This window comes from Lissotriton vulgaris, chromosome 7 (genome assembly GCF_964263255.1).
Source record: "Lissotriton vulgaris chromosome 7, aLisVul1.2, whole genome shotgun sequence".
Classification (NCBI taxonomy): Eukaryota; Metazoa; Chordata; class Amphibia; order Caudata; family Salamandridae; genus Lissotriton; species Lissotriton vulgaris.
The window spans coordinates 1,204,476,993-1,205,630,425 of NC_141695.1; the positions used below are offsets into that span (position 1 = coordinate 1,204,476,993).

Below are 1,153,433 nucleotides of genomic sequence, written 5' to 3' on the forward strand. Positions count from 1 at the left end.
CGGGAGCTTGAGTATGGGCGCTAACCTGTACTTTGTCAACTTGTGAAGCAGACTGGGCAAGCAGACCTTTGTTGGTGCCCTAAAGCACTGAGGATCTCTCGTCAAGAGACTGGTTTATCACTGTTCATAGTGAGTAAGAAGGCAGGATCCTGGGGGCGGAGCTACCCGGCTCGCCGCCGCGTCGATTCACAATCCTGCAACTATCCTGCGGTGTTCCTGGGACTCAGTTACCAGGTTTGGTTGGCAGAAGGTGCGCAGCAGACTCGGCGCCGCTCAGAGGGGACAATTGAGGCTCATAGCTGAAGAACGAGCGCAACAGCGGCTGGAAGGCCGAGAAGCACCGGGCTAAAGTGCCAGAGGTGACAGAAGTACATGACGCAACGTGCGGCAGAAGTGGATGCCCAGCAGCGCACGATGGTGACTACGGTCGCACTATAGGCAAGAAAATAGCAGCACACGAGGGCACTAGTGGCAGCGTGTGATGAGACTGGGATCTGCAGTCTCTCGGAGCACCCCAGGCTCCCGATGACAATAAAGGCAGCACAAACCTGCGTGGTTTCCAGCAGTGATACAGCCACGGAGTGAAACTGCCACAGCCATCCCTCAGGCAAGAACCGGGTGGCAGCAGGAGGCACAGACAACGCTGAGACCAGTAAGCTACAGCCTGGGTGGTGGATCGGGGTGCACGAATGAGGTGCAGCAGGGGGTGTTACTCGGGGGCCCGTCCCCAGTGGCAAAGCGGACGGTGGTGAGACTCCAGTGGGCTCTGTCCTATCCGGGCCCGAACACTGGCAGAGGGCACCTAAGCGATATAGGTGGAACTGTGCAGAGGAGCGCAGAAGATACACAGCAGGCACAGCGTGCAGGGGCCCTGCGGGAGTGAGGCTGGGCTCTGCGGGCGCGTATTTTACAAGTGCGTTAGTTTGGCCACCCAGCCAAGGGAAAAGTAAATCTGGATGACGGGAGCAGGATAGTGACGGTGGTGTCTGCTGCAGTGCTGGGGAGTGACACACACTTGTGGATCCACCTGCATAGCACCCCTACCGGAACAGCATTAGACGTCGCAGGACTGAAGGTGCCAGGCAAAATAGAGGAAGGTTGGGCCTAGTCCAGACGTGCTCCGGATGGAGGGTGGGACAGCTCCCTGAGGTAGGACGCGGACTCGGTACGAGTGGAAGGAGTGGCAGTGGCGTAAATATATCAAGCCAACAAATGTATAACATGTAGGAACGACAGACGGAGCGTCCCCCTGGCACGGGGAGCTGAGCCATCGCAGAAATAGGCAGGGGGATAAGACTCAATCTCAAGCTGTCTTTTGAGCAAAAGCGCTCGAAATCTCACGATGGGGCTTCAGGTGAGGGTGCTAGATCGCAACCTCCAACAAGTGAGGACCCAGACTCGGATATACACACCATGCTTAGGTCCATGGAGAAATCTTTGCAAAGTGGCATAGCAACGCTGGGCACAAAAATGGATGCACTCTCATATAGGATGGACAGAATGGCGGAGCATCTTGATAAACACACGGAAAGGCTCGATATGTCGGAAAGGAGAATAATGGAGGTGGAAGAAGCGCACTCCACCCTGGATGCGGATCATAAACAACTAGGAAAGGTGATGCGAGTCTTGCAGGACAAGACAGAGGATTTGGAGGCGCGCTCGCGAAGATGCAACTTACGGATTACTGTTTTGTCGGAAACCACCTCCACCGGTAATAGAGCAATTAGTGGAGAAGCTGTTGGTGACTCTGCTGGGAGAGGGAGTTGTGAGAAGTTGGCCTGATATGTAGTGCTCACTATTCTAGTGATCACTGTGTATCATTCCAAACGACCCTTATTGATGATTGGTTGTAAGTCAACCGTTAGACCAGCTATCCTAGTAGCATGGACAAGAGCAGTCTTTAGGCTAAACTCTAGAGGGCGTGTTAAGCCAGCTGTTATACCATCACATATACCCCTTGAACACCAAGTGAAAGGACACCACACAAGTTGTTATGAAAATAAAAGTATATTTATTTAGAACACAACAGCCCTGGACTCTTTATGAGGACAGGGCGCTAAGCACAATACAAAGCTCTTTGGAAAATACTCAAATCGCACAATTTACGCAAATGCCCGAGGGGCACGAAAAACCATATACTACAAAAGTGGAATGCGAAATTACTAGCAGGTAAGTACTACTCTAATAGGCTTTAGGATCGCTAGGACTGGACTACTGAACCTTCAGATTACTAGCAGGAGGCCTAGGGAGATCGGGCGCAGAGTGTGCACTCTCACGCGGGATGCGGGACAAAGTCTATGGATGCTAGATTTCGTAAAGTTAGTGTTATCGGACGAATCAGACTAGATGGAGCTGAAACAAAAAAGGATCTGGACCTTTGGATGGTTAAGCTATGCTGGAGTACCGAAATGCTGAGTTCACCTAGCCCAGGGGCTGCGGATGCATAGGTCTGAAAAGACGTCGGGAATCCTCGTTGCAGTCTATGGAGCCTGAAAGAAGAAGTTGCTGGCAGGCGACCAGTGATGAAGTTCGAAGTGATCCAAGCCTGGATCGAAGATGGAAGACACCTGTAAGCAGAGGGGACCAAGTTCTGAATCACTAGCCAGTGATTAGGTGGGCACCAGGATGGCACCGGACGAAGTCACCTCGACCAGGTGAGTGGGCGACGCTGGGCTCTGCAGTCTCACGGACCAGGAGGCGTTGTCGGCGACCAGGATGGAGGTGCGAGCTGTCCCACGATGGTATCTGCTGTCGACGTCGCTGGACCCAGGATTGGGGTAACAAGTCTTGGCAAATGCAAGCCCACGCGGTGGACTTAAAATGGCGTCTGGAGTAGACCAGGAGGGTCCGGGGTGCTCCTCTGTTGGAGGGGAGCAAGGGCCAGTCTGGAGCAACCAGACCAGCGGTGTTGTCGTCGTGGTGCGTCGTCAAGAGGGCTACAAGCCAGCAGGCAAGTGGCCGGACAACGCGGTGAGCAGCAAAGAGCAGAAGGGCCCCACGCAGATCTCGTGGATGCTGGGGGGCTGGACTTCGGTGCTGGAGCTGCTCAGGGTTAGGGCTTCTCAAACCCCAAAGCACTCACTCGAGGATCCCTCGGCGGTCGTGCTGGATAAGAGTCGTGCAGTTCTGAAGATGGCCGGTCCCTCGAGGTCTCGTCACACCCACGGATCTCAGCTGGGCTGATGATGTAGATAGAGGTCAGAGGTGCCAGGGAAGCCGGGTCTCGTCGTGCTGGTCGGTCGGATTCCTGAGGAAGGACGTGCAGCAAACCGCAGTGTTCTTAGTTGGTGCCCGCAGATGCAGGGTGACTACTCCTTAGTCACAAGGGAGAAATCTTAGGAAGAAGTCTTGAGTTCCTTTCGTAGAAAGTAGTTTCAGGATTCAAAGATGATCTAATCTGGAAGGGTCCCCGCTCCCACCTTTATACTAAAGAAAGGGGCTGGTACGGGACTAGGTCCTGCCCATGGGTGGGACCAGGAAGGGGGGTGGTTACACCCCTCTCCCATGCCGGACTTTCCCCAGCTCAGGGGCTGGTGTGCCCCTGGAACCGGTTCAAACTGGCAGATGCATAGTGAGCACCGGGGTGCCACTTGCAGTCACCTTCCTATTCAGCCCTGCCTACCTAGGATACACAAAACCCTGTCTGGGTCGGTGCTAGCACCGCCCCGGACAGGAAACCCTTTGTCCAAGCTCTCCTCGCTGGAAGGACTCCCAGCAGCAGGTCAGACTTGTGTCTGTGGTGGCAGCACCCATTTTGTGATGCTGAGGCTCGAGTTACCTTTAACCGGGGTTCACAGTTACATACATGTCGTGTCCCTCTAGAAGGGTGGAATGCTAACCCCGTCGCCAGAATTGGCGAGGGGTTAGTATTCCAATTCGTATGACACCTTACTCGACATGTTTTGATAAAGCGATACCAAAGATAGCAAATAACCGCGAGGATTGTAATGCACTTAAGAGTATATGGTACGCGTTATCATAGAACAGCTATTAGGACTTGGTTCCGCAAGGTGCAAACGGGCTCAGCTCATGCCAGAGCACCATCTCACATAATTCCAAGCACTCTGCCTTCAGGATTGTTAAGGCCTGCCATAGGAGTGACTGATAGGAATACATGTGTCTATTTTAGGGTTAGATATAGGTATACTATATCTACAGCAAAGGGTGATTACACCACTTTGCCCCAGCTGTCGTGCAGCCAGTTGTGTCAGATTTAGATGGCCAGCCAGGGGTGGCATAATACATGCTGCAGCCCCTGGTAGGCCCTGGGTACACCTATGCCCTGAGTTACAGGGTCTGATAAGGTGGCCCAGTACCAATTGGTAAATGCACCTAAGGTACACGTGTCAATTTAGTGAGAGAACAGCAAGGCTGTGGGTCTGATTAGCAGGCCCACAGCCAGAGAAGTCGTAAACCAGTGAAGCAAAAAGCAAAAATCTGGGGTGATCATAGGATTGCAGACCCTACTCTCCTACAGAAGGGTAAGATAACACACAAAGGAAATAATATCTCCTTCTACCCTGACTTTACCCCCCTGGTAGAGGCTGCCCGAAAGGAATTCATGCCGGCCAAAAGACTGTTACTGCAAGCTGGTGTCCAATATTCTCTCTTGTATCCGGCAAAACTGAAGGTAGTGCATGAGAGCACCACACACTTCTTTACAGATGCACAATCTGCACTAAAGTTATCAAAACACATTTGCGGACCAGGGGCGAGGCGGAAATCGCCGAGACTGGGGGGTGAATCTGAACAGCTCAGTGATAATGATTGAATATTTTGTTGTTATGCACACTGTGGTACCATCTATTGGAGTCTCTCACTTTGCTTAAATTGTCCATTCCCCCGCACTTTCCGTTGTTCTGCTTGCCTTGATTTGGGGTGGGGACTGAGAGGTGGCCCCTATTACGTATGTGAGGCTGCTGGTTCACAACACATTTCTTATGTTCTGCTGGGGTGGCGGTGGTCGACCCTGCGGCGGGGTACCCTTTTGAGTTGTGGAGGTTCCCATTTGAGTGCAGCCACCCTGCGCAAACAGGGGTGTATGCCAGGAGCACCGCCCCCATGGGGTGTCTCCCACTGTTTCTGTTTCTAGTTTGCCAACGCGCTATGCGTGTCTTTGAAAGGGATTTATCACAACCTGATTGGGGGGTTGGTGAGGGTGGGGGGCGGTGGGGGGAGTTTGATAGTAACTGAGGGTTGGTGAGATAGAGGATGCTGTACAACAAATAATATGTACGTGATATTGCTATGCTCAAACTCGGTTGGTTTGTCCGAGGGCACTGTGTCGGGCAGGGGACCAGGACATGTTGAATTGAAAGAGATACGAAATGGGAGGCGTTAAGTTGTGGACATGGAACATTAGGGGACTTGGGGACTACAAAAAGGCCAGGCTGATGCATGGGATGCTTGCTAGGCATAATGTGGATATATGTTTTCTGCAGGAGACACACATCAACTCCACTCCTTCGCCTAGATTAAAACACTCTAGATGGTCACAGGTGTACTCTGCTATTTATTCCAACTACGCTAGGGGTGTGGCGATACTTGTCCGCAGGGGCCTAGACTGGAGGGAACATGACATTATACTGGACAAGGAGGGGAGATATGTTATTGCACATGGCTTACTACAAGGCAGGCCGCTAGTACTTGCGGCTATTTACGGTCCGAATGTGGATGGGCCGGAATTTTTTCGGAATGTTTGGGCTCAGATCATGCTGCTAGATTGTTCACAGATTGTCTTGGGGGGCGATTTCAATGTGGTACTTAATGACGAATAGGATCGTAGAGGCGCGGGAAAACCCACACATGCTAGAGCTCGCCAGGAGATTCTTGATGTAATGGATGAGGGTCTGTTGTCGGATGTGTGGAGATCTAGACATCCCGAGGACACTGTGGGAACATGCATAACGAGCCACCATGCGGCCTGGTCCCGCCTGGACTATTGGCTTGTGTCTCCTGACGTGGCATCGTGGGCGGTAGAGGTGGACATACAGGCCAGATCACTCTCAGACCATGCCCCCTGCCTGTTGGAGTTGAAGGTACCCGATGCCCCTAAGAGCATTTTCCTGGCGCCTGCCCCCCCATGCACTCACTGACTCTGCCTTCACTGAAGAAATTAGAACGGATATTGTGAAATATTTTGAAGAAAATGAGGGCTTGGCATCCACCGAGGCTATAGTATGGGACGCATTCAAGGCGGTCATTCGAGGCCAGCGTATCTCTAGGCAGGCCGGGGTGTTGCGGGCTATACGTCACACTCTGAATCAGCTTGAAAGAGAGTTAAAAGAGCTCGACCTGGCCTTCTGCCGGGACCCCTCACCAGAGTTAGCAGTTCAGATGAAATCCAAACTGCTCGCCTTTAATGAGGAAGAACAACGAGAGGTTAAATTCCTGGGAAAACAAGCAGAGGCCCGCAGGTACGGGGAAGGGGACAGGCCGAGCAGAACCCTGGCAAGACTGATTTCTCCCCGCTCACACTCACACTACATACACCCCATCAAGAACAGTGAGGGGACACTTGTTGTAGGGCAAGAAGCTGTGCTTGACACATTTGCCGAGTTTTACAAGTCCCTGTACACCACTAGACAGCCCACAATCCCAGCTTCCCTGGAAAGCTTCCTAGACTCCATTGCCATTGTTTGGTTCAATGATCTCCACCGCCATTATATGGATGTCCCTGGAACTGTCCAGGATAAAGCCTCTGATAAGCGTGGCTCAAATCCACCCGAGTGACTTACCACACTCACCTATAGTTACTCAGTAAGAAGTCAGCCGGACAGTGGAGAAGAATAAACAAGGTAAATTTATTAGGCCACAAACTCCCATATGAGAGGGCCCTGTCCGACCTCACCCCTAAGAGTGCGCCGAGAGGACTAACTCATATCATCACAGCAATACATTATAACATGGTACAGTGAATTAAAACACGCCCCTTCTGGAAAATTACTGAACCCCAGACAGAGGAACAATGGCATCATACAAGAGGCATCTGCACCTGCGAGGGATACATTTGCTATCTTTGCCCAAGGCCGCGGAGCCGAGCCTCAGCGTCTCTGGGGCATGAGAACACTGCTGATAAGAAACTTGTTAGTTTCGGCCACCGTTAGCCGAGAAACGAAAACTGCTGCATTAGTGATTTTCCTATTCCTACGGGAGGGGTGAATGAGCGAGTGCGATTCGCAGACACAGAGGAATACACAAAATGGAGGCACACGAGCTAAGCTAAGGAAACCAAATATCATCACACATATAAATGAATAATCACATAAGGAGTAAATATAACGTAAAAGCATAAGTGTATACTTCATCAGTTAGACACATGATGCTAACATGCATATGTAAATAGTGATGGGTGGGGCATCGAAAAGTGAAACCTATCACCCAGGTAATTAGGAGCATGCATGCGAATAAAGCTCTGGGCCCGGATGGACTGACAGCTTTTTACAAGGCATATGCCGAGGAGTTGGCCCCCAAACCTTCATTCTGTCTTTACTGAAGCCCTGGAGTTGGAGTCTCTACCAGACTCGATGCGCGAGGCCTTAATCATCACTTTTCTCAAACCAGACAAAGACTGCCAGGTCCTCGACTCATACCGACCCCTTTCCCTGATCAATGTTGATGTCAAGATCTATGCAAAAATCATTGCGGACAGACTGCTGCCCTTGTTGCCGATGGTGGCACTCCCGGATCAGTCGGGGTTTATACCTGGCCGAGCCACGTCACACAATCTCAGGACAATATTTTCCATTTTGCACTACTTACATCCCTCCATACAGGCCGCAGTCATTTTCTTGGACGCCACTAAAGCGTTTGATTCGCTTGAATGGCCCTACCTGTTTAGGATTCTAGGAAGGATGGGCTTCAGCCCAATCTTCATAAATTTGATCAAGTTGCTGTACGATGCTCCCAGGGCACGGGTAAGCGTGAATGGGCTTATATCCCAGCCATTTGCCATATCCCGCGGGACCAGGTAGGGATGTCCATTATCCCCGTTGCTCTTTGCTATAGCCATGGAGCCCCTTGCGGCTAGAGTTCGACAGCATCATACCGCAAGAGGGATAAGCTTCAGTTCCCGCAGTCTGCTGATCTCCCTGTATGCGGATGACGTCACGCTGTACGTCATCGACCCTGCTGTGAACTTGAATCCCCTGCTAAGAGAATTCGTCCGCTTTGAGGGCCTGGCTGGTGTGTCCATCAACTGGTCCGAATCTGTCGCTTTTCCATTAACTGACACCACCCGGGAATCGCCCTTTGACTACCCCCTGCGCTGGGAAACAGACGCAGTTAAATACCTCGGGATTTGGATAAGCCGCGATATACAGGATTTGTGGACCCTGAATTTTGGCAGAGCAGTGGACTGGCTGGAGGGAAAGGTGGAAATCTGGAACAAGCTCCCCCTGTCTCTGGTCGCGAGAATAGCACTAGCAAAGATGGTGGTCCTTCCCAAATTTTTGTATCTATTTGTAAATATTACAATACCCTTGACGGTGCACTTCCATGCGCGTGTACGATCGCTACTGCTGGCGCTTGTATGGGCTGGTGGCCAAGCGAGGACATCTTGGGCGTTGCTTACACTCCCACTGCGTCAGGGCGGCCTGGGAGCTCCTGACATTAAACTGTACTCACTATGCGCGCAAGCGCAATTTCTGCACTTTTGGGCTTTTCCCACTCCCTACCAGCCGCACGTTGCAGTGGAATTGGCCGCAGTAGCCCCGTCACCGCTGAGCGTGGCACTATATGGCAGGGTGTCTCATCCATCGAAAGACGTGGACACTGTAGACATGCTCCGCTGGACGTGGCGCGAACTGCGAAACAGGGCGAAACTCCCTCTGCTATACGCACCAGACATTCCTCTGCGAGGAAACCCAATGATGTACTGCTTGCGAGATGGGGGTGGAGTCATTACCCTTCGGGGGCAAACCCTGCACACTTTTGCTGACTTCTACCCGAACGGCACCTTCAGGGACCCAGGTTCGGGCGCGGAGGGACAACCTGAGTCATTCTCTGACCTATTCCTGTATCATTCACTTAAGGAATCCTGTAAAGCACTGTGGCCTCCGTTCCCAGAGGAACCACCGCAGCTCCTTGCGCTTCAAAACTTACTCTCGAGACCTTCTCCTAAGAAGCTTGTGTCTCAGTTATACAACTGCATGCAAGATCAATTCCCTATTACCGTGCCTTCTTCCATGCATGCGTGGAATGCTGACCTGGAGGTGCCCCTGTCGGAGGAGTGGGAGTTCTGTTGCAGACAACTTACGACATTATCGCCCAATTACAGGTTGAGATTGGTGCACTTCAAATTTTTACATAGGTACTATCGCACACCACTGTCACTACATCGCATGGGTCTCAGAGATGATTCTGCATGCTGGAAGTGCGGCTGCGAGAATGCCTCTTTTCTACATGTGGCATGGGGCTGCCCTAAACTAGAGGAGTATTGGTCAAGCACTTTCACTGCCATTAATCAAATACTTCACAGGACCGATGCGCCGTCTCCGCTCCTGGGGCTGCTGGGATGTGTTCAGGACACCTTACCCAAACAAAGGAAGTTACATGCGTTACTGCTCCTTTATGCCAAGAGACAGGTGGCGGTGCACTCGGGTCGTCGTGCATTACCTACATTTGATGCATGGGCAAAGGATGTGACATACGGTAACACGCAGCTCGAACACTAATGGGAAACTATGCCCACTGCTTCCCGGCCTAGGGACATCTGGGAGCCTTTCACGCAGTGGTCACGGGAACGTGCAATCTCCCCCGACTCTATGCAGTCGCTAGCAGGAGAGGTCTCGGACGATATGGGTTGACATCTTTTGTCATGTGATTGTGCTCACCTGCAGTGCTATGACCTGAGCATGACTGAAATCCGTGGGCGCATGTTGGGGGCGGAGGAGCCATGATTATGTCTTTGTGCCTGTGCATATACATGCTTCGCTGTATCTCTCCCATGGCCCGGTGGCCCCCATGTATGATTTTGCTCCTCCCTTTTTTCAGACTGTCATGGACTATCTTCCTAACGAAGTTCTTGCTACTGCCTAAACATCTGCTGTGCGGCACCTTGCCCGGAGGCACAGATCCTCCAATACCAGAGACATTATGCCCATTTGCTGCTTTTCCTCTGCACCAGAGTTGGTTTTGTTGTTGTTTTTGGGGGGGAAAAGGGTTTGAAGACAATGGTTAATCCGCACTGGTTGCTCTTTGAACTGTAGTGCCTATATACCTGCACTGTTGCTAGGTTTCTTCACTTCCTCCGATGGTACGTTACATGTCTATTAACCCCAAAAATGTAAGACACATTGATTTACTACTATTGCATATGCTCGCTGTCTACATATCTAAACCATGAATAATGATAATGCACTGTGCACCGTTTGTTGTGACACCTTTGCCATTGTGAACTTTGCTCTGATAGCGGCCAGCCTCAGGGATGTCGGCGTGACGCTGTGTAACTTTAACAGTCTCAAATAAACGTCTTACAACAAAAAAACAAAAAACAAAAAAAAAGAAAACTTTCCAGATCGTCTGACGCCTGAGAATATTCTAAGGTAAGGAATCTATCACTAACATGTCTCTTTCAGATACATGGTTTGAAATCTTTGGGGACATCCCGGTCTCACCAGGAGAGAGATGTCTCAAATAAAGTTCAACAAATAGTTGAGGGAAAAAAAATTCTGATGGTAACTCTTCAAGGATCATGCTATCTGGCACGGAAAGTAAAGAACTGATGTCCGCATGCCAGGTACTGCGCAAGTCATTTCTGGCGCAGACTAAGCAGAGCCAAATAACGCCACCGACTAGGGTGCAGGTGTTCTGGTTAATAAACGTACAGATCCCACCTGAAGCCTAGGTAATAATTTAAGGAAGGAATCTGCAGCTAGAAGTCTATCACAATGGTATCTGCTAGAAGTCAGAATACAAACCTTGTCTTCATGTGTCGATGGAGTCTGCATCGGCATCAAAGTTCTGTGGAACTGGCATGGACCGGAGCGCCGAAGGCCGTATCTGAGCTGAAGCTAGAGGGAGCTTTGTGATGGAGATGGTGACAACAAATAACTCGCAATCTAGTTGCAGACACTAGCAATAAGCTGCACATATCCAGATAATCCCATATCCTGATCACCACAAGTAGCAAGAAGATTACATACAATGATTCAAGAGTGAACAAAACCAGGGACCTACCAGCACTGTCGCACAAGTTACTACTTGTGTAACAATATATCTGTAAGAGACATTCATTAGTGATAGATTCCTTACCTTAGAATATCCCCAGGCGTCAGACTGGATCCGGAAACTTTTGCGTAGCAGTACCCTTGCGCGTCGGTAGGCGTCATCTGCGGCTCCGCGTCCGTCGTCGGCGTCGTGGGCGCCGTGATGACGTCGGAGTACTTAGACGCCGCCTCCGCGTGCTGACGTCAGTTCTCAGACACAGCTTTTCCATGCCAGAAACGCAGAGCTATGACAAAAACCAACGCTGGTGCCATGAAACTAGGGCCCTGAAAGGGGATGACCTTAACCCTAGATATCGGTTCGCAGAACGGGGAGGATGGGTGGGTCGGTAAGGAATCTATCACTAACTAATGTCTCTTACAGATATATCGTTACACAAGTAGTAACTTGTGCATCTGAAAGAGACACGTTAGTGATAGATTCCTTACCTTAGAATAGATACCCCAGCAATACCAACCCCGTGGTGGTGGGTCTGCGAACCAATAATCACACCAGAAAGTCCTGGAGGACGGAACGGCCAAAGTAGCCATCCCTCCGGACTTGACTGCCAGGCAATAATGTCGTGCGAACGTGTGCAGCGAGGCCCACGTAGCCGCCTGGCAAATGTCCTGCAAGGGCACACCTCGGCCCAAGGCAGTTGTAGTTGCTGTGGCTCGAGTGGAATGAGCCCTCAGCCCCACAGTGGGTTCCTTCTTAGCCAAGGAGTAACACGCCTGGATACACAAGATGATCCACCGCGAGATGGTCCGCTTGTGTACCGCTTTCCCTTTCTTAGCGCCCACGTACCCAACAAAGAGTTGGTCATCCACCCGGAATTGTTGTGTGCGATTCAAATATAATGAGCGCACGTTTTGGGTCCAGATGGTGGAGCCTCTCTTCCTCTCTCGAGGGATGCGGAGGCAGAAAGAAGGTGGGCAAGGTGATGGATTGCCCAATGTGGAAGGCCGTGACTACCTTGGGTAGGAAGGAGGGCCTTGTCCGTAACACAACTTTGTCCGGATGGACTTAAAGGAAAGGAGGCTTACAAGATAGAGCCTGGAGCTCACTCACTCTCCTGGCAGAGGTGATGGCAACAAGGAAGGCCGTCTTCAAGGAGAGAAGGCGAAGAGGACAGTTGTGAATTGGCTCAAAGGGAGCGCACATCAGGAATGTAAGAACCAGGTTCAAGTCCCACTGAGGCATCACGAAGGGAACAGGAGGGAACGTGTGTGATGTCCTTCAGAAAACGATTAACTAAAGGAGACTTGAACAAAGAAGGTAGATCAGGCAGCCTCAGAATGGCTGAAAGAGCTGAAAGATAGCCCTTGATAGTGCCCAGAGCAGAGCCCTGCTGGGCAAGAGAAAGAAGAAAGAGGAGAACCTCAGAAAGAGGGGCATTAAGGGGATCCACAGCCTTTGCTGTGCACCATGCCACAAATCTGTTCCACCTGCAGGCGTATACCGACTGTGGAGGGACGCCTGGCTGCCAGAATGATGTTACAGACTTGTTAGTTTGGTCTGCCCTGTTCCCATGATGCACTGGGCCAGGGTCAGACTAATTTGCATATAGCCAAGTTCTGAGCTGGGATGGTGCAGTGAGCTAAAAAACGGTGATGGATCAAGCCCTGATCTTTGGACTGGGTAAGAGTGGTCTGCTTAATTCAGACACTCTGTTCATCACCACCCCCTTTTCTGAATCATTTTTGTCCACCATAAGCGTGGAAGGGTATACTCAGATGTGAGTCCCTAGCTCATTGCACCATCAGGATTCAAGCAAGCCGGGCCGAAGACGGCTGAAATGCCAGAAACCAGTCCCCGGTAGCTTGTTTCCTTCCCAGTATAAGAAATGCCTTGGTAGTTTGGTCTGCCCTGTTCCCATGATGCACTGGGCCAGGGTCAGACTAATTTGCATATAGCCAAGTTCTGAGCTGGGATGGTGCAGTGAGCTAAAAAACGGTGATGGATCAAGCCCTGATCTTTGGACTGGGTAAGAGTGGTCTGCTTAATTCAGACACTCTGTTCATCACCATCCCCTTTTCTGAATCACAGACTTCAGGAGGCAAGTCAAATGGCCTCAACTGTCGCCGCTCAATCTCCAAGCAAGGAGGTGGAGACTGGATAGGTTCGGGTGGAGGACCGTCCCCTGCTGCTGCGACAGAAGGTCCTCCTGAAGAGGCAGACGAATCGGGGGATCGACTGACATGCTGAGTAGCTTGGGATACCAGTACCTTCGTGCCCAGTCCGGAGCCACAAGGATGACTTGTGCCCAGTCGCGTCTGATCTTCTTCAGCACTCTGGGCAGAAGTGGTATAGGCAGAAAGGCGTACAACAGACTGCATCTCCACTCGCGACGAAAAGCGTCTCCGAGCGAGTGCCGCCTTGGAAATTCCAACGCGCAGAACTGATGACATTGCGCGTTCTCTTCGGTGGCGAATAGATCTAACCAAGGCTCTCCCCACTGCAGAAAGAGACCTTGCGCCACGTCCGAGTTCAGACGCCATTCGTGATCCATCATGCACCGGCGGCTGAGTTTGTCCGCCATGGCGTTCAGAGAACCTGCCAGGTGTTGAACCATCAGAGTCACGCCATGATGTTCCAGCCATTGCCAGAGGCGCAGAGCCTCCTGGCAAAGGGTCCACGACCCCACCCCGCCTTGTTTGTTGCAGTACCACATGGTGGTGGTGTTGTCCGTTGTAGGAAGGTAGATACCCGACTATGGTTACCCCCAACTTTTTTCCTGGTGTTTTGCTGGTTTTCTGACTTAGTTGACCTGGGGCCCTGCTATTCAGGACCCCAGGCCCACTGCTCTCTCTCTAAAATGGATTCCATGTACCTTAGGTACATTTCCAATTGGAACTGGGCCACCTTATCAGACCCTGTAACTCAGGGCATAGGTGTACCCAGGGCCTACCAGGGGCTGAAGCATGTATTATGCCACCCCTGGAAGGCCATCTAAATCTGACACAACTGGCTGCACGACAGCTGGGGCAAGGTGGTGTAATCACCCTTTGCTTTAGATATAGTATACCTATATCTAACCCTAAAAATGGACACACAGATTCCCATCAGTCACTCCTATGGCAGGCCTTAACAATCCTGAAGGCAGAGTGCATGGAATCGTGTGAAATGGTGCTCTGGCATGAGCTGAGCCCGTTTGCAGCTTGCGGAACCAAGTCCTAATAGCTGTTCCATGATAACGCATACCATATACTCTTAAGTGCATTATAATCCTCGCGGTTATATGCTATCTCTGGTATTGCTTTATCAAAACATGTCGAGTAAGGTGTCATACGAATTGGAATTCTAACCCCTCGCCAATTCTGGCGACGGGGTCAGCATTCCACCCTTCTAGAGGGACACGACATGTATGTAACTGTGAACCCCGGTTAAAGTTAACTGAAGCCTCAGCTCCACAAAATGGACGCTGCCACCACAGACACGAGTCTGACCTCCTGCTGCTGGGAGTCCTTCCAGCGAGGAGAGCTTGGACAAAGGGTTTCCTGTCCGGGGCGGTGCTCGCACCATCCCAGACAGGGTTTTGTGTATCCTGGGTAGGCAGGGCTTTACAGGAAGGTGACTGCGGAGTGGCACCCCGGTGCTCACTACGCATCTGCCGGCTGGAACCAGTTCCAGGGGCACCCCAGCCCCTGACCTGGGGAAAGTCCAGCATGGGAGAGAGGTGTAACCACCCCCCTTCCTGGTCCCACCCCTAGGGCAGGACCTAGTCACGTACCCACCCCTTTCTTTAGGATAAAGGCAGGAGCAGGACCCTTCCAAATTAGATCATCTTTGAATCAAGAACTACTTTCTACGAAAGGAAATTCAAGACTCTTCTCAAGATTTCTCCCTTGTGACTAAGGACTAGTCGCCCTGCATCTGCAGGCACCATCTAAGAACTCTGCGGTTTGCTGCAAGTCCTTCCTCAGGAATCCGCCTGCCCAGCTCGACGAGAACCGGCTTCCCTGGCACCTCTGACCTCTACCCACATCGTCAGCTCAGCTGAGATCCGTGGGTGCGACGAGACCTCGAGGGACCGGCCATCATCAAAACCTGCACGATTTCTTAACCAGCACGACCGCCGAGGGATCCTCTGGTGAGTGCTTTGGTATTCGAGAAGCCCCGACCCTGAGCAGCTCCAGCACCGAAGTGCAGCCTCCCAGCATCTCCACGATCTGCGTGGGGCCCTTCTGCTTTTGCCGCTCATCACGTTGTCTGGTTACTAGCCGCTGGCTTGTGGCCTTCTCGACGACGTCCGACAACAACGCTGTTGGTCTGGTTGCTCCAGACTGACCCTTGCTCCCTTTTTGAAAGAGGAGCACCCCGGACCCTCCTGGTCCACTCAAGACGCCATTTTTAGGTCCACCACGTGGCCCTGAATTTGCCAAGGCTTGTTGCCCTAATCCTGGGCCCAGCGACGCCGACAGCATCAACCTTCGTGGGACAGCTCGCACCTCCATCCTGGTCGCCGACAACGCCTCCCGGTCCGTGAGACTGCAGAGCCTAGCGTCGCCCACTCACCTAGTCGAGGTGCCGATCATCCGGTGCCCTCCTGGTACCCTCTGACTACTGGCTAGTAGTACGAACTTGGTCCCCTCTGCTTTCAGGTGTCATCCATCTCTGATCCATGCTTGGATCACTACGAACTATCTCCACTGGTCGCCGGCCAGCAACTCCTTCCTTCTGGCTCCTGGCTCGTCAGCGAGGACTCCCGACGTCTGTAAAGACTTGTGCAGCCGCAGCCCTTGGGCTAGGTAACTTCGGCATTTCGGTGCCCGCATAGCCTCCTTATTTAAGGGTCCCGAGTCCTCACCGCTTCCGACTTGCCTTATCGGGTCCGCCCGAGACCACTAAACTTTCCGTGCCCTCGGGCACTTGTATTGATTGTGCAATTGAAGTATTTTCTTAAGAATTTCGTTGTGTGCTTAGTACCCTGTCCTCATAAAGAGTACAGGGCTGTTGCGACTTAAAATAAATACACTGTTTATTTTCATAACACTTGTGTGGTGTCCTTTCACTTGGTGTTCAAGGGGTATGTGATGGTATAACAGCTGGCTTAACACGCCCTCTAGAGTTTAGCCCGAAGACTGCTCGTATCCACGCTACTAGGATAGCTGGTCTAAGGTTGACTTACAACCAATCACCATAAGGGTCGTTTGGACTGATGCATAGTGATCACTAGAATAGTGAGCACTGCATATCAGGCCAACTTCTCACATCCGTGAACACCTGCACTACACTCCCTCTGACAGACGGGAGGAATGGCTTCAGTGCAAGACGAATCGCCCGCAGCTCCAAAAGGTTGATATGAGCCGGGACTCCGCCGGAGACCAGAGGCCTCTGATCTCCGCCTCTCCCATGTGGCCTCCCCAGCCCTGGAGGGACGCGTCAGTCACAACTACGTGCTCCGGTTGGGGAAGGGAGAGGGATCTGCCGTTGACCCAATCGCGGTCCGTGAGCCACCACTGCAGTTGTCTCACAGTGCCCTCCGAGATCAGGACATGGTCGGACAGGTTGCCCTGATGCTGGGCCCACTGAAACTTCATGTCCCACTGCAGAGTCCGCATCCGCCACCGTGCCATCAGCCCCAGAAGCCGCAGCGTCAATCTGACCGAAACCCGGGATAAACGCAGGAAGATTGGAATCAGAGCCTGTATATCCCGAACCCGCTGTTCGGGCGGGTAAACCCGAAACTGCGCCGAGTCGAGAACCGCTCCGATGAAAAGGAGCTTCTGAGAGGGACACAGGTGCGACTTCGGCACATTGATGGAGAACCCCAGCTGCTGCAGGAGATCCGCCGTAGTCTGGAGGTGGCTGACGACTGTCTGGGGCGAGCCCGCCTTCAACAACCAGTCATCGAGGTAGGGTAGACTGAGACCCCCAACCTGAGCAGATGAGCTGCGACCACAGCTATCACTTTTGTGAACACCCATGGGGCGCTGGTAAAGCCGAAGGGGAGCACGGTAAACTGAAAGTGCTCTTGGCCTACCGTGAACCGTAGGTAACTCCGATGGGCCGGCAGGACCGGGATGTGGAAATACGTGTCCTACAAGTCCAACGCTACCATCCAGTCTCCTGGGTCTAGGGCAGCTAAGACCTGAGCCAGAGTCAGCATTTTGAACTTCTCCTTCCGGAGGAAGCTGTTGACGTTCCTCAGATCCAAGATAGGGCGTAGGCCTCCTTTGCCCTCCTTGGGTACCAGAAAGTAGCGGGAGTAGCAACCACGTCCTACTTCTGGCCCAGGAACGTGCTCAATGGCCCCCTTGGCCAAGAGGGCCGAAAGTTCCTCCTGCAGGAGCCGCAAGTGATCCCCCGACACGCAGTGGTGTTGCGGTGGCATGGCTTGAGGAGTCGTCTCGAAGGGGAGGGAGTAGCCCCTCCGGACGATCTGCAGCACCCACCTCTCCGAAGTGACTGTGCGCCAGTGAGAGTGGTGATGGCGAACCCTGCCTCCCACTGTCGTCACATGGGCCGAAAAGCACGGACTAGGAGGGTTTAGAGGCGGATGCTGCGGGGGAAGGTGTGGAATGACCTCGCCAGTTTCCCCGACCGCCTCCACCGCGATTTCCACGGTCGCCCCCGCGCTGGATGGTAGTCTGCGGCGAGTGGCTGGCGGCACGTGTGGGGACGCCCCTCCCTTGGCCACGAAAGGAGCGAAAGGCACCTGTTTGCTGGCGCCGGGCCGAGAGGCCCAAGGACTTGGCCGTAGCCCTGGAGTCCTTAAAGCGCTCAAGCGCGTGGTCTGCCTTGTTGCCAAAAAGGCGACGGCCATCGAACGGCATGTCCATCAGAGTGTTCTGGACATCTGCCGAAAAATTGGCGGATCTCAGCCAGGCGTGTCGTCTCACCGCCACCATCTTAGCCATCGCTCTGCCTAGCTAGTCAGTGGTATCCAGCCCACACCTGATCGAATACTTGGCTGCATCTCGGCCCTCCACTAGGGCTTGGCCGAGTTTGGCCCGTACCTCCAACGGGCACTCTGGCAGCACCTCCGCCACCGTCTCCCACAGAGAGTGGGTGTAGCGGCCCAAGAGGCATGTGGTGTTGGAAGACCGCAGTCCCAAACTAAGGGAGGAGAATATCTTTTAACCATAATTCTCATACCTCTTGGATTCCCTGTCGGGCGGAGCCGTCGGGAATGCGGTCTGGGAATTGGAGGCCTGGATGACCAGGCTCTCGGGGGTGGGGTGGGAGGACAGGAAACATGGGTCGCCCGGAGCCGGGCGGTAGCGTCTGGCCACGTTCCTATCTACGGGCGAACCCGTAGCGGACCTGGACCAAGAGCCCAAAAGAACGTCGGTCAAGGCCTCATTAAAGGGCAGCAGAGGCTCAGCTGAGCATGACTGCGGTTTAAGGACCTCTGTGAGGAGGTTAGTCCTCATAGGCCGCGACGGGGAGCTCAAGGCCCAAGGCCTTGGCAGCCCTTGTCAACACCACACCATAGGTAGCCCCCTCCTCCGAAGCCACGGTAGGAGGAGAGACAAAACCATTGTCTGGAGAGGTGTCCAGGCCACTGGCCTCCCCAAGGTCTCCTGCCCAGTCCTCATGAGACTGACACTTCCTGGTCAGAGGGTCTTCAGACCCCTCCCAATCCTCCTCTTCACCCATCTCCTGAGACTCAGGGTTGTAATTCAATGGGTTCGGTTCGTAGAAGTGGAAATCTCTAAACAGCGTCGGATGCAGCGCCCAGCGGCGCCGCTCAGACGTCGGAACCGAAGCAAAGGAGGTATCGGGGGCAGCGCCGCCCGAAGACGGCGCCGGAGGTGACACCTGATGGACCGACGCCGGCGGGGGGGGTGGGGGTGGGGACGGGGGGGGGGGGTCGGGTCGTAAGGCCCACCGGTGACAATCCAGAGCCCGAGGAAGGGCCAGCGGCGTCCCGGGGCACCAGGCCCGAAGGCGCCGGAGCCGCTGGGCCTTGCGGCACCGAGCCCGACGGCGTCGAGGTCGAAGCCCCCGACCAGCTAGGGCCCTTAGACGGGTCCGCTGGGCCCGAAGGCACCGCGGAGCCCGGAGGAGAAAGGGACCTCATGGCCATGAGGAAGCGCTCAATCTCCTCCAGCGTCGCGTCCTGCCCAGGGACCGGAGGGTGTGGGGTGGGACGAGACGCCCGTGACTCCAAAGGAGCCGCGTGGGCGGTGTCACCCGAACCCCTGTCCGCATCTCGTGAGCGTCGGGGGCGTCAGAAGAGCGATGACACCTCTTCGACTTCTTGTGCTTCTTACCTGACGACGACTTCGACCTGGAGGAGTAGTGCCGACTCCCGGAGCTTTGGTGGCTCCGTCTCCGCGACCTGTCCCTCGACCTCCCGCGGGACCGGGACCTCCCGCGGAACCGGGCCGACTGCCGGAGTTCGAGTCGCCTGCGGGACCGCTCCCGCCTGGCTTTCGAAGATAGGGCCCGGCATTCCGAGCAGGCCTTGTCGTCGTGGCCGATGCCTAAACAGGTCAAACACAGGTGGTGGGGGTCCGTGACCGACATCGTGCGGTCGCACTCCTCACAGTGCTTAAAACTGGGCATCCCTGCGGCACCGATCGGAGTCGTTAGACTTCGAAGAATGATCAAAAGAGATCAAAAAGTTAGTCAAAAAGTGACTTTGGGTAACTGCTCTTTCCAGATCTGCGCTGGCTGGCGCGGAAAAACAGAAGAACTGACGTCAGCACGCGGAGGCAGTACTCAGACGACGTCATCACGGCTCCCACAACGCCGACGACGGACGCGGAGCCGCAGACAACTCCTACCGACGCGCAAGGGTACTGCTACGCAAAAGTTTCCGGATCCAGTCTGACGTCTGGGGATATTCTAAGGTAAGGAATCTATCACTAACGTGTCTCTTTCAGATCCACAAAGCAAGACAAACATTTGCCTGCTTCAAAGCTATCAGGAACATGGTTCAGCACTCTATGTATGTTTTTTTCCCCAAAATAATTTTTATTGATATTTGCAGAATTATTACTGTGTTTTAGTATTGCAACGCTACCACTAACATAGCCTCACAATGACATACAACATGCAAAGGGTTTCACCTACTTCCCCCTCCCCGCAAAACTGCCCATCCACAACAATATATATCTCTGTTGTATGCAAGTATCAACCGCATATGTACTTAATGCACAAGCACAAGCTACTTACCTTCGGTAACAATATATCTAAGAAACATTAGTAGTGATAGATTCCTTACCTTAGAATTACCCCCAAGCGTCAGCCTGGATCCTGAAAGCTTTCGGCAGCAGTACCCCTGCGCTTTGGCAGGTGTCGTGGTGCGCCTCTGCGTGCATCATTGGGACCTGGATGACGTCGCTGGAGCTACTTAAAAGAGACCATGTGCGCTGACATCCGTTCTGTACACTACTTTCCGCGCCAGGAACACAGAGCCATGTAAGGAACGGACCACTGGTGACATGAAACTAGGGCCCTGAAGTACGAGTTACTTACCTTAGGTAACGTATCTAGTAGAGACGATTCTAGCCGCAGATTCCTTCACGTAGAATTATCTCCAGGTGTGAGACTGGATCTGGAAACTTTTTTGCCACAGTATCCCTGCGCACCGGGGAGACTGCATCACGCGGCTCCGCCCAGGCGTCGCCCGCGTACGTGACGTCAGCAAGGTCACAAGTCCCGCCCTGGCGCGCCTACGTCAGTTTTCTTCGGATAACTTTTCCGCGCCACAACGCGGAGCCATCATACAAAACTGTGCAAGTATGGGAACAGTATGCGAACAACACCATAAGGAGCCATGACAACACTGCAGTACCCAAAGGCAGGGAAAGAAGAAAGAACAGAGCACAGCCCTGAGCAACCACCCTGCCAGTATGTAGACAATACCCCCCCAGAGAAACGGAACAAATGCAAATGTCATGACAACATGCAGCAGGACTACCACCCCAATCAAGAAAGAACTAAGGGGAACCAGTTCCAAGACAAACAGGAACGACAAACCTCCAAAGCAACCCCCGCACAGAGGGCGACCACCCCCCAAAGAGGCAAGGCAACGGCCAGAGGACCCAAACTCAGAGGTTAGCAGAGGGGCCAGGACCTGCATTAACAAAAGGGGAGATGGAGGGGAGGGAAGCCCCCAATCATGGAGCAACCAGAGCAGAGGGGCACAGGAGTACCTTTAAACCCATCCTCCAATGCACCAAAAAGGAGGAAGGAACAAGAAACAAGACGAATCATCCAGTCAAAAAGACGAAAAAAGGCACTCTCATAAGACAGCCACCCTCGGGATGCGAGTGCAGAAGACCTAGCCAAAGGTCCTTTCAGAACAGGAGGAGGGGGGGGGGCGTGAAGGAATCTGCGTCTAGAATCGCCTCTAACAGATACGTTACCGAAGGTAAGTAACTCGTACATCTGATATGTTATGTTAAAGGTTTATAGAGCACTCACCTCACCCTGGGGCACCGCTGCGCTATCCAGAAAGACATATATCCTAGGGTGGATAGGAGGGCAGATAGGACTGGCCAGAAATTAAAACAGGTGTGCTTTCAACCGTTTCCTAAAAGCACTGTAGCTTGTTTTCCATAAGTCCAGAGGGAGCTGGTTCCAGTACTTGGGTGCCAAGAACGAGAATGATCAACCTCCCGTCCGGACCAACCGAATACGGGGAATCTGGAGCAAGTCCTGGACTCTCGATCTAAGGTTCCTGCTTGGAATATATTTACGCAATTTATTCCGTAAGTACACTGGGCCAGTATTGTTAACAGCCTTATGTGTTAAACAGATCTTAAAACGTGACTTTTTTTTTACTGTCAACCAATGTAGCTTCTTCAGGAGCGGAGCGGAGGGTGAACCTGCCGGCTGGTTAAGGATCACTCTAGAGACTACTAGACATAGATTCCTTCACGTAGAATAGATGCCATAGCTATACTCACGGGGAAAGAGGGTCCGCGAAAAGACCCCACCAGCCTTGACATAATAGAGGGCCCCACAGGGACCAGTCCAACGGATAGGGCGAGGAACCTCATTCTCCCAGGCAAGGGGAAAACATACAAGCATAACACCACCAACCCCAAGAGGGGTGTGGGAAGAAGAAAATAAGAACAAAGCCCATTCACACTCAACAGAGGAAACAAGGGCAAGGCAAGGAGAGGTCAAATTACCCCACGGCCCCAGGAGGCAACAGAACCTCCATCCAAGGCCAAGGAAGAGGGAGAGAGAGAGAGAAGAGCAACCTCTTCTCTCTCTCTCCCCATCAGGAACACACCCCTCTTCGAGGGGTGTGTTCCTGATGGGGGGCAAGCCCCCCATCAGGAACACACCCCTCGAAGAGGGCAACTGAGCCCCGGACAGCCAGAAGTCAATAGATCAGACAGAATGGCACTGAAAGCGGGAGCAGTCAGAAGCAAAAGAGTAACCCGAGGCACTCAGGAAGAACGGGCAGGCTGCGCCTGAAAGAGGGGGGAAACACAAAAACCATCTCAGCCACCAGGGTAAAGAACAGAAGGGCAAAGAAAGGCCCGGACGCACCTCAGAGAGGGGTCCACACACACATGGCCCAAAACGAAGCAGAACCAGAGCCACGTCGCTAGGCCACAGACAGCAGGTCAGACGTGGCGAACAGCCCAGCGACCCCGGAGAAGGACTCTCCAAGGTGCAGCGCTTGGACGCCTTCGGGCAGCAGTCGCGCTCCACAAAACCCCTTCACTTCACCAAGGCATTCTAATCCAGCAATAAAGGAATTGCACCTGCAACATACATAAACGTCATGGAGAGCAGAGGTCTGAAGGCAACCACAACTCCCAGCACAGAACAAGCTATATAACAGCTACCACTACCCCACATAGGGTAGGGTAATTCCCAAGACATGGGAACCCTCTTTAGAAGAAACTTCCGCAGCAGAGAAAAAAACTAAAGAACCACAGGGAAAAAACCCCATCAGAAAGCTTACCAAGCAGCCCAAGAGAAAAACAGAAGGCCTAATCTCAAGGTCAAGTCTGTGCAGACAACGCTAGCAAAGACACACAGTCAACAAAGGGCCGTCCAGCAGCCAACAACACCACAATCCCAGCAAGGAGGACTCAAGTGGCCATAAAACACACTCCTCAGCAAGGGAAACCGGACCAGAAGGCGGCACAGAACCAGATCAACTCAGCAGTCACTGCGGAGGGGAAGGAGTAGGGGGGGGGGAGGATGAGGGGGAGGATAAGGGGGAGGACAAAGCCCTGACAAGAATCTCTGGATGGCGAAGTCTGCCGGGGCATGGAATAACAGGGTGCCATCGAATGGAAGATCAATCAGCCGCTCCCGAACATTTTCAGAGAACACGCCGTCCCGAAGCAAAGCATGGCGGCGGAGGGCGACCGAGGAAGCCATGTCCCGGCCTAGCACCTCCGAGATGTCCAGAGCAAAGAATAAATGCCGCTAGCTCCCGGCCATCCAGCGCATGACGCCGTATGTCCACCTGAACAGTCCCTTGTGAAGCACCGGATCCCAAGGACTCAGCCGAGTCCCACAAACAAGACGTGGCTCTAGCCAACACACAAGGTGTTAAGGGCCCACAAGGCAGACCTGGCCGAGGCGCACATGTTGCGCCCGCACGAGTCCAGCCAGCCGGTCTTGCGGGACGGTGGAGACAACAGTGGCGGTAGGGAGGGGAAAAGCAGTCCGCAAAGGTGGACTGGAGGCATAGGGGTGGAGGAAAAGACGTGGCGCCGGAAGATGCCAGTGCAGAAGATGTTGAGGCACCAGATCCCCTGAGGCGGGGCGCCTCAAAGCCCCCATCAGGGAAGAAAGGAGCGAACCTTCAAAGGGAAGCCATAGCTCCCTCCCACCAGAGCTCTGCTGGAGAACATCCAAAAGATGGTCGGCCGGGAAATGAGCAACCGAGTCACCAATGCACAGAATACCCACAGCCGTGGACACTGGGCGAGCTAAAGCCGCACTCGCCTCCGTAGGGCCCTGCGGTGGAGAAAGCAGCTCCTCCGTGGGCAACAGCTATAAAATAAGGCAGCCGTCCCTGAAGCTGAGTGGGGCAGGGCAGACAAAGGCCAGACCTGGAAGTTAAAAAGAACTGAAGAGTGGGGGACCTGTTGCTTCTCCAGCGAGTTCCTTGGCCTCAGGAATGGCAGGGAGCCGCCCTTCCATGTTGCCTTTAAAAAGCCACCACATGGTGGCCTGTCTCCGGGAGGGTGACACCACTAGGCATCCAACCTCCGGAGTAGGAGGAGCGTCCGAAGATGAATCGCCGAATCTGCGCCTGTCTGGTGCTGTAGAGTCTGCAGCCCGAGGCAGAACGTCCTAACCACAAAGGAGACGCCGGATACGGCTCCTCCAAGTCACACTGCGCCGGGGACCGGAGCAGTCAAGGGGTGGCGCCGGAACAAGGCAGACTCAACCTTCGACGAGGCAGCCGCCTGTGTGGAGGAACGAGAGGGACCAGGGGAGTGACTAGAAGCCCTCAGCCAGCCTCGGCACAGAATGGTACGGAGGTGGCCAGCCGACTCATGCAGCGCCGCCAGGGCCAATTCGCCCTCAGACAAGGCAGCCGCCTGCACGGAGGGACGAGAGGGGCCTGGAGGAGGACAAGGGGTCCCAGTCCAGCCTCAACTCAGAGCGGGATGAGGAGGGTCCACCGACCCCTGTCGCGCCACCCGGTCCAGCATGTGCCGGCGACGTCAGCTCAGCTGTGGACAAGGCCGCTACCTGTCCAGAGGGCCGAGCGGGGCTCAGGGATGCGACCCCGAGCCCCGGCGACCTCCCGCGACACCACAGGGACTCCTGATGGAGTTTGCAGCGAGGAAGAGTCGCCGTGGACCGAAGGAGGGACCCCCGAAGGGCCGCACCCCAACAGCACCACATCCTCCAAGCCTGGAGCCGAGCCAGTCCGCGCCGGAGCCGTGGAGGGCCCGGCGCACGGCAAGGGATCCGCCGATGCCTCAGGAGGGGAAGGAGGAGGCGCCAGCGTGGCCAGCAAAGCTGCCGCATACGTCTCCATCTGGACTTTCGACGCACTTTCACCGTGAAACGGTGGAGAGGAGGATGACACACGGGCCGCATCACCTGCCGAGAACCCACGCCCTCGGCAGGCCGAACACCAGCCGCCGGAGACAAGATGCAACACTTACCCATCGGGGAGCGACGCTTATACGACATCGGAGAGGGATGAGGACGCAGACGAAGGCCGTTTCTGAAACAGTCTGCCGAGGCTGATCGAGGGGATAAAGCCGGCCTTGAAAGACGCAGTTTCATCCAGAGTTCCCACTACAACTACGGCTTCAGCTGTTGGCATGCCTCACAATCAGTAATGGCATGATCTTCCTCTAAACACCACATGCAAATGAGGTGAGGGTCCGTCGCCGACAAAAAACGTCCACACCACGTGCAAGTCTTGAAGCCTGAAGGCATTCGCACACTGCTCCACTAAAATATAGCACAACGAGGAAAGAAAAAAGGGGCCCAAACAGAGATCGGATCCGCGTTTGAACGCGGAAAAGGAAAAAAGCGAAATAGGAGCGGCGGGGCGGGACTCATGAGACCTCGCTGATGTCACGTCAAGTACACGGGCGACGCCTAGGTGGGAGCCGCGTCATGCCGTCGCCCCGCACGCAGGGATGCTGTGGCAAAAAAGTTTTCTGGATCCAGTCTCATGCCTGGGTATAATTCTACATGAAGTAGTCTGCGGCTAGTGGTCTCTATTAGATAGGGATGACCTTAACCCTAGAAATCAGTTCGCAGAATGGGGAGGATGGGTGGGGCGCCAAGGAATCTATCACTACTAATGATTCTTACAGATTTATAGTTACCGAAGGTAAGTAACTTTTGCATCTGAAAGAAACACGTAGTGATAGGTTCTTTATCTTAGAATAGATACCCCAGCAATACCTACCCCGGTGGTGGATCTGCAAACCAAGATCACACCAGAAAGTCCTGGAGAACAGAACAGCCAAAGAAGCAGTCTCTCCGGACTTGACTGTTCAGGTAGTAATGCTTGTTAAATGTGTGCAGCGAAGCCCACATAGCTGCCTGACAGATGTCATGCAAGGGAACTCCCAGTCCCAAAGCAGTAGTGGCTGGCGTTGCCCTGGTAGAAATGCACGAAGCCCCACCGGAGGCTCCTTTTTAGCCAAAAAATAACAAGCCTTAATGCATAGAACAACCCATCAAGATGGTCCGCTTGTGCCCGGCCCGACCATTCTTGGTGCCCACGTAGCCAAGAAAGAGCTGGTCATCCACCCAGAACTGTTGTACGCGGTTCAGATAGAAAGAGAGCACAAGTTTTGAGTCCAGACAGTGGAGCCTCTCTTCCTCTTTAGAGGGATGCGGAGGCGGAAAGAAGGTGGGCAAAGTGATGGTCTGCACGATGTGAAAGGCAGTGACAAACTTTGGCAGAAAGGATGAACAGAGAGAAAAGGAGGTATAGAAGAAAGAGCCTGGAGCTCACTCACTCTTCTGGCAGAGGTGATGGCAACCAGGAAAGAAGTCTTTAAAGTTATGAGACAAAGAGGACAGTTGTGAAGTGGCTCAAAAGGAGCACACATCAGAGAAGTCAGACTAGGTTCAAGTCCCACTGAGGCATCACGAAAGGGACAGGAGGGAACATGTGCGTAATGCCTTTCAAGAATCTATTTACAACAGGGGACTTGAAAAGGGAATGCTGATCCGGAAGTTGTAAAAAGGCTGAAATGGCTGAGAGACAGCCCTTGATAAAGCCCCGGGCAGAGCCCTGCTGGGCCTAATATAGAAGAAATAGAAGGAATTTTGAAAGAGGGGCAGAAAGGGGATCCACAGCCTTTGCTGTGCACCATGCCACAAATGTATTCCACCTGCAGGCGTATACCGTTTTAGTGTAGGGACGCCTGGCTGCCAAGTTAACATCACAGACTTCGGGAGGAAGGTCGAAAGAAGTCAACTGCCGCCGCTCAATCTCCATGCAAGGAGGTGTGTTGTGAATGTATCTAGGACCCTAATTAAATATTCCCGATTCATGCCCTTATGCAGTTATAACAAATCATATCCTTATAAAGGCATAAGAATCATATCCATATTTAGCCATAGCCAATGCAGTCCAAATACGGCAAGGCTACTTCCCTAGACTCCTAGAAAGTACAACGCGATCTTTAAACAAACCAAACCTCCAGCAGCCCGGGAATTCCCCCTGCTTTTGTTTTGATTTGTCCTAGAACTCCTGAGAGTCCTGAAAGAACTGCCAGTTCTGAGTGACAGTTCTTAGTGATGTCTTATGCCCAACCTTACGTCAAACACGGCACCTTCCAGGTATAAATATACCAGCATTTGCCTTCAGCAACACACGGTGGTTTGGAGCAGAGCGGCCATCTACTTACCCAAAGCCCAGCTGATGCCAGTGCCAAAGGAAGCTGCCCCTCCCATTTGACGCACTGAGAGAGACGCTGTCTTTTCTCCTGCCGAGAAAATCCAGCTCCAGTGTTTCCAGTCACCCTTGCGGGTTACTGGGAGATCGAGTCATGAGAACTAGATACAAGACCTCCTTCATTCTAAAACCAAGGTACGGAGCGGATTAGATCCTTAGAGAATTCTTGATTCAGATTCTTGGCAAAAACTAACTTAACTTAAACTGCAGCTCACTTACTCCTTCCCACGTACTAGGCTTATCGTCCATAAGAACTGCATCCGCATCTCAACCAGCTCAGACGTCAACCTTGCCAGCGCCGAACACCTCCACTTCCAAATCCACACCGACCCCCCAAGACCACACTCAGAGGCACCCTCCTCTACAGGCCACCAGGATTCCGTGCACAATTCACTGAAGACATCACTGATTTTATCACCCCACACGCCCTCCCCTCCGAGGACTACATTCTATTGGGAGACCTCAATTTTCACCTGGAAAAGAGCAATGACAGCAGCGCCACCACCCTTCTGGACAATCTCGCCAACCTCGGACTCAAACAAATTGTCACTACCCCCACCCACATCGCAGGTCACACACTCGACCCTATCTTCACCTCCAGCAAACATGTTTCATTCAGTCACACCACAGCTCTTCATTGGACGGACCACAGCTGCGTTCACTTTATCTACAATAAGACCACAATCCACAACCATCCTCAACCCACCCTGCGAAGAAATTGGAACAAAATCACCATCGACCAGATCTCCTCATCGCTTCTTCTCAACCCCCCCGCCCACTCCTCAAACCCCGACCAAGCAGCCATTAACCTCACCCAATGGATATCCAACAGCGCCGACATCCTAGCACCGTTGAAAAAACGTCAAATCAAACTAGACAGCAAAAACGCCTCCTGGTTCAACGATGATCTTAAGAAATCGAAGAAACTCTGTCGCTCCCTCGAGAAGGCCTGGAAAAAAGACCCAAACACCAGCACCAGGGACGCCTTCAAAAACGCCACCCGCACACATCGCCAACTAATCCGGTCTGCCAAGAAAGCCGCATTCAAAGACCGACTAGACAACAACGCCCACAACAGCAAGGAATTATTCAACATCGTCAAAGAATTTACCAACCCATCAGCCAACTTCAACGACATCACCCCCTCCCGAGCCCTCTGCGACTCCCTAGCTTCCTTCTTCCACAACAAAATCGCAGACATCCACAACAGCTTCGACAACCGACCCGGAGACCAACCCACCCAACCTCCTGCAGGACCTTCACCCCCCTTGAACGTCCTTAACAACTGGAACCCAATCTCCACTGAGGACACCATCCGCCTGATGAACTCCATCCACTCAGGATACCCAACTGACCCATGCCCTCACCACATCTTCAACAAAGCAGACTCCATTATCGCACCCCATCTCCGAGACGTCATCAACTGCTCCCTCAACTCCGCCACCTTCCCGGAAAGCTGGAAACACGCAGAACTCAGCGCCCTTCTGAAAAAACCCACAGCTGACCCCAACGAACTCAAAAACTACCGCCCCATCTCGCTTCTTCCATTCCCGGCCAAAGTCATCGAGAAAGCTGTCAACAACCAGCTCGCCACCTTCCTCGAAAGCAACAAATCCCTCAACTCCTCACAGTCTGGCTTCCGAGCCAAACACAGCACTGAGACCGCACTTATCGCAGCAACTGACGACATTCGAACTCTACTGGACCACGGAGACACAGTCGCCCTCATCCTCCTCGACCTCTCCGCTGCCTTCGACACAGTCTGTCATAGCACCCTTCTACAACGCCTCAAAAACGTCGGAATCCAAGGAAAAGCACTGGAATGGATCACCTCGTTCCTCACCGGAAGAACCCAGAGAGTCCGCCTCCCACCATTCAAGTCAGAGGCCTCTGAAGTCATCTGCGGCGTGCCACAAGGATCTTCACTCAGCCCCACCCTCTTCAACGTATACATGAGCCCCCTCGCGGCCATCGCACGCCAACACAACCTCAACATCATCTCCTACGCTGATGACACTCAACTGATCCTCTCACTCACCAACACCGCCAAAACCAACCTACATGAAGGAATGAAAGAAGTAGCTGAGTGGATGAAGCACAGCCGCCTGAAACTGAACTCAGACAAAACAGAAGTCCTCATCTTAGGCACCTCCCCCTCCGCCTGGGATGACTCTTGGTGGCCAGCTGCCCTAGGAAAAGCACCCATCCCAACTGACCACGCACGGAACCTGGGCGTCATCCTGGACTCCTCTCTCTCGATGACCAGACAAGTCAACGCCGTCTCATCATCTTGCTTCAACATTCTTCGCATGCTCAAAAAAACATTTCGCTGGATCCCCACCGAAACTAGAAAAACGGTCACCCACGCACTGGTCACGAGCCGCCTAGACTACGGAAACACCCTATACGTCGGTACCACCGCAAAACTCCAGAAAAAACTCCAACGCATCCAGAACGCTTCAGCCAGGCTCATACTAGATATCCCACGTAAAGAACACATCTCTGGTCACCTGAAAAACCTCCACTGGCTCCCCGTAAATAGGAGGATTACTTTCCGCCTCCTAACCCACGCACACAAATCACTTTACGAACTTAGACCCGAATGCCTCAACAGACGACTGTCCTTCTACACCCCCTCCAGTCAGCTACGATCCTCCAACCAAGCCCTTGCCACTGTACCTCGCATCAACAAAACCACCATGGGAGGTAGATCCTTCTCCTACCTGGCAGCTAAAACCTGGAACACACTTCCTACTCACCTCCGCCTTACTCAGAACCACCTAGCATTCAGAAAGCAACTCAAAACTTGGATATTCGACAAGAAATCCCCCACCCTTCCTCAAGCGCCCTGAGACCCTATGGGTATGTAGCGCGCTATATAAATCTCTTGACTTGACTTGACTAGGTTAGGTACACCGGGGTAGGCATATCTTAGAAGCACCAGTTGAGTACGCTTAGTCAACTTTTATCATTGTATGTATTGTATATATTTTATCCGTTTTAAGTATCATATGGCTCAGAAACTATATAAATGCTTTTACAGTATTATTTCATAATACTCCTTTTACTGTACGCACTTTACATGATAAGTATTGCAATTGTGGCAATTAATTTCTCTTGCATGAGAAAGAAGACTGCTCAATAAATAACTTAATGAAAACGCCAGTCTCTATTTCTCTGCACTCTGGTGAAACTAAGCATGAAACTAAGCATGCACGATTGACTGAGTGAAATATCTATCTATTGTTTTCAGACGACTCTGGAGATATACTCCTTATTCTGGGGGGAGCTAAGTTGTCATGTTTATGCGGTTGTCAGAACCGAATCCCTTCTTGTCTAATCAGGAAAGTGAACTCCTTCCTGTTCATTCGAGAAAGTTTCTAGTGACCTCTGAGCTAGCTGGCATACCTTATTAAGTCTAACATATTCAGTAGAGACCTAGTCGACCTCAGTCCTACGTCTAAACTACCGTTTGTTATTCCAATGCGCAGAGCCTATTGGGAATATAGGAACTACACTACATGGCGCCCGTTTAGTAAGGCGATAATCTAACACTAAATACTAGAGTAACTCAGTCGTGCTTTTCACACAGACCCCTTTTCCCGTAAAAACTCCAATAGACGACTGGAGTGGGTAAAAGGTTAATATCCGCCAGAACTTAGTAGGAAGAAATTCCTATGTATTAGTTTTTGGTTTAGTCAACGTTGAAGGATACAGTGTTCCAAAATATTGTGCACCTAATCTTTGTTTCCTTGAAACTTACTCTGCAAACTTTCGGTCAGCAAAATGCCGGACAGTGACTAAGAAAGATGCTTTGGCAGCTCAACTCTTAGCAGATGACAGTTATCCAAAATGATGACCCGAATGCTATACTCATCCCGGTCAATAAAAGAAAAACTATAACTATAAAACTTATAGAAAATGGAGTATCATCAAGAGGTGGTACAGTTGTATTTGTGGTAAAGGCCCATGAATATCGGCAGACAGAGGTATTCTATTCCTGGATAACTTTTCCAGCAGCACATGCTGTAACACGCGAGTTCCACTACTCAAAATAGAGGAATCTCCAGAGGAATACTCTCCTTTCGAGGAAGTTGAAATTCCACTAACATACCAAGAGCACCTGCTCTGGTTTAATGGCACCCTAAAACATCAAAATCACATTACCAGGCTCGGTCCACTAGGTAGACCAGGAGCCACATGGCCGGTTCTAGCCAGCTACACACCACACCAAGACATTGAAAAAATGTCAAGCGAAGAACTTTTAGTTAAAATAAAAGAATTAACAAAAGGATATAAAGATTTAGTTCAATTAACTATTGACGGTACAACCTACCGACTAAAACACTAATTGAAATGCCAGAAAAGACTTTCATTAAAAATAATCTCAATTCTCAAAAGAAGAAGTGGGAGGGTAATAAACAAACTACTTCCAGAGAAAAACAGTTTCAGACCAGAGGAAGGTCTCCCCAACGAAGAGAGAGATCTCCGGAAGCCACATTAGATATTTCAAATGGTTTCTTCTGTCAAAACATTGCACCTGAAATCAGATATTTAACAGCTTTCTCCAGCATGGGGACCCAAAAGCAAATTTGTCGTCTCCCACAGGGATTCAAGAATCGCCCAGGATTATTTCCAGCAAGGGTAACAGAGTTACTACAAATATATGATGATGAGGCATTATCTTATGTCGATGACATTATCTTACAGACGATGACCTGGAGACTCACTTGAAAAGAGTGAACACCATAATACTTGGGTTCGCATCTGAAAGGTACAAATTCAACTTTAAAAAATCACAAATTGCCCATTTAACTGTCCTATTTTTAGGATATGAATTATCAAGTGAAGGCAAAAGCCTAGCGGACAACTTCTTAGATAAGTGTGCAGTACTCCAAGCTCCAAGAACACTGAAAAACTTACAATCAATACTAGGTTTCCTGAATTTCGGAAGAACATACATTCTAAATTATGCAGAGGGTTAAACCCCTCTACGAATTAATAAAACCCGATTTCAAACCAATTAATTGGACTCAAAAACACACAGAAACCTTATCATTACAGACAGACATGTTAACTAAGACAAAACTGCAAACACGCGCAAACGAACGCAACCTTGTAATCATAGTCATCCCAGGAAGATGCGGATTCACATACCTGACCTCTAATGAGGGAGAAACGGTACCAATAGCTTACAAATCACACTTGTACACACAAGCTGAAATGAAATTCAGTTCTACTGAAAAAATTCTTACTGCAGTTCTGTAGCAAAAGAAAGAGTCCTCGCACAAGGTAAACGTATAATAATCGTTACACCTGTACCTGCTTTAGAAGCAGTAACAAGAGCAAGCATTCCAAATGCTTAAGCGTACCTTCCGAGATGGATGCAATGGGTTAATTCTCTGGCTGCACCAGACGTAGTATACGAATTTGATCCTAACTTAAAAACACAAGAATTTCTCCAATACAAATATGAATGTCCTCTGCCGACCGAAATCCTGCCTCTGGAACATTACGGCTGTATAATATATAGACTGCTCAGCACAACCCGCAGTTGGGGGTAAACAAGCCTATAGTGCTGCGTGCGCGATTGTTAAAGGTCGTTGGCACTAAGGAAAATTTAAACCTTTGGTCACTAAAACACAATCACTCGGAGACTGTACGGCTCAGCGAGCGGAACTACAGGCTTTTAAGATGGCACTTGAAAATACCGATTGCGAATTCCCCATACTAATAGTGTGCGATTCTTATTACTGTGTCGAGTCTTACAATGAGTACTTGCAGAACTGGGTGCAACACAACTTCAAAGATGCAAAAGGTGGCACAATCAAGCATAAAATGCTTTATGAACAAGTAGTTCTTTTACAGAAGGAACTACAAAAGACTCACGTGATTCATACACTGAGTCATCAACGTGATGGCGTTCACGTTGCGGGGAATTCATTGGCTGATGAGGCCGCGAAAGCAGCTGTACAAACAGCTTCCGTAGCTTCCATTACACGGTCAAAAACAAAAATAGACAGCGAGATAATGCAAGCTGTCTGTGCTTCAGTAAAAGACAGTGGTAAGACACTCCCGAAAGGCTTTCCAGTAAAGTACTCATACAAAACTGATGCAAACAATGTTCTGTTTGCTCAAATCCCTGGAGTGGGGGATAGAGCAATTCCAAACACAGAACACAGGTTAGGACTAATTTTAGTGGCACACGAAGTGCTCGCTTCTGCACATGCTGGTGTTTCCGCCACAGTATCATTATTAAAACAGATATTGGTGGCCACGCATGAGAAAACAGACTAGAAACTATGTTCTAGAATGTGAAATATGCCAAAAAATGAAAGTATCAGTGAAACGACCAGCACAAACGTCCCTTCTAATCGCAGATTAACCATTAGCATGTGTTTACCTGGACCACTGTGGTCCCTTACAAAGGGATGGCAACTATAAATATATCATGGTCGCAGTGGATTCCTGCACGAGATTCATTTGGATGTGGCCCGAGCGCTTGGCTGACGCCAGAACTGTTATAAAAGATTTGCGAGTCTTTATTGGCACACACGCAATTGGCATGCTACATTTTGACCAGGGTCCTGCGTTTAGCTCTCGGGCTTACAAGGAGGCCATGGCTAGCATGGGCATTGCATCGCGGTACTCTAGTCCATTCCATCCCGACGGAAATGCGGTAGTGGAGAGAAAAAACCGTGACATAAAGCAATCTAAAACAGCGAGGGTATTAGGTTCGGGTGACGGGTGGGACAAACATCTAATAAGCGTCCAACGTAGTCTTAATAATATGCCAAGAAATTCTCTAAGAGGTATCAGTCCGTACGAACTTTTGTTTGGTACTAGAATGATAATTCAGGATCTGGATTGTCACACTTCAGTGGTGAAACAAAAAACCTTTGATATCAAAGATTGTTTGTCTGTTTTACAGGACTTAAATGAAACAAGAAGTCTAACTAACGAAAAACTAAAGCCAACGACCACTGAAGAAAAACCACCTGTCCCAGCAAGACCTGTCTGGATTCCAAAGATTGGGGATCTGGTCAGAGAAAAGATCGCGGTGAAGAAAGAATTTGGGCCTTCTTACAGAAAAGCAGTACCTGTCTTAGCTTTCAGCGGAACAAGATCAGTAGTACTACCGCCCCTTGCTGGTAAAAAGGAGAACCAAGTTGTATCAATCGACCTGGTGAAACCACAACCATGTGGCCAATAATAAGAAGTAGGCCCAGTGGATTCCCAAGAAGTAGCAGAAGACCAAACCTTGCTACAATCCAAGAGGTTCAAACTGAGAGACTAATTACATTTGATAAACCTACAGTGAATAAAAAAGGACTATGCAACAAAGCCATGGAACTTGTGCCTCTTGAAACCCAAATTGCAACAGTCCGTCAAGAAACACCTGTCTACAACGATGTAGCCTCGGACTATACAAATGTAACAAAATAAAATACAAAGATCAATGGAAATCCGGAAGCAATTCCACCAATTGACAGAACTGCATCTGGCTACTTTATCAACTTTGATGACTTTTCAGATGATCCAAGTGAGCATGGAGACAAGCCAGCAACAAAAACTTTCAAAAAGAAAATCACAGAGCTTCTTCATCAACTAAAAGAAACATATCTAATTTCACCATGGATTAAATTATGGAGTGTGTTAGGTGTACTTTTCTCCTTCTGTGGCTCATCTTGGTTTTAAGTTTGGGTAGATTTATAGTACAATGGACACAGCAAGTCAGAACATCAACTTGGTCCTGAAACCACACAGATCCTCTCACATCGAAAAAAGAGAACTATCATCCGTGAAAATCACAGCCATCCCTATACCTAGTGGTATACCATGGGACAAAACTGACTATGAAATCTATGGCCCGGTTGAGCTCTTGAAATATCCACACCAATTCAAGATCTCCTTAAGTGACTTTGTATCACCTAGTACTTTCTCTGATGATTGGGACTTTGAAAATATTAATATGTCAGATTTAGAAATGTAAGCAACATTTTAGAATCATTATTCAGAGCCTGCATGATCCCAGAACAAATCATGTTCCTGAATGACACCATTCAGCAAACAACCGGTCTTGGATTAGCCAAGATAAAAGATTTAAACAACCAGTCTATACCAAAGCCTATGCCTGATAGAAACACCACTACAGATGAGGGGTTAGACGTGTCCTATATTTTAAAACAAAACAAAACAATTCCTGATTGGAGCAAATGGTTGATCTGGCCCACAGACACAAATAACTGTCAAGATAGATTCCTGAACAAAATACAGGGGTTCAAACAGAATAGGCCAGGCCCAAGATATTCCCAGAGACAACATCCAGGGATAGTTACAACATATAGTGTAGGAAAACTATGCTTTGAATGGCTACAGATATCCACACTTCCCGAAATTAAGCAACACTTAACTTTACTTAAAGAAGGTGCTGACTTGCGAGATTTCATAATGGGACCTCGCAAACAGCGTCAACAACGTTTTATATACGCCGGTATATACGCAGCTTACAATGAAGCTTGGAAATTAAAACAAATTGAAACTGCAGAAAAAATACAAGAAATTGATCATATTAATTTGGAAAAATTACTTTCTGTAGTGGACAATGGGTTAACGACTCTGTCCTCCAGAATTTATTCACTGGACAGCATTGCATCATCTGCTATTGATATAATAGAACAGGATATGCTAATGTTACAACATGGCCAGTCCCAATTACGTTCTATTGTACAGCTAGGCTGGACGTTGGAAAACCTGCGTTCAGGCTATGTGCCATGGCGTCTCATCAACATAACGTCATTATTTTCTATCTTTAACCTTACTGATTGAGCATTGAAAAACTAGAAAGATTACCATTGACAATGTCAGAAGGACCGGTCATTGAATGGATAATATATGGAACCATTACAATCCCGATAACAACTTTTCAGTTTCAATACTGCCAAAAGTATATACCAGCAGGCCTGTATGAAAGGTTGGGTAAAGGATACATCAAGTCAACCTGGAATTTACCTTATACACATAGATGTTATAGTGAAGGGAAAAAATAGGTATTTCTTAGTGGTAACAATTGCAAAAAAATCACTAAGCGGTACACTTCTATATCAAGGAATTAACTTGCATGGAGCCTGCGAAGGTTCATCAAACAACCTTTCATGTCATCTGCACGGCACCCCTGCTACACAGATAGAGCCCTTTTTCAGGACAACTTTCCAACTGTAGCTACGTTATAATAAGTGACCAGAGCTGTTGTGGCATGATGCCAGGGAAAGCCTATCTCGTGAGTGTTACTTCCAGGGTCATTTGTTGTAGGCAAGTATTTTATCCAAACAGCAATCCAGACATGGAGGCGGGAATATGGCCCTATGTGAATATATCTTCTATTCGAATTGATACTTTAAGCAGAATGAAGTCTATTCTTTTACAAACTGTGCCTTTAACCTCGTCCAAAGAGATGTATGACCTGCAAGTTGCAAGGACAGCGGCAGAGATACATAACCTATTATCGACAAATTGCCCAGTGCATTTCGTAGAAATGTTAAGCCAAATCTTCAACATGTCAGATACCAGTGGCATCGCACTTGTATTTAAGACAATTTTTACGGGACTGTTAGCACCCTTTGAAACAGTTCTGGGCATCTTCCCGAATTTTGTGCATTCTCTATTCGGTGGCCTGCCTCTTATTTTGGGACTTGTAGCAGGGATGTTATTTTTGTTCCTTCTGCTCCGATATGGCAAGCCAAGTCTCAGACAAAACTCAGGCTACGATGGAAGAAACGAACCTCAATACGATACCGAGAACGTATCGCTAAAGTCCTCGGATTGGCCCGGCTAAGAGATCTGAATACTACCTGGTTTTTCATTCAGACCAATTTGGCAAAATTGCATCTTACCTGTGCTACGAGGTCTGCTATGCGGAGAAGAATGCGTGTTGGACGTCTGTCTTACACTACCATCAGCAGTACCAATGGATATCTATGCTTTGCTGGGTCCGGTAACATCTCATGCAACGTGTTGTCCCCAGCGGCTACCTATTCTGATGACGGCATTCGTTGAGACTTCACCATTACGATTAGGTGACGGTGAAGTACGAGATGAAAGCGGCACCACACAGGTACAACCTTCCGTGAACATTGCTGATCCTGACTTCGATGATGGCAATGCATCGCACATATGCACTATTTCCACCTTTTCTGAGTTGGCCCAACTTTCACCTACTGTTGTAGACAAATTTTTTGCCGGCCTATCTGAAGTAATGTTCTCCCTTAACAACAAGAATAATATTTGAAACAGCGAGCACACAGCATGCCCTGAACTCTGAATTTGGCCTTCAGTTTTTATTAACAACACTACTAAAAACATTTGGAACTATTTTTTTCCCCCATTAAAACAAAATTATTTTTTCCAAATTTCCAAAATATTTACTTTTTTTGGCACATGACACTCTGCTTAAAGTAGAACTATTCTTAGAGAACAGAACTTCTATTTTTAGAGACTCGAGACAATATTTTGATTCCGCCTCTAGCAAATGTACAATCTTGTATAAATATGTAAATGTAAATGTATTGCGATTTATATAGCGCACGTATCACCCGAAGGCATCAAGGCGCTTGCCTTGGGAACCCGTCCTGGTATTCCCCTGTGAGATAACCCCAGCAGGGTATCCACAAGGTGATGAAATGGTCTCTACCTTCTCTTCTGTATTAAGAGCCATTTCATAAATGTAATTTTCGTGATTCATTCAGTGAAGATTATAATGCACTACAAAAATGTAACTGAATGATACCACTGCTTGAAAGCGTACAGTGCAATACTCATTTTTGTGTATCTATACCATTTCAAATGCATTTTATGTATTTTGGGGTGGGCTGGAAAACACATGCATACTTATGTTTATATATTGCTTAGTATTTAGTAATGGACATTATACATGGAGTGGGTGTTGTGAATTTATCTAGGACCCTAATTAAATATTCCCGATTCATGCCCTTATGCAGTTATAACAAATCATATCCTTATAAAGGCATAAGAATCATATCCATATTTAGTCACAGCCAATGCAGTCCAAATATGGTAAGGCTTCTTCCCTAGACTCCTAGAAAGTACAACTCGTTCTTTAAACAAACCAAACCTCCAGCAGCCCGGGAATTCCCCCTGCTTTTGTTTTGATTTGTCCTAGAACTCCTGAGAGTCCTGAAAGAACTGCCAGTTCTGAGTGACAGTTCTTAGTGACATCTTCTGTCCAACCTTACGTCAATCACGGCACCTTCCAGGTATAAATATACCAGCATTTGCCTTCAGCAACACACAGTGGTTTGGAGCAGAGCGGCTATCTTCTTACACAAAGCCCAGCTGATGCGACTGTAAATGTACATTGATACTTGTATAGCGCACTACTCACCCGCTAGGGTCTCAAGGCGTTTGTACGAATACCACTCTGGAACCCATCCTGGCTTTCCCTGTGAGGCGTCCACTCCTGGGCACCCCTTAGGAGGAGGCCAGGCATCCTTAGCGTTGTGGGGGCCGTTGTGGCGATTAAGCAAGCTATTGCCCAGAGTTGCAGAGTGGGACTCCATGATTGGAATAGGCACCGAGGCGAGAATTATCAGGTCCGTGGAATTTTGATCCCAAGACCCGCTGAGGCGGGGAATTGAACCCTGGTCCCGGGCCAGACCTTTGCATCAGGGTCTGCCGCTCTAACCATTGAGCCACACTTCTCCACTGAGTGCCGAAGGAAGCCGTCCCTCCCATTTGACGCACTGAGAGAGACGCTGTCTTTTCTCCTGCCGAGAAAATCCAGCTCCAGTGTTTCCAGTCACCCTTGCGGGTTACTGGGAGATCGAGTCCTGAGAACGAGATACAAGACCTCCTTCATTCTAAAACCAAGGTACGGAGCGGATTAGATCCTTAGAGAATTCTTGATTCAGATTCTTGGCAAAAACTAACTTAACTTAAACTGCAGCTCACTTACTCCTTCCCACGTACTAGGCTTAGGTTAGGTACACCGGGGGTAGGCGTATCTTAGAAGCACCAGTTGAGTACGTTTAGTCAACTTTCATCATTGTATGTAACTGTATATATTTTATCCGTTTTAAGTATCATATGGCTCAGAAACCATATAAATGCTTTTACAGTTTTATTTCATAATACTCCTTTTACTGTACGCACTTTACTTCATGATAAGTATTGCAATTGTGGCAATTCATTTCTCTTGCATGAGAAAGAAGACTGCTCAATAAATAACTTCCATTGAAAACGCCCGTCTCTCTATTTCTCTGCACTCTGGAGAAACTAAGCATGCATGATTGACTGAGTGAAATAGCTATCTATTGTTTTCACACGACTCTGGAGATCTACTTATTCTGGGGGGAGCAAAGTTGTCATGTTTATGCAGTTGTCAGAAACAAATTTCTTCTTGTCTAATCAGGAAAGTTAACTCCTTACTGTTCAATCGAGAAAGTTTCTAGTGACCTCTGAGCTAGCTGGCATACCTAATTAAGTCTAACATATTCAGTAGAGACCTTGTCGACCTCAGTCCTACGTCTAAACTACCGTTTATGTTATTCCAATGCGCATAGCCTATTGGGAATATAGGAACTACACTACAGGTGGAGGCTGGACAGGTTTGGGTGGAGAACCCTCCCCTGCTGCTGCGAAAGAAGATCCTCCAGAAGAGGCAGGTGGAGCGGGGGATCGATCACCATGCTGAGTAGCTCGGGATACCATACTCTTCGAGCCCAGTCCAGAGCCACAAGAATAACTTGGGCCCGGTCGCGCTTGATCTTCTTCAGCACTCTGATTAGAAGTGGTATAGGCGGAAAAGGTGTATAGTAGACTGCAACTCCACTCGCAACGAAAAGCGTCGCCAAGCGAGTGCCGCCTTGGAAATTTCAACGCGCAGAACTGAGGACATTGCTCATTCTCTTCGTTGGCGAATAGATCTAACCATGGCTCGCCAAGCTGCTGCAAGAGACCTTGCGCCACGTCTGAGTGCAGACGCCATTTGTGATCCATCATGCACAGACGCACAAGTTACTACTTGTTTAACGATATATCTGTAAGACATTAGTTAGTGATAGATTCCTTACCTTAGAATATCCCCAGGCGTCAGACTGGATCCGGAAAGTTTTGAGTAGCAGTACCCTTGCGCGTCGGTAGGCGTCGTCTGCGGCTCCGCGTCCGTCGTCGGCGCCGTGATGACGTCGGAGTACTTAGACGCCGCCTCCGCGTGCTGACGTCAGTTCTTAGCCACAGCTTTTCCGCGCCAGAAGCGCAGAGCCATGACAAAAACCGACACTGGTGCCAAGAAACTAGGGCCCTGAAAGGGGATGAACTCAACCCTAGATATCGGTTCGCAGAACGGGGAGGATGGGTGGGTCGGTAAGGAATCTATCACTAACTAATGTCGCTTACAAATATATCTTTACACAAGTAGTAACTTGTGCATCTGAAAGAGACACGTTAGTGATAGATACCTTACCTTAGAATAGATACCCCAGCAATACCATCCCCGTGGTGGTGGGTCTGCGAACCAATATTCACACCAGAAAGTCCTGGAGAACGGAACGGCCAAAGTAGCCGTCCCTCCGGACCGGACTGTCCAGGCAGTAGTGCCTAGCAAACGTGTGCAACGAGGCCCACGTAGCTGCCTGGCAAATGTCCTGCAAGGGCACACCTCGGCCCAAGGCAGTTGTAGTGGCCGTGGCTCGAGTGGAATGAGCCCTCAGCCCAACAGAGGGTTCCTTCTTAGCCAAGGAGTAACACGCCTGGATGCACATGATAATCCATCGAGAAATGGTTCTCTTGTGCACCGCTTTCCCTTTCTTTGCGCCCGCGTACCCAACAAAGAGTTGATCATCCACCCGGAACTGGCGTGTGCGATCCAGATAGAACGAGAGCGCACGTTTTGGGTCCAGACGGTGGAGCCCCTCCTCCTCTCTCGAGGGGTGCGGAGGCGGAAAGAAGGTGGGCAATGTGATGGACTGCCCAATGTGGAAGGCCGTGACCACCTTAGGCAAGAAGGAGGGCCTAGTCCTCAAACCAACCTTGTCCGGATGGACTGAAAGGAAAGGAGGCTTACAAGATAGAGCCTGGAGCTCACTCACTCTCCTGGCAGAGGTGATGGCTACCAGGAAGGCAGTCTTCAAAGAAAGAAGGCGAAGAGGACAGTTATGAAGTGGCTCAAAGGGAGCGCACATCAGGAAAGTTAGAACCAGGTTCAAGTCCCACTGAGGCATCACGAAGGGAACAGGAGGAAAGGTATGAGTGATGCCTTTCAGGAATCTGTTTACGATAGGGGACTTGAACAAAGAAGGTTGATGAGGCAGCCTCAGAAAGGCTGAAAGAGCCGAAAGATAGCCCTTGATAGTGCCCAGAGCAGAGCCCTGCTGGGCAAGAGAAAGAAGGAAAAGAAGAACCTCAGAGAGAGGGGCATTGAGGGGATCCACAGCCTTTGCTGTGCACCATGCCACAAATCTGTTCCACCTGCAGGCGTATACCGTCTTTGTGGAGGGACGCCTGGCTGCCAGAATGATGTTGCAAACTTCAGGAGGCAAGTCAAATGGCCTCAACTGTCGCCGCTCAATCTCCATGCATGGAGGTGGAGACTGGACAGGTTCGGGTGGAGGACCGTCCCCTGCTGCTGCGACAGAAGGTCCTCCTCAAGAGGCAGACGAACCGGGGGATCGACTGACAAACTGAGTAGCTCGGGATACCAGTACCTTCGTGCCCAGTCCGGAGCCACAAGGAGGACTTGTGCCCGGTCGCGCTTGATCTTCTTCAGCACTCTGGGCAGAAGAGGTATAGGCGGAAAGGCGTACAACAGACCGTAGCTCCACTCGCGACGAAAAGCGTCTCCGAGCGAGTGCCGCCTTGGAAATTCCAACGCGCAGAACTGATGACATTGCGTGTTCTCTTCGGTGGCGAATAGATCTAACCAAGGCTCTCCCCACTGCAGAAAGAGACCTTGCGCCACGTCAGAGTTCAGACGCCATTCGTGATCCATCATGCACCGGCGGCTGAGTTTGTCCGCCCTGGCGTTCAGAGAACCTGCCAGGTGTTGAACCACCAGAGTCACGCCCTGATGTTTCAGCCATGCCAGAGGCACAGAGCCTCCTGGCATAGGGTCCACGACCCCACCCCGCCCTGTTTGTTGCAGTACCACATGGCGGTGGTGTTGTCCGTGAACACCTGCACTGCACTCCCTCGGACAGACGGGAGGAATGCTTTCAGTGCCAGACGAATAGCCCGGAGCTCCAACAGATTGATATGGAGCCGGGACTCCGCCGGAGACCAGAGTCCTCTGATCTCCGCCTCTCCCAAGTGGCCTCCCCAGCCCTGGAGGGACGCGTCCGTCACAACCACGTGCTCCGGTTGGGGAAGGGAGAGGGATCTGCCGTTGACCCAATCGGGGTCCGTGAGCCACCACTGCAGCTGTCTCGCAGTGCCCTCCGAGATCAGGACATGGTCGGACAGGTTGCCCCGGTGCAGGGCCCACTGAAACTTCAGGTCCCACTGCAGAGCCCGCATCCGCCACCGTGCGTGATGCATCAGAAGGATGCAGGAGGCAGGAGGCCATCAGCCCCAGAAGCCGCAGCGTCAACCTGACCGAAACCCGGGATAACGGCCCAAAGATCGGAATCAGGGCCTGTATATCCCAAACCCGCTGTTCGGGCGGGTAAACCCGAAACTGCGCCGAGTCAAGAACCGCTCCGATGAAAAGGAGCTTCTGAGAGGGGCACAGGTGTGACTTCGGCACATTGATGGAAAATCCCAGCCGGTGCAGGAGATCCGCCGTAGTCTGGAGGTGGTTAACGACTGCCTGGGGCGAGCCCGCCTTCAACAACCAGTCGTCTAGGTAGGGGAAGACTGAAACCCCTAACCTGCGTAGGTGAGCTGCAACCACCGCCATCACCTTCGTGAACACCCGTGGGGCGCTGGTAAGGCCGAAGGGGAGCACGGTAAACTGAAAGTGCTCGAGGCCTACCGTGAACTGCAGGTGGGCCGGCAGGACGGGGATGTGGAAGTATGCGTCCTGCAAGTCCAACGCTACCATCCAGTCTCCTGGGTCTAGGGCAGCCAAGACCTGAGCTAGTGTCAGCATTTTGAACTTCTCCTTCCGGAGGAAGCCGTTGACGTTCCTCAGAGCCAAGATAGGGCGTAGGCCCCCTTTGCCCTTCTTGGGTACCAGGAAGTAGTGGGAGTAGCAACCACGTCCTACTTCTGGCCCAGGAACGCGCTCGATGGCCCCCTTGGCCAAGAGGGCCGACACTTCCTCCTGCAGGAGCCGCAAGTGATCCCCCGATACGCGGTGGTGTTGCGGTGGCATGGCTTGAGGGGTCGTCTCGAAGGGGAGGGAGTAGCCCCTTCGGACGATCTGCAGCACCCACCTGTCCGAAGTGACTGTGCGCCAGTGAGAGTGGTGATGGCGAACCCTGCCTCCCACTGGCGTCACATGGGCCGAAAAGCACGGACTAGGAGGGTTTAGAGGCGGATGCTGCAGGGGCAGGTGTGGACTGGCTCCGCTTGTTTCCCCGACCACCTCCACGGCGGTTTCCACGGCCGCCGCCGCGCTGGACGACAGTTTGCGGCGAGTGGCTGCCGGCAGGTGTGGGGACGCCCCTTCCCTGGCCATGAAAGAAGCGAAAGGCACCCATTTGCTGGCGCGGGGCCGAGAGGCCTAACGACTTGGCCGTAGCCCTGGAATCCTTAAAGCGCTCAAGAGCGTGGTCTGCCTTGTCGCCAAAGAGGCGACGGCCATCGAACGGCATGTCCATGAGTGTATTCTGGACGTCTGCCGAGAAGTTGGCAGATCTCAGCCAGGCGTGGCGTCGTATCGCCACCGTCGTAGCCATCGCTCTGCCCAGCGAGTCAGTAGTATCCAGTCCGCACCTGATTGAATACTTCGCTGCGTCCCGGCCCTCCAGTAGGGCTTGGCCGAGTTTGGCCCGTACTTCCAACGGACACTCTGGCAGCACTTCCGCCACAGTTTCTCACAGAGAGTGGGTGTAACGGCCCAAGAGGCATGCGGTGTTGGAAGAACGCAGTCCCAAGCTAAGGGACGAGAACACCTTTTTGCCATAGGCCTCGTACCTCTTGGATTCCCGATCGGGGGGGGGGGGGCCGTCGGGAAGGCGGTCTGGGAGTTAGAGGCCTGGATAACCAGACTCTCGGGGGGTGGGGTGGGTGGACAGGAAACATGGATCGCCCGGGGCCAGGCGGTGGCGTCTGGCCACGTTCCTATCTACAGGCGAACCTGTAGCGGGCCTGGACCAAGTGCCCAAAAGAACGTCCGTCAAGGCCTCATTAAACGGCAGCAGAGGCTCCATGGAGCATGACTGCGGCTTAAGGACCGCAGTGAGGAGGTTAGTACTCACGGCCGCGACGGGGAGCTCAAGGCCCAAGGCCTTAGCAGCCCTAATCAACACCACACTGTATGTAGCGCCCTCCTTCGAAGCCACGGTAGGAGGAGAGACGGAACCAGTGTCTGGAGAGGTGTCCAGGCCACTGGCCTCCCCAAGGTCTCCTGTCCAGTCCATGTTAGACTGACATTCCCTTGTCAGAGGGTCCTCAGACGCTCCCAATTCTCCTCTTCCCCCATCTCCTGAGACTCAGGGTCATAAGCGAATGAGGACGGTTCATAGAAATGAAAATCTCCGAACGGCTTCGAGAGCGGCGCCGTCCCTACGTCGCAACCGTTTGAGAGGAGGCATCGGGGCCGGCGCCGCCCGAGGGGACACCACACGGACCGACCCCGGGGGGGTCGTAAGGTCCACCGGGGACGGTCCATCGCCTGAGGAGGGTCCAGCGGCACCCTGCGGCGCCGGGCCCGAAGGCACCGACGACGCCGGGGCCGCTGTACCCTGCGGCGCCGGGCCCGAGGGCACCGGCGGTGTCGGGATCGTGGGGCCCTGCGGCGCCGGGCCCGAAGGCGCCGAGGCCGAAGCACCCGACGGCGTCGGAGTCGTAGCCCCCGACCCACTAGGGCCCCCAGACGGGTTCACTGGGCCCAAAGGCGCCGCGGAACCCGTCGGAGGAGAAAGGGACCTCATGGCCATGAGGAAACGCTGGATCTCCTCCGACGTCGCGTTCAGCACAGGGACCGGGGGGTATGGGGCCGGACGCGGCGCCCGCGACTCCCGAGGAGCCGCGTGGGCGGTGTCACCCGAACCCCGGGCCGCATCGCGCGAGCGTCGGGGGGGAGTCGGAAGAGCGATGTCTCTTCGGGTCCAAGTCGTAAGGTAAGAAGCACAAGAAGTCGGAGGAGTGGCGCCGACTCCCGGAGCTGTGATGGCTCCGTCCCCGCGACCTGTCCCTCGACCTCCCGTGGGACCGGGACCTCACACGGCGCGGGGCCGACTGGCGGATTTCGAGTCGCCTGCGGGACCGCTCCCGCCTGGCCTTCCTCGAAAGGGCCAGACAGTCTGAGCAGGCCTCATCGTCATGGTCGACGCCCAAACACATCAGGCACAGGCGGTGGGGATCCGTGACCGACATGGTACGGTCGCACTTGTCGCAATGCTTGAATCCGGGCATCCCTAACGGCACCGACGGAGTCGTAAAGACTTCAAAGTGGATCAAAAAAAATCACAAAAGTTTAGTCAAAAAGTGACTAGGGAACTGCTCTTTCCAGAAATGCGCTGGCAGGCGCAGAAAAAAGAAGAACTGACGTCAGCACGCGGCGGCGGCATCTAAGTACTCAGACGACGTCATCACGGCGCCCACGACGCCGACGACGGACGCGGAGCCGCAGACGACGCCTACTGACGCGCAAGGGTACTGCTACGCAAAACTTTCCGGATCCAGTCTGACGCCTGGGGATATTCTAAGGTAAGGAATCTATCACTAACGTGTCTCTTTCAGATGGCTGAGTTCGTCCTCCCTGGCGTTCAGAGAACCGGCCAGGTGTTGAACCACCAGGGACATGCCCTGATGTTACAGCCATGTCGAGAGGCGCAGAACCTCCTGACATAGGGTCCACGACCCCACCCCACTCTGATTGTTGTAGTACTACATGGCGGTGGTGTGGTCTGTGAACACATGCACTACCCTCCCCACAACAGAGGGAAGGAATGCCTTCAGTGCAAGTCGGATCGCCCGAAACTCCAGAAGATTGATATGGAGTCCGGCTTCCGCCGGAGACCAGAGGCCTCCAATCTCCACCTCTCATGTGGCCGCCCCATCCCAGAAGGGGCTCGTCCGTCACCACTGTGTGCTCCGGTTGGGGAAGGGAGAGGGATCTGCCATTGATCCAATCACGATTCATAAGCCACCACTGCAATTGTCGTGCAGTGCCCTCTGAGATCTGGACGTGATCGGACAGGATGCCCCAATGCTGTGCCCGCTGGAACTTCAGGTCCCACTACAGAGCCTGCATATGCCATCTGGCATGATCTACTAACAGGATGCAGGAGGCCATCAGGCCCAGTAGCTGGAGGGTCACCCTGACTGAAACCCGGGACAGAGGCTGAAAGATCGGAATCATAGCCTGAATATCCCAAACTCCCTGATCGGGAGGATAAACCCGAAACTGCGCAGAGTCCAGAACCGCTCCAATGAAGAGGAGCTTCTGTGAGGGAATCAGGTGCGACTTCGGCACATTGATGGAAAACCCCAGCAAATGCAGGTCGGCCGAGGTCTGGAGACAACTGTCTGGGGCGCGCACTCCAACAACCAGTCGTCGAGATAGGGAAAGACTGAAACCCCTGATCTACGCATTTGAGCTGCGTCCACCGCCATCACCTTCATTAACACCCGAGGGGCGCTGGCAAGGCCGAAGGGGAGCACGGCGCACTGAAAGTGTTCGTGACCTACCGTGAACCGCAGGTAACACCGGTGGGCTGGCAGGACAGGTAAGTGGAAATAGGCGTCCTGCAAGTCCAACGCTAACATCTAGTCTTGCGGGTCTAGGGCAGACAAGACCTGAGCAAGTGTGAGCATCTTGAACTTCTCCTTTCGGAAGAAGCGGTTTATGTTCCAAAGGTCTAAGATAGGACGCAGGCCCTTGTCCTTCATTGGAAGGAGAGCTGGAACAACCATGACCTATTTCTGGCTTCTGAACGTGCTCGATGGCCCCAACTTCCTGCTGGAGAAGTGCCAAGTGATCCCCCGACATGCGGTGGTACTGAGGTGGCATGGCTGGAGGGGTTGTCTCGAAGGGGAGGGAGTAGCCCCTGTGGACAATTTGCAGTACCCACTTGTCCGATGTGTTGTTGCGCCAGTGGGAGATGATGGCAAACTCTGCTGCCCACTGGCGTGTGGTGGGCCTGAAATACCGGACTAGGAAGGCTTGCAGTGGATGCTGCAGGGTGGAGGTGGACTGACCTTCCCGCTGGACCCCTGAACTGCCTCGACTGTTTCCACGTCCAGGGTCATGCTGAAGTCGCTGCTGCAGTAGCCTGTGGCCCTGCGAACGTGGTGGGGCACCCCTTCCGTGGCCACGAAAGGAGCAAAAAGCAGAAGGCGGAGGAGGCAGAGTGGCCAACAGTTCTAAGGACTTGGCCGTAGCCTGGGAGTCCTTAAAGCGCTCCAAAGCACTGACTGATAACATTCGCCTCTTTGGCAATAAAGCAAAGGGCATATCCATCAGTGTTCTGGACGTATGGTGAACTTAGCTGTGTATCGCCCAGCAGCAATAGCCTGGGTGAGGACTGCCTGGGCCTCCTCCGGGCAGTTGGGCAGCACCTGCGCAACCGTGTCCTACAGAGTGGGAATAACGGCCAAGAGGCATGCAGTGTTCATCGACCGCAGCCCTAAGCTGGCAGATGAAAACAGCTTCTTGCCAAGCTGCTCCAGCTTTTTGGATTCCCTATCCGGAGGGGCGGAAGGGAATGCGCTCTGGGAAGTTGAGGCTTGGACAACCAAGCTCTCAAGGGTGTTTGGAGAGAAAGCCAGGCAATGGCGTCGAGCCACGTTCCTGTCTACAGGAGCCCGTGTTGGGCCTGGACCAGGTGCCCAAAAGAATGTCAAACAGTGCTTCATTAAAGGGCAGCAAGAGGTTGCTGCCGGCTGGAGCACTTAGTTAGTCCTGGGGGCCACTGTAGGGAGCATGAGGTGGAGGGCCTCGGCTGCCCTATGCAACACCACTGCGTAGCTGGCTCCATCCTCCGTAGCCACGGTATGAGAGACACCATGCCAAGGTCAGGTGATGTGCGAAACCACTGGCTTCCCCCAAATCCTCTACCCAGTCCGCATCATAAGCACACTCCTGTCCTCGGACCCCCCACCACCCCAGTTCCCCCCCCCCTTGCTCTGAAGTCTGTGGAAAAGGCTGAAAATAGGGAGGGACATAGGGCAAAAAGGCCCCATCGGCGTCTGAATCTGTGCCGGGCGGCGCCAATCCAGCACCGTGTTCGGGTCGGGCTGAACCTGGGGATGACGTCTCAAGGAGCGTGCGACGTCTGTGGTGGTGCTGGGGAGGATGGCACCGGTGGAGGTGTTATTAAGTCAACCGGCGTCGACCAGGGTTTGATACTGGATCCCCGGGGGTCCTGCAGCGTCAGGCCGGAGCCGCAGGTGAAGGAATAACAGGACCTCCAGTCAGGCCTGCGGGTGCGCCATCAGGGCCAGGCAGCCCAAAGAGTAAGGTCATGGCAGCAAAAAAATCTTGCACCTTAACAGGCGTCGCCGACGCACCCGGAAAAGGTGGGTAGACCGGCAGCGTCATCGCAGGCTCTGCCGGAGCAGCAGGGTGGCACCACCCGCACCCTCAGCCGCGAAGGGAAGTCGAAGAGTGCTTCTTCGACTTCGTTTTGCAATGCTTCGACTTACCTTACCCTGAGTGCGAAGACTTCCATTCAGAAAAATGATGGTGAAGGCTTCACGACCGGTTCCTCGACCTCCCGCGGGACTGGGACCTCAAGCGGCGCGGAGCAGACTGCCAGCAATTTTCGGGACCGCTCTAGAGGTCTTCAACGCCATGGCCAGTCAGTCAGGGCACGACTTGGGGTCGTGGTCGCTCCCCAGGCAGTAGAGAGACACGCGGTGTGGGTCCGTCACAGACATCATGCGGTGACAGTCCCCACAGTTCTTGAAGCCGGGCATCCCTATGACACCAGGAGTCGATAGGCTCGAAAAGAAGAAACAAAAGGCCTAAAAAACTCAGTCAAAAAGTGACTGGGGGAACTAGCTTTTCCCGGATCTGCGAATGCTGGCGCGGAAAAAGAAAGAACTGACGTCAGCGGGTGTGGGCGCATTTAAGTAGCTCCAGCAACGTCAACCCGGCGCCAACGACACACGCGGAGCCGCACGATGACGCATACCGACGAGCAGGGGTACTGCTGACAAACTTTCCGGATCCAGTCTGACGCCTGGGGTATTTCTAAGGTAAGGAATCTATCACTACGCGTTTCTTTCAGATACTGGAGTTAAAACACTGTCAGTGTGTTGTTTAGAAACCGGTCTCTTCTGAAGATTGGCAAGATTATGTTCCCCATCCTCCATACCATCATGCAACAGGAAGTATCTTGGATCCCAACATTCTATTACTCCCTACTGTTCCAGACCTGCACCAGCACTATCTGTGTCACGCAATTTAGTTAGCATTGATGCCAATGAAGCCAAATCATCCACCAATCGTTCATCTCTTCGTACATTCTTCATTCTGACCTCTTCCGCAACTGCCTACTTAGACATCTCAGAGCCAACTGGGATAGGTGGGGGGCCGTGCACACATCCATCTGATGCCGATGCGCCCCTTGCCAACATAAACCCAGCATAAAGAATATACAACTAAGCTTTTTTGCTGGTTCAGGGAGTAGTCCCGACAACACTAACATGGGGTCAGCGGCACCTCCCAACATGTAGCCTTATTCAGGCTGTCTAGCACTTTCCAGTAGGGCACTATCACAGCACAATGCCACACTACATGCATAGTCTGCATCCATGTCACCACATCGAGTGCACTAGGCCGACTGAGAGGTGTATATACAGCGCAAGGGCCTGGGCGAGAGATGCTCAATGAATGTAGTTCCTACTCAAACAAATGGACGGAATGCTGAATGAATCCTACATTCACCCCCCAGCCAAGAGATCTGGGTTAAATCCTTCGTTCTTTAGCTCACCATGCCACCCCAATTTAGACCCAGCCACATGCAAATCAGTCTTGACCCTCTGCCTCGTGGGAACAGTCCAGACCGAGCTGCCAAGCCAGGTCCTCCCTGAACCAGAAACAAACATCCTGGGACCAGTTTCAGGGTATGTCACCCTTCTTCAGCCAGGCTAGCTTGAATCGAGTGGCATAATGAGCAAGGGACCCACGTCTGGGCATACCCATCCCACATAGTGCAAAAAGTGCTGCGCAAACAAATGGACGGAATGCTGAATGAATCATACATTCACCACCAGTCAAGAGATCTGGGTTAAATGAATCGTTCTTTTGTATATGGCTGGGTCTAAACTGGGGTGACATGGTGAGCAAATCAGTCTTGACCCTGTGCCTCATGGGAACAGTCCCGACTGAACTGTCAAGCAAGGACCTCCCAGGACCGGAAACAAGCATCCTGGGACCGGTTTCAGGGTATGTCACCCTTTTTTAGCCAGGCTAGCTTGAATCCAGTGGCAGAGTGAGCAAGGGACCTAGAAAACACGATGGATTTAGGCCCAGATCTCTGTACTGGGGTGAATGTATGACATTGTTATGCATTCTGTCCATCCTTTGTTCTTTTTGCATTTATCACCTTGAGTGGGACGGGTATGCCCAGACGTGGGTCCCGTGCTCTTCATGCCACTGTAATCAAGCTATCCTGGCTGATGAGGGCTGAAAGCCCGAAACCGGTCCTATGATGCTGGTTTCCAGTCCAGGGAGAACCTGGACTGGCAGTTCAGGCTGGACTGTTCCCATTCGGTGCAGGGTCAAGACTTATTTGCATATGGCTGGGTCCAAACTGGAATGGCATGGTGAGCAAAAACCATTATGGACTGAGGCCCAGATCACTGTACTGGGGTGAATGTATGACATTGTTCTGCATTCAGTCCACCAATTGTTCTTTTTGCAATGAATGTAGGCGCACTCTATTAATTTGAAACTCATTATAGCTCACCATGCGCACCCCCATGGACTTTCTCTCATTCCCAGGTAGACAGGGTCTCGTCCAGTGCTTCCTCCCACTTGCCATGTGCTTTGGGTATCAACCTGGGCAAATCCTCCCATAGGGTACGACACTTATGTGAAATCAATTAGCAGGCACCAGAGAGCTCCAACAGTGCCGTCAGTTTGTGAGTGCACTGGTTCCACGGGAAAGCAAAGCATATCTCCCTTACCATCGCCAACACCTTAGCATACGGCAGGTACTGCCCTGGGTCTAGTGTGAAAGATTCCATCATGTCTTCACGCATTATAATGTGGCCACCCGAATATAAATCACCCAGGAGTTCACAGCATACATCCAACCATCTCTGCACTTTCACCTCAGTTATCCGTGCAAAAGGTTTCAGTACCCATAGTGGCATATTCCGCACATAGGTGGCGCGATGCAGCACCCTCACAATGGCTCCCTCCCACACTCAACCGACCCGGCGAATCAGAAAGGTCTATGGCAGTACTTCAGCACTCTATGCATGGTGTATCAATAAAATCCAAATTTAAAGTGCTACCAGCAAAAGAGCATATAGGCAAACTTAGAAGTCCTTTTGCAATCACCCATGATGATTCAATGGAAGAATAAATAAAAGCAGTCTTTATTTCATGAACTTCTCAAGGGTCTCAAAGAGAGATGGAAGGTGGTGCTAGTGGTTAGTGAGTCTATATGGGCTCCGCATGACCTTTCTGAAGCGAAACAGCACCAGTGCGAAATAGCACAGCACTATCTACTGGGGTGCAGAGGTACTGCTGAAAAGTTTACGGATCCAGTCGGACTCGTGGAGAGTATTCAAAAGGTGAGTAATGTGCAGCTAGAAGTCTATATCAAGAGCTACCTGCAATAACATTTACAGATGTGTCAATTCACTATCCTTAAGGTTGTTAAGATACATTTTGGCACAAGAATGTGTGCAGTGAATAAAGACACAGGATAATTTTTAGCATATTTATTGACAGAAAAGAATTCTTGCTGTACATATTAAAAAAAAATAAATGATTTTTTTTCTATTTTTTAAGAAACATCAAGTTACATACTTGACAGTATGAAAACCCTTCTTGAAGAAGAAAAAAAATCATTTTTAGGACTCCCCAAATAGGTGTTGGAATCTCAATTGCCTCCCCGCACACATTTCAATTGTCCCTAAAACCATCACAAAGTGTGTCTACAATGCCATCCAGGGAAAATTTGAAGGCATTGGATGCCTCTCACAGGAAAGAAATAAAAATTGCACACAAACAAATCAGCCCCAAACTCACAACAAACATCCAGAGAACCCAGAAAGGAAAATAAATCATTCTAAAGAAAATATTTGTTTCACATCTAAGTAAATCTGTCATGGCATCTTTTATTCTCATTTTTTAAGTGAAGGCGTGTCTATGACCCGATCAAAAGCTTATATTACTTTTTCCATTGCATGCCTTAGACAAGTGGGTAGCTGGGATTTGGATCCAAATTAACATTCATGCTGGTCTTTATTGTAGATGTCTGACTAAGGGATAATACACCGTCTTGTCTGTGACATTAACACGGTCTTAGTGTCAAATTATGATCGAGGTAAGCACGACTACTCTTTCCTCACATCACATAGCTATGTCTGTATGGTCTAAATATGTCCTGATAACTAAAACTCAATGACGCTGATCAATCCAACAGTTTTTAAGTTCCAGCATTAGTTTTATTTCTTACAGCTGAAGTTTTGTTGACTGACACAACACCCTCAGTCCTCACTGGCTAATAAAAAGCTTCTTGTAAGGCAATTTCTAAACCTAAAAGTAGAGCCTAACATGTTCCTCAACGGGTAGGAAAAATGGCATTTTCTGAGGGGCTATAAATCATATTTTAAAGCAGTAAGAAAGAAAACAAGCAGGAAAATAAACTAGACCAGTCTAGCTATTCTTAGAGTGATAGTCAACACAAACATAGCTGGAACTGGTAGGTTTGCGTTATGGATGTTAAATTCCTTAAGCACAAGTGATACATGAACATGTCCTTAGTAGATGCAATCAGGAAAAGATAAGCTCGCTCAGGGATGACATTACTCAGTCAGCAGCCACATCCCACCTTCAGTAAAATCATGTAGCAAAATGCCATTTCACAGTTTCTCACAGGATGTATTACAGTTAAATATAACAAGACAGCTGTATCCTTGCAGGTCATTGCAAACAGACAGGTTAAAGTGCAAATCTTTCAAATAATTTCATCTCATTAAATTCAAAGAAGAGTGGCAAGGTACAATGGTCTTCAGAGAAGGTGTATCAATTATAGAGCTTCAATACTGGGTGCGAAGTCAGAGTCTAAAAGGAATATTTTCTAGGTGCATTCCTTAGCGACAAGTGAGAAAGGAAATGGGAGTCAACCTATGGACGGTATCTCAAATCAGTTATTTTTACAGCCGGATAGAAGTTTTTCTCAAATGGTATAACAATCACAAAAAAATATACAGTAAAACATGTCCATAAGATTTTACTGGATCGGTGGGCCCAGTTGTGAGCTTCTTCTATGTACACTTAAACTCCATGGTGTTTGATCTGACTGGCAACGGCTTGCAGAGCGGCCTTCTGGGGTTTTTTAAAAGGTATTTAACAGAGGGAAAGAAAGTGCCACTTTTCCTTGTAAGCATGTGCTTCCCTCTTGAAAGCCCACAAGACTGCCCCCAAGGTTGAGCAACCAAATAGAAGTGTGGACCTGGGTGATATTTTGCAAGTGCTGCTAGAAACTGAAAAAGTTGGGCTGATTCAACATAAAGTCCTCCAATGTTGAAAGAGATGAAGTGAAGTGTTAGATTGGACCTTGAATAGTTTTGATGCTTTTCTTTTGATTAGTGCCACAATGTAGGTCAACTGTTCTGAATGCTGGTATTGTGAAGGCACAGGCACCACTAGACATTTCCATCATTGAACCTACAAAAAACAGGCCTACTTGCAAAGCTTATCGTAGAAATCAAATTGAAATGAAATAATGAAAGAACTGCACCAAGTCCATAGATGTTATGAAAGGACCTTCTCTTTTGATAGTGCAGATCTCATAGATCGAGCATTTCTGTGCTGCATAAGCCTGGAATAAAGCCTTCTGTTGCTCAATCTGGAAAGGAACTCTTCGCAGGACTATTCCAAAAAGGGCTTTCTTCACTGAGAGCTTCGAAGTCACTGGTGATGAAACAGGGACGGAATATAGGTGCTTCTTCTCCTTCCTGCCAATTCACACTCTACACTGTCTGCCCATTGCACATTCTGAACATCCACTTAACAGCTCAATTTCCACACATTTCTTTCCATTTTACATTTGCAGAAGCAAGCAGTTATTAAAAGTCAGTAAACTGAAACTGATATATACAGAGACAAAAATGCTTGCTTAGATCTGCAGCCTTCTCCACCTAATATGTTCTGTGTACAAAAAATCCGAATGAAATAACTGTTAGCACCCTATTGTTCCCCCACACCTGGCAATCCATTTCCTGTCAATGCCTGCATTTCTGTCTAAAGCAACAGCTTAAAAGACGCAAAGATCAGAAAAGTACACAGAGAAAGCAAGACAACACCGTAGAAATATATCCCAACCCCTACTTTCGTTTGACTGGAAAGAGCAACTTTAGTGGGCCTGCTGCTCTAGAGACAAATGGGGAACAATGGAGCCTTAAACTAAACAAAAACATAACCCCTCCAACCCCAAATCCCCATTTATGCACAATCCTCAGAGTTCATTATTCACATTGAAGTTCTCCCATTGGTAGATGAGAAGGGAGGAAGCATAAAACAGTCTCATCGTAATCCAGCTTGGTCAGAGGCTTTTATTCAGATGGAAAAGCAGAGATTTTAGAGAGGGGAGTGGGACACAGATTGTTAAACCTCTTTCCACTGCTCAGTCTGTTTTATTATATTACACAACAGCGGCAAAGAGGAGAACGGAGGAGGGCGAACACGTTCTATGTGAGCTTGACATTTCCCCACTGGCTTTTAAGGTGACCTAGGAAGAGGAGAGAGCAAAAGTTACTTGAAGAAAGTTTAACGATCAAATTAAACAAAAAGCACGAAAGTAGCATGTGAAGAAAGCTGTACCAAGAGTCACAAGTTATTAATTTACGGAAGATCTGTACTTTTACATTACACCTTCTAGATGCATCTATTGTCTACCAATGAAAAATCCTAAGTGGATACATGGCACAGTTCTGGCGACTGGCTCCATCACTTTAAAGCATTCCCGACAACTCTCCTTCAGCTAAAGTTCATACTTTGTTTTTGGTTCATTAAAATCGCCATAAAACACTTAAATTAATAATACATGAAAAAACTTGAATTTCATTACAAGTAATTTGACAGTTTGTTAACTATCATGTTTACAAAAAGGAAAAGTTACTTACCTCCAGCTATTGTTCTCCAGTAGTGTAATCTTTCATAGATTCACATGACTGAATCATGCCCAGTCACTGAGCCGAAAGTCCCACTCTAGTCAACGTTGACATTCGTGTACACATGCACTTCAAAAACATTGAAACAGCAAAAGACTATGTAGTCCATCAAGTTGACTATGCAAACTGAATTCTGGTAATAAGGTGAATAGCCAGATTTAAACTCCCCACAAAGGCACCTAGTGTCAGATTTTCAAATACATAATCTGGATCTTGAGAAAGGGGACATGTTGTGTATGAATCTATTAAAGAGATCAACTCTGAAGTACTGGAGACACATTTATGCACTTTTCTTCAGTTTTAGCTCTTTCATGGATTCATAGCTCTATTAATTATTAAAACAATGATATAAACAGCATATATAAGTAAGGCAGACCTAAGGCTCACCTTAACCACATGCGTGCGGGGGTAATTTTTGCGCTACGCAGCTTTTTTCCAAAAGCCTCGTTACATGACGAGCTGAGCTCGTCATCAGCACACGACCACCGTGGCTGATGACGAGCTGACCTCGTCATCAGCATCGAAGGGGTTAATGAACCCGGTCACATAGCACCTCCTGTCCAACTGCTGTTCTATATCTTAAACTAAGGCAGAGGCAGTAGTGCTTCATGAAACTGTGGGTAGATGCCCACATTGCTGCCTTACAGATGTCCCTGAGAGGTACTCTGGTAAACAGTGCTCACATGGCAAAAGAGGATGCTTTACTGTGATGGACAATTTACCTTTCATAACGCCTTATCTGGTAGAGAAAAGATCTAACTGCAGATTCCTTGCCTTAGAATTTCACAGGCGTCCGACTGGATCAAGAAGATTTTTCATTGAGTAATACCCTTGGGCGCTGGTAGGTGGGATCGGTTGGCTCAGTGTGATGTTGACGTAATCTCTGCAGTTGTGACGTCCACGTCACCAATGTAGGCATCACTTAGGCACACTGATGTCAGTTACTTTTCACAACATTCCACGCCGGGTGCGCAGAGCCATGAAGTGCAATGACATTCGTGTGTTTAGAACTAAGGCCCTGAAAGGGAACAGCCCTGACCCTAAAAACCTGTACACAATACGGGGAGGGTGGTTGGGTCGGTAAGGAATCTGTGGCTAGATCATGTATCTATCAGATAAGCTGTTACCGAAGCTACGTAACTTTTCCATCTGATAGAAAAATCTAGCCGCAGATTCCTTACACCTTGGAATAGATACTCAAGCAATACCATCCCCGGAGGAGGCGCATCAAAAAAGGCTGTCCCTGTCGAAATAGACGGTTTGTGCAGTAGTGCTTTTTAAACGTGTGCAGGCATGCCCCCGTTGCCGCCTGACAAATGTTGGGCTGGAACTCCATGATGCAATGCCATGGTAGCAGCCTTAGCTCTGGTGGAATGAGTCCTTAAGCCTTCAGGAGGCTGCTTTTTGGCCAGAGAGTAAGACATTTTGATGCAGGGGATAACTTGAGATAATTCTCTTCTGCACTGCACAACCTTTCTTTGATCCAACGTACCCCATGAAGAGTTGGTCATCCAGCTGCAACTCTTGTACGGTCAAGTTAGAACGACTGCTCTTTTGGGGTCCAGATGATGGAGTCGCTCCTCTTCTTTAGAGGGGTGCAGAGGAGCGTAGAAAATGAGCAAGGTGACCGATTGCCCCACGTGGAAAGGAGTTAACAATTTCGGTAAGAAAGAGGCCCTAGTGCGAAGCACCAACTGATCAGGAAAGATGGTCAGGTAAGGACACTTGGATGACAGCCTGCAATTCGCACAACCTCCTGGCAGATGTTATTGCCACTAGAAAGTATGTTTTGATGGTAAGCAGCCAGAGGAGGAGGGGCAGTTGTGCAGATTTTCAAAAGGAGAACACATCAGGAAGGGGAGAACCAAATTAAGGTCCCACTGAGGCATGATGAAAGGGGCAGGTGCAAATATGTAGAAGCCCTTTAGGAAATCTATTTACAATAGGGGATTTAAATAAGGAGCGTTGGTCTGGCAGCCTCAAAAAGGCAGACATGGCCGAAAGGTACCCCTTGAGAGTGCCCAGAGCAGAGCCCTCCTGGGCGAGGGTCAAAATAAAGAGAAGGACTTGAGAGAGGGAAGGTGAAAGACGATCAATAGACCTTTCTGTACAAGTCAAGTCAAAATATACTTTTATTAGATTCATTTAAAAAAAATCATAAAAGGATGGAAAACCATCATAAAACGCAGTGCTTTAGAATATACATTTTTAAAAACCTAAAAAGACTTAAGGTCGATGTCACAATAAGGAGATGCTTATTATTTTAAAAATATTGACAAATATAACAATGCATTTGGGAAAAATCTGCTCATTAGTTGGCTGCTTGGCAGAGTCGCATTTTGCCAGTTCTTTTGCTGCAATTTTCCAGAGTGTTATGGCTCTGCAGGACAGGGGAATTGAGGACCCTCCGAGACATTTAATGACCACTGCTCTACATGTTCTTATTTGTTCCTTCCTTAGAGCCTCCCGGAGGGTGGATTTTCGGGCTTCCAATAAAAAAGAGCAAGTACATACAAAATGTAGTAGTGACTCTTCCCCTTGACCACAGAGACAACCCTCCTTGGATGGCCATATTTGTTTCCATTTTGGGGTCAAATCTTTTGAGGGGAAAGACCCCATGCGTATCAAAGTCAGATAATGTTTTTTCTGATGGTAGAATTGTTCCAACAGGGATTGTTGCGGCTTTAGCTTCTGGTAATCCTTTATCACAGCCCAGGCATGATGTTTTTTTGCAAAGGACGTTTTATCAGTTAATAAAAAGGTCCGTTTGCTAGCGTTATTGACTAAGATTTTAAATCCGGAGTACGTTGTGAGGGTGAGTCAAGCATCCTCGAACTGTAATGCCGACAGGGATTCCTTCAGGGCTGCTGTGGTCGAGTTAGCTAGGCTCTTTTGGTTTTCAATCTCGACCCAACAATAATGGGCTAGGGTGTAATCTTCTGCCTCCCTCATCCTCCAGTAGTATTTTACTAGGGTGCTGCCTTGTCTGGCCATAATCTGATTTTTTAGACCATATTCTAGGCGGATTTGTGCCTGTGAGGTGTGTAGCGGAATTGAAAACAGTCTCTTAAATAATATAGATTGTGCTGTGTTTAGGACTGTGGCATCTTTAGTATTGAGAATTTCTGAGCCGTATGAAATGGAAGGTAAACATTTTGCAGCAAGCACTTTAAGCAGGTGGGCGGTGGAGCATCCTATATGTTTTTTCCTTAGGGTTTTAAAAGCGAACAGTTGTTTGGCTTTCATGCGACCTTGGTCCAAGTGTGATTTGAAGTTAAGCTTACAATCTAGCTGGAAGCCCAGGTTTTTATAGCGCATAACCCAAGTCAATTGATGCTCACCCAATTTCCAGGAAAAAGTTTGACTTTTCGATGTTTTAATAGATTTAGAGAAACGCATAACACTTGTTTTTTTTTATGGTTAATCGTGAGTTGGTTCAAGGTGGCATAGTCTCCTAATTCTGTATTTCAGTTTCTGTAGGCCTATAGGAGTTTGTGCTAGCAGGACGATGTCATCTGCTTATTGGACGCAAGGGATCGTTTTTCTCCCCAATTTAGGAAGGTCAGCTTGGATTAACCTGAGGCGCTTATCGAGGTCGGAGGTGTAAATGTTAAATAGGCAGGGTGCCAGTACGCAACCCTGTTTTAGCCCATTGGTTGTTGGAATTTTGCCAGTTAAACTGGACCCATCTCTTTTCTTGATTTGTACCCACGTGTGTGAGTATAGATTGATGATGGCCATCAGGAGTCGTGGCGGAACCCCCCCAGTCTCGCATTTTTGCCCATAAGTTGGCTCTTGAAACTTTATCGAAAGCTGCTTTTAGGTCGATAAAGCAGGCGTACAAGGGCCTAGATTTTGCAAATGACTGATTGGCTATGAGAGTAACCGCTGAAATATTGGTGAGGGTGCCCATCCCTGCCCGAAATCCTGTTTGCGTGTAAGGTATTAAGTTTGATCTGCTGACCCAAGCCTCTAGCTCAACCAAAAGATTAGATGCGTATAGTTTCGCCTCCACATCTATCAATGCGATTAATCTGTAATTGGAGGGATCCGAGCGGGAACCAGACTTGTGGATTGGGTTAAGGATACTTCCTCTCCAGGACTCAGGAATCAAACCGCATGTTATGGCTTTGTTAAAAAGGGGATTCAGGATGCGAGACCAAAATGGAGGGTCATGCCGAAACAGGGCATTTGGTAGTCCATTGGGGCCTGGAGCTCCCTCAGGTTAAGTTTTTTATTATCTTTAGTACTTTTTCAGCAGAAAAAGACTAGGTCTTGAGACGGTTCATGGGTCAGCGTATTGTTGGCTTGTCCTCCGCCGCCGGCCCCATTTGCTGTTATTGTTCTGTTATTCGGGGCAATTGGAGATCGAGTTTCGTTGTATAGGTGTTCAATGTGGGCTCTCCAAGTTGTATCCATTACATCCGAGTTATGATGTCGATTCCTGCTGTTAGTTAACTGATTAATTTGATCCCAGAAACGCTCCGAGTCCCTTAGTTTACATGCACATAGAGAAGTTTTGCCCAGATATGTCATTGTACTCTTTTTTGGCCAATCTTATGTCCCTATTGTGCTCCTTCTTGCTTTTGCAATTATAATCAGGATTCCCTGGTGGTGTTCTGGTCCCCGTGATCGTAATTGTCTGATGTACTTTTTTAGTTGTCGTTTTTGTTTCCTCAAGCGTTCGGTGTACCAGGCTGCCCCCTTTAAATTTCCTGCTTTATGGCCATGGACGTGCTTGGAAAATTTGTTATGTATGACATGGATGAAGGACTCCCAGGACTTTATGCTCAGTGTTTCTAGATTAGATCTTTCCAAGAGGCTGGAGTATATACATGTGATATCTTCAATGTTTTCCTTTTTCCAGCAGAGGCGTTAAGTTATAACATTGGGTTAAAGAAGACATCGCCTTTGGTTTCCCTGGAAGTACGAAACTTCCTAATAAAGTGAACGATTGTGGTTGATGATCGCTTTCTGCCCTATTTTTTATTTGAAAGTTCTCAATGTACGGGAAAAGGTTGTAATCTGTAGATGTGTAGTCGATGGTTGAGCATGATTTTTGGGTGATCCTTGTATGTGCTGGGCTTTGACCATTGAGCACTTGCATTGAGAGATAACTCAGGCGAGCTGCGCATCTCTTACCGAGGGAGACCTGTCGATTGGAGGCCAATATGGCCTCTGTTGTGTCCTTATTGCTGTTGTGTTGTAAATTCATGTTGAAGTCGCCCGACAGTATGATGTTAGCATCAGGGTAGGCTAGTTTTAGTGTTATTAGAGATGTGATTAGTTGTTCGATTCTTAAGCTCTTTTTCTTGGATGCCGGGTGGATGTAGCTGTGGAGTATAAGGAGAATGTGGAGCAACGAGGCATTTAATTTGACACATAACATCCAAGAGCAGTCAAGGTCTATTATAGAAGCGTGCCATGGGATTTCTGTTGAAATAAAGGTGGAGAGGACTCCTTTTGCTCTTCCGAATTTAGTGGCTTTTAGCCGGATTCTGAAATTCTTTATAACTAGGGCTCCCGGTTTTATGGTATTTATTTTTTTGCCATTTCCGTCTGTATTTATCCATATTTATTTTTTGGGCATTTTTTCTGTATTTATCCACATTTATTTTTGCCACAAGCAAAAGACGACGCTACAGCTAGTATTTTTCCACATTTAATTTAATTGACAATGCACACATGCTCTCTGTTGTTATTGGTCAACACAATACATTCATCTGAAACCTTTGCCATTGTAGTACAAGCACATGTGCATTTCAAGAGACTTTGAGGACACTGTGGCTCTTTCTGGTTTGTGAATGAAATGAAAACCATTGAAAACTCGTTCAATATTTGCAGGAGGTTTAAGTCTGGGGGAAGGGCAAGGAGTGTGAGGGATGCCAGGTCAAGCAAGGGAGAGTCAGGTACCTATAACCACAACCCAACACGCAAAGGCTGATACACACAGACAAAGTACAGACAGGCATGAACTCAGTCTCACCCTATGCAAAAACAATCAGACAGTGCACACTCAGGCACGTAGAGAGGAACAGGGAGATACCCCGACAGAAAGGACGATGTATGAATGCAGGTTTCATGTCCACCTAATATTTAATCATTTGATGATGGACTTGGGCGGGCACAGAAGATCCTGGGCAGAGAGGGGGGAAGTGGCGATGCTGACAGGCACACACACAGTTTTTGAGCTGCCAGCTGCACCCGAGTACTTCACAGGTCTTTAAAAGGCCATTCACTTGTTAACTAGGCTGGGGGGGGGGGGGGCACTGCACCGCTGGGGCCTAATTGGTAGTTGTATATAGTGCTGGCTAGAACATAGGGTATCATTGCACTTTACAAGACATAGCATTGATAGAAAAATTCAACAAAGTATAACAGGAAGTAATAACAACAATGCAACAACGTATATAAATCTCAATGAGAAACAGACAATTCAACATTATCCATCATTTCTCCCCAACTTCTCAGAGGAGTGTACAGTGGTAAACCTCCATTGTTGCCAATGTTTTTTATAGCGCCAGCTAAAACTGAATGCTTCTGTGAACTTCACATGAAATGTATAATTGGAGTAACTGGAAGAAAAAGATCAAGCAGTTGGGGCATTCTGTACACCCGAGGGCAGGCACCGAGCAGACAAGCATGGATAAGCTTCATGCACGTGGGGAGGGTGGGACAGTCTATCCTGGATCCTGTCAGGCAGCCAGGACAGCCTCAAGGGCCATAGCAGATTTTGGAGAAATCGCCTCTTCTCTTTAACAAGGGATGATTACATGAAATACGACATTAAAAAGTAATGAAGAGCAGGGTTTGATGAATATTTATTCCCCAAATCCACCTTTGAGAGTGTTGACCAGAAGTGATTTCTGAGTGAGAAGGGGCAGGCCCTAGGGCAATGTGAAATGTTTAACTGAGGAGATGGAATGTGGCAATACCAGTCTACACTTCGAGGGTGCATGGGGAGGTTTATTCCATGGTGCCCACTCCCAGACTAATATTCAGGGCACACTGCAAAAACACATGCTGGTGAATGTCACATTACATCGTGGACTCTACAACTCCCACATTAAGCATCTTAACGCTGCAGAAAAATAACAAAAAAAAGAAACCTATGAGACATCACAACACAAGCACTTTCCACCTTCAGGGGGTCATCAGTGGCCTCTGTCCACCCCAGCGCCTGGTGACCCAGACAGCCACACTCTCTAAACAAACCCCTGTCACACCAACGACGGAAACTGAATGTGGAGGGAGCTTCACAGTCAGGCAGGCCCATTGGAATCAAAGCCCCCCCCTCCCCTCCTCGTGTGTGGCAGCCCGGGGTGAGACAGCATCCTGGGCACACACCCAGCTGCACCCGAGCACTTCACAGGTCTTTAAAATACCATTTTCATGTTAATGAGGCTTTGTTATTGTTTCAACCCCTCTAAGAGCCCCTGCAGCGCCACTACCTATTGCTTAAACTTTCAGCTCACCCCGCCTCCCCCCAATTTTTTTCATGCCGCCCCCCACTCCCCCCCCCGAAATTTGCCTCTAGTTGCGCCTCTGCAGTCAGGCATAAGAATTTCTTAACTTCAGAGTTAGTGGGGCCGAGGGTGGGGGCCTTCGCAGAGGAAAACTGTATTAATCAAAAAGATGCCAGGAACTGATGTGAAATTGAGCCTTGATGTTTTGGCCTCAGATTACGGGTTTTGCAACAACACGAAAAGCCACAACCCCGCAGTGAATAGGAAGTCTAAATGAACACACACACGTTCAATGAATATGCATACGATGTGAGGCTTCTGTGACAAGCTGAGGTAGGCGTACTAAGTGGTCGGGTTCCTGGAAAGTTTCCCTCTGCCTCTTTCTGCCACTTGGAGCCTGCTAACCCTTTGCGTCCCGCGTACCCCTGGGTTGTTCAATTAGCCTGGGTTCACCTTCGCTGCTCTCTGCTCGTGCTCAGCCTCTGGGGAATAATGTTACACCATTGCAGTGGGGAGGACAAGTGGTTTGAACAGGATGAGCGAGGTGACTCACGCATGTGTAGTGAGTCGGACAACTGGGACGAAAGTGGTACGGGTGAGAGTTTACAGCTGATTAGATGGTTAAGCGGCTGCGAGAGGAATAAACAGGGCGTGGCAAGGAATCTGAACTGGAGCTCGGCAGCGCGGCAAAATGTGTTAGTATTTTACTGTTTCTACATATAAATACAGACAAAGGAAATATCGTTTTCCGTCTGTATTTATATGTAAAAATCCGTAAAAACGGAAAACCGGGAGCCCTATTTATAACCAATTATTGGAGAAGGACTTTTCTGCCATGATTCTTGAAAAAGAACAATATTGTACTGTGTTATGAAATCCATGAAGTCGGGATTTTCTAGGTTTGTGTGCACGCCGTGCACGTTCCAAGAACATATATTGCAACCTTGGTATGTGTGTGAAGCTGTTGGGGTTATTCATGCCTTTCCAGTGGGGGTAACTGCCGTACTCAGGTGCCGGGAACCCGAGGGCTTGCTGGCTTCAGGATGGTCAAAAGTGATGGTGATTTTCCTGACCAAGGACTCTTTCTCCTTTGTAAGGCTGCGTAGATCTGGGCCTATTGCCCCTTTTAACAGACATATTGAGTGAGGTGGTTGTTGTAATGGACTGGGATAACAGGAAGGGACTATCTTTTTTAGTTCGATGCCCCACTTGGCAAACGTGTCCTTCTGCTGCCAGATCTGTTCGATAGGAGTATTATTGGTGAATGTGGCAATTGTTAATTCTTGACCCGTGGGACTCTAGTTTTGTTTGAACTCAATGCTTTCGATATCATTGGAATTGATATGGCTCAAGGGGGTGGAGAGCTTTAAATGAATTGGAGTAGTGCAGTTCTGTTGAGGAAGTCATGCACTCCCCTGGAGACATATTGGGGGTTAAAAACCAATTTATTATTGTTTGGCGTGTCGTGCGGCCAATCTTTTACAGAGCTCCTTCTGATTTCATTCTTCGCCACCTTGGGCTCTGGGAAAATCGGAAATAAATCTCGGAATTCCCGAGTGTTTCTTTGTATACGAATTTCACCTCCCCTATTTGTTTCTGAATTACTGTCTACACTTGGGCCAATTTCCTGGGTCAAGGTGGCCTCCCTCAGTCTTGTTTCCCTTGTGGTCGTTGAGGTGCACTTTACTGTTGATTGTGTGGCCTGAGTTTTTAGATTGTTTTTCACCTTACTTGCTGCAGGTTTGAATAAACTATATATTTTTTCTGGCGGAGGTGGCTCCCTTGAGTTGAGAATTGAAGTACTTTGGATGACTAGCGGCATAGGAGGTGAAGTCGATTGCTCTTTGGGCCTGGCTGATTCAATGCTATTTTGTGGTATTTTGTCATCTTCAGGAATTCAGTTTTGAACAGATCTTAGCCGAAATTGATCTGATGCCTGGCTTGTGTGTTTGGTCTTTCTGGACTTTCTCAGTAGTTTTCTCTCACGTTTAGTTAGTGGCTTGGATACTTGTAATTGTCTTGATGGAGACTGCTTACATTGAGCTTGAAGTGATAAGTCCACAGCACTGGAATTGTCAAGAGTGCTTGGTGGATTAGGTGAAGATGTAGTGGTCTTGCTTAGTTCGGTTGGTCCGGGGGTTGAACTAATTTTGCTGTTTTTAAGCCCCACAGAGGAGTTAAGACCATCCAAGACCTTTTCCTTTGGCGCTTCTTTTTCAATCTCTATTGGTGTTTGGGACTTGGTCTAAGCTTCTCTTGTTGTAACCAGTAATTCTGTCAATAAAGTTGGCACTGAGGCTAGTTTATCGATGATTTGGGTAGTAGCATTAACACATTTGGTAAGATGTTTCCCGGTCTCGCTGCACCCTCAAGATCATCTCGTTGAAGCTATGCAACTTTTGTTCCACCCCCTGAACATGAATGGCGAGAATGTTCAGGAGGTCGACTTGGGTATCCAATTGGTCTGCGTGAAGAGTCATAGCCTTGCTGATGGTGTCCATTGTGTTTAGCAGGTGAGGCCAGACTGAGTATGTGGAAGGGCGATTTTGCTCTACTGGCGATTGGCGAGGGCGGTTTTCCAGGTGGTGCGTGTGCCCTGTGGGTGGCTCGCTCAGCCGGCTTTCTGAAAGGAGGAGGGCTTTAGGTGTTTGTAATTGGGGGTGTTTGGTGTCTTTATATTTATCACCCGTGGAATCCAATCCCATGTGCCAGGGTTCTTTCTTTTCTTTCCTTTTAACCTCACTGTTGGTGATACTTCTATCACCTAGACCAATCGTGTTGTCATCTTTTTGGAAGTCTTTATCAGCGATAGTTGGGATGTTTGTATTGGCAACTTTGGAATGATTGGGCACGTGTCTACTCCAATTTTCCTCAGTAGTTTTTATTGCTACCTTTAGAAAGTCTGTAATCAATGCCTGTTTGGTGCTGTTCGGGCAGGAGTTATGCCTGTTTAAAGCTGAATGGGTAATTTTCTTGCTTCCAGCATGCTTGGCTTGAGGGGTAGACTCCACTGTTTTTTTTTTCTGTTTCTGCTGTTTCCATGGTGCTTGCCTCAACGGCTAGTGCTTCTGTTGTAGCTGCGCACTCGTGCCGTGCTTCTGTAATTAATATGTCCTCTGTGTTTAGCTGGCCCAGGACTGTGGAGGGCTTACCGGAACGGACATACATACAGGCTCCCACCTTGCCCTTGTCCTAGTCCTCATCCTTACCCTCCACTTTTACGATTTTTGCGCTAGCTTGTGGGAGTTTATCTGTTTTTTCGCCCTCCTCTTGTTCTCCCGGACCGCCTTTCCGGGTTTTATGCTGGGTTTGTAGACTTTTCAGGCTCTTAAGGATATGATTCCAGTGGCTGGTTTCTAGTGTCTTTGTGTCTGAACTGGGGCGCTCAAAGCTCCTGACGGCAGGACACTGTGGCGAATCTCTGGTCTGCGCCAGCCTAACTCCTACTTTAGTCAACCAATACGACACACTCTCCCCCCTTGGTGAACTGGCTTAGGGGAAGATAGGCAGCGAGAGGAGCAGGCTGGGGCTCAAACCGTGGGTGGAGTAAAGGACAAAAGATACGGGGAGGAGATAGGCTACTGCTGCACTGGATTACGACTGGGCGCGCTCACCTCTCCTCCCGGGTCCCACCCAACACTCTGCACCCGCAAGCAAACAAAGAAGCTGAAGCGGGGGGTTGGGGGGGGGGGGGGGAAGAAGCAGGTGTGAAGAGGACAGGTCCTGTGCCCCAGTGCACAGACGACTGCTTCAGGCTCGTGATGCTCGCGTTGCTGGGTCCAGGTTGCCACGGCCGCTGCCCTGGACCCAAGCCGAAACCGCTGCCACAAACCGCAAAGGGAAGCCAGCCGCTAACCGCAAGCTGTCAAGCGCCCGCCAAACGCGACCGGTGCGGTCCGCACTACAAGTCCGGTGCGGTCCGTTCTGCAGTGCCGGTTCTCCACCACACTCTACCCCTGCGGCTACTTTCGAATAACAGGCTTGCGGGGGGAGGGGGTGGCAGGGGACGTGATCGGAACCAAGCCGGTCCAGACGATAGCAACAGTCGGCAGCAGCAGTCCGAGCTGTTCGCTCCCTGACGGCTGATCGCAAAACCTGGAACCTGGAATCACCAGGCCACATACTTTACACATTTTTCCATCAGCAGGTGTACATGGTCTTGGTAGAGAGATGCATAGCTGCCAAAACAACATTACAGACTTCAGGAGGAAGATCGTGCTGTTGACTGCCACTGCTCAATTTCCATGCAAGGCGGCGTAGGGTTGACAGTTTCGGGAGGAGGACACTTGCCTGCTGCTGTGACAGAAGATCCTCCCCAAGGGGCAGTCTGATAGGAGGAACAATACTCAGTTGGAGAAGCTCGGGATACCAGACTCTCCTTGCCCATTCCGGAGCCACAAGAATGACTTGGGCCCGGTCGCTCCTGATCCTCTTGAGCACTCTGGACAGGAGTGGTATTGGTGGAAAGGCGCACAGGAGGCCTGATTTCTACTAGAGACGGAAAGCGTCCCGAGCGAGTTCAGCCTTGGAAACTCCAGCAAGCAATACTGCTGCCATTGCGCATTCGGCCGAGGGGAAAAGATCTAATCAAGGCTCTCCCCACTACTGAAAGACTTTGTCCACCTCCGGATGAAGAAAACATTTGTGAGCCACAAGGCATAAACTGCTGAGTTCATCCACTGTGGTGTGCGGAGAACCAGTTAGGTGTTGAACGACCAGGGAAATTCACTGCTGCTCCAGCCACATCCAGAAACGCAGGGCCTCTCGACAAAGGGTTCACAACAAAACCGCTCTGTTTATTGCAGTACCACATGGAGGTGGTGTTGCCAGTTAACACTTGAACCAGCTTTCCCTTGATTGAAGCAAAAAAGGCTTTCAATGACAAGCGAATCACTCAGAGCTCCCACAAGCTGATGTGGAGTCCAGATTCCGCCGGAGCCCAGAGTATCCTGATCTCCACCTTTCCCAGATGGCGTCCCCAACCCAGGAGTGACATCTGTCACTACTATGTGGTCTGGTTGGGGAAGGGTCTACCTCTGACCCAATCACAGTCTTTTAGCCACTACTGCAGGTCCGGTGCAGTTCTCTTTGAGATCTGGACCATGTGGGAGAGATTCCCCTGATGCACCCACTGGAACTAAGTTCCACTGCAAAGCCTGCATATGCAACCTGGCATGTGTTCACTAGCAGGATGCAGGAGGCCATGAGGACAGCAGCCTTAGAGTTGTCCTCAGCGTAAATCCAGGAGAGAGGAAGTAACATCGGTGACAGCCTGAATATCCTTGACTTACCGTTTGGGGGAATAGCCCGGAAATAGCACAGTACCCAGAACCTTTACGATGAAAAGAAGCATCTGAGAGGGAGTCATGTGTGACTTCGGCATGTTGCTAGAGAACCCCAGTGAGTGCAGAAGGTTCACTATAGTCTAGAGGTGGGAGAAGACAGCCTGGGGCGAACTCGCCTTTAACAGCCAGTCGTTGAGATAGGAGGAAGGTTGGCACCCCCTGATCTAAGCAGGTGTGCAGAGACCACAGCCATCACTATGGTGAAAACCCGAGGGGAGCTGGTAAGGTCAAAGGGGAGCACAGTGAATGGTAAGTGGTCATGGCCTACAGTAACCTGCAGGTAGTGCAGATAGGCAGGCAGTATGGGAATGTGAAAATCTGACTGCCCAACCCACGGGGACAGAAGCCATGCCCACAGCTGCGCAGAGCTTGCTGAACTTGCGTGGCTGGGGTATGGCTAACACGGCTGAAAGCACCTTCCGTAGCCACGAAAGGGAGGAAAGATAGGGGACATGTGGACACAGAGGCCCAAGAACTTGGCCAAAGCCTAAGAGTCCTTGAAGCACTCCAGGGCCATGTCTGCCTTGTCTCCGAAGAGACAGGTGCTATCAAAAGTCATGTCCATGAGGGAAGCCAGGACACTCCCCAGAAAAGCCAGAAGTTTTCAGCCAGGCATTGCGTACAGCCACTGTTCATGACATCGCTCTGCCCAGTGAGTCGGTCGTTTACAGTCCACAACGAATGGCGAACTTTGCTGCATCTCTCCAGTCTGATACGGCTTGTGAGAGGATGGCTCAGCACTTGCGCCACCGTTTCCCACAGGAAGTGGGAATAATGGAGCAAGAGGCACGCAGTGCTCACCAATCGCAATGCAAGGCTGGTGGAAGAAAGTGCCCTCTTTCAGCATGGTTGCCCCCACTTTTTGCTTAACTGCTGATGTACTTTGAGTGTGCCCTGGGCTCCTGCCAATCAGGTACCCAGGGCCTATGTTCTTTCCCTAAAACTGCATTGAAGACTAAACCCAATTGGCGCACTCTGGCCACAGGTCAGCCCCTGGTAAATGGTACCCTAGGTACCCAAGGCACTTATCAGGGAAGGTCTCTAAGGGCTGGAGAACTTAGTGGGCATAGATCAGTCACCCCTGTAGCTGGGTGCACTACACCAGTGGCGAGGGTACAGGTGCATGAGCCCTGTACCCCTAAAGTGTCTAAGGCCATTCTTAGACATTGTAAGTGCAGTGCTGCCATTAAGAGTATATGGAGCTGGGAGTTTGTCATTACGAACTCCAAAGAACAATAATGGCTGCACTGAAAACTGAGAACTTTGGTATCAAACTTCTCAGCACATTAAACCCACACTGATGCCAGTGTGGGATTTAATAAAAAATGCACATAGGTGGCATCTTAGAGACGACCCCATAAAAACGAACTACCACTAGTGTCCAGGCTAAGTGGCTGCTTTCAGGTGTCACCACCAGACATGTTTCTGGTGCCCTGGGTCGAGAGCCTGCTGCTCTTGGGGGCCTGAAACAATGCACATCCTGGGACGAGGTGGTAAGCCTCCTTCCCCAGGATGGCAAGGGTCCACGAAGGGGATTCTTCAAACAGCTGCCACCTTTGTGAGCCTACCCAGGCCTGTTGTTACTTTAAGGAACTGCCCCCACCGGTTCTCACCCCCACTTTGGGCAGGTGAATCGGTGAGAAATCCAAGTGAGGAACAGAGGAACAAGTTACTTACCTTCGGTAACGATATATCTGTAAGAAACATTAGTTAGTGTTAGATTCCTTACCTTAGAATATCCCCAGGCGTCAGTCTGGATCCGGAAACTTTTGCGTAGCAGTACCCCTGCGCGTCGGTAGGCGTCGTCTGCAGGCGTCCCCTGCGGCTCCGCGTCAGTCGTCGGCGTCGTGCGCCGTGATGACGTCGCTGGAGTATATAGACGCCGCCTCCGCGCGCTGACGTCAGTTCTTTGTACACAGCTTTTCCGCGCCAGAAAACGCAGAGCCATGAGAGAACCAACACTGGTGCCATTTGAAACTAGGGCCCTGAAAGGGATGTCCTTAACCCTAGGTATCAGTTCGCAGAACGGGGAGGATGGGTGGGTTCGGTAAGGAATCTAACACTAACTAATGTTTTACAGATATATCGTTACCGAAGGTAAGTAACTTGTTCATCTGAAAGAAACACGTTAGTGTTAGATTCCTTACCTTAGAATAGATACCCCAGCAATACCAACCCCGGTGGTGGGTCTGCGAACCAATACATTCCTACACCAGAAAGTCCTGGAGGACAGAACGGCCAAAGAAGCCATCCCTCCGGACTTGACTGTCCAGGCAGTAGTGCCTCGCAAAGGTGTGCAGCGAGGCCCACGTAGCCGCCTGGCAAATGTCCCGCAAAGGCACTCCCCGGCCCAGGGCAGTAGTAGCCGCCGTGGCCCGAGTGGAATGGGCCCTCAGCCCAACAGGAGGCTCCTTCCGAGCCAAAGAGTAGCACGCTTTGATGCACAGAACGACCCACCGAGAGATGGTTCGTTTACACACGCCCGTCCCTTCTTCGCACCCACGTAGCCAACAAACAGTTGGTCATCCACCCGGAACTGGCGTGTGAGATCCATATAAAATGAAAGCGCACGTTTTGGGTCCAGACGATGGAGCCGCTCTTCATCCTTTGAGGGATACGGAGGCGGGAAGAAGGAGGGGAGGGTGATGGACTGCCCGATGTGAAAAGCAGAAACTACTTTGGGCAGGAAAGAAGGCCTAGTCCTTAGAACCACCTTGTCAGGATGAATGGACATGAAAGGGGGTTGGACAGAAAGAGCCTGGAGCTCACTCACTCTCCTGGCAGAGGTGATGGCAACCAGGAAAGCCGTCTTTAAAGTCAGGAGACGGAGAGGACAAGAATGAAGGGGCTCAAAGGGAGCACACATCAAGAAGGTTAGAACCAGGTTCAAGTCCCACTGAGGCATCACAAACGGAACAGGTGGATACATGTGTGCGATGCCCTTCAAGAATCTTGTTACAATTGGGGACTTGAACAAAGAAGGCTGATCAGGAAGCCTTAGAAAGGCCGAAAGGTAGCCCTTGATAGTGCCCAGAGTAGAGCCCTGCTGGGCAAGAGAGAAGAAAAAGAAGAACCTCGGAAAGAGGGGCAGAAAGAGGATCCACAGCCTTTGCTGTGCACCATGCCACAAATCTGTTCCACAGACAGGCGTATACCGACTTTGTGGAGGGACGCCTGGCTGCCAGAATTGCATCACAGACTTCAGGAGGCAAGTCAAATGGCCTCAACTGCCGTCGCTCAATCTCCAAGCATGGAGGTGGAGACTGGACAGGTTCGGGTGGAGGACCGTCCCCTGCTGCTGCAACAGAAGGTCCTCCTGAAGGGGCAGGCGGATCGGGGGACCGACTGACATGCTGAGTAGCTCGGGATACCAGTACCTTCGAGCCCAGTCCGGAGCCACAAGGATAACTTGGGCCCGGTCGCGCCTGATCTTCTTCAGCACTCTGGGCAGAAGTGGTATAGGCGGAAAGGCGTATAACAGACCGCAACTCCACTCGCGCCGAAAGGCGTCGCCATGCGAGTGCCGTCTTGGAAACTCCAACGCGCAGAACTGACGACATTGCGCGTTCTCTTCTGTGGCGAATAGATCTAACCAAGGCTCTCCCCATCGCAGAAAGAGGCCTTGCGCCACGTCCGAGTTCAGACGCCATTCGTGGTCCATCGAGCACCGACGGCTGAGTTCGTCCGCCCTGGCGTTCAGAGAACCTGCCAGGTGTTGAACCGTCAAAGTCACGCCCTGACGTTCCAGCCACTGCCAGAGGCGCAGAGCCTCCTGGCAAAGGGTCCACGACCCAACTCCGCCCTTTTTGTTGCAGTACCACATGGCGGTGGTGTTGTCGGTGAACACTTGCACTACACTCCCGTTGACAAAGGGGAGGAATGCCTTCAGTGCTAGACGAATCGCCCGCAGCTCCAAAAGGTTGATAGGGAGCCGGGACTCCGCCGGAGACCAGAGGCCTCCGATCTCTGCCTCGCCCATGTGGCCTCCCCAGTCCTGGAGGGACGCGTCCGTCACAACTACGTGCTCCGGGTGGGGTAGGGAGAGGGATCAGCCACTGACCCAATCGCGGTCCATGAGCCACCACTGCAGTTGTCTCGCAGTGCCCTCCGAGATCAAGACATGATCGGACAGGTTGCCCTGATGCTGGGCCCACTGAAACTTCAGGTCCCACTGCAGAGCCCGCATCCGCCACCGGGCGTGATGCACCAGAAGGATGCAGGAGGCCATCAGCCCCAGAAGCCGCAGCGTCAACCTGACCGAGACTCGGGATAACAGCTGGAAGATTGGAATCATAGCCTGTATATCCCGAACCTGCTGTTCGAAGCCCGAAACTGCGCCGAGTCGAGAATCGCTCCGATGAAGAGGAGCTTCTGAGAGGGACACAGGTGCGACTTCAGCACATTGATGGAGAACCCCAGCAAATGCAGGAGGTCGGCCGTAGTCTGGAGGTGGCTGACGACTATCTGGGGCGAGCCCGTTTTTAACAACCAGTCGTCGAGGTAGCGGAAGACTGAAACCTTAACCTGCGCAGATGAGCTGAGACCACCGCCATCACTTTCGTGAACACCCGTGGGGCGCTGGTAAGGCCGAAGGGGAGCACTGTAAACTGAAAGTGCTTTTGGCCTACTGTGAACCGCAGGTAACGCCGGTGGGCCGGCAGGAAGGGGATGTGAAAATAAGCGTCCTGCAAGTCCAACGCTACCATCCAGTCTTCCGGGTCCAGGGCAGCTAGGACCTGAGCCAAAGTCAGCATCTTGAACTTCTCCCGGAGGAAGCCGTTGACGTTCCGCAGGTCCAAGGTAGGGCGTAGGCCCCCTTTGCCCTTCTTGGGTACCAGGAAGTAGTGGGAGTAACATCCACACCCTACTTCTGGCCCAGGAACGCGCTCGATGGCCCCCTTGGCCAAGAGGGCCGTGACTTCCTCTTGCAGAAGTTGCAAGTGATCCCCCGACACGCGGTGGCATTGCGGTGGCATGGATGGAGGGGTCGCCTCGAAGGGGAGGGAGTAGCCCCTTCGGACGATCTGCAGCACCCACCTGTCCAAAGTGACTGTGCGCCAGTGGGAGAGGTGATGGCGAACCCTGCCTCCCACAGGCGTCACATGGGCCTGAAAACTGACTAGGAAGGTTTGGAGGCGGGTGCTGCTGCGGGAGGTGTGGACTGGCCTCGCCGTTGTCCCCGACCGCCGCCACAGCGGTTTCCACGTCCGCCACCGCGCTGTTGAACATTTTGCGGCGCGTGGCTGGCAGTACGTGGGGGGCGCCCCTTCCGTGGCCACGAAAGGAGCGAAAGGCACCCGATTGCTGGCGTGGGGCCGCGAGACCCAAGGACTTGGCCGTAGCCCTGGAGTCCTTAAAACGTTCCAGCGCATGGTCTGCCTTGTATTTGAAGAGGCAATGGCCATCAAACGGCATGTCCAGGAGTGTGGCCTGGACATCGGCCGAGAAGTTGGCGGACCGCAACCAGGCGTGGCGTCGAACCGCCACAGTCGTTGCCATCGCCCTGCCCAGTGAGTCAGTTGTGTCCAGTTCACACCGGATAGAAAAGCGTGCTGCATCTCGGCCCTCCGCAAGGGTTTGGGCGAGTTTAGCCTGGACATCCTCCGGGCATTGTGGCAGCACCTCCGCAACCGTGTCCCACAGAGTGTGGGTGTAGCGGCCCAAGAGACAGGCGGTATTCACAGACCGCAGCCCTAAGCTAACAGACGAGAACCACTTCTTCCCGAACTGTTCATATCTCTGGGATTCTCTGCCGGTCGGGGCCGACAGGAATGCGGTTTGGGAGCTGGAGGCCTGGATAACCAGACTCTCAGGGTGGGGTGGGTGGACAAAAATCATGGGTCGCCCGGGGCCGGGCGGTAGCGTCTGGCCACGATTCTATCCACAGGCGGACCTGTGGCGGGCTTGGACCAAGTGCCCACAAGAACGTCACACAAGGCCTCATTGAACGGCAGCAGAGGCTCACTGGAGCTTGACTGCGGTTTGAGGACCTCAGTGAGGAGGTTAGTCCTCACGGCCGCGACGGGGAGCTTAAGGTTTAAGGCCTTAGCTGCCTTCGTCAACACTACACTATATGTAGAGCCCGCCTCCGAAGCCTCAGTCGGAGGGGAGCTAAATCCAGTGTCTGGCGAAGTGTCAAGACCACTGGCCTCCCCAAGCTCATATGTCCAGTCCTGTTGAGACTGGCAATCTAGTGCCAGAGGGTCCTCAGACCCCTCCCAATCCTCCTCCTCGTCACCCGTACCCTGCAAAACAGGATCAGCAGACGGGGGCTCCTCGTGGAAATAAAAATCTCCAAAGGCCGTCGGATGCGGCGCCCAGCGGCGCCGCTGTGGCGCCAGAGTTGGACCGAAGGAGGCGTTTGGGACGGCGTCCACAACAGGCGCGACACTAGTGGGGCCGGCGCGGGTGAGGTCTTAAGGTCGACCGGCGACGACCCGGATCCGGAAGCGGATCCGGTGAGGTCCTGCGCGGCCGAGACCGAAGTCGCCGGCAGCGTCAGGGCCGAAGCACCCGGTGGCGTCAGGGCTGAGCACCCGGCAACGTCGGAGCCGAAGCACCCGACCCGCTAGGACCTCCGGTAGGGGCCGTTTTGCCCGAAGGCGCCACGGAACCCGACTGAGGAGGGAGGGACCTCATGGCCATGAGGTACCGCTCAATCTCCGGCTTCCCGCCGTGCCGTGCCCAGGGACCCGAAGGTGTGGGGCAGGCGGCGACGCTTGCGACTCTCGCGGAGCCACGTGGGCGGTGTAGCCCGAACCCCCGGCCGCATTGTGCGAGCGTCGGGGCAGGTCGGAGGAACAATGACGTCGCTCCGACCTCATGCCTCTTACCTGAGGACTTGGAGCCTGACGACCGGTGTCCACTCACGGAGCTTCGATGGCTCCGACTTCGCGACCTGTCCCTCGACCCCCCGTGGGACCGGGACCGGCACTGGGACCTGGAGCGGCGCGGGGCTGACTGACTCAGCTTGAGTCGCTTGCGGGACCGCTCCCGCCTAGCCTTCAACGTCAGGGCCCGGCAGTCGGAGTAGGTTCGATCGTCATAGTCGAGGCCTAAGCACTTCAGGCACCGGCGATGGGGGTCCGTGACCGACATCAGTCGGTCGCACTTCGAGCAGGGCTTGAACCCGGGCATCCCTACCGGCACCGATAGTCTCGAAGACTCGATAGAAAAAGAGTGATCAAAAAGATCAAAAGTTCAGACAAGAAGTGACTGGGGGTAGAGGTTCTACAGATCTGCGCTAGCTGGCGTGGAAAAAAGAAGAACTGACGTCAGCGCGCATGGGCGGCGTCTAAGTACTCAGACGACGTCATTCCGGCGCTAACGTCGCCGACGGACGAGGAGCCGCAGACGACGCCTACCGACGCGCAGGGGTATTGCAACGCAAAAGTTTCCGGATCCAGTCTGACGCCTGGGGATATTCTAAGGTAAGGAATCTATCACTAACGTGTCTCTTTCAGATCTGTGATGTAGGGTCTCAAAGATCATCGTGGTGGATATCTTAGGGACCGACATCGCTATATTTGCTCGCTCCTCGACATAACACCTCATTGAAGGTAGGGAGATCGCCCACAAACCCGTGATGGATGTGTATAAGTACAAGTAGGAGAGTAATCTCTCCTAGAGGACTTGGAAGACGAAGTAGACCTAGTGCGAGGTCTTCGAGGGCTTCTCCTTGAAGAAGAATGCAAGGATCTAGATCTGTCCCTTGAATGCCTCAGACAGGATCGTGGAGAGCGTGATCTTGGTGGAGTTCTTCTTCTTGAAGATACCACAGTGGGTGTCCTCGATCTTCGTGAAGATCTCCGAGGAGTTCGAACTGGAGACTGAGACAGGAAGAAGAGTAGATACAGGAGTAGTCCGAACCAATACTGCTGATAGACTTCACCTTCTTCCGCCGAGGATCTTCACCAACTTCCTGAGAGCCCTCCGATGAAATCTGTACAATATTAAGTTCAGGTGACTAATATCTTGAGAGAGAAGGAGATGCACCGACTACCTCCTCCGAGGCTCCAGCATGTTCTTTGTCCCTCAACGTAGATGGCCTCGACGTCAACTGTCCCTCCCTCGACGTCAAACCACGATCCGCACATAAGGAGCCGGAAAAAAGAAATGACCTAACTGTCACCTGTGGTGCATGCTGGGAGCATATGGGTTCTCTGAGGTTCTTAAAGGCAAAGTACCTAGATTCTTGGAAGTCTTAAAGGCGAGGTGCCAGTTTTCTTTTCTGTCCCAGGATAGTAATTCTTTTGCAGCCTATGGGCCAAACTGCCTTCAAAAACTTGTGTTTTTTCCTTGTTCTGGAAAATAAAGAAATTCTTGTATGAATTATGGTTGCTGGCTCCAAAGTGGACACCATAGCTAGAATCTAGAAAGATGCTCCAGACTTTGTGAAGTCCTTAACAAAAGTGACATATGGGCGGAGGTAGAGACTGGATTATGTTTTTTGTGCTTTTACGGAAGGTCTATGAATACTAATGTGGGCTTTCATGACAAAGAGTTATTGTAGAAATGCCCTTGCCTCCTGCAGACCTAACCATGAAGGGCTTGACTTCACATCCCCTGGCCTTGGAATGCATGCAGCTAAATGTCCCATCAGGAATGAGTCTTGTTTGAAGACTAGGCAACATAGACAGACATTGTTGAAATACAAAACTGACATCAACCATAGACAAGTGGAAACCCTCAAACTATGAACTGTTGTGGTGTGTTACATAACCCTTTGAAAAGGATATACAATGCTGAAAATAATTTTGGTTATTGGACAAAAATCAGGCGAGGTGCCCAGAACCATGTCCGGGAACATAAAAAGGTACCAATGTCAGTGGGTGTAATACAAGGCTCTGACTTCACATTCAGAGGAAGTGCCAAAGTTCAGGCTGGAGCATTACGGCACCACTCTCCACCTACATCGGACCCACCCTCCTTCCCCCAACAGCACTTCGATTGCATGGTTAATAACAGATTTAATCAAAAAATTAAAAAAGCCCTTAGGATTACTCAAAGCTGTGCCACAAGCACTGGTGAGAAAATCCTCAGTGGCATCCTTAATGGTAAGTAGGTTCTGCGAAATATCAGGTTCTATCAAAAATCACTCAGCAGCATAACACCTTTTAAATCAACTTAGTGACAAATCGTTAAAACATTGAGTCTTTCAAACCCAGTTTTGTAATGAAGATGTTTTACCATGGTTTCTATGGGGCTACTGAATTCTCTACAAAATAGATTAGTTTGGTGGAGCAAAGCAATCCATTACAAATATCTAATTATGCACACTATATTCAAATAGTGCGCAATCAATTAAAACATTTCAGCAACCATGGATTTCCTGGAACTGTTATATTATTAACTTCAGCTTTAAACCATAGCCTAGAAAAATCTTTTTACTTGTAGACGTTTAACTAATTTATACAACACTAACTGAGGTTCGACTAAAGTAGTTAGCGACAAGATGTGTCCAATCTAGCAAACAACTGAAGCCAACAACCTAGGTGTCCAGCTCAGCTTCTACACAGATCATTCGCACATCACTTCCAACCTCTAAAACATGGAACTTTACAAGCCTGCCCACAAGGTTCTCCCTTACCAAAAAATTAAATACGATGAATTTCAAAATAGTTAAAGCAAAAACTAAATAAGATAGCAGGATTCAACTCTACATTCAAACAAGAAACTTGATAGAAAAAGCCCCACCCCAAAACGAAATTAAACATATACCAGAGGTTAAAGCATCCAACAAATGAAACAACCTAGAGCTTGCCAACCTTAAAAGAATATGCCGGAATCTGGAACTTCAATGGCGCAGATCCAACACCGATGAGGACAATACACACTGCAAAATACACATGAGGGGAGTATCACAAAGCAGTTAGAAGGGCAAAAAAGTCATATTGCACTACTCTGATCATAGAGGCAACCAGTTGAATGATTTAAAAGATAGTCTATTTATTGACGAACCCTGAAGTCTCAAACCTCCTTTCACCATATAACACTGGCAAAAGTATGACTTTCTTTTCCACAAAACTATTGGAATTTCCCATTGCATACCCAGGAGCCTCCTAAGTAACAATTAATTCCCTCTGCAAACCTCTAGCCCCATCCTAAGCACACAAACCCACCGGGCATGCATGCCTAGCTGTCCTTTACCAAAGTTGTAAGTCAAAATGTTTGTCACTAACTGAACAGAAGCTTCCAATTCACCTTGAGACCAGAAGGTCATAACTCTCTACTGCCCCTTCTCAAACCTTCGGTAAACCATCTAAATGGAAATGGAGGCTTAACAGCCATATTCTAGAATGTACATAAAAACAACTTGCTCTGACACAAGTCAAGTCTCGAACAGAAATGAGTTGTCTAAGACCAATTTCATGTCATAGTTAAGAAACAAATTTTGCCACTCTGCCTCTTAGTAGATTACAGTAGAATACATTACCATATGCTAATTAAACTGATACAAAAGTGGATAGATATCTTGGGACCCACCGGAGTTCAGCCACTCAGTTCCCCAAAACAGCAAACAAGGTCAAAATTGCAAAACTGAGGCTTCAAAATTTAACTTCAAGTCACTTGTGTAGGCAGTATAAAAGGAAATTTAACTGGACAGCAAAATCCACTTACCAAGTTAAATGTGGATTACACTAACATACAGGCACTGCCTAGAACACAAATTTAAATCAGAGAAATAATATTAACAAGTATAGATCCTTTACCAGCTAGGATGAAGGAAAACTACTATATAGACGTAAAGAAGCTCTACCAGACTGAAGCACAAAATGTAAACTTATTTATCTCTTCGTTCTCCGCCATGGATAGTCTCTCTGAATACTTAAGGAGTACATCTCCGTACACATACCAGAATACTGGATCAATTTTTAGAAAACACACTGGCAAAGTGGCAGAACCATTTTTAAATTCCTAGTGTCGTCAGTCTTCCTATCATGCTGTGCAGGGCCAGGCAGGCAGTTTGTTCTTTAAGTGATCACAGTGAAAAGGCCTTTTACAACTACACTTTGAAGCCTGGGGAAATGGGTGCAATGTGTATGGACTCTGAGATAAATGCCCATAACTTAAAACTACTAGGTTTATAGGTTAGTAACTTTCCTTCTCTCACAAAATTGTCTTGAATATTCATAAGCAGGTAGAATGGAGAACAATATCCTAAATAATAAACCATGCATTGTAGGAGGAACTAAAGGTAGCAGAGAAAGGAAGCAAACGCTGGTAAACTGAGCAATCAGATTACCAAGGGAGGCCTAGCACACTAGGGAATCTGTCCTGAAACAACACTTAAGCATTATGGACCACTGAAAAGGGCAATAACGATTGTTAAGAGCCCCAGGTGCGAGCATCTAACAGCCGCTATAGCCCAGGAAGAAGGGCTACATTGCTAATATTAAATTCCAGCTATTTGGGGTAGAATGTTCTAAACTAAAAAATGAGAAACAGGAAAGAAACATTGAAATACTAGAGCAGAAGGTTTGCACCAGTCATTTACTGGCCCTGACCCACTCCACTGTCTTCCATAAAGTTCTCAATAGGGCAATACTTAACCCCTTTAAGAGCAAACTTCCAGGGAAGCAGATGGCCTCCTTTTATTTTGTTAAGGTGCACAGTTGGTCCAGACCAGTTTAGCATTGTGATTCACTGGAGTGTTGCTTATATGCAGCATTTTAGATGGTATTCTCCTTAGTAGGCAGGAGCTAGTCATTCTCTCCCTAATAGCCTTCTAATGACAGACCTCTTCTTTATCACCTATAGGTGAAGTCAACCCTTCTTGTTTACAGGGATATCAAACCCCAGACACAGAATTCACAGTGTCATGGGAGATTTTTTGAATTTACATGGCCAAGATAACCAACACTTGAACACTCCAACTTAAACAGATGATCAAAAACATTTTGCTTCGCTTCTCCCTAACTGCAAGAAGTTAGGATAAGATGGTAGGGAGCCTGGAGTGGTGGGTACTTATCTAACTGCAGATTTCTCACCTGAATACTCTCCAGGTGCCAGACTGGATATGGAAAACATTTCTTTAGCACTGCCCCCGCACACCAATGTACGCTGTACAGTGTTAACCTTATTCTGTACCAATCCGAAAGTGATGCTGCAGAGTTGAACAGAAGCACCGGCCTTTCATGCTGACCTTTTTTTAGATGCTAAAAAGAAGCTGCTCCAAACAGGCAGATGAAAGGGCAGCGAAGAATTTGCAGTTAAATAGAGTATCCACCATAAAGAGCATCAGTAATCTGATCTTCTGAAGGATATCGCTACTCGCATTTGCCACAACTTAGAGTAGATATCAAAGGAGGCCCTCCCCTGGTAGAGGGTCTATAAAGTGAACGAAGACCAAAATAAAAAGTTACTACTCTTTGGTAACAATCTTTCTGGCAGAGACTTTCTACATACAGATTCTTCACCTGAGAATATTCAACAGGTAGCCCCACGTCCAGCCGCACTGCTGTGATGCGCTTTATTTTCCGCGTTAGTTCGTTAAGGTAATATGTCTTTTTCATTATCATTTTCAGTCTTCAACTTCCAGTGTTTCTCAACATTTCATCCACTCGCACGTAAACGGAGTCAGGATGAGACGAGGAATAAGAGGGACGGAAGTGAGGGCGTGAAGAATGGTTTTTGAAGATGTAAGTTAAAGGAGGAGAACCGGGTTTTAAACATCACGGCAGGTATGAATGTTTTCTCGCTAATAACGGTATACACTAGTAAAAGAAGCATAGAACGACTAAGTTTGTTGGTCACGGGGTTTATAAAAGGAAGATAAGAGAGAGTAACAACTAGTCGGTTTAAAAGGGACATGGAAAAAGGTGGAGGCACCATTGTCATTGTGTTAAAATAGCAGATAAGTAGCGTTTGAGGTTATTCAAACATGTTTAAAACAAAGGGTCGTAGCCATTCATGATACTGAACACTGAACAACAATTGAAGAAATAATAAGTGTATGTTATAGATGAAATCAATGTACTATTCACATGCATATGTACTTTAAACTAATGGCATATATTTTTATCGTTAGCCGTAGTTACCCCTGAAGAAGGGCTTTTGGCCTGAAATGCATCAGGTTTTTAATAAACACTGCCTGGAATGTACAATGCACTAGTCATGTTTCAGTACGAGGCCTCGGCACTACAGTAACATTAGAAGCTTGGGAAATGGCATAAGGACGTTTGCATGCGAGTGGATGAAATGTTGAGAAACACTGGAAGTTGAAGACTGAAAATGATAATGAAAAAGACATATTACCTGTTAAAAAATGTAACGAACTAACGCGGAAAATAAAGCACATCGCAGCAGTGCGGCTGGACGTGGGGCTACATGTTGCCCCACATTTCGGGCTGATTAGAAATTACCGTGTCAATTGGGCAAGGCACGCATTCCAGCGACGCACGCATTCTTACAATCGATAACACATTTGGATGAAAAAAGTGTGCAGCCAGTTTCTCTTTTCTACTGAAAAATATTCAACAGGTGTCAGTCTGGGTCCGGAAATCTTTGAAGCAGTACTCCTTTACGCCATAAGGTGGTGCCTATGGCTCAACGCAGATGTGACCAGCACTGACCTATAAAGGTGCCACCTATGCGAGGTCTATGGCGAAGATGACAGCCAGTACAGACATGTCTTACTGAGCTCCGCACCGAGAGCTGACTGAGTCCTGCTTCATCCTGCACCTGGTGCCCAGCAGACCCCAACTCACGTGAGGAGCTCTCCCACGGACTGCCTTAGAGTGCTAGCCTTTAACTGGGCGATAGCCGGACTGCTATGGGCGACTGAGGTCTTGCATACAACAGTAGGGGAAGGGGACACCGCACAAGAAAATTAGTTACTTACGTGTAACTGCAGTTATCCAGTAGTGGCATCTTTCATAGATTTGCATGCTTGAATTATTCACCGAAGTAGTAGTCCCACGGTACTATAGTAAAGCAGTATGTATAATTATCCTAGGCTATAATGGTTTAGGCCATAAGTTTAATAGCTTATGTCTTTTTTTTTTTAAAGAAAAAGGACCAAACAAACTACTACCAATCAGGTGTTGGCACCCTCTAAAACCTTCCCAAGAAAGGATGAGTCCCTCAGCTTTTCAAGCACAAGTGAAAATAACCTCCTTAGCTATAAGGGGAGACACTGAGTGGGTCGCATGTGAATCTATGAAAGATACCAATACTGGATAACTGCAGTTACAGGTAAGTAACTTATCTTTCGGAGATTCGTGCTAGAATCCGAGAAGCAAGCAGTATTGAATATATATATATATATATATATATATATATATATATATATATATATATATATATATATAGTAAGCATTCATATCTATAACAGATAGATAAATGACCTAAAGGAAAAGATTTAATACATAATACACAACTGTATGATATGCATTAGAATGCTACTGTGAATCAACACTATGTAAAGAGGATCACCTTATTGAAAAGGGTATAGTAGCATTGTGCTGATTCTAGGCAGTAGTGCTGCGCTAATTTGTGGATGCCTGCAAACAGAAGCTGAAGTGGACATAGCTCTCGTCGAATTTGCTTAAGCTTTCGTTGTGAGCAGTTTGCCAGCTTTGGAAAAGCAAAACTGAATTGCTGCTGAAATCCACCTTGCTATTGTGGCTTTGGCAACTACTGTCCCTTGACGAGATTGACTAAGATACTAGCAGTTGATCAGTTTTGAGAATGTTCTTTGTACAGCGGAGATAGAACTTAAGATATCGCTTTATGTCCAATGTATGAAGTGATCTTTCAGCCTTTGATGCCGGGTTAGGGAGAAAAAAAACGCAATAGGATAGGTTAATTGAGATGAAATTGAGTAGGAACATTAGGAATGAATTTCAGGTTTGTTCTGAGAAGTTCAAACTCTTCAGTGAAATGCAGAAAAAGCTCTTGCATTGAAAAAGCCTGAATCTTGCGGACTCTTCTGGTGGACGCGAGAGCGAGTAATAGTACAACCATTCACGTGTGGAATTTTAATTCAGCTTTGTGAATGGGTTCGAAAGGCTGTTTCATGAGCTGTGAGTACCACATTGAGGTGCCATGGTTTGGGAGGGGCACACACTGGTAGGAAAGTCCTGAACCAACCTATCATGAACTGTTTTATCACTAGTAGCACAAAGAGAGAGAGGGATTGCGCTGATCGTCTGTATCGTGAAATAGCTGCAACGTGAACCTTGACCGATGCATGCACAAGACCCGATATAGCAGAGATAGGATACAAGGCAGGATCTCTTCAAGAGATGTTCCTAACTAGTGTAAATCATTCTAGTGACACCATAAACAGAATCTTTTCCATTTCAACTTGTAGGTTTTATTGGTATTTTTTGCTCGTGCTTTAGATAATATGTCTTTACATTCTTGAGAGCGGTTAGGTTTCAAAACTCAGAAGTCATGTGTGTAAATGGAGAAAGGCGAGCTCCGGGTGTAAGATCTGGCACTGGTTTATTGTTATGCAATAAGAAGTGAGGGACTCCTTTGTGAAACCAAAGGAAATAGGGTACACAAGTACAAAAAGGAAGCTTATTCCTTGGATATAACACACAGATTCATCCAATACAACAAGGGAACGCGCTACAATTACCATCAAGAGGGATTGCTTTGATGACACTGGCCGTGCGTTATATCTTTAGAGCGCAGTACAATCCGTGACCGGAATCCCATCCAAAATGGCGGCACAGTGAGTTTTGTTGAGTAGCGTAGGTGGACAAAACAGCACCGTGTTCTTCCGCAGCTCAGGTCACGCAGGGCAGGACGGGGAGCAGGCCCACAGAAAGAAATCTCACTGGAGCGGGTAGCCTTACTCCAACATGCTGCCTGCTTTGGACAATAATAATCGACAACTCCAGCTACAGAACAGGACACCCAATATCCTGCTCCCTGAGGTTTTGTACTGACAGCATTCGGGGTTAAGGAGGCATTTTGAGCAGGCATGAGTAGGAGTGGATCGCCGTGAGGACCTAGGCATTGACGAGGGGGTGGGACCATGCCTGACCCGGAAATGGAACTGACCTGACTCGAGGTATTTTACCTTCAAAGAGACCCAAGTAAGCCCTTTTCTTGCCTTCTTCCTTGCCTAATGCTATCAAGCCCTTTCAGCTCACCAACCTCCGTCCTGCCTCAGATGCCTGACCTTAATATGGCGGACCTACCCGCAGTTGACCACCACCAAATTGGTATTCACCCACCCCCTTCTCGCTCCACAGGGCTGCAACAAAGAGAAACACCTCCAACCACACTAAACTACATGGACTGGCTCTCCGTGCTTACACCAGCGAGGCTAGGGATGCTCTCCCACCAGGCTCCCCCATCGGATCACCCATCATGACACTGAATATGTGATTCATCTATTTTCTTTAAATGTTTTACTAGTAACTGATGTAACTTTTTAACTGATGTTAACTTTGTCACTTTTTGGAAACACTTTTACAGAGCTCCAATACCTTCCGGTCTAGCCAGCGATCTCACAACCCTAACAACCAACTACCTTTCAACCAACAGCTCCTCAAGAACTGTCATCATTTTTGTTGTGGCTAATTTATCGTTAATTGAAGAGTAAGAGGGATATACTTTGGGCAGATTTTTCCCTTCGTCTTTTTGTTGTATCTCTCCCCCACCCTGTTACCCAACCCCTTACCCCTCTACATTTCCTCTGACCTCGTCCTCAAATATCTCTTATATGTTCTCCCTGCACACGAGGTAACCTGTAACTTATGTAATTTTGGAACAAAAAGGAGGCCATGTAAAACGCTTTGATACCTTCGGGTCTAAGCTATTTTAATCCTGAATTTTGAGACCTGAGCAACATGGCTGATGCCCGGTGGAGCTGCTAGACAGCTAATGAGGAGATTGGTCCTTGTTTCCCCCTCGACCGTCACCTACCCAGCCGGACATTGGGCACAGTCTTCCTAGTCTCCCTGCTATGGCTTCTTCCTCCCCTCCTTTACTTTGAATTATTTCAACCTCGTTGTTTGTTTACTGTACCTTACTATGTTAATACGCTATGGTAACTGATGTAGATTGTAACACAAACTTCCTCTGGTAAAGCCCTCCGATACCTCCGGGTCTAGCCAGCTCTATGTAAATTCAAAACTGGTTCCTGTTTGCGGAGACCTGAGCAACATGGCTGATATCCGGTGGAGATGCTAGACAGCTACTGAAGAGATGGGCCCTGGTTTTCCCCTGACCGTCACTTACCCAGCTAGACTTTAAGCACAGTTCCTCCTCGTCTGCCAGCTACTGACTCCTTCCTTCCCTCCCACAAATTCTTGCAACATTATTTTTGTGTACTGTACCTTTCTATGCTCTTGTAACTGATGTAACTTTTAACGTAACGATCCTAAATGTAAAGCGCTCGGATAACCTTTTGGGTCAGGTTCGCGCTACATAAAACTTTATAAAATAAAAATAAAATGAATTCTGACTAAAACACATTAGTATGTATACAAAGTCAATAATGGTAAAGATAAAAATAGTGAAAGAAAAAGAAAGCCCATGCAATATGCCAAGAATCAAAATCAAAGCTAGAAGTCCATATAAAAGAATTTTATTAAAAAGGAGAATTTTTATAAATTTCATGTTAAAATTATCAAAAAAATAAACTAAAAACAATTCCATAATATGTCATACAATCAAGAAAAGCAAGTTCATACACTTCCCATGTTGGATGATAAGGGACAAAGAGCCAATATCAATCCTAACAGTTACCCCACTAGAGAATAAGCGACAGACAATACATTTTGTCATAAATTGTGACACATCCGTAAGAAACAAACTGTTGGCTGCAACTCGATACACTCTTGTCTGATTGCATCTGTTGGACCAGTCAACTACTGAATTGTGTCAAAGAGCTGCGTTGACGCGCTTCGATGGTACTCTTGTATTTACACCATCTTTATCAAGACCAGTTTATATTACAAATTTGTCCTAATATACCTCAAATCAAAACCTTATGAAGTAGAAAGGACTGATTTTGATGCCAAAACTAGTACTGCTACTATATGAAACTCCTCACAGAAAGGGTATTATGCCGGCACCTCATACCTAGTTGCAGGGCATTTGCTTGTTAAAAGTTTTTTGTTTTTTATTATTGGAGCAACAGTCTGAAGTAGTAGCCTTCTTACTTCGGTCACAAAAATGTTGGCACATTAGAATATCTTGAAGAGCTCTACATATTTAAAGATTATCTGCTTTCGCTATTCCGATGTCTGGAAATAGATTAAATAGACGCAACCACTGCATCCAATGGGCATTCCCCCACGACCCAGGGAGGAAATACTGACTGTCATAGAACTGGCATCTAGAGTTGCCGATTGTTGTGAAGAGATCCAATGCTGGTTTTCCCCACAGCAAGAATATATTGTCCGGTTACATTAGATCGACCTCCCATTTGTGGCAATTTTCTTTGGCTCTGCTGAGTGTCTCTGCTAAGGCATAGTGCACTTTGGACACATGCTCAGATTTCAGGACTATCTAGTGGGTTGTGAGCCCATTCCAAAGCTCTTGGGCTTCATGAGACAGCGTCAGTGATTTTGTACCTCCTTGTTAATATAATACATGTTGGTCGTATTGTCCGTACGTACGTACGTACCAGCACCTAGGATCTCACGATATGTGGGAGAAAAGCTTGAAGGGCAGGGTAATAAAGATGGCTTTAAGCTCAAGGTTGTTGATGTGCATTGATTTCTGAGATGCTGACCACTTTCCTTCGATCTATAGGTCCTGTAAGTGTACCCCCCAACCATCTAATGAAGTGCCTATGGCACCAATGGCATAAACGTGAGGCCATGAGAGAGATGCAATATCTGCTACCTTTAAGTTAATGCTTCTACTGTCCTTGGGGTTATGGTTATGAAATCCTCGAAGGACCCTTGTGATTAAATCCATTGGAGTTGCAGCTCCCCCTATAATGGACTCTTCTTGAGGCGTGCCAGTGAAACTAAGCTGATTGCAGAAGAAATCATTCCCAGAAGGGACTTGAACATCTTCAATTAAACACTTTTTTCTTGAGATTTTTTTAGCCAATTGAGCTAGTCTCTCCGGTCTTTCCTGGGAGAGGACTTCTTGTGGACTGTACCCAGGTCGACTCCTAGAAACTGCATTACTTGAATGAGTAGTTAAAGATTTTTGATGATTTACTGTGAGGCCCAGCATGCAAAAGAGTGACAGGCACACTTTGGTAGCTCTGGCAGCTGCGTTGAAGTTGTAGTTTTTAGCAGCCAGTCGTATAGGCAGGGAAATACCTGATCACCTTGTTTCATGAGAGCAGCTGCTACGGGGGCCAAACACTTGGTAAATGTGCGAGGGGAAGATTTGAGGCCGAATGGGAGGACTCAGAATTGGTAATGTGTACCAGGAAGTATACATCTTCCAGGGCTAGAGAAGGCAAGAAGTATCTGCTGTTTAAGAGGTGGAGAATGCCGGAGAGCGTAATTATTTGTAAGGATTGGTTGCGGAAGAATTTGTTTAGGTTTCTGAGATCCAGAATGGGTCTCCATTTCCTCGTTTTCTTGCGTATGAGGAAAACAAATGGAAGTAGAATCCTTTAATTTCTGAGCAACTGGAACCTTGTCTATCGATCCCTTGGCAAGCATTATGAGAGCCTCCATTTTTAATAAGTGAAGTCGGGGTGTGGTGGGGGTGCACGCCCTTTGACAGTGTTTGGTGGTTGTTCTGTAAACTCCTGGGTATGGCACTATGTAACTAAGTCTAATATCCATCTGCCCGATGCACAAGTTACTACTTGTGTAACGATATATCTGTAAGAGACATTAGTTAGTGATAGATTCCTTACCTTAGAATATCCCCAGGCGTCAGACTGGATCCGGAAATTTTTGCGTAGCAATACCCCTGCGCGCTGGTAGGCGTCGTCTGCGGCTCCGCGTCCGTCGTCGGCGTCGTGAGCGCCGGGATGACGTCATCGGAGTATATAGACGGCGCCCATGCGCGCTGACGTCAGTTCTGATAACACAGCTTTTCCGCGCCAGATACGCAGAGCCATGATAGAACTAACACTGGTGCCATTGAAACTAGGGCCCTGAAAGGGGATGACCTTAACCCTAAATATCGGTTCGCAGAACGGGGAGGATGGGAGGGCGGTAAGGAATCTATCACTAACTAATGTCTCTTACAGATATATCGTTACACAAGTAGTAACTTGTGCATCTGAAAGAGACACGTTAGTGATAGATTCCTTACCTTAGAATAGATACCCCAGCAATACCAACCCCGGTGGTGGGTCTGCGAACCAATATCACACCAGAAAGTCCTGGAGGACGGAACGGCCAAAGAAGCCATCCCTCCGGACTTGACTGTCCAGACAGTAGTGTCTTGCGAACGTGTGCAGCGAGGCCCACGTGGCTGCCTGACAGATGTCCTGCAGGGGGACACCGCGGCCCAGGGCAGTTGTCGTTGCCGTGGCCCGAGTGGAGTGAGCCCGCAATCCAGCCGGGGGCTCCTTCCTCGCCATGGAGTAGCATGCTTGGATGCACAAGATGATCCACCTGGAGATGGTCCTCTTGTGTACAGCCTTTCCCTTCTTCGCGCCCACGTAACCAACGAAGAGTTGGTCATCCACCCGGAATTGGCGAGTGCGGTCCAGGTAGTAGGAGAGCGCACGTTTTGGATCCAGACGGTGGAGCCTCTCTTCCTCTTTCGAGGGATGCGGAGGCGGAAAGAAGGTGGGCAAGGTGATGGACTGCCCGATGTGGAAGGCCGTGACAACCTTGGGCAGAAAGGAAGGTCGTGTACGCAACACCACCTTATCAGGATGAACAGATAGGAAAGGCGGAGAAGAAGAAAGAGCCTGGAGCTCACTCACCCTCCTGGCAGAGGTGATGGCAACCAGGAAGGCCGTCTTCAGCGTAAGGAGACGAAGAGGACAGTTATGAAGTGGCTCAAAGGGAGCACACATCAGATAGGTGAGAACAAGGTTCAAGTCCCACTGGGGCATCACGAAGGGAACAGGAGGGAACATGTGTGTGATGCCCTTCAGAAATCTACTCACTATAGGGGACTTGAACAAAGAAGGCTGATCTGGTAGCCTCAAGAAGGCTGAAAGAGCAGAGAGGTACCCTTTAAGAGTGCCCAGAGCAGAGCCCTGCTGGGCAAGGGAAAGAAGAAAGAGCAGCACTTCCGAAAGGGGTGCCGAGAGGGGATCCACAGCCTTTGCTGCGCACCATGCCACAAACCTATTCCACCGGCAGGCGTATACCGACTTAGTGGAGGGACGCCTGGCTGCCAGAATGATGTCACAGACTTCGGGAGGCAAGTCAAATGGCCTCAACTGCCGCCGCTCAATCTCCAAGCTTGTAGGTGGAGACTGGACAGGTTCGGGTGCAGGACCGTCCCCTGCTGCTGCGACAGAAGGTCCTCCCGAAGAGGCAGACGAATCGGGGGATCGACTGACATGCTGAGTAGCTCGGGATACCAGTATCTTCGAGCCCAGTCCGGAGCCACAAGGATAACTTGGGCCCGGTCGCGCTTGATCTTCTTCAGCACTCTGGGCAGAAGTGGTATAGGCGGAAAGGCGTACAACAGGCCGCAGCTCCACTCGCGACGAAAAGCGTCTCCGAGCGAGTGCCGCCTTGGAAACTCCAACGCGCAGAACTGCTGACATTGCGCGTTCTCTTGTGTGGCGAATAGATCTAACCAAGGCTCTCCCCACTGTCGAAAGAGACCTTGCGCCACGTCCGAGTTCAGACGCCATTCGTGATCCATCATGCACCGGCGGCTGAGTTCGTCCGCCCTGGCATTCAGAGAACCTGCCAGGTGTTGAACCATCAGAGTCACGCCCTGATGTTCCAGCCACTGCCAGAGGCGCAGAGCCTCCTGGCAAAGGGTCCACGACCCCACACCGCCCTGTTTGTTGCAGTACCACATGGCGGTGGTGTTGTCGGTGAACACTTGCACCACGCTCCCCCTGACAGAGGGGAGGAATGCCTTCAGTGCAAGACGAATCGCCCGCAGCTCCAGAAGGTTGATGTGGAGCCGGGACTCCGCCGGAGACCAGAGGCCTCTGATCTCCGCCTCTCCCATGTGGCCTCCCCAGCCCTGGAGGGACGCGTCCGTCACAACTACGTGCTCCGGCTGGGGTAGAGAGAGGGGTCTGCCACTGACCCAGTCGCGGTCCGTGAGCCACCACTGCAGTTGTTTCGCAGTGCCCTCCGAGATCAGGACATGATCGGACAGGTTGCCCCGATGCTGGGCCCACTGAAACTTCAGGTCCCACTGCAGAGCCCGCATCCGCCACCTGGCGTGACGCACCAGAAGGATGCAGAAGGCCATCAGTCCCAGAAGCCGCAGCGTCAACCTGACCGAGACCCGGGATAACGGCCCGAAGATAGGAATCAGAGCCTGAATATCCCGAACCCGCTGCTCGGGTGGGTAAACCCGAAACTGCGCCGAGTCGAGAACCGCTCCGATGAAAAGGAGCTTCTGAGAGGGACACAGGTGTGACTTCGGCACATTGATGGAGAACCCCAGCAAGTGCAGGAGGTCGGCCGTAGTCTGGAGGTGGCTGACGACTGTCTGGGGCGAGCCCGCCTTCAACAACCAGTCGTCGAGGTAGGGGAAGACTGACACCCCTTGCCTGCGCAGATGGGCTGCGACCACCGCCATCACCTTCGTGAACACCCGTGGGGCGCTGGTAAGGCCGAAGGGGAGCACGGTAAACTGAAAGTGCTCGTGGCCTACCGTGAACCGCAGGTAACGCCGGTGGGCCGGCAGGACGGGGATGTGGAAATAGGCGTCCTGCAAGTCCAACGCTACCATCCAGTCTCCTGGGTCCAGGGCAGCCAGGACCTGAGCCAAAGTGAGCATCTTGAACTTCTCCGTACGGAGGAAGCCGTTGACGTTCCGCAGATCCAAGATAGGGCGTAGGCCCCCTTTGCCCTTCTTGGGTACCAGAAAGTAGTGGGAGTAACAGCCACGTCCTACTTCTGGCCCAGGAACGCGCTCGATGGCCCTCTTGGCCAAGAGGGCCGAAACTTCCTCTTGCAGAAGTCGCAAGTGATCCCCCGACACACGGTGGCATTGAGGTGGCATGGATGGAGGGGAAGACTCGAAGGGGAGGGAGAAACCCCTTCGGACAATTTGCAGCACCCACCTGTCCGAAGTGACTGTATGCCAGTGGGAGAGGTGATGGCGAACCCTGCCTCCCACAGGCGTCACATGGGCCTGAAAACTCGGACTAGGAAGGTTTTGAGGCGGGGGCTGCTGAGGGAGGTGTGGACTGGCCTCGCCGCTGGCCCCGACCACCGCCACGGCGGTTCCCACGGCCGCCACCGCGTTGCTGAACATTCTGCGGCGCGTGGCTGACGGTCCGTGGTGGGGCGCCCCTTCCGTGGCCACGAAAGGAGCGAAAGGCACCCGATTGCTGGCGTGGGGCCGCAAGGCCCAAGGACTTGGCCGTGGCCCTGGAGTCCTTAAAACGTTCCAGCGCATGGTCTGCCTTGTCGCCGAAGAGGCGACGGCCATCAAACGGCATGTCCAGGAGAGTGGCCTGGACATCGGCCGAGAAATTGGCGGACCTCAACCAGGCGTGGCGTCGAACCGCCACCGTCGTTGCCATCGCCCTGCCCAGTGAGTCCGTGGTATCCAGCCCACACCGGATGGAAAAGCGTGCCGCATCTCGGCCGTCCGCAAGGGTTTGGCTGAGTTTAGCCCTGACCTCCTCAGAGCATTGTGGCAGCACCTCCGCAACCGTGTCCCACAGAGTGTGGGTGTAGCGGCCCAAGAGACAGTTGGTGTTCACTGACCGGAGCCCTAGGCTCACAGACGAGAAGACCTTCTTCCCGAACTGCTCAAATCTCTTGGATTCCCTGTCGGGCGGGGCCGACGGGAATGCGGACTGGGAGTTGGAGGCCTGGATGACCAGGCTCTCGGGGGTGGGGTGGGTGGACAAAAAGCAAGGGTCGCCCGGTGCCGGGCGGTAGCGTCTGGCCACGTTCCTATCCACAGGGGGACCTGTGGCGGGCTTGGACCAAGTGCCCAGCAGAACGTCACACAAGGCCTCATTGAACGGCAGAAGGGGCTCCGCGGAGCCGGACTGCTGTTTGAGTACCTCAGTGAGGAGATTAGTCCTCACGGCCGCGACGGGGAGCTCAAGGTGTAGGGCCTTAGCTGCCTTCGTCAACACTACACTGTAAGCAGAACCCGCCTCCGAAGCCACAGTCGGGGGCGACGTAAATCCAGTGTCTGGCGATGTGTCAATACCACTGGCCTCCCCAAGCTCATATGTCCAGTCCTGATGAGACTGGCAATCACGTGCCAGAGGGTCCTCGGACCCCTCCCACTGCTCCTCGTCACCCAGCTCCTGGAGACCAGGATTAACAGCCAGGGCCTCCTCGTGGAGATAGAATTCTCCGACGGCCGACGGAATCGGCGCCCAGCGGCGCCCCTCCGACGCCTGAGGCGGACCGTAGGAAGCATTGGGGTCGGCAACCACTACGGCTGCCGGGGACGACACCTGAAGGGACGTCGCCGGTGAGGTCGCAGGGTCGACCGGCGAGGTCCCGGATCCGGAGCCGGATCCAGCGAGGTCGCGCGGCGCCGGGACCGAAGTCGCCAGCGGCGCCGAAGCACCCGACGTCGTCGGGGCCGAAGCGCCCGACCCGGAAGGACCTCCAGACGGAGCCGATCGGCCCGAAGGCGCCACGGGAACCGACTGAGGAGGGAGGGCCCTCATGGCCATGAGGTACCTCTCGACCTCCTCCTGCGACGCGCCGTGCCCAGGGACCCGAAGGTGTGGGGCAGGCGGCGACGCTTGCGACTCCCGCGGAGCCGCGTGGGCGGTGTCGCCCGAATCCCCGGTCGCATCGAGCGAGCGACGGGGCGGGTCGGAGGACCGATGGTGTCGCTCCGACCTCTCATGCCTCTTACCTGAGGACTTGGAACCAGACGATCGGTGACCACTCCCGGAACGTCGATGACTCCGACCTCGCGACCTGTCCCTCGACCTCCCGTGGGACCGGGACCGGGACCTGGAGCGGCGCGGGGCCGACTGCCTCAGCTCGAGACGCTTGCGGGACCGCTCCCGCCTAGCCTTCGACGTCAGGGCCCGGCAGTCGTCACAGGTTCGATCGTCGTGGTCGAGGCCTAAGCACTTCAGGCACCGGCGATGGGGGTCCGTGACCGACATGAGTCGGCCGCACTTCGAGCAAGGCTTGAACCCGGGCATCCCTGGCACCGATAGTCGAGAATCGACTAAGTAGAGGATCAAAAAAGATCAAAAAAGTTTTCAGTCAAAAAGTGACTGGGGGTAGAGCTTCTTCCGGATCTGCGCTAGCTGGCGCGGAAAAAAGAAGAACTGACGTCAGCGCGCATGGGCGCCGTCTATATACTCCGATGACGTCATCCCGGCGCTCACGACGCCGACGACGGACGCGGAGCCGCAGACGACGCCTACCAGCGCGCAGGGGTATTGCTACGCAAAAATTTCCGGATCCAGTCTGACGCCTGGGGATATTCTAAGGTAAGGAATCTATCACTAACGTGTCTCTTTCAGATGTGATGTTTCTCCACTGATGCTGTTAGTTGGAGATGTTTGAGTCTACAGGATGCAACTCTGGGTTGAGGTTACGGTTTGCAGTCTGTACACTGACTCTGGGGTGGTGGCTTTCCGCAGGGACCTGGTCTTGCTTAACCTGCTGTGGATGGTTGATGATATGCCTGTTGCTGATAGGCAGGTCGGGTATGATTGGGAGTGCTGATAGCCACCTCTGTTTGTTGATAAACGTTGGCCGCGCATCCGCTGAAAGGGCGACTTCCTGTACTGGAAGTGTTAAGAGGGACTTGGCTGTTCCAGTATCAGTCTTGATGGTTAACAAGGCATCATCTATATACTTGCCAAATTGTCCCCATCATAGGCCATATCAACAGTCTTAGAGTGAACTTTAGGCCTAAATGCTGACGATTCTCAGATTGTTTTTTCATTGTCTGAACCCCAAACTTCATCTCTCCTTAAAGAAGGCCTACTGTCCATCTTCAACTGGATGGCAACCAACCAGTTGAAATTAAATGGAGACAAGACGGAGATTCTCCTTCTGGGCAAGCAGCCAGTAGTGAGCCTCTGCTTTACCATCATGAGGTGGCTCAAGAAGATCCTTTGGATGCTGCCTAGCTCCATGCAGAAAACGGTGGTCAATGCCTTAATTACATCTCGGCTTGACTACGGGAACATCCTGTATCTGGGTGCAAACAAGGCAGTTACAAAGAGATTGCAGCTTGTACAAAATGCGGCTGCTCGACTCCTTTGTAGCATACCTGAAAACAGCAGCGTGTCCCCCTACCTGCGCGAGCTGCACTGGTTGAGGGTTGAGAATCGTATTAGGTTTAAGGCCTTAAACTACATGTTTAAAATCAAAGCAGGTACCGCTCCCAAATATTTGCAGGCACTAGCTTCTCCCTACATTCCTAAAAGAAACCTACGATTGAAATCAGTGGAAAAATTCAGTGTACCCAGATTCAAGCTGGCCAGGATGGGAGGAAGATCTTTTGCCCACCTGGGTCCTGTCATCTGGAACACACTCCCAATCCACATACGAAAGGAGCAAAGCCTTCTCAGGTTTCGAAAGGAGATAAAGACCTGGTTGTTCGACCAGTAACCCGAACGACCTCTGCTGTATACTCCATCTACCGTGCTGTGTTCTAGGCGCCGGGAAACCCTTTTTGGGTAGCTGTTTTGCGCCATATAAGTTTATAAAATAAAATAATAAAATAAATGATGTTGCCTTAAGCCTTCCTTGGTTTCTTAAAACTACTGCGCCCGCCAACTGGAAGCCAGTCGAGGCAATATTTTCTTGGCCTCAATACTTTTATCTTCAGGTATTAGGTATATGGCATTGTATTCTACGCCACTCTAAGCCCCCGCAGTCTAGGCCACTATTCCATTCTAGGCAACTACAGTCTGGGCCACTGTACTCTACTCTGAAACCGTCTACTCTATGCCACTGCACTCTACTCTGAAGTCTGTCACTATTCTACTCTACAGCACTGCAGTCTCTGCCATTCTATGCCACTCCACTCAACTTCTCTATTCCACTCTATTGCACTCTACGCCACTTCACTATTCCACTCTACGTCCCTGCACTCCGCACCACTCTTTCACTCTACGCGAATGCACTCTATGCCACACCACTCTACTCCATGCCATTCCACGTCACTACTCTACTCCACACCACTCTACCCTGCACCACTCCATACAGCGCCCTTTGCTTGATATCCTTAATCCATTTTTGGAATTTAGTATACACCGCGCAAGCTATACCATCTTAGGGGACTTTAACTACCATCTTGAGAGCACTTCAGGCACTGTTAATGGCGATCTTCTTGAGGTATTGGCAGTGCTGGGTTTGGAACAGTTGGTTAAAGAGTGTACCAATGATGCGGGTCACCCTCTTGATGGTATTTTTACGTCCAATCCTATGATCAGTATTGACAAAATTCTTCCGGTGATATGGTTTGATCATAGAGCTATCACAATTATAATTAAAGCCACTGCCCAAACAAATATAGGATCTGTGTTGCCCCCAACCTTTTCTTATCGAAATTGGGATACAATTGATCTGGATCTCTTTTACACTTCTCTTCAAGAGAATGCACCTAATTTGGGGTTAGACATTGACCCAGCGGTCAAAAATCTTAGCGACTGGATTTCTCAGGTGGCCAATACAGCTGCGCCTCTCCTTACTTCCTCGACAATAAGAAAAAAAACATCTGAACCTTGGTTTTCAGAGACACTAAGGCTCCAGAAACAGTTATGTCGTAGGACAGAAAAACAATGGAGATCTAAAAAAGAAATATGCATAGTCTTTGGTCACTTACAAAAAGTTAATTAAGGAGGAAAAAAGCAGATACTACTCGGACAAGATATTTGCATCCAACAACTCGAATAGCGAACTCTTTAAGACTGTTAAAAAAAAACTGGCCAAAATCCCTGAGAAAGGGATCTCTGGTAATAATGCAGATTTTTGCAATATCTTAGGCCAGGCCTTTGTTGATAAAGTGCAAGTAGTCTATGACACTTTCCACAACGTTTCCGCTGAGCCTAATGTAAATATTGTTCCCTCAATGAACCTTTTGAATTTTTCCTTCACCCCACCTAGCAGGGATCAAATTATCCAAACTATTAAAGAAATCAAATCCGGGGCCCCCTCTGACCCTTTCCCCCCCAAAATATATCATCTCTGCCCTGATGAGCTCAGTACTCAACTAGCAGACTTGTTCGGGGGAATTATACACCTTGGAAAGTTTCCAATGGCATGGAAAGGAGCATCTGTGCTTCCCCTGCAAAAAAAACTCCCAGAATTCTGTTCTGTTCAAAGGTCCTGGAGAAACTTCTTAATACCCAACTCTCCACCTTCATCTCCTCAAACAATTTGCTGGACCATTCTCAGAACGGATTTAGAGAAGGGCATGGGACCGAATCTGCTCTAATTACAGCAAGCGAAGAGCTTAGGCAATCTCTCGATGGAGGCTGGAAGGCCCCCTTGATATTGTTAGACTTATCGGCGGCCTTCGATACAGTCAACCACAATATCTTAATCTTGAGACTATCTGAACTGGGTGTTCATAGCCTGTCATTAAGGCTCCTTCTATTTTATCTTGCTGAACGATCTTTTAGGGTAGAAGTAGGAGGGACCAGCTCAAAAACTTTTAATCTGCACTGTGGAGTGCCGCAGGGCTCCTCCTTGAGCCCTACGCTCTTCAATGTTTGTGGCCCCTCTAGCTGCTCTGATTAGACAGTATGGTTTCTCTGTAATCAGCTATGCTGATGACACACAAGGATAAGTTACTTACCTGTAATCCTAGTTCTCTTCCAGGGGTATCCTCATCAAAGTCATAAGCACTGAATATTCCCGCCCATGTGCGGGACCCCGGAAACAATATAAAAATATATATGTATAAAACACATATATCTCGCTCCACATATATGTATGTACATATATCATTTTTCTCACATCAATGCAGCCCCAAAACTGAGGCTAAACAATGCAAACACATATACATGAACCGCAATTAGTAAGGAATCAAAAAACACATTAGGTCAAAAAGCCCTTGAACTTTGTGTTTTAATGAGTCAAACCACTCATAAATCCTGAAAATTGCTTATAAATAGACATTGTTAGCCCTCAGGCTGCATTGCAAAACAATATCATAGAAAATGAAACCATTTTTACAATAACTGGCACCGTGCCTTTAAGGCAGCCATGACCCCAGGCTTCCCATCATGCCTCAGGGGTGACAGTTAGGTCAGTTGTTCTTTGCATAACCCTGAAGACAGGGCTCAACCACAAGATTGAAAAACAGTACCAAATCTCATTTACCTGGGGAGGCGGGTGGGTTGCTTATGACTTTGATGAGGATACCCCTGGAAGAGAACTAGGATTACAGGTAAGTAACTTATCCTTCTCTTCCAGGGGATCCTCATCAATAGTCATAAGCACTGAATAGAATAGCAAGCCCATCAACCACCTGCAGGTAAATGAGAAGTACATGAACCAACCAAATCATAACAGCCAAAAAAACTTTAGCTGTTAAACAGATTCCTCAGGGAGGCCTGGCCCACCTGGGTATCTGCTCTCGTGTCAGAATCTAGACAGTAATGTCTGGTAAATGTATGGACAGACCTCCAGGTCGCCGCTTTACAAATCTCAGACATGGGCACATCCTGCCGGTAAGCCGCCGTGGCTGCTCTACCTCTAGTAGAATGCGCCTTAGGGGAACCCCCTAAAGTCTTCTGTGCCAATTGGTAAGCAAGCTTGATACACGAAACGATCCACCTGGAGATAGAACGTTTCGAGGCTGCATGACCAGTTCTGATCGATCCGTAGTTAACAAACAATTGATCAGAATGTCGAATAGACTTGGACCTGTCCAGATAGAACTTTAAAACCCTTTTCAGGTCCAAAGAGTGTAACGCCCTCTCAGCTGGAGTAGAGGGATTAGGAAAGAAAGTGGGTAAAGAGATAGACTGATTGACATGAAAATCGGATACCACTTTAGGCAGGAAAGAAGGATGCGTTCTAAGCACCACTCTGTTCAGATGAAAAACTGTATACGGTTCTTTAGTACATAGGGCCTGAATTTCGCTCACCCTACGGGCTGACGTAATCGCTATCAAAAAAACCGCTTTCCAGGAAATATGCTGTAAAGAAGCTTTATGAATAGGCTCAAAAGGCGAACCCATCAATTTTGATAGGACTAGGTTCAGCTCCCAAGGCGGAGCAGGAGGCCGTACAGGAGGGTACACCTTCTTTAGACCCTGCATCTTTTACTGCAGGAAGCTGAAAAAAAGAAGTTTGTGAAGGTGATCGCCTATAAGCTGTAATAGCGGCTAAATGCACCTTAATGGAGTTAAACTTCAAACCTGCTTTAGTCAGGTACAACAAGTATGGGAGAACTGCTTCTTCCTGACTTTTCACCGGATTGTGACCATTCTGCATGCACCACATATAGAATCTCTTCCACTTGCATGCATAAGAATGTCTAGTGGAAGGGCGTCGTGCTTCTTTCAGAATGGACATGCAGTCCTGTGGCAGCCATAGATGGCCGTACTGTATGACCTCAGGAGCCATGCTGCCAAGTTCAGTGACGGAAGGTTGGGATGGTGAATCCTTCCGTTCATCTTTGACAACAGGTCCTGCCTGCATGGAAGCCTCTTGTGAGGAGACACTGATAGGTGAAGTAGGTCTGTGTACCACCATTGTCTCGGCCAGTCGGGGGCAATCCGGATCATCGTTGTGCACGAGTGGTTCAGCTTGCTCACCACCTTCGGGATCAGCGGAAGGGGTGGAAAGGCGTACACAAACTGCCCTGACCAGTCCATTAACAGAGCATTCCCTCTCGTTCCTGGTCGATAGAACCTGGAGGCGAAGCTTGGGCATTTGGTGTTTTCGTCGTCTGCGAAGAGATCTATTGAAGGACGACCCCAAGACTGGAAAATGTCGTCTAGCACTTCGTCGTTGAGAACCCAGTCTTCTCTGTCTTCGAAGTGCCGACTTAGTGCGTCCGCCCTCACGTTCTGCTCTCCTGGGAGGTGGACTGCCTGAACAGACAACTTGCGAGCTAGAAGCCAATGCCAGATGCGCTGAGCTTCCAGTGACAGAGTCCTTGAGCGTGTTCCTCCCTGCTTGTTCAAATAGTACATCGTGGTGGTGTTGTCCGTCTGTACTAGAATCATTTTCACTTGAAGTGAGGGAAGGAACGATTTGAGAGCCAGGTGAACCGCTCTCAATTCCAGCAAGTTGATATGATAAGTGCTTTCCTTGGGAGACCACAGACCCTGCACTTGTAGGGGTCCCATGTGCGCTCCCCATCCTTGCAATGATGCATCTGTGATGATCGTTTGTGTTGGAGGAGGTTGATGGAAGAGAACTCCCACCTGCATGTTCTGTCTCTTTGTCCACCACTGGAGGGAAGATTGAGCTACCTCCGACAAAGTGATTCGATCGTCCCATCGATCTGAGTGTTGGTCCCATTTGTCCTCCAGATCCTGCTGAAGAGGACGCATCCGAAGTCTGGCGTTCGGCACTAGGAAGATGCAGGAAGCCATCGACCCCAAGAGTGAGGCTATCTTCCGCACCTTCTGGGACCTGTGGAGAAGAACTTGCTGGCACTTGAGGGCTATCGAAAACTGTCTCTCCTCCGAAGGAAACACTTTTCCTACTTCGGAGTCTAGCAGAGCTCCTAGGAAGTGGATCTTTTGAGTGGGTTGTGAGACAGACTTGTTGTAGTTGACATGTAGACCTAGACGCTGACAAAGTTCTATGCATGTCTGGAATTGATTCCTTACATTGCCTGGAGTTGGACCTTTCAACAGCCAATCGTCTAAGTATGGGTATACGAAGACTCCCTTGCGGCGTAGAGCTGCCGCCACCACTGCGACACACTTGGTGAACACTCTGGGAGCCGACTTCAACCCAAACGGAAGGACTTTGAACTGGTAGTGAGAGGTCCCCACCCGGAATCGAAGGAATCTCCTGTGATCTTGCCGTATTGGTATATGGAAGTACGCATCTTGAAGGTCCATCGAACACATCCAATCCCCCTGCCTGAGATGTGGATGTATCTGGTGAAGCGCCAACATGCGAAACTTTTCTTTTCGGACATGCAGATTGAGTGTTCTCAAGTCCAGAATGGGTCTGTATTCTTCCTTTTGGCCCTTTTTTCTGACCAGAAAATACCTCGAGTACACTCCTTTCCCCCTTTGGGACACCGGAACTCTCTCGATGGCTTCTTTCTCGAGGAGTGTAGCTACTTCTGCCTTTAACCTTTGTAGCTGGTGGCTTGATGTTGACATCGGGGAAACGTGTGGCGGTAGACGATGGAAACGAAGACAGTACCCATTCTGCAGCGTAGACAACACCCATTGATCTTTTGTAATGGCCTGCCACTCTGTCCTGTGATGCGCAATGCTTCCCCCCACTGGAGTGGGTAACGGCGCTGGGGGAAGTGAAGACTCATTGCTTCTGCTGAGCTTTATTGAAGTTGTTGCCTTGGCGCTGATTTCCATTTCCTTTGGAATTGCCCTTGCCTTTGTACTGTGCCTTTTGCTGGCCCTGCTGGTTCTTGCCTTTCTGCCATTGAGGGGTTTGAACCCTCTGCTTTGAATAACCTTTGTTGTTCGAACGGCATTTTTTCTTGAACTCCTTTTTCTTCTCGAGTCCCACCGCTTTGAGGGTGTCCAACTCGGTCTTCATCCGCAGCATCTCTTCATCCGCACTTGCTCCAAAAAGAGATGTGCCTGAAAAAGGAAGGTTTAGGATTCTTGCTTGAGCCTCTGGTTTTAATGCTGTGAGGCGTAACCAAGATGTTCTCCTTGCTGTAACTCCGTGCACATAGCCATGCGCAGCCAGCGTTGCCCCATCTGCTGCCGATCCTATAATCTGATTGGAGACTTGACTGCCCTCCATCAGAACCTCCTCAAAGTCCTTTCTATCTTCCTCAGGAAGTTTTGCGGTAAATCTCTGAAGTGAGTCCCACAGAGACCTGTCATACCTGCCGAGCAGGGCTTCCGCGTTGGAGACCTTGAGTAAAGAGGCTGAGGTGTTACACACCCTTCTTCCCCATGAGTCCTGCACCTTGCTATCCTTATCCGGAGGTACCGTGGATGAGGAAGCCACCGCATTGGATTTTCTTGACGCCGTAATGATCACCGAATCTGGCGGGGGATCAGCTTTGAGGAACAGAGGATCCTCTTCCGGAGGACGATACTTTTTGAGAATCCTCGCTGGAACGGACTTCACCGTTGCCGGAGTGAGGAAGACTTCATTCACATGTTCCATTATACCCGGAACCAACGGCAATAACGGTTTGGGTGCTGATCTATGTTGCAGGGTTTCAAATATGACAGTCGTCTTGACTTGTGGAGCTGTCATCGGTACTCCCAGTTTCAGGGCTCCCCTGCCCAAGATATCTTGGAACGAGAAAATATCCTCAGTTGGAGATACTCTTGAGCGTGGACTGTTCGTAAGAGTCGGGGAGTACTCCCTGTGAGATCGCGTTCTCGACGAACTTGAAGAACTACGTGTCCTCTTGGACCTAGATCTTCTGCTAGAACGCGTCTTGGAACGAGATCGCTCTCTGTGATGAGAATGTCTCTTACTAGAGTGCTTAGAACGAGACCGTTCTCTGCGGGGAAGAGGTTGGTCTCGATATCGCTTTAGGCGATCTGACGTCTCCTTGTCCTTTGCCCAGTGGTGAAGAGGTCTATTCCACCTTGGGGAAAGATGAACAGAAGGAGACTTGTGGACGGAATCCTTCGCAGGTGTACGTGGAGGTTGATCCGTTCGATCCTGTTGCGATCTTGCAGGGGATTCGGACCTCGCCCTATTAGATGCGCCGCTCTGTCCATCCGAGGATCTGCCACTCCGAGATGATGAGGAAGATGAGGAAAGACTCACCAGAGATCCAGAGGAAGACCTCGAGCGAGATCTTTCTCCTGCGATTCTCCGTCTCTTGGCAGGGGGATCCTGCACTGGAGATTGTTCCACCTCCGCAGCCGATGCTGAACCTGGAGAACCCAACTGTGGCTCTAGGACCTGAGTATGGTCCAATAAGTCAATTTCCTTGTCCCGAACCACCTCCTTTGATTTTGCAGGAGTAATGTTCTTTGCCTGCGAAGAACTTCTCTCCCTGGATCTTTGTTGATCCCTCGACGGTGGTTGTATCGCCGCCGAGCGCAGAGCAGGAAGGCGCTCCCTCGACGTCGACGGTGATTTCTCTAACGTCGACCTTGGGTGGCGATGGCTGTCCCTCACCGTTGAAGGCTGTTTGCTCGACGTCGATGGAGGCTGTTTCGACGCCGATCGCCGTTGATTTGACGGCGACTAGGCGTGCCCCGACTCCAAATGCCGCTCCGACGTCGAACGCTCTCGTCCAGGCGTCGACGTTGGCTGCATCGACGTCGACCGATGATGTGCCGACAGAGGCTCCCTCGACGTCTAACGACCATGGCTAGTCGTCGACGGAGGATGGCTCGACGTCGAACGTCGATGGACCGACGTCGACGGAGAATGCCTCGACGTCACAGCATGACGATGCTGTTTCGACGTCATACGGCTCGCCGTCGAGCTCTTCCGCTTCGACGGCGACCTGTCCCTCGACGCTGACTGAAGCGGAGGTACCTTCGATGTAGACGCTGAAGACATCTTCGTCGCCGTCGACTGCTTCTCCAACGCCGATCCCGACGCCGAATGTGAACCAGTCGGGGCTTCTCTCGATGTCGACCGCGTCTTCCGACTTTTCTGCTTCTTGGGAGATCTTCCTCTCTCAGAAAGCCCATAAGCTCTAATCCTCTCCCGATCTTTAAGAGTCCTGGAAGTTAAAACCTGGCAGTGTTCACAGGTTTTAGAGGAATGAGAGTCTGGTAGGCACAGGATACAGACTGAATGAGAGTCAGTCTTTGCCTTCCTCCTTCCACATGAAGGACAGTTGTTAAAGAGAGAAGGCATCTTTGACAGGAAAAATACCTTTTTTAAGTACAAAAATTGTTTAAGCAGCACTCTATGTCTAAAAGACGTCGAGTGAAGTCAAAAATTCTAGTAAAAGCTGAATATTTTTTGACAGAAAGTCAAAAAGAAAAGGAGTTGTTTCACCAGGGTCCTGACTGAAGGAGCCGGAAAGAACAACTGACCTAACTGTCACCCCTGAGGCATGATGGGAAGCCTGGGGTCATGGCTGCCTTAAAGGCACGGTGCCAGTTATTGTAAAAATGGTTTCATTTTCTATGATCTTGTTTTGCAATGCAGCCTGAGGGCTAACAATGTCTATAAGCAATTTTCAGGATTTATGAGTGGTTTGACTCATTAAAACACAAAGTTCAAGGGCTTTTTGACCTAATGTGTTTTTTGATTCCTTACTAATTGCGGTTCATGTATATGTGTTTGCATTGTTTAGCCTCAGTTTTGGGGCTGCATTGATGTGAGAAAAATGATATATGTACATACATATATGTGGAGCGAGATATGTGTTTTATACATATATATTTTTATATTGTTTCCGGGGTCCCGCACATGGGCGGGAATATTCAGTGCTTATGACTATTGATGAGGATCCCCTGGAAGAGAAATTGTGGTGTCAATTACCAACAATGAAAGCGAGGTGGCAGATCGCTTTAACACACGCATGTCACATGTTAATAGCTGGATACAATCTAACTGTTTGAAATTAAAACGGCAGCAAAAAAGAGGTCTTACTGTTGGGAACTAAACCTCTGGGCTGGTCGCCTAAATGGTGGACTACTTAGCTGGGTGAGTGCCCCCTACCAGTCTCTAAAGTTAGAAATCTCGGGGTGATCTTTGATGATCGGTTAAATTTTGACAGTCAGATCAATGTGCTCACAGCAAGGTTCTGGGCTATTCTTAAGTTGATTAAAAAGATCCGCGATTTTATTCCCCCTGAGACCTTGATAACCGTGGTACTCGCCCTCGCAATATCAAGGTTGGACTATGATAATGCTCTGTACCTCGGGACCCAAAATCAACATTTGAGCAAGCTCCAACTTCTGCAGAATGCAGCTGCCAGACTAATCTTGAATATTCCTAGGCATGAATCTGTGGCCCAGCGGCTGGCGGCACATCATTGGCTACCTGTCTGGAAACGATTGGCTTTCAAGGCGCTCTGCATCACGTTTAATGCACTTCATGGCAGAGGTCCTCTCTATCTGACCTCCAGAATAAAGTACTACGCTCCTTCCAGGAATCTCAGATCAGTTCATCAGAAGCTGCTGCAAGCACCCAGATTTAAGCAGGTTCGCTGGGATGGCAGTTTTTTTTGGTAAGAGTGACTAAACTCTGGAACAGCCTACCTATTGCGATCAAAAACAGTCTGAACCTCACTATGTTCAGGAAATCTTTAAAAACATGGCTCTTTCAAACAGACATCGAATGCACCTGCCTTTGCTCTGACTTCGATCTTCTAGTGTTAGCACCAAGACTCCCCCGGGCATTCGTCATGCTTTATAAGTTTTAAAATCAAATCAAAAATACTACTCTGCAGCACTCCATACTATCCCTGCACTTATGCCACTACAATCAATGCTGCACCACTCCACTCCAATGATCTTTATGCCACTACTCTATGTCATTGCACTCTACCCTGCACCACTCCACTCAAAAAAACTACTCTATGCCACTGCACTCTGCTCCACTACACTCTACGTTACTCTAAACCACTGCACTCTACACCAAGTCCCTTGACACCCCTTTACTAAAAAAAAAAAATGCACCCTACGCCAACTACTTTGCACTATTGCACTTTTTGCAACTATACTCTACAACATTCTACTCTATGCCACTGCAGTCTACACAGTTGTGCTTTACGTCACTGCACTCTACGACCCCGCATTCTGCGCCGCCACTCTATGTATAAGTCTGGTGTAAATGATTGTATTTTGAATAGTACCAACTGTAAACTGGAGAGTCACCCACAACACAGCTTAAAAGTTGGCCTTTCAGGTGTCAATAACAAAGGAAATTTTCCTTAACAGAGAGACCGGCCTTTCCAATAATTTGGTCTTCATTTTGAGTCTCATCTCATGAACAATTGGTTCGAACACAACTGTTTGGTCCACAGCTGCTTCTACTGGTCTTTCTTAGCCTTTCTTATTTTTTTTCTGTTATAACACTGTGTAGCCTGCTTTTAGTAACTTGTCCAACAAAAGGCAGCCAACATCCACGTCAACCATTACTTTCTGAATATAGTATTTGAGTCGATAAACCAATGTTAAGGGTCTGATTTTGTTGCGCTGGTTGTCTTACCGTTAATATCACTCATCTGGCCAGTCTGTTATTCAGTAAAATACATTTTTAAAAGTTAAACATAAAATCTGTAGGACATGCAAACAGGAAATGTCCTTTTTCGGTATGAGTGCCAACACAGGTTGAGGTCCATTGCTGTAGGTGGGATGTGTGCTTGCTGATTTCATTAGACCACAAACTTGCTACCAATGGAAAACATAACCTATGTGGGGGCTTCTGAGTGTTAAGGATTGGTGACAGTGTAGACTATTAGAGGGCTCATGGTCACAACACACATGTGCCTGAGAGTCACGGCTGCTGATGGATGGGTCAATGGGGTAGCAGTCAGCCGCATAATTTCGACGGACAGATCATAATTGCCTGGACATTGGATGTCAACTTAAAACAGCCAGTGGCCCAAGGAGAGTTGCTGACACGTATGCCTTATACTATGGAGATGCTAACGTGAAAGACTATAACCAGAACATATCTTTGGTTGACACACAAAATAATGGACTACTTTCACAAGTGTGACGAAAAATAGTTGATGACTCACGACAAGACCTGGATGTCTTGGTCTTTTCTGAACTGCACTAGTTGGTTGTTCCTTCAAAGCAGGAGCAGAGGGATGACAGCCATTTCATTTAATTCTCCAAAAAGATTGCTTTAACAGGATTCTTGGAGCCTTAGGAGGCCTGTTTTCATTTCTTTGCTTTCAAAGGGGACACTTGAAAAGTGCGTCAGAGAAATTCCTTACCAAAAGCATTTTTTTTCAGTAGCATCCATCTGGAAGTAGTAGGGGCATTGTGCATAAAATAGTCAGCATGCACCTTCCTGGCACGACACAGTGAATGAAAAGGAATTGGGGGGGGGGGGGGGGGGGGGGGGGGGGCGGGGGAGATCAACCACGTGGCTGACACATAATCTGTCTTTTTCCACTTCCTTGCCAGACCTAAGATCTAAAAAGGGAGTTGGGTACACTACATATGGTCTACGGCTGTTGCTTTGTTGCACAAGTTACTACTTGTGTAACAATATATCTGTAAGAGACATTAGTTAGTGATAGATTTCTTACCTTAGAATATCCCCAGGCGTCAGACTGGATCCGGAAACTGTAGCGTAGCAGTACCCTTGCGCGTCGGTAGGCGTCGTCTGCGGCTCCGCGTCAGTCGTCGCGGGCGCCGTGATGACGTCATCGGAGTACTTAGACGCCGCCTCCGCGTGCTGACGTCAGTTCTTAGACACAGCTTTTCCGCCCCAGAAGCGCAGAGCCATGCCAAAAGCCAACACTGGTGCCATGAAACTAGGGCCCTGAAAGGGGATGACCTTAACCCTAGATATCTGTTCGCAGAACGGGGAGGATGGGTGGGTCGGTAAGGAATCGATCACTAACTAATGTCTCTTACAGATATATCGTTACACAAGTAGTAACTTGTGCATCTGAAAGAGACACGTTAGTGATAGATTCCTTACCTTAGAATAGATACCCCAGCAATACCAACCCGTGGTGGTGGGTCTGCGAACCAATAATCACACCAGAAAGTCCTGGAGGACGGAACGGCCAAAGTAGCCATCCCTCCGGACTTGACTGTCCAGGCAATAGTGTCTTGCAAACGTGTGCAGCGAGGCCCACGTAGCCGCCTGGCAAATGTCCTGCAAGGGCACACCTCGGCCCAAGGCAGTTGTAGTGGCTGTGGCTCGGGTGGAATGAGCACTCAGCCCAACAGGGGGTTCCTTCTTAGCCAAGGAGTAACACGCCTGGATGCACAAGACGATCCACCGGGAGATGGTCCGCTTGTGCACCGCTTTCCCTTTCTTAGCGCCCGCGTATCCAACAAAGAGTTGATCATCCACCCGGAACTGTTGTGTGCGATTCAAATAAAATGAGCGCACGTTTTGGGTCCAGACGGTGGAGCCTCTCTTCCTCTCTCTCGAGGGGTGCAGAGGCGGAAAGAAGGTGGGCAAGGTAATGGATTGCCCAATGTGGGAGGCCGTGACTACCTTGGGTAGGAAGGAGGGCCTTGTTCGTAACACAACCTTGTCCGGATGGACTGAAAGGAAAGGAGGCTTACAAGACAGAGCCTGGAGCTCACTTACTCTCCTGGCAGAGGTGATGGCTACCAGGAAGGCATTCTTCAAAGTAAGAAGACCAAGAGGACAGTTGTGAAGTGGCTCAAAGGGAGCGCACATCAGAAACGTAAGAACCAGGTTCAAGTCCCACTGAGGCATCACGAAGGGAACAGGAGGGAACGTATGAGTGATGCCCTTCAGGAATCGATTAACGATAGGGGACTTGAACAAAGAAGGTTGATCAGGCAGCCTCAGAACGGCTGAAAGAGCTGAGAGATAGCCCTTGACAGTGCCCAGAGCAGAGCCCTGCTGGGTAAGAGAGAGAAGAAAGAGGAGAACCTCAGAAAGGGGGGCATTAAGGGGATCCACAGCCTTTGCTGTGCACCATGCCACAAATCTATTCCACCTGCAGGCGTATACCGACTTTGTGGAGGGACGCCTGGCTGCCAGAATGATGTTACAGACTTCTGGAGGTAAGTCAAATGGCCTCAACTGTCGCCGCTCAATCTCCAAGCATGGAGGTGGAGACTGGACAGGTTCGGGTGGAGGACCGTCCCCTGCTGCTGCGACAGAAGGTCCTCCTGAAGAGGCAGACGAACCAGGGGATCGACTGACATACTGAGTAGCTCGGGATACCAGTACCTTCGTGCCCAGTCCGGAGCCACAAGGATAACTTGTGCCCGGTCGCGCTTGATCTTCAGCACTCTGGGCAGAAGTGGTATAGGCGGGAAGGCGTACAACAGACCGCAACTCCACCCGCGACGAAAAGCGTCTCCGAACGAGTGCCGCCTTGGAAATTCCAATGGGCAGAACAGATGACATTGCACGTTCTCTTCGGTGGCGAATAGATCTAACCAAGGCTCTCCCCACTGCAGAAAGAGACCTTGCGCCACGTCCGAGTTCAGACGCCATTCGTGATCCATCATGCACCGGCGGCTGAGTTCGTTCGCCCTGGCGTTCAGAGAACCTGCCAGGTGTTGAACCATTAGAGTCACGCCCTGATGTTCCAGCCATTGCCAGAGGCGCAGAGCCTCCTGGCAGAGGGTCCACGACCCGACTCTGCCCTGTTTGTTGCAGTACCACATGGAGGTAGTGTTGTCCGTGAACACCTGCACTACACTCCCTCTGACAGATGGGAGGAATGCCTTCAGTGCTAGACGAATCGCCCGCAGCTCCAAAAGGTTGATATGGAGCCGGGACTCCGCCGGAGACCAGAGGCCTCTGATCTCCGCCTCTCCCATGTGGCCGCCCCAGCCCTGGAGGGACGTGTCCGTCAAAACTACGTGCTCCGGTTGGGGAAGGGAGAGGGATCTGCCGTTGACCCAATCGCGGTCCGTGAGCCACCACTGCAGCGGACTAGCAGTGCCCTCCGAGATCAGGACCTGTTCGGACAGGTTGCCCTGATGCTGGGCCCACTGAAACTTCAGGTCCCACTGCAGAGCCCGCATCCGCCACCATGCGTGATGCACCATAAGGATGCAGGGGGCCATCAGCCCCAGAAGCCGCAACGTCAACCTTACCAAAACCCGGGATAGAGGCCGGAAGATTGTCATCAGAGCCTGTATATCCCGAACCCGTTGTTCGGGCGGGTAACACCGAAACTGCGCCGAGTCGAGAACCGCTCCGATGAAAAGGAGCTTCTGAGAGGGGCACAGGTGCGACTTTGGCACATTGATGGAAAATCCCAGCTGGTGCAGGAGATACGCCGTAGTCTGGAGGTGGCTGACTACTGTCTGGGGCGAGCCCGCATTTAACAACCAGTCGTCGAGGTAGGGGAAGACTGAGACCCCCAACCTGCGCAGATGAGCTGCGACCACCGCCATCACCTTCGTGAATACCCGTGGGGCCCTGGTAAGGCCGAAGGGGAGCACGGTAAACTGAAAGTGCTCGTGGCCTACCGTGAACCGCAGGTAACGCCGGTGGGCCGGCAGGACGGGGATGTGGAAATACGCGTCCTGCAAGTCCAACGCTACCATCCAGTCTCCTGGGTCTAGGGCAGCTAAAACCTGAGCCAGAGTCAGCATTTCGAACTTCTCCTTCCGGAGGAAGCCGTTGACGTTCCTCAGATCCAAGATAGGGCGTAGGCTCCCTTTGCCCTTCTTGGGTACCAGAAAGTAGTGGGAGTAGCAACCACGTCCTACTTCTGGCCCAGGAACGCGCTCGATGGCCCCCTTGGCCAAGAGGGCCGAAACTTCCTCCTGCAGGAGCCGCAAGTGATCCCCCGATACGCGGTGGTGTTGCGGTGGCATGGCTTGAGGGGTCGTCTCAAAGGGGAGGGAGTAGCCCCTCCGGACGATCTGCAGCACCCACCTCTCCGAAGTGACAGTGCGCCAGTGAGAGTGGTGATGGCGAACCCTGCCTCCCACTGGCGTCACATGGGCTGAAAAGCACGGACTAGGAGGGTTTAGAGGTGGATGCTGCGGGGGAAGGTGTGGCCTGACCTCGCCTGTTTCCCCGACCACCTCCGCGGCGGTTTCCACGGCCGCCGCCGCGCTGGAGGACATTCTGCGGCGAGTCGCTGGCGGCACGTGTGGGGAGACCCCTTCCTTGGCCACGAAAGGAGCGAAAGGAACCTGTTTGCTGGCGTGGGGCCGAGAGGCCCAAGGACTTGGCCGTAGCCCTGGAGCCCTTAAAGCGCTCAAGTGCGTGGTCCGCTTTGTCGCCAAAGAGGCGACGGCCATCGAACGGCATGTCCATCAGAGTGTTTAAAACATCAGCGGAAAAATTGGCGGATCTCAGCCAGGCGTGGCGTCTTACCGCCACTGTCGTAGCCATCGCTCTGCCTAGCGAGTCGGTGGTATCCAGCCCACACCTGATCGAATATCTGGCTGCATCTCGGCCCTCCACAAGGGGTTGGCCGAGTTTGGCCTGTACCTCCAACGGGCACTCTGGCAGCACCTCCGCCTCCCACAGAGTGGGTGTAGCAGCCCAAGAGGCATGCGGTGTTGGAAGACCGCAGTCCCAGACTAAGGGAGGAGAATATCTTTTTACCATAATTCTCATACCTCTTGGATTCCCTGTCGGGCGGAGCCTACGGGAATGCGGTCTGGGAATTGGAGGCCTGGATGACCAGACTCTCGGGGGTGGGGTGGGAGGACAGGAAACATGGGTAGGCCGGAGCCGGGCGGTGGCGTCTGGCCACGTTCCTATCTACGGGCGAACCCGTAGCGGGCCTGGACCAAGTGCCCAAAAGAACGTCGGTCAAGGCCTCATTAAAGGGCAGCAGAGGCTCAATTGAGCAGGACTGCGGTTTAAGGACCTCTGTGAGGAGGTTAGTCCTCACGGCTGCGACTGGGAGCTCAAGGCCCAAGGCTTTGGCAGCCCTCGTCAACACCACACCATAGGTAGCTCCCTCCAAAGCCACGGTAGGAGGAGAGACAAAACCAGTGTCTGGAGAGATGTCCAGGCCACTGGCCTCCCCAAGGTCTCATGCCCAGTCCTGATGAGCCTGACACTCCTTGGTCAGAGGGTCCTCAGACCCCTCCCAATCCTCCTCATTACCCATCTCCTGAGATTCAGGGTCGTAATTGAATGAGGTCGGTTCATAGAAGTTAAAATCTCTAAACGGCGTCGGGTACGGCGCCGTCCAGACATCGGAACCGAAACAAAGGAGGCATCGGGGGCGGCGCCGCCCGAGGACGGCCCCGGGGGTGACACCGGACAGACCGACGCCGGGGGGGTCGTAAGGTCCACCGGTGACGATCCAGAGCCCGAGGAAGGCCCAGCGGCGTCCTGCGGCGCCGGTGTTCCCTGCGGCGCCGGGCCAGAGGGCACCGGCAGTGTCGGGATAGTGGGGCCCTGCGGCGCCGGGCCCGAAGGCGCGACCCACTAGGCCCCCAGACGGGTCCGCTGGGCCCGGAGGCGCCGCGGAGCCCGTCGGAGGAGAAAGGGACCTAATGGCCATGAGGAAGCGATCAATCTCCTCCGGCGTCGCGTTCAGGCCAGGGACAGGAGGGTATGGGGCCGGACATGACGCCCGCGACTCCCGAGGAGCCGCGTGGGCGGTGTCACCCGAACCCCCGGCCGCATCGCGCGAGCGTCGGGGGGAGTCAGAAGAGCGATGATGCCTCTTCGACTTCTTGTGTTTACCTGACGACTTGGACACGGAGGAGTGATGCAGACTCTCGGAGCTGTGACTGCTCCGTCCCCGCGACCTGTCCCTCGACCTCCCGTGGGACCGGGACCTCAAGCGGCGCGGGCCGACTGCCGGAGTTCGAGCCGCCTGCGGGACCGCTCCCGCCTGGCTTTCCTCGAAAGGGCCCGACAGTCGGGGCAGGCCTCGTCGTCGACGCCCAGACACGTCAGGCACAGGCGGTGAGGATTCGTGACCGACATGTCATCGTCACAATGCTTGAAGCCAGGCATCCCTACGGCACCGATCGGAGTCGCAAGACTTCGAAAAGGATCAAAAATGATCACCAAAAAGTTAGTCAAAAATTGACCGGGTTACTGCTTTTTCCAGATCTGCGTTGGCTGGCACGGAAAAAAGAAGAACTGACGTCAGCACGCGGAGGCGGCGTCTAAGTACTCAGACGACGTCATCACGGCACCCACGACGCCAACGGACGCGGAGCCGCAGACGACGCCTACCGACACGCAAGGGTACTGCTACGCAAAAGTTTCTGGATCCAGTCTGACGCCTGGGGATATTCTAAAGTAAGGAATCTATCACTAACGTGTCTCTTTCACATACAAGTTTTTATGTACACAGCTATGCCCATATGGATTTCTATGGATACCCAAGGGGCTAATTCAAGCACGATAATCATCACCACACGTCCACCAGAAAAAGATTCCAGGTTTAAAACACTTCTCATAAATCATGCAACTAAGAATGGAGAAGGCCTACCTAGCAACTGTTTACCTCCCTTCCAACACAATCCACTCTACAACTTCATCAGACTGTGATATTAATAAACTTTAATAACCTCAACACAATAAAATAGATGAGGAACAGTTTGACTCACTACCGTTTCTCTCTACACTATCCAGGAATCAGAGCTGCATGAACTTTTCTAACAGGTAGCTGCTCTACATGTATCTGCTTGCATCACCTCTGAAGAGATGGCTGTTAATGTTGCCAACTTTCCACAGAATGCATCCCACATTAGCCCTGAGAAGAACTGCATTTGTGTTCCTGGTGACACCATCATTACTTCCATTTGCTATTCAAAGTCCTAGTTTGATCATTAACTCCTGAGGCTTACACTACTAGATTAATTAATCAAGGCATTTATAGAGCGCGCTACTCACACGTAAGGGTCTCAAGGCGCTGTGGGGTGCTGCTACTGATCGAACAGCCAGGTCTTGAGTAGCCTCCTGAAGGTAAGGTCTTCAGTCTGCCGTACGAGTATGGGGAGGGCGTTCCAGGACTTGGGAGCGAGGTAGCGGATTGCAATAGCTATTCCAAGGGCACCTAATTTTCTTAAATGTTTGGGGTCCACTTTTACTTTTTTAAATCACCATCTCTGCCTCCATACATCAACCCTGATTAGCACTCCACAGATAAGATCAAATCATCATTGCACCCCCCCGTTTCTGAACTACATCGGATCTATTTTTCAAAAATAGCTTCTGATATTTTGCCACCTTCTGCTCTTCCCATCTACTGACCAGCAGCGTAGCTGTCAGCAATACAAGTGGCATTTGCACCACTACATTTAATATACTTTGGATCTTAGTCAAAAATGTTTGCTTTTGCACCACTTCATCCATTATACTAATATGCTTAATCTAGAACACCTGCAATAACAGATATGCCTTGATGTTGGAAAGCAAGCATCCTCTTTTGCACCCTCAAACAAATTGACAAATCTACTTTCTGAATTGAAAAGTAGTGTCCTGTTGCAATAAATTAAATTCAGAATCTTAAATTGTGCTAAATGAAACCCTGATTTCATAAACTTCCACTGGGTGTGAAGTTATATGAGTGATGTCACTACTTATGTAGACTTTGACTTAAGCTAACTGAAATGGAACAGCACCACTCGCTACTTGATCACTCTTTCACCTTTGATACTTACATACCCCTATGTTTTTAAAAGAGTACACATACCACTTTTTGCTTTTACTTCAGCATCACTACCTCCCACAATCAGTGTCCCTCAAGGCTTAATTATTATCCTCCTTTTGCTAATGTATTTATGAGCCCTATATCCAACCTCATCTCCTCTAAACTACTGCAACTACAGTGACAAAGGGCAAATCAGATTTCCACGAAATAATCACAAGCTCTTGAAAATGTGCACAAGGTAAATGCCTCAAAGCAGTTGACAAGATTCTAGCCAAACACCTCAAGTGAACATGTCCAAAACCGAGACACATTTTCACCAAACATAACTACAACCCTTCAACTATGAGCCCACAGGAACTAGGAACACCACTTAACCACTTGATTCAAAGTAAGAAGCCTAATCATCACAGGTTTTATTCCCCCTCTCGAGTACACCAAGATTTCACACAAAGCTTAAAAACAATAGGATTACTATCTCTGGACTATGCCAGATGGATTACACCTTTTCATACTTGACAGTGTCGATGTTGTAGATTGATTTATGTTTTCGAAAAGGGATCGGTAACTAGACCCAACGATGAACACATCCGAGCCCGATGGTGGAAAAAAACAATCTAAGGATGGAGTCCATGCCCATGCGCACTACAATCTAAGGGAGGAGTCATCCAACAGACAAAGACTCTAGCAAGACAACAACAAAGTGTAATCATCCGGGCCCACCACCAGATGGTGATCTAATGCTATAGCGTGTGGTCTGCAGCCCATATGCCTCGAACAGTGACTTTCCCTCTCACTTCTGCTTGCGTCTCCATTGCAACCGTTTAGCATAAAAGCCATTACTATTCGGAATCATGTGGTTTAAATTAGCAGAAAAGGTCTCTAAGATGTTCCAAACACAGGCCCAAAACATTTCTTACAAAGAGCCTCTAAAATCCTGAAGTGGAAGCTGAACCACCTGGACCAAACAAGACAAGGAACATTTGACTCAAAATGCCACTTTCTAACTGATACAATATAAAGAGCTAGTTCTTAACCTTTGGTAACCCTCTTTCTAGAAGTCTTACTAGCTTCAAAGTCCTCACCTTCTGAATACTCCCCAGGTGTCAGACTGGATCAGGACACTTTTCAGCAGTACTTCCCTGTGCCAGTAGGTGGTGCTGTGCGGCTCCAAACTGACGCAGTTCCGCCTCGCAAATGACCTGTGGAGTCTATATAGGTGCCACTCCCATGCGATGACGCCAGCTGCTTTCGAGACTGTCCAACCCCTCCAGGCGCAGAGTCCCAAAAGCAATTGGTTTGACCAGTGTGCTGACTCCTAGACTTGGGATCTTATTATTGGCAAGAGTCCAACCACAGAACAGGGAGGATGGGAGAGGCGGTGAGGAATCTGCGGCTAGATGGATTATAATAAGTGTTACCAAAGCTAAGTAGCTTGCTCTTAGGTTAAAGATTTCCAAACAAACATTACCCACCTTTTGAATAGATACAAAATCAGTACCTACTTGGAGAGGGTCAGTGGATGAACTCAAACCAGAAAGTCCTGCAGGACAGAGTGGAAAGTGCACCTCTGCGAACCAGACGAACGTATGGAGAGATGCCCACATAGCCGGCTGGCAAATGTTCAAGACATATCCTGTCAATCCTGGCAGATGAGCAAGCAGTTTTTCTGGAGGATGCTTTAAGCCTATGCTTAGCAGATCTTAATGCAGAGCACAATCCAGCGGGATCACTACTGCAGTGTCCTGCCTTTTCACGCTTCAGAGAACCCCACAAACAGCTGATAGTTCACCAAGGGTTCTTTGGAATGATCTATGTAAACTACGCTATCATGGTGTCAAAGCTTTGCAGTCTTTCCTCCTCTGAGGTATGGCAGAGCACAGAACACCATCAGGGTAATGGTTTGACTGACGTGGAATGGCGTATCTTTTTGAAAAAGGATGCCCTTGTCCGCAAAAAACACTTGTGTGGGAATAAGACAGTGTACGGCGGGTTGAGACAGTTTGAAGCTCGCTCCTTTCCTGCTGCGCTGATGTAATTGCAACAAGCAACTCTGTCTTGAGGTAAGAAACCGTAAAGGGCAGCTGTTAAGTGGCTCGAAAGCATTGCACATCAAAAATGTTAGGGACCAAGTTATGGTTCCACTGTGACATGACAAAGAGGAAACAAGTGTCTTGTTTTTTTTTGTTGTTGAAAAAAAGGCATAATTAAAGACAAACAATGAAGGTTGACGGAGAAACTGCAAATAAGCAGAAAAGGACAATAGGTACTCTTTAATTGTGCCCCGAGCAAAGCCTTACCTGCCAGGGATAAAACAAATAAAAATGCTTACAAAAAACGTTAACTGTCTGCAGGGAGGTCTATCTGCTGAGTACTGGACCAAGCCACAAATTTGTCCCGACATATGTATACAGGTTCAGTCGAGGGACGCCTTGCTGTCAAGATGAATGACCAACAATCTCCAGAGAAACGTTGAATGTGTTCAGCTGTCATCTCTCAAACTCCAAGCATGAAGGTGGAGTTTGTGAAGGCCCGGGTGAAGAAATCCAGCCCTGCTTCTGCAAAAAGCAAATCCTCCCAGGAGAGCCTAATCAGAGGACAGTGGTCGAAGCCAAGTAGGTCTGGATAACATTCACTGTGCCTAATCCAGGCCACTAGGATGACTTGAGCCTGGTCTGTCCTGATCTTGAGAACTCCGAGCAGGAGTGATATCGGCAAAAAAGCATACAGGACTACAGAGTACTACTTGAGGCATGAGTCTCCCAATGAGACTCCTTGGAAACTCCACTGTGCACCTGCAGTCCAGTACTCACCACTGCAGATCTTTTGCAATCTGTTCTGAAATCTGAATGCGGTCAGAGGTCTCCTGGTCATTGGGCCTGCTGAGACTTGGGGTTCAACGGCAGAGCCTACTTAAATCACCTGGTGTGCTTGACTCACAGGATGCAGGACGCCATAAGCCACAGCACCCTCAGGGTCAACCTCATAGCCTTAATGTCCTGACTCTTTCCTGAGGGTAAGGAATGAAACCGAACCGTATCCAGGATGTCTCAGATAAAGAGTAGCATCTGAGAAGGAGTCTGGTATGACTTCAGCATTTTGATAGTGAACTCAAAAGATTACAGGAGGTTTGCTGTAATCTGGAGGCAGTTGATGAATGCTTGGGGCAAACCCGCCTTCAGCAGCCAGTCGTTGAGGTAGAGGAAGACTGGAAACCCAGACCTTTAAAGGCACGCTGCGAAGACTGTGTTGCGACAGGGGATGCAGTTCCTGAAGTGAGCGGGGAAGGGGGAAGACAGGTTTTTCTTCATGAAGCCCTCACACACTCAGCGAGGTTCCATGCTTCATCATTGGGCTTTGCTCGTCGGGCCGGCGCTACAATGCCCGCCGGGCTCACCGTAAACTGGGCTCTTTGCCGGAGATCTTTTCGAAGAAGCTGTGACGTACGTGCAGGTAAAAAGGCATAGGAAGTGTAGTGCACGCGAGGTGAAATTTAAAATAAGTCTGTATCAGTCCTATTCATAAGCAATTTTAATGGTGTAGGTAGACCCAGCATAGTAAAAAATGAATGGATGCCCTATAAGGATATAATGTTCCTAACAGGCTGTCACTGTGTGTGACGGGGATCTGACAATGCACGTCGTTGCTCTGATCAGCTGGGTGGACGGTAATTAGCTGGTCTCCTACTCTCACTCTGTGCCCCGGGGCAGCAACGTGCTCTGTCACATCCCCGTCTGGCAGTAGACCTTGTACGTGGGGGGGGGGGGGGGTCTCCAAATGCCCAGTACAGATCTACTAGGGCCCCACGTACGTATGTAAGAACATAGGACCTGCGGAAGGGACCATAGACGGATTAGCAATCAGCCAAAAAATACACACTTGCCAAAAGGGCTGAGCCAGCAGCCAACAGAAGAGAGGGGCCAACCAAGGGACCCCGAAGGCACATCAAACCACACAGAACATACAAACGGCCCACTCAAAACACCAGAGTCCAGGAGCAGGTGGGATAACACCTCCCATCAAGCCCCGGAGGATCAACAAGCCAGTCTACGGAGGGGGAAGAGGACGGAACCCCGCAAGGAGACGCTGAATGGCGGAGTCCGTATGAGTGTTAAACAAAAGGACCCCATCAAAGGGCAAGTCAACCTGACGCTCCCATATATTCTCAGGAAAAACCGCATCCTGCAGCCAAGCATGGCAACGGAGAGCCACAGAAGTGGCCATAGTACGGCCGAGAGCATCAGCAACATCCAAGGCCGCCAGGAGAATGAACGCGGCCAACTCCCAACCATCAAACACATGGTGCCGTAGATCAGCGCGGGCACCCTCATGGGAGACATGAGAATAAAGGGACTCCACAGAATCCCACAGACTGGAAGTAGCCCTAGCCAACACACACCAAGAGTTGAGCACCCACAAGGCAGCACTGGATGAAGCGAAGATTAATACACCCTCATGAATCCAAACACCAGGCCTCCCGAGACAGAGGAAACAACACCACAGGTAAGGACGGAAAGGCAGTCCGCAGAAGAGAGCCTGGAATAGAAGGGTGGAAGTAAAGGCAGACTGGGTCGTGCGGAGCAGGACGGTGGCGATGCAGGAGCGGCTGAGGCACCGGATCACCCGTGGCAGGAGATGCCCAAGCCCCCAGAAGAGAATTGTGGAGCAACGCTTCAAAAGGAAGGATCAGCTCCTGTCCACCAGAGCACTGGTGGATAACTTCCAAGAGGTTATCAGTAGGGCATGGGGTGACAGGCTCACCCATGCGCAAAATGCCAGCGGCCGTGGAAATAGCCCCAACAAAGGCAACACTGACCTCCATAGGGCGCCGCAGGGAGAAAGCAATTCCTCCATGGGCTCCGGCTGCAAACTGAGCCGTCCGTCCCAAGTCCAGCTACAGGGGGAAGTGGCTAGCCCAGGAATGGTGGGGGATCCACGGACGAGTGAGGAATGTGAGGAACCCCCGAGGAAGGCGAAGAAGCCGGTGGAAGAACCAACTGCGAGCTGCGGAAAAGAGGGTCTGAGGCCGGCGAAAAGCCCTCCCTGGAAGACGCCAGTGAAAAGGCAACAATGCGGCGTCCCGTCTCCGGAGAGGAAGGAGCCTCAGGAGACCAATTAAGGATCCAACGCCGGCACAGCGCTGTGGAGTCCGCCACAGGCGCCGGCTCGACACAAACGGTGCCGAGTTAACCTCCTACACCACGTGCTCCCTAGGAGAATGGGGCAGGGTCGGACCCGGTTCGGTAAAGTAACGGCGCTGAAAAGGTGCCAGCTCGACATCACTCGGGGAAGCAGCTTGCATAGAGGACTGAGAGAGACTCTGGAAAGAACCCCAGGCCATGGCCTCCACCCACTGCACCGCCAGGGCAGGGGAGGAAAGCCTTTGGCGCCAGCTCCGGCCTCTGGTGAGGCAGCCGCCTGCTCAGAGGGCAGAGGGGAACCCGGGGACAAGCCTTGAGTCCCAGCGATCTCCTGCGACGCCACAGGGAGCCCCGGAGAGATTTGCTGCGAGACAGGTACGCTACTGTTCGAAGAGTGGAGCCCCGAAGGACTACCCCTAGACGACACCACCCTCCTACAACCTGAAGCCGAAATCATCGGAAGGCCACGCGTGAGGCAAGGGATCCGCTGACTTCTCAGGAGGTGGAGAAGGGGCCAAAGAAGCCTGCAGAGCTGCAGCGTAGGCTGTCATTTGGGCCCTAGTCGACAAGTCCCGAGGGAAACCCTCTCCCTCCGAGGACAAGACCTCGGAGACAAGCTACAGGACCTACCAGCTGGCGAGCTACGCCCTTGGGGCCATGGCGTAGGGCGATCTCGCAGACTGAATCGGCGATTCCTGGCCTCAGAGGTACGGGACGGACACCGGGACAATACCGACCTGGACAAGCGGGCCAACAGCAATTTCATCCGGTGCTCCCGCCGGGACTTCGGTTTGAGGTGCTGACAAGCTTCGCGGTCCTAAGAGTCGTGGTGCTCGCCCAAACACCATATACATATAGGGTGAGGGTCCGTCGCCGACATCTGACGTGCACAATCAGTACACGTCTTGAAGCCCGAAGGCAATCGCAAACAGTTCCTCGAAACCAAGCGTGAAAATGAGGCCTGAAAAAAAGGTCAGGACACGATCCGGTCCTGCGTTGCACGCGGAAAAGAGATAAAACTGACTTCGGTGGGGCGGGGCTTATGTGACCTTGCTGACGTCACGCATGCGGACATCAGGGCGGAGTCATGTGGTGACGCCCCCCGGCAAGCAAAGATGCTGTGGCAAAGAAAAAATTTCCGGATCCAGTCTCACGCCTGGGAGATTATTCTACATTAAGGAATTTGCGGCTAGTAGTCTTTCAGATTTGTTTTTCCCGCCGGTTCTCCCGCCGAAGTGGGGGAGAGAACCAGTGAGGACCAGTTGCTGAAAGCAGCAAGTGGCCTGGCGGAGCTCACAAAGGCGGCAAGCTTGGCACCTCATCCCAGGATGTACATTGTGTCAGGCCCCTAAGAGCAGTAGGCTTTCGACCCAGGGGTCTAGAAACATGTCTGGTGGTGGCAGCTGAAAGCCGCCACTCAGCCAGGACACTAGTGGTAGGTCGTTTTTCAGGGGGCATATCTAAGATTCCCCGTGTGCATTTTTCATAACATTCCATACTGGCATCAGTGTGGGTTTATTGTGCTGAGAAGTTGGGATACCAAGCTTCTCAGTTTTCAGTGTAGCCATTATGGTGTTGTGGAGTTTGTAATGACAAACTCCCAGCACCATATACTCTTAATGGCAGCACTTTAGGGGTACCGATCTCATGCACCTGTACCCTCACCACTGGTATAGTGCAGCCAGCTAGAGGGGTGACTGGCCAGGGCACTGGCTTGTAGGCATGGCACACAGGGATGTGTGCCATGTCGACTCTTCACTTTGTTCTGCACCAAGACACGCAGTCTGCAAAGGCAGTGTGTGAGTGTGGTGATACAGGGCTTCTAAGGGTGGTACAATAAGTGCTGCAGCCCTTAGAGGTCTTACCTGGTCCCAGTGCCCTGAGTACCTGTGGTACCATTTACCAGGTGCTGACCTGTGGCCAGAGATGCCAATTGGGTTTGGTTTTTAATGCAGGTTTAGAGAAAGAACATATGCCATGGGCACCTGTTTGGCAGGAGCCCAGGGCACACTCAGTCAAAGCACATCAGCAGTTCAGCAAAAAGTGGAGGCAATAAAGGAAAAGAGCACTCTCACAGTGCTGGAACCAGTTGAGACCCTAATGGGTATGTAGCGCGCTTTAGAAATGTTATGATTGAATGATTGAGTTGCGGCTTCGGCACCAAAATCGGGCAACTCCAGGGGATCTAGAGATATGGCGCCATCTCTGCACCTACTCAAGCAAATGCGAGTGGTGAGCGGGTGCAGAGTCCCACTTTCAGTTTCTATGCTTCTTAGACTTACCAGAAAATTTAGATCTCAAAGAAAACTGGCCCCTGGTATGGCTTTGGCAACTCCTGGACCGAATCTTGGACTTAGACTATGACTTAGAACAATCTCAATGTGGAGTCTTTTTGTGCTAGGCGATATAAACTTAGCCTCGCGGTCCTGGATGGCCTTTGGGTTCATCAACATGCAGTCACTGCAGGCACTGAAAGCCTTATGACTCATGGCTCGACCAAAGAGCCACAGGCACACCTGATGGGGATCTGTCACACACATTTGTTTGCAACAGTCCCTAGATGGTTTAAAGCCTGATGTTTTTAGGGTGACATCCCTTAAACACATATTTGTTTTACAAAAAATACCTAAGTGTGTCAAAAACAAACCACTTCAGACCCACGTTTAGTGGAATGGACAGAAAGGAATGGATGTCAGCGCACCAGAGTGATACCTACATAGGCTCGGCACATCATTTCCAGAGTGGAATGTCCTCAGTGCGGAGCCACAGAGTCACAAAAGGTACTGATGAAGTTTCCGGATCCAGTCTGGCGCCACAGGAATATTGAAAAGGAGAGAGGAATCTGTGCCTAGAAGTCTCTAGCAGAAAAAAATAGATCATAAATCTGTTCTTTATGTACTGGCTGCAAGCAGATAAACAATCTCCCCTTTTATTAATTCCAGGAGTGCATGTGTCTAAGTAGAATAAGTCTTTAAGACAGTTAATATTTGGAGGTCAGATAGTGACTAGTACAATTTATGGCCCTTCCCCCATCATATATGGGTGGAACATTAATGCATTCATAGATAATCATGTGGAAGGACGGGCAGTAATTTGAGAGGATCTGTGACTATACTGTAGGTACTCTGGACCAAGGTTCCAAGGTCAGCAATGGAAGGCTGGAGAGGAGTATCTTGCCTTTCTACTTGGAGAACCATGGAGGATCCTGCCTGCAATAAAGCCTCGGGTGGATGGATGCACAAGGTACTTACCTTCGGTGATGATATATCTGTAAGAAACAGTTGGTGATAGATTCCTTACCTTAGAATTACCCCCAGGCGTCAGACTGGATCCTTAAAGTTTGTCAGCAGTACCCCTGCGCGTCGGAAGGTCACGTCCTGCGGCTCCGCATCAGTCATTGGCGTCGTGGTCACTGGGAGGACGTCGCACGCGGACATCAGTTGTGTACACGACCTTTCCACGCCAGGAATGCAAAGCCATGCAAGATACTGACCACTGGTGCCTTGAAACTAGGGCTCCGAAAGGGATGACCTGAACCCTAGAAATTAGTTTGCAGAACAGGGAGAATGGGTGGGGCGGTAAGGAATCTATCACTAACTAATGTTTCTTACAGATATATTGTTACAGAAGGTAAGTAACTTGTGCATCTGAAAGAAACATGTTAGTGATAGATTCCTTACTTCGTCGAACGAAGCTGGACCGGCGCCATATTCAGTTCGGGGCGGACGACGTCCGAGGGATCGGATGATGTCACAGGCAATACCAGGGGAGTTGACGCCGTCAGAGTCGTCCGGTCAACCAGCGTTGACTGGGATCCAGGCCTGGCTCCAAGGGGGTTCTGCAACGCCAGGACCTAAGTCATCGTCGGCGCAGAGGCTGCCGGCAGCACAGGGCAAGGTCCCCCTGTCGGACCCAAGGCCCAAAAAGTGCAGCCACGGCTGCAAGAAAGTCTTGCACCTGGGCCGGAGTCGCTCCCAGACTCAGAAAGGGTAGGTAGGCCGGGGCCAACTGCACAGTACCGCCCACTCCCTTAGCCGCGACCGGCGAGGGTAAGTCTGAGAGCACTGACGCTTCGACTTAGAGTGCCTCGACTTACCTGACCCGAGTGCGAGGACTTGTAACCCGAAGAATGGTGTTGGTGGCATCGCGACCGGTCGCTCGACTTCCGCCAGGACCTTTAACGGCACGAAACCGACTGCTGGGCTTCTAGCAACTCTCAGGACCACTCCTGCAAAGGCTTTGGCGCCATGGCTGGACAGTCGGAGCACGACCTGGGGTCATGGTCGGGCTCAGACAGTAGAGACATGTCGTGGGGGTCGGTCACCGACCTCATGCGGCAACAGGCTCCGCAGGACTTGAAACCAAAAATCCCTACTCTGCATCCGGAGTTGATAAGACTCGAAAAACTGGAGACAAGAAATCTCAAAAACTCAGTCAAAAAGTGACTGGGGGGGACTAGCTCTTCCCGGATCTGCGCTTGCTGGCGCGGAAAAAGAACTGACGTCAGTGCTCAAGGTCGGCGTCTATGTAGCTGCCGCAAAGTCATCCCGGCGACCACGACGCCAACGACGGATGCGCAGCCGCACGACACCACCTTCCGACGCGAAGGGGTAATTCTAAGGTAAGGAATCTATCCCTAACGTGTTTCTTTCAGATAGAGAGCTTTACTAGAAGAGGTTACTGTTTATACTACACAGGGTTTAAAGGCTTTTTGGAATCAACAAGACTGGAAATAAGCCTTCAGCCTTTAGCATCCAAGGGAAGCCTAAATGGTGTTTAACGCTTTTCTCTTTAAAATACACATCTCTGCTAGTGCAATAAATGCATTTCTTCTCTTAAGCATCTTGCCTTAGTTCACTGAGCTACAAATCAGGAAAGGAAATAAAGTACAGCAAACCAGTGTCCGGAGACAGGGGATCGGGATAAATGGCTCACACATGCGAGACAGTGACTACGGCAATCTGTTCCCTTTTCTTAGTGTGGGAAACATAGGAGCAAAGAGGTTGCAGATGACGGAGCAAGATTAACCAAATGCTTGACTAGAGTTGAAAACATTTCCAACACAAGATTTATTGCAGGCTAATAAAACGCAATAGCATAATGTGCATGACCTACAAAGTCTCCCCTTAACAAAAGAACAAGTTGCTTACCTCCAACAAGGATTCCTTAATATTGGTCTCCATATGTACATCCTTTTCTAAAACAGCGCACATCTGAAAATATATCATGTGACTTGACTCATCAAGGCCCACTACATTATCCCCAGAAAATAATCTTGTTATAGACTGCGGTAGTAACTATTGCAGCTAATGGGGTGCACAAAATATTGGCTTCATACAAGTGGGAATTGCAGGAGTTGGTAGTCTCCACCAACCTCAACTTTAATGAGCATATAGCCAAGATAACAATAATCTTCTAGTACAGTGACTTTACACTGGAGAAACAAACCACTAATACCAGAAAGCAACTTCAGAACTACTGTTGAAGTTCTTCTACTGTTGTATGGGGATAGTGCCAATGTCTTACCCAATGCCCTACAACACCCCAAATTAGCACCCAAACTCTATAATGGCCCCTCTTAAGAGCCTTGCGCACGCTGTGGCACACCTCATTCAAGGGCCAGAAGACACATGACAAACCCAACCCTAATCTACTCAATCTGCTACCCTTGCTAGAGTGCACCATATTTAAAAACAGCATTTCTACAAACAAAGTCATGGCGACCAGCACCCTTTTGTACCTAGTTAACAAGTTCACTAACTTTTGGTGCCTGTGGACACATTCACGACACCAACAGACTTGAGATAAAGTACAAAAAAAATCCCTAGTCAACAGGTATTCTCTATTTGTACACTGAGATTTGGAAAGATATTGAAGTATCTATCAGCACAGTCACAACTATAGTAATATTTCAGAAATTCCAAAACTCTTTAAATGTACTACATCACTACGAAGTAACAATAAAACTCTGCTATGACAGTTCAGTTAAATCTCTAATCGTTCATCAATTGCACTCGTATCTTTAACACTCTACAGCTCTGGACAGCCATTGACCAAGGTCTGCTCTTTAAAACACACTAGTTTAAGTATCTATGATTATTCTGTGGTAGTGGAAGGCCAGCAGTATATGATGAAGGAAATCAATAGACGTGAAAAGATAGAAAATCTAATTTTGTAGTCATTACCTTGATGGTCTCCGTCGGGGATAGCCGCGGTAAGGGGAGTCTCGCCGTCGATTCCTCAAAGGAGACCGACTACGTGGGCGACGGCTTCGACCAGAATCCCGATCTCTGTCTCTTTCCCGGTCTCTGTCTCGGTCTCTTTCTCTGTCACGCTCCCTGTCACGGTCCCGGTCTCTGAAATACAAGAAAGCATTTCAAACAGTTCAGAAGAAATTGAGGATATTTAAACAAAACAAGGCAACTTAAGAGCATGTTTGGGGCCTGTACGTTACAGTCAAGGAAAAGGGGGGTAGTGGGTGGAGCATATGGGGAGGGGGGGGGGGGGGTTGCAAGAGGAGTTTATTATATATATATATATATATATATATATATATATATATATATATATATATATATATATTATACATACATATATATATATACATATATACACAAATGCAGATGAGCAGTGTAAAATGCCATTTAACATTGCTGAGTATCATGATGGGCTGTAATGAGAGAATAAGTCGCGACTGAGTCATCAAGCCCCTTTATCAATAATGGAAACACAGTGTACTAGACTTTGTGCATTCACATGCAAGGTTTATGCCAAGGAGTGTTCATGTGCATTTGTTTGAAAAAAAGAAAAAAGAATTTAACTAAACCAAAGTGCAAAGTATTAAATATATCACACAGAAAAGGACCTGTGAGTGGAGTTATTTTCATGAAATGAGATTGGAAACATTTGTCATGTCAGTATCGCTAAACAATGATCAAATTTAATTTGACCGTTGAACTTTACTAATGTGTGAAAGTATGTTTATTATTCTTGTTCTAAATAGGTGTTATTGGCCGAAAGGACTGGGCGGAGCATTGAGGTCGGAAACTTTGCTGTTAATGCGGTTGAAAACGCTGCTGAAGGTGGGGCCTAGAAGTAAATTGACTGCTTCCTCGAAAAGGAGAAACGTTTCTGTTGCAGATTGAACACAGGGCGAAATCGTGAGCCAATTTGATAGCCTGAAGAAAACAAGTTACTTACCTGTAACTTTGGTTCCCCAGTATTGGTACCTTTCATAGATTCCCATGCTTTGTATCATTCCCCGTCGTCGGAATGGGAGCCTCTGTAGTATAAAAACCATAGAAACAAAAGAGAAAAACAGGTCTAGGCATCATCTCATTTTGTATCCTATCACTCTCTTTGTATAAAAGAGACCAAACTTTTGCCAGGACCAATCAGAGCAGCCGCATCCTCTAGAACCTTCCTGAGAGAGCGCAGAGCCTCAGATTTTCATAGCCGTTGTGCAAACCGCCACTATCTCATGCGAAAAGGCTGAGCTTTCCCAGGAGAGGCGGGTGGGCGCATGGGAATCTATGAAAGTTACCAATACTGGGGAACCAAAGTTACAGGTAAGTAACTTTTCTTGCCCCAGTATTGGAACTTTCATAGATTCCCATGCTTTGTATCAGAGTAGCTAGCAGTAATAACTAAGACACATTTTGTAGATACATTGCATCACATAACCATAAAGTATATAAACATAGTATAGCAAACAAGAAACAAAATGTGCTCACCAGGATGGAGGGCTTGTCGGGAAAGCTCACCTCTCAATGGAAGAGATTCCGCAGAACTGCTTGACCAACAGCTGCGTCGTCTCGTCCTGCAGACGCTAGGCAGTAATGTTTCGTGAAGGCATGAGTACTGCTCCATGTTGCTGCCCTGCATATATCCTTAATGGCGACTCCCGAGAAAAGAGCCACAGATGATGCCACAGACCTTGTAGAATGGGCACAAACCTTATTGTTCAAAGGCTTGCCCGCCTCCTGATGGCAAAATTGAATGGCACTGGAGATCCAGCTGGAAATGCCACTCTTTGCTAAAGGAAATCCCTTCCGTGGTGCACTGTAGGAGACGAACAACTGGGATGATTTCCGAAAGGGCCTTGTACGTTCTAAGTAGAATTTTAGGCATCTCTGAACGTCCAAAGAATGTAAAGTGCGTTCCGCAGGTGTAGAAGGACGCGGAAAGAAAGACTTTAAAATTAAAGGTTCATTCAAGTGGAATTCAGATGGTACTTTCGGAATGAACTTTGGATTGGTGCGAAGAATAAGAACATCCTTTTTGAATTGAAGGAATGGATGCACTATGGAGAGGGCTTGAAGCTCACTAACTCTTCTCGCTGAAGTAAGAGCTAGAAGGAGAGCAAGTTTCCAAGAGAGGAACTTCAAATCCACCTTGTGCACCAGCTCAAACGGAGGTTTCATGAGTTGAGCCAGGACAAGATTGAGCTGCCAAACTGGAGGAGGAGGTCGAACTGGAGGGTACATCCGGAACAAACCCTTCAAGAACTGCTTAACAATCCGAGCGGACCATAAGGAAGGGCCTGAAGTACGCCGAAACCTTGAAATGGCAGCAAGATGGACTTTCACAGACGAATGTGCCAACCCAGATTTAGCCAATGATAGAATATATGGCAAGAGTTGGTGAGGCAGAGATTTGTAAGGATGAAGACCTTGTCTTTGACACCATAGGCAGAACCTTCTCCTTTTTGCCTTGTAAGTCTTATTTGTGCTCGGTGCTCGAGCCTGCGACAAAACGTCTCGACATTCTCGGGAAAGATTTAGATGACGGAACTCTCTGTGTTCAGGAGCCACACTGTCAAGTGGAGCGATTTCGGATCCGGATGGTAAACCTGCCCCTGATTCCTGGACAACAGGGACGGAATGGATTGTAAGCGGATCGGAGGAGCCTGGGAGAGCCGCAGGAGCTCTGTGTACCAAAATTGCCGGGGCCACGCTGGTGCAATGAGAATCATTTTGCACGGTTCCGCCTTCATCTTCTTGAGTACTCGAGGAATGAGGGGAATTGGAGGAAAAGCGTAAAAGAATGCGCTGTACCAGGCCTTCGAAAGGGCGTTCCCCAGGGACACCTGATGGTGAACCTTGCTTGCGTAAAACCGGCATTTGGCGTTCACTGGGGAGGCAAACAGGTCGATGGTAGGTGTAACCCAAACCGAGAACACCCTCTCCAGAATGGACTGATTCAATTCCCATTCGTGCGTCACCTCTGTTTGTCGACTCAGGGCGTCTGCCTTGACATTGAGTGAGCCTGCCAGGTGTTCGGCTCTCAGACTTATGTTGTGAAGGATCGCATAATCCCAGAGTTTCTGAGCTTCTGTGGACAGAGTCTGCGATCTCATTCCCCCTTGCTTGTTTACATAGTGCATGGCCGTCGTATTGTCTGTCCGGACCAGCACCGACCGATTGCGAGAGCCTGTAAGTCCAACCGAATGGCCGTCAGCTCCAAAAAATTGATATGGCACTGGCGCTGATCCGGGCTCCAGTGTCCGCTGACTTGAAGTTCGCGGAGCATCACTCCCCAGCCTTCCAAAGAGGCATCCGTGGCTATGATGAGGGGGATGGCGAAATTCTGAACGTCAGACCTTGTGCGATATGGTCTTGTACCAGCCACCATTCGCATGCCTTTCTCATTGCTGAAGTCACCAACACCTTGTCGTTGAATGATCAGTCTGCCTGGCGCCATTGCTTGTCTAGTTCTTCCTGCAAAGGGCGCATTCGCAGCCTGCAATGAGGTATTAATGGTATGCAGGATGACATATACCCTAGAAGGGACTTGTATGGACGGACTGACAAGCATTTCTTCTGGGGACTTGTATTGACGGACTGACAAGCATTTCTTCTGGAACAGTTGGCGAGCTGATACCCTCAACTTCCGTTGACAGTCCTCCGAAGGACGAGCCGTGCACTGTGTGGTGTCCAAAATCGCCCCCAGAAACCGTGCGGTCTTAGAGAGTAGCAGAACTGACTTGCTTCTGTTTAATTGAAGGCCTAGGTGTCTGAATAACTGAATGCAAGTCAAAACAGCCTGAGAGGTTTCCTCGAAAGATGGAGCCTTGACTAGCCAGTCGTCCAAGTAAGGGAACACCTCCAGGGAATGTGTCCTTAGAAAAGCTGCCACAGGTGCTAACACCTTGGTGAACACCCGAGGTGCAGACCGCAGGCCAAACGGAAGCACCTTGAATTGGAAATGCCTCTTGCCCACTGTGAACCGCAGATATTGTCTGTGAGCTGGGTGCATCGGAACGTGGAAATACGCTTCTTCCAAATCCAGGGAAGCCAAGTAGTCGCCTGGGTTTAAAAGAGGAAGGATTTCCTGGAGAGTGACCATCCTGAAAGAGTTTGATGAGATAAGTGTTGAGCTCTCGTAGGTCTAGAATGGGACGCCAAGTCTGTCGTCTTCCGCACCAGGAAGAACCTGGAATAAAAACCTCTGCCCCTCTGAGAAAGAGGTACCGGTTCTATTGCCCCTTTGAGGAACAATTGATGGGCTTTTAGATGGAGTAGTCCCAGATGTTTTGTGCGGATGGCCCCCGGAGCTCGTGTTGGAGGAAGATCTTGGAATTCCAACGCATGGCCACTCTGTACAATATTCAGGACCCACTGGTCCGATGTTATACACCTCCAGCTGTTCAGACAAAAAGAAATCCTGCCCCCCACTGATGTGACTGGGAGGGAAGGAACAGCAGGTAGAGCCAGGAGGCCGCTATTGTCGCTTGCCACCGTCACGTCCTTGACGGTTCTGACGTCCTCGCGGTGTTTGGCGAGAGTAAGGCGCCAATTGTCCCTGCCGCTGATTAGAGTACTGGGTCTTGTAAGATTGGGACGGTTGCGATGAACATCTCTGCTGGGCGTTGCCTCTATACGAAGAGAAACCCCCTGCCACGAACGCCCTTAAATGGGACCTTGCGATAGTTGAGAGATCCCAGCGACTTTGCCGTGTCGGTATCTTTCTTTATGTTCTGCAGGGCATCATCCACATGCTTTCCGAAAAGCATTTCGCCATCAAATAGGAGGTCCAGGATCCTATTTTGGACCTCTTGACGAAACCATGCGCACTGTAGTCCTTGGGAGGAGCCACCTATCTCGTGATTCTTCGAAGACGCTTCCAGGACAACAATGTGCAATCATCCGGACCCAACACTAGGCGGCGATCTATGCACAGATATGAATTCAGCAGCCCACATGCCTCGAACACTTTTTTATGGTGCTCTAGTGTGAGAAAGAGCCATCTTTCTTGCATTGGTATGCCCCCACTTTACGCAGAACTGCTGCTTTGCCTTGACTGAGTGTGCCCTGGACTCCTGCCAACCAGGTACCCAGGGGCTTTGTTACTTTCTTAAAACTGTATTGAACCTAAAACCCAATTGGCATCTCTGGCCACCTATCAGCCACTAGTAAATAGTACCCTAGGTACCCAGGGCCTGGTGACCAGAGAAGACCCCTAAGTGCTGCAGCACTTATTGTACCACCCTTAGGGGCCCTGTATCCAGACACCCACACACTGCCTTTGCAGGCTGAGTGTCCAAGTATAGAACTAAACAGAGAGTCGACATGGCACACATCCCTCTGTGCCATGCCCACAGAACCCACTGCCTTGGCATACTTCAGTCACTAGTCTAGCTGGGTGCCCTATGACAGTGGTGTGGGCACAGGTGCATGAGCCCTGTGACCCTACAGTACCCAGAGCCATTCCTGGGCACTGTAAGTGCAGTGATGCCATTAAGAGTATATGGTGCTGGGAGGTTGTCATTACAAACTCCAAAGCACCATAATGGCTACACTGAAGACTGACACGTTTGGTACCAAACTTCTCAGCACATTAAACCCGCACTGATGCCAGTGTGGGATTTACTGTAAAATGCACCAGAGGGCATCTTAGAGATGCCCCCTGAAAACCTAACCTACAATCCACGTCTGGTCTGAGTGGCTGCAGAGAATGCCGCACAGCAGACATATTGGTAGACCCCTGGGTGGAGCGTCCCCGCTCTCCTGGGCCTGCAACAATGCACATCCTGGGCAAGGTGCTATGTCTCCTCCCCCAGGATGGGCAGGTGGTAGCTTCGAAAGCATGCAGACTGTGAGCTTCTCCAGACCATTTGTTGTACTCAGCAACTGGCCCCCACCAGTTCCAACCCCCACTCTGGCGGGAAGACTGGCGCGAAACCCTACGTCAGGAAGGGGGGGGCAGCCTGTGCCAACCCCACCCCTCAGGTGGGAGAGGCGAGGTGAAGCATGACCCCGGGCTCCGGCCATCTTGAAGATGGGGAGCACTGCCCAATCACAGCTAGGCTCCTGCCCCCCTCCCACAGGAGAGGAGCAGGCTAGGGGGTGTACCCACCCCAGGACAGGGACCTATTGGTCCCTGCCCTTGCGCTAACTGTAACGCCCCTAAATTTAGTATTTAGGGGCACCCTGAACCTTCCTTCCTCAGGTCTCGATAAGAAGAAAGAAGATCAAGACGAAGAAGACCCGCCGTGCAGCTGCTAACAGGACGACATCGAAGGACCTGGCCCCAGCCCTACCGGTGATTCCTGCAGATAGCAACCTTGGGGCATCCGGAGGACCTGCATGCCTGGACAGTCTTAAAGACTGGGACTCCCATAAGCAGAGGCTCTGCTTTAACAACCACCCCCTGGTGCCAGGCAGGAACCTTAAGACCTGACCACTTTTCACCCGCTGAGCCCGGCCCGTGCCGGAGTGATCCAAGACCATGAGGACTTCCCACTGGGGACGGGGAACCAAAGTCCAGTGCCCAAATACCCTCCTCAACGAACCAGACGACGCCTGCAGCCTCAGAACCAGGTACCCAACCAACCACGACCAGCAGAGGGTAAGATTCCAGATAACAAAAGACAAACCCTTAACCTGGCTCCCTGCAGCCCCCTGTGCCTGCCTTTGGGGTACCTACCTCTTCTCCAAGATCCCAACTTACCCCTCGAAGTGGTGTTCGCACCTGAAGAATCACCGTCCCAGAGTCTGCAGCCTATGTTACCTTTTTACTTTCCCCATTGAATAACATTGAGCGCCCAACGGCTCAAAAGCATCCTGCACCCAGCCGCCCGAGTGCCGCTGGCTATGCCACCTTTATCCTATCCTGCTTCCCTTTTGGCCCTGAGCAAGTGACCAGGAGCCCAGCTCCCACAGCCGCGTGGCCTGCTAGCCAGAAGTCACCAACCGGAGGCTCCACCTTTGGATAAAATTGGGCCTAACTACTTCTGCACCCGGCTGCCCCTGTGCTGCTGAGGGTGAACCAACTGTACCTACCTGACCCTGGGGGACCCCTGAGTCTATGCCCAGGACCCTAACTTCCCCAGTTGAGGACTCACCTGGAAATCGATAACTCACTCTTCTAAGTGTTAAGTTTTGAAAACTTAAAATACACCGAATTCTGATGTACTCACCTGTGATCAGGAGAGAAGCCAGTGCTGCATCTTGTAGCCCAGTACTGAACCGCAAAAGTAATCCTAGTTGGGTTTACTAGTAACTTGAATTTTCTCCAGAGGAATCCATTGTGTACTTTTCAGTGAAATTTCTTCAAAGTGTCTACTTTTGAAAACTTGAAATATTCTTTAAAAATCATACCAAGTACTGAATTGTAATTCTTACCTGTTTTAAGTTGAGACCCCAGTGCTGGACCTAAGAGCCCAGTACTGGACTACAAAAGTAACAAGATCGTACTTTAACTGCAACCTGAATTTTCTCCCATTGGATAACATTGCAAGATTTTCATTGAAAGTATGAACTTTTAAGGAATATGCTACTTACCAGTATGCATCTGTTCTTGGCATGAAGGGCTGCTGACATTCATATCTGTGCATAGATCGCCGCCTAGTGTTGGGTCTGGATGATTGCACATTGTTGTCCTGGAAGAGTCTTCGAAGTATCACGAGATAGGTGGCTCCTCCCCTGGACTACAGTGCGCATGGGCATCCTCTCCATCCCCAGATTGTTTTTCGCCATTGTTGCAGAGATGGAGCGTAATACTGAAAATGATGACCATGCCTGAAAATGCTTCTGAGAGCTGCAGCTGCGACAGGCACCGGGGAGGAGGGCGGGCGATATGAATGTCAGCAGCCCTTCATGCCAAGAACAGATGCATACTGGTAAGTAGCATATTCCGTTCGAGGCATGAGGGCTGCTGAATTCATATCTGTGCATAGAATAAATAGCAGTCTCCTCCTTAGTTGCGGGTGCCCGTGCGAGCTGCAGCAGTCTGAAAGAGAGTCCTGAGAACAGCCTGACCCACAGCAGCTTGCTGTTTGGAGTGTACATCTACGCAGTAGTGTTTGGTGAATGTATGTATAGTGGTCCATGTGGCTGCTCTACATATGTCTTCTAGAGGAATATTACCCAGGAAGGCCATGGAGGTCCCCAATTTGCGTGTGGAATGCGCTCTAGGGGGAACTGTTAGTGTGCGTTTAGCCTTCTTATAACAGATTTGGATACATTTAACAATCCACCTGGCTATACTTGATTTGGAGATAGGGTTGCCTTTATGTTGTGGAGAGAATGCAACGAATAGCTGTTTAGTTTTTTGAAAGTCTTTCGTCCTGTCGATGTAATACAGGAGAGCTCTTTTGACATCTAAGGTGTGCAGTGCTCTGTCTGCCACCGAATCTGTGTTAGGAAAGAAAACGGGCAGTTCAATATTTTGGTTGATGTGGAACTGCGAAACCACTTTTGGCATGAATTTAGGGTTGGTGCGAAGCACCACTCTATTTGCATGGATTTGCAGGTAGGGTTCCTGAATTGTGAGGGCTTGCAGCTCACTGACCCGCCGCAGGGATGGAATAGCTATGAGGAAGGCCACCTTCCAGGTGAGGAACTATATGTCACAGGAATGGAGTGGCTCAAAGGGTGGCCCCATGAGTACGGTGAGAACGATATTTAAGTTCCAGACTGGTGAAGGGGTGTCTGGGAGGGATCACTCTTTTAAGGCCTTCCAAGAAGGCTTTAATGGCAGGTACCCTAAAAACGGAAAGGTGTTGCCTGTTTTTAAGGTAAGCGGCTATGGCCGCGAGATGGATCCTGATAGAACTGTACGCCAGGTTGCATTGGTGCAGATGCAACAAGTAACATATGATGTTTTGCGTAGATGCGTCCAACGGGTTAATGTTATTGTTGGAGCAGTAAATAACAAACCGCTTCCATTTGGCCGCATAGCAAGCCCTGGTAGTTGGTCGCCTCGCCTCTTTGATGATGTCCATACACTCAGGAGGCAAGTTCAGGTATCCAAACTCTATGACCTCAGGAGCCAAATCGCAAGGTTCAGCTGTTGTGGATCTGGGTGCTGAATGTCGCCATGGCTCTGCGTGAGGAGGCTGGGAGTGAGGTGCAGTCGCTGGTGAGGCACCACTGAAAGTTCCAGGAACGTGGTGTACCAAGCCTGCCGTGCCCACGTTGGAGCAACCAGGATGAGTGTCATGGAGTGCTGTCGCAGTTTGCGCGCCATCAGAGGTATGAGGGGGGCTGGCGGAAAAGCGTACGCAAATCTGCCTGACCAGTTCATCCATATCGCATTGCCCTGAGACTGCGGGTGTGGGAACCTGGCGGCGAAGTTTGGGCATTTTGCGTTCTCGCTTGTGGCGAACAGGTCGATGTCCGGATGACCCCACTGCTGGAAGTACGGATGGAGAACCGATGGGTGGATCTCCCACTCGTGCATTTGATGACTGTGCCTGCTGAGCAGGTTCGCCATCTGGTTGTCGACACGGGGGAGATGCTCCGCCATGAGGAAGATGTTCCTCTGAATGGCCCACCTCCACATGCTCTGGGCTAGGTGAGACAGCTGCTGGGAGTGCGTGCCTCCCTGCTTCTGGATGTAATACATGGCGGTCATGTTGTCCGTCCGGACTAACACGACCTTGTTGCACAGGTGCAACTTGAATGCCTTCAGTGCCATGAAGATCGCCATGAGTTCCAACACATTGATATGCATCCTCTGCTGTTGCGCAGTCCATAGTCCATGCACTGTGTAGTGGAGGACATGTGCCCCCCAACCCTGGAGAGATGCGCCCGTCGTCAGTACTATCTGTGGTACAGGCTCTTGGAACGGTCGTCCCCTGCAAAGGTTTCGTGGGTTCCACCAATGCAGAGAGTTGTAAGCACGACCGGTCACCAACACTAGGTCTTTTAGATGGCCATGAGCCTGGTTCCACTGACGGGCCAAGCATTCTTGGAGGGGTCGCATGTGCAGCCTCGCGTGCGGGACTATGAATATGCAGGATGCCATCATGCCATCTTGCATGAAAACCTGTGCTGGGAGGGAGTTCTGAGGTTGAAACCTCCGGATGAGCGCCTGCATGCTGTTGACCCTGGCTGCGCCGTGGCCGACTGGGTGTTTGACGCCCCCAGGTACTGCTGGACCTGGGCTGGCTACAGGTGAGACTTTGCGTAGTTGAGAGAGAACCCTAGACTGTGAAGGAGGTGAATGGTCCGCGACATGTCGTGGCCGCACTGTACGGCAGACCTTGCCTGGACGAGCCAGTCGTCCAGGTAAGGATACACGTGAACACCTTCCCTGCGCAAGTGCGCTGCCACAGTCGCTAAGCACTTGGTGAAAACCCTGGGAGCGGTAGTGACCCCGAATGGCAGGACTTTGAACTGGTAATGCTGACTGTTGACTGTGAACCTCAGATACTTTTTGTGGCTTGGGTGAATGGGAATATGGAAATACGCATCCTTGAGGTCCAGGGTGGCTAGGAAGTCGCCCTGACGGAGCAGCGGCAGGACTTGTTGTAAAGTTAGCATGTGAAAGTGCTCCGAGAGGATGTATTGGTTGAGGGGCCTGAGGTCTAGAATGGGCCTTAGGGACCCGTCCTTTTTTGGAATCAAGAAGTACAGGGAGTAAACCCCTGCACCCCTTTCTTCGGCAGGCACCAGTTCTATGGCCCCTTTTTGCAGCATGGAGAGAACTTCTTGCTGCAATAAGTGCGAGTGCTCTGCTGACATAGGACGGCTTCTTGGGGGTATGTTGGGGGGTGGGGGGGTGGGGGGGGGGGGGGTGGAGGTCAAAACGGATAAGTTGTCTCACCCACCTGTCTGTTGTGATGTTTTCCCAGAAAGGCAGGAACTGCTGGAGTCTCCCCCCGACAGGTGTTAGATGGTCGGGGGGCAGTGACAAGAAGCAACTGTTTGTTGGGAGTGGAGGACCTGGCGTTGTTATTGCCACGGCCTCTCCCTTTGGCGCTGTTCCCACGGTAACCACCTCTAATGTTTTTAGTGTATGCAGATTGCGTGTTGCCTTTGGTATACTGGGAGTGCTGTAGAGCTTGCCCTCTCGTTGCTCCCCTGTTACCGGAGCGACGAAAGGAACCGCTCCGAAACTGCTGTGACTGGAGAGCCCCTATGGACTTTGCCGTCAGTGTCTTTTTTCATTTTCTCGAGTGTTGTGTCCACATCGGGTCCAAACAGGAAGTCCGGATTAACCGGCTGATTAAGAAGAGTTGTTTGGATCTCGGGTTTAAACCCAGAGATGCGCAGCCATGCGTGGCGTCGCAGCATCACGCTAGTATTGATTGCTCTCGCTGCAGTGGCCGCTGCGTCCAGTGCGCACTTGGACGCACTGGAGATCAGTTTACCCTCTTGTATAACCATCTCAGCAGCCTCTCTGTACATATCAGGCATGTGCTGCATCAATTGCTCCAGGGTGTCGTAGTGCGCCCTGTCGTACCTAGCCAACAGGGCCTGTGTATTGGCTATTCTCCAAGTGTTAGCGGCCTGCGCCGCCACCCGCTTCCCCGATGCCTGGAAGATTTTGGACTCTGTCTGGAGGGGGAGCGTCTCCCGTTGATTGAGAGTTAGCCCTTTTGCACGCGTTAGCCACTACAAGGGAGTCCAAGGGGAGCTGTCCTTTGATGTAGGTGGGGTCCACTGGAGCAGGCCTGTATTTCTTGTCGATCCGTGGATTGATAACCCTGGCTTTTGTTGGCTCCTTGAAAATGGCTGTGGCATGTTTAAGGACCCCCTTAAGCATGGGCAGTGTCTTGGTGGAGCGTTCAGATGTGGAGAAGGTGTCGAATAAGAAGTCCTCATCCACTGGCTCAGCATGCATTTCGACGTCATGATTGAGTGCAGCGCGCTCTATTAATGCATTGAACGCTGCGGTGTCCTCAGTCGGAGACTGTTTGACATTGTAGGACAGAGTCCGGGGTGACCTGGGGGTCATCAGGGTCATCGCCTTGATCCGCTGCCCCTGACCACTGATTGGAGACATCCTGATCAGTGTCAGTATTGTAAGTGAAGCCCATTTGGCTGTAGTCTGCAGTTAGTCCTCTTCACTTTGTGTAGGAGAATGAACAGCAAGGTGTGAGTAGTCCTGAAGATGTTCAACAAGAACCGGAGAGGTGGTGGAGACCATCTTTTTGAGGGGAATTTTGTAGCCCTCCAAAGGGTGTTCAGGCGCGATCTTCCGCTTGTGGACGGTAAGCCTGCCCGACTCAGAGTCAATGAACAGTTTTGTTTGGTTGTCGTAAGAAGGTTCATGATAGACAACCTGTGCATGTGAGGACACCTTTGCCACCTTGGAAGCCTCCTGAGACTTTGGACGTGCAGTGGGCGGAAGGCCAAACTTAAGTGGCGTCGATCCAGCCTGCTTGGAAGCGGAAGTGCCGGCTTCGAGCTTCTTCGACGCCTGAGTAGGCCGCTCGCTCGAGCGCGTCGAATCGACCTCAGTGCGCGGTGCGCCTCCGACTTTCGGCGCCGACGATAATTTCGGGGCGTCCTTGGCCGCGGCTTCGACCCTCTTCGCCAGCCCATGCTTCAGTCCCGAGAGGGGTGGCTGCAGACCTTTCCCGACAGGAAGTCCTTTGCCCTTCTCGCCATGTTTGGTAGTGGACGCGGGCACCGGCGCCGAGGCCTTCGAGGCGACGGTCTTGGAGTCAGGGCCCTGCTTCGGAATCCCAGTGTCGGCGCCGACGGGTATCTTCGGCGTCGAAGGATCGACGACGACCTTCGAGGCGGGCGTCGACCCGACCACCATCTTGAGCAGTTTCGGTTTCGATTTCTCCTTCGACTGTTTCGGTTTCACAGAATCGACCGATGGCTCCTTTGAAAGGGTCTTAGCCTGGCTAGGACGCGGGGCTGTAGACCGAAAGGGCAGATCTTGGCTAAGGCCTTTCGGCGATGCCTCGACCGGAGCCAGAGCGGGCTGAATGTTAATGATAGGCTCCGGAGCAGTGGGCGGACTCGGTTCACCACCGGAGTCGTCATCAACGGCCGCAAGGGCCTGTTCGTCGTCCCCTACCTCGACGACATCCTGGTCGTGGCTGAACTCCTCGTCTGGCTCGTCCATTTCCAAAGTTGAGTCATGTTCTGACGCCGGTTCCGACATTTTTTCGGGAACGTCATCTTCCGCCTCTTCCTCATCTTGTAAGAGTTCGTCATCGAAGATGTTCGCAGGTGCTGGAGCAGACTGTTGGGCCGACTGCCGCGCGCCGAAGTTTGATAGTCTTCTTAGATCGGAACTTTGAGCAGGCGAAACATTTCGACTCGTCGTGGTCGGGGGACAAGCAGGTGTTGCACACTGAACACATCTAAGTTCGAATATTTGGAATTACACACAGGACACCGCTTAAACGGGGTCCGTTCCATCGTCGAATTAGTCCGGGCCTGAGTCGTCGAGAGATTCTTTATTCGACGCCGATCGAATTGAAAGGGCCAGGCACCGAACGAAACAATACAGACCCTAAGAAAGGCCTTTTGGCCTTAGGAACAGAAGAGTACAAGTTAATTAACTGGAGTAAGAGATTAGACATCCGAACCCAATGGCGGAAAAAAACAATCTGGGGATGGAGAGGATGCCCATGCGCACTGTAGTCCAGGGGAGGAGCCACCTATCTCGTGATACTTCGAAGACTCTTCCAGGACAACAATGTGCAATCATTCGGACCCAACACTAGGCGGCGATCTATGCACAGATATGAATTCAGCAGCCCTCATGCCTCGAACAATAGCTTTATATTCCTTAAAAATCACTGCAATAACAAACGTTTTTACTAAACTGTTTTCAACTTAGATCCAAGGACTGAATCTAGGATCCAGTCCTGGAGCTACCAGAGCAATCTACAAAGTAATCAGCTGTATTTATATAGAAAAACCCATTGAGCTCAATGCTAAATTGTGTTTAGAATTGTGTTGCCTACTGCAACCCCTGTACCCATTGTATTTACAAAATGTATTGCCTTTCTGCAAAATAATCTTCTGAGACCTCTCACATTGAGAACAGTATATTATGATACCTGTTGGTTGTAGAAATAAAACTATATCTTTGATATAAAAACAATTGGCCTGGAGTTCAGTTTTCTAGTGTACGAAACCCTTTGCTGAGTGTACAACAAATGCTTTACACTGTCCTCTGGTACTGCCTTACTGCTCGACCAAGTTACCACTTTAGAAAGTAAGGTTATACCTGGCTTTAACCTCTGGGGTTTGTGGACTCTATACACACTGTACCTTATCTTGGGCCAGTATATATAGAGCCACTTTTTCACATTGGTGGATCAGCGGTGGGATACAAACTTGCCTTTGTTGGACTACTTGGTTACCATCTGATTACACAACCGAACTCATTAATTGCCTTTGGAATTCTGAAATTGGTTTTTCCAAAATACTAAATGTCTGGTAGGGCCTTGCTTATGTCCCATTAGAATTTGAGAAAAATAAAAGTCATAATAGTTAGGGTAGAGGGTTAGAACTGTCAGGTTAGAATGTCTCAACAGAACCAAGCTATTAGTGGAGATAACATGGACCTGGTTGAGGAGCTCGACCTTACTTGCACTTGAATTTCAAGGAATTGAGGTCCCTATGCGAACTTAAAAATATAGTCAAGGGCTGCATCCAACCAAACAAGGGCTTCAGGAGCTCCTGGCTGAGTATGCAAAAGGCCACCCCTGTGAACAGGGTGACACCAGGACAGAGGAGGAAGAGGAGGAGTAGTATAATACAACCCCCCCCTCCATCTCTAGGGAAGTAAGGGTCTCTACACCCTTAAATCCAAGATTCAGCTTCTGGGAGCCTGGGAACCACACAGATGGACTGGGCCCCAGAGAACACATTGGGGGGAGCCCCAATGAAGAGGACAACTTCTTAGCAAAGTTGGCCAAGAGTTTAGATCTAGAGTCCAGACTCCTGGCTCTAGAAAAGAACGGAAATAGATGGGTTTAGCTCCCATCTAACGGTGGCAGCAAAACCAATAAGGATAAAGAGCAATCTTATGATCCTAAGATCCCCAAAGGGATTGTCCCTAAATTTGAGGAAGGTGATGATATCACCAAGTGGTTCACAGCCTTTGAGAGGGCTTGTGATATCAGAAGATTAAAGAAACCTCTGGGGCACTCATGTAGGAACTGTTCTCTAGTAACTGCAGCGACGGGCTTCTGACCCTCTGGGCAAGATGCAGGGTCCTATGACCTCATGAAAAAACTGAGGGATTTGGGCTCACTACTGAGGAGTATAGAATCAGGTTTAGGGGGGCTCACAAAACCCAGACCCAATCTTGGATAGATTTTGTAGACTACTCAGTAAAGACACTGGATGGTTGGTTAACTGGACACCATGGGCATGATTTTACTGGACGTTATAATTTGTTTACGAAGGAACACATTTTGAGTAACTGCACAAATGAAAGGTTGCATCAGCATTTGGTAGACCTAGGTCTAATGTCTCCCCAAGAATTGGGAAAGAAGGCAGACTAGGGTGACCAGGACAGCCACTCGGGGTGACCAAAAGAAGGTGGTTACAAAACCTCCCCAGGGGAAAGGTGGTGAGAATCCCCAAGATAAAAAGTCTGAGTCTTCCAAAGGCCCCAAAAACCTGTACAGGTGGGTGGGTCCCAAACTACTCCCTATGTGCCTCAGCCCTATAGGGGTAAAAACTTCGATCCTTACAGGGCCTATTGTAACAACTGTAAAACGTTGGGACATTTAACTGTAGACAAAAACTGCCCCTGCAGTAAAGCCCCTAAGGCACCCAGTACAGCTACTCCAGGGACAGTGAATCTACAGATGGGATCAGAGGAGTGCCCAGAGCAAATCTGGGAATACACTCAAACTAGTCTAGTCTCCTTGGGGGAAATAGAGCTTGCCACTGTAGCTGGTTGGCCATCTAACTGTAAAAAGTATTTGCAATCCCCCTCCATTAATGGAACTGGAGTAGAAGCCCTGAGGGATACAGGTGCCAGTATTACTATGGCGAAGGAAATGCTGGTTTCCCCAGAGCAATACTTAATTGGGAAAACTTATCCAGTCACCAATGCTGACAGCATTACCACCCAACACCCTATGGCTATGGTGACATTAGGATGGGGGGAGGTTACTGGACTAAAACTGGTAGTGGTCTCTCCACAATTGCCAGCTGACTGTCTGCTTGGAAATGACCTGGAAACCTCAGCCTGGGCCGAGGTTGAGCAAGTAACCCATGCAGCCATGTTGGGTATCCCTAGACTGGTGTGTGTGCAAACCAGAGCACAGAGCAAAACGCAGGGTGAACAAGTAGGTTTGAAGCCTGAAAGTATGGCCCAACCAACCAAGAGAAAATGCAAGAAGACTACGGGGGAACCATCTTCTACACAGCAAGCCTCTCAGGACTCTTCTCCTCGGGGAGAGGACTTGGAAACCCTAGAGGGAACTGAGCCCATGTAGCTTCAGCCTTACCAGGTTGGATTCCTGGGCCCAGGGGGACCCAATAGGGAAGGGCTGTGCCAGGATCAGCGAGACTGCCCCACTCTTGAAAGTCTGAGGCAGCAAGCTGTTTCAGAAGCACATGGCGATGCCAGTGGTACCCACAGAGCTTATTGGGAAGAGGGATTACTGTATGCTGAGGCAAGAAACCGCAAGCCTGGAGCTACCAGGAGGGTGGCTGTGCCACAGAAGTACAGGGAGTTCCTCCTAATTTTAGCTCTTGGCATCCCCTAGCTGGACATCTGGGGCAGACCAAAACGTGGGAAAGGCTAGTTAGCCACTTCCACTAGCCCCAGATGAACCAAAAGGTGAAGAAGTTTGAGCGCTCCTGTGTTACCTGTCAGGCCAGTGGCAAGACAGGTGGCAAACCAAAGGCCCTCCTGATACCACTGGCAGTGGTGGGGGTACCCTTTGAAAGGGTAGGTGTGGACATTGTGGGTCCACTTGAACCTCCGACAGCCTCAGGGAACAAATTCATTCTAGTAGTAGTGGATCATGCTACTAGGTACCCTGGTTACTACAGCTCCTGCAGTAGCCAAGGCCCTCCTGGGTGTCTTTACTAGGGTAGGGTTACGTAAGGAGGTGGTTTCAGACGGAGGTAACAACGAATATGCTACTTACCAGTATGCATCTGTTCTTGGCATGTAGGGCTGCTGACATTCATATCTGTGCATAAATCGCCGCCTAGTGTTGGGTCCGGATGATCGCACATTGTTGTCCTGGAAGAGTCTTCGAAGTATCACGAGATAGGTGGCTCCTTCCCTGGACTACAGTGCGCATGGGCATCAACTCCATCCTCAGATTGTTTTTAGCCATTGTGGCAAAGATGGAGTGAAACTATGTGAATGATGACCATGCTAGAAGTATCTGTGAATGCTGCAGCCGCTACAGGCGCCGGGGAGGAGGGCGGGCGATATGAATGTCAGCAGCCCTACATGCCAAGAACCGATGCATACTGGTAAGTAGCATATTCGGTTCGAGGCATCTGGGCTGCTGAATTCATATCTGTGCATAGAAAACATAGCAGCCCCTCCATTAACGGCGGCCACCTGTGCCAGCTGCAGCAGTTTGGAAAAGTGTTTTTAGAACAGCCTGCCCTACAGCTGCCTGCTGTTTGGAGTGCACATCAACACAGTAGTGTTTCGTAAATGTGTGTGTGGTAGACCATGTGGCTGCTCTACATATATCTTCCAAAGAAATATTTCCAAGGAAAGCCATGGAGGCCCCCAACTTCCGGGTGGAGTGGGCCCACGGTGGAATGGTGAGAGTGCGCTTGGCTTTCTGATAGCAGATCTGAATACATTTAACGATTCACCTGGCTATACCAGCCTTGGAAATGGAGTTGCCTTTGTCTTGTGGCGAAAAGGCAACAAATAGTTGTTTAGTCTTCCAAAAATCTTTGGTCCTATCAATGTAGTACATTAAGGCCCTCTTGACGTCAAGTGTGTGGAGCATCCTCTCCGCAACTGACTCTGGATTTTGGAAGAACACAGGTATTTCTATAGTCTGGTTGATATGGAACTGATAAACCACCTTAGGAAGGAACTTAGGGTTAGGGCGAAGCACCACCCTGTTGGAATGAATTTGAATAAATGGCTCTTGGATAGTTAGTGCCTGGAGTTCACTAACTCGTCATAGCGACGTAATCTCTATAAGGAAAGCCACTTTCCATGTCAAGAACTGAATCTCGCATGAATGCAGTGGTTCGAAAGGGGGACCCGTCAGCCTGGTGAGGACCACATTTAGGTTCCACTCGGGAGCTGGTGGTGTCCGCGGAGGGATGACTCGTTTAAGTCCTTCCAGAAAGGCTTTAATGGCAGGCACTCCGAAAAGTGAGAGGTGATGTCTGTTTTGGAGATAAGCAGCCATTGCGGATAGATGTATACGAATAGAAGCATAGGCCAGATTATATTTGTACAGATGTAAGAGAACAAATGATGTTCTGAATAGATGCATCCAGCGGGTCAATGTTGTGGTCTGCACAATAAATGACAAACCGCTTCCATTTCGCCGCATAGCATGCTCTGGTGGTGGGGTTTCTTGCCTCCCTGATTATGTCCATACAGTCAGGAGGTAAGTTGAGGTAGCCAAACTAAGACTTCAGGAGCCAGATCGCCAGGTTGAGCTGTTGCGGATCTGGATGCTGAATGTCGCCATGGCTCTGCGTCAAAAGCTTTGATGCGGTACCACGGACAGTTCCAGAAACGTGGTGTACCATGGTTGGCGAGCCCACGTTGGAGCAACCAGGATGAGAGTCATCGAGTGCTGCTTCAGCTTGCGTGCCACCAGCAGTATTAGAGGTGCTGGGGGAAAAGCGTACGCAAATTTGCCTGACCAGTTCATCCATATTGCATTGCCTTGCGACTGTGGGTGTGGGAACCTGGCGGCAAAGCTTGGGCATTTGGCATTTTCCTTTGTGGCGAACAGGTCTATCTCTGGATGACCCCACCTTAGGAAGTACGGGTGGAGTACTGATGGATGTATCTCCCACTCGTGCATTTGGTGGCTGTACCTGCTGAGCAGGTCCGCCATCTGATTGTCCTTGCCCGGGAGGTGTTGCGCCATGAGGAAGATGTTCCTCTGAATGGCCCACTTCCACATGCTCTGAGCCAGATGAGACAACTGTGGAGAGTCTGTACCTCCCTGCTTCTGGATGTAGTACATGGCAGTCATGTTGTCTGTCCGGATCAACACGACCTTGTTGCACAGATGTACCTTGAATGCTTTTATTGCCATGAAGATAACCATCAGTTCTAGAACATTGATGTGCATCTTCCTCTGCTGTGGTGCCCATAGTCCCTGCACAGTGTAGTGGAGTACATGAGCTCCCCAACCTTGGAGAGAAGCGACCGTCGTCAGAATGATCTGTGGCACAGGCTCTTGGAACTGTCGTCCCTTGCAAAGGTTTTGTGGATTCCACCAATGCAGAGAGTTGTATGCACGACCGGTCACCAACACTAGGTCTTTCAACTGTCCGTGAGCCTGAGTCCACTGACGTGCCAAGCATTCCTGAAGCGGACGCATATGTAGTCTCGCGTGCGGGACTATGGAGATGCAGGAGGCCATCATGCCTATCAACTGCATGAACACTCGTGCTGGAAGCGAGTGTTGAGGTCTGAATTTCTGTATCAGCGATTGAATGCTGCTGATCCTCACAGAATTCGGCTATGCTGTGGCTGCCAGAGTGTTTATGGTCGCCCCCAGATACTGCCGTATGTGGGCGGGTTGCAGGTGGGACTTTGGGTAATTCAGTAAGAATCCCAGATCGTGAAGAAGGTGAATGGTGTGGGACATGTGGGCGGCACACTGCTGGGCTGACTTTGCCTGGATGAGCCAGTCGTCTAGATAAGGGTAGACGTCAATGTTTTGTCTCCTGAGGTGTGCCGCCACCGTCGCCAGGCACTTTGTAAACACCCTGGGTGCCGTGGTGACTCCGAAAGGTAGAACCTTGAACTGGTAATGTTGGCTTTGGATGGTAAACCGGAGGTATTTTTTGTGTGACGGGTGCAGCGGAATATGAAACTACGCATCTTTTAGATCCAAAGTTGCGAGAAAATCCCTCTGAGCAACGGTAGGACTTGCTGCAGTGTCAGCATGTGAAAGTGCTCCGATAGAATGTACTGATTGAGGGGTCTGAGGTCCAGTATGGGTCTGAGGGACCCGTCTTTTTTGGTATCAAGAAGTACAGTGAGTAAACTCCTGTGCCTCTTTCTTTCACAGGCACGAGCTCGATTGCCCCTTTTTGCAGCATGACTAGGACCTCCTGCTGCAATAAGTGCAAATGCTCGGCGGACATAGGACGGTGTCTTGGGGGTATGTTGGGTGGAGGGGACGTTAACTCCAGACAATAACCGTACTGGATAAGCTGTGTGACTCACCTGTCTGTGGTGATGGACTTCCAGACTGGCAGGAACTGTTGAAGTCTCCCCCCCGACAGGTGTTGCGTGGTCGGGGGGCAGTGACAAGGCGTCACTGTTTGTTAGTGGCGGAAGATCTGGAGTTGTTGTTTCCACGACCTCTGCCTTTGGCGCTGTTTCCACGATATCCACCTCGACTTTGGTGTATGTGGTCTGCGTGCCGCCTTTATAGTACTGTGTGGTTTGGGAGAGCTGACCTCTGGAAACACCTCTATTGCTTGAGCGGCGAAAAGAACCACCCCGGAACTGCTGGGACTGTAGAGCTCCCATGGACTTAGCAGTTTCAGTGTCTTTTTTGATTTTCTCCAAGGTGGTGTCCACCTCTGGGCCAAAAAGAAGATCAGGGTTTACTGTCTGATTGAGAATGGTGGTCTGTATTTCTGTCTTGAACCCGGAGATTCTGAGCCAGGCATGTGGTGTCAGCATGACACTAGTGTTAACAGCACTGGCCGCGTTGTCTGCTGTGTCCAGTGCACATTTGATAGAAGCATTTGATATGAGCTTCCCTTCTTGGATGAGCATCTCAGCTGCCTCTTAGTATTTAACTACAGGTGCTGTAACAGGGTCTCAAGTGTTTCGTAATGTGCCCTGTCATACCTGGCTAGAAGTGCCTGAGTGTTTGAAATGCGCCAGATATTGGCCGCTTGAGCTGCCACCCTTTTCCCTGTTGACTCAAACACCGTGGATTCCTTATCTGGGGGAGGAGCATCACCCGTTGTTTGTGAATTAGCCCTCTTCCGGGCATTAGAAACAACAAGAGAGTCCAACGGCAACTGTCCCTTGATGTAAGTAGGGTCTGCAGGCGCCGGTTTGTACTTCTTTTCAATCCTGGGGTTTATCACCCTGGCTCTTGTAGGCTCCTTAAAGATTTCCCCAGCATGCTTCAAGACACCCTTAAACATAGGCAGAGTCGTGACAGTCCTCTCCGAGACGGAAAAGGTGTCAAAAAGAAAGTCTACTTCAATGGGGTCAGCATGGAGCTGGACGTCATGATTCTTAGCTGGCCTTTCTATGAGGGCATTAAATGCTGCCGAATCCTAGTAGGCGACGTTTTTACAGCATACATTTGAGCGTCTGGGGTAGATTGAGGATCACCTGTGTAAGCAGCAGCTGCCCAGGGTTCATTGGTATCATCTGGATAAGTGTATACAGGATAGCTGTATTCATCATCACCTTCCCCAGTGTCCACATCTGAATAAGTGGGTGAGAAATCATGACCACGTCGAGATACCGGTTCTACAAGAACAGGCGTCGAAGTAGAATCCTTTTTCTTCAGTGGAATTTTATAGGACTCCATTGGCTGTTCCGGGGCGATTTTCCGCTTATAAAGAGAAAGTCTGCCTGTTTCGGCATCGATAAACTGTTCCTGTTGCTCTTCCAACGAGGATTGTCGATGCTTTATGGCCGGGACCACTGTTGACTTCGGCACCGAGGACACCTTCTCGGGCACGCCGGTGGCCATTTTAGGGGCGAAAGCCTTCGGCACCACTTTCGGCGGCAGTGTGAAGTGGATGGGCGTCGACGTCTTCTGAGGTTTTTCGGAAGGCTTCGAAGGTGGAGGATCTTTAGGCCCGACACTTGAGGCCTTGTCCTTGATGCGCTTTAGGGAGTCTGCCACCTGCTTCGAGAATGAGGCAGCCGGTTGAGTCGACTCGACGGAATCCTTCGAGGCACCACCAGACATGGACTCGTGGGTCGGTCCGCTCTTGGCCTTGTCTTGTCGACGCGGAGGCTCAAGAACCTTCGGATCACTGAGCCCTTTGTCTGTGTCGACTGTCTTCGGTGCCGATTTGTTCGGGTTGACTGCCCTGACCTTTGTCTTCAGCGCGCTAGACTTCGTCTCGACACCCTTGAGTTGTTTCTTCGGGTCGATAACGCCCTTCTGCTTCGTCGGTGCAGACAGGTCCGAGGACTTCGAGCCGACCAAAGCAATACACACTTTTGGTTTCGATGTAGGCAGCAGTGCTTTCACTTGCGACGAGACCGGAGATTTTACTGTCGGTTTCGATTTCGCAGGTTGCGGCTCCTTAGTAATGTCCGAAGCCGAGCTGAAGGCTGGGCCGTAGAACTTATTGGAAGATCTTGGGTAAGGCCTAGTGGCAATCCCTCGACTTGAGCCTTATGAAGCGTTTCGGCCCCAATGCCAGATTGAGTTAGCTCCTCGCTCGAGCTATCTTCCATGGCCCCAAAGGCCCCGTCGTAGTCTCCTACCTCGTCGACTACTTCTTCCGCTTCGAGCATTTCAACATCCACGTCGTAGTTCGAGTCGACCTCCGACGCAGGATTCGACAGGTTCTCACGAACCTCCCGGTCAGCTCCATCATCCCAGGCATCGAAAATGTCCACAGGCGCCGGTGCAGTCTGCTGGGGTTCCGGGCGCGCAGCGCGCCGATGCAGAAGAGTCTTCTTGGATCGAAAACGGGAACAAGCCATGCAGCTGGCTTCATCATGATCCGGCGACAGACACTTGTTGCACACCGGGTGGACGTCGATGTGGGGGATACTTGGAGTTGCACACGGGACATCTCTTGAACGGGCTCCGTTCCATGATGGTTCGTCGATGAGGCCTCTGGCGTCGAAAAGCACGCAGCTCTCCTGGAAATCCGGCTCAGAACTGAGCTGGAAAGAATCGGGCACCGAACGCAAGATTATACAGACGAAAAACTAAAGGCCTTTTGGCCTTGAGAAAACTTTTATATCGATTCCGACTAGAGTGAACCAATATACATCCGAACCCAATGGCGGAAAAAAACAATCTGAGGATGGAGTCTATGCCCATGCGCACTGTAGTCCAGGGGAGGAGCCACCTATCTCGTGATACTTCGAAGACTCTTCCAGGACAACAATGTGCGATCATCCGGACCCAAAACTAGGCGGCGATCTATGCACAGATATGAATTCAGCAGCCCACATGCCTCGAACCTTCATGTCTGCTTACCTGAAACACATGTGGAAGGAGTGTGGGGTGCAGTACAACATTACTACCCCATACCACCCACAGACCAATGGCCTTGTTGAGAGAATGACATTGAAAGGTATGATCATGGGATACCCTGAAAAACTCAAAAGGCGATGGGATGTCCTGTTGTCATGCCTGCTTTTCGCTTATAGGGATGTGTCACAGAAAGGAGTAGGGTTTTCACCCTTTGAACTTCTGTTTTGTCATCCTGTGAGGGGACCACTTTGTCTGGTGAAAGAGGGTTGGGAGAGGCCTCTCCAAGAACCCAAGCAAGACATTGTGGACTATGAGCTTGGCCTAAGGTCCAGAATGGCTGAGTACATGGACAAGGCATCCAAGAATCTTGAGGCCAGCCAGGAGCTGCAGAAGCACTGGTATGACCAAAAAGCTGCCATGGTTGAATTTCAACCCGGACAACAGGTGTGGGTTTTGGAGCCAGTGGCACCAAGGGCTCTCCAAGACAAATGAAGTGGCCCTTACCCTATCCTGGAGAAAAAGAGTGAGGTCCTTTACTTAGTGGACCTAGACACCAGCAGGATACTCAAAAGGGTTATCCATGTGAACCGCCTTAAACTCTACAATGACAGGGCTGACTTCACCATGCTGATGGTGACTGATGAGGAACAGGAAGCAGAGAGTGAACCTCCTCTCTTCCAGCCCAAAAGATGGGTCAGTGGATGGAGTGGTCTTTTCAGACACCCTCTCTCCTTAACAGCAGACTGACTGCAGGCAAGTCTTGCAACAGTTTGCTAGCATCTTTTCCTTGACCCCATGCCTGACCAGCTGGTGTAACCATGATGTGGACACTGGGGACAGTAACCTTGTCAAAAACAAAATCTATCGACAATCAGACCAAGTCAAGGAAAGCACCAAAGCTGAAGTCTGCAAGATGCTGGAGCTAGGGGTGATTGAACCCTCTGAGAGCCCCTGGGATAGCCCAGTGGTTCTTGTCCCCAAACCTCATCAACAGGGTGGAAAGCGAGAGATGAGGTTCTGTGTGGACTATAGAGGGCTCAACTGTCACCAAGACAGATGCTCACCCCATTCCAAGAGCAGATGAGTTGATAGACAAGCTAGGGGCAGCCAAATTCCTCAGTACCTTTGACTTAACTGCAGGGTACTGGCAGATTGGCATGGCCCCAGGAGCCAAAGAGAAAACAGCATTCTCCACCCCTGATGGGCACTATCAGTTTACTGTAATGCCTTTTGGGTTAAAGAATGCCCCTGCCACCTTCCAGAGGTTGGTGAACCAAGTCCTGACTGGATTGGAGTCCTTTAGTGCAGCTTATCTTGATGATATTGCTGTCTTTAGCTCCACCTGGCAGGATCACCTGATCCACCTTGGGAAGGTTCTACAAGCCCTGCAATCTGCAGGACTGACTATCAAGGCATCCAAATGACAGATAGGGCAGGGCACTATGGTGTACTTGGGCCACCTTGTTGGTGGAGGCCAGGTCCAACCCTTACAGCCCAAGATCCAGAGTATCATGGACTGGGCAGCTCCAACCACCCAGACCCAAGTCAGGGTATTCCTTGGCTTGACTGGATACTACAGGACGTTTGTGAACGGATATGGGTCCATTGTGATTCCCCTCACAGAACTCGCATCCAATAAAATGCCCAAGAAAGTAAACTGGACTGTTAGCTGCCATCTTTCTTGCATTGGTATGCCCCCACTTTTTGCTGAACTGCTGATGTGGCTTGGTTGAGTGTGCCCTGGGCTCCTGCCAACCAGGTACCCAGGGTCTATGTGAGAAAGTGGCTCTATAGGTACTGGTCCAAAGTAAGGTACTGTGTGTATAGAGTCCACAATCTCCAAAGGTATAGCAGAGGTTAAAGTCGGGTCTGACCTTACTCTCTAAAGTGGTAGCTTGGTCGAGCAGTAAGGCAGTACCAAAGTACAGTGTAAAGCATTTGTTGTAGACACTCAGTCAGCAAAAGGTTTCACACACTCAAGAACTGATCGAGGCCAATTGTTTTTATAGCCAAAGATATAGTTTTATTTTTAGAACCAACAGGTATCAAAATATACTTTTCTCGATACGAGTACTCTCAAGTAATTACTTTGCAAAGAGGCAATAAACTTTGTAAACACAATAGGTACAATGGTTGCAGTAGGCAACACAATTCTAAATACTATTTAACATTGAGCTCAATGGGTTTTTCTACATAAATGCAGCTGATTACTTTATTGATTACTTTCGTAACTCCAGGACTGTATCCTAGATTCGGGCCTGGGGTCTAAGCTGAAAACATTTTACTAAAAACGTTTTAGTTATTGCAATGATTTTTAAAGAATAAAAAGGTATTTTAAAAGTTCACACTTAGAAACTTTTCAGTGAAAATCTAGCAATGTTATCCAACGGGAGAAAATTCAGATTACAGGTAACGTATGTTCGTTACTTTTGTAATCCAGTACTGGGCTCCTAGGTCCAGCACTGGGGTCTCTACTTAAGAAAGGTAAGTAATTACGTTTCAGTAGTAGGTACGATTTTTAAGGAATATTTCAAGTATTCGAAAGTAGACCGAAGAAATTTCATAGAAAAGCAAACAATGGATTCCTATGGAGAAAATTCAGGTTACTAGTAAACACTGTTATGATTACTTTTGCGGTTCAGTACTTGGCTAAAAGGTACAGTACTGACTTCTCTCCTGATCACATGTGAGTACTTCGGAATTCGGTAATCGGCTGATTATAGATGAATATTTTAAAGTTTCAAAACTTCACACTTAGAAGATTTTTCGAGTCAAACCAGTCAATATTATCCTATGGCAGGAACGCAAGTCATCGGTTTCGAGGGGAGTGCTCGACTGGTGAAGTTAAGGTTCTGGACATAGACTCAGGGGTCCCCCAGGGTCAGGTAGGTACAGTTGGTACACCTGCAGCAGCACAGGGGCAGTCGGGTGCAGAGGTAGTTAGGCCCAATGTTATCCAATGAGAGGCAGGGGGCCTTCAGTTGGTGGCTGCTGGCTAGCAGGCCACACGACTGTGGGAGCTGGGTTCCTGGTCACTTGCTCAGGGTAAATGGGGAAGTAGGATAGGGTACAGGTTGCACTGCCAGGGGCACTCTGGCGGCTGGGTGCAGGGTGCTTTTGAGCAATTGGACGCGCAATAATATTCAATGGAGATCTTGAAAAGGGAAAAAAAGGCTGCAGGCTCGGGGACGGGGGATCTTCTGATGCGACCAACACTGAGTGGTACGTTGGGATCTTGATAGATAGGTAGGTAGGCACCCTGGAGCTGGGCACAGGGGGCCGTGGGGCGCCGGGGTTTCTTTGGAGGTCGGGAAATCTTACCCCCTTGCTGGTCGGGGTCCCTTGTCCTGAGGCTGCAGGCATCGTCTGGGTTATCGAGGAGGGTCCTTGGGCACTGGATTCCTGGACAGAATCGCCGGGGGGACGTCGTCAGGGTCTCGATTCATTCCAGCACAGGCCTGGTTTGGCGGGTGCAGAGTGTGCAGGGTTCGCAGTTCTGGGCTGAGGCCAGGGCTTGTTACTTGCTTTGATAAGTACCACTGCTCGTGGGAGACCCAGGTAGTCAGAGTCACAAGGCAGTCAGGTCCTCCGGGGTTTTTGAGGTTGCTGACTTCTGGAGATGCCGGGGTTTAACAGGAGCAGGTTCGAGGGTCGACAGGCCGGTAGGGCTGGGCCAAATCAGTTGGTGTCTTCCTCTTAGCAGCTGCACGGCAGGTCTTCGTGTTCCTTGATTTTCCTTCTTGTTTCGTAATCTGGATCTCTGGAAAAAGGTTCAGGGAGCCCATAAATACTGAATTTAGGGATGTTACAGGTAGGGCAAGGGCAGGGACCAATGGGTCCTTGTCCTGGGGTGGGTACACCACCCTAGCCTGCTCCTCTCCTGTGGGAGGGGGGCAGGAGCCTAACTGATTGGGCAGGGCTCTCCATCTTCAAGAGGGCCGGAGCCCGGGGTTGTGCTTCACCTCGCCTCTCCCACTTGAGGAGTGGGGTTGGCACACCCCCTTCCTTATGTAGGGTTTCTTGCCAGTCTTCCCACCAAAGTGGGGTCAGAACCGGTGGGGGCCAGTTGCTGAGTAGTTTGGTCTTGCCTGTTCCCATGACGCACTGGGCCAGGGACAGACTAATTTGCATGTAGCCAGGTTCTGAGCCGAGATGGTGCAGTGAGCTAAAAAACGGTGATGGATCAAGCCCTGATCTGTTGACTGGGTAGTAGTATTCTGCTTAATTCAGATACTCTGTCCATCACCACCCCCTTTTCTGAATAGTTGCTGAGTACAGCAAGTGGTCTGGAGTAGCTCACATGGGCGGCAGGCCTTTGAAGCTCCCCCCTGCCCATCCTGGGGGAGGAGACCAGGCACCACACCCAGGATGCGCATTGTTGCAGGCCCAGAAGAGCAGGGGGCTCTCCACCCAGGGGTCCAGCAACATGTCTGCTGTGTGGCAGCCTCTCAGAACAGACTTGGATTGTAGGTTAGGATTTCAAGGGGCATCTCTAAGATGCCCTCTGGTGCATTTTATATTAAATCCCACACTGGCATCAGTGGGGGTTTAATGTGCTGAGAAGTTTGATATCAAACTGGTCAGTCTTCAGTGGAGCCATTATGGTGCTGGGGAGTTCGTAATGACAACCTCCCAGCACCATATACTCTTAATGGCATCACTGCACTTACAGTGCCCAGGAATGACCCTGGGTACTGTAGGGGCATAGGGCTCATGCACCTGTGCCCACACCATGGGCATAGGGCACCCAGCTAGAGGGGTGACTGAGGTATGCCAGGGCAGTGGGTCTTGTGGGCATGGAACACAGGGATGTGGGCCATGTCGACTCTGTTTAGTTCTGTATTTAGACACTCAGCAGGCAAAGGCAGGGTGTGGGTGTCAGGGTACAGAGCCCCTAAGGGTGGCACAATAAATGCTGCAGCCCTTAGGGGTCTTCTCTGTCAACATGCCCTGGGTACCATTTACTAGGGGCTGATAGGTGGCCAGAGATGCCAATTGGGGTTTAGTTTCAACACAGTTTTAGGGAAGAAACACAGGCCCTGGGTACCTGGTTGGCAGGAGCCCAGGGCACACTCAGTCAAAGCACATCAGCAGGTCTGGGGGCATACCAATGCAAGAAAGATGCCTCTTTCTCACGAGCACTCTTATACCCAGCTGCCCTAGTGCCGCGGAGGGTACTTTGTGTGTGCATCCTTGACCCTAGGGGAACCCTTGTTCTAACCACAGAAACTAACCCCCTCAAGACCATTTACTTATCTGTAAAATTATAACTATTTTCCACTATAGGATTGCATTGAACTTTTTTCTCTGAAAAACATGTGTGGAGGGTGTTTTGTATAGGAACCTAAGCAACTGTGTTTTGAGATAAACTGTTTGACTTATCTTTTATCTAGGAAATGTCCTAGTGAGATATCTAGGCATATCACAAGGACGAAGAAAAGTAATCATACAGTACCTGCAAAGTAACTGAAAAGTAATCTCAATTGTTTCTAAATAATTGACCCACCTTTATACAAAACAAATACATACAACGGCATTCAACTGTATTGTTTGGCACATTATTAGTACACCTACCTGCACCAGGCCTGGCTTGGTTCTAGAAATAACATACAACTAAATAATAATTTTATACAAACAAATTGGTCTGAGTTCAGTCTGAGTGTGTGAAATCATTTCTTGCTTGAGTGTGTACAACTATGATAAAGACTTACTGCTCGTCCACACTACCACAAATAGAGAGTAAGGTATAATCTACTTTAGCCTCTGCCTACCTTTGGTGATCCACCGGACTCTGCACACAATACCTTACTTTGGTGTAGTATATACAGAACCAGCTTCCTACATAGCCCTTTCAGAGACAACAACCCCCCCTCCCAACACACACACACTGGTCATTTGGCAGCCTGCTGGAAGGTGTGAATTGCTCTCAGGAAAGGGAAGAAAAGGAGCTTGGAGGGGAGGCGGTGCAACTACCTTCTAACAGAAAGAGCCACATGTGGGGATAGGGAGGAAGATCGAGGGGATGCAACCACCAACTAGTAAAGCTTCAAAAGGGCAGCCCATCTCAGACAGATCTAACTCACACCTAGTTGTACCCTGTCGCAGTCTTACACTTCTAATCATAGCTCCAGTTCCCCATTTCAAATTTTTGTTGCTTTGGTATCTATGTGCTTAGTAAAATGTATTCTACTTTTTATAAACTAGGAGTGGTATTTTTATTGTGTTATGGTTTCAACTTAACAATTTGGTACTGATAAATGCTCTACACTTGTTTCCTTTGAATGAAGCATGACTGCTCTGTGCAACAGCTAGCCAATGCTGAGCTACGGTTCTGAGCTAGCCTCCTCATACCCTCCTCTCTCACTCTCGCCCTCCACTCCTCCCTTCCCTTTTCCCCTCCTCTCCTACTACCGCCTGGTTCAACCCCCCCTTTACCTCCCTCTCCTACCTCAGCCTGCCACACCCCCCTTTTACCTCCCTCTCTTCCCTCTTAGTGCCTCCTCCTCACAACCCTACTATGCCTCCCCTGCATCTATCCAAACACGGCCCAAACTCTTGGTCCATTCTCTACACCCTAATCTCTCAAAATACGCACACAAAAATTTCAAACACAACCTTCTCATCCTTAACCCTGAAACACTCATCATTGACAACTACTACAGCCTCACCTCCCCTATTATTACCAACTACATATTCTATTCCAAACGCCCCTCTAAATGGAAAAGCACTTTGCTACAATCTCTCCCAGTCACGAAGTGCCTCAAAATCCCGTATGGCCACAAACTAAACACGACTCCCTCTCCTACCTTTCCTGGGGAAATCAACATCTACAGTTTTAAAAACGGAAACATCCTCATCCAAGCTGCCATTCCCCACCTCAACACCTTTGAATTTCACTTCAGATCACTGACAATCCAACTTCACAAGTCTGCCAATAACCTTACCCCCTCTCATCCTTTGCCCTCCTCTTTAACCCCTCTCTATCATCCTATACTCCCCTCAGCAGACATGCCCACGTCCAACAATGCCGTTCAATTGCTGACCATGTCCACGTCCAACAATGCCATACAATTGTTGACCCCCCCCCCCCCCCCCCCCACCCCACTCAGACCTCTGGCCCTTCCTACTCCCACGGTCCCTCCTCTTCCCCAGGACCTCCCTACTCCCCGCAGCTCCCAATCCCCCGCACACGCGACCTGCCCTCCCTCACACCCCACTCCCCATGCCACGTGTGCTAACCCCCACCTCCTTACGGACTCTCCGTGCCCTTCCCCATTGTGAGAAGGTGGCCTGATATGCAGTGGTCACTATTCTAGTGAACACTATGTATCAGTCCAGCAACCCTTATTGATGATTGGTTGTAAGTCAACCTTATAGACCAGCTATCCTAGTAGCATGGATACGAGCAGTCTAAGGCTAAAGACTCGAGAGGGCGTGTTAAGCCAGCTGTTATACCACACATATATCCCTTGAATACCCAGTGAAAGGACACCACACAAGTGTTATGAAAATAAACAGTTATTTATTAAGAATCACAACAGCCCGGTACTCTTTATGAGGACAGGGTACTAAGCACAAACCAAAACTCTTACAAAAATACTTAAGTTAGCACAGTATATACAAATGCCCGAGGAGCACGGAAAACCATATACTAGAAAAGTGGAATGCGAAATTACTAGCAGGTAAGTACAGTACTAATAGGCTTTGGAATCGCTAGGACTTAACTATAGAACCTTCAGATTACTTATAGGAGGCCTAGGGGACTCGGGTGCAGTGTGTGCACTCTCACGCGAGATGCGGGACAAAGTCTATGGTAGCTAGTAATTGCAAAGTTAGTGTTCTCTCGCGAACCCGACCTGGTAGGGAGAAAACGAAAGTGGATCCTGACCCTTGGATAGTGAGGCTATGCTGGGGCACCGAAATGCCGAAGTTACCTAGCCCAGGGGCTGCAGCTGCATAGGACTCAAAAGACGTCGGGAATCCTCGTTGCCGGACCAGGAGCCTGGAAGAAAGAAGTTGCTGGCAGGCGACCAGTGAAGAAAGTTCGGTGGATCCAAGCCTGGATCGATGGAAGATGACACCTGAAAGCAGAGGGGACCAAGTTCGAGACTACTAGCCAGTAGTCAGTGGGCACCAGGAGGGCACCGGATGGTAGCCACCTCGACAAGGTGAGTGGGTGACGCTGTGCTCGAAGACTTCACGGACCAGGAGGCGTTGTCGGCGACCAGGATGGAGGATCGAGCTGTCCCACGAAGATAGAAGCTGTCGGCGTCGCTGGACCCAGGTTTGGGCAACAAAGCCTTGGCAAATTCAAGCCCACGCGGTGAACCTAAAATGGCGTCTGGAGTGGACCAGGAGGGTCCGGGGTGCCTCTCTTGAAGAAGGAAGCAAGGGCCAGTCTGGAGCAACCAGACCAGCAGCAGTGATGTCGTCGGGCGTCGTGAAGAAGGCCACAAGCCAGCCGGCTAGTAGCCACACAGCGCGGTGAGCACGCAAAAGCAGAAGGGCCCCACGCAGATCGTGGAGATGCTGGAGGGCTGATCTTCGGTGCTGGAGCTGCTCAGGGTTGGGGCTTCTCGGACCCCAAAGCACTCACCAGTGGAAGACTCGGTGGGCTTGTTACAAAGATGTCGTGCAGTCTTGGCGATCGTCGGTCCCTCGAGGTCTCGTCGCACTCACGGTTCTCAGCTTTGCTGTAGAGGTGAGTAGAGGTGCCAGGGAAGCCGGGTCTCGTCGAGCTGGGTCGTCGGATTCGTGAAGAAGGACTTGCAGCAGACCGCAGTGTTCTTAGGATGGTGCCCGCTTGATGCAGGGTGACTACTCCTTAGCCACAAGGGAGAATCTTGAAGAAGAAATCTTGAAGTCCTTTCGAAGAAAGTCGTGTCTTGATTCCAAAGATGATCTAATTTGAACAGGGAGCCCGCTCCCATCTTTATACTAAAAAAGGGGGCTGACCCGGTGACTAGGTCCTGCCTATGGGTGGGACTAGGAGGGGGGTGGTTACACCCCTCTGCCATGCTGGACTTCCCCAGGCCAGGGGCTGGTGTGCCCCTGGAACTGGTGCAGACCGGCCTATGCGTAGTGAGCACCGGGGTGCCACTCAGCAGTCACCTTCCTGAAAAGCCCTGCCTACCCAGGATACACAAAACCATGTCTGGGACGGTGCTAGCACCGCCCCTGACAGGAAACCCTTTGTCCAGGCTCCCCTCGCTGGAAGGACTCCCAGCTACAGGGGGTCAGACTCGTGTCTGTGGTGGCAGCATCCATTTTGTGGAGCTGAGGCTTCGCTTAACTTTAACCGGGGTTCACAGTTACATACATGTCGTGTCCCTCTAGAAGGGTGGAATGCTAACCCCGTTGCCAGAATTGGCGAGGGGTTAGTATTCCAATTCGTATGACACCTTACTCGACATGTTTTGATAAAGCAATACCAAAGATAGCATTTAACCGCGAGGATTATAATGCACTTAAGAGTATATGGTATGCGATATCATGGAACAGCTATTAGGACTTGATTCCGCAAGCTGCAGACAGGCTCAGCTCATGCCAGAGCACCATCTCACACGATTCCAAGCACTCTGCCTTCAGGATTGTTAAGGCCTGCCATAGGAGTGACTGATAGGAATCTGTGTGCCCATTTTAGGGTTAGGTATAGGTATACTACACCTACAGCAAAGTGTGGTTACACGACTTTGCCCCAGCTGTCATGCAGCCAGTTGTGTCAAATTTAGGAGGCCAGCCAGGGGTGGCATAATACATGCTGCAGCCCCTGGCAGCCCTGGGTACACCCATGCCCTGAGTTACAGGGTCTGATAGGGTGGCCCAGTACCAATTGGAAATGTACCTAGGGTACATGGAATCCATTTTAAAGAGAGAGCAGTAGGCCTGGGGTCCTGATTGGCAGGGTCCCAGGTCGACTATGTCCAAAACCAGCTAAAACACAGGGCAAAAAGTTGGGGGCAACCATAGTCAGGAGGTACCTTCCTACACCCATCTCCTCTGAACTCACCCCTTTCCTCATCTTCTAAACCCATCCTCTCCCCCCTTAAACTCATTGCACCCACCACCCTGAACCGTCTCGCACTCTATTCCAGAATAGCCCCCACACCTCCTCCCCTAGACCCATCCTCTCTCCCTTTGAAACTCATGACTCCCACCATCCCGACCTTCACCCTACTTCCTAACAATCCTGCCCCTCCTTCACCCTGTATGGCCATATACCCACCTTCCCCCTCCATTCCTCTCCTCTTGCTCTACTATGAACACCCCGTGCCGCTCCCTCCACCTTCTCCAATTTCCCACCTTAGTATAATATCTAACTCTCTTGGCAACATTGAACGCACTCTCGCCACTCTCTATAGAGATCTCACTCATCTTAGATCTGATTTCTATTCCCGCAAAAACGCAGCCCGCCCACTCCGGATAAACTCCACTCACACCAGACATAATAATCCCACCACCCCCAAACCATTTTGCACAACTCCTCTACACTGCCGTGCACACAGACTTCTCCGCACCGCCTGCCCCCTCTCACCTATGGAGATCCTAGACCTCTGCAAATCTCTACCCTCCTTGCTCACCCACTAATATCCAGCCTCCCCCTGTCTCCAGCATCCCTGTCATATTGGGGACTAGCCGAACTCCCCGCTCACCTAGGCCACCTCCCCAACTCCCCTCCATCTACTCCCCAAAACTCCCCCTAAACCTCTTTCCTGCATGCTTGTCAATTGACGGTCCGCTGTTCGACATGCCATTGAAATCTCTGAAACTATTCTTAGTGAATCCATCGACATTGCGTTCCTAAAGGAAACCTGGCTCAATGACCACTCAACAAGCATCCTTTACCTCCTCGCCCATACGGGCTACTCTATTCTCAGCAAAGACCGGCCTATCCGAAAAGGCGGTGGTGTTGCCATCATCTTCAAAGAAGAATTACAACTTTCCCTTGTCAATAACACTAATTACTCTGCCCTTGAATACCTCGAAGCTGAACTCAAAATTTACGGCTCCCAACCCATTCGCCTTCACAACATATATAACCCTCTCAGCAATGCACATCCCTTAGTTGATGAGCTATCCGACCTTCTTACACAATCGTCACTTTCCAACTGCCAAAACATTTTCCTGGGAGACCTCAACCTCCATTGGAATGAGACCAATAACCTCTCTATCACCCTCCTATCCAACCTTCTCGAGATCAATAACCTCAAGCAAATTTGTAAATCTTCGACCCATTCCAAAGGAGCAATCCTAGATGCCATCATCACAAGCAAAGACCTAGCCCTCCTATCCAACATGGTTTCCATCGACTGGTCCGACCGTCATCTCATTCTGTTCTGCCATCCCCCCTCCCACGAAAATCATTAAACCCATGAAACTGTCCAGAAATCTTAATACACCCCCCCCCCCCCGATTTACTGGAATCCAAACTCCATGCCCAACTTCTCGCCATCCCTCTATCACTGAACGCAAATGAGCTTACAGAACACTACAACAAAGCAGTCGTGGATACCCTGGACCTCCTGGCCCCGCTGAAGCTTAAAAACCAAAGAACCATTCCTTCCAAATCATGGTTTAATTCTGTGCTTAATAATGAAAGACGCTCACTTAGACGGACGGAAAGACTGTGGAGACAACACCCTACCCCTTTGCACCTAGCTTGCCTCAGACTTGCAAGATCATCTTACAAAAAACACATCTTTAAACAAAAAGCATCCTTTTTCCGAGCACAACTGGACCGAGCCAAAAATAGACCCAGAGAACTGTTTAACATTGTTCGCAATCAAACCTCATCCACTCCTCCTATACTTCTGGCCTCGACCACTAGATGGGAAGAAATTGCCCTCTTTTTCTCTGAAAAAATTGCTAGAATAGAACAACCATTCCTCCAGACTCCGACCCCTACCTCCATTTTGGACATCTCCCCTAACTCACCTGCATCTCCCCCCCCCCTCTCCCTCCATGATCCTCCATAACATTGATCTCCCGTTCCCCTCCATTCCTTCCACCCTCCACAATTCCAATCCCCTTAACACTCTCCTTAAAAATAACGCCGCCTGGTATAATTTCCAGCCAGTTACTGAAAGAGATGTCTGACATCATTGCGAAACTTTAAACCCTCTTCCCACACCAAAGACCCCCTCCCCTCTAAACTTGTCCAAAATCTCAAACACATCATTGCCCCTTCCTGGACCTCGATCATTAACACTTCCCTAGCCACCGGCTGTGTCCCTACCTCCCTACAACTGGGCCAAATCACCCCCATTCTCAAAAACCCTACTGCCGACCCCAATGACCTCAACAACCTCCGTCCTATTTCCAATCTACCCCTTCTCTCGAAAGCCCTGGAAAAATGTGTCCTTCAGCTTGACAGACACATTGAACTTTTTAACTTACTTGACCCCCTACAATCAGGCTTCAGGAAAGGTTGCAGCACTGAAACCGCCATGCTTAACATTGTAGATGACATTCACCACTCCCTCGACAATGGCGAATCTAGCCTATTGATCCTCCTCGATCTCTCTGCAGCGTTCAATACCGTTAGCCATTCTGTTCTACTCAAAGTCCTTAGAGAACGATTCAGCCTTAATGGTATGACTCATAATTGGTTTGTCTCATACCTGCAACACCGTGCTCAACTAATTAAAATCCAAAACTGCTTATCGAACCCCTCCCTCTTTTCTCTAGGAGTTCCGCAAGGATCCATCCTCTCTCTCTCTCTCTTTAACCTCTTCATGGAACCCCTCACCCTCATTCTCAAACAAGCCGGGATCAACTACCATCTTTACGCTGACGATACACAACTCTACCATAAGATAAAAACCCATGCTGACATCCTCCACCTCAACACCCTCATCAAAATTCAAGCCTGGTTCCACTCGAACCACCTCAAACTTAACCCTAAAAAAATTGAAATTATTTTTTTCTCCCCAAAAAACAACCAGCTCCCCATTCAAAATTGGATCACTGACCTTAATGTCCTCAACTGCCCCTTGTCCCTAGCCACCTCAGTCAAATCCTTGGGCATCTCCCTTGACAATCGCCTATCTCTCAACGTACACATCAAAAACTCTGCCAAAGGAGCTCTCTTTACCCTCCGTAACCTTAAGAGAATTAAGCCCTTCATCCCAATTGATGATTTTAAACTAGTAGTTCAATCTCTTGTTCTATCGCGCATTGATTACGGCAATGCCATCCTCACCGGAATTCCCAAAACACACCTGGCACCTAAAATCAGTGCTCAACCTCGCGGCCAGGCTCATCACAGACTGCAAACGATTTGACCACATCTCTCCCGCCCTCAAAACCCTCAAATGGCTCCCCATTGAAGCCAGATCCACTTATAAAACCGCCTGCATTTCGCACAAAATCCTCCACCAAAACACTCCAACATACCTTGCTATCAAATTGACCAAAGCAGGTTGCACGCGATCCCCGAGAAGCTCTAACACCATCCTACTTATCCACCCCCCTTCAGAAAAAGAATTCCACTCAGTCACGCTCCTTTTCAGGCAATGCCCCTCTTATTTGAAATGCCCTCCCACTAGACCTCCGTTGAAACCCGTCCTACCCCAGCTTCAAAAAGAACTCAAACTTCTTCTCCATAATAAATACGGGGTCTTCTAATTACCTCCCGAGTGGCTTCGCCTTCTTCAGCATCCCCCCACCCAGCTGCTCCGCCTACAGCTAGTGAAACACCTCCTGCCCCCCCTCTCCTTCCCTTCCCCTTCATTCTTATCACCTTCCCTCCCCTCCATGCCTCTCCTTTACCTCGCGTTTCTTACTACACTTTATGACCTTCAGTTTTTCTTTCACATTTTTGTCCTTCCTGCTCCTAGGTATATTTTATCGAACCTTCTCACCAAACTGCGACCTCTATATTGTATATCTTATTGTGTTTAGCAATTGTTTTTTACTTTGACATCTAGTTTAACCTTTATCCTATGTGGACGGCTTATTTTTGATTCAACTTTCTGTACTTATACACACTGTACCTGTATTTAAACACCTTTCTGTTACAATTGTAAAGCGCTCTGATACCTCTGGGTCAGCCAGCGCTATATAAAACCTCTAAAAATAAATTGAAGTAACCTAACTGGACACAGAATACTGAATTGGTAGGACCTGACAGATGCACTGATAAGTTTGGTGGTCAGACTAAACCATTTGATACCCTTACCAGTGGTGGGGTGTATAATATGGGTGGGTGAGAAACTAGTTTGTTGGTCCCCCCCACCCATGACGTCAATAAACTATATTCTTGTGTTGCATCATGCCACTAGGAATATTGAGGCTGTGCCCCGCATAAGCAATGGCTAGGTGTCTCCGCGGCATGTTCTGCGGAATCTTATTTTTCAGGAAAATAATTGACAGGGAAACTTCATGCTTCTATATATTAAATGAACGTTGGATAAGGATGTATGATTTGGCATTTCCAAGGTCTTTGGAGGAACCTCTGGAAGACATTTCAGTTTCAATGAGTCTTAGACTGAGGGAGTGGAATATTCAAAGCATGTTGTCCTATGAAGTATGTAGAGTTTCATCTATTCCTTCTGGGCCAGCTGGAAAGGATAGAATACATGATGCACTTTAGGCAGAAAGAATTTACAATATTTAGTGGCTGCCCCAAACACTTGTGCTCAATGCCATGAATTCAAAAACAGTACAGGTACAATTCAGCTCTCTGTAATTTATTATTTAAGAACCGACCTCCTGTTGTGAGATGGTGCTGCTGGGGACGCTTTTCTTCGATCTGCTGGAGAGTAGCTGAGGGATCGGGAATCTCTGAGTGAATCAATTGGTTTCCGGGGACTTCGAGACCTGCCAAATACAAACACATCACTGCAAGAAATAAAAGCAGTCCTTTCCATCGTTAAAATAAAAGCCAGTTTGTGGAAGCTATTGGCTTACCAATGTAAATGGAAATTGACAACTAAACAGCACCAGTAAAGGAGTGACAGCTTCCCCTATACCCTTCTCAGTGTAATAGTCTCCTGCTAGTCATTAAGGTACTGTTGTTTAAAGAAAGGAATGTATCAGTGAGTACTAACACAACATCCCATTACTGTTGTGGTGGAAGGAACTTAATGAATTCCTTGGCGTCCACATGTTCATATTCCTGGTAAATTCATGGCTACTACACAATGTGCAGAGTATACTACTAAGTGTGAAAAGGTGTTCAGCTATTAAGATTATTGAACGTGTCGAACTATTTTATGTAGGAAAGGACATGGCAGGTGAACAATGTTAACTACTTTTTCTATTTTCTCCACCCAACCAATGCATTATCTGAGCTGCAACGTCTGGAAAGATTAGCAGGTAGATAGAAACACTCAAGGTATGATAGAACACTACCTATGCAGCATTTGCAAAATATAACCAAACTACACTGGATGTTAAAGCAGGAACCAGGTAAGATCAAAACAATTTGATTTGCAAGTCATTTAGGCAACAACGCAATAGCAGGTAACAGTATGTCTAGATCCTAGTATACATCCTAAAAGGCAAAGCAGATAAACATTCAAGTTTAGATACCATTAACGTTTGATGAGCAAAAAAATATTTTCCTAAATTTCTAGATGTAGGAGAGTAGGGTCTGCTTCCTATGGTTACCCGCACTTTTTGCTGTGTTTCACTGGTTTTTCGACTTTAGTATGGCGGTGGCCCTGGTAATCAGGACCACAGCCTAGCTATTCTCTCTCTAAATTGATACCATGTACTTTAGGTACATACCAGATTGGTTACTGGGTCACCCTTATGAGTCCCTGTATATGGTACCTTAGGTACTCAGGGCATAGGGACCCCAGAGGCCTACCAGGGGCTGAAGCAGGTATTGTGCCACCCCTGGTTAGCCTTCCAAACTGACACCACAGGTCTGCACTTGCAGCCTGGATAAGGTGGTGTAAGCACCCCTTACTTAGAAATAGTATACCTATATCTACCTTTACATATAGACACATAGTAACCTATAAGTCACTCCTATGGCAGGCCTTGAAAATCCTGAAGGCAGAGTGCTTGGTTTTGTGTGAGAGGGTACCCTAGCATGAGCTGTGCCCCTCTGCAGCTTTCGTAACCATCTCCTTATAGCTGTTCTATGATATAGCCATACCATATACTCTTAAGTGCATTATAATCCTTGGGGTTAATGCTAACTTTGGTTTGGCTTTATCAAAACATGTCGTGTAAGGTGTCAAACACTTTGGAATACTACCCCATACCCCCTGCTGTGAGGGTAGCATTCCACCCTTCTAGAGGGAGAAGACATGTACAAACTGGTAAACCCGGTTAAAGTTAAACTGAGCCCCAGCATCACAAAATGGATGCTGCCGTCACAGACACGGGTCTGCCCTCCTGCTGATGGACGGAACTCCGGCAGGGGAGGCTTGGACAACAGGTTTCCTTGGACAATAGGTTTCCTGTCCAGGGAGGTGCTGGCACCTCCCCAGACAGGCTTTAGTGTATTGGGGCAGGATGGGTTGCATTCAGTGAATGCTTTTCAGACACTGCCTGGGGCACACAAGTTGCTACAGGCATTTCCCAGATCAAACCGGTTGCTGGGGCACTCAGCCCCAGCTCTGGCAGGAAACTGGACAAAGGGGAAGGGGTGTAACCACCCCCTCCCCAGGTCCACCCGTAGGTGAGACCCTAGAGTTAGTCCAACCCCTAAACTTAGTATAAATATAGGAACCCAGTCGCTAGGACTTTAGATAACCCTGGACCAAACTCTGCAACATATATCTTGGACCTTCGACATTCCATATCGACTGGAATACAGAAGAAATCTCCCTTGTGGTCAAGGAGTGAGCACCCTGTTCAAACAGGCTCCAAAAGAATCTTTGCCAGTCTGCATTCGAGGCTCCGCCGGATGCCGAATAATCTGCAACACAGGACACGGACTTCGAGACATCTCTGAAGCTGACCCGAGATCCCAGCAAAGCTGAGACCCGTAGCTGACACGAGAGACGTGGACCGAAACTCTGACATCCTGAATTTTTGCACCTGCACCTACTGCCAGAGGTATCCCGAAGTTGTGCATTGGGGTATTTGAAGCCCCTGCCCGAGCACCTTTTGCACCGAAGTACAGAGGCCAGCACTCCACAAGTGACCCGTGAGTCTCCTTTCTTCACAGTAGCTCGAGGCGCCTTTGCGGTTCCTAGTCCGTTGGCTAGTGAGCCCCCACGAAGGCCAATCATTTGTTTCTTGAGCTTTCCTGGTTGCTCCAGACGTGCTCAGACTCCCTTCCATAGGAGGAGTCCCTCAGACCTTGCTGGTCGGAACCAAAGCCAATCTTGTCATCTTGAGTGGGTTGCTGTTGCCAAGACTTGTTGGGGCCAATCCGGATTCCGATGCTGCAGCACTCTACATCCTTCGTGGGACAGCTCGAATCCAGCTCCTGGTCGTCGTCGACTCCTCCAGGCTGAAGAGTCAAGCTTCACCTCTTCCACCTGAAAACACCAGACATTGGTTGGCATCTTCCTATCGCCATCCTGGTCACTGGCTAGTGACCCGGACACTGTCCCCTCTGCTTTCATGGTCTTCACAGCTCCGACACGCCCTTGGATCCACCTGGATACTGGTCGCCTGCAGCATTTCTTCGCAGCTCTCCATAGGAATCGACGACTAAACCAGACACCAAAAGACACCTATGCACCAGCTTCCCTGGGTAAGGTAACACGAGTACTCTGGTGCTCCTGTGGGTCTTGACTCTTGAAGTGCCCTTAATCTTTAAAATTGTAACTTGTTCATTCTTCATAGAAAGTCAATGGTGATCCACGGCTGTGTTTAGACACTGCACGCGTGCCATTTGGGCCTCCTGCGTCCCTACCTTGGGTGGTTCCTGGTAGCCCCAGCGGTTCTACAGGCCCTAGGCCTGCTTTCTAACCTTCACGCGGTTCTTATACCTCTATATTAGTATATTGTTTGTGAGGCCCCCAGCGCAGAACGTATACCGTACAACTTATTGTATGCTAATTACGTTCCTTGTATTGTACTTTTACCTCTGACCTCAAAGAGTCCAGAGGGGTTGTGTTTAGAATAAATACATATATATTTTATACATACCTTGTGTGGTGTGCTTTCATTTGATCATTCAAAAGATTATAATTGGTAAAACAACTTGCTTAAATTGCCTCTAAGTCTTAGCCTGAAGGCTGCTCTCTACAGCTACCACTAGTTTAGCTTTCTATAAAGGTTGACTTTAAACCTACCATCAATAAGGGTCGTTTGGACTGGTGCAAGGTGCCCACTAGAATAGTGGACATCATATGCCAGGCCAACTTCTCACACTAGACAAAAGGAAAATGTTATTTACCTGTGGTAATCTTTCTAGTGGATACTCTACCTAGAGTCCTCACCTGTAGAATAATTTCAAACAGACAGGATCATGAATACTTTAAAGCTGTAGGATGCCAGCAGGGGAAGGATAAGTTACTCAAATGTAATCCTAGTTCTCTTCCAGGGGTATACTCATCAAAGTCATAGCCCCTTGAATATTCCCCACATGAATGGGGACACTGGAAAACCTTGTCTTTGCACTCATACAAACTAGGGAGACCAAAAGGCACTTGAACTGCTTTTAACGAACAGCCGAAAAGTGGTCCTGCAAAGAGAAATGGCAGGCAATGTTAACCCATTGGCTGCATTGTAACTTCAATAGCATAGAAACTGATAGCAAATGTAGAGAATCACAAAACTGGCACCGTGCCTTTAAGGAAGCAATGACCCGTAGCTTCCCATCATGCCTCAGGAGAATGTGAAAATAGATCCGAAGACATTGCAAATCAATGTAATAAAGAGTGTACTTACAATGCAGGGAAAAGAATTGTCTAGAGCAATAGACTGGGAGTATCTGAATATGAAACACTCTGTAAAATGTATGAGTAATAGCTGGGAGAAAGACATAAGCTACCCTTACCTAGACATACTACCGAATCGATAGAAAAGAATGGAAGTTTTTGGGATAAGAATTGGTATTTACTCGGCCTTAACAAATAGCTCAATAAAATCCGGCTTAATACAACCAGACCGGAAATGTGTGTAAGATAGGGATGAAATGTAATATTTTACATATTTTATTGGATTGCCTAAAATGTTTAAATCTACGTAAATTATTTCTTCGTCCGAAATTTTTAAAATATGATGTAGGGGCGCATTCACAAACATGGGAGCTTCTTGCGGATATGGAAAATTACGATACTGTGATAGCTATTGGTAAATATATGCAGGGTGTATTTATGTTTCCAGCTTTATTAAAAGCTTAAGTGCAGATAAGATTATTGTGATTTAAAATTAAACTTTGTCTTAAATTGTTAGGAATGAAGTTTTAAGGATATGTTAAAATGGGTACCTTTAATGACTTTTTAATGTGTTTGACTCTTTTAAATGTTAATGTATGAGCTATGTGGTTTAAAGACCTAATGGTCTAAATAAACTTTATTTTTGAACATTGACAGTTAGGTCAGTTCTTTGCTGAGACCCAGAGGTCAGGGCAAAAAGATGACACATTTTGGATCATTTGCCTGGGCAGGTGGGTGGGTTGCTTATGACTGATTAGGATACCCATACCGCTACACCCAGCCTCCCAGTTTCGCGAACCGATATATAGGGTTAAGGTTCTTCCCTTTGAGGGACCTACTTTCATGGCACCAGTGTCGGTTTTTATCATGGCTCTGCGTTGCTGGCTCGCAAAAGCTGTGTATAAGAACGGACGTCATCCCGACAACGACGGACGCGGAGCCGCAGAAGACGCCTTCCGACGCGCAAAGGTACTGCTACGCAAAACTTTCCGGCTCCAGTCTGACGCCTCGGGATATTCTAAGGTAAGGAATCTAACCCCAACTACTGTTTCTTACAGATATATCGTTACCGAAGGCAAGTAACTTGTGCATCTGAAAGAAACAGGTTAGTGTTGGATTCCTTACCTTAGAATAGATACCCCCAGCAATACCAACCCCGGTGGTGGGTGTGCGAACCAATGATCACACTAGAAAGTCCTGGAGAACAGAACGGCCAAATAAGCCATCTCTCCGGACTTGGCTGTTCAGGCAGTAGTGTCTAGCGAACATGTGCAGCGAGGCCCACGTAGCTGCCGGACAGATGTCCTGCAAGGGGACTCCCCGACCTAGGGCAGTAGTAGCCGCCGTGGCCCGAGTGGAATGGGCCCTCAACCCAACAGGAGGCTCCTTTTTAGCCAAAGAGTAGCATACCTTGATGCACAACACAACCCACCGAGAGATGGTCCGTTTGTGCACCACCCATCCCTTCTTAGCGCCCACGTAACCAACAAAGAGCTGGCCGTCCACCCGGAATTGGCGTGTGAGGGCCAGATAGAATGAGAGCGCATGTTTTGGGTACAGACGATGGAGCCTCTCTTCCTTTTTGAAGGGATGCGGAGGTGGAAAGAAGGTGGGCAAGATGATAGACTGCCCCATGTGGAAGGTTGTGACTACCTTGGGCAGGAAAGAGGGACGCGTTCTCAAGACAACTTTGTCCGGATGGACAGATAGGAAAGGAGGTTTGGAAGAAAGAGCCTGGAGCTCACTCACTCTCCTGGCATAGGTGATTGCAACCAAGAAGGCAGTCTTGAGAGTGAGAAGACCAAGAGGGCAATTGTGAAGTGGCTCGAAAGGAGCGCACAACAAATAAGTAAGAACAAGGTTCAAGTCCAACTGAGGCATCACAAAAGGAACAGGAGGAAACATGTGAGTGATGCCCTTCAAGAATCTATTGACAACAGGGGACTTGAAAACAGAAGGCTGATCAGGTAGCCTTAAAAAGGCTGAAATGGCAGAGAGGTAGCCCTTGATAGTGCCCAGAGCAGAGCCCTGCTGGGCAAGAGAAAGAAAGAGGAGAACCTCTGAAAGGGGGGCAGAAAGGGGATCTTCAGCCTTTCCTGTGCACCATGCCACAAGTTTGTTCCACCTGCAGGCGTACACCGATTTTGTGGAGGGACGCCTGGCTTTCAGAATCACATCACAGACCTCAGGAGGCAAGTCAAATGGCCTCAACTGTTGCCGCTCAATCTCCACGCATGGAGGTGGAGACTGGACAGATTCGGGTGGAGGACCGTACCCTGCTGCTGCGACAGAAGGTCCTCCTGAAGAGACAGACGAACCGGGGGATCGACTGACATGCTGAGTAGCTCGGGATACCAGTATCTTCGTGCCCAGTCCGGAGCCACAAGGATGATTTGGGCCTGGCCGCGCCTGATCTTCTCAGCACTCTGGGCATAAGTGGTATAGGCGGAAAGGCGTACAATAGACCGCAGCTCCACTCGCGCCGAAAAGCGTCTCAGAGCGAGTGCTGCCTTGGAAATTCCTTCGCTGAAAGAAACCTTGCGCCACGTCCGAGTTCCGACGCCATTCGTGATCCATCATGCACCGGCGGCTGAGTTTGTCCGCCCTGGCGTTCAGGGAACCTGCCAGGTGTTGAACCACCAGGGTCACGCCCTGATGTTCCAGCCACTGCCAGAGGCGCAGAGCCTCCTGACAAACGGTCCACGACCTCACCCTTCCCAGTTTGTTGCAGTACCACATGGTGGTGGTGTTGTCCATGAACACCTGCACTACACTTCCCCGGACAGAGGGAAGGAATGCCTTCAGTCCAAGTCGGATCGCCCGCAGCTCCAGAAGGTTGATGTGGAGCTGGGACTCGACCAGAGACCCCTGATCTCCGACTCTCCCATGTGACCTCCCCAACCCAGGAGGGACGCATCCGTCACTACTACGTTCTCCGGTTGGGGTAGGGAGAGGGATGTGTCATTGACCCAATCGCAGTCCGTGAGCCACCACTGCAACTGTCTTGCAGTGCCCTACGAGATCAGGACGTGGTCGGACAGGTTGCCCTGATGCTGGGCCCACTGAAACTTCAGGTCCCACTGCAGAGCCCGCATCCGCCACCTGGCGTGATGCACCAGAAGGATGCAGGAGGCCATCAGCCCTAGAAGCCACAGCGCCAACCTGACCGAGACTCTGGATAAAGGCCGAAAGATCGGAATCGGAGCCTGAATATCCCGAACCCGCTGTTCGGGAGGATAAACCCGAAACTGCGCAGAGTCCAGAACTGCTCCGATGAAGAGGAGCTTCTGAGAGGGACACAGGTGTGACTTCGGCACATTGATGGAGAACCCCAGCAGGTGCAGGAGGTCGGCCATAGGCTGGAGGTGACTGACGACTGTCTGGGGCGAGCCCGCCTATAACAACCAGTCGTCGAGATAGGGAAGACTGACACCCCTAATCTGTGCAGATGGGCTGCGACCACCACCATTACTTTCGTGAACACCAGAGGGGCGCTGGTAAGGCCTAAGGGGAGCACGGTAAAATTAAAGTGCTCGCGGCCTACCATGAACAGCAGGTAACGCCGGTGGGCCGGCAGGACAGGGATGTGAAAATATGCGTCCTGCAAGTCCAATGCTACCATCCAGTCTTCTGGGTCTAGGGCAGCTAAGACCTGAGCCAAAGTCAGCATCTTGAACTTCTCCTTCCGGAGGAAGCTGTTGAAGTTCCGCAGGTCCAAGATAGGGCGTAGGCCCCATTTGCCCTTCTAGGGAACCAGAAAGTAGTGGGAGTAACAACCACACCCTACTTCTGGCCCAGGAACGCGCTCGATGGCCCCCTTGACCATGCGGGCCGCAACTTCCTCTTGCAGAAGTTGCATGTGATCCCCCCCGACACGCGGTGGGTACTGCGGTGGTATGGCTGGAGGGGTTGCCTCGAAGGGGAGGGAGTAGCCCCTTCAGACGATTTGCAGCACCCACCTGTCCGATGGGATGGAGCGCCAGTGGAAGTGATGGCGAACCCTGCCCCCCCACTGGCGTTGAATGGGTCTGAAAGCTCGGACTAGGAAGGCTTTGAGGCTGATGCTGCGGGGGTGGATGTCGACTGGCCGTGCAGCTGTCCCCTGGCACCGCCACTGCGGTTACCATGTCCGCCGCCGCACTGGATGTTAGTCTGCTGCCCATGGCTGGCAGGACGTGAGGGGGCGCCCCTTCCTTGGCCACGAAAGGAGCGAAAGGTAGAAGTTTGATGGCGCTGGCCCGAGAGGCCCAAGGACTTGGATGTAGCCCTGGAGTTCTTGAAACACTCAAGCCCACTGTCTGCCTTGTCGCCAAAGAGGGGACATCAAAAGGCATGTCCATGAGGGAATTCTGGACATCAGCAGAAAAGTTGGCGGACCACAGCCAGGCATGGCGGTGAACCACCACCATCGTGGAAAATCGCCCTGCCCAGCGAGTCTGTGGTATCCAGCCCACATCTGATAAAATACCGTGCTGCATCCCACCCTTCTGCAAGAGCTTGAGCGAGTTTGACCCGGGCCTCCACCGGGCAAGCTGGCAGCACGTCTGCGACCGTGTCCCAGGTTCAAGTTCAAGTTCAGGAATTTATATAGCGCACTACTCACCCAGAGGGTCTCAAGGCGCTTGGGGAGGGGGTTCATTATTTATCGAATAGGCAGGTTTTAAGTTCTTTTCTGAAGGAGATGTGTTTTTGTGTAAGGCGGAGGTGAGTGGGGAGTGAGTTCCAGGTCTTGGCCGCCAAGTAGGAGAAGGATCTGCCTCCCATGGTGGATCTTTGGATACGCGGAACTGCGGCGAGGCCTTGATTGGATGATCTTAGTTGGTGGGTGGGTGTGTAGAAGGATAGTCGAGTGTTGAGGCATTCAGGCCCTAGTTTGTAGAGGGCCTTGTGTGCGTAGGTGAGGAGACGGAATGTTATTCTCTTGTTGACGGGAAGCCAGTGGAGGTCTTTCAGGTGGCCGGTAATGTGATCATGGCGAGGGATGTCCAGAATGAGTCTCGCTGATGCGTTTTGGATGCGTTGGAGTTTTTTCTGTAATTTGGCTGTAATTCCGGCGTATAGGGTGTTTCCGCAGTCTAGTCGACTCGTAACTAGTGCGTGAGTGACAGTCTTTCTTGTCTCGGCGGGTATCCAGTGGAAGATTTTTTTGAGCATACGAAGTACGTTGAAGCAGGAGGATGAGACGGCGTTGACTTGTTTGGTCATAGAGAGTGAGGAGTCTAGGATGAAGCCAAGGTTACGTGCATGGTCTGTGGGTGTGGGTGCTGAGCCCAGATCCGAAGGCCACCATGAGTCGTCCCAGGCAGAGGGGGATGATCCTAGGATGAGCACTTCCGTTTTTTGTTTGAGTTAAGTTTTAGGCAGCTGTTTTTCATCCATATGGCGGCTACTTTCATGCCTTCGTCAAGATTGGTTTTGGCGGTGTTGGGGTCTTTGGTGAGGGAAAGGATCAGCTGGGTGTCGTCAGCGTAGGAGATGATGTTGAGGTTGTGTTGACGCGTGATGGAAGCGAGTGGGTATAACGGCCCAAAAGGCAAGCGGTGTTGACCGACCGCAACCCCAAACTAAGTGAGGAGAACAGCTTCTTACCAAACTGCTCATACCTTTTGGATTTTTGATCAGGTGGTGCAGTCGGTGACGAGGTTAGTCCTCACGGCCGCGACGGGGAGCTCAAGACCCAAGGCCTTGGCGCCCTCGTCAGCACCACGCTGTAAGCAGCCCCCTCCTCCTCCGTAGCCACGGTAGGAGGGGAGACAAAGCCAATGCCGGGCGAAGTGTCCAAACCACTGGCCTCGCCTAGATCAACTGCCTAGTCCTGATACGACCCCGGGCCACATCGTGCAAGCGTTCGGGGGAGTTGAAAGAGCGATGTCGTCTCTTCGACTTCTTGTGCCTCTTACCTGAGGACTTGGAGCCCGACGAATGGTGTCGACTCGCCGAGCTGCGATAACTGTTGCCCCGCGACCGGTCCTTCGACCTCCTCCAGGACCTGGAACGGTGCGGGGCTGACTGCCGGAGCTCGAAGCACTTACGGGACCGTTCCCGCCTAGCCTTCGACGTCAAGGCCCGGCAGTCGGGGCACGACTTGTCATCGTGGACAGCCACAAGACAATACAGGCACCGGCGATGGGGGTCGGTAACCAACATCAGTCAGTTGCAATCGGCACAGGGCTTGAACCCAGGCATCCCAATCGGCAACGATAGTCTTACGACTCGAAACAGCATTAAAAAGATCAAAAAAGTTAGTCAAAAAGTGACTAAGGAGTACTGCTTTTTCCGATCTGCGCTTGCTGGCGAGGAAAAAAAAAAAAAGAACTGAAGTCAACGCGCGAGGGAGGCGTCTCTAAGTACTCCGACAACGTCATCCCGGCGCCAACGACGGACGCGGAGCCACAGAAGACTCCTACCGGCGCGCAGGGGTACTGCTACGCAAAACTTTCCGGATCCAGTCTGACGCCTCGGGATATTCTAAGGTAATGAATCTAACACCAACCTGTTTCTTTCAGATCTAGAATTACAGGTAAGTAACTTATACTTCTCTTTCAGGGGATCCTCTTCAATAGTCATAAGAACTTGAATCGAGTAGCAAGCCCATCCCTCTTCCTGCAGGAAAATGAGTACCATACATGACAGTAACATCTAAGAATCAATTCAAATGACTAGCATTGAAATAAATTGTTCAAAGAGGCTTGGCCTACCTGAGTATCTGCTCTGGAATCAGAGTAGAGACAATAGTGTCTCACGAAACTGTGTACCGATTTCCAAGTGGCTGCCTTGCAGATCTCAGCCATCGGTACATTGTGTAGAAAAGCCACTGTAGCCGCTTTCCCCCTAGTGGAATGCACTTTGGGAGAAGCCAGGAGGGGTTTATTTGCCAATTGATAAGCCAGCTTGATGCGAGACACCATCCATCTGGAAATGGAATGCTTGGCGGCTGGAAAACAAGTTTTGATGGTGCCATAGTTTAGGAATAACTGATCAGATTTTCTAAGGTCTTGGATTTATCAAAGTAGAATGTCAAAACTATTTTAAGGTTTAGGGAATGGGGAGACCTTTCTGCTGGCATAGAAGTATTGGGAAAGAAAGACTGTGTTGAGATAGTTCGATTGACATGAAAATCCAACACCACCTTCGGAAGGCAGGAGGGGTGGGTCCTTAAAACCACTCTGTTGTGAAGGAAAACAGAGTAAGGTTCTTTGGAACAGAGCGCCTGAATCTTGCTTACTCTAAAAGCTGCAGTAATCACCACCAAAAAGGCAGCTTTCCCTGCAAGATGCTAAAGGGTCACATTATAAATAGGTTCAAAAGAAGGGCCCATCAGCTTGGAGAGGAACAGATTAAACTCCTGAGGTGGGGGGGGGGGGGTGAAAGAGGCCTGTCAGGGGGGGAACACTTTCTTTAAACCCTGCAGGAAATCCTTAACCACCTGGAGTTCAAAGAAAGAAGGTTGATTTTGAGCCTTTCTGTAGGCTGTAATGGCAGCCAAGTGCACCTTCATGGAATTAAAATTTAGACCTGATTTGGCCAAATATAAGAGATAAGGTAAACCTCCTCTTGACCCTTAGTAGGCTGAAAACCATTATGTATACACCACAAATAAACTCTTCCATTTAAAAGAATATGAATGTCTTGTGGAAGGCCTTTTGGATTCACTCAAAATGTTCATACAGTCCTATGGGAGATTTAGGTGGCAGTACTGGAGGACCTCAGGAGCCATGCTGCAAGTTTAGAGAGGGAAGGGTGTGATGATGAATCCTCCCGTCCATTTTGGAGAGAAGGTCCGGTCTGCACAAAAGCCTCCTGTGTGGACACTCCGAGAGGTGTAGCAGGTCCCGATACCACCACTGCAGATGCTGGTCTGGTGCTATTAGAATAATTCTCATCCTGGTGCGTGTTAGTTTGACTATTACCTTCGGGATGAGAAGAAGAGGCGGAAAAAAGCGTAAACAAAGGTGCCTGACCAGTCAACCAAAAGGGCGCTCCCGATCGATCCTGGTCGGTAAAACCTTGACACGAAGGAGTGGCATTTTTTATAAGACTCGTCCGCACAGAGGTCGGCGGTTGGATGACCCATTGTAGAAAAATGTCCGCCACCACTTTGTCATTTAATACCCAGCCTTGCTGATCTTCGAAGTGACGACTCCGAGAATCCGCCTGTGAATTCTGTTTGCCTGGCAGATTGACCGCAGTAATAGAGGGCTGTCTGGCCAGGAGCCAATGCCAGATCGCCAGAGCCTTCAAGGACAAAGGGCGAGAGTGAGTTTCCCTTTGCTTGTTTGGATAGTACATGGTGGTTGTATTGTCCGTTTGCACTAATATCAACTTGGATTCTATCAATGAGTAAAACGCCTTGAGGGCTTGATGTACTGCCCTTTGTTCGACCACCTGCCCTGAATCTGTAGAAGACCCATGTGTGCTCCCCAACCCTGAAGTGAGGCGTATGTGATCAGGGATTGTGTGGGAGGATGTTGGTGTTAAGGGACTTACACCAGGGAATGGATGCTATTGCAGACTGGAAGGGAAGAATCTGGTCTTCCCATTGTGCAGACATCTGATCCCATTTGTCTTCCAAGTACTGTTGTAGAGGCCTCATTCTCAGTCTGGAGTTGCGGACCAGAAAAATGCAAGATGCCATCGACCCAGGAGTGATGCATCTTGTCAAACTGAGGGCTGATGAACTTGGAGATTGCACTTCTGCTGGATTGATAACAGTCTCTCCTCCAAAGGAAGGAAAATGCTACTTACCAGTATGCATCTGATCTTGGCATGTAGAGCTGTAGATCTGTATACTTTTGCATAGATCGCCATCTGGTGTTGGGCTCAAATGTTTGCACTTTGTTATTGTAGAAGTCTTTGTAGTCACGAGATAGGGGACTCCTCCTTTGGTTAGTAGTGCGCATGGGCATCGACTTCATCCTTAGATTGTTTTGCCATTAAGGGTGATGATGGAGTTAGTTAGAAATAGAAAGATGTCCATGTGTAATGTATCTAAGTAAGATAGTACTGCAACACACATAAGTGTCCGGGCAGGTGGGCGGGCGTATGCGGATCTACTGCTCTACATGCCAAGAACTGATGCATACTGGTAAGAAGCATTTTCTGTTCGAGGCATATGAGCTGTAGATCGCATACTTTTGCATAGACTATACAGCAGTTCCACTGTTAGAGGTGGTTACCTGTATGTGCTGCAGTAGTCTGAACAAGCATTTACAATGAAATAAGTCACACATTTGCAAGAGTTTAAGCTGTTGGCATTGAAAATGACAATGCCTTTTCTATAAGTTTTAAAAACCAAAACATGAATAAAATGAATGCCAACAGCTTAAACTCGCAAAATGCGAGACCTATTGCATTGCAAAAGCCTGACACCCTTCTTATACATGAAAAAGTGTAAGCACATCACAGTGCATGTCTAAGTGACATGGGCTATTCTTCATATGTGACTAACTGAACCAGGGGTTGTTAGTGGACATTAGGAGGGGAGTGTAATGGTAGTGCTCTGGGTGCTACTTCCATATCTAACAAGAGTGGCTAAATTTAGATGATGGGCTAAGGGGTAGGGCTAGGACTAGGACTAGGACTGGTCCTTCCGAAGCATTGTGAGACGGTATTAACAGAGAATGGAGGAGGCAGGTAGCAGGAAAAGGAAACAGCGCCATCCCCCAAGTGGCACGAGAAGTAAGAGCAGGGAGGAGTCTGGTGGGATCTACATTGTGCTGTAGCTGAAGCTGACCTATGCCACGTGAAAATCTGCACTCAGAGAAGGATGGCCTGCACAGATCACACTGCACCATTTGATGCAATGCTCAGCACACAAGACTAGATCTGAACTATGCACCGGAAGCCACACTACCTCTGCCTTGGAGCTCAGGTAACAGGATGCTTGGACTGACTGGGATCTTCTGCTCCCAGAGGTATGATGTCGGTTTAGTACTAGGAGAGCCAAACGAAGGGCAGGGAGTGGTTATCTGCGAAGTGCAATCTTCAAACCTACCTCCAGCAGGGCACAAGGAAGACACAGCCAATGCTTTTAGGCCCAGGAAACAAGAGCCCCCCGGTCTCATTGCTTTTATTAGGACACATCTGTCATAAAACACAAGGCTAGCTCTACCGTTAAAAGGACGCAGGGCATCCTTTCCCTTTAAAAGGTTATTAAACGAGCGGTACGTGTGCTATAATACCATGTTATTGGCTATAATGCCGTTATTGGCTATCATGTTTTACTATCACTAAAGCCTCGTTCTGTCTGCAGGTCAGCACACCAGCTACCAAATTTTCAAATAGTTGTAGAGGAAAAAACGGGGAAACATTTTGCACTGCTTTTCCAATATGGACTGGAGTAAAAGGCATGATGGTCTAGTCCATACTAGCCAAAAGTTTATTTTTATCAATAAAATAACAGAAAATGGACTTTGCAACAGTTGCTGAAAATAAATATCAGACGTTTTTGTTTTTAAATCACCGCACGTTTCACACAAATTTGAATCAGGAAACAATAGTCCACGAACAACCTTTTGAGAAACCACCGACTGGAATGGGCGGAGCAAAGACAGGACATGCACCTACCTTGCCGAATTGCGTGCTGGCTTTTTTTTTTTTTAACAAGCATGTGAAAGCCAATAGAGCAGCGGTAAGCAAAACCACACGCACGAGCAGCTTTCAAAACCCTATACAAAAGGGCTCTCGCTGCGGGATCACTGCAACGCAGGCGCAAGCCCTAAAAAGTGTTCTTAGTACAGCCTGGCCCTCACTAGCTTGTTGTTTTGCCTGCACATCTACACAGTAGTACTTTGTGAAAGTGTGCTGTGAAGACCATGTTGCGGCTCTGCAAATGTCATCCATGGGGAGGTTTCCTAAGAATGACATGGATGCCCCTATTTTGCGTGTGGAATGGGCATAAGGGGGAATGGATAGGGTACGTTTTGCTTTTTAATAACATATTTGAATGCATTTAAAAATCCACTTGGCAATTCCAGCTTGATATAGGATTGCCCTTATGTGGTGGTGAGAAAGCTACAAAAAGTTTAGTTTTTCTGAAACGTTTTGTCCTTTCAATGTGGTAAAGAATAGCTCTTGACATCAAGCGTATGAAGAGCCTGTTCAGCTACTGAGTCTGGTTGTGGGAAAACAACTGGGAGCGTAACAGACTGGTTAAGGTGAAAAGCTGAAACTACTTTAGGTAAGAATTTAGGGTTTGTCCCAAGAACCACCTTGTTGAGATGTATTTGCAAAAACGATTTTTGTATGGTTAATGCCTGGAGTTCACTTACTCTTCTGTGAGATGTGACGGCCACAAAAAAGCCAGTTTCCATGTGAGGAATTGCAATTCACATTTATGTAAAGGTTCAAATGGGGGACCCATAAGCCTAGTAAGGACGTTTAAATTCCATACTAGAGAGGGTGGAATTGTAGGAGGAATTATTCTTTTAAGGCCTTCCATGAATGCTTTGATGGGAGGTACCCTAAACAATGATAGGTGTCGTCTGTTTTGTAATTAAGCTGCTTTAGCAGCAAAATGTAAATCGTATAGAGGTCTATGCCAGATTACAGCTTTGTAGATGCAGGAGATAACGGATAATGTTTTGAGTTAAAGCATCTAGTGGATTGATTGTGTTATTGCAGTAATTAACAAACCTTTTCCATTCAGCAGCATAGCATGCTCTAGTGGCAGGATATCTAGCTTTCATGATGTTTATACAGTCTGGTGTGAGATTGAGGTAAAGAAACTAAGACTTCAGGAGCCAGATTGCTAGGTTCAGTTGAGCTGGTTCTGGATGTCTTATCTCTCCATGGTTTTGTGTGAGAAGCTTTGGGGAGAGGTGCAGTTTTTGGTGCAGAACTACAGAGTTCTAGCAGTATCGTAAACCATGGTAGTCGGGCCCATGTTGGAGCAACCAGGATCATTGTGAGAGACTGTTGCAAAAGTTACTACTTGTGTAACGATATATCTGTAAGAGACATTAGTTAGTGATAGATTCCTTACCTTAGAAAATCCCCAGGCGTCAGGCTGGATCCGGAAATTTTTGCGTAGCAATACCCCTGCGCGTCGGTAGGCGTCGCCCGCGTCCGTAGCGACGTCGGAGTACTTAAACGCAGCCCATGCGCGGGGACGTCAGTTCTGATACACAGCTTTTCCGCGCGAGATACGCAGAGCCATGATAGAACCAACACTGGTGCCATGAAACTAGGGCCCTGAAAGGGGATGACCGTAACTGCAAATGCTACTTACCAGTATGCATCTGTTCTTGGCATGTAGGGCTGCTGACATTCATATCTGTGCATAGATCGCCGCCTAGTGTTGGGTCCGGATGATTGCACATTGTTGTCCTGGAAGAGTCTTCGAAGTATCACGAGATAGGTGGCTCCTCCCCTGGACTACAGTGTGCATGGGCATCGCCTCCATCCCCAGATTGTTTTTAGCCATTGTGGCCGAGATGGAGTGAACTATGTGAGTGATGACCATGCTATGAGCATATATATGAATACTGCAGCTGCTACAGGCGCCAGGGAGGAGGGTGGGCGATATGAATGTCAGCAGCCCTACATGCCAAGAACAGATGCATACTGGTAAGTAGCATTTGCAGTTCGAGGCATGTGGGCTGCTGAATTCATATCTGTGCATAGAATACATAGCAGTCCCCCCATTATCGGCGGCCGCCCGTGCCAGCTGCAGCAGTTTGGAATAGTGTCTTGAGAACAGCCTGACCTACAGCTGCCTGCTGTTTAGAGTGCACGTCTACACAGTAATGTTTAGTAAATGTATGTGTGGTAGATCATGTGGCTGCTCTACATATATCCTCTAAGGGAATGTTCCCAAGGAAAGCCATAGAGGCCCCCAACTTTCTGGTGGAGTGGGCTCTTGGTGGAATTGTAAGAGTGCGTTTGGCCTTTGCGCAACAGATCTGAATACATTTCACGATCCACCTAGCAATACCAGCCTTGGAAATAGCGTTACCCTTGTGGTGTGATGCAAAGGCAACGAAAAGCTGCTTAGTCTTTCGAAAATCCTTGGTCCTGTCAATGTAATACATTAGGGCCGTTTTAACGTCAAGGGTGTGGAGCATCCGCTCCGCCAGCGACTCATGATTTTGAAAAAACACCGGCAACTCGATTGTTTGGTTCATGTGGAATTGAGACACAACCTTGGGTAGAAATTTAGGGTTAGTGCGAAGCACCACCCTGTTAGCATGGACTTGGAAAAAAGGCTCTTGGATGGTGAGGGCCTGCAACTCGCTAACCCTCCGTAGCGATGTAATTGCTACTAAGAAAGCCACTTTCCAAGTTAGGAACTGAAGCTCGCAAGAGTGTAGTGGCTCAAAAGGAGGACCCATCAGCCTTGTAAGAACCACATTGAGGTTCCATTCTGGAGCTGGTGGTGTCCGTGGTGGAATGACCCTTTTGAGTCCTTCCAGAAATGCTTTGATAGCAGCCACTTTGAAAAGTGAAAGGTGTGGCCTATTCTGGAGGTATGCGGCCATCGCAGACAGGTGAATGCGGATGGAAGTATACGCCAAATTGCATTGGTACAGATGGAACAGGTAACAGATGATGTTCTGAATTGAAGCATCCAGCGGGTTAATGTCGTGGTTCGCACAATAAATGACAAACCGCTTCCATTTAGCCGCATAACATGCTCTAGTAGTGGGCTTTCTTGCCTCCCGAATGATTTCCATGCAATCCGGGGGAAGATTGAGGTAGCCAAACTCTAGGACTTCAGGAGCCAGATCGCCAGGTTGAGCTGTTGCGGATCTGGGTGCTGAATGTCGCCATGGCGTGAGATGAAGCCTTTGATGCGGTACCACGGAAAGTTCTAGAAACGTGGTGTACCATGGTTGGCGAGCCCACGTTGGAGCAACCAGGATGAGAGTCATCGAGTGCTGCCTGAGCTTGCGTGCCACCAGCGGTATCAGAGGTGCTGGGGGAAAAGCGTACGCAAATCTGCCTGACCAGTTCATCCATATCGCATTGCCCTGCGATTGCGGGTGTGGGTGTGGGAACCTGGCGGCGAAGCTTTGGCATTTTGCGTTCTCCCTTGTGGCAAACAGGTCTATCTCTGGATGACCCCACCTTTGGAAGTACGGTTGGAGTACTGATGGATGTATCTCCCACTCGTGCATTTGGTGGCTGTGGCTGCTGAGCAGGTCCGCCATCTGATTGTCTTTGCCTGGGAGATGTTCTGCCATTAGGAAAATGTTCCTCTGAATGGCCCACTTCCACATGCTCTGAGCCAGATGAGACAGCTGCGGAGAGTGTGTGCCCCCCTGTTTCTGAATGTAGTACATGGCAGTCATGTTGTCCGTCCGGATCAACACGACCTTGTTGCACAGATGTACTTTGAATGCCTTTAAGGCCATGAAGATTGCCATCAGATCCAATACATTGATGTGCATCTTCCGTTGCTGTAGTGTCCATAGTCCCTGCACTGTGTAGTGGAGTACATGCGCTCCCCATCCCTGGAGAGAAGCGTCCGTCGTCAGGACAATCTGTGGCACAGGCTCTTGGAACGGTCGGCCCTTGCAAAGGTTTTGTGGATTCCACCAATGCAGAGAGTTGTACGCCCGACCGCTCACCAACACTAGGTCTGTTAGTTGCCCGTGATCTTGAGTCCACTGACGTGCTAGGCACTCCTGAAGCGGACGCATATGTAACCTCGCGTGCGGGACAAAGGAGATGCAGGAGGCCATCATGCCTATCAACTGCATGAACACTCTTGCTGGAAGCGAGTGCTAAGGTCTGAACCTCTGGATCAGCGTCTGCATACTGGCGACTCTCACTGAATTAGGCTGCGCAGTGGCCGCCAGAGTGTTTATTGTCGCGCCCAGATACTGCCGTATGTGGGCGGGCTGGAGATGGGATTTTGGGTAATTCAGTGAGAATCCCAGATCGTGCAGGAGATGAATGGTGCGGGACACGTGGTTGGCGCACTGTTGTTCCGACTTCGCCTGAATGAGCCAGTCGTCCAGATAGGGATAGACGTGGATGTTTTGACGTCTTAGATGCGCCGCCACGGTCGCCAGGCACTTCGTAAAGACCCTGGGCGCTGTGGTGACCCCAAAAGGCAGAACCCTGAACTGGTAGTGCTGGTCCTGAATGGTGAACCTTAGGTACTTCCTGTGTGAAGGATGCAGGGGAATGTGAAAGTATGCATCCTTGAGATCCAGAGTAGCTAGGAAGTCCCCTTGCCGAAGCAGCAGGAGAACCTGCTGCAACGTGAGCATATGGAAATGTTCTGACAGAATGTACCAGTTGAGGGGCCTGAGGTCCAGGATGGGCCTGAGGGATCCGTCCTTTTTGGGGATTAGAAAGTACAGAGAGTAAACCCCTGTTCCCCTTTCTTGCAGTGGAACGAGCTCTATTGCCCCTTTTTGCAGCATGACTTGGACTTCCTGCTGCAACAAGTGCAAGTGCTCGCCGGACATAGGACGGTGTCTTGGAGGTATGTTCTGTGGAGTGGAAGTGAGTTCCAGACAATAACCGTATTGGATAAGAGAATTGACCCACCTGTCCGTGGTGATGGATTTCCACGCGGGCAGGAACTGCTGGAGTCTCCCCCCGACTGGTGTTGTGTGGTCGGGGGGCAGTGACAAGGCGTCACTGTTTGCTGGCGGTGGAGGACCTGGAGCTGTTATTTCCACGTCCCCTGCCTTTGACGTTGTTGCCCCGGTAACCACCTCTGCCCTTGTTGGTGTACGAGGATTGGGTGTTGCTTTTATGGTATTGCGTGGATTGTGACGCTTGACCCCTTGAGGTGCGTCTGTTATTGGAGCGGCGAAAGGAACCACCCCGAAACTGCTGGGACTGTAAGGCACCCATAGATTTAGCAGTGTCAGTGTCTTTTTTCATTTTTTCAAGGGTTGCATCCACTTCTGGCCCAAACAGGTGGTCTGGATTAACTGTTTGGTTTAAGATGGTAGTCTGAATGTCTGGTTTAAAGCCTGATATTTTAAGCCATGCATGCCTACGCAGTAGCACGCTAGTGTTTATAGCTCTGGAGGCGGTATCAGCCACGTCTAGTGCGCACTTAATTGAAGCGTTGGTGATAAGCTTCCCCTCCTGAATCAACATTTCAGCTCCCTCCTTGTACTGATCAGGTAAGTGCTGTAGAAGGGTTTCTAGGGTGTCATAGTGTGCCCTATCGTAGCGTGCAAGTAGTGCTTGCGTGTTTGAAATGCGCCACATATTAGCTGCCTGCGCAGCAATACGTTTCCCTGAAGCTTCAAAGACCTTTGATTCTTTGTCTGGGGGAGGAGCATCACCCGTGGTCTGCGAGTATGCCCGCTTACGTGCGTTGGAGACAACCAAAGAGTCCAGTGGCAACTGTCCCTTTATGTACGTTGGATCAGAGGGCGCTGCCTTGTATTTTTTGTCAATACAAGGATTAATGACTCTTGCCCGGGTGGGCTCCCTGAAAACCTCAGGCGCATGCTTTAGCACTCCTTTGAGCATTGGCAATGTCTTGACAGTCTTTTCAGCCACTGAGAAAGTGTCAAAAAGAAAATCGACATCCACTGGGTCCGCATGGAGGTCGACATCATGATTGGCCGCAGCTCTCTCAATTAGAGCGTTGAAGGCTGCAGAGTCCTCTGTTGGGGAAGTTTTCGCAGCAAAAAGCTGCGGCTCATGTCCTGACTGAGGGTCCTCAGGGTCGCCTCCAGCAGACCATGGCTCATTGACATCCTCTGGATCCGAGTACGCTGGGTAATTGTACTCCTCCTCCTCGTCCCCGTCACCCTCCCAGCGTTAGAGTGAGTGGGTGAGAGCTCCAGACCTTGTGGAGATGCAGGCTCCATAGGGGCAGATGCACCCGCAGAGTCCAACTTCTTTTTAAGGGGAATATGAAAATGCTCCAACACAGGCTCCGGGGTGATCTTCCTTTTAAGGAGAGAGAGCTTGCCTGTGTTGGCGTCGATGACAACCTCTCGACGCTCCTCGTCCGCTAGTGGCTGGTGCCGTGGCTTCGGCACTACCAGGGATGCTTTCGGCGTAGACACCAGCTTTAAGGGCACCCCGGCCCCATGCTTCGGAGCGAAAGCCTTCGGCGCTGTCTTTGGTGGCAGCGTGAAGTGAATAGGCGTTTGCGCCTTCGCCGGTTTCTGTGGAGGCTTCGGCATCACATCCTTCGGCTCGAGAGCCACTGCCTCCTTCCGAATACGTTGAAGGGACTCCGTGACCTTCTTGGTAAATGAGGGGGAGGGCCGGACCGGCTCGAGCGAGTCCTCCGAGTCCGGATTCGGGTCGGCGACCGCAGGCGAAGTCTTCGGAGCCAATACAGCACCTCCTTTTGCCTCGTCGACCGGGATCGGTGCAGCCAGAGAATTGGGGTCGTCCTGACGCTTCTTCGAGGCTTTCTTAGGGTCATCGACCTTCTTGGCGTCGACGCGGCTCTTCAGAGCGTCGACCAGCTTTGGCGCCGACGCAGTCGCGTCGGGCGTTTTCGCCTTCGGCTTCGACACGGGGGTCTTCGGATCGGCCATTTTGGCGTGGCTCTTGAGCTCGGCGGCCATCTTGGATTTCTTCGGCACCGAGGCCTCTGGAGCCTTTGATCCCACCAGTGCGACTTGCACTTTCGGTTTCGATACAGATGGTGTGGACCCCGATGGCTTCACTTTCGGTTTCTGTACCGGGAGTGGCGCATCGCCAATGTCCGTGGCCGGGCCCGGAGGCGGGGCCGTGGGACGAGTATTGAGGTCTTGGGTAAGGCCCGAAGGCGATCCCTCGACCTGGGCCTTGTGCTGGGGTTCGGCCCCGGAGTCAGTAGGAGGATGCTCCTCTTCCGAGCTATCCTCTACGGTGGCAATGGCCCCGTCGTCGTCCCCTACCTCCTCGTCGACTTCCTCGAACTCTTCGTCTCCCGCGTCGTAGTCTTCTTCCTCCGACGCCGGGTTAGAGTCCGAAACATTCAGGATGGTGTCGTCTTCAGCATCTTCTTCAAAGATGTTCGCCGGAGGGGGTGCCGATAACTGGGCCTGCTGTCTTGCGGCCCGACGTAGCTTGAGAGTCTTCTTCGACCGGAACTTGGAGCATGCCATACACCTGGCCTCGTCGTGGTCCGGCGACAAGCATCTATTGCACACTGGGTGCACGTCGAGGTGCGAATACTTTGAGGCACACACTGGGCACCTCTTAAACGGAGTTCGTTCCATGTTGAAGTAGTCTGGAGCGTCGTGTAGGCCCGTCCGCGCCGACAGCACGCGGAAGGGCAGCAAGTGTTCGGAGCCGATGAATAAACCAACTCGAACGATAGACAATACCGACGCGAGTCCTAAAGACCTTTTGGTCTCAAGTAAGGAAAATTAAACAACTATCGATTCCGACAGAGGGAACCGAAACACATCCGAACCCAATGGCGGAAAAAAACAATCTGGGGATGGAGGCGATGCCCATGCGCACTGTAGTCCAGGGGAGGAGCCACCTATCTCGTGATACTTCGAAGACTCTTCCAGGACAACAATGTGCAATCATCCGGACCCAACACTAGGCGGCGATCTATGCACAGATATGAATTCAGCAGCCCACATGCCTCGAACCCTAAGATATCGCTTCGCATAACGGGGAGGATGGGTGGGTCGGTAAGGAATCTATCACTAACTAATGTCTCTTACAGATATATCGTTACACAAGTAGTAACTTGTGCATCTGAAAGAGACACGTTAGTGATAGATTCCTTACCTTAGAATAGATACCACAGCAATACCAACCCCAGTGGTGGGTCTGCGAACCAATAATCGCACCAGAAAGTCCTGGAGGACGGAACGGGCAAGGAAGCCATCCCTCCGGACTTGGCTGTCCAGGCAGTAGTGTCTTGCAAACGTGTGCAGCAAGGCCCACGTAGCTGCCTGGCAAAATGCCTGCAAGGGCACTCCTCGGCCCAGGGCAGTTGTAGTCGCCGTGGCCCGAGTAGAATGAGCCCGCAATCCAGCAGGGGGCTCCTTTTTGGCAATGGAGTAACATGCCTGGATACAAAAGATGATCCACCGCGAGATGGTCCGCTTGTGCGCCGCCTTTCCCTTCTTAGCGCACACGTAACCAACAAAGAGTTGGTCATCCACCCGGAACTGGCTTGTGCGATCCAGATAGAAAGAGAGCGCACGTTTTGGGTCCAGACGGTGGAGCCTCTCCTCCTCTTTCGAGGGATGCGGAAAGAAGGTGGGCAAGGTAATGGACTGCACGATGTGGAAGGCTGTGACCACCTTGGGCAAGAACGAAGGTCTCGTCCGCAACACAACCTTGTCCGGATGAACAGAGAGGAAAGGAGGTTTAGAGGATAAAGCCCGGAGCTCACTCACTCTCCTGGCAGAGGTGATGGCGACCAGGAAAGCAGTCTTCACAGTAAGGCGGCGAAGAGGACAGTTATGAAGTGGCTCAAAGGGAGCACACATCAGAAAAGTAAGAACCAGGTTCAAGTCCCACTGAGGCATCACGAAGGGAACAGGTGGAAACGTGTGTGTGATGCCTTTCAGAAATCTATTTACAATAGGGGACTTGAACAAAGATGGCTGGTCAGGCAGCCACAGGAAGGCTGAAAGGGCAGCAAGGTAGCCCTTGATAGTGCCCAGAGCAGAGCCCTGCTGGGCAAGAGAAAGAAGGAAGAGGAGAACCTCAGAAAGAGGGGCAGAGAGGATCCACAGCCTTTGCTGTGCACCATGCCACAAATCTGTTCCACCTGCAGGTGTATACCGACTTTGTGGAGGGACGCCTGGCTGCCAGAATGATGTTACAGACTTCAGGAGGCAAGTCAATTGGCCTCAACTGTCGCCGCTCAATCTCCAAGCTTGTAGGTGAAGACTGGACAGGTTCGGGTGGAGGACCGTCCCCTGCTGCTGCGACAGAAGGTCCTCCTGAAGAGGCAGACTAATCGGGGGATCGACTGACAAGCAGAGTAGCTCGGGATACCAGTATCTTTTTGCCCAGTCCGGAGCCACAAGAATAACCTGAGCCTGGTCGCGCCTGATCTTCAGCACTCTGGGCAGAAGTGGTATAGGCAGAAAGGCGTACAATAGACCGCAACTCCACTCGCGACGGAAAGCGTCTCCGAGCGAGTGCCGCCTTGGAAATTCCAACGCGCAGAACGGATGACACATTGCGCGTTCTCTTCTGTGGCGAATAGATCTAACCAAGGCTCTCCCCATTGCTGAAAGAGGCCTTGCGCCACGTCCGAGTTCAGACGCCATTCGTGATCCATCATGCACCGACAGCTGAGTTCGTCCGCCCTGGCATTCAGAGAACCTGCCAGGTTTTGAAACTCCAGGGTCACGCCCTGATGTTCCAGCCACTGCCAGAGGCGCAGAGCTTCCTGGCATAGGGTCCACGACCCCACCCTGTTTGTTGCAGTACCACATGGCGGTGGTGTTGTCCGTGAACTACACTCCCCCAGACAGAGGGAATAAATGCCCTTCAGTGCTTGTCGGATCGCCCGCAGCTCCAAAAGGTTGATATGGAGCCGGGACTCCGCCGGAGACCAGAGGCCTATGATCTCCGACTCTCCCATGCGGCCTCCCCAGCCCTGGAGGGACGCGTCCGTCACAACCACCTGCTCCAGGTGGGGTAGGGAGATGGATCTGCCACTGACCCAATCGCGGTCCTTGAGCCACCACTGCAGTTGTCTCGCAGTGCCCTCCGAGATCAAGACATGATCGGACAGGTTGCCCTGATGCTGGGCCCACTGAAACTTAAGGTCCCACTGCAGAGCCCGCATCCGCCACCGGGCGTGATGCACCAGAAGGATGCAGGAGGCCATCAGCCCCAGAAGCCGCAGCGTCAACCTGACCGAGACACGGGATAAAGGCTGAAAGATCGGAATCAGAGCCTGAATATCCCGAACCCGCTGTTCGGGTGGATAAACCCGAAACTGCGCCGAGTCTAGAACCGCTCCGATGAAGAGGAGCTTCTAAGAGGGACACAGGTGCGACTTGGGCACGTTGATGGAGAACCCCAGCTGGTGCAGGAGGTCTGCCGTAGTCTGGAGGTGGCTGACTACTGTCTGGGGCGAGCCCGCCTTCAACAACCAGTCGTCAAGGTAGGGGAAGACTGACACCCCCAACCTGCGCAGATGAGCTGCTACCACCGCCATCACCTTCGTGAACACCCGTGGGGCGCTGGTAAGGCCGAAGGGGAGCACGGTAAACTGAAAGTTCCTGTGGCCTACCGTGAACCGTAGGTAACGCCGATGGGCCGGCAGGACCGGGATGTGGAAATACGCGTCCTGCAAGTCCAAAGCTACCATCCAGTCTCCTGGGTCTAGGGCAGCTAAGACCTGAGCCAGAGTCAGCATTTTGAACTTCTCCTTCCAGAGGAAGCCGTTGACGTTCCTCAGATCCAAGATAGGGCGTAGGCCCCCTTTGCCCTTCTTGGGTACCAGAAGGTAGTGGGAGTAGCAACCACGTCCTACTTCTGGCCCAGGAACGCGCTCGATGGCCCCATTGGCCAAGAGGGCCGTGACTTCCTCTTACAGAAGTTGCAAGTGATCCCCCAACACGCGGTGGAATTGCGGTGGCATGGCTGGAGGGGTCGCCTCGAAGGGGAGGGAGTAGCCCCTTCGGACGATCTGCAGCACCCACCTGTTCGACGTGACAGTGCGCCAGTGGGAGAGGTGATGGTGAACCCTGCCTCCCACTGGCGCCACATGGGCCTGAAAACTCGGAAGGTTTTGAGGCAGGTGCTGCGGAGGGAGGTGTGGACTGGCCTCGCCGCTGTCCCCAACCACCGCCACGACGGTTTCCACGGACGCCACCGCACTGTTGAACATTCTGCGGTGCGTGGCTGGCAGCACGTGTGGGGGCGCCCCTTCCTTGGCCACGAAAGGAGCGAAAGGCACCCGATTGCTGGCGTGTGGCTGAGAGGCCCAAGGACTTGGCCGTAGCCCTGGAGTCCTTAATACACTCAAGCGCATGGTCTGCCTTGTCGCCAAAGAGGCGACGGCCATCGAATGGCATGTCCAGAAGTGTGGCCTGGACATCGGCCGAAGAGTTGGCGGACCTCAACCAGGCGTGGCGTCGAACCTCCACTGTCGTTGTCATCGCCCTGCCCAATGAGTCCGTGGTATCCAGCCCACACCGTATGGAATATCGCGCCGCATCTCGGCCCTCCACCACGGTTTGGGCGAGTTTAGCCCGGACCTCCTCCGGACATTGTGGCAGCACGTCCGCGTCCCACAGGGTGGGGGTGCAGCGGCCCAAGAGACAGGCGGTATTGACAGACCGCAGCCCTAAGCTTAGGGACGAGAACACTTTCTTCCCGAACTGTTCATATCTCTTGGATTCCCTATCGAGCTGAGCCGAAGGAATGCAGTCTGGAAAGTAGAGGCCTGGATAACCAGGCGCGCAGGGGTGGGATGGGTGGACAAAAAGCAAGGGTCGCCCAGGGCCGGGCGGTAGCGCCTGGCCACGTTCCTATCCACAGGCGGACCAGTGGCGGGCTTGGACCAAGTGCCCACAAGAACGTCACACAAGGCCTCATTGAACGGCAGCAGAGGCTCGCTGAAGCTTGACTGCGGTTTGAGGACCTCAGTGAGGAGGTTAGTCCTCACGGCCGCAACGGGGAGCTCAAGGTTTAACCACTTGGACGCTAAGGGAATTCAGCTCCTTTCATGTGATTTCCATTGAAATGAATGGGCAGTGCATGACGAGTTACCCTTGTCATTAGCATTGAAGAGGTGAAGGCCTTGGCAGCCCTCCTCTACACTACACTAAGTAGACTAAGTAGACCTCTCCTCCGAAGCCACGGTTGGAGGGGAGACAAATCCAGTGTCTGGCGAAGTGTCAATACCACTGGGTCCTCAGACCCCTCCCAATCTCCCTCGTCACCAGTGTCCTGCTAAACAGGATTAACAGACGGGGCCTCCTCATGGAAAAAAAAAATCTCCAAAGGCCGTCAGAAGCGGCGCCCAGCGGCACCAGAGTCGAACCGAAGGGAACATTGGGGACGGCGTCCACAGTGGGCACCGGGGGCGACACCAGTGGGGCCGGTGAGGTCGACCGGCGACGACCCGGTAGCGGATCCAGTGAGGTCCTGCGGTGCTGAGACCAAAGTCCCCGGCGGCGTCTGGGCTGAAGCACCCGACCCGCTAGGGCCTCCAGTCGGGACCATTAGGCCCGGAGGCGCCACAGAACCCGACTGAGGAGGGAGGGACCTCATGGCCATGAGGTACCGCTCGATCTCCTCCGGCGTCGCGCCGTGCGCAGGGACACGAAGGTGCGGGGCAAGCGGCGACGCTTGCGACTCCCTCTGAGCAGCGTGGGCGGTGTCGCCCGAACCCCCAGCCGCATCGTGCGAGGGTCGGAGGAACGATGACGTCTCTCCGTCCTCTCATGCCTCTTACCTGAGGACTTGGATCCTGACAACCGATGTCCACTCCGGAGCTGCGATGACTCAGACCCCGCGACTGGTCCCTCGACCTCCCGTGGGACCGGGACCTGGAACGGCAAGGGGCCGACTGCTGGAGCTCGAGTCGCTTGCAGGACCGCTCCCGCCTAGCTTTAGACGTCAGGAACAGGCAGTCTGAGCAGGTGCAGTCGTCGTGGTCGAGGGCTAAACACTTCAGGCACCGGCGATGGGGGTCGGTAACCGACATCAGTCGGTCGCACTTCGAACAGGGTTTGAACCCGGGCATCCCTACCGGCACCGATAGAGTCGAAGACTCGAGGAAAGAAATGATCAAAAAGATCAAAAGGTTCCGTCAGAAAATTACTAGGGGTAGAGCTTCTCCGGATCTGCGCTAGCTGGTGCAGGAAAAAGAACGGACGTCAGCGCGCATGGGCGGCGTCTAAGTACTCCGATGACGTCATTCTGGCACTAACGACGCCGCCGACGGATGCAGAGCCTCGGACGACGCCTACCGACGCGCAGGGGTATTGCTACGCAAAAATTTCCGGATCCAGTCTGACGCCTGGGGATATTCTAAGGTAAGGAATCTATCACTAACGTGTCTCTTTCAGATGCTTGAGTTTGCGCACCAGTAACGGAATGAGTGGGAGAAGCGGAAAAGCGTATGCAAATCTGCTTGATCAGTTCATCTATATCGCATTGCCTTTGGACAATGGGTGTGGAAACCAGTAGGCAAAGTTTGGGCGTTTTGTGTTTAAATGTGTGGCGAACAGATCTATGTCTGGGTGGCCTCACATTTCAAAAACCGAAGAAGAACTTGCGGATGAAGTTCCCATTCGTGAATCTGCTGTGGACTACTGAGCAGATCCTTAATTTGATTGTGTATCCCAGTTAGATGGACTGATAAGAGGTATATGTTTTGAGGAATGGCCCATCTCCAAATGCTCTGTGCTAGGAGTGATTGCTGCAGAGAGTATGTCCCCCCTGTTTTTGTATATAGTACACTGCTGTTATGTTGTCCGTCCGGTCGAGGACAGCTTTGCGTATGGGATGTTCCTGTAATGACTTTAAGGCGAGAAATATGGCTAGTAACTCCAAGTGTTTGATGTGGAGGATTTTTTGTTGAGTGTTACACATACCTTGAATGGTGTGGTTCAAAAGATGAGCCCCAGCCGGTGAGCAATAAGTCAGCTGTTAGTACTATTTGTGGAATCGGGTCTAAGAACGGCTGCCCTTTGGAAAGATTTTGTGTGTTCCACCGTTGTAGAGAGAGATAGGTGCGGCTGTCTACCAACACCAGATCTGTAAGATGACCTTTAGCTTGGTTCCACTGTTGTGCTAGTCATTGTTGTAACAGACGCATTTGGAGTCTTGCGTAAGGACAATTAAGACGCAAGAGGACATCATTCCTATTAACTGCATGAAAACTCGAGCTGGTAGCGAGTGTTGCAGATGAGATTTTATTATGAGGGCTTGCATACTGGCTATCCTGGCTTAATTGGGGTACGCTAGGGCTTTAGAAGTACCTATTGTTGCACCTAGATACTGTTAGGTGTGAGACGGTTGGAGATGTGACTTGGTGACGTTTATTGTGAATCGTAAGTTCTGCAGCAGCTGGATTGTGTTTTGTGTTTGTTGTACACAATGTACAAGTCAGTTACCTACAGTGTATCCGGTAGAGACGATTCGAACCGCAGATTCCTTAACATAGAATTATTTTCAGGCGTGAGACTGGATCCGGAAAATTTTCTTTGTCACGTGACTCCGCCGAGACATCGTCTGCGGGCGAGACGTCAGTGAGGTCCCATACGCCCCACCCCGGCACGCTGACGTCAGTTTTCTTCGGATAACTTTTCCATGCCACAACGCAGAGCCATCACAAACAAAAACTGAGAATACTAGAACAGTGTGCGAAAGAAGCAGAGAAACAAAAATGGGAGAATTGAATGTTAAGGAACAGCTCCATTCAGAGAAGTGCCAGGCATTGCTGTGGCACTGAAAATCAGAGGGGGAAAAACAGCATAGTTACTGCGAGCAACCTTGCAAACAATATCCTCCCCGGGGCAGAAGAAAGCATGTGAAAAAACATCACAGCAGCTGAAAAAGGCCTGCAACCATAGTATTAACAGTGAAGGACAACAAGGCCAGAACAGAAGAATAACAGCAATTGCCCCAAGGTCACACCAGCAAGGAGAAGCGCAGCCCCAGTAAGGAGTTAAAGGCTGAGCCCAGAGACCCAAACTCAGAGGAGTCAGAAATTTCCAAGCAATGAAAAGGGTAGAAGATCAAAGTAGGCCCCACACTGGAAGACTAGGGTGCAGGGTTGCAGAAGAACCAATCAACCAATCACCAGAAAGAAAGAAGTGGGACAAACAGAAAACAGCATCCCACTAGGGAGGAAGTGAAAGAGGGCACTCGCAGATAACAAAACCACCCAGAAACAGACTAGTGCAGAAGACCAAGCTGAAGGTCCTCGTAGAAAGCGGAGGAATGGCAGGTCGTGAAGGAATCTGCGGCTAGAATCGTCTCTACCAGATACACCATTACCAAAGGTAAGTAACCTGTACATCTGATATTTACTTCTAGCCACAGATTCCTTAACTTAGAATAGATACCCTAGCCATACCCAGAAGGGAGGAGGGCCTGCGAGAGAGCCCCCCAGAAGGAAAAAACAGAGCCCCAGCAGGGGATGTGCAATGGGAACTAGAAGGTGGCCCGACCCGCACCAAGAAGAAGGAAGCAAGGACTAGGCGAGGGGATGCCAGAACACCCCCAGTCCAACCAAGGTATCAGGGACCTCCACCAGAAATCCCCAGAGGAACAGACAACAGTAAAGGAGTACCGAGGAGAAAGTCACCCTAAATTCTAAGGAGAAGAGGTAGAAATAGGGCAAGGCCCTCCACAAGAGAACACACACAAGTGAAGCCTCCAGCAAAACCAGGGCAAGGGCACAAGCGCTACCGCCAGGACCCCCATCTGTGGACCAAAAGAGCAGGCGCGCACCGCCGGCAGCATGCCAGAATCAAGAAGCCAAGCACCCAAATCAAGCCGGCCGCAAGCGAAGGCAAAAGGCCAGGAAAATCCAGAACAACCCCAACAGGGAGGCCGCTCCAGACAAACCCGACCCACAAAAGAGTGGGGTCAGCCAGAAGAGAGGAGGAGAATCACGGAGGACGGACAAGGTCGTCCACCAGAACACAGGAAGGACCAGGAATTTATTCCCCCTGGATATCAGAGGATAGGCCAAAACGTCAGACAAAAAGGGAGGGCGGAAACAGCACAGCGCCGTAGCCAGCATGCCAAAGCCAGACCAGCGATGCAGTGCATACAGATAAAGACAGAACTGGGAGCAGCACAAGCTACGCCCCGACAAGAGGAAAAGAAACCGCACCAGCCCACAGAAGAGAGCCCTGCGTAGAAGGGTGTAAGGAAAGGCAGACCCGGTCATGCGGAGCAGGACGGTGGTGATGGAGGAGCGGCTGAGGCACCGGGTCACCAGTGGCAGGACGCCCCCAAACCCCCAGAAGAGAGTTGTGGAGCGAAGCTTTGAATGGAAAGAGCAGCTACCACCCACCAGAGCCCTGGTGGAGGACCTCCAACAGATAGCCTGTAGGGAACAGTGTGACAGGGTCACCTATTCGCAAAATGCCGGCGACCGTTGAAATAGCTCGAACAAAAGCAACCCTGGCCTCCGTAGGGCGCCGCGGGGAAGAAAGCAATTCCTCCGTGGGCGACGGCTGTAAACAAAGCTGTCCGTCCCCAAGTCCAGCAGGAAGAAGAAGAGACCAGCCCCTGAATGTAGGGGATCCACGGATGAGTGGGGAACCGGAGGGCCCCCCCGAGGAAGGTGGATAAGCCGGCCGGGGCAACCAACCGCGAGCTACGGGAGAGAGGGTCCGAGGGTTGAGGCTGCGGGGACGGCGAGGAGCCCTCCCTGGAAGACACCAGTGAAAAAGCAACGATGCGGCGCCCTGTCTCCGGAGAAGAAGAGACCAGTAGACTACCAACCTCCAGAGAGGATGAAACCTCCGGAGATGAGTCAAGGACCTGACGTCAGCACGGGCTGTGGAGTCCGCCACAGGCGCCGGAGCAGACATTGATGGCGCGGAGTCAACCTCCACCATCAAGTGCTCCTTGGGAGAATGGGGCGGGGTCTGAGCGGTTCGGCTGAGGAACGGCGCCGACTCTACCTCACACGAGGCAGCAGCCCACAAAGAGAGGACTGAGAGGGATGAGGGAAAGCACCCCAGGCCCCGGCCACCACAGGGCCGGGGAGGAAAGTCTTAGGCACCGGAAAGGCAAGCTGAGGGACCTACTTGCCGGCGAGCAACACCTTGGGGACGTGGTGAAGGGCGGCTCCTGGCTTCCGAGGAAGGGGACTGACACTGGGACGACACCGACCTGGACAAGCGGGCCAACAGAAATTTCATCCGGCGCTCCCGCGGGACTTTGGTTTGAGGTGCTGACAAGCTTCGCAGGCCGTCGAGTCATGGTGCTAACCCAAACACCACATACAGATAGGGTGAGGGTCCGTCACCGACATCTGGCGCGCACAGGAGGTACATGTCTTGAAGCCCGAAGGCATTCACACACTGTTCTCTAATGCAAAGCGTGAAAAGGCAGCCTGAAAACAGGCCAGGACACAATTCGGATTCGCGTTGCACGTGGAAAAGAGAAAAAACCTGACATCAGAAGTAAGTTCCAGGAAGTAACCATACTGGATAATTAGTCTTACCCACTTGTCTGTGGTGATGGAATTCCAGACAAGTAGGAACTTGGAGATAGTCTTCCCCCGAGTGGAGTGGTCTGGAGAGAGTGGAGGAAAGTCACTGTTTTGTGGTGGGGGAGTTGCGGGTGTTAGAACCACGTCCTCTGCCCCTGTTATTGCCTCCGTAAGTCCCTCTAAAATATCCTTTGTTAGGGGTAGTTTGAGTGGGGCTTTTGTAAGTGGAAGAAGTGTCTGTATCAGTGGTCTTGGAGGCGCCCCTAAAAGAGGAGCGACGAAAGGAACCTTTACTAGTTGTTGCTTGTAGATTCCCCATGGATATGGCTGCATCTGTGTCCTTTTTCATCTTTACTAAAGATGTGTCCACAGTGGGTCCAAACAAGTGTTCCTGATCTAAGGGTTGATTGAGGATGGTAGACTGCACCTCTTGCTTAAAGGCCGATATGCGCAGTCAAGCATGTCTACGTAATAAAACAGCTTGTATTTACTGCCCGGGATGCTGTATCTGCAGCATCCAGGGCACATTTTATTGAGGTGTTTGTGATTAACTTTCCCTCTTATATGAGATCATTTGCTTTGGTCTTGTACACATCTGGAAGATGTTGCATGAGTTTTTGAAGTTCATCATAGTGAGCCCTGTCGTACCTTGCAAGTAAAGCTTGTGAGTTAGAAATACGCCACAAATTTGCTGCCTGGGACGCAACCGTTTTACCTAAGAGCTTTTTATTCTTTGTCTGGCGGAGGGGGCATCACCTGTGGTTTGGGAATTTGCCAGTTTACGGGCATTTGCCACTAACAAGGAGTCCAGAGGGAGCTGACCTTTGATGTAAGCTGTATCGCTTGGAGCTGGCTTGTATTTTTTTCTCAATCCTAGGATTAAGCACCCTAGCCCTGACAGGGTCTTCAAAAACCTCAGGGGCATGTTTAATCGTCCCCTTGAGCATAGGGAGACTATTTGTAGTTTTTTGTGGCTGGGAGAATGTCTCTAATCAGACCCGCTAGAGGAGGATTTTTTACTAGAGTTGAACCCCATGGTATTGTGCAGCTCTATTTATTAGTTGCGCAAATCCTATATCATCTGGGTTGAATGGTTTGGACGGATATACATCTGGGACATAGTAGTCTTCCCAACAGTCATGAGGTGGGGTACTGTGTCTCATCATCAGTATCTGTTCGATGTGGGTCTATTCCCTCATCCTCACCCCCTACATCCTCCTCATCCTCTAGTGGTGTAGGTGAAAGAGGCGGCACTGGAGAAAGTGCTGGAGAGGGTATAATGTTTGCTGGTTGTGGAGGTGGAGAGAAAGGTGAGGTTGATGAGTCTTTTCTTGGGGGGTACCTCTGGAGTTTGAGGTGTCCAATTTTCTCTTTTTAGGTGGTATGGAGGTGACATGGCCAGTAATGTGGTCAATATGGAGTGTTTTTGCAAAAGATCCAGTGAATCTGGATGGAAGAGTTCTTTGGATACGATGTCTTTTTTGGGGACCGAGGACTTCGGCTCGGAGTGGTGTTTTGGCCCGACTTCTTTAGCTTTAGGAGGGATTTTTGTGTTCTTTAGCTTAGGTGGAGTTTTCGTCTCCGAGACTTTGGTTGTTTTTTTTGGCTACGAGGACTTGGGTTGAATTTGCTTCGGTGCCGAATAGTCTGTTACTTTTTATCACGGTTTAGGACCGAAGATTCTGGGGTCGACGGGACCTTTGTTTTATGTTTCGATGCCGAAGATGGTTTTTCGGCACCGTGGTGTGGCTGGCTTGATCCCGAGCTACCTGAAGGCTTCGGAGCTGGGCCCGGAGGCCGGGCTTCTGAAGACCTGTCTCGGTGTCAACCTAGACCCGAAGGTGAAACCGGAGCCTTTTGTGTTTTCGGGGCTGGGGCATCGACGTCCGTACTCCTGCTCCATTGACCTGGGTTAATCGTCCGGTCTTCTGAGTCCGAATCATCTGCTTCGGAGACGAATGCCTGTTCATCTCCTTTCTCTGGTTAAGGATATTCGGTGCCTGCCTCGAAGAGGTCTTCCGGTACTGAAACTGTTGATCTGGACATTTCGTGTTCTGGCGAGAGACAAAGGTTGCAGACCTCGTGCAGACCTGTGTCGGAATTTAGCCTCACACTTGCATTTTTTAAATGGAGTCCTTTCCGTATGCTGGTTGATGGTGCCGATGAGCCCAACAGCCCACGTCGACGACCGGACTTGAGAAGTTCTTTGGAAATGGATACACGTCGAGAGAGATCGCGATCGAAACAATACCGATCAGTTAGAGTTTTGCACGTCGAAGGGGAATGAAAACTACGTTGACCCGGAGCGCAGCAAATTACATCCGAACACAATGGCTGAAAAAATAATCTAAGGAAGGAGTCGATGCCCATGCGCACCAACTAAAGGAGGAATCACCTTTCTCGTGACTAAAAAGACTTTTACAATAACAAAGTCCAAACATCCGAGCCCAACACCAGATGGTGATCTATGCAAAAGTATGACCTATACAGCTCCTATGCCTCAATCACACATTTCCTACGCTGGAGTCCAGTGTAGCCCCTAGGTAGGGAATTCTTTGAGTGGGCTGATGGATTGAATTCTCCATATTTACATGAAGGCCAAGGCGACGCAGGAAATTCAGGCATATTCAAAAGTGTTATTTCACAATTTATGGAGAGGAGCCGTTCAGAAGCCAGTCGTCGAGATATGGGTAGACGAACAGACCTTGGCGACGTAAAGCTGCGGCTACCACTGCCATGCACTATTTGAATACTCAAGGTGCAGATTTCAGGCCTAACGGTAGGACTATGTAGTGATAATGTAGAGTAGAAACTTTTTGTGCCGTAGTGCAATCGGGACATGGAAGCAAACGTACTGGAGGTCTATAGAGCACATCAAATCTCCTTTTTGAAGATGTGGATATATTTGATGGAGAGCCAGCATAACAAACTTTTCTTTTTGGATGTTTTTGTTTAGGAAACGTAGATCCAGAATAGGCCTGAAACTCTTTTTGACACTTCTTTTGCACCAAGAAGTATCTGGAGTATTTGCTGTGATGGAGGAACCTTCTCTATGGCCAGTTTTTGTAGGAGAGTGGATACCTCCAGACACAACAGCGGCAGTTGGTGAACTCTAGACTTCACTGGGGATGCACTTGGGATGAGCACGAAAACGTAGTGAATAACCATTTTGTAGTACATTCAGCACCCACTGATAGTTCTTTTTAGCCACTCTTTTACATGTCTGGAGATACTTCCTCCCACTGGAGTGGGCAACGGTGACTGAAGGACCTACTGATTCAAAGTAACTGCTTTTCCATGTGATCCATGAGGGTAGCCCGCAAAACCAAGGAGAGCCAGAAGGTAGCATGATGACAGACTACAGAGGACCCTATAGTGAGGGCCACTGAGTCCACTGTGTTAAGGCCAAACAATGTGGTGTGAAGAATTCTGGGCATCTTTGGTGACCTTCAGGAAATGCGTCTTGATACCATTAGGGACTTGGGGAAGGACCAGCAGTGCCATGTCCCGTAAGCCATGAGTATACCTCGCTAGAAGGCAAGGGGCATTCAAGGATTTTAATGCCAAACTTATTGATGAGAAAACTTTCTAGCTCCAAACTTCCAAGAGTTTGGATTCAATGTATGTCAGTGTCACAGGTAAAGTCTGAAAAAATAGGCGAGTGAACAGGGAGGGTGGGTCACATGGAGCTGGACGAAAGTGCCTTGCCACCATCAAAGAGGGCCGCCAGGACGGTTTCCAACAGGGCATCACTGAAAGGGAGCCAGGGTTGTGAGGTCTGTGATTAAGGTAAAAAGGCCACAAGGACATTAGTCTTGACTTCAGAGGGAAATGTCAAGTCTAGCACCCTTGCAGCTTTCTTCCCTACTGTATACTAGGTCGCGACTTCTAGAAAAGGAGGCCCTAAAAAAACCCACTCCATTTCAGGGAGGTTTCCAGACCACTGGCTGGGGAGAGGTCATTAAAGTTGGTTAGTCTATCAGGTTTACACCATCATATATAAGTTGAGGGGATCAGAGTCGGAACAGAAGAACTCATGAACTGTTTGCCCATAGCAAATGCCTTAATTGTGATCTGCTTTTCTCCCCATCGATCTTTAGGATTTTCTTCTGGATCTGTGATGTGGTACTAGTTCTGGAATGGGCATCCTGAATCCGCGCCAGAGGCATAGATTCTGGTGCAGGACAAGATAGTTGGCCCCAACCAGGGGCAACTAGAACACAAAGGCACAGAAGTACCTACAAACCGATCCCATAAAGCGCCAAAAGGGGAGGAAGGAACAAATAAACAGGACGAACATCCTGCCAGATAAAAACGACAGAACGCACGCACTGAAGACCTGGTCTTCTGCATTCGCCTGTGGAAGGCTAAGGGCCCGCAGTGCCGCACTGGTTGAGGCAAACATTGCGCCCCCAGGAGTCCAGCCTGCAGGCCTCCTGGGACGGGGAGACAACCGCATCGGCAGAGAGGGAAAGGCATGCTGCAAAAATGGGCCTCTGGTAGCTATAGTTGCTCCTTTTTTCCTGGTGGAGTGGGCTTGTGCCCCCTCTGCTAGTTCTTGGGCTGCCTGCTTGTGGCAGAGTTGTATAGTGTGTGCGATCCATCGTGCGATGGTTCCCTTTGTTACCGGTCTACCCAGGAAACTGTTTGCGAAGGACACAAAGAACAGTTTTGTTTTCCTGTGTTCCTTGGTTCTTTCTATGTAGTGCATTACTGCCCTTCTAGCGTACAGAGTGTGCAGTGCCCTCTCTGCGCTTGTGGCCGGTTTCTGAAAGAAGCTTGGTATTTGTACTGTCTGGTTGATGTTGAACCTTGACACCACCTTTGGCATAAAGTGTGGGTCAGTTCTCATTACCATCCTATCATTGTGTATTTGGATGTAGGGTTCTTGCAGCGTTAGCGCCTGTAGCTCGCTCACCCTGCGCGAGGTGATTGCCACCAAGAAGGCTGTTTTCAATGTTAGCATTTGTAGTGAGGCTTTATGAATGGGTTCAAAGGGCGCTTTCAAGAGTTCTGTTAGGACTAAATTGAGGTTCCATGCCGGTGGCAGCACCCTCTTTGGTGGTGCGATCCTTTTTGCCCCTTGCAGGAATCTCTTCTTTATCTGTGATGTAAGGAAACTCTTCCCTGTTTCTCCTCTTGTGTAGGCTACTATCACTGCTAGGTGTACTCTCAGTGAGGATGAACTTCGTTTTCCCTTCAGCAGGTGCGTGAGATATCTTAGCACCGTTGATTCCCTTGTCATCTTCTTGTGTAGTTTTTTCTTGCTACACCATTGTGTAAACCTCTTCCATTTTGCCACATAGCACCTTCGTGTGCTAGGTCTCCTTGCCTCTCGTAGTACCCGCAGGGTGCTCTCAGGTAACTTCAGGTGTGCAAACTCTGTCTTCAGGAGCCATGCTGCTAGGCTGAGGCTCTCTGGCTCTGGGTGTATTACTTCTCCGTCTTGCACGCAGAGTAAGTCTTTCCTTTTCTCGTACTTGTGGGGTGCACACTGTGCCATCTCCATTATCTGTGAGTACCAGGTCTGCCTGGCCCACTGGGGTGCCACCAGGATCAGAGTTATGCACTTGTTGAGTACTCTATCAGTGGTATCGGGGGGGGGGGGGGGGGGGAGGGGGGGGGGGATTTTTTCGACCAGCTTATCCATAGGGCATTCCCCAGGGATCCTTCCCCTGGTTGCCCGGATGCGAAGTTTAGGCATTTTGCATTCTGGCATGTTGCAAATATGTCTATTGTCGGTTTCCCTACCTTCTGAATAGCTTTTGCGTTTCCTGTGTATTGAGCTCCCACTTGTGGAATGCCAATGCCTGTCTGCTACCACATTGTCTTTCCCTGGTAGGTGTATGGCTAGCAGGTCTATCTTTAGTGGGATGGCCCATCTCCATATCTCCTGTGCTAGGTTCGATAGCAGAGCGGATTGTGTTCCTCCCTGTTTATGTAGAACATCGTTGTTGTGTTGTCCGTTTGGATCAACACTCTCTGGCTGTACAGTTTTGTCTGGAAGGCTTTCACGGCGAGGAACACGGTCTTTATTTACAGGTAGTTGATTTGATTGACCGCATCCGCTGGAGTCCACAGACCCCTCACCCTGAGCTTGCTCATGTGTGCTCCCCATCCCTTCTTGGAGGAGTCTGTGGTGATGGTCACCGTTGGGGGTCGGTGGTGCTTCATGCCCATGACCTTGCTCACTGTCAGAGCTCGGCCCTTCTGGTAGAGGCGTGTCTCCTTCAGCAGGGCCAGTTTTCTCTTGTCGCTGGGGAACACCTTGTTCTGTATGGTGTCGATATTTGCTCCCAGGAAGATTTTTACTTGCTCTGGTTCCATTGAGGATTTCCCCCAGTGAATGGCGAATCCCAGGTCCACCAGTGTACTTGTCACGCGCTGTGCGTGGTCTTTGCATGTCCTGTGTGAACTTGCCTTTATTAGCCAGTCGTCCAAGTAAGGGTATACATGGATCCCTTCCTTCCGTAAGTGTGCTGCCACTGCTGCGAGGCACTTTGTGAAGACCCTTGTTGCGGATTTTAGTCCGAATGCTAGGGCTGTGAACTGGTAGTGATCTTAGTTGATGGTAAATCTCATTAGATGTTTGTGCCGCCTGTTCATTGGGATGTGCAGGTAGGCATCTTTGAGGTCTATGGTGGCCATGAAATCTCCGTCCCTTATCTGAGGAATGACCTCTTGTAGGGACGTCATCTTGAACTTTTGTGTTTTTATGTACTTGTTAAGGAACCTTCGGTCCAGGATGGGTCTCAGTGTTTCGTCCACCTTTGGTACCAGGAACTAGGTCGAGTACACTCCCTTGTTCCTTTCTCTGTAAGGTACTGGTTCGATGGCCTCCTTCTGGAGGAGTTCCTTCGCCTCCTTTTGAATGAGCTCTAGCTCCTTTCTTGACTGCATCTTTTTTTTTGGCTTCCTGTTTGGCGGTGTTTTTTCCAGTTCTAAGCAGTATCCGAACTGTATGATGTTGAGTATCCATTTGTCTGTGGTTATCTTCTTCCACTCCCTGAAGAAATGACAGCCTGCCTCCTACTGGTGTTACATGTTCGTTGATGTTTTGTCCGTGAAACCCTGTACTGGTCTTGTTGTGCTCCACCCTGGGAGGAGTAGCGTGGGTGGGCACGTATTGCGTGACGGTGTCACTTTGAGGTGGGTTGTTGGCCCCCTCTTATTTTGCCCACGTCCGTTCGCCCTCCCGCGAAAGGACTGTCCCCTTTGCTGGTAGTGCCAGGTTTGTTTTTGATGTCCCTGTGGTGTCTGGCTGTTGCCCTGGTGGGACTGTTGGAAAGTCTGGTGTGACGTTCCTGGCTGGTTTCCCCCTCTTCCATTCAGTCTCTGTGACTGAGTACCCCTTTTCGCCCCCCTGAATTGTAAGGCCCCCATGGAAATTGCAGTTTTGTTTTCTTTTTTGAGCTGGGTGAGCTTTTCATCCACCGGCGCCCCAAACACTGTCTCCCCATTGCTTAGAATGGTGTGCTGTACCTCTGGTTTGAAGCCTGAGATCCTGAGCCAGGCCTGCCTTCTGTCCGGGACTTCCAACAACAGCCTGCTAGACGGGTCAGCTTCATCCAAGGCTGTTTTGAGGCAAGAATTTGCCACATTTTTCCCCTCTTCCACAAGGTGTGAAGCTTTGTTAATTCTCGTCTGGGAGGTGTTTGATCAGCTGCCTGATCTCATCCAGAATTTGGCACTGGTGGCTGTTCAGCAGGGCGTTTGAGCTTGCCATGCGCCAATGCATCGCTGCATTTCTTTCTATCTTCCTTTGTTAGGTCCATCCTCCTGCTTTCCTGGTCTGGTGGTGGCCCTGATGTTGTTGGCACATGTGCATTTTTCCTGGCGGTCGCCGCAATAATGGAGTCCGCCGTAACTGATCCTTGGTTGTAGGGAGGATCCTTAGACGAGTGTTTATATTTCTTCTCCGTCCTAGGCTTAACGGACCTGCATGTTGCCGGTTCCTTGAACGCCTCTTTCCCCTGGGCCATGACACTCAAGCATGGGGAGGTACTGGCTCCTAGTTTGTGTGGGGAGCAGGGTCTCCAAGAGAAAGTCTGCTTTCGGTTTTTCCTCATCTAGCTTGACTCCAAAGGCTGTTGTCGCGTTCTTGATGACCATATTGTAGACCCCAATGTCATCTTTCGGGAAAGCCCTTGAAGGGTACGTGTCCACGGCCTCTTCTAGGCTTTCGGTGTCGAGGTCCTGCCACTCCAGGTCCTGTGTCCCCGAGGATGCCGAGCAGAGGATAGTCTTTGCCCTTCTCCTCGTAGTAGAAGGCTTCTTCCTCTGGATGGTCCAGGGTCTCTGGACTTTTCGGCAGCTCTTTGGCTTCGAAGTCCTCCTCCTCTACTTCAACGATCACCGTCATTGGCTTTGACGGAATCGCGAACCTCTTCATCTTTTCTGCGAACTCCTTTCTTTGCAGGATGTTAGCCATTTCGGCCTCAAGCCATCTTTTCTTTCTCTCCAGTTCGGCGTCGAATGGTTCGGCTGATCTCTGACGTATACGTCGAGATGGGCTTTGGGTCCTTAGTTGACGAAGCGACCTTCGGGTATTTCTCTTTCGAACGCTCCTTTTCTGGGACGTGATTCGAGGGCCTTGGCTTTTCGCTGGTCTTCGCCGCCTGGGTGTCCTTTTCAAAGGATCCGCTGGGCTGTTTGTCCTTGGATGCAGCTGCGGCCGTCGAGATTTTCGGCGCCAGTGCTCCCTTCGAGGACTTCGCCTCTGGTTTTCGAGAGTCTGCCTCAGACTGTCGAGGTTCTGTCGGGGGGCTTAGGGGTAGTCGACTCGCCTACCTCTTTAGAAGTCTTCTTATTGGTCTCTACGACAGAGTAGTCGCCTTCTCCAGCGACGTTGTCCTCTTCGTTGCTCGAGAGCCCCAGGTTTCGAAGGGACGGTGGTTATCCCTTGCCTTTCTTGTTGTAGTTGGCTCTTCTCTGTTGCTCTCCAACCCGGAGAGTCTTCGGTGTGAAGGCGGAGCAGGCGTTGCAGTCCTTGCTCTCGTGGACGACCGGTAGGCAGAGGTTAAAAACCGGGTGCTGGTCCTTCTGGGCCTATTTGTGGTGGCAGTTACGGCAGAATTTAAAAAGTGTCTTGTCCATTTCTTGCACTCAGAGCCCCCTGTGTGCGCATTCTCCATTGGACGACAACGTTCACGAATTTCTCGTTCGTCCCGGCTCAATGGTTTTGTTCCTAGTCGTCCTCTCAGTCGTTTCCGTGCAAATTCGACTTTTCTGTGTCTTTCCTCCAAAACTCGGGAGCCCCTCGGGAACCATTCAGACCCAACGGCGGAAAAAACAATCTGAAGATGGCGCCCAAAGGTGGGAGCTTCCGCAGGAAACGCGCCAACGTCACAGGAAGTACACCAAAAGGTAGGACGTAGACGCCCAACTGGGCTACGGAAAAAAAAAAAAAAAGACTACGATTACGGACCCAACCACTAGACCGCGGAATAATGCACAGCATAGTGAATCCAGAAAGATTCACGCTGCAAAACTGGACAAGCGGGCCGAAAAGTTTCATTCAGCGCTCCCCCCAGGACTTCGGTTTCCTCTGCTGGCACGCCTCGCAATCAGTGGAGTTGTGGTGTTCCCCCAAACACCACATGCAGAGGAGGTGAGGATCTGTCGCCATCAGGCATCCACAAGACGAGCAAGTCAAAGCCCGAAGGCATTCGCACACAGTTCCCACACAAACTCAGTAGCGTAAAGGGAAAGGCCTAAACAGGCCCAGAGCACGATCCGGATCCACGTTGCACATGGAAAAGGAAAAAACTGACATAGGTGCGCCGGGGCGGGACTTGTGACCTCGCAGACGTCACATACACGGACGTCTGGGTGAAGTCGCGTGATGCCCCCCCCCGGCGCGCAGGGATGCTGTTGCAAACATTTTCCGGATCTAGTCTCACGCATGGGGATAAATCTACGTGAAGTTATCTGCGGCTAGTAGTCTATCAGATATGGAAGCGGAGTGAACCCATTTCTGCTACTCCCTCCTGCTCTATTAAAAATAAACACAGGCAGGCCCGAACGTGCACCAATGGGGGTTGTCATACATGCAAAGATGTTGAGCATGGTATCAAGATACACCTGCTGAATCGCACCCAGACACCGGAACATATGGGTGTACAGTTATTTGCATTGGTGGGAGACCTGCGGTCTCTGGCTGCAGCACCAGTGGACCCAGGTGGAAGGTCTGACTGCTCCACTACTACTACAACAGGGCTACAGGCTTGTTATGTACTACACATTGGTGTTTTGTCCAAGTCAGATTATGTTGGGGGATGTTGGGGGATGTATAACCCCTCTTCTTTTTCCTGTTTTTTTTTACCCCCAGTTTCTCTCCTTTTCTCCTTACCAGGCTATTACCCAGGCATAAATTCTCGTGTCCCGATGATGATCCACCAACCATAATTGGGATCGAAACGTCATCAACTTCTGTGTCTTGACGCTAATCTGTTTTACTTCAATTCCTTAGGAGCATAAGATGCGGTTTCTATTGTGACTGACTGAATGTGGATTTACTGTTGAGTCACTATGTATATAAATGCCTGAGGTCTGGAAATCTGTTGATTTCCAATCCTTTGCCTAGGTATTTTTTTGTTTTATGGTTTTGAATAATTGTTTAATATAATAAATGAACAGTCTCCATCTGGAGAAAGTTCACACATGTCTCATTGTAATTCTACGTTCCACTGTTGATTACCTTTTTGAAGGGCCCAATGTTTTTTAAAATGTTATGCATACCCTGAGTCCCTTTGAATAAGTCAACTGAGCACCCTTTCTCTTCTAACTTCAAGAGCCCTGACATGATAGCAGCTGCACAATATGCTCAAAGTATGTTGTCTCTACAGATTTAAGTATTTGGCTTAAACAAGGACCATGCAAAACAATTCTCACAATTATGTTCTCCTGGGAAGGAAACCATGCAAACTGGATGTTTGTAGTTTAGTGCGAACTTCCTATGACACTTTGGGCAACATGTAAACTGTGTGTTCGTAATCTAAAATGGGCTGAACTAACTACTATTTTGAGAATAGTTGACGACCCCACCACTCCACACTACCATACATCCAGCATCAATCTCTGCCACAGTCTCAACCGCTTTGTGTTTCTCTTGAGGATTTGACTTCCACAAATTCTTCAGGAGCTCTCTCGATGCACCAGTGTATCACAAAAAGAACTAATCCAAGATGGTGGGCGCACACAGGGGCATTTTGGGTTTAGAGTTATTATTCCACTTAGGCTCCAAACTAGGTTGAGGACCACTCCTAATTCAAACGTTTTTGAAACAAACTCTTCTGAACCCAACCACTATTTGGCAAATTGTGCAAAGCATGTGAATCCAAAAGAGATCCAATACTGAAAAAAACATAGTTGCACAGTGAGCAGTAACGATGGACAGGTTTACATCTTTTTATATGAATTTCTGAAATATGATGCAAAACATAACTTTTGATAGTTTTGAGTGTGTTTTAACTGACTTGGAAGTTGAAGATTACTTGGATGTAGATTTTCCCTAGGGGCAAGAAAGTGAATGCCCTTGTATGAACATCAGGGGCAGGAAGACTGCAATGAAGATTTGTGGTTGAATGCATTAACATCAGTTTATTTTACATAGAGATGGAAGGAACAGATTATCCTTGTTCTTCTAAGAGTGTCAATTCCTGGAGTCTGGTCTGATTCTAAAGTTATCTTTGGAAAAATGTCTCAAATGTCACATGTCTGGGTTATGGCTTGGATGAAAACATGAAAGTATTCTAGTCTTGCATGTAGATCTTCCACTTTTCAACAGCAGCACATTTCTCAAGGCATTTCGGCCATTTAAGCTAGTGTTCTGGGTAAAGGGACACAAAGAAAATAGTACAGCTGCATTCACTTTCCATGCCGATAGCAATCAAGCTAAAAAAAAACATTAAATGAAAACTATGAAAAATGGCAAATCCTGGAGCAGACCTAGAGAGGCTTCCCTCACGCCAGTAGTGTGCAAGAAAATCTAACCGTGGAATCTGAGAAAATTTATGCTTTGCGCTCCTCTATTTTACTGCCTGCGTTCGGATCACATATTGAGGTGTATAGACTAACTAGTGACTATAGAAAGAAAAGTGGGGGCGTCAGATTACTGTAAAAATCAGAAACCTCTTTGGGAAGAAAACTCAAACAAGTACTCATTACCTCCTAATAGAATACTGAATAGGGCTCATGGGAAAATAGGGTTTTAACGTTCTTGATCCTGCATGCAGATATTTACTAAGAACGATGGCTCAAAGCAGGACTTGTGAACGGTTTCAGAAGGACACAAGTTTAAAAAGGACTACACTGAGTTCCTATGGAAAATATACAAAAACTGGTCAATACTGCCTGCAGTATTTGTCAAAAATAGTTTTTTTGTTTTTTAAATTCGCTTTTGAAAAAAATGTGTAGTTTAATATTTTGAGTGATCCCACAGGAGGTTAGGGCAATTCATTGCTTTGACTAATCAACTGAGATCTTGCACAGGAAATCCATTGTATATAAATACAACTTCTAATGATATGAATAAAAACCTGATCGACTCCTGCCACATTGTGCCAACTAAGGTTTTGCCTGTTGAAAGATCTAGGGTCTACCTGTAATTTGTATTGTGTATGAATTTTTAATGTATAATGTTTTATCCAACTATGCTATGAACATTTTACTTACTTAGGTCCATCAGAAAATGAAGAATGGGAAGAAGTATTACTGCATTCCAAAGAGGTGGTGAGCAGGGCAGATTGCACCTACTCCGAATAAAAATTATGTTCAGACTAATACATGCACGTACAACTGAAACAATCTTGGAGAGTTTAAGTGGATTAAAGCAGGAGAGGATGTGATGACTTGAATCATATTACACATCAATGTCCCAGGACATACTCAATTGTACTGGTGATATTAACCCTGGTTACAAAGGTTGCTGTTATTTTGTTGGGGATATGGAATGAACATGCACTTAAAACGAGCATCAATATCTGACCTGATATCTGGTAAATGATAGTCTGCAGAGGTACTGCTTGAAGATGTGTTCGGGAGCAAGTTAGCAAGTGATATGTAAACTGTCTGTTGTACAATAACATGGGAATCAGTGTAGTTCGAAAGAGACCGCCCTAAGAAATGAGAGAACATCTGGAGGCCACAGCCTAAACACTATGGACTGGGACTTTATCAGTGCTTGTGGAGCAGACGATGGGAAAGCAGCACATTTATGTGCATTTGAGTTAAACTATGACAAGTGGAATGGACCAAAGTACTCCCCTAGGTGACAGAGGAGAACAGGGATATAGAGAGATGAACTGCAACTATCAGATGCCAACTGCTGCTTGTTTGTTTTATAAATGAGTGGTTTTCATGAAAAATCAATGAAAATATTTTAAATAAACAAGGTTGTCTTCTAAAGTCAAGTTTGTTTCAATTATTTAATAAAGACTGAAACAGAAGGGGTGGAGGTATTACATTATTTAGGAACATTTCAGAGAATACCTAGAATGAAAGACAAATGCGGACCGTGTCTAAAGGCTAAGTGGAGGATCTCCACTCAGACATGCCAAAACCACACCATAGGATTGGCTATTTGGGTAAGATGGGCAATACAACTACTGCACATCAGATGTCTGTACGTTTTTATTGCCGTTTACTGAAGCGGATATGGGAAAGTAGGCATATACACATTATAGGTATTTGAGTAAAGAAAGCAGCACCACACTTACCGTTGTTGCACAGGAGAGGGCTTTTTCTTGGCACTAGACTTTGCCTGAGGCTGCGCCCTGGACTGGGAGGAGGAGGAAGAGGAACCAGAAGAAGAAGACGAAGAGGAATCAGAAGAGGAAGAGGAGTCTGAGGAGGAAGAGGAACTGCTACTACTGGAACTGGAACTGCTGCGACTACGGGACAGTCTCTTTTCCTTGGAAATTGGCTGTGTTTTATCAGTCCCTGTTTTTTCGCCAGCAGGCTGCGTTGTTGCTTTCTCCACCACTGATGAAGTTGCTGCTGCCTTCTCCACTACATGAGGTGCAGTCTTCTCCACAACAGGTGCAGTCTTTTCAGACACGTTAGGTGTTGCTTCCTTCAAACCAATGTCTAACACTGGTGGAGTTGCATTCTCTATCACAGAAGACACTGCCACAGTCTGATCTTCTATAGGAGAAATTCCTTTCAAAACTTGCACATCCTTTTCCACACACTGCTTTTCCACTTCTAACGAGGATGTTGATTTCTCCAACAAAGGCAACACCTTCTCTGGCAATACCCTCTCTAAAGAAGTTGTAGAAGGGGATGCCATCCTATCGGTAGTAGGAGATGGCACCTTTTCAGATGCCAAGGGCATCAACTCAAAACTCTTCTCTGGAGCAGGAACAACTGACTGGACAGACTTCTCCAACACAATCAAGTTATCCTGCATCAAAGGTGCTATTTTTACAGCTACAGACGACTCATTAACTTCAACTATTTCCTTCCCCATCGGATTAGGACTCCTACAAACAAGAAAAAAAACATGAAATTCATATTTTCCACTTTCCTATTCAACATATGACTATGGTAACAGCAAGAATCTTTAGGATTGTCAGGTCAGAGTACTGCCTGCACCTTGGTTTCTCCCTTAGACCCCCAAAGCTCTGCGTAAGGTCTTGGTTAAGGAATCTTAAAATTCCCCTGATAATGGTGGTGCTGATTTCATGGGAGCCCCCTGTACTAACATTTGGCTTCCCTATACCCTCCAGTATTAATCTAAATCCTTTAGGTCTCTCTAAATTTCTTTTTCCATCTGATAATTCCTCCTCGCAACCCTCTGTACTTTTCTTTCCCCTCCCCTGCTCAAGTCTCCATGCTTGATTACCTGGACTAAGTCTTTGCCCTGCCACCCTGGGACAGCACCCAACTTAGTGGTCTCACTGATAGGCAGGTTGTGCTCTCCAACTGGCCCTTCCTAATACAATTGTTCTCCTTTTTCAGAGTGGTGGAGCCCCCTTGTTGGCTGCTTGCCCCTTTTACACAGTAAAACATTGGTTAATTAGTTGATGAAGGTTAGTACCCACCTCAAGTAATAATCACAACACTTGTCAGGGTGAGCCACTAAAGTAACTGAATAAACCCAAGCTCAACTCCCTGGTAGCTATGGCACAGAGCAAACCGGCTTAACTTAGATTAGAGGCAATGCGTTTTATTGATGTAGTAACAAAATTTCATAAACTCGAAATGCAAAACAAACTTCCCAAACTGAATTAGAATAGAGTAAAATGTAATAAATAAAATTACACCAAAATTACAAAACTCCAGTAAGGGGAACCTGAGACATGAATCTGAAAGTTAAGACGCACAAAGTGCCAATGTTAGTCAATGGGGGTGGTAGATCAGGGCCTAGACACATTTTGAATCTAACTGATATGGAGCACAGGCCAGATATGCTAACTGTGTTCAAAGGTTTTAGCTTCTGACGTTAACCCTTTAGGTCCCAATCCAACACTGGATTTCACTTCTAAAACTCCCAGGAGAGTCACTGACAGACTCCCTGAGCATCAGGCAGACTCCAGTTCAGGTCAAGTTGCCACGGATTAGCTGGGCAGCTGCAGGAAAGGCACCTTGCAGCTTGTTGTATCCTTATAGCTTCAACATGAGTTCAGCCTTATGGTCCTTGAAGCCAACCTCTTTGCCCTGGGTACAAAGGAGAGCAGAAACAGTCCTCCAAGCCACTTCTCAGTTGCAGACAGCAGGTTCAGTTCTCTTCCAATCTTTCCAGGCCCAGAAGTGTTCTTAAGTGGGTGCCAGGGGATGCCACATTTAGGCTTGGCATGAAAGTGAAAGGGAATGACCCATGGGCACACTTTAACCAATAAAGTAAAGGTTTCCAGTGCTAACCATGCTTACTTTGGGAATTTTCAAGATGACAGCAGTGTTCGTCGACACTATACTTGGGCGATGAGGGTTGGGTGTGCGCGTGAGCAGTGTACTTTGGTAATCCTAGCATCCTCCCACATCAAAAACCAAAATCCAGTTCAAGGTTCCTGTACCAATAAGAAACACAGAGATGGAACGCTGGAAGAACAAAGCAGGGTTCATCTGCTGTCAGACGAGGGTAGAGTGAATTGCGCAACTAAGGGATCCCGATTAACGGTTTCAAATTGGAGCGCTGCAATACACGTCCGAACCCGATGGTGGAAAGAAAACAAACAATAGTGTCTATGCCCATGCGCAATATCACCAAAAAGAGGAGTCACCTTACCTCGTGACTGGAAAAGACTTCTTCGAAGAAAAACAATTTGGAAACATCCGGACCCAACAATATATGGCCGAAGTATGCAAAGCATGTGTATCTACAGCACACATGCCTCAAACCTGTTTTTGCACCAGGCTCTCGCCCTTTTAAGAGTGCCCCAAGTGAGATATGCAAAACCCTAGCAATCTGTCAAGCAGACTGACACTGATTTCAACATGTTGCCTACTGTCATTGGGTCTGGCCTGGCTGGGGAACAAAAGGAGGATTCAGGCCTGAGTGTTAGCTACATCTGATTGTGACAGGGTAGGCCTGTTTGAAGTTAATCAAGTTCACCCACCAATTAGTGTGGTGTTCAGTTGTCGGAGAGCACACAGAGTGATTTTATTTTGCATGTCATTGGCATATAGGTATTTGACACCTGCTTGGTTCAAGATGGCGTTGAGGGGTCCAGGAAGAGATTAAATAGTGCTGGGGAGAGGACAGAGCCTTGAGGTACACTTTGTACACAGGAGTCGAGTTGGAGAGACAGCTGTGTATTTGTTTGACAGCAATATTGTAGAAAGGACGTAAACCATTTAACGACTGCCATTGACACCCTTGCAGTATGGATAAGTTACTTACCTGTAATCCTAGTTCTCTTCCAGGGGTATACTCAAAGTCATAAGTACAGAATGTTCCCGCCCAAGTGTGTGGGGACCCCGGAGCAATAGCATATATATATATACACACACACACAAACATAAATACCCATATATATATATATATATATATATATATATATAGATACTATGAATATACATATGCAGCCTGAAAAAAACATTATGCTCAATAAAACTGCCATCATTGCATGTAAATCTTTTACATTTGAAAAAATAAAGACATACAAGTCATAATATACATAAGACACATATATACACACACATATACATACACGCATATACACATATATATATATACACGCATATACACACACACACATATATACACACACACACATATATACACACACACATATATACACACACACATATATATATATACACATACACATATATATATACACATACATATACACATACACACATATACATTTCGTCGAGTCCGATGCAACGCAGCAAAGCGCAGCCACGCCACGCCACACAGCCAAATCGGAAAGATTGAGTAAAGCCACAGACTCCGTGCTCTTGTTGTCAGTGCATTTATTCGTGAAGAATAAACAGCCCACCAGTCGCCATGACGCGTTTCGCCTCAGCCGAGGCTAGATCACATGTCATCATCATACAACATACATATATACACATACATATAAATACACATACATATATATATATATATATATACACATATACATATATGTATATAACTGTCCTGAGTTTGCTTTACAACACAAAACCTTTATTTTCAAAAGTAAAAAGGCAAGATCATAGAGGCAGATTAGCCTAGAAAGGATGCATACAAAACTGGAAAATAGGCGCCGTGCCTTTAAGACCTCGAGGAACCCCCAGGCTCCCATCAAGCACCACAGGTGACAGTTAGGTCAGTTCATTTGGATAGGGTATAACAGTGTAATCACAGTATGGATAACAGGTACATATATATATAGACCTGGTATTCGTCCGGGGAGGAGGGAGGGTTGCTTATGACAGAGTATACCCCTGGAAGAGAACTAGGATTACAGGTAAGTAACTTATCCTTCTCTTCCAGGGGATACTCATCAATTGGTAGAAGTACTGAATAGAATAGCAAGCCCTTCCCATACCCTGCGGACGAATACCAGCATATCAAAACCATTTTACCAACATATATTACCCAAACAAATTTCACAAGGATGCTTGACCATACTGAGAATGCGCTCGAGTGTCAGAATCAAGGCAGACATGGCGTGCGAAAGTATGAACCAAACGCCATGTGGCTGCTTTGACTGATAGAATGCGCTCTCGGCTAGCCCACGAGCTGCTTATGTGCCAGTTGATAAGAAAACATGATACATGACACTATCCATCTAGAAATTGACCTTTTAGAGGCAGGGAAACCAGTGTTCAACGGACCATAATTCACAAACAGTTGGTCAGACATTCGTACACTTTGTTTTATCAAGATATAATTTTAACACTTTTCAGATCTAGAGAGTGCAGAGCTCTCTCAGCGGGAGTGACATGGTTTGCAAAGAACGTAGGAAGAGTAACTGGTTGATGTGAAAATCAGAGACCACCTTGGGAAGGAACCTCGGGTGAGTAAGTAACACCACCCTGTGTGAAAAACAAGATAAGGCTCTGAAGAGCATAAAGCTTGTATCTCGCTTACACTGCGAGCAGATGTGATTGCCACGAGAAAGGCAGTCTTCCACGAAAGATGAAGGGAAGCTTTGTGAATGGGTTCGAATGGGGGACCCATTAGTTTAGAGAGGACTACATTCAGCTCCCAGGAAGGAGATGGAGCCCTGACGGGAGGATAGGCCTTCTTGAGAGCCTCCAGGAAATCTTTAACAACTGGCATTTGAAAGAACGAAGCCTGAGTGGGAGACTTTCTATAGGCTGTTATCGCTGCCAGGTGAACCTTTATGGAGGAGTATTGCAAACCTGCTTTGGCGAAATACAGTAGTCCGTCAAAACACTTTATTCGATTACTTAAAATCATAAAAGACAAGATAAAAAACATTTCATATATATACAATCAATAATAACAATCAATATACAATATACAATGAAGACCCATAATTACATATTAAAATCCAGATCAAATCAGACAGGGTTGTTGTGGGTGGCTGATCTTTTAGATTTGTTCCGAACAGCAGCCACAAGAAAAGTATCAACACAGAAAATGTTGCGAGTGCTACCTAACATCTGCAAATAAGTAAGAGCGGGCCTAACTTGTAAAAAAAAAACCCCTGTTTGTTCAGGTAGTACATCGTTGTATTGTCAGTCTGAACAAGCATAATAGCCGATCTGATGGAAGGAAAAAACGCCTTGAGAGCTAGATGTACCGCGCAGAGTTCCAGCATGTTTATGTGGTATAGTTACTCTTTCTCTGAACACATTCCTTGGATCTGTAGTGGTCCCATATGAGCGCCCCATCCCTAAAGGGAAGCATCCGTCACCAGATTCTGCTTTGGCAGTTCTCGTTGAAACAGGACTCCTACGATGAGATGAGTCCGTCGCATCCACCATTTGATGGAGAGCCTGACAGGCAGAGGTAGAGTTAAAGTGTCCTCCCACCAATTGGAGATTTGAGACCACTGATACTCCAGAGTCTGCTGTAGTGGTCTCATGTGAAGTCTGGCGTTTGGGACTAGAAAATGCACGAGGCCATTAAACCCAGCAGAGATGAGATCTGCCTGGCCGTGGGCTGAGGTATCTTCAGGAAAGTTTGACACTTGTGGAGAATGGATGATAGTCACTCCTCAGAAGGAAACACTCTTGCGTTTACTGTGTCCAAAGTTGCGCCCAGGTAGTGTATCCTCTGTGTTGGATTGAAGATGGATTTTTTTAAATTTACGTGTAGACGGAGCCGATGTAGTTGTTGAATGCAGTACGCGAGGTGCTGCTGAAGAAGAGTTGGAGAAGCACTCTTGAGAAGCCAGTCGTCTAGGTAAGGGTAGACAAACATTTGCTTTTTCCTCAAGCAAGCAGCTACTACTGCCATGCACTTTGAGAATGTGCGAGGAGCCGACTTCAGACCGAAGGGCAGGACAGTGAACTGGAAGTGGTCTGATTGGATGTGAAACCTTAGAATCTTCCGATGTTTTGGAGAGATTGTAATGTGGAAATAGGCATCTTGAAGATCTATGGAACATATCCAGTCCCCTTGATGTAGATGCAGGATTGTTTGATGCATCGCCAGCATTCTGAACCTCTCGCTCAGAATGAACATGAGACGCCTGAGATCTAGTATAGGCTGAACTTCTGGTTTGGACCTCTTTGGGACCAAAAAATATCAGGAGTAGATCCCCTGCCGACGTTGATGTCATGGGACCTCCTCAATGGCCTCCTGTTCATCACCACCCCCTTTTCTGAATCGTTTTTGGCCACTATAGGTGTGGCAGGGTATACTCAGACATGAGTCCCTTGCTCACTGCACCACCAGGATTCAAGCAAGCCGGGCCGACGACGGCTGAAATGCCAGAAACCGGTCCCCGGAAGCTTGTCTCCTTTCTGGTGAAGAATTGGCTTGGTAGTTTAGTCTGCCCTGTTCCCATGATGCACTGGGCCAGGGACAGACTGATTTGCATATAGCCAGGTTCTGAGCTGGGATGATGCAGTGAGCTAAATACCGGTGATGGATCAAGCCCTGATCTTTGGACTGGGTAAGAGTGGTCTGCTTAATTCAGACACTCTGTTCATCACCACCCCTTTTCTGAATCCTTTAGGAGTAGAGCAGACACCTTTTCTCAGAAGATTTATGCGATGGATGACTGTCTTTTGAGGAGGAATAGAAGGTGGAGGGGACTTGAACCTGATGGAATACCCATTCCTTACAATATTCAGCACCCACTTGTCTAGTGTGATTTTGGTCCACTCTTCCAGGTAGTAACTGACACTTCCCACCACCGGAGTGGGTGACTGAGTTAGGGGAAGCAAGGACTCACTGCTTTTGTTGTTGCTTGGCAGCAGGTTAGAACTGTCTGGAGTTCCCTCCTCGTCCTCTACCAGGACACGCTGGTAGGATTGTGATCTTCCTTGATTTTGCTGGGAGGACCACTGAGAGGGTTTGAACCTTCTGCTGGTATTGTCACCAGTCGTAAGGGCGGTAACATCGCTTGAAGTCCTTCCTCTTCTCGAGCCCAACCGCCTGCACGGTATCCAGTTCGGTCTTCATCCTGGACATTTCGTCATGAGCATGAGAGCCGAAGAGTGATGTGCCATTGAAGGGGAGATTGAGAATGCGATGTTGCGCCTCTGGCTTCAAACCAGTCAATCTCAGCCAGGCAGAACGACAGGCACAAATCCCATGTGCATAACCATGGGCAGCAAGATCAGAGGCATCAGCCGCTGCACTGATAACTTGATTGGCTACCTAGCCACTTTCCTGCAGGATTTCCAGGATATCTTGCTTGTCTTTTGGAAGCACCTCAGAGAAGCGTGAAAAAGAGTCCCACAAAGAACGGTCATACCGACCCAGTAAGGTCGAGGCGCTGGCTACCTTCATGTAAGAGGCTGAGGTAGTGCAGAGAGAATCCATGGCCTTACTGTCTCTATCTGGGGGTACCGCAGATTATGCTGCCCCGTCTAATTCTTACGTGCAGCTAAAATGATAACAGATCCGGTGGAGGTTCAGCCCTCAGAAAGAGGGGATCGTTCTCAGGAGCTTTATACTTTTTAGTGATCCCAGATGGGGCCGCCCCCACAGATGTTGGAGTAAGAAATTTTTGCAGAGCAGGCTCCAGCAAGCCAGACACTAGGGGAAGCAATGGTCTAGAGCAAGACCTTTGGTGTAGTGTTTCAAAGATGACTGATGTCTTGGTGGTGGAGACAGGCATTTCAACGTGAAGTTTTGCAGCCCCTTGACAGAGAACCACAATGAAGGTCAGGAGATCATCAATGGGTGATATTCTACTCGGAGGAGAGGAAGAAGGAGAATAATCAGCCTTGGAGTCTTAAGACCATGAAGAAGATCTTTGGCTCAGTCTTCTAGGAGAGCAGTGTCGAGATGGAGAACGTGATGACCACCTTAAAGATGGGGACCTTTGTGGAGTGGCCTGTCACTCATAGAATCTGTTTGTGCATTGTGGGTGTCAGCAGCATGTCCTGCCTTTCAGCCGAAATAGGTCGGGAGATTTGGCAGCCGGAATACAAGCGGAGCACAATGATGCTGGTTTGACCGGTCGCGGCGTTGCCATTCAGGAGAACGCCCGATTGCTTGCTCGAGTGCATATCGGACTGTGTAAATGGCGCCGTGACCCAACACTGAGTGGCAAGAAACCCTGCCTAGAATGCAGTTACATCAGCGAAGCCAATCGCTTACAAGTGCGGCCCTGCATGCTACAAGTGCAGCTTGAGATACTGGTGGGTAAACTGGGAAATAACGGACAACGCTGAGGTACCCAAGGTGGCGGCTTTTGCTGCGCTGCAACACTTCGCTAATGGCGAGAATCCGCCCCAGAGGGTGAGCCGCTGGAGTCCCGGGCTCGTCGCAAAATGGCATAGGGGACGAGACAGGAGTCCGACGGACAGATGCGGACGCTGGCTGGTATCACGGGGGGACTTCCCCCGCAACGGAGTGGCTCCTTGACCCGGCGGAGACATACCGACATGCCTGCCTGTGCGACCTACTCTACAAGCTTGGTGAGTGCGGGCCTCGTTGGCGCCATTTCCCGCGACCGCATCGCTAGCAGAGCAACTGGAGCGCTGTGATGAGTGAAGAGCGGCAGCAGTGGCTCCTTGAGTGGAGCGGATTGCCCCCCCTCCCACCTCATAACCTGAGTGGTTCTGTGCTGTTGAAGGGATATGGGGAAACAAACCGTGAGGGCTGTGCCTGACTCCAAGATGGAGGCAAGGCGGGGACAGGCACCCGTAGCAGCTTTGAACTCGGGGCCTTGTGTGAGACATATCAAGAGGGCACGTCAGTCTGCTGTTTGGAGGGGAATCCTCTAGAAGCCTCCAGCGGGACGGGCTCCCTCTGCCTGACCTTAAAGTGGGCATCTACAATCCAGAGACGAAGTGGGAGGAAGCACACATTGTCAGAAGAGCCCCCGACCCTCAGACAGACATAGTGCAATGGCATCACTGGAGCGGTAACTGCAGCGGACGCGGCCTCGCTCCCAAAAGAACCTGGGTGCTGCCCACAATGGCGCTACGAGGAAGAGCCCCTGAACCAGCGCAAAGACTGAATGCTGCCCAGAGGGATTGAATCGGCCTGCAACTAGAGAGCCTCCTGGGCAATGCGGGGATGCAGTGACGGCTCTGCTGGAGGCCTATAGTTTGCCTGCCATTTTGTCTCCTCCGCTACCCTGGTCGGGTACGCGCTCTGAAGGCCTCTAGGTTTGGGTCATGTGAGTGCCACCCACAGGGCCCAAGTGAGCAAACTGACTAGTAGCCTGTCTGTCCGGGCGCAGGAGTCGGCGCCCAACGCAGTTCAAGACCTCCCGGTGAGCAACACATTGGACATCTGGGTCACCGATGAGCGAGGGCCTGCCTGCCATCAACGATCCTGCATGGGGCGGGACCCAGCTTAGCAGCGGCTGCTACACTGGCCTGGCATTTTCTTCGGGGGAATACCCAGCTGACCAACGAGATTTCCTCCGCAAGCGCCACCCCCGCTGCTGGTAGGGGACAAAGTCTGATGGCCCGCTTTCTGTGCAGGGCTGAGAGTTGAGCTGATGCTGGAATGGGGGCCACCAGTCTCTAGTGTGCCTTGCAAAAGACTGCGTGACCCGAAATGCTCCTCAGTCTACGATTACACCAGGCCCCTCATGCGACAGCCAGCATGAGCTGATCTAGGCCTCCCCAAGGACGCTTGTGTGTGAGCCTGTGCATGTATGAAAGAATATGTTCACATTTGTGTGTGCTTGTGCATGTCTGTGCATGTGATTATGTTGACATGTATTTGGGTGTTTTTGTATTAGAGCATGTGATTCTATTTGTGTTTGTGCAAGCAGATGTTTCTGTAGGTGTGCTTATGTCTGTGCGCTGATGTCTGTGCGTGTGATAGTGTCTGCATGTATTTGAGTGTTATTGTATTAGAGCATGGAATTGTGTGTGCTTGTGCGTGTGGATGTTTCTGTATGAGCGCCCTCTGTTCGCGTATGAGTGCGTGTGCACATTTGTTGTGTGCTTGTGCGTGTGTGCATGAATGTATTTGTGTGTGCGTCCTTGGGTATTTTTGTTCTGGAGCATTTGATTGTACGTGTGCTTGTGTTTTTTTTTATAGTTTCTGTATGTGCGTTTGTGCATGTCTGCATGTATATGAGAGCAAGTGCATTTGTGTGTGCTTGTGCACGCTGAATTTGTTAATTTCCGGCGGCAGCTGTCCTGGATATTGACTTTAACTGCCTGATGCCTAACCTTAGGATGGCCACCAGTATACAGTACAGTCCCCTGCCTGATCCCAAGAGGGCTTCCATAGTGGTCCCCTACACGTTGTTTTACTTGCCTGGGACAATTGGACATTGCCCAGACCGTGAACCTATCCCCTAACCTGCCTACACATCAGGACTTGGAACCAGCGGAACTTACCCCAGACTATGGAGACCTAGCGATTTGGCTGATGCCCGGTGGAGCTACCATATAGCTAAAGATGGGTTGTGGACTCCCCCTCACTGCCGTCACCTACTCAGCAAGACCGTGGAAAGATTTTCACCTTGTCTCTACGTCCTGTCTTCCTCCTACCCCTTTACCCTATCCCTTTCCCTTCCTGCTCCATTCGCCTTATCCCCTATGTTCTTTAAATGCTTTTCTTGATACTTATGTAATTTTTAACTGATGTCATTTGTAACATTATTGTCCCTCGTGTAAAGCGCTCTGATTCCATCGGGTCTAGCCAGCGCTATATAATAACTCATTAATTATATTTGTTCCCATTTAGTACTCTTTCTCCCTTTGTCTACCTCCCTAGCTCCTATCCAATCTCCCCTGAATCTCTCACCTTGCCTGCTAGTCTGCCTAGCCCCCTGTCCTTTGTGCCCTTTGACAAAGCACTCCTTCTCCTCTTGTTGGGGAAAGATCCAATATTTATACTCTGGAGTCTCATTGTACCCGCTGAGTGAGTCCACTGCGCCAAGGGAGCCACTCACAGCTGAGGTATGGTATGGCGCCCCTTGCCAAAGCACTCCCTCTCCCCTTTTTGGGGAAGGATCCAGTATGTAGGCCTTGGAGTCTCAGACCCCTCAGGGTCCACTGTGTAAAGGGAGCCTCCAGCAACAGAAATAGGGAGGTGATACCACTTCCTCTGGGATCACAGTTTACTGGACTTTGGACGTTACTTTGACTCGTCTACCGGTTTGAGTCCCCGTCACCCTTCCCCATCTCTTTCCATGCGATGTCCTTCACCCTCCCCTCCTCTTTCCCGCCTTCATTACCCGTCAACTTCACCAGCTCCTTCCCCCCTCTCCTGAATCTTTCCTCTTGCCTGCTTTTCCCCTTACGTATTTGTGCTTATTGTTCATCCTGACCTTACAAGTAACTATGTTGCCATGCTCTAATAACAGTGTAACCTTTCTAAGGATGTACCTTGTAACTATGATCTGATGCTCATGTAAAGCGCTCGGATACCTCCGGGTCTAGCCAGCGCTCTATAAAACCTTTAAACATTTTTTTTTAAAGTGGACTGACTGAATTATTGGTGATCTGGATCTTGTTAGGAAACGCGGCAGTCTTGTAATCCTGCGTATCTTCCACTCTCCTATGTCCACTAGCCACCTCAGTGAGATATTAGTTGGGGGGGGCTGGAGACAGTGAAAGTCACTCCTGAACCCTCATCAGTACCACCTGAAGTGCTGGGGAGGAAGAAGCACTCCTTGGCGTCCCGCGAACGGTCTCTCGACGTCGCCCTAGGTCTCTTTGCAGGCAGAGACCCCTGATTTGAGTGTGACCTCCTAGACGCCGACCTAGATTGTGATCTTCTATTCAGAGGGTGTTTTTCGAGATCAAGATCGATCTCGACGGTGACCCACTCGACGCCGACCTGAGCGGCGACTGATGTGTCGACGACATGCGTCTAAACGTCGAATGCCTGTCTCTCTGGCGTCGAAGCCCTAGGTGTTACAAGTGAGGCACTGCATGCTATAATTGCGGCGTCGATGCAATTGGACCACTCGACGTCGGCAGTGATCTCGACGTCGCAATGGTCCCTCTCTGTGGCGGGCTTAGACGTTGAGCCCCGACCTCTAGACGTCCTAGGCGAGCCAGACTTGGACTGCCTACGCGTTGGTGTCTACTTGGTCTTATGTGTCTTCTCACATTGTCTCGACGGCGAAGGACGTTTCAACGTCTATTACGATGCAGACTCGGAGCACAAAGGTATTTTGGATGTCGATCTGTCCCTCGTTGGCATACAAGACCGATGTCTCCTTTTCTCACCTTTTACTTTGCGCTCCAACCTTGTTTGAGAGGAGGGCTTCCTTGGGGGATGTTCTTCTCGCCCACTTGCTATTTATTTTCCTCTTTCCTGTATGGAGTGCACTTTAATCTTCTCCCTTTTTCTAAGGGTTCTTTTTGAAAACTTGCTGCAGTGGTAACACTGGTCTGGCTTGTGAGATGAAGGTAGACAAGCAATACAGAGAGTAAGGGTCTGACTTTGCCATCTTTTTTCCACAGGCCGGGCACTTATTAAATAAGGCCGGCATTTTGACAGGAAAAAAATCCCCAAACATCAGAAAAAACATTAGTATTAGTAAGCCAAGTACTAGATACGTCGAGTGAAACTAAAAACAGTTCACTTTAAACCAGAAAAAAAATGTATAAAAAAAATCACTAACTGGCGAGCTCAATGCTCCAAGATCCTGACAGGAGGAGCCGGAAAAAAAAACTGACCTGTCACCTGTGATGCATTATGGGAGCCTGGGGGGTTCCTGGAGAGCTTAAAGGCACGGTGGCAATTTTGCATATTAGGACTTGTATGTCTATTTTCTCAAATGTAAAAGATTTACATGCAATGATGGCTGTCTTATTGAGCTTAGTAATATGTTTTCAGGCTACAAATGTATATTATCTATATATATGGGTATTTGTGTGTGTGTGTATATATATATATATATATATATATATATATATATATATATATATATATATATATATATATATATATATATATATATATATATATCTTAACAGTGACTCCAAGATACCACCTCCAATCCAGCCGGATCGGCGAAGCAGGAGACAGACCGCAATATTCAGATCAGTATTTTCCCCAACCAACCAAGCATGACGCGTTTCGGGCTTAGCAGCCCTTGTTCACATGCAAGGCATTAGTGATATTATAAGTGCTTTTAAAGTGCTGCAGTGCTCCGCCTGTTACCCTTCCGGGTCATGTGACCTTCACAAAAGGGGAAAACAGACTATCTCTATGTAAGTTTTAAAACAAAACAGCAAATTCTGTAAACATAGTGATTTCTGCATCAATGCGCAGTATATACAACGTATAAAAAGATTTTTTATACATAGCCATGTAATTTCTGAGTAAATAATGGGAAAATATCATAACTGGGTAAATCCAGATATATCACATACACAGATGTTTTAAATATATATCATCAAGAAATAGCATCAAATATTGTACTCGCTTATATCAACACCTTATTGAAACAGAATTGAATTCATCCGACTGATATAGGGCCTAACAGAGCAATACTCAAATAACAACCTAAAAAAAGCTAGGACATACCATGCCTAGTGTGCAAAGAGGCTTGAAATAAAGTGCAAACTGTATATTCTAAAAGACAATGAAATACAAGATACAACATATCCAAGAATGCATTAAGAACAACCAATCATTACCCATCATAAAATCAGGGACTATTCATTGTTTCTAAAAAATGCATTTCTAAAAACATTTCATAATGTAATTATCTTGAAAGAACATTCCAGAAAGTGTGCCTAAAAGTTAAATAGTGATAAAATGTGTTAAAAATGTGATAAAAATAGAGGGAAGGATGAAAGAACCATTGATCTTAAAATGGTAAGGAGACGGCGCAATATAGAAAAATAGATGACATACACATATGCAATTAATTCATATTAATTTACATAGTAAAGTACTTTAGATCATGAGCATTAACTAAACCTTAATCGATAACAGGGAACCTGACTTTCTTTTAATGCTAGAAATTCATAAGAGAGAGTATATGCATATCTGCCCATTGTGATAAGTAATAGTGAGCAACAGGGAACCGGACTACTCATTAACATATGGGCAGGATATCTGACAACGACAGACCACAGACAAAACTCTTTTTGGGCTGATATCAAAGAGGGGCAAAAAATGATTGATATTGTATACACTTCAGAGTTCATAGTATTTTACAGGAAATTGTAAAAATCTTCGGTATTATTGAGGCCATTCGGCCATTTACTATCGAGCTCTAATATCAAACGTGTTTCGAGTTGTCGCTATAACAACTCTGTTGCCTCCTCTACGTAAGGGCAATACTGATCCTATCACGTAGTACTTCAAACAAGTAAGACCTTTATTATGTTTGGCCTCAAAATGGCGTGCTACCGGATAGGAAGGGTCAGCATGTAGTATAGCCCTTAAGTGTTGCAAAATTCTGACGTGCACCTGGGCTTTGGTACTACCGATGTAATGTAGTCCACAGGTGCACATCAGAACAGAGACTGAAAAATCCGTTTTGCAGTCATAGCAGCCTTTAATTGGGATCTCACTGGGACAAAATGGGGTTCGATAGTGTTTTATTCTCCCCAAATTTACAGGCCCTGCAGTGAGAACATTTCCGAAATCCAGGTTTTGCCTTTAACCACGTATCCTTTTGTTTAAGCTCAGGACTGCTGACATCGAGAGACATGCCCATATTCCTGGCCCTACGATATGTTATCACCGGTTTGGTGGGTAAAGTAGGACTCAAAATATTGTCAGTAAGAATAATGGGCCAATTTTTCTAGATAATTCTTTTGATGGCCTGTTCATCACTACTATAAGCTGTGATAAACCTGGGACAAGTATTAATGGTCATGTTGGAAACAGCAGATAGATCAACATTGTCAGGGTCAGGTGTTGTTAATAAACTCACTCTACTTCTTAACCTTGCCTTAGCCAAGGCTTGGTTGAAGATCTGATTGGAGTAACCCCGTTCAAGGAACCTGATTCTGAGATCATTGATGCATTTGTCAAAATCAGATGTGGAGCTACATATACGTTTAACTCTTAAGATTTCACCTAGGGGGATATTGTAAATGGTGTGCTTCGGATGGAGACTGGAGGCGTGTAAAATTGTGTTTCCAGAGGTGGGTTTGCGATGTAGTGTGGAAGTAAGATGGTTATGTTCCACATAAACCTGTAAATCTAGAAATTCTATCTGGCGGGCACTGATGTGTGAAGTAAAATGGAGATTAAGCAAGTTAACGTTAATTTCATTTACAAACAACTGTGCTTCCTCCTCACTTCCCTGCCATAGAATAAAAATATCATCAATATATCTTAGATATTTGATCACTTTTTCTCTCACCCATGTTGCATGTGTAATGCCAAGGACCTGTTCCTCCCACCAGCCCACGTGCAAGCAAGCGTAGCTGGGGGAACAACAGGAACCCATGGCCACGCGCCACAAAGCCCACTCCTTACACAATTTCCTTGGACTTGTGAAAAAAAACGTGTAGACCCAGATTCAGTGCCAGTTGATTTATTTACTTAGAAACACCACCAGCCGCCATCACGGCACGCTTCGGCAGATCCCTGCCTTGATCACATGATATATATATATATATATATGTGCATATTATTGGCATTGCTCCGGGGTCCCCGCACGTGGGCGTGACTATTCAGTGCTTATGACTATTGAAGAGTATCCCCCCGGAAGAGAACTGAGTTTCAAGTAGAGCAGGCTGATTTACTGTATGGTAGATGGCAATTTCTTCACTGCGTTCAACAGTGGCAGGTGTATCCGAAAGGGGCAAAGTGGTCATTTGATGTTTGATTATGTTGAAGAGCTCCCTGGGTCTGTTCTTCGCACAGTCTAGTTGATTGCGAAAGAGGGTGGCTTTTCCTCTAAAGGTGTGATTCTTGTAGGCAAACCGTTCAGTGAGAGGTGAGCCAGTGAAGGTTTTTGTCTACAGTGCCTCTCATTAGTCTTAGTTTTCTCCTGGTGAAATGGAGGTCAGAGTTGACCAAGATCTGGATTTAATTTTACTAGATTGTTTAAGTTTAAGCAGTGAGATTGAGTTTCCAGGTCTGTTAGGGGTGTGTGTTTGATATTCCTTGCCCAGTGCGTGGGTCTGTTATTAGGGGCTAGAAGTTTGGGAAGGGAATGGAGATTGAACAGTATGAGCTGGTCAGACCAGTCGGCAGGATTGATGCATCAGAGGGAGACTAGCTCTTTTCTAGCGATTATAGCACCAAGAGTAGAGCCTTTATCTTGGGTGGGGTCATTGCATTGTTGTTGGAGGTCACTAATATCAAGAAGGTTGGTTAAGTTATAGACTGTCATCGGCATTGCCGTTCCAGTGCAGGTTGAAGTCATCAATGTCATTAGCATTGCCGTTCCAGTGCAGGTTCAAGTCATCAAGTAAAACGCCAATGGAGTCAGTAAGAGAGTGTATGTGAGCAAAATATCCTAGGCCGTCTACTAAATAGGTGAACAATTAATCTGACCCAGTAGTGAAAGGAACATTAAAAAATTAAAATTATGTAAAAAACATGTTTTTAATTAGCATAGTAAAAATCATATAGAGCCTGAACAAAAGTCAGACTATATGATAAGGTCAGACAAGTGTCAAAACATACAAAAACATCTACAATTGTTACAAAAATATATACAATACACACTAATTATACATAATTCAATAAAAAATACATTCTGAATCGTAACTGATGCCTAGAGTACAGGAAAAAATAAAAACTCAGTAAGAGTGTTCAGTAATGAGGTCAGTTAATTCTTCAGCAAAGACTGTTCGATCACCAGTGGGTTGTAGACTGTATGGAGATTGATGGGAGTGGTGGCTGTGGTTGTGACTATGACCAAGCTATTTGAACGTCCAGAAGTTCATAGGTTGTAGAATTGCTTTGTGAATGATAGTTAGCCAGGCCCCCGACGGACCGGGACTGTCCTGTCTGAGGATAGAGTAGCCAGGAGGAATGTGCAGGTCTAGAAGTGGGGTGGAGGGATCGTTGAGCCAGGATTCAGTCAGAAATGCAATGTCAATATTGACCTCTAGTATCATTTCGGCTAGTTTGGTGGCATGTCTCACTGCTGATCTGCAGTTAAGGAGCATGCAGGATAGAGAGCTAGGAGTAATAGTCATAGAATGTATGGTCTGAATGGTGGTGTATTGAGCGGGAGATCTGGGTGATGTGCTGGTTTGGGGATAATAGGTTTGTGCACAAGATTACTGGGATACTAGTTTAAGGTTTAAGGTCAGCAAGTGAGGTATTTGAGCTGTAGGATTTGCTGAGTGATTGTGCTTTTAAGGGGGATAAAGGGTTGAGGGATCTGGGGGAAGACCTGAGGGAATCTGCGGCTCAAGGACCTAGCGGATAGGTCAGAATGTTAGCGGACTGTTTGGAGATCTGTTTTGGGGAGAGCAATTCTCTCTTACCAGGGCGGTGATTTAGCAAGACTCACAAAGCCAGATTTTACAAGAGAGGTTATCCGCTAGAGTACATTTTTTGCTCTATTTGGGCTTAAGCGCTGCTTGAGAATATCAAGGAGGCTATCTGTTTTGGGGTGCGTGGATATACGGAGGGTCCAGAGTCAAAGGTGGGCGGGTGAAACACAGCGGAGGAGGAAGGGCAGTGTCAAGTTGGGAAGAACGGGTGGTTTGGTTGGGAGGGATGAATATGGTGAGTCATGGTAGAGGGGGTGGGAACAGTACTGTAACTATTATAAGTTGCGTTGGCGCTCTCATGTTTGGTGGGCATGTCAAGGGGCTGAGTAGCAGTGTGATTGAGTAAGTGTGTGGGTGGTGTTGGTTGGACAGACGCTCATTGGACTAAGGCTTGTGACCAAGTAGAGGGAAGTGGTGGACTGAGGAGAGGTAGAGGAGTCTTTGAGAGACGTGGGTTGAGGGCTGTCAAGAGGGTAGGGGGTGGGCTAGTAGTAGAACAAGCCTGTGTTAATAAGTCAAGGAGTGACAGTAAGTGTCCATTAAAGATAGTGAGGTGTTGTTCTGATGCTTGAATTAGTATGTTCCCCGTTCTGTAGACAGAAATGGAGACCTTCCCTCTAAAGCTTTGGGAGGGGGCGGTTGTGTATTTAACTCCATAAGGAATTTTTGTTAATAAAAAACCTTTAACTATTTTATTAGCTGCCTATTACGTGAAATTAGCATTATTAGATGTAGTAATGTAGCTCAGCATTTTCCCATGGAGCAGAATGCCTTGCAACAGTGAACATAGCTTTTGGGACATTTCACTGAACAGTAAACCGTTAAAAATCATATTTTTAAATACCATGCACCCTGCCTTATGAACAATATGGCCTATTTAAAGGAGACATTAATATTTAAAAGGTATATTTTAACCTGTCAAAAAAACTTTATTTTGAGCCATAGAATTGGCAGTTTTAAACTTCATAGCAAGGCTACAATGATAGGCCTGCACACAGGTTTGCTGGGTGGCACAATGAGTGCTACAGTCCACTAGTGACATAACTTAAAGGCCCTGGGGTACACCATTATATTCTAGGGACTTATAGGTAAGTTAAATATGCTAATCAATGTTATACCAATTTCAACATACTAAAAAGGAGGGTGGCACGAGCACTTTATTAGTAGTTAGCAGGAGTAAATTATGCAGAGTTCTACAGCCAACAAAAATAGGGTTTAGAAAAAGGTAAAGTATTCAGGGAAACCCGCTCAAAGGCAAATTTCAAACACAAACCCTATGTATTTACTCCTCTCCCATTCAACCCCCACCCCTACAAAAGAAAAGGAAAATGCAACGTAACAGTATGAATCTGTTCTTGGCATGTAGAGCTGCAGATTTCTACACTTTGCATTAGATTGCCACCTGGTGATGGGCTCGGATGAATGCATGTTGTTGTCGTCTTGGAAGAAGTCTTTGTAGTCACGAAATAGGAGACTCCTCCCTTGGACGATAGCGCGCATTGGCATTGGCTCTATCCTTAGATTGTTTTTCGCCATGATGGGAAATGGAGTTATCAGAAAGAAAGGATGTCCATGTGTGTATATCTAATTAAGATAAAACTGGAACAGATACAGGTCCCGGGGAGGCGGGAGGGCGTGTAGAAATCAGCAGCTCTACATGCCAAAATCAGACGCATACTGGCAAGTAGCATTTTCCGTTTGAGGCATATGAGATGCAGATTCTACACTTTGCATCGATTGTGCAGTAGTATCTCCCCTAGCGGTGATCACCTGTATCCGTTGCAGTAGTTGGAAAGAGTTTGGAGGACAGCTTGGCATACTGCAGCTTGCTGCTTGGCTTGCACATCAACACAATAGTGTTTAGTGAAGGTGTGTGTTGTAGACCATGTTGCTGCCTTGCAGATGTCTTCTAAGGGAATGTTCCCAAAGAAAGCCATGGAGGCTCCTAGTTTGCGTGTGGAGTGCGCTCTAGGAGGAACTGTTAATGTGTGTTTTGCTTTGTGGTAGCATATTTGTATACATTTAACAATCCACCTTGCAATTCCTGATTTAGAAATGGGGTTGCCTTTATGTGGTGGAGAGAAATGCAAATGCTACTTACCAGTATGCATCTGTTCTTGGCATGTAGGGCTGCTGACATTCATATCTGTGCATAGTCCGCCACCTAGGTGGCGGACTATGCACAGATATGAATTCAGCAGCCCACATGCCTCGAACTGCAAATGCTACTTACCAGTATGCATCTGTTCTTGGCATGTAGGGCTGCTGACATTCATATCTGTGCATAGTCCGCCACCTAGGTGGCGGACTATGCACAGATATGAATTCAGCAGCCCACATGCCTCGAACGCTACAAATAGTTGCTTTGTTTTGCGTAAGGATTTTGTCCTATCGATGTAATAGAGAAGAGCTCTTTTGACATCTAGTGTGTGTAGAGCTCTCTCTGCTACAGTCTGGGCTTAGAAAAAACACCTGTAACTCTACAGACTGCTTTAGATGAAAAGGAGTAATTACTTTAGGAAGGAATTTAGGATTAGTCCTTAGAACCACTTTGTTACGGTGTAATTGTAAGAATGGTTCTTGTATAGTGAAAGCTTGAATCTTACTAACTCTTCTAAGAGAGGTAATAGCAATGAGGAAAGCTGTTTTCCATGTGAGAAATTGCAGTTCACATTTGTGTAAAGGTTCAAAAGGGGGTCCCATGAGCCTGGTAAGAACAATGTTTAGGTTCCACCCTGGAGAGGGTGGTAACCTAGGATTAATAATTATTTTTAATTGTTCCATAAAAGCTTTTATTGCTGGTACTCTAAACAATGACATATGTTGTCTGTTTTGTAGATATGCCGCAATGGCTGCAAGATGTAAGCGTATAGATGAATATGCCAGATTACATCTCTGTAAATGGAGAAGGTAGCATAATATTTTGGATGGAAGCATCGAAAGGATCAATTTGATTATTAGTGCAGTAAATTGCAAATTTTTTCCATTCAGCAGCATAGCAAGCTCTAGTAGTAGGTCTTCTGGCTTCTTTAATGATATTTATACAGTCTGGTGGTAGGTTAAGGTAACCAAACAGACTTCAGGAGCCAGATTGCCAGATTCAGTTGACTTGGATCTGGATGCCTCCATGGTTCTGCGTTAGCATGGATGGTGTCAGACACAGTTTTTGGTGTGGAACTAGAGGGAGTTCTAGTAGTGTGCTGAACCACGGTTGGCGTGCCTTTGTGGGAGCTACTAGGATAAGTTTGAGAGACTGTTGTCTGAGTTTGCGTACACCTAGGCGTATTAGTGGGATTGGTGGAAAAGCGTACACAAATCTGCCTGACCAGTTGATCCATATTGCATTGCCCTTGAACAGGTGTGGAAACCTGGCGGCGAAGGTTGGGCATTTTGCGTTTTCTTGTGTGGCAAACAGGTCTATGTCTGGATGACCCCACTTGTAAAAGAATGGTTGAAGAACTTGCAGATGTAGTTCCCATTCGTGAATCTGTTGTGTCTGTCGACTTAACAGATCGGCTATCTGATTGTGAACTCCTGGAAGGTGTTCTGCAAGCAGATATATCTTTTGTGGAATGGCCCATCTCCAAATGTTTTGTGCGAGCTGGGACAACTGCAGGAAATGTGGGTCTCCTTGTTTTTGTATGTAGTACATGGCTGTCATGTTGTCCGTCCGGTTTAAGACAGCTTCCGTATGTGCACTTGGAAGGACTTCAGTGCAAGGAAAATTGCCAGCAATTCTAGGTGATTGATGTGAAGCACCTTTTGTTAAGCGGTCCATCTTCCCTGAGCTGTGTGGTGGAGCAGATGTGCTCCCCATCCTGTCAGGGATGCGTCTGTTAGTACTATCTGTGGAACTGGCTCGAGGAACGGCCGCCCTTTGGACAAGTTTTTGGTATTTCACCACTGCGGAGAGCGATGTGTGCGGCTGTTCACCAACACCAGGTCTGTTAGTTGTCCTTGTGCCCGATTCCACTGATGTGTTAGACATTATTGTAATGAGTGCATTTGCAATCTTGCATATGGTACAATAAAAATACAAGATGCCATCATGCCTATTAATTGCATGAACACTGGCTTGGAGAGAGTGTTAGTTTTGAAACCTTGTAACTAAGGCTTAAATGGTCTGTATCCTGGCTGAACTGGGATAAGCTAGAGCTGTACTGGTGTTTATGGTAGCCCCTAGGTATTTATGTACATGAGAGGGCTGGGGATGTGACTTGGTGTAGATTGTAAACCCCAAGTCGTGCAGTGTTTGAATTGTTTGAGATGTGTGTTGGACACACTGATTGAATGACTTGGCTTTTATGAGCAAATCATCTAAGTTTGGGAAGACGTGGATATGTTGTCTTCGGAGATGTGCTGCTACTACTGCTAGGCACTTTGTAAACACTTGTGGTGCAGTTGTGACCCAGAATGGAAGGACTTTGAACTGATAGTGTTGCCCTTCTAGTACAAATCTGAGATACTTCCTGTGAGAAGGATGAATGGGAATGTGGAAGTAGGCGTCATTGAGGTCTAGTGTGGTAAGGAAAATGACTTGTTGCAACAATGGGAGCACTTGTTGTAAAGTGATCATGTGAAAATGATCTGAGTGTATATACAGGTTGAGAGGTCTTCCGTCTAGAATTGGTCTTAGTGTTCCGTCCTTTTTGGGTATTAGGAAATAGAGTGAGTAAACCCCTGTTCCTTGATGTTTTAACGGAACTAGCTCTATTGCATCTTTTTGCAGCAATGAGAGAACCTCTTGTTGGAGCAGCGTTAGATGTTCTGTGGACATTGGACCCTGTTTGAGTGGTATATGTGGAGGGGTAGCTGTAAGCTCTAGGCAGTAACCATACTGGATAATTTGTCTTACCCACTTGTCTGTTGTGATGGAATTTCAGACAGGTAGGAACTGTGTTAGTCTGCCCCCTACAGGAGTGGAATGCTGTTGCGGGAGCCAAAGTAAGTCACTGTTTTGTGTTGGGAGAGGTTCGATTGTTATTTCCTCGACTTCTTCTCTTGTTGTTGCCTCTGTAGCCCCCTCTAAAGTATCCTTTATTAGTGGATGTTTGTGTATTTGTTTTAAAGGAAGCTGAATTGTCTGCTCCAGCTTGTTTGGAGCCTCCTCTGTAGAAGGAGCGACGAAAGGAGCATCTTGCTTGGTGCAGAGCTCCCATAGACTTGGCTGTGTCAGTGTCTTGTTCCATTTTTTCAAGTGCTGTGTCTACCTCTGGACCAAACAATTGCTGTTGGTTGAATGGTTGATTTAAGATAGTAGTTTGCACCTCTTGCTTAAATCCTGAAATGCGTAGCCACGCGCGACGTCTAATGAGGACACTGGTGTTTATTGCTCTGGATGCAGTGTCTGCTACATCTAGTGCTCATTTGATATAAGCTTTCCCTCTTGTATGTCATCTGCTTGTGCCTTATAATGGTCAGGTAGAGGTTTTAGGAGCTTCTCCAGCTGATCATAGTGAGCCCTGTCGTATCTTGCGAGGAGGGCCTGTGTGTTAGCGATGCGCCATGTATTGCTAGCTTGTGCAGCTATTCTTTTTCCTGAATTATCTATGACCTTTGATTCTTTATCAGGAGGTGGTGCTTCACCTGATGTTTGAGAATTTGCTCTTTTCCTAGCGTTTGAAACTACTAGGGAGTCTAAGGCTAGCTGTCGTTTAATGTAGGCAGAATCCCCAGGAGCTGCGCTGTACTTTTTCTCTATCCTTGGGTTTATGATTCTAGCTCTTACAGGATCTTTAAACACTTCTGGTGCATGTTTAATGACTCCTTTAATAAATGGCAGTATTTGCACAGATTTCTGGGAGTTTTCAAAAGTGTCTAGTAAAAAATCTTCCTCTGCCTCACCTGAATGCATGGTGACATTGTGATAGATGGCAGCCCTATTAAGTGTCCAAACCCAATATTGTCTTCTGGAGGAGAAGGTTTAGATGGATATATATGTGGGTCAGGAATATCTGTTACATCCTGTGGGTTTGGATACTCCCACCTGTTGGGTAGGGAAAAGGGTCATCTGGGTCTCTCCCTCCCCCCATGCTATACTCCTCATCATCAACATCCTGAGGAGGTGTATGTTGTAGAGAATGAGGAGGAGAATTTTGAGGTGAAATGTTTAAAGGAAGAGCAGGAGAAGGAGATTCAGGAGAAGAAGGGTGCATAGGAGACGGTAAAGAGTCCTTCTAGACAGGCACTAGAGGTGTAGGTGCTGTATCGGACTTCCTCTTTGTGTGGTGTAGTGGAAACATGTCCTGTTTCAGGATCAATGTAGATCCTTTTTTGTAAAGGATCTGGTTGGAAAAGCTCCTCTCTTTGAGGCACAGCCTTTGGAACCGATCTTTTCGGTTCCGAACCAGTTTGTTGCTTGTCTTTTGCCTTAAGAGCCGATGCGGAGTCCTTTGGAGTAGATTTTGGCACCAAAGGTATTGTCTTTGGAGCCGAAGTCGGTTTCTTGGACTTGGAAGTATCGTAAGCAGGCTTTATGTGTTTCGGCATCAAGGGTTTTGGCTTCGGAGTGGAAACTGTTTCCGGGGCATCGGAAACAGGCTTTTTTGTTTTTGGAGCCGCTTTGTCTCTCGGAGTCGACGGTTTCTAAGTGTCTTTCAGAACCGGGATCTTTTTGTTTCGGTGCCGAGGGAGCAGGTGTCATCAGCACATGCGGTTTGCTCAGTATGGAGCTCCCTGAAGGCTTCATTATTTTCTTCGGAGCCGGGCTCCGTGGCGGGGCTTTCGAAGTGTTTTTTCGGTCTCGACTGGGCCCCGTAGGCGGAGTGTTGACCTTTGCCTTCGATTTTGGTGTTGGGGTAGGGGTAGGGGCAGTGGTACTCGCACGTTGACTCAAAGGTATGGAGTCATTGGAGTCATCTGCCTCGGATACGATCTGGAGATCATCGGAATCTTCCTCCGGGACACATGGACCTTCGAAGATATCCACTGGTTCCAGCGCTGATCTCTGCGTGGACGGGCCCTCCGATCCCGAATGATTTTTCGATCGAAAGGATCCACAGGCTGTGCAGCTGGATTCGTCGTGATCTGGCGATAAGCACAGGTTACAGACCTCGTGATGGTCACTGTGTGGAAATTTTGCTCCACACTCGGGGCATCTTTTGAATGGCGTCCTTTCCATGAGGTTTTTCACGGCGTCTGTAGTCCCAACAGCCCGCGTCAACGACCGGAATAGAGCTGAAGAAGTCTAGTCTATGTTTATTGGTATCGAAAGTTTTTTGGTGTAGTTTGAAGAAATTTTTACGCGTCGAAGTACTCAAAAAGTATATTTCGAACCAGAGCGGAAAAGTTTCATCCAAACCCTTGGCGGAAAAAACAACTTAAGGATGGAGCCAATGCCCATGCGCACTATCATCCAAGAGAGGAGTCACGTATCTTGTGACTACAAAGACTTCTTCCAAGACGACGACAACATGCAATCATCCGAGCCCAACACCAGGTGGCGATCTAATGCGAAGTGTAGAATCTGCAGCTCATATGCCTCGAACACGTTACTTATCCTTTCAGCATCTGTAGTGCTGTAGACTTGCATGCTCTGCATACTCATGCAATCTAATGTTAGACTGACATTCGCAGGATGTTTTTCTTCGAAGAAAAGTTGTGACTTATTGTTGGGATCCTCCTTTAGTTGGCCATGCACACAAACTCCATTTTGGATTGTTTTTCGCACAGTGGGTTAAAGTAGTATGGAGTGGGGAGTGAATTAAGTACTTTGCACATGCATTGCTAAAGGAAGCTAGTGATTAACTGAAGGATCTGTGATCAGAGCCACACACTTCTGGGAAAGAGTGTGGGCGAATGGGACTCTACATCAATAGATACTCACAATAAGTGCTGAAGCCCTTAGAGGCTTTCCCTGGCCAAATTGCCCTTGGTAACTGTGGTACCATCTAAAAGGGACGGACGTGTGGCCAAAGAGTTAATTGGGTTTTGTTTTCAATGCAGTTTAGGGAAAGAACATAGGCTGGGTACCTGTTTGGCAGTAACCCAGGGCACACTCAGTCAAAGCACATCAGCAGTTCAGCAAAAAGTGAGGGCAACTATGCAAAAAGAAGGCACTTTCTCACAGATTGTCAGACTGGAATGGAGAAGAGTGGAGTAATGTGTCAGAGAGGAATGTCAAAGAGTGGAGCACAGTGTCAATACGAATCAATACGAACAGTAGAGAGGGACAGAGTGTTGTGTACTGGAGTGGCACAGTGGGGAGTCGCATAGAGAGGAATGACGTAGAGTGCATTGGCATAGATTGCTGATGAGTATAGTGGTACAGAGTGCAGTGAGATTGAATTCAGAGGCATACAATGCAGCAGTGCAGAGTAGAACCGCGCACAGTAGAGTGGCGCACAGTTGAGTTGCACAGAGTAGAGTGACAGAGTGGTGTAGAGTAGAGTGCAGTGGCGGAGAGTGCAGTGTTGCAGAGTAGTGTCAGGGTGGCGCAGAGAGCAGTTACATAGAGTACAGTGAGGCAGATTAGAGTGCAGTGGCATAGAGTGTGTTGACAGTGCAGTTGAGTGCAGTGGTTAAGAGTAGAGTGGCGCAAAGTGCGGGGACGTAGAGAACACGGTTTCAGAGTAGAATGAGTGGTGCAGGGTACAGTGCAGTGGTAAAGAGTGCACTGGTGTAAAGTGGTAAAGAGTGCACTGGTGTAAAGTGGTATAGAGTGCAGTGGCATAGAGTTGAGCGCTACAGAGCACAGCGCATTGGTGTAGTGTAATGGCGTAGAGTTCAGTGTTGTGAAGCACAAGTTACTACTTGAGTAACGATATATCTGTAAAAGACATTAGTTATTGATCGATTTCTTACCGTAGAATATTCCCCAGGCGTCAGACTGGATCCGGAAAGTTTTGTAGGAGGCGTTGTGCGACTCTGTGTCCGTCAATAGCGGCGTGAGCGCTGAGATGATGTCACATACTTAGGCGCCACCCATGCGCACGGACGACAGTTCTGTACAAAACTTTCAGCGCCGATACGCAGAGCCATGTAAGATACTGACCATTGGTGCATAAAACTAGGGCCCTAAAAGGGGATGAACTTAACCCTAGCAATCAGTTCGCAGAACGGGGAGAATTAAGGAATCTATCACTAATGTCTCTTACAGATATATCGTTACACAAGTAGTAACTTGTGCAACTGGTAGGGACAAGTTAGTGATAGATTCTTTACCTTAGAATAGATACCCCAGCAATACCAACCCCGGTGGTGAGTCTGCAAACAAGATTTCACCAGAAAGTCACGGAGCACAGAATGGCCAAAGAAGCTGTCTCTCCAGACCAGACTGTCAAGGCAGTAGTGTTTTGTAAACGTGTGCAGTGAGGCCCACGTAGCTGCCCGACAAATGTCCTGCAAGGGAACGCCACATCCCAAGGCAGAAGTGGCTGCAGTTGCCCTAGTCGAATGGGCACGCAGCCCCACAGGAGGCTTTTTCTTGCCCAAGGAGTAACATGCTTTGATGCACAGAAAGACCCACCGGGAGATGGTCTGTTTGTGCACAGCCCAACCTTTTTTAGCGCCCAAGTAGCCAACATAAAGCTGATCATCCACCCGGAACTGCTGTGTACGCTGCAGATAGAATGCAAGTGCACATTTTGGGTCCAGACGGTGGAGCCTCTCCTCCTCCCTTGAAGGAGGTGGAAAGAAGGGGGGCAAAGTGATGGTCTGCCCGATGTGTAAGGGCGTGACAACCTTTGGCAGCAAAGGAGGATGTGTCCTTAAAACCACCTTGTCCGGATGAACAGAAAGGAAAGGAGGTTTGGAAGAAAGGGCCTGGAGCTTCTGGCAGAGGTGATCGCAACCAGATAATCTTTTTTTAGAGGGAGAAGACACAAAAGACAGTTATGAAGGGGCTCGTAGGGAGCGCACAGCAGAAAAGTCAAGACAAGATTTAAGTACCAAGGGTATGGGTGGAAACAAATGCGTAATGCCTTTAATAAAACTGTTAACAACCAGGGACTTAAAAAGAGAAGGCTGATCTGAAAGCCGCAGAAAGGCAGAAATGGCCGAAAGATAACCTTTGATAGTGCCCAGAGCAGAGCCCTGCTGGGCAAAAGAGAGAAGGAACAGAAGATCCTCAGAAAGAGCGGCAGAAAGGGGACGCACAGCCTTTGCTGTGCACCATGCCACAAATCTGGTCCACCAGCAGGCGTATACAGTTTTGGTGGAGGGACGCCTGGCTGCAGAATGACATCACAGACTTCGGGAGGAAGATCGAAAGGTGTCAACTGTTGCCGCTTAATCTCCATGAATGGAGGTGGAGGCTGGACAGATTCAGGTGGAGGACCGTCCCCTGCTCCCGAAGAGGCAGACAGATCGGGGGATCGATGCTCATACTGAGTTGTTCGGGATACCATACTCTTCGAGCCCAGTCCGGAGCCCCAAGAATGCCTTGGGCCCGGTCGCGCCTGATCTTCAGCACTCTGGGCAGAAGTGGTATAGGTGGAAAAGCGTACAACAGACCACAACTCCACTCGCAATGAAAAACATCTGAGCGAGTGCCGCCTTGGAATTTCAAACGTGCAAAACTGATGACATTGCGCCTTCTCTTCGGTGGCGAATAGATCTAACCAAGGCTCTCCCCACTGCAAAAATAGACCTTGCGCCATGTCAGAGTTCAGACGCCATTCGTTATTCACCATGCACCGTAGGCTGAGTTAGTCCACCCTGGCATTCAGAAAACCCGCCAGGTGTTGAACCAGTAAGGTAATGCCTTGCTGTTCCAGCCATGGTCAGAGGCGGAGAGCCTCCTGACAAAGGGTCCACAACCCCACCCGTGCTGTTTGTTCCAATACTACATGGCGGTGGTTGTCTGAACACCTGCACTACACTTCCCCGGACAGAGGGAAGCAACGCCTTCAATGCAAGTCGGATCGCACGCAGCTCCAGAAGGTTGATGTAGAGCCGGGACTCCGCCGGAGACTAGAAGCCTCTGATCTCTGCCTCTCCCATGTGTTCTCCCCATCCCAGGAGGGCGCATTCGCCACCACTGTGTGCTCCGGTTGAGGAAGGGAGAGGGATCTGCCACTGACCCAATCACGATTTGTGAGCCACCACTCCAACTGTCGCGCAGCGCCTTCCGAGATCTGGACGCGATCGGACAGGCTGCCCTGACGCTGTGCCCACTGGAACTTCAGGTCCCACTGCAGAGCCTGCATATGCCATCTGGCATGTGTCACCAGCAGGATACAGGAGGCCATCCGACCCAGGAGCCGGAGGATCAGTCTGACAGAAACCCAGGATAGAGGCTGAAAGAGCGGAATCATAGCCTGAATATCCCGGACCCACTGCTCGAGAGGATAAACCTGAAACAGCACTGAATCCATAAACGCTCCGATGAAATAGGAGCTTCTGAGAAGGACTCAGGTGCGGCTTCGGCACATTGATGGAGAATCCCAGCAAATGCAAAAGGTCAGCCGTAGTCTGGAGGTGGGTGACAACTGCCTGGGGCACAGGTAAGGCCGAAGGGGAGCACAGCAAACTGAAAATGATCTTGGCCTACCGTGAACCGCAGGTAGCGCAGGGATGTGAAAAAACTGCAAGTTCAAGGCTACCATCCAGTCTCCGGGGTCCAGGGCAGCCAGGACCTGAGCCTGAGTCAGCATCTTGAACTTCTCCTTCCGGAGGAAGCGATTGACGTCTCGGAGGTCCAAGATGGGGCGCAGGCCCCCCTTTTCCTTCTTGGGGACCAGAAAGCAGTGGGAACAACCACAATCTCGGCTTCCTGACCGGTAAAGCGCTTGATGGCCCCCTTGGCCAAGAGGGCAGAGACTTCCTGACGGAGAAGAGTCAAATGCTCCCCAGACATGCAGTGGTACCGAGGTGGCAGAAAGGGGAGTGTGTAACATTGGCTGATTATCTGAAGCACCCACTTGTCTGATGTAATGTCGCGCCAGTGGTGGAGGAGGTGGCGGAGTAGGTGGCGGATCATGTCACCCACCGGCGTAGGGTGCTCCCTGAAGCTCGTATTAGGAAGGTTTAGAGGCGGAAGCAGCATGGGTGGAAGTGGACTGACCCGCATGCTGGTTACCAGACCAGCCCCTATGGAATCCATGGCAGCGCTGGGCTGGTTATGTACAGGCTTGTTGGAAGAGCGTGCCTGGGTGCCCCTGCCCTGGCCACAAAAGGAACGAAACCCAGGCGTGGCAGAGGTCTTTGTGGAAAGACCCAAAGACTTGGCCGTGGCCCGAGAATCTTTAAAGCTCTCCAGGGCATTATCAGCCTTATCGCCAAAGAGGCGGGAGCCATCAAAGGGCATGTCCATGAGAGAACCCTGGACATTGGGTGAGAACCCAGTGGAACGCAACCAGGCGTGGCGCCGCAACGTCACAGTCATGGAAATTGCCCTGCCCAACAAATCAGCGGTGTCCAAACCACATTGGATGGCAAACCTCGCAGCATCCTTAGCCTCCGCAATAGACTGGGAAAGGACAGCCTGGACTTCCTCCAAACACTGGGGTAAGACTTGAGTTACAGAATCCCACACTGCGTGGGAGTAACGGCCCAACAAGCAGGCTGTGTTAACCGACCCCAAGCTGGCTGAGGAGAACAACCTCTTGCCTAATTGGTCTAGGCCTTTTAGAGTCCTTATCCCGCGGAGCCGTGTGAAAAGCACTCTGCGACATCGAGGTCTGAATGACCAGGCTCTCAGGCGTGGTCAAGAAGGCGGGATCACCAGGCGCCGGACGATGACGCCTAGCGACGTTTTTAACCACTGGTGCTCCCGTGGCAGGAAACAAGTGCCCAGGAGTACTTCGTTGAGGGCCTCATTGAAAGGAAGAAGCGGCTCAGACGATGCAGATGCCGTGTGGAGCACCTCCGCAAGGAGGTTCGTCTTAAGGGCCACTGTAGGGAGGTCGAGATTGAGAGCCAATGCAGCTGACGCAACACCACGGTGTAAGAAGCGCCCTCCTCCAAAGTAGGTGGAGGAGAGGCAAACCCCAGGTCAGAAGACACATCAAGTTCGTCCGCATCTTGAAGGTCATCCACCCAATCCTGTTCGGAGTCACACTGCCGGGCAAGGGGGTCCTCGGAGCCGCCCAAGTCCTCGTCCGTCTCTGGAGTAGAGGGAGCCAGCTGCGGCGGTAGGGCCAGAGCCAGAGAGGGGGCTAGCGGCATCGGGAATGGCGCCGGTCGGGGCCGAGACCGAGCTGAATCCCAATTCTGATCCTAGGCTGGAACTAAATGGTCCGCAAACTGGGGCAGGGGTGGGAGAATCTGCACCCAGTACGGCACCTGTGGCTGAGCCAAGGTAGGTGCTACACCATGTGGCGTCTGTGCCGGAGGCGCAGGATCCTGTCTCGCCAGGACTGGCGCCGGTGGCGGAGCCGCCGGGCCAACAGGATCTGGAAACAGGACTACGGGCCCGAAGATGCACCGGCGGGAGCCCGGGGCCTAAGAGGCGGTCCATGACAGCAAGAAACTCTTGCATTTGTTCGGGGGGAGTCAAAGGTCCCGGGTATAGCGGGTAGGCCGTGGGACTCCCCGGCTCCAGAGGAACCGCAGGCCATGTCCCTTTCATCCGCCTCCGGGTGGACGTCGGAGAGCGAACACTTCGACTTCTTTTGCTTACTGGAATCTGAAGGCAAAGACTTCGAGCCCGAGGAGCGACGGCTCAGGTCCCGCGAACGGCTGCTAGACCCGGAGCGGCAGTTAGAGGAGTGCTGGACCTCCAGCAACTTCCGTCCCGGCTCACGCAAGGCCTTCGGGGCCATGGCTTTACAGTCTCTTGAGTCATGGTCGGTCTCCAGGCAGTAGAGACACACCTTGTGGGTTTCCGCCACCAACATGTTACTGCGGCACGACCCACAAGACTTAAAACCGGGCATCACTACGTGCACTAGGAAACAAGAAAAGGAGACAAAAAGCCTCAAAAACGTAGTCAGAAAACGACTGAGGTATGTGCTCAATCCGGATCTGAGCGGAAAAAGAAAGAACTGACGTCAGCATGCATGGGTGGCACCTAAGTAGTCTCCGTGACGTCATCTCGGCGCTCATGACGTCACCTACTGACGCGTCGGAGTTCTGCTAAGCAAAACTTTCCGGACCGAGTCCGACGCCTGGGGAAAATTCTGAGGTAAGGAATGAAATGCGTTACTTACCTGTAACAGCAGTTATCCAGTATTGGTGTCTTTCATAGATTCACATGCCTGAATCAGATTTTCTACCGCACGGTTCTTCACCTTCCTCGTCCGAAGACAGGATATCCTGCACTGGCTCTCTTCCCTGACGGATCACTAATGGTGGTGGTCTAGGCCGTGAAGATGGCGTCGGTCCAGATGCCGCTGGATTCGTCCCAGCTGATGGAGCAGAGGGCGATTCAGGAAATCGCTGCTTGTAGTCTTGAATCAAGTACTGCAAGTCTGAAACTATAGCCGCTGGAAGGCATACCATTGGCGTGACTTGTGAATGCACAGTCTCTTCTGTAAATTCCACTTCATCCCCCCTCATCATCAGTGCTTTGGCACTTCACTATTAGGTGTGAAGGACTAGTGGCCTGTCCGTCCAGATCCTCGTCTGAGTCCTCGTCCTGCAGTAGGCGAGTTGGGGGCAACCTTTGCACCCTACTGGGAGACGTTAAGTCTGGTGTTATTGGCTTTTTTGTGCCCTTTTTTCCTAGAGGGGTTTGATGCAAGCCGTCTGCCGGTGTTAATGGCACGGTCGTCGATGGTGCGATCGTAGACGGCTGAAAAGCTTCCATAGTGTCGACGACGTCGTAGACTGAATATCCATCGTAGTCGTTGGTACCTTCGTCGACGGCGCACTCGTCGACGTCTATGTCTTCGACGGTACGCTTGTCGACGAGAGTCTTCTTCGATGGCATAGGCGTCAACGGTCTTGGTTTCGTCGTCGACACTGATGTCATCGACGTCGACGAAATCTTTATCGTCGTCAATGAGAAGGCTGACGGCGCCGTCGTCGACACAGACTGGCGACACAGTCTTCTCCTGCGCTGAGGAAAGAGTCAACGAAGTAGTCGTCGACAACGGCGCAGGCTTCCTGAAGGCAGGAACCTCCTTGTCAGACGTTGTGGATTTTGCCTCTAAAGACTTTTTGACAGTCTGTTTAGGAGGAACGTCTGTAGGGCTGAAGAAGGGTGCATAGGAGATGTGGCAGAGTCCTTCTTGACCGGCACTGGAGGTGTAGGTGCTGTATCAGACTTCCTCTTCCTGTGTGGTGTAGTGGAAACATGTCCTGTTTCTGGATCAATGTAGATCCTTTTTTGTAAAGGATCTGGTTGGAAAAGCTCATTTTCTTGAGGCAGAGCCTTTGGCACAGATTTTTTCGGTTCCGAAACTGTTTACTGCTTGTCATTAGCCTTCGGAGCTAATGTTGAGTCCTTTGGCATAGATTTCGGCACTGAAGATAGTGTCTTTGGAGCCGAAGCCAGTTTTGTGGATTTTAAAGCATCGGAAGAGACTTTGTCTTTTTCAGCATCAAGGGTATCGGCTTCGGAGTGGAAGCTGTTTTCGGGGCATCGAAACAAGCTTTGCCTCTCGGAGTCGACTGTTTCGGAGTGTCGTTCGGAACCGGTACCTTTGTTTCGGTGCCGAGGTAGCAGGTGGTATCGGCACATGCGGTTTGCTCGGTATGGAGCTACCGTAAGGCTTCATTATTTTCTTCGGAGCCGGGCTCTATGTAGGTAGTGTTTTTTCGGTCTCGACTGGGCCCCGCAGGTAGAGTGTTGACCTTTGCCTTAGATTTTGGTGTTTGGGCTGGGGTAGGGGCAGTGGTACTCACGCGTTGACCCGAAGGTATGGAGTCATCGGAGTCATCTGCCTCGGATACTAAATGGAGATCGGAATCTTTTTCAGGGACACATGGACCGTCGAAGATATCCACTGGTTCCAGAGCTGATCTCTGCATATCGCGTCGACGGGCCCTCCAATCTCGAATAGTCTTTCGATTGAAAGGATGCACAGGCTGTGCAGCTGGATTAGTCGTGTTCTGGCGATAAGCACAGTTTACAGACCTCGTGATGGTCACTGTGTGGAAATTTTGCTCCACACTCGGGGCATCTTTTGAATGGTGTCCTTTCCATGAGGTGTAGGCCTCACGTTGTGGGTAGGCCCAACGGCCCGCGCCGACGACCGGAATCGAGCTGTTTAAGTCGAGTCAATGTTTATCTGTATTGAAAGTTGTTTGGTGAAGTTTGAAGAAAATCTTTAGGCGAAGTACATGAAAAGTAGATTTCGAACCGGAGCGGAAAAGTTTTGTCCGAACCAAGTGGCGGAAATAAACAAAGTAAGGATGGAGTAGATGCCCATGTGCACAATCGTCCAAGGGAGGAGTCACCTATCTCGTGACTACAAAGACTTTTCCCGAGACGACAACAACATGCAATCATCCGAGCTCAACACTGGGTGGCGATCTAATGCACAGTGCGAGATCTGCAGCTCATATGCCTCGTACAGTAGGTTCTCGTTACTTTTGTAATCCAGTACTGGATTTCTAAGTTCAGCACTGGGACCTCTACCTAAGACAGGTAACTAATCACGTTTTGATATTTGCTACGATTTTTAAAGAATACTTGTAGTTTGCAAAAATCGACACTTAGAAGAAATTTCGCAGAAAAACAGTCAATGGTTTCCTACGGAAGAAAATGCAGTTAACTAGTAAGTACAGTTAGGATTACTTTTGCGGTTCAGTACTGGGTTTAAAGGTACAGTACTGGCTTCTCTCCTGATCACATGTGTAATTCGGAATTCGGCTGATTTTAGATGAATATTTAAAAGTTTCAAAACTCCACACTTACAAACAATTTCAAGTGAAAACCAGTCAATGTTAACCTATGGAAGGAAAGTGAGTTATCAGCTTTTAGGTAACTACTCGACTGGTGGAGTTAAGGTTCTGGGCATAGACTCGGGGGTATCCCAGTGTCGGAAACGTACAGTAGTTACACCCTCAGCGGCACAGGGGAAGCCGGGTGCAGAGAGTAGGCCCAATGCAATCCAATGGCGGGTAGGGGGCCTTTGGTTGGTGGCTGCAAGGTAGCAGGCCACGTGGCTATGGGAGCTGGGCTCCTGGTCACTTACTCAGGGCAAGTGGGGGAGTAGAGTAGTTGTTGCACTTCCAGCGGCACTAGGGCGGCTGGGTGCAGGGTGCTTTTGAGTCGTCAGGTGCTCAATGTTATCCAATGGGAAAGTTAAAAAGTGAACAAAGGTTGCAGACTCAGGGACAGAGATTCTTCAGGTGCGACCACCACTTCAAGAGGTAAGTTGGGATCTTGGAGAACAGGTAGGTACCACAAAGGAGGGCCCAGGGGGGCGCAGGGCGCCTGGTGCAGGGGTGTCTTTTGGTGTTCGGAAATCTTACCCTCAGCTGGTCGCGGTTGGAGGGGTCCCTGGTTCTGAGGCTGCAGCAGGGCTCGACAAATCTAAAAAATCTTACTTGACCTGCAGGCCGAGTGATTAGACTTTTCTACTCGACTCAACAGCAATGCACTCGACCCACAAATTGATCGCATAATGGACTTTTTTCAAAACCTTTGCAGCACCAACAACCAAGGAAAAAGTTGGCCAACCAAATTAACAGCAAATTTTATTAAGTTATCACCCATTTAATTTAGCGGTCACACAATCTGCACAATCCGCACCTTAAAGGTGATGGTGACACTTTCTTGCGAGCAAAATCAAGCAATGAAGGTGAGGAAACATACAAATATCCTAATTCAGCAGCCTGAGATTGCATTTTCAAGGGCACAGTTTTGGACTTGCTTGACAGTGCAACTGTCATTTGACCTTACTACACCAATGTCATTCTATTATACAATTCTTTGCTTCCACAAATGCATATAATTCAATTTCCCATGCTATTTGCACGTAACGCTTTACATTACAACATTCTTGTACAGTCACTTAGTCAGATCTACTGGCATTACAGTGCTGGTGCATTAGTAAATCAAATCAGATTTATACTAAACAGAAAATTAAACTTTACGTCACCCAAAGTTTACAGCAGTCACTTAGTTAATTTTGCAAGTTAACATACCTGTAACAGACCCAAGTGACCGAGGAGACTGATTGAGAACATGTACAGAGAAGACTCACTGAGATGGTATGCAAATGGCAGGCGTCATATACTGCGAGAAGACAGACACTGACTAGTTTTGTTAATTTGGAAAAATTACCATGCTAGAGAGGCTCACTAAATGAGATGCCAAAAAACTGCTATAAAAAGGCACGTTTAGTAGCAAACATGAGGTCACTAACTTTCCATTGAGGTTTGTTGATACCTAGGCACGTTAGTCCTAAAGCAGGGAAATACTTAAAATTAAAAAATATTTTATTGAGAGAGACCTTACCATGTTGTTTTCAAAACCACCGCTATTTGTATACAGGAGAATTTAAAAAAAAGCCACACATCAGCAAAAAAATATAAAGCATCACAAGGGACAGAAACTCAGCCCAGATCGGCCAGCAGGTACCGTAGGTGGCCTGATCTGTCACTGAAAAAGAGAAAATCGAAGACAAATTCATGTATAAGACAATGTGCAGGATAGAAAAGATTTTCGGGTGTGGTAATAACAGTAAGATAGGCTGTGCCAGGGGTGGTAGGTAGAGAGTACCGGCACTTCATTTTAGCGACGGGGAATTCTTTTTTGGTCATCAGATCATGACCCAGCACAAAGGCAGGAAGGGGAAAAGTTGACAGAATAGAAAGATAGTTAGAAGGTGACAGAGAAAACACTGACGACAAGTATAAAAAACAAGTGCAAGCAAGTGAAAGGAAATGAAGGGGCTGTAAGGGGAAAAGTTGGAAGAATAGAAAAATAGTAAGAAGGTGACAGAGAAAACACAGACGACAAGTATAACAAACAAGTGAAATCAAGTGAAAGGAAATGAGGGCGTTAGGGCCCAACCCTGTAACGGCTCCCCCTATAACAGCAGTACAGAGACCATCGGTAGACATTCAAAGACCATCGGTGTGAAAGAGAGTGGAATCGTACCACTAGCTTTGCTACCAGGTAACTGCCATCCAACTGTGCAGGAGGAAGCAGGTGCCAGAGATTCATTTAGAGCAATTTTACTTAAAGTTATGAAGGTATTAAAGAGCTGCATTTGTCCGAGTGCACTGGATAAATCTCACTTGTTTGGGCTGCTAGGCTCATTCAGGTTCTACAATGGGGAGTCCTACCAATGTTCAAAACTCACAACCCATTAAAAATTCTCCATATGAAATACCTCATTATGCTCAAGGACCAATAAAATACACTGGGAACATAACGTGGCAGGAAAAGGCAAGCTGCTACAAAAGTGGAAGCAGAGGCGGAACGATAACAAATGCTCTAATTAAGGAATAAAGATGCCGGGCTCCTCAACAAGTTAAACAGGCAGGATAATACTACTCTCTGCGCCGCTCCCTTAGTGATTGATGTTAAACAAATGTTCTGGACTAATTTGATTGGCAGCGCCGAGGTTCTTTCAGCGCCGAATCTCTTCTGACTGCGATTTAAAAACACAAGCGGTAGCTCTGGTCATTGCCCATATAAATCAGCCACCTTCGTGGGGGTGGAGGGAGCCGGAGCAAGGGTGACGGACATGTACACAAAGCGTGGCGGTAGCTTTGAACACATTTGCACACATGATATAAATCAGCCATCGTCATGGGGGTGGAGGGAGGGAGCGGGAGCTAGGCCTAAAGACAGCCACATTTCCTTTGTGGACTACATGGCAAATTAGCAGGGAAGAAGAAAATGAGCTTGCTGCCTAGATGCTGTGATATGTCTACTATAGGTAGAGAGCGACTGGGCGCTAGATGTTAAAAATGCCCATTAAAGGTTACATTCACACACCATTGAAAACCACGATGTTTGTAAGAATACGGTCCGCTTTGTCTTGGGTCACTCAGGCACAGGCCGGGCTTGGCCGGTGCAGAGTGGGCTGGATTCACGGTTCCTGACTGGCACCAGGAGTGTTGCTGTTTGAGCAGAACCACCGCTCATGGGAGTCCCAGTCTTTTAGATGAGGCTCTCCAGAGTTTGAGGGTGCTGTCTGCAGGAGACGCCCGGATTTAGCAGGATCAACAGGCCGGTAGGTTGGTGTCGTCCTCTTGTTAGAAGCTGCACGGCAGGTCTTCCTTCTTGTTTTTCTTACTTGTTTTTAAATCTGGATCTGAGGAAGGAAGGTTCAGGGTCCCCCTCTGAGAAAGTGCCATCTTTCTTGCATGGGTATCCCCCCACTTTTTGCTGAATTGCGGATGTACTTTAGCTGAGGGTGCCCTGGGCTCCTGCCAACCAGGGGCCCACGGCCTATGTTCCTTCCCTAGAATTGTTGAAACTAAAACTCAATTGGCATCTCTGGCCACCTGTCAGCCCCTAGTAAATGGTACCCAAGGCATGGTGACCAGAGAAGACCCCTAAGGGCTGCAGCACTTAATGTGCCACCCTTAGGGGCCCTGTACCCAGACACCCACACACTGCCTTTGCAGGCTGAGTGTCTAAGTACAGAACTAAACCGAGTCGACATGGCACACTTCCCTGTGTGCCATGCCCACAAACCTACTGCCCTGGCATCCATCAGTCACCCCTCTAGCTGGGTGCTCTATGCCAGTGGTGTGGGAACAGGTGCAGGAGACCTGTGCCCTACAGTACCCCAGGGCCATTCCTGGGCACTCTAAGTGCAGTGCTGCCATTAAGTGTATCATGTAACAGACAATCTTTACTATACACTATGCCTGTATTGCCAGACCCCGATATCGAGGGCATCTTCCCTTGGATCCTTGTCAACCCTTGGAAACCTTCCATGAGTATTGTCGAATATCACTTCTTGGGTAAAACCCCTCCCTCCCCCATCTTTAGTTTCACTCAACCGTGATACTACTGTAAATTAGAATTCTTAAGGCAATTACCCTCTGTCCTGAGGATGAACCGATATTGATTGTGGTTCGAAACGTCGTCGACACAAATGCACTAAATGCATAGTTGATTTATACTTTTCATGCATATGTGTATAGAAGATTGTCTGTTATATGATTCACAATAATCAGATGACCTGCTATTGCCTACTATTTCTTTCTTGTTTATGTTCTTTCAGTGTGTTAGTCGGCATTGGCTGGTGTCCCACTTCTATCACACGCAGTGTTTTATTGTTATATGACTATTTTGTATTAGGGTAATAAATTGTCCGGCTGGACATTCCCCCAAAAATATAGTTCCATCTGGTCTATATTCATTTCTGCTTAAATTTGTTTCCTTGTCGAAGGACCCCTGTCTTTGTAATAAAGGAAACTTAATTCAAAGCCTCCCGATATTTTTCAGCGTGGAGGAGAAATATTGCTCGCTTGCGCGATCCCAGTATGAGGCAGACTGGGCAATGGTCCTACTGTTCGTTAAACAGCAGCTTTGAGATGCGGGGGAACCGCGCGGCCCACACACCACGTGGCCGCCGCGGCTATTGCATAGCTCCTCTCCCCCGGGCACCGCTCCGCTTGTCTCCAGTGGGCACACCGCCCAGCGTCACTCAACAGCCGGAGAGCCGGCACCAGACGTCCAATGGCACCAGCTCAACCACCACTTTCAGTACCAGTACAAGTCCTCGCTATATAGCAGTACAGCGTCACTACACTTAATCAGGAACACAGGATAAAGACAGGATCTTTATCCAGACTGCGGGAGCCTCACGATGTCGCGGCCATTCCGCTAGTGCGCCACCTAGCGCCCCCCACCTTTCAGGGGGAAAGTTATGGAACTCCCTGCCTCTTGCCCTCTGATCCCAAGACAGCCTATACTATTCAGAAAGCAGCTTAAGACCTGGCTTTTCCTGCTGGTAAACAACAAGGTCACTGAGACCGAACAGTCGATGCTCCCTTCTCAGTCCTCGATACACCTAGCGCTAAGACACCTTCGGGTATTGTGTGCTCTATAAAATTATTTCCTTCATTTATAAAGCCTGCAAACAGAAAGCCAGAATATGTGTCACAAACCACAAAGCCAATGGTTTTCAACGGGCAGTATGCATTCCTAGGACAACTTTCTAAAAGCCCAAAATGTCTTTAGCTAACCAGACAGCTGCGCTGGCTGGTAGGCTGCAACCAAAAAAGGATTAAAGATCTCCAATGCAACCAAAAAAGGATTAAAGCACCAAAGTAAAAAACGGAGGCGCTGCACAAATACTCATTTTTTATAGAAAAAATTTGGGAATTTTTCAAGTTGTACAAACAATGGTATACATCACTTGCAATGGTCTGGTATACTCTTAGGTGAATGATAGAAGGAAAAGACAGAAAACAGACCAGTGGGAAAAGAGAAAGGAGAGGAGATAAGAGGAGAAACAATAATATTACCCTGGATATAGAGTATTGCAGACTCAGCCTATGCCACAACAGTACAAAGCAAAAAACAACAACCAAAGCCAGGCGGCGCAGGAGCGGTCCAAACCCTGTTGTAGCTACCTTGGCTTGATCTGTCCGAGCAGTGAAAAGGATACTGGTAGGCCTTCTGGACCAGCCGTTCATGGGGGTTTGTGGGGGGTAAGGAACCTGTCTATGGTCTCTCACATTCCTCTGGTAGAGGCCTTCCACGGGGAGTACTGCAATGCCAGACTGTCCACAACTCTCAGGTAAGTAATCCACTTTAGCCAGGATTGAAAGGTCGCTTTGCTTGAGTCTTCCCAGTTACTCAGGACTGTTCTGACCGCAGCTGTCAGCAGGACGTCCATAAGATCCTCGTCGTGCTCCGCGCCAGGTCTGATCTTATACCCGCTGTGACAATGGAGATAAAGTCTCTGGTTGTCTAGCGCTCAAAGATCTCGTCTATAAAGTCTAAAACCCTTCCCCAGAAGATCTTAAGTGAAAGGCAGTGGAAGATTAGGCGTGCTAGGTCCCCTTTGTGTGTGTTCCAGTTCCAGCAGAGGTTGGTCTCTCTAATGCCTTATGAAGGAGCCAAAACTTAGTTTGAGCTAGGACTGGGTTGATATTTTTGTGTGTGGCTGAGGACCATATCTTCCCCATCTCACAACGAAAACCTACCCAACCACGTCAAAACAGATCTTCATAAACACCAAGATAGCTATGCAAAAAGTAGACAAAAAAATGTGGATCAGTATCAGGGGCTCCAGATCTGAGTCGCTGTGGGCAAACAGCAGAATCAAATATAGGGGAAAGAGCCTCAGCTTCAAAACATGGAAAGAGAAGGGCATTTCCTTTCCGCACCAATTAGACAATGGTCAGGGCCCCATCACGTTCTTAGACCTGAAAAATAGCTTCGAACTAGAGGACATAGACCTATACAGATTTCTAAAAGTCAAGGCAGCCCTAACAAAGGTCAAACTACACAAGGCACAACCCTCGATCTTCCAATACGTAGAGAGCATAAACTAGGCCACCAAGTATCACACGTCTATAAACTACTGCGCCCAAACAACGCCAAACCCAACGCCAGACAAACCGAGTACTGAGACAAACAGCTAAGGGTCCGGCTGCACAAATACTCATAACAAATACTCATATCCTAACTTAATGAACACGTTACTTACCTTCAGTAACAATATATCTGTAAGAAACATAGGTTAGTTATAGATTCCTTACCTTAGAATTACCACCAGGCGTCAGACTGGATCCAGAAAGTTTTTCGTCAGTAGTACCCCTGCACGTCAAAAGGTGGCGTCAGTTGGCTCCAAGTTAGTCGCTGGCGTTGTGGTCGCCGGGATGATGTAAAGGTAGCTACTTAGACGCCGCCCTTGCGCACAGACGTCAGTTCTGAACACGACTTTCCATGACAGAAGCACAGAGCCATGCAAGACACTGACCAATTGTGCACAAAACTAGGGCCCTGAAAGGACGCCCTTAACCCTAGAAGTCAGTTTGCCGAACGGGGAGGATGGTTGGGGCGGTAAGGAATCTATAACTCACCTATGTTTCTTACAGATATATCGTTACTGAAGGTAAGTAACTTTCATCTGAAAGAAACAGTTCTAGATTCCTTACCTTAGCATAGATACCCCAGCAATACCAACCCCGGAGGTGGGTCTGCAAACCAAGTTCACACCATAAAATCCTGGAGAACAGAAAGGCCAAAGAAGCAGTCTCTCCAGACTTGGCTGTCCAGGCAGTAGTGTCTTGTGAACGTGTGCAGCGATGCCCACGTAGCTACCTGACAGATGTCATTAAAGGGGACTCCACGTCCCACAGCAGTGGTTGCTGTCATCATCCTGGTGGAATTGGCACGCAACCCCACTGGAGGCTCATTTTGCCAAGGAATAGCAAGCTTTGATGCACAAAACGACCCATTTCGAAATGGTCAGTTTGTGCACAGCCCAACCTTTTTTGGCACCGATGTAGCCAACAAAGAGCTTGTCATTCACCCAAAATTGTTTTGTGCGATCCAAGTAAAAGGTAAGCGCACGCTTTGGATCCAGACAGAGGAGCCTCTTTCTTTCTCTGAAGGATGAGGAGGCGGAAAGAAGGTGGGCAAATTGATGGTCTGTCCAATATGGAAAGGAGTAACCACTATGGGAAGGAAGGAAGGACTAGTCCGAAGGAAAACCTTGTCCGGATGAACACAGTCAGAAAAGGAGGTTTCGAAAAAAAGTGCTTGGAGCTTACTCACCCTGCGCGCAGAGGTGATGGCTACAAGAAAGGCAGTTTTTAAAGTCAGAAGCCCGAGAGAACAGTTATGCAGCGGCTCAATGGGAGCTAACTTACGATATGTAAGAACCAAGTTAAAGTCCCAGTGGGGCATTACGAAGAGAACAGGAGGAAAAAGTTGAGTAATGCCCTTAAGGAAGCGATTTACAACAGGGGACTTGAAAAGAAAAGCCGATCAGGAAGCCTAAGAAAGGCTGAAATGGCCAAGAGGTAGCCCTTAAGAGTGCCCAGAGCAGTATTCTGCTTTTATGGCTTTCTAATTAGCCCATTAAATGCCCCATGAGCCTGCAGAACGAGAGGGAAGGAGCACCTGTAGTCATCAAGGTTACCTCCTCTCCTGGATACCACCTACCCGAGACTGTCTGACTACAGGTGCTCCTTCCCTCTCGTTCTGCAGGCTCATGGGGCATTTAATGGGCTAATGAATGAGTTACTTACCTTCAGTAACAATGTATCTGGTAGAGACATAGTCTAGTAGCAGATTCCTTAACTTAAAATATCCCCAGGCGTTAGACTGGATCCTGAAAACTTTCCGCAGCAGCACCTGTGCGTGCCGGGGGCGGCGCCGCACGGCTCCGCCCTGACATCATCCACAGACGTGATGTCATATATGCCCCTCCCAGCACGCGGACGTCAGTTTTCGGCAGCAAAACTTTTCCGCACCACAACGTGGAGCCACCACCAAAAAAACTGTTAGAATATGGGAACAGTGTGCGAAAATGATGAAGGGAAAAACATTGAATGGTGAAAAACAGCACCATAAAATACAGTGCCAGGCATTGTACAATAAAAACTAGTAAAAGAAAAAGAGCAGAGCACCGCTCTAAGCAGCAATCCCGCAAAAGTGAAGGCCAACAACTCTTGGAGGTAGAGGAAGATTTAAACATCACAGCAGACAAAGTCCGCAACCATAATGTAGAACTGTGAAGGACAACAAGTCCGGAATACAGGAGCTAGGACAACTGACCATAAGACGTCACCAGAAAGAGACGTTGTAAGAGATCTATAAAATGTGGCAGAGCCAATTTACTTCAAACAATAGAGAGCAGGGGTGGTAAGAGACCCCAAGGTGAAAGAGAAGGGAGGAGCGGTGGGAGGGGAAAAACATGAATAGAACCCCACTGTACAACTCAGGGCGTAGGGTTGGAAAGGATACATGACACATGAGCATACCGCCCAATAACGAGAATGGGCAGAATAGGGCAATGAAAACAGACGAGGCATCCTGTGATGAGTGAAGTGAAAATGTCACCCTGCAGAAGGGTCAAGCCACCTGGAGGGAGGTGAATGTAGAAAGCCCATCCTGAAAAGGTCCACGCAGAAAGGGGGCGTTAAGGAATCTGCGGCTACTCTATGTCTCTACCAGATACATCGTTACCGAAGGTTAAGCAACTCGTTCATCTGATGGAGATGTCTAGCCACAGACTCCTCAACTTAGAATACATACCAAAGCCTAACTCCATTAAGTTGCAGAGGGAACGTAGCAGTCAACAAGGTGACAAAACACGCTGGGGACCGCAAGCCAGCGCAGGCACACCAGACCATGAAGCTCAGAAAAGAGCGAAGAACAGTGGGAGGCAAAGGCACCACAAGGCGTCCAAGAACAGCATGAAAACCCTGTGTGTATACCGGGTGAGAGAAAGAAAACAGATACTAGATATGTTGGTGTGAAAAGGAAAGGTCATGACTTCGCAAAGAAGTTGAACTGAACCTAGGACGCATGATCCACAGGATACAGCATGCCGACCGTAAGTAAAACCCAGAGAGATGGCAACTGGTATGACAGAGGCGGCGCATACCGCTCCAGAATGCACAACAGTGGAAAAAAGGGACTGTTGAAGCCTGCACCAGCCAAAATAAGTGGGACAGCATTGGCAGGATGCCAATCCATGGCTAGAAAGTGCAGGGAGTACTAGAAACAGAATACACCCCATTACATAGTCGGACTGTCACAAGACATGTAAAAAGGGCTGAGTGCAATCAGCAGAAGCACCCAAAACAGGACTACAGTAAAAACGGTAGTCAAGCAGAGGACTGAACAATACAGAAGCCTACCGTGTGGACAATAGAAACATACGAGAAACAATAGCAAGAAGGCAACCGGCAAAAAGGGGCACCAGGCAAGCTGGACACCCACAAAACAGCTAGTAGTATGAGCATACAGAGTCAAGGACCACAGACATGTTGCCTGCACGATTCTGCTGTGTGAGAACACAGAGCAGATACAGAGTAAGAAGAAGAAGTATGCTTAGGAAATGAAGCGTAACACAATAAAAGACTATAGTACGCGAAATGTACCAACAGCCATGTGGGAGCAGAACTGGACGGTACAATGTCCATGCCCGTAAACGACATCAGCCTCTTGCACGGGAGGAGCAACGGTTCCCCGCAAGACACATGAGGAAATGGAGCCAGACACAATAGTGGAAACAGCAGGACCAACCGAATAGTCCAGGGACCCAAGAAGTGAGTATCCGAAAGAGGAAACTCCACTTGAGAATGATACAGTAGGGACCCAAGCAGAAGTGTGGGAAACAACTGCACAAAAGCAGCAGGGAATGCGTAAAAACCGTTAAAGGGAAAGTGTCCAGAAAACGAGGGCACAAGGCAATGTACAGTAGAGATGTACATGACATAACCACCACATGCAAAGACAAGCCCAGAAAGAGCTGAAGCACGAGGAACTCCTACCCAATCATTAGAGGGGAGAACCAGCACCACAGAAGTGGAATAAACAACGCAAACACCCCATGATAGCAATTATACCAGGGTGCAACTTCAGGTTGCGCCAACACTAAGAAGCGTGCCACATAGTGGTTGTACCCTGGCGCAAAACGAGGACAGAGTCCGTGGTGAGAACTGCACCTTAACTGAACAAGGGCCCTAGGGATAGGGACTGGCAAAGAAGAGCAGCCATCAAGGGCAAGAGGATCACAGATGCTGAAAAACTCCCCGTGAATGCAGGCGAGGCAGAATCCATACAGTAAGGAACCCATACCAAGGCTTAGAAGTACCACTAACAACTAGAGTCAACTGTACCGAAAATGCAATAGAGCGAAGCCAACGTGAGGATCGCAGAACAGCAGAAAAAGAGGCCCATAGCAAGATTTGTGGTGAAAAACTCTATAGGAGCGTGCTAAGGCAGCTACCCAATAGCCTATAAATACCCTACAGAGGGTAAGTGTCAACCCCTACGAGGGGAGTCCTCTTGGGCAAAGCACACATTCAGAGGACTGAAAGGAAGACAGAACCAGCCATCAGGCTGTACTGAACAAATACTGAGATAGTGGAACAACCGCCTACACTATCCGGGTCCCATGGAAAGAACCCAGGACACCTTTGAAAGTAAATAAACAAGGCAAAATTGCGGATACAGAGGAAAAAACACTAAGGCAGAAAGTCGTGCAGCAAAAGTCATGGCAGTCCAGACATGAGGCAGGAGACCGCTTAATCTGCGTGGCTGTCAAACAGGTCCACGCCATTGAACAGCAGATCTCTAAGAGCATGCCAAACATTATCCAGGAAATGGCTGTCGCACAGCCAAGCATGGCGGCTTAAAGCCACAAACCGTGCAAGAGCTTGTCCTGCCGAGTCAGTGACGTCAAGGGTAGAAAAGAGGGAAAATTGTGCCATTTCCCTGCCATCATGAAGAAGGCGAATCAAGTCGACCCGCTGGCCTTCTGGACGTGAAGGAAGAAGGTCCCAAAGGGTAGAAAATGTGCGTGCAAACACACAAGCTGTATTCAATGCGCGGACACGAGCACTGGCAGTTGCGAAAAGCTGGCGACCACATGCGTCTAACCACCTAGAATCGCTGGTGGGAGGCAACAAAGAAAGGGCAGAGGAAGACTAAGTCAAAGGCTGCCCGAATAACTAGGCCCTGGGCCCTAGGGTGAAGGGACAGAGTGCATCATTTAGGGCAGGAAGGTATTGACAAGCTATCGCCCGACCAACAGGTTCACCCGAGGAAGGACTCGCCCATGTGCCCAGCATGATGTCAAACAAGATGCCCCAAGGGGCAGCAAAGGCTTCACTTCAACTGGCTCCATATGGAGAAGATCCAACAGGGATCAGAAGGCAGAGAAACAACAAGGTGCTGAAAACTAAGAATAGCTGCTGCCCTATGTATAGCCACTGCGTAGGCAGCACTAGCCTCAGTTGCCATCCGGGGAGGCGACAATAACCCATCAGTAGGAGATCGCTGAAGACTAACCTGTCCACTTGACTGCAAAAGTGGAGGAGCCCGAGGCGGACCCGGAGGAAACGCCACACAAGGTACCTGCACCATGGGCCGAAATGGCCTAAGATCAGGGGAGTCAAGAGGAGCGTCAACCTTTGCCATAAGAGGAGGCGTAGGCACCAGCGTCCGAGTAGTCGGGTCAGATATCAACCTCCGTAAATAGAGGAGACGTGGACGTCGGCACCGGCGAGCCGGAGTAGTCTGGACGTTGTCGACCACCAAAGGAGACTCATGGCTGGAGGCTGTCCAACGTCGACCCCACTGCATCATGTGGGGGAACAGGGCATCGAGCCCGGTACAAACTCCGACGTCAGTGCAGGAAGCCGCTCGGGGCTATGCGGAGAACTGACGGGTGGGCTAGACGGGCAAACTGGGAGGACCCACTGGGCCGTGACCCATCGGCATCGTATCAGCTCTGTAGCCAGAGTCCATGCACACAGCAGGTGCCGAGGGCGAATCCGCCGGTGAGGACCAGACATGAGTGCCTTCCACCTCTATGGGACCCGAAGGCACACCAGGGAGAGGGGGTGACCCAAAGTAAGAGGGGAGTGCTTTAGAATAAGCCTCCATTTGGGCTGGTGTCGATCCGGCACCAGGAAAGGTAGGGTACGGAGGAGACAGCCGGATGCCTTTTCCTAGCAGGGAGCGAGAATAACAGGCACCAGCGTCACTGGTATGGGAGGAAAACCTCCTGGACTTACGCTTGTGTTTACCCGCCTCCGAACGTCTGCGGGAACGACCTCAGGAGTGGGCTTGATCCCAAGAGGGAGAGTGGCGACGCGCAGGTGCAGGACCGAAAAGCCATGCGGCCAGCAATTTCATAAGACGCTCCCGTAAGGACTTAGTTTCATCCGCTGACAACTGTCACACTCTTTGGAGCTGAGGTGCACCCCGGTTCGAGGCATGTGGGCTGCTGAATTCATATCTGTGCATAGATCGCCGCCTAGTGTTGGGTCCGGATGATTGCACATTGTTGTCCTGGAAGAGTCTTCGAAGTATCACGAGATAGGTGGCTCCTCCTCTGGACTACAGTGCGCATGGGCATCCCCTCAATCCTCCGATTGTTTTTTTCCGCCATTGGGTTCGGATATGACTATCTTAGCTCAAGTTAGGAAAACTTTCTACAAAGCCAAAAGGCTTTCGCCAGCGTCGGTATAGTTTCGTTCGGTACCGATAACTTTGCTTCGGAAGGACATCGAGGAATCTGCCGGTTTTCTTTCCATACTCGATCAGATCTTCGACCTACGATGGAAAGCCCATTCAAACGGTGTCTAGTTTGCAATGCAAAATACCTGCACATCGATGTCCATCCGGTGTGCAACAAGTGCCTGTGGCCGGATCACAACAAGGCCAACTGTATAGCTTGTGCTCGGTTCAGGTCTTAGAAAACTCTTCGGATTCGTTGCGCAGCTCGATTGGAGTTGCAGAAATCAGCGCCTAAGCCAGTAAACCTCTTCGGGACCGAAGACGAGGAGGTCGTTGATCTAGAGGATCAGGGTGAACACTCGGACCCTGTTTCCAGCCATGACTCAGAGTATGACGCCGAAGATGAGGAACTATTCAAAGAGGAAGAAAACGTCGATGAGGCAGGAGACGACGCAGAGGCCCTTGGGGCCATAGTAGATAGCTCAGGCGAGAAGCTAGGCCTCACCGTCGATACGGGAGCCCGAGATAAAACACTCCATAAGGCTCAGGTCGAGGGATCGCCACAAGGCCTTACCCGAGATCTACAGACCCGTCCTATAGCCCTGCATTAAGGCCCGGCTACGGACACATATAAAGAGCCATCGGTATCAAAAATGCCATCGGTCAATCCAAAGAAATCGAAACCGAAAGCTTTACTGCAAAAACCGAAACCGAAAGTGCAGCTAACTCTGGTCGGCTCCAAGGCCTCAAACCCCTCGGAGCCGAAGAAACAAAAGGAGGACGTCGATACCAACAAATTCAGAAAGGTCATTGAGCCGTCGAACCAGCGAAGTCGGCGCCGAAGAAAGTCGGCACGGACAATGTGCTCGACCCGAAAGAGGGGGTTGATCCCCGGTCGAAGCCTGCGGCCAAGACAAAGACCGGCTCCAAGGACCCTGTCGAGTCGACGCAAACAACCCCATTCGTGTCCAAAGAGGTGTTGGAATCACTCCAACGCATCAGGGAAAAGGCTACAACGGTCGGACCGAAAAAGGCCCCAACCCCAAAGTTGGTCGGAACAGTTCCAACCACTCCAACACCAATCAAATTCGGGTTGCCACCGATGGTGCGACCGAAGATGTTCGAACCAATAAAGGAGTGTCGATGGGACTACAGGCTACAGAGGAGCCTGAAGAACAAGAGTCAAGGCAGTTCATCGACTCGGACACTGGTAGATTGTCTTTGTATAAAAGGAAAATAATACCACAAACGCCCATGGAGTCATAGGATTCCACTAAAGAAAAAAAAGGGATTCAACCACATTGCCAGCTCTTGTGGAACCTCTGCAGTCCTATGGACAAGAACCTCACTCTTTTTCACCCACATACTCAGATGTGGATGCAGGGGATGACGAAGACGAGGATGACACTTATGTGGACACTGATCCCGATGATCAAACCCAACCATGGGCGGACCCTGCTGACCCAAACAATCTAATCCGCAAAATGCCCCTGACACTCAGGTATACAATGTGAAAACATCTCCTACTGTGGACACTACTGCCTTTAACGCCCTTATTGAAAACACCTTTTCCACTTCGGAAAGAACCGTCAAAACCCTTCCCATGCTCAAAGGGGTCCTCAAGCATGCTGGTGACATTTTTAAAGAAAACACAAGGGCAAGGGTATTAAACCCTAGAATTGAAAAAAAATATAGACCGGCACCTGTGGACCCTACTTATATAAAGGGACAGTTGCCATTGGACTCATTAGTAGTTTCTAATGCACGAAAGAGGGCGAACTCCCAAACTACAGGTGACGCACCCCCTCCTGACAAAGAGTCAAAAGTACTGGAAACTTCAGGAAAAAGAGTGGCAGCGCAGGCAGCTAACATCTGGCGCATTGCCAACACTCAGGCACTCTTAGCCAAATATGACAGGCCCCATTACGATACCCTTGAGACACTGTTGCAACACCTATCAGATCAGTACAAGGAGGGAGCAGAACTACTAATCCAAGAAGGCAAGCTTATCACTAATGCTTCCATTAAGTACGCGCTAGACGCAGCTGACACTGCAGCCAGGGCCATTAACAATAGAGTCATGCTAAGACGACATGCCTGGTTGAGAATCTCTGGATTCAAACCAGAAATACAAACTACTATCCTCAATCAGCCGGTTAACTCGGACTACTTATTTGGACCTGAAGATGACACCACCCTTGAGAAGATTAAAAAGGACAACGAGACTGCAAAGTCTATGGGGGCTCTGCAGTCACAGCAGTTTCGGGGTGGCTCCTTTCGCCGCTCCAATACTAGAGGACCTTCAAGAGGCCAACACACACAGCAAACACAGTATAATAAAGGCGGTACACAGACCACCTACATTAAACAGAACAGGGGTGGATACCGTGGAAACAACATCAAAGGCAGAGGAAGAGGAAACAAATATTCCAGATCCTCTGCCAATAACAGTGACGCCCTGCCACTGCCCCCGACCATATAACACCTGTCGGGTGTAGACTCCAGCAGTTCCTGCCGGTCTGGAAATCCATCACCACAGACAGGTGGGTAAGAGACATTGTCCAGTACGGGTACTGTCTAGAGCCGATATCCACTCCACCCAACATACCACCAAGACACCGTCCTATGTCCGCAGAGCACTTACACTTATTGCAGCAGGAGGTAGTCAGCATGCTGCAAAAAGGGGCCATAGAGCTCGTGCCTGTAGAAGACCAAGGCTCAGGGGTGTACTCTCTGTATTTCTTAATACCCAAAAAGGATGGGTCTCTAAGACCCATACTGGACCTCAGGCCTCTAAACAGCTACATTCTGTCAGAGTATTTTAATTTGCTCACTTTACAGAAGGTTCTACCGTTACTCAGTCAGGGAGACTTCCTCGCGACTCTAGATCTAAAAGATGCGTATTTCCATATACCCATACACCCATCACAGAGAGGATCTCAGGTTCACTATTCAAAATCAACATTATCAGTTCAAAGTCCTCCCTTTCGGAGTAACGACAGCACCTAGGGTGTTCACAAAGGGCCTGGCGACAGTAGCAGCACACCTAAGGAGACAGCACATACATGTCTACCCTTATCTGGACGACTGGCTCATTCAAGCAAAGACGGCCCAGCAGTGTGCCAGCCACATGTCCCACACCATTCATCTTCTTCACAGTCTGGGATTCTCACTGAATTATCCAAAGTCACATCTTCAGCCCGCCCACGTGAGACAGTACCTGGGCGCGACAATAAACACTCTGGCAGCCAAAGCACAGCCAAATTCTGCGAGGATAAACAGCATGCAATTGCTGATACAGAAGTTCAGACCACAACACTCACTTCCAGCAAGAGTGTTCAGGCAGTTGATAGGCATGATGGCCTCCTGCATCTTCATGGTCTCGCACGCAAGACTACATATGCGCCCGCTTCAGGAGTGCTTAGCAAGTCAGTAGAATCAGGCTCAAGGACAATGGAAAGACCTAGTGTTGGGGAGCGGTCGGGCATACAACTCTCTGCATTGGTGGAACCCACAAAACCTTTGCAAGGGTTGACCGCTCCAAGAGCCTGTACCACAAATAATACTGACAACAGACGCATCTCTCCAAGGATGGGGAGCTCATGTACTCCATTACACGGTGCAGGGACTATGGACAGCACAGCAAAAGAGGATGCACATCAACATTCTGGAATTGATGGCAATCTTCATGGCAATGAAGGCTTTCAAAGTACACTTGTGCAACAAAGTCGTGTTGATCCGGACAGACAACATGACTGCCATGCTCTACATACAAAAGCAGGGAGGAACACTCTCCACAGTTGTCTCATTTGGCTCAGAGCATGTGGAAGTGGGCCATTCAAAGGAACATCTTCCTTATGGCGGAACACCGCCCGGGCAAAAGCAACCAGATGGCGGATCTGCTCAGCAGGCACAGCCACCAGATGCACGAGTGGGAGATACACCCATCAGTACTCCAACCGTACTTCCAGCAGTGGGGTCATCCACAGATAGACCTGTTCACCACAAGGGAAAACGCAAAATGCCAAAGCTTTGCCAGCAGGTTCCCACATCCACAGTCGCAGGGCAATGCGATATGGATGAACTGGTCAGGCAAATTAGCGTACGCTTTTCCCCCAGCACTTCTAATACCGCTAGTGGCACGCAAACTGAGGCAACACTCGATGACACTCATCCTGGTTGCTCCAATGTGGGCATGCCAACCATGGTACACCACATTTCTAGAACTATCCGTGGTACCGCATCAAAGGCTGCACCTCACACCCAGGCTTTTGACGCAGAGCCATGGCGACATTCAGCATCCAGATCCGCAACAGCTCAACCTGGCGATCTGGCTCCTGAAGTCTTAGAATTTGGCTACCTCAACTTGCCGCCAGAATGTATGAATATCATCAAGGAGGCAAGACGGCCCACAACCAGAGCATGCTATGCGGCTAAATGGAAAAGGTTTGTCATATATTGTAACAACAATGACATTAACCCACTGGATGCATCTATTCAAAACATTATCTGTTATTTGTTGCACTTATACAGATGTAATCTGGCGTACAGTTCAATTCGTATACATTTATCCGCAATAGCAGCTTATCTTCAAAACAGGCAGCACCTCTCACTATTCAGAGTGCCTGCCATTAAGGCTTCTCTTGAAGGACTCAAAAGAGTGATCCCTCCCAGACACCCACCTTCACCAGTCTGGAACCTCAATGTGGTCCTCACCAGACTGATGGGACCACCTTTTGAACCTCTACACTCTTGTGAGATTCAGTTTCTAACTTGGAAAGTGGGTTTCCTAGTAGCCAAATTTTCACTACAAAGAGTTAGTGAACTCCAGGCCCTAACCATTCAAGAGCCGTTCATACAAGTCCACGCAAATAGAGTTGTACTACGCACCAACCCTACATTCATGCCTAAGGTGATTTCGCAGTTCCACATGAACCAGACCATAGAACTGCCAGTTTTCTTTCCTAATCCAGAAAATGTCGCAGAGAGATCCCTACACACATTAGATGTCAAAAGGGCTCTTATGTACTATATAGACAGAACAAAGGACTTCAGAAAAACAAAGGACTTCAGAAAAACAAAGGACTTCAGAAAAACAAAGGACTTCAGAAAAACAAAGGACTTCAGAAAAACAAAGGAAAAACAAAGGACTTCAGAAAAACAAAACCGCTTTTTGTTGCATTTTCTCCACAACACAAAGGCAACCCCATTTCCAAAGCAGGGATAGCCAGGTGGATCGTTAAGTGTATACAGATTTGCTATGCTAAGGCTAAACGTACACTAACCATTCCACCAAGAGCACACTTCACACGTAAATTAGGAGCGTCCATGGCTTTCCTGGGGAATATTCCGTTAGAAGAGATATGTAAGGCAGCCACATGGTCCACCACACATACATTTACAAAACACTACTGCGTAGATGTGCATTCTAAACAGCAGGCAGCTGTAGGACAGGCTGTTCTCAAAACTTTTTCAGACTGCTGCAGCTGGAACGGGCAGCCGCCACTAACAGGAGGGACTGCTATGTAATCTATGCACAGATATGAATTCAGCAGCCCACATGCCTCGAACCGAATATGCTACTTACCAGTATGCATCTGTTCTTGGCATGTAGGGCTGCTGACATTCATATCGCCCACCCTCCTCCCCGGTGCCTGTAGCAGCTGTAGCATTCAGAATTACTATGTAGCATGGACATCACTCACTGTATTACACTCCATGGCGAAAAACAATCTGAGGATGGAGGGGATGCCCATGCGCACTGTAGTCCAGAGGAGGAGCCACCTATCTCGTGATGCTTCGAATACTCTTCCAGGACAACAATGTGCAATCATCCGGACCCAACACTAGGCGGCGATCTATGCACAGATATGAATGTCAGCAGCCCTACATGCCAAGAACAGATGCATACTGGTAAGTAGCATATTCGATGCACCACATACAGATGGCGTGCGGGTCCGTTACCGACACATGACGTGCACCGGCCTCACACGCTTTAAAGCCCGAAGGCGTCGAGAAGACTGGAAAAACAGGTCAAGAAACTGCTGGTTTTCCAGGATCAGCGTTGGGACGCAGAAAAAGAGTAAACTGACGTCAGCGCGCTGGGAGGGGCATATATGGCTACGCTGACATCACGTCCGTGGACCAAGTCAGGGTGGAGCCGTGCGGCACTGCACCCAGCGCGCAGAGGTGCTGCTGCGGAAAGTTTTCCGGATCCAGTCTGATGCCTGGGATATTCGAAGTTAAGGAATTTGCGGCTAGACGTCTCGATCAGATTACAAAGCCATAACAGCATAATACCTATTAAGGTATAGTATACAGTGCATGCAGATTGTTATATGCACCACATAGTATTGATCTTGTAATAGACATAATTTTCTTGAACTTTGGAGTGTAGAAGGGATCTTTCTAGGTCCTGATGAGACGCCAGGGGAGGACTTCGAAACATGTCGACACAGGAAGAAGTGCCCATTAAAGCATAGTACCTCCGACTCATTCCCCACTTTTAACATTATCAGCTCAAAGAAACATTTAAAGTTTATTTTTCCGCAGAGCCAGGTATTTTTTTTATTCATACACCATTTTCACTCACTTCTGACCCTTCAACTCGCACTCCTACACCACACACATAGTATTGTTACAAAATCAGTGCTAAATCGTAGTCTGTCGCAACACGCCCCGCCCCACAGCCGGACGGGAAGACCCTGATTAAGCATGCCACCAAGGGTCCTTTAGTGGGTGAGGGGTATTTTAACAAAGCTGTGTGCTTTCCATCATAGTAGGATACACATAAGGTCTGGAGGAACATTGCTTTTCTTTTCCATGGATCCCTTTGTTTTATACATATTGACTAGAGGAGGACGTATCGACCTCTTATGCTCCGAGCACCACCTCTTCACTTCCCACTTGGTTATTTGATGATAATTGAGACGGGCAGTGGATGGCAAATCCTGCTGCCAACTGGATATCCATGCTAGTAATGGGGCATATTAGGAGTGTGTTGAGGCTGCAGCTGCTAGGCGAATGGATTACCCAGAAAGCTGGCTGCCTGCCTGGTGCAAGAGGTCTGTGGGTACCATGCCATCGGCCACGCAGAGGGTAGGAAGCATGCGTGGCACAGAAGCTGGGAAGGAACTAGAACAGCTGGAGGCCTCTTTTGTAGCCACAAAAGGAGTGTAAGGCAGATTGAGGGTGATGTGGGGTCATGGGGGGCGTAGAGAGATTGACCAGACTGCTGGCTACCTGATCCATGAGGTCTGTGCGTAACGCCCTCTGTCACTCAGAGGGTAGGAAGCATGCATGGCTGGGAGGGAACTAGCGTGGTTGCAAGCCCCTTACGTAGCCACAAAAGGAGAGAAAGGCAGATTGAGGGTGATGTGGGGCCATAGAAAGGCCAAAGGGCCTTGCCGTAGCAAGACTGTCTTTGCAGCGCTCTAGCACTGAATTCGCTTGGTCTCTTAAGAGATGGGTGCCATCAAAGGGAAGGTTTATAAGATAGGAAAAGATATCTTCCAAACAGCCAGTCATCCTAAACCAGGCTTTGCGCCTCAAAGCCAAAGTCAACAAAAACGCTCTGCCCAGAGTCAGTTGAATAAAGTCCACACTTAAGAGTGAATTTCTACGCATCTCTACCATCGGCAACTGCCTGGGAGTGCGCACCCCAGTTGTCCTCTGGGACCGTTGGCACAACCTGCACAATCGTGACCACAGAGCATGGGAATAACAGCCCAGTAGGCATGCAGTGTTCAGAGACCACAATTCCAGGATGGCGGAAGAAAACGTTTTTCCCCAAGGAGTCCAGCCTCTTGGATTTCCTATCTGGGGGAGCAGTACAGAATGCTCCCTGGGATGTTGAGACTTTGATCACCAAGATCTTTGGGGTAGGATGTTGGGTGAAAAAGTTTGGGGCCCTGGGGCAGGTGGTGGGCGATTGTCCTATTCACAGGACCCCCTGTGTGGGGTTTGGACATAGACACCAAAAGCACGTCAGTGAGTGAGTCATTGAATGGAGTAGCGGTTCTGAGGGAAGAACTGCGCCCGTCAGCGTCCAGGAGGCGATCAGAGCTGAGGGCGGGATAGGCTCTACGGGACTATCTTCGCCTGTTGCCATCATGGTTTGTTATACATCACTGGAGCTTCGGTCTCTGCAGAAGGCTTCCAGCGCTTGCTGTAAAGTCTTCCCCGGTCGGCATAGGGGTAAGAGGAAATGCCCAGGTTGTGGTTGGTTTCCAGGCAATGCCCCAGCCACTCTATCGATCAGGGAGATGGACAGTGTGAAGCATCTCTGCTTGCTTTTAAACACCAGATCAGTTCGCAGACATGCTCAGGAGATCTTTGATCTCCTTGCCACTGAAAAGCTGCTATGCCTAATGTTAACAGAGACATGGTTAGGAGAGTCGTCTAATCCTGATATCGCCACTGCAATCCCCCCAGACTACAACATCTTTAGGCAAGATAGATCGGAAGGGAGGGGTGTGGGTGTGGCACTTGTGGTGAATAAATCTGTCGCTTGCTCTATAATCCCGATGGATGCCATCGCAGGTTCTGAATCCCTTGCGTTTTCAATTGCTTTGGCGCCTCAACAATCTGTTAAAGGGCTGGTAGTCTATAGGCCCCCTGGTCCGGTCGGATCTTTTTTCGATGAGCTCCAGGCGGCGATGTCGGCGCTGGTCCTGAGAGCCGAGCATTGTGTATTGGCCGGGGATTTTAATTTCCATATGGATGAGGGATAGGACCCTGACACGATCAAATTGATTGATATCACAGCCCCCCTAGGCCTTGTCCCCTACCTCTCTGGACAAACCCATGACAAAGGCCATACCTTAGATCAGGTCTTTTCCACGTCCCCCATAGAGGTGGCGGCACTTTTGCCGGTGCTTTGGTCAGATCATCGGTTGGCTACTTTTTATGTGCCAGGCACAAAGAAACCACCGAGCACTGCTCTCAGGCAGCAGGGACTAGCACCTAGGGCGTATTACCGGGTGACGCCAGAGATGCTGGCTCAGGCATCTCTGGACCATCCCTGCCCTTCCACGGGTGATCTGGATAGGGATTTAGAGTCTCTACAGGCATGGCTGACTGATGGGCTGAACGATCTAGCCCCTGTGAAGGCCCCCCCGATCAACATCTAAACGGGTTTCTGCCCCTTGGTTCACTGAAGCGCTGTCGGTCGCTCGCAGTGCAAGGTGGCTGAAAGGGCTTGGCGGTCACAGTATGATTCCGCTGCCAGGCTTATCTATAGGACAACGATTAAAGCCTACCACCGGGATATCCTCCGTGATAAAAAAGGCTATTTTGCTAGGAGAATTGAGGCAGCATCTAATTCTTGTAAGGAGATTTTCACGATTGTCAGGGAATTCATGGCCCCACGATCTAATTCGACTCAGGCCGCGCCCTCAGAGTCATGGGTTTCTGCCCTTGCCAACTTTTTTACCACCAAGATAAAGTTGATCCAGGACTCTTTTCCCTTGAGGGTGGTTGAAGTCCCTCCTAGCCTCGAGGATGGACCAGCTTCATCAGCCCATTCGGGTCCAGTCTTGGCAGACTCTCCGCCATTTTCAGCCTCCTCGTCACTGGCACTTATGGCCAATCTTAAATCTGGTTCGTCTCTTGACCCATGCCCGGACAAATTTCTGGCGAAAATGGCGGCAGTCGTGAATCCGCTGGCAAATCCGCTTTTGGATCTCTCCCTGAGCCAGGGAGTGGTCCCGCAGGCTTGGAAGCAAGCTATGGTCATTCCCCTCCTCAAGAAGCCGGGCCTCAACCCCGAGGCTCTGGCCAACTATAGGCCCATCTCTCTCCTCCCTGCACTGGTTAAGATCTTGGAGAAGCATGTGCATATTGTGCTTTCCAATTTTTTGGAATCCCACAATCTGCTACACTCCACTCAATCCAGCTTCCGCCAACTTAAGCACCGAGACGGCGCTTTTGGAGGTGTCTGAAGCCATCAAAGAGGCGCTGGATTCTGGAGGCAAAGCTATGCTTGTTATGCTTGATTTGTCGGCGGCCTTTGACACCATCCCCCACGAGGGTCTCCTCACCAGACTTCATGAGATCGGTCTGAGGGGGACTGCGCTCAGCTGGTTTAGATCTTTTTTGGCTGGCCGTCGACAAACGGTCTGGGCCTCACCTAGCTCGGCCGTGATGCCGCCTTTGGGAGTCGGAGTCCCTCAGGGCTCCGTGTTGAGCCCGACTCTTTAACATCTTTATGACCCCTCTGGCGGCACTGGTGGAGTCTTTTGGGGCCCAGATCGTATCCTATGCCGACGATACCCGGCTCCTCTTTACGTGCAGGAGAGGAGAAGATTTTGATGGAGAGAGTATCCGTGACTGCCTTGGGGCTGTTTTCAAATGGTTCCAGCTTAACAGCCTCAAGTGTAACTCAGATAAATCAGAGGTACTCTTCTTCGGCTGTCCATCTGAGCCAGACTGGCATGATTGGTGGCCTGTTAACATGTTTCCTCCGGCGTGCTCATCCCAGTTAGCAAAGAATCTGGGAATTAAGATTGACAATGGGCTGACGCTAAAATCTCAGATCCTTGCTCTCACGGGAACTTGTTTCGGCCTCCTCAGGGTGCTCCGGAAGTTTCTCCCTTTGCTTTCAGAAGATCACAGGAAGACTACGGTGCAGGCCCTAATTGGTTCAAGATTGGACTATTCCAACGTACTATACTTCGGCCTGCCGGAGTATCTCCTGCAACGCCTGCAGGTGGTCCAGAACACGGCCGCGTAGGCCATTTTTGGCCTTCACAGGATAGCGAGAGTATCTGGCCTGTTGCAGTCACTTCACTGGCTGCCTATCCGAAAGCGGATAGTGTTTAAGGCCTTGACCTTGGCTCACACGGCTCTTTATGCCTCGGGAGCTAAATATCTCCAAAGGAGGCTTGCCTTTTACCAGCCGGCCCGATCCCTGAGATCTGAATCATTGTTCCTTGCTGTGGTTCCCAGAGTAAAAAAGGCCCGCATTGGAGGTCGCTCCTTTAGGTTGTGGGCACCACGGCTTTGGAATACTTTGCCTTTGACATTACGCAGCACATCTAACTTACTGACTTTTAGGAAGGGCCTTAAAACCTGGCTATTTGCTCTTTAGTACGCTCTCTTCTCTATAGCTGGGTCTGTTTTTATTTTTACTGCTCGGTTTTATTTTACTGTGTTATGTTTGTCTGTTTTGGCTGTCAATAAAAGCGCCGGGACACTATCCGAGTAGCCGAGCGCTATAAAAGACTAAAGTAACATAACATAACATAACTAGCAGTTGCAGCACTTCTGTCAAGACATTAGTCTTGACTGCCACTGAGGGCAACTGAAGATCGAGGACATCATCCACCCTCTGCTTGAACATTGCATAAGAAGCTCCTTCCTTCATAACCACGGTAGGGAGAGAAAGCATACCAGAATCTGGAGTAATATCTTGTCTGCTGGCTTCACCCAGTTCCTCACAACAGTTATTTTCTTCTTATGGCTGGTATTCCTCAGGGTCCAGCGATACCTCCCAGTTTTCCTCGAGGCCTAAACCAAGGGAACAGGGCGAAGGCTCTGATCTAGGAGGCAAGGCTCCTTTCAGCGATTGATACAGCATCGGGCGATGTCTTTTCGACTTTGCAATGAAGTCGAAAGAGAGACTGGGGCTGGCCCACTGGCGGCATTGGGACTAGCATCTGGGAAGGTCGAGATGGTACAGTACCAGTCTGGATCTAGGAACGGATCCTTGGGGCCAAACTAGAACCGGGGCCAGAGCAGCTGGTGCAGAACCAGCAGGGCCTCCTTCCAACCCCTAAGATGTGCCTGTAGGGTCAGGCTAGCCAAAAATGAGGCACATGGCCTCAAAACTTTCGTTCGGTGGAGGTTGCCTTGGCTCTTAGAAAGTCGGGGAGGCGCAAAGCCAGGCCACAAATGTAGACATTACCTCAACTTGTCGGTCGACAGACAAGGAGAGGTCGAAGACCTCTTTGACGACTACTTCTTGTGTCGAGATATACCCAAATTTCCCGAGGATTTGCAGTGGGACGAGAATCAAACTAAGCGACCGCTCCTGGGACCTTGAGTGTCCTCGCGTCACAGGCCAAGCCGCCATGAGCTGGAGAGCTCACTCCCACAAGGCAATAAGGTTCATGGCACTGTAATTGGAGCAGTAGGAAAAAATGGTATGCAGTTTCTCTAGTAATTACGACGAAGGAGAGAGATATAAGTCCGTCAGCATCTAAGTCTGTGTGCTGTTCTGGAAAGTATACTAGGAAAGGAATTTCTCTTGTCAGAACTAGGGCCCTCACGCACCCAAGCCAGCTAGGTGTCATGCTTAATCATATGGGCCTGCTCCTCGTCGGGTCAGCGCTGCAATACCAGACACCAGAAAACTACAAAGGGGTGGCTCTAATCAGTATGGCTGAGCCAGTATCTATAACAACAAGAAGGGGATGCCAGTACTGATACAAGTAACCATTTAGCAATTTAAGACACTCAACCTGAAGTAAAATTCAAGGCTTGGAGCTGATCAGTAGCTTTTATTATTTTGCTTAATGTTATCAAAGAACAATTGGTTCAAAATTAAACAGTATTACATGCTAGGTACAAAAAATGTGGGAAGGAAAAATCTATCATTCTATCAGGCATGTCACAAGCTTACAACAATCAATCATACAGGGACAGTGGGGGACATGGAAACTCATATTACAGTGGACAGTATTTACAGTGAACAGACAAGCACAAGAATAGTGCAATAGGCCACAGTCTGCTAAATTTCTAAAAAGTTTAGTTATAGAATTATTTACATAAACTGTACATTCCTAACGCAAGTTTTAAATAATCACAATTTTTGATGCAGTCAACCAAAAAGATGAGTAAGGTAATGTACAACTAAGGGTGAAAAAGTGGCAAAACAATTCAGGTCAACTTGTCACCCAGGCAGACTTAAAGGTGGTGGAAGGCCTACGCGTTTCGAATCCTACAGGTGTACGAGGATTCTCATCAGGGCCTTTGGTTCTGGAGAAAGAAAAGAAAAAGAGTGATAGTAAGATCAAAGGGTTTGACCTCAAGTGTATTTAAAACGGATCATCATTAGAATCTACACTCAGTCCACACCCTCTCCTATACAGCTTACCAAAACACGGTGTTATAACATCCGAATGTAGTTTTTCACAGCATATATACTGAAGGGGGTATTTTGTACCTGAAATGTCCGAAGCAGACTTGAATTACATAACGGACTTGGATGCGGTGGCAAAAAAAGGGATTAAGGGCTTTTAATATTACCTGCTACCGTGTTTACAGATGATGCTTTACCAGGTGCGGGGTCACTTGGAAAGGCTGAAGGGTTCCTAAAAGATGGTGAACATGCGAGATTTTAGGGAGGGTTTGCTACAATTGTCACACCAACAGGTTATCTACAGGTGGCACTTCGCCTTACCTAATATTTTAAAATCTCTATTCTTATTTATAACCGATGTCCCTGTCCTTAGGGTAGCTGTCGCTTTATTTGAGACACTGTCGCCGTGGGAGTAGAAGTGAAGTTGAATCAGAGGCCTGCGAAACAGGAGAGGCAATGTTTCATTATTATAAGCAATTGCTTCAGGGATTAAACAGGGTCGACAGCGGCGCTGAAGCCTAATTCGGCAATTTGGGTTTGTCAACTCAGAAGTTTAATGGACCTGTAAGAAAGCACACGCGGCGCTTAACCTTGCGGTTATGAAGTAGAGACAGCCACTAATTGCGTGCAGGAGGAAAAAAGGGAGAACTCAGCGGCTTACCGTGTTTTAAATTACGGCGGGCGTGGTCCGCTAACCGTGGGAAATGAAAACCAGACGACAACATTACAAAAATTAGATATGTCGCCTATTTTCAATCTATCTAAGAGAGTTCTAACAGCTGATGAGGAAAACGTGTTGGCCAAAGGCCTATCATTTGTCCCTTCCAAAAAAACTGACTTCGTTAAAATGAAGTCAGAATTTATTGAATTCTGCAGGAAACTAAGACTGACTCTGTTCTTCAAAGATTCCCCCAGTTCCCAGTCTTTAGAGGTGACTGGTCTTAGGAATAAATCCTCCTTTTGTCCTCCTGCAAGTAAAGTCCCAAAAAACCTTCTGACATTCGAAAAAAGCGTATTGTCAGCGATATCAGCTATGGAAAAAGAAAGAAAATACGTTAAATTTAACACCCCTAAGGCACAAATGACAGCTCTGAACAACCTTAAAACAGTGTCTCAAATAAAGCGACAGCTACCCTAAGGACAGGGACATCGGTTATAAATAAGAATAGAGATTTTAAAATATTAGGTAAGGCGAAGTGCCACCTGTAGATAACCTGTTGGTGTGACAATTGTAGCAAACCCTCCCTAAAATCTCGCATGTTCACCATCTTTTAGGAACCCTTCAGCCTTTCCAAGTGACCCCGCACCTGGTAAAGCATCATCTGTAAACACGGTAGCAGGTAATATTAAAAGCCCTTAATCCCTTTTTTTGCCACCGCATCCAAGTCCGTTATGTAATTCAAGTCTGCTTCGGACATTTCAGGTACAAAATACCCCCTTCAATATATATGCTGTGAAAAACTACATTCGGATGTTATAACACCGTGTTTTGGTAAGCTGTATAGGAGAGGGTGTGGACTGAGTGTAGATTCTAATGATGATCCGTTTTAAATACACTTGAGGTCAAACCCTTTGATCTTACTATCACTCTTTTTCTTTTCTTTCTCCAGAACCAAAGGCCCTGATGAGAATCCTCGTACACCTGTAGGATTCGAAACGCGTAGGCCTTCCACCACCTTTAAGTCTGCCTGGGTGACAAGTTGACCTGAATTGTTTTGCCACTTTTTCACCCTTAGTTGTACATTACCTTACTCATCTTTTTGGTTGACTGCATCAAAAATTGTGATTATTTAAAACTTGCGTTAGGAATGTACAGTTTATGTAAATAATTCTATAACTAAACTTTTTAGAAATTTAGCAGACTGTGGCCTATTGCACTTTTCTTGTGCTTGTCTGTTCACTGTAAATACTGTCCACTGTAATATATGAGTTTCCATGTCCCCCACTGTCCCTGTATGATTGATTGTTGTAAGCTTGTGACATGCCTGATAGAATGATAGATTTTTCCTTCCCACATTTTTTGTACCTAGCATGTAATACTGTTTAATTTTGAACCAATTGTTCTTTGATAACATTAAGCAAAATAATAAAAGCTACTGATCAGCTCCAAGCCTTGAATTTTACTTCAGGTTGAGTGTCTTAAATTGCTAAATGGTTACTTGTATCAGTACTGGCAATACCAGACAGGCACCTATAGAGGGGCTCTTTTGCAGAGATCTTTTGTTACTTGCCGTATGGTGCAGTGGCAGTGAGGTGCCTAATAAAGTGTGGATGGGTGAAGAGTGATTAAAACAAATTGGATAGTCCAAAGATACTTTTATTCAGACTGGCTATCCACCTGATCAAAAACATGAAGAGTGGCAGTTATCTGAACTTAATGATTCAGTTCAACTATGCTCTACTCTATGGGTCAACATGTTTCATGCCGTTGAGTCAGGAGGATCCGTGGCAATTCATCAGGACCTAGTGGTTGGACTATCTACACTCAGTGATTGGGGTGCAAACTACCTACCACGTATCAACACTGATAAAAGTATCTTAGAGCGACCTAGTAGTAACCAAAGTATCGCATCTATCAGTTGCTGGCAGGATAGCTGGATTAGTACATTGTAAAGCCCATTGGGTTCCAGGAATTGCGCCGTCAAAACCTACCCCTCTCCGCGTGAAAACAATTGGTTTTTCACATTAGGATATACCTGGTCAATTAAAGCCTGTTATTCAAACATCCGACGTACTTGTTTTTAACGGTGCCTAGTTTTCCACCATTAAAAATTATTTTGATAAAACCAAGGCATTTATTAACCACCCTTTTTCACTCACTTATTGCATTCACGCTATACATTTAAAAAAAAACCTGCTGAGCTGTAATCAGGCGTCGTAGCACACCAGAGAGGCACTCTGGTGGGAACCCAATGATGAAGCATGTCACCAACTAGGCTGGTGAGTGAGTGTTCTTTTAAATAACTATAGTGATTCCTCTTGCTAGCTCTTCCTTTATTGGTTGCACTTGTTTGTTGTTGAACTGATATTGTTTAGGGGGACGAAGAGTGGCTTCAGTTGCTTTCCCTCTCTCTCCTGGTTATATACTGAAGAAAGGCCTGCAATGAAAAATGGATGGCTAGGACCTCCCAACAGATTTATGCCACAAAAGGGCTGAAAGGCCTTCAGGACTGGATTGGGGGGAGAGAAGGGGTCTGGTGCAGGCTAAGAGGGAAGCCTCCACTGTAGCCATGGGGTGAATAATTGCGGATGGAACGGAATAGCAGTTAGGCCCAATAAATGCACTGGGATCTGCTCTCCTAGAAGCATTCCGAAGCCTGAGCGTTCTGTGGAAATCTGGTTACGGATGTGGTGGATTATTTTTTGGCACCAGATAGCACTATGGTTTGTGAATCCTCGTTCAGCATTGGCAGACCAAGAGGCACATTCAATGGCAAAGGCAGGCCCTTGGGGATCCTTAGGGACTAAAGTAGCAACAGAGGGTGCCAGTCAAGTGGCAAATATGCGTAGTATGCCCTTCCAGAAGGCTTCTACCTGCTGAAGTGTCGCAGACAGATGGGGAAATTCAGGATGCGTTAGGACCAAACTCTGAATCTGCTCCGATGGAGTTCAGGAGCTAGACAGTGAAGCAAGTTGATACCCTCATGCCTTCCCTGTAGATCAAGAGTAACAGAATGGGGCAGATTCCCACATGGATTTCTTGTACCTTTTCTTTCATTTATATGAAGACTTGTAACAATAACCAGATGGCGGGGACTGAGATTTGTGCTTTACCTCGCCTCCCCCACCTGAGGTGTGAGGTTGGCAAAGGAGGGCTCCCTTCCTCATTTGGTTTTCCTGCTGATTCTCCCACCCAAAGTGGGGGTCAGAACCGGTGGGGGTCAGTTACTAGAAGCAGCAAATGGCTGGGGGTAGTTCAGAAAGGTGGCAAGCCTTTGACGCTTCTCCTTCGTGGACCCTGCCCATCCTGGGGAAGCAGGCGTTGGACCTCGTCCTAAGATGTACATTCTTTCAGATCCCTGAGAGCAGCAGGCTCTCTATCTAGGGATTCAGAAACGAGTCTGGTGGAGGCAGTTGGTAAGCAGCGAATCAGCCTGGACACTAGAGTTCGGTCGTTTTTCAGGGGGCATCTCTAAGATGCTCTCTAAATGCATTTTTCATTAAATCCCACACTGGCATCTGTGTGGGCTTAATGTGCTGCGAAGTTTGATGCCACACTTCCTAGTCTTCAGTAAAGCTGTTACGGTGCTGTAGAATTTGCAACAACAAACTTCCAGTACCATATACTCTTAAGGGCATTACTGCACTTACAATGTCTAGGAATTGGCTTAGACACTGTAGGGGTACAGGCCTCATGCACCTATACCATCACCACTGGTATAGTGCACCCAGCTAGAGGGGTGGCTGACCTATGCCAGGGCAGTGGGTTGTAGGCATGGCATACAGGGATGTGTGCCATGTTCATTTTATTTTGTCCTGCACCAAAACAGACAGCCTGAAATGGCACTGTGTGTCTCTATATATAGATAGAGGGTCTCCAAGGGTGGCCCAATAAGTGCTGCAGCCCTTAGAGGCCTTCCCTGGCCATAGTGCCCTTGGTACCTATGGTACCATTTACAAGGGAATGACAGTTGGCCCTAGAGTGCCAATTGGGTTTTGTATTAATGCAGTTTAGGAAAACAACATAGGCCCTGGGTACCATGTTGGCAGGAACCCAGGGCGCACACAGTCAAAGTACATCCAAAGTTTGGCAAAAAGTGGGGTCAACTATGCAAAAAGAGAGCACCTTCTTACAGCCATCACCTGTCAGCAAGCAAGATAAATGATCTACAAGTTTCCGGGTGCGCTCTGGAGCATTCACAATGTGAGGAATCTGCAGTTAAAAATAGCCATCAGAAATGAGTGGAAATACAGTCATGAAATGTATCAAAGTACTCGAAGACCCACTCTCGGCAACCAGGTTACAGGAGTACCTTTCATCTATAAGACTGAAGGGACACAAAAAGCACACTTTCCACAGACATTGAACTTTGATGGGAAAATGTACTAGTCTACAGACCCCATTTTCACTCGAGTTGAAGACAGTTAGACTCCCCCAGCACAATTCCTATTATCAATGTTTCGTTACTCTGCTCTGATGACTGGTTTCATTGTGCTTTAATGATCTTTGGAATTAAGGTCAGAGTCACCCCTTGCTGACTGACAGCAGAAAGAACTATGAAGTGGAGCAGACGGTGGTGTAAAATTGGGTTTGATCTAGGTCATTGACTGTGATGGATTATAAATAAACAAACCCTCAAGTCTAAATAAAAACCATACTATGCTTATTCAGAAATCTTTCCACATCCAACACTCAATGGCAAGGTACAAAAAGCATGAATCTAGAATATCTTCATTCTACAAAACAATTCTCTTTTCTTGGAAGACACTGGTTAATGTTATGTTTTAGAGATAATGAAAAAACGTTAGATTCAACTATGATTTGTTTTTAAAGCAGTTAAACATTGCAACAGTTATGAATGAACAGGTTAAGCTATAATTGGACACACTACTCAAAAAAGCCATAAAAGAATGTCAAATGATAAAATAAACTTGTCATAAAAGAATATTCAGTTTACCTTTTCTGCACATGCTCTTTGCCCTCTGGTGAGGGTGGGCAAGAATCAGATGAACTTGAGTCTGAAGACGATGAAGAAGAGGAGGAAGAGGAGGAGGAGGAGGAGGAGGAAGAAGATGAGGAAGAGGAGCATGAGGAAGATGATGATGAAGATGATGAGCTCCTTCTTCGTTGAGTTATATTTTCCTCAGGCAGAGTAGGAGACAAAGAGGTTGCAGATGGCGGCTTTGACGAACCTCTCTTTTCATCGGGTGTATCTGTTTGAGTGTCTTGAGGAGGGCTAGGCAATCTACATAGTTTTAGACCAAGATTGGAGTCACCAGAATGTTCACCTTTGCTTGGGTACTGGGGACTTTTCCTTGGGCTTCTATTGTCAGAAAGTTGGCACTCCACGATAGATGTCAACATGGACAATTGTTGGTTCACTTGCTCAACTTCTAATAAGTGTTTTGGGCTAGCTGCACTGCATTTCTGCTGCACATAGGGTACTAATACAGGTAAATGGGATTTGGGCAGCTCATTCACATTTGTGGAAGACGCACTGGGATTCAATTGCTCACCAAGTTCCACTATGGACACTTTTGGCTTCAGGTGCATAACAGGTTCCATACAGGAAAGACGGTCTTGTAGTTGCTCAGATGGGTCTGCTGAGATCATTCTAGGCTTTAGGCGTTCCTGGGGTTCTCCTGAGGCCAGCTGGGGCTTTGGCTCCATGAAAGAATCTTCTGAGGCCAGACAGGCTTTTAATGGCTCAGAAGAATGAATTGGCAATTGGGGCTTTGGTTGCTCTACAATATCCACAGACATCCGTCTGGATTTCAATTCTTCAGACTTCTCTAGTGAGGTCATGAGAGGCTTTAGTTGGTCAACTGGGTCCATAGAATTCATTCTGGCATTCACTACATTATCACAATCCCTTGAGAATTGGGCCTTCTGTTCCACTACAGGCTGTGTGAATGAAATCTGCGCATTCATTTGCTCAACAAACTCCACTGAAGAGCTGGGGGTATTCTGTTCTTCAACAGGTGTGGAAAGGGTGGGTTGGGCCCTCAGTTCTGCAACCTCTGTAGACGACAGGTGGACTTGGAAAGTCTCTTTAGATTCAGTGGAAGGATGCAGTGTCTTCAGCTGATGAGCAGTTTGAGTGAAAGAAAGTAGGTCCTTCAGCTTCTCAACAGGATCCTTAGAGGTCACACAAGGATGCAACTGTGAAGTAGAATCCACAGATACCAGACTGTCCTTCCTCTGCTCAAGATGTTCTGTTGGGAACTGTGTTTTGGGATGTTTAACATTTTCCAAGGTCAGCTGAGCATTAGGTTGCTCAACAGGCTCTACTCCAGTCAGTGGAGATTTCTGCTGCTCAACAAGTTGTGTTGAAGATGGTTGCGGCTTTAGAGGCTCAACAGGTTCTACTGAAGGAAACAATTTCAGTGGTTCAACACCTTTTGTGGAGTATAGATGGGATTGAAATTTTGGTGGTTGCTCACTCGTTCTTGTTGATAATGGGTATTTCGTTTTTTCTACAGATCTTGCTGAAGAAAGAGGATTTTTAAAATGCTCTAGAGGTTTTGCAGAAGCGAGCAGGGATTTGGATTGCTCAATCAATTTTGTTGAGGACACCTGAAATTGGAATTTGGGTTTTGATGGCTCAGACTTTGCAGAAGGCAAGTGGAACTGGATTTTTGGTTGCTCAGTATGTTTTGAGGAGGACAACAAAAACTTTGGTTCAGAAAGTTTCAATGGTGGCAAGGATTTTGATTGTTCTATAGGTATCAATGGAGATGGCTGAGATTTCTGCTGGTCTTCAGTTCTTGTGGATAGAAGTGACTTTGTGTGCTCTGTAGCTTTTACTAAGGAAGGAAGAAATTTTGGCTGTTCTGCAAGTCTTAAGGTTGGTGGAGATTTCACATCTGCTTCTTGTCTTGACAAAGCAAGCATTGCCTTTTTTTGATCATGTTTAACTGAAGGTTTTGTCAGCTCTTCATGTCTTCTCAGTGATAGTAGTGCCTTCGGTTGTTCGTCATCTTTTGTGGATTTCATATCCACTTCGTGCTTCTTCAAAAGTGGCAGTGGCTTTGGAAGCTCTTCAGGTTTTGTCAAAAGTAAAGGGGTCTTTGGCTGCTCACCCGGTTTTACAGAGCACAGTAGAGGTTTAAGTGTCTCTGCGGATTTTATGGAGTACAAGGATGATTTTGGCTGCACTGCAGGCTTTGTAGACGATAACGAGGATTTTGATCGCTCAAAAGATATCGCAGAGGGTTGCAAGGATTTTATTTGCTCTACAGATTTTGTTGAATTCAAATTTGGTTGCAAGTCATGCGATGAAGAAAGCTGGGAAATCAAATCACCTGTGGTGGATGATGGTTGGGACTTTAGTCCACCAGTTGTAGAGGACAGCTGGGATTTGAGTTCAGATGCAGTGAAGCTCCTAGTTGTTACAGGCAAACGTGGAGGAGACTTAACAGGGGAAGCATGGCTTGCAGGAGAACTGGAACGGGAACTGCTGGAGGAATAACCAGTCAAAGAATTGTTCCTTCTCAGAGCAGACCGGTTAGGACTGTTCATAGGTAGCACCTGTGCCTTTCGCCCCCTCTCTATTAAGTTAGGAGAGGGGTCTTTTTTTACAAATGCAGGAGATTCTTTTTTCGCTGGATTACCACTCTGAGGAGACTGCTCACCATTTGGAGAAACTCTCACTAATCCAGGTGGGGATACACTCCTTTCTGAAGATGATCTATTGGATGGTAACATGCGAATAGGGCGGGGTCGCTGCTTTTTTAAAGCCAACTGCTTCTGCTTTGGAGACTCTTCTCTTGATGGGGATGGTGAGCTGCTGTCCCTGGACAAAGATCTTGCAGCAATGGAAATAAGTTTCTCTCTAGAAGATCTTCGTTTTGTGCTTGACACAATCTTTTTGTCTGGAGAGGGCTTAGATTTATTCTGCCGTGTGGGTAGCAGTTTTTCTTGCACAGACGATTTTGAGTATTTGTCCAAGAGTGGAGGTGACCTTGATTTCTTTTTCCCAGGAGAATCACCCCTGTCTTTCCTTGGAGACCATCGAGACTGTACTTGCTTTGTTGGAGTTCTTGAGGAATTTTGCTTAGGTGAGGCTTGTTTTTGTTTTGGCCTTGAAGACGATCTTGATCTCCTTCTTGGTGATGCTTTTGATTTCACTGGACCTGGAGAAATTTTTGATCTGCCTTTTTTAGACGATGACCTGGACATATCAAGCTTAGGTGGGGACCTGGATCTGCCACGCTTCATAGACAAGGCAGCACCTTTTTTTGGAGAACTTCTGCATTTCTCTTGTCTGGATGTAGACCTAGACCGACGTCCCTTTGAAGAGGATCCAGACCTCCTTCGACAATATTTGTATTTATCTCGTCTTGATCTTGAGCGGGATCGGACTCGCCGAGGAGATGAACCAGATCTTCCTCGGCGTGGAGAGAGTTGAAGTCTTTGCCTTGAGGAGGATCTAGACATTCGCCCTCTTGGAGAGGACAGTGACCTACGTCGATGCCTCTGACCAAATCTAGATCCATCTTGCCTGGATGTTGACCTAGACCGTCCTCTTGTGGAGGACCCAGACCTCTTCCGAGAATGTCTAAAATTGTCTCTTCTTGATGTAGACCTAGACCTGCCTCGCCTTGGAGAAGAGCCTGACCTCCGCCTTGGAGAAGCTCTCAGTTTTTCAGGTCTGCGACAAGGGGATTCAGATTTCTCTCTCCTCGGAGAATAGGGCCAGCCTTTTGATTTTGTAGTCTCACTCTTTTCAGGCATTCTGGATATCTCAGACTTTTCTTGGATACTGGATTTTAATTTCCTTCTAGGGGAGGAAGATCTGCTTCTTCTTGGAAGTCCTTTAGTTTTCTCCTGTTTAGTGAATGACCCAGGAAACCCTGGTCGTGAATAGTCCACAGATTTCTCAGACCTTGGTGAAGACTCTGCATGTCTTAAAGGTGATAGAGTTTTCTTTGGTACCTGCTCAATGGACACCGATCGACTCCTTGTAAAGGATCCAGAACGGCTTCGATTTATATCCAAACGTGCTTTCCTAAGCCGAGAAGATGACCTAGATCGGCTCCTGTCTGTAGATGAGCCAGAGCCACTTTCTTCTGATGTGGTAGTGCACTGCCCAGATGATGCACTTCTCGCTTTCCTTTGAGCAGAAATGGACCTGCTTCGCCTTATTGGCAATGAGGTTTTATCCTGAAGTATAGAGGAGCTAGACTTATTTTGTGGTGGTGATGCCACAAATGTACCCTTGGACATAGATCGCTCAGGCCCACGTTGCCTGGGAGGAGATGGTAATCTTTCTTCTTGCACAGGTACTGAACGAGACCTGCTGCGTCCAACCAGGGCTGTAGATTTAACACGATCTGGAGACGAACCAGAACTACTGCTTCTTGAGGAAGCTCGTGACGCAACTGGAGACCTTGCTCTTTCCTGCTTTGGGGGACTTCTGGATTTAGCAGTTTGCTCTGAGGGCGACTGTGGCATGTTTTGCCTTGACAGCTTTTTACTAATTTCTCTCTCAATGGTGGATGAGCTAGAACCACTACGCCTAGGTGGTGTTCTTGGTCGCTCTTTTCTTGGGGAAAGAGACCTTTGGCTTAGAGATTTTTGGGATTTCTCTCCCTTTTCTGGAATGGGTAGAGCACCGATTTTCAACTGAGATGTACCCAATAACTCCTTTGATGCAGAGGATGAGCTAGACTTTTCATGACGTGGGGGTGTTAACTTTTTCTCTGGAGAGGACTCAGGACTATACAATTGGGGTGGTGTTTTCACTTTGACGGATGAAGATAAACCAGATTTGCTGTGCCACTCTGTGTGTCCTGGAATGGAGCCAAGCTTGTTAAGACTAGCAGCTGCTTCTGATTTAGCATCTGGTTCAGGTACTGAACCAGACCCACTTCTCAAAGACACATATTTTAATCCTAATTTTGAGACTGGAGTTGTAGAAGTACCACTTCCCTGTGGAGAAAATTTGGGAATGCTTTTTAGTTCTTGCAAAGTTGCAACCGAATGCCTTGGTGATGTCTGTAACTTATCAAGCTTTGGAGGTGATCTGCTACGTATGTGAGTTTTTACTGGTAAATCTAAATGTTCTGGTGAAGAGACAGCTCTGCCTCGTAATGGTGATATTCTAGATTTGCCTTTCTTATCAGGAGAATACCCAGCTTTTGTTTTCTGCGACATTTCTCTTGATTTCTCTTTATGTTCTGGTGATAAACTTGATGGCGGGTGCCTTTTGAAGTTCCCAGATTTTTCTTTATACCCTGGAGAGGATGCTAATTTGCTTCTTGGAGAAGACATTATTTGTTTGGTCACAAATGAGGAAGTCCCAGTACGAGATTTTAATGGAGAAGATCTAGATCGGTCTTTCCTTTCCACTGACCCAGACCGACTTCGTCGCTGAGATAATCTAGTCTTACCTTTCAGCTCTGGAGATGAATCTGAACTGCTTCCCCCCGATGAAGACTCCGGCTTTTTCTTTATTGGGGAGGTTCTGGCTTTCTCTTTCAGGAGTGGAGAAACCCTGTGCTGGTTTCGCCTTGGAGGAGATTTGGATTTCTCAAGGGGTTCAGGAGAAGAATTAGAACTACTATGCCTGGGTGATCTGGATTCCTTGCTTGGTTCTAGAGAGAAGCTAGATCTCCTTCGTCTTGGAGGCGTTCTTGATTTCTCTTTACATTCAGGAGAGGATGCCGAGCAGCTTTTCCTGGAAGGAGATTTAGATTTTACTCTCTGTTCTGTAGAAGACCCAGTCTCCCTACGTCTAGGAGGCATTCGTGATTTCTGATTCCCCTCTGGAGAGGAATCAGAGGAGCTTCGGCCGGGGGGAGTCCTTAATTTGCCTTTCTGATCAGGAGATAAAGCTCTTCTGTGCCTTGGAGGGGTCCGCCGTGGGGGTGTTCTTGATTTATCTTTAATTTCAGGAGAGGAGACAGATCTCCGGCGCCTTGTAGGACTTCTTGATTTATTTGCCACCTCCGGAGAGGATGCAGATCTGCTACGAGAAGCAGTTATTCTTGTTGATCCCCTCTCATCTGGTGAAGAGTCAGAACTGCTGCTACCTGACGATGATTGAGATGTGCTTTTCCTGGAAGGTGTCTTTGATTTAGCACCTCCAGACCGCCCACGTCTTAGAGGCACTTTCAATGGCTCTTTTTGCTCGGGAGATGAATCAGCTCTGTTTCTTCTAGGGGGCGATCTCAGGTTTTCCTTAACCTCAGGAGACGAATGAGACTGACTTTGCCTTCTGGATGATTTCAATTTTTCCATTTCTACAGAAGAACTGGGTCTACTTCGTCGTGGAGGTGTGCTAGATTTAATCTTTTCTTCTGGAGAAGAGTCAGACCTACTACGCCTTTGAGAAATTCTCAATTTGTCTTTCCTCTCTGGTGAAGGACCACACTTCAGTCGCCGTGGTGGAGTTTTTGCTTTAACAGTTCGCTCAGGTGAAGACTCGGAGCTGTCTCGCCTTGGAGGAGTTTCTGATTTGGCCTTTACTTCTGGAGAGGAGCTTGACCGATCATGCCTTAGCGCAGTTCTAGGTTTCTGCTTAGAGTTTGGGGAAGCTTCAGAATCAAGTCTTCTTATTGGCAACACCAAATTCTCTTTCCGAGCGGAAGAACCAGACCTGCGTCGTCTTGGGGAAACTTTCAATTTGTCTTTCATTTGAGAAGATCCAGACCTCCTTCGCTGTGGGGGTGTTTTTGATTTTACATTTAATCTGGGAGATGACCCAGACCTGTCACGCATCAGAGGTGACGTTGATTTGCCTTTTGCCCCTGGAGAAGAACCAGACCTGCATCGTCGAGGTGATTTAGATTTTTCTTTCACCCTGTTAGTGTTGGACTTTTGTAGTTTAGGAGAAATCTTAGATTTTCCTTTGATCTCTGGAGAAGAGCTAGACCTACGTCGCAATGGAGAGGTTCTTGATTTTGTCTTAATCTCTGGCGAAGAACTAGACCTGTGCCACCTAGGAGGTGTTTTAGATTTCTCTTCTCGTCCTAAAGAACCAGACCCATCTTGCCTTGTGGGAGTTATTGATTTTTGTTTTCTTCGTCTAGGAGGAGTTTTCGATTTCTCTTTTATTCCTGGAGAGGATTCAGAACGCTCTCGTCTTGGCGGGCTTTTTGAGTTCACTCTCACGAATGGAGAAGACCCTGATCGAGGTCTCCTTGGAGGAGTTTCAGACTTTTCTTTGGCTCTGGGAGAAGACCCTGCCTTGTGACCTCTTAGGGGAGTTTTTGATTTTGCTCTCACCTCTGGAGAAGAGATGGAGCTACTTCTCCTTGCAATTATCTGAGATTTTATCGTTCTTGGAGAAGACCCAGATTTTCCATGTTTTTGTGGAGTTACAGATTTAGATCTTCTCCGTTTTGGAGTTCTAGACCTACACCTTTCACTTTTTGGAGGTGTTTTGGATCTTGACTGGCCTTGCTTTGGCGGTGTCCTTGACCGAGATGTCCCACGTTTCTGTGGCGATCTGGTTTTAGAAACAATTAGTTTCTTAGGAGTTCGTGATTTAGATCTGCCACGCTTCTGAGGTGTTTTGGACCTACTCTTACCTCTTTTTTGAGGGGTTCTTGATCGTACTCTTTTCTGGGGTGTCTTGGACCTGCCTCTTCTTGGTGGGGTTCTAGACCTAGACTTACCCCATCGTTTCGGAGACCTAGACCTAGATCTACTCCTAGACCTACCCCAGCGTTTTGGGGACCGGGATCTTGACCTGCCCCATCGCTGGCGGGATCCAGAGCGACCCCATCTCTGTGGAGACCTAGATCTGCGCCAGCCCCACCTCTGGGGAGACCTGGACCTGCCCCATCTCTGTGGTGTTCTAGATCTTCCCCACCTTTGCGGCGTCCTGGACTTTCTCCATCTCTGTGGTGTTTTTGATTTAGATCTGCGTTTTTGGGGGGTCTTTGACCGACCTCGTTTGGGAGAAGACTTGGATCTTGCTCCTTTTGGAGAAGATTTAGACCTTCCTTGTTTTGGAGTTCTTGATCTAGACTTTCCCTTCCTTGGAGTCTTTGAACGAGCACGCTTTGGTGAACTGCTTGATCGGTCACGTTTAGTGGATATTTTAGAGGTCTTTTTAGGGGGTGTTTTTGCTCGCTCCTTCTCAGGAGATCTAGATCTTGCAAGTCTTTGGGAAGAGTTTAACTTTCCCTCATTGGTGGTAGAAACCAAAGGTCCAGAAGGAGATCTGCTTTTTGCTGGAGATATGGCCTTTGATTTCATTTTCTTTTGGTCTGACGAATTGCTACGGTCTCTAGAAGAATTTTCACTTTCTGAAGAGTTCTCACTATTGGGAGATGCAACTCTTCCACTCCGCACAGGTGAAACTGTTCTTTTGACAGAGTTATCCACAGGAGATGTCCTCTTTGCAGCCGACCTCTTTCCTGGTGAGGACTTTGAAGTGGACAAGGTTTTAGCTGCATTCTGCAATTTTTCATGATGTTTTAGCAAGTCACACTCTATCTGGGGAGCGGACTTTCTCTGCTCTGGTGATCTAATCCTTCCTGAAAGTGAACTTCCAGGTTCCTTTGAAATCTTCTCTGGAGATGCCCTGTCTGAACCAGGAGATCTGTTTTTGCAAGATGATTCTTTCAGCGCTTCACTTTTATCCTTGCTTCTTTTCCTCTGGGAAGGTAAGCTATGACTTGGCGAGTGTCTGTCAGACTCCTTCAGCATTTCATTTTCAGTACACCGGTGTTGCTCTCCAAGAGTAGGAGACTCTCTCCGATCAATAACTTTAGCAAAACTTTTGTCTTTTTTCACAGGGGATAAAGATCTTTGCCTAGCTTCTTTTGTTCTTTTTGTTGACTTCTGCAAAAGAGGAATACAACATTACTGTACTGCTAGATGAATAGCATTTCACATTTTGTACTAAGCTTAACAAAATTAACGTGCACATAAGCAAATTGTGGATTGCGTATAAGGAACATTGTATTTCAGAAACATACAGTACTTGAGTGAATTTTATTGGCACTTAAGATAGGACATGATGTTCTACTCAAAACTTAACTTGAGGAAATACTTGATACTTATGTGCTTAAACCTTGTACAAGACTAATATCAGTATATCCCAAGATATGCTTTCAGTAGCGTCCAGGGCAACCATTAGTCACTGGTAAATATGTGGAGTGCAGTCATTAACCACTGGTGTCCCAGGTTCAAAATAATATTGCATGCCACTTGCCTAACAAAACTACTCCCTCAGCGCACTTACAAGCAAGATACAGAGCAACCAAGGCTTTCTTTAAGACACGGGAGAATCTAAAAACTCAGACTATAGTGTCATATTGATATATATAGCCTGTATGCAGTGTTAAGTTGACATGAGCTTTTTAGGAGTTTAAACGCCATTTTACCTTTCTGCTGCTTTTGCACACGACACATAGCTGTTGCTTTAGCTTGGAGCCTAGTAGAATGTTTGATTCATGCGTGAATAATATGTTGTTACTCTGATATCAGTCTTGTTTGGCGAGCTGTGTCTGTACAGTGAGTACAGAAACCTCCAAGGATATCTCAACACAGTGGTTGTTGTGAGCACTGATCTTCGCATGTTCCTATACATAACATACATGCAGCTGCAGCCAAGTTCTGGCTTTAGGCGCGTTTTATATTGCTTTGCACAAGAGCATACAAACACACTTGATGGTGCTTCGCATGCAGAGAGCTGGTGGCTGATGATGTGATCCCTTACCACTAGAATCTTGAGGTATGGGGCCGCCCTGCTAAAACCCAAAAGAGACCTTCTTAGATATAATATACTAGCTAGGGAGGGTGAGAATTAGGTTTTGTTAAACCCTATTCATTTTAGCATAATACCATGCTTTCGCCGTTTGTGTTCTATGGACTAGTGACTATGCTGATTACTGTGTTTCTTATAATATGTTTGCTTGTATTAGCTAAGATACTCGCTTGAGAACACTGCATTAGTGAATAAACATCTCATATATGCATGTGTCCTCTTTTACTCCTTGTTCTGGACTGGAATGATTGTATAACGAAAGAGTGTTTATATGTTCAACTTTACCTGAGGTGTACTAAGTCCATGTTCTGGTTTGTCTAAGCATTGGGAGTTTATGATAACCAATGAGACACTGTAGCTAGTATGGTAGGGGATTTTTGGGTACTAAGGTGAGTTTTGGCACACCCTAATTCACCGATGTTCCAAGCCTCTATGCACAGTTGTGTCCGAGCACAGAATCCCTGAGACAATAGTATAACAAAATATTTAAATAGAAAACGTTATTTGCACATGGATTAAAACGGTCAAAAGGAGATACAGAACGAGAGGGTGCTAGTTTTGCCTGCTGGGACCGAGATATGATCTCAAATGTCCTTATAGTCATGCCTGCAAGATGTTATACCGTTGCACAGGGACACTTCCACTAAGCTTGGTAAATCTAAGCCGTCATGCTCTGTAATGTTTTTCTGGCCAAACCTGTGTTTATTTACAATTGAATCATGCTAGCTCAAGTGGAGGTGAGGTAAAGTTGTAATTACAGGCTTTCTCCAGGATAAACTACTTTCAGTCCCGTTTATTAAAATACTTTATCTTCATCATGACTGGGATATTAATGAAAGTGTGTGCCCTTCCACGTTCCCCTCACGCCCCCAGTAACAGAAAAGCATGTTACTTACCTTCGGTAACAATATATCTGTAAGAAACATTAGTCAGTGCTAGATTCCTTACCTTAGTATTACCCCCAGGCGTCAGACTGGATCCGGAAAGTTTTCGTCAGCAGTACCCCTGCGCGTTGGTAGGCGTTGTCATACCGCTCCGCGTAAGTTGTTGGCATCGTAGTCGCCTAGATGAAGTTGCTGGAGCTACTTAGACGCACCTACGCACGCTGTCCGCGCCAGGAATGCAGAGGCATACAAGATACTGACCAATGGTAAATTGAAACTAGGGCCCTGAAAGGGATGACCTTAACCGTTGAAATAAGTTCACATAACAGGGAGGGTGGGTGGGATTGGGGGGGGGGGGGGGGGGGGGTTAAAGAATCTATCACTAACTAATGTTTCTTACAGATATATGTTGTTACCGAAGGTAAGTAGCTGAAAAACAAGTTAGTGATAGATTCTTTACCTTAGAATAGATACCCCAGCAATACCAACCCCGGTGTTGGGTCTGCGAACAAAGATCACACCAGACAGTCACAGAGAACAGAACGACCAAAGAAGCAGTCTCTCTGGACTTGACTGTCAATGCAATAATGCTTAGTGAAAGTGTGCAGTGAGGCCCATGTGGCTGCCTGACCGATGTCTTGCAGGGGGACACCAGGTCCCAATGCAGTCGTAGCTATTGTAGCCCTAGTAAAAAGGGCACGCAACCTTATCGGCGGTTCCTTTTTAGCCAGAGAATAACATGCCTTGATACACAAGACGACCCAGCGGGAGACAGTCCTCTTGTGTACATCCCGCCTTTCTTGGCGCCCACGTAGCCAACACAGAGCTGGTCATCCACCGGGAACGGTTGTGTGAGATTCAGGTAAAATGAGTGTGCAGGTTATGGGTCCAGAGGGTGGAGCCGCTCTTCCTCTCTGGAAGGGTGCGGAGGCGGAAAGAAAGCGGGCAAGGTGATAGTTTGCATTCAGAGGTGGTGAGATGCACACCAATGTACTCCATGTTTATGCTCCAAGTTTGCTGTACTTAATTACTTCAACACTGTGAAGGCTTGCACGCTTTCTCTGCCCAATTGCGATGCAATATTGAAAGAACACGTGGGGACCGCATCTGATCCCCTTCAAGCTGCACAGCCAAATCCCTCACAAATTAACAGAATTTTTATTTCAACCTTTGTTTCATCCATGTATTACTCCATTGCTTAACACTTATTTCCTTTTAACTTCATCTATTCATTTTACTCATTCTTACGTTCATCATGATTTTAATGAAAACCCAGGAGAATTAAATGATTACTTATGTCACGATTTTTATTTTAAAAGACCCAATGCATTTCGGGAAGTTCCCTTAGTCAGGGGTATCTAGAACACAGAAAATGAATAAACAACCATCAGTTCAATAATAACCGATTCCTCTGATGTTACTATTTAGACAAATCTGGTTTATTTGAAAAATCATAGTTGAAACCCTGTTGGTCGACCTTTCCAAATATTTTGCATGTTTTACAGTATAGGTAAAGCATAGTTATCCTATTGGGGATGGATGGAGTGATATTATTTACAGGGCATTGTGTGAAATGCAGGATTTATAGTAAAGCAGCAGGCTTGAGAGGGAGAGTGCTGCATTTAAAGTCCAGTACTGAGTTTAGTTTTTGCACAAGGGCACGTGGCAGATCACCTGATGGCTGGGGTAAGGTTGATTAACGCAGAGTAGGTTTCATACAATTGATGCAGCTACTTTTGGGAATGGAATGACGTGCGAAGGCACAACGGGAAAATTGTGTAATTAATTGTGCCACAGAAAGCAGGTGACACTGAGGAATGCTTTTTCCAGTCTAAAACCAAATAAACACATGTCATGGTAAGCGCTTGGAAAACAAGATTGCAAATAATGATACAAGAATGTCTAAGCGTAAAAATGAGGTCATAAGCAATTCAGAATTGTAGGATTTTTTTGACTTGGGATATGCAATGGTTTGGATAATCGGGGTGTTTGAATATGGGTTGTTGTGGAAATTAACGCTGGTTGACATTGAATAGCTTTTGAGGCATGAATTTGTAATGTTTCACAGCACAGTTATTTCAAATGATTAATGCAAGTTTCTTAGCTTGTTTAGTGCTTCAGAGGAGTCATTACTGAACTGATGGTTGTTTATTCATTTTCTGCATTCTCGATACCCCGGACGAAGGGAACTTCCCGAAATGCCTTGGGTGTTTTTAAATAAAAATCGTGACATGAGGAAACATTTAATTCTCCTAGGTTTTCATTAACATCATGATGAACATAAGACTGAGTAAAATGAATTGATGAAGTTAAAAGGAAATAAGTGTTAAGCAATGGAGTAATACGTGGATGAAACAAAGGTTGAAATAGAAATTCGATTCATTTGTGAGGGATTTGGCTGTGCAGCTGGAAGGGGATCAGATGCGGTCCCCACATGTTCTTTCAAGGTGATAGTTTGCTCAATGTGGAAGGCAGCGACAACCTTTGGCAATAAGGAAGGGCGAGTGTGAAGCACAACCATGTCCAGATGGACCGACAGAAAAGGAGGCTTACAGGAAAGAGCCTGGAGCTCACTCACGCGCCTAGCAGTGGTGATGGCAACCAGGTAAGCAGTCTTCAAAGTCAATAAACGAAAAAGACTTGTGAAGCAGCTCAAAGGGATCGCACATCAAATGGGTAAGAACCAGATTCAAGTCTCACTGCGGCATCAGAAACGGACGAGGAGGGAAAAGGTGAGTAATGTCTTTGAGAAGGAAAATGCTACTTACAGGTATGCATCAGTTCTTGGCATGTAGAGCTGCAGAGTTGCAGACTGTGCATAGATCGCCGCCTAGTGTTGGGCCCAGATGTTTGCAGTTTGTTGTTGTCCTGAAAAGTTCTCTGGAAGTCACGAAATAGGTGACTCCTCCTTTGGACCACATTGCGCATGGGCATCGGCTCCATCTACAGATTGTTTTTCGCCATTAGGGAAATAATGGAGCTTTGCAAGAAGGATGCCCATGTAATTTGTATCTAATTAAGATAATACTGGAACAGACAAGGGTAGCCGGGGAGGCAGGTGGGCGTGTGCAACTCTGCAGATCTACATGCCAAGAACAGATGCATACTGGTAAGTAGCATTTTCCGTTCGAGACATATGAGCTGCAGATTCACACTGTGCACAGATTGTATAGCAGTACCCACTCTTAGCGGCGACCACCCCTATCTGTTGCAGTAGTTTGGAATAATGTTTTGAGAACAGCCTGGCCCACATTCGCTTGGTTTGCACATCTACACAATAGTGTTTTGTGAATGTGTGCGGTGTAGCCCATGTAGCTGCTCTGCAGAGGTCATCTAGGGGAATGTTCCCTAAAAATGCCATTGAAGCTCCTATTTTTCTTGTAGAGTGGGCTTTAGGATGAATAGATAACGTACGTTTAGCTTTGTGGTAACAAATCTGTATGCATTTGGCAATCCATCTAGCTATCCCAGATTTTGAAATGGGATTACCTTTGAGCTGGTGAAAAAGACACAAAGTTGTTTTGTCGTACGAAAGGGTTGTGTCCTCTCTATGTAGTAAAGCAATGCTCTTGACATCGAATATGTGAAGAGCACTTTCTGCTGTCTGTCTTGCGAGAAGAAAACGGGCAGTTCCACAGATTGAGATGGAAGGGAGAAATGACTTTGGGCAAGAATTTTGGATTAGTACGCAGAACTACCTTATTGTGATGCATTTGCAAGAAGGGTTCTTGATTGGTTAGTGCTTGTAGTTCACTAACTCTTCGCAGAGAAGTAATAGCTACTAGGAACGCAACCTTCCAAGTTAATAATTGTAGTTCACATTTGTACAAGGGTTCGAAGGGAGGTCCCATTAACCGTGTGAGAACAACGTTTAAATTCCACACAGGTGAAGGTGGTACTCTGGGAGGAATTATTCTTTTAAGGCCTTCCATAAAGGCTTTAATGGCAGGCACTCTGAATAGAGATAGATGCTGTGTGTTTTACAGATATGCTGCTATTGCAGCAAGATGTAGTCTAATACACGTATAGGCTAACTTACATCTTTGGAGATGCAGTAAGTATCCTATGATGTGTTGAATAGACGCATCTAGAGGATTAATATTGTTGTTGTGACAATATATTGCAAATAGTTTCCACTTGGCTGCATAACATGCCCTAGTGGCTGGACGTCTAGCTTCTTTTATAACATTCATGCAGTCTGGAGGAAGGTCAGATATCCAAATTCTAGGATTTCAAGAGCCAGATCGCAAGGTTGAGCTGAGCTGGGCCCGAACGTCTGATTTCTCCACGGTTCTGTGTTGAGAGGTGTGATTAGAGGTGCAATTTTTGGTGCGGTACTACAGACAGTTGTAGCAGTGTGGTGTACCACGGCTGTCTGGCCCACGTTGGAGCAACTAGGATGAGGGGGAGAGAATGCTGCTGTAGTTTGCGTACTACTAGTGGCATGAGTGGTAGAAGTGGAAAAGCGTACGCAAATCTGACCTTGCATATGAAGTTGCATATGAAGTTCCCACTCGTAGGTCTGTTGTGTTTGGCGACTTAACAGGTCCGCTATGGTATTTTGTACTCCTGGAACATGTTGGGCTAGAAGGAATATGTTTTGAGGTATAGCCATAACCACCATATGTCCTTTGATAGTTGAGAGAGTTGCAGGGAGTGTGTGCCTCCCTGCTTGTGTGTAATACATGGCTGTCATGTTGTCTGTGCAGACTAACAGCTTTGTTTGATACTTGCTTTTGGAAAGCTTTCAGTGCTAGGAATATTGCTAGTTACTCCAGATGATTGACGGTGCCAACCTGCCTTGCATGGTGTGTTGCAGTAGGTGGGCTCCCCAGCCGGAGATCGATGCGTCCGCAGTCAAGATTATCTGAGGAACTGGCTCTAGGAACGGTCGTCCCTTGGAGAGGTTTTTGGTGTTACACCACTGCAGAGAGCGAGGAGTCAGACCGTCTACCAACACTAGGTCTGTCAATTGACCTTGAGCCTAGTTCCATTGATCTGATGAGCATTCTTGTAGCGGACGCTTTTGAAGTCTTGCATGGGGCACTATGAAAATGCAAGAGGCCATCATCCCTGTGAGTTGCATGGAAGGGAGTGTTGTAGTTGAAACTTTGTTAGAAGAGTTTGCATGCTGGCTACCCTTGCTGGAGTGGGATAAGCTAGCGCTTTTGAGGTGTTTATTGTGGCACCGAGGTACTGTTGTACTTTGGATGGTTGGAGATGGGACTTGGCGTGGTTTATTGTGAACCCAAAGTCGTGAAGCAGTTGTATCCTGGCATGAGTGTGTTCCACGCATTGGTTGTATGAGCTGGATATTATGAGCCAGTCGTCGAGGTACAGGAAGACATGGATGTGCTGCCTTCGTAAATGTGCTGCCACTACTGCTAAGCACTTGGTGAATACGAACAATTGTTACTTACCTGTAAACAGGTGGTTATCCAGTATTGGTGTCTTTCATACATTCACATGCTTGAATATTCCCGTCGTCTAAGTGGGAGCCCCACAATAAATAAAAACGCAATAAATCCCAATAAAATATGTATATCAAAACATATCACAAATTCCAAAACCAGAAATAGTTACTAGTACCAGGTTAGCATTAACACATAGGAATACATAGGAGAAAAGAAAAACACCTATATAACATATCCATGTCATTATGTTAGTCCAAACTATAGCCAATCAGGCGCAAGCACCCCTCTAGAACCTTCCCCTCAGAGGCTCAGGGCCTCAGATTTTCGAAGCACAGGAGTGACAAAAGAGTCTAGGAGGAGAAGCGAGCCTCTGAGGGGGAGGTGGGTGGGTTGCATGTGAATCTATGAAAGACACCAATACTGGAGAACCACCTGTTTACAGGTAAGTAACAATTGTTCTTCTCCAGTATTAGGGTATCTTTCATAGATTCACATGCGGCTTGCTAGCTTTCTGGCGGCAGAAGGAAATTGCTGAAGAAACCCAAAGTGCAAAAAATGGCTTGGTAACAGAACGCCCTCTGCGCATGCGTCCGTAAGCAACTAACAGTTGGCCAGATCTACGAAAGGGAGCCGTTCTGTCGATATAAAATTTAAGGCATCTTTTAACGTCCAGTGAATGTAAACGTTGGTCCGCTGGAGTTTGATGATTTGCGAAGAAAGTTTTTAACACTGGCCCGTTTAGGTGAAAATCAGCTGGTACTTTAAGCATGAAAATCGGATTGGTGCAAAGCAGAACACAGTCTGATTTGAATTGAAGGAAAGTAGGTTTAACGGTGAAGGCTTGAATATCACTCTCGCGACGTGAAGAGGTCAAAGCAATTTGAAGAGCCACCTTCCAAGTTAAAACATTTAAATTCGCTTTGTGGATAGGCTCGAAAGTCGCCTTCATCAATTGTGCCAAAATGACATTGAGATGCCAGGAAGGAGGAGGACATAGAATGGGCGGGAACTTCCTGAACAGTCGTTTGAAAAACTGTCGAATGATTCTTGAAGAGCAGAGAGAGGTAGTCCCATCCTGCGGAAAACGAGATATTGCCGCCAGGAAAACTTTCAAAGTGGAGTGGGAAAGTACTGATTGAGCCAGCTTTAGAAAGAACGGCAGAAGCTGTGCAGGAGTGGAATGGACGGGATGAATTTTGGCAGCTGCACACAAGGTCACAGAACCGTATCCACTTTAGCTTGTAGGTCTTTATCATAGACGGAGCCCTCGCATTGGCGGGAACGTCCCTACACGCTGGCGAAATATTCAAATGAGCAAATTCAAGGTGCTTAGGTTCCAGGCTAATAATTTGAAAGAGGAGTGTTGTGAATGTATCTAGGACCCCAATTAAATATTCCCGATTCATGCCTTTATGTGCTTATGATAAATCATGTCCTAATGAAGACATACGAATCTTACCCATATTCAGTAATCGCCCACGCAGCCCAAATACAGCAAGGCTACTTCTTTAAAGTCCTAGAGAGCACAACAAGTTCTTTCGACACACCAAACCTTCAGCAACCTGGGAATTCCCCATAACTTTGTTTTGATTTGTCATTGAACTCCTGCGAGCACTAAAGGAACAGTCAGTTCTTAGTGACATCTTTTATTGAAGTCTTATGTCCAACCTTACGTCAAACACGGCACCTTCCAGGTATAAATATACCAACACTTGCCTTAAGCAAACACACGGTGGTGTGGAGCAGAGCGGCTATCTACTTATCCGAAGCCCAGCTGATGCGAGAGCCGAAGGAAGCCGCCCCTCCCCTTTGACACACTGGAGAAGTTGCCTTTTCTCACGCCGAGAAATCCAGCTTCGGTGTTTTCAAGTCACCCTTGCTGGTTACTGGTAGATCAAGTCCTGAGAAACGAGATACAAGACCTCCTTCATTCTATAACCAAGGTACGGAGCTGATTCAAAACTTAGAGAATTCTTGATTTAGATTCTTGGCAAAAACCCAACTTAACTTAAAACTGCAACTTACTTACTCCTTCCCACGTATTAGGCTTAGGTCAGGTACACCGGGGTAGGCGTATCTTAGAAGCACCAGTTGAGTTTGTTAGTCAATGTTTTTATGTATGTAAATATTTTATCCGATTTAAAGTATCATATGGCTAAGAAACCATATCAATGCTTTTACGGTATTATTTTATAATATTCCTTTTACTGTACGCACTTTACTTCATGATAAGTATTGCAATTGTGGCAATTCATTTCTCTTGCATGAGAAAGAAGACTGCTCAATAAAATAACACCTTTTTTTGAAAACGCCCGTCTTTCTATTTCTCTGCACTCTGGTGGAACTAAGCATGCACGATTGAGTGAAATAGCGGTTTATTGTTTTCACACGACTCTGGAGATTCACTCCTTATTCTGGGGGAGCAAAGTTGTTATGTTATATGGTTGTCAGAAGCTAATCCCTTCTTGTACAAATCAGGGAAGTTAACCCCTCCCTATTCATTCGAGAACGTTTCTAGTGACCTCTGAGCTAGCTGGCAAAAACTAATTAAGTCTAACAGTCAGTAGAGACCTAGATGACCTCAGTCCGACGTCTACACTGCTGTTTATGTTATTCCAATGCGCAGAGCCTATTGGGAATATAGGAACTACACTACATGGCGCCCAACGTTTGCTAAGGCGATAATCTAAAGCAAGATACTAGAGTAACTCAGTCGTGCTTTTCACACAGACCCCTTTTTCCCGTAAAAGCTCCAATAGACGTGTGGAGTGGGTGAAAGGTTAATATCTGCCGAAACTTAGTAGGATGAAAAACAAACAGGGGGCCAGAATTAGAGGGGTTGCTATCCTGACAAAACACTCAAATATAAGAACGAGGAAGAAATTCGAGGACCAGTGGGGGAGATGTGCCTTGATCGAGTGTTTCATAGGGGAAGAATGGGTCACTATAGGCTCTATGGTTCGACAGAGGATGATCCAGAGTGGTTTGAATTTCTAGACATCGAACTACCCGCGTGGGCACCAAGAGCTATCTTGGCAGGAGATTTTAATATTGATGGGGCTAGGGGATTGGGGCTAGATTCTATGGGACAATACCAGGGGAGGAAAAAGAGGGTATGTAGGGCAATTCAGAATCTAGCCAGAAATAATGCATTGATGGATGTTTGGGGGGCCAAGAAACCTTCTGATCCTGGCTATACATTTTTTTCGGCTCCGCATCGGAAATGCGTTGGATTAGATTATTTTTTTGTATCTAGGACACTATTAGGTACTTCAGCGATAGATAGGATGCCAAGGATATTGTCAGACCATAATCCCCTAAAGTTAACAATAGAAGGAAGCGGGTTCAAGAGAGTGACAGGATCATGGACATTTGAAAGGGGATTATTGAAAGATGACGACTACATTACACATATGCACTTGTGGATTAGGGATTTTTGGGACATTAATAGGGGGAGCACCACCATTGGGAATGACTGGGACACATTTAAGGCAGGGGTAAGAGGCGAAACATTGAGCTACTCTATCGCCAAACGAAGGAAGGAAAAAATAGAGGTTGAACGGGTAAACAATGCCCTGAGAATAGCGGAAGCAAGATTGGAACAAGCCACATTAGATCAGAGCGAATACAATGAGCGGGTATTGGAAGTAACGATAGCAAGAGCAGAGGCTGTAGAAGGGGTGGCAATTGAGGCTGCTAGATTATATGATACACAGAGAGAAAGGTGCTACGAATTTAGTGAAAAGATAGGACATACCTTAGCAGCATGTACAAGACAAAGGGTGGCTAAGGGAGAGATTAAGGAAATAAAAGACAACACTGGGCGTTTAATCACGGATGAGAAGGGTATAGCAGAGGTATTTAGGGAGTTTTACAGCAAGCTATACAAGGAAGAACAAGTACAGGACAGGGGGGAGATATCGGACTACCTACAGAATATCCCGGGCAAGGTTTTAAATAGGGAGGATAGAGAGTTTCTTGATGCTGACCTGAGAGATGAGGAGATTAATGAGGCTATATTGGGTTTGCCAAAGGGGAAAGCAGCAGGTCCAGACTTGATACCAGGAGAGTTTTATAAGGTATTCCTGCACTCAATATTTAAAGATTTAGCAAGAACATTTAGGGGGGTGCAACATGGCCAGGCAATACCGGTAAGTTGGGCCGGGGCGGACATCGTAATAATACTGAAAAAAGGAAAGGATGCAACAGAACCAGGGTCGTACCGCCCCATAACATTAATTAACGCAGACACCAAAATATTCTCGAAAATACAGGCAGATAGATTCGCTAAGATAATAACCCAATTAGTTAGCACTAATCAACATGGCTTTATACCCCAGAGGGGCACTACACTTCATATCAGGAAAATGATAACACTCTTTGATGTTCAGGAAGTAGAAGGGAAACCTATAGCGGCCATGTTATTGGACGCAGAAAAAGCCTTTGACAGGGTGGCATGGGAGTACTTGTGGGCGGTTTTAAGAAGGGGAGGAGTAGGTGAGGTTTTTGTCAAAGTCATTCAATCACTCTATACGAACCCTACTGCCTGTGTTAGGGTGAACTCTGGCCGCACTAGACCCCTGGATATTACAAGGGGCACTCAGCAAGGATGTCCTTGCTCGCCCCTATTATTTGCTATGTACATTGACCCCTTGATATTGAGGTTAGAGCAGAACGATCGAATTAATCCAATAAACACTAGCAGGGGAGATATTAAGGTCCTAGCATATGCAGATGACATTGCGGTCATTACACCTAGCCCAATAGATGCAATAAGGGAAATAGAATTAGAGGCAGATCGGTTCGGAAGAATAGCAGGGTATGCTCTGAACAAAAGCAAGTCACAAATTATAAAGAATGTTTACACAATATGTACAGATGCAAGGGTGGTTGAGGAGGGGATGTATTTAGGTGTTACGATCACGGCTGAACTGGAAAAATTGGTGGAAATTAACATTAATCCCATTATTACAAAAGCAAAGAAAGATCTGGATAGGGTAAATAATTTACATATGTCCATAGTAGGTAGAGTAAACTACGTAAAAATGAACTTGTTGCCGAAATTTTTGTATTTATTTAGAACAATTCCGCTGTTTTTTTAGTATGAGTTGGTTTAATAAGTTGGAGAATATGGTAAATCGATTTGTTTGGTCCCAGGGGAAGACGAGAAGAGCATTGAAGTACATGTCATTACCACGAGACAGGGGGGGATGGGCGTTGCCAGATTTCAAAATGTATTACTGGGCGGCAGCATTACAGCAGATGACTGGTTTACTGGGAGGTGCTGAGGGGGAAATTGAGATTCCTACGGGATCAACAGAGGTGTATGGGATAATACTTGGCGGGGAGACAAAGAATGCTTTCCTTAGATACTCGGAGCCAAGCTATTTTAAGCGGACCAGGTTCAAGACACTAGAAGCTGCTGGTAAAATATGGAAAGCATTCAAGAAAAGTTTTGGCTTGGGAAGACTTCATGCACACACTAGATTAATGGAGGATCCAATGCTGCCCACAGAAATATTTGCGGATGCTATATTTAAGGAATGGGTTCGTTTGGGAATTAAGAATTTGGGGGATCCAATAGGGGAGGCAGGGGTAAGGCAATTCACAGAAATCCAGCAGGAATTTGGTGTTAGCAATAGGACTTTTTTTTAAATATTTACAACTAAGAAGCTTTCTAGGTAATAAACGAGGTGGACCGATGGGGTTTAACGCAAATCCGATAATACAGATGGTTGAGGGGGGCCAATCTTGCTCAATTAAAAGGTTGTATGCTGAACTAATAGAACATCGAGGGGATGACCTTGAAAAATATGAGACCAAATGGAGGGAAGCAATAGGAGTAACAGAGGGCGTATTCTTAAGGTCACTAAGATTAGGACGGGAAACCCTGTGTTCAGCGGCACTGCAGGCACAACACTATAAGACGCTATACAAACTCTACTACACACCAGCTAGAATTGCCCAGTGGGGAGGAACACAGTGGGTTAGGTGCCCTAGGTGCGACAGTACGGAGGCAGATATAGTGCATATGTTTGCGGGGTGCCCAAACCTTTCTCCGCTAATAAAAAGTATTGAAACATTTTTTGATAACTCCTTGGCATATAAATTGAAGCTGACACCAGAAGTAATACTACTAGGACTAGAGGGGAGTAACTCACAGCAAAATCAAAAAGGGGGGTTTTTGTTTGTGGCCATGGCTGTTTTGCGCCTATGTATAACAGCTGCTTGGAAAGATAAGATACCACCCCTGTTCTAGCACTGGTTGGCTAGGTTACTGCATATGTATAATCTGGAGAAAGCTATCTATGCCAGAAGGGGGAAAAAGGGTAGAGCACTGGGACTACAGCTGTGGGAGCCCATTTTAGAATGGAAAAGTAGGATGGCAAGTGTCTAGGGGGGTGAAGAGCTGGATGTGATAAAATATATATACGCCTTACATATGCCTCTTTGGGGTATCTTCTGTCCCCTTTACATTTCCCTTTAACTGCGTTTTATTAATGTTTTCTTATCTACTGTGTTCTTCTTTTTCTTCCCCAATTCGTTTTGTTTTGCTATAAGATGTATATATTATGGAAGTATGCAATGAAATTGTTTTATGTGATTATTCAGAAACTTACCTGCTGTTGAAAGATATTGACTGGTGCGGGGGGGAGGGGGGTAAAAAATTACAGTAGAAATTGTCAATAAAAATATTTTTTAAAAAAAGGGACGAAAAACAATTTCAGTCCAGAGGAAGGTCTCCCCAACGGAGAAATAAATCTCCAGGAGGAGGGGACAAGTCTCCCCAAAGGGAGCCCTCTGAAAAAAGATATAACCTTAGAGATCGGGATAAATTAAGAAAACCCGACAGATAAAGATATTGATACACGTCCTTCTCGATCTTTTCAGACTTCCTCACAGAAATCGGAAAAAAAGAGGATGGTCAGAACACAAGGAAGAGCACCTCAAGTCCAAAGAAAGAACCTGCTCATCAAAGTAAAAAATCACAATTTCCCAGAAAAGAAGGTAGCAAGTATTAAAATTAAACATGCCGAGAATCCTGAGGACACAACTGAAAAACGGAGAGTGGGCCCAGACAATGCTAGACAGTGCAGCAGAAGAACAATAGTAACTTACCTGTAATCTGTGGTTCTCCAGTATTGGTGTCTCATAGATTCACATGCCTGAATCATTCCCCGTCGGAGTGGGAGTCCCACGGTACATAAAAACGCAATAATATGCCATAAATATGTAGTAAATACTAATAAAAATAAACCAGGAAGTAAAGTAGCCAATGCTACAGTAGGAAAAACATCCACATCTATGACTATCCTAGTCATTTTGTAAAGTCCAAACTACAGCCAATCAGGCGCCAGCACCCACCAGAATGTTCTCCCCAGAGGCTCAGGCTCTCAAATTTTCTCGCAAGGAGTGAAGGTAAACCCAAATAGCCTAAAAAGCCTCTGAGGGGAGGTGGGCGGGTCGTATGTGAATCTATGAAAGACACCAATACTGGAGAACCACAGATTACAGGTAAGTAACTATTGTTCTTCACCAGTACTAGGGGTGTCTTTCATAGATTCACATGACTGAATCAGAGTAGCTAGCAGTACATATCCTTGCTAGGCAGACGCCAATGGTTGTAAAGTTTGTCAGCATATAAGTCATAAGACAGTGTAAACTGAAAATACACATTATTTAAGCATAGGAAAATGCAACCGTGTAAGCATGTGTAAAAACATAACATATAAAGCGTCTAACAGCAGTAAAGGAGGCGGGAAACAGGCTAACTTTATTTGAAAAGATTTCGTAGAACTGCACGACCCACAGAAGTATCAGCTTCGCTGGTTGCCTCCAGACAGTAATGCTTGGTAAATGTATGGCGACTAGTCCAAGTAGCCGCTCTGCAGATCTGCTGAAGAGGAACTCCAGCAAATAAGGCCGTAGACTATGACATTGCTCTTGTGGAATGAGCTCTAGGAGCTGCTTGCCACGGTCTTCCTGCTTGCATATGGCAAAAGGCAATGGCAGAAGATATCCATCTTGCAATAGTTTGTTTTGAGACTGCCTGCCCCTTAAGAATAGCACCGTAGGTGATAAACAGTTGGTCAGAAGAGCGTAAGACGGATGTCCTCTGTAGATAGAATTTAAGACATCTTTTTACATCCAGCGTATGTAACGCCCTTTCCGCCGGTGTTTGCGGGTTAGGAAAATATGATTTCAGAATTATAGGTTCGTTAAGGTGAAAGTCCGAAGGTACCTTGGGAATGTACTTCGGATTAGTGCGGAGTATTAGAGTCACTTGTAAATTGCAGGAAAGGATGTTGAACCGTAAAGGCCTGAAGATCACTGACTCTTCTGGAGGATGTCAAAGCCAGCACCAGTGCTACCTTCCACGAGAGATATTGGAGGCCGGCCTTGTGGATGGGTTCGAAAGGATGTCTCATAAGTTGTGCCAGGACAACGTTAAGATGCCACACCGGAGGTGGTCGTCGTACTGGAGGGAACATCCTAAAGAGCCCTTTAAAGAATTGTTGTACAATCCTCACAGAGTATAAGGAATTAGTACCATCCTGCCGATATCTCGAAATCGCTGCCAGGAAAACTTTCAGAGTTGCGTGAGACAGGCCTGATTATGCTAAATGTAGGAAGAAAGGTAGAATCTCTTCCGGCGTTGCTGAAAACGGGTGAACCCCGTTAGCCTGACGCCAGATGCAGAAACGCTTCCATTTTAGACTATGTCTTTATGGTAGCCGGTGCCCTTGCCTTGGCTTGGCTAGTACCTCCTTGCATTCCTCTGGGGTGTTTAGGTGGGCGAACTCACGGTACTCAGGCGCCAAGCCGCTAATCTCAGTGATGTTGGATCTGGATGATAGACCTGACCGTCCTGCATGCTGAGTAATTTCGAGATTGGATTCAACTGAATCGGTTTGCACTCTGACAGCAGAAGAAGTTCTGTAAACCAATACTGGCGTGGTCATCTGGGGGCAACCAGGATCAGTCTGCACGGCTCCTTTTTCATTTTCCGCAGAACCCTGGGGATTAGTAGAATCGGCGGGAAAGCGTATGCATATGTCAGAGACCAGTCTATCGAAAACGTATTCCCCTGAGAGTCCTTGTGGGGATGCCAGCTTGCAAAGAACTGGCATTTGCTGTTGGCTTTTGTCGCAAATAGATCTAGGTTTGGACGACCCCACAGGCGAAAGATGCGTTCCACTGTCTGCTGATGTAGTTCCCACTCGTGAGTGGAGACCGTCGTCCTGCTGAGTGCGTCTGCCAAGACATTCTCTATTCCCGGAACATGCACTGCTTGAAGATGTACATTGTGCTTTAAGGCCCATGCCCATAATTCTTGGGCTTCCTGGGAGAGGAGAAGAGATAGAGTTCCTCCTTGCTTGTTGACGTAATGCATGCCTGTTGTGTTATCTGTTCTAATCAACAAATTGGAATCCTGAATGACTGCATGAAACGCCTTGAGTGCAAGAAAAATGGCTCTCCGCTCCAGACGGTTGATGTGCCATCGTCGTTGTGGAGTAGTCCACTTGCCGCTGATTGTGAGGCCTTGAAGGTGCGCTCCCCAGCCCTCGAGAGACGCATCCGTCGGTGACTCTTGAAGAAATGCACACCACTGCAGGAGATGTCGTTTAGTGTCCACCAGCGTAGTGAGTTTTGCATTATCGGTGTTATCCTGATAAGATCCTCGAACGCTCCGCAGACCTATAACCCCTGCCGGGTTAGCTCTTCCTGGAGGGGTCTCATTCTGAGGCGACAGTTCGGCAGCAATGGGATGCAAGAAGATACCATCCCCAGAAAGGACTTGTATATCCGAACTGAAACTGACTTTTTTGATAACAGATTCTGCGCCATGTTTTTTATCTTTATTTGTCTCTCTTCCGAGACAAAGGCTTGGAGCTTCTGGGTGTCCAATGTTGCTCCCACGAAAGCTTGTCTTTGAGAAGGTCTCAATAGGGATTTTTCGAGATTGATGGAAAGGCCCAGAGATTGGAACAGGTGTAGACACTGTTGCAGATGAGATTGCTCTACCTCGAGAATTCGCCTTTATAAGGCAGTCGTCTAAGTATGGGAAAATTTGGATTCCCTCCAGCCGGAGGTGCGCCGCTACTGGAGCTAGAACCTTGGTAAAAAACCCTTGGCGCTGACCGTAGTCCGAAAGGAAGAACTTTGAATTGGTAATCCCTGCCAGCCACCCTGAAGCGCATGAATTTTCTGTGGCGAGGTAGAATGGGAATATGGAAACATGCATCTTGGAGATCTAAGGTGACCATGAAATCTCCAGCTGCCAACAGATGCAATATTTCCTGGAGCGATAGCATCCTGAAAGTTAATTTTTTTAAGTACTTGTTTAGAGCGCGAAGATCTAGAATCGGGCGCCACTCTCAGTTTTTCTTCTTTATTAGAAAAAATCTGGAGTAAAATCCCATTCCTCTCATTTTCTGAGGTACGCTCTTGATCGCTCCTATTTGCATCATCAATCTGATTTGGGCAAATAGCTCCTTCAGGTGAGCTGGGGGTGGTCCTTTCGGGGAAACATTTGGAGGAAATTTCTCGAATTCTAGGGCATGACCCCTGGCTACAATGTCCAGGACCCATTTGTCTAATGTTATGGACTGCCAACTTGAGTAAAATTTGGATATTCGTCCTCCAATTCTTTCTTTTGAGCAGGGCAACAGTGGGGGCAGGTGAAAAGTCTCATTGGCGCTTATCTTTTCCGCAGTAATTCGCCTTTCCCTTGTTTTGGGCATATGCGGGGTTTCCTTGTCCGTAAGATTGATAGCGTTGAGTATGGTATCGTTGATTGTTTTGTCTGTAAGAGGATTGTTGGCTATATCCACCTCTGGTAGAGGACGCTCCTCGTCCTCTCGCTCCTCGAAAGGGCGGTTTACGGAATTGAAGGGAACCTAAGGATTTTGCAGTTTCAGAATCCTTCTTTGTTTGTAAGGCGTCCTCCACCTGAGGGCCAAACAGATATTCACCATCATATGGTAAGTCCAGCACCTTATTTTGGACTTCTTGTCTAAATGAAGTAGACCGTAGCCAACCCTGCCTGCGAAGAACCGCAGCTCCCGCTAGCTGCCGAAAACCCGTTGAGGCAAAATCCACTGCGGAGTCAATAATCTCTTCTGAGATTCTTTGACCTTCCTGAAGTATCTTGAGCGCTTCAGCCTTAGAAGGTTCAGGTAGGAGATCAAGAAAAGGTGCAATGTCCGACCACATCTGTCGGTCATACCTTCCTAAGATGGCCAATGAATTTGCCGCTCGAACTGTCGTAGTGCCATAGTGGAGACACGTTTCCCTATTGAATCTAGGTGTTTGCCATCTCTGTCTGGCAGGGCATTAAGCAGAGAAGAGTGATTCCGAGCCCTCTTTTGTGCTGCCTGGACTATCTCAGAGTCAAGTTTCGGCTGTCCGATAAGGCACGCAGGAGATTTGTCCGGTGCTCTGTAATTCTTTTCCAAACGTGGCAGGACTGGAGGAATGGATGCCGGGATTGCCATGACCTTTATACCCTCCTGCCAAATAAAATCAATGATGGGTATAGATTTCATCTGTTTCCTGGGCTGGTCTTTAAACTCATATAGGAAACAATCCATTAAAAAGTGGAAGCTAACCACATCCACTGGTGGTGAAATTGAGACTGCTTGATGCGAAGCGGAAGGTGTTTGATCCTGATATTCATCCCACTCCGACTCATCCTGTACCTCTCCTTCTCTTTGCTCCTCCTCATCAGAAGACTGAGGATCTACTTCCTCCACCTGAGATTGTGAAGTAGGTGAAGCAGGATTTGTTGGTTGCAATACTGGCACCGGTACTATAGTGGCTGGAGTAGCAGGCACTGAGCCCGTAGTTTCGGAAGGCGGAAACCTTCTATAGTAATCGTCCAACATGTATTGAAGGTTGGTCAGTAAAGCTACAGGTACTTGTGCGACAGGTAAACTGTCCACCTGTGAAGCCATCCGTACGGGTGGTTGTTCCTCCTCCTGTTCGTCCTCCTGCAACTTGATATTCAGCTCAGAAGGACTAGTGGCCACGCCGAAAGTATGAACCACGTCATCCTCACTATCCGAGTCTAAAAGCCGGTTAGGCACCTGTGATGATGGCTTTGGTGGAGAAGTGTGGCTCACTGGTTAGAGGAGGCAGACCTGGAAACAGAGGTCAGCCCGGGACACCAGGGTTCAATTCCCGGCTCAGCAGGGTCTTGAGTCCTAAAATGTCCATGGACTCGACAATTCTCGCTCCAGTGCCTACTCGATTCATGGGTTCTCACACTGCGACTCTGGGCAATAGCTTGCTTAATCTCCACAACGGCCCCTCGCGGTGGGATGCCTGGCTTTCACCTTCTGGATACCCTGCCGGGGTTATCTCACAGGGGAATACCAGGACGGGTTCCCTAAGCAAGCGCTTAGAGACCGGTTGGTGATTTGCGCTATATAAATTCCTGTACATTTACATTTGGTGTAAAGAACACCTTAGACGGTGACCATACCTGCAACGCAGTGCAAGATGAGAATTGTGGCGTCGACTGTGTTTTCCACTGCTTCAGTAGCAGATATCAAAGGCTCCGTCGATAGTCGCCGACGGAACGGACTTCGCCGACGGAACGGACTTTGCAGACGGAACGGACTTTGCAGACGGAACGGACTTTGCAGACGGAACGGACTTTGCAGACGGAACGGACTTTGCAGACGGAACGGACTTTGCAGACGGAACGGACTTTGCAGACGGAACGGACTTTGCCGACGGATCGGGATTAGTCGACGGGACGATCATAGTCGACGGTACTACCTTCGTCGACGCCTTCGTCGACGGTGGCAACTTCGTCGGCGGAATGGAGCTCGCCGACGAAGCCGTTGATGACATCTTAGTCGACGGCAGAGCCTTCAGAGAAGACGAGGTGTCAACGTTCGTAGTCAACGAAATTGGTCTTACCGTTACATAGACCATGGTAGGGAAAGCAGCTGTTTTCGTCATAATCATCGAAGGTTTAGGAGAGAAGGTCTTCGTCGACGAATAAACAGAAGAAGGCGTCGACGAGCATGAAGATTCCTGAGGTGAAATCTTGTCAGCTTTCTGAGGCACACTCTTGGTGGACCGTTTTTGAGGTATGGAAGAAACCTCTAAGTCCTTGCCTGAGGGGCAACCTTGAAAGAGGAAGGCTTGTCAGAACCTTTAGAAGGTTGATGCTTCTTAGCAACCTTAGCCCCAGGAGATGGCAAAACCTCAGACGCAGGCCTCTTTTTTGACACTGAAATGGAACCCGAGGCAATACTGCCAACCTCAGACACAGGATTATCAGAATCCTTAAGCCTTTGTAGCCACAAAAGCAACCGACCCTCTCTGTCCCGGAGAGTCTTTCGAGGAAAGGTTCTGCAGAACTTACAGTCCTTGATTTGATTATCTGGGTAGAGGCAATAAATACATTTCTTGTGTGTGTCCTCTTTATAAAGTCGGAGCTTACCACAAGATTCACAGGCTCTGAACAGAGACTACTTTGAAGACATACTTGAAGATCCAAAAGGAAGAAAAGTTGAAAGAACTGAGCAGAGCTCAGGGAGACTCCCTTCACAAGACGTGCGGTAGAAAATCTGAGAGCCTGAGCCTCTGGGGAGAACATTCTGGTGGGTGCTGGCGACCGATTGGCTGTAGTTTGGACTATACAAAATGACTAGGATAGTCATAGATGTGGAAGTTTTTTAGGTCTCGGCTAAAAGACGCGCGTAAGCGCGTCTCCGCCGAGATCTTATGTCACCGAGCGTGCTTCCCAGGAGACAGTCCTGGCCACGCGCATCCTTCCAGGCGATTTGTAACTGGAACGCACGCTGTGGCCAGGCGCTGTCTCCTGGGAAGCGCAAGCACCACACACGCATGCGCATACACACACACACGCGCCCATGCACGCACGCACATACATACATACAGAGACACCACCCCTGACTCATACACACACGCGCGCACACACACGTGCACCGAGGCCCCCCCTCCCCCTCCCCCGCCGTCGCGCACATACATACACACACAAGCATACACACACACACAAGTGCACCAATCGCGCTCCAGAACTTACCTTACCTCAGCACGCGGCGCCCAACCTCCTGCTGGCGCGGCCCCGGGGCTCTACACCGCTCACAGGAGCCCCGGGCCGCGAGACGCTACGACTCCGCCTGCCTCCTTTTCCGGTGTGAACGTGGCCCCGCCCCCGTCACAGGCAACCGTGCCTGACTTCCGGGCGGCCGCGAAATGAGTAGGCTTGTTTTTTTTTAGCAGTCGCATAATATGTTTCACATTCTGTTCACATACTTTTTACAGAAAATGTTAACGACATTGCTATTTAACTAATGCATGTTACATTGCCAGTATTTACAAGGCAGCGTGCCTAATTTATTTTTTAATACAGCTGTCTATTAATTGTAATACACCAAATTGTAATAATTGTTTTTTCTACCTTATTTTATTTTGTTACACACCTATTGACATTGTACAATGTACATTAAAGCCTTTTGATTGTGTTTTACTGAAATGCAAGTTTAATAACTGAAACACTTTGCTCTGATCCGTGGGTGTTAGCTGTGTGGGAATGCTTGCTTCGACCACAATGCTGCCTGTTTCAAGCACATAGGTGAGGTGGCTGCTTCTTTACCTCTTCAAATGCTCCCCTTTATTACCAGTATTTATGAACCGCTACACGCACGCCGGAGTCGATGCAGCAGCACTCCTGCTCTCCTGGCCACATACGCTCGCTAAAGCCCTGCAAGGAAGGGACTGAGGGCTTCATGGCTTCTAGCAGCACCCACTGCTATCTACCAGCAAATGTCGTGTGTGGAGTCACAAGTGACAACTTTCACATCCTATCTTCAAGACTTTTGGCCCTTAAAGACTCGCTCAAGCCCTTCTATAGATAAAATCGAACCGCCTTTAGCCTCACGGCTACATGTTGTAATAGCGAACACTATAAAATAAATTAAATTTTTTTAGGAGCATAGTCAAGGACAATTGTGGCACTATTTGTCGGCTGTTTGACATTACCTCGTGTATGGAACCAGGCACGCTCTTACTTTTGTGAAAGAAAGTGTCAGTGAGCAGACAGAGGGCCATAAACAAAAGGAAACAAAGAAATAAACAAGCATTGACAAAACGGGAACAGTTTTTCGTGCAAGCGAAAACTTTTGCTATTATTGGGGTCTTACAGTGTTGCACAGAAGCGCAGAGTAGTGAGTGGAGAGTAGTAAGTAGTGAGTGGAGAGTAGTGAGTGGAGAGTAGTGAGTAGTGAGTAGTGAGTGGAGAGTAGTGAGTAGTGAGTGCAGAGCAGTGAGTGCAGAGCAGTGAGTGCAGAGCAGTGAGTGCAGAGCAGTGAGTAGTGAGTGCAGAGCAGTGAGTGCAGAGCAGTGAGTAGTGAGTGCAGAGTAGTGAGTAGTGAGTGCAGAGTAGTGAGTAGTGAGTGCAGTGTAGTGAGTGCAGAGTAGTGAGTGCAGAGTAGTGAGTGCAGAGTAGTGAGTGCAGAGTAGTGAGTGCAGAGTAGTGAGTGCAGAGTAGTGAGTGCAGAGTAGTGAGTGCAGAGTAGTGAGTAGTGAGTGCAGAGTAGTGAGTAGTGAGTGCAGAGTAGTGAGTGCAGAGTAGTGAGTGCAGAGTAGTGAGTGCAGAGTAGTGAGTGCAGAGCAGTGAGTGCAGAGCAGTGAGTGCAGAGCAGTGAGTAGTGAGTGCAGAGCAGTGAGTGCAGAGTAGTGAGTAGTGAGTGCAGAGCAGTGAGTAGTGAGTGCAGAGTAGTGAGTAGTGAGTGCAGAGCAGTGAGTAGTGAGTGCAGAGCAGTGAGTAGTGAGTGCAGAGTAGTGAGTAGTGAGTGCAGTGTAGTGAGTGCAGAGTAGTGAGTGCAGAGTAGTGAGTGCAGAGTAGTGAGTGCAGAGTAGTGAGTGCAGAGTAGTGAGTGCAGAGTAGTGAGTGCAGAGTAGTGAGTGCAGAGTAGTGAGTGCAGAGTAGTGAGTGCAGAGTAGTGAGTAGTGAGCGCAGAGTAGTGAGTAGTGAGCGCAGAGTAGTGAGTAGTGAGCGCAGAGTAGTGAGTAGTGAGCGCAGAGTAGTGAGTAGTGAGCGCAGAGTAGTGAGTAGTGAGCGCAGAGTAGTGAGTAGTGAGCGCAGAGTAGTGAGTAGTGAGCGCAGAGTAGTGAGTGCAGAGTAGTGAGTGCAGAGTAGTGAGTGCAGAGTAGTGAGTGCGCAGAGTAGTGAGTGCGCAGAGTAGTGAGTGCGCAGAGTAGTGAGTGCGCAGAGTAGTGAGTGCGCAGAGTAGTGAGTGCGCAGAGTAGTGAGTGCGCAGAGTAGTGAGTGCGCAGAGTAGTGAGTGCGCAGAGTAGTGAGTGCGCAGAGTAGTGAGTGCGCAGAGTAGTGAGTGCGCAGAGTAGTGAGTGCGCAGAGTAGTGAGTGCGCAGAGTAGTGAGTGCGCAGAGTAGTGAGTGCGCAGAGTAGTGAGTGCGCAGAGTAGTGAGTGCGCAGAGTAGTGAGTGCGCAGAGTAGTGAGTGCGCAGAGTAGTGAGTGCGCAGAGTAGTGAGTGCGCAGAGTAGTGAGTGCGCAGAGTAGTGAGTGCGCAGAGTAGTGAGTGCGCAGAGTAGTGAGTGCGCAGAGTAGTGAGTGCGCAGAGTAGTGAGTGCGCAGAGTAGTGAGTGCGCAGAGTAGTGAGTGCGCAGAGTAGTGAGTGCGCAGAGTAGTGAGTGCGCAGAGTAGTGAGTGCGCAGAGTAGTGAGTGCGCAGAGTAGTGAGTGCGCAGAGTAGTGAGTGCGCAGAGTAGTGAGTGCGCAGAGTAGTGAGTGCGCAGAGTAGTGAGTGCGCAGAGTAGTGAGTGCGCAGAGTAGTGAGTGCGCAGAGTAGTGAGTGCGCAGAGTAGTGAGTGCGCAGAGTAGTGAGTGCGCAGAGTAGTGAGTGCGCAGAGTAGTGAGTGCGCAGAGTAGTGAGTGCGCAGAGTAGTGAGTGCGCAGAGTAGTGAGTGCGCAGAGTAGTGAGTGCGCAGAGTAGTGAGTGCGCAGAGTAGTGAGTGTGCAGAGTAGTGAGTGCAGAGTAGTGAGTGCAGAGTAGTGAGTGCAGAGTAGTGAGTGCAGAGTAGTGAGTGCAGAGTAGTGAGTGCAGAGTAGTGAGTGCCGAGTAGTGAGTGCCGAGTAGTGAGTGCCGAGTAGTGAGTGCCGAGTAGTGAGTGCCGAGTAGTGAGTGCCGAGTAGTGAGTGCCGAGTAGTGAGTGCCGAGTAGTGAGTGCCGAGTAGTGAGTGCCGAGTAGTGAGTGCCGAGTAGTGAGTGTGCAGAGTAGTGAGTGTGCAGAGTAGTGAGTGTGCAGAGTAGTGAGTGTGCAGAGTAGTGAGTGTGCAGAGTAGTGAGTGTGCAGAGTAGTGAGTGTGCAGAGTAGTGAGTGTGCAGAGTGAGTGTGCAGAGCATTGTGTGCTGTTGAGTGCAGAGTGCTGTGTATTGGCAATGTTAATGACAATGCCGATTATTTGTGAATTAAAGAAAAAAAAAATGTCATGAGCAATGCCAATAGCTCAACCTTTAATGATGCCGAGACCATTGCATTGCAAATGCTTGTCCTACTGTAGCATTGGCTACTTCACTTCCTGGTTTATTTTTATTAGTATTTACTACATATTTATGGCATATTATTGCTTTTTTATGTACCGTGGGACTCCCACTCCGACGACGGGGAATGATTCAGGCATGTGAATCTATGAAAGACACCCCTAATACTGGAGAAGTGACCATAGCTCGCAAGATCCTGATGAATCTTCTGGAGACAGTGGTCACGAATGAATACATTAAGGTGGAAACTGCAGACACGCGAGTTAGCGTGCCTCAAACTATATGAAATAACATTACGTATAGAGGGAGATAAAACTAGGAAAATAAAAGGTCTCTTTTGGGAGAATCTTTCTAAAGGCTATGATATCCTGTTAGCTGCAAAAGACGGGCCACCAGAGTTTGTCAGGGAGTGCCCTCAAGGCGAAGAAATGATTATGCCTGCCTTCTCAACTCATATCCAGATTCATAAAAAATACACATTTGCAAGAAAAGGGCAGTGGCCCAAGCTCCTGCTTTATATAAAAATCATTTAGGATGGGATGAGGACTCTCCTCACCACAAAACCCAGTTAAAAAATCAACCTACTGCACAAAAGCAGTACCCAGTTAAACAAGAAGCTAAAAAGCAAGTCAGGGAGATCTTAGATCAACTTGAATATCAAGGGGTGATTGAAACATGCACCTCACAAATCAACAAGGAGTAGTTTCTGTCCTGTAACTCCAGTTCTGTAGTAGGGGTATCTCTGTTATAGTCATAATCTAGTGAATAGTCCCGCCCATGTGCGTGGACCCCGGCAATCAAAAATAATCTCTTAAGGTGTCAAAATAATGCAGAAACTGCAAAGACACTTAAGAGAGAATTTAAAGACAAATAATGCAGCCTATATCCACAGGCTACACTGTCCAGTACTTCAACTAGAATTTCCACCAAAAAAACACCACACACAACACAGCCTGCAGTTTCTACCATAGAGAAACTTGCCTCCCCCAGTCAAAGACTCTGGAATGATAGAGAGGAAGGTAGGGACAGACAAGCCCCATAGGCTGCCATTATGTGGCTTAAATAGGATACTGTGCCTTTAAGAGAACTTTCCAGAACTTCTCCCAGTATCCCAGAATGCATAGCAGGTCCCTCTTACTTCAGTTCTTTTTGAAGGCGAAGCACGCCAGACCTGTCGCATTCTTGTATGATGAAACAATCTCCACCGGGGAGGAGGGCGGGCGCTTATGACTATAACAGAGATACCCCTACTACAGAACTGGAGTTACAGGACAGAAACTACTCCTTCTGTAGTAGGGGATCTCTGTGTATAGTCATAATCTAGTGAATAGAATGGCAAGCCCATCCCCACACCAAAGCGGCGGTGGAGAATAATACATAACGCCACTACTGTGCGAACAAATTCCGCAGCGAAGCCTGTCCAACCTGAGCGTCTGCCCTGGCGTCAGTGTCCAGGCAGTAATGCTTAGCAAAGGTATGAACCGACTTCCAAGTGGCTGCCTTGCATATTTCAGCAAACGGCACATTACGGAGCAGAGCCGTCGTGGCAGCTTTGCCCCTGGTGGAATGAGCCTTAGGCTTACCCCCTAAGGTCTTATTAGCTTTCTGATAACACAATTGTATGCAGGACACAATCCACCTAGAGATGGACTGCTTAGAGGTCGCAAGACCCGTCCTGACCGATCCATAATTGACAAACAACTGGTCAGACCTACGAATATCTTTGGTTTTATCCAGATAAAATTTCAAGACCCTCCTCACATCCAGGGAATGGAGAGACCTCTCCGCTGGGGATGAAGGGTTCTGAAAAAACGTAGGCAAAGTTATAGTCTGGTTGATATGAAAATCAGAAATAACCTTGGGAAGAAATTTAGGGTGAGTACGCATAACAACCTTAGCAGCATGAAATACAGTATAAGGTTCATTACAACACAACGCCTGAATTTCACTCACCCTGCGGGCCGATGTAATGGCCACGAGGAACGCCGCCTTCCAGGACAGGTGCTGCAACGAAGCCTTATGAATAGGCTCAAAAGGCTCCTTCATCAATCTGGACAGCACCACATTCAATTCCCACGAAGGCGAAGGAAGCCTGACAGGAGGGAATACTTTCTTCAAACCTTCCAGAAAGTCTTTGATCACAGGGATCTGGAAAAAGGAAATCTAAGGGCATTTCCTGTAGGCAGTCAATGCAGCAAGATGTACCTTAATGGAATGGACATTAAGGCCAGACTGCGCCAAATGTAAAAGATAAGGAAGGATGACATCTTCCTTGCAGGTAGTAGGATCATGGTTCTTAGAATGGCACCATATACAAAACCTCTTCCACTTGTAAGCATATGAAGTCCGAGTGGAAGGTCTCTTAGACTCCTTCAGTATGTCCATGCAATCATCGGGCAGATTCAGATGGCCATATTGCACTATCTCAGGAGCCATGCCGCCAAACTCAAAGACGAGAGGTTGGGGTGTAACATCCGTCCCCCGAACTTCGTGAGAAGGTCCGGCCTGCACGGCAACCGAATGTGAGGAAGGAGAGACCGGTGAAGTAGGTCCGTGAACCACCACTGCCTGGGCCACTCCGGGGCGATGAGTATCATCCGAGTCCTGGATCGGGCCAGCTTGATGAGCACCGCCGGAATCAGGGGAATGGGAGGAAAGGCGTACAGAAAGCTGTTCGTCCAGTTGATCCACAACGCATTCCCCAGCGTCCCTTGTTGGAAGTACCTGGAGGCGAAGTCTCTGCACTTGCTGTTTTCGGCGGTGGCGAACAAATCTACGTCTGGAGTTCCCCACCGTGCGAAGACTTCTCCTAATACTTCGTCGTTTATGACCCATTCGTGGTTTTCCTGAAGCAGCCTGCTCAGTGCGTCTGCCTGAACATTCTGCACACCTGGCAGATGGGTGGCCGTTATCGACAGTCCTCTGGCTAGAAGCCAGTGCCAGATCGTCTGCGCCTCCTGAGACAGGGTGCGCGATCTCGAGCCCCCCTGCTTGTTGAGGTAATACATCGTGGTGGTATTGTCCGTCTGTACAAGCAGAGAGTTGGTCTGGAAGGACGGAAGAAAGGCCTTCAGCGCCAAGTGAACAGCCCTGAGTTCCAGGAAATTGATGTGATACGTGGCCTCCATCGGTGACCACGTGCCTTGAATCTGTAGAGTCCCGGAGTGCGCTCCCCATCCCAGAAGAGACGCATCCGTCACGACAGTCTGCTTGGGTATGTCCTTGTGAAAGGGAACCCCTTTTAGGAGATTCTCCGCCGAACACCACCACTTCAGAGACTGAAGAGCATGCAGCGACAGCCGAATCCTGTCGTCCCAAGATCCTTTCCTCTGATCCCACTGGTCCTCCAAGCACTCCTGCAACGGTCTCATGTGCAGCCGTGCGTGTGGCGTCAGGAAGATACAAGAAGCCATCGATCCCAGTAGAGAAGACACCGTCCTCACTGTTGTAGATGGAGTCGTCATAAGAGCCTGAGCCTTTCGAAGGAGTGATAATCGTCGCTCTTCCGAAGGAGACACGCTTGCTGACAGCGTATTGATGGAGGCTCCTAAGTACTGTATGCATTGGACCGGAGTCGGGACAGACTTGGCCATGTTGATGTGCAGCCCCAACTTGTTCAAGAGAACGCACGTCTTCTGGAAGTGTGCTCGCGCTTCCGAGAAGGAGGATGCCTTGATCAACCAATCGTCCAGGTACGGGTAGACGAACACCTTGTTCTTCCTCAGGTGTGCTGCTACCACCGCCATGCACTTCGAGAACGTTCTCGGCGCAGACTTCAGTCCGAATGGGAGTACTGTGTATTGATAGTGATTGGTGCCGACTTGGAACCGCAGGAACTTCCTGTGTTTGTGTGCAATGGGCACATGGAAGTAAGCATCCTGTAGGTCTATAGCGCAAAGCCAGTCCCCCTGTTGCAACTGAGGGTAAATCTGATGCAACGACAGCATGCGGAACTTTTCCCTGCGAATCCATTTGTTTGCCTGTCGCAAATCCAGAATGGGCCTGAACTCGTTCTTGTCCTTCTTGCAAACCAGGAAGAACCGGGAGTACAGACCTCTTCCTCTCTGAGACCGAGGTACGTCCTCTATCGCCCGTTTCCTCAACAGGATATCCGCTTCCGCCTGAAGCTCGCGCAGCTGAAACTGCGAGCTGACCGGGGGAATAGCTGGAGGAGGGCTGGTGAACCGAAGACTATCCATTGCAAACAATATTCAGCACCCACTTGTCCTGAGTAATTTTTCTCCACTCTGCCAGAAAAAGTTGGATGCTTCCCCCTACCGGAGTGGGTAACGGATCCGGGGGAAGTAAGTTCCTAGGGCCTAGGCCCCGCCTGGCCCTTGGGCGCCGGAGCCGATTGCTGGCCTCCCCTGCCCCTCTGCCGCTTCTGGAACGGCTTCCGGAACTGCTGCTGCTGCTGGGAGTGTCCTGAGGCCTGTCCTAGACCTCGGCCCTGTCCGCCGAACCGCCGTTGGAAGGTGCGGTACTGCTTCTTGGTCTCTTTGGGCTTTTCCAGGCCCACAGCCGTCAGCGTTTCGGCCTCCGCCTTCATGCGGGCCATTTCATCATCGGCATGTTTCCCGAAGAGGGTCTCACCGGAAAACGGCAGATTGGCCACCCTCTGCTGTGCGTCCGGTTTCAGGGACGTAAGCCGGAGCCATGCGTGACGCCGCTGGTTGATCCCGTGGCAAAATCCGTGAGCCGCCAACAGGGAAGAGTCCGCAGCCGCGCTGATTATCTGGTTGGCCACCAGCATCCCCTCACTCAGGACTTCCGTGAAGTCTTCACGCTGCTCCCGGGGCAAATGCTCCGCAAAGCGCTCAAGGGAGTCCCAGAGGGCGCGGTCGTAGCGACCCAACAAAGCCGTGGCACTCGCCGCTTTCATGGAGGTCGCGGAAGTACCACAAACTTTCCTTCCTGCCGAGTCCATCCATCTCGATTCCTTGTCCGGGGGAACCGTGGAGGTCGGGGTGGTGGCATGCTGCTTGCGGGCCGCCGTGACGATGACGGAGTCAGGTGGAGGCTCGGCCCTCAAGAAGGCCGGATCCGATTCGGGAGCTCGGTAAGTCTTAAGTAATCTCGAAGGGGCCGCCCTCGTCACAGCCGGGGTGAGAAACAGAGCCATAGCAGGTTCTTCCAGGCCCGGCACCAGGGGCAGGAGAGGACGAGACAGATGCCTCTGATGCAGCGTCTCGAAGATGACCGATGTCTTCGGTGTAGGCACCGTCAGGGAGATGCCGAGCTTCGCTGCGCCCCGCAACAGTACGTCCTGAAAGGCCACCAGGTCATCTATCGGGGACACTCTGGTGTCTGGAGACCCCGATAGGGTAGGTGAATAATCCCTGGTCCCAGAGGACCTCGTGTGAGAGCGAGACTCGCGCCTCCTATGGCGGTGCCTCGATCTCGTGGATGATCTGTGCCTCGATCTGTCCCTCCGCCCAGAGCGAGAGCGAGACCTGCCAGCCCGTGGGCGCTCCTTCGGTTTGCGCGGAGAGGCCTTCCTTGGCTCATCACGAGGCGTCTTCGGTTCCTCCCGGGGCTTCGGTTTCGGAGTCCCCTTGGGAGGAGCAGGCAGGGACGGCAGGGAAGTGGACCTCGGAGGAGGAACCTTCGGCTGCGGTGCGGGCCCATGCGGAGGGACCGGAGGTGGAGGAGTGTCCTCTGAAGGCAGTGGTGGTTTGGGCGGAGGGTCCTCCTTAGGCACGGAGGGAGGAGTCGGAGTCCTGGGCCGGGACGGAGTGTACACTTCCGAGTACACCGAGCCCGGTGTCCCTCCAGGCGAGGGGCGCGGAGATCCATCCCCATCCGCAGGCGACCTCTTCCTCTTGCGACCACCGCTGGAAGCAGCGTGACTCCTGGGACTAGAGTCCCTTTTCCGCCGTTTTGGAGCGGGTGACCTGCTCCCCGACGCTGACCGCTGTCTGCTGGACGCAGAACGACGCTTCTCCGGCGTCGAATGACGTCTCCTGGACTCCGGCGTCGAGCGCCGTCTCCTCGGCGTCGACCGCCTCCTCCTCGGTGTCGAACGCCGACTCCTCGACGTCGACCTTCGGCGTCCTCTCGACGTCGGGCGGTCCGCCCTCGACGACGAGCGCCGCCGTCGCCTTGATGTTCCCGACGTCGAGGAGCCCCTCGACGTCGATCGGCGGCGTCGCCGCGATGGAGATCGACGGTGTCGCCTCGACGGCGAGCGTCGGCGCCGCCTCGACGGCGAGCGTCGATGTACGTCACTGCGTCTTCGGCGTCGGTATGACCTCGACGTCGACGAAGACGAGGACGTCGACGGCGGCCTCGACGTCGGTTTCTCCTTCGCCGTCGAGCCGTCGCCCCGTCTCGACCCGGAGCCCCGGGGAGAAGGGGAGCACGCCGTCGTCATCCCTCTCGACGCCGTCGGAGAATGGGATCGTTGGCTGGACTTCCTGCCCCTGGGGAGCCACCCAGGGGCCTCAGCAGAGGCAGAGGGATCCCTCCCAGGCTGCCCAGACCCACCTGCAGCACGTTGGCGCCTATCCTCCAGGCCAGCCAGCCTGATCTTCAATATGTCCCTGAGGGTCCTAGCAGAAAGTTGCTGGCAGATAACACACTCCTCAGGGCCATGATCTTCCGGAAGGCACACGATGCAGACATCATGGGGGTCGCTTTTGGCCTTCTTCCTCTCACATGCTGGGCACTTGACAAAAAGGCCAGGCATTTCGGAGCCCCAAAACGCCTAAAAACAGCACAAAAGTGAGAAGAGAACACCAAGCAGTAACAGCAACACTTTTAAAAGTTAAAAGTGCAAAAACGAATTCAATAAACCCTTGTAAAAGGGAGAGCTCAATGCCAGGGTCCTGTAAGCAGGAGCCGGAAAAAAGAACTGAAGTAAGAGGGACCTGCTATGCATTCTGGGATACTGGGAGAAGTTCTGGAAAGTTCTCTTAAAGGCACAGTATCCTATTTAAGCCACATAATGGCAGCCTATGGGGCTTGTCTGTCCCTACCTTCCTCTCTATCATTCCAGAGTCTTTGACTGGGGGAGGCAAGTTTCTCTATGGTAGAAACTGCAGGCTGTGTTGTGTGTGGTGTTTTTTTGGTGGAAATTCTAGTTGAAGTACTGGACAGTGTAGCCTGTGGATATAGGCTGCATTATTTGTCTTTAAATTCTCTCTTAAGTGTCTTTGCAGTTTCTGCATTATTTTGACACCTTAAGAGATTATTTTTGATTGCCGGGGTCCACGCACATGGGCGGGACTATTCACTAGATTATGACTATACACAGAGATCCCCTACTACAGAATCCTTTGTTTCCTGTCTCCAAGCCAGACGATTCATATCGTCTAGTCTTGGACTACAGACATCTAAACTCCTGCTGTAAAACATTTGCAGTCCAAAACTCACAGTGCAGCACTAATGAATAACATTGTGCGCAAAAAATATAAAACATTAGATATCTCTAATGGATTCTTCTGTCAAAACATTGCACCTGAAAGCAGGTATTTGACCGCTTTCTCAATAATGGGGTCTCAAAAACAATTTTGTCGACTCCCACAGGGATTCAAGAATAGCCCAGGATTATTCTCAGCAAAGGTAACAGAATTACTACAAATGTATGATGAGGCATTATCCTATGTCGATGACATCTATCTTACAGACGATGACCTGGAGACTCACTTGAAAAGAGTGAACACCATAATACTTGGGTTCGCTCGGAAGGTTACAAATTCAACTTTAAAAAATCAAGAATAGCCTAACTGTCCTATTTTTAGGATATGAATTATCAAGTGAAGGCAAAAGCCTAGCAGACAATTTCTTAGAGAAATGTGCAGTACTCCAAGCACCTAAAACGCTGAAGAATTAACAAGCAATACTAGGTTTCCTGAATTTCGGAAGAACATACATTCTAAATTATGCAGAGAGGGTTAAACCTCTACAAATTAATAAAACCTGATTTCAAACCAAATAATTGGACTCAAAAACACACAGAAATTTTGAGATCATTACAGACAGACATGTTAACTAAAACAAAACTGCAAACACGCACAAACGAACGCAATCTTGTAATCCGAGTCATCCCAGAAAGATGCGGTTTCATATACCTGACCTCTAATGAGGGAGAAACGGTACCAATAGCTTACAAATCACATTTGTACACACACAAGCTGAAATGAAATTAAGCTGCACAGAAAACATTCTGACAGCGGTTCAAACTGCTGTAGCAAGAGAAAGAGCCCTAGCCCAAGGCAAGAGAATAACTGTTTACAGCAGAATCAGGCATTGAGAAGCCCACGCAATCTAAATGCTGTGGCAATAGATCCGAAATGGATACAATGGGAAAATGCTCTTGCTGCAGAAGACGTGAAACACTATTTTGATCCGAATATGAAAAAACTAGAAAATCTGGTATACGAATATCCTCTGCCGACCGAAATCCTGCCTCACAAACAATACACCTGTGTAATCTACAGACAGATTTGCACAACATTTTGTTGTGGAAAAGCAAATTTACAACAACGCGTGCGCGATTGTTCAAGGTCGTTGGCGCTCAGGTAAATTCAGACCAATGGTCACTAAAACAATCATTCAGAAACTGTACAGCTCAGCGAGCTGAAATAAGATCCCTAAAGATGGCGCTTGAAAATGCCGATCGCGGATTCCCCACACTAATAGTGTGCGATTCATATTACTGCGTCCAGTCTTACAATTAGAGCATGCAGACTTGGATTGAAAATGGTTACAAAGATAACAGGTGCCACAAAGCATAAAAAACTTTGGGAACAAGTAGTTCTTTTAAAGAAAGAACTACAAAAGACTCACGTGATACATACACCGAGTCATCGACGTGATGGCGTTCACGTTGCAGGGAATTCATTGGCTGATAGAGCCACAGCGGTAGCTGGTCAACCGGCTTCTGTAGCCACTAAAAAGCGTTCAGAAAAACAAATAGATGGCGAAACCATGCTGGCAGTAAAAGCCTCATTAATTGATGCGAACTCCGTTCCGTTTGCTCGAATCCCTGGAGTGGGGGATAGAGTAATTCCAAACACGAACCGGAAAATCTTCTTGATACGAGAAGCACACATGGGATTGGGTCTAAGGCACCAAGAGATCTTGAAATCTGATAGATTTACAATCGTAATACTGGTGGCCGGGGATGAGAGTAGAAATCTACAATTTTGCAATAAATTGTGAGGACTGCAACAGAGATCGCAGTTGTGAACCGGACCAGGCACCAGCCCAGACACCACTAAAAGACAGCATCAGGCTATCTATGCGGAAACGTTCGACCGGACAAATGCGGTCCCATAATTATTAAGACTAGATTCCCTAAAGATGTGGCCCCAGCGCTCGGCTGACGCCAGAACTGTTATAAAAGATTTGCGAGTCTTTATCGGCACATTCGCAATTGGCATGCTACATTCTGACCAGGGTCCTGCGTTTAGCTCTCAAGCTTACAAAGAGGCCATGAGCAGCATGGGCATTGCATTGCGGTACTCTTCTCCCTTCCATCCTGAGGGAAATGCGGTTGTGGAAAGAAAAAACCGTGACATAAAGCAATCTATACCAGCGAGGGTATTAGGTTCGGGGGATGGGTGGGTCAAACATTTAACAAGTGTCCAACGTAGTCTTAACAATCTGCCAAGAAATTCTCTCAAAGGTTTCACTCCATACGAACTATTGTTCAGCACTAGAATGCGAATCCAGGACTTAGATTGTCATACTTCAGTGGTGGAAGAAAAAACCTTTGATATCAAAGATAGTTTGGCTGTTTTACAGGACTTGAATGAAACAAGAAAAAGTCTAAGCCAACAACCACTGAAGAACCACCTGTCCCAGCAAGACCTATCTGGATTCCAAAGATTGGGGATCTGGTCAGAGAAACGATCGCAGTGAAGAAGGAATTTGGGCCTTCTTACAGAAAAGCAGTACCTGTCTTAGCTGTCAGCGGAATAAGATCAGTAGTACTACCGCCACTTGCTGGTAAAAAGGAAACAGTTGTTTCCATCGACCTGGTAAAACCACATTCATGTGACCAATAATAAGTAGTAAGCCCAGTGGACTCCCAAGAAATAGCAGAAGACTAAATCTTGCTACAATCCAAGAGGTTCAAACTGGGAGACTAATCATATTTGATAAAGCTACAGTGAATAAAAAAGGACTATGCAACAAAGACATGGAACTTGTGCCTCTTGAAATCCAAATTGCAACAGTTCAAGAAACACCAGTCTACAACGATGTAGCCTCGGACTATACAAATGTAACAAAAGAAAATGCAAAGATCAATGGAAATCCGGAAGCAATCCCACCAATTGACAGAACTGCATCTGGCTACTTTATCAACTTTGAAGACTTTTCCGATGATCCGAGTGAACATGGAGACAAGCCAGCAACAAAAACTTTCAAAATAAAAATGAAAGAACTTTTTCATCAACTCAAAGAAACATATCTGATTTCCTCTTGGATTGAACTAGGGATTGTTTTAGGTGTACTTATCCTACTTTGGTTAATCTTAGTTTTAATTTTGGTAAAAATGTATTGATGGAAAATACAGTACAATGGACACAGCAAGTCAGAACATCAATTTGGTCCTGAAATCACACAGATCCTCTCACATAGAGAAAAGAGAACTATCATCAGTGAACATCACAGCAAAGCCTATACCTGGTGGTATAGCATGGGACAGAACAGACTATGACATCTATGGCCCGGTAGAGCTCTTGAAGTATCCACATCAATTCAAGATTTCATTAAGTGACATTATGACACCAAGTTCTTTCTCTGATTGGGACTTTGAAAACATTAATAATATGATGACAGATTTAGAAATGTCAGCAAAATTTACAGAACATGATTATTTACAGGGCTCTTCGAATTAAGAAGAGATGTAGTGCTATAACCACTATGGTCATCATTATCTGCATAAGTCGGCGAATCCTAGAAATGTTTTTACTTGTAATCAGTGGGAACATTGTCCGACTCCGCTAATAGGCAGTTCGAAAACGTTTGTTGAAAAATTCCAATACTTTTCAGGGTTCAATCACACTGATCAAGAAATGTTTTATTTCAAGATGTTAATTAAGACCGAATGAAAAGCATGCTGACAAATACTAATTTGATTTATTCTGAAAAATTTTATGACAAAATGTCAACATTTGGTTTTGAGTTTTGGAAAAGCAACATTGAAACAAAAACCATATGGAGAACAAAAGAATGGCAGGTACAAGGTCTAGAAGCATTATTCAGAGCCTGCATGATCCCAGAACAAATAATGTTCCTGAATGACCTAATTCAGCAAACAACCTGTCTTGGCTTAGCTTAGATAAAAGATTTAAATAACCCGTCTATACCAAAACCTATGCCTGATAGAAACACCACTACAGATGAGGGGTTAGATGTGTCCTATATTTTTAAACAAAACAGAACAAATCCTGATTGGAAAAAATGGTTGATCTGGCCCATAGACACAAATAACTGTCAAAATAGATTCCTGCACAAAATACAGGGGTAAAACAGAACATTCCAGACCCGAGATATTCCCAGAGACACCATCCAGGGTTAGTAACAACATATAGTGTAGGAAAACTATGCCTTGACTGGCTACAGAAATCCACACTTCCCGAAATAAAGCAACACTTAACTTTACTTAAAGAAGGTGCTGACTTGCGAGATTTCATAATGGGACCTCGCAAACAGCGTCAAAAAAGTTTCATATACGCTGGTATATACGCAGCTTACAATGAAGCTTGGAAATTGAAACAAATTGAAACTGCAGAAAAAAATACGGGAAATTGACCGTATCAATTTGGAGAAATCATTTTCTGTAGTAGACAATGGGTTATTGACTCTGTCCTCCAGAATCTATTCACTGGACAGCATCGTATCATCTGCTATTGATATAATAGAGCAGGACATGCTAATGTTACAACATGGCCAGTCCAAATTACGTTCTATTGTACAGCTAGGTTGGACGTTACAAAACCTGCGTTCAGGCTATGTGCCATGGCGTTTAATCAACACAACGTCATTGTTTTCCATCTTTAACCTTACTGATAAACACATCAGTTTGGCACAAAAAGGAGCAGACTATACGATACTGAGCATTGAAAAACTTGAGATTACAATTGACAATGTCAGAAAGACCCGTCATTGAATGGATAATACATGGCACCATTACAATCCCGATTACGACTTTTCAGTTTCAATACTGCCAAAAATATATACCATCAGGCCTGTATGAAAGGTTGGGTAAAGGATACATCAAATCGACCTGGAATTTACCTTATACACACAAATGTTACAGTGAAGGGAAAAAAGAGGTATTTCTTAGTGGTAATGATTGTAAAAAATTTCAAAGAAGTACACTCCAGTGTCAAGGTATTAACTTGCATGGGGCCTGTGAAGGTTGTTCGAACAACCTTTCATGTCATCTTCAGGGCACCCCTACTGCACAAATAGAGCCATTTTTCAGACAGCTTTCAAACGGTAGCTAGGTTTTAATGACCAATCACAGCTGCTGTGGCATGGTGCCAGGAAAAGCCTATCTCGTAACTGACAGCCAGGGTCATTTGCTGTATGCAAGTATTGTATCCAAACAGCAATCCAGACATGGAGGCGGCAATATGGCCTTATGTGAATATCTCTTCTATTCAAATTAATACTTTAAGCAGAATGAAGTCTATTCTTTTACAAACAACTGTGCCTTTAACCTCGTCCAAAGAGACATATGACCTGCAAGTTGCAAGGACAGCGGCAGAGATACATACCCTATTATCGACAAATTGCTCAGTGCATTTCGTAGAAAAGTGAAGTCAAATCTTAAACATGTCAGATACCAGTGGCATCGCACAGTTATTTAAGACAATTTTTACGGGACTGCTAACACCCTTCGAAGCAGTTCTTGGCATCTTCCCGAATTTTGTGCATTCGCTTTTCGGTGGCCTGCCTCTTATTTTGGGACTCGTAGCAGGAATTTTTTTTTGTTCCTCCTGCTCCGATATGGCAAGCCAAAACACAGACAAACCTCTGGCAACTATGGAAGAAACGATCCTAGCAATACGATATCGAGACCGTATCACTAAGGTGCTCGGATTGGCCCGGCTAAGAGATCTGAATACTACCTGGTTTTTCATTCAGACCAATTTTGCAAAATTGCATCTTACCTGTGCTTCGATGTCTGCTATGCGGAGAAGAATGCGTGTTGGACGTTTGTCTTACACTACCATCAGCAGTACCAATGGATATTGACGCTTTGCTTTGTCCGGTAACGACTCATGCAACGTGTTGTCCCCAGCGGCTACCTATTCTTATGACGGCATTCGTTGAGAATTCACCATTACGATTAAGGGCCGGTGAGGTACGAGATGAAAGCGGCACCACACAGGTACAACCTTCTGTGAACATTGCTGATCCCGACCTCGATGATGGCAATGCATCGCACATATGCACTATTTACACCTTTTCGGAGTTGGCCCAACTTTCACCTACTGTTGACAAAGTTTTTACCGGCCTATCTGAAGTAATGTTCTCCCCTAACAATGAGAATATTTGAAAAAGCGAGCTCAGAGCGTTCCCTGAACTCTGAATTCGGGCTTCAGTTTTGATAAACAGAACTCCAAAAAGACAGTGACACTATTTTTTTTCTCCCTTCCAGAGAACGAAATTTGCCTAAATTTCCAAAATATTTACCATTTTTTTTGGCACATTGTACTCTGCTTAAAGTAGAACTATTCTTTGAGAATAGAAGTTCTATTTTAGAGACTCTAGAGACAATATTTTGAATCAGCCTCTAGCATATGTACAATGTTATATAACTGATGGAATGGTCTATTTTTTTCTGTATGCAGAGCCATTTCATAAATGTAATTTTTGCAATTCATTCAGCCTATATGTTTATATATTGCTTAGTATTTAGTAATGATGGACATTATACGTGGAGTGGGTGTTGTGAATGTATCTAGGATCCTAATTAAATATTCATGATTCATGCCTTTATGCGGTTATGATAAATCATGTCCTAATGAAGACATACAAATCTTACCCATATTCAGTAATAGCCCACGCAGCCCAAATACGGCAAGGCTACTTCCTTAGATTCCTAGAGAGCACAACGAGTTCTTTTGACACACCAAACCTTCAGCAACCTGGGAATTCCCCATAACTTTGTTTTGATTTGTCATTGAACTCCTGTGAGCACTAAAGGAACAGTCAGTTCTTAGTGACATCTTTTATTGACGTCTTATGTCCAACCTTACGTCAAACACGGCACCTTCCAGGTATAAATATACCAACACTTGCCTTAAGCAAACACACAGTGGTGTGGAGCAGAGCGGCTATCTACTTATCCGAAGCCCAGCTGATGCGGGAGCCGAAGGAAGCCGCCCCTCCCCTTTGACACACTGGATAAGCAGCCTTTTCTCACACCGAGAAATCCAGCTCCGGTGTTTTCCAGTCACCCTTGCGGGTTACTGGGAGATCGAGTCATGAGAAACGAGATACAAGACCTCCTTCATTCTATAACCAAGGTACGGAGCCGATTCAAACCTTAGAGAGAATTCTTGATTCAGATTCTTGGCAAAAACCCAACTTAACTTAAAACTGCAACTTACTTACTCCTTCCCACGTATTAGGCTTAGGTCAGGTACACCGGGGTAGGCGTATCTTAGAAGCACCAGTTGAGTTTGTTAGTCAATGTTTTTATGTATGTAAATATTTTATCCGTTTTAAAGTATCATATGGCTAAGAAACCATATCAATGCTTTTACAGTATTATTTCATAATACTACTTTTACTGTACGCACTTTACTTCATGATAAGTATTGCAATTGTTGCAATTCATTTCTCTTGCATGAGAAAGAAGACTGCTCAATAAAATAACACCTTTTATTGAAAACGCCCGTCTTTCTATTACTCTGCACTCTGGTGGAACCAAGCATGCACGATTGAGTGAAATAGCGGTCTATTGTTTTCACACGACTCTGGAGATACACTCCTTATTCTGGGGGAGCAAAGTTGTCATGTTATATGGTTGTCAGAAGCTAATCCCTTCTTGTCTAAATCAGGGAAGTTAACCCCTCCCTATTCATTCGAGAAAGTTTCTAGTGACCTCTGAGCTAGCTGGCAAAAACTAATTAAGTCTAACAGTCAGTAGAGACCTAGATGACCTCAGTCCTACGTTTACACTGCTGTTTATGTGATTCCAATGCGCAGAGCCTATTGGGAATATAGGAACTACACTACAGGAGGGGTCCGGATGACAGATCTGACCCTCGTTCATCGTGAGGAGATCCGCTCGAGGATGAAGGATTGGTTTGCACGGAGAGAAGCAGCAGCTCCGAGAACCATGCTTGTCGAGGCCATCTGGGATCGATCAGGATAATGTGGCACGGCTGTCTCCGCATTTTCCATAAATACTCGAGGAACCAGCGGAATCGGCGGAAAAGTGTCGGCGAATAGATTGCACCAATCCATTAAAAGGGCATTCCCGGACGACCCTTGATGGGGAAGCCAGCTTGCATAAGACTGGCATTTTCGGTTCACAGGACTCGCAAAGAGATCCATGGTCGGGCGACCCCAAAGCCGAAAGATGAAATCCTGAGTCGGCTGATGCAACTCCCACTCGTGGGTCAAGGACGCAGACCTGCTGAGGGAATCCGCCAGGATGTTGGAGATGCCTGGTAGGTGAACAGCTGTCAGGGTGATCTGGTGACGAAGTGCCCAGTCCCAGATACTCTGTGCCAGTTGAGAGAGGAGCGGTGACTTGGTGCCGCCCTGCTTTTTGACATAGTGCATACTGGTGGTGTTGTCGGTCTGAATGAGCACTGCTTCTCCTTGGAGTAGGAGATGGAAGGATTTGAGCGCCAGGAAGATGGCCATTAACTCCAGCCTGTTGATGTTCCAGGAGCGTTGGTGTGGGGTCCACCTGCCCTTTATGGATAGTCCCTGAAGATGCGTGCAACAGCCTTCCAGTGAGGCGTCCTTGGTAAGGACGAGTTCCGGAGCGATGGTGAGGAAAGACGTACCGGCAGAGATGTTTGACAGCTGAGCCCACCATTGGAGAGAGGTACCGCATCCAACTGGTCACTTGAACCATTTATTTATTTATTTTTTGCATTTGTATGGCGCACAGCTACCCAAAAAGGGTTTCCCGGCGCCGATGACTTTCGATGCACAGAAATTGGGGAAGGAAGTGTATTATATTTTATTTCTGGAAGAGCCAGGTCTTTATGTTCTTTCTGAATCTAGAATAATTTTCTTCTTTGCGAACATGGGGAGGGAGTTTGTTCCAAAGAGAAGGCCCCAGGACGGAGAAGGATCTACCTACCATTCTTGCTAGTTTGAATCTCTGGGTCGCAAAGTTTGCTGCGGTCTGGGAGCGCAGTTCTCTTCCTGGGATGTACAGGGTCGCTAGGGATTGCAGATACTTTGGAGCGGTGCCGGATTTGATACTAAACATGTAGCTCAGGGCTTTGAACCTAATGCGGTTTTTTTACCCTGAGCCAATGTAGGTCGTTCAGATGTTTCGACACACTGGCCGTTTTTGGAATCTTGCAAAGTAATCTTGCGGCCGAGTTTTGGACCAATTGTAGCCGTTTGATGACAGCTTGATTTGAGCCCAAATATAGAATGTTGCCGTAGTCAAGACGAGATGTGATGAGTGCGTTGACTACGGTCTTTTGAGTTGCAAGGGGCAGCATCCATAAAAAAAATTTCAACCATTTCAAGATGGTAAAACACAGGCCTACCACTTTGTTTGCCTTTTTCATCGATAGGGCATTATCAATGGTAACCCCCAGATTTCTTACATGGGTAGCAGGGGTGGGGATGATGCCCAGCTCGGGGGCCAATGGACGGTGTTCCATAGGGCTTTATCTTTCCCCAAGAGAAGGACTTCGGTTTTGTCACAGTTTAGCTTCAGCTGGTTGGAGGACATCCAGCTGAAGATATTTTGAAGCCCTTGTTTGAGAAGGGATGGGGCCGCTGGATTTGACTCTGACAGTGAGAAGATGATTTGAGAGTCGTCTGCGTATTTCATAAGGGTGAGTCCTGACCGGTTAACTAAATCCGCCAGGGGTCTAAGGTAGAGATTTAAAAACAGTGGGCTCAAAATTGAGCCCTGTGGTACTCCATGAGGGGCGCTGACCGTCTCAGAACACGCAGTGGAGGATGTAATCTGAAATTTTCTGTGTGACAGAAAGACTCAATCCATTTAAGTGCTTCACCCCGGATACCATTTCTCCCCAGTGTGGCCAGAAGTTTGGTGTGAGAGATGGTGTCAAAAGCCGCACTCAAATCTAACAGTATGAGTGCGACTGTGACCATCATCTAGGAGTTTCCTGATGGTTTCGGTTACTCCCAGTAGGTCTGTTTCGGTGGAAAAGCCAGCTCTGAAACCAGACTGACGGGTGAAGGAGGGAGTTGGCTTCGGTGAAGAGAGTGAGGGCGGAGTGAATGTGTCTTTCAAGCAGTTTTGAGAAGAGATATGGGTCAGTAGTTTGCAAGTAATTCGGGGTTGTCTGTAGGTTTTTTCAGGAGTGGGCTGACCATAGCGTGTTTCCAGAGAGATGGAACTGCGGAAAGTTGAAGAGAAGAATTTAGAGTTTTGGCAATAATGGTCAGGGAAGGGGCATCAATTTGTCTGAAAACAGTAGCGGGTAGTGGGTCACGGGGGGAGCCAGATTTGATGGTCTAGAGGGTGGATGTAAGTGATTTCAAGGTGATGGGAGGCCAGTGTTCGAGGGTATTAATTTCGGTTGACCAAGGGGGCACTTCCTCTTCAGGGTCGTGAGCGGAGGTGTTTCTGGTGACATCTGAGATGATTTTCTCAATTTTATCCTTGAAAAAAGACGCGAGGTCTTGACATTGTTTTTCGTTCAAAGGGCGGGCCGTAGCAGTCGTATTTGCACCTGCAAGATCTTTGACTGTATTAAAAAGCGTTTTTGCCATGTTTGGCGCTGTATCAATGGAGTTTGCCACGTAAAGGGCACGAGCTTTAGTACAGGCAGAGTGGTATTCATTTCTGGCTTTATGATATATCACTTTTTTATCATGAGCGTAGTCCTTGCGCCACTTTCTTTCGAGGGTTTTACAATTGGATTTTTTGGTCTTCAGGGACTCAGTAAACCAGGGGGCTGGGGGACGATGGGTATTTGCTTTTAACCAGGAAAGGGGGAGGCAGCTATCGACGGCATTTTCAAGCCATGAGTGTGTGGCCGTAGCAATACTTTCTATGTCCGAGCCAGGGGCCGGTAGATCTTTAGCTAAAGTTTTGTTGAGTTTTGCAACATCAAGCAACTTCCAGTTTCTCATGGAGGATATCAGTCAGGTGTTAGATTTGTAAGGTGTTACCATATCGTTGAAAGAGCCGGTAACCTGACGCCACTGTTAGTCCAATTCTTCCTGAATGGAACGACTCTTGAGTCTGCAATTTGGGATCAGGGAGATGCAGGAGGACGCCATACTCAGAAAGGACTTCAATACACGAACAGAAACGGACCCTTTTGTGCGGAGGAGAGCCACCATGTGCAGTATCCGTAACCGACGCTCGTCGGACTCGAACGCTTTGGCCAGTGAAGTATTAAGAGTGGCGCCCAGAAAAGTCCTGCAAAGAGCCGGATCGACCTGAGACTTCTCGGTGTTGATGGATACACAGAGAGAGTGGAACAGATCCTGACAGAATTGGGAGTCCAAGGACGTCTGATGGCGGGAGTTCGACTTGATGACATTCGTCCAGGTAGGGAAAGATTTGAATTCCCTTCAACCGTAGGTACGCCACCACCGGAGCCAAGACCTTCGTGAAGACGCGAGGGGCGGAGCGAAGGCCGAAAGGCAGGACCTTGAACTGAAAGTCTCTGTGCCCCACTCAAAAGTGCAAGTACCTCCGGTGTCGTGGAAGTATTGGCACATGGAAATACGCGTCCTGAAGATCGATGGCTGTCATGAAGTAGTCTTTCAGGAGAAAGCAGAGAACTTCTGCAAGCATGCGGAAGGATTGACTTCTCAGATACATGTTCAGGGCTCGAAGATAGAGGATTGGACGCAAGTCGCCGGACTTTTTGAGGACTAGGAAAACCTGTAATAAAATCTCATCCCTTTTTGAGACTTGGAAACCACTTCGATGGCACCCTTCTGATGCATGAGCCGAATCTGCTCTTTGAGGTGAGCCGGGGGAGGAACAGTTGGAGGAGTTTTTGGAGGGAACTTGACAAACGCGAAGGCATGGCTTTTTGATACAATGTCCAGCACCCAACGGTCCGAGGTGATTGAAGACCATTTAGAGTAGAAAAGGGAGGTTCGACCCCCACCTTGAGCGGGGAAGGCAAGTCATTATTTTTTTAGAAGCGGAACCCCTGTAGGAGGATTTTCCTCGGTAAGATTTTGAAGACTTGCCAATAGGACTGCTGGGACTGGGAGGAGTATCATTGATTTCCTTGGCCGCAGGATCGGTACTGGGTGGATCCGCCGCGAAAGGAAGAAGAAGAAGAGGTGCTGCGTCCGCGCGCACCACGAAAAGGCGGCTTGTGAAATTGTAGTGTGCCGAGTGCACGAGCTGTCTTGCCTTTTTTTTTTTTATAGTTTGCAGTGCATCGTCCACATGCTGGCCAAAAAGTGATTTGCCATCATAGGGCATGTCGAGGATTTTCGACTGAACTTCCTGGCGGAAGGAGGTGGAATGAAGCCAGCCCTGGCAACGCAAAACGGCTGCTCCAGCAAGCTGTCGAAAACCAGTACAGGCAATGTCGACCGAGCAATCGATAATTTCAGAGGACACCCTCTTTCCCTCCTGAAGAATTTTAAGGGCCTCAGCTCTAGAGGGCTCGGGAATGATGTTGATGAAGACATATCAGACCACATCTGGCGGTCGTAGCGCCCCGGAATGGCCAACAAATTTGCAGCCTTCACGGTGGTAGAAGCTATGGTGGAAAACTTGCGGCCAATGGCGTCAAGCCGACGTCCTTCACGGTCAGGAGGACCGGTGATAGGGGAAGCCAGATTCCTGGATCGCCGCTGCACGGCCTGGGTGATTACGGAATCAGGCTTAGGCTGCGATATTAAGCAAGCAGGTGACCCCTGGGGTGCTCTATATTTCTTTTCCAAACGAGGAAGAAGAGCCAGAATGGTATTGGTTGTTTGCATCAACTTGACCCAAATAAAGTCAATAATGGGCACAGCCCGGACCGGTTTGAAGGGCTGACTCTTGAAGTCGTAAATCAAACAGTCCTCGTCTTTCGTGACCATAGGAAGCTTAAAGCGCTGTGCTGCCCGCTCCATAAACTGGTGAAAACTAGCGATGTCCACAGAAGGGGAATCACCTGGCACTGAAGGCGGCGGAGACTTAGTCTGGACCGGATAGTCGTCCCAATCCACCATGTCCCCACCATCATCCGCAACCTCGCCGTCCTTTTTTTCAGTGCGAATGTCATCATCCTCATAGACCGTAGCATGGACTTGAATGGAGGTCAATGGGGCGGAAGATACTGCAGGCTCCAGCAGTGAAAGAGCAGGAGGAGCCACTGAAGTTACAGGCACAGTAGGTTGAGGAGACCCTCGATGAGAAGGTGGAAAACCTCTATTGTAATCCTTCAGCATATATTGGAGATTTGAAATAAGGGAAAGTGGTATCTGCGCTGTTGGAACCTGAACAGAAGGTTCCCCTTCTTGGAAATATAAAGGTCCTTATCCTCATAATCTTGACATTTAATGACTAGCTCTGAAGGACTTAGAGCTTGTCGGAATCTGCCATTTTCCTCCTCATCGGAACTTGCATCATGCTACGAACCGGTGGCAAAAAGAGGTGGAGGCTGAGGGTAACTTGGAAGCGAGAGCTGTTCCAGAGGCACTTGCCGTCGCTGGTGCAATGGGTCAGCCATAGGAGGCCCAGAAACTGTTGAAAAAAATGGCAACAAAAGAAAGATGCAAAGGTAGATGTCGACGATTATGAGACACCACAGCAGTCGACGGAGCGGTCGTCGACGAAGAGGGCCTCTTAACAGCAAACGTCGACGGGACCTTTTTCTTTGACGTAGACGATGAGATGGAAATAGTCGACAAGACGGACTTAAAACGGACACAGACAATCGTCGATGTAGAAGATGTCAACGCAGCCGCCGTCGACTATCCGCTGGCACAAGTAGTCGTCACTGTCGTCGTCAGTGAACTGGAGACAGCAGATCGTCGGAACGACGATCGACTAACCCGTCGACGATTTAGCATGTTTTTAAGTGGAAACATGCGCATAAGGAGCTGAGGGCACCGGAGAATCTGATCGAGGGCGCAGGCGTAGTAGGAGGAGGTTAAGACACAACAGGCACCTTCAAGAGAGGAAGTTTTTTCTTCTTCAGAAAAGGAGATGGCAACTCCTAAACACTACTATGCTTTGAAGTAGCTCTGGACACACCTGATGCAAGGCTTTCTGCATCAGATAGAGGTAAATCCTTATCCTTCAACCTCTGCAACCATAGGAGAAGACGTCCCTCCCTGTCCTTAAGGGTCTTGGTTGAAAATGTCCTACAGATTTTACATTTTCCTACCTCATGATCTGGATAGAGGCAGTAAATACACTTCTTGTGAGGGTCCTCTGAGTAGTCTCAACTTCCCACAAGAAGAACATGGACGAAACAAAGACTTCTTACTTGAAGACATCTTAGAAAAACTGAAGAAATCCAGGAAAAAGTTGAACGGAGCAGAGCTCAGGGAGACTCCCTTCACACGACGTGCGGTAGAAATCTGAGGGCCTGAGCCTCTGAGGAGAAGGTTCTGAAGGGGTACTTAAGCCTGATTGGCTATAGTTTGGACTAAGATAATGACATGGATGTTATATAGGCGTTTTTCTTTTCTCCTATGTATTCTTATGTGTTAATGCTAACCTGGTACTTCAAAGTATTTCTGGTTTTGGAATTTGTGTGATGTTTTTATAAACATATTTTATTGGGATTTATTGCCATTTTATTTACCGTGGGGCTTCCACTTCGACGACGGGGAATATTCAAGCATGTGAATCAATGAAAGACACCCTAATACTGGAGAATCTTGGTGCTGTTGTGACTCAGAATGGGAGTACTTTGAATTGATAGTGTTGCCAGTCTATTACAAATCTGAGATACTTCCTGTGAGCCTTGTGAATGGGAATGTGGAAGTATGCGTCCTTGAGATCTAAAGCAGCAAGGAAGTCGTTTTGTGACAGAAGCGGAAGGACTTGTTGGAGTGGGGCCATGTGAGTGGGACCACGTGAGGTGGGTGTTTGGGAGGGATCACTTTTTTGAGTCCTTCCAGAAAAGCCTTAATGGCAGGCACTCTGAATAATGAGAGGTGCTGCCTGTTTTGAAGATAAGCTGCTATTGCGGATAAATGTATACAAATGGAACAGTACGCCAGAATACATCTGTATAAGTGCAACAAATAACAGATAATGTTTTGAATAGATGCATCCAGTGGGTTAATGTCATTGTTGTTACAATATATGACAAACCTTTTCCATTTAGCCGCATAGCATGCTCTGGTTGTGGGCCGTCTTGCCTCCTTGATATTCATACATTCTGGCGGCAAGTTGAGGTAGCCAAATTCTAAGACTTCAGGAGCCAGATCGCTAGTTTGAGCTGTTGCAGATCTGGATGCTGAATGTCGCCATGGCTCTGCGTCATAAGCCTGGGTGTGAGGCGTAGCCTTTGATGCGGTACCACGGATAGTTCTAGAAACGTGGTGTACCATGGTTGGTGTGCCCACATTGGAGCAACCAGGATGAGGGTCATCGTGTTGCCGTAGTTTGAGCGCCACCAGCGGTATTAGAGGTGCTCGGGGAAAAGCGTACGCAAATTTGCCTGACCAGTTCGTCCATATCGTATTGCCCTGTGACTGAGGATGTGGGAACCTGCTGGCGAAGCTTTGGCATTTTGCTTTTTCCCTTGTGGCGAACAGGTCTATCTGTGGATGACCCCACTGCTGGAAGTACGGTTGGAGTACTGATGGGTGCATCTCCCACTCGTGCATCTGGTGGCTGTGCCTGATGAGCAGATCCGCCATCTGGTTGTCTTTGCCCAGGAGGTGTTCCGCCATGAGGAAGATGTTCCTTTAAATGGCCCACTTCCACATGCTCTGAGCCAGATGAGACAACTGTGGAGAGTACCTCCCTGCTTTTGTATGTAGTACATGGCAGTCATGCTGTCCGTCCGGATCAACACGACTTTGTTGCACAAGTGAACTTTGAAAGCCTTCATTGCCATGAAGATTGCCATCAATTCCAGAAGGTTGATGTGCATCCTCTTTTGCTGTGCTGTCCATAGTCCCTGCACCGTGTAATGGAGTACATGAGCTCCCCATCCTTGGAGAGATGCGTCCGTTGTCAGTATTATTTGTGGTACAGGCTCTTGGAACGGTCGGCCCTTGCAAAGGTTTTGTGGGTTCCACAAATGCAGAGAGTTGTATGCCCGACCGCTCACCAACACTAGGCCTTTCCATTGTCCTTGAGCCGGATTCCACTGACGTGCTAAGCACTCCTGAAGCGGGCGCATATGTAGTCTCGCGTGCGGGACTATGAAGATGCAGGAGGCCATCATGCCTATCAACTGCCTGAACACTCTTGCTGGAAGTGAGTGTTGGGGTCTGAACTTCAGTATGAGCAATTGCATGCTGTTTATCCTCGCTGAATTTAGCTGAGCTTTGGCTGCCAGAGTGTTTATTGTCGCGCCCAGGTACTGTCGCACGTGGGCGGGCTGAAGATGTGACTTTGGATAATTCAGCGAGAATCCCAGACTGTGAAGAAGATGAATGGTGTGGGATATGTGGCTGGCACACTGCTAGGCCGTCTTTGCTTGAATAAGCCAGTCGTCCAGATAAGGGTAGACATGTATGTGCTGTCTCCTTAGGTGTGCTGCTACTGCCGCCAGGCACTTTGTGAACACCCTGGGTGCCGTCGTTACTCCGAAAGGGAGGACTTTGAACTAATAATGTTGATTTTGAATAGTGAACCCGAGATAGTCTGTTTGATGGGTGTATGGGTATATGGAAATACGCATCTTTTAGATCTAGTGTTGCAAGGAAGTCTCCCTGACTGAGTAACGGTAGAACCTTCTGTAAAGTGAGCATATCAAAATGCTCTGACAGAATGTAGCTGTTTAGAGGCCTGAGGTCCAGTATGGGTCTTAGAGACCCATCCTTTTTGGGTATTAAGAAATACAGAGAGTACACCCCTGAGCCTTGGTCTTCTACAGGCACGAGCTCTATGGCCCCTTTTTGCAGCATGCTGACGACCTCCTGCTGCAATAAGTGTAAGTGCTCTGCGGACATAGGACAGGGTCTTGGTGGTATGTTGGATGGAGTGGATATCAGCTCTAGACAGTACCCGTACTGGACAATGTCTCTTACCCACCTGTCTGTGGTGATGGATTTCCAGACCGGCAGGAACTGTTGGAGTCTCCCTCCGACAGGTGTTATAGGGTCGGGGGGCAGTGACAGGGCGTCACTGTTTGTTATTGGCAGAGGATCCGGAATTGTTGTTTCCTCTTCCTTTGATGTTGTTTCCACAGTATCCACCCCTGTTCTGCTTATTATAGGTGGTCTGTGTACCTCCTTTATTATACTGTGTTTGCTGTGTGTGTTGGCCTCTTGAAAGTCCTCTAGTATTGGAGCAACAAAAGGAGCCACCCCGAAACTGCTGTGACTGCAGAGCCCCCATAGACTTTGCAGTCTGTGTCTTTTTTAATTTTTTCAAGGGTGGTGTCAATCTCAGGTCCAAACAAGTAGTCTGGGTTAACTGGCCGATTGAGGATAGAAGTTTGTATTTCTGGTTTGAATCCCAAGATTCTTAACCAGGCATGTCTCCTTAACATGACGCTAGTGTTAATGGCCCTGGCTGCAGTGTCAGCTGCGTCTAGCGCACACTTGATGGAAGCATTGGTTATAAGCTTTCCTTCTTGGATTAGCAGTTCTGCACCCTCCTTGTACTGATCTGGTAGGTGTTGCAACAGTGTCTCAAGGGTATCATAATGGGACCTGTCATATCTGGTTAAGAGTAACTGAGTGTTGGCAATGCGCCAGATGTTAGCTGCCTGCCCTGCCGCCTGTTTTCCTGAAGTTTCCAGTACTTTTGACTTTTTCAGGAGGAGGAGCATCACCTGTAGTCTGGGAGTTTGCTCTCTTACGCGCATTAGAAACTAATTAGTCCAATGGCAACTGTCCTCTTATATAAGTAGGGTCCACAGGTGCAGGTCTATATTTCCTTTCAATTCTTGGGTTTAATACCCTGGCGGTTTCCTTAAAAATGTCACCAGCATGCTTAAGGACCCCTTTTAGCATGGGCAGGGTCTTGACTGTTCTTTCTGAAGTGGAAAAGGTGTCGACCAGAAAGTCTTCCTCCACAGGGTCAGCATGTAGTTGCACGTCATGGTTACTTGCCGCTCTTTCAATAAGGGCTGTAAAGGCGGTAGTGTCCAAAGTGGGACATGTTTTTACACTGTATACATGTGTGTCAGGGGCAGTCTGCGGATCTTTTGGGTCAGCTGGGCCTGTCCATGGTTGGTTTTGATCATCGGGATCAGTGTCCACATGATAAGTATCATCCTCATTTTCGTCATCCCCTGCATCCACATCTGAGTATGTGGGTGAAAAAGTCTGAGGTTCTTGTCCATAGGATTGGAGAGGTTCCACAAGAACTGGCGATGGTGTTGAATCCCTCTTTTTTTAAGGGAATCCTATATGACTCCATGGGTGTTTCTGGTATGATTTTCCTTTTATATATGGACAGTCTACCTTTTTCCGAGTCTATGAACTGCCTCGACTCCTTTTCTTCAGGCTCCTCTGTAGCCTCCACTTCCATCGACACTTTTTTAATGGCTCCGATACCTTTCTTTGGTTCGAACATCTTAGGACGCACCGTCGGTGGCAACCCGAATTTGATTGGTGTCGATGCGGTCTGAACGTTGCCGACCAGCTTCGGTGTTGGGGCCTTCTTTGGCCCGACCGCTGTAGCCTTGTCTTCGAAGCGTTGGAGTGACTCAGACACCTTTTTAGCTATGAATGGGCTCGGCTGCGTCGTCTCGACAGAGTCCTTTGAGCCAGTCTTTGTCTTGTCCGCAGGCCTCGACCGAGGATCGAACCCTTCTTTTGGTTCGGGCATTTTGTGTGTGTCGACTCCCTTCGGTGTCTGCTTCGTCGGTTCGACAGCCTTGACTTTGGTCTTCGGTGCCCCAACCTTTGGTTCGATGACCTTCTTGAGCTTCTCTGAATCGACGGCCTTTTTCTGTTTCTTCGGCTCAGAGGGGTTTGAGGCCTTGGAGCCTACCAGAGTTAGCTGCACTTTTGGTTTCGGTTTTGGCAGTGATGCTTTCGGTTTCGATGTCTTTGGATCGACCGATGGCGGTTTCGATACCGATGGCTCTTTATATATGTTCGAACAGCGGGGCTGTTGAACGTGTCTGTAGATCTCGGGTAAGACCTTGTGGCGATCCCTAGACCTGAGCCTTAGTGAGTGCTTCGTCGGCCCCCGTATAGTCGGTTGGGCCTAGCTCCTCGCCTGAGCTATCTTCCACGGCCCCAAGGGCCTCTGCGTCGTCTCCTACCTCTTCGACGACGTTTTCGTCTTCTTCTAATACTTCTTCGTCTTCATACTCTGAGTCATGGCCAGAAACCGGATCGGAGTGTTCTTCCCGATCCTCCAGATCAACGACCTCTTAGTCTTCGGTCCCGAAGATGTTTTCTGGAACAAGCGCTGATCCGGGCACAGGCCATACAGTTGTCTTCGTTGTGATCCGGGGACAGGCACTTGTTGCACACCGGGTGGACATCGATGTGCGGGTATTTTGCATTACAAAGTGGACACCTTTTGAATGGGCTTCTTTCCATCGAAGATCGGGTCGAATGTGGAAGAAAAACCGTCTGATTCCTCGATGTCCTCTCGAAGGAAAGCTATCGGTACCGAACGAAACAATACAGACGCTGTTGAACGCCTTTTGTCTTCGTAGAAAGTTTTCCTAACTTGAGCTAAGATAGTAACATCCGAACCCAATGGCGGAAAAAAACAATCTGAGAAGAGGATGCCCATGCACACTGTAGTCCAGGGGAGGAGTCACCTATCTCGTGATACTTCGAAGACTCTTCCAGGACAACAATGTGCAATCATCCGGACCCAACACTAGGCGGCGATCTATGCACAGATATGAATTCACCAGCCCACATTCCTCGAACCTAGCAGTATTGGCCATACTCATGAATGTACTGCAATTATATGTATGGGATCCCTTGAAACCCTGCTTGAATTAGATGTATGTATACAAACGAAGGTGTACTCGTACAAAAAAAAAAAAAAAACCCTAGTGTAATTATTCACGAAAATGTATGGGATTCCTTAAGACCCTTTTCCGATCATATGTGCGCATACAAACCAATAAAGTGTTATTTCATATAAACAAAAAAAGATGTTGCTAAAACCCATGAGAACCATGTTAGTTTCTGGGTTAGGAGCAGCAGATCAGCACAAGTAGTGCATGCGGGCCATGTGGTCAGTAGGAACCAATGAGAGACCGCAAGACAGTATTTAAACTAGGACAATGTAGCAGTAGCCCATTCACATTTTCCAAAAGGACGAAGCAGGACGGGGAATCCCTGAGCTAATAAGGTGAGAAAGGAAGCCTATAAAATAGATGGGATAGACATATGAACAGCCTTTTTAAATTAATTCCCTAGCACATATATTTGTGTGTGTAATATAATGGTCTTTATTTTACAGCGTGACGTAAGCGCATCGGCAGGTGAGGAGGTGTATTTACTAAAAGCCCCTCTACTTTGGACCTCGTATGCGGACCCCTTGGACACAAAACTAGAAATCTGGGGTTCCAGATTGAACCGTTCAAGAATATACGGCAGTTGGTAAACGGGCATTATTCAAGTATGTTTAAGAAGGTATGACATAAAATACATAAGAGGAGATGTACTGCAGTGTGTTTAGTTCGATTATAGGACAGACATCCTCTGGTACAGCAATAGTAATATAAAAATGAAAATCTTTATCAGGGGGTCCAGTTAAGAAAACAAGTTACTTACCTGTAACTGTAGTTCTCCAGTATTGGAGGCTTTCATAGATTCACATACCTGAATCATTTCCCCGTAGTCGAGATAGGAGTCTCCGGTATATAAAAAGCAATGCTTAGCAGTAGATAGCTAACTGAAAAAAGGCCGAGGCCCATTTCCCTTTTGCAACCCATAACCTTTGTTATGTAAAAAAGGACCAAACGTTTCCCTTAGCCAAATAGGAGCTCCTCACCCTCTAGAACTCTCCTGAGAGAACCTTTAGCCCCTCACATTTTCGGGCACTTGTGCTATAACACTCTTTGTGCCTAATCCGAGGTGAGCCTCTCAGGGGAGGAGGGTGGGCGTATGTGAATCTATGAAAGCTTCAAATACTGGATAACTACAGTTACAGGTAACTTGTTTTCTTACTCCAGTATTGGAGCTTTCATAGATTCACATACCTGAATCAGAATAGTGAGCAGTAAATCAAAGCACATTTTGTTCTGTCACCTACTTTTACCAAACAGGTAACATGTCATTCTCTCGTAGCAATAGCTGTATAAAAATATCCATAGACAGATTGTTCATAAATGTTATAACAAACAGTGTACAATAATAAAATGTGCTGATCTTACCAACCAAGGAAGAAGGGATGACCAAGAAGGCTCACCGTTATTGGAAAAGGTTCCTCAGTACAACTTGTCCCACTGCTACATCGCTTCTTGCATGAGCATCCAGGCAGTAATGTCTGGTAAAGGTAAGCGTACTCCTCCAGGTAGCTGCCCTGCAAATGTCCTGAATAGAGACGCCAGAAAATAGAGCAGTAGAGGTTGAATGTGCATGAACACGTGCACTCAACGTCTTTCCCAACCTGATGACAGAATTGAATGGCGTTTGAGATCCATCGTGCAATTCCCCGTTTCGACAACAGAAATCCTTTCCTGGGGGCACTAAAAGCCACAAACTATTGTGTTGATTTTCTGAAAGTTCTTGTCCTTTGTAAGGAAATTTCAGACAACGCTGACTATTCCACAGAGTGTGGAGAGTTCTCTTTCCCGCAGTCGATGGTTGAGGAAACAATCTTAAGGATCAATGGCTCATTCAAGTAGAAATCCGTTGGCACCTTTGGAATAAATTTCGGATTTGTTCTGAGCACCAACCTGTCCCCTCTGATTTGCAGAAAAGAGTCTTGCGTTGTAAGTGCCTGCATTTCTCCCACTCTCCTGGCTGATGTTAGAGCTATTAAGAGAGCCACCTTCCAGGATAGGAATTTTAGATTAGTTTTATGAATTGGTTCAAATGGTGGTTTCCTCAATTGTGATAAAACTATATTCGGTTGCCATAGAGGAGGTGGAGGCCTGACAGGTGGGTAAACTCTGAACAACCCCTTCATGAACTGCTTTACAATCTTCTCTGACCACAGAGATGGATCAGTTGAACTTCTCCTGTATCCAGAGATCGCCGCCAAATGCACGTTAATAGAGGCATGGGCCACTCCAGACTTTGCCAGCCTTAGTAAATATGGGATGATCTGATGTGCCTCTGCTTGCAGAGGATCTAAGTCGTTCTCCTGACACCACAAGCAAAATCTTTCCCATTTCACCCTATACGTCTTATTAGTGCTTTCAGCCCTCGTCTTTGTCAGGATCTCTCTGCATTCTGTCGGAATGTTTAAGCGATGACAGTTCTGGTATTGGCTGTAGACGTATTGGCTCTGTCTCTTCTAAAAGGAGCAGTTCCGTGAATCAGTGCTGCCTGGGCCACCAAGGGGCGATTAGTATTATCCTGCAGGGTTCCTTCTTCATTGTGAGCCCTCGTGGCAGGAGGGGTATCGGCGGAAAAGCATAGGCAAAGACTCCTTACCATGCCATCGAAAATGCATTCCCCCACGATCCCCTTTGGTGATGCCAGCTTGCAAAGAATTGGCATTTCTTGTTCTGGGCCGTGGCAAATAGATCCTCTGCTGGTATTCCTCATTTGGCAAAGATTTTCAGTAGTGTGTCCCATTCGTGACACGTCGTCTTCTGCCTGCTGAGAGTGTCCGCTGTCGTGTTCTGATCCCCTGGAAGATGTGATTTACAGCCCATTTCCATATTTACTGTGCTTCTCTTGACAGAGAGCGATCTTGTGCCCCCCTGTTTGTTTCTATAGTTAATTGCAATTGTGTTGGCTGTCCGCACTAACACCGATCTTCCTTTTACTCTTTCCAGGAAGGTCAACAATGCCAATCCTATTGTCCTTAATTCCAATAGGTTTAGGGGAATGTGTTCCTGTTTCCATCGGCCGCTGACTTGTAACTCCTGGAGGACTACTCCCCATCCTTCGAGAGAGGCATCGGTGGAAAACACTAAGGTTCTGTCAGGAAGGAAAGGAAAGACCCACTGAGATATTGCTTCTGTGAGTCCACCAGGCTATTGCCTGCAAGAAGCGCGTTACTTACCTGTAACAGCAGTTATCCAGTATTGGTGTCTTTCATAGATTCACATGCCTGAATCATTCCCCGTCGTCGAGACGGGAGCCTCCGGTACATAGAAAAGTAATGTCCTATAGACATACATAAAGAAAAATAGGCCTAAGGGCCTCACCTTAGTAGCCTATCCTTGTCCTTCTGTAAAAAGGACCAAACTCTTAGAGCCAGCCAATCAGCTATCACCTCCCTCTAGAACCTTCCTGACAGGAGCCTCAGTCTACCAGATTTTCGTACGCACCAAGCTAGGTAGGCGTAATACAGTTAGAGAGAAAAGTGAGTCCTTCCAGGGGAGGCGGGAGGGTTGCATGTGAATCTATGAAAGACACCAATACTGGATAACTGCTGTTACAGGTAACACGTTTCTTATCCAGTATTAGGGGTGTCTTTCATAGATTCACATGCCTGAATCAGAGTAGTCAGCAATACATTATGCACATTTCTGATGTAATCATGCTATATAGTCATTCTAGATAATACACATATTACCATGCGACTTTGAAACATTAGCATACATCAATATATCATAATAGCAAGAGATGTGCATACCAGGATGGCGGGATGTTGGAAGGCTCACCTCACTGGAATAGATTGCGAAGCACCGCCTGGCCCACTGCTGCATCCTTCAGAAGTTCAGCATCCAGGCAGTAGTGTCTGGAGAAGGTGTGCGGTGACTTCTACGTCGCCGCTCTACAGATGTCCAAAATCGGCACTCCAGCGAACAGCGCTGCTGATGGACATCGCTCTGGTGGAATGCGCTTTAACATTAGCACTCAAAGGCCGTCCGGCCTTGTCATGGCAGAATGCTATCGCTGAGGAGATCCACCTTGAGATGCTCTGTTTCGTTAGAGGCATACCTATCCTTGGCCTACTGTAGGCCACAAAAATTGTGACGACTTCCTGAAACTCTTTGTTTTGTCTATGTAAAACTTTAGACACCTTTTGAGGTCCAAGGAGTGTAGAGTCCTTTCTGCTGCGGTGGTAGGGTTTGCAAAGAAAGAACGTAGAACCATCGGTTCATTAAGGTGAAAGTCTGAAGGCACTTTCGGTGTGAACTTTGGATTTGTCCTCAGCACCACCCTGTCCTGTTTGAACTGCATGAAGGGTTCCTGAATGGATAGAGCCTGTAGCTCGCTTACTCTCCTGGCAGATGTTAGAGCGAGCAGCAGAGCCGTCTTCCATGAGATGTACTTGATGGATGCTCGATGAATGGGCTCAAACGGGTGCTTCATGAGTTGGTTGAGGACTAAATTGAGGTGCCATGTCGGTGGGACCCTTCTAGGTCTGACTTTCCACCACCATGCCAATGCCGTCATATCATCTGCATTTTATACACTCAAAAAAATCAAAAAACTTCTTCCATATCTACCACAGTCAGCCGGTAAAACACTTATCAGTACTCTAGTGTTTTCAAAAACAGACTATTGTAACTCTCTGCTTCTTAATGCGCAAGAAGGAGTCCTCAATAAATTCCAGACCGTTCAAAACGCGGCTGCAAGAATTTTACTTTCTATCCCCAAATTCACATCAGTATCCCACCGCATCAAAGAGCTCCACTGGCTCCCAATCAGGAGCCGAATAAAATTCAAGGCTCTCTGTATAGCCTATAAGACCCTGAATTACCCAGGGCCTAAGTTCCTAAAAATAGCTCTTCATCCTCTGGAGCATCGCAGAACACTACGATCCTCTACAACCTGTATGCTGTCTGTCCCTCGGACAAAAAAAGCCACTTGGGGAGACAGGTGCTTCACCACAGCCACTGCTAAATTATGGAACACCCTCCCACTGCATATCAAAACTGCCCCCACCCTCATTAAATTCCGAAAGAGCCTCAAGACGTGGCTTTTTTCCTCTGTTTAACTACCGTCAAAGAGTAAGGAGTTCTCTGATCACCAGCGCCGAGACACCTGTATAGGTATTTGCACGCTTTAAAAATAGCAGAAAATAAATAAATAAATAAATAGGTCTTGGGAAGGATCTATATAGTCCCTTTAGGAACTGCTTGATAAGCCTATTGGACCAAAGAGACGGTCCTTTGAAAGTCCTGGTGAATCGTTAAATGGCCGCCAAATGCACCTTTATGGATGCATGCGGCAGTCCTGACTGTGCCAAGTGCAGTAGATATGGCAATATCTGTTCAGGTGTGATATGGAGTGGTCTCAGGCCTTTCTCTAAACACCATATGCAGAATCGTTTCCATTTTAGAGAGTACGCTTTGTTGGTACTGTCCGCTCTTGCTTTTGCCAGCACGTCCCTGCATTCCTGCGGGATGTTTAGATGATACAACTCTGTGCTCAGGAGCCAGGCCGATAACCTGAGCGATTGCAGGTTGGGGTGTTGCACCTGCCCGTTGGACATTGTCAGCAGGTTCGGGTGCTGTTTCAGACGAATCGGTGTCCTGATGGCGAAGCGATGAAGATCCGAGAACCAGTGCTGCCTCGGCCAGAACGGGGCAATTAGGATCAGGGTGCAAGGCTCCGCCTTCATCTTTCTGAGGACCCTGGGAATCATCGGAAATGGTGGAAAAGTGTACGCAAATACGCTGAACCAACCGATGGAAAAAGCATTTCCGAGTGACCTTGGTTGGGGACGCCAGCTTGCGTAGTTTGGGCATTTGGCGTTCTCCTTGGTGGCAAACAGGTCGATTCCTGGGACTCCCCATTCTGAGAATGTGGTCCAGCGTACTCTTGTCGAGCTATCATTCGTGGGAGAGGGATTTCTGTCTGCTTAGGGCGTCCGCAATGGTGTTGTCCTTGCCCGGGACATAGTCCGCCCTTAGCGTGATCCCGTGGAGTACAAGCCAGTTCCAGGCCTTCTGCGATTCGCGTGATAGAGTGAGCGAACGCGTTCCTCCCTGTTTGTTGAGATAGTGCATCGGCGTGGTGTTGTCCGTTCTGACGAGCACCTGGGAGTTCTGGATGTGTGGTAAAAAGGGTTGTAGTGCCAGATACACAGCCCTCAGCTCCAGAAGATTGATATGGAGTTGCTTTTCCTGATTTGTCCATTTGCCGCTTATTCGGAGGTCCTGGAGGACAGCTCCCCAGCCTTCCAGGGATGCATCAGTGGTGATCATCAAGTGTGTTGCTGGAAGTAGGAATGGCAGTCCTACCGACAAATTCTTGTGATTTCTCCACCATTCCAGACTCTTGGATATTTGTGGTGTTATCTTCACAATGTCCTCGAAAGAACCTGTAATCTGTGTCCATTGGTTCGTGAGGGCTTCTTGCAATGGGCGCATCCTGAGTCTGCAGTGAGGGATGAGGAGTATACAAGAAGACATCATTCCTAGGAGTGATTTGTAGGTTCGAACTTTAAGGGACTTCCTTGATGCCACAGCCGTGGCTAGAGAGATTATTTTGTTTTTCCTCTCCTTCGAAGGAAATGCCCTTGCACATCCCGTGTTCAAGGTCGCCCCGAGGAAGGTGATGTTTCTTGTTGGGGTCATGCAGGATTTCTCGTGATTGAGAGTTAATCCTAGCTGCTGAAAAAGACTGGTGCAGGCGTTGGAGGATTCGGTCGCGCCTGCAGCTGAAGGTGCCTTTACCAGCCAGTCGTCGAGGTAGGGGAAGACTTGGTGACCCGTTTGACGCAGGAAAGCTGCCACAGGTGAAAGGCACTTGGTGAAAATCTGCGGTGCGGATTTGAGGCCAAACGGTAGGACTTTGAATTGGTAATGCTGTCCTGCCACCTCGAATCTCAGGAATTTTCTTTGACCCTTGAGGATCGGGATGTGGTAGTAGGCATCCTGGAGATCCAAAGATGTCATAAAATCTCTTTTTCCAGTATGCCTAGTATTTCTTGGATCGTCACCATCCTGAACGACTGACTCTTCAGGAAAGAGTTGAGCGCCCTGAGGTCTAGAATGGGCCTCCACTTCTCCTTCTTGCGTATAAGAAAGAAGCGGGAATAGAATCCTTTCCCTCTTAGTGACGATGGAACTCGTTCGATCGCTCCTTTCTTCAACATCGCAGATATTTCCTGGAGTAGCAGGCGTAGATGTTTGTGTGGAAGCCTGCGGGGAGGGGTTGCAGGTGGGATGGTGGTGAATTCCAGGGAATGGCCGAATCTTATTAATTGAAGTACCCACCGATCTGTGGAGATGAGATGCCAATTGTCTAGGAAATGGGTCAATTTTCCTCCAATCTTTAATGAGGAATATAGTTGCTGGACTGGCTGGAGTAATTGGTCACTGGCGTCCGCCAGTGCCCTTCCTCTGGTTTTTGCCCCTGAAGTTTGACCTCCCATAAGAAGTCTGACGACCTTGTTGCTGCTTCTGCTGGTACTGGGATTTATTCTGGTAGGAATACCAGGACCTATTTTGATAGGATCCCCTGTAGGAGGACTGGCCCCTGGATTTGTTGCCTCGAAAGGACTGGTTCCTTGCTTGTAAAGTACCCAGTGCTCTAGCAGTGTCAGTGTCTTTCTTGATCGCTTGGAGCGCCTCGTCAATCTTGTCCCCAAAAAGGTGCTGGCTGTCGAAGGGCATGTCTAACACCTTCGTCTGCACCTCTTGTCTGAATGATGTTGCCTTAAGCCATCCTTGACGGCGCAGGACTGCTGCCCCAGCTAGTTGCCGAAAGCCCGTCATGGCTGCATCTATCGCACAATCAATGATCTCAGCTGCCGAGGTTTGACCCTCCGTAAGCAGTGCCTTGACTTCCTCCTGAACTGTGTCTGGCAGTTCCGCTATATATGGGACTATATCCTCCCAGAGCTGGCGGTTATAACGCCCCAACAGGGCTATGGAGTTGGCCACCTTGATGGTCATGGCCGATGTTGTAAACCGTTTACCGATTGTGTCCAACTTCCTGCCTTCCTTGTCCGGTGGGGCTGACAGAGGAGAGGAAGGGTTGCGAGAATTCTTTTGGGCCGCCTGGGTTACGACCGAATCCGGTTTCGGGTGCCCATTAAGGCAAGCTGCCGCTGTGGTTGGATCCTTGTATTTTTTATCCAGGCGTGGGACAACCGCAGGTACAGAGGCCGGCGTCAGCATCAGTTTCTTTCCCTGGTCCCAGAGAAATTCTATTATTGGGATAGACTTCGTTGTCTTCTTTGTTTGCTCCTTGAAGTCATGTAAGAAGCACTCAGTCTCAGTTGATTCCATCACCATATGAAATCGCTTTGCCGCCCTTTCCACTATTCTATGGAAACCGCCAATGTCCACTGGTGGTGAATCTGCTTGGAGTGGTTGGGGTGAAGCTGGGGAAGATGCCACATACTCTTCCTCCTCTTCGTGGTCTGTCTGGATTTCTTGTACTTCTCCCTCTTCCAGTTCTTCAGCCTCCTCATCTAATGATTCAATCACCTGAGGTGGTACTCTCTCATGGCGGACCTGAGGAGCTGGTCGTGTCTGTTTTGGGGCTGCCGCTGGTTTATTTGTAGCAGGCGTCGGGCCTCCTGTCTCAGTTGCTGGTGTCTCCGGGAAACGTTGTTTGTAGTCCTGGATAAGGTATTTAAGGTCATTTACAATTGAAACGGGAAGGCATACCATCGGCGTGACCTCTGTGCGAACATGAGCTTGGAAAGAGTGTTCCTGGTAGCTCATTTCCTCCTGTTCCTCGTCCGTGCTCTGACATTTCACGTGAAGGTCTGAAATGGAAGTAGCCTGATCCAGGAGTTCCTCTTCAGATTCTTCACTCTGGAGAATGTCTGTAGGCAAATGAGTTTGCACCTTACTTGGTGAAGTTGTTTCTGGTGTAATCTGCTTCTTGGTCAGTTTGCCAGACGCAGAACCTCTTGCAGGAGCCCCTGCCGTCGTCTCTGGTGTCAGGGTCAGGGACAACGTTTCTACAAGCTTGGATTTCTTCCACGGCTCAATAATATCCACTGTCGACTATGATTCTCCCGTCGACGGTACCCTAGTCGACTCCATGACCTTAGTCGACGGTGCCTCCGTAGACTATATTTTCATAGTCTACTACGCCTTCGTCGACGATGCGCTAGTCGACGCTTCATTCCTCGTCAACGGTGATTTGGCCGTCAACGTCTTCGTCGTCGACGTCTTCAACACTCCCGTCGACGGGGGGCTCTTCATCGACTATGTAGTCGTCGACGGGACAATCTTCGTCGTCGACGAGGTTTTGGACGTCGACGGTTTCAGCAGTATTATAGATGGAATAGGTTTACCTGCTGACGACGATGGAGTTGTCGTCATTGATGGGAAAACAGACGACGCTGTCGTCGTCGACAAAGTCGTCTTCGCTGTGGAGACGTAAACTGGCGCCACAGTTCTTTTTTGCGCCGAGGAGGATGTCGCAAGTTTGCTGGACGACTGTGTAGGCTTCTTAAAAGTCTGAGAACCCTTTACAGACACTGAAGATTTTGTCGATCTTGCCTCCGAAGACTTCTTTTGTGCCTTCATAAGAGGAGTGTCTGAGGGGCCAGGGGAACCACCCTTGGCCTCTTCACGGAGACTTCTGAGGTCATTGAAATGCTCCCCTCTGAAGATTACACATTTTCCCTCTTTTTAAGCCTGTCCAGCCAAATGAGCATGCGACCTTCTCTGTCCCTCAAGGTCTTGTTAGTGAAAGACCTACATATCTTACAGTCTTTAGGGACGTGGTCTGGATAAAGGCCATATAAGCATAGGGCATGCTTATCTTCAACATGTAGCCTTTTCTTCCCACATGAAGTGCAGGCCCTGAAAAGGGCTTTCTTTTGGGATTCAGACATGCCAAAATTGTGAAGAAATAAATCACTTACTGCAGTGATAAGTGGCTTGAAGTAGTCCTTGTCAAGATTTAGAAGAAAGAACTCACTTTAAAAAGTGAACAAGTTTGTTTTGAAGAGATCCTGAGGAGAACTCAGGCTGGAGACTCCCTAGCACAACGTGCGGTAGAAAATCTGGTAGACTGAGGCTCCTGTCAGGAAGGTTTAGAGGGAGGTGATAGCTGATTGGCTGGCTAAGAGTTTGGTCCTTTTTACATAAGGACAAGGATAGGCTACTAAGGTGAGGCCCTTAGGCCTATTTTTCTCTATGTATGTCAGCGGCCGATGGAAACAGGAACACATTCACTGTATGTACCGGAGGCTCCCGTCTCGACGACGGGGAATGATTCAGGCATGTGAATCTATGAAAGACACCCCTAATACTGGATAACATTGGTTACGTGACTTTGATCTTGTCCTCGAAGGATCCCTTTGCTTGGCACCACTGTAGATCTAGCACCTCTTGTAACGGACGCATTCTCAATCGACACAGGGGAATGAGTGTTATGCATGAAGACATTGTCCCCAAAAGTGATTTGTATTTTCGGACTGAAAGACACTTTCTTCTCATGAACTCTTTGGCCAGAGAGACGAGTCCCAATTGTCTTTCTATGGATGGGAATGCCTTGTTTTGAGACGTATCTAGGATTGCACCCAGAAACATGATCCTTCTGAATGGTTGAAAAGACTATTTTTCTACATTTAAAGTCAGACCCAGATCTGCAAACAAGTCCATGCAAGCTGAAGTTAAAGCTAGACCCGCCATCTGCGATGATGCCTTTATCAACCAGTCATCTAGGTATGGGAATATTTGGTGTTTTTGTCTTCGGAGAGAAGTTGCCACCGGTGCCAGACATTTTGTAAAAATTCTCAGGGCAGATTTCAGGCCGAATGGCAGCACTTTGAACTGGTAATGGTTTTTGGCCACTGTAAATCAAAGGTACTTTTTGTGGAAAGGATGGATGGGGATATGAAAATATGCATCCTGTAAATCGAGGGAGATCATTTTATCTCCTGGGTTTAAGAGTAGCAGAATATCTTGGAGGGTCACCATTCTGAATGACATTGAGATCGGCATTTAGAGACCGTAGGCCCAGGATCGGACGCCACTTGAGAGCATTCTTCCGGATCAAGAAGAAACAGTAATAAAATCCTTTTCCTCTTTGGGAGTTCGGTACCGGTTCTATTGCTCCCTTTCGGAGCATTGCCCGAATCTCCTGACACATTTGAGATAGGTGTTTGACTTCTTGATACGTAGGTGGTGTGGGAGGAGGGAAGCGTAGAAATTCTAGAGTATGTCCATATTTTATTATGTGGAGGACCCATTTGTCTGATGTTATTCTCCGCCACTGACGTAAATAATAAGTTACTCTTCCACCCAGGGGAACATTTGACAGGGTAGGAGGATAAAACCCCAGAGTTTGAAGGTTGTCATTGTCTTTTGTTGCTGTCTTTACCTGGACGACCTCCTCGTCCTCTGGGAGCGGACTTAAAGCATCTTCCAGACTGCCTCTGGCCGTATTGCTGCCGGTAGAGCTGTGATGAGGAAGAATAGGAGGTGTATCTTCCTTGCTGGTATCCACCTCTATAAGAAGGTTGTCCTCTTTCACAGGCGCCTCGAAAGGGCACCTTCTGATACTGCAACGTACCAAAGGCCTTCGCCGAATCAGTCTTAATACTTATCCACCGAACGTCCAAACAAATCTTCCCCATCAAAAGGTAGATCCAGAATCTTATTTTGGACCTCCGGTCTAAAGGCAGTGGCCCTCAGCCAACCCTGGCGCCGTAAAACTGCTGCTCCTCCTAGGAAACAAAAGGCTGTGGTAGCTATGTCCATGGTACATTCGATGACTTCAGCTGAAGTCCTCTCACCTTCCTGCAGAATCTTCTTCGCCTCCTGTTTACTGTCTTCTGATAGGAAGTAGACATATGGTGCTATATCACATCACATCTGCCTGTCATATCTGCCCAGAATGGCAAGGGCATTAGCTGTTTTGACTAGGAGAGCTGACATTGAGGAAAATCTTTTACCTGCTTTGTCCAAACGCCGTCCCTCCCTATCCGGAGGTGCAGAAATAGGCGCTGAAGGGTTCTTTCATTTTTGTTGCGCTGCCTGCGAAATGATAGAGTCCGGTTTAGGATGGCCCAGCAAACACGCTGGAGCGTCCGATGGTGCCTTATACTTTGTCCAACCTAGCAAGTACAGGTGTAACCGTCGCTGGGGTTGCCATCACTTGCAAACTTTCCTTCCATACGTGGTCGATGATTGGTATAGATCTGACTGATTTTTGATAAGGCTCATTGAAGTCATAAAGAAAACATTCTGCCTGAGTTACCTTCATAGGCAGCTTAAATCTTTTTGCAGCTCTTTCCATCAAGTTGTGGAACCCACCAATATCCACTGGTGGAGAATCCGTCGGCCCTTGAGTGGGTGATGGTGGGGATGGGATGGAATTAAATAGTCATCCTATTCCTTGTGGGGCTCGGGTAGCTCCCCCTCCTCATGGTCCTCATCATCCTTGGTAACGGGATCCTAGTGCTGTTGGGCCTGAGGCGTCTGTGGAGTAGTGTCCAGTAGAGATTCTCTGCTGCGGACTGGAGTAACAAGAATAGAACGGGGATGTGAAAGAGGAACTTCCTGAGGGACTACTGACGGAGGAAACCTCTTCTTATAATCTGCCAACATGAACTGCAAGTCCATCATCATTGAGGATGGCATAGCGACCATCTCCTCCCGAGGTCCTTGTTGGTAACGATGCTGCGAGAGGCTGTAATATTCTTGATAACCATCTTCATCATCACCCTCCTGACATTTCACATGGACTTGCGATGGGCTACTGGCGTACCTGAAGGGTCAGTCATCCTTCTCATCAGACTCTTCCTCCTCCAAATGTTGCGATGGAACCAGAGGAGTAATCTTGCTCGGGTAAGTCACTGCTGGTGTGATCATCTTCCTCTGTTTTTCTGGAGTTTCTCGTTGATGAGCCCGTCGACGAGATTGCCGTCGACACTACCGTCGGCGATGTTATCGTTGTCGACACTGCACTAGAACCATTCCTGCCGACAGTAATAGTCGACGTTCCCGTCGCCGATCCAGTTATCATAGACGACTATCCCATCGTCGACATGGTCGTCGTCATCACTGCTGTCGACGATGTCAATGTTACCGGCGTCGACGTTCCCGTTGACGCTGAAGCAGTCGACACTATCACAATCACAATCAATGGCAGCTTCTGTACCTCTGTGGTCGTCATTGTAGACGAGGACTTCTTCGTCGACACTCGTCGACGATCCAGCCGACTGTCAATTTTTTGCTTTTCTCCTCAGGAATACTAGAGGATGGCTTCTTGAAGGACTCTTGGACCAAAGGTGGGGTCTTTGAAGTTTCAGAAGAGGCTCTCTTGGATACTTTTTTCTTAGAAGTGTGTCCTTTGCTCTCCTTTTCTCTTGGCAGAGGAGATTTGGAAGGACTACGCCCTGAAGACCCATGAGTGGTCTTTTTTAGGGCCTTCTCAGGACGTTCCCCTGAGGAATGAGCCTGAGGAGATCTTGTTCTTTTTTGAGATCTCCTAGATGAAGTGGAGGACTCCTGGTCACTATCACTAGAAACCACCTCCTTTCTGGCCTTAATCTTCTGAAGCCATATTAAAAGGCCTCCCTCACGCTCTCTAAGGGTCTTGCTTGAGAAAGTGAGACATACCTTGCAGATGCAAAAACCAGAGTTGATGGACAGAATGCAGAACAATGTCATACATTCAACCCAGTACAGAGGTCTGGGCCTAAATCCATCGTTTTTTTGCACTCCACACCACCCTAGTTCAGACATGGCCATATGCAAATCAGTCTGACCCTGTCCCTCATGGGAACAGTTCTGCCCGAACTGCCAAGCCATGCCTTCCCTGGACCGGAAACAAGCTTCAGGGGACCGGTTTCTGGGACTCCAGCTGTCTTCAGCCTGGCTTGCTTGAATCCAGTGGTGTGGAGAGCATGGGACTCACGTCTGAGCATACCCATCCCACTCGGGACGACAAATGCAAAAACCAGTTGGACAGAATGCAGAACGTCATACATTCACCCCAGTACAGAGATCTGGGCCTAAACCCTTTGTTTTTTTGCACTCCACACCACCCCAGTTCAGACAAGGCCATATGCAAATCGGTCTGACCCTGTGCCTCATGGGAACAGTCCGGCCCGAACTGCCAAGCCTTGCCTTCCCTGGACCGGCATACCTTGCAGTCCTTGGCTTGGTGGTCCGGATAAAGACAATAAGGAATATGCTACTTACCAGTATGCATCTGTTCTTGGCATGTAGGGCTGCTGACATTCATATCTGTGCATAGATCGCCGCCTAGTGTTGGGTCCGGAAGATTGCACATTGTTGTCCTGGAAGAGTCTTCGAAGTATCACGAGATAGGTGGCTCCTCCCCTGGACTACAGTGCGCATGGGCATCCTCTCCATCCTCCGATTGTTTTTCGCCATTGTGGCAGAGATGGAGTATGATACAGTAAGTGATGTCCATGCTGAAAAGTAATAGTGAATGCTGCAGCTGCGACAGGAGGAGGGTGGGCGATATGAATGTCAGCAGCCCTACATGCCAAGAACAGATGCATACTGGTAAGTAGCATATTCCGTTCGAGGCATGTGGGCTGCTGAATTCATATCTGTGCATAGAATGTATAGCAGTCTCTCCCCTAGCGGTGGTTGCCCGTGCCAGCTGCAGCAGTCTGAAAAAGTTTTGAGAACAACCTGTCCTACAGCTTCTTGCTGCTTGGAGTGTACATCTACGCAGTATTGTTTGGTAAATGTATGTATGGTAGTCCAAGTGGCTGCTCTACATATTTCCTCTAGAGGAATGTTTCCTAGGAAAGCCATGGATGCCCCCATTTTGCGTGTGGAAAGCGCTCTTGGGGGAACTGTTAAAGTGCGTTTAGCTTTAATGGAACATATTTGGATGCACTTAACTATTTATCTAGCTAAACCATTTTTGGAAATAGGGTTGCCTTTGTGCTGTGGTGAAAAGGCAACAAGCAATTGTTTTGTTTTCCTGAAATCTTTTGTCCTGTCTATCTACGAGAAAAGCCACCTTCCATGTTAAAAATTGTATTTCACAAGAGTGTAAAGGCTCAAAAGGTGGTCCCATTAGTCTGGTTAAAACAACGTTTAGGTTCCAGACAGGTGAAGGTGGGTGTCTTGGGGGGGATCACTCGTTTGAGCCCCTCCATGAATGCTTTAAATGCAGGCACTCTAAATAGCGAAAGGTGCTGCCTGTTTTGAAGGTAAGCTGCTATGGCTTTTAAGTGTATCCTTATGAATGTATAGGCTAGATTGCAGCGGTGTAGGTGCAACAGATAAAATTGCAAATGTTACTTACCAGTATGCATCTGTTCTTGGCATGTAGGGCTGCTGACATTCATATCTGTGCATAGATCGCCGCCTAGTGTTGGGTCCAGATGATTGCACATTGTTGTCCTGGAAGAGTCTTCGAAGTATCACGAGATAGGTGGCTCCTCCCCTGGACTACAGTGCGCATGGGCATCGCCTCCATCCCCAGATTGTTTTTATCCATTGGCAGAGATGGAGTGAAGTATGTGAGTGATGCCCATGCTATGAGCATATGTATATATATATATGAATACTGCAGCTGCTACAGGCGCCAGGGAGGAGGGTGGGCGATATGAATGTCAGCAGCCCTACATGCCAAGAACAGATGCATACTGGTAAGTAGCATTTGCAGTTCGAGGCATGTGGTCTGCTGAATTCATATCTGTGCATAGAATACATAGCAGTCCCCCTCTTATCGGCGGCCGCCCGTGCCAGCTGCAGCGGTCTGAAAAAGTGTTTTGAGAACAGCCTGACCAACAGCTGCCTGCTGTTTGGAGTGCACATCTACACAGTAATGTTTAGTGAAAGTATGTGTGGTAGACCATGTGGCTGCTCTACAAATATCTTCTAAGGGAATGTTACCTAGGAAAGCCATAGAGGCCCCCAACTTTCTGGTGGAGTGGGCTCTCGGTGGAATTGTGAGAGTGCGTTTAGCCTTAGCGTAACAGATCTGAATGCATTTTACGATCCACCTAGCGATCCCAGCTTTGGAGATAGCGTTTCCCTTGTGGTGTGAGGCAAAAGCAACGAAAAGTTGCTTGGTCTTACGAAAATCTTTTGTCCTGTCAACGTAGTACATCAAGGCTCTTTTAACGTCAAGGGTGTGGAGCATCCGCTCCGCCAGCGACTCTGGGTTTTGAAAAAACACTGGCAACTCAATTGTCTGGTTCATGTGGAATTGAGATACAACCTTGGGTAAGAATTTAGGGTTAGTGCGGAGTACCACCCTGTTAGCGTGTACTTGGAAGAAAGGTTCCTGGATGGTGAGCGCCTGCAACTCGCTAACCCTCCGTAGCGATGTAATTGCCACTAAGAAAGCAACCTTCCAAGTCAGAAACTGAAGCTCACAAGAGTGCAGTGGCTCAAAGGGAGGACCCATCAGCCTTGTAAGAACCACATTGAGGTTCCACTCCGGAGCTGGTGGTGTCCGTGGTGGAATGACTCTTGAGTCCTTCCAGAAAAGCCTTGATAGCAGGGACCTTAAAAAGTGATAGGTGTTGCCTATTCTGGAGGTATGCTGCCATTGCAGACAAGTGAATGCGGATGGAAGAGTACGCTAAATTGCATTGGTACAGGTGGAACAGGTAACAAATGATGTTCTGAATGGAAGCATCCAGCGGGTCAATATTGTGGTTTACACAGTAAATGACAAACCTCTTCCATTTAGCCGCATAACAAGCTCTAGTAGTGGGCTTCCTTGCCTCCCGAATGATGTCCATGCAATCGGGGGGAAGGTTGAGGTAGCCAAACTCTAGGACTTCAGGAACCAGATCGCCAGGTTGAGCTGTTGCGGATCTGGGTGCTGAATGTCGCCATGGCTCTGCGTCAGAAGGCTGGGCGTGAGATGAAGCCTTTGATGCGGTACCACAGAGAGTTCCAGAAACGTGGTGTACCATGGTTGGCGAGCCCACGTCGGAGCAACCAGGATGAGAGTCATCGAGTGCTGCCTGAGTTTGCGTGCCACCAGCGGTATCAGAGGTGCTGGGGGAAAAGCGTACGCAAATCTGCCTGACCAGTTCATCCACATCGCATTGCCCTGCGATTGCAGGTGTGGGAACCTGGCGGCGAAGCTTTGGCATTTTGCGTTCTCCTTTGTGGCGAACAGGTCTATCTCTGGATGACCCCACCTTTGGAAGTACGGTTGGAGTACTGATGGATGTATCTCCCACTCGTGCATTTGGTGGCTGTGCCTGCTGAGCAGGTCCGCCATCTGGATACCAAAACGATACCGACGCCAAGCCTAAAGACCTTTTTGTCTCAAGTTAGAAACGTTAAACTCTTATCGATTCCGACAGAGGGAACCGAAACACATCCGAACCCAATGGCGGAAAAAAACAATCTGGGGATCGAGGCGATGCCCATGCGCACTGTAGTCCAGGGGAGGAGCCACCTATCTCGTGATACTTCGAAGACTCTTCCAGGACAACAATGTGCAATCATCCGGACCCAACACTAGGCGGCGATCTATGCACAGATATGAATTCAGCAGCCCACATGCCTCGAACATGATATTTTGAATTGACGCGTCTAGTGGGTTTATGTCGTTGTTACAATACATGACAAAACGTTTCCACTTTGCCGCATAGCATGCTCTTGTGGTAGGTCTCCCTGCCTCCTTGATAATGTTCATGAAGTCAGGAGGTAAGTTTAGGTAGCCAAACTCTAGGACTTCAGGAGCCAGATTGCAAGGTTCAGCTGCTGTGGATCTGGGTGCTGAATGTCTCCATGGCTCTGCGTTGAGACTGGGTGTTAGTCGTAGTCTTTGATGAGGCACCACGGAAAGTTCTAGGAACGTGGTGTACCACGGTTGCCTCGCCCATGTTGGAGCAACCAGTATGAACAAGTTACTTACCTTCGGTAACGATATATCTGTAAGAAACAGTAGTTAGTATTAGATTCCTTACCTTAGAATATCCCCAGGCATCAGTCAGGATCCCGAAACTTTTGCGTAGCAGTACCCCTGCGCGTCGGTAGGCGTAGTCTGCAGGCATCTCCTGCGGCTCCGCGTCAGTCGTTGGCGTTGTGCGCCGTGATGACGTCGCTGGAGTATATAGACGCCGCCTCCGCGCGCTGACGTCAGTTCTTTGTACACAGCTTTTCCGCGCCAGAACACGCAGAGCCATGTAAGAACCAACACTGGTGCCATTTGAAACAAGGGCCCTGAAAGGGATGTCCTTGACCCTATGTATCAGTTCGCAGAACGTGGAGGATGGGTGGGGCGGTAAGGAATCTAATACCAACTACTGTTTCTTACAGATATATCGTTACCGAAGGTAAGTAACTTGTTCATCTGAAAGAGGTTAGTATTAGATTCCTTACCTTAGAATAGATACCCCAGCAATACCAACCCCGGTGGTGGGTCTGCGAACCAATACAAACTTACACCAGAAAGTCCTGGAGGACAGAACGGCCAAAGAAGCCATCCCTCCGGACTTGACTGTCCAGGCAGTAGTGCCTCGCAAATGTGTGCAGCGAGGCCCACGTAGCCGCCTGGCAAATGTCCTGCAAGGGGACTCCACGGCCCAGGGCAGTAGTAGCCGCTGTGGCCCGAGTGGAATGGGCCCTCAGCCCAACAGGAGGCTCCTTCCGAGCCAAAGAGTAGCACGCTTTGATGCACAGAACGACCCACCGAGAGATGGTCCGTTTATACACCGCCCGTCCCTTCTTCGCACCCACGTAGCCAACAAACAGTTGGTCATCCACCCGGAACTGGCGTATGCGATCCATATGAAATGAATGCGCACGTTTTGGGTCCAGACGATGGAGCCGCTCTTCATCCTTTGAAGGATACGGAGGCGGGAAGGAGGGGGGCAAGGTGATAGACTGCCCGATGTGAAAAGCAGAGACTACTTTGGGCAGGAAAGAAGGTCTAGTTCTCAGAACCACCTTGTCTGGATGAATGGACATGAAAGGTGGTTTGACAGAAAGGGCCTGGAGCTCACTCACCCTCCTGGCAGAGGTGATGGCAACCAGGAAGGCTGTCTTTAAAGTCAGGAGACGGAGAAGACCGGAATGAAGTGGCTCAAAGAGAGCACACATTGTGAGAAGGTGGCCTGATATGCAGTGCTCACTATTCTAGTGATCACTATGTATCAGTCCAACAACCCTTATTGATGATTGGTTGTAAGTCAACCTTATAGACCAGCTATCCTAGTAGCATGGATACGAGCAGTCTAAGGCTAAAGACTCGAGAGGGCGTGTTACGTCAGCTGTTATACCACACATATACCCCTTGAACACCAAGTGAAAGGACACCACACAAGTGTTATGAAAATAAACAGTGTATTTATTAGAATCACAACAGCCCTGTACTCTTTATGAGGACAGGGTACTAAGCACAAAACAAAACTCTTACAAAAATACTTGAGTTAGCACAGTATATACCAATGCCCGAGGGGCACGGAAACCCATATACTCTGAAAGTGGAACGCGAAATTACTAGCAGGTAAGTACAGTACTAATAGGCTTTGGAATCGCTAGGACTTGACTATGGAATCGTTAGATTACTTCTAGGAGGCCCAGGGGACTCTGGTGCAGAGTGTGCACTCTCACGCGTGATGCGGGACAAAGTCTATGGTAGCTAGTAAAGACAAAGTTAGTGTTCTCTGGCGAACCCGACCTGGTAGGAGGAAAACGAAAGTGGATTCTGACCCTTGGATAGTGAGGCTATGCTGGGGCACCTAAATGCCGAAGTTACCTAGCCCAGGGGCTGCAGCTGCATAGGTCTCAAAAGACGTCGGGAATCCTCGTAGACGGACCAGGAGCCTGGAAGAAAGATGCTGGCAGGCGACCAGTGAAGAGAGTTCGAAGTGATCCAAGCCTGGATCTTGAAGACAGATGACACCTGAAAGCAGAGGGGACCAAGTTCGTGACTACTAGCCAGTAGTCAGGTGGCACCAGGAGGGCACCGTATGGTAGTCACCTCGACTAGGCGAGTGGGCGACGCTGTGCTCTGCAGATCTCACGGACCAGGAGGCGTTGTCGGCGACCAGGATGGAGGAGCGAGCTGTCACACGATGGATGAAGCTGTCGGCGTCGCTGGACCCAGGATTGGGCAACAAAGCCTTGGCTAATTCAAGCCCACGCGGTAGACCTAAAATGGCGTCTGGAGTGGACCAGGAGGGTCCGGGGTGCTCCTCTCTTGGAAGGGAGCAAGGGCCAGTCTGGAGCAACCAGACCAGCAGCAGTGATGTCGTCGGGCGTCGTTAAGAAGGCCACAAGCCAGCGGGCTAGTAGCCAAACAACGCGGTGAGCAGCAAAAAGCAGAAGGGGCCCCATGCAGATCCTGGAGATGCTGGGAGGCTGTACTTCGGTGCTGGAGCTGCTCAGGGTCGGGGCTTCTCGGACCCCAAAGCACTCACCAGAGGGTCACTCGGCGGGCGTGCTGTAAAGAAGTCGTGCAGTCTTGGCGATAGCCGGTCCCTCGAGGTCTCGTCGCACTCACGGTTCTCAGCTTGGCTGTAGAGGTGAGTAGAGGTCAGAGGTGCCAGGGAAGCCGGGTCTCGTCGAGCTGTGTCGTCGGATTCCTGAGGAAGGACTTGCAGCAGACCGCAGTGTTCCTAAGATGGTGCCTGCGGATGCAGGGTGACTACTCCTTAGTCACAAGGGAGAATCTTGAAGAAGAAATCTTGAAGTCCTTTCGCAGAAAGTCGTGTCTTGATTCCAAAGATGATCTAATCTGAACAGGGGGCCCGCTCCTATCTTTATACTAAGAAAAGGGGCTGACCCGGTGACTAGGTCCTGCCTATGGGTGGGACTAGGAGGGGGGTGGTTACACCCCTCTCCCATGCCGGACTTCCCCCAGGCCAGGGGCTGGTGTGCCCCTGGAACTGGTTCTGACCGGCCTATGCGTAGTGAGCACCGGGGTGCCACTCAGCAGTCACCTTCCTGTAAAGCCCTGCCTACCCAGGATACACAAAACCCTGTCTGGGACGGTGCTAGCACCGCCCTTGACAGGAAACCCTTTGTCCAGGCTCCCCTTGCTGGAAGGACTCCAGGCTGCAGGGGGTCAGACTCGTGTCTGTGGTGGCAGCATCCATTTTGTGGAGCTGAGGCTTCGTTTAACTTTAACCGGGGTTCACAGTTACATACATGTCGTGTCCCTCTAGAAGGGTGGAATGCTAACCCCGTCGCCAGAATTGGCGAGGGGTTAGTATTCCAATTCGTATGACACCTTACTCGACATGTTTTGATAAAGCAATACCAAAGATAGCATTTAACCGCGAGGATTATAATGCATTTAAGAGTATATGGTATGCGTTATCATGGAACAGCTATTAGGACTTGGTTCCGCAAGCTGCAGACAGGCTCAGCTCATGCCAGAGCACCATCTCACACGATTCCAAGAAACTCTTCCTTCAGGATTGTCAAGGCCTGCCATAGGAGTGACTGATAGGAATCTGTGTGTCCATTTCTAGGGTTAGATATAGGTATACTATATCTAAAGCAAAGGGTGATTACACCACCTTGCCCCAGCTGTCGTGCAGCCAGTTGTGTCAGATTTAGATGGCCAGCCAGGGGTGGCATAATACATGCTTCAGCCCCTGGCAGCCCTGGGTACACCTATGCCCTGAGTTACAGGGTCTGATAAGGTGGCCCAGTACTAATTGGAAATGTACCTAAGGTACATGGAATCCACTTTACAGAGAGCAGTAGGCCTGGGGTCCTGATGGTCAGGGTCTCAGGTCGACTATGTCAAAAACCAGCTAAAACACAGGGCAAAAAGTTGGGGGCAACCATAGTCAGGAGGTACCTTCCTACACACATCAAGAAGGTTAGAACCAGGTTCAAGTCCCACTGAGGCATCACAAACGGAACAGGTGGATACATGTGTGTGATGCCCTTCAAGAATCTTGTCACAATAGGGGACTTGAACAAAGGACTTGAACAAAGAAGGTTGATCAGGCAGCCTCAGAAAGGCCGAAAGGGCAGAAAGGTAGCCCTTGATAGTGCCCAGAGCAGAGCCCTGCTGGGCAAGAGAGAGAAGAAAGAGGAGAACCTCGGAAAGAGGGGCAGAAAGAGGGTCCACAGCCTTTGCCGTGCACCATGCCACAAATCTGTTCCACCGGCAGGCGTATACCGACTTAGTGGAGGGACGCCTGGCTGCCAGAATCACATCACAGACTTCAGGAGGCAAGTCAAATGGCCTCAACTGTCACCGCTCAATCTCCACGCATGGAGGTGGAGGCTGGAGAGGTTCGGGTGGAGGACCGTCCCCTGTTGCTGCGACAGAAGGTCCTCCTGAAGGGGCAGGCAGATCGGGGGACCGACTGACATGCTGAGTAGCTCGGGATACCAGTACCTTCGAGCCCAGTCCGGAGCCACAAGGACGACTTGGGCCAGGTCGCGCCTGATCTTCAGCATTCTGGGCTGAAGTGGTATAGGCGGAAAGGCGTATAACAGACCGCAACTCCACTCGCGCCGAAAGGCATCGCCGTGCGAGTGCTGTCTTGGAAACTCCAACACGCAGAACTGATGACATTGCGCGTTCTCTTCTGTGGCGAATAGATCTAACCAAGGCTCTCCCAATTGCAGAAAGAGGCCTTGCACCACATCCGAGTTCAGACGCCATTCGTGATCCATCGAGCACCGACGGCGGAGTTCGTCCGCCCTTGCGTTCAGAGAACCTGCCAGGTGTTGAACCATCAGAGTCACGCCCTTATGTTCCAGCCATTGCCAGAGGCGCAGAGCCTCCTGGCAAAGGGTCCACGACCCCACCCCGCCCTGTTTGTTGCAGTACCACATGGCGGTGGTGTTGTCCGTGAACACCTGCACAATACTCCCGCTGACAAAGGGGAGGAATGCTTTCAGCGCTAGACGAATCGCCCGTAGCTCCAACAGGTTTATATGGAGCCGGGCCTCAGCCGGAGACCAGATGCCTATGATCTCCGCCTCTCCCAAGTGGCCTCCCCAGCCCTGGAGGGACGCGTCCGTCACAACAACGTGCTCCGGTTGGGGAAGGGAGAGGGACCTGCCTCTGACCCAATCGCGGTCCGTAAGCCACCACTGCAGTTGTCTCGCAGTGCCCTCCGAGATCAAGACATGGTCGGACAAGTTGCCCTGATGCTGGGCCCACTGAAACTTCAGGTCCCACTGCAGAGCCCGCATCCGCCACCGGGCGTGATGCACCAGAAGGATGCAGGAAGCCATCAGCCCCAGCAGCCGCAGCGTCAACCTGACCGAAACCCGGGATAACGGCTGAAAGATGGGAATCAAAGCCTGTATATCCTGGACCTGCCTTTCTGGAGGATAAACCCGAAACTGCGCCGAGTCGAGAACCGCTCCGATGAAAAGGAGCTTTCGAGAGGGACACAGGTGTGATTTCGGCACATTGATGGAAAACCCCAGCTCGTGCAGGAGGTCTGCCGTCATCTGGAGGTGGTGGACGACTGTCTGGGGCGAGCCCGCCTTCAACAACCAGTTGTCTAGGTAGGGGAAGACTGAAACCCCCAACCTGCGCAGATGGGCTGCGACCACCTTTGTGAACACCCGTGGGGCGCTGGTAAGGCCGAAGGGGAGCACGATAAACATAAAGTGCTCGTGCCCTACCGTGAACCGCAGGTAGCGCCGGTGGGCCGGCAGGACGGGGATGTGAAAATACGCATCCTGCAAGTCCAACGCTACCATCCAGTCTTGCGGGTCTAGAGCAGCCAAGACCTGAGCCAAAGTCAACATCTTGAACTTCTCCTTCCGGAGGAAGCCGTTGACGTTCCGTAGATCCAAGATAGGACGTAGGCCCCCTTTGTCCTTCTTGGGTACCAGAAAGTAGTGGGAATAGCAACCACGTCCTACTTCTGGCCCAGGAACGCGCTCAATGGCCCCCTTGGCCAAGAGGGCCGTAACTTCCTACTGCAGAAGTGTCAAGTGGTCCCCCGACACACGGTGGTTCTGCGGTGGCATGGCTGGAGGAGTGGTCTCGAAGGGGAGGGAGTAGCCCCTTCGGACGATCTGCAGCACCCACCTGTCCGAGGTGATGGTGCGCCAGCGGGAGTGGTGATGGCGAATCCTGCCACCCACTGGCGTCACATGGGCCTGAAAGCACGGACTAGGAGGACTTTGAGGCGGATGCTGCGGGGGGAGGTGTGGTCTGACCTCGCCGTTCTCCCCGACCACCTCCACGGCGGTTTCCACGGCCGCCACCGCGTTGATAATTCTGTTGCGGTGCATGGCTGGCAGCACGTGTGGGACCGTCCCTTCCTTGGCCACGAAAGGAGCGAAACAAACCCGTTTGCTGGCGCTGGGTCAAGACCCAAGGACTTGGCCGTGACCCTGGAGTCCTTGAAGCGCTCCAGCGCGTGGTCCGCTTTGTCGCCAAACAGGCGACTGCCATCAAACGGCATGTCCATCAAGGCATTCTGGACATCTGCCGAAAAGTTGGCGGATCTCAGCCAGGCGTTGCGACGAATCGCCACCGTCGTGGACATCGCTCTGCCCAGCGAGTCGGTCGTATCAAGACCACACCTGATGGAGTATTTTGCTGCGTCTCGGCCTTCAATCATAGCTTTGCCCGTACCTCCGGCGGGCACTCTGGCAGCAAGTCCGCGACCGTATCCCACAGAGAGTGGGTGTAGCGGCCAAAGAGGCACGAGGTGTTGCAAGACCGCAGTCCCAGACTCAGGGACGAGAAGACCTTTTTTCCATACTGGTCGTAGCTCTTAGATTCCCTGTCAGGCGGGGCCGACGGGAATGCGGTTTGGGAAGTCGAGGCCTGGATCACCAGACTCTCAGGGGTGGGATGGGTGGACAGGAACTTGGGGTCATACGTACACGGACGGTGGCGTCTGGCCACGTTCCTATCAACAGGCGAACCTGAAGCGGGCCTGGACCACGTGCCCAACAGAACGTCAGTCAAGGCCTCGTTGAACGGCAGCAGTGGCTCCTGTGGGCATGACTGCGGTTTGAGGACCTCGGTGAGGATGTTAGTCCTCACGGCCGCGACGGGGAGCTCAAGGTGTAAGGCCTTGGCAGCCCTCATCAATACCACTGAATAAGCTGCCCCCTCCTCCGAAGCCACGGTAGGAGGCGAGACAAAGCCAGGGTTAGGGGTGTAGGAGAGTAGGGTCTGCAATCCTATGATCACCCAGATTTTTTGCTTTTGTTTCACTGGTTTACGACTTTCTCTGGCTGTGGGCCTGCTAATCAGACCCACAGCCTAGCTGTTCTCTCACTAAATTACAACGTGTGCCCTAGGTGCATTTACCAATTGGTACTGGGCCACCTTATCAGACCCTGTAACTCAGGGCATAGGTGTACCCAGGGCCTACCAGGGGCTGAAGCATGTATTATGCCACCCCTGGCTGGCCATCTAAATCTGACAACTGGCTGCACGACAGCTGGGGCAAGGTGGTGTAATCACCCTTTGCTTTAGATATAGTATACCTATATCTAACCCTAAAAATGGACACACAGATTCCTATCAGTCACTCCTATGGCAGGCCTTGACAATCCTGAAGGCAGAGTGCTTGGAATCGTGCGAGATGGTGCTCTGGCATGAGCTGAGCCCGTTTGCAGCTTGCGGAACCAAGTCCTAATAGCTGTTCCATGATAACGCATACCATATACTCTTAAGTGCATTATAATCCTCGCGGTTAAATGCTATCTTTGGTATCGCTTTATCAAAACATGTCGAGTAAGGTGTCATACGAATTGGAATACTAACCCCTCGCCAATTCTGGCGACGGGGTTAGCATTCCACCCTTCTAGAGGGACACGACATGTATGTAACTGTGAACCCCGGTTAAAGTTAACTCTAGCCTCAGCATCACAAAATGGATGCTGCCACCACAGACACAAGTCTGACCCCCTGCAGCTGGGAGTCCTTCCAGCAAGGGGAGCTTGGACAAAGGGTTTCCTGTCAGGGGCGGTGCTAGCACCATCCCAGACAGGGTTTTGTGTATCCTGGGTAGGCAGGGCTTAGTCGCGTACCCACTCCTTTCTTTAGGATAAAGGCAGGAGCGGGGACCCTTCCAGATTAGATCATCTTTGAATCAAGAAACTACTTTCTACGAAAGGAACTCTCAACGACTTCTCAAGATTTCTCCCTTGTGACTAAGGAGTAGTCACCCTGCATCCGCATGCATCATCTAAGAACACTGCGGTTTGCTGCACGTCCTTCCTCCGGAATCCGACTGACCAGCTCGACGAGACCCGGCTTGTGGCCTTCCCGACTACGACATCACCACTGCTGGTCTGGTTGCTCCAGACTGGCCCTTGCTCCCTTCCAAAAGAGGAGCACCCCGGACCCTCCTGGTCCACTCCAGACGCCATTTTAGGTCCACCGCTTGGGCTTGAATTTGCCAAGACTTGTTGCCCCAATCCTGGGTCCAGCGACGTCGACAGCATCAACCATCGTGGGACAGCTTGCACCTCCATCCTGGTCGCCGACAACGCCCCCTGGTCCGTGAGACTGCAGAGCCCAGCGTCGCCCACTCACCTGGTCGAGGTGACTCCATCCGGTGCCATCCTGGTGCCCATCTGATCACTGGCTAGTGATTCAGGACTTGGTCCCCTCTGCTTACAGGTGTCTTCCATCTTCGATCCATGCTTGGATCCATAGAACAATCTTCACTGGTCGCCTGCCAGCAACTCCTTTCAGGCTCCTGGTTCGTCAACGAAGGTTTCCGACGTCTTTTCAGACCTATGCAGCCGCAGCCCCTGGGCTAGGTAACTTCGGCATTTCGGTGCCCCAGCATAGCCTCACTATCCAAGAGTCCAGAACCACTTTCGTTTTCAGCCTACCTTATCGGGTTCGCCCGAGAACACTAACTTTGCTTTTACTAGCCTCCATAGACTTTGTCCCGCATCCCGCGTGAGAGTGCACACTCTGCACCAGAGTTCCCTAGGCCTCCTACTAGTAATCTGAAGGTTCAGTAACGTAGTCCTAGCGATTCCAAAGCCTAATAGTCCAGTACTTACCTGCTAGTAATTTCACATTCCACTTCCATAGTATATGGTTTTTCGTGCCCCTCGGGCATTTGTGTAAATTGTGCAACTTGAAGTATTTTCGTAAGAGTTTTGTTGTGTGCTTAGTACCCTGTCCTCATAAAGAGTACAGGGCTGTTGTGATCTAAATAAATACACTGTTTATTTTCATAACACTTGTGTGGTGTCCTTTCACTTGGTGTTCAAGGGGTATATGTGATGGTATAACAGCTGGCTTAACACGCCCTCTAGAGTTTAGCCCAAAGACTGCTCTTGTCCATGCTACTAGGATAGCTGGTCTATCGGTTGACTTACAACCAATCACCATAAGGGTTGTTTGGACTGATACGTAGTGATCACTAGAATAGTGAACACTGAATATCAGGCCAACTTCTCACAAGGGGATTCATCTAGACCACTGGCGTCACCCAAGTCACCTGTCCAGTCCACATTGTACTGACACTCGCGTGACAGAGGGTCCTCAGACCCCTCCCAATCCTCTCCGTAATCTACATCCTCATCGTATTCAGGATCAATAATGTAGACCGGCTCCCCGGGGTTCACAGGCCCCATCGGCGCCAGACTCTACGTCGGGCGACGCCGGTCCGACTCAGTGTCCGGAGTCGGAGAGGGTATGGGGACGGCGGGGACGGAGTCGGGGGCAACCCCGAAGGAATCGGCGCCGGAGAGGTCGGCTGGCCAGCCGGCGTCGATCCTGAAGGCCCCTACGGCGCCGGGGCCGTCGGCGGCACCCGGGCCGAAGCACTCGGCGGTGTCGAGGCAGGGGCACCCGATCCGCTAGGGCCCTCGGACGGGGCCACAGGGCCCGAAGGCGCCGCAGGCCCAGTCGGAGGAGACAGTGCCCTCATGGCCATGAGGAACTCCTCTATCTACTCGGGCGTCGCGCCTTGCCCAGGGACCGTAGGGTATGGAGCAGGCCGCGCCGGTGGCTCACGCGGAGCAGCTGGGCCACCCGAACACCCGGCCGCATCGCACGAGCGTCGGGGGGAGTCAGGGGTACGATGACGACGCCCCGACTTCTTGAGTTTCCTACCTGAGGAACCAGAGGAATGGTGATGACTTCCGGAGCCTTCGTGACGGCTCCACGACCGCTCCCTCAAACTCCCTTGACCTCCGGCCGGACCCGGACCGCTCTCGACGCGGGGCCGACACCTGCAGCTCGAGTAGCTTGCGGGACTGCTCCCGCCTAGCTTTACTAGTCAAGGCCCGGCAATCGACACAGGCGTCCACGTCATGGTCGGGGCCCAGGCACCGGAGGCAGAAACGGTGATGGTCCGTGACCGACATGGTGCGGTCGCAGTCACAGTTCTTAAAACCGGGCGTCCTACTGGCACAGTGAGAAGAGTCAAAAAGATCAAAGATCAAAACTTAGGTCAAAAGACCGGAGTACTGCACTTCTCGGACCTGCGCTAACTGGCGCGGAAAAAAGAAGAACTGACGTCAGCGCGCGGAGGCGGCGTCTATATACTCCAGCGATGTCATCACGGCGCACGACGACAACGACAGACGCGGAGCCGCAGGAGACGCCTGCAGACGACGCCTACCGACGCGCAGGGGTACTGCTACGCAAAAGTTTCCGGATCCAGACTGACGCCTGGGGATATTCTAAGGTAAGGAATCTAATACTAACCTGTTTCTTTCAGATTAGCGTCATTGAATGCTGGCGCAGTTTGCGTGCCACTAGCGGTATCAACGGTGCTGGTGGAAAAGCGTAGGCAAATTTGCATGACCAGTTGATCCATATCGCATTGCCCTGAGACTGCGGGTGTGGGAACCTCGAGGCGAAGTACTGGAATTTTGCGTTTTCTTTTGTGGCGAACAGGTCTATCTCTGGTTGTCCCCACTGTTGGAAGTATGGTTGTAGCATTGTGGGATGAATCGCCCACTCGTGCACCTGTTGGCTGTGTCTGCTTAGCAGATCCGCTATTTGATTGTCCTTGCCTGGGAGGTGTTCCACCATGAGAAAAATGTTTCTTTGAATGGCCCACTTCCACACGCTCTGAGCTAGATGTGACATCTATGGAGAGTGTGTTCCTCCCTGTTTCTGTAGGTAGTACATTGCAGTCATGTTGTCCGTCCGGATCAACACAGTCTTGTTGCGCAGATGTACTTTGAACGCTTTCATTGCCATAAAAATTGCCATCAGCTCTAGTAGGTTTATGTGCGTTTTTCTTTTGCTGCGTGGTCCATAAGCCCTGCACTGTGTAGTGGAGGACATGGGCTCCCCACCCTTTCGGGGATGCGCCCGTCGTCAACACTATTTGTGGTACAGGTTCTTGGAACAGTCGTCCCTTGCAAAGGTTTTGTGGATTCCACCAATGCAGAGAGTTGTATGCACGACTGGTCAGCAACACTAGGTCGTTTAATTGTCCTTGAGCCTGGTTCCACTGATGTGCTAGGCACTCCTGCAGCGGATGCATATGTAGTCTTGCGTGAGGGAGTATGAAAATGCATGAGGCCATCATGCCTATCAGTTGTATAAACACTCTGGCTGGGAGCGAGTGTTGAGGCCTGAAACTTTGGATTAGCGTCTGAATGCTGTGTATTCTGGCAGAATTTGGCTGTGCTTTTGCTGCTAGAGAGTCTATCGTCGCTCCCAGGTATTGTTGTACGTGGGCAGCCTGAAGATGGGACTTCTGGTAGTTCAGCGAGAAACCTAGACTGTGCAGGAGGTGAATAGTGCGTGACATGTGGCTGGCACATTGCTGGGCTGACTGTGCTTGTATCAGCCGGTCGTCCAGATATGGATAGACCTGAATATGCGGTCTTCTTAGATGTGCAGCTACTGTCGCTAGGCACTTGGTGAACACCCTCGGGGCTGTTGTCACCCCAAAAGGAAGGACTTTGAATTGGTAGTGCTGATTTTGTATTGTAAACCTGAGATATGTCCTGTGTGCCGGGTGTATTGGTATATGGAAATATGCGTCTTTGAGGTCTAGTGTTGCAAGGAAGTCTCCTTGACGGAACAGTGGTAATACCTGCTGTGGAGTGATAATGTGGAAATGCTCTGATAAGATTTATTGGTTGAGGGGCCTGAGGTCCAAAATTGGTCTGAGACCCGTCGTTCTTGGGGATTAGGAAGTACAGAGAGTACACTCCTGTACCCTGGTGTTCCAAGGGTACTAGTTCTATGGCCCCTTTTTGTAGCATGCCGATGACTTCTTGCTGCAATAAGTGTAGGTGTTCTGCAGACATAGGACGGTGTCTTGGGGGTATTGTGGGTGGTGTGAAGATAAATTCTAGGCAATAGCCATGCTGTATAATTTGCCTCACCCACCTGTAGTTATATTTTTCCAGACTGGCAGGAACTGCTGTAATCTTCCCCCGACCGGTGTTACATGGTCTGGGGGTAGTGACAAGAAGTCACTGTTTGGTATTTGTAGAGGATCTAGTGTTATTCCCTCGTCCTCTACCCTTGGTGTTATTGCCACAGTATCCCCCTCTACTGTTTTTGTTGTAGGTGTTTTGAGTCTTGCCTTTGTTGTATGAGGTTTGCTGTGTCGAGCCTCCTCGTGCAGCTCCTCTGTTGCCGGAGCGACGAAAGGAGCCTCCTCTGTATTGTTGTGACTGCAAGGCTCCCATAGACTTGGCTGTCTCGGTATCCTTTTTCATTTTGTCTAATATGGTGTCCACATCAGGACCAAATAAAAAAATTCAGTGTTTACAGGTTGATTGAGTAAAGTGCTCTGAACCTCATTCTTAAACCCAGAGATGCGTAGCCACGCATGTCTTCTGAGCATGACACTTGTATTGATAGCCCTGGCTGCTGTGTCTGCTGCATCGAAGGCACATTTGATGGAGGCGTTAGATATGAGCTTTCCCTCATGTATTACGAACTCTGCCTGTTCCTTGTAAAGGTCAGGTAGATGTTGGAGAATTTGCTCTAGTGTGTCATAGTGTGCCCTGTCATACCTGGCTAACAGGGCTTGTGTGTTTGAAATTCTCCATATGTTAGCTGCTTGAGAAGCTACCATTTTGCCTGAAGCCTCCAGAATCTTAGACTCTTTGACTGGAGGCAGAGCCTCACCAGTTTGCGAGTTAGTACGTTTACCTGCATTGGATACTACCAGAGAGTCTAAAGGCAGCTGTCCCTTAATGTATGTAGGGTCCACTGGTGCTGGCCTATATTTTCTCTCTATTCTGGGGTTAATGACCCGTGCCCTGGTTGTTTCTTTAAATATGTCCCCTGCATTTTTAAGCACCCCTTTTAACATTGGTAATGTTTTGACTTTTTTCTGAAGTGTTGAAAGTGTCAAAGAGGAAGTCTTCGTCAATGGGATCTGCGTGCATCTCCACATGGTGATTGTATGCTGCTCTTTCTATCAATGCATTCAAAGCAGCTGTGTCCTCTGTAGGCAAAGTCTTAACAGGGTATGCAGTATTATCTGGAATTGGCTGAGAGTCTCCAGGATCTACAGGGTCAGACCAGTGTTGAGTTTGAATGTCCTGGTCATAGTCCACTGGATAATTGTACTGTTCATTATCCTCATACTCTCCATAGTCATCTGTGCGTGTGGGAGAATATGTATAAGTGTCTTGCACATATGGTCTGATAGGCTCAAAGAAAAGTGGAGATGTAGAAGTGTCTTTTCTTTTTGAGTGGTATCTTATAGGATTCAGAGTAAGTGTCTGGTCTGATTTTCCTTTTTAATAGCGTAACTTTGCCGGCTTCGGGGTCAACATACAGTTTTGACTGTTCATCTGTTGAGGGCTCCTGCTCTTCAGGTGCTTTAGCTCTTTCCCCCGATCTCGCCTTTTTTGTTTGTGTCGGTTCAAATCCGGTTTTTGGTTCGACCGCTCTTGGCTTCACGTGTGGAGGAAGTCCGAATTTTATTGGTCTGAGAGACTTCTGTGGTTCAACAGTCTTTTTGGTCTGTATGAACTTTTTTGGAGCCGTATTTGTTATCGATCCGACTGTTCTTGTTTGTTCGATAACCACTTTTTGGGCTTGTGTCGTCTTCGGAGCTTGCTGCTTCGGAGCGATGTTTTGCTGCCTCGGATCGAGGAACCCCTTCGGTTCGATTCTTGCTTTCGGGTCGAGTGTTTGTGTGCACCAGCATTGGTTTGTCGACTTTCTGTTTCGGTTCGACAACCGTATTCGGTGCGAGTCGTTTGTTTGTGTTGCTTGGTGTCGACATCGATCTTGTCGGGTCATCGGCCTTTAGCTTAGACGTGGACATGGGTGTACTAGCTCTTGGCTCGACAACCCTTGTATGCGACCCAGCCGGGTCGACGACCTTTATCTTTTGTTGGCTCCGATGGATCCACACTTCTCGGTCCGAAGACTGAAGTCAATTAGTTTCGGTTTCTGTTTTGATACTTTCACTTTCGGTTTCGATTTTACCAAGCTTTGGTAATGTTGCACCGATGGCTCTTGTGTTATATTCTTAGCCGGGCTTAATTGCAGGGCTAGAATCGATGTCATGATCTTGGCTAAGGCGTTCCGGCGATGCCTCGACCTGAGCCTCCGGAAGCATACCGGTAAATGTATTGGGCGCCGTACTCACGGTTGGCTCAGTGTCCTCGCCGGAGTCGTCTTCGACGGCTCCGATGCCTGAATCGTCGTCCCCTACCTCGACGATGTCTTCTTCGTCGTCGATGTAGTAGTTGGAGTCATGTTCTGACCCCTGCTCCGACTGCTGATCTGAGTCCTCAGCTTCAACGACCTCTTCGTCGTCCTCAAAGATATTCTCCGGCTCAGGCGCTGACTTCTGCATCGTCTGCCTCACTGCTCGTCGAACCCGAAGTGTCTTCTTCGATCGATATTGAGCACGAGCTAAGCAGTCAGCTTCATTGTGTTCTGGAGATAAACACTTGTTACACACCGGGTGTTTATCTATGTGTGGGTATTTAGAGTTACAGTTGGGGCATCTTTTGAATGGACTTCGTTCCATCGACAATCGGTCCCTTGGTGTCAAAAAGGCCATGCGGCCAGATTCGACGTCCCGAGTAGAAAACAGGAATCAAATTGTCGGCACCGATCGAATAACAATACAGACGACCCTGAAAACCTTTTGGCCTTTTTAGAAACTTCTAATCGATTCCGAACTCAGAGTTACGAAAGTACATCCGAACCCAATGGCGGAAAAAAACAATCCGAGGATGGAGAGGATGCCCATGCGCGCTGTAATCCAGAGGAGGAGCCACCTATCTCGTGATACTTCGAAGACTCATCCAGGACAACAATGTGCAATCATCCCAACACTAGGCGGCAATCTATGCACAGATGAATTCAGCAGCCCACATGCCTCGAACATGCAGTCTTTATGTGGTTCATCAGTGTAGAGTCTCTTTAGAGAAGGTGGCACAGGCTCTAAAAAGACCCGTTTTCCTTTTCCAGACATTCTACAGGATGTAGATGAGAAACAGGTCACAAGAATCTCAAATCCACAAGAAAATTGAATGAAAACAAGCTTCTACCAAGTTGGACATCAGAGTTTGAGCAGAGCTCAAAGGAGACTCCTTAGCACAACGTGCCGGTAGAAAATCTGAGGGGCAAAAGGTTCTCTCAGGAGGGTTCTAGAGGGTGATTAGCTCCGATTGGCTAAGGGAAAAGTTTGGTCCTTTTTTACATAACAAAGGTTATAGGTTGCAAAAGAAAAATGGGCCTAGGCCTTTTTTTTAGTTAGCTATATGATAAGCATTGCTTTTTATATACCGGAGACTCCAGTCTCAACGACAGGGAAATGATTCAGGTATGTGAATCTATGAAAGCTCCAATACCAGAGTAATAAACCATTCTTCGAGTCTGCAACAGAAGTACAAGAACGCCTTTGAGGCATACAAATGAATTTAGTGATCTATATAGGTATCTCTCAAATTGAGTTTGATGAAGATATGCGAACAGCAATGTAGGCACATTGTGCCATTAGTGGTTTATATTCCCCCCCGACGAATGGGTTATTTGCAGCAGGGAGAGTGTAATATCGTAGGTGTATTCATTTGTTATACAGCGGGTGACTGTGGAGAGTTTTTTTGGACCCAGAAACTACACAAATGTGGGGTAGCTTAAAAAGTGCTTTAGCCAAAAAAAACGGTTTCCTTGTTTGAAGATTTTAAGCAGGAATAATGTGATGCTCCGAAGGGACAAGCTGCAAATATCCTTATGAAATGTTGATAAACAGTGTAGATTGGAGAAATATTTGATGAACATAACATGGGCATATCGGACAAGGAGACTAAATTGAGCCGTAACACATTTGAGCATGTATAAAAAGAATCATAGAATTATGAGTTGTGTTAGTAGAATGTCATTGTGAATTTCATGTATAGTAGAATTATTTTAAGGTTTTTAAATACATATTTCTTTTTGTATACTTGTTTGTACAGGGTATAACAATCAAATATACCACAATGAATACCCCGATACCCATCGAAACGCGTCAACGCATTTCTATACATTATCCCGAGGACAAGTTGGACCTGTAGATACAAAACAGTATATGTATCCAGGTTAAACTTGCTTAAATTATTCCAAGGGAATTGTGGAGCTAAAAGACCAAGCATACTGTCTCATTGTTCGTCCTCCCTATTTTTTAGGGTTCTCTATGGTAAAAGTATGTTATGTCCGATCGGATGAATTGTATTGTTTCTAATTATCTGAAATGCATTGTGTTTTATAATAGGTGTTTTTATAATATATGTGTTTAAATAATATTTACATGTACTAAGGAAATAAATTTACTTGTTTGCACTGCATGTTATAGTAGTATCATAGTTTGAGTGTTTCAGGGAATTTGAGATTTTTTTTTGTTTTATCTATGTATTTTATATGAATTAAGAACTTCACTATTGATAGGGGGTTCTTGTTGATTGAGTGAATCAAGAGAATTTGTTTTTTGTCTTAAATTGTATCCAGAACTGCTTCCAGAAGAATTACTTTTGTTCAAGGATTGATTGATCAACGATTTCTGCTGATTGAGGTAAGACAGAGGTTGTTTAACAGTGTTAGACAGGTTCTCATTTTCGTTGCCGAGCTAAAAGTTGGAGCCTTTAACATCCAAACATTGAGATATGGGACCACCTGAAAAACTCTCTCTCTTAAATGAGCTGCTAATGGAGCTAAGCATTGTGTAAAAACATGGGGTGCTGATTTCAGCCCTAATGGGAGAAACTTGAATTAGTAATGAGTGCCGACCACCTTGAAGCTTAAGAACTTGCAATGTTTTGGGTGAATTGGGATGTGAAAGTAGGCTTCTTGTAGATCCATAGTTGACATGCAATCGCCATGATTGAGAAGATGTGGCAGGTCTTGAAGAGTAACCATGTGAAAGGGTTGGTTTCTAAGGTTTTTGTTTAGTTTACGTAGATTCAAATTGGGATGCCATTCTCCTGTTTTCTTTTTAAGAAGAATGGGGAATGGAAACTCATTCCTTTCTGGGTGTGGGGTACTCTTTCTATCGCTACTTTGCTGAGCATGGTTAAGATTTCCCTCTGAAGCAGGTGTAGATGAGGCAGGTGTAGATGAGGCAGGTGTGCTCCCTTCATAGGAATATTAGGTGGTCTTTGAATTAATTCAAAGGTATGACCGTAGGTGATTAGATCTAAAACCACTTGTCTATTATCAGTTATCATTGATTTAAATGGCCATGTATTCCTGCAAAAGGCTTAGGTGTCCATACTGCAGGAATTCAGGGGCCATGCTTTCAAGCTCAGCGAGGGAAGATTGCGTTGGTAAATCATCCCTCCGAGCTTTAAGAGGAGACCCGGTTTGCAAGGCAGCCTCCTGTGTGATCCTTTTGACAGGTGGAGGAGATCCAGGTAGTGCCACTGACTAGGCCATTCTGGAGCTATTAGGATCAATCTGGTCCTAGCTCGGTACAGCTAGTTGAGCACTGTTGGTATCAGGAGAATGGGAGGAAACTCATGTAAAGAAATATTCCGAACCCATCCATCAAAAGGCCAATCCACTTTGTTCCTGGTCGGGAGAACCTGGATGCGAAGTCTGGGAATTTTTTGTTGCTTTAATCTGCCACCACGTCGATCTGCGGATGCCCCCATTCTCGAAAAATGTCTGACACAACATCGTCATGCAGAAGCCAGTCGTGCGTTTCCACTTGTGCGTTGTGTATTCCAGACAGGTGAATAGCCGAGATAGGTAGCTTCCTCGCTATAAGCGAATTCCAGATGTCCTGCACTTCCAGGGATAGGGGGCGACCGCGAGTGCCCCCTTGCTTATTTAGATAGTGCATTGAGGCTGTGTTGTCCATTTGAACCAGGATCAAGTTTGCTTGGCTGGGGAGATAAAAGAACTTGAGGGCTAGATGGCAGGCCGCAGCTGCAGCACGTTGATATGGTAAAATTGCTCCTTGGCGGACAAAAAGCCCTGGGTCTGTAAGGTACCCATGTGAGCCCCCCAGCCCTGGAGAGGCCCATCTATTACGAGTGCTTTGCGTTGGAGTGTATTGGTCAAACGGGACACCGATAAGAAGATGTTTCCATTCAGCCCACCACGGTAGCAAAACCTTTGTCGCTTGTGACAGGGTGAGCCTGTTTCCCAATGGTCTGTGTATTGGTTACACTGATCCTCCAGATTCTGTTTGAGTTGCCTCATGTGCAGTCTGGCATTGGGGACCAGGAAAATACATGAGGCATTTGACCCCAATAGCGAAGCCATCTGTCTGGCTGATAGGTGCAGAGTGAATAAGAGGTTGGAATATTTCTGAACAATTGAGGATAGTCTCACCTCCTAAGGACATTTTAGCGATTTTTGCCTCCAGGGTCAAACCTAGGTAGGGCAGTCTGAGTTGGAATCTGGATGAATTTCTCGGCATGAACATGAAGACCTAAAGATTGGAGGGTCTTGATACAAACACTAATGTTTCTTCGTTTAACCTGAAGAGGAGCTTTTCACCAGCCAGTCGTCTAGGTATAGGTAGAAGAATATGCTTTTCCTTCACAGAGCCACACACACACACAGAGCCACACACACACACAGAGCCACACACACACACAGAGCCACACACACACACAGAGCCACACACACACACAGAGCCACACACACACAGAGCCACACACACACAGAGCCACACACACACACACAGAGCCACACACACAGAGCCACACACACAGAGCCACACACACACACACACACACAGAGCCACACACACACACACAGAGCCACACACACAGAGCCACACACACAGAGCCACACACACAGAGCCACACACACACACACACACACAGAGCCACACACACACACACAGAGCCACACACACACACACAGAGCCACACACACACACACAGAGCCACACACACACACACAGAGCCACACAAACACAGAGCCACACACAGACAGAGCCACACACATACAGAGCCACACACACACACACACAGAGCCACACACACACACAGAGCCACAGAGCCACACACACAGAGCCACACACACACACACACACAGAGCCACACACACACACACACACAGAGCCACACACACACACACAGAGCCACACACACACACAGACAGAGCCACACACACACACAGACAGAGCCACACACACACACAGACAGAGCCACACACACACACAGACAGAGCCACACACACACACAGACAGAGCCACACACACACACAGACAGAGCCACACACACACACAGACAGAGCCACACACACACACAGACAGAGCCACACACACACACACACAGAGCCACACACACACACACACACAGAGCCACACACACACACAGACAGAGCCACACACACACACAGAGAGCCACACACACACACACAGACAGAGCCACACACACACACACAGACAGAGCCACACACACACACACAGACAGAGCCACACACACACACACACAGACAGAGCCACACACACACAGACAGAGCCACACACACACACACAGACACACAGACAGAGCCACACACACACACACAGACAGAGCCACACACACACACACAGACAGAGCCACACACACACACACAGACAGAGCCACACACACACACACAGACAGAGCCACACACACACACACAGACAGAGCCACACACACACACACAGACAGAGCCACACACACACACACAGACAGAGCCACACACACACACACACAGACAGAGCCACACACACACACACAGAGCCACACACACACACACAGAGCCACACACACACACACAGAGCCACACACACACACACAGAGCCACACACACACACACAGAGCCACACACACACACACAGAGCCACACACACACACACACAGAGCCACACACACACACACAGAGCCACACACACACACACACAGAGCCACACACACACACAGAGCCACACACACACAGAGCCACACACACACAGAGCCACACACACACAGAGCCACACACACACAGAGCCACACACACACAGAGCCACACACACACAGAGCCACACACACACAGAGCCACACACACACACAGAGCCACACACACACACACAGAGCCACACACACACACACACAGAGCCACACACACACACAGAGCCACACACACACACACAGAGCCACACACACACACACAGAGCCACACACACACACAGACAGAGCCACACACACACACAGACAGAGCCACACACACACACACAGAGCCACACACACACACACAGAGCCACACACACAGAGCCACACAAACACAGAGCCACACACAGACAGAGCCACACACAGACAGAGCCACACACAGACAGAGCCACACACACACACACACACAGAGCCACACACACACACACACAGAGCCACACACACAGAGCCACACACACACACACACACACAGAGCCACACACACACACACACACACAGAGCCACACACACACACAGACAGAGCCACACACACACACAGACAGAGCCACACACACACACAGACAGAGCCACACACACACACAGACAGAGCCACACACACACAGACAGAGCCACACACACACACAGACAGAGCCACACACACACACACAGACAGAGCCACACACACACACAGAGAGCCACACACACACACACAGAGCCACACACACACACACACAGAGCCACACACACACACACAGAGCCACACACACACACACAGACAGAGCCACACACACACACACAGACAGAGCCACACACACACAGACAGAGCCACACACACACACAGACAGAGCCACACACACACACAGACAGAGCCACACACACACACACACAGAGCCACACACACACACACACACAGAGCCACACACACACACAGAGAGCCACACACACACACACAGACAGAGCCACACACACACACACAGACAGAGCCACACACACACACACAGACAGAGCCACACACACACACAGAGCCACACACACACACACAGAGCCACACACACACACACAGAGCCACACACACACACACAGAGCCACACACACACACACACACAGACAGAGCCACACACACACACAGACAGAGCCACACACACACACACAGACAGAGCCACACACACACACACAGACAGAGCCACACACACACACACAGACAGAGCCACACACACACACACACACAGACAGAGCCACACACACACACAGACAGAGCCACACACACACACAGACAGAGCCACACACACACACAGACAGAGCCACACACACACACACACAGACAGAGCCACACACACACACACACAGAGCCACACACACACACAGACAGAGCCACACACACACACAGAGAGCCACACACACACACACACACAGAGCCACACACACACACAGACAGAGCCACACACACACACAGACAGAGCCACACACACACACAGAGAGCCACACACACACACAGACAGAGCCACACACACACACAGACAGAGCCACACACACACACAGACAGAGCCACACACACACACAGACAGAGCCACACACACACACAGACAGAGCCACACACACACACAGACAGAGCCACACACACACACAGACAGAGCCACACACACACACACACACAGAGCCACACACACACACACACAGAGCCACACACACACACAGACAGAGCCACACACACACACACACACAGACAGAGCCACACACACACACACACAGAGCCACACACACACACACAGAGCCACACACACACACACAGAGCCACACACACAGAGCCACACAAACACAGAGCCACACACAGACAGAGCCACACACAGACAGAGCCACACACACACACACACAGAGCCACACACACACACACACACACAGAGCCACACACACAGAGCCACACACACACACACACACAGAGCCACACACACACACACACACAGAGCCACACACACACACACACACAGAGCCACACACACACACACACAGAGACACACACACACACACAGAGCCACACACACACACACACAGAGCCACACACACACAGAGCCACACACACACAGAGCCACACACACACAGAGCCACACACACACAGAGCCACACACACACAGAGCCACACACACACAGAGCCACACACACACAGAGCCACACACACACACACAGAGCCACACACACACACACAGAGCCACACACACACACACACAGAGCCACACACACACACACACAGAGCCACACACACACACACAGAGCCACACACACACACACACAGAGACACACACACACACACAGAGCCACACACACACACACACAGAGCCACACACACACAGAGCCACACACACACAGAGCCACACACACAGAGCCACACACACACAGAGCCACACACACACAGAGCCACACACACACAGAGCCACACACACACAGAGCCACACACACACAGAGCCACACACACACAGAGACACACACACACAGAGACACACACACACACACACACAGAGCCACACACACACACACAGAGCCACACACACACACACAGAGCCACACACACACACACAGAGCCACACACACACACACAGAGCCACACACACACACACAGAGCCACACACACACACACAGAGCCACACACACAGACAGAGCCACACACACACACAGACAGAGCCACACACACACACAGACAGAGCCACACACACAGACAGAGCCACACACACACACAGACAGAGCCACACACACACACAGACAGAGCCACACACACACACAGACAGAGCCACACACACACACACAGACAGAGCCACACACACACACACACAGAGCCACACACACACACAGACAGAGCCACACACACACAGAGAGCCACACACACACACACACACAGACAGAGCCACACACACACACACACAGACAGAGCCACACACACACACACAGACAGAGCCACACACACACACACAGACAGAGCCACACACACACACACACAGACAGAGCCACACACACACACAGACAGAGCCACACACACACAGACAGAGCCACACACACACACAGACAGAGCCACACACACACACACACAGACAGAGCCACACACACACACACAGACAGAGCCACACACACACACACAGACAGAGCCACACACACACACACACACAGACAGAGCCACACACACACAGACAGAGCCACACACACACACAGACAGAGCCACACACACACACAGACAGAGCCACACACACACACAGACAGAGCCACACACACACACACAGACAGAGCCACACACACACACACAGACAGAGCCACACACACACACACAGAGCCACACACACACACACAGAGCCACACACACACACACAGAGCCACACACACACACACACAGAGCCACACACACACACACACAGAGCCACACACACACACACAGAGCCACACACACACACACACAGAGACACACACACACACACACAGAGCCACACACACACACACACACAGAGCCACACACACACAGAGCCACACACACACAGAGCCACACACACACAGAGCCACACACACACAGAGCCACACACACACAGAGCCACACACACACAGAGCCACACACACACAGAGACACACACACACAGAGACACACACACACACACACACACAGAGCCACACACACACACACAGAGCCACACACACACACACAGAGCCACACACACACACACAGAGCCACACACACACACACAGAGCCACACACACACACACAGAGCCACACACACACACAGACAGAGCCACACACACACACAGACAGAGCCACACACACACACAGACAGAGCCACACACACACACAGACAGAGCCACACACACACACAGACAGAGCCACACACACAGAGCCACACACACACAGAGCCACGCACACACAGAGCCACACACACACACAGAGCCACACACACACACAGAGCCACACACACACACAGAGCCACACACACACACAGAGCCACACACACACACACACAGAGCCACACACACACAGAGCCACACACACACACACACACAGAGCCACACACACACAGAGCCACACACACACAGAGCCACACACACACACAGAGCCACACACACACAGAGCTCACACAGAGCTCACACACACACACAGAGCCACACACATACACAGAGCCACACACACACAGAGCCAGCCACACACAGAGCCAGCCACACACAGAGCCACACACACACAGAGCCACACACACACAGAGCCACACACACACAGAGCCACACACACAGAGCCACACACACACAGAGCCACACACACACAGAGCCACACACACACAGAGCCACACACACACAGAGCCACACACACTAAGAGCCACACACACAGCCACACACACAGAGGTGGTACTCCAATAGCAGAGAATGTTAGTTATCAATCGGTGCTTGGTGCAAGTCTGCATGGGTACCATGCATTGCTACCCGTGCTTTCCAAAATCACCATAACACCATGCAGTGTAAAAAATCTGCACTGCCCCATATGCACTACACATCGTACGAGCCAGCCCCACACCGACAGAGCCAGCCACAGACAGACAGGCAGAGCCAGCCACAGACAGACAGGCAGAGCCAGCCACAGACAGACAGGCAGAGCCAGCCACAGACAGAGAGGCAGAGCCAGCCACAGACAGGCAGAGCCAGCCACAGACAGGCAGAGCCAGCCACAGACAGGCAGAGCCAGCCACAGACAGGCAGAGCCAGCCACAGACAGGCAGAGCCAGCCACAGACAGGCAGAGCCAGCCACAGACAGGCAGAGCCAGCCACAGACAGGCAGAGCCCGCCACAGACAGGCAAAGCCCGCCACAGACAGGCAAAGCCGCCACAGACAGGCAGAGCCGCCACAGACAGACAGAGCCACACACACAGAGGTGGTACTCCAATAGCAGAGTATGTTAGTTATCAATCGGTGCGTGGTGCAAGTCTGCATGGGTACCATGCATTGCTACCCGTGCTTTCCAAAATCACCATAACACCATGCAGTGTAAAAAATAAAAAATCTGCACTGCCCCATATGCACTACACGTCGTACCAGAGAGAATAAATGTGGCTGCGTGCCATGATCTAGGCTGTGCCACATGTCGAGCACCCTGAAATATGTGGCACATCATGCATAACTTACCATGGCCAGTAAAAAGGGTGCAACACTGAGAAGTTGGCCTGATATTCAGTGTTCACTATTCTAGTGATCACTATGTATCAGTCCAAACAACCCTTATGGTGATTGGTTGTAAGTCAACCGATAGACCAGCTATCCTAGTAGCATGGACAAGAGCAGTCTTCGGGCTAAACTTTAGAGGGCGTGTTAAGCCAGCTGTTATACCATCACATATACCCCTTGAACACCAAGTGAAAGGACACCACACACGTGTTATGAAAATAAACAGTGTATTTATTTAGATCACAACAGCCCTGTACTCTTTATGAGGACAGGGTACTAAGCACACAACAAAACTCTTACGAAAATACTTCAAGTTGCACAATTTACACAAATGCCCGAGGGGCACGAAAAACCATATACTATGGAAGTGGAATGCGAAATTACTAGCAGGCAAGTACTGTACTAATAGGCTTTGGAATCGCTAGGACTACGTTACTGAACCTTCAGATTGCTAGTAGGAGGCCTAGGGGACTCGGGTGCAAAGTGCGCACTCTCACGCGGGATGCGGGACAAAGTCTATGGAGGCAGGTAAAAGCAAAGTTAGTGTTCTCGGGCGAACCCGACTAGGTAGGTCAAAAACGAAAGTGGATCTGGACCCTTGGATTGTAAGGCTATGCTGGGGCACCGAAATGCCGAAGCTACCTAGCCCAGGGGCTGCGGCTGCATAGGTCTGAAAAGACGTCGGGAATCCTCGTTGACTAACCAGGAGCATGAAGAAAGAGTTGCTGGCAGGTGACCAGTGAAGATTGTTCGAAGTGATCCAAGCCTGGATCGAAGATGGATGACACCTGAAAGCAGAAGGGACCAAGTTCTTAATCACTAGCCAGTGATTGTTTGGGCACCAGGATGGCACCGGATGGTAGTCACCTCGACCAGGTGAGTGGGCGACGCTGGGCTCTGCAGTCTCACGGACCAGGAGGCGTTGTCGGCGACCAGGATGGAGGTGCGAGCCATCCCACGATGGTTGATGCTGTCGACGTCGCTGGACCCAGGATTGGGGCAACAAGTCTCGGCAAATTCAAGCCCACGCGGTGGACCTAAAATGGCGTCTGGAGTGGACCAGGAGGGTCCGGGGTGCTCCTCTTTTGGAAGGGAGCAAGGGCCAGTCTGGAGCAACCAGACCAGCAGTGTTGTCGTCGTTGGGAAGGCCACAAGCCAGCGGGCTAGTAGCCAGACAACGCGGTGAGCAGCCAAAATGCAGAAGGGCCCCACGCAGATCTCGTGGATGCTGGGGGGCTGATCTTCGGTCCTGCAGCTGCTCAGGGTCAGGGCTTCTCGGACCCCAAAGCACTCACCAGAGGATCCCTCGGCGGTCGTGCTGGATAGAAGTCGTGCAGTTCTGATGATGGCCGGTCCCTCGAGGTCTCGTCGCACCTACGGTTTTCAGCTTAGCTGTAGAGGTAGGTAGAGGTCAGAGGTGCCAGGGAAGCCGGGTCTCGTCGAGCTAGTCAGTCGGATTCCGGAGGAAGGACGTGCAGCAAATCGCAGAGTTCTTAGATGGTGCCTGCGGATGCAGGGTGACTACTCCTTAGCCACAAGGGAGAAATCTTGAGAAGAGTCGAGAGTTCCTTTCGTAGAAAGTAGTTTCTTGAATCAATGATGATCTGATTTGGAAGGGTCCCCGCTCCTGCCTTTATCCTAAAGAAAGGGGTGGGTACGCGACTAGGTCCTGCCCTAGGGGTGGGACCAGGAAGGGGGGTGGTTACACCCCTCTCCCATGCCGAACTTTCCCCAGGCCAGGGGCTGGTGTGCCCCTGGAACTGGTTCTAGCCGGTAGATGCGTAGTGAGCACCGGGGTGCCACTTGCAGTCACCTTCCTGTAAAGCCCTGCCTACCCAGGATACACAAAACCATGTCTGGGATGGTGCTAGCACCGCCCCTGACAGGAAACCCTTTGTCCAAGCTCCCCTCGCTGGAAGGACTCCCAGCTGCAGGGGGTCAGACTCGCATGTATATTAGAGCTTCTTCTGTAAAGCGGATTGCTGTTGGTCCTTCTTCCGTTTCTATACCACCGCATGCATGCGCTCTCGTTGTTGGAGGAGGTGGGGGTGCTGGTAGCGAGAGTTTCGCTCGGCGGGCTCCATTTCAGGACGATAGACAAATGAAACTTGTATGTTAGCTCTTCCACGACTTGTGTGATCCGCGCAAGTCACTCAGGATGCGAAACGAAGAGCCGTTGAAGCATTAAAAACTAAGCAACAGTTTTAACGTATATGAAGAGCACTTGCAGTGTCAACCAATAGTACGGTTTATGTTATGAAGATTGTGCTATTTATTTAAACGACACACCCTTGGCCAACTACATTTTGCAGTGCTTGAAATCGTATCCGTATAATAAAAATGTTATTTATAGAATACTACCAAGGAAACGTCCTTCATGCATGCCATCAGCTCTGCGGGTGTCATGTACACTGACTAGGGACTGCAGCGAGGGGGACTTCGACAACTGCGGCTGCGATGACTCCAGGAACGGGCGCATCGGTGAGTTCACCCCCTCGGAGGCCTGCGCACTAAAGTGCTCACACTGTCTGTAAGCTCCGTCCTTTTCAGACTGGGGGGCGTGTTTTTGATGGAGAACGTCACTAGGTAGAAAGAAAGTCAAACCCCCCCCCAATCGCAAAAGGACGGGGCTTAGAAAAAAGCCACTGGGACCTCTTCTCCAATGGCTGATCGCCGTTTAGGAGGCCAGCTAATGGAGAAGAGGGGCGGGGCTTAACCTCGCTACTCAGTCATTAAATCTCGCCAACGAGACTGCACATGTGTGCAGCCTACGCTAGCAGAGACCTAAAAAAACTGACCTAATAGTCACCATTGGGGTATGATGCGATATAAGAGGTCCTGGAGGTCTTAAAGACACGGTGCCAGTATTCTCCTGTTACGCATATAATGCAGCCTATTAGCTAATAATTCCTTTGCATTCTTTTGCAATTTTCTCTTCACTAAAGGCTATGGTTTTTAACCTTATGAACTGTTCTTCTATTTACAGAAATGCTCTAGTCTGGTAAGAGGTTTATTAAAGGAAAATTCAATATACATGGGCATATATATACATACACACACACGATTAAGTCGTACTGCGTACATGTAGTATTCTGTACATATATGATATATATTTAATCTTTGCTCCGGGGTCCCCACACACAGGCGGGCATATTCTTATGCTAAAGACAAAGAAGTGAATGTTTTCTAGCCATTATAGGCTATGTATTAAACTGTACTGCTTTCTAATTATACAGTGGGACTCCCACCTCAACAACACTGAATGATTATACCAAGCGAATCTATGCAATATCTACTACTGGAGAAACACTATTAAAGTGGGGAGGGGGAGTTTATAAAATCAACAAATATATGAAAAGGGCTCTCAAAGAACACTACAAGAATTAGAGTAATGCAATAAAACTTTTGGTTAAAAGAAGTAGTCCATTTACTGAGTAAAGTAAATAAATAACCACAGACAATTTTGTGCATGACGCTACACCTCTGGTATCGGACTTTCCCAAATAAAAAGAGGTAGGTTTTAGTATAATGACACTATTTAGTGATCTCATTTCCACCATTTTTCCACAGATTTCTTTTTTATGTGGCAAGAAGGTGTTTTAAGTATACAGTACTGGATTAATTAACTGGCAATTTAAAAAAGACAGAAAATGTTAACTCTCGTGCAAGTTTTGTACTTTGAATAGTTATAACTTTCAATATAAAAGATTTTACATATGCGTTATGCGTCAATCAGAGAAAACCAATTTTTTATAAAAAGGTTTAAAAATTCCTACTAGAGAATTTGAGGTTCGGTGCATCGTCATGAGGGTTTAATTAAAGAAGGGCCTGACAGTTTTTGTACCATCACTAGGGGTTAAAGAATATAAGTAAATCTATGGAAAATAATCTCTACTGAGGAGGAGCTTAGTGGTACTATAGACTCTTACTTTTGTGATGTGTACCCTAGACATCAGTCACTGAATCCATAATGTTGGTAAAAAACACAAGCTACAGCTCATTTCGAAATTTCACTTTTGTACACATACTGACAGCATTGACTGGGCTGTGGCCGCATTACATTAACAAACGCCATTACAGCTCTCACAATAAAGCTACTACGAGCCTAACAGAGCAATAGTAATGCTTCCTGACAATGGTGTTCCATGTTCTTATAAACTTAGAAAATGTTCTTGGCAGGTCAGAGGCTGAGCCATCCTACCAGAAGGTGATACTCACATCTCTCTTGTCCTTGCTCTCTCTTGAAGGACTCCTGCCCCCAGTGTTCTTTGAAGGTGGGGATGAAGACCGCTGCCTCTCATCTCTGGTGCTCTCAGTTTCTGCCCTCTTACGCTGCTGTAGAGGAGGCGGCGGCGGCGGAGGCGGAAGTGGTGGTGGAGAGGAAGCATTGCGCCCTCCCTGGGGTATTGCTGTGTTGGTCACACTTCTGGATCTGGCAAACCGGAGACCAGGTCAGTGGATTGAAAATATCATTCTCCATTCACAGCGTCTAACACCTGTTGGTCAGGCATTGTATACTTGGCTCCAAAATCATGTCTGTACTGATCGACAAACCCTCAAGAGTTCGAGGGATCTACAACTGAACCAATCCCACCGTCCCCATTCAACTACTTCTCAATAAGGCAGGGGCAAGTCGTACACCGCTGAATGCTTTCAGTCTATGAAAATTAAATATTGATGAATGATATGGCAGCGACCCATAACATTTTAACTCTCCATTATATCATGGTCCCTCCTTTAAATTGTAGGACAGGGACATACAAGGAATAGCACTACGTTCACTATTGTAGTCCTTTTGTAATAACCTTCAAGCAGTTGATGACACAAGCAATGGCTTAACACTCCTACTTCCCTTCCCGATTGTATATCTTTTCCAAATGTAACTATCAAATTTAGAGGGCAGTCGCATTACCCTAATTCTGCTACTGTGCTCTGTATCAACCCTGTAGGTTGTGATCATAACAGTTCAATCCCTCCACAATGTTGTCTGTGTTTCACTCCGACTTTCAAGGAGGAGGGCGAATACTGTGTGCACCTCTTCCAACTAGGTTTCTGTGATTGAGAGATCGGCACCCACTGACTACATCCGATGACTATGTTCCCCTTATTCTATGTGGTTTCTTGTCATATACTGGGCAGTACCTCACTTCCAATTCTATTACTATCACTCCTTCACAGAGCAAGGACCAGAAATTCCCAGCAGTGCATGTGCACGTCCTCTATTGTGTCACAACTTCTTTCAGGTCATTGGTTGAACCCTTGTTATGATGGTTCAGCAACTCCTCTCAATGTTTACAAACGCCCATTTTTAGTGGGGCAGCACATAAAGCACAGCTCAACACACACTGTACCACCTTCAAACCTCAAGGCAGAAGGGAGGAAGCCAGACCAACAGCTCAACAACCTGCCTCACAGTTGCTCCCCTCACATACCAACACATCTAAGGTGAGATAATTTTTGCCCTCACGGGTGGGGGAAACCAAACAGTTCAACATTACATTTACAATGTGCCCCTGCCTTGAATCCCTAACCCCTAGCTAAATTAGTACATATCCAGCACCTCAAATCAAGACTAAGATGCCCTGTGATGAAGGCTGCAAGCAGAGCCTAAATGTCAACATTTCTCAAGACTATTCAATTAGAACATAACTAAGGCTGAGAAGAAACATGGTGCAAAAGAGGAATAAAAATCAAATCACCATGAGAAAAGTCCCCAATTGAGAATATACTTAAAATTACAAACTGGTAGTTGCACAACATTGCCTTTATTATCAGTATCAAAAAGAAACAGCGGCAAACCACAGGGGCTGGGGGGTTGGTACTATACACCTCACAAGGAGACAGAGGTGAAGGTTGCAAATCTCAAGGCTTTTGTAGCAGACCTCTCCGTGTTTGGACTGTGTCCCTTCTTTGCCAAAGCCTGAAGTCTAGAATAGAGGGTACCTGCTTCGGGAATCGCCAGAAGATGAAGGGGAGCTGGAAGATGAACGTTCCCGATGCTTCTTTTGCGGAGGAGATTTGCTTGGCGACCTGCAAACATAAAAGGCACAGTCACTCAATACCACACTATTATGTCAGTCAGAGGGCAGAACAAATGTTAAAAGGAGACATTGATATCAGTCCTTTTGACTCCCAGTGTTCCTGATCGTTGATCTCCCATCTTAGCAACTGGATGTAGACTGTTTTCACCAAAGCTGAAAGCAGATAAAGTTGCCTTTGTTCTGAAAGAATGAGCACAAGTTTGCAGGAGGCAAACCACATCTACTTTTATGGTATTGACAAATGCAAGAAACTATCAGCCTTCAGTAAATTCATAAATATTAGAAAAAATCTGCACGTGCCGCATATCGTAAAGTTTCATAAGGAAAAACAGTTCAGTTTTCAAGGTTCCTTCAGAGCAGGGGAGCGGACCGGCAATAGTTAAAACAACGAACACACAGTTCCGGTATTTAGCCAGTACCCGCTCACGAGTGGGTCGTTGTTAGGGTCCACAATGCACAATATCCAGTGGCTAGGCATTTCTTTGAACACCATTTCTAAAATGAAAGCCTGTTAAGAATGGTAGTATTGGACAAAGTGGATCTGGGTATACGTGGGGGGGACAGAACAACATGCCTCCGCAAAATGGAATCCAGATTCATTATTGATTTTGAATGCATGTTCCCGCAGGGTTTGAATAATCATGAAGAACTTTCTGTCCATCTTGAAAAATGACCTTTTGATAAATGAGCTTTTGAATAATGAGTTTCTGTAAATTAGATTTTGTACAATGATTCTTGAATTCAGTCGCGGTCGTACTTTATAGTCGTCTTTTTTAAACAGAAAATCTATGTTTTTAATTCACAGACTTTCATTTTGCACTTTGGGACATTGTATTGGTAAAAGACAAAACAGTCCTTTAATCAATGAGTTTATCTGGCACAAGAGACACTTATCAACCATGGTATGACAATAATAATTGAGATCGGAGAAGACCTAATCATGTGACACACGATGCAAAGGACTCTTTAGAGGATATGAGCCCAGTTTGGATGAAACACTTTGGGCCAAGTCGGGAGGGAACTTACGATGCTGTACCCTTCATCCCAAGGCACAAGTATTTGTATATATGTTATTATGAATCTGTAATGCATTTGGGATCTTGAAAATGCCCTTACGCCCACTTGGGCGTGATCGGAGATGAAGAAAACTGACATAATGCCGTATCTGCATGCATTTGGGATCTTAGGAATGAGATTAAGCCCAATATTATGCTTTTGCACAATAGTCTACGCCCACTTGGGCATGATTGTAGGTAGATGGTTATAATGTACAGAATGCCATGCTCGATGTGACATGACCTGAACATATAGGATGTGGTGTCACGAGAAACAGGGAGTGTCTTCTCATAGAAATGTCTAATACATTATAAGACCAATGGATGACGTAAATATTTGGTTGACATATTCGACAATTTAAATATACTTTTTTGGCATTTATACTATTGCGAATGCAGAAAGATGGTTGTTATTTGCTGCCACATTACCATTATCATGCGTTACATCGAAAAATGGACCTATTGAATGTCTTTTTTCCCTTTTCCAATATGTCGGCTGCACTTATCTCACTTGGGGGTGTATATGGGAAGTCCTATGTCCATGTCTGTTCATTGGCATTGTAAAAGGACTACTGTTTTGAATTCACAACAAACGTGAGCAAGCCGTGAGGTGAAACGCGTTGTTTGTTTTTTGCTGCCAATTAAAACTTTGAAGCACAGCAACTCCTCGTGTTTAGTTGCACGTTTCTTCGTATGGGAGAATCTTTGTATGCAGATATTGGGCCTCCGGGACCCTAACAACGACCCACTCGTGAGCGGGTACTGGCTAAATACCTGAACTGTGTGTTTGTTATATGCATATTATTGGCTATTGCTCCAGGATCCCGCACATGGGCGGGACTATTCAGTGCCTTTTACTGTTGAGGAGTATCCCCTGGAAGAGAAGCCCAAGTTGCTGCCTTGCAGATGTCCACCACCGGGACACCTCAAGCTAAAGCCGAACAAGACTTAGCCCTGGTAGAATGAGCGCAAATACCTTCAGCAGGCTCCTTCTTGGCCAAGGAGTAGCAGAACTTGTTAAAGAGGATGATCCAACTGGACAGCATTATCTTGTGGACTGCCTTCACCCTTCATCTTGCCTACATACCCAATGAAGAGTTTATCGTCCAACCTTAAGTCCTTGGTTTTGTCCAGGACGAAGATGACCGCCCTCTTGGGGTCCAGGTGATAAAGCCTCTTCTCCTCTGTTGAAGGGTGAGGGTATAAAGTGGATAAGATGGACTGCCCTAAGTGGAAAGGAGTGACCATCTTAGGCAGGAAAGCAGCCCTGGTGCTAAGAACCATCTTATCCGCATTGTATTATGTAAACTGAGGCTTGGAGCTAAGAGCCTACAACTCACTCACCCTCCTAGCTGTAGTGATTGCAACCAAAAATATAGTTGTAAACGCTTAGAACCTTAACGGACAACTATGTAATGGTTTAAATGGTGAACCCATCAATAAAGTGAGACCCAAATTCAAATCCCACAGAGGCATGAGAAAAGGAGTGGGAGGAAACCTATTTGTGGGACCCTTAAAAAATCAAATGACTATGGGAGATTTAAACTAGGGCTGATCTGGTAAACAGAGAAAGGCAAACAAGTAGCCATTAAGAGTAGTTACTATACAACCCTGGTGTACTAGGGAAAGAGATTAACTCAGAACATCAAACAAATGGGCCTGCAAAGGATCAATCGATTTCGCGCCACACATTTAACAAACTTGGCCCACCTACCCAAATAGACTGATTGGGTGGAGTGTCTTCTGGCCGATAACATCCACCACATCCGACGGGAGAGAGAAAGCTCAGGTTGCCCCTTTCAAAACCGAGGCATGAAGGTACAGGCTATGGAGGTGGGGGGTGTAGAACCTAGCTATGGAGGTGGGGGGTGTAGAACCTACGAGAGCGGGTCTGCCCTGAGAGGAAGGCGGAGGGGGCGATGAGAGATAAAGGAGGTCTGTGTACCCCACCCCCTTCACAGCTAATCCGGGGCACGCAGTATGACATTAGCCCGGTCTTCTATAATCTTCCTCAGAACTTGTGGAATCAAGGGTATGGGAGGAAACAAAGCAGCTATGAGCCCAAATCCAACTGAAACAACCCCCAACGCTCACCGCATCGGATACTGGAGACTGAAGAATGCTGGGCAGTTAGCGTTCTTATGAGTGGTAAACAGGTCCAACTTTGGCAACCCCCACATCATGAAAATGTTTAGGACCACCTCCGGATGGAGACACCATTTGTGATCGGCCAATTACTGCAGACAGACTGTACGCACGCACATTTCGTTCTCCGGCTAGATGATTCGCGATCACACAAATCTAATGGCCTTGAGCCCAGGTCAAAAGTCGCCGAGCCTCTCAGCAAAGAAGATACAACCCTACACCTCCTTGTTTGTTGATGTGCAACATCACAGTAGTGTTTTCCAGAAGCACCTGACTCGACTGACCACAAAGGCAGTCGAGTCAGAGAAGGTGGTTGAAACGGCCTTCCTTGAGACAGGTTGCCTGGAACACTACACCATAACAGCTCAGCTGCAGTGTTTTTGGAGATCCTTACCACCTCTGAGATCTCTGTAGTGTTGAAACCACTGACTACATAGGCACCACTGGAGGGCCTTCATATGCCAGTGTGCATGGTTGACCAATAGCATGCAGGAAGTAGACCGATTGAGCAGGCGCAAGACCTTCAGGACTTGAACAGCCACTCCATTCTGAAAAAGTGGAATCATAGCCTGGGTGTCTTGAATCCTCTGTAGAGGAAGGAAGGCAAGACTCACAGTAGTGTCCAGTTGTGCCCCTACGAACAGGGTGTACCGAGAGGGCACCAGGTGAGATTAGGTACATTTCTCAAAATCCCCAAGTTTAACAGTTGTGTTGTTACTTAAAAATGATTTAACACCATCTCTGGCGACTTTGTTTTGAGTAGCCTGTTGTCCAGTTAGGGAAGAAACAGAATCCCGACCTCCTAAGATGTGCTGCCACCAGTACCACCATCAACTTTGTGAAGACTCCGGTACGGAAATAAGGCTGAACAGAAGGACGGCCAACTAATGTTGAGACCCCAAAGTAAAACAGACTGTTCCGATGCAACTTCAGGATAGTAATGTGAAAATACGCATCCTGTAAATCTATCTACACCATCCTGCATTCCTTCCCCAGTGCGAGAAGAACCTGAGCTAGGGTCAACATTTTGCATTTCTCCTGTTAGAGGTAAAAATTTAAAACCCTATGGTCAAGGATTGGCCTCAAACTGCTATCCTTTTTGGTAATCAGATTGTACTGGGAGTAGCACCTTTGACCCCATCCTGCTCTGGAACCACCTTGATTGCACCTTTTTGCAGCTCTGACAGAACCTCCTGTTGGAGAAGTAGAAGGTGCTCTTCAGAGCACAAACCCTGACAGGGAGGTAAAGAAGAGGGGAAGTCCAGGAAGGGTAGGGTATACTGATTCTCTATGTTCAAAACCCAGAGATCTATTGTAACAGACCAATGTTTTAGAAAATGGGACATCTGTCCAACCAGGGGACAATTATGCTCTAGAATGGTGGAGCTAGAGCTGCTTCCCTGCCACACCAGTTTGAGGGGCAGAAGGAGAAGATCTGTTGCCCAGCAGCACCCCGCAGGCAGCCTCTGCCTTGTCCTCTACAGGATCGGTACAAGGAATTTGCCTGCTGTTACTGCTCCTGCGGCGACTGTTGCTTGGCACAAAAGGACAAGTTCCTCCCAAACCCACGAAACTTGCGGAACTGTCCAAAGCTTCTGGGCTAAAAGTGTAGTCCCAATGACGTTGCTGTGGCTTTACTGTCTTTAAAGCGATGCAGCTCCGAATTCGCCTTTGTCCCAAACAAGCGGGATCCATCGAATGCTAGATCCAGTTAAGTAGCTTGGACATCAGGCGAGACCCCTGGAACACGCAACCAAGCGTGCCTCCTAGTAGCTACAGACGATCCCAGCTATCTGGCTACCTAATAGGCCGTGAGCAGACCACACTATGACCCAGCAGGCATCAGTTTGGGCATCTGATAACTCCTCCGAGAAATGCCCTTGTAACCTCCTCGGGCAATTTTGGGACCACCTCCCTGGCTGAAGGCATTTGTCGACTTTAGGGCCATACTCCCCGATAAGAACACCCTCTTTGCAGCTTGCTCCATGCGTTTTGACTCCCTATCGGTAGGCATAGATGGGAAGGAACCTGCAGACTGTCTCGAGGAGCACGAAGCCTGGAAAACCAAGCGTTCTGGAGAAGATAGGTGGGCAGAAAAGCAGGAACCCTCAGATCGACCTTGTACTTCCTCACCACTGTTATGGAAACCGCTGAAAACTGTGGTGCCGGTGACTTCGGGACTGGCGTCGAAGGGAGGTCTACAGGAACAGGAGTCTATGCCAGTCGTGGTCAAGTCGGCGCCAGTTAGGAAAGACTGCCAGGGACGAACCATCCAGCAGTACTGGACCCTCCAAAGATTGTACAGCGTCCAGAAACTTGGCGCCAGAAGAGGCAAACTCCCCGGAGCCACAGACAAGAAAGGCATGAGAGGTGCCTGCGGAAAGTGAGATGGCAAACCTCCCAGGGATTAGGTCAACGGACCCATGGGGCCAACAGGTGTGCCAGCAAGGTTTGCAGCTCTGGCGACCAAGCCAAACATTGCATCAAAAAAATGAGGCGAATCAGAACACGGAGTCAGGAAAGTAGGATACATCGGATCCGGTACTGTATGCTCTGAAGCCGATTGGGGAGGCAAGAAATTTGGCTCCCGATGCGGTGCCAGAGAACCAGACTCCAGAGGTGGAGTGGTGGTCTTTGGCAATGGTAGAGGCGTTGCATCTCTCGGAGCAGGTGAAGTCAATACTCTCGGAGCCGGAGACTGGGCTTGAGTCCCCTCAGATTAAGGAGATAGAGATCTCATCCCTTCGATGACGCCTGGGACATGGAGACACCGACTTCGGAGTCGCATCCTTCCATGAGCGATACCGAAAACTACGGCGCAGCTTTTTCTTATGTTTCTTCGACGACCTCGAAGTATGAGGAGTCGGCAACTTCTAACAGGTGCTTGATTTTCTGCGACCCCTATTTTGCTTCTTGTCCATAAATACGTTGGCCTCCCTTTCCTTCAGAGGTTTGGGATTCATGCGCTTGGACAAAGTGCACGTCTCGACGTCATGGTCGGACTAAAGACACCATAAACTGGCTTCATGGGGTTCAGTGATGGACATCTAGCCCCCACATTATCTGCATGGCTTGAAATCTAATTTTCTAGGAGTAGTTATCCTTGATGGCTACAAAGTCACAACAATCCGCAACAAAAAAATTCCCAGAACCTGAGAGCCTGTGATAAAAATGTTGAATGTCGACGGAGAGGAAAAAAGGAACTGACTTCAGCACGCCGACAAGGTCTTCTTACGGCTCAGATGAAGTGACGCGGAGCCGTTCCATTGGGACGTCCTACTCTACATGGGAGAGCAGAGGAGAAAAGTTTCAGTGGAATGCTGTGCATTGAGAATTCAAAAGGTGAGAAATCCACAGGTAGATGTAGCTATCAGAAAGAAAGAATATTGCTCCCAAATAGGTACATCCCAACAGAGACCTGAATTGTCGCTAAGTTGGCAGAGGACTACTGTGAGAAAGTGCCATCTTTCTTGCATGGTATGCCCCCACTTGTTGCTGAATTGCTGAAATGCTTTGACTGAGTGTGCCCTGGGCTCCTGCCAATCAGGTGCCCGGGGCCTGTGTCCCTTCCCTAAAACTGTATTGAAACCTAAACCCAATTGGCATCTCTGGCCACAAGTCAGCCCCTGATAAATTGTACCATAGGTACCCAGGGCATGGTGACCAGAGAAGACCACCGAGGACTGCAGCACTTATTGTGCCACCCTCAGGAGCCCTGTACCCTGGCACCCATACACTGCCTTTGCAGGCTGAGTGCCTAAGTACAGAACTAAACCAAGAGTCGACATGGCACCCATCTCTTGAGTGCCATGCCCAAACCACTGCCCTGGCATACCTCAGTCAACCCTCTAGCTGGGTGCCCTATGCCAGTCGTGTGGGTACAGGTGCATGGGCCCTGTACCCCTACAGTACACAGATCCATTCCTGGGCACTGTAAGTGCAGTAATGCCATTACGAGTATATTGTATTGTATTGTAATTGCATTTATTTAGCGCTTACTACCCCTGACGAGGCGTCATAGCACTTTTTCGGCGAGTACCACGCTACTCCGGGACCCATAGAGGAGTAGTGTTGAATTAGTATAGTGAAACATGCAAGTATATTTTAAGTGGTGGATAGGTTAGTCAGTTATTTGGATTTGGAATGATAGCAGAATGATAAAAGTGGACAAAGGTTTGTATTTATATAGCAATTGTTACCCCTGATGGGGTGTTGACGCACGCTTTTCAGGAAGCCCATAAGGGATTAGTGGTGAATTAATATGGTGAAATATGAAGTCATTTCAGTGTTGGATATTAGACAGTTTTTTGGCGTGAGAAGGATAGTGGAGGAATAATAGGGGGAGAAAGGTTTGCTTTCATATAGCACTTGTTACCCCTGATGGGTGTTGAAGAGCTTTTCTGGCGAGATGCACGCCACTCCGGAACCCATAAAGAATTAGTGGTGAATTAGTATAGTTGAATATGGAATTTGAGAAGTGAACATGTTAGTCTGTTAATTTTGATTGAAAAGGATAGTGGAGGGATAAAATAGTGAACTGTTTTTTTGTTGAATTTTTTTGTTTAGGAGTAGGAGGAGGCTTCTGAATGAGTAAAAAGGAGTTTTGGAGGGGAGGAGTCAGAGGGAAGAGTTTAAAAAGTTTTTTTTAGGGGATCGGTATAGATAAAGATGATGCAAGGAGGGGTAGAGTAGGAGAGAGTCTAGAAAGGGTTATTTTGAAGATTATAGTAGTTGTATGGGGTTTGGGATGAATGATAGTGGATGTAGAGGATGTATTGATAGAAGTATAGGATGAGAGATAGGGTAATGCATTGAAAAGAGTAGTAGAAAGAGGAGTCAGAAGGTTGGGCTAGAAGATATATTTAGGTAAATATAGCCAGAGGAAGAAGGTAGTGCATTGGAAATTAGAAGAAAGTGATAAATATATAGATCCATAAGTTTGTGGATGGTGTGGGCTGGGTATTGCTTAATGGTGTAATGGGAAGCATTTTTGGCCCTGGTCCTGGTCCGCCTCGAAAAGGCTCAAACAGGCAACTGCCCTTGTCCACTCCACCCCTAGCCTCGACGCCCGGGCTCAGACGCCCTAGCCTTGGCCTTTTATAGCCCTAGTAATCAGGTGACCCCTTCAGCCAATGGGGACTGTAGCCCTAACACTATCCAATCACACTAGCCCTAACATCTAGAACCAATAGGAGACCAGGACATTCCAGCCAATCTTGGCCCTAGTCCAAGCACCCAATCAGTTAAAAAACCCTGATCTCTACGTCCAATAGAGGCCCTAGCCTTACCATTAGTCCCAACCCAAGTCCAAGTGGGTTGGGAGGCAGCGGGGCTGGTTTCACTGGCTTGTGAACACAAAATGGTGGCTGTGGGTGCACTGTTTTTACATACAGGTCTTAGCACAGAGCAAAGGAGAAATTTGGAGGGAAAACTAAATTATCACCAGGAATGAGAGGGCTAAACTACAGTTTGCACTGCAAATCCCACAATTCAACACGTTAAATGGAAGCAAATCATGGGCAGGGAAAACCACAAGTTTAAAACACAAAACAGGTGATAAAATATGCAATCACAGGCGGGTTTAAAGTACAGTTTTAAACCGTAACAACCACAGGCAAAGACTAATCACAGAAAGGGAAAATCGTTTTTTTTACCAACTTTTGTTATGGGGAAGAGATAGCACTAGTCTGCCTCCTTACCACTTCATGGACTCTGCTCACTGCAATCTGGGGAACAGGTAGGCTGCAACTCCCAAGATGTCCCTGTTGCTATATTAATGAGTGTTGTCGTCTGTGCTCCTCTTGTGATGTTTGAGTCCTATTTTTGTGAGAAATGTCCCGTTTTTTGGCCTTCAAAATCTGGTCACCCTATCCTGGTGCAACTGCACCTGCTGCACTATTTATAGCAGCGCCCTACCTACTCAGTGTTTCCGAGGCAACAAAAAACCTGAATGCTTCCCAATTTTCCCATTAGTCAATACATAGTTAAGACACAAAGTGTAAGTGTGTGAAAGTGGCTCTACATATACTGGACCAGAATAAGGTACAGTGTGTATAGAGTCCACAAACCCCAGAGGTATAACAGAGGTTAAAGTAAGGACTGACCTTTCTATCAAAACTGGTAGCTTGGTCGAGCAGTAAGGCAGTACCAGAGGACAGTGTAAAGCATTTGTTGTACACACTCAGTCAGCAAAAGGTTTCACACACTCAAGAACTGAACTCCAGGCCAATTGTTTGTCTATCAACAGATAGTCGTTTTATTTTTAGAACCAACAGGTATAAAAGGAAAATGCTACTTACCAGTATGCCTCTGTTCTTGGCATGTAGAGCTGCAGAGTCGTGCACTTAGCAATAGATCGCCACCTGGTGTTGGGCTCGGGTGATTGCAGGTTGTTGTCTTGGAAGAAGTCTTTGTAGTCACAAGATAGGCGACTCCTCCCTTGGACAATACTGCGCATGGTCATCGACTCCTCCCTCAGATTGTTTTTCGCCATGATGGGAAATTATGGAGTTAGTAAAAGTAAAGAGAAAGGATGTCCATGCGTGTGCATCTAAGTAAGATAAGTACTGTAACGGATACAAGTCCCTGGGGGGGCGGAAGAGCGTGTACGACTCTGCAGCTCTACATGCCAAGAACAGATGCATACTGGTAAGTAGCATTTTCCTTTCGAGGCATATGAGCTGCAGATCGTACACTTCGCATCGATTGTGCAGCAGTGTCTCCCCTAGCGGTGGTTGCTTGTATCCGTTGCAGCATACTGAAATAGTGTTTTAAGGACAGCTTGGCCTACTGCAGCTTGCTGCTTGGCTTGCACATCAACACAATAGTGTTTAGTGAAGGTGTGTATTGTAGACCATGTTGTTGCCTTGCATATGTCCTCTAGTGGTATATTTCCTAAGAAAGCCATAGAGGCTCATAGTTTGCGAGTGGAGTGCGCTGTAGGAGGAACGGTTAGTGTACGTTTAGATTTTTGATAGCATATCTGAATACACTTTACAATACATCTGGCAATTCCTCCTTTAGAGATGGGATTGCCCTTGTGTGGGGAGAAAAAGATACAAATAGTTATTTTGTCTTTCTGAAGGATTTAGTCATGTCTGTGTAGTATAAAAGAGCTCTTCTAACATCTAAGGTGTGTAAAGCCCTTTCTGCAACAGAGTCCGGTTTTTGAAAAAACACTGGTAACTACTGATTGGTTAAGGTGAAAAGGAGTAATAACTGTTGGCAGGAATTTAGGATTGGGCCTAAGAACCACTTTGTTAGGATGTATCTGAAAAAATGGTTCTTTATTGTGAATGCTTGTATTTCACTAACTCTAAGAGAGGTGATGGCAACAAGGAAGGCAGTTTCCATGTTGGGAATTGAAATTCACTCTTATGTAAAGGCTCGAAGGGGGGGCCCATAAGTCTTGTAAGGACCACGTTTAGGTTCCATACTGGAGCAGGTGGTAACCTAGGTGGGATTATTCGTTTTAATCCTCCCATAAATGCTTTAATTGCAGGTACTCTAAAGAGAGATAGATGTTGCCTATTTTGTAAATAGGCCGCAAATGCTGCAAGATGAAGGCGTGCGGAAGAATAAGCCAAATTGGACCTTTGTAGTTGTAGAAGGTAGCAAATAATATTTTGGATGGAAACATCCAGTGTATCAATGTGATTGTTATTACAGTATATTGCAAATATGTTCCACTTAGCAGCATAACATGCTCTAGTAGTGGGTCTCCTAGCTTCTTTAATTATGTTCATACAGTCTGGTGGTAGGTTTAAGTGACCAAACTCTAGGACTTCAGGAGCCAGATTGCCAAATTCAGTTGGCTCTGTTCTGGGTGTCTTATTTCTCCATGGTTCTGTGTTAACAGGGATGGCGTGAGCTATAATTTCTGACGTGGAACCATTAAGAGATCTGGTAGCGTGGTGAATCACGGTTGACGTGCCCATTTAGGGGCCACTAGTATCAGTTTGAGGGACTGTTGTCTGAGCTTGCGTACTACAAGTGGAATGAGTGGGAGAGGTGGAAAAGCGTACGCAAATCTGCCTGACCAGTTCATCCATATTGCATTCCCTTCCAATGGTGGGTGTGGAAACCTGGCGGCGAAGGTTGGGCATTTTGCATTTTCGTGGGTGGCAAACAGGTCTATCTGTGGATGCCCCCACATTTGGAAGAATGGTTGGAGAACTTGTGGGTGCAAATCCCATTCATGAATCTGTTGTGACTGATGACTCAACAGATCTGCTATCTGATTGTGAATTCCTGGACAGTGTTCTACTGTCCGGTGTATGTTTTGAGGGATGGCCCATCTCCGAATGTTCTGCGCAAGCTGGGACAGTTGCAGAGAGTGTGCTCCCCCTGTTTTTGTATATAATACATGGCTGTCATATTGTCCGTCCGGATTAGGACAGCTTTGTTTTGTACTTGAAAAGTTTTGAGCGCTAGGAAAATTGCTAGCAGCTCCAGATGGTTGATGTGGAACTGTCTTTGTTGGGTGTTCCATTGGCCTTGTGTGGTAGAATACAAGAGATGGGCTCCCCATCCTGTGAGGGATGCATCAGTCGTGAGCACTATCTGTGGAACAAGGTCTAGGAACGGCCGTCCCTTTGTCAAGTTTTTGGTGTTCCACCATTGCAGAGAGCGATATGTACGGCTGTCTACCAACACCAGGTCTGTGAGCTGACCTTGAGCCCGATTCCACTGTTGGGCTAGACATTCTTGTAGTGGGCGCATTTGCAGTCTTGTGTCAGGAACTATGAAGATGCAAGACGCCATCATGCCTATTAGTCTCATGAACACTCTGGCTTGGAGAGAGTGCTGGTGTTGAAAAAGGGAGACTAAGTTCTGAATGCTCTGAATCCTGGCTTGACTGGAATACGGTAGAACTGTAGATGTGTCTATGGTAGCTCCTAGATATTGATGAACGCTCTAGGTGCGACTTGGTGTAGTTTATTGTAAACCCTAAGTCGTGCAATGTCTAAATAGTTTGTTTTGCGTGTTGTACACACTGGTTGAACGACCTTGCTTTTATGAGCCAGTCGTCGAGGTAAGGGAAGACATGTATCTGTTGTCTTCTGAGATGTGCTGCTACTTCTGCTAAGCACTTTGTAAACACTTGTGGTGCTGTTGTGACCCCGAATGTAAGGACTTAATTTTTTTTTTAAATCTTTATTATTTTCAAAACAAAGGAAATGGACATATCGGGTGCCATACATTCAGACAAAATAATAAGGTTAACAGGCGTAAAAACAGGAGAGATGCTGAGCAATGAAACAATAGTTGAGAAGCCTACGCTAATGTTTGAGAAGCAGGATGTACGACAGTACAGTATACGATCCACATTAAGCGCAAGCCCTCAGAGCCTGTCCACCCATAAAATCAGGATAATAAAAGAAGCATGATCACCAGATACTAGAATACAATCAAAGTCAGGATGTTCCACCAACTATACTTATAAAAGGACAGTGAAAGAGTGTGAAGAAAAAGAAACCATAAAACAAAAACAAAGAGAAAACAATAAACCCATCCCCCCACCCTGCACCCCTGCATATGGCTATCGCCTAACCCCAACTAGCAGTGTGCCCGTCGCCGTAAGTAACTAAATACTAAAAATAGAATATGGAGGAGGACATCTTCGTACATGCCCCCGGTCCCCCCTCCCCCCGCCAGAACCAAGAATCCCCAGACTAAGGTCAAGAAATCTATTAGGCCGCAAATACGTAACGCAACAGGGTAAACTTCAAACACCGCCCAACCTCCCGAAAGCATCATGATAGCAAACCCCATGTCCAGCAAGACTATGTCAAACCCAGTCACTCAGTCTCATCCTTGACCCTTCCGATCAGGCATGTGAGCCCCTTCCGGACGACCTGCCGCCTCCACAGGATAGTCAAAGCACGAAAAAGATGTAGCAATGTTCAAACCGAGATGTAGCAGACCGATTAAAGTGCTGAGAACACCGTCAGGTCCAAAGACTCCCCTCACCGTTATGAACTCCCAACGTTGTTTCGTCCGCCATCTTAGCAGTGCCGATGTATAGAGGAGAGACGCAGTTTCAAGCCTATAACAGTTCCCATCAAAAGTCTCCGGAAAGGGAGCACTAAGTAATCCTTCCATAGTCTGCAACGATCGTAGGCCTGACAATCCATTTGCGGCATCGAGCTCGCTCTCATCAACCAAAACACTGGTCAGAGGCTCCGACACCTCCCATAGTACAGGGTTTTCTTCCTCCATCGAAATGGCCATCTTGGGTGTATTGAGTCGTTTCATTTCTTGTAGTGGAGCAGGGTCCGGTATAATCCGCCCAATCCACGACAAACGCGCTATCATTTTGAGAATGTGGGCTTCAACGCAAACATGAAGAGACCCTATGGCTGCCAGCACAGTTCGTAGCGACGGGTCACTCTTAGTCCGTTCCACCACTCCTCGCTCGGTTTCGGTCATGTTCACGTCCCCAGAGAGCTCGGTCTCCCCGGGGGAACAGGTAGACGTGGAACGGACGACCACGGAGGGGGACTTATCGTTAGTTAAAATATCAATCCGGACTCCGCCACCGCAGGCGAAGATCTTAATCCAGCGAACACCAGCGGTGCCGAACCGGGCCAGGGACCTCCGCCCACCGCTTCAGTTGTGCATCATCACCCCTCCTTCGATGTTTACCAACTCAGCCAGCCGTCAACATCAGCCCAAGAAAACCTCCACTTCGGTAGACCGGACACTGCCACACATCTACAGCCGATTGTGTTCAACTGAAACTCGGCTGGGCCAGTACTCGAGACCCCGGCTTCCAAGCTGGTCTAGGCCGCAAACTGCCACACGACGTAACTTTGTCCACCAAACTGGTAGAAATTTCGGGATCGCACCATTAAGCTGTAGTCAGTTTCATACACACGGAGGTAGGGCGTAAAATCAGGATAAATGACAGGATTGTCTGGCAGGAGTCGGCGGAGCCGGGAGCCTACGTGGCATCTTGTTTGCTAGCGTAGCTCCTCCCGAATGGAAGGACTTTGAACTGTTAGTGTTGTCTTTGTATGTCAAACAATGCCCTATATGTAGGGGCTCCTGAGATGACTCTTCGGAAGCTGCAGGTGGTGCAAAACTGCGCCGCACGCACTCTGCTGCAGATTCCACGAACTCAGTCAGCTAGACCTGCATTGAAAAGTCTTCACTGGTTACCAGTGAAGCACAGAGTGGCATTCAAGGCGCTGTGTATTGCGCACCGGGCCTTTTGGAAGACGGGACCCGCAATCAACAACAACCTTGTCATCCCCTACCACCCAAACAGGAACCTCCGCTCCACTGAGGCTTTCCTGGCAGTGGTTCCGAGAGTGAAGAGAGCCAGGGCTGGGGTTAGGCTGTTCTCGTTGAACACCGCTAAGCTTTGGAATACCCTCCCCTTCTCACTTCGTTCCAACCCAGACCTGCTCTCATTCCGGAAAAAGCTGAAGACATTACTATTCGCCAAAGCCTCCGAGCTCTAAACCCGGTGCTCCGTCTCGTCTCTCCGTCTCATCTCAGCGCTTGGACGCCCCCGGGCAGCAACCGCGCTCAATAAATTTATTTCAATTCAATAAATTTATTTCAATTCAATGTCAAACCTTAAATACTTCCTGTGCGCAGGATGTATAGGAACATGAAAATAGGCGTCCTTTAGGTCTAGTGTCGAAAGAAAGTCTCACTGTTGTAGTAACAGGAGTACTTGTTGTAAAGTGATCATGTGAAAATGAACCGATTGTATGTAGTGGTTGAGGGGCCTGAGGTTGAGAATTGGTCTTAATGTCCCGTCCTTCTTGGGAATTACGAAGTACAGGGAGTAAACTCCTGTTCCTTGTTCCTCTAAAGGAACTACTTGAATAGCATCTTTTTGTAGAAGTGCTAGAACTTGCTGTTGAAGCAGAGTTATGTGTTCTGTGGCAGTAGCCATGTTGGATAATCTGTCTTACCCACCTTTCTGTTGTGATGGAATTCCAGACAGGTAGGAAGGAGTAGTTTCTGTCATGTAACTCCAGTTCTGTAGTAGGGGTATCTCTGTTATAGTCATAATCTAGTGAATAGTCCCGCCCATGTGAGTGGACCCCGGAGCAATCAAAAATCTCTTAAAGTGTCGAAAAAATGCAGAACTGCACAGACACTTAAAAGAGAATTTAAAGACAGATAATGCAGCCTATAGAGTCAGAGTCAAAATCACTTTATTCGATTATTTTAAAATCATAAAAGTATGTTATACCTATACATGATGACTTTCAGAATTATATAATATATAAAAACGATTTGATAAAAACAATACAGTACATGGATATAAAATCAGCGGCCTATATACATGGTAAAGGTGTCCTGTAGCTGAGTTGCTTCGGCGCCTCACTGTTGGTCGCGCACTCCTAGTGCGCTGTACTGCTGTTTTTAATTGCCCGTTTTGGGGATTTCATTGATTTTTCTTTTATTTATCCCCTGCTTTTAATCCTGATCCTGCCCCTTACCTGCACCATAATTTCCAAGGAAGACCCACCGCTGTTTAGCGGGTCCGGTTCCAGGGAGGTCGTGGGTGGTGAGTGCCATCTTGGTTTGGGAAGGGATTTGGAACGCCATCTTGGAGCGTCCCTGTGATCGGGGACGCTGAGAGCAGGCTATTTATGGCGAGCTCAGCGAGGGGGCAGCCTGGTAAAGGTGTCCTGTAGCTGAGAGTTGCTTCGGCGCCTCGCTGTTGGTCGCGCGCTCCTAGTGCGCTGTACTGCTGTTTTTAATTGCCCGTTTTGCGGATTTCATTTATTTTTCTTTTATTTATCCCCTGCTTTTAATCCTGGTCCTGCCCCTTACCTGCACCATCATTTCCAAGGAAGACCCACCGCTGTTTAACGGGTCCGGTTACGGGGAGGTAGTGGGTGGTGAGTGCCATCTTGGTTTGTGAAGGGATTTGGAACGCCATCTTGGAGTGTCCCTGTGATCGGGAACGCTGAGAGCAGGCTATTTAAAGCTCGCTCCGTAGCGCGCAGCGGTGACGCGCAGCGGAAGCGCCTTCTCTGTGCCTGAGTCACGCCAGAGGCCTGCCCTTCTGCGCTCGTCAGCGTCTCGGAGGCAGACGAGGTAGGACCCTGGTGCTTTTACTATGGTCGTGTTTGTTATATATTTGTTTTAGATTCGCTGGGATGGTTGCTTACAGCTCCGCTGAGCTGTTTGCTCTGCGTAAGCATTCCCCTTTCTGTCAGCATGTTTTTCCCGGAGGTCGCCTTCTTAAGAAATGCTGCCCGACATGCTGTTGGCGTCCAGGTGTCTCGAAGGGGACTGCGTCGGAATCCCCCATTTGGGATTGTCAATGCGCTCTCCTTAACACCAGATCCCTTTGTAGACATTCCACTGACATCTGGAATTTACTATCTGACTCCAAATTATCCTCCCTTTTTTTAACGGAGACTTGGCTTGGAGAATGCTCTGGCCCTGATTTGGCTAGTGCCTTACCTCCGAACTATACCATCTTTAGAAAGGATAGAGTTGGGGGCAGGGGAGGGGGCGTGGCTTTTATTGTGGAGAAAGGTCTAACGTGTACTACGTTTCCTGTTGAGAACATCTCAGGATGTGAAGCCTTAGGCTTTACACTTGGTCTATCGCCGCGTCAGACGTGCACTGGGCTCCTTATTTATAGAGCTCCTGGGCCCATTGGCTCCTTCTTTAACTATCTGCAGGCGGCGCTCTCTGTGCCCTGCATGAGATCGGAGCATTGCATCTTGTTGGGGGATTTGAACCTTCATATGGACATTGCAGCTGATCCTGATAAGGCTAAGCTGCAGGATATCACCTCGCTGCTAGGACTAGTTTCTTATATTAGCAGCCCTACCCATAATAAAGGCCATACAATTGATCAAATTTTTCCATCAGGCAGATTGCTGTGTCTTTGCCGCTTCCAATACTATGGTCGGATCATTTTATAATCAATTTCAGCATCCCTTTCGTGGCCATGACTGGCCATAGAGGGCAGAAAGACTCGAAACGACAAACGAGATCTTTTCAGTTAGTCACGGCGGAAATGTTATCGGATGCCCTCCGCCTTCATCCCTGTGAGCTTACGGACGACTTGGAAGGAAACCTAGATTTGGTTCAAAAGTGGCTGACAGCCAGATTTGATGAGCTAGCCCCAGCTAAGCCAGCTAAATCTGAGACTTGTCATGTCTCTACCCCCTGGTTCACCCCTTAAGGAAAATGCGCCAGGACTGTAAAAAAGCCGAAAGAGTGTGGCGGCGCAAATATGAGCCAGATGATAAAATTAAAATATCGGGATGCAATCAGGCTTTATCATAAGCACATTTCTGAAGGGAAAAAAGAATATCTTGAGCGCAGAATCGATGAAGCGGAAAACATCAGCAAAGAACTTTTTAGAATAGTACAGGAGTTAGTTTCCCCTGCTTCCTGCTCGCCTTCTAATTCTCACTCCGAAGTTTGGATCAGCCAACTTGGGGATTTCTTTGTACATAAAATCAAGGCTATCCAGAATTCTTTTCGGGAGGTGGTCCTTACTCCTTTGGTCGGTAAACTGATCTCCTTCCCCTCATCAGCGGAAGAGAATTGTCCCGTACTATCGGTTTTTCCGCCTCTGTCCTGTGCCATCTCTTGATCTCCTGTCCCGGCTTCACTCGGGCTCGCCACTGGATCGTTGCCCAGCAAAATGCCTGGGTAAAGTAGCGACGGCAGTTAACATCCTGCTGAATCCTCTGCTTAATCTCTCACTGAGTACAGGAGCGGTTCCTTTGGCATGGAAACATGCTTTGATTTTGCCGCTACTTAAAAAGCCCACTTTAGATCCCCTTGTGCATGCTAACTACAGGCCGATCTCCCTTCTTCCTGCTCTGGCGAAGGCGATTGAGGGGTCATTCCAGCAGAGAGAGCTTACCTGCTGACACGCCGCTCGCCAGCTCCAGCTCCTGGGTGGGGAACGCTGTAAGTCTCGCTGCTGTTGCTACATCCTCGCGGCTGGAGACTACAGCTCCCAGTGAGCCTTGCGGGCACTTCCTGCCTCCCGCACTCTTCGCGCCCGGAGGCGCTACAAAGAACAGACACTCCCTCCGCGTCGCGGGACGCGCGCAGGCGACGCCCGGGCAGAGGGCGGGCCGTCTAAGGCCGTCCAAGGACGAACAGGGACGGGACGGGCCACATCCCTTTCATCATGGGTAAGCGTAAACTAGTAACCTCGGTGGTAGGTGAGGTAAAGGCTAAGGTCCCTAAGTACACCCCCGCATAATCACCTATCTGACAACGAAAGTGGATGAACTCTCTACCCAGATTGCAGAGTCAGAGCGTGAGCTGGGCCTCAAAACTATTCCTGTGGGCGCTGGCACACCGAACACTTCTACCATCAACTGTATTCCATTGGAGCCAAGGGTCATTATTGAGTCGTGCCGACCTATCATGCCCCAGTCCCCTACTGTACTTCCTATCCCGGTATTGCCAGAAACAGTGATACCTTCTATACCCGTGGTCTCTGGTGATAGAGTGAGCACAGCAAGCAGTCAGCCTGGGGATCAACGTGCTATTTACATCACTGAGGAGGGAATCTCGTCTTTTCTAAAAAACTCTTCTCGGACAGACTTGAATCCGCCCTAATCCAGATTGCCACGGATATAACGGAAACTTTGAAGGATTGTGTTAAGGACCTTTTGGCGAAATGCGACCGCATTAACAATTTTTTAAATAATCAGGCCCTTACCTCATCCACACAAATGTCATGTCCTCCAGTTGTTCAGGTTTCTGCACCCAAGGTTGGCGGTCCCCTGACTAAGACGGTAACTAATATGGTCATTGATAACCCTGTGCATAATAAAGGAAAAGTCGATAAGGGTATATCTACGCCTATCTTGGAAGCTGTGCCAAGTTTAACCCCAATAGAAAGGTCTCGAGGTTTACAGGGGGGACGGGCGGGAATGGTACTGTGAGAAGTTGGCCTGGTATATAATGCTCACTAATTCTAGTGATCACTTTGTACCATGCCAAGCAACCCTTATGATGATGGTTGTAATTCAACCTTGTAGACCAGTTATCCTAGTGGTAACGTGGACAAAGCAGTCTTAGGCTAAACTCTGAAAGGCATGTGAAGCCAGCTGTTATACCATACACAACCCCCTTGAATACCAAATGAAAGGGACACCACACAGATATATATTGAAAATATATATTGATTTATTAACTATTAAAATCCCCTGGACTCTTTATGAGCACAGAAGCACAAGCGTTAAATCACAAGACAGTTTAAAATACACAAAAGTTGCACAATATGGATGAGCCCTAGGGGCCACCTAAACCATATACTAAATAAGTGGTATAAGAGATACCTAAAGGAAAGTGAAGAGGCCTAGGGCCTTGGGAATCGCTGGAGCTATTCGAGACTGGAGTTAACTAAGTCGGGAAAGGCCCACGGGACTCGGGTGCAGTGTTCAAAGTGCACGCACTTCTCAATACAAAGTCTATGGTGCGTAAAAAGCACAAAGTTAGAAAGTTAGGAACCTTCCGAGTGACCTACGGAGCTGAAACTTAAAACACAGGCCCTTGGGATGTGCACCAGTGCAGGAGCACCGGCGGAGCTGAGTTACCTCACCCACAGGAAGCGGGTGCACAGGGTCGAAGATGTGTCGGGTTTCGTCACGCTGGTCGATGGTGCTTGGAGCTGAAGATGCTGCAGGCGGCTCGAGGAGAAGAGTTCCGGTGGATCCAAGGGTGGATCAGAAGAGTTGAAGACCTGAAAGCAGAGGGGACAGTGTTCAAAGTCACTAGCCAGTGACTGCCCTGGAACCAGAGTGGAACCAGGCGATGTCGGGTGCAAACAGGCGTTGTCGGGTAGCTTCTTTCTGCAGCCACGTGGATACCCGGGGTCGAGGACGTCCAGGAGTCGGTCACGAGCTGTCCCACGTAGGCTTCTCGCTGTTGGCGGTGTCGGCGACCTGATCGGAGCAAACAGGCCTTGGCAAATGCAAGCCACGCAGAAGTTGAAAAATGCTGTTCACTCGGACCAGCAAGGTCAGAGCGAGGGCTCCTTTTCACAGGAGCTTGGGTAGGTCTGGAGCAACCAGACCTGCTGTTTAAATCTTCGGGTTCGTCGCCAAGATGGCCGCTGACCACGTGGCTAGTGGCCGGGATGGCGCGTCGAGTGGCACGGTGCAAAAGGGCCCCACGCAGATCGTGGAGATGCTGGGGGGCTGATCTTCGGTGCAAGGGCTGCTCGGTGGTGGGGGTTCTCAATCCCCAAAGCACAACGTCGAGGATGCCTCAGAAGCTGCGCAGTCAGCTTTACGAGTGTCTTCCAAGAGGTCCGGTCCCACGTCACTCGGTGCCTCCACGGGTCCCTTCTTCGCAGGGACTGTGGATCGGGCTCTGAGAGGTCTGGGAGTCTGGTTCTTGTCGGGCTCTGGGCTCGGTCTCCGGCGGGAGGCGGCGGCAAAGCAGACGTCGAGTTGCTGGTTGGTACCTGTGTTCACAGGGTGGTCACTCCTTGGCCACAAGGGAGATTCTTCTTCAGTCTTCTGTGCAGCAGAATGTCGAAGTCCAGTCTTCTTCTTAGTTTTAAGTTGATTTCGGGATGATCTGCTGTGCAATGGCACTGCTCCCCCTCTTATTCCCAAACTGGGGGTGGATCACCTACTAGGTCCCTCCTCTGGGAGGAACCAGGAAGGGGGGCGGTTACACCCCCTTTCCTTTGTCCAGCTCCGCGCCAGGACTGGGGCTGGAAGGCCCCAGAACCGGTTTGGGCTGGCCTATGCACGGGGACACCTTGTGTGCCCCGGGCATGTCTGATTCTTTTCAGCCCTGTCCTACCTAATACACAAAATCCTGTCTGGGGTGGTGCTCGCACCTCCCAAGGCAGGAAACCCTTTGTCCAGGCCACCATCTGCCGAGTTTCGGTCAGCAGCAGGAGGCCAGACTTGTGTCTGTGGTGGCAGCGTCCATTTTGTGAAGCTGAGGCTCTGTTTAACTTTAACCGGGGTTAAGGCTACACACATGTCGTGTCCCTCTAGGAGGGTGGAATGCTATCCCCGTCGCCAGAATTGGCGAGGGGATAGTATTCCAATTCGTATGACACCTTACTCGACATGTTTTGATAAAGCCAAACCAAAGATAGCATTTAACCGCGAGGATTATAATGCACTTAAGAGTATATGGTATGGCAATATCCCGGAACAGCTTAGGGAGTTGTTCCCGACAGCTGCAGACAGGCTCAGCTCATGCCAGAGCACCATCTCACATATTTCCAAGCACTCTGCCTCCAGGATTGATGAGGCCTTCTATAGGAGTGGCTGATAGGAACATATGTGTCCAGTTTAGGGTTAGGCACAGACATACTGTACCTAAGTAAGAGGTGGTTACACCGACTTACCCCAGCTGAGTGATCAGCCAGTTGTGTCAAAGATGGAGGCCAGGCCAGGGGTGGCACAATACGTGCTGCAGCCCCTGGTAGGCTTTGGATACACCTATGCCCTGGGCACCTAGGGTGCACTATTACAGGGGCTCATAAGGTGAACCAGTTCCAATTCGTAATGCACCTAAAGTGCATTGGCATCAATTTAGAGAGAGAACAGCAGGCTGTGGGTCTGATTAGCAGGCCCACAGCCACATTAAGTCAGAAACCAGTGAAGCAAAAAGCAAAAATTTGGGGTGACCATAGGATAGCAGACCCTACTCTCCTACATAACCCCCCCCCAAACGCAGGGACATTAGACTAACCTTGACCAGTTGTGTCTTCATGTTCTAAGTGGAAGTACCTGGAGAGACCATCTGCGTTGCCATGGTCAGTCCCTGGGCGGTGCTCCACTGTAAAGTCCATCCCCTGTAGGGAAATGGACCACCTGAGTAGTTTGGGGTTTTCACCCTTCATCTGATTAAGCCATAGGAGGGGCTTATGGTCGGTCTGAATCTTGAAGTGAGTGCCAAATAAGTATGGTCTCAACTTCTTCAGGGCCCACACCACAGCAAAGGCCTCCCTCTCTATAGCTGACCAACGTTTCTCTCTGGGGGTCAGCCTTCTGCTAATGAAAGCAATGGGCTGGTCCTGGCCATCTACATTAAGCTGTGAAAGCACTGCTCCCACTCCCAACTCAGAAGCATCTGTTTGGACAATGAACTCTCTTGAGTAGTCAGGACTCTTCAGGATAGGTGCAGAGCACATGGCCTTCTTCAGGTCATCAAATGCCTTTTGACAGATTTCTGTCCACTGAACCTTTTTGGGCATCTTCTTGGATGTCAGATCATTAAGAGGAGTCACAATGGACCCATAGTTCTTAACAAACTTCCTGTAGTACCCAGTCAGGCCCAAGAAAGCTCTGACCTGAGTCTGGGTAGTTGGAGGGGACCAGTCCTTGATGGTCTGGATCTTACTCTCCAGTGGTTGAACTTGGCCTCCACCTACAAGGTGGCCCAGGTATACAACCTTGCTCTGCCCTATCTGGCACTTTGTTGCCTTGATAGTGAGGCCTGCCTTCTGCAGAGCCTCAAGCACTTCCTTCAGGTGGATCAGGTGATCCTCCCAGGTGGAGCTAAAGACAGCAATATCGTCCAGATAAGCTGCACAAAAGTCATCCAACCCAGTGAGGACTTGGTTCACCAACCTTTGGAAGGTGGCAGGTGCATTTTTCAAACCAAAGGGCATCACCACAAACTGATAATGCCCACTAGGGGTAGAAAATGCTGTCTTGGCTTTAGACTCCTCAGCTAACCTGATTTGCCAATAGCCAGCTGTCAAGTCAAATGTGCTCAAATATTTGGCAGAAGCCAACTTGTCAATGAGCTCATCTGCCCTTGGAATAGGGTGTGCATCTGTCCTGGTGACAGCATTGAGTCCTCTGTAATCCACACAGAACCTCATCTCTCTCTTGCCATCTTTGGTGTGAGGTTTGGGGACCAGAACCACTGGGCTAGCCCAGGGGCTCTCTGAAGGCTCAATGACACCTAATTCCAGCATCTTTTGCACCTCAGTCTTTATACAGTCCCTGACGTGGTCAGGTTGCCTGTAAATTTTGCTCTTTACAGGAAGACTGTCACCAGTGTCCACCACATGTGTACACCAGTTAGTCTGACTGGGTGTCAAGGAGAACATATGCCCGTATGCCTGTAGAACTTGTCTGCAGTCATGTTGCTGATGTTCAGTGAGGCTGCCACCTAAGGCCACACCATCAACTGAACCATCCTCAGGGTTCTGAGTGAGCAGGTCTGGGAGAGGGTCACTCTCTTCCTCCTGTCCCTCATCTGTAGCCATGAGCAAGCCCATGTCTGCCCTGCTGACATATGCCTTCAATCTGTTCACATGGAGCACCCTGTGGGGGCTCCTGGGAGTTCCTAGGTCCACCAAGTAGGTAACCTCTCCCTTCTTTTCCAGAATTGTATGGGGTCCAGACCATTTGTCTTGGAGTGCTGCTGGGGCCACTGGCTCCAACACCCATACCTTCTGTCCAGGCTGAAACTCAACAAGGACAGCCTTTTGGTCATGCCAAGCTTTCTGTAATTCTTGGCTAGCCTCAAGGTTTTTGGATGCCTTTTCCATGTACTCTGCCATCCTGGAGCGGAGACCAAGTACATAGTCCACTATGTCCTGCTTAGGCTTTTTGAGAGGTAACTCCCATCCTTCCTTCACAAGACACAGGGGTCCTCTTACAGGGTGCCCAAACAACAATTCAAAGGGGCTGAAGCCAACCCCCTTTTGAGGGACCTCTCTGTAAGCGAACAAAAGGCAGGGCAGAAGGATGTCCCATCTTCGCCTGAGCTTTTCAGGTAATCCTTTAATCATGCCCTTTAGGGTCTTGTTAAACCTTTCAACAAGCCCATTGCATTGTGGGTGATAAGGAGTGGTGAACTTGTAGTTTACACCACATTCCTTCCACATAGCTGTCAAATATCCAGACATGAAGTTGGTACCTCTATCTGATATTACCTCCTTAGGAAACCCCACTCTGGAGAAAACTCCAAGTAAGGCCCTGGCCACAACAGGAGCTGTTGTGGTCCTAAGGGGAATTGCCTCTGGGTACCTGGTGGCATGATCCACTACCACCAGTATGAATCTGTGCCCAGATGCTGTAGGGGGATCCATTGGACCAACAATATCAATCCCCACTCTCTCAAAGGGAACCCCTACCACAGGTAGTGGTATCAGGGGGGCCTTTGTTGTTCCACCTGCTTTACCACTGGCTTGGCAGGTTTCACAGGAGCGACAAAACTCCTTGGTGTCTTCAGACATGTGAGGCCAGTGAAAGTGAGGGACAAGCCTGTCCCAAGTCTTGTTCTGGCCTAGGTGTCCTGCTAAAGGAATATCATGGGCCAAGGTGAGTAGGAAGCCCCTAAATTGCAGAGGTATAACCAACCTCCTGGTAGCACCAGGCTTGGGGTCTCTAGCCTCTGAATAAAGGAGTCCATCGTCCCAATATACTTTATGGGCACCTTGAGCATTCCCAGCAGCCTCAGCAGCAGCCTGCTGTCTGAGGGGTTCAAGAGAAGGACAGGTTAACTGAGCCTGCCCCAAGTCTGCCCTAGAAGGTCCCCCCGTCCCCAGAAACTCAACCTGATCAGGTTCAAGCTCTTCAGGGACAGTTCCTTCAGGGGTCTCAAGATCAGTTTCCTGTGAAGCCTGATCCTCACTTGTAGGCAGTTGGGAAGGCGCAGCCTTAACCCTCCTGTTCTTCTTCTTGGGAGGTACTTGGTCCATTGTTCCAGGATCCAAGACCTGAGGTTCAGAGAGGCACTTTTTGGCCTGTGACCTGGTCACAGCAAGGACATGTGATGATATCCCTAACATCTCTGCATGAGTCCTGTACTCAACTTCTGACCATAGAGAGTTCTCCAGGTCATTGCCCAACAAACATTCTACTGGGAGATCAGCACTAACCACAACTTTCTTTAGGCCAGTTACCCCTCCCCAGGAAAAGTTAACAAGTGCCACACTATGTGTAGTAGTGACATTGCTGGCATTGGTCACCAGGTAATCATCGCCTGGCATGTATTGGCCAGGGTCCACAAAGTTAGGTGTCACCATAGTGACACTGGCACATGTGTCCCTGTAAGCTTGAGCCACTTTGTTGTTAATCAAAGGTGTCTGTCTGTATTTGCCCAGGTTACTGGGACTTATGTCAGGGGTCAAATCTATGTCCCCTTCACAAACCAGAACAGCCTGTGTAAGGGTTCGGACTAGGTCAGAATCTCCTTCAGTTCCCAAAGTGATTCCCACTAAACCCTTGGCTTGAGGACCAACACTGCTAACTGTACTAGTGGGTGCAGGTGCCTTAGGGGCTGCAGTGCTGGGGGCTCCACCCTTTTTACACTCACTTGTCCAGTGAGAGGTGTTCTTACAAGTTTTACACCAGGGTTTCTTCTGACCTTCTTTCTTCTTCTTCTTGGAAGTTTGGGACCCACCCTCTGTCTCAGTTTGGGGCCCTGTTGAAGACTTCTGGTCTTTAGCTTTCTGCTCCCCACCCTTCTGGTCTGTTTTCTTCTGGTCACCACCCTGGTTCTGGTTCTGGTTCTTTTGCTTAACTCTGGTTCTTACCCACTTATCTGCCCTCTTTCCCAATTCTTGGGGAGAGGTCAAATCTGAGTCAACCAAATGTTGATGCAACTGCTGGTTCTGACAATTATTTAAAATTTGTTCTCTCATCAGCAAATTATACAATCCTTCATAGTCTGTAACCTTGCTTCCCAGCAACCATCCCTCCAGAGCCTTAGTGGCACACTCAACAAATTCAGACCAGTCCTGAGTCTGTGTCTTCTGGGTATCTCTGAACATTAACCTGTACTGTTCAGTGGTTAAGCCTAACCCATCAATCAGAGCACTCTTCAGGACCAGGTAGTTTCTAGAATCCCCATCACTAACTGTGAGGAGTCTATCTCGGCCTCTACCTTCAAAGGAGAGCCACAAGATTGCTGCCCACTGCTCCTGAGGGATCTGCTGTACTCTGCAGGCTCTCTCCATTGCAGTAATCCATTTATGGATATCATCCCCAGCTTTGTAGGGGGGCACAATCTTACTCAGGTTTCTATTATCAAAAGACCTGTCTTTATCCTTGTGGATATTGCTGCCACCAGTGGGTTCTATTACCCCACTCTCTCTAGGCTGTCTTGCTCTAGCAAGTTTCTCCTTAGCCAGGGCAACCTCTAACTCTTGCCTCTGGATCCTAAGCTCAGCCTCTCTCATCTTGGCCTCATGTTCCCTTCTCTGAGGGCTAGTCATCTCCTTTCTGGAGTGACCATGAGAGCCTCTAGAGACATGGGAGGTATTGGATTCACCTGAGTGATGCCTTCTCCTCCTATGGCCCTGGTTAAGTCCACCTGGGGGTCTGAATGGGTTGTTACCTGATTCATTCCCAAGTTGACTTAAGTTAGCCTGGTTCAGTCTACTGACCAGCACCTGACTATCTCTGTCATCATCTGACTCACTGCTTTCCACCTCCTCCTCCTCTTCTTCTTCCTCTTCCTCTACATCTACTTGAGGAGCTCCAGTGGTGGAGGCTTCCTCATCTACTAGGATGATAGGGGTAGGGGTGTCTACAGTGTCATCCTCTGAAGGATGGCCTCCTTCAGCATTCCCTGTGGGGTTTGCTTTAGAGGTCTTTAGAGCCTCAGACTGATCCAAGAGCTCTCTTAGGTGGTCTGTAGTAGGGGAAGGCCCTGTCTTCAGACCCCTTAAGACACAAAGCTGTCTTAATTCCTTAAAGGGAAATATAGCAAACTGGGATGGTGCCCTTGGAGGGTCACTCTCAACAGGAGTAAGTCCACTGGACCCCTCTGTTCCAGACATTGCTCTAGTGTGGGTGGATGTGTTGCAATCTACCTACACTGGTGTTTACCTACTAAACCTATCTAGTAGTTGTAGCTAGGGTGTGCTACTCCCTTTACTCTACAACAACTAAGTTCAGTAGAACTTATGTATACTAGTCTTGTTTTATATGTACCTAGCAGGTACCTGTATGATCTTTCAAATGATAATCTCAAAGATTGTAATGGTAAAACAACAGCAAGCTCAGATCCCAATCCGCTGCTCACCAATGTGAGAAGTTGGCCTGGTATATAATGCTCACTAATTCTAGTGATCACTTTGTACCATGCCAAGCAACCCTTATGATGATGGTTGTAATTCAACCTTGTAGACCAGTTATCCTAGTGGTAACGTGGACAAAGCAGTCTTAGGCTAAACTCTGAAAGGCATGTGAAGCCAGCTGTTATACCATACACAACCCCCTTGAATACCAAATGAAAGGGACACCACACAGATATATATTGAAAATATATATTGATTTATTAACTATTAAAATCCCCTGGACTCTTTATGAGCACAGAAGCACAAGCGTTAAATCACAAGACAGTTTAAAATACACAAAAGTTGCACAATATGGATGAGCCCTAGGGGCCACCTAAACCATATACTAAATAAGTGGTATAAGAGATACCTAAAGGAAAGTGAAGAGGCCTAGGGCCTTGGGAATCGCTGGAGCTATTCGAGACTGGAGTTAACTAAGTCGGGAAAGGCCCACGGGACTCGGGTGCAGTGTTCAAAGTGCACGCACTTCTCAATACAAAGTCTATGGTGCGTAAAAAGCACAAAGTTAGAAAGTTAGGAACCTTCCGAGTGACCTACGGAGCTGAAACTTAAAACACAGGCCCTTGGGATGTGCACCAGTGCAGGAGCACCGGCGGAGCTGAGTTACCTCACCCACAGGAAGCGGGTGCACAGGGTCGAAGATGTGTCGGGTTTCGTCACGCTGGTCGATGGTGCTTGGAGCTGAAGATGCTGCAGGCGGCTCGAGGAGAAGAGTTCCGGTGGATCCAAGGGTGGATCAGAAGAGTTGAAGACCTGAAAGCAGAGGGGACAGTGTTCAAAGTCACTAGCCAGTGACTGCCCTGGAACCAGAGTGGAACCAGGCGATGTCGGGTGCAAACAGGCGTTGTCGGGTAGCTTCTTTCTGCAGCCACGTGGATACCCGGGGTCGAGGACGTCCAGGAGTCGGTCACGAGCTGTCCCACGTAGGCTTCTCGCTGTTGGCGGTGTCGGCGACCTGATCGGAGCAAACAGGCCTTGGCAAATGCAAGCCACGCAGAAGTTGAAAAATGCTGTTCACTCGGACCAGCAAGGTCAGAGCGAGGGCTCCTTTTCACAGGAGCTTGGGTAGGTCTGGAGCAACCAGACCTGCTGTTTAAATCTTCGGGTTCGTCGCCAAGATGGCCGCTGACCACGTGGCTAGTGGCCGGGATGGCGCGTCGAGTGGCACGGTGCAAAAGGGCCCCACGCAGATCGTGGAGATGCTGGGGGGCTGATCTTCGGTGCAAGGGCTGCTCGGTGGTGGGGGTTCTCAATCCCCAAAGCACAACGTCGAGGATGCCTCAGAAGCTGCGCAGTCAGCTTTACGAGTGTCTTCCAAGAGGTCCGGTCCCACGTCACTCGGTGCCTCCACGGGTCCCTTCTTCGCAGGGACTGTGGATCGGGCTCTGAGAGGTCTGGGAGTCTGGTTCTTGTCGGGCTCTGGGCTCGGTCTCCGGCGGGAGGCGGCGGCAAAGCAGACGTCGAGTTGCTGGTTGGTACCTGTGTTCACAGGGTGGTCACTCCTTGGCCACAAGGGAGATTCTTCTTCAGTCTTCTGTGCAGCAGAATGTCGAAGTCCAGTCTTCTTCTTAGTTTTAAGTTGATTTCGGGATGATCTGCTGTGCAATGGCACTGCTCCCCCTCTTATTCCCAAACTGGGGGTGGATCACCTACTAGGTCCCTCCTCTGGGAGGAACCAGGAAGGGGGGCGGTTACACCCCCTTTCCTTTGTCCAGCTCCGCGCCAGGACTGGGGCTGGAAGGCCCCAGAACCGGTTTGGGCTGGCCTATGCACGGGGACACCTTGTGTGCCCCGGGCATGTCTGATTCTTTTCAGCCCTGTCCTACCTAATACACAAAATCCTGTCTGGGGTGGTGCTCGCACCTCCCAAGGCAGGAAACCCTTTGTCCAGGCCACCATCTGCCGAGTTTCGGTCAGCAGCAGGAGGCCAGACTTGTGTCTGTGGTGGCAGCGTCCATTTTGTGAAGCTGAGGCTCTGTTTAACTTTAACCGGGGTTAAGGCTACACACATGTCGTGTCCCTCTAGGAGGGTGGAATGCTATCCCCGTCGCCAGAATTGGCGAGGGGATAGTATTCCAATTCGTATGACACCTTACTCGACATGTTTTGATAAAGCCAAACCAAAGATAGCATTTAACCGCGAGGATTATAATGCACTTAAGAGTATATGGTATGGCAATATCCCGGAACAGCTTAGGGAGTTGTTCCCGACAGCTGCAGACAGGCTCAGCTCATGCCAGAGCACCATCTCACATATTTCCAAGCACTCTGCCTCCAGGATTGATGAGGCCTTCTATAGGAGTGGCTGATAGGAACATATGTGTCCAGTTTAGGGTTAGGCACAGACATACTGTACCTAAGTAAGAGGTGGTTACACCGACTTACCCCAGCTGAGTGATCAGCCAGTTGTGTCAAAGATGGAGGCCAGGCCAGGGGTGGCACAATACGTGCTGCAGCCCCTGGTAGGCTTTGGATACACCTATGCCCTGGGCACCTAGGGTGCACTATTACAGGGGCTCATAAGGTGAACCAGTTCCAATTCGTAATGCACCTAAAGTGCATTGGCATCAATTTAGAGAGAGAACAGCAGGCTGTGGGTCTGATTAGCAGGCCCACAGCCACATTAAGTCAGAAACCAGTGAAGCAAAAAGCAAAAATTTGGGGTGACCATAGGATAGCAGACCCTACTCTCCTACAGGTACCCCCAGTAAATTTACCACCAGATGGAACACCGTTTGTAGCAATATTGGTTAATGTGCCTAAACTTGCTGAAGGGGAGGTAGAACAGCACAAAACCCTACTTAAGCATATTAAAAAATGGTGCAATGCGAACTGTTCGGGCGAAAGCAACATTGCAGATAATATATTGACAGGAAGAAGGGTTAACTGGGTGGGCAAAACTAAGAAATGTGTAGCAGGGGACTGTGTAATAGTCAACTTTAAATCACGCAATGTCTCTAGCCGCCTTTTTTGGGATGCTTCCCCCCTGGACCCAGTAGGTAAGGGCGTTCGCGCTATGCCTCTGGGTTTTTTCTATCCCCCTGCACATGGGATAGGTGGCGGCGGGAATACTAGGCCGCAGAATATCAATAATGCATGGGCTGAAGATAGACTAATTTCGCCCTTACCAGTTAATCAATGGGTGACAAAGCAACCCAGGGTTGGTGGTACAGTTAATACTTCAAGGAACACGCCCACTGATGATATAATTCTGTCGAATAGATTTACTGCTCTTGCAAATCAGGTAGATATGGACTGACTAGAGCATGATCAAATAAGCAAGAAAGCCCCCAGTCATGATAATACTCTTACTGTTCCATCATGTAATATATCAACCACAGACGGTGAAGGCCCAATAGTTTTGGGCAGGGGAAATGTCAGGTTACTATCCTGGAACATTGCGGGCTTACGCTCAAAGCAGGAAGACCCGATTCGGCTAAAAAAGTTGAAAGATGATGATATAGTGGCCCTACAGGAAACTTGGGCAAGAGAAAATGTTTTTGGGTTGGATGGCTATACATCGTTCTTTGTTAAAGCTCAGAGTTCCCCGTCGGGAAGGGACAGAGGGGGCCTGCTGTTTCTAGTGTCAGTTAACATAACAGGCAGTGTTAAGGAAATTCCTAGCTCATCATAGTATTTTCAGTTGTTGGAAATCCATCAAGTAGATAAAAATAAGATAGTTTTAATAAACTGTTACAATTCTTTGCAGGGGGGTCCCCCAAATTTTGTTCTAGAAGGCCTATCTTCTTTTTTAAATGATTATATGTCAAAACAAACCACTTTTGACAACTCATACTAATGGGAGATTTTAATGTTCACTTGTGTGGGCTACATTGCCAGATTGAGGACGCTGCTGGTCCTGATCACACGACTTTGCCACATTTTGAGCATAGCCCAAAGGGTTCAGCTATGGAAGAACTGTGGTCATCTAATGATTTATATGAACCGGGGTTTTCTGATTTAAATGATCGTGTGGTCACATACAATGCGAGGGGAAGTGAATCGATTATCGATTATATTTTTATGTCCCCGGGTCTTCTCCGATATGTATTGTTTTATAACACCATAGTAAGCGGGTTCAGTGACCATAACCCGGTCTCGTTAGTTATGGACGGCTCTCTTTGTCTATGCAAAAGGGCCTTGTTGCCCACTTCTGTGAAGGATGTAAAGAGTAAAGACCAAGGAAGACGTCTAAAATGGTGTAAAGTATGCCCTGAGGACTTTCTAGGTCTAATTGAACAAGAATTGGCAGTGGAACTCGAGACATGTAGGAATCTAGACATGGGGGGGGGGGGGGGGAGGTAGTTACCGCCTGTGAGGCTATCTGTGCTACAGTGGAAGAAGAGCTCACAGTTAACCCAAAGAGGGGTCCTGCCCCAGCTTATGGCTGGTTTGATCACACATGCTCAAAAGCTCACTCCGCACTGCTGATCGCGCTTAAACATTCCCCCAGAGACAAGTCACTGGTAACACAACTGAGGAAGAAATATGCTGCGGCGGTAAAGACACGAAAAAAAGTTATTAAAGAAGAAGCCTGGAATTCTTTAATGGATTCTACCACCCTCAAACAAAGTTCTAAATTCTGGTCTATAATTAATAAGAAATGCGTTACTTACCTGTAACAGCAGTTATCCAGTATTGGTGTCTTTCATAGATTCACATGCCTGAATCATTCCCCGTCGCCGAGACGGGAGCCTCCGGTACATAAAAAGTAATGTCCTAAGGACATACATAGAGAATATAGGCCGAAGGGCCTCCCCTTTGGGGCCTTTCCACGTCCTTATGTAAAAAGGACCGAACTCTCATCGTTAGCCAATCAGCTCCGACCTCCCTCTAGAACCTTCCCGGGAGGAGCCTCAGTCCCTCAGATTTTCGTACGCACCCAGCTAGGGTGTCGCACTGTAGACATAGAGGTACGTGAGTCCTTACCGGGGAGGCGGGAGGGGTGCATGTGAATCTATGAAAGACACCAATACTGGATAACTGCTGTTACAGGTAAGTAACGCATTTCTTATCCAGTATTTGGGTGTCTTTCATAGATTCACATGCCTGAATCAGAGTAGTTAGCAGTTACACATGCATAGTGGTAAAGCACATTCCCACAATCAGCAGGCCTGCATAAATCACAGACAATGTGAGAGAAACATGGTAATATACAGTCATGCATATAGCAGAGATAAACAAAGACCATGAAGAATGTGCATACCTGGATGGCGGGACGAGGTAAGGCTCACCTTATTGGAAGAGATGGCGCAGCACCGCTTGTCCCACTGCAGCGTCCTTCTGCAGTTCGATGTCCAGGCAGTAGTGTCTGGAGAAGGTGTGCGGGGACTTCCAGGTCGCCGCTCGGCAGATGTCCAGGATCGTCACTCCAGCGAAGAGCGCCGCTGACGTTGACATCGCTCTGGTAGAGTGGGCAGCCACTCGGTCCGTCAAAGGCAGTCCGGCCTGATCATGGCAGAAAGCAATCGCTGAAGAAATCCAGCGGGAGATGCTCTGTTTCGTCAAGGGCAACCCCATGCGTGGGTTGCTGTAGGCTACAAAGAGTTGAGAAGACTTTCTGACGTCTTTGGTCCTGTCCAAGTAGAATTTGAGACACCTTTTAAGGTCCAAGGAATGCAGCGCCCTTTCCGCCGCCGTGGAAGGGTTCGCAAAGAACGACTTGAGGACAATTGGTTCGTTCAGGTGAAAGTCCGACGGCACCTTAGGGATGAATTTAGGGTTGGGCCTGAGTACCACCCGGTCGTGCCTGAATTGGAGATACGGTTCCTGAATAGACAGCGCCTGAAGTTCGCTGACTCGTCTGGCTGACGTCAGGGCTAGCAGGAGTGCCGTTTTCCAGGAAAGATGTTTGAGTGAGGCCCGGTGTATGGGCTCGAATGGGTGTTTCATGAGTTGGTTGAGCACCAAGTTCAACTGCCAGGTTGGAGGGACTTTCCGAGGCCTCGGAAAGGATCTGTAGAGCCCTTTCAGAAATTGCTTTATCAGTCGACTGGACCATAGGGAGGGTCCAGATGGGGTCCTGGTGAATCTTGAAATCGCAGCCAGATGAACCTTAATGGAGGCGTGAGCCAGCCCCGATTGAGCCAGGTGGAGGAGGTACGGTAGCAGCTGCACCGGGGTGACCCGGAGGGGGTGTAAGTCGTGTTCCGAACACCACAGGCAGAACCTCTTCCACTTCAGCGAGTAGGTTTTGTTCGTGCTGCCCGCCCTCGCTTTGGCTAGTACTGCCCTGCAGTCCTGCGGGATCTCTAGGTCTCCGAACTCTCGGTGCTCAGGAGCCAGGCCGATAAGTTGAGCGAACGGAGGTTCGGGTGGTGTACCTGGCCTCCGGACATCGTTAAGAGGTTCGGGTGTTGTTGCAGGTGAATCGGGGGCCTGATGGACAGGCGAAGCAGGTCCGAGAACCAATGTTGTCTCGGCCAGTACGGAGCAATCAGTATCAGGGTGCACGGTTCCGTCTTCATCTTCCGGAGGAGCCTCGGTATCAGCGGGAACGGAGGAAAAGCGTACGCAAACGCGCTGAACCAGCCGATGGAAAAAGCATTTCCCAGTGACCCCCGTTGGGGATGCCAGCTTGCGTAGCTTTGGCATTTGGCGTTCCCTGCCGTCGCGAAGAGATCGATCCTCGGAGTCCCCCATTGCGAGAAGACGTGGGCTACCGTGTCGCCGTCCAGCTCCCATTCGTGGGAGAGAGAGGTCTGTCTGCTGAGGGCGTCCGCGATAGTGTTGTCCTTCCCGGGAACGTACTCCGCTTTGAGGGAGAGTCCGTGCGCCACCAACCAGTTCCAGATTTTTTGCGATTCTCGTGAGAGAGAGAGAGATCGCGTTCCCCCCTGTTTGTTCAGGTAGTGCATCGTCGTGGTGTTGTCTGTTTTGACGAGCACCGGGGAAGTGCCGATACGTGGCAGGAAGGCCTGCAGAGCCAGATACACCGCTCTCAGTTCCAGCAGGTTGATGTGTAGTTGTTTCTCCTGGGCGTCCCATTTTCCGCTGACGCGAAGGTCCAACAGGACTGCTCCCCAGCCTTCCAGTGAGGCGTCTGTCGTGATGACCAGTGGTGCCGGTGGCAGGAGGAACTGCAATCCGGTCGTCAGGTGAGTTCTGTTTCTCCACCACAGAAGGGCCTTTGTGATGGCCGGTGTGATCGTGATAATGTCCTCGAAGGAGCCGGAACTCTGTTTCCATTGTCTCGCCAGCGCCTCCTGCAGGGGACGCATGCGGAGCCTGCAGTGTGGTATGAGGAGAATGCATGAAGACATCATCCCTAGCAAGGAGGTGAATGTCCGTACCTTGATGCGAGGCTTCTTGGCCACCGCCGTGGCCAGGGGCAGTATTTTGTTGGTCCTGTCCTCCGAGGGGAAAGCCTTCGCGCGCTTCGTGTCCAGGGTAGCCCCTAGGAAGGTGATCCTCGTTGAAGGGGTAGTGCAGGATTTCTTGAGGTTGATCGTCAGACCCAGCTGTTGAAAAAGAGCGCTGCAGGCGTTGGATGAAGCCGTCGTGCCTTCCGGGGAAGGCGCCTTCACCAGCCAGTCGTCCAGGTAGGGGAACACCTGGTGACCCCTTTGCCGCAGGAAGGCCGCCACTGGCGCCAAGCACTTCGTGAAGATACGTGGTGCGGATTTGAGGCCGAAAGGCAAAACCTTGAACTGGTAATGTCTGCCTGCTATTTCGAACCGTAGGTACTTCCTGTGCCTTACGAGGATGGGGATATGGTAGTAGGCGTCCTGTAAGTCCAGGGAGACCATCGAGTCTCCTCTTTCCAGTGCTCCCAGGATCTCCTGGATTGTGACCATCCGGAAGGATTGACTCCGCAGGAAGGCGTTGAGCGCCCGGAGGTCTAAGATCGGCCTCCACTTGTCCCCTTTCTGTTGGACTAGGAAGAAGTGGGAATAAAAACCCTTCCCCTTCTGGGACTTTGGGACTCTTTCGATGGCTCCTTTGACCAACATGGCGGATACTTCCTGGAGAAGGAGGTGCAGGTGTTTGTGAGCACGCTTCAGCGGAGGAGTGTTGGGAGGGGTGTTGACCAGTTCGAGGGAATGTCCAAATTGAATTATTTGCAGTACCCACCGATCCGTAGTGATTTTTTGCCAATTTTTGAGGAAGTGGGACAGTTTTCCCCCAATTCGAAAGGATTGAGACGGTGGTGGGACTGGCTGGAGTAAATGGTCACTGGCGGCCGCCAGCGCCCTTCTTGGCGGATTTGCCTCTGAAGGACGACCTCCCATAGGACGACTGACGGGACTGTTGTTTGTGCTGGGGCTGGTTCCTGTTGCTGTAGGAATAGGACGACCGATTTTGGTAGGAACCCCTGTAGGAGTACTGACCTCTGGAGCGGCCCCCCCGAAAGGATTGGTTCCGGGACTGTAGGGAGCCCAGAGCCCTCGCCGTATCTGTGTCCTTCTTGATGGCCTGGAGCGCTTCGTCTATCTTCTCTCCAAAGAGGAATTGACCGTCGAACGGCATGTCCAGCACCTTAGATTGGACCTCCTGCCGAAAGGACGTTGCTTTGAGCCAGCCTTGGCGGCGGAGCACGGCAGCCCCGGCCAACTGGCGGAATCCCGTCATGGCTGCGTCGATGGCGCAGTCGATAATTTCTGCCGCGGAGTTTTGTCCTTCTGCTAGAAGAGCTTTCACCTCGTCCTGGACCGCGGCTGGCAGACTTTGTAGATAAGGAGCTATGTCTTCCCATAGCTGGCGGTTGTAGCGGCCAAGGAGGGCGATGGAATTCGCTACCTTGATGGTCATGGCGGACGTGGTAGAGAACCGTTTGCCTATGGTGTCCAGCTTCCTTCCTTCCTTGTCAGGGGGCGCGGACAGCGGCGAGGAAGGGTTGCGGGATTGTTTTTGGGCCGCCTGCGTCACAACCGAGTCCGGTTTGGGGTGGCCGGTCAGGCAGGCAGGTGCGGTGTTCGGGGCCTTATATTTCTTGTCTAGGCGCGGAACCACCGCAGGCACCGAAGCAGGCGTGAGCATCAGCTTCTTGCCCTGTTCCCACAGAAAGTCTATAAGTGGAATAGACTTGGCCAATTTCTGGCTGTGTTCCTTGAAATCATGGAGGAAGCATTCCGTTTCCGCGGATTCCACTGCCATGTGAAACCTCTTTGCAGCTCTGTCCACCAGTTTGTGAAAACCTCCCACGTCCGCCGCCTCAGAGTGGCGCGGTCGCGGGGATGCCGGGGTAGACGAATGGTGTGATGACGCAGCATCGGCATCGTTGTCTCTGTGGTCCGAGGCGGCGTCTTGCACCTCGCCTTCCTCTAAGTCCGTCTCCTCCTCCTCGCTTTCCGATGAGTCCTCCGCCTGAGTTTGCGGTCGAGTGCGAGGTTGGGGTTGGTTCCGAGGACGGGCCTGGGGAGCGGAAGGTTGCGAGGCCGATGGTTGCGCCTGAGTGACCGGCACGTGGGTGCCGCTGTCGGCGTCCGGGAACCGTTGTTTATAGTCCTGCACCAGGGATTTCAAATCGTTGACCAGGGACAGTGGTAAACAGATCATCGGGGTGTTCACCGTGTCGACGTTCCGGGAGCGCCCCTGATATATAAGTTAGTCCCGGATCTCGTGGACGTCCTGGTGTTCCTCGTGAACCTCCTGTTCTTCGTCTGACTCCTCACTCTGGAGTGTCTCCTGTTCTTGCTCGGGTGCCAACTCCACCGTTGGGTGAACCGAGGGCGTTGGAATCGAGTGAATAGAGGCTTCGACCAATCTCGATTCTTTCCAAGATGGCGCCGGGGTCTCTTCCGACGACGTGCGTGAAGATGGCGCGCCCGCCGTGTGTGTTGGTGACTTGGGCACCTCCGTTAGGGTCGATGGCATCAAATTTTGCGGGGATAAGAGTTTCGGCGACTTACTGGTGGTAGGGCCTTGGACTTGAGATATCGTCGTCGAAGGCGTGCCTTTTGAACTTGACCTCGACCGTTTAGGTGACGATCCTTCGGTATGAGATGTTTTCGGCGAAGGCGTACTTGTAGATTTAGACCTCTTAGGTGACGAAGACTTAGTATTCGTACTGGATTTTGTATTCGTACTGGATGAAGGTTTCAGAGGAATGGTCGGGGAGACCAGAGCGCCTGAGGACGCAGTGGTGGTCGTCGTGGCCGTCGCGGAGGGCGATGAGGCCGTAGTGGTCGACACAGTGGTCGTGACCGAGGTGGTCCGCTTAGTAGATGGAGCGGGCTTCTTGAACCTCTGGCCATCCTTAACAGACACGGAGGAGGTGGTGGAACGTGCCTCCGAAGGTTTCCTGTGCGCCTTCTTAGGAGGAGTGTCTGTCTCTCCAGGGGACTGCACCCTGGGTCTCTTCTTGGAGACTTTAGAGGTCGCGGAGACACTACCCTCGGAAGATTCCAGAGTGTCTCGGACCTTAAGCCTGTCGAGCCATTCGCGGAGGCGAGTTTCCCTTTCCTTAACAGTCTTCTTTGGGAAGGCTCTACACACCCTACACTTGTCAGTGACGTGGTCAGGGTACAGGCAATATAAGCACAGGTCGTGCTTGTCCTCCGCTTGAATCCGTTGCTTGCTGCAGGAGGAACAGGCCCTTAGAAGGGCTTTCTTCTGCGAGTCCGCCATGGACGAAGCTTTCTTATCAGATTCCGACATGTAGTCGAACATATGATATATAACCTTTCCGTACAAAGTGTACTTCAGCGAAGTTTGAGACTTCGAAGCCAGGAAAACCTGAAGAGCTCAGGTTGGAGACTCCCTAGCACAACGTGCGGTAGAAAATCTGAGGGACTGAGGCTCCTCCCGGGAAGGTTCTAGAGGGAGGTCGGAGCTGATTGGCTAACGATGAGAGTTCGGTCCTTTTTACATAAGGACGTGGAAAGGCCCCAAAGGGGAGGCCCTTCGGCCTATATTCTCTATGTATGTCCTTAGGACATTACTTTTTATGTACCGGAGGCTCCCGTCTCGGCGACGGGGAATGATTCAGGCATGTGAATCTATGAAAGACACCCAAATACTGGATAATCCTTTATTTGCCCAATCAAGAAATATAGATCTTGAAGTAAATATCCCTGAAGCAGAGTGGCTCAAACATTTTTCTGCAATATATGGGAGCAACGAAGTTTCTGAGATATTTCATATGCCATGCCATTCTATTTTGCTACCCAAACTAAAATTTAGTATAACTGAAGTTGAGGCTGCGATAAAAGGTTCAGCTGAAAACAAAGCCCCCGGTCCAGATGGGGTTCCTTTGGATCTTTATAAATTACACTCAGAGATGTGGGCAATGATACTAGCGAATGTTTTTAATTGTGTTCTTGTAGGGGGTTTTCCTAAAACCTGGTCATGCTCAATCATAGTTCCTATTTTTAAAAAAGGGCAAAGAAGTGACCCCAAATGCTACCGCCCTATATCCTTGTTGGATTCTTCCATGAAGGTCCTGGGTAAAGTATTGCTTGCGAGAATAAATAAGTGGACAGTGGAAAATGATATTTTATCGGATGCCCAGTAAGGGTTCCGTTCAGGACGTGGTACAGAGGACCAATGTTTAAATTTACATTTGATAATCTCAAAATACACACCGGCAACAAAGGGGTCAATTTTTGTTGCGTTCATGGACCTGTCCACGGCCTTCGATTTAGTTAACAGAGCTCGGCTGTGGTCCATGTTGTTAAAATTGGGACTTGACCCTCCTCTTGTCCACTTTCTGGCTGAACTTCACAAAGACTTAAAAGCATCTATTAGAATGGATCAAGAAGGACATCGCACAGCTTGGTTTAAATCGAGCAGGGGTGTAAGGCAAGGCTGCATCCTTGCCCCCATGCTGTTCACTTTATATATAAATTCACTGGAGAAAAATCTTTTAATTGCTACTGTGGATACACCGCGTGCAGGAGATACTCGTATCCCTGTTCTTCTGTATGCGGATGACGCTGCTTTAATAGCCCGGACACACTTAGGTCTCCAGAGACTATTAAATAGATTAAGTGAATTTATGTCCTCACTTGACCTAGTGGTAAATCATTCTAAATCCCATGTTATGGCATTTGGGGCTGTTAAAAATAACACCAAATCTTTCTATTGTAATGGTGAAGCGATCACTAGTGTCAAAGTTTTTACTTACCTTGGTGTAATTTTTGATACTAAGGGAAGCTGGATCCCACAAATAACAGCCAAAACCAAAGCGGTGAGGAGCTCGGCAAATGCAATTTTAAGCATCTCAAAGAGACTTGGTGGGAAACCGAGCAGTGCATTATTAAGTTTGTACAGGGCAAAAACCTTGGCAATAGCCAGGAACGGCACGGTTCTGTGGGGCTATGCGAAAAGTGAAACCATCCAAAGGGAGAATTTTTTAATGAATTTGGATTGCCTTTTTTTAATTTATTGTAGCATGCTTTTATGATTTTTAACTAAATCGAATAAAGTGGTTTTTGACTTTGACTGAGTGTGGCGGCGCAAATATGAGCCAGATGATAAATTAAAATATCGGGATGCAATCAGGCTTTACCATAAGCACATTTCTGAAGGGAAAAAAGAATATCTTGAGCGCAGAATCGATGAAGCGGAAAACATCAGCAAAGAACTTTTTAGAATAGTAAAGGAGTTAGTTTCCCCTGCTTCCTGCTCGCCTTCTCATTCTCACTCCGAAGTTTGGATCAGCCAACTTGGGGATTTCTTTGTACATAAAATCAAGGCTATCCAGAATTCTTTTCCGGAGGCGGTCCTTACTCCTTTGGTCGGTAAACTGATCTCCTTCCCCTCATCAGCGGAAGAGAATTGTCCCGTACTATCGGTTTTTCCGCCTCTGTCCTGTGCCATCTCTTGATCTCCTGTCCCGGCTTCACTCGGGCTCGCCACTGGATCGTTGCCCAGCGAAATGCCTGGTTAAAGTAGCGACGGCAGTTAACATCCTGCTGAATCCTCTGCTTAATCTCTCACTGAGTACGGGAGCGGTTCCTTTGGCATGGAAACATGCTTTGATTTTGCCGCTACTTAAAAAGCCCACTTTAGATCCCCTTGTGCATGCTAACTACAGGCCGATCTCCCTTCTTCCTGCTCTGGCGAAGGTGATTGATAAACATGTGCAGCTCTCGATCACCAACTTTATCGAGAGCAATAACATCCTCCATGATTCTCAATCTGGCTTCCGTGCTAATTATAGCACGGAGACAGCCCTTCTTGAAATCCCTGATGCCATCAGAGAAACTCTTGATCTCGGGGGAAAGGCTATTCTAGTTATCGACTTGTCGGCGGCCTTCGACACCGTCCCACATGACTGTCTCCTTTTAAGACTCTGGGAGATCGGGATTCGTGGGACGGTGCTGGACTGGTTTAAATCTTTTTTGTCCGGCCGTCGACAGGTGATCTGGGCACCTCCATTCTCCGCTGAAATGCCGTCGCTAGAGGTGGGGGTTCCTCAAGGGTATATCCGGAGTCCCACCCTTTTTAATATCTATATGGCCCCTCTGGCGGCGGTAGCGGAGGCTTATGGTGCCCAGATCATATCTTACGCTGATGACACCCAGCTCCTGTTTACTTGCAGGAAGGGAGAGGCTTTTGATGGCGACAGGATCAAGGACTGCCTGAGTGCGGTCTTCGCTTGGTTTCAGCGACACAGCCTGAAATGCAGCTGCTTTTTTTCAGGTGTGCACCTGATCCCTGCTGGAAAACCTTATAGCCTCAGGACATGTTTCCTCCTGACACGGTTTCTACACAAGCTAAGAACCTTGGTGTGTTGTGTGATGACGGCCTCTCTTTCAGACCCCAGATCATCGAGCTGTCTGGGAAATGTTTCGCCATTTTGAAAATGCTCCGGAAGTTTCTTCCGCTGCTGTCCCTGCAACACAAAAAAATTATTGTTCAGGCGCTAATAGGATCGAGACTGGATTACGCCAATGCCCTATATTTAGGGCTGCCTAAATATTTGCTGGCCCGCCTGCAAATTGTGCAGAATTCAGCGGCAAGAGCCATTTTTGGCCTTCCACGCAGAGCAAAAGCCTCTGAATTGCTCAATAGGTTGCACTGGATGCCTATCTCTAAAAGAATCTCATTTAAGATCTTGACCCTGGCGTTTAAGGCCCTTCATTCTATTGGCCCGAATTACATCAGGAAGCGCATGGCTTTTTATGCGCCGAGGAGGACTCTGAAGTCGGCCTTGTTGGCCAAAGCCGAGGTTCCTCCTATTAGACTTGCCCGGATAAGAGGACGATCCTTCGGTTATCTGGCCACACGCCGCTGGAATGAGCTCCCGGTCGCCCTCAGAAAAGCAAACAGTCTCCTTTCTTTTAGAAAGGGGCTGAAGACTTGGCTTTTTTGTGTGTGATTCTTACGGACCACTGAGTAGCCGTGTTGTGTCTTTTGGTTTCAGCTCTCTTTGCCAAAGCGCCGGGACACCCCTCTGGGTAGCCGTGCGCTATAGAAGAGACATTACATAACATAACATAACATGGATCTAGGATTTTTTTTTTTACAAACGTATTTATTATCTAATAACAAATATTTTCCAAATTTGTAGCGTTATTAATTCATTATATACATGGGAGATCATTTATGATAGCTGTGTCAGTTAAACATTTTTCGGTTCCAATGATGTAATATCCCTTAGTCTGTTCCTTCTAGCACGGATAGATGCTATCAAAAAGTTTGCAACCCCAAACATCACTATTGGGGACTCCATAAGTTGTAAATATAGCAGTGCAGGTTTTAACTGTATAAAATAATTATCCCTTAGCAATGGTACAATATACTTTTTCCGTCCTTCCACAAAAAAGGGCAAAAAAACAAAATGTATTAGATCTTGGTCAGAGAAACTATCGCATTTACATGGTTCATTCTCCATTGGTCTAAACCACTTCACGTAATAGCCCAGCAAAAAATGTGCCTTATTAAAACGAAATTTTGATAAAAGCCACCGATGGTAGGGACTAGTGACAATGGTCAAGTAAGGTTGTATGGACATTGTCGTAATCAGTGAATAATGTACCCTTACTGTTGGCTTAACAATTTCTCGGGCTTCACTATCTAATTCACTGTTACCAACAAAATGTTTATTTACCCAAGGAATATCATCCTTGCTTAGGTTTTCAGGGTTAAGGTATAATTCAGGCCGACCCAGTTGCATTGCTGTGGCTTTGATAAATGACAACCACTGGATATCCTTTGCTCTATCCCGTCCCATACAGTCCTTAATGATCCTGTGGTTTAGTGTAAGGTTTGGGTTCAACCATGTTTTGATCCAAAACAATAGTGGTGCCATGTTAAGGGTATCCTCAATGTAACCCAGCCCCAGTTCCATATGTGCTGCAAAAGATGATGTGGAGTGGGGCAGCCCTAAGAGTGAACGCAGGAATTTATTTTCTTCTCTCTGTATTTGGGCAGAGTCTTTATAGCCCCATATTGCTGCTCCATACCTTGCTATGGCTATAGTTTTAGCTCTATATATGGCCAGTATGGCCTCTGCTGGTTTCCCACCCAGTCTTTTTGCCCATGTGCGTGGACCCCGGAGCAATCAAAAATAATCTCTTAAAGTGTCGAAAAAATGCAGAACTGCACAGACACTTAAGAGAGAATTTAAAGACAGATAATGCAGCCTATAACCAGGCTACACTGTCCAGTACTTCAACTAGAAATTCCACCAAAAATCCACAAACAGCAAAGTCTGTCCAGATTTCCCTTGCCTCAGCAGCCAAAACCCTCTGGAATGATAGAGAGGAAGACATGGACAGACAAGCACCAGAGGCTGCCATTATGTGGCTCAAAACCGGATACTGTGCCTTTAAGAGAACTTTCCAGAACTTCACAGTATCCCAGAATGCCCTGCAGGTCCCTCTTACTTTCAGTTCTTTTTGAAGGCGTAACACGCCAGACCTGTAGCATTCCGTACATGAATATCTGTCTCCACCGGGGAGGAGGGCAGGCGCTTATGACTATAACAGAGATACCCCTACTACAGAACTGGAGTTACAGAAAAGAAACTACTCCTTCTGTAGTAGGGGATCTCTGTGTATAGTCATAATCTAGTGAATAGAATGGCAAGCCCATCCCCACACCAAAGCGGCGGTGGAGAAAAGAAACCAATACCACTATTGTGCGAACAAATTCCGCAGCAAAGCCTGTCCCACCTGAGCATCCGCTCTGGCATCAGTGTCCAGACAGTAATGCTTAGCAAAGGTATGAACCGACTTCCAAGTGGCGGCCTTGCAAATTTCTGCAATCGGCACATTACGGAGCAAGGCTGTCGTGGCAGCTTTGCCCCTGGTGGAATGAGCCTTAGGCTTACCTCCTAAGGTCTTATTAGCTTTCTGGTAACACAGTTGTATGCAGGACACAATCCACATAGAGATGGACTGCTTAGAGGTCGCAAGACCCGTCCTGACCGATCCATAATTGACAAACAACTGGTCAGACCTACGAATACTTTTGGTTTTATCCAGATAAAATTTCAAGACCCTCCTAACATCCAGGGAATGTAGAGACCTTTCCGCTGGAGATGAAGGGTTCTGAAAAAACGTAGGCAAAGTTATAGTCTGGTTGACATGAAAATCAGAAATAACCTTGGGAAGGAATTTAGGAAGAGTACGCATAACAACCTTAGCAGCATGAAATACAGTATAAGGTTCATTGCAACAACGCCTGAATTTCACTCACCCTGCGGGCCGATGTAATGGCCACGAGGAACGCCGCCTTCCAGGACAGGTGCTGCAACGAAGCCTTATGAATGGGTTCAAAAGGCTCCTTCATCAAACTGGACAGCACCACATTCAATTCCCATAAAGGCGAAGGAAGCCTGACAGGAGGGAACACTTTCTTCAAGCCTTCCAAAAAGTCTTTGATCACAGGGATCTGGAAGAAGGAAGTCTGTAAAGGGCTTTTCCTGTAGGCAGTCAATGCAGCGAGATGAACCTTAATGGAATGAACATTAAGGCCAGACTGCGCCAAATGTAGAAGATAAGGAAGGATGACATCCTCCTCACACGTCGTAGGGTCATAGTTTTTGGACTTGCACCAGATGCAGAATCTCTTCCACATGTAAGCATAGGAAGTCCCAGTGGAAGGTAGCTTAGTCTCCTTCAGTATGTCCACACAATCTTCTGGTAGATTCAAATGGCCTTATTGCACTCTCTCAGGAGCCATGCCGCCAAACTCAAAGACAAGAGGTTCGGGTGTACCATCTGCCCCCCGATCTTCGTGAGAAGGTCCGGCCTATACGGCAGCCATATGTGAGGAAGGAGAGACCGGTGAAGCAGGTCCGGGAACCACCACTGCCTGGGCCATTCCGGGGCGATCAGGATCATCCGCGCCCTGGACAGCTTGATGAGCACCGCCGGAATCCGGGGAATGGGTGGAAAAGCATACAGAAAGCTGTTCGACCAGTCGATCCATAGAGGATTCCCCAACGTCCCCTGTTGGTAGTACCTGGATGCGAAGTCTCGGCATTTGCTGTTTTCGGCGGTGGCGAACAGATCTATGTCTGGAGTCCCCCACCTTCCGAAGACTTCTCCTAGCACTTTATATTTATGACCCATTCGTGGTTTTCCTGAATCAGTCTGCGCAGTGCGTCCGCCTGAACATTCTGCACACCTGGCAGATGGGTAGCCGTTATCGTCAGTCCTCGGGCCAGAAGCCAGTGCCAGATCGCCTGCGCCTCCTGCGACAGAGTGCGTGATCTCGACCCCCCCTTGCTTGTTGAGGTAATACATCGTGGTCGTATTGTCTGTCTGTACAAGCAGAGAGATGGTCTGAAAGGTCGGATGAAAGGCCTACAGCGCCAAGTGAACAGCTCTGAGCTCCAGGAAATTGATGTGGTATGTGGACTCCATCGGAGACCACGTCCCTTGAATCTGTAAGTCTCCGGAGTGCGCCCCCCAGCCGTGGAGAGACGCATCCCTCACAATCGACTGTGTGGGAATGTCCTTGTGGAAGTGAACCCCTCTGAGGAGATTCTCCACTGAACACCACCACTCAGACTGAAGAGCATGCAGAGACAGCCATATTGTGCCGTCCCAAGAACCAGTCCTCTGATCCCACTGATCCTCCAAGCACTCCTGCTGTGGTCTCATGTGCAGCCGTGTGTGAGGCGTGAGGAAGATACAAGAGGCCATCAACCCCAGTAGAGAAGACACCGTATTCACTGTTGTAGATGGAGAGGTCATAAGAGCCTGAGCCTTCCGAAGGAGTGATAACCGTCGATCCTCCGAAGGAGACACGCTTGCTGACAGTGTATCGATGGAGACTTCCAAATACTGTATGCATTGGACCGGAGTCGGGACAGACTGACATGTTGATGTGCAACCCCAGCTTGTTCAATAGAACGCATGTCTTGTGGAAGTGAGCTTGAGCTTCCGAGAAGGAGGCCTTGATCAACCAGTCGTCCAGGTACGGGTAGACCAACACCTTGTTTTTCAGCAGGTGTGCAGATACTACTGCCATGCACTTCGAGAACGTCCTGGGCGCAGACTTCAGCCCGAATGGCAGTACGGTGTATTGATAATGATTGGCGCCGACTTGGAATCGCAGGAACTTCCTGTGTTTCTGTGCAATGGGCACATGGAAGTACGCATCATGTAGGTCTATAGCACAAAGCCTGTCTCCTTGCTGCAGCTGAGGGTAAATCTGCTGCAACGACAGCATGCAAAAGTTCTCTGCGACTCCACTGGTTTGCTTGCCGCAAGTCCAGAATGGGCCTGCACTCGTTCTTGTCCTTCTTGCGAACCAGAAAGAACCGAGAGTACAGACCTCTTCCCCTTTGAGGCAGAGGTACGTCTTATATCGCCCTTTTCCTTAATAGGATGTCGGCCTCTGCCTGGAGCTCGCTCAGCTTAAACTGCAAGCACACCGGCGGAAAAGCTGGAGGCAGGCTGGTGAACCGAAGACTATCCATTGCAAACAATATTCAGCACCCACTTGTCCAGAGTAATTTTTCTCCACTCTGCCAGAAAAAATTGAACGCTTCCCCCCACCGGAGTGGGTAACGGATGTAGGGGAAGTAAACGCTCAGGGCCTAGACCCAGCCAGGCCTTTGGTCGCTGCTGCGGACTGTTGGCCTCCTCTGCCTCTCTGGCGCTTCTGGAAGGGCTTCCGGAACTGTTGTTGCTGCTGTCCCGAAATCTGCTCTCGCCCTCTGCCTGAAGCTCCGAACCTTCTCTGGAACGGGCAGTAGTTCTTCTCAGGCTTGTCTAACCCGACAGCCGTCAGGGTTTCGGCTTCTGCTTTCATACGGGCCATTTCATCGTCCGCATGCTTGCCGAACAGGGTTTCTCCCTAGAAAGGCAGGTTGGCCACCTGCTGTTGTGCCTCCGGCTTGAGTGAGGTGAGGCAAAGCCAAGCCTGACGCCGTTGGTTGATGCCGTGGCAGTATCCATGCGCCGCCAGGAGAGACCTCAGCAGCCGCGCTGATCTGGTTCGACACCATCATCCCCTCATTTAATATCTCCAGAAAGTCCTTTCTTGTCACGAGGAAGGAGCTCAGCGTACTGCTGGAGGGACTCCCATAGGGCACGATTGTATCGCCCCGGCACTTGCAGCCTTCATGGTGGTAGATGCCGTCCCACAGACCTTTCTGCCCGCCGAGTCCAGCCATCGGCTGTCCTTATCAGGTTGTACTGTCGAAGAAGGAGTGGTGGCATGCCGCTTCTTAGCCGCTGTCACAATGACAGAGCCTGGGGTCGGGTCCATCCAAAGAAAAGCCGGGTCAGATTCCGGAGCCCGGTATTTCTTGAGTAGCCTGGAGGGGGCTGCCTTCGTCACCGTGGGGTTGAAGCAACTCCTTGGCGGGTTCTACCAATCCAGGTACCAGGGCCAGCAGTGGCTGAGACAGATGCTTCTTGTGGAGCGTCTCGAAGATCACGGATGTCGGAGGTGTTGGCACCGAGATCCCTAGTTAAGGTACACCCCTCAACAGCACTTCCTGGAAAGAGACTAGGTCGTCAACAGGCGACACTCTCGTCTCTGGAGACTCCGACAGCGAGTAGTCCCTGGTGGACAAACCTGTGCGCCTCCTGTGGCGTTGTCTAGATCGAGATGGTGACCGGCCACGGCCCCGCGATCTCCCTCTCCGGCCGGAGCGGGAGCACGATCTTCTCGGCCGATCCGCAGGCCTCGCAGGCGAGGGCGGCCTTGCCGGGAGCCTCGGCTGAGGGGTCCCCTTAGGCGGCGTTGGATATCGTGGCAACGAGGACGTCCGGGGTGGAACAACAGGTGGAGGAACGGAAGGAAGAGGCTGCGGCGGAAGTTGAGGCGGTTGCTGACGCGGAGCCAGCCCATGAGGCTGTGGTGGAGGCGGAGTAAGGTTCCGCGGAGGCGGACCCTTTGGCAAAGGAGATGGGGTAGGCGACCTAGTTTTAGTAGGTGTATACACCACTGAGTACACAGAGTCCGGTGACTTTGTCTTCTTCCTTGGCGACGTTGGCGAACCAATCAGCGACCTCCTAGCGTCAGGACTCCTCCTGCGCTTCTTCGGCGTCAAAGAACGCTGCCTAGACGTCGAGTAACGTCTTCTCGACGCCGACCGGTACTGCCCCCTCGACGGCGAACGGCGACGGGCATTCAATGTCCTCCTCGACGCCGGCGAACGGCGGTGTCGCCTCGACGGCGAGCGCAGACGCCTTTACCTTTTCTAGACGTTGATGAGTCGACGAAGACGGCGACGATGTCGACCCTGACGGCGGTCTGTTCAACTCCCTAGACGTCGGTCGTCGACGCCGCTTCTCCCCAAAGCCCTGAGGAGATGGGGAACAGACTGCTGTCATCCCCCTCGACGCCGCAGTCGACGCTGGCGGAGGATGGGAACGCTTGCTGGACTTCCTGCCCCTGGGGAGCCCCCCAGGGGCCTCAGCATGGGCATATGAACCCTGCCTCGACCCACCTTGTGCCTTCTGACGTCTGTCCTCGAGGCCTTGGAGCCTGATCTTCATCCTCTCAGGGTTCTGGCTGAGAGGGTCTGGCAGATGTCACACTCCTCTGGGAGATGAGGGAAGGCAGACTATGCACACTCCATGTGGGTCGGATTTGGCCTTATTCCTATCACACTCTGGGCAATTGTCAAATAAGCCAGGCATTTTGACAATACAGGGCATCCACGGGGAAGAAAAGAAGCCTAGGACTTTAAATAAAAGCACTACAACACTAGAAAAGTGAAAAAATCACCAAATAAACCCTTGAAAGGGAGAGCTCAATGCTCCAGGGTCCTGCTTGCAGGAGCGGGAAAAAAGAACTGAAAGTAAAAGGGACCTGCTGGGCATTCTGGGATACTGGAATAAGTTCTAGAGAGTTCTCATGCACAGTATCCTGTTTGAGCCACATAATGGCAGTCTATGGGGCTTGTCTGTCCATACCTTCCTCTCTATCATTCCAGAGGATTTTGCTGGTACAGGCAAGTTTCTCTATGGAGGAAACTGGACAGGCTGGGCTGTGTGTGTGGATTATTGGTGGAATTTCTAGTTTAAGTACTGGACAGTGTAGCCTGTGGATATAGGCTGCATTATCTGTCTTTAAATTCTCTCTTAAGTGTCTTTTCAGTTCTGCATTTTTTGACAATTTAAGAGATTATTTTTGATTGGGTGGGACTATTCATTAGATTATGACTATACACAGATCCCCTACTACAGAAGTACACTTACCAACCCCTATGGGTCCAGCAGCTTTACTCTATAAAACCCTCAGCTCAATGCTGGGTAGGTGTGGCACTGAGCAGCAAGGCTTACACAGAGTACCAAATATTATGCATTAAAGACGCATCAAAACAATTGAAGTGACAAGACACCCGAAATCCAAAAATCAATTTATAAACTTCCTGTATTTTTTTTATAGTAATTAAGACACTTCAACGAAAAAGATCCACCCGAGGGTTCCTGAGATGGAATATGCTACTTAGCAGTATGCATCTGTTCTTGGCATGTAGGGCTGCTGACATTCATATTTGTGCATAGATCGCCGCCTAGTGTTGGGTCCGGATGATTACACATTGTTGTCCTGGAAGAGTCTTCGAAGTATCACGAGATAGGTGGCTCCTCCCCCGGACTACAATGCGCATGGGTATCCTCTCCATCCTCAGATTGTTTTTCGCCATTGTGGCAGGGATGGAGTATGCTACAGTAAGTGATGTCCATGGTAAGAATAATTCGGAGTGCTACAGCTGCAACATGCACCGGGGAGGAGGGAGGGCGATATGAATGTCAGCAGCCCTACATGCCATGAATGTAAATGTAAATTGATACTTGTATAGCGCACTACTCACCTGCAAGGGTCTCAAGGCGCTTGTACGAATACCGCTGTGGAACCCATCCTGGCTTTCCCTGTAAGGCGGCCACTCCTGGGCACCCCCAAGGTGGAGGACAGGCATCCTTAGCGTTGTGGGGGCCGTTGTGGAGATTAAGCAAGTTATTGCCCAGAGTTGCAGAGTGGGACTCCATGATTGGAATAGGCACCGAGGCAAGAATTATCAGGTCTGTGGAATTTTTTAGCCCAAGACACGCCGAGGCGGGGAATTGAGCCCTGGTCCCGGGCTAGACCTCTGCATCAGGGTCTGCCGCTCTAATCATTGAGCCACACTTCTCCACTCTGCATACTGGTAAGTAGCATACTCCGTTCGAGGCATGTGGGCTGCTGAATTCATATCTGTGCATAGAATGTATAGCAGTCTCCCCCCTAGCGGTGGTTGCCCGTGCCAGCTGCAGCAGCTTGAAATAGAGTCTGGAGTACAGCCTGTCCTACAGCTGACTGCTGTTTGGAGTGTACATCTACGCAGTAGTGTTTGGTAAATGTATGTATGGTAGTCCATGTGGCTGCTCTACATATGTGTTCTAGAGAAATGTTTCCTAGGAAAGCCATGGATGCCCCTAACTTGCGTGTGGAATGCGCTCTTGGGGGAACTGTTAACATGAGTTTAGCTTTCTGATAACAAAATTTGTATGCACTTAACAATCCATCTGGCAATACCCGATTTTGAAATGGGGTTGCCTTTGAGCTGTGGTGAAAAGGCAACAAACAGTTGTTTCGTTTTTCTGAAAGGTTTTGTATGTCTATATAGTACAGGAGAGTTCTTTTAACGTCCAGGGTATGTAGAGCTCTTTCTGCCACTGAATCTGGATTTGTGAAGAACACTTGCAGTTCGATAGTTTGATTGATGTGAAACTGGGATACCACCGTTGGCATAAATTTAGGGTTCGTACGCAGTACTACCGTATTAGCATGAATTTGTATGAATGGCTCCTGAATAGTTAGGGCTTGTAGCTCACTAACCCTTCTAAGTGATGTAATCGCCACCAAGAAAGCCACTTTCCACGTTAAGAACTGTAGCTCACACGAGTGTAGAGGTTCAAAAGGTGGTCCCATCAGTCTGGTTAGCCACGTTCAAGTTCCAGGCCGGTGAAGGTGGGTGTCTTGGAGGAATCACTCGTTTGAGTCCCTCCATAAAAGCTTTAATAGCAGGTACTCTGAAGAGTGAAAGGTTTTGCCTGTTCTGAAGATAAGCTGCCACCACAGCTAAGTGTATACGTATGGAGATATAGGCTAGATTGCATCTATGTAAATTTAACAGGTAACATATGATGTTTTGAGTAGATGCATCTAGTGGATTTATGTCATTATTGGTACAATAGATGATAAATCGTTTCCACTTCGCCGCATAGCAAGCTCTGGTCGTAGGTCTTCTTGCCTCCTTGATAATATTCATACAGTCAGGAGGCAAGATCAGGTAACCAAACTGACTTCAGGAGCCAGATCGCAAGGTTCAACTGTTGCGGATCTGGGTGCTGAATGTCTCCATGGATCTGCGTTAAAAGACTGGGTGTTAATCGCAGCCTTTGATGAGGCACCACGGAAAGTTCTAGGAACGTGGTGTACTACGGTTGCCTCGCCCACGTTGGAGCAACAAGGATGAGTGTCATGGAGTGTTGTCGCAGTTTGCGTGCCACTAGTGGTATGAGAGGGGCTGGGGGGAAAGCGTACGCAAACCTGCCTGACCGGTTCATCCATATCGCATTGCGTTGAGACTGCGGATGTGGAAACCTGGCAGTGAAGCTTTGGCATTTTGCGTTTTCCCTTGTGGCAAACAGGTCTATCTCTGGGTGACCCCACTGCTGGAAGTACGGTTGTAGCACTGAGGGATGGATCTCCCACTCGTGGATCTGGTGGCTGGGTCTGCTGAGCAGATCCGCCATCTGGTTGTCCCTGCCCAGAAGGTGTTCCGCCATGAGGAAGATGTTCCTCTGAATGGCCCACTTCCACATGCTTTGCGCTAGATGTGACAACTGTGGAGAGTGTGTCCCTCCCTGCTTCTGTATGTAGTACATGGCAGTCATGTTGTCCGTCCGGATCAACACGACTTTGTTGCACAGATGTACCTTGAACGCCTTCATTGCCATGAAGATTGCCATCAGTTCCAGCAGGTTGATGTGCATCTTCCTTTGCTGTGTCGTCCCTAGTACCTGCAGTGTGTAATGGAGGACATGCACTCCCCAGCCCAGGAGAGATGCGTCCGTTGTCAGCACTATTTGTGGTACAGGCTCTTGAAATCGTCCCCTGCAAAGGTTTTGTGGGTTCCACCAATGCAGAGAGTGGTATGCACGACCGGTCACCAACACTAGGTCTTTTAACTGTCCTTGAGCCTGGTTCCACTGCCGTGCTAAGCACTCCTGAAGCGGACACATGTGTAGTCTCGCGTGAGGGACTATGAAGATGCAGGAGGCCATCATGCCTATCAACTGCATAAACACCCGTGCTGGGAGCGAGTGTTGGGGTCTGAATTTCTGAATCATCAACTGAATACTGTTGATTCTTGCTGAGTTTGGCTGTGCTTTTGCTACCAGAGTGTCTATTGTCGCTCCTAGGTACTGTTGTACGTGAGCGGGTTGGAGATGAGACTTTGCGTAGTGTAATGAGAATCCGAGGCTGTGCAGGAGGTGAATAGTGCGCGACATGTGGCTGGCACATTGCTGGACCGACTTTGCCTGGATGAGCCAGTCGTCCAGATGGGGTAGACGTGGACATGGTTTCTCCTCAGGTGCGCCGCTACTGTCGCTAGGCACTTGGTAAACACCCTGGGGGCTGTTGTCACCCCGAAAGGTAGTACCTTGAACTGGTAATGCCGATTTTGTATGGTAAAGCTGAGATACTTCCTGTGTGCAGGATGTATTGGTATGTGGAAGTACGCGTCTTTTAGGTCTAGCGTTGTGAGGAAATCTCCCTGACTGAGCAATGGTAGAACCTGCTATAAAGTGAGCATGTGAAAATGTTCTGCCAAGATGTATTGGTTTAGGGGCCTGAGGTCCAGTATTGGCCTGAGAGACCTGTCTTTTTTGGGGATTAAGTACAGCGAGTATACCCCTGTACCTTGTTCCTGAATAGGGACGAGTTCTATGACCCCCTTTTTGCAGCATGCTGAAGACTTCTTGCTGCAATAAGTCTGTGCTCTGCTGACATAGGACGGTGTCTTGGGGGTATGTTGGGTGGTGTGGAGGTTAGCTCTAGACAATAGCCGTACTGAATAAGTTGTCTCACCCACCTGTCTGTGGTAATGCTCTCCTAGACTGGCAGGAACTGTTGTAATCGCCCCCGACCGGTGTTACATGCTCTGGGAGCAGTGACAAGGCGTCACTGTTTAGTATTGGCGAAGGATCTGGTGTTGTTCTTCCCTCGTCCTCTGCCTTTGCTGCTGTTGCTACGGTATCCACCTCTAATTTTTTTATTGTAGGTGGATTGCGTGCTCCCTTTATTGTATGGAATTTGTTGTGATGCCTGGCCTCGTGTAGCTCCTCTGTTACTGGAGCGACAAAAGGAACCTCTAAACTGTTGGGACGGCAAAGCACCCATGGACTTGGCTGTCTCTGGGTCTTTTTTAATCTTTTCTAAGATTGTGTCCACATCAGGACCAAAGAGAAAATCTGGGTTCACAGGCTGATTTAGTAATGTGGTCTGAATCTCAGGTTTGAATCCAGAGATGCGAAACCAAGCATGTCTCCTGAGCATGACGCTTGTGTTGATGGCCCTGGCTGCAGTGTCTGCTGCGTCTAGTGCACTCTTAATGGATGCGTTGGATAGGAGTTTACCCTCCTGGATTAGCATCTCTGCTCCCTCCTTGTAGGCCTCAGACAAATGTTGTAGCAGTTGCTCTGAAGTGTCATAATGTGCCCTATCGTATCTGGCTAATAGGGCCTGTGTATTCGAAATCCTCCAGATATTAGCTGCTTGAGCAGCCACTATTTTCCCAGAAGCTTCTAGTACTTTAGATTCTTTGTCTGGAGGAGGAGCATCACCAGTAGTTTGTGAGTTGGTGCGCTTACGAGCATTTGAGACCACCAAAGAGTCTAACGGCAGCTGTCCCTTAATATATGTAGGGTCCACAGGCGCCGGTCTGTATTTCCTTTCAATCCTGGGGTTAATAACCCTTGCTCTAGTGGTTTCCTTGAAAATGTCCCCTGCGTGTTTAAGGACACCCTTTAGCATAGGCAAAGTTAACAGATTTCTCTGAAGTGGAGAAAGTGTCAAACAGGAAGTCCTCTTCAACTGGGTCAGCATGCATATCCACATCATGATTTAGTGCTGCCCTTTCAATTAAAGCGTTGAACGCAGCTGTATCTTCCGTTGGTGAAGTTTTCACAGGAAAAGAGGAAGTATCAGGAATAGTCTATGATTCCCCCTGGTCAGCAGGGTCTGTCCAGGCTTGTTTGGTCATCCTGATCAGTGTCTGCAGGGTAATTATATTGTTCATCTTCATCATACCCCATATCCTCAGTAGTGGGTGTGGGTGAATATGCCGAAGTGTCCTGGCCATAGTACCTCACAGTCTCAAAAAGGACAGGTGATGTTGCTCTTGGTACATAACGTCCTCTTCCAGAGAATGACTCCTTTTCCCCAATGACACCTGTTTGGGGGTTTCGAACCCATGTTTTGGATTGAGTGCCTTGGGGCGTATCGTCAGTGGTAGTCCGAATTTTATCGGTGGCATAGTGTCTTTAGAGAGACTGACCTTCTTCGGTGCCGGCGTCTATGTAGGCCCGACTGACTTTGCCCTTTCGACAATTTTTTGGGCGTGCGCCAACTTTGGCGCTTGTGGCGTTGGAGGCGCGCTCTTCTGACTGGACGCGGTCCTTGAAGGCGCTTTTGACTTTTGTTGGACCCGGCCTCGTGGCGTGGTCCTCGCTCATCTCCGCAGCCCCAGATCTACGGGTGGAACTGATTTCCGTCCACCCAGAACTGTACATGACCCTCCTACACTGGACCCGAGACGGTCCCCAGACCACGTGCCTGCACCCGTGCACCTGACCATCAGACTCCATGTTTGGCCACCCCGGCCGGCCGACCGCCTTCTTTCCTTTCGGCAGCCCTGGCATCTCCTGGCTGCAGCTAAGCCTGCGCGTCCGGCGCGCCCAGATCCACCCGGGGGGGTGAACGACTCACCTAGTACCCAAAACCAAGACTTCCATCACACCTCCGGCCCCCTTCCGAGGAACTGGTTTCCCTCACACCTCTGAACTATCCCTGTGGGCTGGTTTCGATCGCACCTTGGGCCTCCTAGCGAGCTGGCTCCAGGCCTTGATGGGCGTCTGGGATTCCCTGGACGCATGGTCCAAAGCATCAAAGAACCAACCGCCCGGAGGAGGAGTCACGACACCAACCAAGATGGCCGCATAGTCTCCCGGCTCCGCTGACCTCCATCCTACGCTCTAATATCCTGCCATCTATCCTGATTTCCTGCCCTGGATCCGTGTGTGTGACCTGTTTTGCACTTCAATGAGGTGCTCCCGGAGTTTCTCCGACATCGTGAAGCGAAGTAACATCGAGTACTGATTTGAGGCCTAACCTAGCAGAGAAGCAGAGGTCTCGAGTGCTGGCCTTGCCGGGTCCGAGTTGAACAACAACGGACTGCTGAAAGCGGTTGGGTCCGGTCTCTGGAACATTCGAAATTTCGGAATTGCTTTGCTACCGTCTGCTGCCTGCTCCTCTATAGGAGGTGAGGTGACGAAGACGCACGGTGCTGGGTTGCGGGGGTCCCGGTCCGGGGGTCCGGCATTCATACCGCCGGCGCCCCTTGGGTTGGAATCTTGCTACGCGCTACTGCACGCTAACAGTTTATCCCTCATGGCTAATACCCGCTCCGCCTAAATCGTGCCCCGGAGAAGGCGCCTCTCCGTGGGGATCACCATGCCCGAAGGAAAATGGGGGCTGACGGAGCAGGCTCAGAGTGGCCCGTCATTGCGGACGGTGCTAGAGGCCCTTGTGACACTTCAGGAGACGGTTAAAGCTCAGACCTGCAGCCTGTTGTTGGCGGCGGATGGAATCAAAGGATTGAGACCGGATCCTGACTTGACGCCCGAGACCCGGCGGCCAGCTCGCTTTTCGATTGACGCCCCGGTGGCGTACTTAGCCCCGGAAGCTGTATTTGCCCCCATCGCAGTGGAACTACCCGAAAATACTGTGCTTTGTGATTCAAATAATCCGTTGGGACCCCCGGTTTTGCAACTGTCGGAACACTTGAATGCTGCCCCCACTTTGGTTCCTTTTAATTGGGACTGTGAACTGTTTTGGACTTTGTCGACCCCCCTCCCCAGTCGGTCTCTCAAGATGGCGGATGGGATGAAGACTGGCTTCGGAGACGGGGAGGGGCATCGTTGGTACCAGCCGACTACCTTGGGACCTGCAGTCCTTTTTTCATCTGTGGACCCCTGTTCTACTAATTTCTGTGTACTATTCGACATTTTGAGGACGGGGCTTTCTTCCCCTTACGGACTTAGCAAATTTCATCGACGGGGCCAAGGCTGAGACTGTTTTCTGGGTGGTTTACTGTGGTATCATGGTTAACGGGATTGTTTTGACTTAACGGAGTCCGGGGCGGGGTTGGTTAGGTCGGGGCGGGAGACCGGGAGTGCGTTGTATAAGCCCTCCTCCATTTCCCCTCTTCGGGTGGGGTTTACTTTCTTCTCCTTTTTTCTCTGTTTATTCTATATTTCGGGTTTCGGTTTTTGGGCGACAGGCAGCTGCTAGGGGGGTAGGCCGTAGTCATCTGCAGGGGTGCAGGGTGGGGGATGGGTTTTATGTTTTTCTTTGTTTCTATGGCCTTTTTCTTTTCTTATCTTTCCTAGGCCTTTTCTTTTCTCCTTTTCCGGGTCAGTGTAGTGGGTTCCTTGTTAGGTCCATCTCTGTTTCACATCTGTGCCTCAACTCTTGCGATGTTTCAGGGCCAAGGGGCGGGCATAACTGCTGGCGTGAATCGTAATAGTATGCTTGTTTATCCTGGGTGTCGTTTGCTTAAACGCCACTGCTTTACATGAAAATGGATTACCTATGGACACATTGCTATTGCTATTTCGCTCGCCCCCACTTTGTAGCTTGAGATATTGTATGGCACCTGATCCTTCTATCTTATATTATAAAATGAAACCTTTTGTATCCTGATTCCAATTTGGTAGGTCTTCCAACCAGTAAGTACTGTGGGAGTAACGATTATGCCCCCGGGAGGCTGGGTCTGAAGTTTTCACTGTAGTACTGTGTTGCAATTGCTTAGCGGCCAGCCCTGGGGGTTGTAGGCCCGTGTTTGTATCTGGTTGAGAATGTTCAATAAAGGTTTTCACAAAAAAAAAAAGAACCAACCGCCCAGACGATGAAGTGCCTGGCCCTCGGACCTCCGGCCTCCTGCCTATGAGGGTCCGGACATCAAAGAGCTCGACGACTATAAGACAGCCTGCCATCCACCTAATCGGCAGTTGTATCTTGGACAAGAAAGCCCTGCTGATCTGATCGCGGCTGACTTTGAGGAGAACAGACTCTGACCCACCGAGCCCTGCTGACGTCGTCGCGGCTCCCTCTTTAAGCACAAGACCTGAACATCGGAGCCCTGCTGACGCTGTTGCGGCTCCATCTGCTTACGAGTACGACGGAGTACTCCTGCCCAAGCCCTGCTGACCTCGTCGCGGCTTGACGAACTCTCTGGTCCGGCTGGACCATCGACGCTACCCTCACGAACATCTTGAACCAGAAGTGAGTAGGACAGCAAGTTCCATCGCCAGCCCCCGTACCCCCCAGTTCGAGGATTGAGAACTGTGCGCCGGGTACGTGGCGTGCCAGCTGGCCTCCTAAGACTGTCCCGCTTCCCCGACCCCTCGTTACGAGACTTTCGCGATCCCTCGATCGCTGTCTATTGCTCTTTACTTTAATCTTGATAAAGTCTTTCTTGATAAAGAATCACGGTGTATTGTCCGTTCATAAGTGTGGTGTGTCGACAGTGTGTACGATCAGTCCTCCCCGGTGGGGACTCCCCCCTCGATAAGACTCGGCAGTAATTGTGAGAGAGGAGGTTCCAGGGGGTTAGGAGAGTCTACTTGACCCCTGGGGTCACCGCCTTCCAACATTAGTGGCAGCGACGCAATACGAACCTACGTCTAAAGATCGTACCACTGACACACTACCTGAGCCTACACGCAGCAAACACAAGAAAAGAGCAACAATGACAACTACAGAATCTGGTGTAAAGACAACCTTCGACAAGGACCTCCTTGAAGATTACACACAGAGAGCTGAAGCAGTTCAGCAAAGAACCGAGTATCCCGAGTACCGGACTAAGTACTAAGGAAGATTTCCAGAAAGCGCTGACCGCCTGGGTAGAGACCGGAGCATCTCTTCCCCCGATCGAAGACGAGGGAGGGAGGCCACAGACCGAACCCGGTACACCGACCGGTGAGAGAATCCAGCAACCGACCCGGAGCCCAGCAACCGGGAGAGAGCGGTCATCGGAGGAGATGGCCGATCGAGAACGTGGCCGAAGCCATGAGCTCGAACTAGCACGCCTCAAATTAGAGGGTGAACTCAAACTCGCAGAAAAAAAGTTGGCGGTGGAGCAATTGCGGCTCCAGGGAGAGCTAGAGGAGAAGAAGCTCCAGAGGGAGCATGAAGGACGGAAACTTCAGCTCGAGCACGAGCGCAGCCTCATGGAAATCGAATTGAAAGCCAGAAAAGAAGCAGCCGGATCACCGGGCCTTGGGGAGCAGGTGGTCCCCAAAGAAACGAAGGTGCATATCCCCAAGGACGTTGTCAAGTAATTCTACAAAGGAGATGACATCCAGCAATGGTTCAAAGCATACGAGGTGGCCATGTCCGCTCACCGGGTCCTGGAGAAGGACTGGGGGGCCGGCCTGTGGAGCCGCTTCCTCAGCGAGGGGAGAGATACCATGCTGGACCTACCGACGGCACACATGAACGCCTACCCACACATGAAAGACGTTCTTTTATTCCGCTACGGCCTAACGCCAGAAATGTATCGCCAGCGGTTTAGGGAGTGCAAGAAGCTTCCTGGCACCACATGGGTGGACTATGTGAACTACTACATCCGGGCCCTAGATGGGTGGATCAAGGGCAGCAATGAGACCACCTTCGAGGGCCTAGTCGACCTAGTGGCTTACGAACACCTGTCCGCAAATTGCTTTGTGGAACTAAGACAGCATCTCCTGGACAGCAAGCTTGCCAACCCACGGAAACTGGCTGTGGAAGCCGATCGATGGGTGGCCACCCGAGTCCAGAAGGCGCCCGGTGGAGACCCCCCACGCGACGACCAAGGATCTTCCCGCCAGCAAGGTGGAGGAGGTCGGGGCAAGCAGCAAAATTTCTAGTCAGGGCCTCAGCGTAGTCCCCCAGAAACCAGACCCCGCGCTCTCCTCCCGCGACGAGAGCCGCCCCGAGTGCAGGACCCCCGGGGCTCCGTCCCAGCTCCACGTGCTTCAAGTTTTAGCAACCCGGGCACTATGCCGGTGACCCCCGATGTCCCCTGACCCCGAAATCCACTCCCACTGGGCCCTCCTCTAGACAGTTACCCTCAGTAGCCTTAGAAGAAGAAGAGATAGAAGAACAGGGGGAGTGGGAACCCGCAGCCATGGTCCTAGCCTCCCTGGGGAATAGTGAGATGATCCCCGGAGATTATCTGCCCGACAACACCGAAAAGTACCGCCAAACAGTGAAGGTTAACGGGCGCAGCATAGGAGCCCTTCGGGATACAGGAGCCAGCATCACGTTTGTTAGGTACACGCTAGGTCTCGAGCCCATGATCATCCCCCACACCTCCTGTTGGGTGATAGCAGCCGATAACTCTGTCCGCACCTGCAGGATAGCCCAGGTCCCGTTTGAGTGGGAGGGGGTCTCGGGCGATCTGCGGGTCGCAGTTCGCACGGACATGCCTGTAGACTGCCTCCTGGGGAATGACCTAGAGAGTTCCCAGTGGAAAGAGGTAGAGAGAAGGACCCATTTAGCCATGTTAGGACTGCCCCAATGGGCCTGTGTGAGCACCCGGGCCATGACCGCCAGAATGCCCAACCCCGAGAACGAAGAGCCTGAGTTCCCCAGTTCAGCCCCTGATGTACCCGAGGGCGGCGAGCACCCTACGGTCCTCGACCAGCCCTCCTTCGAAGAGAACACATCCGACGAAGGTCCCCTCGGACCAGCTGTCGAACCAGTCCCGACCCTAGCAGATCTCCCCGAGTTGGCCCAGTGGCGCCAAGAGGGAGGACCGTCCCGAGAGGAGTTCTGCCAAGAGCAGACCTCCTGCCCTGCCCTAGAGGGGCTCCGCCGACAGGCCGCAGCCCAGGCTGCTGGAGACCAGTCCGGCTCCCATTACCTTTACTGCGAAAACGGCCTACTGTACAGTGAACAGAAGACCGCGGAACTAGGATCAGCCCGTGTGCTGGTGGTACCCCTACGTTTCCGCGGACTCCTCCTCAACCTGGCCCACGATGTGCCCCTGGCAGGGCATCTGGGCCAAGATAAGACCTTCAAACGACTAGTGACCCATTTCTACTGGCCCCACATGCGGGCTGATGTGGAACACCACTGCAAGTCCTGCCCCACGTGTCAGGCTAGCGGCAAAAGCGTAGGCAAGCGCAAGGCTCCCCTCCAGCCCTTTCCAGTTGTCAGTACCCCCTTTGAGAGGGTGGGGATCGACATCGTCAGACCTCTGGACCCCCGGACCTCCTTAGGCCACCGGTTCATTCTGGTTCTGGTTGATCACGCCACCCGATACCCCGAAGCCATCCACCTCCGGACCGCGACGGCCCCAGTCGTAGGCCGGGCCCTCATGGGGATCTTCTCCCGGGTGGGATTCCCCAGAGAAGTGGTAAGCGTTCGAGCGACTAACTTCATATCCTGGTACATGAAGTCCCTCTGGCAACAGTGTGGGGTGTCCTACCGGTTCACCAACCCCTACCATCCCCAGGGCAACGGCCTGGTTGAGCGGTTCAACCGCACCCTGAAAGGGATGATCATGGGTCTTGAGGAGCCCTTGCGACGCAAGTGGGACGTCCTCCTACCCTGCCTCCTGTTCGCCTACCGAGAGTACCCCAGAAATCCTTGGGGTTTAGCCCTTTCGAGCTGCTCTATGGGCACCCCGTCCGGGAACCCCTCAGCCTGGTCAAGGAAGGCTGAGAGGCAGCCCCCCCCCCCCCGACGTATTCTACGTCCTGGCCCTCCGGAACCAGACGCGGAAGTTTCGCGAGCTGGCCGAGGCCAACCTGGAAGCCAGCCAAGAGGAGATGAAACGCTGGTACGACCAGAATGCCACTCTGGTCGAGTTTCAACCAGGCCAACAGGTTTGGGTCATGTCCCCAGTGGAACCTTGTGCCTTGCAGGACAAGTGGACTGGACCCTTTAAGGTGATAGAGCACAAGAGCAAGGTCACCTACCTCGTTGATACGAAATCAGCCAGGAACGCCCTGAAAGTGTTACACGTAAACCGGCTCAAACCCCATTTTGTGCGGTCTGAGTTGGGGTTACTCTTTGCCACCGACGACGGAGAGGAAGAGGAAACGGACCCTCTACCCGATCTCCTGTGTGCAAAGGATCAAGATGGCTCCGTAGAGGGAGTGAGTCTCTCCTCCTCCCTCACCCCCTTGCAGCGTGAGGAATGTCGCCACTTGCTGGGACAATTCTCAGACCTCTTCTCCCTCACTCCCGGCGTCACTAGTTGGTGCGTCCACGACGTGGACACCGGGGACAACCCTCTGGTACGGCACAGAGCCTACCGAGTCCCGGACCGAGTCCGAGCCTGCATCAAGGCTGAGGTCGACAAAATGTTGGACCTAGGAGTGGTGGAAGCCTCCGACAGCCCATGGGCTAGTCCCGTGGTCCTGGTTCCGAAGGCAGCCGCCCCCGGCACCGTTCCTGAGCTGAGGTTCTGCGTAGACTACCGTGGACTCAACGCAGTCACCCGAACCGATGCACACCCCATCCCCCGAGCCGACGAACTGATTGACAGCTTAGGGTCGGCTCAGTACCTTAGTACCTTCGATCTCACCAGTGGCTACTGGCAGATCGGCCTCACGGAGAGGGCCCAAGAAAGGTCTGCTTTCTCCACTCCGGATGGCCATTTCCACTTCTGAGTCATGCCCTTCGGCATGAAAAACGCCCCCGCCACCTTCCAGCGACTGGTCAATCAGGTCCTGGCTGGGTTGGAAAGTTTCAGTGCAGCCTACCTAGAAGACATTGCAGTGTTCACTGCTCACTGGGCCGAGCACCTGCACCACCTCTGGGAGGTTTTGGACGCCCTGCGTCGAGCCGGGCTCACCATTAAAGCTAGTAAATGCCAAATAGGACAAAGCTCAGTGGTATACCTAGGGCACCAGGTCGGCAGCGGCCTCGTGGCCCCCCTCCAACTCAAGATAGACGCAATCAATGCCTGGGAGACCCCCACGACCCAGACCGAGGTGCGGGCTTTCCTAGGGCTCACAGGGTACTACCGTAGATTCATCAAGGGGTACGGGAGTATTGTAGGCCCCCTCACCGAGTTGACAGCCAAGGCCAACCCAAAGAAGGTTATCTGGACCCCCGCCTGTCAGAAGGCCTTCGAAGAATTGAACCAAGCCATGTGCACCGCTCCAGTCCTACAGGCCCCCGACTACTCCCGAGAGTTCGTGGTTCAGACCGACGCCTCCGAACATGGCATCGGGGCCGTGCTCTCCCAAGTGGACGACAAGGGGATTGATCATCCGGTAGCCTTTATCAGCCGGAGGCTACTACCCCGGGAGCAGAGATGGAGCACCATCGAGCGAGAGGCCTTCGCAGTAGTATGGGCCTTAAAGAAACTGATGCCCTACCTGTTCGGGACCCACTTCCGGGTCCAGACCGACCACCGTCCTCTCCGGTGGCTCATGCAAATGAGAGGAGAGAACCCTAAACTGCTACGCTGGTCCATCTCCCTCCAAGGGATGGATTTTAGTGTGGAACACAGGCCTGGTGCCGACCACGCCAACCCCGACGGCCTGACCCGCTTCTTCCGCCTCCGCGAAGAGAACCCCCAAGAGGATGGGTAGTTCTCCTCGTCTTTCAGCTGAAGGGGACGCATGTTGGACCCGGCCTCGTGTCGTGGTCCTCGCTGATCTCCGCAGCCCCAGATCTACGGGTGGAACTGATTTCCGTCCACCCAGAACTGTACATGACCCTCCTACACTGGACCCGAGACGATCCCCCAGACCGCGTGCCTGCACCCGTCCACGTGACCATCAGACTCCATGTTTGGCCGGCCGCCTTCTTTCCTTTCGGCAGCCCTGGCCTCTCCTGGCTGCAGCTAAGCCTGCGCGTCCGGCGCGCCCAGATCCACCCGGGGGGTGAACGACTCACCAAGTATCCGAAACCAAGACTTCCATCACACCTCCGGCCCCCTTCCGAGGAACTGGTTGCCCTCACACCTCTGAACTATCCCTGGGGGCTGGTTTCGATCGCACCTTGGGCCTCCTAGCGAGCTGGCTCCAGGCCTTGATGGGCGTCTGGGATTCCCTGGACGCATGGTCCAAAGCATCAAAGAACCAACCGCCCAGACGATGAGGCGCCTGGCCCTCGGACCTCCGGCCTCCTGCCTATGAGGGTCCGGACATCAAAGAGCTCGACGACTATAAGACAGCCTGCCTTCCACCTAATCGGCAGTTGTATCTTGGACAAGAAAGCCCTGCTGATCTGATCGCGGCTGACTTTGAGGAGAACAGACTCTGACCCAACGAGCCCTGCTGACGTTGTCGCGGCTCATCCTAGAACCTACGGAACCGAACCATCGGAGCCCTGCTGACGTCGTCGCGGCTCCCTCTTGAAGCACAAGACCTGAACATCGGAGCCCTGCTGACGCTGTCGCGGCTCCCTCTGCTTACGAGTACGACAGAGTACTCCTGCCCAAGCCCTGCTGACCTCGTCGCGGCTTGACGAACTCTCTGGTCCGGCTGGACCATCGACGCTACCCTCACGAACATCTTGAACCAGAAGTGAGTAGGACAGCAAGTCCCATCGCCAGCCCCGTACCCCCCAGTTCGAGGATTGAGAACTGTGCGCCGGGTACGTGGCGTGCCAGCTGAACTACTAAGACTGTCCCGCTTCCCCGACCCCTCGATACGAGACTTTCGCGATCCCTCGATCGCTGTGTATTACTCTTTACTTTAATCTTGATAAAGTCTTTCTTGATAAAGAATCACGGTGTAGTGTCCGTTCATAAGTGTGGTGTGTCGACAGTGTGTACGATCAGTCCTCCCCGGTGGGGACTCCCCCCTCGATAAGACTCGGCAGTAATTGTGGGAGAGGAGTGTAGGAGAGTAGGGTCTGCAATCCTATGATCACCCAGATGTTTTGCTTTTGTTTCACTGGTTTACGACTTTCTCTGGCTGTGGGCCTGCCAATCAGACCCACAGCCTAGCTGTTCTCTCACTAAATTGACATGTGTACCTTAGGTGCATTATCCAATTGGAACTGGGCCACCTTATCAAACCCTGTAACTCAGGGCATAGGTGTACCCAGGGGCTGAAGCATGTATTATGCCACCCCTGGATGGCCATCTAAATCTGACAACTGGCTGCACGACAGCTGGGGCAAGGTGGCGTACTCGCCCTTTGCTTTAGATATAGAATACCTATATCTAACCCTCAAATGGACACCCGAGTTCCTATCAGTCACTCCTATGGCAGGCCTAGACAATCCTGAAGGCAGAGTGCGTGGAATCGTGTGAATTGGGCTCTGGCACGAGCCGAGCCCGGTTGCAGCTTGCGGAACCAAGACCCAATGGCTGTTCCATGATAACGCATCCCATATCGCTAACTTCGGTATCGCGGTATCAAGACATGTCGAGTAAGGTGTCATACGAATCGGGATACTGACCCCTCACCAATGCTGGCGACGGGGTTAGCATTCCACCCTTCTAGAGGGACACGACATGTACGTAACTGTGAACACCGGTTAAAGTTAACTGAAGCCTCAGCTCCACAAAATGGATGCTGCCACCACAGACACGAGTCTGACCTCCTGCTGCTGGGAGTCCTTCCAGCGAGGAGAGCTTGGACAAAGGGTTTCCTGTCAGGGGCGGTGCTAGCACCATTCCAGACAGGGTTTTGTGTATCCTGGGTAGGCAGGGCTTTACAGGAAGGTGACTGCGGAGTGGCACCCCGGTGCTCACTACGCATCTGCCGGCTAGAACCAGTTCCAGGGGCACCCCAGCCCCGGACCTGGGGAAAGTCCGACATGGGAGAGGGGTGTAACCACCCCCCTTCCTGGTCCCACCCCTAGGGCAGGACCTGGTCACTTACCCACCCCTTTCTTTAGGATAAAGGCAGGAGCGGGGACCCTTCCAAATTAGATCATCTTTGAATCAAGAACTACTTTCTACGAAAGAACATTCAAGACTCTTCTCAAGATTTCTCCCTTGTGGCTAAGGAGTAGTCACCCTGCATCCGCAGGCACCATCTAAGAACTCTGCGGTTTGCTGCAAGTCCTTCCTCAGGAATTCGACTGCCCAGCTCGACGAGAACCGGCTTCCCTGGCGCCTCTGACCTCTACCCACATCGTCAGCTCAGCTGAGATCCGTGGGTGCGACGAGACCGAGGGACCGGCCATCATCAGAACCTGCACGATTTCTTAAACCAGCACGACCGCCGAGGGATCCTCTGGTGAGTGCTTTGGGGTCCGAGAAGCCCCAACCCTGAGCAGTTCCAGCACCGAAGTGCAGTCTCCCAGCATCTCCACGATCTGCGTGGGGCCCTTCTGCTTTTGCTGCTCATCACGTTGTCTGGTTACTAGCCGCTGGCTTGTGACCTTCTTGACGACACCCGACAACCAACGCAGCTGGTCTGGTTGCTCCAGACTGACCTTTTGCTCCCTTCTGAGAGAGGAGCACCCCGGACCCTCCTGGTCCACTCAAGACGCCATTTTAGGTCCACCACGTGGCCCTGAATTTGCCAAGGCTTGTTGCCCCAATCCTGGGCCCAGCGACGCCGACAGCATCAATCTTCGCTGGACAGCTCGCACCTCCATCCTGGTCGCCGACAACGCCTCCTGGTCCGTTAGACTGCATAGCCGAGCGTCGCCCACTCACCTAGCCGAGGTGACGATCATCCAGTACCCTCCTGGTACCCTCTGACTACTGGCTAGTAGTTACGAACTTGGTCCCCTCTGCTTTCAGGTGTCATCCATCTCTGATCCAGGCTTGGATCACTACGAACTATCTCCACTGGTCGCCGGCCAGCAACTCCTTCCTTCCGGCTCCTGGCTCATCAGCGAGGACTCCAGACGTCTGTAAAGACTTGTGCAGCCGCAGCCCTTTGGCTAGGTAACTTCGGCATTTCGGTGCCTCGCATAGCCTCCTTATTTAAGGGTCCCGAGTCCCTACCGCTTCCGACTTGCCTTATCGGGTCCGCCCGAGACCACTAAACTTTCCGTGCCCTCGGGCACTTGTATTGATCGTGCACTTGAAGTATTTTCTTAAGAATTTCGTTGTGTGCTTAGTACCCTGTCCTCATAAAGAGTACAGGGCTGTTGTGATTCTAATAAATACACTGTTTATTTTCATAACACTTGTGTGGTGTCCTTTCACTTGGTGTTCAAGGGGTATGTGATGGTATAACAGCTGGCTTAACACGCCCTCTAGAGTTTAGCCCGAAGACTGCTCGTATCCACGCAACTAGGATAGCTGGTCTAAGGTTAACTTACAACCAATCACCATAAGGGTCGTTTGGACTGATGCATAGTGATCACTAGAATAGTGAGCACTGCATATCAGGCTAACTTCTCACAAGGAGGTTCCAGGGGGTTAGGAGAGTCTACTTGACCCCTGGGGTCACCGCCTTCCAACAACTTTCGATTCGAGGCCTTTGACAAGCTGTGGTCTGTCGACCTGATGCTTCGGATCGAGACCCTTCTGAAACTCGAGTCCCTTGTTTGTGTCGCTGTCCATCGACGTCTACTTCTTCGGTTCGACGTGCTTGGTTTTAATGGCGGACTTTAGCGCCCCGATCTTCGGTTCAACACTCTTTACTTTTGAGCCAGCAGGGTCGTCGACACCTGTTTTCTTAGTCGACTCCCGATGGGGTTGAGCTTTGACCTGAAGACGGTCTTCAGCACTTTCGGTTTCGTTATTGCCTCAACGGCTTTCGGTTTCGTTTTGAGTAGTGGAACCGATGGCTCATGTGATGTTTTCTTAGCCAGGCCTTGACGCGGGGCTATACAACATTCTTCATGATCTAGGCTAAGGCCTTCTGGCGATGCCTCGACCTGAGCCTCAAAGTCTTTGAGTGTCTTTTTCGGGCCCCGTACCCACTGTTGGGCCAGTTTCATCGCTCGAGTCGTCATCAACGGCTCAGATGGGGGATACGTCGTCCCTTACCTCGACGACGTTTTCATATTCCAAGTTATCTTCGTCTTCTTCATAATAGTTGGAGTCATGCTCCGAACTGGGATCAGACTGCTGTTCTGGATCCTCTGTGTCGACGACTGCATCGTCGTCTTCGTCGAAGATATTCACCGGGTCGGGCGCTGGCTTCGACATCGTTTGCCTCGCTGCGCGTCGGACTCTAAGCGTCTTCTTCGACCTGAATCGAGCACAAGCTAGACAGTTGTTCTCGTCGTGCTCCGGTGATAAGCACTTGTTGCACACCGGGTGTACATCGATGTGCGGGTACTTAAAGTTACAGAGGGGGCATCGTTTGAACGGGCTCCGTTCCATCGACGATCAGGCCTCCGGTGTCTAAAAGGCCACGCGGCTCTTAGACGTCCTGCTCAAGAAAACGGGAACAAGAACTCTGCACCGATCGAAACAATACAGACGACCCCGAAGGCCTTTTGGCCTTTAGAAAGTTTCCGAACTTGAGTAAAGAAAAGTACATCCGAACCCAATGGCGGAAAAAAACAATCTGAGGATGTAGAGGATGCCCATGCGCATTGTAGTCCGGGGGAGGAGCCACCTATCTCGTGATACTTCGAGGACTCTTGCAGGACAACAATGTGCAATCATCCGGACCCAACACTAGGCGGCGATCTATGCACAGATATGAATTCAGCAGCCCACATGCCTCGAACATATATTTTGTAAGCAATAATAAATCCAATCCATTTCACTAGACTGAACAAGCCTTGGCAAAGCCAGCTAATAGGAGACTTGGAAACCTTTTCAAGGAAAGCTTGGGTACGTGTCAGTGCGGTTGGTTAGAAGCATTTGGTGCAACTAACACCAGTAGAGAGCTCGAAAGGTGGACAAGAGGTCCTCAAGAACAGTTACCTTCTCAGAACAAGCAGTCTTCCAGCAAGTCCACACACTATCTGCATTGCAATGGATTCCTATGTTGTGATCCTGTTGCAAAGAACACTGAAGATGCTCCAAGGATGCTGTGGATGTGACGTTGTGAAAAAGTGCCATTTTTCTTGCATTGGTATGCCCACACTTTTTTCTGAACTGCTGATGTGATTTGACTGAGTGTGCCCTGGGCTCCAGCCAACCAGGTACCCAGGGACTGTGTTCCTTCCCAAAAACTGTGTTGAAACTAAAACCCAATTGGCATCACTGGCCACCTGTCAGCCCCTAGTAAATGGTACCCTAGGTACCCAGAGCATGGTGACCAGAGAAGACCCCTAAGGCTGCAGCACTTAATGTGCCACCTTTAGAGGACCTGTAACCGGACACCCACACACTGCCTTTGCAGGCTGAGCGTCTAGGTACAGAACTAAACAAAGAGTCGACATTGCACACATGCCTGTGTGCCATGCCCACAAACCCACTGCCCTGGCATACATCAATCACCCCTCTAGCTGGGTGCCGGGAGGTAGTCATTACGAACTCCACAGCATCATAATGGCTACACGAAAGACTGACAAGTTTGGTATCGAACTTCTCAGCACATTAAACCCACACTGATGCCAGTGTGGGATTTAATGTAAAATGCACCCCAGAGGGCATCTTAGAGGTGTCCCCTGCAGAGGGGGGTAGGTAGTGAATAAAGAGTGCAGTGTTAAAATGGAGTGAGCAGATCTTACACGTTGGCTTGAGCAGCGAGAATGACACGTTACAGCAGGTATGCGGTAAAAGTAAAACGGGGAGGTGAATAAATGTTGAGAGATGGGTACAGGGGAGGAAAGAAGGTGTTATTTAAGATCTGCCAAAGCGGAGTGGGAGGAAAAGAAGGGTGGAATGTGTTAGTTACGGTGAAATGGAAGGTTGCAGAGGAGAGAGGGGTGTTTGTCACCGAAGTAAATCAGCATAGTAAAATACGTGCAACAAACGTTTCTTTAAAAATAAGTTCTCTTGAACATAGACGAGGTGGGATAAAAGTCTAATAGGATGTTTTTGTTGTTATTACAGTTTTCCCTGACGAAGGACCCTTGGAGGTCCAAAATGCATTGGATTAAAAATAAACTGCTTTTTATGAATGGTGCTTCTTGTGCGTATTCTTGGAAGAAAAGGTTCGAAAGGCCGACAGGAATATGAGAAACTATGGAAAATGGCATGTTACTTGCATGGCGGAGTGGAAGACTTCTCTAGTGGAGAAAGTGAACATTAAGTGAACATTGTGAATAGAAAGAAAAATGGATTTAAAAAGGAAGAAAAGGAAATTTGAACTTAATACTGAATGCCAATGCGCAATAAAAAGAGGCTGTCGCCACTGTCTTTGGGGCAAAGAGAAGCTCTGAAACATTCGTAGTTACGTTCAAGCACGTGCTGTTAGAGATTAGCACAATACAGTGAGCACGCCAAATGTGGAAATTGTTAGTTAAACCAAGGTGAAATTGTGGGCTTTAAAGTAAGGTATGCTACCCATTTATATGTGATATTATATGTGAGACACATGCCTGTGTGCCATGCCCACAAACCCACTGCCCTGGCATACATCAGTCACCCCTCTAGCTGGGTGCCGGGAGGTAGTCATTACGAACTCCATAGCACCATAATGGCCACATGGAAGACTGACACGTTTGGTATAAAAATTTGTAACACATTAAACCCACACTGATGCTAGTGTGGGATTTAATGTAAAATGCACCCCAGAGGGCATCTTAGAGGTGTCCCCTGCAGAGGGCATCTTAGAGGTGCCCCCTTAAATCTAACCTACAATTCACGTCTGGACTGAGTGGCTGCCCAGGCTGCCACACAGCAGACATGTTGCTGGACCCCTGGGTGGAGAGCCCCTCGGCAAGGTGCTAGGTCTCCTCCCCCTGGATGGGCAGGGGGAAACTTCAAAGGCATGCCGCCTTTGTGAGCTTCTCCAGGCCACTTGCTGTACTCAGCAACTGGCCCCCACCAGTTCTGACCCCCACTCTGGCGGGAAGACTGGCGGGAAACCCTACATCAGGAAGGGGGGTGGTGCCAGCTTGTGCCAACCCCACAACTCAGGTGGGAGAGGCTAGGTTAAGCACAACCCCGGGCTCCAGCCATCTTGAAGATGGGTAGCCCTGCTTAATCACAGCAAGGCTCCTGACCCTCTCTCACAGGAGAGGAGCGGGCTAGGGGGGGAGTACCCACCCCAGGACAGGGACCTATTGGTCCCTGCCTTTGCCCTACCTGCAACGCCCCTAAACTTAGTATTTAGGGGCACCCTGAACCTTCCTTCCTCAGGTCCCAATAAGAAAAAGTAGTAAGAAGAGCAAGTAGAAGAAGACTCGCCGTGCAGCTGCTCAAAACAGGACGACACCAACTGACTTTGACCCAGCCCTACCGGCCTGCCGATCCATCACCTGCTCCTGCTTAATCCCAGCAACTCCAGCGGACAGCAACCTTGGGACCCCCGGAGGACCTGCTTGCCTTGACCCTCTTAAAGACTGGGACTCCCATAAGCAGAGGCTCTGCTTTAACAACCAACCCCCTGGTGCCAGCCAGGAAGCTCAAGACATACCCACTCTGCACCCGCCGAGCCCGGCCCGTGCCCGAGTGATCCAAGACTACGAGGACATCCCCTCGGCGACTGGGACCCGAAGTCCAGTGCCCAAAGACCCTCCTCGACGAACCAGATGACGCCTGCAGTCTCAGAACCAAGGACCACTCCAACCGGGACCAGCTGAGGGTTTTCCTGACACGCAAAGACACCCCTGTACCCAGCGCCCTGCGGCTCCCTGTGCCTTTCTTTGGGGTACCTACCTCTTCTCCAGGATCCCAACTTAACTCTTGAAGTGGTGGTTGCACCAAGAGAATCACCCTCCCAGAGTCTGCAGCCTTTGTTCCCCTTTTACCTTTACCATTGAATAACATTGACCGCCCGACGGCTCTAAAGCACCCTGCACCCAGCCGTCCGAGGGCCTCTGGCAGTGCAACCTTTGCCCTATCCTACTTCCCCATTTCCCCTGAGCAAGTGACCAGGAGCCCAGCTCCTACAGCCGCGTGGCCTGCTAGTCAGCAGCCACCAACCGAAGGCTCCCTGCCCCTCATTGGTTAACATTGGACCTAACCACCTCTGCACCCGGCTGCCCCTGTGCCGCTGAGGGTGAACCAACTGTACCTACCTGACCCTGTGGGACCCCTGAGTCTATGCGCTGAACCTTAACTTCACCATTCAAGTACTCACCTGAAAACCGATAACTCACTTACCTGCCATTGGATAACATTGACTGGTTTGACTCGAAAAATCTTTTACATGTGAAGTTTTGAAAACTTAAAATATTCATATAAAATCAGCCGAATTCCGAATTTCGAAGTACTCACCTGTGATCAGGAGGGAAGCCAGTACTGTATCTTGTAGCCCAGTACTGAACCGCAAACGTAATCCTACCCGGGTTTACTAGTTACCTTAATTTTCTCAATAGGAATCCAAAGTCTGCTTTTCTGTGAAATTTCTTCTGTCTACTTTTGGAACCTTGAAATATTCTTCAAAAATCGTACTAACTACTGAAATGTAATTACTTACCTGTCTTAAGTAGAGGTCCCAGTGCTGGACCTAGAAGCCCAGTACTGGATTACAAAAGTAATGAGAATATACTTTACCTGTAACCTGAATTTTCTCCCATTGGATAACCGTGCCAGATTTTCACTCAAAAGTTTGTGTGAAATTTTAAAATACCTTTGTATTCCTTAAAAATCATTGCAATAACCAAAACGTTTTTACTAAACTGTTTCCAGCTTAGACCCAAAGACTGAATCCAGGACCCAGTCCTGGACTTACAAAAGTAATCTACAAAGTAATCAACTGTAATTGTGTGGAAAAACCCATTGAGCTCAATGCTAAATTGTGTTTAGAATTATGTTGCCTATTACAACCCCTGTACCTATTGTGTTTACAAAGTCATTGCCTTTCTGCAAAGCAATAACCTGAGATTACTCATCACTGAGAAAAGTATATTTTTTATGCCTGTTGGTTCTAAAAATTAAACGATATCTTTTGATATAAAAACAATTGGCGTGGAGTTCAGTCCTTGAGTGTGTGAAACCTTTTGCTGACTGAGTGTGTACAACAAATGCTTTACACTGTCCTCTGGTACTGCCTTACTGCTCGACCAAGCTACCAATTTTGATAGAAAGGTCAGTCCTTACTTTAACCTCTGTTATACCTCTGGGGTTGGTGGACTCTATACACACTGTACCTTACTTTGGTACAGTATATATAAAGCCACTTTCTAACAGATGTCCCATTAACTCCTCTCCGGTCTAGTCGAACTCTAGTCTCCCATGGACTACCAGTCATGGTCGCAAGCCAAGCCTTCCTTGTTCGTTAAGGCGTCTAAGGGCCGAGCAACTCGCCAACATTACTCCCAGGCTCAGCGAACTCGGGTGCAACTGTGCATCGGGTCTTGGTCCTTGGTGCTGCATAGCAGCGGTTGTAGTGACTTGAAGACTTTGGGCTACCTACTTGCTCCAGCAGGCTTCTTCAGCTGTTGTGTCCCTGTGTTGCAAATAGGATGCCAGTCAGCTGGCCGTTGGAGTTCTCTTGGCTTGCCTGGCCCATGGAGACAGCTTCTCATTGAGCAGGACACAGCAGACATTGTCCCTCTCTTGTTAGCCACCAGCTGCAAAGTGCAGTCTGTTGGTGCAGCTTCTCTTGGCTGGTCCCTCGGTGCAGCAGGGCAGTTGTCCTTCGTCTTTCTTCCACGCCAGTCGAGATCCGAGGTCTGGGTGCCAGTGGTGTCCTCTTTATTCTCAGAAAGTGCCCCCAGGCAGGATGCAGTGGGCTACTCTGTTTGCTTCCACCTGGTGACAATTTCCTGTGGAGTGTGGCATCTGGCTGTCCCAAGATGCACCATTCTGCTCACTCAAGATGGCAAGACCACTTTGGGTGTCCAGGCCCCACAAGTCTATACCCTGGGTGTGACTACCTCAAGGCTATATGCCCCTGGGGAAAAAGTTTGGCAACTGGTTTCCCCGCTCTCCTTCCTGCGCCATACCATGGGAACAGTCCAGCCGGAACTGCCAAGCCATGTCTTCCCTGGACCGGAAACAAGCATCCTGGGACTGGTTTCGGGTTCATAACCCTCATCAGCCAGGCTATCCTAAATCCAGTGGCAAAGTGAGCAAGGGACCCACGTCTGGGCATACCCTCCCAACTTAGAGCGTACAAAGCCATACCAAAGGGGATGGACGGAGCATTTGAGCAAATCAAACACTCATCCCCTTTGGTTTTGCTTTGTTTGCCCTAAGTTGGCAGGGTATGTCCAGACGTGGGTCACTTGCTCACTTTGCCACTGGACTCAAGCTAGCCTGGCTGATGGTTGATTAGCCAGAAACCAGTCTCAGGATGTTTGTTTCGGGTCCAGGGAAGACATGGCTTGGCAGTTCGGGCTGGACAATTTCCATGAGGCACAGGGTCAGACTGATTTGCATATGGCCATGTCTGAACTGGGGTGGTAGAGTGAGGTAAAGAACGATGGAATAAACACAGATCAGTTGACTGGGGGTGAGTGCTTGGAATGTGCAACACTCAGTCCATCATCCCCATTGGTTTGCTCCTTCCTGTGCCAGCCTGTCTATCTTAACAATGGGGCAGCCATCCCTCCTGGTTTTACGCATCGGCCCTTCAAAGGCGGCTTCACCCTGGAAACCTGCCTGTTGAGGCGAACACCCAAATGGCTTCATACAGGAGGGATGTGACATTTTGACGTGCTGCTATCACTCACTGTTCTCCTTCCTGAGAGTCGCTGGCACGTCTCTCCGGCAGAGTAGAAAGCAGTCTCGTGGAGCAGGCTTCATGTGTGCCCAGGAAGGTACAGGTGTTTTAGAGACCACAAAGTGGCAGCTTTGCTAGCGCTGCACACAGCAACACGTTACATTCACTTCCACTTTTGATACAAGTCGGGCTTAATGTAACGAGAGGTTTGATATCTTGGAGTGACTACTTTGGTCGCACCATTCAGGAGTTGGTGTGTAACCATGTACTTTTCAATTGGGCAACCAAGTCTTTCCACAGTAAAAACCGTAGTTTTGTATGTTTTACTGTCAGGACGTGCAAAGTGCATGTCCTTTTCTGTGTCATATGTTGCCCCCTGCCTTCAGGGCATGGTAGGCTTGCCAGAGAGCATACTTACACACAAGCCCTGGGGAAGTGGTGGCTTTGCCACTGCTTAAAATGGCAAAGTTTGGCTAGCAGTGCACAACTGCTCTACCCTACTTTAGAAGCTCTGTAGAGGACGACAGGAGTACTCTCCCTGAAATTCCTATACAATTTCTTTTTGAATCACAATGGATTCATGAACTATATGGAGATATTGAACCTATTTATGATAGATGACTTGACCATCTGAAGAGAATACGGCTTTACCTAGTCTTATATAGTACTGGACCATAGACCGGTCATACCTGGAATGTGGTGTATGACTTCATGAGGAGTTTCTTATGCCCTGAAGAAGTCAATGGGTGATTGTTTCCCGTGACGAAACACGTGTCGGCTTTGTTTTTCTGGCTACATTTTGTACGATTCCAATGAATATTGTATGAAGACTGACTATGTGATGGAAATCTCACGTTTGTGAAAATAAAATAAAAGGAACTGATTGAATGAACTCACAATATTGAAAGAATATGATCTGTTTTTTCTTTTCTCTTAAGACTCAATATTTGCTGTGTTGTGCTCGGGGACAGTAATTATTTTTTCTTGTATTCTTTGTGTTTACACAGAGGAGTTTTGGGGACGTAAGTGGCTGTTTTTCCCTTGTTCCCTGGAGCAACTTACTTTCAGATTTACTGTTAAAGTTGGCTTTGCGCAAGGTTAACCCAGCCACGTTTTGTGCTCCACCCTTCTAACTTACTTGGCCTAGGTACCAGTGTACCATTTACGAAGAACTAACAGGTAAGTAAGCTAACTCCAATTGAGTACTGCCAATTCAACATACACTTTAGGGTCAGGTCACTGGCACTGAAGTCTGGCAAAAAGGCTTTAGTGCACTCGGAGGCAAAAAGCCTGCAGCATTAGTCGAAAAACTTGGGGATGACCATACATACTGAGGCACTTACTTACACTGCTGTAACCATGAGACCAGTTAGCCAGCATCCTGTAGCCCCAGCATCAAGAAAAATTCTTTGATGGACCGCTGTAAAGGAGAAAAATACACTAGGACCCAGAGACAGCTGGACCCGACGGGTGACTGTCTCCCTGGACTTAAGGGGTCCATGTGACTGGCCCCCAACCAGTTGAGGCCCGTCCACGAGAAGATAAGTCGTTGTGACTCACTGACTCAAAACCCTCCAAGCAGATTGCAACAATTTATTGTACTTCAACACCACATTGAAGGAGCTTAAGGCCAAACTGTCCGAACACAAACTTTATAAAGACATCAATACATATCAACTCGATCCAGGGGATTGGCTGGATAGGAGTTAGGAAGGACTTTGCTCAATGATGCATTTACCACCAAGCTTTCAGGCAAGAAAGGGATGGCCACTCGCGGTTGATATAGGTCACCTGATAAAAAGGCAAATGACAGACGGGCCCAAGTATGGCTTCTTGGACCAAGTGGCCTCAAGGCTGCTCATAAGAGTTGACACTAGTTAAAAGAGCTCAATTAACAAGTGTGCATTGGTTTCAACAGTAAGCAGCTATAAAATCAAGCACTTTTGCAGGTCCTTACACAACTATTGCGAAAGAGGTACTTTCTTCTACTGGTGGCCCAAGTGACGAATCACGACTGGTTATTGCCCACTGGCTTTTTGTAAATCCAGAAATAACCCATTTTCAGTATAGTGAGGTGGAGCAGGTTGTCCACATCATTAGTGACTTCATAAACATTTTGCAAAAGCCTCCAGCCTCTGATATTACTAGCATCAAGGCAGAGGATTAGGGTCTTGTTGCACTTTTGTCACTGAACACCGCAACAGCTTTGGAATGATCCAAACACTGTTCAGTGGCAGATATCTTCATTGTGAGCAGGTCCAGGGATAGCGCTGGCTGATTCAGCATCAATGGCAGGACAGGAGGAACTGATGTCGATCTTGACATCAGAGTGGAAGCACAGGCTGGTGGCAGACTGGGCCTGTTCCCAGGCCCCAAGAAGTCATAGAAGTCTAACTGGAGCCCTTAGCGGCTCCAGACGAAGGCACACAAGAGGGAACAGAAGGCATCTGAAAGATGCAGCAAAGCCTCCCTGAAGCTTGATATTCACTATGGGGTTAACAGCCCGGAAAATTAAGTGTATGTTGGGATCAGGTCGGAATTTGAGGGCGTTTCTGTATGGCCCTCTGAATGACACCCTTGGGCCTTCGCGTCTCATTTTGAAGAGGATACTGGGTAGAGTTCAGGTGTGTGTGTGTGTGTGGGTGTGGGTGTGGGTGTGTGTGTGTGTGTGTGTGTGTGTGTGTGTGTGTGTGTGTGTGTGTAAGGGGGGGGGGGGGTGTAGGGACAACTTTCCTGGTACAAAGTAAAAAAAAAAAAAAGAAAATAAGATTACTGGATCCATATCTAGGGGTGTGGAAAGAAAGGGTTGGTGCTTAAATGTGGCTCGGCGCAGTCACTGCTGGTGCAGAAAACAGTCATCACAGAGCCAGATAGTGTCACCTATCAGAATGAAGGATAATTGCTGGGAAAATTATCCAGATCCAGTCTGGACCAAGGGATATTCTTAAGGAGAGCAGTATGCAGTTAGAACTATCCATCAGAATCAAAATCTACTGGTCAGTGAATAGACTGGGGGATTTAAAACACTCCTGGGATTCTAAAGTAGGAAGATGGCTGTTTGCAGGTTCACCACCCGTTTTGATGACTTTAGGTGTTGGCGAACCGTGCCAAGACAATGTGCTCAGATCCCTAAAATTGTGCTGTAACGGGTACAATTTGGCTAATACCGGATTGGCAAGGCTAACTTACATGTACGTCCCTAGTAAAAAGTGCTCCGAGTACCTAGGGCCTGTAACTTAAGGTGCCACCATTAAAATGGAAATGCATTAGGCCTGTTCTTCAATCTAGTTGGCAAGTAAAAAGATACCTCAATTGGAAATCCGAATAGTTTTACGTGCCTTGACAGTGGTAAGTAGCCAAAGTTCATTTTCCATATTGGAAAGCTGGTAGCCCCATCTGCTAACATTGGGTGACTTAATATTTCCAATCAAGTGTAACTTTCCGATTGGGCGAGCCAGGAGGATGCTTCGAGGTGTCAAATTAGTACGAAGAATAATTCAAACTTATTGATGTCAGATTTTAAATAACTATTTTAGAACAGTAGATTTAGAAGCTTTACTTTTCTAAGTTGCTTAAAAGGTCACTGGTCACCTTTTTTGACTGGGTCAGAAGTAGGGCTGAGCATAGTTTGTGAAGTAGAACTACGCGAAGCTACGCAAAGTGCACTTCGCGAGCTACGCGTAGCACTAGGCGAACTGCGTAGTACCCTTTTCGCACTGTGCAAGATGCCCTTTTTAATGATTGCACAGTGCGGACAAACATCCAGCACTGTGCAATCATTGAAAACGGCATCTTGCACAGTGCGAGCTGTAGTTTTCTGCCGCTCAAGTGGATTTTTACTCTAGCTGCAGCTTTCTCAACGTGGACTGGTAGTTTCTCATCGCGAGCGGTCGCAAGCATACGTGACCACTCGCAATAAGAAACCTGACCTCCCGCGTTGAGAATCTCGCTGGGAGGTTTATTTTCCACTCTCGCGATCGGCAACTTGATGTTGCTGATTGCGAACGAGGAAAAAGTCTTGCTGGGTTATCATTTTGCTTGCTCGCGGTCGCCAACTTAACGTTGAGGACCGCGAGCAAGCAAAAAATGATCACTGCGCTAGTGCACACTACACGAGCGTAACGTAGTGCTTTGCCAAAGCTTACCGCTTCCAGACTTGCCCGGTGAAGAGTGGTGAACAAAGACTGTCTGGCCCAGGTGGGAACTAACAGGATGAGAGTGAAGGATGCTTGCAGAAGCTTCCATACCACGAACAGAAGAAGTGGGACAGGCAGATAAGCATAGGCAAATCTGACCACCTGTTTCATACTGCATTGCTCAGGAATACTGTGTGTGGGTACCTGGAGGAGAAGCTTGGACATTTTGTATTTTCAGAGGAGGCAAAGAGCTCTATATACGGAAGCCCGCAATGCCGGAAATATGGGAGTAGGACTTGTGGGAGAAGTTCCCACTTGTGGACTTGTTGCTGCATCCTGCTGAGCAGGTCTGCAAAGTCTGTGTCGACTCCCAGTAAGTACTCCACCAGAAGACGGGCACTGTGACAGAGTACCCACCACAAAATGCTCTGTGCTAATGCTGAGAACTGTGGAGTGTACTGAGTCATGAAAGAGCTGATCTTGCAATAGATTGGTTCTGTGAGGAGGGGTTGCAATGAGTTCTAGACGGTAACCTGGATGTAAGATGGGAGGACCCCACTGATCGGAGGTCATGGGCTGCCAGTACTCCTGTAGGCTTCTCCCAACAGGTGTAGTGGGATGGATGGGTGGGTGAGAGTCACAGTTTGGCCCGACAAAGTTGAATAGTTCCCTCCACAACCCCTAAGTAATAAGCAACTTTTAAGAACGGCAGTGAAAATACTGCAAAACAGACTGTCATTACTTCTATTAATCAAATTACTAGGAAGGCTAAGATCCTGCCAGTGTAACTAGATATATTTATAATTCATAAGAACAAGTTTTATTTAAAAAAAATATTTTTGGGGGGATTCCAGTCTCTGTTATCTGAAGAACTTGGTGAGTGAGTTAATGCTTGGCGGGGGCTAACATCCCCCTCCCAATCCCACCCCTATCCCAGGACTAGTGCACGTTTAAGACCATAAGTGAAAATCCTATGATGCAGACTCATTATTAACTCTTTTAATCAAATTGGGAGGAAGGCTAAGATCGTACAAGTGTAACCAGATATTTCTTAATCAAAAGCAACTTATTTAAAAAAAAAAAGTATTTTGGATTTTAGTGTGATATCTGGAGAACCTTGAACCCTCCCCCACTCCCGAATACACGTCAGACTGCACCACCCAATCTAAATACCACTGAGAGTTGGGCATCAATACAATAGACCGCCTCAAAACACAAGGTGATAAAAAAGGCAGCATTAAACAAAGCTTTTAAACTTTAAACTACAGTTCCTTCAGAAGAAGCTCAGGTGCCTAAAGCAAAAAGTTGCAACTAATTAGGAAATCATTAGGAGGCATTGGGTAGAGCATATTGTGTTTACCACAAGAAGAAAGGCTGTACTAATTTCCAAGGTACCTGCTGTGAATGTTAAATGTGAATGCCTGTTGCTGCCTCATCAGTATTGTACCCTTGAGGAAAAAACTGTCCCCTGCCTCGTTTGGTGTGTGCTTTTTATCTTCCGAGCTGTTAACAGACTACAGATTACTACAAATGCAAATTCATAAAAAATGTAAATGAGTAAGGGAACAAGTCCCCGATCAGTCAAAGATCAGAGGAAAAATTGATGTCATGATCCAATTTCTAGGTCTATCTTTGCAATCTCTTCTTTTAAAAACAAACAAATATTTAAGTGAAAACCTTTGAGCTGCTCGTGAACCTACCATTAGAAAATAATCAATTGGTGGTCATGTATTGGGATATTGTGGGTTAACACTAAACGTCATATTGAGTCACTACAAGTCCACCAATGGACAATGCCTTAAACACTTTAAAACACACAATACAATTCAAGACTCACCCGCTAAATTAACACAATGTAAATATTGAAGAGATTCACACTGGAAAAGCAAGAATGTTTGCTGAAATCAGATGAAAATTAGGCAGCAAGAGCAGCTTACCTTCGTCGCTTCTTCTCTTTACTTTTATGTTTGCTCTTTGGTGTGGGAGACCTACGGGCATCAATAAACCATTGTAAGAATGTCTGCTCAAAGGGCTAAAAACATTTTAATTTAATCACAACACAAGACACCTGCATCACTGCAACAACTATCTCTTCAATGCTTCTACCTTTTCAGACATTCACACACATCAAAAAGCAGCAGGAAAAATATCATGTCTAAATAATTTTATAGCATTTATTTGCTAGATCATAGGTGGAGAAGTGTGGCTCACCGGTTAGAGCAGGCAGACCCTGAAGCAGAGGTCAGACCCGGGACCAGGGTTCAATTCCCGACGCGGCAGGGTCTTGAGCTCAAATGTCCATGGACTCGATAATTCTCGCTTCGGTGCCTGACCTAATCATGGGTTCACACTCTGCAACTCTGGGCATTAAGCTTGCTTAATCTCCACAACGGCCCCCCCGCGGCGGGATGCCTGGCTTTCACCATGGGGATGCCCTGTAGGGGCTATCTCACAGGAAAAAACCAGGACGGGTTCCCAAGGCAAGCGCGGAGATACCCCTTCGGGGGTTGATTCTGGCGCTATACAAGAATATAATAATATAATAGGCAATCACAAATATTTTCCATGGGGCCACAAAAAATGGATTGTGGTGTGCCTGAGGGACACATTGAGGCCTGCTGGGTAGGAAGAGAGGGACTTTGCGGGGAGGGTGGGTGAGGATAAGGTGGGAGTAGGGGAACCAGAGCATGTACATGGTGTGTTTAGTGAGAAATTGAGATATTTTGAAGGTTTCCTTCCATACTGCCCTCTAAATTAAGCCCTTAGTCTCTAGAAGAGTCAGATTTCAAAACATTGTGTTGTGCTGTATATTATTCACTATCCCTCTACCACACCTTGGGGTTAGACTTCTCTGCTTGCTATCACTATCTTGGGAGAGTCGAGTGTAAATAGGAAGCAACGATTACTGAATTGGAATGAAATAAAATTGCACAATGTGAAACCAGAAAACCTGGGATCAATCCCGGCTTCCCCACTTGACCAAATTGTGTGATCCTAGGCAACTATTTAATTTCACTTTTTCTTCATGATTACATATAAGAGCATTTTGAACTTTAGGAGTTCAGGATATCTACTGTACAAAACCTTTTCTTGTGTTTGATTTAATAAACTATAATATCCATGTATAATAACCCAGGTAAACCATAGGGTCCCATGTGACAACTTGCTTGCCTCTTACACCACTCTTGGCACTATTGCTTTGGTGGAAGAAGGCATGAATGTTTTTACTTATGTTTTTTACCCCGTTTAGCGCGGCACAAAATCCGCCACGCTGCGGGCGTTCCATTGCGCGGGCAGGGCTGCATTGCCCAAAGGACGTGCGCAGCACTACCAAGGAGGTGCTTGCGACGATGTACTAATGTGAAACCCTTAAACATGCCAATTGTAGGAAACTGGTTTTTATGTAGTGTACCATAATGAGGTACACTATGTACAAGGTCCACTATGTACAAGGTCTAGACTTATTGTCTTTACAGGGCTTAAATTTATAATCTCAAATGCTTTTTGTGGTAGCCTGGGCGAGCAGTTTAGGTTTAATCAGAAGGTAGCGTTAAGCATTTGTTGTACACAGTCAATAAATTAAACTCATTCTAGAAAAAACTCGAGAACTTCCAAAAATTTAATTTTTATACAATTTTAGACACCAAGATCGGAATCAGGTAAGCACTTAAAAAATATCAAATTTTAGAGTAAAAGCGTTAGCAATTGACAGCTGTCAGATGTGAGGCATGAGCCTCGACCGAGGTTATGTTATCCTATGGAACAAACATTTACTGCATAGGTAAACTTAAAGACGACTTACAGGGCTGTACTTCTGGACTTAAAGTGAGTAGGAGCTAAGGTACAGATAATAAAAACTAACAGTTCAAGTTTACCTGCCCTGGGTGTTCAGATGCAGTGGTGCTTTAGGCAGTGGTAGCCTGTGAACGCTACACACTAAAGTCAATGGGGAAAAGAACCTATAAGAAAAAGCTATATGTGGGGGGACCACTCCAGAAGAACCCATGGGTAGCTAGGCTCTTGAAGGATCTCGGGACCACAGAGACAACAGTAGTTTACGGGTGCCCAGGCCAGGCCAGGCTGCTCGTGTACAGAGGTGTTTTGTCTGGTGGGTCAGTAAGTTAGAGACTCGTGGTTCTTGGTGTACTTGCAGGTGAGGGAAAGAAACAGCAGTGCCACCCTTGATGTGGAACTGGCCTCTCTCGGAGTACCTCGACGTGCAGGTACATTTTGGAGGCAGTGGGGTTTCGATTTAACAGAAACAAGCCTTGGTACTTGCAACTGGCTCCAGTAACACAAGTATTGGTGATGGGCGGCTCCTGGGGGTCCTGGTATCTCCGAACTTGGCAAGGAGATGATCTGACCTCCTGGAGCACAAAAACCTTTACTGGGGTGCTGCTTCCTTGGTAGGCCTGGGGGACGACAGAACGATGTACCAGGCAGCTGCCCTCAGCCTGCTGGTCCAGGGAAGTGGCTCGTCCCCTCAAAGGGAGAAGCTGCAGGGTTGAGGTAGTGCTGGGCAGACCTCCAAGGGTTTTGCAAGCTGTTCCGCCTCTGAATGAGTCTGCTACGGTGATTGTCCGGACAGCAGCAGTCAGGCAGGATTTTGCGCCAAAGTAGATGCTGGTCCACAGGTCTTCAGCTCTTCTTTGTCCTTCAGGCAGACAATTGATTTCCTGGTGTCAGGGTCCACATAAATAAATAAGTTACTTACCTTCAGTAACGCCTTATCTGGTAGAGACTAGATCTAGCTGCAGATTCCTTACTTTAAAATTATCCTACGCTGCCTGACTGGATCCGGAAATTTTTATACAGCAGTACCTCTGCACATCGGTATAGGGCACCGGATGACTCCATATGACTACATCCTCCGGATTGAGTAGTTTAACTGTAACTCCAGTTCTCTTGAAGGGGTATTTCCGTGATAGTCATAATCATGTGAATAGTCCCACCCATGTGCGTGGACCCCGGAGCACTTCATTAGATATATCTCCTTAAGTTGTCATCTTCTGCCTTTCTTCAGGAAGGCCTGCATAGACACTTAAGAGATAAAAGACAATAATGCAGCCTAACTAACTAGAATACACTAGCCATTACTTCATCTTGAAGTGAAAAAAGAACCAGCTAACTTTTAAATTTAGCAATTTTACTGAGTTTCAACACAGAAAACTACCCTTCACAAAACTCCTTTTTCATGATAGAGATGAAAGGGTTGGACAGAGAAGCCCCCCATAGGCTTTCATTATGTGTCTACAAATGGATATCATGCCTTTAAGAGTCTCCAGAGACCCATGGTATCTAATGATGCACAGCCAGAGGCAGTCATTTTCAGTTCTTTTTGAAGGCGTAAAGAAGCAGTGCCTGACAAGTCCTGGGTACGTCTGTTTCTGCAACCGGGGAAGCGGACGGGTTGCTTATGACTATCACTGAATACCTCTACAAGAGAACTGGAGTTACAGGTAAGAAACTACTCCTTCTCTTGTAGGAGATTTCCATGTATAGTCATAATCATGTGAATAGCCCATCCCAAAAACACTCCCCAGCGGTAGAAAAAACAGAATAACCACACTATTGTGCAAAGAGATTCCGAAGTGAAGCCTGCCCAACCTGAGCATCTGCCCTAGCATCAGTTTCTAGGCAGTAGGGCTTAGTAAATGTATGGACCGACTTCCAAGTGGTAGTCTTACAGATTTCCGAAATAGGTATGTGCAGAGTAAAGCCGCTGTAGCACACTCGGTAGAGTGAGCCCTAGGCTTACTAACAAGCGCCTTGTTGGTTTTCTGGTAACAGTTGAATACAGTAAACAATCCATCTAGAAATGGATTGTTTGGAGGTAGCTAGACCAGTTCGGACCGAGCCATAGTTTACAAATAACTTGTCTAATCTACGAATATCCTTAGTCTTGTCCAAACAGAACTTTAAGACCCCCCTAACATCAAGAGAATGAAGTGACCTCAGCAAGAGAAGAGTGATTCTGAAAAAATGCAGACAATGTAATCGTGTGGTTCACATTAAACTCTGAAACTACTTTACGCTGAGTCCTCATAACTACCTTTGAGGAATGAAAAACTGTATATGGCTCTTTACAACAGTGCCTGAAGTTTGCTAACCCTGCTGGCAGAAGTTATGGGCACAAGGAAAGCAGTCTTCTAAGACATGCTGAAGAGAAGCCTTATGAATGGGTTCAAATGGTTCTCTCATCATTCGAGAAAGAACCACATTGAGCTCCCAGGGAGACGAAGGACGCCCAATGGGAGGAACACTTTTTTCAATCCTTCAAGAAAATCTCGTATGACTGGTATTTAAAGAAAAGGAAGCTTCTGAAGCAGTTAAAGCTGCCAGGTGTACTTTAATCGAATGAAACTGAATGCCAGATTGAGCCAAGTGTAGCAAGACATTTTCCTTGCAGGAGGTAGGATCCACATTCTTAGATTTACACCAGATGCAAAATCTCTTCCATTTATTTGCATGGGGCGTGCATATAGATGGTTCTTTGGCCTCCTTCAATATCTCCAAACAGTCCAGAGGGAGATTCAAATGTCTGTACTGTACTAACTCAGGAGCCACGCAGTCTAATTCAACTACGAGAGATTGGGGTGCACCATCTGTCCGCCAAACTTCGTTAGGTCTAGTCGGCAAGGTTAGTCGGCACGGAAGACTGAGATGTGGCTGGAGAAACCGGTGGAGTAAGTCTGTGAACTACCACGGACAGGGTCACTCCGGAACAATGAGGATCATCTTGGCCCGTAATTGTGAGAGCTTGATCAGTACTGTCAGTATTAGGGGAATTGGAGGAAAAGGGTAGAGCAAGCAGTCTGACCAGTTCATCCACAGTCCATTCCCCAAAGTCTCTGGTTGGTAAAACCTGGAGACAAAGTCGCAGCATTTGCTGTTTTCCACTGTAGTGAAAATATCGACCTCTGGAGTACCTCATCTTCTCAAGCTGTCTCGCACCACTTCGTCGTTTAAGACCTATTTGTGTTTTTCTTGAATGAGTCTGCTGAGATAGTCTGCCTGAGGTGAGTTGCTGTGGTCAGGTTCCTGGCCAATAGCCATTTCCAGGTGGTCTGTGCTTCCTGGGAAAATGCTCAAGATCTCGAGCCCCGTGCTTGTTGAGGTAGAACATTGTGGTCGTATTTTTCGTCTGGACAAGCAGTGAACTGGTGTGAAACGACAGCTGGAAGGATTTCAGCGCCAAATTAACTGCTCGAAGTTCCAGAAAGTTGATGTGGTACTTTGCCTCTTTGTGGGACCACTTGCCCTGTATCTGAAGGTGGTCGGAATGTGCACCCCAGCTGTCGAGAGAAGCATCCTTCACTATGGTTTGCATCAGTATCTTCTGGAAGGAAATCCCCTGGAGGAGATTGCAGGGAGAACACCACCCTCGGATGGACTGGAGAGCCTGCTGCAACAGCTGAATCCGGTCTTCCCAATCCCCCAGTTTCTGATCCTAAGGATATTCTTGCAGGGGTCTCATATGGAGGCGTGCATTTGGAGTGAGGAAGATACAGGAGGCCATGGAGCCCAGGAGAAAAGATAACTTCCTCACCATCGGTGAGGGCATGGTCATGAGAGCCTGAGCCTTCCGAAGGATCGATAAGCGTCTCTCCTGCTGTGTATCAATGGTGGCTCCCAGGTACTGTAGACATTGGACAGGAGTCGAGAGACTGCGTGAGGTTGATGTGGAGTCATTTAGATATGGGAAGACGAACACCTTGTTCATCCTTTGATGTGCAGCAACTACAGACAAGCATTTGGAAAATGTCCAGACCGCTGACTTCAGGCTGAAGGTAAGCACGAAGTACTGACAGTGGTTGTTGCCTACAGTGAATCGCAGAAACTTGCGATGTTTTCTCGCTATGGGCACGCGTAAATATGAGTCATGCAGATCTATTGCGCATAGCCAGTCTCCCTGATGAAGTGGAGGGTAGATTTGATGCAATGACAACATCCGAAACTTCTCAGCAAACCCATTTGTTTGCCTGTCGCAAGTAGAGGATGGGTCTGAACTTGTGCTGGTCTTTCTTGCGGACTAGAAAAAAACGAGAATACAGTCCTGATCCTCTCTGTGCAAGGGGAACCGGTTCTATTGCCCTTTTCTGTAAGAGGATGTTGGCCTTTCTCTGTAACTCGAGTAGCATGAGCGTGTTGGAGGAATCGACGGAGGAGGGCTTTTGAAACGTAGCAAGTATCCACTGCAAACAATATTCAGCACCCAATTGTCCAGAGTTATTTTATGCCACTGTGCCAGATTATTTTGAAGGCTTGGAACCAGCAGGGGCCTGGTTCCCTTGTGCAGACTGCTGGTTGGACTGTCCTCGCGACTGGCGTATATAAAACGGTTGGATAGACCGCTGAAACTGCTGTTGATTGGACTGACTGCCTTGAGATCGTGGGAAACTCTGGGAGGAATAACGCAGTTGGAAGGGGCAGAAGGTTTGTCGCTGGCTTCAGTGAGGTAAGACTAAGCCAGGAATGTCTCTTGAGAGACACTCCGTGGCAATACCAGTGGGCTGACAGGAGAGAAGTATCCACTGCAGTGCTGATGGTTTGATTCGAAAGCATCAGACCCTCATTCACTATCTCCTGAAACTCTTCCCGCTTGTCCCTGGGCAGGAGGTTCATATTTTGTTGAAGCAGCTCCCACAGGGATCTGTCATACCAGCTCAGCAAGGCAGTAGAGCTAGCCGCCTCCAAGGATGTAGCTGCAGTGTTGCAAACTTTTCTCCCCACCGAATCCAGCTTACGCTTTCCTTATCAAGTTGTACCATTTAAGTCGGAGCCGTAGCATACTGTTTCCTAGCCACCACCACTATGACAGAGTCCGGGGTGGGGTCCAGTCGGAGGAAGACAGGATCTGAATCAGGTGGGCGATATTTCTTCTGTAGCCTGGAAGGCTCAGATTTTATAGAAGAGGGTGTCGAGAACAGTTCCATAGCTGGTTCCACTAAACCAGGCCCCAAGAGAAGCAATGGACGAGATGTTTGTCTCCGCTGGAGAGTTTGTAATATAACTGAAGTCGACAGCACAGGAGTAGACAAGGGGTGTTAAGCTTTGACGCCCCTCTGACCAGAACCTCCTGAAAGGTGGAGATATCATCAACGAGAGACAATCTTTGAGGAGGGAAATCTGCTATAGTAGGCAAGTATCTCCCCGGACCTGAGGAAGACGTATCCCTGCTATGCAGAGAGCGAGTTATCTGGTAGTGATGGTGATGAGATCGCGTAGAAGACCGGTGGTGTCTACAGGAACTATGTCTCGGCCAAGACCATGACCTTGGTCTTCGAGGCTCTGCAGGACACGTGGACTGAGGAGCTGAGGGCCCAGGCAGAGGGGGCGGCGGAGGAGGCTGTGTCGCTGGCAGGACCATCGGTTGACGAGGAGCAGGAGGTGTCCTTGATGGTGAATAAGTACACGAGTACTCCGAATCTGCAGAAGAGACCAGCCTCCTCAGTTTGAGCTGGCTGCGAAGAAAGCGCCCTGGACTCAACGTCAGACCGCCCCCTCTACGTTGATTTAAGGCTAACGTTAAAGTCGTCTGGATCGTGTACTCCCGGTCGACGTAGACAGGCTCACTACGGAGCGAGTCCCGGAACGGTACCTCGACATCAAACGTCTGTCGTGACTCCTCATCAACCTTCTCTTCGACCTTCTCCTTGATATCGACCTACTCGTAGAAGTCTACTGCAATCACCAGTGCCTCTGGGACTCCGATCGCCGACGATGTTTCAACTGCGATTTGTGTTGAGTCAATATGGGGACACCGGTGACGGCGATCTTGTCCAAGACGAACAAAAGTTACTTACCAGTAAACTGTGGTTCTCCAGTATTGGTGTCTGTTAGACCTGTCTGCCTTTTGGGCTGTCCCTCCCATTTATTATTCATTTTGTCCCCTTTCTGCCCCTCATATCCCTTAATCTTTGTTTCCACTGGATTTTTTGTGCTGTTGGCAGGGGTTAGATGCTCTTTTGCCCTCATAGTTTTTACCTGAGGCCTAGGTGCCTTTCCTGACTAGAAAGTAAGGGTTACACAAAATGGTGGTTTTCAACTGCCATAACTACCACACCTGAAGCTTGACCCATAGGGAAGTATAGGGACCCTCTAGAACCTTCTGGACCTCCTAGGGTCAACCTATATAAGGCCAGAACCAGGGCGGCCATTTTAGAGTGAGTTGCTGAGAGGCCAGCTAGGAGTTGAGAACACAGGTCAAGGAGGACAGTGCGCTGAGGGCGGATTGATGGTCCTTTGGGGCTGCTGTCCCCTACTGTTGATACTTCCCTGCTTGTGGATCTGACCCTGACTAGGTCCTCAACGCCTGAAGGCTGCCCTGGGACCCTCCGAAAATAGGAGCTGCAAGGCGCTCCGCTTTCCACCTTCCTCTCCACCCCCCAGTGGTGTTTCAAGAGCGGCAGGGCTGCAGGTGCCTACCTCAACGTTGCTGAGGGCACATCCCAGCTGCCGGCTCGCCAACTGCCCAGCGTGGAGGTGAGGGTGTTCGAGGAAGTCCCCGAGTGGTGGTGACATCGGTTCCGCTGCTGCACGGAAAGAAGAGAGCAGTGTTCGCCCTTCGCGCAGGCTCCGTGTCAGCGCGATCGAGGGAAGTGTCTCAGCTGAGGGAGCGGCCTGTGGGGATCTGCTGGTGGTGAGTGACGACGTCCCTCTCCCGCGCAAGACCGGAAGCGCAGCTTCCCTCAGAGACACCCTTGCGAGTGAGCAGGTCGAGGGGAGACACTACCGGAGGCGCGGCGGTGTCTCTGCACGGCGCAGGTCCCAGTGGTGAGTCAGCCAGAGGGAGGAGCAGCCGGGGGGCTGACGGGGATCTTTCCCCCCGCCCGGAAATCCGTTGCTCCGGGGCCCTTTTTATTGTAGAAGGCAACGAAGGTTGGAAATTGAATTCCCCAACCGGCTCCGGTCAGACCCCCCCACTGACTTCAACTGCCAGGTGCGAAGTAAGTAGGAAGAGGGAGGCTGGGCTGGCTTAGGAAGCCTTCATTCTCTCAAGGAAGTGGGTCCACTCGAATACAAGGTGGATGAGGAGAAGAGAGAGAGAGTCCTTGTAAGGAAACTGTCGGTACTGTGTACTCACAGGCAGGAGGAGAGATTTATGTGTGCAGGTACTGGTCAATCTAGACAGGGGCTAAATTAAGGGAGAAGCCTCAGAGGATAACCTGAGGGAAGTACAAACTACATCCTTTCAAATAGAGGCAAGGGATCTTGGGAAAACGCGCCTCTTCCTGGTATGCGTAGGATTATCTAAGGAACTTCACTCTTGAATTGAAAAAGCTTCTCAAGTCGGTCAGAGCTTAACCACAGAGCGGTCTTGAGTTGTGAACTGTATTTCAGTTTAAATTGAGAGTGAGGAGAGAGTTGAGGGAACCAAATTGCCTTGATATTTGCCTCCCCACGTTGACAACTGTTGAAGTTCCCTTCAAGTCATCTATGTCAAAGTGAGCCTAGAATTAATGACCTGCCAGATAAAAACGTATTGATTTGATGAAGAAACTTTCATTCGTGGAAACCAAAAGTTACCTGAAAGTACATAGGGAACAGTTGGTGCTCACCGAGTGTCTTTGTAATGGACTTCTTTGTTTGTAAATCGAGCAGAAAGGATTTTTCTTCTGTAAACAATGTCTAGTGCTGATTCCTTTGAGCAGAGCTAAATGTATGTACTGTAGTTAGAGTGCTAACTACCCACGGAGATTTAAAGAGAACTTTTATAAAACAGCTCATTTTTCTAATCTTGGTGTAGTGTCCTTATTTTTGAGTGGATGGATGTTTGGTTACTGATGGGTATGACGCAAACTTAGCACATGTTCCTTGGAGTTAGGCCTGCCCACTTAGTGAACAGCTACCTTATGTGACGTGGGGTTCCCTAGGTCCAACAGTGTCTTTCATAGATTCACATGCTTGAATAATTCCCCGACGTCGAAGTGGGAGTCCCACGTTACATAAAATAGTAGTATGAAACACATATATACACACACACACACACACACACACACACACACACACACACACATATATATATACACACATATACACATACATACACACATACACACATATACACACATATACACACATATACACACATATACATACACATACATACACATATACATACACATATACATACATATATTGCAAATGCTACTTACCAGTATGCATCTGTTCTTGGCATGTAGGGCGGCTGACATTCATATCTGTGCATAGATCGCCGCCTAGTGTTGGGTCCGGATGATTGCACATTGTTGTCCTGGAAGAGTCTTCGAAGTATCACAAGATAGGTGGCTCTTCCCCTGGACTACAGTGCGCATGGGCATCGACTCCATCCCCAGATTGTTTTTAGCCATTGAGGCCAAGATGGAGTGAAACTCAGTGAATGATGACCATGCCGTGAAATTATATGTTAACACTGCAGCTGCTACAGGCGCCGGGGAGGAGGGCGGGCGATATGAATGTCAGCAGCCCTACATGCCAAGAACAGATGCATACTGGTAAGTAGCATTTGCAGTTCGAGGCATGTGGGCTGCTGAATTCTTATCTGTGCATAGAATACATAGCAGTCCCTCCATTAGCGGCGGCCGCCCGTGCCAGCTGCAGCAGTTTGGAAAAGTGTCTTGAGAACAGCTAGCCCTACAGCTGCTTGCTGTTGGGAATGCACGTCTACACAGTAATGCTTAGTAAATGTGTGTGTGGTAGACCATGTGGCTGCTCTACATATGTCCTCTAAGGGAATGTTTCCAAGGAAAGCCATAGAGGCCCCCAACTTTCTGGTGGAGTGGGCTCTTGGTGGAATGATAAGAGTGCGTTTTGCCTTTGCATAGTAGATTTGAATACATTTCACGATCCACCTCGCAATACCAGCCTTGGAAATAGGGTTACCTTTGTGATGTGGCGCAAAGGCAACAAAAAGCTGCTTAGTCTTTCTAAAATCCTTGGTCCTATCAATGTAATACATTAGGGCCAGTTTAACGTCAAGGGTGTGGAGCATCCGCTCCGCCAGTGACTCAGGGTTTGAAAGAACACCGGCAATTCAATGGTTTGGTTGATGTGGAACTGAGACAGAACCTTGGGTAGAAATTTAGGGTTAGTGCGGAGCACTACCCTGTTTGAATGAACTTGGAAGAAAGGCTCTTGGATTGTGAGGGCTTGCAGTTCACTAACCCTCCGTAGCGATGTAATTGCTACAAGGAAAGCCACTTTCCATGTCAAGAACTGAATCTCGCAGGAATGTAGTGGTTCAAAGGGAGGACCCATCAGTCTTGTAAGAACCACATTGAGGTTCCATTCAGGAGCTGGTGGAGTCCGTGGCGGAATGACCCTTTTGAGGCCTTCCAGAAATGCTTTGATAGCAGGCACCTTGAAAAGTGAAAGGTGCTGTCTATTTTGGAGGTATGCGGCCATCGCACACAGGTGAATGCGAATGGAAGTATAGGCCAGATTACACTTGTATAGATGGAACAGGTAACAGATGATGTTCTGAATAGAAGCATCTAGCGGATCAATGTTGTGGTTTGCACAATAGATGACAAACCGCTTCCATTTCGCCGCATAACAGGCTCTAGTAGTGGGCTTTCTAGCCTCCCGAATGATGTCCATGCAATTGGGAGGAAGGTTGAGGTAGCCAAACTAGGACTTCAGGAGCCAGATCGCCAGGTTGAGCTGTTGCGGGTCTGGGTGCTGAATGTCGCCATGGCTCTGCGTCAGAAGGCTGGGTGTGAGATGTAGCCTTTGATGCGGTACCACGGACAGTTCCAGAAACGTGGAGTACCATGGTCGGCGAGCCCAAGTTGGAGCAACCAGGATGAGAGTCATCGAGTGCTGCCTGAGTTTGCGTGCCACCAGCGGAATCAGAGGTGCTGGGGGAAAAGCGTACGCAAATTTGCCTGACCAGTTCATCCATATCGCATTGCCCTGCGACTGTGGGTGTGGGAACCTGGCGGCGAAGCTTTGGCATTTTGCGTTCTCCCTTGTGGCGAACAGGTCTATCTCCGGATGACCCCACCTTTGGAAGTACGGTTGGAGTACAGATGGATGTATCTCCCACTCGTGCATTTGGTGGCTGTGCCTGCTGAGCAGGTCCGCCATCTGATTGTCGTTGCCTTGGAGATGCTCTGCCATGAGGAAAATGTTCCTCTGAATGGCCCACTTCCACATGCTCTGAGCCAGATGAGACAGCTGCGGAGAGTGTTTGCCTCCCTGCTTCTGAATGTAGTACGTGGCCGTCATGTTGTCCGTCCGGATCAACGCGACTTTGTTGCACAGATGTGCTTTGAATGCCTTTAAGGCCATGAAGATCGCCATCAGTTCCAGAATATTGATGTGCATCTTCCTTTGCTGTTCCGTCCATAGTCCCTGCACCGTGTATTGGAGTACATGCGCTCCCCATCCCTGGAGAGAAGCGTCCGTTGTCAGGATAATCTGTGGCACAGGCTCTTGAAACGGTCGGCCCTTGCAAAGGTTTCGTGGATTCCACCAATGCAGAGAGTTGTATGCCCGACCGCTCACCAACAGTAGGTCTTTCAACTGGTTGTGAGCCTGCGTCCACTGACGTGCTAAGCACTCCTGAAGCGGACGCATATGTAGTCTCGCGTGCAGGACAATGGAGATGCAGGAGGCCATCATGCCTATCAACTGCATGAACACTCTTGCTGGAAGCGAGTGTTGGGGTCTGAATTTTTGGATCAGCGATTGAATGCTGTTGACTCTCACTGAATTTGGCTGTGCTGTGGCCGCCAGAGTGTTTATGGTAGCACCCAGATACTGCCGTATGTGGGCGGGCTGGAGATGGGATTTTGGGTAATTCAGTGAGAACCCCAGATCGTGCAGAAGGTGAATGGTGTGGGACACGTGGTTGGCGCACTGCTGTGCCGACTTTGCCTGAATGAGCGAGCCGTCCAGATAGGGGTAGACGTGGATGTTTTGACGTGTTAGATGCACCGCCACAGTCGCTAGGCACTTTGTGAAAACCCTGGGCGCCGTGGTGACCCCAAAAGGCAAAACCTTGAACTGGTAGTGCTGGTTTTGGATGGTGAACCTGAGGTATTTTCTGTGTGAAGGATGTAGTGGAATGTGGAAGTACGCATCCTTCAGGTCCATAGTTGCTCGGACGTCCCCTTGCCGAAGCAGTGGGAGAACCTGCTGCAGCGTGAGCATATGGAAATGTTCTGATAGAATGTAAAAATTGAGCGGCCTGAGGTCTAGGATGGGCCTGAGGGATCCGTCCTTCTTTGGAATCAGAAAGTACAGGGCGTAAACTCCCGCACCTCTTTCCTGTAGGGGCACGAGCTCTATTGCCCCTTTTTGCAGCATGACATTGACTTCTTGCTGCAACAAGTGCAAGTGCTCGCTGGACATAGGAAGGTTTTTTGGGGGTATGTTGGGTGGAGTGGATGTGAGCTCCAGACAATAACCGTATTGGATAAGTGTTCTGACCCACCTGTCCGTGGTGATGGACTTCCACATGGGCAGGAACTGCTGGAGTCTCCCCCGACCGGTGTTGCGTGGTCGGGGGGCAGTGACAAGGCGTCACTGTTTGTTGGCGGAGGAGGACCTGGAGCTGTTCCCACGTCCTCTGCCTTTGACGTTGTTGCCACGGTATCCACCCCGACCTTTGTTGGTATAAGAAGTTTGGGTGTTGTTTTTGTAGAATTGCGTTGACTGTGAAAGTTGACCCCTTGAGGTGCCTCTAGTATTAGAGCGACGAAAGGAACCACCCCGAAACTGCTGGGACTGCAAGGCACCCATAGACTTCGCAGTGTCGGTGTCCTTTTTCATCCTCGAGGGTGGCATCAACCTCGGGGCCAAACAGGTGGTCTGGGTTGACCTTCTGGTTCAAGATGGTAGTTTGAATGTCCAGCTTGAACCCGCATATCCTTAGCCATGCATGTCTACGAAGCAGAACGCTAGTGTTAATTGCTCGCGAGGCGGTGTCAGCCACGTCCAGAGCGCCCTTAATTGAAGCATTGGTGATAAGCTTCCCCTCCTGTATCAACATCTCTGCTGCTTCTTTATATTGATCGGGTAAGTGCTGTAAAAGGGTCTCTAGAGTATCATAGTGTGCCCTGTCATAACGCGCTATTAGCGCCTGTGTGTTGGATATGCGCCATATGTTGGCTGCCTGCGCAGCCACCCTTTTCCCAGAAGCCTCAAATACTTTTGATTCCTTGTCTGGGGGAGGAGCATCACCCCTAATTTGTGAGTTGGCTCGTTTGCGTGCATTGGAGACAACCAGGGAACCCAGAGGCAACTGTCCTTTGATATAAGTAGGATCAGTGGGCGCTGCCTGGTACTTCTTGTCGATACGTGGGTTGATGAATCTTGCCCTGGTGGGCTCCTTGAACACCTCAGCCGCATGTTTCAACACCCCTTTTAGCATTGGCAGAGTCTTTACAGTTTTTTCAGAGACTGAAAAGGTGTCAAAGAGGAAGTCGACGTCCACTGGGTCAGCATGGAGATCGAAGCCGTGATTGGCTGCCGCCCTTTCAATGAGGGCATTGAATGCTGCAGAGTCCTCTGTTGGGGAAGTTTTGGCTGAGAAAAGCTGAGGCTCCTGCCCCGAATGCGGGTCCCCAGGATCACCACCTGCAGACCATGGTTCAGTCACATCCTCTGGGTCTGAGTAGATGGGATAGCTATACTCATCCTCGTCGTTGCCGTCACCCTCCTCTACCTGGGAATGAGTGGGTGAAAGTTCTTGTGCCTGTGTTGATACGGGCTCCATAGAGGCAGAGGCACCAGCAGAGTCCATCTTTTTCTTGAGTGGAATCTTGTAATGCTCTAATTGTGGTTCAGGGGTAATCTATCTCTTGAGGAGAGAGACCTTGCCCGTGTTGGCGTCGATGACAACTTCCTGACGCTCCTCTTCTGCCAGTGTTCGTTGCCGTGGGCTTGGGACCCCTAACGATGGCTTCGGCGTCGAAGACACCTTCACGGGCACTCCGGCCCCTGATTTTGCTGTGAAAGCTTTCTGCGCCGTCTTTGGTGGCAAAGTGAAAAGAATAGGCGTTGGCGCCTTCACCGGTTTTTCTAGAGGCTTGGGCGGCACAGGGTCCTTTGGTTCGACTGCAGCGGCCCCCTCCCTAATACATTGAAGGGACTCCGTAACCTTCTTAGTGAACGAGGCGGAGGGACGCACCGGCTCGAGAGTCTTTTGAAGCTGGTTTTGGGGTGGCGACCGATGACGCGCTCTTCGGAGTCGACGCCGTTGCCCCCTTGGCCTTGTCGAGTGGAAGCGAGGCAGTGAGGGGCTTGGGTTCGTCCTGCCGCTTCTTCGGGTCGAGAGTGGACTTCTTATGGTCGTTGACCTGCTTCTTGGGATAGAGTCGACTCTACGTGCGTCGACCGCCTTCGGCACCGATGCAGCTGCGTCGGTCCCTTTAACCTTCGGCTTCGATACAGTAGCCTTCGGGTCTGCCATTTTGGCGGGGCTTTTGAGCTCGACGGCAATCTTCGATTTCTTCGGCGCCGAGGCCTCCGTAGTCTTCGACCCGACCAGCGTGATCCGCGCTTTCGGTTTAGATATGTCTGGCGTCGAGACCGTTGGTTTCACTTTCGGTTTTGGCTGTACCGTGAGTGGCGCCGTATCAATGTCCGTGGCCGGGCCGGAAGGCGGAGCCGTGGGACGGGTATCAAGGTTTTGGGTAAGGCCGGAAGGCGATCCCTCGACCTGGGCCTCATAAGGGTGGCTGGCCCCGGAGTCATTCTGAGTAAGCTCCTCGTCCGAGCAATCCTCTACGGTGGCAAGGGCCCCGTCGTCGTCCCCTACCTCCTCGACGACTTCATCGAAATCCTCGTCTTCCGCGTCGTAGTCGTCCTCGACCTCCGACGCCGGGTTAGATTCTGTGATCTCCTGGATAGCGTCGTCCCCGACATCCTCCGCGTCGAAGATGTCTGTAGGAGGTGGTGCCGATCGCTGGGCCTCCAGGCGCGCAGCTCGACGGAGCTTGAGTGTTTTCTTGGACCAGAACTTGGAACAGGCCATACACTTGGCCTCGTCGTGGTCCGGCGACAAGCACTTATTGCACACCGGGTGTACATCGATATGCGGATACTTCGAGGCACACACCGGGCACCGTTTAAATGGACTTCGATCCATGATGGAAGAGGTTGGAGCGTCGAGTAGGCCCGTCCGCGCCGAAAGCACGCGGAAGGGCAGTGTTGGCTCGGAGCCGAGGAAATTATGAACCCGAACGATAGACAATACCGACGCAAGTCCTAAAGACCTTTTGGTCTCAAGCAAAGTAAGTGAACAACTATCGATTCCGACAGAGGGAACCGAAACACATCCGAACCCAATGGCGGAAAAAAACAATCTGGGGATGGAGTCGATGCCCATGCGCACTGTAGTGCAGGGGAGGAGCCACCTATCTCGTGATACTTCGAAGACTCTTCCAGGACAACAATGTGCAATCATCCGGACCCAAAACTAGGCGGCGATCTATGCAGATATGAATTCAGCAGCCCACATGCCTCGAACACACATATGCACATACACATATATATACATATACACACACATATATATATACACATATATATGCATATACACACATACATATACACATACACATACACACATATATATACACATATATATGCATATACACATACATACACATACATATATATATATATATATAAACATATATATATACATATATACATACATATATATACATACATACATACATATATAAACATATATATATACATATATACATACATATATATACATACATATATATATAAACATATATATACACATATATACATACATATATATACATACATACATATATATATATATACATATATATATATATACACATATACATATACATATACATATATGTGGCTGCGCTATATCGATGACTTTTTTCATTTGGAGGGGCACGGAAGAGACTGCAACATCCTTCATAGCTAAGCTGAACAATAACAATCTAAATTTGCAATTTACCAGCAACATCAGTAGGAAATCTATTGAATTCCTGGATGTTCTGGTAGAAGTTAAGGGTGATCAGATTACATCTAAACTGTACCGGAAAAGCACAGCCGGCAACAGCATTCTGAATGCCGACAGCAGCCACCCCTCCAATCTGATACGCAGCATCCCCTATGGTGAGTTGCTGCGTGCAAAAAGAAATTGCAGCGATGACTCATCCTTTGAACTTGAGCAAGAAATTATGTGCAAAAGATTCCTTGAGAGAGGCTATAGCAATAACATCATAAATAAAGCCAAACTTCGAGTTCAATCTTTAAAGAGAAATGACCTTTTGTATCCTAAAGTGCAAGACAACAAAGAAGAGGACACTGAGATTTATCACCACTTTCTCGGGACAGGCGAACTCTGTAAGACATCTTAAAGAAACATTGGCATGTGTTGTTAACAGATACCCACTTGAGCAGTAATCCTCAGATTACTTTTAAAAAAAGCAAAACTCTGAGAGATGAATTAAGCCATAACCATGTGAGATCTAGGGATGTCTCCAACACCAGAAAACCGGCTGGTTTTCGCTGTTGTAAAAAGTGCAAAGCTTGTAAGAATAGCATAGATTGTCAAACTTTGCCTATACCTAATCTCAACAGAGAATTTGTGATAAAAAAGAATCTGACTTGTACCACCACACACTGCATATATGTTCTTATCTGTCCCTGTCAGAAATGGTATATTGGCAGCACCAAGCACGAGGCTAAAAAACGGGTGCTGGAGCATCTAAGAGCCATAAAAAACACCAATAAGCAGTATCCTGTTTCTCGCCACTTTGCGGAATATCACTACAGTGACGATAACCAGGTGCGATTAGTGGTGATTGACAGTGTCGATCTCGGTGTGAGAGGGGGAAATCGTGAATTGTCAATGCGCAAATTGGAATCAAAATACATTGTTGAGTTGGAAAGTCTTGCTCCTAATGGGCTGAATATTACTGAGGAGCTAGCAATTCATTTACATGAGTGATATGTTCTAAAGTCTGAATACAGTTTGCTATAGTGTAATTATGTCATGTTTTTAATTTCAGATTGGTTATGAGCACTGTAACTTATAAGGACAACTGATGGTTAGAAGATCGAGGCCCAAAATACATCATGAACACGTAGAAATCTTAATATTGATTGTGATGATATATGAACTTGTGATAGCCCACTGGGGCGAGACCCATTAAATGTGAGTAGCCCACTGGGGCAAAACTATGAGAAATACTATGTCACAGCCACACACAGCGGGAACTTAATCGCATTACTGGCACTTGGATTATGATTTGTGGTTGAGACAATGAAATGATATATATGTGTCACAGAACGGAATATGTCAAAACTACGTGTTTCCAAGCCAAATTGCATGTTAAAAGATGACCGCCACAGTTGATGGTAAAAATCACGTGAGGTGTATAGTTTTTTTATGTATTTAAACATGGTGGCACTGTTTGTCTACGAGCGTGATCAAGGGTTCATCCCCGAAACGCGTCGTTTTTCCCTTTGCTGAATAAACTGAAGCTAAAGCACTCGAGGTGTCTGAGTGGTTCTTTTACGTACCTCAGAACCTGGGAGCGGATATTCACAAAGCGCCGGCTTTGGTACTCGGACCGCCCAGACAGCCTTGGAATCTCTCCCGGCACTCGTGGAGCGGAAAAAAAAATATATATATATATATATATATATATATATATATATATATATATATATATATATATAAATATAAAACTTATAACGCACGACTTTGCCCAGTATATGTATATATATATATATATATATATATATATATATATAACTTATAACGCACGACTTTGCCCAGAGGCATCAAGGCGCCTATAAAAGAATCATAAAAGGCAATATATAAATATATATCAAAATATACATATTAAGAAAATAACACCTTAAAGTACCATAGAACAACATTGGCCCATAGAAAGCATTGAGGGAGAGTTCACTTTAGTAACATATCCAAGTCATTATAATAGTCCACATTCCAGCCAATCAGGCTGTAGCACCCTCTAGAACCTTCTCCTAAGAAGCTCAAGCCCTCAGATTTTCGTAGCACAAGAGTGATAAAGAGTGCATGAGGAGAAGAGAGCCTCTGAGGGGAGGAAGGGTGGGTTGCATGTGAATCTATTAAAGACACCAATACTGGAGAACCACAGTTTACAGTTAAGTAACTTTTGTTCTTCTCCAGCATTAGGGACTCTTTCATAGATTCACATGCATGAATAAGAATAGAAAGCAGTAAGCCAACATAAATAGAGTCATAAAAGGCAATAAAGAAAAAATGCAATCACAACAATACACATTAACATTGCATATTTGCACAAGAAAAACCTTTTATGACAGGAGGCGGGAAGCAACAGAGGCTCACCTTCATTTGAAGAGATTTCGTAGCACCGCTTGACCCACAGCAGTGTCCGCAGCGTTAGCTGTCTCCAGACAGTAGTGCCTCGTGAACGTGTGCCTGCTGGACCACGTTGCCGCCCAGCAGATCGGATGTAGAAGCACTCCAGCAAACAGGGAGGTAGAGGCTGCAACTGCTCTCGTTGTGTGCTCGCACCGGAGCAGAAAGAGGCTTTCCAGCTCGTTGATTGCAGAAGAAATCCAACGAGTGATGGTCTGTTTAGTGACTGGATGTCCATTGCGCATGCGCCCACAGGCTACAAAGAGTTGGTCGGACCTTCTAAAGACAGCAGTGCGTTGGATGTAGACTTTGAGGCAACGCTTCAGGTCAAGGGAATGAAGAGTAGGCTCAGCGGGAGACTGAGGGTTGGGGAAAAAAGTCTTGAGAATGACAGGTTCGTTAAGGTGGAAGTCTGATGGAACCTTTGGTATAAACTTAGGGTTTGTACGAAGTACAACAGCGTCCTTTGAGAATTGAAGAAAAGGCGGCTGAATGGTGAAAGCGTGGATGTCGCTCACTCGCCTGGAGGATGTAAGTGCGAGGAGGAGGAAAACTTTCCAAGTAAGGAATTTCAAATCCGCTGAGTGGATTGGTTCGAATGGAGGCTTGAGAAGCTTAGCTAAGACAAGATGATTCAGACGCCAAGAAGGTGGAGGACGCCGGATTAGTGGAAACATCCGGAACAGACCCTTAAAGAACTGGCGAATGATTCAGGAGGAGTACAGAGATGTGGAACCATCATGGCGAAAGCGTGAAAGTGCGGCCAGGAAAAATTTGAGAGTGGAATGTGAAAGTCCCGACTTGGCCAAAAGGAGGAAGAAAGGCAGGATTTGCTCAGGGGTGGCGAGCATAGGATCAATGTTTTCCGAGTGGCACCAAACACAAAACCGTTTCCATTTCAATTTATAGGTTTTAATGGTTGAAGGAGCACGTGCATGAGCAAGGACCTCTCTGCAGTCAGGAGCAATATTTAGATGGGCGAACTCATGGTGCTCAGGTTCCAAGCGTGAAGCTGGAGAGATGCCGGGTCTAAATGGCAGATCTGTCTGTGGTTCATGGTGAGAAGGTGAGGCAGGGGGCGAAGAGGGATCAGATCGCACTGGGAAAGAAGAAGAAGATCCGTGAACCATGGTCGACGCGGCCACCTGGGCACAATCAACAGGATGCGACATGGTTGTGCTCTCATTCTGTGTAGGAGACTAGGAACAAGAGGGATCGGCGGAAAAGCGTGTGCAAATTCTTTCGACCAGTTGATCGAAAATGCATTCCCGCTCGATTCTTTGTGGGGATGCCAACTTGCATAGCGTAGGCATTTGCGATTGAGTGGTGTCGCAAATAGATCCAGGTCCGGTTGGACAAACATGCGAAAGACAGTCCAGAGTTGGCAGGTGGAGTTCCCACTTGTAGGAAGGTACCTCCTGACTATGGTTGCCCCCAACTTTTTGCCCTATGTTTTAGCTGGTTTTTGACATAGTCGACCTGGGACCCTGCCAATCAGGACCCCAGGCCTACTGCTCTCTCTCTAAAATGGATTCCATGTACCTTAGGTACATTTCCAATTGGTACTGGGCCACCTTATCAGACCCTGTAACTCAGGGCATAGGTGTACCCAGGGCCTACCAGGGGCTGAAGCATGTATTATGCCACCCCTGGCTGGCCTCCTAAATTTGACAGAACTGGCTGCATGACAGCTGGGGCAAAGTCGTGTAATCACCCTTTGCTGTAGATCTAGTATATTGCAAATGCTACTTACCAGTATGCATCTGTTCTTGGCATGTAGGGCTGCTGACATTCATATCTGTGCATAGTCCGCCACCTAGTGTTGGGTCCGGATGATTGCACATTGTTGTCCTGGAAGAGTCTTCGAAGTATCACGAGATAGGTGGCTCCTCCCCTGGACTACAGTGCGCATGGGCATCGCCTCCATCCCCAGATTGTTTTTAGCCATAGGCAGAGATGGAGTGAAGAAGTGAGTGATGACCATGCTATGAGCATATGTTTGTAGATGAATACATACTGCAGCTGCTACAGGCGCCGGGGAGGAGGGTGGGCGATATGAATGTCAGCAGCCCTACATGCCAAGAACAGATGCATACTGGTAAGTAGCATTTGCAGTTCGAGGCATGTGGGCTGCTGAATTCATATCTGTGCATAGAATACATAGCAGTCCCTCCATTAGCGGCGGCCGCCCGTGCCAGCTGCAGCAGTCTGAAAAAGCGTTTTTAGAACAGCCTGACCAACAGCTGCCTGTTGTTTTGAATGCACGTCTACACAGTAGTGCTTAGTGAAAGTATGAGTGGTAGGCCATGTGGCTGCTCTACAGATGTCTTCTAAGGGAATGTTACCTAAGAACGCCATAGAGGCCCCCAACTTCCTAGTGGAGTGGGCCCTCGGTGGTATAGTGAGAGTGCGCTTTGCTTTAGCGTAGCAGATCTGAATGCACTTTACTATCCATCTAGCTATTCCTGCTTTGGAGATTGCATTTCCCTTGTGTTGTGTGGCAAAGGCAACAAAAAGTTGTTTGGTTTTGCGGAAATCTTTTGTCCTGTCCACATAATACATCAAGGCCCTCTTCACATCAAGGGTGTGGAGCATCCGCTCCGCCAGCGTCTCTGGGTTTTGGAAGAACACCGGCAGTTCAATAGTTTGGTTTATGTGAAACTGCGAGACCACTTTGGGTAAGAACTTAGGGTTAGTGCGGAGCACCACCCTGTTGGCATGTACCTGGAAGAAAGGTTCTTGGATGGTGAGCGCCTGCAGTTCGCTAACCCTCCGTAGCGATGTGATTGCTACCAAGAACGCCACCTTCCAGGTCAGAAACTGCAGCTCGCAAGAGTGTAGTGGCTCAAAGGGAGGACCCATCAGCCTTGTAAGAACCACATTGAGGTTCCATTCCGGAGCTGGTGGAGTCCTTGGTGGAATGACTCTTTTGAGTCCTTCCAGAAAAGCCTTGATAGCAGGGACCTTAAAGAGTGACAGGTGTTGCCTATTTTGGAGGTATGCTGCCATAGCCGACAGGTGAATGCGGATGGAAGAGTAAGCTAGATTACACCGATACAGGTGAAAGAGGTAACATATGATGTTTTGAATGGAAGCGTCTAGCGGGTCAATGCTGTGCTCCACGCAGTAGACGACAAACCTCTTCCATTTAGCCGCATAACAAGCTCTAGTAGTGGGCTTTCTCGCCTCCCGAATGATGTCCATGCAATCGGGAGGAAGATTGAGGTAGCCAAACTCTAGGACTTCAGGAGCCAGATCGCCAGGTTGAGCTGTTGCGGATCTGGGTGCTGAATGTCGCCATGGCTCTGCGTCAAAAGGCTGGGAGTGAGATGAAGCCTTTGATGCGGTACCACGGAGAGTTCCAGAAACGTGGTGTACCATGGTTGGCGAGCCCACGTTGGAGCAACCAGGATGAGCGTCATCGAGTGTTGCCTGAGCTTGCGTGCCACCAGCGGTATCAGAGGTGCTGGGGGAAAAGCGTACGCAAATCTGCCTGACCAGTTCATCCACATCGCATTGCCCTGTGATTGGGGGTGTGGGAACCTGGCGGCGAAGCTTTGGCATTTTGCGTTCTCCTTTGTGGCGAACAGGTCTATCTCTGGATGACCCCACCTTTGGAAGTACGGTTGGAGTACTGATGGATGTAACTCCCACTCGTGCATCTGATGGCTGTGTCTGCTGAGCAGATCCGCCATCTGGTTGTCCTTGCCTGGGAGATGTTCTGCCATGAGGAAGATGTTCCTCTGAATGACCCACTTCCACATGCTCTGAGCCAGATGAGACAGCTGTGGAGAGTGTGTTCCCCCCTGCTTCTGGATGTAGTACATGGCCGTCATGTTGTCCGTCCGGATCAACACGACCTTGTTGCACAGATGTACTTTGAACGCCTTTAAGGCCATGAAGATTGCCATCAGTTCCAACACATTGATGTGCATCTTCCTTTGCTGAAGTGTCCATAGTCCCTGCACCGTGTAATGGAGTACATGCGCTCCCCATCCCTGGAGAGAGGCGTCCGTTGTCAGGATGATCTGTGGGACAGGCTCTTGGAATGGTCGGCCCTTGCAAAGGTTTTGTGGATTCCACCAATGCAGAGAGTTGTACGCCCGACCGCTCACCAACACTAGGTCTGTCAGTTGCCCATGAGCCTGAGTCCACTGACGTGCCAGGCACTCCTGAAGCGGACGCATGTGTAGTCTCGCGTGCGGGACAATGGAGATGCAGGAGGCCATCATGCCTATCAACTGCATGAACACCCTCGCTGGAAGCGAGGTTTGGGGTCTGAATCGTTGGATCAGCGCCTGGATACTGGCGATTCTCACTGAACTCGGCTGCGCAGTGGCTGCCAGAGTGTCGATTGTCGCGCCCAGATACTGTCGCACGTGGGCGGGCTGGAGATGGGACTTTGGGTAGTTCAGAGAGAATCCCAGATCGTGCAGGAGGTGAATGGTGCGTGACACGTGGTCTACGCACTGCTGTTCCGTCTTTGCCTGAATAAGCCAGTCGTCTAGGTATGGAAAGACATGGACGTGCTGGCGACGGAGATGCGCTGCTACAGTCGCTAGGCATTTGGTGAAAACTCTTGGTGCCGTGGTGACCCCGAACGGCAGGACTCTGAACTGGTAATGCTGGTCTAAGATCTTGAATCTGAGATACTTTCTGTGTGAAGGATGCAGGGGAATATGGAAATAGGCATCCTTCAGATCCAGCGTTGCTAGGAAGTCCCCCCGTTGAAGCAGGGGAAGCACCTGCTGCAATGTGAGCATATGGAAGTGCTCTGAGTTGATGTACCAGTTCAGGGGCCTGAGGTCCAGGATCGGCCTGAGTGATCCGTCCTTTTTGGGGATTAGAAAATACAGGGAGTAAACCCCTGTTCCCCGTTCTTGCAATGGAACGAGCTCTATCGCCCCTTTTTGCAGCATGACCAGTACTTCTTGCTGCAACAAGGTCAAGTGCTCGTCGGACATAGCACGGCTTCTTGGCGGTATGTCCGGTGGAATGGACGTAAGTTCTAGACAGTACCCGTACTGGATAAGAGACCTCACCCACCTGTCCGTGGTGATGGACCTCCACGCCGGCAGGAACTGCTGGAGTCTCCCCCCGACAGGTGTCGTGTGATCGGGGGGAAGTGACAAGACGTCACTGCTTGTTGGAGGTGGTGGACCTGGAGGCATTGTTTCCACGTCCCCTGCCTTTGATATTATTGCCTCTGTAGCCACCCCTGCCCTTGTTGTTGTTATACGAGGACTGGGTGTTACCCTTGTAGTATTGCGTGGACTGGGATGCCTGGCCTCTTGAGGTGCCTCTTGAATTGGAGCGGCGAAAGGAACCACCCCGAAACTGCTGACTTTGTAAAGCCCCCATAGACTTGGCAGTTTCGGTATCTTTCTTCATCTTTTCTAGGGAGGCATCCACCTCAGGGCCGAACAGATGGTCAGGATTCACTGTTTGACCCAGTATTGTGGTTTGTATGTCGGGTTTGAACCCAGAAATTCGAAGCCAGGCATGGCGTCTAAGTAACACGCTTGTATTGATAGCCCTGGAGGCAGTGTCTGCCACATCTAGGGCACATTTGATGGATGCATTTGTAATGAGTTTACCCTCCTGAATGAGCATCTCCCCCGCCTCCTTGTATTGGTCAGGCAAGTGTTGCAGGATGGCCTCTAATGTGTCGTAATGGGCCCTATCATAACGTGCAAGCAGGGCTTGAGTGTTAGAGATCCTCCAGATGTTCGCTGCCTGTGCAGCAATGCGTTTGCCTGATGCCTCAAAGATTTTTGACTCTTTGTCTGGGGGAGGAGCATCACCAGTAGTCTGCGAATTCGCCCTCTTTCGAGCGTTGGACACCACCAGGGAGTCCAATGGCAAATGTCCCTTAATATACGTGGGATCCGTGGGCGCCGCCTTATACTTCCTGTCGATGCGAGGATTGACCACCCGCGCCCGGGTGGGCTCCTTGAATACCTCCTGTGCATGCTTCAGCACCCCTTTGAGCATCGGTAGCGTCTTGACTTGCTTTTCGGCTACCGAGAAGGTGTCGACTAAGAAGTCCGCATCCACAGGGTCTGAGTGCAGTTCGACGTCATGGTTCGCTGCAGCTCTCTCTATTAATGCATTAAACGCCGCCGAGTCCTCTGTCGGGGACATCTTCGCGGCGAAAAGTTGAGTGTCCTGGCCTGACTGCGGGTCGTCCGTGTCGCCTCCTGCTGTCCAGGGCACCTGCTCCTCTTCCGGATCCGAGTACGCAGGATAGTTGTACTCGTCGTCCTCCTCGTCCACATCAGGCACTGGGGAATGGGCCGGCGAGTGTTCCATGGCTTGTGGAGACAGAGGTTCCATCAGAGCCGAAGAGTCCGCAGAGTACCTTTTGTTCTTAAGTGGAATCCTAAAAGGTTCCAATGGCGGCTCCGACGTAATCTTTCGTTTGAGGAGCGACAATTTTCCGGTGTTGGCGTCGATGGTCACCTCACGACGTTCCTCCACCGCGAGCGGTTGGAGCCGAAGCTTCGACACCACCAAGGCAGCCTTCGGCGTCAATACTTCCTGAGAGTGTCCGCTCTGCTTAGGCGCGAAGGCCTTCGGCGTCGACTTGGGAGGAAGGGTAAAACGAATTGGCGTTTGTTCCTTGGCAGGCTTCGGCGTGGGCCTAGGCACTACAGTGTCCTGGCTGGGAACAACAGTGGACTGTTGGATCCGCTTTAAGGATTCTCCCACCTTCTTTGTAAGGGATGCCGAGGGCTGAACCGTCGCGAGCGACTCTTCGTCTCCGAGAGTCCGGTCGCCGGTAGGCCTCTTCTTCGGTGCCGACGCCCCATGGCCTGGCGCACCATCAGCGTGACGCTTCTTCGAAGCCGTTTTCGGGTCCGCGACCCCTTTCGGTGCCGACGCAGCCGCGTCGGATGCCTTCACCTTCGGCGCCGACCCTCGGGTCGGCCATTTTGGCGCGGCTCTTGTGGTCGGCCATTTTGGCGTGGCTCTTCGAGTCGGCCATTTTGGGTTTCGTGGAAGTTGACGCCTCCAGAACCTTCTTCACCAACGCCACTTTCGGTTTCGGTTTCGCATCCGAGGGTGCGGGACCAGTTGGCTTCACTTTCGGTTTCCTGTTAGAAATGTCCGTGACCGGGCCCGGAGGCGGGGACGTAGGACTCATAGTAAGATCTTGGGTAAGGCCCGAAGGCGATCCCTCGACCTGGGCCGTATGACGGGGGGTAACCCCGGAGTCTGGTTGGGGATGCTCTTCCTCTGAGCTATCTCCCATCGTGGCACAAATCAGTTCGTCGTCCCCTACCTCACCGGAGACTTCGTCGCAGGCCTCCTCATCCGCGTCGTAGGTCTCTTCCTCGGACGCGGGGCCAGAGTCCGACTCTTGTACGTCGTCCTCTTCCTCGACCGATTCCTGAAAGATGTCATCAGGTGGGGGCGCCGAAGCCGACAACTGTGCCTGGAGTCGATTAGCCCGGCGAATCTTCAAAGTTTTCTTACTCCTAAACTTTGAACACGCCATGCAGGTGTCTTCACGGTGATCCGGTGACACGCAAGTGTTGCACACGGGGTGCACGCCGAGGTGCGAATATTTTGAGTGACACAGCGGACACTTCTTGAATGGAGTCCGCTCCATAGCAAATGTGGTAGTGTAGGCCCGTCCGCGTCGAAGCACGTGGAAGGGCAGTAGGAGATTGGAGCTGAGAGTCAGTAAGAAAACCCGAACGCAACTATACCGACGCCCAGCCTAAAGACCTTTTGGTCTCAAGTAAAATCGAACAACTATCGGTTCCGAAGGAGGGAACCGAAAACACATCCGAACCCTATGGCGGAAAAAAACAATCTGGGGATGGAGGCGATGCCCATGCGCACTGTAGTCCAGGGGAGGAGCCACCTATCTCGTGATACTTCGAAGACTCTTCCAGGACAACAATGTGCAATCATCCGGACCCAACACTAGGTGGCGGACTATGCACAGATATGAATTCAGCAGCCCACATGCCTCGAACCTATATCTAACCCTAAAAATGGACACACAGATTCCTATCAGTCACTCCTATGGCAGGCCTTGACAATCCTGAAGGCAGAGTGCTTGGAATCGTGTGAGATGGTGCTCTGGCATGAGTTGAGCTCGTTTGCAGCTTGCGGAACCAAGTCCTAATAGCTGTTCCATGATAACGCATACCATATACTCTTAAGTGCATTATAATCCTCGCGGTTAAATGCTATCTTTGGTATTGCTTTATCAAAACATGTCGAGTAAGGTGTCATACGAATTGGAATACTAACCCCTCACCAATTCTGGCGACGGGGTTAGCATTCCACCCTTCTAGAGGGACACGACATGTATGTAACTGTGAACCCCGGTTAAAGTTAAACGAAGCCTCAGCTCCACAAAATGGATGCTGCCACCACAGACACAAGTCTGACCCCCTGCAGCTGGGAGTCCTTCCAGCGAGGGGAGCCTGGACAAAGGGTTTCCTGTCGAGGGCGGTGCTAGCACCGTCCCAGACAGGGTTTTGTGTATCCTGGGTAGGCAGGGCTTTACAGGAAGGTGACTGCTGAGTGGCACCCCGGTGCTCACTACGCATAGGCCGGTCAGAACCAGTTCCAGGGGCACACCAGCCCCTGGCCTGGGGGAAGTCCGGCATGGGAGAGGGGTGTAACCACCCCCCTCCTAGTCCCACCCATAGGCAGGACCTAGTCACCGGGTCAGCCCCTTTTCTTAGTATAAAGATAGGAGCGGGCCCCCTGTTCAAATTAGATCATCTTTGGAATCAAGACACTACTTTCTGCGAAAGGACATCAAGATTTCTTCTTCAAGATTCTCCCTTGTGGCTAAGGAGTAGTCACCCTGCATCCGCAGGCACCCTCAAGAACACTGCGGTCTGCTGCAAGTCCTTCCTCAGGAATCCGACGACACAGCTCGACGAGACCCGGCTTCCCTGGCACCTCTGACCTCTACTCACCTCTACAGCCAAGCTGAGAACCGTGAGTGCGACGAGACCTCGAGGGACCGACGATCGCCAAGACTGCACGACTTCTTCACAACAAGCCCGCCGAGTGTCCCTCTGGTGAGTGCTTTGGGGTCCGAGAAGCCCCAACCCTGAGCAGCTCCAGCACCGAAGTTCAGCCTCCCAGCATCTCCACGATCTGCGTGGGGCCCTTCTGCTTTTTGCTGCTCACCGCGTTGTTTGGCTTCTAGCCCGCTGGCTTGTGGCCTTCTGAACGACGCCCGACGACATCACTGCTGCTGGTCTGGTTGCTCCAGACTGGCCCTTGCTCCCTTCCAAGAGAGGAGCACCCCGGACCATCCTGGTCCACTCCAGACGCCATTTTGAGTTCACCGCGTGGGCTTGAATTTGCCAAGGCTTTGTTGCCCAATCCTGGGTCCAGCGACGCCGACAGCTTCATCCATCGTGGGACAGCTCGCTCCTCCATCCTGGTCGCCGACGCCGCCTCCTGGTCCGTGAGATCTGCAGAGCACAGCGTCACCCACTCACCTAGTTGAGGTGACTACCATCCGGTGCCCTCCTGGTGCCACCTGACTACTGGCTAGTAGTCACGAACTTGGTCCCCTCTGCTTTCAGGTGTCATCTCTCTTCAAGATCCAGGCTTGGATCACTTCGAACTCTCTTCACTGGTCGCCTGCCAGCATCTTTCTTCCAGGCTCCTGGTCCGTCTACGAGGATTCCCGACGTCTTTTGAGACCTATGCAGCTGCAGCCCCTGGGCTAGGTAACTTCGGCATTTCGGTGCCCCAGCATAGCCTCACTATCCAAGGGTCAGAATCCACTTTCGTTTTCCTCCTACCAGGTCGGGTTCGCCCGAGAACACTAACTCTGTGAAATCTAGCTACCATAGACTTTGTCCCGCATCACGCGTGAGAGTGCACACTCTGCACCCGAGTCCCCTGGGTCTCCTAGAAGTAATCTAACGATTCTATAGTCAAGTCCTAGCGATTCCAAAGCCTATTAGTACTGTACTTACCTGCTAGTAATTTCGCATTCCACTTTCAGAGTATATGGTTTTCCGTGCCCCTCGGGCATTTGTATATACTGTGCTAACTAAAGTATTTTCGTAAGAGTTTTGTTTTGTGCTAAGTACCCTGTCCTCATAAAGAGTACAGGGCTGTTGTGATTCTAATAAATACACTGTTTATTTTCATAACACTTGTGTGGTGTCCTTTCACTTGGTGTTCAAGGGGTATATGTGTGGTATAACAGCTGGCTTAACACGCCCTCTCGAGTCTTTAGCCTTAGACTGCTCGTATCCACGCTACTAGGATAGCTGGTCTATAAGGCACAAAAACCTAATGGATCCAACTTTTCGGCCCATCGTGTCCACAAGAGGGTCTTCTCCACGAACCCATCGGAAAATTCTTGGATCGATACTTACAACCATCCGTAATCAAACTCAAAAGTTACATCAAGGATACAACGGAATTTCTAAAAAAAACTGAAACCAATACCATCAACAGCAGCCAACTAATCCTCTGCACTGCAGATGTGAAAAGCCTATATACCTCCATCCCCCATGGCGGGGGTATTGAAGCCATTGAAAACACACTACTGAATAGCGAAATCCCTGGACCACTTCAAACTTTCCTCATGGAACTAATGATCTTTACCCTCTACCATAGCTATTTCGTGCATGACCAACAATGGTACCTACAGATGTCTGGCATGTCAATGGGCAATTGCGCAGCACCGACATATGCGAATGTGTACATGGGTGAATTTGAATCTAGACATATCTACACCGATACCAACTGGACAGACAATCTTCTGTTATATGTTCGTTACATTGATGATCTGTTTTTCATTTGGAAAAACACCAGAAAATCTCTTGAACAAGCTTTGAACATTCTGAACACCAAGGATAATCGTATAATATTAACATGGAACATCAACGAAGAAGAAATCACATTCCTAGACATCAAGATTAGACTCACTGAGACAGGAATAGAAACTGATTTACACCGAAAAGCAACTGACCGCAACAACACCCTTCATTACACTAGTTTCCACCAGGACTCCCTAAAAAGACACCTACCGTACAGTCAAATGTTAAGAGTCAGACGAAAAGTATCAAACCCAGAAGTATGCTCTAGTCAAATGACACAAATGGCCAAACGCTTTCAAAACAGAGGATACCCAAAAGAAACCATTGATCTGGCAATGACTAAAGCATCACAAACCACACGTGAGGAAGCCCTCAAAGGATCCAAATCAACCAAAGACACTAAAAGAACTGTTTTAGTGTCAAAATTTTCAACAGTCAGTAAAACTTTCAAGAATATAATTCTGAAACATTGGCGCATACTCTCATCTGAACCTGACGTTGGCAAACTTTTTAAAGAAGCTCCCATATTTGCATACACCAGATCAGAAAACTTCAAAGAACTCCTGTCTAAACCTCCTGGTGAACAAAGATCACAAACTGGCACACGACCGTTCCACAACTGCAACAGTTGCAATAATGTCATCCTTGGAAACTTCATAAACCACCCAATGAAAGGGTTCAAAATCAAACTTAACGTTGATGCAACCTGCGACTCCTCGAACCTGATTTACCTTCTCAAATGCCCTTGCGGCATGATTTATGTGGGCAAGACCACCAGAAAAATTAAAGTTAGTCTCAACGAACACAAATCAAACATTCGAACTAAAAATCAGAAGTCTAGCGTTGCCACTCATTTCAATGACTTTAATCACAACGTGGCACAAGTGAAGTACATGGTCCTTGAAACCATTAAAAAAAAAGAAGGAAAAGACAATAATAAACTGCTTCTCCAAAGAGAATTAGCCTGGATTTATAGACTCAAAGCCATGAAACCACATGGCCTTAATGATCGTTTTGAACCAAGTGCCTTTTTGTAGTACCCTTGCGGTACCTGTTTTTTACACATTGATTCCCTGACAGTTGCAGCTTGAGAATTCACCTACTTCTTGTGCGCATATATGATTGTCCAATGTATGGTTCTTTAAATACATTGAAAGTGTGTGACCTGTTTCAAACAATACCCTCCTAGAACCTATGTCCCTTTCAATCTCTTTACCGGTCTATACAATTATTCCTATTCCAACATGGCAACCTCTGTCACACGCTACCCCCAGTCCTTTCACCATGTTCCCCACACCGCATCATGTGACCGAATCACATGACTACGCGCCACTACGCTAAACCCACAGCCCACTACGCGGAATTACCCGCATCCAACCCTCGCTATCGCTCTGAGCCACGGAACTATTCAGAGACGCTACGTTAGCGTTACAACTTCCATAAGTAAGTTGGGGCCCCGACGGGTACTTAAGCGTCGTTTTTCGCCTTGTTGGCTGAAACGCGCACTTACACCTTCCCTTCTCCTACAGGTATTCAACTCAACCGCCACCTTGAATTCAAGTAAGCTTCTTCCGAACCCCACGTTTTCACCCACTCTGCATCCCCAGCGTCTCACTTTCTAAACTCCCTCACCCCCTTGGTTTATAAGGTTGTTTTTCACCTCCCACAGGTGATCAAATGCTCTTTTCACGAATTGAATACAATTGTGATGCACTCTCATATATGACATTTGATGTATGTGATTTCAACGTCAGAGTTACTTTGTTTAAAAAAGCGTAAATTTCATTTTCAGCGCTCCTTGAGAAAGGGCTACACTAGCCCGAAATGCATTGGAGCATTTGTGTCGTATAACACAATGGGATGTTTAATTTAATGAATTCATATGGATAAAAATGGATTATAAAAGGATACAAGCAATGATGAAAAACTGAAATAAGAAAAATTAAAAAGATCTCATTCAAAAATTCACGGAGTCTGTCGTTGATAGACGAACCCAAAGGTGTGCCCTATTTACAAGGATGCGTTTACGCACATGGTAACTCACTAAAGCTTATCTTTAAGGCTCTTAAAGAGCTTACTACCTGCAGAACCTCTACCGCTGAGATCTGCTCTTCCTCCCACTGTGAGGACTTAGCTGCCTTCTTCATTAGTAAAGTGGAGGGTATCTATTGAGCTTTCCCCAACTCTATAGGATCTCGGCAGGGCACTACTGCCATTACTAAAACTACCATCAAGCTATCCCACCTTCCGGAGCTTTCTATGGAGGAGTTCAACAAGCTTGTTATTAAAGTAAAATCAGGCTCCCCTAAAGACCCTTTGCGGCCCGCACAATCCAGAGAATCTGCCTTTTTTTGCCTTCCCCCAATCTGTAAGCTTATCAATCTGTCCCTGGCATCAGGCTCTGTTCCCTGTGCCTGGAAACAGGCTCAGGTAATCCCCATTCTAAAAAAGCCTGCTCTAGACCCTAAAAAAGCTGAAAATTACCGTCCCATCTCTCTCCTCTCGTGGGCTGCTAAACTGACCGAGGCCCATGTTAATACCATCTTAGTCAACCATCTCCATTCTGCGAACATATTACACCCCACGCAGAATGGCTTTAGGCCAGGTCATAGCACCGAGACTGCGCTCCTGTACATGGCAGAACATCTTCGCATGTTGGTGGATTCAGGGCATACGGCGGCACTTGTGCTCCTTGATCTAAGTGCCGCCTTCGACACGGTCTCCCATGACATCCTACTCCAACGTCTGGTTGAGGCCGGGGTGGATAATCTGGCTCTTGAATGGTTCAGATCTTTTTTATCTGATCGCTCCTTCAGGGTCACCACCCCCCCCCCTTTCGAATCTAAACCTCATGCGATTGCCCAGGGAGTTCCACAAGGATCGGCTCTTAGCCCCACTTTATTCAACCTTTATGTTCAACCGCTAGCTGACGTCGCCATGCGTGGGAACCTATCCATCGTGTCCTACGCAGACGACACGCAGCTGGCGGTTGCTATTAGTGGGGCCTCCGATCTTGAGGCAGCCAAGTTCCGTGAGGGACTCATATCCGTGGCCCACTGGATGAATGACAATTTCCAGCAATTGAACGCCAAGAAAACCGAGGTGCTCATTGTGGGGAAACAAACTCATTTATGGGGCGATAACTGGTGGCCGTCTGAGCTCGGTCCGACTACTATCCCCGTCACTGAAGTTAAAAACCTTGGGGTCTGGTTTGACTCCCAACTGAGCTTTTCTACGCATACTAAAAAGATTGCTGCATCTTGTTTTGGGATTTTGCGTCAGCTTCGGTCCACCTTTAAATACTTTGACGCTCCCACCCGACAACTGATTGTGCAAGCCATGATCTTGTCAAAACTTGATTACGCTAGCTCTCTTTTTCTTGGAGTCAATCAGGCTGAACTATCCCGTCTCCAACGCGTCCAAAACGCTGCCGCCAGGGCTCTGGTTGGCTTACCCAAATTTTGCTCAGCTAGGAAAACCATCTACAATCTCCACTGGCTACTGGCTCAGAGAATTATGTTTAAATCACTGACTGACTTTTAAAATTCTCAAACTCATCTCCTCAGATTTTGGAGCCTCTCATTCTCCCTTATGTTCCAACACGCTCTCTGAGGTCCTCCGCCCTCCACCTAGCCATAGTTCCTCGCTTTAAGAGATCTAGGATTGGCGGACGCTCCTTTCAAGTTCTTGCCGCCAAGCTGTGGAATTCCTTGCCTACCCACATTCGTGCCAACGATGGGCTCCTTGCTTTCAGGAAGGCTGTTAAAACCTTTCTCTTCCCCCCAGCTCCTTAGTTCTGTTGTGTTGTGTCTCACCCTTGTCCGGCTTTTTTGTTCTGTACCAGCGCCAGGACGCCCCTTTGCTGGGGCATCTGTGCGCTCTACAAATCCAGATAACATAACATAACATAACTAAATCAGACCTTACACAACGCCATCATACAGTCTGCTAGGTATCGGTCACAGGGAAAGAAAGAGAAGCGCAGCCTCCCGCTTCGCTGATCTGGCGCTATTACTAGGGAAAAGATTGATATCAATGCGCTGGAAATCGCCCAGGCCACCGGACCCAGAGGGATGGTACAATGAGGTACTGAGATGGAGCAAGGCAGAGGGTACGGAACTGAGAAGGGAGGAACGCAGAGGACTAAGGAAAACACATATCATTAGAATGGGAGGCGATATTAACAGAATTTGAGGCTTGTGCGGACTCACTAGTAGAGTCGGAAAGAGGGGAATAGGTCCAGGCATACGGAACTGCTGGATTCCTACTATTATATAAGTAATGTGTTAGCGGGATGGAACGGAGGGTTGTAGGGAAGTGGTATGACATGATCAGGCGAAAGTACACACGTGAACAGAGAGGACAGATGTTAATGAGCAAAATATGCGGCGCAAATGCTTGATTATGTTTGAATTGTAATACAGAAACAGTTGTGTGGACAACGAAATGCTAAGTGTGCAAGAAGGGGGGGGTTCAAGTATTTGTTTCGGGGAGTTCGAAAACAAAAATCAGAAAATTGTAAAATGTTATAATAAATGCGCAGAGGGCACAGAGATGTAAATGTATTAACTATATACATGAGAACTATCAGCTTGTCTGTACTATTCATTAGCACAATAAAGAAATTAAAATTTTAAAAAAAGGAACCACCAAGGGCCAGTGTAAGAACTGAAGTAACAGATTTAGAGGCAGTGCCCAAAGCCGAACAAGCAGGTCAGAAACCAGAACTAGTATTGGCATAGACAATAGGTTTCGCTTTTGGGACCTTATACGTGTTTAGCCATGCAACAATTGATGCTGTTGTACCAAAGATGTTGTGCTGCATAATTAAATACTTATAAGGTCCCAAAGGTGAGACCTATTGGCTATGCCAATGCTTGTTCCAAATTCAGCCAGGACAGATGCTGGGAGTTGAATACCTTTTTTTCTCAATCGTTTGAATCCGCAAAGAGGGTGTGTGAGAAAGTGCCATCTTTCTTGCATGGTATGCCCCCACTTTTTGCTGAATTGCTGATGTACTTTGACTGAGTGAGACCTGGGTTTCTGCCAATCAGGTACCCAGGGCCTGTGTTTCTTCCAAAAAACTGCACTGAAGCCTAAACCAAACTGGCGTCTCTGGCCACATGTCAGCCCCTGATAAATGGTACCCTAGGTACCCATGGCACTGTGACCAGAGAAGACCCCCAAGGGCTGCAGCACTTATTGTGCCTCCCTTAGGGGGCCTGTACCCTGACTCACACACACTGCCTTTGCAGGGAGGGTGTCTTGGTGCATAACTAAACAGAGTCGACATGGCACACATACCTGTGTGCGATACCCACAAACACTGCCCTGGCATCCTTCAGTCACCCCTCTAGCTGGCTGCCAGTGGTGTGGGCACAGGTGCATGAGCCCTGTGCCCCTACAGTACCCAGGGCCATTCCTGGGCACTAAGTGCAGTGAGGCCATTAAGAGTACATGGTGCTGTGAGGTTGACATTATGAACTCCACAGCCCCATACTGGCTACACTGAAGACTGAAGTTTGGTATCAAACTTCTCAGCACATTACACCCGCACTGATGCCAGTGTGGGAATTATTGTACAATGCACGACAGAGGGCAACTGGAGTTGCCGCCTGACACCAACCCACATCTTGTGTCCAGACTGAGAGGCTGCCTAGGCTGCCACCCAGCAGACATGTTGCTGGAACCCTGGGTAGAGAGCCATCCGCTCTCCTGGACCTGCAACAATGCACATCCAGGGACAAGGTGCTAGGCCCCTGCCCCTCTTCCACTGGAGAGTGGCAGGATAGGGGGTGTACTAACCCCAGGACAGGGACAAATTGGTCCCTGCCCTTGCCCTACATGTAACACCCCTACATTTAGTATTTAGGGGCACCCTGAACCTTCATTCTTCAGATCTAGATGTTAATACAAGAAGAAGAACAAGAAAAAAGACCTGCCGTGCAGCTGCTAACGAGGACAACACCAACTGACTTGGCCCCAGCCCTACCGGCCTGTTGATCCTTGAACCTGCTCCTGCTAAAACCCTGGCGTATCCTCTGGTCAGCAACCTCGAAAACCCCGGGGGACCGGACTGCTTTGCTCATCTAAAGACTGGGATTCCCAGGAGCAGTGGTTCTGCTCAAACAGCAACAACCCCTGGTGCCAGCCAGGAACCGCAAATCCAGTACACTGCGCCCGGCCCGTGCCCGAGTGGACAAAGACCACAAGGATGTCCCCCCAGTGACTGTGACCCGGAGTCCAACACCCAAGGACCCTCCTCGACGTTCCTGAAGACGCCTGCATCCTCACAAGGGACCTCTACAACCACGACCAGCTAAGGGTAAGATTTCCCGATGGCAAAAGACGCCTGCACCAGGCGCCCCACGGCCCCCTGCGCCCAACTCCTGGGTGTCTACCTATCCTCCAACATCCCAACTTACCTCTCAAAGTGGTGGTCGCACCTGAAGAATTTTCGCCCCTAAGCCTGCAGCCTTTGTTCAATTTCCAGCTTTCCCATTGAATTACATTGGGCACCCGAAGGCCTAAAAGCACCCTGCACCCAGCTGTCCTACGCTACTTCCCCACTTGCACCGAGTAAGTGACCAGGAGCTCAACTCCCACAGCTGCGTGGCCTGTCTGCTAGCAGGCACCAACCAAAGGCCCCCTTATCGTCCATAGGATAACATTGTGCCTATCCACTGTGCACCCGGCTGCCCCTGTGCCGCTGAGGGTGTAACAACTGTACTTACCTGACCATGGGAGACCCCCGGGTCCACCCCCAGAACCTTAACACTGCCAGCCAAATACTAACCCAAAGACCGATAAGGAAACAAGTTACTTACCTGTAACTGTAGTTCTCCAGTATTGGAAGCTTTCATAGCTTCGCATACCTGAATCATTTACCCATCGTCGAGACCGGAGGCTCCGGTACATAAAGTAATGCTTAGTAGTATAGTCAACTGAAAAGAGGCTTAGGCCCATTTCTCTTTTGCAACCCATAACCTTTGTTATGTAAAAAAGGACCAAACTTTTCCCTTAGCCAATCAGAGCTCCTCACCCTCTAGAACCCTCATGAGAGAACCTTTTCCCCCTCAGATTTTCGGGCACTTGTGCTATAACACCCTTTGTGCCTAATGCGAGGTGTGCCTCTGAGGGGAGGAGGGTGGGCATATGTAAATCTATGAAAGCTTCCAATACTGGAGACCTACAGTTACAGATAAGTAACTTGTTTCCTTACTCCAGTATTGGAGCTTTCATAGATTCGCATACCTGAATCAGAATAGCGAGCAGTAAAAACAAGCACATTTTGTTTTGTCACCTACTACTCCCAAATAGGCAACACATGATCTTCCCTCAGAGCAGTAGCTGTATATAAACACGCATAGACAAATTATTCATAAATTATATACCAGACAGCATACAAAAATAAAATGAGCTTATCTTACCAACAAAGGAAAGAGGGATGACCAAGAAGGCTCACCGTTACTGGAAAAGGTTCCTCAGTACAGCTTGTCCCACTGATACATCGCCTCTTGCATGAGCGTCTAGGCAGTAATGTCTGGTAAAGGTATGCGTACTGCTCCAGGTAGCTGCCCTGCAGATGTCCTGAATGGAGACGCCTGAAAACTGAGCAGGAGAGGTTGACACTGCTCTTGCTAAATGTGCACGAACACGTGCACCCAACGGCTTCCCCGCCGCCTGATGACAGAATTGAATGGCGTTTGAAATCCATCTTGCAATTCCCCGTTTTGACAACGGGAACCCTTTTCTAGGGGCACTAAAAGCCACAAACAATTGTGTAGATTTTCTGAAAGCTCTTGTTCTTTGCAAATAACATTTCAGACAACGCTGAACATCCAGAGTGGGAGAGTCTTCTTTGCAGCTGTAGATGGTTGAGGAAATAATCTTTTACGGATTAATGGCTCATTCAAATGGATATCCGTTGGTACTTTCGGAATAAACTTCAGATTTGTTCTGAGCACTAACCTGTTCTCTCTAAATTGCAGAAAAGGTTCTTGCATTGTAAGTGCCTGTATCTCTCCCCCTCTCCTGGCTGATGTTCGAGCTATCAATAGAGCCACCTTCCAGGATAGGAATTTTAGATCAGTTTTGTGAATTAGCTCAAATGGTGGTTTCGTCAATTGTGATAAAACAATGTTCAGCTGCCATAGTGGAGGTGGAGGCCTGATAAGTGGGTAAGCTCTAAACAACCCCTTCATGAATTGTTTTACAATCCTTTCCGACCACAGAGACGGACCAGGTGAGTTTCTTCTATATCTAGAGAACGCCGCTAGATGCACTTTAATTGAGGCATGGGCCAAACCTGACTTTGCCAGCCGTAGTAAATATGGGATGATCTGATGTGCTTCTGCCCGCAGAGGATGTAAGTCGTTCTCCTGACACCACAAGCATAATCTTTTCCATTTCAACTTATAAGTTTTATTAGTGCTTTCAGCCCTTGCTTTTGCTAGGATCTCTCTGCATTCTGCAGATTTGTTGAAGTGATGAAATTCTCTGTATTCAGGAGCCAGGCTGCTAATCGCAGTGATGTCAGGTCTGGATGCCGCACCTGTCCCTGAGCCCTAGTCAACAGTGCTGGTATTGGTTGTAGACGTATCAGTTCTGTTTCTGATAAAAGGAGCAGTTCAGTGAACCAGTGCTGCCTGGGCCACCATGGGCCTATCAGTATCATCCTGCACAGCTCCTTAATCTTTGTGAGCACTCGCGGTAGAAGGGGAATCAGCGGAAAAGCGTAGGCAAAGACGCCTGATCATGCTATCGAAAACGCATTCCCCCACGATCCCCGTTGGTGATGCCAGCTTGCGAAGTATTGGCATTTCTTGTTCTGGGCTGTGGCAAACTGATCCACTGTTGGCATTTCCCATTTGCCAAATATTTACAGTAGTATGTCCTGATTGGGTTCCCACTCATGACAGGTTGTCTTCTGCCTGCTGAGAGTGTCCACTGTCTTGTTTTGCTCCCCTGGAGATGTACAGCTTTAAGAGTTATTTTGGGACTTCTAGCCCATTTCCATATATTCTGAGCTTCTCTCGACAGGGAGAGTGATCTTGTGCCCCCCCCCCCCCGTCTGTTCACATAGGGGATCACGGTCGTGATGTCTGTCCGCACTAACACCAATCTTCCTTCTACTCTTGGCAGGAAGGCTAACAATGCCAAACCTATATTCCTCAATTCCAATAGGTTTATGTGAAGGTGTTGTTGATGTTTCCATCGGCCGCTGACCTGCAAGTCCTGGAGGACTGCTGCCCATCCTTTTAGAGAGGCATCCGTGTAACCACTAATGGAGCTGGTTCGGTAAGGAAGGAAAGATGCACGAGATGTTGCTTCAGTGAGTCCACCACGTTACCGCCTGCAACATTGGTTGCATGACAATTTTGTCCTCGAAGAATCACTTTGCTTGGCGCCACTGTAGATCTAACGCCTCTTGTAATGGACGCATTCTCAATCGACAAAGGGGAATGAGTGGCATGCATGAAAACATTGTCCCCAGAAACGATTTGTTCTTTCGGACTGAAAGACACTTTCTTCTCCTGAACTCCTTGGCCAGAGAGACTAGTCCCAATTATCTTTCTAAGGATGGGAATGGAATGCCTTGTTCTGTGACGTGTCTAGGATTGAACCTAAAAACGTAATCCTTCTGGATGGTTGAAGACACGATTTTTCCACATTTAAAGTTAGACCCAGATCTGCAAACAACTTCATGCATGCCGAAGTTGAAGCTTGAGCCGCTTTCTCCAATGGTGCCTTTATCAACCAATCGTCTAGGTATGGGAATATTTGGTGTTTTTGTCTTCGGCGACAAACTGCCGCCAGCGCCAGACATTTTGTAAAAGTTCTCGGGCAGACTTGAGGCCAAACAGTAGCACTCTGAACTGGTAATGGTCCCTGTCCACTGTAAATCTAAGATACTTTTTGTGGGAAGGATGGATGGGGATATGAAAATATGCATCCTGTAAATCGAGGGAGATCATTTGATCTCCTGGGTTTAAGAGTAGCAGAATATCTTGTTTAAGAGTAGCAGAATATCTTGGAGGGTCACCATTCTGAATGACTTTTTGAGGTAGGCATTCAGAGACCTTAGATCCATAATCGGACAAGACTTGAGAGCATTCTTCCGGATCAAGAAGAAACAGGAATAAAATGCTTTTCCTCTTTGGGAATAGGGTATCGGTTCCATTGCTCCCTTTCAGAGCATTGCCCGAATCTCCCGAGGCATCTGACATAGATGTCTGACTTCTTGATACGTAGGTGGTGTAGGAGGAGAAGTGTAGAAATTCTATAGTATGTACAAATCTTATTATGTGGAGGGCCCATTTGTCCGATGTTATCCTCTGCCACTGATGTAAATAGTGAGTTACTCTTCCACCCAGGTGAACATTTGGAGGAGTAGTGTAAGGCTTGAAGCTGATGTTGCCTCGGAAGTACCACGGAAGTGATGCTCAATCGACAACTTCCCCTAACCGGTTCACCATATGCCAGAGTAGAATAACTGGACACAAATAGTGATGCCAGTCAGGGGAAAACAGGGAAACAAAACAAGGTAAGTAGGGGAACACAGGTTCTTCATACACAGTTGGAGTGGCTGTCAATCCTGGGGAACCAATTCACCTCTGTTAACAGTCTCCTAGATATAAGTATAAAGAACAGACATTAGTGTAATCCTTGTTGGCTTGTAGTAGAAAATGTAGGAAGAGAGATAAGTATGTGTACCGTTTGGTGTGTAGAGGTTGGTATAGAAAAGAAAGGCTGACTGGTCTGGTAACAGGAATGAAGTTACTCCGTGTGCCCTGTGCATGTGTAGGGTAGAACTAAGAAGCTAGAACTAGAATCGATACTCCTCTAGTTCCAACTAACATGAAAGGGTGAACAACCTTTCTAATACAAAAACTATACTGAGCAATGGACCAAAAGTCTGTGGGGGAATATAAAGAATCAGGAGAAATGCTGATCCCCTTAAGTATCAGGGATTAGCATCTGAAACTCGAAACTTTGTAAGCGTCTCAAATGAGTATTTGCTTATAAATCACAAACCGCCATTTGCCCCAAGAAACAGACTAATGCTCAAGTAACGACCAAAGAAGCTGAATACCTGCACTGTAACCGAACTGACGACAGCCGCAAACCAGACGGGACCCGCTGAACGCCACCACTGTGACCCGGACACAGTAACAATCGACCCAGAAACCGGAAAGGAACGCGAACTGTTCTTGGAATGGAAAGGAGGGACTAAATGCCAGGGAAGGCGCTCATACGCATGCTCAGATAGTCACGCATGCGCAGCGTGCCTTGCCAACCAACTGGTTGCTGTTCTTCCCAACCACGATCCCGGCTGCAAGCACGACCGGTAGGAGCATAAGAATCTGGACACCGAAGGTTGTCGTCTTTTATTACTGTCTTTACCTGGACAAGCTCCTCGTCCTCTGGGAGCGGATTTAGAGTAGCTTCCAGACTGTCTGTCCGTACTGCTGTCGGTATTGCTGTGATGAGGTAGTATAGGAGGTGTATCGAATATGTTACTTACCAGTATGCATCTGTTCTTAGCATGTAGGGCTGCTGACATTCATATCTGTGCATAGATCGCCGCCTAGTGTTGGGTCCGGATGATTGCACATTGTTGTCCTGGAAGAGTCGAAGTATCACGAGATAGGTAGCTCCTCCCCTGGACTACAGTGCGCATGGGCATCCTCTCCATCCTTAGATTGTTTTTCGCCATTGTGGTAGAGATGGAGTGTAATACAGTGAGTGATGTCCATGCTACATAGTAATTCTGAATGCTACAGCTGCTACAGGCGCCGGGGAGGAGGGTGGGCGATATGAATGTCAGCAGCCCAACGAACAAGTTACTTACCTTCGGTAACGCTTTTTCTGGTAGATACATTATCTGCCTGTGGATTCCTCACCTTGTGAATATCCCCCTTGCGCCAGCAACGTTCGGAAAATTCTTCGTAGCACGCCGGCGTGGACGACGTCATAGGAGCACGGCATCGCTCGCGACTCCGTCTGACGTCACCGACTCCATATAAGGACCACGTCGGCGTGATGACGTCAGTTCCGCCCTTTTTTCCGTGCCTTCGAGGCACCCGGACGGACCAACAAGTACATATATATGTATATACACAATGTACACAGCACATGCAAATCAAAAGCAATTAAAGTGCAAAACTATACAAAATCAGATAAAACCATAAATACATTTGCATACAAAACCAGGTATAGCAGAGTGGACAACGGGGAGGCGGGTGGGTCAGTGAGGAATCCACAGGCAGATATTGTATCTACCAGAAAAAGCGTTACCGAAGGTAAGTAACTTGTTCTTCTGATAGATACATCTGCCGTGTGGATTCCTCACCTTGTGAATAGAGTCCCACAGCAGTCCCCACTCCCGGAGGAGGGTGTCCACTCTGCTACACCAGGAAATCTTGGAGAATAGAGTGCGCGAAGTGGCCGTCCCTCCTCACCTCAGCATCCAAGCAGTAGTGCTTCGCAAAAGTGTGGAGGGAGGCCCAAGTCGCGGCCCTGCAAATGTCCTCAACAGGAACACCTCTAGACAATGCAGAAGTAGCAGACTTCGCTCTAGTTGAATGAGCTCTAATACCCTCAGGAGGGTCCTTACCCGCCAGAGAGTAGCAAATCTTGATGCAGAGAACAATCCATCTGGAAAGTGTGCGCTTGTGCACCGCTCTGCCCTTCTTGCAGCCAGCAAAACCCACGAAGAGCTGATCTATTCGATAGTCTTTAGTCCTATCAAGATAGAAGCTAACCGCTCTCTTCGGGTCCAGGCGATGAAGCCTCTCCTCCTCCTTGGAAGGGTGTGGGGGAGGATAAAAGGTAGGAAGGGTAATGGATTGACCTAGGTGGAAGGAAGTAACCACCTTAGGCAGAAAAGCAGTCCTGGTCCTAAGAACCATTCTTTCAGCATGGATGGACAAAAACGGGGGCTTGGAACTAAGAGCTTGAAGCTCACTTACCCTCCTTGCCGAGGTAATTGCAACTAAGAAGACCGTCTTAAAAGAAAGAAGCCTCATTGGACACTTGTGTAAGGGTTCAAACGGCGAACCCATCAGATAGGTTAACACAAGATTCAAGTCCCAATGAGGAACAATTAAGGGAGAAGGAGGGAACTTATTAGTGAGTCCCTTCAAAAATCTTAATACCACAGGTGATTTAAAAAGAGAGGGCTGATCCGGCAAACAGAGGAATGCCGATAAGGCCGAAAGATAACCTTTGACAGTGGCAACAGCAAACCCTTGCCGTGCCAGAGAAAGAGCAAACAACAAGATATCAGATAAATGAGCCTTTAACGGGTCAACATCCCTCTCCCTACACCAAGATACAAACTTAGACCACCTATACGAATAAATGGACTTGGTGGAGTCACGCCTGGCAGAAAGTATGACATCCACCACATCGTGAGGGAGAGAGAAAGAATTCAGATTGCCCCGTTCAATCTCCAGGCATGAAGGTGTAATGTCTGGAGGTGGGGGTGTAGAACCTGCCCCTCCATCTGAGAGAGGAGGTCTGCCCTGAGAGGGAGACGGAGCGGCGGGTGAGAGGAGAGGTGGAGAAGATCTGTGTACCACACCCTTCTTGGCCAATCCGGGGCGACCAATATGACTTGGGCCCGGTCTTGGCGAATCTTCCTCAGAACCCGAGGAATCAAGGGTATGGGAGGAAACGCGTAAAGGAGCTGACCTCTCCAGCTCAACTGAAACGCATCCCCCAATGCTCCTTGCATCGGATACTGGAGACTGCCGAATGACGGGCAGTGAGCATTCTCGCAAGTGGCGAACAGATCCACCCGAGGAGTCCCCCACATCTGAAAGATGTCGTGAACAACCTCCGGGTGAAGCCTCCACTCGTGGTCGGCAGAGAACTGCCGACTGAGAATGTCCGCACGTACGTTCAGGACTCCGGCCAGATGATTTGCCATCAGACAAATCTGGTGGTCCTGAACCCAGGACCAGAGACGCAGTGCCTCTTTGCAAAGACACCACGACCCTACTCCTCCCTGCTTGTTGATGTACCACATCGCGGTTGTGTTGTCCGTCAGGACCTGGACCGATCGACCGCGAAGGGAAGGGAGGAATGCCTTGAGCGCCAGACGTATGGCCCGCAATTCTAGAAGGTTGATGTGAAGCAACCTTTCCTCTGGAGACCAAAGACCCTGGACCTCCAGATCCCCCAGATGAGCACCCCACCCTAGAGTGGATGCATCCGTTTTCACCGTGGCCACCGATGGTGGAAGCTGAAAAGGCTTTCCTTGAGACAGATTGCCTTCCACGCCCCACCAAGACAGATCCGCTGCAGTTTCTCTGGAGATCTTCACTGACTCCCCGAGATCTCCGTTGTGCTGATACCACTGCTTGCGGAGGCACCACTGGAGTGCCCTCATGTGCCAGCGTGCATGGTTGACCAGGAGAATGCAAGAAGCCATCAGACCGAGCAGGCGAAGGACCTTCAGGACCGGAACAACCGCTCCACTGTGAAACAAAGGAATCATCTCCTGAATGTCGCGAATCCTTTGCGGAGGAGGGAATGCACGACATACAGTAGTGTCCAGTACCGCACCTATGAACAGGTTGCGCTGGGAGGGCACCAGGTGAGATTTGGGCACGTTTATCGAAAAACCCAACCTGAACAACAGCTGCGATGTCTCTTGCAGGTGATGAAGCACCTTCTCGCGCGACTCCGCCTTGATCAGCCAGTCGTCCAGATACGGGAATACAGGTATCCCCGACCTCCTGAGATGTGCAGCCACCACTGCCATCACCTTGGTGAAAACTCGAGGCGCAGTAGTAAGACCAAACGGAAGGACCGCAAACTGGTAGTGTTGCGATCCCACCGTAAATCGGAGATACTTCCTGTGCGACTTCAGGATTGGGATGTGAAAATACGCATCCTGCAAGTCGATCGACACCATCCAGTCTTCTTCCAACAGCGCTTGAAGAACCTGCGCAAGAGTGAGCATTTTGAATTTCTCCTGCTTGAGATAGAGATTCAAAATCCTGAGGTCCAGGATTGGACGTAACCTGCCATCCTTCTTGGGGATCAGGAAATACCGGGAGTAGCACCCCTGACCCTTTTCCTACTCTGGAACCACCTCTATCGCACCTTTCTTGAACAAAGCCAGGACTTCTTCCTGCAGGCGAACAAGGTGGTCCTCCGAACAAAAACCCTGGCAAGGAGGGTAATTGGGAGGGAACTCCTGGAAAGGAAGAGCATACCCATTCTCTACGAGATTGAGAACCCAAAGATCTGATGTAACCGATTCCCAATCCCATAGAAAATGAGTAAGCCGACCCCCCACCGGAGCCACATGATCCAGAATGGCGGATCTAGGGCTGCTTTGCTGCAGGGGGAGGGGGTTGGTTATTAGAGGAGGAGGAGGAGGAGGCCTGGCGTCCACGACCACGGCCCCTTTGCTTTCCTCTGTAGGTTTTATACAGAGGATTCTGACGCTGCTGCTGCTGCTGCTGTCCCTGGTTGTAGGGACGAAAATTGGATCTGCCAAAACCCTTGTACTTCCTAGCCGCAGAGCCCCTCATCTGAAGGCCCAAAGACTTCGCCGTAGCCCGGCTGTCCTTGAACCTCTCCAAAGCTACGTCAGCCTTCTTGCCAAAGAGGCCTGTCCCATCAAATGGCAAGTCCAACAATGTAGACTGAACATCAGAGGACTTAAGCCATGCGGCCCTTCTTGTAGCAACAGTAGAGCCCATAATTCTGGCAACAGAGTCCACTGTGTCCATACCACTCTGTATAACCATACGAGCTGCAGCCTGAGTATCAGCAACCACCTCGTTAAAGTTCTTCCTATCGTCTTCCGGAAGCTTAGGAGAAAGTTGTTTAACAGAGTCCATTAAAGCATGAACGTACCTCCCCAAAAGGCAAGTAGCATTGGTGGACTTCAAGGCCATGCTACCTGAGGAGAAAATCTTTTTTGCAGACTGGTCCAATTTCTCAGAGTCCTTGTCTGCCGGCACCTGAGGGAAAGAGCCCGCAGCCCTGCTGGAACAGGCGGCCTGCACTACCAGACTCTCCGGTGCAGGATGCGAGGAAAGAAATTCAGGGTCATCAGGAGCCACCCTGTAACGCCTTGCCACAGACCTGGAAACCGCAGGAGCAGACAAAGGTCTCTTCCAGACCTCCTTAATTGGTTCAGTCAATGCATCTGTAAAAGGAAGAGTAGGCTCCACAATTGAAGGCGAATGCAAAACCTCCGTAAGGATGTTGGGCTTGTATTAAACTGTGGGCAAAGTCAAGCCTAGCAACTCTGCAGCCTTCTTAATAACAGCATGATAGGGTGCCAAGTCCTTAGAAGGAGCGTCTGAAACGGTTGGCAAACCCCACTCAGGAGAAAGTTCCAGGCCACTTGCATCTTGAAGGTCCTCAAAACAATCCCCCTGATCTTGCAACTCCCCTTCCTCAACCTCGGAGTCCATACACTCCTCCTCCTCCAAGAGGCGTTGAGCCCTGCACCTCGACCACTCCATACGGACCGAAGTCGATGGATCCGGCAACGACTCAGACGGCGCCGGAGCCGACGTCTAGCGAGGAGCCGGAGGACGGGAAGCACCACGATCCGAATCACCACGAGGCCGATCCGGAGTCGGCGAAGACGCATGCGAAGTAGACGACCTCGGCGGCGCCGTACCGAGCCAAGGAGTCGGCATAAACGGCATAAAGGGGGCCGGGGCATAAGCCTGGGGCACACCCAAATTGAAAGACAAAGGACCCATGGGACCAACATGCGCACCAGAGGGGTACATTGCCCTCGAGTAAACACCAAACATGGCGTTTAAAAACTGCGAGGGATCCTGACCTGGACCTGGAAAGGGTGGGTACGAACCCAACGGCCGCTCCGAAGGAGGCTGATCCGGCAAAGGCGCACCCTGGCCCTCTTGCTCTTCAGGCTCCACAACCGGAGTCGGTGCTCGAGGAACCTCTTCTTCATGCACCGATGAATGGTGCGACTCCAGATCCTGTTCCGGCTCTTGAACTGGAGAACCAACGTGAGATCGAGCAGGAGAAGGAGACACGAAGTCCTTGTGATGTTTACGTGACTTCTTCCTCGAATCCAAAGACTCCTTGCCAGAGTGGTGTCTGGAGTGATGTTTACTCCTCTTATGCTTCTTTCTCGAGGAGCCCGAAGCATGGCCCGAGGCCGACTTGGATCCGGACCTCGACCTCCCTCTGGACTTCGATCTCTCTCTCGACCACGACCTCGACTTGCCCCGCGAAGCCGACCTCGATTTCGACCGCGACAGCTGTCTCGACTTCGAGCGCCTGGACACTGACCTCGAAGACCTTCCGGCTTCCCTTTCCTTCACCTTTGCAAGCAGAAGCTTCGCCTCCCGCTCACGCAAGGCTTTGGGGTTCATCCTGTCACAGGAACGACAGTTCTTAACATCGTGACCCGAACCAAGACACCACAGACAGTCGGAATGCGGATCGGTGATCGACATCATCCGGAAACAGGAACCACATTGTTTGAAACCTGTCTTCCTCGACGACATCTTCGGCGTTGAAGTGAACTCCAACAGAGAAACAGAATCAGCTAAACAGCGAAAAGATACAAAAGTATTGCAGAAGATCCCAGAAACCGTTAGCGTCGACGACGCGGAAAAAAGGGAACTGACGTCATCACGCCGACATGGTCCTTATATGGAGTCGGTGACGTCAGACGGAGTCGCGAGCGATGCCGTGCTCCTATGACATCGTCCACGCCGGCGTGCTACGAAGAATTTTCCGAACGTTGCTGGCGCAAGGGGGATATTCACAAGGTGAGGAATCCACACGGCAGATGTATCTATCAGAAATGTCAAGAACAGATGCATACTGGTAAGTAGCATATTCGGTTCGAGGCATGTGGGCTGCTGAATTCATTTCTGTGCATAGATTACATAGCAGTCTCTCTAGTTAGCGGCCGCGGAGTTTTGTGAACAGCCTGTCCTACAGCTGCCCGCTGTTTAGCATGCACATCTACGCAGTAGTGTTTCATAAATGTATGTGTGGTGGACCAAGTGCCTGCCTTACGTATCTCTTCTAAAGGAATATTCCCCAGGAAAGCCATGGACGCTCCTAACTTACATTATACACTTAACGATCCACCGGGCTATCCCTGCTTTGGAAATGGGGTTGCCTTTGTGTTGTGGAGAAAAGGCAACAAAAAGCTGTTTTGTTTTTCTGAAATCCTTTGTTCTGTCTATATAGTACATTAGAGCCCTTTTGACATCTAACGTGTGTAGGGATCTCTCCGCGAGATTTTCTGGATTAGGAAAGAAAACCGGCAGTTCTATGGTCTGGTTCATTTGGAACTGCGAAATCACCTTAGGCATAAAGGTAGGGTTGGTGCGTAATACAACCCTATTTGCGTGGACCTGTATGAATGGCTCTTGAATGGTTAGTGCCTGGAGTTCACCAACTCTCCTCAGTGAGGTAATGGCTACTAGGAAAGCAACTTTCCAGGTCAGAAATTGAACCTCACAAGAGTGTAGAGTTTCAAAAGGTGGTCCCATCAATCTGGTGAGGACCACATTGAGGTTACAGACTGGTGACGGTGGGTGTCTGGGAGGGATCACTCTTTTAAGTCCTTCCAGAAAGGCTTAAATGGCAGGCACTCTGAATAATGAGAGGTGCTGCCTGTTCCGAAGAGAGGCTGCTGTGGCGGATAAATGTATACGAATGGAACTGTACGCTAGATTACATCTGTATAAATGCAACAAATAACAGATGTTTTGAATAGATGCATCCAGTGGGTTAATGTCATTGTTGTTGCAATATATGACAAACCTTTTCCATTTAGCCGCATAGCATGCTCTGGTAGTGGGCCGTCTTGCCTCCTTGATGATATTCATGCATTCTGGCGGCAAGTTGAAGTAGCCAAATTCTAGGACTTCAGGAGCCAGATCGCCAGGTTGAGCCTGCTGCGGGTCTAGATGCTAAATGTCGCCATGGCTCTGGGTCAAAAGCCTGGGTGTGAGGCGTAGCCTTTGATGCGGTACCACGTATAGTTCTAGAAACGTGGTGTACCATGGTTGGTGTGCCACATTGGAGCAACCAGGATGAGGGTCATCGTGTTGCCGTAGTTTGCGCGCCACCAGCGGTATCAGAGGTGCTGGGGGAAAAGCGTACGCAAATTTGCCGGACCAGTTCATCCATATCGCATTGCCCTGCGACTGTGGATGTGGGAACCTGCTTGCGAAGCTTTGTCATTTTGCGTTTTCCCTTGTGGCGAACAGGTCTATCTGTGGATGACCCCACTGCTGGAAGTACGGTTGGAGCACTGATGGATGTATCTCCCACTCGTGCATCTGGTGGCTGTGTCTGCTGAGCAGATCCGCCATCTGGTTGTCCTTGCCCGGGAGGTGTTCCGCCATGATGAAGATGTTCCTCTGAATGGCCCACTTCCACATGCTTTGAGCCAGATGAGACAAATGGAGAGTGTGTTCCTCCCTGCTTCTGTATGTAGTACATGGCAGTCATGTTGTCCGTCCGGATCAACACGACCTTGTTGCACAAGTGTACCTTGAAAGCTTTCATCGCAATGAAGATTGCCATCATTTCCAGAAGGTTGATGTGCATCTTCTTTTGCAGTGCTGTCCATAGTCCCTGCACTGTGTAGTGGAATACATGAGCTCCCCATCCCTGGAGAGACGCGTCCGCCGTCAGTACAATTTGTGGCACAGGCTCTGGGAACGGTCAGCCCTTGCAAAGGTTTTGTGGGTTCCACCAATGCAGAGAGTTGAATGCCCGACCGCTCACCAACACTAGGTCTTTTAACTGTCCTTGAGCCTGATTCCACTGACGTGCCAAGCCCTCCTGAAGCAGACGCATATGTAGTCTCGCGTGCGGGACTATGAAGATGCAGGAGGCCATCATGCCTATCAACTGCATGAACACTTTTGCTGGAAGCGAGTTTCGAGGTCTGAATTTTTGTATCAGCACATGCATGCTGTTTATTCTTGCTGAATTTGGCTGAGCTTTGGCTGCCAGTGTTTGTCGCGCCCAGGTACTGTTGCACGTGGGCGGGCTGAAGATGTGACTTTGGATAATTCAGCGAGAATCCCAGACTGTGAAGAAGATTAATGGTGTGGGGCATGTGGCTGGCACACTGCTGAGCCGTCTTTGCTTGAATAAGCCAGTTGTCCAGATAAGGGTAGACATGTATGTGCTGTCTCCTTAGGTGTGCTGCTACTGTCGCCAGGCACTTTGTGAACACCCTGGGTGCCGTCGTTACTCAGAAAGGGAGCACTTTGAACTGATAATGTTGGTTTTGAATAGTGAACCTGAGATACTGTCTGTGTGATGGGTGCATGGGTATATGGAAATACGCATCTTTTAGATCCAGTGTTGCGAGGAAGTCTCCCTGACTGAGTAATGGCAGAACCTGCTGTAAGGTGAGCATATGAAAATGCTCTGACAGAATGTAACTGTTTAGAGGCCTGAGGTCCAGTATAGGTCTGAGAGACCCGTCCTTTTTGGGTATTAAAAAGTACAGAGAGTACACCCCTGACCCTTGGTCTTTTACAGGCACAAGCTCTATGGCCCCTTTTTGCAGCATGCAGACAACCTCCTGCTGCAATAAGTGTAAGTGCTCTGCGGACATAGGACGGTGTCTTGGTGGGATGTTGGGTGGAGAGGACGTTAATTCCAGACAATACCCGTACTGTACAATGTCTCTCACCCACCTGTCTGTGGTGATGGACTTCCAGACTGGCAGGAACTGTTGTAGTCTTCCCCCCCGACAGGTGTTATATGGTCGGGGGGCAGTGACAGGGCGTCACTGTTTGGTATTGGCAGAGGATCTGGAACTGTTTCCTCTGCCTCTGCCCTTGATGTTGTTTCCACGATATCCACCCCGGTTCTTATTGTAGGTGGATTGTGTACCTCCCTTATTGTAATGTGTCTGTTGTGTTGACTGGCCTCTTGAGGGGCCCCTAGTATTGGAGCGACGAAAGGAGCCACCCCGAAACTGCTGTGACTGCAGAGCTCCCATAGACTTTGCAGTCTCTGTGTCTTTAATTTTTTCAAGGGTGGTGTCAACCTCGGGTCCGAATAACAAGTCTGGGTTAACTGGCTAATTGAGAATAGAAGTTTGTATTTCAGTTTTGAATCCTGAAATTCTCAACCAGGCGTGTCTCCTTAACATAACGCTAGTGTTGATGGCCCTGGCTGCAGGGTCAGCTGCGTCTAGAGCGCACTTGATGGAAGCATTGGTTATCAGTTCCCCTCCTGGATGAGTAGTTCTGCCCCCTCCTTGTACTGATCAGGTAGGTGTTGCAACAGTGTCTCAAGGGTATCATAATGGGCCCCGTCATATCTGGCCAAGAGTGCCTGAGTGTTGGCAATGCGCCAGATGTTAGCCGCCTGCCCAGCCACTCTTTTTCCTTAAGTTTCCATAACTTTTGACTCTTTGTCAGGAGGGGGAGCATCACCTGTAGTCTGGGAGTTTGCTCTCTTGCGTGCATTAGAAACCACCAATGAGTCCAATGGCAACTGTCCCCTTATATAAGTAGGGTCCGCAGAGGCCGGTCTATATTTCTTCTCAATCCTTTGGTTTAACACCCTGGCTCTAGTGGTGTCTTTAAAAATGTCACCAGCATGCTTAAGGACCCCTTTTAGCATGGGTAGGGTTTGGACTGTCCTTTCTGAAGTGGAAAAGGTGTCGACCAGAAAGTCTTCATCCACAGGGTCAGCATGGAGCTAGACGTCATGATTACTGCCTGCCCTTTCAATAAGGGCGTTAAAGGCAGTTGTGTCCTCAGTAGGAGATGTTTTCACACTGTACACGAGTGTCAGGGTCAGTCTGCGGATCCCTTGAGTCAGCAGGGTCCGCCCATGGTTGGGCTTGATCATCAGGATCAGTATCCACATGAGAGTTCATCCTCATGTTCATCATCCCCTGCATCCACATCGGAGTATGTTGGGGAAAAAGTTTGAGGTTCCTGTCCATAGTGATGGAGGGGTTCCACAAGAGCTGGAGATGTTGAAACTCTTCTTCAAGGGAATCTTATATGATTCCATGGGTGTTTCTGGCATTAATTTTCTTTTGTATAACGACAGTCTACCAGTTTCCGAGTCGATTATTTGCCTCGGCTCCTGGTCTTCAGGCTCTTCTGCAGCCTCCATGTCTGCCGAAACTCGTTTAGTGGCGCCGATAGCTTGTTTCGGCTCTAACATCTTCGGACGCACTGAGGGTGGTAACCCGAATTTGATAGGTGTTGACGCGGTCTGAACTTGTCCGACCAGCTTCCCCGTCGGGTCCTTCTTCGGTCCGACCGCTGTAGCCTTATCCTTGATGAGTTGGAGACTCCGACACTTCGTTGGCTATGAATGGACTGGGGCGCGTCGACTCGACAGGGTCCTTGGAGCCAGTCTTCGACTTGTCCGTAGGCCTCGACCGAAGATCTATCCAGTCTTTCGGTTCGAGCCTCTTGTGCGAATCAACTCCCTTCGGAGTCGGCCTTGGTGGTTCGACGGCCTTGACCTTGGTCTTCGGTGCCCCAACCATCGGCTCGATGACCTTTTTGAGCTTTCCGGCATGGACAGCCATTTTCTTTTTCCTCGGCTCCGAGGGGTTTGAGGCCTTGGAGCCGACCAGTCACTTGCACTTTCGGTTTCGGCAACAATGCTGTCTGTTTCGATTTCTTTGTATCGACCGATGGCGGTTTCGAAACCGAAGGCTCTTGAGTAATGTTCGAAGCCGGGCCTTTATGCGGGGCTGTAGAACGAGATTGTAGATCTTGGGTAAGGCCTAGTGGCGATCCCTCGACATAAGCCTTATTGAGTGAGTCATCGTCAGCCCCCGTATAGCCGGTTGGGCCTAGCTCTTCGCCTGAGCTATCTACTACGGCCCCAAGGGCCTCCACGTCGTCTCCTACCTCATAGACTAAGTTTTCATCTTAGTCTTGCACCTCTTCGACTTCGGCGTCATACTCTGAGTCATGGCCCGAAGCCGGATAGGAGCAGTGTTACTGATCCTCCAGATCAACGACCTCTTAGTCTTCGATCCCAAAGATGTTCACGGGAACAGGCGCTGACATCTTTGACTCCAATCGAGCCGCGCGTCGAATCTTAAGAGTTTTCTTCGACCTGAACCGGGCACAGGCCATACAGTTGGCTTCGTTGTGGTCTGGGGACAAGCACTTGTTGCACACCGGGTGGACATCGATGTGCGGGTATTTTGCATTGCAAAGGGGACACCTCTTGAATGGACTTTTTTCCATTTGAGATCGAAGATCGGGTCGAGTGTGGAAAGAAAAACCTGTTAAGTCCTCAATGTCCTCTCGAAACTAAGGCACCAATACCGAACGAAACGATAGACGCTGCCGAAAGCCTTTTGGCTTTGTAGAAAGTTTACCTAACTTGAGCTAAGACAGTAACATCCGAACCCAATGGCGGAAAAAACAATCTAAGGATGTAGAGGATGCCCATGCGCACTGTAGTCCAGGGGAGGAGCCACCTATCTCGTGATCCTTCGAAGACAATGTGCAATCATCCAGACCCAACACTAGGCGGCGATCTGTGCACAGATATGAATTCAGCAGCCCACATGCCTCGAACCTCCCTTATTTGTATCCACCTCTATAAGATGGTTGTCCTCTTCCTCCAGCGCCTCGAAAGGGCACCTTCCGATACTGCAATATACCCAAGGCCTTTGCTGTATCCGTGTCTTTTTATTACTTTGAAGGGTTTCATCTACCAGACGTACAAACAAATCCTCCCCATCAAATGGCAGATCCAGAATCCTATTTTGGACCTCCAGTCTCAAGGCAGTGGCCCTCAGCCAAACCAGGCGCCTTTAAACTGCAGCTCCTCCTAGGGAGCGAAAGGATGTGGTAGCGATGTCCATCGAGCAGTCGATGACTTCAGCTGAAGTCCTCTCACCTTCTTGCAGAACCTTTTTCGCCTCCTGTTTACTGTCTTCCGGAAGGAGGTCAACATATGGTGCTATATCGCACTACATTTGCCTGCCATATCTGCCCAGAATGGCAAGGACATTAGCTGCTCAGACTAGGAGAGCTGACATCCAGGAGAATCTTTTACCTGCGTTGCCCAAACGCAGTCCCTCCTGTCCGGAGGCGCAGAAATAGGCGCGGACGGGTTTTTTGATTTTTGTTGCACTGCCTGTGAAATTAGAGTCCAGTTTAGGATGGCCCAGCAAACACGCTGGTGCGTCCGAGGGCGCCTTATACTTTTTGTCCAACCTAGCGAGCACAGGTGTAACCGTCGCTGGGGTTGTCATCACCTGTAACCCTTCTTTCCATACATGGTCGATGATTGGTATGGATCTGAATGATTTATGATAAGGCTCTTTAGTCATAAAGAAAGCATTCTGCCTGAGTTGTCTTCATCGGCAGCTGAAATATTTTTGCAGCTCTTCCATCAAGTTGTGGAATCCACCAATATCCACTGGTGGAGAATCAGCTGGCTGTTGTGTGGGTGATGCCAGAGATGGGATTAGATAGTCATCCCATTCTTTGTGGGGCTCCGTTGGTTCCCCTTCTTGATCGTCCTCATCCGTGGTAACCGGATCCTGGTGATGTAGGACCTGAAGTGTTTGTGGGTTAGTGTCCAGTAGCGATTCTCTACTGCGGACTGGAGTTGCCGGAATAGAACGGGGACGTGAAGGAGGAACTTCCTGAGGGACTACGGACGGAGGGAACCTTTTCTTATAACCTGTCAACAAGAACTGTAAGTCCATCATCATGGAGGATGGCATAGCGACCATCTCTTCCTGAGGTCTGGTTGGTAATGATGCTGTGAGAGGCTGTGATATTCTTCATAACCCTCTTCATCGTCAACATATCACGTGGAGTTGTGATGGGCTACTGGCATACCCAAAGGGCCCCTCATCATCCTCTTCGTCAGACTCTTCTTCTTCCAAAAGGTGTGATGGAAATAGAGGAGTAATCTTGCTCGGGGAAGTCACTGCTGGTGTAATCTTTTGTTTTTCTAGAGTTTCTCTCGTCGACACGCCAGTCGACGAGATCGCTGTCGACACTACCGTTGACTATGTTGTCGTCGTCGACACTGCAGCAGAACCATTCCTCACCGACGACATAGTAATAGTAGTCTACGTTTCCGTCGACGACAAAGTCATCAATATCGACGACAATCCAGTCGTCGACATGGTCGTCGTCATCAATGTTGTAGTCGAGGTTACCGGCGTCGACGTTCTCGTCGACGCTGATGCCATCGACACTAACTTAATGGCAACTTTTGTAGCTCTGATGTCGTCGCTGTAGACTATTTCTTTGTCGACACTCGTCAACAATCCAGTCGACGATGCAGATTTTTTTGCTTTTCTCCTAAGGAATACTAGAGGATGGTTTCCTGAAGGATTTTTGAACCAAAGGTGGGGTCTTTGAAGGCTCAGAAAAGGCTCTCTTGGAAAATCTCTTTAGAAGTGTGTCCTTTGCTCTCCTTTTCTTTTGGCTGAGGAGATTCTGAAGGACTACGCCCTGAAGACCCATGAGTGGTCTTTTTTAGGGCCTTCGGAGGACGTTCCTCTAAGGAGGAAGCCTGAAGAGGAGATCTTGATCTTTTTTGAAATCTCCTAGATGTAGAGGAGGACTCCTGATCACTATCACTAGAGACCAGCTCCTTCCTGGCTCTGATCTTCTGAAGCCATATCAAAAGGCGTCTCTCACAATCTCTAAGGGTCTTGTTAGAGAAAATGCGACATAACGTGCAGTCCTTGGCTTGGTGGTCCGGATAAAGACAATAAATGCAGTCTTCATGTGGGTCATCAGTGTAGTCTCTTCTTAGAGCAGGTGGCATAGGCTCTAAAAAGACTCTTCTTCTCTTTCCCAGACATTCTACAGAATGTAGATGAGAACAGGTCACAATCTCAAATTCAAGACAAAAAATATAGAAATCAAGTTTCTATAACGCTGGATATCCAGAGTTTGAGCAGAGCTCAAAGGAGACTCCCTAGCGCAACGTGCAGGTAGAAAATCTGACGGGCAGAAGGTTCTCTCAGGAGGGTTCGAGGGTGAGGAGCTCTGATTGGCTAAGGGAAAAGTATGGTCCTTTTTTTACATAACAAAGGTTATGGGTTGCAAAAGAGGAACGGGCCCAAGCCTCTTCAGTTGGCTATACTACTAAGCATTGCTTTTTTATGTACCTGTGAATCTATGAAAGCTCCATTACTGGAGTAACTTGATTTTCTCCATAGGGTAACATTAGCTGGGTTTCACTCAGAATTTCTTTTAAGTATAGAGTTTTGCATTTTTAAAATATTCACAAAAAAATCAGCCGATCAACGAAAAAGAAATTACTCACCTGCTATCAGGAGAGATACCAGTGCTGTATCTTTGAGCCCAGCACTTAACCTGAAAAGTAATTTATAACCGTGATTTACTGTTATCCCAATTTTCCTGCATAGGGATACATTGCCTGTTTTTTGCCAGAATTTCTTCTGTCGACTTTCCAAACTTACAAATATTCCTTAAAAATCGCCTGTGTAACAAATACGATTTCTTTCATCTGTTTACAGGAAATGCCCCAGAGCTGAATCCAGGATCCAGCCCAGAGTAAGAAAAACATTTGTAAAGTGATTTTATTGCCTTTACTTAAAACTTCCCATTGAGCTCAATGTTATATTGTGTTTAACTTGTGTTGCCTATTGCAACAACTGTAGCTATTACATTTAACTCCATGGCTGCTAAGGCAATTCCCCTCCTGTGCTGGGAATTGCTATTTTACATTATTCATGACGAGCTGGGCTCGGCATCAGCGTGCGAGGAGGCTACGCCATGACGAGCCCAGCTCGTCATCAGCTTGGAAGGGGTTAAAAGTCTATTGCTATTTGAAAGTTTTCAATTGCAACATCTCATTCTGAAAAAGTATTTATGATACCTACTTGTGGTTCTAAAATAAACTACATATTTTTATATAAAAAACAACTGGCCTAGAGTTCAGTTCTTGAGTGTCCGAGACCATTTGCTTGCTACCACTTTAGAGAGTACGGTAATATCTAACTTTAGCCTCTGCCATACCTCTGGGGACTGTGGACTCTGTGCACACTCAACCTTACTTTCGTGCAGTGTTTACAGAGCCACTTTCTTACAGGTGCAGGCCGGCAAGAGAAGCCAGTGAGTTCCATAAGACTGGGTGTGATCCTATTTCTTGAGGGCAGTTATTACTATAACAGTTACTACTATAGCCATGCGAAGATTGGGCTTGTAAATGTGGGATCATGTGTGTACCATCTAAAACTAGGGACTATTAATTGTGTGTTTCCTCTGATGTATGAGCGTGTAGGATCAGTATACCGCAGCTGTTCACAACCTGAGATTATGAGTTTTGTGTAACTTTCAGTGTTTTCACCCTAGCTTTTTAACCAGATATACTGTTACAAAGTATGAATAAGACTCGACTGGAAAGAGGGAGGATGGGAAAACACAAGTTAAATGTACAAATGAAGAAAGATCCTACATAATTTTTTTATGATCAGCAGGCTGAAAGTTTTGGGTGCCTTTAGTATCCAATGCATTAAAGTAAATGTTAGGGCAGCTTGTACAGAAAGTACTCTCGGGAAGGTAGAACATCCAGCATTTGCATGTATTGAAGGCCCATCAAGGACCTGCGGCTTTGTAGCCAACTGAGCAAAAGATATGATCTAGTTTCTTTTGCAATTAATGTGTATTCAGTGGGTACAAATCAACTAGCCCGTGCCCTAAACACACACGAAAAGATGAGGCAGCATTATATTGCTTTCTTATTCAAGGCAAGTACGTACACTACACAGCTTTCAACCCAGTGTGCACTTTAAAAATCCGAAATCGCAAATGAGCAGGCATTGGTCCTCGTACCCCTCTCGCGGAATTAATCACTGTGCAACCGCAGGCATATGATCATCAACTCTCCCCTACCACTAGCCTCGTGGGTTGAGTGAAAGCATAAATTTGTTAAAAAGTAACCAAATGCAATGAAACCACTCATCCATGAAAGCACACAATATTAAAAACTATTCTAAAATGAGTGTAAACACGTTCACTCTCTAAGGTTTAGGGATCGCTGGAAACAAGTCTAACAACTTTGCAAATGAAAACTTCATAAAATAAACAAAAACCTGCAGTTGCCAATGCATTTCAAATCATTCAGACTACCTTGTTTCCAGAGATGATCTATCTCTTCGATGTCACTTTTAGGTGCTTTTATTTGGCCTCGCACATGAAGCACTTCTTGGGACGTGGGATAGAGAAACAAAGGCAAAGACAACGAGTCCAGCAACAAAGCAAATAATAAAAAAAAATGGCTAAAACCACGGTAAGAAAAACCAGGAAGAGTGGGAGGGGGTGCATACATGGAGCACAGGATGCAAATGAAAACAAGCAGCTCAAGAGGTAGTGGGGGGAGGGCACAGGAATGCAGCTGCCGCCCTGCCCGCCGCTGCTTGCTTCCACAAGCAAAACACTGTGGGAGTGAACCTTCGCAAAAGAGGTGGGACATGCCGCCGCGTCCCCCCCCCATCCCCTTTTAGCCATTTGCAGGCACAATAACGAAATAACACAGGCAATAACCAACCCAATGCGTGGAGGGGTCCGGGGTGGGGTCAGACCCACACAGTAGTTTGCAGTGCTTACATGAAGCCTTGCAGAGCAGCCCATGTATGCTGGCTCAGGCTCTACCTGGAATGGGTAGAAAGCACCTCCAAGAACAGCCAGTCCAGTAACAAAATATTGGGTTTGACATCGGAAGGGACTAGGAAATAATTGCAGGTTCGCGCAAGACAGTAGCAAGGGAATAATCTACCATGCAGAGGCACAGAAGAGGTAGGGCAGAGTGGAGGGAATGAAACCTCTGGCCGATGTGTAAAATCACTTAACAAAAGGAGGAGGGCAATAACCCTGTTCACCATCCACAAACTTTCACCAGTGCACAACATCGGAAATGGAGTCCACCGAGAGGGGTACTCTGGTGACAAACATATGGCAGACTATGCTGAAGGCATACAGATGAGGCACCCTGTGAGACAGGTAACAAGGTAACAGTGCATTAGCACAAGATCAAGATAACATCCAGAACCGGGGTAGAAAAAAAACTTCAATCATCGGCTTGGACACCAAATAATGTAAAAAAGAAAGCTACATCCCCAAAAAACAACCATGTAACATAACCTGTCAATGACAGGGTAAGAAAAGCAAAAGAACCATCTGCCGGGGCAGGGGGCACACCAGACTGCACGCTGAGGCTACAAGTGAAAAAGACCACAACTGGCACCACCTGTAACAGCCCACAAAGATGGGAATGCAGGAGACCATGCCTAGTCCAACCGAGTGTAGTGGGGAAAGGGCATTAGGGATTAAGATAACGCCCCACACAGACTATCCCAAAAACAGCGTAAGGCGGAGGCAGCTTGGGAGGCAAACAGATATTGGTAGTCAAAAGGCAGGTCCTTCAACAGCCTCAAAGAAGTTGGAGGTACAAAGCCAGGCACGCCAGCGAAGAGCTACCAAAAGGCCATGGGCCATCCAACAATCTGTGGCATCTATGCCACAATGAATCAGCAATGTAGCTGTCTGAGCCATCCTGGATCAACTGAGCAAGAGTGTCCTGAGAGTCACTGGTGACGGAGGGGAGAAGGCGGACTGTAAAGGCTGATCATGTCTCCAGGGGCAGGATGGTGCCTATAACCAACAGACAGGTTCACGGAGACCCTTGAAACAGGCTTAACCCAAGTGACAAACAGAATATTAAAGAGGGTTTCACTGAAGGGAAGCGCAGGCTTAGTCCTTAGCTGGTTCCTCTGAAGCACCCCAAGTAGGGGGATCATTGGACACCTTCAAAGGAAGAAAGATGCAGCCACATAACTACATGGACTCTCCGCGAAAGCCGAACGAAATCAGAGCTAGCCTCCGAAGAGAGGCTAGGAGGAGAAGCAAGTCAAGGATAGGGAAAAGTAAAGGCTACTAGTGTGGCCTAGCTCAGAAACCCAATAAAAATCTGATGGAGGCACATCTATGTGGTCACGTACATCACCAAAATATCAGTTTTACTTGGCATGTAGACTGTAGATTCATATACTTGTGCATATATCGCCATCTGGTGTTGGGATCGAATGTTTGCACTTTGGTTTTGTGTTGGAAGTTTTTGTAGTCACGAGGTAGGTGACTCCTCCTTAGGACAATAGTGCGCATGGGCATCGACTCCATCTATAGATTGTTTTGCCATGGAGGGTTATGATCGAGTTAGTAAAAATAGAAAATATGTCCATGAGTAATGTATCTAAGTAAAATAGTACTGGAACAGATAGAGGTATCCGGGGAGGCAGTTGGGCTTATACAAATCAAGAACAGATGCATACTGGTAAGTAGCATTTTCCGTTCGAGGTGTATGAGCTGTAGAACGTATACTTGTGCATAGACTATAGATAAGGAGTTAGGAGTAGTTTCTTTTCTGTAACTCCAGTTCTGTAGTAGGGGTATCTCTGTTATAGTCATAATCTAGTGAATAGTCCCGCCCATGTGCGTGGACCCCGGAGCAATCAAAAATAATCTTTTAAAGTGTCGAAAAAATGCAGAACTGCACAGACACTTAAGAGAGAATTTAAAGACATCTAATGCAGCCTAAAAAAAGCTACACTGTCCAGTACTTCACCTAGAAATTCCACCAAAAAATCCACAAAACAGCAAAGCCTGTCCAGATTTCCCTTGCCTTCAGCAAAAACCCCTCTGGAATGATAGAGAGGAAGACATGGACAGACAAGACCCATAGGCTGCCATTATGTGGCTCAGAACAGGATACTGTGCCTTCAAGAGAACTTTCCAGAACTTCACAGTATCCCAGAATGCCCTGCAGGTCCCTCTTACTTTCAGTTCTTTTTGAAGGCGTAACACGCCAGACCTGTAGTATTCGGTATATGAATATCTGTCTCCACCGGGGAGGAGGGCGGGCGCTTATGACTATAACAGAGATACCCCTACTACAGAACTGGAGTTACAGAAAAGAAACTACTCCTTCTGTAGTAGGGGATCTCTGTGTATAGTCATAATCTAGTGAATAGAATGGCAAGCCCATCCCCACACCAAAGCGGCGGTGGAGAAAAGAAACCAATACCACTATTGTGCGAACAAATTCTGCAGCGAAGCCTGTCCCACCTGAGCATCCGCTCTGGCATCAGTGTCCAGACAGTAATGCTTAGCAAAGGTATGAACCGACTTCCAAGTGGCGGCCTTGCAAATTTCTGCAATCGGCACATTACGGAGCAAGGCTGTCGTGGCAGCTTTGCCCCTGGTGGAATGAGCCTTAGGCTTCCCTCCTACGGTCTTATTAGCTTTCTGGTAACACAGTTGTATGCAGGACAATCCACCTAGAGATGGACTGCTTAGAGGTCGCAAGACCTGTCCTGACTGATCCATAATTGATAAACAATTGGTCTGACCTACGAATACTTTTGGTCTTATCCAGATAAAATTTCAACATCTAGGGAATGTAGAGACCTTTCCGCTGGAGATGAAGGGTTCTGAAAAAACGTAGGCAAAGTTATAGTCTGTTTGACATGAAAATCAGAAATAACCTTGGGAAGGAATTTAGGGCGAGTACGCATAACAACCTTAGCAGCATGAAATACAGTATAAGGTTCATTGCAACACAACGCCTGAATTTCACTCACCATGCGGGCCGAAGTAATGGCCACGAGGAACGCCGCCTTCCAGGACAGGTGCTGCAACAAAGCCTTATGAATGGGTTCAAAGGCTCCTTCATCAAACTGGACAGCACCACATTCAATTCCCATGAAGGCGAAGGAAGCCTGACAGGAGGGAACACTTTCTTCAAGCCTTCCAAAAAGTCTTTGATCACAGGGATCTGGAAGAAGGAAGTCTGTGAAGGGCTTTTCCTGTAGGCAGTCAATGCAGCGAGATGAACCTTAATGGAATGAACATTAAGGCCAGACCGCGCCAAATGCAGAAGGTAAGGAAGGATGACATCTTCCTTGCACGTCGTTGGGTCAAAAATTCCTGGACAGACATCAGATACAAAACCTCTTCCACTTGTAAGCGTAGGAAGTCCGAGTGGAAGATCTTAGACTCCTTCAGAATGTCCATGCAATCTTAGGGCAGATTCAAATGGCCATATTGCACTCTCAGGAGCCATGCCGCCAAACTCAAGGACGAGAGGTTGGGGTGCAACATCTGCCCCCCGAACTTCGTGAGAAGGTCCGGCCTGCACGGCAACCGTATGGGTGGAAGGAGGGACCGGTGTAGAAGGTCCGTGAACCACCACTGTCTGGGCCATTCCGGGGCAATCGGGATCATCCGTGCCCTGGACCGGGACAGCTTGATGAGCACCGCCGGAATCAGAGGAATGGGCGGAAAAGCGTAAACAAAGCTGTTCGACCAGTTGATCCAGAGTGCATTCCCCAGCGTCCCTTGCTGGTAGTACCTGGAGGCGAAGTCTCGGCATTTGCTGTTTTCGGCGGTGGCGAACAGATCCACGTCTGGAGTCCCCACCTTTCGAAGACTTCTCCTAGCACGTCGTCGTTTATGACCTATTCGTGGTTTTCCTGAATCAGTCTGCTCAGTGCGTCCGCCTGAACATTTTGCACACCTGGCAGATGGGTAGCCGTTATCGTCAATCCTTTGGCCAAAAGCCAGCGCCAGATAGTCCGCGCCTCCTGAGACAGGGTGCGCGATCTCGACCCCCCCTGCTTGTTGAGGTAATACATCGTGGTCGTATTGTCCGTCTGTACAAGCAGAGAGTTGGTCCGGAAGGACGGAAGAAAGGCCTTCAGTGCCAAGTGAACAGCTCTGAGTTCCAGGAAATTGATGTGATACGTGGACTCCGTCTGAGACCACGTTCCTTGAATCTGTAAGTCTCCCGAATGCGCTCCCCAGCCTTGGAGAGAAGCATCCGTCACGATAGTCTGAGTAGGAATGTCCTTGTGGAAGGGAACGCCTCTGAGGAGATTCTCCGCCGAACACCACCACTTCAGAGACTGAAGAGCATGCAGAGACAGTCGTATCTTGTGGTCCCAAGATCCTCTCCTCTGGTCCCATTGGTCCTCCAAGCACTCCTGCAGAGGTCTCATGTGTAGTCGTGCATGAGGAGTGAGGAAGTTACATGAGGCCATCGACCCCAGTAGAGAAGACACCGTCCTCACTGTTGTAGATGGAGCGGTCATAAGAGCCTGAGCCTTCCGAAGGATCGATCGCCGTCGCTCCTCCGAAGAAGACACGCTTGCTGACAGCGTATTGATGGTGGCTCCCAAGTATTGAATGCACTGGACCGGGATCGGGACAGACTTGGACATGTTGATGTGCAACCCCAACTTGTTCAAGAGAAGGCACGTCTTCTGGAAGTCTGCTTGAGCTTCCGAGAAGGAGGAGGCCTTGATCAACCAATCGTCCAGGTACGGGTAGACAAACACCTTGTTCTTCCTGAGGTGAGCCGCTACCACTGCCATGCACTTCGAGAATGTCCTGGGCGCTGATTTCAGTCCGAAAGGCAGCACTGTGTATTGGTAATGGTTGATGCCGACTTGAAATCGCAGAAACTTCCTGTGTTTGTACACGATGGGCACGTGGAAGTACGCATCCTGTAAGTCTATGGCACAAAGCCAGTCCCCCTGTTGCAACTGAGGGTAAATCTGATGCAACGACAGCATACTAAATTTTTCTCTGCGAATCCACTTGTTTGCCTGCCGCAAGTCCAGAATGGGCCTGAACTTGTTCTTGTCCTTCTTGCGAACCAGAAAGAACCGGGAGTACAGACCTCTTCCTCTGAGAGAGGAACGTCTTCTATCGCCCTTAACAGGATATCGGCCTCCGCCTGGAGCTTGCGCAGTTGATACTGCGAGCTGACCGGAGGGATCGCTGGAGGAGAGCTGATGAACCGAAAACTGTTTCCATTGCAAACAATATTCAGCACCCACTTGTCCTGAGTAATTTTTCTCCACTCTGCCAGAAAAAATTGAACGCTTCCCCCCCACCGGAGCGGGTAACGGATGAAGGGGAAGTAACCGCTCAGGGTCGAGACCCGGCCGGGCCCTTGTTTGCGGTAGAGGACTGTTGCAGTCCTCTACCCTTCTGACGTTTCTGGAAGGGTCTCCGGAACTGCTGCTGTTGTTGCTGCCCCGAAGACTGCCCCCATCCTCTTCCCTGTGCGCCGTAGCGCCTCTGGAAAGGCCTGAAGGATTTCTTCTCTTTGGGCTTCTCCATACCCTCAGCCATCAGGGTCTCTGCCTCCGCCTTCATGCGGGCCATCTCATCATCTGCGTGTTTACGGAAAAGGGCAGATTGGCCACCCGCTGCTGGGCTTCCGGCTTGAGTGACGTGAGCCATAGCCAGGCATGCCGCCGCTGGTTGATTACATGGCAGTAACCGTGTGCAGCCAACAGGGAGGTGTCCGCCGCTGCACTGATCGCCTGCTTTGAAACCAGCATCCCTTCCTTGAGGATCTCCTGGAAGTCCTCCCTCTTGTCTCTCGGTAGCAGTTCCACGAACTGTTGAAGGGAGTCCCACAGCGCCCGGTCGTAACGGCCTAGCAGAGCCGTATCGCTGGCAGCTTTCATGGCAGCGGAAGCGGTCCCACACGCTTTTCTTCCTGCTGAGTCGATCCACTGACTCTCCTTATCTGGCGGCACAGTGGATGACGGGGAGGTAGAATGTAATTTCCTGGCCGCCGTCACAATCACTGAATGCGGTACTGGATCCATTCTCAGGAATGCAGGGTCCGAATCCGGGGCCCTGTACTTTTTCAGAAGCCGGGACGAAGCGGCCTTCACCACCGCTGGCGTGAGGAACAGCTCCTCCGCAGGTTCCTTCAATCCAGGCACCAGAGGCAACAGAGGGCGAGACAAGTGCTTCTTGTGAAGCGTCTCGAATATCACGGACGTCGTAGGTGTTGGAGCCCTCACCGTGATACCTAACTTCGCAGCCCCCCTCAGGAGAACTTCCTGGAACGTGGCAATGTCGTCCACTGGAGATATCCGGGTCTCTGGAGAGTCCGATAAGGTCGGCGAGTAGGCAGTTTGGGTCCTGTAAGAGTCCGTACGAGAACTGGACCCTCTCTTCCTATGGCGACGCCTAGATCTGGTGTAGGATCTATGTCGACTCCTTGATCTTCCTCTCCGTCCGGAGCGTGAACGGGACCTTCTCGGCCGAGGACGATCAACCGGGCCCACCAGAACGGGTGACTTGGGTTTGGACGTAGCCTTTGGCCTAGGCGTGCCCTTCAGAGGTGTCGGAAACTTAGGCAACAAAGTCGACCTCGGAGGAACCGGAGGTGGCTTCTCAGGCAACCCTGATCCAGGCTGCGGTGGAGGCAACGGAGGCGGAGTTGGCGTCCTCGGAGGGAGACCTCTCGGTAACGGAGGAGGGGGAATCATCTTCCCCGACGGGGTATAAACTTCGGAATACACCGAGTGTGGCGAACCCCCTTCATTTCCAGCCTGTGACGTAGGTGAACCTCCCACGGCATCAGGTCTACTTCCACCTCTTTTCGGCGTCTTAGAACGGAGACCATACGGCGAGCGTCGGCCCCTGGACGTCGAGCGTCTCTTCCTCGGCGAACGCCTCCGTCGCCTCGACGTCGAACCTTGGTGCCTCGACGGCGATCCTCGGTGCCTCGACGGCGACCTCATGCGCCTCGACCTCATGCGCCTCGACGGCGACCTCATGCGCCTCGACGGCGACTTCCTGTGCCTCGACAGCGAGGAACTCACCGACGACGTCCGTCTCCTCTTCGCCGACGGCGAACGGCGGTATCGCCTCGACGGCAAGCGCCGACGCCTGGCTCGTCGACCCCGCTCACTCTACGTCGACGCCGACGAAGATGGCGATGAAACGATCACCGGAGACTTCGAAGGTCTGGTCACATCCCTCGACGCCGAACCTCTACGTCGTTTCGTCTCCTGAGGAAATAGAAATTTTACGTGGCCAATGTGTCCCCTGCTTGTACCCCACATTTAGTGTATGTTCATGTCACCTGTGTATTTTCCCTCTCATGCCTGTAATAATGATGCCTCTGCATTTCCGTCCCACATTAGCATGTCAGTTACAAAGTCCCCCATGAAAGAAACGTTAATTCCGCACTGAGGCCTATGTTGCCAATGTATTTGCATGGTGCACGTTTTAAAGTCGAGATGAACCAGTTTTGTGGCTCAGCCTGAGCCAGGACCCGAATTCAGGCTCCATGCTCCCAGACACTCTGAAAGCTGTAGCTCGGCTATGTATCCCTGACCTCTCGCATACTTCTTGCTCAGCCGAGAGGGGCCCAGCCTGGCCTGTCAAGACAGTATTTTGCACACAGTTATCTGCTTTGCTCCACAGAAACACATTCCTGCCCAGTGAAGGTAAACATAACCCGCCTGCAGAAGATAGGGCCTAGCCTTTCTGTCTCCGTTTCAGTGATTTACAGAGCTTGCATCCATAAAAAGCCCATGGCCCCCACGCAATGCACGAAGAAATATATGCACACACTGGGTCTTGGTGATGAGCAACCTTTGCTCCAGCGACCTTTACTTCAGATAAAACATCCTCCAAACCTAAGATATCAGATAATATCAGATAATACCAGACGTGCAGGTCGTCCCGACACTGAAGGTTTCTCTACTAGATCGAAAGTCAGCTCCCCCTAGCTTCCCCCAGTTACACGTTAATTGTACGTCATGACCAAGTTGCGCGCACAAGTAGGGTAAAGGTTCCAGCTGACCATGTAGACCCCCTCCATGTATCCACCCACCTATGACTCACCTATGACTCCTCAAGTGAACGCCCACATGTACGCCTTCTTACACGCCTCTTGCACGCCCACATGTTCTTATCTCTGTTTTTCTCTTGCTCTGCCTGGAGCGCTCCTCCTTCTCTATGCAATGCAATGTATATTCCATGTATAAATATTGTACTCTGTGAATAAAGTTCAGAAGACCCTTCCTGAACCTTAGTGGTGATGGAACCCGATTCTCCTTTAACTCGAGTTACTGAAATAAAGCCCTTTTGAATCGGACACCACGGACTCTGCCTCTCATTATATGCATGATCCTTTTGTTTAAGTATAGAAATTCCGACAGGGTATTATTTTATTTACCACACTCCGACGATGGGGAACAGACCGCAGTCATTCCTCTCGACGCCGTAGTGGGCGCAACGGACCCAGGCGGAGAATGGTGACGTTTGCTGGTCTTCCTGCCCCTGGGGAGCCCCCCAGGAGCCTCAGCATGGGCAGAAGATGCCCCTCCAGACCCACCTTAAACCTTCAGTCTTCAGTCTTCTTTCCTCGAGACCCTGAAGTCTGATCTTCTTCCTGTCCCTCAGGGTCCTTCCAGAGAAGCCTTGGCAGATAACACACTCCTCTGGAACATGAGAAGCTGGAAGGCAGAGGATACACACCTCATGGTGGTCCGACCTGGCCTTTTTCCTGGAGCACTCTGGGCATTTGTCGAATAAGGCAGGCATATTCGACAGAAAACAGAGTGAGAAACCCAAGAAAAGCCACACAGCACAATAAAGTGCTAAATCTTCGAAAATTAGTGAAAAAAACACCAAATAAGTCCCAAAAGGGAGCGCTCAATGCTCCAGGGTCCTGCTAGTAGGAGCCGGAAAAAAGAACTGAAAGTAAGAGGGACCTGCAGGGCATTCTGGGATACTGTGAAGTTCTGGAAAGTTCTCTTGAAGGCACAGTATCCTGTTCTGAGCCACATAATGGCAGCCTATGGGTCTTGTCTGTCCATGTCTTCCTCTCTATCATTCCAGAGGGGTTTTTGCTGAAGGCAAGGGAAATCTGGACAGGCTTTGCTGTTTTGTGGATTTTTTGGTGGAATTTCTAGGTGAAGTACTGGACAGTGTAGCCTTTTTAGGCTGCATTATATGTCTTTAAATTCTCTCTTAAGTGTCTGTGCAGTTCTGCATTTTTGATTGCTCCGGGGTCCACGCACATCGGTGGGACTATTCACTAGATTATGACTATACACAGAGATCCCCTACTACAGAACCTCCTTAGCGGTGGCTACCTGTATCTGTTGCAGTGGTTTGAAAAAGTGTTCTTAAGACAGCCTGGCCCAAACTGGCTTGTTGTTTAGCTTGCACATCTACACAATAGTGTTTTGTGGAAGTATGTGGTGTAGACCAAGTTGCTGCTTTGCATATATCATCTAGGGGAATGTTCCTTAAGAATACCATAAAAGCAACTAGTTTGTTTGTGGAATGAGCTCTAGGGGGAATAGTTGGTGTGCTTTTGGCTTTAATATAGCATATTTGGATGCATTTGACAATCCACCTTGCAATCCCCGCTTTGGAAATGGGATTGCCCTTATGAGATGGGGAGAAAGCCACAGAGAGTTATTTAGTTTTCCTATAGTCTTCTGTCCTTTCAATGGTGTTAAAGTATTGCTCTTTTAACGTCTAATTTGCGAAGAGCCCGTTCTGCCACGGAGTCTGGGTGTGGGGAAAAAACTTTGAGTTCAACAGACTGGTTAAGATGAAGGCAGAAACGACTTTAGGTAAAAAATTTGGGTTAGGCCCAAGAACCACTTTGTTATGATGGATTTGTAAAAATGGTTCTTGTATGGTTAATGCCTGGAGTTCACCAACTCGTCTGAGAGATGTGATGGCGACTATGAAGGCTACTTTCCAAGTGAGGAATTTTAGTTTGCACTTTTGCAGAGGTTCAAAAGGGGGACCCATGAGTCTAGTAAGCACAATGTTTAATTTCCATACTGGAGAGGGTGGAGCTCTAGGTGGTATTATTCTTTCAAGTCCTTCCATAAATGCTTTAATAGCGGGTACTCTAAACAAAGACATGTGTTGTCTGTTTTGGAGATGCGCTGCTATTGCAGCGAGATGTAGTCTTATGGATGTATATGCTGGGTTACATTGCTGTAGGTGTAGGAGATAATGTTTTGAATAGAAGCATCCAGTGGATTGATTGTTAATTGTACAGTAAATTACAAATCATTTTAACTTTGCAGCATAACATGCTCTGGTGGTAGGAAGTCTAGCTTTTTTAATGTTCATGCAGTCTGGTGGGAGATTGAGGTAACCGAACACCAAGACTTCAGGAGTCAGATTGCAAGAATGAGTTGATTGGGATCTGGATGCCTTCTCTCTCAATGGTTATGAGTGAGAAGCTTCGCTGAAAGGCGCAATTTTGATGAGTAACTACTGATAGTTCTAAAAGAGTTGTGAACCATGGTTGTCAGGCCCATGTTGGAGCAATCAGGATCATTGTGAGGGAATGCGGTTTGAGCTTCTGAACCACTAACGGAATTAGTGGGAGAGGCGGAAAAGCGTAAGCAAATTTGTTTGACCAGTTCATCCATAGCGCATTGCCTTTGGACAATGGTTGTGGATACCTGGATGCGAAGCTTGGGCATTTTGTGTTTTGATGTGTGGCGAACAGATCTATTTCTGGGTGGCCCCACATGCAAAAGAATGGCAGAAGAACTGTAGGATGAAGTTCCCATTCGTGGATCTGCTGTGTTTGACGACTGAGCAGATCTGCAATCGGATTGTGTATCCCTGGGAGGTGTTTTGCAAGGGGATATATGTTTTGCGGAAGGCCCATCTCCATAAGCTTTGAGCTATGTATAAAAGCTGTAGAGTCTCCCCTTGTTTATGTATGTAGTACATTGCTGGCAAATCAAAAAGGAGAGAGAGGACTAGGTAAGCTAGTCCAGATCCCCCAAATTATATATCATAATCAATCAGGACTAGCTATGTTTTAGAGTAGTACATTGCTGTCATGTTGTCTGTACGGACTAGGACAGCTTTACCTACCAGATGGAGTTGAAAGGATTTTAGTGCCAGAAAATTTGCCAGTAGTTTGAGGTAATTTATGTTGTGTTTTTTGCTGAGGGGTCCATATACCCAGGATGGTATGGGTCTGAAGATGAGCTCCCCATCCGGTGAGCGATGTGTCTGCTGTTAGCACTATTTGTGGAACCGAGAAACTGCCATCTTTTGGAATGCCTTTCTTCTAAGAAAAACAACTTAAGAATGTGAGGGCAGAACACTAGATGCAGGAGTAAACAGAGCATGCGTATCTACAGCAACACATGCCATGCACAAATATATACTGCTACAAAAATCACCACCACCTGGCAGAATTATGCACAGCAAATAAAATCAGAAGAGAAAGTGCTGCAAAAAAGTTTTTTATAACAAACTTTTGTTCAATAAAATCATCCAAATCTGTAATGTAAATGAACATGTAAGGCTGCACCCTGATTCAGCACATTAGCAGGGCTACTCATTACTTAGAACTTCAAAAGAAGATCCCTTGAAGGAGAAGTCCCCTCGCCCTCTTATTCCAGCCTCTTAACCCTGCCTCATCTTATTTCTGCAAAGCTGAGGATTAATTTTGCTTTAATAATGTTTACTGCCTTTTTTTCTCCATACAGTATGAAAAGGAGATGATACAATGCTTCCAACCCAGCACTGAGTACAAGTTTTCAGCCGCGATGTTCCAAACATCAGACAGCAAGTTCAAAATCTGCAAGGACAGATTGAATAGTAGGGATGCTATCTAGTCATTTACATGAAGGAGTCCAAACTAAAAGCTAAGCATTTAAATACAATTGTATTAATGCTTAAAGCAGACAAAGATGAATTCTTTGAAGAAATAACTATCTAAATTTGCTCCAAAGTAACAGTTTATTAACCATATAAAATGGGGATCTAAAAGTTTCAATACGTGCAGTAAGGAAAGGATTTTCTATTCAGTTCATCTTATCCAATATGTGTAGCATTTTGAGAAGAGAACACTTTTGGGGAAAGATTAAGGGGTCTGGAGGGAATGGGCACAACAAAATGCATGGTTTTCACTTCTGAGAGGTGGAATTTGATATTTGATTTTTAGAGGTGGTGTGCTAATTTTTGTCCCTCTCATTTGTTACATAAATGTCAGCTCTACTCAGTATTATTTGGGAGTCCATTTCTATTGAGAAATTAATCTTCTGTCCCACCAAATTAGTTCTAATTTAATATAATCACACACACTCCTCATTTTTTATTATTAGTAACATTTTCAAATTGTCAACCCCAAGAATTGCTCATTTTAAAAATAATGTGCATTTCATTCAATTTATCAGATTAACCCATTAGCTGCTGCTGTCGGCCAACGGCCGTCGCGAGCACTACCTTGGTAGTGCTGTGCACGTCCGTTGGCAGACGCGGCCCTGCCCACGCAATAGAACACCCGCAGTGCGGCAAATTTTGCGCCGCGCTAAACGGGTAATGACCAAAAAGGCCAGCATCATCAATTCAGACCTTGCTATCCTGTCAACAAATGATATCAATTACTTTGTTATTAGGATTATCTTAGTCAGCCAAAGTTCTCACATTGGCTCTCAGATTCGAGGACTGCCTGAAAAAAACATTCCAAACCAAGTTACAGCGCGCGCACACACACACACACACACACACACACACACACTATCCTCGGGTTACTCAAGTATTACAAGTTTATTTAAAAGCAATAGTTCTTCATTGGTCAAATTCTTTCTTCATGAATTAAAATGTGTAACTAAGAAAAGCAAACCACAAAAAAAATTAAGGTTACTTTCTAGTAGTAGTTTTGAACAACAAGAATTAATTTGGATTCACATGATGTACATTATTCCACAATCTAGTAGTTTGGTCTAAATTATTTGTCTTCTCTTTTTTCCCCTCTTAGGCCTAAAGTCGGCAAAAATTTGGTCTCTTGTCCCTCCTCTGATGTCTTATGAACGCACTGGAAACGGACAGTTGCCATCCTGAAGTTCTTTTTTACCCCCCTGTACAGGTTGCTCTTGCCATGCACATCATCTAGGGAGGTTGGTGGGTAGCATGTGTATCCAGAAAATGTGTTGAGCTGTAAAGTTACTCAAACTGATAATTAACCTTTTAATTTTGCAGCATTATTCTTAATGGATTCACACGCTGAGCATTGATTTTGTAGCTGTATCTTCTTTCTGGAGGTTAGGAGTGTGCATTGCTAACAAGTGTTTTAACACTTGTTCCTACCTACGCCTCCTTTTTGGTCTGGATGATCACAAAGCAATGCTTTGTGAAGGTGTGTACGGAAGACCATGCGGCTGCCAAGCAGATGCAAGTTAAGGATACAGTTCCTATATAGGCAAAGGTTGCTTCCTTTTTTTTGTTGAGTGGTCCCTTGGCCTCTCTCACAATGTTAATCCTGCTGTTTTGTGACAGTCTTGAACTGTTTGAACTATCAATCTTGCAATAGTTCACTTTGTAACTGGATAGCCTTTCTTTGCTTCTGCAAAGGAGATGAAAAAATGACCCCTCTTTCTCATTGGTTTTGCAAGTGTTAAGTAATTGCTAGCCTCATATCCAGCGTATGTAGTGCTTTCTCAGCCTGTGTCTTGGGTTGTTATAAGAAAGGAGGTAGGTGTACCCCTTGATTAACATGAAACTGATACCACCGTCGGTATAAACTGTTTTTTCTCATTACTAATTTATCAATGTGAATTTGTAGTTAGAGTTCATGTGTCCTAAGTGTCTGTATTTAAACTTCTCCACTTAATGGGAAGCAACTAAAATGTTTTTTTCATCATTAGATAAGAGTTCAGCCTTAAGCAGGAGTTTAAAAGCTGCTTTCATTAGTTGGGTCAACACCAAATTGAGGTTCCACATAGGACCTTCGGTGAGGCATAGGCAAGTTTTTTTGTATTGCAAATGCAGTTGTGTCCAGCCTCTACCAAGGCATTTCCTGTTACATCAGCATATGAACCGGTTCCACTTGTCCATATAATACTTACTTATGGTATGCATCCTTGAAATCCCCATGGATCTTGATGGTCGATCGAACAACCAAATTGTGTCCTCTGGAACCATACAACTAGGCTCAGGATATAAGTTTCTGGATGGAGCCTATCCCTCCTCTACGGTTAGTAGGTCACAATGTTCTGGGAGCTTCATAAACCATCCCATCAACTTTCTATTAGGACTGAGAACCACTGTTGTCCAGCTTAGTGATGGGGATTAGTGTCATGTGTGCCTGTTTGCACTTCTGTATACACATGTGGCATTAATGGAATTAGTGAGAAAATGTAGGCAACAATCTCTTATCATTCCATTGACAAGACATTCATTCTGATTTGTGCGCCAGCTCTGTTCTATTCCTTGGGCAGGTGTATTGCACTTAGTGTTATCCTTCTTTCTAAAGCCCACTTTCATATATGCTGTGCTCGTTTGGATAGCACATGCAATCTTGTGCCTGCGGCCCTCGCATGCTGCACTATATGCATTAAGTCATCAGGGTGACAGGGTAGACACAGGTATGAACCTACCATTTCTACTGGCATATCTGCATGTAGGTCTTCCCGTTCCTCAGTAGACTCTCCTACCTGGAAAGAATCCTGCTTGACCAGACCTTTCTCATACAGGAAAAAATACTTTATTCTTCCTGTAGTTCAGGTGTTAACAGTGGGTCTAAACTTCTTACCACTTGTTCTATATTCCTTTAAGGAACATTTACAGGGAACTTTTTTTTTAAGAAAGTAGTCGAGCTGTTGCTTAATATTTTATCAAGACCTGTATTTCTACATCAAGGGTAGTCTTTCTCTCAATGTCAAGACCCCTTTAGTCAATGTTAACAGTCTCCATTCTTTGGCAGACAGAATCTTCTTCCCAGAAGGTGCCTGGTCCCCCACATGCAGTTGATCGCCATTCAGCAACAAGGCTGGTAATGAGGCTCTTCCACTAACTGAATAGCTCTCTTGACTTCTGCCTGCAGAGAGGCATCTAAGGTTTCGGCTTTAAAACAGTCTTAGCGTGCTTAGAATGAGGTTTTTAGCTTGGTCACAGTGCGACCTTGTTGAATTAGTCGAGGTCTCTTTTTTAGGGGAACATCCTCTTAGGTGTTTTCTACGATCCGTCCTGAAAGCCCCACACAGCTTATCAGCCGCAATAGCACACAGGGAGTTAGGGATCCCCTACCTTTAAGATTCGATAAAGGTTAGGCCAATTAAAGCCTGGCTTAAAATCTGGATAAACCCAGAGGCGAGCCTAAGCAGGGAAATATTGAAGGACTGCTTGTGCAGAGAAAAATGGTCGCGAATCCCGTGGCTCAGTTATGTAAAATCTGTACTGCTAACTCTGGGCCTAGGGAATCTTTTTCTCGATCCCACAGCAATCATCCCCCAGGATAAGACAATTGTTAAAAAAGAGTTTTTTGCACACAAAGCTGCACAGAGAATAAAACAAGAAAGGGCTCAAATCACGGTGTGCGCATATAACCTTATAAAGACTACTGAAGGAATGGAACCTTACTTATATTTGCTACACAATGCACAGGAAAGGTTTTTAATGACCTGTTTTAGGGTTAATTTTTTACCACATTTATTGGGATCACCATTAGGGTATTCACTTACTTTTGAGCAGAAGGGAACCTGCAGCTGCGACAATAGGTCTCCGCAGGATTCCCTTCATTTTGTATTGATAGATCCATTTTATTCAGAACCCAGGCGTAGATTCTTGGTAGACATTTTGAAAAAATCAAATATAAAATGTGCTAAAGAGGCTTTGATTTTTTTACAACAGGCGTCGGACCCCCTTACATTGTGCTGTATTATTAATTTTATTAAAGTAGCTGTCCGACTAAGAGCAAATAGAGGGGCGGGGTGGGGGCGTCGGGAGGGGGGGGGTGGATTGTGAGAACTCTGAACTCTGATTGTTTTTAATGGATCATAATGTTTTATTCATTTCACTGGGACTTTGCTGTTGCACTTACATCAGGTTACATGTTAATTTGATGGTTTGCTTTTAAAAGAAATGAACTCAATGTATATTGAATGTTTGTACTTTTATGGTGATTTTTAATCATCGAATAAAGAATCCAAATGAAAATGTGTCCTTTCCCTCTTTGTACCTCAACCAACTCTACAACTTCAGGTCTTTCCCACTGGACCACCTGTGTCTTCATGCATTGTCTTTGCTGCTTACAATGCTGAGGCTTTGAGGGCCCTCTGCTTGCACTAGGACGAAGCCATGGCGTGGCCACCACTGATTTTCCCTTGAGCTTAATTTCACTCATAGTGCACCCCTCAGAAAGCAAAGAATGCAGATGTTGTGGCAGTCCTTTTGTGCGTACTTGTGGTGGCTCTAAAATGGGTTTGCTCCATGCCCATAGGTCACTGTACAACCCATGTGGTCCATCAGCACCAAAAACATGTTTTTTCAGCCTTTGATGGCGATTTAATATTCCCTTGACTTCTGTCAAATCAGATGTAACCACCTCCATCCTAAATGTCGGTCAGTTTTTTTTCTAGGGGAAACGTTTTCCTCACCAGCTCCAGAGTCCCTGGCTGTTTTTCCAGACCCCAACCGTGCAAAAAAGAATCTAAATATGGTGACTACAATGATTTCCAGGGAAGAGGGACCAGCGATTAAATGGTCAACAACCTAACTGCACCCAACAGAAGGGAAAAAGAAAATGTGAGAAAAAGCCTAAGATTACGAGTTCTGGACCCAACTACAAAATGATGGAATAATGCACAGTAGGTTAATCCAGAGAAGAGTCACAGCAAAAACTGTCAATACAAAATGAAAATGTGAATGAAAAAAGGCAACCACAATCAAAGCTTCCCAGTGCAATACTAAAGATAGCAGGCGGAAGAAATGCTAAATTAACATTCCTATATTCAAGGAAATGAACCAATAGTGAAATTTAAATATAGGTAGAGTTAACCAACTCTGAAACTAAACTAATCTAGCCTGTAGCAAAGCTTTACCTATTCTATGGACAAGTAACTCTCAGAACTTAATTAAACCTGTTATATATAAATATAAATAATATATATAATATAAAATAATTCAAAGTTTAGATCAATGGCTCACCTGTGCTTACGCTTCTTAGCCTCCGATTCAGATCTATAAAAAAAATATAGAACAGAGCATCGTCAGCTGGTAGAGAAATCCATGCAACAATAAGAGACTTATCTATCCCCTCACGGAATATGTCCAACTTAAAGGCTAACCCAAACAAACTTTTCAGAAGGAGACAGTCGCAGTGCAGTTAATGCTCAGTAGATGGTGCAGTGGTCTGAAATGGAGTCCTTAGGACAGTTTGACCGACTCTAGCCTGTTGCCTTGCAAGAATACCCAAACAGTAATAACTTTGTGAAGGTATGTGGAGTGGACCACATGGAAGCTTTGCGGAGGTCAGCTATGGGAATATTTCAGGGAAATTAAATAATGGCACCCTGTTTCCAAGTGTAGTGGGACCTGGGGTGGGCAAGTAGGATCCTTTTGGCCTTAAGGTAACAGTTAACATTTAACAATCCACCTAGCAATGCCTGCCTTCAATACGGTGTGACCTTTGTTGCTGTGAAAGGCAACAAAAAGCTGATGTGTTTTAAAGGAGGACTTGGTCCTATCTATATAATGCATGTAGGCAAATTTGAAACCAAGTGTGTAAAGTGCTCTCTCAGCTACAGAGTCAGGCTGTGGGAATAAAGTCTGTCACGGAGTAGCTGGAAGAAAGGTTTCTGTAGTGTGAGGGCTAGTAGCTTACTAATGAGCCCAATATAGGTTATGGTTACTAAGAAGGGGACCTTCCAGAAGAGAAACTGCAAATGACAAGAAAGCACTGGTTCAGAGGGAGACCATTAATCTGGTGAGGACAAAAATAAAATACCAGACTGGAACAGGTGGCACTAAAGTGGGATGACACTTAAGGTCCTCCGTGAATGCTTTGGTAACACTGATCTTGAAAAGCAAAGAGTGTCATCTGTTCTGCATGCATGCAGCAGTAGCAGCTAGATGTAACTGAATCAAAGTGTATGCTAGTACTGCCTTTTGCAGATGTAGCAAATGTCATATTGTACTGCAGGTGTAAGAGTTTGTGGTTGGGGGTACTGCAGTGAACAAACGGTTTCTACTTAGCAGCATAGAAAGTGTGTGTGTGTTAGGCCAAAGGGCAGTGCTTAATTTGTGAAGGAATAAATGCCGGTGCCCCAAGCTCTGCTCAGAAGCCCGCAGCCAGCAGTATTAAATATCAGCAGATCGAATGCTAAGACTGCGTGGTGTTGAATCAATCTCATGACTTTAATACAGTAGCAGATACTCCCTAGTCATTTATTCGATTTCTGCAGGTTCCTGCTTTCTACCCGTCGGACTTTTTCCAGTTACCGTCATTTTCCTTCTTTCCTGTCTGTGTTTTTCACTCTCTCTCGCTTAATGTCTGGTGAAGAAAAATAAGGGCCGGTCTCCAAAAATAAGTGCCAGTGTGCCCCAATTTAAACCACCGCCTCAAATTAAGTCTAGCCTATGGGCTTCCTTTGGTATATCAATGCACTCTTGAGGCAAGTTGAGTTAATCAAACTTTTAGACCTCAGGAACCAGAATGCTAGGCTGAACTGCCTGAGGGTCCAGGTGTATGATCTTAGACTGGTTCTGTGTGAGGAGCTCCAGCTGTTGGTGAACATTTGGTCTGTGGCGATAAACAGCTGAGAACTATGGTTGTGTGGAACATGGAGGAGCCACCAGGATGAGGATGGAAGAGGTTTGATGCAGTTTCTTCACCACTTACTGTATGAGAGGAGAAAAGGCGTATGCAAGGATCCATTATTTGTTGATCCACAGAGCATTGCCCATGGCCTGTGGAAGTAGAATCCTGGAGGCAAACTTTGTTCAATTTGGATTTTTGCACATGACAAGGAGGTCTATGTCATATGAACCCCACTGATGAAAACAAGGGATTAGGACTAGTGGGGTGACTTTCAACTGGCATAGTGGTTGCTGCATCCTGCTTAGCAGGTTGCAAAGTTGTTCACCACCAGGAGGTGCACTTGCCAGTGGGGAGGGCCAATGCCAAATTTACTGCATCAGTGCTGACAATTGAAAAGTGTGTGAGCAGCCTTGCTTTTGAAGGTAAAATGTTAAGGTCATGCTGTTTGTCCGCACCAGAACCACCTTGACCTGAATGTCCTGGATAGATTTGTAAGGATTGGGGGTGAACGTCCCGCAATTCACGAGGAGTCTACTGGAATAATATGACGTGCACCTCATGTAAGCCTCGCCGGGTGCATCAAGGTGCTATAAAATGCAACAACCAACACCTCTAGAAAGGATTAAAAAAATATATTTAAATGTGCCATCGCATACTGTTTATCCACAGACCGTGCGTGGTAGCCCAAATAACAGAAACAGACCACGTGTGAATCCGGGGAAATACAAACAGGCGCACGTGACCCCACCTCGCCCGTTTTATTAGTGGGAGTTGGGGCCGCTGCAAGTGTTAATTCAAAAGTAGAGTTTTGCCTTTGAAACAGTAAGTGCCCTCACTAGTGCCAGCTTACAGTGCTTTATACCTAAAAAAAAACTTTAGGTGAGAACACTGCCAGCACGACGTCTCTTGATACAATAATGTTTATGTGATAAATAGTTTAAAATCAAATTACTTTTCAGCTGCAAGCGCGGTCTACGCAATAAAGTAATTTTTTTACTGTTCAGTTTCCCTTTCATTTTACTGTAAAAAGATCTCGCGGAAGGACCTCCTCCCTCAAAGCAGTCGCTGCAAATGTACGTATCCTCCCCTCCGAAATATTTACTTTAGGAACAAACTAAAACCAATATCTATATATTTAAAATTGTCCCTCTCAAACCTCAACACTCAAAAGTGTTTTATCAAATATTGAAAGGTGTGAACACTGCCAGCACGACGTCCCTTCCATACATTGTTTATATCATAACGAGTTTAAAAACAACATTACTTTTCAGCTGCAAGCACGGTCTACGCAATAACGTGTTATTTTACTGTATAGTTTCACTTTACTGCAAAAAGACCTCACGGAAGGTCCCCCTCCCTCACAGCAGTCGCTACAAGTTTACTATTAACCACCCCCCAAAAATAGTACATTAGGAACAAACTAAAACCAATATCTATATATTAAAAATTGGCTCGCTCGCTGAAACCTCAGCACTCCCAAGAGTCTTATACCTTTTATAGAAAAAAGAAAGAAAAAAAGGAAGGCCATAATTAACCAGCACCACCTCTCCCCTACCTCCTCCACCGCCGAGGAACGCGCAGGAATTACTGCAAAAATGCAAACAAAAAAAAAAACGGGGCGGAAACAAGATACTGAGTCCCGCCCCTCCAGGACTCCTTGACCTGCTTCATGGTTGCCAAGGAGATCAAGAAATATTGTCGTGATATCGTAAGGCAGGTCATGGAGTCCTCGAGAGGCGGTATCCAGAGCAGACAAATCTGTAAAACAGGAGCTTTTTCCAATGGCAGGCCTCAGTTTCGAGAGGCCTGCCAATGGAAAAAAGGGGCGTGGCTTCATGCCGTATTGAAAACCACTCCTGACAATATCTCTTTGCCTGCTACAGCGCATGCGCTGCTAGCAGGCTTCGACCTAAAAAGGCAACGAGCTCCAGGGCTGCAACGGTCAGTGTTAAACATTTAAAACTAAAGGAGGTGGTAGGAGGATGTGAAGTCAGTATCTTAGTTGTCTTCCAGCAGTTAATTCACTTCCCCGCTTCCCATGCTCTTAGAGCAGACATCGACTGATTGACTACTTTCTTTAGTAAGCTTCACTCACTGACGCTGCAGGTCCTTGCGTTGGACTTTTTACATAGGATATGCCATTATAGTTACCTTGCCCTTAATCATTTTGCAGCAGTATTCACTTACCCGTTCGCCGCACAATCTGCGGTGGGGCAAGAGACAGTGCACCAGGACTCTTCTGTGGTGGCTCATTCGGGCTCAACCTCAGAGCAGGTGTCAGATGACAGACAATTGGTGCCCAGACAACGGACACCTTCTGGCTCATTGGTCTCTGAGCACAGTGCAGCTTCCAGAGCTTCCAAGTCTTCAGCAGGGCTGAATATTGTGCAGGTGTCTTGTCACCGAGGTGGCTGGAAAGTTTTAAGACATTGGAAGATGCGTCCGGTGATGGGGGAGAGAGCTGAGGTCCCTCGGACGGAGCTGCATAGAAGATCATCCTCAAGATCCTTAGTGAGAGAGAAATCACGTTCAAGGGAGCATAGGAGGCAGCGATCGGCAACTCCTCAGAGAAGACGTAGAACCCCTTCTCCATCTTCTACATCATCTTCATATGGAGACTATTCTCCAACTATATCATCTACAACTCCTTCCAGAGTGTCTCCCGTGGATGATTTGAGCACATTTAATGAAGTGTTATGTCGTGGAGCGAATAAATTCAACATCAAGATGGCATTTCCCCAAGTAGCAACGTCGATCATCTTTGAAACCCTACATCACAAGACGACTGGCAGGCCTCTTTTGCCGTTAGTGCCCGGGTTGATAGAACCAGCGGGACTCAGTGGCTCGTTTGCAGATAAACTCCCTAAGGAGGATCAGAAAGACTTCCTGGAAATAGTGGCAGAAGAAGGATTGGTGGCTAACCAGAGCATTAGCGCGGCTGCTGATGCGGCGGACCTGTCAGCTCATGGTTATGCACACGGTGTTTGTGCAAGACGTACAGCTTGGCTTCGCCTTACGGGGCTAAAGCCGGAGGCTCAGAGGAAAATGGTAAATTTACCGTTTAATGGTTCGACTCTGTTTGGATCTCACGCAGACGACGAGATGTCAAAAATGAAAGTGGAGTTGGATACTCTTAAGGCCGTAGGCATTGAAAAGCAGAAATAATTTAAACGTTGGGGTAATTTTCGTCCCTATGACAAGAGATATTTTCAGCAGAGGAGCCAACAGACAAATTGGTCTTCGCAAAATCAAAGCCAGAATCAACAGAGGTCGCAATACCAACAGCGGCGGCCTGGACGAGGCAGAGGCAATGGAAATAGGCAGCAATCATCTGCTACCAAGCAGCCTCAAAAACAATGAACTGAGGCTTCCTCTACAACCGTGTTCCACTCCGGTTGGAGGAAGTATTGTGTGTTATCTGGACAAGTGGAAACAGATCACAAAGGACAGATGGGTGCTGGGTATCATTCAGAGCGGGTACCTTTTGAGATTCAAGAAGCCACCCCCTGTCATGCGTCCTCTAAAGATGGTACAGTGGAATATAAATTGCTTCCAATAGGAAGCGACAGTCCTTCTGAAGAAGAAGGCCATAGAACCAGTTCCATCTCAGCAGAGAGGTCAAGGCCTGTACTCTCGATTCTTTCTCGTAAAAAAAAAAAAAAGGTCCAGTTACGGAGTTCAGACCCATTCTGGATTTGAGACGGTTGAACAAATTCATTCGGAAGGAAAGGTTTCGAATGTTGGCTGTTCACCAGATCTTCCCTCAATTACACCAGGGGGATTGGATGTGCTCCATCGATCTGAACGACGCTCATTTTCATATTCCGGTATCCAGAAAACATCGCATGTTTCTCAGGTTTCAAGTAGCGGCTCATCATTATCAGTAAGCAGTGCTTCCTTTTGGCCTAAGATCAGCTCCCAGAACATTTTCAAAATGTATGGCGGTAGTGGCGGCTTGTATTCGAAAGACGGATTTTCAAATATCTGTACTTAGACGACTGGCTTCTGAAGAGTTCATCCCAATCGCTTCTAGAAGAACATCTGTCGATATGCCTCCAACTCATGTGCAAGTTGGGTCTGCAAGTCAACTACAAGAAGTCCATAATGAACCCCACCCATAAGATCCACTACCTGGGTGCTCAATTGGACACGGAAGAAGAAAACGTGTGTCCTCGGAGGAGAGGTGGTCATCCATCAAGGCGAAGTGTTTGCTTCTTCAGTCTGCACGTCCGACAGTTCGGCAAAGTGTCCTCTCTCCTGGGGTCAATGGCATCGTGCATTTTCATCGTGCCAAACGCACGTTTGCAGATGCGTCCTCTACAGCAGTGTCTGGAAGATCAGTGGAAACAGAGTGGCGGGATGCTGGGAGGATCGAACTCATCTCCAACAGTCTGCAAGAGATTCCATCCGGTGGTGGATGAAGGCGGCGCACGTGATGAAGGGAGTTCCTTTTCATCAGGACTCACCAACGCAGACTGATAACAGATGCTTCTCTCCAAGGCTGGGGGGCACATATGGGCCCTCCTCAGGTACAAGGGCTATGGTCAGACTTCGAGAAAGGATATCACATCAATCTATTCGAACTCAGAGCGGTCCATCTTGCTCTCAAGTCCCTTGCGCCATCGCTACAGACTCGGTCCCTCCTGGTGCAAACAGACAATACAACTACAATGTATTACTTAAACAAGCAGGGGGGTACCAGATCCAGGACTCTGTCCATAGAAGCCCAGACCATCTGGCATTGGTTACTTGCACGAGACCTGTCCATAACAGCAATTCACCTACCGGGGAGTCTCAACTCACAGGCGGACGACCTCAGCAGAGACTTTGTCGAAGCGCACGACTGGGTTCTAAACAAAGACGTCGCGCACAGCATTTTCCAGGATTGGGGAACACCAGACATCGATCTGTTCGCAGACGCGGCAAACGCAAAATGCCCAGTCTTCGCGTCCAGGTTCTACCAGAAAGGGTGTCAAGGGAATGCCCTTTTGATAGACTGGTGTCAAAACTTGCTGTACGCCTTTCCACCGACACCGTTGATACCAGCAGTGATCAATAGGCTGTACAAGACCCATTCCAGAATGATACTGATTTGCCCAGAATGGCCACGCTAGTGGTGGTTCCCAGATCTCCTCCAGTTGTCAATAATGCCACACAGCAGATTGCCGTGTCGCCCGGATCTTCTGTCCAAACAGGAGGGGCTAGAGTTCCATCCCAATCAAGCGCTTTTACCTTTGGTGTCAGAGTAAGGGTCTTGATCCTATTCATGGTCAAGAACAGGTGATCTTGCCTTATCTTCTTTACCTTGCTGAATCTGGTTTGCAGTTTAGTTCCATCAAAGTTCATCTTGCTGCAATAACGGCTTATAGAAAGTCTCCAACACAGGTATCTTTCTTTCGCATGCCTGTGGTGAAGGATTTTCTGGAGGGGTTGAGGAAGGTGTTTCCTCCAGTCAGGCCTCCTTCTCCACCTTGGGAGCTTAATGTGGTGTTGACTAAGTTAATGGGCCCCCCCTTTGAGCCCATACATAAAGCGTCTTTACAACACTTATCTTGGAAAGTAGCGTTCCTGGTGGCCATCACTTCTGCTCGTAGGGTGAGCGAAATCCAGGCTTTGTGTTGCAATGAACCGTACACAGTTTTTCATGGAAACAGAGTGGTACTCAGGACTCATCCCTCTTTCCTGCCTAAAGTGGTGTCAGATTTTCATATTAACCAATCCATAACATTGCCTACTTTCTTTCCAAACCCTTCGAGTCCGGCTGAACGGGCTCTACATTCATTAGATCTGAAAAGGGTTTTGAAATTTTACTTGGATAAAACAAAGTCTTTGAGGCACACGAACCGTCTGTTTGTGAACTATGGTCCTACGAATACTGGTTTGTCAGCATCCAAGAGATCCATTTCTAGATGGATAGTGTCATGTATCTTACTGGCTTATCAGCTAGCCCACAAGTCGTTATCAGGTAGACCTAGGGCTCATTCTACGAGGGGGAAAGCTTCTACCACAGCTCTCCTTAGGAATGTGGATATGTCAGAGATATGTAAAGCAGCTACGTGGCGTTCAGTGCATACGTTTACAAGCCATTACTGTTTGGATTCTGATGCACAGACTGATGCGCAAGTGGGACAAGCATCACTCAGAAATGTGTTTGCTACTTCTAGTTAAACACTGTGGTTATTAAGTGTGACTATGCATTTATCTGTTTGCCCGCTCCTGGTGGGTATGAGCTTGCTACTCTAGTCAGTGCTTAGGACTACTAATGAGTATCCCCTGGAAGAGAAGGATTAGTTACTTACCTGTAATCCTAGTTCTCTTCCAGGGGTATACTCATTAAAGTCATAAGCACCCTCCCGCCTCCCGGGGCGAGCAGTAGCATTGAGGTTTATCGTTTCAATATGTATTATGAAGGTTTTAAGTTCAGATTCCTGCTAAAGTTTACTGTACCGTACAAAAGAACTGACCTAACTGTCACCTGTGGTGCATGATGGGAACAGAGTTCTCCTGGAGGCCTTAAAGGCAGTGTGCAGATTCTCTGGGGCCTTAAAGGCAAGGTGCCAGTCTGATTTACTGTACACAGACATTTTTTCAAATGCAGCCTTTTAGGCTAATAACTATTTACAACAGGTTCTTTGATGAAAATAAAAGGTTTTTCATGGTTATGAAATGCATTTTAGGCTCATGCCTGTTTATTGCATTTATATACAGCATATTTTCATGCTTCAGAACGTGTGTAAGGTTTGGTTTGATTAGCCTATGTATTAATGTTAGGCTGCATATTATTGTTATTATACATGTATATGTGTATAATTAGTACTATGTACTTTTGGTTATATTTACACATATTTGTATATTGTTTATGTGTTCCGGGTTCCCGCTCATGGGCGGAGATAATTCAGTGCTTCTGACTATTAATGAGTATCCCCTGGAAGAGAACTAGAGCACCACAAACCCACCCTCAACTATTAGTCGTCCCCTAGTGCACTGAAAGGCCCCTTGAATCTTAATAATGCCATGCAGTGCGCAACGTCTGCGTGCAGGGAGTGGGCCACTGAACATCAGCGCTGAGAAGCAGAGTCAATGCGCCTTGCTCCCAACAGGTAATGTACTATAAGCGTCACCTGCAATCAACCCCAACTGGAACGTGCTGTATGCGTCTTCTCAGCACAGTGAAGTGTCACAACCTAACACCGTGAATGCAGACACCGTGAGTGTAGTGGAATACTGCTAGGCACCTCCAGTGCACCTCGAACATGACAAGCCGAATACTACCTCACAGAAGAGGGAACAAACAATTTAACTCCATTCATGCAGACACTGAGTGTAGTGGAAGGCTCCTAGGCGCCTCCAGTGCACCTCATCCAGGCATACAAACACCGTGATTGTGTAGTGGAATGCTGCTAGGTGCAACCAATGCACCTCAGCAAGGCATGCAGACAGTGGCTGTAGACTTATTTAAATGCCTCTACATTAATTATTCTCTTCAGACACCACAAGTGAAACAGCGAGTTCCGCTTAAAAGATGAAAGCTGCCCGATGCAAATGAGCGCATAATAATGCTGCTCTGCGGGAGGCAGCGCCCACATTACTGGGGTGGACCGGGGTAAACAGGCTCTTCCTAGGCAGCCCTGTTCTCCACCTCCACTTCCTTTTATGGGGAAAGTAGGTTTCAATTGAAACAAGCATTTGCAATGCAATAGGTCTCGCAGCATTAAAGTTTAAGTTACTGGCATTGTAAATGACAATGCTTTGCATTCATTTTTTGTCTTTAATTTGCAATTGGTATATAAACATTGTTTGCACAAAAGGTATTCACACGATACACCCCCCACCCCCCCCCCCGATTGACGAAACCAGTTTGAGGGTACCCATATTCAAATGTACTTTTTAGGACTAACTCTAAACATGGCTTACAATGTGACCAAAAATAGAATGTGGGCAAACCATTCCATCAACTGATACCCCCAATTTGTTAATACATGTAATGTGCTCTGTTTGGTACTGTTCCATCTACATGTGCATCATCAATGATTTTTAACCTGGTATTAACTGAACTACACAATATAGTTCTTATGCATAGCACCTAGATTTGCCTGTGGAGGCATACACTTCACAAGAGTATTATATGGAAACAGACGAATACAGGAAAGGGTCTGCAGAACACAGGGGGACACACAGAGGCTGCTACCTGTAAAGTACAGAACCACACTGTACAGAAAAAATACGGGGCGTTGTACTATGTGGGATTGCGGACACTTACAAAATGACACCTGCAATAATATCACATGGAACACTCCCTGCCTGTCTGCCCCTGTACCTGCGTCTCCTCATGCAGTGCATGTATCGCATGTACATAATACATCAGTACTGGGAAGAGGCACACGCAAGCAGGGCAAAGACAATGTAACTACCACACGTCCCGCCCACCCCAGGGTGCAAGAGAGACACCGACCCGGCGCCCACGCCTCTCCTACCTCCGCAGGCATTCCCAGTCTCCCTTCCTGGCAGCGGGGGCGGCGGGGAAGGACAGAGGAAGGGGGGTGGGGGCACTTAAAGGGGGGTTGGGCAGGGAGGGGGGGATGCCTTCCTGTGCTGAGTCACCAGGCAGAAAGCACAGCGCGCGCCACCCCACCCGCCCCCCGAGAGGCCTCGGCCCCTGCAGCCCCGGGCATCACCAGGAGCAAGGGGCCGGGCAGCAGCAGCCCCCGCCCAGCAAGTTTGGTTACAAGAAAGGAGGCGATTGTTTGCATTCACTTCAACCTACATTAATCATGTGAACATTAAAACTACAAGTCCCAGCGTGCAAAGTGAAGGGAAAAAAAACAAGAGAAACTGTGTCCGCTAAGCCGTGCTCGCGATGGGTCCAGTGCGCATGTGCAGATGGTCTTTGTCTCTTCCAGTGCTGTGATTGGCTCTTCGTCGCTTGTCCTCTGTGATAAGAGTTTTTCTGCCCGGTCGCGGGGGGAATGGTCTTGGAGTGCCTGGAGTAGCAGTGGTGACGCGGGGCTCCCATGCCAGAGGGAGAGCCCCGCGGAGGCTGCAGATGTCAGCAGTGGCGGTAAGTGGGCCTTAGTTGTAGGGGGGTGGGGGGCGGGGGGGGCTGGTGCGCTTGTGTGTGTGCGTGCGACGGGGTGTGTGTCTATATGTGTGCGTGCATGTGCGCTCGTGTGTCTCTGTATGTGCGCATGCGTGTAGGGGGAGGTGTGGCTCCGCCCCCTCCACCATCCATTTATGACCAATGACCTAACGCGCAGCGTCCACGCGCAGCGAACGCGCCCCATCCGCGCTGAAGGTCCGCCAAAGGTAAGCCCGTCTACGCCCGTCCGCGCCCAGCGCCAGACCCCCTGGCCCCCGTACCTCCCTCCCCTCCCGCATTACGTACGATGCCACCACTCTCCTAGCCCTAAACCCCGGCCGTCCCCCCAACTGCGTCCAAGCCGCTCCTGGACACACCCATGGACCCTTCTCTTGCAACTCCTGCAAGTTTGACGGCACCAAGAACAACTCCTCATCTACGAACACACAACAGATATCCGACCCCAACCACCTACAATGCATCCTGCTCAACACCCGCTCGGTCCACAGGCACGCCATCGACCTCTGCAATCTACTAGACACCATCTCTCCGGACGTCGCCTTCCTAACGGAAACATGGATGAACGCCACATCAGCCCTAGACATCACCATTGCCATCCCGGAAGGCTATAAGATCATTCGCTAGGACCTTACCGGCCAAACAGGAGGAGGCATCGCTATCGTCCATAAGAAATCCATCCGCATCTCAACCAGCTCAGACGTCAATCTCGCCAACACTGAACACCTTCACTTCCAGATCCACATCGACCCCAAAACCACACTCAGAGGCACCCTCCTCTACTGGCCACCAGGACCCCGCGCACAATTTAGTGAAGACATCACAGACTTCTTCACTCCACACGCGCTCCCCTCCGAGGATTACATCCTTTTGGGAGACCTCAACTTTCACCCTGAAAAGAACAACGACCGCAACACCACCACCCTTCTGGACAATCTCGCCAACCTCGGACTCAAACAAATTGTCACTACCCCCACCCACATCGCAGGTCACACACTCGACCCCATCTTCACCTCCAGCAAACATGTCTCCTTCAGCCACACCACAGCTCTCCTTTGGACTGACCATAGCTGCGTTCACTTTACCTACAACAAGTCCACATCCAACAACCACCCCAACCCACTCTGCAAAGAAACTGGAACAAAATCACCATCGACCAGATCTCATCGCTTCTTCAAAACCCCCCCGCCCTCTCCTCAAACCCCGACCAAGCAGCCACTAACCTCACCCAATGGTTATCCTACAGCGCCGACATCCTAGCACCACTGAAAAAACGACATATCAAACTAGGCAGCAAGAAGGCCTCCTGGTTCAACGATGATCTAAAGAAATCCAAGAAACTGTCGCTCCCTTGAGAAGGCCTGGAAAAAAGACCCAAACACCAGCACCAAGGACGCCTTCAAAAACGCCACCCGCATACACCACCAACTGATCCGGAATGCCAAGAAAGCCGCTTTCAAGGACCGACTAGATAGCAACGCCCACAACAGCAAGGAACTATTCAACATCGTCAAAGAATTTACCAACCCCGCAGCCAACTCCAACGACATCACCCCCTCTCAAGCCCTCTGCGACTCCCTAGCCTCATTCTTCCACAACAAAATTGCAGACATCAACAGCTTCGACAACCGACCCGAAGACCAACCCTCCCCACCCTCTGCAGGACCCCCACCCCCCTTGAACATCCTCAATGACTGGAACCTAATCTCCACTGAGGACACCATCCGTCTGATTAACTCTATCCACTCAGGATCCCCCACAGACCCATGCCCTCACCACATCTTCAACAAAGCAGACTCCATCATAGCACCACACCTCCGAGACGTCATCAACTGCTCCCTCAACTCCGCAACCTTCCCGGAAAGTTGGAAACATGCCGAACTCAGCACCCTCCTGAAGAAACCCACAGCTGACCCCACCGAACTCAAAAATTACCGCCCTATTTCGCTCCTTCCATTCCCGGCCAAAGTCATCGAGAAAGCGGTCAACAACCAGCTCGCCGCCTTCCTCGAAACCAACAAATCCCTCGACTCCTCACAGTCCGGCTTCCGAGCCAAACACAGCACTGAAACCGCCCTCATCGCAGCAACAGACGACATTCGAACTCTACTGGACAATGGAGACACAGTCGCCCTCATCCTCCACGACCACTCCGCAGCCTTCGAAACAGTCTGCCATAGCACCCTTTTACAGCGCCTCAGAAACGTCGGAATCCAAGGAAAAGCACTGGAATGGATCACCTCGTTCCTCACCAGAAGAACCCAGAGAATCCGCCTCCCACCATTCAAGTCAGAGGCCACTGAAGTCATCTGCGGCGTACCACAAGGATCCTCACTCAGCCGCACCCTCTTCAACGTATATATGAGCCCCCTCGCGACCATCGCACGCCAACACAACCTCAACATCATCTCCTACGCCGATGACACTCAACTGATCCTCTCACTCACCAAAGACCCAAACACCGCCAAAACCAACCTGCATGAAGGAATGAATGAAAGAAGTAGCCGAATGGATGAAGCACAGCCGTCTGAAACTGAACTCTGACAAAACAGAAGTCCTCATCCTAGGCACCTCCCCGTCCGCCTGGGATGACTCTTGGTGGCCAGAGGCCCTTGGAAAAGCACCTATCCCGACGGACCACGCACGGAACCTGGGCGTCTTCCTGGATTCCTCACTCTCGATGAACAGACAAGTCAACGCCGTTTCTTCATCTTGCTTCAACATTCTTCGCATGCTCAAAAAACATTTCGCTGGATCCCCACCGAAACTAGAAAAACGGTCACCCACGCACTGGTCACGAGCCGCCTAGACTACGGAAACGCCCTATACGCCGGTACCACCGCAAAACTCCAGAAAAAACTCCAACGCATCCAGAACGATTCAGCCAGGCTCATATTAGACATCCCGCGTAAAGAACACATCTCGGGTCACCTGAAAAACCTCCACTGGCTCCCCGTCAATAAGAGGATTACTTTCCGCCTCCTAACCCACGCACACAAAGCACTTTACGAAATTGGACCCGAATGCCTCAACACACGACTGTCCTTCTACACCCCCTCCCGCCAGCTACGATCCTCCAACCAAGCCCTTGCCACTGTACCTCGCATCAACAAAACCACCATGGGAGGTAGATCCTTCTCCTACCTGGCAGCTAAAACCTGGAACTCACTTCCCACTCACCTTCGCCTTACTCAGAACCACCTAGCATTCAGAAAGCAACTCAAAACGTGGATATTCGACAAGTAATTCCCCACCCTTCAAGCGCCTTGAGACCCTCTGGGTATGTAGCGCGCTATATAAATCTCTTGACTTGACTTGTGTATGTTGGAGCTTCCCAGGAGACCGGATATGGCCACAGCGTGCGCGTTCGCGCACGTAAAGCCCGCTCCGATCCCCGATTTTGGAATGCGCGTGGCAAGCGCTTGTCTCATGGAAAGCGGAGTCGCTCACAATAGGTCTGTGGCGAGACAGCGCTTTCGCGCTGTAAACGCCACGAGACCTAAAAATGATTGTCTAGAGATCTGTGGCTGCTGGGAGAGTAGGGGTGTGAGGCAATAATCTTCAATTGAGGCACCCTCTACACGTTGATTCGCAAGCACTTCCACACCCATCACACAGATACAGGGAAGCACTTCATTTTAATGAGACTGGGGCGCCCAGCAATCTCTGCCTACGCGCAGTTCATGTGAAGGCAAGTGCATGCGGGCTTCCGTAGTTTTGTGTATGCAGCTCTAGCTTTCACTAAAGCAAGGAATTCCGGAGCATACACAGACCGAAAAGGGGCGTGGCATGACAAACACACATGACATGCTCTCCCTCAACAATATACCTCTTACAGCACAAGTTACCCGCATTACACGGAAAGTGTATGAGCATACAGCAGTGGACTGATGGGGTTGTAGTGTAGTTCCTAGTTTCCCACTAGGCCCTGCGCATTGGAATAACATAAACAGTAGTATCGACGTGGAACTGCGGATATTCCAGGCCTTCACTGACTATGCTAAACTTAATTGGGTGTGTTACCAACTAGCTCAGAGGTCACTGGAAACTTTCTTCTCTGCATGGGAAGTGATCAGCTTCCCTGGCACAGACAAGAAGGGATTCAGCTTTCCAACAACCGTGCAACATGACAACTTTGCTCCTCAGATCAAGAGTCAATCTCTAGGGTTGTGTGAAACAATAGACCGGTATTTCACTCAGTCAGTTTAGTGCAGTTTACTTTCACGAGATGTAGAGAATAGAGAGACGGGCGTTTGTCAATAAAGGGTTAACATTTATTGGACAGTCTTTCTTCTCGTACAAGAGAAATGTATTGCCACAATTGCAAGACTTGTTATGATAAAAAGTACGTACAGTAAGGTAAGTATTGCGAAATAGAACTGTAAAAGCATTGATATGGTTTCTTAGCCATACAATGGTTTAAAAGTAATAAAACATATATACAGTCATATATACATTAGGCTAAAATACTCAACTGGTGCTTCTAACTACGCCTACCCCAGTGTGCCTGACCTAAGCCTAACACGTGGAAGGGGAGTAAGTAGCTTTAAGTTAAGTTGGTTTTGCCAAGGTTTGCTTCAAGAATTCTCGTCTAAGGGTTTAGTCAACACCATACCTCTGAATAGAATGATGGAAGTCTGGTATTTCCTTCAGGGGGCACTCAATATCCCAGTCACCCGCGAGGGCAGACCGGAAACGCTGGAGCTGGATTTCTCTGCAGGAGAAAGGCAGCGGCTCTTCTTCAGCACGTCGGGAGGAGGAGGCGGGGGACAGCGTCCGCGGCAGCTGGAATCTGCTGGGCTTCTTCGCAGAGGGACGGCTGTTCAGCTCCTAAGCGTACTGCACCATCGTTCGCGCTTTAGCAGCGATAATGGTATCAGTAGCTTCACCACCAAGGGACAACAGCAGCAGCGTACTGCCTGCAGCAGCAATGGGATGCACACAGGGTGCACAGCAGCTTACAACAGCACGACCGCTCTTGTTGCTCTCTCTCTTGCTTAAGGCAACGTTGGTAATATTTATACCTGACTGGTGCCGGGTTTGACGCAAGTTTGCTGGACATAAGACGTCAATTAAAGATGTCACTAGGAAGTGATAGTTATCAGTTGCTCATTAGAGTTCCATTACTAATCAAAACACAGCAAGCGGGGATTTCCAGGTTTGCTGAGTTTTTATCTTGTTGAAGAACTCGGAGTGTTAATCTAGGAATATCAGATAGTGACTTCTGCTCTGTCATTGCACTAATTGGTTGCAAAGGAAGTGGCAGAGAACTATGCTGGAATGTGGCTCTGTTCGTGTGAGGCCAGAGATGACTTTCTGAAAATCGCACTTGAACGGTTATGCCAATATAGGGAATAAATGGATTTAACGCCGAATAGGGGCATAAGGTTACAGTATCGATCAGGAACCTAGATAAACACGCAACAGGGTGTGTTATACCAAGTTACTGTATAACAGTAAAATACGCATACAGGAACCGCTCAGAAGCGCAGCAATGGAGGCACAAGTTACTCGCATTACGAACTGGATGGCCACTGTGACATAGTGGGGTCGAGGTAGAAAATGGTAACATAGCCAGCCGGGCCCCGAGGGACAGACACTCAGAGCCCCAAGAACAGCGCACGGGTGGGGAAGGACCACCATGTTTCTCCCAGGCGAAGCAGAAATGCCTCAGAGAAACGCACCGTCATTTTTTTGGGATTCGGGGGCGTGTTTTTCTTTCTCTCCTCTTCCCATTGGCTGGAATGTAAAATTCCAGCAAATGGGAAGAGGAGAGAAAGAAACTAAAAAACACACCCCCGAATCCCAAAAAGACGGGGCTTAAATGGACAGACGCCCGTCTTCTCCAATGGCTGGCCTCCGTTTAGGAAGCCAGCCAATGGAGAAGAGGGGCGGGTTCAAGCCCCACTCTCAAAAACATAAGAACTCCCAGTGAGACTGCGCAAGCGCAGCCCTCGCAGGCTGAGACCTAAAAAGGTTGCACATTTAGATATCTTGCAAATGGAGACACCAACGACACACGGAAAACATTATATCAACAGAAACTCCAACAGGGCAAGTTCAGATCAAGCGCCTGAGATACCACTGTGTAAATGTTCAGAACAGAACTGTATGGAAAGCCTCAAAATTACTAAATTCACCAGGGTCCTAACAAGCAATTACTGCAAGAAAAAAAACAACCACGAACGCATAGTAACTGCTAGCACGGATAAAAAAAATAGTGATCACAAGTCCTCCAGTAGACAGTAATAACGAACAAGAGTCTCATTGCACATCAGCCAGTACATAGCTCAGTAAAAAAGAGAAAATTGAAAGAAAAAATCCATCCTATTGCCTTGGGCAAATCAATCAAAGACATTTATATCGCGCACTACACACCCGGAGGGTCTCAAGGTGCTTGGGTATTGGGGGGGGGGCCGCTGCTTCCTGAAGGCGAGGTGGTCTTGGGTCAGGCAGAGGTGGGTTGGGAGGGAGTTCCAGGTCTTGGCGGCCAGGTGGGAGAAGGACCTTCCTCCTGTTGTGGCTCTTCGGATGCGGGGGACGGCGGCGAGGGCGTGGCTGGTCGATCGGAGCTGGCGTGTGGGAGCGTAGAAGTTGAGGCGGCTGTTGAGGTAACTCAGGCCTTGGTCGTGAAGGGCTTTGTGTGCGTGGGTGAGGAGGCGGAAGGTGATCTCTTGTTGACCGGGAGCCAGTGCAGGTCTCTCAGGTGTCCGGAGATGTGGCTGTGTCGGGGGAGGTCGAGGATGAGTCTCGCTGAGGCGTTCTGGATTCGCTGGAGTCTCTTCTGGAGCTTGGCGGTTGTTTCGGCGTATAGGGCGGTGCCGTAGTCCAGCCGGCTGGTGACAAGGGCCTGGGTGACCGTCTTCCTGGTCTCGGTGGGGATCCACCGGAAGATCTTACGTAGCATGCGCAGGATGTTGAAACAGGACGAGGAGACGGCGTTGACTTGTCTGGTCATGGAGAGGGAGGAGTCCAGGATGAAGCCCAGGTTGCGTGCGTGGTCTGTCGGTTTGGGTGCGGTGCCCAGGGTGGGGGGCCACCAAGAGTCGTCCCAGGCGGAGGGTGAGGAGCCCAGGATGACGACTTCCGTCTTGTCCGAGTTCAGTTTCAGGCGGCTGGTAGTCATCCACTCGGCTACGTCTTTCATCCCTTCGTGTAGGTTGGCTCTGGCGGTGTCGTTGGTGAGGGAGAGGATCAGCTGTGTGTCGTCGGCGTAGGAGATGATGTTGAGGTTGTTTTGGCGTGCGATGGTCGCGAGGGGGCTCATGTAGATATTGAAGAGGGTGGGGCTGAGCGAGGAGCCCTGGGGAATGCCGCAGATGACTTCGGTGGCTTCTGACCTTAACGGGGGTAGGCGGACTCTGTGTCCTTCCTGCGAGGAAGGAGATGATCCACTCTAGTGCCTTCTCCTGGATTCAGACGTTGCTGAGGCGCTGCACAAGGGTGCGGTGGCAGACAGTGTTGAATGCTGCGGAGAGGTCTAGGAGGATGCGTGCCGCTGTTTCTCCGTTGTCGAGCAGGGCTCGGATGTCATCGGTGGCAGTGATGAGGGCGGTCTCGGTGCTGTGGTTGGCCCTGAAGCCCGACTGTGAAGGGTCGAGGGATCCATTTGTCTCGAGGAAGGCGGCCAGTTGCTTGTTGACTGTCTTCTCGATGACTTTGTCTGGAAACGGGAGGAGCGAGATGGGGCGGTAGTTTTTGAGTTCGGTGGGGTCCGCGGTTTCTTTAGTAGAGCGCTGAGTTTGGCGTGCTTCCAGCTCTCAGGGAAGGTGGCTGTGTCGAAGGAGGTGATGATGTCCCGTAGGTGGGGTGCGATGACGGCGTCGGCCTTGTTGAAGACGTGGTGAGGGCAGGGGTCGGTCGCAGATCCGGAGTGGATGGAGTTCGTGTGGATGGTGGCTTCGGTGCTGATTGGGGTCCAGGCGATGAGGGTGGTGGTGGGGGGCGTTGGTGCAGTCGTGGGGAGCGTTGGTTGTGTGCTGAAGCTGTTGTGTATGTCCGCGATCTTGTTGTGGAAGTAGGAGGCGAGGGAGTTGCAGAGGTCTTGTGATGGTGTGAAGTCGTTGTTTCCGGCGTTGGGGTTGGAGAGCTCTTTCACGATGTTGAAGAGTTCCTTGCTGTTGTGTGCGTTGTTGTCCAGCCGCTCCTTGAATGCTGTTTTCTTGGTGGCGTGGATCAGTTGATGGTGCTTTCGGGTGGCGAGCTTGAGGGTGGACATGTCTGGTGTAGAGTCTCTTCTCCACGCTTTCTCGAGGGTTCGGCAGTTTATCTTGGAGCTTTTAAGTTCTTCGGTGAACCATGGGGCCTTCTTGCTGCCGGGTCTGCTGGGTGGAGTCCTCGGTGGGGCGAGGTCGTCCGCGCAGCTGCTGATCCACTTAGTGAGGTTGTCGGCGGCCTGGCTGGGGTTCGCTGAGCTGGCGGGAGGGTGCTGGCTCAGGGATGCGGCAAGCTGGTCAGCTGTGATCTTGTTCCAGCTTCTTCGTGCAACCTGTTGGTGGTGGTGGATCGTGGTTCTGCTGAAGCTGAAGTGGATGCAGCTGTGGTCCGTCCAGTGGAGTCCGGTGGCGTGGCTGAAGATGTCCTTGCTGGATGTGAAGACTGCGTCGAGTGTGTCCGGCGAGGTGGGTGGGGGTGGTCACCAGTTGCTTGAGACCGAGGTTGGTGAGGTTGTCCAGTAGGGTGGTGGTGTTGCGGTCGTTGTTGTTCTCCAGGTGGAAGTTGAGGTCCCGAGGAGGATGTAACCAGCGGAGGGGAGGGCGTGCGGGCTGATGAAGTCGGTGAGGTCTTCGCTGAACTGTGTGCATGGTCCCGGGGGTCTGTAGATGAGGGTGCCTCTGAGGGTGGTCTTGGGTCGGTGTGGATCTGGAAGTGCAGGTGTTCGGCGGTTTTGAGGGTGTCGTCGGTGTTGGTTGTGATGCGGATGGTGTTCCTGTGGATGATGGCGATGCCTCCTCCGGTATGGTTGGCGCGGTCTCTCCGGGTGATCTTGTAGCCCTCCGGGATGGCGATGGCGATGTCGGGCGCTGAGGAGGCGTTCATCCATGTTTCCGTGAGGAAGGCGATGTCTGGAGATGTGGTGTCGAGGAGGTTCCAGAGTTGGATGGCGTGTCTGTGGAACAAAATTCCAACGAAGGAGCAAGCAAGCATAGAATTGTCTGAACAAACCTCCTTAATAGAAACAAGGAGTTTTAGTGACCAGTGGCACATCACATTAATACCGCTATATACGTCAAGGGGTAAGCAAGACATTTTAAACAGGGGAAACATTTTGAGGCTGCAAGGAGAGGTGCAAATATTACAGTTTATTGAAACAGATTTACTTTCAGTCAAGTTTGTGCCAAACACGCATAATCCACTCAGACAACCATATCATCATGAAGTCGGAAAAATAGTAAATCAAATCTTAGATGCGAGGGAGCAATTTGAATCATGGGGTATAACAATAACAAAATCAACACCACAGCGTTACCCTGCTCCATTGGCACAAGTTGTCAATAAGAAAACAAGTTACTTACCTGTAACTTTAGTTCTCCAGTATTGGAATCTTTCATAGATTCACATGCCTGAATCATTCCCCGTCGTCGAGACGGGAGTCTCCGGTATATAAAAAAGCAGTGCTTAGTAGTATAGCAAACTGAAAAGAGGCCTAGGCCCATTTACCTTTTGCAACCCATAGCCTTTGTTATGTAAAAAAGGCCCAAACTTTTCCCTGAACCGATCAGAGCTCCTCACCCTCTAGAATACTCCTGAGAGAACCTTCTGCCCCTCAGATTTTTCGCGCACTTGTGCAATAATACACTCTGTGCTAAATCCGAGGTGAGCCTCTCAGGGGAGGAGGGTGGGTGCATGTGAATCTATGAAAGATTCCAATACTGGAAAACTAAAGTTACAGGTAAGTAACTTGCTTTCTTACTCCAGTATTGGAACTTTCATAGATGCACATGCCCGAATCAGAATAGCGAGCAGTGAAAAAATAAAGCACATTATGATAAATTACATAATCATGCAATACCATTAGCAAATAAAGCATAATCTCATATATAAATATACATACTTATATAAAAAATGTGGTTTTGTAAACAAGAGAACGTATGGATGGAGGGAAGCAAGAAGGGCTCACCTTTACTGGATGATATTCCGCAGTACCACCTCCCCCACCGCCGCATCAGATTCTGCGGCTGCCACCAAGCAGTAGTGCCTGGTGAAGGTGTGCGTAGATGCCCAGGTTGCTGCTCTACAGATATCCTGGATTGGCACTCCTCCAAATAATGCAGTGGATGTGGCCACTGCCCTCGTGGAATGAGCACGGACTCGGAAAGAAACGCTTTAGCACCAATGGTTCGTTCAAATGAAAATCAGTTGGCACCTTTGGAATAAACTTCGGGTTGGTCCTGAGAATCATCTTATCCTCTTGAAATTGTAAGAAAGGCTCTTGAATCTTGAGCGGCTGTAGTTCACCTACTCTTCTCGCTGAAGTCAACGCAATGAGAAGAGCCACTTTCTAGGACAAGAACTTCAGGTCTGCCCTGTGTATTGGTTCAAACGGTGGCTTCATCAACTGAAGAGTACAATATTCAGATTCCATAATGGTGGTGGCGGCTTTACTGGTGGAAAGACTGAATATTCCTTTCATGAATTGTTTAATAATCCTTGAGGACCATAAAGATGGGCCTGACGATTACCTCCTGTAGCGGGATAACGCAGCCAAATGCACGATGGAGGCGTGTGCTAATGCGGACTTCGCAAACTGCAGAATGTACGGTATAACCTGATGCGGCGCAGCAGTAAGAGGATGAACATCATGTCTCTTACACCACAGACAGAACCTCTTCCATTTCATCCTGTAAGTTTTGTTGGTACTCTCCTCTCTGGCCTTGGACAGGATGTCCTTACATTCCTGTGAGATGTTCAGATGGCTAAACTCAGTGTTCAGGAGAAAGGCTGCTAAATCGCAAGGATTTTGGGTCCGGATGGCGCACCTGCCCCCTGGACATTGTTCAGAAGTGATGGAATCACGCGCAACCGAATTGAACGGTCCTCCGACAGTAGCAGCAGTTCCGTGAACCAGTGTTGTCTGGACCACCACAGGGCTACTAGGATCAGTCTGCACGGCTCTTTCTTTATCTTCACCAGTACGCGGGGGAGAAGAGGAATTGGAGGAAAACCGTAGGCAAAGACGCTGGAACATGCCATGGAAAACGCATTCCCCCAAGATCCTCTCTGGCATTTTCTGTTTTCCCTTGTAGCGAAGAGGTCCACCGACGGTGTTACCCCATCTCCGAAAGAAGCTGTCCAGGATCTCCTGGTTTAGCTCCCATTCGTGGCAGGTCGATTTTAGCCTGCTGAGAGTATCCGCTTTGATGTTTTGATCCCCCGGGAGGTGTTCTGCTGTCAATGATATTTCCTGCTGAATGGCCCATTCCCAAATCTCCTTGGCTTCCTGAGACAGAGATCTTGTTCCCCCTTGCTTGTCTACATAATGAATCGCCGTGGTATTGTCTGTTCTTACTAACACCGGCGCACCTTTTATCCTTGGCAGAAAAGCCAGTAATGCCAAGCGGATCGCCCTGAGCTCCAGCAGATTTATATGCAATTGCTGCTCCTCTGCTTTCCAACGGCCGCTGACCTGAAGGTCCTGAAGGAAAGCTCCCCATCCTTCTAATGATGCATCCGTCGTTACCACTAGCGGAGCTGCACTTGCTAGAAACGACAGTCCTTGAGACACATTTGCCTTTTCCGTCCACCACTTTGCTGCCTGTCGCATCACTGGTGTTACCCTTATTATATCGTCAAAGGATCCCTCCGCCTGACGCCATTGGAACTCGATCTATTCCTGCCATGGTCTCATCCTTACCCTGCAGCAAGGTACCAGTGGAATACAAGAGGACATTGTGCCCAGCAGACTGAAAGACTTTCTTCTTCTCAAGTTTTGAAAGAGGGACACAATCCTTAGCTGTCTTTCCTTGGAAGGAAACGCTTTGTTGCATTCCATGTCCAATATTGCTCCCAGAAATGTAATCACTCTAGCTGGGTGGAGGTTCGACTTTCTCGTTTAAAGTCAATCCTAAATCGGCGAATAAGTCTAGGCAAGCTTGTGTTGACGCTTTGGTTTGTGTCTTTGATGTTGCTTTGACTAACCAGTCGTCGAGATAAGGAAATATTTGACGTCTTTGCTTGCTCAACACAGCCGCCACTGGAGCCAGGCATTTCGTGAACATCCTTGGCGCGGACTTCAAACCGAATGGCAGTACCTTGAATTGGTAATGTCTTCCGGCTACCCAGAACCGAAGGTACTGCCTGTGTGCAGGATGTATTGGCACGTGGAAATACACGTCTTGTAGGTCCAATGTGGTCATATGATCCCCTGGGTTTAACAACGGAAGGATGTCCTGTAGAGATACCATCCTGAAAGATTGTTTCTTGAGATAGGTGGTTAAGGCGCCACTGGAGCTTGTTTTTCTTGATAAGAAAAAAACGGGAGTAAAACCCCTTGTTTTCCTGGGATTTCGGTACCAGTTCTATTGCTCCCTTTCGGAGCATTTTCCGAATCTCCTGCCGGAGTTGATGCAGATGATTGGCTCTCTTGTGCATCGGTGGCGTACAAGGGGGTGTCAGAATAAATTCTAGGGTGTGACCGAATTTAACTATTTTGGGGACCCATTGGTCTGTTATTTTCCGTTAATTGTGTAGATAGTGAGCAATCTTTCCACCCAGGGGAGCATCTGACAGAGCCGGAAGATGGAGGTTGTCATTGTCTACGGGTGTTGTCCTTTCGTCGGCCACCACGTCCTCTAGGAGCTGATTTTGTGTATCCTCCTGACACGCTGGTTATATTGCTGGCGGTCCGGTTGTGATGAGGACTGATGGGACAAATATCTCCCCTGTTGGTATCCTCCTCTATACGAGGACTGTCCTCTACCCCTGGAGCCACGAAAAGGGGTTTTCCTGTACTGCAGAGTTCCTAGAGACTTTGCCGTATCAGTATCCTTCTTGATACTTTCCAGCTTGTCATCTATATGTTTTCCAAATAATTCTTCTCCATTGAAAGGGAGGTCTAAGATTTTGTTCTGGACCTCCGGTCTAAATGCTGTTGCTCGCAGCCAACCTTGCCTGCGCAGGACCGCCGCTCCTCCCAAGGATCTAAATGCTGTGGTCGCTATATCCATAGCGTAGTCTATGACTTCAGCCGAAGTCCTCTCTCCTTCCATGAGAATTTTCTTTGCCTGCTGCTTCTCTGGATCTGGCACCAGGTTAACATATGGAGCCAGGTCGCACCACATCTGTCATACCTCCCCAATATAGCCAGGGCATTAGCCAGGGCATTAGCGGTCCTTACCAGCAGAGCAGACATTAAAGAAAAACGCTTCCCTGCGTTGTCCAACCTTCTGCCCTCCTTGTCCAGAGGTGTTGAAATAGGAGCAGATGGGTTCCTGGATTTCTGTTGTGCCGCCTGCGTGATAACAGAATCCGGTTTGGGATGACCCACAAGGCAAGATGGAGCATCGACCGGTGCTTTATACTTTTTATCCAGCCTGGCCAGAACTCGTGTTACTGTCGCTCGCGTCTCCATGACCTTCAATCCTTCCTTTCAGATGTGAGACACAATAGGCAAAGATCGTACAGATCTCCGATTTGAATCTTTAAAGTCATATAGAAAACATTCCGTTTTTTCTTGTCATGGTCAGTGCAAACCTCTTAGTGGCTCTCTCCATTAAATTATGAAATCCACCAATGTCCTCCGGTGGAGAGTCCACTGGTCTATGCAGAGGAGTTGCAGGTTATGGGGCGATATAGTCATGCCATTCTGCACTTGTGTCCGCAATTTCACCATCTCCTGTTCCTCATCCGAGGTATCGTGGTGTGTTGTGGTGTGTTGTAGGTGGTGGGGAACTAACAGTAGGATCCGGCACAATTTCCCTCCTACGAATCGGAGTCCCTGGAACCGAGTGTTGACGCGGAGCCGTCTCCACGGCCTGTGGAGCGACTGGAGTCGCTGGGTATCTTCTTCTATAATCCTCCAACATTCCTTGGAGATCCCTCAACAAAGAGGATGGGATACTAGTCATCTCTTCTCGTTGTTATTGCCGATATCGGTGTTCCTGGGGTTGCTCTTGATAACCCCCATATTCTTCTTCCGAATCATCTTCCTGGTACTTGACCTGTAATTGCGAAGGGCTACTGGCAATACCATACTCCTCATCTTCCTCCGAATCTTCCTCTTCCAGTAAGTGAGACGGTAGTAATGGGGAGACCTTGCTTGGAGAAGTAACCTCCGGTGTAATAGGTTTTTTTCCCAGGCATTCTCTGGTGTTTTTTCCCTCGTCAACGAGATACCCATCTACGTCGTCGACCAAGTCATAGTCGTCACCGTCGACGTTGTAGTAATAGTCGACGCTGTCCTCGTGGACGTAGTAGTAGACGCTGCCGTCAATACTGCAGTCGTCAACAGTCCTCGTCGACTGCCGTCGACGCCGCCGGCGCCTTAGTCGACGGTGCAACAGTCGACGATGTCGTCGACTATGGTGAAATCGTCGACCCTGTTTTCTCACCAGCCTTATCCTTTTTCGACGACGACGGAGGGGTTTTCGTCGTCGATGGTCCTTTCTTACTCGACGGAGCTGATTTCTCCTCACAAGGCGCAGAAGACGACCGTTTGATGGTAATCTTGATCTTCTGAGGCGACTGTGGTGGATTTGAGTTGGCTTTTGCGCCTTTCACCTCACCAGCAGATCCCTTCTTCCCCTTAGAAGATACTGAAGGGGATTTTGAGGGACTGCGCCCTGAAGACCCTGGGGTGGTCTTTTTTGGGGCCTTCTCAGGTCTTTCCCCTGAGGAATGTGTCCGAGGAGATCTACTTCTCTTCTGAGATCTTAGACGCCACAGATTCCTCCTCACTCACTTGAGAGGATTTCCTTCCTGGCTTTGACTTTCTGAAGCCAGATCAGTAGCCTTACCCCACGATCTCTCAATGTCTTATTAGAAAAGGTACGACATACCTTACAATCTGCTGCCTTATGATCTGGATAGAGACAGTAGATGCAGTCCTTGCGAGGGTCATCTGTAAACAACCTCTTCTTGGAGCAGGTTGAACAAGCTCTAAATAATCCCTTCTTCTCTTTCTCAGACATGGTAGATGTAAAAACCTAAAAATTCAAGTCAAAATACTGTAGAAGTAAAGAGTTTGAGCAGAGCTCAAAGGAGACTCCCTAGCACAACGTGCGGTAGAAAAATCTGAGGGGCAGAAGGTTCTCTCAGGAGTGTTCTAGAGTGTGAGGAGCTCTGATTGGTTCAGGGAAAAGTTTGGGCTTTTTTTACATAACAAAGGCTATGGGTTGCAAAAGGGAAACGGGCCTAGGCCTCTTTTCAGTTTGCTATACTACGAAGCACTGCTTTTTTATATACCGGAGACTCCAGTCTCTACGACGGGGAATGATTCAGGCATGTGAATCTATGAAAGTTCCAATACTGGAGTAAGCTGAGCACACATTCTCCCGTATATTCGGTTTTGCACAATGCCAGAGGCCCAACGGGTACGGAAACAGTGTCTCCAACAAAAAGTAGGCGTAGGTATTGGTCACAATGAACACACAATAGGCAATGACCAGTTACTGAATCAACACATACCTGGCAAACTGATAAATTAAATATACTTTCCTGGAATATTGCAGGTGCAATTACAAAGCTTACTGATTGGATCCTAATGGAAATCTGGGCCCCATATGATATCAAAGTACTGCAAGAAACCTGGCTGACAGAACTAATTCAGCTACCTGGATTCATAGTACATCAGGTGGATGTGGTAAAAACGAACCACTACGGAAGAGCAAAGTGTGATCTTTCGGTCTACATCTCAAATAATATTATGGCAGAATCTGAAGAAATGCCGACAACTTCAAAAAATATACAAATAAGACTTAACTTTGGTAGCGGTCACTGGATAACCTCACTAATCCTGTTTAATATCTACGCTCACTTAAACCCACAAGAAAAATGAATTTAAAAAAGCGAATCCACGAAATAACCGAAGTAAGATACAATACTCCGACCTGGAAAATAGTCATTACAGGTGACTAATACTCATCTCATCTTTACACCAGACTAAGACAACCAGTTAATTGCAGAAAATGAAATATGGTCGATAAAACATCAAATTGCCCATCAATGGAGGAAGCCTGACAAAGTGGGTAAGGAACTAGTTACTATTCTGGAACATTTGGTTTTTAGAGTAATCAACTGGAGAACGCTGGATGACAGTCCACCAAGCTTAACACATTATGGCCCAACTACAGGGTCCATCATTGATTATACAATTCTAAGCTTGCCACTAATCCAACGATTAAGTATGTTCAAAATTAAGTGTAGCACGGAAAGTGATCATTCGATGCAGCAAATAGTAATACACTTATTTGGACACATTTCAACCACTTCCGACATTAGATTAGGGAAGTATAGCAACCACCTACAAAAGAGTGTACTGGTCAAATGAACGACTACCTGAACTCGTAGGTAAAGCCAAGGCAATACTGGAGAATAGTATAGTGCTATCACCTACCATATTAAAAACTTGGAGTAAATTTGTGGTCGAAGTAACGATACAGAATTCTAAATTATCAACGAGACGGACCAAAGTTCATACTCATTCACTACCACAAAGAATTAAGGTGCTAAAAAAAGAATTGAGAAGAGAAATAAGGAAGGTAAAAAAACTAGGTAACAATTCAGATGCTTGGGGTAAGCTAAAATTACTGAAAAAGGAGTTTAAGAAAGACTTCTGGCAAGACAAACGAAAAACAACGGATGAGTTTTGGGTAAAGTTGGTTTATAACTGCTAACAATCAAATGCCAAAGCTTTTTTGAAACAATAAACTGCCTAAATAAGACTCTTAACTTACCAGTATCATCAAACGTAACAAAAGTAGTTTGGGCTGCGTATTTAAATTTTTTTGCCGAAGACCAATTGAGGGCAAATGAAAATAACAAAATTAATCAAACCAACGAACTATCACCACATCATGCCCATGTACCCATTCTTGATGAAACATTGTGTATTAGAGTCGAAAAAGTTATAAAATCAGGACAAAGTGATAGTGCTACCGGACCAAATAGTATCCCACCAGCCCTATTCAAAACTGACCCAAATTATTGGGCCAATCCCATAATGCTTATATTCAAAGAGGCGGAAAATACAGGTACGATTCCTGATTTTTGGCGAGGATCGATAATAAACCCCATCTAGGGTGATGATCAAACAAACCCATCCAATTCTAGATTAATAGCTCTTATCGATACAGAAGCAAAATACTATGCATCATTAATATTGGAAGAGCTAATTGTGTGGTCAAACAGCAAGAATCTGATTCCACCCCAGCAAACAGGCTTCCGGAAGGGGTACGGTACCTTAATCATCATGTTAGCAGTAGCAGTAATTGTGGAAAAATGCAAACGTTTAAAGAAGAAATGACAACTTTGTTTTATGAGTCTGAAGGCTGCCTTCGATCAGGTGGATCGTTCACTCCTTTGGGCCAAATTAAGATTATGGGTATACAAGAAAAATTACTAAGAGCATTTGAATCATTATATACAGATACGTGGATTCAAATTAAAGTAGGGGATGGAACCAAACTGTCAAGGAAAATACCAAGGGCTAGGGGGCTTAAGCAAGGCTGTGTGTTAGCCCCACACCGGTTTAATTTATTTATGGCGGGTTTGTCTCTCGACCTGGATTAGGTCAATGCACATGCACCAAGATTAGGGCCACTGTCGATAACCCATTTAGCATATGCCAATGATATTGGGCTGCAGAGTTATACACAAATCGGTCTCCAAAGACTAATCGAAGAAACAGCGACGTATACAAAACACAACAAAGTAGAAATAAATACCTCCAAAACAAAGGCATGCATATCGGTGGGAACATTGGTGCATATGTAAAGATCAAGCTGGATAATCTAACCATAGAAGTCACTACTTACAAGTACTTGGGTTTTAATTTTGTTAAAAATCTTAATTTTCAAGCGCAACAGCATTACATGGTTAGGAAGAACAATGCTTTGATACATGCATTCAGCTTGCTAGCAAAAAAACTAGATGGACCATCCTATCAACCATCGCATACAGTAATTAAAGCAAAGTTGCTAACTTATGCAAGTGCACTGATGTATGGTAGGGATGCTAAACTGTTGGACAGTCTACAAACCAAAACTTATAAGCAGGTATTCAATCTGCCAGTAATGCCTCTTCAGCCCAAATCCGTCTGGAATTTGGATTAACAGCAAAATATAGCAAGGTATCAGTTTATTAAAGCCATGCATAAAATACGAAACAACCAATCAAATGTTTTAGTTTCCGCGTTATGGGAAGCCATGGTTGATAATTCAACTTTTAGCAAATATTTGTTCTCATCATTACAATGAATAAATGCGGGTGATCTGAGGAACTTAAAATTGCCGCATTTCACGTTTTGCTAGGCTATTAACAAAGCGGCCAAAATGTACTCACTGATAGAGGATAAAAGTGTTTTTTTACGACGAGCCCATGCATGGATGACAATCCAAAACGAATAGTTTTACCTGTCTGTGTAGTTTTGCAGCTTTAAGATCTTTCTGGATTCACTATGCTGTGCATATACCGCAATCTGGTGGCGCGGTCTGGAATCTTAGTCTTTTTTTTCGTAGCCCAGGTGGGAGTCTACGTCCCACCATTTGGTGTACCTTCGATGACGTTGGCATGCTTCCGGCGGAAGCTCCCACCCTTGGGCGCCATCTTCGGATTCTTTTTTCTGTCTTTTTTCTTTTCTGTGTTTGTAGTGAATCCATGGCTATGTTTGTTAATCCTTTTTTCAACGTAATTCTTTTCACGTATCTTGTAAGCTTCAACTTGCTTTCTTTTTTATGTGTTTCCACTTTCTTCTCCAGCCTCATCTTTCTGGCGGAGGCGGGTGGGTTCGCTAGTGAATCCAGAAAGATCTTCAAGCTGCAAAACTACACCGACAGGTAAGAAACTATTCGTTTTGCAACGTGAATCTTTCTGGATTCACTATGCTGTGCATAGATTTTGTAGCGGTTTTGTTACTTTTGTGGTGGCTGGGTGGAAGATGAGCTTTGGTTGTTGAATATATGTTGAAGCACTCTTTGCCCTACTTGTGCTTCCTTGTTCATCTGTGCATCAACGCAATAGTGCTTAGTGAACGTGTGCACTGAAGCCCATGTTGCCGCCAGGCATATGTCCTGAATTGGTATGTTGGCCCGAAAGGCAATTGTTGCTCCTTTCTTTCTGGTCGAGTGGGCCTGTGCCCCTCCTGTTAGCTCCTGCCCCACTTGCTTGTGGCAGAATTGTATCGTTTGTGCGATCCATCGACCTATGGTGTTCTTAGTCACTGGTTTACCCATGTAACTGTTTGCGAAGGATACGAAGAACTGTTTTGTGTTCCTTCGTCCTCTCAATGTAGTGCATTACTGCCCTTTTTGCGTTTTTGATCGCCCTCTCAGCGCTGGTCATGGAGTTCTGGAAGAAGCTAGGAATCTGAATACTCTGATTCATGTGGAACCTTGACACCACCTTTGGCATGAAGTGCGGGTCTGTTCTCATCACGACCCTGTCACTGTGTATCTGGATGTAGGGTTCCTGCAGTGTTAGTGCCTGTAGTTCGCTCACCATACGTAGCGAGGTGATTGCTACCAGAAAGGCCGTTTTCATTGTCAGCATTTGCCGTGATGCCTTGTGTATGGGTTCGAAAGGTGCTTTCATGAGCTCTGTCAGTACCATATTCAGGTTCCAAGCCAGCGGCGGCATCCTTTTTGGTGGCGCTATTCTCTTAGCCCCTTCCAGGAATCTTTTTACTACTTGAGATGTAAAGAAGCTTCCCCCTGTTTCTCCTCTTGTGTATGCCACAATCACTGCCAGGTGTACCCTCAGCGAGGATGAGCTTAGCTTGGCTCTTACTAGGTGCGTGAGGTATCTAAGCACCGTTGATTCCTTGGTCAGCTTTCTCTGGAGTTTTATCTTGCAGCACCATTGTGTGAATCTTTTCCATTTTTCCCCATAGCACTTGCGTGTGCTGGGACTCCTTGCCTCTCGCAGCACCCGTAGGGTGCTCTCTGGTAGTTTCAGATGTGCGAACTCTAAGTCCTCAGGAGCCAAGCTGATAGGCTGAGGCCCTCCGGCTCTTGGTGTAGAACTTCTCCCTTTTCCATGGAGAGAAGGTCTTTTCTTTTTGGGAACTTGTGGGGTAGACCCTGTGCTATCTCCATTATCTGCGAGTACCAGGTCTGCCTGGCCCATTGTGGTGCCACCAGGATGAGCGTCCTGTTGCTAGTCATGCATTTGTTGAGAACCCTGGGAATCAGTGGTATCGAGGGGGGAAAGCGTAGGCAAATGTTTTTGACCAGCTTATCCATAGGGCATTCCCTTGGGACAGTGCCTCTGGTTGTCTGGATGCAAAGTACTGGCATTTTGCATTCTGGCATGTTGCAAACAGGTCTATTGTCGGAGTGCCCCACCTCCTGAAAAGTCTGTTTCCTGTATGTTGAGTTCCCACTCGTGGGATGCTGAAGTTTGCCTGCTGAGCCAATCTGCTTCTAAATTGTCCTTCCCTGACAGGTGTATGGCTAGCAGGTCTATTTTGAGTGGTATTGCCCATTTCTAGATCTCCTGTGCCAAGCTTGACAGAGGGAATGATTGTGTTCCCCCCTGCTTGTTGATGTAAAACATCGTTGTGGTGTTGTCTGTCTTTATCAGCATCTTCTGGTTGTACAGTTGTTTCTAAAAGGCCTTGAGGGCAAGCAACACTGTTTTCAGCTCCAGGTAATTGATGTGTTTGACTGCATCCCCTGGGCTCCATAGACCCCTCACTCTGAGCTTGTTCATGTGTGCGCCCCATCCCTTCTGGGATGCGTCTGTGGTGATGGTCACGGTTTGGTCCGGTGGCGTTCGAGGTTTCCCTATTGTTATCCTTTCTCTGGTCCACCACTATTTCTTCCTGCACTTTGTGCGTTACAACCACTAGATCCTCTCAACTTCCTGTAGCTTGTAACCATTGCTGTTGCAGCTACTCTTGAAGAGGTGTCATCTGCAGGCGTACATTGGGGACCAGGTGTATGCATGACGCCATGATCCCGAAGATCTTGCTCACTGTCCTCCCGGTCAGAGCTCGCCCCTTCTGGTAGTGACGTTTCTCCCTCAGTAGGCGGAGTGTCCTCTTCTCGCTGGGTAACACCCTGCATTGGACGGTGTTGATCTGAGCTCCCAGGAAGATCTTCACTTGCTCCAGTTCCATCGAGCATTTTCCCCAGTGTATGGAGAATACCAGGCTTGCTAGCGTTCTTGTGACCTGTTCTGCATGATCTTTACATGTCCTGTAAGAGCTTGCTTTTACGAGCCAGACGTCTAGGTAGGGGTACACATGTATCCTCCTCTCTTCGCAGATGTGCGGCCACTGCTGCGAGGCATTTGGTGAATACCCTTGGTGCGGACTTTAAACAGAATGCCAGGGTTGTGAATTGGTAGTGATCCTAGTTTACTGTGAATCTTCGCATGCGCTTGTGCTGCCTGTTCCTGGGGATGTGCAGGTACGCATCTTTGAGGTCTATGGTGGACAAGAAGTCCCCAACCTTTATCTGTGGGATGACCTCTTGTAGGGACATCATCTTGAATTTATGAGTCTTTAGATATTTGTTTAGGAACCGTAGATCCAGGATGGGTCTTAGGCTTTCGTCCACTTTTGGTACCAGGAAGTAGTTGGAGTACACTCCCCTGTTCCGTTCTTTGAATGAGACTGGTTCGATGGCCTCTTTGAGGAAGAGTTCTTGAGCTTCCTCTTGGAGCAATTGCAGCTCCCTTCCCGAGTGCTCTCTTTTCTTTGGCTTTCTGTTTGGAGGTCTCTTTTCCAACTCTATGCAGTATCCGAACTGTATGATGTTGAGTACCCAATTGTCTGTGGTTATTTTTCTCCAATCGGAGGAAAAATCTCAGCCTGCCTCCTACTGGTGTTACATGTTCTTTAGTGTCTTGTCCGTGTAGCTCTTCCCTCGGAGGGTTTAAGTGGGTGAGCACCGTTTTCTGTGTCAGATCACTTAGAGGGGGATTGTTCACCGCCTCGCCTTCTCTGGCCCCATCCGTTTCCTTTCCCTCGAAAGGCCTGGCCCCTGTTCTGATAGTTCCAGTTTTGCTTCTGCTGGCCCTGGTGACCTTGGTTGTCACTCTGTTGACCCTGGTGGAACGCCTGGTGAGATTGTCCTTGCTTGTTTCCACCTCTTCTGTTCGGCCTCCGTGTAGGAGTGCCTCTTCTCATCCCCTTGAATTGCAGGGCCCCCATGGACCTTGCCGTCTCGTTGCACTTCAGTTGGTTGAGTTTTTCATCAACTGGGGCTCCGAACAGTGTCTCTCCAATGAAAGGTGTGTTCATGTTGTTCTGAACCTCAGTTTTGAAGCCTGAGATCCTTAGCCAGGGTTGCCTTCTCTCTGTGATGCCTATAGCCATCAGTCTGCTGGATGTTTCAGCCCCATCCAAGGCTGTCTTCAGGCACGAGTTAGCAATGTTTTTCCCCTCTTCCACAAGGTGTGATGCCCTCTCAAGGTATTGCTCCGGGAGGTGCTTGAGCAATTGGCCGATCTAATCCCAATGCTGGTATTGATGCCTGTTCAGGAGGGCGTTGGCGTTAGCCATCCGCCAGTGCATTGCGGCGTTCCTCTCAATTTTTCTGCCAGTTAGGTCCATCCTCCTGCTTTCCTTGTCAGGTGGTGGCCCAGATGATGTTGGGACGTTGGCCCTTCTTCTGGCCGTTGCAGCGATGATTGAATCTACTGTGACTGAACCCTTGATGTAAGCAGGGTCCTGGGAGGAGAATTTGTATTTCTTCTCAGTCCTCGACGTGACTGACCTGCATGTAGCCGGGTCTTTGAAGGCTTCCTTCCCCTGGACTGTGATACTTTTCAGCATGGGCAAGAGCTGGCTTCTTGTCTGTGTGGGGAGCAATGTTTCCAGCAGGAAGTCTGCTTTAGGCTTTTCTTCCAGCTTAACCCCATAGGCTGCTGCTGCCTTCCAGACGACCTCATTCTGTGCTCCAATGTCATCCGGAGGCGAAGGCCTCGAGGGTTATGTCTCCACAGCCTCCTCCGGGTTTTCGGCCTCAATGTCCTGCCATTCCTAGTCTTGTGCCGTCGAGGATCCTGAGCCGTAGCTTGACTTTTGCTCCCCATATTCCCCCTCTGTGTAATAGAGGTCCTCTTCGTGTTCTGAGGGCTCTGGAGTTTTCGGCGGCTCTTCGACGTCAAACTCCTCGTGCTCCTGCACCTCCGCGACGGCAGTCGCTGGCTTCCAGGGGATCCTGTAACTTTTCATCTTTTCCTCGAAATCCTTATTCCTCTGAAGGATGTTCTCCATCTCTGGCTCGAGCCTTGCTTTCTTCCTACCCCAATTGTGCGGCCTGCTAGTCGTGGAGCGTTTCGGCTGCTCTCTTCAACTGAGTCATGGATATCGAAGCTTTTTTCGGCTCCTTTTCCTTCGAAGTCGAAGACCATTGTTCGGGGGCTTGCTTAGACGACCTTGGCTTTTCGCCGGTCTTAGGCGCCCGGGAGTCCTTCTCGAAGGATCCGCTGGGCTCTTTTCGGAGGATGCAGCTTTGGTAGTCAAATTTTTCGGCGCTGGTGCTCCCTTCGAGGCTCTGGACTCTTATTTTCTAGAGTCTGCCTCAGGCTTTCGAGGGCCTGTCGAGGTTTTCGGGGTCGTAGACTCTGGTACCTTGTCAGACGTTTTCTTATCGGTCTCTGCGACCGTAAAGTCATCTGGACCCTCGGCGATGTTGTCCTAGTCGTCGGTGGAGAGGCCCAGTTCGTAAAGTGTCGGGGCCTGGCCTTTGCCCTGCATCGTGTAGTGAGCTATCCTCTGCTTCTCTCGAACCTGGAGTGTCTTCGGCCTAAAGACGGAGCAGGCGTTGCAGTCTTTGCTCTCGTGGTCGATTGGCAGGCAGAGGTTGCAGACCGGGTGCTGGTCCTTCTGAGAGAACTTGTGGTGGCAGTTTCTGCAGAATTTAAAGGGTGTCTTGTACATCCCTGCACTCAGGGGGCCCCCTGTGTGCACATTCTCCGAAGGACGTTGAAGATCTTGAGGTTCTTCCCCTTTTTAGTCGTCTCCTCTCTGATGGCCTTCTTCTCCCAATCTTCTCAGGTCTTTTCTATCGAAAAGTTGCTATATCTTCTCCTTTTCTCCTCCAAACTTCTGGAGCTTCACGTGACGATCCAGACCAAACGGCGGAAAAAAAGAATCTGAAGATTGCGCCCAAGGGTGGGAGCTTCCGCCGGAAGCATGCCAACGTCACCAAAGGTACAACAAATGGTGGGACGTCGACGCCCACCTGGGCTACGAAAAAAAAAAAAAAAGATTACGGAATATGCACAGCATAGTGAATCCAGAAAGATTTTTTTTTTTTAAATCTGTTTATTTGCATAGTGAGTAGAGCAGCAGTATGGAACAGTTGGTATACAGAGAAATCGTGCAATAATACGCTCTTCTAGGCACAATGGTATCAATTATGATATACACTTTCCATTTTGTTGCATTTTAGTTTAACTAGACAGAACCCTCAAGAAAAACCCCACCCACCACCCCATTGAATCCCACCCTAGGCACTCATACATCTTATTTGCATATATCCATTGGTATTTGGCTATGCCCGAAAACAGCACTTTCCTGACATGGTATTCTGCACAAATAGTCAGTGACAAACAATAATTGCATGGGATCCCCCATTGCCGTGCTCAGGTGCACCAAGCATTTCTGCGGTATGTTGTGGTTCATTGGGATCAATTCATATTTCAATCAACAGGTAACAAAATAGTAGACTCAACATCTCCCCCCGTTTCAAAAATTCCTAGTATATCAAACCAGTCTAGTGAGATCGGCGTCTTCCTGAGGCCCCTGCGTTCCTCGCGCTGTAGCGTTTCCCCCTCTGCTCTACCCCATCTTACAACTTCTGTTTTCCACAAGTCGGGGTCAGGTGGTTTTGGCGATTTCCACCTCCTGGTTATTGCACGTTTCGCAAGTAGCATGGCCATATCAGTGAAGCGTGTTACACTTCTTTTACGCGTCGTTGGTCCCAGCCCCAGTATTGCGTACTCTAAGGCGTGCGCCTGTAAGGGAGCACCTGCTCCGGCGAGCGATTCGTGTATAGTGTTCCAGTAGTAGCCCAGGTTTGGGCAGTCCCATAGCCTGTGTATCAGTGACGCATCATCCGCTCTGCATCGGGGGCAGGTGCTATCAGTGTCAGGGAACATAGCGTGTATACGTCGTGGCGTTAGATACGCCCAGTGTAAGACCATCAGTTGAATAAATTTGAACTTCGGGTTTCTAGCCACTTTTTTGGGAAAGTGAAGGATACGCTCCCATTCCTTATCCCTAAGTGGTCTTCCTATGTCGCCCTCCTATTTGGCCCTGAGGGGTAATAATGAGATCGCCCTCCCTGTTCTGATACCAGCAGTAAGCTATCTGGTCAGGTGACTTCCCGTTCCCATGAGGTACTGCATAGTTAGCAAAGGGTTTGTGGGCGGCTCTATTCCATCTTGTGCCCACAGTCTTGTCACGTAGTGACGTAAACCAGCATGTAGGAGGAACGATCCTCCCGGGATGTTATGTGTGGTCCTGAAGTCCTCGAAGGACAACATGTGTCCATCTACAAAGAGGTCCCCGATCTGCATCACCCCAGCATCGTTCCAGGTCGTGAGTTTGTGGGTCGAGAGCATTCCAGACTCCAGCGAGATACCTAGCAGTGGAATTGTGGGGGCGTATGAGGTTGTCGGGGTCGTGTATTTCACTGCTTTCCGCCAATATTGTACGGCAAACCGGAGAAGAGGGGTTTCCCTTGGTAACTCCGACCGGGGTAAAAGTAGGACATGGATTTTCCCCTTGGATCGATCCTCCTCCGTCATGTTGATCTCGTGTAGGTTCCGGCCTGCCAGCCATTGCAACTGACAGGCAAAATTGTAGGCTCTTAAGTCCGGTGCTCCCATACCCCCAGTCCCAGAGGTGAGCTGTAACTTAGCAAGTCCTATGCGCCTCAGCCCCGATCCCCATATGAGCTCCGTTAGAAGCGTATCCAGTGCCCTGAACGTTGTAGCTGGGATCAGGAATAGCAAGTTAGTGAAATAGTAAATGAGGCGGGGGAGCACCACCATCTTGGAGACTGCCACTCTACTGGCCACGGACAGAGGCAACGACAACCAGAACTGTATCTGTGATCTGAGTGCCCTCATTGCCCAACCCAGATTGTCGTCTATCATTTCCTCGGCACCTCTGTATATTTCGATCCCAAGGTAGCGGAACGTTTTGTCCGCCATTTGAAAGGTGTGTGGCATAAAAGACAGGGGTGCAGATGAGCCAGTGGCAGCAAAGCAGTACCCATATGACTTGGGTTTGCTTAGTGAGGCCCGACAATTCCCGGTAGTCCTCAAATAGTTTGGGTATAGGGTCTAGGTCACCCCTCACATCACAGAGGTATAGGATGATATCGTCAGCATAGGCGGATACTACGTGTGTCGTCCCGCCTCTCTGAATGCCACGATGGGAAGCCTCTGTCCGGAGTTTACAGAGCAGCGGTTCAAGCGCCAGGATAAATAAGAGCGGGGGAGAGTGGGCACCCTTGTCTGGTACCCTTTGCAATGGCCAAGGGTTCTGAGATGCATCTGGACGTTCGCACCCGAGCTGTGGGGCGGGTATACAGCAGCCTGACCCATGCAATATATTCGGGAGGTATCCCAAATTTTGCAAATGTTGCAAACATAAAATCCCATCTGAGGGAGTCGAAGGCCTGTTTCAGGTCCAATGAAATACAGCCCTCAGTGCTTATATCTGCTTGGTCCCGTAGCATAAGTTGGGCTAGTCTGCGGAGGTTCATGGCAGTGCTTCGACCAGGCACAAACCCGCACTGGTCAGGGTGGATCAGTTGGGGGATGTACTGCGCCAGTCTTGTTGCCAGTACCTTGCTCAGTATCTTATAGTCGGTATTAAGGAGAGACAAGGGACTGTAGTTAGCCAAGTGCATCCCATCCCTACCCGGCTTTAAAAGGGAAGTTATCAAAGCCAGGAGGGATGACTGTGGCAGTGAGTTGGCCCGTAACGCCTCGTGATAGATGATTTGTAGGCGCGGGGCTAGCAGGTCAATGAATGTCACATAGAATTCGGCCAGTAGGCCGTCCTTCCCCGGAGTTTTATTCCTCGGGGGAGCGTGTATTGCCTGTCTAATCTCCGCGATGGAAATGTTACGTTTCAGGTCATCCCGTTGTCTGTCAGTGAGTTGGGGTAAATCTAAGTCCCCCATAAATTTCTCCAGCGCCGTTCGTGAGAGGCGCCGGTGTGGGCTATATAGTGTGGTGTAGTAGTCCTTCAATGCAGTGTTGACTCCTATTTGAGTCGAGGCTGTCGAACCTTCCTGGTCTATAATTTCCAAGATTGGGAGGTGTGTCGGGGAGTCTCGTATAATACGGGCTAACAGGGGTCCTGACCTATCAGCTTGCGTGTGCTGTCTAATAGTGTATTCCTTGTAGTCCAACAATCTCCGGTCTTCTAGCAGCTCAGCATGCCTTATGTGCGCTTCTTGTAGTGGTGTAAAGGGTAGGTTCGTGCCCACAGCTTCGCTTTCTAGCATTGCCAGTCTGCCCTCTACTTCCTTAAGGTTATCAATCACCTCCCTCTTCCTGCCCACCCGGGTGGCCATCGCTTCCCCCCTGATGAAGACTTTGAATGTGTCCCACTCTATTTGTCTGGAGCTAGCAGTGTCAGCATTCGTAGCGAAGTAATTCTCAATGGTGTCTGCCATGGACGATTTGAAGACAGTGTCTTCTAGCAGTTCCGTGGGCAACCTCCAAGTCGGTATCGGTGCCAGTAGCCTGCCCCATTGTAATGTCAGTTCGACTGGGTTGTGATCTGAGAGTGTCTTACCCATATGTTGGGCTGTGAGAACAGCCCCTAGTAAAGAGCAGGAGCAGAATACGCGGTCGTTTCTGGTGTGCAGCTGGTGTGGTGGGGAGAAAAAGGTGTATTCCTTGTGTAGCAGGTGTTTGCTACGCCAAGTATCCGCCAGGCACCAACCTTCTGCCCACTGTGCTAGTGCAACTGCCTGTCCCTGCTTTCCGTGGCGTGCAAGGGTGGGTGCGGCCTGTCTAACTCGACATCCAACACAGCATTAAAATCCCCACCAATAACCCATTGATATTCTGCCCGATCCGCTAAAACTCCATTAATTCTAGTTAAAAAATCCGATTGACCCGAATTTGGTGCATACACACATCCAAGCACAACAGTGGTACCATCCAACAGACCCCTTACAAACACATATCTGCCCTCTTTGTCTATTCTCTGCTCTACTAGTCTGAAGGGGACAGAATTACTAAGCCAAATAGCGGCCCCCCCGTCGAGAATGCAGAGTAGGACATAGCAAAAAGTTGTCCCTTCCATTTTTTCAGCAGTTTCGAGTTTTCAGCACTAATTAAGCTGAGCCAGTAGTCTGTGTCTCTTCCCATGCCCCGCACATTCCAGGTGCACAAATTGTAAACATTAAGTGGCCCCATGACTGATCGTGAAATGTGGAAATGCCGAGCTCGTGGGCGAGCATGCCAGGTATACCTTGTGGTAGTAGAGGAGTGCCATGTTAACAGTTAACCCCTGAACATTGAGGTCCCCAGGTAAACGGACCCGGGGTCCAAACCGTGATACCCAACATGGGTATTTGTCAAACCTAACCATGTTCATGTGAAGGGGGTGCAGTCTACTCGTTCCCGATTAGTACTGGCTTGCGGTGACATAGCAAGCCCTTAGCAAATTAATCCCCCAGGCCACCCACCCGTGTGCAGCTATTTACGTGGTAAATACATTACCACCTGGACATCGTTAATGGCGCTGTTAAAATTCTTCAGCCATTTGCGCCGTGATCTTGGGGAAAAGCTGTAAGCTGTCCGCCGACCCTGACACTTCCGTATGCATGTCTGAATTGCTGGCCAAGTCTCTTGCTGTGCCCGCATCATGAGCGGCTAGTGCTTCATCTGTCAGCTGTGCCACCGTCGTTCGTTCCTCAGAGCGACTTTTTGCATTTTGTCCCTTCAGCGAAGACCGTGTTGAGGGGCCTCGGTCGGTATCTGAGGCAGGGCGTAGTCGGCCTAGTCGGTTCTGATGTCGGTCACTCCCGTTGTCTGCAAATGGGTCCTGCGAGGCTGGTGGCGTTCGCGTCACTTCCATCCACTCCTCCGCTTCCTCTGGGGAGTCAAAAAAGTGTGATCTGTTGCCGTGCAGGATCTTGAGGCGGGCGGGGAACAGGAGGGCATATTTCAATTCTCTCTCACGTAACTTGCGTTTCACCCCCAAGAAGGTGGACCTGGCTCGTTGCACTGCTGGTGTAAAGTCTGGATATACAGATATAGTCTTGTCTTCGTATCGAAGCGGTGCTTTCTCTCGGGTCATGCGAAGCACTGTCACGATCTTTATAGTGAAGGAGGCGCGCGATTAAGGGACGCGGGGGTGCCCCTGGTTGCGGCAGTCTTGAAGGCATTCTATGCGCTCGCTCCATGCTGTACAGGGCGGTCAGATCTTCCGGGCCTACCATCTTTTTGAGCCAGTCTTCCACAAACTGAGTAGGATTCCTCCCCTCACTGCGCTCCGGAATGCCCGAAATGCGGACGTTGTTGCGGCGAGCTCGTCCTTCTGCATCGTCCACCTTGTCCCACAGCTGTTTGAGTTGTTTTTCCATACCTTCCAGCTTCGTGGAATGTTCAGTTTGCTGGGGTATTAGATCGTTCAGTGCAAGCTTCAGCTCCGAGACCCTCTCCGCCAATTTGTTGTGGTCTGCCCGGAGCAGTGACAGGCCTGTCGCCATGTTATCCATGCGTGATTCCAGCACCTCCCTCGTGGCCCGTATTTCATTTAGGATGAGGTCCAGTTTGGCATCCTGTGTTCCCTTCCCTGTCGGTGGGACAATGTCTACATTGGAGGAGGCCAGCGGATCCTCAGAACCGGTGGACTGCATATCTGTCGATGCGCCCTGGTCTTGGGCCTTGCCCCTGTGCCTCCCCATTGATCTAGTGTGCAGGTTGACGATGGGCCGATCACACGCCCTTTTCACAGCCCCCACAATGTAGCGGCGCACAATGTCCTGAGTCCGGGCCGCCCCAGCAGCAGTCAATCTGATATGAGAGGAGGCGGCAGCAGCACAATCCCGCGTGGGTTGAGGGGATTTGCTGGCTCTGTGGTGGCTGTAGCGCCTCTGGTAGATGCAGCGGCGCTATGTTTAATTCCCTTCGTATATCTGTAGTGTGGGCCTTGGCGGGGACGGCGGGTATTGTCCGTTGCGTGGTATGAGGGGTCTGTCAGAGGTAGGCCAGAAGCGCTGTGTATTCACCCCGGTAGAAGTGGTCTCAGGTGTGGCGGCGTCGCCCTTGGTTCGCGACCTAGGTGGGCTTCTTGCCACCGCGTGGGTCTGCCTCTGGCAAGGTAGACGCAGCGACTCCACAGGTGTCTCGCTATGCTCCCGGGGCTTTGGCTCAGTGGTCGTGTCCCAGTGCCCCGGAGTTGGCAGCTCCCAGCGCCGCCGGCCTGGTGATCCTGGCGGCACTGGAGAGGAGGTAAGATGGCGCCCGCCAACACCGCCGCGGCACCGGTCCGTGCAGAGTGGTCTTTGCGTGTCCCCGGTATGGTGTAGCGGTCCCTCGGCCAACCAAGCTCCCGCCTCGGTCTCTGCAGCTCATACTCACTTCTCAGGCCCGTGGGCAAATGCTGACTCCACCGCAGTGGAGCCTCGGGTATTGGTCTGGTCTGAGTGTGCCGCCGGCTGGGGCCGGATCCGGGAGGTCAGGGCGGACTTCACGAGGCTTCCCAGAGTGGGGTGAACCAGTGCGGGAGGGGCAGTACAAGATTACAGGCGCGCGGCAGAGCTCAGCGCCCACGCCCACCTCTGGCGCCCCTGCAGCGCTCCGCCGTCCGCCAGCAGCAGGTCCGCCTTCCCACAAATCGAGGCCGCGGCTTTACTCGTGGCAGCAGGCCCCGGCGGTCACCGCGGTCCTACACGGCTCCAGTCTGCATCGGAGGGTGGTTACTCGCCGTCGCCGGTCCTCCCTCACTTGCTGTATCTCTGGGTGTTGAATTCGGGTGATTGGCGTTGCTGGGAAGCAGGATAAATAGCTTGTATTACGGGCTATGGACGGAGCTCAAGCACTACACGTCCTCCATGTTCGGCTCGTGGCCACGCCCCTGTGAATCCATAAAGATTCACGCTGCAAAAGTACGTCACACTGCAACCAGCATCTTCTTTTCAGTTAACCTATCCGGAGCACTTCAAGAAACTATTGGCTATGCGCCTAGGGGATTTGCCGTCTATAAGAACAAGCACTGGCGTTGCCAATAGGTCTCGCAGTAGGAAAGTTTGAGCTATTGGTTTTCTAAATGACATTTTATTTTTTTTGTGATTTACAATGCCCATATTTTTAACTTCTCGCATTAGGAAAGTTTGAGTGATTGGTATTGTAAATGACACTTTTTTAATTTATGTGTTGGTTTTGAAAATAGCAAAATTAATAGCTTTGTCAGTTACAATGTCAATAGTTGTAACTTTCGCAAATGTGACACCTATAGCATTTGTAATGCAATGTGTGTAATATTTACGTGACTTCGATGTATTGATATTACAAATAACAATGGCTTTTAATTTTGTAAATAATGAATACTTAAATAATGGCAATAGCTTAAACGTTTGTAAATAAATTTTGTGAAGATTATGTTCAGTGTATTTTATTGTGACGAAAATCCAAGAACATTGCATTTGCACCTACACACACATGTGTTGTAGCGCTGAGTGGGGTGAGGGGGTGTGAGGGCGAGTGGGTGTGTGAGGGTGAGTGAGGGGGTGTGAGGGTGAGTGAGGGGGTGTGAGGGTGAGAGTGTGTGAGGGTGAGGGTGTGAGGCTGAGTGAGGGTGAGAGGGTTGTGAGGGGGGTGAGGATGAGGGGGTGAGGGTGGGTGAGGATGTGACGGTTAAAAACAATTATTAGCCACCCCTAAAAAGGAAACTTTGGAAGTGGTCACCACACTGCCATTCTTATCCATTCCCACAACAGCGCAGCCTATGTACTGTGTGAGCATTCTAGTGGAGGAACCCTTTAAGGAGCGAGCCACTTTGTTATGAAGGTGACTGTCTGCATGTTTATAATGAAGACTGGGGAAGACTCAGCTTTCAGAGATGCCATGTAGGACGGATAGATGGACTTTTTAGCATGCATCCAATTATTATTTAAGAAGATGTTTTGCAAGTTGCATTTCAGTTGCTGGGCAGTCGTTTACCTGGGATAAAAGACAGCTGCTCAAAGTCGGTTCCTCTTGTCTCCGAATCATGGCCCTTTTATCCTTGGTGGGTGGTTTGTAATTATTAAGGTTTATTTTTCCCACAGGGTATGTTTCCTGCGTGGGTAACTCGCAGTTTTTGGAGTTCATTTCCATGCCTGATAAAGCTATCCGAGATGATGTACGTTGGATAGGCTCTGTCCCACTGGTAGGTACTCTGACAACAGCATGTTAGTGTGCCACTGCTGGAATTGAAGGTCAAAGGTATAAAGAGAGTGCAATATGAACTCTGACAATACAGGAATGAATACATAGGAGCTAAAATGGCATCTATGGAGTAGCAGATTGATATTTGTTTCTCACCATCTTCCTGGTGCGAAGTAAAGGTTGTTTTTTTGTTTTTTTTAGCTTGTGCATTTGAAAACAGTTTGGAACCAGATGAGACTCCTTCGGATTTCAGTTTAGAGCCTGATTTTTGTTGTCATTGGTTTTTCAGTCAGTGAAAGAATTTTTTTAAAGCACTTAACTTGGTTTGCTATTCAGTGAGCATTAATGTGCTGGGTAGAAGTATAAACCATAACCTTGGTTGTTCTGGTGTCTGTGAAGTCAATAAATTGTACACCATCAAATTTATTTCCTAATGATAATAAACTGAATCCTTGGTGGCAACTGTTTTCAGTCAGTTTGCAAAAGTAGGCATTCCTGTACTTGCATGGCTGTGCCAATGTCTATTGTCACAACATTCAAGGTGTCAAACTCCTCTGCAGTTGGGAGCCGCTGAAAGGCATCAGGTTTAGAGTTTTAGTAGATCGCAGGGTCGAACTCTATACTTCAAATGAAAGTGGTGCTTGTGAATCCAGGAAATGTAACATTGCAAGCTGGTTTAGATGTTTTAGAATGCTTCACCATGTGAGGGGCGGGTCCTTTTCGCTAATAAAAAATGTTAGTAAACCTACATGTCAACCTTTGTGTGTCCTTATTTCCCTCTCTGGGTAGCTTTCTACGTGGACACGTGATTGATTTAACACCCCAAGCTAGCTTTGAAAACGGAGCCGACTGTGTCCAGGGAGCAGGGGATGTGCCCAGCCCCCAGTGTTGCACGCAGTATATCTTGTCTGTCCGCTGTTTGGCAGCAGACCTCGACTGTCTAAAAGGACCATCGGAGTGACTTGTTTTCTCAGCCAAGCTCCTTACGTAAATAACGCACCCCGTGTTCTCCATTGTAACTTGCCTGGTGGAGTATTACCTACCCAGTAAAAGGGCCATTTGTAATTGGTGATTGAGTTGTTTGGTTCCTAAACAGCTGTTTTTCATTTGAGGTAGAAAATAGAATCCAAGTGGAACACATTTTAAAAACAAGTAGGCGGGGGGGCGTGGCCAAGATGGCGGCGGAGTAGGACGTCTTTCTTGGTCCCTCCGCTGCCGCTTCTCTACCGCGTTGTTTTAGCCTTGCAGAGGGCCCTGCCGTCGAGCCTAAATCATCGCTGGCCATCCGGGGGACAGTCCGGCAGCCGCTGGTGTGGTCGCCAGCACCCCAGTCCCGGGGAAACGGGCGCGACGCCGCGTGGCAGTTTGATCGGCGCGGGGCCTGGAGGGCGTGGAGCGCGTCTCCGGCAGGCGTCTACTGTGGGTCCCGGCTCTGAGGCCTGCGCTGGCGGCGCTTCGCGCCGGACGCCATTGCTGTTGCGCCGCATCGCGGCAGAGACCCGCCTGCAGTCGGCGGGCGCGGAAGGTGGCCCCCGTCGCCCGACGGAGGTACCTGGCGGTGTGTGCCACGCTGAGAACTGGTGCGACGGAGATCGAGCTGACAGAGCCTTTGTGAGCCCGCGCCGTGGCCGGTGTTGTCCGGTGAAGAGGTCCGCGCTGTGCCATCTTGCATCCCCTCCCCCCTCCCGACTGGGCCGGCGGTGGTAGGGGCGTGAAAGCAGCGTGTGCGGACGGAAGGCCGGACGAGGGCGGACGACTCCCCCTCCCCACTGCACCTTCAGCTTGCGGAGTGACTGTCTGGGTACGCCTGGCCGGAGCCTTCGAGTGGTGAGCCCTTGCCTGGAGCAGCGGAGATAACGCTCCCTACCCCCGGCACTTGCACTGTGGCCGGGAGCACCAGGTGCACTATGCCTGCGGCGCCTGCGGCCTGCTCAACGGTTGGACAGAGGCGCGCTTTTGGTGTCTGGGGGAACAGCCGCCGCCATGACGGCCAACAGGACTAAGGAGGACAAGGAGAAGGCCCTGAAGGAGGCCACGCAGAGGGGCTCTCCACTGCGGTCGTCTGTGGCGGCTGACAAGGCGGCGGCGCCGGAGGAGGGTGAGGCGCCGGCCACCAAGGCCTTTATGCGTGAACTTTTTGCAGCTATTGAGGATATACAGGAACTTCGGACACAGCTAGCCTCGGACCTCCGGGAGGTCCGCCGGGACGTCGATGCCATCGGGGAGAGGGTGGCGACCCTCGAGGAGCACGACTTGGAGACGGCGGGGGACATCCACAGGCTCCAGCAGGAGATACTCCGCCTTACTACCCAGCACCTCGACCTGCAGACGCATACAGAGGATCTGGAGAACAGATCCAGGCGCAATAACATTCGTATTCGCGCGGTCCCTTGGAAAGGCGAGGGGTCGGACCTGCGCGAGTATGTCGACGGCCTGTTTCGCCACATCCTGCAGGACGAGGAACTCGGCGAGATTCAGTTGAACAGGGTCCACCGGGTCGGCCTGTCGCGAGGAGCCAACGCACCCCCCCCCCCCCAGACATCCTGGTGTGCGTGCATAACTTTCAGCTCAAAGAAAGGATCTTGAAGAAAGCCCGTGAGCATAACCCCCTCTTGTTCCGTGAACATCGCCCTGTGCTCTACCAGGACTTGGCAGCCACCACCTTGGCCAAGCGGCGGGGCTTCCGGCCAGTCACGGCCTTCCTGAAGGAGCAGGGTGTCCCCTACTCTTGGGGGCACCCCTTTCGGCTGGTCTTTCGATGGAAGGGGAAGCTGATACAGGTGCGCTCCGTGGAGGTCGCCCGTGAACTGTTGGGAATGGAGAGCGCAGACCCTGCCGCTGAGCCCTCGTCGCCCTCTTCGAGGTCTCGTCGTCGCTCCGAGGAATGGCACACCGTGGGCAAACCGTCTAAACCCTCAAGCCCAGACCTGTCCGTCAGCCTGCAGGAACGAGATGCAGCGGTGGCCTCCGTGGCGAAGGTGACCGTGACACCCGGAGAGTGCTGAATGGGATGGCCGAACATTTTCCCTCTGCAAGTTTTGGCAGGCGGTGGGGGGACAGTCCACTGGACGCTGATGGGTAATGTACTGACACGTTCCCCGTGTATATTGTCCTGTATCAGGATCTGGGTGGCTGGTGGGAGTAAGTCCATGCCCCCAGCCCTTGGGACTCCACTGACAGACTTTTGTTCCCCTTTGGTGTTTCCCTCATGGGGGGGCCTTGTCGGGATTTTGTTGTTGTTGGGGGGGGGGGGGGGGTTGGGCCTGGGGGGGGGACTAGGGGTAGTTGGGGGACAGGGGGGAGAGGGGGGGGGGTTCTCCGCATCAGCCGCTGGTTTCCCTTAGCGGGGTTCTTATCTCACCCTCTAGATGGGGAAGGATTTGAAGGTTGTTAGCTTAAATGTTCGTGGTCTCAACAGCCCTGTCAAGCGGGCGGCGATCCTGTCCCTATTGGAGGGATCGGATGGCGACATCTGTCTCCTGCAGGAGACACATCTCCTCGCCAAAGACACGAGACGGATGAAGGACAGGCGCTTCCCCACTCAGCTATGGTCCTCCTGTGGCACGAAGAGGCAGGGGGTGGCGATACGGATTAGCGCGAAGGCGCATTGTAAGGTACTGTCCCAGGTGGTTGATATCAAAGGGCGTTTCTTAGCGGTTAGGATTCAATGGGGTGAATCCCACTTCACGATAGGCTCCATCTATGCCCCCAATGTGCAGCAAGAACCCTTTTTTACCTCAGCGCTTGCGGATGTGTTGGCCTCTCCTGATCCATGGGTCCTGGTGGGAGGTGATCTGAACATGGTGATGGATCCGGCGCTTGACAGGTCCAAGGCGCGCTCCCACGCGTATGGCGCCATTTCCAAAGGGGGTCTGCTTTGGTTACAGGAGGGGGGACTCCATGATGTGTGGCGCCACTTGCACCCGGCAGAGCGCGATTTTACCTACTACTCTGCAGCGCACAAGTCCTACGCGCGCCTTGACCACTTCCTCGCTTCCACTTCCCTACTTCCCCAGCTTTCTTCTGCGGAGATTGCGCTGCGCTCCCTCTCTGACCATGCGCTTATTTCGGTTGTGCTGTCGGGGGGCCCGGAAAGCAGGCGCGCGGGGGCTGGCGTTTGCGCGACTCCTTGCTTAACTCTGCCTCTGTTGTAGACCGTTTGCAGGACACAATCAAGCACTATTTTGCCACCAACGAGACCGACGGTATGTCTCTTAGCTCGGTGTGGGAGGCGCTTAAGTTGGTTGTGCGGGGCGAATGCATCGCGATCTCGGCTTCTTTGGCGAAGACGCGCAGGGAGAAACGCGAGAAACTCGAGCGGGACGTCCGCGGGCTGGAAGCGATACACAAACGAACCGGGGCGCAGAGGGTCTGGAGGGAACTGGAGACGAAGAGGCGTATGCTGAAACACCTTGACCTTGACAGGGCTTAATACGCGCTCTTACGACTGCGCCACTAATTTTATATTATTGGCGACAAGGGGGGCAAGATGCTAGCCCACCGTCTGAGGGCCCAAACACAACAGACGATGGTTTCGGCCGTCAGGGACGAACACGGGGTGGTCCAGGTGGCCGACGCGCACATTGCGGACAGCTTCCAGCGTTTTTATCGGGCACTTTATTCCTCTGACCCCCCGGAGCCGGACAGGGTCCAAGCGTACCTGGAGTCCTGTGCCATTACTCCCCTGTCCCAGAGTTCGGCTGCGTCTCTTGACGCCGAGATACGCGTCGAAGAGGTCATCTCGGCGATTGCGCGCCTGAAGGTGGCTAAATCACCGGGCCCTGACGGCTTCACAGCCGCCTTCTACAAGAAGTTCTGTGCTGCCCTGGCTCCCTTCCTGACGCGTCTCTTTAACTCTTTTCGGGATTCGGGGAACGTGACGCCGTCCATGGCCGAGGCTGTGGTCACTGTTATTCATAAGGCAGGCAAGGACGCCCAGGAATGCGGCTCGTACCGCCCCATTTCACTCTTAAACATTGATATGAAGTTGTTTTCTGGCATCCTGGCTGCCCGCCTCAGCCCGTTTGTGGACGGTATCATTGAACCTGACCAGGTAGGGTTTGTGCCGACGCGCCAGGGTGGCGAGAACACCAAGCGGCTTCTGCACCTGATGGACTTGGTTCACCGGTCGCGTACACAAGCGTGCTTTCTTTCCATCGATGCCGAGAAGGCATTCGACCGGGTCGACTGGTCGTATATGTTCGCGGTCTTACGTAAGTTCGGGCTGGAGGACCCGTTTGTCAGCTGGGTCTGTTGCCTCTACGCCTCCCCTCGGGCCACTGTCCGAGTGAACGGTTGTAGGTCTGCATATTTTCCGATTACGCAGGGGACTAGGCAGGGGTGCCCTCTCTTGCCCCTGTTATTTGCGCTCTATATGGAGCCTTTCGCGCAGCGCCTCCGAGACAACGCAGACGTGCAGGGGGTGCGCTTTGGGGCGGAGGAGCATAAGGTGAGCCTCTACGCGGACGATGTCTTTCTGTCCCTCACGCATCCACGCTCCTCTCAGACATCTCTCCCGGGAGCTGGAGGATTTCGGTTTGGTGGCCGGCTTTAAGGTCAACTTTTCAAAGTCCCAAATCCTGAATCTCTCGGTGCCGGAAGAGGAGGTCCGTGACCTCAGTGCTGACTTCGCGTTCCATTGGGTCCCGACGGCCATCCCATACCTGGGGATCCAGCTGGCGCCCACGCTCCCTCAAACGGTTGCTCTCAACTACAGGCTCCTCCTTGACCAAACAGCTAAGTCTGTCTCGGACTGGTCCCGGCTGCAGCTGGCCTGGTTTGGCCGCCTTGCTGCGATAAAAATGACGATCCTCCCTCGCATCCTTTATCTATTCCAGATGTTGCCTTTGCGCCCCCCACCCGGGGTCCCTGCGAAAGCTCCAGCGGTTGCTGACCATGTTTTTGTGGAACTGAGGAAATATAAATGTTATGGTCAAGAAATGTTCCCTAACGTGTACCCCACCGTCTCCATGTACGAGCTTAAAGTGCATGTAACTTCCCTCCTGTGCCAGCTATGAAGACGCAAATACATTTGCGTCCAACGTTAACATGTCCTCTTTCAGATCCACCCTGAATGGGTTGAATATTCCGTTCCTAAGTATGCCTTGCCAACGTCTTTATGTGGTGTACTTTACACGTTTTTCAGCTCTGGCGAGGTAGGCCCTGAATTCCATCAAGCCTTTTCCTGCCTTCTGACTCTGAATATTTCAGCCTGGGCCTGCCTCTGTACCCGTGACCTCTACCTTACTCCCTACGCGGCTAACGGCGCTTAGCTCAGCCTGTTGCCTGCCAAGACTGTATTCAACCTTCGAATTATCTGTTCCGCTCCTCAAAAATACATTCCTGCCTACTAGTTCAAGTAAACATCCTTCCAGCTGCAGAGCAAAGGGCCCGGCCTCACTGTCTCCGTGCAAGTAATTCATAGCTCTTGTTACCATGGTAGGCCCATGCCCCTCGCATCTCATGCAGACACGTAGACGCTTATACACGCACTCACAGTCAGTATAGAATAGCCTCTGCCCAAGAGACCTTTCCCTCTAGATAATATGGTTCCCAAACAACAGATATCAGATATGATATAGGAACGAGTTGATCTGACATGCCAGACTTCTGTCTCTTTCCTCTAGTGTAAACGTCAAGTCCCCTGCACCCTCCAGCTTCATGTCAATCACACGTCATGCAGCTGCGCGCGCATCCAGATCTCAGATTTCTGCTGACATTGCCAGATTCTGCTATGTACCCACCCACTTGTGACACTTTCATGTGACGTTTCTAGCACACACCTCTATGTTCACGCCTAGTTCACGCCTTTTGATTATGTATTACTAACACGTGTGTGCTCTTATCTCGTTTCTCTCAGCTGTTACGCCTACTGTATTGGTTTCCATTATATGATTTTAGTATAAAAGTTATGTATTGTCAATAAAGCATTGCTCTATCCCTTCCTGAACCCCAGTGGTGTCAGGAACCCGATATCCGGTTCAAGAACCATTCCTTTTTAAGGAATAAAACCCCTAAGAACTCTAACACCACGGACTCTGCGTCTTTCTTTCCGATTGAGTTATTTTATTTTTAGTACTTACCTGCATAGAAATTAGGACGGTAATTAAATATTTACCACAGAACCACAAGCGCCCCCGTATCGCTATCGATCGCCTTATGGCGCCGCGTGATGAAGGCTTACTTAATTTCCCGTGCGTGGAGGCGTACTACCAGGCTGCGTGCCTGCGCTTTATTCTGGAATGGAATAGACCCATGTCCAGCAAGCACTGGCTCTTCATGGACCAGACGGTGGCAGGGCGTAACATCTGGCGCGAGCTCTGGCTCCCGCTTAAACACAGGTCCTGGGGCCTTTATTCCTCCCCGGTGACCTCGCCGACGCTGGCGGTGTGGGACCGTCTAGCGCACAGACGCGGCTGGACCACTTTCCCATCTCCACTGACGCCTATAGTTGACAATCCGGACTTCCCTCCGGGATGCGCCTCGCCGGTTTTCCATCACTGGAGGGAGCTGGGTTGTAAGAGAGAGGGTCACCTCTTCCAACCAGAGGGGCTGATACCGTTCTCCACTCTGCGCCGGGAGTACTTTGAGTTGACCGCTGCCGACGCCTTCCACTACTCGCAGGTCGCGCACTGGGTGACGCTTCCTGATAATATAGCTGACATGTCCCGACCGATGACGCCCCTGGAGCGCTGGGTAGTCTTCAAGAAGGATGATCGCAAACTTATCTCCGAACTCTATGCCTTCATTATGAAACGCCAACACCCGCAGCGCTCCAAGGCACAAGTTCGTTGGGAGACGGAGTTGGGACGCCCCCCTGACGAGTAAGGAATGGGGCAAGATACACTATCGCGCGCACCACACTGCAGCCAATGTGTCGGGAGCTGAAGCGGCCTTTAAAATTGTTACTTACTGGTTCCACACGCCGGCGAGGCTCCATGGGTGGGACCCCAAGTGCTCGAGTCTTTGCTGCAGGGGCTGCGGCGCGACAGGCACTCTATCCCATCTGCTCTGGCACTGTCCCAAGTTAGTGCGCTACTGGCGAGAAGTTTTAGATGATATAGACAATGCTTTTGGTATCACCTTTCCCAGGGCTCCGGAACATGTGTTGCTAGGCCTGCCTTACCCTAAGGCGTTTCCCTTGCGCTCCCCACGAGGTAGACAGATTGCGTTGGCTCTTCTGGCGGCGCGCCTGGTGATCCTTTCGCGGTGGCGCTCGCCAGACGCCCCAGACCCAAGGGATTGGATTAGGCGCCTTTGGTTGCTTCTGGGCATGGAGCGGCTTTCCCTGTGTGTGGATGGTAAAGGGGACACATATGCTAAGCTTTGGGCACCTTCATACACCTGCTGTTTCGGGACTTGCGAGAGGTTACATGCCCCAAGTTCCTCCAGATATTGCAACTCATTCCCTTGGAACCACCCGGGGCTACAGCGTAAATGTCCCTGACTTGCTTATGGAGAGAGGTGGGATCCCTGGACACTAGGACTGTGTTGGCTGCCTGAACTATGCTGATGCGGAGAGGGTGGGGGGGCGGGGGGGAGGGGGACCAGGGTTGGTTGGGTGTTGGGTGGGGTGGGAGGGCTTGGTCTCCTTGGATTGTTTTTCTTTTCTCTGGTTTTGATAAAAAGCAGCATCGCCTTCCTACATGGTTGCGCCGCCTGGCTGTTAGCCCACCTTCGCCGGGTCGCCCTCCGGGTTGTAGACCCTATGGCTGTGTTTTTGTGCTATTTGACTACGCTCTGCCGGCCTGTGGATGTAGGCAGCCCAGCTGTGTTCACTGCTACGTGTCTGCTGAATAAAATGGTTTGATTCTAAAAACAAGTAGGCAAGCCGCATCTTTGGGCAACCTAATGAAAGGCAAAATGCTTTCTCGACCTCAGCAAACGTATTACGATGTAAAATAGTTTTAAAACAAATTAGGAAACTACTCTCTCAATAAAGCTCAGAGTTGACTTTATTTGCCATGAAAATTAAAGTCTAAGCTTATGCAGAAATCTAAACAAGAGAATGAAACGTTTACAGAAAACGTCTGCAGTAAATAACCTTCCCTACACTGAGATTAATTTTAAACACAGCGAAGACAAAGTGCAATCCAATTGAGGGGGGGGCAAGATAATGCAGCAAACATCCGATCTTAATCCAACCAAAAAAAAAAAAACAGCTTGCCGATTTCGATTACTGCCACGTTTATATACAGTGCTGCTCAGAATTGTAAATGCAGCTTTGTGAGAGGTGGTAGCACCAACAACCGTGTTAGGCGACAGGCAGAGGCCACGCGCGGCGGACATCAAAGGAAAAGTGGGAGGGGAAAAAACTGATTAGCGGGGAAGCAGATTGCCTTCAAGCAAGCCCCTTTAAAGCGCTCGCGTTTGACGTGGCCAGCGAGTGGGGGGAGGAAAGCGAGTGAGGGGGAGCAGAAGCCTTTGAGCCCTGGATAATTAATGTTTCTGCTGACGGAAGGCAAAGTGTTGTCAAATATATTCAGTTTCTTGTTTGGATTGTTGCTTAAGTCCTGTGTTAACAGTGGAAGGAGAAGTTTGAGCTAAACTGGAAATCAAAGCAGGCCAATTAACCACTTAATTTGGAGCAAGTACGCAGAGAGAGAAGGCAGGCGCTGGAGAGGGAGGGGGTGGGCTGCCCATATGGAGAGGGGGGTGGGCTGCGTGCTGGTCTGGGCTGGGCTGCCTCTGATCTAATGCGAGTCACGGAAGGCAGGCGCTGGAGAGGGAGGGGGTGGGCAACTCGAACGACCATATTGCTTTGTTTGTAGATCTTGCCTACACAAGTGTTGCTGCCACCTCACTCATTCTCCCAGTGTACTCCTGTTTGGCAGATTGTGTATATATGTCTCCATAGTTACAAGCTTAGTCTCCAGTATGTGTTTCCTCTACAGGGGTTTGCGTTATGATTTGAAGTTCTCCAAGTATAGCATCCCAGTTTTGCGCAAATGGCTATTTCTGTAACCTAAATGTGTCCTCTCTGTGCAATGCTGTGCTTTCTACACCAGGAGCGACTGCGTCCAAGCCTTAGGTAAACGGGGGCTCGGGTTCTTCCACCTGCGAGTCATTAGGCGTTTTATACATAGCCACACCATCTCCCTTCCCACGCACTGCTTATATCCTTGGTGTATTGCGGTTTTTATACAAATTAGTTAGTATAGTTGCTAATGTGAAGAATAAAGCTGAATCTAGTGTGAAATTAAACACCTAAAAAAATAGCTAGTTACTTGTTGCAAAACGATATTAAAATCTGTATCCTGTAAATCAGATTAGCAAATTTTGGAACTTTCACTGTGTAGATAAATACAGAGCTCTCTATTTTTCCTCTAATTACCTTTAGTTTGGAAAGGCTGCAATACCAGCTAAAACACTCCTCCATCATCTCATTGAGACATCGACCTATGTTTCTCATTCAACACTTGCATACAGAAGTTCACGCATGAACCTCTTCCTCAAACCGACGAGAGCAGCTCCAAGCTATAAACCTATTGCTTTAATCCTGGTACAAAAAGAGAAAGTGCCTGTTTGTAATGTAAATGTAAATGTATTTGAGCTTATATAGCGCACAGCTACCCACAAAGGGTTTCCCGGCTCTTGCTTAGGGAACCCGTCCTGGTATTCCCCTGTGAGAAGCATTTACTTTCCCACGTGGGTTTAGAATTGTAGCAAATTCTTTTGTGGCGTCCTCCAATTGGTTCTGTAGTGCTGTGTATGTCTGTCTGTAGTCTAACAGGTTACACAGTAGACCATGGGCTCACGAGGCGGTACAGTAGAGACTCTTATACGGGGTTCAGTCAGTAAGGAAATTGTGTTCACGTCACATGCGCTATCACATTAAACATACAAAAGAAACTTATAAAAACACAATGGGGAGGGTGGGACTGCAACGGTGGATCAGGTAGGGTTATTGGAGGAAGGACGGGCAGGGAGGCAACATAGAAGCTGGCGTATTAGGGAAAAAAAGGTGTGGGACTGCGAGGAGCAGTCGAAGCAAAGATGAGTTTGGAGAGTGTGGGGATTTACAAGGAGAGCATGGGGAACAGGGATGTGAGGGGAAGCAGTACAGAGTTGAGGCCTAGAAAGCACATGCAGTCCAATGGAGTGCGAAGAAGGAGAAGTTTGAAGTAAACTGGAAAAAATCAAAGCGGCCCAATTAACCACTTAATTTGGAGCAAGTACGCAGAGAGAGAAGGCAGGCGCTGGAGAGGGAGGGGGTGGGCTGCCCATATGGAGAGGAGTGTGGGCTGCTAGTGGGCTGCCTCTGATGATCTAATGAGTCACGGAAGGCAGGCGCTGGAGGGGGTGGGCAACTCGAACGACCATATGGCTGGGAGAAGCTGTGTGAGGGAGGCTGGGCTGGCTGGGCTCGTTCACGCGAGGCTTGTGGTCACGTGATTCTCCCTCACATGCACTGTGAAGAAACTGCAGTCGAAACTGCAGTGGTTTGACTAGTGGATCCAGCACTTGAATTCTCGCCATTTTCCAATGGAAAAGGCGAGACCTAAAAACCACTTTGGCGATACAATGGATCAAAAGTATGTAGATTATGTGACGCCGCAGAAGAGGACTTTGTGCATTTGGTCTGCATATGCCCAGAAATGACGAACTAATAGTTTACCTGTCGGTGTAGTTTTGCAGCTTGAAGATCTTTCTGGATTCACTATTCTGTGCATTATTCCGCGATCTGGTGGATGGGTCCGGATTCGTAGTCTTTTTTCTCTTTTTTTTTGTAGCCCAGGTGGGCGTCGACGTCCCACCATTTGGTGCACCTTCGTGACGTCGGCACGCTTCCTGCGGAAGCTCCCACCCTTGGGCGCCATCTTCGGATTCTTTTTTTTTTTCTTTTTGTGGTGAATCCATGGCTATGTGTATTAAACTTTCCTTCAACGTAAACTTCTTCACGTACATTTGTCTTGTTAAACGTTCCTATCATACTCTATGTCCTTCCACCTTCTCCAGCCTCATCTTTCTGGCGGAGGTGGGTGGGTTCGCTAGTGAATCCAGAAAGATCTTCAAGCTGCAAAACTACACCGACAGGTAAACTATTCGTTTTGCAGCGTGAATCTTTCTGGATTCACTATGCTGTGCATAGATTTCGTAGCGGTTTTGTCACTCATGTGGCGGCTGGGTGGAAGATGAGCGTTGGTTGTTAAAGATATGTTGAAGCACTCTTTGGCCCACTTGTGCTTCCTTGTTCATCTGCACATCTACGCAATAGTGTTTAGTGAAAGTGTGCACTGAAGCCCATGTTGCCGCCAGGCATATGTCTTGGATGGGCGTGTTTGCCACGAAGGCGATCGTTGCCCCTTTCTTTCTGGTTGAGTGGGCTCATGGCCCCTCCGTGAGCTCTTCACCAGCTTGCATGTGGCAGAGCTGTATTGTCTTGGCAATCCATCTTCCTATGGTGTTTTTAGTCACTGGTCTACCCAGGAGACTCCTTGCGAAGGACAAAAAGAATTGTTTCGTCTTCCTGTGATCTTTCGTCCTTTCTATATAGTGCATTACTGCCTGCCTTGCGTCCAGAGTGTGGAGCGCCCTCTCCGCGTTTGACGTGGGCTTCTGGAAGAAGCTAGGTATCTGGATACTTTGGTTCATGTGGAATTTAGATACTACCTTGGGCATGAAATGCGGGTCTGTCCTCATCACGACCCTGTCAATGTGTATTTGTATGTACGGTTCTTGCAGCGTCAAAGCTTGTAGCTCGCTCACTCTGCGTAGCGAAGTTATTGCTACTAGAAAGGCTGTCTTCGTCAGCATTTGTAGTGACGCTTTATGGATGGGTTCAAACGGTGGCTTCATGAGTTCCGTCAGTACCACGTTCAAGTTCCATGCCTGCGGCGGCATCCTCTTGGGTGGCGCTATTCTCTTCGCTCCTTCCGAGAACCTTTTAACTACTCTGGAAGTGAAGAAACTTCTTCCTGTTTCTCCTCTTGTGTATGCCACAATCGCTGCCAGGTGAACCCTCAGCGAGGACGAGCTTAGTTTAGCTTTGATCAGGTGCGTGAGGTATCCAAGTACTGTAGACTTTCTAGTCAGTTTTCTCTCCAGGTTTTTCCTATGGCACCACTGCGTGAACCTCTTCCATTTCTCCCCATAGCACTTCCGCGTGCTGGGTCTCCTTGCTTCTCTCAGCACCCGAAGTGTGCTCTCTGGTAGTTTTAAATGTGCGAACTCTAAGTCCTCAGGAGCAACGCTGACAGGCTGAGGCTTTCTGGTTCTGGGTGTAGAACTTGTCCCCCTTCCATGGAGAGAAGGTCTCTTCTTTTTGGGAACTTATGTGCTCTGCCCTGCGACATCTCCATAATCTGAGAGTACCAAATCTGCCTCGCCTATTGGGGAGCCACCAGGATGAGAGTCATGTTGCTCGACCTGCACTTGTTCAGGACTCTGGGGATCAGTGGCATCGGTGGAAAAGCGTAGGCAAATTTCTTTGACCAGCTTATCTATAGGGCATTCCCATGGGACATCGGTTCCTGTTCCCTCGATGCAAAGTGTTCGCATTTTGCATTCTGGCGTGTTGCAAACAGGTCTATTGTTGGTGTGCCCCACCTCCTGAACAGATTCTCTGTCTCCTGGTTGTTCAGTTCCCATTCGTGGGACACCGATGCTTGCCTGCTGAGCCAATCCGCTTCCACATTGTCCTTCCCTGGCAGGTGTATGGCAAGCAGGTCTATCCTGAGTGGGATCGCCCATCTCTATATTTCTTGAGCCAAGCTCGACAGGGGGGAATGACTGAGTCCCCCCTTGCTTGTTGATGTAAAACATCGTTGTGGTGTTGTCTGTCTGTATCATCACCCTTTTGTTGTAAAGGTGCTTTTGGAAGGCCTTGAGGGCCAGCAACACCGTTTTCAGTTCCAGGTAGTTGATGTGCTTGACTGCATCTCCTGGGTTCCACAGACCCCTCACTCTGAGCCTGTTCATGTGTGCACCCCATCCTTTCTGGGATGCGTCTGTGGTGATGGTCACAGTTCGGTCCGGTGGCGTTAGAGGTTTCCCAATCGTTATAGTCTCCTTCGTCCACCATTTCATCTCCTCCTGCACATTGTGCGTAACAACCACTAGATCTTCCCAACTTCCTTCTGCTTGTGACCATTGCTGTTGCAGCCACTCCTGTAGTGGTCTCATCTTTAGCCGAACATTGGGGACCAGGTGGATGCATGACGCCATCATCCCCAAGATCTTGCTCACCGTCCTCACTGTCAGAACTTGCCCCTTCTGGTAGTGACGTTTCTCCCTCAGCAGGCTGAGTGTTCTCTTCTCGCTGGTTGTCACTCTGCATTCGACCGTGTTGATCAGGGCTCCCAGGAAGATTTTCACTTGTTCTGGGTCCATGGAGCACTTTCTCCAGTGGATGGAGAAGCCCAGGTTAGTGAGCGTTCTTGTGACCTGTTCTGCGTGAGCTTTGCACCTCGTGTAAGAGCTTGCTTTCACGAGCCAGTCGTCCAGGTAGGGGTACACGTGTATACCCCTCCTTCGTAGGTGTGCGGCCACCGCCGCGAGGCATTTGGTAAAGACCCTTGGCGGGGACTTGAGTCCGAAAGCGAGGGTTGTGAACTGGTAGTGGTCTTCGTTCACCTTGAATCTTAACATTTGTTTGTGTTTCCTGTTCATGGGGATGTGCAGGTATGCGTCTTTTAGGTCTATGGTGGACAAGTAGTCCCGGGCCTTATTTGTGGGATGACCTCTTGCAGGGAAGTCATCTTGAACTTTTGAGTTTTTACGTAGGTGTTCAGGAACCGTAGGTCCAGGATGGGTCTTAGGCTTTCGTCCGCCTTTGGTACTAGGAAGTAGTTTGAGTACACCCCCTTGTTCCGTTCTCTGTGCGGGACTTGTTCTATGGCCTCTTTGAGGAGCAGTTCTTGAGCTTCCTCTTGGAGCAATTGCAGTTCTTTGCCCTTGTGACCCCTTCTCTTTGGCTTTCTGCTTGGTGGATATCTTTCCAACTCTATGCAGTATCCGTGCTTTATAATGTTTAGTATCCACTTGTCTGTGGTTATTTTTCTCCACTCGTGTAGAAAAAATCTCAACCTTCCCCCTACTGGTGTTGTGTTCCCTTGAGCCGTGTCCGTGTGAGCCTCCCCTTAGCTGTTGGTGCTCTCCCCCCTGAGGCTTTGGGTGGGTGAGCGCCTCCTTCCTCATGGAGTCACTTTTGGGGGGGTTGATCACCACCTCTCCGTCTCTGGCCCCGTCCGTTTCCTCTCCCTCGAAAGGACTGGCCCCTATTCTGGGAGTTCCAACTCTGCCTCTGTTGACCCTGGTGCCATTGGTTGTCACTCTGTTGACCATGGTGGTGCGACTGTTGCGAATGTGATTGCTGGTTTCCCCCTCTACCATTTGGTCTCCTTGTGGGGGTGCCTCTCCGCATCCCCCTGAATTGTAGGGCTCCCATCGATTTGGCTGTCTCATTGTCCTTCAGCTGAGCCAGCTTGTCATCTACTGATGCCCCGAACAGCGTCTCCCTGTTGAAGGGGGTGTTCAGGATGTTATTTTGCACTTCTGCCTTGAAGCCTGATATTCTGAGCCAGGCTTGCCTTCTCTCAGTGATGCCTATGGCCATCAGCCTGCTAGATGTTTCTGCCCCATCTAGGGCTGTCTTCAGGCATGCGTTTGCTATGTCCTTTCCCCCCTCCACGAGGTGGGCTGCCCTTTGCCTGTACTCCTCAGGCATGTGTTTCAGCAACTGGCTCATCTCATCCCAGTGCTGATATTGGTGTCTATTCAGGAGTGCATTGGAGTTTGCCATCCTCCAATGAATAGCGGCATTTCTTTCAATTTTCCTTCCAGTGAGGTCCATCCTCCTGCTTTCCATATCAGGTGGTGGCCCAGATGTGGTTGGCACGTTGGCCCTTCTTCTGGCCGTTGCCGCGATTAGAGAGTCAGCTGCCACGGTGCCCTGGATATAAGGGGGGTCCTCGGAGGAGAACTTTTATTTCTTCTCCGTCCTCGGGGTCACTGACCTGCATGTGGCCGGTTCCTTGAAGGCTTCAGTCCCTTGGGCCGAGACGCTCTTCAGCATGGGCAAGAATGAATATGCTACTTACCAGTATGCATCTGTTCTTGGCATGTAGGGCTGCTAACATTCATATCTTTGCATTAGATCGCCACCTAGTGTTGGGTCCGGATGATCGCACATTGTTGTCCTGGAAGAGTCTTCGAAGTATCCTGAGATGGGTGGCTCCTCCCCTGGACTACAGTGCGCATGGGCATCGGCTCCATCCCCAGATTGTTTTTAGCCATTGTGGCAGAGGATGGAGTGGCAAGTGTAAAGGATGTCCATGCTAGTGATTAAATACAATAGTATATCTGCAGCTGCGACAGGCACCGGGGAGGAGGGTGGGCGATATGAATGTTAGCAGCCCTACATGCCAAGAACAGATGCATACTGGTAAGTAGCATATTCAGTTCGAGGCATGTGGGCTGCTAAATTCATATCTTTGCATAGAATACATAGCAGTCCCTCCATCAGCGGCGGTTGCCCGTGCCAGCTGCAGAAACCTGAAAAAGTGTCTTGAGAACAGCCTGCCCTACAGCCGCTTGCTGTTTGGAATGTACATCAACACAGTAGTGTTTTGTAAAGGTATGTGGTGTAACCCACGTGGCTGCTCTGCAAATATCCTCTAGAGGAATGTTTCCCAGGAAAGCCATGGATGCCCCCAACTTGCGTGTGGAATGTGCCTTTGGGGGTATTGTTAAAGTGCGCTTGGCTTTATGATAACAGATTTGGATGCACTTAACAATCCATCTGGCTATTCCTGCTTTGGAAATTGGGTTGCCTTTGTGTTGTGGTGAGAAGGCAACAAAGAGTTGTTTTGTCTTCCTAAAGTGTTGTGTCCTGTCTATGTAGTACATCAATGCCCTCCGTACGTCCAAGGTATGGAGCATCCTTTCCGCCACTGTTTGTGGGTTCTGGAAGAATGCAGGCAAATCGATAGTTTGGTTGAGATGAAAATGTGACACCACCTTTGGGAGGAATTTGGGGTTAGTACGTAGTACCACCCTATTTGGATGAATCTGGATGAAAGGCTCTTGTATCGTGAGTGCTTGCAACTCACTTACGCGTCTTAGTGACGTAATGGCAATTAGGAAAGCAACTTTCCACGTTAGGAATTGCAGTTCGCACGAGTGCATTGGCTCAAACGGTGGTCCCATCAGCCTGGTGAGGACCACATTGAGGTTCCACACGGGAGCTGGCGGTGTTCTTGGGGGAATGACTCGTTTCAGTCCTTCAAGAAACGCTTTAATGGCAGGCACCCTGAAGACTGAGAGATGCTGCCTATTTTGAAGGTAAGCTGCGATGGCGGATAGATGTATCCGAATAGAAGTGTACGCTAGTTTGCACTTGTAAAGGTGTAACAGATAGCAAATGATGTTAGGGATAGATGCATCTAGCGGGTTTATGTCATTGTCTGCACAGTAAATGACAAAACGCTTCCACTTTGCGGCATAGCATGCTCTGGTTGACGGCTTCCTTGCCTCCTTGATGATGTTCATGCATTCAGGAGGTAGGTTCAGGTATCCAAACTCTAAGACTTCAGGAGCCAGATCGCTAGGTTGAGCTGTTGCGGATCTGGATGCTGAATTTCTCCATGGTTCTGCGTCAGAAGTCTGGGCGTGAGGCGCAGTCTTTGATGCGGGACCACTGAGAGCTCGAGGAACGTGGTGTACCATGCCTGGCGCGCCCACGTTGGAGCAACTAGGATGAGTGTCATGGAGTGTTGCCGTAGTTTCCTCGCCACCAGTGGTATCAGGGGTGTCGGGGGAAAAGCGTAAGCAAATTTGCCTGACCAGTTCATCCATATCGCATTGCCCTGCGATTGGGGGTGTGGGAACCTGGCGGCGAAGCTTTGGCATTTTGCGTTCTCCCTTGTGGCGAACAGGTCTATGTCTGGACGCCCCCACCTTTGGAAGTACGGCTGGAGTACTGATGGATGTATCTCCCACTCGTGCATTTGATGACTGTATCTGCTGAGCAGATCCGCCATCTGATTGTCCTTCCCCGGGAGGTGTTCTGCCATGAGGAAGATGTTCCTCTGAATGGCCCACTTCCACATGCTCTGAGCCAGGTGAGACAGCTGTGGTGAGTGGGTGCCTCCCTGTTTTTGGATGTAGTACATCGCGGTCATGTTGTCCGTCCGGACTAACACCACCTTGTTGCACAGATGTACAATGAAGGACTTGAGCGCCATGAAGATCGCCATCAGTTCTAGATAGTTGATGTGCATCTTCTGTTGCTGCGTCGTCCATAGTCCCTGCACTGTGTAAGTTAGCAGGTGTGCTCCCCATCCCTGGAGAGATGCGTCCGTTGTCAGGATAACCTGTGGCACTGGCTCCTGGAACAGTCGGCCCTTGCAAAGGTTGTGTGGAGTCCACCAATGCAGAGAGTTGTATGCCCGACTGGTAACCAACACTAGGTCTGTTAATTGTCCCTGAGCCTGTGTCCACTGATTTGCTAAGCACTCCTGGAGCGGGCGCATATGCAACCGTGCGTGAGGGACTATGAAGATGCAGGAGGCCATCATGCCTATCAACTGCATGAACACTCTTGCTGGAAGTGAGTGTCCCGGTCTGAACTTCTGGATTAAAGACTGTATGCCGTCTATCCTGACCTGGTTTGGTTGTTCCGAGGCCGTCAGGGTATTGATTGTCGCACCCAGAAACTGCCGGACGTGTGCCGGCTGAAGGTGTGACTTCGGGTAATTCAACGAGAAACCCAGGTCGTGAAGGAGGTGAATGGTAGTCGACATGTCCGCGGCGCACTGCTGTCCCGATCTGGCTTGAACGAGCCAGTCGTCGAGGTAGGGGTAGACATGGATGTTCTGCCTCCTGAGGTGCGCTGCTACAGTCGCCAGACACTTGGTAAAGACCCTTGGGGCAGTTGTGACTCCGAAGGGTAGGACTTTGAACTGATAATGCGTGCCCTGGATAGTGAACCTGAGGTACTTCCTGTGGGACGGATGTAACGGAATGTGGAAATAAGCATCCTTGAGATCTAAGGTTGCTAAGAAGTCTCCTTTGTTTAACATAGGAAGAATCTGTTGCAGTGTAAGCATGTGGAAATGCTCTGACAGTATGTACAGATTGAGGGGACGGAGATCCAGAATTGGCCGTAGAGATCCATCCTTCTTTGGAATGAGGAAGTACAGGGAATAAACCCCTGTGCCTTCTTCCCCCACTGGCACGAGCTCGATTGCCCCTTTTTGCAGCATTACCAACACTTCTTGCTGCAATAAGTGCAAGTGCTCTGCTGACATAGGTCTTTGCCTTGGTGGAATGTTGGGTGGAGTGGACTTTAACTCTAGACAATAACCGTACTGGATAAGCTGTCGCACCCACCTGTCTGTGGTGATGTTGGTCCAGACGGGCAGGAACTGCTGTATTCTCCCCCCGACAGGTGTTAAATGGTCGGGGGGCAGTGACAGAGAGTCACTGGTTGCTTGGGGCAGAGGAGCGTGAATTGTTGCCTCCTTTGCCACGTCCTTTGTTGCTGTTTCCCCTGTAGCCCCTCTTGTTCTGTTTGGGGTACGAGGACTGTGCTCCACTTCTAGGGAACTGCGACTGTTGACCCATCTGTCCTCTGGTGACTCCACGGGCACCTGAGCGACGAAAATTATTGCCCCGAAACTGCTGAGATTGTAGGGCCCCCATCGATTTAGCAGTTTCGGTGTCCTTTTTAATCTTTTCCAGGGTGGTGTCAACATCTGGACCAAACAGTCTATCCGGATTGACTGGTTGATTAAGTATGGTTGTTTGAATGTCAGGTTTGAAGCCCGATATGCGGAGCCAAGCCTGTCTTCTGAGCATGACACTGGTGTTAACGGCCCTAGCGGCTGTGTCCGCGACATCAAGTGCGCACTTTATGGCCGCGTTGGAGATCAGTTGTCCCTCTTGTATAAGCAGTTTGGTGCCCTCTTGAAACTGCGGAGGCAGGTGTTCTACAATCTGCTCTAGTGTGTCGTAATGTGAACGATCATAACGTGCCAGTAGTGCCTGTGTATTTGCAATACGCCAGAAATTGGCAGCCTGTGCAGCCACTCTTTTGCCCCCTGCCTCTAGCACTTTGGACTCCTTATCCGGGGGAGGAGCTTCACCCGTTGTTTGGGAGTTGGCCCTCTTGCGTGCGTTTGCTACCACCAAGGAGTCAAGCGGCAACTGTCCTCGAATGTATGCAGGGTCTGCAGGCGCTGGTCTGTACTTTTTTTCAATACGTGGGTTGACCACCCTCGCCCTGGTAGGCTCTTTAAAGATGTCCGCAGCGTGCTTGAGGACCCCTTTGAGCATAGGCAGTGTCTTTACATTTCTTTCCGAAACTGAAAATGTGTCGAATAGAAAGTCTTCCTCAACTGGGTCAGCATGCATGTCCACATCATGATTAGCAGCTGCCCTCTCAATTAGTGCATGAAAACCTGCAGAATCCTCCGTAGGGGATGCACGTGTACTGAAGGACTGTGGCTCTTGCCCCACATCTTGGTTGCCTTGGTCCCCAATGCCATAATAAGAATCTGGCTGTGCATCAGGTTCATTTACTGGGAACGTGTATTGTTCATCGTCACCATAGTCCCCACTGTCAGAGTGGTCTGGAGACGGTGTTGGGCTCCTTCCCTGAGGAGGTAGAATAGGTTCCATGAGGACCGGGGCGTCCTGTGGAAACTTCTTCTTCTTTAGAGGAATGACGTAGGATTCCACCGGCTGCGAAGTGATCTTTCTCTTGTAAAGGGTCAACTTCCCCGTGTCCGCATCTATAACACACTCCGAATCCTCTTCGGGGTCGATCACCTGACCTGAAGATGTCCCCGCCGTAGAAGAATCCGACTTCTTTGGCGTCGATTTAGAGGAAAAAGCCTTTGGCACCACCTTTGGAGGTAGAAGGAAGAGGAGCTTGCTTGCCGACTTGTCCGGGACATCTGCCGCCTTCTGCGTCGATGGCGTTGGCGTCGACGAGGAAAGAACCTTGTCCTTAATTCTTTGTAGCGAAGCCGCCACGAGAGATGCGTCGGTGACCGATGACTTTGGCACCGACGGAGTGGACTTGCCCTCGGATGCGACGTTCCGGAGGTCTTTTAGAGGGATGGACTGCGCCGACCCCGAGTCCTTGGAGCGATGCGCCGATGTCCCCTTTGGAGCCGGTGCTGTGTCGGTTGCTTTAGCAGGCTTCGCCGGCGCCGGCGCGCTTGTCTTGTGCGTGCCACTTTTCTTAGAGGATTTCTCCTCTGGCGCCGATTTCGACCCTGTGGAATCGCCGTGTTTCTTCGACTTCTGCGGACCGGAGGTCGACGGAGTCGATGAGGCCGTCGTCTTACTTGTTTTCGCCGTTGCGACCGCCATCTTAGGGACGTTCGAGTCCTTCACTTTCGGTTTCGGTTTCGGGTCGGCCATTTTAGGTGTAGTCGAGACCGTTGCTTTCAGTTTCGGTTTCGAAACCCTAGGCGCAGCAAGTATGTCCGTGGCCGGGCCGACAGGCGGGGCCGTGGCTTGCGCTACAGGGTCTTGGGTAAGGCCGACAGGCGATCCCGCGACCCCCTCGTGATGTTCTTCAACTTCGGGGCATAGCTCGTCCTCTGAGCTATCTTCCTCGGCCCCATAAACCATGGCGTCGTCTCCTACCTCGTCGACGTATTCAAGGCCCTGACCCACGACTCCGTCGTCGTCATATTCCGGATCGGCCTCGACCTCCGTCTCAGGCGGGGAGATTTGAAGATGATGGCTCTGGTCCTCTTCTTCTTGGTCGCCGAAGATGTTATCTGGATCCGGGGCCGCTTGCTTGGCCCCAAGGCGCACCGCACGCCGAATCATGAGAGTCTTCTTCGACCTGAACTTCGCACAGGCCCGGCAACTTCCTTCGTCATGGTCTGGCGAAAGGCATTTATTACACACCGGGTGTACGTCTATATGTGGGTATTTGGACCCACAGAGCGGACAGAGTTTAAACGGACTCCGCTCCATGTTGGGAACTTAGTGTCGAGTCGCGATGAGAAGGCCTCGACGTCCGAAGAGTTGTAAGAAACTCCGGTGATTCCGGCTCCGGGAGACGGAAGAAACTCGAGACCGTACGCAAACAATACCGACGTGAAGAACCCAAAGCCTTTTGGCCGTGAAAAATGATGTTTATTCGGTTCCGACGGAGAGACGTCGAGACCGCATCCGAACCCAATGGCGGAAAAAAACAATCTGGGGATGGAGCCGATGCCCATGCGCACTGTAGTCCAGGGGAGGAGCCACCCATCTCAGGATACTTCGAAGACTCTTCCAGGACAACAATGTGCGATCATCCGGACCCAACACTAGGTGGCGATCTAATGCAAAGATATGAATTTAGCAGCCCACATGCCTCGAACGCTGCTTTTCGTCTGCGAAGGGAGCAGAGTTTCTAGCAGGAAGTCAGCCTTTGTCTGCTCCTCCTCCAACTTCACATTGTAGACTGCTGCAGCCTTCTTAACGACCTCATAGTAAGCCCCGATGTCGTCTGGCGGCGAAGGCCTCGAAGGGTATGTCTCCACAGGTTCCTCGGGGTTGTCGGCCTCGAGATCCTGCCATTCTTCCTCTAGCAACGCCGAGGATTCTGAGTAGTAGCTCTCGCGGAGGTAATCTCTTCCGAGCGGTAGAAGTCCTCCTCTTCTCCCTCATCTGTGGGGTTCGGAGTTTTCGGCGGCTCCTCGGCCTCGAAGTCCTCCTGCACCTCTACCTCTTCGGCGGTCGCAGCGGTCTTCGAGGGAATTGAGTAGGTCTTAGAGGGAATCGAGTAGTTCTTCATTGTTTCCTCGAAGACTCTCTTCCTCTGGAGCGTACTCTCCATTTCGGCCTAGAGCCTTCTTCTCTTTTTCTCCATCTCTGCCGCTTGCTCGGCGTCGAGCTTATCGGCTGGTCTCTTCGACGGGACCTTCGACGTCGAGGCCATTCTGAGCGTCTTCTCGCTCGAGGGTCCCTTCTCGAGGGCCTGCCTCGACGACCTCTGCTTTTCGCTGGTCTTTGCCATCTGGGAGTCCTTTTCGAAGGATCCGCTGGGCCTTTCGGAGGATGGGGCTTCGGACGTCGAAATTTTCGTCGCCGGCGCTCCTTTCGAGGACTTAGCCTCTGCTTTTCGGGGTTCTCCCTCAGGCTTTCTCGGCCCTGTCTGGGTTTTCGGGGTCGTAGACTCTCCTACCTTTTTTGAAGGTCTCACATCGGTCTCTACGACCGTGAAGTCATCTGGTCCCTCGGCGATGTTCTCCTCTTCGTCGGAGGCACCCAGCTGGTAGAGGGTCGGCGTGGTCCCTTTCCCTTGCATCGTGTGGTGGGCCACCCTCTGTCTCTCACGAACTCAAAGTCTTCGGCGTGAAGATTGAACAGGTGTTGCAATCCTCGCTGGAGTGGTCGATTGGCAGGCAGAGGTTGCAGACCGGATGCTGGTCCTTCTGCGCGTACTTGTGGTGGCAATTACGGCAGAACTTGAATGGGGTGTTCATGTGCTTGCTCACGGTGCCCCCTGCGCGCGCTTTCTCCTTGGCCGTTGAGTATCACGAGGTTTTCTCCTCTTTCTTCGTTCCGGCTCTAGGAGGTCTTCTTCTCCGACTTCCCTCGGTCCTTTTTTCTCAAAAACTCGGTGTATTTCCTTCTTTTCTCCAGAAACTTCTCCGGAGCTTCATGCGACGATCCAGACCCAACAGCGGAAAAAAGAATCTGAAGATGGCGCCCAAGGGTGGGAGCTTCCGCAGGAAGCGTGCCGACGTCACGAAGGTGCACCAAATGGTGGGACGTCGACACCCACCTGGGCTACAAAAAAAAAAAAAAAAAAAAAAAGAATAAAGACTACGAATCCGAACCCAACCACCAGATCGCGGAATAATGCACAGCATAGTGAATCCAGAAAGATTCACGCTGCAAAATGCTAGATTACATTTAAAGTTTTTATTCAATGAGCGAGGGATCCGTACATGCAGAACCGCAATCATGAGAAGCCTGGACTCTACTGACTCACTGCTAAATTGTACATTGGTGAAGTTTTTGCAATTCCATGACAAAGCAGTAAAACAGGCTTGCAAGGAGTATCCAAAAACGCAGGCTATAACAGTATATGACACTGGTTGTAGCAAACGATGTCATCTAGAACAGTAGAATTATGTTTGCTATATCGCCTGCGTACCCCACACGAATAAAGTGTTGAAAACTGCAAAGTACCTCTACTTATGCCGTGAATATATTTAAAAAAAACTATTTTATAACTCCTGTTATGCGATATACTAATATATTAATGTTTAAATGAAGATGGAGTTACATCCTTTTAAAATGTATTCACCTTGAATTTGTATTGTGATGGTTTTATTAACTAAAATCAATAAACAATCAAGCAAGCAAGCATGATCATGGTATGCGGAGTAAAGAGGCATATTCGGGTAAAAACAAAATCGACAATGAAGTCAGTCCCCATGCACAACCAGAGAAAGAGTGCCCAAGACCATGCGACTCAAAGGACTTCGAAGAAAACAACTTGCAAACATCCCAGCCAAAAGCTAGATGGCACAAGCATCTACAGCCACACATGCTAGGAAAGGAAAATGCTACTTACCAGTATGCATCTGTTCTTGGCATGTAGAGCTGCAGAATCCTACATTTAGCAATAGATCACCACCTGGTGTTGGGCTCAGATGATTGCAGGTTGTTGTCTTCTTGGAAGAAGTCTTTTGTAGTCACGAGATAGGAGACTCCTCCCTTGGACAATACTGCGCATGGTTATCGACTCCATCTTCAGATTGTTTTTCGCCATGATGGGAAATTATGGAGTTAGTAGAAGTAAAGATAAAAAGGATGTCCATGCCTGTGCATCTAAGTAAGATAAGTACTGGAACGGATACAAGTCCCGGGGAGGCGGGAGGGCATGTAGGATTCTGCAGCTCTACATGCCAAGAACAGATGCATACTGGTAAGTAGCATTTTCCGTTCGAGGCATATGAGCTGCAGAGCCTACATTTAGCAACGATTGTGCAGCAGTGTCTCCCCTAGCGGTGGTCACTTGTATCCGTTGCAGCATACTGAAAAAGTGTTTTAAGGACAGCTTGGCCTACTGCAGCTTGCTGCTTGGCTTGCACATCAACACAAAAGTGTTTAGTGAAGGTGTGTATTGTAGACCATGTTGCTGCCTTGCATATGTTCTCTAGTGGTATATTTCCTAAGAAAGCCATAGAGGCTCCTAGTTTGCGAGTGGAGTGTGCTCTAGGAGGAACTGTTAGTGTACGTTTAGCCTTGTGATAGCTGATTTGAATACACTTAACAATCCATCTAGCAATACCTACTTTAGAGATAAGATTGCCTTTGTGTGGGGGAGAGAAGGATACAAATGGTTGTTTTGTTTTCCTGAATGATTTAGTTCGGTTTGTGTAATATAGTAGAGCTCTTCTAACGTCTAGGGTGTGATCAGCTCTTTCTGCAACAGAGTCCGTTTTTTAAAAAAACACTGGTAACTCTACTGATTGATTTAGGTGAAAAGGAGTAATCACTTTTGGTAGGAATTTTGGATTGGATTAGGTCTAAGAACCACTTTGTTAGGATGTATTTGAAAAAATGGTTCTTCTATTGTGAATGCTTGGATTTCACAAACTCTTCTGAGAGAGGTAATGGCAACAAGGAAAGCAGTTCTCCATGTTAGAAATTGTAGTTCACATTTATGTAACGGTTCAAAGGGGGGTCCCATGAGTCTTGTAAGGACATTTAGGTTCCATACTGGAGCAGGTGGTAACCTGGGTGGGATTATTTTTTTGAATCCTTCCATAAATGCTTTTATTGCAGGTACTCTAAATCGAGATAGATGTTGTCTATTTTGTAAATATGCTGCAATAGCTGCTAAATGCAGGCGTATGGAAGAGTAAGCCAAATTGGACCTTTGTAAATGTAGAAGGTAGCAAATTATATTTTGGATGGAAACGTCCAAAGGATTAATGTGATTGTTGTTACAGTATATTGCAAATCGTTTCCACTTAGCAGCATAGCATGCTCTGGTAGTGGGTCTTCTAGCTTCTTTAATTATATCCATACAGTCTGGTGGTAGGTTTAAGTAACTAAACTCTAGGACTTCAAGAGCCAGATTGCCAAATTTAGTTGGCTCTGTTCTGGGTGTCCTATTTCTCCATGGTTCTGTGTTAACAGGGATGGCGTGAGCTATAATTTCTGATGTGGAACCATTGAGAGATCTGGTAGCGTGGTGAACCACGGTTGACGTGCCCATGTAGGGGCCACTAGTATCAGTTTAAGGGACTGTTGTCTGAGCTTGCGTACTACTAGTGGAATGAGTAGGAGAGGCGGAAAAGCGTACGCAAATCTGCCTGACCAATTCATCCATATTGCATTCCCCTCCGACCGTGGGTGTGGAAACCTGGTAGCGAAGATTGGGCATTTTGAGTTCTCGTGGGTGGCAAACAGGTCTATTTGTGGATGCTCCCACATTTAAAAGAATGGTTGAAGTACTTGTGGGTGCAACTCCCATTCGTGAATCTGTTGTGATTGACGACTTAACAGATCTGCTATCTGGTTGTGGATCCCTGGAAGGTGTTCTACTGTCAGATGTATGTTTTGAGGAATGGCCCATCTCCAAATGTTCTGTGCACATTGGGACAGTTGCAGAGAGTGTGTCCCCCCCTGTTTTTGTATGTAGTACATGGCTGTCCTATTGTCCGTTCGGACTAAGACAGCTTTGTTCTGGATTTGTACTTGAAAAGTTTTGAGTGCCAGGAAAATTGCCCGCAGCTCTAGGTGATTGATGTGGAACTGTTTGTTGATTGTTCCACTGACCTTGTGTTGTATAATGCAGTAGACTGGCTCCCCATCCTGTGAGGGATGAGTCTGTTGTGAGCACTACTTGTGGAACAGGTTCTAGGTAGAGGGCGATATGTACGGCTGTCCACCAACACCAGGTCTGTCAGCTGACCTTGAGCCCGATTCCACTGTTGGGCTAGACATTCCTGTAGTGGACGCATTTGCAGTCTTGCGTGGGTAACTATGAAGATGCAAGACGCCATCATCCCTATTAATTTCATAAACACTCTGGCTTGTAGAGAGTGCTGGCATTGAAAAAGGGAGACTAAGTTCTGAATACTTTGAATCCTGGCTTGACTGGGATAGGCTTGAGCTACTGATGTGTTTATAGTAGCTCCTAGATATTGATGAACGTGCGAAGGCTCTAGGTGCGACTGTGTAGTTTATCGTAAACCCCAAGTTGTGCAGTGTTTGAATTGTTTGCTTTGTGTGTTGTGCACACTGGTTGTATGATCTTGCCTTTATGAGCCAGTCGTCTAGGTAGGGGAAGACATGTATTTGTTGTCTTCTGAGATGTGCTGCCACTACTGCTAAGCACTTTGTAAACACTTGTGGTACTGTTGTAACCCCGAATGGAAGGACTTTGAACTGATATTGTTGTCCTTGTATGACAAACCTTAAATACTTCCTGTGCGCAGGATGTATTGGAATGTGAAAATAGGCGTCCTTTAGGTCTAGTGTGGACAGAAAATCTCCCTGTTGTAGTAATGGGAGTACCTGTTGTAAAGTGATCATGTGAAAATTATCTGATTGAATGTAGTGATTGAGTGGCCTGAGGTCGAGAATTGGTCTTAAAGTCACGTCTTTCTTTGGAATTAGGAAGTACAGGGAGTAGACTCCTGTTACTTGTTCTTGTAATGGAACTACTTGAATAACATCTTTTTCTAGGAGTGCTAGAACTTCTTGTTGAAGCAGAGTTATGTGTTCTGCAGGCATTTGACGCTGCCTGGGTGGTATGTTTGGGGGGGGTTGCTGTGAGTTCTAGGCAGTAGCCATGTTGGATAATTTGTCTTACCCACCTGTCTGTTGTGATGGAGTTCCAGACAGGTAGGAACTGTGAGAGTCTGCCCCCCACAGAAGTTGAGTGCTGTAGGGGAGGCAGAGGGAAGTCATTGTTTAGGAGCGGAAGAGGAGCGGTTGGTGTTACTACCTCTACCTCTTCCTTTGTTATTGCCTCTTTATCCTCCTCTAAAAAATCCTCTATTAGAGGAGGTCTGCGTGTTTTTTAAAAGATGTTGTGTCTGCGCCGGGTTGCTTGGAGCCTCCTCTACAAGAGGAGCGGCGAAAGGAACCTCTAGCTTGGGTGTATTGTAACGCCCCCATAGACTTGGCAGTATCTGTGTCCTTCATCTTTTCTAATGTGTTATCTACCTCCAGCCCAAACAATTGGTTCTGATTAAAGGGCTGGTTTAGAATGACAGTTTGTACCTCTGGTTTAAAACCTGAGATGCGTAACCACTAGTGACGCCTGAGAATAACACTAGTGTTTACTGCTCTGGATGCAGTGTCAGCTACATCTAGTGCACATTAAATTGAGGGACTTGAAATTAATTTGCCTTTTTGTAAAAGCTCCGCGGCTAGATCTTTGTGTTGATCTGGTCAGTGTTCCATTAACTTTTCTAGTTGATCGTAATGGGCCCTGTTGTAGCGTGAGAGTAAAGCCTGTGTGTTTGCTATGCGCCATACGTTTGTTGCTTGTGCAGCAATTCGTTTCCCTGACGCATCAATGATCTTGGACTGTCAGGCGGGGGTGTGTCCCCAGAAGTTTGAGAATTGGCCCTTTTGCGCGCATTAGACACTACCAAGGAGTCTAGTGACAGATGACCTTAAATGTATACTGGATCAGCTGGTGCTGGCCTATACTTTTTCTTGATTCTAGGATTTAACACCCTACACATTACTGGATCTTTAAAAATCTCTGGAGCATGTTTTATGACTCCCTTAATCATTGGTAGTATTTGAGTAGACCTTTGTGACTGTTTGAAAGTGTCTAACAAGACGTCCTCAATGTCATCAGAGTGCACGGGAACCCCATGGTAAAGCGCAGCTCTGTTTAACAAATGATTAATACCAACACGGTCCTCTGTAGGGGAAGGTTTTGTTGGGTAGTACTGAGGATCAGGGATGTCTGGTGCATTATTTGGTGAAAAATTGTATGCATCCTCCTCATCCTTAGGGTAATCTGTGTTAGCCTCCTCAACTAAAGGGTATGTATGTGGCTCTGGAACATCATCCCCCCCACCCAAATCATGCTCCTCATCAGTGTGGTGTGATGATGCAGGAGAGTGAACAGGAGAATTTATAGGTTGATATGGAGTAACAGGAGAGGAAGAAGGTTAAGGAGAGGAAGGGTGCATTGGAGAAGTTGCAGTCATTTTTGGCAGGGACCACAGGTGTAAGTGGTGTTTCTGCTGGTCTTTTCTTATAAGGAATTGCTTCCACATGTCCAGTTTTTGGATTAATATGGACTTTTTTCTGTTTAATATCTGGTTTAAATAGTTCTTCCTCTTGTATAACCTTCTTCTGCGTCGATTTCTTTGGAGCCGATAGAGGTGGTTTAGTAATTTTTGCCTTATGAGGAGTACTTGAGTCTTTTGGCAACATTTTCAGTGCCGAATGTTGTTTAACCTTATCTGGGGACTTTGGTACCGGTGTTATAATTTTTGGCGTGGAGACAGGTTTTGCTGGGCCTGTGGCGCCGGAAATTGGCTTCACCTCCTTGTTTTTTGAACCGGAAGGTTTCGGGGTCGAAGCTTTCGGGTTTGGTACAGTGTTTGTCTTTGGCGCAGATGGTACGGGTGCTGTCTTTGGGTGCCGAAGTGTTTTTTATGTTCGGTGCCGACGAATCCTTCGTTGCCGACGAGTCCTTCGGTGCCAATGGAGGAGGTGCAACTGGCACATGGTGTCTCTTTGGTGCCGAGGCACTGGAAGGAGTATAGTCTTTCCTCGGAGCAGGGCCCGAAGGGTTAGAGGGTAAATGTCGGTCTCGACTGGGCCCCATGGGCTGAGTGCTGACCGTTGCCTTCTGTTTGGGTAAAGTCTGTCGTGCAGGGGCAGATGTACTCACGGGTTGTCGTGACGGGATCGAATCGTCCGAATCCTCTGCCCCGATATTATCTGGAGATCAGGCGAGTCTTCCTCTGCGCCGATAAGAGCCTCGTCTTTGGAGATATCTTCGATTGGATATTCGTCCTCGGAGAAGTCTTCTTCGACGATCTCCTCCTCAAAGATGGCCTCCGGTGCTGGTGCTGATCTCATTTCGTGTCGACAGGCCCTCAGATCTCGAATTGTTTTCTTCGATCGGAAGGAGGCACAGGCTGTGCAGGTCGACCCGTCGTGTTCTGGCGAGAGACAGGTTGCAAACCTTGTGATGGTCGCTATGAGGGAATTTTGCTCGACATACCGGGCATCTCTTGAATGGAGTTCTTGCCATGAGGCGTAGACCACACGGCGCCGATGGGCCCAACGGCCGGCGTCGACGCACCAGAATGTAGCTGGTGATGTCGAAAGAATATTCAATGTCGAAAGAAGTTTTAGAGTTTCTCGCTTAGAAATCGCAGAAAAAGAATTTTTCTAGCCGGAGCAGAAAACTTTCATCCGAACCCAGTGGCGGAAAAAAACAATCTGAAGATGGAGTCTATGACCATGCGCAGTATTGTCCAAGGGAGGAGTCACCGATTTCGTGACTACAAAAGACTTCTTCCAAGAAGACAACAACAACCTGCAATCATCCGAGCCCAACACCAGGTGGCGATCTATTGCTAAATGTAGGATCTGCAGCTCATATGCCTCGAACATACAATTACAACTGAATAAAGCAGAGAGGCACTGTTTGGAGTGGCACAGAGTGGCATTGTGCGGAGTGGCATTGTGCTTGGAGTGGAGCAGCACTGTGTGGTGTAGAGGGGAACACAGTGGCACTGTGTCAATGAGTAGAATGTGATGGATTGGAATGGCATGAACTGTGTGGCTTAGAATAGAATTGTGCGGGTTGCGGATCTGGGTGCTGAACTTCGCCATGGCTCTGGGTGAGAAGACTGGGTGTAAGACGCAGTCTTTGAGGAGGCACCACGGAAAGTTCTAAGAACGTGGTGTACCATGCTTGCCTCGCCCACGTTGGAGCAACCAGGATGAGTGTCACTGAGTGCTGTCTGAGTTTCCGTGCCATCAGAGGTGTGAGCGGGGCTGGCGGAAAAGCATACGCAAATCTGCCTGACCAGTTCATCCATATCGCATTGCCCTGAGACTGGCCGCGAAGTTTGGGCATTTTGCGTTCTCGTTTGTGGAGAACAGGTCGATGTCTGGATGTCCCCACTGCTGGAAGTACGGTTGCAGCACTGAGGGATGAATCTCCCACTCGTGCACCTGATGGCTGTGCCTTCTGAGCAGATCCGCCATCTGGTTGTCCCGGCCCGGGAGGTGCTCCGCCATGAGGAAAATGTTCCTCTGAATGGCCCGCTTCCACATGCTTTGAGCCAAGTGTGACAACTGTGGAGAGCGAGTACCTCCCTGCTTCTGAATGTAATACATGGCCGTCATGTTGTCCGTCCGGATCAACACGACCTTGTTGCACAGATGTATCTTGAAAGCCTTCAGTGCCATGAAGATTGCCATTAATTCCAGCAGATTGATGTGCATCTTCATCTGTTGATCCGACCATAGTCCCTGCAGAGTATAATGAAGGAGATGCGCCCTCCACCCCAGGAGGGATGCGTCCGTCGTGAGCACTATTTGTGGTACAGGCTCTTGGAACGGTCGTCCCTTGCAAAGGTTGCGTGGATTCCACCAATGCAGAGAGTTGTACGCACGACGGCCACCAACACTAGGTCTTTCAATTGTCCTTGAGCCTGATTCCACTGTCGTGCTAAACACTCTTGGAGCGGACGCATGTGCAGTCTTGCATGCGGGACTATGAAGATGCAGGAGGCCATCATTGCCTATCAACTGCAGAAACACTCGCGCCTGTAGTGAGTGTTGTGGTCTGAATTTGCGAATCAGCAGTTGCATGCTGTCGATTCGCACTGAGTTTGGCTGGGCTGTAGCTGTCACAGTGTCCAACGTCGCTCCCAAGTATTGCTGTACTTGAGCGGGTTGAAGATGCAACTTGGGATAGTTTAGAGAAAATCCCAAACTGTGCAGAAGATGAATTGTGAGGGACACGTGGCTGGCGCACTGCTGGGCCGACTTCGCTTGCACAAGCCAGTCGTCCAGGTAAGGGTAGACATGAATGTGTTGTCTCCGAAGGTGTCCCGCCACTGTCGCCAAGCACTTGGTGAACACTCTGGGAGCAGTGGTCACTCCAAAGTGTAGTACCTTGAACTGGTAATGCTTGTTCTGTATAGTAAACCGGAGGTATTTCCTGTGTGCCTGATGTATGGGTATATGGAAAAATGCATCCTTCAGATCCAGAGTTGCCAGGAAATCCCCCTGACTGAGCAATGGCATGACCTGCTGCAGAGTCAGCATGTGGAAATGCTCTGAAAGGATGTACAGGTTCAAGGGTCTCCGATCCAGAATGGGTCTGAGAGACCAGTCCTTCTTTGGAACTAAGAAATAGAGAGTACACCCCTGTTCCGTGCTCCTCTAGAGGCACCAGTTCTATGGCCCCTTTTTGCAGCATGCTGGCCACTTCTAGCTGTAATAAGTGTAAGTGCTCTGCGGACATAGGATGGTGTCTTGGTGGTATGTCGGGTGGAGTGGATGTCAGTTCTAAACAATACCCGTACTGGATAAGTTGCCTCACCCACCGGTCTGTGGTAATGCCTTCCCAGACTGGCAGGAACTGCTGGAGTCGTCCCCCGACCGGTGTTACATGGTCCGGGGGCATTGACAACACATCACTGTTTGGTATTTACTAAGGACCTGGTGTTATTATTTCCATGTCCTCTGCCTTTGGTGGGTGCTGTTACCACGGTATCCACCTCTATTGTGTTTGTTAAAGGTGGTCTGTGCACCACCTTTATTGTATTGTGTTTGCTGAGATGTTTGCCCTCTTGACGGCCCTCTACTACCTAAGCAACAAAAAGAACCCCCTCTGAACTGTTGAGACTGCAAGGCCCCCATAGACTTAGCCGTCTCGGTGTCTTTCTTGATCTTTTCAAGATTTGTCTCAACGTCAGGCCCAAACAAGAAATCTGGGTTAACTGGGTGATTGAGCAAACTTGTTTGTATTTCTGGCTTAAATCCTGAAATTCGTAACCATGCCTGCCTCCTTAGCATTACACTAGTGTTAATGGCCCTGGCTGCAGTGTCTGCTGAATCTAGTGCACACTTGATAGAAACGTTTGATATCAGTTTTCCTTCCTGAATCAACATGTCCGCCCCCTCTCTATATTCATTAGGCAAGTGTTGCAACAATTGCTCTAGTGTATCATAGTGAGCCCTATCGTATCTAGCCAGTAGAGCCTGTGTATTGGCTATTCTCCAAATATTCGCCACCTGTGCAGCAACCAGCTTCCCAAAGGCTTCTAATACTTTAGATTCTTTGTCTGGGGGAGGAGCATCACCACTTGTTTGTGAGTTCGCCCTCTTCCGGGCATTGGAGACCACCAAAGAGTCCAATGGCAATTGACCCCTTATATACGTAGGGTCCACAGGAGCAGGCCTGTATTTCTTCTCAATACGTGGGTTCACCACCCTTGCTCTGGTTGTGTCCTTGAAAATGTCATTGGCGTGCTTAAAGACACCCTTCAGCATCGGCAGCGTCTTCACTGATCTGTCCGACGTAGAGAAGGTATCAAACAGAAAATCCTCCTCAACCGGGTCTGCATGCAGGACCACATCGTGGTTCAACGCCGCCCTTTCAATTAGAGCGTTGAACGCCGCAGTATCCTCTGCGGGGGCAGTCTTTACTTGGTAAGACTGGGTGTCCGCCGTGCCTTGATCGTCGAGCACATCCTGCGAGTCATCCGGATTAGATTCATCAGGGTAGTTGAATTGCTAGTCATTCTGGTCATCCCCCCCACCATCCTCAGTGCGTATGGGGGAATGTGTAAAGGCTTGTCCATAAGGCCGTACGTACTCGAAAAGAACTGGCAAGTAAGCAGAGTCTCTTTTCCTTTTAAGTGGAATTTGATAGGATTCCATCGGCTTCTCCGGCAAGATCTTCCGTTTGAAAAGGGTGAGTCTTCCGGTTGCAGAGTCAATGTACAACTTCTTTGAGCGGTCAGAAGAAGGTGGAGTGGAACCGACGCCTTCAGGAGTGGCGGTCGTTCCCTCAAGTTTTGACATAATTTTACCAGGGTCAGTGCCGTGTCGGCTTAGACGTTTTAGGTCTGGCAGTCGGAGGCAGTCCAAAATCTATAGGTGGAGGCCCCGATGGCTGTTTGACTTTTTTCACAGCCATCGCCAACTTCGAGCCAGGTGTCGCGCTAGGATCCCCAAAATGGCCGCGGCTTGATGCGTCACGTTCCAACGCGGCCATTTTGTGCTCGTCTTCGAGAACCTTCACCAGCATCAACTTGTATGCATTCGGACTGAGGGGCGGCTGCGACTCAAGTCAGTCTTCAGTGTCCACGCCCCCGAGGGCAGCCTTAGATGACGTCGCTCCGTCTCTTTGGGCCTTTGGCACCTTTTTGGATGTACCGATCTTCGGGTTGGCATCCTTTTGTGACCCCGAAAGGGCAATGACACTCCGAGCCTTCTTAGGATCCGATGGAACGAGGCTTTGCGTAACGAATACTGGTTTGACTAGTTTCAGTTTCGATTTGTCTTTAGTCAGTTTCGGTTTCGTTTTTGAAGGCGTACCCACCGAAGGCTCTGAAACATTTTTAGCCGGGCCAGTTTGCGGGGCTGCAGAATGAGTATAAAGATCTTGGCTAAGGCCTTCCGGCGATGCTTCGACCTGAGCCTTTGACAAGACAGTGTCACTTTCGACCCCCGAAGGTTCGGTCGGATCTTGCTCATCGCTGGAGCCGCCCTCTGCGGCTCCAATGGCCATACTGTGGTCTCTTACCTCGATGGCTCCATAGTCTTTGATATTGTCATCGTCTACCTCTTCACCGTAGTAAGATTCTTGAAAAGAGGCCGGGTCGGAGAAGTGCTCCGGTTACTCCTCTTGGACGCCCTAGTCGTCCCCAGCCTCGAAGATATCCTCCACATCCGACGCTCTCCGCGCCGGTAGTCTCGCCTCACGTCGAAGAGCGAGCGCCTCTTCAGACCTGAATTTTTAACAGGCCAAGCAACTCTCCTCGTCGTGGTCTGGAGACAGACATCTGTGGCACACAGGGTGCACGTCTGAAAGAGGGTACTTCGCGTTACAGAAGGGGCAACGTTTAAACGGGGCCTGGAATTCCATCGTCGATGGCAATCTTTGGTCGGGCCTAAAAAGCTGGGAGCACATGTGCTCAAGTATCCGGGAACCGGATAAATTAACCCAGAACCGAACGAAGTACAATACCAACGCTTAAAGAGGCCTTTTGGCCTGAAGAAAACAAGTTTTTCCTATAGGTTCCGAACGAGAGTCACAGAACACATCCAAACCCAATGGCGGGAAAAAACAATCTAACGATGGAGATGATGCCCATGCCCACTGTAGTCCAGGGGAGGAGCCATCTATCTCGTGATACTTCAAAGACTCTTCCAGGACAACAAGGTGCAATCATCCGGACCCAACACTAGGCAGCGATCTATGCACAAGATATGAATTTAGCGGCCCACATGCCTCGAACACGAGATATTGTCACTAGGAAGACCTTCATAGTGGAATGGGAAAGTCCATATTGCGCCAACTGGAGAAAGAACGGCAGAAGCTAAGCAGGAGAGGAGTGCACGGGACGGATGTTGGCAGAGGCACACCAGCGACAGAACTTTTGCCACTTTAGCTTGTAAGTCTTCACTGTGGACTGAGCTCTCGCATTGGCCAGAACCCCTCTACATGCTGGCAAAATGCTCAAGTGGGCAAATTCAAGGTGTTCAGGTTCCAGGCCGATAATTTGAGAGGAGGGTTCCGGATGACAGCCCTGACCCGTGTCCATTGTGAGGAGATCCGCTCGAGGGCGAAGGAGGATGGGTTCGCACTGAGAGAAGCAGCAGTTCCGAGAAACACGCTTGTCGAGGCCATCTAGGAGCGATCAGGAGAATGTGGCACAGCTGTCTCCGCATCTTCCACAACACTCAAGGAACCAGCGGAATCGGCGGAATCGGCGGAAAAGCGTATGCGAAAAGATTGCACCAGTCCATCAAAAGGGCATTTCCGCACGACCCTTGATGGGGAAGCCAACTAGCATAAGACTGGCACATCTGGTTCACAGGGCTCGCAAAAAGATCCATGTCCAGGCGACACCACAGCCGAAAGATGAAGTTCAGAGTCGGCTGATGCAACTCCCACTCGTGGGTTGAGGACGCGGACCTGCTGAAGGAGTCCGCTAGGATGTTAGAGATGCCTGGTAGGTGAACCGCTGTCAGTGATTTGGCGACGGAGTGCCGAGTCCCAGATGCTCTGTGCCAGCTGAGAAAGGAGCGGAGACTTGGTGCCGCCCTGCTTGTTTACACAGTGCATACTGGTAGTATTGTCGGTTTGAATGAGCACTGATTCTCCCTGGAGGAGAAGATGGATAGACTTGAGCGTCAGGAAAATATCCATTAGTTCCAGTCTGTTGATGTGCCAGGAACGTTGAGACAGGGTCCACTTGCCCTTTATGGATAGCCCCCTGAAGATGTGCGCCCCAACATTCCAGGGAGGCATCCGTGGTAAGGACGAGCTCCGGAGCGATAGTTAGGAAAGAAGTGCCGGCAGCGATGTTGGATGGTTGAGCCCATAATTGGAGAGCGGATCTCATCCAAGCAGTCCCCAGGACCAGATCTTTGAAGGAACCGGTGACCTGACGCCACTGTTTGTCCAGTTCCTCCTGAATTGGGCAACTCTTGAGCCTGCAATTTGGTATCAGGGAGATGCAGGAGGACGCCATCCCAAGAAAATACTTAAATACACAAACTAAAACTGACCCTTTTGAACGGATGAGAGCCACTAGGGAAGGCAAGTCATTGCTTCATAGAAGCAGAACCTCTGTAGGAAGAATCCACAGCGCACCCTCGTGAGACACGAATGCCTTCGCCAGTGAAGTATTCAGAGTGGCTCCTTGAAAGGTCCGGCATGGAGCTGGATCGACCTGAGACTTGTGGGTGTTGGAGAGACAGAGGGAGTGGAATAGAGTCCAACAGAATCGAGTGTCCAGAGACGCCTGATGACGAGATTGTGACTGGATGAGACAGTCGTCCAGGTAGGGAAAAATTTTAATTCTTCAAACGTAGATATGCCACTACAGGGGCAAGGACGTTCGTGAAGACACGAGGGGCAGAGAGAAAGGACGAAAGGCAGAACCTTGAATTGGAAATCTCTGCGCCCTACCCGGAAGCGCAAGTACTTCCAGTGTTTTGGAAGTATTGGCACATGGAAATAAGCGTCCTGGAGATCAAAGGTGGTCATGAAATCATCCTTCGAGAGAAAACGGAGAACTTCCGCGAGTGTGAGCATGCGGAAGGATTGGCGCTTCAGGTACTTGTTCAGGGCTCTTAAAAATCGAGGATCGGATGCCATACGACAGACATCTTGAGGAGGAAAAACGGAATAGAATCCCATCCCCTTCTGAGTTTTGGGAACCACTTCGATGGCACCTTTCTGAATCATGAGTCGAATTTGTCGAAAGAGCTCCCTGAGGTGAGCCGGAGGTGGACCAGTTGGGGAGTGTTTGGAGGGAACTTGACAAACTCCAAAGCATGGCCTTTTGATACAATGTCCAGCACCCAACGGTCCAAGGTGATTGAAGACCAATTGGAAAAGAAAAGGGAGATTCGACCTCCAACTTTGGGAAGGCAAGTCATTGCTTCTTAGAAGTAGAGCCTCTGTAGGAAGACTTTCCTCTGTAAGACTTGGTAGACTGTTGCCGATAGGACTGCTGTGACTGGGAGGAATATCTGATTTCCTTGGCCGTAGGAGCGGTACTGGTTGGATCCGCCGCAAAAAGAGGAGGTGCAGCGTCCGTGCGCACCACGAAAAGGCGGTTTCCGAAACTGCAAAGTGTTTAGGGCATGAGCAGTCTGTGTCCTTTGATGGTTTGAAGTGCGTCGTCCTCATGCTGGCCAAAGAGAGATTCACCATCATAGGGCATGTCGAGGATTTTCACCTGAACATCCTGGCGAAAAGAGGTGGAACGAAGCCAGCCCCGACGACGTAAAACGGCTGCCCTAGCAAGCTGATGAAAACCAGTGCACGCATGATCCATAGAGCAATCGATAATCTCTGATGACGCTCTCTCTCCCTCTTGAAGAATCTTGAGAGCCTCGGGCTCTGGAGGGCTCGGGGATGAGGTCGATAAAAGAAGACATATCCGACCACATCTGGCAGTTGTGGCGCCCCAGAATGGCCAGAGAATTTGCAGCCCTCACAGTGGTAGAAACCATAGTGGAATTTTTTTGCCAATGGCATCGAGACTACGTCCCTCACAGTCAGGAGGAGCGGTTATTGGAGAAGACTGGTTCCAGGAACAGCGCTGTGCGGCCTGGGTGATCACGCAATAGGGTTTAGGCTGCACTACCAAGCAAGCTGGAGAACCCTGGAACGCCTTAAATTTCTTCTCCAAACGAGGACGAAGTGCGGGAATAGAGTTTGGCGTCTGCATCAGTTGGACACCCTCGTTCCAAATGAAGTCAATTATGGGCACTGTCTGGACTTGTTTAAAAGGTTGACTCTTGAAATCATAAAGAAAACAGTCCTCATCCCTCAGAACCATAGGAAGTTTAAAAGGCTGCGCTGCTCGTTACATAAGTTGGTGAAAACCAGCTATATCCACGGGAGGGGAATCCCCTGGACCCGAAAGTGGCGGAGACGGTGTCTGGATCTGATAGTCGTCCCAGTCCGCCATATTCCCATCATCTACTTCGCCGTCTTCCCGATCTGGTTGAACGTCATCATCCTCAAACCGTTGCATGGACCTGAATAGAGGTTGTTTGTGCTGCAGAGGGCGCAACTGACTGGCAGTGGAGCGGGGGGGGGGGGAAGAGCTGTGGTAGCTGCAGGCACCGTTGGTGGAGGAGACGACTGGTGAGACGGTGGAAATTGTCTATTATAATCTTCTAGCATGTGTTGGAGATTAGAAATGAGGGAGAGTGGTATTTGAGCGGTGGGAAACTGAACAGAAGGTTCCTCCTCATGTAAATAAGGATCTACCTGATCATCCTCATAGTCCTGACATTTAATGACAAGCTCCGAAGGGCTTCGAGCTGTCCGAACATCATATCTTCCTCCTCATCAGAACCGGAGTCCTGCTCCGAACCCGTGGAAAAAGAGGTGACGGAGGCTGAGAAATACGTGGAAGTTGATCCAAAGGCACTTGTCGCCGTTGGTGCAGAGGGTCAACAGCAGAAGCCCCACATCCGGATGAAGAAAGTGGCAGCAGAGGCAATGATGCGAATGTAGACTTAGACGACATTATCCTAGTCGACGGGACAACCACCGCCGACTTAGTCGACAGCAATACCACAGCCGTTGACAAGACCACAGTCGTCAACGAAGCCACCGTCGACGGAGCCGCCGCCACAACAGCCGTTGACTAAGCAGTCAACAAGACCACAGTCGCCAACGAAGCCACCGTCGACGAAACAGCTGTCGACAGCCGTCTCAGACGGAGCACCTGCCGACGAAGAGGCTTTCTTCACAGTAAGCGTCAACGATTTCAATGCAACTGAGATTGCCTTCTTAGACGTAGACGATGAGATTGGGATCTTCGACGAGACAGATTTGTAGCTGACACCATAGTCGACATGGACTAAGTCGACGCAGCCACCGTCGACGACGAGCCACTGGCACAAGTCGTCGTCAGAGCTGGAGTCGGCCTGGTCGGAACAACCGTCGATGGTCCCGTGGACGATTTTGCACGTTTTTTAGTGGAAACGTGTGTAGAAGGAGCAGTGGACGACAGTCAGATCTCGGGCGTAGCAAGAGGAGGTGGAGACACAGCAGGAGCCTTCTGAAGTTGAAGTTTCTTCTTTTTCAGGAAAGGAGATGGCAAATCCTGCACACTATGTTTAGAAGCGGCTCTAAACACACCTGACGCAAGGCTTTCTGCATCAGAAAGAGGTGAATCCTTATCCTTCAACCCCTGCAACCAGAGGAGAAGACACCCTTCCCTGTCCTTAAGGGTCTTGGTGGAGAAAGTCCTGCAAATGAAAACAAGTTACTTACCTGTAACTACAGTTATCCAGTATTGGTATCTTTCATAGATTCACATGCCTGATCCAAGTATTCCCGTACCTCGACGATTGGTTAATAAAGAGTCCAACAAAGACTTCAACAAGGCAATCGGTCAAAAGTGCTCTATCAATGTTCTCGAATCTGGGCCTGACACTCAACGTCAAAAAATCTCAACTTCAACCCAAACAAATTCTGACGTTCCTAGGAGCAGTCCTAGACACTTCTCAGTGCAAGGCCTTCTTGACCCAAATTCGTCAGGACAAGATCACAAAGCTGGCAAGTCAAATACGGTCAAAAAAGTCTCTTTCGGTCCGACAGTTTGTTTCCCTGCTAGGGATGTGTTCCTCCGCACTCCATCTGGTTCCACTGGCTCGACTCAGAATGAGGCCTCTCCAGGAGGAATTGCATCGACAGTGGCGGCAGATAGACGGATCTTTCGAGGACCGTATCAAGGTCACGCCCAAGATGAAACAAGCTCTTCTATGGTGGGCGGCAAAGGACAATTTGTCTCCGGGGCTCACTTTTCTCCAGACCCTACCGGAATTTACTCTAACGACAGATGCCTCCATGGAGGGTTGGGGAGGTCATCTCCAAGACCTTCAAGTGCAGGGACGGTGGTCCCATCAGTACAAGCACAAACACATCAACTGCCTCGAGTTGAGGGCCATTTTCCTGTCCTTGCGAGCCTTCCTGCCAAGAATTGCAGGCTCTGCAGTGCTGGTGCGCACGGACAACACCACCAGCATGTTTTACGTAAACAAGCAAGGGGGCACAAAATCTCTAGCCCTGTCTCTTCAGGCGCAGGAAATGTGGGAATGGTTACTCCATCACAAAATTTCCCTCAGAGCGGAGCATGTTCAGGGAATTCAGAATTCTCTGGACGACGATCTCAGCAGATCGTTCACAGGATGTCACGAGTGGGAACTCGAACAACGCCAAGTGGAAACAATTTTTCAGCTTTGGGGCACACCAACACTGGACCTGTTTGCCACGCAACAGAACAGCAAATGCATATATTTTGCCAGCAGGTTCCACCAGCAAGGATCGAGAGGAAATGCCCTGTTGATGAGGTGGACCGGAATCTTTGCATATGCCTTCCCACCGATTCCTCTCATCCCAAAGGTTCTAGAGAAAATGAAGAGAGAGCGTTGCTCTCTAATCCTAATTGCTCCTCGCTGGCCGAGACAGTATTGGTTCCAGGAGCTTCTGATACTCTCCCATCAACCTCCACTGCGCCTCAAGCCGACACTTTCAATGCGGACAAGGGAGGAAGGACAAATACTTCATCCAGATCCTCAGTCGCTGCACTTGCACGCCTGGCTCCTGATTTCTTAGAGTTTAAGGACCTGGAGATTTCTCCAGACTGTAGAGCTGTTCTATCTCAGGCTCGGGCACAGTCTACCATCAGAACCTATCGCTTCAAATGGAAGAGATTCTGTTTATGGTGCGGGGAGCATGACGTCCATCCACTACAGGCTCCTCCAGAGAAGATTCTGCCTTATCTGCTGTCTCTAGCCAGATCAGGTCTCGCTTTTTCTTCTATCAAAGTTCACCTTGCTGCCATATCCAGATTCAGAAAGAGTTACAACAAACCATCCTTGTGCTCTTCCTCTTTAATTAAACAGTTCCTTAAAGGATTATTTCGAGTTTTCCCTCCAGTGCGGCCTCCTCCTCCTGAGTGGGATCTCAACATTGTGTTCTCAATTGCTGAAAAGGCCTTTTGAACCAATTCATAAATCAGAACTTAAATTCTTGACTTGGAAAGTGGCTATTCTGTTAGCCCTCACTTCAGCCCGGAGAGTAAGTGAGATACAAGCGTTCACTATATCAGAACCTTTCCTACATTTTTCAAAAGATTGTGTGACACTTAGAACTCATCCTAAGTTTATTCCCAAAGTTCCGACCCAGTTTCACATCAATCAACCGGTGAAACTAAAAACTTTCTTTTCAGACCCCAAGACTCCAGCTGAAAGGATGCTGCTTCCTTGGATGTCCAAAGATGCCTCAAATTCTATTTACAAAAGACAAAAGATTTACGCAAATCTACCCAACTGTTTGTAGCCTATGGACAAGCTACACGTGGTCAGGCAGTGACGAAGGCAACTATAGCCAGATGGCTTTCCTCTGTCATTGTCTTCTGTCATGAGAAAGCGAACAAGCCCCTGACAAGAACGGTTAAGGCGCATTCCACCAGGATGATGTCAGCGTCTACAGCCCTATTTGCAGGGGTGACCCTGGAAAACATCTGCCGTGCTGCTACATGGAAAAGTGTGCATACTTTTACCAAGCACTATTGCCTGCAGCCGGTGCTACATGAAGATACGTCAGTGGGAGAAGCAGTGTTGCAGCATCTTCTTCACTGAGGTCAGCCTGTTATGGGTTTTTCTTGTTTCTATTGCTACATGTATGTTAATATACTGTTTTAATGCCCTATATATAGATATATTTTATATGAAGGTATTGTCATGATTTTGCATATGTATTGAAATATGTTATTGCTCTAGTACCTTCCAGGTTGTGTGGGGATATATGGTTTGGATTGTCTCCCACCTTCCTCTACCGACAGTTATGGTTATTACTGCTTGCTACTCTGATTCAGGCATGTGAATCTATGAAAGATACCCCAATACTGGATAAGAAAACAAGTTACTTACCTGTAACTACAGTTATCCAGTATTGGTATCTTTCATAGATTCACATGCACCCACCCTCCTCCCCGGCAGGGCAGTTCTTATTATGGATACTACTTCTCACTTGTGCTGGGAAAATCTGAGGAGAACTGCCTGGACTGGGAAGGTTCTAGAGGGTGAGGTTAGCTGATTGGCTGAGGCTACATTTTCAGTTCTTTTTACATAATGAGGTAGATAGGCTGCTAAGTTTTGGGCCTAGTTGGGCCTATATCCTTTTCTAGCCTACTACTAATGGTTTTTAGGCACTGCTATATATATATAATTTACCGTGGGACTCCCGCCTCGACGACGGGGAATGATTCAGGCATGTCAATCTATGAAATACACCCCAATACTGGAGAATGTTACTTACCCAGTAAGCATCTGTCTGTTCTTGGCATGTAGAGCTGTAGATTCACACGCTTTGCATACTCCTGCCATCTAGTGTTGGGTCCGGATGTTTGCAAGTTGTTTTTCTTTGAAATATTCTTTTCAGTCACTAGGTAGGTGACTCCTCCTTTCGGTGGCAGTGCGCATGGACATTGACTCAAATGTTAGATTGTTTTCCGCAGAGGGTGAGAATGGAGTTAGTAAAGTTAGAAGAGAGATGTCCATGTGTGTGTATATAAACTAAGAAAACTGCAATAGGTATAGTTACCTGAGGAGGCGGGTGGGCGCTTGTAAATCTACAGTATTACATACAAAGAACAGATGCTTGCTGGGTAACATTATCTGTTTGAGGCATGTGAGCTGTAGATCACATGCTTTGCGTAGACTATACATCAAACAACAACACAACTGCCAGTACTGGACACGATATCTTACTTTTTGTGCAATGACCTTTTATGAATAAAACATACCGGTCTGTTTTTACTTACGTCACTAGTTTAGGAAGTCCTTTTTTATGTAAGCGTAAGATATGATGTTTTGCCCTGAAGCATCAAAGGGGTTTACATTGTTATTGTTTCAGTATATAAAACATAGTTTCCACTTTGCTGCGTAAGTGCCTCCTATAGGATATTCATACAGTCAGGTGGTAATTGTTAATAACCAAACAATGACTTCAAGAGCCAAATCACTAGGTTGAGTTCCTTGGGATTTGGATGTCCCATTTCTCCATGGCTCTGAGTGAGGAGACTGGAGTAGAGATGCAGCTTTTGGTGTGTAACTACTGAGAGCTCTAGCAGTTTGGTGAACCAAGGTTGAAGTGCCCATGTGGGAGCTATGAGAATCAGTTTGAGAGATGACTGCCTGAGCTTCCGAACTATCAGTTGAAGGAATGGGAGATGCAGAAAAGCATAGGCAAATATCCCTGACCAGTTAATCCATAGGGCATTGCCTTTAGAGAGCAGGTAATTGGCCTGTGCTCTGTGTGATGGTTGGTCTGTGTGTGTCTGTATTTTTGTATATAATACATAGCTGTCATGTTTGTGCGGACTAGGGCAGTTTTGCCTATTAGGTGAGTTTAAAAGGCTTTGAGCATTAGAAACACAGCTAGTAGCTCCAAGTGATTTATATGGAGGCTCTTGTAATTAAGGCTCAACATCCCTTGGATTGTGCAAGTCTAAAGGTGTGCGCCCCAACCAGGAAGCGATGCGTCTGCTGTTAGCACGGTCTGTGGAACAAAGTTGAGAAAAGGCAGCCCTTTTGATACATTTTGTGGGTTCCACCACTGCAGAGAGCGATGGGTGCTGCCATCTACTAACACTAGATTGGTCAACTGACCCTGCGACTGGTTCCACTGACTTACTAAGCATACTTGAAGCACAAGCATCTGAAGTCTTGCGTGGGGAACAATTATAATGCAAGACACCCTCATCCCTAGAAGTTGCATTAATACTTTTGCTGGTAATGATTGGTTGGGATGAAATTGAGTGAGAGGGGACTGAATAATTAAATCCTGGCTGCATTGTGAGAGGCTAGAGCTTTCTGAGCATCTATCATGGGTCCCAGGAGAGTTTGAGTGCTGGAAGGCTGTAGATGAGACTTAAACGCATTTAATGTAAACCCTAGCTGATGAAGTAATTGAATAGTGATTTGAGTGTGTTGGAGACATTTGGTAAGTGGAGGTTTTGATGAGCCAGTCATCAAGGTATGGGAAGACATGGATGTGTTGTCTTCTCAGATGTGCTGCGACTACTGCCAGGCATTTGGTTAATACCCTGGGATTAGTGGTGACTCCAAACGGTAGTACTTTGAATTGGTAATGATGGCTCACAATCATGAATCCGAGGTATTTGCGATGAGGGAGTAATTGGAATGTGGAAATATGCATCTTTTAAGTCTAGAGTAGACATAAAACCGCCCTGCTGTAGAAGTGGGAGCACTAGTTGAAGTGTTACCATGTGGAAATGCTCTGAAAGTATGTAAAGGTTTAGTTCTCCGAGGTCAAGAATAGGTCTAAAGGAACCGTCCTTTTTGGGGATGAGAAAGTACAGGGAGTACACACCTGACCCTTGATGTTGTAATGGCACAGGTTCTATGACTTCTTTGGAGAGGAGAGATTGGACCTCCTGCTGAAGTAGAAGTAAATGTTCTGATGACTTTGAGAAAGTGGCGGAACGTTTGGAGGATTGTTGGTAAGCTCCAGGCAAATAACCATATTGGGCATACTTTACCCGAGTAACATTGGGTAAGATAGGACAGTCCAGCTATCAATTCTGCCTGCGGCAATGTGGTGACGTAGGCACTTTATACCACACAGTATGGGAATGCAAGTGATTCAAGCATACTGAGAGGCAGTGATGAATACAATCACACAAGTGTAGGGATCACCCACCAGAGGACCGCCAAACAGGTTTTACAATGCTGCATACAGAAGCCAGCTCCCTGGCTAAAAGTAAGGTAAGGCCCTATGAAGTACAGATCCTAGCAGGCAGTGCGGCGAGTCAAAGGGAGGCTAAGGGCAGGCCGAATTTAAGCACCTCCTCCGCAAGAGGAAGGTGCTTGACAATCACTGTTAAAGTTCGTCATGGCGGATGGTGCTCACCGCCGGATTCCAGCGTGAAGCCTTTACAGCATCGTTCCTGATTTCCTCGCGAGGACGTTTTGTCAACCCACTCTCAGTGCCCGTGCTTTGGAGTGCCCGGGAAACAGTTCTTTTGGTAGTGCAGGCATTACAGAAAGAAAAGCCGGTACGCTTCTTTCCTGTTCCGTTTCCTTTTTGTTTTTCAGTTAATTAGTGCTGCTGCACTTGCAAAGAAACGCCTTTGCTACAGCGACTAAAGTTTCTCTCTACCCTGATTATTTTCGGAAGACACGCAGGGGTGCGTGTTTTCATAAGCACCGTGACACTTGGCTGCTGGTGCCACTGTCCACCCCGATCTTCTGGTTTTTAAGAGATCTAGAGCAGAGCAAGATTCCAGTACTCGTTCCTCTTGCGGATGCTATGTGATTTCATGTTTGTTTGGCCTTTAATTGTGCATCAGTTGACAATACCGTTTATCAGCACAGGAGGGCAGTGTTTATAAACTTATGGTTGCTGATGCTTATCGTTTTGTGAAGACTCACTTGTGCAATGCCAAAATAGAATTGCAGAAGAATACACCTTAGTATTCGAGATAGCGGAGTTTAGTATCTTAGTGGTGTGATGATTTGGAACTATTTATATAGTGAGTATTACCACCTTAGTAGTCCACCACATTGAAATACAGGAACGCTATTGTTCTGTTCCAGGCTCCTTTTCAGTGGTTATTTATTCTAGTATTCCTAGCTGCTGAGCTTCTAGTGATTGGGTGCAGAGGTCTTAGTTATACTACTGAATATTCTGGTTAGCTCCCATATATCTGTTGTGCCTTTTTCTGTCTCCTATCCAGCAGGCTAACATCGCGACGGGTACTATACAGTCTTCTAGACCAGACCCTGAAGAGACCAGAGGGGGCTTGCACCAAGTTTATTTTGTCCCATTCCCTTTTTCCCCGGGGCACGAGCTCACGCAGCAGGATTTTTTGGCCTCTGCTGGGGGTTGCGTTCCAGGGAATTTGGGGGAGATCATCAACTACTGTCGTCTCTGCTGGTCCCAGGTGTAAGGTTAGTGGCGTTCCTTATATTCTTGTGCTACTGACAAGTTAGCAAAAGCTCAGTACCACCTGAGCCTAAATGTTCTCTTAAACATCTGGGAGCCGACTGACCTGAATATCATAGCCCAAGCCTGGGCAACCCTGGATATGTTAACAGCAAAACGGAATATTGCCAGACAATGGGGGGTTGGGGTACCACCACTCCAAGATTGGTGGAAGGATATGGATATGGCCATGGTGGCTGAAAGGGCCACATATGTCCACAGAGGATGCCTCAAAAAATGGGAAAGAAAGTGGGGAAAATGGTGTAGGAGAGTAGGGTCTGCAATCCTATGATCACCCGGACTTTTTGCTTTTGTTTCACTGGTTTACGACTTTCTCGGGCTGTGGGCCTGCCAATCAGACCCCCAGCCTAGCTGTTCTCTCGCTAAATTGATGTGTGTACCTTAGGTGCATTACCTAATTGGAACTGGGCCACCTTGTCAGACCCTGTAACTCAGGGCATGGGTGTACCCAGGGCCTACCAGGGGCTGAAGCATGTATTATGCCAACCCCGGATGGCCATCTAAATCGGACACAACTGGCTGCGCGACAGCTGGGGCAACGTGGCGTACTCGCCCGTTGCTTGAGGTATAGTATCCCTATATCTAACCCTAAAATGGACACCCGAGTTCCTATCAGTCACTCCTATGGCAGGCCTTGACAATCCTGAAGGCAGAGTGCATGGAATCGTGTGAATTGGGCTCTGGCACGAGCCGAGCCCGGTTGCAGCTTGCGGAACCAAAGACCCAATGGCTGTTCCATGATGACGCATACCATATTGGTAACTTCGGTATCGCGTTATCAAGACATGTCGAGTAAGGTGTCATACGAATCGGGATGCTGACCCCGCACCAATACTGGCGACGAGGTTAGCATTCCGCCCTTCTAGAGGGACACGACATGTACGTAACTGTGAACCCCGGTTAAAGTTAACTGAAGCCTCAGCTCCACAAAATGGATGCTGCCACCACAGACACGAGTCTGACCTCCTGCTGCTGGGAGACCTTCCAGCGAGGAGAGCTTGGACAAAGGGTTTCCTGTCCGGGGCGGTGTTCGCACCATCCCAGACAGGTTTTTGTGTATCCTGGGTAGGCAGGGCTTTACAGGAAGGTGACTGCGGAGTGGCACCCCGGTGCTCACTACGCATCTGCCGGCTAGAACCAGTTCCAGGGGCACACCAGCCCCTGACCTGGGGAAAGCACGGCATGGGAGAGGGGTGTAACTACCCCCCTTCCTGGTCCCACCCCTAGGGCAGGACCTAGTCACGTACCCACTCCTTTCTTTAGGATAAAGGCAGGAGCGGGGACCCTTCCAAATTAGATCTTTGAATCAAGAACTACTTTCTACGAAAGGACATTCAAGACTCTTCTCAAGATTTCTCCCTTGTGGCTAAGGAGTAGTCACCCTGCATCCGCAGGCACCATCTAAGAACTCTGCGGTTTGCTGCACGTCCTTCCTCAGGAATCAGACTGCCCAGCTCGACGAGAACCGGCTTCCCTTGCACCTCTGACCTCTACCCACATCGTCAGCTCAGCTGAGATCTGTGGGTGCGACGAGACCTCGAGGGACCGGCCATCATCAAAACCTGCACGCTTTCTTAAACCAGCACGACCGCCGAGGGATCCTCTGGTGAGTGCTCTGGGGTCCGAGAAGCCCCGACCCTGAGCAGCTCCAGCACCAAAGTACAGCCTCCCAGCATCTCCACGATCTGCGTGGGGCCCTTCTGCTTTTGCCGCTCAGCACGTTGTCTGGTCTCTAGCCGAAGGCTTGTGACCTTCTTGACGACATCCGACAACCAACGCTGCTGGTCTGGTTGCTCCAGACTGGCCTTTGCTCCCTTCTGCGAGAGGAGCACCCCGGACCCTCCTGGTCCACTCAAGACGCCATTTTAGGCCCACCACGTGGCCCTGAAATTCGCCAAGGCTTGTTGCCCCAATCCTGGGCCCAGCGACGCCGACAGCATCAATCTTCGGGGGACAGCTCGCACCTCCATCCTGGTCGCCGACAACGCCTCCTGGTCCGTGAGACTGTAGCGCCTAGCGTCGCCCACTCACCTAGTCGAGGTGATGATCATCCGGTGCCCTCCTGGTACCCTCTGACTACTGGCTAGTAGTACGAACTTGGTCCCCTCTGCTTTCAGGTGTCATCCATCTCCGATCCAGGCTTGGATCTCTACGAACTATTTCCACTGGTCGCCGGCCAGCAACTCCTTCCTTCCGGCTCCTGGCTCGTCAGCGAAGACTCCCGACGTCTGTAAAGACTTGTGCAGCCGCAGCCCTTGGGGCTAGGTAACTTCGGCATTTCGGTGCCCGCATAGCCTCCTTATTTAAGGGTCCCGAGTCCCTCGCTTCCGACTTGCCTTATCGGGTCCGCCCGAGACCACTAACCTTTCCGTGCCCTCGGGCACTTGTATTGATTGTGCACTTGAAGTATTTTCCTAAGAGTTTTGTTCTGTGCGTAGTACCCTGTCCTCATAAGGAGTACAGGGCTGTTGTGATTCTAATAAATATACTGTTTATTTTCATAACACTTGTGCGGTGTCCTTTCACTTGGTGTTCAAGGGGTATGTGATGGTATAACAGCTGGCTTAACACGCCCTCTAGAGTTTAGCCTGAAGACTGCTCGTATCCACGCTACTAGGATAGCTGGTCTAAGGTTGACTTACAACCAAATCACCATAAGGGTCGTTTGGACCTATGCATAGTGGTCACTAGAATAGTGAACACTGCATATCGGGCCAACTTCTCACAAATGGCATACATTTAGGGGAGGTATCTGTACTCCTCAGACTACAGATCAGTTTTCAGATAATAAATAGCAAATATATGTTCGCTGATAAACCTACAATGTACATCAGAAATGTTCCCAGCCTTTGTACTCACTGTCATATGATGGAATCTACTAACTCATGATGATGTAATTCTGTAAATGTAATTATTGCAAGTCATATCTTCAATAATAACTGTTTAAAAAATAATAATTCTGGGGGTGAGAATCAGAGCACGCACTGGATCTTTAAAGATATCAGCATGTCTCATCATACCTTTAAGAAAAGGCAGAGTGTGGTGAGCCCTTTGTGTGCTACTGAGAGTTTCAACTACGAAATCTTCCTCTAGAGATTCCTTGTGTAATTATACCCCATGATATTCCACAGCTCTAGCAAGTATTTCTAAATATCCTACACAGTCTTCAGGAGGGGAAGGCTCTGCAGGGAAAAGATCTGGGTCGTTATCTGTAGGTGAATGTGAGAAAGTGCCATCTTTCTGCATGGTATGCCCCCACTTTTTGCTGAATTTCTGATTTACTTTAACTGAGTGTGCCCTGGGCTCCTGCCAATCAGGTGCCCAGGGCATGTGTTCCTTCCCTAAACCTGTATTGAAACCTAAACCGAATTGGCATCTCTGGCCACATGTCAGCCCATGGTAAATGGTACCGTAGGTACCCAGGGCACTGACCAGATAAGGCCCCTAAGGGCTGCAGCACTTATTGTGCCACCCTCAGAGGCCCTGTGACCCGACACACACACACACTGCCTTTGCAAGCCCAGTCACCCCTCTAGCTGGGTGCCCTATGCCAGTGCTGTGGGTACAGGTGCATGAGCCCTATATGCCTACCATACCCAGGTCCATTCCTGGGCCCTATAGGTGCAGTGCTGCCATTAAGAGTATATGGTGCTGGGAGTTCGTCCTCACAAACTCCACAGCACGATGATGGCTACACTGAAGACTGAAGTTTGGTATCAAACTTCTCAGGACATTAAATCCACACTGTTGCCGGTGTGGGATTTAATTTAAAGTGCACGACAGAGGGCAACTTAAAGTTGCCCCCTGAAACTTACCCACCACCAGCGTCCTGGCTGAGAGGCTGCTTAGGCTGCCACCCAGCAGAAATGTTGCTGGACCCCTGGGTAGAGAGCCATCCGACCCTGTGCGCCTGCAATAATGCACATCCTGGGCGAGGAGCTAGGCCTCTTCCCCCAGGATGGGCAGAGGATGTTTAAAAGGCATGCCGCCTTTGTGAGCTTCTCCAGGCCACTTGCTGTACTCAGCAACTGGCCCCCACCGGTTCTGACCCCCACTCTGGCGGGAAGACAGGCGGAAAAACCTAAGTGAGGAAAGGGTGTACCAGCCTCTGCCAACCCCACCCCTCAGGTGGGGGAGGAGAGGTAAAGCACAACTCCGGGCTCTCACCATCTTGAAGATGGGGAGCCCTACCAATCAGGGCTAAGATCCTGCCCACCTCCCACTGGAGAGTGGCAGGATAGGGAGTGTACTCACCCCAGGAAAGGGACCCATTGGTCCCTGACCTCACCCCACCTATAACGCCCCTAAATGTAATATTTAGGGGCACCCTGAACCTTCCTTCCTTAGATCCTGAATCCGGAACTACAAAGACGAACAAGAAGATAGAAGACCAGCCGTGCAGCTGCTAACAAGAGGACAACACCAACTGACTTGGCCCCAGCCCTACCGGCCTGTCGACCCTCGAACCTGCTCCTGTTAAACCCCGGCGTCTCCTGTGGTCAGCAACCTCGAAAACCCCGGAGGACCGGAGTGTCTTGCTCATCCAATGACTGGGACTCCCACGAGCAGTGGTTCTGCTCAAAGATCTACAAACCCTGGTGGGAGCCAGGAACCGCGAATCCAGCACACTGTCCACTCAGGCACAGGCCAAGCTCGGCGGGTGCAAAGACCACGAGTACGTCCCACCCTACGACTGACCCAGAATTCAGCACCCAAGGACCCTCCGACGCTCCTGACTATGCCTGCAGAATCACAACCAGGGACCCCTCGAACCACAAGCAGCAGAGGGTAAAGTTTCCCAACACCAAAAGACACCTCGGCACCTGGCGCCCCACGGCCCTCTGTGCCAAACTCCTGGGTGTCTACCAATCCTACAGCTTCACAACTTACCCTCTCGAACTGGTGGTCGGACCTGAAGAATCTCCGTCCCCGAGCCTGCAGCCTTTGTTCATCTAGCAACTTTCCCATTGAAATACATTGGGCGCCCGAAGGCCTAAAAGCACCCTGCACCCCGCCGCCTAACTGCCACTGGAAGTGCAGCAACTGTTCTATTCTACTTCCTCACTTGCCCTGTTCATGTGACCTAGAGCTCCGCTCCCACAGCCGCGTAGTCTGCCTGCTAGCAGCCACCAACCAAAGGCCCCCTACCCGCCATGGGCTAACTTTAAGATCTCTGCAACCGACTGCCCATGTGCCGCTGAGGGTGTAACTACTGTACCTACCTGAACCTGGGAGACCCTGGAGTCTAAACACAGAACCATAACTCTGCCAGTCGAGTACTTAACTGAAAACCGATAACCTACATTTTCTCCATAGGGTAACATTCTGTCCATCACCTGTTTTGTTTGCAATACCGCCATAAGTGCGCCGGGGATGCTCAGACGTGGGTCCCGGGCACTCCACACCACTGGAGTCAAGCTAGCCGGGCTGATGAGAGGTGTTACCTCGAAACCAGTCCGGTCCTCGGATGCTTGATTCCGTTCTGGGAAGGACATTGCTTTTGTAGTTCGGACTGGACTGTTCCCATGGGGCACAGGGTCAGAGCTGATTTGCATATCGCCATTGTCTAACCCAGGGTGGTGTGGAGTGCAAAAAAACGATGGATTTGGGCCCAGATCCTTGGACTGGGGTGAATGTGTGACATTGATCCACATTCTGTCCATCACCTGTTTTGTTTGCAGTTTTAGGTTTCGGCACTGATGACTTCGAAGTCGGTGTAGAATTGCTTTTCGGCGCAGTTTTGGTGCCTAAGGAGGCTTAATTTTCTGTGTCAAAGATTTAGTCTTTGAAGCAGTTTTCAGCTTTGAGCCTGCAGGTTTCAGCTCGATGCCAGACTGTGGCTGACTATTCCAACCCGGAAAGCTTAGTGCTGTGTTTCAAGGCAGAGCTGGAGGGTGGAGCTTCTGAAATATCTTCAGTGCCAACCTTGGCCCGAAGGCAAGGGTGGGTCTGGAGCCTTTTGTTTCGGCTGAATTGGAGTTTGGGTCAAGGGGTGTTCGGTACTCACAGTACGTGGACCTTGTGGTAAGTCTTCTACCATCTCGGAGTCCGATTCCGGAATGGAGACAAGTTCCCTTGTTCTTCCTCGGCCCCTTGTGCGTCGAATTAGTGCTCTGATTCTTCACCGAAGAGGTCTGATGTGTATTCGACGTTTTGACTCTGCATCTTGCGACGTCGAGCCAGACAATCCCGAAGCGTTTTCTTCCATCTGAACGATCTTCATGCGTCGCAGTCCTGTTAGTTGTGCTCAGGAGACAAGCACAAGTTGCACACTTTCTGCGAGTTGGTGCTCGGGTACTTGGCGTGGTATCGATGGCGAAGCGGGCCGCTGCCAGTTGAGCCTGCCTTCTCGAAGATCCTCGATCGAAATAGGTTTTCCTCATATCACATACCAATCCCATACCACTGGGATTTTGACACACAACACTACATATATTTTAAATTCACTGGTTCTGACGAATGCCTGATATAACATTTCACATAGGCTGAAACATGTTGACCTACCTCACGCTTGGATAATATTGAAATTTAAATTTGGTCCGTTATCCTATATATAAATATTTTTTATCCCTGTCCAATTGGCGAAACAAATATATTCTTTTCTTGACTCAATTGGCCTTTTTATCTTTCACTTAACATTCACAAAAACCAGCTCCGCAGTAATCTGGTGTTGCAGCACACCAGGGTGGCACTCGGCCACTCCTGGTGGGGCCCGATGATGAAGCATGTCACCGACCAGGTCAGTGAGTGAGGGCTTTCAAACAAACCTATTGAGGTTTTTCACAAGCAACTAAGACTATGTGCTAGACTACTTGTTTGTTTAATTTTGAAGTCATCCTTAGTAGTGACGCTCCTACGTTGTTCTTTTGCATCTTAATCCGGGGGGGGGGGGAACAGGAGCGTTCCTGGTCTCCCTTCCTCTCTTGTTGTTACGAGTACTATTGTTGCTAACAGCCAAAGGCCAGTATGCATCCAGAGCTACCTCTGACCCAGACACACCCAGTACTGCCAGGTAAACCAAGATCAGCAAATTGCTATAGCAGTCAACCTTCCTCACCAAACCTAACCAGAAGGACAGCAAACAGAGGAACTGTCACTAAAATAAAAAGACATCAAGCATCTAGAGTTGTCCCAGACACGAATGACCAATATTCAGACAAGCTCCTCACTATGGCAATAAAAGCTGGCAACCATAGGTGAGTCCCACTAAAAGGATAGCAGACAGCCAGCGCTTTGCCACACAGCATGTCGACCAGATACCTTTTACTGCTCTGCTCACTGGAGGAAGAGGGGGGTGGCATAACAAGAACACAACTGAGAATATGCACAGAACATGTAGAGGACAGCATACCTGTGCTTGCTCTTCTTAGAGCTTTTCTTCTTCTCTTTGCGAGATGATGAGCTGCTTTCAGATCTAAAGAGCAAAAGTAGACGAGAGTCAAAAACTATTAGGAACTGGTATTGCGATTAAATCCAAAATTTCAAGAACCCAGCCAGGTCGAGGATTGCTCTGTTTGAGAAAGTTACTTTTGATCCTTGTTCTCCACTATGAGTATTCCTCCTTAAAGTCAGAAGGACTGCACTATGTCACCTATTGGCAGGATAACTAAACACATAAAAAGAACATTTTAAATACAGATATGTATGCGAACATTAAAAACAAACTATTTTGCCTTCTCATTTCACTCAACTTATTTTTTGCAAGGAAAGTCTAACGTAAAACGACGAGCAAGTAGCATTAAAGAAAACAGACCACTAACATAAGGTACACAAAATGTTTTAAAGACCCGCAATGCAGTGGACCAACAGCATCAGTATTTTCTTATCTAACAGCAGTATGGCTCTAATTTGCTTTCTCTGAAGTTTAGTAATAGCCCCATCTTCGTGGTTATAGGTAGGTCATTTAGGAATTTCATGAAGATAACCTTGGTGGAGAATTAGGATTTTAAGGCCGTACATTTTAATCCCTCCAAGAACCTTCATAAACACTCAAACACTTAGGTAGAAAATCAGCTAGGAGCGAATGTGTGAGAAAAATAAGAACAAGCATTTGCAATGCAATAGGTCTCCCAGTAATTAAGTTTGAGCTTTTGGCATTGCTAAATATTGAAACACTAATTGCAACAAAAGTCAATAAATTGTAGGCCAAAAAAAAGTGTATTTATTTTTGTAGCAATGGTGGCATGCTGCACTTTAGATGAATATGTTTAAAAGTAAAGTGTATCATACTGCGATTGCTGCAATAGTTAATTGGGGATGCGTTAACAATTGTTGCGTGTGGTGTTGCGTGTGGTTGTGTGTTGTGCGTGTAGTGTGTGTAGTGTGTGTGTGGGTGTGTGTGTGGGTGTGTGTAGTGTGTGTAGTGTGTGTGTGTGTGGGTGTGTGTGTGTAGTGTGTGTGGGTGTGTCTGTCATGTCAGACATGGACCTCTTCCCAAAGAGGGATCTATAAAATGCACCCGACATGAATGAAGCCCGCTGCGCCTCATTTATATCCAGAACTTGCAGCATCGTAGACAAGAATTATTATGTCTACTTACTCAGCCTGCAGCCCAGGAAAGTGAAATATTCTACAGGTGTTATCCCCAGCAGCATGTCTTCCAGTGCTGGCACTAACTAGGAGCTAGATTCGCAGTCGTGATCTTCATTAGACATCTGAGTTTTACAGGCAGTTGTTATGGAAACAGAGCATGGTAATAGATGGGCTGTGACTGTTAGGAGTCTTATTTCAGCTTCTGGCTAGCAATCTACCTGGTAGTAAACAGCCAACAATAAGCAAATATAAATGCTACATGTTGGCGTTGCACCGCTATGCAATTTACAGCGGTGGCTCACAGTTTTCAGTTTTACTGATTGTTATGCCTAAATACAAGCACACAACATTTTGATGAAAAAGCTGACATTAAGTCTTTTGATGACTCAATACTGTAAATATTTATTGCTGTGTGAAGAGCTGTGCAGAATGAGCTGGAGGAGATAAAAGAAGCAGACTATATTTCCGAACGAGGCTCATATTGCTATAGAAGTGTTTGTTTGCAATGCAATGCTAAACCTCGCAGGCATCCAAGGATGCAGTAACAGTCATCAGTTAAATAAACGTGGAAATATACTAACTGCAGATGCAGGTCAACCCACAAAATAAACAGAGTATCAATTACAAATAGAATTAAGCCTACCCAATCAATTGTGAGCGGAGTGCTCATAACATTAACATTAAACTATTGTTCCAGGAAGCAGTCAGATATTCCATGCCACTATTCACCACACACGTATGCCTTGATTAAAGCAAAAAAAAAAAAAAAGGAAAAAATATTTGTCCTTTTTATCCTAATGCCATTGATGCTAAGTTTCGGCAGCTAACTCAAAGTAAATTTACAGGTCCCAGATTAACATCTATATATCCTGGGGAGTAAAAGAAATCCAAGTAGGTTCAATGAGAAAATAAACTAAGGATCGGAGATAAGGGAGTAAATTAACTGTGGAGAGATGGGGCGCCCACAAGCACTTAGATATTTGAACTTTTTTATTTTAATCTGGAGAGTGATTTATGATCACTTTTAGGTTGTCTGTAATCCCAAAATAGATGTAGAATACTTTCTTCTCCTAGTAAGCGTCCTACCTTCTTCCCTAAGTACATGATGACTACAGGATATCAAAAAAGTTTGGAATATATGGCTAAAGCGCAATGATGCCAAATGCACTCCCTGCTGCAAGCAGAGCCAATCTCGTGCCCACTCTTCAGCTCGTGTTGTCTAGTAGCTCTTGCCCAAGAAATGAAATCCCTGTGTACATTGGGCAGAGTTAAAGAGAAAGATGATGGTACAACGGACACATTTTGTGACAATGCACGTCTTTTCCAAATTGAAGTAGAACATGCCAAAATATGACTGTCTCAACGTGTAGATTTGTTCTGCAGTGAACAGCACACCATCCCTTCTTTGCAGGCATTAATTCCACTTTTAAATCTGCTACCATGCCACTCCAACCATTTTTGGGGAAAACTAAATGTAATCAGTATGCCACATTTTGCCTCGCTTCTTTCTCAGTTGCATTTTGTCCGGTCTTTTTTTCCACTTACTGATAAAACGTTTCTGAAAGCACAGCTGCTCGCATGTGCCCCACGTGTTGTATTTTAATCAAGTTTTAGAATATATATGTTTGTGGACTCTCTTCCTCCTCACTTTTCGTTCTAGTATCTGTTGGATATGGTTGTCTACTGTTGGCCCTGGAAGACAGGCACACTTGCAAGTGTGGGACAGAAAGGTTGGTGTCCTCACCTTTGTACATTACTGCTACACACCACTTGTTTAATTTGAAGTCTAGTAATGGAGTGAGGAGTTGGAACCACTAACACTATAGTGAACATTGGGCAGATGTACTGCAAATTTCAACCTCAATACAATGTTAAAATGAAGCGCACCTGCATTTCTCTTCTCATTGGATAGGTCCAGTCCTACAAAAGAGAGTAACAAGCATTGGCTGCGCGTCCGCTAAAGCGACGACGACACACGCTCTGTGGTGGTGGTGGGGGGGGAGCTCAGCCTCACCGGAAGACAGGCAAGGTCGCCTGTGACGGGGGCGGGGCTGCGTCCGGACGGGAAGAGAAGGCAGGCAGAGTGAAAGCGTCTCGCGGCCCGGGGCTCCTGTGAGCGGTGGAGAGCCCCGGGGCCACCAGAAGGAGGTTGCGCATGCCAGGTGCCTGCCGCCTGCGGAGAGCGGAGACCCCCGAGAATCGCCAGGTAAGTGCTCGTGTGTGTATGTATGTGTGCGACGGGGGGGGGGGGGGGGGGGGGGGGGTGCTCGGTGCACTTGTGTGCGTGTGCATGCGTGGGGGGGTGTCTATGTATGTGCGTGCATGGGCGATCGTGTGTGCGTCTGTGTGTGCATGCGTGGGTCTTGGGGTCTTGGAGCTTTCCAGGAGAGGAGACAGGAGCTGGCCACAGCGAGCGCGTGGCCCGTTCAATTCCCTGCGCGTGGCCAACTCCTGTCCACTCTCCTGGGAAGCACAGTCGCTCACAATAGGTCTCTGGCGAGACCGCGCTTCGCGCCGTTAACGCCGGAGACATAAAAAACTAGGAGAGAGAACTGCTGTTACTCACCAGGGTTTGCAGGCTCACAGTCTAGCTTTCACACCAAGACGAGCTGGCTCAGGTGTTTTGTGCATTGGCCTCCACTAGAGGGCTGGCACCAAAGAAGATAAAAAACAAAATTGATGGAATGCAGAACAAATCAAAACATTCACCCCCAGTCAAAAGATCTGGGTTAAATCCATCATTCTTTTGCTCACCATGCTACCCCAGTGCCTGGTAGTTCGGGCTGGACTGTTCCCATTGGGTGCAGGGTCAAGACTGATTTGCATGTGGCTGGGTTCAAACTGGAATGGCATGGTGAGCAAAAAAACTATGGATTTAGGCACAGATCTCTGTACTGGGGTAAATGTATGACATTGTTCTGCATTCTGTCCATCAATAGTTCTTTTTGCATTTGGCACCAAAAAAGGTGGCATAACATAGGAAATGGATTAAGACTGAATTTGTTTGACCCCTTCACTAGAAACAAAAGGAATGAGTAGAAGACTCCCTCCCACCCACCCAAAACTTTGAGGATAGGCAAATAGTTGTGCAAATTTAGCCTTTGCTGTCTTATATGGTAGTCATCGGCCAGGAATAATGTGCAGAATACATATACTGCTAGTCTAGAAGACATCCATGAGTCCATTCATAACTTGGAAACACTCATAAATACATGTCGTACACATGATGAAGGCAAAGGACCCCAGTTACAGGGACGAGTCTGTCGGAGGTTCTCCAACGCCCCGAAACAAAATAAGAGTAAGAGACAAGGCATAAAGAACAGTGTGTCCAACTAGAACATTGATATTACCAGACAGTAACAATACATCCAGGTATGAGGGGGCAATAGCCACTGCACTCAGTGGTGGAAAATGATTAGTTACTTACCTGTAATCCTAGTTCTCATCCAGGGGTATACTCAAAGTCGTAAACTATGACACATATATGCAGCCTAAAACATTTCCACAATGGCCAAAGTGCTGAAATTTCAAGAGTGTGTATAGTAGTACCTACACTCTACCAACCCCTAAGGAAGAAAGAGCAGTAAACATTTGTCATACAACAATGCTTTTTTGCCATAGAGAAACCTGTAATTGCAGGCATTTGCCAGTAGGCTGCAGTAGAGTGTAAAGAAATAAAGAAAAACTGACACCTTGCCTTCAAGGCATTAGAGTAGGCGTACAGTGCCTTTAAGACCTGCTGGAGACCCCTTGCACCCATGATGCACCATAGGTGGCAGTTAGGTCAGTTTATTCCGGCTCCTCCTGAGAGGATCCTGGAGCTTGAGCTGTTCAGTTATGTGACTAAAACGGATTTTGAAGAGATTTCAGAAAATTCAACGTTTTCGGTTTTCTAAAGGTTTCTGCTGCTGGTTTTGTGGACTTCCATGAATTTTTTCCTGTCAGAATGCCAGACTTATTCAGGAAATGTCCTTCCTGTGACAAGAAGAGGACACTGGCAGATTCACACTCAGTGTGTATTGTGTGTCTCCCATCCTCAGACAATCCTGACCAGTGCCACCATTGTCAGAAGTTCTCCAGGCGGTCCCTGCGCGACAGGGAACGCATACAACTCCATGCACTGCTGGAAAAGGACAAGAGTCATCAGGGTGGTGGCCATGGAGGCCCCAGGACATCATCTTCCAGCAAACATCAAAAGCGGTGACATTCCACCTCTCCTGACCCTAGAAAGAGGAAGGGGACAAGAGATTCACAGTCTTAGTCGCAGTTGAAAAGGCCCAGATACTCTTCAGGAACACCATCTCGACCTCGAGAGTCTCCGCCGCATGCAAGTAAGTCGGCGTCAAGGCACCACATTTCGGGCTCGAAGGCTGTGGGTGCTGAGAGATTTAAGTCTCTGTCGAGTGTTCCGTAGATGTCGAGACACTCTCCGCTGCCCTCGAGGGGGTCAGAGTCAAGAGTCGCGACGGCCAACATCTCGCCACATGTGGGTGTGTCAGTCGTCGAGAGGGTCGTCGAGGTCCCACCACTCGTCAGTTTGCGTGCAGAATGCGCTCTTGGGGGAACTGTTAAGGTGCGTTTTGCTTTTTGATAACATATTTGAATGCACTTAACGATCCATCTGGCTAAACCGGATTTTGAAATTGGGTTGCCTTTGTGTTGTGCTGAAAAGGCAACAAACAATTCTTTAGTTTTTCTAAAATCCTTAGTTCTGTCAATGTAGTAAAGAAGAGCTCTTTTGACATCTAGTGTATGTAGTGCTCTTTCAGGTACTGACTGTGGATTTGGAAAGAACACTGGCAGTTCGTTTCTCTGATTGATATGAAAGTGGGATACCACCTTTGGCATGAATTTAAGGTTTGTTCTAAGCACCTCCCTATTTGCATGTATCTGGATAAATGTCTCTTGAATAGTTAGAGCTTGCAGCTCGCTAACTCTTCTAAGCGAAGTAATCGCTACCAGATAAGCCACCTTCCATGTTAGAAATTGTAATTCATATGAATGTAACGGCTCAAATGGTGGTCCCATCAGTCTGGTTAAAACAATGTTTAGGTTCCAGACTGGTGAAGGTGGGTGTTTTGGAGGAATGATTCGTTTGAGTCCCTTCATGAATGCTTTATTTGCTGGCACTCGAAACAGCGAAAGATGCTGTCTGTTTTGAAGATAAGCAGCTATGGCAGCTAAGTGTACTCGTATAGATGAATAAGCTAAATTGCAACGATGTAAGTGCAAAAGATATCAAATGATGTTTTGTGCTGAAGCATCTAATGGGTTTTTGTCATTATTACAATAAATGACAAAACGATTCCACTTTGAAGCGTAACATGCTCTGGTAGCAGGTTTTCTTGCCTCTTTGATAATATGCATGCAGTCTGGAGGTAAGTTTAGGTACCCAAACACTAGGACTTCAGGAGCCAGATTGCAAGGTTCAGCTGTTGCAGATCTGGGTGCTGTATGTCTCCATGGCTCTGCGTTAGAAGAGCGATTGTTAGATGCAGTCTTTGATGAGGCACCACGGAGAGTTCTAGAAATGTTGTGTACCACTGTTGCCTCGCCCATGTTGGAGCAACTAGGATTAGTGTCATTGGATGTTGGCGTACTTTGCGTGCCACCAGCGGTATTAGTGGTGCTGGGGCAAAAGCGTACGCTAATTTGCCTGACCAGTTCATCCATATCGCATTCCCCTGTGACTGTGGATGTGGGAACCTGGCGGCAAAGTACTGGCATTTTGCTTTTTCATTTGTGGCGAACAGGTCTAGGTCTGGTTGTCCCCACTGTTGGAAGTATGGTTGTAGCACTTTGGGATGAATCTCCCACTCGTGCATCGGTTGGCTGTGTCTGCTGAGCAGATCCGCTATTTGATTGTCCTTGCCTGGGAGGTGTTCCGCCATGAGAAAAAAATTTCTTTGAATGGCCCACTTCCACATGCTTTGAGATAGGTGTGATAGTTGTGGAGTGTGTTCCTCCCTGCTTCTGTATGTAATACATTGCGGTCATGTTGTCCATCCGGAATAACAGCCTTGTTGCACAAATGTATTTTGAATGCTTTCAGTGCCAGAAAAACTGCCATCAGTTGTAGTAAGTTGATGTGCATTTTCTTTTGTTGTGTTGTCCATAGGCCTTACACTGTGTACTGAAGGACATGGGCTTCCCATCCTAACAGGGATGCGTCCGCCGTCATGACTATCTGTGGTACGGGTTCTTTGAACAGTCGACCTTTGAAAAGGTTTTGTGGATTCCACCAATGTAGAGAGTTGTATGCACGACTGGTTACCAACACTAGGTCTTTCAATTGTCCTTGAGCCTGGTTCCATTGTTGGGCTAGGCACTGTTGTAGCAGACGCATGTGTAGTAGTGCGTGAGGGACTATGGATATGCACGAAGCCGGCATGCCTATGAGTTGCATAAACACTCGTGTAGAGAGCGAGTGTTGTGGCTTGAACTTTTGGATGAGCAGTTGCATACTGTTGATCCTTGATGTGCTAGGGTATGCTTTTGCTGCTAGAGTATCTACTGTTGCTCCCAGGTACTGCTGTACATGGGACGGCTGTAGGTGAGATTTTGGGTATTTCAGCGAGAAGCCTAGACTGTGTAGGAGATGAATGGTGCGAGACATGTGGCTGGCACATTGCTGGGCCGACTTTGCTTGTATTAGCCAGTCGTCCAGGTACGGGTAGACATGAATATGCTGTCTTCTTAGATGTGCAGCTACTGTCGCTAGGCATTTTGTGAACACCCGTGGGGCTGTTGTCACACCAAAAGGAAGGGCTTTGAATTGGTAGTGTTGACCTTGTATTGTGAATCTGAGATACTTCCTGTGAGCCGGGTGTATAGGTATATGGAAGTATGCATCTTTGAGGTCTAAAGTTGCGAGGAATCTCCTTGCTGCAGCAGTGGCAAGACCTGTTGTAGAGTGAGCATATGGAAATGCTCTGATAGAATGTATTGATTTAGGGGCCTGAGGTCCAATATTGGTCTGAGAGACCAGTCTTTTTTGGGGATTAGGAAGCATAGAGTATACCCCTGTACCCTGATGTTGTATAGGTACTGGTTCTATAATTCCTTTTTGCAGCATACTGATAACCTCTTGCTGCAATAGGTTGAGATGTTCTGTGGACATAGAACGGTGTACGGGTGGTATGGAGATGAGCTCTAGGCAATAGCCATTTTGGATAATTTGTATTACCCACCTGTCCGTGGTGATGTTTTGCCAGGCAGGTAGGAACTGCTGTAGTCTTCCCCCGACCGGTGTTGTATGGTCTGGGGGTAGCGACAAGAAGTCACTGCTTGGTGTTGGTAGAAGATCTGGTGGTATTACCTCCTCTCCCTCTGCCCTTGTTGCTATTGCCTCGGTAACCACCTCTATTATTGTTTTTGTTGTAGGTGGTTTGCGTGTTCCCCTTGTAGTTTGAGCTGTGCTGTGACAAGGTACCTCTTGCAGTTCCTCTGTAATTGGAGCGACGAAAGGAGCCCCAATGTTGTTGGGATTGCAAGGCTCCCATCGACTTAGCAGTCTGTGTCTTTCTTCATTTTGTCCAGAATGTTATCTACAGCTGCACCAAACCAGAAATCTGGATTTACTGGCTGATTTAATATAGTGGACTGAACTTCATGTTTGAAACCTGAGATGAGAAGCCACGCATGTCTTCTGAGCATGACACTGGTGTTAATTGACCTGGCAGCTGTGTCTGCAACGTCTAAGGCACATTTAATGGAGGCATTAGTTATTAACTTTCCCTCCTGTACTAGTTCCTCAGCCTGTTCCTTGTAAGGTTCAGGTAAAAGCTGGAGGAGTGTCTCTAAGGTGTCAGTGTGCCCGGTCGTACCTAGCTAGCAGGGCTTGCGTATTTGCAATACGCCATGTGTTTGCTGCTTGGGCAGCTGCCCTTTTGCTTGAAGCCTCAAGAATTTTCGACTCTTTGTCTGGAGGAGGAGCTTCTCCTGTTTGAGAGTTTGCACATTTACGTGCATTGGATACAACCAATGAATCTAGAGGCAGTTGCCCCTTAATATATGTGGGGGTCTAATGGTGCTGGCCTGTATTTTTTCTCTATTCTAGGGTTAATAACCCTTGCCCTAGTGGTTTCCTTAAATATGTCTCCTGCATATTTAAGTAGCCCTTTTAACATAGGTAATGTTTTTACAGACCTTTCTGATGTAGCAAAAGTGTCAAAAAGGAAATCCTCCTCAATGGGGTCTGCATGCATCTCTACATTGTGATGGAGGGATGCTCTGTCTATTAGTGCATTAAATGCAGCCGTATCCTCTGTAGGGGAAGGCTTAGTAGGGTATGCAGGTGTATCTGGAATGGGTGTAGAGCTATAAGGGTCCACTGAGTCCGCCCATGGTTGTGGCTGGGTGTCTGGGTCAGGGTCTACTGGGTAAATGTAATACTCATTCTCTTCATCAATCACCTCTTCCTCTGAGTGGGTGGGTGAATCTGTGTATTGGTTAGGCATAGCTGGATGGATAGGCTCAAATAGAAGAAATGCGTTACTTACCTGTAACAGCAGTTATCCAGTATTGGTGTCTTTCATAGATTCACATGCCTGAATCATTCCCCGTCGCCGAGACGGGAGCCTCCGGTACATAAAAAAGTAATGTCCTAAGGACATACATAGAGAATATAGGCCGAAGGGCCTCCCCTTTTGGGGCCTTTCCACGTCCTTATGTAAAAGGACCGAACTCTCATCGTTAGCCAATCAGCTCCGACCTCCCTCTAGAACCTTCCCGGGAGGAGCCTCCGTCCCTCAGATTTTCGTACGCACCCAGCTAGGGTGTCGCAATGTAGACATAGAGGTACGTGAGTCCTTACCGGGGAGGCGGGAGGGTTGCATGTGAATCTATGAAAGACACCAATACTGGATAACTGCTGTTACAGGTAAGTAACGCATTTCTTATCCAGTATTTGGGTGTCTTTCATAGATTCACATGCCTGAATCAGAGTAGCCAGCAGTTATACATGCCTAGTGGTAAAGCACATTCTCACATCAAGCAGGCCTGCATAAATTACAGACAACATGAGAGAAACATGGTAATATACAGCCCTGCATATAGCAGAAAAAACCCATGAAGAATGTGCATACCTGGATGGCGGGACGAGGTAAGGCTCACCTTATTGGAAGAGATGGCGCAGCACCGCTTGTCCCACTGCAGCGTCCTTCTGCAGTTCGATGTCCAGGCAGTAGTGCTTGGAAAAGGTATGCGGGGACTTCCATGTCGCCGCTCGGCAGATGTCCAGGATCGTCACTCCAGCGAAGAGCGCCGCTGACGTTGACATCGCTCTGGTCGAGTGGGCAGCCACTCGGTCTGTCAAAGGCCGTCCGGCCAGATCATGGCAGAAACCAATTGCTGAAGAAATCCAGCGTGAGATGCTCTGTTTTGTCAAGGGCAACCCCATGTGCGGGTTGCTGTAGGCCACAAAGAGTTAAGACTTCCTGACGTCTTTGGTCCTGTCCAAGTAGAATTTGAGACACCTTTTAAGGTCCAAGGAATGCAGTGCCCTTTCTGCTGCTGTGGAAGGGTCCGCAAAGAACGACTTGAGGACAATTGGTTCGTTCAGATGAAAGTCTGACGGCACTTTAGGAATGAATTTAGGGTTGGGCCTGAGTACCACTCGGTCGTGCCTGAATTGGAGATACGGTTCCTGAATGGACAGCGCCTGAAGTTCGCTGACCCGTCTGGCTGACGTCAGGGCTAGCAGGAGAGCCGTTTTCCAGGAAAGATGCTTGAGCGAGGCCCGGTGTATGGGCTCGAATGGGTGTTGCATGAGTTGGTTGAGCACCAAGTTCAACTGCCAGGTTGGAGGGACTTTCCGAGGCCTCGGAAAGGATCTGTAGAGCCCCTTCAGAAATTGTTTTACCAGTCGACTGGACCAGAGGGAGGGTCCCGATGGGGTCCTGGTGAACCTAGAAATCGCAGCCAGATGAACCTTAATGGAGGCGTGAGCCAGCCCCGATTGAGCCAGGTGTAGGAGGTACGGTAGCAGCTGTACCGGGGTGACCCGGAGAGGGTGTAAGTCGTGTTCCGAACACCACAAGCAGAACCTCTTCCACTTCAGCGAGTAGGTCTTGGTCGTGCTGCCCGCCCTCGCTTTGGCCAGTACTGCCCTGCAGTCCTGCGGTATATCTAGGTCTCCGAACTCACGGTGCTCAGGAGCCAGGCCGATAAGTTGAGCGAACGGAGGTTCGGGTGGTGTACTTGGCCTCCGGACATTGTCAAGAGGTTCGGGTGTTGTCGCAGGTGAATCGGGGGCCTGATGGACAGGCGAAGTAGATCCGAAAACCAATGTTGTCTCGGCCAGTACGGAGCAATCAGTATCAGCGTGCACGGTTCCGTCCTCATCTTCCGGAGGAGCCTCGGTATCATCGGGAACGGAGGAAAAGCGTACGCAAACACGCTGGACCAGCCGATGGAAAAAGCATTTCCCAGCGACCCCCGTTGGGGATGCCAGCTTGCGTAGCTTCGGCATTTGGCGTTCCCTGCCGTCGCGAAGAGATCGATCCTCGGGGTGCCCCATTGTGAGAAGACGTGGGCCACCGTGTCGCCGTTGAGCTCCCATTCGTGGGAGAGAGAGGTCTGCATGCTGAGGGCGTCCGCGATAGTGTTGTCCTTCCCTGGAACGTACTCCGCTTTGAGGGAGAGGCCGTGCGCCACCAACCAGTTCCAGATTTTTTGCGATTCTCGTGAGAGAGAGAGAGATCGCGTTCCCCCTTGTTTGTTCAGGTAGTGCATCGTCGTGGTGTTGTCTGTTTTGACGAGCACAGGGGAAGTGCCGATACGTGGCAGGAAGGCCTGTAGAGCCAGATACACTGCTCTCAGTTCCAGGAGGTTGATGTGTAGTTGTTTCTCCTGGGCGTCCCATTTGCCGCTGACTCGAAGGTCCAACAGTACTGCGCCCCAGCCTTCCAGTGAGGCATCGGTCGTGATGACCAGTGGTGCCGGCGGCAGGAGGAACTGCAAGCCGGCCGTCAGGTGTGTCTTGTTTCTCCACCACAGAAGGGCCTTTATGATGGCCGGTGTGATTGTGATAATGTCGTCGAATGAGCCGGAACACTGTTTCCATTGTCTCGCCAACGCCTCCTGCAGGGGGCGCATGCGGAGCCTGCAGTGCGGTACAAGGAGAATGCATGAAGACATCATCCCTAGCAAGGAGGTGAACGTCCGGACCTTGATGCGAGGCTTCTTGGCCACCGCCGCGGCCAGAGACAGTATTTTGCTGATCCTGTCCTCTGAGGGGAACGCCTTCGTGCGCTTCGTGTCCAGGGTCGCCCCTAGGAAGGTGATCCTCGTCGACGGAGTAGTGCATGATTTTTTGAGGTTGATCGTCAGACCCAGCTGTTGGAAGAGAGCGCTGCAGGCGTTGAAGGAAGCCAGCGCGTCCACCGGGGAAGGAGCCTTCACTAGCCAGTCGTCCAGGTAGGGGAACACCTGGTGACCCCTTTGTCGCAGGAAGGCTGCCACTGGCGCCAAGCACTTCGTGAAGATACGTGGGGCAGATTTGAGGCCAAACGGCAAGACCTTGAACTGGTAATGCCTGCCTGCTATTTCGAACCGTAGGTATTTCCTGTGCCTGACTAGGATGGGGATATGGTAGTAGGCGTCCTGTAAGTCCAGGGAGACCATCGAGTCTCCTCTCTCCAGTGCTCCTAGGATCTCCTGGATTGTGACCATCCGGAAGGATTGACTCCTCAGGAAGACGTTGAGCGCCCGGAGGTCTAAGATCGGCCTCCACTTGTCCCCTTTCTGTTGGACCAGGAAGAAGTGGGAATAAAAACCCTTCCCCTTCTGGGACTCCGGGACTTTTTCGATGGCTCCTTTGACCAACATGGCGGAGACTTCCTGGAGAAGGAGGTGCAGGTGTTTGTGAGCACGCTTCAGCGGAGGGGTGTTGGGAGGGGTGTTGACCAGTTCGAGGGAATGTCCAAATTGAATTATTTGTAGTACCCACCGATCCGTAGTGATTTTTTGCCAATTGTGGAGGAAGTGGCTCAGTTTTCCCCCAATTCGAAAGGATTGAGACGGTGGTGGGACTGGCTGGAGTAAATGGTCACTGGCGGCCGCCAGTGCCCTTCTTGGCGGATTTGCCTCTGAAGGACGATCTCCCATAGGATGACTGTCGGGACTGTTGCTTCTGCTGGGGCTGGTTCCTGTTGCCGTAGGAATAGGACGACCGGTTTTGGTAGGAACCTCTGTAGGAGTACTGACCTCTGGAGCGGCCCCCTCGAAAGGATTGGTTCCGGGACTGGAGGGAGCCCAGAGCCCTCGCCGTGTCGGTGTCTTTTTTGATGGCCTGGAGTGCCTCGTCTATCTTCTCCCCAAAGAGGAATTGACCATCGAACGGCATATCCAGCACCTTAGATTGGACCTCCTGCCGAAAAGACGTCGCTTTCAGCCAGCCCTGGCGGCGGAGCACGGCAGCCCCGGCCAACTGGCGGAATCCCGTCATGGCTGCGTCGATGGCGCAGTCGATAATTTCTGCCGCGGAGTTTTGTCCTTCCGCTAGAAGAGCTTTCACCTCGTCCTGGACCGTGGCCGGCAGGCCTTGCAGATAGGGAGCTATGTCTTCCCATAGCTGGCGGTTGTAGCGGCCAAGGAGGGCGATTGAATTTGCCACCTTGATGGACATGGCGGATGTGGTGGAGAACCTCTTGCCTATGGTGTCCAGCTTCCTTCCTTCCTTGTCCGGGGGTGCGGACAGCGGCGAGGAGGGGTTGCGGGATTGTTTTTGGGCCGCCTGAGTGACAACCGAGTCCGTTTTGGGGTGGCCTGTCAGGCAGGCAGGTGCGGAGTTCGGGGCCTTATATTTTTTATCTAGGCGCGGAACCACCGCAGGCACCGAAGCAGGCGTGAGCATCAGCTTCTTGCCCTGTTCCCATAGAAAGTCTATAAGAGGAATAGACTTGGCCGATTTCTGGGTGTGCTCCTTGAAATCATGGAGGAAGCATTCCGTTTCCGCGGATTCCACTGCCATGTGAAACCTCCTTGCAGCTCTGTCCACCAGCTTGTGGAAACCTCCCACGTCCGCCGCTTCAGAGTGGCGCGGTCGCGGGGATGCCGGGGTAGACGAATGGTGTGATGACGCAGCATCGGCATCGTCGTCTCTGTGGTCCGAGGCGACGTCTTGCACCTCGCCTTCCTCTAAGTCCGTCTCATCCTCCTCGCTTTCCGATGAGTCCTCCGCCTGGGTTTGCGGTCGGAGTTGGCTCCGAGGACGGGCCTGGGGAGCGGAAGGGTGCGAGGCTGATGGTTGCGCTTGGGTGACCGGTACCTGGGCACCGCTGTCGGCGTCCGGGAACCGTTGTTTATAATCCTGCACCAGGGATTTCAAATCGTTGACCAGAGACAGTGGCAAACAGATCATCGGGGTGTTCCCCGTGTCGACGTTCAGGGAGCTGCCTTGATACATAACTCCGTCCCGGATCTCGTGGACGTCCTGGTGTTCTTCGTGAACCTCCTGTTCTTCGTCTGACTCCTCACTCTGGAGTGTTTCCTGTTCTTGCTCGGGTGCCAACTCCACTGTTGGGCGAACCGAGGGCGTCGGAATCGAGTGAATAGAGACTTCGACCAATCTCGATTCTTTCCAAGATGGCGCCTGGGTCTCTTCCGACGACGTGCGTGAAGATGGCGCCCCCGCCATGTGTGTTGGTGATTTGGGCACCTCCGTCAGGGTCAATGGCATCAAATTTTGCGGGGATAAGGGTGTCGCCGCCTTACTGATGGTAGGGCCTTGGACTTGAGATATCTTTGTCGAAGTTGTGGTTTTTGAACTTGACTTCGACGTTTTAGGAGACGAACTTGACTTCGACGTCTTAGGTGACGAGCCTTCGGTATGAGGTGTTTTCGGCGAAGGCGTACCTGTAGATTTAGACCTCTTAGGTGACGAAGAGGCCGCCTTCGTATTGGATGAAGGTTTCAGAGGAATGGTCGAGGAGACCGGTGCGCCTGAGGACGCAGTGGTGGTCGTCGTGGCCGTCGCGGAGGGCGATGAGGCCGTGGTGGTCGACACAGTGGTCGTGACTGAGGTGGTCCGCTTAGTAGATGGAGCGGGCTTCTTGAACCTCTGGCCATCCTTAACAGACACGGAGGAGGTGGTGGAGCGTGCCTCCGAAGGCTTCCTGTGCGCCTTCTTGGGAGGAGTGTCTGTCTCTCCAGGGGACTGCACCCTGGGTCTCTTCTTGGAGACTTTGGAGGTCGCGGAGACACTACCCTCGGAAGATTCCAGAGTGTCTCGGACCTTAAGCCTGTCGAGCCATTCGCGAAGGCGAGTTTCCCTTTCCTTAACCGTCTTCTTTGGGAAGGCTCTACACACCCTACACTTGTCAGTGACGTGGTCAGGGTACAGGCAATATAAGCACAGGTCGTGCTTGTCCTCCGCTTGAATCCGCTGCTTGCCGCAGGAGGAACAGGCCCTTAGGAGGGCTTTCTTCTGTGAGTCCGCCATGGACGAAGCTTTCCTATTAGATTCCGACATGTAGTCGATGATAGGATAAAAATCCTTTTCGTACAAAGTGAACTTCGGCGAAGTTTGACTTCGAATTTTGGAAAACCTGAAGAGCTCAGGTTGGAGACTCCCTAGCACAACGTGCGGTAGAAAATCTGAGGGACGGAGGCTCCTCCCGGGAAGGTTCTAGAGGGAGGTCGGAGCTGATTGGCTAACGATGAGAGTTCGGTCCTTTTACATAAGGACGTGGAAAGGCCCCAAAAGGGGAGGCCCTTCGGCCTATATTCTCTATGTATGTCCTTAGGACATTACTTTTTTATGTACCGGAGGCTCCCGTCTCGGCGACGGGGAATGATTCAGGCATGTGAATCTATGAAAGACACCCAAATACTGGATAATAGGGGAAGTAGCACAGTCCCTTTTCTTTTTTAGTGGGATAGTTTAGGAGTCTTTACTGGATACTGGCCTGACTTTCCTTTTGTAGAGAGTAACTTTGCCAGTATTAGGGTCAATATAGAGTTTTGACTGTTCTTCTGCTGAGGGGTCTGGGTAGAAGATCTCTTCAGCAGTTTTTGTCTTTAATTGTTTTGGTCAGACACTGCTCTTTGGGTCGACCAGTCTTGACGTTACAAGAGTTTTTTGCGTTTTGTCAAGGGGAGTTGGAAGTCCAAATTTAATTGGTCCCAAAGGTTTCGGCAGTCCAACCGTGTTTTTGGCTGTGCTTGTTTCTTTGGAGCTGATGTTTTGATCAGTTCGACGTTTCTAGTCTGCTCGATCGACTCCTTTTGAACTTGAGGCGTCTTCGAAAGCTGTTTTGGAACGATGCCTTGACTTTTCGGATCGATGCCCCTCTTTGGATTGATTGGCTTCGGCACGACAGTTTTAGATGGAACTACTTTTGGCTTGTTGACTGTTTCAGTTCGACGACCCTTTTGGGATCGAGGCCTTCTCGAAGTACCCCTTTTGTTTTATTTGCAGTCGGAGCAGATTTTATCAGGTCGACGGCCTTTGGTTTCGGAGTTTGTATAGGCACGTTGGCTTTCGGCTCGGCAGACCTTTCTGTTCGACTCAGAGGGGTCTACGTAGTTCGTTCCGAAGACTGTATTGTCTATCAGTTTTGGTTTTGGTTCCGGTTCCACTGTTTTTGGTTTCGATACCAATTTTTGATGATGTTTATGAGATGGCTCTTTTTGAATATTTTTAGCCGAGCTGGAGTGCTGGGCTATAGAATCGGTATCGAGATCTTGGCTAAGGCCTTCCGGCGATGCCGCGACCTGAGCCTTTGGAACCGACGTAATGTTTTTGTGGGGCGGTGTACTCACGATTCGCCCCGCTTAGTCACTGGAGTCGTCCTCAACAACTCCAATTCCTTGATCGTCATCTCCTACCTCGACGATGTCTTCTTCGTCGTCGACGTAGTAATTGGATTCATGCTCTGAGTCTTGATCGGACTGTCCCTCCGATTCTTCGGCAAGTTCTTCCTCATAGAAGATATTTTCTGGCTCCGGTGCCGATTGCTGCATTATTAACCTAGCAGCCCTTCGATTCAGAATCGTCCTTTTGGATCGAACCGGAGCACAGGCTAGGCACTCGTCTTCGTTATGATCTGGGGATAGACATCTGTTGCATACAGGGTGTTTGTCTGTATGTGGGAATTTAGCGTTACATTGAGGGCATCTTTTAAAAGGAGTCAGTTCCATCCACGACCAGTCCACGTGGCGTCGAGAAGGCCCTGCGGCCCGATTCGACGTCCGGAGCTGGATAACTCTAAACAAAGTTTCTCTAGACCAATCGAAACAATAGCGACGAACTCTAAGGCCTTTCGGCCTTTTAGAATTACTTTTTTAGATTCCGAACTTCGAGTAAAGGAAAGTACATCCAAACCCAATGGCGGAAAAAGACAATCTGAGGATGGAGAGGATGCCCATGCGCACTGTAGTCCGAGGGAGGAGCCACATATCTCGTGATACTTCAAAGACTCTTCCAGGACAACAATATGCAATCATCCGGGCCCAACACTAGGCGGCGATCTATGCACAGCTATGAATTCAGCAGCCCACATGCCTCGAACCAGAAGCTACCGTCGACGTTAGACGGAAAAACCATAATTGACGATGTTGTCGTTGAAGCCGCTGCTTTAGTCGTCTGAACCAGTCGACTGGAGTCGTCTCATCGTCAGTGGACCAGTCGGTGAGAGCTGAATCATCGTCTACGGCGGTAGCGTCGACAGCAAGTACCCTGTCAACGAGGTAGGTGTCGACGAGAACTGGGTAGTCGTTGGTATTGTCGACAGCGACGAAGCAGGCAATGATATAGTCGACGGAGCAATCGTCGACAATGGGATGTTCTACGTCAGCAAAGAGGAAGCACTCACCATCTGAGGAGACTGTCGTCGACAGTGGTTTTTTCGACATCGGCTCGATCCTGGCACACACTGAATGAGTTTTTGCTGCTTTAAGGCAATTTTCACAGAAATATTTCCTTTTTCACCAGATTTCACCTCTGAAGAGATTGAAAGCTTCTCTTTTCTAGAGGAAGAGTGACCATTCTGAGAGTGAGGCTTCTTCAAGGTCTTACTCTGTCTCTCAGGGGGATCATCAGATCGATCCCTCTTCTTGGTTAGAGGGGTGGACACCTGAGGACTAACACTGCCATCATCTCCTGAAACATTAGATGTAGCCTTCAACTTCTCCAGCCAAACCAGCAGTCTTCCTTCTCTGTCTTTCAAAGTCTTGAAAGGAAAAGTTCTACAAATCCTGCAGTCTTTAACCTGGAGTGCTAGATAAAGACAGTAAATACATTCCTTGTGGGGATCTTGAAAATTTAGTCTCTTCTTCCCACATGAAGAACAAGGCAAAAATGTATTTTTATTAGAAAAATCAGACATGGCTACTCACAAAGTTCAACCAAAGGTGAAGAAAACTGTGCAGAGCTCAGGGAGATTTCCAGTCCCACAACGTGTGGTAGAAAATCTGAGGGTTTGCCTCTCTGTGGAGTGTTCTAAGAGGGTGCTGCAGCCTGTTTGGCTATGTTCCAAATTTGGTTCTTTTTACAAAAGGACTAAGGCTAATGTAGTGACTTTGTTGTCCATAGTAGCCTATTGTATAATGTTTTTTATGACTATTATGTATATGTTTTATTATACCGCGAGACTTTCACCTAGTCGGCAGGGATGATTCTAAGCATGTGAATCTATGAAAGATACCCCAATACTGGATACGTTCAAATGGGGGAAACCCTACTCCCTCCTGAGGCACTTGCATGTAACTGAAGAAGGCATGGCAAGAGGACGTCTCATCTCCTTTTGAGTTTTTCAGGAAGCCCCATCATTGTGCCTTTCAATGTCTTGTTAAACCTTTCAACAAGACCAATGGTTTGTGGGTGGTAAGATGTAGTGAAATTGTAGTTCACTCCACATATCTCACATGTGATTCAGGTATGTAAACAAAGTTGGTACCCCTGTCTGAAACCACCTCCTTAGGAAACCCTACCCTGGTGAAGACACCAATGAGGTCCTAGGCAACTGCAGGAGCTGTAGTAATCCTAAGCGGAATTGCTTCAGGATACCGGTTAGCATGATCCATTACTACCAGCATGAATGTGTTTCCTGAGGCTGTGGGTGATTCCAATGGACCCACTATGTCTACGTCAATCCTTTCACAGGGAACCCCAACCACTGGTAGTGGAACTTTTGGGTGTCCACCTGTTTTGCCACTGGATTGACAGGGTGACATAGGCGAAGACAAACAACTCCACTTTCGGGGATATGTGGGGTCAGTAGAAATGGTTGACAAATCTTTGCAGATTAATGGTGGAAAGGCCATGTCTAACTCATTTTGATTTGACTTCTAACTAGTTTATTGGTAATTATTGTAAATTTGTGTTTTGGATTATCTTCACTCTGACATCTTCCCACTTTTTTCACCTCATCTATTGCACGCATCAGCACCACGGTTTGCACGCCCCTTCCTTTGGATCAACCTCCTAACTATTACTAAGCATGGTAACGTACCTATCTGTTTAATAGGCGTCTGAATAAAAACAGGTATCTTCTCTTAAAGTCAATAGGTTCCAATGTTCTTTATGCCCGGTGCACATTTAAGGAAGTTTTTTGCATTTGATACCTTTTGCTGATTGTGTGCATGCTTGAATTGGATTTCAAATCACAAATATTTTTCAGCTTTATTGCATGATCAGACTAGGACCAACTGTTTTCTGTGCCACTTGATACCTAGGTCCACAGACGTAATTTGGGTTACCCCATTATGTTATAATGGCCCATGGCATCAAAGCAGTTCTGGGCAGAATATGTTTGGTGTACTGAAGCTGCATCTTGCGGTGTTGTTCTGAGTCGTTGGCGTCAGTGCCATACTGTCTTTTTTGCACCTGAATGCCTAGCAAGCCAAACTCCTCGTTCTCGGAAGAAAAGTAGATTACCTAGACAACCATGGTTAGACAAATGAAACTTTTCTTAGCAGGACAAGGTTTTCTGAAAAAGCTGCATCAATCCTGCTCAAAGCAGATCCATAAGCATTTACTGCTCTAGTATGGAGTTCTTCCATTGTTGGACCTGAATTCTCGACTAGCAGAGATCCCCAAGATACCTGCCCGTGATCTGGCACTGAAACGTCCTAATCAGATGCCAGGAAAAAAGAAAAAAAACAACCTAAAGATGTTTTACAGCTGGTGATTTGTAGGCTAAGGAAGGAATCATGATATACTTTTTTTAAAAACTGCTTGCAAATGTCATCATCAAATGCTAAATAGCAGGAGTGAGCAGAACATGTGTATCCACAGCCACACAGAGAAAATGCAGATAACAGCTCAGCAGCATATACAAGCATGCTCCCTAAGCAATTTAATTGACTAGTAATCAGGATCGTTAGTTGGGGGAATGCAAATGACTGCAGATCACACCACAGCCTGTAATAAAATGGGAGAGGACTGAACCAAAGAAGATGACTACCTCACACTTTCTGTCCAAGTTCCACTGGCATCTCCATTCAGCAGACAGGCAATGTCATACGAGAAAATCTGTTCCATTAATGAAGCAGAGGACTGCATTACATAGGGTGGACACAGAACTATAGCAGTTACCTAGACAGATATTAATAGGACATGATCCTGGTGCACCAGATGGTGTAGAGACAGCAATGCACACAATTAAGGGCATCGCTGGAGTTGAAATGGTCAACAAAACAATGAATCTTTTGTGTGAAACGTCAATAGGCAAATTTAGAAGAAAAATGTGGTATTTTTTGTGTTATGCCCTACAAGGAATAGACAATGAAACTACAAAATATACTAAGACAAAAAAACAAAAATGCACCTACACAAAACTTAAATCAGAAAAGAGTAAGCATACCAAATTATACACTATTCTGACTTCCCAGATAATCACATAGGCTATGTAAAATTGTGCATTTTCACCCCCAAAAAAATAAATTATTTTTGTTAACACTGAATTCCCAGCTAGGTGAAGAGAAATAATTCAAGCACGAGTATCCTGAATACAGACAAGGTAAAAAATACAGGAAAGTTGGAGTGATCACTCATCAGAATCCTACTCCATTTACTTACCGGCCTCTGTCTTTCTTCTTTTTCTTTTTCTTCTGTTTGGCAGGCGCTGGAGAAGGTGAACGCGAACTGGCAGACTCTTTTACCATACTGCAAGAGACAGATTGCATCAGCATTACCGCAGAGGTGCTTAGGAAAATCATGCTTCTACAATGTTGGTTCCAGTGTCTGCATTCATACTTGTAACTGCTCACTGTGTATTTCAAGAAATGTCTGCTTAGTTACATATGTTAAACAAGCATTAGCAATGCCAGTGGGTCTGGCTTTAAAGAAATATTGGAAGGTAACGGGAAGCATTGCAAGTAAATTGCATAGCAATGGATATCTATTTGTGTGGAAGCAAAGAACTGTAGAATAATACTGGTGAACGTTAGGTCATGCAACATTTTCATTGTCAAGGCAGCCATAAAAATTCATGTAAGTTAGTGACTGCCGTCGTTCCATCTGTGCTGCTGATAGAGAAAAACACCCTAAATTATCTATGTATATTGAATGTTCTGTGTGTTCCCCTGAAAGTTCAAGCTCAGGCAAATAGATAAAGAACACTATCATGTCAGCTGTGAGGTCAGAAAGCACTTATTTGTGGAAGTAGACATCTTTACCATCAAAATGTATTCCTAGTTCCTAATCTGTGGGTAAATACAAAGCCCTTCTCCTGGTGATTCTCACAATTGTCTGGCAACAGCTGCACTGTTAACCAGAGCATAAAAAGCATGTTGATAAAACCTTATCAAGAGCACAATGATAACCGCAATCTCCATTGCTTCAAGGTAATATCAATTTGTACTTCTAGATCTGCTGCTTCTGGAGCTCTTCCTCCCCCTTTGTCTGGTGGGGGTGGGTGATACATGGTCGGTATGGTGATGGACTGACCACAGTGAACGAACCTGCGGCTAGATCATGTCTCTACTAAAGACTTTACTGAAGGAAAGTAACTTGTACCTCTGATAGAGAGATCTAGGCGCAGATTCCTTACCTTTGAATGGATACACAAGTAATACAATACCCGGAGACCCGGACGAAGTACTGCAGAAAAGCTTCAGACCAATAACTACTGCAGGACCGAACGGCCAAAAAGGCCCTCCTTGCGGACCTGGATGTCAAGGCTTTAATGCTTGGCAAAAGTGTGCAGAGATACCGGAGATGCCCAAGTGGCCGCCTGGCAGAGGTCACAAACCGAGACACCACGCTGATGAGAAGTGGTGGCTGCATTTGCTCTGGTCGAATGGGCCTTTAAGAGGTTGTTTCTTTGCCAAGGCATAACATTTTATGCAGAGGATGACCCACCGTGAAATGGTCCTCTTGCACGGTGCACCCCTTCTTTGCTCCAATGTACCCTACAAAAAGTTGGTGGTCCACCCGGAACTCTTTAGTGCGGTCAAGGTAGAACGGCAATGCTCTACTTGGGACCAGGAGGTGGAGACACTCCTCCTCCTTGGAAGGATGTGGAGGTACATAGAAGGTGGGCAGGGTTTCAGACTGTCCTAGAAGCAAAGGTGTTACTACCTTAGGCAGAAAAGGAGCCCTAGTGCTACGCACTACTTTGTCCGGAAAGGCGGGCAGGTAAGGAGGCTGAGATGACAGGACCTGCAGTTCACTCACCCTCCAGGCAGAACTTATTGCCACTAAAAAGGCTGTTTTGATAGTGAGCAGCCAGAGGGGGAGGTTTCCCAGTCGCTCAAACGGTGCACACATCAAGAAGGTGAGAACTAAATAAAGGTACCCCTGGGGTATAATGAAAGGTGAAGGGGGAGACAAATGGACAACCCCTTCAATAATTTCTGTACAAAAGGTGATTTAAAAAGAGATGGCTGATCGGGCAACAGAAGAAAGGCAGACCGGGCCGAAAGGTAGCCCTTCAGAGTGTCCACAGCAGAGCCTTGCTTGGCCAAAGAGAGAACAACAAAATTACTACCTGAGAGGGAAGCAGACAAGGGGTCAACAGCCCGTTCTGTACAGTATTTACAAAATCTTTGCTATCAGCAGGCGTATACCGACTTTGTGGAGAGATGCCTGGCTGTCAGAATAACTTCACAGACTTTGGGAGGACGGGCAAAAGCAGTCTGCTGTCGCCGCTCAATCTCCATGCAAGGAAGCGGAGAGGTGCCAACGGAAGTCCCTCCTATAGGAAGCTGGCTCTGTATATACTATATCAAAATGAGGTATAGTGTGCAAAGAGTCCAGTGGAACCCCAAAGGTAGGCAGGGGTAAAAGTAGATAGCACCTTACTCTCTATTTGTAGTAGTGTGGGAAAGCAGTAAGGTTTTATCAGAGGGTAGTGTTCAGCACTTGTTGTACACACTCAATTAGCAAATGTCACACACTCGAAGACTGAACTCACAACAATTTTGTTTGTATAAAAATACTAAGCTATTTTACTTCTACAACCAAGCCTGGCACAGTTAAGGAAAATAAATTATTTGCAAAATCTAATGCAATGTTTTACAATTGAATGCAGGTTCAATTGCAATTGATTGAAAAACAAGTAAGTCAATATGCTGAAATTACTGTTCGGATAACTTTTCAAATTATTTTTTCTACTCCGTGTGATATGCCTAGATAGCACACTGGGACATTTCCAAGAGGAAAGGGAAGTAAAATCAGTTGCACAGTTGTAGTTTTTCAGGTTTTCATACAAAGCAACTCCACACTTGGCACATTTTTCAAGGACAAACAGTCAGTGTATTCCTATGGAGAGAAATTAAGTTAAAAGGTAATTACTCAGTCTTTGGGGTTGATTTCCTGGGGTTAGAACAAGGGTGGCCCCAGGGTCCAGGATGCATTCTCAAAGCACACTCAGCAGCACTAGTGCAGCAAGGTGCAGAGTACTGAGGCCCCAGGTTATCCATTGGGGGCTAGAGGGCCTCCGGTTGGTGGCTGCTAAGGAGCCGGCCACACGGTTGTGGGAGCAAAGCTCCTGGTGTTAGGCTCAGGGCAAAGGGGGATCGGAGTTAGCACCCAAAGTACACCCGCATCAGCACAGGAGCGGCTGGGTGCAGGGTGCGATTTTGGCATCGGGTGCAGGGTGCTGTTTTGGCATCGGGTGCCCTGTGATTTCGAAGGGGATTCTCCAGTTTCAACAAAGACTGCAGGCTCGGGGAATAAGATCTTCTGGAGGAGACAACCGGTTGGAGAAGTTAGTTGGGATGCCTGAGACTGCTAGGACACCGTCGGTTGATCCACCCAAGGCCGTGAGACTTCAGGTGCAGGGGCACCCTTAGGAGTCACGTTTTCTTTCTAGCTGCGGTAGCGGTCGATTGGATCCTCCAGAAAGAGGCTGCAGGTTTCGCAAAGAGTCTAGGCAGGTCAGAGATCACCAGATCTCTGGTCAGGATCGCCACGGAGACCTCCTTCTGGTGTTAGGCCACTCAAACTCTTGCCCTGGGCGACAAATGCAGAGTGCTGCAGACTCGCGGATTTGGCAAGAGCCAGAGTCTGTGGATGAGCAAATCTGGTGCTCAGGGAAGACAGTCTTTTCTGTGGAAAGCAGGGCAGGTCCTATTCGTTCTTGAGGTTGCTGGCTGCAGGACACACAGATTCTGCTTCTGCAGGTTCGAGTTGGGGACAGGCCGGTAGGGCTGGGGCCAAGTCATGGGTGACCTCAGCTTCGGCACAGCTCTTCGGTCCTTCTTGGTCGGTTCTCGTCTGAGGCAAGGTTCGGGTGGCCCTTAAATACTAGGTTTTGGGGTTTTGTAAGTAAGTAAAGGTTGGGAGCAATGGGTCCCTTCCTTGGGGTGGGTACACCCCCTATTATGCCACCCTCCAGTGGGAGGGGGGCATATGTCTCACTCTGGTCGGCTGGAACCCCACACCTGCACGATGGCAGGGGTGGAGTTGTGCTTCACCTCGCCTCCCCCACCTGAGGGGTGGGGTTGTCAAAGGTGGGCAGACCTCCCTTCCTCACTGCCGATTTTCCAGCCAAAAGTGGGGGTCAGAACCGGTAGGGGCCAGTTATGGAAGCAGCAAAGGGCCTGGGGGACCTCACAAATGTGGCATGCCTATGAAGCTTCCACTCTGTGAGCCCTGCCTATCCTGGGGAGGAGGCTTGGCACATCATCCCAGGATGAGCATTGTTTCAGACCCCCCGAGAGGAGCAGGGTCTCGATCCAAGGGTCCAGAAACATGTCTGTTGGATGCAACTGGTGAGCAGCCATTCAGCCTGGACACTAGTGTGAGGTCGTTTTTCAGGGGGCATATCTAAGATGTATTTGTGTGCATTTTTCATTAAATCCCACACTGGCATCTGTGTGGGTTTAATGTGCTGAGAAGTTTGATAACAAACTTCCCAGTTTTCAGTAAAGCCATTATGGTACTGTGGAGTTCGTAATGACAAACTCCTGCACCTGTACCCTCTCCAGTGGTATAGTGCACCCACCTAGAGAGGTGGCTGACCTATACCAGGGCAGTGGGCTGTAGGCATGGCACACAGGGATGTGTGCCACGTCGACTCATCACAATCTTCTGCACCAAAAACGCAGCCTGCAAAGGCAGTGTGTCAAAAGGTACAGGGACTCGTAGGGTGGCACTATAAGTGCAACAGCCCTTAGAGGCCTTCCCTGGCCACAGTGCCCTTGATACCTGTGGTACCATTTACAAGGGACTGGACCAGGTGCCCTGTAGAATGCTGGTCAAGGTCTCGTTAAAGGGCAGCAAGGGTTCCAAGGTGGAGACACCAGGCTACAGGACCTCAGTCAAGAAGTCAGTCTTGACTGACACCCTAGTCAGCTGTAGGTCCAAGACCTCCGCAGCCCCACGCACCACCATTGCAAAAGTCACCACCTCCTCCACAGTCAGGTTGGGGGTAGACTGCATGCCAGAATCTGGAGAGGTGTACAGGCTTCCAACATCACCCAGGTACTCATACCAGTCCACGTCTTGATTTGGTTGCAGGATTTCTAAGGGATCCTGCTGCCCCTCCCAATCATCCATCCCTAAACCTTCTAAATAGGGCAGGGTGCACAGCATGGACCCATACAGCTCAGTGGGGCTCAGTGGTCCTCGGTGGATGCCCACTGTGACGCTCTGTCATATGGAATGAAAATTGGGGAGGTGGCGCCAACAACGCAGAGGGTCGAGACGTTGAACATGGTGCCGGGGAAGGTCCGAGTGGTACAACCGGCACTGGTTCTGATCCAGGAACGGATCCAAGAGGAGGCGCCGGGGTGAAGCTGGAGGGGCGGAATCCACTGGATCTGAGCCTGCGGGTCCCGAAAGTGCACCGGCAGGGTCAGGTCGCCCAAATCTGGCGCACATGGAGTAATAAAATTCTTTTAACTGGGCAGGGGTCACTCCAGGTACTGGAAAGGGTGGGAAACGCTGAGCAGACTCAGGCACCCACTCTGCGGAGCAGGGCCTCGAAAGCAGAGACTCTTCCGTCTTGTCGCGTGATACACAGGGAAAAGTCGAAGCACGCTTTGACTTCTTGTGGTCCTTCTTACCGGACCGACATGACTTCGACTAGGAGGAGGAAGACTTTAACCTCCTGGAGAGGTGCTCGGACTTTCCTCACAACAGATATTGCACAGCATGAACACAGATCTTTTTACTAGACATACCTACACACCAAAAGGACAAAAAAAAAAAAAAAGATCTGTCAAAAAGTGACAGGGGGTAGCTCTCTTTAACAGATCTGCACTGGCTGGTGCAGAAAGACAAGAACTTACGATAGCGTGCCGGGGTGGTGCCTGTATAGACTATGCGGACATCATGACTACTCCGATGACTAAGACGGCACGCGGCTTTGACTGACGCCACCTATCGGCACGCAGGGGGTACTGCTAGCAAAAATCTTCCGGATCCAGCCGGACGCTTGGAAGTTAAAAGTATGGAATCTGCGGCTACATGAACAATTTACCTTTGGTAAAGATGCATCTGTAACAAACAGGTTATAGATTCCTTATCTTAGAATTACCCCCATGCGTCATACTGGATCTGGAAAGATTTTTCATCAGCAGTACCTCTGCCCATTGAAGGTGGTGTCAATCGGCTCCGCGTCCGCCGTTGGCGTTTTGTCGCCGGGATGACATCGCCATAGCTACTTGGCGTCTTGTAGCCGGGATGACGTCGCCGTAGCTACTTAGACGCCGTCCTCTTGCGCCGACAGATCTGTACACAACTTTCCGCACCATAAACGCAGAGCCATGCAAGACACTGACTCTGGTGCACAAAACTAGGGCCCTGAAAGGATGTCCCTAACCCCAGCAATAAAATCGCAGAATGGAGGATGGGTGGGACGGTAAGGAATCTATAACCAACTAGGTTTCTTACAGATATATTGTTGCCAAAGGAAAGTAACTTGTTCATCTGAAAGGAACAGTTATAGATGCCTTACCTTAGAAGAGATACCCCCGCAATTCCAACCCCGGAGGTGGGTCTGCGTAGCAAGTTCACACCAGAAAGTCCTGGAGAACAGAACAGCCAAAGAAGCAGTCTCTCCGGACTTGCCTGTAGAGGCAGTAGTGTCTCGTAAACGTGTGCAGCAACGTCCACGTAGCTGCCTGACAAGTTCATTTAGAGCAACTCCTTCTCCCAAAGCAGAAGTGGCTGCCGTCGCCCTGGTGGAATGGGCGTGCAGCCCCACTGGAGGCTCCTTTGCTAGAGAATAGCATGATTTGATACAAAAAACAACCCATTTGGAGATAGTCCGCTTGTCTACGGCCTGACCTTTCTTGGCGCCCACGTAGCCAACTAAGAGCTGGTCATCCACCTAGAACTGTTTGGTGCGATCTAAATAAAAAGAAAGCACATTTTGGGTCAGGACGGTGGAGCCTCTCTTCCTCTTTCGAAGGAAGCTGAGAAAGAAAGAAGGTATGGAAAGTGATGGTTTGCTCAATGTGAAAGGAGGCGACAACCTTGGGAAGGAAGGATGGACGAGTCCTGAGGACAACTTTGTCCAGATGTACAGACAGAAACTGAGTCTTAAATGAATGGGCCTGGCACTTACTCACTCTTCTGGCAGATGTGAGGGCCACCAGAAATGCAGTCTTAAGAGTTAAAAGCCTCAAAGTCAGTTGTGAAGCGGCTCAAAGGGAGTGTACATTAAGTAGGTCAAGACCAGATTCCAGTCCCACTGAGGCATAACAAAGGAAATGGGAGGAAAGAGATGTTATGCATTTTAAGAACCGATTTACAACCAGGGACTCGAAGAGAGGGCTGATCAGGAAGCCAAAAAAAAGGCAGATATGGCCAAAAGATAGCCCTTTATAGTGCCCAGGGCAGAGCCCTGCAAGGCCAAAGAGAAAAGGAACAAGAGAACCTCAGTAAGGGGGGCAGAAAGGGGAGCAACAGCCTTTGCTGTACACCATGCCACAAATGTGTTCCACCAGCAGGCGTATACCGTCTTAGTGGAGGGACGCCTGGCTGCCAAGATGACATCACAAACTTCGAGAGGCAGGTCAAATGACGTCATCTGCCACCGCTCAATATCCACCCAAGGAGGTGGAGCCTGGACAAGTTCGGATGGAGGACCGTCCCCTGCTGCTGCGACAGATCCTCCCGAAGAGGCAGACAGATTGGAAGATCGATGGCCATGTTGAGCAGCTCGGGATACCAGACTCTTCTTGCCCAATACGGAGCTACCAATATGACGTGGGGCCCGGTCACGCTTGATCTTCAGCACTCTGGGCAGAAGTAGTATAGGTGGAAAGACGTACAAGAGAACGCAACTCCACTTGCGACAAGAAGCGTCGCCTAGCGAGTGCAGGCTTGAAAATTTCAACGCATAGAATTGCTGACATTGCACGTTTTCTTGGGTGGCGAATAGATCCAACCAAGGCTCTCCGCACTGTTGAAAGAGACCTTGCACAATCTCAGAGTGAAGACTCCATTCGTGATCCATCATGCACCTGCGGCGGAGTTCGTCCGCCCTGGTGTTCAGGGAACCTGCCAGGTGTTGAACCACCAGGGATATGCTCCGACGTTCCAGCCATGTCCAGAGGCGAAGGGCCTCGGACATATGGTCCACGACTACCTGCCCTGTTTGTTGCAGTACCACATGGCAGTGGTGTCGTCCCTGAACACCTGCACTACTCTTCCCCGGACAGAGGAAAGGAATGACTTCAGTGCGAGACGAATTGCCCGGAGCTCCAGAAGGTTGATGTTGATCCCAGACTCCGCCGGAGACCAGAGGCCTCTGATCTCCACCTCGCACAAGTGGCAGCCCCATCCCAGAAGGGATGTGTTTGTCACCACTGTGTGCTCTGGTTGGGGAAGAGAGAGGGATCTGCTATTCACCCAATCCTGGTTTGTGAGTCACCACTGCAGTTGTCGCGCGGTGCCCTCCGATATCTGGACGCATTCAGACAGATTCCCCTGACGCTGCGCCCACGAACTCCAGGTCCTACTGAAGAGCCCACATATGCCACCTGGCATGATCGACTAGCAGGATGCAGGAGCCCATGGAGGACCAGCAACCTAGGGGTCATCTCGGGAGAGGAGCTGAAAGATCGGCATCATAGCACGAATATCATGGACTCACAATAGGTCCCTGTCCTGGGGTGGGCAACACCCCCTAACCTGGTCCTCTCCTGTGGGAGGGGTGCAGGAGCCTAGCTGAGTGGGTAGGGCTCACCATCCTCAAGATAGCGGTAGCCCGAGATCGTGCTTCACCTCGCCTCCTGCACCCGAGGGGATGAGTTGGCACAGGCTGGCACAACCCCTTTACTGATGCTGGGTTTCCCGCCAGAGTGGGGGTCCGAACCGGTGGGGGCCAGTTGCTGAGTGCAGTGCCCAGAAATGGACCTGCGTACTGAAGGGGTACAGGGCTCATGCACATGTACCCCCACCACTGTAATAGGGCACCCAGCTAGAGGGGTGACTGAGGTCTGCAGGGCAGTGATTTGTGGGCATGGCACACATATGTGTGCCATATCGACTCTTCGTTTTGTTCTGGACCCAGATACTCTGCCTGCAAAGGCAGTGTGTGTGTGTGTGTCAGGGCACAGGGCCTCTGAGGGTGGCACACTAAGTGCCACAGACCTTATGGGCCTTCTCTGGTCACAGTGTCCTGGGTATCTAGGGTACCATTTACCAGGGACTGACATGTAGCCAGAGCTCCCAATTGGGTTTAGGTTTCAATGCAATTTTAGGGAAGGAACACAGGCCATAGGCACCTCATTGGCAGGAGCCCAGGGCACACTCAGTCAAAGTACATCAGCAATTCAGCAAAAAGTGGGGTATACCATGGAAGGAAGATTGCACTTTCTCACACAACCTCCACCACCCCAAATGAAAGATGATGACTAACCTTGCCCTATTGTCTAAGTGGAAGAATCTGGAAAGTCCATCTGCATTGGCAGTCCCAGGTCTTTGTTCCACTTTAAAGTCCATTCCTGTAGGGAGATGAACCAACTTGGTAGTTTGTTTCTCTTTTTTCATTTACATTAGCCATCTGAGAGGTCTGTGGTCAGTTTGAACAAGGAAGTGAGGACCAAACATGTATGGCCTCAACTTCTTGAGGGACCAACCCACAGCAAAGGGCCTCACTCTCAATGGCACTCCAACGCTGCTCTCTGGGGAGAAGCCTTCTGCTTATAAAAGCAACAGGTTGGTCTTGGCCTTCATCATTGGTCTGGGATAGGACCACTCCCATCCCTAGTTCAGAGGCATCAGTCTGCACTATGAACTGCGTGGCATAATCTATTGCTTTTAGAATTGGTGCTTAGCACATTGCGGTTAACCTTCTTGGGCATTTTCTTGGAGGTGAGTTCTGTGAGGGAAGTCACAATGGACAAATATCCCTTCACAAACCTCCTGTAGCATCCAGTCAAGCCAAGAAATGCCCTGACTTGGGTCTGGGTTGTTGGAGCTGCCCAGTCCAGGATGGCCTGGATCTTGGGTTGTACCTGGGCTCCACCAAAGTGGCCCAAGTACACCACAGTGACCTGCCCTATCTGGCATTTGGATGCCTTGATAGTTAGGCCTGCAGATTGCAGAGCTTTCAAAACCTTCCCAAGGTGGATAAGGTGATCTGCCAGGTGGTACTGAACACAGAAATCTCATCAAGATAAGCTGCACTAAAAGGCTCCAACCCAGCAAGGACTTGATTCACCAACCTCTTCAATGTGCCAGGGGCATTCTTTAAACCAAAGGGCATCACAGTGAACTGATAGTGCCCATTAGTTGTGGAGAATGCTGTTTTCTCTTTTGCTCCTCGGGCCATGTCAATCTGCCAGTACCCTGCAATTAAGTCAAAGGTTCTTGGAAATTTGATGCCCCCAATTTGTCTATCAACTCATCTGCTCTTGGGATACAGTGAGCATCTGTCTTGGCAACAGAGTTCAGCCCTCTATAGTCCACACAAAACCTAAGTTCGCTCTTTCCACCCTGTGGATGAGGCTTGGGGACCAGGACCACTGGGCTGGCCCAGGGGCTCTCAGAGGGTTCAATAACCCCTAACAACAGCATCTTACAGACTTAAGCTTTGATGCTTTCCTTGACCTGGTATGACTGTTAATGGATCTTGTTCTTGACAGGAAAACGGTCACCAGTGTCCACATCATGGGTACACCAATTTGTCAGACCAGGGGTCAGGGAAAAGAGACTAGCATATTGTTGCAATACTGGCTTGCAGTCAGTCTGCTGTTGGGCAGAGAGGGTGTCTGAAAAAACAACTCCTATTGACCCATCTTTTGGGCTGTAGGAGAGGAGGTCAGGGAGAGGTTCACTCTCTGCTTCTTGTTCCTCATCAGTCACCATCAGCATGGTGATGTCAACCCTGTCATTGTAGAGCTTAAGGCGGTTCACATGGATAATCATTTTGGGTGTCCTGCTTGTGCCAAGGTCAACTAAGTAGGTGACCTCACTCTTTTTCTCTAGGATAGTGTTAGGGCCACTCCATCTTATCCTGTAGTGCCCTTGGTGCCACTGGCTCCAAAACGCACACCTGTTGCCCAGGTTGAAATTTACCCAGTGCAGCTTTTTGGTCATACCAGTGCTTCTGAAGCTCCTGGATGGCCTCAAGATTCTTGGATACCTGTTCCATGTACTCAGCCATTCTGGACCTTAGGCCAAGCATAGTCCACAATGTCTTGCTTGGGTTCTTGAAGAGGCCTCTCCCAACCCTCCTTCACAAGACAGAGTGGTCCGCTCACATGATGACCAAACAGAATTTTAAAGGGGGAAAACACTACTCCCTTCTGTGGCACTTTCCTGTAAGCGAAAAGCAGGCCTGGGCCCAGGAGTTCAACCTGGTAAGGGTCAAGCTCCATAGGATCAGTTCACTCTGGGGCGTCCAAGTCCTCTCCCTGGGGAGAGGGGTCCGGAGTGGTTTGCTGTACAGAAGCTGGTTCCCAGTCTTCTTACATTTTCTCTTGGTGGGTTGGGCCATACTTTCAGGTTCCAATCCAACTTTTTCACCCTTCCTCTTGCTCTGTGCTCTTGTTTGCACACACACCAACTCAGGGATACTCAGCAAGGCTGCATGGGTTTTCAATTCAACCTCAGCCCAGGCTGAGGCTTCCAGGTCATCGCCAAGCAGACATGCAGCTGGTAATCTTTGAGACCACTACCTGCCAGTAACCTCTCTCCCCTCTCCCCTCCCCATTCTCCCCAGCCTAATGTCACCATAGCCATTGGATGATAAGTGGTAACACGGTAAGCATTGGTAAATGGGTAAGTGCTCAAAATCAAATATTGCTCAGGGGAAACCAGTGCGTCTCTAACCATAGTAACAATGCACCTGTATCCCTGAGAGCTTCTATCCTAGTTCCATTAACCCAGGGGTATTGTAAATACTTCTTTAAGTTGGGTGGCCACACAGCTACAGTGGCAAACTCCACTTCCCCTTCTGAAACTAGAACTGCTTCAGTGTGCATCCTGATTTTCTCTGGGCACACTGTTGATCCCATCTGTAGACTTGCCACCCCAGGTGTAGCTGTACTGGTTGCCTTAGGGACCTTCTTGTGGGGGCAAAATGTATCTACAGTTAAGTGTCCCAACTTTTTACAGTTGTTACAATAGGCCTGGTTAGTATCACAGTTCTTCCCCCTATAGGGCTGAGGCACATAGGGAGTATTTTGGGACCCACCACCCTGTACAGGTTTTAGGGCCCTTTAGAAGACTCAGACATTTTATCTTGGGTATTGTCACAACCTTTCCCCTGGGAAGGTTGCGTAACCACCTTCTTCTGGTCACACCCAGTGGTTGTCCTGGTCACCCTAGTCTTGACCCAGTGGTATTTGTATTTATTTTATTTGTAAAGCGCTAACATTCATCCTAAAAGGACATCACGGCGCTAAAGAAGAATTACAAGTGATTTAACGGCAACACTTTGGAAATTATTGATCTGGGCTGGGGAAAAGGAATGTTTTTAGTTGTTTCCTAAAAGAAAGGAAACAGTCAGTTGTTCTGAGTTTGTGGGGTAACTCGTTCCATTTTGTTGCGGCAATGGAACGAGTCTGGAATGGTCTGCCTTCTTTCCCAATTCTTGGGGAGAAATTAGACCTAGGTCTACCAAATGCTGATGTAACTTCATTTGTGCAATTACTTAGTATATGTTCCTTCATAACCAAATTGTAAAGTCTAGTAAAATCATGCACATTGTGTCCAGTTAACCAACCATCCAGTGTCTTTACTGACTAGTCTACAACATCAATTAAGGACTGGGTCTGGGATTTGTGAGCCCCCCTGAATCTAATTCTATACTCCTCGGTGGAGAGTCCAAATCCCTCAATCAGACTCTTCTTCATACGGTCATAGGACCCTGCATCTGGCCCAGAGAGGGTCAGAAGCCTGTCTCTGCATTTACCAGAGAACAGTTCCCACAGGAGTGCCCCCCAGAGAGGTTTCTTCACCTTTCTCATGTCACAAGCCCTCGCAAAGGCTGTGAACCATATGGTGATGTCATCACCCTCTTGAAATTTAGGGACAATCCCTTTGGGGATTTTAGGATCCTATGACTGTTCTTTATCCTTATTATTTTGATTGCTGCCAGCATTGATGGGTGTTAAACCCATCTCTTTTCTTTCTCTAGAGCCAGGAGTCTGGACTCTAGTTCCTATCTTTGGCCAGCTTAGCTAAAAAGCTGTCCTCATTAGTGATATTCCCAATGTCCTCATTGAAACCTAAGCCACAGACACCCGTGTGGTTTCTAGGTCTCCAGGGTTTAATGCTTGGAGTTAAGGGTATGGGAGCCCTTTCCTCCCTAGAGATTATTGGAGGGGGGCATTATCCTCCTCCTCCCTTTCCTCCTCTGACTGGTCATCACCATTCTCAGGGGGGTGGTCCTTGGCATACTCAGCCAGGAGCTCCTGGAGCCCTTGTTTGTTTGGATGAAGGCCCATCGGTATAGTTTTCAGTTTGCATATGGACCTAAACTCCTTGAAAGACAAGGGTAAGTAAGGTGCGAGGTCGAGCTCCTCATCCAGGTCCTGCATGGTATTATTTTTACTGGGGTCTTTTGAGACAGTCAAACCAAACCGTTCTAACCCTCTACCCTTCACTATAGTGACTTATTTTTCTAAAACTCTAAAGGGACTTAAGCAAAGACCTGACCAGACTTAGTAGTTTGGAAAAACAATGACAATTTAAAAAAATCTGAATTCTAAAAGCAATTTCAAGAGTTCTGTCGTGTGATCAGATGGTAACCAAGTAGTGAAACAAATGCAAGTTTGTATCCCACCGCTGATCCACCAATGTAAGTAAGTGGCTCTCTATATACTGCACCAAAGTAAGTTACAGTGTGCATAAAGTTCACAGTCCCCAGAGGTTTGGCAGAGGTTAAAGTTAGATATAACCTTACTCTCTAAAGTGGTAGCTTGGTCTAGCAGTAAGACAGTATCAAAGGACAGTGTAAAGCACTTGTTCTACACAATCAGTCAGCAAATGGTCTCACACACAAGAACTAAACTCAAGGCCAATTGTTTTGTGTATAATTATATATACACAGTGACCTTCAGGCGAGCTAGAACCATGGGCAGCCATTTAGATAAAGCAACACCGGAATTGAAATCCAAAATTCCATGGCTTCGCCCAACCAACGGTTTCTTTAAATGCTCCAGTTGTAGGGCGTGTAAGTTTGGGGTCACTACCACCCAGTACTACACCCCATTCAGTAAAGTTGCCAAAAACATCCATGGCAACTACAACTGCAAGACTGATCATGCTGTTTACGTTCTGACGTGCACCTGTGGGCTTAGATATGTTGGAAGCACTAAGCTCCAGGTGCACGCCCGAATTTCACAGCATCTCAGGGCCATTTTGCATAGTGACCCAGCGTACCCTGTCGCCCGTCACTTTAAACGAATGCACAACAAAGACCTTAGTTGTTTAAGCTACTTCGTGATAGGGGCAGTTCCTTTATCTAGAAGAGGAGGAGATCGTGAGGTCCAACTTAGAAAATTGGAGTCTAAATATATATTGGAGCTCGATAGCCGTTGGCCTAATGGGCTCAACAATATTGAGGAGATGCATCACTTTCTATAAAATCATTGGACCTTGCCAGCCTCTGATTCCACCTTCATCTGTGTTCTGATTGAGGGATCTTCTAGTTAGGTTCCCTATTAGAAGTCCCATATATATGTCCCTTATTCTGCTATTACAACTGGTGAAACTCACATCGACCTTCACCCATAGGGACATCCATGCACTTTACTTGGCAACTTTTAGGCACTAGGCATCGCTATATATACACAATTTTCATACATTCTTATTCACATATCACGTACTATATTTCGATAAAAATGTATTATCTTTTAAATGTACAGTGATTTTTACCATTTCGTGAATACCATGTATAGAATTTTGATATTGATATTATTTTGATCTTGGGCTTAGTGTTGCACAGGAAAGAGCGTATGTATATATTGAATGACACAGATTAGTACTTTGTAAATAATTATGAGAGGGCTCTTTAGTTGGGTGTGTATATATAGTTTTTCAGTTGGGTGTGTATATATACAGTTATTGACATTTATGTTGCTTTATTTTGCTTTATACAAACACATAGGATTCTAGTAATCCATTGCAATATTCACTTGTTATAAAATGGGCTAGGTTTGTGGGGTGGTGGGTTTATAGGTGGGGATGTGTATAGATATGTATATACATGAATTAGAAATCTTTTTATACATATTGTAATTTTTAGCTTCCTGTTAGAATGGTCCTTCTTGTTCTATTTTGACCTTTCAAATAGAAATATGAGTAACTAGGATGATGAATTTTTGTATTTAAACATTGATAACTGATGCCTAATTATTAATAACTGTTTCAGTGGTAGTTCCATATGTTTCCCGCTAAAATCTTGCACTTTATTAGAATTTTATCATCACTTATGCACTTTTAGGCACATGCACTTTACTATTTTTGCTGCTAAAGGTATTAGATTGCTTATTTGCACATATGAAAGACATTTCTTTTCTTAAATGAAATTCAACAGGAAAGGATTGTACCTTGGTAGATTTGCATATAATTGATTATGTATTGATGATTTCCTGGATTTAACCAGTGATAATTTCTTGTATGTCTATTCAGCAATGGCAACCATATATCAGCGGTAGTGCATTTTCACTGTTTATTATTCACCACAAGATCATGGTGGGCGTCACCAGGGGGTGGCGCCTAAATCACTGCATACACCTATAAAAAGAGCATAATTGATTGTAAACATGTTGCAGCGTGACCAAGGGCTTTCCGCCCGAAACGCGTCGCTGGTTCTGTTTTAAATCTGCAATAAAAATTACCATCTTGCTGAATTGTTGGTCCGTCCCTCTTCCTTGCTGGCGTGGAGGCAGTGTCTGCGAGCGCAGAGCAGGCTGGGGAGGAGCCTTTCTTCATATATATATATATATATATATATATATATATATATATATATATATATATATATATATATATATATATATATATATATATATATATATATATATATATATATATATATATATATAGTTTTATTTTAGAACCACAGGTAGGTATAAAAATACTTTCTCAGAATGAGATGCTACAGTTGAATACTTTTAATAGCAATAGACTTCAATGCAATAGAAACAGTTGTTACAATATGCAACACAAGTTAAACACAATTATAACATTGAGCTCAATGGGAATTTTAAGTAAAATGCAATATCAGTTACTTTACGTATGTTTTTCTTACTCAGGGCTGGATCCTGGATTCAGCCCTGATGCATCTCCTGTAAACAGTTGCAAGAAATAGTTTTTGTTACAGTCTATTTTTAAGGAATATTTGTAGGTTTTGAAAATCGACACTTAGAAAAATTGTTGGTCAAAACAATGCTCATGTTATCCTATGGGAGGAAATCAGGTTATCGGAAAAACACAGTTGAAATTGCTTTTGAGGGACAGTGCTGGGCACAAAGATGTGCAAAACTTGACACTTAAAAGAATTTCCAAGTGAAACCCAGCCAATTTTACCCTGTGGAGAAAGGAAAATGTTACTTACCAGTATGCATCTGTTCTTGGCATGTAGAGCTGCAGATTCTGACACTGTGCATTAGATCACCACCTGGTGTTGGGCTTGGATGATTGCATGTTGTCTTGTAAGAAGTCTTTGTAGTCACAAGATAGGTGACTCCTCCCTAGGACAATAGTGCGCATGGGCATCGGCTACATCCTTAGATTGTTTTTCGCCATGATGGGAAATGATGGAGTTTGTAGAAAGAAGAAAGGATATCCATGCTTGTATATCCAATTAAGATAGAACTGGAACAAATACAGGTCCCGGGGGTGGCGGGAGGGCGTTTAAGAATCTGCAGCTCTACATGCAAAGAACAGATGCATACTGGTAAGTAGCATTTTCCTTTCGAGGCAAATGAGCTGCAGATTCTACACTTTGCATCGATTGTGCAGCAGTGTCTCCCCTAGCGGTGGTCACCTGTATCTGTTGCAGTAGTTTGAAAGAGTTTTTAGAACAGTTTGGCCTACTCCAGCTTGCTGCTTGGCTTGCACATCAACACAATAGTGAAGGTGTGTGTTGTAGACTATGTTGCGGCCTTGCAGATGTCTTCTAGGTGAATGTTCCCTAAGAACGCCATGGAGGCTACTAGTTTGCGTGTGGAGTGCGCCCTAGGAGGAACTTTTAATGTAAGTTTTGCATTTTGATAGCGTATTTGTATACATTTTACAATCCACCTTGCAATTCCAGCTTTAGAGATGGGGTTGCGCCTTTATGTGGTGGAGAGAAAGCTACAAACAATTGCTTTGTTTTTGGAAAGGATTTGGTTCCATCTATATAATCGAGGAAATCTCTTTTAACATCTAGTGTGTGTAGATCTCCTTCTGCTACAGAGTCTGGGTTTTGGAAAAACACCGGTAACCCTACAAATTGGTTTAAATGAAACGGAGTAATGACTTTCGGAAGAAATTTAGGATTTGTTCAGAGACAACACTTTATTACGGTTGAATTGTAAGAATGGTTCTTGTATAGTGTAAGCTTGAATCTCACTTACTCTCCTAAGAGGTAATAGCTACTAGAAAAGCTGTTTTCCGTGTGAGGAATTGCAGTTCACATTTGTGTAGAGGTTCAAAAGGTGGTCCCATGATCCTTGTAAGAACCATGTTTAGGTTCCACACTGGAGGGGGTGGTGACTGGGAGGAATGATTCTTTTTAATCCTTCCATAAATGCTTTAATAGCAGGCACAAATAGAGACAAATGTGGTCTATTTTGTAAATATGATGCAATTGCTGCGAGATGTAGGCGTATAGATGAATATGCCAAGTTACATCTTTGTAAATGTAGAAGGTAACAAATGATATTTTCGATGGAAGCATCTAGGAGATCAATTTGATTATTATTGCAGTAAATGGCAAATATTTTCCATTTAGCAGCATAGCAAGCTCTAGTAGTAGGTCTCCTGGCTTCTTTAATGATATTCATACAGTCTTTTGGTAGCGTATGATAACCAAACTCCAAGACCTCAGGAGCCAGATCGCCAGATTCAGTTGACTTGGTTCTGGATGTCTGATGTCTCCATGGTTCTGCATTAGAAGGGATGGTGTCAGACGTAGCTTTTGGTGTGGAACTAGGGATAGTTCGAGCAGAGTTGTATACCACGGTTGGCGTGCCCATAAGGGAGCTACTAAAATCAGTTTGAGCGACTGTTGTCGTAGATTGCGCATGGTTAGTGGTATTAGTGGTAGTGGCGGAAAAGCGTATGCAAATCTGCCTGACCAGTTCATCCATATCGCATTGCCCTTGACCAGCTGGTGTGAAAACCTGGCGGCAAAGGTTGGGCATTTTGCGGTTTCGTGGGTGGCGAACAGACCTATGTCTGGATGACCCCACTTGTGGAAGAATGGTTGAAAAACTTGCGGATGTAGTTCCCATTCGTGAATTTGTTGTGTCTCTCGACTTAACAGATCTGCTATCTGATTGTTAACTCCTGGAAGGTGTTCTGCTAACAGATATATGTTTTGTGGAATGGCCCATCTCCAAATGTTCTGTGCAAGCTGGGACAGCTGTAGAGAGTGTGTCCTCCGTTTTTGTATATAGTAAATAGCTGTCATGTTATCCGTCCGAATTAAGACAGCTTTGTTTTGTACTTATACTTGGAATGTTTTGAGTGCTAAGAATATTGCTAGCAGCTCTAGGTGATTGATATGGAACTTTTTTGTTAATTGTTCCATTGCCCTTGAGTTGTATAATGTAGGAGATGGGCTCCCCAACTTGTGAGAGATGTGCCTTTGTGGAACAGGTTCGAGGAACGGCCGCCCTTTTGTCAAGTTTTTGGTGTTCCACCACTGCAGAGAGCGATTTGTGCGGCTGTCTACCAACAACAGGTCCGTTAGTTGTCCTTGAGCCTGATTCCACTGTTGTGCTAGACATTACTGTAACGGACACATTTGCAGTCTTGCATATGGTACAATGAAGATTCAAGATGCCATCATGCCTATTAGACTCATGAAAACTCTGGCTGGGAGAGAGTGTTGATGTTGAAACTTTGTGACTAAGGCTTGAATGCTCTATATCCTTGCTGGACTGGGATAAGCTAGAGCTGTAGACTTGTATTGTAGCCCCTAAATATTGATGTACATGAGAGGGCTGTAGGTGCGACTTGGTGTAGTTGATTGTGAACCCTAAGTCATGCAATGTTTGAATTGTCTGATGTGTGTGTTTGACACACTGATTGAATGACTTGGCCTTTATGAGCCAATCATCTAGATAAGGGAAGACGTGTATCTGTTGTCTTCTGAGATGTGCTGCTACTACTGCTAGACACTTTGTGAACACTCTTGGTGCAGTTGTTACCCCAAATGGAAGGACTTTGAATTGATAATGCTGTCCTTCCAGTACAAATCTTAGATACTTCCTGTGAGAAGGATGCATAGGAATGTGGAAGTAGGCGTCTTTTAGATCTAGTGTTGTAAGGAAGTCACCTTGTTGCAGTAATGGGAGCACTTGTTGTAAAGTGATCATATGAATATGATCTGAGTGTATATAGTGATTGAGGGCCCTGAGGTCGAGAATCGGTCTTAGTAGAATCCCGTCCTTTTTGGGTATTAGAAAATACAGCGAGTAAACCCCTGTTCCTTGATGTTGTAAAGGAACTATTTCTATTGCGTCCTTTTAAAGAAGTGATAGGACTTCTTGATTGAGCATCGTAAGACGGTCTGCTGACATTGGACGCTGCCTGGGTGGTATGTGTGGAGTGGTAGCTGTAAGTTCAAGGCAGTAGCCATACTGGATAATTTGTCTTACCCACCTGTCTGTTGTGATGGAATTGCAGACAGGTAGGAACTGTGTTAGTCTCCCCCCCACAGGAGTGGAGTGCTGTTGGGGGAGCAGAGGGAAGTCACTGTTTTGTGGTGGAAGGTTTGATTATTGTTCATACCTCGACCTCTTCCTTTAGTGTTGTTGCCTCTATAGCCTCCGCTAAAATATACTTTCATGGAGGATGCCTGTGTATTGGATTTAAAGGAAGCTGTATTGTCTGCTCCAGTTTGTTTGGAGCCTCGCCGCAGAAGGAGCGACGAAAGGAGCATCCAGCTTGTTTGGATTGCAAAGCTCCTATAGATTTGGCTGTATCTATCTTTTTTCATTTTCTCAAGTGCTGTGTCTACCTCTGGTCCCAACAATTGATGTTGGTTGAATGGCTGATTTAAGATGGTAGTTTGCACTTCCTGCTTAAATCCTGAAATGCGTAGCCACGCATGACGTCCAAGTAGGACACTAGTGTTTACAGCTCTAGATGCAGTGTCTGCTACATCAAGTTCACAACTTTATTGAGGCATTTGAAATTAACTTGCCTTCTTGTATAAGGTTGTTTGCCTGCGCCTTATATTGGTCAGGCAAATGTTGTAGTAATTTTTCTAACTGATCATAATGAGCCCTGTCATATCTTGCAAGGAGGGCTTGCGTGTTAGCTATCCGCCATGTATTAGTAGCTTGTGCAGCTATTCTTTTGCCTGAAGCATCTATCACCTTAGATTCTTTATCAGGGGGTGGTGCTTCACCTGATGTCTGTGAGTTTGCTCTTTTTCGAGCATTTGAAACAACTAGGGAATCTAGGGTAGCTGTCCTTTAATGTAGGCTGGATCACCAGGAGCAGGCCTGTACTTTTTATCAATTCTAGGGTTTAGGATCCTAGCACGTACAGGATCTTTAAATACCTCTGGAGCATGTTTGATGACCCCTTTGATCATAGGAAGAATTTAAACAGACCTTTGTGATTGTTCAAACGTATCTAATAAATAAAAAATCTTCCTTTGGCTCCTCTAAATGCATGGTGACCCCATGATAAATGTCAGCCCTATTCACCAAGTGCCCAAAAACAATATTGTATTCTGGGGGAGAAGTTTTTGATGGATATGACTGTGGGTCAGGAATATCTGGCCCATCTTGTGGGTTTGGGTACTCCTAATCTGGATCATCAACAGGGTAGGGAACAGGCTCATCTGGGTCTACCCCTCCCCCTATGCTATACTTATAATTTTGAGGTATATGTGGTGAAGAATGAGGAGGAGAGTGTTAAGGAGAATTGTGAGGTGAATTGTTAGGAGGAACAGGAGATAAAGGAGAAGGAAGTATAGGAGAAGGGTGCATAGGAGATGTGACAGTCCTTCTTGACAGTCACTGCAGGTGTAGGTGATGTGTCTAATTTCCTCTTCCTGTGTGGTGTAGTGGATACATGACCTGTCTTTGGGTCAAAGTAGATCTTTTGTAGAGGATCAGGTTGGAAAAGTTCTTCTCCTTGCGGAACCTTTGCCTGTGCCGATTCTTTCGGGTCCGGTCGTGGTTGCTGCTGGTCTTTAGCCTTAGAAGTTGTATCCGTGTCCTTTGGCCTAGTCTTTGGCACCAAAGGTGTTGCTTTTGGAGTCAAAGGCTGTTTCGAGGGCTTGAGCGCCTCGGAATCAGGCCTTGTAGGTTTCGGTACCGAAGATATTGACTTCGAGTAGTCAGATGCTGGCTTCATAATTTTGTCTTTAGAAGTAGACTGTTTCGGAGACAAGACTTCTTTTGGTTTCGATGCCGAGCGAGCTGGTGGGATCGGCACGTGCGGCTTGCTCGGTAAGGAGCTACCGGAAGGCTTGAGTATTGTCTTCAGAGCCGGCTCGATGGTGGGGTTTCCGAAGTGTGTTTTCGGTCGCGACTGGGCCCCGGAGGCGGAGTGTTGACCTTTGCTTTTGATTTGGGTGGGGTGGTTATGGGGGGAGGGCAGTAGTACACATGAGCTGACGCGAAGGTATGGAGTCATCTGAGTCGTCTGCCTCTGATATGATTTGGAGATCGTCTTAATCTTCTTCGGGAACGAGCGGAACTTCGTCGAAGATATTCAGCGGTTCAGGGGCCGATCTCAGCATGTCGTGTCGACGGGCCCTCCAATCTCGAATGGTTTACATGGATCGAAAGGACGCACAGGATGTGCAGCTGGATTCGTCTAGTTCTGGCGATAAGCACAGGTTACACACCTCGTGGTGGTCACTGTGTGGGAACTTTGCTCCACAGTTTGGGCATATTTTGAATGGCGTCCTTCCATGAGGTGAAGTACTTGAAAAGTAGATTTCGAACCGCTGTGGAAAAGTTTCATCCGAACCCAGTGGCGGAAAAAAAACAATCCAGGGATGGAGCTGATGCCCATGCGCACTATCGTCCAAGGGAGGAGTCATTTATCTCGTGACTACAAAGACTTCTTCCAAGAAGACAACAACATGCAATCATGCGAGCCCAACACCAGGTGGTGATCTAATGCACAGTGTAAGATCTGCAGCTCATATGCCTCGAACATCAAGTTATCGGTCTTTGGATAAGAACTCGACTGGCAGAGTTAAGGTTCTGGGGTAAGACTTAGGAGTCTCCCAGGGTCAGGTAGGTACAGTGGTTACACCCTCAGCAGCAGAGGGGCAGCCGGGTGCAGAGTGAGCAGGCCCAATGTTCGCCTATGGCGGGCAGGGGGCCTTTGGTTGGTGGCTGCTAGCAGGCAGACCACGCGGCTATGGGAGCTGAGCTCCGGGACACTTACACAGGGCAAGTGGGGAAGTAGAATAGGACAGATGCTTTACTTCCAGTGGCACTCTGGCGGTTGGGTGCAGGGTGATTTTGGGCATTCAGGCGCCCAATGTTTTTCAATGGGAAAGCTGCACAACGAACCAAGGCTGCAAGCTCGGGGACGGAGTTTATTCAGGTGCGACCATCACTTCGAGAGGTAAGTTGGGAAGCTGTAGGTTAGGTAGCCACCAAGAAGTTGGGCACTGGGGGTCGTGGGAGCATCGTGTGCAGGGGTGTCTTCAGGTGTCGGGAAACTTACCCTCAGCAGGTCGCGATTGGAGGGGTCCCTGGTTGTGAGGCTGCAGGCGTCGTCAGAGTGCTGGATTCATGGTCACTGTTCCCAGGGGGACGTCCTCGTGGTCTTGGTTCACTCAGGCACAGGCCGGGCTCAGCGGGTGCAGAGTGTGCTGGATTCGCGGTTCCTGGCTGGCACCAGGGATTGTTGCTGTTTGAGCAGAACTACTGCTCGTGGGAATCCCAGTCTTTAGAAGAGCAAGGAAGTCCGTTCCTCCGGTGTTTGAGGTTGCTGACCACAGGAGACGCTGGGATTTAGCAGGAGCAGATTCAAGGGTCGACAGGCCTGTAGGGCTGGGGCCAAGTCAGTTGGAGTCGTCCTCTTTGTTACCAGCTGCATGGCAGGTCTTGTTTTGGAATCGGGATCTGAGGAATTAAGGTTCAGGGTGCTCCTAAATACTAAATGTAGGGGCGTTACAGGTATGGGAAGGTCAGGGACCAATGGGTACCTTCCCTGGGGTGAGTAAAACCCCCTATCCTGCCACTCCATTATGTGGGGGGCAGGAGCCGGTCTATGATTGGGTAGGGTTCCCCATCCTCAAGATGGCGAGAGCCGGCAGTTGCACTTCACCTCGCCTCCCCCACCTGAAGGGTGGGGTTGGCAGAGGCTGGTACACCCCCTTTCCTCACTTAGGTTTTCCCGCCTGTCTCGCCACCAGAGTGGGGGTCAGAACCGGTGGGGGCCAGTTGCTGAGTACAGCAAGTGGCCTGGAGAAGCTCACAAAGGTGTCATGCCTTTGAAGCTCTCCCTGCCCATCCTGGGGCGGTGGCCTAACAACTCGCCCCAGGATGTGCATTGTTGCAGGCCCACAAGAGCGGATGGCTCTCTACCCAGGGGTACAGCAACACATCTGCTGGGTGGCAGCCTAGGCAGCCTTTCAGTCAGAACACAGGTTGTGGGTTAGTTTCAGGGGGCAGCTCTAAGTTGCCCTCTGTTGTGCATTGTACAATAAATCCCGCACTGGCATCAGTGTGGATTTAATGTGCTGAGAAGTTTGATACCAAACTTCTCAGTCTTCAGTGCAGCCATCATGGTGCTGTGGAGTTCATGATGACTACCTCCCAGCAGCATATACTCTTAATGGCAGCACTGCACTTACAGTGCCCAGGAATGGACCTGGGTACTGTAGGAGGAGTCAACACTAGTATTCTCCTCAGACACGCATGGTTACGAATCTTTGGTTATAAACCAGAAATAAAGCAAATGATACGAAATGCTCCTTACTACAAGTAACATCTTTTTGGCCCTCAAGTGGATGAATCACTTGGAAAAATGAAGAAAGATGCAGAAATTCCAAAATCTATAGGAGCACTACAGTCACCCTCTAACAGAGGTTCCTTTGGCAGCTCATTTTATAGGGAGGCTCCAAAAATATTTCCACAGATGCCAACACATCTTCCTATAAACCATTAAAACAATCCTCCCCCTCTAGAGGATTGTAGAAAGGCAGTTACAGAGGGAACAAGTTTAGAGGTAGAGGTACTTAAACATGTACCTTTCCATCTCCAAACAGTGACTTCATAACTATTCCCCCCGATCATCATACACCTGTCGGTAGTAGAGGTTATCCATTTCTTCCCATTTGGCAATCAATAACATCAGATAAAAGGGTGTTGGGCATTATCAAACATGGTTATTGCCTGGATCTCGAAAGCATTCATCCCAATATTCCACCTCACATTCACAAACTCTCTGGAGCACCAAATACTACCCAAACAAGAAGTTCAAGCTCTTCTAACAAATGAAGCTATAGAACCAGTTCCAATACAACATTAAGGGTCAGGCATTTACTCAATGTGTGTCTGAATCTCCACCCACCCCCCCCCTCTCCAAAAAAAAGGACAGTTCTCTTTGACCAATATTTGATCTCCGACCACTAAATTTATACATATCAGAACACATCCATATTATCACACTTCAACAAATGCTTCCCTTCTTACAACAAAACAACTGCCAGCACTAGACGTAAAGGATGTGTACTTTCACATCCCTATTCACCCAGCACATCACAAATAGCTCATATTTGTGGTAGCAGGAAAACATTATCAATTCAAAGTGCTCCTGTAGGAAGTGGCTCTTTATAAACTATACCACGGTGAGGTATAGTGTGCACAGTCCAGTGGAATCCCAAAGGTAGGGAGCAGTAAAGTTGGATAGCACCTCACTCTATTTGTGGTAGTGTGGTCGGGCAGTATCAGAGGACAGTGTTAAGCATTTGTTGCACACACGCAGTCAGCAAATGAATTCACACTCCACGACTGATCTTCAGACTAATTGTTTTAGTATAAAAATGATTCTTTTAGTTATTTTACTTTCTAGAATAAAGCAAGCTTGGCACAGGTAAGTGATAAGTATTTTGCAGTAAACATACATTGTAATACAGTTTGGATTTGTACTAGTAAATGCACTTTGTTTTGACTTGCAGTATGGTTTCAGAGAAATGTAATACTTAGTAAATACAGTGCATAGACTTGAATGGGTTTTTCAGTAAAATTACAGGCAAGTTACTTTTGAGATTATGTTCCTACTCAGAGTAGTATACCTGGATACTACTCTGGGACATTTCCTGTAAAGAGGCAAGTAAAATCGTTTTTGTTAGTCAGTGCAATTTTAAAGAATTTCTTTAGGTTTTCAAACTCCACACTTAAAATCTTTTCCAAGAAAAACAGCCAATGTTATCCTATAGAGGAAAGGAAAATGCTACTTACCAGTATGCATCTGTTCTTGGCATGTAGAGCTGCAGAGATGTACACTATGCATTAGATCGCCACCTGGTGTTGGGCTTGGATGATTGCAGGTTGTAGTCTTCTTGGAAGAAGTCTTTGTAGTCACGAGATAGGGGACTCTTTCCTTGGACAATACTGCGCATGGGCATCGGCTCCATCCTTAGATTGTTTTTCGCCATGATGGGAAATGATTGAGTTAGTAAAAGTAAAGAAAAAAGGATGTCCATGCATGTGCATCCAAGTAAGATGAAAAATTGGAACGGAAACAAGTCCCGGGGAGGCGGGAGGGCGTGTACAACTCTGCAGCTCTACATGCCAAGAACAGATGCATAATGGTAAGTAGCATTTTCCGTTTGAGGCATATGAGCTGCAGATTGTACACTATGCATAGACTGTGCAGCAGTGTCTCCCTTAGGGGTGGTCACCTGTATCCGTTGTAGTAGTTTGAAAGAGTTGTAAGGACAGCCTGGCCTACTGCAGCTTGGTGATTGGTTTGCACATCAACACAATAGTGTTTCGTGAAGGTGTGTGGTGTAGACCATGTTGCTGCCTTGCATATGTCCTCTAGGGGTAGGTTTTCTAAGAAAACCATAGAGGCTCCTAGTTTGCGAGTGGAGTGCGCTCTAGGAGGAACTGTTAATGTATGTTTAGCTTTAATATAGCATATTTGTATACACTTTACAATCCACCTTGCAATCCCACCTTTCGAGATGGGGTTGCCTTTGTGGGGAGGAGAGAAAGATACAAACAGGTGTTTTGTCTTTCGAAAGGATTTAGTTCTATCTATGTAGTATAAAAGAGCCATGTTAACATCTAATGTGTGTAAAGCCCTTTCCGCTACAGAGTCTGGGTTTTGGAAGAACACAGGTAACTCTACGGATTGATTTATGTGAAAGGGAGTGATGACCTTTGGAAGAAATTTTGGATTAGATATAAGAACCACTTTGTTAGGATGTATTTGAAAAAATGGTTCTTGTATAGTGAAAGCTTGCATCTCACTCACTCTTCTGAGAGAGGTAATGGCAACAAGGAAAGCTGTTTTCCATGTTAGGAATTGCAGTTCACATTTATGTAGAGGCTCGAAAGGGGGCCCCATGAGTCTTGTAAGGACAAGATTTAGGTTCCACACAGGAGAAGATGGCAATCTGGGTGGGATTATTCTTTTTAATCCTTCCATGAATACTTTGATTGCAAGTACTCTGTAGAGAGACAGATGCTACCTGTTTTGTAAATAGGCTGCAATTGCTGCTAGGTGCACGCGTATGGAAGAATATGCCAAATTAGACCTTTGTAAATGTAAAAGGTAGCAAATGATATTCTGGATGGAAGCATCCAGGGGATCAGTTTGGTTATTGTTGCAATAGATGGCAAATCTTTTCCATTTAGCAGCATAACACGTTCTGGTAGTAGGTCTCCTAGCCTCTTTAATGATGTTCATACAGTCTGGTGGTAGGTTTAGATAACCAAACTAAGAGTTCAGGAGCCAGATCGACAAATTCAGTTGGTTTGGGTCTGGGTGTTTGATTTCTCCATGGTTCTGTGTTAACAGGGAGGGTGTGAGCTATAGCTTTTGATGTGGAACTAGAGAGCGATCTAGTAGTGTGGTGAACCACGGTTGGCGTGCCCATGTGGGAGCTACTAGGATCAATGTGAGAGACTGTTGTCTGAGCTTGCGCACCACTAATGGAATTAGTGGGAGAGGCGTAAAAGCGCACGCAAATCTGCCTGACCAGTTCATCCATATCGCATTGCCTTCGGACAGTGGGTGTGGAAACCTGGCGGCGAAGGCTGGGCATTTTGCATTTTCATGGGTGGCAAACAGATCTATGTGTGGTGCCCCCCACCTTGGAAGAATGGTTGAATAACTTGCGGATGTAGTTCCCATTCATGAATCTGTTGTGACTGCCGACTTAACAGATCTGGTATCTGATTGTGAACTCCTGGAAGGTGTTCCGCTAACAGATGTATGTTTTGAGGAATGGCCCATCTCCAAATGTTCTGTGCAAGCTGGGAGAGTTGTAGAGGGTGTGCCCCCCCTGTTTTTGTATATAGTACATGGATGTCATATTGTCCGTCCAGATTAGGACAGCTTTGTTTTGTACTTGATGTTGAAGTCTTGAGTGCTAAGAATATTGCCAGCAGCTCTAGATGGTTGATATGGAACAGTTTTTGTTGATTGTTCCATTGACCCTGAGTTGTGTGATGTAAGAGATGGGCTCCCCATCCTGTGAGGGATGCGTCTGTTGTGAGCACTACTTGTGGAACAGGCTCGAGGAACAGGCGCCCCTTTGTCAAGTTTTTGGTGTTCCACCACTGCAGAGTGCGATGCGTGCGGCTGTCGACCAACACCAGGTCTTTTAGTTGACCTTGAGCTTGGTTCCACTGTTGTGCTAGGCACTCTTGTAGTGGACACATTTGCAATCTTGCGTGTGGTACTATGAAGATGCAAGATGCCATCATGCCTATTAGTCTCATGAACACCCTGGCTTGCAGAGACTGATGGTTTTGAAAAGGGGTGACTAAGGCTTGAATGCTTTGTATCCTGGCTGGACTGGGATACGCTAGGGCTGTAGACGTGTTTAGTGTAGCCCCTAGATACTGATGTACATGCGAAGGCTGCAGGTGCGACTTGGTGTAGTTTATTGTAAACCCTAAGTCGTGCAACGTTTGAACTGTCTGATGTGTGTGTTGGACACACCGATTGAATGACTTGGCTTTTATGATAAAGAACATTCAGGTAATTTTTACCGAAGACCCTATCTTCAAGAAGGGATTTAGTTGCATCGAAACAAATTGCAACAGGGACCTTATGGTCCTTACTGTGGAAACAGCAGCTAGGATATCACAAAAAGAAGTGGAGGAAATCGCTCGGTTAGAATCAGAAATAAGTAATAATCAAACAATAACAGACTCCAAAGCCTCGTTAGACAAAGTGGATAAAGAAATCCAGGAGTTTAAAGACTACACGATCACGCAAAAGACCAGTTTGAAAAAAACAAAAATAATTCTTCTTTAGAGAACGTTTACCCTTTCCCACAAGCGGATTTCGATACTAAATCGGATTCGCGATGCTACTTATCAGATAATCGTGGTAGATCACGCAATCAATTCATCACTTTCTCTGATACATCTTCTTCCTCAGGAGGTGAGAGTGATAATAGCAATAATAGACCTAATAGGAATCGTAAATGGAATCAGCAACAACAACCCCAAGGCCAAACTACGAACTTTTTTTAGCAATAGGCCAACCCATACCAAGAGCAAGGGTAAGATAAACGCAGCCATGGGAGATGACAACTCGCCGCCAGCATTACAAAAACTAGCGGTATCTCCAATTTTCAATTTGTCGCAAAGAATTTTAACTAAGGCGGAGGAAAGTGTCCTCGCCAAATGACTATCATTCGTGCCATCTAAGAAAACTGACTTTGTAAAAATGAAAACGGAATTCATCAAATTCAGTCGCAAACTCAGATTAACTATGCTTTTTGCTGATAGCCCTGCGACTATGCCATCTGAAGTGACAGGCCTTTGTAAAAGAAAATCCATATTTTGCCCTCCAGGCAATAAAATACCCAAGGAAATACTTTTGTTTGAAAAAACTTATCTGCTATTTCGGATATGGAAAAACAAAAGAAATTTGTTAAATTTAACATATCTAAAGAGCAGACAAATGCTCTAACCACCTTACGAAATGACTCTACAGTAACCATAAAGCAGGCAGATAAAGGCGGGTTTATTGTCGTTTGGGACAATTTAACCTCATAGCTGCTATTACACATTCCACCCCAGTGCTGCGCTGTCCATTAGAACTAGTGCTGAATGGACGTTCAATGGTCGTGCGCAGCACTGGGGAGGTAGTGCTGCCGTCGGCCAATGCACCGAGGCAGCACTTAAGGGGTTAATATACCGCCGAAGTCATGAGACAGCTTGATGACCCTGCCTGCTATCGTAAAAATCGCTAAAGATCCCACTGCTGAATTGCAGCATCAACTATTCTCCATCTTGAAGGAGGGGTTTGAACAATGCTTCCTAGGGCCAAAGGAATTTGATTTTTTACAAAACAAACATCCCAAGATACCAATGTTCTACATCTTACCCAAGATCCATAAAAATCAAACAAACGCGCCGGGAAGACCAATTGTGGCAGGGTGCGATTCCCTTCTAGAACCTATCGCCAAATAGGTCGATTGCTTTTTGAAGCAATTTATGGATCTTGTGGTTTCATACCTACAAGGCACGACTGATTTCATTAACAAACTGGAAATGGTCAATTTTAATAAAGGAAAGGATTTATTGGTCACACTGGATGGGACATTCCTTTATACCCAAATTCCCCAGGATGAGACAGTGGCAGTGCTCTCCTATTTTTTGGAATTAAGAACTAGACCAGTCCAGGTACACACACAGTTTCTAGTCGATTTGGCATCATTTGCCCTAAAAAAGAATTATTTTTGTTTTGGAAAAGATTTCTTTTTTCAAATCAAAGGAGTGGCTATGAGGTGTCCCTTCGCCCCAGAGCTGGCGGTATTATTCATGTCCTTGTACGAAAACACTTATGTCCATCACAATAATCCCTTTGCAGAGTATATTGGAACGTGGTTACGTTTCATTGACTACGTTTTTATGATATGGACAGGCGGTGAAGAAAAACGAATGCTTTTCTACAATTGGCTGAATGCTAAGACAATTGACATCCAGTTCAGCATCTCATTCGTACAATAAAATATATTTTCTAGACGTTGAGGTGTATCCGGCTGAAGGCAAACTGGCCACTTCCCTTTTTACCAAACCTACTAATCAGAATAAGGCCCTGTTCTCAAGTAACCAGCCCAGGAGCTTAAAAGAAAATCTGCCCTATGGCCAATTCCTTCGTATTCGAAAGAATTGTACTTTTAATGATGATTACAATTTACATGCTGAGAACTTGGTAACCAAACTATGTGAAAGTGGTTATCCCAGGAAACTGGTCCGTAAATCCATGAAACGAGCCAGATGGACTCCGAGGGAAAGCCTACTCGAACGCAGAAGTAAGCCACAACTAAAACGTCAAGTCTGCATCACAACTTTCTGCCACCATGCTAACAAATTTTTTAAAAATCATTGGACAAAATAGGCATTTGATAAAGAATCTGGATGCAAATCTACAGTCACCACCGCTGTTCGCTTTTAAAAATGAGCAGTATTTCAAATTATGTGGTGAGAGCAGCAGCACCTAGAGAAATACAGCCGGCATTGAGACAACTAATGGGCCTAGCGCCCACTGTAGGTCATCATAAATGTGGCACTGGTCTCTGCTGCGATTCGACCATAGAAGGTTCACTTTTTAAATACAATGGTAGCTCATGGAAACAGGATTCCTTCAGTAACTGCAAATCTAAATACATAGTCTACGGAGTGTTGTGTCCCTGTGGACCTTTGTACATAGGCAAGACCAACCAGGAAATCCGCCATAGAATTTCCCAACATAAGTCCAGAATTAAGAATAAAGTGGAACCCCTGGACTAGATTGAAACATCAAATAAGTGATCTCAAATGGACTGTTATCGATTTCCACCGAGGGGATTTGGATTTGAAACTATCCAAAAGGGAGGCCTTGTTGATTGTTAAGTAGGACACGGCTGTGTCAGGCCTCAATGAATTGTCTGAGATATACAAATTATAGGCAATTCTTACACTGCATCTCAGTTCTGACCGGTTTGCAACTTCTGTTTTATCATCCCGCCACTTTGTGGCTTATTGTTGCGGACGATCCGGCCCCCCCTTCCTTAATATTGCCTCTTTATGTGCACTGAAATGATTCCCGATTCGTGATACATGCCTTACTCCCTCCCGTTCGTAACCGAACTACAAGTCCCAGCCGCCCTTGCTGTCATACTTTAACCTTGCGATTCTATGTTTGAAACCTTCACTGTTTTTAAATTCTTCAGTGCTAACCGCACGGTTTTCAAGGCGAGATGTTTTGTCTCCTCGCGGCCACCCTGTTCATTTCAATTACGTTATGAGTTTCCCGTTTCCCCGGCAACGATGCGTCCTGGACTACAATTTCCGGAAACTGCACCTTCGGCGCATGCGCGAATCCCACAGCGCACCCGCTGCCGATTGAAACAAGGACACGGTTCGCTTGCCCTGGCGTTTGTACGGTAAGAATGTTTCTAATTGGCCACGAACTGACTCACTTCGTAATATGGGATACCCCTAATATTCATACCGTTTATCCTTTGCCAGAGTGACGCCTCGGTATTGATTCCCCTGATTACGCCGGACTTTAAAATCATTTACTGCTTTCTCCATCGCATCGCTGAGAACAGACCATCATGGTAAGCCACCATAATCTTGAAACGCCTTGGATGTCAATGCTTTGCTCTTCAGAAATACATCAGGCCATTGACAATGCTCTTTCAGCAGGTCCCCCTCTCTAATACAGCGCGCTGAAGACTTGCTAATAGCAAGCAGAGGACTCGGTCCACACGACAGCTGGGGCAAGGTGGCGTAATCACCCCTTGCTTTAGATATAGTATACCTATATCTAACCCTAAAATGGACACAGATTCCTACCAGTCACTCCTATGGCAGGCCTTAACAATCCTGAAGGCAGAGTGCTTGGAATCATGTGAGATGGTGCTCTGGCATGAGCTGAGCCCGTCTGCAGCTTGCGGAACCAAGTCCTAATAGCTGTTCTATGATAACGCGTACCATATACTCTTAAGTGCATTATAATCCTCGCGGTTATATGCCAACTCTGGTATCGCTTTATCAAAACATGTCGAGTAAGGTGTCATACGAATTGGAATACTAACCCCTCGCCAATTCTGGCGACGGGGTTAGCATTCCACCCTTCTAGAGGGACACGACATGTAGGTAACTGTGAACCCCGGTTAAAGTTAACTCAAGCCTCAGCATCACAAAATGGATGCTGCCACCACAGACACAAGTCTGACCTCCTGCTGCTGGGAGTCCTTCCAGTGAGGGAGGCTTGGACAAAGGGTTTCCTGTCCGGGGCGGTGCTCGCACCATCCCAGACAGGGTTTTTGTGTATCCTGGGTAGGCAGGGCTTTACAGGAAGGTGACTGCGGAGTGGCACCCCGGTGCTCACTACGCATCTGCCGGCTAGAACCAGTTCCAGGGGCACACCAGCCCCTGACCTGGGGAAAGTCCGGCATGGGAGAGGGGTGTAACCACCCCCCTTCCTGGTCCCACCCCTAGGGCAGGACCTAGTCGTGTGCCCACCCCTTTCTTTAGGATAAAGGCAGGAGCGGGGACCCTTCCAAATTAGATCATCTTTGAATCAAGAAACTACTTTCTACGAAAGGAACTCTCGACTCTTCTCAAGATTTCTCCCTTGTGGCTAAGGAGTAGTCACCCTGCATCCGCAGGCACCATCTAAGAACTCTGCGGTTTGCTGCACGTCCTTCCTCAGGAATCAGACTGCCCAGCTCGACGAGAACCGGCTTCCCTGGCACCTCTGACCTCTACCCACATCGTCAGCTCAGCTGAGATCCGTGGGTGCGACGAGACCTCGAGGGACCAGCCATCATCAGAACTGCACGACTTCTATCCAGCACGACCGCCGAGGGTTCCTCTGGTGAGTGCTTTGGGGTCCGAGAAGCCCCGACCCTGAGCAGCTCCAGCACCGAAGTCCAGCCTCCCAGCATCTCCACGATCTGCGTGGGGCCCTTCTGCTTTTTGCTGCTCAACACGTTGTCCGGCTACTAGCCCGCTGGCTTGTGGCCTTCTCGACGACGCCCGACGATAACAACGCTGCTGGTCTGGTTCTCCAGACCGGCCTTTGCTCCCTTCTGAAAGAGGAGCACCCCGGACCCTCCTGGTCCACTCAAGACGCCATTTTAGGTCCACCACGTGGCCCTGAATTTGCCAAGCCATGTTGCCCCAATCCTGGGCCCAGCGACGCCGACAGCATCAACCATCGTGGGACAGCTCGCACCTCCATCCTGGTCGCCGACAACGCCTCCTGGTCCGTGAGACTGCTGAGCCCAGCGTCGCCCACTCACCTAGACGAGGTGACTACCATCCGGTGCCCTCCTGGTGCCCTCTGACTACTGGCTAGTAGTTACGAACTTGGTCCCCTCTGCTTTCAGGTGTCATCCATCTTCGATCCAGGCTTGGATCTATTCGAACTTTCTTCACTGGTCGCCTGCCAGCAACTCATTCCTTCAGGCTCCTGGTTCGTCAGCGAGGATTCCCGACGTCTGTAAAGACCTATGCAGCCGCAGCCCCTGGGCTAGGTAACTTCGGCATTTCAGTGCCCCAGCATAGCCTCATTATCTAAGGGTCCAGAGTCACTGTCGCTTCCGACTTACCTTATCGAGTTCGCCCGAGAACACTAACTTTCCGTGCCCTCGGGCATTTGTGTAGATTGTGCACTTGAAGTATTTTCCTAAGAGTTTTTGTTGTGTGCTTAGTACCCTGTCCTCATAAAGAGTACAGGGCTGTTGCGACTTAAAATAAATACACTGTTTATTTTCATAACACTTGTGTGGTGTCCTTTCACTTGGTGTTCAAGGGGTATATGTGATGGTATAACAGCTGGCTTAACACGCCCTCTAGAGTTTAGCCCGAAGACTGCTCGTATCCATGCTACTAGGATAGCTGGTCTATAAGGTTGACTTACAACCAATCACCATAAGGGTCGTTTGGACTGATGCATAGTGATCACTAGAATAGTGAGCACTGCATATCAGGCCAACTTCTCACAATGACTATACACAGATCCCCTACTACAGAACCCTGGCTCTCGAAGGCTCTTTAAAGATCTCCCCAGCATGCTTCAAGACACCCTTCAACATAGGCAGAGTCTTGACAGTCCTCTCGGAGACGGAAAAGGTGTCCAAAAGAAAATCCACTTCAATGGGGTCAGCATGGAGCTGGGCGTCATGATTTTTAGCTGCCCTTTCAATGAGGGCATTAAACGCAGCTGAATCCTCTGTAGGCAACATTTTTACAGCATACATCTGAGTGTCTGGGGTAGAGTGAGGATCACCTGGGTCAGCAGCAGCTGCCCAGGGTTCATTGGTATCATCTGGCTCAGTGTAGACAGGATAGCTGTACTCCTCATCATCATCATCATCATCATCACCTTCCCCAGTGTTCACATCTGAAGAAGTGGGTGAGACATGGCCATGTGGAGAAATTGGTTCCACAAGAACAGGGGTCAAAGTGGAATCCTTCTGCCTCTTCAGTGGAATTTTATAGGACTCCATTGGCTGTTCCGGGGCAATTTTCTGCTTATGAAGGGAAAGCCTGTCTGTTTCGGCTTCGATAAAATTCTTGTTGTTCTTCCAACGAAGATTGTCGATACTTTATGGCCGGGACCACCGTCGTCTACTTCGGCACCGAGGACACCTTCTCGGGCACGTTGGTGACCATCCTAGGGGAGAAAGCCTTTGGCCCCACTTTTGGTGGCAACGTGAAGTGAATGGGCGTCGACGCTTTCTGAGGTTTATCGACAGGCTTCGAAGGTGGAGGATCTTTTGGCCAGACACTTGAGGCCTTGTCCTTGATGCGCTTCAGGAAGTCTGCCACATGCTTGGAGAAAGCAGCGGATGGCTGCGTCGAGTCAACTGAATCCTTCGAGGCACCACTGGACGTGGACTCGTGGGTTGGGCCGCCCTTGGCCTTGTCGACGCGGAGTCTCGAGAACCTTGGGATCACTGAACCTTTGTCGGTGTCGACAGTCTTCGGCGCCGATTTGCTCGGCTCAACTGCCTTGACCTTTGTCTTCGGCGTGCCATACTTTGTCTCAACGCCCTTGAGCTGTTTCTTCGGGTCGACCACGCCCTTTTGCTTCGTCGGTCCCGACAGGTCAGAGGACTTGGAGCCTACCAAAGCAATACGCACTTTTGGTTTCGAGGGAGGCACCAGTTCTTTCACTTGCGTGGCGACCGGTGTCTTCACTTTCGGTTTCGATTTCATAGGGTGTGGCTCAATAGCAATGTCCGTAGCCGAGCCCGAAGGCTGGGCCGTAGAACCCACTGGAAGATCTTGGGTAAGGCCTAGTGGCGATCCCTCGACCTGAGCCGATTGAAGCGTTTCGGCCCCAATGTCAGTTTGAGTTAGCTCTCCTCTTGAGCTATCTTCCATGGCCCCAAAGGCCCCATCGTCGTCTCCTACCTCGTCGACGACTTCTTCTGCTTCGAGCATTTCAACGGCCGCGTCGTAGTTGTAGTCGACCTCGAACGCGGGATTCGACAGGTTCTCACTAACTTCCCGGTCAGCTCCCTCATCATCCCCGGCATCGAATATGTTAACAGGCGCCGGTGCAGTCTGCTGGGCCTCCTGGCGCGCAGCGCGACGATGCATAAGAGTATTCTTGGATCGAAATTGGGAACAAGCCATGCAGCTGGCTTCATCATGATCCGGCGACAGACACTTGTTGCACACCGGGTGGACGCCGATGTGGGGATACTTGGAGTTGCACACAGGACATCTCTTGAACGGACTCCGTTCCATACTGGTCCGTCGATGAGGTCTTTGGCGTCGACTGGGCCTTCAGCGTCGAAAGCACGCGGCTCTCTGGAATCCGGCTCGAAACTGAGCTGGAAGAAATCGGGCACCGATCGCAAGACTATACCGACGAAAAGCTGAAGGCCTTTAGGCCTTAAGAAAGTTTTATATCGATTCCGACTAGAGTGAACCAATAAACATCCGAACCCAATGGCGGAAAAAAACAATCTGGAGTCGATGCCCATGCGCACTGTAGTCCAGGGGAGGAGCCACCTATCTCGTGATACTTCGAAGACTCTTCCAGGACAACAATGTGCGATCATCCGGACCAAACACTAGGCGGCGATCTATGCACAGATATGAATTCAGCAGCCCACATGCCTCGAACCTCAATCTATACTACAGAGCAGCCCAGTGCTCCTAAGCATACTACTGGACACATGGCCCTTCAGACGTGCCACATTTATGGATTGAAACCATTGTGGCTGATCCCAAACCCCTTCCGGCCTTACAGTTTTCACCGCGCGACAGACACACTGGCATTTTAGACTCCCTGAACTCTGTCACTCACGCGTGGCACTATTTGCTCGACAACCAAGCCGGTAATTTGCTATACTCTCCACTGGTGCGCCTTGATTGGTGCCACTGGTTGGTGCCATGCAGAGACAGGGGAGTTATTAGGGCTCTGCATACATTGAATGGAGGACCTCTTTACAGACGGCACGGCCCGTATCTGGGGAGACGAAGTGGACGGAGAGATGACGCACTCTGCTCCAGCTCAATTCCATAGAGTGAGGCATGCCCTCAGGGAACTCCTCAGTGACGATCAGGCGGAACATACACACTTTAGCTTTACTGGGTTAACTCCAAACCACTACCTAAAGCACATAGGCGCCTGGTGGACATGGCATTTCTTCTAGTGAAAAGATGTTTCCCTCTGTTGGCTGCGTGGCCTGACGCCCACGCTGACGCAGTGGTCCAGAGATATGCTGTTCTGCTGCATCCAAACGGAAAATTATAGTGATTTGCTTCCCCCACGCAATAGATCCAAACATTTTTGGACACTATATATGACCAAGAGACTCATGCCGATGTCACCGGACCGTCACAACCCTGATTCCCCACAGACGACATCCCCTACTGACTGACCCGGTCTTGTAACTATACCGCCTTCTTTTTTAATACCCTGGACGAACCTGCCCACTATCTACCATGACCTTCAACATAAGGAGCGACAAGGTTATCTTGGAGCTTGACTACACTCCGCAGAGGAAAATGCTTGGGTGCCTGTGACGGTCAGTCAATATTAGACTGATCCTTCTTTGTCTTTTTTCTCTTTGCTATGTATCACTAAGATGTAGGACTACGAATCTATATCATACAAGGTATGTGTGTATGTCAGTGCATATGTCTTTAAATTGCTGTACCGTTTTGATTTTGTTCTTGAAAAATCACAAATAAACAAAAAAAAGAAGAAAAAAACAATGGAATCAATGACAGGGTCACATAAAAGGTCTAGTGTTAGTAGCTAGTCGCCCTCATTGCTCTCTGCAGTGGTGTAACACCCAAAACTTGTCAAAAGGGCAGTCCTTCATCGACTCTGTTCCACAAGTCGTGCACACAGCGGACGCATCCCTTAGAGGGCGACTGCTCCTCTACAACAGCTATCAATTCAGGGTCTCTTGGACACCAAACAGAAGTCTCCACATCAACTACCTAGAACTTCTAGCTGTTCACCTAACACTGAAAGCATTTCTTCCTCACCTGATGGGGAAAGTGGTCTTTGTCCTACGGACAATATTACAGTAATGTACTATGTACAAAAAAGGGGGAGATACTCTACAGTCAACGCCTCTCAGACCATTTGGCGTTGGGGAATACATCACAAAATCCAACTGCTTGTGGAACGTCTTCCAGGGACGGACAACAAATTTGCCGACCTCTGCAGGATGCGGCAACAAGTCCAAGAGTGGGAACTCCATCCCCAAGTTCTCCTCCCATACTTCCACAAATGGTGTTTTCCACAGATGGATCTCTACGTAACAGCAGCGAACTCAAAATGCCCAAACTTCGCCTCTAGGTTCCCACAACCTTTAGCCAAAGGCAATGCCCTATGGATGATTTGGTCAGGGATATTTTCTGCCGCTTTTCCGCCTCTCCCTCTTTCATTTTTGGTACCGAAGATTAGACAAGCATCCCTCACCATTATTTTAGGGGCTTCCACGTGAGCCCGTCAATCATGGTTCAACAAACTTGCAGAACGCTCAATAGTTCCACATCAGAAGCTTCACCTCACCTCAGACCTTCTTACTCCGATTCATGGAGGTATCTGATATCCAAACCCCAGGGAGCTCAACGTAGCAATTTGGCTCCTGAAGTTATGTAGTCTGGGCACCTAAATTATCACCAGATTGCATGACCATTCTTAAAGAAGCTAGAAAGACTACTACTAAAGCAGGTTATGCAGCAAAATGGAAAGAAAGCAAGTTACTTACCTGTAAGGTTAGTTACTTACCTGTAATCCTAGTTCTCTTCCAGGGGTATCCTCAAAGTCATAAGCATTAGAAATATAGAATGTAATACACTGGATAATACCTTATCAATAGTGTAACATAATAAACTGCAAACAGTAGCCAGATACGAAATGTGCAGTCAGGAAATAGGAAAGGTGGGATGAAGGGAAGAAGGCTCACCTCTAATGAAATAGATGACGGAGCACCGCCTGCTGCATCCTTCATGAGTTCCGAATCCAAGCAGTAGTGCTTGGAGAACGTCACCGGTCTGCAAATGTCGACAATGGGCAACCCAGAAAAGAGCGCCATGGAGGTGGAAAACGCTTTAGTGGAATGAGCACGAACTCTGGCGAGCAGAGGATGTCCCGCCTGTTGGTGGCAGAAGGCGATGGCCGCAGAGATCCACCTCTAAATGCTCTGCTTTGTCAATGGTAGGCCCATCCTGGGCCTGCTGAAGGCAATAAATAATTGGTTGGACTTGCGAAATTATTCTGTTCTATGAAGGTAGAATTTCAGACATCTCTTCAGATCTAAGAAATGTAGAGATCTCTCCGCTGATGAAGATGGATTAGGGAAGAAAGATCTCAGGACAATAGGTTCATTTAGATGGAAAGCGGACGGAACCTTTGGTATGAATTTGGGGTTAGTCCGTAAAATGACTGTCGTGTTTAAACTGAAGGAACGGGTCCTGAATACAGAAAGCCTGCAGCTCTCACCCTCCTTACTGACGTGAGAGCCAGCAAGAGAGCTGTTTTCCATGACAAGTATTTGAGATCCGCTTTATGCATCAGCTCAAAGGGGTGTTTCATCAACTGCGCCAGGACAATATTGAGCTGCCATGTAGGTGGTAAAGGTCTCACTGGAGGAGAAGTCTTGAATAAGCCTTTCAGAAACTGCTTGACCAGTCTATTGGACCATAGGGAAACACCAGACTAAGAGCGTCTGAACCGAGATATGGCTGCCAGGTGGACCTTGAATGAGGCATGAGCCAGTCCCGAGTTGGCCAGGTGAAGCAGGTAAGGCAGCAGTTGTGCCGGAGATGACGAGAACGGGTGCAGTTTGTTAGCTTTACACCATAAACAGAATCTCTTCCACTTAAGAGAATATGTCTTATTGGTACTGTCAGCCCGGGCTAAGATGAGCCTGCAGTCCTGAGGGATATCGAAGTCCTGGAATTCTCTGAACTCAGGAGCCAAGCCGATAATCTGAGAGATGTCGGATCTGGATGCTGGACTTGCCCCTGGTTCATAGTGAGGAGATGCGGGTAAAGCCTGAGAGGAATCGGAGGCTCCAGCGATAGAAGGTGGAGTTCTGTAAACCAGGATCAGTGTGCAATGCTCTGCTTTCAGTTTCCAAAGGACCCTGGGGATCAGGGGAAATGGAAGAAAGGCGTAAGCAAATCCGTTCCACCATGCGATCGAAAATGCATCCCCTAGAGATCCTTTCTGGGGTAGCCAGCTTGCATAATGTTGGCATTTTGCGTTTTTCTCCGTCGCAAATAGATCCAGGTGAGGTCTGCCCCATCGGGAGAATACTGCCTCGAGAGCATGTTGCTCGAGCTCTCACTCGTGGCAAATGGAGTGTTGCCTGATTAGTGAGTCCGCCAGGGTGTTGTCTGCTCCTGGGACGTACTCCGCTCTCAGTGAAATGTTGTGTGCGAGTAGCCACTCCCAAATTTGCTGCGATTCTTGAGACAATGTCATGGATCGAGTTCCCCCTTGCTTGTTTAAGTAGTGCATTGTGGTGGTGTTGTCCGTCCTCAAAAGCACTGGGGAGTTCCTGATTCTGGGCAGGAAAGCACGAAGAGCCAGGTATACTGCCCTCAACTCTAACAGGTTGATGTGGAGCAGTTTTTCGGCTGGTGACCACTGACCGTGTATCTGAAGTTCCTGCAGGAATGCACCCCATCCTTCCAGTGATACATCTGTTATCACGTGTGGGGAGATTGGAAGCAGGAATGGTAGGCCCTGGTTCAGGTTTTTTGTTTGAAGCCACCAGTGCAGGGCATTCACCATGAACGGAGTGATCCTGAGTAGATTGTCGAATGATCCCGTACACTGGAGCCACTGAGATGATAACGCCTCCTGTAAGGGACGCATACGGAGGCAGCAGTGTGGTATTAGGAGGGTGTTGGAGGACATCATTCCTAGCAATGACTTTAAGTCGCACCTTGATGGTCTTTTTTAGCTGAATGTGTGCTGCCAGCGACTTCAGTTCTGCCTGACGCTCCTGTGATGGAAAGACCTTCTCCTGATGCGTGTCTAGGATTGCTCCCAGGAGAGTGAGACGTTGAGAGGGCTGCAGTACTGACTTTTCCTGGTTGAGTGTAAGTCCTAGTCTCTCGATGAGCTGAAGACAGGCGTTGGAAGACCTGTTCACGCCTTCTAGAGTGGGAGACTTGATGAGCCAGTCGTCAAGGTAGGGGAATACCTGATGATGTTGCTGGCGAAGGTAAGCTGTCACTGAAGATAGGCATTTTGTAAAAATGCATGGCGCCGACTTCAGGCCGAATGGCAACACTCTGAACTGGTAATGTCTGCCCGCCACAGTGAACCTTAGGAATTGGTGGTGACTTTTGTGTTAGAGTATGTGAAAATAGGCATCCTGGAGGTCTAAGGACACCATGAAATCCCTGGAATTGAGTAGTTGTAACACCTCTTGAATGGAAACCATCCGGAACAATTGTTTTTTGAGGTATGTGTTGAGGTTCCTTAGATCCAGTATAGGTCTCCATTTCTTCTCCTTTTTTCGTATCACGAAGAACCGTGAATAGAATCCTTTCCAACTTGGACCTCTGGGAACTCTTTCTATGGCTCCTTTCTGAAGCATTAATGAGAGCTCCGCTTAAAGAAGATGAAGATTCTTGTGTTGCATGGGACATGGTGGGTTCGAAGGAGGAGTGTCCACAAACTCCAGAGTATGCCCGAACCAGTTGGAGAACCAAACGATCCGTGGTTATTTTTTGCCAATTGTGGAAGAAGTTGGAAATTTTGCATCAGACTACGTAACATGGAGAAGTGGAGGCCTGTTGAAGAACGAAGTCACTGTCTTCTGGGGGGGATCTTTCTTTCCTCCTCCCACCCTCGAAAGAAGGACTTATTGCAAGAAGACTGGACTTGTTGCTGCCTCTGTTGGTATTGAGGCTTGTATTGCTGGGACGAGCCATAGGAGGATTTGTACCCCTGGTATCCACCTCTTGTTTGCTGGCCTCTTCCTCTGGAGCCCCTAAAGGAAGTATTCTTGCACTGGAGGGTACCCAGGGATTTTGCGGTCTCTGTATCTTTCTTGATACCCTGGAGCATCTCATCAATATGCTCCCCGAAGAGAAGTTTGCCGTCGAACGGCATGTCCAGTACCTTGGCTTGGACTTCCGGCCTGAAAGATGTAGCTTTCAGCCAGCCCTGGTGCCCAAGGACAGCGGCCCCCGCCAGCTGGCGAAATCCTGTACAGGCGATATCCATCGCCACATCAATAATCTCCGAAGCGGACCGCTCTCCTTCAAGGAGGATCTTCTTGACCTCTTCTTTCTGCTCCTCTGGCAGTGTGCCTAGGTATGGGGCAACATCTGCCCACATCTGGTGATTGTAGCGTCCCAAGAGCGCAAGCGAGTTTGCCGCCCTGACGTTAATGGCAGACATCGTCAAGAACCTCTTCCCGATGTTATCAAGTTTACGGCCTTCCTTGTCCGGAGGCGCCATCAGTGCGGCAGCCGGGTTGTTGGATTTCCGCTGCGCGGCTTGTGTAATCACGGAGTCCGGTTTAGTATGGCCTGTAAGGCATGCCGGAGCCGTGTCCGTGGCCTTATATTTCTTATCAAGTCTGGTCGGCACTAGAAGTATAGATGAGGTGATTTGCATTATCTTTATCCCCTGGTCCCAGATGTGGTCGATAATAGGGATTGACTGGACAGTTTTCTTGAATGGCTCCTTAAAGTCGTATAAGAAGCAGTCCTGAGGTTGCGTGGTCATCTCTATTTTGAACCTTGCAGCTGCTCGTTCTATAACATTATGAAACCCCCCCAATGTCTTCTGGAGGTGAATCCGCCTGTGCCTGGTCTGGGGATGCTGGATGTGAAATGATGTAGTCATTCCACTCGTCATCCTGTATTTCTCCCTCTTCCTGTTGACCCTCCTTGTCTTCTTCCACTGCTTCCTCTTCATCCGAAAATTGTTGTGGAGGCAAAGATACAGGATCTAGAGTAATTACCAGCGGAGGTGGTCCAGTGCGAGGAGTAGGAGCTGGTGTCACGGTTTGTGGTGGCACTACTGGAGGTGGCGGAGTAGGAGGAAACTGCTGCTTGTAGTCCGCTATAAGGAATTGGAGGTCCATGACAATTGAGGCCGGGAGGCACACCATAGGTTGTGAAGGAGGCGGCGAATGATCTTCCTCCTGGTATGGGACTTCTGCCTGACCCATATCTTCATAATCCGAACTCTCATGGACCTTGACATTTAACTCTGATGGACTTGTTGCAGTGGGGAACACGGCGCCATCATCAGAGTCCTCAGTCTCCAGTAAATGGACTGGTGGCAGTGACTGGACTCTGTTAAGCGACGTCGCCTATGGCGTCAGCGTACGCTTTGACATCCTGAAGTGTGTATGGGTATACTTCAGCTTGGGAGAGCCTTCTGTCGACAGTGGGATGCTGACAGCCACAGCAGACCTCTGTCGTCTTCAACGACGACGATGTCGTCGACAGTATCGTCATCGACGGTGATTTTAGTCGACGGCAGTGTTGGGAGTGGTCGTCGACGGCTTAGTCGACGCTAGGTGTCGACGGCTTAGTCGACGCTGGGTGTCGACGGCTTAGTCAACGCTGGGTGTCGACGGCTTAGTCGACGCTGGGTGTCGACGGCTTAGTCGACGCTGGGTGTCGACAGCTTAGTCGACGCTGGGTGTCGACAGCTTAGTCGACAGCTTAGTCGTCGGCTTCGTCGTCGACAAGGTGGTAGTCGACGTCGATGGTTTCGACTTCGTCGACGAAGGCGTTGCCGACGTTCTTTTGACAGGAATAGATGTTATAGACCTAGACGACGAAGTTGAAGTAGATGTCGTCCAGGTGGTGAAGGCCGATGCTGTCGACGTAGAGATGGTGACTGTCGACGCCGTCACAGGCATGGCAGAAGTCACCAGCACAGGCTTCTTAAAGGTGGCTTCCTGAAGAGAAGTCTTAACTGCCATGGTTTTTGGACGACCCTCTGAAGACTTAGGCGTCTTCTTTTGAGGAGGCATGTTAGACGGACCTGGAGATGTCTGTCTCAGCCTTTTAGAAGAGGAGTGTGAGCTCCTAAAGGAACACTCGCTCTCACCTGAGGAGACTGCTTGATCCTTGTCCTTCATTCTCTGAAGCCACAGAAGCAGGCGTCCCTCCCCGTCTTCAAGAGTTTTGACAGAGAAAGTGCAGCAGACCTTACAGTCCTTGGTAGAATGGTCAGGGTAGAGACAGTAGAGGCAGTCTTCATGTTTGTCATCTACATGTAGTCTCAGCTTAAGAGTCCTTATTTAGGAGTGGTAGACCTAGTAGGCTCTAGCCCTCCTTCACAAGAGTAAATATGAAAAGAAAAATCTTTACTACTATAATAAAGGAGAAAGTTTCAGGCTTTGAGGCGGGTAAACTCCGGAACCACTGCGCAAATCTACACACCCGATACACCGTAGAAATCGTCAGGGTGTGTAGATGGTTATAGGCTATATAAAGTTTCAAAATAAACCTTATTAAAAAAATTATTTAAAAAAAAGTAGTCCCCCCCCCCCCCCCCCCCAAAGTAGCGCCAGCCACAACATGCGTGCTCACGTCGAGGAGCGGCGTCAGAGGAGCTCCGGCCATGGCGCGGGGAAGGAGCGGTCACGGTAAAGAGCAGCACTGAGAGGCAGACATGGCGTGGGGGAGGAGCGGCGGCGGACAATCTGTGAGGAGCAGAGCGGCGAGGAGCTGTGACCTCATGTGCGGCGAAAAGGTAAGCAGGCGGGTGTCAGGCCAGCCGGGGAACGGCCAAAAGGCAATGTTGAGGCGGGGGTCGGGGAAGACTGGGATTGACTCAGGCCACGCAAGGGTCGGGCCAGGCGGCAGGCGGGGGACGGGGCGGGCGGGGGCACAGGCTGTAGGCGAGGAATGGACAAAAGGCAATGTCGGGGCAGGCGGGGGTAGAGGAAGGCGGGGACGGGGATTGACTCAGGCCAGGCGGCAGGCGGGGGACGGGGCGGGCACGGGCTGCAGGGCAATGTCGGGACAGGCGGGGGTAGGGGGAAGCCTGAAAGCTCCCGGACAAGGTCGGGACGGGCTGCTAGTATGGAATAAATCCAGAAATACCAGAAACCTGAGCAGAGCTCAGTGGAGACTCCCTTAGCACGACGTGCGGTAGAAAATCTGAGGGACTAGGGCTCCTTCCAGGAAGGTTCTAGAGGGTGGTAGTAGCTGATTGGCTCAGATAGGTTACTAATTTGAGGCCTCTGGCCTATTAGTGTATTTATGTCTTTATGACATTACTATCTTTATATAAAGGAGACTCCCCATCCAGACGACCGGGAATGATTCAGGCATGTGAATCTATGAAAGATACCCATAATACTGGATACATACAAGCAAGCAATTGCAGCCAAATACACAATAGAGCTGGATTATGCTGTAAAGAATTTCCACCATACATAAAACATGTGCATTACAAACATGAAAAACCACCAAAGATTGTTTTGAAACTGTTTTAATGCTGAAAAAGCAGTAGAAATACTCATTACATCCTGAAAGCATAGAAAACTCCCAGGCTGCATTGCAAACAGTCTAAAAAGACTGAAAAGCTAACCTGTGGCTGCATTCTACAAAAAACTGACACCGTGCCTTTAAGGCACTTATGACCCCCAGTATCCCATCATGGCTCAGGGGTGACAGTTGGGTCAGTTCTTTTCGGAGACTGAAAAACCATGGAAACAAATAGGTTTACAATATCTCCAAATTAATAAAGATCCTTTGCCTGGGGAGGCGGGAGGGTTGCTTATGACTTTGATGAGGATACCCCTGGAAGAGAACTAGGATTACAGGTAAGTAACTAATCCTTCTCTTTCAGGGGATCCTCCTCAACAGTCAAAAGCATTAGAATAGAATAGTGAGCCTCACCTCATCTCCCTGCGGGTAAAGGAGTAACAATACAGTAATAACATTACTAAACCTAGAAAAAAAAACTAAGCTTGTACAGGCCGCAGGCAACCCAAATAGATTCCTCAAAGAGGCTTGTACTACTGGAGTATCAGCCCTGGAATCAGATTCTAGACATTAATGCCTTGTAAAGGTATGAGCTGATCTCCAGGTTGCAGCCTTGCAAATCTGACATAGGGACATCATGCAGGAAAGCTACTGTGGCCGCTTTCCCCCTAGCAGAGTGTGCTTTAGGTGACAAAAGTAAGGGCTTGCCTGCAAGCTGATAAGCCAATTTAATACAGAAGACAATCCATCTGGAGATTGATCTCTTGGCAGCTGGAAAGCCCGTTCTCAGTGGACCATAGTTGATACACAATTGGTCCGTCTTCCTACTCTCTTTGGTCTTTTCCAAATAAAATTTAAGGACTCTTGAGATCTAAAGAGTGCAGCGACCGCTCAGCCGGGGTCGTAGGGTTTGGAAAAAAAGAAGGAAGAGAAATAGACTGATTTATATGAAAATCAGAGACAACCTAAGGTAAAAATGATGGATGTGCCCTTAAGACTACTCTGTTGTGATGGAAAACAGTGTAGGGTTATTTTGTACACAGCGCTTGTATCTCACTTACTCTGCGCACTGATGCAATTGCGGCCTTCCACGAAAAGTGTTGCAAGGAAGCTCTGTGGATGGGCTCAAAGGGGGGGGGGGGTCATCAACTTAGACAACACTAGGTTTAATTCCCACGGAGGAGAAGGGTTTCTAACAGGGGGGTACACTTTCTCCAACCCCTGTAAGAAGTCCTTGACCACCTCCATCTGGAAGAAGGAGGGCTGAGTAGGAGACTTCCTGTAAGCCATAATGGCAGAGAGGTGCACCCTGATCGAAGCATATTAAAGACCAGATCTTGCTAGGTTCAGCAGGTAAGGCAGAATCACATCCTCCTGTGCTGATGAGGGATCAAAGTGACATTCTCTGCACCAAAGAAAACGCCTCTTCCACTTAAACGCATAAGACGTTCTTGTGGAGGGTCGTTTCACTTTCTTTAAAATGTGCATACAATCAGGTGGCAAATTTAAATGTCCTTATTGTAGGACCTCAGGAGCCATGCTGTTAAGTGCAGTGAGGGAAGGCTGGGATGAAGAATCCTCCCCTCCATCTTGGTCAGCAGATCCGGCCTGCAGGGCAGTCTCCTGGGTGGAAGCACCGACAGCTGTAGAAGGTCCGGGTACCACCACTGCCGAGGCCATTCAGGGGCTACCAGGATCATGTTCATGCTGGATCTGATGAGTTTGGACACCACCTCCGGAATCAGGGGCAGAAGAGGATATGCATAAGCAAATGTCCCTGACCAGTTCATCAAAATGGCATTCCCCCTTGTCCCTGGACGGTGGAATCTGGACGCGAAGGCGTGGCATTTTGAGTTTGTCATCCGCGAACAGATCTATTTCTTGACGATGGAAGAGGTCTGCCACCACCTCGTCGTGCAGCACCCAGTCTGCACGACGTGGTGAGATGGTGTGAGATGGTGCTCTGGCATGAGCTGAGCCCGTTTGCAGCTTGCGGAACCAAGTCCTAATAGCTGTTCCATGATAACGCATACCATATACTCTTAAGTGCATTATAATCCTCGCGGTTAAATGCTATCTTTGGTATCGCTTTATCAAAACATGTCGAGTAAGGTGTCATACGAATTGGAATACTAACCCCTTGCCAATTCTGGCGACGGGGTTAGCATTCCACCCTTCTAGAGGGACACGACATGTATGTAACTGTGAACCCCGGTTAAAGTTAACTCGAGCCTCAGCATCACAAAATGGATGCTGCCACCACAGACACAAGTCTGACCCCCTGCAGCTGGGAGTCCTTCCAGCGAGGGGAGCTTGGACAAAGGGTTTACTGTCCGGGGCGGTGCTAGCACCATCCCAGACAGGGTTTTGTGTATCCTGGGTAGGCAGGGCTGAATAGGAAGGTGACTGCAAGTGGCACCCCGGTGCTCACTATGCATCTGCCGGCTAGAACCAGTTCCAGGGGCACACCAGCCCCTGAGCTGGGGAATGTCCGGCATGGGAGAGGGGTGTAACCACCCCCCTTCCTGGTCCCACCCATGGGCAGGACCTAGTCGCGTGCCAGCCCCTTTTCCTAGTATAAAGATAGGAGAGGGCCCCCTTCCAAATTAGATCATCTTTGAATCCTGAAACTACTTTCTACGAAAAAGGAACTCTCGACTTCTTCTCAAGATTTCTCCCTTGTGACTAAGGCACCATCCAAGAACACTTCGGTTTGCTGCACGTCCTTCCTCCGGAATCCGACTGACCAGCACAACGAGACCGGGCTTCCCTGGCACCTCTGACCTCTACCTACGTCTACAGCTCAGCTGAGATTCGTGGGTGCGACGAGACCGAGGGACCGGCCATCTTCAAGACTGCACGGCCCTTGCCCAGCACGACCGCCGAGGGAGCCTCGTGTGAGTGCTTTGGGGTCCGAGAAGCCCCAACCCTGAGCAGCTCCAGCACCGAAGTTCAGCCCTCCAGCATCCACCAGATCTGCGTGGGGCCCTTCTGCTTTTTGCTGCTCACCGCGTTGTCTGGCTACTAGCCCGCTGGCTTGTGGCCTTCCCGACGACGACGGACGAAAACACTGCTGGTCTGGTTGCTCCAGACTGGCCCTTGCTCCCTTCCAAAAGAGGAGCACCCCGGACCCTCCTGGTCCACTACAGACGCCATTCTGAGTCCACCGCGTGGGCTTGAATTTGCCAAGACTTGTTGCCCCAATCCTGGGTCCAGCGACGTAGACAGCAGCAACCATCGTGGGACAGCTCGCACCTCCATCCTGGTCGCGGACAACGCCTCCTGGTCCGTGAGACTGCAGTGCCCAGCTTCGCCCACTCACCTGGTCGAGGTGACTTCAGCCGGTGCCATCCTGGTGCCCATCTAATCACTGGCTAGTGATTCAGAACTTGGTCTCCTCTGCTTACAGGTGTCTTCCATCTTCGATCCAGGCTTGGATCACTTCGAATTTCTTCACTGGTCGCCTGCCAGCAACTACTTCTTTCAGGCTCCATAGACTTCAACAAGGATTCCCGACGTCTTTCCAGACCTATGCAGCCGCAGCCCCTGGGCTAGGTAACTTCGGCATTTCGGTGCCCCAGCATAGCCTCACTATCCAAGGGTCCAGATCCTTTTTCGTTTTCAGCCTAACTAGTCAGGTTCGCCAGAGAACACACACTTTGTAAATTCTAGCATCCATAGACTTTGTCCCGCATCCCGCGTGAGAGTGCACACTCTGCACCGAGTCCCCTAGGCCTCCTGCTAGTAATCTGAAGGTTCAGTAGTCAAGTCCTAGCGATTCCAAAGCCTATTAGTCCAGTACTTACCTGCTAGTAATTTCGCATTCAACTTTGAGTATATGGTTTTTCGTGCCCCTCGGGCATTTGTGTAAATTGTGCAACTTGAAGTATTTTCGTAAGAGTTTTGTTCTGTGCTTAGTACCCTGTCCTCATAAAGAGTACAGGGCTGTTGTGATCTAAATAAATACACTGTTTATTTTCATAACACTTGTGTGGTGTCCTTTCACTTGGTGTTCAAGGGGTATATGTGATGGTATAACAGCTGGCTTAACAGGCCCTCTAGAGTTTAGCCCGAAGACTGCTCGTATCCATGCTACTAGGATAGCTGGTCTATAAAGGTTGACTTACAACCAATCAATAAGGGTTGTTTGGACTGATACAAAGTGCTCACTAGAATAGTGAACATTATATATCAGGCCAACTTCTCACAGCATCCTCAGCCTGGCGTGAGGAATCCGGAAGATGCAGGACGCCATGGAACCCAGCAGAGACGCTACTTGACGCGCTGTTGGATTCTGGGACTGTAGTAGAACTCTGCACTTCTGCTGCATAGAAAATAGTCTCTCCTCCGAATGATACGCTTTTCCCAATTTTGTATCCAGAACGGAGCCCAGGTAGTGAATGGATTGGGTTGGTAATTGTACTGACTTCTCCATGTTGACGTGGAGGCCGAGCCTGTGCAATTCTAGCAGGCAAAGGTGGAAGTCGTTCTCTACCTGTTGAGGAGATGGGCCTTTTAGGAGCCAGTCGTCTAGGTAGGGATAGACTAAAAGTCCTTTCTTGTGCAGGAAGGCTGCCACCACTGCCATGCATTTGGTGAAGACTCTCCTCGCTGACTTTAGCCCAAAAGGCAGGACCCTGTACTGGTAGTGTTTGCTGCCCACCAGAAACCTTAAGAACTTCCGATGTCGCATGGCAATTGGAATGTGGAAGTAGGCATCTTGCAAGTCCATCAAACACATCCAATCTCCTACTTGCAGATGTGGACATATTTGGTGAAGAGCAAGCATGCGGAACTTCTCCTTTACTATGTTCTTGTTCAGAACACCAAGATCCAGGATAGGCCGGAACTTGTTTTCCTGATCCTTTTTGGGGACAAGAAAGTATCTGGAGTAGACTCCTTTTCCCCTTTGTGAGGGAGGCACCTCTTCTATAGCTCGGTTTTTGGAGAAGAGCCTTCAGTTCTTTTTGGAGACGAGTTGGTGCGGACGAGATTTCTTTGGGGGAATGTCCTGTTGAGGCGCACGGAAACGAAGAGCATATCCATTGCGCAGTGTATTCAGCACCCACCGATCGTGATGCTGCCCCACTCTGCCAGATGTTTTGAAACACTTCCTCCCACTGGAGTGAACAACTGCACTAGAGGAAGCCAGTGTTCATTGTTTTCCACCTCTCGTCGAGGCAGAGGACTGCTGGTGACCTACCTCAGCTGGCTTTACCACCCCGAAACTGGGTCTTGTCCTGGGTCTTGTTTTGGGACCACTGACCACTGAGGTGTTTGAACCCTTTGTTGAGCCCCTCTGCCTTTGTTGGTCTTGAAACAGCATTTAAACTCTGCCTTTACGGTGTCTAGCTGTGCTTTCATCCGACTCATCTCGTCGTATGTGTGTTGGCCAAAGAGATGTTCCGGTAAACTGGAGGTTCAGAATGCGCTGTTGCGCATCGGGCTGGAGGCCTGTCGGGCGCAGCCACGATGAACGTCTGGCACATACCCCATGGGCATATGTATGTCCTGCCAGTATTGCTCCATCTGCAGCAGTGCTAATTATCTGGTAAGCCACCAGACTTCCTTCCTCGAAGTCTTGTTGATCCTCCTTAAGCAATTTTGATTTAAAACGCTCCATTGAGTCCCATAAGGCTCCATCGTACCTGCCTAAAAGCGCAGCCGCGCTAGAAACCTTCAGCGTCGAAGCGGCAGAACCGCAGACCTTGCGGCCCAACGAGTCTTGCAACTTGCTGTCCTTATCAGGAGGCGTTGAGGAGGAGGGACAGACTGAGTGGGTTTTTCGCGCCGCCACGACTGCAGAGTCGGCGGGCAGGTCCGCTTTCACAAAGATCGGGTCAGAGGGTGTGGCCTTATACTTCTTTTGGATGCGAGCCGGCACTGCTTTTACCGATGCTGGAGCCAGGAACACATCATTGACAGGATCCATGCTCCCTGGGATCAACGGTAGCACTGGACGAGACCCCGACTTTTGGTGAAGAGTTTTAAAGATTACTGTTGTGTAGACCTGTGGCAAAGACAGCTCGATGTTTAATTTCAGTGCACCCCTCTGTAGGACATCATGATATGTGTTTATATCGTCCACCGGGGAAACCCTAGAGACAGGGCTATCAACCAAAGTGAGGGAGTAATCCCATATGGAAGAGTGGGTAAAGGAGGTAGGAGAAGTGGCTGGTGTTCGAGCTCTCCTTTCGCGAGATCTTCTGGCAGGTTCCTTCCATTTAGGGGAATGAGTGCGTCTCCTCTCGTGACTTCTTCCTGAGCGTTCTTCTCGTGCAGGGGAACGAGATGCAGGTAGCCTCACAGGAGATCTTTCTCTGTGCCTGGGAGGGCTGCAACTGTCCACTTCCTCGACCAGACTTTGCAGAGGAGATCTGTGTACTGGGCGGACATATTCCTGCAGCCGTCGTGTAGCCCCCGAGTCTCGCCAATTATGCAGAGGCATATTCCATCTGGGAGACAACTGCACACCATCTGTGGGAGGTCTGCGGGCAGGACTTCTGGATCTTGACGGGGATCTGGAAGAGCCCGAAGAGTAACAGGAGGCTGATTCAGTCACTAGGATCACTGAACCATCCCTGGATCTCGTAGCAGTGTCCTGCTCGTTCACAGTGTCTCGACGTCGACCTGGAGCGTTCACGGTGCCTCGAAGTCGAATGCTTTGAAGGCGCATGCCTCTACTCAGAGCAATGATGACCTCTCGACATAGACCGGCGCTGCTCCGCAGTCCTTTCTTTCGACGCCGACTCTCTCTGTGGTGCCGGTGGATCAGACAATCTAGACGTCGTATGCCTCAACGGCGAACGGCGTGAGGAATGATTGTCTCTAGGCGTCGAGCGGCTTTGTGTGGCCGATGACGGAGCGTCCTCTCTTGACAACGAATGTCTACGTGACGTCGGCGGAGGGGTATTGGTCGCCCTCGACGCCAAACGTCAACGCCGACCAAGATCTCCTCCTCGGCGCCGGTAGACGCCTGGTTGTCGACGGCGGAGGACTTGGGGCTTTCGACAGTCGCTTAGCCTGCGACGACGGAGGTGAGCCAGCTCTTGACGCCGAACGTCGTGAAGACGAAGGCGGAGGCTCCTTACCCCTCGAGGCGGAATGTCGCCTGGTTGACGTCAGCGGAGGAGTCACACTTCTCGATGCCGGCCGTCGCCGAGTTGACGATGGCGGAGGGTCTGGACATCTCGACGACGACATGCCTGATCTTCTTGACGGCGAGCCCGCCGTCGACAGTGAAATAAGTGGTTTTTTCGAAGAATGACCCACCGGTTGATCCTTTCTCAGCGCCGAGCCCGACGCTGAAGCTGCAGGACGAGAAGGCTCGCCCTTTGAAGGTTCTCTGGACCTCTTGGAGCTCTTCTTGGCTGGGGACCTCCCTCTAGAAGACCTATGGGCAAGGCCATAGCCTAGAATTATCTCCCTGTCCTTCTCAAAGTTCTTGATGACAGTGACTCACAGTGAGGGCAGGTCCTTGGGTCAGGTTGTTCAGGTAGGCAAAGGATGCATACCTCATGGCTGTCCGTCTTTGCCTTCTTGCCACAAGAAGGGCATTTCAAAAGGGAAGGCATATCAAGATGAAAATGCCAACCAACAAGAGAAAACCTACTTGACTAGATGAAAAACGTCGAAGTAAGGTTAAAAATGTAGAAAACTGAAAGAATTTTCTGTCAGAAACAGAAAAAGAGTGGAGCTGTGTTACCAGGATCCTTCCTGAAGGAGCCTGAAATAACAACTGACCCAACTGTCACCCCTGAGGCATGATGGGATACTGGGGGTCATGAGTGCTTTAAAGGCACGGTGTCAGTTTTTTGTAGCATGCAGCTACAGGTTAGCTGTTCAGTCTTTTTAGACGTTGTGTTTGCAATGCAGCCTGGGAGCTTTATGCTTTCAGGATGTAATGAGAATTTCTACTGCTTTTTCAGCATTAAAACAATTTCAAAACTATCGAGACAGAGAGACAGAGAGACAGAGAGACAGAGAGACAGAGAGACAGAGAGACAGAGAGACAGAGAGACAGAGAGACAGAGAGACAGAGAGACAGATGTGGGGCACATATAATATAGTGTTTCCGGGTCCCGCGCATACATAATGATTTCCTTTAAATCATTATGTTTGGTCCACAAAGCACTCCAAGGCAAAGGACCTCAGGCACTAAGAAGCCTGATTCGCCCGAACAGACCTCCACGCGCCCTTCGATCGGATCTTCAAAATTTGGTCATAGTCCCCAGAGTTAGAAAAGCTCGCTCGGGAGGCCGCCGCTTCTCTATAAATGCAGCAAAGACCTGGAACGCTCTCCCGAGACACATTCGCACTGAACCATCCCTGGTTAAATTTCGTAAATGTCTTAAATTTTTTCTCTTTCCCAAAGACCCTTAAAAACTCCTGCCCCCTTTAGAGCTTCTTATTTTTGTCAGGTAGCGCTGGGACGCTTACGGGCAGCCATGCGCTTTATAAATCCAATTTCATTTCATTTCATTATAATGCTTATGACTATTGATGAGGATCCCCTGGAAGAGAACTTAAGTTCTCCAGTATTGGTAGCTATGGGAATCTATGAAAGTTCCAATACTGGGGCAAAGGTTTGTTACTATATTGTAAAAACCAAACCATTGAGCAATTAGATGCTTCTATGCAACAAATCATTCATCTATTGCATCTACACTGTGCAGGCCTTGCCTACACATCCATGCGTCTACACCTTGACAAAAGACAGCACTAATCTCTATTCAAAGTACCAGGGATTAAAGCCTTTATGGAAGGCTTTAAAAGAGTAAAACCACCAAAACCGCCACTTGCACCTGCTTGGAACCTTAATATTGTTCTAACGACCTATGGGTGTACCTTTTGAACTATTGCACAATTGTTTACTGCAATTCTATTGTTGGAAAGTTGCTTACTTGATTGCTATTAATTCACTAAGACGTGTCCGTGAGCTTCAGACCATATCTTTAGAAGAACCATTCTTCCAACTTAAAGACAGAGTGGGTCTTCGAACTAACCCAAAGTTCCTTCCAAACGTAGTCTCTGCTTTTCATATTAATCGATCAGTTTAGTTACCCGTTTTCTTTCTTCAACCTGAGTCACTAGCAAATAGAGCACTACATACATTAGATGTCAAAAGAACATTACTGTACTATATTGATGGAACAAACTATTTTCGCAAAATAACTACCTGTTGTCCCCCTCACAAAGGAAAACCTCTCTAAACTGGTATTTCTAGATGGATTGTTAAGTGTATCCAATCATGCTTATTAAAGTCAAAAGAACTTTTTACCTTCTAGAGCACATTCTGCTAGTAAATTAGGAGCATCTATAGCCTGTTTAGGCCGGGCTCAGAAAATCCACTCGCCCGCTTGCATTCACGAGCCAGAATCAATTAGGACAAGCTATTTTAAGGACCTAGTCACCACCAGCTCACCGCTATACGGCCTGCATACTAGGTTGGATATGTTTCTTTGCTCTAAGCAACTCTCACCAACAATAGGGAGGGGGTGGAATGCATGGGGTGCACATTCGCGGATCACAGCCCTCTCCTCCTGAGATTTACCCTAACCCCAGTGTGAAGGCTGGACTCCAGCCTACTGGAAGATGGCTGCTTTAGACAACGTCTGTCCACCACCATCTCAACATATTTCAAGCTGAATCAACATATAGCCAGCACCCCACTACAAGAGTGGGATGCTTTGAAGGTGGTAGTGAGAGGTCAAAGTATGGGTCAGACAGGGGGTGCAAGACTAGGTCATTAGAGAACTCCAGACACTGGAGACACACATTTACACGCTAGAGGGCCGACTAGGAACAGATAGCGAGGCAAAGAGACAATTATCTGACACCAAGAGCAAACATAATAAAGCCCTGGAACACTTCAGGCTTTTAGATCTTTGTACTTAGTTAGGAGGGGGAGGGGGGGGGGGGGGGGGGGGTGGACAGACTGTCTTCTCACCCAAAACAATTAACAACGCATTTAGGGACTATTATGAAACCCTGTATGGGAAGCCTGAGGAAAATGCCAAAGAAGTGATGAGTGAATATGTAAAGGGCCTGTGGCTCAAGAGGGTAGACCAGGCTGTACAAAAATGCTTGGGGGAGGCGATTTCTAAAGTGGAAATAGGCCTAGCAATTAAAGAGATGGCCAGAGGGAAGACCCCGGGAGGGTCTTCTGGCATAGTTTTACTCCACCTTTGCAACATTACGGACTCCACAGCTAGTAAAAATGTACGCCACCTCGCTACATTTGGGCCACCTTCCAATTTCCATGCGAGAAGCTCCGATGGTTCCACTACCAAAAACGAAGTCCAGTCCGGCGGGCACTGCAGACTACTGCCCACTATTGATGATGAATTTAGACTTCAAATTACTAAGTAAAGTGTTGGCTGCAAGGTTACTCCCCCACGTCAGCACTGGTTCATATGGACCAAAATGGGTTTATTCCAGCTAAACCGACCTCCGGGAACCTGAGGAGGATGCATCATGTCCTGTTCCACCCAAGCCTCTCTGTATACCCTGAAGCGGTGGTGATGGCAGTGGACCTAGAAAAGGCAAATAATTCTCTCAGATGGGACTTCCTTCTGCAAGTTATGAAGTGCATGAGGTTGGGAGATAGATGGCTGAGGTAGGTACGACTACTTTACACTGACCCCACAGCTAGTGTGTGAGTAGGAGTTGTCTCCTCTCCTCACACAATACACAGAGGGACAAGGCAGGGTTGTCCACTGTTGCCCTTGCTTTTTGGTTTGGGGACCGAACCACTTGCAGAATGCTTCAGACAAAAGGGGGTCAGCATGGGTAGCTCCTAGATGGTCGGAAGCATGTGATTTCATTATATGCAGATGACCTGTTGTATATCAGGGACAGCTCCAGGGGTATACTGCATGCCATGACCATTCTAGAGGAATTCACAGGACTGTCCGGACTCCCATGTTAATACTACAAAAACCCACATATTCACTCTGGCACCATCCATGTCCAGACCCAGGGACCTTCTGGTGGGCCTCAACCGAACCCGAGCTCCTTTTAGTATCTGGGTATACAGGTGTTCCCACAAGCAGGCAGATCTAATGGAGGTAAACATTAACAGAGCATTGAGCTCTATGAAGTCCAATGTGACATTCTGGCGCTGCCTTAAATTATCAGTCATGGCTAGGGTAGCGCTCTCCAAAAGGGTTATCCTCCCAAGGTTGCTATACTACTTAGTAAACCTCCCAGTGGTGATTACACAGAGGTGGTTTAAAGACCTGGAGAAATTGCTAAGGGAGCTAATCTGGGATGGAGGACAGAATAGGGTCTCCCTGTCGGTCCTGCAGCGACCTTTGGCGACGGGAGCCTTGGTGCAGTAGACTTTGAGGCATATTTGGCAGCCCAACCCCAATGGCTGTCCCAATGGCTAGATGGGAGAGGACTTGAGACACTGGGAGTACCAGGATCACACTCTCCTGGGAGCCTCCTGAACCCCAGAGACCAAATACAAGACTTGGAGGTTCTGCTCCACGTGGTCTTACAGTGTTGGAATAGGCGTCTTTGCTGAGCGCCCGGGGCTGCCCTTTATGCATCAGACCTACCCCTGACCGGGTTTCCACGGGGAGGAGGCAGCTCCCCCTTCACACAAGGTCAACTGAGGGAGGGGACAACAGCAGGCATGATCACAGATCATGACTGTTACTTAGATGGAGAGAGGTTCCCCAACGGACTTCAGGGCGCATTACGACTTCTTCCCAGGGCAATTGTTACATTTCCACTCTGTGATGAGTACCTTTACTGCCCTATGGGGAGGAGACTCCTCCGAACCTAACACATGCAGTCCTACAGTCTGTAGTGACACTTGGGTCGGCGACACATCAGGTAAAATGGTTATATGTCGCAATAATGACCTTGATGGAGCAACCCTTGGCCCATTTGCAGGAGAAATGGAGAGTCCTGGTGGGTAGGGATCTGACGGATGAGGACTGGAGGAGGGCCTTGGAAAGTTCTTTAGATAGTCTCCAGGAACTCTAAATTTACACAGTTCAATATTTTACATATGACCTACCTTACACCACATAGGCTTAATATTTTGTATGGAGAGGATCATCTAAAGTGCCCGAGGTGTGGAATACTGGGCGTGAGATTTGCACACATGTTGTGGGAAAGCCCTGTAGTACAACAGTACTGGATTAAGATTGTAGAGAGTCTCAATGAAGTCTGGGCGCAAACTCTGCCGTGTAGGGTGAAGATTTACCTGTTGAGTCTATTCCTGAGGCCCAAAGCGAAAAAAGGAGGGCACAAATTCATAGACCTCAGGCTGATCCTGTCCAAAAGGTGTACTACACTCAGATAGCAGGCGAAGGTTGGCCCTAGGGTCCCTGACTGGGAGGTGTCGACCTAGGCCAGGGCAGAGGAAAGTGCTTTTGCACGGGAAGACAAAACCAGTAAAAGACGTAGACCATTGGCTGAATCCTGGGCTGAAATCATGTGAGCATGGAAGGCCAGAGGAGAAGGAGAGGGTTTGACGGAGGACTCACCCCCCCTGAGGAAAAATGGCAAGGGGAGGAACACCCCCTAACACCACACCGGAGCGGCAATATTATGTAATAAAAAATGGGCAGCATAATCCGAGAGCCCCGAGGCACCCCTATTCCTGTAATCCCTACAACACAATAAAGCACATCATCCAATAGACCACACAGATGGAGACTGTCCTGGAATATGAACCTAGGAGGAGTTAGTTGTTTCAAGTTTGTTAAGTTACTAGGATAAGTTTTGCTCATTATATATTGAGGAAAGATCAGACATTAGCAAACTTGGAAGACTTCCCAGACGAGTTGATTCTCAAAAGAGCAAAGCAAGGGTAAAAAAAAAAACAAGCACTGGCGTTGCCAATAGGTCTCGCAGTAGGAAAGTTGGAGCTATTGGTTTTGTAAATTACATTTTATATTTATGTTTTGTGATTTACAATGCCAATACTTTTAACTTTAGCATATGTGACACTTTTAGTATTTGTAATGTCACATGTTTTGTATTGACTTGACTTAGATGTATTGATATTACAATTAACATAAAGAGGAGAGGACATCATGGATGCTCACTTCAAGCACACACAAAATTTAATAACGAAACCTGCCCACTCCCAGCCAAACACAATGAAACAGTATTCACGGTGACGCCTGTGCCCAGCAATGCCTGAAAAAAGGTGTTCCTATGCACAGGGCATCTGGATGCTCATCTTCATAACCATAATGGAGTGAGTCAGCCAGTCCCACCACACCGGAGTAGTGTACAATATAATCATGATAAACTCTGTCACAAATTAAGCACCCGGGCTCTCCTTGTAATGAGCTGCATTCATACTATAGTCAGGTTTTTTTTTAATTTTCTGTAATGAAGGAAAACACAAAACTAATAGTATTTAATTAACTAATCAGGGGGCATGAAAGTGGCGCTGATTCTGAACAAAGAAATGCAAGCTCAAAGTGAAAGCTGCACCTTTAATAAATAAATAAAGGCACACTGCCATGAATTGTGTTAGTGGCGTTCACCTCTGCTACTCCTTTACATTAGTATTGAAAGCGGCTCAGTGGAGTTACATTTTAAGTCAAAGTGTTGCCGTACAAACTTGGGAACTAAGAGGGAATGGTGCGTGGTGTTTCAAGCTGCTTGCATAGTACTTACTCAAAACTACGGTCTACAAAATAAACCAGCAGGCAAAGAACAACAAGGGAGGAAGGGTGACGAGACGCATGGGGAGCAGCAGCCTTTGATGTGCCGGGCGGCCATGCAGTGAATAATTAGGGGAGGAGAAATGCCGGCCTGAGGCCGATCGCAAAGCAACAGATGGCTGTGGGGTATGACAAAAGGAGAGAAAGCCTGTGAGCTTATGAAGCTACAAACACTACACGATTCACACCACACACAGACAGGGCCTCATTCGATCATACAGAATTAAGACACCTACTTTAAACCATTTATGAGTATTAGGAATCTTGCTCAAAGTTTACTGTATTTTTAGGATTACCCTGATCACAGTCTCTTCTTTCGTGGGTTAGACATACTGCTCTCCTGGCATTAAAAACCCAAGAAACTAACGAGATTTTGAGCTATTGGCATTGTAAATGGCAATGCCTTTTATTTATGTGATCAAAAAACCTGCAATAATAAAAGGCATTGTCATTAACAATACCAATATCTCACAAACACACACTGACATACACCCAGTTTCTGTGGCACTTCCCAGTCATTTATACTAATGAAATATTAAGATTGCTATAATCAGTAATCAGTCTCTGGTGCCTTGATTGATGGAGAATTTAAATGAATCACAGTCTTTTTACAGGGTTCTAGCCCTTGTGGTGCCCGGCTATAAGAGTGAGTTTATTGGCAAAGCAGAAGCTGTCCTTACGTTCCGTGCCTCCTGTTCAGCGCTCTGTGAACCCTGCAGTTCCGCTGCGCTCGGCTACTTGTTTCCCTAATTGAAAGATCTGGTTGTTTATTACTCACGGAGCCAAAGTGCTGCTTTTAAAAGTAGCAGATTAAAATACCACGCTGTATTAGATGTTCCAAAATTGCAGCAGCATGCTGCCTGCCAGGGTAAAGCAATTCCATTATACATTTATGGACACCTGAAATTAAGGCGCGCTGATGGAAGAGCATGTAGCACGTCTTTAGCCCGATTTGTCCGTGATAAATGCTAACAAAAGCTATCACAGTTCTGCATATATTTATTGGCCATGCTAGAGGTTGGTTAAGTGAATTAAGTGCAGCCATGGTCAGGTAATTTTTACAGAGAGAGTGGGGTGGAGGAGTGAGGAAAGACACAATTAAAGCATAACCAGTGCAGCGCACATGAAAGAGCGCAGTGCTGATAGAGCTCATACCTCCAGTTTTAACCGGACACCAGAGCCAGTCTACGCCTGGGGCAGCTGTGAGGAGCAAACACAGACCAGTGCCCTCTACTCTGAGTTAAGTAGCACAGCCCTCCCCCTGGTCCGCCTGCTGGCTGTGTTGCGAGGCAGGAGCCTGCTCACTGATTGGGAGGGAGGGTGTAGAGGAACCGGGAAAGACACAACAGTGAAAGCGAAATCAGTGTGGTGCTCGTGAAACGCGTGAAAGTAAGTATGTCCACATTTGTTATAAAGTACATAAACAAACAAGTGCATCCTACAAGCAGAAGCGGGGGCAGTTTACTAAAGTAAAAGTATGTTTGCACACAATAAACAAACAAATGCGTTCAGCAACCAGAAGCGGGCGGCAGCTTTACTGTTAAAAAGTACATAAACAAACAAATGTGTCTGGCAACCCGAAGCGGGCGGCAGCTTTACTGTTAAAAAGTACATAAACATACACTCCTGTTCAGCGCTCTGTGAACCCTGCAGTTCCGCTGCGCTCGGCTACTTGTTTCCCTAATTGAAAGATCTGGTTGTTTATTACTCACGGAGCCAAAGTGCTGCTTTTAAAAGTAGCAGATTAAAATACCACGCTGTATTAGGTGTTCCAAAATTGCAGCAGCATGCTGCCTGCCAGGGTAAAGCAATTCCATTATACACGCTACAATGAGGATTGCAGCGCGTCCTCACGCTGTTGATAGGTATGAATAGAAGCGTAGTCTGCACGCAGGAAGAAACACAGCTGTGGAAAGCATTGCGACCTCGCTCTCAAGAAAATACGAGAAGGAAATACAACGAGAAGGGAGGGGAGAATGGCAGCAGCAGATGAGCCTGATTAAAGCGGATGAAAAGGGAGGGGGGAGGAGAGAGTGCGATGCGAGCAGCAGCAGGGAAGGGGGCGGAGAGGAGGCTCTGATGGAGAGCGATGTAAAGCCATGCTTTGCAGCAAACCCTAACAAGAAGAGACATGGAACTCGGTGGGCTGTGTAGGCATTTCCATGGCGGGAGAGCCTGGGTCGGGAATGCGAGCGAGGGGAGGCAGGCAGATTACGAGGGAAGCCGGATGGGGGCGGGAGAGCCTGGTGGGGGAGCGTGAATGCGCGAGGGGAGGCAGGCGGATTGGGAGGGAAGCCTGATGGGGGCGGGAGAGCCTGGTGGGTGGGCGTGAATGCGAGAGAGGGGAGGTGCTGGTGTGGGAGGGGGGAGATGCTGGTGTGGGAGGAGTGCTGCTAGGGGAGGAGAAGCCGGATGGCGCGAATGCGAGAGAGGGGAGGTGCTGGTGTGGGAGGGCGGAGTTGCTGGCGTGGGAGGAGTGCTGCTAGGGGAGGACTGGGCTGGGCTGCGATGCGCGTACATGTACACGGGCACTGCATGAAAACCGCGGGGCTGAAAGCCCTTTGGTTTGAAGATGTTTTCGCCACATGAATTCTCGCTACGCTCGATGCGCTTGCGCGCATCGATAGGTCGCGAGACCTAAAAACCAATTGGTGACTTTACTGTTGTATAAACCGGAGTCATAACTGCAATGTACAGTACTTGTAACTCGCTTTATCACCTACTCATCGCATTGATACAACATTTCCTTATCCCTTGCTTTGAAATACATGTTTGGATGTAATTTTGGAAAAACACTAATAAAAGATTTAAAAAAATAATAATAAAGAAGCTTAATGAACTATACCTTTAACAGATCCTTGTGTAAGCTTTGCCCACACTTTCTCGCTTCCTTTCGTATCTACCTAAAGACCCCCATTTCTGCAGCGCCAGTCGTGGAGGTGTTGACTTGGGCTATGTGACTTATATTGGTTCCACCTAGCCTTTCTATCATTCCATTCCTTCAAGTATTCGCATTGTGGAGGCCTGACATGCCAGTGAGAGAGGAGAAAAATCCTGGTGCAATCAATTGGCTACAAGCCACCCAGTTGGATCAGTGTTTGCTAGATCAGTAGCACATCCAGCTCAAGCCACTATAATACATCACCATACAACAAGAGTACACCTTGGAGAATTCCTGTCACTATCAAATGCACAATCCAGATCAAAGCTAAACATGTCGGATGCACAATCCAGATCAAAGCTACACATGTCGGAGTGCTCTCTCAGTCGTACATTCTTTGAAGTTATACTGAGGAATGTTATTCCAACATTGCCACTGTAAACAAGTTAGATTAAACCTAGCATATCAACAGTTAGATTGTCATCAAAGTCTTATAATTAGTAAAGGTAGCTCAAAACTGAACTTTAAGCTGAGCAATGGCCAATCATACACACCTGTAGAAAAAAAAAGGGACTGGAAATGTCCTTCTGCACAAGAATCCAGGCACAATCTTCATATCTTTAACTTTGTGATACCATTTCTACATTTTATATTAGAATGGAGAAAGAAAAAGGGATCACTGGTTCCTTGATGTATGGAACATAGTGTACAAGTGTTTTATGGTCTAGATAGTTTAAAACTTTCCTTTCTTAGAGTTTTAGGTGTTGTCTAGTAACACACTGCTAGGTATTCTACAACATTTTCTACAATTTTTCAGCTTTCTCCAGATTCCTCTCTTCTTCCAAGCATAGTCTGCTGCTGGGTCACTAAATGGCCTCCTTTCACTGTTTAAACTATGCCTGGTCTGCTGATGTTAAGTATTGGCTTATGCTAGCCTGCTCTACTGGTCTCTCCGCCCTGTATTACTGTTAGGAGTGGCTGCTCAACGAAGTCCAAAATATCTACGTACAGCAAACTAATGTTTTCAGCTTCATGGGAATGATTTTATGGAGCGCTGTAGTGCATGGGGCACTACAAGCTTAGGGTCATATCTACGCTCTTAACACCTTGGCTGCTTGTGAAATTATTCTGCAGTGCTGGACCATAATGAAAATGGGTGTGGTCATGACGAGCTCAGCTCGTCATGAGCACAGAAGGGGTTAAACCTTCTGTGAAAGATCTTCAGTTAGAGGTCTGTGTTCTCCCTGAGCTTACTTGGTACCATTGAAGAGACCCTCCTCTTCCATCAACTGAGCAAATTTTTCTAGCTCTCAGGCAACCCCGCTGCATCTGTGGAAGTCGAAAGTACTCGAAGAATAATCTCTCTGTGCACTAAAACTTTCAGCTTAAATAGCAAGCCTGGAAAACAACCAAGCAACTTATGGGTTTTTGGATGGCAAGAAATACAGACTGTGTTCATCATTTAGGGCAAGCTTTCTTGGCAGTTTGGGCAGAATATGGAGTGTGTTCATGCTTTAATCGGCTTTGAAGAACCCAGGGATCCCACGTAAGCCAGATGAGATCCAGAAGATATTCTCCAAATAAGTCGAAGCCCTCCTCTACAGAAACCCTAAAAACCTCTCCCAAGCCCAGATCTGGATGACCTCTCTTAAGCTCTTTAAATGTTTCTTCGAGGTGTTAGACGATCTTTGAAGAAAATCGGGAGGTCTAATCTTGCACCTTTGTACCAAACAGTTGGAAAAGGAAATTATCTAAAATGGTGAGCACCCACAGGGGCATTGTGAAATTACAGACATCACAAAAGGTCTCCGCCGAGGTAGACCACTTCCCATTAAAGAAAACCTTGACAAAAGACAACCAGACAACCACTAGATGAGAATTGTGCACACCATGTGAATCGAAAAGACATTTCATAGTACAAAGGACTATCTCTGAAAAGTAATCCGTTAAAGATTGATTAACCACACTAAAATTGGGACTGCTGAACTGAGAATGTTAAACTAAAAGAGCAAGATTAATTAGCAGTCAATTACATTAAATGATGGTGAAAACCCAGCAATTCAGCAAGATCACAGCAGCAAAACAAAAAGGATGAAAAACAGGAGTCCCTGCAACACCACACAGAATCATCCCATGAACGCCGAACCCCCATCATGGTGTAATCAGAATAGTTTGTGGTAGCGAGTCTTTCAAAACTGCAGCCACAGAAGGCCATTTACCTGTACTGCTTCTGCTGCTCCTGCTGCTTTGCTGATGCAGACGCAGTCACAGCTGCGCGACGGTTTGGGTCAAAAGAGCTTCCATCCACATAACTTTCACTGATGCCAAAGGCTGCCCGAAGCTTCTCGTTTTTCTTCTCATTGGCCTCTGCCAGCTGGTGGGTCTCTGATACACTGAGAAAGAAAGATTATAAATGTAAGCACATTCAATAAGAACGAAAGCATGCGTGGTACTAGCTAAAGTAAAGCCTGTGTTATAGTTAAATGAAAGGTGATCATGTAACTTCTTTCACTGGTAACACTTCGTAACATGTCAGAAGTGATTGGGGTATAAGGAACAAGGTAGCGCTAGCAGGTCTGATTAAAACAATTTCTTGCCAAAGTAAACAAAAGCTGATGAGGGTTTGGCAAGAGGTGTTTCTCAATGGAGGGCAACACAGAAACCGTATGGGAGACTGCATAATTTGGACTGAGCGAAGAACAGTAACTAAAATAAATACTTTAACTCACAATTCAGCTCTTTCGCTCGAACAGCCAATCAGACGCTGCTTTAAAGGAGTGTTATTTCAAATTCACGTCAAGTATTCAGGATGAAAACTAGGCTGGGTTTTGTATCCATTAAAAAATATTGGACAATGAGATTTTGCAGACTGGCACATTTAAAATTCTACTACCTTCACCACAAAATTGAAATACAACTAAAGAGGCTCTAACTTCGATAACAGTCAAAGTGAATGTTCCATGAAGAGTTTGCTTCAGGGATGAAAAAACTTTAGTTGCAGGTAGTTTATGCAACTTGTAAATTATTAGGTTTGGTCTTTTACTGATGGTTTGATTTTTCCACGCACATTTCTTTCCATCACCTTTAGGGATGTTTTAGGATTACATTTTACAGGATCAGCCCCACTTTAAAATAGGTAAACGACATAACAGACTAGCCCCAAACTGACAGAGTCCAACTTCAGAACAGTAGTAATCCTACATGAATTAAATGTGACTGAATATCTATGGGACAGGAAATTACATTATGCTTATATAGAGAACAGCGGCTTGAAGTTGCCGAATCAAAAAAGTGAGTTTCACCCAGGAAACATCTGCACACCCACATCTATTTTCACCCTCATTACAGGATGAAAGGAATTCATAAAGACTTTGGTATAGTATATACAGAGCCAGCTATTACACCAAAGTATGGTATAGTGTGCACATAGTCCGGTGGATCCATAGAGGCCAAAGTAGATAATACCTTATGCTCTTTGTGGTAGTGTGGTCGAGCAGTTAGGAGTATCAGAGGTTGGTGGTTAGCAAATGTTGTACACACACAGTCAAGAAGTGAGACACTCAATGACTAACTCCAAGTCCAATGTTTGTATAAAAACATTACTTACTTTATTTTAGAACCAAGACTAGCACAGTTACAAGTCAGTACCAGTTTAAAAATAGCAATACATTCAGGTACAGTAGGAAAGTGTTGTAAATAGCAATAGGAAAACTTTACAGTAGTAATAGAAATACTATATGGTATTAAACAGTAGCAACAACTTAAAAATGTAGGAAATAGAAAGTGCAAACAGCGAGAAACAAATAAGGACTATGGAAGGAAAACACTTATGCAGATTAACAGGAAAGCACAGGACTTACTACCCCAGTCGTCGAGGGTTTGGACCAACACAGGGCAAGATTCAAGTGGACATCATGGTTGCACCACCATCGGCATAGGGGTGGCCGGGCGCAGAGGTCTAAGTTGGTGTAGAAGGACCAATGTTTGTTTATGGAGACTCTGGGTGATTGAGCACGGTTGCAGGTAGGTACTCATGGTTTCAGGGAACAGGCGATGGGGGTTTGGACAAGCACAGGATGGGACACAAGACGGCATCAAACATACACCACCAGTGCCACAGGGTCAGCCAGGTGCAGGGTGCAAAGACGTCGTAGGCTGCTCAATGGTAGTGAACGAGGGAACTCTTTCACAAAGAGGCTGCAGAATTGGACCAGGAGGCTAGACAAATGTGACAAATGGCTTGGTAAGTAAGTTTAATTGACTGTGGACCCTGGGGCGCCATCAGCTGAGCTCTCCAAGGTCAGGGGGCACGGGATGCAGGAGTACAGGGGGACCCTTCGTACTGAGGCTGCAGGTGTCTTCGTAGAGCTAGGCGAGGTCAGCCACTGAGTAGGACTACACTGGACCAGTAGGCCACTCGGGCCGGGGGCGTCTGGGGCAGAGTGGGCAGGACTTGTGGTTCCAAAAGGCAAGGGAGTACTTGGTGCTGGTTTCTTTGTGGACAGGGCCACAGCACTCTGGAGTTCCTGGCCTTTGGGGGGGAAGACAGGCAGTCCTACCATTGTTCTGGAAGTTGCTGGACCTGCAGGACAAGTTACTTTCCGGAACAGGGTACTTCGAGGGCAGCGGACAGGCCTGTAGGACTGGGGGACAAATCAGTTGTATGGAGACTTTACTGCTGCACAGCTCTTCAGTCTTTTAGGTCGGCAGGAATCTGAGGATCAAGGATTAAGGATGCCCCTAAATACTCAATTCAGCGGCATTACAGGTACAGGCAAGTAGTAGGCAATAGGCTACGTACCTTTAGGGTCAGTACACCCTTTGTATGTCCCATGCCTTTGGTGAGGGGGCATCCCCTAAACCTACTGGCTGAAAGACCATCCGATATGCAAGATTTTCTAAGGAGGGGGTGACTTCAGCTCGGGACACATTAAGGGAAGATGAGAGAGGACACAGCTTTCCTGCTAATTTCCCGCCTACCTTGCTGCCAAAAGTGGGCCTTGGTCAGAGGGGCGGGCATCTCCATTGGATGGAGAGGCACTGGCTAGCATAACAATTAGTAGGAAGTCTTTGAGGCTCACCAGCCTGAACGCTGTCCTTGCTTGGGGGTAGGTGAGAAGCACCTCCACCCAGAGAAGCCGTTGGGTAGGTTTTCAGGGGTCACCTCTGGGGTGCCCCGAGTGCATTTTATAATTAACCCAACACTGGCATCAGTGTGTGTTTATTATGCTGAGAAGTTTGATACCAAACTTTGGCCCATTCAGTAAAGCCATTATGAAGCTGTGGAGTTTGTAATCACAAAAACCTAGCCCATGTAATCAATATAACTTCACTACACTTACAATCTCTAAGAATAGACTTAGACACTGTAGGGGCATATTGCTCATGCAGCTATGCCCCAACCTGTGGTATAGTGCGCCCTGCTTAGGGTTGGACGGCCTGCTAAAGGGATTGTTTCCTATGCCACAGGCAGTGCTTTGTAGGCATGGCACACATGGATTATTCAAGTCAAGTTGGATAATATGTGCATAATTTGAAATAAAACGACCCAAAAGTTGAAGCGTGCAACGGATTTCTTTGAAGCAGTGCCAATGGGTATGCAGCATAGTTATGCTGCATTTTGTCAATTCTAGACATAATCCGTGCTATTAGGCGAGGCACGGCCCCAGACTGCACACAAAAATGGATTACATTGATAAACAAGAGAATATTGACTAACAAGGTGTGCAACGGCTTTCTGCAAGTGCATACACATGGATGTGTGCCATGTCGACTCTTCAGTTTTAGCTACACAAAACCAAACAGTCTGCAAAGGTAGTGTGTAGGTGTTGAGTGAGGATTCTTGGAGGGTGGCACAATACAGAGGCTGCAGCCATTAGAGACACTCTTGTCACAAGGCCCTTTGGTACCACTGGTAATTTTTACAAGGGGTTTATATGTGCACTAGAGGTGCAACCTTTGTGGAAAAAAGGGGCTGCTTTAGGGAAGAACACAGTGTGAGGAAGAGCCATCTTTCTTGCATGGTATGCCCTCACTTTTTGCTGAATTGCTGATGTGCTTTGACTGGGTGTGCCCTGGACTCCTGCCTATCAGGTGCCCAGGAACTGTGTTCCTTCCCTAGAAATGTGTTGAAGCTAAAACCCAATATGCATCTCAGGCCACATGAAAGCCTCCGGTAAATGGTACCCTAGGTACCCAGGGCATTGTGACCAGAGAAGACCCCTAAGTGCTGCAGCACTTATTGTGCCACCCTTAGGGGCCCTGGACCACTTACACACACACTGCCTTTGCAGGCAGAGTGTCCTTGTGCAGAATTAAACAAAGAGTCGACATGGCACACATCTCTGTTTGCCATGCCCACAAACCCACTGCCCTGGCTTACATCAGTCACCCCTCTAGGTGGGTGCTCTATGCAAGTACTGTGGGCACAGGTGCATGAGCCCTTTGCCCCTACAGTACCCAGGGCCATTCCTGTGCACTTTATAGTGCTGCCATTAAGAGTATATAGCGCTTGGAGGTTGTCACTACGAACTCCACAGCACCATAATGGCTACACTGAAGACTGCCAAGTTTGATAGCAAACTTCCCAGCACATTAAACCCACACTGATGCAAGTGTGGGATTTATTGTAAAATGCACTACAGAGGGCAACTTAGAAATGCCCCCTGAAACCAAACCTACAATCCACGTCTTGTCTGAGAGGCTGCCTAGGCTGCCACACAGCAGACTTGTTGCTGGACCCCTGGGTGGAGAGCCCCCGCTCTCCTAGGCCTGCAACAATGCACATCCTGGGCGAGGTGCTAGGTCTCGTCCCCGAGAATGGGCAGGGGGAAGCTTCAAAGGCATGCCTCCTTTGTGAGCTTCTCCAGGCCACTTGCTGTACTCCGCAACTAGCCCCCACAGGTTCTGACTCCCGCTCTGGCGGGAAGACTGTTGTGAAACGCTACATGAGGAAAGGGGGTGTGCCAGCCTGTGACCACTCCACCCCTCAGGTGGGAGAGGCGAGGAGAATCACAACTCCGGGCTCCAGCCATCTTGAAGATGGGAGCCCTGCCTAATCAGAGATAGGCTCCTGCCCCCCTCCTTGCCCTACTTGTAACTCCCCTAAATTTAGTATTTAGGGGCACCCTGTATCTTCCTTTCTCAGATCCAGATTTGAAAACAAGAAAGAAGGTCCAGAAGAAGACCCGCTGTGCAGTTGCTAACAAAAGGACGACACCAACTGACTTGTCCCCAGCCCTACAGGCCTGTTGATCCTTTAACCTGCTCCTGCTAAATCACGGCGAATCCAGCAGACAGCAACCTTGAAAACTCCGGAGGGCCTGCCTGCCTTGAACCGCTTAAAGACTGGGACTCCCATGAGTGGTGGTTCTACTCAAAAAGCAATACCCTGGTGCCAGCCAGGAACTGCAAATCCAGCACACTGCACCCGCTGAGCCCAGCCTGTGCCTGAGTGGACAAAGACCCTGAGGACGTCCCCCCAGCGATTCTGACCTGGAATCAAGTGCCCAAGGACCCTCCTCGACGACCCAGATGATGCCAGCAGACTCAGAACAAGGGACCCCTCCAATCGCGACCAGCAGAGGGTAAGATTTCCTGACGTCAAAAAAGACACCCCTGCACCCGGCACCCCCCGGCCCCCTGTGCCCAACTCCAGTGGGCCTATCTATCCTCCAAGATCCCAACTTACTCTCGAAGTATTGGTCGCTCCTGAAGCATCTCCGTCCCGAGCCTGCAGCCTTTGTTCGATTTCCAAGATCTCCATTGGGCACCAGACGGCTCAAAAGCACCCTGCACACAGCCGTCCAAATGCCCCTGGCAGTGCAACCTTGGTCCTAACCTAATTCCACATTTGCCCTGAGTAAGTGACCAGGAGCCCAGCTCCCACAGCCACATGGCCTGCTTGACAGCAGCCATCACCCGAAGGCCCCCTGCCTCTCATTGGATAACATTGGGCCTAAATACCTCTGCACCCGGCTGCCACTGTGCCGCTGAGGGTGTACCAACTGTACCTACCTGACCCTGGGAGACCCGGAGTCTATGTTCAGAACAATAACTGCCAGTCGAGTACTTATCTAAAAGCTGATAACTCATGTTTGTTCCATAGGCTAAAATTGACTGGTTTCACTTAGAAATTCTTCTGAGGCGTGGAGTTTTGGAACTTTAAAATATTCATCTAAAGTCAGCTGAACAAATTCCGATTTACTCACCTGTTATCAGGAGAGAACCCAGTGCTTCATCTTTTAGCCCAACACTGACCCTGAAAAGTAATCCTAACCGTACTTACCAGTAACTTTCATTTCCTTCCATAGGGATCCATTGTCTGGTTTTCATTAGAAAAGTTTAAGTGTCGATTTTTAGAAACTACAAATCTTCCTTAAAAATCGCCTGTATGACTTAAACGCATTCTTTCAACTGTTTACAGGAGATGCACCAGGGCTGGATCCAGGATCCAACCCAGAGTAAGAAAAACTAATCATAACACTACTTACCTGCTAAGTGAATTTCCTCCCATAGGATAACATGGTGATTCTATGTTAAAAAGGTTAAAAGTGTATACTTTTAAAAAATAATATTCCTTAAAAATCACTACTGCGGGGGAGTGGCCAAGATGGCGACCAGACATGGTGTACTGAGGCTCCCTGCCGCGGCCCTTCGGCCTCCGTTTCCCACACATTGTCCCCCCTACAAAGCGCTGGCAAATAGAGCGCAGGGAGAGGGGGTCCCGCAGCGCCCACTGAGAGGGGTGCATGAGCTACCTACCCCCAGAACACAGCTCCGTTCGCCGTGGCTGGCTCTAACGAGCCTCCGCAAGATGGCGCCCGGACAGTGACGGTGGCAGGATATTGCTGCAGTGAGGCCAATCCAGCATCCAGCGATTGCTCCTGCCGGCGGCGAAGGTATTGCGGAAGGGGGAGAGCGGCTTCGGTGTCGCCTGAAGGGAGCCCTGATTTGCTGTTCGGGGGCGTCCCCCGGTGCCGGTGGTTGTGGCCTGGTGGGCGCGAAACTGGGAGCATCGCCCTTGCCTGGCCAGGCAGCCGGGGGCCTGCAAGGAGGTTTGCCAGACCCCGAGAGGCCCCCCCCACGGAGCAAGCAACGGAGCAGCACAACCGGTGGAGAGCCTGCTGCGTCCTGAGGGGGGAGAAGAAAACAAGTTACTTACCTGTAACTTAAGTTATCCAGTATTGGTATCTTTCAAAGATTCACTTGCCTGAATCATTCCCTGTCGTCTAGGCGGGAGTCCCACGGTAAATAAAAAAAAGCAGTGCCAAAAGCATTTTGTAGTAGTAGGCCCTAGAAAAGGCCTGAGGCCTAGATTATAGTAGCCTTCCTACATCATTATGCTAAAAAGACCAAAGTCTTTGCTCTAACCAATCAGCTTACAGCACCCTCTAGAACCTTCCCTGCAGAGTCAGCTCTCCTCAGATTTTCGTGCACAAGTGGGAACAAGTATCCCAAACTTAGAGAACTGACTCTCCGGGGAGTAGGGTGGGTGCATGTGAATCTATGAAAGATACCAATACTGGATAACTGAAGTTACAGGTAAGTAACTTGCTTTCTTATCCAGTATTGGGGTATCTTTCATAGATTCACATGCCTGAATCAGAATAGCAAGCAGTAAGCCAGGCAGAGTCGGTTGCGGATGGTGGGAGACTTATTGTAGTACACTCCCATGAATGTATAGTTAACCAACAATCACCTAAAGATTGATCTACTAATAAATCATGTTCAGATTCTACATAGAAATCGTGCAATCTCCTTCTGGAAAGGAACTTTAAGCATCATAAAAACACACAATATGTTAACATATGTCTGCATATTATAAGCAATCTATTGAATTGTATGTTCGCTATATGAAATAAGCCAACATTAGTACCTGAATATACTTCTTATGGAAACAGGTGACATAAAACAGCTTGGCACACTGCCGCCTCATCCTGATTTGCTGACTGCAGGCAGTAGTGTCTTGTAAACGTGTGGACATTCTTACATGTCGCAGCACGGCATATGTTCTCAAGCGTCACTCCTGCAAACAAAGCTGCAGACGCTGCCACAGCGCTTGCGGAATGAGATCGAACAGACCTCGTCAATGGTCGATTAGCCTTGACGTGACAGAACTGAATAGCGGATGCTGTCCATCTTGAAATTGTGGCTTTAGTGACCGCTTTTCCCAATGTAGTCTGGCCATAAGCTACAAACAGTTGATCTGACTTTCTCAAAGTCTTGGTTCTCTGGAGATAGAACTTTAAGCATTGTTTGATGTCTAAAGAATGCAATTTCTTTCAGCCGGTGTTGAAGCATTTAGATGAAACTGGGAAGGCACTTTTGGTATGAATGTTGGAGTCGTCCGCAAAGTGACAGTCCTGGGAGAAATGCAAAAAGGGCTCCTTTATAGTGAAAGCTTGAATTTCTCCCACTCTTCTGGCGGAAGTTAGCGCTAATAACAAAGCAACCTTCCATGTCAAGAACTGTAGGTCAGCTCTATGGATGGGCTCGAACGGGTGCTTCATCAGCTGTGAGAGAACAGTGTTGAGCTCCCATTCCGGTGGTGAGGGTTTTACTGGAGGATAAGCCCGGAAAAGACCCCTCATAAATTGTTTGATTAGCGATGAAGAGCAGAGCGATTGAGTGTTAGCCATCTTTCTGTACCTGGATAAGGCCGCTAAGTGGACCTTTATTGACGAAAAATAAAGACCAGATTATGCCAAATGCAAGAAATAGGGTAGTATTTTCTCTGCTGGCGCCTCTATAGGGTGTAAAGCACTAGAGATGCACCATGCGCAGAAACGCTTCCACTATAGACGATAAGTTTTTAATGTACTCTGGGTTCTTACTTTCTTTAGAATGTCTCTGCAGTCCTGAGGAATTTGGAGATGTTCGAATTCTAGGAAATTAGGAGCCATGCGTGCAATTTCAGCGATTGAGGGTCTGGGTGAATCACCTGACCCTCGTTGCGTCACAGTAGTGTTGGGGTTACCAACAGTCTGATCGGTGGTTCCTGAGAAAGTAGCATGAGTTCCTGAAACCAATACTGGCGAGGCCACTTGGGAGCAATTAGGAGAAGGCGACAACTCTCTAACTTCATCTTGCGTACCCCTCGTGGAATCAAAGGGATCGGAGGAAAAGATTAAGCATAAATCCCTGACCATCGCATGGACAGGGCATTCCCCCTTGATCCCTGTTAAGGGTACCTGCTGGTGTAGTACCGGCATTTCTTGTTCTGTTGGGTTGCAAATAAATCCAACCTCGGTTTGCCCCATTTCTGAAATACCTTGTTCAACTGATTGTCGTTCAGTTCCCACTCGTGGCAATCTGACAAGGACCTGCTCAGTTTGTCTGCTAAGGTGTTGTAGAGACCTGACGTGTTCCGCCTTGAGAGTTATGTTGTGAATTGTTAACCATTGCCATAACTCTTGGGCTTCTCTGGATAATGTTGCTGATTTCGTTCCCCCTTGCTTGTTTATATAAAACATGGTTGTAGTGTTGTCTGTTCTGACCAGGACCGAGGATCCTGCTATCCTGGGGAGGAACGCTTGATGCGAGGGGGGAGAAGAGGTAAAGGGTGGGTGGAACCGGTGTGCAATCTTTGGGGTAGTTATGTATCACGATTTGTATGCGCCAAAGAGCTTATGCAACACAGATCTGAGCACGCGCCGCTTACATCTTTTCCCTTGACAATGAGACACTGCAAGACCGCACCATTTCCAAGTCCTTTCTCATGACCGAAGTCTTAACTCTTAAGGGAAGAGACGTGCGATCCTGAGATACCTAGAGAACTCGGGGGCCTCTGTTTATTTAAAGAGACATTTGCTAGCCAAAGACTGGCATAGAATGAGGTCCTAAGCCTTTCTCCACCAATTTTATTACTCTATGTCGGCTAAAAAGGGGAGTGGCCATACTTCTTGCAAAGCACTTTCGAGGCAGGGTTGGGGATTAGGTAGAGGAGACGAAGGGAAGAATGTTGGCGTACAGGTTTTGGGTAGGCGACACCTCTGTCATAGGTTATGCCCCTAATTCGGGCCAAGAACCATTTCTTACCGATTCAATTTCAGACATCCTCCATCAGGACAGACGGATCTTACGGGGGCGGGGGGATTCTAATCAGTTATGGATCCAGAGAAGGACAGGTCAGGTCATAGGTACGGAGCTACGGGGGCGATTTCCAAGGTAGGGGCAGAATGGCTCAGAGATAGACTGGTAGATATCTGGAGGGTAGCTCACCCCCATAGCACGCAATACTCCTTTTATACCTATGTCCACCACACCTATGCTCGCCTCCACTTTATAGGGTCCTCCGAACTTAATGCCCTAGTCCGTTTGTTTGAAATTACCCCGGCGGCATTGTACGATCATGAAGCAGTACAGTTGACTATCAACCTGCGCCTTCCGGGCAAACAGAGGGGGAAATGGCGGCTGCGGGAGTATGTTGCAGTAGCCGGACACCTGCCGGCAAGTGCAAAAGTGCCTGACTGACTTTTTGGCATCCAATGATACCGCTGAAACTACACTGACGACACACTGTGGTGCTCTCAAAGCGGTAATGAGGGGGGAGCTTATCACGATCCCCGCAGCTGACAACCGCATGCGTAGGGAGAAGAGAGGAGTTGGCAGCCAAGGTGCTGGAACTCTAGCGTGTTCACAGCCGGACCGGGGCCCCGTGCATGTGACGGCAACTCAAAGCAGCCAGAGCACAATTGGCCAGTTTGGACCTCGATAGAGCTTAAGATGCCGCTCTACGGCTCAAGCACTATTATTTAGGAGGGGACAGGACAGGAAAGCTCCTCGCGAGCAAACTCTGGGCGCGCACTGAATGCTCCAGAATTGTGGCCGTCCATACCTCAAACAGGGATCGGGTCGAAAGCGATGAGCAGATTGCTGAGGCCTTCCGTACTTTCTATGCCCCCTAATATAACAGGGACCCCACTATCGATGGCGCAGGTGAGGGATACTTTAGTCGGGCTGCGACTACAGCTCCTAACGCCTCGGGGCAGAAGCGCTCGACGCTCCCATTAGGGTGGAGGAGATGATTGGCGTGATATCTCGCCTCAAACCATTGAAATCACCGGACCCGGACGTTTTTTCCGCAGGTTTCTACAAGTCCTTTTACCAATCCTTAGCGCCTGTCTTGACTCTCGTATTAAATTCCTTTCAGGGCCCAGGATGATCCCAGCAGAGATGTTGGAAGAAGAAGTCGTCGTTCTTCCCAAACCGGGGAAGGATCCCACCCAATGCGCAGCATATCGGCCGCTTTTCCTCCTCAATCTCGATTTGAAGTTATTTACAGGTGTCCTAGCAGCCAGGTTGGGCCCGCGCCTCCCCGGCATAATCGAACCTGACCAATCAGGCTTTATCCCCAATAGACAAAGCAGCGATACCAAGAGGATCGTGCATTTAATAGATAAAGCCCATTATATGGACCTCAATGCCCTCTTGCTCTCGTCGATGCTGAGAAAACATTTGGTCGGGTGGACTGGGGTTTCTTAGAAAGGACACTAGCACATTTCGGGGTGGGAGACCGCTTTCGGGCCTGTGTGGAGAGTTGTTACGACAAACCTAAGGCAGTGATAGGGGTCAACAGGAATTGCTCCACATATTTTGATATTCGGAGGGGCACGAGGCAGGGGTATCCCCCATCTCCCCTACATTTTGCGCTATACGTTGAGCCCCTAGCTCAGCGGATTCAGGACAATCCCCAGATATCCGGTATCCCCTTCGGTGGGGGAACAGCACACAGTCAGCTTATATGCGAATTACATTTTGGCGACTCTTACCCGACCTCGACGCTCCGTTCCAGCTTCTCTGGGGGAGCTGGAGGAGTTCGGCACGGTATCGGGCTTTAAGGTCAATGTGGGGAATCTTTGCTCTTGCCCCTGGGCCTTCATGAGGATGTCCCGGCAGATGCTTTTAAGGAGCTAGGGGATTGCGAACCCAGAGCGAAATCCCATACCTGGGGATCGCGCTAACACCATCTACCGGCGCAACACTCACCTGTAACTACACCAATCTGACCTCCCAAGTGACTAATGCCCTGCGCCACTGGAAGACGCATCTCCTGTCGCTGCTGGTAAGCTGCAGTAAAAATGTCTATACTGCCTAAAATCTTATATATCTTCCAGACAATACCAGCTAAACCCCCCTGCATTACATCTGCACATTGCAATCTGAGATACAACACTTTTTGGGCCAGGAAGCGACCGCGGCTTCGTCACGATTTGGCCTCTCGTCATCCTGCTGAGGGCGGTTTAGGAATTCCTAATCTTATGAACTACTACAAGGCTGCCCAACTTTGCTATTTTGTGAAATGGAGCAGACCAGAATCCGAAAAGGTGGCTCTTTCAGGATAGGACCATAGCCCGCCTCTCCTTGTGGAAGGTACCTTTCCTGAAGCCGGCCGATCGTCTCTTGTACTTGCGTAGATCTCCCATTACCCGCTCAGTGATGAGGGTATGGGACTCGGTCGCTGTGCAAAGGAATCTACCTCCTTCCCCTCGCCTCTCACTCCCCTTTTTAATAAACCCGAATTTTCCCCAGGCACAGATGTGCGGGCTTTCCCTCAATCGCGTGCATCGCCTTGCCACTCTGCGGGTCACCTTTTTGATCTCCAGGACTTCATCCCCTACTCTGAACTGCCAGACTGGTATGATATCAATGACCCCAACCGGTTTCAATATTTTCAGCTCCTTCACTGGTTGCTCCAATCAGACGTGCACCCATTGGATAGCCGTAAGGTTACGGCCTACGAGAAATGGCTCCTCTCAAAGCACTCCGATCGCAAAATGAGCACTGAATTGTACCCCATGTTGCACCCTCCCACATCGCAAGATAGGTCAGCACCGATGGAAAGCACAATTAGGTCCGAAGGAATGGCAGCAGATCTACTATAGGGCTCATCACACAGCACGGAATGTAGGGAGCAGGAAGCAGCTGTCAAAGTGGCCATTTACTGGCATTTAACACCAGATCGACTGCACAAAGTTAATTGTGACCGTAGCTCTGAATGTTGGAGAAGTTGTGGAGAAACAGGCCCCCTAACACACATACTTTGGGAGTGTAGGGAGGTGCAAGGGTTTAGGGAGGAAGTTTTTAAGGATGAGGACATCTACTTTGAAACAGAGGTCCCCTGCTTTCCCGCCTACACTCTCCTGGGTCTGCCTAACACTCACCTTTCCACTTAAATCCACAAATTGGGATAGCCCTGGGAGCAGCTGTAAACCATTTCTTATCCCTCTGGGGCACAAGAACCATCCCCTTGCACACTGGGTGGCTGCACAACTGTGGTACATTATTGGCATGGAGCGCATACAAGCTATTCTCACGAACTCGAAAGCATCCTTCCACGCGGTATGGCAACCGATCCTCTCGCTGCTGGCGCAAGAATTCAATGAAGTGACCTACCCCAAATACCGGCTCACAGATGCTCAGACTCCTGCGGACGGGTCTTAAAGGGCGTAATCCATTGTTCCTACATGGCGCATGGCACACCCGCTCGGGGTGGGGGGAGTTGGGCTAGGGGGGCTGGTTGGGGGGGCAGCGGACAGGTGCACTTCAAGGAGAGAAACATATTGATGTCTATCGCATCATCGATACTCATGGCCCTCGGGCAGACATTCCACCCCTCACCCGGGTGTTGGCTAGCTGGGATGCTTCTGTTACTGATTGTACCAGCTACGCTCTATTTGGGTCACTGGGTTTCTTTCCTTGATTCAATGTACCTTTGTCTGCTCAAAAATCAATAAAATGAAGTTATATAAAAAAAAATCACTACTGCACCCAAAACGCTTATACTTAACTGTTTACAGGAAATGTTTCCGGACTGAATCTAGGATCCAGTCCTGAGGGTAGAAAAGTAATCTACAAAGTACCTAATTGCATTTAACTAGAAATTCCCATTGAGCTCAATGTTGCATTGGGGTTTAATTGTGTTGCCTATTGCAACAACTTTAACTATTGTAATCAAAAAGTCTATTGCCTATATGAAAAGTATTTACCTACAGTAACTCATTCTGAGAAGTATATTTTGATACCTTGTTGGTTCTAAAATAAAACCACCATATCTTTTGATACAAAACAATTGGCCTACAGTTCAGTTCTTGAGTGTGTGTGTGAAACCATTTGCTGACTGTGTACAACAAATGCTTTACACTGTCCTCTGATACTGCCTTACTGCTCGACCAAGCGACCACTTTAGAGAGTAAGGTCATATCTGACTTTAGCCTCTGCCAAACCTCTGGGGACTGTGCACACTGTACCTTACTTTGGTCCAGTATATACAGAGCCACTTTCTTACATTGGTGGATCAGCGGTGGGATACAAACTTGCATTTGTTTCACTACTTGATTACCATTTGATCACACGACAGAACGAATATGCTACTTACCTTCATATCGCCCACCCTCCTCCCCGGCGCCTGTAGTGGCTGCAGCATCCACACATACTTCTGGCATGGTCATCATTCACTTGGTTTCACTCCATCTTGGCCACAATGGCTAAAAACAATCTGAGGATGGAGTCTATGCCCAAGCGCACTGTAGTCCTGGGGAGGAGCCACCTATCTCGTGATACTTCAAAGACCCTTCCAGGACAACAATGTGCAATCATCCGGACCCAACACTAGGCGGCGATCTATGCACAGATATGAATGTCAGCAGCCCTACATGCCAAGAACAGATGCATACTAGTAAGTAGCATATTCGATTCCGCTACACCCGTCACACAAAAAATACCTCCGGTTCACCATCCACAACCAACATTACCAGTTCAAGGTTCTGCCTTTTGGGGTTACCACGGCACCCAGGGTGTTTACGAAGTGCCTGGCGACTGTGGCAGCACACCTGAGGAGACAAAACATTCACGTCTACCCTTATCTGGACGACTGGCTCATCCAGGCAAAGTCGGCCCAGCAGTGTACCGCCCACATGTCCCACATCATTCACCTTCACGATCTGGGATTCTCACTGAATTACCCAAAGTCCCACCTGCAACCCGCCCACATACTGCAGTATCTGGGTGCGACGATAAACACTCTGGCAGCCACAGCACAGCCGAATTCAGTGAGGGTCAGCAGCATTCAATCGCCGATACAAAAATTCAGACCTCAACACTCGCTACCAGCACGAGTGTTCATGCAGTTGATCGGCATGATGGCCTCCTGCATCTCCATCGTCCCGCACGCGAGACTACATATGCGTCCGCTTCAGGTGTGCTTAGCACGTCAGTGGACTCAGGCTCACGGACAGTTGAAGGACCTAGTGTTGGTGAGCAGTCGGGCATACAACTCTCTGCATTGGTGGAATCCACAAAACCTTTGCAAGGGACGACCGTTCCAAGAGCCTGTGCCACAGATCATCCTGACGACGGACGCTTCTCTCCAGGGATGGGGAGCTCGTGTACTCCACTACACTGTGCAAGGACTAAGGACACCACAGCAAAGGAAGATGCACATCAATGTTCTAGAACTGATGGCGATCTTCATGGCACTAAAAGCCTTCAAAGTAAATCGTTGCAACAAGGTCGTGTTGATCCGGACGGACAACATGACGGCCATGTACTACATTCAGAAGCAGGGAGGAACACACTCTCCACAGTTCTCATCTGGCTCAGAGCATGTGGAAGTGGGCCATTCAGAGGAACATCTTCCTCATGGCAGAACACCTCCCAGGCAAGGACAATCAGATGGCGGACCTGCTCAGCAGGTACAGCCACCAAATGCACGAGTGGGAGATACATCCATCAGTACTCCACCCGTACTTCCAAAGGTGGGGTCATCCAGAGATGGACCTTTTCGCCACAAAGGAGAACGCAAAATGCCGAAGCTTTGCCGCCAGGTTTCCACACCCACAGTCGCACGGCAATGCGATATGGATGAACTGGTCAGGCAAATTTGCGTACGCTTTTCCCCCAGCACCTAATACCGCTGGTGGCACGCAAGCTAAAGCAGCACTCTGACTTATCCTGGTTGTTCCAATGTGGGCTCGCCATAGGGTTACCTTTGTGGTGTGGCGCAAAGGCGACAAAGAGCTGCTTAGTTTTTCTAAAATCCTTGGTCCTATCAATGTAATATATTAGGGCCCATTTAACGTCAAGGGTGTGGAGCATCCGCTCCGCCAGTGACTCAGGATTTTGAAACAAAACCGGCAACTCAATAGTTTGGTTGATGTGGAACTGAGACACAACTTTGGGCAGAAATGAATATGCTACTTACCAGTATGCATCTGTTCTTGGCATGTAGGGCTGCTAACATTCATATCTTTGCATTAGATCGCCACCTAGTGTTGGGTCCGGATGATCGCACATTGTTGTCCTGGAAGAGTCTTCGAAGTATCCTGAGATGGGTGGCTCCTCCCCTGGACTACAGTGCGCATGGGCATCGGCTCCATCCCCAGATTGTTTTTAGCCATTGTGGCAGAGGATGGAGTGGCAAGTGTAAAGGATGTCCATGCTAGTGATTAAATACAATAGTATATCTGCAGCTGCGACAGGCACCGGGGAGGAGGGTGGGCGATATGAATGTTAGCAGCCCTACATGCCAAGAACAGATGCATACTGGTAAGTAGCATATTCAGTTCGAGGCATGTGGGCTGCTAAATTCATATCTTTGCATAGAATACATAGCAGTCCCTCCATCAGCGGCGGTTGCCCGTGCCAGCTGCAGAAACCTGAAAAAGTGTCTTGAGAACAGCCTGCCCTACAGCCGCTTGCTGTTTGGAATGTACATCAACACAGTAGTGTTTTGTAAAGGTATGTGGTGTAACCCACGTGGCTGCTCTGCAAATATCCTCTAGAGGAATGTTTCCCAGGAAAGCCATGGATGCCCCCAACTTGCGTGTGGAATGTGCCTTTGGGGGTATTGTTAAAGTGCGCTTGGCTTTATGATAACAGATTTGGATGCACTTAACAATCCATCTGGCTATTCCTGCTTTGGAAATTGGGTTGCCTTTGTGTTGTGGTGAGAAGGCAACAAAGAGTTGTTTTGTCTTCCTAAAGTGTTGTGTCCTGTCTATGTAGTACATCAATGCCCTCCGTACGTCCAAGGTATGGAGCATCCTTTCCGCCACTGTTTGTGGGTTCTGGAAGAATGCAGGCAAATCGATAGTTTGGTTGAGATGAAAATGTGACACCACCTTTGGGAGGAATTTGGGGTTAGTACGTAGTACCACCCTATTTGGATGAATCTGGATGAAAGGCTCTTGTATCGTGAGTGCTTGCAACTCACTTACGCGTCTTAGTGACGTAATGGCAATTAGGAAAGCAACTTTCCACGTTAGGAATTGCAGTTCGCACGAGTGCATTGGCTCAAACGGTGGTCCCATCAGCCTGGTGAGGACCACATTGAGGTTCCACACGGGAGCTGGCGGTGTTCTTGGGGGAATGACTCGTTTCAGTCCTTCAAGAAACGCTTTAATGGCAGGCACCCTGAAGACTGAGAGATGCTGCCTATTTTGAAGGTAAGCTGCGATGGCGGATAGATGTATCCGAATAGAAGTGTACGCTAGTTTGCACTTGTAAAGGTGTAACAGATAGCAAATGATGTTAGGGATAGATGCATCTAGCGGGTTTATGTCATTGTCTGCACAGTAAATGACAAAACGCTTCCACTTTGCGGCATAGCATGCTCTGGTTGACGGCTTCCTTGCCTCCTTGATGATGTTCATGCATTCAGGAGGTAGGTTCAGGTATCCAAACTCTAAGACTTCAGGAGCCAGATCGCTAGGTTGAGCTGTTGCGGATCTGGATGCTGAATTTCTCCATGGTTCTGCGTCAGAAGTCTGGGCGTGAGGCGCAGTCTTTGATGCGGGACCACTGAGAGCTCGAGGAACGTGGTGTACCATGCCTGGCGCGCCCACGTTGGAGCAACTAGGATGAGTGTCATGGAGTGTTGCCGTAGTTTCCTCGCCACCAGTGGTATCAGGGGTGTCGGGGGAAAAGCGTAAGCAAATTTGCCTGACCAGTTCATCCATATCGCATTGCCCTGCGATTGGGGGTGTGGGAACCTGGCGGCGAAGCTTTGGCATTTTGCGTTCTCCCTTGTGGCGAACAGGTCTATGTCTGGACGCCCCCACCTTTGGAAGTACGGCTGGAGTACTGATGGATGTATCTCCCACTCGTGCATTTGATGACTGTATCTGCTGAGCAGATCCGCCATCTGATTGTCCTTCCCCGGGAGGTGTTCTGCCATGAGGAAGATGTTCCTCTGAATGGCCCACTTCCACATGCTCTGAGCCAGGTGAGACAGCTGTGGTGAGTGGGTGCCTCCCTGTTTTTGGATGTAGTACATCGCGGTCATGTTGTCCGTCCGGACTAACACCACCTTGTTGCACAGATGTACAATGAAGGACTTGAGCGCCATGAAGATCGCCATCAGTTCTAGATAGTTGATGTGCATCTTCTGTTGCTGCGTCGTCCATAGTCCCTGCACTGTGTAAGTTAGCAGGTGTGCTCCCCATCCCTGGAGAGATGCGTCCGTTGTCAGGATAACCTGTGGCACTGGCTCCTGGAACAGTCGGCCCTTGCAAAGGTTGTGTGGAGTCCACCAATGCAGAGAGTTGTATGCCCGACTGGTAACCAACACTAGGTCTGTTAATTGTCCCTGAGCCTGTGTCCACTGATTTGCTAAGCACTCCTGGAGCGGGCGCATATGCAACCGTGCGTGAGGGACTATGAAGATGCAGGAGGCCATCATGCCTATCAACTGCATGAACACTCTTGCTGGAAGTGAGTGTCCCGGTCTGAACTTCTGGATTAAAGACTGTATGCCGTCTATCCTGACCTGGTTTGGTTGTGCCGAGGCCGTCAGGGTATTGATTGTCGCACCCAGAAACTGCCGGACGTGTGCCGGCTGAAGGTGTGACTTCGGGTAATTCAACGAGAAACCCAGGTCGTGAAGGAGGTGAATGGTAGTCGACATGTCCGCGGCGCACTGCTGTTCCGATCTGGCTTGAACGAGCCAGTCGTCGAGGTAGGGGTAGACATGGATGTTCTGCCTCCTGAGGTGCGCTGCTACAGTCGCCAGACACTTGGTAAAGACCCTTGGGGCAGTTGTGACTCCGAAGGGTAGGACTTTGAACTGATAATGCGTGCCCTGGATAGTGAACCTGAGGTACTTCCTGTGGGACGGATGTAACGGAATGTGGAAATAAGCATCCTTGAGATCTAAGGTTGCTAAGAAGTCTCCTTTGTTTAACATAGGAAGAATCTGTTGCAGTGTAAGCATGTGGAAATGCTCTGACAGTATGTACAGATTGAGGGGACGGAGATCCAGAATTGGCCGTAGAGATCCATCCTTCTTTGGAATGAGGAAGTACAGGGAATAAACCCCTGTGCCTTCTTCCCCCACTGGCACGAGCTCGATTGCCCCTTTTTGCAGCATTACCAACACTTCTTGCTGCAATAAGTGCAAGTGCTCTGCTGACATAGGTCTTTGCCTTGGTGGAATGTTGGGTGGAGTGGACTTTATCTCTAGACAATAACCGTACTGGATAAGCTGTCGCACCCACCTGTCTGTGGTGATGTTGGTCCAGACGGGCAGGAACTGCTGTATTCTCCCCCCGACAGGTGTTAAATGGTCGGGGGGCAGTGACAGAGAGTCACTGGTTGCTTGGGGCAGAGGAGCGTGAATTGTTGCCTCCTTTGCCACGTCCTTTGTTGCTGTTTCCCCTGTAGCCCCTCTTGTTCTGTTTGGGGTACGAGGACTGTGCTCCACCTCTAGGGAACTGCGACTGTTGACCCATCTGTCCTCTGGTGACTCCACGGGCACCTGAGCGACGAAAATTATTGCCCCGAAACTGCTGAGATTGTAGGGCCCCCATCGATTTAGCAGTTTCAGTGTCCTTTTTAATCTTTTCCAGGGTGGTGTCAACATCTGGACCAAACAGTCTATCCGGATTGACTGGTTGATTAAGTATGGTTGTTTGAATGTCAGGTTTGAAGCCCGATATGCGGAGCCAAGCCTGTCTTCTGAGCATGACACTGGTGTTAACGGCCCTAGCGGCTGTGTCCGCGACATCAAGTGCGCACTTTATGGCCGCGTTGGAGATCAGTTGTCCCTCTTGTATAAGCAGTTTGGTGCCCTCTTGAAACTGCGGAGGCAGGTGTTCTACAATCTGCTCTAGTGTGTCGTAATGTGAACGATCATAACGTGCCAGTAGTGCCTGTGTATTTGCAATACGCCAGAAATTGGCAGCCTGTGCAGCCACTCTTTTGCCCCCTGCCTCTAGCACTTTGGACTCCTTATCCGGGGGAGGAGCTTCACCCGTTGTTTGGGAGTTGGCCCTCTTGCGTGCGTTTGCTACCACCAAGGAGTCAAGCGGCAACTGTCCTCGAATGTATGCAGGGTCTGCAGGCGCTGGTCTGTACTTTTTTTCAATACGTGGGTTGACCACCCTCGCCCTGGTAGGCTCTTTAAAGATGTCCGCAGCGTGCTTGAGGACCCCTTTGAGCATAGGCAGTGTCTTTACATTTCTTTCCGAAACTGAAAATGTGTCGAATAGAAAGTCTTCCTCAACTGGGTCAGCATGCATGTCCACATCATGATTAGCAGCTGCCCTCTCAATTAGTGCATGAAAACCTGCAGAATCCTCCGTAGGGGATGCACGTGTACTGAAGGACTGTGGCTCTTGCCCCACATCTTGGTTGCCTTGGTCCCCAATGCCATAATAAGAATCTGGCTGTGCATCAGGTTCATTTACTGGGAACGTGTATTGTTCATCGTCACCATAGTCCCCACTGTCAGAGTGGTCTGGAGACGGTGTTGGGCTCCTTCCCTGAGGAGGTAGAATAGGTTCCATGAGGACCGGGGCGTCCTGTGGAAACTTCTTCTTCTTTAGAGGAATGACGTAGGATTCCACCGGCTGCGAAGTGATCTTTCTCTTGTAAAGGGTCAACTTCCCCGTGTCCGCATCTATAACACACTCCGAATCCTCTTCGGGGTCGATCACCTGACCTGAAGATGTCCCCGCCGTAGAAGAATCCGACTTCTTTGGCGTCGATTTAGAGGAAAAAGCCTTTGGCACCACCTTTGGAGGTAGAAGGAAGAGGAGCTTGCTTGCCGACTTGTCCGGGACATCTGCCGCCTTCTGCGTCGATGGCGTTGGCGTCGACGAGGAAAGAACCTTGTCCTTAATTCTTTGTAGCGAAGCCGCCACGAGAGATGCGTCGGTGACCGATGACTTTGGCACCGACGGAGTGGACTTGCCCTCGGATGCGACGTTCCGGAGGTCTTTTAGAGGGATGGACGGCGCCGACCCCGAGTCCTTGGAGCGATGCGCCGATGTCCCCTTTGGAGCCGGTGCTGTGTCGGTTGCTTTAGCAGGCTTCGCCGGCGCCGGCGCGCTTGTCTTGTGCGTGCCACTTTTCTTAGAGGATTTCTCCTCTGGCGCCGATTTCGACCCTGTGGAATCGCCGTGTTTCTTCGACTTCTGCGGACCGGAGGTCGACGGAGTCGATGAGGCCGTCGTCTTACTTGTTTTCGCCGTTGCGACCGCCATCTTAGGGACGTTCGAGTCCTTCACTTTCGGTTTCGGTTTCGGGTCGGCCATTTTAGGTGTAGTCGAGACCGTTGCTTTCAGTTTCGGTTTCGAAACCCTAGGCGCAGCAAGTATGTCCGTGGCCGGGCCGACAGGCGGGGCCGTGGCTTGCGCTACAGGGTCTTGGGTAAGGCCGACAGGCGATCCCGCGACCCCCTCGTGATGGTCTTCAACTTCGGGGCATAGCTCGTCCTCTGAGCTATCTTCCTCGGCCCCATAAACCATGGCGTCGTCCCCTACCTCGTCGACGTATTCAAGGCCCTGACCCACGACTCCGTCGTCGTCATATTCCGGATCGGCCTCGACCTCCGTCTCAGGCGGGGAGATTTGAAGATGATGGCTCTGGTCCTCTTCTTCTTGGTCGCCGAAGATGTTATCTGGATCCGGGGCCGCTTGCTTGGCCCCAAGGCGCACCGCACGCCGAATCATGAGAGTCTTCTTCGACCTGAACTTCGCACAGGCCCGGCAACTTCCTTCGTCATGGTCTGGCGAAAGGCATTTATTACACACCGGGTGTACGTCTATATGTGGGTATTTGGACCCACAGAGCGGACAGAGTTTAAACGGACTCCGCTCCATGTTGGGAACTTAGTGTCGAGTCGCGATGAGAAGGCCTCGACGTCCGAAGAGTTGTAAGAAACTCCGGTGATTCCGGCTCCGGGAGACGGAAGAAACTCGAGACCGTACGCAAACAATACCGACGTGAAGAACCCAAAGCCTTTTGGCCGTGAAAAATGATGTTTATTCGGTTCCGACGGAGAGACGTCGAGACCGCATCCGAACCCAATGGCGGAAAAAAACAATCTGGGGATGGAGCCGATGCCCATGCGCACTGTAGTCCAGGGGAGGAGCCACCCATCTCAGGATACTTCGAAGACTCTTCCAGGACAACAATGTGCGATCATCCGGACCCAACACTAGGTGGCGATCTAATGCAAAGATATGAATTTAGCAGCCCACATGCCTCGAACCTTAGGGTTAGTGCGGAGCACTACCCTGTTGGAATGAATTTGGAAAAAAGGCTCTTTGATGGTGAGGGCTTGCAGTTCGCTAACCCTCCGTAGCGATGTAATTGCTACAAGGAAAGCCACTTTCCATGTCAAGAACTGAATCTCGCAGGAATGCAGTGGTTCAAAGGGAGGACCCATCAGTCTGGTAAGAACCACATTGAGGTTCTACTCAGGAGCTGGTGGAGTCCGTGGCGGAATGACTTTTGAGGCCTTCCAAAAAAGCTTTGATGGCATGCACCTTGAAAAGTGAAAGGTGTTGTCTATTTTGGAGATACGCGGCCATTGCAGACAGGTGAATGCGAATGGAAGTATAGGCCAGATTACACTTGTACAGATGGAACAGGTAACAGATGATGTACTGAATAGAAGCATCCAGCGGGTTAATGTTGTGGTTCGCACAATAAATGACAAACAGCTTCCATTTTGCCGCTTAGCAGGCTCTAGTAGTGGGCTTCCTCGCCTCCCGAATGATGTCCATGCAATTGGGAGGTAGGTTCAGGTAGCCAAACTCTAGGACTTCAGGAGCCAGATTGCCAGGTTGAGCTGTTGCGGATCTGGGTGCTGAATGTCGCCATGGCTCTGCGTCAGAAGGCTGGGTGTGAGATGTAGCCTTTGATGCGGTACCACGGACAGTTCTAGAAACGTGGTGTACCATGGTTGGCGAGCCCACGTTGGAGCAACCAGGATGAGAGTCATCGAGTGCTGCCTGAGTTTGCATGCCACCAGCGGAATCAGAGGTGCTGGGGGAAAAGCGTACGCAAATCTGCCTGACCAGTTCATCCATATCGCATTGCCCTGCGACAGTGGGTGTGGGAACCTGGCAGCGAAGCTTTGGCATTTTGCGTTCTCCTTTGTGGCGAACAGGTCTATCTCTGGATGACCCCACCTTTGGAAGTGCGGCCGGAGTACTGATCGATCTATCTCCCACTCGTGCATCTGGTGGCTGTGCCTGCTGAGCAGGTCCGCCATCTGATTGCCTTTGCCCGGGAGATGCTCTGCCATGAGGAAGATGTTCCTCTGAATGGCCCACTTCCACATGCTCTGAGCCAGATGAGACAGCTGCGGAGAGTGTGTGCCTCCCTGCTTTTGAATGTAGTACATCGCCGTCATGTTGTCCGTCCGAATCAACACGACCTTGTTGCATAGATGTACTTTGAAGGCCTTTAGTGCCATGAAGATCGCCATCAGTTCCAGAACATTGATGTGCATCTTCCCCAGTTGCTGCGTCCATAGTCCCTGCACAGTGTATTGGAGTACATGCGCTCCCCATCCCTGGAGAGAAGCGTCCGTTGTCAGGATAATCTGTGGCACAGGCTCCTGAAACGGTCGGCCCTTGCAAAGGTTTCGTGGATTCCACCAATGCAGAGAGTTGTATGCCCGACCGCTCACCAACACTAGGTCCTTTAACTGGTTGTGAGCCTGAGTCCACTGACGTGCCAAGCACTCCTGAAGCGGACTCATTTGTAGTCTCGCGTGCGGGACAATGGAGATGCAGGAGGCCATCATGCCTACCAACTGCATGAACACTCTTGCTGGAAGCGAGTGTTGAGGTCTGAATTTTTGGATCAGCGATTGAATGCTGTCGACTCTCACTGAATTTGGCTGTGCTGTGGCCGCCAGAGTGTTTATGGTCGCACCCAGATACTGCCGTATGTGGGCGGGCTGGAGATGGGATTTTGGGTAATTCAGTGAGAACCCCAGATCGTGCAGAAGGTGAATGGTGTGGGACACGTGGTCGGCGCACTGCTGGGCCGACTTGGCCTGAATGAGCCAGTCGTCCAGATAGGGGTAGACGTGGATGTTTTGACGTCTCAGATGCGCCGCCACCGTCGCTAGGCACTTTGTGAAAACCCTGGGTGACCCCAAAAGGCAAAACTTTTAACTGGTAGTGCTGGTTTTGGATGGTGAACCTGAGGTATTTTTTGTGTGAAGGATGTAGTGGAATGTGGAAGTACGCATCCTTCAGGTCCAGAGTTGCTAGGAAAGTCCCCCTGTTGAAGCAGTGGGAGAACCTGCTGCAGTGTGAGCATGTGGAAATGCTCTGATAGGATGTAAAAGTTGAGGGGCCTGAGATCCAGGATGGGCCTGAGTGATCTGTCCTCCTTTGGAATAAGAAAGTACAGGGAGTAAACTCCCGTACCTCTTTCCTGCAAGGGCACGAGCTCTATTGCCCCTTTTTGCAGCATGACTGTGACCTACTGCTGCAATAAGTGCAAGTGCTCGCCGGACATAGGACGGTGCCTTGGGGGTATGTTGGGTGGAGTGGATGTGAGCTCCAGACAATAACCGAATTGGACAAGTGTTCTGACCCACCTTGTGAGAAGTTGGCCTGATATATAATGTTCACTATTCTAGTGAGCACTTTATATCAGTCCAAACAACCTTTATGGTGATTGGTTGTAAGTCAACCTTATAGACCAGCTATCCTAGTAGCATGGATACGAGCAGTCTTCGGGCTAAACTCTAGAGGGCGTGTTAAGCCAGCTGTTATACCATCACATATACCCCTTGAACACCAAGTGAAAGGACACCACACAAGTGTTATGAAAATAAACAGTGTATTTATTTTAAGTCACAATAGCCCTGTACTCTTTATGAGGACAGGGTACTAAGCACACAACAAAACTCTTACGAAAATACTTTAAGTTGCACAATTTACACAAATGCCCGAGGGGCACGAAAAACCATATACTATGAAAGTGGAATGTGAAATTACGAGCAGGTAAGTACTGGACTAATAGGCTTTGGAATCGCTAGGACTCGTTACTGAACCTTCAGATTACTAGTAGGAGGCCTAGGGGACTCTGGTGCAGAGTGTGCACTCTCACGCGGGATGCGGGACAAAGTCTATGGAGGCTAGTAAAAGCAAAGTTAGTGTTCTCGGGCGAACCCGACTAGGTAGGTCGAAAACGACAGTGGATCTGGACCCTTGGATAGTGAGGCTATGCTGGGGCACCGAAATGCCGAAGTTACCTAGCCCAGGGGCTGCGGCTGCATAGGTTTGAAAAGACGTCGGGAATCCTCGTTGACGAACCAGGAGCCTGAAAGAAGGAGTTGCTGGCAGGCGACCAGTGAAGATTGTTCGAAGTGATCCAAGCCTGGACCGAAGATGGAGGACACCTGAAAGCAGAGGGGACCAAGTTCTTAATCACTAGCCAGTGATCAGATGGCCACCAGGATGGCACCGGATGGTAGTCACCTCGACCAGGTGAGTGGGCGACGCTGGGCTCTGCAGTCTCACGGACCAGGAAGCGTTGTCGGCGACCAGGATGGAGGTGCAAGCTGTCCCACGATGGTTGATGCTGTCGACGTCGCTGGACCCAGGATTGGGGCAACAAGTCTTGGCAAATTCAAGCCCAAGCGGTGGACCTAAAATGGCGTCTGTAGTGGACCAGGAGGGTCCGGGGTGCTCCTCTTTTGGAAGGGAGCAAGGGCCAGTCTGGAGCAACCAGACCAGCAGTGGTGGTGATGTCGTCGGGCGTCGTCGGGAAGGCCACAAGCCAGCGGGCTAGTAGCCAGACAACGCGGTGAGCAGCCAAAAAGCAGAAGGGCCCCACGCCGATCTCGTGGATGCTGGGGGGCTGGTCTTCGGTGCTGGAGCTGCTCAGGGTCGGGGCTTCTCGGACCCCAAAGCACTCACCAGAGGATCCCTCGGCGGTCGTGCTGGATAGAAATCGTGCAGTTCTGATGATGGCCGGTCCCTCGAGGTCTCGTCGCACCTACGGTTCTCAGCTTCGCTGTAGAGGTAGGTAGAGGTCAGAGGTGCCAGGGAAGCCAGGTCTCGTCGAGCTGGTCAGTCGGATTCCGGAGGAAGGACGTGCAGCAAACCGCAGAGTTCTTGATGGTGCCTGCGGGTGCAGGGTGACTACTCCTTAGCCACAAGGGAGAAATCTTAAGAATGTAAATGTATAGGCATTTATATAGCGCACTACTTACCCGTAGGGTCCCAAGGCGCTTCGACCGCTGCGAAACCCTTCCTGGCTTCCCTGAGAGATGGTCCCTTAATGGGTATCTCCAGGGTGAGACCAGGCATCCCCGGCGGTCTGGTGGGGCCGTTAGTGAAGATGAGGCAAGCTAATGCCCAGAGTTGCCGAGTGTGATCGCTGATCAGAGTGGGCACCGAGGCGAGAGAATTATCGAGTCCGCTGACCCTGGTCCAGAAACCAGCCGCTCCGGGAATCGAACCCTGGTCCCGGGCCGTCCTCTGCTCTCGGGTCTGCCGCCTCTAACCTTTCGTAGAAAGTGGTTTCTTGATTCAAAGATGATCTAATTTGGAAGGGTCCCCGCTCCTGCCTTTATCCTAAAGAAAGGGGTGGGTACGCGACTAGGTCCTGCCCTAGGGGTGGGACCAGGAAGGGGGGTGGTTACACCCCTCTCCCATGCCGGACTTTCCCCAGCTCAGGGGCTGGTGTGCCCCTGGAACTGGTTCTAGCCGGCAGATGCGTAGTGAGCACCGGGGTGCCACTTGCAGTCACCTTCCTGTAAAGCCCTGCCTACCCAGGATACACAAAACCCTGCCTGGGATGGTGCTAGCACCGCCCCTGACAGGAAACCCTTTGTCCAAGCTGCCCTCGCTGGAAGGACTCCCAGCTGCAGGGGGTCAGACTTGTGTCTGTGGTGGCAGCATCCATTTTGTGATGCTGAGGCTCGAGTTAACTTTAACCGATGTTTACAGTAACATACATGTCGTGTCCCTCTAGAAGGGTGGAATGCTAACCCCGTCGCCAGAATTGGCGAGGGGTTAGTATTCCAATTCGTATGACACCTTACTCGACATGTTTTGATAAAGCAATACCAAAGATAGCATTTAACCGCGAGGATTATAATGCACTTAAGAGTATATGGTATGCGTTATCATGGAACAGCTATTAGGACTTGGTTCCGCAAGCTGCAAACGGGCTCAGCTCATGCCAGAGCACCATCTCACACGATTCCAAGCACTCTGCCTTCAGGATTGTCAAGGCCTGCCATAGGAGTGACTGACAGGAATCTGTGTGTCCATTTTTAGGGTTAGATATAGGTATACTATATCTAAAGCAAAGGGTTATTACACCACCTTGCCCCAGCTGTCGTGCAGCCAGTTGTGTCAGATTTAGATGGCCATCCAGGGGTGGCATATTACATGCTTCAGCCCCTGGTAGGCCCTGGGTACACCTATGCCCTGAGTTACAGGGTCTGATAAGGTGGCCCAGTACCAATTGGAAATGTACCTAAGGTACATGGAATCCATTTTAGAGAGAGCAGTTGGCCTGAGGTGACTTAGGCATTGTCTTTTCTTACCAGAAGCAGTAGCGGTCGAGGGGGCCTACTTGCATAGGCTGCAGGTGATGCGGAGGTGATGCGGAGGAGTTCACAAGTGGTGAAAGCACAATGGACTCAGGCTCTGAAGGGCTGGAAGACCATGTTGACATCATTGGTCAACTTAAAGTCTGGCCGTAAGTATTGGGTGCAGTGGTTGCTCCAAATGTAAACATTTTGGCAGTTGTGGCCTCAAAGTCTCTTGCTTCCCATTTCCTAAAAAGTGCAGGAGAACAGGTTCACCTTTCATGGGAGGTCTTGGGTCTTTATCGAAGGCAGGCAGTCCTCCAGAGTTTTTGGAGTAAACAGCTGCAAGATAAGTCAACTTTGGTGCAGTTTTGGACGAGAAATGCAGACAGGCTGGCAGGGTTGAAACCAGGTCAGCTGCTGCTTCCTTCCACTCTGCTTTTGTGGCTCATCTGTGTACTCTCCTTAGGACGTCAGGATCTGCTTCTCTGCTGCCAGGGGCTACCCTAAATACTGAATTTAGGGAAGTGTAGGGTTGTAGCCAATGGGCTACTGACCCTTGAGGTCACTACGCCCCCTATATGATCACTTCCTGTGGGAAGTGGGCAATACCCTGTGCCAGAATTCTTAAGTATGCCATCACAAAAATGGCTACTTCTGGAGAGAAAAAATGAAGAAAAAAAATTGGGTCCACCTCACAATAGCCCACCTTAGGGGTGATATTAGTCTGGAGGTGGCACACCTACCTGACTAGCTAATTTTGCCACTTGTTCAGGTGCCAAGGGGGCGGCTCCCTCTCCTGTGAGGGGAGCCACGCTCACATTTCAAAGGCGGCAGCTCCTTGAAGCTACCCGGGCCAGGGAGGCTAATCAGCAGGTCATCCTGTGGAAGGGAGTGTTCCACCGTATTCCCGGAAAGGCTTTTATTCAGGGTCTCCTGAGAGCCAAATGATCCCACCCTAGGCTGTCAGATAGTGTTTCAGGTGGCAGGCTGGCAGAAACCAGTCAGCAAGTCCACCAGTGGCTGCTAAGTTTTCAGGGGCACCTATAAGGTACCCCCTGAAAACATGTATTAGTAAATCCAACACTGGCAGTGAGAGTTTATCAATACAAGTTATTTGATACCAAACTATTTTCAGTGAAACCATCAGGTAGCTGGGGAACTAGTTTTTGCCAGTATCCAGAACATTTAATAAAAATGGCTTTCCTAGTCACTTGTACTGGCAGCAAATGGACTGACCAGCACGGGGGCATATCTGCTTATGCAGGTATGCCCTCACATGGGATATTCAGAATCTTGCCTTAGGACGTTTAGGCCTGCTGTAGGTGTGACTTACAAATATATGCAGCAGTAAGGGACATGGCATACAGGCATGTGTGACATGTCGTGTTTTCACGTTTGTCTGCACTAAAGCACGCAGCCTCCAATGGCAGTCTTGCATGTACTTGAAGGGTCTCAGGTTGGCACAGTTCATGCTGCAGGCCTTAGAGACCCTCTTTAGTACCTCAAGCCATGAGTATCAGGGTGCCACTTACTAGGGACTTATAGAGGGTGCTAAAGGGTTTTTAAAAATTGGGGGAACAATTGTATAGATTTGGGGAAGTGGTCCTTCGCTGGGGCCCTGGTTAGCAGGGATCCAGTGCATGTTTAGTTGTATTCACATCATTTACCAGGCAAAAAGTGGGAGTGACCAGGACAAAAAGGGGCACTTTTCTACAGTCAGTGAAAGGAATATTTAATGCAGACGTGGGATGCTTTCTGAAGAGACATTTACTGATGCAATGTATGGCTTAACATCAGATGCAGCATTTTTAATAAAGTTTAACAATTTTAGGAAAATATGGTTGTGGCATTCGAGTCATATAGCTTACTTGGTCTTTGCCTTCTCTTCCTCTTTTCCTAAAGCTAGGTCTTTCTCCAACAGCATCTGTCTGAACGTGGCGACCTTCTCCTGGATCTCTGGTCCTGCATACCTGTGTTACACAAGAGCATGAGAGGAGGTAAAGATATATGATTTAACAATGAAGCATAAAACATGGTAGTGGCAATGCTCATCAGTATAGTATCCCTAAACATCACTCACAGTGCCCACTATGGCAAAGGACCTGAATACCTGCAGCTCAAACTCTTAACAGTGAAAAGGAAAGGTGGGCTTTTTTTCTGTCTTCACTGCTGATTTACGGAACACTCCCTGTACTATTCCACTCTAGCTCCAATCACATGACCAACACAAAATAAGTCAATCGATCACTGCACCCTCTACTAGATCTTATCTATCCCTTTACCTCAGTTTTCTTTCCCGCCACTAACCAACTAAACTTCGAGTCCAAGCAACTCCAGGGCAACACACAGCCGCATATAAGCATGCACAACCTAAATCTCATATTCCATTGCTATCCCATGAACTCAAAACATTACATTTGTTACCCACAGTTAGGCATATACTTGAATGTATTATGACCCTCCTGCTTTTTATGGCCTTCCTGATACTCCCTCACCACATGTCACTTCATTCTTCATGGGTCCAGTTCTCCCCCTTTCTATCTCTAAACTTTCATCCTCAATAATAGAAATGTGACATACTTTTAGCTACTGTAACAACCTCCTATCCCCTTTCCTGAACCAACTTGCTAACACCTTCCCAGCCTCACCATCTAGTTACTTACACACTCCAGGCTCATCACCAGACCATTATATGCAAGATGACAACACAATATCCCAACATGCAAAAGCAAATGCTGCATACCTCACACACCGACACCACGCATCTCCAGAACTTGCCTAAATATCCTTATCAGGCCTCGAAAAATCTCCCAATTGCGAGTAACATTTAATCAGATCGAGCTGTTTTTAGCACCCACTAGACCCATCTGGCAAGTAAACTCCTGCTGGAAAGGAACAGTTCTGTTCATTCAGAAAGTGAATGAGCAATAAAGATGCCATTAAATCTTGTTTTAGCTTGTCACATTTGCTCCCTGTTCAAGGAAAGATCAAATGTCAAGTTTTTCTTTTAACTAATTGCTGCTTGGAAAATGAGTTTTATTTTTCACTCTCATACTAGAGAGAAAAAAATAACTGGCATCTTTAGACAGTTCACTTAACAAAAAAGTAACAACATTTAAATAACTAGCCTATTACAAATATTTCAAAATATATCAGGAATTACAAAAGCACATTTTTTGTAAATAAGAAGTGTGATGCAAACAGAGTTAAATAAGAGCAAAACAAACCAGAACACCTCCCTTGGTGATGTGCAAGTGACATTTTCAGAAACTATTTCCAAACACTCCTTGTGCAACGTATAGGTTTATCAGTAACGCTGCATGTCAGTGGGAAAGTGTGTGGCCATTTCAATGTAAAATCTGCGGATTACAAATGGCAGCGTGCTGCCACTTGATGCTTTAGTTATGTATTTATTTAAAGTCACCGTTTTTAAACATGATTTAAAAAACATTCCTGCCCCGGCACTGATGAAAATGCTGTTAATGAACTAAGAGGCAAGTCAGGGTTCATGTGTATCCTATATGTGGTTAAACTCGCACATTTGAAGGTGTTCGCATGTGTGATAATTAAGATGATGACGGATAAATGAATTAAATTATTTGCGAACTATCACATCATTTGAAACAAGTTTGTCTCAAGAGCATTACAAATAGGTCGAGTAGATTATTTAAGTCACTAGACCTGCAGGTCTAGTAACATTTTTAGGATTTTTTGAGGCCTGACTTATCGTTAAAGCCTAAAATTCAATTACACACACTAGTTACCAATCCAATCCCACCCAGACCCTATTGTGCAATACACAATATCCATACCAGCCTACTATGCGCGATACACCACCTTCCTCTCCACCTCAAACAGATTAATGGCACTATAGCACCATCTCTTGCCAATGGGGAATCATTTACATAGGTTTGACTGAAAGGAATTTGGAAAGAAGCTAGAATCCTTCAACACCACACCCTGTCAAAGGAGACTGTTCACCTTATGAATGGTCTAGAAGTTTCACAACTCCTGATGCCGAAAATGTGTAGGTCTCAAATACCAAACCTTTTCAATCTGGATTTAGTGGTCCCTAAGGGTGAAGTCAGCACTTTGAAACGATAAATAGGGAAACTCAGGAACCAGGGGCAAGTGATAGGATCCAACCACACGAGAACAGACCACCAGACAGTCAGGATATCTCTAGGAAGCCTGCTTCAGACTAGATGCCAATCAATCACCAAGATACTTTCTTCCAAAATTAGATTATGTTAGATCGGCCAGCAGAAGTAAAACAGCACAGCTACTAACTTTAACGAAACATGGCTATTAGAAGAATACAATACACCAGAAGGTCAATTTGCCCCAAACGTGCGACAAACTACCATAAGAAGACAAAGCTCAGGAGGAAAGGCCCAAAACACAACTGCAAACCAAGACACAGTAGTGAGGTTAGGTCATGAGCACTCAGCTACTTGACTTATGGAATACTGCTAGAAAGACAACCCCCACACTCAAAACCACACACCCAAACGCTGTCTAGGGAATGACCTTACACAATAAGAAATCACTGTTCTATCAATCAAAATAAACAATCTAGTATGAATCAGCACCAAGAAGCCAAGTAATTAGCAAGGGGGTCGCTATATAAATAACTGCCTGTGTAAGGTGGGGAAACCAGGGACAAAAACACGGAGCCATTCAAAATCAGGAGGTGGGAGCGCCAAGGGTGCATCCTGGCCCCCACCCTCTTCTCCCTATATGTAAATCAGGTGGCTGATCTTTTGTGCTCTACCCTGGCCGATGCTCCATCGCTGGCTAATCATAAAATAGCTACTTTGTTGTTTGCAGACGACACTCTTTTAGTGTCTAAAACCCCCATGGGCTTACAGAAACGTTTAAATTGCTTTTAAGAACTTGTGACGAGAGGGGTTTGGTCATCAACACAACTAAAATGAAGTTATTTATTCATAAAAGATTTGTAATGCGCATGGCTGCCTCAGCGACGAGGCGTCCCAGCGCAATCAGAAATCCAAGGAAAAAAACAGAGACCCAGAATCAACTTGATGCTAAATCCTCACAAATCCTTTAAGGGTTACTTGGTTCTTGATAATGTTCCGCTCGAACGAGTGAGCTCCTTTGATTATCTGGGAATCAAGTTATCTGAGGGAATGGTATGGAAGAAACATCTAGAGAGGGCATCCCCGAAATGTTCCCATTTAACTGGGGCGCTGCGATAGGAACATTGTCTCTCGTACACTAGGCCTGTAGCCCCTGCACTGAAGGTCTAAGGTAGTAAGCAGTGTAATCTATGGAGCCGAACTGAGGGGCTCTATAAACGTTAACATCCTCTCGAGAATATAAAATAAGTTTCTTAGAAGCCTGTTATCACTCCCACTGAGCACCTCCCTCCTCCCCTTGAAACTAGATCTGGGTGTGAAGTTTATCAATGACCTGGTGAGCCTACGTCCCTTGCTTTATTGGCACAGATTAGTTACAACTCCAGAACTGATGTCCTATGCATCTGCTTTTAATGAAGTTTCTGCCCTGGACACAAACCATAAAATTGGGTGGATTAACTACATAAATACCATCCGGGCGGACATAGGTGTGCCTAAGGAGCTAGAAGGTAACCCTCCAACATACTCTAGGGATATGCTAAAACTAGAGTTTTGGGCTTGGGCAGAACAGAAGAATTTTATGAAAACACGACATGGCTGTTAACTGACCTGTTCTTTGATATTAAATCTAGCAGTCGGCTAGAAAGCTTCCTTGATTTAATAAAAGTGCCAGAAGATAGGAAATTATACACTATATTTAGACATGGTTGCCTACCTATCAATGCCTTCACTAATACCTGGAGGACAAATACATCACAGTCCAAGGGCTGTCCTTCTTGCCCTTGCCCTAAAGAAACAATAGGCCATGTATTTTTTGCTTGCCCTGCCTACGCCAGACCCAGAAGGAACTGGCTTATCCCGGTATGTAGGCACTTAGGGACACAGTCATAAAGAAGCCCTACGTATTCTGAAGTCAGATGCAAGACCATTTTTTGCTTGTGCAACAGCAACATTTTTGGGTAAATTATGGTCAATTAGAAGGAGGGCCCTATCGATTTTATTGATTTGAAGGAAGTAAAGGAATTGAAACCCAAATGATCTGAACAGATGGGCGTGTATGTCGCACTAGCACTTTGGATTGTAAATATTTGGATTGCTTGCGGTTTTAATGAACAAGTTACTTACCTTCGGTAACGATATATCTGTAAGAAACAGTAGTTGGTATTAGATTCCTTACCTTAGAATATCCCCAGGCGTCAGTCTGGATCCGGAAACTTTTGCGTAGCAGTACCCCTGCGCGTCGGTAGGCGTCGTCTGCAGGCGTCCCCTGCGGCTCCGCGTCCGTCGTCGGCGTCGTGCGCCGTGATGACGTCGCTGGAGTATATAGACGCCGCCTCCGCGCGCTGACGTCAGTTCTTTGCACACAACTTTTCCGCGCCAGAACACGCAGAGCCATGTGAGAACCAACACTGGTGCCATTCGAAACTAGGGCCCTGAAAGGGATGTCCTTAACCCTAGGTATCAGTTCGCAGAACGTGGAGGATGGGTGGGGCGGTAAGGAATCTAATACTAACTACTGTTTCTTACAGATATATCGTTACCAAAGGTAAGTAACTTGTTCATCTGAAAGAAACAGGTTAGTATTAGATTCCTTACCTTAGAATAGATACCCCAGCAATACCAACCCCGGTGGTGGGTCTGCAAACCAATACAATGCTACACCAGAAAGTCCTGGAGGACCGAACGGCCAAAGAAGCCATCCCTGCAGGACATTTGCCAGGCCCACGTAGCCGCCTGGCAAATGTCCTGCAAGGGGAGTCCCCGGCCCAGGGCAGTAGTAGCCGCCGTGGCCCGAGTGGAATGGGCCCTCAGCCCAACAGGAGGATCCTTCCGAGCCAAAGAGTAGCACGCTTTGATGCACAGAACGACCCATCGAGAGATGGTCCATTTATGTACCGCCCGTCCCTTCTTCGCACCCACGTAGCCAACAAACAGTTGGTCATCCACCCGGAACTGGCGTGTGCGATCCATATAAAATCTAAGCGCACGTTCTGGGTCCAGACGATGGAGCCGCTCTTCATTCTTTGAAGGATGCAGAGGCGGGAAGAAGGAAGGGAGGGTGATGGAATGCCCGATGTGAAAAGCAGAGACAACTTTGGGCAGGAAAGAAGGTCTAGTTCTCAGAACCACCTTGTCTAAATGAACTGACATGAAAGGAGGTTTGACAGAAAGAGCCTGGAGCTCACTCACTCTCCTGGCAGAGGTGATGGCAACCAGGAAGGCCGTCTTTAACGTCAGGAGACGGAGAGGACAGGAATGAAGTGGCTCAAAGGGAGCACACATCAAGAAGGTTAGAACCAGGTTCAAGTCCCACTGAGGCATCACAAACGGAACAGGGGGATACATGTGTGTGATGCCCTTCAAGAATCTTGTTACAATGGGTGACTTGAACAAAGAAGGTTGATCAGGTAGCCTTAGAAAGGTCGAAAGGGCAGAAAGGTAGCCCTTGATAGTGCCCAGAGCAGAGCCCTGCCGGGCAAGAGAAAGAAGGAAGAGAAGAACCTCAGAAAGAGGGGCAGAGAGGATCCACAGCCTTTGCTGTGCACCATGCCACAAGCTTGTTCCACCGACAGGCGTATACCGATTTCGTGGAGGAACGCCTGGCTGCCAGAATCACATCACAGACTTCAGGAGGCAAGTCAAATGGCCTCAACTGCCGCCGCTCAATCTCCACGCATGGAGGTGGAGGCTGGAAAGGTTCGGGTGGAGGACAGTCCCCTGCTGCTGCGACAGAAGGTCCTCCTGAAGGGGCAGGCGGATCGGGGGACCGACTGACATGCTGAGTAGCTCGGGATACCAGTACCTTCGAGCCCAGTCCGGAGCCACAAGGATGACTTGGGCCCGGTCGCGCCTGATCTTCAGCACTCTGGGCAGAAGTGGTATAGGCGGAAAGGCGTATAACAGACCGAAACTCCACTCGCGCCGAAAGGCGTCGCCGTGCGAGTGCCGTCTTGGAAAATCCAACGCGCAGAACTGATGACATTGCGCGTTCTCTTCTGTGGCGAATAGATCTAACCAAGGCTCTCCCCATTGCCGAAAGAGGCCTTGCGCCACGTCCTAGTTCAGACGCCATTCGTGATCCATCGAGCACCGACGGCTGAGTTCGTCCGCCCTGGCATTCAGAGAACCCGCCAGGTGTTGAACCGTCAGTCACGCCCTGACGTTCCAGCCATTGCCAGAGGCGCAGAGCCTCCTGGCAAAGGGTCCACGACCCCACCCTGCCCTGCTTGTTGCAGTACCACATTGCGGTGGTGTTGTCCGTGAACACCTGCACTACACTCCCGTTGACAAAGGGGAGGAATGCTTTCAGTGCCGAACGAATCGCCCGGAGCTCCAACAGGTTTATATGGAGCCGGGACTCCGCCGGAGACCAGATGCCTCTGATCTCTGCCTCTCCCAAATGGCCACCCCAGCCCTGGAGGGACACGTCCATCACAACAACGTGCTCCGGTTGGGGAAGGGAGAGAGATCTGCCTCTGACCCAATTGCGGTCCGTAAGCCACCACTGCAGTTGTCTTGCAGTGCCCTCTGAGATCAAGACATGGTCGGACAGGTTGCCCTGATGCTGAGCCCACTGAAACTTCAGGTCCCACTGCAGAGCCCGCATCCGCCACCGGCGGGATGCACCAGAAGGATGCAGGAAGCCATCAGCCCAGGCAGCCGCAGCGTCAACCTGACCGAAACCCGGGATAACGGCTGAAAGATGGGAATCAAAGCCTGTATATCCTGGACTCGGCGTTCCGGAGGATAGACCCGAAACTGCGCCGAGTCGAGAACCGCTCCGATGAAAAGGAGCTTTTGAGAGGGACACAGGTGTGATTTCAGCACATTGATGGAGAACCCCAGCTCGTGCAGGAGGTCTGCCGTCATCTGAAGGTGGTGGACGACTGTCTGGGGCGAGCCCGCCTTCAACAACCAGTCGTCTAGATAGGGGAAGACTGAACCCCCCAATCTGCGCAGATGAGCTGCGACCACCGCCATCACCTTTGTGAACACCCGTGGGGCGCTGGTAAGGCCGAAGGGGAGCACGATAAACTGAAAGTGCTCGTGGCCTACCGTGAACTGCAGGTAACGCCGGTGGGCCGGCAGGACGGGGATGTGAAAATACGCATCCTGCAAGTCCAACGCTACCATCCAGTCATGCGGGTCTAGAGCAGCCAAGACCTGAGCCAATGTCAACATCTTGAACTTCTCCTTCCGGAGGAAGCCGTTGACGTTCCTTAGGTCCAAGATAGGACGTAGGCCCCCTTTGTCCTTCTTGGGTACCAGAAAGTAGTGGGAATAGCAACCACGTCCTACTTCTGGCCCAGGAACGCGCTCGATGGCCCCCTTGGCCAAGCGGACCGTAACTTCCTCCCTCAGAAGTGCCAAGTGGTCCCCCGACACACGGTGGTTCTGCGGTGGCATGGCTGGAGGAGTGGTCTCGAAGGGGAGGGAGTAGCCCCTTCGGACGAGCTGCAGCACCCACCTGTCCGATGTTATTGTGCGCCAGTGGGAGAGGTGATGGCGAACCCTGCCCCCCACCGGCGTCACATGGGCCTGAAAGCACGGACTAGGAGGATTTAGTGGCAGATGCTGCGGGGGGAGGTGTGGCCTGACCTCGCCGCTGTCCCCGACCGCCACCACGGCGGTTTGATACGGCCGCCACCGCGTTGATAAGTCTGTTGCGGCGCGTGGCTGGCAGCACGTGTGGGACCGCCCCTTCCTTGGCCACGAAAGGAGCGAAACGAACCAGTTTGCTGGCGCTGGGTCGAGAGACCCAAGGACTTGGCCGTGACCCTGGAGTCCTTGAAGCACTCCAGCGCGTGGTCCGCTTTGTCGCCAAACAGGCGACTGCCAAACGGCATGTCCATTAATGCATTCTGGACATCTGCCGAGAAGTTGGCGGATCTCAGCCAGGCGTGGCGACGAATCGCCACCGTCGTGGACATCGCTCTGCCCAGCGAGTCGGTCGTATCAAGACCACACCTGATGGAGTATCTTGCTGCGTCTCGGCCTTCAATCATAGCCTTGCCGAGTTTAGCCCATACCTCCAGCGGGCATTCAGGCAGCAGGTCCGCGACCGTATCCCACAGCGAGCGGGTGCAACGGCCCAAGAGGCATGCGGTGTTGCAAGACCGCAGTCCCAGACTCAGGGACGAGAAGACCTTTTTGCCATACTGGTCGTACCTCTTTGATTCCCTGTCGGGCGGGGCCGACGGGAATGCGGTCTGGGAAGTGGAGGCCTGGATCACCAGACTCTCAGGGGTGGGATGGGTGGACAGAAACTTGGGGTCGTCCGAACACGGACGGTGTCGTCTGGCCACGTTCCTATCAACAGGCGAACCTGAAGCGGGCCTGGACCACGTGCCCAAAAGAATGTCAGTTAAGGCCTCGTTGAACGGTAGCAGTGGCTCCTGTGGGCATGACTGCGGTTTGAGGACCTCAGTGAGGATGTTAGTCCTCACGGCCGCGACGGGGAGCACAAGGTTTAGGGCCTTGGCAGCCCTCATCAACACCACTGAATAAGCTGCCCCCTCCGAAGCCACAGTAGGAGGCGAGAAAGCCAGGGTTGGGGGGAGTCCTACAGACCACTGGCGTCACCCAAGTCACCCGTCCAGTCCACGTCGTACTGACACTCGCGGGTCAGAGGGTCCTCAGACCCCTCCCACTCCTCTCCGTAATCTACATCTTCACCATACTCTGAATCAACAATGTAGACCCGCTCCTCGGGGTTCACAGGCCCCATCGGCGTCGGACTCTGCGTCTGACGACGACGGTCCGACTCCGCGTCCGGAGTCGAAGAGGGAATGGGGGCGGCGCTGCCCGGTGCCGGAGCGCCGGCCGGAGCCGGGGGCGGCGCCAGGGGTTGCCCCGATGGAATCGGCGCCGGAGAGGCCGGTTGACCAGCTGGCGTCGACCCCGAGGGTTCCTGCGGCGCCGGAGCCGTCGGCGGCGCCGGAGCACCCGACGGCGTCGAGGCAGGAGCACCCGAACCGCTAGGGCCCCCGGACGGGACCACAGGGCCCGAAGGCGCCGCAGAACCCGGCGAGGAGACAGAGCCCTCATGGCCATGAGGAACGCTTCTATCTCCTCGGGCGACACGCCTTGCCCAGGGACCGGAGGGTATGGAGCAGGCCGCGTCGGCGACTCATGCGGAGCCGCGGGGGTGGGGCCACCCGAACCCCCGGCCGCGTCGGGGGGGGAGTCGGGGGTACTATGACGTCCCGACTTCTTGTGCTTCCTACCTGAGGAACCAGAGGAATGGTGACTACTCCCGGAGCGCTCCTGACGGCTCCGCGACCGCTCCCTCGATCGCTCCCTTACGCTCCAGCCGGACCGGGACCGCTCGACGCGGGGCAGACACCCAGAGCTCGAGCAGCTTGCGGGACCGCTCACGTCTAGCTTTATTCGTCAAGGCCCGGCAATCGACGCAGGCGTCCACGTCGTGGTCGGGGCCCAGGCACCGGAGGCAGAGTCGGTGATGGTCTGTGACCGACATCGTACGGTCACAGTCGTCACAGTTCTTAAATCCGGGCATCCTACCGGCACAGTAAGAATAGTCAAAAAAGATCAAAGTTCAAAAACTTGGTCAAAAGACCGGAGTACTGCACTTCTCGGATCTGCGCTAACGGCGCGGCAAAAAAGAAGAACTGACGTCAGCGCGCGGAGGCGGCGTCTATATACTCCAGCGACGGCGAACGGCGCCGACGACGGACGCGGAGCCACAGGGGACGCCTGCAGATGACGCCTACCGACGCGCAGGGGTACTGCTACGCAAAAGTTTCCGGATCCAGACTGACGCCTGGGGATATTCTAAGGTAAGGAATCTAATACTAACCTGTTTCTTTCAGATTTTGATGTTAGGACACATCTTTTAAATATTGTAATATGCTTATATTTGCACTATCTACATATTGTATCTTTGTGATAAGCTTTTTATCTTAATTCTTATCTCTTTTTAAACTATCATGAGCCTGTATAAGTATTTTTAATCTACAGTACCTTTTATTCTGATTGCCATGCAAGATCTATATGCTTGTTTCTTTTATGGTACTGAAAACAAACCGAAATAAAGACTTACTATAAAAACCGGTAAAATTTACAATGAGGTTGTAGTTACAGTGTAGTCCAGAGTTGGAATAAAACTGTTTTTTCAAAGTATTTTTCAGTTACAAGCATGCATTAAATAACTAATCATTAAAGCCCAACAATGCACCAAGATAGATTTTAAAACATTCACTCACTAAAGGTGTGGCTAGCATTTTAGAGGAGTACGTCTCCTGAATAACTAATTTTCTCGCCTGTCGGGATGGACAGGGCAGTAACGAATATGCTACTTACCAGTATGCATCTGTTCTTGGCATGTAGGGCTGCTGACATTCATATCTGTGCATAGATCACCTCCTAGTGTTGGGTCCGGATGAGTGCACATTGTTGTCCTGGAAGAGTCTTCAAAGTATCACGAGATAGGTGGCTCCTCCCCTGGACTACAGTGCGCATGGGCATCCTCTCCATCCTCAGATTGTTTTTCGCCATTGTGGCAGAGATGAAGTATAGTACAGTAAGAGATGTCCATGCAAATAGTGAATTCTGCGGCTGCGACAGGCACCGGGGAGGTGGGTGGGCGATATGAATGTCAGCAGCCCTACATGCTAAGAACAGATGCATACTGGTAAGTAGCATATTCCGTTCGAGGCATGTGGGCTGCTGAATTTATATCTATGCATAGAATGTATAGCAGTATCTCCCTTAGCGGTGGCTACCCGTCAGCCGAAGCAGCTTGGAAAAGAGTTTTGAGAACAGCCTGTACTACAGCAGCTTGCTGTTTTGAATGTACATCTACACAATAGTGTTTTGTAAATGTATGTGTGGTTGTCCATGTGGCTGCTTTACAAATTTCGTGTAAAGGAATATCACCCAGGAAAGCCATGGATGCCCCTAGCTTGCGTGTGGAATGCGCCCTAGGGGGAACTGTTAAGGTGCGTTTGGCTTCTAAATAACATATTTGGATGCATTTTACGATCCATCTGGCTATACCGGATTTTGAAACAGGGTTGCCTTTGTGTTGCGGTGAGAAAGCAACAAACTGTTTTGTTTTTCGAAATGCCTTAGTTCTGTCTATATAGTATAGCAGAGCTCTTGACATCTAGATTATGCAAGGCCCTTTCAGCTACTGTCTGTGGATTTTGAAAGAACACTGGCAGTTCGATGGTTTGATGTATGTGGAAATGGGATACCACCTTTGGCATGAATTTAGGGTTTGTTCTGAGAACTACTCTATTTGCATGCATTTGTATGAATGGCTCTTGAATAGTTGAGGCTTGGAGCTCGCCAACTCTTCGAAGCGAAGTAATGGCAATAAGGAAAGCCACCTTCCAAGTAAGAAATTGCATTTTGCAATAGTGTAGTGGCTCAAAAGGTGGTCCCATAAGTCTGGTTAAAACAATGTCCAGATTCCAGACTGGTGAAGGTGGGTGTCTTGGAGGAATTAAGCGTTTGAGTCCTTCCATAAACGCCTTAATCGCTGGCACCCTAAATAGTGAAAGGTGTTGCCTGTTTTGAAGATATGCTGCTAACGCAGCTAAATGTATTCTGATGGATGAATATGCTAAATTGCAGCGTTGTAGGTGCAAGAGATAGCAAATGATGTTTTGAGTTGAAGCATCAAGTGGGTTTATATCATTGTTACTGCAGTAAATGACGAAACGTTTCCATTTCGCTGCATAACATGCCCTGGTAGTGGGTTTTCTTGCCTCCTTGATAATGTTCATACAGTCTGGAGGCAAGTTTAGGTATCCAAACTCTAGGATTTCAGGAGCCAGATCGCCAGGTTCAGCTGTTGCGGATCTGGATGTTGGATTTCTCCATGGCTCTGAGTTAGGAGATTGGGTGTGAGTCTCAGTCTTTGATGAGGCACCACTGACAGTCCTAGGAACGTTGTGTACCATGGTTGCCTTGCCCATGTGGGAGCAACTAGGATTAGAGTCAGTGAATGTTGACGTAGTTTGCGTGCCACTAGCGGTATCAATGGAGCTGGGGGAAATACGTTCGCAAATTTGCCTGACCAGTTCATCCATATCGCATTGCCTTGAGACTGTGGATGTGGGAACCTGGCGGCAAAGTACTGGCATTTTGCATTTGCTTGTGGCAAACAGATCTATCTCCGGATGTCCCCACTTCCGGAAGAATGGTTGGAGCACTTTGGGGTGAATCTCCCATTCGTTGACTGTGCCTGCTGAGCAGGTCGGCTACTTGATTTTCCATGCCTGGGAGGTGCTCTGCCATGAGAAACATGTTCCTCTGAATGGCCCATTTCCACATTGCTTGAGCTAGGTGCGGCAGCTGTCGTTAGTGTTCCTCCCTGTTTTTGAATATAGTACATAGCTGTCATGTTGTCCGTCCGGATCAACACAGTTTTGTTGCATAAGTGTGTCTTGAAAGCTTTTAGGGCTAGAAAGATTGCCATCAACTCCAGCAGGTTTATGTGCATCTTTAGTTCTACAGTCCAGAGTCTCTGGACTGTGTATTTAAGGACATGGGCTCCCCACCCTAGTAGGGATGCGTCCGCGGTTAACACTATTTGTGGGACAGGCTCTTGGAACAGTCTACCTTTGCAAAGGTTTTGTGGATTCCTCCAATGCAGAGAGTTGTATGCACGACTGGTCACCAACACTAGGTCCTGTAATTGCCCCGGAGCCTGATTCCACTACCTTGCTAGGCACTCTTGGAGCGGACGCATATGTAGCCTGGCATGAGGGACTATGAATATGCACGAGGCCATCATACCTATTAGTTGCATAAACACTCGAGCTGGTAATATGTTGAGGTCTGAACCTTTGAATCAGTGTTTGCATTCCGTTGATCCGTGCTGTGTTGGGATATGCTTTTGCTGCCAGTGTATCTATAGTTGCTCCCAAGTATTGTTGTACATGGGAGGGTTGCAGATGTGATTTTGGGTAGTTTAGCGAGAAGCCTAAACTGTGCAGGAGATGGATGGTTTTCGACATATGGTTGGCACACTGCTGGGCTGATGGCGCGTGTATTAGCCAATCGTCCAGATATGAGTACACATGGAAGTGTTGCCTTCTGAGATGTGGCGCCACTTTAGCTAGACATTTGGTGAAGACTCGTGGGGCTGTTGTGACACCAAATGGTAGGACTTTGAACTGGTAGTGCGGTCCTTGAATGGTGAACCTGAGATACTTTCTGTGAGCAGGGTGTATTGGAATATGAAAGTATGCGTCTTTGAGGTCTAGAGTTGCTTGGAAGTCTCCCTTGCGAAGCAATGGTAGGACTTGCTGGAGAGTGAGCATATGAAAAAGCTCCGACAAAATGTACAGGTTGAGGGGCCTGAGGTCCAATATTGGTCCGAGAGACCTGTCCTCCTTTGGAATTTGGAAGTATAGGGAGTATACTCCTGTTCCCTGATGATGTAATGTGACTGGTTCTATGGCCCCCTTCTGCAGCATACTGATGACCTCTTGCTGCAGTAGTGTTATATGTTCCTGTGACATAGGACGGTGCACGGGTGGTATGTTGGGAGGTGTTGAAGTGAGTTTGAGGCAATAGCCATGTTGGATAATTTGCCTGACCCACTTGTCTGTAGTGATATTTAACCAGACTGGCAGAAAATGTTGTAGTCTTTCCCCGACCGGAGTTATATGGTCTGGGGGTAGTGCCAAGAAGTTTGGTGTTAGTGGAGGATCTATTTGCATTGCCTCCACGACCCCTTCCTTTGGTGTTATTGCCCCTGTATCCACCCCTGTTGGTGTTCTTGTTGTACGTGGATTGCGTGTTAGTCTTGTAGGTGGTGGATTGCTGTGAGGTATTACTTCTGGCTCCTCCTCTATAATTGGAGCAACGAAAGGAGCCCCGGTGTTGTTGGGACTGGAGAGCTCCCATGGGCTTCGCTGTATCTGCATCCTTTTCATTTTGTCCAGAATCGAGTCAACTGCTGGACCAAATAAAAAGTCTGGGTTGATGGGCTGATTAAGAATAGTGGATTGGACCTCATTCTTAAAACCTGATATGCGAAGCCATGCGTGGCGCCTTAGCAGCGCGCTTGTATTGATGGATCTGGCAGCTGTATCAGACGCGTCTAGGGCATCTGCCTGCTGTTTAAAAGGGTCAGGTAAGTGTAGAATTTCTTCTAGGCGGTCAGAATGCGCCCTGTCATATCTGGCCAGCAGGGCCTGTGTGTTGGCAATTCTCCAAGAGATTGCTGCTTGAGCTGCTACTCTTTTGCCTGATGCCTCATAGATTTCTGACTCTTTGTCTGGAGGAGCAGCCTCTCCGGTAGTCTGGGAGTTATCCCTCTTACGTGCGTTGGACACCACAAGGGAGTCCAGGGGTAGCTGGCCTTTTATGTATGTAGGATCAATAGGTGCCACATTATATTTCTTTTCAAATCTAGAGTTAATGACCCGTGCCCTAGCAGTGTCCTTAAAAAATGTCATGTGCATGTTTTAAGACGCCCTTTAACATGGGGAGTGTTTTTACATGTCTCTCAGATGTAAGTGTATCAAAGAGAAATTCTTCAATAGCATCAGAGTGCATATCTATGTTATGGTAGGTAGCTGCTCTATCAAATAAAGAATTAAAGGCCACTGTATCTTCAGTGGGGGATGGCTTGGTTGGGTAAACTGCTGGTTCTGTAATGGGCAGAGTCCCCTCATTATCTGGGTCCCCTCCTGCACCCCATGGCTGTTGGTTGGAGTCTCCAGTTGGGTTTTGTGGATAGCCAAACCCCACATCTGCATCTTGATCATCATCTGGGTTGTAGTCAGGTGATGCCGGGTCATATGGGGTTGTAGGCATGGCTGGATTGATAGGTTTAAAAAGGATAGGAGAGGTAGCACAGTTCCGTTTCTTTTTGAGTGGTATTCTAGGAAAGTCTGCTATTGGCAGAGGCCTTTTCTTTTTTGTATACACAGTCAATTTGCCAGTTGCTGGGTCAATGTACAGCTTTGACTGGTACTCTGTGGAGGGGTCTGGGTGAATAAGCTCTTCCTCCACAGTCTTTGCCTTTGGTGCCGTAGCTTTTGGTTTGCCAGATTTTGGGTCTGTAGGTTTACTTGGCTCGACCGCTTTTGATGTTTCGACGAGTTTTTGATGTTTCGACACATTGTCGGCTGGATGTCCTTAGCAGGTTTCACCACCTTTTTCGTACCGAGCGGTTTGTTTGGTTCGACAGTCTCTTAAGGTGTTTTAGGTGTATGTGGTTGCGGCTCGATGCCTTTTTTCGGATCGAGGGGCTTCTGCTTGACCGCTTTGTTTTTGTCCATGGTAGGTTTCACTTTCGGTTCGACGTTAGTCTTGGGCGTCGGCCTTTTACTTTCGTCGACAGTGTTTTTCCCTTTGTCGATATTTGAGGCTTGTTTGCTCGATTAGACGTGCTTTGGCTTGGATATTGATTCGATGTGCTTTTGCGTCGAATCGACTTGTTTGGGCCGCGAGGTGGACTTGACGGCTCTTGGTTTCAAGCTCGACTCGACAGATTTTGTCTTCGATGTCGACTTGACGGTCTTTGGCTTCAAAGGTTGTGTTGAGACTACGGCCTTCGACTCGAGGACCTTTTGCTTAACTACTTTTGGATCAACGACATTAGGTCCGAAGACTGTAGTCGACGAGTTTCGGTTTCAATGGAACCGGCGCCGTATGGCGTGTCGAGAACTTTTCGAATATGTTCTTAGCCGGGCGGTACTGCGGGGCTGTAGAACGAAAGTGTAGATCTTGGCTAAGGCCCACTGGTGATGCCTCGACCAGAGTCTCTGATATTGGTGTAGTGTCTATATGGGGCGGTGTACTCACTGTTCGCCCCTCGTCGTTATCGGAGTCTTCTTCAACCGCTACAATGTCGTCTTGATCGTATTCCTCGAGATCGACGATTTCTTAGTCCTCTTCGAAGTAATTTTCGGAATCGTGCTGCGAGTATTGTTCTTCGTCTTGATCCGTTTCTTCAGCGCTACCTAGTTCTTCCTCATCGAAGATGTCTGATTCTGGCGCCGACCTCTGCATTTCTTGCCTCGCTGCCAGTCTATTCCGGATAGTCTTTTTCATTCAATAAACTTTATTTCGGTTAGTTTTAACCATAAAAGTACATGCAATATACGTTTTCACTTTTCCACAGTTCATTTGTAATATTAAAATACATCGTATGCAATCAGAGGGGCGAAGACAAATTATTTAAGACAATAACATTTTAAAAAATCTTAAAAATTTGTAAAGTTAAAATAGCATTTGTTGGTACAAAATATTTATCGCGTCTCAACAGGTTAAAAATAAAATGGCATGTCATTTAAGTGATTTCGTTCGTATAGACCACATAGAAAACAGAAATTAAGTGATAGCAAACACTATCAAAGGGTTCATGTCGGACTAAGATCCTAAAGAAAACTTGGTAGTCCCTTATGCCCAGATTGTTACATAATTGTATTATCCACTTTCTTCGTATGTGTGAATAGGCTGGACAGAACAGAGTAACATGTAGGGTGGTTTCATTTTTGGTTCTACAGCCGGGGCATAAATGGATTGGGCCCCCGTCGTAGAATAGAGGGGCAACGTTCCATATCTAAACTGTAGGTACAGCTTCTTTGCTAGAGTGGGTTGGATTACGTCAATTTCTTGTTCAAAGCTGTATGTGGACTTATGGCTCAGGAAGGTACCAATCAGGCTCGTTGGCGATGCTGAGCTGATGGTCCTCCGGAGGCTAAAGTCCCTCACAGCACTGGACAAGGTTTTTTTGGAAATAGTGGAGTGCGACCTCGGGATTTAACCACAGATTTTCGTATCCAATTTGAGCAAGAGACTGTCTTACAAAGCGTAACCATGGAATTCTACCTGCCCCTGGGGAGGCTAGAACCACCTCTAGTTCCCTTTTGTAGTTTTCCAGCTCGGGGGTGCTCCAGAGCCTCCTCCAATAAAGGGGGCGTGAGGCGATGATTTCGGCTATAGGCCTAATATTCAGGTCCAGCCTAAGTGGAACTACAGGAGTACTTCTGAGCATGGTTAGGATTTGCCTAATGAAATTGTTTTCTGTGATAGTTAGGTCAGTAGAAGGAACATGTCCCCAAAGTTCCGCCCCATAAAGGGAGGAAGATCTTGCTTGTACTTTAAAGATTTCCAATGGGGCACTTATAATTTTATTCGCACAGTTTTTTTGAACTTTTAAAATTCCCCCACTTGTCTGTACTAGTTTTAGGTTTGCCTTAGCCATTTGTGCTCCCCACCCCATTTTGTCTGCGAGAGTCAACCCTAGATAGTCAAATGTTGGGAATCTTTCTAACGGTCTACTTTCCATCATGGGGTGAGGACACTTGGTGGTGTTGGCATTAAATACCATATACTTGGTCTTGTTGATGTTAACTACTAGATTTCTGTGTTTGCAGAATTTGATAAACTGGTTTAAAACCCTCTGCATACCCATAGGGGATTTTGATAGGAGCAGAGTATCATCTGCAAACATTAAAGCAGGAAACCTCAGCGAGGCTAATGTTGGAGAGCCAATGTCATTAATTGATAGTAGGTCTTCAATGAGCCCATTAAGAAAAAGGGTGAAGAGGGTCGGGGCAAGAACGCAGCCCTGCCTAACCCCTTTCTCAACCGGGAAGGGCCCTGTTAACTGACCATACTTCCCAAAACGCACTCTAGCATAGGTGCCATCGTGTAGATGTTTAAATTGATGGCATAAGTAGAGTGGCACCCCCATTAATGATAACATTGCCCAGAGTTGGTTACGATCCACCATATCAAAGGCTGACTTTAGGTCCACAAACGTTAGATATAAACTTCCCCGGTCCAGGATAACATGCTTCCAGTAAAGAACCTGGAGCCGGAAGAGTTGGTCAATTGTAGACGTTTTGGGCCTAAAGCCTGCCTGGAGGGGGGGGGGGGGTCAGTATATTATTATCGTTTACCCAGTCCTGTAGGCGTTGTAAAAGTAGTCTCGCATAGATTTTCTGACTAACATCAATGAGGCTGATTGGCCTATAATTTGATGGTTCAGACGGAGAACCCTTCTTAAAGATGGGATAATCTCCGCCCCCAGCCATGTGGCTGGCAAAGGTATACCCTGCAAAATTGCATTAGAGTAATAGCAGATAGGGGGCCCATACTACTGGTTCTTCTTTGAAGAAGTCACCTGGTATCCTATCTAGCCCAGGAGCTTTGTTAGATTGCAGAGAATGTACTGCAATAAGAATCTCATCTAGGGTAAAAAGCGGTGTTGGGCAATTAGGGTCCAAATCCGTTAAAACAGTAGGGACTAAACTATTTGGTGTTAGGGGGATAGAGTATAACTCTTTAAAATATAAAGACCAAGATTCTTCAGATATATTTGGATCAATTGAGGTCCTACCTTCTGATTTCCCTGTGTGAACTAAGTTCCAGAAGGACCGTGTATCTTTGGCCTCAAGTGCGAGTCGGATGGCATCTTCTTCCCACTCTTTTTTTGCATTAAAAATCATTAGTTTATAGGCACGTCTGGCTTCAATCACGGCGGCCGGGGTACCTTGTTTCAATGCCATGAGTAGCCCCTGCTTCATTTCTTTGCATCCCCCAATAAACCAGGGGTGTTTAATAACGAAAGGGTTAGGTTTACTAGGCATAGTTATATAAAAGGACTTTGCCAATAAATCAATTAGTTCCTCATGCAACCCTACCAGGGACCTTTGTACATTATCACTAAAAGGTTGAGTCATAATTAAGTTTGCCCTTTCTAGGAGGGGGATTATACTCCGGTACAATTTAGCCAATTCATCTGTGGATTTCTTCATGTTGGCCCATCTAATTCTCCTCCCACCTTGGATTATTCCGAGATCACTATTTTCGTAAGTTTCAGTGGTCTCAGTTATCAAGTCAAAGTTAATCTCAATTAACAATGGGTTGTGGTCGCTTTCCGTACGACTAGAGACTTGAAAGTTTAGAATCCTGGGCCATAGGGGCATACTAACCATGAAGTAATCAATTACAGAGGAATGTCCCCTAGCACTATAAGTTGATTGGCCTGGGCTGTCCCCCTTAAAGCGCCCATTACATGCTCTAATAGAAAAAGAGTAGGTTATGGAGGTTAGCTGGAGGACCGTGGATGACCATTGTTTAGCTGGGTACATGCTAGGATGGGAGATTGACCATATTTCGTCCTCTTCTGTTGGGGTGAGGTGGACTCCAGTGAGTGGTTCGTAGTGACAATTGAAGTCACCACCAATCAACTCAACGTCTCCCGGGAGGGAGTACAAAAGGGAGGTCAAAGAGTCTAAGGTTTTGGAGGTGCCCCCCTGTCCTGCTGGCCTCGTGTAAATATTAATGAGTGCCAATGTAGGTGTTTTAATATGTGACAGTATGATGCAGGTTATGTCAGGGCTGTTAGTATCAATTCTTTTTACAGAAAGCCCAAGGTGAGCACCCACCCAAATACATAGTCCCCCCGATGGTCTACCTCTAGGGCCCTTCAGAGCTGGCTCCATAAACGTAACATAACCCGGTCTATGTATACGGTTAAGAGCCCATGTTTCCTGAAATATACATATCCCGTGGAGGTCTACAAAAGCACACCAGTCAGGATTATCCTGATTGGCGGCGAGGCCCGCTATGTTCCAGGTTAGAATTTTTAATGTTTTATTATGGTTATAAATACTAGGTGGCTGTTTGCCACGATTAACCAGATTGATTAATCCATCAGGGGCATTCATGGGCCCATTTCGTGCTAAATTAGATGGTACAGGGGTGGGAACGGTAGTAGTGGGTGCTGGTAGAATTAATGTTGGACCTCTTAGTGATGAGTCCCCAACCAAGGGGAATTCATCACTGAAGGATGTGAAGTCAGTACGGTCCTCTACACCCTTCAACTCCAATGTAGCATCTAATGGTGACTGATCAAGATCTCGCCTGAGTCCCTTTTCCACAGATCCCCCGTTATTTAAGGATATGCTATTCTGTGCAGACGTTTGGGACTCAAAGCGTCAGTCGCAGTCGCCCAAGCCAGATAAAGCATCAAATCTATAAAAGAGCATGATGTTCCCTGGAGGACATTAATTCAACTTTTCAACCTGTGGGAATAAGTCTCTCACGGTTTGATACCGGGGTTCGTAAAAGTGGGACAGTGGCAGTGTAAAGATTCCGGGCAGCAGAGTGTTTTGGGGCCAATTACAAATGAATTCGACACCTCCAGTCTCTGAAATTAATAATGACAGTCCCCCACAATAGTTTTGGTGCTCTTGCCAATCCAGTTCACTCTCCTTGCAAAGAGAATTTCTGCTGTAATGTTTGTTGGAAGTGGCCGTTTCTGGTTGAGCCAGAAGGTGCACTTATTTTTGAGTTCTGCATAGGTCTCCCTTTTTCCCTGAGACAGAGCAGGGACCCCCGCCAAAACCCCCACATAAGGCGCTGATTGTGGTGGAAGATCGATGTTGGGCAAGGGATCGGTGTTCTGGGCCAAGGGGGGATTTTTAGGTCTTGGTGCTGTGTTATCAGCAGCTGTTTGATGAGGTTTGTCCCTTATAGCAGTATTTGCACCTGGTGGCAAGCTGGAGGGTAAGGTATCAGAGGTTAAGGCAGAGGATCTTTGGATGGGGACAGTAGGACTATTAGATGCTGCAGCAGCGTTAGAATCGGTTGGCCTTAGGCCTGAAGTTTTTGTCTGCCGAAGAACAGAGTCAGTAACCCTCGTACCCGCTTGCTTCTGGAGTGATGCGACTGAGAGTTCGAGGCAGACTAATCTATTCTCTATTGAATCTAGTCATGTAGTAATAGGAGTACAACATTTTTTTAAAGTGCTTTCCAGCTTTTTCCAGAAGAGTGGGCCCATGTCAGATTGGTCTTCTCCTCCCGAAACATTTCTTGGTCCACTGTGCACTTCTATGGCATTAGTTAGTGGAAGGGGTGGACTAGATGGAAGTCCTGCAGGTGGTGCTTCATTGGGCACGTCCCTTTTACCAGTCTTGGCTTTTTTGCCTCCTAGGGTGGTTTGGGTGCCAGTGCGCTTCCTTTTCGCAGCCGCTCCCACATCGCGAGGGGAAGCGATAATTTTGCATTAGAGGCTGAGCGGGTTTTAATATTGGGGGAAAGTACCTGGCTTTTCAACAAATAAATAATGGTGGCCTCTGGTCGTTTTGCTTTCTGTGTTGCTGGTTTCTGAGTCCTGGTGCCGGGAAACCCTTTGTGGGTATCTGTGCGCATTACAAATGCAAAAAAATAATAAATAAATAAAGTGTAGCCTTATCAGTATTTCGAACAACCGTCCCAATAGGGGAATTTGAACTAATGTCATCAATGACAACTAAGAAGTGAGCCCCCGGTTGATTTCCTAATATTTGGGGCGTCAAAAGGTACAGTTGTCATTGGTTGTTTTTAGTGGGCTTGTCACTTAACTCCTTGGTGAAAAGGACCAGTTGCAACTAAACAAAGATGAGGAAGACTGACCTTAAATCACAAGGGCAGATGAAAAGGGGGCGGCCCGTCCCGTCCTTGGCCGGTCTTGAACGGGCTGAAACGGGCCCGCCCTTAACCCGGGCTTCGCCCTTAGCCCGGGCTTCGCCCGGCGCCCGTCCCGCAACACGGGACCTCTCTCCCAGATTTAAAGCGCCGGCTGGCGCGCAATCCTTAGGTGGGCGGGATCAGGTGAAATCAGCCGCAGGGAGTGGTGGGGCTTGTGGTCTCCCCCCTCGGCGGCCGCGCACGCAGATGAAAGTGCAACGGCAGCGGGGGAGACCTGGACGGGACTGCCAGCTCTTATCGGCACCCCTCGTCACCTTTTAGCCGCCACGGGAACACCAGCAGGACGGCAGCAAAAGACCCGATATTTTCTGCAAATAGGAAAGGGTCCGGCAGTAATCCTTTGTAAGAGGTACCCGGATAGTCTTTTTCGACCAGAACTGGGCCCAAGCTAGGCAACTATCTTCCTTGTGATCCGGAGATAAGCATTTGTTGCACAGTATGCTTATACGTGTGCGGGAACTTTGAGTTGCACTGCGGGCAGTATTTAAATGGACTTCGTTCATCGACTGTCGGTCCACGTGGTGTCGAGAAGGCCTCCTTGCCCGATTAGACGAACGGAGTGCAATAGATGTTTCCGAAGTGTCTCGGTACCAAGCGCTAAACAATACAGACGGAACCGAAGGCCTTTTGGCCTTTACAGAAAGTTAGAGAATTCCGAACTTGGAATGTAGGAAAGAACATCCGAACCCAATGGCGGAAAAAAACAATCTGAGGATGCCCATGCGCACTGTAGTCCAAGGGAGGAGCCACCTCTCTCGTGTTACTTCAAAGACGCTTCCAGGACAACAATATGCAATCATCCGGACCCAACACTAGGCGGCAATCTATGCACAGATTCAGCAGCCCACATGCCTCGAACAGTTTATTTTTATAGACTTCGAGTAGCCCTGGTAGAAGTACAATTGTGGAGCCAGAGTTTTATAGGAGTGACGGGTAATCCAGGCATGCGATCGGTTTGAGAAGGTTGCTTTGTCTTCCACCAAGGAGATTTGTTTGGTGGATTCCCAGACCAGTTTCTTGAAATTGAATAGCCGATTTGTGTGTTCCAAAGATCTGTGAGTTGGGTGGATTCAAGGACTAGTTGTAAGTAGCTTCTGGCCTGGGGAAAGCTCTCTGTGTTGTATGTCCTGCCACAGCAGATAATTTAACGTATTTGTAGTGGCACTTCTAATCCTGTGCATACAGATAATATATGCACCATGCCTAGCTAGATCTTGCTGTAAGAGACCAAACTCCAGCCTTATTTGAGCAGGTGATGTGTAGGATGGAAGGCTGAACAAGATTCTGTAGGCCTTGATCTGTGTGCTTTCTAATTCTTTTGCATCTCTTCCCCGCATTGCCTCACTACCGTAGGTAATTGAGGGGAGTAATTTGGCCCGAACAACTTTCAAAAGCAGACTCAGGGTAGGCCCCATCAGTTTGCTTGCAAGATTTTTCATTGTTAAGGCAATCCGCAAACCTTTCCTTCTAGCTCCCTCTTTCTGACGCCCAAGTGTCCCGTCTTTATCAAATGTCACTACAAGGTACTTCTATTCGTGAACTGGAATAAGTTTTGTGCCACCGAGGAAGCAGCTTTTTTGGAGGTTCTTTTTATGGTTAATTGACATTGTCCGTGTCTTGCTCAAGTTTATTTTTAGGTTGTTTACCGAGTAGTTCTGCATCGCCGTCAGTAGACGCTGAAGACCAACGTACGTGTGACTGAGCAAAACTAAGTCATCGGCATACATGAGATTTGACAGTGTTTCTCCCCCCCCCCCCCGATCCTTGGTGAGTGGGAATTGCAGGCGTTGAGCGATTTTGGAAGGTCAGCCATAAACAGAGTAGGGGCAATCAGGCAACCCTGTTTCAGACACTTTGTGGTGGGAACCTTTGCGGAGATGTGTGCCACCGCCTAATTTCACCTGCACCCAGGTGTCCGTGTGCAGAAGTTACACCATATTTAAAGTGTGCTGAGGTATGCCCCATTGTGCCAGTTTTCCCCACAATCTGCCCCTATCAACGTTATCAAAGGCAGCGCTAAAGTCAAAATAACATAAATGTAGAGGTATTTTTGAAGCTTTGGCTGCATCGATTATTAGCGAGATAGTGAGGATATTTGAGGATGTACTCGCCCTTTTGCGGAAGCCAGTCTGGTTCAGCGGTATTATTGAATTAGTCTCCGCCCAGTTTGTCAGCTCCTCTAATACAGTGCCCGAGAAGTATTTTGCTTCGTTGTCTATTAAAGCTGAGGCCAATAACTATCGCCTAATAGCTCTATCACCTTTTTTGTGGATTGGGACTATAAATGAGCCTTTCCATGATTCCGGTATTCTATTTAACCGCCTAACTTCCAAAAATAAAAGATACAGGATATACGCCCAGTCCTCGCTCTTAGCTTTGAACAGGGCTGGTGGGATTCCGTTCGGACACAGGGCCCCCTCCTTCCTCCCTTTGGCTATCAGCTTCTTGATTGCAAGGGGCTGAGAACAGTGGTCTGAAATGAGAGGGCCGTTTACTTTGAGCGACTGCTCCTTATCCCTCATCCCCGCTGTACTTGCTCTATCTTGGTCTCCAGCTGTCCTGCTCTCCGCCGTTGAAGTCCCAGCACTTTCAGTCTGATTATTTAAGTGAGTGGTGAGAAACTTTACCCAGTTTGCTTCCGAAATGTGTGTTCCAATACCCATATGGTGTGGGTGAATGATCCTATTCACCGTCTCCCAGAAGCAGGCACTATTGTTACTGTTTGTGTTGCATAAATGTTTTGCCCAAAAGATGTTCAAGGTTGCTGTTTATGTTCCATTTCAGCCTTTTTAATTTTGCCCTTTGCTTATTCAAGGACGATCTTCTCAGCCAGCGTGGTGTTGCGTTTATTGATTTTTTTGCGTGTTTCAGCTGCTGTCTCCGGACCTTCGAGATTTTATTCTTCTCTCATACATTCTGGGAGTTGTTTTTTGTTTCTGCGTATTGATCTAAAAGCTTGTCCGTGAAGTGTTCCCAGTGGTCGATTTTGTCTTCCTGGCTGAATATTGGCGAATTAAAAAGTTGAATTGCTGCTTCGGACTGAGTTTGTTTTATTTGTTGTGCATTTTATCCTTCTTAGGTTGGACATGGAGATGCGGCCCAGAATTGCATCTGTGCTGATAGCGACCGCAGCAAGTCCTTTTATTTGAAATTCTTGTGGGCGATGGTCGATATCTCCCTTATCCCCCATTCTGTACGAAAGTATGTATGGGAAGAGAGCAAGGCTTACAAAGGTATAGTCCTGTATGGAGTTAGTTGTAAGAGAGTAGTAAGAGTCCACTGGTGGAGAGTCATCCGAGAATCTTCCATTTAAAGCTCGCAGATTTAGATATTCCAGTTCTGCAAGTAGGCAACTGTTACAGTGCTTCTTTCCCTTCGGTGGATAACTTTGTACGGTGATATTATGAATTACATTTTGTATAGCTACTTCCTCTCCTTGGGATGAACCTATAAGATACTGGTTAGGTCTCCTGTCAAAATGCAGTTCGGATTTTCCATCACTGTTGCGAACTTTGCTACTTGGTTTGAGAGTTCGATAGTCTTTCACTTTCTGTTTGGGTGAACATATGAGTTAATCAAGCACACTTACAATATCAATCCTTACAGAGGACGGAAAATTGGAACTGCCAATATAACGTTTGACGATGACTTGATAAGAGTAGATGAGGGTATGCTTGTTGAGGAGACAGATTGCCTACTGGCCTGAGCAGTGGCGGAATCTGCCCATCCTTTTTGCTGGACCCGCAAAGCAAATTTAGCCCTCAATATGCTGGGGAACCGAAAGCCAAGTTTCCTGTAGGAAGATTATATCAAGATTTGTGATGTATTGCAGGAAGTCAGGGTCCTCAATTTTGGTTGCTAAGTAGTTTATATTCCATGAGCATAATCTAAGAAGGGGTTCCTTTGTTCTCCGTTGGTTTTGGTCTTGCTCATCGCGTCAGTGCTCATCTGAGCGTAGAATGATTGTTCGCGTTATTGATTCCTTAATCAAGCCTTAGGTTGTTATAGCAGCTACCCCGTGGTGCCATTTTTGTTGATCCCAGTCCATATTGGTGCTCAGTGGGCGGGGTCTGGCCCATGCTCCTCGGAGTACACAATTTAAGTGTAGTTGGCGAGTACTTGGTGCTGGGCTTCCGTTACTTAGTAGCGGTGATGGGTAGGCTGGTTGTTGGAAAGTAACGATTTCTATGCCCCAGCTCGAAATATGCCCTGTTCGGCTAAGATTGCCTCTACTGTTTCGCTTTTGGACCACGTTTTTGTAGCCTATTGACACAGAGGGTTAGTAGAATGTATAAATTCTATAGAGAGTAGATCTGTTGACATTATGCCAGTAAGATTTGGTATTGACATTGTTAATCTCAGGATGTTGCCTCGGTTCAATATGTCCTGAGGTCCCTTGGAGGTAAACAGAGGGTAAAATACCAGAACCTCAGCTGCCTGGTGTTTCCTTGAATTTGCTGACTGCAGTAAATTTGCTTTGTGTAGCGGTTCTGATTAGAGTATGCTGACAGTGGTTTCTTTGGATTGTGATTCCAGTTTGATACTTGGTGGGTCAGCCCAGGAGGTTCTAGGATAGGCTTGTCTTTACTTGGCAAGGGGGAGGATTGTTTTGTGACTTGTCCTTCCTGCTGTGCCTCCCTGACCTTAAGCCTCCAGCTGGATCTTCCATTGGGCTATATAATAGGCCCTTTAGGTTCTTCTAGCAGTGGCTCCGGGTTTGACCCTGCTGGCCTAACTGACGTCCCCCAGGTTTCTAGAGTAGGCCCGTTGTTTGAGGTCAAATTGGTCTTGATGTTTTTGTGGTTTGCGTTAAAAAATCTTTTGGCCTTTCGCAATGCACACTTCTTTGCACACTTCTTCTCTTGGTTTGTGGGAGGGCACTGAGTTAATGTGTTGAGCCCTTGATTCTCCCCTCGAGTCTTGGGATTGTGATTGCCGTTTGTAATGGCCACTATCCATAGTTGTTGGATGAGGAGTGATAGTAAAAACTTGTGTTCCCTCTTCTGTATGATCCTTGCAAGCCCTTTGTGGAACTTTGGCAGCTGTCTTCTCCCATTTCTCCATGTGCCCCAGATACACATGCCTGGAATGCAGCTTTTTCTTCGTTTCTGCAGTTATTGGGGGTATTTATGCCCAGTTGTGATTGTTTTGCTATGCTTACATCAGCTGTATTACTCCCACGTTTGTCAGCTTGGTCTGAGAAAATGGGGATATAAGCTGTCGCACTTTGGGGGGGTGGGGGTTTGGTTGTGCCCCTTCCTTTTCAGCTGGCGGAGTTGCTTTGCGTTCAGTTTTGGAGATCCACCGTGGCTGGGGCTACCCTTTCCCTCGGTGCCCACCTGGACGTTCCCACTGTGCGTGTTGCTAGTTGATTGGACAATGGCTGGTCCCTCTGGGTGCTGGGATTGCCCTGGCGTTGTGGTTTTCCCCGTTACACTTTTGATATCCTTGACCAGGCTGCTTAGAATTGAGGGCAGAGTTGATAATGTATCAATGACCTGATCGCAATTACATCCGAGTTGGGAATTGGATTGTGCTCTTATTAATCCGTTCAAGTTTTCGTCGATACCGGTGGTAAAAACTGACAGTGTATTCAATAAAGTTAGTTGGATTTCCATTTTCTCAGATTAAATTTGCAGTGTGTTAACAGCCAGTTTTTTGGGGGCCTTCTCAGGTCTTTCTCCTGAGGAATGTGTCTGAGGAGATCTACCTCTCTTCTGAGATCTTAGACGCCACAGATTCCCCCTCACTCTCACTCGAGAGGATTTCTTTCCTGGCTTTAACCTTCTGGAGCCAGATCAGCAGCCTTCCCTCACGATTTTATTTGAAAAGGTACGACATACCTTACAATCTGCTGCCTTATGGTCTGGATAGAGGCAGTAGATGCAATCTTTGTGAGGGTCATCTGTATAATGCCTCTTAAAGCAGGTGTAACAAGCTCTAAATAATCCCGGTTTCTCCTTCTCCGACATGGTAGATGAAATTACATGATGAGAAACCTCAAATCTTAGTCAAAATACTGTAGAAGTAAAGAATTTGAGCAGAGCTCAAAGGAGACTCCCTAGCACAACGTGTGGTAGAAAAATCTCAGGGGCAGATGGTTCTCAGGAGGGTTCTTGAGGGTGAGGAGCTCGGATTGGTTAGGGGAAAAGTTTGGGCCTTTTTTACATAACAAGGCTATGGGTTGCAAAAGGAAAATGGGCCTAGGCCTCTTTTCTGTTTGCTATACTACCAAAACACTGCTTTTTTATATACCGAGACTCCCGTCTCGACGACGGGGAATGATTCAGGCATGTGAATCTATGAAAGTTCCAATACTGGAGTAAATGCCTTTTCAAAAGACCTACATGTAAGCACAACCATATTTAGATTATAGTTTTCTGGGGTTTACCTCTATTTTAAGTCCCCACTTCAACGTTCCTACCCGTTTCCCATAGTTTGCGCCACTTGGCGTTAGTTCTCTCCCCGATTCAGTCCACCTACTTTATTTTCACTTCTCCATCACTTTTTTTGTGTGTGGGGGGGCAAACCTTGCAACTACAATCTGCTCTAAAAGCGCCTTCTTTTTCAAAATAAGCTTTTCGTGCAATCTCCCCCCCCCCACCCCACCCCCCCCCCCACCCCCATGATTGGCATCCACCCATTTTGGAACATTCTCACTCCTCTCTCCTGTAATGCACCGACTGCTACCTCATATTTCTGGTTACTCACTAGTGTCACATCTGCCCCCTAGGGTCACTTTTGATCCATGTATCCTGTTTGCATCTGTAGCCTGTCCTAGTACTATACTAATATTTGGAGTATTATACTTCACTTTTACGCTTTGTAACTTACTCTATGTATTTGCTCTACTGCACACTCTTATATTTGGGTTATGCTGGTTGACCACTAGTGCCACTTTTGTACTTTGTATCTTACTGTATGTATGTATTTTTCTGCACATGTGTACCACTATAGTGCATTCTCCCATACCCACCTAAACCACCACCCCAACATGGATCCTATCGGCAATCACACATATAAAATCAACTACCCACCGACACTCACCAAAAAAGCCGCTAACCGCTTTAAACACAACTTCCTTAGGTCACACCCTGAAACCTCCTTCGCTGGCACCTACTTCTCACCGGTCAACGGATCCATGAACACCAATATCATCTTCCACACCACACGCAGAGCCCAATGGAGAAAAGCGTTCCTCTCCTCCACCAGGAAATCCGCGCACAGCCTAACTCTCTCCATCACACCATCCCAACTCTTTCCAGGCAGAGCCACCATCACTATTAACAATAACGGGATTGTCCTATCTCAATCCACAGACAGGAACCTGGAACTACTAGACAACTTGTTCCCCACTTTCAAAGAGCACCTCTCCAATTAGCGGACCAACAATCATATCTCCTCCAGTCCCACCAACCACAACCCTTCTAACCTATTTCAGCGCCAGTTAGCTACTACATACTCCTCAATCAGGGACACACCTACCACCCCTGACCTTTCATCTCCCACCCACAACCCCTCTATCCCAGTTCAGCACCAGGCAGTTGCCACACACGCCTCAAACACAGACACAGGTCACTCCTTCATACACCACTCACACCCCCACCCCTTCTACCAACACTCGGACCTCCACACATACCATCATCACTCCTCTCACCTACAGCTGTCATTAACACTCCTCTCACCCCCGACAGCACAGCTCCCACCCACAACACACCTAACCTAGCTCAGCACCAGAATGACACGCACATCGACAAATCCCTCTCTCTATTCCCCCGCCCCCATTCTCAGTCCCCATTACCCTCTAACTATGCAGAACACACCTCCTCTCTCAATTCAACTCCCCCTCCTCACAACAGGACCATCTCCAACCCCATTTCCCCTCCTACTCTCAGCCCCCATTACCCTTCCTGCACCCCCACCACTATTATAAGTCCCCCAACCTACACCTTGATCCCCCCCGCCTACCATCAATGCCCTCACTCATACCACCAACCTCCTCCCTACCCCATCCACACCCCTCCCGCCCAAAACCTCTCTCCTCCCTAACACCATCCCGTACACTAACACAACGCAGCCCTGCTCGAACACCAGCCCACTCTCCCACCTGCACACAAATTCCCTGCTCAGTCATTCACCTCTGACTGTCACCCCCACCACCTACCCCACGATGGACAACATCATGGTCACCCTCAATCAGATCAAAGAAGACATACACACCAAATAACTACTCTCCACCCACCCCCATACACCCCTCACCCACTCCCACCTCCCCTCCCAACTTGTCCCCTACCCCTCCTGCTGACTCCCTCACTCAACACACCCCACACCGGGCGTCAATCCCTGCTCATATTCGCAGCAACCGCCCTCGTCGCCCCTGCAACCCCTCTCACAACTACACCTCCCCGCCCAACTTGTCCCCTACCCTTCCGATTAACTCTCACACTCAACTTTCCCCACACCGGACCTCAATCCCAGCTCGCAATCGCAACAACCGCCCTCGTCGCACCCACAGCCCCACTTCTGATCTAGACACACTCACCCTTCTCCGCTCCTATGACCCAGCCCCCCAAAACCACACAACCACTGCGCACCTCACCATTCCCACGATACACTCAAATCCCCTTAGACCCCCCCACACTAAACAGCAGATTCTCCATCCCCAATAACCTTAGAAAAGTCCCTGTCTCTCTAGAACCCTCTACCACCCTCAACACACCCAGTCTCAAATGCACACTCCTCAACTGCAGATCGGCCTCGAAACATTCCGCCGCCATTGCTGATCTCCTCTTATCGCTGGACCTTGACCTAATCATCCTGACCGAAACCTGGCTATCTGAATCTTCATCACCTATAATGGACAATCTGGTTCCTCCCAACTACCACATCATCAGGCTCAATAGGTGGTGGAATCGCATGCGTCTACAGGAACAACCTCTCCGTTCTGAAAGTCAATACCACCTCCCTCCCATCCCCAACATCCTGGGAATACATCTGCCTCGACATTATTAGTGAGGGCAAACCGATATGCTCTCTACACAGCATTTACCACCCACCCAGGGACAACCACACCTTTTCCCAACAAATCATGGATATAATCTCAACCAATTCCGGACGGCAGCTCACCCAAATTTACCTTGGTGACTTCAACCTCCACTGGAACGATCACAATGACACGGTGGTAAATAGTCTTAAAAATTTCCTTGATGCTCCTTGATGCCCTTAACCTCACTCAAATATGCGATAGCCCGACCCACGAGAAAGGCTCTATCCTCGACCTGATCATCTCCAAAGAGGACTCCATCCAACTCTAGTCCATCCAACCCTGTGACTGGTCAGATCATCATATCGTCAAATTCTTCATCAATGAAAAAGTCAAAGTTAACCCGGCTCAATTCTCCAAGCCCAAAGTCTGGAAAAAATACATAAAAAACTCAACCCAGGCTCTTTGCCCAATAACAGTCGCAATCTCCTACTCCCACCGACAGGCGCTACGGACGTTCAAACCCTGACTGACCACTATCTCAACGCTATGACTTCAATAATTAACGAGGCTGCGCCTTTGCAGCTAAAAAGAGACTCTACTAAAATCTCCAATCCATGGTACGACGGGAGTCTCAATGAAGATAGACGAGACATGCGAATGGCAGAGCGCACCTGGAGATCAGCTCCCTCTGCATTGCACCTAAAAGCTCTGAAGGAAAAGAGAAACGCCTACTTCAGGAAAATAAAACTCTTCAAATCAGATTTCTTCAGCTTCCAGCTCGACCAAGCAAAAAAACGCCCGAGAAAACTGTTTGAGCTAATCAGATCACAATCCAAGGACCAACCCCAACCACTCAACACTATTCGTGAAGCACCCTCCTGTGAAGACTTCGCTGCTTTCTTTATCCAAAAAACTGACAACATAAAGAGCGATCTCCTCATTGACGCGAGCCTCTACTCCAAACCCCAGTGCTTAGCACCCACTGAACCAAAAAACAATGCTACATGGTCAACCTTTGGCACATACTCGGAAGAAGAAATTGGCAAACTGCTCAGCACCCTGAAACCATCCTATCACCTCACGGACCCCCTTCCTGCTACCGCAGTAAAAGACTTTACCCCTTTGCTTCTCCCTCTCTGGACTAAAATTATCAACAGCTCTCTCCAACAAGGAAGCATACCTGACTCCCTCAAAGTTGGACAAGTCACACCTCTGCTAAAGAAACCTACAGCTGACCCCTCTGATCTCAACAATTACCGTCCCATTACCAATATTCCCACTCTCGCCAAACTGTTGGAAAAATGCGCACAACTACAATTGACTAAACACATTGAACAATTTGATCTCAACCCTCACCAGTCAGGCTTCCGAGCAGGACACAGTAAAGAAACTGCTATGACTCACATAATTGACGACGCACTTCAAATGCTAGACCAAAACGACACATGCCTCCTCATCCTTCTTGATTTCTCTTCAGCATTCGACACCGTTAAACATGAGAATTTACTAGAACTACTAAACACAAGAATGGGTTTATCTGGAACTGTTCTCAAGTGGTTTACTTCCTTTCTTCACAACAGGTCGCAGAAATTCAAGAGCAATAACCTGATGTCCTCGCCAATACCTGTGATGCTAGGCTTTCCCCAAGGATCCTCTCTATCCCCAACACGGTTCAACCTAGTTATGGAGCCTCTGACCACCTTGCTACAAGCATCCAATGTACATTTTCACATGTACGCCGATGACACCCAACTTTATCTCAAACTACAATCCCCCAAAGACATCCTGCTCCTGAACTCAACGATCAGAGGCACCCAATCCTGGCTTGCCGATAATCATCTCAAACTCAATGCCCTGAAAACAGAGTTCCTTCTGATCTCACCTCCAGCGAAGATCTCCCCAACTCAAACTTGGCTTACACACCTAACCGCACTCAATATCGAACCCACCATCGTGGACTCAGCAAAATCTTAAGGCATAACACTCGACACCAATCTCAACGTGCAGCAACATATCAGCAAGGCAACAAAGGGAGCGAACTTCCAAATCAATACTCTGAGGAAACTTAAACCCTTCCTTCCAGCCAAAGACTTCCAAACCGCAGTACAAGCACTAGTCATCCCCCGAATAGAATACGGCAGCACCGCCCTCTGCGGACTTCCCCCAACTACAACCGCATCCCTAAGAGCTTCTCTAAACGCTGCAGCGAGACTCATCACTGGGTCAAAAAAGCACTCCCATATTACCCCTGACTTGAAATCTCTGAACTGGCTGCCCTTTGAAGCCAGAATACATCTGAAAATCGCCTGCATGACACACAAGGCGGTTCACCTAAACTCAACCGGCTACCTCGCTCAGAAGCTGACAATTTCTGGCGGAGCTATAAACACCAGAGGCACAAACAATCTTCTGCTGAAACCTCGAAGATTCCGGAAGGAAAAAACATAAGCGCTCCTTCTCAGGAATGGCGCCTAGGATCTGGAATTCACTCCCTCTTGAAACCAGGCTTCTCTTCCACTACTCTCTTTAAAAATGAACTAAAAGCTATCCTCATTGCTAAATACACTTGAACTATTATCTCGAACTCTGTTAATACTCTGCATCGACCTATACTACATGTTTGACCCCTCTGATTATTTGTATTATTGTTTTTATTACTCACATGACTGGCTTTGCAGCCACTTATTTGTACTGTTTGATCTATTGATTTATCTGTCTGACTATGCTCCCTCATGTACCCATTCTATGTAAAGCGCTCTGATATCTGCAAAGATCTTGTTCGCGCTATATAACACTTTCAAAATAAATAAATAAATAAATAAAATTGGCAGCTATGTTCTTTGTGTGCGCACCCAGGGGTGCACATGTAGGTAAATATGCTGGGCTGTCGTAGTGTCTAGTTTTAATGCTTTATTTTTGTGTTTCTTTTTACCAGTGCTAAATAGCATTGCCAAATAGGATTGGAAAAGCTAGTAAGCCTGAATTGGCTGGCAAAAGGTAAGACCTATTGGCTTTGCGTGGCAAGGTGATTGTATAGTGCTATTGTGAAGAGCGTTTAAATACTGTTCCATTTGGTGAAACAACAAGTGTAGAACCAAAGTGCTATTGGCAATATTAACCTGGAGACCTACTACTTCTGATCTCGAAATCATTTCACTAACTGAGTAAACAAGAATATCAGCATGGTTCCTTTGCAAAGATAATTTAATGCTTGATATCCAGGATGGATGCCAGACAATATGACTACAAAGCAAAATTACCACCTCCTGCCAATGTAAGGCACATAGCCAAAGCAAGTAGAAACCCAAGAAGACCTCGGGTGCACAAGTATGAGTCACGGAATGCCTAAATTAAATAAAGGCCAAAATACCAGACCAGATTGAAAATGCTACCAACCAGTATGCATCTGTTCTTGGCATGTAGGGCTGCTGACATTCATATCTGTGCATAGATCGCCGCCTAGTGTTGGGTCCGGATGATTGCACATTGTTGTCCTGGAAGAGTCTTCGAAGTATCACGAGATAGGTGGCTCCTCCCCTGGACTACAGTGCGCATGGGCATCGACTCCATCCCCAGATTGTTTTTAGCCATTGTGGCCAAGATGGAGTGAAACTCCGTGAATGATGACCATGCTAGGAGTATATATGTGAATACTGCAGCTGCTACAGGCGCCGGGGAGGAGGGCGGGCGATATGAATGTCAGCAGCCCTACATGCCAAGAACAGATGCATACTGGTAAGTAGCATTTTCAGTTCGAGGCATGTGGGCTGCTGAATTCATATCTGTGCATAGAATACATAGCAGTCCCTCCATTAGCGGCGGCCGCCCGTGCCAGCTGCAGCAGTTTGGAAAAGTGTCTTGAGAACAGCCTGCCCCACAGCTGCCTGCTGTTTGGAGTGCACGTCTACACAGTAATGCTTAGTAAATGTGTGTGTGGTAGACCATGTGGCTGCTCTACATATGTCCTCTAAGGGAATGTTTCCAAGGAAAGCCATAGAGGCCCACAACTTTCTGGTGGAGTGGGCTCTTGGTGGAATGGGAAGAGTGCGTTTTCCTTTTGCATAGCAGATTTGAATACATTTCACGATCCACCTAGCAATACCAGCCTTGGAAATAGGGTTACCTTTGTGATGTGGCGCAAAGGCGACAAAAAGCTGCTTAGTCTTTCTAAAATCCTTGGTCCTATCGATGTAATACATTTAGGCCTGTTTAACGTCAAGGGTGTGGAGCATCCGCTCCGCCAGTGACTCAGGATTTTGAAAGAAAACCGGCAACTCAATAGTTTGGTTGATGTGGAACTGAGACACAACTTTGGGCAGAAACTTAGGATTAGTGCAGAGCACTACCCTGTTGGAATGAATTTGGAAAAAAGGCTCTTGGATGGTGAGGGCTTGCAGTTCGCTAACCTTACGTAGCGATGTAATTGCTACAAGGAAAGCCACTTTCCATGTCAAGAACTGAATCTCGCAGGAATGCAGTGGCTCAAAGGAAGGACCCATCAGTCTGGTAAGAACCACATTGAGGTTCCATTCAGGAGCTGGTGGAGTCTGTGGCGGAATGACTCTTTTGAGGCCTTCCAGAAATGCTTTGATGGCAGGCACCTTGAAAAGTGAAAGGTGCTGTCTATTTTGGAGATACGCGGCCATTGCAGACAGGTGAATGCGAATGGACGTATAGGCCAGATTACATTTGTATAGATGAAACAGGTAACAGATGATGTTCTGAATAGAAGCATCGAGCGGATCAATGTTGTGGTTCGCACAATAGATGACAAACCGCTTCCATTTTGCCGCGTAGCAGGCTCTAGTAGTGGGCTTCCTAGCCTCCCGAATGAGGTCCATGCAATTGGGAGGTAAGTTTAGGTAGCCAAACTCTCGGACTTCAGGAGCCAGATTGCCAGGTTGAGCTGTTGCGGATCTGGGTGCTGAATGTCGCCATGGCTCTGCGTCAGAAGGCTGGGTGTGAGATGTAGCCTTTGATGCGGTACCACTGACAGTTCCAGAAACGTGGTGTACCATGGTTGGCGAGCCCACGTTGGAGCAACTAGGATGAGAGTCATCGAGTGCTGCTTGAGCTTGCGTGCCACCAGCGGTATCAGAGGTGCTGGGGGAAAAGCGTACACAAATTTGCCTGACCAGTTCATCCATATCGCATTGCCCTGCGACTGTGGGTGTGGGAACCTGGCGGAGCAGCTTTGGCATTTTGCGTTCTCCTTTGTGGCGAACAGGTCTATCTCTGGATGACCCCACCTTTGGAAGTACGGTTGGAGTACAGATGGATGTATCTCCCACTAGTGCATCTGGTGGCTGTGCCTGCTGAGCAGGTCCGCCATTTGATGGTCCTTGCCTGGGAGATGCTCTGCCATGAGGAAGATGTTCCTCTGAATGGCCCACCTCCACATGCTCTGGGCCAGAGGAGACAGCTGCGGAGAGTGGGTGCCTCCCTGTTTTGAATGTAGTACATCGCCGTCATGTTGTCCGTCCGAATCAACACGACCTTGTTGCATAGATGTACTTTGAAGGCTTTGAGTGCTATGAAGATCGCCATCAGTTCCAGAACATTGATGTGCATCTTCCCCTGTTGCTGCGTCCATAGTCCCTGCACAGTGTATTGGAGTACATGCGCTCCCTAACCTTGGAGAGAAGCGTCCGTTGTCAGGATAATCTGTGGCACAGGCTCTTGAAACGGTCGGCCCTTGCAAAGGTTTCGTGGATTCCACAAATGCAGAGAGTTGTATGCCCGACCGCTCACCAACACTAGGTCTTTCAACTGGTTGTGAGCCTGCGTCCACTGACGTGCCAAGCACTCCTGAAGCGGACGCATATGTAGTCTCGCGTGCAGGACAATGGAGATGCAGGAGGCCATCATGCCTATCAACTGCATGAACACTCTTGCCGGAAGCGAGTGTTGAAGTCTGAATTTTTGGATCAGCGATTGAATGCTGTCGATTCTCACTGAATTTGGCTGTGCTGTAGCCGCCAGAGTGTTTATGGTCGCACCCAGATACTGCCGTATGTGAGCGGGTTGGAGATGGGACTTTGGGTAATTCAGTGAGAACCCCAGATTGTGCAGAAGGTGAATGGTTTGGGACACGTGGTCGGTGCACTGCTGGGCCGACTTTGCTTGAATGAGCCAGTCGTCCAGATAGGGGTTGACGTGGATGTTTTGACGTCTTAGATGCGCCGCCACCGTCGCTAGGCACTTTGTGAAAACCCTGGGTGCCGTGGTGACCCCAAAAGGCAAAACCTTGAACTGGTAGTGTTGGTTTTGGATGGTGAACCTGAGGTATTTTCTGTGTGAAGGATGTAGTGGAATGTGGAAGTACGCATCCTTCAGGTCCAGAGTTGCCAGGTAGTCCCCCAGTTGAAGCAGTGGAAGAACCTGCTGCAGTGTGAGCATATGGAAATGCTCTGATATGATGTAAAGATTGAGTGGCCTGAGGTCTAGGATGGGCCTGAGGGATCCGTCCTTCTTTGGAATTAGAAAGTACAGGGAGTAAACTCCTGCACCTCTTTCCTGCAAGGGCACGAGCTCTATTGCCCCTTTTTGCAGCAGGACGCTGACTTCTTGCTGCAACAAGTGCAAGTGCTCGCCGGACATAGGACGGTGTTTTGGGGGTATGGTGTGTGGAGCGGATGTGAGCTCCAGACAATAACCGTATTGGATAAGTGTTCTGACCCACCTGTCCGTGGTGATGGACTTCCACATGGGCAGGAACTGCTGGAGTCTCCCCCCGACCTGTGTTGCGTGGTCCGGGGGCAATGACAAGGCGTCACTGTTTGTTGGCGGTGGAGGACCTGGAGCTGTTATTTCCACGTCCTCTGCCCTTGACGTTGTTGCCACGGTATCCACCCGACCCTTGTTGGTATAAGAAGTCTGGGTGTTGCTTTTGTAGAATTGCGTTGACTGAAAGTTGACCCCATGAGGTGCTTCTAGTATTGGAGCGACGAAAGGACCCACTCTGAAACTGCTGGGATTGCAAGGCACCCATAGACTTTGCAGTGTCGGTGTCGGTGTCCTTCATCTTCAAGGGTGGTATCAAAATCGGGGCCAAACAGGTGATCTGGGTTGACCGTTTGGTTCAAGATGGTAGTTTGAATGTCCGGCTTGAACCCAGATAACCTCAGCCATGCATGTCTACGAAGCATAACGCTAGTGTTAATTGCGCGCGCAGCGGTGTCGGCCACGTCAGGGCGCACTTAATGGAAGCATTGGAGATCAGCTTCCCCTCTTGTATCAACATCTCTGCCGCCTCTTTATATTGATCGGGTAAGTGCTGTAAAAGGGTCTCTCGAGTATCATAGTGTGCCCTGTCATAGTAGCGCCTGCGTGTTGGATATGCGCCATATGTTGGCTGCCTGCGCCGCCACCCTCTTCCCAGAAGCTTCAAAGACTTGATTCTTTGTCCGGGGGAGGAGCATCACCCGTAGTCTGTGAGTTGGCTCGTTTGCGTGCATTGGAGACAACCAGGGAATCCAGAGGCAATTGTCCCTTAATATAAGTAGGATCAGTGGGCGCTGCCTTGTACTTCTTGTTGATTCTTGGGTTGATGACCCTCGCCCGGGTGGGCTCTTTGAACACCTCAGCCGCATGTTTCAGCACCCCTTTTAGCATTGGCAGAGTCTTTACAGTCTTTCTAGAGACCGAAAAGGTGTCAAAGAGAAAGTCGACGTCCACTGGGTCAGCATGGAGCTAGACGTGATTGGCTGCTGCCCTCTCGATGAGGGCATTGAAAGCCGCGGAGTCCTCTGTGGGGGAAGTCTTGGCTGAGAAAAACTGAGGCTCCTGCCCTGAGTGAGTGTCCCCAGGATCGCCACCAGCAGACCATGGTTCAGTCATATCCTCTGGGTCTGTGTAGACGGGATAGCTATACTCATCCTCGTCGTCACCTGCCTCGACATTGGAATGAGTGGGTGAGAGCTCGGGAGCCTGAGGCGAGGTGACAAGAAGCAAAATTAATAATGAAGTGATACCATAAAGGGGTTTAAGAAGAACCTTTCTTGGAGCTGCAAAGCATATACAGAAACGTTATCCTGAACCTATCCATACCTATATAGAACTTCACTCCTAACGCAACTGAACATGAATCACGTCCAAATATAGATTGTGCAGCTACCAAGATATTCAGAAAACACCTAGCAGTAAACTACGCCTGCAGCAGACGCTACAAATCCAGTTTATATGCTATAAAGTCTGATAAGCTAAGCTTCTATTGATTAAGAAAAGAAATATGCAGAATTTCTGAGGAAGGCGAACGGCCGAAACGCGTTGAAAGGAATAATCTCTGCGTATTGTTGAATGTTTTAAATATTTTCTATTGTACAGTATTCAAAATGTATTATATGTAAAAAAATGTGTGTTTAAAAATAACTAAAAAACATTAATATTTGTATAAATGAAAGAACAGAAAAAAGAGCCATAAAAAAAAGATAAAAACCAAAAGATGAAACATAAATAAATAATTTGAACAATGAATATCTGGTAGAATTATTGATTTAAATAGCGTCTAGTTTACTCAGATATTAATGTTAATAACCTGACCTTTTCCTTCCAAAAAAAGCGAAACGGGCTCTATCAAGGCAGAGGCACCAGCAGAGTCCATCTTTTTCTTGAGTGGAATCTTGTAAGACTCCAATTGTGGTTCAGGGGTGATCTTTCTCTTTAGGAGGGAGAGCCTGCCCGTGTCGGCGTCGATGAAAACCTCCTGACGCTCCTCTTCCGTTAGTTGACATTGCCGTGGGCCTGGGACCACCAACGACTGCTTTGGCGTCGAGGACACCTTCACGGGCACTCCCGCCCCGGATTTCGCTGTGAAAGCCTTCGGCGCCGTCTTGGGCGGCAAGGTGAAAAGTATCGGCGTAGGCGCCTTTGCCGGTTTCTCCAGAGGCTTGGGCGGCACAGGGTCCTTCGGCTCGACTGCTGCGGCCCCCTCCCTAATTCGTTGTAGGGACTCCGTAACCTTTTTCGTGAACGAGGCGGAGGGACACACTGGTTCGAGAGAGTCTTTTCCAGCTGGTTTTGGGGTGGCGACCGACGATGCGCTCTTCGGAGTCGACGCACTTGGCGTGGCCCCCTTGGCTTTGTCGAGTGGAAGCGAGGCAGAGAGGGACTTGGGGTCGTCCTGCCGCTTTTTTGGATCGGGAGTGGACTTCTTATGGTCGTCGACCTGCTTCTTGTGATCGAGTCGACCCTTACTGGCGTCGACCGTCTTCGGCGCCGATGCAGCGGCGTCGTTCCCCTTAACCTTTGGCTTCGATGCAGTAGCTTTCGGGTCGGCCATTTTGGCGTGGCTCTTCGGCTCGACGGCCATCTTAGATTTCTTCGGCGCCTAGGACTCCGAAGTCTTCGACCCGACCAGCACGATACGCACTTTCGGTTTCGATACGTCTGGCGTCGAGACCGTGGGTTTCACTTTCGGTTTGGGATGTACCGGGAGTGATGCTGTATCAATGTCAGTGGCCGGGCCGGAAGGCGGAGCAGTGGGACGGTCATCAAGGTTTTGGGTAAGGCCCGAAGGCGATCCCTCGACCTGGGCCTCAGAATGGTGGATGGCCCCGGAGTCAGTTTGAGGAAGCTCCTCGTCCGAGCTATCCTCCACGGTGGCAAGGGCCCCATAGTCGTCCCCTACCTCCTCGACGATTTCATCGAAATCCTCGTCCTCCGCGTCGTAGTCGTCCTCGACCTCCGACGCTGGGTTAGATTCCGTGATCTCCTGGATAGCGTCCTCCCTGACATCCCCAGCTTCGAAGATGTCCGTAGGAGGTGGTGCCGATCGCTGGGCCTCCAGCCGCGCAGCTCGGCGGAGCTTGAGTGTCTTTTTGGACCGAAACTTGGAACAGGCCATACATTTGGCCTCGTCGTGGTCCGGCGACAAGCACTTGTTGCACACCGGGTGTACATCGATATGCGGGTACTTCGAGGCACACACCGGGCACCGTTTAAATGGACTTCGTTCCATGATGAAAGTTTGGAGCGTCGAGTAGGCCCGTCCGCGCCGAAAGCACGCGGAAGGACAATGTTGGTTCGGAGCCGAGGAAATTACGAACCCGAACGAGTGGGCGAGTGCGTGTTGGGCGTGTTGGCGAGTGCGTGTTGGGCGTGTGGGCGAGTGCGTGTTGGCGAGTGCGTGTTGGGCGTGTGGGCGAGTGCGTGTTGGGCGTGTGGGCGAGTGCGTGTTGGGCGAGTGCGTGTGGGCGAGTGCGTGTTGGGCGTGTGGGCGAGGGCGTGTGGGCGAGTGCGTGTTGGGCGTGTGGGCGAGTGCGTGTTGGCGAGTGCGTGTGGGCGACTGCGTGTTGAGCGTGTGGGCGAGTGCCTGTTGGGCGTGTGGGCGAGTGCCTGTTGGGCGTGTGGGCGAGTGCGTGTTGGGCGTGTGGGCGAGTGCGTGTTGGGCGTGTGGGCGAGTGCGTGTTGGGCGTGTGGGCGAGTGCGTGTTGGGCGTGTGGGCGAGTGCGTGTTGGGCGTGTGGGCGAGTGCGTGTTGGGCGTGTGGGCGAGTGCGTGTTGGGCGTGTGGGCGAGTGCGTGTTGGGCGTGTGGGCGAGTGCGTGTTGGGCGTGTGGGCGAGTGCGTGTTGGGCGTGTGGGCGAGTGCGTGTTGGGCGAGTGCGTGTTGGGCGTGTGGGCGAGTGCGTGTTGGGCGTGTGGGCGAGTGCGTGTTGGGCGTGTGGGCGAGTGCGTGTTGGGCGTGTGGGCGAGTGCGTGTTGGGCGTGTGGGCGAGTGCGTGTTGGGCGTGTGGGCGAGTGCGTGTTGGGCGTGTGGGCGAGTGCGTGTTGGACTGTGGGCGAGGGCGTGTGGGCGAGTGCGTGTTGGGCGTGTGGGCGAGGGCGTGTGGGCGAGTGCGTGTTGGGCGAGTGCGTGTTGGGCGTGTGGGCGAGTGCGTGTTGGGCGTGTGGGCGAGTGCGTGTTGGGCGTGTGGGCGAGTGCGTGTTGGGCGAGTGCGTGTTGGGCGTGTGGGCGAGTGCGTGTTGGGCGTGTGGGCGAGTGCGTGTTGGGCGAGTGCGTGTTGGGCGTGTGGGCGAGTGCGTGTTGGGCGTGTGGGCGAGTGCGTGTTGGGCGTGTGGGCGAGTGCGTGTTGGGCGTGTGGGCGAGTGCGTGTTGGGCGAGTGCGTGTTGGGCGAGTGCGTGTTGGGCGAGTGCGTGTTGGGCGAGTGCGTGTTGGGCGAGTGCGTGTTGGGCGAGTGCGTGTTGGGCGAGTGCGTGTTGGGCGAGTGCGTGTTGGGCGAGTGCGTGTTGGGCGAGTGCGTGTTGGGCGAGTGCGTGTTGGGCGAGTGCGTGTTGGGCGAGTGCGTGTTGGGCGAGTGCGTGTTGGGCGAGTGCGTGTTGGGCGAGTGCGTGTTGGGCGAGTGCGTGTTGGGCGAGTGCGTGTTGGGCGAGTGCGTGTTGGGCGAGTGCGTGTTGGGCGAGTGCGTGTTGGGCGAGTGCGTGTTGGACTGTGGGCGAGTGCGTGTTGGGCGAGTGCGTGTTGGGCGTGTGGGCGAGTGCGTGTTGGGCGAGTGCGTGTTGGGCGTGTGGGCGAGTGCGTGTTGGGCGAGTGCGTGTTGGGCGTGTGCGTGTTGGGCGTGTGGGCGAGTGCGTGTTGGGCGAGTGCGTGTTGGGCGTGTGGGCGAGTGCGTGTTGGGCGTGTGGGCGAGTGCGTGTTGGGCGTGTGGGCGAGTGCGTGTTGGGCGTGTGGGCGAGTGCGTGTTGGGCGAGTGCGTGTTGGGCGTGTGGGCGAGTGCGTGTTGGGCGTGTGGGCGAGTGCGTGTTGGGCGAGTTGGGCGTGTGGGCGAGTGCGTGTTGGGCGTGTGGGCGAGTGCGTGTTGGGCGTGTGGGCGAGTGCGTGTTGGGCGTGTGGGCGAGTGCGTGTTGGGCGTGTGGGCGAGTGCGTGTTGGGCGAGTGCGTGTTGGGCGAGTGCGTGTTGGGCGAGTGCGTGTTGGGCGAGTGCGTGTTGGGCGAGTGCGTGTTGGGCGAGTGCGTGTTGGGCGAGTTGGGCGTGTGGGCGAGTTGGGCGTGTGGGCGAGTTGGGCGTGTGGGCGAGTTGGGCGTGTGGGCGAGTTGGGCGTGTGGGCGAGTTGGGCGTGTGGGCGAGTTGGGCGTGTGGGCGAGTTGGGCGTGTGGGCGAGTGAGTGTTGGGCGTGTGGGCGAGTGAGTGTTGGGCGTGTGGGCGAGTGCGTGTTGGGCGAGTGCGTGTTGGGCGAGTGCGTGTTGGGCGTGTGGGCGAGTGCGTGTTGGGCGTGTGGGCGAGTGCGTGTTGGGCGTGTGCGTGTTGGGCGTGTGGGCGAGTGCGTGTTGGGCGAGTGCGTGTTGGGCGTGTGGGCAAGTGCGTGTTGGGCGTGTGCGTGTTGGGCGAGTGCGTGTTGGGCGAGTGCGTGTTGGGCGTGTGCGTGTTGGGCGTGTGGGCGAGTGCGTGTTGGGCGAGTGCGTGTTGGGCGTGTGGGCGAGTGCGTGTTGGGCGAGTGCGTGTTGGGCGTGTGCGTGTTGGGCGTGTGCGTGTGGGCGAGTGCGTGTTGGGCGTGTGGGCGAGTGCGTGTTGGGCGTGTGGGCGAGTGCGTGTTGGGCGTGTGGGCGAGTGCGTGTTGGGCGTGTGGGCGAGTGCGTGTTGGGCGTGTGGGCGAGTGCGTGTTGGGCGTGTGGGCGAGTGCGTGTTGGGCGAGTGCGTGTTGGGCGTGTTGGGCGAGTGCGTGTTGGGCGAGTGCGTGTTGGGCGAGTGCGTGTTGGGCGAGTGCGTGTTGGGCGAGTGCGTGTTGGGCGAGTGCGTGTTGGGCGAGTGCGTGTTGGGCGAGTGCGTGTTGGGCGAGTGCGTGTTGGGCGAGTGCGTGTTGGGCGAGTGCGTGTTGGGCGAGTGCGTGTTGGGCGAGTGCGTGTTGGGCGAGTGCGTGTTGGGCGAGTGCGTGTTGGGCGAGTGCGTGTTGGGCGAGTGCGTGTTGGGCGAGTGCGTGTTGGGCGAGTGCGTGTTGGACTGTGGGCGAGTGCGTGTTGGGCGAGTGCGTGTTGGGCGTGTGGGCGAGTGCGTGTTGGGCGAGTGCGTGTTGGGCGTGTGCGTGTTGGGCGAGTGCGTGTTGGGCGTGTGGGCGAGTGCGTGTTGGGCGTGTGGGCGAGTGCGTGTTGGGCGTGTGGGCGAGTGCGTGTTGGGCGAGTGCGTGTTGGGCGTGTGGGCGAGTGCGTGTTGGGCGTGTGGGCGAGGGCGTGTTGGGCGTGTGGGCGAGTGCGTGTTGGGCGTGTGGGCGAGTGCGTGTTGGGCGTGTTGGGCGAGTGCGTGTTGGGCGAGTGCGTGTTGGGCGAGTGCGTGTTGGGCGAGTGCGTGTTGGGCGAGTGCGTGTTGGGCGAGTGCGTGTTGGGCGAGTGCGTGTTGGGCGAGTGCGTGTTGGGCGAGTGCGTGTTGGGCGAGTGCGTGTTGGGCGAGTGCGTGTTGGGCGAGTGCGTGTTGGGCGAGTGCGTGTTGGGCGAGTGCGTGTTGGGCGAGTGCGTGTTGGGCGAGTGCGTGTTGGGCGAGTGCGTGTTGGGCGAGTTGGGCGTGTGGGCGAGTTGGGCGTGTGGGCGAGTTGGGCGTGTGGGCGAGTTGGGCGTGTGGGCGAGTTGGGCGTGTGGGCGAGTTGGGCGTGTGGGCGAGTTGGGCGTGTGGGCGAGTTGGGCGTGTGGGCGAGTTGGGCGTGTGGGCGAGTTGGGCGTGTGGGCGAGTTGGGCGTGTGGGCGAGTTGGGCGTGTGGGCGAGTGAGTGTTGGGCGTGTGGGCGAGTGCGTGTTGGGCGTGTGCGTGTTGGGCGTGTGGGCGAGTGCGTGTTGGGCGAGTGCGTGTTGGGCGTGTGGGCAAGTGCGTGTTGGGCGTGTGCGTGTTGGGCGTGTGCGTGTTGGGCGAGTGCGTGTTGGGCGAGTGCGTGTTGGGCGAGTGCGTGTTGGGCGAGTGCGTGTTGGGCGTGTGGGCAAGTGCGTGTTGGGCGTGTGCGTGTTGGGCGAGTGCGTGTTGGGCGAGTGCGTGTTGGGCGAGTGCGTGTTGGGCGAGTGCGTGTTGGGCGAGTGCGTGTTGGGTGAGTGCGTGTTGGGCGAGTGCGTGTTGGGCGAGTGCGTGTTGGGCGAGTGCGTGTTGGGCGAGTGCGTGTTGGGCGAGTGCGTGTTGGCCGAGTGCGTGCGGGCACGCTGGGCGGGCGTGCGGGCACGCTGGGCGGGCGCGTGTGCTGGGCAGGCGCGTGTGCTGGGCAGGCGTGCTGGGCGTGTGCGGGCGTGCTGGGCGTGTGCGGGGCGGGCTGGGCGTGCGCGCGTGCTGGGCTCCGTGCGCGCAAGTGGATGGCTCTGTGTGGGTGGCTCTGTGTGGGTGCAAATGCAATAGGTCTCGCATTTGCGAGAGATTAAGCTATGGGCATTGTAAATGACAATGCCATTTATTTATATGTTTTAAAAACAAAAACAAATAAAAATAATGTCATGAGCAATGCCAATAGCTCTAACTTTAACAAGGCTGAGACCATTGCATTGTAAATGCTTCTTTCTATAGTGAGTGCTGTTAGGCAGCCCTGCTATATTTGCAGCCTCGTGGGTGAGAAGTAATGAGGAGTGCATAAATCTGGCTGACCCCTGGATGCAGATGTACAGCCAGGGCCATGATTAAATAGGCCTTTGAATGTTGCACTGACATAAGATGACATGATGCAGACCCTGTAGAAGAGGCTCGACGTGTGGCATGAACAGGTAGTACTCGGCGTGGGAGACATTGGAGCACACACGGAGAGCAGATACGGTGTCCATTGGCATTGCTGGACGCCGCGCCGAATGTAGTGAACCCCACCACTGGAGCCTGGGGAGACTGCCCCAGGAGAAGTATACGGTATTTTAACACCCGCACCTTCCCTCACCTAGTGGATTGGCTGGTGGCGTACAGACATGGCGACAGGAGGGAAGGGACTCCGGGGTAATCCCCAGAAACAACTGGCAAGATGTGCGTGGTCCAAGGACGGGAAAAAGGGTGACTCCCCGTGAGTGGAGAAGGACTGTGGCGCAGCGACACCTGGCGGCCATTAGCGGATTGCTGGCGTCAGTGGATTCGGTAAACGTGGAGGTCTCGCTCATTAGAGCAGACTTCCGCAAGATGGACAAGAAGGTCAAAGAACTCAAAATAGTCACCAGCTCCCTGCAAACGTACACCTCAGAACTGCAATCACAAATGCTTGAAATGCAGAAGAAGCAGGAGAGGATGTCTCAACAACTTGACTACGAAGGCCGGGCCAGCCGCAATAACATTCGCATTTTGAGGGTCCCAGAGTAAACAAAGGGGCCTGCGGTTGATCTATACGTTGAGGACCTCATAACGAAACACCCCAAACCCAAGACTATCCAGCTATTTTTCTATCAAGAGGGCTCATAGGGTGCCAGGAGTTAGACCAAATCCCGGGGCACCCCCGAGACCTATTATTGCGCGGGTGTTCAACTTCAGGGATAGAGACATTATCCTACAGACAGCGCGCTCCAATCCCCCTCTGAAGATAGACAATTATGAGGTGGCCTTTTTTTCCCCAGACTTGACGGCCATGGTTCAAGCATAACGTCGCAGTTACCAGGCGGAGAAAAAGGAACCGAGAGGTCAAATATGCGATGCTCTTTCCCGCGCTGCTGAGAATCTAATCTGATGGCAAGTCCTGGTTCTTTGACTATGCCGAGGCTGTCTGGGAGTGGATGGACGGCTGGTCCACGGTGTGGGGGTCGGAGGAGAGATGGACGGGGTCAACCGGGTCAGCGAAGAGACATCCAAGTGGAGGAGGTTCAGAATGGCTCAGCGGAGAATAATAGTCAGCTTGAGGAACAGGACTGGCATGCCCGAACTCAACTGAAAAGCGCAAGTAGTGGAAAGGGGGGGGGGGGGGGGGGGGGAGGCTATATCCATGGTTACGAGATTTGCTGGCAGAATATTCCTAAGGATGTTATAAACTGTTGTTGGGTTTCGGGTATGCGATTTAGAAAGACTCTAATGACTAAATGTGGATGGCTACATTTCCAGATATTGTGATGTGAACCATCGGGATTCACTCTACCCCGTGCGTCTTTAGCAATTTTTGGTAGAGAGAGAAGCACTGCCAAATTTGGGGGTGGGTAGTTTTGAATCCACAAGCAGGGGGGAGGGGGTTGAGGGGGGTATGGGAGATGTTTCAAAGTTGACTGGTTTATTGGTGTGATGATGGGGTTAATGATCCTCACAAGTGTTGCAGTTTATTGTGGTTTTCAAAGCTGTGGTGAACTCCTATGCCACAGATTAAGTAGATTTTGGAAAGTGTGTGTTGGGGAAGAATTCCGGAGTGGACATACCGTGCCTGCAGTGTTCTGTTTTCTTTGTTCTTACTCACTGTGCAGAGGGAGATCGCTTTTTGATTATTTGGTTTATTGATGATTTGGTTGCTGAATTGGGACGACTGAATGACAGAGGAGGAATTGTTTATTCAACTATTGTTTCTCACACACTCAAATTGTAGAGTGGCCATACTGTTTGATGAACGACATGCCAGGCATACAGACTTCCACACTATCCTATTCAGACACTCCTAAGGAGGGAACTAGGGGTGACATACAGACATGGGGCAGGATAGTAAACGACTTGGCCGTGCTGTCCTGGAATGTAAACCGGATGGGAGACGAGATCAAGAGGGGTACAGTACAGCAATACCTGACGTGGTATTGTTACAGGAAACCCATCTGGTGGGTCACAAATCTAGGGCCCTCACTAGATGGGGATACGCACTTTTAGCACATGCAGACTGTACTACGGGTTCTAGGGGTACGGCTATATTAGTAAAAAAAGACCACACCACTTATTATACACAAGACATGGGCAGACATCACAGGCCGCTTTGCAGGGGTGGAAGCCCAATGGGATGGGAAAGATCTTAATTTGATCTCTGTCTACCTGCCGCCTGCTCTGGGCAAAACGGCGTTGGAAGAATTGGGCAACAGATTGAGGGGTCTACGGATGGTGTGCTGATTATGGGAGGAGACTACAATATGACATTAGATGACACTATCGTAGCCCACCTAAGCCCCAAGAAAAGGCTAATACCCTGCTGCCCGACTGTGCAGTCACTCAATCTCACAGATGTGGGTCACGCACTTCATCCCACCAACACAATGTTTACCTTTTTCTCTAATGCCCACCATAGTCTGTCCCGTATTGACTGTTTCCTTACACAACTGTCCTCAGTGGGTAATTTAGTCCAATATAAAGTGCAGCCTAGAGGGATCTCGGATCACTCCCCGGTCCTGACTGCATACACTTAATGGGAACGTCAAGAGCCAGCGACATTAGTACTCAACCCCTGGCTCCTACGCATCCCCAATGTTAGGGACGAGCTCTGCACGCAGACTGGGAATTATTTTACCGAAAATGTGGGGTCGATCGACTCCTCAGAAACCATCTGGGAGGTCTTCAAGGTGGTGATTAAAGGCTTAGCTAGGTCGTTAAAGACGAGCTACACTGTTAAACAGCAAGAGCTTTTGGCTCAGGTGGAAATTGACCTAATTGACCTGAAGCATGAACACTCGCATGATCCCTCGCCTGACATCAGCCATAGGCTTCTCCTGAAACAAGATGAGTTTCAGTTAAAATCTAGAGAGCAGATAGTGGCCAGGCACCAAGCGACAACATAGACTCTACGAGTTAGGGGACAGGACAGGCAGGACGCTGGCGTGGCTGGAGAGGCGGTAAAGGCTCTAGATGGGTCCATAAGCTGACGTCGCCAGATAGAAACAGTAACACACCCGAAAGATATAGTGGAACGATTTGCCGACTATTTTGAAGGGGTGTACTCCCCCAATACCAGTTACACAGCAGACGATTCACAGCAGCTTCTTGCAGACAGTAATGTACTGTGCCTCTTGGAGACAGATAGACACTCTGGAGGCTAACCTGTCCACGGAAGAAATAGGCAAGGCTCTGGGACAACTTAAGTCAGGAAAGGCTATGGGGGCTAACGGTGTTCCGGTGGAGTTTCTAAAGGCTACAGCTTCTTTACCTATACCACATCTGAAAGCCATGTATGACTAGAGTTTGAAGGGGGGGCCAGCTGCCCATTGACCAGAGCCTGGCCACTATATAAACAAGGAAAAAGGAGCGACGATTGTAACTCCTATAGGCTGATCTAAAAGATAAATGCTGCGACTAAGATATTGGCGAAAATCTTGGCGAATAGATTAGCGGCGATTATCACTTCTTTAGTCCACCCAGGCCAGTCTGGCTCTATGCCAGGGCGTAACACTGCTTTTAACTTGCGAAGGGTACACGTCACGGCTACATGACCATACACAGAAGTAGACACGGCGATTTTATTCCTCTACGCCTCTATGGCGTTCGACTCCATAGAATGGCCATATTTATTTGAGGTGTTGCGAAGGGCAGGGCTAAGCCCCAAATTTTTGGCTTGGATTCGCCTCCTCTAAACGGGGGTAGTAGGATAGGTGAGGGTGAATGGTTTTACTTCCCGGTCGTTCGAACTTCGTAGAGGTACGAGGCAGGGATGCCAGTTGTCCTGAGGTAATAGAAATTTTCAGGTAGCTAATGTGTCCCCCACTCGCACCCTATCCATGCACCCATGTTCCTTGTATGTTGTGTAACTTCTGTTCCGTACATGCTAGAAAGACGCAAATGCATTTGCGTCCATCCTTAACATGTCAGCTATCCAGTCATGCAAAGAAATCCCGTTAGTTAGGCTTCTAGGCCTATGGTGCCAACGTCTTTACATGGTGCACTTTTGAATCTCGCACACGTTTTTTCCATGTTTCCTGGCCCAGTCGAGCTAGGCCCTTAAACGAGGCCCCGAGCCTCATCTCTCCTGTCTCTGAAAGCTGTATGCATCCCTGACCCCTGCCTTACTTCCTGCCAGCGAAGCAGTGCCCGGCTCGGCCTGCTTGCCTGCCAAAAGCGTATTTTGCCTACAGTTATCTGCTAAGCCTCCTCGAAAACACATTCCAGTCTAGTGAAATAGGTAAACATATTCCCGGCTGCAGAGCAAAGGGCCCGGCCTTCCTGTCCTCCTTGCAAGTGATTTACTGAACCCGTTACCATGGTAGGCCCATGGCTCCGCGCATTGCACCAAGACACGTATGCACGCACTAGCATTCAGTATTGAACGGCCTCTGCCCAAGAGACCTTTTACTTCAGATACTACATCCTCCAAACATGAGATACCAGATATGTTATAGGTACAGGTTGCCCTGACATCCCAGACACCAGTCTCCTCCACTAGTGCTAAAGTCAAAGCCCCCAGTTCTCCCCAGTTCCACGTCATGCTCAGTTGCGCGCGCATTCAGGTCATAGGTTTCTGCTGATCCTGCAAACTTTCTCTATGCATCCACCCACATGTGACGTTTCTTGTGACGTTTCTCGGACATGTACAGTGCACGCCCATGTGTACGCCTTTTTACACGCCTCCTGTTACGCACATGTGTTCTTATCTCTCTCTTTTCACCTGTTACGCCTACTGTATTGGTTTCAATTGTACCATTTTACTATATATAATGTGTAATGCAAATAAAACGTTGAATGTCCCTTCCCTTCCTGAACCTTAATGGTGATGGAACATGATATCCGATTCTCGAGGATCCTTCATTAAAGCCCGTATGACTCAGATCCCACGGACTCTGCCTCTCATTTTGAATGAGCTGTCTATTATTGATAAGTAATTATATGGAAAAATGATACGGTAAAATTAATTTACCACATAATTTGGCGCCCGAACAGGGGCCCCCCCTTCCCCACTCGCCGGCGATGTTACGCAGGCTTTGACCCCTTCTACAGCCACGACGGAAACCGTGCACGTTTGCGGGTTTTCCTGCTATCTTCCCTCGTGCCCACGGGGGAGACGGAGACTGCGGTCCGGCGTCCAGACGAGGCGGTGAGGAATGCGGAGGATCCCGACCAGAGCCCTAGTCGAGAGAGCAAGGTCCGAGGTATCCGGAGGCCCACCTGTTCCGAAGCGCATGCGTGGTAGCGTGATGTGTAGCAGCCAGATGTCGTAGCAGTCCAGTCCAGTTTCCGAGGCCTTCAGTTTCTTGCTTCCCGGTGAGTACCGTTGTTGGGAACGCATCTAGACGGGTTCATTAATTTGTGCCCGGTCAAGACAGGTCTGGCTACACAGACCTGGTCCAGACGTGTTCACTTAGGTGGATACGGTCCGACGTGTCTCTTTATGGGACCGGTATTGTCTGTACTGTTTTAGCAGTGCATCTAGTAATCCAGTATTCTAGTATTGTATCTCGAGATTTTCAGAATATGTGTTTTCTGTGTACCAGGTAATTTCGGTCTGTTTAAATGTGTTTTAATGTTGTGGTGTGAATGATTGTTTGCTATTCATTACTGTGTTTGTGTTCACGTCCGAATCACTCCAATCATGCCACTATTCTCGAAATTACGTCGGATAGGAACTAGGAAAGGGATACTCGAAGAAGCAGTTCCCGTCCCTCCTAGGGACACTCCAGGGTATTTTATGTACCATAAGCATGGCTTAGATGCCGTGCTGTATCTAGATTTATGGGTGGACTACACCAAAGACATGGAAGAGAAGTATAGATGGCCTGTCTCAGGGACATGGGATGCTGAGTGCATCATGAGAGTAGAAGAAGCATTGTGGAAAAAGAAAGCCAGACAATCGCAGAAAGATGCCATAGAATTGTGGCGTAAAGAATCGCATTGAAGAACAGAGAAAGAAATCAGGAAAGCAGAGAAAAGCAGAGAAGAATCTGAAAAAGCTAGAGAAAAGAGTTACTAGAAGAAGGAGAACAAGTCAGATTAGAACAATTAGACCGTCAAAGAAATGCACTCATTACAGGCATGTATCCTGTTCTTGCCGAGGGCCTGCCCAAGGCGACCCCAGAAGTACCCCGTAACTTGCCACCACCATTGGTTCCGACTAAACTCTGTCACAAACAGACCGCAGCAGACATTTTCCTTTCTTCCTATTTAGATGACGTAGCTCCGGCATATACTGATGTACCCGTACCACCAACTAATAATGTACAGCAACTTCTCCCGCCTGTTCAAAACGTACAACAGCCTACTCAGCCCGTTCAGTCTGCTCCTGACACGTCATCACCACCCACTCAAGACTCGACTTCCCCATCCGTTGTCACTTCCTATCCTGTCGCCACTGTCCCGGTCACAACTATTCCCGTCACTACTACTACTACTGCTGTTCTTCCTACTACCAGTCCTCACAATCCTTTTGCTATACCGACAACCCAGAGTCAGCCTACTTTACTTGCACCTACTTTTCAATTTATGACACCAACAACAACAACACAGCTAGTTGATAGTTACGCTTCCGCTTCAGGAGGTGCCGTAGGAGGTCTGCCTCAAGTAACCACCCCGCCTCAAGTAAAACGAATGACATACAGAGAAGCAGCGTTACAACGCACACCGAAAGCTGCGACTTTCGCGAACCTTAGACAGTACATTACAGATTGCAGATATGACCCAGTACCTGGCGGCGAGGGAGACATGATGTTAATCTCGTTACGTTTGCGTCGCAAATTATTTGATGCTATTACCAGAAATGACAAACCATCTAGACAATATATATCATTTTATTAGAACAGGGGAGAGACCAGAATGTATTCGCGAGGCCATGGCACATCAGAAGGTTGAGACACAAAGTATGATCTTACGATTCCTGATTAATTGTTTGATAAGGGAACGAGATCGGCCAGGTGCTGTCAAAGAAGAGATGGATGTACTGATGAAATGGAGTAATAATATAGCAGATTGTAAACATGATAAACAAAATTGCATAGATGCCATGTACAGAAAGATCCGTAAAGAAATCGTAATAATGCATGACAGAAAGAAGGCTGAAAGAGAAGCAGAGTCCGACAAGAATGAATCCTCAGAGGAGGAGAATTTAGATGACACAACAGAAAATGAAGGCACAATAGCGTACGTAGGTAGAGTGAAACTTCCTAAACAGTATTCTTTTGACAGACCTTTTGACAGACCGATTCCTCTAGAAAACAAGAAACGTTTCCTTTCCCCCATACCAGAACAATGTTCTCTTGAACATGTATTTCAAGACACTGATAAAATACTGAAAGAAAGAATAGGTTACCATGAACTTAATACGATGCGTGATCAGGAACTAGCACGGTCAGCAGTCCAATGGGCTGGAAATGACAGTATATATAAAGATGATTTAGTAGCGCAAACATTTTTGAGCCTTTCTCCAGACGAACAGCAACTGGCTGGTATGTACATGATCCAGCATCTCATTACACTATATGAAAATCAGCACTCTGATCCAGGTCCCCTATATAATATATTGGATGAATTACTCCTAAAAAGATGGAGGCCTAGGTACCGATTTAATTAATACCATTCTAGAACAACGTCACAAATACAGGACTTTCTTGACTCCACATTTTGTTTCTGTTCCACCTCCAGTAAGACAGCCATATCACCTAGACAGACAGAATCCCTTACGAGAAGTTCATCCCGTCCAGATTCCAGGGGGTGCGCTTCAACGCGTATTCGTATACACTCCTTTGACCAAAATGGAATTATTGGAAATGAAGAAAATAGTGCCTTGTCACGATAAAGATCCTGCAGGGTTCCACCGTGAATTAAAAGACATGTTACTCATGGGAGACTATACGTATCCCGACATTCTTAAAATGTTAAAAGTATTGTTGCCAGGAGGTATTTACGAAAAACTGAAGGAAAAAGAATGGGAGGTGGGAGATAAAAAGATTATTTGGACTGAATTAGAAGACGAAGAAAATACACGTATTCCAGGTACAGGTCTCGGGACCAAAACTAAAGCATTACCAGGATTACTAGTACAAGTTTTGCCTAGATTATTGACAGTTAAAAAGGAAGACTGGGATGCAATCTCAGCCTGCAAACAGAAACAAGACGAAGATACTAGTGATTTTTATTCCAGATTCGAGAAATGTTTCATTATTAATAGTGGCCTGAAAACAAGTAGCGAGTCATATCCACATCTTTTTGTGACCAAATTAGTCGAGAATTCCTTACCCCAGGTTAATAACAGAGTATTGAAAGTCGAAAGCACATGGCAAGCAAATACGCCTTCCCAAATGTTACAAATGTTACAGTACCACCAGAACAGAATTAGAGAGGAACACGATCATGAACAGAGACGTATGAAAGACACGAAAATGAAAGTACTAGTTGCCCAGTCCGTCCCAGCAGATGGTCAGAAGAGAGGTAACACACAGACTAGTCATTCTGCAGCTCCTGTTAAAGGGAATTGCAATTATTGTAAACAGCCAGGTCACTTCATAAATGAATGTGCCGTTCTAAGACACAATATTGCTACAGGCAAAACGAAAGAAAGACCACGTCCGCCTAGACCAGAACACGTTCCACAGAATATTCCACTGAATACGCAACCTCCACAGAATGTACAACAGCAGACAGTAGCTGTACCCCAACCCCAACCCATTGCCGCAACGCAACATGTCACACAGCAAATGTACCAATATGCACAGTCAGATTACCCCGATTATCAGCAGTATACATGAAACAGCCTAGAGAGGGAGGTTGGCTGGCCCCTTATCGAGGTGCCTGTAGATCAAGAGGGTCCCTATGTACATAGTCAGGTATTAGGGAAAGACAGAAAATTTTTGATTGACACAGGGGCGCGCAGAACTACCATTAGTCATGACGAGGTTCCAGGGGCACCCCTCTCAGGCTCACAGAATGTTTCCCTTGGATTTTCAGGAAAGCCTATTGTTAACGAAGTATCAAAGCCAGCTCCCCTTGCAGTTGGTCCATTGTCCTGTACTACAGATCTGTTACTTACGAAATCATGTCCCGAAAACTTGCTTGGTATCAAAATGCTGAAAGCTCTAGGAGCTGTTATATGTTGTTCTCCGGAAGGAGTGAGATTATTTTTACGTGACTTTAAGGGTCATTATGTGTTGAGAGATTGATGCAAGATTGAAAAATGTTCCACAGCATTTATGGGCACATGGTCCAACAGATGTAGGTTGTATGCATATTACTCCCTATCGTGTCACACTCAAGCAAGGTGTTGTACTGCCCTGAATCCGACAATACAAATTGCCCCCTGAGGCTGTAGCAGCCTTACTGAAAATTGAGGAACTCATTGCCCAAGGAGTAGTTGTATAAACCGACTCCAATGTATGTAATTCTCCAATCATTCCGATTCTTAAACGACCTGACCCAAATGCACCTCCAGTCTACAGACTGGTGATTGATCTTCGAGAACTCAATAAATGCATAGTACCACAGTACCCAGTAGTCCCAGATATTTCATCGCTATTGACTGCCATTGATTCCGAAGCTGCGTTCTTTACTGTAATCGATCTTAAGAACGCCTTCTTTAGTGTCCCCATTCACCCCGAAAGCCAATACCTTTTCGGGTTCTGTTTAAATGGCCGAAGCTTCAAATTTGCACGTGCACCTCAAGGGTTCACGGAAAGTCCTAGCATTTACAGCCAAGCTCTGAAACGACAACTAGACAGTATTCACATGCCTACTGACACTGCTCTACTGCAGTATGTTGATGATCTGTTAATTACAGCACGGACCGAACGTGACTGCGAGCGCGCGTCACTGACAGTCTTGTATTTTCTGGCCGAAAAGGGGCATAAAGTGTCCCCTTCGAAGCTCCAATTCTGTGCCCAGCAAGTGGTATACCTTGGACACTTGCTGTCCAAGAGGGGTAGACAGTTGACACCAGATCGTATCCAGTTAATTGCCATTCTGCCACAGCCCAAGACACAAAAGGAAGTACGGGCCTTTATTGGCCTCACTTCGTACTGCAGACAATGGATTCCCCAGTATGCATTTCTAGCCAAACCACTCATACAGTTGACAATACAGGAGGCAGCGACTTCGACTGTCCTCCCTTGGACTCAGGAACATACGCAAGCTTTTAATGACTTGAAGAAAGCTTTATGTCAAGCACCAGTTTTAGCGACACCATGTTACAGCAAACCTTTTACACTTTTTGTCACAGAACGCGATGGCACAGCATTATCTGTTCTCACACAAGATCAAGCAGGACACCACAAGCCTTGTGCTTATTTTTCTAGTACATTGGATCCAGTAGCCCAGGCTTTGCCTGCGTGCTTAAAATCAGTTGCAGCAACAGCTCTAGCTATCAGACAAAGCGATTCAATAGTGTTAGGACATCCTTTGACAGTACAGGTTCCACACTCCGTGTAAGTTCTTCTGAACCGAACCCAGACTCAACACTTGACCATAGCACGATTGACCGGTTATGAACTGACACTGTTCCAGCCACACATAGAAATCAGACGCTGCAACATACTTAACCCTGCCACATTGTTACCCTCGAGTACAATTGATCCAGCACCACATGACTGTGTAGAAGTCATTAATACAGTGACAAAGCCCCGACAAGGCTTGACAGACATTGCATTGACCGACCCAGACCTGACACTTTACGTGGATGGTTCATGTATGAGAACAAGCACAGGAGAGTTAGTGGCCGCATATGCAGTGACCTGTGAAACTGAAGTCATAGAAACACACCGTATTGACACACTATCTGCTCAAGCTGCAGAGCTCATTGCTCTGACCCAAGCCTGTATACTAGCCAAGAACAAGAAAGTAAACATATATACAGATTCACAGTATGCATTCGGAGTCGTTCACGACTTCGGTGTCCTTTGGGAAGAGAGAGGTTTTTTAACTTCTCACGGTACCAAGATCCAGCATGGTCCCCTCATCCAAGCCCTGTTAGAAGCGATACACTTGCCTACAGCCATAGCATTATGAAGTGCAAAGCACATACTAAAGTCACTGACACTATTTCCCAGGGTAACGACCTGGCAGATCGAACAGCCAAACTCACAGCTCAGACAGACATACCGATTAACATGACAAACACTGAAGTACCCTCACTGACACATTGCCTGACAGTTAAGGATCCCACACTAGATGTACTCGACATACAGACACATGCAACCCCAGATGAAATCAAGAAATGGACTGAACAAGGAGGGATCCAGACAGATCAGGGATGGATGACGAAGGGAAGAGCCACATGGTTCCTCCCCGACTCTATGGTTCAAGTTATCATTAACACAGCACATAGTCCAGCACACTTAGGAGAGAAAGCCATGTTAGACAGCTTACAGAATCTTTGGTTCAACAAACATTTACGAGCAGCAGCAAAACAGAAAGTGCATACCTGCATGATCTGTTGTCAGTTCAATCCAGGCAAAGGTGTTCCCGTGGAACAAGGTGGATTCCATCCTCCAGTCCATCCTTTTGAAGTCCTACAGATGGATTATATCCAGATGGACAGATGCCGAGGATTCAAGTATGTACTCGTATGTGCTCTTTCCCGATGGACAGAAGCATATCCAGTCCCCGATTACACTGCTGTAACCACTGCCAAACAGCTGGTACGTGAGTTTTTCCCACGATATGGTTTGCCCCGTGTCGTGTACTCTGATAATGGACAGCCATTCTCGTCCGAGCTTATGAAACAGGTATCACTCCTGTTAGGTTACCAGTGGAAGTTCCACTGTGTCCGACATCCCAAAGCCGCAGGTCTCGTAGAGAGACATAATCAAACCCTGAAAACACGCCTAGCAAAAGTCTGTGCAGAAAAAGGTGTAGATTGGATAGTAGCCCTGCCAGTTGCACTCTTTTACATGCGAATGGTAGCTCATTCTAGAAGAGGATTGTCTCCGTATGAGATTGTTTTTGGTCGTCCCCCGAATATGTGGGGTACGCCTATGCCCAGACGAATTACAGATGTTGAAAGTACTATGCTGACAGATTACTTGGCCTCCTTGATGTCTGCACTACAATCTTGTTGTTCACAGGTCGCGGCTGCCTTCCCGGACAACACCCAAGTAAAACCGCATGAAGTCGTCTCCGGCGAGTTTGTCTACGTGAGAAACTTCGACAGGAAAAGTCCGCTGGAACCCAGATGGAAGCAGCCAAAGTTGGTGTTGATGTCAACGAGGACCGCAGTCAAGCTGGAAGGTCGCAAGGGATGGCTGCACTCCAGCCGCATTAAGAAATTTCACGGACTGTCTCCAGAGACTCCGATTAAGGACTGCCCACTTTTAGATACTGACTCTAAACTCCCCCTGCTAGAGAAAACTCCACAACAGGGGTATCGTTCCAAGTTGAGGTCTAGTATGTCAGACAGCGTTTAATTGTTTAAGTCCCCCTCGGGTGAAGCAGTTAGACAGGTTTCTGACATGAATAAGATAGACCCAAGTAGTCAGAGATAGGCGTAGCGAAAAGAGAAAACAGTACTGTAAAGTTTTGCACAGCAGATGCATTATCGCATTAATTTCTGTTTCTTCTGAGTCTTACGATCATATGCATAAGTTTAATGCTACATGTTTTCTTTCCTCTTGATTCTAATGTACATGCTTCCTCTAATGATACTGTAGAGCACACTTTTAGTGACCTGCCTCCCCATGAATTATCCTATCGTTTAGCAATGTGCAACAATACATTCATCCGTATGTTACACCATTCTCACCAGACCAGCAATGCCACCAATTGCTGGGTATGTGGCCGACTCCCTCCCTATCAGAAGTACAAGGGAGCTCTGCCCCTCTTTCCTTATCCGTTCACACATAATGGTTCGTGTGGTGCATGGTTTACTTTAATGTCTTCCCTAGATAGTAAGTCCAAGGTTTCCAAAGGCAATTGGATATGGGGGAACCTAAATACAGTTATGAATAAAATATGTTTCCCAGACAAAGAAGGTCTTCCCCAAAGGACAGGGACCGATCTAGAAAAAGAAGTGTATGGATTAGGTAATTTTACACTTAACCTCATGATCCTGAATGTGCAGTCTGAGACTACTTCGGACTTGCTGTTTATTACAGTTTTGCCAGTGAAAGGTGAACTATGCGTCAGAAAGAATGGTTCAGTACATCTAGGACACAGTGATTGTAATACTGTGGTCGAATTCAGTGATAAAGGAAAGTCTACTTTCAAAGCTTCCCGCCATTCCTATTTCATATGTGGTCAGACAGCCTATGTACGTCTGCCATTGGATTGGGATGGGACGTGTTATATTGCGTTCCTATTGCCACCTGTTTTTCTAGCCCCGCCTGATTATCATAGAAATCCACATCTTGTACATGTAAGACATAGAAGGGAGATCAAGACCCCGATTGTCGACCAGACTGAAACATGGGAGCAATATACAGATTTCAATAAAGGATTCTTTTTCTTTGTAGGTCCTGTCCAGAATAGTAAATTGATACGCAAATTAACTAGAACTTTAGAAGCAGTAGTGAACGAGACTACTTCTGCCTTGGGTAACTTGACCGAGGAGCAGTCTGCTATGAGACTTGTTGTTCTTCAAAATCGCCTTGTCCTTGACGTCATCCTGGCAGATCGGGGCGGGGCTTGTAGAGTCATCGGATCCAGTTGTTGCGTGTTTATTCCTAATAACGCGCCATCCGTGTATAAGGCCATAACTCTGCTTCATGAAATTGCTCACCTGATACACCAGAATCCAGGCTCCTGGACTTGGTCCGGTTGGCTCTGGAGTGTGATATCCGCTTGGGGATGGAAATTGTTATCATTCCTAGGAATAATATTGGTCATAATATTCAGTTGTTGTCTCTGTCTGCAATGTGGGCCAGCGATTTGCGGCTTGTGCGCCACAGCCTGTATTCCCCGTCCAAGTACACGTTCCCGAATAAAGAAAGAACAAATGATGCTTTACGAACAGATAGATGGTCTCATGAATATAGATATATCCTAAAGGGTGTAGTAGGGTCCAAGGAGGGAATGAGGTAATACAAATTTTCAGGTAGCTAATGTGTCCCCCACTCGCACCCTATCCATGCACCCATGTTCCTTGTATGTTGTGTAACTTCTGTTCCGTACATGCTAGAAAGACGCAAATGCATTTGCGTCCATCCTTAACATGTCAGCTATCCAGTCATGCAAAGAAATCCTGTTAGTTAGGCTTCTAGGCCTATGGTGCCAACGTCTTTACATGGTGCACTTTTGAATCTCGCACATGTTTTTTCCATGTTTCCTGGCCCAGTCGAGCTGGGCCCTTAAACGAGGCCCCGAGCCTCATCTCTCCTGTCTCTGAAAGCTGTATGCATCCCTGACCCCTGCCTTACTTCCTGCCAGCGAAGCGGTGCCCGGCTCGGCCTGCTTGCCTGCCAAAAGCGTATTTTGCCTACAGTTATCTGCTCAGCCTCCTCGAAAACACATTCCAGTCTAGTGAAATAGGTAAACATATTCCCGGCTGCAGAGCAAAGGGCCCGGCCTTCCTGTCCTCCTTGCAAGTGATTTACTGAACCCGTTACCATGGTAGGCCCATGGCTCCGCGCATTGCACCAAGACACGTATGCACGCACTAGCATTCAGTATTGAACGGCCTCTGCCCAAGAGACCTTTTACTTCAGACACTACATCCTCCAAACATGAGATACCAGATATGTTATAGGTACAGGTTGCCCTGACATCCCAGACACCAGTCTCCTCCACTAGTGCTAAAGTCAAAGCCCCCAGTTCTCCCAAGGTCCACGTCATGCTCAGTTGCGCGCGCATTAAGGGCATAGGTTTCTGCTGATCCTGCAAACTTTCTCTATGCATCCACCCACATGTGACGTTTCTTGTGACGTTTCTCTGACATGTACAGTGCACGCCCATGTGTACGCCTTTTTACACGCCTCCTGTTACGCACATGTGTTCTTATCTCTCTCTTTTCACCTGTTACGCCTACTGTATTGGTTTCAATTGTACCATTTTACTATATATAATGTGTAATGCAAATAAAACGTTGAATGTCCCTTCCTGAACCTTAATGGTGATGGAACATGATATCCGATTCTCGAGGATCCTTCATTAAAGCCCGTATGACTCAGATCCCACGGACTCTGCCTCTCATTTTGAATGAGCTGTCTATTATTGATAAGTAATTATATGGAAAAATGATATGGTAAAATTAATTTACCACAGTCCCCACTGATCTTTTCCTCGTACTGGAGCTGCTCGCGGCCTGGATACTGAAGACGTGATGGTACGTGGCATGCGCTGGGCAAATGATGTGAAAGACCACATATCGCTCTATGCGGATGATATCCTTTTATACTTGGCATACCCATATAGGTCGATCAGGGTTGTCTTAGACATATTCACAAACTTTGGTAAATACTCTGACTTGTGCCAGTTTATAGCAAAACCTGTCCATTTCATGCTGAAAGCAGAAGTGCCACGTCTCCCGGCAGAATGTGTAATAAAGGTAGCCACTGACTGTTTTCGATATCTAGGGATCTTTGTAACCTCGGACCCTACCTGCTTTTAGGGCTCAAATTTGGCTCCGCCTAGATTGGCTGAATATGTTAAACATTGGCGGACCCTACCCTTGACACTTGTGGGGAGGGCAGCTCTTTTCAAGATGCTGGCACTTCCAGGGATATCAGCCCGGGTTTGATAAATGGGACCTCGTTGGGCTATCCACAGTGGGAGATTTGGTTAAAAAGGGGGTTATTTTGACCTTTAGCGAGCTCCAAGGCAAGTACCAATTGGCTCAGGGGGAAATCTACCGATATCTACAAATCAGACATGCATTGCAGGAAGCCTTTCAGTCTTTTACGGATATACCGGAATCTTCCCCTCTGGAGGACCGCCTGCTTGATGGACCTCTCAGATCGAAGGCAATTTCCCTAACTTATAAAAAAAATTGAGTAACAACCTCCCAGATACCTTCTCGATGCTCAGGGAGCGCTGGCAAGATTGACATATAGAGGATGAAGAATAGCAGTCATCCCTGATGTCCCCCTGTGAGGCGGCTATCACTCAGAGATTCTGCCTGATCCAACTGAGAATACTTCACCGCTCATACATAACAGGGAAACTTTTGGCAAAGATAGGGGTTAAACTCAACGACAGGTGTGGAAGGGGGTGTGGCCAGCAAGCCATGTTTCATCACATATTGTGGACTTGCCCAAAGGTACGCCCCCCTCTGGGAGGGAGCCACGAATCACATGTCCACTGCAGGAGGAAAGGGGATAATTCGCACCCCACGACTAGGACTGCTAAACATATGGGAGGCCACGGGCCCAACAGAAATCGAACAGTTCACTACACTAGGTTACACAATGGTGAAGAGAGGTGGCAAGGGGCTGGGGGGGACAAAACCCTGCCTCGTGTCACCTTATGGGGCAAAGAAATGGACTGATGCATGATTGTGGAGGCGGAGGTCTATAAGGCAAGGGGGAGCCCTAAGAAATGGGATAGGAAGGAGTCCCATTGGAACAAACATAGGGGAGATATATGTAGGTCGCCCACGGCAGAAATGGAAATGCACAGACAAGAGAGATTGATGAGATTGATGAGATGTGCCTTGAAGGCTATTGATTGATGGTGACGTGTAATTTCCTGATGTTGTTCTACAATGTGTCGTTCAATAATGTATTGTATTAATGTGATTTTCCTCAAATAACCACTAAAGAAATGTATTTAAAAAAAATAAAAATAATAGACAGAGGAAACTGTTTCTCCCCCCCCCTTACACATTTTTTTGATCTTTCAATATTAGACCACCATATTATAATTTTCATTGCACTATTGGCTACCACACATTTAAAGGCCTTACCTGGTTTGTTATACATTCTTTAGCAATCAGCGCTCTGAAAAGGACAATAACATCCGTAGACTACCTCCCTGCTATGGCACTAAGTATCCAAACTAATATCATTCCCAAACAACGGGAGAGCAGGCAGGTTACTTTTTGTCTCACTATAGTTTCCAGTTCGACTTTTTTTATTATTTTCAAAAAGAAGACAGACAAACAATACATAACATCCCCTCCAGTAAATTCACATGGAATATTTAACAGATAGTCAAGCAAAGTCCAAAATTTCAAATATTGCATTTGCTCCACGTCTAAAAAGTCAAACCCCATCAAAAAAAGAACAAGCAAAAGAAGGGAGAATACAAACAAAATAACCACATCCTCACACATGACATAGTCCTAGGTTACACAGTCGTGTTAGGGTATTGCATCCTTCGCTGGTCACCATTCAGTCTGCCCCCCCGATCTCACATCAACACTCAGCATCAATCACTCATATTTAGTAAAAAAAAGGCGCAGTGGTTCCCAAATGTCTCTCGGCCTCGAAATTGTCGACAGTTTTTCCGCATAGGTTTCCAGGTTGTCTCTACAGTAGACCAGATCTTTTAGCCACTGTTCAACTTTCGGACGACATCTGCCCCCCCCCACACAATTGCTACTCTCCATGTCGCTAGTAGCAGAGCCACAAATCTACCGCTCACACCCTTAATGTGTGGTACGCAGCAGAGCAAACAAAAAGAGTGCACTGAAGGTCCACAGCCACCATGTCGACCGCTTCTCAAAACTTAAAACACTCGCTTACATCCCCAGGCTAAATGCAAAAAATCTGCATTCTCTTGTCCGCAACGCACACAGTTATCAGACGCACGCATTCCGAATGTATGCAATGTACAGGAGTGTAATATACTTTATGTATGTAAAGTGTAAAATACGTAAATTTCCATTCATGCTGAGAGTGCCCGTCAATTCACAGACATATTTCCAATCCATCTCTGAGATCTGGTCGAGCAAACTCACATTCCATCTTTCCCAGCTCCCATCTGATTAATTTAAGCTTTCATCTTTAATCATCTTATAAAGTCTGGATATCAACTGTCTATTAGTAGGAGTAGTAAGTGCGAACTGCAAAGACAACAGTGTGGGGGGTTCTTGTGGTTAAGTGGTATAGTGCACCCTGGCCGGCAGTCGCAGGCGATGTACTGCAAATCTGAATAGCAATGACTGTTTACTGACGTACTGTAGATCGGCCTGTGTGATAAACGAGCCATCTGGATATATATATAGAGCATGCGCCTAAGGGCCGCTTCGTGAAGTAAGCGCATTGACGGCGCTTCGTGGGTTACTGACATGGCAGCATGATGCTCCAGATACATATGCAGCGCGTACAACGGCAACTTCCATGCCAGATGTCCTATCCTCTGCCAGGCGGTGATAGTGGTATCCACTGCATTTATTTCAGCTCTCTGGGTGCCACGTGTCCGGTGAGCAATCGCACTGTGCAACGGAACCGGAGCAGTGTCACCTTCCTCCACCTCGACATGTGGAGTGTACGCATGTGGTCTATACCAATAGAACACATATTGAGCTTGTGCGCTCTTCCAGTAAGACCTTTGTGCGATCCTACCATAATATGACCTCTTATATGGATATACAAGTTTCATTTTCTCAACTAAAAGGGGTTCACTTACTAAATCAATCTAGTCAATATATTTTTGCAAAATATAGCTTCAATAATATACCCCAAAAGCACAGCGTATGTCATGGCCCTCAATCCTGCCAACATGGCTGTCATGTTAGGACTTTGCGCTGTTGCCGCAAGGTCTGTTGCCGCTAGAGTTTAAAAAAAAAAATAGATGCCGACAACGCGAATGCTGTGGAGGGACCATTCGTGGGTGTACAGATCGCTTTGTTTCCAAGTGTGGAACACAACTCCACTATGTAGGGCTTACACACCAATAGTGACTATGAGCATGTAGTAACTGTCTCCTAATATGTAGAGGAAGATTCCCCACCACGGTGTAATACCTACTGAGATTGTTTCGTTTACACCCGAGTTTGAACTGGCTTTCCTTTTTCTAGGTGGAATTGACCGCCTGCATCAAGACACGTGGAGTATCGTATTTCACCAGTAGCCACACTTCTATCTAAAGGGTGCAACACTGATTAATATAGGGTATGAGTGAATCATCTTCGGTCCTATGAAATGCAATTGGACCCTCCTGGAAGATTGAGGCATCTTGACTAATAGTTGTCTTAGTACATGGTTACTAGAAGACAGCTCCACTGTTTTTATTTAGCCAAGGAACTTCCACCAGATAAAAAAAAATGTCCTTTGGTTACCTGAGGCTATTTTATCCACACCTTTATCACCACCCTATCTCTTACACTAGCCCTTCACATGCACTCATCAAACGGCTAGAACAGATCAAACGATCTGACAAATCACCCCCAGGCCCATCAGGCATTGCAGCGCCAAATTGACTAGAAGCCCGTTGATGAAGCATGACACCCTACCAGGTGAGTGAGGGCAACAAGATCGGACCTGGTGGATCTCCTGGAAACCCGGTGGTGGGCTGTCCAATTCCACCTATCTAAGGTTTTCCCACTTACGAGGAACTACTCCCCCTGAGACATTTGATAGGACATTTGAGGAGGAGCATGGGTGTAGGTCCTCTTTAAATAATTAGCTTTTCGTCACGCCGGTGTTATTAAAAAAAAAATCCTCATTGCCTTTGGGTACAATAAAGTGAGGGTAAGGGTAGAAGGGTGATGTTTTCAAACTTATAGGACTTGGACAGACGTCTGTAACTTAAAATAAGGACATGGAATGTCAATGGCCTGCTCTCTAAAAAATAGGCAGAACCGGAAATGCCAGTATTTGAAAGATACACCTACATATTATAATACTCCAAGAATCCCATTTAACATTGACAGAACGTAGAACTAAATTCAGTAAACAGGGTTGGGTTCAACAAGTGGTCAGTACAGACAAATGAATGTGGGCATGAGGTGTAGTACTCGTAGTTAGAAGAAATGCTGTAGTGAAGCTGGTAGAACATAAGGGAGATTTTGGAGGCAGGAGGCTAACTGGAAAATTGCTATTGTGGCAGGGCACCGCCACCTGTGCTAATATGGCCTGAACTATGAGGACAAAGCCATTGAGTACCACAGCTACGATTAATTTATTGGGTTTCCTAGCACCTTTCCTGATTGATGGCAATTTTAATATTTTCAATTGTGATTTAGAGCCAGAAGTACCATAAGTACGCCTAACATTAGAAAGCTCTTAAATAAATGTAATACAGGATTTTGGCCTGTGTGATATACAGAGTATAAGAGCAAGGAAAGAGAGAGGCTACACATTCTATAGTAAAAAATATCGGAGAACTCCAGAATAGATTTTCTTCTGGTTGATGTTAATTTGTTGGATAGAAAAACAGAAGTCGAGCACATGCCAGCACAATGCTCGTAACATTTAGATGTCATGTTGGAGTTAAAATATCCAAGCCTGAAAATTTATAGGGGACAGGCGCAAAGCAAGCATATCCAGGAAATGTAATAAACTACCCAACTAATGTCTCACTGAGCGCCACTTTATAGCCTCTTAAAGAATATTATTATTATTTTTTTAGGGCTCGCCTGCTGTGCGCATGCGCATAGCTGGCGAAGCTCTATAGGGGCTTAAATAAGCTTTACCTAGACTGGCGATTTGATGCTGTGCCCGTGCGCTTTTAGGTCAATGCGCAAGCGCATTGACCTAAAATGCGCGTGCACATCATCAAATCGCCAGTCAATCGCCAGCAGCACTCCTCCCCTGCTGCTTCACACCCTCATGCCGCTCTCCCCGCTCCGCCCCCTCCCTTGCCCGCCGTGTCGCATTTCTCATCCCCCCTCCCCACAGCAATGCCCTCAGCCGGCCGTACTTTCACTTTGACGGCCACTAGCCGTCTCTCGTGTTTCTCCTTGCCCAACACTCGGGATTTTGTCACTGTAGGCAATTGTTGCTTCACCTTTTTAAAAACAGGGTCCTAACATGAGGAATAAAGCTGCAGGGTAACATCTGCTTAAGAAATGCATATGGATGATTTATGCAGGGAAATTAGCTTAGTAACATGCTCACTGCTGACGTGTGTGCATGCTGCGGACCACATATTCAAAACCTGGAAAGGCCAACTCAGCTATCGACCTTCTGAGCTATTGAGAAACAATTCAATTGTGTAGCAGTTCCACAATATGTTAGTGCTTCTAAATGGAAAAATCTGAAATAACTCAGTACGAAAAAAGTTGGCACTTTGAAAGCAGGCTTCTTTCCGTTAACAATTCTTTAGTTAATCCTTTGGCACACAGACCATTAAACGTGCTAATACTACATTCATGCGGACTTACATTTTCCGATGAAATAATTGAAAAGTACATTACTGACTTGTGATCTGTTTTTAAGCAAAGGGAGAAACAATCATGAATAACAGTGGGCCAAGTCGATCAACTAAGTTCAATCAACACAAAATCAGCAACTTGTCAGACTTCTAGAGAACATCTAAGGTTTTTTATGTAAGTCGGTCCTCTGTTTATTAAATACACACGGCAAGATCTATTAAAAATACCACAGAAGTGACTTGAAATTTAAACGTACAAATAGGCACACACAAGTTTCTTGCCCACAGATTTCTCTTGTTTTCACCAAACCGGTTCTACAAGCTTCTCAGCGTGCGCTCTGACTCAGGCCGGCACATCTCCTCCCCTAATTATTCACTGCATGGCCTGCTACAGAGCGCACGCTGGGAGAAGCTTGTGGTAGGAAGGCTGCAGCCGTGTATATCCTTTTCCTCTCCTTGCCCCTTTCTCATTATGTCTGACTTGTTAAATGATTGTCCTATATTCATAGCATTATTCCCAACACTCGGGATTTTGTCACTGTAAACAAGATCTCTTGAGGCCGGTTTAAAATGAGTTTGTCAGTGCAAAGAAACCACGCTGCTGGCAAACGTTCCCTTCACAAACGGACTTTTGATGACTTCTGTGTAAAATGTTCAAAATAAATGTTGCGCCTTTACACCTCCATCCCACTCGTCTTATTCCTCCTAAAAGCACTTAATTAAAAAAAAAGTGCAAATGTGTCTAGCTTCACCCTTCTTAATAACTCGACTGACAACATAACTCCAGTATGCAAACAACCTATTGATCTATTGCAGCATAAGGATTCATTTATTAATCAGTGTTCTTCTGATACTGGCCATGACGTGTTAGTAACGTGAATACCATCAGTTGTAGTGATACTCGTGAAGATAAATATTTCAATGTTCCTATTATTTCAACACGCGCTGTTAATTTTAGCATATTTCCTAGCGATTTCTGATCTTAGTGGGCTTTAAGTGTGTATTTCCACTGTCCTACATTATTTATAAGTGGTTAGAGGTCTACTTTTGCAATGCCAATAGTCTCTCTCCCTTGCTCCCTCTAGCTCCCTCTCTCTCTATCTTACTCCCTCTAGCTACACCACCACCACATCCACCACCACCACCACATCCACCAACACCACATCCACCACCACATACACCACATCCACCAACACCACATCCACCACCACATACACCACATCCACCACCACATCCACCAACACTTTAACCACACCCACCACCACCATCACCACCGCATCCACCACTACATCCACCATCACCTGCACATCCACCATGACATCCACCATGACATCCACCGCCACATCGACCACCGCATCCACCACCACCGCATCCACCACCACCGCATCCACCACCACCGCATCCACCACCACCGCATCCACCACCACCGCATCCACCACCACCGCATCCACCACCACCGCATCCACCACCACCACATCCTCCACACCCACCACCACATCCACCACCACCTCCACATCCACCTCCACATCCACATCCACCACCACATCCACCACCACCACATCCACCACATCCACATCCACCGCATCCACCACATCCACCACCACCACATACACACCCACCACCACATCCACCACCACCACCGCATCCACCACCACCACCACCACCACCACCACCATCACCACACCCACCACCACTATCTCCACACCCACCACCACCCCATCCACCACCCCATCCACCACCACCACATCAACCACCACCACTGCATCCACCACCACCACATCCACTGCATCCACCACCACCACCACCACATCCACTGCATCCACCACCACCACACCCACCACCACATACTCCATCACATCCACATCTACCATGACATCCACCGCCACATCCACATCTACCATGACATCCACCGCCACATCCACCACCACATCCACCACCACCACCACATCCACCACCACTTTCACCACATCCACCACCACATCTAACACGTCCACCACCACATCTAACACGTCCACCACCACATCTAACACGTCCACCACCACATCTAACACGTCCACCACCACTTACACCACCACTACATCCACCACCGCATCCACCACCACTACTACATCCACCACCGCATCCACCACCACTACTACATCCACCACCGCATCCACCACCACCACATCCACCAACACTTTAACCACACCCACCACCCCATCCACCGCCACTACATCCACCACCCCATCCACCGCCACTACATCCACCACCCCATCCACCACCACTGCATCCACCACCACCACCACTGCATCCACCACCACCACCACTGCATCCACCACCACCACCACTGCATCCACCACCACCACATCCACCATCCCCACCACATCCACCATCCCCACCACATCCACCATCCCCACCACATCCACCGCATCCACCATCCCCACCACATCCACCACCACATCCACCACCACATTCACCACCACATTCACCGCATCCACCAACACCACATCCACCAACACCACATCCACCACCACCACATCCACCACCACCACATCCACCACCACCACATCCACCACCACCACATCCACCACCACCACATCCACCACCACCACATCCACCACCACCACATCCACCACCACCACATCCACCACCACCACATCCACCACCACCACATCCACCACCACCACATCCACCACCACCACATCCACCAACACCACATCCACCAACACCACATCCACCAACACCACCACATCCACCACCACATCCACCAACACCATATCCCCCAGATCCACCACCACATCATCTATATGTGTGGCTGTGTGTATGTGTGGCTGTGTGTGTAGGTGCAAATGCAATGTTCTTGGATTTTCGTCACAATAAAATACACTGAACATAATCTTCACAAAAGTTATTTACAAACGTTTAAGGTATTGCCATTATAAATTACAATAACTTTTATTTAAGTATTAATTATTTACAAAATTAAAAGCCATTGTTATTTGTAATATCAACACAGCTACGTCACGTAAATACAACACACATTGCTTTACAAATGCTATAGGCGTCACATTTGCGAAATTAAAACTATTGACATTGTAACTGACAAAGCTATTAATTTTGCTATTTTCAAAACCAACACAAATAAAAAAAGTGTCATTTACAATACCAATCGCTCAAACTTTCCTAATGCGAGACCTATTGCATTTCCAATGCTTGTTTTTAAAGGACAATGCTCAGTGTTTCAAGAGCTGCATTTAAGGAGAAGAGGTTTCAATAGACCTTACCCCTGTTCCTCCATCATCTCCTCCAGCTCCAAGCATTTCAGTTCCACCTTGCGTTTCCGTTCGTGGTCCAGGATGTCCTGGTTGGGTTTCTTGACCAACAGGGACTCCAGCTTCCTCAGCTCTTCCTCAGACTTATAGTCTGTGCGATCCTTCTTGTGACGTACTGTGGACAAGTTACGCTGCACGTATCCGTTGGTGCCACTGCCCCGGGGGGTGGGAAGTCCGATCCCGTTGTACATGACTAGACGAAGAGGCTTGTGTGATCAAATCTGCTAGCAAAAAAACAGAAGATAAATAAAAAACAGAAGATAAATAAACTACTGTAAATTATATTCTTGTAAATCTCATGCTTTTACGCAATCATAACCAATTATCACAATATTTTAATATCACAGCAAGGAGAACTGTGCACTGTACAAGTAGCAAACAAAAATTACCCTCCGGCTACAGGGTGCCTCTTCACTTTTCCAGTGCTTTTTTACTATATTGTACAGCCTCACAATTTTTTAAAGAACGCAATGTATAGATGTGCATGCATCACACATGCATACCAATCACAGGAGCCCTAGTGTGATAATGCAAGGAGACAAAAATTAAAAAGGAAAAAAGGTGTATAAAAGCGTACTGAAGCAAAGATGCTGCAGCAAATTGCAACAAGCATTGGAACAACGAGTAGGTCTTAGCTATGTGAGATCTATTGGCTTTGTTGGAGAGGCGTGGCACCGTGCTGCGGAGCATGGTGAGGAGCGGCACTGAGTGGAGAGGCATGGATTGCCGCAAAGCACTTCAATGCCTCGTTACTGGTAGTAAGCGCTATATACAAACAAAATACATTTGAGTGGAGTGGCAAGGAGTGGATCGAAATGGCACAGAGTCAAGCGGAGTACTCTATAATGACAGAATGATATTAAGTTGCTTGTGAGAAGAGGCAAATAGGCTGTTGGAGGTTTAAACGAAAGCTATTTCTGAGTTGGAAATCGGTGAGCTTGGTCGACTCTCGCAGATGTTGGCTGAGTTGGGATGGGAAGGAGAAGAAGCAACACTGAGTAGGAGTGGCTGGGAGGTTTAGGGGAAGCAGAATTAGTACCTCAATCACAGAGCGAGCAGCAGATTGACACTAATTAAGATAAATCAATCTGTGCCTGGTCCATGCTCCACAGACAGAAAAGGAAGCAACACCCAGCACACACTGGCCATTTAGGAGGCAGCAAAGAAAAGAGAATGATGCCAACAAAAAGGTAAACAATGGCTGGGCTCCAAGCCCTTTATAGTAAACAGCCCTCGCAGGCACCACTAAACACTAATAAAATAAAAAGAAATTAAAATAAAAAAAGTGCAAGGGAGCAGCAGGGGATGGATTTTGCAAAGCAAGGATTATGGCAAGTTGTAATAAGCATGGAGGGGCAGGAGAGTAACGAGGAGCCGAGGAGAGGGGATTCAAAAATAAAACGCGCGTTAAAAACGCAATAGGTCTCACCTTTTATTAACTTAAAGCCATTTGCTTTGCTATATAATACCATTAGCAAAGCAAATGGCTTTTAACTTTATCAAAGGCGTACCTATTGCATTTTCAATGCTTCTTTTCCTCTGATGGAAACCAGCTGCTCTGGTTTTTGACCATGCACATAAACTTCCTGGCCCATCTGTCACCATGGCATGGACCACTCTCTTCAGAGGAAATGGGCTATCTAGCATCATTAGCAGCCCACTGCAGGCCTACCAAACATGGCAGAGCCAAACCTAATTTTTAACCCAAACGACAGAGGTAGTCAAACCAGATAAATTAAAAAAAAAAAGAGTGGAAATGATCGAGAATGAATTTTCATTTCAAGTCCAGGAGTGATGACTGGCCCACTCCAAGTAAAACAAGCAATGAAAATGCAATAGGTCTCGTCTTTGATTAAGTTAAAGGCATTTGCTTTGATAATGGTACTGTATAGCAAAGCAAATTGCTTTAAGTTAATAAAAGGCGAGACCTATCGCATTTTCAATGCTTGCTGCATCCTTGGATTTGAAGTTCTTGTTATCCCATTATTAAATCTGGACTACACGTCCCAGAACGTAAAGGAAGATCCAGATCAGGATGCTATACTCTGGCATGGGAGGGTGCACCGTGAGAGGCCTGTATATTCTGCCTAAAGTTTATTTACTGCTTCAATGCTTTTAGTGTGGTCGAGCGGAGGCCTAGAATAATCGTGCAATAGTCTGTTGGAATCGGAAACCCAAGAGTGTTTTTTAATGTGTCCCAGAACCTCCCTCCAGAAGAGTGTGTATTTGGGGCATGTCACCAAGTATGTTTGAAATACCCCTCTTGTGTCCCACACCCCCAACAAGCAGTAGGCGCTGCAGGAAACAGTGCACAAGCAAGGTGTGAAGTAATACCTTTGGAATATCAGCTTGTAAGCCAATGCCTGTAGCAAAATTCTGAGTGTTTTGGGGATTTTGCGCTACAAAAGTTGCCATAGATCCTGGATGATGTCTCCCTCACTATTCAACAAACATGTCGTCTGATACTGGTGGCTAGGGAGGAGAGACTGTTGGGAGGACAATACAGGACTTAGAAATCAGAACCCTTGAGCCTTCAAATTGGCGAACTACCATCTCAAATGGTGTGAGATCGAGGCACTCCTGCAGTGTTGAAAGGGGATTTGGGGGGCGGGGTATTCAGGGAGGGAAATGAGGTCAAGTCGCACTTAACGGACACCCAATCCCATATCTACGGCACATGCAGAGTAGGGTTCGCAATATAAGCGATGCACAGTTGATGTCACTTTGGCAACAAGGCTGACTACCAGCATGGCCAGCAGGCCACCACTCCACTCAGCCCATATGGAACCAGTGCTTTTCACTTTCCTTAACCACCCATTCAGAAATTAGCCGTAAATTAGCTGCTCGATAGTAGTCAAGAAGATTGGGGCACGCCTGACCATTGATGTCTACGAAGCATGAGCGGGGTATTTGAAATACGGGGTTGCATCACGTTCCATATAAAGGAACGGAGATGCCTCTGCATTCGGCAGATATCCACTGCTGGGATAAAGGTCAGGCAGGCCTGAAAAAGATAGAGAAAGCAGGTTAAAATTTCCATTTTGACTTCATTCACCCGACCCAGCCAAGAAATGGCCACAGGTCTTATAAGATGGCCATGCGATAGTTGGCCCAGTTAGGTCAGGTCCAGGTCTGCAAGGAGCTTGTGGTTGTAAGACCAAAGTATTGGATAGGATGAGTAGACCATTGAAAAGGAGCAAAGTCCTGCAGTCCCAGGAGGCAAAATGGTACGGTTAATTGCCTGAGATTTTGACATATTGATCTTGTAACCCGAGGCTAGCTAAAACTCCTGTAACTTCTGTACCACTGCCAGAAAAGTGGTGGGGGACTCAGAGTCAACAGGGCCATATGTTTACCACTTCCAAACAGTTCCATGCTGGGTACCCCACTGTGGCAGAATGGAAGCAGTAGCTTGGGCGGTCACCCGGATGGTTGTAGTCTGCAATGTATGAAGCCATTATCTTACTAAAGAAGAGTGTCATAGGCAAAAGTGTCTTTGTAGAGACACAGCGGCAAAGACTGTGAAAAGGACTATAGAAAGATACCCTCTTATTGACGCATTGGAAACCTTCAAGGGTTTTATGGGAAGCCCTCACTCGCCAACCTGGTTGGTGACATGCTTCATCATCGGGCCCACCAGGAGAAGCAGAGTGCCTCCCTGGTGTGCTAGAACGCCAGATTACTGCGGAGCTGGATTTTGTGACAGTGGTGTGAAAAGTGATGTTAAAACGGTCTAATGCTGTACCAATCAAAATGATTTACTAGTCAGTTTAGACATGGTTAAAAAAAGGTATGTGTGGAAGAACTACCACAGATTATGATGGGAGTTTACACAAAGTGGGGTCAACATGTTTCTGCCCTTTCTAAGTGTAAGAATTACATGGGCATTCGTCAGGACCGTGTAGCGTGTACCTTGGCAGTATGGGCGCGCTAAGGCCCACCCTGACCAAAGGACGTGAAAGTTAAAAACTGTTTTAAGTGTAAAAAGGCGCAAAACAGAACACAAACCACAAGTTGTGGGATTTACCTCCACTCAGAGGAATCTGTATAGTTTGTGTAGTAAAAGATCCACGCCCCATGGGTCACAGGAGGGGGGTGGAGGCGAAAATGTCACACTGCCCGCAACGCCTAGCACCCTCTTAGCACCTAGCTTCTCCTGCTCCGGACCCCGTTGATCCACGGGGTCCGGAGCAGGAGAAGGTTTGTGTTCCGTTTTGCACCTTTTTACACAAACCGTTTTTAACTTTCACGTCCTTTGGTCAGGGTGGGCCTTAGCGCGCCCATACCGCCAAGGTACACGCTACACGGTCCTGACGAATGCCCACGTAATTCTTACACTTAGAAAGGGCAGAAACATGTTGACCCCACTTTAAGTGGAAACACCCATCATAATCTGTGGTAGTTCTTCCACACATACCTTTTTTAACCATGTATAAACTGACCAGTAAATAAATCATTTAGATTGGTACAGCATTAGACAATTTTAACATCACTTTTCACACCACTGTCACAAAATCCAGCTCCGCAGTAATCTGGCGTTGTAGCACACCAGGGAGGCACTCTGCTTCTCCTGGTGGGCCCGATGATGAAGCATGTCACCAACCAGGTTGGTGAGTGAGGGCTTCCCATAAAACCCTAGAAGGTTTCCAATGTGTCAATAAGAGGGTATCTTTCTAGTCCTTTCCACAGTCTTTGCCGCTGTGTCTCTATATAGACACTTTGGCATATGACACTTCTTTTGTTTTGCATACGTAACCCGGGGGAATAAGAGTGCCTTACACCCTCTCTCTCTGATGGTTTCATAGCCATTATCTTACTAACCATGACATGACCCAACCCTATCTTGAGGACAGCTCGCAAGAAGGCCCAGCTAACCCCATCAAACACCCTCTCTGCATCGAAGGGCAGAGATGCATATAGGCCTTTTCTACCAAGTAAGCAAGGGGCCTGGTGTTGTCTGGGCCCTTCGGTGTTAAATGAAGCCCTTGATCAGGGTCAATCAATGTAGATAAGAGGCTCTAAGCGATTGATAAGCATTTTAGTATATCTCTGAGTCAATATATAACAGCACTATGGGCCTAAGAATAGCAGAGAGTAGGGTCCTTGCAGAGTTAAGGATGAGATTTCCACGTCCCACATCGTAGGTGTAAGACAAGTACTATGAGTGAGGGAGTTAAAGAGCCCAAGCAGGTGGTTTTCATGTAAGGGCAGAAAATCGTATAAAAAGGAGATAGGGTAGACCCCGGGCCCGGTGGGCCTGCCTAACGAGAGCCCTCCTGGAGCTCTTTAAAGTTCAGCTAAGTTCTGCCGGCATCATGATGTAGGCAGCTTTGCTGTGTATATTCCTTTTGAACACCACACAATAAATCAGATTTATTCTAAAGTTCAGCTAAGGTGAAGGGCATCTTCATATGAGTGAGCTATGAATCTAATGATGTCCAAAGGCAATGCCGAAGATAGGAGTGGATGGCAGCTTGGTTCTCCCCCCACATGTGTAAATTGCCCCGTAGTAGGCCCTAAAGGCCACTTGTTTATCAGATTCTCAAACAGCGTAGCCCAGAATTTCAGTGCCAAGTTTGGCAACATGGGAGTTAGCTCGAACAAGCTTTTGGCTACCAGTATAGCACAGATGCACTTACCTGAAGTGCATTTATAAAAGTGGCCCAGTCTCCAGGTATGTCAGAAGATTCTGAAAGACTAATATCTTTATTATTTTGCCCTGCGCCATTTCTGCCAAGACAGAAAACAATGGGTCTCTCCAGCCCACAGTGGGGCTGGCAGGATGGTTAGCTTGGTTGTCCATCTGCACTTGCTCACCACTATAGGTACTAAGTGGAATTTGGAGAAAAGCATAGGCAAATTTCCTTACCAGTCTACTAATATGGCATTTGCTTGGGGTATGTGGTGTTGGTTACTAGATACAAAGACTTAGAATTTCACAAATGCATTGGTTGCAAACAGGTCAATTTGTGGCACAGCCCACTCTTGGAATATTCTTTGCAAAACAGCCCGATTTAGTACCCACTCAGGTTACATGCCTGCCTAATTTAACTGCTTCTTTTGTAGACCTGGCATAAGTTTATTTTTATTGAAATACAGGTGGTGATTAACTGAGTTGGAATAAAGGCAATGACTAGAGTAAAACGGATTGAAGAAGCTTGTCACTGAACCATATGTGTACAAATAATGATGGTCATATATATGAATGTCTTTATTTTTTTTTAGATGTCCCTGATGAAGGGAACAATCCTTGAAGGCATTGGGTTCTTTTAATAAAGAAAACGTGGCACGCGGCAACCACCCTTCCTATGTTTGTGAAAATCTCTGCGTGGTAGATGAATAAAATGGATTGAAGAAAAATGAAAAATGGTGAAAAGAAAAAAGGAGTGGAAAATGGAAGAGAAGAAAATGAATTGAACATTTAATTGATTGGATTCATTCAGTTTTGCGGCTGTGCTGCCTGTACAGTACCAAAAATGTGGTTCCCTTATGTTCAGTTAAAATTGCAGCACAATTGGCGGAGCGGTCAACAGGCATGCACACCTACATAGTCCTGAACTACAAACTTCGGTGGAATTTTGGCTGAAACAGCGAGTACGTTGGGAGTGCATCTTACAACCCTTTAATGTTCTGGCATAAGTTTGGCCAAGTGATATGTTTATATGCTATGTTCATATTCATATGTGCTACTCCATCTGGACAGCAGTTATGCTGGTTTACCCTGCTGGTGGCAAAACATTGACATTTTGTCTGTATCTGTACAAACCTTCCTTTGAAGCATTTGTGAAAGGTTATTGAAGTAAGGAAGTAGGTTTTGAGTTCTAGGGCAATTATGTACTTTCTGCTCTTTCTGGGTTTCATACACCCCTGATCTTCCTTGTGTTGCGATACCAACCTGTGAAGAACACATCTGTTGTAATAGTCACTGAGGGGCCTGCTGCTCAATTTCCTGCAGTGCTGTTTTCCGCTTTCCACACTTACATCTCCCTCTGAACCTTCTCTGTAACAATTGCTACATCCTCCCAGTCACTGGTTCTGCAGCAATTCTTGGACAGATCTCATATGACAACGGGGATAAGTGAGATTCATAAAGCCATCATACTCTGTTTCATAACTGTTTTCACCATCAAAAAGAGATTTGTGAAGGGGCGTGGCCAACTGCATGGCCGGGTAGGACGTGCCTCTGCGTGGATCCGCCGAAAATAACGATTTACCCGAAAGAAAGTCAGGGAATTGAAGATCGGACCGGGAGCTGAGTCGGCGCTGACTAAAGAAACGAGAAAATCCTTCCGACAACGGGCCAAATCCGGAATGAAACCTCTGGCCCCAGATTCCCTACACCAAGATGGCGGCCACCAGAGCTCCGGCGGCCTGAACCTTGCAGCGTCCCGACTTCGGAACCTGCTGCGTGGGGAGATACCGCCTGCCCGAAACTGATCCTGGTCGGGGACGGAGCGACCCTGTGACCCCCCCCCACCTGCCGGGACCAGACACCAGGAACGATGGAGCCTCCGGCGATCGCCGGGACATAGAGGGCGTCCCGTAGAGCCCTGCTTCCCGGCTGCCGACTATCCTGCCTCTGGGTGAGAGCTGCGGGGGCTGAGCGCTTGGAGAAGAGGTGGTGACTGGAGGAAGGGGTAGTCCGAAATACCAGGCTGTAACCCTCCTAGCCTTGGCGACCACTCAACATCGGAGCGGCTGTCCAGGCAGACCCGTCCCGTGGCTGGCTGGACAGCCGAGCCCCGTGTGGCCTGCTGGGAACCCGAGTCTAGGGCCCTTGAGATAACCTAGTTGGGGTTGCAAATGGGAGGGAGAAAGACCTTTGCCACCTGGAAGTCCTCTACGTCAACTGTTGTACGGATGGGATGAAGGGGAGGGAAAGGTAGGGAGGTAGGGAGGGGGAGGTGGGGATGGGGAATTTTCGAACAGTTCTGTTAAAGGGAAGTTGGGAGGGAGGGTGGAGGGGGAATTGTTGGTTGAACACAGTCATTGACCTTGGCACGGCATGCAACACTCCAGCACCGTTCACTGTCCACACTACCTTGATTTCACCCTAATATGGCAAGTGCATTAGTAACTCAATCTGCAGAATACGGGAAACTAAGTGTCCTGACATGGAATGTGAACGGACTTGGTAACCAGAATAAAAGAGGTCGAGTAAATGCCTACCTTAAAAGAATAAGCCCTGATATAATCTTCCTACAAGAGACATCTCAAGGGTACCAAATGCGCCTTCAAAGCCAGGGGGCGGCATAGTTCTGGCGCATGCGGGATACACATCTGACTCCAGAGGGGTAGCAATCCTTATAAAGAACACTTCCCCGTTCTGTATCACGCGATCCTGGGTAGACCCCCTGGGGACCTGTGTAGGGGTTCAGGGGACATGGCGTAGACGCACATACACGTTGATATCAGTGTACGCACCGCCCAAACTGCAGACGAGCACGTTTAGGACATTGGCCAACATACTTCGACACTGCTGACACCATCCAAATAGTAGGCGGAGACTTTAACGATGTAATGGATAGAGAGATGGACCGATCTGGAGTGCCACCCACTAGGGGAAGCCACACCCCCCTGGCCCAGAGGATTACTACTATAGGCCTTACTGATATATGGAGATGGCGGCACCCGGAACAATTGTCCTATTCGTTCTAATCAGCAGCACAAAGTATTTTCAAGACTAGACTACATATTCATGTCCAGACTGGACTGGACCGTGGATGCTGTAGCAGAATACAGGGCCAGGGGAATCTCCGATCACTCGCCATTGCTAGTGACAATGGGCCAGAATCGGGGGGCTGAAGGGGCCTCTTGGCACCTCGCTGCATGGGTCCTTAAAAACCCAACGGTACACAGAGGTGTGAGAGCGGATGTAAGGGTGTACATAGCCGAAAATGAAGGAACAGTGGACTCGGGGGGGGGGGGGGGGGGTAGGGGTAACTTTATGGGAAGCTTTGAAACCAGTGATGAGACAAAATACAAACCGGCTGGGAGAGGAACGGAGGAAACCCCTGGGGGAAGTAGCGGCAGTCGAGAGGGCCATAGTGGAACTGGAGAGAGAACATCTGGCTACAAAAAGTCTAGAGACCCTGCAGAGGTTAGTGGATAAACAACGACAGTATAGGGAATTAGTAATTGATGAGGAAAAGACTCAGAGCCTGGCCACCCTTCACCGCCTATACGATGTTGGGGACAAGTCAGGCAAACTCCTGGCGTGGCTTAGCAGAAAGGAACGGGCAGCAATATGGGTAGAACGAGTCAGATGTAGAAGGGGTGCTTGCCAGCACAGACATACACATCACAGAGACCTTTGCTACCCACTATGAATGCTTCTACACTGCCAGGGACCTAGGCTCGTGCGAAGCTGCCCTCCAATACATGGATCAGATCGATCTACCCCAACTGGACCCTGAGGCCCTTGAGGCCGGCATCCCGGTAGAGGATGTCTCCATGGCCATTGCCAGACAACGAGCTGGGAAGACACAGGGTCCAAATGGTTTTCCGGCAGAATTTTTCAAGTGCACGGCAGACATCTTGGCTCTAAACCTGAAGAACCTTTTCCTAGGAGCATATCAAGAGGGGAGGCTCCCCCTGACCTCACCATGGCAACAATTGTACCAATCCACAAAGAGGGCAAATCGCGAGAGGATTGTGCATCCTACTGACCCATTTCCCTCCTAGATACCGAGGTGAAACTCCTCGCGACTGTCCTGGCACTGAGATTGAGAGCGGTGATCCCGGACTTAATACATCTGGATCAAACCGGCTTTCTACCGGACAGGGCCACTAAACCTCAGACGCACCCACAACTGGCTCCAGGAGGTGAGAAATAGAGAACCGCCACATTGGTTTCTCTCCCTCGATGCAGAGAAGGCCTTTGACGCGGTCCACTGGCCGTTTCTGAAAGGTGTTTTTAAAAAATTTGGCTTTGGCCCAAAATTTCAGACCTGGGTCCAACGCCTCTACACTGCGCCGCGAGCTAAAGTGAAGGTGAATGGGAGACTGTCGCAAGAATTTCAGATCCAGAGGGGGACGAGACAGGGTTGCCCCCTGTCGCCCCTCCTATTCACACTTACCATTGAGATCCTGGAGCGAGGGTCCGGCAAAATCCAAAGATCACTGGTTTCAGTAGAACTGGTACGGATCAGGCACAAGAGAAGCTGTCCCTCTACGCAGATGATGTGCTCTTATACATAACCAGCCCAGTAACCACTATCCCGGAGCTATTCATAGAATTGGAGTGCTATGGCAGATACTCCGGCTATACCATAAACTGCCATAAGTCGATCCTAGTGACAGTGGCCGTTGGACAACATTGCCTAGACAACTAATAACGACAACAGTAGGATTTCAATACCTAGGGATCTACATCACCCTTGATAGGAAACTCTTGCTCCAGAAAAACATAGAAAGGATCATGGTGAACTCCACAGCAGACATGGACCGCTGGCGACAGCTACCGCTCACACTCCTGGGTCGAGCGGCTATCTACAAAATGATTATTCTCCCCAAATACTTATACGCCCTACAGAACGAATACTATTTACTCCAGGACCCGCTTCTGAAAAGAATTCACTCAGATCTCAGGGCCTTTCTCTGGCTCGGTAAACAACCCAGAATAGCACTGACCACTCTCCAGTGCCATCAATATAGTGGAGGAATCTCACTCCCTAATCTAGAGGCCTATTATTGGGACGAACACGTAACCCCAATTAATGAATGGCTACATGCCCAGGCAGACCATCCCACATATGTCTTAGAACGACAAACTATCCTCACACAATATACTGTATTACTTATACAGAGGCACCACGCGAACACATCTTCTACCAGCGACTGTCATTACATTACATGCATGGAACAAGGCTACGAAATGCACAGGCTGGGAGAGGACACCCACCCGGCAAACGCCACTATGGCACTGTAAGTGGCTGTCTGAAAGCAGCAAAGCATTTGTATTTGTATAGCGCGCTACTCACCCGGAGGGTCTCAAGGCGCTTGGGGAGGGGGGATCCGCTACTGCTCGAACAGCCAGGTCTTGAGTTGCTTCCTGAAGGCGCGTGGTCTTGGGTCAGGCGGAGGTGGGTGGGGAGGGAGTTACACGTCTTGGCGGCCAGGTAGGAGAAGGATCTTCCTCCCGTTGTGGCTCTTCAGATGCGGGGGACGGCGGCGAGGACGTGGCTGGTCGATCGTAGCTGGCGGGTGGGAGTGTAGAAGTTGAGGCGGTCGTTGAGGTTGTAGTGTAGTTCCTATTTTCCCTATGGGCCCTGCGCATTGGAATAACAAACAGCAGTATAGACGTAGAAGTGCGGTCTTCCAGGTATCTACTGACTATGCTAAACTTAATTGGGTTTGTTACCAACTAGCTCAGAGGTCACTGGAAACTTTCTTGACTGAATAGGAAGTGATCAGCTTCCCTGGCACAGACAAGAAGGGATTCAGTTTTCCAACAACCGCATAAACATGACAACTTTGCTCCTTAGAATAAGAGTCAATCTCTAGAGTCGTGTGAAACAATAGACAGTTATTTCACTCAGTCAGTTGTGCAGATTACTTTCACCAAGATGCAGAGAATAGAGACGGCGTTTTTAATAAAAAGGTATTATTTATTGAACAGTCTTTCTTCTCATGCAAGAGAAAGGAATTGCCACAATTGCAAGACTAGTTATTATAAAAAGTGCGTACAGTAAAATGAGGATTGCGAAATACTGTAAAAGCATTGATATGGTTTCTTAGCCATACAATGGTTAAAATGAATAAAATATATACATTCATATATACATTCAGCTAACGTACTCAACTGGTGCTTCTAACTACGCCTACCCAGTAGGCGCTAGGGGGCGCACAGCGGAATGGCTGCCTGAACTGCAGCTCCGCCGGGCGATCACCAACAATGTGATCTATTGGCGCTCCAACCCCGCTAACCCACTCTCCACGACCATCCACGTGTGGGGGAAGATGTGGAGCATCAGCAGACGTGGAGAGACTCGACCGCTACTCCTGTTTTTTGGACTTTTGCCGTGAACATTGTAGTACGCAGCGGCCCGCCTGACAACATGGCCGACATCGGCTTGCGGACCTCCGACATGCACGGCAGCCTCGGCGTGGGATCGGCCTACTAAACCAGCATCCGCAATCCGGGGGTAAGAACCTAACCTGCTTACCGGACCCAAGTGATTATTGTGATTTGCTTTCACCCCCCCCCCCCCCCCCCCCGAGTACGGCCAGTTGATTCTGCCGTCACCCTGAACCACGCGCCTGACAACATGGCGGCGCGTCATGCCGGAGTGGCGCCGCCGTCGCCTTCGCGCCAGTGAATACAGACTCGGCCGGGCTGGGCTCGCCGCCCGGCGGATCAACGGGGGATCACCGCTGGATGTGTCACTGCTGGGCGTAAGTGCTTACGGACTGCTCTGACGGCGTATCGTCACCGCACAACCTAACGAACCGGCGGGAGGTTCGCCGGATTCACGAGCAACTTCTGCGACAGTGTCTCGCAAGGTGGGCCGTGCTCCCACATCCTGCTGACTGAGGTGGGGACCCAACCGGAGGTACAGGCGCTCCCTGTCGCCTTAGATCGCGTTGCTGCTGGCGTCGCCTGACCACGTCCCCCCCATAGCCTACACGATCTGGCGAGGGGCACCTGGAGGCCATTTTGCCAGTCTCAGAGTCGATACCACGTGCAGCTAATCGCTACCCTTGCCGGTGCATCGCGGCGACGGCGGTCAGAGTCACGAGGGCGTCTGGGTCCACATTCAGGAAAGCGACTTCTCCGGCCGCCACTATGGGGAAACCTGATAAACAACAATCAAAGATATCATTTGACAACAGAAAGGCGACAAAGCCTGCAGAGGAGGTGGTGGAGTCCGGCGGCTCTACCGAACCAATGCTAAACAGCAACATGGAGAAGATCCTTTTGGCAATTCAGTCGAATCTGCAGGATATAAACGGTAAGCTGGACAACCTGACGTGCAGAATGGATAGCATGGCCGCTCGGCAGGAGAAGCATGGCGAACGTTTAGATGAGGCGGAGACGAGAATATCGGCCGTTGAAGACGAAGCACGAACCTCCACCACCAAATGCGCGGGAATGGAACGAATCCTGGAGGTGATTAAAGCGAAGGAGGAGGATTTGGAAGCGCGTTCGAGGCACAATAACGTGAGAATCACTGGCCTGCCTGAGTCGACCAACACTGGGCGGATGGAGCACTACGTCGAAAATCTATGTAAAGATCTTTGGCGCGGAGGCCTTGTCGCCAATCTTCATAGTGGAGCGGGCCCATAGATAGCCCCCAGGCCACCGCACGGTGCATCGCCTAGGCCAATTGTGGCGAGGATACTCAATTATCGGGACAGGGACACGATCCTCAGGCTCGCAAGGGAAAAAGGCAAAATCACCCATCAGGGCAACTCCCTAGAGTTCTACCGGGATCACACGGTCGCAGTCCAACAGGCACATAAGGAATACACCTCCGTGAAAGCTAAGCTGCGTGATCTGAACATTGTCTACTCAATGTTATATTCAGCCCGACTTCGAGTGGTGTGGAAGGAGAAGACAATCGTGCTGGCAACACACAAAGCGGCCCAAGACTTTGTTAAGAAGGTACAGCGCGAGTCGAGATCGGAGTCGCAAAATGATCAACACAGGGTCTCGGACTGACGCCACCGGCGGTATCCCTCGTCGGACAGCGGTGAGTTTTGCTGTAAAGATGGCTAACATGGATTGCTACATGGCCGCTCTAAGCCGTACTGGGCAGTTCCGCCTGGTGCCAGACTCCTAAAGTGAAGGCTATGGCGCTTTTAATCGAACCTCTGTATATCAGAAGGGCTGGTATCCATTGGGGTAGCGAGGGCTGAAGTACACTTCTGTCATTTGACTGTGACCGTTACCCGTGGCTGACCCATACTACCATGCTCTCCCCACGGTGTATTTGTTCATTAAGTCAAGTCAGGATGGTGCATTTTCTGGCGCTCAAGGCGAATGTCCAGGTCCTTCCCCATAAGTAAGCTCGTAAACCCTCCTGTCGAGAGCAATGGGGCAATGGGGGCGGAAGTGCATTCAACACTACGCTGCACACAACATTGCGGTAAGGAACCTTGCAGATGTGCGCTCGCTCCTGCACGCCTCAATTGAACTGGCTACCTGCGACCACGCACTTGCTGTGTGGGGGCGATATGGACGCGGGGCGATATGGGACTTGTAACTAGCACAAACGTCTGATGGCGTCAGGGTTTCGCTGTGCTGCCCCTATAACAGCGCTGCTACTTGAGTAATACTACGGAGTCGTTGAAGGGGTGAGGGGACAGCCGTTCAATGGACACATGTATTACAAATATGTACAGTTTTCATAGTATCGCCTGCACCCGTCCACCGGGTGAAGGGTTGTGCTCCTGGCGGTCCTCCATGAGGGTAATACCCACCACGAGTTCTCAGAATGGGCACTGAATTGTTGGTTATGTGTTTGTGGGATTTGTGCTCTGAGGGGCTATGGCTTCGGCAGGTTGGGGTTGCTGGAGTGGGTGGGATCAGGGGAGGGGGGATGTTTGAATGTTTACGAAGACCGAAAGCATTGCATATGTATAACTTCCTAGGTTCTCCACCGAGATGGACTGCCATTAGTACGTATGTTCCTTATACTGAGAATGGGCAGACACCACATGTAGCATTGGAATGTACAGGGATGAGATGTTTTGCATTATCTGATGTCACCAGGTTCTAGAAATGAGGGCAGACTGTGCTTGAGCGTTCTTACTTGGAACATACGAGGGTTCTCGCGGCCTCAGAAAATCAGACAGGTTTTTGCTAGTCTTACCAGATGGAACATTGATATAGCATCCATACAGGAATCACACCTCGCACCGAAAACACACACACACACACACTTGGGGTCGAGATGGGCGGAGTCAACATACAGGGCCTCCTATTCCTCCTACTCCCGAGAGGTGCTTATTTTGATTACGAAAGGGGTTAACTTTGAGGCACAGCACGTGACGCATGATCCCTCTGGCAGGTACGTGCTTGTGACGGGTACATTGAGGGGCCAACGGGTGACACTCCTTAACGTATATGGACCGAACACTGACGCTCCAGAATTCTTTCGGGAAGTCTGGGGTCATTTGCAAAAACATACCAGCACACATTATGCGGGGGGGACTGGAACGTGACATTACAGGACGGGCTGGACCGCTCCTCTCATTCGTTAGAGCAGCACAAGCAGTCGAGGCTGATGGTGGGTCACATGATGGAGGACCTGGCCTTAGCGGATCTCTGGAGGTTGCAACACACCGACGCGCCAGGCGCCACACACAACAGCGTCTCACAATAGCTGGTCCAGGCTGGATTACTGGCTGGGTTCTAGGGACATGGCTCTGTGGGTTCGTAAGTTACAAGTACTACCAAGCACATTATCGGACCACAACCCTGTCCTGTTGCAGATAGAACTTCCACGTTACACACCCCTCCCCATTCCAGTGGCGGTTTAATTCCAAGGCCCTCTCAGATGCAGTCTATGTTGACACCTTAAAAAAAGCAATAAAGGACTACTTCGATATTAATGCACAGACAACGGAAGACCCATGCCTCCTCTGGGAGGCATTCAAGGCCACGATCAGAGGTGTCTGTATTGGCACCACCATAGGGGTACTCAAGGACATCAGGTGCCAGATTCGCCGCTGCGAGCAGCAAATGAGGGACTTAGAACTGCTATATGAGACAACGCAGGATGTTTCACTGTTACCCAAGTTGCGCGACTTACATACTGAGCATGCTGACTTTCTGGAGTCCGAAATAAAGTACTTAGACCGCAAACATGTAGCTAGAACCTTTGGGGAGGGGGGCAGGCTAGGGGGTATGCTGGCGCGGAAAATATGTGAGGGACGGGGACAATCAGCGATACTCCCAGACAAATCTGAGGAGGGTATATTACAAACACACTCCGCAGATATATTGAAATGCTTTGTGGAATCCTTTAGCTCGCTATATCAATCGCAACCCACAGCAACAGTAGAAGAAACATATGACTATTTACATGATGTGGCGATTGGCTGGCTATCGGATGCACAAAGAGTACTTGGCTAGGCCCATCACAGTGGAAGAAGTAACTGAGGTGATCAATTCGCTACCAAATGGCAAGGCACCGGGCCCCGACGGGTACACGTCTGAATTTAATAAACAGTTTGCGGACATTATCGCTCCCTATTTAATGGACATGTATGGTACCTCCTTTGAGAAATCGTTGCTTCCCCCCACTCTGCGAGAAGCACTGGTCATTGCTCTCCTAAAACCATCCAAAGATCCGGAGGAATGCGATTCCACAGACCTTTGTCCCCGATTAACGTGGACTCGAAAATCCTCGCAAAACTTCTAGCGGTTAGGCTGTCCCCTTTGATGACCCGCCTGGTCCTTCCGGATCAGTCAGGATTTGTACCCACTAGGTCCACCTCGCATAACACCAGAACCCTGTTCGCACTCTCTCACTACCTGCGACCCTCGGTTAAAGCGGTGGCTGTCATGCTTGACGCCGCGAAAGCATTAGATTCCATTGAATGGCGTTATATGCTCACCGTCCTAAACTGGATGGGTTTCCCTAAACGGTTTGTTCAATGGATCTCCTTGCTATATACAAAACCATGTGCCAGGGTCCGGATCAATGGCTATGTCTCAGCTCCGTTTGGCATTGAGCGGGGCACGCGGCAGGGCTGCCCACTATCACCCCTGCTATTCGCGCTGGCGCTGGAGCCCCTAGCGTGCATAGTGCTACAAAACTACAAAGAATCGGCGCTGCAATTCGTAGCCAGGCCGCTTCACATATCACTCTACGCGGACGATATGTTACTATACGTCCGTGACCCTGGAACTCATCTAAACCCGCTGCTCAGAGAGTACATCAGATTCGGCGGACACTCGGGGTTAGCGATTAATTGGTCCAAATCCTCCATAATACCTCTAACTGACACTACATCTCCCTTTGTAGTCGATTTCCCGCTGGAGTGGCAACAGGACCCGATTCGCTACCTAGGGGTCATGTTTCACAGGGATCCAGAGGAAGTCATGCGAGCAAACTATGGGGTGGTACTCTCTAAGGTTGAAGATAAGGTCCACCGGTGGATCCATTTGCCTCTATCACTAGCTGATAGAATCGCAATCGTCAAAATGAACGTGTTACCCAAATTGTTATACCTTTTTAATAACATACCCATCACGCCGACACGGGAAGTCTTCCGCCGCATTAAATCCCTGGTGCCGACCCTGATATGGGCAGGTAAACAAGCTCGTATTGATCTGCAGACACTGACACTCCCGTTTGCGCAGGGCGGCTTCGGTGTGCCTGATTTTCTCCTCTACTACCTCTGTGCCCAGGCGCAATATGCGGCATATTGGTACCATGAGGTCCCCTATCTCACCCACGCGGCCATAGAAGAGGGTGATGCCCATCCTGTCCCCCTATCTGCGATCATATCACACACCAGGCCACCACTACATGCAAAGGACATAAACACTGTAGACACCACGGTCAAAGCATGGCGCAAACTTGGACAGTTGGCTCACAAAACCCCGCTGTATGCACCGGACATGCCATTACAACATCATCAGGCGCTGTCCGTCACTTGTGAAAAGGTAGGAATGTCTTTGCTGAGTAGAGCTGGAATTGACAAGCTGGGTGATGTGTTTAAAGAAGGCACATTCTTAGGCCTCGACCAATTGACTTGTATCCAAAACCAGACTCCCATGTTTCGCCTCACGTACTATAGATTAACCAGAGCGTTAAGGAACATTACCCGACATTCCCTACAGAACCAGAATGCCTTGCACCTCTGCAACTACTGATCACTACACGGGACCTATCACATCTGGTGTCCAGACTATATACTGCTGCACAATCGGAAATAACGGGACCCACACTTAAGGCTAATGGGCGGTGGGATGCGCTATTAGACACTCCGTTAACAGATGAGGAGTGGCATAGCACCTGCGCGTTAACGCAGATACTGACGCCAAACGGCAATTTGAGAATTATACATTTTAAATTTATTCACCAAGCCTACTACAAAACAACAAAACTGCTTAAATTTGGCTTACAGGAGGAAGACAGGTGCAAGAGGTGTAACAGGGAGGGTGCAGACTTTGTACATCTGGCCTGGGCTTGCGCGAAGGTGGCGGGGTACTGGGGGGAGATAACTACCACACTAGCGGTCATGTTGGAGGAAGAGGTACAGTGCACGCCTAAGATCTGTTTGCTGGGTATAGTGCCCCAATTCAGAGCGCTAAAACGCAAGTTCTGTGCAATTGCTTTATTGTTAGCGAAAAGGCAGGTGGCGCAATGTTGGCACAGCCGTAAGGTACAGACGAAGAAAACGTGGCTTCATGACATGTCCACCTGCCGGGACAAACTGCAAACCTATGAGGAGCAATTACCAGCGAAATCCAGACCGAAGGACATATGGTGTTTCTTAACAGACTACCTTAACTCACTGCAGGACAGTGAGGAGGACTAGCTCATCTTCGGTTTCATTCTGACATGTGTAATGTTTGGTGCACGAGTTCATATCTGATGGCGGCTGACCCTTGGGGAGAACCGGAACCACTGTCGCACTTACTGTCTAGGTTGTGTGTGATGGCAATGTAAGGTCTTAAGTTGGGGTATGTTGAATTTTCTTCTCTATAAAATGGTAAAATGTAAGACTCATATCAACTGTCAGCTAAGAGTCCTACGGAGGGTGTGAAGGGCGGTTCTACCTAAAGATTATACGCTATTCTTCATGACTAACTTGTTACTTCTTGGATGATCATTATAACGTGGCGAGCCGGCCCCAGGGTTGTAGGCTCATGCTGTGTACTTTGCTTTGTGTTAATAAAGGTCTTACACAAAAAAAAAAAAAAACTACGCCTACCCCAGTGTAACTGACCTAAGCCTAATACTTGGGAGGGAGTAAGTAAGTAGCAGTTTTAGTTAAGTTGGTTTTGCCAAGGTTTGCTTCAAGAATTCTCTAAGGGTTTAGTCAACACCATACCTCTGAAATAGAATGTTGGAGGTCTTGTATCTCCTTCCAGGACTCGATATCCCAGTCACTCGCAAGAGTAGGCTGGAAACGCCGGAGCTGGATTTTCTCGGCAGGAGAAAAGACAGCGTCTCTCTCAGCGCGTCAAGGAGGAGGAGGGGCAGCGTCCCTGGGCAGCTTGCATCTGCTGGGCTCTGTAAGGGACAGATGTTCTGCTCCTGTGTTCACCACACCATCGCTATCATCGATGTCGTTGAGGCAGCGTTTGCTTAAGGCAACGTTAGTAATATTTATACCTGAAAGGTGCCTTGTTTGACGTAAGTTTTTGGACAGAAGACGTCAATGAAGAGGTCACTAGGAAGTGATCGTCTCAGTGCTCATTAGAGTTCTATTACTAATCAAAACATAGCAAGCAGGGCTTTCCCAGGTTGCTGAGTTTTATCTCGTTGAAGAACTCGGAGTGTAATCTAGGAATCTTAGATAGTGGCTTCTGCTGTGTCATTTGCTCTAATGAGCTGCAGAGGAAGAGATTCTGAAATGTGGCTCTGATCGTGTTAGGCCAGAGACGAGTTTCTGAAATATCTCTTGATCGTTTATGCCATTATAGGGGTATAAATTGATCATAGCCGTATAGGGGCGTAAGGTAACGGTATTGATCAGGGTCCTAGATTAGAACACAAGGTATCTTGGGCCTTGGTTGTGGAGAGCTTTGTGTGCGTGGGTGAGGAGTCGGAACGTGATTCTCTTGTTGACGGGAAGCCAGTGCAGGTTTCTTAGGTGTGCGGAGATGTGGCTGTGTCGGGGGATGTCCAGGATGAGTTGTGCTGAACTACATAAGCTTAAAGGCTTTAAAAAGGTGGGACGACATTGGGATCTCCACAATAGGAGACGTGATTGCTGGGGGGGGGGGGGGATGGGACTAAAATCCTTTCAGGCACTTAAGTCAGAGTTTAGGCTCCAACATTCACAACTCTTCAAATACACCCAGCTACGCCACGCTTGAGAGCACAAAATATACACCTACCGGGACTTCCAGAATATGCACCGTTAGAGGGCAGACTCCGGCAAGAACAGATCCAAAAGGCGGCGGTCTCCCTCACATACAAAACCTTAACCAACAATATGCTGGGGACACTGACGAAACTCAGAAGTACCTGGGAGGGTGAAGTGGGAACACTTGATGACCTAGACTGGGATATAGTACTAATGCATCCTCGTGAGGTGGCGATTAAGTCGAAACTCCGCCTCATCCAATACAACGTGCTCCACAGAAACTATTATGATAGGGTGAAACTTCGCAGGATGGGGAAAATAGAAGACGCTAGATTCCTTCGATGTCAGAGACGACGGGGATTTTTACCATATAATATGGTTGTGTGCGGTGATCCAATCATACTAGACTCAGATTTTTAGGGAGCTACGAGAGATATTGGAGGTACCGATTGCACAAGACCCCAAGCTGGCGCTGTTGGGCATGACTAATGATGTAGACCTGCCGCGCCCACTCTAATATTCCTGGTTCTGGCCCTAGTAGTAGCAAAAAGGGACATTGCAAAGCACGGGGGTCACCGAACCCCCCGGGGTTAGAGGAATGGAGAAGCGGGTTAGACCTCTACATGGCGGCCGAGAGTGACATACAAATCCAGGGGCTATCCTAAGAAGTTTCGAAAGGTTTGGTCCAAGTGGAGACACTATCATGGTTTGGATGGGGGGGCTGGGACAATGATTAACACACCGAGAACCACCAAGCAAACAAGGGCACCGGAGGGAGGGACGGGGAGGGGACACAGGGAGTTACCTGTTCCATTGACCAATAGACACTGCACTTGTATGAAATGAGACGTAACAACAAAGTATGATGGTGAAAGGGCGGGAGAGGGAGTAGGGGGGTTACGGTTTCTAATTACATGACTGTACTGTTGCGTTATGCAAAAATGCAAATAAAATATAATTTTTTTAAAGATAATTGTGAAAACCCTGAGTGCAGATTTAATTTTTAATGTAAGCATATTGACCTGGTAATGTGCATAGTTTACCATGATCTGGAGGTTTTCTTGTGCTGGTGGCTCATCGGGATACGAAAGGTGGTGTCCTTAAGGTCTATGGTCTCCATGTTGTCTTGCTTTAGTATTGGAATATCTCCTTTCAATGTGTTCATCTTGAAATTTTCCATTATGACAAACCTTTTCAAGATACAAAGAACTCTTACAAGTTATTTTCAATTCCTGTTTTGGAATGAGAAAGTATACAGAAATATTCCTTGGCTGTGATCGTTTTTTAGTACCACCTCTATCACGCCCTTTTGTAGGTAGTCTTTTGTTCAAGTAACCTGAACTCTTCTTTGCACACCCTTTTGTTTGGTTTACCAGTTGATGATATGCATTCTAGTTTGTCAGATTATTTTCACTACTCTATATGGGTGTTGGTGCCAGGGGTCATTTTATGAGTCACTTGGAGGCTGAGGCCGATCCTCTAGTGGTCTGGATTGACCCCTAGCTGTGCCTTGAAAGGGCCATCTCATTCTGTTGGCAATTGTATGCTAGTAAGTTGTACACTAGGGATTTTTGTATTCTTGGCTGGAGACTTCCTCTGCCTGTATGCTTCTTAGCAGGCAGGAATAGCTTGTCTGAGAAGGAATCCTCTAAATTGTAAGACACGATTGACTTTGCAGTCTCATTTTTAGGTCTCGTACAAGTCAGTGCATGTTGCGAGACATATGGTTAGCTTACAGTAGGCTTATAGGCCATCCATTGCTTCGCTTGGTCACTAATTTGCTTGCTTAGTCGTCGGGTTCCGAGGGCTTTCTCTCCTCTTCTGGCGTTACTCCTTCCCCTGGAGCAATGACATCACTTGCGTTCTTCCATTTTTCCCTTTTTGAGCTCTTCTTTCTTCGTCTTGGTTAAGCAATTTAAGAGTGCATGTGTTTGTTTTGTTATCACAGCATGTGTTTCTTCCCTCACTCTACCTCTATTGCAATTCTTGTTCCGCCCCAGATCCTTCCGTTACTATTACTGCTTCACATCCCCTCACAGCGGTCAGTGTGCTTCCCCATCCAGTCTACCCTCCATTGTCCTCTGCTATGTGTGGACAGCCCCATTGCTTCAAGGTTTGTTCTCTTAACCTCCACCAACACCCTCGTCAACCACTCATGCCCCACATGCTCTCCATCCCATCCAAACTTAAATTGTTTTTGACTTTTTTTAAAGCACATTAGAACCGTATCAAAACAGCACATTGGTACTATATAAAATAATCACATTTTAAAGGGTTTTGCATCTGCGTCCAAGTGTGACGTGACTGTAATGGGTCTCTTTTTTCCTCCAACCATTACTACCCATTTACTCTTTATCTGGTGGTGGTTCCATGGATGTCCAGGCACTGGCTTAATTTCTAGTCTTGGAGAAAATGCTGAGTCTGCTAAGCATTACCTCAGACATATATAGGATCCTTTGAGGAGTGCTTATTTGTTGTAGTCACTCTGACAAAGCCTACGTTAAAAGAGAATAGTTCTTTACAGTCCCTTCTTTGATCCATAAATATAGGTAGCATTGGAAGATACTGTGTTCCCTTTGCAGGGAGCAAAGTCTCCAGCAGGACGCATGATTCAGTTTGTACCTTTTCAAACCGTACATCATGCTTCAGCTGCACTCCTTTTCACAGCATTGGTCTCAAGGATTAACAATCTCAAGGCCTTTCACTGGTGAATTATTCTAACTCCAGATCAGGTCATGTGTATTCTGTTGTCAATTATGTCTAGCTTTTTCACTCATATTGGTTTTCCTCTTCATAGCAGTGCTCTTAACCCCTAGGTACTAAACCACTTGGCTGAGAAAAAAAAAACCTCTAACAGTTCGGTTCACTTCGCACAAACTTTTTTTCACAAAAGTACTCCAGGCCTAATTTAGGTCCTTTTTTTCACCTTCATATTTGGGGAATTGTAAAAGCTCTCCAAAGGTGTGTATGGTCCTAAATACACACTGTAAAAATGTGTTCAGTAAGAAAGCATTTTTTTTCTAAAGATTACATATTTGCTTTGCGAAGATTCCCATCTTTCAGGGACCAGAAGGGTCGTAAAAGAAAAACAATACAGACACCACAGTTCTTGCACTTATCTAACAGGCAGACCGTTTATCCTAATAGTTTGTGCCTCACCCACAGAAGTGGGGCAGCATTTATCAGGAGAAGTGTGGGAAGGCGAATGGTCGGACTTTAGTGGATACCCTCAGATTGAACAACTTTCTCCTCACAGACGTGAGGATAATGCTCGATTTTAGCCAGAGTTTGAGATTGCAGTGCACTAGGAATAAGAAAACATAGTAGAATCCACTTAGGTCAAACTATCCTGAGTTCAAGTGTTCAGAAATGTCTGGATTTGGTAGTTTTCCCTGTATTTGATATTTGATATTTATGAGCATTTGTAAAGCGCAAGCGTTCGCTCCCAAGGGAGCATCATGGCGCTGGGCGAGCTGCAGAGGAATAGCTGAAAAAGTGAAATGAATGGTACAGCCTGTATGCAGGCTGTACCCAAGTAGTACAGTCCTTCGGCATCTTAAGTGCGAGAAAATGTAAATATACCCTAAGTCTGCTAGCACACTGTCCAAAAGAACCTAAAATTCCCCTTGCTATACATGGAGATGGGGTTATTTGAGGCAAAAAAAAAAAAAAAACTACTTGTTTAAACCATACCCACAAGGACCGATCTCCACAGCCCACACTTTCTCATATTGCTTGCCTGGTGCCTAGTGGGGTTTCTGCCCTCCCGAAGGACACCGACTGAGTGATCTTAAATCTATCCAAACCGTTGCGCCTGGGGCCAGGAGCACAGTCCAAGGCCCACAGAGCCTTGCCATTCACCTTTTTCTTCTACTTCCCTCGTGTAGAGTGGGCTTACTACACACACTGTTTAGGGGTAATAAACCCCATTCTGCCAATCGGGAGTATAAGTCCATCCCACAAGAGTTGCTCCTCTGGCAAGAACTGGGGGTCTAACTGAGCGGATTCTTGCTTGGAGAATGCATGTACCGTGTGATCCCTACACAGGAATCCAGTTCGGAGAGATTGCTGGCAAGAGGACCTTGTTCCCTTGTCAGCAAAGCCTCCGCCATGCTCCCATGGTGATTGCTGCTCGGGAGTCAGAGTTTTCCTACTGGGACCCGATCAAAACTGAAACCAGACCACACTAATGGCACGGTCTGCTTTCACAATGGTTTGTTTTTGCTTTGCTGCAACAGAGCGCTGCATGACAGTAAAACAAAAAATATAGAAATTTTAAAAAACAAGCGTTTGCAATGCAATAGGTCTCACATTTGCGAGAGTTTGAACTAATGGCATTGTAAACAACATTGCCTTAAGTGGTGCATGATCACACACTTTGTACAAGAAGCAAGGCAGGCAGTAAAAGAGGCGCAGTAACTGTCAGCCTTGCTTCTTGTAAGTAATGACTTTGTACAAAGTATGTGTTTACGCATGGCTTTCAGGTCTTCAAAACACAAATAAAAGGCATCGTTATTTACAATGCCAACAGTTCAAACTCAAGATTTCTAGACCTATTGCATTGCAAATGCTTGTTCTTTTCTAAGGAGGATCAAGATGCGTATAGAACCTGGGTTAAACTTAACAGAATAAAAAAGAAATTGATGTATGTTACATACTGTGATGTCAATGAGTGCATATTCATGTACAGAATAGCTACTGCAGATGGGGTGACAGTATGAATGCGTGTGTACTTTTGCATGTATGTCTGTAAATGTGTGTATTGCACTGCGCTTGAACAAACGGTGCTGTGAGGCAGTAGGCATGCTGGGGGGCAGGAAGGGAGCAAGGTGTGGCAGTGCTTGCATCAGCTGTTGCGCATCCATGCCAAGGGATTGTGATGTTACCCCATAGATGAGTTTGGGACATCAACATCTGCCCGCTTCATACTGCCACCCTTTTGACTTCAAAAGACAAAGGTGCAAGCCCACCGGACACATACTGAACAAGTGACCCCTTCAGTGCAAACCACCACAGCATTCTCCACCCCACTGAGCCCCGTTGCGGCTGCAATCCTGCCCCCATGTGTGCCCCAGAGCACCGAACACCTATGGTAAAAAAAAAACACAAATTTCAAAAACATGGCTAGGAGAGGGTGTGGATTACAGGCTAAAGCACAGACTTTCAAGCTGGGAAACCAGGTTAGAGTCCAGCAGGAGGCTCAAACATCATGCGATTCTGAGAAAAATCGCTTCATCTCCTGATGCCTAAAAATTAATGTGTCAGTCTGTTATGTAACTGGTGCTCATGTAAAGCACTCTGATACCTTCGGCTGGAGTTCGCTCTATATAAAACTGCAAAACAATGGAAGTGGTGAACACGGACTACGGGAGGGGCAGAAGCAAAGGCAACATGAGCAGCTCTCAGAGACCGGAGCAGATTACAGACGTGCAAAGGGAACAAGAGGATACAGACGAGCAAGAAATGTTGAGGGACCACTGAATGCATAGAATATAAACGGTGCGCTGAACAAACAATAGATAAACCCAAAATTAAGGCTGCATGTACAGGGGCATTCGCCACGAAAGTGAAACCACACCCACAAACGGGACAAACAAGAGCGTTTCATCTATAAAAATGAAAGCAATATAGAAAGGCACATGAAACAACAAAATTGAAAGCAGTGGGCATGGTCTAACCCCACAGAGGGATTACAGCATGCCTCGCTGAGCAGCGCATGCGTGCTGCCTCTAGGCGCACCCTAAAAAGTTGGGACATGAGGAAAACCCTTTATTGTAGTGAAGTTGTAGTGAACATTTGATTTTTTTTTTAAAAAAAGCTTTACAGTTAAAAAACAGCATTTTCTTTTTCAATGCAGAGGACATCTTTAGCACTAAGGAAGTAGTGCTGAGGAAGCCAAATGGTTACCCCCAGCACTTCATAACTTAATCTCGAGTTTTAAAGACTGCTGGCGATTCTAGGCAACCAATTCCTCCATTGCAATCCTACCCTCCTCTGTTCTAGCAGGGATCTTAAACCCCTTGCTTTGTTAAACTCCTTTTCTTTTCAACCTCAAATGCACACAGAGAGAGAGGGTGGGTCTATGTTTGCTGGATAAACTCTCTCATACAACTCCTTTTCCTTTCTTGGATCTCTTTTCGCAGTCATCTGAAGTTGTATCAAATGGTGTTTGTGTTCCGACCCATGGAGCTCTCCGGTCTTTATCTTCCTTTCGACTGATGTTGGCCGAGGCATAGAGGGTGTTTTTTGTGGACTTCAACTGAGGTGTCCTTTGATGAATTTTTTCAGAAGCTTTTTTTCGAGGTAAGACAGGATACCGCAAATTTGGACCACTCCCTTGCCCCAATTCGGTTTCTGCGAGTGCTTTATCATTACTCAAAAGTTCAAGATCCTGATGGGAGCCCGGGAGGGGGGATGGGGGAGGGGGGGGGGGGGATAACAAGCATTGGCACAGTCAATAAGTCTCGCCTTTGGGATCTTAGCCATGCATTACATTATGAAAACAGATGTGCATGTGATGTTCACTTACGTCGGTGATGCCTTTAATGCATATGCAGGGGAATTGTGGGCATGCTTATAATGTAAGAGAAATTCTACAAGTCCCAGAATGCAATGTTCTGGCAGCTAAGAATTCTGGGTTGCATAAGAGTCACACGACTTGGCGGCCTTGGCAGCTTGGTTTGCTGTATCCTAATGATTGGAGAGTTTTATTCTTAAAAGGCAGGCATTAGTCCATCAAATATAAATGGAAAGGTGTTCTCAAATACTTTCAACATTGCTTCCACAGCACCCTCACTTCTGGAGGGGAAGAACAATAGTTACTTACCTGTAAACTGTGGTTCTCCAGTATTTGTGTCTTTCATGGGATTCACATGCTCCCACTGTACATAAAATAGTAAGAAACTATATGCGTGTGTATATATATATATATATATATATATATATATATATATATATATATATACACACACATATATACACACACACTAGGAATTATGACGAATCAGGACATAACAATTTGGTTCATCTGCTTTTATAGGATAGGTACTAATTCTTTTCTTTCATGTGCTTGAGGATTTGCGTTACTTCCTATGTTTTTTGCACAGTTTTGATTATGTTAGCATTGTATATATATATATATATATATATATATATGTCATAGGACACAAGCCGATCCACGGCTTTATTTTAACCATGATTACTTCATGTTTAAATCAGAAAAGACCCTTGGATAGAACACCATTCCAAGATGGCGCCCACAGTGGCTTAAGGGGTGTAGTCCTATGTCCATGACAATGCTCACGACTTGTTTGTTTATAATATGGATTGTAAGATGTGGATGAATGACACACTGACGAAGGCTCACGCCGAAACGCGTCTGTGCTTTTCTTTTCCCTCTAATTAAACCCTGGTTTGATCTTGGTCCGCGAGTGCTGCCATTTTCTTGTGGATTCTGAGGAGAGTTGAGCGAAATATATTTTATATATATATATATATATATATATATATATATATATATATATATATATATATATATATATATATATATATATATATATATATATAAATAAAAAAAGTATAAGTATAAATATCAAATATGCGTATTTAAAAGTAGAAATTTTGTAAAAAGTACCATAGAACAGCATAGCCCATAGAAAGCATGGAGGGAGAGCTCACTTTAGTAACATATCTGAGTCATTATAATGGTCCACATTCCAGCCAATCAGGCTGTAGCACCCTCTAGAATCTTCTCCTCAGAAGCTCAAGCCCTCACAAAAAGTGCATGAGGAGAAGAGAGCCTTTGAGGGGAGGATGGGTGGGCCGCATGTGAATCTTTGAAAGACACAAATACTGGGGAACCACAGTTTACAGGTAAGTACCTTTTGTTCTTCTCCAGTATTAGTGTGTCTTTCATAGATTCACATGCTTGAATAAGAAAAGAAAGCAGTGAGCCACAACCATAAGAGTCATAAAAGGCAAAAATGAAAAGTAAAGTCATATAAATATAGATTGATAACATTGTACTATTTGCACATGAATAACCTTTTAGGACAGGAGGCAGGAAGCAGCAGAGGCTCACCTTTATTTGAAGAGATTTCGAAGCACCGCTTGACCCACAGCAGTGTCCGCAGCGTTAGCCGTCTCCAGGCAGTAGTTCCTCGTAAACGTGTGCCTGCTGGACCATGTTGCTGCCCTACAGATCTGATGTAGAGGGCACTCCCGCAAACAGGGCAGTAGAGGATGCTACTGCTCTCGTCGTGTGCTCACACCAGAGCAGAGAGAGGCTTGGCAGCCCGTTGATGGCAGAAGGAGACGGCAGGAGAAATCCAGCGAGAGATGGTCTGTTTAGTGACAGGATGTCCCTTGCGCATCCACCCATAGGCCACGAAAAGTTGGTCTGACTTTTGAAATGCAGCAGTGCGCTGAATGTAGAATTTGAGGCATCGCTTCAGGTCTAGCGAATGAAGAGTACGCTCAGCGGGAGACTGAGGGTTAGGGAAGAAAGTCTTGAGTATTACAGGTTCATTTAGGTGGAAGTCTGATGGAACCTTTGGTATAAACTTAGGGTTTGTACGTAGTAAGAAAGTGTCCTTTGAAAACTGAAGAAAAGGTGGCTGAATGGTAAACGCTTGTATGTCACTCACCCGCCGGGAGGACGTATGTGCGAGTAGGAGGGAAACCTTCCAAGTAAGGAATTTCAAATCCGCTGAGTGGATTGGTTCAAATGGAGGCTTGAGAAGCTGAGCCAAGACGAGATTCAGGTGCCATGAAGGTGGAGGACGCCGGATAGGTGAAAACATCCGGAACAGACCTTTAAAGAACTGTTGATTGATACGAGAGGAGTATAGAGATGTGGAACCATCATGTTGAAAGCGTGAAAGTGCGGCCAGGAAGACCTTAGGAGTGGAATGTGAAAGGCCCTACTTAGCCCAATAAAGTCAGAAAGGTAAGATTTGCTCGGGGGTGGCGAGCATAGGATCAATGTTGTCTGAGTGGCACCAAATACAAAAGAGTTTCCATTTCAATTTTAAAAAGTTTTGATGGTAGAAGGAGCCCGTGCACGAGCAAGGACCTCACTACAGTCAGGTGCAATGTTTAGGTGGGCAAACTCAAGGTGCTCAGGTTCCAAGCGGTAAGCTGGAGAGATGCCGGGTCTGGATGGCAGATCGGTCTGTGGTTCATGGTGAGAAGGTGAGGCAGGGGGGGGGCGAAGAGGGATTGGATCGCACTGGGAAAGAAGAAGGTCCGTGAACCATGGTCGACGTGACCACCTGGGTGCAATTAGAAGGATGTGACCTGGTTGTGCTCTCATTTTATGCAGGAGGAGAGGTAGGAGAGGGATCGGCGGAAAAGCGTACGCAAATTTTCTCGACCAGTTGTTCGAAAATGCATTTCCGCTCGACCCTTTGTGGGGATGCCAACTTATATAGTGTAGGCATTTGCGATTGAGCGGAGTTGTAAATAGATCCAACTCCGGCTGGCCCCACAGGCAGAAAACATACTCCAGCGTTGGTTGGTGGAGTTCCCACTAGTGGTTGTCCGTGGCAGATATGCTGAGAGAGTCGGCAAGGGCGTTGGAGATGCCCGGTACATGAACTGCAGTCAATTGGACACAATGTTGTAATGCCCAGTCCCAGATCTGCTGTGCCTGTTTGGAGAGCAGTAGTGACTTCGTACCTCCCTGTTTTTTGAGGTAGTGCATACTGGTGGTGTTGTCCGTACCCACTAACAGGGACTCTCATTTCACCAGTAAACGGAAGGATTTCAGAGCGAGAAAGATGGCCAAAAGTTCTAGGCATTTGATGTGCCACCTGCGTTCGTCCGCAGTCCATTTGCCGTTGATGGACAATCCTTGGAGATGTGCGCCCCAACCCTCTAAAGGATCGTCTGTGGTAAGGGTAAGTGTGGGGGCTGCCTCCTGGAACAAGCACCCTGTTGCGACGTTGGGAGGGTGAGCCCACCAAGTCAATGCTCCCTGTATGCGAGGAGTCAGAGAAACCTTGTCGTTGAACGTCCGAGATTGGTCGCCATTGCTTGTCCAATTATTCTTGGATTACTCTCATGCGTAACCTGCAGTTGGGGATCAATGGTATGCAGGTTGAGGTCATGCCCAGAAAGGATTTCAATGTTGGGACAGAAATTAATCTTCTTGAGCGTAGAAGAGCCACCATTTCGGAGATGCGTGCTTGGTGTTACGTTGAAACAAAAACCTTAGCTAGGTTTGTGTCTATTAATGCTCCCAGAAAGACTCTTTGCAGTGCTGGAAGTGCAAACCGGAGTGTGCTGCATTGCAGCAAAAAAGGTCGGGCCTTTATCAGGTAATCGTCTAAATAGGAGTAAATTTGTATGCCCTGCAGGCGTAGATAAGCCGTTACCGGAGCCATGATCTTTGTGAAGACCCTTGGAGCGGAACGAAGGCCAAAAGGTAGAACCTTGAATTGGAAGTGTTTTGTTCCTACTTTGAAGCGGAGGTACTCTCTGCCTTTGATGGACTGGCATGTGAAAATAGGCATCTTGGAGGTCGATTGTGGAGAGGAACTCGTTGGGGTTTAGGAACTAAGATTTCCGACAAGGTCAGCATTCGAAAAGATTGAGACTTGATGTATTTGTTGAGGGCCCGAGGTCTAATATTGGGCGCTACTCGCCTGATTTCTTTCTGATAAGAAAAAAATCGGGAGTAAAAGCCCGTCCCCTGTTGTAATCGAGGAACCACTTAGACTGCCCCCTTCTGAATCATTACTACAATTTGTGCAAACAGTTCGTTCAAGCGTGCAGGAGGGGAACCTGTTGGAAGGCGGGTGGGAGGAAACTTGATAAATTCTAGAGCGTGGCCTCTTGAGATCACATCTAAGACCCAACGATCCGATGTTATTTTTGACTAATTGTAAGTTTTGGGAAATTCCACCTCCAATCTTCGAAGTAGGAAAAGACTTGGTTTTGAGGAAGTCTGTTTTTTTTAGAGGAATTACCTCCCCTGTAAGATGATTTTCTCCTAAACTGTCTTGAATCATTTTGTCTGGTTTGATTCTGGTTGGAGTAACGCGGTCTGTTGTCACCATAGGAGCGGTATTGAGAGGAAGAGCCAAGAAAAGTGGATGACGCGCCCCGGCCACGTGCTCCACGAAAAGGCTGCTTTCGATATTGGAGAGATCCTAAGGCGCAAGCAGTCAGTATCCTTTTTGATCTACTCCAAGGCATTGTCCACATGCTTGCCGAAGAGGGACTCCCCATCGAAGGGCATGCAGAGTATCTTTGCTTGCACCTACGGTCGAAAAGACGTAGCCTCAAGCCAGCCCTGCCTTCTTAAGACTGCGCCGCCTGCCATTTGTCGGAATCCTGTAGAGTAAATATCGATTGTGCAATCTATAATTTCCGACTAAATCTTTTCACCCTCTTGTAGGATCTTTTGTGCTTCCGCCCTAGAGGATTCTGGAATCAGGTCGACCAAAGCTGAGATTTCCGACTACATTTGCCGATCGTATCGTCTGAGGATGGCTAGTGAATTTGCCGCCCTCACGGTAAATCGCAGCCATTGTGGAGAACTTTTTGCCGATGGTATCTAGGCGTCGACCTTCCTGGTCAGGCAGAGATGTTAAAGGAGAAGCTGGATTACGCGATCTTTTTTGGGCAGCCTGCGTAATCACAGAGTCTGGCTCTTGCTGAGAAACAAGGCAGGCAGGTGAATTTGCAGGCGCCTTGTATTTCTTGTCAATAGGTGGGAGTACGGCCGGAACTGAATTAGGCCGTTCCATGAGTTTGAGTCCTTCCTGCCAGGTGAAGTCTATAATAGGAATGGCATGTACTGGTTTTAGAGGTTGGTCTTTAAAATCATTAAGAAAACAATCCTCTTGTCTGGTGACCAAAGGCAAGTGGAAACGTTTTGTTGCCCTTCCCATTAAAAGGTGAAATCCTCCTATATCTACTGGAGGAGATGCCAGAGGAGAATCAGGAGGTGGGGACGGAGTCTGAGCCTGGTAATTTTCCCAATCTGTTAGGTTAGCGCCATCATCCTGGTCCGTGTCATAGTAGTCATAGCAGTCATCATCGTCTTGATGAACTGGGGACCGGGCCGGTGCAGCCGGAAGAGACGCCGGCATTGAAGGTGGCAGTGGAGATGCCTGCGTCGAAGGTGGGAACAGACTATTATAGTCATCCAGCATATGTTAAAGGTTTGTTATCAACGACAATGGTAATTGAGCCACAGGAACACCTTGGTCATCATGTTGATTGTTATCTGCAATAGAGATATGCGACTCCCGATCATCATAGTCGTCGTGGTATTTTACATGCAGCTCTGACGGGCTATTTGCAGCACGAAAGGTGTCATCAGCATAGGAATCAGAGGAATCCTCACCTGCAGATTCAAATAGTTGAGCAGGCGGACCTGTTGGATGTTGTAAAGGGCCCAAAACCAGTGGTGAGGGACATTTTCTCATGGTAGCTGTTACCACTGTGAAGGTGGTTGCAGTCGCTAGGGAAAATTGCGCCGTCGACTGTCCCATCGACGAGCTCGTCGTCGAAGTAGTCATTGAGGCCTTCGACGATTATGACACTGGCGTCAACGAAGAGATGGTTGCCTTCAACGAAGCCGAGACAGTCGTCGATGAGGACACTGACGACGAAGAGGTTGCAGCCATCGACAGAGCCAACGTCGACGAGGCTACCATCGATGAGGTACTCGATGACGAGCCCATAGTCGACGAAGGAGGTAGCGTCGATGATAATTAACGAGTCGAAGCCTTCGTCACCGAATGACATTTAGGATGGGCAGTAGACGAGACTGATTTCTTAGCTGTCTACGAGATTTTAATAGTCGACGAGATAAGCCGGACCTCCTGGGCCATTGTCGTAGAGGTAGTCGTCGACAGATTGATGGTCGTCGAAGTAGGGATGACGTCGACTGATCTTGTTGTCAACGGGCTGGCACTAGATTTTGAGGACGAAGGCACAGCGGGGGTCTGAGACGCCAGAGAACTAGGTCCCGCAGGCGTAGAGGCTGGCAAGTCCCTGGGGGGGAGACAGATTTCTGCGTGTCCACAAGCTTCTTTTTTTAGAAAAGGAGAAAGAATCTCAGTCTCAGACCCATGCTTCAGAGAGGTCTTAGAATGGTGGGAAGCCACACTCTGTCAGACACCGGGTTGTCTGATGTCTTCAACTTCTGTAGCCACAGAAGGAGATGGGCCTCTCTATCCTTTAAAGTTTTAGAAGAAAAAGTTTTGCAAAATTTGCAACTCCTCACCTCATAGTCCGGATATAAGCAGTAGATGCATTTTTTATGAGAGTCCTCGGAGAAAAGGCGAAGTTTTCCGCAGGCAGAACACGGTCTGAACAAAGACTTTTTTGAAGAAGACCTATTCCTGAAGATCTGTAGGTTTGAAGAAAAAACTGAGCAGACATTAAAGTGATTCCTGAGCTACACTGCAATCTCCGTGTGGCTTCTTTCCGAAGTGGGTTCCTGCTATTTTTGGATTTAAAACGGCCGTAACCCGGTCGTGGTGTGAAGTCCACCGCTTTCCTAGCGGGTCCGTGGTGACAGTATCGACTGTTACCATCCATGGGACGGATGTAAGCTGGTACCTCTGCAGGAAGGAACCCGTTTAAGCTCCTTGGCAGTCACAAAGCGGGGCAAGTACCTTCTGGAACACATTGCTGTTACTTATGGATAAATTTTCTGACTATGGAAAACGCACCCACTGTGGTATGAACGGCGCGCACTACATCGCCCAGAATGCCGTGAGGCCACGCCCACCAGAGCAGGGGCGATAAATTTGAACAGTGTGCGTTCCAAAGCGCTTTCCCTCAGTCTTCCCACATATGCCACTGATGAAAGGATGGACCCCTGAAACGCGTCTGGCATGAAATGGCACGCAAATGAATTTTGTTTCCTGCTGGCAGGCTGACATTAAAGTGATTCCTGAGCTACACTGCAATCTCCGTGTGGCTTCTTTCCGAAGTGGGTTCCTGCTATTTTTGGATTTAAAACGGCCGTAACCCGGTCGTGGTGTGAAGTCCACCGCTTTCCTAGCGGGTCCGTGGTGACAGTATCGACTGTTACCATCCATGGGACGGATGTAAGCTGGTACCTCTGCAGGAAGGAACCCGTTTAAGCTCCTTGGCAGTCACAAAGCGGGGCAAGTACCTTCTGGAACACATTGCTGTTACTTATGGATAATTTTTCTGACTATGGAAAACGCACCCACTGTGGTATGAACGACGCGCACTACATCGCCCAGAATGCCGTGAGGCCACGCCCACCAGAGCAGGGGCGATAAATTTGAACAGTGTGCGTTCCAAAGCGCTTTCCCTCAGTCTTCCCACATATGCCACTGATGAAAGGATTGACCCCTGAAACGCGTCTGGCATGAAATGGCACGCAAATGAATTTTGTTTCCTGAAGTGTTTCCTGCTGGCAGGCTGACATTAAAGTGATTCCTGAGCTACACTGCAATCTCCGTGTGGCTTCTTTCCGAAGTGGGTTCCTGCTATTTTTGGATATATATATATATATATATATATATATATATATATATATATATATATATATATATATATATATACACACACACACATGTGTATATGTGTATATGTGTATATGTGTATATATATACACACACACACACACATACATATATATATATGTATGTATGTTTCTTACTACTATTTTATGTACCGTGGGACTCGCACTTCAACGACGGGGAATTATTCAAGCATGTGAAACTATGAAAGACACGAATTCTGGAGAACAAGGAGTGGGGAAGAGAGCGTGAGGCAGATGGATTTATCGTGATCAAAGCCTGATGTAAGTGAGGAGTGCTGGGCATTCTGGGACTTATAAATCTCATTTTGATTTATCGATGGTGGATAACAGAAGCAAACAAAGTCCATACAAAAAGGATAATTTTATTTACAATCAGCTTAGCCTCTTTGCCCGTTGGCAGTGGTTTGCGGCTGCACTCTGCCCGAGGAGTCTTCACAATTATTTTGTTTACTTGCATACTCTGTATTTTATCACTAAGCTCAAAATCTGCACCTGCTGCCCTCCAGTTCAAATGTACAATAGGTTCTTCTAAAAAAGATGACATAGTAATACAAGCAGAGTAATGTGGAGAAAGCTAGAGCAGGCAGTGTTGGTGAGGCTCCGCTATGTTTGTGGTCTCGCTGTCAGCATTCAATGCGCTCATAGAAAGCAGTCAATAACAAGCAAAAGGACAGCGCGTTGCGTGTAACCTGACCCACCAGGAATGCAGCTGCCAACCTGAGACCCACTGCTCACTACCGAGAGTAAAACGCTGTGGGAGGGAACATTGGAAAGGAAGTGGGACACGCACCCCCTTTGGCCATTTGTATGCTTTGATTATTGAGAGACACACGCAAAGGCAAATCCTATGTGTGGGAGGAGTCAGACCCACACGGAACAGTTTAGAGTGCTTACAAGAAGACTACCATAGAGCAGCGCATGCCTGCTGCGCTAAGCTTTACCGAAAAAATATTCGAATTACTTTAAGAGTATCACCAACACCCATACGTTTACTAGTTGTTACTGAAAGAGGCAGAAGCCCTGGTAAAAATTTGAAACTGAACAGATGCAGGACTTCAGGTTTTTTAAGCCACAAGGGGCCAAATCGAATCACCCCTGGTAAGCATCGGACTACTGCAGTGGTTCGGGTGAATTTGAGAGCGATCAAGGAATCAAGAATGCAGCTCGGACTTTGGGTGAAAGTGCAGCAGCCCATTAGGGTATCAGTGGTGTGTCTCGCAGATGGCAAAGTCACCTCAGTTTTAATGTAAGACTTATTGAGAAGAGGTTTACCTTAAACACTAATGAAGCAACATAAGCAGTAAGTTACTTTCATACCTTTTTTCAATTCCCAACTCCTCGAAACATATTGATATGCAAGAAATGCTGGAAGGAATTGGGAAATGCCTATGCATTGTGTACATGGCCAAACTGGACATTTACTTTGGCCTGGCACCTCGAGAATAGCACATAAAGAAATTCCAAGCAGGCCATGTAGCTGTCTAACTGATCTCAGAAATAGCAATAGGAAAGGGAACAGCCCTGGAATTAGACCCCAGGGATCTTGTAGCAGTTGGAAATGCAATATATAATCTAGAAGAACATCCACAGCATTGAAGCATTCTCTAAAAAGCAAAGGTTACACTTTAAGTAACAAAGAGCTTAGGAATGCTACTAAACGTCTTGGGCGGTCATTTTCACATCTCACCCATCATACCACATCCAGATCCTACAACATTTCCTCTTATTTAAAGGGATGCAGGTGGACTAGAGGGTAGGAAGAGGTATAGTTTGGCTGATATGAAAATCAGTCATGAACTAATGAATGAAGAATGGGAGGGCACACAGGATACCTGCCTTCACAATAGTGTGAGGTTGTGGGTACTAAGAACCTAAAACATACACACACACACACTAAACAGGCGATGGGATGGCAGGTAGGAACGACATTACTGATGTAAAAAGAGAGATGGCTTATTTAATAGTTATACCGACATAATTTGCGTGGAATTAATTTCAACATGGTCTTTTCTGTGGAAACACACTTATAGGTGACAAAAGAATAAGAAACAAACTGCTTAGGTCAGTGAGTGCTCTCTAATTATGTGTGGAGCCAAACAAAGCGCAAACATTAACAAAATGTAAACTTGCATGGGTTACCTTTAACAAGATTCAGGATAAGAGCTATAGTAGTTTACTTTTTGAATGGTCTGGTTTATTAAAAATGGTAGACTATCTACAAAATGATATAATAAAATACTACCAGAAAAATCATCGTTGGCTAAGACTAAAATCAGGCATTTTAATTTTTATCATCTTTCTCCAACTTCATTGTGAGGTCAGGTGACGGAAAAAAGCTCTTCGGAAATCTCAGTGGTCACTGCCCTTGGCACCGAAGGAAAAATCACTATAAATCATTTTCATTACCAGAGATCCGTTAAAATGATCAGCACATGAATACACCAAGCAGGTCAGGTGCAACAACGCACTTCCGACCTGGAGTGATTATGTTGTTTCACATATTCTTTAAACCAATTACCATTGGCAAAAAAAAAAACAATTTTGAGAAGGAAAAATGGACAGGAATGTGAATAAAGTAGATTATATTTTGAATATGAGTATCTGAAGAATTCAAGTAGGTAAGTAGGGTCCTACTATAAATAGATGGGACAAACCACAGACAAAATGACTATTGATTAAAGAATAACAAAAACTGGGTAGCTGAAAGACCAGTGTCCAGTGGGTGCATTCCCAAGCAATATGGTAAGAGGGATAACCAGGCACTTTTAAATGAAAGATCAGTAAAAATGCACAACTAGATGCAGAACATGTCTCTGGAACTGTCAGAAAAAAGTGGCACATGTCCTGAATATCACATTTCCTGTATCTGCATGTTGATATGCCTTGATAGAAAAGCAGACTGAGCCCTGGGTTCCATGTACAAGTATGTTAACTGGCACACAGTTTAGTTCACAGGTACACTCACAACACAATAAAACAGACCCCCAAGCCCCTCCCCAACAGTGTTAGGACATGCCTCAAATAACTGCCATGGGGCCAACAGCACTGAACACATCCATTAACAGCACACAACTTCTGGGCTCAGTCTTACACATACAGGAGGTTCAAGCTATCTTGTTCCTCAAGTGTGCACAGCCTACTATTTACATCCATTTAAATATCCATACCCACATACAAACAGAGCAGTAGCAAAGCCACAGAATGACAGGAAGGGGGAGAGATGCCGCTAAACATAAGAGCCACCTGAAGTTGAGCAATGGAAAGCTAGCTGTACATCCCAGCAAAATGAAAGTCAATGGCGTACATATCCACGCACACAATGCAATATACAGATCCAAAACCAAAAACCCAGCCAGTGGAGGCTCTCTTCCCTTGTCTGATCACATGTGCACGTCCATCTGAAGAAAATATATGTCCTTCAGTGCCAGGGCTGGTGAGCCAATCCCTTTGTTTTCCATTTTCTCCTTCAATAGGTCCCCTTTCATTTCCTTTGTTTCCATTTTTTAGAGGAAGCGACAATAAACAAGACGCTAGTCCCCTCCAACTTTGCAAGCCAATGTCTAATGCAACTCGCATCTCCAAAAAACCAAATACTCAGATTCTGGTCAACAAGAATCCCGCATTGTAAAAAGAGACCAGATTCTGAAAGTGCTTCATCGCCATGCAAGTGATAGGAATGTGCTATGAAAATGCACTAAACATAATATAAAAAGGCAATAAACTTTTACTAATGTTCAGAAATTATTTCATAGGTCTGGATTGATGGTGATCTGTTTGCCCTATGGGTACTTTCAACTCTGTAGCCCTCATTTAGAATAAATAGTATTTTCTTATTTTCTCACCATACTTCATGTTGCCGAAATATGTGCTCCTCTTTCAAACCAACACGAAAACAGTGATGGGAGGAATACTAGACATATAAACGAAAACACCGACAATCGCTCTGGGTAGCATTCCCGTTCCTCATTTTGCGTCTACTGTACCACTCTAGACAGAGGCCCACAATATGCAAATCAATACTGACCATGATATTCAGGCGAACAGCCCTCCCTGAACTGCCAGAACAGGCTTGTTCCAGAAGCTATTTGTCAATGATCTCTTTTTCATGCATTAGTACATATATACAATTATTGAAATTAGAACAGACATTGGGTGAGCAAAGTATGCTTTGTCGAATGCAGTGGACACAGTGAATTGGCAGAGTGAATTATTGGTTTCAATGTTGCCCAAAAAATCATGAAAAGCGTATATGGAAATATTACTGCCTTCATCAAGGAGGTCATCTAAGATGGCAAAGTGTGGCTTGTTGGTTCCCTGAGGTTAGCTAATAGCCGGCTCACAACAGTTTCCCATTTAGTTGATTAAAATGGCTCACAATTGTAAGGACAAGGACATTGGCATATTTTCTGTCGTACATCTTGTGCGATGTAATTATATCGGGCGGCAGAAAGGAGTCAACAATATTGAACCCAAAATATTTAATGCACATGATCCAATACTTATAACTAGAGAATAGTCTACATTCAAATGATGACGAACAAGCATCATGCCCATTCTCCCTATGGCTCGAGTCAAAACCACAATGTTCGTAATATGCACATTTCACCACGGTTTAACTAATCTCAAAAATAGATTTCAACACAGGCATATTTTTTTTAAATAAATATATACTTTTTTGATTGTAAAGAGGCGAATCCATAAAACACGCATAGGTTAAACAAAATTATATTTACTGAAAAGACGCCTATACTTCACAGAACCACTGCTGCACAAAAAAAATCCAGAAGCACCCAACATTAACTTGCAGATATGTCTTAACCCCTTCCATGCTGATGACGGCCCCCATCCGTCATGCATTACAGTGCTCGTGTGCTGATGACGGCTGGGGGCCGTCATAAAGCCATTGATTCTTTAAAAGCCTAGCACACGAGGAAAATCGGCCCAGCATGGAAGGGGTTAAATGACTTACAGAACATTTTCATAAACCGATCCATTATTTAAAATCAAAGGCTAGATAATATCGGTTAATGTATTTTGCCCTTTTGAGAGCAAATTCGGGGGAATCCAATATGTAAATAATCCGATTATATTATACAAATCCTGCTCTGAAAAACAAGCTCCGATGCAGAATAAAAGAGGCCGATGGTGAAGACATGACAATATATAACCAGTGTGAAAAATAGTGCGTCCGTCTCACGCCGCGAGCAAAGCATCCAGTCCCGGCTTGCACATCTTCTGTCAGTCCGCGTGCACATCTGGAATCCGTATAGATACCAAAACTCCCTCGCATGGCGAGAGCAGCGCATGCGCACTGGTTCCGCCTGGTCTAAAAAGGGTATTTCCCATTATTAGTAGAACCCCCCCCCACACACACACACACACACACACACACACACACAAAAACGTACACATTCAGGCATGTGTGATCGAAGCCCAAATATAGAACTGAATTTGAAATGTGTTTTGGTCTGAAAGGGTGAAATACAGCACTTCCACTCTGAATCCTTTGTTTTACCCTGTGGAGTTCAGCAGGGCTCATCGCTGAGCACCACACTTTTCAATCTTTATGTGGCACCCCTAGCGGCCGAGTCACTTCTTTTGATTACAGGTAGTGTCATATGCAGATGATACGCAATTCAAGGTGTCAATACTCAAGGGTTCGTGTTCAGCATCGAAGAATATTCCCAGTTGCATGACTAAAGTGGCAGAGTGGATGTCATGTAATTTCTTGAAGCTGAATGAGGACAAGACAGAAGTTATGATTTTTGGATCAGGGACATCAAGCTGGAACAGCAAGTGCTGGCCTGGGTCCTTAGGATCTTGTCCTACTCCGGGCAAGAAGGTCAAGAATCTTGGATTATTGTTGGACACTGAACTTGACCTTAACGTCCAAACGAATAGTACCATCTCCACTTGCACCTGGATTATAAAGATGCTTAATAAAATCTTCCACTTCATCCAACAGACAGCACGCAAACAGATAGCTCTTGCCCTAGTAATGTCCAGACTGGACAACTGTAACTTGCTGTACCTGGACTAACAAAAACACGCAATATAAACTCCAGGTGGTGCAGAATGCATTGGCAAAACTGGTCCTGGACATTCCTAAAAAAAACTGTCTGCGGGGAAGGGATTATAAATCCTGCATTGGCTCCCCATCAATAAACTCATTCGCTTTGAATTACTCTGTATGGTACATAAGGCACTTGATCTCCATTACCCTATCCCCAACTCATCTCTCCAACCGTGGCTTGCGGTACTGAGAACCGAAAGAAAGAAGTGGGGTGATCGAGCATTCTCCGTGGCCAGAAGCAAACTCTGGAATTCTCTGGCTTTTACCTTAAGGGCCATCCCTCTTCTCCTGCCATTCAGGAAGGCTCTTAAGACATGGCTATTCGGCTACTTTCTCAGCTGGGTCGGATGTAATGGTGGTCCTTTTCCAGACGGCTAGTCTTTAGCTCCTCGATGCCTTCGGGTGAATGCTGCGCTCTATAAATCTCAAATCAAATATCTCCCTTGTAACGGCTATAAAGGCTCTTTGCACAAGTAACACAGAGTTAGGTTTGACCTGGGTGGGGAATGTACAGAACCTTTCCTGGTAGAAAAGGCTGCCCGGGAAGGCCGTGTGCTGGCGCTCGGACTCTTTTTGGTCTCTTGAACAAGGCGATCAACGGAGGAACGCGATAGCCGCACTTCCCTGCTGTATGCCCGGAGTGGTTGATCGAACCGTATTTCTTGTTGGGGTGCACATTCAACTCCTGCACATGCCGTTCTTGGTTGCCAAATGCATGGCAGAGAAAGGACTACACCAGAATTTGGAGTGGTGCACAACCCAGGTGGTCTGTACAATAAGCATATTCACTTATAAAGTTGTGTAAAAAAAAGTGAGTTTTTTATTTTCAGTCATCCAACAGAACTGAATTCCAACCAACACATTTCGTTCATTAACAATGAATTTCTTCAGTGCTGAAAATTACAATTCATAAAATAAATATACGTGCAGAACATAGACCTACTCAATTAAATACAGAAATGCTACAGCGGACATTGGGTGCAAAATGGGTATGTGGGGGAACAGAAATGAAAAAGGCAGGGGGGAAATTGAGGTGCAAACGGGAGGGGAAACAAATCGACACATGTGGGTGAACAAAGTATGGCTAATACAGTATGGCTGATCGTCCCCATATTCGAATATAGTTGTGGTCCCTGTTGTCGAAGTCCCTGGTGACAAATATCTGGGTCATATAATGACGGAAGTTCAGGGCATACTCTATAGCAATTGGTGCGGCCTGATAAAGCAGGCAATGAGGCATACCTATAGCTAGTCATTAGCAAGTTTGTCAGATGGCAAATTTGAAGCCTGAACTTTTACTTTGTGCACATATGGTCGTGTGACCTGTGGCCTAGTATGATGGTGGCCTGGCGCAATAAATCTCAGATCATCAAACTCTTAATAGGAGCTCAGAGGGAGAAATGAAAGGGTCGCCCTCCACTCAGAACCTGTAATACAACAAAAGACCCAGTCCAAAGGCGTCAAAGCATGTCAGTGACTCAAAAAGAAGGGGCAGTCAATATATACTGCTACCTATCACTCTTATACAATTTACAAGGAGATATTGCACTGTACTCCACCCAAGTTAAAAGACAAACCTGTTCTCCCCAACAGTGCCACAGAACAACAAATATTGTGACCTAAATGAGTTGGTCGCAAAAGTCCACACAATAGTGTTGGACTCAATACTTATTAGAAAAAATATGTGAGAAACAAGTGACTCCTCACGGAAACACCACCAACGGGGTAACTGGTATGTAATTTCCAGACAAGCCCCTGTCTCATCATCGGTAGTCACTTGCTTCTCAAAGAAAATAAGAAGGAAAGAAGTGTCCAAAACAAACAACGAAAATTTTGACAAACAGTGGAAAGCAGAAATATCTGCTAGTGACAAACACATAACATAAACAAGTGCATAAAACGCAACATTAAGTTCCCTTAACCAACTTTATTTATAGGGAGGTGATTATATGCTGTTTGTGTTAAAAAGGCTGGTAGCTATTCATGCATACCATTACCTAATGCCAGTACAGACATGTTTCACTGCTATAACAACTTAAGCAGTTTCATCAGGGCTGCACTCATACGCTGCCACTCCACTTTTGGACACTAGTTCTGTGTGCACCAGTCAGCCACGTTAATCATACCAGCCGCTCCAGTGTCAGAAAGGTACCAGGGTACTCCAATAGTGAGCTATCACCTTCACTTAACCTTAAGTTTGTGATACCATAAGCAAAACGCAACGGAAGAGGAACAGCGTCCTCCTCCTCCACGCCAGGAGTTCTGAGCAGTTGATATGCAACTTTTGCTCCTCTAATGATCAAGCGCCGCCTGTGGATACTTCCCCGCAACGGGTGCCCCAGCATGACCTGCTGGCATCCAACTCTATGATAGTCCGGCGTTGACCCGAAATTCGCTCAGCCATTCCAGGCCTCCATGTGGGACAGCCACCATGACATCTCCTCCTTCACCTCCACCGAGAGAGGCACCATTTGTTCGTACAATAGACCTCTGCTGAGGTGATACGCCTTTAGGTGCTGCAAGGCACGTTAATGAAGGGGCCCTGGAAAGATTGCCTGTTTTGAGGAGGAAAAGAGACCTACCACTCAGGCAATCTGAAGGAGCGAGATATGGGACTTGGCTATGGTCTACCTCAATACGTGCAGAATCTTGGCCATCTCCGGGATGGCAGACTCCAGGAGGATTGGATAGAGTCCACAACAAACCAGAGGAAAATCAGACTTAGTCCCATTGATGACGAAACCCAGACTCTCCAAGAGGGAAACAGTCTGCTGTAATTGAGTGTTAACTTCTAAGGACACAGACATGAGCAAGTACACTATCATCCGCACACGATGATTCCTTAAAAACTCTACCACTGGGTGAAGCACCACAGTGCTGATGAAAGCCCGAATGGAAGGGCGGTGAATTCATAAACTTGACCCTTCCAGCAAAACTGGAGGAACCGCCGATGCGGAGGATGGATGGGAACCACCAGATAGGCGTCCTTTAGATCCAACCTGAACATCCAATCGTTCGGAAGGAGTACATCTCGGCGGAGATGAATCCCTTCCATCTTGAAATGCCGGTAGATCAACCACCCACTGAACTCTTTGGGGTTGACTACCGGACGCCCCCACCCCCCCATCTGTTTTGTATACCAAAAATATGTTGCTGAGGAAGCCGTTGGGATGCAGAGCAGACTGACAAATGGCTCCTTTCCTGAGCAGCGCAGATACCTCCTCATCAATCAGCTGGGCATCGGCCAGGGAAAAGGAAATGGGGTGAGGGAGCCCTTCCTGCTGTGGCAGATCGTAAAACTAAGCAAAAACGTCCGACGGTGAAGACACTAGCATCTGACGTGAGCTCTGCCCAAGCATCCTGGAAGGCCTCCAGACAACCCCCAATGCGCACTTACTCTACAGGCATAATACTTGCCGCCTGTCTGACCACCACTGTGTTCTTGAAGTCGCCACGGCCTCAGAAGCCTTGCCCCTAGGTAGGGTAAAGGTTGGTGTAATAGGCTGATTAGTTGTACTGCCCTCGCCCGGAGCCTTGTCCCCAGTTGCTGCCCTGCTGTCCGCCACAGCCAGTTGCACAGCCCCTACTACTGTCTGTGGGGGAACCCCCGTCATTAGATGGGGAATCCGGTGCAGTAGACACCAGAGGCTCTGCGTGAGAAGCGGCACAAGAGAAAATAGGACAGTCTTTGCCCGGAAAGCGCACCTCTGGCGCTCAAAAGCATCCGTGTCCACCCCATGCGCTACTTCTAAGCCACCTTCGCCACATACCTTCTTAGAAGGTGGGGGACCTCCGTCTGCTAGCGAGGTCGGCGTGGGTACTGCCTCGCCCGGAGCCTTGTCCCCAGTTGCTGCCCTGCTGTCCGCCACAGCCAGTTGCACAGCCCCTACTACTGTCTGTGGGGGAACCCCCGTCATTAGATGGGGAATCCGGTGCAGTAGACACCAGAGGCTCTGCGTGAGAAGCGGCACAAGAGAAAATAGGACAGTCTTTGCCCGGAAAGCGCACCTCTGGCGCTCAAAAGCATCCGTGTCCACCCCATGCGCTACTTCTAAGCCACCTTCGCCACATACCTTCTTAGAAGGTGGGGGACCTCCGTCTGCTAGCGAGGTCAGCGTGGGGGTAGGTACTCCTAGGTGGGCTTGCGCCAATTTGGCACATTTCGCCACAATGCGGTTGGGAAGTCGCTCCTCCATGGGGCCTACAACGTAGTTGACGCACCAGTAGATTGAGCCATCTACTGCTTCAAACAAGCATTTACAATAAAATAGGTCTTGCAGCATTAAAGTTTGAGTTACTGGCATTGTAAATGACAATGCTTTGCATTAATTTGTTTTTTTTAAATTTGCAATTGGTATATAAACATGGTTTGTGAATAGTTAGCTGTTGCTTATGCGACGTATAGCACTTATTACTAAAGTAGGCAGACCTTAGCCTTTGTGAGAATCATGGCAAAATAAAAACCAGATCAAGTCAAGGACGCAAACGGCACCATGCTATTGTTTATTTACTCAGATGATTTGCATCAAAATGTAACTTGTGAGCACGTTTCTCTAACTCTCCAATAAGCCCATTACAACACTTTGCACAAATGAGATTGAATTGATCACACAGTAACGATTTGCATACGTTCAAAAGAGTTCTCTGATCTGGTTTACTGCTTGCAAAAGGGCCAGCCATGCGAAAGAGACTCATCCATTAGCCTGCCTGATCAGACAAAAAGTTATTTAAAGGAAGTAAATTCAGGAATGCACGGATGAGATCAGGTGATGAAGGCAAACAGGTCTTAACAGTGCAACACGGGCTCGAATATGGGAGTCACATTCTAATTCATCGGGTGGAGGGGGTGCTAAACTGCAGCGGGTGAGATGATGGAAATCCAGAGTGCAGCGGACAGTCTGTGCAGGGAGGTGGGGGTAGGGGTCAAGACAGTGCTGGACATGGAGTGGGTGGTTGGCTCGCAGTACTGCCACAAATTTCACACATACTCTGTTTTGCTGGTAAAGTTGCTAGGCTATTAACATTTTAAAAAGAGCAGACAAGAACGATTACACTTGTATAGCGACAGTGCAGACAAAAGTCAGTAAAGTTTTTCCACGTTTTATAGGAAAACTCCTGCTTTTACCAATGGGACAGGCTTGCAGGGACTTTTTGAAGCAGGGAAAAGAATGACTTTCATCGAACAGAACAGATGAGGCTAATATTATGAAACTGGGTGCTGCACAACTCCCACGCTTGAAGCATTCTAAGTCGCACAAACAAACAGAGCCATACGAATAAAGCGTGTGCAAACTACCACTGATGTGGGACGTGAGAGGCGACTGCCTGGTGAGAAAACGTACAATACAGGATCGATTCCTTCTTAAATGGATTATGTTTGTGTTCATTTCGTGTGAGGGACATATGACAAAGTTGAACCAAATAGCAGATTCCCATACATGCAAGTAGTGAAAATCGATGCACCGGGGCCACTATGCTTTCAACGAGATAATAGGGACTTTTTGTAGCAGGTAAAATAATGACTTTCATCGAACAATACAGATAAGGCTAATATTATGAAACTGTGCTGCACAATTCCCACGCTTGAAGCATTCTAAGTCGCACCATGTGCAGTATTTTATGGACAACTTGCAGCACCGCTCAGATGCAAACTCCAATGACCAGGAATCCTTTTGAGAATATTTGCCAAGGATAATTTGGGGTACTTACAGCCATAAATGTGCATTTACAGACATGAATAAGGGGTTGGATACAGTTGCTTTTAGTGCCTTCATTTGTTTTCAATTACACAGAAGGTGCCTTGCAAAATGTAACTCAAGAAATATATTTTTAACACTAGGAATGTGGAGTAGGATGAATATGAAACCTTGAGTAGGATAAGCTCTAACCTATCCCTTTCGCAAATAGACGGTTCTCACTGGGAAGGCCTTATCTTTTAATGCACGACCTATGTGTTCCACCTCCTGACCGCGTCCTAGCACCTCTTGCCCACCTACCCATTATGTGACTCATCTTTCCCTCCCCGCACAATTACCCACCGCCCCACAGAAATATATGGTCTTAGTTAACTCATTTATAGTGTATCAGGATGTATTCACTCATTTATAGCGTATCAGGACATATTCACCAAGAATCGTGTTCGCTACTGGAAACCCTCGTACTCCTGTAAGAAAAGGTCTTACATCCAATCGTTCTGCAGCTTTGTAGATTATCTCAAAGAGGGTACGTAAACCACCCAAAAATTACTGAAGCGGGTACATTTTGATGAATAACCCTAACGGGGTCGTGGAGAAGAAACCCCCATTATCATCAGTCCGTCCCTTATCGATACTCTGACTACACCTGAAGACTGGCTTAACGCCAGGAGCAATTACCCAAGCCTCGTGTTACCTCACCTTGAGACCGACCACCCAGCTAGCCCTTCACTCACACGGCACTCCCGCCAGATCCGGGTGAGAATACCCGGGTCCTGCCCCTTCGAAGCCGCCCAGGCCACCGTGGCCTCCCAAGGAGCTGCGGCCCGCCGGTGCCATGTTGCCGAGTGTTTCAGGCACCGTCAGCGGTGAGGTAGGACACGGCGCCGGAGAGGAGTGGGCTTGTACGGTGGGAGGCGAGGAAGATGGCTATTGGGAAGGGGCATTGGTCGTGCAGGGGAAAGGGCTGGAAGGAGGGCGAAGGCCAGGCAGACCCAGCTGCGGAGAAGGGGCGACGCGAGGAGGGCTGGTTGCAGAGTGTGGAGAGGGGACTGGCGGCGGGATTAAAGGGAGTGTGCTTACTGGAACGGAGGGGTCCGGTTGGACTGCTGAGGGTACTGGAACGGAGGGGTCTGGGGAAGCTGCAGAGGGAGCAGTGCGGGGGACGGCGTGTACTGCTGGGGAGTGGGGATGACCCCGGGGCTACAGGGGTGTGCATGTGCACGTGCGTGTGTGTGTGTGTGTGTGTGTGTGCGCATGAGTGCGCAAAAGCAGGGGGAGGTGTGGCTGTGTGTTGGAGCTTCCCAGGAGACTGGAGATGTGCACGCTTGCAGCCCGCTTCGATCAGATTATGCACGTGGCCATCTCTTGTGTCCTGGGAAGCTGAGCTGGTGACTATATGTCTCTGGCGAGACCGTGCGGTAATCGCCACGATAAGTCAGTGCACTTGAAGAAGTGTTACTATTCTACAGCACCTTATTGTCCAAGTGAAAGGTCAAAATGTTTTAGCCCTTTTTGCCCAGAAGGGTTGGGGCTTTCTTCAGGACCTATAGAGAGAGTCAAGATTCTAACTGTAATCACCCCGGTAAGGTAAGCAGTTAACTCACCCTTATTCTTACTGACAGGTCAATAGTACCTGCATTGTTCCCAAATTGGGCTTCCTCGAGGGGACTGGCAGGCTGAGTAACCTTCGGTATTGCAGTGCTCTTCGCAAAACGCAACATAGAGCGTTATTGGCCCACAATCCCTGCTATGGCAAAAAGGACCTCTTCTATGGACTGGTGTGCTAAGATATAAAAATCATATATAGGGCCGGAAAGTCTCTGAAGAAAAACATCAAGATTTAGAGAAAATGGTGGACTCATTTGGGTATTACAAACGTGAACTTAAGAGAAATGGGAAAGAGACAGATAGGTGGGGGAGGTCCGGGCGACGGCTGAAGACATTGAAGGAAACAATGGCTGGGGTTCCTTGTAAAACATGTGTTGTCACAGTGTAGACTAAATCTAATAAAGTTGGTTAGGGAAAAAACAATTGTTCCTGAGCTGCCTAAATGATCTTTGGATGGTAATTACCGTAAATAAATACAGAAAGGCCATATTAAAAATTAATACAAACTATTTTCTGTAAAGTTCTATTTACGGGATCAAGGCCAGGCTTTTACAGAATCCAAATTGTGAATGAATGGCCAGTTATTTCTCTGTGAAATAGGCAACCCTACTGAGGGCATGAGACTTCAAGTAACTCCCCAGACACTGCTTGAACCCCACAATTAGACAGTGCTCTTTCAAATGGCTCTGCAAACACCATCTTAAACACCAGGCCTGACTGGATAGGACAGAACGACAACATACAACAATCACTAAAATTGGAAACGATAACATTGAGGCAACAAGTTGGAAATTACATGCAACTTTTATATCATCTGTGTTTTAACCAAACTGCTTTCAGCTGGGAGATGTCAGTTCTGCACTGGAACACCTGAAAACATGTCCTCTTCGTGTTTAATCGACTTGTATACAAATCGGGACGTGGACAAATGGTGTAAAATCAGAACAGTCCTAGCAAATCTAGGACGCCAGACTCTCTCCCTCCACAAACTGAGCACTGGTCTGGAGGTAACATGTGACACTCTCGAGCAAAACCTCAGGGCCCAGTACTGTCAAAGCCTCCACAGAAACTAAGGTTCAAGTGGGGACTCATCCAACTTCCAAAACTGTGCCACTATTTTGGCTTACTGGAACAGAGGGGTCTGGGGGGACTGCTGAGGGAGCAGTGCGGGGGGACGGCATGTGCTGCTGGAGAGTGAGGATGACCCCGAGGCGGCGGTGGCGCGGGGGGGGGGGTGAGGTGGTGGTGTGTGTGTGTGTGTCTCTGTATGTGTGAGTGCGAGTATGTGTCTTTGTGCGCATGCGTGTGCGAAAGCAGGGAGAGGTGTGGCTGTGTGTGTTGGAGCTTCCCAGGAGACAGGAGATGTGCACACGCAGCCCGCTCCGATCAGATTATGCGCGTGGCCATCTCTTATCTCCTGGGAAGCTGAGCCGGTGACTATAGGTCTCTGGCGAGACCGCGGTAATCGCCACGAGACCTAAACATTTATCTAAAGGGAGGTACTGAGTAGACTCTTCCTCCTCAGAGTAAGTGCCCTGTTCCATATTTTTACTGGCGAGGAGAAACTCCAGGGGGATAGATGAGCTCACAATAAATCCAACAACAAGAGAGCAAGGGTCAAAAAAACACTCATGCCCCTTATAAATCCATATACCAAACAACAAGAGAGTGTTAATATAAACATCAGATGCAGTAGGCAAGCAAGATTATTTTCAAAGCACTTCTGAACATTAGAAAAGACTGTTATTCCAGTAGGAAAATAGAGTGCACGTGCTCAGAGAGCTAGCTAAAAGGACCCTCAGGCCCCAGCTTAACGTCTTCATCGGGTCCTCCATAGTTGCTAGGAAAAGTGAAAGTGCGTTAAAAAGAGTGTGGACTACTCCTCAAGACTATTTTAATAAGAGGGTAGCTCTAACTCTATTAAAACCAATGTTTGAAAAACGTGATTATTTTTCAGGACTACTGAGAGGTTGTGCAAGTTTGAACCAATGAGTCCCTTGATTATGTGAAAGAAGAAAAAGAAAAGTGATAAAATACGGTCAACATGTTTCTGCTTAATGAGCAATGAATCAGCTCAGCATTCGTCAGGACCAAGGAGTAAAATACAATACCGCTCGATGGTCGGAACACCCTAAAGCGCTCAGACCTAAAGAGTGGTTACAAGGAACAATACGACCTGCAGTTGTCGAAGCTCCTTTTAGGAAATTCTTCCCCAATTTCAATTAACTCATTATAGGAGAAACGGTAAAAATCTGTAAAAATAAACAAATACACAAAGGCGTCCACATTACAAGCCCTTGAAAAGATACATTTACATTGGTAGTCTCTGATCATGTGCATGCGTCTACTGAGACAACTGCAGGTCGTATTGTTCCTTGTAACCACTCTTTAGGTCTGAGCGCTTTAGGGTGTTCCGACCATCGAGCGGTATTGTATTTTACTCCTTGGTCCTGACGAATGCTGAGCTGATTCATTGCTCATTAAGCAGAAACATGTTGACCGTATTTTATCACTTTTCTTTTTCTTCTTTCACATAATCAAGGGACTCATTGGTTCAAACTTGCACAACCTCTCAGTAATCCTGAAAAATAATCACGTTTTTCAAACATTGGTTTTAATAGAGTTAGAGCTACCCTCTTATTAAAATAGTCTTGAGGAGTAGTCCACACTCTTTAACGCACTTTCACTTTTCCTAGCAACTAAGGAGGACCCGATGAAGACAACTGGCTACCAGCGTTAAGCTGGGGCCTGAGGGTCCTTTTAGCTAGATCTCTGAGCACGTGCACTCTATTTTCCTACTGGAATAACAGTCTTTTCTAAGGTTCAGAAGTGCTTTGAAAATAATCTTGCTTGTCTACTGCATCTGATGTTTATATTAACACTCTTGTTGTTTGGTATAGAGCTCACAATAAAGACAAGGAGCGTAACCCTTATCAATACTCAGACAGGCTGAGCCTGAACCGTTTTTTGAACAGACCAGTGGACTCCAAAGCTCTTAGGCACGGGACAGAACCGCGAGGGGCTGCACTTGTACCCAGCAGCGGTAGCTTTAAATGTGTGCACTCCTGCCCGCAGGCGATTACGCGGTCAAACCACAAATATATATGAAATGGCAGTTGCACTCTATGAGGCGTAGGCTGAGATCTGGGGGGTATGCGAATGTATAATCACTCCAAGTAGCTGAGAAAAATGTTCTAAGAGCTCGGCTGGGGCCGTGAACCACTCCAGTGGAACTTTATACAGAGCATAATTTCACCCCTATATCGGAAATCGCTGCTCTCAGGCCAGTTCTTTACAGAGTTAGGCTACGAAACTCTAAGGCAGCAATATACTTGAAAACTCAAGAAGAAATTACCTCCACTGGTGAACGTGGGGGAGCCCATGGTCGTCCCATGTACAGAATATTTTAAACAAGCTGCAGATGGAGTCCCTGTGGGCAGTTACCTGTAGAGTCAGGCAGGATCGGATTTAAAGGGCTGTACTACGAATACATGCAGACAATTATTTCAACAAAGCCTAGGGTTCTCCTTTTACTGAGTATTTGGATGTGTTATACCCTGAACTGATGTGACTATTGTATGTAGAATACAGGCTGGGTATCCTGTCAACCAGGGATCATCTAATCCGAATCCACAGACCCACTGTTTGATCGTACCACTGTGACTGTAGCTTTCGAGGGATAGAGAACTTAATCCACTTTATTTGGTTCTGTCACAAATAAAATTCTGCACGGCAGCAATGGCTCCTCTCCCTTGTTAATTTCTACGAGGTTAGATGTGCTAAATCAGCAATGGCACTAAGCATTAGGCCAATTGGCACGTATGTGGTTAACTCTGTAGCGTAACTTTTATAGGTTATATGACCTCGTCTAGCTTTCAAAAACACATATGGTATCAGTTTAACAAGATAACCTATGTTGATTTATGCATATTCCATCATGCGTTGTGCTGCTAGCCCTTGTTTGAATGGCACGCTTCCACAATGTTCCTATGCACTTGCTCCTTCACATACTTGGTGAATTGTTGATTGTTTTAGAGGGATGGAATATAGAGCCTAAATGCTTTTAGGTCATTTAGTTGTCAGTATTGTATATGCTTCTTAAGCAGTAAGCCTCCAATCGAATTGTATACCTTTAATGTTTCTCTGCATATATTTGAGGACATTGCTGCCTAATCTATTTGAATGGAATAAGTGGCTAAATATTGTGTTGCCTAGTTGATTGCACTGCATATGTTTTTAAGAAGCAAGTTTGGTACTTTACAATTTTTTAAATTGCAGTTTTAATTGTTGTAAGACTGACAGCTGCAACAAACATGTAGTCACATTGAACTGAGGTTGCGCATTTCACCTGTGAGTGTAATTAGCAACATGCACGTCCCTAATCATTACCTAAAGTCGTAGGTTGTTGGGGACTGTAGGTATGGGACCTCAACCATAGCAGAAGAAAAATATAATACTGAGAAGATACCAGGATGGATTGTGTTGGCACCTCTCTGTTAAACATAACTGTTCAGGAGCACATTTGGGCAATTTGTCACATTAATTCGTTTCCAAAGTTTCTTCTGCCAAAGTTTAAAAAAAACATACCTAATGCCCTCTAGGAGACCATACAGCTATCTTGATGTGTCTAGAGAGCGAATCTGTTCCTCTTGGAACTCTTGCTTTGTGTATGTGAATGCACCAAGAAGTGTAACACGACATCAATTAGAAATAAAGTTCAAGTGAATTTGTTCTTCTAAAGAACACGTGCTCTTCCATAATTATTATGAAAGGAAACGTTCTGCAGCATTTCTCAAAAAACTTCGATTAGTCTCTCAAATGAGCACCTAGACAAAAGTTTATGCAGAAGAAAATGCCAGGAAACCACTCAGCAAATGACTGAATTTTAACTCCTAAAAAGGGCAACATATATTTCTTTAAATGTTCTGGATATGCAAATCTCCAACATGTTACTTACACTTGATAATGCTCTTTCAGGAGAATACTCGAACTGCAGATTCCTCACCTAAGAGTACTCACCATACGCCAGATTTTATACAGAAAACTTTCCACCAGCAATGCTTTAGTACATTTCTAGGTGGTTATATGCGAATCAAAGCAGACGCTACACAACCATGAAAGTGATGGAGCAGAGCCGTATATAAGCACCACCCCTGCACTCTAGATGCAGAGCATCAACAACTGGTAGTACCAGTGTGCAAATTCCTAACTTGGTTCCTTTTTGGATGTTAAAAAAAAGGCTACTCCACAAAATGGTAGGTAGAAGGGTAGTGAGTAATCTAAGATTAGAGAATCTACCAGAAAGAGCTTCACCAAAGGTAAATAGCTTGTTCTTCCGACTCATATTTCCTACATCTGATTCCTCACTTTACAAAAGACACCAAAGCAGTACCTCCCTAGGTGTATGGTCTGTGGCATGGACTCAGAACAAAAAGCCTTGCAGGATCAAGCAGGTGAAATGTCCTTCCAACGAGACTTGACTGTCAAAACAGTAGTGCTTCATGAACTTACGAAACAACGCCCACGTAACAGCATGGCAAATGTCAGAGACTGTCACTGTGTGCCAAAGCAGTGGTAGCAGTCAGACTTAGTAGAATGGGCTCAGACGTTTGGGTGGCTGCTTCTTGGCCAGTGATAACAGATCTTAATGCAAGACTTTCCACATTGATAGGGCCCCATTTAGCATAGCCCAACCTTTTTCCACCCCGGAGAACCCCACTAAAAGCAGACTGTCCACATAGTGTTCCTTTATATGCTTAATATAAGCTTAAAATCAAAAGGACCACCAACAGCTTAGATTGTAAAGGGTTAACCCTGTAGTCACCACAGGAGTAAGACGCAAGTATAGAATGAATGAGGCCAGCAGAGTCAAGATTTCCACAAAGGCAGGTTTGAAACAGCAGTTTTCATCCAAAACATTGGAATCATTACATTAATGCCCAGGACTGGAATCTGTGGCAAAAAAGGCCCTTCAAATCAAGAGCGTACAAGATGTCCAAGTTTAGGGCATCTTCAGGATACGCAGCAGGTGGGATTTCAACTCAACAACAAACCAGGTGGACAGCAATCACACTGTTGCGCTGCAAGTGTTTGAAGTGTAAAAGTGGCAAGCCCACCCTCAATAGCCTGCAATCCCAATCTCTGAAGACACCCTTCAACCACAGACATGATCTTTGTTGAGACCAGAGGGGCCAATATAATAGCAACAAGAGGACGTGAATGGAAACGGAGTGGATCCCACCATGATAGGCAATATTTCCTGTTCGAATGCAAAATCCAGACAAGAAAGTGCATGATGCTGCAAATCCAGTAAAACCATCTAGTCGCGGCTGTACAAAGCTAGCAGCACTTGTTGCAATGTCCTCTTTCTGTACTTCTTATGAAGGAAGGGCTCCAGATTAAGCAGCAGATGTCCTTGTTAAACATGAAATAGGAGAATTCCCATTAGAGCCTCAGTTCTCGCTTGGGCACAGTCATTTGGCCCCTTGGCAATTAACACCACCCACTAGAGAGAATTTCAACATGATTTGCCAAAACCAGTGTAATAAATGGTGGTAGAAGAGGTGCATCAATAAAGGGTAGTGCATAGCCAACTTGGACAATTTACGAGACCTACTAGTCAAATGTCATGAATCACATGTGGGACAGACCACGCTGAATTCAACCTGCTGCAAACAATAGCACATGGGCAAACAGAGAGAAAATATGTTTATTTAGACCATGGTCGTCAAACTTAGAGTACATATAAAATATAAAACATTACAATCCAATCTATGACAAATGATACGTAATGATCTCTAAAATCACAGTTACCTTTTATGAGCTGCTCTACTTATACATTTATAGTAAACCCGTAACTACCATTGGCCCATATATCTCAATATTTCCAATTTTAAAATTCAGTTAAAATATTAAAAACATCTGAACTTAGTAAAATAAACATTACAATCTTTAAGAAGCCCTGTACATACATCATTATTATTTTACAAAAGTTAAAAACCATTTGAACTAGACGTACATCGGTCTTTCACATTGTCTCCTGCAAAAGTAGGTAATAAATGAGTCACAATACTTTCTTGAGTTTTTCCCTAGCCAAACGATTTACACCTCTCAGATAATTCCTTAGTGCAATTGCAGTATCCAATTTTTCCATTTTTATCAATAATGTAGCAGCTTGCCCTCGTGAATTTATGCCAGATTTTATAAATAATGGCCCTAAGAACTGCTTTCTCACTCCTAAACTTGTAAGGCAATCCAACAGTGTGTGCAAGATATCACACTTCATCTCCAGTCCACACTTACATAGACCATCAGGATATAGCATTTCTGCCTTTAATCTCCCCTCCAATAGCAACGGGTTAATTCCAATTCGGATTTTCAAAATTCCCCACCTCAATCCGTAGTTCGGCAGGGTTTCTAAGTATGGATACCATGCTTCATTTTCCCATGCTTCTAACATACATTGGACCGACTTTCTTTCTCAGGTATTCTATGTCCTGGTTTCTTGATAGCTCCCGGCCTTGAGCTCTTAGTACGCTTTTGATGAAAGAAATTTCTACAGGATTCTGATTAACTCTCACCTTTAAACTACCGGTTACCTCCTTTATTTTCCTTTTTGCCTACGCTGTCCATTTTAGGTTGCTATGCCGGATTTCATTACTGCAAAGGGGCACCTTCTGGTTTTCCTCTTGTAATTGTCGTTTCCATAACCTTGCCACTGCCATTTTAGCCTGAATGTTCCATGCTATTGTTCCTGTCTCTAATCTGATTGCCTGTATCATCGCTGACTTCAGCAAGGACAGAAGCATTTTCAACACCTTACCTTCCTCCCGATCCCAACCCACTTTGCCGCTGAAGTGGAGAACTTCCACCCCATACAATACTTGGGGAGGGATCATTGCTTCATAAGCCTTTAGCATGGGTTTATGCGACCGGTCCCCGTAATCTCTATTGAATTTTTTTAACCCACAAATAGAGGATGATGCTTTTGCCATTTGAGCTTCAATATGTATGTCCCATTTTTTAAGGAGCTTTCAAACCATAGGCCTAGATATTTATATTCCTTTACAGTTTCCAATTTTGTTTTACCTAGGTACCAGCTAAAACTTTTAGACCTTTTACAGAAACAGAGAATCTTTGTTTTATCCATATTTAATACTAAAAGTTTGGCCTTACAGTAGTCATTAAAAACATTTAATTTTCTCTGTAGCCCTAGCTCTGTTTGGTCAATTATTACTAGGTCGTCCGCGTATAGCAGGCTTGCCACCTTCCTGCCACTCATTCTTGGGCTAGCACTTCTTTAGACTTCCAGTGCTGCTGGCAGATCTGCTAAAAAAAATCTAAAACAGGAGTGGGGTCAGGACAGAGCCCTGTTTTAGCCCATTTGCTATGTCTATTTTCCTTGTCAGTGCCCCTTTAGTATCTTTAATTACTTGAGCCCAGTTCTCTCTGTGCAATTCTTTTAGGAATGCTAGTAGCCGCACTGGGATTTCATATTTAGTCAGGCAGTCCCATAGCTTCCCGCGGTCCACCAAATCAAAGGCTGCCCGGAAGCCGACAAAACAAGAGAACATGTTCCCTGTTCGTTCAGTCGACTTCCGGGCAAGTGCCCAGAGGGCATAGCCGTGGTCCACTGTGGAGTGCCCTTCTTTAAATCCCCCCTGTTCTACCGGGACAATGAAGTTCCCTTCTACCCAAGTCTTTAGTTTGGCCAGCACTATCTTGGTAAATATCTTCTCCCCAATATCTAACAGGTTAATTAGCCTGTAGTTTTTTGGGGTGTGCTGATCACCTTTATGTATGGGTCTGATTATTGCCCATTTCCAATTATCAGGTGAACCTTCCAGTGTCTAAAATTACTCGGAACATATTAGCAAAAAATTCTGCCCACCAGTCTGTTTGAGTTTTAATTATCAGTGCCGGAAGGTTATCGGGGCCTGCTGCCCTTGTTAATTTCAGGCCCTTTATCGTTTTTTAACTATAGAGACCGTGAAGTCAAGTTTTATATTGGCTACCAGACCGATCCAATCTGTGTGCGGATTCTCTTCCCGGTTACTCCCAGGGCTGTATAAGTCCTGTAAGTATTCCTCCCAGGCTCCTTCCTCCAGTACACAGTTCATTCCAGCTGGCTGATGGTCTGCTGCTGAATTAACTAGTTTCCAGAACTGGCGTAGTTTCTTTGCCTCAATGGCCTCTAATAACTTTTGCCAACAACTTTCTTTGAATTTCCTTTTTGTCCTCCTGATTAACATATTATATTCTCTTTTTAGGGATGCTAATGCATTTCCACTCCCCTGCCCACCTTTTGGCAGTTTACGGCGTGCCATTCTCCTCACTTCTCTTTTCCCGACATTCCCTTGTGAACCAACCTCCTTGTTTCTCCACCTTTAAACTGTTTCCTTTAGGGTTTTTTTGGCCGGTTCTCAATCCTTCACTGAGGATTTGGACTACCTCCTCAATTTTCCCTACGTACCAATCTAGGCCCTGGACATGTTCTGCGTCCAGGTCTAATTCTGTTGTAGTTGCACTAGTTTGGCCATATATTCTTCCGTTAACCTAGTTGTACGTCGCTTAGGATAATCCATCCTTTGTTCCATAATTTAAGAACAAGGCTCTAATTGTACATCTGGGAACTCCAGGACTACAATATTATGGTCACTCCCTTCTCTATTCAGGATCCTAACCCCTATTAGTTGGAAACTCCAGGTGGACGTAAATACGTAATCCATTGGAAAATTCTGAGTGCCCACTTTAAACGTTTTTTTTTTTGCTGGACAGTCTAAGGGGGATCTTCCATTTAGACAGGAAAGATTTTTTGTTCCCAAAAAGTTTCCCAACTAGTTATCCTTAGCACTTGTTATACAATCTGGAAAAATAGCTTGCAGAATCTCAAAGTCTCTAGTAATTCTTGAAACCAGCAGTCTACATTTTTAGGATGCATTTTATGATTAAAATCGCCCATTAACATGATCCCATCCATACCATACTTTTCACAGATCGGATCTATGTCTTCTGTAAATAACCCCATTTCCGCAGCATATTCCTCTACAGTATCCCATTGCATATATACATTCATTAGCAATATCATTCTTTTTCATACATCCTGATAACATTATTCTACAGACAAGTAGCCATTTACACTTTACAGTAATTTCTGTCACCTTTTTCACAATTTTTGTTGACACCAAGGTCATTATTCCCCCACCAGGACGGCCAAATCTGTTTCTTAGCCAATCGATTTAGCTGGAAGAAGCCATCGATTATCGGGGTTCTGCCGCATAGCCAGGTCTCCTGGATACTTATAATCTCTGTTTTCACCTAATGCCTTTATATTTTTTTGTTTAACTTTATATCCTAGGCAGTTTATGTTCCAGGAGGCCAATTTTATGCTATGTGGCATATCCTCTACTTATTCAATATCCTCTAGCCATCCTTCCTCACCCTGACCTTCGAAAGCTCTAGATGAGGGACCCGCCTGGGACGTGACCTTGCTCCAATTTCCCCACCAGTTATGTAAGTTTGAGTTATTTGCTACTATTTGTATATTACCCAGGGAGGTTCCTTCATCTTCTTCTGGGTCCCTTATCCTCACCTGTCTCTTTCCCAACCCTGCGTGGCATCTTAGGAAGTTTTTTCCTTGCCATCCGATTCCTTCTATTTCTCCCAGTGCCTCTTCTTCGGTTAGTAGTCTAATTCCCTCATTCTGTAGGTCGTTTGCTGCTTTCTCAATCATATTTTTCACCAGTTTTGAATACAGCATAATTTTAGTGACCTCCTTCCCTTCTTTATTTTGGCTAAAGCCCACTTGTTTGAGGTCATTCGATCCTATAGCTTTTTAGATTATGGCATTTGGCAAAGCCCTGCAGAAGTTCTGTCCTATTAAGGGGCAACCTCTTTTCTAATTTCTTCCCCCTTTCCTTAAAGGTATTGGTTCAAGGTATAGCCTCATATCCTCCCTCCCCTCTTTCATTATCCTGTTTGAAATCATAGATTCTGTCATATTTGCCTTGTATGTTTGGATATTAAGCCAGATGGCTTGCACCTCCCGGGTGACCCATGACTGCAGATTCCCTCCTAACTGTCTCCCGGCCTCTTTGGTCTGTGATGTAATTTTCTTACTAACTTGTTTCATCTGAGGTGCTGGGGTATTATTAGGGCACACATTTTTTTCCTGCTTTTTTGTGGTTCTCCTCTTTATTGTACTCGTACCGGGTTGGGGTCCCTTTTTTTCATTCCCCTTTTCACTGACTTCCTTTTCCACCCTTAACCTTTTCTCTGGAATTTCCCTCCCTGTCCCTAGTGATCTCCTACCTGCCCCTCCTGCTCCAGTTATTTTCCCATGTCTAGCCCTCTCCCCTCTTCTTATTATCCTCATTGGCCACTTTGAGATGCATACCTCGTGACTTTCTTTAAGTTGTTCAACAATTTCCACCTGCGCCTCTGCCCGCACTTCAGGCACAGGGTCAGGATCAAGGATTTGTCTTACCATATCTGGCATGTGTGATCTAATCCCCTGTAGCTCCCCCTCTATTTTAGCTAAATACATTTGAGTTTTTAAAAATGACATTGTTAGACAAAGTCACTTCTAAAAGACCTTGAAGAGTTTTTTGTAAAATAAGTATTAGATCCAACATTGAGGTTGCAGACATAGTAGAGAGATCCTGATTTATCTCTCGGGAGTTCAATTCGGTTCCCCACATTGATCTGAACTAACGTCACGAAGGTCAGGATGGCTTTTATTTTCGATTCTTCTGTGATGCAGCTTAGTGCTCGTGGTGCTTTTTTCTCTCCCTAAATCCTCCTGAGGGATCGGGCTATCTTGGGTTCTTCTTTCCAAATCACAGGAGAAGAGATCTCGTGGCGATGATGACAGCCTTGGAGACGCTAAACCCCTATGGTCCGATAGTAGCTGGAAGGACTGGTTGACCATATTTAGGGATATGGATATATGTACTTCAAGGGTAGGGAGGTATACGCGATCTCTTCTCTCTCGAAGCTCTCATAATAAGATACTGACTCGATGGACATAATTTCTATATCTTTTACAGGTGAGAATACTTTTTTTAAATGTTTTCCCACAAACTCCTTTATTGACTTTCCTGTAGAGCTACCCAAGTTCTTAGTAGCCACTATATTCTTTTTCACACCTTTCCTTCTTGTTTTCACAGGTGTAGACTCTGGGCTCCCCTTGCTCCTCTGAGGAGCCCGCTTTCTCTACATTTGCGGAGTTTGATCTCGTCCTCAAGTTGTGTCCCACAGTTTATTTTTGGGGGGGGGGGGCCATCTCTGTAGTTACCCTCTGATATTACACGCTCAACCAACTCCTGTGCAGATTACTTTACTCTATTTAAGGAAAGAGGAGCCAGCAGCTGGTCAATTAATCCAACAAGGTGACCAGCGCCAAATCCCCAGCTCCACACTCCACACTTCCAGTAGCTCAATATCCAGAATTCAGTATTAGTAATTTGAATGCGGGGATTTTGGGGTTAAATGTAGTAGTTACCACAGTTTGTTATACAGTCCAGGGGGTCCTGAGCTTAACCCGCTTTTGCTCTCACCTTACTTCACTTTCACTTACCTCTGTCTTGTGCCTAGCGTGCGAGGTCTCTGCCTCAGGGCACTCACCTCCATGCCTTTTCCCTTCACATCGCTTTCCAGTCGCTTTTTTAACAGCACAGTACTTCTCCGCCGGCGCAGCTTGCAGTCCTCGCGGTTTCTACCGCTTCTGCTCCCGACCTAGTTGGTGCGGGTGCAAATGCCAATGCGCTGATACGCCTGACACGAGTACAACAGGGCGGCTCTTTCCGACGCCTCTCCTTCGATGTCTGAACAACGAGCACACAGCACGCAAGAAGGACGGGCGTTCAGGCAGGCGGGGCGCTCTCACGCAGTGACACTCGACAGAGTTTGCAAACTGAACCTGGTTTGTTTCACTGTCAGGTACAAAAGAGGAGTATTGTTGCTACTGTCCTCTTCCTTCATCACTGCCCCTGCCTCTAAACCCTGAAAATACTTTGTGGTATTGGAAGGGATGCAAAGGCTGATGATGGCAGAAGACTAGACTTCTGGACTACTTCTTGAACTTCGAATACTACAGGTGGAATGAGTGTGCTTGTTGAATCTGCTGCAGTCTGCCTTCTCACCCAGGAGTCAAACCCCATTAAAAGGAGATGCCTAAACGGCTCACAAAATTCAGTGGGGCCATATGCATAGCTGCAGAAGACAACACTGGCTTCCACAGCCTGGTCAGTCTCTGTTGAATCCAGACCACAGTGAAACATCTGCTTGGCTGCATCTTGATTCAAAAAGGGGGTGGTGATGAACAGAGTGTCTGAATTAAGCAGACCACTCTTACCCAGTCAAGAGATCAGGGCTTGATCCATCACCGTTATTTAGCTCACTGCATCACCCCAGTTCAGAACCTGGCTATATGCAAATTAGTCTGACCCAGTGCCTCATGGAAACAGGGCAGACCAAACTACCAAGCCAATTCTTCACCGGAAAGGAGACAAGCTTCCGGGGACCGGTTTCTGGCATTTCAGCCGTCGTCGGCCCGGCTTGCTTGAATCCTGGTGGTGCAGTGAGCAAGGGACTCATGTCTGAGTATACCCTGCCACACCTATAGTGGCCAAAAACGATTCAGAAAAGGGGGTGGTGATGAACAGTGTCTCTGAATTAAGCAGACCACTCTTACCCAGTCAAGAGATCAGGGCTTGATCCATCACCGTTATTTAGCTCAATGTTGAATCCAGACCACAGTGAAACATCTGCTAGGCTGCATCTTGGTCATCCCTATTTTTATGTGCAAAGGACACACACAAGAGAGCTTTTATCACACAACTTGAAGCTCTGCTTGCTTCCAAAACATCGCAGACAGATACTTTGTAAGTCTGTGACAGACATCTGTTTGTGACACCTATTTCAGTTTGAACCACGCAGTCTTTGGTGTCAAAATCTGTGCAACAACTTGCGAAATATGTAATCTTGGATTTTGAAAAAAACAGTAAACACCACAGTCTGTAGGAGCAGAGCTCTGGATCAACCCTCGACAGTGCATAAAAAGTGAACAGACATCAGGGTGCATGGGTTGCACCTACACACTGCTGTGGGTGGGACTGAGTCACAGAAGTAAATGACAACGTCTCCTGGCACACTAGTTAATGCAAGCGTACTTTCTGAAGCCAGTCTGGCACCTGCAAAAGGTGAGGATTCTGCAGGTAAAATTGTAAATTGATACTTGTATAGCGCACTACTCACCCGCAAGGGTCCCAAGGCGCTTGTACGAATACAACTGTGGAACCCATCCTGGCTTTCCCTGTGAGGCGTCCACTCCTGGGCACCCCCAAGGTGGAGGCCAGGCATCCTTAGCGTTGTGGGGGCCATTGTGAAGATTAAGCAAGCTATTGCCCAGAGTTGCAGAGTGGGACTGCATCATTGGAATAGGCACTGAGGCGAGAATTATCAGGTCCGTGGAATTTTTTGAGCCCAAGACCTGCAGAGGCAGGGAATTGAACCCTGGTCCCGGGCTAGACCTCTGCATCAGGGTCTGCCGCTCTAATCATTGAGCCACACTTCTCCACCGCAGGGAGAAGTATCCATCAGCAGAAGAAAGATTGCAGCTCCCTAACTATTCTCACTGAAGTGTAAGCGTAGCTGCAAACTTGTTCAGAATGCCTATCAAATTAAACACCACACTGGTGGCATAAATTTAGAAAAACTCCTCAGTAAAACAGATGTAGGAAGATATAGCTAACTAAGAACAGTGAAATCATACCTATAATCAACATTCCTCAGGTATTGTCTACCATTTCCACCTGAATAGGGTGAGATTTGGTATCATTACCCTAAGAAAACGCCACATCTACCTGAACATGGAAGGGCTGCTGGCTGCAAGGAGCATCTCCCCATCACTTCAGAAGGAAAGCACAATAGGCCTAAGGAACCTTCTAAGATCCAGTCAGATTAAGGATGACAAGTTTGAAGTCCATAATTAGGCTTGTGCTGCAGGAGACAATTCTGCATCTGTTGCATGGGGAATTACGATACGCAGTTAAATACTTATGGGTTCAAGGGATGCCTAGAACACAAGGAAAGAAAATAAGTTACTTACCTGTAACTGTAGTTCTCTAGTATTGGAATCTTTCATAGATGCACATGCTTGAATCATTCCCCGTCATCGAGATGAGTCCCACTGTATACTAAAATAGCTATGTAATGTTAAACATAGACCAGAAAGGCCCTAGGCCATTTCATTTTGAAACAGATCCGTCTTTCTAAAAAGAGACCAAAGTTAGGTTTCAATCAATTAGATTGCACTGCCCTCTAGAAAACCCCTGTGGTAAGCTCCATTTCCTCAGATTTTCATAGCACAAGTGTAAGAGATACACCCAGAAAAAAAAAAAGAGAACTGGGAGCTGTCTCTGGAGAGGAGGGCAAGTCGCATGTGAATCTATGGAAGACTCCAATACTGCAGAACTACAGTTACAGGCAAGTTATTTTCTTATTTCAGTATTGGAACTTTAATAGACTCACCAGCTGGAATCAGATTATATAGCAGTTATCAGGGACATTTTAAAATAGAAATGCCAGTCAAAGCATTTTATTTCGATTATTAAAAATCATAAAAAGACAATCATGAACATATATACACATAATTAATTACAAAAAAGTCATGAATTTTATGTACAGTGTAATTAAAAATGTACGAAATCACAATATATTCAGATGTCTGATTGCCTAAAACAAAAAGATTAACAGTTTCATTAAAATTCAAGCTAAAAATAGAATTTACAATAGAGGTAGTTCGTAAGGACATAATACACATTTCATCACTTAATGCAACTGGGAGACCTGATCTCGTCATATGTATACAAAGTGCAAAGTGCCAGGTAAACAAAGAGAGACAATTCAATAAAAGAATTCTTTCCCCCTACATAGCATTTGCCAGTCTATCTAATGTATTCTTTTTCCGGGCAGCAGCCACCAAAAAACTTGCAACACAAAACATGACCCGAGGACAACTTAACATTTGTAAATATAAGAGAGCTGGTCTGACTTGTATAAAGCCAGCCTCTTTCAACAGCGGTAGCAGATATTTACCTCTCATTTCTTTATAAAAGTCACAAAACATGACGAAATGCAACGTGTCCGGGTTGGAAAAATTATCACATTGGCAAGGGTTACAGTTTTCTGGCTTGCCCCAGGTTGGAAATTCACCCAAAGTTAGGTGTATCAAATTAAACCGGAACCTCGTTAAAAGCTGTCTGTGGAAAGGTCGATTGACTATGGTCAGATAAGGTTCAGTTAGGGGGATGTTAATAATAAAAGGTTTGCCCTCACAGACTTTAAGCTCCTGCTCCTCTCGTTCTATATTGAGCATGTTCAGGAAATGTACCTTTATCCACCCAACATCCTCTTTGGTAATACAGTTGGGGGTCGTATAGATCTCAGGGCGTCCCAATTGTGTAAACATGGTTTTAAGATACAACAACCAGGGGATTTCGTTCGCCCTATCTAACGCAATACAATCCATCAGGATTTGATGGTTTAGTGATAATTCCTGATTGAGCCAGGTCTTGGCCCAGCAAGTGAGAGGTGCCAGTCTGAGCTGGTCCGTCACATATCCTACACCTAGCTCAGTATGCACTGAGAAGGTGGGTGAGGAATGTGGAAGACCCAGCAATGTTCTTAGGAACTTGTTTTCACAGGTTTGAATTTTAGTGTGGGCAGTATATCCCCAAATACAGGAACCATAAGACACTATTGCTAGACATTTTGATTTGTAGATGTTAAGAAGAGCCTTAATTGGTTTTGCGCCTAGTTTTTTTGCAAACGCCAAAACAGCAGAGTATGATCTAGTCAGAGCGTTACTTTTTTTAGAGCTGCTGAGGTCTCCATGTCCCCTTTTGATCAAATAAAACCCCTAGGTATGTAAACATTGGGACCCTAGAAACAGCTGTGTTGTAACAAAGAAAAGTTCTTTGTTCGAGATCCACAATGTTTACCTACCACCATGACATGTGACTTTTTGATGTTAACTTTTAAATTCAGGGACTCCATGAACTCTCCAAAAGAGTCCAGTAGTCTCTGTAGCCCATTTCCAGTTCTCGCAAGAAGGACCGCGTCGTCTGCGTAAAGGAGAACCGGTATAAGGGAGTCCCCTATATGAGGCACATCCTTAGTCACTTGCTTAAGGCACCCCCCCCCCCCCCAAAGCATTAATATACAGGGTGAATAATAGGGGGGCCAAAATACAGCCCTGTCTCACTCCCCTCCTAGAACTAAAAGGGCTTGTAACTCTTCCTTCCTGGTTTATTCTTACTGTTGCAGATAAATCGGCGTTTAGAACCGCTAGAAAGTTGACTAAAGCAGGGACAACACCAATTTCTATTAAAATGGTCCACAGTTTTGACCGATTGACTAAGTCGAATGCCGAAGAGAGGTTCATAAACCCTAGGAATAAGGACCCCTCCTTGGCTACTGTGTACTTGCCTATCAGGAGCTGGAGATTTAAGCACTGATCCAGAGTACTTCTGTTATTCCTAAATCCATATTGGAAGTCAGACAGGACCCCCCTGCCGTCTAACCATTCCCTAAGTCTCCCTAACACGACCCTCCCCAGAATCTTAACAGATGAGTCTATCAGGGAGATGGGGCGGTAACAGGTGGTGTCCCCTCTATCCCCCTTTTTGAACACCGGAACAATGACTGACATCAGCCAGGAAACAGGGACCCTACTTACAGTTATGGCATTAAATACATTACGTAGGATTCCTGCCCAGAATTGAGGGAAGTGGCCATAAAAGTCAGCCGGCACCCCATCAGGGCCCGGTGCTTTATTTTTAGACATGTCCCGTATGGCCTTTTCAACCTCAGTCTTTTCAAAGATAATAGGTGTTCCTGCAAGGTTAAGAATATATTCCTGACCCAGTGAGCAAGAGTCCAGCTCATAGATCCCCCTGAAGTGTATTAACCATTTTTCATCAGGGATGACACAGTCAAGCACTGAATTACTATTCTCGGAGAAAAAAGGATGATTAACAGTAGACCAGAATTTGCTACTATCACGCAGCACCTCAACAGAGAGGAGTTTTTCCCAAGCCTCTTCCTTGATTTCTTTTTTCCGTGCCTCAATTACCCTTTTATACTCTTTCCTTAAGGCCCCGACTGCTTCTTTATTTCTAGGTTTGCGCTTTAGCTCCTTAAGTAGAGAACTGTGGGCTTGTGAGCAGTTTTTATCAAACCACCTTACCACCCTGGGTGATGGTTTCCCTTTTTTTACCCTGAAGTCTTCAGCAACCTGCTGACAAATGGCAGTATAGGCCTCAATTATTGCAGTGCTGTGGGCGGACGAATCAAGACAGGTGGCCAGATGATCATTGGTTTTCCTAAAAAAGTAGTCATAAAATTCTTCAGGAACCACCCATGACCACCTCAGCCTCCTGCCCTGGTCCTTAACTCTCAAGGCCCCCAGTTCCAACGTCAATAAGTCATGTGGTCCCCTTCCTCCATCTATGTCTAGCTGCACCTCCAAGGTAACGGGATTGTGGTCACTAAAAGCAGATGGTTTAGCTTTATATGACACAGTGCCTGACAGTACCCAATGTGATACAAATATGTAGTCGATCACAGATCCCAGCTCTGAACCCTTGAAGGTAATCGTCCTGATACCTTCTTCATTTACCTCCGGCTCGCTGAGGTTCATGGAGGCTAAAAGTTCTTCTAAGGCATTACCATGTATATTATGTTCAAAGTGCGAAGACACCACGCCCGGGGGACCAAAGTCATCTTCTGTCTGACAGTTTAAGTCACATAAATGTCTATTAAAATCTCCCATTAAAATAATTTCTAAAATTGAATTATGTTTAGCTTTGTAATCTGACAAAAAGTTATCTAAAGTAGTGATGTGCTTATCCAAAAGCACACCCTCATTTAGCATTATAAAAATTAATTAACAATATTCTTGTCTGGTTAGGCAACACCCACTGAACAATCACGAAATGTTTTGAGTGTGACTCCACATTTGTAAAAGAGCCCTTCAATCTAAGCGAAATGAGAAGAACTAACCCACCCTTAGCTCTACCCGCTCTTCCCGTGGTGGCAGGAACAACAAAGCTAGAATACCCATTCAAGTGACAATGGACTGAGGGATCCCAGGTTTCTTGTAGGGCGATGATATCGAAACCATTTATATAATCCAGCCAGTTAGGATCATTCCATTTGGCCCTCGTACCTGCTATATTCCAACTCACTAGACGGCACATCGTCTTACTGTCTGCTAGTGGTGAAATATCTGAGGGTTCTAGAGGTAGTTGACTGCCCTCAGTTAGTCAATCAATTTCCTCCAGGTCTGACAGTGGAGCAAATTGATTGTACAATTATATATCTGCCCTCTCTGTGACTCTCGTAGCATGGTTAAGTAAAATTGGGTTATATGTGTTGTTTAAAGGAGAAGTAGTAACTTCTCCAGTCTTGGGATAAGAGTTAATGATTAAACCATTCGGGAGTACAGTCGATGTCAATAGATCACTGTGATCTGTCGAAGTAGGTGCTGATGGGGCCGGGGTTCTGCTAGGTCTGTTTATGGGGGAATAGAAAAAACCCAGAGGTAGTGGTCTGATGCCAGGGGAGCCAAGCTCAGAGGCATCCCAAAAAAGTCTGTGGGCTATGTTAGGTCTATCAAAATTCACCACCACACAGTCTCCGGAGATATTTTTGGGTACATGCCCCACCCATCTCACTCTTCTAGCCATGAAGATATTTGAGGCTATATCAGGGCCCCCGCTACTGTAACATGCACACAGTTTTTTCGCAAGTGTTAGTAGTTCCTGGGGCGTTTCAGACCTGCTTCCAGTAAATGCTGGGACTCCTGTGAATACTGCTACTAAGGGTGCAGCATGAGGGGGTAAATCCAGTTTTTTCCTAGCATATAAACCTTGTTTCACTTTTAATTCCTCAGGTCTTCCCCCTGTCTTTTCCGATCGAATATTTCCGGAGTTCCCTCCCGCCATACTAGGCAGAGGATCAATCACCCCTAAAGTGGGGGGCACAGTGTTGGTGATAGTGGGACCGTCATTACATATCATTAAGGAGTCACCTAAGGATACCTGGCATTTGGGCGTAGGCACATTGGGACCCCCTTTCTTGGACCTACCCTCTTTTTTGGGCTCAGAAGCGGCCTGCAGGTCTTTATATTCGGTAATGAATTTGCCAATTTGATCACATTTTTTCCGCAAGCCATCTACACATGTTTAACGTGTCTACAATGTCTTTAGCTATGCCCACTAATAATGGCTCCAGCCGTGTTGTAAACATTTTCTCCACAAGGGCTTCAAGATTAAGCATAAGCTGTGGATCACTCCTTTCGCAGCTAGGTGTGGGTTTTAAGACTTTTGAGCCTTTCCTCGAGGTCCTTGCTTTCCTCGTCTTCTGGGAGTTAGGAGACCCTGGAAGATCGCCTTCTCCCCCCCCCAACAGATCTGACACAGTCTCATTCTCCGTTGGCCCCCGTACCAGATCAGTCCCTCTCACTGAGTTGTCAATAATTATAGTGGGCTCCAGGGGTACAATGGTCACCGGGGGAATAATGCTACTACTGCTCAAATGTGTGTGATCAATTGCGGGTGGTGTCAGGCCCAATTCTATTTCAGCATGAGCAATTTCTTTGGATAGTGCACCAACGGCAGAAGTTAAGTAAGTGATTATACTTTCAGAATGTCTGGGAACTTTAGATTTTGTGCCTTCTGACTCGCCATTACTTGGTCGTTTTCGCTTAGCCATTGTGTAGTGCTGCTTAGGGGGGGGGGGGCCCGACCCGGCCACAGACGGCCACAGACGGCCACAGACGGCCACAGACGGCCACAGACGGCCACAGACGGCCACAGACGGCCACAGACGGCCACAGACGGCCACAGACGGCCACAGACGGCCACAGACGGCCACAGACGGCCACAGACGGCCCGCCCTCTGCCCGGGCTCAGCCGCAGCGCGTCCTCGCGGGACGGGAGGCGTTCCCGTGTTTAATAGCGCCCCCGGGCGCAGGCTCTGACGTCACCGGTGCGCCGGTGAGCCCCGGGGCACCTGGGAGTCGTAGTTCTTGGCCGTTGCCCTCACGGCGGTGCAGGAGGAGCTGTGGTGATTTCTTCCGTTTCCCTCACGGCAGCGGTGGATAAGTGCGCTGTTTGTATCTGCCGTTCCCCTGACGGCGCGGACTTTGCCTGGTGAGCCTAGTGAGCCTTGTCTCCCTCAGAGCGCTCGGCGCTCCCGTGTTTTATAGCGCCCCCGGGCGCAGGCTCGGACGTCACCGGTGCGCCCCAGGGCACCTGGGAGTCGTAGTTCTTGGCCGTTGCCCTCAAGGCGGTGCAGGAGGAGCTGTGGTGATTTCTGCCGTTTCCCTCACGGCGGCGGTGGATAAGTGCACTGTTTGTATCTGCCGTTCCCCTCACGGCGCGGACTTTGCCTGCTGTGCCTGGTGAGCCTTGTCTCGAAATGCAAAATATATAGCTGCAGATATATCAACATATATAGCCATATGACGACGATGACGTTGAGATCTTAGCTGAAGTCTTTCCTGACGTCAACGAGGATTGGAGGGCTAACGACGAATAAGGAACTATAGCCATCGACGTGGTGTTTCATCGATGTTGGCTTTGTTGTAGTCGACAAGGTTTGTAACGTCGAAGATGCAGTCGACGAAGGAGCCGTCGACGAGGCGCTGGACGTCGACGGGGCAGTGACTGCGACGAGGCCGCCGTCGACGAAGAGGCAGGCGTCGACGAAGCTTTTGTCGATGAATGGTGTTTAGACTGGGTCGTCAAGATTGGCTTCTTAGTCGTCTTGATAATAGAAGAAATACGCCTGACCTCATGAATCAGCGTCGACGAAGTGGTAGTCGTCATAATGTCGACGGATTTCGTCGTAGTCGATGGTCTCGCCGACGAGCTAGTCTACGAGCTGGCTCTCGTTTTAGAGGACGAGGGCACAAGGGGAATCTGCGACGCCAGAGAACTAGGTCCCGCAGGCGTAGAGGCCGGCAGATCCCGTGGGGAGACTGTCTTAGAAGCGTCCACAAGCTTCTTTTTCTTCAGAAAGGGCGATGGAATGTCAGACTCAGACCCACGCTTCAGAAAGATTGCAGTTTGACGAGAAGAAACACTCCAAATCAGACACAGTGTTGTCTGAAGTCTTCAACTTCTGTAGCCATAGAAGGAGACGGGCCTCTCTATCTTTCAAAGTCTTATTAGAAAAGGTCCTGCAAATTTTACAACTCATGATCCAGATATAAGCAATAAATACATTTTTTATGAGGGTCCTCCTTGAAAAGACGCAGTTTTCCACATGAGGAACAGGGTCTGAATAAAGACTTCTTTGGTGTAGACATAGATGAAAGTTTGAAGAAAAAAAACTGAGCAGAGCTCAGGGAGACTCCCTTCACACGACGTGCGGTAGAAAATAGGAGGGCTTGAGCTTCTGAGGAGAAGGTTCTAGAGGGTGCTACAGCCTGATTGGCTGCAAAGTGGACTATTATAATGACATTGATATGTTACTAAAGTAAGCTCTCCCCCAATGCTTTCTATGGGCCTATTTTGTTCTATGGTACTTCAAGGCTTTTTTAAAAAAAAAATATACATAGTATGGAATATTATTTTTTGTGTATATATGTATATATTATGTATATATGCTTCTTACTACTATGTTATTTACCGTGGGACTCCCACTCCGACGACGGGGAATTATTCAAGCATGTGAATCTATGAAAGACACCACTAATACTGGAGAACGGGTGGCAATTCCCCAGGAGATCAAGATTGACATTAGGCTTTGTTAGTAGCGCTGTCACCATAGCACATTTCCACGGTGGGGGAACTACTCCAGTAGAGACTGAGGAATTGATCAATTCCAATATCACTGGGAAGACTGTTCCTGCGGCTTGGTTCAGAGAAAGAAGGGGAGTGGAGTCTCTGGGAGAACCAGATTATACAAGGGCAGGGATGCCTTTGAAGGACTTTAGGTCCATCAAAGGGATTTCCTCAAGTAGATGCTCAGAGGTATGCAAGGCAGTATCCAAAGTCAACGTATCATTGTGGCAAGCCACATGAGAAAAGGTAGTTTATATAGCTTGAATTTTATTGTGGACAAACTCTGCCAATGTATTACAGCGAGCGAGGGCACCCTCAGTGGGTACTGCAGAAGACTTCCAGTGGGGTGTTGGATGCACGGCTGATTTTTCCTTCATAATACGTGGCTTGGACAGATTTGATTTATGCTTGATAAACTTTAATGGCATCCCTGTATTTCAATGAATTTGTCTTCTATGTTCACTATGACCATGTGATTATTTAAAGAGCAAGTATAATGGCACTAATAATGTAGACAAAGACGTCCTTATGCGGCAGGCTTAGTTTTCCATGATGGTTGTTTGTTTTGAGTGTAAAAGAAGAGGCCCCTACTCCTTAGATAAAGGTTCCTTTAAGTAGGGGGGAAAAAAACAAAAAATCAATGTACAGATTTGAGGCAACCATCCATGAATCATAATTTATGCTGATAATTGGGCAAAAAAAAAACAGAAAGAACCAAGGCAACAAAAGTATTTATCAAAAATACAAATCATCATTTAATTTTTTCACAAATGGTGACCTACGATGTTCATACGTTCACATACTTGTCAGTCAATCACGCTCCCATTCAGAACCATATACAGATTAAAACCACTGTTGACATGGTAACATTTTGCACCAGGTTGAGAAGTTGACAATATGTTTTTTAAATGGATTCAATTGAAACAATGTGACACGAATTAGAATGACTGGTGGTATTCTACGCGCGTTTCGGCACACGAGGATGCCTTCGTCAGGAAGTGGGCCACAGCTTGAACATATGTTGAATCCAATCCTGGTGTATATCAGACGACCAATCGTTATCTATGGTCAATGGAAGGGATTCTGTTCCTGATAAATTATCTAGACTTGATTGTCAAATATGCGGTACGAATTGTAGCTGGATAGCAAAGAAAGCGAAGACACTGTTGTGGTATTGCGGTGTTTTTGTTTATAATAGTCCTTTGTGTAGATAATTGAATTATATAGAGCACGAAGGAATTGCAGTAACGATTAATATTTTAGCATATCGTAAGGGTACTATCCTTAAGGGATCGATCAGTCCTAGCTCCCCAAAAACCAAGAGTAGGGATCGAAATTTGTTAAACACACTAAATTGTGGTTCTTTTAGGTGTGGCCGATGTAGCATGTGCAGATTGGCGGTGGTAAAGTGGAATTCCAATATAATAATTCTCCCAAATATAGGATTTACCAACATATTGATTGCAGTACCAAGTATGTTGTTTACACCTTTAAATGTAAAGGTTCTAAAATTTATATAGGCAGCACAATTACATGCTTAAAGGAACGTATTTCTGAAAATTTCAGAGCTATGAAAAACCTAGATCCACGGTATCCTCTGGCAAATCACGTCTGTGAGTGCCAAAGTCAAGGCAATAGTCCATCTTTTTGCTTCCATGGTATAGAAAGTATACCTATTGACATCAGAGGCGGTAACAGAGAATTGCGATTGGGGGTGTGGCCACGAGCCGAGCATGGCAGACGTGGTCTGAAGTAGCTCCGTCCATTGCCCACAAAAATAGGCTGATTATCCTGTCTTACCGTGTTCCCCGGTCGCCCATTTGACCCCTGAACACGCCGTGAGTGAAGCGATCACTCACCTACCAACTAGAAGCCCAGACGCCCATCTGGGAGCGAGCACGACGATCGGCGCCGGAGAGGCCTAAACCCCCGCTACAAGCCGCAGGCTGGAGTTGTTAGGCGGGCCGGCCTCCGTGAGCACTATTGGAAACACACGGCCCAAGGGAACCACCTGAGCGGGGCTGTCCCTCGCAGCAACAGACCAGCCGGAGTGTGTATACGCCGGCACCGCAGCTGCCCACACGCTTGAAGTACGGGCGACGCGAAGAGGCTGTGTATTCCGGGCCGACGGCAGGTACTGGGAGTGACTGGAGGCGGAGATCGGAACTCCGTGGCAAGGGACTGCCTCGGCAGACCGGACCCAGGGAGACGGCGGACCCGCTGGCGCTTGTTGCCCTGATAACTGCTGATATCCACCCGTGGGACCTGCAGGCGAACCCAGTGCTAACATAAGCGGAGGTACAGGTCGATGTGGAGGGGCTGGGACCGGTAGGTCCCAACTTGGACCCGCTGCACCGGCCCCCATTACGCAGCTGGGACAGGCATAGTTCCTTACGAGGCCGGTGCGGGCACCGAGTGGGGACAACGTCCAGTGCCTCACAAAACGAGGAGATATAGAACACTTGCGCAGTGCCAGGCGTGGTCCAGAAGCTGCGGCCCATTTGGTACCATAGAGAACAGAATCCGTGGGGAACAGAGCGCGTGGACTCTTAGTGTGCAGTAACTAAAGGCCAATATACATACATTGGCACCCAGTGTACGGAGTGACTTGGCCACCGCCATCCTGCTAATGAGGGCCATGGGGAGGAACAAAGCCAAGGTACAAGAACATGGTCCCAGCGCAGACATCCAATCCACTGGATCGGAGGATCCACTAGCCTCCTCCAACATGGAGATCATACCACCGACGGGCAAGTGCACACAAGACACCAAATTGGACCTTTTACTGGCCGAAATAAAGGCATCCAGGGAGCCCCTAGAGCTGCGTATGGACAACATGGCGACAGGCCTGTCGCTTCTCAGAGCGGATCACAACAAACTGGCGGAAAAGGTCTCGGAACATAAAATTGCACTTGATGACCTGATACCGCAACAGACGGATCACTCCACGAAAATAGAAAATATGGAGAAACAGATTAAGCTACTCTGTGACAAGATGGACGATGCTGAAGGGAGGGACCGCCGCAATAATTTGCAAATTTTGGGCATTCCGGAGCGCAGCGAGGGAGGAACCCCACGCAATTCGTGGAGGACTGGCTTAAAAAATTTTTTTTTTTAAAAAGGTGGGCCCACAAGATCTCACCCCACTATACAGCGTGGAGGTGCCTGCGAAACCACCTTTGCCAGGAGCACCACCACGCCCGCTAATAGCGCGCCTCTTGCATTATAAAGACAGACTCAGTGCTGAGAGTGGAGAGGGAGAAAGCACCACTGAGATATGAAGATAAAACTATCTCAGTGTACCCACACTTCACCCCGGCGGTGCAAAGAGCTAGGTCGACGTTCCTGGGGGTAAAGCGTAAATTACGGGACAGAAACTTGAAATACGCTTTGCTTTTCACAGCTTGCCTGAAAATCATATATGAGAATAAGTCATATTTCTTTGATACACCTGACGAAGCTGCGGAGTGGATGGAAATAACGCTGTCGCCGCCAAACACGCAAGACCCGTTCGAAGAGGACCAGGACACCGGACAGTCGCGCCAGGGAGAACAACAACGCACTGATATGCATTAAGGCCATACGAAGGGGTCAACGGCGAGTGGAGGGACGACATCGGCCCGTTCTGGGAAGGCTACAGAGATAGGTCAACTGACGGAGGCTGCACTGGCAGCACATGATGCAAGAGGCAAATCAGATATGGGCAGTCGCTCTGGCACACACACGAAGGTGTCAGGCTCGGCGGACAGCCTACAGCTTTTTCACAAGATCACGGCCCAAGCGGCGAATGAATTCCGATTGCACCATTAGAAGACTCCGGTTGGTAAAGTATGTAATTTGCACAGGGAATGACCGGGGTGAGGGACACGCTAGCTAAGGGCAGGCTGAAGTAACACCAACAAGGCTCTGGGCAGGTGTAAGTGGTTCCCACTCCCCACCGCGTAGACCTGTTCTGTTTTAACTTTTGCCAACGTTGGGCAATACTGTTTGGACCTCGAGGGTTTTCACTTGGGGACCTTGAAGTTGTAGGGGTACACGTTATTTTGGCACCAGGGTCACTGCAAATTCCAAGTTCAAACTTTATGGTACAGAGCCTACTGACTATATCTACCGCAGACCGAAATGGGGACTCTTACACATACAAAATATGCACCTGGAACGTACGAGGTATGGGGTCTATACACAAGAGACAGACTGTTCGCACAGCTAAACCGAAGAAATGTTATGATAGCCTGCCTACAAGAGACTCACCTGAACAGTGCGGAAAGCTTGAAATTACTTAAAAAAATGGAAGGGACAACTGTTTGCTACCTCTTATTCTGTGTTTGAGAGGGGCGGCTGTGAGGCTCAGGAACTCAGTTCCCTTTAAGCTGGTGGAAAAGAAGCTAGACGCTGAGGGCAGATACATCTTCATCCGTGGGATGTTGGATGGCCTGCCTGTGGTGCTTGGTAGTATCTATGCGCCGAACTCGGGCCAATCAGACTTTTTGACTACCATTATTAGAGTATTGGCGGACTGGGCAGAGTGCCACTGGCTCATAGGTGGGGACTTTATTGCAGAGTTGGATATTTCACTAGACAGGTCACACCCGCCACTACAAACCACCGAGAGTAGGAGACAGGCTGACGCGCTTGCACAATGGGCGGAGGGATGGAATTTAGCTGATGCATGGCCTTGTAAACACTTGCAGAATAGAGAATATACCTTCTACTCACCACCACATAAGCTCCATACCAGGATAGACCGCGTTTTTTGCGCTAAAACATTGCTAGGGGCGGTGATCGCAGCGGAACATATGGGCAAAACCTTCTCTGACCACAACCCGGTGGAAGTCACTGTACAGTGGGGTAGGGTCCCGACGCCTATACCAACATGGCGCCTTACACCAGACCTGCTGGAAGACACAGTTTTTCGGACATCACTTGCTGACGCCATAACAAGTTACTTTGACATAAACACTGGTTCGACTAGTTCCCAGCAGATAGAATGGGGCGCCTTTAAGGTATCCATCAGAGGGGAGGCGTGCACGTGTGGGCATGAGACATGACGTCATGGGGAGACTTGGGGAGGTGGAGGGGCGCTTGGCCATGCTGGAAAGCGAAGCTGCAAGCACGAACATACCTTTCACCCCAATGCAAGAGGCACACATACAACACGCCGAGTTGCTAGATGAGCTGCGTGTCCTAGACTACAGAGAGTACACATGCAGGCAACACGCACAAGCAGAGAGGTCCAGACCCTTACTAGCCTGAATGGTGCATGACAATCCAGTACATCTGCCTATAATAGAGATCACCGATCAAGGAGGGCTACCGGCCACGACACAAATAGACATTAACACTGCATTTAGGAACTACTATGAAACACTGTATGGCCCGCATGGACCACTGTCTAGCACGGCATTCGAGGAATTTATGGATGGAATAGACGTGCCACCGCTTGAAGACCACCAAAGAGAGGAGCTATCACGCCCTATCACGGTCGCAGAAGTGCGCCAGGCCATACGCGCACTCCCGTGGAATAAAACCCCTGGAATGGATGGCCTTCTGGCCGAATTCTATGGGGCCTTCATTGAACTACTAACTACGCGCCTCCAGGTGGTGTACCAGGAAGCATTAAGCTCAGGGGGACTGCCGCAATCATCGCTACAGGCTCTAATAGTGTCACTACTGAAGCCGGGCAGGAACGGTTTGGATCTGGCTACAGCCCCCGGTCATAATTAAACACAGATTATAAAATCTTGAGTAAGATCCTTGCGACAAGGCTAGCACAGTATATCCCACGACTGATACACCCCGACCAATGCGGCTTCATGCCTGGCAGAAGCCCGGCTATGAACCTGCGGAGGCTCAGCCAACTTACGCTCTGCGAACAAGCGCTGGCAGGAACAGAGGGTTGCATTTCCCTAGATCTGAAGCAAGCATTTGATTCCCTTAGATGGGACTATATGTTTGCGACATTCGTGAAATTCGGGATAATGCTAGAGTAGATTAATTGGGTCCAATTGTTGTACACCTTGCCCAACTGCCAGAGTCCGCACGAACAGATGCATATCGTTGCAACTGAATATAGAGAAGGGAACAAGACAGGGATGCCCGTTTTCCCCGTTATTGTTTATATTAGCGCTAGAGCCATTGCTCTGCAAACTTCGCCGATCAGCTCACCACAGGGGCATATGTAGAGATGGGACGACTCGTGTGGTGTCGGCCTATGCTGATGATATAATCCTATACTTCCGAGATCTAAAAGGGGATCTAGACCCTGTTCCTTAAATCTTTGAAAACTTTCGAACACTATCGGGACTTACTATCAGCGAGCACAAATCATATGGGTTCTGCTTCTCCGCCACAGGGGCGGCCACCCAGCTGCCCTTCGCGCCGCACACTTTCCAGATGGCGGAGACAACCCCTCGTTACCTGGGGATACAGGTCGATAGAGGTGCAAGGGATAGGCTTGACGGAAACCTGGGCAGGGTAGGCGCAGCACTGAAATTGCAGGTGCAGTTCTGGACCGCGTTGCGTAGCGGGCAGGGTTGCCATCTCTAAGATGGTGGTACTACCCCCACCTTCTTTACGAGCCTGCCGTTCATGATCCCTGCTTCCATGTTTAAGACGCTGAATACCTTACTAACGGAACTGGTGTGGGGGCCGGGGAGACGACGCATCAGCCTAACCAAACTGCAGCTCCCCACGGCGGCTGGCGGTATGGGAGTCCCGGACCTACAAGCGTATAACTACGCTTGTCAGCTACAATGGCTGGCCTACTGGTTGGTGGGGCGCAACTTACATGAAATAGACTGGTCAGAAGCAGACTGGAATAGGGGGAAGATCCACACCCTATTATTGCCAAGGTCGGACGTTCCAAGATCAACACCCCCCTTGCTTAGACTTGCGATTAGCTATTGGAGGAAGGCAGTGAAATACACGTCCCCTACGTCCTCTTACGCCCCCACGATACCGCTATTAGGACTCCCTGTAGGGCCGAGTCCACTCTTGAACCACATACTCACTGCATGGCAAGATGCGGGAGTGTCACAGGTTGGAGACTTGTTTGGGGATGGCCGAGTTCTGTCCTTTGAGGACTTCCAGAACGTGCACCACACCTCGGGAGGGCTGTTCCTCTTACATGCTGGGGTGCGCAGGTATATAACACAAACATGGGCCCCAAACGGGGAAGAACCACCTACAAACCCTCTACTAACGATGCAGTACCTGATGGGGTCGGGCAGTCACTTAACGAAGTGGATTACAAATAGTATACGAGAGGGAAGGGCAGTCTCACTGCAGCCACTAAGACAATGGGAAGGCGATCTGGGGAGACCAATCCGGGATAAAGAGTGGGAGCGTATCCTTAAGTTCCCGAGGAAGGTACGAGAAACCCAAAATTTAAATTCATACAGCTTATGATCCTACATAGGGCATACCTGACACCGCACCGTTTACACGCAATGTTCCCCAACACGGCTGACACATGCCCCCGATGCGGCGCGGATGATGCGCGATTAATACACATGCTATGGGCTTGCCCGAAATTGGGATACTATTGTAAGACGGTTCATGATACCCTAGGCCGGCTGGCTCCTTCCAAACCATATACTGCCTTGGAATATACCATACTGGGGCTGGGTCCTGTGGAACGAAAGAAGAGCGTACACACGGGAAAAAAATTCAAAAGTGCAGATTCGTGACTTTCAACTATTTTATTAATAGTCCGATTTGCACTAGTTAAAAACAAGTGTGAATGGACCCATAGGTGTGGTCTCAATTATGATAGACCCCTAGTCCATAGTGGTGAATTTGGTCACCATGTTTCTGCTTATGGGGAGCCCGAGTCGCTCAGCTTTCATCAGGACCTTTAAATGTGATCCTCCTGTGGTGTACACGCCCTAAGGTGCACCCTGCCGTGAGGAGTTTGTGTAAAAAGAGTAAAAAAAACATTTTCTATGAAAAAGTATATTATACTTACGGCTGAAAAGCCATTTTAGACCCAGGCAGCAATTTTGCTGGAGTCATGTACCTGTAGGGAAAGAAAGTTCCAGTAATTAGGATGAAACCGTCCCCAGTAAATATGGCGCTGCACCAAACATTATTAGTATGTCCCATCACTTGAACAAAGAAAACACCCATACAGTGAACTAGTCATGGTAAGTGTTTCCTAGCCGTGGTCACATTGTCTTAGTAGGCCCAAAGTACCAGTACAGCCTGTTGGAAAATCTCTGGGCCACTGAGTCTCAAATATCATGTGACGTCAGTATTATACCCAACTGATAACAGAACGGCATCATTGGGTCAATATATTGTATTTATCCTCAAAACTCATGGGACAATAACATTCAATCCAACCGTTCACAAAATGACAGTGTGAATGTTAAGACGAATAACAACAAACTATAGAATGCACTAGTATAATCTTTCACAAAAAACGGAGCATTTAAGGGCTCCGTAGGTTAAGAAGATGTAAAACTAAAAATAACAGAACAAATGGAAGACAAACAAGTCCCTCTTGAGACTCACAGGAGGCGCATCAATGAATGTCCTCATGGGCAAAAACGCGGTGTGGGGTGATCTTCACGCTGCAAACTATGCAAACGGAAAAAAAGGCCAGAGCGCTCAGATTATAAAATATCCGATGCTCACACAATTTCATAGTGGCATTAGGGCGTGAGCGTGTCAAACTTCGTTTGTTACTTACATTTCTGCAAGTGACTCCCCTCTAAGTACCTGCTCGTGCACCACCGCGGCCCGGACTGATCGCCGAGACGTCGGCGTTGTCGGTACTAATTCTTCCTGGTATTACCACGTGACCTCCCGGGGTCACGTGGTCTGTCACAACAAAGTCCTGGATGTTTAAAGGGGACGTGTGTAATTGTTATGCCTGCAATGTTAATCTTACGAGTCAGGAAAGGATCGTGTAGCGGAACTTAGAAATTATTCCAAACATATTTAGAAACTAGATGGTAATAAATCCTAGTCGGTGATCCTAGTTAACAGCTGGACGCTACAGCGTTGGCAAAGTGAATTATTCCTAAGCATCGAAAAAAGCTGCTTGTAATACCCAAATTTACTGGTTTGTATACCGTGCAATACCATCTTCTGAGAGGAGAGGTTTGCTTGGTTTATGTTATAAACACCCCGTAACTTAATCCAAAAGCACTAAACTGGTCATGATCAGTATCTCAGACAGAACCATATTAACTGGTATTGGGATGGCAATGTTGTTATAGGAATTTTGCAATCGTTTTTAACCTTCATTCGAGTGAATTTTCTCAAAAATCCTAAGGAGCCAGTATGTTTTCCTAAAGAAGGATATGTCAGCGTCTTAATACAAGTCCCCAGGGAATGTCATCGTTGTGACAGACCACGTGACCCCGGGAGGTCACGTGGTAATACCAGGAAGAATTAGTACCGACAAAGCCGACGTCTCTGCGTTCAGTCCGGGCCGCGGTGGTGCACGAGCAGGTACTTAGAGGGGAGTCGCTTGCAGAAATGTAAGTAACAAACGAAGTTTGACACGCTCACGCCTAATGCCACTATGAAATCGTGTGAGCATCGGGCATTTTATAATCTGAGCGCTCTGGCCTTTTTTTCCGTTTGCATAGTTTGCAGCGTGAAGATCACCCCACACCGCGTTTTTGCCCATGAGGACATTCATTGATGCGCCTCCTGTGAGTCTCAAGAGGGACTGGTTTGTCTTCCATTTGTTCTGTTATTTTTAGTTTTACATCTTCTTAACCTACGGAGCCCTTAAATGCTCCGTTTTTTGTGAAAGATTATACTAGTGCATTCTATAGTTTGTTATTCGTCTTAACATTCACGCTCTGTCATTTTGTGAACGGTTGGATTGAATGTTATTGTCCCATGAGTTTTGAGGATAAATACAATATATTGACCCAATGATGCCATTCTGTTATCAGTTGGGTATAATACTGACATCACATGATATTTGAGACTCAGTGGCCCAGAGATTTTCCAACAGACTGTACTGGTACCTTGGGCCTACTAAGACAATGTGACCACGGCTAGAAAACACTTACCATGACTAGTTCACTGTATGGGTGTTTTCTTTGTTCGGGTGATGGGACATACTAATAATGTTTGGTGCAGCGCCATATTTACTGGGGACGGTTTCATCCAAATTACTGGAACTTTCTTTCCCTACAGGTACATGACTCCAGCAAAATTGCTGCCTGGGTCTAAAACGGCTTTTCAGCCGTAAGTAGAATATACTTTTTCATAGAAAGAAAAAAAAATTCTCTTTTTGCACAAACTCCTTACGGCAGGGTGCACCTTAGGGCGTGTACACCACCGGAGGATCACATTTAAAGGTCCTGATGAAAGCTGAGCAACTCGGGCTCCCCATAAGCAGAAACATGTTGACCAAATTCACCACTATGGACTAGGGGTCTATCATAATTGAGACCACACCTATGGGTCCATTCACACTTGTTTTTAACTAGTGCAAATCGGACTATTAATAAAATAGTTGAAAGCCACGAATCTGCACTTTTGAATTTTTTTCCCTATTTCTTTGCACTCACTTAGCTTAATTTGGCTTCATAAAATACCCTCAACACACACAAGAACCAGCTCCGCTGTAAACAGGCGTTGAAGCACACTGGAAAGACACTAGGTCTTTCCAGTGGGAACCCAGTGATGAAGCATGTCACCACTAGGTTGGTGAGCGAGGGTTCTTAAATTTACTTTGTATTGTCCCCCTTTTATGAGTTTATTTCTTCTTTCTTTGGATACCCCGTGCACCATTTCGAGGTTGTCCTTTATTTTATTTTCACTCTTTTGTGGTTTAAAAATACTAGGAAAAGGGGTGTAAGAGTGAACGTTCATACCCTTTCTCTCGTTGTTCTTGGTTTATTGATGGATGCATACACCTTCGTTTTCTAGATATATGTCGAACAGGAAATGTGAAGACTGAGTATTTTGTGATTTCCTATCCATGCTGAGATTGGAATATTGGAGGTTTATGTTTGAATTTGGACATTGAAACTGGATTTGGTAAGAGACTGAAGCATTCTAGAATTATTGTTTTATTATGAGGTAAAATGGTACTTAGGATATTTATTGTCTTCACTCTGGATACAGCATGAAGGACGTATTTATATGGAAAAGAATTCCTTGTGCTAACTACATATGAATAAAGACTTGTCCAGGGTGAGTTCTATGTATTTATATTTTTAATATTAAGAGGCTTGTGTCTCCATTATATTGGAAGTCACAGCATGGAGGTGTGGTTTCTTACAAAGTTTAGGTGATAGGTCTAATAATACAGTACAGTAGCTATGAGATATGAATATCCTACTTTTAATACCTCTGGATAATTATGTGCACGGTTGGATTGCACTTATTGGTGTTTTTTTTCCTTTCCTCTTTTTTGTCTTGTTTCATTTTATTCTTCTTTTTGGTGGTGGGGTTGATATTTTAGGCTTGGCATATGTATTGGGAATTTATAATTAGTCCTAAATTTATTATTACAGCCTTGAGGTAGTCTTTGGGTCACACCCTTTGACGAAACACGTTGGGTGTTGGCTGTTTGTATTACCAAGATTGCATCAAACAAGACTTCTTGAACATTTCTGAATACGAAAATAAAGGACAAAGGACTGATGACTACAAATTCTTAAGAAAGCTTGATTTGAGCATAAATCTCTTTATTAACATGAGTGAATAACTTAATTGCTCGGGGTTCCTCTTTGGGTTCAAAGTTATAATAACAATTATTCTTACTGTTATTTGTTTTTTGACAGCGTTGGGTGGTCGCTATTTTTTGGTTCCCCTCGATGCAACTCATGAATATATCTATCCTATATAGTCACTGCTTGGGTCATGCGCTGTATGTACCTCGCTACCTGTTTTTGTAAAGTGCAGACATGATAGCCTCCAATCCCTTTACACACGTGTAAAGACCACAATTTGGTGATCTATGTAGTTGCAGGTCAAACAGGGTACACTACTCACCTTCAATGAAGGCAAGGCATTACTCGCTGCATACAAATGACATTTGTACACAAACATTAAATATGCGTTTTGCATCCACAGGGAAAAAAATTGACAGCAGTACAAACTGCTGTAGCAAGAAAAAGTACTAGATATGGGGAAACGCATAAATGTTGTGACTCCATTACCAACCTTAAAGGATGTTACCAAAGCAAGCGTTATAAAAGTAAAAGCACTGCATCTGCGATGAAAACAATGGGCTAATTCTCTCATTGCAACAGATGTAGACTATACATTTGATTCTACATTAAAAACAAGTATTTCTGCAGTAAGAACAAGAATATCCTCTCCCAAATGAAATAATGCCTCTAGATCAGTATGAATACATCTTTTACAGTGAAGGATCTGCCCAGTCTGCCGTAGGAAGTAAACCTCAATACAGAGCAGCTTGTGCGATTGTTAAGTGACGTATGCGGGACAGTAAGTTCAGCCTAGCAATACTCTGACGCAGGCTCTAGAAGATTGCATGGCACAGCTGGCAGAACTGAAAGCAGATACTGGCACTAAAATAAACACGGATTGGGAATTCCCACACTCATTGTGTGCGATTCGTTTTTACTATGTACAGTCATAATTAATATCTTAAGTATTGGGTTTTGGGATGCTCAAGGTTGCACTATAAAGCACAAGTTGCTTTGAGAACAAGTGGCAGAGCTGACAAAATGCTTGCCACCGTCTCATGTAATTCACACATTGAGTCATCAGTGCGGACATGGACATTAAAGGGAATTCATAGGCTGATGAAGCCGCCATGGCAACAGTGTGAACTGCTGCCATTGTTGCAATCATTCATTCTAGCACGAGGATAGACAGACAGATGATCGGTGTGAACGATATGTGCAACAGCTCAGCCTTGCCAAAAGGCTTTCCGCTCAAGTACCCCTACAAGTTAGAAGCACAAAATATTTTGTATACTCAAATTCCAGGAGTGGGGTATAGAGTAATACCAAATATGGATTGCAGTTTAGGATTCACTCTAGCTGCACACGAGGGTCAGGGTTCAGCACACGCAGGGATCACTGCAACTATTTCACTACTGAAGCAGCGCTATTGGTGGCCAGATCTTACTAAAAAGACCAAGGGTTATGTCCTTAACCTGTTCGATGCTGCTGACGGAACCGTTCAGTCACGCCCCCTCGGGTGGGCTGTGCTGGTGACAGAACGGTTCCGTCACGGCCCGGCCGCCGCGTGGCGCTGATTTCGCGCCTGCGCGGCGGGTTTAATTAAGCGGGCGGGGCCGTGACGGAACCGTTCCGTCAGCAGCATCGAACAGGTTAAGGACATAACCCTTGGTCTTTTTAGTAAGATCTGGCCACCAATAGCGCTGCTTCAGTAGTGAAATAGTTGCAGTGATCCCTGGCCGGAACCGTTCCGTCACAAGCACAGCTCACCAGCGCGGGTGAGCCTCGTGCCCGCCCGCGACCGTTAGCGCTGCGGCAGAATAGCCACCGCAGCGAAGGAGTTAAATGCAACATCTGTCAGCAGATGAAGGGTTCCACCGTAGCACATCCACCACAAACGACATTACTGATATCAGACAGACCTCTCAAATGTGTATTCGGACAACTGTGGCACCTTACAATCCGACTTGGCTTCAAGTACATCTTGGTGGCAGTGGATTCATGCTCTAGATTCCTGTGTGTTTGGCCTCAGCACTCTGCTAACAACCAAATTGTTATAAAGAATTTGCGAATTTTCATAGGGACATACACAATTGGCACATTACATTCTGACCATGTTCGCAGGCAGGTCGCTCCCCACACCACCACACAGCCGCCAGCTGCCTCTTTTCCTCCTGCTGCCTGCGTCTCCCTGCTGCCGTCTCCCTGCTGCCTGCCACCCAGTCTCCCGCTCCTTCCTTCCCGCCGCTGCGTCCCTGCCCCCCTGATCACCATTGGCCCCTCCGCTCCCGCCTCACACCTGCTCCTCCCTCCCTTGCCACCTCTTATGGAGGCCGCGCCGCTGGCGCGCCAAAGGCAGGCCAGTCTGCGCCCGTACGTGCCTGGGCCACGCCAAGCGCCAGAACCCCTAGACCCCGCAAAGCCACAACACCAGACTCGGCTACAACGCCAGCACCCTCTACGCACTCAACGCCGGACGAAATCACACCTGCTTCCAAGCCGCCGCAAAACGGACTCACAGACCTTTCTCCTGCCACACCTGCAGCTTCACCTGCGACAGAACCACCAAACCCCCAAGGACTGGACCCAACCACCTCCGCTGCATACTCCGCAACACCCGCTCCGCAATGAAACACGCCGTCGAGCTTTGGGATCTGCTCGACACCACCGCCCTAGACGTGGCCTTCCTGACCGAGACCTGGTGGAACGACTCCTCGGCGCCAGACAGCGCCATAGCCATTCCGGACAGCTACAAGATCATACGCAGGGATCGCGCCAACGGTATCTGAGGAGGACTAGCCATCGTCCACAAATCCACCCTCAAGGTAACCACCCACACAGACGATACCCTCAACACTGCCGAACACCTGCACTTCCGGATCCACACCGACCCCAACACCACCCTCAGAGGAACACATCTACAGACCACCCGGACCCCGAGCTCAATTCGGCAACTCCATCACCGACCTCGCCAGCACCCATGCACTTGCCTCCACGGACTACATCCTCCTCGGGGACCTGAACTTCCACCTCGAAAACAACAACAACGCCAACTCAGCCACCCTGACCGACAACCTCAGCCTCAAACAACTCGTCACCGCACCCACCCACACCGCTGGCCACACACTGGAACCCATCTTCTCCACAGGCACCCACGTCGCCTTCGACAACACCACTGAACTCCACTGGACCGACCACCGCTGCATATATTTCACCTTCAACAAACCAACCACGCACCACATCACCCACCCACCCACCCACCGAACCCACCCACCCACCGGCCCCACCAACCGAGGCGCCGCAGCCCGCAACCTCAGACAGTAGATCGACTACTGCGCCAACACCCTCGCCCCACTCAAGAAACCCTCCAACAACCACGCCAGCAAGAGAGCAACCTGGTTCACAGACTAGCTGCAGACTTCTAAACGCGCCTGCCGGAAACTGGAGAAGATATGGCTCCACGAACGCACTCCGGACAACCACTCAGCCAACAAGGACGCCACTCGAAGACATCACCACCTCATCAAAATAGCCAAGAGATCCTCCTTCAAAGACCGCCTGGATAACAACACACGACAGCAAAGAGCTCTTCAGCATCGTAAAGGAACTCTCCAACCCCATCCCCAGCGCAAAAGCCAACGCCATACCGCCCTCACAAGAACTGTGCGACTCACTAGCCTCCTTCTTCTACCGCAAGATCGCCGATATCCATGACAGCTTCAACACCATGACCGCCCGACTACGCCAGACCCCACCTCCCCTGTGAACCCCACCAGCAACAACCGCCTGACCTCCTGGTCCAACGCCAACAAGACACGCAAGGTTATGAACTCCATCCACTCAGACCTGTGCCCACACCACGTATTCAACAAAGCAGACGCTGCCATCGCACCCCAACTAAGGAAGGTCATCAACATCTCCTTCGAAACAGCGACATTCCCGGAAAGCTGGAAACATGCCGAAATAAAAACCCTCCTCATGAAGCCCAAGGCGGACCCCAAGGACCTCCAGAACTTCTGGCCCATCTCCCTGCTCCAGTTCCCGGCGAAGGTCATCGAGAAAATAGTCAACATGCAACTGGCCCGCCACCTGGAACACAACATCTTGGACCCGTACCAGTCCGGGTTCAGATGAAACCACAGCACCGAGTCAGCCCTCATCGCCGCCACAGACTACATCAGACGCCAACTAGACAACGGCAAAACATCAGCCCTCACCCTCCTGGACCTGTCAGCCACCTTCGACGCGGTCTGCCATCGCACTCTAAAGACACGCCTCCTAGAAGCCAGAATCCAAGAGAAAGCCCTTGACTGGACCACATCCTTCCTCTCCGGCAGATCCAGAGCGCCCAACTACCGCCCTTCCGATCAGAGGCCACCGATATCTGCGGCGTCCCCCTGGGCTCATCGCTCAGCCCGACACTGTTAAATGTCTACATGGCACCCCTCGCACAAGTGGCCCACCAATAGGACCTCAACATCATCTCCTACGCCGACGACACCCAGCTCATCCTCTCCCACACCAAGGACCCGCACACCGCCAAAACCAAATTCCATGAGGGAATGAAGGCTGTCTCTGACTGGATGAAGAACAGCCGTCTGAAGCTGAACTCTGACAAGACAGGGGTACTCATCCTCGGACCCACCCCCTCAGCCTGGGACAACTCCTGGTGGCAGACCACACTGGGAACAGCACCGACACCCACCAACCATGCACGCACGCAACCTAGGATTCATCATAGACTCCTCCCTCTCCAGATCTAAACAGGTCAACGCAGTCTCTTCCTCCTGCTACAATACCCTCTTCATGCTCCGCAGGATCTACAAGTGGATCCCAACCGAAACAAGAACAGTGACACAGGCCCTCGTCAGCAGCAGACGAGACTACGGTAACGCACTCTACGCAGGAACCCCAGCCAAACACCTACAACGACTACAAGGCATCCAAAACTCCTCAGCCCGACTGATCGTCAACGTCCCCCGCCGCAGCCACATCACCCCCCACCCGAGAGACCTACACTGGCTCCCCATCGACAAGAGGATCACCTTCAAGCTCCTCACCCAAAAGCACAAAGCACTCCACAATGCCTGACCAGCCTACCTTAACAGCAGACTTAGCTTCTACACCCCCAACCGCCAGCTCCGCCAGCCTCGCCCCTGTTCCCCGCATCCAACGAACAACCTCCGGCAGCAGATCCTCCTCCTACCTCGCCGCCAAGACTTGGAACACCCTCCCTACCCACCTACGGCAGACCCAAGAACTACTCGCCTTTAGAAGACTCAAGACCTGGCTCTTCGAGCAGTAGCGCCCCCCCCCCCATCCCCTCAGCGCCTTAAGACCCTCACGGGTAAGTAGCGCGCTTAACAAGTACTCTGATTGATTGATTATGGCCCCGCGTTTAGTTCATGGCCATACAAAGCAGCCTTGGGAAGTTTGGGTGTAGCATTGCGGTACTCCTCTTCATATCATCCCAAGGGAAATTAGAATGTGGAGAGGAAGAACCAGGACTTAAAGCAATCATTAACAGTTTGGGTATTAGGCTTGGTGGTAGTTGGTTCAATCACCTATATGGGGTCCAGAGGGCACCAAGCATGCCAAGAAGTTGCCCAAGGGGCCGGATTCCATACAAAGTCCTGTTCAGGATTAGAATGTGGGTACCTGACCATGACTGTGGCAGCACAGTGGCGGATGAAAAACCGTTTGATATCAATGATCGTTTGGCTGTTTTACAGGAAATCTACGAATTCTTGGCATTACAAAGCAACATCCAAGTAAAACGCACCACCACTGGAGAAGGGAAAGTTGTTCCGGGAAGACTGGTCTGGGTCCGGAAGATTGGGGACCTGGTCAGAGAAAAGAAATGGGCCATCTTACAGAGCGCCTGTACCTATCCTGGCTCTTGAAGGAACAAGAATAGTACTACTTCCGCCCCTTGCCAGCAAGAAAGAAAAGATTCGTCTGAATTGATCTGATCAAACCACACTATGTGGCAGATACTCAATAGTAGGCCGGGCTGGCTCCTGAGTGCACCATATCTCCTCTCGCTACCATACAGGAAGTTCAGAAAGAAAGATTAATAACGTTTGAAAACTCTACGAACTGAAGGACTTGCCAATAACGGAATAGAACTTGCACATGTTGAAATTGAACAGCAACAAACTACAAATGAAACACAGATTTCAGTTCGGCCTAATGCCGACATGTGTGAATAAAGTCTCGTCAGGAGACATCTGCCAGTTCTACTAAACCTACTGAGCTACCAAAGATAGATCGAACCACGTCTGGCTACTTCATTGATTGATACTTTCTCATTGGATCCAAGTGAACTAGAGTTACCGCCACCGCCTGTTTCCCACTAAAATTGAAATTGTGATTTCTATCTTTGGCTGAAAAAGACTTACTTTGTTTTTCCCTGGTATAGCTCTTGGTTGCACCTGGTCTACTGTTTCTAGTCCTTGGATTAGTATAGTGACTGTCTTTCTTGCTCCTAAATAGACATTACCTCCCAGAACTCTCTGCAGTACAACATGTGAAATTGGTCCTGCAACTGCATGCATCATCACACCGTGAAAGGAGACCTGTCCTTAGTGAACATTAAAAAACAGTACCAGTTTCTGAAGGAATAGTTTGGGACAGAGTTTCCTATGATGTATATGGTCCCACTGAACTTTTAAAACTATCATATTTGTTTAAAATTTCTCTTCGTAATATCATCCCCTCTAGTACTTTATCCGATTGGGACTTTCGAACCATAAATACTATGCTGGCCAATTTAGAACAATCTGCAGAATTTTTAAATGATGAATTGTATGGAGATGAATCTAATTTTGACACCATGTTTTGTTACCAACACTATGGTCATCATTTCTTGCAGGAAGTAAATATCCCACAGAATTTTTCGCTTATCAATAGGAACATTGCCCAACACCGCCAAAAGGTAGTTCAACTACATTTGCAAAGAATTTACCACATAAGCACAGGTGCACCACACATCAATTTCAATACAACTAAAGCAATTATATAATCAGTATCCAATATTGATGTTCTTCAAAAAAATATATTTTTCTCTTTATTCCAATTTCAGTAGTTTTAAAAAGAAGTCAAAGACATGTTTTTCCACAATAATGCAGTCTGCTTCACACTGATAAACAACACGTTTCGTCCTTTGAAAAGAAGTTTGCTTATTTTCCTGGGTTTAACACTTCAGACCCGATCTTTTATTATAAGCTTGTACCTACACTGGCAAAGAAAAATATACTCACTAACACCAAGATGTCATACTCTGCTTCCTTTATTTCCCAACTGTCTTTACAGGGTTTCGACTTTTGGAGGGACACTATAGACACTAAATCAGTCTCAGAACTAAATATTGGCAGGTTCAGGAAACTGATAACTTATTTAGAGCACACCTCATACCACATCAGATGATCTTCCTGAACAAGACATTGCAGCAGACTTCCTGCTATGGGTTAGCCAAGATTAAGGATTTGAACTTACCACAGATTTCCTCACTTGCACGCTTTGAGGGATGGCAAAATTACACACAACACAGTGAGGATACATTAGATGCGAATCTACACAATGGTTCGTACAATTCATCTGACCCCACTTGGAAGTGATGGTTGGTTTGGCCCATCAACAAAAACAGCTGTCAGTAACGATACAGGGGTACGACCGAAGGGTTTAGTATCCTTAAGCCTGACAAGCACGATGTACACTCAGAACACTAGGATGGTGATATCTTACAGTGTCGGTTATGCCTAGAGTGTCTAAAGACCTAGTCACTGTCCCAGATGAAACACTATCTACGTCTATGTGGGAGTACTTGTAGAGCGCACTGCTACTCCAAAGAGTGTCCTGGCGCTGGAGCTGAGAGGTAACAGCAAGGAAGAAAGATTAGGGGCAGTATATCTATGGGGGAGTACTTGTAGTACTTATATCTCTTCTCTCGGGAGACACAGATCTTAGGGATGTTTGGTTAGGTCCCATGTTTTGTTAGGTTGCAGACGGATGTGGCCTTAACAATAGCCCATCTCTAGGTTGCCCGGTCTTCATCTGAGATACAGGCACTAGTCCGTACCAACTTCCGGCTACATCTCAGGGAAATGGTTCATCACATCTTAAACATGTCTGCTGGGGCGTGTCCAAGATGGCACCCGTGCAGTAGCTCTTATACTGAGCTCCGCTACGCCGTATTTTGAGCAGACGGATCCTGGGGTTCGGGCCACCCCAGCGCCCTCTCCTGGACGTGTGAAATATCCGGCTGTTCGAGGTGCCGGCGATTAGCGGAGGACGGCCAGATGATTGTTTAAAGGCCTGACTGGATTGAACCAAGATGGCGGAGAGAGACCTTTGCTGAGGCAGAGCGAGCGAGGCACTTGATCGGGAGGGAGTCACGGAGCTGGTGACAGAGACCGCCCAGAAATGGAAAGCTGAGGACTGGTGCGGGCCAGAGATAACTCCACCGAGACAGCGGAAATCACTTCAGTGTCTACCCGGGCCAGGACTTCGTGAAGCAGAGCAACCCAATGCGGCCCGTTCCGCAGTTACGTAGTACATGCGAGATCCGGCATCGAGAGGGTCAGCGGCGGCGCAGTTAGACGCCGGGCGGCTCCTGTGAAGACCCAGCGGCCTGCTTGGAAACGTGTGCATGACCGGGAGCAGCTTGAAGGGCTGTCCGCTGCCTATTGGTACTTCGGCTGCGAGCTGCCGACCCAAGAGCGGCCCAACTAGAAGCTGAAGAAACTGGAGCATCATCGAGAAGGCTGAGATTACTGATGGGTTCAGAGCACTCTGGCCGACTAGGGTGGGATGCGGCACTTGCGGACTGGGTTACAGATACCTCCGGAAATCAAACTTATAAAAGGACTTCCACCAGGCCCAAAAAAAGAGGCTACTATTAAAGACGTTTTTGCTAAGGGCTCTGCCAAGCGGACCGGAGCGACCTCAGGCTTGATGACCAAGCTGTGTAGGTCCCACAGAGAAGCAAGACGAGCTATATGAAGCGCTGTTACATGCAGATTCATGGAGGCTCTTTTCAGTTCTCTGCTGGATGACATAGCGGCCTTGAATACGGAGGTGTCAAAAGAAGTGAAGGTGCTGCATCATGGCATGCGTGAGCTAGAACAAAGAGTGGATTCAGTGGAGCGGTGGAGGGATGCTCGAGACGAGGAGCTGGAGGTACACCCAAGGGAACTTTTGGAGCTCAGGGACCACAATGCGGATCTCAATTACCATTTGGAAGATGGGGCGAGGAGTTGGCTTAACAGCTAGGGCGGTCAACCTCGAATCTGGGGAACTGGGTTGGAGTCTCTGCATGGACGCTGAACATCCTGTGATTCTGGGCAAATCACTTAATCTCCACTTGCCTCCCCCCAAAATGAATGTTTCCTCGTGTAATGCAACCGGTGCTATGTAAAGGGCTCTGATACCCGATTCGGGTCAAGTGCGCGCTATATAAAACTCTTTAAAAAAAAAACTTCTCGAAAACAGATTCAAAGATCTAACATCCACATCAAGGGTGTTCCACTGCAAGCAGATGCCGGCCGCCTGGAGGATTACGTCCTGCGATTGTTCCGCCACATTGTCCCGGAGCTGGAAGGGGAAGTTCTCCTGTTGGTTAGCACTCATAGGCCTGGCCGCCCGTCTTCGTCGCTGGGTACTCCCTAGGACATTCTCGCATGCTTCCATGATTATAGACAAAACTCATAATGTACGCGACCAATCATTTGTCTCCTTTGAGGGGGAACAAAGTACGATTATTCCAGGACTTATGTATCATCACCCTTCAGCAGAGGCGCTCTATTAAACCAGTCACGGATTTCCAGCAAGACAAGGGTGTGCGATACAGGTGGGGGCATCCCTTCTGTCTGGTCTTTGTTCGGAATGGGCGGGCACACGTGGTCCGCACCCCTCCTGAAGCAGCAGGCATACTGGGTCTAGACATAGAACAAGAATCCTCCTCACTCCAAACTGGCTACCAGGCGACACCAGCGGGATCACGTTGCAGGCGGCACTCTAGGAACAGGTCACAATTACAGGCAAGCAGACCGACCAAATCCGAAAGTTTCAGGGAGCGGTCTGCTCTCCTACAACAACTTGCAGATCAGAAGCAGTCGCCGAAAAGTGCAGCTGAATAGCTGAAGTGGGAACACACTACTACGAACACAGCAGGGCCAGCTAGATCTCGAAATTCATTGCAACCATTTGAATATTACACAGTTGAGATGAGGTCGTCATGCCAGGGAGGTTGAGCTGGCGCCAGGGCGAGGGCTCCCCTGGGGTCTGATCTCAATTGCACTCGACAACGTAGGTAGCGGCGAAGGCATCCCTGCCTCTCCCATACGGCAAGCACTGGCGTGAGCTGCAGATGACAAGGACCCCTATCATGAAACTTCAAGCTTTGCACCATTCGATGCGGATGTTTATTTTGTATCTAGTTAGTATTATTCATGTGTGTCATACACACTAGTTTGTTATGCTGTCATGCTCCAATACATTTGTTATGTGTGTTTATGGCATGTTGTCCTCCTCCCTGGCCCATGCGTAGTACATGCCCTAGGCCGGCCCTTTCCATCCTATAGAGGACAAGTAGAGTGCTACTCTTTACAGCGACCATTACTCTTCACATTAACACTAACTCATGATAAAGGAGGTTAGCCTCAACATGCGGGCCTCAATTATTCAACCAAAAGGATGGTGCTCGACACAGTGGAAGGCAATGCAATGTGATGTCTATTGCAGGAGACTCGCCTTGTAAAGCAGGATTGGAGTCGTATGAGATCAAGGTAGACAGACTGAAAATTTGTCAGCCGGCCAACCCCAGTAAAAGGGCAGGGGTCGCTATTTTATTCGCAACATACTTTCAGGGCCGGGTCACTCAGTTGCATATTGCTGGCCGCATGTTGGCTTTGCGAGTCGCCCTTCCCCAGTGCACTATTACAACTGCAAGCGTATACATCCTTTACGAGCACCAGGAGGGGTTTATTCCCAAGGCAATTGGGTCAATTTTTACCATTTCCGGATGCCCATATTTTGATGGGGGGGGGCGCAAGACTTATATAGGCCGGGACACTTCACTGGATAGACACCCCAACCGGCTCAGTCAAGCAGGAGCACTCACACCACAAGATCTTCAATGGCGCTCTGCTGCGGGCTGATGTCTGGAGAGCTCAGCACCCCACTTCGAAATTGTATACCCACTTTTCCGCAGCGCACAAATCTTATGCCAGAATAGATTTTTTTTTGGTCTCCACGTCCTTGTTGCGATCAGTAACGAAACCAGACACTGAGGTTGCCTCAGTCTCTGATCACCATTTATTTTGTGTTGCGCTTGTCGCACACAGAACATTCAAATACCTTCAGACGCAATCCTAAGCTGATTTCAAGTGGTCCAGACTTCGGAGGTTTGGGGAGCAATTCATTATCTCACAATCAATGACACATCCAAGGTATCGATTTCGACGATGTGGGACGCACTCAAAGCGGTGGTGCAGGGATCCTATATAGCAATAGCGGCAAGGTGTAAATGAGCACCGGACCAAGCGCATGGAGTTGGAGGGAGCAGTGGCAGCGCTGGAGGGAACTCCAGGTAAAAAGGGACACATAAGGTAAGGCGACAGTTTACCCTCGCTAAGAAGCAAAACCAAGGATTGGACACGGACGCAGCAGTGTATGCTTTACTCCACACAAGGAAGAGGTACTATGCAGGGGGAACAAGGCGGGTAAATCACTAGCGAATAGACTACGCACACAGACACAGGCTCATCGCATACAGGGCCTGATGGATCACTCCCTGAATGTATAGACAAAGGATGCAACATGGTGGCAGAATTCAGTCATTTTTATGCACATCTCTAGGAGGCGGAACCCCTGCAGCATACAAACCACACTGCCTATATAGAACGGCCCCCCTGACTAAACTGTCAGACCAAGTAGCTGCACCCTTAAAATTAGAGATCACGGTACAAGAGGTTATTGACGCAATCTGGAGACTTCCGATGGACAAGGTCCCAGATAAGGAAGGGTATACTGCTGCCTTTAACAAAGTATTTGCAGAGCAACTGTCCCCGGTGTGGGTGCAGCTTTACAACTTTTAGCTCCACGGGCTGACAGACAATGAAAACAGCCAGAATATCAGTGAGACTGAAACCTGGTGAATATCAGCAACAATGTGCCTCTTACTGTCCCATATCCCTGCTTAATGTAGATGCAAAACTGTTTACAGGTATCTTTGCCACTAGGCTGGGGAAGCATATGCCCAGCCTGATTAATCCAGACCAATCTGGTTTCATTCCGGGTTGCACATTAAGGGACAATACCAAGCGAATACTGCATCTCATTGATAAAAAACATCCGGTCGCGGACGTCCTCTCTACTCCTATCCATCGACGCTGAGAAAGCTTTCGACCGGGTACATTGGCCCTTTTTATGCAAGGTGTTAGCGGCGGTGGGCTTGGGTACCCGTGAGTCATCATCATTTCCCAGGTGTTTCCGTTCATGAGAGGAATGGGGCAGGGGTGCACCCTCTCCTATTCACGCTCTATATGGAGACGCAGAGCGAATACGAGGGCACCCTCTAGTGGAGGGGGTGCAAATGGGTGGTCAGGAGCATAAAATATTATTATATGCAGATGACTTTTGCTAACAATCACTAAGCCTAGTCAATCACTGCCCCCGCTCCTTCAGGAACTGGTGGAGTTCAGGGAAGCTTCTGGGATTAAGTTGAATGCTGCCAAGTCTCAGGCCCTTGGCATCACTATCCCATTGGAGGAATATACTTATTTGACCAACACCTTTCCCTTCTCCTGGGCTACACAGGGCATCTTTTACCTGAGTGTTCAGCTATTATCTACTACTGACAGGGTGGTATCGCACAACTACGTCGCCTCGCTGGCTACGGTACGCTCTCTCATACAATTATGACATGGAGGTCCCATTTCATGGTCAGGGCGAATTGCAGCAACCAAAATAACTTTTACCCCAAAAAATTTATTTCATGCAAGCGCTGCCACTGTAGCACACCCCTGTAGTGATTAGGAAATTGCAGCTGGTGCTGGAGTCCTTTATATGGGAAGATAAAAGAGCCAGAATGGCCAAATAGAGGGCATCTCTTCTAGTAGCTAAGGGGGATTGGGGATCCCTCACTTGGTGCGCTATTATCAAACAGTTCAGTTGAGGCTTCTAGTGGAGTGGCTACGCCCACTTACAGAAAAACATTGGTGCTTTCTTGATCAGGAAGAGGCCGGCATCCACATCTGTAAAAGGCCCTGGTTGCCAGGTAAGAATCGCCCTGCAGGAGTATATATCTCCTCAGTGGTCCGGGCTATAATGGGAGCGTGGGATAAACTGAGCGTTTCAAAGGGCCTCTCCTCTCAGATATCTCCACTCACTCTGATTATAAGAAATGCGGACTTACCCCCTGCCATGAGCTCAACAACTTTTTCCTGGTGGCATAATGCCAACTGTAAACGAATAGGCGATCTCTTTGACGAACGGGACTAAAAGACTTCTCGGGCCTTCAGAAAGATTATGGCCTCCCAGAATCGGAGATGGCAATATGCAGCTGTTCGCCATTGGGAACAACCAGACATGCGGCCCCACACTATCAGACCCCTAATGCAATTTCAGCGCTGGCTCCTCACGCGGAGCGAAGATCGGCATCTACACTCCTACATTTACTCTTTTTTGAGCACCTCAGTCGCCCCCCTACTTTCCCCAGCGAAATCTAGATGGGATTTACAACGTGAGCGCACCTTTGCGAATAAGAAATGGACAGATAACCTACAGCATGCTCGCACATCTGCGGGTAGGGCTGCAGTGTGGGAGACTCCTTAAATTATTGGTATTCTACGCCTGCTGCCTGTCCAGGTGGGAACAAGGCAGCAGTGACAAATGCTGGCGTCACTGTGACAACACAGGTACATTAACACAACTCTTATGGCACTGCCCCAAGCTGCGCCGCTATTGGGAAAAAGTATTGGCACTGCTCTGTGGTTGTGTAGACCTGCACACCTTGTTAGCCAAGTTAGCAACAGAATCTTCAATATTTTTCAATGCTATGAACACAATTGGCATGCTGCCTCACTGAGGGTGGGGGGGGGGGGGGGGGGGGTACTGCCCGAACCCCTAAAACATTAATCGCACTGTCGAGGCCTGGGAACACCCAGGTCTGTGAGGCACTCTTGTCTGGTCCCTAAGGTTTCAATTATAAATTTTTTGATACGTTGAAGTGTTAGACAAGCTATACTGTTCGTGATCATAACAAGAAATCATACAATATCATGTTCTTTGACCAAAGTAACATTTTATTTCAAACACTTATTGTATGCCAAACTGATTAAACAAAAGCATTAAATGAAAATAACAGTTTCCAATTCACTGATGCTAAATGCCAGAATATTTACATATTGTATACAACATTTTTAACATAACAAAAAGCCCAATGCATTTCGGGTTTTTAAAAAACCCTTCTTCAGGGGTAGGATTTTAATACACATTTATCACAAGATTGTGTGGTTCCGTTCCTTCAGGTAGGCGCTACAATGTCAACAAGAAAAAAAGAAAGTACCATATCGTTATCCTAATGCATCACCTATGAAAAGTACTAGGTACAGATCAATGATAGGATTTGCACATCAAGAAAAAGTGAAAATATTCGTGCAAAGAACGTGAATTGCCCATGAAAAAGATGCGACTCCTACACCCCGTGATAAGGATAATCGAAGAGAGCGAGTCTACAAGAGAAAGACAACGGGAAACACAGGTCTCCTTACGTAACCAAGCTATTATGTGAATGTGTGCGTTTCAAATAACGCTCCAAAAATGCTAATGTGCCAGTTACGTGTGGAACAATTCATCCCAGTGATTCAAAGTGCCTGCTGTGAATATTACAGAAAAAACATGCGTTATACACTCTACTGAGCTTGGGCAGGTGAACTCTAAATGAATGAACAGGCATTGTGTTAAAACGGCCTTGACTGACCATTGCTTGAACATCCCAAGCAATGGGCTTTGACTTCCCAGATCCATATTCCAACTGGACTCTGGAGTCGTAAATCCAATAGTAGTAAACATGCTCTTGCAAATTTTCAATAGAGCCTGTGGAAGTATATGGCCTTTATTATATTTGTCAGTGCAGTGAGCATAGTTTAAAAGTCGATCAAACAACGTACGCGGGCTCACCTCAACCTCTTCAACATCCACCGGGTCCTGAAATACACTACGGAACCCTTCGTAAGTGCGTATCTAGTGCGATCCAAAAGTACAAACCACTAGCGAATCGAGCCGCTTCGCAAATGTTTCATCCAACGCTGGTTAACACTCACCTAGCAACTTCCGAAACGACCGCCAACTTCCCTTCTACACCACTGTGAAACAGACGCCATAGCCATGCATCGTCACATACCAAATTATAACGTCACTCGTTTATCTACATCGTTATGCGGCTACAAAAAACTTGATTAAGAATGACGTTAGCGTTGTGCTCAGGTACAATCACCTACAATTCTTATTCCCGTTTGCTCACACTGACTGAATATAATCCGGTGCATTGACGAAAATAGTGACCAGTGTGATTTTCAAGATCCGCATTTATGAAAAACTAACCTAGTGTGATGGATATATTCCCTTGGTGTGAGAGCTAACGAAAAGGATAGAAATGTGAAAGAACATACATAAAAACACAAGATATAAACTCCTGTAGTTTGTGTACTAAAATAACTAAAGATAGAAATATATGTGCAAATCCTGTACATACAAGTTTTGAGTATCACTAGATATATGACGATATTACATACGTACATCCATAATTTTCAAAGAAAACACAATATTTCATACTAGTCATTAAGACCCCCAGGAATAATTGTTCCGAAGTATTTAATCCAGAATGTCTCCCTACGAGACAGTGATGTATGGTAATCTTTTCCCACTAGGTCTTCTACCTTCTCTAGTATTGTGTATCTAGTAACAAAAGGTGCAAAGAAAGTCTATAATGGGCTGGACCAGCAGCAATGTACTGCTCCATCATTACGATCTGAGGATGCTCCAGCTGACAGTCCCCTGCGACGCTGGGTTCAAACGAAAGGAGGGGTTAAGACAATGATATCAAGGCTATCGGGTGCTAGTCCAACAGATGATGGTTGTCGTAATATGCTGCGGCAGAGACTGGTGCTGCTTGCTCAAAGTCTGATTCAGCAATACCTTCAGCACCACCCTTTGGCCCATCACCTATTTTTCATCCTTCTGGTATGTTATTGGTATCTGGTTCTCAAGTGTTGCAACAAGTCACTGGAGAATCCCAACCTGAAAAAGATACAGGATCATGATGTTCCGACAATCGCTTTGATTCTCCAAGCTCTAAAAGATCAGCGAGAAGCAGCACATGGGCACTATGCTCAAGCCAGGGCGGATAATCATAGTATTCAGCAGTCCCTGAAGGAAGTAACACTTAAGGTCGGGTTACTGGCAATCGATGTTATGGAATTACAGCAGAGGGTAGCTAATACAGAGGAGACTACTAATAAAGCAGGTAGTTTGATTCAGCTGCATGATGACCATATAACAGCAATGCCTTTCAAGTTAGAGGATCTGGAGTACCGTCAGCGGCGGTAGCATAATTTAAAGCAGTTTGGAGTTCCTGAGGGACAAGAGGGGTCGGACTCCGGAACTTTTATTGTTCAGCTATTACAGAAGGCTATCCCGGACCTTGGAGACTGGGATTGGGATTGCCACATGCAAAGGGATCATTGACTTCCATTAATACAGCATAAACAGGGCTCTCTCTATCCAAGGCCATTTTTGATCTTTTCCCAAACATTTTTTACTTCAGCAGGTCGTATCCTTGAAGGCCCGTTCTTGTTCTCGAGTGGCAGTAGATTCCTTTTCTTTGTTTGTACGGTCAGATCTCTGTAAAGTGACAATGGACAGGTGGTGGAAGTTATGACAATTGATTGATTCGCTAAAAGCCACTGGGGCACAAGTATTTTTACAGGAGCCAGCACGCTTGAAGGTTTTGCAGGGGGGACAATCATATTTCTTTTCAATAGTAAAAGAAGCAAAAGAAGCTATCAGTAGATGGCAAAAAGGGGTGTCGGATAAAGTCTGAGGTCTCTGATTTTGCCTTTCCTCCCTTATTCTCCTCTTTCGTTTCACTATATTGGCTTTTTTGTGATTATGCTTAAACTGTATATCTGTAGTGGGTGTAGGCATGGTTGGGGAGCCTCCGTGTGTGCACGGACTCCAAGTAGCTGCCAAATCAGCGGCAGCTGATAAAAGGGTAAGATTCCTCCTTCACGATGCAGGGAGGGCGGTGTGTTCGCCAAGCGTAAAAGGGTTGGGGTGGGGTTATTGGGGGCAAGAAAAGGTCAATCTTTGTAATGGAGTGGATTAAATGTCTTGCTAGAAAGTTGCAGGATTTAATAGCAGAATTAAGAGGTAACTTGTCTGAAGAGCTAAAAATATATAATCCCCAGGTAGTTATGTTAACAGACGCATCTTTCATATAAACATCATAGCCTTTTCAAACAATTAGGGTACGAAATTGTGGTGTGTACGCTACAAGGTACTTCAAAGCGGGGGGTTGCTATACCAAAACACAAATGTTCTCCTGTATGATATGCAAAACACTGGCCGATCATAGAAGTAGATAGGCAATTGCACAGATTGAGATGAAGGGAAAGAAATATGCTTTTTGCTCACTGTATGGTCCTAATGTTGATGATCCCATTGTTGTGGATGTGCTGAATGTGGAACTGTTGAATTGGGAGGGGGAGAGGGTTGCAATGGAGGATGTTAACTATTTTGGACTACAGTATAGACACAACTAAGCAGGAAGTTACTCATAGAATGCAGAAGACTGGCAGCAATTGTGGAATTGGGTCGGCTTCAGTCTATTAGAGATGTGTGGAGAAATCTGTATCCATCTATACCAGGGTATACATACTATTCTGCCCCACAAACTTTATTCCCAAATAGACATGGCATGGGTTTTGGATCAAATATTGTAGTTGGCAGATATGGAAGTATGCCCGAGAGTTACTACCGACCACAAACCTATATTACTCTCGATCAGGGCCTTCGCTGAACGTAAGAAGTTTAGACCTTTTTCTTTCCCAAGATATCTATTGTCAGATGGGGTGTATTTGGCTAGTATTAGGAAACAGCTTAATCTATTCTTTATAGAGAATACTGGGACAGTTTCGCAGATTATGGTTTGGGATACGTGTAAGGCAATTATAAGGAGCATAACACAACAGTATGTATGGCAACAGAATAAAGAGCGTAGAATGGCAAGTAAGAAGGCTATTCAAGCTATACGTAACGCGGAAGAAAAACATGCAGAGGCAGTCTTGAGGGGGTACTAATGATCAAGAGAAATTGTTGCTTACTTTAATTGACCTTAGATTAGCTACAAAGAAGACACTCCGGGAGAGAAAGTTGAGGTAAGATTTAATAAATATGGTCTTACACAATACGAATACGGCGAACAAATAGGTAAGATTTTGGCCTTTAAGGTCGCCGAGGACAGGGCTAAAACTAATATAAAAGCAATTGAAGGGGTAAGTGGCATACTCCATTCACATCCACAGCAGATTCGTGAACTATTTTCTATTATCAGGAGTTAAATACCCCAAAACTTAACTAAAGGACGAAGACATAGAACAAGATATTCAGAGTAGACTTATCAAGCGTGGGGTAGAGACATCTGATTTATTGGAAAAAGATATTTTAAGGGAAGAAATAGAATTGGCTATTTCTACTTTGCCATCTGGAAAGGCGGCCGGAAAAGATTCTATACCCGTCGAATTTTATAAGCTTTTAAAGCGGTTTTCACTTTGCCACTTAGGTCATACAGTTTATTGGTTCAAATGATAAAGTACCAGAGTCATTGAACAGGACGCAGATTGTTTTCTTTCTGAAAAAGGGTAAGCCCCTTGACGAGTGCAGTTTGTATCGGCCAACATCGCTCATTAATGCAGATGCAAAAATCGTAGCTAAAATTTTGGCGAATCGTCTCGCTCCAGTCATGCCTGGTCTTGTATCCCCTCACCAACACAGTTTTATTCAAGGCAGGGACACTACCGCCAATGTTCATATGGCAGTTGGAGCTTTTGATATGACCAGCAAGGGGCCAACCCCTCTCTGTATGATTCCTTTAGACGCTGTTAAGGCATTCGATAGGGTGGAGTAGGATCTTCTTTGGGCCTTACTGGCAATGTTTTGTATCAAGGGACAATTTAAACTATGGATACAAGCTCTATATAATAAACCCAAAGCTAAACTTGGTTATTTAGGCTCACAGTCATTAATCTTTACGATTCTGTGTGGCACCCAGCAGCGTTGTCCTCTTTCACCTATGTTATTCGCTTTGCATATTGAGCCATTTATTTGTGCTCTGCAATGCAACTCAAATCCAGCCATTAGTTTCTGGGGCAAGCTTGCTTAAGGCTATCGCCTATGCGAATGATATTGCGGTTTTTACAACTGAAACCATCAGGGCTGTAAAAGCTATTGAGGATAAAGCAGTCAAGTTCATCAGTATCAGGGTATAAATTAAACGTTAAAAAAACTCAAATATTTCTTAACTCTAAACCGGCTGTATCAATTCACAGGGTCTGCGCCAGATATTTGGGGGTCAAGCTCTCAGCGCAGATCGACAGGATTTTTTCTTTGAATTATGAATCTCTATTGAAAGGGTTAGCCAAATCATTAAAAAAATGACAAATTGCCTATCGGTATTATAGGGCGAATTAATATTATTAAAATGAAGATCTTCCCTAAATGCTTGAATTTATTCCGTTCTCTTCATTTGCGGGTTCCTAGTTTATTTTTTAAGAGGTTGGAGGGCGTGTTAAGTAGCTTTATCTGGGGCTACAGAAAAGCTCAGCGTGCAATAGATCTGCTAAAGCTTCCACTTAAGCAGGAAGGATTGGATTTTCCTAATTTTAAGATGCATTTCTGGCCAGCTTTTGAAGCCTCAACCCAGCACATTTTATTTTTTGATAATCAATTTATGCTGGGAGAGGAGAGCAGCATGTATCTATATAGATTGAGCAACCAAAATTACTTCAAAAGGGTCAAGTTTAAGAGTACACTAGACATTACATATATACAGCGCACTATATCTTGTAGATGTAATGTACTATTCTATCATGATAAACTTCCCTTTTGGGTCAACCAGATTTTCCCAGAGGTGTCCCAAGATGCTGTTAGCAAAAGGATTGCGTGCCTCAGATCTTTACGATCATAATGATCTCGCTCCATTTGGGAGCTTGCATCTACAGTATAATCTACCGAATGATATGCTTTTTAAATATTTTCAGGTCCGGAATAATCTCTAGGGGCATTTAAGTTTAATGAGTAACCCGTTCTGAAATCTGGGATTGCATGCATAGCAGGAAGACTAAATCGTTGATCAGCAACATGTATAAATGCTTATGTAGCTTTAGGCAAATTGACTGTGAGAGACTTGCGGAGCGTTGGAGTAAGGTTCTGGGGACAGCGGTCATGCCTATTATTACAATCATTAAATACTGTAGATGACTCAGTTTATTCTACTAACTTACGTGTATAGCAATTCCGTAATATATGTTTGCTGTATTATACGCCAGAAAAAAAATGTCATCGTTAAATGGGCTTCTAATGGCTTGGGTAGTGATCGGACAAAATGTCCAAGATGCGATATGTATGCGGCTAATATTACGCATATGTTTGCAACATGACCGGCACTAGGGTCATTCTGGCACAAGGTGGGTCAAGTATTTTCTCAGAGGTTGGTATAGAGTCGCCTATCACAGTTATGGAAATCATGATGGGTTTTAAGAACACAAATTATAGACCCAATCGCCTACCTGCTATACTGTTGGTCTCCACTAGATTTTTTTAAACTTTATTTTAGTTTTTATTGGAAAAGGTACATACTTAGATCACATTCGTAAACAAGAGACATTCATTATTTGACAAAGGACGTGCTGACATTTTCTACATATATTCACAGCGCTACACAACAGTTTGTGGACCGTCCCTGCTTGTTTTCCGACACTTCTGAAAGTGGATGTAACATTATATAGTACTTGAGGGGAGGCTGCACCTTTGAATCATGTGTTTTCCGGAGGGAGCCGTCTCCAGAGGGACTGGCAGTCTGCTGCGTCCTAGGCTACTTGGGCGTGTCCTGGTCATCAACATCCGGGTGCGCCAGTAGATATGCCCTATGCGGGTCCCATATATCCCGCAGGGGTGAAGCAATGGGGAGTAACTCAGCATATATGCAGGTCTGATCGTGCCACAAAATCATATCTGAGCCAGTCCTTGAATTTAAGTGTGCTCCCTCTACTCCATCAACAGGCCACCCACAGTTTTGCCAACATGAGGCCAAAGGACACAAATTTGCGATGCTTTGCCGGGATCTGTTCCATATAGCCAAGCAGCGCCACTAAAGGGGATCTCGAAATGTATATTAAGACCATGTGATCTAATGCAGTTAAGACCATGGACCAGTACTCTTCCACCCCTGGACACGACGAGGCAAGTTGGAGAAAGTCAGCAGAATCCGCTGCATCTGTCGCACCTGTTCGTGTCTCGTAGCCCAAATTTGTATAGCTGTAATGGGGTGTAGTAACCGTGCTGAATAAATTTATAGTGAATGGTGCGCAGTCGGCTGTTGGAGGAAATCTGTTCAGTCTGCATGCAGCAAAAACCCCACTGCTCGTCAGTGAGTGGTTTGGTCTCCGCTAGGTTGGCAATAGCCCAGGTATGGATTGCTCAAAAAACTCCCTTTAATAGCGATTGGTGGTTGCTGATCAGGGAAACATACAAAATGTAACAAGCATTGACAAAAACAAGGAGTATTAGTTCCTTGACAAAATTCAATATGGGGGGGGGGGGTCTTTGTTCGAATATTAATATGCTGAATTTTGAAAGCCGCCATGCTGTGACAATGTTCAGTTTAATGATGTATCTCTGTTTGCTTTAACCTTTTGAGATGTTATTTTGTCTTTTTTTCCCGGTTTTCTTTACGTATGTAATACTGTGTTTAGTTTGTTGCCCACTTGTTGACAAATAAAAAATAAAAAAAGTTTAAATATATCAATAAAAATTGATACAATCCTAACATGTCCGATACGGGGGGGAATCAGGCACCTATTAAAAGCATGGGTTCTTGACTATTAAGCACCTTTCGGACAATCTTCCGAGTTATTCCAGCAATAATGCACTGGTAAGCATTTTTGAGGGCTTCCGCTGGTCCTACTACTTGTAGTGGGTATCCTGGTTTCAATTTTCCTGCTACGCAATGGGTGGCCCAGTTCCTCAAGAGATGGAAAAAGCACTACTGGTGCGACGTTGGGGTGAGCGCATGGTACTCAATCTGGGCACACCTCTGCTTTGGGAGCTAGGCGAGCATTGGTTCTTATCATTCAGACTGGGTTGACTTCATCTAGCCTGTGCTCCGCTCTCTATTCTGCAGATATGGTGTGTTGGACATATGTCTGACTCTTCCATCGGTTGCACCACCGGACACTTACTACTGGACCCCGTAAAGGCCCACGTGTAAAGTGTCCTCAACATATTCCCATGTTTATGACTGCATTCCTGGAGCCCCCACAGGATGCTTCAGCTCTTGTCAGATCAAAAAACGGCTCTATAACAGGTTCACAGGTATCAAGTGTTCCCTCAGCGGCTACTGTGGGAACTGAAGATGATAACCTTTGCTCCATTGACCAGATACAAGAGATGTTACAGGGACCGTCGTGTGAGAATGCAAGCCACAGCGATATTGCATCTCCCACACAGGACACAAACATTTGGCTCTACGTGTGATGGAACAATTTGGGCCTTTTTCTAAAATCAAGCCAAATTGGAATGCAAAAACATCACTAAGCACAATCGTTTTTGATGTGTTCAATTGGTCAACAGTATATTGCCTATTTAGCGGACTTGCAGAGCTTTTTCAACCTTTATCATTTTTACATATACCATGTTTTTGGATGTTTTTAGGCACTCGTTTTATGACCATGTTTTTATGCTTCTTTAAACAAGCACATTTTAGCATTAGTTGACCTAATCATGAAAGGGTGTTAAATACCCCAATCTAGGCTTAGGTTGCTACATGACTGTTTATCTACATTTGTCCTATTTGACTGCATAACAGTTCTAGCACCGACCTTTTACCCAGTTATGTGCTGGATAAATGTCTATTGGTTTCTTTGAAACTATCATCCCTTATTATGCATGAGGATTCTTAGAAAAGTCCCTGCATATGACGTGCATAACAGGATAAACATACTCTGTATAAGAGTCATGGTCTTCACCCTAGGGCGAAAGAACTTCTTTGCATAATTGCAGGTATTGATTTAGGCTCATTTACATAATCAGACTAACAAAAATATTGATTGTGTAAGGAACCGAGAGGCTACATCTGTGGTATAAAAGGACCATACCAACACTAGAAAGGCAGAGGAGAAGCTTCCACGCTGACACAAGACGATTAGGTCCCTGCACACAGAAGCTCTAGCACTGATCGGACATATTGCGGGCTCCTTAATTTTCTCCCATCAAGTAATGGTGCTGGATCTTTCCTAGGGAATTCTTGGCTTTACACGCACATACATGCTAAGTTCACTTAGGTTTGCATCATACGAGTACGCTTGATTACGGTCATGTATATATATATATAACACGCAGATCCTATGCATTTGTAGGAAATACACAACAGCCTTTGAGGGTCCTATCGCCCAATTTCACTGATCAATGTGGATGGTAAACTACTCACTGGCATATTGGCAAACTGACTGAGTCCCCTGGTGCAGGGACTAATATATCCTGACCAATCGGGCTTTACCCCAGAGTCAATGCGCAGACAATACCAAAAGGATCATGCATATAATTGAGATGGCACATCGCATAAAGAAAGAGGTGCTGCTTCTTACTATTGACGCCGAGAAGGCATTCGATCGCTTCCACTGGCCGTATCTATTTCAAACAAGGTCACACTTTGGGTTTCGAGACCGATTTTGATCTTGGATTCTGAGTAACTATGACTCTCCTTGGGCAACGATGAGAGTAAAGGGCTGTCCTCTGCTGCCTTTACTATCTGCATTACACATGGAGCCCTTCGCTCAATGAGTAAGGGCCATCCTCACATCAAAAGGGTCCACTGGGGGGGTAGGGGGCTGAGCATACTCTGTTTTTAAGCAGATAACGTCTCGCTGGAGAACCAGAGAGAGGACCTTCCAGCCTTCATGAGGGAAATTAATGATTCCGGGGAAGCCTCAGGCTTCCACATGAATATTCAGAAATCCCAGGTGCTGGATCTTACAGCCTCCCACCCCCCCCCCCCTTAGAAGATTGATCTTCTAAAGCAACAGTTCCCAATGCAACAGACCTCTGAAGCTGTCCCCTATTTGAGGATTCAGCTGGCATCTAGTATACCAGAGATTAGGGCCCTTAATTATAAATTACTCATGGATAGGGTTAAAGTGGACCTTGCCTGGTGGTCGAGCTGCCCCTCTCCTGGGACGGACCCTGGGACTACAGATTGAGGAAATATAAATTTTATGGTCAAGATTGTGTTCCCTAGCGTGTACCCCACCGACTCCATGTGCCCGCTTAAAGTGCATGTAACTTCCCTCCTGTGCCAGCTATGACGACGCAAATACATTTGCGTCCAACGTTAACATGTCCTCTTTCAGACCCACCCTGAATGGGTTGAATAGTCCGTTCCTGAGTATGCTATGCCAACGTCTTTTTGTAGTGTACTTTACACGTTTTCCAGCTCTGGCAAAGTAGGCCCTGAATTACTGCCATCGAGCCTTTTTCTGGCCTCTGACTCTGAAAGCCTCAGCCCAGGCTGCCTCTGTACCCAGTGAACTCTGACTTACTTCCAGCACGGCCCACCGTGCTTAGCTCAGCCTGCTGCCTGCCAAGACTGACTACAACCTTCGAATTATCTGTTCCGCTCCTTGAAAATACATTCCTGCCTACTAGTTTCAGTAAACATCCCTCTCAGCTGCAGGGCGAAAGGGCCGGCCTGTCTCCGTGCAAGTAATTCATAGCCTCTGTTACCATGCTCCCATGGAAGGCCCATGCCCCCACGCTTCTCATGCAGACACTCAGGCGCTTATACCCGCACTCACAGTCAGTATAGAATAGCTTCTGCCCCAGAGACCTTTCCGTTCTGATAATATGGTTCCCAAACATCAGATATTAGATATGATAGAAGTACAAGTTGATCTGACATGCCAGACTTCTGTCTCTTTCCGCCAGTGTAAATGTCAAATCTCCTGCACCCCTCCAGTTTCACGTCAATCACACGTCATGCAGCTGCGCGCGCATCCGAGTCTCCGATTTCTGCTGACATTGCAACATTTCTGTTTAGTGCCACCCACTTGTGACACCTGCCTGTGACGCTTCTAGCACACACCTCTAGTTCACGCCCAGTCCACGCCTTCTAATTACGTATTGCTGACACGTGGATGCTGTTATCATGCTGTTATCTTGTCTTCTCTCAGCTGTTACGCCTACTCTATTGCTTTCTATGATGTAAAATAAGTATATAAGCTGTGTATTGTCAATAAAATATGCGGCATATGCTCTCTATCCCTTCCTGAACCCTGTGTGGTTGCGGGAACATGATAGCCAGGTCATGACCATTCCTTTTTAAGGAATAAAACCCCTAAGAACTCTAACACCACGGACTCTGTTTCTTTCTTTCCGATTGAGTTATTATTGATTGAGTACTTACCTGCATAGAAATTAAGATGGTAAATTAAATATTTACCACATTTTGGCGCCCGAACAGGGACCCCTCCCCCACCTCACGCGCCGGTTGGTGCGTTGCAAGCTCTGTCCCCTGCCATCAGTTAGAAGGAACCTACGCGTACCGGCAGGATTTCCTGTATCTCCCTCTGGCCCACGGAGGTGACGAAGACTGCGATCAGTACCCAGACGAGGCGGTGAGGAGTGCGGAGGATCCCGACCAGAGCCTAGCCGAAAGAAGCAAGGTCCGAGGTGTCAAGAGGCCCACCAGTTTTCCGAAGTTTTCCGAAGTATCCACGTGTCGAGTCGAGTCCAGTCCAGTCGAGTTTTCCGAGGCCTTCTGTTTCCGTGCTTCCCGGTGAGTACCATTGCTGGGACGTATCTAGACGGGTTTGGGTACACAATTCCGGTCTGCACTGTTTTTAGACAGTGTATCTGTACTGTTTAGCAGTACATCCGTTATTTCAAGTTTCTGCACTGTTTTTAGCAGTGTATCTGTGCTGTTTAGCAGTACATCAGTATAAAGGGGGTAGTGATATAGGTTTTAAATGTTTTTCATGTGATCAATGTCGTGGCATGAGTGTGACTTGTTTTTAATGTGCATTGTGTGTTCTTGTATAAATAGCTGTATTCAATATTAAGTAGGTAAGATTGAGCATTCAGTACTAAGTAAAACAAGATGCCGTTTTTCAACAAGTTAAAGCAGATAGGAACTAGGAAAGGGATACTGGAGGAAGAAATTCCTATCCCCCCTAGGGACACTCCAGGAAATTTTATGTACAACAAGCATGGCTTAGATGCCATATTATATCTAGATTTATGGGCCGATTATACAAAACATCTAGACGAGAGACACAGATGGCCAGTTACTGGAACATGGGATGCCGAGTGCATCATGAAGGTAGAGGAAGCACTATGGAAAAAGAAAGCCAGACAATCTCAGAAAGACGCCATAGAGTTTTGGCGTAAGGAATCACATAAGCGTGCTGAAAAAGCACTACGTAGAGAAGACAGATTTAAAGAATCAGATAAAGCCCAAGAAAACGAATTAGTTACTGAAGGGATCCGAGTAAAAACAGAGCAAGTAGACCGTGCACGAAACAATCTCGTAAACGGTATGTATCTCGCGGCCGAGGGTTCGCCTGAGGCCATTTCAGAAATACCGAAAAATCTGCCGCCACCATTGGTGCCAACTAAAGTAAATCACAGGACTACTAAAGACATATTCCTGAATTCCTATCTAGAGGATGTAGCACCCGCTTACACCAATCTGCCTGTTCGCGCCCCGCCTACTGACGGGGACGGGGGTGTCAATCCGCCTCCAGACCAAATTCTGCCACAACTGCAACCAGGTTTCCCCGTTCGATCAACCATTCCTCCACCTCCACCACTTCCCGCAGCTAAAATAGATCTACCGAAAACGCGTCTACCTGACGCTACCAAAAGACAAATTCAAGTTCAGATACAGACTCCACAGAGAAATAATGCCCAAGCTTCCGCCTCAGGAGGTGCGATGGGGGGTCTTCGGACCCCACCATTGACACACAGAGTACACCTTCGGGATATGCAGAGTCCTCTTACGTTCAAATCACCCCGTCTCGACATACTCAAAGAAAACCTTTCAGTTTGCAGATATGATCCAGTACCCGGCAAAAACTATAGAATGATGATGGCCTCACTACGGTTACGATCTGCTACTGATTTCCTGCTGATATTTGCAGGAATGAAAGAGCGCCTAGATAGAATATATCAGTTCGTTCAGACTGGTAAAGACCCTGACAGTGTTAAGGATGCCATGGAGCATCAGAAAGTTGACATTCAAGCACAGATACTACGTTTTTTCATAAATTGCCTAATAAGAGAACGAGACAGGCCTGAGACAGATCAGGATGAATTAGATGGACTCAACAGGTGGGGCCAAAATATATCTGAAGGAAAACATGATAAGGGGGCTTGCATAGCCAGTATGTACAAGAAAATAAGAAAAGCAGTGATAGAGATGCACGACAAAGAGAAAGAAAGGGCCTCCTCCGAAGAGGAGGAAGAACTCGAAGAACCAGAAAAGACTACAGATACTATAGCGTATGTAGGTAAGGGAACTTACCTTAGGAAGGGTATTCGTCCAGAAAGCAAGAGAGTTTTTCTATCTGCCTTAACAAACCCGAATTCTCCTGAACATCGGTTTCAGGAGACTGATAAGACTTCGAGACCGAATAGGGTACCATGTACTCAATTCTATGGATGAACAAGAACTAGCCCGGTCAGCCATATTATGGACTGACAATTCGGATATATATAATGATGACACCGTAGCACAGACATTCCTGAACCTCTCCCCAGACGAGCAGAGATTAGCAGGTGTATATATGATGCAGCACCTCCTCACGAAATACAGAAATCAACATTCTGATCCAGGTCCCTTACATGAAACTCTAGAAGCACTACTCATGGATAGATGGAGAGGTCTAAGTACCAAGTTAATACAAATAATTCTAGAACAACGACATAGATATGACACTTTCGTAAGCTCCGAATATGTTCCCGCTCCACCCCCAGAAAGAAAAATGTATCATATGGAACGTCTCCATGGCATTGAAAGTCAGAACCCCTTACGAGAAGTACACCCAGTTATGGGTGAGGATCGTACCTTGAAACGTGTGTATGTGCACACGCCTCTGACCAAGTTAGAACTGTTAGAAATGAAGAAACTAGTCCCGTGCCATGATAAAGACCCTGCAGGTTTTCACAGAGAACTTAAAGACATGTTACTGATGGGGGATTACACGTATGAAGATATCATGAAAATGTTAAAGGTACTGCTGCCTACGGGCATATACGAGAAACTCAAGGAAAAGGAATGGGAGGTGGGAGAGAAAAAGATTGTATGGGCAGAAATAGAAGACGAAGAGGATAAACGTGTCCCAGGGGTAGGCCTTGGGGAGAAAACTAAAGCATTACCAGGTTTGATAGTACAGGTTCTGCCAAGATTATTGACAACTAGAAAGGAAGACTGGGATGCCATCTCAGCATGTAAACAGAAACAAGACGAAGATACTAGTGACTTCTATTCAAGATTCGAGAAATGTTTCATTATTAATAGTGGTCTTAAACCAAGTAGCGAGTCGTACCCACACCTTTTTGTATCAAAGCTAGTCGAGAATTCTCTGTTAGCAGTTAAAAACCGTGTGTACAAGGTCGAGAGTACATGGCAAGCAAATACGCCATCACAGATGTTGCAAATGTTACAGTATCATCAGAACAGAATTAGAGAAGAACAGGATCATGAACAGAAACGTATGAAAGACACGAAAATGAAAATGTTAGTGGCCCAATCAGTTCCAGCAGACAGCCAGAGAAAGGGTACGACCCAGACAAGTCACGCCGCAGTTCCCGTTAAAGGGACATGCAACTATTGCAAGCAGCCAGGTCACTACGTACATGAATGCCCAGTTCTGAAACACAATATAGCAACAGGTAAAACTAAAGAGAGACCGCATCCACCAAGACAAGATCAGGTCCAGCAACAGACCTCACAGAATGTACAGACCTCACAGAACACACAGCCTATGCATGCTTCATCTCATACAGCACAGACGGTAGCGGTACCACAGCCACAGCCCATTGCCTCGACTCAGCAAGTTTCCCAACAAATGTACCAGTATGCCCAATCTGCTTACCCCGATTACCAGCGATACACATGAAACAGCCTAGAGAGGGAATTTGGCTTGCCTCTTATTGAAATTCCTGTAGATCAAGAGGGTCCTTATGTACACAGTCAAGTATTGGGAAAAGACAGAAAGTTTTTAATTGACACAGGGGCAAGCCGCACAACAATCAGCCATAACGAAGTCCCAGGGGCACCCCTCTCAGGCTCACAGAATGTTTCCCTTGGTTTTTCAGGACAGCCTATTGTAAATGAAGTATCAGAACCAGTTCCCCTGGCTGTGGGTCCATTATCACGTATCACAGACTTGTTACTTAGGAAATCATGTCCAGAAAATCTGTTAGGTATCAAAACACTGAAGGCTCTAGGAGCCATAATCTGCTGTTCCCCGGAGGGAGTTAGACTCTTTCTGCGGGATTTCAAGGGTCATTATGTATTACGTGAATTCGACGTCAGATTGAAAAATGTACCAGTTCACTTGTGGGCGAAAGGCCCAACTGATGTAGGTTGTATGCACATTACACCATACCGTGTTACGCTGAAACAAGGTGTTGTTTTACCTCGAATAAGGCAATACAAGTTACCACCCGATGCTGTAGTGGCTTTACTGAAAATCATTGAAGAGCTCATTGTCCAAGGAGTGGTCGTAGAGACCGACTCCAATATCTGCAATTCCCCTATCATTCCGATTCTTAAACGTACTGATCCCAATGCACCGCCAGTATATCGGCTGGTGATTGATCTGAGAGAACTGAATAAATGCATTATTCCACAGTACCCTGTGGTCCCCGATATCTCTTCTTTATTGACTGCTATTGATTCAGAAGCAACGTTCTTTACTGTAATTGACCTCAAGAACGCCTTCTTTAGTGTACCGATTGATCCAGAGAGCCAATACCTCTTCGGATTCTGTTTAAATGGACGAAGTTTCAAATTTTCACGCGCACCTCAAGGATTCACAGAAAGCCCCAGCATCTATGGTCAAGCACTGAAAAGACAACTAGATTGTATTAACATGCCAGTTAACACCGCTTTACTGCAATACGTCGATGATCTGCTGATCACCGCACGAAGTGAGCCCGAATGTGAACAAGCATCACTGACAGTTTTACATTTTCTGGCCGACAAGGGACACAAGGTGTCTCCTTCGAAGCTACAATTCTGTGTTCAGCAAGTTGTGTACTTGGGTCACTTGCTGTCCAAAGTGGGGAGACAGCTCACTCCCGATCGCATTCAGTTAATTGTAAATATGCCACAACCCCAGACACAAAAGGAAGTGCGGGCCTTCATAGGCCTCACCTCGTACTGCAGACAATGGATCCCTCAGTATGCATTTCTAGCCAAACCACTCATTCAGTTAACGACACAGGAGGCAGCGACTTCGACTGTCCTCCCTTGGACTCAGGAACACACACAGGCCTTTGAAGAATTAAAGAAAGCATTATGTCAAGCTCCGGTTTTAGCAACACCATGTTACAGCAAGCCGTTTACACTTTTTGTTACAGAACGTGATGGTACAGCGCTGTCTGTCCTCACCCAAGATCAAGCAGGTTCACATAAGCCTTGCGCTTATTTTTCAAGTACATTGGATTCAGTAGCCCAGGCACTCCCTGCGTGCTTGAAGTCAGTAGCAGCGACAGCGTTAGCAATCAGACAAAGCGACTCAATTGTTTTAGGACACCAGTTAACAGTACAAGTTCCACATTCTGTAGAGGTTCTTTTAAACAGAACCCAGACTCAGCACTTGACTATAGCACGACTGACAGGTTACGAATTAACGCTATTCCAGCCACACATAGAAATCAGACGTTGCAGTATTCTGAACCCCGCAACACTGTTACCTACAAGTATGACAGATCCAGTTCTGCATGATTGTATAGAGATCATTAATGCAGTTACAAAGCCTCGACGAGACTTAACAGATGTTCCACTGACAAATCCAGACCTGACACTTTATGTGGATGGTTCATGTATGAGAACAAGTACAGGAGAATTAGTGGCCGCGTATGCAGTGACCACTGAAACCGAAGTTAAAGAAACATGTCGTATTGATACACTGTCCGCTCAAGCGGCAGAGCTTATTGCTCTGACCCGAGCCTGTATACTAGCCAAGAACAGAAATGTTAACATATACACGGATTCCCGTTATGCTTTCGGAGTTGTACACGACTTCGGAATGTTATGGCAAGAACAAGGTTTCCTGACCTCTCATGGTGCCAAGATCCAACATGGTCCCCTTATTCAAGCACTGTTAGAAGCAATACATCTGCCATCAGGTATATCCGTCATGAAGTGTAAAGCGCATACTAAAGTTACAGATTCTGTTTCCCAGGGTAACGACCTGGCAGACCAGACAGCAAAACATACAGCATTGACTCACACTCAGACAACTGACGTGACAAAGACAATAGTACCGACACATTGTATGACAGTTAGGGATCCCACACTAGATGTAACCGACATTCAGACACATGCCACCTCAGACGAAATAAAGAAATGGACTGAACTAGGAGGGATCCAGACAGATCAAGGTTGGATGACGAAGGGAAAATCTACATGGTTTCTTCCTGACTCTATGGTTCAAGTCATAATCAATACAGCACATAGTCCAGCACATCTAGGAGAGAAAGCGATGTTAGACAGTTTACAAAATGTCTGGTATAATAAACACTTACGGGCAGCAGCAAAACAGAAAGTGCGTACTTGCATGATCTGTTGCCAGTTCAATCCAGGTAAAAGTGTCCCTGTAGAGCAAGGTGGATTTCATCCTCCCGATCACCCTTTTGAAGTCCTCCAGATGGATTATATCCAGATGGACCGTTGTCGAGGATTCAAATATGTCCTCGTAATTGTTTGTGCACTTTCCCGTTGGACCGAAGCATATCCAGTCCCAGATTACACTGCTCCGACCACTGCCAGGCAGCTGGTTCGTGAATTCTTCCCACGGTACGGCTTGCCTCGTGTCGTGTACTCAGATAACGGACAGCCATTCTCATCTGAATTAATGAAGCAGGTTTCCTTGCTGCTAGGATATCAGTGGAAATTCCATTGTGTCCGACATCCCGAAGCCGCAGGCCTTGTAGAGAGGCATAATCAGACATTAAAAGTACGTCTTGCTAAAATTTGTAAAGAGAAGGGGGTCGACTGGATAGTCGCCCTGCCAGTTGCGTTGTTTTATATGAGGATGGTCGCCCACTCGCGATCTGGACTATCCCCGTATGAAGTGGTCTTTGGCAGACCACCGAATATGTGGGGGACGCCCATACCGAAGAAAATTACTGATGTTGATTGCAATATGTTGACAGATTACCTTGCCTCCTTGATGTCTGCACTCCAATCATGTCGTTCACAGGTTGCCGCAGCCTTCCCTGACAACACCGATGTAAAGCCGCATGATGTCCGTCCAGGCGACCTGATTTTAATAAGGAACTTTGACAGGAAAAGTCCGCTGGAGCCCCGCTGGAAAGCGCCGAAGACCGTTCTACTTACTACGAGGACAGCGGTGAAAGTGGAGGGCCGAAAGGGGTGGATCCACACGAGCCATATCAAACTATGCAATGAACTGAAATCCGACCCAGGCTCGTCCACCCCTTCCAAAGACTGTATCGAGCCCAGTGACTTTAAAGTTTCCGAACGAGAAAAAACTCCCCAAGAGGAGTATAAGAGCAAACTCCGATCTAGCAAGTCAGACAGTTTAATTGTTTAAGTCCTCCCCTAGGTGAATCGGTTAAATAGTTTCTGACATGTATCCCCTAGATCGAGATAGAGAGAGAGAGAGAGACAACTAAAGAAACGTACATATTGTAAATCACTACGTAGTCACTGTATGGTGACATTATTAATTATGTTTTTTTCTAAGTATTCTGATAATTGTTGCAAGTATACTGCTCCCCATCTATTATCCTATTTTCAAGCGTGAACAATCTGCTTATAATGTTTCTGCTGAACATTCTTTTAGTAAATTACCTCCACATGAACTTTCTTACAGACTTGCGCTGCGCAAGAACACATTCATTAGTATGTTACATCACTCCCATCAGACTAACAATGCTACAAACTGCTGGATATGTGGCCGACTTCCTCCCTACCAGAAATACAAGGGAGCTCTGCCCCTCTTTCCGTACCCATTCACTCACAACGGTTCCTGTGGTGCCTGGTTTAGAATAATAAATTCCGTAGATCCTGATATTTCTGTTTTTAAAGGGAGCTGGGTTTGGGGAAACTTGAACTTAGTTCTGCTTAATGCCTGTTATCCTGACAAAAAGGGACTCCCCATTAGAATAGGAACTGATCTAGAAAATGAAGTATATGGATTAGGTAATTACACAATTAACCTTATGATCCTTACTGTTGAATCCGAAACTGCTCCAGTTCTGCCCGCTATGTCAGTACTACCAGTCACTGGTGAATTATGTGTCAGCAAGAAAGGTTCAGTACACTTAGGCCATAGTAAATGTACTATTGTGGTCGAATTCAGTGATCAAGGCAAATCTTCTTTTAGAGCTACTCGTCATTCCTACTTTGTCTGTGGTCATACCGCATACATACGCTTACCTCCAGATTGGGATGGTACCTGTTACATTGCATTCCTTCTGCCACCTGTTTTTCTAGCTCCTCCTGACTATCACAGAAACACAAATCTAGTAAAGAATAGGCTCCGAAGAGATCTCTCGCTTGTCGACTATACAGAAACAGCATGGGAACAATACACAGATTTTAATAAAGGATTCTTTTTCTTCTTGGGTCCCGTCCAAAATAGTAAACTAATACGCAGATTAACTAGAACACTTGAAGCAGTAGTGAATGAAACTGCCTCCGCCCTAGGTAACTTAACAGAAGAGCAGTCCGCCATGCGGGTTGTTGTCCTTCAGAATCGTCTTGTTATTGACGTCATCTTGGCAGATAGAGGTGGAGCCTGTAAGGTCATCGGGTCAAGTTGCTGTATTTTCATCCCAGAAAACGCGCCAACAGTATATCAAGCTATTACACGTCTCCATAAGATTGCCAATCTGGTACATCAGAATCCAGGCACCTGGACTTGGTCCGGTTGGTTCTGGACAACGTTAACTGCTTGGGGATGGAAGATCCTATCCTTCCTAGGCATTGGCCTAGTCCTAGTATTCAGTTGCTGCCTGTGCCTACAGTGTGGGCCAGCGATTTGTGGACTGTGTGCCACATCGTGCATTGGACATTCCAGTTTTTTCTCAAAACGTGAAAGAAAGAAAGAAGAACAAATGATGTTACAAGAACAAACTGATCGATTCATGAGGATCGATATATCATGAAGGGTCCGTAGGGAACAAGGAGGGAATGAGGAAATATAAATTTTATGGTCAAGATTGTGTTCCCTAGCGTGTACCCCACCGACTCCATGTGCCCGCTTAAAGTGCATGTAACTTCCCTCCTGTGCCAGCTATGACGACGCAAATACATTTGCGTCCAACGTTAACATGTCCTCTTTCAGACCCACCCTGAATGGGTTGAATAGTCCGTTCCTGAGTATGCTATGCCAACGTCTTTTTGTAGTGTACTTTACACGTTTTCCAGCTCTGGCAAAGTAGGCCCTGAATTACTGCCATCGAGCCTTTTTCTGGCCTCTGACTCTGAAAGCCTCAGCCCAGGCTGCCTCTGTACCCAGTGAACTCTGACTTACTTCCAGCGCGGCCCACCGTGCTTAGCTCAGCCTGCTGCCTGCCAAGACTGACTACAACCTTCGAATTATCTGTTCCGCTCCTTGAAAATACATTCCTGCCTACTAGTTTCAGTAAACATCCCTCTCAGCTGCAGGGCGAAAGGGCCGGCCTGTCTCCGTGCAAGTAATTCATAGCCTCTGTTACCATGCTCCCATGGAAGGCCCATGCCCCCACGCTTCTCATGCAGACACTCAGGCGCTTATACCCGCACTCACAGTCAGTATAGAATAGCTTCTGCCCCAGAGACCTTTCCGTTCTGATAATATGGTTCCCAAACATCAGATATTAGATATGATAGAAGTACAAGTTGATCTGACATGCCAGACTTCTGTCTCTTTCCGCCAGTGTAAATGTCAAATCTCCTGCACCCCTCCAGTTTCACGTCAATCACACGTCATGCAGCTGCGCGCGCATCCAAGTCTCCGATTTCTGCTGACATTGCAACATTTCTGTTTAGTGCCACCCACTTGTGACACCTGCCTGTGACGCTTCTAGCACACACCTCTAGTTCACGCCCAGTCCACGCCTTCTAATTACGTATTGCTGACACGTGGATGCTGTTATCATGCTGTTATCTTGTCTTCTCTCAGCTGTTACGCCTACTCTATTGCTTTCTATGATATAAAATAAGTATATAAGCTATGTATTGTCAATAAAATATGCGGCATATGCTCTCTATCCCTTCCTGAACCCTGTGTGGTTGCGGGAACATGATAGCCAGGTCATGACCATTCCTTTTTAAGGAATAAAACCCCTAAGAACTCTAACACCACGGACTCTGTTTCTTTCTTTCCGATTGAGTTATTATTGATTAAGTACTTACCTGCATAGAAATTAAGATGGTAAATTAAATATTTACGACAAGATAATACAGTTCCTTTTTCAGACCCTCCCTCTGGAGCCTCTCATTAGGGCTCTTACTATGCTGCAGAATGTTATGCAACACTTCAGCTGGGCTTCTGGACGACCACCAATGTCCACAGAGCTACGCTGGTGCAAGAGTCAGGGGAAGGGGGGGGGGGGGGGGGGGGGGGGGGACTAGGGGGTTTCACACTTGCAGTATTATTACACAGTTCAATTACAGTATCTAGTAGAATGGTCACATCGGAATTGAAGAAGGAATGGCTCTCCATGGATAGAGCAGTTGCTGGGACCTCGATGTGGAAAATACTTTTCTGCAGGGAGCATATACCTCCGGGACTGTACATATCGCCAATCACCTGAGCAATTATGCGAGCTTGGATAATAGGGAAGGCCTAACCACTTTCCCTGCCCCGCTGACTCCAATAACAGGGAACCCGGAATTTACGCCGGGCTTGCAGAAGACATTTAGGGGGTGGCAGGAGACGGGGTGCTGCTTGGGGTGCCATTTCTTCGATTCAGATGGATCCCTACCTTACAAGGTCTTGAAAAAGGAGTACTCGCTCTCGGAAGTTGAGATGTTTTGATACACTCAAATTTGGCACTGGCTTATGCACCTCCAAATTCTAGCAGGGGTTTAACACCTTTCAACAAAATATATCTAGAGCCTCCGACACTTGATAACAGATCTTTACAACATGCTCTTGGGAGAGTCCCCAACTGAGAAAACTTGGGCACAGCCCCGATGGGAAAGAGAAATAAGCAGGTAACTCTCGCACAAAGAGTAGCAAGAGATCTATTACAGGTCAAGACATGGTGCCAGAAGCATAGCTAACACTGAAACGCTAGGTAAGATTATTTCTTACTAGTACCCAACCCATGAGCAACTGCACAGAGAACCCATCGCGTAGAGCTGACTGTTGGCGGCAATGTGGAGCCATGGGTTCTTTATTGCACATTTTATGGAAATGTGCAATAAAATTCCACTATTTTGTCAGGAGATGCTCACCGATATTGTGAAGTACCTGAATTCTCACATCCCTAGATACCTTTCGTACACCTTTCTAGGACTGGCCAATCCCCTCACACTTCTGCTAAAAACACAAAGGTAGGTACATGAGTTTGGCACTAGGAGCGGCACATAAAACAATACTCGCTTGCTGGGGTACAGAGAGAACTCAGGCACATCTGGGGTGGTTACACTGCTTATGGTACATACTAGGTATGGAGAGACTCACACTGATCCTCACATCGCAAAGAGATGTCTACCACACAATATGGCAGCCCTTTATTTTGTTACTGTCCAAGAATTCCAGGAATTGACATGTTCCAGATACCTTAAACTTCTCTGCTGGACACCACAAAAATGGACTTACCAGACAGAAGTCCCCACTGTATAAATACCGGGAAGGCTAGTTCGGAGATTTTCACAGAGCTAGGATGGGGTGGGCGTTATTTCTCTGTTTAAAGGCTGTGTGAGTATAGGTCACCCGGAAGAGAGTTTAGAGTGGTTTTTGCTCTGTATTGAGTTTGATATCTACAAATAAAAACAAATTTGAACCCAAAGTGAATTGTCTGACCTGCTATACGACGTGTGAAATCAAAGGCTTTAGGGCATCATGTTTTTCCTAAACCACATTTAAATAGCTAATAAGTCAACTGCACAAACATTTCATAACAAATATTTAATTGTTAAACCCCTTTTTCTGTACTTCTGTGATAAAAAAAAAAAGAGTTAATAGGATGAAATATAAAATTAGAACACTTTACTTGGTGAAGTTCAAATGATAAATATGGTGTTTGAAACCCAATTTTCACTGATTGTGAATATACTAAATAGTTTTATCAGTGAAGCTGCAAAGTAGTGGGAAGGTTTTTGGCCATTTCTTGGAAATGTATTGTCTGTAAATGACAGTGCTCTACCACATCATGCTGTTGCAATAGGTTTATTAAACACTCCTGCCCTGATAGCAATGCTATTAGCAAACAGAGGCAAGACAGTGATCATGTGGACCCTATTTGTGGGCTAGATTTTATTACAGATGGAGCAAACGTTTAGTCTAATCACAAATGTTTAGTCTATTTATTCACAAACGTTTAGTCTATTTAATCAAACAAGAGTTTTGCTTTCTACAGCAGTAATGCAGAACTCGCATATTGAAAGGTGCAGTCTGTGAGACTGAAGAAAAAGGCAACTCCATAAAATAAAATATTTGCCAATGATCACACCATTTGATACCAGTTCACGGGTCAAGTAAATTTCAGTTAGGTCGAGCTGATTATTGAAGTTACTCAACCTGCAGGTCTAGTAAGGTTGGTATGATTTTAGGAGTCCTGTTCACCATCTTTTAAAATTATATTCTCCGCTCTTAATTTACCCAATATCCCAAAAGAACGGAGAACCACCTCAAATACAGTTTAAAGGTTAATTATTCCCAATAATAGCTTGTGTCTCCTATGGTGTAATCTCCATCGATACAATCCTCCCCTTGTCTATATTTACACTTTTAATGGTTCAACATCGATGTTTAGTAAATAAAATAAGGACACGTGTAGTTCTGGACACATTACAGTTTGAATGTCCCAAATTTTACTTCACAGATTTTTAAAATATTACAGCCACATATCCTCCATGAAACTTATCTATTACCAAAATTGCATCTGGACTTTTAATTTTACAGGACCATGACGACACCCGAAGTAAAGTGGATGGATAAATGTGCGCAACCTGAAGAGGTCCCTTAAGGAAGTCTGCCCATTCCTTCACAAGGGACTAGTGTCTTGTTAAGATATGGACAGACCTCAAACTGACATATTTATGTTGTTATAAGGTGGGGCCATTACTCAGCAGAAGAAATCGAACTGATTTGCCCCTTGTAAAATGGGCTTTGGTCAGCTCTGGCAAGTTGTTAACTTCAAGCCGGTCTCAGGCCTGCCACTGCAGTGCCTGCATGCACAGTTTAAAAATGCCAAGTTAGTGAGGGAGTAGTTACTTGCCAAGCCTCGAACTCCCCTTTTACTAGGCACAGCTCACCCCTAAGGTAGGCTCCATTTAGCCCTATGGACAGGGTGCTGTGTATGGAAAAGGTAGGGCAGGTGCCTTCATTGTGTAGCATGTCCTGGTAGTGACAAACAGCCTATTTGGTTTCTCACAGCTGTGAATGCTGCTCCTCTCATAGGTTAGAATTGGGAATTCCCTTACATGTTTATAAGTGGTAATTTCTGATCTGAAAGGAGTAGAAATGCCATGATTGGAAAAGTGGTGATAAATCCTTATTGGTGTAGGAAATTTGTAATTACTATTGTAGAAATGCTACTTTCAGGAAGTGGGCTTTGCTATGTGCTTACGACTGCTTTGCTGGACTATGCAAAAAGAACAATTAATGGACAGAATGCAGAACAATGTCAATCATTTTTACCCCAGTACAGAGATATATGGGCCTAAATCCATCGGTTTTTTTGCTCACCATGTCATTCCAATTTGGACCCAGCCATATGCAAATTAGTCTTGACCCTGCGCCCCAATGGACTATGCCCAGCAGCAATGGGCTACCTGTCTGCCGATCCGAAGTACCACTTTTGTGTTCCCCTGTCCTGACGGGCCATAGATAACTACTGCAGGTGCTTTTCTCAGAAGAGTTTTTACCTTGACCGAATCAGGCACCTGGTGGTGTGACTGCATACGGCCAGGTCCCGATAACCAGCGCACATAGACGTGTGGGAAACCATTTTAGTAATCCCTGCTGTAACGGAGGAGTTGGTAGTCGCAACCTTGCATGCATGACTGGGTGCACCTACTTACGAGAGTGTAGGAATCCAGACATCATGCACTACAGAGTATGCGCACTTGCTGAATACTGTGCGCTCCCAAGTGCTAGAGGATCTGGCAACAAAATATCGCAATACATCTAGCAGGTGGTCAGGTACTCCTGCGCCATACTCAATTACTCATTTCAGTGTGGCTCTAGGGATTACTGTAACCCTGCTAATGGGTGGGTAGGACTTCCTAGATCCGTGTTTCCTGATAGTTACTGATGTGCATAAGGTGATGTTTAATTATTCATGGTAATTTTTCTTCTTTATAACCTGTTGCATTTCATGACCCGACGTATAATGTAGGTCGTCGTGATTCTTGCACTATCATGATAAGGAGTACTGACCCAGGATTTTGTTGATATGCACAGTTTGACTTATGTCTGTTTTGGTCTATGATTTATGGACAATCTATGTAATATTTTAATATAATTGTTTGGAGTCTCTTTTGTGGTGTATTAATTGTGTTACTGGTGTGACTGTTGCACCAAATGCTTTAGATATTTCCTATGATAAGCATGACTGCTCTGTGCCATGCTACCTGCGGGTGAGCACAGGTTATCATTGGTAACTTACTTGCCCTGACTAGAGTAGTGTGTTCTGACAGGCTTAAGTGCATACACTTGCCAACCAGATACCCCATTTCTAACATACATTTAACTACTGAACAAACTATCTGACTCGTATCTCATTTTGCATGGACAGCATTCCAACATTCTTTATTTACATTCAAAAACTTAAGGAGTCCCTGTTGGATTCGGACTTAAAGTCAGTAATGAAACAGTACGATATTAAACTCTAGCACTACTTTCGGAGGAAAACTGTAATAAGTTGCCATCACCACCTTTCTCCAGTACAACACAGTACTGGATGCATGGTAGCACAATGTCTGAATCTAACTGGATGAGGCGATCTTTGCAGCTAACTTGCTTTTGGGTGTCCCTGCGCTTATTAAATACGAACTGTTTTGTAGTGTGAAAGGCTTGAATGCCACTAACCAATTGTTTAACTGGTCACTGTTTGGTGGTCACAAAGACTCCACAGTCAAGAATCTTTGGGACAAAGTTTAGCAGCCAACTGTCTGGAAGTACAGGATGTGTCAGCCTTAATCATACATTTCTGGGAAAGATGCCTATCCAGCTCCTTTTGGCAATAGATAACTTGGTCCTGCTATGAGTGCCCAGGAGGCCATCCATCAGGAATTCGGAGGTATTGAGATGGAGGTATGGAGATTGAAACCTACATACACATTTTTTTTTGCACATTGATGTGTTGGTTACCACAGAATGTTTTGACTGCAGATGTCGATTGGTAGGGACTATAGTTGTATTACCCTTTTTAACTGCCAGAGCACAAATAAAAGTTGAATGTTCAATAGCAGAGGATTTTACAAGCTCTTTGGGCTGCAAATGAAATAAATCACATTATGGATATGTTTCTGAAACAGTTTTTCTCCAGACGGGTTGCTATCTGGGAGTGTCACGTTTCAGCCATACTTTAGTGCGCTGTGATAAGGAAAGACTCATTTTCATCTTTTTCCGAGTCGGGAACTTCTTAACTAATGACTAGGTTTCAAATGCAATTAACACAATCAAAGCAGCCAGCGACTGATTAAAATAACAAATGACAGGGTAAACGGTCTCTTGGATAGGGAAGCAAAACACACAATAAAGACAGTCTAGGGCTGCCCTAAAATTATACAGCCGATTTGCATTGGGAGCTGAACATTTTCTTAAAAAGTAATTGAGGTATTAACATCTTTGTGTGACCAATCCTGCTTGGGCATAAATATTAAAGCAACAATGACCTTTATAGAAACTGCTCGGATGTTAAGCCTCTCTGCAATATTAAATTAAAGCACGTCATTAGGATCATAGGGCCATTTCAGAAGAAATGTTACATATATTACTCAAGTAATTATGTTCTGTAGGTCTTGTTGCATTCCTCATAAATTATATGCATTCCTCAAAAAATATACATTGGCAGCACTACAGGTACATTGATGTTTGCATACTTTGAAATGTAAGAACTATTAAGAAAGCGGACTCCAACTAAACTACTGTTCTCTCAAACATTAGTACTTTTGAACACTTAAATGTAATAGTTCAACTGAAAATGACAATAAATGAGCTTCTTAAAACAGCAGGAAAGATTTTGATGGGAAAGGGTAGTTCCAAACAAGAAGAGAATGTTCAGCTACTTGTTAAGCTATATTGAGAAAAACAGTCTGTAGCTACGCATTGCTCATTATAGTTAAATTTGGAATTATTTAAGAGGCCTCAATAAATGTTGATCTAACAGGACTTGAGAAAAGCATTCATACAATACAAGTATTCAATAGCTCATGTTTAGCCACTTGGGAGCAAAATATGCAGGGGAAATCTATGGGAGATGCAGGAGACAGTATAAAAAAATCTGGGAACTAGTGGGAGGGTTTTGAAAACTTAAGCAACAACCACAATCCTTGTCAGGATGAGCTACAAATATCAATAAATTAACCTGTGCTTAAGCATCTGGTAGCTTGAAACAAAAACAGTCCGGCTTAACTTAGAAGACCTGTGTAACATGCACAGCACACAACTAAGTAATAAAGTGAAAACACAAGAAAAATACCACACCAATTTAGAAAAATCGAGTAGATTTTAATAAAAGGATACCAGAATGACAAATCTAATCAGTAGAACTGGAGATCTGAAACTAAGGTTTCAAGTGGATATAGCCCCTAAAACTGGGCAGACCTCACACCAAGGACATAAGGTAAAACTACTACCAGGCCAAATGTGGCACTGTGCCCTGCCTGCCTTCGGCCTGAATTTGTGAGTTTGTCCTAGGCGAGCGCAACCAGATAACCCCATGTGGCGATCTGTGCCTTTTGGCACAGTGTACCACTAAACCTTTAAAATTCAATATCTCCAGATCCACTGGATTTTTGTAATTCATTTATCATTGTATTTATTACAGTTTACTCCGCTTGTCAGAACTGGTTTGGGATTTTTCTTGTGTGGTGCTGCCAGTATATTGAGCAGAACAAAAATGGCTGATTAATAATAATGGTTTTGATATAAAAGCCTACTTATAGGTCCAATAGTATTCCATCATATTCAACTTACAGACGAAATGTTTCTAATTTTTGATGGCAGAACATCTTCTGCAAACTATTAATTAATCGTATGAACCTGCAACTACATGGGTCATCACTAATCCCTTTCTTATATGTTGATATGATCTTCACCCACACCAAGGTTTTGGTAACTAAGCGCTCTCCAAACCAGGGTTGGTAAGTTTATTACATACAGTACTATACACAGGGTTCTGACATACAGTTAGCCAGGTATTTTGTCAGCCCCCAGGGCCTCATCATAGATAAGGCCATAAATAGCATCAAATTTTCTCTAAAGTTATCACATGTGGACTGGAAACTTCTGGTATCTCCTATGACTGACTCAGTGTCTAGTATTCCACATTTCTCCTAATCAGTTTGAGTACAGTCCTTCGAAGTGATCTACCTAAACCTGTGGTTGAAATTGGTAGATGATCTTAGTTGTAATTTGGCGACTCCATGGGCGATTATATGTTAAAAGGCTACTGGCATCAAAACCAAAAGACTAACGCTATGGTTAATAGAGTAAATTTCTGGGTTAAAACAGTAGTAGACACGGTAGCCCCGAAAAAGAGCCCACTATCCAAAAGGAAAAAAAAACAACATCTGAACCTTGGTTTACAGAGAAACTCCGAACATAAAGTATGCAGAAGATTCGAAAAAAAATTGGAGCCGACTATGTGGAGGCGAGGAAAATAGAATATGCGCATACTTTGCCAAACTATAAAAAAAATGGAGGCAAAAAGTAAATATTTTATTCGAAAAAATCTGGAAGCCAAGAACTCCAGCGGATAGTTGTTTAACACAGTGAAAAAACTAGCTACACTTCCAGGAAATTTTCAAAAGATAGATAACCCGGAATTCTGTAATACCTAGGAGAGTTCTTCACCAATAAAGTGGAGACAGTATACAAAACTTTCAGAGAGCAATAATTTATCCTTCGAGAGGAATATGCCAGGGCTACAACCACCAGATTTTAGCACACATTTTTCCTTTCTCCCACCTACGGAGGATCAGATCACCCAAGTAGTGAAAAAGACAAAGTCAGGAACTCTATCTGACCCTTGCCCTGCCAAAGTCTTTCACCTGTTTCCAGAAATTAGTGAGCAACTCTGAACAGTATTCTCGGAAATAATAAGGTCAGGTATGTTTCCAGAGTCGTGGAACACAGCCTCAGTTCGGCCACTACTAAAGAACGACAACCTTGATCCTACGGAACCAAGTAGTTATCGACCAATCTCCAGGATCCCCTTTTACTCCAAGGTGTTGGAGAAACTACTTAATAGGCAGATTACATCTTTTATTTCCAATGGAGATGTTGTAGATCATTCACAATACAGGTTTAGAGAAGGCCACGGAACTGAGCCCGCAATGGTGATGGCAGTAGAAGAATTAAGGAAAACATTGGCTGAAGGAAAGAAGGCTGCCTTGATTTTGTTAGATCTATCGGCGGCCTTCGACACGGTCAACCATGAAATCTTAATTATTAGGCAATGTGGTTTTTTGGTTGTCTCCTTAGTCAATGACACGCAGGTGGTGGTATCGGTATCAAATAATATCGAGGAGATAGCCAATCGTTTTAACTTCTGCATGTTGCAGATCAATACTTGGATGCATAATAACTGCCTTACATTAAATGGTGGCAAGACAGGTAGTTTTAACTTTTCTCGGTTTTTGCTTTAGACAGATGCTGTAAGAGCACCAAGACTGGTTACACTTGATTAAACCAGACGGTTGAACTTCCTAGTAAGCTGTGATCTTAGGTTCCCTACTCAACATTACCTGAGGGCATCATAAAATTCCTCATGGACTGCTAAAGTGCCACTAGACTCACTAAGCACTTTAGTACCATTTATCAAAATATCCAACGCCTCTGCAATAATAATATGGATTTGAGACATTAGCGGCGGATGACCTTGAAATTGGGCAGTTTTAACATACGCTTAATATTCAAGAGGCATAGCTCCCCGTATAGTACAAATACTGGCTCACTAGTCGTTAATTTCAAATACTCTTGCATCGTGAGGTGAAGAGCATTGTGGTCATCTTCTCTCTTTAGTGTTACTACGTCATTCATATATGCCCAAAGTTGGAGACCAAATAGGATATGATAAATTCTGCTAGTCTGAATAGCCCAGTTGAAGGCATGAACACCAGCTAACCCACAGTTAGCTGGTGTTCATGCTTTAAGACCTAGATTAATGGTTATGCCCATACATTGGGTGGATAAAATTGTCTATTAATAGGTGGTAGGTCAAAACTTATAAATCCTCATTTCACATAGTCATCTTCTGTGATAACTTATGAGCTCTATGACCATTTAGAGTAAGCTATGTTAAAGTCACCAACAATTAGAGGTCACTGGGGAAGTGTCCTGGAATAGACATAGCAAAATAATTAGAAATCTGCCAATCGTGGTCAGTTTCAATTTTAACTCCACAATGTTCCACAATAGTAAATTCCAGTCACCAATCAATATATTCGTAGAATACTCTGTTCGCTAAGTCAGCCCACTCAGACTACAAGAGGGGCGAGCTGCCCTGTTGGTATTAAACTACAAGCTATATGTGAATTGGGTCTAAATTCTCCGAACAGAGGAGGACCTACAGCCATACCACCCCCATGAAAGCATCCGATTTTGTCTGATTCGAGAAGTTACGCAGAATCAGGCTTGGCTAGTACTTGGAGAGACTGCCTGATATTTTATTTTTGCACTTCTCATTGCAGGATTGTTTTTTCTTACAATCACTTGTTATTTGCTACCATGATATCATACCCTTAACAACAGGATAGTGGTGAATCAATAGGGGGACTTAACAAGTTGGCTCTTTGCTGTGAAAAATAAAAGACGAACGCCCTTGTGAAAACAAAATAAAAAAACAAGAATAAAACAAAATGCACATTTCTTTCCCCCCCCCCCCCAACACTGGGGACTTAAAACTCTGGTTTATTGAGCTATATAGCTACAGCTAGACTTGGTCATGCACCTTGAGCCACAAACGCCCCAACATTCCTGCCCCATAAAAGGAAACAAACATTTCATATCCGAGAAACTATTCTAGTAGCAATGTTGGTTATATTCCAAGAAAATCAACTGATCCCTGTCCTTAAAGTGGACGACTCCCAGGCCTAATTCAGCGCTTAAACTTAGAGGCTTCACCGTGTTAAACTAAAACATAACTTGTCACTTTTGTGTAGTTGTAAAAAGGAAAGTTAGCTTTAGCACACAAAGCCTCTCCTATTTCAAAGCCTGACACATTAGGTATGATGTAACTACGCACTGGTGTACCTCTCACAACCGTTACTTCCATAACATCCCATCATGAAATGCGAACGTATTTTGTGGGCCATTTAAAAGGCAATATAAGGTGCCTCTACCAAAGCGAGTTAACTTACGATAGTTTCCAAATGTGGGCATAGGACCTTCAACCTCTGCTAATAGGGATGACTATCCATTTCCTAAATACACTGGCAGTCTGCAGGTTAGGTTTGGGACAGACCTTCTGCAATCTACAAAATTGTTTCAGTTGCTCAGTTATCTACATTTGGGAAGATTTTGCGGTGATGGTGGCTATTTGGCATTCTCTGCCCCAACACAATGGACTGTATGACTCCTACTCAGCCTTCTAAGTACCGCTGATATCTGCTTACTCAGTGGAAGCATTGATGTTTACATGCTAAAAAGGAGGGTGCAGGATATTCTTTCGGAAAAAAAAACTTTTTTAAAAACGGGGAGGTCTAGGCACACTTCCACCTTAAACAAGCATTGGTAAAGCGTGTAGGTCTCGGACTTTTGATCTACTGGCTTTGTAAATGCTGTAGTGCACTGAAGAAAGAAAGAAAAAAACAAAACACACGCAATGATCTGCCCTACATTTTTTTTACCGATCTAAGACGCCAGACACCACTTAGATCGGATTTTTTTTTATAAGTACGAAAGTGCTTTCTTTCGTGAACTTCTCCAAAAGTCGGGGAAGGGAGAATATAAGTTACTGCAAAGACTGAATGTAGGGTGAGAGAGAAAAAAAACTACTAGGTGTAGAAAGGTGGGGGAAAACCCCGCACAAGGGGGAGTGAAATATGGAGCCAGTGGGGTGGGTGTCAAATGTTGAACAGGTGCAGCATATTAAGGGGAGAGCTAGAACACATGTGCACTGTTATGGAGTGCAGAACAAAAGTAGTTCTCTAAAAGTGAGCAGTGAAAGAATAAGTCAGCCAAGCAAAAAGCATGGAAAAAAAGGGTATTCTCCTGAAAGACATACACACTATTGACAAGACATGCCATCAAAGAACAAGCAAGCAAATGAGAAACTAGTCACTAACTTCTGTGGATAGCCAAGTTGTGCTGCAAACTCATAACCTTATGAAAACATGTTACCCTCATAAGTGGCAGTAGCTTTCTAACCAGGACCCTGCTGCAATCTGGTATAAAACTTTTTTTTAAATTGAAGGCAGTTATCACGTGAATCAGGGAATGTAACAACTAATGAATCTGGTCAATCTAACCCCTGGGTATGGAAATACATTTTTATTACACCAGAGGTCACACACCACCTCCACAACGTTGGATAATTGTCTGCCAAAATAGAGCACTATATGAGCTACTGGCCCTAGTCTTCAAATAAACGCACTATCCATTGATTACCAAGCTGATATCCTTGCGGGTACTTGACTCACTCACACAACTACCAAGACGATCATTGTTCGGCAAACCAAAATCTTACTTGGATTCGAATTCCACATTCTCCGCCAAAGTAACATTGCCCTAAAAGAAATACCTTCCTAAAGATGAAGATATAGTAAACATTATAATCCAGCACTCCATACTCGTGCGTCTCACCCGAATATACGTATTGTAATATACTGTACTATAATATATCCAATGTCTTGCATTGACACTTATCAGCGGCATTTTAACATTAAACTTCTAACACTGATCACCCAAAAATGCTTATTTTGAAGATGGCTCCTGCAACCCCATTATTTATGTACAGCACTTCTCTCTAAACGTATGGTTAACAAAACAAAAAAAAATGGAAAGGGGTGGTATCGCAACTGTTTCCCATGGGTAACAACGCGTTCCCTAAATAGGGGCTTCACACATTCTGACTAAAGCATCATCATCTTCCCAGATTAATTGTGAATGAGTGGAAGGTATGAACTGTCTACAACTTTACCACAATGATGAGCAGTCAAGTTATACCCTACTTCAGTGAGGTCATGTGCGCACTTGCCTGGAAACCAACCCAGACATCTAAACTTGTAGAAGCGGGTTAAAGCCCGATTACACAGTATCAGTCTATCAAACATTCAAGTGTGTAAGGGGTGGTTAATAACTCAAACATACCCTGTCTGTTGGCTCTCACTCACTCTCTCCAGCACTGACTTTTGCTCCCAGGAGGCACCCGCTCACTGTCTAGCACTTAAAACCAGCCTGGTTAGCTACCGGTGATCAATCTGCCTCTATGCAAAGGTAGGCCATGATAACCTCGCGGTCCCAAAAGGCAGCCTTTCCACGAGGCCTGTGCGCTGCTTAAGCTTTAGTAACTGTCCCTCATCTCTCACCTCCACGGGGGGGGGGGTGGCCTCCCTCCCCCGGGTGCCGCCTCCTCCGCACGTTAAAAGAATCGGTGCTCGTTGCTTCTCTCTCACTCACTAACACGGACTGCGCCACACTCGCGCCCTCCCTCACGCGCTCTACGTAACGCGGCGCGAGGCGTGAAACGACAGCTGCGCAAGCTCAATACACACGCGCTCTACCATCGAGAGGCACCCGTTCGATGACGTCTGTGCGCCACGACGCTGTACACTTGTATAAAAAAAAAATGTGAGGCTTGATCGGAGAACGGAGAGTTAATTTTAAGAATGCAAAAATACATTAATAGCAGCTCCAAGTATAAAGATCATATAAATAGAGAAATATATTTGAAATGTCAAAGTACCTACGGTTAAATTGTTCAATATGTTAGCGGGAAAACAATGACATGACGCCTTGGCTGCTGAACGGTATTCCTGGGTACGTATTAATGAAAATATCTAATGAGGTTTTGACTTGAGCTGCAGACGTATTGAAATGTAATTAAAGATAAAGTCAATAACTTTACGTACTGTACGTGAACATCCACTGGAAGTAGGGAACGTTTTTACCAAGAAAGCCGTTGTTGTCCCTCCTTGATATCTATTACACAGCCAATGGAGAGCTACCAACCGACCACATCTCGTCCGTGACCTGCCCAAGGACACAAAAGACAGACTTAACTGTACTCGAATACGGCACTGAATGAAAGCCGTTCTCTGGTGTACAAAGTAAAGATGTTATATAAAATACGGATACTACCGTTTCGTATTATGTCTTCACTTTAGTTTGTATGCAGCAAAGAAACAGACTATACAGTAAGTATGAAACAATGCTGCCTATGAAAGGGTATCATGAAATACGCTACGTTTTCATTTAACCAGCGCTAGTGCTGCCACCAGACCGGTTTCCTACCGCCACCACTGGTATTTTGATATCTTGGCCGATACAAAAACAAACGAATTCACCTAAAGCCCGTATTTTTGAGCCTCTAACTGTACGTACGTAAGCGCCAGGATACCCTTTGGGTGACAGCTGCGCTATACAAGTATGCCTACATACATACATACATACATACTACAAACAGCAAAAAATAAATAGAAAGCACCTTTATATGTGTCCTACAAGTGTTTAATGACCCAGGGCCACTGGACTTATGTGGTAAGAGAGAGCCAAATTATGCTGCAGGGTTGAGTAAATTATGTAACAAAAAAGGCAATTTATATAGCCTAACGCTGCACATTTTCTAATTCTATGGCAGGACGGAGGCTCCAATTATGCTTTCTCTATTTCTTTACTGAGAAACAACAGCAGCCAATCAGTACACAGTAAAGAAGAAACTACAATACCCATGAGTACTCTGATAGTATAAATAGGGTCACAGAGGTCATAACTTCATCTTTCTTTGCTGCTTCGCAGCCAGTTAAGTGCATTTGCTATTATTAGTTACTGTTTGACTGTCTTTGCTTAATAGTGTATTTGCCCACGCTTTGTGCGCTTCTTTCGCTTCCTTCGCGCAGGCTTATTTGCATTTTCAAGCGTGTTCGGTGTGTTGTTTTCCGCGGTCTTCCGCGGCGGTGTGTACTCAACTTCGGTCTCTGTTCTGAGAGCGCGTGTGTTCGCCTCTCTTTAAGACGCCTTTGTTTTTCTGTGGAGCGGGAGGTTGACAAGGGCTGGAGAGACGCGCGTGTGTCGCGCGTCCCTCGTATCGGCTGGCTGCGGTTCGCGCATGCGCGTCAGCGTTTGTTTTGGTCTGACGACGCGCATTCCTGAGCCGCTTGTCATTCCCTGAGGCATTCGCGGAATTTGGAGAGTCTTGTTTGCCGTGCCTGGTATTTGCTTGCAAATGCACTATTAAGCAAATACAGTCAAACAGTAAGTAATAATAGCAAATGCACTTAACTGGCTGCGAAGCAGCAAAGAAAGATGAAGTTATTACGCCCCTGTTTGGATTTCTAAATTGCAGGGGTTGTAAAATTCACGCATAGGCTCTGCCTAGAGTTGTTCAATTGTGTTTTGGTGCAAGCCCTCCCTCCACTTTCTACTGCTTATAGCCTGCGTGTCAGGTTTTTGTATTTTGCTTGCATTAGGGGTTCCACTCCCCCAAATTTGGCTTTAGCCTTTGAATACTTGGACTTTGTTCCTTCAAATTGTGGGCACTGCTGTTCCTTTGCGGACATGGCTGATTACTATGATGAGGAAGGGTACGACTACTATGACGAGGAGGAACCCTCTGCTTCCATGGATGCCTTCATGGGACAAGCTTTGTTTCAGGCGATTGCACCTTTGAAGAAGCACTTGTCTGACTATGCTGCCCAGCAGGGCTGGCTGCCTCCTTCCTCTGGGCGCAGTGGGAAGTCGCCTAAAAATCCACATCGTTCTGACTTTGTAAAGCTGGCAAAGTCTTTGTCTTCAGTGCCGAGAGCTAAAAAACGCTCTGCTCCTCCTCATGACTCTCCTTCTTCGGCTACAGATGAGGGTTCATCTTCTTCATCTTCTTCTACTGAACCGGCGAGGCCGCCTCCTTCCAAAAAATCTAGAAAGGAGCATTTCGTGGATGCCCCTGCGGCTCCTCAGGTACTGACTTTTGATCCAGCGGATATAGTGCATCCGAACTCCTCTTCCTGGTTGCCCTCTCCTGAGGTTGCTGATTATGTTCAGGATCATATTCGCACCCCTTTTGAGAAGGAGGTGCGAGCGCGTTTGCGCTCCCGAGTGCCCTCGTCCTGATCTTTCTAACAAGTTGGCACTTACTCCTGAAGTGGATCCGACTATGATTACTTACATGAAGAAATATTCGAAGGATCTTACTAAGGGTTTGGATCGTTCTTGGCGTTCGTGTCAAGACAAACTTTTGGATCTGTTGGGACCCCACACGAAAATCCTGGATATGGCCTATCGCGCCAAAGAATCCGGTGCTTTAATTGACCCGGACAAGTTGGTTGGGTGGTTCCAACGCGCCGTTTGCATTCTTGGCAATGCAAACTGCGCTCTTTCATCGGAACGACGCCGTTCTATTCTTATGAAACTGGACCCTAGATTGACCGATCTGGCTTCCTCTGAATTTGGCCTCAGGCTCAGGGCTTACTTTTCGGAGCTCCTTTCCTCAAGGAATTGACAAAGTTCGTTTCCACCTTCAGTGGGCTGGATAAGGCCCAAGCCAACCTTCGTCGAGCTTTTCGCCCCCTTTTTGGCAGACGAAGGGGACGTTAGTCCGGCCGTGGAGCTGAGCAGGCCTCGCAGCGAGGCAATAAGTCCCAGCGTGGTAACCAGACCTATTCAAGCAACATGTCTTCATTCTATCCTTCCAAAAAGGGTAGAGGCAATTACATAAAAGGTGGTTACAACGGTAACCAAGGAGGGCGTCCAGATTCCGCCTCAGGTGAGCTTGATTCTCGCTTCGGATGTGGTTTTTGGGGGGCAGAGTACAATCTTTTCTCCACAATTGGCAATTGATCTCCAAAGAAGCCTGGGTGCTGGAAACGGTGCAGGGGTTCAAGATCGAGTTTTACTCTCGCCCTCTCCAGCATCTTCGGCCGCGTCCTCTTGTTTTTTCCCTACAAGATTAAGAGGTTATCTCCGCAGAGATCGCCTCTCTTCTGTCAAAAGGAGCCATTGCGCCAACGACTCCTCATCCCAGGGGTTTCGTCAGCAATGTTTTTCTGGTTCAGAAAAAAGGGGGCGGGTCTCGTTTGGTCCTCAATTTAAAGGATTTCAACGGCGAGGTAGTCTACCGCCATTTCAAAATGGAGGGCATTCATCTTCTGCGAGACTTGCTGCAAGAGGGCGACTGGATGGTTCGTCTAGATCTCAAAGATGCTTATCTCTCAGTGCCAATCTTTGCCCCTCATCGTCGCTATCTTCAATTTCAATGGATGGGAACTTGGTACGAGTACAAAGTTCTCCCCTTCGGTCTTTTCTCGGCTCCGTGGTGCTTCACGAAGCTTCTCCGTCCTGTGATGGAGTCTCTGAGATCTCGCGGAGTCCGTCTGATTGTTTATTTGGACGATGTCCTTCTTTTGGCACATTGTCCCATCCTTCTCCGTTCTCATTTGCAATGGTCCATCGATCTGTTACAATCTTTGGGTTTCCTGGTGAATCCTCAAAAATCCGACTTTATTCCATCTCAGTCGATGGATTTCCTGGGCTTTCGGATAGACTCGGTCTCTTGCCAACTCCTTCTTCCCGGGCAGAAAATCAGGGCTATCAAGAGGGACTTACGTCTCCTTCTTGCCAAACAGACTGTTTCCTTGCGATCGGTGGCCCGCATTGTGGGTCTCCTGTCCTCCTCCATTCAGGCGATCTTTCCGGGTCCTCTGCACTATCGGGCGCTTCAGCGCCTCAAGATTCGACATCTTCAGAAGGGTCTGCGATACTCAGATCATGTCCCCCTATCGGAGGATGCTCGCACGGAGATGTTGTGATGGCTGGAACACATGGAATCTTGGAACGGCAGGGCGCTGTTCGGGAGGACTCCCGATGTTGTGATCGAGTCCGATGCCAGCCTCTGGGGTTGGGGAGCCCGGTGCGGTTCTGTGTCGACTGGGGGTCGTTGGTCGCAGGAGGAACTGTCTTTACACATCAATTGCCTGGAACTTCTTGCGGGTTCCTTTGCGATTCGGTGCCTCTCCCCTCAGCAAGCGAATTGTTGCATTCTTCTCAGGTTGGACAACATTTCTGCAGTTCGTTATGTGAACAAACTGGAGGGGACCAAGTCCAAGCTTCTTTCAGAGATTGCGAAGGATTTTTGGCACTTGGTCTGCAACGCAGGATCACAGTCAAGTCAAGTCAAGTCATAAAATTTATATAGCGCACTACATACCCGGAGGGTTTCAAGGCGCTTGGGGAGGGGAGGGGGGCTAGATATCCTTAGGGAGGGGGATTATTTGTCAAATACCCACGTTTTAAGTTGTTTTCTGAACGCTAGGTGATTCTGGGTGAGGCGAAGGTAAGCGGGGAGTGAGTTCCATGTTTTGGCAGCCAGGTATGAGAAGGATCTGCCTCCCATGGTGGTTTTGTTGATGCGAGGGACAGTGGCGAGTGCTTGGCTGGAAGAGCGAAGTTGGCGGGAGGGGGTGTAGAAGGACAGTCGAGAGTTGAGGCAATCTGGTCCGATGTCGTAGAGTGATTTGTGTGCGTGGGTAAGCAGTCGGAAAGTAATCCTTTTATTGACGGGTAGCCAGTGGAGGTCTTTAAGGTGGCCAGAGATGTGTTCATTGCGTGGGATGTCTAGTATGAGCCTGGCTGAGGCGTTTTGGATTCGTTGTAGTTTCTTCTGGAGTTTGGCGGTGGTACCTGCGTAGAGGGTGTTTCCGTAGTCCAGTCGGCTCGAGACCAGGGCATGGGTGACTGTTTTCCTGGTTTCGGTGGGGATCCAGCGAAATGTTTTTCTGAGCATGCGAAGGATGTTGAAGCAGGATGAGGATACGGCGCTGACTTGTTTGTTCATTGAAAGTGAAGAGTCCAGGATGACGCCAAGGTTCCGTGCGTGGTCTGTCGGGATGGGTGCTTTTCCGAGGGCTTCCGGCCACCAGGAGTCGTCCCATGCAGAGGGGGATTTACCTAAGATGAGGACTTCTGTTTTGTCTGAGTTCAGTTTCAGACGGCTTTGTTTCATCCATTCGGCGACTTCTTTCATTCCTTCGTGTAGGTTAGTTTTGGCGGTGCTGGGGTCCTTGGTGAGAGAAAGGATCAGTTGAGTGTCATCCGCGTAAGAGATGATGTTGAGGTTGTGTTGGCGGGCGATGGTCGCGAGGGGGCTCATGTATACGTTGAAGAGGGTGGGGCTAAGTGAGGATCCTTGTGGTACGCCGCAGATGATTTCAGAGGCCTCGGACTTGAATGGTGGGAGGCGGACTCTCTGGGTTCTTCCGGAGAGGAACGAGGTGATCCATTCCAGTGCCTTTCCTTGGATTCCGATGTTTCTGAGGCGCTGTAAAAGGGTGCTGTGGCAGACTGTGTCGAAGGCTGCAGAGAGGTCGAGGAGGATGAGGGCGACTGTGTCTCCATTGTCCAGTAGAGTTCGAATGTCGTCTGTTGCTGCGATGAGGGCGGTCTCAGTGCTGTGTTTTGCTCGGAAGCCAGATTGTGAAGAGTCGAGGGATTTGTTGGCTTCGAGGAAGGCGGCGAGCTGGTTGTTGACAGCTTTCTCGATGACTTTGGCCGGGAATGGAAGAAGTGAGATGGGGCGGTAGTTTTTGAGTTCGGTGGGGTCTGCTGTTGGTTTTTTCAGAAGGGCGGTGAGTTCAGCGTGTTTCCAGTCTTCTGGGAAGGTAGCGGAGTTGAAGGAGCAGTTGATGACGTCTCGGAGGTGCGGAGCTATGACGGAGTCTACTTTGTTGAAGATGTGGTGAGGGCATGGGTCTGTGGGGGATCCAGAGTGGATGGAATTCATCAGGCGGATGGTGTCCTCAGTGGTGATTGGGTTCCAGGCGTTAAGGGTGTTAACGGGGGGAAGATAGTCAGCTGATGGTGGGGTGGGTTGGCTTCCGGATTGGTTGTCAAAGCTGTTGTGGATGTCAGCAATCTTGTTGTGGAAAAAAGAGGCTAGGGAGTCGCAGAGGGTTTGAGAGGGGGTGATGTCGTTGGAGTTGGCCGAGGGGTTGGAGAATTCCTTGACGATGTTGAAAAGTTCCTTGCTGTTGTGGGCGTTGTTGTCGAGTCGATCCTTGAATGCTGTTTTTTTGGCTTTTCGGATCAGTTGGTGGTGAGTACGGATGGCGTTTTTGAAGGTGACTTTGTTGCTGGTGGATGAGTCTTTTTTCCAGGCCTTTTCAAGGGAGCGGCATAGTTTCTTGGATTTCTTGAGGTCCTCGTTGAACCATGAGGCCTTCTTGATTTTGTGTTGGCGTTTTTTCAGTGGTGCTAAGGTGTCTGCGGTGTTGGATAACCAAAGGGTGAGGTTGGAGGCGGCCTCGTTGGCGTTAGAAGAGAGGGCTGGGGAGGTTTGAAGGAGCGATGAGGAGATCTGTTCCGTGGTGATTTTGTTCCAGTTTCTTTGTAGAGTTGGTTGGAGGTGGATGATGGGTTTCGGCTTGTTGTAGGTGAAGTGGACGCAGCTGTGGTCAGTCCAGAGGAGCTCCGTAGTGTGGTTGAAAGAGACATGGTTGCTAGAGGTGAAGATGGGGTCGAGTGTGTGACCTGCGATGTGGGTGGGGGAGGTGACCAGTTGTTTAAGTCCGAGGTTGGCGAGGTTGTCTAAGAGGGTGGCGGTGTTGTGGTCGTTGATCTTCTCAAGGTGGAAGTTCAGATCTCCCAGGAGGATGTATTCTTTGGAGGGGAGCGCGTGTGGAGTGATGAAGTCCGTGATGTCTTCACTGAATTTTGCGCGTGGTCCTGGTGGTCTGTAGAGGAGGGTGCCTCTGAGTGTGGTCTTGGGGTCGATGTGGATCTGGAAGTGGAGGTGTTCGGAGTTGGCGAGGTTGGCGTCAGAGCTGGTTGAGATGCGGATTGATTTCTTGTGGACGATAGCGATTCCTCCTCCTGTTTGGTCGGTGCGGTCTTTGCGTGTGATCTTATAGTCGTCAGGGATAGCGATGGCGATGTCGGGTGCGGAGGAGGCGTTCATCCATGTTTCCGTTAGGAAGGCGACGTCTGGAGAGATGGTGTCTAGTAGGTTCCAAAGGTCAATGGCGTGCCTGTGGACAGAGCGGGTGTTGAGAAGGATGCATTCTAGGTGGTTGGGGTCGGGAATCTGTGGTGTGGTCGGAGCGGAGACGTTGACGGTGCCGCTGAATTTGCAGGAGAGGCAGGAGAACGATCCATGGGTGCGTCCTGGAGCGGCTTGGATGCAGTTGGGGGCGCGACCGGGGTTAAGGGCTAGGAGGGCGGCGGCATCGTAGGTAATGCGGGGGGGCTGGGCAGCGCGAGGGGCAGGGGGTCTGGCGCTGGGCGCGGTCCAGGCGCGGACGGGCGTAGACGGGCTTACCTTTGGCGCACCTTCGGCGTGTCCGAAGCGCGTGGACGCTGCGCGTGGGGGCATTGGCCATAAATGGAAGGTGGGGGGGAGGGGCGAGGGCGCTTCAGCTGGGAGGCGGGGCGGGCAAAGGACGACGACAACAACAACAAAATGGAGGTGGGGGGGTCAGGGCGGCAGGAGCGCTAGGGCAAACGAATGCTGAAGAGAAAAAGCGGCGAGGTGAACACACAATGAGTCACGCTAGCACAAATGCACAATGAGTCACGCTAGCACAAATGCACTTACAATCGGCAAATCAGTAAATACAATGATTAAAATGCCAAAGCGGCAGTTCCAGCAAGCAGCGTAATGGGGGCACACAGCAGGCAGTAATTGTGAATGCAGACCAGGTCAGGGCTTAAGCGCTGCAGAAACGATACCTGAGCAGCATCAGCAGGGGAGCGACCACTCAGCTTGGAAGCAGAGAGTGAGTCACGGCGCTTCCTGGTGTGGGCGCGCTGTTTGTTGTCTGTGGGAGGGCGCTTCAGCTGGGAGGCGGGGCGGGCAAAGGACGACGACAACAACAACAAAATGGAGGTGGGGGGGTCAGGGCGGCAGGAGCGCTAGGGCAAACGAATGCTGAAGAGAAAAAGCGGCGAGGTGAACACACAATGAGTCACGCTAGCACAAATGCACAATGAGTCACGCTAGCACAAATGCACTTACAATCGGCAAATCAGTAAATACAATGATTAAAATGCCAAAGCGGCAGTTCCAGCAAGCAGCGTAATGGGGGCACACAGCAGGCAGTAATTGTGAATGCAGACCAGGTCAGGGCTTAAGCGCTGCAGAAACGATACCTGAGCAGCATCAGCAGGGGAGCGACCACTCAGCTTGGAAGCAGAGAGTGAGTCACGGCGCTTCCTGGTGTGGGCGCGCTGTTTGTTGTCTGTGGGAGGGCGCTTCAGCTGGGAGGCGGGGCGGGCAAAGGACGACGACAACAACAACAAAATGGAGGTGGGGGGGGTCAGGGCGGCAGGAGCGCTAGGGCAAACGAATGCTGAAGAGAAAAAGCGGCGAGGTGAACACACAATGAGTCACGCTAGCACAAATGCACAATGAGTCACGCTAGCACAAATGCACTTACAATCGGCAAATCAGTAAATACAATGATTAAAATGCCAAAGCGGCAGTTCCAGCAAGCAGCGTAATGGGGGCACACAGCAGGCAGTAATTGTGAATGCAGACCAGGTCAGGGCTTAAGCGCTGCAGAAACGATACCTGAGCAGCATCAGCAGGGGAGCGACCACTCAGCTTGGAAGCAGAGAGTGAGTCACGGCGCTTCCTGGTGTGGGCGCGCTGTTTGTTGTCTGTGGGAGGGCGCTTCAGCTGGGAGGCGGGGCGGGCAAAGGACGACGACAACAACAACAAAATGGAGGTGGGGGGGTCAGGGCGGCAGGAGCGCTAGGGCAAACGAATGCTGAAGAGAAAAAGCGGCGAGGTGAACACACAATGAGTCACGCTAGCACAAATGCACAATGAGTCACGCTAGCACAAATGCACTTACAATCGGCAAATCAGTAAATACAATGATTAAAATGCCAAAGCGGCAGTTCCAGCAAGCAGCGTAATGGGGGCACACAGCAGGCAGTAATTGTGAATGCAGACCAGGTCAGGGCTTAAGCGCTGCAGAAACGATACCTGAGCAGCATCAGCAGGGGAGCGACCACTCAGCTTGGAAGCAGAGAGTGAGTCACGGCGCTTCCTGGTGTGGGCGCGCTGTTTGTTGTCTGTGGGAGGGCGCTTCAGCTGGGAGGCGGGGCGGGCAAAGGACGACGACAACAACAACAAAATGGAGGTGGGGGGGTCAGGGCGGCAGGAGCGCTAGGGCAAACGAATGCTGAAGAGAAAAAGCGGCGAGGTGAACACACAATGAGTCACGCTAGCACAAATGCACAATGAGTCACGCTAGCACAAATGCACTTACAATCGGCAAATCAGTAAATACAATGAAAGAAAGACAAGAAAGAGGAAGTTATGACCTCTGTGACCCTATTTATACTATCAGAGTACTCATGGGTATTGTAGTTTCTTCTTTACTGTGTACTGATTGGCTGCTGTTGTTTCTCAGTAAAGAAATAGAGAAAGCATAATCCTCGCCTCCTGTCCTTAATAGAATTGAAAATTCTTGGCACGAATGTTAGCACATTTTTAATTGTATTATTTCATTCGTTTTTAGGTCTCGCCTGTCGATGCGCATGCGCATCGAGCTTGCGAGACTATGGGGGCTTAACCACTCTTTAACTGACTTGCAAGGAATCGTGGCGATTCCTTGCAGTGCCCGTGACTTTTAAGCTCAATGCGCATGCGCATTGAGCTTAAAAGCGCGTGCACATCAGTTCCCTCAGCCGCACTCCAGGCCCCCGCTCCGCCCCCTCCCCTGCCCGCCGTGTCGCATTTCTCCTCCCCCCTCCCCTTATCTGCCTTCCCTCCGTCTGTTCCCTCTCCCCGCTCCGCCCCCTCCCCTGCCCGCCGTGTCGCATTTCTCCTCCCCCCTCCCCTTCTCTCTCTTCCCTCCGTCTTGTTTTTATAGCGAGCAGTGCGGGTGACCAATATTATTAAAATGAGCATTCATAGCGTCCTTCTTTATCACTGCAAAATTCACAGAAATAAATATTTTCCAGGAGTTGCTCGCGCTCCGCTTCCTTTCAAATGCCGCACCACAGGTTGAGAAATAATTTGCATGCGCAGCAAACATATCAGAACGTTCTGCTGACAGGAGCATTCTGTTCACGAGCTGCTATCAAAATGTCCCCTGGGCACGTGCCAGTATACCATGATGTCCCGTTCCACTCAAAGCTCGCTTCCGGTATGCGCAAATGTAATCCTTGCATCAATTCGACCACATTTAATAACCCCATGTTCCGTGATTTCTGTTTGGAGAGAGAACAAAGAGCGCCACTTCACAACTTATAAGAAAGGTGTGTCGTAATTGGCGAGGGTGTCACTGTCAGCTTTGAAACAGAAGATCACAAGACCTTCCCGGCCAGATGGGGTGGGCTATTCTGCTTAGTCTGTGGGGACCGGAGAGGCCCGGAAGCACTACGGAGTGACCCGTGACGCAGTTTATTATGGCCGCTGTGTCACTGGTTGCGTTGGCATACCCAGAATCGTACGCACAGGGGATTCTGTTGCCTCGTGCATTGTGTAAAGTTCACCTGCCTTGTTGCATGGGTTTGGAGGAAGCTTGTAAATATAGAATCAGCTATGAAAACATCTCTGATTTTTTTTTTTTATACAATCGATTCTCACTAGTTTTCTGACTGGACATAGAATATATTGTGCAATGAAGAGCTACTTATTAAAGGAGAAAAAATGTTAACTGCAGTGTACACCATGCTTAAGCAAAAAATGAAACAGCAACAGAATCGTCAGCCATTTCCACATATACAGTATTAAAATTTAAGTTGGAAGTTAAAAGCAGGCAAAAGGCATGGAACAACCTGCACTCTTCAGTAAGATTCTTTTCTGTTTACATAATTGATTAATTGGATCCTTTACCTCTTCTGGATTTTGTGCTTGTAACTTCACTTAGCAGAAATAAACTGATGTTAACAGCCCAAAGTAGAGTAAAGCCCTCTAACCCCCTCTCCCTGCTCTCCTCTCTCTCTCTCCCTCACTCACTCCACTCCCTCTCCTCTCCCTCCTTCCCTCTCGTCCTCCCTCTCTCTCCCTCCCCTCACTCTCTCACTCTCCCTCTCTCTCTGTCTACCCCTCTCCCTTTCCCTCACTTCCCTCTCACTCTCTCCTCTCTCCTTTCTCACCCTCTCCCTCTCTCTCTCCTCTCTCCACCTTCCCCCTGCTCTCCTTTTTCCCCCTCTCCCCATCTCCCCCTCTGCCTGCTCTCCTCTCTCTCTCTTCCTCCCCTCTCTCCCCCCTCCGTCCTTCGCTCTCGTCCTCCCCCTCTCTTCTTACCCTCCCTCTCTCCCTCTCCCTTTCCCTCTCTTCCTTTACCTCACTTCAATCTCCCTCTCTCCCTCTCCCTCTCTTCCCTCTCCTCTCTCCCCGTCTCCGTCTCTCTCTTCTCCATCCCCCTCGATCTCTCCTCTCTCTCCTCTCTCCCCCTCTCTCTCTCCCCCCTCCCCTCTCTCTCCTCTCTCCCTCTCTTTACCCTCTCCTTTTTCTCCCTCTCCCCATCTCCCCCTCTGACTGCTCTCCTCTCGCTCTCCCTCCCCTCTCTCTCCCCTCCGCCCTTCGCTCTCGTCCTCCCTCTCTCTTCTTACCCTCCCTCTCTCCCTTTCCCTCTCTCCCTTTCCATCACTTCCCTCTCCCTCTCTCCCTTTCCCTCTCTTCCCTCTCCTCTCTCCCTGTCTCTCTCTCTCTCTCTCCTCCATCCCCCTCTCTCTCTCCTCTCTCCCCCTCTCTCTCTCCTCTCCCCTTCTCTCTCTCCTCTCTCCCCCTCTCTCTCCACTCCGTCCTTTGCTCTCGTCCTCCCCCTCTCTTCTTACCCTCCCTCTCTCCCTCTACCCTCTCTCCCTTTCCCTCTCTTCCTTTCACTCACTTCCCTCTCCCCCTTTCCCTCTCTTCCCTCTCCTCTCTCTCCGTCTCTCTCTCCTCCATCCCCCTCTCTCTCTCCTCTCTCTCCTCTCTTCCCCTCTCTCTCTCCCCCTCTCTCTCCTCTCTCCCTCTCTTTACCCTCTCCTTTTTCTCCCTCTCCTCTCCCCCTCTGCCTGCTCTCCTCTCTCTCTCCCTCCCCTCTCTCTCCCCTCCGTCCTTCGCTCTCGTCCTCCCCCTCTCTTCTTACCCTCCCTCTACCCTCTCTCCCTTTACATTACATTACAAATGCTATAGGTGTCACATTTGCGAAAGTTAAAACTATTGACATTGTAACTGACAAAGCTATTAATTTTGCTATTTTCAAAACCAACACATAAATAAAAAAGTGTCATTTACAATAACAATCGCTCAAACTTTCCTAATGCGAGACCTATTGCATTTCCAATGCTTGTTGAATTTTACAATTGTTAACAAGTCTGGGCATTGGGTGCACCTAATTTTTACCAAATGTAGCAATAAGCAACAGAAAGGTGACCAGTCAGCCTTTGCAAAAGGCCTTCCTCTGTGCGGCAACACGTGCCACTCTGATTTTAGTAACTTTTCAACTGTTTGAGCTAAAAACATTTTTTTTGCTAAAATCTGCAGGTGAAGCTGCATATGATGGAGTATGTGGCAAATCTATAACTATAGAAAAATCACAGCAGATGAACAAACTTATAATTACAGAGGCCCTACCCATGATTAAATTTAAGTAAACAAAGTCAGAAAGGCATGAAACAAAATAATGCATATGATTTTGTTTACAGTCCTAGTTAGGATCACGTCTGTAGAATCCATCCCAGCTCTGGGGCACACAAATGACTATGCCACACACTCTGTAATATATTTCTTTATTCTACAGTATGCAACCGTTAACTGAACATACTGCATCATAGACTTTATTGACCACAACTAAGCACACCCAAATACCTCCAAACTGAATATGTAACTTTGTAAGGAGTCCACCTAGGACCACAATAGTCGTACTGCACATGATCACATAACACTACATCTCCTTTGTAAAATTTAAAATACAGACAACATATATACATTAGAGTTCCTGTACGAGTCATCGAGGTGCTCGCACCAATCTTCCAGATCGAGTTGTACGATGTGAAGGAGTTACACTGTCATCTGGCATCATAGCTGTAGATTCAGATGCTTCACTTGGGCACTCAGGTGAACCTATTTCACTTGTGAGGTCTGGAGTCGACGAACAGCGAGGCAGATGTTTGAAATGGGATGAGTCCCTCGTAATGGAGTTTCCGAGATGTTGAGCTGTCACCATATTTCCTTTACTTGCCACGGCTCTCAATGGATGCATCAAACGGAGTGTTAGTCTTGCATTTCCTTTTTTTGTTTGACTATGACTCGGTCTCCTTCTTTGAAAACTGTGTCCCTAGCACAGCTGCGTTTATCTGCATAGGCCTTCATCTTTCTTTTGCGAGAAACGTCTGTGACACAAATCTCAACAGTGTCTAATACTCAGCTTGTAGTCCATTGTGGCAGCTATGCCCTAATGGCTCTCTCAAGCAGCAAGGTGGCAGGGCTTTCACCTGTTGTAGAATGGGGAGTTGACTGATAGGCTTGAAGGGCTGGACACAAAGTTGAATTGAGATTGATTCCTTCAAGTTCAGTACGCTGAACCACTTTCTTCAGGGTGCCCATAAATCGCTCAACAACCACATTTGCCTGTGGCCAGAGAGGTGTGCTTTTCTGGAACTTGTCATTTAAACAACTAAGAAATTCCTAAAAAAACTCTACTATTGAAGGGCGGACCATTGTCAGATTTGAGGATGGAGGGAACACCCCATGCTGTAATAATATCCTCCAGCCATTCGACTACTTTGTCATGTGTGGTCAATGATAAATCTTCCACTAAGGGAATACGTGAGTACTCATCAGTACCTACAATGAGATGATGGCCATTGTTCAAAGGTCCAAAGAAATCAACTGAAATTTTCTCCCACGTTTGTTTAGAAAGATCAGACATATTTAGCAGATGCTGTGTTGTTTTGGGAGACAAGCAGTTACACAGGTGACATGCTTTCAGTTCATTCTTGACTCATTCATCAAAGCAAGGGAACCACACTCGGTCTCTGAGGGCTCTCTTGTTAGCTACAATTCCACAAAGTCCTTTGTGTGCCAGTTCAATAACTTGTTGCCTCAAGCTCTCAGGTATGACAAATCTTGTACCTCTTAGTATGATACCTTCTTGAGTAGCAGAAAGCTATTCCTGCTCATTCTTGAATTTTTGATATTCAGCATATTCTGTGAGAGGTCGAGTATGTTTTCTTCATGAATGCACTGCAATTATTTCCTTGAATGTGAGCATGTCTCAGTCTATATTGGTAGCATCAAGGATCCGCTCAATGGCTAAAGCTGCAGAAGTGCTGGGCTTTACTATGAAATTAATGTATGCTCTAGCCACTTTTGACTTTGCACTGTGAAGCTGTAAAAGCACTTTGCAGAAGTAATTTGCGGGATTTTGATCCTTCCCTGGCTTACGCACAATAGTGTAATCATACTATTGCAATTTCAGCCCCCACTTCTCACAGCCAGCAGGCATCTTGCATTTCGGATTTTCAAAAATGGTGAGCAACGCCTGATGGTCAGTGACAAGGGTGAAATGCTTTCTGTACGGAAACGCACGAAAATGTTAACAAGCCCACACTACAGCCAGGCACTCTTTTTTCTGACTGAGAATAGGCATGTTTAGTCTGAGATAGATTTTGACTGGTATAGGCCCCAATATGCCTCTGAGCATTTCTATGTCCATTATGTTGAACAAGGGTTGTATCCAACCCCACCAGGCTTCCATCTAAAACAATCTCCGAATGGTACTTTGGATCAAAGTAAGTCATTTCAGTTACCTTTTCAATTGCATGTTTGATTTTGGTGAAACCTCTATCACTTTCAGAGGACCATTGAAAGGGGACATTCTTCTTTGTCAACTCTCCTAATGGGGCATTTGCCATGGCAAAGTCACAAATGTATCTGGAGCAATAGCTTACCTTGCCTAAGAAGGATTGCAGCATGGTTACACTTTGTGGGGGCAGGTGAAGGACAATGCTTGTACTTTTTCAGGGTCAGGAGTCATTCTCTCTTCAGAGAAAATATGCTCAAAGAATGTGAGTTTGTTTTTGTGAAACTCACACTTTTCTACATTCAACGTGAGGCCGGAATCGGCAAACAAACAACATATTTTCGTAAGTGCTTTGTCATGTTCCTTTTTGAGTGACCCCAAACACTAGTATATGATTACTTTAGGCAAAGCATGTGTGACAGGTTCAATAATTCGGCGAATAACATCCTGAAAGATTTCTGCAGCCAACGATACACCAAAATTGAGTCTTTTGTATCTGAACAACCCAACATGAGTTGAAAAAGTAGTAATGTACCTACAGTTCTCTTCTAGGTCAAGTTGATAGTATCCTTTGCTCAAATCAAGACAGGAGAAGACTTTGGTGTCATTAAGCTGTGTAATCACGTATGCTATGTGTGAAACTTGATGTCTTTCTCTCTTAATTGCTTGTTGACCTGGCGCATATCAACACAAATGTGCACTACACCACCACTGTCCTTCATTGTCACTACCACTATGGGTGTAACCCATGGCATTAGACCAGTAGAGCGCTCAATGATGTCATGCTATAATAATGCTACCAGTTGCTTCTCAACGGCCTCTTGTAAATGAAAAGCAATTCGACGGTGTCGCTGAGTAACAGGACAAATGTCCTCATTAAGGTGAAGTTGCACCTTCATTGTCCTGAGTTTCCCTAGTCCATGAAATAATGGCAGGAATTGACTTTCTATTTCAGAATATGCATTGAGTTTGTAGTTGATGCATATCAGTCCCATGTCAGCAGCACTGCTGAAACTGAGTAGACAAGCACTCGACGAAGTACCTTGGGGAACATGAATTGGTGCTTGTACTTTCGTTTTCTTATGTTTCATAGTCACTACAAATGACCCCAGACTTTGCAATGGCCTAGAACCACGTGTACACCTTTATTTTCAATGGCACTATAAGCGGTATTGGAGACAGTTTGTTGTATTTTTCTGCTGACATGATATTGATCGATGCACCACTGTCTATAATAAGAGTTGTAGGGCATCCATTCACCTTTAGCCTAATCTTGGGGCATTGGCGATATGGGTTGCTTCACGTGGCAATCTCTCTTTGACTTGTGTTCTTCTTTGCAAGAAGCCAATCCCACATGTGCATGTTTTTCTGCGGTCAACAGCACCATTGCAAACCCATCGTCTTCACTGTCACTCAACAATGATGCTGAAGAACGTTTGGAAGATGACTTTGATGACGATTGACTTCTTTTAGTCTCTCATTGCCTCAACTGATGTTTCCATTTGGCCTTGTGAGCGTGGCTAGAATGTTTCTGGTGCCCATTTTCTCATCTTCATCATGACATATTTAGTTTCTCTTTTGCTTTGCAGTCCATTACAAAATGGTTCTCCCTCAACCTTTGCATATCTGTCAAATGGTGGGACATTTATCTTTGTGCGAAAATGAGAATCCACATTGGAAACATAATTTCTTTTTCTTCTGAGACATCACCTTCTGGGCCTCCACTTTCTCTTTCTGCTTACTCTTCATGATCATTGCTGATTCACTCTAGCTTGTTCCAGCTTCCATACCAGCATCCTGTCGAACTGCACATTCCTCATATCTCACAGCCATGAGTACCTTTTCTAGACTGAGGGTCTCTCTCAGCATGCATCATCTGAAGGAATCAGAGAGGCACCCATCCATGACTCTAAGATGCATGACTTCTTCATCATTGAATTCACTGAATTTGCAATGCTTGATGAGTGTATTAATTCTTTCAACAAATGCATCCTTCGTTTCACCAGTTTGCTGTCTTGCCTGATTGAAAATGTATCTTTCATAGTCAACATTCAGCATTGGATTGAACTTGGCTTCCAAAGTTTCTTTGATTTTATGGCACAATATTTCATCAGCTTGTGATATTTTTTTCAACACTTCTTTCACAATATCACCTACAAGGTTCTTTAAGAATCTGATGATCTTTTTGTCTTCTACTTCCTCTATAAAATCTATGAAATTCTTAAGCGTTTCGATCCGTGCAGTCCATCTGGTGCCAATATTCTGCATTTTGCAGCTGCTCCCTATTTGGCGCTCATTTCTGTGACCATTGGAGCACTTCAATTCCTTAAAGACCTTTTGAGTTGCACTCAGTGCCCCAGCTGCCTCTGCAGGGACCAATGGCTTCATAAGCACAACCCCAGACTTTGCGCTTGAATCACCTTGCCAGATTTTGAGGTTGTACTGTTTTTTGTCTGTCTCTGGATTAATATACAGGTGTTTCCAAATCTTGAGGGATTACAGTCAACTCTTTGTCCCGAAGATGGTCTGACGGTTTTATATCCAGTTGCTCCGCACCCCGACCAGGTGCCGTGAGCGTGAGGGGTAGGTTTGCCGCCGACCCAGCGCCCGATCCAAGGTTCAACTGACCTTACAGCGCTGGCCTCACGGGAGTATGCTGCGAGGCTCTGATCCATTTCTTTAGGGGCGCCTAAATAGAGCAGGACCCCCTGGCCCTCTTGTTCGTCGACCCAGAGAGGTTGTATTTGCCTTCTTCAAAGTGAATGAGCATGTGTTATTGTGTAGTACTTTGTTGAGGTCCTGACGAATCGCCGGTTGGCGAGAAACATGTTGACCACTTCAGGGGGTTGAGTTAGCCTGCTGTATATTTATACGGTCTCTAGCTCCCCTCTCACCCCTTTTAACCAGGGAATCAGCCACGTTAATAAAAGTCAGCGTGGACTGATTACCCTTTTTAACTTTTCACCCACACTTACACAGACTACACTTCTTTCATCCTCACATACACCCACCGTCGGCTAGGAACAAAAGAACCCCGCCAAAAGAGTGCCTCCTGGTGCTCCGACAGACATTGCAGCGCCGGTCTGTCGAGGGGCAGTGAGCCGATGATGACACTGGACACCCTCCAGTTAGGGTGTGTTTCACACCTAATACTCTGGGTGTGTGAGGCTCTCTAAGTTCCGACAAGGGACCCCTTCCAGTCACCTACCTTTTGATACCTACCTTTCCCCTCCCTCCCTTCCTTTTTTTGCCACTCCTTCCCTGGGGAACTTTGTACTTTACTGTTTGCTTTGGTTTTATATCCTACACAGACCGAAACATCGACTAAAGCATCTTACTCTCCAGAACATTGATTGTTTTAATTGCTTTGAGAAGATGTTACTCATAGTTTTGTAAATAGGTGACATTTGATGAAACCTTGCAAACTATGTGCTGTTGCTTTTTAAATTTATCCCTGAAAACTGTTTTACAAACATAACATTTTGTGAATACCATACTTGCCCCGTGTATGATATTGTTTGAACTGTTACACTTAATATGCTCAGGCAGTTGACCAGGGAGATCACTGACATTGAATGGGAGCTGCTCTGCCTTGAGGGGGAGGTGCAGCTGACCTTATTCAGGAGTCTGACTGGGTGGGGCGCGCTCTACGCTAGCAGACCTCTTGAAACAATTGCGCTGTCTCAGCTATGCAGCACACACTGTCAGGACACACTCTGACTCTGATAAGGACGGCGCCCTGCTGGCCTGGCAGATCCGCCAAGAGAAGCCACATCACCTCATACTCTCCATTGCCTTGAGATAGGTAATCAAATACACACCCAGAAGGACATTCACAAGGCATTCAACCACTACCACAACTCTCAATACAGGTCGGCAACACAGACAGACCATGCCTCCTTCCTGGCTCCAGCCACACTTTCCAACGTCACCCTAGAACACCGGGAGGAACTCAGTGGTGAAATAACCTTGCATGAAGTTAAGTGCGGCCATCCGCATACTCGCTTCAGGCGAGTCTCCCAGTTCTGACGGCCTGCCATCTGCGTTTTATAAAACAAGTGCCCCACAACTGAGGTTCCGTGACAATTATAAGTGGTGTTTTCGACCCGCACGAATATGGTCGAGTCTGGTATCTATGAACCGCAAATGACGAGTTTGGTAAGTGTGCGCAGTTTCGCTGTGCTAACTTAAACCGTTCGTTTGTTATGTGGGTTGTTCATCTGTACCCACGGGTTCCATCTTAGATACGGCATCCATTTTGTCTCTTGCCCTCAAGTAGCCAGCGAACGGATGCTGTCCGCTTCGTGACCCTGGGACTCTCAAGATATTTGCGGAAAACACATGTTCTTTATAAGTGTCTTTATGACGAGGGGGATGATACTGTAAGGCAGATGGCGCCGCTCGAGGCTCATCTTGCCGCACGGACTTATTGTCTCAGCCGTGCATCTCATTAGGCACGTCCCTTTGATGCCTGTATCTCATGTTTCCCGATACCTCCCCTTTTACACCCCTTCCGATTTCCCCACTGTCTCCGTCTTCCTCTGCACCTGTCTTTGTTCCTATTTCGATCTGTTTTACTGCCGATTGGAATGCGCTAATGTTGGGAAGATGGGTTTTTACAGTTGGGAACCGCCAAATGTTTCCGCACTTATGTTCCGGACGTTGTGTGTATCAAAGTGACCAAAGCGACCCCTCTGGGGGATAATTATGGGAACCGGGTTGTAAACCTTTGTGTGTCATGTTGTCCTATGGGTAAATTCTGTATAAAAGGAGCGATCCACAGAACCAATTTGAAGCAGTCTCCCCAAGTTGCACGTGTTGTACTTGTCGTGACTTCTGTGTTCCCTGCAGTAAATAAAGCTTGAATCTTTGACGCCGAAGGAAGTGTCCCGTGTCTCTGTCATTCGTACGCCGGAACAGGTAACCCACGAAGGTTTCAGGTGTTGTCCCCTGGCACCGCTGGGTCTTAAAGAGCCCAGTCCTTCAGTTGGCGCCCAACGTGGGGCTGCATCAGTGGTACCGGTCCAAGCCCGACGATCGTGAGGAACTTCGTGTGAAATCTCCGAGGGAAAGTGCACTCCGCTTCATCGATCCTGTTGTCGAAATAAGTGGCCCGAAGACTTTTCCCGCGAAGATTCCCGCCTCCTGACGGCTGCGACGGACTGCTGCCCTGACTGTAGACCTGTTTTGGCGCCTGGCGTAGACCTTGGTATAGCGAGACGATTGACGGGCCTTCCTGGTGACGCCATCGATCTTTGAGTTAAGTATTTGTGGGTCGCTCCCAGAGTCCTTAGTTGTTGACACTTTAGCGGGTGTTTTTGTTATTAACGCTGTGTGAGTGTTTTTGTCGGTGACACTTTGCTAGCGTACTTTGTTGTGTTATTTGACGACTGCAGCCGCCAAAAACCGAGGGTTTTGTCCTTTGCTGGGACTTGGTAAATCCCGTAACCCTTGAAGTTTGTGAAACTCGGCTAGTGTGCAAGATGCCCGGTCGCAGTACTTTGTTTAGTTGTTTCAGACCTTGTGGTACGGATTCCCGACTGGAGGACTCGTGTCCGATACCTCCGGTTGGAACCCCGACTTATGAACTGTACAGTAAACATGGGCTAGGCCCGATTACTTTTAATGAATACTGGATCAAATATACAAAGAAAGATGGTGACCTTCGTTGGCCACCACATGGTAGCTTCGAGGCCCCGATCTTAGATAATCTAGAGGTTAAATTGTTTGCGAAAAAGTCAAGGCCGGCCATGTTTGATGCCTTTCGGTTGTGGCGCAAAGAAGCCCGACAGAAAGAAATCAGACAGACTAAGCGAAATCAGAGAGATAGTGCTGGTACCATTGTAAAGAAAGCAGAGCAGTTTCAGCATGATAAGGAGATTAGGGAAAAAGAAGTGTTTGACAGATTACAGCGTATGACTATAGATAAATGCTATCCTGCTTTGCCTACGGAGTCGGAAAAGAAGGATGAGCCAGTTGAGGATCCCTTAATGTCCTATCTTATGAAGTCGCCACCTCCGTACGTACAGGGTACCACAGCCCCTGTGATTCCCCCTGTACCTGTTCCTGCACCTATTCTTCCTCCGCCTGTTCCTCAACCTGCACCCGTTTTTCCGACTGTTCCTGCTTCTTTGTCTGTTGCTATCCCTACTGCTCCTCCGCTTCCACATACTCCTGCTCATGCTACTGCTCCTGCTCTGTTAACTCCTGCTGTTGCTTCTGTTTCTACTCCTTCGCTTGTTAGTCCTGTGTCCTATACTTCTCCCTCTACTCGTAGTCGTAATTCTCCTCTTGCGGCTAGCTTCTTTCATTCGCTCGGACCTGTTCTTGGGTCCGCTGGTTCAGATGGTCCTCAGAGACGTAGTCAGCTTCCAGGTAATAGGGAACGTGCTTCGCTATATAATATGGCGATGGGTTGGATGACGCACCCCCTTAGAAATCCACCCCGTATTGTACTCGACACGTTTTGTCAGTTCAATATACCAACCCAGAGATTTGTATTCGAGGAAATGTGCAAGGTCCTTCGTGATCAGATATCGGCCGACGCACCTGACGAGGTGCTGACCGCGTTGTCTGATTTACAGCTTCAGTTTTCGGCTGGACTGATAGTGGATACCAACGTTCGACGAGCCGTTGAACGGTTGCTATCTTTTCGTCCCACTCCTATACCTCAAGCCTTGTTTGTTGAGGATATTGAAAGACAGCCAGACGAGTCTGGTCAGTTTCCTATGCGAGAAGTTCCACCAGTGTGGATGCCAGGTAATCCTGCAGCAAACCCCCCGATTTTGCCTTTCTTCCAAAGAGTATGGATACATCTCCCATGGAAACGCTCGGAAGTATTGCAGGTGAAGCAATCTTTGCCTGACCCACGCAAGAATCCTACAGGGTATTACAAAGAATTATCGCAGCTCGTAGATGCTACGGTAATGAATCTTGCCGATATTGATATGTTGTTCGGCAATGTCGTACCGCAACCGGTATGGGCTAAGATTCGTCATGAAAACCATCCGAATGAATTAGGTGGTGCTTGGGCTGCCATTGTAGCGGCAGATGCCGGACAAACGGCTGCTGCAAAACCCGACCAGCTGATTGTTGACCTTCCTCAAAGAATTATAACATTAATGAAAACTCTTATGCCAGCTATGAGGGTGAACTGGGACAAATTGTCAGCTTGTAAGCAAAAGAAGGACGAGAGTGTTTCCGACTTCTTTACGAGGTTTGAGGAGTCATTCATTGATCATAGTGGTCAGGATATGGGCACTGAGGGTGGTCAAAGGTTGTTCGTAGATAAATTCGTTTCGAACTTATTGCCGGATTTGAGCAATAAATTGAAGAATTCAGAAAGTGCATGGGCCGTTTCTACTTCAGCTCAGATATTGGCCACGGCACAATATTATGAGAACAGAGAGAAAGAAGAGAACGACCGTGTTGATAAAAAAACGAAAGACCTTAAAACTAAAGTGTTGCTTCAGCAAGCGTATCCTCCACGTTCTAATCAGACTACTTCGCAACAAAGTCGATCGCAGCCGCAATCGAACCGATCACAATCTCGCAATGACTCTTCCTCCCAAAGATCCTCGTTAGGGTACAATCAATGTGCTTATTGTAGACAGGAGGGACATATCAAATTCAATTGTCCTGTTCTAAATGAACGTAATAGTAGTAATCCATCTAGGGGAGGTCGTGGTGGTTCGCAGCAGGCTCCACGTGGCAGAGGTCGTGGTGCTCAGAATGATCGCTCGGATAATTCATCCAACTCCGATAATTGTTTTGATCAACGTGGGTCGTCGCAAGGACGATCTGCGCAATACAATGTAGACGATTATTACGTCGATCAGGGAACTGACGACAGTAATTACTAGGACAGCCAAAGACAAGGAGAGGGAGTGGTATCAGTTCCGGTTGATCAGAGAGGGCCTTACGTCGCAGTTGCTACATCGGGCGTCGTTGAGCCTTTTCTGTTGGACACTGGTGCAGCGAAAAGTTCCATAAAGCATTCGAAACTCCCTGGCGCACCTTTGTCTGGCTTAACAAATGTTTCCGTTGGATTCTCTGGCGCCCCCGTTAGCAATCCAGTTTCGCGCCCTTTGCCCCTTAAAATTGGGCCTCGTGAGCTCGAAGCTCCGTTGATCTTAACCACGGGTTGTGGTGAAAATCTTTTGGGCCTGGATTTGCTTAAACGTTTGTATGCAACTCTGTATTGTTCTCCTGCGGGTGTAAAGCTTACGTTGGGAGAGAGAGTTGTCTCTCCTATGTACTTGTCTCTCGATAAACTTCCACCGGAATTGAGTTCTCTTCCTGCGTCTTTGTGGGCAACAGGTCCCAATGATGTGGGCCTGCTTGATATTTCACCATATGTTGTTCAGTTGAAATCTAATGTGCGGTTGCCACGTATTCCCCAGTATCGTATTTCTCTTGACGGTGAACGAGCGCTGTTAGCGATCATCTATGATTTGATCAAGAAAGACGTTATTGAGGAAACACGGGGAAATGTGTGCAACAGCCCTGTACTACCCATTCTAAAACGTACTGATCCTTCGAAACCACCTGTTTATCGTTTTGTTATCGATTTACGGGAGGTGAATAAAATTGTGATTCCTCAGTTCCCTGTTGTGCCTGACATCACGGCGCTACTGACTCTGATTCCAGCTTCTGCATCGTGGTTTTCGGTGATTGACTTGAAGAATGCGTTCTTCAGCATCCCGATTGCAGAAGAGAGTAGAGACCTTTTCGGTTTCTCCCTTGGTGGACGCAGCTTCCGGTTTAAACGCGCTCCTCAGGGCTACTGTGAAAGTCCATCGATTTACAGTCAAGCCTTGAAGGGTCAACTGGATGCGTTCACGCTGCCGGTTGGTGCGGCCTTAATCCAATACGTCGATGACCTATTGGTAGCTGCCGATACTCAGGACATTTGCAAAATTGCTACAGTATCGCTGCTGCAACATCTCTGTGAGTTAAATCACAAGGTGTCGTCTTCTAAACTCCAATATTGTTGTCAAGAAGTAACCTATTTAGGTCACTTATTGTCAAAGGAGGGAAGGAGGTTGACCCCAGAGAGAATTGCGGCGATTGCGCGAATGGCTGTGCCAACAACCCAAAGAGATGTGCGTGCCTTTTTAGGTATTACGTCATACTGCAGGCAGTGGATTCCTATTTTTTCATTGCTAGCGAAACCATTAGTGGCTCTTACGTGCAAGGATGTTTCGACTCCTTTACCATGGACGGAAGAATGTCAGAAAAGTTTTTCTGAATTACGTGATTCATTGTGTTCGGCTCCTGTGTTAGGTACTCCTGACTATAGCAAGCCGTTCACATTATATGTTCACGAGAGGGAAGGTTGTGCGTTGAGTGTTTTAACGCAACCTTTTGGTGGTAAGCAACGTCCATGTGCATATTTTTCCTCGACTTTGGACCCGGTAGCTAGAGCGTTGCCGAGTTGTTTGCGAGCGACGGCGGCAGCCGCGGTCTCCATCCGGCAATCAGCAGGATTGGTCATGGATAATATGCTTACGGTGATGGTTCCGCATGCAGTCGATACTCTTTTAAATCGTACGAAAACTCAGCACTTGACGAGTGCGAGGTTGTCTGGGTACGAGTTGACGCTGTTGGCAAGCCACATTCGAATAAAACGTTGTAATGTTCTGAACCCGGCAACTTTGTTACCAATTAGCTCAGAGTCAGATGAAATAACAGAACACGATTGTTATTTGAGGACAGAGGAGGAAACAAAAGGTCGAGTGGACCTTAAAAACACCCCATTGGAAGACCCAGACGGTACACTGTATGTGGATGGTTCATGTTTCAAGTTGCCGAATGGCGATGTGACTACCGCATATGCTGTTGTAACGTTGAATACTGTTGTTGAGACTGCGAGATTAAATCAGAATTCTGCCCAAGCTGCAGAGCTGATCGCTCTTACTAGAGCATGTGTGTTAGCAAAAGGGAAACGTGTGAATGTGTTTACCGATAGCCAATATGCTTTTGGCGTCGCACATAGTTTTGGACGGTTGTGGAGAGAGAGAGGTTTTCTAACATCGCATGGTACGAAGATTCAGCATGGCCAGCTTGTGAATGATCTTTTGGATGCGCTTACGTTGCCTAAACAAGTGGCAATTGTTAAATGTAGTGCGCATCGTAAGGTGACGGATGATGTTGGTCGTGGTAATGCTTTTGCGGATGAGACTGCTAAGGAGACTGCCCGGAACCTTAGCACACGAATGTATGTGACGAGCTCGGTTAGGTGGCCTACAGAATCAAGTATGTGTGAGGACACTATCGAGAGTGTGAAAGCAATTCAGAATGAGGCCACCGAGACTGAAAAGACGAAGTGGAAAGAAAGTACGGGAAAGTTGGATACGAATGGTTGTTGGATTGATTTGTCTGATCAGAAAAGATGGATGTTACCGGATGCGTATGTGCTGGCCGTTGTGACTATGGCGCATGGGGTAGCACATATTAGTGCGAAAGGTATTTGTAAATTACTGTCTCCTGTGTGGAAGAATGATGGTATTACAAAATGTGCTGAACGCTTGGTTAAGAATTGCATGGTGTGTATGTTGTACAATCCTGGTAAGGGAACCCCAACTCCTCCTGGCAGTTTTGCTCCCCCTTCATGTCCCTTTGAAGTGATCCAATTGGACTTCATCCATATGGAGCGATGCAATAACCTGAAATACGTCTTAGTTGTGGTTTGCGCATTCTCCCGATGGATCGAGGCTTATCCTCTCAAAGACAATACTGCCTTGTCTACTGCGAAAATCCTACTGAAGGAATATTTTCCTCGGTATGGAATGCCTAGAGTCGTGTGGTCAGATAACGGAAGTGAGTTTGTGGGTAGTGTGATGAAGAGTGTGTGTAAGGGCCTTGGAATTAATCAGAAATTCCATAGCGCCAATCATCCCCAGTCAGCTGGTTTGGTTGAAGGGTATAACGGCACCCTTAAACTAAAACTAGCAAAGATTCAGGCTACGACTGGTCTCTCGTGGCCTGACGCTTTACCCTTAGCATTACTGTCAACAAGGGCAACTGTACACTCCCGAGTAGGGCTCAGTCCCTATGAAATAGTGTTCGGTCGTCCTGCTAATGTTTGGGGGGTCCCTAGACCGGGTATTTTCTGTGATCTTGAGTATCCAATGTTGATCGATTATCTTCATGACTTGACTGCTAAACTGAGGTTAATTCACCAACAGGTTCACGAAGCATTGCCGACGCAGACGGAGGGTCCAGGCCACCAGCTCCAGCCCGGAGATTGGGTGGTGACGCGCAACTTTTCGCGCAAGACCAACTTGGACCCGAGGTTCACTGGACCCTACCAGGTCCTCCTTGCCACGAGAACTGCAGTTCGTCTTGAGGGGCGGAAGAATTGGGTGCACGCCACCCACACGAAGAAAGTCCCTATCCCGTTGCCAGCAGACTCGTGGGTAAGGAAAGGCATTGCATCAACTGAAACCGAAGGATTGCCGGCGTTTGTACCTTTCAGTGACGCACAACCTATCGGAGAATCCTCAGCGCAGCAGAAAGACATTGTTGAACATTTGACAGCAAAAGACTCAAGACCAGAACATTCAGCTGATCAACAGGACGTTGTCCCTTCAACCGATCCTTTGTTTGACGAACAGACACGTCCTGGGAAAACCCGATACTTTTTGCGATCTAGCACCAGAGACTAATAAAAGATCCTGTTCTGTCCCCTGACAATTGCATTATCCCGTTTTCCACGATCAGTTTGAACACTCGTATTACTGTAATTATTTTGTATATATATTCATTGAGTTTCGTTCCTCATATTTTTGCTTCCACAGCTAAGAAACATTGGTTTCACGTATATATATGTGAAATAAAGACCGTAGGGCCGCGCGCGTACTTCCTTCTGGTTAGTAGGTCTTGACGCTAGGTTAAAGACCGTCGGTTCCTGGGAACTCCTAGGGATTGACTACCGCTACACAGAACGAAGTGCGTCAAGAAACGTTGCGGACGGTCGTAGGGAATGACATTTTCGAAGCTGACGGACTTGGAAGGAGCTCAAGAGCAAAGATTCAAGCTGCGGCAACTCAGTCGTACCAAATGCTTTAAATTCCAAATATTTGTATTGTTTTTGACTGTTTCTGCATTACTGGCGGGTGGGGTGTATTACACGATGTTTTACTTCTTACCTTCTGTTACACCCACTCCTACCCCTGACCCTAAACTTACCTCCACTGCATCTCCTCATTCTTTTCATATCTTACCTGAACATGAGCAGGCTAGACGTGCAGAATTCCGCAACAATTCCTTTATTCAGCTCCTTCACCAGCATCAGTTAGTGGTTAACACTACTAATTGTTGGGTGTGTGGGTTGATGCCACATACTACGGATAAGGGAATTCCATATCTGGTGTTACCGTATAGTTCCCAAGGGTCTGCTCGAGCATTTCAAACAATGTTTCGAAGCGCACTGGGTTTCCACCCCATTCGAGAACCACGTTCCCCCTACTCGGGTCCTACCTCGTACCAAAAACCTTTGTCTATAGCAATAGAGGATTTAGATAGCGATATCTATGATCCCTCGCTGATTCCTGAAGAAGAGGTACAAGCCTATAGGGTCCTAAGTAGAGGCGAATATAGTGTGTTCACTGGTGAAAAACAGCTTAAAAGCTCGCCTCCGATATGGGTCGTACCCCACATTGGTAATTTTTGTCTAATAGGTCGTGGCCGAAGATCGAAAGCCCGACTTGGAGAGAGTGCTTGCACTGAAAATTACATTCTGCCGATGGTCTCGTCCCCTGTGTTTTTTGGCTGCCAAGGGTACATACTTTATCCGTGCGTATGCATGGTTGCCCTCTGACTTCATGGGCTCATGTTTTATCGCAAACTTGTTGCCTCCGACGTTTACTGTAGATGCAGATTATCACAAGACTAGAGTTGTGAGAGGCGTAATTAGCGAAGAGGATACTGCCGGTCAAGAGGCAGGAGACTTTTTCAAGGGTTTCCTCCCGTTTTGGGGACCTATGGTTAATAGTAGGAACCTGAGACAGTTGACTCGAGTGGTAGAATCGACAGCTAATATTACTGCCAGTGCCCTTGGTAATATCACCACTGAACTTCAGGCGGATAGGCTTATGACGTTACAAAACCGTATGGTTTTGGATGTCATCTTAGCAGATCGAGGTGGGGTATGTAAGGTGATCCATTCGAGCTGCTGCATTTTCATTCCAGATAACGCTCCAACTGTCTATCAAGCCATCTCGAGGTTGCATAAGATCTCCGAATCCATACACGTGGATGTAGGGGATTGGACGCTACTTGGGTGGTTTTGGGGCCTGATGTCGACTTGGGGTTGGAAGATTCTGACGATCATCGGAGTCGTTGTGGCGTTCCTGTTCACGTGTTGCCTTTGTGTGCAGTGCGGTCCTGCCTTATGTGGCCTCTGTGCTACAACGTGTATGAGACAGCCACCTGTTGCCAAGGGGACTCGGTCGGACAGAGCTATGCTACAACAACATCTCAATGGTCTGATGAATATCGAATATGATTCTGACTAGTGCTTGCCTACATGAGGGCAAAAGGAGCGTCTGAGGTTCCGTGACAATTATAAGTGGTGTTTTCGACCCGCACGAATATGGTCGAGTCTGGTATCTATGAACCGCAAATGACGAGTTTGGTAAGTGTGCGCAGTTTCGCTGTGCTAACTTAAACCGTTCGTTTGTTATGTGGGTTGTTCATCTGTACCCACGGGTTCCATCTTAGATACGGCATCCATTTTGTCTCTTGCCCTCAAGTAGCCAGCGAACGGATGCTGTCCGCTTCGTGACCCTGGGACTCTCAAGATATTTGCGGAAAACACATGTTCTTTATAAGTGTCTTTATGACGAGGGGGATGATACTGTAAGGCAGATGGCGCCGCTCGAGGCTCATCTTGCCGCACGGACTTATTGTCTCAGCCGTGCATCTCATTAGGCACGTCCCTTTGATGCCTGTATCTCATGTTTCCCGATACCTCCCCTTTTACACCCCTTCCGATTTCCCCACTGTCTCCGTCTTCCTCTGCACCTGTCTTTGTTCCTATTTCGATCTGTTTTACTGCCGATTGGAATGCGCTAATGTTGGGAAGATGGGTTTTTACAGTTGGGAACCGCCAAATGTTTCCGCACTTATGTTCCGGACGTTGTGTGTATCAAAGTGACCAAAGCGACCCCTCTGGGGGATAATTATGGGAACCGGGTTGTAAACCTTTGTGTGTCATGTTGTCCTATGGGTAAATTCTGTATAAAAGGAGCGATCCACAGAACCAATTTGAAGCAGTCTCCCCAAGTTGCACGTGTTGTACTTGTCGTGACTTCTGTGTTCCCTGCAGTAAATAAAGCTTGAATCTTTGACGCCGAAGGAAGTGTCCCGTGTCTCTGTCATTCGTACGCCGGAACAGGTAACCCACGAAGGTTTCAGGTGTTGTCCCCTGGCACCGCTGGGTCTTAAAGAGCCCAGTCCTTCACAACTGGCCCCTCAACTGAAGACAATCTATGATACCGCACTGTAAAGCGCACATCATTGCCCCTACTATGTGATAGGCTCTACTGGTATTGCTCAATAAGTCCTGTAGAGCCCCCGGAGAACATAGTCTTTACATACTATTGGCCCTACTTTACACTGATTATAAAATACTGGAAAAAATATTGGCAGACAAACTGTCCCTGTTGGTCCCCCAACTAGTACACCCAGACCAGAATCGGTTTCTGCCCACCGGAAACCCCTCCCCTAACCTGCGGCAATTCTTCAGGGATCTTGAATATCTTGAATATGCCCCGTCACTGTGGCCTTGGTTGGGGTGCCTGGTACTTAACTTACAGCAGGACTTCGACTTCCTAGAGTGGCCCTATCTGTTTAAGTGCTCACCTCCTATGCCCAAGGGTCCCTGTGGCATGGTGGAGAAGGAGACAGGGAGCGTTTTGCTGAACACTACTTTACTTCTTAGTTTAGGGTTTAAAAGTTCTTTTCTGAGTAAATCGTAAGCTTCCTTTCCAAGGGTGAAGTCTTCGCTCTCTTACACCAAAGAACCTTATCCCAGGGTTTCAGGATGCCGGGGACTGAAGGCTGCTTCTGTCAGGTAGACGCCGCACAGCCGGGTAAAATAAAGAAAAAAGAAACAAAGCTTGGTAAGGGGAACGTCTCCGGGGTTTAGATCATGAAGGGAAAGGGAGTGAGAACTAGGCCCCCGACCACCACCAGTGATTTTTCTACTCCTTTCTTCGAGTTGTTACGCATTGTGTTGCTTAGCCTCTGTTTAACGAACTCAGCTTCTGAGCGTTCGCAGAGCCGCCAGCCCTCTACTCCCAGCCTCCCCTTGCCCCACACAGCCTCCAGTTGTCCCTGTACCTTCTGAAGCCACAACCCTCCTGGGCCGTGGCAGGATTCAGCGCGTTGCTGGAGAAGGTCCGGCTCCCTCTTTTCTTCGTCTCCATCTGGTGGTATCTCAGCGTGCTGTCCTTCCGCTTCGGCCTCCACGACAGGGTCACTCCCCAATTCCGTGAGTCCTGGGCCAACAAAGAAGGTCTGGACATTGTGGTCTTTTCCACACGCTGCAGTTGCTTCTTTCCCTAGGCTCCGACGCGAACACGCCATTCCTGGAGTCACTTCCTCTTTGAAGGGGAGGAGGTCAAGTGACCAAGTCACATGATCGGCGTGAGAGGCCGGTTGCCAAGGGAAGTTAAAGGGACAGTGTTCTTCATCAGTGGGAGCCGGGACCTGAAAATAGAGAAGGGGATAGGGGGAGAGATAAGGAGGCAATTGTTCATGCAACTTGTCCGAGGAGGAGGCATTGTCCGTGGGCAGCTCCTCGCCACACACTCCCAACCCAGCATGTTTCCGATCGGGATACAGGGAGATACAGAAGAGGAAGTACGCGTTCCCGTTCTCTGAACCCTTGCGATGGCGAACCTCAAAGGAAAAGGGCTGTAGGGCAAGAAACCAACGCAGGACATGCAGGTTATTACCTTTGTTCTGGCTCATCGAAAGGAGCGGGGCGTGATCAGTGTATAAGATGAAATGAGAACCCTCAAGTTAATTCCGTAACTTGTCAACCGCCCACTTGATGGCAAGACACTCCTTTTCTATGATGGGGTACCCCTGTTCCCTGGGAAACAACTTGCGACTTGAAAAAAAGGATGGGATGCTCAAGACCGTCAGGAGCCACTTGTGATAGAACTGCCCCCAACCCACTCTCAGAAGCATCGGTTTGTAACAGAAAGGGTTTAGAAAAGTCAGGAGACCATAGGGTGGGACTAGAAGTGATGGCTATTTTTAGCTCAAGGAATGCTTGCAAGGACTCAGGAGGGGGATGAAGGAGGTCCCTAGCTTTTACGTCTATGAGCGGCTCAATGGCCCTCTGGGTAGAAGGGAACACCGGACATGCACAGGAAATGTTTTTATGGGTCTGTATTTGTTTGTGAGTCAACCGCTTTTGGGTTTTCCGTGGAGTTAATCCCATAAGACCGAGATACCGAGTAAATAAAACAAAAGGAGTTTCCAAAAGTGACCAAAGTCCCAAAAAAAACACAAAAGAGACGGGAGCACTATTGAGTCTCTTATTTCTTCTTTTAACCCCTTTTTCTGTCCTCTCAGCGTCCTACAAAAACAGAGTCAGGGGCGTTGTGGCTTCTCTTCACCCAGGCGCTCCAAAAAGGGAAAAGAAATACAATATACTGGGATTAGTCTCAGGGCCTCTATATGTCTACGATGTGCTACCACCACCAGAAGGTTGTGAAAGGGGAGGGGAGTGCTAAAATGAGGGGATCTCTCCGATCAGGCTTCTTAGATGTCACACGTGCCCTGGTTCCCCGTGCTCCCCAACCACCCCCACCAGAATGAACCCGTCAAAGTTACTCACGTTGTGCCATGACCTGGGATCAGGGACGTGGCGTTGGGACCCTCGGCATCGTTTCCTTTCTCTGGGCCGCAGGGCTTTTCCACAGGGTACGATACTCCGAGGGTCTTGGCTCCTCTGTTCCTCTCTTCTCCACGTCCTTCCTCCGCCTCGATTCGCTCTCCACTCTTCTTTGCCGCCTCCATCTCCCTCTCTGTCTTCCCGCTCCTCTCGCCACCGCCAACCACGCCTTCTTCTACGTATCTCTCCGATGACGTCAGGCGTGCCCCCGGGATCCTTCCCACCGACACTAGACTGCTGGGCTCTCCCGGCGTACACAGTACGTCCTGACCCATTCTGCTCCACTTCCGGTCTGCTGACTCGTCGTCCTCCTCACAACGTCCTTCCGTAAAAGGTCAGTAAGTGGTGTGGCCATTTCAGAAAACTGGGGTATGAACCAGCGATAATACCCGAGCAGGCCCAGAAAAGCCCTAACTTCCTTCTTTGTGACAGGGAAAGGAGCTTAGGATATCGCTCTGACCTTGTCTGCTTGCGGTTCGATGTGACAGTTTCCTAGAAGGAATCCCAGATATTTCACCTTCTGGTAACCTGCTTTAGATTTTTTTGCATTGACATGTAGACCCGCTGACTGGAGGGCCTGAAAGACTAGACGGCAATGTGGGGCTATAGATGACTATATTGTCTAGATATGCCGAGGAGTAGGCTTGATGGTCTGCCAACACTCGGTTCAGGAGACGTTGAAATGTGGCAGGTGCCGGGTGCAATCCAAAAGCCAGGACGGTGAATTTGAACAAGCCAGAGGGTGTTGAGAAGGCTGTCTTTTCCTGGTCTTGTGGTTTCAGAGACACCTGCCAATACCCCTTAGTAAGGTCAAGAGTTGTGATATACTGTGCCTCCCCGAGTTTTTCTATCAACTCATCCACACGTGGAAGGGGGTATGAATCACACTTGGAGATCGCGTTGATGGCTCTAAAATCTATGAAAAACCGGACGGACCCGTCTGGCTTTAGTACCAGTACAATTGGTGAAGACCATTCGCTCTGTGATGGGAGTATTACACGCAGGGCAAGAATGCTTTTTACTTCTTGTTCTATGGCCTCTCGTCTAGCAGCAGGGATGCGGTAAGGTTTTTGTTTGACTATCTTTCCAGGTTGAGTAGGGATGGAATGTTGTGCTAAGGAAGTCCGGCCTGGTAGGTCAGAGAATAGGGAAGCAAACGGGCTTAGTGTGTCTTGTAGTGCTTTCTTTTTTTTTGTTCAAGGTACAACTCCTGATTGACTGGTAGCTGGTTTAGTGTTCTGCCGGTGTCAGATATAGGATTCACCAAGTGAAGATCCCTGGGCAGAGGACCCAACCATTTCTTTAAGAGATTGATATGGTATAGCTGTGTTCATTTGGGAGTGATCTGGTAGGATGTCAATCCCACCTTTTTTATAATCCGATAGGGACCCTGTCCTTACCTTTGTGATGCCAGAAGGCATGAGGACCAATACCCAGTCCCCTTCCTTCAGGTGGCGCCACTTTTTCCTATGGTTATAAAACATTTGTTGCTTGATCTGGGCCTTCTCTAGATTCACATCTGAGAAATCCCTTAGTTTTTGTATTCAATTACGAAGTCCTTGAGTGTACTCTAAAAAGGACTTGGTCTCCTCCTCTTTTTCCTGTTTCCAGTATTCTTTAGTGATCTCTAGTGGACTTCGGGGTTCTCATCCATAGAGAAGTTGGAAAGGGATTGAGTCTGGCTTTTGATCACGTACAACGCTAAAGGAAGGAGCATATCCCATTCTTTCCCCTCTATGCTCAACAATTTCTACAAAGTCAGTTTCAGGGTAGATTGTACCGTTCACAAAGACCGTCTGTCTGGGGATGATATACTGTTGTTTTTATGTGTGAAATGTCAAGGGACTTGCATACCTGCGCCATTATCTTGAAGACAAAGGGGTCCCCTCATCCGTGAGTATTTCAAGAGGAAAGCCAAACCTGGAAAACAGTTCCAGAAGCCGGTCCCTGATATTCTGACTGGTAGGGGTATGCGAGGGAAAGGCCTCGGGGTATCATGTGGTGTAGTCAACGGACAACAAGGCGTAGAGATGGCCCTTCATGGTTTGAGGAAGCGGACCGATGAGGTCCATGCCTATCCTCTCAAAGGGGGTTCCGATAATTGGGAGAGGTTGCTAGGGCACGGGAGGTGGTTTGTATGGATTCCTCTTTTGGCATATTTCACACTCTTGGCAAAATTTAGTGACGTGTGCAAATATCCCTGGCCTAAAGAAATATCTAAAATTTTGTCCATTGTTTTCTGTGTTTCCCTGTGTCCTGCCGTTAAGTGTGAATGTGCAAAGAAAAGGACTTGTTCGCGGAAAGACTAGGTAACTATGAGTTGGGGTGGGTTGCCTTCCTTTGCTACTCTATAGAGTAGCTCATTATGTACCTGAAAAGATGGGTACACAGGTTTCTGATTTGGAAGGGATCGTCTGGCATAATCCCAGGCGGTTTGAAAAGAGGGGTCATTCAGCTGGTTATACCGAAAGCTCTTGTCTGAAAGCTAGGGTGCTTGGGTAAGGAAGGAAGCAGTGTCGTGTTTTGTTCGTTAGTCTATAGAGAGTTCCTTAGAAGTGCCAAAAAAGATGCGTTGTCTTGGCCCAGGATCATTTCTTCGGGGAGCAAAGGGAGAACCCCAAACTTGGCTTCTAACATGACCCCACTAGAAAGGGATACTGGTCAGACCCGCCAGGATATCGCGATTTCGCGATTTGCCGCGAAATCGGCACTTTTGAAAAAATGCCGCGATTTTTGCAAAAGTGCCCGCGAAATCGGCACTTTTGTAGAAATCGCGGCATTTTGACAAAAGCCGCTATATCCTGGGGGGTCTGACTATCTGCACCCTGTGCCTGATACCACTCCCCCTCCACCACTGGGCCTGAGGCCCAGGATATAAATAAAAAGGTGTAAATAAAAAGGTGGCACTTGTTACATCTGTCTGTGGCCGTCAGGAGCTTCCTTTGGAACAGCTGTGCTAAAAAGAGCAGCCAGTGCTGCCTAAATGTGCTCTGAGCCGAAATCCAGAGTTCTGTCCAGGTCAAGAAGTCATACACTGATTGGATTGCACTTTTAAACCAGCGGCTTTGACAAGGTGAGGAGACGTAAGTGTACGTGCGTGATGACCTAGGGGCGCACGGACACATCGTAAGACTCCGGCTGCAGGCAAAGGGAAAGACTGGCAGTGGTGGACAGCAGTGACTAACCAGTGGCGCAGCAAGGAGGGGCGACACGAGTTTTAGGGGCGGCGGCCTACCCCCGTACCCACCCTCCTCCGCTCTTACATTCGGCCGTGCAGCATACGCATTGACCCCCACGGTGGCAACATTTTAGATGAGAAAAGTGGGAGATTAAAAATTAAATTATAGGGAAAATGTACTTCTGCCATGGATTTATATTGAAGGAGAGGTAAATTCATTGGCCTGAATCGGTAACGCTATTGGCCTTTATGCTTAAAGTATGAACATGAAAACCTGGATGCTACACTTGGAAAGAGGCAGGCACCGACACCAGAGTGCACCTGGGGGGTCTGGGGCCACTTACGTTGTTCATTGGGGCGCGCGGGAAGGACACAGAAGCACTAAAGAATAACTTTCCGTGCTTAATGGGGCATTAGCAGCTCACTGTCACGGGCTTTGAAGTGCCCCTCCCGCCTCTGGCTCCCCGCTGGAAACCCTCCCGGTGACTGGGGCGAGGCGCCGCCCTCTCCCCTGGAGCCGAGGGCCGATATGGTAAAGAAAGGGTGATTGTTCGCTGACCTGTGTGAGGAAGTCCCGGGAATACAACATGTGCAGCCAATGCGAACACAGGGCTTTTTTTTTTTTTTAAATAGTGACATCTATCTTCGGCTCCACAAAAGCAATGCGTTTTTTTAAACCGTATCCTCGTGGCCAGAATACAGCAGGTTGAAACAATGACCTCTGCAGACACAAACACTAGCTCAAATCGAAGGTTTCTTAGTGACTGGACCAAACTTTTTCCTCACTGGCAGGATGCAGCAACAGCATGGATTTGTGCTTTCTTTGGCAGGCAAAATACACCAAAGGGAAGAGCAAAATAATAGTCAAAGTTGATAATCCCAAAAACAGAAAATGTAAAAAAATAATTTCTTGAAAAAAACGCATCTTGTGCAGTTAATTCTGTCATTTTTTGTCTTCCAAAAATTCCCAATATATGCAAGTAGGAGTTCAGGAGGTTTTAACAAAAAGTAACCCCTAAACCAGAGCTTTACCACTACATTGTGGACATTCATTTCGTGTAACTGTCAAGCTGTAGGAAAAGGGAATTACTTAAACCCACAATCAAGAGTGTTTCTATGGAGGAATGCTTACATTAGTATACATACACAGCTTCATGTTGTTAAATAACTAAAACAACTAAGATATCTGTGTTTGTTGTAGGAAAAATGGCCAAATAAAATGCCGCAAAATTGCCGCTAAATTTCCATATTTGTGCCGCTAAATTTCCATTTTTGTGCCGCTAAATTTGCTAATCCATGCCGCTATATCCTGGGGGGTCTGACTGGTAGCTGTACCAAGGGATAGGGCATAACGTCCTCATGTACACACCTAATGGGGACCACCTGTCGGTAAATAAGGGAGGAGGGTTTTACCAAGGACTGGAGTACTACTGACTGTCGACAACCAGAGTCTAAGAGAGCTCTTACAGCCACCCCTTCCACAAGAACACTCACATAAAATCTGGGTCCCATTTCATCAGTATACAGAATGGATCGAGGAACACATCCTATGTCCATTTGTTCTTCTGGAGGCTTTTTCCTATGGCAGTTTCTAGCGATATGCCCCCAATCTCCACATTCAAAACATTGTGGACCTCTAATAGGGATGGGTTATCGACAATAGTGGCAGATTTTTAAAGGCTCCGGGCTAGGTTTCATAGGTTTTCTTTCCAGTCGTTCCAACGGGGGAGGTAGTCGTGTTGATTTTTCTGTGTCTCCTGACAAGTTGCGGGGTTGCGCCCGATAGAAAAATGTTGCCATCTCCACTGCCTGTTCAGCCGTCAGGTGTGTGTGTTGTTCAAGCCACTTTTGTATAGGGTATGGCAGAGCTTCTATATATTGCTCTAAATATATAAGTGACATTATTTCCTCCTTTGTGCTCGTCTGGGGCTTTAGCCAATTGTCTGCTGCTGTCTTTAGAGTGTTTTAGGGTTATCGGTGGGTGTTCCTCGCTCCTTTCTGACTCGGAACCTGTAGGCCTCGGCGTCCATTGCAAGGTGATCTAGGATGATACCTTTTATTTCGAAATAGGGAGTGCGACCGTTTGCTTTGGCCACTTGATATGCGGCTTGGGCCTCTCCTGTAAGGAGAGGGGGTAAGAAGAATGGCCACTTAGCTTCCGGCCAGCCTGATGCTCTAGCTGCCCTCTCAAAATTAAGTAAGAATGCATCAGAATCTTTACCGCTTATATATTTTTGTAAGGAGACATTGGGCCGGTACCTGCATGATTCTGTAACTGGGTGGTGAATTCTAGGCGGTCATCTGCAACCTTTTGTATTTGCTCGGCTTGGTTAGACATTGTGTCCTTAAAGAGTTCCCTGTCCGCGTGGGCTGCTGTCATCTGTTTTTCTACTGCCCACTCTAGTTTCTCTTGGCCACATATGAGCTGCTGAATTAAGTTCTCCATAGTTAGTAGGCGCTCAAATCCCACTTCTGACACCACGTGTGGCGCTGTGGAGAAGGTGACAGAGAGACAGGGAGCGTTTTGCTGAACACTACTTTATTTCTCAGTTTAGGGTTTAAAAGTAAATGTTATTTTCTGAGTAAATCGTAAGTTTCCTTTCCCAGGGTGAAGTCTTTGCTCTCTTACGTCAGAGAACCTTATCCCAGGGTTTTAGGATGCCGGGGCCTGAAGTCTGCTTCCGTCAGGTGGGGGCGCTAGAGGGCGCACGAGCTGAATGGCCGCACTTTAGTGAGGCTCCGGCTGCCTGGCATTCCTATCCTGCTTTAATCCTTTCAAACCTGTGCCCACCCACCTGAAACGCGCCTGGGGGGAAGATATGCTGCTGCTGTCCACCCTGTCCGAGTTTGGGGGCCCTACGACCTGTGGTTGCTGAGTTAGAGCGAGTTGCAGCTGAAGCGGAGGCGGCCTCAGGTTGGGACCTCACTGACGGCGGCGTTGGAATTCACGCGACGCCCCGGATTGCCACGTGGTGTGTAGGCCGTAAGCTGACAAGCGCGCCGGACCTGAGCGCATTGATAATTTTTGGCAGTTATCGAGGGACCACTGACAAGCCACGCGGAGCAATCGACCGGATTGATGCCCTGGGGCGATTTTTGACCTACGGCGGGGCCCGGCTTGTTGGCGACGCGCCGGAGTACAACTGCCTCCTGGTGCCGCCTGCACGCCGAGCCTCCTTGTGCTGCTCGGATCCACGGTGCGAATTCTACGCCCACAATCACCGCTCTCGGCACTGCTGTACCGGCATGGGGAAACCGGACAACCGGCAGCCCAAGCTACAATTTGAGCCCGCGGCGCAAAAGAAAGCGACCAGGCAGACAGGGGATGTCACTCAACCGAGGAGCCCGGCGGCGGAGGTGGCCCCCATGGTCCCGGAGATCGCCACGATGCTGCAAGAGATGCGACAGGGCTTTGCCACGGTGGTGGATAAGGTGGACAGGTTATCCGCCAGAATGGACGGCATCGTCCAGAAAATGGACATACATGAAGAGCGCTTAACGGAGGCGGAACGCCGACTCTCCGAAGCCGAGGATGCCGCAACGTCGCAGGCTATGAGGCTTTCCCGAATGGATAATGTGCTCAGGGTGATTGCCGCCAAAAATGAGAAGTTAGAAGCGAGGAGCAGGCGGAACAACGTAAGAATCACGGGCATTCCGGAATCGACCAACACGGGGCGAATGGAGCTTTACGTCGAAAAACTTCTCATGGCCACGGTGGGAGAGGAGGCCCTCTCGAAGCAGTTCATTGTGGAACGGGCCCATCGTTCCCTTGGGCCCCAACCCCAGCCCGGTGCCCCGCCGAGGCCCATCATTGCACGCCTGCTCAACTATCGAGACCGGGATGCGGCGTTGAGAGCGGCTAGGGCAAATCAAAACCTTGCCTATGAAGGAGTGTCTTTCTCCATCTACCCTGATTTTACCCCGGTGGTCCAAGAGCAACGACGGAAATTTCTGGCTGTAAAGAGGAAATTGAGAGGTCTGAATATAGACTATGCGCTGCTGTACCCCGCCAAGCTGCGGGTGACCCACCAGGGCACGCAACACTTCTTCTTAAATCCACAACAGGTCGAGGACTACCTTAAAACTTTGCCTAAACGAGACCGGAGAGCTGCAAATGTGGACGGCGGACACGACTCTGGGTCGGAGTGAACGATATTTGTGATGCTACACACTTCGCTGGTTTGTGTTGACTAATGCTTCGAATTGGAACGCTTGCAACTGGCCCCCCAGGAGGCTCGGGTTGGGTGGACCTGCGGGTACCATTGCATGCCAGGCCCCCACCCCCATGCTCTCTCCCCCGCCTGGACAGAGACGGTAAGAGTGGATGAGAACGGAGGGAAGAGAAATGGGGGTGGAAGACGGTGCACCTCTGAGAACCCCGAACGGGTGTACCCCACAGACATTGCAAATTGCACTTTTGATGTTTTACTGTTGCGGGCTTGCTAGGGGAGGGGGGTGGGCAACGGGTGCTGGCGAGTTGGGGGTGCTTCAGTGGGAGGGGGGCGGGCAACGCTGGTTCCGATCTACGGGTGCTGCAACTATGACAGTCTGGAGTACAGCCATTGCGTTAAGCGAGTTGGGCCTGCAACCTCGGTTGCTTGCTATGTTTACGACTGTTCTTTATCTTGTGCTGATGTCAAGAGGAAGGGAGGGGTTATCTGTCGGGTGGCCTGCTAAGGTTTGGGGCAAGTCCGATGAGCTGTTTGCTGGACGAAGCTCTCTACGAATTACTGGGTTGGGCACCTGGGTTTGTTCTGGCTTAACGGTTTGGTTTTGTTTTTTAGCATGTGCACTACTATTTATTCGACCGCCTACCTGCTTTGGGGTGTGGTGGTACATTGGAGATACTATGGAGGGGGGGACTATTGGCCGCAAAGAGTGGTCGGGCCGGCTGACACACGACGTGCATGCTGGTGGAAGCATGGAATGTCTTTTCACATTGATTTTTCGGTTATGTCGTAGGCTTTCTGAATGGGGGACGCCTGTCTGAATATACTCACATGGAATGTGCGGGGGTTGGGGGATCATCGAAAGAGGAGGCACATTCTGGGCTACCTGGACCGCCATAACGTACATATAGCCTTTTTACAGGAAACACACTTTGCACCTCACAGAAATCATGCCTTTGGTAACAGATGGGCTTCATGCGCTGCGTTCTCCTCATATTCCTCCTATGCCCGGGGCACAGTGATACTGGTGAAAAGATCTACTCCCTTTTACATGGCTGGCTCGAAGACGGATGCACAGGGGAGATATTGTTTGGTATGGGGCAGGTTGGGGCGCATGACAGTAACCCTTGCCTGCTGCTATGGGCCTAACGTGGATGACCCGCAATACTTCGAAACACTATGGGCTGCAATAGTGGAGACTGGGTCGCAGCACATAATATGGGGGGGAGATTTTAATGTAGCCATTAACCCGACCCTAGACCGCTCACACCAGGCTCCACATCACTACACGAAAGGGCAGGAGGTCCTGCGTGCCATTGTGGAAGAAAATCACCTTGTAGACGCGTGGCGCGCACACTGTGGGCCGAAGGGGGAGGGTACACACTTCACTGCACAGGCAAAATCCTGGGCTCGGCTTGACTATTTTTTTCTAACCGTTCACCTCTATGCCTCACTGACATGTGCGCGGCACCTCCCCAGGACATATTCTGATCATGCCCCGGTTCATGTTGCCCTACGAGGGGCGGAATTAGGCCCCCCGGTCGCAGCGTGGCGTATGCAGCCTGCGATGCTTTTGGATGAGGAGTTTCGGGAGGGGCTTCGGGAGGAATGTTTGGATTTTTTTAAACGGAATAAGGACTCTGTGAGAGATGTTGAGACCATATGGGATGCATTTAAAGCTACACTGAGGGGATTCTGTATTGCGAAGGGCTCTGGAGTCCTTAAGGCTATACTAACACGACTGAAGGCTTTGGAGGCCCGGCTGGGGCGAGCGGAGGAGGCTCTCCGTATACACCCGGACGGTGACACGCTTGCTGAGATAAGAGATTTGATAACTGAATAATCAGATGAAGCTGCGCGCGAGGCGAAGTTTAGGCACAAGTATTGGGTGGCACGAAGATATGGGGAAGGTGAGAGGCCTGGAAAGGCGTTAGCTACTGCAGTCAGGCTTATGAGGACGCCTACCGTCATACTGGAATTGGAAACCGCCGAGGGGCTTCTGCTCAGGGATTCCACGCAGATACTTAATGAATTTGTCAGCCATTATAGCGCATTGTACACCTCCGTTGGGGTAGAGAGGCCGTCCCTAGACGACTACCTGACTGATGTAGCGCTGGGGTGGTTAAGTGACTCTCAGAGGGCCTTTTTGAGTGCCCCGTTTGAGCTGGAGGAAGTCCGTGAGGCCATCATGAGTATGCAATCGGATAAAGCCACGGGGCTTGATGGCATCCCTATTGAATTTTATAAAACATACATAGACTTCATGGCCCCGGTGCTGCGGGAAGTGTATGAGGATGCTCTGGAAGTGGGTCACCTCCCCGCGTCCATGAGAACTGCGCTGATTATCTCCCTGCTTAAGCCCGGGAAACCTGCTTCGCACTGCGACTCTTATAGACCCCTCTCGTTGCTGACGTGTGATGTAAAGATCCTTGCCAAACTCATCGCCACGCGCATTAGTCTTCTATTGCCAAACCTTATCCTTCCGGACCAAGCTGGCTTCGTCCCGGGCAGGGCGACGTCCCACAACCTTCGCACCTTCTTCTCAGTGTATGACTCGGTCCATAAGGATTTGCCCATGGCAGCCATATTTCTAGACGCCACTAAAGCGTTTGACTCGCTGGAGTGGGATTATGTCTTTGGAGTGCTGGGACGCATGGGTTTTCCAGCAATTTTCATTTCATGGATAAAACTGTTGTATACGCACCCAACGGCCAGGGTCCTTATTAATGGGCAGCTCTCCCCGGAATTCGCTGTCTCTAGGGGGACTAGGCAGGGGTGCCCCCTATCCCCCCTCCTTTTTGCCATAGCCACGGAACCTCTCGCTGCCAAGCTGCGACAACACTACAAGGACAGCGCATTGCGATGCTTCCAGAGACAGATCCTCATATCCATGTACGCGGATGACATCACGCTCTATGTTAGACACCCAGGCGACAATTTACACCCATTGCTTAGGGAATTCATTAGGTTCGGGGCCCTCGCAGGAGTACAGATCAACTGGTCTAAATCTTGTATCTTCCCCCTCACAGCCTCCACACTTGCATTCCCACTGGCTATCCACTTACATGGTGTGAAGGAGACTTTAAGTACCTAGGTATTCACATTGAGAAGGATAGGGAGGCGCTCATGAGGGCTAACTATGGTACGGCAATGAACAAGATCAGTGACCAGGTCTCCCGGTGGGTAACACTTCCCCTTTCAATGGCAGGGAGGGCATCCCTTGTTAAAATGATTGTGCTCCCGAAATTGCTTTATCTGTTTCTCAATATACCCTTTTACCCTGGTGCGTATTTCTTTAAGCAGCTTCGATCAGAATTGCTTAAATTAGTGTGGGGTGGGAAGACATCCAGGCTCCGATGGGAGGTGCTAACCAGGCCTTATGCTCAGGGCGGATTCGGAGTGCCTGATTTTGAACTGTATTTCCGGGTGGCCCAGGCACATTTCGCCTATTTCTGGGTGAGACAGCCTAGGTACATGCCACAGCTGGCAGCAGAACATTGGCTAGCGCACCCCACGCCTATAGAGGGAGCACTGTACACCATAGTGGAAGGTAGGGATAAGACCCCCAACACGCTGTCTAGCACGGTTACAGCTTGGTTGCGCATTAGTGAGATGCTGGGCCTGCAGTTGCTTTACGCCCCCCTTCTTCCCCTGACATATCACCCACAACTGCCGCTACTGCAGGAAACTGGCTTTCAGAGACTGCTAACGAAAATTCATGTGCGCACGTGGGGGGATTTATATAGCAATGGCACATTCCGCACCAAAGATCACCTATATGAGGGCATACAGCCTACCCCTCTAGAGATCTTTTACTACATGTGCTTGCGACATGGCCTGCAGGCCCTTACGCCAGATTTCCCACACGAGCCCCCTGTCTTACTCCCCTTACAGCATATACTGCAATTTGAGAACCCCTGCAAACTTGTGTCTACACTTTATAGGTCGGTCCGTGCCAACGTTGAGTACCCTGAGCTCCCTGCAAGGGCGAAATGGGATAGGGAACTGCCTGTTCCCCTCACTGATAAACAGTGGAAGTTCTGCTTGCAGCAGACGGAACGCATCGCCTCCAGCAGCAGGTACAGGATCATTCACTACAAATTTGTGCATAGATTATATTACACACCGGCACGCTTACACAAATTCGGGCTGCGGGTTGATGACACCTGCGACAGATGTGGGGCTCCTGGGGCTGATTTTCTGCATCTTGCTTGGGGCTGTACCCGGGTACTCCGGTACTGGGACCAGGAGTTTCAGGCCCTTTCCACAATGATAAACACAACGGTGACGCCCTCCCCTGTAATGGCTCTGTTAGGGTATGTCGAACCTCTACAGGCGGCCCACCGGAAGTATGTGGCGATGGCTCTGTTGTTGGCAAGCGTAGGGTGGCCTGTCGATGGGGAAGGGGAAGGGCGCCCAAATTTAAGGAGTGAATGGGTGACCTGGTGTATTGCCAGGAACAACTTCACACATATGCGGAACTGCTGCCACCCTCCTCCAGGCCCACGGATATCTGGGCCCCGCTGCAGTGCTATTTGATAACAGAGTCTTCACATGTTGATGATGTATGAGCTGGAATTGTTGTGTTGGGGTGCTAGTGGGCCGATCCTGTGAGGGAGTGAGGGATGGTCCGGAGTCTAAATGAACCTCATAAACAGATATAGCACTTTAGTCCTTCTGTGTGGTCAATCCATCCCCCCCATTGCCCCCCAGATGTCTCCATCCTACTGTGAACTGTGACTGTCCACCGGCCACACAGCTGCCACACGGTTCCACCCCTACTGTGAATAATGTGTTGCACATGCTTAGGGTTTGTTCTGTTTTATTAGTTTATCAACAAAATGACAAAAGTGAGACGAATTGATGTGCTTCCCTTATGTATGTACTGTTAATGCATTAATGCGCTGTTCTGCAGCACTGCAGGTGGGGACTGTTGATTGACTATTTTTCTTATTGATTGACGATTTGCACTATAGCAGCCGGCCTCCGGGTTGTGGCAGTATGCTGTGTACACTTAACGGTACTTAATAAACGTCTTGCACCAAAAAAAAAAAAAAAAAAAAAAAAAGTCTGCTTCCGTCAGGTAGACGTTGCAACTCGAGGTAAAATAAAGAAACAAAGCTTGGTAAGGGGAACGTCGCCGGGGTTTAGATCATAAAGGGAAAGAGAGTGAGGACTAGGCACCCGACCGCCACCAGTCATTTTTCTACTCGTTTCTAGGAATTGTTACGCACTGTGTTGCTTAGCCTCAGTTTAACGGGCTCAGCTTCTGAGCGTACGTGGAGCCGCCCGCCCTCTACTCCAGGCCTCCCCTTGCCCCACACAGCCCCCAGTTGTCCCCATACCTTCTGAAGCCATGACCCTCCTGGGCCGGAGCAGGATTCAGCTCGTTGCTGGAGAAGGTCCAGCTCCCACTTTTCTTCGTCTCCGTCTGGTGGTATCTCGGCATGCTGACTTACCGCTTCCGCGACGGGGTCACTCCTCAAATCTGTGAATCCTGGGCCGACAAAGAAGGTCTGGATGTCGTGGTCTTTTCCAAATGCTGCAGTTCCTTCTTTCGCTGGGCTCCGACGCGCACACGCCATTCCTGGAGTCACTTCCTCTTTGAAGGGGAGGAGGTCAGGTGACCAAGTCACATGATCAACGTGAGAGGCCGGTTGCCAAGGGAAGTTAAAGGGACAGTGTTCTTCATCAGTGGGAGCCGGGGTCTGAAAATAGAGGAGGGGCTAGGGGGAGAGTTAAGTAGGCAATTGTTCATGCAACTTCTCCGAGGAGGAGGCATTGTCCGTGGGCAGCTTCTCGCCACAGTCCCGCTTTCTTTACCTCATTAAACTTTGATATACCAACCCCATTGCCAGGCTGCTCATATCAAACCCTATACCTCTGCACAGAGGCACCTCCCAGGGCTGCTCGCTGTCACTGCTCCTATTCTCCCTTACAATGGATCCACTGGCTTACATGTTAGGCGAACAGGGCCACCGGTGGGGATTCCTTTAAGCAATGACTCATACTATAAGCCATTGTACGCGGATGACATGCTTCTGTACCCCCGCTACCTCACCACTGTCCCGGCTACCAAAGCGCATACCTTAGAGTAGTTTGCATTAGTCTCTGGCCTGAAGATCAGGTGGGCCAAATTCGGCCTCTTTCCATTCTCGTACACCACCCGTACCCTGCCCTACATATTAGAGGTACTACCGTGCTGTGGCAGCCTGGCACGTTCCGCTACTTTGGCATACACATATATCACACCCCAGCGAACTTGATCGATGGCAACCTGATCCGTGCTGTGACATCTGTTCGAATGCAGATGGTGTTTGGCGCTCTTTGCCATTCTCTGTGGCTGGCTGCATGGCACTAAACAAAATGGTAGTGCTTCCTCACCTCTTATATTATTTTGCCAACTTGCCTCTCTATATCACCAGACACTTCTTTCGCTCTCCTAAACAACTCACTGGGGACTTCAACTGGAATTCCATATGGCATAGAGCTGCCCTCACCAAACTTTATTTACCAACTGATCAGGGAGGCCTAGGCGTCCCGAACTTCGAGTACTATTAGCTGACCTCCTAGCTTCAATGAGTGGCCAGATGGCTGGCAGGCTACCAACTAGAGGACATGGCAGATGTACAACCCCATGGGACCTGTCCTGACTACTCCACTTGTTTCATACTCACACACTGTTGTCGCCGCCATACCATATTTGCTTATGGTACGCGTAGCGCACCGCTGTTTTAAGAGAAGTCTGTTCCTCACCCGACCTACCCCACCCTATGACCCGATTCTGCAACTATTTGGTATGCCACGCAGAGGTATTGTGTGGGAGGGCTGGGAAAATGAAGCGAGGAGGTTAAATGTGCTTCTTAATGATGGAATCTTTTATTAACCTTATTACATAAATTGTTGATACTGTCTTTTCTAGAAATTAGGCCATTGTGGATAATTTTCGTTGACTTCTTCATTGCTCTTTTCTCTTGAAGCCCACTGACCTTGTGAAGGAGGGCGTCACCCGGAGGCTAAAAAAAAAACAGCAATAAGTAAAAGTACTTTCTTCAGTACTCGTAGAGAATAAAGACCGTCACCACACCCAGTGGCTGGTGGATTTTGTATTCTAACTCACTCACTCTTTGTGAAGGACACAATCCTGTATGTCCTTCAAATTCCCTGTCCCCAGGACTGGTAATTCGAATTCAGGTTTTATTGTTCTTGACATGAGGAATCACTAATCGACATCGAGAGTTTTCTCCCACCCAATCCCTTTTCCTGAGGGCTCTATGTAACTACAAAAATTACGCAGGTCACTAATCACCCTAGTTCCCTTGATCTGGGACTTCTATCCTCTCAGAGTCTTCTTAATTATATTAAAAAATACCAATGTTGAGGGAAAAGGGAAAACATTCATAATATTAAAGCCAAAAGACGGTAAAAAAAGGAAAATGTTTCAAAATACCCTGTGGTAACCTCCTGTTGTGTTTATAATGTTCCCTTGTTACTTGGTTCCTAGCTGCTCAGCAAGTGTTAGTGTTCTGTTTGGAATGTTGATGTGAGTGGAATGCTTGGGTGTCTGGTGTGAGTGTTGACAGTTGAAGATGGGCTGAGCAGCAGGCAGGCTGCGCCTGGTGGGGCTGCAACCACTGATGTTATGGATTTAATAAATAACTTACAAAGACACTACTCGGCTATGTCTACTACTTCACTTATACGCAATGGAACATCCTCACTACATTTTGGCAACGATCTGGAGACAGAATCATGCTTGACAAATGGTCTAAAAGGAGTGAAAGAGGACATGACAAAGAAGTATTTGTAGCTGACAGAACCTACTGAAACTTCAAATGAAGACAGCGCAAACTACATTTCCAGAAGGAAGGTGTTTACAAATGAGAACTATTGTCCACATGAAAGCAGTAAAAATGGAGCACCAGGCCATGCAGCCCCACCAGTGTCCCAGTGTCCTTGTCACCGGACAGCGGCCTGGAAATGCTTAATTTTCATAAATTGCATGAATTTTATGCAGCTGGACATCTGGTGCGACATTGAGTTCTTCTACACATTTCATCTTTTGTACATTCAACCGTACAGTGGAATTCGTCCCCAATTGCAGTCATCTGGAATGAGTGTAATTTTAATCCAAGGACTTCCCATGCTTCACTTGATAGAGCGCGCAGGTCACCTAACTATAAATTTACCATACTCACCTGGGCCCATAATTAATAACACATAATTAGGGCTCTCGGTTTTCCGTTTAAACAGATATATACATATAAATACAGATGGAAAACATTGTTTCCTTTGTCTGTATTTATAAGTAGACACAGAAAAATACTGACAAACCGGCGATGTGTCTCTCCGTGTCTGAAGTTCACAAGGGCTGCAGAAAGAAATTTGAAACCGTTTCCAGATTCTCATGCACCCTATTCTCCCATCTAAATCACCCTAAGCACGCCCCTGCTGCATGAGACTGATTTGTTTCCAGGGAGCCTTCACAGCCCTGACAGCCAGCAGGCCAGGAGCGCTTATCGGCTTTTTTGAAGGCATTCTCTCGGCTGTTCAGACTGGAATAAGATGGTTCTTTCGCTGGAGTCGGTGCCTATGTGGATCGCTAGGTCGTAAAAGGAGGCGTAAGTGGGGAGGGGACCCCAGTACACTAAAATCACAGGGTGGGCATTGCCCTTTACAGTGTCTGGCATAGTTCAAATAATGGAAAAAAGTCTTGTCATATCATACCCCAATTTCTGGCAAGCAAAATAATACTTTGGAGCACAGCCTTGAAAACAGTCTCTAGTTAGGGAAATGGGCAGCAAGTTGTGTTGCTGGAATGAATGCTTTTGTTTTGCGAACTGGGCCTGGCATCTGTTTCTTTGATGAAGTAAAATACAGGCTTTTCCGTGCCTGTGTAAGCCAGGCCGCCCTGCAGGGTTGGAGGCTCTCATATTTGTAGACTTTCTGTGTTGGATATGTATAATATCTAAACATATATGTATCTATATAATAATTTGTGTGTATATATATATAATATCTAAACCTATAACAACCGAGTTCAAGCGTGCATCGTCTAATTAAATGTGGAAAAATACTAGCTGCACCATCTACAGAAAAAATGACCAAAAAAGAAATATGAATAAATAGAGACGGAAATGTTAAACAAATAAATACCATAAAACCAGGAGCCCTACACATTATTTATGCAGGTAACCTTCGCTCTACTACCAGTTATTTTACTTTCTCGGTTCTATACCATTGACTTACCAATACTTGTTGCTGATACCTGTAAACCTATTGGATCAGGGAGTTAGATTGAAGATAGATAGAGAAAAAAATAACGCTTGCACTCATGTAATAACCACAAACACGGGAAGTTTTAAAATCTTTATCTAAGTTTCTTAAATGGTCATGATCCAAAGATTAAACACCAAAAGACTCTCAATAATGAAAATTAATACCTAACTATGCAAAAGATGTATTAAACAGATTTCAACCATTTAGCAATAGGGAGGGTAAGAAAAGGAACATAATATGCAATAAAAATGATTTTGAGCGTTTATCAAAGGGAGGGTAAGAGAAGGGAACATAACATGCAATTGAAACTTTAATGGTAGGAAGGGTAAAGAGAAAGGGAACAAAACATTGACGAACCCACACAAATTTATATTTACCTAGAATGGTGTGAAGACCAACCCTGGCCACAGGTCAGTTTAAGGACAGAACCCCGAAAGTTGCAGTTGCCAGTAGGCTAGCAGGTGCAAATCAGAATCAGGATGGGTAAAGCCAAATTGGATCAGGACATAACCATTAAAGGTTAAGACCGGCACCGGCAGTTCAGTTGCAACGCCTGCGCTACTCCCTCTCTGCAGCTAACAGCCAGAACCCCGATTGGGTTATCAATTTCACCGTCAAAGTGCTTCGCCAGCACCTCAGCTTCCCGGAACCCTGATTGGGTTATCGAATCTTCTGACAGAGTGCTCCGCAGCCCTCTGTTCTTGGTCACCTATTGAGTTCGTTGGGTCAGTGACAGGTCAGCTATTCGGACAAGTCGGACAAAAACAAACTAAGCCTACCCTAGTTATACTTCTTTCCAGGTCAGTGTACCACCCCCAATGATGCAAGTGTAAGGATCCCCAATTTTGATTGGTCAAGGAATGAGGAGAGGTCATCACACCATACCAAAATGAAACTTTCTGCATATCATATTTAAATTAACGTTCCCGCCCATCACTTTATTTTTCTCATGACATCTTTATTCCACCCAACAATGAATGTTCTACTAGTAAATACATTGTATTAACATTGTATATTAGAGCTTCCTCTGACAGAGGTAAAGGGTCAGCTTCCTAGGATTTTCACAGTTCATTCTGATGTTGACAGTGGTTCAATGCCATAGCTTGTAGACTTGGGTGAATTTCAGCCCTTGCGCAGTGTGGGTTTCCAGATGGAGTCACAGCACATCCCAGGCCCAAAATATGATACATGCAAGAATACAAAAGAAACAATTTTAGAACAGAAAATAAATGAATGCACTGTACACCACTTATCTCTACTCTATTCCCATTATTTTATTTAAACTATTGTGTTAGAGGTTAAGCAGAACAAACAGCTTAGCAAAAGCAGCCGTGCAAGCTTCATGCTTGGGGTTACACAGAGCAGCCATTTTAATTCTAGTGCGCAATAGCGAAAGTTTCCCTCCAAGCGAAAGATACGTCATGTGACGTGAGTACGACAGATGCATGCGCAGTAGAACATCCCGCTTAGCAGCAGCCATTTTAATGCAAGCAGATTATCGTTAGTAGAAACACACATGCAAGCTTCTTCTAGATACCCAATGTTTATGTGAAATGCGATATTAATAGAACAAACATGTTGATTAGTATATTAACGTTATGTCGAGAGGACTGAGTACAAGCAAGTCGCGTTACGTGCGAATCCATGCTCCATCAATCCCCTTTTTGATGATATTTTATATCATCACAAATTAATGAAACAGATGCCAACTTTTCACAATTCACCCAATTCAATCTCTTCAAACTTTCTATTTTGTTTCTTTTCATTGTTTGTGTGAACATTTTTCACTTTCTTGTATATGTTTCCATTTATCTCTTCTAATTCCAGTTCATCAATATTTTTCTTTTTTCCTCTCTTATTTACTGTATATGCCTTTTTGTGCTTCCAACATTTGCCACAGATTATTATCCCTAAAATCAGTAAACCGATTCCCGCCATTGGCATCAGTATTCTACCTACAAAACTTTTTCCTACATTAGAAAAACAATTACCTATTGAGGAGAGACCATCAGTAAGCCTCTTCCATGCACTATCAACCTCCAGTGGTTTAAGCTCTTTTTCCAAATGCGTAATATTTCTCACATACCCCTTAATTTTAACACTTTTGTCAGGTATGTAAGTGCAACAATGTTGCGCTTTCAACATTCTACAGACTCCGCCCTCTTTTGCTAATAATGTATCAAGAGCAAGTCGATGTTGTAAAACTATTGATCTGATCTCAACCAATTCGGTATGGACCATCAAGAACCCTCCAGCAGTGTCAGTTGATAACCAATCCACTACTGTTGACAATTTGCAAATTCTGTGTGTATTCAGAGCCACTCCCACTGTAGGTATCAATGCACTAAATATATCACCTACTATTTCACCAAAACTAGCTCTTTTATTATGTATTAATCCATTAGTCTCTTCATTGTTTCCAGTGATTTAACTTACATGATCTATCTTTGGGAAATTGATTCCAAAATAACAGCTCCCATACCAGTTATCTGGCAATTTATAATAAGTTTTGTTTCCGCATATAAAATAGATTCCAGGAAACACAGGTTCGGTTCCATCTTTGAAACCCCAACCCCCAATTATCGTATAATTGTTTTCACATTCACTGGAACCAATGAATATATTGTTATAATAACTTGTTCTTTCTCTATGGAGACAGCGTTTCCCTTTCTTTTCAAAATCCAGCAACATAGCAGCATAAGTTTTGCCACTTGGGTTGAACCCTATATTTTCAGCCCATTTAGGAATTTTATGATTCTTATCATTTGCCTTTCTTTGGAAATTCTCTCTCCTTTTCTCAACCATATTCAAAAATATTTTCTCTTTTTCTTGTAATAGACATGTTAGATTATTCTCCAGCACCTCAGCTTCCCGGAACCCTGATTGGGTTATCAAATCTTCTGACAGAGTGCTCCGCAGCCCTCGGTTCTTGGTCACCTATTGAGTTCGTTGGGTCAGTGACAGGTCAGCTATTCGGACAAGTCGGACAAAAACGAACTAAGCCTACCCTAGTTATACTTCTTTCCAGGTCAGTGTACCACCCCCAATGATGCAAGTGTAAGGATCCCCAATTTTGATTGGTCAAGGAATGAGGAGAGGTCATCACACCATACCAAAATGAAACTTTCTGCATATCATATTTAAATTAACGTTCCCGTCCATCACTTTATTTTTCTCATGACATCTTTATTCCACCCAACAATGAATGTTCTACTAGTAAATACATTGTATTAACATTGTATGTTAGAGCTTCCTCTGACAGAGGTAAAGGGTCAGCTTCCTAGGATTTTCACAGTTCATTCTGATGTTGACAGTGGTTCAATGCCATAGCTTGTAGACTTGGGTGAATTTCAGCCCTTGCGCAGTGTGGGTTTCAAGATGGAGTCACAGCACATCCCAGGCCCAAAATATGATACATGCAAGAATAGAAAAGAAACAATTTTAGAACAGAAAATAAATGAATGCACTGTATACCACTTATCTCTACTCTATTCCCATTATTTTATTTAAACTATTGTGTTAGAGGTTAAGCAGAACAAACAGCTTAGCAAAAGCAGCAGTGCAAGCTTCATGCTTGGGGTTACACAGAACAGCCATTTTAATTCTAGTGCGCAATAGCGAAAGTTTCCCTCCAAGCAAAAGATACGTCATGTGACGTGAGTATGACAGATGCATGCGCAGTAGAAAATCCCGCTTAGCAGCAGCCATTTTAATGCAAGCAGATTATCGTTAGTAGAAACACACATGCAAGCTTCTTCTAGATACCCAATGTTTATGTGAAATGCTATATTAATAGAACAAACATGTTGATTAGTATATTAACGTTATGTCGAGAGGACTGAGTACAAGCAAGTCGCGTTACGTGCGAATCCATGCTCCATCAATCCCCTTTTTGATGATATTTTATATCATCACAAATTAATGAAACAGATGCCAACTTTTCACAATTCACCCAATTCAATCTCTTCAAACTTTCTATTTTGTTTCTTTTCATTGTTTGTGTGAACATTTTTCACTTTCTTGTATATGTTTCCATTTATCTCTTCTAATTCCAGTTCATCAATATTTTTCTTTTTTCCTCTCTTATTTACTGTATATGCCTTTTTGTGCTTCCGACATTTGCCACAGATTACTATCCCTAAAATCAGTAAACCTATTCCCGCCATTGGCATCAGTATTCTACCTACAAAACTTTTTCCTACATTAGAAAACCAATTACCTATTGAGGAGAGACCATCAGTAAGCCTCTTCCATGCACTATCAACCTCCAGTGGTTTAAGCTCTTTTTCCAAATGCGTAATATTTCTCACATACCCCTTAATTTTAACACTTTTGTCAGGTATGTAAGTGCAACAATGTTGCGCTTTCAACATTCTACAGACTCCGCCCTCTTTTGCTAATAATGTATCAAGAGCAAGTCGATGTTGTAAAACTATTGATCTGATCTCAACCAATTCGGTATGGACCATCAAGAACCCTCCAGCAGTGTCAGTTGATAACCAATCCACTACTGTTGACAATTTGCAAATTCTGTGTGTATTCAGAGCCACTCCCACTGTAGGTATCAATGCACTAAATATATCACCTACTATTTCACCAAAACTAGCTCTTTTATTACGTATTAATCCATTAGTCTCTTCATTGTTTCCAGTGATTTAACTTACATGATATATCTTTGGGAAAACGATTCCAAAATAACAGCTCCCATACCAGTGATCTGGCAATTTATAATAAGCTTTGTTTCCGCATATAAAATAGATTCCAGGAAACACAGGTTCGGTTCCATCTTTGAAACCCCAACCCCCAATTATCTTATAATTGTTTTCACATTCACTGGAACCAATGAATATATTGTTATAATAACTTGTTCTTTCTCTATGGAGACAGCGTTTCCCTTTCTTTTCAAAATCCAGCAACATAGCAGCATAAGTTTTGCCACTTGGGGTGAACCCTATATTTTCAGCCCATTTAGGAATTTTATGATTCTTATCATTTGCCTTTCTTTGGAAATTCTCTCTCCTTTTCTCAACCATATTCAAAAATATTTTCTCTTTTTCTTGTAATAGACATGTTAGATTATTCTTGTGTGCTTCAGCTATATCTATTGTACCTATTGTTAGAAAATATTCACCCATGTAACGTGTTACGTCACTCTTAGTACGTACAGGGTTCAGGTTACTACGTATAGGGAGTTCAGAAAATATCACATCTGAATTAGAATAGTAATATTGCAAAGGTCCTTTCTTATATAATAAACTGGCTAAAACACTACATGAAATTCCATATGTTAATGGTAAATGGTGGTAAGTTACACCTTCAGCTACCGAAGTAGGTAACTTCATACAGACATAGCAATCTTCTATTTCCATAGCTTCTACATAGTGTACTAATAGATTTGCAAATACATTTAAATGAGTTCTATTTTTACTTCTAGTATAATGTAGTCCTTCCTGATCTGATGCTTCTAGATCTACTTTCTGTTGTTTAATCCTAAGTGCTTTCTCTTGTGTATCCATTCTTCTAGGTTTATCTGTCGTTTGTATCTCATTAGTATCATTCTTCATGTCACTACTCATTATGTAAGGAATAGCTATTGTCAGTCCTAACCATACTATGAGTACTATCGCTATACTACATGTGCATATTCTACAGCATGTTTTCAAGCAGTTTCTTTTCCTTCTTCCATTAACAGTATGATCAGCCATTTCTAGTCAAGAAGACTTAACCCCTCTTTGTAGCTTTTACACAGTCTTTTACCCTGTGAGATATTTCAAGTGGGTCTCACTTCTCCGTCAGTCTGATCAGCAATCAATTCAACATCACTTTTGTCACTTATTTCTAAGTTTTCTAAATCTTCAAGAACAATGTAAGTCCATTCAGGGCCTCTGAATTTATTATTTAGCCTTTTCAGTCATGGACTTCTCCTTCTTGGTTGAATTACAGACTGTTCAGTTTGACTAGTTATTTCATTAACTTGTTCTGGTTACTCATTTATTGTCTTTAGTCGAAGTCTCAATCTTTTAACAAACCTAGGCCAATTATCTCCTTTTCTGAGTCTTTTAGCTGGCACTGTGCTTTGGCCTTCTTCCCAAATTCTTTTACTTTCATTAAGTTGTGGCACATCTATTTCAATTCTGTCTTCTGTATCCCTCTCTATCTGACTAGGTCCAGGTCTTATTTCTGTTTCTTCTGACTGGTTACTAATCTGGCCTTGTTCAGGTATTTGCTGAATTTGACTTTGATTTGATTCACCTTCTTCTTCCTGAACACATATTTCTACCCCTATCTGGTCCTGCTCAAGCTCTTCGAACCCTTGATTTTCGTCCGCTCGAGCTTCCGCCCTCTTACCTATCTGTCCCTCCTCAGACTCTGGAGCTGTAACAGGTATTTGGAATGTCTGAGTATGTCGATCTTCCCTTATCTGATCCTCCTCAAGATTACCACTGGCTTGAATTTCTGTAATCTGAGTCCGTTCTTCTAGACCTATCTCATCCTCACTATCACTCTGAGAATGTCTGACATAATATCGACAGACAGAATATCGAAATACAAAAATATCGGCACAAAAATATCGACATCAAAAATATCGGAGTCATATCTTCATAAAGGTAAGTACAAAAATATCGAAAAAATAATATCGTAGTACAAAAATATCGAAATTAGAAATATCGTTTTTTTAAATGTATTAATAATAATGTAGAAATAATTTTAAAATACATATAATTTTACAAATATTAAATAAAAATATTAAAACAAAATTAAAACTAATACATATACATTTAAAATAAATAAAACACTTAGGGCCAGATGTAGGTAAATTTTATTTTCCGACCTCTTAAATACCGAGTCATACCGACTCGGTATTTCAGAGGTCGGAAAATAAAAGTACCGAGATGTAGGTAAATGCAGATGTGCAATTACCGATTCGGAAACAGTCGGTATTTTCCGATGCGGGAAATACCGACCAGTTAATGCCCATTCATTCCTATGGGCTTTGAAGCCCATAGGATTGATTGGGCATTTACCGGTCGGTATTTACCACATCGGAAAATACCGACTGTCACAAGGGTGCAGGGGGTGTCACTTTGACACCCTCTGGCACCCCCAAAAGAGGCTCGGGTGCCATGTGGCAGGCATACCTGCCCTAAGGGCAGGTCTGCCTGTCATATGGCATAGGTGTGCATGCACACATGTGCATGCACACCAGAAACGGTATTTTACCATCAAGTAGTATTTGATGGTAAAATACCGATTTTGTACTGCTTGTGGGACTCAGAAGAGTCCCACCTACATACCAATTAACCGGAATCCGTAATGATACCGACTCGGTATTTTACATACTCGGTAAATTTACTTATCGGTAAATTTACCGAGTCTGTAAAATACAGGGACCTACATGTCAAATTGCTCTTACCGGATCGGTAACGGCCGAATTCGGCCGTTACCACCCGGTAAACGCCTACCTACATCTGGCCCATAATAATTTAATGTAATTTTTTTTTTTTATTTCATTTAATTGCTTTAATGTAAAAAAAAATATTTTTACCCTGTACGCCTGTACCCCAAAAACCCAAAACTGACCCTGAACCCTAAAAATATCCCTAAAACCCAAAACTGACCCTGAACCCTAAAAATACCCCTTTACCCAAAAACTGAAAACTGACCCTGAACCCTAAAAATACCCCTTTACCCAAAAACTGAAAACTGACCCTGAACCCTAAAAATACCCCTTTACCCAAGAACTGAAAACTGACCCTGAACCCTAAAAATACTCCTTTACCCAAAATTAATTAATATTATTTAATTACCAATTAATTATTAATTAACAATAACAATAAAGTAAATATATTAGCACATTAGCTGTAATTAATTTAATTTAATAATTAATATTATTTTTCCCAATTAAAAATATTAAAACAAAATTAAAACTAATACATATACATTTAAAATAAATAAAACACTTAATAATTTAATGTAATTTTTTTTTTTTTAATTTCATTTAATTGCTTTAATGTAAAAAAAAAATATTTTTACCCTGTACGCCTGAACCCTAAAATTACCCCTTTACCCAAAAACTGAAAACTGACCCTGAACCCTAAAAATACCCCTTTACCCAAAAACTGAAAACTGACCCTGAACCCTAAAAATACCCCTTTACCCAAAAACTGAAAACTGACCCTGAACCCTAAAAATACCCCTTTACCCAAGAACTGAAAACTGACCCTGAACCCTAAAAATACCCCTTTACCCAAAAACTGAAAACTGACCCTGAACCCTAAAAATACTCCTTTACCCAAAATTCATTAATATTATTTAATTACCAATTAATTATTAATTAACAATAACAATAAAGTAAATATTAGCACATTAGCTGTAATTAATTTAATTTAATAATTAATATTATTTTTCCCAATTAAAAATATTAAAACAAAATTAAAACTAATACATATACATTTAAAATAAATAAAACACTTAATAATTTAATGTAATTTTTTTTTTTTAATTTCATTTAATTGCTTTAATGTAAAAAAAAAATATTTTTACCCTGTACGCCTGTACCCCAAAAACCCAAAACTGACCCTGAACCCTAAAAATATCCCTGTACCCCAAAAACCCCAAACTGACCCTGAACCCTAAAAATATCCCTAAAACCCAAAACTGACCCTGAACCCTAAAAATACCCCTTTACCCAAAAACTGAAAACTGACCCTGAACCCTAAAAATACCCCTTTACCCAAAAACTGAAAACTGACCCTGAACCCTAAAAATACCCCTTTACCCAAGAACTGAAAACTGACCCTGAACCCTAAAAATACCCCTTTACCCAAAAACTGAAAACTGACCCTGAACCCTAAAAATACCCCTTTACCCAAAAACTGAAAACTGACCCTGAACCCTAAAAATACCCCTTTACCCAAGAACTGAAAACTGACCCTGAACCCTAAAAATACCCCTTTACCCAAAAACTGAAAACTGACCCTTTACCCAAAAACTGAAAACTGACCCTGAACCCTAAAAATACCCCTTTACCCAAGAACTGAAAACTGACCCTGAACCCTAAAAATACCCCTTTACCCAAAAACTGAAAACTGACCCTGAACCCTAAAAATACTCCTTTACCCAAAATTAATTAATTGTATTTAATTACCAATTAATTATTAATTAACAATAACAATAAAGTAAATATATTAGCACATTAGCTGTAATAATTTAATTTAATAATTAATATTATTTTTCCCAATTAATTAATTAAGAATAACAAAAAATTATATATAAAAAATTACTCTAATTAATGTAATTAACTAATTAATATTAATTAATTACCAACTAATTAATAATTAAAAATATGTACAAAATTATATTAATTAATTAACTAATTAATATAAATTAATTACCAATTAATTATTAATTAAAATATGTACAAACATATATTAATTAATTAATTATTATTAAATTACTTCCCACCCTATTCCCCTATAAACCCATAACCCGCTACAGAACATATTTATCAATTAATCGATTAATTAAAATTAATTAAAAATTAATTCTCAATTAATTAATTATTAATTCCTACTAATTAATAATTATTTTAACATAATTAAATTACTTCCTACCCTATTCCCCTATAAACCCACAACCCGCTACAGTAGTAAAAGACAATATTTAATTAAATTACATTAAAAATAAATAATAAAACATCATAAATACAATATAATATACACTAAATTTATTTAAAAATTGACATTAGTAACATCGAAGTTATTTATTTCGATATTATTGACATCAATATTTAAAACTTCGATATTACTGATATCATACTAATATCGATATTAAGACTGTCGATATTACTTACCTTCGATATTTTGTCCCATCGATATTTAAACTTCGATATAATTGTATATCGAAATTTAAAACTCGATATTTTGTCTGTGTACCCACTCTAACTATCTAGATAGGTTTGACTTCTGGTTCTCACATATTCTGCGGGTATCTCAACTACTGGAATCCAATCGTCTTGACTGGTGCTTGGTTGTTCCTCTTCAGCTACTTCAGGATCAATATCTTGAGGCCCCTCAGCTGCACAACCTTCAGCTTCAGTTTCATCAGGCTCAGTCACCCTTTTTGTATGACTGGCATGGATCCAGTGTGGAACTCCTTCGCACTTTACAGCTGTGGTGGTAACCAATATCACTTGACATGGTTTTCCCCACCTCGGTGCAAGGCAAGATTTTCGAGTATGTTTCTTTAGCACTACCCAATCACCTGGGTTCAGATCATGTGCTGGTGTTGCTTGTCTGGCGACAGCATCTTCCCTAACCTGGTGAGAGATAGAACGCACTTGGTCAGCCAGTTCTTTGCAGTACTCCAGTACTAAATCATCAGATATATTTATCAATTTGTGTCCTGGCACCCATGCTTGCCTCATTGCTCTTCCCATCAGTATCTCATGTGGACTCAAGCCTGTGTTCCAGTCTGGAATACTTCTAAGTCCCATCAGAACAAGAGGTAAAACATCTGGCCACTCTAGTCGGGTAGACTTATACATCTATCTTTCCTAATCTTGACTTGATTGTGCCATTCAGTTGTTCTACCAGTCCAGAAGCCTCTGGGTGGTATGCACAGTGAAGCTTTTGTTTAACATTGAATGCTTCACAGATTAGACTAATTATTTCACTATTAAAATGTTTTCCTCTGTCTGATTCAATGGTTACTGGAAAACCGAACCTCGGGATGAATTCTCTAAGTAGGAGTTTAGCTACAGTGATGCTATCATTCCTAGGTGTGGGGTAAGCTTCCACCCATTTTGAAAATAGGCAGACAATGACAAGAATGTATTTTAGTCCTCGACAAGGGGGTAACTGAATGAAATCAATCTGTAATCGTATGAAGGGACCCTCTGCCTTCCCAATCCTTCCTGGTAACACTACAGTTTTCTTTCCAGGATTCATCTGTTGGCAAAGTAAACATCTTTGGCAAAGTGCTTCTGGTATGTTCCTGAATTTCGCATTGAACCAACTCTGTCTGAACAGCCTAATCATGGCATCTCTTCCCAAGTGGGTATCTCCATGGAACATCCTAGCCATAGGAGCAAGCAAACAGTCTGGTAACACAGGCCTACCATCAAGGTAAACAATGACACCATCCTCAACCCTTCTCTGACAACATATCTTTCTCCACTCTTCCTTTTCTTTCCGTTCTGCTTCATTTTGTAAATCTCTCACTTCTTCCCACGTTCTCACACCTTCAAGCAACATAAGTTGGCAGCTGTTTTCACCTACTTCAATTTTCTTGTTTACAGCTCTTTAGAATTTGGCACAATGTTGGGCTAACTGGTCAGCATATCGGTTACCAGCTGTCATTTTGTCATTTCCAGATTCGTGAGCAGCCCACTTGACCACACCCACTTCTTTTGGTAATTGAATTGCTTCAAGTAAATCCTTTACATAATGACCATTTTTGATTGGAGTACCTGAAGAAGTCAGAAACTCCCTTTGCGTCCATAATTGGCCATAGTCATGCACACCCTGTAACCATACTGGCTATCAGTGTAAATGGTTACATTCCAATTTTTCCCAAATTTGCAGGCTTTTGTCAGGGCAATCAATTTAGCTACTTGTGCAGACTTGACTCCAGGTAAATAAGATGCTTCAATTGGACCCCCCAACGTACGCACCGCGTAGGCAGCACTCAAACCTTCTTCCTCATGTCTCATACATGAGCCATCTACAAATAGCTCCCATTTGGAATCAATTAATGGTTCTTCTCTTATGTCTGGTTGTGGTTTTGAACTGTATTCAGTCAAGTGGATACAATCATGTTCGACTTCTCCCTTCACTTCTGCAAAGTGTGAATTAGGTAGCAGTGTTGCTGGGTTCAGAATATTACACCTAGCAATGGTTACATTCCCTGCACCTACAAGGATTCTCATATATTAGTCAGCTGACTAGGAATGAGATACTGGGTCTTGGTCCTTGTTAACAAAATCACAACTGCATGTGGAACATACACTGTTACAGGATGTCCCATAATGGACTCGCTTTGCTCAAGACTCATGCAGGTTGCTGCTACTGCTTTCAGACATCCAGGCAATGCAGATTCCACTGGATCTAGTGTGGAGGAAAAATATGATGCAGGACGTCTCATCAGTCCATGAGTCTGAGTCAGAACTGAAAGTGCTCAATTATCTTGTGTGTCACAGAATAGTGCAAAATCTTTTGAATAATCAGGCATCCCTAATGCTGGAGCTGTATACAGACATTCTCGTAATTTCAGGAAAGCGGTCATGCTTTCGTCATCCCACTCTACTGGGTCTTTTGCTCTTTTCTTTGTCATTTGTATCAATGGCTTTGCTAAAACTGCAAATCCCACAATCCATTGCCTGCAGTAACCTACATCTCCAAGAAGCATTCTGATCTCTTTCTGAGTTTGAGGTAAATTCATGTTTTTGATTATTCTGATTCTTTCTGAGGTAACCCTTCTGACACCTCTTTCTATCTGGTGCCCCAGATATTTCACTGACGTGGTACAAAATTGTAATTTCTCAGGTGACACCTTATGTCCTCCTTCACCCAAATGATTCAGCAAGGCAATGGTATCTACAACACAGTCATTTCGAGTTTTAGACGCCACCAATAGGTCATCTATATATTGAACCAGTACTGACTGTCCGGGTTGTACTAAGGTCTCAAGGCATCTTTTCTAAATCTGATTAAAAATCGATGAACTCTCTGTATACCCCTGTGGAACGCGGTTCCAGACGTACACATGTCAAATTCAAAAGAAAAAATAAATTTGCTATCTGGATGCAATGGAATCGAGAAAAAGGCATGACACAAGTCTATCACTGTAAACCATCCAGCCTCCCCGGTATCTGATACAGAATTATTGCAGGATTTGGCACAACTGGACAGCATGGAACAACAATCTTATTAATTTTTCGAAGGTCTTGTACGACACTATACTTGCCACTTGGTTTCTTTATTCCAATTATGGGCGAATTACATGGACTGCTCATTACTTCTCGTAAAAAGCCTGCTTCAACCAATCGCTTTATTTCTACTGCAACACCTGCTTTTATTTTTGGGCTCATTTTGTACTGTCGAGTATTTGGGTAAACTGCATCTTCCTTTACTGTCACTTTTATTGGATCAACATTTGCCATCAATCCTACATCTTTTCCAGTAAAATCCCATACATTAGGACTTACAGTCTGTCGTAATTCTTCTGGTAAGTCTTCTGTAGTCAATTTTTTATTTTCAGTTTCCTGTTTTGCTAACATTAATTTATAAACTCCGTCCTCATCTGGGGTTTGTATCTCAACACCACTTGGGGTGCAAAAGATTGTGCAATTCATTTTGCACAATAGGTCTCTACCTAACAGGTTCACTGGACTTGAATCACACACAACAAATGTGTGCATTTCTTTAAAATTGCCTATTCTATCTTCCATTGGTTCTGTAACTGGGGTACTAATTTGTTTATTAGAAATGCCCACTACTTGAATCGCTTCTCCCAAGAGGGGTAGGTTTGGAACGTCTGCTGTTCTCACAGTAGAACGGGTAGCACCAGTGTCCAATAGAAAGGTGACATCATTTCCTTCAACCTTTCCTTCAATGTATGGACCTGACTGATATACTGGCAAGGAGGCGCCAAGAACACACTCCTCGTCCTCCCCTCTCAGGCACCGTCAGTAGGTGTCCTCACTGAAAAACGTATCACTCAAAAGGTATTGTGGTGTTGCTGTGTCTCTCCTTTCCCTCCCAATTTGTGGTATTCCCACTCTGGTGTGCTTTGCTCCTATAATTTGGCATAGGTGCAAGGGGTAAATGATTTTGTATTACCTGCTGCTGTGTGGTACTTCATTCTGCGTCTGTGGATTCAAATCATTAGTTTGGACAATGTTATTTTGTAAGCCTTACACTCGTTCTTCCAGTGCCCCAACTTGCCACACCTGTGACAGGGAAACTTCTTTTTCGCTTCCTCTCTATTGAATTTTCCCCTTGGCTTAACCCCATTACCATCACCTTGATTCTGATTATTGTTTATCTAACTCAATTGAAGCTCTTGTTGCTCTGCTAATTTCACTTGTGCCTACATTACTTTCTCTTTTAATTCTTTTCGTTTATTGTCGAGCCCATCTTCACAGTAATTTGCATACTTAAGGATTTCATCAATCGGTTTGGCCTGCCAGCAAATCTCATGGTTATTAATCCATTGTGAAATTTCTGGCCTTAACCCTGACACAAACCTATAGATGAAATGCGTCATAACCTTCATATCAAAGTTGTCCAGACCACCGTACTGTTTGAACACCTGTAGCAGGCGTTCATAATATGCATGCACAGACTTATCTTTATTCTGGGTAGTTCTGTCTATTCTAGTCCAATCCGTCTCTTTTGCAGGCACCTTTCCTTTGAGGTAGAGTAGTACCTGGTTATATTTTTTCATCGCCTCATCAGAAGGCGCCCCTGTCTTTGGGTCTCTAGGGTATTGATCACTAGGCCAGTCAATAGCAATTTTACATTCTGTCCACAAATCCACGGGAACCACAATGTCAAACAATCCATTTAAATCTTTCAAAAGACATTTTGAAACCTTCACAAATCTCTCGACCTGCCTGTACCATCCTTCAAGTTTTTCTCAAAGTTTTGGGAAATCATTTGTAAATGACAAAATATCCTGCCGGGACCATGGGACATGTACATAACCTTCACCTGGTACCTCTCTCATGGGGCATAATTTTTCTACCTTTTCTGTCTCTTTTAATATATATTCAGAAACAGTTTGTCTTGATCAAGCCTCTTCTTTTGTCTTTGCCCATCTAGTTTTACATTTTTCTAGGTCACCCCATTTCTTCAACAATGACATCAACTCCCTAATTTGGACTTTTTTCCCTGATGTATTCATGTTTTCCAAATCTTTGTCAGAAAATTCAACTCAATATGGTTTTTGTAACACTTTTGATTTGCCAATGTCAATTCCCATATTAGCTGCCGTGTCCATTAATTTTTCATGAAACACTTTTGTATTTCTAGTACATTTTTTACATATAAATAGTAACTCATCTTCTCTGAATGTATTTAATCTGTCCAATCCCACATTTCCAGCCATCATTTCCTCTAATTCGACTCTTAATTTAAATACATCCAACACCTTTGGCTGTGACTTTGGTTTCTCTATTTCTCGTGTCCATCTCTCTATTTATTCTGGGGTTACTACTGTGGCACTTCTTGTACCTGAAGATGTCTCCATCTGTACTTCTCTAGAATTAATAGAAGTGTTTTTCCTGATTGAGTCACCCACTGGTTCTCTTATGGGCAAATCCATCTGAGAAATCACTGACACACATTCACTTTCCTGATCATCAACTATTAAGGGTTATATTCTTGGCTGAACTACAGGTGTAGTCAGAACGGGAGTTTTTGGACTAGCTTGCTTGTCTCCGTACAAAGGAACAACTGGGCCAATAGTTACCGGAATTGTCAGGGCTTCAGGACTTGTATTTAATTGAAAATTTTATGAATCAACTCGCTTCTTTGTTTATTTAATGCTTCTCTTTCCCTGTCTTGCAGTACTTTTTCTAATGAAGTCTCATGTACTACTTGCGGAACCAAAGGTGGTTTCAGAAACTGAGCATTTGGATTAACTGTACTTGGTTGTTCATTATAAGGTGGTGGAATTTTCAATAATAAATCCTCTAAATAATCATCATCTGACTCAGCACTAGTCATTAAATGTTTCGTTTTCTCATTCTTTTTCCTTCCAGTAGGTTCTTCTAAAGTTAATACAGGATATAGTCCTAATAACATGGACTGTCTCCATTGTTTCATTAATTTATATCTTGTATCCTTTGAAAATCGGGGGTGAAATTTACTCCAATATCCATTACTTCTGGGTCTATCTCACTCAAAAGCTTCAGTTTCCCATTCCTCCAACGCCTCATACTGTGTTAATCTAGGTATGGTATCTAATTCATTCATGCGAGTTCTCAGATTGTGCAAAACTCTGCCATTAAATGTACCATTTTCTGGAAATGCTAAAACACCATCATCCTTTGTGTACTCCATCCAATTTTCTAACCACACACAAGTGTGATAGCCCCTTTCAACCATCATGTATGATGCGGGCGTATTTGGTGGTGGAATAATAATTCCTTCTCTTGTTTTAATTACTTTATCTTTCTTGAAATAATTCTTAATTCTTTTAATGAATGACATTTTTCTCTTTCCTCCGTACATATTAAAGGGTATTCCTCTTATATGCTGTTCTTGGGCAAACCCTAAATATCTCCTATCAGGTCTATTTCCACAAGCGGACCTATATGCCACATATATTTCAAATGCAAATCTTCTAGATGTTCTCAAATTGTCTACAAAATTGTTTCCAATACCAGCGCGTCTTTTATTTTTCAGCGACCAATTACAATTTTGATTTCAAATAAATCTAGCCAATAGTTGCACTTCTTTTCTCGTGAGACTAGTTCCCACGCTCCTTTACAATTATTACCTCAGCTACACACCCGCTGTCTCAACCAATACCAGTGCGGCTCTGAGTGACGTCAGCGCAGCTCCGCGACTGACTCCCTCCTTTGCAAGGTAATACGAAAACTTAATTGCTTTTACTTCTAATGCAGATTTTTATTATTTAACAACGTAAAAGCATTCGCCACTGTACCTGAGTGACTAATTCAAAGGAAAGTTAATTTCATTCACTACGAGTAAATCCCTTCCGCTTATTCTTCATATACTACGAGTAGATCCCTTCCGTCTACCCTTCACACAAGCATTAGAGAACCTGCTACTCCTTTAGACTTATCCCTTCTGGGATGTACTAAGGCCAAAGTTTCACCAGCGAACCCCTTTGCTATCAATCAAGCTTAGACGAACCGGCTACTTCTTCCGTGTGACCCTTTCTAGGTGATATCACACCAAAAGTTTTGCTAGCGAACTCTTTGATATCATTTATTCACACATTCATACAGAAAAATCCCTAAATAGTGCTTCCGGTTTTACCTAACCATGCACTTATTTCCTACAGGTAAGTGACCTCACTGCAGTGTGGCTTTCATTTACCACCCGCTATTCTGCCCCCGGGGATTCCAGACAAAACATATAACAGGTACGAACAATTTTGGTTAATACATATATTCAATACAGCATCAATATAATCAATGTAAAATCAAATTTGATCGATCAATAATCAATAATCAATACATAACTATTACTACCTATCTTAACTAAACCCTAACCTTATCCTCTGCTACCAAATGAATATACTGATAGAGCGTGCAGGTCACCCAACTATAAATTTACCATACTCACCTGGGCCCATAATTAATAACACATAATTTAATCAGGTAACCTTCGCTCTACTACCAGTTATTTTACTTTCTAGGTTCTATACCATTGACTTACCAATACTTGTCGCTGGTACCTGTAAACCTATTGGATCAGGGAGTTATATTGAAGATAGATAGAGAAAAAAATAACACTTGCACTCATGTAATAACCACAAACACGGGAAGTTTTAAAATCTTTATCTAAGTTTCTTAAATGGTCATGATCCAAAGATTAAACACCAAAAGACTCTCAATAATGAAAATTAATACCAGAATATAACTATGCAAAAGATGTATTAAACAGATTTCAACCATTTAGCAATAGGGAGGGTAAGAAAAGAAACATAACATGCAATCAAAATGATTTTGAGCGTTTATCAAAGGGAGGGTAAGAGAAGGGAACATAATATGCAATCAAAACTTTAACAGTAGGAAGGGTAAAGAGAAAGGGAACAAAACATTGATGAACCCACACTAATTTATATTTACCTAGAATGGTGTGAAGACCAACCCTGGCCACAGGTCAGTTTAAGGACAGAACCCCGAAAGTTGCAGTTGCCAGTAGGCTAGCAGGTGCAAATCAAGATCAGGACAGGTAAAGCTAAAATGGATCAGGACAGGACCACCAAAGGTTAAAACCGGCACTGCAGTTCAGTTGTAACACCTGCGCTACTCCCTCTCTGCAGCTAACAGCCAGAACCCCGATTCAGTTATCGATTTCACCATCAAAGTGCTGCGCCAGCACCTCAGCTTCCCGGGACCCCGATTGGGTTTTCAAATCTTCTGACAGAGTGCTCCGCAGCCCGCTGTTCTTGGTCACCTATTGAGTGCGTTGGGTCAGTGACAGGTCAGCTATTCGGACAAGTCGGACAAAAAACTAACTAAGCCTACCCTAGTTATACTTTATTCCAGGTCAGTGTACCACCCCCCAATGCTGCAAGTGTAAGGATCCCCAATTTTGATTGGGCAAGGAATGAGGAGAGGTCATCACACCATACCAAAATGAAACTTTCTGCATATCATATTTAAATTAACGTTCCCGCCCATCACTTTATTTTTCTTATGACATCTTTATTCCACCCAACAATGAATGTTCTACTAGTAAATTGTATTAACATTGTATATTAGAGTTTCCTCTGACAGAGGTAAAGGGTCAGCTTCCCAGGATTTTCACAGTTCATTCTGATGTTGGCAGTGGTTCAATGCCATAGCTTGTAGACTTGGATGAATTTCAGCACATGTGCAGTGTGGGTTTCAAGATGGAGTCACAGCACATCCCAGGCCCAAAATATGATACATGCAAGAATAGAAAAGAAAGAATTTTAGAACAGAAAATAAATGAATGCACTGTATACCACTTATCTCTACTCTATTCCCATTATTTTATTTAAACTATTGCGTTAGAGGTTAAGCAGAACAAAAAGCTTAGCAAAAGCAGCAGTGCAAGCTTCATGCATGCGGTTACACAGAGCAGCCATTTTAATTCTAGTGCGCAATAGCGAAAGTTTCCCTCCAAGCGAAAGATACGTCATGTCACGTGAGTATGACAGACGAATGCGCAGTAGAAAATCCAGCGTAGCAGCAGCCATTTTAATGCAAGCAGATTATCTTTAGAGAAACACATATGCAAGCTTCTTCTAGATACCCAATGTTTATGTGAAATGCGATATTATTAGAACAAACATGTTGATTAGTATATTAACGTTATGTCGAGAGGACTGAGTACAAGCAAGTAGTGTTATGTGTGAATCCTTGCTCCATCACACTCATAATCTATGGTGAAGTCAGGAATGGCAATCGCTACAAACTTGGGTATAAGGTTTAGCAAGGAAGAATTGTCTGCATCAGCTTCATACAGACAGCGCTTGGTCTTTCAATTTTGAATTAAGCTGCATGTTTTTTGTGTCCTTTGACATGTTCGACATTACAAGCGGCTAGCTGCGGTATATACATTTATTGTATGCTTGTATGCAGGCTGCGCTTCCAGCTACATACAACATGTGTAGTTTTAACGAAGGGGATCTGGTTTGGTGCAATACTGTGCTGAGGCATTACAAAATGTGTGAAAGTTGCAGCTGTTACAGCAGCGCGTATACATCATGAGGCTGACCTGTTTGTATGCCGCATGAGGGTGCCAGTTGCTGTGTAGGCGTCGCACGCATTTCACTTTGCGGAGTCTTGGAGTCGCAAGGAAGTGCACAGGTACTGTGACGTGATATGAGCGCTGTGCAACAACTTTTTGGAGCACATACGCTCCTGGAACCACACAGCCGATGTTCAATATGCGTGCAGCCATTTTGGTTTATCGTGCAGCGCGCAAACAAGGAAGTGTGTTTGTCTTACAGGCTTTGGGTTATTCTCCTGAGCCTGTTCAACTAGATCACAAGCAATGCATGATAAGAGGTAAGTAACTATAAAATCGTCTGGCACGCAGTGAGAAAAGCAAAGAGATGGACTGGATAGGTATTGTTTAAGCATGTCCGGTGGTGCAGTTTTTTGGCAGTGCCATTCTGTGTGCTTACAAGCAGCATGAGGCGAGTTTGGCTAGCACTATCCCTCCAATTTTCCTCAGTTTGGAGCAGAGTCTGAGTTCCGAAATGATTGAGGCGTTTGGAAAAAGTCGCGGCCGGAAGCTTTGAGTTACGGACATGTGCTCAGCTTAATCACGCTAGCCTTCGGAGCCATTCGGCTTGGCCCACTGGGAGGATAAAAATACGTCCTTTTTCGCCTTAAGTATATGTATACGAGACTTTGAGGTCCCTGCACAGTGACGTTTTCTCAATACTGCAACGTCGGGATCCAATTTCCCCGTCTCGCCAAGCAGAGTTAAAAAACGTTCTTTATCGCCTTATGAACAGGCTACTGAGACTCTAAGGTCCGTGTACATTGACGTTTCTGAATAGGCGATTCCATTCCATACTGTAACGTTGGTAGACGTGTTCCCCGTATTGCCAGGCAGTATTGATATGACGTACCTCAACTAAACTGTATAATATAAGTAAATCGTGCCTGCTCATAGACAGAGGTCTTATTCTATGGAAGAGAAGAATAGACTTAAGATTGCATAGGAATTCCAATAAATTATATTGATCCGGAGTTCTAAGATTTTTAACGGGATGGTAATATGTTTTCCTGAAGAAGGTGACGATATTTGTGTGGTTCACCGAAACGCGTCGAGATACTCAAAGGAAAAACACGTTACATCTATAGAGATAACAGCTCTTTGATGATAAGCTTTACTGTGTTCATCAATCTCTGTGTTTTCTCCCCTTTTTGTTTACTAATAGGAACTAAACTTTTTTCCTTATATTTCTGTCCCGTTACAACCTGTTTTTATGATTAAATTGTGTTTTGACTTTTTATGAAATGTACTTATCTGATTTGGACCATATTGGTCAATTTTAATTTCTGTCTTTTATAATAAATTCTGTGAACTATATTATTTGTATTTTATCTCTTTATAAGGCCATTGTGTAATTGCTGCATCTATACCTAGTGATGTTCGGAGTGTAAGTTGTATGGATATGTTTACTCAATTCTATATGCCCAAGGGGATTTCTATTTGTTGACAATTGTCTCTTGGTACCCACTCCCTTTGGTGTGTTCGGGTCCCTCTCTTTTATTAGTGAAGGGATGGTGGGCCAATGAAGGAGGGTTGGAGGCTTGTTCCAACGCCCAGCGCGAGGAGCGTGCTGTCGGCAAAGGACAAGAACTACAATTCCCATGAGGCAAAGTGGAAGTATCCGCGTTTGCCCCATGGGAAGGGAACTTGCGCCCCGGAAGCGGAGGACCATAAAGAAGCTTCCTGTACCGGGATCAGAGCTGATTATTCTTCGTTAGAGCAGTGCGTTGCACTGCCAGCCCCTTCTTGCTTCTGCAGGTACCGGTAAGGGTGCACCTGCACCACTAAGGTTGAGACATTTGTGGGCAACAGACTTGTAGAAGTGAGATTTCTATCTGTCTCACTGGTGCAGGGACACCCTTAGGCTATGGGTTCCCAAAATGAGGATCAACACTGGAGTGAAAAAAAACACAAGTTTAGTACATCTCATGAGCAGGCTCGGTCATACAGACACTGCAAGTGTCTGAGAGGGAACTTATTAGCATGGTTGCAAACATGGTATTTATACAAATTTGGTACGGTAAGACAAGCACTAAAACCCCTTTATCATTGTTACATAATGCTTACACAACCCCTTTGTATAATGCTTACATGCTGAACTTTTGAATCCTGATAAACCCCTCCCACGTCACATTCATAGATAGGCAGGGGTGGGTACAGGTGTTGGTGGGCTTGTAGATAGGAACATCTGCATGCTCAGGGCCTTTAGGCAGGGCAGAGCAGGGCCTCTACTCAGGTCCGTGGAGAAGTGTGGCTCAGGGGTTAGAGGCGGCAGACCCGGAAGCTGAGATCGGCCCTGGACCAGGGTTCAATTCCCCGCCCCGACGGGGGTTGGGCTCAATAATTCCACGGACTCGATAATTCTCGCTCGGTGCCTACTCGACTCACGGGTTCACACTCTGCGACTCTGGGCAATAGCTTGCTTAATCTCCACAACGGCCCCTCGCGGCGGGATGCCTGGCTTTCACCTTGTGGATACCCTGCCGGGGTATCTCACAGGGGAATACCAGGACGGGTTCCCTAAGCAAGCGCATAGATGCCTGCGATGTGGGCGATTTGCGCTATATAAATACATGTACATTTACATTTATTATCAGCACAACCAGCTTTCAGTGAACACATAACTTCTGACTTTGCAAAAGTCCTCGCAGAAACACAAAATGGGGGCTGGTAGACAAAATGGAAGAGAAGTAGTGGCTAACTTAACAAAACTTTTTTTTACAGTTTAACAGACCTTGCTATTCAGGCCCTGTTTTTGAGACTGTTATCAGGACTATTTAATTACCATTTTGCCGGCTGTGTAATTGGAGTTTATTCAACTTCAATAGCGGTCTATGTTATAACATTGAAGCAAGCAGAATGACGAGCACCAGTTGGGTACATTAGGTGTTTAGGAAAACTGCACAGCTTCAACATTGATGGATTGCGCACTGTTCTTATGGCATGACACACAACTACCTTGGCAGTAAAAGCAAAAGGAATATTTTGGTGATTGTTGTTTGTGTATCCCTAACAGGAGGTTCAAGAGACGGCCTTCTGCTCTTTCCCTGTGAAGCAGGCTCTGTCATGTATGCTGGAGTGTAAGGTTTAATATTGAATGTACCTTATATATGACCTAGATGAAAGGTGCCACTTAACGTTTCTTGTGAAACCAGGCAATTAAAGCTCCTTCTGTTTTTGACCCCTTTTCTAGCGCAACCTCCCCTTCCTTGTGGACCTAGTGAAAATGATGTTTATTCATTCCTCTCCTTGGAATGAGGAAAGTTATTTGCTTTACAGGTACGCAAGGCTCATTAGGTAGCGAGATAGACGCATGGTGTAAATCTGTACCTACCAGTATTGTTTTGCTTTACAGATCTCCCTCCCTGCAGTCCCCTTACTTTCCTTCCCCTGCTTGATCATCCCACTCACCTGTGCTGTTATAGCATTTAGGGCTGGGACTGTCGAGAAGTGGACCCCTTTTTGGCACCAACCGTTCCAGAGGAATCATCGAGCAGACAACCTGTGACCAAACCTCCCAGAACAATTACTTCCCTCTGCCCATTATAAAATCTCCTGACCCCTTCTCTTGGGACTCACTCGCTATGCCACAATTCTCTTGAGTTGCGGCAGCACACCAGCATCCTCCTGGGGTAACCACCACTCTTGCTCCAGACCTCCATGTAGTCCACTTGATCCGTGGCATACTCGCAGGCATTTTCTGCGTTGGCTGATTTTTCTGTGCTAGAATGGCTTCTCTGTCCTTGTGTGCACTCTTCCGGGCTGTTGACAAGCCCCTATTCTCCTCCTACCAGCATTTGCGAGCAATTGGTTTTCCCTCTTCGCTTTTCTGCCTTCCTATTTAAAGAGACAGCAATCCATTGTCTTATAGGTGGGATGCTTCCAGATTTGCTTTTATCTCTTTCTCTTTTCTTTCTGTAGGTGTGTCAGCATTCATGATGGTGGCTATGGGAGCAGGTTTTCGGTAAGTACCTGGGACGAAAATGGGTTTCCTCACAATCAGTAGTGCTTTTTATAAGGATTGTTGTGATAATGTCCACACATTAGAAATGTATGACCTTTATAAAAGCTGTTTACTGCATTGTACCCGGTTATTTGACGAAATACAAATAAATACAAGTTTAAAAAAAATCAAATTACAGTCAAACAAGAAAAGAATGACTCAAGCGCGGAATTAGAAATTTATGAAGATTAGTTCCAAAAATGTTAAGGGTATATTATAAATACTTATTTACAAAACTGCTAGTTTACTGAAAAATAAATTGCCACCAAGGCTATCAGCACAGAAAGTGATAAAATCAGAGGAAAATGCTAAGTCCCAAATGTGCAGCAAAATCAGTAAGAAATCGGACTGCATCCCTAGTAACAACCAAAAAACACCTGGCTCACCTTCAAATTCTTTAAAAAAAAAAATATTTTTTTATTAACTTTGCTCAAATGACCATACTTTACATTAATCACATGTCTTCGTACATAGTTTAGCTTTGTCAATACAACAATTATATGAGGGAGAGGTAGGAGGTCATATACCTTTGGTGGCTTCAAAAGCACAGGTTAGCCACAGACAACATCCACAGACAGGAGACAAAAACCTCACCCAACAGTCCCTCCCCACCCTCCAGCAAGACGTGTCTGATGCGTATAACTCCACCCCCAATGTTTCTCTATATTGACGCCATGATTTCCATATTTTATCCCACTTTTTGACACGGGCCCCTACTTTTGTAAACTGTTTCGTCTGCTCGTTGGCTCCAGTCAAGGGATCTCATTCAAATTTGAGGGTTCATACAGTAAATGTATTCGTAGACAAGCATGAAAAGTGCAGACTCATCATTGGGTGAGCAAAGAAATACATTTTCAGCAAATCAGAAACTAGAATGTAGAATAGTCTAACCACCTAAGACTAACCCACAACTTGAATATTGATTCAGTCCCTTTAACATCTGGAGGTTTCATAACAAACTAGTTGCATAAACAGTGAACCATTGGGAATAAATGCAATACCATGTGCAGGCAAAATAATATTTGAGAAATTTTACATTACTGAGCCTCTTCTAGAGAATCTTCTTCGAAAAATGTGTCAGTCAGAGATAAACAAACATAACTTGCTTGACTACATTCAGCAGAAGTCATAAAAAGAACTTCAACATGATGAGGCACCCATTTTGAATAAGATGTCAATGAGGCCTAGTTGAGGCCTATTGAGAATAAGCCAGGCAAAACAATTTAATAGGTCATATCAAAATAATTCCAAAAGCAGTAGTAGCATATCAGTGTACTTATTTCAATTTGAGTGTAGATTAATATTTTGCACGTTGTTAATATTGCACAATTCTAATAAATTCACAAAATCTCCCACACCAGATTCAGTTGCGAGACTCATGATTTTTAAGCTGACAATGGTTTTATTTGAGCTGCTTCCCACCTGAAATTGCACTCACTTCAATGGAAGTTGAAGGAAAAAATAAAGTCCCATGAATTTTTCCAAAGTCTTCCTTTTTCCAAATATTGGCTAATATATTTTATGTGCATAGATTTCTGGCCCGACTGCAGAGTCTCTGCACATTTAAGTATACAATTTAGTAGTAAATATTGGAGGAACAAAGGGTGATCAGTGCAAAAAGGGGCATACCCACATAATGCCAACATTTGGAAAACAGAACGAGGGATATTTAAAAAAAAATATTTTTCCCATTGACTTGTATTGAAGGTGGCGAATTTTCGGGCAGGAGGAAATTAAATTAAAGCCATTTTTGGCTTTAAAAATCCGGAGTCTCTCATCTGAATTGGACATGTTGGAATGCATGCACTTACTACTAAATGGGAGAGGAATAGAGAGGAGTAAGGAGACTTGTACGAAGGGACAGGAAGGGGTATAGAGAGGATAGTCACCTACCCACCAAGAAATAAGACCATTTAGATTCACAAACTGCACTTCTAAAGTTACTACAGCCAAAACAAACAAAAAATCAGTATGGCAAAACACCAATACAGCAACACCCTCCGATAGAAAATGATGAAGTTAGGGACTTTTAAAAAAAAATAATCAAAAAGCATAATAATTCAAAAAAAGGAACATTTAAAAAAATGACTTTTAAATACATGCATTTATTAAATATGTATTCAATATGTTTTATATAATGCAATAAATGAAATCAAACATATGATATATTTTATAACAATTTTTAATGAACAATTTATACATCACAAAATTATGAATCCTTAATGACCATTTATTTTCAACGTAATATGCTATAAAGTGTAACTTCCTCAAAAGTATAAATCAAATGCTGAAGATATATCTAAGAATCATTTCAACACCTACTTCACACCTATTAATAAAAGTGGTGACTGTTCTCAAGTCCACCATCTCCAAGAGAAGCTCAATGAACCAAAAACCAATCACAGCCAGGCTGACCACATAAAAAACTAATGCACACAGTCAATGCCCTTTCCTGCCTTCACTATGTAGTTGAATGTGTTTGTGGGGTTGCCCCTTGTTTAGAGGGTGAATTATTTGAGGACACGAGAGAGAGGGTTTATAGGCAAAGGATTAACATCTTTGGTAAGTGCACGGGAGCCGTTATTTACAGATACCACTTTCCATCTAATGTGATCTTGGAAATGGTTCCTTAGTGGAAGCAGGAGCTGGATTCTTCTACGGGCCGCCTCCAGACTATCCCAGCCTATATGAAAATACTAGCTGCACATTTTGGCCACTAGATCTTTCCAAAGGGTCTCCGCTGACAATGTTGTCATTTAACCATCAAGCTTGTACTGATGCTTTCGTCAGGTCTTGAGATGCATCAACAGAAGAGATCACAAGTTTATTGTCATGCTACAGTTACTGGGAGCAAGACAAAGGGAGGTAAGAGAATGTTATGCCTTTGCCCACTTCCCTCGTTTACCAGGGGCCATTGACTGCAGCCATGTGGCACTCCAGCCACCTCACTGCACTTCACACCTTTTTCTATAACAGACACCACAGGCACTGCATCTGTATTCAGGCTGTCTGCGATGGCAGAGCTTGCTTTACAGATGTGTATGCTATATTTCCTTTGGCCCTGGTTCACAAAGGTAAACTTACACTTTTGTTTAATTTTACTATTTTTTTCTAATGATAAACTATGAGTTTGATTTTACTAACAGTAATGTTATGACTGCGGAGACTCCACACATAAACAGATAGTCATGTCCCATCTCTTTATGTGCAGAGTTCTCAGCTACGACTGCGGAGTTTCCTCAGTAGTAAAATCACAATTAGCAAAATTAAACTTGTAGTTTGTGAATACAAAAAACAAATAGTGAACTTACACAAAAGTGTACATTTGCATTTGAGAATCAGGCCCTTTATTTTTTACCGGGTGTCACCTTTTGCACTTCATTTGGTTGCTGGGGGATTCGGTGATATGTGACTTATAAGCATACCTCATATAGGGCTTTCATTGGTATCTGGGGGGGCATTTCAATACTAATACAGATTGACTACAACACAAGCAACACACATGACACAGACACAGATTGCAGGTAGGTAGGCTTGCATAGTGTAATTCAAATAGAATAGAGGGCCCTTTATGGAAAATAGGTAATCTCTCACCAACTCCTCACACCCTACAGACCTCCAACCACAGTATCTCAGTGGAGGTACATTAATGCACACATACACAAGCCCTTCGCAAATCGCAATTCAGATTTCGACCTTACAGGGTGTTTAGGGGTACCTATGTACAACCCAGAAGTTGTGTGCAAGCTTGTTGTAACCTGTGTTGCACAACATTGGTGTGTTACACAACATCATTATACCACAGGGCTTACTTATAGATGTTGATTGTGACCTACTTCCACATGTGGGGAACCAGGGTGGAGCCCAGAACCAAGGTCACGGCATGCCAGTGCCGGATCGGCTGGTCAACTCTTTATTCTCTTGAGCTGCTTGTTTGGGTACTACATTGTCATAAAACACGTGGAGGCCAGAGAAGATATAAGGGGTTTGAGAGGGTTTATTAAACAAAGTTTATAAAATAAAAACAGTCTCAGTCCATGTTCTTTCGTATTCAGGCTGTAGAAGAACTCTTAGTCTCTGATTCTTTGTCTTCTTCTCCTTATCGTTGTGGAAGTGTACTTTCTCAGAGGCCGCAAAGCAGGAAACGTAAAGTAAAAAGAAAAGAAAGAGCATTTTAGGACTTCATCTTCTCTTTGGATAATGCTCTAATGGGAGAGGGGGTGAGGGGAGTACACCCGTACCGTCACCAAGTGGATCCTACTGTTTTAATAATAACAGAAAAAAACAGTCTAGTGATCAGCGGTCCCCTCTCTCTACCCCAAAGTGGACATCACTAGTAGCGGTCCGTTTGTTAAACCACCCGCGTACCCTAGCACGTACCTCCGGGAGCCACGCACCTCCAGGCACACGGCTGGCGTGTTCGTGGTAACGGAACAGGTCCGGCTCCCTTTCTTGTGGTGGACGCTGGCTCTCAGCAGATCCCTCTCGCGGATCACTGACATAATATAGAATGACAAAATATAGACTTACCAAAATATAGTCACCAAAATATAGAATGCCAAAATATCGAATTCCTATTTACAAACAGGTAAGTACAAAAATATCGAATCCAAAATATAGTCTGTAAAAAATATAGTCAGTCAAAATATCGAATTTTTTAAAATGTCTTAAAAGTAATTTAAAATTAATGAAATAATCAATATAATTAACTAAAACATACTTAAAAATACTCAAATACCCTTAAAATTAAGATAGAATTCATTTAAGTTATTAATAAAAAATTTACAATATTTCACCGTAGGATAGCAGGAGGGTAACATTTAATATTACCACTCCAGTGAGTGCAACAGTAGGGAAAGCGTTGGATAGCATAGGGGTAAAAAATACTATTCCCACTCCAGAGAGTGCAACAGTAGGGAAAGCGTTGGATAGCGTAGGGGTAAAAATTACTATTCCCACTCCAGAGAGTGCAACAGTAGGGAAAGCGTTGGATAGCATAAGGGTAAAAATTACTATTCCCACTCCAGAGAGTGCAACAGTAGGGAAAGCGTTGGATAGCGGGAGGGTAAAAATTACTGTTCCAACTCCAGAGCGTGCAACAGTAGGGAAAGCGTTGGATAGCGTAGGGGTAAGAGTTACTATTCTCACTCCAGAGAGTGCAACAGTAGGGAAAGCATTGGATATTGGAAGGGTAAAAATTACTATTTCCACTCCAGAGAGTACAACAGTAGGGAAAGCATTGGATAGTGTAGGGGTAAAAATTACTATTCCCACTCCAGAGAGTGCAACAGTAGGGAAAGCGTTGGATAGCGTAGGGGTAAAAAATACTATTCCCACTCCAGAGAGTGCAACAGTAGGGAAAGCGTTGGATAGCGGGAGTGTGAAAATTACTATTCCCACTCCAGATAGTGCAACAGTAGGGAAAGCTTTGGATAGCGTAGGGGTAAAAATTACTATTCCAACTCCAGAGAGTGCAACAGTAGGGAAAGCGTTGGATAGCGTAGGGGTAAAAAATACTAATCCCACTCCAGAGAGTGCAGCAACAGTAGGGAAAGCTTTGGATAGTGGGAGGGTGAAAATTACTATTCCCACTCCAGTGAGTTTAACAGTAGGGAAAGTAATATATTATTAAAAATAAATTAAATATCAATACCAATAAAACATTAATTGAAATTAATAACCAATTTATTATTATGTAATAATTAATTAGAAATACAACTACATATTAGTTATTAAAAATTAATAACCTATTCATAATTATTTAACAACGAATTAATTTTCAATAACAAAAACTAATTAACAATAAAAATTAATACCAATTAAAAATTAACATTAAATAATTATCAATAGACAAAAAGTATTTTTAATATGTATTTAATTACAATTACATTACTTCCCACCCTATTCCCCTATAAACCCACATCCCACTACAGAAAATACATTAATACAATTATCATACTTATCACATATTTAATTAATACAAAATAATGACCAATTAATAAAAATTAATTGCCAATTAACAGAAATTAATTACCAATTAACAATTAATTAACAATAAATTTAAAATCAATACCAATAAATGAAAAAAATTATTTACTTAATTACAATTAAATTACTTCCCACCCTATTCCCCTATAAACCCACAACCCGCTTCAGAAAATAAATCTAGAAAATTAACATAATTAACAAATAATCAATTAATACAAATTAATTGGCAATTAATACAAATTAATTACCAATTAAAAAATAACAATAAATTCAAAATGAATACCAATAAATAAATAAAAATATTTAATTAATTACAATTAAATTACTTCCCTCCCTATTCCCCTATAAACCCACAACCCGCTACAGAATTAAATTACGCAAAAATTAAATAACATAAAATTCATTACTTAAAATACATTAAACATACATTACAAAAATTAATATACACTTTGCACACATATACTAACATACAAAACACTTAAAAAAATTGATATTATTAAAAAATCGATATATTTAATGCCTATATTGTATACTTCGATATTTTGACTTCTATATTTTGAAAATCGATATTACTTACCTTAAATTCGATATTTTTAACCACTATATTGTGTCCATTGGATATTTTGTACATTCTATATTTTTACTTCGATATTATGTCCATTCTATATTTTGGAATCGATATTATGACTGTTTACCCCCTCTCGCATCGGTACCTCCAGTTCCTCGGGGTCCTGGCGAAATCCACGGCTTCCGTCCCTGATGGTCTGGCGGGCGGGCCCAGATCCGACGGGAGGCAAGGGTTTGGTTCCTCTTCGGCTTCTTCGTTCTCTCAGAGGTGTCCTCTTCCGTAGGTCACGCTCCTTCCAGTTTCCGGCCCGACTCAAATATCCCCGCGTTGGAGGACTACTCCCCTCCGAAAGCATGTGATCGCATCACATGGGTCATGACGTCATCGGGAACACAGTCTTTGTTAAAGGGAGCGACATCCTCCATGAGTCAAAAATTTGCTAACATTCGTGCCAAGAATTTTCAATTCTATTAAGGACACGGAGGCGAGGATTATGCTTCTCATTCTTTTACTGAAACTCACAGCAGCCAATGAAAATACGTATTTTTCATTCAAAACAGTGAACAAACTACATATCCCATCATGACATGTACTTAGTCACGCCCCCCCTCAGTCCATAAGAGCTCCTTGCGTGCAGCCATCTTCTTCTTTCTTTGAGGCGAACAAGTCCAAACAACTTGAATACTTCATAACTCCTCGAACGTGGAAGAAATAACAAAACAACTCAGGATGCATTTCCTGGCAGTCTTCTACGTTCAGTCTGCTTTTTTGTCTGAACCTGAAATAAAGGAAATGAAACCGTAACCACCGAAAACAACCGGGTGGGCAAGCAGGTATACAAATAACCTTGCCTGGTGGGATAATCCTCGCCTCTGTGTCCTTAATAGAATTGAAAATTCTTGGCACGAATGTTGGCAAATTTTTGATCCTATTACAGGATCGGAGGCTTCAGATTATGCTAGTTTAACGCTTATTGAAAACAACAGAGGTAATATCCCCCACCGGCTTATAGTAGTATGTCCTAAAAGTGGACTCTGAGGACCAATCTGCACTATGCATAATGTCCTGGATGCTGGAACCCAACATGAATGACTTTGAGGCCATAGCGCCTCTAACAGAATGAGCACCAAAAATGGTAATGTCAATGCCAGCTTCTTTCATTATATAACGAAGCCATCTGGCAATGGTGGCAGCCGCCACAGCTTTAAAAGGTTTTTGCAAAGCAATTAACAATTGTGAACAGCCCTGAGGCCTAATGGCCTTTGTGCATTCCTCATATGTCTTTAAACATTGAACTACACACAACTTCTCATTATCATGAAATGCATTGTAATTAATATGACGTGACATTGTCTTTGTGCGTCCTGTAATTGTAAAGGAAACTCCTTCCGGAGCAAATACTCTACCTGTTACGTTGAGAGCTCGTACGTCCGACGACCGCCTACATGCTGAGAGGCAAAGTAACATGGCTAACTTGGCCGATAGTTGCTTCCTGGTTAACAGTGAATTGACTGGCCATTTGTTGAATAGTGCCAGAACTAAAGACACGTCCCACAAACCTGTGTATTTGGGTTTTGGGGGATTGGACACTCTAATGCCCTTGAGCAACTTGCAAACTACCGGGTGCATGCCTGCCGGTTTCCCCTCTACTTGTGCATGCCCCGCTGATATGGCGGAACCGAAGTTATTTACCGATCTATAAGCCAAACCGTCCGCTGCCTTATCCGATAGGAAGTTTAACACATGGGGAAGTTCTGCCCCCATGGGATCCAGGTGTCGTTCCACGCACCAATCCACCCAGTTCTTCCAGGCTGAGGAGTACCGTTTCCTTGTGGATGGTGCCCAAGCCTGCCTGATAAATTTGGAAGTCCTGCTCAAAACGCCTGGCAACTGCCACTGCTCCCTGAAAGCCTCCAAGCCATCAGCTGAAGTCTGCCTTCCATTATCAATGGATGCCGCTCCTGATGAGGGCCCTGCAATAACAGGTCTGACTCCGGAAGAAGTCTGGGGAGATCGCAACTCCACTGTAATAACTTGGGGAACCACGACTGGGACGTCCACCACGGCGTCACCAAGACTATCTCCGCCCGTTTTCTGATCACGTGTGACATTACTCTGGGGATCAACATGAAGGGGGGAAAGGCATACTTAATTTCCTTCGACCAGTCCTGGAGAAAGGCATCGGTCGCCTATGCTAAAGGGTCCGGCCTCCAACTGAAGAATCGAGGTATTTGATACGTCAGTCTGGAGGCAAAGAGATCCGTCTGGAATGGACCCCAAATGTTCTGTAACCATTGAAAGACCTCCGGGAGCAACTTCAAGTCGCTGTAGTCCCTGAGGTATCTCGAGAATCACTGACAGAATATCGAGAGACAGGATATCGACACTCAAAATATCGACGTTGGAATATCGAAGGCAAGTATATCGACACCCTATCTACAACATGGTAAGTACAAAAATATCGAAAATAAAATATCGATGTTAAAAATATGGTAAGTAAATATATCGTTTTTTGTTATTATTAAAAAAACAAATATAAAGTAAATAATACTTTTATATAATTTAAACTTATGTAAATATATTTTAGAATGTTTAAAATGATTAAATAATACATATTTATTGTTGAACATTTAAGTAAAATTAAACGTACAATATGTAATATATATTTAATTAATTATAATATTTATAATTTTTTTAATTATTTTAAAATAAATAACTAATACAATAAATTACAAATACATCAACACTCATAAAATAATAACATAAATAATAATAAATATTTATATTTAATACATAAAAACAATGAAATATACTTTCATTATTTAAAAAAGTATTTAAACACAACATTATGTTACATAATAAAAATATTATAAAATACATAAATTATTATAAATTATATTGGATAGCATAAGGCTAAAAATTACTATTCATACTCCATAGGGTGCAACAGTAGGGAAAGTATAAGGTAGCAAACAGGTAAAAATTACTATTCCCACTCCAATGAGTGCAACATTATGGAAAGCGTTGGATAGCGTAAGAGTAAAAATTACTATTCCAACTCCAAAAGGTGCAACAGTAGGGAAAGCGTTGGATAGTGTAGGGGGTAAAATTACTATTCCCACTCCAGAGAGTGAAACAGTAGGGAAAGCGTTGGATAGCGGGTGGGTAAAAATTACTATTCCCACTCCAGTGAGTGCAACAGTAGGGAAAGCATTGGATAGCGTACGGGTAGAAATTACTGTTCCCACTCCAGTGGGTGCAACAGTAGGGAAAGTGTTGGATAGCGGGAACGTAAAAATGACTATTCACACTCCAATGAGTGCAACATTAGGGAAAGCATTGGATAGCGTGAGGGTAAAAATTACTATTCCAACTCCAAAGGGTGCAACAGTAGGGAAAGCGTTGGATAGTGTAGGGGGTAAAATTACTATTCCCACTCCAGTGAGTGCAACAGTAGGGAAAGCGTTGGATAGCGTACGGGTAAAAATTACTATTCCAACTCCAGTGAGTGCAACAGTGGGGAAAGCGTTGGATAGTGTAGGGGGTAAAATTACTATTCCCACTCCGGTGAGTGCAACAGTAGGGAAAGCGTTGGATAGCTTACGGGTAAAAATTACTATTCCAACTCCAGTGAGTGCAACAGTAGGGAAAGCGTTGGATAGCGTAAGAGTAAAAATTACTATTCCAACTCCAAAGGTTGCAACAGTAGGGAAAGCGTTGGATAGTGTAAGCGGTAAAATTACTATTCCCACTCCAGAGAGTGCAACAGTAGGGAAAGCGTTGGATAGCGGGTGGGTAAAAATTACTATTCCCACTCCAGCGAGTGCAACATTAGGGAAAGCATTGGATAGCGTGAGGGTAAAAATTACTATTCCAACTCCAAAGGGTGCAACAGTAGGGAAAGCGTTGGAGAGTGTAGGGGGTAAAATTACTACTCCCACTCCAGTGAGTGCAACAGTAGGGAAAGCGTTGGATAGCGTACGGGTAAAAATTACTATTCCAACTCCAGTGAGTGCAACAGTGGGGAAAGCGTTGGATAGTGTAGGGGGTAAAATTACTATTCCCACTCCAGTGAGTGCAACAGTAGGGAAAGCGTTGGATAGCATATGGGTAAAAATTACTATTCCAACTCCAGTGAGTGCAACAGTAGGGAAAGCGTTGGATAGCGTAAGAGTAAAAATTACTATTCCAACTCCAAAGGTTGCAACAGTAGGGAAAGCGTTGGATAGTGTAAGCGGTAAAATTACTATTCCCACTCCAGAGAGTGCAACAGTAGGGAAAGCGTTGGATAGCGTGTGGGTAAAAATTACTATTCCCACTCCAGCGAGTGCAACAGTAGGGAAAGCGTTGGATAGCGTAAGGGTAAAAATTACTATTCCAACTCCAAAGGGTGCAACTGTAAGGAAAGCGTTGGATAGTGTAGGGAGTGAAATTACTATTCCCACTCCAGAGATTGCAACAGTAGAGAAAGCGTTGGATAGCGGGTGGGTAAAAATTACTATTCCCACTCCAGTGAGTGCAACAGTAGTGAAAGCGTTGGATAGCGTACGGGTAAAAATTACTATTCCAACTCCAGTGAGTGCAACAGTAGGGATAGCGTTGGATAGCGTAAGGGTTAAAATTACTATTCCAACTCCAAAGGGTGCAACAGAAGGGAAAGCGTTGGATAGCGGGTGGGTAAAAATTACTATTCCCACTCCAGTGAGTGCAACAGTAGGGAAAGCGTTGGATAGTGGGGGGGGGGGGGGGGTAAAAATTACTATTCCTACTCCAGTGAGTGCAACAGTAGGGAAAGTAGGGAATGCGTTGTATAGTGTAGAGGGTAAAATTACTATTCCCACTCCAGAGAGTGCAACAGTAGGGAAAGCTTTGGATAGCGTAGGGGGAAAAATTACTACTCCAACTCCAAAGGGTGCAACAGTAGGGAAAGCGTTTAATAACATAGAATTTTATTGTCACATACTTCTAAATAATGTTTATATTTGAAATAATGTATAATTAAATTTTGAAATACATCAACATCAATATAAAACAATTAATGTTTAATAAAACCAATTACATTTCAATAATTTATTGACTATACATTAACAACAAACACAAATAAATAATAATTATTAAATATTATTCACCAAAAAATACATATTAAAGAATTATTTATTTATCATAACAATAAAATATTATTTAATTTTAAATCAATATTAAAAATAAAAAAACGGGGGGGCGTGGCCAAGATGGCGACAGAGTAAGACGTGCCTGCGAGCTCCTCCGGCACCCCGAGCCCTTCATAGCTTTGTGTAGCGGTACCGGGGCGATTAAAACCCCGGCTTTGAATCTCCTGGGTCTCCTGAGGCGCCCTGCATTGGTTTGTCCCTTCTCCCGTCGAGCTACGACACGGGACGGCGGACTTGGCCGAGGTGTTAACTTGGTGACGCACTTGCTCCGGAGCGGCCTACGGGGCTTTGTCTGGGCGGCTTCGACCCTTTGCGAGAGGGGACTTGAGTCTTTGGCTGGCGACCGAGTGAAGCTTTTCTGTGCGTGTCCCCTACATTGGCGCTGTGACGAGCCCTCCTGTGGTTCCTGTGGCCCAGCTGGCGACCATCGCCGTACGGAGGTGACAGGGAGGCGCCGTCCTGTCTGGGGCCTTGCTAGACAACGTCATCGGCGACCGATCGGAGAGGTGGTGCCATCTTGCCTCCTATCCTCGGCATTGGGACGTCGCACCATGTCGACGAGGAATCGCCTGAATAAACCGGGGAAGGAAGGCCCTGGGAAGGGGACGTCTGGTTCGCCCCCAGGCCCTAGCAAGTCGCCGACCAAAGACGACGCTGACGGCCCGGTCACAAAGGCCTTCCTGATCGAGCTTTTTTCCTCCATCAAGGAGGATATCACGGAACTGAAAGCGCAACTGGCCTCCGACCTCCGTGAAGTCCGTCGTGATGTGGACGGCATTGGCGAGCGTGTGGCTACCCTGGAGGACCATGACTTGGGCCTCAGTGGGGATGTCCATCAGCTACAGCAGGACCTGCTCCAGCTTCGTGAGCAGAATCTGGATCTCCAGACCCACTGCGAGGATCTGGAAAACAGGTCCCGTCGCAATAACATTCGAATCAGAGCGGTGCCCTCAGATGGAGACGGTGGTAATCTGCGGGAATATGTGGAGGCTCTCTTTCTACACATCTTGGCGGAGGACGACCGCGATGAGATCAAGCTGGACAGGGTACATCGGGTGGGCCTGCCGCGTTGCGCGCGCTCGCCGCCCCCCGACATCTTGGCTTGTGTCCACGACTTTCAGCTGAAGGAGACGATCCTGCGGAAGGCGAGGGACACTAACAATTTGCTTTTTCGTGGACACAGCCCCCAACTTTTTCAAGACCTGGCGGCCACCACCCTGCAGAAGCGACGGGACTTTCGCCCAGTCACGGCTTTCCTGAGGGAACAAGGGGTGTCCTACTCCTGGGGTCACCCCTTTCGGCTAATCTTCCGATGGCAGTATAGATTGGTGCAAGTGCGAACGGTGGCGGCTGCCAGGGACTTGCTGGGAATGGAGGAAACATCTGCTTCGGCGGACGCTACTGCCTCACCGAGAAGACGTCGCCGCTCCCGATCCCCGCCTTGGCAGAGAGCGGGCCGACAGCGCACAATGGAGGGGCCCTCCCCGTCAGCGAGCCAGACGGAGAGGGGAGATGCTTTGGCCTCGGTGGCCCAGGTGACTGACTCGAGCCGAGTGGACAGCTCCTCGGCGGCCTAGGCCCCGTCATCAGCGGCTAGTGGGAGCCGGAGGGCTCTACCACCTCAGGTACTCTGTGGGACTTTTCTCCAATGGAGGGTTACCCCGGCCCTGGAATCGGGGGGGCATTACCTGGGTCTTCTACCCCCGACCCTTACGGTCATGTCTGACTTTCATTGTTCTTTCTCTGTTTTTCGTTTTCCTCTTTTTATGGTTTGTTCTTGAGACTCCTGAGGGCTCCTGTGGGCTTGTTGGGGATGGACCCCGGTGGTGGTGGATTGGAACCTGGTGTGGCTGTGGTGTGTCTGGTATGTCTTTAGAGTTGGGCTGCATTGATGGAAGCGCTGGGTGTGGAGGTTGGTCTCGATGTTTTCTGTTACGATAGGTTCTTGGAACGTTAAAGGCCTTAACTCGCCTCAGAAGCGTCAAAAGATTTGGAAATATATTCTGGATCATCAACTGGATGTGGTGGGCCTGCAGGAGACTCATTTGGCCCGCAAAGATGAATCCAGGCTCAAGCACAGGCAGTATCCCCTGATTTATAAATCATCTGCCACTACTAAGCACCGTGGGGTGGCACTTTTGTTCCGATCTGCTCTTCAGTTTCAACCTGTGGGGGTGCGGGGGGACAAAGACGGGAGGTGGTTGATGGTGAAGGGGATGCTCCTGGGTAAACTCTGCACATGGGTGGTGGTCTATGCACCAAATACGGGGCAGCATGGGTTCCTTGAGTCTCTCTTGAATGTGATTGGGGACTTTGGGGAGGGAGCGTTGATTGTGCTGGGGGATTTCAACTTGGTTTGGGATAAAGATTTTGATTGTTCGCATCAACAGAGAACTGAGACGGGTCTCTTTTCCCCGGAGTTGCGAGATACTTTGTTAAGTTTGGGCCTTATTGATAGCTGGCGCTCCCTCCACCCCCGCACTAGGGACTACACGTTCTATTCACATGTTCACCACACATATTCCCGTCTCGACCATATCTTTGTGCATCAATCTTTACAGGGTGACCTGCGGGATAGCAAAATTTTTCCACTTTCAGTTTCGGACCATAGCCTTTTGGCGACATGCTTGAACTGGGCCCCTGATTCGTCCCCTCATCGCAAATGGTATTTCCCGGCATCCCTCACGCGGGATGAGGAATCCTGCAAGAAGCTTCGGGCGGCCATTGGGGAGTTCTTTGAGCTGAATAGGATTGGCGACACCTCGATCTTTACCCAATGGGACGCCTTCAAGGCGTCGACACGTGGTACGTGCATTGCTCTGAACTCCGCCCTGAATAGGCTTCGGCGGGAAGAGAGGGAGGCGTTGGAGGCGGAATTAACCGCGTTGGAAACTGCACATAAGCAGAATCCTTCTAGAAGAACGCTTCGCCCTCTAGCGGCGGTACGTGGGAAGCTCAGGGCGCATTATAATAACCGAGCAGAATATACTCTACTACGCTTACGGCGCCTCTCCTACGCTCAGGGCAACAAAGTGGGGAAGCACTTAGCACGGCAGCTCCGTGATAAACGTGAGAGAGAATATGTGGGTGGTATTCGGAACCCCTTCGGGGTAGTGGAACACAAGGACGCGGATAAGGCTGCGCTTTTTGGTGACTTCTATGCTGCTCTGTACTCGGCGGATCGCTTGGTGCCGTCCGCTCAACGAGCATACTTGGAGAACCTGGCGCTACCGCAGGTCTCCAAAGAGTGGAATGACCTTCTGGAGGCCCCGATTACTAGGGAGGAGGTACTCTCTGCCATTCGGTCTCTCAAGCCGCATAAAGCGCCGGGCCCGGACGGCTATACAGCCTCCTTTTATCAGACGTTCGCATCCGAGCTGGGGGACCGTTTGGTGCTCCTCTTCAACGCCATGAGGGATGAGGGCCACACCTCGGGTTCTATGGCGGAGGCTATGATTTCGATAATTCCCAAGACGGGGAAGGACCCCTCCAGGTGTGAATCCTATCGACCCATTGCCCTCCTGAATATTGACGCGAAGTTGTATTCTTCTATCTTGGCCGCCCGCCTTAAGGACCTTATGCCAGCTCTCATCCATCCGGACCAATCAGGCTTTATAAAGGGTCGCCAGACCCACGATAACACTAGCCGCCTAGTCCACCTGATTGAGAAGGCCGAACGCTTTCGGATCCCGGCTGTCCTGCTCGGCCTTGACGCCGAAAAGGCATTCGACCGGGTGGACTGGAACTTTCTCTTTAGCACTCTGCAGGCGTTTGGCTTTTCCCCCACGTTTATAACTATGCTTCGGGCCAACTATCATGACCCACGCTCGAGGGTCATGGTGAACGGCCATGTCTCTCCATTTTTTGCTCATTCTCGAGGCACGAGGCAGGGCTGCCCCCTATCCCCCTTACTTTTTGCTCTTAGCATAGAGCCTCTTGCTATTAGGGTTCGTGAGGATCCGGATATTGTGGGCCTCCCCTTTTCCGAGGAGCAGCATAAAATCTCTTTGTTTGCTGACGATGTCCTTCTGTCGCTAACTGACCCCGGGACCTCCCTCCCGCGGGTGCAGGACGTGCTGTCCCAATTCGAAGCGGTGGCAGGGTTCCGTGTGAACCCTGGCAAATCGTACATTCTTAATCTCACGCTTCCGCCCTCTGAAGTAGAGCGCATCCGACCGCTCACTCCCCTGGCTTGGGCGGGCTCCTCCATTCAATATCTTGGGGTCCAGCTGACCTCTTCCATCGCCACCCTGTATGCGGCTAACTTCCCTCCTCTGCTGTCTCAGATACAGGCTGAGCTGACTCGCTGGAAGCCTATGTTTATTTCTTGGCTTGGACGTGTGAATGCCGTCAAGATGACGCTGCTCCCCAAGCTTCTGTACTTGTTCCAAGCCCTCCCCATCCCTTTGGACGGGGGTTTCTTTCGGCGACTGAAAACCATGATTCTGCGCTACGTCTGGCAAGGGGGCCGAGCCAGACTTTCCTTTCTTACACTTCGCCGACCTCTGAGGAAGGGTGGGGCTGGCCTGCCGGACATGCTCCTTTACTATAAAGCAGCACAACTCCGGGTGTTGGCTGAATGGACTCAAATGGAGTCGGAGAAGCATTGGTTGCACATGGACAGGAGTGTGGCGGGCCGCTCTATTTGGGACCTGGTCTGGAAGGCGAAAGGGGATCGGCCTCGCAACGCATACATTAGCACCCCTACTAGCACCACTCTGAAGGTTTGGGACTCGGTCTCTCATGATGAGCGATAGACTTCCTTTCCTTCCCCCTTCACACCTATTCACTTTAATCCTGCATTCCCGCCGGCGTTAGTTGAGGGGCCTTTTGATAGATGGAAAGCGGGAGGTTGCCATGCACTTACACACTTGTTTCATGGCTATGAGCCGCTCACCTTCCACAACTGCATGCGCGATTATGGTGTGCCACCTACTGAACGCTACCCACATGCCCAGCTCCTGCATTGGGCACTGTCTCCTGAGGTGAGGGACGCTGCGACGAGGCCTCCCACTGCTTTTGAGTCCTACATTACTCGCACATCCTCCATGAAGGGGGTGATTTCCTTTCTCTACGATTTGCTGTTAACCACGGCTGTTCCACCTCGCCCTAGATACATGGAGTTGTGGGAAGGGCACCTGGGAAGAGACTTCTCCGACGCAGAATGGTCACATCTTTGGCGCGACCTACACTCATTTAATCATTCAATCGATCTTAGGGAAGCGCATATGAAAACCATGTTAGATTGGTATCTATATCCGACCCGATTGAAAAGGATTTTTCCTTCAGCTTCTGACAGATGTTGGCGGGGCTGTGGACTTCTGGGGGACTTCCGCCATATCTGGTGGGACTGCCCCATCATACGCCCCTACTGGGAGGAGATACTGTCTCATATTAGGGAGATCCTGGGCTACCCGGTCCCGGATTCCATTGGCTTTGTGCTCCTTGGCCTTCGGGACCCGCTTCTGGAGCACCAGACCAGGGCCGACAAGCACATCCTTTGGCTCTGCCTGGGGGCGGCTAAACTCACTCTGGCTGCCTCATGGAAAAAGAAGGAGGCCCCAGCTCTTTCCCTTTGGTTTGCTAGACTCTGGAGGCTGCTGAGTGTGGAACGGATGGCAGATATCTTTAGGAACAACTTTAAGAATTTTGCTTTCAGATGGGGCCCACTGGTCCGCTTTCTTTCTCGTGGGTTGCCGTCTGCGGTATGCCCGCCCACTATACGTGCTTTACATCTGTTTCAAGTGTGATCCGTGCCTGTGTGAACGGTTGTTGTCTGGCTGCCACCATCGGGGGGGGTGGGCGCACGGGGGAGGTTGGAGTCTCTGGGGAGAGGGTTTTTTTCTTTTTTCGGGGTTTTCTTTTCTTTTCTGCCAGGGGATGTGGACGATTTGCTTTTATGGTTTTGCACAGTATGCTGATTTCCTTGAGGCCGCACTGCAAGGAGGCGTGCACGGACCTAGTCGACCTAGCCTCTGGATTGCATTGACTTGCCCGATGCCATGCAGGCTTTCTCCTCCGGACTTCTCGGGGGGCTTGACGCTCTTCCGATTAGCATTTTTTGGAACTCTTTCTTTTTTGCACCATTGCATTCTGCCCTGTGTGTTGACACTGCTCAGCCCTTCATGAACGTTTCCCGCTGCCTGGCCTCTTTGTATTGACCCCTGCGTGGGTACATTTCTGATTTGCATTTCATGTGTCTTCATCCCCCTTTCCTTTCTATTGTTCCTGTTTTTCTGTTCCCTTAATAAAAATATCTTTTACAAAAAAATTAAAAAACATTATACAAATTAATATTTTTAGAATAAATAAAGTTTAACAATTATTAAATTATTTTTTTAGCTATTAAAAAATATTTACAAATTACTAATATTAATTGACAATTTGAAAAATAATTATCTATTAAAATAAATATTTACCAAATATTATTTTTTTTATACATTAACCTCTTAAGCGCTGCCGACGGCCAACGGTCTTCACGAGCGCTACCTCCCCAGTGCTGCGCACGACCATTGGACGTCCATTCAGCACTAGTTCCAATGGACAGCACAGCACTGAGGAGGGATATTTGCGCCGCAGCTAAGATGTTAATTTTCCATAACTAAAAATGTATAAATAATTAAATATTTACAATAAAATTACTTTCCACCCAATACCCCTATAAACTCACAACACGCTCAGGTACTAAAACATAACATTTAATTAAAATTAACATTAATTACCAATTACATAAATAATTTATCAATTAAAATAATTAATTGCCAATTAATAATTATTTACAAAATAAATTATACATAATTTTTTTTTATTACAATTAAATTACTTCCCACCCTATTCCCCTATAAACCCACAACCCACTCCAGTACTAAAACTTAACATTTAATTAAAAATTACAATTTAAATTATTTACCAATTATATAATTAATTTATCAATTAAAATAATTAATTGCCAATTAATAATTAATTACAAAATAAATTATACATCAATAAATATTTTATTACTTACAATTACATTACTTCTCACCCTATTCCCCTATAAACCCACAACTCGCTCCAGTACAAAAACATTACATTTAATTAAAATTAACATTAATTACCAATTATATAGTTAATTTATCAATTAAAATAATTAATTGAAAATTAAAAATGAATTGCAAAATAAATTATACATCAATAAATATTTTATTAATTACAATTAAATTACTTCCCACCCTATTCCCCTATAAACCCACAACCCGCTCCGGTACTAAAACATAACATTTAATTAAAATTAACACTAATTACCAATTATATAATGAATTTATCAATTAAAATAATTAATTACAAATTAAATTATACATAAAAAAATATTTTATTAATTACAATTAAATTACTTCCCACCCTATTCCCCTATAAACTCACTACCCGCTCCGGTACTAAAACATATAATTTACTTATAAAAAAATTAATATATAAAATTAATACACATATAATATTATTTATTTTAAATACTTAACTAAAACATATAACACATACATAATAAAAAACATTAAAAAATACAAATATCGATATTAGTGTCATCGAAATTAGTTACATCGATATATATGCTATCGATATTACTAACTTCGATATTACATCGATATAAAGAATTTCGATATTACTTACCTTAGGGTCGATATTCTGTCCAACGATATTCTTGACATCGATATTCTGCTCCCTCGATATTTCAAACACGATATTTTGGTATGTCAAAAATTAAAACTCGATATTTTGACTGTGTACCTCAAATTCCAATCTGCCAATTGATTGGACTGGCCCGGCAGATATTCCGCTATTATGGATATTTGATTCGCCAGGCAATAATGCCAAAAATCCTTGGCTATCTGTACAAGCAGCGACGACCTTGTGCCGCCCAACATGTTGATGTACCTCACCGCTGACACGTTGTCCATGCGAAGGAGGATACAACAAGAGGTCTGCCTCGGGGACAATGTTCGCACGGCGAACGACCCTGCAAGTAGCTCCAAGCAATTTATATGTAGCGCAAGCTCCTGTGGAGTCCATCTGCCGCCTGTAGAAATGTCTCCGCAGCGCGCCCCCCAGCCCCAGCGGCTGGCATCAGATTCGATTATGATCTCCGGCTGTGAGCCGAATATTGCCTGGCCGTTCCAGGCGTCTACATGGCCTAGCCACCATTGTAGTTCCGTCCTTACCTCCTGCGAGAGAGGTACGACGTCCGAATATGACAGTCCCTTCTGCAGGTGCCTGATCTTTAGCTGTTGCAGGGCCCTGTAGTGTAGAGGGCCCGGGAATATCGCTTGGACCGATGAGGCCACAATTCCCACTACTCTGGTAATTGCTCTGAGAGTGACCGTCTGACTGCTCAGCAACTTCCGGATCTCCTTCTTTAGATCCTTCAGTTTCTCCTTTGGAAGGCACAGCTGAGCCGCCATTTAATCTATCGAGAACCCCAGGAAATCTATTACCTTGGTGGGGACCATCACCGATTTCTTCGAATTGATGACAAACCCTAAGGTTTGAAGCAGCGTCGTCGCTTGCTCGGGGTGCTGCTGAAGGATCCTCTGATCCTGTGCCATGATCAGGATGTCGTCCAGGTATATTATGAGACGAATCCCCCTCTCTCTGAGATAAGTCACGACTAGCTTCATCATCTTGGTGAAACACCAAGGAGCTGAGGAGAGCCCGAAAGGCAGAGCCAAATATTCGTACCATTGGCCCTTCCACCTGAACTGGAGGTACCTGCGATGTGCAGGGAAGATTGGGACGGAGAGATAGGCGTCTTTGAGATCCAATCGGACCCTCCAGTCCCCTTCCTGCAGCAAGTCTGTCAATAGATGGATGCCCTCCATCTTGAAATGATTGTATGTGATAAACTGATTGAACTCCCTGAGATTCAGAACCAACCTGTGTCCCCCTCCTACCTTCTGAACAATGAATATATTGCTGCAAAAGCCGTGAGGCCCCTGGTCGGCCGGTGCTATCACGTGCTTTTGCAGCAACCCCTCGATCTCCTCTTCTATAAAACTGAGATCTAGTTGTGAAAAATGGAGACTTGCCGGCATACCTGATAGAACAGGACGAGAATAAAACTCCAAGTGAAAGCCCTGCACTGTCTGCAACACCCAGGCGTCCTGTGTAAGCTCTTGCCATTGTCGGAGGCAGTGCTTTGTCCGACCCCCCAAAGGAAAGAGAGAAAGATCTGCAACCCTCACCTGTGGTCTGCTGATTCCTGAAGTTTCCTCTATTGTTGTTTGACTGGAAACGATTCCTGTTGAACCTCCTGCGCGAGGGATAGAAGGTCCCTCCTCTGGTCGAATCGTAATCATTCCTGCCTCGACGATAATCACCTCTCTGGGGATCTTGTGGACCTCCATGGCCCGACGAGCGACCCCCGCCTCGTCCGGCCCTGTTAAAAACACCTTGGCTTAGCGCTCTTTTGATGCCTGACCGTGCCTTGTCCAGCGCTGTGAAAGTCCCGACGTATTTTGATACGTCCTTGACGAACTTATCCCAGAATAGCTGACCTGCTGCCAGAGGTCCCGGTTCTGCATCTGCCAACTCTGTCAGATTGCCGTCCATTTTAATTAAGAGGGATTTGCGCCGCTCTGACAATATGGTGCAATTCGCATTGCCGATAAGGCATAGGGCCCGCCGGGTCCATCCTGCCGTACAAAAGGGGGTGGTGATGGACAGAGCATCTGAATCAATCAAACACTCACACCCAGTCAAAAGATCTAGGTTTAATCCATCACCGTTCTTTAGCCCACTCTGCCACCCCAGTTCAGACATGGCTATATGCAAATCAGTCTGACCCTGTGCCTCATGGGAACAGTCCAGCCCGAACTGCCAAGCCATGTCTTCCCTGGACCGGAAACAAGCTTCTGAGGACCGGTTTCTGGCATTCCAGCTGTCTTCAGCCCGGCTTGCTTGAATCCAGTGGCAAAGTGAGCAAGGGACTCACGTCTGAGCATACCCTGCCACACTTATGGTGGCAAAAGCGGTACAAAAGGGGGTGGTGATGGACGGAGCATCTGAATCAATCAAACACTCACACCCAGTCAAAAGATCTAGGTTTAATCCATCACCGATCTTTAGCCCACTCTGCCACCCCAGTTCAGACATGGCTATATGCAAATCAGTCTGACCCTGTGCCTCATGGGAACAGTCCAGCCCGAACTGCCAAGCCATGTCTTCCCTGGACCGGAAACAAGCTTCCGAGGACCGGTTTCTGGCATTCCAGCCATCTTTAGCCGGCTTGCTTGAATCCAGTGGCAAAGTGAGCAAGGGATTCACGTCTGAGCATACCCTGCCACACTTATGGCGGCCAAAAGCGGTACAAAAGGGGGTGGTGATGGACGGAGCATCTGAATCAATCAAACACTCACACCCAGTCAAAAGATCTGGGTTTAATCCATCACCATTCTTTAGCCCACTCTGCCACCCCAGTTCAGACATGGCTATATGCAAATCAGTCTGACCCTGTGCCTCATGGGAACAGTCCAGCCCGAACTGCCAAGCCATGTCTTCCCTGGGTCGGAAACAAGCTTCCGGGGACCTGTTTCTGGCATTCCAGCTGTCTTCAGCCCGGCTTGCTTGAATCCAGTGGCAAAGTGAGCAAGGGACTCACGTCTGAGCATACCCTGCCACACTTATGGCGGCCAAAAGCGGTACAAAAGGGGGTGGTGATGGACGGAGCATCTGAATCAATCAAACACTCACACCCAGTCAAAAGATCTGGGTTTAATCCATCACCGTTCTTTAGCCCACTCTGCCACCCCTGTTCAGACATGGCTATATGCAAATCAGTCTGACCCTGAGCCGCATGTGAACAGTCCAGCCCGACCTGCCAAGCCATGTCTTCCCTCGACCGGAAACAAGCTTCCGAGGACCGGTTTCTGGCATTCCAGCCGTCTTCAGCCCGGCTTGCTTGAATCCAGTGGCAAAGTGAGCAAGGGACTCATGTCTGAGCATACCCTGCCACACTTATGGCGGCCAAAAGCGGTACAAAAGGCTTGTTTCGGTCCAGGGAAGACATGGCTTGGCAGTTCGGGCTGGACTGTTCCCATGAGGCACAGGATCAGACTGATTTGCATATAGCCATGTCTGAACTGGGTTGGCAGAGTGGGCTAAAGAACAGTGATGGATTAAACCTAGATCTTTTGACTGGGTGTGAGTGTTTGATTGTTTCAGATGCTCCGTCCATCACCACCCCCTTTTGTACGGCAGGATGGACCCGGCGGGCCGAACCCTGCCACACTTATGGCGGCCAAAAGCGGTACAAAAGGGGGTGGTGATGGACGGAGCATCTGAATCAATCAAACACTCAAACCCAGTCAAAAGATCTGGGTTTAATCCATCACCGTTCTTTAGCCCACTCTGCCACCCCAGTTCAGACATGGCTATATGCAAATCAGTCTGACCCTGAGCCTCATGTGAACAGTCCAGCCCGAACTGCCAAGCCATGTCTTCCCTCGACCGGAAACAAGCTTCCGAGGACCGGTTTCTGGCATTCCAGCCGTCTTCAGCCCGGCTTGCTTGAATCCAGTGGCAAAGTGAGCAAGGGGCTCATGTCTGAGCATACCCTGCCACACTTATGGCGGCCAAAAGCGGTACAAAAGGCTTGTTTCCGGTCCAGGGAAGACATGGCTTGGCAGTTCGGGCTGGACTGTTCCCATGAGGCACAGGATCAGACTGATTTGCATATAGCCATGTCTGAACTGGGGTGGCAGAGTGGGCTAAAAAACGGTGATGGATTAAACCCAGATCTTTTGACTGGGTGTGAGTGTTTGATTGATTCAGATGCTCCGTCCATCACCACCCCCTTTTGTACCGCGGGTCCATCCTGCCAGCACATCTGGGTCCACTGGTGTTGACGACTCCTTGGCCGCTAGGGCCATTTCCAGGATTTTTGCCAAAGGGCCTACCGCGTCCAACATTTTGTCTTGACAACCCCTCCAAGCACGGTCTAGACCATGCTTGGGATCCTTTGAATTTTTTTTTAGAAAAGTCAAAAGACTAGCGTCGATCTCCGGCGTTTCCGCCACCTTGTCCGGTAGATCTGGACGAGGGCACTCAGACCTGAGGCGATTACTCACCTCTCTAGGGAAGCTCTTACGCAGATTCTCATGCAGGTAAGCCATGACCGCGGCCGGTGGCACCCAGTCCGAGGACCTGGGGTGCATTATATCGGACGGGCCGAACGTGAATGGGGTGTTTACAGGTGTTACCCCCGCTGGTTGAGATGTATTCGCTTTCTTTGGAGGAGGCTCCTCCGAGGTGTCTGTATCCGTGTCCGTGTTAGTGGTGTTTGTGTCAGTTTCCGTGTCCGGATAGGATTTGCGCTTGGATTTAGCCTTGCCCTCGGAGTAAGAGTGATCCACTGCCCCTCCGGCAGGCAACATGGATAAGGCTTGCGCATGTGGCCACTTATCAGAGTCAGCTGCTGGCTGACTTGATGTAGATGCCTCTGCCTTCTTCTTTTGCGGCTTGTCATAGCCGTGCCTCTTAGTGAAGCCCTCCAGTTGCTTCCTGATAGGGCGCAGGGCTGCAGCTAGGGCTTGCTGGACAGTTTGTGGGACCGTAGTCTCCATAGCCCTATTCACCGAGGACTGGACGGAGGCGTCCAATGCATTTACCAGATTGTCCTCTAAGACAGCTTCCTGCTGTCCTTCATATGTCTCCTCCTCAGCATACTCCTCATAGTAATGCTCTCCTTCTGACATTTTATAGAGGTGGCTTACTTATTTCCACTCTAGGGAACTGTAGCACACTGTGGTGACAGGAGACCTTCACAAGCCACAAGGAGGGTGGGGGGGGGGGGGGTCAGCAAACTCTGCACACTAATGATCAACTTTGAACCCCCTCAGCAAAGCTGTAGTCAGTAGGGCCAGAGACCCAGGCCAATGTAGGATACCAAGAGTGTGTGCTCACTCTATCTGAAAGGCCTCGATTTTACAACCTTTTAGGGTGATTTGTAGGAGCAGAGCGACCACCGATGTCAAACTATGCCCAGCACTCGTGCAACTGTCAGTAGGAAATTCGCGCCGCAGCGCGCTGCCCAAACGCGACTGAAAACCTACTAGAATGTAGCCCAATTTTCAGCGCGTTGGGGAGCGCGCTGCGGCCGAGAGCCACCCGGTCTCTACAGCGTCATCAGGCGATTAGGGAAGCCCTGCGCTTGCGCGATAGACGCGCCCACTCAAAACCAAGGGAAAGTATGCTCCGGGTAAATAAAAAGGCTCCGTGAGGAGAAACGGTGCCGGTCTGCTCCCGGTCAAGGACCGGAATGATGTATACGCTCAGTCGAGCCTTCACCAGCCACATAGGAATGCTTAAACGGGGTGAAAAGACGATGTAAGCACGCACAACCCCACCAGTGCACCAAAACCTGTCACACTGCCCAATACTCGATAAGAGGGTAAGTCTAAAGCGTAGCAACGTTAAGTAATCGCTATATAAACGTTAAATATACTTTCAACATTTAAATAACAGATATTACACAACCATCCATGCCAACAGCAGAGGGAGGAAACAAAGTGCACTTATCTCTTGCTGTGAGCAGCAAAGAAAGAGGAAGATGGCTGCACGCAAGGAGCTCTTATGGACTGAGGGGGCGTGCCTAAGTACATGTCATGATGGGATATGTAGTTTGTTTACTGTTTTGAATGAAAAATACGTATTTTCATTGGCTGCTGTGAGTTTCAGTAAAAGAATGAGAAGCATATTCTTAAGCCTCCGGTCCTATAATAGAATTGTGGATCTCTCGGGGACTGTAAGTAAAGAACAGGTGAGACATAAGGGGGTAGTTGTCCCTCTTCTTCGTCAAGTAATTGACTCGACAATGGCAACTCATGCCATACATTTTTTTGGTTGAATAGTCTTTTGTTAACGATGAATGATGGACATCTAACACATTGTCCATACGTACCATCTTGAGACAATTCTGTTTACTTTGCAAAATGTGTCTAACTAACATGCTGTACTCAAGTGAAAACAATTACTTTGTCTGTTCTAAAACCCTGGCTTTTAGCTACACCAACATTCCCAAAAAATACTCATAATATAGCAACACCATCCCATACAAAATAATGGAGATAAAGACTTAAAATGAAGTCCAATAGGAAATAGCATTAAGTTAAAGTAAATTATTTAAATAAGCTACACATATAAATAAATATAAATTAATATAAAAATATATAAAAGTAGTATGTATATTTGTTACAATTATTGTTGTTATTTTTTTAAATTCAAAACAGTTTATTAATTATTTTATAATTAAATAATACATTGGTACTACTTATATATATACATTAATTTAAATGTATTTATATTTTTAACTATTTTCAATAATGTAATTTAATTTAGCATTATTTTCGATTGTGTTTTGTTTTTCTTCCGTTATTTTCAATGGGAGGCTGTTGCAGTATTAATGGTATGTCATGTGTAGTGTTGGACCTAATACTAACTGCAGCTTGTGTATACCGAAAAAGTATTAAACTCACTCAAAAGTGTAAGTTACCTTTGTGAATCAGGCCTTCATTGTTTAGGTCCAACATGAAAATATCTTATATTAGCAACCATATATTAGTTGCATAAACCATCCCTACCTATATTTTAGTACTGTGTAACCTTTTTGGGTTTTATACTACATGTACGGTTTCTCCCTCCCTCATGCACAGCCTCTGCTCCGTGTGCAGAGGTTCTCTTCCTCACTCGGGGAGAGACTTCACATTTGGGGATGGAGATCTCCGGCTACTGCTAATAAGCAGAAATTGACATATGAAGAGGGAGTCAGCCATTGTGTCTTCATTCTGAGCTAGCCTCACCTCAGAGAAGCATACTCCTCCATCCTGCTGTTCATTTGCCAAATCTTGCACCCAACATGGCTGAGGCACTTGAGGAGCAACCCTAATTTTTCTGAAATGTAATTAAATATGTTGTTATGTTATGTTATGTGACTTTTATATAGCGCACGGCTACTCCAAAGGAGTGTCTCGGCGCTTTCCACCTGCAACTCAAGTAAAAATAACACAACACAGCGGAAATGAGAAAGAAACAGAAAAGAAAACAGCAAAAACAGTAACCAGTAAAAACAGACTAGAGATTAAAAAGCCAGGTCTTCAGGCTGTTCCTGAACTGGAACAAGTTAACAGTGCTACGAAGCGCAAGGGGAAGCGAATTCCACAGCTGGGAAGCTCTGCAGCTGAAAAAACGCCCACCCACGCGAGCCTTCCTCACCCGCGGGACCACCGCTTTATAGAGGGATTCCGAACGCAAAGAGCGGGCTGGTCGATAGAAAGCCAGTCTCCGCCGCAGATATCCAGCCCCTGATCCAAACAGGGCTTTGTGCATCAGAGTAAGGGATTTGAACTGAATCCGCTTCCGAATGGGCAGCCAGTGTAACGCCTGTAGCAGGCCGGAGGCTCGGGCTCGTCTGCGCAGGCCAAAAATGGCCCGGGCAGCAGAGTTCTGTACCACCTGAAGGCGCTGAACCAGGTAGTCAGGGAGGCCAATAAAGAGGGCATTGACATAATCTAACCTTGAGCCTACAAGAGCCTGCACAGTAATTCGCCTGTGCTTCTCAGACAGCAAGGGCAGAAATTTACGGAGCATTTTCAGAATTCCGTAACAGGCGCCAGCCAGACCAAGAATATGTGTTCTCAGGGACAGCTGGTTGTCAAGCTTGACACCCAGATTTTTGGCCACCACGGAGGACTGTGCAGGAGGGCTCATGTCGGACGGCCACCATTGCTGCCACTCCGGATCGACAACGCAACCAAAGAATAGAACCTCAGATTTGCTTGAATTGGCTTTCAAACTGTTCTTCTGGAACCAGTTGAAGACCAATGCAAGACAGTCCCGAATTCTCTCTCCGTCAAACTCTTGATTTTTCCCGCAGGTGAAGAGGAGTTGCGTATCGTCGGCGTAGGAGACGATCTGGGCCCCATATGCCTCCACCAAGGCATGATCAGTGAGGGGGTAATAGCCCAGTACCCTCAGCTTTTTTGGGGGACCAGATACCCATTCAAGCAATGTAGCATGAACCTAAATCTGGAGTGACATCATCATGCAATGCAAGTCACTGGGTGTCCACAACCAGCAGAGGAAGCTGTATTGTAAGCGCTGGGTGGACCTGCATCACTGGGCCAATATTAGGGCCACAAACATTATGGGTTTGTCCTCCCAGCCACAACATACACAGTACCCCCTGCATGACACCACTGTACCAGAGAAGGGGGAGCCAAACACCAACAGTGGTAGTGCACCCCTCCAACCAGAGAATTTCACAATCTTCCACCAAAAGGCGATGGGTGAAGGCTGAACATTCTGCTGGGGGTCAGGGGGTAGTGACAGTGGAAGTGGGCACTTCCAACTAGTGGGAGGAAGATATAGGTTCTCCTCCTGGCCTACAAGAACAAATAGCAGTGTACCTACAGCAGGCCTCACCACACGTGGGCCCGACCCCAGCCACTCCCAAGCCTCAATTCCATCTGGACCTCCAACTGCTTCTACTTCTCCTCCCAGTGCCCTTCTGGAAGAACAAGAGACAAGGGCTAATTATGCCCCAAAACAACACTCCCCTCTTGTGATGCCCAATCCCTTTCTACTGAGTCTGTTCCACTAAATGCATTCAAGGAGATGACAATGTCGATTGGAGAGGCTCAGAGAGCGCTCTCTGAAGATATCCTGGACTATAGTGGAGAGATCTGATGCTCCGAGAGACAGTTTCTGGGCAGCTACAAACATTAACTACTGCCATCACCAACTTGACTGCAGCTATTATGTCTTATCTGCCTCCCCAATCTGCCCCACCTACTGTAGTCTGTTCCCAGTTTGTCTGTCCTCACTGTTTCCCCTGCAACCCCTCATGTTCTTTCTTCCTGTGGGGTACCTGGTCCTGCCCTGGCCTGCCAGTTTACGCCTGCGTCACAGGAGGATCTGAAATTCATCATCAAAGTGCCATAAGTTTGACACATCCTCTCGCTTGTAGGGAGGGGTCCGATTCCATTATCTAATTTCACAATGGACTTTAGATTTTGTACCTTTTTTTGGACTAATAACTTTTTAAACATAATTTATGTTTAGACTGGTTTCCCTTGTTGGTTTTTGACTTTTTTAGGAATAATTTGCCCAACCCTCTGCAAGTTAACTTTTTTATTCTACCTTAAGTTTTTCCCAGGATAGTAATTTGATCAAAGAGGGTTTCTTTATGTGTAGTTTCAACCCAGAAATATATAAATAAACTCTCTTAATGTAGTAAGCATTATGTATGATGAATTCTATGTCCTTCAAATAAAATGTCTAGTTCTTCATAAAATGCTTTCTATATGTCTGTTCTGTTTTAAAATGGCTTACCTTTAAAATGGGAAATAAAGCAAAAACATTAATACAAATGAAGGGTTGACACAGGATTGTGGTGTTAAATGCGCTATTATTTTTATTTATTTAAAGAAGACAAATAAGTGAACTAATTTATTACATGGGGTTTCTCCTAGTTCTCCGTCTACACAGTGGTGTGAGTCTTTATAACTGTGAACGTGTTGTGTGTAGTTGGTGCCTAAGTTGGTGCTGAGGTGGTGCAGGTGGTAGTGCAGGTGGCGCAGGTGGTTGTACAGGTGGGAGAGGTGGGGTCCAGGTGGTGGGGCAGGCATCTGTATATAACCTTCTGTATGCTTTGGCTGTGACATTGGCATTTTTTGCCTATTGACTCCATCATCTTCATGGCCAAGGCATGGTGTTTTACTCTCTCTTCCATATACATTCTTAGTTGTTCTTAGTGAATCTTTGTCATGTCTTGGTAACATTTCACAACACTATCCAAGGCATGGTTCTGCCTGTCAGTCATCTAAGGGAGTCCTTTAAGCGAGTCTGGAATTTCACGCAGAGTAGCCCCCATTGCACAAATGTACTGCTATGCATCAGTTTGTAAGTCAAACAAAAAGATGCTAGGTACAAGTTTGCCCACTCGTTTTGAAAGTGACACTAAATGGTATTAGGCTACCTTGAAAGGATGTAAATTAAATCTCTACTCATTTATTTTGTTTGAATATCTTTTATTGCATTTCTTATTTGGATTGCATAACATATCAATGAATTTACAATGGAGACATATCTAAAAAAATCGCGGTCATACAAAGGTATATGTTGGCAACAACAGTTTGCTGTAATGTCATTACTTGTTATACATCATTTGCAGATCAAGTGTGTGGCCTAAGGCACCTATACCTAAAAACAATTAGCCAAGAAATGGTGTGGTCACATAAAGGTAATAATAAGGAGAACATCATCCAAAGGAAATCAATGCCACTTCATCAAAGGTGCCGGTAGGCTTTGAGAGCATATGAAACAAGAAAAAATGCAGAGCATACATGGCATCGCAATGTACCTAATCATGTGCATCAATATCCAGTGGTTCCGCTGCAATGGCACACTCTCTGTCGTGTTCCTCGGGAAAACGTGCCTTTCCACCAGGCCATAGTTTCACTGCAACTGATCCCACTCGGACAGTTATTGGGGCAGGTCCAACGTGGTGTGCATGCCATTCGATATTCAGAACATTATACTTGTTTTTCAGAACTTTTAACCATAACATGATAAAAAATGACATCATGAAGCGTGAAAAATCAAAATCAAAGAAACAAAAGAGAGGCTGGTTGTTTGTGCTGTGCTATCGCTAATGTGGGATATCCAATGCATAGTGCGACTGTCCCGGGAAACAGGGGGGGGGGACACACAGGTGGCGCAGTCCAAGGGGGAGGAGGGGGGGCGAGGCAGGTGCGGGAGAGAGGGCGGCGGGGAGGCGCAAAGGGGGCAACAACGGCCTCCGCTCTGGTACGGGGGAGCCATATTTGTCTGGTTGCCTTGTGTGGGCGTGTCTCGTTTGCTCCGACAGAGCCTTTACCCACGCCGGGGTCCAAGTGCAGGACTATAGTGCTGAACCACGTCTGGAGTTGGCGTCATAGCCGAAAGATGAGTCAGGTGGGGTGCGCCTAAGTGATTCCATTCTGAAGGCATGCCAGGTGAAAAGCGGCCAAGGTGTCATCCCAGGTCTGGGCTATGGGATATACACGGAGTCCCGCTGTTTCTTCCCTGTGCAAGACTATGCTTTCTGCTCTTATCAAAAGAGCTGCGCCAATGTGCCGCCTGGGGTGGGGGGGGGGTTCACTGTTCTTCCAACGTTTAGTGATGAACCTTTTTGCCGTTATCAAACCAAGGTCCCAAAATCTAGTGAGAACTCTTGTCAGCTTCGTCCTTTTATATAGACCTAGTATGCATGTTTCCCATGTGTGTTGCAGTTCCCCACCCACACCCGCAGCCAAGGAGGCCGACACCGCTCGCCAGTAAGCGTGCAGTGAGGGGCAGGACCAGAGCATGTGCAATAAGCCTGCATCAACTAGCTCACATCTCGAGCATGCAGACGTGGTAATTCCGAAATAGCGATTGATGTTGTCCGGGGATAAATATGCGCGATGTATGATGTAGAATTGGACAGTTTTAAAGCGGGAATTGCGTGGAATATTAGTTGCGCCAGCCAGCACCACTGCCCATTCCTTGTCAGTCCACTCCTGACCCCTGTCTTCCGCGCACCTGTCCCGCAAGAGCTGGGAAGAAAATTGTGTGTGGATGTGGAGGGCCTGCGCCAGCCAATGCACCACATGGGACCCGTTCTCCATCACATGCAAGTATTGTATCAGCCGATGGGTTGGTAGTTCATCAGAAAGGTCACCCCAGGCCTTTACCAGTGTGCGCATGAGTGTTGCGTGTGTTAGAAACTGTCCTGCCGAGAGGCCTGTGTCAGCAACCAACGTCTCAAACGGGACCAGTGCCCCCTCGGCGAATAAGTCTCCCACAGTGTCCACCCCAGCCTGCACCCAGCTACTCAGCACCGCCTCTGTGAGCACACCGTTGTCCCTGGGCATCCCTAACAATGGCAGGTTCGGAGCGTACGGCTTCGTGGAGCTAGTGAGTTTCAAACTTCTCGTATAGCACCTGCGTGCTAACGCCAAGTGCAGCTGTGTCAGGCAGCGGGTTTTGGCCAAAGGGTGGAACAGTGTGTGTATTTGTGTGAGCGTCATGACAGTAGTATCCGTGGCTGTGTCTGCCAGGTTTTTCCAACTCAACCAGCTGGTAGCCCACTGCAGTTGCGCTGCTAGGTAGTAGAGCTCCTGATTGGGGACCCCCAGGCCTCCAGCCTCCGTAGAGGCATAAAGCATCCTCAGAGCCACTCTGGGCCATCCCGTGTTCCAGATCAGGTTCCGGAATAAGGTCTCCAGCTCGCGAAATATACGCGTGGGGACATAGACCGGGAGGTTAGCATAAAAATACAATAATTTGGGCAGCGCTATCATTTTCGTCAAAGTGACCCGGCTGGGCACGTTCAGAGGAAGAGTCTTCCAGAAGGCCGCTGCGCCCGCTGGGAGGAGATTGCCTTCATTAGATTACCCTCCAACACATCCGTGAGGTCTCGTCGCGTTGTGCGTCATCTATCTCGGGCAAGGGTAGAGCAGATAGATATATCAGCTGGTGAAGCCTGCAGTCGGGACTTATAAAGGTCTGTGTAATGTTCCACAAAGGCATCATGGATGGCTCTCTGTGTATACACAATGGTGCCAAGCTTGGTGTAAATTGACGTCTCTGGGGTGGTCTGGGCATCTTGTCTGATCAGCCACGCCAGTAGTTAGCCTGGTTTGTCCCCAAAGTGATGAGTGCGTGCCGAATGGGCTTCGTAGTTCAGATTTTTCAGCCTGTCGAGCAGTCGTGTGTGTGCCTCTCTGGTCGCCAATAGTGGCCCCTCATCACCCTCCACCGCCTCCCGCCTCCCGCCCCCCGCATTAGGTCAGATTCAATACGTGTCAGCTCCCCGTCTATTTTCTTCTGCATACCTGCTTGTGTGCCCAGACAGTGGCCCCTTGTGACGACTTTAAATGCGTCCCTTTCGAGTTGTGGGGTAGAGGCAGTGTGGTTATTTTCTACAAAATACTGTAAAAGACGCGCCAAGAGTGCATCACGGAATGGGGCGTCCAAGAGCAAATCAGGTTGGAGCCTCCAGGTGGGCACCGGCGGATGTGGACGCTCCCAAGCCAGTTCTAGAATGTGAGGGTTGTGATCGGAGTGGGTGCGGCCCATGTAATATGTGTCTGTGACATGGGGGAGCAGGTCACTTGTCAGCATATATCTGTCCAGCCTAACATGTAATGTGTGTGCACCTGAGTATTAAGAGTATACCTTAGTGTGTGGGTTACGACTCCGCCAGGCATTGTGCAAATCCCACTGTAACGCCCAGTTTGTGAGTGCCTTCATGGCCCCAGTTACCGGTGCACTGGCTAAGGGCGGGAAGGAGCGGTCGAGGGCAACGTCCAAGACACAATTATAGTCGCCTCCCAGCATCAAGGGAACATTGTGCCAGGGCGCCAGCACTGTCGATAGCCGCGTAAAGAAGTCTCCCTGCTCGGTGTTAAGGGCATAAAGGGATGCAAGGACGACCAATTGGACGTCCGGTTTGCCGTGAATGACCACATATCTACCCTCTGGATCTACCCTGCAATGTTAAATCTCTACTCATATTGTCAAAATTCATATTCAACTTCATAATCAATATGAATAAGTGAACCAACGGTCTGGCATATTTCACAGAGGATGTTTAAAGTTAGGGAGTGTATGGGGATGGGGAGTAAACTCTTACATGGCACCACATTTATGGTGTCTTGAAGGGGCAGCCACATATCAGGTGTGGGTACACGGTAAAGAGAACTTTCATCTCGACTGGGGTGTGGAGATGGGCTCTAGTAGGTTCTTCAGGAAGAAGTCTAGCAAGCTGAATCCTGGCGACCTTCTCCTTCACCCACCACCTCTCATCCTTTCATTTTTTTTCTTTACGTCCTCCCTCCCCAGTCTGGACCTCTTCCGCCAATGCATTGACTGCATCAGTCACCTCCTGCCACAAGGCTACTTTCTGGGCTCCCCTGAAGGAGAATCGAGGCTGCTCATATAGTTTTTTGTAGTTTTGCCCCACAAATTTACCTACAAGCGCTGTCTCCTCCTCAGTGAAATTTCATTTAGTCTTCAGCACAGGCAGCACCTCTAGTAGAGTCAGTGTCCCAAAGTGAGTGCCACAGCAAGAAGCAGGGGGCAAATACTGAAGAGGAAGAAACAGTTCCTAGGTTTTAGGTAGTATATATGTGTTTGTAAGTGAATGTTTGTCAGATGTGCCTGATTGATTTTAGGTGTGTATAATTTTCCTATAAATTGACATGTGTAGGTCTCCGATTTGCTACCATGCCGAGGTCTTTGTGTGCAGAGATTTCGTCCTGTGTGTCGAGTCCGCTAGTCACAAACTCTCTCCACGAGTGAAAAGTCTGTGCAATGAGTGAGGAGTCTCTGCCAGTGTGAAAATACTGTCCTAACTTACATGTGGTAAGTTTACTGTCATAAAATATGACTATTGAGACTCCACCCCTTCAGCTGAGGGGGTGGAGAAATGTAAATTACAGTTGATTGTGTAAACTAATGAAAACATGCAAGTTATCTTAGTGATTCAGGACCACGGTATTTCTGCCTGTCGCATACACACTGCTCTTTGGGAAGACATAAGAAGACTGTTTTGGGAAACAATAAATTGGATTTAATTTCCTCATTGATTTGCATTGGAATGGAGTGATATATTAGTGCAAGGCAACTAAAATGCCATATATTTTTACATAAATCGTGAGTCATCTGCCTAAATTGGGATTGTTGGAATGTAGATACAGGTAAACCTGTGGGAGCAGATGAGAGGGAGATTTAGAGGTGCAAAATTGGGGGAATATTTTAAGGCACAGAATGTTTTAAACAGGGAAAAAATTCTGTCATTTTTGTTAAATAAATAAATTGAAGTCTTCACTTATTCACCCAATATCACATGGTGAGCCCAATGTGATTTGGAAAACCTTTCACACAGTAAGTGTCCAGGCTGTGTGTGGGCATTCAGCACATTTTCCCAATCCCTTTTACTTGGCTTTGGACCCTCCATGACAGCTCAAGCGGTGATGGGCTTATACCCCCACTATCTTTTTCAGTACAATACCCTATATCCTGCAAGGCTTCTAAACCTATCTATCTCCATATGCTCACACAGTGATTTTTTAAAAATGTTTGCTATATTGGAAGTCCTGACCTTCTATGTAGCAATTGTTTGGTAATATTTTTACTGAAAAAAACAAAGGTTGAAGTAGCATTATAGTTAGGTGTGACAAAAAGATCTGTTTTTGTTTTCAAGAAACCCTTAGAAATACACTAAATAAAACACAGATTAAAGTAACGTTATGCTTAGGTGAATATGTCAGTAACAACATTAGCATTTTGAGCTACACTTAAATTCACCAGTTATAGTTAGTAGACCTAACAATAACCTGCTCCACAGCTATGCACTGCTTAGGACCTCCCATATTACATCACTCTTGAAATGTTCTATGACATCATTTATGACATCGCTGGTGACATCTCAAATGACATTATTGATGGCATCACTAATGACATTATCCAATGATTTTGTTAGTTTGTTTAATAGTTAACGCAGTGCCGAGAAGCTATGATGTTACTTTTCTACCTAATTGTAAACAGCCTGTGTCCAGCAAATGGGTGCAAGTGTTTACAAAACGCATGTGCTCCTAATGCCTCAGATGTGTGTAGAGGTTTTGAACACATTATAAATCTTTGTATATAAAAGTAACTATGTGTGCAGGAGACAGTTGATGACTTGTGTTCAGCATGTTCCACAAACATTTTTTGGTTCTGCAGAAAAAGTTTCGGCAGGGCAAAGAGTCTATTTAGTAGATACTAAGGGCCAAACCCGTAGTGGCGGTCCCTGGGCTGCCAGACTGGTGGTCCACCTGCCATATTACAACTATGGCAGTGGGAGCACCACAGGATCGCCACAACCTCCGGGGATCCCTGTTCCCGCTGCGGTGGCACAGAGGTGTGATGCTGTATTATGCTGGCGGTGCCGCTGCGTCACCGCCAATTATATTACGAGTTTCCTCCCTGTGACCCTTTTAATGGTGATGAGCCTGCAATGAAAAGGGTGGGGTGGCAAGGAAGAAACTGGGCACCCTGTTCCCTCTGTGCATGTGGGGTGCATGCAGGTGGGCACATAAGGTGCCCTCTGACTGTATGCACTCCCTGTTTCTGCACAGAACGAAATGCACAACATTGTGCATTTCGGTCTGTGCAGGAACGGGTTGTGACGCTCCCACAGTGGTACCTTTCTAGGGCTCTTCTATGAGCCTTAGAAAGGCACTGCTATGGTACCACTGCCGTAGAACAGCCCAACCTGTATTTCAGTCTGAAGATGTGGGCGGGCTAACTACGGGTTTGGCGGTGTTGCAGCGGGGCTCTGCAGGCGGCCGGCTGCGACACTTCCAAACCAGTAATCAGGCCCTAAGTATTAAAAGCAGCTTTGCGTTATTAGTTAGAATTGTCACAGCCTAACAATTACTACATAGCATAGAAGTATGTATGCACCAGATAATAACCCATGTACATGTGTTTGTTTAGCTTTAAAAGATGGTCTATCTGTAATGTTTTCACCACAGTATAAAGGGTACAGGTAGTATGATCTTTAGCACCTTCAGACCTCGGTTATTTGAAGCAAACAGTGTCTTTTTGAGTGTTGCATGGACTGTACCCTGTTTTAAATAGATACTTTTTTAATACTCTGTAGTGTATTTCTCATGAGAGGTCCACTGTCTACAAACAGTGTGGCAGAGAGTAAACTCTCTCCATAGAGTAAACACTGTTTACAATACCTACTCTTCTACTCATATCAACTTAGTTTCTCAATGTAACTTTGGTGACTGTGAGCGCCTAATTGCAGCCATGTTGAAAATGTATCAGGCCAAAGGTGTAGCAACTGCCTGCTACGTCAGTGAAATCTGGGGACACGAAAAAAAAAAAAAAAAAAAAAAATAATTTATTCTCGTTCGCACACCATATCTTATTCTGATTTCAAATGTTGTAGCGTGCCCCAGGGTGTATCCTCCTTCAGGATACTCTTTGAAACAAACTGATAGCGTGGCCCTTAGCATGAGCAACGTCCCCTGGTCACAGCATGAAACCCATTCAGGGCTATGCAGGTTAAGTCATTAATTGAAACAAATGTTCGTATTCTTTGAAGAAATCTGAGCATTTATTTTTTCTTTCATGAAAGTTATATCATCACATTCATCAATCCAGCCTTGTGAATTCCTAAATTATAATGTCCATATCCAATGCATTTCGGCTAGGGACTAGCCTTCATCAGGGACTGGGATCTATAAACAAACAGATATGGGGACATATCAGGGACCTAGGTCATAATACAACAGTACTTCCTAACTTAACATCGTGCAAGCCAGGTGTAGCCAAAGTCAGAGTCAAACAGGTAGCGTTATGTAGAAAGAGAAATGAAAAAAGCTTCCACCCGAAATGCTCATGTGAAAACGAAAACCGAGTAAGTCGTGTATTTGTAAAATAACGTTCCAAAAGTGTCCATCCGGGAAGGTTATAAAGCGTGGAAGAGAGTAATCAATTTGCCTCCACCAAACATGCTCGACATTATAGCAAAACCACTGTGCAAGAAAACTTAACGTTAAAGTTTTTAAAGTGCTCGTAAATTGCGAGGTAAAGAAATATAGAACGTGAGGAAGAATAGTTTGTGCCGCTTACCAGTAAAGTTGATTAGCGTGCCCGTGAGCCGCTTCACGAAGGGTGTTAAGCTCGTACGCAAAGCTCTTGTTTTATCGAGTGTTTAGAATTAAAACATAGACAAAGGACCAAGTTCCGATGAGAGTCATGGAAATGGAAAACGGAAAACGGAAATGTAGGCAGAAAAGCGGTGCCATGTTGGAAAAGTATATAGAATGAATTAAAACGGGGACACACCACTACAGATGTATTACAGGTGGTCGAGAATAATTTCCTGAAACGTTTGCTGGGTGTGCCAAACGGATCATCAAACATGGTGGTCCATGAAGAATTGGGGGTACCTTTCTTATGTGACACCCTATCTCTGCGCCCTCTAGTGTTTTGGCTTAAGTGCTTTGCTGAATAAAGAATTAGCTCTCAGCCAGCAGATTATAACTGATTGTATGAGCCTCAACCACATGTCCCGGATTCCATGGCTGAAACACATTAGAGGTTGCTTTGCAGAGTTGGGTCGCCCCGAACTTTTCTCAAAACCCAACATTATTGTAAAAAAAGGAGGTGGAGTCTGTGAAGAAAGATTTTAGCTGTATTAGGAAGCTAGATGAGTTGGAACTGCGAAAACCCAGCGTCCGCAAATTTCTGGCGCTAAAAACGAACCCATCAACAGAGCCTTACCTCCTGGTATCTTTGTCCACATATGAGCAGTTTTTATTGTCCAGGTTTCGTTTGGATCTTTTTCATTTTTTACTCGCCACTCCAAAAAGGTATAGCGGAGGACAGGTGTTAGCATCCTGTACGGGCGACGGCGTGTCTCCACACTTGGGGATCGATTCCGATTCGGGAAAAACCACTCCGAATAGCCGTTCTGAGCGTTTTTCCCGTACAAATCGTACCCTGCCACGTCCCCCGTACGTACGACGAAGTACGATTCGTACCAGGAGCCGTACTCCGTACGAGTCGTACAGAGACCGTATGACTCTAATCTCCGTACGATTCTCCCTCGGAACCCGCTTTACGCGACATCTGTACGGTTTGCGGCTTGTTTTTACGACCCAGCAAGTACGATACGTGTCGGGTACGCACCGTACGACCCTTTTTCTATGGGAGCTGAAAACAGACGTAAAAGCAGAGTTTGCGCCGAAACAGGTACGAAACAGCCCCCCCGGGTACGGTGTGTACCCCCCATGATCGCAGGGGTACGCACCGTACCCCTGCGATCATGGGGTGCACGGACCGTACGGTGTGTATGTGTTTGTGTGCTTTTCCGTACGATTCGCCCTTACCTGACGTGGACCGTACGAATTGCGTCCTCATACCCCGGTCCGGATCGTACTTGTCGGGTCGTACGGCATGTGCACGAGTCATACGGTTCACGGTTTCAGCCTTGCAATACGTACGGATCGCGACGATTCGGACGGATTCACGGAATACGGATCGTACTACGCGACTCGGACGGACGGGTACGATTCGTAGGAGGAGTGCTCTGGATACAAATCGTACGGGCGGTTTTTTTTTCGAATCGGAATCGACCCCTTTATGTTACTCTGTAAATTCTACGAGGTACCACTGAGGTACTTTTTATTTCCCCTTTTAAAGAGGTTGAACTTTAGCCAAGTCCGCCCAGTACTTTTGTACCTGCAATTTCTGAAGCCAGATTGTACTTTTTTCATTGTGGGTTACTTGAAATCTACAGTAAGAACAAGGGCTTGCCTGGAATTTTAGTTATTTTAATGGGAGAGGGCACCTTCTGCTTGAAAACTTGGAAAACGTGACTTTTTCTTATACAGATCCATCTGCTCCCTATTTATTGATATGAATTGCAAGTTTAATATATTTAGTTTTAAACGAGATGTGGATGTTTAGTAACTTTTATGTTTTTGTTTTCGCAAAACCGAATAAAGTTGTTTTGATTTGATTTGATTTGACTGTGAAGGGTTTGATACAGAGAAAAGCTGTCTGTAGTAGGGCATTTATTTTAGAATAGACGTTGACTATCTTGAGGAACTTGCCTTTCTCTGAACAATTGTATATATATTGAACCCTGTGTGTAATGAGGGTTTCCCATACATCTATGGTTGATTGTTAATGTGAACTAGGCTTCCTGTGAAGTGCATGGTATAGAGTCAGTGTTGCACATAACACATGCTTGCTACACCCAAGGGAGTTGTATCTGTGATGGAATTAATGATGCTCCATAGTATTCTAATTTATTTTGAACTTACTTTCAGGCCCCTAATACCATACAACCTTACAGAGCAAAATGCAGTGCCTAATTTGAGCCAGTGGGTTTCCGCTGCTCAGCACCCGCATTTAATTATCAACCCCGGCACTTGTGATAGTCTGCCACATGGCATTGCTGTCTGTCTAATTTTGAGATGAATACAACAACAGTTGTTTATTAATTTAATATAGTTTGAAAATGACAATTACCTGCTGTCTAAGCCATTCTTATAGCTTATGGGGCCTGGAATAGACTGAATTGTCACATTTATAAGAGTTTGATGGTTAGTAGTTGTGCTGGTACTATTATTGGCAGCACTGGCAGGGCCAGTGTGTGGTGCAAGCTGTAGTTGTCTCCTGACGAAGACACTAGCACTTAATGTTTTACAAATTAAGCATAGGCAATATGTGCAAAAACGAGGCTTAGATGATGTCATTAGTAATGCCATCAGTGATGTCATAAATGATTTAATTTGAGATGTCAATAGTGATATTATGAACGATGTCATTAAACGTCATGAGTGCATGGCGGGTTGCAAGATATAGTTAGCTCTACTAGCTATTGTGAATTTCTTCCATTTATTTAGTTCAAAACGTCAATGTTGTCACTGACATATTCACCTAACTATAACGTTACCTTAACCTATGTTTTTTACAGTGAATTTTCCAAGTTGCTTTTTAAAATCAAAAGCTAATCTTTTTGTCACACCAAACTATACCTCCCCTCCCGAACCTTATTAGGCCCAAAGGATCCCATCCCCTAGGGCAATACCAATATAAAAGGGGAGGGGGCAGCGCAGCTCCCCTCCCCGAGCCTCGTCAGACCCTATTTGACCCCATCCCCAGGGCCTTTTTTTCAAATGGGAGGGGACCACTCACCCCCCTCCCCAATCCTTAAAAAGGCCATGGGGGGGGGGCGTGGCCAAGATGGCGTCGGAGTAGGACGCTTCTCTGAGCCTCTCCGGCGCCGATCCAGCACAGCATCTTAAAGCAAGGTCCTGGACAAGCAGTTCGGCTCCAAAAGGGCGGCAAAGGTTGCCGAGGCCTGGAGGAGCGGCCCGGTGCCGCCGGTGGAGCGGAGTGACGTGTGCCGTGGCCGCAGGCGCAGCAGCACTTTGCGGCCTGAAAAGCACCCGCCTCGCGTGGTTCGGAGGCCGGCTCCGGAGATTGGCGGAGGCTGTTGTTGTGGGGGAGGGGCCCGCTCTGGGCCTGCTGCTTCCGGTCTTCCCAGCGCCGGACGTGAGAGGAGGAGCGCGACTTGCCGGCGGTGAGACGACCCTGCACTCCCGATTGCTCCGGGGAAAGGAGTCGGCGGTGCCGGGCTTGAGACGGGGGAAGAGGCCCAGAGGTGACGGAGCCGGGGAGTACCGGCGGTGATCGCCCAGGGGAGTAAGCGGAGGCGCCTGTGCCCGACGGAGGCTGCGCCCGCCGCGGACCGCTGGGGTGAGTCAGATCGGCTGGTGGGGGCCCCGCAGCTGCTACAGGAGGAGGCGAGGAGAGCCGGCGAGGAGAGCCGGTGACGGAGGAGAGGTCCCGGCGGGGGGGGCCGAGCAGAGCACAGACTTTCCCTGCATCGTGGGGACGCTATGGTGGCATGACTGATTGGCCTAAGCTTGCAGGATAGCATTGGTGATACTGGCGCAGATACTTGGGGGCTATAGGGGCAGAGGATGCTGGGTCCCTACACCACCTTGTGGGCAGCTTGAGCAGGCCGGAAACGCCCCGGAGTGCAGACTGCGGACAGGCCAGTGTGGCAGAAGAGCACTGAGAACGCGGATACTTGTACTGTAGGAGAGCTGAGGCTCGGGGCCCGGGGCGGGCTGAGCTGCCGGCGCTGAAACGTTGATTGCTGACCGAGTGCACCTCGGCAGGGAGCGTAGCGGGGCCATTTTGTCTGGACTCCACTGGAGGGTCTGGGTGGCTACTGCTTGCGGGTATCACTCGCTTGCACCTGAATTGGAGGAGGAGAAGGCGCAGCAGTGACTTTACGTGCTCTGAGTTACTGGGCACTGGCGTGGGGGTTCGGGTGCTCCTTGACCCCCCTGGGGCGGAGTAGCCACTGACGAACTACCATCCGGAGGAATCGGCAAGCGGTGGGTGTGAGAAGTTGGCCCGATATGCAACGTTCGCTATTCTAGCGACCGCTATGTATCGTTCCAACGACCCTTATGGTGTTTGGTTGTAAGTCAACCTATAGACCAGCTATCCTAGTAGCGTGGATACGAGCAGTCTAAGGCTAAAGACTCGAGAGGGCGCGTTAAGCCAGCTGTTTACCACACATGTACCCCTTGAACACCCAGTGAAAGGACACCACACAAGTGTTATGAAAATAAACAATATATTTATTAAGAATCACAACAGCCCTGTACTCTTTATGAGGACAGGGTACTAAGCACAACCAAATCTCTTTAGCAAATACTTCAAGTGCACAATTAAAACAAGTGTCCGAGGACACGGAAAGATTAAGGTCTCGGGCGGACCCGATAAGGCAAGTCGGAAGCGAGGGACTCGGGACCCTAGAGTAAAGAGGCTATGCAGGCACCGAAATGCCGAGTTACCTAGCCACGAGGGCTGCGGCTGCACAAGTCTTACAGGCGTCGGGGTCTTCGTTGACGAGCCAGGAGCCGGAAGAAAAAGGAGTTGCTGGCCGGCGACCAGTGATGAATAGTTCGTAGAGATCCAAGCCTGGATCAGAGATTGATGATACCTGAAAGCAGAGGGGACCAAGTTCGTACTACTAGCCAGTAGTCAGAGGGTACCAGAAAGGCACCGGTTGGCCGTCACCTCGACCAGGTGAGTGGGCGACGCTAGGCTCTGCAGTCTCACGGACCAGGAGGCGTTGTCGGCGACCACGGTGGAGGTGCGAGCTGTCCCACGAAGGATGATGCTGTCGGCGTCGCTGGGCCCAGGATGGGGCAACAAGCCTTGGCAAATCTCAGGGCCACGTGGTGGGCCTAAGATGGCGACTTGAGTGGACCAGGAGGGTCCGGGGTGCTTCTCGCAAAGATGGAAGCAAGGGCCAGTCTGGAGCAACCAGACCAGCAGAGTTGTTTGTCGGTCGTCATCAAGGACGGGCACAAGCCAGCGGCTAGTGACCAGACAACGTGCTGAGCAGCGAGCAGAAGGGCCCCACGCAGATCGTGGAGATGCTGGGAGACTGCACTTCGGTGCTGGAGCGGCTCAGGGTCGGGGCTTCTCGGACCCCAGAGCACTCACCAGAGAGTTACCTCGATGGTCGTGCTGGTTTAAGAGCGTGCAGGTTCTGATGATGGCCGGTCCCTCGAGGTCTCGTCGCACCCACAGATCACAGCTGAGCTGATGACGTGGGTAGAGGTCAGAGGTGCCAGGGAAGCCGGTTCTCGTCGAGCTGGGCCGTCGGATCCTTGAGGAAGGACTTGCAGCAAACCGCAGAGTTCTTAGATGGTGCCCGCTGATGCAGGGTGACTACTCCTTAGTCACAAGGGAGAAATCTTGAGAAGAGTCTTGAAGTCCTTTCTTAGAAAGTATTCTTGATTCAAAGATGATCTAATTTGGAAGGGTCCCCGCTCCGGCCTTTATTCTAAAGAAAGGGGTGGGTACATGACTAGGTCCTGCCCTAAGGGTGGGACCAGGAAGGGGGGTAGTTACACCCCTCTCCCCTGCCGGACTTTCCCCAGGCCAGGGCTGGTGCCCCTGGAACTGGTTCTAACCGGCAGATGCGTAGTGAGCACCGGGGTGCCACTCCGCAGTCACCTTCTCGCAAAAGCCCTACCTACCCAGAATACACAAACCCTGTCTGGGACGGTGCGAACACCGCCCTCGACAGGAAACCCTTTGTCCAAGCTCTCCTCGCTGGAAGGACTCCCAGCAGCAGGAGGTCAGACTCGTGTCTGTGGTGGCAGCATCCATTTTGTGGAGCTGAGGCTTTAGTTAACTTTAACCGGGGTTCACAGTTACGTACATGTCGTGTCCCTCTAGAAGGGCGGAATGCTAACCTCGTCGCCAGAGTTGGTGAGAGGGCAGCATCCCGATTCGTATGACACCTTACTCGACATGTCTTGATAACGCGACACCGAAGTTACCGATGTGGTACGCGTTATCATGGAACAGCCATTGGGTCTTGATTCCGCAAGCTGCAACCGGGCTCGGCTCGGGCCAGAACCTAGTTCACACGAGCCCACGCACTCTGCCTTCAGGATTGTCAAGGCCTGCCATAGGAGTGACTGATAGGAACTCGGGTGTCCACTGTATGGTTAGATATAGAACTACTATACCTAAAGCGAAGGGTGCTTACACGACTTCGCCCCAGCTGTCGTGCAGCCAGTTGTGTCAAATTTAGGAGGCCAGCCAGGGGTGGCATAATACATGCTGCAGCCCCTGGCGGCCCTGGGTACACCTATGCCCTGCGTTACGGGGTCTGATAAGGTGGCCCAGTACCAATTGGTAAATGCACCTAGGGTACATGGAATCCATTTTACAGAGAGAGCAGTAGGCCTGGGGTCCTGATTGGCAGGATCCCAGGTCGTCTATGTCCAAAACCAGCTAAAACACAGGGCAAAAAGTTGGGGGCAACCATAGTCAGGATGTACCTTCCTACACAACCCCCCCCCCCCAAACGAAAGGAGAAAAGGCTATCCTTGTCCAGGTAAGCCTCTATTACCTAAGTGGCCATATAAGGAAGGACCAGCTCTGGCTTGGTTTCCCCCTGTGTCATGGTCCACTAGGCAACCCCTCACCCTAAGGGTATCTGAGGGTCTCCACCATAGGGAATCTCTGTCTCTGGTGTGTCTTGGGAAAGAAGAAGGCTGATGCTGGGATGGAGTACTAAAGTGAGGCTCCTCTACCTTTGGGCTCAACTTCCTCCAATCACCATTCATCATGTGTGCCTTCCTTTCTTTAGCTGAGATGCACTGAGCTCTCAGGGTCAGCCTCTGGCTACCTAAAGCTGGAGGCTGAGTCCCTCTGTTTGGCTTACTGGAGGGACAGGTCAGGTCTGGGGTTTTTAGGCCCCAGGTTTGGCTGTGCCCAACAGTGTCCAGCTGTGGGAGTTCCCTAACTACTTTTAAGGGGGATCCCTCAGGAGTCTGTTCTATTTTCACTTGGCTAGGTTTACCAGCTTCAGTGATCTTAATCTGCTGATTAAGGGGTTCTTTTGGACAGGGGGCCCTTTTGGGTCCACCACTGGCCTCCCTGATCTCTTCAGCCCTGGGCTGACTGAGACAGGGTAGAGAGGTGCAGGTTACCTGCTCCAGACTGGGTCCCACCTGGGAAGGGTCCACTGCCATCAGGGGCTCTGCCAGGCTAGGCCCGACTACCTCTGGGGCAGTTCCTTCAACAGGGGTAGAGTCAGTTCCCTGAGGAGGCTGGCTCTCACCTAGTGTCCGGGAGGGGGAAGACTCTTCTTCCTCCTCAATGCTCTCTGTTTGAGTGGAGTGATCCATTGTTTCAGGCTTCACAACCTCACTATCTGTTTGAGTAGAGGCTGAGACCATTTCAACCTTGCCAACCTTTTCAGGAGGGCACTCAGTCTGTGTTTGGGCTGTGACTGTCACAGCCCTCCTATCCTGCTCTGGAAAGTCTGTCTGAGCCTGTGCAGTGGCTACCACTGCCCTTCTAACCTTTTCAGGGAGGACTGGTGCTTGGACTGGGGCTGTAGCTATTACTGCCCCACTAACCTGTCTGGATAGGCCTATCATTCTGGAATGAGTGTCTTGCTCCACCTCAGCCCATGCTGAGAGTTCCAGGTCATTCCCCAGTAAGCAATCTACAGGTAGGTTATCTGTCACTGCCACTCTCATGGGCCCTGTGACATTACCCCAGCTGAGCTTGACTACTGCCATGGGATGCCTTCTCTTCACTCCATGAATGTCTGTCACCTGATAAGTAAAACCAGGGGTCAGTTGAGCAGAGGGGACCAGATGGTCACTCACCATGGTGAGGCTGGCCCCTGTGTCTCTGAATGCCTCAACTTTCTGACCATTCACTAAAACTTCTTGTCTATACTTCCCCAGAATGTGGGGTCCAGTAGTGAAGTTGGCAAACCCCATGCCAGTCTCACAGACAAGAGTGTGGTCAGGGAACCGGGCTAGGCCATAGTCCTCCTGATTGCCCAAAGTAATGCCCACCACATTCTTGGGGGCACTCCCACCACCTGGGGGATTACCACTAGTGGTAACAGGAGGTCTGGGAGTGTTACTTGGGGGTATGTTTTCCTTATTGCTATTTTTAGGGCACTTGGCATCACTTTTGTAATGGCCCACCTGTTTACAGGTATGGCAATAAGGTTTCTTCTGTTCTGAAGGAGTGTTCTGGGACCCACCACCCTTGTTGGAGTTTTGGGGCCCTTGGGAAGTCTTCTCTGTGGATTTATCCCCACCCTTCTCTTGAGGCTTGGTTGATTCCTTTTTCTGGTCACCACCCTGGTTTTTAGGCCTAACCCTGGTTCTGACCCATTTGTCTGCCCTCTTACCCAATTCCTGTGGAGAGGTCAGATCAGAGTCTACCAGGTGCTGATGTAATAACTGGCTCTGACAATTATTTAAGATTTGCTCCCTCATAATTAGATTATACAATCCTTTAAAATCAGTAACCTTACTACCCAGTAGCCAGCCTTCAAAAGCCTTAGTGGCACAATCGACAAAGTCAGCCCAATCTTGAGACTGCGTTTTCTGGGTATCCCTGAACAGCACCCTGTACTGCTCAGTGGTTAGGCCGAACCCTTCAACGAGTGTATTTTTCAAGACTTGGTAATCGTTCGCATCCTCCACCCTTGTGGTGAGGAGCTTGTCTCTTCCTTTACCTTCAAAGGAGAGCCACAAGATAGCTGCCCACTGACTCTGGGGAACACCCTGCACCGTGCAGGCCCTCTCCAAAGCAGTTATCCATTTGTGGATGTCGTCCCCTTGTTTAAAGGGGGGCACTATCTTACCAAGGTGTTTCGTATCAAAACTCCTTTCCCTATTGCTAGGTACATTGCTGCCACCAGTGGGGACTGCCCCACTTAACTGTTGCTCTCTAGCAAAGGCAAGCCTCTCTTTGGCCAGGGCAAGTTCTTCCCTTTCGATCCTCAGATTAGCTGCCCTTTCCTTAGCTTCGTACACTCTCCTCTGAGGGGACGTCATCCCTCTCTGAGAAGAGTTGTGAGAGCCATTGGTTCGAAGGGATCCGCCAGAGTCTCTCGACAGAGATCGGGCTCGTCCGTTCCCAATGTTAAGCGGACCTGACAGTAGCGCCGGGGGTCCCCCAGTACCACTATCATGTTTGCTTAAGTTGGGCCTGCTTAGTCTGACGACTTCTACCTGTCCCTTATCTGCCTCATCCCCAGAGAGATCCTCATCCTCATCATCCTCCACATCTTCGTTCTCAGTTGCGAGGTGGATGAGGTCAGGATCGTCTCTGGTTCCCTCGAGGGGAGGCATGTCTCCTTCTGGATTAGAAGAGCTAAGAAGTTTCTCGGCCCTTCTGGCATCATAAGTCTCCAAGAGACCAATCAGAAAGGACGTTGTGGGGTTAGACCCCTGCTTGATCTTCCTGGAGTGACACAGCTGTCGTAACTCCTTGAAGCTCAGCACAGTATATCCTGAAGGGATGACCTGTGGAGGGTCAACTGACACAAGGGGAGACCCAGAGTTTCCTCCTTTGTCCGACATACTGTTTCTAGTGTGGTGTAAGTGATGCACCTACCTACACTACGTGTTTACCTACTGTTCCCTTGCTAAGAGTTGTAGCCAAGGTGTGCTAAGCCTTGAGGAGCTACAACAGCTGGTTCAGTAGAACTCAGAGTATTCTAAGCTTTAGTTATATGTACTAACAGTACTTGTGCGATCTTTCAACAAGATATTCTTAGGATACGTGTGGTAAAACAACAGCAAGCTCAAATCCCAACCGCTGTTCACCAATGTGAGAAGTTGGCCCGATATGCAACGTTCGCTATTCTAGCGACCGCTATGTATCGTTCCAACGACCCTTATGGTGTTTGGTTGTAAGTCAACCTATAGACCAGCTATCCTAGTAGCGTGGATACGAGCAGTCTAAGGCTAAAGACTCGAGAGGGCGCGTTAAGCCAGCTGTTTACCACACATGTACCCCTTGAACACCCAGTGAAAGGACACCACACAAGTGTTATGAAAATAAACAATATATTTATTAAGAATCACAACAGCCCTGTACTCTTTATGAGGACAGGGTACTAAGCACAACCAAATCTCTTTAGCAAATACTTCAAGTGCACAATTAAAACAAGTGTCCGAGGACACGGAAAGATTAAGGTCTCGGGCGGACCCGATAAGGCAAGTCGGAAGCGAGGGACTCGGGACCCTAGAGTAAAGAGGCTATGCAGGCACCGAAATGCCGAGTTACCTAGCCACGAGGGCTGCGGCTGCACAAGTCTTACAGGCGTCGGGGTCTTCGCTGACGAGCCAGGAGCCGGAAGAAAAAGGAGTTGCTGGCCGGCGACCAGTGATGAATAGTTCGTAGAGATCCAAGCCTGGATCAGAGATTGATGATACCTGAAAGCAGAGGGGACCAAGTTCGTACTACTAGCCAGTAGTCAGAGGGTACCAGGAAGGCACCGGTTGGCCGTCACCTCGACCAGGTGAGTGGGCGACGCTAGGCTCTGCAGTCTCACGGACCAGGAGGCGTTGTCGGCGACCACGGTGGAGGTGCGAGCTGTCCCACGAAGGATGATGCTGTCGGCGTCGCTGGGCCCAGGATGGGGCAACAAGCCTTGGCAAATCTCAGGGCCACGTGGTGGGCCTAAGATGGCGTCTTGAGTGGACCAGGAGGGTCCGGGGTGCTTCTCGCAAAGATGGAAGCAAGGGCCAGTCTGGAGCAACCAGACCAGCAGAGTTGTTTGTCGGTCGTCGTCAAGGACGGGCACAAGCCAGCGGCTAGTGACCAGACAACGTGCTGAGCAGCGAGCAGAAGGGCCCCACGCAGATCGTGGAGATGCTGGGAGACTGCACTTCGGTGCTGGAGCGGCTCAGGGTCGGGGCTTCTCGGACCCCAGAGCACTCACCAGAGAGTTACCTCGATGGTCGTGCTGGTTTAAGAGCGTGCAGGTTCTGATGATGGCCGGTCCCTCGAGGTCTCGTCGCACCCACAGATCACAGCTGAGCTGATGACGTGGGTAGAGGTCAGAGGTGCCAGGGAAGCCGGTTCTCGTCGAGCTGGGCCGTCGGATCCTTGAGGAAGGACTTGCACCAAACCGCAGAGTTCTTAGATGGTGCCCGCTGATGCAGGGTGACTACTCCTTAGTCACAAGGGAGAAATCTTGAGAAGAGTCTTGAAGTCCTTTCGTAGAAAGTATTCTTGATTCAAAGATGATCTAATTTGGAAGGGTCCCCGCTCCGGCCTTTATTCTAAAGAAAGGGGTGGGTACATGACTAGGTCCTGCCCTAAGGGTGGGACCAGGAAGGGGGGTAGTTACACCCCTCTCCCCTGCCGGACTTTCCCCAGGCCAGGGCTGGTGCCCCTGGAACTGGTTCTAACCGGCAGATGCGTAGTGAGCACCGGGGTGCCACTCCACAGTCACCTTCTCGCAAAAGCCCTACCTACCCAGAATACACAAACCCTGTCTGGGACGGTGCGAACACCGCCCTCGACAGGAAACCCTTTGTCCAAGCTCTCCTCGCTGGAAGGACTCCCAGCAGCAGGAGGTCAGACTCGTGTCTGTGGTGGCAGCATCCATTTTGTGGAGCTGAGGCTTTAGTTAACTTTAACCGGGGTTCACAGTTACGTACATGTCGTGTCCCTCTAGAAGGGCGGAATGCTAACCTCGTCGCCAGAGTTGGTGAGAGGGCAGCATCCCGATTCGTATGACACCTTACTCGACATGTCTTGATAACGCGACACCGAAGTTACCGATGTGGTACGCGTTATCATGGAACAGCCATTGGGTCTTGATTCCGCAAGCTGCAACCGGGCTCGGCTCGGGCCAGAACCTAGTTCACACGAGCCCACGCACTCTGCCTTCAGGATTGTCAAGGCCTGCCATAGGAGTGACTGATAGGAACTCGGGTGTCCACTGTATGGTTAGATATAGAACTACTATACCTAAAGCGAAGGGTGCTTACACGACTTCGCCCCAGCTGTCGTGCAGCCAGTTGTGTCAAATTTAGGAGGCCAGCCAGGGGTGGCATAATACATGCTGCAGCCCCTGGCGGCCCTGGGTACACCTATGCCCTGCGTTACGGGGTCTGATAAGGTGGCCCAGTACCAATTGGTAAATGCACCTAGGGTACATGGAATCCATTTTACAGAGAGAGCAGTAGGCCTGGGGTCCTGATTGGCAGGATCCCAGGTCGTCTATGTCCAAAACCAGCTAAAACACAGGGCAAAAAGTTGGGGGCAACCATAGTCAGGATGTACCTTCCTACAGTGGGGCCTTGGTGGCTTCCTGATCAGAGAGGAGGGGACCGTTGGGCTGATCGGTCGGGGACGTTGCCCCAGCGGCAGACCCGGTGATCCCATAGCAACCTGACGTCTTGAGTTTTCGGGGAGTGAAGGACACCTTGGCGGAGTGTTGCCTTCGGTCCACAGCGATGTCCAACACGCTGCGCAAAGGGTGTCCGGGGAAGGATGGAGCGTCTAAATCCGTGCAGCAGCCGGCATCTCCAGGGGCCAGCGGCTCGTCGAGGCAATCGGACGACGAGGCACCTGCAACCAAGGCTTTTATGTCTGAGCTCTTTGCATCCATCAAGGAAGATATTTCTGAACTCCGCGCACAATTGGCGTCCGATCTATGGGAGGTACGGAGAGATGTGGATGGAATTGGCGAGAGGGTGGCGACCCTAGAGGACCATGCTTTGAGTGTGGCTAATGATGTGCACCAGCTGCAGCAAGATATCATCCGTCTCACGGAACAGAACTTGGATCTGCAGTCCCATGCGGAGGACTTGGAAAACCGGTCCCATAGGAACAACATCCGCATCCGTGCAGTGCCGTGGGATGGTGAAGCGGGGGACCTGCGTGGCTATGTTCAGGAGCTGTTCTTGCAAGTTTTGGATGAAGAGGAGGTGCGGGAAATCAAGATGGACAGAGTACACAGAGTGGGGTTACCCAGGCAAGGGGGGGCCCCCTCCTAACATCCTCGTGTGCGTGCACGATTCCCAAGTGAAAGAACGCATCTTGCTCAAAGCCAGAGCCATCACATCACTGCAGTTCAGGGACCATCGTCCGCAGCTATACCAGGATTTGGCAGCTTCCACGCTGCAGAAGAGAAGGGAGTTCCGGCCGGTGACATCATTCCTGCGGGAACGCAACATCGCCTACTCCTGGGGTCACCCCTTCCGAATCATCTTCAGATGGCAGAATCAGCTGGCACAGATCCGCTCTCTTCAAGTGGCGAAGGATCTCTTGGGTTTGAACGATGTCGCGCCCTCTCAGGGGGCGAGCACATCTCCTTCGCGGAGGCGTCATCGCTCGTCCTCCTGGCACAGAGTGGGAGCATCTACGGACCGGCGGCGACCGGATCACAACACTAGCCTGCAGGAAAGGGGCAACGCGGTAGCCTCGGTGGCCTCGGCGACTTTGGCTGATTCCCAACAAAGCTCCGGAGCGGCATGACACTTGCCCTGAAGGTGGATCGGCGCTGGAGGGGCTTCGGCCCTTAGGTCTGGGGGTATGGATGTACTTTTGGAGGAGACAACTCGGACCGTGGCCTTGGGGGTTACCAAGTCGGTCCTCCTACCCCGATTCCAGTCTGGAGGGTCCTTTACGAACTTTGGACTTCTGGAACTGATGAGTATCACTTTCAAATTTAATGTTTTGAGTTTTTTCTACCTGTTGATTCTTTCCTTACAGGGGGGGTTGGGGGGTGGGGGGGTTGGGGCGAAGGGGGTGGGGGGGCTCCATGGTGGTGACGAGGGGGGCCTGTTGGATGACTGGATGGTGTTGTGTGCGAATGTTCTAAGGGGGCGTGGTCTGGGAGGGGCTGTTGCCGAGTCTGTTACAAACTGGTGGAAGGCTGGGGGATACCTGGGGGGAGGCGTAGCTGGGCCTCTAACATTGCCTCTGACTGAAGGGCTCCCGAGGGCGGGAGAGGGGAATCACAAGATGACTGCTGAGAGTTCCAAGGTTTTACTGTACTAGGGACATGGAATGTCAAGGGTATGAACTCACCGCAGAAGAGGCAGAAGGTATGGAAGTATGTGACTGATCATCAGCTGGATATTGTGGGATTACAAGAAACTCATTTGGCACGGAAGGATGAGTTGCGCCTGCGGCATAAGGCATATCCCATTATATATAGATCCTCTGCTGCCACGAAGCATAGAGGGGTGGCACTCATCTTCCGCGCGGCACTTCATTTCCAACCAGTAGAGGTGCGCAATGATAAGGAGGGCCGATGGCTGATGGTAAAGGGACCCGTTCAGGGACGGCTGCGCACCTTTGTAGTAGTGTATCTCCCCAACTCTGGTCAAAATAAATTTTTACAAAGCTTGTTACAAAAAATTGGGGACTTTGCGGAAGGGGACTTGTTTCTACTGGGGGACTTTAATTTGGTGTGGGATAAGGAGGTGGATAGCTCTGGGGGTCACAGGGCGGGCACGGGGTGTTTTTTACTTCATCGAAGCAGGTGGTGGGGGAGTTGGGGTTGGTTGATGGGTGGCGTTTTTTTCATTCTACCTCGAGGGACTACACCTTCTTCTCCCATGTGCACCACTCCTACTCCCGACTGGATCACATTTTTATAGGCCAGGCTCTTCGTGGAGATGTCCTGGATGCCACCATCCTTCCGATTTCAGTCTCGGATCACAGTTTGCTGGTGCTTAACCTCCGTTGGTCATCGTCCGGTGCCGGCCAGCGGAAATGGTATTTCCTGGCCTCTGTGATCAGGGACGATACCTCCAATAAGGCGCTGCGAGTTGCCATCAAGGAATTCTTTGAGCTTAATCCCCCCTCGGATACATCGGTCTCGAACACTTGGGACGCCTTTAAGGCGTCAGTCAGGGGCACGTGCCTGGGACTCAATGCGCAACTCAACAGACTGCGACGGAAGGACCGTGAGGCCTTAGAAGCTGAGGTGGTGGACCTCGAGCGGGCTCACAAGCTTAACCCTTCGAGAGTGACCCTCCGTCCATTGACGGCGGTGAGGGGGAAGCTGAGGGCTCACTACAACAACAGGGCCGAACTCACGCTCTTGAGACTAGGGCGACACTCCTACTCCTGTGGGAACAAGGTGGGTAGGCATCTGGCGCGCCAATTGCGAGATAGGAGGGAACGCGAATATATAGGAGGAATTAGACATGCAGCGGGAGCCCTGCAGCATCGGGATGAAACGAAGGCGAATATTTTTGGCCGCTACTATGCTGACCTTTACACAGGGGACAGTCTCGGAGCGGAAGACCAAAAGGAGTATTTGCGACGTCTGCCCTTACCCCAGATCTCTAAAGAGTGGAATGAGTTGCTGGAGGCGCCGATCACTAGGGAGGAGGTCCTTGAATCCATTAAAAACTTGAAGTTACACAAGGCGCCGGAGCCGGATGGCTATACCGCTGTCTTTTACAAATCATACGCTTCCGAGATATGTGATTTCGTAGTGTCGCTTTTTAATGATATGGCTGTGTCCGGGCTCTCTGCGGGTTCCCTGGCGGAGGCGGTAATCACTGTCCTACCGAAGCCGGGGAAGGATCTCGCGCACTGTGCCTCCTTTCGCCCCATAGCGTTACTCAACATTGACGCTAAACTATACTCAGCAATCCTGGCACGCAGGTTACAAGACCTGATGCCGGCAATCATACACCCGGATCAATCCGGATTCATCAAAGGGCGCCAGGCCCACAACAACACTCGCAGGGTGGTTCATTTAATTGAAAAGGCGGACAGGTTCCGCATCCCGGCAGTGCTCGTGGGTCTGGACGCGGAAAAGGCCTTTGACCGGGTGGATTGGGGCTTCTTGTTTAACACGTTGACAGCCTTTGGGTTTTCGGAAACATTTATCACTATGGTGAGGGCGAACTTTTGCAGCCCCAGGTCGCGAGTGGTGGTGAATGGCCAGATGTCGGCGTTTTTCCCGCACTCGAGGGGCACCAGGCAGGGCTGCCCCCTCTCCCCCCTACTGTTCGCGCTCAGCATTGAACCTTTAGCAATGGCAGTGAGGGAACATGAGGGGATCCGAGGCTTACCATTCGCAGGTGAGCAACATAAGATCACGCTATTCGCGGACGACGTCCTATTTTCTGTAGCGGACCCGGAACATTCATTGCCCTGCATTAGGGAACTCTTGCTAGAATATGAAGAGGTGGCTGGCTTCAGGGTAAACTACGGCAAATCCTATATTTTAAATCTGACTCACTCGCAGGCGGAGGTGGACCGCGTACGGCCACTGACGCCTCTAGCCTGGGCCGCCAGTTCCATTGTTTACCTGGGAGTCCACTTGACTCCAACGGTGGGCAAACTGTTCTCGGCTAACTTCCCACCCCTTCTGGCAAAGACCCGAGCTGAATTGGAGAGATGGAAACCCAAATTTTTGTCCTGGTTGGGCAGGATTCATGCAATTAAAATGGTTCTTCTTCCTAAATATCTATACTTATTCCAGGCTTTGCCCATCCCGATAGACAGTAATTACTTTCGGCAACTCAAGACACAGATACTCCGATTTATTTGGCAAGGGTGCCGGGCTCGTCTATCCTTTGTAGTTCTGCGCCGGCCTAGATCACAAGGCGGGGTGGGGCTTCCGGATCTGCAGCTCTACTACAAGGCAGCCCAACTGAGGGTTCTGGTGGAATGGTCGCAGCAATTCTCAGAAAAGCACTGGCTGCACATGGACCGGAGCGTGGCTGGCCGGTCGATATGGGACTTGGCCTGGAAACCAAAGAAGGACCGACCATTGAATGCTTATATCAGTACCCCCACGGGTACCACATTGAAGGTCTGGGATACTTTGGCCACGGATGAGCGTTGGACAACGTTCCCCTCGCCATTTACACCTTAACACTTCAATCCGGCTTTTCCACCGGCGCTCAGAGAGGGGGCATTTGATGTGTGGAGAGAGGGTGGCTGTAGGGCCTTGACCCACCTTTTTCATGAACAGGACCCCCTTTCTTTTGCTAATTGTGTACGGGACTATCGGGTCCCACAATCCGATCGGTACCGTCATATGCAGTTGTTGCACTGGGCCACGTCACCCGGTATACTGGAGGCTGCTACGAGACCTCCTACGCCGTTCGAAGCTTTTTTGCTGCGGACGTCTGCCATGAAGGGCGTTATCTCCTTCCTATATCAATTGCTGCTTAAATCGGCAATGTCGCCTAGACCACGCTATATGGAACAGTGGGAGGAACTGGTGGGGAAAGATATCACCGATAACAAATGGTCCGCGCTCTGGCGAGACATGACTCAATTTAACCACTCGCTCCATCTGAGAGAAGCTCATCTTAAGACCCTCACGCAATGGTACTTGTGCCCAACCAGGCTCCATCGCATATACCCAGCGACTTCCGATAAATGCTGGCGGGGTTGTGGACTCCTAGGGGACTTTCGCCATATCTGGTGGGATTGCCCAGTGATCCGACCATATTGGGAGGAAATTCTCTAGCATATTAAGGACATCCTCCAATACCCTATAGAGGATTCTATAGCCTCTGTATTGTTGGGCCTTCGTGATCCTGGCCTGGAACATCAGACACGAGCTGACAAAAAGATTTTGTGGCTCTACCTGGGGGCAGCCAAACTCACGTTGGCTGCGGCATGGAAACGGAAGGAAGCACCAGCAATCTCTCTGTGGCACGCACGACTGTGGAAGCTTTTGAGCTTGGAAAGAATGGCAGACATCTTCCTCGGTAATTTCAGGAACTTTAAGCTTATATGGGGACCCTTGGTGACCTTCCTCTCTAGGGGGTTGCCGTCGGCTGTATGTCCAGCTTCCCTGAGATCTCTACATCTCTTCCAAGTCTAGAGCGGCCCTATGAATGAGTGTGGGTATGTAAGTGTCACCACCATGGGGGGGGAGAGAGGGAGGGGGGAATGGGAGTTACACCTTCTGGTTTCTGGGTTACTGAGGTGCATGATACCGTATGCAGGCACGTCTGACTTAGCTACACGGGCATGTGGGCTTGATCGCATTGAAATTTATTTTTGCTGCAATATATGTCATCGATGGTGGACTGCTTGAACTCGTGATTTACTAATTCTCGATTGTCACCATGTTGTTGGTCTAGATATGTCCCTGCTCCGTGAGGACGTCGCCTCTTGATTTTGGATTACTCCCCCTGCGTGGGGAACTATGCGGCATCTCAGTGCTTTTTTCTGTGTTTACTTTTGTTCTATGCAAAATAAAAATTTTACCAAAAAAAAAAGGCCATGGGGACCCCATCAACGAGCGCTGTCTTTTTTTTTAAGAAGAAGGGGGTTGCACCCCCCCCCCCCACCCCCCTCTCCAAGCCTAATATGGCCCTGAGTACCTCATTACCCAGGACCATTTTCATGAAATAAAAAATAAAAAAGTGTCATAGAGAGTCTTGTTGTGCATGGAAAGTTTTGGGGTGATCCGTCAAGGGAGAAAAAGGTGGGGCTCAAAAGAAATACGATTTTCCATGTTAATCCTCAAAGGAGCTTTGAACACAACTACAGGCCAAACCGCTGGACGGAATTACTCCAAATTAGGCAGAAAGGTATATTATGGTGCACACAGTAAACTTGTAAACTTGCAGATTTATAGTGCGCGAATTGTTGCCTGGAGGCGTCCAAGCGCTAGGATAACCATGACCTACTGATGAGCAGAGGAGGGGAGACCGGCAGTTAGTAGGCGGATGCGAATAAAAAGGTCTTTAATTGCTTGCGGAACACAGTGAGGTTAGGGTTAGCTCTGAGATGGAGTGGCAGAGTGTTCCAAGTCTAGGACGCGTTGTATGCAAACGTCCTTCCGCCAGATCTAGATCTTTTTATTCTGCAGAGAAAGTCTGGCTGGAACGAAGATTTCGGTTTGGGGTGTAATGGGTAACCAGGTCACGGGTGATGCTGGGTCCCATGTCCCAGAAGGCTTGATGGGCTATGCATAACGCCTTGAACAAAACTCTCTGCCGAACCGGTAGCCAGTGAAGGCTAGTCAGTCCGGCCCTCACTGAGTGTCTACGGGGGATTTTGAGCAGAAGGCGCGCTGCGCAGTTCTGTACAATCTGCAGCCTGCGTAGGGTGTATTCTGGGGTGCCAAGGTAGAGTACATTATTAAAATCAAGGCGTGATTGAATAAGACCTTGAATGGCTGCCTGTTTGGCTTCAAAGGGAAGGAGGGGAAATATATTATTTAGCACCCTCATGATGCCAAAACAGGTGGCTGAAAGTTTTGTGGCTTGGACATTGAAGGATAGGGAACTGTCCAGCCACACTCTGAGGCTTTTGATGTTAATTTTGGGGGTTGGGGGGGGGGGCCTAGACAGGGGGGCCATAGAGAGGGAGGAAGGGCCAGATCTGAAGGTCCTAGGAGCATCAGCTCTGTTTTGTCCCCGTTCAACTTCAGGGATGATGACGACATCCAGTTCCTCACTTTCTCCAGGCATTCTCTAAGCCCGCCTGGCGCAGTTCGGTTTGCCTCCTGCGCCAGTGAGACCACTAGCTGCGTGTCGTCCGCATATGAGATGATCTTGACTCCAAATGGGCGGACGACATTGGCTAGTGGTCTCATATACAGATTGAAAAGTGCGGGGCTTAGAGAGGAGCCCTGAGGAACACCACACTTTAGAGGTCTGCTGGAGGACACGGATTCACCATCAAAAACCCTAAAGGATCTGTTCTCCAAAAAAGATTTAAACCTTGCCCAGGCTTTATCCTTAATCCCCGCATAGGACAGGCGGTTCGGTAGGGTGTCATGACTGACCGTGTCAAATGCCGCACTTAGATCAAGGAGGATCACTGCCACTGATCCTTCTTGATCCAGGATTTTTCTAGTTTCCTCAGTGACCATGAGGAGAGCGGTCTCAGTCCCGTGTTTTGGTCTGAAGCCCGTCTGAGTGGGATCTAGTATGTGATGATCTTCTAGAAAGTTCACTAGCTGTTGGTTAATGTATTTCTCAAGGACCTTGCTCACCCATGGGAGCAGAGAGATGGGTCGATAGTTGGCCATGTCAGACGGGTCCAAATTGGGTTTCTTGATTAACGAACTGACCATGGCTTGTTTCCAGACAGTTGGTACAGTGCTGGAGGAGATGGATGTATTTAATACCTCCCTGATGACGGGCAGGGTGATCCGGGATGCTGCCATTAAGATGTCAGGAGGGACAGGGTCGTCCGGCGAACCTGATTTGACACTGAGAGCTAGTGATTCAAGGGTGGAAAGATTCAGTGGGAAAATGGGTTAGGCTGTGTCGAGCGGGGGGAGGGGGGAGGATTAGGGGGATGTTGGGTTGGTTAGATGAGTTAATTTTTGGGGAGGGAAAAGCTGAGTAAATCTTGTTTATTTTCTGATAAAAGAACTCGGCAATGTTATTGCACTGAGTGACAGATTTCTCGACATGCAACGCAGGGGATGGGTTTGTTAACTTTTTAATGATCTGGAAGATCTCTCTGGGTTTAGATTTAGCCTTCAGATTTTGTCAGCGGAGTACGTGGGCTGAGCTGCTTTTATTTGGGTTTTATACTCGCTAATAGTTTCACTGTAGCAGGTTTTGTTGTCTGCTGAGTTATCTAAACGCCAGCGTCTTTCCGCCCTTCTACAGAGACGCTTCTTGTCCTTAAGAGACTGCGTATACCAAGGGGCAGTTTTGTGGGGCCGCTTCAGTACAGTCTTGCTCATTGGGAGAGTGGTGTCAAGGGTATAATTGATCCAGTTGACATAAGCCTGATTTGCTAGGGCAGGATCCTCCTGTTTCTCTGGTTGTGAGCTGGCAAGTTTAATGCACCAGTTGTCAACCTCGAGGCGCGACCAGGCTCACCTGAGCCTTGTGGTGGGGGCAGGTGGTGGAGTTTTAAGCGAGGTCCACTTGAAGGGGATCAAAAGGTGGTCTGTCCAGGGCAGGGGAATGCCTGGGTCCACTGTGATGTCAGGACAGTTAGTGAAAATTGGGTCCAGTAAGTGGCCTTTGGCATGAGTAGGGGTAGTGAACGTTGGGTGAGTTGTAGAGCTGCTAGATCCTCTAGTAAGATGGCGGCTGTGTGGTCAGAGGGGGAGTCAAAATGAAAATTCAGGTCACCTAGCACGGTGAAGTTAGAGGAGGTACTGGCTCTATCGGCCACACTAGATGGCAGTGTTTCATGGAACTGCTTCGGGGCGCCGGGCGGGCGGTAGATACGGGTGCCCGAAAAACAGCTATTGGGTGAGAGGTCGATATTAAAACCAATGCTCTCGCAGTCCGAGATGGTCTCAGAGGTGACTCGGCAGTGGTATTGTTCCTTGTGGATAATAGCCAGGCCTCCTCCTCTCCCTTTAGGTCGGTCTTGCCGTGTGTTTTGGAAGCCAGCAGGGAGGGCATCTACTATCGCAGGGTCGGACTCAGTAGTGAGCCAGGTTTCCGTCAGGAACAATATATCTGGGGTATGTTTCTCTATCAGCAGGGCCATTTCGGCGCTATGCTTGGGCAGGGAGCGGTAATTTAGTAGGAACATGTGAAATTCATGTGTGGGCGTCGAGCAAGGTTTAGGTTTGAGAGGTACGGAGCAAGTGGGTCAGGTTAGCGGCAGGTCCTCGGCTTGAAGGATATGCCGAGTGCAAATGTTGGCGGAAGGCCTTAATCTATGGAGGGTTGCCGGGGTGTAGCATCTGCGCAGTGATGGCTGGGATGCAGGAGGGGTGGCCCAGGGCCCAGACTCGGCGCGGAAGAGCGCAGACGAGCTTGCCTTATGCGCGCCTTCGGCGCGCAATCGTCGCGCCCGCTGCGCTCGTCCGCTGCGCTTCCTGTACATGCACATCTTTATAGGCCGGGAATACTAGAGGGGCGTGGCCTCGGAGTGGGCGTGTCCTGCTCCGGGCAAGGAGAATGGCGTAACCAACTTGACAATTTTAGCCTTACCAGCGCTCGTTTGGCCGGAGGGACAGGTGCCTGCACACAGCAGTCGTGTGACAGGTAACAGGGGTGAGTGCTTTTAAAAATTTCATTTTTCGGTTAAAACAATCAGGAAATACAACAAACAACAACTCCTGGCTGTGCCTCAGGAGGAAAGCGTTATTAGCGCACTAGCGGTTCAGCGCGCTTTAGGTAGTGTCTGAGGAGGGGGCGTGGCCTCGGAGTGGGCGTGTCCTGCTCTGGGCGAGGAGAATGGCGTAACCAACTTGACAATTTTAGCCTTACCAGCGCTCGTTTGGCCGGAGGGACAGGTGCCTGCACACAGCAGTCGTGTGACAGGTAACAGGGGTGAGTGCTTTTAAAAATTCAATTTTTCGGTTAAAACAATCAGGAAATACAACAAACAACAACTCCCGGCTGTGCCTCAGGAGGAAACCGTTATCTGGTGTAAATCTATTCAGTAGTTGAGAAATTTAAGGGAAACCAAATAAGGATATCTTTGCAGAGCCTAAGCACAGATCTCATGGTCAGATCTGTTTGGCTGTCAGCAATTCAACCAGAAAGTGGTAGCAGTCATCATTGGACCAATATAAATGATGGTACCCCATTGAAATGCATTGTAGTGAATGGCAGGTTCCGAGGGTCACAAAAAGGAGAAATCATTTATTGATGATACCATATTAATTCTAGGATCTCTGGTGTGTTCTATGGTGATTTTACCCGTTGAAAAAAAAGCCTTCTGCTGGGAGTACTTCAATCATGTTTGAAAGAAAACAGTTTTCTCATGATTTTCCTATAGAGGTTATAGAATGTGCTTCAGAAGCTAAAATGAGAGCATATTTTCTGTATATTCACACTATGTTTCTCAGCCATACGAGAATGAAGTCTGACATTCTCAGTAAAACATACTTCCAACAGGAGCAACCTGTCAGTTGATTCCTTTGTGTTCTAAGAGTGTTCTAAATAAACAACCAGAGTGCTATCAGTCTTACTATGACAAATGTATGGCACATCCGGAGCCATCTTAATGTAATCAAACTGGTAAAACTTAAAACATTTAATTTAGAAAGAAACACAATTAGGGGATTCATTTTGTCTGATCTACAGACTAGGTGTGTGAGAAGTTGGTTCACAATTTGTTGCTTTGAATTAGTATGTTGTACATTTGCTGCTTACTACATGGTGTAATTGGTAGTAAACAAACTGTAGATTAAGAGGTAAACTTTTAGTTAGCAAGGCATTAGAAGATGTGGAAATATTTACATGTGTATATATGGTGTGCTGTTCTCAAAGATTGTTTTTTTAAATTCTGGGTTGTAGTTGTGTTGACTGCTTTGTCAGACAGCTACAAAAGCACATATACATGCAGACGCTTACTCAAAAACTACTTGGTCATGCATCAGATTCAAGCAAAGTTGTAGTCACATCTGTATTGCTCCCTTTTCCATAACACAGGCACTGAGGTGTTTGTTTATAGCCACTTACATCGATAGTTAGAAAGCCATAGAGATACTAAAATAGAAAGTCACATACCAGCACATTTACTTAAATGTCTCATGGCACTGCTACATGTGTACTCCTACAATTTCTCGGGTATGTTGGCAAGAATTGACACAACCTTCTCTTACATGTAGAGGAATACTCTTTCAAACATGGATGATACTTGGTAGTAGAGGTCCTATATGTTTACTTTCACTTTGATCTTGATTTGCCATGTAAAAGCTGTTTGTCAAGTCTTAAATCCAAGTTTCAGTATGCACAAGTCACATGTGAGAGATGCTGTAGATGTGCTATAAAGCATGCTGGTTTGTGCTTTAAAGATGAAATATGTTCTTTTCAATTCACTAAGTTACTTGTGCACTTCTTCAGTTCACTAAGTTATTTGTGCGCTTGCATGCCCCTATGCCAAGTACGGATCACTGAAAAAATATAGAATACAAAAATATAGAATACTCAAAATATCGAAGTAAAAATATAGAAAGCAAAAATATCGAAGTCTTATCTACAAACAGGCAAGTACAAAAATATTGAATCAAAAATATCGAAAAATATATATAGTTAGTCAAAATATCGATTTTTTTAAAATGTCTTAAAAGTAATTTAAAATGAATGAAATAATAACTATAATTAACTAAAACATACTTAAAAATACTTCAATAACTTTAGAAGTATTAAATAATTAATGTAAGTTAAAAAAAGAAACATACAATTTAATTTTTTAACACATATATAAATATTAACATAATATTAATTAATAATATACAATATTTTTACTGTAGGATAGCGGGAGGGTAAAATTTACTATTACCACTCCAGCAACTGCAACAGTAGGGTAAACGTTGGATAGCTTAGGGGTAAAAATTACTATTCCCACTCCAGCGAGTGCAACAGTAGGGGAAGCGTTGGATAACGAAGGGGTAGAAATTACTGTTCCCACTCCAGAGAGTGCAACAGTAGGGAAAGAGTTGGATAGCATAGGGGGAAAAATTACTATTCCCACTCCAGAGAGTGCAACAGTAGAGAAAGCCTTGGATAGCGTAGGGGTAAAAATTACTATTCCCACTCCAGAGAGTGCAACAGTAGGGAAAGCGTTGGATAGCGTAGGGGTAAAAATTACTATTCCCACTCCAGAGGGTGCTACAGTAGGGAAAGCTATGGATAACGGGAGGGTAGAAATTACTATTCCCACTCCAGAGAGTGCAACAGTAGGGAAAGCGCTGGATAGCGTAGGGGTAAAAATTACTATTCCCACTCCAGAGAGTGCAACAGTAGGGAAAGCGTTGGATAGCGTAGGGGTAAAAATTACTATTCCCACTCCAGAGGGTGCTACAGTAGGGAAAACGTTGGATAGCGTAGGGGTAAAAATTACTATTCCCACTCCAGAGAGTGCAACAGTAGGGAAAGCGTTGAATAGAGTAGGGGTAAAAATTACTATTCCCACTCCAGTGAGTGCAACAGTAGGGAAAGTAAATACTTCATATCTTAATAAAAATAAATTAAATATTAATACCAATAAAAAATTAAATAAAAGTAATTACCAATTTAATATAATATAATATTTAATCAATTAAAAATACAAATAAAAATTAATTACTAAAATTCATTACCTATTAATACAAATTAATTAACAATTAATTAATTACCAATTAAAAATGATTTAACAAATAATTCAAAATAAATACCAATAAATAAATTAAAATATTTAATTAATTACAATTAAATTACTTCCCACCCTATTCCCCTACAAAACCCACAGCCCGCTACGGAAATAAATGTATAAAATTAACATAATTATCAATTAATCAATTAATAAAAATTAATTACTAATTATAATTTAATTAATTACCAATAAAAAAATATTTAACTATTAATTCAAGATAAATACCAAGAAATAAATTAAAATATTTAATTAATTATAATTAAATTACTTCCCAATCTATTTCCCTATAAACCCACAACCCGCTATGGAAAATAAATTAATAAAATTAACATAATTATCAATTAATCAATTAAGTAAAATTAAATGCCAATTAAAATGTAATTAATTACCAATTAAAAATTATTTACCAATTAATTCAAAATAAATACCAATAAATAAATGTAAATATTTAATTAATTATAATTCAATCAATCAATCAATCACTGCATTTATACAGCGCTGCATACCCATGAGGGTCTCAAGGCGCTGGGGGGGAGGGGGGCCGCTACTGATCGAAGAACCAGGTCTTGAGGAGTCTTCTGAAGGCCACCAGGTCCTGAGTCTGTCGCAGGCTGGTGGGGAGAGCGTTCTAGGTCTTGGCGGTGAGGTAGGAGAAGGATCTGCCGCCGGCGGTGGCCTTCCGGATGCGAGGAACTGTGGCGAGGGCGAGGTTGGCTGAGCGGAGGTTTTGGGCGGGGGTGTGGAAGCTGAGTCGGCTGTTGAGGTATGTTGGTCCGGAGTTGTGTAGGGCTTTGTGTGCGTGGATGAGGAGTTTGAAGGTGATCCTCTTGTTGACGGGGAGCCAGTGCAGGCCTCTCAGGTGGGGTGTGATGTGGCTGCGTCGGGGGACGTTGAGGATCAGTCGTGCCGAGGCGTTGTAGTCGTCTCAGGAGCTTGGTTGTTGTTCCTGAGTAGAGGACGTTCCCGTAGTCGAGTCTGCTGGTGATGAGGGCCTGGGTAACGGTTTTTCTTGTGTCGGGAGGGATCCATTTGAAGATCCTGCGGAGCATGGGGAGGGTGTTGAAGCAGGACGCGGAGACGGCGTTGACTTGCCTGGTCATGGAGAGGGTGGAGTCGAGGATGGCCCCCAGGTTGCGTGCGTGGGTTCCGGGGCTCTGCCTAGCGATGTGGGCCACCAAGAGTCGTCCCAGGCTGAAGAGGTGGGTCCAAGGATGAGGACCTCTGTCTTGTCTGAGTTCAGCTTCAGTCTGCTGTCCTTCATCCAGTCGGCTACGACCTTCATTCCTCTGTGGAGGTTGGCTTTGGCGGTGAGGGGGTCTTCGGTGAGGGATATGATCAGCTGGGTGTTGTCGGCGTAGGAGATGATGTTGAGGTTATGTTGTCGTGCAACGTGGGCGAGCGGTGCCATGTAGATATTGAACAGTGTCGGGCTGAGGGAGGATCCCTGTGGGAGGCCGCAGATGACCTCGGTGAATTTCGAGCGGAAGGGTGGGAGGCGGACACTCTGGGTTCTGCCAGAGAGGAAGGATGTGGTCCAGGCCAGGGCCTTCTCTTGAATTCCGGCGTCACGGAGGCATGCTGATAGGGTGTGGTGGCAGACTGTGTCAAAGGCTGCTGATAGGTCCAGGAGGATGAGGGCGGCTGTTTCTCCTTTGTCCATTAGGATTCCCAACCTATTCCCCTATAAACCCACAACCCGCTACAGAATTAAATTACGCAAAAATTAAATAACATAAAATTCATTACTTAAAATAAATTATAAAATAAATATACCCTTTTCACACATATACTAACATACAAAACACTTTAAAAAATTCAATATTATTAAAAATTCGATATGTTTAATACCTATATTATATACTTCGATATTTTGACTTTCTATATTTATGAAAATCGATATTAAATTACTTACCTTAAATTCAATATTTTTGTTGACTATATTCTGTTCATTCTATATTTTCACTTCGATATTACTGCTATTCTATATTTTGGAATCAATATTTGTCTGTATACCGCCAAGTACTACATAGAGTATGCCATCCCTAAAGCAACTGACATACATGTGCAGAAAAACATTAAGCCTCATTTTCAGCTATTGAGACAGCTACAGAAGCATGTATAGATTCAGTCACTCACCAGAAACTATTAATACATGCAGCAGACTCAAAGGTAGTTGCAGTCACACCTATGTAGCACTGTCACAGTGCAGAAATACCTGTCGCTGTTGCTGTGCAGAAATACCTCAGTGCCTAACACAGGCACTGAGGTATTTCTGCATACACTTACATACACATAGCTGCCAAGGCTTCAGATTGCTTATGTGTGACATTTTCATAATTTCAATGTAATTATGAGTGACACTCAACGACTATGAGAGACACTCTCGAGCACATCAAGCAATGAAGATGAGGGAAACATATCAATATCAGAATTTACAGCCATTTGAGCAAGGAGAAACTATAAGATCAACTTAAAGCTGCTGCAAAGCATGAGAAATGGAAGGGAACTGTGTGACCCAACTGTACCAGATGGGATGTGAGAGGCCCTAGCGCACATGTTCTCAGCTGGCAGCTAATAAATTATCATAATTACTCAGTCTTAGTTTCAATCTGTCTGCAGCTGCCTGGTGTTCTAGAGGGCACCCGAATATTCTGCCCATGGAAGCCTCTTGCACTCAACTCTTGAAGAAAAGCTAATGAGAGCCCTGATTAACTGCACCCCCAGCAGTGTCAGCATCCAGAGATGTGCTATCAACATAGTGACGTCAGACCAAGAGCTCTGATTAAATGCACCCCCAGCAGTGTCAGCACCCAGTGCTGTGCTATCAACGTAGTGACGTCAGACCAAGAGCTCTGATTAAATGCACCCCCAGCAGTGTCAGCACCCAGGGCTGTGCTGTCAATGTAGTGACGTCAGAGCAAGGGCTCTGATTAAATGCACCTTCAGGGAACCAGGCCAAAGGGCAGTGTCTGTCCCTTTAATAAAGCACAGCTGTGACCTAGAACCATGAACAAACCCTCATCCAAGGAAATGCCAAGAACACTTGTCTGACGTGAGCTGCACTAAACAAACAGCAGCTTCATGTGTTGTAAACAAGCATTTGCAATGCAATCGGTCTCACATTTGTTTGTGTTAGAGCATTTGGCATTGCAAATGGCAATGTTTTTTTTTACCCATGTGGTATGGAGTGTATGTATGTGTTGTGGAATTATGTGGGTTGGATTAGTTATTTGTGGAATTGTGTGGCTTGGAATTGCGTGTTGTGGAGTGATAGAAGTGGAGTGGATTTGTGTAGTGGAATTATGTGGCATGGTGTGATGTGGAATTATGTGGTTGGTAATTACATGGTATTAATTGTACTGGAATTATGTGGACTGCGATTGTGTGTTATGTAGTGTAATTAAGTGGAATGGTATTTTGTGGAGTGGTATGTACTGGAGTTCAATTATGTAGTGTGCTGTTTAATTTTGTGGCATGTAGTGGAATTGTGTGTTGTGGATTGGATGTATGTGGTGTTTTGTGACATTGTGTTGTTGAGTTGAATTATCTGGTTTTTTGCTGAATTATGTGGTATGGATTGGAAATGTGTGGTGTTGAAAAGTGTGGCCTGGAACTGTGTGGAAAGCTTTGTCTTTTTCGGGATTACTACTATCGATTCAAGCTCTCAAATGAAGGTTAATGCAAATGAGAAATTAAACATTCATCAAATGTTGGCATCTATGCATAAATAAAGGGGATTTGCATACCTGGTGGTATGGGCATTAGCCCGGTGCAAAATATGGCTGGGATGGACCATAAACATGGTATATAACAGTTGCACAGCTCATGGCTGAAGGCAGCTGGTATTTCCACGTATGTTCTAGTAACTCTTGTTCTGCATGGGACAGGCTATTGCTTCATGGGCAGCCCGCATCCCTAGACAAGTGCAGGATTGGGGCAGGTGCAGATGGTGGTCCGCAAGTTTCCCACACGTTTCTGATTTCAACATAGAGGCCCAGTAGAACAGTAGCGGCTCTGTACTCAAGAGGCATTTAAACCACACGCTCTGACATGCCATGTCAACTGAAGGCTGGGGAAGTGGAAGAATACCCATACAGTAGATACAGCATGTCTTGAGAGATTGTGCATGCGCGCTACCTAGGCAAGACCTAAAAAGGACGAGATCTCCCTGAGCCCACTCCTTTCCTCTGTAATTTGCCTGCAAATGATTTTATTTCCTCCTATTTAACAATAAGGGTTTTCATGATGATCCCAGGAATACAGCCTACCATCCTGCAGCACAAGCTTTTCAAAGCAGAAAAGCACCGAAAAAGCATATTTTCTCTTCTGCTCCTTAAAGGTGGCCACTGCAACCAGCAGCAGACACATCAATTAAGCACCAGACGCTGCCTAGGACAAGTAGAGTTTTATCTGGTCATGCTTTAGTACATCTTCGGTTTTGTCTTTTCCTTCTAATCTGTTGTGTACAGGAAAACTGATAAAACAGGTGTAGGCAAAATCGCTGCTAAAACACCAGCGGAAGGGGCGGGGGAGGTATACAGTAATCTAGATAACGATTAGGTAAATATAAAGAGCTAAATATATGCGTAGGGGTCAGAAGAAAATCGGTCATGAATGAAGTGAGAGGTTTTCTACATGCACACACTTTGTTCTAAGAAACAACATCCTGAGAGTTTGACAGCAGCTAAATTTCAAGAGAACATATCAATGGGTACAAGTGCAGTAGGGTAAATTACTAACGATTACTAAATGAACATACACCAAAAAACAGCAATTGTGAACTAAATATACGGTAATTAAAAAATACAATAGAATTACGGTAGGATGACAGCAACATGCAAAATCATACAATAAAAGAACCAATAAAACCGCACATTGTTCGCTGTATTGAAGGTCTGTGTAAACCAGTCTTTTTAAGTGCTTTACCTACATTAACAAAACCAAATCTATTAGTGCAGCCCCATCTTTTGGAAAACCTGGCAAGTAACTAACTATTTAAAACAAGTTTGTGATGCAGTAGCCAAACTAGATGGGCCTGCTGGTCAGTGAAACTGTCACAAACCTCAGATTTCTAGGTTTTCAACTGAGGTGTTATAGATTTCATACTAATTGCTGCGAACACATATTCTAAAATTATTAACTAGTTTTGTTAACAATGGTGTGGCACTCTGTAGTACTACAGCACTGGAATAAGTTGTAATTATCCAAAGCAATTATGCTCACATCACCAGCTCCAAAAATTGAAAAGTAGAGTTAGCCCTGATGGAACTTTTATCCTATGAGGGGCATGTAGATCACTTCAAAAAGTGTGTGTATCAACATAGCTATCATAAAATAGTCAAATTCCCCTAAGTACCAAAACATTTAACTCTGCTTTTGTGGGCAGTGACAAGATTTTCTTGTGTCATGCTCGACAAACATATCTCCTATAACAATTAAAAAAAAATGCCACAGAATATAAAAAACTGCAACTGCTAAATTCCTTTAACTGGTTTTCTTAAGTACTCACACCTGCAAGCCCGGTTGACCAGGATCGTCATTCAAATGTGAAAACAATTTACACAATTGTAATACTTTTATACCGGGTTTACCATCTACCAATAGGTTATATAGTCGTTGTTTCTATAGGACTGATATATGTTGACTCAGTATCGCCCAGGCGAAACCAACAAAGGGAAGTGGCTTTGAACAAACTGTAATGCAAGATTCAGGCGACCAGTTTTCAGACGCTAAACACGGAAACCAGAATAAAATTCCTCTCTCCACCTCGGGGTCTTTCAAGACCTGACCATGAACGCCAAAAACCGCTAGACTTTAAACTCGCTACAGTAATTTCTCTGTGCAGTTTTCCCATGCAAACACTGCTAGGTGGAAGTAGCTGATTGAGAGGTGTGTAGATAGTCATAATATACACACTATATCTACTCGACTTCTCTATACAATGTGTGTTCTCCGTGTTTTTATTCTGTCACTGAGGAAGTTTTTAGATTTGTCAAGAAAACTTACACATTTTACAGTAGTTCAGAAGAACAGTCAGGTGGATTCCTGGCTATTTTCAAACCGTACATTTTTACTCTTCAGTTTACGGACTTTCATTTGCATTATTAGATTACTGGCGCCAAGGCCATTTCTGTAATTGAGTTACTGTTTTATACTTTGCTACCGCTGCATGCAGATGTGCCTACACATTACCAGTCCTTCATGCATTCTGTTTTGATTCAAAACTAAGTGTGCCTACCGCCACCAAAGGACAGGGGCGCTTCAAAAGAGGACATCCGGAGAGGCTACTTACCTGAAAATCTGTACTCATCCTCCCATCTTCTGATCTCTAACTCTACAAAGAGAGGATGGAAATAGGATATATATGAATGAATGAGAATTTATAGAGCGCATAGTTACCCGGAAGCATCCCAGCGCTAAACCAAAACAGAAAGACCGGGGCGGGAACCAGAGAAACAAATGCAGCAGATTTAAGGAAATAAGTGGGTTTTTAAGAGTTTCCGAAAGCGAAGATGGCAGGGTTCAGCCCGTAGCTTCAGGGGGAGGGAGTTCCACAGTGCAGCTGTGTTAACCGAGAATCGCCTTCCTCCTGTACGTGCCTTTTTCACTCTGGTCACGATGACCAAATGCTCGCCATCTGAGTGAAGTGATCTGTTGGCTTTGTAGGGTAGTACTAGTTTCTTCAGTATGTGGGGCCCCTTGCCCTGCAGCAATTTGTGGGCGATACATAGGGATTTGAATTTTACCCTTTCTCCTATTGGGAGCCAGTGCAGCAGTTTAAGTGCGAGTTTGGCTGACATTCTGACTGAGGTGCCCGTGAGGAGCCGTGCTGCAACATTCTGAATCTGCTGGAGCTTGTTGAATGTCGTCTCTGGTGCGCCGAGGAGGATAGCGTTGCTATAGTCCAGTCTGGACAAGATCAGACCCTGGATAAGCAGCTTCTTAGAGGGGTGTGGGAGAAGTGGCAGGACCTTCCGAGCCGATCGGAGGAGACCAAAGCATACTCCTGCCACTTTTTTAGCTTGGGTTCTGAATGAAAGGTCTTGTTCCATCCAGACCCCAAGGCTTTTGATCTCGTTTTTAGGGGCAGGGGGTCCCCTAGACAGGTGGGCCAGAAGTTGGGGGGCAGGGAAGGCCCGTTATGCTCTAGTAGCATAATTTATGTCTTGGATTCATTCAGCTTGAGGGAGGACTCGCACATCCAGGTGTAGATTTTTGTTAGGCAGGAGCGGAGGGAGTCCGGGCACTGGGCATGTTGGGATAAGGAGACGACCAGTTGGGTGTCGTCCGCGTAGCTCACGATTTTGATGCCAAATGGGGCAACCACCTCCTCCAGTGGGGCCATGTAAACATTAAATAATGTGGGGCTTAGGGATGAGCCTTGTGGTACCCCACACTGGAGGGGAATTGCCGCCGATCGTGAGGTGCTGTCCCAGACCTGGAAGGTGCGATTGCTGAGAAATGAGGTCAGCCAGGCCAGGGCGGTCCCTACTACGCCCAGCTCTGACAGTCGCCGGATGAGGACTTGATGATTGACAGTGTCGAAAGCTGCACTTAGATCCAGGAGTATCACTGCCACTGATCCTCCTGAATCCAAGATGCATCTTGACTCCAATCTTGACTCCTAGACGACTGCCAAGAGGGCGGTGTCTGTACCTTGTCCAGGACGAAAGCCAGTTTGCGAGCTCCGGAGAAAGCCGTTGGACTCCAGGAAATGGGACAGTTTTTGATTAACCAATCTTTCCGTGATTTTAATAAGTCCAGGAAGGAGTGAGATTGGTCTATAATTGGCAAGGTCTGCCGGGTCTAGGAGAGGCTTTTTAAGAAGAGCTTTCACAATAGCTCCTTTCCAGCCCGGAGGAACCACTCCCTGAAGAAGCGAGGCATTAATGAGGTCAGTGACAGGTGTGGCAATGGTGGTTGCGATCCGTTTAAGGATACGCATGGGTATCGGATCACTAGGGGATCCGCTTTTAACCGCGGCCAGGGCTTTAAGTACCGCGTCCACAGACACTGGACCGAAGGCTTCAAGCTGGATGTGGGGCGGTGCTGGTTGGCGTCTTGTGTCCATTCCAAGATCGACTTGGGGAAGTGTGGCTAGAATGTTATGGATTTTGGCGTCGAAGTAGTTTGCTAATTTGTTGCATTTGGACCCTGAGATGTCTTGAGAAAAAGGAGGTTCAGGCACCTCGAGCAGTTCCTTGATGATAAGGAAGGTTTCTCTAGAAGAGTTCAATGATTTTTTAATTCTATCGTCAAAGAATTGTTTCTTGGTGCTTCGCAGGGCCGTCTTATATGCTCTCATGGCGGTGCAGTAAAGATCTTTGCTGGGTAATCCATTCTTTTCTCCAGGAGCGCTCCAGTTTCTAAGGAGTTTCAGCTCGGATGTGTACCCTGGGGCTGAGACAGCTCTTTTCTCCTTTTTCTGCATAAGTGTTTTGGGGAGGATAGAGTCCAGAGTGCTGGTGAGCCAGGTTTAAAGTTAGCATCTGCAACCACTGGGTCGAGAGTTGGAGGCGGGTATGAATGTTCAAGTTTACTGATCCAATTCTCAAAGAAGAGTTTGTACCAGACCCTGTCCATGACATGATTTTTGGAGGGTTGTGGAGGCCTGGTCTTGACTGACCAGGAAAAAGGGACCAGGAGGTGGTCTGTCCACGGGAGAGGAAGAGGTGGTCTGGCTTTCAAAGCTAGAACGTTTGTGAAGATTGGGTCAAGCAGATGACCTTTGTCGTGTGTCGCCCCCGAATTGATAAGTTGCAGCTCAAAGGAGGTGAATTCGAGGTGGAGGTCAGTCGCTACCGAGTCCATCGGGTCATTAAGGTGGAGATTGAGATCTCCCAAAATCATAAAGTTAGGAGAAGAGGATGCCAGTACGGTGGTAGTTTCTATCAGGGCACTAGCAAACTGTCTGGAACATCCAGGAGGACGGTATATAAGTAGACCTGAAAGGGATACTGTATATATAAATAATATATAAAAAGAATATATTATTTAGAGTTTAACTACCCAACCTCATGCCCTCTTGAAGAAAGAAGCATGTATATTTAAGCTCCTCCTTTGTCCAGTACTACACTATTTAAAGCTTTTATTAGGCAGCTTCCTTTCGGCTCAATGGCTCAGCTTGAACTCCTCATATTCCTTTTATTTTGGTTCATGCTATAGCAAATCTGTGAATGGTCAAATCCCCCCCCCCCCCCAACCACCCCCCAAAAAAATTCTGTATTCACGTTGCTGAAACTAAGCAGCAGACAGAGCTAAGAGCCACAAAAACAAACAATGCTTGACACGCTACAGAACATCTGTGTATTTTTGTCAAGTGGAAGACTGGACGGGAATTACATTTTAAAAGTAAGTAGGATGTTCACAATAATGTACTCCTAGTGAGTTTAACATGGCTTTCCTCAAAAATCCATAGGTCAATTGCACTACGGAAGGAGCAGCAGCAACAGTCTTTTTTTAATTTATTTTTTTAACTATCAGCAGCAACTTTCAAATGATCACAGAAAGTAAACTGAATAGGGAAATAGGATCAGTCGGACACATCGAGCCTGTCGTGGCAAATATGCTCATTAATTTGAGTATACTATTTTAATTTTAAATAGAGGCCTTAAGCTTACTGATTTTTTTGCATTACTAGTGTTTCTACTTTGCTATATGGTTTGCAATGTGATTGATATACTACGTTGCATCCACTACTAGCAAGGAACTTATTTACATTCACTAATTTCACCTCTGAATGAAAATAATGCTATATTCCTAATGAAACTCCCAAATCTTTCCCCTTCAGTCAGCGCTCCAGATTATGCTGGCTCATTCTAGGAGTGCTCTTTTAAAGAACGAGGATTTCCCTTGGTATCCTCGAAGGTATACAACTGTTAGTTAGGGTTTGCCTTTCCTCCAGTGAATCTATGTTTCTACTGAGGTCTCTTCCCAAAACACTTCTGTTTTACGACTTTCACTATTCTGCTAAAAAAATGTAACTTGAAAGCATATTTTATCAGCAACCTCCATAATAGACAAATTGTCCACTACATACAACACTGAGAAGAAACAGGAAACTAAACCAGTTACACCACCAGACTATACAAGAAACACTTGGCAACAAGCCTGACTAATTCAGTGGCCTATTGGTGGATAATTTCGGGACTTTGTGCTAAACTTTACATTAGAGTAACTCTTATCCTCATGGCAATTAATCACAGCCGAATTCTGCTTTAGTTTGCGATAGCCAAAGTTTTACAATGCTATTCTAAGAATTCTATTTACGTTTAGCATATAAAATAGTCTGTGTGAAGTGAAAAAGTCATGGCTGGGAAAAAATACAAGCTCGAAAGGAGAGAAAATATTCCTCTAATGTTTATTAATAGTTTATTTAAATCAACTATCCTTCTAGAATAATGATTACAATCCTGAACCAGCTCGTTCCTACTGGGGTTGCGGTTGTTACACAGTTCTCGTGAGACTCGATCCACCTCCCTTATTTAGAATGACCCCCCCCCCCCCCATGTACATGGAGTGCGCCCGCCTTCAAAAAACGGACCTTGGCAGGGCCTTGAATCCCAACCTGGGGATCTCAAAACGTCAGCCTGGCCCCCCACCCCCCTCCCACTCCGCCCCCGCCCACTCCCACCCCAATCAATCAATCAATCACAGGCATTTATATAGCGCACTACTTACCCGGAGGGTCTCAAGGCGCTAGGGGGGGGGAGTGCTGCTACTGCTCGAATAGCCAGGTCTTGAGCTTCTTCCTGAAGGAGGAGAGGTGGTCTTGGGTCAGGCGCAGGTCGGTCGGTAGGGAGTTCCAGGTCTTGGCGGCCAGGTAGGAGAAGGACCTTCCTCCTGTTGTCGTTCTTCGGATGCGGGGGACGGCGGCGAGGGCGTGGCTTGCTGATCGGAGATGTCGTTTGGGAGCGTAGAAGTTGATGCAGTTGTTGAGGTAGCTAGGGCCTTGATCGTGTAGGGCTTTGTGTGCGTGGGTGAGGAGGTGGAAGGTGGTTCTTTTGTTGACGGGGAGCCAATGCAGGTCTCTCAGATGTCCGGAGATGTGGCTGTGTCGTGGGATGTCGAGGATGAGTCTGGCTGAGGCGTTCTGGATCCGCTGGAGTCTCTTCTGGAGCTTGGCGGTGGTTCCGGCATAGAGGGCATTGCCGTAGTCCAGTCGGCTGGTGACGAGGGCCTGGGTGACCGTCTTCCTGGTCTCGGTGGGGATCCACCGGAAGATCTTCCGTAGCATGCGCAGGATGTTGAAGCATGACGAGGAGACGGCGTTGACTTGTCTGGTCATGGTGAGGGAGGAGTCCAAGATGAAGCCCAGGTTGCGTGCGTGGTCTGTCGGTTTGGGTGCGCTGCCCAGGGCGGGGGGCCACCAGGAGTCGTCCCAGGCGGAGGGCGAGGAACCCAGGATGAGGACTTCCGTCTTGTCTGAGTTCAGTTTCAGACGGCTGGTCGTCATCCACTCGGCTACGTCTTTCATCCCTTCGTGAAGGTTGGCTCTGGCGGCGGCGGGGTCGTTGGTCAGGGAGAGGATCAGCTGGGTGTCGTCAGCGTAGTGCCAGTGCTTCTCCTTCCCTCCCTTTACCACTGACTAAAGAAACAAGGGGGCTGGTTGAAATTCTGCACTTGAAACGCCACGTGAGCGCTCACGCCGATGCCCGCGAAGGTTCCGCCACAGGCACCAGCATCCTTCCACCCGCTCCGCACCAGGGCCGCCTCACGCTGCACGCTGCACCCACCGCTTGGTGCAGGCTCCCCTATTCCCACGTGCACCCAATTTATATAACCCCACACGTAAGACGCAGCGGGCCGTAGGGTGCCAACCACACAAGCTCCTTTGTCAGGAATCAAAGTTGGTGCCAGTTGTAGGTGGCACAGCACCTGTGCCCACCGCGCTAGTTTCACGTCTGTACTGACACACGAATAAGCAGATGTGCTGCACTGTAATGGCCTTTAATTTAAGAGCGGTACAGTTGGCATTAACTCGGGCTCCCTGGCATTAGGAACGAGCCGGCCTGCAGTGAACACACCTCACTGGGCAGTTCAAGTGGCATCACCTCCATGTTATGTAAACTGCAGAATAAAGGGGTAGGGTGGCACCAGCTCTCTCCGCGTCCTGCTCCCAGCGCACTTATCGCACTACTGAGGGGGCTGAAAGTTTTTTTTTTAACCATTTCACAAGCACTGCAATACATACATTGTCGCCCCTAAGGTGCATGCGGTTGTATGCAGTTTACTCGACATTCTGGAATGCAGTATTTTAAAAACCATGCTCAAAAACATGAGTCCTACTTAAGGCGAATACCCAATTCTGCCCCAAACTTGCAGTTATCTACTCAACAGAGACCCATTGTTTACATTATATTGTTTAAACACACCGCGCAATGCATGCATGGGATACACATCATTTTAACACACAGCACTATACATGCATGGGTTTATACATCATTTGTGCACACAACATTATTCATGCATGGGTTTTTTAGTGTACCACATCCCGCGTAAGCTAAGAAAATGTAATTGTGAATACAGGCACCGAGGCTTTGATGAATATTAAATACAGGTCAGCTATCAGCTATAAACTACTTGCTCGTTGAGCGTGCGCCTCACGAGAACGGAAGTGCAGCATGTATGCCATAAACGAGGGGGTGCACGGACGCTCTTACATGGAAGGCCCACACTTCATTTTATTTCGGACACGATATTATGCTATTGGCTGATTAGCGCAGGTGCCTGAACTGTATTCCTCATCAGACGGCTACGTTCAACAATGCTCTCTCTTTTAGCCCCTCCCTCCGTTACACCCGCACAAAAGATCCACAGAAAATATAATCTCAGAAATTGCTTACTGCCTCCGAATCTTCAAATCCATGCATGTACAAATTGTCGTACATGGAGGTTTATTAGCCCAAAACACGGCGCAATGCAAAACCAGTTTAAGGCTACAGCTCCGCTGCCAAATGTCTCCACCCCCTCGAGAAAACTCTTCTGGAAACCTCCTTCCAATTCAACGCACTGCAACAAGCACACGCGCGTATATTACGAACGCAGGCGAGAGAGGCGGGCTCTGCTTTGATAGGCAGGAAAGTTCTTTTGAACCTGCAAGGTTCCGGGAGATGCTCCGCCTCTGAGCCAGGCTCGCGGTGATGTAGCTGGTCCGGAGGGCAGCACCTTGGAGGCAGAGGGGTGTGGGTAGTGGAGAGCCCAGAAGAAAGCAGGGATCCCGGGAGTGCTGGCATTCCCGGGAGACAGCAGGAGGAGAGAAATCCGGTGATTCGACGGAATGAAGGAGCCAACGACAAAAGAGCCCAGTAAGTGGTGGGGAGTGTGTGTGTGTGTATGTGCCTGCATGTGTGTGTGCGCGCACGTGTGTGTGGGCGTGTGTGTATGCAGTGTGTGTGTGCCTGCGTGTGTGTGTGTGTGTGCGCGCGTGCGTGATTGTGAGAGGCTGTGAATGTGGAGCAAGAGATGTGCACGGCTGGGGGGGCTGGGCGTGCGCGTCCACGTTGTGAAATCGACGCGCGTGCACCGCTCTGTCTCCCTTCACAGGCAACTCGGCAGCAATAGGTCTCGAGCGAGACCTAAAAAACAATACCTGTAATAACACTGTTCTCTACTCAGTGCTCCCAGCCCCAGGTTCACTCTGCATCAAATATACCACGACAACAATTAATATATTTTTAACCTTTTCTTCAAGAGGCCACATGTGGCCATAATGAACTTCAAAAATAGCAAATAAAGTAAAGGAGTTCAAATGTCTCTGAAGCATCTGGACGACTCCACATGGAGCAACATAAATGTGAATAAATCAAAAGGACTAACAGTGTACGGACAGGGCCAATGTCATGAGAGGCTGCAGGCACCAAACTATCTCCCGCAGTTGCAGTCTGCAATCGAGAGGCATCTTGCGAAAGGCTGCAAGCACGCACCAAATACTGCCAGCAGTGCAGGCAGTGTCGAGCTCACTCTAGCCAGAAAACGTTTAGGAAACTGTGACAGCTTTACTGGCACCTGCCTCGGCTCCCATTGCACTGCAGACGGCCGCACTATTTATAAGTCACGTTTCGGGCTCACCTTGGGCAAATTAAATAATTGGACACATTGTTGCAATGAGTCTCCCATGAAGTAATTTTGTACCGTGGCTGCCACTGGAGCCAGCAAGCGTAGCTGAGCCAGCCACCAGGCCCTGCAGCAGTCAGTGTCTGTCAAAGCAGTGCAGATCGCGCACTGCGTTGTTCACTTACAGCACTCCAGCTTGACAGCTTCAAGGGGCACTATAAATGCATGTCTTTGCATTTTAGTGAAGTGATGCGGACCATCACACTAAAATGTGTTAGTCTAACCCCTGATGCGTAGTACTTGGCAGGGCTGCCTACACATTAGGACAGCCATAAAGGTATTATAGCAGGCAGTTACATACCAGCACATTTACTTAAATATCTCATGGCACTGACAGAGGTGTATTTCTACACTCTCTCAAATACGTAGGCAAGTATTGACACAATCTTCTCAACCATGCCGAGAAATAGTATTTCAAAATCAGTGATGGCTACTAGTGCAGACCCTGTCTGCGCACTGTCACTGCAAGCTTCACTTGGCATGTTATAGGTGTTTCTGAAGTTTCAAAACCACATTTTAGTGCACATAACATACTTCTAAGATATGCTGTAAATATTCCATAAAGGATGCTGTTTCGTGCTTAAGAGACTGACAGATGTCCTTTTGAGTTGAATAAGTTACTTGAACGATTGAAAGCCCCTATGCGAAGTACCACATAGAGTATGCACCCCTAAATTAACTGATATACAAGTTCACAAAAGCATAGACACTCTGCAGCCTAATCAGACAGCTACAGAAGCACATATACATTCAGTCACTTACTAGAAACTACATATGTCTGCAGCAGACTCAAAGGTAGTTGCGGTCACACGTTCATAGTTCTCTGTTCCCGTACAGAGGCACTGAAGTATTTGTACAGCCACTTACATATACATTGAGACAGCCATAGAGCTACTAAAGCACACAGTCACATACCAGCACATTCACTTAAACATCTTATGGCACTAAATACAGATGTAGTTCTACACTCTCTTACATATGTGGGAAATTACTGACACTACCTTCTGAACCATAGAGAGAATTAGGTCGTGAATCATGGGGATGGCAGACCCTGTCTGTGTATTCTTTCTCCAAGCTTCACTTGGTATGTTATAAGTCATTCTCAAGTATCAAACGTACATTCTAGTGCATATAACACACCTTTAAAATATGCTGTGGGTATACCATACAGGATGCTGTTTTGTGCTTAAGACATTGACCAATGCCCTTTTTAGGTCGAGCTGGTGTAAGCAGCGCGAAGCGCTGTGTCCAGCGAAGCCTCTTTTGTTATCCACTTGCTGGGAATGTGAGACAGGGGATGTCGGCGATTTCACCATGTGTACGCGCACGTTCACCCACGCGGCGTGCACATCTCCTATCCCATATTCCCAGCAAGTGGATAACAAACACACACGTGTGCACACGCACACCCACACACACACACCCCACCCCCACCCCACCCACCGGGCACACACGGGGCTTCCCTCAATGGGGGGGCGGGCACCGGCAATGTGCCCCGACGCCCCCCCTCTTCACAAAGGAACACAGGGGCCCCACTCACCAGGTCTGTCGGACTCCTCTCGTCCCGCGGTGGTGGTGGCTGCACGGGTTGGTAGGCGGCGGGGGCAGGCACCGGCAATGTGCCTCTAGCCCCCTCCGCTTCTCTTCCCAGACTCATCGTGGCAGCGGTCCAGGCCGAGCAGCAGGCGGGGCTCTCCCTTAGCACGGGAGCCCCGCTGGGTCACACGCTTGCTCCCTTCTCTTCACAGGAGCACGGGGTAGGCTCCCGTCCGCTACCTGTCTGTGCTGGTGGCCCCGCCCTCAAGCAGGCAGTCCCGGGCAATCCCGCCTGGCTTCCTGTGTCTCGACCGGGACTCGAGCCGCGACAGTGAACTTATGCAGCTCGGTGCTTTCAAATCGTCAGCCTGCAAATTACCCTCACAGTTCAAGCTGTACCACTAGACTTTCCTGGAACTTTTAGTTTGAACATATTTATTTCATTAGGAGTAAGCGCGCAAACGGTGTGCACTGGCAGGCGACGTTTTAAACTCGCAGCTCCAGGATTACCGACATAGTTAGTTCCCTCAATGTTTACCGCATGAAGCAGGAGGCCCGAAGAGAGCACAATTGCTGCAAGCGAGAAGTGGTGGGTTGACAGTACGGGGTGATTGAGGAGATATGGCAGCAGATGCCTTGTTTTCACCCTGCTTTTTTGCCCCTTCTCCCTCCACTTTATATTTATTTAATTTGCTGCCACCCCGGTAACTCCATATTACTTCTCCCCACTCCCTCTGCCGTTGGTTTCTACCTCTATTAGTCTACTTATTGTAAACACGTCCTCAGACGCTTTTTCATATTTGTCTGGTGTTAGTAACATGCATCACTGGTCTTAATGCACATAAACGTGAGGTATTTGTGAAATAAGTGGCGTATCGAGTGTGCTCATGTGCCATAAGTGAACTTTGCATGAACAGGCATCAAAATAACACTAAACATTCTTGCTTTATTTTGTGAAAGATGAAAAGATTGTTCTCTAGGTTAAACAAACTACCAGTCTGTCTGTTTTGCGTTAGTTCAGTAGAAGGGGAATTGTTCATTGCTTGCTAAGAGGGGCAAACAATTAAGAGCAGTTAACATTGGTATAGAGTCAAAATATGGAGTTTTTATTATCAACTAGACATAATATTGAGTAAAAAATATAGAATAGACAAAATATCGACTAGACATAATATAGACTACCAAAATATCGACTAGAACATTTTAATATCGAATAGAATGGACATAATATCGAATCAAAAATATAGAATGGACATAATATCGACTAGACATAATATAGACAACAAAAATATCGAATTTAAGGTAAGTTAATATTAATTTTTAATTTTTGTGTAAAATAATTCTGTAGCGGGTTGTGGGTTTATAGGGGAATGGGGTGGGAAGTAATTTAATTATAATTAATTAAATGTTATTTTATTTATTGTCATTTATTTAGAATTAATTGTTAATTAATTATTAATTGGTAATTAATTAAAATATAATTGGTAATTAATTTTAATTGATTAATTGATAAATATGTTAATTTTAGTAATTTATTTTCTGTAGCGGGTTGTGGGTTTATAGGGGAATAGGGTGGGAAGTAATTTAATTATAAATAATTAAATATGTTAATTTATTTATTGGTATTTATTTAGAATTAATTGTTAATTAACTATTAATTGGTAATTAATGAAAATATAATTGGTAATTAATTTTAATTGATTAATTGAAAAATATGTTAATTTTAGAAATGTATTTTCTGTTGTGGGTTTATCTTATCTCAGGAAACACCTCAAGGAGAAAAACCCATACTGTACATTAGTCGCAAGCTTTTTCCAAGAGAAAAAAACGACGCCACTATAGAGAAAGAAGCCTTAGCTATCAAATGGGCTATAGATTCCTTAAGGTACTATCTTGAAAGTAGAGAATTTACTTTGTATACTGACCATGCCCCTCTTGAATGGTTAGCCAGGAATAAGGGCCACAATGAGAGAGTTCTTAGATGGTTTCTTTCCTTGCAACCTTACGGATTCCGAACCAAGGGCCCTATTAGGATGGCGGACGGACCTGCGTCCGTCCGCCACCCCAGAGGAGGAGGGACCGTCCGCAGGGGCAGCAGCGGTCCCTCCGTACAAATTAGGATGTGACCGCCACCCTGACGGAAGTGGGCGGTCGTAACCCAGGAAGTGCTTGGCCCAGCCCAATGAAAGAAGAAGACCGCGAGGAAGAAGGCGTTCAGTCTCGTAGCGCGGGAACAGGAGTAAGGATGTCGGAAGGAAAGACGGAGGAAAAGAAACCCTGCAGAGAAGCCAGCAAAGAGGAACCGAGGAGAGGAGACGCCATGGACGCGGAACCGGACTAGCATTGGTGCGAGGAGTGGTGGAGTCCTCCGGAGGATGCTGTAGAGCGGTCGCAACTTTGGAGAGTTGCGACAGAGCTGGTGAGTGAGCGCGTCCCACAGGAAATGGAGGGAGGAACAAGAGAGGCGGGTAGGGAACTAGGGGGGTTGTGAAAGTTGATATTTGGTGTAAAGTGATAGGCAGGGCACTGTCCCATATCGGGTTGGGTGTATCAAGGAACGCTGGTAAACTTTCCCCCGTGTATGGTTTGTAACGTGACCCCAAATAGATGTAAAGAGGTTCAAGGTGCCTTTTTCTTTTCGAGTAGAGTCATATAAACTGACAAGTGGTCACCGTGTGGCAGTAGTAGGAACGTGGGTCCGCATAGAGAGTCTTACTTTGGTTGTGCTAAAGGAAGTAGATCCTTTGTCTCAATTTCATTTGCATTCCTTTTCCCTTCCCCTTCACCAAGATACCTCCCTAGGCACTGATTTTCCCTTTTCACGACCCACCTGCCCTGAAGAGTGTATTCTGTTTTATTTTTTAACACTTCATGGTGTGATGACGGGTTAACCTCTCTGAAATACACCCGAACATGTGCTCTGACTGTCCTTCTTTTCCTCTTTTATGAGTCTCCGGGGAGACCCCTTTGACTCCGAAGACGAGGAGCAAGAAACATCACCCTCAACACCACCATTAGAAGAGGAACCTGAAGAACACCATTTTGATTCACAAACATTTGTTACTCCTGACAATAAAACTCAGTCTGTTCGTAAATACATAAAGCCTCCTCGCTTGTATATCAAACCTGCGCTCCTACATTTCCTTAATGGGCCTTACCAAAGCCAACCACCTGTGATCTGTTGTATGATGCTTTAACTGAGCACTACTGTCTTCTTTGAGGCAACACCATGTGGCCAATCTTGAAACCAAATAAGTTACAAGAAGTGACTAGAAAAACACACTTGTCTTATCTGTACTGTAAAGCTCATGTGCAGTACAAACAACAACCTCAAAAACATTAAGTCAATATGAAAGTGGTAGAACGTAATCAGAAATACATCAATAACAAGCATTTACAATGCAATTTGTCTTGCATTTATGAAAGGTAGAGCTATTGGCATTGTAAAATGTGTTTTTTACTTATGTTTTTTGTTTGCAGTGGAGTAACTTAACGGGTAAAGAAGCTCCCTGGAATTGGTGAACTAAAGGGCCCATTAGGATCTAGGGCGGATCGCCACCGCCACCGCCCTCATGGCGGTGGCGATCCGCCCTACATCCTAGCCCACCCGTCATCCATATCCCCCGCCATATTAGTATGGCAGGGGGACCGCGGTGGACAGGAAGACCGTCCGACGCTTTTCCACCCGGTCATTGAGTTGACCGGGCACAAAATATCCATATCAGGATGCAGGCAGGAGGGAGCCGTCGCCGCCACAGAAAGGCATGCTGTGTTTGTGTTTGGGGGCCAGTTGCAGGCCCCCTGGATGTTGGGGGTTTGGGGGGTACCTGTGGTACCCCCCAGCAGTTCAATGCACAACATGCCTCCCTGGCATTGTGGTGGGCGGTGCTGAGTGCACCGCCCGCCACAATGAGTTTGGGAGTGTGGGATTGGGGGCGCTGGCTTGGCAGTCCACTCCCACACCACCAAACTAGTAATCAGGCCCTTAATCTGGAAAGCTCAAAAGTATAGTTTTATATCTAGTAAACTGAGACCACCCATATTCTTCTTTTTCCTGAGCTTCTTCCAGGAGTGCCAAGCCCCTCTGTAGTTCCAGATAAAGCTATTATTATTAGATTGTAGGAATTTTAAAATGATTTTTATCAAAACTCAGCTGGATATTGTTAAAGATGTAAGTAGGTTTGGGGATAATAGACATTTTAATGACATTCACCCTACTGTATATTGTTAAAGGAATGTTTTCCATCTTTTTGAGACATCAGCAGACTTCTTTCCTAACCTTCCCTAAATTATTTTTGGGGATATCTGTAATTTCCATCGTAAAGGTTGTTCCCAGATATCTGAGATCTTGCTTCACTCTCGTTGCATCCCATTCTGCATTGCAAGTCATTATTTCTGTCTTTTTCTCTTAAATAACTAGATATAATATCATATTCTTCAATAATTTGCTTAATGCCCCCCCACCCCGGCTCTTCAAGGATCTGCTGTATAAACCAACAGATCATCTGCATACAAGGCTACCTTATTATTCAGCATGCCAGACAAAAATGGAATAACCTTCTCCTCTTGCCTAATTGCTTGAACTAGCAGCTCAACGTATAGGTAGAAAAGTAGTGGGGACAACGGATACCCCTGGCGTGCCTTTTTTTCTAACCCAAAGTACTTAGTCAAGGCACCACTCACAACATTTGCCTCAGGAGCCTCATATAAACCTTGCTTTGTCTGCAAAATTCATGAAGGTCCTCCCACAGAAATATCAAATTGACCTCGTTATAAGCCTTAGTGGTGTCCAGAATGATTATAGCAAAGGGATCCTGTGTGTCTACTGCTAGGTCTATCATACCAGTAACCAAGTGCATCAGGTCCTCCATTTGTCTACAGGATATAAAACCTTTTTGGTCCTCAATAATCAAGAAACCCATCATCCTGCCCGTTCTCTTTGCCAATTGTCCAGCAAATATTTTATAATTGCTGCTAAGCAAGAAGATGGGGTTGTATGGCTCACAATTCTTTGATGGTTTGTTAGGTTTTATCATCAGGGTGATTGTAGACAAATATCTCTAATCAGGTGCTTCCTGTACAGCTTGGCTGAAGGTAGATGCCGAAAGTGCACCAGGCTGATGCAGAAGATCATCCTATATTTTTGTATAGGGTCCAGTCCTGGAAACTTACTGGAAGGAAGTGGGTAGGATGATTTTTGATATATATTAGAACAATAGATCAAGGTAAGCTCACATCCTATCATCTTTAGGATAATGGAAGCAGCCCACAACATACAGTTTAGTAGATTGAAGTCAGGGTTGTTGTTTTATTTGATACTTCTGGCAAGAACATTGATATGTAAGATGTGGATCATTCGAACAGCCCCTTCTCAGCAGAATGGCTGACAAGAGTATCCTGTGTGTCTGAATTAGACAAAAAACTCCAAAGACCAATTTGAGTGAAAGACACTGCAACCGATTTGATGCCTAGCGCAATGAGTACTTGGTCCAGTGATTACTACATCATGAAAGTTCCTAGATTGCTTTGTGTTAATGCTCATCGTTTTATTATTGGAACACTGCTTCCAATGACCAGGGTAGAGTGGGCATTGGAATATTCTGGCGGAAGTTGGGATAAGGGAATTGTCTACAGCTCTTCCTTTTCATGTGGTGAATTAGGAACAACAACAAAAGAGAATAGCAGAAAGAATTATAACATGTTTCTAAAATTGATAGTCCTATAAACGCCCCCCCCACCCCCACCCCCACCCCGGTGCTACTTCTAGGCGCTATGCTACCCTACTTCTAAGTTTCAGAGATGGTGCGTATAGCATACGTTTTTGAAAACAGCAATAAGCTGTTGTGTTGTTCAGAATTACCAAGATGGCTATTTCCTTATGTCTATGAGTAGTTCTGGAGCACAAACAGCAATCCTTGAAGACCACTCTGCTGCTGCTTTCGGTTAAAGCGGATTCTGCAGCTGCGCTCTGGTGTAATATAGTCAGCAATATCCCAGCAGAACCTTCTCTAAAAGCTGTAGTCTGACATCTGCGTTTTATAGGGTCTGATCAAGAGATTGTTGAAACAGATCTTATTGGTAGTTATATGTTTATTTCTTATAAGGAAGACAATGATAACACTTGCAGACATCTATGTTTACACTAAGTTAGCCAGTGGACAAACAATTATTATATAACTATATTCTAGTTATTATAAATAATCCTAGAGAGCTGAAGCAAGCGATTCAACCAGTTACACACTTTCTATGAAAGAAATAGTAGAGTTTAAACTATACAAATAGAGGAGTTTAACATTGGAACATGAATGAACTAGAGGACTCATATGGCCCGATTCACAAAGGTAACCTACACTTTTGAGTAATTTAGACTTGTGAGTACGTTTACTACTTTCTGCTTATTCACAAAGTCTGAGTGTAAGTTACTACTAAAAATACAGTAGTAAGTCCAGCACCACACATGGCTGACCATTGGTACTGCAATACCCTCCCATAGAAAATAATAGATTAAAATAATACCCAATTGGAAATAATGATAAATGAAATTAAAATATTTAAGATAGTTAAAAATATAAATATGCATATTTAATTTTAAAACATGTATTAAAATAGTACAAATGTATTACTTAATTATAACATATTTTAATACCCTATTTTGAATAAAAAAATGAATGTGACACGTATTTTTATTGAAATACAAATAATTAATATTGATTAATTTTATACATCACTATTAATAGTTATTCATGCATATTATTCCTTTAAGTGGAAATTTGTTTTTTAATTTAAAGGAAAATAATTCTAATTTAATGTAATATATTTCCATTATTGAAAGATTAATTTAAAAACTAAGTTAATAGTGCTGTAGCATTTTAATTTTGTTATTCATTTAAAATAAATATATAAAATAATTTACATTAAAATGTAATAAAAAATAATTGTATTATTTATTTTTGAGTTCAATAGATGTTTTTTAATTGTCCCTATACTTTACCACAGGGAGAAAGAGAAAGTATAGGTAGAAATTAAAAAATTGTATTTGATTCGAAAAATACATATTACGAATATTTTTATGTTAAATATTAATGTAAATTCGTTTTATATATTTATTTGTAATGTATAACAAAAATAAAAATGCTACATTATTAACTTAATTCTGAATCTAAACTTTGATAAATGTAAATATATTAAAATAATTCAAATTAATTTTCTGAAGCTTAAATGAAGAAAGAAATTCTCCCTAAATGTATTTATTATGCATTAATAATTATTACATTGATGAATAGACTTGATTAACATTGATTTAGTTATAGTTTGATTAAATGTATTTATATGTCTGCCTATTTTAAATCATTGAAAATTATTTCCTAATGGGTTTTATTTTTGTTCTCTACTTTCCATCATTTTCCATCGGAGGGGGTTGCAGTTCCAGTGGTTGGCCATGTTTGGTGCTTGACGTACTATTGTTTGCACTGCTCTCTCTGCTCCGAGTAAACTTGTTTCCCGGCATACGACGTACCAGGTTCTGTGAGTGAAAAAAGATACATTTGAAAAATCATAGAAGTCTAACATATGTTAATGCAAAATAGCCAGAAGGCATCAAAATATTCCTAAAACAAATGTCCATTTCCATGTACCAAACTTCACCCTCTGGTCAGTTGCAGCATGTAAAGCTAAAATGTGTATATTTTGGAGATACATTTATACACTTTTCTCGCAATGCAATGAATGGAGGAAAGAACGTGTGATACAAGATACAAATAAAACTAGAGATAGACACTACTTAGCTAATTGTTTGCTCACTTAGCAAGAATGTGAGAAGACCTTGACTAGGGATATATTAGACTGGGGTGAAAAAGGATAATTTGCTAACTCTGCGGTTCTCACTTTGTTCTGCCAAATTCAGAACTAGACTATACCTACTAAAACAGTTAGGGTGAATTTTAATTGTACAACACAGGATAAATTAAATGCAGTGGTACACAATTAATATTTCGCCTAACTTTTCTAGTTGGCATAGCCTCATTCTTTCATCACTTTTCTTCTCCACTCAAGACACAAATTTAGTTGATCAAGAGGTCAGGGTATTACTGTACATGTAGCAACAGCCCAAATTCCTTGGAACTGTCCAGGGTGCTTCATAAATCTGTTTAAAAAAAGAAATGAGGGGGCGTTGCCAAGATGGCGGCCTGATCGGACGTGTCTCGGCGAGGCTCTCCGGCCCTGATCCCCAAAGCCCTTCAATAACAGCGAGATACCCCCCCAAAAACCGCTGATTTTGCAATTGTGGTTGTAACGCTTGCTCCTGATGCCCTCCCGCTGAAGATCTGCCTAATTACACAAGCCGGAAGCTCCTGGCACTAACCAACGAGGGAAATGGCGGCTGCGGCTGCTGGCTGCCGGAAGTGAGCCCAGAGCCCTACACCCTAGCCCGGAGCAGTCGGAGAAGACGGGCGCGGACCCTGCCGAGAACGCAGGGGTGAACGTGACGACCGTGAGGCGGCCTTCCGACTGATACGGAGGCAGAAGCATCGACCTGCGGCTGCACGGCCGGCTGGATCACTCGAGCCCCCGGCTTTGGGCCTAGTCCAGGAGGAGGACAGAGACGGAGGACTGTTCCTGCGAGCTTGGCACTAGTGGGACCCCTGAGAGACCACCGGACCCCCAGGGACGAGAGCGGAAGCCCCCCCCACCGCTGGAACAGAGAGCCTACACAGAAGTAAGCAGGGCGGGCTGCGACGAGGGAGCCGGACTGACTCCCGGCCTGGGTAGGCCGCAGCCGCACCGGGGAGGACTGAGGGGGCGCAACGCTGCACGCCCCTGGAGCCTAACAGAGCCGCCTGCTCCCGGGCGGGGAGCCAGAAGCAACCAACACCGATCTGGGGCCGCATTGGGAGGAATGACGATGGCGGGTCTTGGAGCGCAGTCATCGGCCTGGAGGTAATGCGGAACTGACCCCCCCCAGTCACCTTGGCAGCACCGACGGCCCACGCCCCCGGTCCACGCAGGGACCCCTGAGAAGGGTCCTGATCGGGCGGTCTGCCCCGGAACCAGCATCCGCCACCAAAGATCGTCTGCTGGGGTCACGGGCCTTGAGGTGGGACCCCCATACACACGAGCGAAAGAGCTGTGGACTCCGACCGGCCCGCATATCCCACGGCCCAGAGGAGACATCGGCCCGGACACAAAATCGTCCGCCACCATAACGCCAACTCCAGGTGCCTCGCAGGCCCCCCCCCATGGCTACCACACCAGGCCCTACTCGTCAGCCTGGTCCCGGCTTGCCACCAGACGACCTCCAGGCACCCCGACAGCATAAGGCCCAGCACCTACCACACGAAGGCCTCGGATAGCTCACCAGCCCCAACAGGAGATACACCCAACGCTACCAGAGCGCCAACTGCGCCCCCTTTTTGAACTCACAAGTCGGAACTCCAAGGGCCCTCACACCGGCGACATGGCACACTCTAGTCGCAAGGGAACCCGGAATATCGTAGACCTTCTACACAAAAACGCGCCGAAAGGGGCGAAGGCCCAGACAATGGTGTCCCCGAAGACGCCGGCAAGCCCCCAAGGATAGGATGATGAGTCCGCCCCCATCACCAAAGCCTTCCTGGCTTCCCTGTTTAACACTCTGAGGGATGACTTTCAAACCCTGAAACAGGAGTTGGCGGGAGAACAGCGGGAGCTGCGTCGAGACCTAGATGGCCTGGGCGAGCGAGTGGCGTCGGTGGAAGAGGCAGACCAATCCCGCAGCATGGAGGTAGAAAGGCTGCAACAGGAGATTCTTCGTCTCCACGACCAGCAAGTGGATTTACAATCACACTCAGAAGACCTTGAGACCCGCTCTCGGCGGAACAACATAAGGGTCCGAGGAGTCCCGTTGAAGTCCGAAAAGAACAACTCCCGGACTTCCTCTTGAAGGAACGTATTTTACGAGAGGTCCGAGCGAAACAACCTATTCTCTTCCGGGACGAACCTATAGCTCTTTTTCAAGACCTTTCCACCATCACCCTACAGAAACGTAAGTCCTTCCGGATAGTGACGAACTTTTTGAGAGACAATGGAATACCCTACTCCTGGGGTCACCCGTTTCGCTTGATCTTTAGGTGGAAAGGATCGCTGCACCAGCTCAAGTCACTCCGCAATACTTGCGCCTTACTGGACATTGATATGCCGAAAGAAACAGGATCTAGAGACGCATCTCCAAGCAGATCGCAAGAAGTCCCCTCGCGGCGATCAGGGGAAGGATGGCAGACAGTACGACGGAGGCGATCCCCGAGGTCCGTCCCGAAACCAGACCCAGCCACAGTCGCTCAGGAACAGGAGACGGCTGTGCAGGAGGTAGCGGATAACACAGCGACCAAACTGTAAGACAATATCACCCTGGGGTTTTCTTTCACACTATAGTTGCCTGGGGTGACGGGTCGGGGAGCCGCCGATTCAGCCGCTGCCACGTTACCCTCTACACTGACTTCCTACGGACCTGTGTTATGCACAAGTAGGCCCGAGACTATGAGTAGTTCTAGTTTTGGGGCTTGTTTTGGGGAGGTTGGGGAGGCAGACAAGGGTTTGAGGGGGGCTCTGTTGAGGTTGGGGAAGTTCTTCAGGGATGGTTGGGAAGGGGGGAGAGATGGGTTCCAGGAGAGGGAGGGGTGGGCGAAGGGAGGGAGGGTCCAGTGCTCTGTTCCACATACAATGGTCGTAACCCGACCCTGACGTCTCATGCCTCGTCGGGCATACTGATTAGCCAGTTCACTTCCCATAGATATCATGCCACCTACTACTCTTAAAATTCTCACCTTGAATGTGCGAGGTCTCAACAATCCTGTTAAAAGGTGCGCCGTCTTATCCTTGCTAGAAAATTCACAGGCAGACATCTGTCTCCTACAAGAAACACATCTGTTGACGCACGATTGCCACCGACAACGATCCCGAAAATTCCCCACTCAACTCTTTTCCTCAGGCCCCAACAAGACTGGTGGAGTGGCGATTTTGATAGCACAAGCTTTTAAAGGTAAAGTCTTACATAAATGCGCTGAGCAGAGGGGAGGCTGTTAGCATATTGCTTTGCTTTGGGCGGCCTGCTGTTCACCATCGGGTCCGTTTACAGCCCCAACGAGGGCCAAGAACGCTTCCTCCACTCCGCCCTGACTGACATCACCGCCACCCCAGACAGACACATCATACTGGGGGGGGGGACTTCAATATGGTGTTTGACACGGTGCTGGATAGATCGGCGCAACGTTCCCCCCAGACCGGGACTTTCTCCACCACCTGCACAGACCGACTCAAAGAACTAGATCTCCATGACCTAAGGCGCCGCACTCACCCAAACGTTAGGGAATACTCATACTATTCCAACGCACATAAGACCTACGCTAGATTGGACCACCTCTTGGCCTCTGGCCCGGTCTGTACACTAGCCACCTCGACAGAGATAGGAGTGCTTTCACTTTCGGACCACGCACCGGTTTCCACCACACTCACTTTGCCACCTATCTCAGGACCCCCCAGGGTGTGGCGTCTCCGAGACACTTTACTACATAGAAAAGAGGTAATAAAACGCATCCAAGACACAATCCGTGAATACCAGCTACACAATGCTAACGACGACACAACGCAGGCGACACAGTGGGCAGCCATGAAGGCAGTGCTACGGGGAGAATTCATAGCCATCTCAGCAGCAGAGAATAAAGATAGACAGCTCAAGCATGACGAACTGACCCTCCAAGTGCGGGAGTTAGAACGAATCCACCAGCGGACGGGAGCCCCCAGGATCTGGAAACAGCTTAAAACAGCCAGACACCTCCTGTCCGCACTAGACACAGACCGGGCGGAATATGCGGCCTTACGGCTGAGACATGCCTATTACACGGGAGGGGGCAGGTGTGGTAGGCTGCTGGCAAGCAGACTCCACGTCTTACCACACCAACAGACGGTGAAAGAACTTTCCCGCCCCGATGGAGCGACGGTCACGGAAGACGTAGAGATTGCTGACACGTTTCGGGAATTCTACGCCTCTCTCTATGCCGGGGACCACCTCGACGGCACGGCGGTGGCCGAGTACCTAGACTCAGTGGCGCTCCCTTCCCTGGAGCCCTCGCAGGCGGAATACCTCGACAGAGACATCTGCATAGAAGAGGTGATATCCTCCATAGCAAAAATCAAACCCGGGAAGGCCCCGGGACCTGACGGTTTCACAGGTCTCTTCTACAAGTCCTTCTGCACTATTTTAGCCCCGATCCTCACCCGTCTGTTTAACACCTTCTCAGACCCGGGGGCGATCCCCCGAGATCTCCTACGGGCGTCTCTCTCAGTCATCCCCAAACCAGGGAAAGACAAGTCTAAATGCAGCTCATACCGTCCCATCTCACTGTTAAACATCGACCTCAAACTGTACACGAGCATCTTAGCAGCCCGTCTGGGCCCCCACCTGCCGGGCCTCATAGACCCGGACCAGGCGGGATTCATACCAGACCGCCAGACGGTCGATCACACCAAACGACTCACTCACCTTATAGAGAAGACCTCCCGAACCCCCGGGGAATTTATGCTATTGGCGGTTGATGCCGAAAAAGCATTCGACCGAGTCCATTGGCCGTATCTGGAGATGGTCTTGCGGAAAATGGGCATCGGTGAGAAATTTAGCACCTTCATCTTCAATTGCTACACATTTCCCACAGCAGTAGTCCGGGTCAACGGCTACAATTCCCAAAGCTTTCTCATTGAGAGGGGCACGAGGCAGGGTTGCCCTCTGTCGCCCCTGCTCTTTGCCCTTTATATGGAGCCACTGGCCCAAAAGATCCGCCAAAATACCGCGGTGACAGGGATAAAATTCGGGGGCTACACACATACCATTAGCCTTTACGCAGACAACGTCTTGCTCACACTGGACAACCCGCAAACGGCCCTCCCCGCGAGCCTGGCGGAACTGGAGGAATTTGCGACAGTGGCTGGCTTTAAAATGAACGCTGATAAATCACTGGCCCTCGATCTTTCCCTGAATCCCTCTACCAGGGAATACCTGCAGACCTCCTTTCCTATCCAGTGGGCTTAGGGGACGGTGCCCTACCTAGGGATCCAACTGGCCTCCACACTCCCAGCTATGACAACGGTTAATTACACCGCGCTCCAGCAGAAGGTCCGCGGGGAATTGGACCGGTGGAAAAACCTTCCTCTCTCGTTGCTGAGCAGGATCGCTGCTGTCAAGATGACAGTTTTGCCACAAATTCTGTACCTCTTTCGTGCACTGCCGCTCCAGCCGCCCACGGGATGGCTCCGACAAACACAGGCAGATCTCGCCCGCTTCGTCTGGCAGGGCCGGAAGCCGAGAATGCGAAGGGCCCTGTCCATGCTTGCCCCAGAAGAGGGGGGGTTAGGAGTGCCGGACCTACACAAATATTTCCAAGCCGCACAATTGCGTTACTTGGTGGAATGGAGCAGGTGGGAGTCCGAAAAACCCTGGTTATTCCAGGATCAAGCGATAGCGGGACGTCCGCTTCAGGAAATTCCATTCCTTCCCAAAACAGCCCGACCGGCTAATCTTTACGCCTCGTTTGTCACACGGGTCCCATTACGAGCGTGGGACGCCACTAACGTAGTACACGATCTCACCACCTTCCCCTCGCCGCTAACACCGCTAGTCGATAACCCGGACTTCACCCCGGGTATGGCGAAGGGGGCCTACACCCATTGGCGTTCAGCGGGATGCCGCTCCCTCTGTCACGTATATGGTCCGGAGGGAGTGCTCCCCTTCCCCCTCTTCCGGCAGGAATATAACTTCCCGGAAACAGAACGCATGCGTTACCTTCAGGTTCGCCACTGGGCCCTACAGCCACAGGTGAGGGAGACTGCCGACCGCCTCTTTCGACCGTACGAGAGATGGCTACTGACTCGCACTTCAGACGCCAAACTCATTTCTGACATTTACAAATTCCTTCAACCACATTCAACCCATCTTTATAATCCGGAAAGGGAGCGGTGGGAGAGAGAACTAGGCAGGACTCTGAGCCATAAAGAATGGAGCCAAATTTCCTACAGAGCGCGACACTCGGCATACCATTTAGGGCTGACTGAGACACTAACTAAAGTAACCACATATTTGTACAATACCCCGCAACGCATTAGCGAAATGGATCATAGTAAAGACAAGACCTGCTGGAGGGGTTGCGGGCACACGGGCACTCTACTACACTTTCTATGGGACTGCCCCCTGATACAACCATACTGGACACAAGTGATTGACGACATAGATACACACTTCCACACCGAACTTCCCCGCTTTCCTGCCTACATCATACTTGGGCTTCCCAATCCCCTGACATACCCCCTACGCTCTCGAAGAGGATGCCAAATGGCCATTGCCCTAGGGTCGGCGATCCAAAACATTTTGATACACTGGCGCACTGCCACTGTCCCTTCCACTACAGGTTGGCTACATCGGCTATGGGGGGTGTTGGGGATAGAGAAGATGTCCATTACACTAGCCGGAGACATAGACCAATTTGAGGAGATATGGCAGCCGTTTCACACTCTATTGATCACAGAATTTAGGGAACTTACATGCCCGCGATACCCCCGCCTATTGCGCCTCTCGACATCGGAGGACAAGGGCCACTGATGGAAATGAAACAATGGGGCCCCGAATTGAGGCCTGCTGGGGCGTCATAGGAGAAGAATGACTTGAGCACTGGACAGGGAGGTGCGGGGAGGGGGTGTTGGGAGGTTGGGGGGAGGGAGTAAGGGAGTTTTCCACCTGGTAGGCATGTTGCACTTTTCCTTATAGAGCAACGCAGCAACAGATCTAATGAATACTGGACTTTCAGGAAGCCTTCTCGTGCACTACCTGTACCTTTCTTATGTATACTATCGCTGCTGAGGTTGTTTTATCTACCCTGTATGATTTGCCTTCCAGGTGCAGTTTTCAAATAAAAAGAGTTAAAACTAAAAAAAGAAATGAAAGATTTGCACCTAGTAAGACACTACCACCATTCGATAGGTTGACCCAAATGTACTTGATGGTACCCATTTATCTTCCACATATGTATTTCCTTAAGTTTCTTTAGGACAACAAAACATTGAAATTTCTTTTCCTTATATTCAGCCTCTTGTCTGCTGTCACCAAACTGATTAAATCTGTAATTTCTTCACTGAGATTTCATCTTATTGTGCACTAAGAACACACATCAAATCCTGTCTTACACTAACATCACTGTGGGTGTACTACAGAACTTGGGTTTGAAAAGTAATTGGCATTAATCTCATCTTTCTCTGACTAAAACATGGGAATTTCTCAATTTTCCTGTAGATGCTGCATCAGTATCACTATAACCTCATGTATTCAAGAAGCGAAATATAAATAAAGAAATAAGATTAGTATTAAATGCTTAAGTTATCTCTTTGAGAACATTAGCTCTCATAGTGGTTCTATTATTAGCATCCATTCAGCTAATTATTCCAATTCACCTACATTATGAAACCTTTCAGCAGTTGAAGACAATGCACATTTGGAACAGTTTACATATGCAGACCATATACTTCGTTCTTCGGAAGCAAGAGAAGTAACATGGTGGGTAGGAAACTTGCAGGCTTGGACCTGAATGTCCACTTTCAGTGCAATACAAGTAGTAGTTTTAGAATCAAATGCTACAACCATTGCTTGGGTGTATGGGGCGGTCCAATTTCTACTAGGGAAATGTAATTCTCGTTAGAAGAATGTTCAGGTGAATTGTCTGAACTTGCTAGTGGGGTCGTTCACTGTACAGAATTTAGCTTATAATACTAAGTAAATTGCTGCAGTCTGCTCCAGATGGATAATGCTCATTGGTCTATTTTGGCATAGTACAGAAATAGGATAAGTCCTTCACCCTGCCACACATGGATATTCCTTTTCTCTTTCTAGAATTCACTTTTTTCCTTAAGGATCCAGATGGCGATCCCCACAGTCTTCTAAATTAGGGCTCCTTTTACTTAGTGTCATGGATGCCTTTAGGACTATGTGGGCTTTCCCAGGATTTTTGATATAACCTATCAATATCATCAAGGAATCCTAGACCTCCAGAACTTCCAAATGGTTATCAAGAGGTACTAAGAGGCTTGGGAATCTTGAATTCACTGGTATATAGGAAAAAACGTGGCTCCTCTTACAGCTTTTACAGTCGCTATGATAAATTTTCTTTACTCCTTTTTTGAGGAGGATATCCCATTTAGAACCATTTAGAAGTTATTTTCGTCACTAATATCTGCAGGTCAGTAGCTGGCTAATGGGATCTCTGTGGGATCCCAAGTAATTAGGTTCAGATTCTTGAAAGTCATAAAAGTGTTGAAAACCACTTGCAGCTAAATATAATTCTTAATGGGATATTAATTTTCTTCTAAATGCTCTCAACAAATGGAAAACATATTTTGTATCTTTTGTAAAACATCAGCAAATGTAACCATGTTTTTGTGTGTAAAAACTAAACTTGGTGCTTAAATGTTTAAAAGTCCATGAGCTCACAACAAGTAATCTCCGAAACCTCGAACTCACCTTTTTATCTGCACCACTTTGGTCTGATGGATAAAATAAACTAAGGCATTGTGGGTTTTGACATTTCCCTTTCTTGGACTCATTACACTACGGTGGGTTATAACTCCCAAGTCTTTTGTTATGGTGGTTCCCCTCAAGACACTGTGGGTTTGGTTGATTGGTTTCAAGGTTGCACTAACGTGGCAAACTGAATCCAGCAGGAGCAATGCTAGTATACTCACTTTCCTACCCCTACTGATGAGCATGTAACATATTTTTCTGCTGTTTAACAGTAGATCGGGGGGGAGGAGGAGGGGGGGGCATGACAAAGAGAAATTGAGACACAGGATATGTTTGGCGTTCCTGTCCTTTCTGCTGAACTCAACCTATGCAGTAGCTGCGTGGACAAGTACAAACAAAATATGCTTTTCGATTTTGGACAATGAGCTGACAATTCATAAATTCCACTATGTCATCTAATATACCTCATGATAAGCTATGCATAGCCCGCTCTTTGAAGTTGCTGACAACTCTATGATTTCTTGGAGCTGAAAGAGAGAAAAACCTTTGTAAACACTGTATAGAATCACCTGAACCAGAGCACACAATCTTAAAAATATAACTATCTTTAGCACGATGGAAGTCAAGTCTGCGATTTAAAAAATTCTTAACACACATAGGGCTTATTTACAAGCCCCTTCTGCCACCTGCACGTCACTTTTCCCGTGTTAAAAATGACGCAAAGGTGGCGCAAGCGGATTGTAAATAAGCCCCATAGTTCATCATCTGTAACAAGATGAATGCTCATTAATATCAGTTTTTCACTTCTGGCAATATGCATTCACTGCCCCATAACTGGCAGTACCTGTGATTCAAGTGAAATAAACAAAGTCTGTACAAGATGACTCCAGTACATATATTTTTTATCTCAAGGCGATTCCAGAACTAAGTGTAAATCACAGTCTAAATCCTTAGTCTCTAATATTTATCCAGAATATTTCTTTGAGTATGAAGTCCTTCACCACTCTGAAATTAAACCACAATGTCATTCCCAGCAAAATGGTTCCTGCTGCAGCAACTAAGTATAATTGCCTAGCAGGAAAGGCTCTGAAACAAAAGGAACTTGTGCTCAATGGATCAAAGATGGCCTCCACTGTTGCTAATCTAGAGTCGTGTGGAACTTTGTGTAGTGTAGGCATCGCAGCTGCAAAGCCTCTCCCTAAGTCTAAGCACAGCTGGCTTCCTTTGCAATGGGAGGCTCAAACACCCTTGAGGTTTCGATGAATGCATCTATGTGCTCGCATGGCATGCACACATGATCATGAGCACAGACCATGGATCTTGACAACTAGACCAGCTAAAGCATATTCAATGCATTGGGTTTTAAACTGACAGATCATGCTTCGTAGTCTATTGATAATTCAGTTTGAATACGCGAAATAGTAGCACCTAAGTCTTGAGATAAAATGTGGATTTTCCTATACAGATGGGCAAGAAAATCATGGAAGTGCAGACTGGCCCACTCTGTTTTTCCACCGTTGCTATCTTCTGATTTATATATGCAATTGACAGGAATTTCCTCAATTTGGGGAAGATTACAGTTCGTCTCCACCTTATTGGTGGTGATACATCACGCTCTCATTAGGAATCCCATAGATGGGAAGTTTGCATGATTGGCAGTTTTCACAAGAACACAGGGTCACAGCGACACTGCAGTCTCACTACTGCTTCAGGAAGGGAATTTCCGACATCTTGTAGAGCCAGGAGACGTCAGATGGGAAGGCTATGGGGCATGCGGCCAGATTCATGAAGCTGAATTGCGCTCGCAAAGGGCCAGATTCTCAGAATCTGGCCCTTTGCAAGCGCAATTATTGCATTTGGGATTCATCATCCCAAATGCAAAAATCGGTAATAGCGAATTCGCTATTTTGCGAGGAATTACATTTAAGGAATCTCTATTTGAGATTCCTTAAATGCAATTCATCATCCATTTTTAAATTGCGAAATCGCAATTTCGGGCCGCTATTTACCGCGAGGTCAAACCTCGTGGTAAATAGCGAAAAATGCTTTTAAAAGCATTTTTCTAAGTTGCATGTTGCACACACACACATGTCCTTTGGACATGTGTGTGCGCAACACCAATGTAGATTACCTTTCAGGAGTGCTACAGGGTGTCCTCTGGACACCCCTAGCACCCTTGAAATCGCATCCTTATTTGCGATTAGCAAATTGCTAATCGCAAATAAGGAATAACTCCCCATTCATTCCTATGGCCCTTTAGGCCCATAGGAATGAATTGGGAGTTATTCCTTATTTGCGATTAGCAATTTGCTAATCGCAAATAAAGACTGTGTAGGAATCGCAATTTATTTTGCGATTCCTACATGAATCCCGTTTTGCGAGTCTGTAATAACGATTCCTTATGATTCCTACATGAATCCCGTTTTGCGAGTCTGTAATAACGATTCCTTATGAATCGCTATTACAGACTCGCAAAACGGGTCTTTGATGAATCTGGCAGATGGTCTTTAAAAAGCATTTCCTTAACCAAAGTTGGCCTCACAGCAAATGCCTTCCAAGTTCCTGTGACAGGAATTCCGGCATGCAGAGAAGCAGAAGTACAAAACACCCTCCTGCACCAAACTCAGGTGCCTGCCAACGTCCCTGATTGTTTTGGCTTCTCAGCAGCCATTTAGTTATTCACCTGGTTATTATACCCTTGCACTTTTGTTGTGTTCTTATCAGTTCCCGCCCTATTTGCCTTCCGTTTCTTTGATGACTCGCATATGCGAACTTTGTCGTTGAACTTTGTACTCACCTTTCCAGGCCGAATTCCAGATCTGATGCCCAGCTCCCTGCTGTGTTTTTTTACCCTGAGAGAAGGGTTAGCTCATTACTGAGTGTACATTTAGCTGTGACACTGACAGTCATATTTTTCATACTGATATATGTGTCCTGTTCGTATTCTGAGATGGTTATCAGAAGCTCCAGTGCTTGTGCTTAACCAATGTCTCCGGTGCCTCTCCCTTCCACATTATTCTGCGGGTACCTGTTTGAGATATATGCCTCTTTTTATCTCAGTTTTAAGAGGTGAGCTAGTGTGGGGTTTTTGGCAGCTCCCTATTGGGTTCTTAGAACCTTCTGACCCTCCCTGACCATGATGCAGATTTTTAGGGACAGAGGGAGTTGTGGTTCGCCATATGTCTGACTTAATCTTCTATTATTTGCAAGAAAGAAGAAGGAATTTATAGAATGGGCTGATGGGTGTTTTGGCACTGATCGTTGAGCACATGGTGTGTTTCCTGTTAAGGTTTTAAGATATATTTTTTATTGTATATCTGTATTTATTTATTTGCTCATGATAAGGTAAAGTGAAGAAGAAATGCAAAATTGCAGCTTCTGTGTCACAGAATCTCACTGGAGACCAGTCCCAGGGCCTGATTACGAGTCGGGTGGAGCTGTGTCCCTTGGTGGGATGAACTCCTCCTCATCATGATGGGCCTAATGTTCCCACACCCAGTTTTCCCAGGTACTGGAATACCACATCTGACTAAACCGGCTTGGAATTCCAGACTGAAATTCACACGAGGTTTCGTCTGCAACAGGAGCCAAGCCTTGTCCACTGTCTTTGTCAAGCTTTTTCCTGCCAAAACTATTCTTCCCATTCCCTCACCTACCCGTTCCAACCTCCCTCCCTCCAGGGGCGGCTCTAGGCTCATGGGGGCCTTGGGCAGGGAGCGTAGGTAGGGGCCCCCGGAAGAGGGGGTCCAGGCGGGGTGGAGGCCAGTGAAGAGGGGGTGAGTCAGGGTGTTTGGAAGTGGAACAGAGCCAGAGGCAGCCAAATCCCTGCCAGGGGCCACCACACAAATATGTATCCATCCTCAGAGGATTATTATATTAAGGATATATTCTGGCGTGGAGGCCCCTGGGGTTTGGTGGCCCTGTGCAGGTGCACAGCTTGCACATGCCTGAGGCCGCCCCTGCTCCCTCCACTTCCACCCCAGAGGGAAACCACTGCTCTCATTTCCCCCTGCTTTCAACGTGAAAGCCCGCAGAATGGGGGATACTTGACCGAATTCCACACAAGCATTACATGTCCCCATTCTGAGGGCTCTAACTCATAGCATTCATAATTCAATGCAGGGATGCAGCCAGTAATGGTAATTCCACCCGTGGGGAATCTCCACATGGAATTCCACCTACTTCATCATAATGTCATAATCAAGACCCTAGTGTTGTAGGAAATGGAAAAACACCACTCAAATCTATTTTTGTAAATATGGACATAAGAAAAAGAGTGATGCTTAGCTCTGAATTGGGAGAAGACATGAACTAATGCTTTGATTAGTGCCACACAAGTACATTATTCAGTACTAAGATCATTCATCTCTATGAATGTGTAAACATGTTCTGGCTTTGAAGCTGCCTCTGTAAACAAGATCCTCTGGTAAGTAATGGACCTCACTAGGTAAGACCTCAAGTCGCAATTATTAAGAGTAAGTGAAAGAGGACTTTTCCTCGCAGTCAGGCTATTCTTACAGTTATACTTATGGAGGAGGCCTTGTGTCTTTTATTACTTGTTAAAGATGCTTGTGCAGAGCTAATATAGACACTGGGGCAATAGAACGCTCTACCTGAAACCAAAAAATGCACTACCACATTCTGTGTGAAATGCAATTGAGTGAAAGTTAGTGTTAGCAAAGAAATTAATATTTGGGATCAGATAAGAGGGAGATTTAGAACATGAAAAACTGTGAATTTAAATTCCACATAAACTTACACCGAAGTGGAAGAATTTTTAAGCCGTCTCTAGCTTAAGCAATCAGGACTCTCATGGGAGTGCTAGCATGTATATGTTAGACCATTTGGTTCTATTGACGTGAACCATGACAACTGGCACCAGCACTCCCGATTTAGATTGAAGACTCAAAAATTTGTAAGCTAAAAATTATATTTTTTAATTTTTCTCTTTTTTTAAACTTCCTCTACATGAGTGAAAGTTAATGGGGAAATTACATTTTCCCATTTTGTTTTCTGAGAATTCCACTCTTAGATATTCCTAAACTATGGCATATATGCAGAACTACAAACACCAGATGCATATTTTTTTTGGGCTCATCCTATTTCCATTCTGCAAGAATGGAATAGGAAAGAGTCCTATTGCTGCTGAACCACTACTTTTGGCCAAGGGCTCTCCCCAAGCGGATTTTAGGAAGTGCACGAGGCGTGCACGAGCTTGCCTGAGCTTCTGCTCTTCTCCTCAAAGGCTCCCATTTGCTCCTGCCTCCCCACCCACTGCTTCACACTTCACGGCCGCAGGCCGTGACTTGCTTCCCTCACGCCTTTCACGCTCCTCCTCCCTTATCACTCTTAATTACATCTGTATCCACACATGCTCTGGTTACTCCACCCCTAATTATTCACTTTACTTGCGAGTCAGGCAGTGACTCGCATTCTGGCCGTCTGCCTGTTGCCTCCTCCTCACTCCCACTCCCTTTTTCTCTCCCAGCAGCTTGTTTTTTAGGGCTCGCCCCATTCTTTCAGCCCCCTCCCGCCTCCCCACACAGTATGCCCACCTTGTGTATTTATTTATTCATTTCGTTTTTTCTTATAATGAATAAGTTGCATATTCCACCCAAATAGGTTTCAGGGCGCAGAAAAGTGTGATTAAGTACAATGGGTAAAACTCAACCATGCAATGCCAGAATAGCAGGCTTTCTGAGAAAGCATGTTCGGTTGTCAGGATCGGTTTCTTTGCAAATTGCACCATGTGAAACTAAGGGACCTGCAACAAACATAATGCAGCAGCTGCCAGCTTGGCTCGTGAGGAACTCCGTTTTTATGGCCTGAGTGACAAATGATGGAAAACGTGGCATGTTTTGTGTAGAAGATGTGCTTCTCATGTGATGCTTGTTTTTTTTGTCTCTCGCCTGGAGCATAGCATGTTTAGGGCCCTGCTTAGACCTCTGCGCTATCTTCAGTCTAAATATTTTATAACAAAAGTTCAGGTGACTCTCTGTTCGCATGTCATGCCGATCTGCCGTGCAAGCGCCGAGTTCTTCATATTGCGTGCAAACGATAACCTTGATGGGGTACACTTATCAGAAGCAGAAGAGTGTTTTTTTTGTCTTCGTTCCTAGAAAAAAGTCTTACTTTAATATAACTCCTGTTTGCTTCTGCAGCACATTCTGCAATAAAGCGAGAAGACAAATGCAATAGCATCACCCGTATCCGAGTTCCTTATTCAAAGACAGTGTCAGTGAACGGTGATAGACGTCTACATTGCAGGGGGATTATGTAATCGCTCATTGTTTCTCTGTCTCCCAATTTCATGCACCCCATGAAGACAGCGGAGTGGCATTTATTATACAGATTTGTGTTTAATTAGCGTGTGCGCCTTCTCCAGTGGCACCTCAATAACCCACCCACTGTTTGTTTTTTTGTGTTACCCTCCTAGTCAGGAAAATTTATTGAGGCACATATGGCTGCACAGTACACATCAAATTATTTTTTTATCAGAACAAGTGAGGGTAGCATTTCAAGAAAGAACGAAACAGTGCAGTCACGTTTTAAGTTGGTTATTATTGTTTTATGGCACCAACCATGCACTAGATGGCACTACAAGCTGCTAATGTACATAGGGAAGCAATAGTGACTCAAACTGAGACACTGACCATGCATAAAAGGTTGTCAGGAGCTCTTCCTTTCCCAGAGGCAATCCCATAAAGATGCCACTCTGAAGCATCCAGAGATGGCTGCTTAGACGTTAAAACCCCGCTCACCACAAGCCCCTGCCTGCCCTCTTCTCGCCTGTCCCTCCCTCCCTTCCACAAGCTTCCCCTAATTATTCACTTGCCGTGACTCGCATCTGCTTCTCCGGCACTTAATCTGCTCAGTGCCCCACCCCCATCAGTGTTGCTTGTTGTTGGCCTGTCTCTGCTCGTGTGTGCTTGTTATCTTTTCTTGCATTTATTCATCCCATGCTTGTTTTTTAAATTATTCCTTTGCGGTCCAGCCTTGCGGCCTACGCTTGTCTTCTGTTGTGGCTCCCCCGGTTCGAGAACACTATTGACAGCAGAAATTAATTGCTAAGAACCACTCTTGATTTTGTTAAACAACGTTTGAGACACTGTTCAAATTGACAAAGCAGGGACGCAGTAAACTCTGCATGAGGTTGAAATCTTTAAGAAGCACATAACCTGCTACAGATATATGTTGGATGAGAAGCCCTGCAAACCTGACGGTCTACTGGTTTGTTTATTATCCACTTCATTAGAACAAGCAGCGCTGCGAGAAAAGTCCCCAAAATGAACAGGGCTGCGACATAAAGCTCTTCCATCAAAAGCTCACCATCCTGAGGTTCTGAAATTTGTCGTTTCTCGATTGTACCCAGACTCCATCTTGTGTTTTCCGCCATCTTAGGTTGCCTTCACTCAGGCAGCTGGTGAACGAGATGGTTTTGTCATTTCGGCCCTTGCGTGTCAGGTAGCTTCTCGTCTTCTGTTTATTAACTAGTTGCAAGTACATGAGCCACTGGAAACTTTGGATTTATACCAGTAATTTACGACTCGAGCTGTAAAAAAACAGGCGCTAGAGTCCCACACTTGCACTCCCTGAAAGATTAATAAAAGCACAGAAACTTGTGGCTATTTAGAGTGCAGAAAAAATTGTTTATACCTCTTCGCTGACACTTCCTCTGCCTGTCGAAGAGGTTACTGCGTGTTTCCAGGTTTGTACTTCACTGGTTTTTTTTGGTCACATTAGCGCAAAAGGTATATAACTTTCCATTATGTATCTTGAATGGAGATTAAAATTGCTCTCACGTCTTTGGTCTCTTTGTCTCACACTCTACACTTTTATTTTACACTACTTATTTTTGTTTCACACTTTTTCTTTGGCACACACATTACCAGCCGTCAGTACACACTTTCGCCAGGCATACACCACCAGCCGTCAGTACACGCTTCCACCAGGCACACACACCACCAGCCATTAGTTCACACTTTCACCAGGCACACACACCACCAGCCGTCAGTGCACTCTTTCACCAGGCAGACACACAACGGCAGCTGTCGGTGCACGTTTTAACCAACACACTCCTCCAACCGTCAGTGTACACTTTCACCAAGCATACACACCACCAGTCATCAGTGCACGATTCCAACGGGCACACACACCACTAGCCGTTAGTGCACGCTTTCACCAGACAGACACACAACGCCAGCTGTCATTGCACGTTTTAAAAGGCACACTCCTCCAGCCGTCAGTGCACATATTCACTCAACATACACACCACCAGCTATAATTGCATGATTCCACCAAGCACACACACCACCAGCCGTCAGTGCACGCTTCCACCAGGCATACACACCACCAGCCATCAGTGCACACTTTCACCAGGCACACACCACCAGCCGTTAGTGCACGTTTCACTAGTTTGTGCCTTCTTCTCCTCTGATTGTACTCGATTTTCGTGCCTCCTGCTCCACTGATTTTTCTTGCCTTCTGCTCACCTGATTGCCCTCGTTTTCTTGCCTTCTGATTCCCTGATTGTACTCGTTTTTTCTTGCCTTCCGCTCCATCCCTCCCCCGCCCCACACTCCATCCCTCCCCCAGCCCACACTCAATCCCTCCCTCGGCCCACACTCCATCCCTCGCCCACACTCCATCCCTCGACCACACTCCATCCCTCACCCACACTCCATCCCTCTTGCCTTGCCTCTATCTCTCACCCTGCTTCTATCTGTCGCTCTCCCTCTATCTAACTTTCGCTCTTCCTCTATCTATCTATCGCCCTCACTATCCATCGCATCACCACAGCATCACTCAGGGGCACCACAACATCACAATGCGCTACCAGAGCATCACTGAATGCCACAGGACCACTCGTCGCCGCCACAACATCATTCAGAGCCACCACAGCATCAATCTGTGCAACCATTCAACAACAACTGATTCAAATATGTTCTCTCAATGTTTCAAACTTTATTACAAATGTCACAAAAAATGTTAATATTTCACTTCTGTTCTTGTATTTTCATCACAATAAAATACACTAAACATAATCTTCCAAAAAGTTATTTGCAAAAGTTTAAGCTATTGCCATTATAAATTACAATAACTTTTATTTAAGTATTAAATATTGAAAAAAATACAACCCATTGTTATTTTTAATATCAATACATCAAAGTCATGTAAATACAACACATATTGCATTACAAATGCTATAGGTGTCACGTTTGCAAAAGTTAAGACTATTGGCATTGTAAATGACTACGTTATTAATTTCGCTATTTTCAAAACAAAAACAATACTAATACCTCTAACTTTACTAATGCGACCCCTATTGCATTGCAAATGCTTGTTTTAACTCTGGTGATGTAGGCATGGGTAACCCTAGATAGGCTTAGACTTAGAGCCTAGAACTAGTGCTTAATTTGCAAAGCAGGATCCGACATCTCCAATCCGGAGAACTACAGACCGATCTCCCAGCTCCCCTATCTCTCCAAAGCCTTGGAGAAACTGGTTAACACACAACTGACCCGGTATCTGGAAAATAACTCACTCCTGGATCCCTCCCAGACTGGCTTTAGAGCCAATAATAGCACCGAGGCAACGTTGCTGGCAGTGTCGGACAGTATCAGATGCACCACAGATCAAGGTGGATCGGTGGCTCTGATACTGCTTGACCTGTCAGCGGCGTTTGACACGGTATCACACGATTGCCTACTAAACACACTCCTGAGTAAAGGAGTGCAATCTACAGCATTAAATTGGTTTAGATCTTTCCTCAGCAATTGTACCCAGGCAGTGCATATGGGTCAGTTCTACTCAAAACCCTATCCCATCGGCTGTGGGGTCCCACAGGGGGCCTAGCTGAGCCCCACTCTTTTCAATGTCTATATTTCATCTCTTGCTGACATTGGAAGGAAGTGGGGCATTGGCATATGCTCTTATGCCGATGACACACAGCTGATGGTGACAATGGATGAAGGGCCTGAGACAACAAAAAAAAAGCTACACGATTGTCTCTCTGAGATGGCCCAATGGATGCACAACCACTGCTTAAAACTAAACGCCGGCAAATCGGAGATACTCCTGTTCGGAGGAGCAAAACTCATCTGGAACGCCACATGGTGGCCACCCTCACTGGGATTAGCCCCCACCCCAAAACAACATGCCAGAAATCTAGGCATCATCATGGACGACGCCCTGTCAATGAAGGACCACATACGATCACTCTGGGGCAAGGGCTTTGCAATACTCAAACTTCTCGCAAAGATTTTCCCTTGGATACCCCTGGACTGCCGACGCACAGTCACTCAAGCTCTACTGGTTAGCCGCCTAGACTATGGCAACGCATTATTCGAAGGGATGAACGAACAACTCTTCTCCCGCCTACAGGTCTTGCAAAATCAGGCAGCCAAACTGGTCTGCAACAAAGGCAAGCGAGACTCAGCATCAGAATGCCTCAAGAAACTTCACTGGCTACCGATGCGTCAGAGGGCGACCTTCAAAATGCTCTGCCATGCGCACAGAGCTCTTCATAAAACTGGCCCCACAATTCTCCAAGGGAAGATTGACTTCTATGTTCCCAACAGGAACCTAAGATCGAGTCAATCAGCTCTGGCCAAACCCATGCGCATCCACAAAGCAAGAACAGGCGGACGCGCCTTCTCATGTCTGGCAGCCAAAAGGTGGAATGATCTACCAGTCGACCTAAGACACACCAAAAACTATCTTCAGTTTCGCCAAAAACTAAAAACTCACCTCTTCCCTAAAACATAACCCCCAGCATTACCCTCAGTAGTCTTCCTCGATTTACAGCGCCGTGATATCCCACGGGATGAGTGTTGCGCTTTATAAATACCGGAAATAAATTTGTAAAATATTAAGTACCAGCCCTCTCATCAGGCCACTGCAAGTTGCACTACACATTGCCCCTGCCATGCTGCCAATGACAGTAACAACAGAACTACTAACCAACACACTCCTACAGGTGTGACACTTCGGACTATTTCAGGCACTCAAGCCTATAGGAATGGCTTGGGCGACAGGTAGTAGTCAATTTTAATGAATATTAAATTAATAATTAACTGTTGTTGTGCTCATCTCTAAATTAGACAGACAGCCCCACCTTGTGGCAGACTGCACATGTGCCGGTGTTGACAATTAAGTGCCGGTGCCGAACCCTGGAAACCACTGGCTCAAATTAAGCACTGAATAGAAAACCGCCCATTCTTGTGCAGTGGCGGCCCCTCCATTAAGGCAGAGGAGTGTCCCCCCTCTGCTGCCAGTGCAGCAAAGGGGAAAAGTAAAATGGTAAAAAAGTGAATTTATTACCATTTTATTTTTCCTTGCTCCCAGTACCAGCATTATTTGAGGGTGGGCCATTGCTGCTGACTGGCAGCACAGGAGGAGGAGTTCTGCTCACTACAGTTTAAAGTGTGCATGTAACTTTGGCCAGCTGTCTTGTGACGGCCAGCCTGACATGGGCACTTTAAGCTTCTCCAACTCAAGCTGTTTTAGACAGCTAGGTGGAGAGCAGACACAGGCCCGAGTGCCTCAGGGAGCATCAAAGCAGCCTGCTCAAACCAATCCTGGCACTTCTCCCATGCTGCTTAACATTATCGGCAGCATGAGAGCAGCATCTAGATTGGTAGAGGGGAGATGGCTGGGGCTTCAGGAGGACTTGCACTCGAAGAGCAGTCCAGAAAAGGACACGAAGGCAAGGAGGTGTGGGTAAACAAATAATTTATGTATTTTATTCTTTCCTTTTTGACTCACTGACAGGCACCGTGAGAAACTCGCATTGCCTTCAGCCCCAACTCCAGAGCTCTCAATCATGGCCCGTTATAAATAAAACACTGTTAACGAGTCTCATGTGAGAGCTTTGGCATTGATCCTAAAGAAATTATTGGTTTATCACAGTGCCTCTTAAGGGCATCCTAAATGCTGCAGCAAGTCTCATCCAGGGCCGGATGATCACATCTGATCACATCTCCCTATCCTGATGGAACTATATTGGCCATCCTTACCGGCCTGCCCAATCTTCATAACCAGCTGCATCATTTACAATGCCATCACAACCAGCACCACACTTATTTTGTAGACAAAATCACCATCTCTGGTGGATCTCTGCACACCCACACACAGGACAACGTCAGACTGTAGACTAAGAAGTGTAAAAAAAAAAAACATTGAATAGTTGAATAGACACCTCTTTAAAGAACACTACATAACAATGCAGTAATAATCCAATAACCAGCTGTCTCTCCTATCCCTTATTTGACTGTGTGCTTGCCTTTGACCCTGTACAGTGCTTTGCTACTGTTTTAGCTAGATTTGTGCTACAGAAATGCCACATACATGTGTGTTAAAATTTTGAAAATAAATAATTGAAAATGTACAACCCTACTTTAAGGCCCACTAACATTTTGGTGAGAGTAGTAGCTTTTGAAACTTAGTGAAAGCACATAAATACACAATGATCACTGGTATCCTGCATAATAAACACAGAATGGAGCTCAAATACATTGCGACTAGAATCCTAAAGCTTTACTAGTAAAACTTTTCAGCCACCATCGTGCTTCAGCTCTCCTACTCACTCACAAAGTAATAGAATGCAGTGGTGGGTGGAATGGTTCGGGATGGTCAGGCGGGGGTTGGAGGGGAGATGGGGGAAGTGAGTGTAAAAAAATCCATAAAACGTACTTTCTCGCCGCAATTCTCCTCCGTAGTCCCTCACTGCAGCCTGGAACAGGAAGCACACCAGACTCCCCATAGTCAATCACAACGCTGCATTGCAGGGCTATTATTGGTCTGACTTCCATGGTTTGGCACTCAGACAGGGAATGGGAGCCTGGGCATGTTCTCAACCCAGTCTGCAATACAGCCTGGGTGGAGAACATACAAAGTCCGCATGAATGTTTGGACAGCCCGAGATGGCCAGCCAAACATTAATGCGCACGTAGGGAGTGCAAACCACTCCTCCCCTGCTCTGTCAGCAGAGCAGTCCGCCCGCTAAGCTGTTGATGCAAGGAAAAAAGAAAATGATAATTACGTCCAGTTATTATCATTTTATTTTTCCTCTATTTCACTGCTAAAAAGCAGTGGGGTGACGCTCCTCCGCCTTAGCTGAGAAGCCGCCACTGATAGAATGTATCTCAGAAGTGGGTAGGTTGTTCAATTGGGTTGTTGTTTGTTCTTTGACAGTCTTTTATTAGCAATGTGAAAAACACAACTGTCCAAACATTACGAGAAGTTGTATATTTGTCAATAACTTAAAACACCATTATGGGAGACATTTTCTAACAGATGACACCAACTGGGACAACAAAAGTTGCCAAAGATAGAGGAGACCTGGTAGAAAATATTTTTTCATCTGGATATTAAACAATGTTTTCTTGCATTTACGATGATGTGATGATGCTGCATAATTTGAAATGTTATTGGCCAAGGGCCTGTCAACTCTCATCCCTTCCCCCAGGTTTCCTCTATACTTTCTTAATTCTTCGAGCTACATAACGTTTTATGAGATTTAGGTCGCACCGGTTAAAACAAATAGCTTTTGTGTAGAGGTGGAACAATTCAAAACCAGTGGATAGAAAATTAAAATTATGTTCACTATATACCGGCCCAGTCCACCAGGTCTTCGCCATTTGCCTGGGTCTATTAGGTTAAAGACAACTTTCATGGAGGAGTCTTTTTGCAGGGATAATGTGAAGACTGCATGTACGATCATTATTTCCAGACAATGTATTCCTAGGTGGTTAAAGACATGACAACTGTGCAATAGTTTCCATTGAACCTGTGCATGGGAGAATGGGGCTTGGTCTAGGGAGAAAGGAGCCCAAGTACAGGGCAGGGCTGGGGCCCCAGCCGTACCCCAGCAGCTCAGCAGCCACACCTACCCTCCATGATGACAGAAAGTGCTGTATCTGAGGCTGCCTCCCTTGTCCTCAGGAAGATGTAAAACCCTTAGTGGATTTTTTCAGTGTAGAGACCCCACACAAAAGCTGGAAATCAATCTGTGTACACATTTATGCATCAAATTACTGCTCACTCTCTTATTATATCTTTTCACCAAGTGGCCCTAGGTTGAGGGTGATAAAACCCTGCTCAAGCAGCAACTACACTCTCTGTCAGGGTGAAACACAAGCAAACCCCAAATTAACCTGTGCTTAACCCTCTGGTAGCTTGGCACAAAGCAGGCAGGTCTAACTTAGAGGCAATGTGTAAAGTATTTATGAAACACTTCAAACAGTACTAAAGTGAAAACATAACACACCAATCTATAACAATCGAGTAGAATGTAATACATTATTTGAGACTAAAAGTGACAAAACTCCAATCAGAAGAACTAGAGATATGTAATTTTGAAGATTTAAATGAAAATAGTGCTTAGAAGCACAAAGTGCCAACTGTGATTATCTGGCTGCACAGGATGGGACAAAGTCACAAGTTTAGGCTGACTGCAATTGAGTACGGGCCGGATACAGGCACCTAGTTAGCCTCCTTAACAAAGTAACATAAATCATGGCTTGCGGAGCATTGCGAGGTCCCACATCGAGGATGTGTTGCACAGTGTTGGTTCCAAGGAAGCATTGAGACTGCAGTGTGGAGTCCTTCATCCTCATTTAGGATGTTATCGACAAGGGGCTTGTTATGCGAAGTAGGAAGTCGAGGATGCGTTGCACAGTGGCGGTTCCAAAGAAGCGGAGGGGCTGCAATGTGAGATTCTGCGTCATCGACAAGAATGCCATCAAAGAGAGCTTGCGATGTGAAGCCCTGCATAAAAGATGAGCAGCAGCAATTCTGAGGAGACAGCGGGCTGCGATACAAGGTTTGGTGTCGGGGATGTGCCACCCTGCAGTTGTTCGAAGTGGTCCAAGTCTGAGGTGGCACCGTTTGGAGGTATGTCTCACAGCAGACAGAGTTCAGGTGCTGGGTTCACCACCTGGAACCTTTTCTGCCACTGAGGCTCTGATCAGGTGGACAGCTAACTAGCCGTTTTAATCACTCTAGTGGTCATGGGTTCAAGATGCAGGTCCAGTCCTTTCACTCAGGCAGCAGGGCACCAGAGTAGCAGACCATCTTGCAGAGTAGCATAGTAGTCCTTCTGAGGCTTCCACAGGTCCAGACTAGTACTGAGGAATTGGGCCTGAGAGTGCAATATTTTTATCTGGTGCACACTTTGAAGTGGGAGAAGTTCTGGAGGTTTCTGCTCCCAAAGGTGTGCAGAATTTCCTGAGTTTCCTGCCCTGGGCCTTGCTTGTTTGGGGTCACAAAAGACTTGTTTCAAATCCTTTGTGAGCGTGCTCAGGTAGAGCATTTGATATTTGCAAGTGTGATAGGTGACAGCTCCTCCCCACTCATCAAGTCAGAAATGGCCCATCCTGCCAACACCTATTATTCTTTGTCCCACTATCTGGGAGCAATAAATAAAGACAAACTGCCAGCTACACCTAGTCATGTGATCCAGGATGCAGAATGCAGGCACCAAAGGGTTAGGGCATGAAAATGTCAATTTTCTAAAAGAGGGATTTCAGAACTGTGACTTAAAATCAACTTTATCATTAAAGAGGGTTTTAAATTACAAATCCATAGCCATCTAATTTGACATTCCTATCTACTCCCAATTGAAAGTTGCCTGCATCAAGACCCCCACCAAATCCACTAACTCCAAACACAGCTCCGACCTTAATCACCTTAAGTGCATCCTGCTAAACACCCGCTCCATCGACAGACACGCCACAGAACTCTGGGACCTACTCGACACTACTTCACCGGACATCGCCTTCCTTACAGAAACCTGGATTAACGCCTCTTCAGCACCCGACATCGCCATAGCCATCCCGGACGCTTACAAGATCATCCGAAAAGACCGCACCAACCAAACAGGAGGAGGCATCGCCATCGTCCATAAGAACACCATCCGAGTCACGACCAGCTCCGACGATAACCTCGCGACCGCCGAACACCTTCATTTCCAGATCCACACCGACCCCAGGACCACTCTTAGAGGCACCCTCCTCTACAGACCACCAGGAACCCACACACAATTCAACGAAGACATCACCGACTTCATCAGTCCACATGCCCTCGCCTCCGAGAACTACATTCTACTGGGAGACCTCAACTTCCACCTGGAAAAGAAAAATGACAGCAACTCCTCCACCCTTCTGGACAACCTGGCCAATCTTGGTCTCAAACAACTTGTTGACACCCCCACCCATATAGCCGGACATACGCTCGACCCAATCTTCACCACCAGTAAGCACATCTCCTTCGATCACACCACAGCTCTCCACTGGACGGACCACAGCTGTGTTCACTTCAACTACAAAACCACCTCGACCCACAACCCCCCACAACCTATTCCTCGAAGAAACTGGAACAAAATCACCACCGAGCAACTCCTCACATCGCTCAATCAAAACCCACCCGCCCTCTCATCGGACCCAAACCAAGCGGCCACCAAACTCAAACAATGGATCACTCACAGCACTGACGAACTAGCACCCTTGAAAAACCACCAAACCAAACGGGGTAGCAAAAAAGCCCCCTGGTTCAACGAGGACCTTAAGAAATCCAAGAAACTATGCCGTACTCTCGAGAAAACATGGAGAAAAAACCCAACCCCTGATAACCTGACCACCTTCAAGACAGCCACCCGCAAACACCACCAACTGATCAGATCCACCAAGAAATCCGCATTCAAGGATCGACTCGACAAAAACGCCCAAAACAGCAAGGAACTATTCAACATTGTCAAAGAATTTACCAACCCCACCGCAGCCTCAAACGACATCACTCCCTCCCAAGAACTTTGCGACTCCATATCCTCTTTCTTCTATAACAAAATCGCCGACATACATAACAGCTTTGAGAACATTTCCAAAGAACAGTCCACTCCAACCACCTCCGAACCTAAACCGCCCCCTAACATCCATAACGCCTGGAACCCAATCACCACTGAAGACACCACCTGAACTCCATCCACTCAGGCTCGCCAACCGACCCCTGTCCCCACCACATCTTCAACAAAGCAGATTCCATCATCGCACCCCATCTCCGTGATGTCATCAACTGCTCCTTCAACTCCGCTACCTTCCCAGAAAGCTAGAAACACGCCGAACTCAACGCCCTCTTGAAGAAACCCACAGCGGACCCCTCTGAACTCAAGAACTACCGCCCCATCTCCCTCCTCCCATTCCCTGCCAAAGTCATTGAGAAAGCCGTCAATAAACAGCTCGCCGCCTTCCTTGAATCCAACAACTCCCTCGACTCCTCACAGTCCGGATTTCGAGCCAAACACAGCACCAAAACCGCCCTTATTGCAGCGACAGACGACATCTGAACACTATTGGACAACGGACAAACAGTTGCCCTCATCCTACTCGACCTCTCCGCCGCCTTCGACACGGTCAGTCATAGCACCCTCATACAACGCCTCAGCAACATCGGCATACAAGGAAAAGCTTTAGACTGGATCATCTCGTTCCTCGCCGGAAGAACCCAGAGAGTCCGACTCCCCCCCTTCAAATCAGAAGCCACCGAAGTCATCTGCGGAGTACCACAAGGATCATCACTCAGTCCCACCCTCTTCAACGTCTACATGAGCCCCCTCGCATCCATCGCGCGACAACACAACCTCAACATCATCTCTTACGCTGACGATACCCAGCTGATCCTCTCCCTTACCAAAGACCCTAACACCGCCAAAACCAATCTTCATGAAGGCATGAAAGAGGTAGCCGAATGGATGAAACACAGCTGCCTAAAACTTAACTCAGACAAAACGGAAGTCCTCATCCTAGGATCATCCCCATCTGCCTGGGACGACTCATGGTGACCATCGGCCCTGGGCACAGCACACATACCCACAGACCACGCACGTAACCTAGGCTTCATCCTAGACTCCTCCTTCTCGATGACCAGACAAGTCAACGCCGTCTCATCCTCTTGCTTTAACGTACTTCGTATGCTCAAAAAAATCTTTCGCTGGATCCCCACCGAAACAAGAAAAACTGTCACCCACGCTCTGGTCACTAGCCGACTGGACTATGGAAACACCTTCTACGCCAGAACCACTTCCAAATTACAGAAAAAACTCCAACGCATCCAAAACGCATCAGCCAGACTCATATTGGACATCCCGCGCCAAGCTCACATTACCGGTCACCTGAAAGACCTCCACTGGCTTCCCGTCAACAAGAGAATAACGTTCCGTCTCCTCACCCACGCACACAAGGCCTTTACAAACTAGGACCCGAATGCCTCAACACACGAATGTCCTTCTACACACCGACCCGCCAACTAAGATCCTCCAATCAAGCCCTCGCTGCAGTTCCACGCATCCAAAGATCCACCATGGGAGGAAGATCCTTCTCCTACTTGGCGGCCAAGACCTGGAATTCTCTCCCCACTCACCTCCGCCTTACCCATAACCACATTTCCTTCAGAAAGGAACTTTAAACCTGGCTATTCGATAAATAATGCACCCCCCTCCCCCAAGCGCCTTGAGACCCTCTGGGTGAGTAGTGCGCTATACAAATTCCTAAACTTAAACTTAAACTTAAACTTAAACATATTAAATGTATAAGGGAACCCAATGTTATGCTATGGGAGAGGTAGGCCTCACAGTAATGAAAACCGAATTTAGGAGTTTTTCACTACCAGGACATGTAAATGTAAAAGTACATGTCCAACCATTTAAATATATGGTACCATGACCTCTGGGCTGTGTAGAGCCTACCCTAGGAGTAACTTATATGTATTTAAGAGTGGGCTTTGTGCCTGGCAGGAGGTTTATCCTGCCGGGTCAAAATGGCAGTTTAAAACTGCACACAAAGGCTGCATAAGCAGGCCTGAGACATGTTTAAATGGCTACATATGTGGGGGGTACAATAGATGATGTGCCCACTAGTAGCATTTCATTTACAGTGCCTGGCAGTGACAGTGTTGTTGTGAACCCACCTCTTTAGCAGCTAAAGTGGGGGTTCTCACTGGGCCTCATGGCCTGGTAAAACGTCCCTCTAAAAAGTTTTAGTTTCATTTTTGAATTTTGCAGACAAAAGCTCCTAATAACTCTTAATATTAGGTCAGGCCTGCAACAAGAGGGTCAATAGCTATTAAGTGAGCCAGGTTAAGTTACGGAGACAGAAAAATTATTGCAAATTTAGACAACTGCAAATGAAGAGAGGAGACAAAGTTAAAGAGAAAAAAGGAATGATGAAAGAGGAGTGGAAGTTGAAACCTGAAAGGATACAGGGGAAAAGGTGGAGAGAAATGGTGAAAGAAGATGTAAAAGTAATGGTGAAAGAAAATGTAAAAGGAAGGAATGAAACATGGAAGGAAGGTGGAAAGTCTGGGTGAAAGGAATGCAGGAAAGTTAAAAAGGCAGGAAAGATTTAAAGAGAGATGGATGCACGTATAGAAGAATGGGTGGAAGGAAGAATGAAATTAAATGATATGTGAAACAATGGCTTACTAGATGGATGGATGGATACATGTCCACTAGATAGAATGATGGCAATATGGTTGAATGGGTAAAAGTATGGATGGAATGGTCAGAGAATGGATGGAATGATGAAAGGATGGATGTCTGCACAGATAAGGTGAAAGTGCACGCAAGAATTGAGGGTGGGTGAAAAGATGAGAGGATGACTGTACAGATGGGTGGATGTCGGTTGTAAATGGATCATTTCTAGGACGGATTGGACTTACTTGCTGCACTCTGTGTCATAAGAGATTTAGGACCCGATTACGAGTTTGGTGGTCTCGTGGTGGTGGTCCCTGGACCACCAGACTGGTGAGCCACCCACCGTATTACGAGTATGAAGATTGGACCGTTAGTACCGCCGGGGATCCGTGATCCTGCATCGGTGGCACAGCGGCCAGAGGCCGCAATATGCTGGTGGTGCCCGTGTGGCACCGCCAAGCACATTACGAATTTCCTCACTGCACTCCTTTTCATGGCGGTGAGGAATCTAAGGGGACCTTGTTGCCTCTGGGCCTGGGGGTGCATGCAGGAGGGCACAGAGTGCCCCCTGTTCCTGCACAGCATGGACTGCAGAGTCAATGCCGTACAGGATAGTGCTTTGGCGCTCCCACAGCACTGCCTTTTTATGGCTCACATTTGAGCCTTAGAAGGGCACCGCAGTGGGGTAACCAAAGCACCGCCTTCCAGACCAGGATGGAAGTCCTGATCTGGTGGGTGGTGTGACTATGGGTTTGGGGTCTAGCAGCAGGGCTCTGGCGCGGCAGCCCACTGCGAGACCACCAAACTCGTAATCAGGCCATTGGTTCGAAGCGGCGGTCCTTTACATTTTCTGGCTATTTCCTTGGGGTGACAAATGCAAAAAGAACAACTGATGGACAGAATGCAGAACAATGTCATACATTCACCTTAGTACAAAGATCTGGGCCTAAATCCATCATTGTTTTGCTCACCATGCCATTCCAATTTGAACCTAGCCATATGAAAATCAGTCTTGATTCTGTGCCTCATGAGAACAGTCCTAACTGCCAAGCCAGGTCCTCCCTGGACTGGAAACAAGCATCCTGGGACTGGTTTTGGGGTTTCTTTTGCATACTTCCTTGGGCCCGGCATACATGTAGTACCACTTTAGTAGGCGCATATAAGCAAATTTAATATGCCAATTGGGTGTAAGCCAGTTTTACCATGTTCAAAGGAGAGAGCACAAGCACTTTAGCACTGGTTAGCAGTGGTAAATTGTGCAGAGTCCTAAGGTCAGGAAAATCAAAGTTGGCAAAGACAAGAGGATGGAAGGCAAAAAGTTTTTTTTTATATACATTTTTTATTGAGCAAAGCAATGGGTTCGAGAGAATACAATATACTTCAACACATTTTCACAAATATTATCCTTAAAAACCAGTTGCACAATAATTTAAATGACAGCCAGATAAAATCAATATGGAGCAAACAGGGAGGCAATACCATTCTACATTACACATCTAAAATGCGAGTGCCATCAAGTCGCCCTTAACCCCCAAATTAATATGACACGTTTATATTTCCTGGCACTCGCAAAATTCTTTGCATTTAGAATGGAAGGCAACAAGTTGAGGAGAAACCACACCACGGATGGCAGGTCCAACAATCTAATTATGAGCAGCTCATTTAATTGCAACATGTGAAGGAATTGGTGTTACTGCACATATTGCAGTTGTGAGTTTGGTATAAATAACAACTCAACCCGGCTGATATTTATCAGGGGAAAAGTTCAGTATCTACCGAACATGTGGATTTTGGTGTATATGCACCAGAATCTGCATGTTATTCCCCCAAAAACTCTGGGTGGTATTTGTCGCACTGGACAAATTTAGTCTCAAGGTCATAACTGATAACCTCCTGGCATGGACAATTTTGAAAAGGACAATGGGAACAATAGATGAGATAATTCTGCCTTCTGTTGTTACATGGTGAACTAGTTTGTGTGTCTGTCTAATCTCACAGGAACAAGATGGCTGCCCACTGAAAGTTGTTTGCAGCTGGCATAAGCCAATCAATCAGGGAAATTGGGTGGTAATCCACGCAGGAGAGGGAGGGTGGCTGTGGTTTAGGGATAACTGCGATAGTGGCTACGTCAGTCTCCGGAGGGAAGGACCCCGTCTCCACGACGTGTCGGAAGAGATCGACTAAATGAGGAACCAGCAAGTTGCGGTAGGCCGCGTAGTATTCCTGAGGGTAACCTTCCGACCCTGGCGTCTTGCCGGAATGCAAGAGGGAAATGGCCCTGTGTATCTCCTCCAGGGTAAGGGGGAGGTCCAGATGCTTCAAGACAGGTGCCAATTCCGATGCGGTGCCGCATTTTAATGTGTGGGCGGGGCCGCGTCAGCCAATGGACGTGCGCAGCACTACGGAGGTAGTGCTCGCGACAGCCGTTAGCCGACGGGAGCACTTAAGGGGTTAAGTGGGTCCGGTTCTGCCGGTGCTCAGAACTGGCAGTTCTAAAAAGCAAGTGCTGAGAGGGGTCCCTACCGGGCTCTTCATTTTTGCCTTCACCCTCAGGGTTCTTGATATAAAAAGCTGACAGTGCCCGACTGAAGGTCTGCCCGCTGTCTCCCGGTATCAACAAGAAAATAGAAAACAGGCAGCGCTCCAAAATGCGTGTTGATATAGTGACAAGAGGTTTATTCAGTTGCAACCACAGGGAACTTATTTGTGTAAATCATGAAACGACTAAGGAATAAATATAAATATAGAGCAGTGTGCATAATTATTTACAGTTTAATGACATAAAAAATGATGTTTTTAGGAAGACTCAACATGGTTACTTCAACTAGAAAGACCATCACCTACGAAATCGTTTTCACTCGTGGAAATACTGAAACTAATATTGTACTTGGTTATAAAAGGAAAGGGAGAAAGGTTCTGGGTGTGCCTGCGTGGTACATTTTTTTAAAATAACGACTAACAACTGAGAAACATATGTGATTATTTGTGACCATAAATATGGAAGAAAAGAATTGACACAAAAGAAAATGCTTGAAAATGATCATGTTTGTTTAGGTAAGACAATATACATGGTGTTCATGATTATTTTAAAAAGAAGCATATAGGTAAAAATTATTACATCACAAGGCAACTCTTCATGGCGCATCTCCAAGCTATATTTCAGGTACAATCTCCTGATGCAGTAGGCATAGTATTTATTTATTTTGGACATTTAAATGATGCAGAACTTGTTGCCAAGTGGCCAGTTTAGCAGGGGCGGCTCCTTCATTAGAGCGAAACAGCGTCATCCCACTTAAATGCCCCCCAAAGCCCAAGAGATGAAAAATAAAATGAGAATTTGTCACCATTTTATCTTTCATCATCCCATCGAACCAACTGTTAGAATGGGGCAGGGCCTCATGGGCGTCCGCAGACCTTTTTCCATGGGGGGGCTAAATGTTAACGTCATCACCATCCTCCGACATGATGTGTGCCAGGTGGGGCACAAGGAACACTGGGGCGCTGAACTGGGATAGACTCAATTAAATGACAGGAATCCAGGACATGTGACTGACCCTGCCACAGGCCAACAAACACCGCCTGTATGGAAAATGCTAAACTTTCTGACAAGCTGCTTTAGCTCTTTCTGCTAGGTGTGCGGTCTTCCGGGTCCTCGATCCAACACCAATCAAGGCTGTCTTCAGCACCGAATACTTTAAAAGAGCCTTTGAATAAAGCACCAGATAAAATATACTGTATGCACAGTGTATGTTAGGGATTATTTGGAGCGCACATATTTACCAATATTGGCTTCTTGGCGCTAGAATTCATGATAAATGTTATCAAAAGTTAAAGCACAACGCCAAAGTCAGTAATAAATAATACAGCAATCACACACGCTAGTGATTCGCCAATGGGTGCTCCCTTTACTAGAATTCCCCGGACATTGCAAAATTTTACACACATTCAATTCATTTATACAAAATAAAATGTATAGGTCCAAATGTTAGCTATATTTTGTAAAAGAAACCTAGAGTCCCTCTACGTGTAGTCAATGTCAAACTGACAACGTGCACATGTTTAGGGATACAATAATGGCCAGCTCCCTTATGCGGAAGCCCTGCACCGTAAATGTGTGGCACATGCGGTGCCGGCAGCAGCGGCACATCACAGGTCCAGGGTTGCTGAGTCTTACACAGTGATCGAAGTGAGGGGAAAAAGTAGGAGAACAGTGGGCGGAGAATCAGAGGGCGGGAATAACCCACGGATTGAATCTATGGGTGGAGCCAGAGGTGTGGCCAGAATGCGCAGACATCGCAATTTTTAGTATTTGTTTAGCATTTCACTGCCCAATTTAATCAACCAATAGATACACATGATTATTTAAGGTTATAATGAGTTATTGACATTAGAAGCATATCCCACTTTGTGAATATATTTTAATCACAGAATGTACCAAATACGATAAAATGTGGAAACACAAGTCATTTGTCTCCGAGCCATGGAGTTTCTGTCATCAGCACTTCTCCCTTTTTCATACGCTCTCATTTATACCTTGCAGTTTGTATACAGCTCTTAGATGACAGTTAATAGCTCACTGTTCCAAGTTAGGAATTTAACTTATAAACTGCAAGTAACAAAAGGATCTCTCTGACAAAAGCAGTACCCACTGACCTATTTCCATTATGTGCACTTTGTGATCTGCATGGCACATGTTCTTTGCAGCCGGTACATTAACCCTCTGAGCTACCTTCCCATGAGTCAAAACATCCACTAGACAAAATTCTGATCTCTCTCTAGGAAGAACATTAATCACCAGAGTCATCATGACATTTTTATTGTTTCCAAAAATTGTTGGAGGCTGGAAGGAGGCAGAAAACATTTTTTTTTTAAAACCATAATATACTTGCAAACATGATGCCACCACCTAAAGTCAGCACCCGGTGCGGTCACACTGGTTGCACTGCCCTAGAGCTGGCCCTTCTCAAAGGTTCTGTGACATCAGTGACAGAGTCACTATTGTTGTAGGGCGTGCTGCTTCAAAGTTCTGTTCGCAAGACTGGAGGTGAACTTCAGTATCAATAGTGGTGGACAAGCCTTGAAGGTTAACCCACACTTGTCATGCTAGGGTCCACCTGCTGGTGCGAAGACACCAGGGCTTCTAAGGTGTTGCGAAGCCTTCTAAGGTCTAGCATGTGATTGTGCTCTCGCAGGAGAGTGGTCTGGTGGACTGGTTATTAAGGCTGAACCTGGTTCCCAGTTCCAAATTCAGCAGCTCTGACCATAGTGCCACATCCCCTCCCCCACTGAACACCGTACTGCCCCACTGAGAAAAACTCCCACTGTCTTAAACTACAACCCAATTGTTGCCCTCTATAAACACCTCGGTGCGGCTCAATTTAAATTACGCACTAGACAAGATCAATATGTGGTCCACAAAAAAAAAAGTAACAACATCCTGGAAAAAGCAAACACTTATAGGGAATGCAACATTTAGCAAACCATGGGAAATGTGAGCAGGAACAACACGGTTACCTTAATGCTTTTACCCTCACTATTCAGAAATCAGTGAGTGCTTTTGCCTGAAAAGTTAAGGACACGACTACAGGGCCCTGAATGGACCCAAAAATCAATCAATATGGCATAGCTAGCATTTTTCTATGGATACACCCCCCCCCCCCCCCCCCCATCAGTACTTTTGGCACCCTCATATGTAAAAATTATCCTGAAGTACGCCAGGGCCAGCATTTTGACATTGGCGCTCTATAATGTGGATGTACTCTCTTGTGCCAAGAATTAACTCCTATATGTCAGCACCTATATTTTCATATGGGAGGCCCCATATGTCAAGAGCTAAGGCATAAATTCGACAAGCATTTTCCATGCAATAGGTCTCGCATTTGTGAGAGGTTGAGCTATTGGCATTGTAAACGACAAGGCCTTTTATTTATGTATTTTGAAAGCCTGCAAGCGCGTGTAAATACTTGTCGTCCTTGCTTACGAAATGCACGGCTGGCAGTAAAACAGGCACAGTTACTGACAGCCTTGCTTCTCATATGCAACTACTACTATAAGTACAACGTGTGTGTTTATGCACTAATTGCAGGTTTTCAGAACACATAAATGAAAGGCATTGTCATTTACAATACCAAGAGCTCAAACTCTCGCAAATGCGAGACCTATTGCATTTCAAATGCTTGTTTAAGAGGCCGGCAGCATCGAGCATAGTGATCTATGAGTCCCATATTTGTGTTTAACAGGTCTGTCAGTCCTACAGCTAAACCGCATTGCTGCATGAGAATTTAACAATTCTTGCTGTTGGTTAACTGTGAGTACATTGCTATAAGTTACATTTCCGTGGTGTTTTTGTTTGAACTTAAGCGCGCATACCCTTACTGTTACCATAGAGGCGCGCAAAGGTGCAGCGGGCAGACAGGGCCGTTACTCATTGCAGTTCAGGAATCCGTGCTGTGCAACAACGTTTGGAGCACGCACACGGCTGGAGCCACATGGCACGGTTTATTCCTACGTGCGGCCATCTTTGATTTTCCAGCCAGCAGGCAAGCCTGAGGCTGCGCTTCAGGCCATACCACCCAGGCCACAGTCTAGCCCGCTCAACCAGCCCGGAGCGCTGTATTTTTATGTGCTTTGTAAAGGGGGAAGGAAATATTGTATCTTCTGTATTTATCTATGTATCTTCCCTGTTGCCTTGGCCCTTGCTGTTCAGCCAATGTGAATGTGCTGCGCGGTATGTTGGAGTGGTGATGAATGTTTGGGCGCCTGTGAGGTGAGGTGTGTCAGTTGGAGTATGGGCTGAGCAGCAGGCAGGCTGCTCCTGGTGGGGATGTTCTATGGAAGTACTTATCTGCAACTAAGACAAATAAATGATCATATAAAACTACACCTCGGCTACCTGACTTTGATTACAACAATATCCCCAAAGAAAAGATAGTAGAGGAGGATATTCACACTTGTATGTTTGTGAATTGCATTTTGCAGTCAGTAAGGAGTACTACTGCAGTCCTACGTTACATACTACAAAATGCAGTTTGTAAATCGGACCCTAAGAGTTGAGGTAGTTTTGTACATCAGATTTGTTATAGATGCTAGTGGAGGAAGAGGTTGTGTGAGTTACGATAGGGAGTTGTGAGTTGAGGTGCGTTAATATAGGTAAGACAGACATTAGAAGAGTGTTGTTGTCTCAGGGTGGGGTGATCATTCTGTAGTGATTGGTGTTAGAGATTGTAGGAACAGATAACAAGGGATGGGAGTAGAGTTAGGCCTAGTCGAACGGAAGGATGGATAGAGGAGGTGATACGCAGTAGAGCTGTATTAGTGTTGGAAACGAGGTGTATGTGGGTAGGAAGGGAGTGCGGTAGGCCATAAGGTTTGTAGTAGTTAGACAGAGTAGGAGTAGGAGATACATGTCCACTCTCATAGCAGTGAGCTTCTAATGCCAACCCTTCCTGAATATGCATGCTTTTTATAGGTTTTCTACATACATTGCCTCAAATGAGAGCACACCACACATGACAGAAACCAAAACTCGGAGAGCAGGTGCCCAACGTTCTCATCAGAATAGGTTGAAAGGATCTTTAAAATGAGATACAAATAATGCAAACTTTCAGATACTGAGATTGTCATTTGTGAATCCTTGCCTAGCAGTGCCAAGCAGCAGGAGAGGAAGGCTGGAAACTTCATAAGTAAGAGAACAGTACAGGCTAAGTATAACATTAGCACAACACGAAAAGCAAAATGGCAGTAGAATAAATAAACATTGCATCGGCTATTACAGTGTTTCACATTTTCATTTAATTTCTCAGGGAAGAGATCAGACTGGCTGAAAGAAACCCTGACGAGGCTAAATAGCTAGTAAGTTCCACACATTTCATTGTGGGAAGAAACATTACTGGCTCAGTGTGATTTCAAATTCATTTGATGAAGGCATTTGGTAACATGCAACATTTGATAGAAATGTTACAACAATTGTCATGGGGCATATGGAGAACGTGGCTGGGGTCCACCAGTGGATTCTCCCGCTCCTATTTACCAAGCTCCACAGTGTACTGTAATGAGCCGTTTTCTTTCATGAGTACACATCACCTCACAGAGCGTGGTATAAGCATCGGGGAACAATGCAGCGTAACAGATTTACATTAAAAAAACACAAACATTGTTGAAGACCATCTTCCAGCAATGATTAGCAACACCTCTGTGCAACAAAGAGGCATTCAAATCAGGGGCGTGAATCAAATTAAAATGGGTAAATATTTGTTTACTTTGAGGTCGGTGTCAAAACCGGCAGTGTAGTTTGAGCCCAGTGGTCCGTGTCCTGAAGGGGTGTCCCACGATTTAAAAAGGTGGGCAACTTGGCTTAAGTCCTTTGTTTACTTCTGAGGTGGTCAGAGTTTTCAGTTCTAGCAGTTGGGCAATTACACTGCAGGTTGTGGGAATCTGTGGCACAACTCCAAATTTGCAGGCTCTGATCCTGGGAGCACCCAGGGCACATTTTGGGGAAAATTCGCTTTAACCGGAGGAAGAGAGAGTGGAATAAGTCAATAGTAGTAATGCAGAAGGAGGCACAATGTCGGGCAATAAATCACAAAGGAAGATAAGGGAGGGAGCAATGTGGAAAATCCTCTTAAATACAGGATTGCAGGAAAGCTTGGGGAAGAGTGGCTGGTAAGCTCTTTCACAAGAAACAACCTGCAATGGAGGTTTCTGTTGAGGCAATCTAAGGACAACGGGGGGGGGGGGTTGGGGGGGGGGGCAATGGTACTCAGCCTTCTCATTGTGGTCCTATCTTGGGGGGTGATGATGTAGGGGTGGAACTAGAAGTGCTGCAGCACTCTCAGACCTGATTGCAGATCAGAGAGAGAATGGGAAACAACGAGGCATATCGTTTTTCTTTTCATGCAGAATCAGATCTTTGCTCAAATAAGAGAAAATAGATATAAAAATGAGGGTCATTGGCCCTTTTAATTGTGGAATGTGGAGGCAGACAATTTTCGAAAATGGGTGAGGGAATAAGCCAATACACATTTATTTTACCCTTGTGTGCACGCATAACATTTAAGGACATTACATATGAATTCACCATTGAACAGCATTTTCGTGAAAAATGTCCGACTACCATATCATATACCTCCTTTCCTCCCACAAGTTTCCCACTTAAACTTTGCTTGCTTATTTGCCAGGCTTGCAACAGAAAACCTTTTAGAACACCTATAATTTAATGAGCTGATACCATTTGCCAGTACCCGCAGACAATTGTCCCAGAATTGCTGTCCATATGTATGCTCTAATATTATGAACTTCACCAATGCCATTTTAATCATAGGTGGGGTCCTGGCCTTGGTCTGTGCTCATCTAACGAATGATTGTTTGGATGGCTTGGGTCAGTGATGGCCTGGCTGTGGGCATACCTTTCTACGGTAGGGACATTTGCCTAAGCCATATAACGTCACTCTAAATCTGTAAATGTAAGAGGTTTTCTGAAACTTTATACTCTAGAGGTAAATGAGGATAGAACAGCTGCCCGGGGTAAAGTATAATGAGAGAAGACACCCAGCAGGTTTTATGTCATATAAGCACACTTATACATTTTATATTTTGGAATTATCTGGTTCTTTGTAATTGTTCTTTTTCCTACTCTTATCCATCTAAATTGGTGTCGGGCTTCTTTTTTTTTTTATTTCAAAAGATTTTATTAGAAGAATTTTTACACAACAGTACAGAGTAAGCCGAAACTAAGGCAATACTGGTTTGCTGTAGTTACACGCATGGATAATGATACATACTGACTTGCTGAGGCGCTTGAGTGCTGGTTATACATAAACAGCTTGAAACCTCGGCGTTACATACAGGTTCATATGCGTTGCCCGCATCGGGCGGAAGAGATAGTGTATAGAGGTAAGTAGGACGAAAGACAAGAAGAAGAAAAGGAGAAACGGACACAGGTGTGGTGTGGTGTGTTGTGGGTTGCATGACTACAGAGTTTGCTGACGGGTGGGGCCAGGGGGGGAGGGTGGGGGAGGGGACCATGAGGGTGTCTGGCGGTGTGGTGGGTTCACAGCAGTTTTTGCGAGTCAAGGTATTTGTCCACGGAGAGCCACATCTCATTGCCCCGTCCAACTTGTGGTTTTTGATTTTTTGTTATGTTGTCCGCACCCCTTAGGTAGGTGACCCAGTTGACCAGACTCTGAAAGTGGCCCTCCCCGTGTCCTTCCAGTTAGAGAGGATTGTCTTGGTTACCGCCGTGAGGAGTAGGTCAATGAGGCTCCTGTCATTGGCAGAGTTTATCTCTGGGGCCATGAAGGCGTTTGTTATGCTGAGGAGGTCTAGTTGTGGAGTGTACCCTGTTACATTATAGAAGAAGTCTCTTACTTTCGCCCAGAATGTTTTAACTTTAGGGCAGTGGACAATCATGTCTGCTAGGTCTCCTTTCTGTTTCTGGCAGTTCCAACATAGTTCGTTGTCTATGAGCCCGACCGCAGCTAGGCGTGCCGGGATCCAGTACGCTCTGTGTAGGAGCCAGAATTTTGTTTGTGCCAGTGTGGTGGTGACTTTGTTCCTGCTTGCCGAGGACCAAAGGTGAGCTTTTTCTCTCTCATTAAAGCGCCCGGCGTGTAATGTTTCCCAGTATTCTATGGCCTTACTGTTTAATCTAGATGTTTTGCCTCTTAGTAGTTTATATAGGTATGACGTTTGGTGCCCAAGTTTATTGAGGTTTGTCAGGTATTGGTGTATTGTTGGTACTTCTTTGCTTAGTCCTGCTTTGGTGATTGCCGCCTTCATTTTAAGAAAGTTATATAGTTCTATGTCTGGGAGGTCGTGCTTCTGTTGTAGGCTGGCAAAGGTGGTTGGGGATCCGCGTTCCTCTAGTTGGGATGGTGTGTGGATACCTCGCTGGAGCCAGTAGGTTAAGGTGAGTATGCTGTTCTTGTATTTTATTTTTGTGTTGAATCAAATGGATTCACATTTTGTATTTTTTATGCTTTTTTACATTCTTTTGTCTACTTGTAAGAGGGCGTTTTTGGTGTTCCTGAGAATTGTGTTGCTAGCTTCCGGGTGTTTGTTAGCAGTGAGGAGGGCAGCAGGGTTTAGGCCAGCCAGCAGGGCTCTTTCTAGTTCCAGCCAAGCCGGCGTATAACCCTGTTCTGGCGTGAGCCAGTATATGCCTTGTCTGGCAAGGCAGGCTGTCTGGAAGGTCTTAAAGTTTGTGACGTTGAGCCCTCCTAGGTCCTTACTGAGCCTAAGTTTCTGGAGGCTAATCCTGGCTTTTTTGCCCCTCCAGAGGAACGTGTTAATCATGGTGTTCAGTTTTTTGTGAAAATCTTGTGTAACTATCAGTGGTAGCTCAGCAGGTAGTTAACCATAGGGGTTATCATCATTTTGATTGTTTCTACTCTACCCCATCAGCTGACGTACTTGGGGGACCACGTGTCTAGCCTGTCTTTTATTTTGTTTGTTAATGATTTCTCGTTGTGCTCAAGTGTTGACTTGAGGTCCCTGTCAAAATAGATACCTAGGTATTTTAGGGCTCCCTTGTGCCAGTGTAGGCATGAGGATCCTAACACATCACTGGGGGTGTGAACGTTGAGTGGCTTGCATTCGGACTTGCTTCTGTTAAGCTTGTACCCTACTACTTTGGCATATACGTCGATGGTATTCATTAGTGCATCTATCGAGGGCTCGGGGTTCTCTGTCATGATGAGTATGTCATCGGCGTATGCTGCAATTTTGACCGTGTTGCCATTGACCTTCATCCCTTTTATCTTGGCGTTGTTTCTGACCATGGCCAGTAGGCGTTCTAGGGTCGGTAGGAACAGTGCCGGGGACAGTGGGCAGCCTTGTCTGGTGCCTCTTTCCAGAGATAAGGCCTCAGATGTGCCCCCATTCACTACAACTCGGGCTTTGGGGTCCTTATATAGCGCCATCACCATTGACCTACAGTCTCACCTAGGCCAAACTTTTGCATGCATTGGTCAAGGGAGGGCCATGAAACTCTGTTGAAGGCCTTTTCTGTGTCTAACGCGATCATCACTCCTGGATTCGTATTGGTAGAGGCATGGTTTATTATGTGGCATAGGAGTCTTGTATTGTCTTGGGATAGTCTATTTTTAAGGTAGCCCACCTGTGTTTTGTGTATGAGGTTTGGGAGCTGTGCGTTAAGTCTCCCCACTAATATTTTTGCGTATATCTTGCAGTCTACGTTAATTAGAGAGATGGGTCTGTAGTTCTGCTGGAATTGTGTGTCTTTCCCTTCTTTGGGAATGACTATGATGTTGGCCTCCGCCATTGAGTTTGTCATTTTCCCTCCTTTGATGCAGTGTGCAAAAACCTCTTTCATTGTGTTCGTATTTAGAGGGAGGAAGTGTTTGTAGAATTTGGTTGTGTAACACACTAGGAGCCCCTGTTCGGGTTGTAGTTCTGCTGGAATTGCTTCTCAAGGCCCTTCAGTCACGATTTCCACTGGGCCAGGGAGACTGACCAAAG

General features: G+C 47.9%; 1 protein-coding gene across 6 annotated transcripts; it reads right to left on the bottom strand.

Annotated features, from left to right (window-relative positions):
* Nucleotides 1–52,537: 52,537 nt before the first annotated feature.
* Nucleotides 52,538–954,386, bottom strand: LOC147703187 (uncharacterized). Of its 6 annotated transcripts, none has more exons than XM_086931717.1 (16): nucleotides 954,258–954,386; nucleotides 823,365–823,633; nucleotides 753,499–753,600; nucleotides 724,050–724,223; nucleotides 660,125–660,211; nucleotides 638,921–638,983; nucleotides 541,627–541,659; nucleotides 465,565–465,615; nucleotides 385,922–386,008; nucleotides 384,197–384,410; nucleotides 275,767–284,606; nucleotides 209,393–210,157; nucleotides 163,545–163,655; nucleotides 125,473–125,643; nucleotides 78,590–78,657; nucleotides 55,374–55,569 (listed from the first exon to the last, which is right to left on the bottom strand). In XM_086931717.1, the coding sequence occupies exons 2-15, from the start codon at nucleotides 823,601–823,603 to the stop codon at nucleotides 78,591–78,593; spliced, it is 11,004 nt and encodes a 3,667-aa protein (XP_086787843.1). In that variant the 5' UTR covers nucleotides 823,604–823,633; nucleotides 954,258–954,386; the 3' UTR covers nucleotides 55,374–55,569; nucleotide 78,590. The 6 variants fall into 6 exon arrangements, with proteins under 6 accessions (XP_086787845.1, XP_086787844.1, XP_086787843.1 ...); XM_086931714.1 differs by having other exon boundaries at nucleotides 163,545–163,676; XM_086931716.1 differs by having other exon boundaries at nucleotides 163,545–163,676; nucleotides 823,365–823,636.
* Nucleotides 954,387–1,153,433: the final 199,047 nt, after the last annotated feature.

Coding starts and splice junctions, on each gene's coding strand:
- LOC147703187 (XM_086931714.1), bottom strand. CDS start 823,603: ATGTACAACGGGATCGGACTTCCCACCCCCCGGGGCAGTGGCACCAAC. Junction 660,212..724,049: donor GAGCAGCAGAAGCAGTACAG/GTAAATGGCCTT, acceptor TGTCTCTTGCAG/TATGGTAAAAGAGTCTGCCA. Junction 384,411..385,921: donor TCTGGCGATTCCCGAAGCAG/GTACCCTCTATT, acceptor CCGGTTTGCCAG/ATCCAGAAGTGTGACCAACA.